A 1,153,433-nucleotide genomic window follows, 5' to 3' on the forward strand; every position below is an offset into this window, starting at 1 on the left:
AAGATTTTTTCTAAGTCTTGGAAGAATGTCCAAGCTTTTAATTTTTAGTAAGAATACTATTGATGTCTTGTCTCTGTTACTAACCAGCTTGATTTGAGGAAGAAGAGGATTGGGGAATGTCAGACATTATCTTGCTTTTCCCTGGTTTTTACGTCAACATTTTACTCTATGCGAAGAACATTTTAAATTTACAGCCTAAGACGAGTGATGAAGTGTGTTCAGGAGTGAACCACCTTCTAAGTAATCAGTTTAGCTGAATCAATTTTTATTAATGGACCAGTGAATTTAGAGTATATTGGGCATAAACATATTTTACGTAGACAAGTAAGAATTACCTGCTTGTGGAATCTTTGGGTTTAGTCACTTACTTAATCCTCCCAAGTTCACTTGTTAATTTTAGTGGAGGGAATATTAAACAGTCACAAACTATATTTAAATATATCCATCATAGCTGTTTACAGATTAAATCCGATGGTAAGAGTTGAGATCATTGATAATTAAATTTACATCCTGACAAAATGGGCTATGAAAATCTCTTAGTTCCCATACACCAGTTCATTGGACTTTTTGCACCCACTAAGAATTCCTGGTAGTAGAAAACTCTGGAAGTCAGGCTTTTTATGTTTGACTCGTAGTCAGGTTGTCTTGGATGCTCAAATGCTAATATTGTTTTCCTTCACAGCTTAAATCCAGCCACTTTGATAAATTCTCTGGGACGACTGAGGTAGCTCCATAGTCTTATATCAGATTTATACCATTTTTTATTATTATACTCTAAGTTATAGGGTACCTGTGCGCAACTTGCAGGTTTGTTACATAGGTATACATGTGCCATGTTGGTTTGCTCCTCTCATCAACTCATCATTTACATTAGGTATTTCTCCTAATGCTATTCCTCTCCCAACACACTACCCGCTGACAGGCCCCGGTGTCTGATGTTCCCCACCCTGTGTCCAAGTGTTCTTATTGTTGAATTCCCACCTATGAGTGAGAACATGTAGTGTTTGGTTTTCTGTCCTTGTGATAGTTTGGTGAGAATGATGGTTTCCAGTTTCATCCATGTCCCTGCAAAGGACATGAACTCATCCTTTTTTATGGCTGCATAGTAGTCCATGGTATATATGTGCTACATTTTCTTAATCCAGTCTATCATTATGGACATTTGGGTTGGTTCCAAGTCTTTGCTATTATGAATAGTGCCACAGTAAACATACGTGTACATGTGTCTTTATAGTAGCATGATTTATAATCCTTTGGGTATATACCCAGTAATGGGATGGCTGGGTCAAATGGTATTTCTTGTTCTAGATCCTTGAAGAATCTCTACACTGTCTTCCAGCATGGTTGAACTAGTTTACAGTCCCACCAACAGAGTAAAAGCATTCCTATTTCTTCACATCCTCTCCAGCACCTGTTGTTTCCTGACTTTTTAATGATCACCATTCTAACTGGCGTGAGATGGTATCTCATTGTGGTTTTGATTTGCATTTCTCTGATGACCAGTGATGATGAGCATTTTCTCATGTGTCTGTTGGCTGCATAAATGTCATCTTTTGACATATCTATAGTATATCTATAGTATATATAGATATGAACAGAAGTTTCTGTTCATATCTTGCCCACTTTTTGATGGGGTTGTTTTTTTCTTGTAAATTTGTTTAAGTTCTTTGTAGATTCTGGATATTAGAGATTTATACATTTTTGATAGAAAATTAATTAAAGCAAGAAGAAATTTTAAAGCACACATTTCTCCTCACAGGAGAATATTAGGAGAGTTTTTCTCTCACAGGGTTGTAGAATCAAGGTCTGAAGAAAATAAGGGCGTGTTAACTGTCTTGATATATTTATGTGTTCAAATTTGCTGGGCAAAATACACAATCATTATAATACTGACATAAAGCTTTATTTTAATACTTGAGCCTCTAGAGGAGTTTTCATTCAGAAAGTTTATTTTAAAAGCTTATGGAGGATCATTTTGTTGTTAGCAATTTGTTTTTTCTAATTTGGAGACAAAGATAAACTTATCTGATATATCAGGTGTGTGTGTGTGTGTGTGTGTGTGTGTGTGTAGTGTGTGCGTGTTCCTGTGATTTTTCTACCAGATAGCAAAATCTAAAATTTCTTAGTGTAACCGAAGAAGCAAGCCACACCCCCATCACATGCTCTGCCAGAGGGATAAGGGAATTTTTCCTGTTTCACTTCCATAGCACACTAAGCCATCATTTTAATCACAGCTTTCACCACTTTGTATTGAAATCCACTAATTACATGAATGTTTTTCTTACTAACTATATGGTTCTTGAAGGTAAGGACTGTGTCTGAGGCATTTTTATATTTGCAGATAGATGTTCTTTCTACAAGTTTCATAGAGTAGATATATAATACATTTCATGTAAACAAATGATTTAAAAATGTAAAATACCCAATAGAAAAATGAATAGAGGACATGAGTGCACAACTCATATGAAAGAATATAAAACTTTTTAAGACACACCAAAAGGTAAATAGTAAATATCTATAAAGATTAAAACGCCATTTACAATAATAACAAGATACCATTTTAAGCCCTTTAGATTAGATTGAAAATCTAAATTATTGACAACATCCAGTGTTGATAAGAGGAAGATAAAATTAGCAACACCATAACACTGGCGGGAACATAAATTAGTATTATCCTTTTAGATTCATAAAACATCTTGGTTGATTTTGACCCACTCATTTCACTTTTGGAATTCTATCTGAAAAAATTTTGAAATTATTTTGATAAAAATAAATTTTAAAAATAAGAGAAAAATGAAAAAAAATTCAGAAGTGTTCATCCTTAAGATGCCTCAGTTTACTCTCATTAAAGGCAAATTATTTTAGCCTAAGTTATTACATTGTTTTATGATTAGGATCAGCCTCCTTTCTGAACTGTGGTTTTTGCCGGGCTGTTTAATTATAGTTTATTCTTGGCTTTGTTTTTTACACCATTATATACTGCTTGAGGATATCTTTTCTTGTCTTGCCTTCTTTTACCTTCTGTTTCTGTCCCTGCCTTCTTTCCTCTTTTATTCCCTCCCTTCCTTTGTCCTTTTCCCATTCCTCCATCCTTCTCTTCCTTCTGTCCTTTCATTCTTTTTTTTTTACAGTATGTATCACCATTAGAATAAATGAAAATATATCAATGTAAAGAGTATACCAATAAACTCATCGTTACATGAAAATATCATAAATTGAAAATGGATTTAGTATATCTAACTTGCCAAACATCACAGCTTAGCCTGGCCTAACTTAAATGTGCTCAGAAGACTTACATTACCCTATGGGTGGGCAGAATCATGTAACACAGAGCCTATTTTATATTAAAGTGTTGAACATCCTAAGTAATTTATTGAATATTGTGCTGAAAGTGAAAAGTAGAATGATTGTATGGGTTCTTGAAGTACAGTTTTTACTGAATGCATATTATTTCACACCATCTGTAAATATATGTTTATTCAGAGTCAACTTTTACTGTAAACTAAATCCATAAAGTGAATGGGAAATCTGTGTACAGAAAACATCAATTATACTTCCAAAATGATGAGAGAGATTGAGAGAGAGAGAGAGAGAGAGAGAGAGAGAGAGAGAGAGAGAGAGAGAAGCTCCCTTCTGATTTTGTGTATGAAATAGAGTAATAGGCCTCCCATAATTAGGTCTTCAGGGCTTTATTTCTGAAGTTTCATAAGTTTTATACACCTTTCATCTTGGAGGCAATTTAAAGTTGTGCACAGAGGTTTAGAAGAGTCCTTAAGAGCAGAATATTTAAATTGTTTCTTAAATCCTGAGGCAGATCTTTAGGAATTTGTGGGTCTCCACAATGGGATGGTATTTCAGCCTGCACTTCAGAGGCAAATTCAATTTGCCCTATTCCTAAAATTTATTGCCAAATATTGATTTTCTTTCTATTTTTAAACTAGAGGAATCTGATGATACTTTTTCTGAACTAGAGGAATTTCATGACACTTTATCCCAGTAATCATGTCCATAACACCATGTTTCTGTAAACATCAACTAGTAATCAGTTTCTACGGCAAAATGATTACTTACTCGTCTTGCCTCTTTGGAGATTCAGCTACTAATGAGTGGCTATGAAGACTGGCTGCAAGTAGAAAAGTAAGACAAAATTGTCTGTTGCTATTGCAACCTATAAAGAGAGGCAACCTCTGGTTTGGAGGTAAGTTACTGCAAAAACAAGAACAATGTTTCAACTGTAAGCGAGACTTGGACTGATCGGTTAAATCAGTTTGAAAATGAGATTTTGTTTTTCTCATTTGAGAGTGACTTTGAATATTGGAAATGGAATTTAAGTGTCTATTCATTGGGATGTAGTAGGAACAAAATAAAAGCCGTGAGACCAAAAGAGCAATTCTGCATGCAAAGGCAATTGAACAAAAACTGAATTTGCCCAGCCCTTATGAATTACTTTTTGTCAGTGTGCAGTTTTTTACGACATTACAAAGTACTTGGACACCGTGTCATCTACTTTAGCTAATTAAAGCTCACTTCACAGTAAATAGCAGATTGTGTGTTCTTTAGTATGGAATTCATATTAAACAAATCCTTGACTGTGGTTCCCTAGCAGTACTCAGGTCCATTTGGTTCAGTTACCCGTGAACCAATTGAACTGTGTGCTAGGTACTATGCCAGGGACTCTTTATACTACAATATCACATGAGGAGAACATTATGACAAATTTAGAAAATAAAAGAAACCTAAATAATCTCTTGGGATCGGAAATATATAATTTGCCAAAGGAATGCACAGTCAGAAAGAGACCATCATAGGGAATATCCTTATGTGCTTGCATTAGCATTGGCGACTATTTTGAATATTTGCTTTTTTGTCATTAGGTCATGACTGTAATAGTGAGCAACTTTCCTTTTCCTCTCTTATGTTAATAGGCTGGCTCAAGATGTTAAAATAGTTTCAGTCAAGAAAAACTCAGCCATGTGTTTTAAAACTAGGAACACACTGGCACCTTATTAAAATCCTATCTTTTATACCTAATGTAAATGACGAGTTAATGGGTGCAACACACCAACATGGCACATGTATACATATGTAACAAACCTGCACGTTATGCACAAGTACCCTAGAACTTAAAGTATAATAATAAAAAAAGACTTCAAAAAAAAAGACAAGGTATTATATCCGATAAAACTGTCAAGTATAAGAGGACACAATAAACTGTTATCAACATGAAAAAAAAAAAATCTTATCCTTTTTATGAAATAAATTGACTTCGATAAAAGGCAGATCTTTTGGATGATTTTTCTTTTCTGCCACCTAATTCATTGGCATCCAAAGGGTTGGAGTGACAGTGATAAAATATATCAGAATTTAAAAAAAATGAAAATAATACCATTTATTGGAACATTGTGTGCGATCTGACTAAGTAAGCCACATACACCTGACCTCATGGAAGGATGATAATGACTAGTTCAGGGTTGTAAAAAAACTCTTAACAGAATGAAAAGTCATAAAAGACAAGCGTGAAGGAAACCACTAACAATAGGAACCATTACTGTGCTAAGTGAGTTACACACATCATTTAATCTTATGCACAAGTACATGGTATAGATGTTGTTCATATCTTCATTCTACTGATGATGATGGTGATCAGAGACATGTCCAGGTCACCTAGTTAATAAGGGGCAGAGATGGCATTTGAACAAAGCCTCCTCCAAAGCCTGTGCCTTTGACAATATTATGAAATGTGCTTGATAGTATATTTTGTAGCACAGAGGTAGCTCATGAAATAATGATTTTTGCAGAGAGCAGATTTTTACAGGTGTGCATATAATCTCCATTATCCAAAGAACTCCACATTGCAAAATGCTCTGTGGGGTCTCAAGTAGTGAATACCTTAATCCAGAAAATCTGAAAAATTCTAGAAAATGTAAATTGTATAAAAAGCTACAGAATGATAGGGGGAATTTAGAATAGGGAAATCAGGTTGGGTTTGAAGTGATCCTGAAGAGACTAATTATGTCTCGAAATTGAGAAGATGGGCCTGAGATTCAGAGCAAAGTACCTCATAACGTTAGGTGGAGGAAGTATTCTGAAGATAAAAGGCTCCTTGAACCTGAAAACGGAAAAGAATAATAGCCAACATTAACTGAGCCGTAATTTTATCCCAGGAACTTTGCTAGATCATAAAAACATTAAAATGTTTAGTGGAAAAAATGTGACATGGAATTGGATATTAGACCCTAAGCCAGGTCAAAGAATAGCCTAGAGCTTGTTGGTAGGAAATGAGACAGACATAGTACTGCAAGTCCTATTGATACTAAATAAATTATCTTAAGTATTGGGAATGTGACTATAAAGTACCTGTTCATCCTCAGCAATTACCATTTAGTGTGTGATATTGAACAAGTTAGAACAATTTTCAAACGCATGTGGTCATGTCCTGTGGCAATGGATGGCTTTAATGTAGTATGCTATTGGAAAGGTGAAAGGAGAAAGGCTAGGAATCCCACAAACAAGAACTCTTTAGCTTAAATATTATTTTATTAATAGGAAATACATTCAGAGGTTCAAAATTTTACAAATGTACTAAAGGGTATGCTGTTAACACTCCCACCCCAATTAATAAGCTATATATTCCCTTTTCTGGGGATAACAAACTATTGTTTATTTTTCTTTTTTTTTTTTTTTTTTTTTTTTTTTTGAGACGGAGTCTCGCTCTGTCGCCCAGGCTGGAGTGCAGTGGCGCAATCTCGGCTCACTGCAAGCTCCGCCTCCCGGGTTCACGCCATTCTCCTGCCTCAGCCTCTCCGAGTAGCTGGGACTACAGGCGCCCGCCACCACGCCCGGCTAATTTTTTGTATTTTTTTTAGTAGAGACGGGGTTTCACTGTGTTAGCCAGGATGGCCTCGATCTCCTGACCTCGTGATCCGCCCGCCTCGGCCTCCCAAAGTGCTGGTGTTTATTTTTCTAGAGATACTATGTGTGTGAGCAAAAATACATGCATGTATATATACACATACACATATACATATATAATCTTTTTTACACAAATGATAGTGTGTCATATATACTGTTCTATTACTTTTCCATTTAATGTTTCTTGAAGATCTTTCCACATCAGTGCACAAAACATCCTTACTCCTTTTGACGGCAGTATAGTATTGCATTATTTCTATGTTTTCTTCTTGTGGAAATTTAAACTGTTTGCTACATCTGCTGTTACAAATAATACTTTAATGAATCCATTTGTACTAAAATCTCTTTGACATGTGCCAGTATATCGTATGATAATTACTGAGAAGTCAGTCTGTGGTCAAATGTTATACATATGTATTTGTTATTTTGATAAATATTGCCACAGAATGGGAGGTATTAGAGAATTTCTGTTTGAAAGTTCCCTGGGATTTTGGTCACTGGTTTCTTACATATTCTTTTCAGCTAATAACAAAGTATCAAATAGGATAAAGATATGTCAATTAATGATAACAGTCACAATTTGTGTGTGTGTGTATACTGTATATATAATATTTGTATATTTATATTGTATATAACATATATTTTCTATATATAAAATATATAACTATGTGTTCCATTTTGCATATAACTATCTTTATTATTTCCTTAGGCTATATCTCAGACACAGAATGTGTGGGCCAAAATTCATAAACTTTTGCCTGTGATATAAAAGGAAGACATTTGGTAATCTATAGGGATTGATGTGAGTATATATTACTCACATTCTCATCTGAGGAAAATTTCTGCAAATATACTATAATCAAACACAAAACAATAAATACAATCCTCAAGAGAGTGAAAAAAAGGGATCAGTGATGATCAACGAATAGATGTATGGATAGGTAGACAATGTCTACCTATCTATACATTATCCAAGCTTGTATAATCTAAAGGCTGAAAAAGAACTCTCAAAAAGGCAGATTGTAAGGACTTTGTAAGTATTATACCAGTAAAACCTAGGAATTAGGAGATTAGGATAAAAGTGGAGTAAAAGTATCCTGAGTTTTGGCTTCATTTAGATTTCAGGGATAATTAAGGTGATTAGAGCACACCCTACTGGAGAAAACAGTTTATGGCCTTAGAAGTTAAATTATGAGAGGAGAGAAAAAGAAGGCAATCACTTACTGAATGAAAAAAATGAGTAGTGTTCAAGTTAATGAAAACAAATAGTGAATGACAACTTCATCAATTAGCTAAAATAAAAAAGTGGGAAAAAGAGAAGGCGATAATTCAAATAATTAATAAAAATAAAGTGTGATGGAAAGAATAAGATGTAGTACATTAATAATTACGTTAAAGTAAATAGAATAGTCTGAATATTCTCATAAATGAACCAAACATTTAAAAAGTAGTTAAAACATACTCCAATATTTGTTATTTAAAAGTAGTATACTTTAAACAAAGTGAAAAAGAGAAGTTAAAAATAAGAAGTTGTACAAAGAGATAGCAAACAAAAGCAAACTAAAAGAAAGCGGGAGTGTAATATCAACATCATAAAAGTAGAATTAAACTTTAAAGTGTCAAATAGAATAAAGATACATCAATTAATGATAAATTATAATTTATGAAGATGAAATATTAACCATAAATCTATCTACACTACACTAACATAGAAACTAAGCCTATATAACAAAAGGACCCTAGGTATACAAGAATTTGATAACAATATTTACATAGAATTCATTAAATCTAGGCAGCAGAAAATAGGTTATTTCAAAGATTTTAATAATATATTTAATAAATTTTACATGTATACATGTTTTGTGCATGTATTTAAAACTATGTATCTTCCCAAAGAGAAATCACATTTTTTTGTTAAAATTTACAACATACATCATGCAATTGGCTGCACAAAAGTCCATAACTAGAGAATTATAGGTCATGTTTTCTATTAAAATAAAATGGGGCCGGGCGTGGTGGCTCACACCTCTGATCCCAGCACTTTGGGAGGCTGAGGCGGGTGGATCACTTGAGGTCAGGAGTGCAAGATCAGCAAGGGCAACACGGCGAAACCCTGTCTCTACCAAAAACACAAAAATTAGCCAGGCGTGGTGGTGCATGCCTGTAGTCCCAGCCACTCAGAAGGCTGAGACAGGAGAATCACTTGAACCAGGGAGGTAGAGGCTACAGTGAGCCAAGATGGCGCCACTGCACTCCAGCCTGAATGACAGAGCGAGACTTTGTCTCAGAAAAAAATAAAAATAAAAATAAATAAATTAATTAAATAAAATGGGAAATAAATAATAAAAATAGAATGAAAATGCCTAATCACTAAATAATGAAGAAAGATGCTTGGATTTAAGAGGAACTAAACAGAAAAACAAAAAAAATTATCTAGAAACCAGTAAAAAAATTCTCATAAAAAACTAAGTCTATAATAAAACAAAAAGTGCTCTAAGTGCTTTCATTAGAGCAAGAAATAGAGGAGTAAGGAGGAGGAAATAAGAATTTTTCTTCTTATTTCAAGAAATTAGATAAATAGTATTAGAATACAGAAAATAGAAATTAGAAATCAGAAAATTAGAAAAATAGATCCAAATAAACAAGAAACTTATGAAGACAGAAACTTAATGAAACGCGAAAAGTCAAGAGGATAAATCTAACCTAAAGCTGTTTTTTTTTTTAAAGACCTGTAATATAGGAAAACCCCTTGTGAGTCGAATAAAGGAAAAAAAAAGTCAAACAGGCATCATAATGAAAATGAGAACTTTTCATATAAGGGAGGACACAAGAATTATAATGATCAAATGCAACTCTGTGACAAAACATTTGTTATAGAAATGAATACTTTTCTAGCAAAATATAAAGTATAAAATCAACTGCTATCAAATTACCATATTGAAATCTTCTTTCTGACGACTCACAGTTTTTATCTGATATTTCTTTTGAAATATTAATACTGTTAATTAGAATACAAGGTATTCTAGTCTGTGAGCCAAATTCTCTTTGCAAAATGAGTATTAGAGCTCGAATTCTGAAGCCATACTGCTTGGGTTTAAGTCCTTGCTCTTTCATTTATTTGGCTGTATGAAATTGACCTTAAGCAAATTACTTAACTTTTCTGTGCCTTATTTTCCCGTCTACACAATAGGCTTGGTGATACTAATAGTAACAGTAATTACCTCATAGGCTTGCTATTTAGACTCCATTATGTAATGCACAAAGAAAACAATTAATAGAGGATTGGCACACAGTAAGAAATGTAGCAATTATTTTGCCTTTGATTTTGTTCATTCATCCAACAAATGTTTTTGAACATTTGCATCTGTGTCTGTTCTATTCTAGCTACAGGGGCTGTGGAAATAAGCAAGAATAAGTACCAGCCCTAATGAAGTTTACATTCTACTGGGAAAGAGAGACAACATACATAACATTGTATAATTTCAAGGAATGACAAGAGCATTGATCTATTGTGTGGTGATTTATAGCCAATAAAAGTAGTTTAGTGTTCAATTATATGTAATACAATGCTCATTTCCATTATAACCTTCAGCTTACATATGTGATGACAAATATGACAAAAAGTTCAGACTTCAACAGGAAGATTTAGGTTTGAATCTTAGCTCTGCTATATAGTATTTACCTTTGGTCAGGTTTACTTAACATACCCGCTTTGATTTATTCATCTGTAAAATATGGATACTAATACCCCTCTCCTAGAACTGTGATGATATTAAATGAATTAAATGGCTGTAGCATGAAACATGTTAGTTTTATCTTCCCTTCCCTCTCTCCATTCACTCATTCATTCATTCCCTTCCCTCTCTTCATTCATAATTCCCTCTTTTCTGTCAACTTTTCTTTATGCTCTCTCTTCTTTCTTTGGTCTTTTCCTTTTTTCTTTTTCTTTTTCCTGGGAATTATGGTACATATTCATTGATACATGCTTGAAAGTAATCAGAGTAAGATAAATATTTGTCTTAACATGCTCTGTCTTACGGGTTAAATAGAGAGTAAAATGGAATGGGAAAACCACACCATTTTGGTGGAATTTTTTCCGAAGGGACTTTCTGGTCACCAAAGGCTTGAGTTGCTCTTTTCTGTGCTAATCTTCATAATGTATGTGGCCGTTCTTCTGGGGAATGGTACTCTCATTTTAATCAGCATCTTGGATCCTCACCTTCACATCCCTATGTACTTCTTTCTGGGGAACCTCTCCTTCTTGGACATCTGCTACACCACCACCTCTATTCCCTCCACGCTGGTGAGCTTCCTTTCAGAAAGAAAAACCATTTCTCTTTCTGGCTGTGCAGTGCAGATGTTCCTTGGCTTGGCCGTGGGGACAACAGAGTGTGTGCTTCTGGGCATGATGGCCTTTGACCACTATGTGGCTATCTGCAACCCTCTGAGATATCCCATCATCGTGAACAAGGATGCCTATATATCCATGGCAGCTGGGTCCTGGATCATAGGAACTGTTAATTCTGCAGTACAAACGGTGTTTTTGGTACAGTTGACTTTCCTCAGGAATAACATCATCAATCATTTCACCTGTGAAATTCTGGCTGTCATGAAAGTGGCCTGTGCTGACATCTCAGGCAATGAGTTCATCATGCTTGTGGCCACAACATTGTTCATACTGACACCTTTGTTATTAATCGTTGTCTCTTACACGTTAATCATTGTCAGCATCTTCAAAATTAGCTCTTCTGAGGGGAGAAGAAAGTTTCCTCTACTTGCTCAGCCCATCTGACTGTGGTCATAATATTCTATGGGACCATCCTCTTCATGTACATGAAGCCCAAGTCTAAAGAGACACTTAATTCAGATGACCTGGATGCTACTGACAAAATTATATCCGTGTTCTATGGGGTGATGACTCCCATGATGAATCCTTTAATCTACAGTCTTAGAAACAAGGATGTGAAAGAGGCAGTAAAACACCTACTGAACAGAAGGTTCTTTAGTAAGTCAGTGCAAAATGTACTGGAGTGTGAACACACTTGATATTGTTGAAACTTCAGAATTATGTTAGAATTTTGGATACTTTTACTGTTTTTCTGCATTTTCATATATTATGTTAAAATAATGAGATACAGCATTTCAAAATTATTCCATGTCCACTCTAGAGAATTTGCAAGATACAGGGCAGTAGGATGAAGAAGACGGTGGGGTTACGTATTACTCTAATAGTGGGAATGGGCCCTTTTCAACATTTTGAACAGTACCTTTCATATTATGGTTTCTTTTTCCTGCATTGGAATTGGGTGTGATGTACCTTTTTATGTTCACTTTTTTCCATAATGTTATTTCATAGGCAACATTTCATAGAATCTTTCAACATAAATAAAGCCCTCTGTTGTAGAAAAAGCAAAACAGAAAAAACCCGACATAATGTACTCACATTTTTCAGGGACAAGCCTTGTGTTATAGTTTCACATTAATCTCCAGATCTTGTTAAGCCATTAAATACTATTTTCTTTTTCTGTATTAAATTTTTTTTTTTTGTGAAGCTGAGTATTTGGGACTATCAGAGGGGAGTAGATAAATAGAGTTTAAAAGCAGGGACTATGCAGTCAATCGGGATATCCTGCTATATGGTCTTTCTTTGCTTTAACTTACATGTTGGCTTTAGTATAAAGAACATTTTGCAAAATTAAAAATGGGTTTGAAAATCAGTCTACTGGTCCAGATAATAATGTGGACTAGTTTTGGGTTGAATGGAGTGTCCTATCAATGCCCATTTAGAAGATGCCAGATTTCTTTGCTATCCCGAGGGAATTCCAATATTTTTCCAAATCTTAGAAGAATGTCCAAGCTCTTAATTTTTAGTAAGAATACCATTGATGTCTTGTCTCTGTTACTAACCAGCTTGATTTGAGGAAGAAGAGGATTGGGGAAAGTCAGACAGTACCTTGCTTTTCCTTGTTTTTTTACGTCAACTTTTTCCTCTATTGAAGAACATTTTAAATTTACAGCCCAAGATGAATGACGAAGTGTGTTCAGGAGTGAACCACATTCTAGGTAATCAGTTTGGCTGAATCAATTTTTATTAGTGGACCAGTGAATTTAGATTATATTGGGCATAAACATATTTTGCACAGGCAAATAACGATTACCTGCTTGTGGAATCTTTTGGGTTTAGTCACTCATTTAATCTTCCCAAGTTCACTTGTTAATTTTAGTGGAGGGAATATTAAACAGTCACAAACTATATTTAAATATATCCATCATAGCTGTTTACAGATTAAATCCAATGGTAAGAGTTGAGGTCATTGATAATTAAATTTATATCCTGACAAAATAGGCTATGAGAATCTATTAGTTCCCATACACCAGTTCATTGGACTTTTTGCACCCACTAAGAATTCCAGGTAGGTAGAAAGCCCTGGAAGTCAGGCATTTTATGTTTGACCCACAGGCAGGCTGTCTTGAATGCTCAAATGCTAATTTTGTTTTCCTTCATAGCTTAAATCCAGCCACATAAATTCTCTGGGGTGACTGTGGTAGCTCCATAGTCTTATAGCAGATTTATAAATTTTCGATAGAAAATTAATTAAAGCAAGAAGAAATTTTAAAACACACATTTCTCCTCACAGGAGAATATTAGGACAGTTTTTCTCTCACAGGGTTGTAGAATCAAAGTCTGAAGAAAATAAAGGCATGTTACCTCTCTTGATATATTTATGTGTTCAAATTTGCTGGGCAAAATACACAATCATTATAATACCGACATAATGCTTTATTTTAATACTTGGGCCTCTAGAGGAGTTTTCATTCAGAAAATTTATTTCAAAAGCTTAAGGAGGATGATTTTGTTGTTAGCAACTTGTTTTTTCTAATTTGGAGACAAAGTAAGATAAGCTTATCTGATATACCAGGCTTGTATCTCTCTCTCTCTGTGTGTGTGTGTGTGTGTGTATGTGTGTGTTTAGTTTGTGTATGTGTAGTGTGTGCATGTTCCTGGTGACTTTTCTACCAGATAGCAAAATCTAGAAAGGTATTTATCTATATTCTTACCATCTTTACTCCCATTGCACTCAATTTAGAACATGACATTTATAATATGATTCAATATACATTTATATCCATGAATAGGAAAATTATATGGAAGGAGGTGCAACTGGAGCGAAGCACATACTTTTATATCCCACTGAAGTCCCAAGACAGGCTCATGATTGGGATTTAAGAGCAGAGATACAGCAAAAAAGGCAAAATTACATTGCTCTTAATCCAACAAATTATTTCATCATTTTTGTACACTTTTATGCCTGCCCAGTTTCCAACTATTCTAAGCTTGAGATTATGTCAACTTTTTAGGGTGCTGGGGACTTCTAAAATGAACACTTAAAAATATAGCAATATATTGGCTATCAGCTAATTCACATACATCATCTCTCTAAAATCCTATGATCTGGGCTATAGTGTCACTATCTCATAGATGAGGCCACAAAGCTTATGGAAGTTAATATATCTTGCCCAAACCTCAAAGTATGCAAGTTAAAGACAAGCATACACACCTGGCTATTCTTTCTTGAGTTAGTTATTCTTTATACTACAGCACATTTACTTTTCCACATTGCTTGTGGAACATCTAACACCAGTATTTCTTGGCAGCATATCTAAAATGACCAAATAAACTATTACCTGCTTCTCAACTTTCATAGCAAGTATATTAAATTTCCAGAAAATAACTTAAACAAGAAAATTAATTTAATTATTTATAAAAGAACCTTGACACCATCACATGTTGTGTCCAAAAATGATGCTTAATCACAATTGATAGGAATTAAATCTTAAATTAGGGGAAGACCTGACATTAATTGAGATATGAGAAGGGGAGGAATTTGATATTAGCACTAATCTTCCAGAAAAGACTATAAAAAATAGATTTTTTTGTTTTAGTAAAAATAACGCTCACTTTACAAAACAGGGGCTCCTAATTTATGGTGTGTAAGTAACATTTTATCTTTGAAATTATGAAATGTTTTTTATGCTGTTTTTGGATGACAACTACCTTTAATTTATTTATATATCTAAAATTCCCAAGGAAATATGTGCTTATTGTAAAATAGTCAAATACTATGAAATGTGCAAACTAGAGAATTATAGGTCATATTTTCATATTAAAATAAAATGGGGCTGGGCACGGTGGCTCATGCCTGTAACCCCAGCACTTTGGGAGGCTGAGATGGGCGGATCACTTGAGGTCATATAAAAATAAAATAAATTAATTAATTAAATAAAATGGGAAATAAATAATAAAAATGGAATGAAAATGTCTAATCACTAAATAATGAGGAAAGATGCTTGGATTTAAGAGGAACTAAACAGAAAAACAAAAAAAGTATCTAGAAATCAGTAAAAAAATTCCCATAAAATACAAAGTCTATAATGAAACAAAAAGTGCTCTAAGTGCCTTCATTAGAGCAAGAAATAGAGGAGTAAGAAGGAAGAAATAAGAATTTGTCTTCTTATTTAAAGAAATTAGAAAAATAGATTTGGAAAATAGAAATTAGAATTCAGAAAATTAGAAAAATAGATCCGAACAAACAAGAAATTTATGAAGACAGAAACTTAATGAAATGCAAAAAGTCAAGAGAACGAATCTATCCTAAAGCTGTTTTTTTTTTTAAAGACCTGGAATATAGGAAAACCCCTTGTGCGTCGAATAAAGGAAAAAAAAGTCAAAAGTCAGACAGGCTTAATGAAAATGAGAACTTTTCATGTAAGGGAGGACATAAGAATTATAATGATCAAATGCAACTTTGTGACAACATTTGTTATAGAAATAAATACTTTTCTAGCAAAATACGAAGCATCAAAATCAACTGCTATCAAATTACCATACTGAAATCCCCTTTCTGACCAATCACATTTTTATCTGATATTTCTTTTGAAATATTAATACTGTTAATTAGATTACAAGGTATTCTAGCCCGACAACCAAATTCTCTTTGCAAATTCTCTTTAAGTATTAAGTTATTAAGTACTGAGTATTAAGTGTTGAGTATTAAGAGCTCGAATTCTAAAGCCATACTGCTTGGGTTTAAGTCCTTGCTCTTTCATTTGTTTGTCTTTATGAAATTGACCTTAAGCAAATTACTTAACTTTTCTGTGACTTATTTTCCCCTCTACACAATAGACTTGGTGATACTAAGAGTAACATTAATTACCTCATAGGCTTGCTATTCAGACTCCATTATGTAATGCACAGAGAAAATAAATAATAGAGGATTGGCACAGAGTAAGAAATATAGCAATTGTTTTGCCTTTGATTTTGTCTGTGCATCCAACAAATGTTTTTGAACATTTGCCTTGGTGTCTGTTCTATTTTAGCTAATGGGGCTGTGGAAATAAGCAAGAATAAGTACCTGCTCTTATGAAGTTTACATTCTACTGGGAAAGACAGACAATATACATAACATAGTATAATTTCAAGAAGTGACAATAGCATCAATCTATTGTGTGGTGATTTATAGCCAATAAAAATAGTTTAGTGTTCAGTTATACAAAATACAATGCTCATTTCTATTATAACCTTCAGTTTACTATGTGATGACAAATATGACAAAAAGTTCAGACTTCAACAGGAAGATTTAGGTTTGAATCTTAGCTCTGCTATATAGTATTTACCTTTGGTCAAGTTTACTTAACATACCCGCTTTGATTTATTCATCTGTAAAATATGGATACTAATACCCCTCTCCTAGAACTGTGATGATATTAAATGAATTAAATGGCTGTAGCACGAAACATGTTAGTTTTATCTTTCCTTCCTTCTCTCCATTCACTCATTCATTCATTCATTCATTCCCTTCCCTCTCTCCATTCATAATTCCCTCTTTTCTGTCGACTTTTCTTTATGCTCTCTCTTCTTTCTTTGGTCTTTTCCTTTTTTCTTTTTCTTTTTCCTTGGGAATTATACATATTCATTGATATATGCTTGAAAGTAATCAGAGTAAGATAAATATTTGTCTTAACATGCTCTGTCTTACAGGTTAAAGAAGGAGTAAAATGGAATGGGAAAACCACACCATTCTGGTGGAATTTTTTCTGAAGGGACTTTCTGGTCACCCAAGGCTTGAGTTACTCTTTTTTTGTGCTAATCTTCATAATGTATGTGGTCATCCTTCTGGGGAATGGTATTCTCATTTTAATCAGCATCTTGGACCCTCACCTTCACACCCCTATGTACTTCTTTCTGGGGAACCTCTCCTTCTTGCACATCTGCTACACCACCACCTCTATTCCCTCCACGCTGGTGAGGTTCCTTTCAGAAAGAAAAACCATTTCCCATTCTGGCTGTGCAGTGCAGATGTTCCTTGGCTTGGCCATGGGGACAACAGAGTGTGTGCTCCTGGGCACGATGACCTTTAACCGCTATGTGGTTATCTGCAACCCTCTGAGATATCCCATCATCATGAGCAAGGATGCCTATGTATCCATGGAAGCTGGGTCCTGGATCATAGGACCTGTCAATTCTGCAGTACAAACAGTGTTTGTGGTACAATTGCCTTTCTGCAGGAATAACACCATCAATTATTTCACCTGTGAAATTCTGGCTGTCATAAAACTGGCCTGTGCTGACATCTCAGGCAATGAGTTCATCATGTTGTGGCCACAACATTGTTCATACTGACACCTTTGTTATTAATCATTGTCTCTTACACATCAATCATTGTGAGCATCTTCAAAATTAGCGCTTCTGAGGGGAGAAGCAAAGCTTTCTCTACCTGCTCAGCCCATCTGTCTGTGGTGATAACATTCTGTGGGACCATCTTCCTCATGTACATGAAGCCCAAGTCTAAAGAGACACTTAATTCAGATGACTTGGATGCCACTGACAAACTTATATTCATATTCTACAGGGTGATGACTCCCACAATGAATCCTTTAATCTACAGTCTTAGAAACAAGGATGTGAAGGAGGCAGTAAAACACATTCTGAGAAGAAAAGTTTTTAACAAGTAAATTAGAAAGGTGAGAGAATTTTATAATCACAATGTGGAAATCAATTAGAGAAACCAGGGTTAAACAGATAGGTTCTCATTGCTGTTTCACATTCATCTCTCAAAGTTCTAAACCTCCAAAATACACTTCTCTGACTGTGATACCTAATGGAAAGAAGTAAATAAATAAATTTCAGTGTTTGGAAATAAGTTTCTATTCTGTTCCATTGGTTGATATGTCTACTTTTATCTGAGTACCATGCTCTTTTGATTACAATAACTTTATAACGTATTTTAAAATTGCAGTGTATTATGTTGTCAACTTTGTTTTTGCTCCAGATTGCTTTGCCCAGGCAGGGTCTTTTCTAGTTCAATGTAAATTTTAGGATTGTTGTTTCAATTTTTATGAAAAATGACACTGGAATTTTGATATGGATTGCATTGAATCTGTAGATTGCTTTAGGTAATATGGACATTTCACAATATTAATTCTTCCAATCCACGAACATGTAATATCTTTTGATTTACTTATATCTTCTTCAATTTTTTTATCAATGTTTTAGAGTTTTCAGCGTACAGTTCTTTTACGTCTTTGGTTGTCTTTTCTTTTTTATTTTGGAGACATTGGCAACCAACTCATCTAAAATGATATGTGATCATTAAATAACAAGTAAAAGAATGAGGGTTCAAAACAAAACAACTCTACATTTTTTACTGGAACATGTTAGCTGTCTTATTAGAAAATTATGCTTATTGGCTTGTATTTTATGAGATGAGGGGTATATAGTGACGAGTCTATTTTGAGCTTGTACACCTCGGCCTATAACTTATCCTTAACTTAAAAATGTAATGGGATAATATCTATAGACAAATAGAAAATTTCAAATACTCCCTTATTCCCCATCATTGCTAGGGATTTGACAGTTCCCTTAAAATTGCCTCATAGCTATACATTTGCACATATACTTCTTTTTGTTCTATCAATTTGTATATGCCATTGCTTTGTAAGACATCCTTGATATACTTCTTGCAATTAGCCTTTTCAGGCTCTTAAAGACAGCCTCTATTATACTAAAAGCTACGTAAAATGAAGTCTTTAAAAATGAGATGTTATTCTTGGTCCCTAAATTCTGGGGTAGTTTGAAGATGTCAGCATGTGTTGTCTGCCATGACTCTGAAAAGACTAACATTAAAAGCCATAGTTTTCATTCTCCACTGGCCTGGGGAAACTGATGTTCTGTTATCTATAAAAACCTGGGGGAAAATATATTATTTAATATTATCTTGAGTTATCATAGCCATGAACTACCTTGAGTTCTAAAGATTAAGTCTCCAGCGTTTCCATATATAGTTCATCAAGTGTCTTCTTTATGTGAAGACACTTCTTTGTTGCTCAGACCAATGTCATGGAAATTTGGAGGTTCTGGGGAAATTCTGGAAGCCATGCCCTGCAAACAGAATGAATGCTGATGTGAGGTCAACTAAAGCTACAAGGAACTAAAGTCATATGCCATTTAACAACGTTTTGATCAGTGACAGATAACATGTGATGGTGGTCTCATGAGATTATAATTTTATATTTTTACTGTGACTTTTCTCTGTTCAGTTATTTTAGATATACAAATACCGTTGTGACACAATGGCCTATAGTGTTCAGTACAGTAGCATGCTGTACAGCTTTGTAGCCTAGGAGCAATAGGCTATGCTATGTAGTCTATGTGTATAGTAGGCTATACTATCTAGGTTTGTGTAAATATACCCTACGATGTTTACAACATAATAAGATTTGCCAATTATGCATTTCTCAGACTGTACCCCTGTTTTTATGACTGTAATATTTTTTCATGCTGAAATCTCCGTGAGTCTAAAGAACATTACTCTCTGCAATACTCTTCACATTTGCAGACATGTAGATTTGTGTCTAGTTTTCCCAGACCCCATGGAAAATGTTGGTTAGAAACATACAATTTTTAAAGTATTTAGCTGCTGTTACATTTTGGCAGAATATTTAATAAATAGATCCATACTTATTGAAAGAAAGAGGTATGCTCAGTTTTTAATGTTCGGATCTAGTTAGAAGGGATGTCAGCTTATTTTTAATAACACCGACTCAATTAGTGTAGATAAGCTTTTCATCTTCTCAGAGAAAAAAAACTTTATCCTCAAGTGTATTTTTTCACCTTAAGTTTTCAAATGCTCAGTGATATGAGTTCCAATTACTGGGTTCCAGGCAGAATGTAAGTTGGAACAGAAAATATTCAGGACAATTGACCCTGGTCCGTGCTAAAATAGGTGAAGCTTTCCATTGAGGTTTGGGCTTCCATCTCCTAGTCTCCCAAGCACAAGAAATCCTGTCTCAGAATCTACTCATACTGCAGTTACATTGGCCGCATCAAGATCTACCAAGAGACTCTGTTATAATGATGTTTTCCACAATTTACTTTGAAATTTGTAATTTCCTTTATATTTATTATACACCAGATATTGGCCAGGTGTTTTTTTTTACTTATTTGCATTTCTTCTGTGCTGCCTTACTAATATCATTAGAAAAATGTTTTATAGGATTTCTGGGAGCTCATTTATACACTTCGTATGAAATTGGCTTTACATTTGCTATAATATTTTGGTGCTAAAAATATTTTATGTTTTCTGCAATTTGCTGAAAAGAGAATCTTAATTTTTGCAGAACTCAAAACCTAGTTTTAAATGGCCCATAGCCAATGCAGGCAACAGTAAATTTTTCCAATAAAGTTTTCTCATTCTACCTTATTTTTCTCAGCTCCTAAATACTCTACTGTGATAATAAATATTGCTTGTGTTTGTGACATCTATATCCAGGGTTAAAATGTTTTTTGATCCAGAATATCAATTATAAGAATAGGATAGCACAAGGCAGCCAGCACTGATACACTCTACAGTGCAAAACATATGCAGAGCAATAACCAGAAGCAATCTTCCTTCCACCACAGATACAATATCAGGTCCCCAAAACATAGTTGTTTTGTAGTCTTTTAGGAAATCGTTAGTCAGGTGCAGCCACATGAGGAGACACAGAAGAGGGTCAGGAAAGCAAAGTTTATTATACTCACAAGTCTTAGAGATAAGGGGCATGATACAGCACACAGGGCCACATGGGGAAGCCACCAGGATGGTCAGGAGGCAAAAAACAGGTGTGCAGGGAAGGTTTAGGCCACTGCCTTTATTGGAGTTTCCATAGGAAAGGCAAGTCAAGGCACAATGAACAGTTTAGCATTGGAAGGGTTGAATAATTTCTGCAGGCTTTGGGCTAAAGGAGTGATTTCTGGTTGTCTGGCAGTTGTCACTGGGAACTGGGGTTTAGGGGCCAGATAAAGAAGGTATGGCTCTGGATTAGTTAGTTTCCATGTCAGAGGCATGCTCCTAGCTGTGCTTTTTGCTATCTCTAAGAATTCACTAGCCCATGGAGGGCAGTCTCTTCCCAGCCAGGAATGTTTTTTACGATGTCAAAACATCATAATATACAAAAATAAAAAAATCTTTACAATGCAATGTTCAATTCAATTAAACATATATTTCCTGGTGCCTAACATGTCCTTAGCACTGTTCTAAGCACACAAGATACAATGGTAAACAGAACAGACATTCTTGCTCTCATAGAGCTCATACTCCAGCCAGGGAGACAAATAAAAAAAATGTAAAAAAAAAGAAATAGGTTTACCATATTGTGCATCCGCTTGGTAATATGGTGGAGTAGCTAATGGTTCCACTAAGAAAAGTAAAAAAATCTACGTAGAATAAAAAAAAAGGTAAATGGACTTTATTATTTCTGTAGAAGTCAGGATATGAAAAGCTAAGATTCTGAAGAAAAGAGAAGTTTATTTAAATGAGCCAAACATTCTGTACTCCTCTTTTATTCTCTTGGAACATTGCTGATTCTTAATTGTTGCTTGATAGGCTGAGAAACTGGGCAGAGGGCTGCTACTAAGAGACAGAAAAAGTGAAAATAGATTTTGGCATTGTCATGGGTCTAGGAAGACAAAACATGAACTTTGGACCAGCTAAGACACCCTGTTCTTGAGAGGCCAAGGTCCCAAACTGAAGGGATGTACAGATGAGTGGTCCCCACCGTTGTCATTGGTTTTCCACATGAGGCATTTGCTGACTCTAGGCAAGTCAGAACAAGAAGCCAGGATTGTACAAAAAATAACTAAGAATGTTAGTTGAGATTGTGACTGCCTCTTGTGTTTATGAGATCAAAATTGGAGCCTGGGACCTAAGAAAAAAAAGCTTTTTAATGAAATCTCCAGAATCTCAGTTGGGACTCTGGAGAATCTGGAGAAAAGAATCTAAGAAAAGGAGGTGAATTAGATTTTCGCTTATATTTACAAAGTCTGAAATCCAACTCTAAGTTATTTCAACCCATCTTTGACCTAAGACAGTCTCCCCTACTCTGGGTTTCTACTAGAGAATAAAGTAAATCCTCTTTGGATGAATAAAACATCACCCAGGGATTCTACATTTTTTTCATCTACAATATCTGGCATTTAATAAAAAAATCACAAAGAATAAGAAAACAGGACCAAGAGACAAAAACAGATAATTGAAAGACCATCAGGTGATCTAAATTTAGAAGTAATCAGACACAGACTTTAAAATAACTAATGTTAACCTGCCATGAGCATAGATAACAAGATGAGGACTTCACCAGACAACTTAATATTATATTTAAAAAATTGAAATTATGGACCTCCAAACCACAATAACTGGTATTAAGAACTAAATACATAGATTCAATAGCAAAATAGACAAGGTTGAAGAAGGGCTTAACAAACTTGAAGGTAGACCAGTAGAAAATAACCAGACTGGACACATGGAGAAGACAAAGGAAGGAAAATGCAGAAAGGAACGTGAGAACTACATGGAATATAATGGAAAGTCTAACATATATATATGACTAGTTGCTCAGAGGGAGAGGAGAAAGAGAAATGGAATAGAGGAAAAAATGGCAAATGTCAAATGAAATTGTTAAACTTATAAAAGACATCAAGCCACAAATTTAAGGAGATCTACAACATCAAGGAGGATGAGTTAAAAAAAAAAGCCACCTACAAGAACCTTGTTATAAAATTTCAGAGACCAACTCTAAAGAGAAAATATAAAAGCAACCAAAAGAAAAAAAAAGACGCATTTTTTTCAAAGAAGCAGCAACAAAACAGAGGCAACTTCTCAGCAGAAACAATGGCTACCAAATATAAAGAACAGCATTTTTTAAGTGTTGAAAAAAAAATTGCCAACCAACAAGTGTATACTCAGTGAAAATATACTTTAAAATTGAGAACAAAATGAAAACATCTCCAGAGTCTCCCCCTAACTTCCCTCCATCTACACAAATAATTCTTCTTTAGTAGTCTTACCTTGAAAGAAATCCTGGCTTGGTATGGTGGCTCATGCCTGTAATCCTAGCACTTTGGGAGGCCAAGGAAGGTTGATCACTTTAGCCCAAGAGTTTGAGACCAGCCTGGGCAACATGGCAAAATCCCATCTCTACAAAAAATTACAAAAATTAGCTGAGTGTGGTGGCATGTGCCTATAGCTCCAGCTACTCAGGAGGCTGAGATGGGAGTATCACCTGAGCCAGTGAAGGTCAAGGCTGCAGTGAGCTGTGATTGCTGACATTCTTCTCAACTGGCTTGGGTTCCAACACTTAAGGCAAGTCTGTTTCCTTCAAGAATGCCCATTTCACCCTAATCTGTTTCTCACACACCTTGACTCTTCTCCCCTCCTCAGGTGAGCTCTTTTCACTCCGTTTAGGTCTTTCTTCAGGGATTCTCTCTTCACCCCTTTCAGACTTGGACACCCATATTCTGAACCTCCCCATCCCACCACGGATGCTTTTCTTACCCCAATGAGGACTCTGACAATTCACTCCAGACCACCTGCCTATGGTGCGCAGGTGTTTTCCTTATCCCACTTGTGTTCTAACATCTTCTATCAGTCAGCTTTTCTTTGCAGGTGTGGTCCTCAACCAGGTGCTAGGATCCACACCTTCCTCTTGTGTGTATGCCCCTTTCATGCTGCTTGGACTTTGACACCCTGAACTGAGCCTCTCTTCCACGTTGACATCTCCCTTATTCTGGACAGGCTCCAAAACATCATACTGGGCAGAGCAAGTAAGGATGCCTTTCTCAATGCCATTGAGTTATAAAAATCTTTACTGGTTTTACTGAACAGGTAAGTTCATAGCCTCAGCTCATAGCCTGAGCTGAGTTCCTCACCCAGCTCAGGCTATGATAGTGTACCAGGCAGCTCAACTATATATTATGCAAATATGTATTTTATAAAAAATACAACTATATATTCACTAGCCAGTCCAAGGTTTTTTCTAATGAAAGGAAAATATTTTAAATGAGACTGTAATGAAAGGAAAATATTTTAAATGAGACTATTGCTTTTGAAAGAAATTGAAATTGTCAGTGTTCTATAAGAATTTATACAATTGATATATTTTTCTCAGCAACTGCTTATTTGATAATAATAAGCACTAGGATTTTTGGTCTTACCTAGCCAAAATGATCTCTTCAGTATATTTTATTCAGACTTTATCTTCCCTTATTTTTCTCCATATTTAAAAATCAGCTGTTATTTTACCAAAATCTTTTAGAATTGTAGTTTGGTAAAGGGAATAATGTATAAATTTCAGTTATCTCCCTGTATTAAATCAGGTACTTAGACCGTATTTTACCATCCTTTAACATTTTTAATTCAACCGTTAATTATTGCCAACTGTTTTTAATTAACTTGACATTAGATTTTATGCGGAGAATAGTGAGCCATAGTTCTGCCGTTGGGAAGAATTTTGGAAGGTAATAAATGATTAGAGTATAAAAGAAAAATCGCTTAGTGGAGATAAAGTCCAGGACAGCACGGAGGAGGGAATAGCTAACTCTGGGAAAGCTTTGGACTGTGTTGCAGAGAATATGACACTTGACTTGTCCTTTATGAGATTGTTAGGATTTCACCTGAGAAGGAGAAATGTGAAAATGCAGATGGAATAGCATGTGCTATTGTCATTAGGTGTGAAAGAAAATGATATACTTTGGTAATTACATAGTAAATAGAACACAGCTTATGCAAAGAGGTAGGGGGAGGGAAAGGACAGGGAAAGAGATTGAAATATGTAGCTGGAAGGGAAAGTTGGGACCAGATCCAGTCCCTGGATAAAATAAAAAGCAAGAATAAAAGAACAAAAATACAAAATAGTTTTTTTTTAAAGAGGGCTGAAAAATGTGTTTTAATTGTTAAAATTAATGAGCTGGATTTTCTTAGACTTACTTAAAATATTTTTCTTGTTTCAAAAAGTTCGCTCTCACAGACCACTTGTTTCTACATTTTAATGAAAACAGTCATTTTCATAAAGCAATATCCTTAAACTCTTAATCTTCAAATTTTTTCTAACTCTGAAATTCTGACTCAACATGACCTTAATTGCTTTTCTTCTGTCTATCTTTAAAAGTCTGTCTCAAACTTGTGAGCATATTTTGTGCATAAACTCAAAGGTGTCAGTGTGTTATCATTTGCTCCAGAACCAGGGTCTACTCATTAATTTCCTCATAGCTCCATGCACCCCTGTATTCCTCAGGCTGTAGATGATAGGATTGAGCATGGGGGTGACTATGCCATAGAACAGGGCAATCAGTTTGTCAAAAGCAGAGTCTTTGGACTTTGCCTTCATGTACATGAAGAGGATTGTCCCGTAAAACACAATCACCACTGTCATGTGGGCTGAGCAGGTGGAAAAGGCCTTTTTCCTTCCTTCAGCTGAATTGATTCTTAGTACAGTAGAAAGGATAAAGATTTAGGAGATACAAATCAGCAGTAATGGACAAAACAAGAATATTACATTGCCCAACATTATAATAATCTCATTCAAGGAAATATCTGTGCAAGCCAGCTTGACAAAGGCCAATATTTCACAAACAAAATGATTAATGACATTTTTTCCACAGAAGGGCAACCGTATTGCAAGAACAGTTTCTGTCAATGAGTTGAGAAAGCCTAGTCCCCAAGAGACAGACGCCATCTGAATACAAAGTGCCTTGCCCATGATGATGGGGTATCTCAGAGGGTTGCAGATGGCCACGTAATAGTCATATGCCATCACTGCTAGAAGCACACACTTGGTGGATCCCATAGTGTAAGAGACAGACATTTGAATCACACATCTAGTGAAGGAGATGGTTTTCTTCTATGATAGGAAGTGTATCAGCATTGAGGGGATGGAGGACGATGTGTACCCAATGTCTAGGAAGGAAAGATTCCCAAGGAAGAAGTACATGCGTGTGTGGAGATGAGCATCCAGGAGTGTCAGAATGATCAAGGTGCCATTCCCTAGGAGAATCACCAGGTACATCACTAAGCACACCACGAAAAGGAATTTTTCAGCTCTTGGGTACTCTGAAAGTCCTTGCAGAATGAACTCTATCTCTGTCCAATTGGTCCTTTCCATGTTTTTTTTTTTAATACCTGGAGTTTAACAAGTCTGTACAGCAATAACGTATGAAGTGAGCAATAATTGGTGTGGGAGGGGCAAGTGTATCTCTGCTAGCTAGAGTGGTGGTAACAGCTTTGAGGTTAGCTTCTGGGATTCCTTTTCTAGCTCATAAAGCAGTGAATTGAAGACACATGTTAATTATATTGGTAGTTTATTAAAAATTGCAGGCCTCCGTATTCCATTTCTTGAGATTGTGATGCAAGAGGTATGAGGCAGCGAGGAACCATTTGCATTTTTAACAAGCATCTGTTACTTCTCATGCAGTTGATCCACAGATCCCACTTTGAAAATCAATATTTTGAAGAGAGCATGCTTTAATCTGTTTGAAAAAGATTTATAATTTGATTTTATACTATGCAAATAACAATGCCACTGCTTAGTTTTTTATAGTTTACAAATATGTTCACATATTATTCATTTTATTATAATTCTCTGAAGAAAATGAAGGCTATTGAGAAACTTATATACAATTATAATAAGTGAGGGAGTTGTTATGCAAAGCTTCATTTTTTTTGTTTTTAAATCCCATTTTTTAAAACTATACCTTATAACCCTCCCAAAATGATGTAAGTTCAATTGAAGGGGTGGGAATCAGGCATCTTTTCTTTTTTTATAATATGCTTCAGATGATTTTCACATACAACTGAGGAAGAGACCCAGCTATCTTGTGGAGTGCTTTCAAACTTTAGTCTTCATACAAATCGTGTGGGAAATTTTGTAAAATATTCTGATTCAATAAACCTGTGGTGGTTCTGAGCTCTGCATTTATTAACGTGTTCCCAGGTGATGCTGATATTGCTTGTCTACAGAACATACCTGAGTAGCAAGGCCTTTCAGACCATCTGACTCCAATACCCCAGGAGTGCTATTGCTACTTCAATTTTGTGTGAAATAGCAATTGGACAATAGACAATGCTAAACTGAACACTGCTGAAACATGAAGATACCTCTGTGTAGTTTATTGCAATCAATTCTGGTTATATATGCAAGCAACCAAATTGCACAGAGAAGAACCTGCCTTTTACCTCTGTCCATATGAAATTCATTCCTCTTCTACTTGTTGAATTTGCAGTTAGGGCTAGTATTTTTCTAAAGAAGGAATATTAGTCCAGTTCAGGCACCTGAGTAGTGCACCAAAGAACATGGAACAAATGACTTTAATCTGAAAAAACTTAAGGGGTAGATCTTAGCAGATTACCTTCTTCTTTACAGCAAATAAATCACAGAATATCATTTTGAAAATATCTCAACATCCTCATGGTATTCTATCTAGCTTTAAAATATATCCCTAGCAGAAAAAAATTGATCCAATGAATGAATTTTGACTTAATATTTTAAACAAATGGCTGTGTTTCTGGTACAGGATTTGCCATTTCTGTGCTAGTCATTTGCCCACAAGTTGTGCTGCTTTCTATGAAAACTCCGGTTTACAATGGTCAGGCAACATAGTCAGCATAAAAGGATGCTTATATTTCTTTTCCCTTTTTCTGAGACAGAGTCTCACTCTGCCACCCAGTCTGGAGTGCAGTGGCATGATTTGGCTCACTGCAACCTCTGCCTCCCGAGTTGAAGCAATTCTCCTGCCTTAGCCTCCTAAGCAGCTGGTTTATAGGTGCCTGCCACCATGCCCGGCTAATTTTTATATTTTTAGTAGAGATGGGGTTTCACCATGTTGGCCAGCCTGGTCTCAAACTCCTGACCTCAAGTGATTCGCTCCCCTTGGCCTCCCAAAGTGCTGGGATTACAGGCGTGAACCATCACGCCTGGCTGGATGCTTATATTTCTATTGGTTATGGAAACGAGGGCTTTCAACTAGTTCAAGCTGCATCCCACTTTCTAGGCATAAATTACAAAGAAGGTAGAAAGTGTTAGGTAGGCCAGCATACACTTTTTTTGGTAGTAAGATAGGAATTTGAATGACTATAGCTGCATATATTAACCTACTCTGAATCTGTCAATGAAATTTTCACAGAGCCCTCTCTGCATTGAAGTTTTTTCAGGCAAGATATGAATCAGGTACACTGCCCTCTCTTTTCTTTTCTTGGAACATCTAAACATTGATTCCTATTTGGAAATTAGTTTTGGAAAATAATTATGGTATAAATAGTATCCTAACAGCCCTAAGATGGTCGCCGCAATCATAATTTCACTCGCAAATATTTATAAGAGAAATCACCAGTCTGCTTCGATGCTTTCAAATGGGAAAAAAGGGATAATGGACAACATAGAATAAATTATTTGAATTACTCTTGCAATGCTGGTGTAATTTAAGAAGCGAGCAACAAACACCCTGTAGGCATTGTGCCTACATATTTTCTGCACTTAGGTTTAATTTCCTAACCTGGATTCCCAGAATCTTCTTGGGAACAGGGAATGAAGACTGTTGAGATGATGAATAGTTTCTAATATATCACTTTCCATGGGACTTCTAGTATCGAATAATTTTATTCTTTCCAGATCTTTGCTATTATTGGATATTATCTTTTAAAAGTTTTTATTTTTGTCTAATGTTAGTGGAATTGTTAAATAATCATAGTACACTCATGTAATGGGCCTTTATGCACCTATTAATATGATGTTTGTGGGGAATTTGTATGAACACAAAAGTCATGTTTAAATTGTTTTAAGATAATTAAGTTAAAACAGAAACAAAAGTTTATATTATAACATTGTGTGCAAAACCAAAACCTAAACCAAGATAACCCAGACAGAAAATAAAGACTGGGAAGAAATATCCAAAATGTGAATGATTTTTAGATAACTTTTTTCTACTTTTCTGAATATCTACATTTCTAAATAAATATATATAAAAGTAAAATGTAAACAAAAGTGAAAAACACTGAAGCAGTTGTCTATAATTATGTTAGGAAGACTAACTCAGAGTAAAAAATGTTAAAACAATTGAAATAGTACAGCAATTTTGTCTAGAGATTGCACAATGTGGCTGAATTGTGCGGGTGTGTCCTTTCCAGTTATCCACAGGAACTCACTAGTTTTTGTGTTAGATCTAGAGCATTTATATCCCTACACTTAAAATCTTCTAGGTAACAGTCTTTATTATTTTCTGGAGGTAACCAAGATAAAGAACTTGAGTTCCTAACTTAATCAGATGATCTCAAAGGAGATTGCAGACCATTAATGCCCAGAACAGAATTGTTACTAGAAGATGAAGTTTGTATTTGCAGCAGGCTTTAAACTAGCTGGAATCCTGCCACCCTCAAATCCCTCTCTCAGCCCCTGTAAGAAACAACCAGTCTATGATTCAATGCTCTGGGGCTGCTTTAGTGTTGCAGTAGGCCTAAGCAAAGTTTATGACTGTTTAATTCAAGCCAGAAGTCAAACTCTAACTTTCTAGAAAAACATCTAACCTTGTTGTTTTGCTTTGCTTTATTAACTTAGCTACTTGAAGGTCTAATATTTAAAGTACTAATTTTTTTTCAGCAAAACCATGTACCATCTGTGTCCTAAATACTCCCTAGAAGAAACGATCTTGTAATCTCCAGCTTTTCTAAAGAGATCAGTTAAGATCACTGATATCACACGAAGTTTAATGGACATGCCAACTATCAATTTATAGATATACTCTAACCCTCAATTATACACCATGAGGAAAGACATATTATTTTAGCTCACAAAGGGAAGGGCAATTTATAACATGTGAAGTATTAGTATGTATTTGACATTTCATATAATTTTTATCACTTAATTGTCAAAATAACCCAAATACTACTATGACTTTTTTTTTTTTTTTACAAAGAAATTAATTTGAGATTTCAAAGAATGGCCGAATAGGAACAGCTCCGGTCTGTAGCTCCCAGTGAGATCAATGCAGAAAATATTCAATATCTGATAGTAGTAAAGGTTACCACTGTTCTGCAGTGTTCATTTATTTTAAAGTACAAAAATTTTATAAAACCACAATTTAATTAGATGAACTTTCAAAAAGGGTCTTTATGATAATTATGCACATACAGAATGAATTTGCCCCTTTTGAAAACCATTTATAAAGACATTATCCGCAATAATGACTTCAAATGAAAGCCTACCCCAAATTCCTTTCACGTCTATTGTGGGAAATTAAGGCCTAGTAAAGTGGAATTTGATTTATTATGTAAATAAGAACTTACAAAAATTTAATGTTTTTTCTTTTACCCTGGCTGCCTGGGGTTTGAACTAACACTCAGTTATAATTATTTCTCACCTCTCTTTCATATTACTTGTTGTTAATTATATTTTTACTGCAAATACCTTTAATTATATGCCTTCTCAAACCCTTACTAGGCATAGTTTATATATGAATAATATGTAAATCGCCATGTGTTCTTTCTCCATGTTACTGTTACTTAAGACTTTAGTGGACCAGATACTTGAATACAATAACCATTAGCCTATTATTTATGAGTCTGTTGTATTGTAATCAACTTTCTTTTCCTCGCATGAATTAATTCTGTGATCTCAAAAGAGACTGCACACCACTGGATTATTTTGGAATTAAAGAGAAAAATTTAAATAAAATCTCCTGGTCTGGTAGGTGATGACTGAGTTTTTGCATTTTTTTTCTTTGATATATACATTAAACATTTATATTTTTGAAATACCACAAGCAATGACCATGTCAACTCAAAAATCTTTATATTTGTTGATAAGATGTTTTTCTTTTGAAATAATCATAATAAAATCTTCTCTCTTTATCTTACCTCCTGACTGGGTTTTAAAATCATCCATACCATTCCATGCTATTAAGTAATAGAAAAAATTCCCAGGAATTTGAATTTCCCTTGTACTTTTCAGATGATACCAGAAGATTCTCAATTTGGATACAGTGCCTCCTCTTTCCTAAAAAGAAATGTGAGGAAGAGTAGGCACAATTAGGCAATTTGGCTGTACATGAATACTCTTAAGAGGATATCAAGGAAATAAAACATATTAAGCATAATGATCAGTGATGTAACTCTAGTTTTCCCATAATTTGTTCTTAAGTTGGCGCTTACTGAAGGGAGACTCAACTTTTTTGGAGGTGAATTCAGCACTTACTTTTACAAACTTCTTCAGTCCCTAAGGTTGTAAGTAAAAAAATTATAGGATTCTTTAGGGATATAGTCCCTGACTTCTGCATATTCCAAAGACCCAGTTATTCTGATCTAAAGAAAACCTTCCCCAGCCATACATTTCTTGGAGTAGTCATTGAATATGTCTGTATTTGATGGCATTATAATAAGTTGGGGCTCCAGTTAGAATGTCCAAAAGTTCTCAGAAAAGTTAAACTTTTCTCACAAATTTGACATTTTTTGTACTAAGTTAACTCTATAGAATCCTACATTTCAACTGTTTAAATTCTTTCTGTTTTTCATATTTTTGTTAATTCCAGATAACATGCAAACATTTTTCTTTATACCAGTAGAATTGTAGCATAAATAAATTTCAATTAGCATTTGCCACTTTACATCAATAATTTTCTGTGATTTTGGATTTTTTATAGTGTATGTAATATTCTTCTTTAATATTTAAAGAATATTTTATTAAGTGGAATTACTATAGCCTACAATTTCCATATTATTGGGCATATTTATTTTTAATTTTTTGAGATTTTTATGTAATTACCATTGATATCTATGTACTTGGCTATCTAATCTGCTGTTGCTTCAACTAGAGATAAGATATATTTCTAGAGATAGAACTACAGAATACAAAGACATGAATTATGAGAGAATTCTTAGTACACAGGCAGAATTATTTCCCCCACTTATACTTCATATTTTTCCTGAAATATTTGCACAGAACATTCTTTGTACATTTTCTAGAACCAGAAAATGTATGTATTCTTTTCTATTTGTATAAAATGTTACTTTGTTTTACATTTTATTTCTACAATTTGTAGTTAGATTGAACATTTTCTTTGTGTTTATTATATTTTCTCTCCTTTTCATTTGTATGAACTATTAATTAGATTATATGGCTAACACTTTGCTCTTCAAATTTTCTGCAAATATCTTTCAAACTGTGTCTTTTCTTCTTATGTTTAACATGCTTTTAAAAAAATTGAGGTAAGATTTTAATATGATCCCTGAAAAAGCCTCAATGAAATATTTTTCTATGACTTATTTTTTTGTTCGATCCATATGATAACTATGTTGTTTTATGTCTCAGGCATAGAACAGACTTACATTGTAAAAATATTAACCGATTTTTCCAAAATGGATTATTAAAGCTATGTCTCACAGTTCCGCCCTTATTCATTCACAAAATATTTATTTAATTCCTGTTATGGGCTAGACTCTGTGATTAGCCTTGATATAAACTTGGACATGGTAGAAAAAGATAGGGTCATAAATTTTAAAGATAAACATAAGTAACATTATATTACAGGTTATAATATTTCTTTTACCTTTACTTTTAATTTGCATCCTTTTATACTCAACACTATATCACAAGTAATTTTTTACATATTATCAAATACTCAGGGAACACATGATTTATAAAGGCCACATAGTATTCTGTTCTCTTTATATCTCAAGCTTTATTTGATCTATTTTCAATTAATGGGGATTTATCTTCCTTTCATTTCTTCACTATTATAAACAATTCTGTAGTAATAATTATAAGATTCTTTAAGGGGGTGCTTCTACATTTTTTGCATAACCTTAATCACCTCAATAATGAATTATGAAAGTAGAGATAAAGATAATTACATACATACTGAAATACAATCTTACCAGTGAAATTGTCAAGTTTTACATGATTGGATCTTAGAGGTGGAAATTATCTTAAACCTAGTCCTAAACCTTAGGAGATGACAGAAACACATCTACAGTATGGCTGATGGCTACCTTACTTCTGCCTGCAGACCCAGTGATGATTAGAACACTTTATGATGCTACACAAGTTATTTTTGTACAATTCTAATTATTAGAAAGTTTACAGTCAACTATATGTATTATATATCAATAGGTATAGATATATAGGTATATTGATATATAACTGTCTGTATGCAACTCTTTTTCCCTGTAGAACAACAACAACAAAAATACAGACTTTTCTCATGACAGCTTTTTTTTCCTTTTTTTTTTGAGACAGAGTCTCGCTCTGTCGCCCAGGCTGGAGTGCAGTGCTGTGATCTCAGCTTACTGCAACCTCTGCCTCCCAGGTTCAAGCAGTTCTCCTGCCTCAGCCTCCCAAGTAGCTGGGATTACAGGCACCCACCATCATGCCCAGCTAATTTTTTTGTATTTTTAGTAAAGACAGGGTTTCACCATGTTAGCTAGTCTGGTTTCGAGCTCCTGACCTCGTGATCCGCCCACTTTGGCCTTCCAAAGTGCTAGGATTACAGGAGTGAGGACAGTTTGTTTTTTTTTTTTTTTAAAGTATTTACTGATAGCTGTTCCTGGCCTTCTGGTCTGGTCTATTGTTCTATGTTCCTTCAGCCATTCTCCATGTTTTTTTTTTTTTTAGTAATAATAGCAAAGACTTGGAACCAACCCCATGTGTTTTTAAAAAAATAATTAAGAACTTGTATTGCTGAAGAGACTACTTAGGAATGTGAGGTTCTCTATGGTAAATAAGGACCCCTCCTATGCATACTGCTTCTGGTTACTGGTTTTGCAGGACTCTATGGAGCAAAGCACTCTCTGTCATGTAAGAGTTAAGAATGAACTCGTTAAGAGCATAGATTCTGGAATTAGCCCCACTTTGTCAAACATTACTTCTACGATCTTAGGGAGGTTACTGTAACTCTATAAGCCTCAATTTCCTTATATGTAAAATTAGAAACTTAAAAATGCCTACCTGATGTTGTTATCCTGAGAATTAATGAGTTTATGCATATGAAGAATTTAAGATCGTTATGGGGGCATAGTAGATACTCAGTAAGAGTGCTTGCTACTCTTCTAATTATATTGATTAGAAGAGTATTGATGATTGTAAATATGCACCTTGCTTTTATAGAAGAGAATGACTTTGGAGTTGGAAATACATGGGTTAGGACCTCAGTTTCCTGATTTGTAGCTTAGTGACCTCTAATAAGCTATAAAATTAGTGTTATAATTATCTTGCAGGACTGTTATGTGGTAAAGTTTAAAGGGTGATTATCTTGATTCTTGGCATTTAATAGGAATTCCATAAAAGACAGTTAACATTGTTACATTTGATTATAAATCAGTGAATCTGAGTATAGTTTGCCAAATGTTGATGCCAAAAATAATCACTTTCAATTGATTTTGGTAAATAAAACAGAATGAAATCATTTTGTTTCAGTATGAAGTTATATAAATCAATGGAAAGAATATCAAAATGAATCACTGTTTCCAAAGAATGAAATCTATTCCTGATGAGTTGAGAAAAATATGTATTGCTTCTAATAGACAAAATTATAAACTTATTGAATTTGATTAAACAAAGTATTAGCAAGTTGTCTAAGATAATTTCATCTAAATTAGAAGAGGCTCTTTTTTTTGATAAGTGTATTCAAGTCAATGTAGTTCAGCAAGCACATTAGTAGGCACAAAGATGAGTAGGACACAACTCTGACAAGTCCTGAGTTCCTGCTTATTATGGCATTACTGTCAAACTCATAGGAAAAGAGGTAGAATGGTGGTTGCTAGGGGTTGGGAGTGGGGAAAATGGGGAGGTATTGGTCAAATGGTACAAACTTTCAGTTATTAGGTGAACAAGATCCAGCCTGGGCAACATGGTGAAATCCCATCTCTACAAAAAATTAGCTGGGCAAGGGGGTGCATGACTGTAGTCCCAGCTATGGGGATGCTGTGGTGGGAGGATCACTTGAGCCCAGGAGATTGAGGTTGCAGTGACCCATGGCTGGGTGACAGAGTGAGCTCCTGTCTCGGAAAAAAAAAAAAAAAAGATGAACAAGATAACTAATGTACAGCTAATGTACAGCATAGGTGGTGATGGATGTGTTAATTAATTTGATTTTGATAATCATTACACAATGTATACATATATACCTTGAATATATTCAATCTTGACAATTATAAATAAGATAAAATGGCATTTTGCATCAGCTTCCTAACTGGTCTCTCAACTTCCACTATTCCCTTCCTTCAGTGTATTTTCCAGGTAATTGCCTGGCAGATATTCTTAAAATGTGATACATTTCAAACCAGTGCTCTGCTTATCAGCATGTCATACCAGCTGAGATTTGTTAAATGATTGATTGTTGCCTATGTCTTACTTCTTAATTAAAATAAAATCCTTGGCAGGGCCTAGTTTCACAATCATAGCAAACTGGGAAGTGGTCACAACTTGGTGTCTTGTGAGAATTCTCTTCTGGACAGTGAAATTTATCTCAAAATGAGAGAAAATGCTACAATCTGACTACATGTTCTTCATTTTCAAGTGCAGCAGAGGTTCCTGTAAAATAAAGCAGAAAATGAGAGAAGCATGGCTCATACTTCCAAAGGTCAGGACTGTCATTCCAGCAACATTCATTAGTATGTCCTAGAGCCTCAGCTCCCTAAGAGACATGAACTCTTTCAAACGAACCCGATAGCCAGGGCTGAGCTAGAGCATCATGCTTCTTCTGGAGCTCTGTGTGAAGTGGGGGTGGGTGAAGAGCATAGTATGGCAGAAACACTGGAGCTGGAAGGTCAGCATGGTCCAATTCCTTTCTCACTGCAGATGCCTGTGTAAAATGCTACCAGATGTCAAAGGGACAGATACGGATACAGTTTTAGTTGCGATTGGTGAGAAATAATGTTAATAATGGTATAATTATTTGAGACATTCAAATTTAAGTTATCAAATTTCATCACAAATTTGAGCAATCATGACAAAAAGTTAAGCAGCGTGATCAATCTTTGAACACTTGCTCACATTTGTGTTATATTCAATATAATATACTCTCAATGAAGCATCTCATAGGTACTTATGATACAGCCTTCGCTAGAAAGCTTGGGTATCCTCACTTAATAGAATATTACCTATATAGATTCAGATGAACAGTTTGTTCTTTGGGGGTGGTCATAGTTTCCACAGTGATTCTGAATCAACATGATGGATAGTCAGATTACAAAAGCATGCTGATTAGTATGATCATTTACTTACCATTCTTTGTTTATTCGCCAGTCATCTTACTGGCTCTGTGCTCTTACTTTGTGCCATCTTTAAGTGTCTTTGTAGATTATGTAAATCAGAGTTGGGAAAAAAAGTCTTAAGGAATCCTATCCTTGGTGCTGCAGGATTGTCCTTTATATCGTCCCGTCCCATGGCTGTCCTGGATATGTGAACAGTGCAGGAGAAAAAACTCCCCACTCTAAAAGTTGGATCCATTCTATTTCCTTACAACTCTAATTCTTTTTTTAAAAAAATCATAACATTAATTATGTAGGCCCTGAATTAATTTCCCAGGATGAAATTGAGATACCTGAATAATTTAATGTGTTCTGGGGTCACAAACTCAAACATCTTCACTGCTATGCAATTGATGTATTTGAATGAAACAGACTGGATGTGAAGCAATCCAGAAGGGTGAGGACTGTGGCAAATCTCATTAATTCCATGTGACCAAACAAAATACATGTGCTATCATATTCCCTTTCTCACTAGTTTGTGATTCTATGTCTTTATTGGAATAAGTCTTCTTTAGCCTGTCTAATTACATTTTCTAAATGACTTGGTGATGGCAGTTCATAGAGGACTGCTCTCTTTACCAAGAATAAAGTGATTATCCATTTCAAATTTTCCACATGATGATCTCATAGGCTCCTTTTTTATTGTTTAGTTACGACTAAAGAGGAAAAATCAATCTCCTAGGAACAGCCCCAGATTCCCTTCAGAAAACTTGTAGAGGGAAGAGTGTTGTTAAAAAGTTACAAGTTCACTTTAACAAGCTTGACTTTAGACTGTTAGCAGGCACGTGGGATATCATCCCTATGTAACCTATTTGTACCAGAGAGAAGTAGGTCAGTCAACTTTTAATGATGTCCTTTGAGATGTAGTTGTCTGCTCAGGTGTAAATATTAGACTGTTTTATATTCCTGTGGGAGAAAATTACCAGGCTAGAGATAACAGAAAAGAAATGGTCTTCCTGACTTGGTTGGCCTGTTTGGAAGCACTCTGTTTTACATGGTTAAAGGTCATATAGAGCTGTACATTGTCATTTATCTATTTGCTACAGAGGTGGATAGAGAGGTCTTGGCAGGTCTTTTAGCAATCAGAAAAAAATGGAGCTCTACGGTGCAGTAATAAGAAGTGTATGAATTTTGAAATCTCTTTAGTTGCACTCCACCCTCCACGGTGTGGCTTCCTAGCTCTGTGACCTAGGGCAATTTGTGTAACTTTTTTGGACCACATGTGCTTTATTGTGTAAATTATGTATATCTTCAGGTTTTTATGAGGATTAAATGTATTTGTGACATAAATGATGTTTAATGTGTTCCCTTACCTGAGCTACAGAAAACTTAAGTCACTAAAATGGTTGTTTCATTTTTAATTAATTTGCAATGAGGAAAAGTTGCTTTCTTTGTTTTCCCGTTTCTCTAGAAACCTCATGGATGTTGGTCCAGAGACAGTCAAAATAATTTCCTATTTGGGCTCAGCAAAATAATTGCTCTATCACCTTTGTTTAAAGTCCTACTGATCTTGACAACTTTGGACTTTACACTGGTGTGGAGTTTCCTCTCCAATACGCCCAAGGGGAACCATTTCTGAACTCATTGGGTGAGAGTCTTTCTTTCTGCACGGGTATCTCTGATATTTTTGATGTTAGTATCTCCAATTTCCGTTCTTAGAGTTAGGATAGTCCCTTTGGCTTTGGAGGCTTTTCGTTTTGTGATCTCTGAGACTACATAGCCATGCCTCTTTTTCCACCCCTTGGACAGCCTGCTTGCCTCTCTTTTAGTGCTTGTATTTCTTTCTTCTTTAGAAAGTGGGGTGAAGTTAGTAATGGTTGCTCTACTTTTCTCATATTCTGCATTACCTATAATATTTGCATCAAGAATTACACCATCTATAGCATCAAATGAAATGTCCATCATTAGTGTGTTAATTTGCCTCTCTGTATACCGGCCGGATTCTGTCAACCTGGTGATTCACTATCACCTCAAGTAAACCTGTTTATAATTAAACTCCCGTTTCTCCACCTCCTTGGTTTGTTGAACTAAGCATCCTTTCTCTACAGCGAGAGAAGTGCTGTAAATGTGGATGAGTGAGCTGGTACATTTAACCTTCACAGTACATCAGAAAACTGAGGTTCAAAGACATTAAATCACTTGCATAGGCTAGCAAGATAGATGGGGAGGTGAGATTCCAATCTAAACAGTTTGACAGCGTATTTAGGCTCCTTACCACTAAGCTTTTCTGTGTCTCTTAATTAACAAAAATTGCTTGCACCCTCTCATCTTCCCCAAAGTACATTGCACTGAAAACCCATAACCCTAGGTTTAGTCAGCAGTTTTTCTGGTGAAAGCCCTTGATCCTAGCGCTTATTGTCCTTTACCTGTGAGTACAGGGATATCCATAAATTTCTCAAGAGGATGATGCAATATTGGGACCAAGAAAAGGTCAAACTATTATCCACTCTAAATCATGGCCACAATAATCACAGGACTTGGTCATCACAGTTCCCCGAATTAATCTAATTATCCAGTTTAACAGCTTTAGAGGAATGCCAAGGTAAAATCCAGTAACATTATTAACTTTCTTGCTTTCTAATACCTTTGGATTATTTTTCATGACTGAGAAGCAACTGGACTTTCAGATGCTTCCCTTCTGACCAGTAGGCATCTAGAGAAAAGAAACGTAGCTTTTCCACTTAGAACCTCTAGGAGTCTTAGCCTCTTCAGCTGTAAATTAAGAAGAAGAAAATGTACTTTTCACTATTATTATGAAGATTTAATTAGAAATAATATAATATGAATAAATAGCAAAATGCTTGGCATATCCGCTCTGAATTCAAATTACTTAGTTTATTCCTTCTCATTGTCTTTCTTTCCTTTTGTTTCCTTCCTTTTTTCTTCCTTATGAAGTCAAGTTTTCCATAAGAATTTAAGTATAAACATTTTCCAGAAAAAGTTGCTTTTTCTGTATCTAGTAAACGTTAATGTGCATTGTTCAATTACACTTTATTTCTTAGCAGGATTAATAGTGAATGTATTTAACAAAGACTATGGCATAGGTGCCACCCAATCAGAATGGACACTAACTATAAACAACTAATACAGCTGTACGACTGGCTGCAGTCTTAAGCATGGTTTTATGAGATTTTAATTTGGGGGTTGAATTTTAATTTTTTTGTTTTTTTTCGTTTTTTCTCTTACCTGTAAACAAGGGCTGAGACTTTGCTGGCACACATTAATTACTATGGCCATACTGGTTGTTTATGACAAATATTTATTCTAATTTACTAGAACACTTGCCATAGAAGTTAAATATATTGATCATCACTGCTACTCAATCATTTCGAAGTGTATTTTAATTGTCTCAGGTTATGGAGCTTTTAAGTTAATTAATTACCTTTAACTTAATTGTATATAGGAAAGAGAATATGACTGTTTAATATTGCTTCCTTAAAATTTACTGATTCTTGCTTTCAGCCTAACATAATATCAATTTTTGCAAATGTCTCAAATGTGTTTTGGAACTACCTATATTTCATAATAGTTGGGCTGATAAGCTCGTTAATGTTTTTGTTCAAATCTGTTGATCCTTATATTTGTGTGTTTATTCTTTCAGCACTTAACATGATATGTAGTTATATTAAGTTTTCTTTTATATATTGAGGCTGTTTTATTAGGAGAATAAAGCTTAGAATACACGTTTTACTGATTAAATAAACATTTATCATAATGCAACTTCCTCTTTTACTTCTAGTAATGCTTTTTGATTTTAAATCAACTTCGTTACGTATTAATATAGCAACATCAGCTTTTGATTATTACTTGCCTAGTATACTTTTTCCTTCTTTTTACTTTAACCTCTATTTTTCATATGTAGTAGAAAACATACATATTAAAATGAAAGTTATGTATTCCCTTAAAATAAGATATTATATGTCTATTATAATACCACTTTAAAAATTATGAGTTTAGTTCATTTACAATGACTGTGGTTATTGTGAGTGTGGACTCTCACTAATGGCAGTTTGCTTCTGTTGTGTTTAGTGATTTGTGAGTGTAAATTCAATTTTTCTTTGGGTATCCTGCAGAATTCAATTGAAGATTATTTGCTCCAGAGAGCATTCGATCTGCTTTTGCTGGGAATAAGGAAGTGGTACTAACATGAAACCATTAAGTGCTGCTGCTAGCTTATATGTTACATGCGTGAGCACTGGAAAATATGACTCATCTTAGGACATTTGATCTCCAACTTTTAAGAAATTATGCTGTTGATATTGTTAAAACAAGATACTTTACTTCTGTCTCCGTGAAAATTGCTATGATAATTTTCAAGTCTATGCTTTCTAGGTTGTGAATAGCTTATTACTGAATGTTGTGAAATTGTGTAAGTACATCTTGTAAAATCACCCACAGTGACCCTGAAAAGCCCCCTTTGCCCTAGTAGAAGGTTCAGGTCTAATGGAGGAGTCCCAGATTCAAATCTCCAAATTTTTACTTAAAATCCATCTGCACAGCTGATACTGGCATTTCCCAACAATCTAATCTTATTACTGCCTTTTTTGCAGGTCGTCTCACTTTGTTTCATCTCATAGCTTTTTCCTTTACTTGTGTGTTTGGGTTTGTGTGTCAGGAATGGCTGTAGGATGGTTAGGATGTAATAACAAATCCTTTCAACCTCTGTGGCTTATTGCAATAATGGTTTACTTATTGATGCTGCTACATGTATAATGTGTCATGAGTGGCAGGAAGGTTCTGACAGTCACTCAGGGACTTAGACTAATGGAGGCTCCATTTTGAAATGTACTTTTCCACCTGGCAAGGGGAAGAGCGAGTGGCAGGACCTCTCACTGGCAAATAAATATTTCTATCTGGAAACAATAAATACCACTTCCATTAGAACTTCATTGGTCACAGCAAAGAAAATTTGGGTCCAGTTTCAAGGGGAATAGCAATTTTTCTGTATTCCTAAAAGGAGAACCAGAATGTGCAGTGAACAGCACTAATGACTACCATAGGGCATGAAATAAGAGGTTCCTTAGGGAAAATTTCCACTTTTTGTAATGCCAAATGTATATCAATGTCAGTTTTATTTGATATCCAGTTGTATTACAGTTAGAGGGATCCTAAAATATTTATTGTTTCATAGCAACAGATGCAGTAAACAAAGACTGTGCCTTAAGCATGGAGATTGAATGTAGTTCAGATTTCATTTCGGTAGTATTAATTAGAAAGACCTATTTAATTTACTATCCTATATGAACAGCAGAAATGAAGAACGATTTTTAAATTTTCTTTCATGAGTGTGAGTTCTTATCCTTTTGAACATTCTGCTTTATTTCATTTGGGATGGAGAAGAAGGAGAATTCTAGCCAGGCACTTGGAGAAAATCAAAAGGATTAAATATATCAGTAAAGTGCTAGAGTTCCCTCTTTAAGTTTGTTGTTTGGCTTCAGTCATCTTTTGATCCATCTTTATGAGATCTTCTGTAACTAGCTAAAAATTTTAGACTTTTTAAGGAAACTGTGGCCGTGTGTATTAGTTTTCACACTGCTATAAAGAACCACCTGAGACTTGGTAATTTATGAAGGAAATAGGTTTAATTGACTCACAGTTCCACCGGCTTGACAGGAAGCACGGTTGGGAGGCCTCAGGAAACTTACAATCATGGCAGAAGGCAAAGGGGAAGCAAGGCGCATCTTCTCATGGCGGAGAGAAAGAGAGCACAATGGGGGAAGTGCCACACACTTTAAAACCATCAGATCTCATGAGAACTCACTCACTATCACAAGAGCAGCAAGGGGGAGATTTACCCCCATGATCCAATCAATCCCCACTAGGCACCTCCTCCAATTTGACATGAGATTTGGGCGGGGACAAAATTCCAAACCATATCACCACGTAATCAGTCATAAAATTAATGGTGTGTGGAAAATATGGCCAAGGACAATGGACAATGTCATATTCAGGCTTGGTTAGGGAATTCTTTTTTCTCTAGGGCTGGCTTAAACACTTAAAAGTGATTATGACATAGATAGACTTTTATATTTGGTATTTCATTTAGCATTGTATCATGTTGTGTCAGATGCTCTAACAGCAGAGAGCAATATATTAGGTACTCTAAACTCCTATGTACTAAAGTGAGTTTATGGACTACCTTTTAGTACATGCTAAAAAACTATGAAACCACTTCTCTGTACACATTAGTTTGTCACACACTCCCAGGATCTGTGAGTGAAAGTGATGAATGTAGTAGAGTTTGAACCTCAGTTGTGTGAATTTTGTAGGGGCAAAGATGATTATGATGTACATTCTACCATCACCATAATCTCTTCCTTCTCTACCCCCAACCCCACAACCACCTACAAGGGAAGGTGATCTTTCAAGAAGCTATTTATAAAGCATCTTAAAATCTAAGGGACTGGCATTTCTTACTGGGGAATATTGGCTTGGGCTGAAGCTGCCCACGCTTAGCAGCAGAGCATGGAGAAATAACAATGTAGGGAAAGGAACTGTATTTTCAGAGTTTAGTGGAACAAAAAAGTCTGTGCATTTCCCAAGGGCCAGATGTTGACAGTATTGTAAGGAGTTGAGTGGAATAGTTCTGTAAAGAAATCCCTTTAAAACAAGTGAACAAATGTCCTTTCTTCTCCCTCCAAAATAAACCAACAAGAACATGCAGGTTTACAAGAAAATTTTAGGCTGCCAAACCAGATAAGCTAACATAGCATTTTAATTCACTTACTTATTTTTTAAACTATATTTTTGAGTTACTTTCTGTGTATGTGTGTGCACTGAATTGCTGTTTGGCATTACTTTTTTTTTTTTATCCTGAAGAACTTCCTTTAGTATTTTCATCAGGTAAGTCTGCTTGCAAAGAATCATCTCAATTTGTTTATCAGGTAACACGTTTATTTCACCTTTATTTTTGAAATATAATTTTGCTGAACATGGGCTTCTTGGTTGACATTTATTTTTATTTTTGTTTTTTATTTCTTCTTCCAGGCCTTTGAATATGTTATCCAATTGCCATATAGCCTCAATCATTTCTGATGGGATGTTTGCTGTTAATCTTATCGTGGCTCCCTTACACATGATGAACCAGTTTTCTCTTGAAGTTTATGAGGTGTTTTTTTTTTTTCTTCTTTATCTTACAATATTTTGACTATGGTGTATCCGAGTGTAGATCTCTTTTTAGTTTACCTTACTTAAAATTCATTGATCTTCTTGGATGTATAGACTAGTGTTTCATCAAATTTGTGATGTTTTTAGCAATTACTTAAATAAGCATTTTTTTCTGCCTCCTTCTTTCTGTTATTTCCATTATGTGTATCTTGGTACACTTAGTATTGTCTCACATTTCCCTGAGGCTCTGATCATTATATAATGATTATATAATTATTATAATTATTCCATTTGAGAGTACACTAAAGAGACTTTTAATAGTCTCTACAGTTTAGAAACAAGAAAGAAACTGCAGAAGAAAAAGGAAATGTCTTGCTTGAGCCAGTCTATTGCTTATTATCCATCTGATTTGCTACATTTCTCAAGCAGATAGTTGCATATTTCATTGCTTTTAAAGATACCTCAAGAGAGACTAAAAACTTGATAGGCCTTATAATTTACCAGAAATAAGAGCCAAGTGACAGACTCAAAACTGAGGATATGGTGCTGGTAGATTATTAATTCTGGATTATGGAGAAAAACAGATGGAACTAAAACCAATGTTGGAAGCAGCTAATTGTCATAGTGAAGAACTAAAGCTGGGGTGATGCTGACAGGAATGGGAAGCAAATAGGGAGGGGCAAATCCCTTACTTTCATCGAAGCTTTCATTTACCCTCTAGCACTTCTTCTGGCAGAGTCTAACAGAAGCTAGTTAACAAAAAAGAAATGTGATTTTTAGTGTGCCAACCCTAACTAACAAGGCAGAACATAGAAAAGTAGATTTGAAGCTGAGAGAGTTAATAGCATTAGTTATGCCCTAAAAAAAGAATAAAAATTTCATGCCAACTCAAAGCTTTATGACTTATTAAAGTATACCCAACACTAAAAATAATAAAATAGCTGATGTGTATTGGAGATTTTGGATTTTCCAGGCACTATTAAATGCTATGCATGAATTAACTTATTATATTATGAAATTACAATAATTGCCTGTTAATGCATGGGAAGGTATTGTGCTCTTACTTTCACAAGTTAGAAGTAGCTCTAGTCTTTTACTTTGATTTCTGTTTTATATTTCAATTACCATAGACTCCTCAAAGATCTGTAGGTAAAGGGAATGCTTTCTTCTATTGACCATCACTGACTCAATTCCTTCAATGGAGGTGGGACTTCCTCACATGGGTGCTGCCCCACAGGGAGCATAAATAGAGATGATCTCAATTTTGAGCCATCTCTGCCTTATACCTCAGTGCCCAAAACCCTGTGCTCCTTAGTACATTGGATAACTTGACTTAATTTCTTCTGCCACTTCTTATACTCATGTCACAATTTTTGTCAGTCACTAGTTCTGTCTAGTTTTTCTACTGCTTAGATTCTGTGTGATCTAATGCAGAGTAGAAAAAAAGTCCTTGTTTCAGCCTGGTCTCTTCTCAAAGTCCAAGAGTAGCACTATGCTACCAGGCTATCTATGTTTTATTAAATTAAAACTTAGGATGCATTACCAGGGAACTCTTTCATTTATCTTAGTCTTATTATGAATCAAATTCAAGAAAAGTTATGGAAAATAAAAGGTGATGCCCTAGCTATTAAGGAATATATATGATGAAATGTCAATACAGTCTATTTAGAAATATTTAATCTAGTCAATTTCTGGTGAATAACCTTTGCTACCTCAGATACGACAAACATACATTTCTCGTTTTATATGTGAGGTGGTTCACCTATTTGTTCAAAAATATTTATTGAGCACCCATTATGTATCAGGCTCTATTACAGGATTTTTTGGATGTTGTAGGGTAATAAACAGACAAGATCCTATCCTCAGGGAGCTTATGTGTGTGGTGGACACTGTGTAGTAAATAAATGAACAATTAAAAATGAATATATAATACATCATGTGCTGATTAATATTTACTTTGCATACTAATAAATAATGAACTTAATATAGGTCATAAATTGCTTTTTCAAATGCCTTTTGCCTTTATTATTTTCTGAAGATTGGAGAGTGATTATTTTTTGCTCAGGCTTCCAAAGAGATTTTCAACATTTATCCATGATAGGATGTTTTAACACCAGGAGCATGTTTTATTTCTATAGTTATATATTTTTAAACAAAAATCTAATAGTAAAAGAGAAAATATTTCTTTTTTGAGACGAAATCTCTCTCTGTCGCCCAGGCTGGAGTGCAGTGGTGAGATCTCGGCTTGCTGCAGCCTCCACCTTTCCCATTCAAGCAATTCTCCTGCCTCAGCCTCCCAAGTAGCTGGGACTACACACCCACACCACCACACTTGTCTAATTTTTGTATTTTTAGTTGAGACGGGGTTTTGCCATATTGGCCAGGCTGGTCTTGAACTCCTGACCTCAGGTGACCCACCTGCCTTGGCCTCCCAAAGTGCTGGGATTATAGGCATGAGCCACTGTGCCTGGCCCAAAAAAATTTCTACCGAATGGTTTTGAATGCCACATGGCAAATCTGTTTTCACATGGTAATTTTATCTTTCTGAACTTTATGTCAGCAGCAACATTGAATATTAACTCGTGTACTATAAATCAGTATTCATTTTCCATCAGAAAAGTTTTTCCTACACAGTATGTTTTTGACAGCAGCCTTTACATCCTTGTTTCGCAGACTATAGGTGAGAGGATTGAGCATGGGAGTCATCACTCCATAGAAGAGGGAGATGACGGCCTCAATGATGTGTTCATTACCTGAATCAACAGAGCCTTTAGACTCAGGCTTTGCATATGTGAAGAAGATGGTTCCATAGAATATAATCACCACTGTCAGGTGGGCTGAGCAGGTGGAGAAGGCCTTATGTTTTCCTTCAGTGGAAGGAATCCTCAGAATAGTGGCAACAATAAATATGTAAGATATGGAAATTACTAACAATGGAATAAGCAGAACAATCAGATTCGACCCTGTCATACTAATCACATTGACTGAAATATCAGCACAGGCCAGTTTCAAGATAGCCAGAATTTCACAGACAAAATGGTTAATGACATTTTTAGCACAGAATGGTAACTGCATTGCAAGAGCTGTCTGCACTACTGAGTCCACAAGCCCAGTGACCCAGGACCCAGCTGCCATGGCCACATAGGCACTCTTGCTCATGATGACAGGGTATCTCAGTGGGTAGCAGATGGCCACATAGCGGTCAAGTGCCATCATGCCTAACAGCATGCACTCTGTGGCCCCCATGGCAAAAGAAATAAACATTTGCACCATACACCCAGAGAAGGAAACCCTTTTCTTTACTGCAGAAAGCTGGCAAGAATTAGTGGGACAGAGGAACTTGTGTAGCAAATGTCGAGGAAGGAAAGATTACAGACGAAGAAATACATGGGGGTGTGCAGGTGAGAATCATAGGTGATAACTGAGATAAGGACTCCATTTCCAAGCAGGATCATCAGGTACATCCACAAAATTAGAACGAAGAAAACTGTCTGGAGCTTTGGGTGGGCAGAAAGCCCTATCAGGACAAATTCTGTCAACGTGGAATCATTGGTCCTTTCCATACTACATATACCGTTCTCCAACAGAACTCTGTGAATGATAGAACAGGAATATGTTAATACAGTGTCTGTGAGAGCTACTTTTAAGAATCATATTCTGTATTATTGCAGTTCTGTATTTGGATGCAACAATATAAGTTTGGGGAAAATTTCTTCCTGTAAAACCCAGGCCACTAGAGTAGGAATCCTAACCTGACTGTCTCAGAGTTAAGAGAGAACACGATTATAGGACCTTTGGATCCCAATCCACTTTATTGCTATTTCCACAAGTTCTTCCTCTTAACCCATTGCCTGCAAATCAGTGTCCTACAGCCTGGATTCAGCAGGCAGGTATGCTTTGTTTGGCAGTGATTGTCTGCACTGTGTTTAAATTTGAAATACAGATCAACATTCTAATCAACAGATATGGTATAAAAATCTGTGCCTTCAGCTTGTCTTTGAATAAATTAGAATATTTGAAAACATTAGACCTGTTTCTGTCATGAAGCTTAGTTATATTAATAACTGACCCATTGGATCCAACGCATGTCCCTCCATTCTACCAGACTACTCTCCTCACTCTTTTGTCACTGGAGGTGAATATAAGTTATCAACTAACATGTTACTCTCATGTTATTCTCAATTATTGGTCTCAATTTTTTATATTACCTGGCATGATCTTATATGGATTTGGAATCTTGACTCATGGCTGCAGGGCCAGCTTATCCATTAGGCATAGTACTCCCACCATATTGTGAAAAACCTAGGAAAATGTTTTGATTTCTTTTAAAATATGACGAAAAGTTAACTTTAAAGTTTTAATATATGCTATATTTGTTTTTATAACAATGCAGAAGTAAGATATAACTTTTAAATCTTTCTGGAAATAAGGCCCCACAAAGGCAAAAAAAAAAGTGCCTAGGGCCCATCAAAATCATAATGTGGCCTTGTGTGGTTGAGCATCTTTTGAAAGCTCAGTCTGGTCTACTGGTGGTATAGTAGTGGTTATGTATCTGCATATAACCTCTTTGAGAGAGTAACCTCGTTGAGAAAAGGAACATACCTTCTCATTCCTCTGATATCTTTTTTCAGTATAATGAGGAAGTATGCATTCAAAGAAATGATTTTCTAAAAATTGAATAAATTAAAATTTACAAAGCGAATTTCATCACTGGCTTTGATTAAAACATGTAATGGTGTTTATTGTAGCCTCTACCTAATTTATTTTCACTCATGCAACAACTAAAGAATCAATTGTGATAATAATGCTTTTATTCAAAATATATACATTGAACTGAACCAATGATGTCTAACCATTAATTATTGAAAAATAAAATTTATACAGAAGTGTAATATATAAAACAAATAAAAAGGAAAATCTCTCCAGTTGAAGTTACACTAGTGTACAGGGGAGAAGAAAACACCATTCTTTACTTGTTTATTCACTCTTACTCCCTCAGTTAAGTTTAAGAGGATTCCAGGGAGCATAGTTTTAAAATCATCAATGCAATATATAAAATCCTTTAATCAACAACAATAATAATACAATAGTAATTTATGTATTGATTATGCCAGATATATTTCTAATTTTTTTATGCATAATAACCCAAGGTAATGGGAGATAAGAATTATCCTTTCTTAAACATTTGGTAAACATCAGTAAATTATGGTATGAATAGACTTAAGGAAAAAAGTAGTAATTATTTCTTTTTTTAATTTTTAATTTTTAATTTTTTTATTATTATTATACTTTAAGTTTTAGGGTACATGTGCACAATGTGCAGATTTGTTACATATGTATCCATGTGCCATGTTGGTGTGCTGCACCCATTAACTCGTCATTTAGCATTAGGTATATCTCCTAATGCTGTCCCTCCCCGCTCCCCCCACCCCACAACAGTCCCCGCAGTGTGATGTTCCTCTTCCTGTGTCCATGTGTTCTCATTGTTCATTTCCCACCTATGAGTGAGAACATGCGGTGTTTGGTGTTTTGTCCTTGCAATAGTTTACTGAGAATGATGGTTTCCAGTTTCATCCATGTCCCTACAAGGGACATGAACTCATCATTTTTTATGGCTGCATAGTATTCCATGGTGTATATGTACCACATTTTCTTAATCCAGTCTATTGTTGTTGGACATTTGGTTTGGTTCCAAGTCTTTGCTATTGTGAATAGTGCCACACTAAACATACGTGTGCATGTGTCTTTATAGCAGCATGATTTATAGTCCTTTGGGTATATACCCAGTAATGGGATGGCTGGGTCAAATGGTATTTCTAGTTCTAGATTCCTGAGGAATCGTCACACTGACTTCCACAATGGTTGAACTAGTTTACAGTCCCACCAACAGTGTAAAAGTATTCCTATTTCTCCACATCCTCTCCAGCACCTGTTGTGTCCTGACTTTTTAATGATCGCCATTCTAACTGGTGTGAGATGCTATCTCATTGTAGTTTTGATTTGCATTTCTCTGATGGCCAGTGATGATGAGCATTTTTTCATGTGTTTTTTGGCTGCATAAATGTCTTCTTTTGAGAAGTGTCTGTTCATGTCCTTTGCCCACTTTTTGACGGGGTTGTTTGTTTTTTTCTTGTAAATTTGTTGCAGTTCATTGTAGATTCTGGATATTAACCCTTTGTCAGATGAGCAGGTTGCGAAAATTTTCTCCCAATTTGTAGGTTGCCTGTTCACTCTGATGGTAGTTTCTTTTGCTGTGCAGAAGCTGTTTAGTTTAATTAGATCCCATTTGTCAATTTTGGCTTTTGTTGCCATTGCTTTTGGTGTTTTAGACATGAAGTCCTTGCCCATGCCTATGTCCTGAATGGTATTGCCTAGGTTTTCTTCTAGGGTTTTTATGGTTTTAGGTCTAACATGTAAATCTTTAATCCATCTTGAATTAATTTTTGTATAAGGTGTAAGGAACGGATCCAGTTTCAGCTTTCTACATATGGCTAGCCAGTTTTCCCAGCACCATTTATTAAATAGGGAATCCTTTTCCCATTGCTTGTTTTTGTCAGGTTTGTCAAAGATCAGATAGTTGTAGATATGTGGCATTATTTCTGAGGGCTGTTCTGTTCCATTGATCTATGTCTCTGTTGTGGTACCAGTACCAGGCCGTTTTGGTTACTGTAGGCTTGTAGTATAGTTTGAAGTCAGGTAGCGTGATGCCTCCAGCTTTGTTCTTTTGGCTTAGGATTGACTTGGTGATGTGGGCTCTTTTTTGGTTCCATGTGAACTTTAAAGTAGTTTTTTCCAATTCTGTGAAGAAAGTCATTGGTAGCTTGATGGGGATGGCATTGAATTTATAAATTACCTTGGGCAGTATGGCCATTTTCACGATATTGATTCTTCCAACTCATGAGCATGGAATGTTCTTCCATTTGTTTGTATCCTCTTTTATTTCATTGAGCAGTGGTTTGTAGTTCTCCTTGAAGAGGTCCTTCACGTCCCTTGTAAGTTGGATTCCTAGGTATTTTATTCTCTTTGAAGCAATTGTGAATGGGAGTTCACTCATGATTTGGCTCTCTGTTTGTCTGTGATTGGTGTACAAGAATGCTTGTGATTTTTGTACATTGATTGTGTATCCTGAGACTTTGCTGAAGTTGCTTATCAGCTTAAGGAGATTTTCGGCTGAGACAATGGGGTTTTCTAGATATACAATCATATCATCTGCAAACAGGGACAACTTGACTTCCTCTTTTCCTAATTGAATACTCTTTATTTCGTTCTCCTGCCTGATTGCCCTGGCCAGAACTTCCAGCTCTATGTTGAATAGGAGTGGTGAGAGAGGGCATCCCTGTCTTGTGCCAGTTTTCAAAGGGAATGCTGCCAGTTTTTGCCCATTCAGTATGATATTGGCTGTGGGTTTGTCATAGATAGCTCTTATTATTTTGAGATACGTCCCATCAGTACCTAATTTATTGAGAGTTTTTAGCATGAAGGGTTGTTGAATTTTGCAGACAAGCAAATGCTGAGTGATTTTGTCACCACCAGGCCTGCCTTAAAAGAGCTCCTGAAGGAAGCACTAAGCATGGAAAGGAACAACCGGTACCAGCCACTGCAAAAACATGCCAAACTGTAAAGACCATCGAGGCTAGGAAGAAACTGCATCAACTAATGAGCAAAATAACCAACTAACATCACAATGACAGGATCGAATTCACACATAACAATATTAACTTTAAGTGTAAATGGGCTAAATGCTCCAATTAAAAGACACAGACTGGCAAATTGGATAAGGAGTCAAGACCCATCAGTGTGCTGTATTCAGGAAACCCATCTCATGTGCAGCGACACACATAGACTCAAAATAAAGGGATGGAGGAAGATCTACCAAGCAAATAGAAAGCAAAAAAAGGCAGAAGTTGCAATCCTAGTCTCTGATAAAATAGACTTTAAACCAACAAAGATCAAAAGAGAGAAAGAAGGCCATTACATAATGGTAAAGGGATCAATTCAACAAGAAGAGGTAACTATCCTAAATATATATGCACCCAACGCAGGAGCACCCAGATTCATAAAGCAAGACCTGAGTGACCTACAAAGAGACTTAAACTCCCACATAATAATAATGGGAGATTTTAACACCCCACTGTCAACATTAGACAGATCAACGAGACAGAAAGTTAACAAGGATACCCAGGAATTGAACTCAGCTCTGCACCAAGTGGACCTAATAGACATCTACAGAACTCTCCACCCCAAATCAACAGAATATACATTTTTTTCAGCACCACACCACACCTATTCCAAAATTGACCACATAGTTGGAAGTAAAGCTCTCCTCAGCAAATGTAAAAGAACAGAAATTATAACAAACTATCTCTCAGACCACAGTGCAATCAAACTAGAACTCAGGATTAAGAAACTCACTCAAAACCGCTCAACTACATGGAAACTGAACAACCTGCTTCTGAATGACTACTTGGTACATAACAAAATGAAGGCAGAAATAAAGATGTTCTTTGAAACCAATGAGAACAAAGACACAACATACCAGAATCTCTGGGACACATTCAAAGCAGTGTGTAGAGGGAAATTTATAGCACTAAATGCCCACAAGAGAAAGCAGGAAAGATCCAAAATTGACACCCTAACATCACAATTAAAAGAACTAGAAAAGCAAGAGCAAACACATTCAAAAGCTAGCAGAAGGCAAGAAATAACTAAAATCAGAGCAGAACTGAAGGAAATAGAGACACAAAAAACCCTTCAAAAAATTAATGAATCCAGGAGCTGGGTTTTTGAAAAGATCAACAAAATTGATAGACTCCTAGCAAGACTAATAAAGAAGAAAAGAGAGAAGAATCAAATAGATGCAATAAAAAATGATAAAGGGGATATCACCACCGATCCCACAGAAATACAATCTACCATCAGAGAATACTACAAACACCTCTATGCAAATAAACTAGAAAATCTAGAAGACACGGATAAATTCCTCAACAAATACACCCTCCCAAGACTAAACCAGGAAGAAGTTGAATCTCTGAATAGACCAATAACAGGCTCTGAAATTGTGGCAATAATCAATAGCTTACCAACCATAAAGATTCCAGGACCTGATGGATTTACAGCCGAATTCTACCAGAGGTACAAGGAGGAACTGGTACCATTCCTTCTGAAACTATTCCAATTGATAGAAAAAGAGAGAATCCTCCCTAACAGATTTTATGAGGCCAGCATCATCCTGATACCAAAGCCTGGCAGAGACACAACCAAAAAAGAGAATTTCAGACCAATATCCTTGATGAACATTGATGCAAAAATCCTCAATAAAATACTGGCAAACCGAATCCAGCAGCACATCAAAAAGCTTATCCACCATGATTGAGTGGGCTTCATCCCTGGGATGCAAGGCTGGTTCAACATATGCAAATCAGTAAATGTAATCCAGCATATAAACAGAACCAAAGACAAAAACCACATGATTATCTCAATAGATGCAGAAAAGGCCTTTGACAAAATTCGAAAGTAGTAATTATTTCAAAAGATGCAGAAAACACATTTAGTAAAGTTCAACTTATAATTTTTATAGAAACTATCTGAAATCCTCAAGCAGAATGTAACTTTCTGAACTTCAAAGAAAACTATATACCAAAAAAAGATTTAAGTTATTATTCACTAATGCTTAATGGAGACAGTTTATACATTCTTAAAGTTTTTTTTGTTTTATTTTGTTTTTTGAGATGAAGTCTTGCACTGTTGCTGGGGCTGGAGTGCAGTGGCACAATCTCAGCTCACTGCAACCTCTGCTTCCTGAGTTCAAGTGATTCTCCTGCCTCAGCCTCCTGAGTAGCTGGGATTACAGGCATGCACCACCACGACCAGCTAATTTTTGTATTTTTAGTAGAGGCAGGATTTCACCATGTTGGTCAGGCTGGTTTCCAACTCCTGACCTTAAGTAATCCACCCTCCTTGTCTTCCCAAAGTGCTGGGATTACAGGTGTGAGCCTCCGCGACTGGCCATTTTATACACTCTTATTAAGACCTGGAATTTGATAAGGATGCCCACTCTTATAGTTACTCTTTAATATAAAATTGGTAGTCTTGGTTAAAATCATAAGACAAGAAAATGGCTGAAGTACAGATTAAAGACAAAAATTTGTAAGACCACATGAGAAAAATTACTAAGACTTCTGGAAGCAAGCTTAACAGAAAAATCAATAGCTTTCTCTATATGAACAACAAATGATAAAGTAATAGAAACAAATATAACAAAAAATAAAGATCTACATTTATTTCAACAAGGCATACATAAGACCTTTACAGAAATTCTTTAAAAATTATATTATAATGAAGGGCATAGTAGAATATGAGTAATTGAAAAGGTATGGTGTTAATAGGTAGGATAAAAATATAAGAATGCTGTCATTTCCCTCTCAAATTAGTCTATACATTCAAATGAATCCATTAAAGATTTAGCTGGTTATTTTTAGGGATATGAGTACTTATCCTAAATTCATATGAATGAATAAAAGTATATAACTTGCACAGTCAGTTTTATAAAAGAAAAATATGAGGGAGCTTTCTGTTCCAGCTAGAAAAAGAAACATAGTTTTAGTAGAAGGGACTATCATAGATGTAAAAAAAAAAAAAAAGAAAAAAGAAAAAGAGAAATTGACTTCTGATGCCATAAAACAACATAATATGGATTAAGTGAATAAAAAATTGAGGTACTTACAAAATTTTAAAAAAGCGTAGTTAGACCAAACATTTTTAAAATTAAAGTTTTTCATCTAGGTAAAGAAAAAAGTCAGTTATAGAGTAGATGGTCAGCAATGGAGGAGAATAAAAGGAATTTTCCAAGGTCTGGGGAAGGCAGGGTTCACCCAAGGAATTTAAGTCTTGTCATCCCACTGGAAAGGTTATCCTTAGAGTAGAGGAAAATGAATCTGGCATTTGTATTAGCCCAATGCCATGAAATATGCCATTCACATAAGTAATCCTCTTGATCTGACTGTGTGTTCCCTTCCAATAACAAGCCCGCATTCAGGTAACTTGGATATGACTAGAAAGTAGAGTGCCGAGCTTTACAATGAGAAATTTGGTGGCTGCTCCCCACAGGCCTTTGTTTCTCATTGTAAAGCTCGGCGCTCTACTTTCTAGTCATATCTGTGAGCTCAGGTGAATCTACACCTGTGAATGAGGTCCAGTCTCTTCTTACTTTCCAATCAATTTTAAGTCTGTGGTACTAAGGGACAGAATGTGGACCTTGGTAAAATCACCAAGCATTGCCATAGGTGTGTTGGTAGGAAATCAGTCACCTTTCCCTGGGGAAGCCTCTGAATCACTACACATTTTATTCAAACACCGAGATTAAGTACAGATGCACTTCAAAGAAGGAGAAATCATCTGAGAGAGGGGTAGCACAAGATTTCATCACATTAATTGAATTTGGTCCTGATTAACTGAGCGGGAAATGCCTCAGGTAATAGATCGAGGTTAAAAGGCATCAGTGGGAATTCTACAGAAGAAAACAATTACAGGAGGATAGTAGGAAAAGAAAAAAAAGAGGAGAGCTGGTTTGCCAATTTGTGATGAATATTAAATATAGAGTTAAGGAATTATAATTTATTTTCTAGGCAATTGGGAGACATTGGAGTTTTGATCAGGGAATATTAAAGCTGAAAACACACACAAACACTCAAGATTGTTATGGGAATATTCTTCACGGTCATGTACTTTTCTCCCCAATATTTGACTGTGACCTGTGCTTTGTAGTTTTGTAAGTGTTTTTCAGGGCAATTGTTGGCATCTTTTTTGGCTTGTAGAGAACCTGACTCAAAATTCATTTTCTTTGGAAATGGACACATAGTAGTTCTTTTTAGGTTAAATTGATTATAAAACATTTTATTTTAATAATTTATTTTATTTTCTAAAAAGAGACAATCCTGTCTCCTCTGAGTTCTTAGCCAAGTTTTAGAATAATCAGTGGAAACTAAAGTGTCTGTAGTTTCAGTTTGAAGGAAAGGCCAAAGTTTTGTTGGGTCCTTCAAAGCTGAGTCTTAACTGATTGCTTGAGCTATTAAGCTAATGAAACTCGTTAGGCTAACTGCCCCCTTCTGCCTTGGTTTTCCAGTTTCTCTCACTTCTGACTGTGAAAGTGACTTCATTGAAACCCAGTGAAAAAGAAAAACATCCCAGTTAATAAGTTAAAGGACTCATGCCCTGGAGGTTATAGGAAGCAAACCCTTCTGCTATTCATGTCCCCAACCCCCCTTTTTTTAAGAAAGCTTTTGTCTCTTCCGTCTCCCTCACAGTTTTTCTTCTAGAAGTAGTAAGTACATTAAGGAATTGCTCATTATGTGAAAAAGTACACATTCCTTTTGTCTTCAGTTTTCGTATAGAAGCCCTAGGGTGTATTGAACATTATTAGCAATAGTAGCCAAATGCACATGAGCCGTAAAGAATCTTGGCTGCACCTCTTACGAGCTTTGTAGCATCATGCTGCATTTCTAGCTTCTCTCAGCTCAGTACCATAAACTTAGCATATATGATAACGGTTAAACTCAGATCAAGCTAACGAGCCTCTGTTAGCCCCACTACACAAGTTTATGGTAGAGCGTGGGAACTTAAAACACATTAGATTCTTTTTTGGGTCATAATTAGTTACAATTAAAAGTGTATGTGAATGAAAGCTACATTCTTCGGCAAAGAATAAACAGGCACTGGTCACTGGTAATTCTGGTCCAAGGAGCGTCCAGAAAAGGTTAGTGGAAGAGGTAATTTACATTCCTTCATATTTACAGAAAATTATATGCAATTTGAATTACATTCATATTTAGTTATAGAAAATGTGTTTTTTGTCTTATATAATTTGAACCCAACAATCATTTTGAATATAACCATACAGGTGATAGATGTTTCTAGGTTAGAGCACCAGACAGCGGAATCTAATGTTCTCATTCTGTCTTCTGGGGGGAAAGGAGAGAAGAGGCAGAATAAATGTTTTTGAAAAGGCAGATGACACTGGAAAAGAACGCTGAACTTCATTTTATAGAATCTAGATTTGAAACTCAAAGAATTGAAACCTCCTTTTTTCTCTTCTGTAAATGAGACCAATTCCTACCTAAGAGTCCTGTTGTGAATGTTACCCAGACAATGATCTAACATCTAATGCAAATCTCTGTAACGCTAAGTGATGAAAATGTGATGGATGAGAAATTAGATGTGTGCGGTTAAAGCATATAAAATTGATATCTATAATTGAAAAACAATATTGACAAAACAAGAAGACAGAATATGCCATTCACCTCAGAGACTGAGGAACGGTTTCCTTTCCTTGGTTTGAGACCAGTCTTCTTTCTTAACAGCTGTTTTACTTGATTGCCTCAAAAAATGTTCTCCATTTTATGTAATAATTTTGATGATAAAGTGAGGGGATATAAGTGAGAATTAGATAGCAAGCAGCATGCTGTAATTATTTTCTTTAAGTTTCCACTTACCTGTAGTTTATTCCTCAGGTAAAACTGATAGATGAAGCTGTATAAAATTCTGAAACTGAGGTGTAGAGTTTCTAGTTTAATCTTGGAGAAAAAAGACACAGGTCCATAGGTTCTAGGGGCTTTTATGGTGACTTAAGTGTTTTGTTACATTTTGAGCACCAGAAACATCCTTCAAAGGACCGGCCATTACAACAATAAGGCAATTTAAATTCTTTTTGGGGTGACTCAGGGAGGGGTCCAATATTTACAACAAATTAAAGGTAAGAAGGTAAACATGGAGAATTAAAAACTTTCTAAAACTCCAGGGATAATGTCATCAGACTCAATTATATCATATAATTGGTATATTCTTGTTCTAATGCAATTCAAATAGTAAATATATTGCTGTCTGCATTATCACAATATGTAAAGATTTTGAGACCCCAATAAACAGAAAAAGTCTTTAATAAGTATTGTTTTTTATTTTTAAGAATTATCTGAAAACTTTCCATAATCAAACGAATAAATCACCCTCATTTGCATAATGCTTTCAAATATCTGATGGAGTTCTTAGAATACTACCATGAATTAATATAATTATTCCTATTAGACAAATGTAAGCCTGAGATAGGAAGTTCAACTGTTTTGCTGAAGGTTGTCCAGCCAGCACATAAGAGAATAAAAAATATCTTACATCTACCATTTGTGACTCTCGCTCCTGTAATCAATCTGTGGCACTGCTCCGTCTCTCACTCATAAGAGCCCAGAATGAGCTTTTAGAATATTGCATCTACATTCTGCAATGAGTACAGAAAAGCTAAGTTAGAAATATGTAAATAATATAAGCTGACAAATATTATTAAAATATTTTAAATGAGCTTTACTTTTTCTCTAGACCCATTTCAGAATTGAATCGTGGAAGAGAATGTAACCTCTGATTAAAAACAATTCCTCTTTGATTTTATTAATTCTTAAATTTTATTTCACTTTTTAGTGATATATGATATTTGCATAAATTTATGGGGTATATGTGATGTTTTATTATTTGCATAGAATGTGCAACAGTAAAGTCAGAGTATTTAAGTTAAGATATCCATCACCTTGAACATTTATTATTTCTATGTGTTGGGAACATTTCAAGTCCTCTCTTCTAGCTGTTTTGAAATATATACTATTATTGTTAACTATAGTCATCGTACTCTGCTATTGAACACTAGAACTTATTCCTTCTATCTAACTGTGCATCTGTACTCATTAACCAACCTGTCCTTTTTTTTTTTTGAGATGAAGTCTCACTGTGTTGCCCAGGCTGGAGTGCAGCGGTACCATCTCGGCTCATTGCAACCTCTGCCTCCTGGGTTCAAGCTGTTCTCTGCCTCAGCCTCCCGAGTAGCTGGGATTACAGGCACCCGCCACCACACCTAGCTAATTTTTGTATTTTTAGTAAAGACGGGATTTCACCATCTTGGCGAGGCTGGTCTTGAACTTCTGATGTTGCAGTCCATCTGCTTTGGCCTGTCGGAGTGCTGGGATTACAGGTGTGAGCCACTGTGCCTGGCCTAGCCAACCTCTCTTTAACACTGCCCTCCCACCCCCAAACACCCCAACCTCTGGTAACTATCATTCTTTTCTTTTTACCCCCAAATTCTCTGTGACATATTTCCTGTAAATTTTTTTTAAATTTCAATAGTTTTTTGGGGGAACAGGAGGTGTTTGGCTACATGAATAAGTTCTTTAGTGGGGATTTCTGAGGTTTTAGTGCACCTGTCACCTGAACAGTTTACACTATACCCAATGTGTAGTCTTTTATCTCTCACCCCCCTCCCAAACTGTTCCCAAATCCTCAAAGTCCATTGTATCATTTTTATGCCTTTGCATCCTCATAGCTTAGCTCCCACTTATAAGTGAGAATGTACAATGTTTGATTTTCCATTCCTGAGTTACTTTACTTAGAATAATGCTCTCCAATTCTATCCAGGTCACTGTGAATGCCATTATTTTGTTCCTTTTTATGGTTGAGTAGTATTCTATACACCACAGTTTCTTTATCTACTTGTTGATTGAAGGGCATTTTGGCTGGTTCCATATTTTTGCAATTGCAAATTGTGCTGCTGTAAACATGCATGTGTAAGTATCTTTTTTGTATAATGACTTCTTTTCCTCTGGGTAGATACCCAGTAGTGGGATTGCTGGATCAAATGGTAGTTCTACTTTTAGTTCTTTAAGAAATCTCTACACTGTTTTCTGTAATGATTGTACTAGTTTACATTCCCACCAGCAGTGTAGAAGTGTTCCCTTTTCACTACAGCCATGCCAACATTTTTTTTATTTTTATTTTTAAGTTATGGCCATGCTTGCAGGAGTGAGGTGTTATTTCATTGTGATTTTGTTTTCATTTTCCTGATCATTAGTGATGTGGAGCATTTTTTCATGTTTGTTGGCCATTTGTATATATATATATATATATATATATATATATATAGTTTTTTTTTTTTTTTTGAGATGGAGTCTTGCTGTGTCATCCAGGCTGGTGTGCAGTGGTGCGATCTCAGCTCACTGCAATCTCTGCCTCCCAGGTTCAAGTGATTCTCTTGCCTCAGCTTCTGAGTAGCTCGGATTACAGACATGCACCACCATGCCCAGCTAATTTTTGTATTTTTGTAGAGACAGGGTTTCACTGTGATCGTCAGGCTGGTCTCAAACTCCTGACCTTAAGTGATCTGCCCACCTAGGCCTCCAAAAGTTCTGGGATTACAGGCGTGAGCCATCACACCCAGTTCATTTGTATATATTCTTTTGAGAATTGTCTAGTCATGTCCTTTGCCCATTTTTTGATGGGATTGTTTGGTTTATTTTTGCTAATTCATCTGAATTCCTTGTAGAGTCTGTATATTAGTCATTTGTAAGATGTATAGATTGTGAAGATTTTCTCCCACTTTGTGGGTTTTCTGTTTACTCCACTGATTGTTTCTTTTGCTGTGAAGAAGCTTTTTAGTTTAAATAAATCCTATCTATTTATCTTCGTTTTTGTTGCATTCGCGTTTGGGTTCTTGTTCCTGAAGTTTTTGCCTAAGCCAAAGTCTAGATTTAAATCCTTGATCCATCTTGAGTTGATTTTTGTATAAGGTGAGAGATGAGGATCAAGTTTCATTCTTCTACATGTGGCTTGCCAGCACCATTTATTGAATAGGTTGTCTTCTCTCCACTTTATGTTTTTGTTTGCTTTGTTAAAGATCAGTTGGCTATAAGTGTTTGGCTTTATTTCTGGGTTCTCTGTTCTGTTCCATTGATCTAAGTACCTATTTTTATATTAGTACCATGCGTTTTGGTGACCATGGCCTTAGAGTATAGTTTGAAGTCAGGTAATGTGATGACTCCAGATTTGTTCTTTTTGCTTAGTCTTGCTTTGGCTGTACGGGCTCTTTTTTGGTTCCATATGAATTTTAGAATTGTCTTTTCTAGTCCTTTTAAGAATGATGGCGATATTTTCATGGGAATTACATTGAATTTATAGATTGCTTTTGGCAGTGTGGTAATTTTCATAACATTGATTCTACTCATCCATGAACATGGGATGTGTTTCCTTTTGTTTGTGTTGTCTATGACTTCTTTCAACAGTGTTTTTCTTGTAGAGGTCTTTCACCTCCTTGGTTAGGTATATTCGTAAGTATTTTAATTTTTTTGCAGCTATTGTAAAAGGGGTTGAGTTCTTGATTTGATTCTTAGCTTGGCCACTGTTAGTATATAGGAGAGCTACTGATTTATGTACATTAATTTTGTATCCTGAAACTTTGCTGAATTCATTCATTAGTTCTAGGAGCTTTTTGGAGGAATCTTTAGGGTTTTCTAGGCAAACAATCATATCATCAGCAAAGAGTGACAGTGTGACTTCCTGTTTTTTTTTTTTTGAGATGGAATCTCACTCTTGTCACCCAAGCTGGATTTCAATGGCACAATCTCAGCTCACTGCAATCTCCGCCTCCTGGGTTCAAGTGATTCTACTGACTCAGCCTCCCCAGTAGCTGGGATTACAGGTGCCTGCCACCATGCCTGGCTATTTTTTTGTATTTTTGGTAGAGATGGGGTTTCACCATGTTGGCCAGGCTGGTCTTGAACTCCTGACCTCAAGTGATCCACCCACCTCAGCCTCCCAAAATACTGGGATTACAGGCATTGGCCACTGTGCCTGACCATGACTTCCTCTTTACCAATTTGGATGCCCTTTCTTTCTTTGTTTCTTTTTTTTTTTTAATTTTACTTTAAGTTCTGGGATATTTGTGCAGAATGCATAGGTTTGCTACGTAGGCATACATGTGCCACAGTAGTTTGCTGCTCCTGTCAACCCATCATCTAGGTTTTAATCCCTGCATGTATTAGGTATTTGTCCTAATGCTCTCCCTCCCCTTGACCCCACCCCCTGACAAGCACCAGTATGTGATGTTTCCCTTCCTGTGTCCATGTGTTCTCATTGTTTAACTCCCATTTGTAAGTGAGAACATGTGGTGTTTGGTTTTCTGTTCCTGTGTTAGTTTGCTGAGAATGATGGTTTCCAGCTTCATCCATGTCCCTGCAAAGAACATGAACTCATTCTTTTTTATGGCTGCATAGTATTCCACAGTGTATATGTGCCACATTTTCTTTATCCAGTCTATCATTGATGGGCTACCCTTTATTTCTTTCTCTTGTCTGATCGCTCTGGCCAGGATTTCCAGTACTGTGTTGAATAGAAGTAGTCAGAATGGTCATCCTTGTCTTGTTCCAGTTCTCACAGGGAATGCTTTCAACTTTTCCCCATTCAGTATTATGTTGGCTGTGGGTTTGTCATAGATGGCTTTTATTAACTTAAGGTATGTCCTTGATTTTGCTGATGATTTTAATCATAAAGGGATGCTGGATTTTGTCAAATGCTTTTCCATGTCTATTGAGGTGATCATGTAATTTTTGTTTTTTATTCCTTTTATGTGGTGTATCACATTTGTTGACTTGCGTGTATTAAACCTTCCCTGTAGCCCTGTGATACAGCAAAGGTGGTGCTAAGAGGAAAGTTCATAGCCTTAAATGTCTACTCCAATAATGTTTATGTGTTAGGCAAGTCTCTTGAAGATAGCAGATACTTGGTTGGTGGATTTTGTTTTTCTGTATCCTTTAAGTAGAGCAATTAGGTCATTTACATTCAACATTAGTATTGAGATATGAGGTACTATTTATTCATTGTGCTATTTGTTGCCTGAATACCTTGTCTTTTTTCACTGTGTTTTTGTTGTATAGGTCCTGCAAGAGTCACGCTTTGAGGAGGTTCTCCTTTGGTGTATTTCAAGAATTTCAAGAATTAGAGCTCCTTTAGCAGTTCTTGTGGTGCTGGCTTGGTAGTGGTAAATTCTCTCAGCATTTGTTCATCTGAAAAAGAACGTATCTTTCCTTCATTTACGTTGTTTATTTTCACTAGATGCAAAATTCTTGGCTGATAGATAATTATTTTGTTTAAGGAGGCTAAAAATAGGGCCCTAATCCCTTCTAACTTGTAGAGTTTCTGATGAAAAATCTGCCATTGATCTGATCGGTTTTTCTTCATAGGTTAGCTGATGCTTTTGCCTCACAGTTCTTAAGATTCTTTTCTTCATCTTGACTTTAGAGAACCTGATGACTATGTGCCTAGCTGATGATCTTTTTGTGACAAATTTCCCAGGTGTTCTTTCAGCTTGTTGTATTTAGATGACTAGATCTCTAGAAAGGCCAGGGAAATTTTCCTTGACTATTCCCTCAAATATGTCTTCCAATTTTTTTTTTTTTTTTTGAGGCAGAGTCTCGCTCTGTCGCCCAGGCTGGAGTGCAGTGGCATGATCTTGGCTCACTGCAACCTCTGCCTCCCGGGTTCAAGTGATTCTCCTGCCTCAGTCTTGTGAGTAGCTGGGACTACAAGTGTGTGCCACCATGCCTGCCTCATTTTTGTATTTTTAGTAGAGACAGGGTTTCATCATGTTTGTCAGGCTGGTCTCAAACTCTTGACCTCATGATCCACCCGCCTTGGCCTCCCGAAGTGCTGGGATTACAGGTGTGAGCCACTGTGCCCGGCCTGTTTTCCAAACTTTTAGATTTCTCTTCTTCCTCAGGAGCACCAATTATTCTTAGGTTTGGTCATTTAACATACTCCCAAACTTCTTGGAGGCTTTTTTCATTTTTTAAAATTCTTTTTAGTTTGTCTTTGTTGGATTGAGTTAATTTGAAAGCCTTGTCTTTGAGCTCTGAAGTTCTTTCTTCCACTCGTTCAATTTTATTGCTGAGGCTTTCCAGTATATTTTGCATTTCTCTGAGTGTGTTCCTCATTGCCAGAAGTTGTGATTGTTTTTTATTTATGCTGTTTCGGTGAGGATAATTCCCTTCATATTATTTTTTTGATTTCATTAAGTTGGATTTCACCTTTCTCTGGTGCCTCATTTATTAGCTTAATAATCGACCTTCTGAATTCTTTTTCTGGCAATTCAGAGATTTCTTCTTGGTTTGGATCTGTTGCTGGTGAACTAGTGTGATCTTTTGGGGGTGTTAAAGAACCTTGTTTTGAAATATTACCAGAATTGTTCTTCTGGTTCCTTGTCATTTGGGTAGACTATATCAGAGGGAAAATCTGTTGCTCAAGGGCTGTAGTTCAGATTCTTTTGTCCCATGAGGTGCCCCTTTGATGTGGTGCTCTCCCCCTTCTTCTAGGGATATTGCTTCCTGAGAGCCAAACTGCAGTGATTGTTATTTTTTTTCTGAATCTAGCCACCCAGTGGAGCCACTGGGCCCTGGGCTGGTACTGAGGAGTGTCTGCACAGAGTCCTGTGATGTGAACCATCTTCAGGTCTCTCAGCCAAGGATACCAGTGTTTTCGAACCAAACTGAGGGGCGGACTGCTATTTCTTTTTGCCCAATAACGAGAATGAAGATGAACTGGGGAGGAAGAGAGTTTTTATTTCTGTAACCAGCTACAGGGAGAAGGCCTGGAAATTATTGCCCAACCAATTCAAAATTACAGTTTTCCAGAGCTTATATATCTTCTAAGCTATATGTCTACGTGTATGTGTGCATTCATCTAAAGACATGAGTGATTAACTTCTTTTAATTTATAACTAAGGTATGAGTCCTGAAGACTTTCTTTTGGAGCCTCAGTAAGTTTACTTAATCTAAATGGGTCCAGGTGCTGAGGTGATTACCCTTATCTTGTCTCCTGCTAGATCAGGGAGGTTTGCGGAGTTCCTTCAGACCTCTAAAAAACTTGTTTGTAGGGTCCTGAGGAGTTTCTTCAGAACCCCAATAAAACTTGTTTATTCCTAAACTGGTCCTGTTAAGAATTCCTTCATTATTTTGTCATGCTTTAAGGCCCAGGAACGCCTAGGCAAAACTCTTGATGGGTTTTTGTTACATTCCAGCCTTTGGACTGGTCTTTTTAGCTTTTAATATTTAACTTAACCACTCAGTCAGTACTGAAACAGTTGTGATGGAGGCCTGTGTTAGTGAATCCTGGCCTGCTACACCAGCACCTGCTCTGGTGGAGGTGTCAAGGGAGTGAAGTGGGCTCTGTGAGAGTCTTTGGTTGTAGTTTTGTTTATTGCACTAGGTTTTTGTTAGTCGGCCTCCAGCCAGGAGGTGGGACTTTAAAAAAGAGCTTCACCTGCAGTAGTATAGCGAGGATCACGTGGTGGGTGGAGCCGTAGAGCTTCCAAGAGACTTTGTCCTTTGACTTCAGCTGTCAGAGCAGGTAGAGAAAGACCATGAGGCAAGGTTAGGCATTTTTGAGCTCAAACTCTCCTTGTGTGGGGCTTGCTGTGGCTGCTGTAGGGGTTAGGGGTGTGGTTACCAGGCCAATGGAGTTATGTTCCCAGGGGATTATGGCTGCTTCTGCTGTGTCATGCAGGTTACCAGGGATGTGGGGCAAAGCCAGCAGTTACAGGCCTCACCTAGCCCCAACGCAGCCCAAAAGTCCGGTCTCACTTCCACAGTGCCCCCACCAACAGCATTGAGTTAATTTCCAGGCAATGGGTGAGAAGGACTAAGAACTTGCCCCAGGCTACCAGCCTCCCAGGGAAGAAAGCAAGCAGAGCTTTCAGGTTTTGCACCTCCCTGCCTGCTGCAGCTTCTGTGCTGTGCCTGCACTTCCAATTCACCCCCTCCCTCAGGTTCTATCCAGGAAACTTAGCGTTTGGTTGAAATTGTTACAAAGTTCAGCTGGAAGTTTCCTTCTCCCTGTGATATTTTCCTAGTTCCTCTGCAGCCCTCCTCAAGAACCCCTGTGAGACAAAGTCAGAAATGGCTTTCCAGGGGACCAAGAGTGCCCACAGGGCTCTTCCCACTGTTTCTTTTACCCTTGTGTTTTGCTCGGCTCTCTAAATTTGTCTCAGCTCCAGGTAAGGTCAAATCCTTCTGTGATATGGGCCGTCAGATTCCCTAGTGAGGGTGTGTGTTTGGGGGTGGATGATCCTCCCCTTTCACAGTTTCACACTTCGGACACTCAGTTTTTTTTTGCTATTTCCAGGGGCCTGCAACAGCAGTCTGCTTCCTTCAAAGGGTCTGTGGATCCTCTTGGCTTTCCTGGTATGTTCCTGTGGTAGTTTTTGGAGCAAAAGTTCACGATGTGAGTCTCCACACACTGCTGTATCCACTGAAGTGGGAGCTGCAAGTTAGTCCTGCCTCCAATCTGCCACTTTCCCCCACCTGATCCATCATTCTATTCTCTGTCTGTGAGTAAAACTTTTTTTTAAAACTCCCATATATGAGTGAGAACATGCAACAGTTGTCTCTCTGTGTCTGGCTTAATTTACTTAACATAATGACCCGCAGTTCCGCCATGTTGCTGCAAGTGACTTAATTTTATTTTTTTCCCTATGGCCGAGTAGTATTGCACTGTGTATATACAGCAATTTTTTTTTGTTCATTCATCTTCTGATTGACACTTAGGTTGATTCATACCATTGCTATTGTAAATAGTGCTGCAATAACATGGGGGTACATGTATCCTTTTAATATACTGATTTCCTTTCCTTTGGTTAAATACCTAGTTGTAAGATTGCTGGATCACATGGTAGTTCTATTTTTAGTTTTACTGAGAAAACTTCATACTGTTTTCCATAATGGCTATACTAATTTACATTCCCACCAAAAGTGTATAAGAGTTCTCTTTTCTCTGCATCCTCCTCAGCATCTGCTTTTTTTGGGGGGAGAGGGTGGGGAGTCTTTTTGATAATAACCATTCTAGCTGGGTAAGCTAATATCTCATTGTGGTTTTGATTTGCATTCCCTGATGATTAGTGATGTTGAGCATATTTTACATACTTGTTGGCCATTTATATGTCTTCTTTTGAAAAACATCTATTCAGATTCTTTGCCTACTTTTTAATGGGACTGTTTTTGCTGTTGAATTCCTTGTGTATTCTGGAAGTTAGTCCTTTGTTGGATAAATAATTTGCAAATATTTTCTGTCATTCTGTGGGCTGTCTCTTCACTCTTGATTGTTTCCTTTGCTGTGCAGAAACATTTTACTTTAACCTAGCCTCATTTGTCTATTTTTTATTTTTGTTACTTGTGCTTTTGGGGTTTAACCATGAAGTCATTGCTTAGATCAATGTCAATGAGTGTTTCCCCTATGTTTAATTCTAATAATTTTATAGTTTTGGGTTTTACATTTAAGTATTTCATCCATTTTAAGTTGATTTTTTTATGTGGTGAGACTTAGGGGTCTAGTTTTATTTTTCTGCATATGGATATTGAGTTTTTCCAGCACTGTTTATTAAAGAGGGTGTCTCTTTCCCAATGTAGATTTTTGATGCCTTTGTTAAAAATCAGTTGGCTGTAAATACCTGGATTTGTTTCTGATTCTCTATTCTTTTGTCAGTCTATATGTCTATTTTAATACTAGCACTGATATTTTGTTTGCTATAGCCTTAGAATATATTTTGAAGTCAGGTAGTGTGATGTCTCCAGCTTTGTTCTTTCTACTCAGGATTGCTTTGGCTATTTGGGCCCTTTTTTGGTTCCATATGAATTTTAGAATTTCTTTTTCTGTTTCTGTGAAAAATGACATTGGCATTTCAATAGGGATTGCATTTAATCTGTAGGTGCTTTGGGTTGTATGGTCATTTTAATGGTATTAATTCTTTTAATTCATGAGTGTGGATGTCTTTCCATTTCTGTCCTCCTCAATTTCTTTCACCAGTGTTTTGAGGTTTTCCTTGTAGAAATCTTTTACCTCCTTGGTTACATTTATTTCTAAGTATTTCATTTTCTTTTAGCTATTATAAATGGGATTTACTTATTGATTTCCTTTTCAGCTACTTTGTTATTGGTTTCTAGAAATGTTACTGATTTTTGTATATTGATTTTGTATCCTGTAACTTTACTGAATTTGTTTATTAGATCTAAGAGTTTTTGGTGGAGTTTTTTTTTGTTTTTTTTTTTTGAGATGGAGTCTCGCTCTGTTGCCCAGGCTGGAGTACAGTGGTGTGATCTCAGCTCACTACACGCTCTGCCTCCCGGGTTCACACCATTCTCCTGTCTCAGCCTCCCGAGTAGCTGGGACTACAGGGGCCCGCCACCATGCCTGGCTAATGTTTTGTATTTTTAGTAGAGATGGGGTTTCACTGTGTTAGCCAGGATGGTCTTGATCTCTTGACCTCATGATCCACCCGCCTTGGCCTCCCAAAGTGCTGGCATTACAGGTTTGGTGGAGTCTTTTGATTTTTCTGAATATAAGAACGTGTTATCTGCAAATAAGGACAATTTGACTTCCTCTTTTCTAATTTACTTATTTTCTAATTTATTTATATATTTGCCTAATCGCTCTGGGTTGGACATCCAGTACTATGTTGAATAAGAGTGGTGAAAGTGGGTATTCTCATCTAGGTCCAATTCTTGGAGGCTTCCAGATTTTCCCCATTCTGTGTTATGTTTTCTGTGGGCTTGTCATTTATGGCCTTTGTTATGCTGAGATATGTTCCTTCTATGCCTAGTTTGTTGAGAGTTTTCATCATGAAGGGATGTTGAATTTTATCAAAACCACAATTACTTTTGCACCAACCTAATTTTATTTGTATTGGGTACTCCAGTTTGGGGTGTGTATATATATAATTATTCTATTCTCTCGCTAAATTTATCCTTTTGTAATTACATCAAACATGTTACTTGTATTAATGACTTATTGCTTGTTACCCTGACCTAACAATGGTTTCAGTTTGTCAATAGTCTGAGTACACATTTTGAACCCCAAATGTTCATTTCCCAAGGACACTATCATAACAGGCGTTAGTAACCTACAAATATACTTTAGTTTGAGGAAGCTAAAGAGATTCCCATAGGCTTCGTCAGCAAACATTGGGCTTATCAGTGGTGGGAGTGTAAGCCCAACAAGTTACCCTGACCTAACAATGGTTTCAATTTGTCAATTAGTTGTTACTTTGCTTACTGTCCTCCACCATTAGAGCATGATACTTTGAACATGTTTTAAACAAAGATTTTAAAGAAAGAAGGTTTCTGCAGGAAAATAGCTTTGTCTTTGTGGATGGCATTTTAAAATACATCCAAGAGGTAATAGTCTCTTGCTATCAACATCTCCTGAGATAACCAGTTCAAGTTAGCCTTTTATTTTTGTGTAATTGGTTTTTTTCTTTGCTTTCTTCTATATCAGTAAATACCCTTCTTTTATTTTTATTAATTTTTACCCAGATTATCCTCCTTGAGGTTAGATTGTTAAGTGCATTAAGATGACTGATCCAAAAAACTGGCAGCAACAAAAGTCTACCCAATGATTTTCCCCTTCATCTGTTCATTGTTGTATGGAGTAGGGTTAGACAAACACAAACAGATAGGCCTGCCTCATCCGCTGAGGAGGAAAGAGACAAAGCCCATGAATCCCACATTTTAAAAAATGAAAAGAAGGAATGACTCATTCTGAAGGAATGATGGGCAGTAATATTTAGAGATACTGTCACATCATCATGTTCAGCAACTGATCCTTCCTCCAAAACTCAAAAATGCAATCTGTGTTTCACCAATATTATCAAGTGAAGAAAAAAATTAGAAATAGGGAAGTTTCTGTAAGTGCTTATATCTTTCCTGTCACTTTTCCATATTTTTCTAAAAATATCCAATAATGTATTCATCAATCTGTCTTTTATTTAACATACATATATTTTGACACAAATTCTTTCAGTTGTGAAAGTTATCCTACCAGTCTCCTGTCACCCTCCCCACATTTAATAAGCAGATTTCAGTTTTCAATCAGTCCACTTTGTATATGCGTGTATATGATAAGTCTATTGTATATGATGCTTCATAACTTGTTATATTTCACTTGGAGTAAAATAGATCCTTTAATTAGGTATTGAACATTCAAATTAATATAAGCTTGTTATAAGCCTTTAATAGTGGTAGTGGTATTTGCTTTATTTGCTAAGTATGCAAATCCAAATCCCGAACGAGTGTCTCTCTTATTCAAGAGTCATTTTTATCCACCTGGAACTAAGGGTAATGGCCAATATAATCCACTTGCTAGCTTTAAGTCTTCCTGGATCCTTTCAATAAGTATTATATTTTGGGTTGAATTGTGTCCTTCCAAAAGATATGTTGAAGTCCTAACCTCAGAATCCTCAGAAGGTGACCTTATTTGGAAATAGGGTCATTGCAGTTGTAATTAGTTAAGATGAGATCATACTGGAGCACGGTGAGTTATTGCTACAATATGACTAGTGTCCTTGTAAGAACAACAGAGACAAAGAGACACAAGACACATGGGGGAAAATGCCATGTGACAATGGAGGCAGAGACTGAAGCACCGTGGTTGCAAGCCGAGGAATGCCAAGGATTCCTGACAAATCACCCAAAGCTAAGAAGAGGCAAGGGAAGATTTCCCCCTACCAATTTCAGGGAAGCTTGACCCTGCTAACACCTTGAGTTGAACTTGAGCTACCAGAACTGTAGATAATACAATCCTGGTGTTTTAAGCAATCGAGTTTGTGGTACTTTGTCATGGCAGCCCTAGAAAATTAATGCATAGTCCATAACTGCTTTTAGTTTCTAATTTCTTTATGCTGATAAGCATAACAATTTTTGGTAATTTTCAGCTTCGAGACAGTGGGATGCATATTTTTTGCACACGTTGTTGCATTGCTTGAATGCCTCCATGCCTCTTTGTTTCATGTCCCCAAGAGGCCACTTTCAAAGAGCTAATGAAGTCTTCCATTTGTTTATACTAGTCCTTTTCTGAGTTCAGAATGAAATTTTATGACAGGCATAGACCTATCCCACTTTGGTTATCCCTCTTCAGGTCCATAAAATGTTCTGTAACTTACCATCTCATACTTGGATTCCCTTGTTATCTTTCAGTTTTTATAAGGCTCATTTTTCAGACCAAATTGCCAATCCATACTCTGCTGCCTAAGAATTGTGTATACTATGTTATTGCTTTTATTATCTAGTTTCTCTGATGATGAGATACAGTGTTAATTCTGCCACTGGGCAGATTTGTCTTTTTCCTTTTTGAAGTGCAGTTATGGACCAGTCACAGTGTTGTTACCTTTGAAGTTGAGTGTCAGCTTTCTACGCTTGACATGGTGGAGAGGAGACATGGTGCTGCTTGTTTGGCATCCTCTGATAACTGGTAATAGGGAGGGGTCCATTTGTCTATGGGGTAAAAAACTCAAGGAGATTAGTATGGGGCCAAAGACATAGCAGACCTTTTCATATATGCTATGGATACCTCCAGTTGTCCACTTTCTCATGTTCTTGAATATGCCATTTCCATTTAACCAGGAACACTTATGTGCACTTATCTTTCTGTTGGAATGCTCTTCTCATATGACCCATAATATTATGCATATTTCAGTTGTCAAAATAATTTTACATACTTTCCTAAGAGAAGAAGACTAAATTAATGCTTGATATGCCAATGATTGACTTTCAAAAGGCATGAAACTGGAGGCCTCCTACAGTAATTGTCTATACCAAAATCCCCATGGTTGCCCCAGTGTAGTAGTAGTAATGGAATTTGGCCAAAAGCTCCCATCATTGTGATTGCATGTTGACACTTCTAGTAATATATGAGAATTGAGGTTTTAGGATTCCAAAGGTTTCAGCAGGGCAATGGCTCTTAGGAGCTCCAAGAGCATCTGCTGTTGTTCAGAGCCCCTGCTGTTACCAGTTTAGAGCTCCATTCAAATTCAGCATTTCCTTATCCCCTGGCAGTTCTGTGAATGGAGAATAATAACATTACCAGATATGATATATGATTTATTCATAAATCAATCAATCAGTTTTTTAGTCTCTTGTTTTGATTTTGGAGCTCACAGAATAATAAGTTATTTTTGATTGTTTGAGGAATGTCTCCAAGTGATTTCAGCCCAAATAATTTCTAAAAATCATCAGAAAAAATACTACTTGTGTTTGACCCTATATTTTAGAAAGTTTAATCAATCATTCCCGGGTGGTTATATTATTTACCATCATTTGTAATTCAGTTGACATTCAGATTAAAACAGAATTACATCATCAAAATAATTAATAACAGTAATTTTCAACTGAATATAATGTCTCCTCACTATAATGTGGCAATAAACGAGACAATTTAAATGTCCTCTGGGAACACAGTAATTATGCATTGGTATCCATCTTTACTGCCTTTGAATTTGTTCTGAAATAGAAATAGAAGATAATATATTAGTTAAATAGATCACAAAGTACCAATCTCCCTAGCTTGATGCACATTTTGAATTGTAAACACAACTTTAGGTATGGTTGAGGTTATTGTAGCAATCACATTATTTAGTCCCAATAGTTAACAGTTAACCTCCAGGATCCATTGACTGCAGGCCATCTTGGATGATTATATGAGAAAATTGTACGAATACACATATCCTTAATTAAAGCCAAAATTTCTTGATGAACCCTAGTATCCTACATTAGCCACTTGAATGTGTCCAGATAATTCTAAAGGCTCCCATGTAGCATACTCCATTAAAACCAAATGAAGATTTGCATAATCTGATTATTTACATAAGGGAAATATCTTCCATTCAGACATAAGATACATTTCAGAAATACTTTCTGGTAGAGGTGATACAACAAACATGTGTAACTTTCATTGTAAAATGTATGCCTTAAGCATAATTTTAAATTTTAATCTTTCTACAATTGCACCACTTTATCCCCCTAATTATATTACACTTTATTTGTTAGCATGTTTCATTTTAGCACATTGTGCACTAGTGTCCAAATATTCCATTAAAGTCTCCACACTACCTCCAGGCAATTTTATGTACCAATTCAAAATGCTTTAGGTCCCTTGATGGGGTTGCAACAAATAAACCTGGCCATACCCTGACTCAGAATCATAATTTCATACTTTACCTCATACCATTTTAATTGGCACTGGTTCTGGAGTAATTTAGATTTTTCTACGAATCATCATCATATGTTTTAAATTCATCAGGCCTGAAATAAATTGAGGTTAATCTGTTGCAGTCATTACAGACTGAGGAGATGATGTGGCAGCTAGATCATCTATTTCTCTCATATTGATCTATTAAAAATTTAGGAGATTTACTCTCTGTTTTAGTTCAATTTCTACTGCTCTCACAGAGTATCACAGACTGGGTAATTTATAAAGGACAGAACTCTATTCGGCTGAGAGTTCTGGAGGCTAAGAAGTCCAAGAGCACGGTGCTGGCATCTGACGAGGGTCACGCCATGGTGGAGGCGAAGAAGGGCAGAAAGGCAGACGAGCAGAAGGGCAAGTGAGCTTGCAAGACAGACAGAGAATAGGGCTAAGCTCATCCATTTTATCAGAAACCTGTTTCTGCAATAACCAACTCACTCCTGAAATAATAATAACGTTAAGCCATTCATGAGGGCAGTGACCTCATGACCTAATCACATTTCAAAGGCCCCACTTCCCAATATCATCACACCAGCCATCAAATTTCAACATGAGTTTTGGAAGAGATATTCAAACCAGAGTATCATCTATCTGCTCATTTTTATTGCATTTTCACAGCTTTATTGAGGTGTAATTGACAAGTGAAAATTATATATGTTAAATGTATACAGTGTGTATTAGCCTGTTTTCACACTGCTGTAAAGAACTACCTGAAACTGGGTAATTTATAAAGAAAAGAGTTAATTAAACTGTGAGTTATTTAATTAAATCAGTTTCACATGGCTGGGGAGGCCTCAGGAAACTTACAATCATGGCAGAAGGTGAAGGGGAAACAAGTCATGTCTTACATGGTGGCAGGAGAGACAGAAAGAGAGAGAAAGTAAAAGGAAGAGAGCGAGGGGTAGTGCCACAGAGTTTTATATCATCAGATCTCACGAGAACTCACTTACTATCATGAGAACAACAAGGGGGATGTCAGCCCCAATAATCCAGTCACCTCCCACTAGTCCCCTCCTCTGACATGTAGGAATTAAATTCAAGATGAGATTTGGGTGGGGACACAGAGCCAAACCATATCACAGTGCAACTTTTTGATATACATATATATAGACAGATTATCAAATGATTAAAACAGTCAAGATAATTAATCATTTATAACCTCAAAAAGTTATCCTTTTTTGTGTGTTGAGAACATTTAAGACCAAATCTCAGCAAATTTTAAGCATACAATACAGCATTACAAACTATAGTTACTATGAGGTAGATTAGATCTCTGGAACTTACTCATCCTGCATAATTGAAACTTTACACATTGACAAACATCTCATTTTCCCCTCCCCACAGCCCCTGGTCACCACCATACTACTCTCTGTTTCTGTGAGTTCAACTTTTTAGGATTTTATGTATGTAAGTGAGATCATGCAGTATTTGTCTTTTTTCACCTGGCTTATTTCACTTAGCATAATGTTCTCCAGAATTATCCATGTTGTTGCAAATGAAAAAATTTTCTTTTTTATAAAGCTTAATAAAATTTCATTTTATGTGTATGTGTCTCAATATCACATGCTCTTTATACATTCATCTTTCAGTGAAAACTTATGTTGATTTTATATCCTGGCTATTGTAAACAATGCTGCAGTGAACATGAGAATGCTGATAGCTCTTTGAGATACTGATTTCATTTCCTTTGGATATTACTCAGAAGTGGGATTGCTGGATCATATAGTAGTTCTATTTTCAATTTTTGAGAAAGCTTCATACCATAATGGGTGTACTAATTTACATTCTCACCAACAGTATACAAGAGCTGCTTTTTCTCCACATTCTCACCAATACTTATTATCTTTTGTCTTTTTTATAGGCGTTATAACAGGTGTGAGGTGATATTTTATTGTTGTTTTAATTTGTATTCTGATGATGATTAGTGATGTTGAGCATTTTTTATGTACCTGTTGGCCATTCGTATGACTTGTTTTAGAAGTATGTACTCTGGTCCTTTGCAAATTTTTAAAAGTGAGGTTTTTTATTATTATTATTTGTTTTTGGGTTGAGTTCCTGATATAGTTAAAGTATCAACCCCTTATCAGATGTATGGTGCTTTGGTTTGAATGTTTGTTCCCTCTGTAACTTATGTTGAAAGTTAATATTCAATGTGGCAATAATGAGAAGTGGGGCCTTTGAGAGATGCTTGGGCATTAAAGTAATCCATTCATGGATTGATGAATTAATAGATTAATGGGTTAATGAATTAATGGGCTATCATGGGATGACACTGGTGGCTTTATAGGAAGAGGAAGAGAGAATTGAGCTAGAATGCTCAGTCCCCTCACCATGTAATGCCCTATACCACCTTGGGACTCTGCAGTGTCCCCACTAGTAAGAAGGTCCTCACCAGTTGTGGCATATTTGTTGCTGGACTTCTCAGTTTCCATAACTATAAAACATACATTTCTTTTCTTTAAAAGTTTATCAGTTGTGGGCATTCTAAGTGACAGAAAATGAATTAAGATGTATGGTTTGTGAATAGTTTCTCCCATTCCATAAATTGTCTCTTCACTCTGTTGATTGTTTCCTTCTCTATACAAAGCTTTTAAGTTTGCTGCAATCCCACTTGTCTGTTTTTGCTTTTGTTCCATGTGTTTTTGGGTTCATTAAAAAAATCATTGCCCAGACCAATGTCAAGAAGCTTTTCCTTTATGTTTTCTTCTAGTAGTTTTATGGTTTCAGGTCTTACATTTAAATCTTTAATTCATTTTGAATTAACTTTTATATATTGTTTGAGATAAGGCTCCAATTTTATTCTTCTGCTTGTAGCTATTAAGCCTTCCCAGCATCATTTATTTAAGATATTGTCCTTTCCCTATTGTGTGTTCTTCGCAGCCTTGTCAAAGATCAATTGACTATAAATGCATAGATTTATTTCTGGTCTTTCTATTGTATTCCATTGATACATATTTCAGTTTTTTTTGATGTCAGTACCATGCTCTTTTGATTACTATTGCTTTGTAGTATATTTTGAAATCAGATGGTGTAATATACTCAGTTTTGTTCTTCTTGCTGTAGATTGCTTTAGCTATTTTTGAGACCATTTGTGATTCCATAAGACTTTTAGAATTGTTTTTTTATTTCTGTGAATTTCTTTGAATCTTTCCATTTATTTGTGTCTTCTCCAAATATCTTTCCTCAATGTCTTATATTAGGTTGATGCAAAAGTAACTGTGCATTTTGCTATTACTTTTAATGGCAACAACTGCAATTACTTGTGCACCAGTAGTTTCAGTGTATAGATCTTTCACCTCCTTGGCTAAATTTATCCTATGTATTTTTTATGTTATTTTAAACGGGATTGTTTTCTTATTTTTTTCTCATAGTTTATTAATAGTGTATAACAACACAAATACATTTTACATGTTATTTTGTATCTGGCCACTTTACTAAATTCATTTATTAGTCCTAACAATAATTTGGTAGAGCCTTCAGAGTTTTCTATATATAAGAATATGTCATCTGCAAGCAAAGATTATTTTACTTTTTTCTTCCTCATTTGGATGCCTATGCCTTTTGTTTCTCTTTCTCTTTTTTTGCCTAAATGCCCTGGCTAGGACTTCCAGGATGATATTAAATAGAAGTGATGACAGTAAGCATACTTGTCTTGTTCTTCATTTTAGAGAAAAAGCTTTCAGCTTTATACCATTGAGTGTAATATTAGCTAGAGGCTTGTCATATATTGTCTTTATTATGTGGCAGTACATTCCTTCTACTCCTAATTTTAATTACTCGCAATAATTTGTTGAGTTATTTTTTAATCATAAAATATATTGAATTTTGTTAAATGCCTTTTTGTACTTGTTGAGATGCTTCTTATGATTTTTATTGCTTATCCTGTTAATATGATGCATCCTATTTATTGATTTGCATATGTTGAACCATACTTGCATCCCAAGGATAAATCCACTTGGTCATGGTGTATGATTCTTTTAATGTATTGTTAAACTTAGTTTGATAGTATTTTATTGAGGACTTTTGTATCTGTGTTCATCAGTGATATTGGTTTGTAGTTTTCTTTTCTTGTAATAATAAAAATCAGAGCAGAAATATATGAAATAGAAATTATAAAATAACAGAACAGATTAATAAAACTAGAAATTGACCTTTCACTAGACCAAAAAAAGAGAGAGAATAAATAAATAAAGTTATAAATTAAAAAGAAGAAAGTACAACTGATACCACAGTAATACAAAGGATTATACGAGACTACTGTGAACAATTATGTACCACAAACTGAATAACCTAAAAGAAATGGATAAGTTTCTGGAAACGTGCAACCTACTAAGACAATTATGAAGAAATAAAAAATCAGAATAGACCAATACCAAGTAAGGAGAATGAATCAGTAATAAAAAACCTCACCCGAAAGAAAACCTGTGTCTTGATGGCTTCTCTGGTCAATTCTATCAAATATTTAGAGACAAATTAATGCCAATCATTTTTGAAATTTCCCAAAAAATTGAAGAGAAAGCTTATTTTATGAAGCCATACTTTATCTTTCAATTATGAAACACCAAGATACGTATCAACATACTTTGGTCTCAGTAGAGCCAAGGCTCAAGTTTGATTAGAGGTCTTTTATACCCCACTGGCCAGTAGCTAAAATCTGGCATGTAAAAAATTAAGCCACATACAAAGCATTATTGTAAACAAATTAGTACAGGATGCCTCTAGGGGAGTTTTGGACTTCAAATAGCACATTATTAATGACAAGCCAGGACATTTCATCCTTCTCTTGACCAAGTGCCAGTCCTCAATTTCCAGGCGATCACGGAGATAAACATACAGCCAACACACTCATTTAGCTCATCTTTATACAGTCAAAGTTGGATTTCTTTACCAGGCTCCAATAGCTACTCTACAACTAAGGTAATATAATATAAGCAACTGCATATTTTCATTAGTTTTCTATACAACAAATTGAACTAGGCTGGAAGTTCAAATTTTTTTTGCCATGCTTGATGGATTATTTTACCGATGGAGAGTAGAAATAACAACAAATTGGTTTGGTGAACTTCCATGTAGTAGTACAACTTTGTCTGAAATGATTTTATGAATGAAACCACTTCAATGATTTTTGAGTACTACTTTTACTTTCTTTTTGTATTCTCTAGTCCCCCCTTACCCCCCCACCACGTTTTGTTCTATATCTTCTTGTTTTAAAATTTTTTTATTTATTTTTTGAGACAGGGTCTCACTCTGTCACCCAGGCTGGAGTGCAGTAGCACCATCTCGGCTCACTGCAACCTCCACCTCCCAGGCTCAAGTGATTCCTGTGCCTCAGCCTCCCGAGTAGCTAGGACTATAGGAGCCTGCCACCATGCCTGGTTAATTTTTTTGTATTTTTGGTAGAGATGGGGTTTCACCATGTTGCTTGTCTTGAATTCCTGAGCTCAGACCATCTACCCACCTCAGCCTCCCAAAGTACTGGGATTACAGGCCTGAGCCACCACGAGCAGCCATGCTATATCTTCCTCTTTTTAAAAATAACTCACCACTACTGCTAGTGCTTGAGTTGGTGATCAAGATGTGAAAGGAATAATCTAGCTCCTTATTAATACTCAATTTAGGAGGTACCGTCAGAGAAACACATTGCCTGGATTATTTACTTCAAATTAAAACATCAGTCAGATAGCTTTTCAACCTCCCCTCCAATTAATCTATCTTTGACTAAGAAATAAGGCAGAAAAAGACTCAAATTAAGATGAGAACACCAAAATTATTCCAGTGTCTGAACTGAGATAGTGGAACATTCTGGAGAAAATTAAGCTAGTAATGTTTTAGGAAATTAATCAGGAGATGAACTGAAGAGATATAGATAGCAATATTGTGGGTCTTCAGCTACCATACTCTGGTATAAGTATATGCAGTTTTACTCTTAAGCTGTTTATTGATATGGCTTACAAAGCATTACATTCTAATTAACTTTTTTGTGACCTTTTAGAATTACTAGGCACATTAAAGTAGGGAAGAGGAAATTACTATAGACACATAATAACATTGTACTTATACATCAAATTATATTATATTCACTACTTTATAGATCTGTTTATCTTACTATGTTCAGATTTCCTTGAGAAGAACTGTAGCAATTTCATTCTCTTGAAGATAATAGATACCCAAAAATGTTTCTTATATGCCATAATGGATATAACATATTTTATGAACTTCAAGATGCTTCTAGGTATTACTATTAAGAAGTGAAGCATACGAAATGAAGATAAAAGTAATGTTTCACTAAAATTATCTAGTGGGGCTCATATAAATTAGTCAAAATATAAATCAATAAAATAGCGTGGATATTTGTACAAAGAAAGCACTCTATTCTCTGGCAAAGAAAAAGAAAAAATATACAACTCACTTTTATTCTATTTTTATTATTTTATTGATAGAGATGTTTAAGTTTGTATTTCACGTGTCAATTTTTACTCTAAAATGTTGATGTAAATATATTCCGCATTAAAGTAATGGAATTTTCTAACATTTTATTTAAAATACATTTATAGGAAAAAAATGTTACTTTAATAGTTTTGTAAGAAGTATTAGTTTTTTCTCATACAGATAATATGGCCATTATATGTCATGTGTACTTAATACAACTCTTTTTCTAGCCCTCAGTTCTTTACAAAATGCTAAATCAGGCACTGGATCTCCGGTACTTAAAAAATGGCTGGCACATATTAGTTTCCAGTACATATTTTTTTGACAAAACTAATTTAAAAAGTAGGACACTACAAAAAAACTTCTCAAAATTTAAAATATAATAAATAAACACAGGTTTTTAAATACAAAAAAGTTTTAAAATACTTTTTAAAATCTTAAAAGTCTTTTATTGATCATCATCATTTCTTGACAACAAAAAATTGAGATAAATTAACTTAAAGAAAAATATATTTACCATGACCATATGGTCAAATGTTAGAAAATTCCTGCTAAAGGACTGTTTTAATTATTAGTAATATATAATCTATGAAAACATTATAAATATATTTCAAATTTCGATAATTATTAAACAAGAAAGTAAATTTTTTTGAAGGGTATCTTTTAAGGGTATCTTTTTGTGATTGTCAGCCTGTCTTTATTATTTTATTTATTTATTTATTTTTTTGAGAGGGAGTTTTGCTCTTGTTGCCCAGGCTGGAGTGTAATGGCTGATCTCGGCTCACTGCAACCTCCACCTCTCAGGTTCAAGTGATTCTGCCACCTCAGCTTCCCGAGTAGCTGTGATTACAGGCGCCTGCCACGATGCATGGCTATTTTTTGTATTTTTAGTAGAGAAGGGGTTTCACTATATGGGCCAGGCTGGTCTTGAACTCCTGACCACAGGTGATCCACCAGCCTTGGCCTCCCAAAGTACTGGGATTACAGGTGTGAACCACCGTGACTGGCCAAGCCTCTTTTTAATGTGTAATCAGATGTGGTAAAATAGCAGAGTATCATGGCAGTGTAGTTTGTTTTCTTTTAAAAAAAAATTATTTATTTATTTATTTATTTATTTATTTATTTTTTGGCTGGGCATGGTGGCTCATGCCTGTAATCCCAGCACTTTGGCAAGCTGAGGTGGGTGGATCACTTGAGGTCAGGAGTTTGAAACCAGCCTGGCCAACATGGCGAGACCCTGTCTCTTCTAAAAATACAAATATTAGCCAGACGTGGTGGTGAGCACCTGTAGTCCCAGCTAGTGTGGAAGCTGAGGCAAGAGAATCACTTGAACCCAGGAAGCAGAGGTTGCAGTGGGCTGAGATCGCACCACTCTACTCCAGCCTGGGCGACAGGGTGAGACTTCATCTCAAACAAACAAACAAATTAAATTGACAAATAATAATTGTACATATTCGTAGGGTAATAATTATGTTTCACTACATAGAATGTGTAGTGACCAGATCAGGGTATTTAGCATATTAATTATCTCAAACGTTTACCATTTCTTTATTTTGGAAATTTGTCACCTAGAATATTAGACTTTGTAGTTGTTACTAATTGAAATATTAACAGTGATTTTGTGACTTTGAACATTATTTCATCACTATATCTCAATTTACTCACTTATAGAAAGTGGAATCTTAGCTAACTTCTATGGTATTTTTGGTCTCAAAACTTCCGTGATACTGCAATGAAAAAACATAGGAATCCTGGATATATTGTAATTTCTATTTATTTAAATTTTATTTTGGAATAATTTTAGATTTATAGACAAGTTGCAAACATAGTACAGAGAGTTCCTGTGCTTATTATCTTGACTATTAGACTTGTAATTGTGACTTATTTAAATACTACTGTGTGACTTTGAAACATTATTTAATTACTTCATACCTCAGATTACTAATCTATAAAAAGGTAAATCTTACTATATGACTTCTGCAGAAGTTTTCAGCTCTAAGATTTTATGATTTTAAATATACATCCCTGACATGTTTCTGTTTGTATTTTAATGCACCTGTATGATGTTTTGTGGGATGTGTATGTGCATGAATAAATTATTCCCCTGCTTTATTAAGCCAACTGTTATTTTTCAGAACCCAAATATTTTACAGTGAACCTCAGTGTTAATATCTACAATGTAGCTTAATAGGCTTTGCTAAAGCATGTTAATTCAATAATATGCCTATCTGAATTCATACCCCAAACTATTCATTTCAGACTTTTTACTTTTGTCATTTAAAACTTATGAATTTGCTTTTGTCCTATGGATTTACTTATTGCTTATCTGTATTACTTTTCATTTCAAAAAAATTCAATGAAGACATCCTGTATGAATTTAACTTATCAAAAAGAATTAAGTTAAAGTAAGCAAAAAAGTTGAATCATAGTGTGCTTAATTCATAGCTAATATCCATTTTATTTCAGTCATAATATCTACATCATTTTTCACTTTTAGCATTACATTTTAGTAATCATGATTTGAATTATTAATCTCTTACTTTGAACGAACTTTGCTTTGGTAGATATATTTTAAACTAGGGAGCTCTCACATTTCATAAAGTTTGGTGAACATCTCCCCCTATTTCTAAAAGTTATGTGGGCAGGAGAGTGTTACTCTATTTGTGAGCTTTAGTTCACCCACAATCTATTCCCAGCACCCCTCTTAATTGGGTCTGTGGGACACTGTCCCTAACGCACCAGAAGTTTCTCCATTCCACAGATCTCTCACTCCAACTTTAAATTGCTTTGGGAATTGGGGAACAATTACAATAACTGTTGCATAACAAATATTTACTCTTCTGCATCTGTAGAATCTGGCCTTTCTTGTTGAGCCTGACCTTAATTCAGAATGCTGACATAAATACTAAGAAAAAGTACTTGGTTCTTCTAGGAGGTGGACATAATTTATCACTGTAAAGTAAGTCCTGAATCGTATGAAACTTATAATTAAACTCAATCTATAAGTAAAGGTGCTATTCAGCATGCATTTTAATTTGAACAATTTGAAGCAATATAGGTACCAATTTATTATCACAAAAATACAGCTGTGAATTATTAGTATCATTTAATTATTAGTTGTATTATGTTAATTAATCTTTAAAGCAATTTTCATACACTATATACATTTTTAGAATATTCTACAAGTATAGTAATGCAGGTATGTTAATCACTGTTTTACAAATAAGAAAACTGAGGCTATAAATTGCAGGCAAAGAACTTCAAACCAAAGACTTTGATTCTAGTGTTAGGCACTTTTTTGCTATGCTAAGCTGATGTCACATATATTCAAATAAGTATTAGGTGATTCCTCTATACTTACAGTACACAAACTGCTCATTATTTGTATAAGATAGCAGCTTATCAGTACTGAATGAAAGGTATATATTTTAAAATTAAAGCCTGCTGCGAAAGAATAAATGTGGCATACCAATGTTGTCCTGCTCATGAATCCACAAATACTGCACAGGGAAATTGCTTGAGTCCAGCAAGTAACCTTTCACCTATTTCAAAACCCATGTATTATGTGCAGCCCCTGAGTTAGACTTAGGTGTGGAAGGATGAGCAAAACAGACAAGCTCTTTCCCTAAGTCTCTTATCTCACAATATACAAGATAACCAATTTAAAGTGTCTGGAGCAGAAGACAGTGGATTTGAATTGTTTTGCTGTTCACTTCCTTTTGCATTTGTGACAGGGCTAATCAGATTGCCCATGTCCCTTAGCCAGTGTTTCCTATGGCCATTTCTGTACCCCATTTGAAGAGTCAGAAGTAGTATAAATAATTGCTCCTTTCTCTGAGCACTGTTGAATGAGTACATTCAATTTGTTTTTGTGACCTCAGTTTTTCTGTGGTTCTCACTGACCATCCACTGCTTTTGATATTTGATTTCTATACAGATCTTAATGCCACTTGTCAGGCAGGATAGTAATATGAAGAGAGTGGACTTTGGACCTCTGCTTGTTATTAGACATGTGACCTTGGCACAAAATTTGGCACATAGGAAGCTACAATAAAAGTTGTCTAAATAAATGAAGTGCAGATATTTTCCTCCCTTCCCTTCCCTTCCCTTCCCTTCCCTTCCCTTCCCTTCCCTTCCCTTCCCTTCGCTTCCCTTCCCCTCCCCTCCCCTCCCCTTCCCCCCTCCCCTTCCCCCTTCCCTTCCCTTCCCTTCCCCTCCCCTCCCCTTCCCCCCCTCCCCTTCCCTCCCCTTCCCCCCTCCCCTCCCCTCCCCTTCCCCCCCTCCCCTCCCCTCCCCTTCCCCCCTCCCCTCCCCTCCCCTTCCCCCCCTCCCCTCCCCTTCCCCCCCTCCCCTCCCCTTCCCCCCCTCCCCTCCCCTTCCCTCCCTCCCCTCCCCTTCCCCCCCTCCCCTTCCCTCCCTCCCCTCCCCTTCCCCCCCTCCCCTTCCCCCCCTCCCCTCCCCTCCCCTTCCCCCCCTCTCCCCTTCCCCCCCTCCCCTCCCCTTCCCCCTCCCCTCCCCTCCCCTTCCCCCCTCCCCTCCCCTTCCCCCCTCCTTCCTTTACTCTCTCTCTTCCTTTCCTCCTTTTCTTATCTCCTTTTGCCCTCCCTTCCCTTTTACCCTTCCTCCCATCTTCCCTTCTTTCTTTCCTCCCTGCCTCCTTTCCCTCCTTCTCTCTTTTCTTCTTAAAGCTGAATAATAAAAATTAACAATCTATTGTGGGCTCGGTTTTTTTTTGTCTTTAAGATTGAGATTGTATATTCTCTTCTTTGCCTTTCTCTTCAAAGTTTAAATATTTCTATTGTGTATCCTTCACTAAATTTTTCCTATAGTAAAGATTCTGTTGAGTTGGATTTCTGACTCCTAGTAATATCTGCTCTACACAAAACTTCCCAGTGACTATCATGTGACCAACAGGCACAGTGTGGGGAAGAGTGGATATGCTAACATTCTCAAAACTATTAGCCCATGCAAAACCTACATTTGTGATTTTGACTAAAATTAAATCTAGTACTGATTATAGAAAGATCAATTATCATGCCTAGTCTGAAATTAGTGACAACTCCACTAATCTAAATGCTTTAATTCCATGAGTTACATTTCTACTAAAAAATCTTGTAACACCATATTCTATGAGGTCGAATTTAGAGAATTGCTAAAGTCTAATGGGCTAGGTGCTTACCCCACGCTCTGTGCTTTCTAATGATGGACCTCTTTTCCACCAAAAGAAATGCCACTTTTTTTGCCTGATTTTACAGCCTTTCTATATGCACCTGTCAGACTTTCTTTCTCAGGTGTTTCCCACCACTCTTTCACAGAAACTCCCTTGTGCTGCCAGTCGGCTTACTCCTAACTTTGGTCCAACTTCTCACTTTTGAGATATCCCTTTTCTCTTTCAACCCTGTCTAATTCTTTTCTCTACTCCCAGGTTCAGCTGAACACTGAAACTCCGGAGTTCTCCTTGGCCTAATTTATTTCTCATAAAATTCTTCCTTCTGGGAAAAACTGTAATTTTCACGTAAGCTATAGAAAGTGACTGTAAATTATTTTGATATGTTCTTTTCTTATATCCCTACCTAAATTGTGAACTTTGTAATGACAGGCACTTTGAAAATGCTGCTTTTTAAAAATATGTGTTTCAATAATATTTTTAAAGGTATTTTAAAAAATCGTGTCAATTTGGAGTTTCTGTAAAACATCAAAGAATTATGCTCTTGAAATTTTCAAGGATCTTATTGCCAATCTACCTAATAAGGCAAAAGAAAATTGGCTTGAATTAGAAACATCTAGATAATTGGCCAACTCAGTATAGACTAAGCCTTGCTACTCAAGTGCTTTTAGGACCAGTGGCATAAGTGTCACCTGGGCACCTGCAAGAAATGCAGAATCTCAGGACCTGGCCTGAACACTAAAAGAGAATCTAAAGGTTTTTAGATTTCCCAGATGTTTGCTGGGTGTGGTGGCTCATGCCTATAATCCCAGCATTTTTGGAGGCTGAGGTGGGCAGATCACGAGGTCAAGAGATGGAGACCATCCTGGCCAATATAGTGAAACCCCCTCTCTACTAAAAAAACAAAAGTTAGCTGGACATGGCGGTGCACACCTGTAGGTGGAGGTTGCAGTCAGCCCAGATCGCGCCACTGCACTCCATCCTGGTGACAGAGTGAGACTCTGTCTCAAAAAAAAAAAATTCCTAGATACTTTACATGTATATGAAAATTAGACTTGGTGTCAAAAATATTAGCTTTACATTACATTTTATTATTTACTACCTAGTTAATCTTGGCCAAGTTCCATATTTTATAGTTGAAAAATGGGGTTAATATAAAGAATATTATAATTTGTAAATCGTGAAGTGGTATACATACACATATATACATATTTATATGAAATATTTAAACATTATTACTGTTTTTATTGGTTGATTTAAATGAGTAAATTATCAAGACAGACTCTTAAGCTACAGAGTAAAAGATGTAAAGACACTATATAATGTTCTCCAAAGACTATCACATTCATGCGGAGCTGTTCTGGGCAATGGTCTTGTCATAGGAACAGTCATACAAGATACTATGAGATCAACAACTAACTATGCTTTAAACAATTGTCAAATTTCAGGATATGCAATTCAATGTATTATTATTAAATGTCTATAAAATACACAATTAAACTAACTATAAGTTATTAGTATCAGGCCTAGAAAAAAATATAAACACACAAAAATGTCAAAGTTGCTGTGAAATTTTAACCACTTTATAAATTGCTGAATTAAAATTCCAGTCTTTGTTGAGTAGTCTTTTGCCCTTTTTACTGCTTGTTTGCTGGGGTTAATGAAATGAAGATGTTAGGCTTAGAGTTGTTGATTGGCCAGGGGTTTTAGAAACCTCAGCTCGGGAGAGTGTCCTCAAGTCAGGATCATGTCCTCAACAGCAGGAAAGTTTCCGTCTGCATGTGTATCTGATCGTAGGTAGATCTTCACATATTGGCGATGCGGTATATGTGCTTCTATCATTACCAATTTCATTGTATTCTAGTCACACACATTACTGAAGATAACTGGATGTCAGAACTTCAAGCAAGCACTCCTAATATGTGCCAAAAGAATGATTGTTCAGGTAATTCGTACTGTTTGTTTCTTGGCAGTAAACACATTTTATGTTAGATCTTCTTTTGATTTCCTGAAAGCAGATGACATGGGTGAGATTAACCAGACACTTGTGTCAGAATTTCTTCTTCTGGGTCTTTGTGGATACCCAAAGATTGAGACTGTTTACTTTGCTCTCCTTCTAGTTATGTACCTAGTGATTCTAATTGGCAATGGTGTTCTAATCATAGCAAGCATCTTTGATTCTCGTCTTCACACGCCCATGTACTTCTTCCTGGGCAACCTCCCTTTCCTAGATATCTGCTATACATCCTCCTCTGTTCCCTCAACATTGGTGAGCTTAATCTCAAAGAAAAGAAACATTTCCTTCCCTGGATGTGCAGTGCAGATGTTCTTTGGGTTTGCAATGGGGTCAACAGAATGTCTGCTTCTTGGCATGATGGCATTTGATCGTTATGTGGCCATCTGTAACCCACTGAGATACCCCATCATCCTGAGGAAGGTGGCGTATGTATTGATGGCTTCTGTGTCCTGGCTCTCCGGCGGAATCAATTCAGTTGTGCAAACATTACTTGCCATGAAACTGCCTTTCTGTGGGAATAATATTATCAATCATTTCACATGTGAAATATTAGCTGTCCTCAAGCTAGCTTGTGCTGATATATCCCTCAATATTATCACCATAGTGATATCAAATATGGCCTTCCTGGTTCTTCCACTGATGGTCATTTTTTTCTCCTATATGTTCATCTTCTACACCATCTTGCAAATGAATTCAGCCACAGGAAGACACAAGGCATTTTCCACGTGCTCAGCTCACCTGACTGTGGTGATCATATTTTACGGTACCATTTTCTTTATGTATGCGAAACCGAAGTCTCAGGACCTGATTGGGGAAGAAAAAATGCAAGCATCAGACAAGCTCATTTCTCTGTTTTATGGGGTAGTGACGCCCATGCTGAATCCTATAATCTATAGCTTAAGAAATAAGGATGTAAAAGCTGCTGTAAAATATTTGCTGAACAAAAAACCAATTCACTAATGAAACGAGGACATGTAGGTCTTTGTTTAACAGTCACAAAGATGGACTCATAGGTTAATCAGTGTGAACCTTTTTTGGAGAAACCATGGTTAGAGAGACAGATTTTTATCCTTTGCCTTTACTAGCCCTGCTCATCTAGAATCACTGATAACTATAGTTTACTACAAACTCCAACATGCCCTGATCCAGGTTTCACAAACATAATTAATTCTCTTAGAATCTCATCCCTTGTGATGTCTGAAATGAGTGTTTCTGTGTAGAAACATAGTGGAAAACAATCACACTATAAGCTTTGGAAATAGAGAGGCAATAGTACAAAATCTACAGTTCCATAAACTACCTAGGTGATATTGGATAGATTATTCTTTCTTTCTAAGACATAGTTACCTTACTTGTGATAAGGAAATAAAATAATAAAAAAATCCCAGTCCCAATATCATTTAATGTTTCAATAAGTTGGAGGAAACACCTAGCATAATACTGGCTTCACAGTGTCCAAGAATTTCAGAATTGAAGCTAAGACTCCATAGTGAGGGCTAAAAGTTGCTATTTATCCCCTCTTTTACTCTCAGCTAATAATTACTAGAGCCAGATGTCTCACTGAAAGTCACCCCCTTAAGGTAATATTTTCTAAAATTTTAAAATTCAATATTTTCTAAAATTCTAAAAAAATCAAAAAGAATTAAAAAAAGAAAAGTTGTTGTCACTATGGCTACCTCCCAAAGATATCATTCTAATGTTTCTCTTAGTAAGTAAGAGTCATATATTCATCATGTTTTTATTTTGATTTATTAAATCTACTATGAGCACTTGGGGTTAATTTTTTTTAATGTCCAACACATGTTTTCACAGGATAAATTCTAAGGCATGAAATTAATAGGCCAGGTGACATAAACTTTTAAAGTTCCTGGCTAGCTTACCATTAGAAGGGTTGTATTACTACCATAAATACCATTATATGTTTCCCCCAATATGTTGGCAGCTCTGTTTAAATGCATATGCATACACACATATATCTCCATTTATACACACATGCATTTGTGTATATATATGATATGAATATTTTTTCCTTAAAACATTTTTTTGAAAATTTTCATTTTCAAATATTTAACAAAAGAATGAGAATAATAAAAGTCAATGTACTAATTGTACAGCTTAAATAATTACACATGGTCAACCTTCTTTCATCATTATCCATACCCACTTATCTTCTTCCTTTACTTTAAAGCAAATTCTGGACATAATTACATCATGTTATGTATTATGTAATTATGTCTAGGACATCTGTGCGTGTACATATTTAAATGACACAAATCCAAAGGTCCCCATTCACATTGTAGTCTATGAGAATGCACTTCCAGAACACAAGTTGTGATATGAATGATGCCTCCTCCAATTAAGAATAAGACAGTGCTGGTGAGGACTGTGAACCATGAAAAGGGCGCATGAGTCACATAAAAGACATTATTTCTCACTTCAGTGGGTTGTTGTTATAAGAAAATTCAGGGTGTGTATTGACTAATTTTCTAAATTTCAAGAGAAGCCTGGACATCATAGTGAGACCATGTCTCTACAAAAAATTAAAAATTAATCAGGTATGATGATGCACGGCTATGGTCCCATTTACTTGGGAGGCTGAGATGGGAGGATCGCATGAGCCCAGGAGTCCAAGGCTGCAGTGAGCTATGATTGTGCCACTACTCCAGCCTGGGTGACAGAGCAAGACCCCATCTCTTAAAAAGAAATTAACACATTTCAAGATAGGCCAGATTTTTATATTAAACATTGCAACATTTACCCAGGGTTGGCTATTTTACAGAACGCATGTGATTCCAGATTGTGTACTCATATAAGGCTTTAATAGAGATACAGGACATGGTTCTGCGGGAGGAAGAAATTTCAGTCCAAAAAGGAGAGTTCTGAAAACTTCAATCATACTTTCCAGGCCACTTTTGAGAAACTGTCTTTTAGAACAATTCAATCAATGTTGAATTATACACCAAATACATTGTTGTCATTAACTGCTTATTGCATAAATAGAGTTTGAGTGTATATTTTGAACCCCAAATGTTGATCTTCCTAGGTTACTGTCATACCGTAGTAGTAACGTCCAAATGTATCTTAGAGTATGTCAAAGAGCTTCTCATAGGCTCCTTTTATAGCTACAATTACTTCTCTTTTCCTCCACTTTAATTTATTTTACCTAGATTATCTTCCCTGGAGTAGGACTGTTAGGTTCAGCTAGAGAACTGACATAAAGTTGGCAGCAATATAAACCCTTTATCAATTCTGTTATATTGGAGTAGGGTTGGATAACTGCAAGCATATAGGCCTGCATCATCCACCAGGTAGGAAAGACAGAAACCATTAATCCCACTTTTAAAAGGTGAAAAGAGAGAATGATCCATATTTTCATTCTTTTAGGAATATGGGCAGTAGTAATATTTAGATGTATTGTCATGGTGTTGTGGTCAGCAAATAATGTTCTGGAACTCATAAATGCAATGAGTGTCCTGCCAACACAGAAGCAGGCAAATAAAAAGAAAAAGTGTTAGAAACAGAAGAGTTTCTTTGAACACCTGTATCATTCCCACTATCTTCTCTGTATCTTCTACAATAACTCAATAATAGATCCAATGGTGGTCTCCATTTAATTCCATGTATAGCAAGTTTTAACACACATTCATTCAGTTGTGAAATACATCCCTTTAGTCCTTGTTACCCTCCAATTTTGTAAGCAGGGGTTTCAGTTGTTCATTTCAATTTTCATTTGTCCATGTTTTTGTGAAGGGGAATGGATATAAATCTACTATTTATGATGCTTTGTTACTCATTGTTGAATTTTAGAGTTCTTTAACAAGGTGACCAACATCCAAATTAAAATAATACATTTGCTCTCGGCCTATACTAGTGGTGTTAGTAGTATTTGCTTTATTTGCTATGTATGCAAACCTAAATCCAGAATAAGTGTCTGTCTCTGTCAGTATTCACTGTTATCCACCTGGAAACCAGATAATGGGCCAGTATATCCCATTTGCCAGCTATGGCTCCTCCCGGATCCTTTCAGTAGCTGACTTACAACTGCCATTCATCTCTGATTTTTCTGCTGAGAAGCAGATCAATTTTTATGTGCATTTCTTGCTCTTGAGGGAGACAATGGGATGCATATATTTTCATACTTTGTTGCATTGCTCGAATGCCTCTATGCCCTCTCATCTTATGTCCCCTAGAGGCCACTTCCAAAAAGAGAATAAAGGCTCCCCTTTGTTGATTGTAGTCCTTTTCTGAACTCAGAAGGGAAGTTCTATAATACATATAGATAAGTTTCACTCCAATAATCTCTCTTCAGGTTAATAAAATGTCTCACTACTCATTCCATGTAGGAGTCCTTTGTCTTCCAGTCATATGAGGCCTATATTTTCAGACTATTCCATTAGCTATTGTCTAAGAACTGGCAAAAATTCATATAGTATTGTTATTGTCATTATCTGGTTCTTCCGAAGAGTTTCTGAATTCTCTCTAGGTCAAATGCTAACAATGACTTGGGAATAGTATTTCATCACTTTTACCACAGTTTACTCATCTATAGGAAGAAAAGTCTTACTAAATGATTTTTGCAGAGTTTTCTAGCTCTAGACTTCTATAATATTAAAAAAACTCTTGACATATATCTATTCGTATTTAATGTACACAGACCACGGTTTGTGGTGTGTGTGTTAGTTGGGGGGGCTATGTTTGTATGTATGTGTTTGTGTCTATGTGTGTATATAAATACTGTTTTTGCTTTTTAAGTAAATTGTTATTTCTGAGAATTCAAGTATTGTACATGAAATGTGACATGTACTAGAAAATTACAGTCACAATCTAAGTGTTAATATCTAAAATATAGTTTAATAGACTTTGCTAAGACACTTAAATTCAATAATGTCCTTACTTCCCAATAATATCCCAAACTATCAATTCTGGATTTTTTTTTCACTTTTTTGGCCTTAAACATATAGAGTTGCTTTTGTCCCATGGATCTATTTATTTTATTGCTTATCCGTTTTTCTTTTCATTTCAAAAAAGCTTGAAAATCGCATGCTGCATAAAATTAATTTTTCAAAAAGAATAAAGCAAACAGTTAATCACAATGCATTTAATTCATAGCTATTATCCATTTTATTTCATTTATAATATCGAGGTCATTTTTAGTAAACATCCTTTGAATTATTAATCTCTTACTTTTAATTAACTTTGGTAGATATATTTTCAACTAGGACGCTCTCACATTTCATAAAGTTTGGTGAACATCTGCCCCTGCTCCTAGAAGTTATGTGGGCAGGAGAGTGTTATTTCATTTGTGAGCCTTAGTTCACCCACAATCTATTCCCAGCACCCCTCTTAATTGGGTCTGTGGGACACTGTCCCTAACGCACCAGGAGTTTCTCCATTCCACAGATCTCTCACTCCAATTTTAAATTGCTTTGGGAAATGGGGAACAATTACAATAACTGTTGCATAACAAATATGTACTGTTCCACATCTATGGAATCTGACATCTTTTGTTGAACATGACTTTAATTCATAATGCTGACATAAATACTAGGAAATAGTGACTGGTTCTTCTAGGAGGGGGACATAATTTATCATTGTAAAGGTAAGTCCTGAATATCATGAAACTGTACCTTTTAAATTTATAATTAAAGCTATTATTACATGTGGATTTATAGTGTGAATATCATTAGGCAATACAGCTATCAATGTGGTATTATTACCAAATATGGCTATGATAATAATATCATTATTATGATCTGCATAGTGCTGGTTAATCCATAAAGCAGTTTCCATATGCTAGCTGAATTTTTTTCTCATAACAAACCTGTAAGAAAAGTAGGGCAGGTATTTCTGTAACTATTTAACAAATGAAAAACAAGTTACATATTAGAAGAAAAAGAACCTCAAAACTAGGATTTTTGTTTCTGAATCCCAAGCACTTTTTAACTAGGCTAACCCCATGCCATATCTGCTCAAGTGTGAATTAAGTGACGCCTTTATACTTGCAGTGCATAAACTAGTTAATATCTTTATAAGTTGGCAGCTTATTAGTACTGACAGAAAGAGATATTTTCTGTTTTTTTTTAACAGATTACTTGCTGCAAATAAACACTTTGTGCATATTAAAGTTCTGAACATTAATCCGTAAATACTGCACAGGGAAATTGCCTAAGAGCCTAGAAATACCCACCTATTATGTGTAGCCACCGTGTTAGGCCATAGGTGTAGAGGAATGGGCAAGACAAGCAAGCTCCTTCCCCATGTCTCGTGTTATCTCACAATACATGAGAGAACCAATTTGAAGAGCTGGGATAAGAAGAAAACCAAGGGTAGCAAGACAGGCTTGGCCTAAGGTGGATTGAAGTGGTGAGATAATTTCTTCCTAGGAGGGGAAGGCTTGGAGCAGATGGCAAAAGAAGCTGTCTAGGTAGCCTAAAATGCATTGTCATTACATTTGTCTGGAAGTCAAAGCCAACAGATTCTCCAGGCCTGGACTGGAGATCTAGGCGGGATCTGGCACATCATCACCACATTTCCTGGTAAGTCATTATCTTTCTGTTTTCTTCCGTTTGATTTCATGACTGGGCTGCTAGTGTGTTGATATTACTTATCCAATGCATCCTCAAAGCATTTCTGTAGCCTGCTTGAGAGAGAATTTTGACCTGTGCTACGAAGTACTGTAGAAAAGTTTCACAGCAAATGGACTGTTCTAAGGCATATGATTCAATCCCACAACCATGAACCTTCTTCCATGATAAGCACTACTAAGTCCTCAAGAATTAATAATTCTCCTTGTACATTTTTAACAGACTAAAGTTTCACCTTTATGAACTCCATTTATTATGTTACTCACTGACTGTTCTCTGTTGTTGACATATGACTTCTATACAGATTTTAATGCTACCTGTTAGAGAAGTAGTGGAAGGAGAATGGGCTTTGGATTTTGCCTTGGCCTGTGCTAGTCACGTGACCTCAGCCAGGTAAGCAAATTTCAAGCACAGGATCTGGCACATAGAAGTCTGCAATAGAAGTTGTTTAAGTGATTTTATTCACTTAAATAAACAAAAAGAGTTTTTTTTTAATAGGTACTTCTAGTCTTAAGCTGAGGAAATATAGATTTAAAATTTCTTTGAGGCTTAATTTTCTCATCTCTAATTTGGAGATTCAACATTCATTTGTGCTTCTCTTAAAAGTTCAGATGTTCTACTGGTGTTCTTTAAACTGTTTCTGAAGAGAGAATCCCTCTGTCTGGTTTGGCTTCTGACTCCAAGACATTATACACTGTAGAGAAATTTTTCACTTATCATCACATAGCAAACTGAATGTTAGAGTAGTGGTTGAGCCTCTGCAGATATTCTCAACTGTTAGCCCATGTGAGCCCTAAACCTGCAATTTTGGTTAACCTAGAAACTGGTGGTTATGAAAAGATGATGATGGGCTGTGTGTGTGTATGTGTGTACCAGGCAGTAATTGATAATAACCTAATTAATCTAAGCATCTTAATTCCTTGTGTCACATATCTATTCAAAACCTCATAAAATCAAATTATATCATGTCAGGTTTGAAATGTAGCTAAAGTTACAGGGGCTAAGCAGTCACCTTGTGCTGGGTGTTCTTATCTAATAGTAAGTCCCTTACATACAAAAGGGAATGCCATTTTTCTTCTTCCTAACTTTTGGGCCCTTCTATATGCCTGCCTCATTAACTTTTCAGATGTGTTTCTGCTGAAACTCCCCTGTCTGAAAAGTAGGTACTGCCATTCTGCTCCTCTAAAACATTAAGTTGCTCTCCCTTCTGGAATACCCGTTTCTCTCTTCTCTTCCAAACCTGCCCCATTCCTTCTGTGCTTCCAGTTCTGGTATAAGTTTGAAATTCTTTCAGAACTCTCACTTGATTTATTTATTTCTCATTTACCTCCTCCCTCTGAGGTTACTTATAATATTCACCCTGGTCACATGACATAATTATATTCTTTATCAAATTGTTCCATGTGTAGTTTTCATGTTTTTGTTATTGAGTTATGAACTTTTTGATGGCAGACGTGTTGTGTCATACTTTTTCCACCCTTACTTGTGTTGGAACAGGACTGTGCTCGAGTTAGGCAATCAGTAATATCATACACATATTATAGCAGTCCAGCAAAAGTTTATCCTGCTGGCAAACACAACAGAATTAGGCTTTTGGTCATTTTCCAGGCTGTTAAGCCAGTCCATATAATAACACAAGAGAAAATCTATTTAGATCAGAAACATCCGGATACTCTACTAACTCACTATATGTAAACCAATGTCTTGCTACTCAAAATGTGCACTCATCCCAGTGGTTCAACATACCCTGGGAACTTAATAGACATGAAGAATCACAGGCCTTGCCCCAGACGTGCTAACATAAAATTTACATGTTAACAGTATCCTCAGGTGATTTATATGCATATGAAATTTGGAAAATTGAAATTCCATCAAAGCTAAAAATTTTGGATAGTACTTTGCAAAAACAAGGTAAAATAACTTTTGGTGTTGCCATCCAAAGAGCTGAGCTTTAAGTTTCCCTTTTTAGTTATAGGCCACATTCTGTCTTTTACATTTGTGAAAAGCAAATTAAGGATAATGAGAAGATTCATTTGCTTTTTGTAAAGTGCCGCAGACACATACACACAAATATGTTGGACTATTATTACTCTTTTTTCAGGTTTACTTAAACGAATTCTCAAGATTAACTCTGAAGCCATGGAATAAAACAAATAGAGATCACGTATTGTTCTCCAAAGATTCTCCGTCATATGCCTGTAGAGCTGGTCTACACCATGATCCTGTCATAGGAAATAGCAAAATAGTAAGAGTGGGATGTTAGAATGAGATCAACAACTAACTTTACCTTTGAACAGATGTTAAATTGCAGTGTATGGGGCTCAATTTACTATTATCAAGTGTCTTCCCTATAAAAATGCACATTTATCTGACTGGAAAGACATTCAGAGTTTTAGGCAGACAAACAAATGTACATGAACATCTAACCTGCTTTAAAATTCTAAACGTTTCTATTAAACGCTGGGTCGAAATTCCGGTTCTTGTTGAGTTGTCTTTTTTCTTCTTTGCAGCTCTCTCACTGGGCTTGACTAAATGAAGAAGTTAGGTTTGTTGTCTGCAATAGTCTAAGGCTTTTAGAAAACTCAACTTGGGATGTCCTCAACAATAAGAAAAGTTGTATTTGTATTTACTTCTGATCCTAGGTAGATCTTCACATATTAGATACAGGGTATAGAAACTCTAAACATCCTAGTGGGCTGTATTCTAGGCACAAATACTATTTAAGATAACTCAATGGCAGAGCTTTAAAACAAACAGTCCCTATTTCACCCTAGAGTAATGTTTATCCAAGTTATTTTTTACATTTGTTGCTTGGCTGTGAAAATATTATACATTGGGTCTTCCTTTGGCATCCTGAAAGCTGGGACATGGACAAGATAAACCAGACATTTGTGACAGAATTCATTCTTCTGGGAATCTCTGGTTACCCCAAACTTGAGAACATTTCCTTTGCTCTGATTCTAGTTATGTATGTAGTGATTCTAATTGGCAATGGTGTTCTGATCATAGCAGGCATCTTGGATTCTCGTCTTCACATGCCCACGTACTTCTTTCTGGGCAACCTCTCTTTCCTGGATATCTGCTATACAACCTCCTCCATTCCCTCAACATTGGTGAGCTTAATCTCAAAGAAAAGAAACATTTCCTTCTCTGGATGTGCAGTGCAGATGTTCTTTGGGTTTGCAATGGGGTCAACAGAATGTTTCCTCCTTGGCATAATGGCATTTGATCGTTATGTGGCCATCTGTAACCCTCTGAGATACCCCATCATCATGAGTAAGGTGGTGTATGTACTGATGGCTTCTGTATCATGGCTTTCCGGTGGAATCAATTCAATTGTGCAAACATCGCTTACCATGCGATTGCCTTTCTGTGGGAACAATATTATTAATCATTTCTTATGCGAGATCTTAGCTGTCCTAAAATTAGCTTGTGCTGATGTATCTGTCAATATTGTTACCCTAGCAGTGTCAAATATTGCTTTCCTAGTTCTTCCTCTGCTCGTGATTTTTTTCTCCTATATGTTCATCCTCTACACCATCTTGCAAATGAACTCAGCCACAAGAAGACACAAGGCATTTTCTACATGCTCAGCTCACCTGACTGTTGTGATCATATTTTATAGTACCATCTTCTTTATGTATGCAAAACCTAAGTCCCAGGACCTCCTTGGGAAAGACAACTTGCAAGCTACAGAGGGGCTTGTTTCCATGTTTTATGGGGTTGTGACCCCCATGTTAAACCCCATAATCCATAGCTTGAGAAATAAAGATGTAAAAGCTGCTATAAAATATTTGCTGGGCAAGAAAGCTATTAACCAGTAAGATCAAAGTGATATATGGGTCTTTTATGTATAATTAGCTTGCCTTAGCCATTTCACAATGTATATATGATATGGTTTGGCTGTGTCCCCACCCAATTCTTGAATTGTAGTTCCTATAGTCCCCATAGGTTGTAGGATTGACCTGGTGGGAGGTAACTGAATCATGGGAGTGGGTTTTTCACATGCTGCTCTCGTGATAGTGAATAAATTTCATGAGAACTGATGGTTTCATTAAAAGCACAGTTCCCTTGTACCTGCTTTCTTGCCTTCCACCATGTAAAATGTGCCTTTGCTTCTCCTTCACCACCCACCATGATTGTGAGGCCTTCCAGCCATGTGGAACTGTGAGTCCATTAAACCTGCCTTTCTTTATAAATTACCCAGTCTTGGGTATTTCTTCCTACCAGTATGAAAACGGACTAATACAGTAAATTGGTAACAGGTAGTGGGGTGCTGCTATAAGGATACCTGAAAATGTGGAAGTGACTTTGGAACTCGGTAACAAGCAGAGGTGGAACAGTTTGGAGAGCTCAGAAAAAGATAAGAAAGTGTGGGAAAGTTTGGAACTTCCTACAGACTTGCTGAATGGCTTTGACCAAAATGCTGATAGTGATATAGACAATAAAGTTCAGGCTGAAGTGGTCTCAGATGGAGATGAAGAACTTGTTGGGAACCTGAGCAAAGGTGACTCTTGTTATGCTTTAGCAAAGAGACTGGTGGCATTTTGCTTCTGCTCTAGAGATCTGTGGTACTTTGAACTTCAGAGAGATGATTTAGGGTATCTGGCAGAAGAAATTTCTAAGTAGGCAAAGCATTCAAGAGGAAGCAGAGCATAAAAGTTTGGAAAATTTGCAGCCTGACAATGCGATAGAAAAGAAAAACCTATTTTTTGAGGAGAAATTCAAGCCTGCTACAGAAATTTGCATAAGTAACGAGGAGCCAAATGTTAATTGCCAAGACAATGGGGAAAATGTCTCCAGGGCATATCAGAGACCTTCCTGGCAGCCCCTCCCATCATAGGACTGGAGACCTAGGAGGAAAAAATGGTTTCCTGAGCCAGGCTCAGGGCCACCCTGCTGTGTGCATCCTAAAGACTTGTTGCCCTGTGTCCCAGCTACTCTAGCTATGGCTAAAAGGGGCCAGGGTAAAGCTTGGGCCATGGCTTCAGAGGGTACAAGCCCCAAGCCTTGGCAGCTTCCACATATTGTTGAGCCTGCAGGTGCACAGAAGTCAAGAATGAAGGTTTGGGAACTTCTGCCTAGATTTCAGATTTATGGGAACATCTGGATGTCCGGGCAGAAGTTTGCTGCAGGGGCAGGGCCCCCATGGAGAACCTCTGCTAGGACAGTGCAGAAGGGAAATGTGGGGTTGGAGCCCACACACAAAGTCCCCACTGGGGCACTGCCTAGTTGAGATGTGAGAAGAGGGCCACTGTCCTCCAGAACTCAGAATGGTAGATCCACCAACATCTTGCACCATGCATCTAGAAAAGCCAGCCTGTAAAAGCAGCTGAGAGGGAGGCTGTACCCTGCAAAGCCACAGTGGTGGAGCTGCCCAAGGCCATGAGAGCCCACCTCTTGCATCAGTGTGACCTGGACATAGAGTAAAAAGAGATCATTTTGGAACTTCAAGGTTTAACGACTACCCTATTGGATTCGGACTTCATGGAGCTTGTAGCCCTTTGTTTTAGTCAATTTCTTCCATTTGGAATGGGTGTATTTACCCAGTGCCTGTATCCCCTTTGTATCTATGAAGTAACTAACTTGCTTTTGGTTTTACAGGCTCATAGGCAGAAGGGACTTGTCTTATCTCAGATGAGACTTTGGACCATGGACTTTTAAGTTAATGCTGAAATGAGTTAAGACTTTAGGGGACTGTTGGGAAGGCATGATTGGTTTTGAAATGTGAGGACACGAGATTTGGAAGGGGCTGGGGCAGAATGATAGGGTTTGGCTGTGTTCCCACCCAAATCTCATCTTGCTCCTCCTCTGACATCTGCCATTATTGTGAGGCCTCCGCAGCCATGTGGAACTGTGAGTTCATTAAACCTCTTTTTCTTTATAAATTACCCAGTCTCAGGTATTTCTTCATATCAGTATGAAAATGGACTAATACAATACTTGTATTAAAAGATCATCTTGTGTACCATAAATATGTACAATTTTTGTCATTTAAAATTAAAAGAAGCATAGAAATGGCATTATTGTGCAACTATTGAGGACCTTATCTGAGAAAAGCAAAATTATGAGGAGAGATTTTTATTCTTTGCCCTCACTACCTTTGATCATCTAGAATCACTGAGAACAGTAATCCACTGTTACTGAAATTCTAACAGTAAACAGATTCGAATGGGTTCTGACCCAGATCTCAAGAATACAATAAATTCCTTCAGTTATTTTCTCTGGCAATATCCAAAACAAGTATATCTGGTGTATTTGTGGCAACACAGTAGAAAACGCCAAACAAAAGCTTTGAAAGTAGATGGCAGGAGTATAAATTCAAAACTACTTTAGTAGTATCAGGTAGGTTTATTCATGTTTTTAAAACTGTAATTTCCTTATTTCCAAAAAGGGAGAAAATAAACCCTGCTCCCAGTGTTATTGTAAAGATTCAGTAAGTTGCACAAAATACCTGACATAATGTGCCAAGTTCATTGTAGTTTCCTTTGTAGAGAACGTTGAGATTGACTTTTCCTATGAGTCCCAACTGAAGAACTGAAGTAAGGACTCCAAAGTGAAGACAAAGGATACTAGCTAGCACATCTTATTTGTGTAAGCCACCAATTATTTGGGTCCATATATCTTTCATAAATCTTCCTACCATTGTCAATCACCACACCTGCTTGCTCATTCTCCCACATATTTGTATAAAGAAAACATCTGAATCCTGTGGAAGACTGGAAACACTGTTCTAATCTAAGTCAAGTAAGAAGATACTGCAAAAAAGCAAGTAAGAAGGTACTGCAAAAAAACCTCTTAAGGTTTTGGGTGCCTGAAAAGGAAGAGAAGCTGACATCTGGCTTGGTGAATGGGGCTTGCTGAGCTTTCCCTCTCTAGGCTGTAGATAACAGAGGAACAGGTCAACAGGTCTAGAAGGGGGCTTGAGTATTTTATGCTGAAAATAACCAGAAGTGTTTGGGACATCAACAGGATAAACCAGACATTTTTAAGAATTCATTCTCCAAAAAGGCTGAAATTAGTGACTGTTCTAAGTATTTCATTTTACATTCCAGTGAGTTTAAACTCTTCAGTAAACCTATTACAATCCTTTTTGTTTCTTTTTCTGTGGATTCTTCCGACATGGCCAAGCACAGCTTATCCTTGCTGCACATCACCAATCGTTTTTACAGCTGGTTTTAGCCTTAATTTCCTATGTAAATTTCCTTTTTCTGTTGGTTTTAGAGCCATGACATGACCCCGTCCTCCTACATGGGGGGTTTATGCCCAGCCAATCCACTTCCTTGGTTTAGGCTTAGATGATCTAGTCACTGAAGTCCTGCTGCACTCCTACTATCCTACCGGGAAGCATGGGCTGTACAATAAACCTCCAGCTGTGGATCCCTCCTTTTACTTAACTTGAATCACACTGGATGCTGGTTTTGGTTAGATTAGGACAAGTGTGTACCATACTCTGTGGGTGAGGCTTTTTAACTTCTGCCCACTCCCACTGGGATGAGCCCTATGTGTCGTTCTGACCCTAGTTTAGTTTTTTCCCAACTTTGACTTATGGCATTCAGCTTTTAGGAACATGTCTGTATGACAAGGTCCTGCTTCTGTTGTCTCTTAAGCACTTAATTTTTTTTTTTTCCATAAGGGGAAGAGGGCCAGCATCTCATATCTGTGTTTATATCAGATTGAATTGTTTATTTATAAAAGTTGATTCAAATGCTTTCCACTGCTCTACAAAAAGTTGGTACAATATTGTTCCAGTTTAGACAAGTTCTATTCATGTTGATGAATGCTCAGAAAATTAAGTTTTAAAACTAATCTGTCCTCCCAGAAAATTGAGAAATCTCAAAAGATTATTACATGTATGACTTTGTGACAAATAATAAATATTTTAGAAAATTTAAAAAATTGTGGAGAAGTATAAAAAAGTAAAAAATGTTATCACTATGCTACCTCCTATAGCCAACAACTGTTAAAATTTTATTATTTTTCTCACTAATTTGGAGTCATAAAATTAATCATTTTTTTGTTATGTACCATGAACACCTGGAATTACTATTTGGAAAGTATTTTTTAAATGTGTGTGCAACTTTTTAGGTTTTTACAGAATAAATTTTAGAAAATTAAATTATTATGGGAAGTGATATAAATTTTTAACTTCTCTTGTTAACTTATATCCCCTCCCCTAAATTATGTCATGCTTTGTTAATGATACTCTAAGGGCTTCCCCATATTTTTACAGCTCTGGTGTGTGTGTGTGTGTGTGTGTGTGTGTGTGTGTGTGTATAAATATTTAATTTTGGAAAATTTCAGTTAAAAGAAAAATAATTTTTTAATTAAACCTCATGTGCCACTTATCTTTAATTAGGAGCTCATTGTTTTATTATTATCTGTACTTAGTTATCCCTTTTCTCCAGATTATTTTAAGCAAGTACTGGGAAAAATATCTTTTATTTTGAAATAATTTTAGACTTATAGGAAGTTTTAAGAATCACAAAAGAATTTGCTTCAAGCCTTCACCCAGAATCTTTAGATATTAACATTTTACCACGCTTGTTTTACCATTTCTTTCTCTTTATATATACATGTATGTGGTATATTATATATATTTATTTATATACAGCTATTTGAGAGTAAGTTGTAGATACTATGTCTCTTTACTCCTTAGTATTTTACTCTGTCTTCTTAGCATCAAAGACATTCTTTTACCATAACCATAACACAATTATCATCATATAGTTACAATACTATTATTGAATTTAATGGTCAGTAAATAATAACTTTTGGCAAAATCTAGCCCACTACCTGTATTTTCATGTCCCCCAAACTAAGAATTATGTCTACATTTTTAAACTGTTGAAAAGAATTTTCAGCCTTTTTGCACTGGTTTCTCCCCATCTTCGTGGATTTATCTACCTTTGGTCTTTGATGTTGGTGACCTTCGGATGGGGTCTCTGAGTAGACGTGCTATTCCTTTCTGTTTGTTAGTTTTCCTTCTAACAGTCAGGCCCCTCTGCTGCAGGTCTGCTGGAGTTTGCTGAAGGTCCACCCCAGACCCTGTTTGCCTGGGTACCACCAGCGGAGGCTGCAGAACAGCAAAGATTGCTGCCTGTTCTTTCCTCTGGAAGCTTTGTCTCAGAGGGGCACCTGCCAGATACTAGCCAGAGCTCTCCTGTATGAGGTGTCTGTCGGCCCCTCCTGGGAGGTGTCTCCCAATCAGGATACATGGGGGTCATGGACTGCTGCTGTGCTGGCAGCAAGAATTTCAAGCCAGTGGATTTTAGTTTGCTGGGCTCCATGGGTGTGGGACCCGCCGAGCCAGACCACTTGGTTCCCTGGCTTCAGCCCCCTTTCCAGGGGAGTGAACAGTTGTGTCTCGCTGGCATTCCAGGTGCCACAGGGGTCTAGAAAAAAAAAAAAAAACTCCTGCAGCTAGTTCGGTGCGTGCCTGAATGGCCTCCCAGTTTTGTGCTTGAAACCCAGGGCCCTGGTGGCGTAGGCACCAGAGGGAGTCTCCTGGTCTGTAGGTTGCAAAGACTGTGGGAAAAGCGCCGTATATGGGGTGGAGTGCACTGTTCCTCGGGCTCAGTCCCTCACGACTTCTCTTGGGTAGGGGAGAGAATTCTCTGACCCCTTGTGCTTCCCGGGTGAGGCAATGCCCACCCTGCTTCGGCTCGCCCTTGGTGGGCTGCACCCACTGTCCAACCAGTCCCAATGAGATGAACTGGGTGCCTCAGTTGTAAATGCAGAAATCACCCACCTTCTGTGTCGATCTCGCTGGGAGCTGCAGGATGGAGCTGTTTCTATTTGGCCATCTCGAAAAGAAAGAACTTGAGCATCCATCAAGTTATTAAAACTTTTTATTTGGAAATAACTATAGAATCAAAGAAAATAATATAGAGAGTATCATGTACCCCTCATCAGCTTCCTTTAATTATGACATTTTGTGTTATGGTAGCATAATATCAAAACCACAAAATTGTCATTGGTTCAATACTATTAACAAGACTATAGAACTCGTTCAGTTTTCACTATTTTTTACTGTATTCATGTGTCGCTGTGCGTGTGTATAGTTCTATGCAATTTTATTCCATGTATAGATTCTTGTAACCACCACCATAATCAAAACATGTGACGTATCAATCACTACCAAGGAACTCCCTCTTGCTACCCTGTGATGTTTTACTTTATGTGTCAACTTTGTTAGGCCATGGTACCCAGTTGTTTCGTCAAATACCAATCTAGATGTTAATGTGAAGTTAGTTTTAGATGTGATTCACATTTCAATCAATACCTTTTGAGTAAAACAGATTACCTTATGTAATGTGGGTGGACCTCATTCAATCGGCTGTCAACATTAAAAAACTGAGTTCCCCAGAAAAGAAAGGAATTCTGCCTCCATAGTGTCTTCAGACCTGAGCCTACGACAACTGTTGCAGGAATTTCTTGCCTGCCCTGCAGATCTCAGATATGGCATCCCCAATACTGCATGAGTCAATTCCTTAAAATGAATTTTTTGCTTGCGCTCTCTCTCTCTGTCTCTCTCTCTCTCTCTCTCTCTCTCTCTCTCTCTCTCACACACACACACACACACACACACACACACACCTCTGTACAGGGCTGTTAAACTTTCTTGCCTGTTAAACTTTCTGCTCCTTATCCCGCACCGTGTGTGAGTCCATGTCATTAATCTGTACGGTATGAGATGACGAACCACGGGTATTTCTCCAGACAATGAAGTTACTTCAGTGATTTTCTAACTCCATCATTTCTTTTACATTTATCCTACTGTTATCTGATGATTCACAGGTTCCTAATAAATGCTCTGGATAGTCAGTGAAGATATTTCACTTTGGTTGCTTGAATGTCTCCCAAGCCTTTGCGAGCTTTGGGAATAGCTGGGCTTGTAGCTTTCTATTAGTTCTTCTTTGCTTGGACCCATGGAGTTTCAGCATTCTGCACGTGTGGCTTAGTATTTAGCAACAGCTACAACGGAGCCCTTTTGGTGGTCTCTGGAGCTTTTTCTTTGCCTAGCCTTTTTTACTTCCAGAACTCTTCACTGTAAACTGTAGTTGTCCAGTCTCCTGAATTTTATTCTGATCCTTATTCATCTAGTGAGACTACTGTGATCTTTTTGGGATCCTTTTCCATGAACCAGAGTCTAACAAGTAATCATAAGGTTCTCTTAATTTTAGTTTTCTTTCCCCCAAAGTCACAGTTCTGCTTTGATTGTTCAGTTTTTAAAAACTATTGTTTCATTTATTTTGTCCAATTTTCTAATAGTTCATGATCGAGGGTAAAACTGGTCCTAGCTAGTTTATTATTGCCAGAAGCAGATGTTCCCTGTAGCTTTTCTGATTGTATCATTTTAATTTTGTTAGAACATATAACATTCATATATTATACTTGCATCCTCATTCCCAGCTTTATTTTCTTAGATCTGTAATTAAATTTATTAAATTCTTTCCACTTAGCTTTTTGCCCAAGTTTCTTTATCTTTTTTTGTTTGAGTGAGTATTTTCTCATCAACTCCACAAAGGGATTGTGAGTGTAGCATTCCTTGGATCTTGCACTTTTAAACATATTTTAATAGCATTGATATTTGAAGGACAATTTGAATGGATAAAATTTTTTGGTATGTGTTTTCTGAGTGTTTTGAAAATGCACTACATTGTATGATTATTTTGAGAAGTCTGATGCTGAATTAAGACTTTTGCCCTTGTAAAGTATTAATCTTTTTAATTTTAAAAACTTGAAGATTTTTTGTTTTTATCTTCAAACCTTAGTAGTTTTACTGGGCTATGTCTTAGGATTGATTATGCTGTGTAAATTTTTCTAGGAATCTGGTGAATGCTTTCAGCATTTCTATATTTACAGAAATTTTTTCTAAACTTGTTTTAAATACTAATTCTATTCTATTGTTTTATTTTCTGTTTTAGAGATTCAAATTTTACATACTTGTAAAAGAAACAATATTTCTTCTTTGCCTGTGTTTCATTTCAACTACGTGTGAATAGATTTTCTTGAACTTTGTTTTGTTGATTGCTTTACTGCCTTTATTCAAGGCCCTTATTACATTTCATTTTAATCTATCATTACCTTGGCTACACTTATTTTAGTCTTCATTTCTAAAATTAGTTTTTTCTTTTGTTTCTTTTCTGAGTTCAATCAAATATCTTTTCATTTCTTCCTGGTGTGTTATTATGTCCCTTTCTTTAAATTTTTGAATTTCTGATTCAATGTGGTTTTAAACTCCCCTGAAGAGCTTAAGGATATATATATATTTTTATCAGTTTGTACTGTTGTGTTACCATTTTTATTTAATTCTTGTGTATTTTTACTTTTGATGGGCAGGGGCAGAGATTTCCATCAGCTAAGGGATTTTGATTCTCATTTTCTATTTCATTTTATAGTAGTTTTGAATATAGCCTACTTTAATCTATTCATTTCATTATTTTGGATAGTTTATAACATTTTTAGGCCACAAGTGCCCTCATCTGTCTGTGATATGCGGTAAAATTTCATTACATGACTGCTTTGCGTCTTTATAGCATTAGCTTACTAAAGCCAGTTTTACTCTTTGTCCTGAAAGCTCTTTGATTCTCCTCCTCCTGCATTTTTATATTGCCTGGCTACATGAGGAGGAATTGTATGCTTTCTGATATTTTAGTCTTTTTCTTTTGCAGGATCCAAATTTTTCTTTTTTTCTTTCTTTTTTTTTTTTTTTAACTTCAAGATCTCCAAAGGTTCCTCTCCCTTCCTTTTCACTTAACTTTTACCCAAGAAGCCATGGCTTTCGAAGATAGCTACCTCAAGGTATACATACCTGTGTTAAGGGCTCTGTCCTTGGTTTTACATCAATCTTAAGTCTGCCGCTTCTGTTGCCTTCTATCTTTCCATGAAAATCTTTGCTCACTGGGAGCATGAGATGGGTTAGGATTTGGTGTTAAATTTTGTGTTTACAGGTAACTTGAAGTTTAGATATTTTCTTATTTCTAGTTATGTCTACTATGTGGGTTTGGAGAGTTTTATTTTTTCTTCTGTTATATTCTGTATTTTTGGAAGATATGTAGGGAGGTGTGGATTTAAGCAGCTGCCATTATCATCAACTACTCATAAGTGTATATGCATTTTTAAAATGTTGACCATTTAATAGATTGAAAGTAACATCTCATTTCTGAATTTGTTAACTTTTATTTGCATAGAAGTGAAATTGAACATGTTTGTATATTCATTTGCTAATCTGTGTCTTAGTTTATAATTTGTATTTATTATTTATCCATTTTCTACTTTAGTTTCAATGGAAATTTGGGCAAAGTAAATACATTAAAAATTCCATTTGCTTTTAAAAATTCTTTATATATTGAGGTTATCATTAGTTCATGTATATAGTAGTTTTTTTAATTTTTAAAGATCTTTGATTGCTTTTCATATTTTGTATTTATAATATTAGCATTATTTTTTCATGATAATTTTTAAGCAACTGCTGCTTATAGAGAAACCATTAATTATTACATATTTTTATGTTTCTAGGTAACTAAACATTTTTACAATTCCAGTAGATTTCTTGGTTGATTCTCCTCCATTTTCTTTAAAAAAATTGGATATTAGTATTGATAACTTTCTCTTTTATTCCAATATTTATAACATTAAATTTGTATTTCTATTTGCATGTATTGGATTATCCATAACAATTAATGTTAAATAATAATGGTATTAGAAGCTATCCTTGTCTTAAACCTAACTTTCACAGGAATGTGTTTTAAAATGGAGTGTGATATGACTCGTGGTTTGAAATTATATTTCTTTCTTATATTGAAATTTTATTTTATTTATAATTTCAACTTTTATTTTAGACTCAGGGGGTATATGTGGGGGGTACATGTGAGGATTTGGGGTACGATCGATCCCATCACCCAGGTAGTGAGCATAGTACCCAACAGTTAGTTTTTCAACCCTTGTGCCTCTTTTTCCTGCCCCCCTCTATTACTTACAGTGTCTATTCTTGCCATCTTTATGTCCATGAGTACCCAAAGTTTAGCTCCCACTTATAAGCGAGAACATGTAATATTTGGCTTTCTGTTCCTGCATTATTTTGTTTAGCTTAATGGCCTGCAGCTGCATCCATGTCCCTGAAAATCACATGAGTGCATTCTTTTTCATGGCAGCATAGTATCCCATGACGTATATGTACCACATTTTCTTTATCAGTCTCCCAGGGACGGGCACCTAGGTTGACTCCATGTCTTTGCTATTATTAATAGTGCTGCAATGAACATGCGAGTTCACGTGTGTCTTTTTGGTAGAATGATTTATTTTCCTTTGGGTATATATGCAGTAATGGGGATTGCTGGGTCAAAGAGTGGTTCTGTTTTAAGTTCTTTAAGAAATCTTCAAACTGCTTTCCACAGTGGCTGAACTAATTTAAGTCCCCACACGAATGTATAAGTGTTCCCTTTTCTCTGCAGCCTTGACAGCATCTGTTGTTTTCTGACTATAGCCATTCTGGCTGGTGTGGGATTGTATCTCATTGTGGTTTTGATTTGCATTTCTCTGATGTTTAGTGATGTTGAGCATTTTTTATATGTTCATTGGCAACATGTATGTCCTCTTTTGAGAAGTGTCTGTTCATATCTCTTGTCTATTTTTAATGGAGTTATTTGACTTTTTCTTGTAAATTTAAGTTCCTTATAGATTCTGGATATTAGACCTTTGTCAAATGCACAGTTTGCAAATATTTTCTCCCATTCTGTAGGTTGTCTGTTTACTCTGTTGATAGTTTCTTTTGCTGTGCAGAAGCTCTTTAGTTTAATTATGTCCCACTTAATCAATTTTTGTTTTTGTTGCAATTGCTTTCAAGTACTTAGTCATAAATTGTTTTACAAGGCCAATGTCCAGAATGGCGTTTGCTTCAAGGATTCTTATAGTTTGAGGTCTTACATTTTATTTTTTCAAAAATCCTCCATTGCAACAGGATTTTCAAATTAATTAATACACCATTGTATTTATAGCATTTTCTCATTCTAAAAATTACATCTTTATATGTCATTCTACTGCTTGCATTGTTCACAATTTAACACATTTCTATTTTTTTCTTTTTATTTTAAAAGAGCTAACTAAAATTTCGTTTACAGTGAGTTTTTTATGAATTCAACTGAGTTAAATTTTTTGTTTTCTAATATCTGCTTTTGGTTCATTTGACAAATATTTATTTAAAGTACTTTTTAAATCTTCAGCACTGTTGAAGAAACTAGGGATTCAGGAGAGTGTAGAAATAGAAAGGTTGGTGTTCTGTTGAGACTTATACTTTACAAATGGAAACACAAAATATCTAAATAAATAAATAATAGCTGATATAACTTCATACATGTGGTAGTTCCATAAAAAAAACTGAATCAAAGTGTCTTGAGCCAATGCCATTTTAAAATAGAAGCCTTTGTTGTTACTAACTTCTTTTTTACCTTAGTTTGTATACCTTTTATAAAAGAATTAGTTGGCTAATATACATGATATATTATATGTATATTATACATATATTCTCTTTTGTAACTTTTAAATAATTAATTTATTTAAAATTGCTAGTCCGGCAAGGAGATATCTTCAAGTTCAACTGCATGGCATCCTGAGAGATTATTCCTGAAGATGTTTAGGAGGAAGTGTGTACTATGGTACCTGGATTCATACCTCAGCATTTCCCCATCTCTATCAAGAGAATACAGGAATGCCAACCCCCAACTCCATGCAGTCTAAAATCTGTGTATAACTTTTGATTCCCCAAAACTTAACTACTAGTAGCCTACAGTTGATTGGAAGCCTTACTGATAACATAAATACTTGACTGACATATATTTTGTATGTTATATGGATGATAGACTACATTTCTACAATAAATTAAGCTAGAGAAAGAAAATGTTTTTAAGAAAATCATAAGGTAAATAAAATGTTATTGAGATAATCATAAGGTAAAGAAAGTATATTTAGTATTTATTAAGTGGAAATGGATCATCATAAAAGTCTTCATCCTCATGTTTTTCATGTTGAGCAGGCTGAGGAAGAGGAGGAAGAGGAAAGGTTGGTCTTGCTGTTTGAGGGGTGGTAGAGGTGGAAGAAAATCCATGCGTAAGTGGACCTGTGTAATTCAAACCCATGTTCAAGGGTCAACTATTGCGAATCCTCGAGGGCTAAGGTGGGCATTGATTATGATTTGTGTTTTAGTTTATGTTATCCCTAAATCTGCCCTGTCTTTGTAAGTAAACCACAGTTGCCTGTACTCTCAAGAGAGGTCACACACAAGGTTTGCAGGTTTAGTCCAACCCCAGAACCTTTTGAAGAACCTGGGTTCCGCAGTTTTTCCAGCAGAGCTGCTTTTTAGTGAAGCTGAGAGGGAAACATGAGTTCAAGGACATTCAGCTGATTGTGAGAATTAGAATAACATAATGGTTAAGTGAAAGGGTCTGTGTCGAATTGGTTGGATTCCAGCTCCGCCACATACCTGATTTGTAAACAGCCTAAGCCATTTAATCTCTTTTTACTCAGGTTGCTCATTTGGAAAGTGGAAGTGACAATATGGTTGATGAAATGGAATAAAATATTACCAATACCAACTCTAGCATCATTGCTTGTATTAAATTACTGCATGTAAAGAATTTAAAAGAGTGTCTAGTGCACAGTAATAACTCAATAAGCATTCTGGATTTTTACTATTTATTATTATTACTTTTAGTATTATCACTGCAGCCAGGACCCTGTTCCATGTGTATTTCAGTTGTTCTTTCCTTAAGTTGCTAACACCTTGTAAGTAAATCATTCTCCTCTGTAAGCTCCTGCTAGCCTTCATTTCTGTGGCATTCAAAGCCTTGCCTTTGTTTCCTGATTAATTTTTTTCCACACTATATAGCCATCTTTCTCATTACAATGCAATTATTTGTGGTGGGACCATGTTTCTTTGGTGATATGGAAGCCACTCTGTATTGATTTGCTTCTGTGCTAGTTGAGAGCCAATTGTAGCTGTTGAGGTAATCAGGTCAACCTCGATCCTAAAAAGCACTATAAGAGGAATTGTCAGTTCATCCCCATCTCCCTTGTGCAGGCTCCAATCTTTGAAAATACTGCAGTGGTCTTTGGGGAAAAAAATAAGTTGCAAAGTGAAGCTGAAGTAAGACTCAAGACAATTGAGAGACAGTGTCAAATAATGAAAGGGTGATGATATTAAAGTCACAGGTGGAGTTTTATGAATCATTGTGCCACTAGCTGCCTGAGGGTCTAGGCCAGACTGCATCACTTTTTTGGACTTTAATTTTTTATTAGTATAAAATAATCTACCATTTAATGAGAAATTATGGATAAACAAAATATGATGCAATTTATAATCTCAACAAGATATCACTTTGACTTACCATTACATGGATTTAGAATTACCGTAGTTTAGATCATACCTCCAAAGACAGTTCTGCTAAGTCAGACATTTTCTTTTTTTTTTTTTTTAAGATGGAGTCTCGCTCTGTCACCCAGGCTGGAGTGCAGTGGCGTGATCTCGGCTCACTGCAACCTCTGCCTCCCTGGTTCAAGCGATTCTTCTGCCTCAGCCTCCCGAGTAGCTGGGACTACAGGCATGCACCACCACACTTGGCTAATTTTTGTATTTTTAGTAGAGACGGGGTTTCACCATATTGGCTGGTCTCAAACTCCTGACCTCGTGATCCGCCCACCTCGGCCTCCCAAAGTGCTGGGATTACAGGCGTGAGCCACCGCACCCAGCTGACATTTTCTTAATGTAGATTTGGTGACTCATGACTGCACATATTACATTAATGATGTATATATATATATATATATATATATATATATATATATATATATATACATTTTTTGAAAGAGAGTCTCGCTCTGTCACCCAGGCTGGAGTGCAGTGGCGTGATCTCGGCTCACTGCAAGCTGCTCCTCCTGGGTTCATGCCATTCTCCTGCCTCAGCCTCCCAAGTAGCTGGGACTACAGGGGCCCGCCACCACGCCAGGCTAACTTTTTTTTTGTATTTTTAGTAGAGATGGGGTTTCACCATGTTAGCCAGGATGGTCTTGATCTCCTGACCTTGTGATCCTCACCCCTCATTAATGATATTTCATAGTCACAATTAGACATCCATCTAGGAAAATATATTTGTACTAAATGTGATTACTAATGTGAGCAAGGGCAGCAGGGTTGATCAGATCATTTTACCTTTTGTTGGAGACTTTTCATGATATTTCAAATCTGGGATGTAATTTTGGTGGACTTAAACACTTCAAAAAAAGAACCCTTTCATTAGCAATCTTTTGCACCATCCATAACTAAGAATGTATCCAGGTTTGTTCGCATGTCATTTGATGGCATTTAGTCACAGGCATAGGCAGTGAGAAATCATTCTGGTGGCACCGACTAGTAGATCCTGTGTGCCCTTGTCAGGGCCTTGTGCATACGCCCTGCTCTCCAGCTCAGCTCTGGGAAAAGCAGGGTATGCTAGCTTTGTCTGACCATGGATAGAAGATTAGAAATAAGCATAACAGTAGTTTGAAATAGCTCATGTCAGTGACTTGGCCTATCATACTGGCCTGCGTACAATTTCCTCGGTTATTCTACCATGCTTATCCCCTCACGGTCACAATGTAGTGACCACATTCAAGGCAGATGCTGCCTTTAGGTCCCTTTGTTGTATTAAAAGCAAAACCCTTCCCAGAGCCCCTAGTAAACTTACACTTATGTCTTATTGACAGGAACTATTTTCATGAGCACCTCAGCTGCAAGTGAGGCTTAAAAACATAATAGTAAGCCTTTCTGACCTTTAGAGTAAAGGTGCCCAGGGAGAAGGAAGTCAGCAGCCGGTGTTAAATATCATAGAAATGGATTCAAGAAAGATCCCTAAGTCAAAATTATGTAGGGCAGAGGATGTGTTCAGTCATTATCCTGCATGGAAAAAGCAGTCAAGAAACCTGAGTCACCTGGACCGTCAGCCACATGTTCTCTCCCTCCTTTGGGTCAGGAGGAGCTAGAATAGATCGAGTTTGACTTGGTAGAAAGTATAAACTGCTCTGTATTTATTAACAAAGAAAAAAGGGGAGAAGATCCAAGTAATCACAAACAGAAATGACAAAGATGACATTATAACTGTTGTGACAGAAATGCAATAGATCCTCAGAGACTATCCTGAACACCTCTATGCATACAAACTAGAAAATCTAGAGGAAATGGGTAAATTCCTGGAAGCATACAATCCCCCAAGATTGAATCAGGAAGAAATGGAAACCCTAAACAATCCAATATTGAGTTCCAAAATTGAATTGGGAACCAAATACTTACCAATCAAAAAAAGCCCTGGACGAGATGGATTTACAGTTGCATTTTACCAGAGGTATAAAGAAGAGCTGGTACCAATTATACTAAAACTATTTTCAAAAAATCAAGGAGGGACTCCTCCCTAACTAATTCTATGAAGCCACCATCACCCTGGTAACAAAACCTGGCAAATACACAATGCAAAAAGAAAACTACAGGCCAATATTATTGAGGAGCAAAGATGCAAAAAATCATCAACAAAATACTAGCAAATTGAATCCAGCATATATCAAAAAGTTAATTCACCACAATCAAATAGGCCTCGTTCCTGGGATGCAAGGTTGTTTCAACATATGCAAATCAATAAATGTGATTCACCACATGAACACAATTAAAAACAAAAACCATATGATCATCTCAATAGATGTAGACAAAGCCTTTGATAAAATCCAACATCACTTCATGATAAACACCCTCAACAAACTATGCATCCAAAGGGACATACCTCAAAATAATAACCTTCTATGACAAACCCACAGCCAACATCATACTGAATGGGCAAAAGCTGGAAGCATTCCCCTTGAGAACTGAAAAAAGATAGTGATGCTTACTGTGACCACTCCCATTCAAGACAGTACTGAAAGTCTTAGCCAGAGCAATCAGAGAAGAGAAAGAAATGAAAGACATCCAAATAGTAAAAGAAGTCAAATTATCTCTCTTTGTTAACTATATGACTCTATAACTAGAAAACCCTAAAGATTTGCTCAAAGGGTCCTGGAATTAATAAACAACTTCAGTAAGGTTTCAGAGTACAAAATCAATGTACAAAAATTAGTAGCATGTCTATACATCAATAACATTCAAGCCAAAAGCTAAATCAAGAACACAGTCCCATTTATAATGGCCACAGAAAAATAAAATACCTAGGAATGCATCTAACCAAGGAGATGAAAGATCTCTGCAAGGAGAACTATAAAACACTGCTGAATGAAATCACAGATGATACAAACAAATGGAAAAACTTTTTATGCTCATGGATTAGAAGAATCAATATTGAAAACGGCCATACTGCCTAAAGCAATCTACAGATTCAATGCTATTTCTATCAAACTTCCAACGTCATTTTTCATGGAATTGGAAAAATTACGATAAAATTCATATGGAACCAAAAAAGAGCCTGAATACCCAAGGCAATCTTAAGCAAAAAGAACAAAGCTGGAGTCATCACATTACCCAACTCTAAAACTATACAATAAGGCCACCATAACTAAAACAGCTTGGTACTGGTACATAAACAGACACATAGACCGATGGAACAGAATAGAGAATCCAGAAATGAAGCCACAGACCTACAGCCATCTAATCTTTACAAAGTTGACAAAAATAAACAATGAAGGAAGGACTCCCCATTCAATAAATGGTACTCGGATAGGTGGTGAGCTACATGCAGAAGAATGAAACTGGACTCCTACTTTTCACCATACACAAAAATTTACTCAAGATGGATTAAAGATTTAAATGTAAGACCTCAAACTGTAAGAATCCTTGAATAAAACCTAGCAAACACCATTCTGGACATTGGCCTTGGGAAAGAATTTATGACCAAGTCCTCAAAAACAATTGCAACAAAAGAAAAATTGATTAAATGGGACCTAATTAAACTAAAGATCTGCACAGCAAAAGAAACTATCAACAGAGTAAACAGACAACTTACAAAATGGGAGAAAATATTTGGAAACTATGCAGTTGACAAAGGTCTAATATCTAGAATCTATAAGGAACTTAATTCAACAAGCAAAAACCAAATAACCCCATTAAGGAGTAAGGAAAAGACACCAACAGGCACTTCTCAAAAGAAGACATACACATGGCCAACAAAGATATGAAAAAATGCTCAACATCACTAATCATAAGAGAAGTGTAAATCAAAATCACAATGAAATACCATCTTGTACCAGTTAGAATAGCTATTATTAAAAAGCCAAAGAACAGGAGATGTTGGCAAGGCTGCAGAGAAATGGAAATGCTTAGAAAGGGAATGCTTATACATTGTTGGTGGGAATGTAAATTGGTTCACCCATTGTGAAAAGCAGTTTGGAGATTTCTTAAAGAACTTAGAATTACCATTTCACTCACCAATCCCATTACTGGGTATATATCCAAAAGAAAATAAGTCATTCTACTAAAAAGATGCATGCACTCATATGTTCATCACAGGACTATTCACAGTAGCAAAGACATGGAATCATCCTAGGTGCCCATCCTAGGTTCCCATGGTGGATTACATAAAGAAAATGTGGTACATATATACCATGGAATACTAGGCAGTCATAAAAAAGAACAAAATCATGCCTTTTGTAGCAACATGGATGCAGCTATAGGCCACTGTCCTAAGCCATTTAACGCAGGAACAGAAAACATAGTACCACATGTTCTCACTTATAAGCGAGAGCTAAAAATTGGGTACTTATGGCAACAATAGACATGGGGGAGTGAGGTATGGCTGCAAGGGATGAAAAACTAACTGTTGGGTACTATGTTCATTATCTGGATGACAGGATCATTTGTATCCCAAACCTCAGCATCATGCAATATACTTATGTAACAAACCTGCATATGTACTAATTGAATCCAAGATAAAATTTGAAATGAAAAAAATAAAAATAATAAGTCATCCCACTTTGTGTACCTAGAGAAAAATATCACATTGTATCCCATAAATATATACAATTATTATTTATCAAACAATGATAATATTTTTAAAATGTTGTAGTGGTGGGGGCTGTGTATCATGGAATAATGAAGATGTAATCAGGACACAGTTCAGGATTACATATATAGTTCCATCCTTGGGAGGAGAGCAACGAAAACATACTTGGGTTATATAGAAGTTAACTCCATCTTGGCTTTGTTTGGACAAGATGACTCTTGCAGAAGTACCTGAAATCTGAGGACTTTTTCTAGGCTCGTGGGGATCCAACCAGGTAGATAAGGCCCTTTCGTTGTTTACTTCTGGACAGCTTATTGGCTTGTCCTACACTGCAATTCCTAATTTATTTCATTGCATCCCTTAAAAACACAGATAAATAAAGACTTTAAAGAAGATATTGTGCCTAATACATGCCCACTGGAGCTGATGAAACATAAAACTTTAAATTCAATATAATTTTTATAGGTTTTTTTCCACCCATATAAACAAATAAGATGAATTATTGTATGCTCAATGTTTGTGATTACCTGGAATTAGTTTTTTTTTTTCTAAAATTGGTGTAGAAACTGAGTGGTTAACAGTTTCAACATCCCTTCCTCCTCTTCAGCCAAATAGCAGCATCATGCTGTGGTCACTACTGCCTGATCCTGAAATGTTTAAGTAAGGATGGAAATAAAAATAACTGTGTAGCTTTGATTTTTTATAAAAATTTCCAGTACCTACCTTTGTAGAGATTCTGAATTAATAGAACTGGGAATCTGATACTTGAGTAAGAAAAGTGTTCTGATGTGTGCTAACAGCACTTGGATTAAGATCACCAGCACACTTCCTACTCATTGAAATCTTTCCTTCTACATGGTTCCATTCCTAATCCGTTCATTTACAATTGAGTAATCTCTTGCAAGCTCTGTCTTGCTCAGGCTGGGACCTCTTGTAATAATTATCTGTAATTGCATCATGTTCCCTACACCTAAGGCTTAGGAAGGTTATATGTATGCAGCAAGAGGTACCTTCTCCCTAGGATAAAGCCATCAGGCACACAAATCCAAGGAAACTTCTCTGATAAAGAACTAATGTGTGCACATTGGCCTCAATATTCTATAGCTCCAGAGAGGGTGGAAAAGACAAGGAAAAGTACATCAATATGTAACATTGGTAAAATTATCCTTTATGTAATTTTGCTCACATATATTAGATATATTTATGAATCTGTTTCTACAACATGTATCTGCATTAATATATTATTTATCTTGCAATGTAATTTCACTCCTCAGCTTTAATTAACTGGTCAATTCGGCATGCTTTAAGAAAAATAATAACATGATAGGTGTGTGTTGATGAATTCACTGAGACAATCAAAGTACAATATAAGTATATTCTAATCTTATATCCATAGATACTTCAGGATGTCCCAGTTGTACCTCTATTCCACCTCATACATAGGATTACAATAGTGCCAACCCTTGTTATGATATATTTGCACACATACAGATATTTACTCATCCCCCACATATACATTCCAAATAAACAAAATCACTCGGCCAGGCGTGGTGGCTCACGCCTGTAATCCCAGCACTTTGGGAGGCCAAGTCGGGCGGATCACAAGGTCAGGAGATTGAAACCATCCTGGCTAACAAGGTGAAACCCTGTCTCTACTAAAAATACAAAAATTAGCCGGGCGTGGTGGCGGGCGCCTGTTGTCCCAGCTACTCAGGAGGCTGAGGCAGGAGAATGGCGTGAACCCGGGAGGTGGAGCTTGCAGTGAGCTGAGACTGCGCCACTGCACTCCAGCCTGGGTGACATAGGAGACTCTGTCTCAAAAAACAAAATAAAACAAAACAAAAAAACTGCAAATCACTCATATTTCAGTACATTCAAAGCCATGGTTTTTCCACTTTAACATGTTGGAAACTAGGAAGAGTTCCAAAATTGATGCTGTTTTGGTTTTACAAATTATTAGGGGTGTGTGTGTGTGTGTGTGTGTGTGCATGTGTGTATACTTTGAGTTGTATCCACACTAATTAAAAAATATATATTTCTTTTTAAATTGAGGGGAAATTGTGAATCATTTGGAGTAAATTGTTTCAAAATTTACTAGGCTCAAAATTTTACAGTTTTGGCACATTTAATGTTATTATGCTTATGTTACAGCTGGACACTGAGATGCTATAGAAAGTAAATATGAAACAATAGGCAATTATCTAATTTTAATGTTATACTAATATTCAATAAATGCTAGTTGCTTTCTTGGAAACTTAATTTATTCTTCATAAATGATTTGTTAATATGAAAAGTTTTACTTATAAGACAAATCAGAATAGAGGACATAATAGTAAACTTCTATTGAAAATAAGTATTTTCCAGGGTTGGTTTAAGTAAACTATTATGCAGTTTTCTGGGTAATGTTGATTATCTATATGAGTGTGATTGTTATTTGAGGATGGAAATGAAGGCAGTACTAAAAGGATTTCTAATCAGCAATTTTTTCAAGGCCACTTTCACCTCTTTGTTCCGTAGACTGTAGATGATAGGATTCAACATGGGGGTTAGTCCAGCATACACCAAAGCCATAAATTTATCTATTTCCTGTGAATCTACAGCGGAGGGCTTCAGGTACATGGAGAGAGCCATCCCATAGAACAAAACTACCACCATCAGGTGGGCTGTGCACATCGAAAAGGCTTTACTTCGGCCTTCCACTGAGCCGATTCTCAGGATACTGGCGAGGATAAATGCATAAGAGATACAAATGAGTAGCATTGGCATGGGGAGAAGAAGTACACTGATCACCAGCATGATTAACTGCACCAGGGAGGTGTCCACATAAACCATTTCAAGACAGCCAGAATTTCACAAGTGAAATGATTGATGATAGTATTACCACAGAGAGACAGTGGCAGCACAGACATCGTTTCCACCAGGGCAGTGAGACAGCCTGTCATCCAGGAGCCAGCTGCCATCTGCACACAGGTTCTCCTATTCATGATGATAGGGTATCTCAGGGGGTTGCAGATGGCCACATATCGGTCATATGCCATCATGGACAGGAGCACACACTCTGTGGAGCCCATGGCAAGGGAGAGGTACATCTGAGTGGCACACCCTGAGAATGAAATAGTGTTTCTCCCTGAAACAAAGTTTGCCAGCATTGGAGTGAGCGCAGAAGAGGTGTACTAGATGTCCAGAAAGGAGAGATTGCTGAGGAAGAGGTACATAGGGGTGTGCAGGTGGGAATCTAGAATGGTGATGGAGATCAGAATAATGTTGCCCAGCAAGGTGATCAGGTACATCAGCAAGCACACCGCAAATATGATGACCTGAACTTTGGAGTAGTGAGAAAATCCCAGGAAGAAAAATACTTTTACAGATGTCCAATTTGCCGGGAACATATTTTTATGTTATGTTCATCTGTACGTATGCATAGAAGGTTAATGTCACACATATATAAAACATAACCCCCTCCTTCACATATCTGGCATGTTTTATTTATATGAACTTGTGTTCTGTTCTTAGATGGTTCTCTAGGTTAGTGATAGTAATATATATTTGAAGAAATATGTCACTAATAAGAAAAATTTAAGCAGGAAGTCAACAGATACATCCTTAAAATATTACTTCTGCTGTAAGATTTTCTTTTGGCAATGTGAGGGTAGGAGGATGGTGTATTTAATCAGTATCACAAAAGAACGAGAAAAGAAACAATATTTTGCATTCTTTCTTGTTCCAAAACCACATTTTAACTGATCTATTTACCTCTGTATCATTGGCATGATTTTCTTCCTCTGATTTGGTAATAATCTTCTTAGGAACTGTTTGGATTTCCAAGTTCACAGTTTCTTCTGCCATTCCTAGAGATATATCCAAAATAATTTGGAAATCTCAGGGAATAAAGGCAAAAAAAGGTATAGATTTCTGCAGCCATAATTAACTTTGGACACTTAGACACAAGCCCAGAGTTTCCTTCTCAAACTCAGGAAAATGGTGACATGTGACTCATGCTGGGAGGCACATGGCAGATACTTCTTTCATCTTGCTATTGTTGTCCTGATGTTTGTGCTGCAGAAACATCGTCCAAAGAACCAGCCATTGGCAGTGTAGGGCAATTTAACCTATTTGTTGCTTTTGAAAAGTCTCCAATTCATGCAGCAAATTAAAGTTAATCATCTATTTGTACAGTATTACAAATTCTAAAACTCCAGGGACAGTGTCCCATAAATCCAATTATAGTCAGTAGCTTGTCTTGTCTAATTGTAGGGTTATTCAAACAATACATAAACATGTTCCCTATCCACACTGTCTTTGGGAAGAGGAACCTTACTCTTCTCCCAGTAGTGTTATGAAGTCAGGCTTGTTAATTTAAATGAAGTTAAATAATGGACAATGTTGGTAGTTTGTCCTTCAGATTGTAGGAGAGTTTTATAAGATGATTCAGATCAAGTTGTACTTGATATGGAGCCCAGCAAAGACCGGGGAATGAGTGCTTAAGTAGCTTTTCTATTATTCAACATGGCTTACAGAGAAGGCCATTGAGGGCAGATATTTCTCATAGCACATAAAGGTCCATTTGCTTTCAGAAACAATTTTTCTTTTGGGAAGTGAGCTTCACCATCTAAAGGCATCTTTACCGTTTAGAAATCCACTGACGGTTCTACCTATTTGAGTGATGCTTTATAATCCCTGTTCACAACTTGTCTGTTTTGCAAGTGAGAGATGAATGGTTAACAGTGTATGGTGGCATGGGGAATGCGTACTGTCAATGTCATCACTGTACAATTGTGATTGTATAACTTGCTTCTTAGTAGCAGATTGTAATCATGGCCATTACTGAATTGTTTTATATCACATCACATATTCTTCATCCTCAGAGAAGTTCATAAATTTGAATGATTGCCAAGATTTTTCGAAGCACAGTAAAAAAAAAATCTCTTCGCTAGTTAGTATTTGCAATCAGAATGCATCTTTTAGGTCTGTCATGTACTCACTCCAACAGAGATAGAACTTTCATGGCCTTAGGATCATGCATATGGTTCCCTTCTTTAAGTATAGGAAAGCTTGCTGCACAGGAAAGACTAGGAACTTTGTACAATAAACACTTACCACTTTACCACTTCATTTTTGTCACCTAGAGCAAGTTGATGATCCTCACTGAGATTCAGATTATTTATAAAAGGGCAATGACAATATTTCTTTATCAGAGTTGTTTTGAGGAATAAAGATATTTCCTGTAAAGCAACTAAGACTGTAATTGATGTATAGTAGGTAATTAATAAATGTTAGATTTTTCTCCTTTCTGTGGTTTTTGACATGCTTCTTCAATCATCTTTTTTCCTTGTATTTATTCTCCCTTTTCATTATTTCCCTCTTTGACTATGGCAATGCCCTTCCTTTGCTTTTCTCATTTAGACAATATTTGCTGCAACTGCAATACAAATGGTTAAAGCAAAAGAGAGAAAAGAAACGGACTAACATCTGGCCCCGGAATCCACTTTTCCTCTGAATTTGTTTATCTGATACTCCTTCTGACTTACCTGTCCAGTTCCTATAGACCAAAGCTTGTGAGGCTCAAAGTGAATCATTTAGGTTGACTTGATCGTGCTTGCGGGGAAGGGTTAGAAGAGTACATTATTGGCTGGGTGCAGTGGCTTATGCCTGTAATCCCAGCACTTTGGGAGGCCAAGGCAGGAGGATCATGAGGTCAAGAGATTGAGACCATCCTCGCCAAAATGGTGAAACCCCGTCTCTATTAAAAATACAAAAATTAGCTGGGCATGGTGGCACATGCCTGTAGTCCCAGCTACTAGGAGGCTGAGGCAGAAGAAAGAAGAATTGCTTGAACCTGGGAGGCGGAGGTTGCAGTGAGCTGAGATTACGCCACTGCCCTCCAGCCTGGCGAAAGAACGAGACTCCATCTCAAAAAAAAAAAAAAAAAAAAAAAAGAACAGTACATTATTTTAGGGCTACCCACAAAAAGATCATGTGGATGCAATGAATAAGTCTCAGAAAGATTGCCAATCTTATTTCCCACTAGTTATGCAGCAACAGACTACATTTCTGCTTTGGAGATACTTCAGAAAATGCTGAAAAGAAGAAATACTGAACCTCCATGGAATTTTCTCTCTGATGGTAAATTATTCTACTATAAAGACACATGCACACATATGTTTATTGCAGCACTGTTCACAATAGCAAAGACTTGGAACTAACCCAAATGCCCATCAATGATAGACTGGATAAAGAAAATGTTGCACAGATACACCATGGAATACTATGCAGCCATAAAAAAGAATGAGTTCATGTCCTTTGCAGGGACATGGATGAAGCTGGAAGCTATCATCCTCAGCAAACTAACACAATAATAGAAAACCAAACACTGCATGTTCTCACTCATAAGTGGGAGTTGAACAATGAGAACACATGGACACAGGGAGGGGAACATGACACACTGGGGCCTGTTGAGGGGTCGGGGGCAAGGGGAGGGAGAGCATTAGGACAAATACCTAATGCATGCGGGGCTTAAAACCTAGATGACGGGTTGATTGGTGCAGCAAACCACCATGGCACATGTATACCTATGTTAACAAACCTGAACATTCTGCACATGTATCCTGGAACTTAAAGTAAAATAAAAATTAAAAAAAAAAAAGAAAATCAACTGACTATATATCCCACAGATTTCTTTCGGAATTCTTTTATTCTGTTCTACTGATCTATTTGTTTTTCTTTATGCCAATACCACAGTAGCTAGATTATTATAGGTTTATAATAAGTTTATAATGAGGTAGTGTAAATCCTCCAACTTTATTCTTCTTTTTCAACGTTGTTTTGGGTATACTAGGTCCTTTTCTTTTCCTATTAGCTTTAGAATTGTCAGTTTCTCCAAAACCTCTTCCTAGATTTTGAGTGGTATGGCAGTAATTTGTAGATCAATCTTGGGAGAATTGATATCTTAATAATATTGATTCTGCTGATTCATGAACAATGTATCTCTCATTTCTATAGGTCTTTAAATTCTGTCTGCAATGTTCTGTATCTTTCAGTATAAAAGCTTTACAGATCTGCCAGGAGCGGTGGCTCAAGCCTGTAATCCCAGCACTTTGGAAGGCTGAGGTGGGTGGATCATTTGAGGTCAGGAGTTCCAGACCAGCCTGGCCAACATGCTGAGACCCCATCTCTACTAAAAATGCAAACATTAGCTGGGTGTGGTGGCATGCTCCTGTAATCCCTCCTATTCGGGAGTCTGAGGCAGGAGAATCGCTTGAACCCAGGAGATAGTTTGGAGTGAGCCAAGATGGCACAACTGCACTCCAGCCTGGGTGACAGAGTGAGACTGTCTCAAAAAAAAAAAAAAGTTAATTTTCCCTGTTATTTTATGTTTTAAAATATGTGGTATTTTTCAAATACATATGTATTTTAATTTCTTTTTGTTGGTAAATAGAAATGCAACTGATGTGTATACGGTGACATATCCTGATAGCTTGATAAATTCTTTTATTAATTTTATTATTTATTGTGTGGATTCCTTGGAAATTTTTGTCACTGTTCACATATGCAATCTGGTTGTCTGTGAATCGGGATACTTTTCTTCTTTATTTCTAGCTGTAACCTCTTTTAGTTATTTCTCTTGTCTTATCGTTCTGGCTAAGACAGTCAATACAGTGCTACACACAGGTGGTGATAATGAACATTCTTGCCTTGTTCTTGATCTTAGGAGGAGAACATTCAGTCTTTTAATTGACTTTTTTCTGGCTGTTTCACCTTGGACATATCTCCACATTCAGCCTCCTTTGTCTTGTGCTTAATTGGAGAGAGTTGAAATAGATCATCTTTCATAACCTTTTCAAATATAATATTTCAAAACTCTGATATTCACTTGTATAAGCATCCTTCAGGCTATGTAATGATTCTTTCTTGCAGAGCTACAGTGAGTTACAAATTTATGTGTATGTGTACATATATAAAATACAAAATTAAATATCTATTACATATAATCATATCTCTCTCTTTTTATATTTTTTCTTGGACTAGATCTCTATTAATCACCTATGAATATCAGTTAAAACTAAAGTGTAGACACTGGAGCGCAAGAATGAAAAATAACTAGACTAAGGGGTAGATAATTCCATGCTAGCAGAATAAGGAATCAAATCAATGTGAAAAAATAATAGGAGGTGATTCAGATTTGAAACTGTGAAGATCCAATATTGAATTGGAAGAGCAGAGGAGAAGCAAGAAAGTATTTGGAAGCATGGGCTGGCTGTCCAGTCAAAGAAGAACTAGGAAGGATAAAGCCACTTACCTGGAGTGGTGGGGAAGAGGCTAGATCTAAATATTTATCCATATGTCGTCTTGTTTTTTTCAGCATTAAGGGCTCTGAGAATGCCTAGCTTGTCTAAAAGAGGGAGGTTGGTATGATATGGTGGTTCAGAGAGGAACTAGGAATAGGCCTAATAATATGCTTGAAAGCTAAATGAATTGAGATTTTTTTTTTTTTTAACAATACCATGCTGCTCTGTGCTCCCTCTCTGGTTGTGACATGACAAATTGAAAGCTTATCTGATACAGACGAACATGGGATTCATCTCGTGACTGCCATGAAAACAACAGTGTTGAGAAAATAGATAAAGCAAAACCACAAATGTGTGTTCAAGATGTGAGAATCTCCCAGGTGAGGCAAGTGTGGGCACAGGAGCTGTTAGAATGACAGGTCCTTTTGTTTGGAAGACCTAGGCAGTGCAAAATCAACAGTTCTCATATTCCTGCTCTAACCACCTCCCTCCCCTCAAAAAGCAAGGAAGCACACAAAGACCACATTTTTCCTGCTCTATTCATGAGCCTGAATAAATTATTGAATTAACAGCCACTAATTGTAAATTACTGTGTTTGTTAGGTGCTGGAGATAAGAAGATAATAAAGGTATAAACCCTTTCCTGAGCATCCTCTTAATCTAATCAGGGAAATATAATAATAGAATTATAGAATTATTTGTCCATCATGGGGGTGAGCACCCTTTGCTGTGGTCTGGGAAGGATTACAAAGGACATCATACAAAAAATGCTACCAGAGTAGAATTTGAAAAGTTATCACATGCAGCCCAATGAATATGTGAAAGAAAAGTCTTCCAGGCAGGGAATAACGGTATGTTTAAACTTGGAGTTATAAAATGTCATTTTGCACTCAGGAAAAGATACGGAGATCAATGTAACTATTGAGTTTGAAAGAGGGAGTGCCAGGTAGTAAAACTGGCATTGTCACATAGGATAGTCTGTGCCAATTGAGGGCCTCTATAGTTCACATTTTAGGTGCTCAAAGGGGATTTTTACCAGAAGGAAAGCAATATAAATATGGCTTGAATTTTTTTTTTTTTTGAGATGGAGTCTCATTCTGTCGCCTAGGCTGGAGTGCAGTGGTGCGATCTCGGCTCACTGCAAGCTCCACCTCCTGGGTTCACGCCATTTTCCTGCCTCAGCCTCCTGAGTAGCTGGGACTACAGGCGCCCGCCACCACGCCCGGCTAATTTTTTGTATTTTTAGTAGAGACGGGGTTTCACTGTGTTAGCCAGGATGGTCTCGATCTCCTGACCTTGTGATCCATCCTCCTCGGCCTCCCAAAGTGCTGGGATTACAGGCGTGAGCCACTGCACCTGGCCAAATATGGCTTGAATTTTTAACAACTCACTTAAGGAATTGAGGAGAAGGGATTGAAAATAAGACTGAAATTAGAAGTCTCTCAATGAAAGTGGATGGGAGGAGTCTGGATCCTGAGATACTAAAACAGTCAGAGATGTACATTACTTGGGTTATATCGTCATCTGGTGTTCACTGTACAGTATTAATTCAGGGAGTTAGGCAGAATAGCATAATTGAACATAATTTGAGAGAACGAACTCTCAGTTGAGGTCGTAATGTGGCCTGGTAGACATTAAAATAAGACATTGAAATGTTTTATTTTGACACATTGTAGAAGTTCCTGGGAATACCACCAAAGATGTATTGATAAAAGACACCAGGGGCTGGATACCCATTTCAGTGATCTCAGAAGAATCTATATGCAGAGATAAATCACGAGGGAAGTGGCCTGATGAATATGTGGGGCTAAGGGAGTTTCTTTGCTATTTTACTGATCTCCCCCAAAGAAGATAATTGTTCATCCCCGAATGAATATAACTCTGGCTGAAAAATCATTTTACCTTTCCAAAGATGAGTCAGGATCAATAAAAAGACTACTTCATCTTCCAAGAAGAAGGGCTGTTACTCAAGTTGAAGACTGCATGGAGACCTGCAAATTTTCTAGAGGGGAAAGAGTGTTGAACCAAGATTAGGTTATTGCATAGGAGGGCATATTAGTTTGCTAAGGCTGCCATAACAACATACAACAGCCAGAGTGAGTTCAACAACAGAAATTTATTTTCTCACACTTCTGGAAACTAGAAGTTCAAGATTGAGGTGTTAGCAGGTTTAGTTTCTTCTGAGGCCTCTCTCCTTGTTCATCACTGGAGTTAAGTGCCTCCTCTTGGCCTGTTCACAGGGTCATCTCTGTGTGTGCATGCATTTGGTTTTTCTCTTTGTGTCCACTTTTCTTTTTATGGGAATACCACTCATATTGAATTAGGTCCCACTCTGAAGATTTTATTTTAACTTAATCACTTTAAAAATTGTTTTGGGCCGGGCGCGGTGGCTCATGCCTGTAATCCCAGCACTTTGGGAGGCCGAGGTGGGCGGATCATGAGGTCAGGAGATTGAGACCATCCTGGCTAACAGGGTGAAACCCCTTCTCTACTAAACAAAATACAAAAAATTAGCTGGGCATGGTGGCGGGCACCTGTACTCCCAGCTACTTGGGAGGCGGAGGCAGGAGAATGGCAATGGCATGAACCCAGGAGGTGGAGCTTGCAGTGAGCTGAGATTGCACCACTGTACTCCAGCCTGGGCTACTCCAAAATCTATACTGTACTCCAGCCTGACTCCGTCCAAAAAAAAAAAAAAAATTGGAGAGATGGTGTCTTGCTTTGTTGCCCAGGCTGGTCTTGAACTCCCGGCTTCAAGTGGTCCTCCTGCCTTAGCCTTCCAAAATGTTGATATTCAAAGTGTGAGCTACCATGTCTGGCCTTAATTGCCTCTTTAAAGGCCTTATCTCTAAATACGGTTTTATTCTGAGGGTCAGGAGGTTAGAACTGCAACAAATGAAATTTGGGGGACACTATTCAGTCTACAACAGAGGCATTGGTCGGCACCTGGGTAGCTTACACCTTTTCAGGAACATACTCAGGGCCTATTATGAAGGCTAGTGCCTTGGATGGGGGGAAAGGTTTGAGGTTCTGTGAAGTAATCTGACCACCAAAATCTATACTGATCTTTTCTCTTGGTAATGAGTTTGCTTCCTTGGTGCCGGAGAGCATGGTCCCTTGGTAAGCTTTATGATACCTTTCTAAAATCAGCACACCAGCAAAGCAGGTACTTTAGGCAAGTGTGGTGGTCACTGTTGAAATCTGAGTGCACAGAATTGTGGTTTGCACAGCCTTTTCTGCACAGACAGCAAAGAAGTCATTGTCTCATCTCCAGGGAACAGGTACCTCAAGGCCTCGGGCTTTTGAAGTCATATCCTTTTGGCTTTCCAGTATAATTTTTGGTTAGTAAGGGTTCTCTAAGGCTATCACAGAAACTAGAGCAAATACAATCATGTCTAAGAAAAATGTTCAAGGAACAAAGTCAAAGAGGTGGGGCCACAAACTTCATCAAAACAAAAGGTGGTTTGCAGCCTGAAGTAGGAACATGGGGCAAAGCCAAGGCGTCTGGAAGTCACGGGACACAAGATCCAACTAACAAAAGATTCAAATCGTCAGACGAAGGCCTATATTAGTGAAAAAAGTAACCATTGGTGGGTGATATTTTGCATATTTTTGGAAGCATAGCAAGTGCGGAATAAATGTATTTAAATTTGACGTTTGCGAGCTGTCACTTTAGGTCTGACAGACACTTTAGGTCTGACTCCCTTATATTGTATGACTGCTTATTTTTGCGAATTAGGTTTCTTAGATTTTTTTTGACAGAGTTTTGCTGTGTTGCCCAGGCTAAAGTACAGTGGTGCGATCTCAACTCCCTGCAACCTCCACCTTTTTTATTTAAGTGATTCTCCTGCCTCAGTTTCCCAAGTAGCTGGGATTGCAGGCATGCACCACCATGCCTGGCTAATTTTTGTATTTGTAGTAGAGATGTGGTTTCACCATGTTGGCCAGGCTGGTCTCGAACTCCTGCTAGTCAGCTTTTTTATTACCATTATAGAGGCTGGAATATAGTAACGACTAAGTGGAGATTTGTTAGATGAATAAATAGTTCATCACATAGGTAACATTCCTTCACACAGGCCCAAGGTAAGAGGCAAGGAAAGGTTACACTGGCCTTCCCTGTGTACACACAGGGACGCAGCTCTATTTGTGAACCCTACACTACTATAATTTTCTAAGTATAGTTTTAATTGTCCTTGAAAGGATTAAGATACAATTTTTATGTGCCAAGTATACTTCAATAAAGCTTGGTGCTGGAAGGGAAGTTTAAATTTAAGATCTCTGATGTTATAATCCTCTATTGCCACTAGATGGCGAAAAAGACTTGCTTGTCTTTGATGGAGCCCACCCTCCCCCTATGAAAAGCTTTCTTAGTGGAGGAAAAAAATGCACTGCTTTGTTTTCTGTTGTTATTAATATTTAAAAATATAAGGCCGGGCGCGGTGGCTCACGCTTGTAATCCCAGCACTTTGGGAGGCCGAGGCGAGCGGATCACGAGGTCAGGAGATCGAGACCACAGTGAAACCCCGTCTCTACTAAAAATACAAAAAATTAGCCGGGCGTGGTGGCGGGCGCCTGTAGTCCCAGCTACTCGGAGAGGCTGAGGCAGGAGAATGGCGTGAACCCCAGAGGCGGAGCTTGCAGTGAGCCGAGATTGCGCCACTGCACTCCAGCCTGGGCGACAGAGCGAGACTCCGTCTCAAAAAAAAAAAAAAAAAAAAAAAAAAAAAAATATATATATATATATATATATAAACAAGCTTCTTTATATTTTTATTCAAATTATTTTAAAACAGAATAAACTGTCGAAGAGAGTTACTAGTGTTTTACACTGAAGATTAAATACTAAGGCAAAGCTCTGTGCTCAGTATTGAACTGGAGGCTGTGTGGGGAACAGACTAAGTACAAGGTTTCATCCCTGTCCTTGAACTGAAGGACACTTGACGTATCTCTTACATTAATGTGTCAGTCAATGGCTGCCTTGCCTGGCCATTGTTTATGGTAAATATAGATAAGCTGGGGCTGGTGTGTAATCCCAGCACTTTGGGAGGCTGAGGCAGGTGGATCACGAGGTCAGGAGTTCAAGACCAGCCCGGCCAACATGGTGAAACCCCGTCTCTACTAAAAAATACAAAATTAGACAGGCGTGGTGGCACATGCCTGTAATCCCAGCTACTCGAGAGGCTGAGGCAGGAGAATCGCTTGAACCAAGGAGGCTGAGGTTGTGGTGAGCCGAGATCGCACCATTGCACTCCAGCCTGGGCAACAAGAGCAAAACTCCGTCTCAAAAAAAATGTAGAGAGATATTTATATCCATATATATCTATATATAGATAGATTTATATCTATATATAGATTTATATCTATATATCTATATATAGATAGATATCTATATATAGATTTATATCTATATATCTATATATAGATAGATATCTATATATAGATTTATATCTATATATCTATATATAGATAGATATCTATATATAGATTTATATCTATATATCTATATATAGATAGATATCTATATATCTATATATAGATAGATTTATATCTATATCTCTATATATAGATTTATATCTATATACCTATATCTCTCTATATAGAATTATATCTATATACCTATATCTCTATATAGATTTATATCTATATATCTATATCTCTCTATATAGATTTATATGTATATATAAAATAGATCTAGATCTATATATAAAATAGATCTATAGATAGATAGATGTCTCTCTATATAGATATATATATGTTTTTTGAGACAGAGTTTTGCTCTTGTTGCCCAGGCTGGAGTGCAATGGTATAATCTCGGCTCACTGCAACCTCGGCCTCCTGGGTTCAAGCAATTCTACTGCCTCAGCCTCCTGCGTAGCTGGGATTACAGGCATGCACCACCACACCTGGCTAATTTTGTATTTATCATATACTTATATATATATCTATATATTATATATAGATATAGATATTATCTATATCTATATATGTGTGTATATATATAGATATGGATAAGCTCTATGGGGAGCACCTGTGGCTCCAGTGCTAATCCTGTTTCTGCTTTGTGTGATCATAAGAGAACAAAATAGAACATAGTGTTGTTTTCCATGGTAAGTGATTGCACAGCTTCAGCGAAGGCAGAACTCAAGCTTATCCCATAGCACAGTTTCAATGGGGGCACGAACGGGGATGGCTTGCCTTGTCAAGACAGGCCCTTCTATGTTCAGTAAATGACTTCAAAGAAGGTATATTAGTTTGCTGGGGCTGTCATAACAAAGTACCACAAACTGGGTGGCTTAAACAATAGACATGTATTGCCTTACAGTTCTAACGGCTTAGAGTCCAGATCATGGGTTGGTTCTTTCTAACGACTATCAGAGATACTCTGATCCATGCCTCCAGCCTCGCTTCTGGTAGTTTGCTGGCATTTTTTGGCATTCCTTGGTTTGTAGAAGCATCACCCCAATCTCTGCCTTCATCTTTATATGGCATTCTCCCTGTGTTTATTGCTTTGTACAGATTTTTCCTTTTTATAAAGACATCAGTCATGTTGGATTAGAAGCCTGCACTACTTAGTTATGACCTCATCTTAATTAATTGCATCTGCAATATCCCTATTTCTAAATAGGGTCACACTCTGAGGTACTGGAGATTTGGACTTCAACATACTAATATTTGGGAGGCACAATTCAACCCATAATAGAAGGCCTTAAAACTATTTCCCAAGTTGGGATTTTAAGTATCCTCTGGTGGATTTCATTCCTTTTTTGTGTGTGTAGGGGGGTGGTTAAGTTTTATGAGATGGTCAACATGGCCATTGTATAGAAATGTTTGAAATGTGTCATTAAATCTTTATGCTAAAAAGCAAGAATAAATTATTTCTTTTTCTCTTTTTCCTTCCTTCCTTCCTTCCTTGCTCCATCTTTCCCTCCCTTCCTTCCTTTTTTTTATACGTGATGTCGTGCTTACATCTGGTACATGACTGAAAAATTCTGAGTCAGAAGAAAATAGAAGGGGCTTAAAAGTAGGATAGGATAGGAGACAGAGATTGTAATATATCAAAATGTTGGCACTCATACTTCATGTTTTAAAGAAAAAAATGACAACATTGAGCCTCATTAAGTTCTGAATGACCAAGTTTCCTACAGCAAATATTCTAAGATCTCTTGTGTGTGTCCAGTTTTCATTTTTTGTTTTTGTTTTTGAGCCTTGAAGAGCACTAGTTGCTTATCTCGTTGGCAAAGGCAAGATGCTCCTTGTAATGTTATTCTGTATTCTATTTTCTATCCAAGATGATGTGCATCGAGAAATGATGTTACCTATAGCAGCCAAACTGGCCACTTAAAAGACTGCCCAAGAAGAGGATGTTAGCAAGTGATTCTGCTTTAGCAATGAAATGGGTCAACTGCAGTTACCTTGTAGTTGGGTTTTAGTGTTCTATAAATTTGTCTTCTCAACATGTGTTACTTACATCATCTATATTTAGAAAAATATTTTGCTCATTAATATCCACAAGAAGCTTTTGAAGAATACTTTCTGTGTGAAGGCCCAGTTTCCAGCCCAGAGAACTTTGAGCTGGATAAGGCATAATCTCTCTCTTGAAGAGGAGTATACCCTCATGAAGTTGAGCTCATTTAATAACCTGGATATACACATATGCATGTCTGCAGCACGAATGACCTGAATGCCCATCATGATCAGTGCCAGAATACAGGGCAAGTGTCAGATACTTTGCAGGTCGTTGATGAAGATATCATGTCAGCCTGTGGGTTATTCTTGCACTCTTGCTATTGCCTCTTTTCTCAAACCTCATTGACCATTCTCCTGGCCACTTTTAAGGGTGAGGCAAGTGAGGGTACACATAACACCTGGATATGTCTTTGAGCATATCTGCTGAGTCATGATTGTCATCATGATTAGTGTCCTCTTCCCCAATGAAGGACAACTCTTGAATGTCCTCTCTTAACCTTAATGTGCTCATTAATTCTTTAATTCATCAGCATTCTCAAATAACATTATTTTAATACTTAACTCTTTTTTCACTGGCTTAAATTTATTTTCAAAACCCTCAACTTAGCTTCATTCAACAGCTTTTTAATGTGTGGAATGATGGATTCCTGCATATAAATCTATAGGTTATTAATGTAATGGAGTCACATTGCCATTGAAGAATTCTTCCTAATTTTATGCCAGGTTAACTATGCTTCTGCAGAGAACACTGCATCTTTCAGATGCTCTGCCAATGGATTTAAGTGTGAGACCTGCTAGTAAAAGAGAATGCAACCACAGATCTGTCCAGAGAACTGCCAGTTAAAATATATATTACTAAAAATAGCAATAGGAGCCCTTGTAGTAAGACATGGCCAAAAATGAAAGGCAACATACTAAAATAAGACGTCGGCCGTGCCTTTGCGGAGTCACACAGATGGAAGATGGCATCTCATTTGTTGTCACTCACACTGTTTTCCTAGGATTCAGCACACTGCTGGTGCTTTGTAAATACATGTTATCAAACTGTATAATTGAACAGATTGAAAACAGTTAACCCAGTAGTTCTGAAATTGGAGGTCCTCTTAAGAACTAAAGAACCAACAATTTATTTGATAAATGACTTGCAGGCAGGTCACAAGATTACAAGTCTAAATGTTTTTATTATTAATGTAATTATTTTTAAGGATAAACAAATAGAAACTGATAAATGTAATTGAAGTATGGTCTTCAAAGTCCAAGCAAATAATATCAAATCTGAACATCTGTAAATTAATACACCCCAAAAAGTTGTATATCATGGAATAAATTTAAATTCTTTGTGATGCTTAGTATTTTTATTTTACATTTTTATTTATTTGTTTATTTATTTTGAGATGGAGTCTCATTGTGTCGCCCAGGCTGCAGTGCAGGGGCGCAATCTTGACTCACTGCAACCTCCGCCTCCTGGCTTCAAGCGATTCTCTTGCCTCAGCCTCCCAAGTAGCTGGGACTACAGGTGCGTGCCACCATGCGCGGCTAATTTTTTGTATTTTTTGTAGAAACGGGGCTTCACCATGGATGCTAACTTAGTATTAACTCACTGTAGTGCCTAACATGGTGTGCCTGAGTAGCACATGGAGTTGAATCACACTTAGCCCGTCCTTGGTAAGCATTTATTCATTTAAAACTGAAGGAGAAATGTCCAAAACATGGCCTCAAATAAAAATCAATGAAAATTTGTTCATAATTAACACTTTACACCATTATGGCAGATGTAAAAGTTTCATTCAGCATTTCTTCAGTTCCTACTCTGTACCAAGTATCCAGACTTAATGATGCAACTTCTTTTTCTGAAGTTTATTATTTGAAAACAACAATTTTTCTTAATATGTTGATTTAGACTATATTGTATATCATTTTCTATTAATTATGATCAATAGAGACAGTTTCTTTTATTAGGCTCTTGTTAGAAACAAACTTCTTCGCACTCCGAGAAAGATCAAAATATTCCTACCCTTTAGAATTCCTGAATTCCATAAAAAATTAATGCCCTGAATATTTCAATTAGGAAATATGTGCAGTAATTAATTTGTTTAAGAGCTCGGTAAAAAGTCTTTCAAAGAGACTCAGTTCAAGGAGTATGTTAATTATAGCAAGAGGTCTCTCAATATTGACATCATGTTTGTGCTAAGGTCATAGAGTTTCATTATAACTTCAGTATTTTGACATGTGCTGACATGTTTAACTTGCTGAAACACATTTAAATATTTCTGTAAATCACCTATCAAAAACGAAGACTATGCTCAACAAGTATCCTTGAGAAATGACTGCAGCATCCATCATGAAGTCATGTTACAAAAAGTCAAAGTTGCTAGTCCTTTTGCAGAGAATTTTCTGTGTGTCCTAATGGGACCAGTGAGAGTTGGTGTTGTCATTTCTGTAGGAGTCATGATAAAGTGTCTTCAATGGTTGTAGGTAGATAAAATCATTCTCCATGAGAGTATCTCACAGGACTCAGCACACAATATCCAAGAGTTTAATGATGTACAGACATAACCATACGGTTTACAAACTGGTACAAAGATAAATGACTACATTATGGACAATGTTCAAGCTTTACTAAAGTGGCCAGGTTATAAGAAGGGAGAGTTGTCACTGAATTATCTGCAAGGTGCATGCTCCCGTTAACAAAAGAGTGGCCTTATCTGCTTGAGTCTAGAAAAGGAGGAATTTTGTACCACATAGAGACACTTTGTCTAAAAGACACAGTCTGACCACTAGAAAATGAACAGGATTAGGGGATGTGGAGAAACCATTAGCTTTTCTTTATCTTCGTTGAAATATTCGTCAAGAGTATCCTATTCCTTTTCTCTGATTGTTACTGACAGCCTTTTGACAACACATCCATTTCCAAACTACCTAAGTATCTGGTATCTAATGCCAGGAGAAGAGTGTCCTGGGCTTGTTGGAAGTGTTTATTCCTTGCTAAATTAGTAAATCTGCTGTTTATTCTTCCATGGTGAATTGATAAATCTGTTAGTGTCTGCTTTATCATTTATCTCTTGAGAATTTGGTTGTTATGAACCAGCCCCTAAGAGGCCAGTTAACTCTTGCCACACTGATAAGTTAAATTTCTGAGACCAAAATAATTAAGGTGGCCAGGTACGGTGGCTTACGCCCGTAATCCCAGCACGTTGAGAGGCCAAGGAGGGGTGGATCACTTGAGGTCAGGAGTTCGAGACCAGTCTGGTCGACGTGGTGAAACCCCATCTCTACTAAAAATTCAAAAATTAGCTGGGCACATTGGCAGATGCCTGTAATCCCAGCTACTCGGGAGGACTGAGGCATGAGAAACGCTTGAACCAGGGAGGCAGAGGCTGCAGTGAGCTGAGATCACTCCACTGCACTCCAACCTAGGCAACAGAGTGAAACTCAGTCTCAAAAAAATAAGTAAGGGCTACACTCTGGGCCCTTAAGTCCAACAGACTCTGAGGGAGGCTCCAAAGCCCTGCTCAGCCCACTGCTTGTCTTCCTCTTTAGCACTGGGGCTATTTCGCAGTCAGCATGTTCTAATTATGACCACCTGCCTTAGTCCATTTGTGTTGCTGTAAAGGAATATCCAAGACTGAGTAATTTATAAGGAAAGAGGTTTACTTGGCTCAGAGCTCTGCAGGCTGTGCAAGAAGCCTGGTGCTGGCATTTGCTCAGCTTCTGGTGAGGCCTCAGGAAGCTTTCACTCTTGGTGGAAGGCAAGGGGAGCTGGTGTATCACATGGTGAGAGAGGGAGCAAGAGAGGTGTCAGGGTCTTCTAAACAGCCAGCTCTCATGTGAACTAATAGAGTGAGAACTCTCTCACTATCATGGGGAAAGACACCAAGCCATTCATGAAGGATCTGCCCCCATGACCCAAACACCAGTTCCCACCTTCAACACTGGGGATCACATTTCAACATGAGATTTGGAGGGGACAAACATCCAAACTGTATCACTATCCATTGATTAGTAAGTGACTTTAAACACTCACATTTTCTCAAAAACAGACTTTTCAAAGTCTTTAAAAAGATCTACCAACTTATAAGTATATGGATGAGGTAAAGTCCCTTTATACATCTTGTAGTTTGCAAGACACGATTTGATACTACACGTCCTAGCATGCCAATATAATCCTTCTGCTAATGCCCTCCTTGTAAACCTGGGCCCAATCAGCAATCACATTCCACCTTCATGTCTCAGTTCTTCCAGGCTTTATAATGGAAAGGGCTTGTGCCCGGTGCAACGGTTCAGTATAACAACAGCAATAAAAAATTTATGAGTGATTATTATGAGCTAGCCAGTATGCTGGGTACTTTCATACATATTTAATTATCTAATTAGCTCCTCATCCTGTGAAACAATTTCCATTTTACAGATTAAGTAATAGAGCCTTTTCATAATAAAGTAACCTGTTCAGAGTCACACAGTGGAATATGTAAAGTTTGAGCCTAGGCTTATCTGACTTTAGGATCCAGGCTCTTTATGGTGTGACCTGCTGTCTCTCTCTAATTTACTAAATGAACTTTAGTGGAGATCTTGTCCTTTACTAGTACTATAACTTTCTGGTAGCAAAAACTCATACATTACAAACAACCTCGATGTTACAGTGGGATGGATCTCACCAGTTAAGACAGTGGACTACAGAATGTAGCATCTAGTAATTGAGCTGGTTTAGGATTTCTTAATAGAATTCAATTTAACTAAAAGATTTTTGATTATTAACTAACTCAGTCATGGTTGTGCTGGGTTGATTGTGGCTTAATTGCTCTAAGGCCCTGTGCTTTGGCAATTTTTTCACAAATACTTAAAATTGAGTTCATTGCCTGGTGTCTGAAGGGCTACTAGATTTACCATTTAGGCTGAATATTCTCAATAGCTCAAGGTCTCATAAAAGAGATGGTAAGATAAATATCATCTCAATGAAATATGTTAACAACCATATTAACAAATTGCTGTGGGAAGAAGAGGGGAGGGCACTGAATCTCCTGGGTTTCTGGGAGACCTTTACCAGTGAGGAGGTATCATTTGCTCAGGTCTGTAAAGGACAAACTGGGAGTTTGGTAGGTTAAGAACTGAACAGGAAGGAGAGCTTTTGCAGACAGTGGGCCCAGTTTCTCCAAAAGTATTGACATATGAAAGAATTGTGTAAGTTCATAGAATGATGAGAAATTCAGTGTGGTGGGTTTTTATTTTTATTTTTGTAATTGTGAACACATTGGCTAAAGATTGAGAGAGGTAGCATGTATGTCAGAGCCATATCATGAGGTTTGACATACAGAAGTGCTTGATTCTCTGTTGCTAATATGTTTTGACTGCCAGTCTAAAGAAGGAGAATCAATGAGACAGACTTAGCTCCCCCATGATCAAGTAGCATCTAATTTAAAAGTGATTATTCCAGCTTTCTGACTCTGATTAGCCTCTGCTTCAGATCATATTCGGTGTATGCAGTGGAAAAAGGATAAACCTTTTCATTCACATTGAACATTCTTTAGAGATTGCTAATATGTGGTTATCACAGCATTGTGTCTGAAAAGTCTGGGGGGCTTGCTGAGAAAGCACATTCCTGGGTCTTGGGATTCTGATATTACTGATATGAGGATGATGCCTGGGAATATAAGTTTTTAACATTCTGCAAGATTCTGTTACATACATAAATATGCAGACTCTTGCCCTATAGGATAAAACTAAAAAGATATAGTTACATTGATTAATTGGAGCTCTCATGTAACTCACTTTAAGATAAAAGGAACTACAAGACAATGTATTGATAATGTTAATATAGAGTTATATGATAAGCCTCTAGAAGATTAGATACAACATGGGTTATGATTAAGTCAATGTATGTATTATTCTTATATGTATACATTAGAGCAAAGGTTACAAAATGGCAGCTTATTTAATTGGAATTTTCCCTCAGAAATGTTTGGTTTTTGCTTATATAATAGTCTAATTGTTAAGAGTTTGAATTAGTTCTTGCATATAAACACTGAATATTTCATATAAAATATTGTATTCACTGTGTGTATTCACACAGTGTAATATACACCTCACGCTGGTTGTAGGATGCCTCCTTTGTAAAGAATCCAGGATCTCAAGTTTACCATGGACCTCACCCAGCCTGCTCCACCCTGCGCCTTTGCCCAACCTGCGCCTTTGCCCAACCTGCAGACGTTTTCCTGTCACCCTGAAGGAAGGAGAATTCACATCTTAACACTCCGTGCCTTCTAATTTCATTCCCTGTTCTTTCCTCACTTCTTCTCACGCTCAGGAACTGCTGATTATTGGGAGGTGGGCGAACAGAGACCTCCATCCCTCTGTGTCTTTGCGCGTGTTCTTACTTAGGTCTAAAATGTCCTTGCCAACTTTATATTTTTGGTCATCTTTTAAGACACCATGCAAGTGTCATTATCAACTGTGCAATCTTCCCTGGCTTCTCCCAGACCAATTCAGGAATTCCTCCTCTTAGCTCTCTAAAAACTTTGCAAAATTTTCTTGTACCTTTTATCACATATGTATTTTAACATCTCCACCACCATATCATGAGTTTATTCAGTACTTGACAATTTAAAGAAATTTTTACCTAGGCTTAATATACTAGGGATTATCTCAAACCCACAGTTTATCTGAAGATCTAATAATCCCATACATGCAACTTCTTCATTATCTTAAGAGCAGAAATAGTGGCATTATTTTAGAAGAATACATAACTGTTTTGACTACTCAGAAATGTTTAGGCAGAATTCATCAGGTAGATGTTGTGTATTCTTTTTCATGTCATTATTGTGATTTCAGTTCCAAATTGAAGTTGGATATCTCACAGACAACCTAAAAAATCTATGTCACTGAATTATTTCCCATCATAATATACTACAACTACATCTTAGCTGAATGAAATTTGTGATCATTTCTTAAAAGAGCATCCTGTTCTATATTTAACTATAGACTTATCTAATGTTGAAATCACATTTAACTCTGAATTCTATTTAATCTCTTTTTAGTAAAATAGCCTATTTTTTCCTTCATAATAAGGCCAGTTTCAACCGTTCACTATCATTTTCAACATTCCATTTCCCCAAATATCATCTAAAGTTTTTTTTTCCCTGTTCTTGAATATACTTATTAGTTTCTCTCTCTCTCTTTTTCTGTCTCAGTGCCATGCAGGGTTTAATTAATTCCTTCTACAATATTTGCATGCTATGATTTTCTTTAATTTATTCTCTCTACACTCTTGCCTTATTTAATTCAAGAGGACATTTGGGGAATGGGTACCATTTGCATAAAGGATGCAACACAAATAAATTATGCTGCTTCCAACTGCCATAATGGGTAAGCAAAATCCTGCAAAGCCATTTCAATGAAGTCCATCTGCAAACGAGAGCAATTCTGATTAATGCAGGTTAAAGCTACAGTAAAAATCATTAGTGCACTTCAATTGCACTTGTATACTTTAAGTTTTAAAAAGTAATGCTGGGTTTAAATGTTTAAAATTACACTTCCAGCACTAGTTCCAAAAAGGATGTGTAAATCTGGCCATGTTTGGCTCATAGTTTCCCGTCCAGATGGAATTGTGCATGTGAATTTATAGAGCATTACAAGCTTGGACATCCAGTGATTGTACCATGATGTTTCACAGATCAAATTCCTTTCCTTTGTGAATTGTTGCCAATATGATGGCATTTAATTTTTTGAAAATAACTTCAACTCCATTAAAACTAACTGGGTGAATTAATTTAAAGCATATTTCTGGAAGCTGTTAGGAGACAGAAATAGGCCTGAAGAGAAGGAGAAGCAGGGTTAGAGGTAGTGGCACTGGAGGAACGTGACACAGAGGAAGTGATTCTAGTCTGGTTGTCCCCCTGTGTCCTCTCTCCCTCTTGGGGACTTCTCATCAGACACTAGGCATTGGGTCCTGTGCAGCATTGCAGTTCTCTGGGGAAGCAAGCCCTAGACACCTAGGATGCTGAGCCGGAGTCAGCTCCTTTTATTGGGAGCCTAGTGTAGTTTGTCTGACTGCTGGTTGTCTAGGAAACCCAGGCAGAGAAGCATACATCATTGCAGTATTAGCTGTGTGTCCTTCAACAAAGTGATGAACTTCTCAAGGCCTTAGTTTCTTATTTTAAAGTAGGGAATTTTTCTGCCAGCTGAGGTGTGAAAAAAAAAAGAGAGAGAGATAAAATAGGAGTTATGCGTATCACACAGAATTCCTTGGAAATTTGAATCATATTCCAAATAAACTATATGCATTTTTTCTCAAAAAGAACTATAGAATAATTTATAAGTGGCCAATAAAAATATAAGATTGTATTTCCTGATCTTCACAACTTTGTTGATTTACACCCAGATGACATTCCATATATGAGTTAATTTATTTAAATGGAGAGTACCAGAATGCTAGAATTCCTTTTGAATATAAATGTTATTTGTCTACATGGTCCTGAATTTTAGAAAGCAAGATGCCCAGTTGTCAAGATTTTGCCCTTTTTCTTTACAGTTTTATTGCAAAGTAATGTTAGCAGAGAAAAGGGTGGTGTGATTGTTTAGGTAATGTCAAGAGGACAATTTCTGAGTTTTCTGGAACACACTAAGGGCATAATTTTCTGCTTCTCCATAAAATTGGCAGGCAGAATCTCAATGTCTCTGTCTTTATTGCTCAGGTGTAACTCAAGCAAGACATTCCATATGGTCAGAGAGCCTAAGCCCTTTCTGGACTAGTCTTGGAGAAAGGAAGGCTTCAGTGTGGTGTAACCAGTAGAACTTACAGACTGCTCTCTATGCACCAGGCACCATCATTTACCTTTTGCACATATTTTTGCATTACATTTTCACAACAGTTCCTACTGCTTTCCTTCAGTGGTTCATTTATGTAAAAAAATAGACTACTAAAGCTATCTGAGAAGAAAAGATAGCCACTTAATGAGAAAATGGATCATTTTCAAAACTTTCCGTGGACGTAAGAACATGAGAAATTTCAGAGCTAGGAGGCAGAAGTATTTTTTTTTACATACCAAAATTAGCAAGAGATATAGACTAAATTCAAAATGAAAAAATAATTTTAAAATGAGATGCACACCAAGGACAATGGCTAAGCTCTCTTATTCTAAATACAGGTTTGCTGTCTGCAGTAAGGGCCTGGCTGTTCTAGAACAATGCCGGAATTCATCACAGAGGACAGGAGTTCAGGAGGTGGGGTCAGATGGATCAAGATTAATCTTGGCTTCTGTTTTCCAACTTCAGGTAAGTCACTTAGGTTCTCTGCATATTCATTTTCTACTTATAAAGTGAGAATAATAAAATGCTTACTTCATACAGCACAGATTAACTTAGTTTGTACAAAATAACATACTTAGCACAATGCTAAATTCATGAAGATCAAGTAATGCTATTATTACTAAAATTTGTATTGCCTAGGCAACTCTTAAAGGACAGCCTTCCTGGTGCTTAAGATTGGAGTGAATCCTTGGTGCTTAGCATTCCTGTATCTGAGTTTAGAAAACAATGGGCTGGGGCACTGTGTCTGGCATCAGGGGTTCATACCCTAAGGAGATGACACAGATCTTTTTCCATTTAGAACGCAAGGAATCATCAGAAAGCAGACTCTCTGCTTAGTCTGTCCAAATCAAGTTACGTTTCCCTTTTTTCTTATGAAGCAGCATATGGACTTCAAGCCAAAGTCCTTGTTAATGAAAATATGAACTATTGACTTTAATAAGTCTTCTATACTATTTTAAAGAGTGGTACTGACACTTGCCATTTGTGTATTGACAAGCCCACAATACACAAATTCATAGCAAAATATAGATCTCATATAAATGTTCCTTTGGCAATGAGAATAGTTAACTGCTCATTTCTTGCCATCTTTTCTTCTATGGTAAAGGAAAGGCATTAATGCTTTTGAGTGAAACACAAGAGCTACTTTTCTGTATAATTGATTTATAAGTACTCTGAAGGACTATAATAAGAATGATAAATAGAATTCCACATTGTACACTGCCACAAAAACACTAAAATACAAAGAAACCTATTGGTGTTTCTTTCTTTTTTTTTTTTTTTTTGAGGTGGAGTTTCACTCTTGTTGCCCAGGCTGGAGTGCAGTGGCATGATCTTGGCTCACTGCAACCTCCGCCTCCCAGGTTCAAGCAATCCTCCTGCCTCAGCCTCCCAAGTAGCTGGGATTACAGGTATGCGCCACTACGCCCGGCTAATTTTGTATTTTTAGTAGAGACGGGGTTTCTCCATGTTAGTCAGGCTGGTCTCAACCTCCTAGCCTCAGGTGAACCACCCACCTCAGCCTCCCAAAGTGCTGGGATTACAGGCGTGAGCCACTGTGCCTGGCTTGGTGGTTTTTTAAATCATCTTTTAAGTCTACAAAAACAGTCAAAATAGAATATCATTAATTTTTATTTCTAAAAGTACTTTCCCTGAGGACATTATGTTATTGTATCAGAACAAATATTCCTTTGTATCATATTGTGTGAATTTTATAAATTAATGAAGATCTTGCTTGGGAGCAAAACATGCCATACAAGATACTGTATGTTGGAGAGAAAGAGCTCCAAAAATCATAGGTTCCCTTCAATTTAGACACCTTAAAAGCTCAGGTTATTTTGAAATCTTCTTGAGGAACTCCATTCACAATTGCTTCTATAAGTTAGCAGAGTCCCAGGGGGTCGCCTGAGAGATATTTTGATCCATAGTTGATGGCACTGGAGGGGGTGACTCAATCTAAAATAAGACATCGAAAGCTTCCAAGACTTAGTATCTATGGTATAATTTAAATTTGTGGAGTGATGTGTTGGGTGGGGTGCATTTTTGCTAGAGGATCAAAACAAGAAATTATTGACTTCAGAGTAGACAAGATAATAGTCCCAGAGGATAGAATAAAATATCTTAGTTAAAACAGAGCAGCATGTTAATGCCTATTTAAGGTTTTTCAAACACGGCAAAACACATAGAAAATATGCAAGGTACTCTCTATAGTTCTGGTTCACAGACATCTATGTGCATCAGAATCATATGTTAAAATGCATATTCCCAAGTCAGACACTAACCCTGATCACTGAGATTTTCTGAGGGGGAAGGTAGCAATTCTGATATAAACCAAGGTCTAAGAATTGCTACTGCATAGTTTTTGCCATGCCATATCTCAGCCTATAGGGAAAAGGCTTTGGATTCTAAGAAAGAAAAGCACCACATTGTTTTGTTATTCTACCATAAACATTCACAAAAAGAGGAAATTTTATTAGAACATTTATCAGCAAGGTGTTTTTGGAAGATTTTATGTTGGTTGTGTGTGCATTTAGTTAATAAATGATCTTCAAATACCTCACTAAGTATAATCAACTGCAATTCCTGTTGGCAATACAAGAATGAATCAAACAATTGAAAATATCTCCAATTTACTCACATTCTAATTGTAGAGACACGCAAGCAACCAGAAAAATGCAATAGAAGGCATTAAGATAGATTCATGCGCAGGGTATTATGAAAGAATGAAGGTAGAGATGAGAGCTTTAATCCAACTCGAAAAGGGCAACTTCTCAGAGGAAATGATGCTTAAGCCAAATCTTGAAAAAAATGATTATATAAAAAGGTTAACCTGAGGGTGTCTATGAGAGCATGTTTCAGTCATAAAGAATGAAGTTAAAAGGTTCAAGGGCATGAAATAGCTGGGATAACAAGAAATAAGTATATCAGTTTAAATATTTATACATATATTTAATTGATCTCAAATCTATATCTATAGTAATTATATATAACCAGTGTAAGAGTCATGTGAGAAGAGTGCAAAAAGTGGAAAGGGTCAGATTATGAAAGCCTTATTTGGTAAAATAAAAAATTTTAATTTTCTCTTGTAAGCAAGAGACTAAATGATTTCAAGGACCAAAGTGAAAAGATCAAATTTTCATAGTTGAAAGCCACTTCTGCCATTCTGATTACATTATAGAGTATGATTAAAGGTAGGGTAATGCAATTGAGGAAAATATGGTAATTTTGGCAAGTGGCAATGAAAGAGGTGGAAATGGATATGAACAATATTAAGAAAGCAATAAAAAAGACTTCAAGTCAATATGGGTTGTACTGTGAGTGAATAACGGCACACAAAATCAACACTCGATCTGCAGAAATACTTTGCTAACAAATGTTTGGAAAACAAATTGCCCATTCTCCATCACACAGGATTTGGAGAGAAAATAAAAGTGGGCTTGACTCTTTTGGAACCCAGAAACTTTTCCCTGTCCCCTGGGGCATGGAGGTGGCAAGAACTGTGGAGTGGGGTTCATTGGATTTTGATAGGCATCAAAATGGCCTGGTGTTTTAAAAATCCTAAGTTTGGATCAATGGATGGAAAAATACATGAGTAAGTTTTCTCTCAATTATTTAAAAAGTATAGTCTACTATCAAGATGGTTAACCTAGGGTTAACAATATCAATTGAGCATCGAACAACACTAACTACCCAGTTGATCTTAGGCAGCTATTATTATTTTGAGATGGAATCTCGCTCTGTTGTCCAGGCTGGAGTGCAGTGGTGCCCACTGCAACCCCTACCTTCCTGGTTCAAGCAATTCTCCTCTCTCAGCCTCCCAAGTAGCTGGGACTACAGGGGCACACCACCATGCCCAGCTAATTTTTGCATTTTTAATAGAGTCAAGGTTTCACCATATTAGTCAGGCTGGTCTTGAACTCTTGACCTCAGGTGATCCACCCACTTCGGCCTCCCAAAGTGCTGGGATTATAGGCGTGAGCCACCATACCTGGCATAGGTAGGCAGCTATTACATCCCATCAACTTAGGGGATTGAGTGAAGATCTCTGCCTTCACAGAGCTTATGTTCTAATGTCAATTTAGGGCACGGCGCATTATTTTCTGCATATCAGATCTTCCCAGGAGTATTATGTGAGGTGGGAAGAGTGGTCACCTCCATGGATTGGATGAGACTCAAATATGCTTTCAAAACTATGGTACTGTTGCTTTCTACAACATCACCAAAAATGCAAGGCAGAAGAATATGTGTGAAGTAAAAACGTAGATACATTTAAACAGATTTAGAGCACTTGTTTGCCTGATTAATTGGAAGAAGAAAAAGAGAGGAGGAGTAAGAGAAGGAGAAGGAAAAGGAGGTAGAACAAAATGAGAAAACTTTTATTAAAAACAATAAAAATTACCTGTGTACTTTCATCCAGATAAGCTTCATTAACAGTTTTCAAAGTAGCATTCAAGTATGTTTTTAAAGTACAGATTATGTAGCTTTTATGGCTCCTTTTGGCTTTAATCTTATACTATTTTACATAAAATAATAATGAGACCAGTAAGCAAAAAGTATGTATAAGAATATTAATCACAGCACTGTTTACAATTGTCTGTTTAATCTGTTTAATTCAGCTTTTTATGTTCTGCCTTTTAGTGTCATTATTTTTGTTATTTAAAAAGTGTAACAATCACAACAGCAAACAACATAATTTTGCTATGATAACATGGTAGCATTAATATCTTTATATCTTTTCTGTATCGCTATCTATATATTTCTTTAACAACTATTTGGACCATATTGTATATACAGGTTAGTATTCTTTTCTTCCTTACACTCTAACTTTTCCTAAGCTCTTTAAATATTATTTCATCATAGAAGCTGTATATTTGAAATGTTGTTACAGATTTTAGTTATAAATAACTATACACATGTAAATGCATTTCCCTACTATATCCTGGTGGTATGGTAATAAGTAATAGTTTTTATTTCACTGGTTAATGCTCTATCTGCTAGTGAAGAATCCACCTTCTCTTTTTTCCATAATTATTTCTGCAGCCACCTGGATATGTATCAGGTGCTCTTATCACCATGTCTAGCATGTTGTCACATGACATCCATCATCTTTCCTTGCCTCTTGTCTGCCTATACGCCAATGATCCTACCTCTGCCCGCTAAGCTATGCTAGGTTGCCTTGTCCCATCCTCTTGTGCTCACAGGTGAGCTGCTTCTCCCAGGTATCTTTTTTTTTTTGGAGGCAGGGTCTCACTCTGTCACCCAGACTGGAGTGCAGTGGCATGATCACAGCTCTCGGCAGCCTCAACCTCCTGGGCTCAAGAGATTCTCCCACCTCAGCCTCCCAACATGTTCTTCTGGCTATGAGCTCACTTCCACAATTTGCCACCTCTTCCTAAGGGACACTGCTTCCAGAATCACTGACTCACACCTCCTGGGTGCCTCTGTTACTATGGTGAGGTCAAGGTACAAAACATCTCTGAGTACGCTGAAGCCAAAATAATATAATAAACAAAAATTTATTATTAAACTATAATACAGTTTATGATACTATATATTATATACCATATATTATTATAGTATATCAATATACAATTTTTGTTGTTGTTGTTGTTGTTGAGACGGAGTCTCGTTCTGCCACCCAGGCTGGAGTGCAGTGGCGTGATCTGGGCTCACTGCAACCTCCACCTCGCGGGTTCAAGCAATTCTCCCACCTCAGTCTCCCGAGTAGCTGGCATTACAGGTGTGGACCACCACGCATGGATACTTTTTGTATTTTTAGTAGAAATGGGGTTTCACCATGTTGGTCAGGCTGGTCTCCAACTCCTGACCACAGGTGACCCTCCCACCTCGGCCTCCCAAAGTGCTGGGATTACAGGCGTGAGCTACCATGCCTGGCCTAATATACAATATTTTTTAAAAAAGGAAGAGAGCTTCTTTCAGAAGCAGAATCACTTTTTTTTTCTTAAAATTACATATTTGGATCCATAAAGGAATACAACATGTGCCCTAATCTGTAATAGGGATTTTTAAAATTATCTCTTTCAGTTTTTATTTATTGCTCTCTTACGGGATTTAGGTATCCATACAATAGGAACTGGGCTAGAAAACGCATTTAGAAGGGACACCATGTTTTATTTGAAATCCCTCTGCCTCTTCAGTGACTCAGATTTTGTTATTAGGTGAACTTCCTGGTGCCTGGCTTTTTCTATCTCAATAATTACTTTTGTTTGCCAATATACCTTTAGGAAAGAATGGCCTTGGTTTAAACAGGGACTTCGCACATTTTTTTCTAGTAAGTCGCTGTAATTCTTTGAAAGGTTCTTACTAATATATCACCATCCATTCTTGATGGATAATGGGATGAAGGGATGTTTAATAGAGTCACTCTGTCTCTTCTCCTGGGGCAAGATATCAGAGATGAAGACAATCTTTTGTCAACCATTGTTAAATGATGAATCCAATCCCAGCCCAAAGCTATGTAAATGAGTTTTGGCACTAGTGATATTTCTGGCAGTCTGTCTCAGGGATCTCAGCCTCTAACTAGGCCTTTTCCAACCTTGAGATTTCTCTTAGACAAGCATGCCATGTTCTCAGGCAGGATGACTTCTGTTTCTGCGCAAGGCCATCCCACTCCTGCTGTGGTATAGGAACTGATGCTGAATCAGTGGCTCAGAGACAATAGAATTGGATTTGTCAAGCCTCACAAACCCCTCTTTCCATCACAGACTCTCTCTAGCCTCAGCTCATTAACATTCAATTATCGGAGAGCTGAAGAACTAGATCTGTGAACCAGGGAATCCTCTAGATGCTTCTGTGGATATTGGCATGATGCCTGTTAATGGCCCTATTCTCTGCCCTGACTCTTCTCTCTAGTGCTCTAACACATCAGCACAGAAGACGAAACATGACCCTTCAACATCTGATTTCTGAATTTAATTTTTCTGGGTTGAACATAAAAAATCATAAAGGGGTATAGTTTACAAAAAAAGTAGACAAGCAGTAAACGTATGAAAAGATGTTTGACTCTTCATACATCATGAAATGTAGTATGTTAAGCAACTATAGCATTTCATTTCTTATCTGTCATATTGACAAAAGTCAAACAAAAAGTTCAATGATATTTGGAACTGCTAAGAACAAAAGCATATACTGGTGCTGAGAAAGTAGGTGTGTACATCCTTAGTGTCAATTTGACAACACGTGTATACACTGAAATTTCTTGTACCTTTTGTTCCAAGAATTATAACACTAAAACACGCTTTATAGATGTTCTCACTAAATTGTGCCAATAGATGTATAAGGCCAATCATTTAATATTGTGCTGTAGAAAAATGATCAAAAATCACTAGGGAAGAATCAAAAAGACCTGTATTAAACTAGAACTTCAATCAGCAAAGAGGTGAAAAACATGTCATGGAGAAGAATAAGGAATATACTGAAAAGAAAGGACTTCTAAGATATATTAAATGAAAAGATCAATATAAAGAACAGAATGTGGTCTGTGAAAATAAAAAAGAATGTATTTAGTATAATTTTTTTCTAGAAGATGAAAGTTAGTACTAATAGTTATTACGTTTGGGAAGATAGATTTATTGGAGAAGAGAAACTTACACTTTTCATTTGGAATCCTCTGTGTCCTATAATGTAACTGTATTTATTTTTTTAAATGGCAATAGGAGATATGTGAGTCTGTAGACCTAGGTTTTATTATACAAATATGCAGAACAAAATGTGTATGTCCATGTGAAGTTTAAAAATTGTTATCTGTTTTTTAATTGTGTGCTCACATGCAGTTGTAAGTAATAACACAGGGAGGGTTTTTGAGTATATCTCTTTGTTTAGCCTTTTTGATGTTGCTAAATGAGTAAAGCTGTTTAAGTATTTAACTCCTTATTGATAAGGAGCTGAGTTATTTCTAAGCATTATTGTATGAAAGCACACCTGGGGCAGGAGAGAGACTTTCAAAGATGACTGCACATTAGAATCACCTGGGAACTTTTAAAAAGCACTAATGCTCAGGCCTCACATTATACCAATTAAATCAGAATCTTTCCTGGGGGCTGGGAGTAGACACATATAACATTTTTAAAGTTCTCCAAGTGATTTTCTTTTTTTTTTTTTTTTTGAAACAGAGTCTCGCTTTGTCGCCCAGGCTGGAGTGCAGTGGCGCAATCTCGGCTCACTGCAAGCTCCGCCTCTCTGGTTCGCGCCATTATCCTGCCTCAGCCTCTCCGAGTAGCTGGGACTACAGGCGCCCGCCACCACGCCCGGCTAATTTTTTGTATTTTTTTTAGTAGAGACGGGGTTTCACCGTGGTCTCGATCTCCTGACTCGTGATCTGCCCGCCTCGGCCTCCCAAAGTGCTGGGATTACAAGCGTGAGCCACCGCGCCCGGCCCTCCAAGTGATTTTCAACATGCAACCAGAGTTGAGAACTATTGGCAATATTTCTCAAACTTAAGTGTACGTAAGAATCACCTGGGAATCTTGTTAAACTGTAGATTCTAATTCTAGAGATCTATGATTCTGCATTTCTAAGGAGCTTCAGGTTGATGATTACGCTGGTCACCTGCAGGCTGCACTTAACGTTGCAAAGGGCTACAGGTATGAGCTGGTATTTGCTGAGATCTTGGATTTTGAAATTCATAGAGTTCCATTTAAGGATCTATGGACTGTGGAGGTAGGAAAAATGTGAGCTGGGGAATGGAAGTAGAAAGGAGGAGGGGGGAGTGTGACGGGGAAAGAAGAGAGAGGGCTGGTGAACAAAGAGTAGATAGATAGTAAATAGCAGATATGTTCTCAGGGTAGCAACTTTTCTTTTGCCCTTTCCTTAAAAAAAAACAAAAAACAAAAAACATTGTCCTGGCCGGACCTAGTGGCTCACGCCTGTAATCCCAGCACTTTGGGAGGCGAAGCAGGCAGATCATGAGGTCAGTAGTTCAAGACCAGCCTGGCCAACATGGTGAAACGCTGTCTCTACTAAAAATACAAAAAAAATTAGCTGGGTGTGGTGGCAGGCGCCTACTCAGAAGGCTGAGGCGGGAGAATCACTTGAACCCGGAAGGCGGAGGTTGCAGTAAGCCGAGATCATGCCGTTACACTGTAGCCTGGGCAACGAGAGTGAAACTCCGTCTCAAAAAAAAAAAAAAAAAAAAAATCATCATCCTTTGGAGGAACTTTGTCTAAATTTCACCATTATCCTCAGCAATCATTAGACTTGTGGAAAGTCACAATTTTGAAGAAAAGTTTTGGATTTGTTTTCTGAGAAAATATGAATGCCTTAATGAATTTATTGCTTAGTTCCATCTTATCTGAGCAAGCATATTAACACCATAATGGCCCTAAACCTTTTGGAAGCAAGGTTAAGGGCAAGGAGCGCACACAATCGAATGGTGTCAAATATTTATCGAGCACCCAATACCTGCCAAGAACTTTCACTTGTATTACCTAATTTAATTTTATGAAAATTCTATAAGCTATGTAAGTTTTCATATTCTCATTTGGAGATGAGGAAGCTGAATGTAAAGCAAGCATTAAGTTATTTCCCAAGGTCACATAAATATAAACCAACAGAGTTAGTATCTATACTCAGACATTTTCACTCCAAGTTCAGTTTTCTTTCCATTTCAACTAGGAAAGCCTGAACTTACAGAAATAGCAGATAGGTTGAAAAATAAAAAAAAAATAAATAGGTGATTGCAACAAAAGATGGAGGCTAATATGTGGAATATAGAAACAGTTTTGAAAAGAGCATTGAATTTCAAGAACATAATAAATTTCAAGTTTAAAATGTAATCTTGAAAACTGTGAAGGATTTGCTAATGGATTATTCCAGTAAAAAATTAAACTATTATCAAATAAATGTAAGAGTAGTTAAGGAACCTAATGAGATATTTAGAAAGTTCCTTTCCCTAAGGATTCCCTAAAATTAAAAATAATTCTTAGTTTCCCCTGAGTTGTTTGCTCATAACTGTATGATAAAGCTTTTGTGCAAAGTTATCAGTGTCAAGAACTACACAAAATATTACCCTGGGAATAGAGAGGATGTGTGCCAATGTGTGTGTTGTGGGGGTTAGAAGAAATCTAATTAAGAAAAGTGGGCAAAGACATTTTACTATCAAGGTTGAAACAGGAAGATATGGAAAGAGAATTTGTCCCTATGTGCCTGAGGGAATAGACCTATATAATTCTGAGGGAGGTTGGATAGACATATATTATCTACCATCTGTTTCTACACCTTGAGGAGCCTAACTAATGAGATCTTGGATTTGCCCCTAATGTTTAGCAAATAGTTATGGGAAGACTCTGAAGCTTCATTCTGAAACTCCAAAATTCCTTGATGTGTCAGGACCATTTTATTGCTGTAGAAGGTTGAGAGAGGTCACTGTCAGTAAAAACTCATTAACATTCATCCTGTAGGGCCTACAAAGCAGCTCAGAAACCAGTGTTGGCCACTCAGTCAAATTGATTGCTATTGGCAGCCAAGCTACATGACATTTCCGTGTGTTTATGGGTTGAAACCATGGGATGAGTTGCACAGTTGAACTTTTTATTTAATCTCTTTTCTTTAGCATAGATCATTAGATTAATTTTTAGATTCCCACCTCTTAAAAATCACTCATAGCAGTTTGAAATATGTACCTTAAAATATACATGAGCTGATATTCATTTGTTTGGCAGGGTTGATCCAAGATAATCCACCAAAAAATGGTTCATAGGTCAAAGTCCCCCTGTAACCCTGAAACCCCTGAAAACTAAAGATCTTGGCTTAAAGTAGACCTATTTTGTGCTGAATTCCACTTGACTGAAAATGGGATGATTGCATGTTTCCAGTGCCAATATGGTAAGAAGACTGCTGTTGGTCACAGTCTTCTACCAAGAATATGTAAAATAAGTTTTAGATCATTCTAAAATAGATATAGTTTTTGCTCTCATGCTGGAAGTCAGTTCAACACCTTCATGCATTTACCATACCTATATTAATGTCAGTAGAGTTTATGATTTGATTTAGTTTAGATCTGTGTCCCCACCAAAGTAATGTCAAATTATAATCCCTAATGTTGAATGAGGGGCCTGGTGGAAGGTGACTGGATCATGGGGGCAGATTTCCCATGAATGATTTAGTACCATCTCCTTGGTCCTGTCCTTGCAATAGTGAGTGAATTCTCATGAGATCTGGTCGTTTAAAGTGTGTGGCACCTCCCCCCTCACTGTCTCTTGCTTCTGCTCCCGCCATGTAGGATGGCTGCTCCCCCTTTGCCTTCTGCCATGATTGGAAGCTTCCTGAGGCCTCCCCAGAAGCAGAAACCACTATACTTCCTGTACAGCCTGCAGAACCGTGAGTCAATTCAATCTTTTTTCTTTATAAATTACCTAATGTCAGGTATTTCTTTATAACAGTGCAAAAATGGATGAATACATGATTCTTTCCAGGAATTTATCCTGAACCCTCCTTGCCTCTGTCTCTGATGATGCCCTGCCCTATTCTCAGGCTTGTCTTTGCTTCTCCTCCTGGCTTTTGAACTTGGAGTGGTCTCATTTCCCTTTTTAATCCCACAAGGTATCCCTTGTGATTAATTTTCAGCTCTGGGAGGATGCTCCCCTCTGGTTTTACCTCTCAAAACTCATGCCTGGTACCAGGTTTTAATTAGCCCCTTGTCAGCCCCTCCCTCCCTTCAGGAATGAAAAAGGCTGAGGTCAATGTATTATAATTACAATTGTGTTGAAGATATTTCCAACACACTGGATGCTGATAGGTGAAGAGATAATGGGTGGTAAAATATCAAGACTAATATTCTTATCACTACTGTCTAGAAATACATACTGACATTGGGATCAAAGAAAACCAGAGCAGCCTAGGGAGCCCTATTCTATCCCATTTGTAAATTTTGATTTATAACTGAACCTGACTGATCTTTGTTATCAATGAATAATAAGTTATTACTGAGGATGTGGACAAATAAATGGGAATGAATCTTCAAACCAAACATATGACTTTTTATTCTCTTGTTTTTTCACTAGTTCTAGACTCAGGCATTTCATGAAACTCTGTGCAAATTTTCAAGGGTAGAACTCAATATGTTGTGCCTGACCTGAAAACTCTAAATTCTGAAAATTAAAGAAAAGGAATCTTTTAGGCTTATTCCTTCAATCCGTTTTATGCAAAAGCATAGCTAAAGTCTACACTTACTGTTATGATAATTACTTTTTACTTAAACATGAATCTTCATTATTTATTGTCACAAAAAATCTCACTTTTTATGTGTGTTTATATATGAATAAATGTAGATTAAATATCTAATATGTGTTTATATGTGAATAAATGTATATTAAATATCTAATGTAGGAATCACAGTCTCTTTCACATTCTCTTATTGAGTGAGTTTTAAAACACTTATAAAGCCATTGGGATGATATTCCATTGCTTAAAAACCTTAGTGAGTCCCTGTTCCCTTCAGATATGCTATACTTTTTAAGAGTGTTCCATGGTTCTTGAATTTTTCTCGAGACAAAGTCTCTCTCTGTTGCCCAGACTGGAGTGTAGTAGTGCGATCTTAGCTCACTGCAACCTCCACCTCCTGGGTTCAAGCAATTCTCCTGCCTCAGTCTCCCAAGTAGCTGGGATTACAGGCCCCTGCCACCATGTCTAGCTAATTTTTGTATTTTTAGTAGAGACAGGGTTTTATTACATTGGCCAGGATGGTCTCAAACTCCTGACCTCAAGTGATCCTCTTGCTTCAGCCTCCCAAAGTGCTGGGATTATAGGCATGAGCCACTGTTGAATGTTTTATTCTGTATTTCTTTTCCATTGCTTTTTTTCTCCTTGTGTTTCAGTTTGGGAAGTTTCTTGTGACCTATTTTCAAATTCACTGATTCTTTCCTTGTCTATATTGAGTCTAATGATGAGCCTATGTGAGTCAATCTTCATTTTTTTTTAGCATTTATTTTCAATTTTTTCTTTATGGTTTCCATGTCTCTGTTGACATTATCCATTTTCCCCTTTGATGTGACACTCATTTTTGCACAGTAGACAAACGTTTACAAAATTTTTTTGTGCCTTCTTGCTTCACATTACAAACTACAGTTATAATCGAATTATTTCATGTTACCTGAAAAAAAATTCTGTCTAATTCCAGGTTTCATGAAATTCTTATATTTCAAAATCAAGCTCAAATATTACTCTGTGATGACTTCCTGGTCTGATTTTAATCAGTCCTTGGCATAATTGGTGGCTTCTTCCTATGCTTGACCAAAATACTTTCTATATACCTTTGTATGCACATTATACTCTATTATATCTATTGCTATTATATTATATTGTTATAAGTTTTGTGTTATACTATTAATATCTATTGTTAGATGTCTATCTCTTTTATAAGACTATAACATCCTAAAGAATATGGAAGACATTTTACCCATATTTGTAATTCCAGGCACATACTAAATGCTCAACTTTTTACATGAATATTCTGTTTTATTCCTAAAAGCATGTGAGAAACTTAGGAGAAAACACAAGCAATAAAACAGTGGTAAATTGAAAATAGAAATACAGAATCTGAAAAAGTAGAAATGCATATAAAATTTAAAACTTGAAATCCTGTAAAATAAATGCCCAAATATACAGACAATTTAAAGACAAAACTGAGCTTCAAATTTCTGAGCTTCCTAGAAGACAAAAAAGTAAAATGAGACACATGGTATTTTAGGTAGCTGTTGCCAAAGCATTGAAATATAACAGCATTGAAAGAACCATAACATATTGGTGGCTCATGCTATTTACTTATTATGCATCTGTGGGTGAGCTTAAGCAATTCTGTTAACCTCAGCTGAGCTAAAATCTATGTTTTGACTGGGTTTTAGCTGATTTAAACTGTAGTGTCTGTTATTTTGTTTCAAGCTGCAGGTGTGAAACAGAAAATACTCCAGCATCTCTCAGCCTCCTTGGACATGTAGGCTAAGCCAGATCATGTTCTTATGGCAATGCAAGGGTCAAACAGCCAGGCCCAATATCACAGGTACTTGTAAGACTTTGGTTCTGCCATGTTCACTGACATTCCATTGCTTGAGTAAATCATATGGTCAGACCCAATGTCAAGAGACAGAGAAACTGTCTACTTCCATAGAGGTGGCACTGAAAAGGCCATAAAAATTTCTGAATCATAATCTAATTATATATGAGAAATTATTGTTTGCTTAAGAGGAAGGGTATTATTTTGTAAGGGAAAATAAAACTTTACCCAGTCCCATATGCCAAGAAATATTTCTCAAATGCTATTTTATATGAGTGGTTCTTAGGGATACAATGGACGTATCACTGACAATATTTCCTAAGTCTATTGGTTTTAAATTCATATCGCTATTTCTTGAGGTTAACCTAATTCAAACAGATGCTTATATTGTGCTTATTGTCTCACATGCATTGTTGAATTAGATTTCCATGGCCATGTCAGAAATGGAAGACAATATCTTTATATCCATTTTTTAGATGAGAAACCATTACTCAGTGATATTAAGCAATTTTCCCAGTACTAAAGATTCAGTAAATGATATAACTTAAATATCATCAACTATATCACAATGTTGTTAATTCCAAGATATCATGGCGTCTTTCGAAGGCCTAGACCACATTAACTCTAAAATTGATAACAATAGTATTAATAGGAGCTATAGTCATACACAAGGTTCATAGATGTGTGCAGTATTAACAGGGCTTGTCACTAGTTGTTTTTGTTTTATCCTCATCAAAATTCACAATCACGTCTAGATTTTTTGCACATAGCTATATAGTCGTCATAGCACTATTTGTTGGAAAGATTATCCTTTCTCTGTCGAATTCTCTTTCCTTTTTTATCAAAGATCAGTTGGCTATATATGTGTTAGTCTATTTCTGGGCTCCTCATCTTCCATTGATATGTCCAGCTTTTTTCACCCAAACCACACTGTATTGATTATTGTAGCTTTATAGTAATTCACGTGGTATAGTTCTCTCATTTTGTTCTTTTCCTCTTCAGTACTATGTTGACTATTCTGCATCTTTCCTCTATTGATCCTATACACATTTTATTAGATTTATTCCTAAGAGCTTCTTGTTTGAGTACTGATATAAATGGTATTCTGTTTTTAGTTTCAAATTTAAATTTTCCATTGTTGGTATATAGAAAAGCAATTTATGTATCCTGCAGCTCTGTTTTAATTGCTTATTAGTTACAGGATTTGTTGTTGATTCACTGGGATTTTCTACATAGGCAATCATGTCATTTGCAAAAACAAACAAATGGAAACAGCATTATTCTTTCTAATCTATATACCTTTTATTTTGTTTTCTTGTCTTATTACCTTTGTTAGGGCTTTGCATATGATGTTGAATAGCAGTAGTGAAAGGGACATCCTTGCCTTGTTTCCAATCTTGGGGGAACAGAGCCTAGTTTCTCATGATCAAAAATGATATTATTTGTAAGTTTTTTGTAGGTGTTCTTTATCAAGTTTAGAAATTCCGCTCTATTTCTAGTTTGAGAGTTTTAAAATCATGGATCATTGCTGGATTTTGTCAAATGCTTTTTCTGCGTCAATTAATATGATCAACTGATTTTTCTTCTTTGTTAATATAGTGAGTTAGATTAATTAATTTTCAAATGTTGAACCAGACTTTGGGGAACTTGGAATTAATTCTACTTGGTCGTAGTTTTAATTCTTTTTATACATTGCTAAATTCCACTTGCTTAGTTCCATAGATCTCTTAAGTAAAACTCATTAGTTCCAAATTCAGAATGACCTGCAACCCTGGTACCAGAGATTATATGTAGCAAAGACAAATAAATAAATTACTCAATATAGCTTTCTTGAATAAAAATTAGATTATAATTGAATTAAAGTTAGACCTAAAAAGACTTAGAACTTCTAAGACAAACCAGTAGATCAGCAATGGGTTTCATTAAACATATTTTTAGTTTTCCATGGACTGATTGAAACTTTGTTCTAGAATAGGGGTTTAGAAGTTACTAGTTAAAAAACTTGTGATCCCCATTTACTGATGGGTTTTTTTTTTCTTCTTAAGACATACCGTCTTGAGACCTCAGAAATCTGTAAATAGCTTTTCTCTTTTTCTACTTGTATACTGAATTGCCAATCTCACTTAGTGTGGCTCCCAATAAAAACCCCAGATATATATCCTCTGTGTAAAAGTTAAACAAGTAGTGATTTTTCTCAAGTGAGATGCTTGTTTTAGCCTCAGAAAGGCAAAAGTCAGGAACCTGTAGATGTGTTGTTGAATATCTTTTAGAAGATATTTCTGACAAAGAGGCCAAGAATATTAGTCTGGGTCTTTGGGGGAAGGAGCTGGTCCATTTAACACTTACCTAAATAGAAATGAATGAAGTGTCTATTTACAAAGTCATGGGCATGATTTAGGGAATCAATAAAGGATGGTGAAGCTCCCAGGGACAGCAACAGCTGGAGTTCTTAGAGCTGAATACCCCTAGAGCTAAAATGGGCAAAGGCCCCAGTGGTGTTACCAGAACCCAGTGAGAGCTGCAGTTGTGGAAGAGGGGCTTCTCAACCACTGGTTAAGAAAGGATGATATAGATAAAAATGCAGTTCTCTGAATTTCCACCCTTCAAGTTGTGTGTATGAGTTTTCTTTTGCTGCTGAAACAAATTATTACAAACTAAGTAGCTTAAAGCAATACAATATTTTTATGTTACAGTTCTGTAACGATAAAATAAGCACCTTGATTTTAACCTGGTTCAACCTTGTCAGACTTCTGTAAGAAATGTATGGCTACATTTCCTTTTGGAGGCTCAAGCTGGGGGGTCCATTTTCTGACTTTTCCAGGTACTAGAGGGGACCTGCATTTCTTGGCTTGTGGCCCCTTCCTCCATCTTCAAAAGCCAGAGTGCAGATTGAGTTCTTCTACCATTGCATTACTCTGACTGCCTCTTCTGCCTCCTGCTCTATTCTTAAAAATACTTGTGACTACAATGAGCTCATTTGGATAATCCAAGACAATCTCCTTATCTTAGTATCAGCTGATTAGCAACCTTAATTCCATCTACAATTTTAATTCTTCTTTTTCATGTAACCTAACATTTTCACAGGTTCCAGAGATTAGGATGTGGATATTTTTGGAAACTGTTATTCTGCCTATCACACTGCTGATGTTCAAAACTCTCTCTAAGATAAATGCTTATATTCCCATGATCACTTATAATTCTTATTTCCTTTCTTTACTAAATTTTTTTCTGGCTCTATGACTCTTGCAATCGTATTTCCTTACCCTTGTGCTAAGAAAAATACAAAACAGGAACCCATTCTTTAAATGTCATTCCACCTTCAAATAAATTTGAAAAGGAAATTATTGTCTGTGTTAGAAATTTTTCAGAGGATATATTAGACATTTCTGATCTCATTCTGTTGGTTGTTCAACTACTGTAGTTTCTCAATGGGCATTGATTACTTCACTGTACCTGGTGCCCAACCTTCCTTCATAAACATTGGTCCTATATTTATCTCCTCATTATGCTGCTTTATTCCCTTTTCCCTTCTCCTCACTCTCAGTTGCATTACATATTACTCTCACTTGTTCATGCAGACACTTGACTGTCTCTTCTGTTGCCTATTGGTATATTTTTCTAAAAGGAATTGTGGTGAAAGCTAGTATAATACATTTCTTTTCATTTGCTATGGTATGGATCTGTAGTGCCCACTGAAATCTCATATTGAAATGCAATACCCAGAGTTGGACATGGGGCCTGGTGGGAGGTGATTGGATCATGGGGGCAGTTTCTCATGAATGGTTTAGTACCATCCCCCTTGGCACTGTTGTCACAATAGTGAGTGAGTGAGTTATCACAAGATCTGGTTGTTTAAAAGTGTGTAGCACCTCCCTCATCTCACTCTGCCTCCTGCTCTGGCCATGTGATGTGTCTGGTGTCTGCTCCCCCTTAGCCTTCCGCCATGATTGTAAGTTTTCTGAGGCCTTTGCAGAAGCCAGGGAGATGCCACTATGCTTTTGTACAGCAGAACTGTGAGCCAGTGTAACCTCTTTTCTTTATAAATCACCCAGTCTCAGGTATTTCTTTATTGCAGTATGAGAATGGACTGATGTACCATTGATAGCAAACATATCATCAAATCCTGTTTATGCCTTTCTTTCACATATGGTCAACTAACTCCCTTCTGGTATCTCTTTGATCTGAAGGATCTATTTTATTTGAAGCAGTAAAACAGTAAAATAAGAGCTTTATTATAGTTAACATCTGTGGTGAGATTTGTTTATCTCAATAAAATGTTTCAGTTCAGTGAAAATGACATCACAAGAACATTTTCTGAGGCAAACATTGTGGTGTGGCTACTTGACCTCAACTTCCTTCTTGCTGTCCCTCCTTAAAGATCTGGAAATCTAGATATTTCCTCAGTCTTCCTGACAGCTGGGATGTCTGAAAACATAATTCCAACCAATAAGATGCTGTATTAGTTTGCCAGGACTGTCATAACAAAATACCACAGACAGGTTGCTTAAATGACAGATATTTATTTTCTCATAGTTCTGGAGGCTGGACGTCCAAAATCAAGGTGTCAGTAGAGTTGGTTTTATTTTGTCTTATTTTGAAGCCTCTCTCCTTAACTTGCAGAAGGCTGCCTTCTACATGCATCCCGTCATAGTCTTTCCTCTGTGTGTAAGTATCTCTGGTGTCTTGTGTGTGTGTCCAAATTGTCCCTCTTTTTAAAGAATACAGCTCAGATTGAATGAAGGCCCACCTGGATGACTTTATTTAACCATAATTACCTCTTTACTGCCTCTATCTTCAAATACAGTTACATTCTGAGGTACTGGGGGTTAGGGTTTTAACATATTACTTTTAAGATGACACAATTCACCTTATAACAGATGCTAAGCATAAGTCTGTGAGAGTAGCCTCAAGAAAACTAAATTCTGTTTTTGGGATGAAGTTTTGCTCTTTTGCCCTGGCTGGAGTGCAATGTCACAGTCTCAGCTCACTGCAACCTCTGCCTCCTGGGTTCAAGTGATTCCCTACTTCAGCCTCCCAAGTAGCTGGGATTACAGGCATGTGCCACCATGCCTGGCTAATTTTTGCATTTTTAATAGAGACGGGGTTTCACCATGTTGATCAGGCTGGTCTCAAACTCCTGACCTCAGGTGATCCACCTGCCTCAGCCTCCCAAAGTTCTGAGATTACAGGCCTGAGCCACCGTGCCAGGCCAGAAAACGAAATTCTTACTAAGATGGATAGACATGGTTGCTATGACCTCTCTTCTCTCTTTTTCTGATTGAATAAAGATGTGACAGATGGAGGTAGCATAGTCATCATGTGATCCTGAAATAAAGACACAGTGAGCCAAAGATATGTCAGAACCTACATCATAGAGTCCAAAATTAATATCAGTAGCCATATACCTCCAGACTTCTTGTTATATTAAATGAATAAACTGATTCATGTAAGCCTTTTGAGCACAGCATTTTATTATTTGCTGCTGGATAGAATCTCACCTAATTAATTTGTGTGTCAAGGATGTTGTGAATCTTAATTATTAAATTTTGATTATTAGCGGAAATGAAGACATCGTGCCCCTTTAAATCAGGATCCCAACAGGAATCAGAAATCACCCCAAAGAGAATGTAATGAAAGAGTTACATACACTAGGGAGGGATAAGGGGAGAAATAGGGATGGTGAGCCACCCAGAGATGAGAAGTGGAAGAAAACCGTCACCCTAAAATCAAATGGACAAGGGAAGAAAAATGAATTACTTCACCTCAGTGAGAGCTGAACCTATCGAGGAGTGGCTGCACGTGGAGCCTATAGACATAGAGAGTCACAGCTACAGCCGGAGGCATGGCAAGGAAACAGAAAAGGAGCAGATAAGAAAACCCATAGTCTCTGTCTTCCTCCCTTTGGATTATCTGCCTGCCTGTGCCTCCAGTGTCCAAACCAACTGGAAGCTTTTGGTCAGGGAAGCCTGGTAGATGGAGTCTATCAATGTCAGTCTCCCAGGGAAAGTGCAGGGGAGAGAAAGGCAGAGAATGAACCTTGGAGAAGTATAGGGAAAATGCAAAATAATCAGCACAATGTCCTAGAGAACTTTAGCCTCATTTTGACCATTTTTCATTTCTGTTACTATCTGACATAATACAGGCCAGTAGCTCTTCTCTGATATCAAATATCCATCCTTTAACTTGAAATGCACAAACCTATAAATTAAATTTAGCTATCCTTGGGAAATGAGATTTGACTAAAAGGCCTATGAGTGAAGTATCTGTGATAATACAAATTGAGAAACTGCAGCTTCTCAATCAGTTGTCATCCATCAGAGTATTAAAAATATGAATTCATAGCTGCATCCTAGGTATACCTTCGTTTAATCCAATAATGATGCAAAAGTGCTGCTTAAAAGCAATTAGAAAGGGTGAGAGTCTCAGTTTCTTTACCAGTAAAATAAATGGAACTGATCTCATCAATTGTATTACAGGGCTCTAAGAATAAGACAAAATATCAGTCATAAAATAGATTATTTTAGACTAGAAATTACTCATCATTCTTATAATGAATATGGTAATTAAGTTAAAGACTATATGTTGATGATAGTCAAAATTTATTAAATGTCTTCCATATGTAAGACAAGTCCCCTCCCTCCGTCCCTCCCTCCCTCCCTCCCTCCCTCCCTCCCTCCTTCCTTCCTTCCTTCTTTTCTCCTACCTGTTTCTTGCCTTCCTGCCTCTCTTCCTTCCTGCCTTCTAGCCTTCAACGAACATTTTCTCGTTTGTGTTAGTTATTGGAAATAAAAAAGAACTATGGTATTACAAGTAGAGGCACACAACTTTAAGTTTAGGGCAGGAAAGTATTCTAGAAGGATGTGGAACCTGTTCTGAAATTTGAAGATCATACACAAGCTAGCTGTGGGAAGAAACAGTGGGGGAAGTATATACAAACCAAGAGAAAAGATAATGAAGGCAGGGTGTTTTTTGCTTTAAAAATACTGGAAATATGTAAATATGCAAAAAAATACATAGGGTGGAGGATGGAGGCAATCAAGGGTGGAGGAATCTAGGCCTAGAAGGGATTTGTCTGACTTGGTGCATTGTGAATTTGAAACTAAATGCCTAAGAGTCACTGTATGATTTGCCAAACTAGGAAATTTGAAGAATGAGAGTTGCTGCTATTAATAATTACTCTGGGAGAAAAGGTATAAACTGAGAGTGTCCAGGCCAACTGGGATTTATATTTACTTTAAGAATTAGAGACACATTGCCCAGGCGCAGTGGCTCACGCCTGTAATCCCAGCACTTTAGGAGGCCAAGGCGGGCGGAAAACGAGGTCAGGAGATCAAGACCATCCTGGCTAACACAGTGAAACCCTGTCTCTAATAAAAATACAAAAAATTAGCTGGGTGTGGTGGCGGGTGCCTGTAGTCCCAGCTACTCAGGAGGCTGAGGCAGGAGAATGGTGTGAACCCAGGAGGCGGAGCTTGCAGTGAGCTGAGATTGCGCCACTGCACTCCAGCCTGGGTGACAGAGAGAGACTCTGTCTCAAAAACAAACAAACAAACAAAAAACAAGGAATTAGAGACACATTACAGTATTTTAAGGAGAGATGTGGCATGATAAGAACTGCCCTTTAGGGGAAACCAATTTGAATCCTATTAGAATAATCAACTGAACAGATACTGACGCCCTGGGCCAAGGCAGCAGCAGCAGGGTTGGATACAAAGGACTAGATTTGTAAAATATAAAGCAAGTAGTATTAGCAGGATTGGACCTGGAGAGTGAGAAAGTGTCAATATCTCCCAGGTCACTTGTGCAAGACAGTAGTCCTAAATTCGTGAATAATAAAAACAATTTTTTGATACTCACATGCATTGTAACTAGAAAGATTTAAAAATTATGAAATCAGATCATTTTCTTGCTTACATTTGCTTAAAATTGCTTTTAGAATAAAACTCAAGCTCTGTATGGCTCAGAGGCTCTGCACTGTCTGATGACTGCCTGTCTCTCAGCTCACCTTGGCACCATCCTCCCCTTGTTCACTCAGCTCTAGGCACGCTAGCCTCAGTTTTGGGTCTGAAACCCTCCAAGTTCTTTCCAACTTTGGATAGTTTTTATCTACTCTTCTCTGTGCCTGGACTCCCTCCAGGTGTTGCTTCACAGAGCTGGTTCATTCCTTGTCTCAGGTCTCCATCCGGCACCCACTCTAAGGAGATGTCATTAATAAACGTCCATCCACAGTAAACAGCCCAGACCTTCTGCCTAGCACTAGGTTTATTTCAATGAAGGACTTTTATGAGTGAAAATAGAAGTGAGCAAATTTGGAATTGTTGATAAATGGATGATGCACTATCTATTTCTCACACAGCACCAGCCTGATCCTCAAAATATAAGGAATTTGTCTCCAAAGTCTTCCATCTGCAATTAAAATAAAAGAAAAAAACCTCACCTTGGCATTAATAGCCCTCCATGATCTGGCCCCGCTTCTTCTCAGACCTCATGTCCTATAATTCTTGCCATCACTCAGTCTTCTCCAGACCCTTTGACTTGCTGTTCATCAAATACTCCAAACACACTCTTGCCTCAGGGATTTTGCACTTGTTCATCCTGCCTGGGATGTTCTTTGCCCACTTACTATATGGTTTACTTTCTCCCATCATGCAGGTCTCTGTGCAAATACCGTTCTCTCCAGGAGGCTTTTCTAGACCAGGGTATCCATACTTACTGCTAATCAGACTTTATTATTTTACAGCACTTACCATCTGATGTTGAATAGATATGTGTTTATTATCCCCTAAAGGGTTGTAAGCTCTATTAATGAGGGAAAGTTGTCTGTCTTGTTTATTGCTCATTACTCAGTGATTGTAACACTAGATGGCACATGGTAGGTGACTAATGAATATTTGTTGAACAAATAAGCAAACAAATAGGCTGACCCATGGATTCTCCATACATAGTCTTCCTAGGCTAGCCTTCAATCAGAAGAAGTTTCAAATTTATGTAAAGGGTTTTATAGCTAGATGAGACCAAGAAAAGTTATTGATTCACTAGCCTTCCTTCAGACAGGTGACTTAGTTGTATCAGTCCTATTTAAAGAAAATCAAGCAAGTCTCTGAGAGTGAACTTACTTATTGAAGGTCACATATCTTGTTATTGTCAGAGCCGGTAAGAAACCTCGGTTTTGGCCTGGGCATGGTGGCTCACACCTGTAATCCCAACACGTTGGGAGGCCAAGATGGGTGAATCACTTCAGGCCAGGAGTTAGAGACCAGTTGGGCCAACATGGTAAAACCCTGCCTCTACGAAAAATACAAAAATTAGCTGGGTGTGGCGGTACATGCCTGTAATCCCAGCTACTTGAGAGGCTGAGGCACAAAAGTAGTTTGAACCCGGGAGGTGGAGGTTGCAGTGAACCAAGATCATGCTACTGTACTCCAGCCTGGGCAACAGAGTAAGACTCTGTCTCAGAAAAAAAAAAAAAAAAAAAAGAAAGAAAAAGAAATAAAAGAAATTTCAGTTTTCTGTATTTTTGCAGAAAAAAACCCCACTCACTTTATAGTGCATTTTCTATATGCAAATCTGGTGTTAAGTGCTTTATTCAGTTAAACCATGCTGTGGATAATTATGTAGCTAAGAGAGGTTATTAGCCCAAGCTTACACAGCTAGTGAGTGACAGAGTTGGAATTTGGTAGCAGTGTCTACTGGCTTCTCAGCCTTGTGATGTCCAAGTGAGCATCTGTTGTAATGGGTACTTGGCCCCCAAAATACTTGGTACTGTTATCCATCTTCGTGACAACTTCTGAGTCCGATTTTTGAAATCTAGCATAAAGTTAATATATAATCCCCAAAATGTAAAGTGATGAAATAATGATCATGTGAGGGAAGAGGCGAGTGTTGGATTCTCCAAGAAAGGAAGATCAGAATAGCTTCCTGATGTGAATATGCATTTTCTTATTCAAATTCCATAAATACTCTAAAATAATCAGGCTATTATATTAATAAACTTCAATTAATTAATTGGTTCATTTATTCAACAAATGTTTACTGTGCATTTCAGGTGCATGTCATAGTTTTACGCAAATATGAGAAGCACAGAGGAATCTAGACAATCTTTTTTCTCTAGGAGTTTCTGATCTAATTGGGAAGACAGACCATACACAGGCCAAATTTAAATATGCGTTTGTGATAACAAAGAGGAGACTTCCAAGAATACATACGAATACCCATTGCAAGTATCCATTGCAACAGGTGCTCACTTGGACATCACAAGGCTAGAAGCTGGTAGACCTGTTACTAAAAAACTTACTAGCTGTGTGAGCTTGGGCTAGTTACTTTACCTCTCTTAGCTACATCCATTTACATTTTAATTAAATGGATTTGGTTAAATTCATTTACATTTTTTTCTATACTAAGCCTGCTTATAGAACATCACCTAGGTACCACCTGGACTGATTTGAAACTTATATTTGCTCCACTCTTTAGCTTATCTGTTAGGTGGCCACATGCATGGGACCGTTAATGAGCAAAAACAAAGTAAGGAAAAGGTTGAATAACTCATAAGCCATTTTTTTCATTTATTCAAATACCTACGGATTGTCAGGACCAAACTGTGTGTTGGGAATACAGGGAAGATAAAACAGACATTGTCCTTGCCCTGAAGGAATCACAGTCAAGTAGAGGATAGAGTCATGAACTGTAGTGCTCCCAACTCTTATATGTGTTGATACAAAAATCAGAAAGGGGGATGGAAGTGCAATGAAACACGTGACTGTGCTGGATTCAAACTGTTGGAGTCTGTGACTTAGCACTACCACTTACAATCTGTGTGGCACTGAGCACATTTCTTATATAGATGAATTTCAGTTTTCTCATCTATACGATGGTAACAATAGATCCTGCTTCCTAGGGTTATTTTAACTATTCATTGAATTAAATTGTGTAAAGCTCTTAGCAATAAAATATTCTCATTAGATATTCTTCTTGCAGATTTCTGAAATGTTTTTCTACAAGATGTTGTCTCTGTCTGAGATGACTCTAGGAAGAGTAAAGAACATCATGAAAGGGAAGTCATCATGAAAGAGATGCTCAGGGAAATATAAGCATTTTGATAGGCCTAAACCTCTGATCCTCTGCTTAAAGGTGATGGTGTTACTTGGGAGAGAGATGAGGTTGGAAGACTGACAAGGCCAGATAACACACAGGCCTGTATGACACACAAAGAGATTTGGACTTGATGCAAAATATAGTATAGAAAAGGAGAAGTTTAATCAGAGAAATCACATGGTCAAATTAGACTTGGACAGTAGGGCAGAAATACATCAGACCAGGGAGAAATCAGCAGCCAGAAAGGCAGTGAAAAGATAGTTGTAATAGTTTAGGTAATAGATGGTAATGCCCTGAAGGCTTTAGCCCTGGAGCTAGAAAGAAAGGTATGATACTAAGAGATTTTAGAAGGTAAAATAAATAGGATTTAGTGATTTATTGAGTTTTTGGAATGATTAAGGAGAAAAAGTCTAGGGTGAATCCCCAAAATATCTACAAAATAAAAAAATTATTCGTCCAGATAAGTTAAATGATGGCTATTCCAATTATTGCTGCAATTTGTTTCCACTGTACTTACCTCTTGGGTGAATAACAATTTTTCTCATTGATCAAGCACTTACCTGATTGAAGATAGGCAAGCATATTATTGATTCGTAAAAGGCCATAATTAATTCTGTGTGTAACTGTTCATGAAAACTAGTGCTTTTGCTACAAAAATGAAACAAAATTTAATTATCAATTATTATAGTACAGAAAGAGATTTAAGAGAGATCTGTGTATTTAGAAGAGATCTGTGCCTCAAGAATGAGCTTCAAGTTTATTTCTAATGCTAGAGTTTCAAAGCTCCGCAGGCTATTCAGGAGTGGATTTCACTCCCAGTACAACCAGCATTCTGGAATTTAATCAGGCAATTTTATTAATTCTATGTAGGAAAGGTTTCTCCTCTATGGCGACAGTTGCTATATGCATTTTGATATGGACTACCAAAAAAAACCAACACGTAGTGTTTTCAGCTTTTTATTGCTTTGAAAACCTTAACTTCATTCTGGGAAAGCCTAAAATAATAAAAGGGAAGTGGTATTTTGTAATTATGGATTGGGGAATTTTAAATCTACCTGAGCTAGTCTTCTTCCACTCCTACATGTTCCACTGTTTAGAGTCTTCTCATATACCGCATTTACTCATCTAAGGAGACAATTATTTAGAGCCAGTGAGCATTTCTTTGTGGATTAGGAATGAAGAGTAAGTTGTCTCACTTTATTAGGCATTGCAAAATAGGATGAGATGTTATTTTTTTCAAAGTTCACTTTAATTTTTCTTCTACTTGCTAAATATGATTTACATGGCTTAAGCTTCTTTATACATATGACTATTGGATGTTAAGTGAAGGCATGCATTATTATTATTATTATTTTAAATACAAGCCTTTATTCACATAGATCAGCTTTTTAGCTTTTGTAAACTTAAAAACAAAAAGGATAAATAAGGCACTGTACTTTTAAAAATGAAAACTGCTTGACTCCAAGTTTAAAACCCAAGGAACAACCAGAATATAGTATATAATTTTCCGTTAGCCTCAGAGAAAGACTCTGCAAGTTCCCTTTTCCATCTGAGATACATTTTCTGACATCTCAAATTACAGTGTTCCCCATTAACTGTAAACTTGAAGGGGTTGATAAGCTTAGAAAAGCAGATTTAGTTAATACAAAATAAAAGGTTACTTCTGTAGAACAGTTTTACGCTTGGCTACCATCTTTCCAATCATTTTGCATCCAGCCGCCTCCATCTGCTGTGCGAAGGGTCCAGTTTTGGAAGGCGTGTATTATTTAAACAGCATATTGTGTGCCAAGATACCAGTGCTGACCGGATGCATCTGGAATTTCCCTGATACTAGTTAACAATTACCAAATGTTAAAATCATCACAAGAAAAATAATACTGATATCTGACAGTGCCATAGAAAGAAATGGCAAAACCTTTTTCAGTCTCTTTAGAGCAACCTAACTACATATTATGAGATATGATTTATTGTGTTGCAATAAGGCTGAATCAAGAGATGATTAATGGAGAATTTGTGGAATATTGAAGGGTTTATGATACATACATTTTGGGTAAAATGTTTACTTCTTTGAGCGGAGCTTAAGATTTCACAATTTCTATTCCATTTCCTACCCCAAGGGAACAATTTAAGGGAAATACTCCAAAATATTAATCCTGAAGTTTTATGTATTTAAGAAGCCTAAAATTTTAGTTTGGATTTGAATCAATGTTTTCAGTCTACATTTCAATCTTCTGCTGCAAGAATAACCATAAACAGTCATTAGTGTATGTGATTATTATTGTGTATTATTTACATATTATGTATCTCATGACTAGATTGTTCTTCATTTGACTAAAGTGATAAAAATTCCATCAAGGCCAAGCACCCATTGTTTTTTCCTATATTAATTCTATGTAGGAAAGGTTTCTCCTCAATGGCAACAGTTGCTATATGCATTTTGATGTGGACTACCAAAAAAACCCAACACATAGTGTTTTCAGCTTTTTATTGCTTTGAAAACCTTAACTTCATTCTGCGAAAGCCTTAAATAATAAAAGGGAAGTGGTATTTTGTAATTATGGATTGGGGAATTTTAAATCTACCTGAGCTAGTCTTCTTCCACTCCTACATGTTCCACTGTTTAGAAGTCTTCTCATATACCGCATTTACTCATCTAAGGAGACAATTATTTAGAGCCAGTGATCTAAATACTTCTTCGGTGGATCATTAAATTCTTTGACTCATAAGCATACTTCAGCAGGCTCCTGAGTTGTTTCATGTGTTTTTGCTTTGGGATTCTAGTCCTCTGCAAATGCCGATACATCTCGCTCATAAGGGTACCGAAAGCACAACTTTTGGTCTGCAAAATGCTCTGAGATGGCAAGAGAAAGAAGATCATTACAAATAATAGCTCAGAAGGAAAACAACACACTAAAATGAACAAAGAATAAGAGCTTGTAGGTGTATGTGAGATAAAGCCTTCCTAAATAGAAAAACTACATTGTAAATTATATAGTAACCTCCAGTGTTGTGGTATAGGTGAAAATTATTTCTTTTTTTTTTTTTTTTTTTTTTTTGAGACGGAGTCTCGCTCTGTCGCCCAGGCTGGAGTGCAGTGGCGCAGTCTCAGCTCACTGCAAGCTCCACCTCCCGGGTTCACGCCATTCTCCTGCCTCAGCCTCTCCGAGTAGCTGGGACTACAGGCACTCGCCACCACGCCCAGCTAAATTTTTTGTATTTGTAGTAGAGACGGGGTTTCACCGTGGTCTCGATCTCCTGACCTCGTGATCCACCTGCCTCGGCCTCCCAAAGTGCTGGGATTACAAGCGTGAGCCACCGTGCCCGACTGAAAATTATTTCTTAATACAACTAGTTTTTGCTAAGACTCTCCATCATGTAATAAATAATGAATGACCATTTTGATTCTTATTTATGGTTATATGAGATAGGGAAGGGATGAATAGAAATTGCTTCAGGTCATAACGGTTTACAACTATTAAATTTTTTATTTTGGACTGTAACTTTCACCTAGAGAAAATACAAGGAAGGGTATCATGACATGGCTAAAGCTACAGTTATTTTAAAATAGCAGTCCCAAGGTGTAAAAGCACAGTTACTTTATCACAAGAGAATGTGTGTGACAGACATTACCTCATCTCTGAACTTTGTCCAGTTGCTTGTTCTTTTTCTCAATTGTGGTCACTCTTAAACTCTGGAGATGAAGGAAAACCTATGGTGAGGTTGAGGGATGAAAATGTTCTCTGTATTGTACACTCTCTAATAATTATGAAAAGATAAAACTGTTACTGTTTATAGACTTCTTAGAACCATATTTGGCAGAACTTTTCTCTAATACAATACACAGATGGGTGAGAAGATTTTCTAAGCACATGACTACAAAAATAAAGTAGAGAAGTAAAGTAATCAATCTGACTTCATAAAAAAATTTTAAATTCCCCAAAGTTTAGAAATAAGCTCCAAAGCTTCAATACCAAAAACCTATCTGAAGGGCAACTTCGCCAGGAAAAGTAGTCACAAACTAAAAGTTGATGTTTTTAATAAATCAAGGGCTATCATGTATCAGTAAAAATATAGAAGGCAGAATAAATAATAGTGATAAGTCATCTTATCACTGTTATATGCCCTTTAGACTGGCAAACATTGGAATGCTGGCTAATGCCAAGTGTTTGAATAGAAGTGAGGATGTAGGAAGACTTAGGCACTGCTAGTGAAAACTTTGATTGCAGAAGCCATTTTGTGGAGAAACCTGGCAGTATTGAGTGCAATTCTCTCTATATATATACCCTACAATCCAGCAATTTCACTCCTGGATAAATATCAGAAACTAATACACAGGTCTATAAAGGGACAGGTTCAAGATGTTCATGGCAACTTCACTGGGATAGGTAGAAGAGGAAGCAGGCTAAAGAAGTGGGTAACATGGTGGGTACATACCACAGGGTTGTAGCCAGCAGTGAGAAGCAGTAGACTTGGTGGACACAAAAGAACATGGATAGATCTTTTTTTTTTTTTTTCCTTTTTTTGAGATGGAGTCTTACCCTGTCGCCCAGGCTGGAGTGCAGTGGCTCGATCTTGGCTCACTAAAACCTCCATCTCCCAGGTTCAAATGTTCACCCATCTCAGCCTCCTGAGGAGCTGGGATCACAGGCACATGCCATCACACCCAGCTAATTTTTGTATTTTTAGTAGGGATGGGGTTTCACCATGTTGGTCAGGCTAGTCTCAAACTCCTGACCTCAAATGATCCGCCCATCTCGGCCTCCCAAAGTGCTGGGATTACAGGCGTGAGCCACCGCATCTGGCCAGATAGATCTTAAAAGCAGAGACTTGTGTTGAATGTGTATGTGTACATATATATGTATATTTTGTGTGTGTGCGTGTGTGTGTCTGTATATATATATATATACACAATGCTGGGACCTTGTGCAACCACTGATGACACTATGTCTCCAACTGAAAAATATGATTAGCTCAACCTTCTGCAACCTGAAGTCTGGAAAAAAACTACAAATAATGAGGAAGAGGAGACTAGGCTAGACGAGAGCATGAGGGAAATCTCTGGAGGGATGGAAAGATTCTGTATCTTGTTTTGTATGATGGTTACACAGTGTATATCTTTGTCAAAAGACAACAAACTGAAGACCTAAGATCAGTGCATATTGTAGTCTGTTAATGAGATGTCAATGAAAATATATACACATTTGTATATGTACATACGTGTAACAAATGTAATAGAAGGGAACTTATAATACTATATTACAGATACATATATCACAAAACTATAACAACATTTTAACAAAATATATAAATATGTATTAAAATATATAAAATATATAAAAATGTATATTAAACAAAATATATAAAAATGTATTAAACATATTAAAATGGTTGCTGAGGAGGGAATGGATAGAAATGGGAACAAGGATATAATGAGTTAAATAAATTACAATGCTGAGGACTTGCATAACCACTGATGACACTATGTCTCCAACTGAGGAATATGATTAGCTCAACCTTCTGCAACCTGAGGTCTGGAAAAAAACTACAAATAAAATAGAAAATGTGACATGACAGCTAATGAGAGAAATGAGAAATACATATGGTTACTAAAAAATATAAAGAGACTTCACAGTTCACCAGAGTCTGCTAACAGAGACAGATATATACCAGTTCACCACACAACAAGCCTGTAATATGAAGTTCTCACATGAGACAGTTGCTGTCATACTGACCACAAAAAGGCATGTGGAAAACATAGCTGGTTTTCCAACTCAACCACAACTCTCAATCCCCTGCTCATTTATTTGATACCCATGACAGAGGCTGAAAAATGCCATATACTTAAACTTCCAACCTTTCGTGCAGTTAGAGCTGCCAGTTCAAACTATTTTTGACCAACATGATGTAAAGAAAATTTTGGACGAGTCTTTGTTTTCTTGACAGAATTCAAGTGAAACCTCTTGCTTTATGCTTTTCTGCTTTTCCTGCTTTGATGGTAGGTGTGATTGCTGGAACTGTGATACTATTTTATCACTATGAGGCAAAACATATAGAAAAGAAAAGCTAAAACGTGATGGTAGGAAAGCATAACACACAAAAGAGCCTGAAATCTGTGATGACATAATTGAGTTACTGCACCAATACTAGCAACAGTCCACTACCAGTCTTCTTCTTATCTGAAGGAACAAAATCCCTATTTATTTAAATCATATATAGTATGTTATTCTGCTACTTCCCAACAGAATCAAAACAATAGATTTGGAAATATCTGGCCTATGGAATACTGTGGGACAGGTGACCCTCCAATCAAAATAAGTGTCAGAAATGGACTGACGTGTCAGAAATGCCAGAATATCCCATGATATTCTGGGAAGTGAGCACATATGCTACCTCAAGTGTTCCTGTTTTTTTCTTTTTTATCAGTAGCTGGTATGAATAGAACTGCCTCTATTAAAAGATGGTTATACTTAACATAGGAAGTGTGGATAGATATTAGAAAAAAGGAAGGAAACATAAATGAAGGACAAATGAAAATTTACATAGAAAGAAGAATTTCTTTGGGAAGCTGGAAATTTTTGATAAAAACTCTCCTTGCTTTGAAATAAGGAAAGCAAAGATTTGTGACAAAATTTCAGAAGAAGAGATACAAAGAGAGCAAAAAGGAGTTAACACATCAAAACACAAGCAGTAGATAGAAATAAGCTGGTGGAACTCAAAAGAAATGCAGCATAAGAATAGAATTATTATCAACATGAAAGATTGTTTAGAGGCAGCCCAAAGCAGAACTCATGGAGGACAAATACCCATCGTGAGTATAGGAGACTGGTTTGAAAAACAGTCATTCAAAATAAAATGCGAACAATGAAAAATATCAAAGTAATTCGACTCTGAAAATAGAAAATGGGAAGTGGTTGTCTGGGTGGAAGGGGAGACCTGGCTGGATGAGAGCAGGAGGGAAATCTCTGGAGTGATGGAAATATTCTGTATCTGGTTTTGTGTGATGTTTACATAGTGTATACATTTGCCAAAGTCAACGAAGTGAAGACATAAGATCTGTGCATTTTGCAGTATGTTAATTAGATGTCAACAAAAAATATGCAAAAGTGATTGAGAAAAGAGTAGATATGAATGGCAGAAAAAGGCTATCTAAAACATTCAACAATTTGTTTGTTGAATTTATTTTATTTGTTGAATTTATTAAATTTATTTTAGACAAAGTATTCAACAATCTGTAGGAACAAGAGTTTCCCGTAATAAAAAGTCAGAATCTGCACAGGAAAAAAATACACTATGTTCTAGGGACAATAAGCCCCAAATTATTAAGATGCAGATATAGCCTGCTGAATGTATTTAATAAGGACAATGGAAAAATCCTATGACTTTAAAAAAAACTGTGTATCTTGAAAATTGCACACACAATTTCTCAAAAAACCTAGATTCAAATAAACAATTAAAACCCAAACTGAAGAAAACCTAAAAAAATTATTTTAAAAACATACTCTATATTAATACATGTGAGGTATGGCTAAAACGGGGTTGAGAGAAAATCTTTTCCCCTTCGACATCTTACTAAGGGCAGAAACATGTAAAACATCTTCAACTCAAAGAGAAAATTATGTAAATAAGTAAATTGATAGATAAACATGCAAAGCCAAGAAAAGCAAAAGAAACCAAAAAGTTAAAATCAGGAATTATTGAATTGGAAAATCAACTAACCAGCCAACAAATGAAAGTCTTTAGCAGACCCAATACATACATTCAGAAACATACATTAAAAACAATACATACATTATAAACAGTACAACAAAATAGATAAATCATTAAGTACTCTAACCAAGGACAAAAACATACCGATTAAAAATAGGGATGAAAATGGGAAAATAATTACAGATATACAAGAAATGTTCTAAAGTTTTTTAGACTTAACCATTGTTTGTCAAGTTATTGCAAATGGATGTTTTATAAGAAGCAAATTCTTCCTGGGGCCTGGTTTATTTGACCAGTCTGGAGATTTTTGTTGTAATAGAAGAGTTCAAACTATTTTTTATCATTATCACCAATAATTGATAACATATATTGAACATCTGTTTTGTGCCAGGTATCCTGCTACCCTCTTCTCATACATCATAATATTAAATTTCCAAAACCTCACTATGAAGCTGTTATCAGTTATATTTCATTGATTGAGACACCCAACTTTCTCACATTTTACTGTCATTAAGATTGTGATAGGTCTCACAATAAATGGCATCATACAATTATCAGATATTTTTCCTTTTTATAATATATAAAAATAGTGCCACTTATAATCAATGACATACATCTTAGATTAAATGAAAAAGATAGTAACCATTTTATAAGTGAAGAGACATAGCTAACAAGGTTTAACAACACACACAAGGTCACACTGAAGGGGTTTCAGCACAAGTCAGCCTCATACCGAATCCCTTCATAAGGGAAACACTTTGTCCTTCATTATCTCATTGTAAATGACAACCACAATCTATGCTTTCTTGCTGTATCATTCATCTTCTATATTTTGTTCTATTTGTCGTGACTCTTTTACTTATAATCCCTCCATCAGTTTGGAAGTGACTCATTACATGTCAATAGGAACCAACAATAAATGTGTAATGCACACTTATTATGCACTAGGTTTTTTGTTTAAAGGCACATAGAAAATAAATGCTTAATTCTCCCTGTTGAAAATAATAAGGGAAGATACTTCCTTCCCTTTGCTTAGAGTATTTATTTACTTTAGAAAACTTACAAGTTGTTTCTCTGTCTCTTTGTAAGCCATTAAAAGCTAAATTAGCCTCTTGTCTGCTGTATGGTCCAGGAATTCTTTCTCGAGGACCTGGAAACTATTTCTTTGAAATGCAATCATTAAGGAAGACAGCATCCCTATCTACCAGTTTCAGTGGGAGGGGAAAAGTTTAACTTTGGTGAATGCCTTGCTCCAAGTTGCAAAACTGCCTCCTGTGAAAAAGATATTAGAAATTTATTTTTCCTTTGGATAAAGTCAATTAGCTAACAAGATGGTCACCCAATTACCAAATGAATTTAGAATGAATTCTGTGTGACAAACTGTGCCTCTTACATGAGGACTAATTATAGTTTGTCTTGAGAGCATGTATGTAATGATTTGTTTCTGCTTGGTAAGATTTCTTTCTGCTTTTGTAATCTCTTAGCAAAATGTATGTGATGTGCATTGAATTCTAATTTAATGCTTATGCAATAAAAATAGCTTCCTTTTTCTTCCACTTTTGTGAACGTTTCTGGGTTAGGAGGAGATTTTCTTTATAATTACATTTTCAAACTGTAAGGACTAAAATTTAACTAGTAAAGAGTTAAATAATTGTTTGGAATGATTTGATTATGCAAATTTATTCCATCACAATGGTCACATCAGTTTGTGCTTATATACATGATTTTATGCTTCCATAAGTATGTCTAATATTACCCCTTTCCCCTGCAACTAAACATTTAAAAACCAGACAGCTGCTTCTTTGTTGAAGAAAAGGTGGTGAGTTGATCCATGGGGCACACAGTTGGCATTGATGTGTGCTGAATTAATATGCCACGTGCACCAGCTGTCATGTCATTGCCAAGACTGTAAGTTTGAAATGATCTAAGAATTCTGCATTCAGGCTGGTGAAAAGCCTGGCACCATGATGGATGCCTGAGGAATGAGCTCTACCTTCCACCAATATCACACGTCATGCTTTTTCTTTATAGTTCCAGTAGTTGAAAGTTTATTAATATTTTATTTTTATCAATTTTAGAAAAAAGCTCAATTTGCAACTAAAATATCTGGGAGGGGGAGGGCTACAGGGCAAAACACTTAAAGAGAAATCATACACAGAAATGAGTTCTGGGTTGTGTGACCCTTTATTCAATCAGGATGCAGAAGTCTTGCTGCACTGCACAAAACTTTCTCTGGTCCACTTTAGATAAAAAAGAGACAATCACATCATTGAGTTCTCATATTTTGTTAATATTTGCAAAGCCCAATTTTAAGGTTTATTTGAAACTATATTGAGCCTGCTTCTTTCTCTGTTCTTGATTGCATAGCTGTTATGTTTTCCACTTTGCCTTTGGTGACTTTGATTATTAATAACCACAACACATAAACCAACTGCATGAGTAACCATGTGCCTTTTCCCCTCTTTAGTTAAAATGTGATTGAGGTAATTATTGGTTGGGGTCTAAAGAGTGAAAAAGATATAATGTAAAAATTAGTGTTTTTAGTACGGTATGTAATAATTTGGACAACAGGAAATGCCATTTGCTGTTTTATGTAATTGAACCATGAGGGCTGGCCAGAGCCCTGACTGCAAGACAGGCAGGGGCCTCAGCAGCTGAACTGGTATGAGTTTAAGTGAAACTGGTCCAGCTGTGGGGCCTGGCTCCTTTAAGTGATGCTGAGTGGTCTAAATTAATTTCTGAGTAGAGACTCAGTGAACTTGAGGGGAATTTTTGGAGGGAGGAATTACAGGCTTTAGTACATGGTTGAAATGAGAGATGCACAAATCGGTAGAATCAAGAGTAATTCCATGGTATTTCCCTTGGGTATCTAGCTGAATGTTGCACTGTTAACTAAGGAGCTGTCAACACAGGAGAAAAATAGGTTTAAATGAGGGAGATACTAAGATTGTAGCTGGACAGTTTATTTTTCTTCTTACAGACAAAATAAAAGCCTAAGGAGTATTTGGAGGGGTAGATACATTTAGATGGTAGATATAGTACCTACTTAGTCTATGTTAAGGCTTATATCACATGGATTAGGAGAAGAATGCACCCCTCTCCCAGTTGCTCAGACCCAAACTTAAAATCATTTATGTCTTCTCTCTTTCTCTTCCAATTCACATCCAATCCAGTAGCAAATATGTCAGCTCCTTATATATCCAGAAATGAAACTTCGCTGCAACCACCCTGGTCTAAGCGTCAATTCTTGTCTGGATACTAGCCTCATCCTTCCCCTAGTAGCCAGGAAAGTTTATTTCCACACAACAGACAGATGGATATTGTAAAAACGTAAGACTGTTTAAAATAGTTTCTCATGCCACTCAAAAGTAAAAGCCATAGTCCTTTTCTGCATGGTCCTCTACTACCTGGTCCCTGGCTGTCATTCTGGCCCTTATTTTTATTTGCTACTACTCATTGCACTCCAGTCACGTTGGCTCCCACAACAAACTCCATTAACAAACTAAGGGCCTTTGTACTTCCCACTCACTTTCCCTGGAATGCCCTTCCACAGATATTTTATGTTATTTCTCTTGTTTCATTCAAGTCTTTGCTCAATTGTCACCTGCACAGATCTTCTCTGATCATTCTATCCAAATAGTACATGAGTCATGCTGTCATGCTCTATCCCCTTACTTGATTTATTGCTTATAGGACTTACATTGTCATTATTTTGTTTCTGTTTTACTTGTTTATGTATTTTATTTATTCATTATCTACTTGTCTCTCTGTCTGTCTATCTATCTATCTATCTATCTATCTATCTATCTATCTATCTATATCTATCATCTCTCTATGTATATATGTTTATTGTCTGCTTTCCTCTAACAAAAAGTAAACTGTGCAAGGATGGGAACTTCTTTTGTGCTCCCACTGTTTCACCAATGCCTAAAACATAGCCTGACACATAGATGCTCTATAAATACTGGTTGAATCAATCGGTCAATTCACTCATTTAATAAATGTGCCAGCAACGACGACAGATAATGGATTCCCATTCATTCAAAAGGTGAAAACATATAATACACATCATACTTTGATGGAAAGAACAAGAAATAATGAATTCAGGAATATTTAATTGATTTGGGAAAGTTACTTAAGCTTTATTAATCCTTGCTTATCATCTGTCAAATGAGGATAAAAATGATAATGCCTCATAGATTTAGTACAGAAATGAGCGCTCATGTATATAAAATGTTCAGCATGTTTTTGGCATCCATTTAGTTACTCAAGCGATTGTAGCTGTTATCATTTGAGATGTTGTCACGGTCCTGAAGGAGCTCACATTCTTGAAAAGACCAAACATATAAGTAGGATTACAATACAGTGTTAAAGGAATTTTGGTAGAAAAGAGCACATGGTATAGATGATTTTCAAATACTTGATAGCTGGTAGAGTCAGGACACTGATCAATCAGAAGGGAAATTGGCTTTAAAATCCAGCCAGTGACCATTCTGTTACACACTGTTTAATTATAAATACTGGGCATGGGACAAAGATGAGAGATACTCTACTCTTCTAGAAAAAAAAATCCAGATTCCCCATCAGTTCAGATAATCCTCCCAATGGCCCCAGTAACTCAGGAACTATTGGTCTGATATTGAGCACTGGCCTTAAACTTATGCCTGATTCCTTCTTACTACTAATTTGGTTTGGAATGAAATATTCCAGAATCGGCCAATGGGTATTTATCCTTTTCCTTGAGCTAACCCCTGTGATGTCCTCTTGGTCTGATTTCAATATCCAAGTGACCAACCCTCAAAAGAAATTGCTCCAACTATTGGCATCACACCTTACTATTATTTCCCACATGGAGTCTGTGTATACTGTCTCTCTCTGTATGTCCATACAGGTGTCATCTTTTTTTTTTTCCTCCCTGGAGAATGACACAGTCCCTGGGCCTTGGAATCTGTAGGTAAACCAGCCTGAGGTTGCCTGCCTGCCTACCCAGACTTTGGAATATTTCCCATCTGTATAAGCAATCTCTAAAGGGACAGAACTAATAGGATATATGTATATATGAAGGGAAGTTTATTAGAATTGACTCACACAATCACAAGGTGAAGTCCCATGATAGGCTGTCTGCAAGCTGAGGAGCAAGGAAGCCAGTCCAAGTCCCAAAACCTCAAAAGTAGGGAAGCTGACAGTGCAGCCTTCAGTCTGTGGCTGAAGGCCTTGGCAAATCGCTGATGTAAGTCCAAGAGTCCAAATTTGAAGAACTTGGAGTCTGTTGTTCAAGGGCCAAAAGCATCCAGCACAGGAGAGAGATGGAGGCTGGAAGACTCAGCAAGTCTGCTTTTTCCAACCTCTGCCTGCTTTATTCTAGCCGTGCTGGCAGCTGATTAGATAGTACCCACCCAGATTGAGGGTGGGTCTGCCTCCCCAGTCCACTGACTCAACTGTTAATCTCTTTTGGCAACACCCTCACAGACACACCCAGGAAAAGTACTTTGCATCCTTCAATCCTATCAAGTTGACACTTAATATTAACCATCACACCCTCCGTCCATCTCCTCTTCTCCTTTTGCTAGCCTTGGTCATCCCACAGAACATTCCATTCAAACCAGCCCTGAGAGGTGGGAAGAGAGTGGATCCGTGGTTGGGAGGGGCAGTCTCAGACAGTAACTAAACTGGTACAAGCACTTGGGAAAGGGGTAGGGAGAGAGGAATGCTATATGGGAACAGTAGAAAAGGATTTTTTTTTTTTAAAGAAATTATTAGTAACTATGCCACAAATACAGTATTATGTTATACAGGTAATTGCAAAGTGTGAGTATGTGTGTGTATACATATGTATTTCAATTAAATTACTTTCACTGTAACAATTCAACCCAAGCCAGCAAAGTTAAGTTATTTGTTATAACTGTAGTCTGTATATGAATGTAAGGGATAATATTTACGATCCTTTTAGTATCAAACCAAGCCTGTGCCTTTTACACATCTATGCTGTCCTGATGCCAGGTAGCCAGTACCCAAATATAAAGAGCTCTGAACAGTAAAGCCCTGTTTAGAATTAAAATTCTCCTCCTTTGATCAACGTTTGGACTTCTTAGCTGGCTCCTGTGTTCACCAAGATGCTGAACTCTTGCCTTGCTTACAGCTAGGATCTTAGTGCTTACTCTCCAGAAGTAACTGATGACATATACATATTGGCTTGGCTTTTGAACCCTGAGTATCCTTCTTAGATGTGGCATCTGGTTCCTCAGGGTATCTGACTCTCCTTACCCAGGTGCCCCTAAAGATAATTTGTAATGAGGATTCCATATGAATTGAATTATTCTAAATTGCTATAAGGTTTACTCCTAAGTATCTTAACCATTATTCTACCACATACTCCAAACTTTTTTTTATAGTATCCACATATTATACCTGGAAATATCGATTATGGAAAGCAAAAGAAAATGTATTCTGAGTCCACATAGAATTAATGAGGTTTTCTGATGTACATTTTAGTCTCTTAATAAATACTCAATATTTATTCATCATTGACAACAAGATCCGCATAGCTAATGCAGGCAAAGGAAAGTCTCAAATAAAAAATTGTTCTAAAATAAAAATTAGAGGTCAGAGAAACCAAAGGTCAAAATCTAAGAGGTATATGTTATTAAAGAGTCATGTTCCAATTTTCACACTGTAAAAGTAGTAAAAAGTAAAATCAAAAGGAATGATCCAGCATATTGGATTACTTGTTCATAGAAATAATGGCAAGAGAAAGGGGATTAGGACAGTTCAAGGGGTCTGTGAAGGGGACAGAGAATGAACAAGAAATATTTCCACTTCTTTTCAAGGCAGAGGCACTATTAACTTGACAAATGGCTAGTTCATTGTTGTGCTGTTGATCACATATATTTATAGTGTCAGAAAGATGTGGTGTGACAATGAGAAATAGGGCAGTTTGAAACTGTGGTTAGCAAAACAAAGGCAGGAAAATAAATGAAAAATTGTCTTAAAAGTTTCCAAGATAATGGGGAATAAATAATCCATGGCCATTTGCCATCCCCTAAAGCTCCCTAGCGTTTGGCTATCAAAATCAATAGAGTTAAATTTATCTAAGAATACCACCAGCACCCAAAGTTGATAATTTCAAAGGGAAACATCTAAGAGCTTAAATTCATTAAAAAGATTATGCCAAGAGCTTTTGATGAATACTTCCCCAGTCTTAAAACATATTTCCCTAAGCTAGAGTTGGGAGGGATAAGATAAAAGGCAAAGTGAACTGGGGGATCCTAGAAATAGCAAAATAGAGAGAGTGTTAGGAATATGGCAAGATCTGAGACAGAAATGACTGCAGACACGCAGGCAGATAAACTATACATAGTCTTTAAGAAAAATGTTCCATGTCCTTAGCATGAAACTAAAGTAGCAAAGGAAGTTCAGAGGGTTCCTATGTAAGGTTTTGAGTACCCATGGGGCACATGGGTAGCTGAGTCCTCCAGGGCAGAGCAGTTATCCTTCCCTGTACATATGCCTGGGGTCTATGATGCTGTCTATATGGTCTGTCAATTTTTGATGTAGACTTGTATTCATCAGCAGCTTGAATGACCTAGAGAACTTCCAGCAAGGACTTTATCCTTCATTACACCCTAAGACATTGCCCAGTCCCCATCTGACTTAAGCTGTGTAGATACTTGTCAACCATATATATACCGTCCAATGATGCCCACAAACTTAGGAAGCAATGTAGGCTCTCATGGATGAAGGAGAGGGAAGTACTAGCTTTGGGGGTAAGGTTGAATAAGCATTCTAGTTACATTTTTATTGAATCTAAAATGGCACTCCATAAATGGTGTGTTGATTGTTATCATCATTATTATTTAATGCATTCTGTTTGTCATTTTGGGAAAAATAATTTTTAAAATAACTCCTGAAGGTATTGAAGTAGAGAAATACATAAACCAGCTGAATTCATTGTCAAGACTCTGATGCTCAATGACCAGTCTTCCTCACAATGCCATGTCAAAATAGGACTTGTCTCTGGCTGGGCTGGCTGTTAGCATATTATGGATCTAATAGGCAAAAAATTATTTTTCTAGGCTTGATTAATATTTACATTACACTTCTGGGAAACATTTTGCACTTCACTTGTTACAACTTATTTTATCTATATGTTTTATTATTTTTTTATCTTTATGAATATAATAATGATCTAACTGCCATACCTGTCTATGTTCCCTAAGTTTGGTTCAAATGATGTGTTCTGCTAGCAGTTGTCCACTGTGTCCTTTAATGGTCAAACCTTTCTTTCTAAAGCTGCACTACTGACTGAAGGGATAACCTTTTTTATTCATTCAACTGATGTTTATTACAACCCTGGCCTCATGGAACTTAAGATTCTGTTGGAGGAGATAGACAGTTGAATTAGTCAAACTGATTATTATGCAATTAAATACCTATGTGAACTAATGTTAAATTTTTGAAAACTTAACAAACTATATGAAGGGAGATTCCCAAGACTATAGTAATGCATAATGGAGGGCGCTCCATCCAGATGAAGGGTGAGATGGTCTTCATTAAAGGCTTTTTTGAGGAAGAGTTACTTGTACTGAGATTTAAAGGATAAACATGAGTTTAATAAACCAGGGGAGGGGAGGGGAAGGGAGAATGGGCATTGAGAAGACCATTTGACCATTTGAGGACAAATATTTTGCTAGACTGCAGTTTGATTTCCCAGCAGTGAAAAGGGGGGTTTTATACTGCTGATTTTCATTAATTAATTCAGCATGGATTTATTGAACACTTATTGCAGGCCGGGGGCTTTACAATATACTGGGAATACAATGATGAGGAAATAGCTATTCTCTTGGCTGTTTATTTATGCAATCACTTATTTGTTTAGCTTGCAGTCTAGTTGGGACAGACTAATTAAATGATAACGAAATAAAGTGTAAAATTTCAAATGCAACAGTGCTATAATAGATACAAGATACATTTGTAATATATAATAGGAGTAAATCTTCTCTGAATTGATGTTCTTAAACTAATAGTTGAAGGACCTGTAGGTATTAACTAGGAGAAGAAGAGAAGAAGTTAATTTTAAGACAAAATAATAGAAGGCCAGTGTTAGGGAAGAGAGTACCAGAGAAAGTATGGTATAAAGTGAAAATGGAGAAGTAGGTAGAGGCTAAGCCATGCAGAGTGTTATAAGTAGGATGTATTAGTCTGGGTCCGCCAAGAAGCAGAAGCCCAGACAGGGTCTTATTAGGGGGAATGGCTGTGTGAAAAAAAATAGGAAAGGGTCAAGGAAATCTGGGAGAACCTTCAGACCATGCAATAACTTAAGTGAAGCATCTTAGACTGATATTCAATCTAAGGAAATTTTGATAAAGGTTCAATAAAAGGATTTCTGGCACCAAAGTCTACAGACGATGTAGTACTCTGTCTCCTAAACTAGGTCTGCCTTAGTATTGTTGGAGAGCTGGCCATGTGTAGTATGGCTTATGGAGGCAAGCAGAGATGGATTTCAAACATTAGCAGCTTTGAATGTTTCTGATTGCACCTCTGTGGTCACTTAACATGTTATTAGGAGTTTATAATATCTTTAAATTGGTAGTTATGTCTATCAACAGGATGAGATTAAAGATATATTTTGACAAGTATAGTTTTCTCTTAACGTTTGTAAGGATATCTTTTGATAAACAGACATTTTATATTTTGCTGTATTCAAATCTGTCAGTATTTTCCTTTTTATTCCTTTCTTTTGTTTACAATGTTTTATCTGTGTCTATACAGCTTATTTTAGCACTTTAGAGCATATGGACTTTAAACTGCCTGTGTTAAATTCCTGTCCCTGTAACTATATAACCTTGGATACTTTTCTTAATAAAAAATAATATTTATTGTAAAAGAACTGAAATCACAACAAACAGTCTCTCAAGACCACAGTGCAATCAAATTAGAACTCAGGATTAAGAAACTCACTCAAAATCACACAACTACATGGAAATTGAACAACCTGCTCCTGAATGACTCATGGATAAATAACAAAATTAAGGCAGAAATCAAGAAGTTATTTGAAACCAATGAGATCAAAGAGACAATGTACCAGAATTTCTGGGATGCAAGTAAAGCAGTATTAAGAGGGAAATTTATAGCACTAAATGCCCATATCAGAAAGTTAGAAAGATCTCAAATCGATACCCTAACATCACAATTAAAAGAACTACAGAAGCAAGAGCAAACAAATCCAAAAGCTAGAAGAAAACAAGAAATAACTAAGATCAGAGTGGTACTGAGGCAGATAGAGACACATAAAACCCTTCAAAAAATCAATCTGGGTGCTGGGTTTTTGAAAAAATTAATAGAATAGATAGACCGCTAGCTAGATTAATAAAGAAGAAAAGAGAGATGAATCAAATAGACACAATAAAAAGTGATAAAGGAGATGTAACCACTGACCCCACAGAATAACAAACTACCATCAGAGAATACTATAAACACCTCTATGCAAATAAACTAGAAAATCTAGAAGAAATGGATAAATTCCTGGACATGTACACCCTCCCAAGACTGGACACACACACCTTCCAAACCAGGAAGAAGTAAAATCCTTGAATAGACGAATAAAAGTTCTGAAATTGAGGCAGTAATAAATAGCCTACCAACCAAAAAAAAGCCCAGGACCAGATGAATTCACAGCCGAATTCTACCAGAGGTACAAAAAGAAGCCAATACCATTCCTTCGGAAACTATTCTGAAGAATCAAAAAGGAGGGACTCCTCCCTAACTCATTTTATGAGGTCAGAATCATCCTGATACCAAAACCTGACAGAGACACAACAAAAACAGAAAACTTCAGGCCAATATCCCTGATGAACACCGATGCAAAAATCCTCAATAAAATACTGGCAAACTGAATCCAGCAGCACATCAAAAAGCTTATCCAACATGATCAAGTCAGTTTCATCCTTGGGAAGCAAGGCTCATTCAACATACTCAAATCAATAAATGTAATCCATCACATAAACAGAACCAATGACAAAAACCACATGATTATCTCAGTAGATGCAGAAAAGGCCTTTGATAAAATCCAACATCCCTTCATGCTAAAAGCTCTGAATAAACTAGGCACTGATGGAACATGTCTCAAAATAATAAGAGCTATTTACGACAAACCCACAGCAAATACCACACTGAATGGACAAAAGCTGGAAGCATTCCCTTTGAAAACCATCACAAGACAAGGATGCCGTCTCTCACCACTCCTGTTCAACATAGTATTGGAAATTCTGGCCAGGAAAATCAGGCAAGAGAAAGAAATAAAGAGTATTCAAATAGGAAGAGAGGACGTCAAATTGTCTCTGTTTGCAGAGGACATGATCCTAATACTTAGAAAACCCTATTGTCTCAGCCCCAAAACTCCTTAAGCTAATAAGCAACTTCAGCAAAGTCTCAGGATACAAAATCAATGTGCAAAAATCACAGGCATTCCTATATACCAACAACAGACAAGCAGAGAGCCAAATCATGAATGAACTCCCATTCACAATTGCTACAAAGAGAATAAAATACCTAGGAATACAGCTAACAAGAAACGTGAAGGACCTCTTCAAGGAGAAATACAAATCACTGCTCAAGAAAGTAAGAGAGGACACAAACAAATGGAAAAACATTCCATCCTCTTGGATAGGAAGAATCAATATCATGGAAATGGCCATACTGCACAAAGTAATTTATAGCTTCAAAGCTATTCCCATCAAACTACCATTGACATTCTTCACAGAATTAGAAAAAAATACTTTAAAATTCATATGGAACACAAAAAGGGCTCAAATAGCCAAGACAATCCTAAGCAAAAAGAACAAAGCTGGAGGCATTATGCTACCTGACTTCAAACTATACTGCAAGGCTATAAGAACCCAAATAGCATGGTACTGGGACAAAACCAGACATACAGACCAATGGCACAGAATAGAGACCTCAGAAATAAGACCACACACATCTACAACCATCTGATCTTCGACAAACCTGACAAAAGCAATGGGAAAAGGACGCCCTATTTAATAAATGGTCCTGGGAAAACTGGTTTGTCATATGCAAAAACTGAAACTGGACTCCTTCCTTACACCTTATACAAAAATTAACTCAAGATGGGTTCAAGACTTAAAACCCCAAACCACAAAAATTATAGAAGAAAACCTAGGCAATACCATTCAGGATATAGGCATGGGCAAAGATTTTACGATGAAATCGTCAAAAGCAGTTGCAACAAAAGCTAAAATTGACAAATGGGATCAAATTAAACTAAAGAGCTGCTGCACTGCAAAACAAACTACCATCAGAATAAACAGGCAGCTTATAGAATAGGAGAAAAATTTTTCAGTCTACCCATCTGACGAAGGTCTAGTATCCAGAATCTACAAGGAACTTAAACAAATTTATAAGAAAAAGACCACCCCATCAAAATGTCAGCAAAGGATATGAACAGACACTTCTCAACATAAGACATTTACATGGCCAACAATCATATGAAAAAAAGCTCAACTTCACTGATCATTAGAAAAATGCAAATCAAAACCACAATGAGATATGGTCTCATACCAGTCAGAATGGCAATTATTAAAAAGTCAGAAACAACAGATGCTGGGAGGCTGTGGAGAAATAGGAATGCTTTTACATTGTTGGTGGGAATGTAAACTAGTTCAACCATTGTGCAAGACAGTGTGGGGATTCCTCAAGGATCTAGAACCAGAAATACCATTTGACCCAGCAATTGCATTACTGGGTATATACCCAAAGGAATATAAATCATTCTATTATAAGGATACATGCACATGTATGTTTATTGCAGCACTATTCACAATAGAAAGACACAGAACCAACCCAAATGCCCATCAATGATAGACTGGATAAAGAAAATGTGGTATATATACACCATGAAATACTATGCAGCCACAAAAAGGAATGAGATCATGTCCTTTGCAGGGACATGGATGAAGCTGGAAGTCATCATCCTCAGCAAACTAACACAAAAACAGAAAACCGGATACCGAATGTTCTCACTCATAAGTGGGAGTTGAACAATGAGAACACATGGACACAGGGAGGGGAACAACACATACTGGGGCCTGTCGGGGGCTGAGGGCAAGAGGAGGGGGAGCATCAGGACAAATAACTAATGCGTGCAGGTCTTAAAACCTAGGTGACAGGTTGACAGGTGCAGCAAACCACCATGGCACATGCACACCTATGTAACAAACCTGCACGTTCTGCACATGTATCCCAGAACTTAAAGTAAAAAAAATTAAATATATATATTTATTGAGCTCTTACAACATACTTAGCCTAAGTTTTATTTCTTTGATGTTGTTTCTGTTTTGTTTCTTTTTAATCTTGTTTTGCTTTTATCTATGGTATATTTTTTCCATTCTTATGCTTTCCAGCTTTTTAAAACTTCTTTTGCATTTTAGATGTGTCTTCTGTTTCTAGATTTTGTGTTTTTATTCATTATGATAATCTTTCCACTTCTGAGTGAAGCATTTAGTCTACTTTCACTTAAAGTCATAACTATATTTTGATTATTATAGTAAATAAGATCAGAAAATTCCATGTGAACAAAGACCAATGGGTTATTTTCTATATGAAATTGGGGGAAAAGTTTCTTAGTAAAGATACTTACCACCTTACTTTTTAGAAAAGATAAGTCTAGTATCAGTATAGAGGGAAGTCTTTATAAACAGGGCAATAATTGAGGATACTATAACAATAATCTAGGTAACAATGAAGACTTCATCCAGGACAATTATTGTGGGAATAGGAAAGAAAGGATGGGTATAATATTGGAAAAGTTAGATTCAAAAGGATATATTTTTGAAGTACCATAAATAACTAAGCTTATTGGCTGAGAAAGAGAAGAACACCTTCATAGGCTTTCTCAGAGTTTTCTAGACTTTGTAACTTAAAAAATATATCATTCATTTATAGAAGAAATAAAGAGGTATAAGCAGACTTCTGGCAGAGTAAGTAATAGTTATGATTTTAGATATTTTAAAATTGAGAGGACTGAAAGTAATCTAGGAAAAGATGTCTTGGGGAACTTTAACATTTAAATCTAAAGGCTGAGCACAGTGGTTCATGCCTGTACTTTGGGAGACTGAGAACTTTGGGAAGCTGAGGCAGGAGGGTCACTTGAGGCTAAGTGTTTGAGACCAGCCTGGGCAACATAGCAAGACCCCATCTCTACCAAAAAAAAAATTTAGCTAAGAATGGTAGCAAGTGCCTATAGTCTAAGCTACTCAGGAGGCTGAGGCAGGAGGATCACTTAAGCCCAGGAGATGGAGGCTGCAGTGAGCTATGATCACACCACTGCACTCTAGCCTGGGCAATAGAGTGAGAACCCTTTTCAAAAAAATCTTTTAATAAAAATAAAATATTTTTTAAAAGTCTGAAGTTCAAGTTTTAGAGTGTAAAATGCCACTTAGGAAAATACCAACATGTAAGTGATAGAGATGAGAGTTGAATTTATATGAGTAGATGATTTCAAAAGAAGAGTGTGTATGTGGAAAGGAGAGGAAGACCAATAATAGACCCCTATGGAAAAGCAACGTGTCGAAAGATGAAGACAGAAGACCGGAAAGAAACAGAGTGAGAGAGAAAAAACATTATGTAGTATAGTGTGATGGAAGCCCTGGAAGAAAAAGTATTTTCAACAGCAGGAAGGAATATTACTGTCAGGGACTTCAGACTTCAGACTTCGCTTTACTCTCATAAAGTAAAAATGAAAGGAGCTCACCCACTGGATCTGGAAAATTGAAAGTAATTTGAAAATCTTAGCAAGTCTCACTGATAAGGACAAAAGGACATTTTCCTAAAAGTCTTGCCCCAGTTCACAAGGGCTAGGGCTGATATTTTTGCAAATGAGCTAAGGAATTATCTAGCCATTATACTTCTATGTACTTCTGCATGTGGATCCTGAAAAATCCCCATCAGCCATGATGGCTACTGGGAGTGCTGTTGTGTTCAGGCGATGACAGCATCAGGATCATCTCATTCATCTTGAATCCTACAACCACTCTCCCTGCGGCATAGAAGATATTCATTGGTTCAACAAACATTTACTGAACACCAGCTCTATACCAAGCATTGGAAATACAAAGATAAATAAGACTTGGTTCCTCCATATGAGTTCCTGTTTGCCTAGTCAAAGAAACAGATGGGAGCACATGGGGGAACTGATTTTTCATTCTATAACAACATAGCCTACCAGGTAGGAAGCAAAGATCTATTATTAAAAAGCCATAGATCTACTTATTTGATGAGCTTAAATCTTTTACAACTAGAGTGGTATCTTTTTTGCTTTTTGTAGTTGAATACAAATAGTTGAAAGTGTGCCCTTTCATGACAAAAATACCTATATAATCAAAGTAATGTATTGAAAGACAGACATCTTCACTGCAAATTCAATACCTGACTCAGATCTTCTCTGCGATAGTTGGTAGATGCTAAATTATTATTAATTTTTGTCTATACAAAGCCAATAAAATAGTTTTTATTCTGTTTCTATACAGAGAGCCAATGAAATAACTTAGGTGTAAATATTTGATTATTTATATTTAGTTTACAGCAAATATACCAAATATCTGACATGCACACTTGCAGTTGTTTTCTTCTGCACCTGTGGCTGACACTACTAATTGAATATGACTCTTTCTAGTCATAGATGTGGACACACAATCCTTTTCAGCACAGTGTTCCAGGTAGCCATTACCAGTCAAATGTCAATGGGACATGAAATATATTTGTCTTCCCTGATCTACATGGTGTTAAACATATATTACAACATAAATGGCCTAATCAATCAATCATTTTAAACAAAGACAAAGCCTATTAAATATGTGTCTCCCTACTACATATTTAGGGAGCTCCCAAATACAGCTAGAATTTATTGGTAGTTTACTGTATATTAGATACTTTTTAAGTACTTTCTTTATATTAACTCATTTATGTGTCATAATACTCTAAATTCTATGCCATTGTCAAACCCATTTCATAGGAAGAAAACTGAAGTGCAGAAAGATTGAGTAACCTATGTGCCTCTCACATATCTACTAAGTAGGAGACTTGAGATTCTGTCTGGTTTCTGAGCCCATGCAGTTAGCCAGAACTACAAACTGAATGCATGTAAAGATGTGCCTGAAAATTACTTCATTCAGAAAATTAAGGATAAATTAATTATAAAATTGTAATTGGTGCTAAGACATTGTGTATTTTTAGGAAGTGTTATTGGAAGTTAAACCACAAGATAAAATAGGCAGGTGCATCTACTAGATTAATGTATACTTTTTGCTCATATGATAGGTTGTGCTGAAATAACTAGATAAAAAAAGAGGAGGCATTGATGCTAGTCTTTGTGTTGCTGCTTACCTCTTCATGCCTCAGAAAAACAGAGTATTCATAGCATTTCAGGGAAACATATACATGTATCCATTGCTGGTATTATAGTCGACCAAAGTGATATTTTTGATACTGGTTTGGTAATAAATGTCCTTAAAATATTATTTCCTGATCCAGCAATCCAACTCTAAAAAAAATCCAAATAAATATTTCAGTGTTTCTGTAAAAAATAAAGAACTTGTACACAGATACTTATACAGCAAGATTACTGTAGTAACAAAATTGTAAATAATAATATGTCTCAAACTAAGGTGATGTGGAAATAACTACTGTAAATTTATTATTACCCTTTTCAGTATCATAGATTTAGGTGTTAATAATAGTATAAAATAACAGTTATAATAACATAAGGTGCCAGGAGTAAAGAATAATTGGAATAATAAATTTAATGGGTTAATTGTAGATGAAATGAAAATTGTAATAGTGAACCAAAATGATTTTATGTCAATAAATCAATGAGGAATGAGAATCTTCCAAGTATTTATCAGTGCGTATGTAGATGGGAAATTGCCAGGGAATATAGCTGGTTTGAGTGGGATTTCATTAGCATTGCTTAACCAAGAAAATTCTTCCAGAAAGAATTACAAGTGATTGTTCTGATGCCAGAAATCCTAATAATGTTAACTTTGACTTGCAGCCAAAGGAATATACTTAAATTAAGATGCCAGGAATTTCCCTCATGGTGTATTATAATAGTTATTTAATGCTTCAGAATGGACATGGACCTTGCAGAGTGACAAAGAGGGAAAGTCAAGTCACTTCAGGCAGAAGGGATGTGTGTGTCACAGTCCCATTATTGTGCATAAAATGTCTAGGAAAAAAATGAATTATTTAAGATATTCCATCAAAAGTAGTGACCAGAGTCTCTTAACTTTTGCAAATAAGAAATTAGGGTAATTTATTACTTTAATGTATCTATTGAACATCCATTATGTGCTAAACACTCTATTAGGCTATTCCCAAGTGTTATCTCATTTAATCCTCATAAATAACTTTACCCATGTATTCAACAAATAACCATAAGATAATTATTATTATTTTCCCATTATAGACAAAGAAACTAATACTCTGAAACATTAGGCAACATACCAATGTAAGAGCAACCATATGCTAGAAGTATTTACAATCAGATTTGCTTGATGCCAAAGCTCTCTCTGCTAGTTCATTTTGCTCCTTAGATGAATGGAGGGCTCCTTTTTGTTCCTATGCAGTAATTTGGCAGATATGGAGGACTGCCCAGGTCTCCCTTGAAAGAATTTGCTGTCAGCTGTGAGAAGTGCAAAACTCCAAGTGCAGCACCTACATAATCTGCTGCTGCAATATTCAAGCCAAGGCCACACTCTTTGTGGAAGTTGCTAGTCGATGTTTGAGCACAGTGAGAATAGTATGGTTTGCAATTTCTTCCCAGCATTTGACTCTTCTAATGGGCAATCTCTGCTGCAGAGTTGCCTATTTGGTTGGCCAAGACTTTTCCAGTTCTCCAACCCTGATTCCTTCTCCTTTATCTTTCATGGGCATTGAAAATTAAAAGATAAGGGTGGATAATAAATACAAATAAAACGTCGGTTGTTATTCCATTGTACTGCTCTACAAAAGGAAATTTTTTTTATGCTTCAATTTATTTTTTATTATTATTATTTTTTTTATTTTTAAAAGCTGAGGACGTTTAACAAACAAAAAACAGTGTCAAAGTGATAAGCATCTTCTGTCATGGTAGGGTTAGTGTTTCATTCTCATAGATACAGGAACATATTCTGGATACACATTTACCTTTCCTGCCTGCAGAATTTTGCCTACCACCACTAGTTCAAGAGTGCCTGAACCATGAACCTTAGTTATAGAATATCAACAAATAACATCCAATCAGGAGGCCCTCTTCATGGTAAGGAACATGCTGGAGTGAGTCAATGACCATGGGATCCACTGATCATATTATATACTTGCACCACCCAGAACCATCTGGTCTGAAGGAGCAGTGCAATGGCATGATGAAGAAACAACATACATAGTGCTAATCCAGAGGCAGTACTCTTTGAGGATGTGGTGCTGACTTTCAGGAAGCATTATGCACACTGAATCAGAGACCTTCTTAATAGGGAGAATACATCAGTCCAGAAACCATATGGTAGAAGCAGGAGTAACCCCTCTTACTATAATTCTCAATGACCCACTGGTAGAGTTGAGCTTCTTGACCCCACAACTCTGAGCTCTGTAAGGTTAGTGGTCCTGGGCTCCAAAGAGAGCACCTTGTAGCAAAGGGATACTTCAAGAGTTCCATGGAAATATGAGATATGGTTCTTGCTTGGGCACTGTGGATTCCTCATATCCAGAGACTAGCAAGCAAGACAAAGAGTCACGATTTTGACAGTACTTCACTCTGATCCTCAGGTAGATATAGGGTTGTTGTTACATAATGTGATCAAGAGAGAATATATGTGTAAGTCAGGTGATCCACTTGGGCACCTTATGTATCCCTTTGCCTAACTGCAACTCTGAGTGTACAAATACTACAACACCAACCTAAGAAGGATATGGTTATCAGGGGCTCAGATACCTCTTCAGTAAGAGTTTGGGCTGTACCACATAGTAAACTACCAAGACCAGCTGGGATAATAGCTGAAGGGTAGGGAGATTTAGAATGCATAGAGGAGAAAGACTATGAGACCAATTTTAATCCAGAGACCACCTGCAGTGACAAGGGCTATACTCATCCCAATAGGCTTCCTCTTCTAAGCTTTTCCTCAGGAAGAGATGTACACTAGAACTCAGCAAGACCAGCTCCCAAGAAACATTTGACTAAGCAACAGAGAGTTATTAAATTTTGGTCTTTTTTGTCCAATGTGGAGCATTGAACAGATACTGCACAATCTTTTTTCTCCAAGTTCCCTACTGGGTCAACTGAGTCTTTATTAGATCTGCATGTTGAGCTGAAATACCCCCTGCCCAATTCTCCATCCTCACCTCATTATTTTTATAGGTTTCAGATCGGTATAACAACGAAAGTTTTCTTCTGTTTGTCCTAATGAAGTCTGTCTGATCTTAATAGGGATAGGGCAAGAAAGCTTGCTTTAACTTCTTTGTTATTTGACACAAGATTTGCCAGCCCATCATTAGCAATAACGTCACTCCACATGAATCTATTATTAGATTTTTATTTTTATCATCTTAATCCAGTAAAAACACGATCCAACTAAACAAAAACAACTTACCAAACCCAAAAATTTAGCTGCAACCTAGAGTAATGGAACTGTGGTCTAAATACTGTAATATTTATTGTGTTGATATAACCATATGTAAATAAATAAGAAATAAACTGAAAAATCCTAAAGATGCTTCAAGAAGATGGTAACTAACTCTCACTGTTGACGTCTGGCTATGTTTGGGCATGGGGATAAAAAGGATAGTCAGTTAAAGTAAGAGCAAACCTGTATTACTTCTCTAACATTGTATTTATTTTCAGTGTTTTTTTTCCCAAAGAGATTTGGGAAATCTAAATCCCTCCCAAATCTCATGTTCTTCTCACATATCAAAACCAATTATGCCTCCCCAATAGTCCCCCAAAGTCTTAACTCATTTTAGCATTAACTCAAAAGTCTTAAGTCCAAAGTCTCATCTGAGGGGAGGGGCTGGCATGAAGGTCTCTGAAATGCTCTGGAGGCATTTTCCCCGTTGTCTTGAATATGACTACTTGGCCCTTCTTTACTTATCCATATTTCTGCAGCCTTGAATTCCTCCCCAGAAAATGGGTTTTTCTTTTCTACTGCATGGTCAAGCTGCAAATTTTCCAAACTTTTATGCTCTGCTTAAAAGACAAGCCCCTTCTACCTATGAGCTTGTCAAATCAAAAACAAGTTAGTTACTTCAAGATACAATAGGGGTACAGGCATTGGGTAAATACTCCCATTCCAAAAGGGAGAAATTGGCCCAACAAAGGGCCTGTGGGACCCATGCAAGTCCGAAACCCAGCAGGGAAGTCGTTAAATCTTAAAGTTCCAAATGATCTCCTTTGACTCCATCTCTCACATCCAGGCCACACTGATGCTAGGGGTGAGCTCCCACAGCCTTGCGTAGCTTTGCCTCTGTGGCTCTGCAGGATACAACCCCCATGGCTGCTTTCACAGGCTAGCATTGAGTGCCTGTGGCGCTTTTAGGCACACAGGGCACGCTGTCAGTGGATCTACCATTCTGAGGTCTGGAGGATGGTAGCACTCCTTTTACAGCTGCACTAGGCAGTGCCCCAGTGGAGACTCTGTGGGGACTCCAACCCCACATTTCCCCTCTGCACTGCCCTAGTAGAGGTTCTCCATGGGGCTCTTCCCCTGCAGCAGACTTCTGCCTGGACTACGAGGCATTTCCATAAATCCTCTGAAATCGTGGCACAGGTTCCCAAACCTCAGCTCTTGCCTTCTGCACATGCAGAGATCCAACAACACATGGAAGCTGCCAAGGCGTGGGGCTCACACCTTCTGAAGCAACAGCCTGGGCTGGACCTTGGCCCCTTTTAGCCATGGCTGGAGCTGGAGTGGCTGGGATGCAGGGCACCACATCTTAAGGCTGCACCAAACAGAGGACCCTGGGCCTGGCCCATGAATCAATTTTTCCTTCCTAGGCCTCCAGTCCTGTGATGGGAGGGGCTGCCAGGAAGGTCTCTGAAATGCCCTGGAGGCATTTTCTCTACTGTCTTGGCTATTAACATTTGTCTCTTCTTTCATTATGCAAATTTCTGCAGCCTAGAATTCCTCCCCAGAAAATGGGGTTTTCTTTTTTACTGCATGGTCAAGCTGCAAATTTGCCAAACTTTTATGCTCTGCTTCCCTTTTAAATATAAGTTTTAGTTTCAGGTCATTTCTTTGTTTACGCAAATGACTGTGGGCTTTTAGAAGCAGCCAGGACACATCTTGAATGCTTTGCTGCTTAGAAATTTCTTCTGCCAGATTCACTAAATCATCTCTCTCAAGTTCAATGCTCCACAGATCTCTAGATCAGGGGCACAATGCCTCCAGTCTCTTTGGTAAACATAGCAAGAGTGACCTTTACTCCAGTTCCCAATAAGTTCCTTATCTCCATCTGAGACCACCTCAGCCTGGACTTCATTGTCTATATCACTATCAGCATTTTGATCACAACCATTCTACAAATCTATGAATTTTCAAACTTTCCCATGTCTTCCTGTCTTCTTCTGAGCCCTCCAAACTGTTTCAACCTCTTTCCATTACCCAATTCCAAAGCTGCTTCCACATTTTCATATTTCTTTATAGCAATACTTCACTTTTCTGGTACCAATTTTCTGTGTTAGTTCATTTTCATACTGCTACAAAGAACTACCTGAGACTGGGTAATTTATGAAGAAAAGAGGTTTAATTGATTCACAGTATCATAGGCTTAACAGGAAGCATGACTAGGAGGCCTCAGGAACTTTCAGTCATGGTGGAAGGTAAAGGAGAAGCAGACACTTTACTGTGTTGGAGCAGGAGAGATAGAGTTTGGGGGGGGGATTGCTATGCCCTTCCTTTTTTTTTTACTATTCTTTTTTTATTATACTTTAAGTTCTAGGGTACATGTGCACAACATGCAGGTTTGTTACATATGTATACATGCGCCATGTTGGTGTGCTGCACCCGTTAACTCGTCATTTACATTAGATATATCTCCTAATGCTATCCCTCCCCCCTCCCCCCACCCCAGGACAGGCCCCGCTGTGTGATGTTCCCCTTCCTGTGTCCAAGTGTTCTCGTTGTTTAGTTCCCACCTATGGGTGAGAACATGTGGTGTTTGGTTTTTTGTCCTTGCAATAGTTTACTGAGAATGATGGTTTCCAGCTTCACCCATGTCCTTACAAAGGACATGAACTCATTCTTTTTTATGGCTGCATAGTATTCCATGGTGTATATGTGCCACATTTTCTTAATCCAGTCTGTCATTGATGGACATTTGGGTTGGTTCCAAGTCTTTGCTATTGTGAATAGTGCCACAATAAACATACGTGTGCATGTGTCTTTATAGCAGCATGATTTATAATCCTTTGGGTATATACCCAGTAATGGGATGGCTGGGTCAAATGGTATTTCTGGTTCTAGATCCTTGAGGAATGGCCACACTGTCTTCCACAATGGTTGAACTAGTTTACAGTCCCACCAACAGTGTAAAAGTGTTCCTATTTCTCCACATCCTCTCCAGCACCTGTTGTTTCCTGACTTTTTAATGATGGCCATTCTAACTGGTGTGAGATGGTATCTCATTGTGATTTTGATTTGCATTTCTCTGATGACCAGTGATGATGAGCACTTTTTCATGTGTCTGTTGGCTGCATAAATATCTTCTTTTGAGAAGTGTCTGTTCATATCCTTCACCCACTTTTTGATGGGGTTGTTTGTTTTTTTCTTGTAAATTTGTTTGAGTTCTTTGACTTCATGTCTAAAACACCAAAAGCAATGGCAACAAAAGCCAAAATTGACAAATGGGATCTAATGAAATTAAAGAGCTTCTGCACAGCAAAAGAAACTACCATCAGAGTGAACAGGCAACCTACAGAATGGGAGAAAATTTTGCAACCTACTCATCTGACAAAGTGCTGTGCACTTTCAAACAACCAGATCTCATGAGAACTCTATCAGGAGAGCAGCAAGGGAGAAGCATGTCCCCATGATTCAACCACCTCCCACCAGGCTCCTCTCCAACACATGGGGATTACAATTTGACATGAGATTTGGGTGTGGACCTGGAGCCAAACCATGTCAACCATGAATACATAGAATTTTTATTTGTCAATTATATACTTCAGTTAAGCTGAAAAAAGAAAATCAAAGAGAAGTTACAGTAGTTTCTTGTGGCTGCTTTAACAAATTAAAAACCAGCTTTGTGGCTTAAAAAGCCCAACACTTATTCTTTCACAGTTCTAAAGGCCAGAAATTCAACATCAGTTTCACTGCGCAGAAATCGAGGTGTTAGCCGTGCCATACTCCCTCAAGAAGCTTGAGGAGGATGTCTATTCCTTGCCTCTTCCAGCATCTGGAGTTATATTTCTTGGCTCAGGTCCCCTTCCTCCATCTGCAAACCCTGCAGTGTAGCATCTTGCAATACCTTTCTCTGATTCCATTGTCACATTACTGTCTTCCCTCTTTGGTCCCCTGTTGAGTCTCCCTCTGTTTCTCTTTTATAAGGATACATGTGATTGAATTTAGGGCCCAACCAGATAATCCAGGATAACCTCTCCTCTCAAGATCCTTAGATTAATCATGTATATTTTCATATACTCTCACACTCATAGGTTTTGTGGATTAAGAGGTGACTACATCCTTGGGAGGGAGGTCATTATAAAAGCCTGCCACAGACTTTTATTTGCAGAATCTGAGTTACATAACTCAAAATCTGTATAACTGTGTATACAGTTAATATACAAAATCTGAGTATAAAAAGATACAGAAAAGGGTGTGGTCCATATTCAAGAAAAAGGTACTCAGTAGAAATTGACACTGAGTTGGCTTGGGTATTGGTGTTATTAATAAGTGAACAGATAGAGAATATCAATGGAGCAATGTAAAATATTAAAAAAGGGAATAAAGGGGAAATTATATAAATCACCAAAATGAAAAAAAAAATTACTAAATAGGCTTAACTGCAAATGTGAGAAAACTGGAAAAGAATAAGTGAAGTTAAATATAAATTAGCAAAAATTATTCCATTCAGAAAAAAGAGAGAAAATATTAAAGAAAATAAAACAGACTCAGAAACCAGTGCAACAATATAAAATGACCCAGCATACATATAGTGATTCAGAAAAAGGGAGGACCAAAAGAAAGGGCAGAAAAATAGTTGAAGAATTAATGGCCACAAATTTTCTCAATAGTATAGAAAATATATTCAAAGTTAAGAAAATGAAAACTTAAATTGTAGTTTAAGTTTGGATGAAAATATTTGCAATGTGTCATTTAACAAAAAATTGTATTCAGAATATATAAGGAGTCCAATAACCTAATAATAGGTTGTCTTCTTCGTCAGTAAAAAAAATGAGCAAATTATTTGGACAGATACTTTGTAAAAGAAGATAGGAGAATGGAAAACAAGTTTATGAAAATGTGTTCAACATCACTAGTAGTCAGAGGAACACAAATGAGATAGCACTATTTACTCGCTAGAATGACTAAAATAAAAAGACTGAAAATACCATGTTGATAGGGCCACTTTTATAAACCAGCTGGCAGTGTTTTATCTTTTTCTATGAAGTTGAACATACTATTATCGTATAAGACTCAGCAGTTGTACTCCTATATTTCTATCCAAGAAAAATAGAAGTATATATCCACACAAAGGCCTTTACCTAAATGTTCATAGCAACATTAAATAGCTCTACAATGGAACAACCAAAATGTCCATCAACTACTTAATGGATAAACACATTGCAGTATATCTACACAATAGGGCACTACTTAAAATAAAATAGAATAAATTACTGATACATGCAATAATATGAATGAATCTCAAATATATCATGTTAAGCAAAAGAAGCCAGATGCAAAGTCTGTATTCGTACACTCTGATTTAATTTTTGTGAAAGTCTAGAAAAGGTGAAATGTGTTCACAGAAAGCAAATTACCAATTGCCTGGGGCCAATGATTGAGGGTATTGGCTGCAAAAGGGCACAAGAAAACTTTTTGTGGTGATGCAAATGCTCTATATATATTTTTTTTTTTTTGAGACGGAGTCTCACTCTGTCGCCCAGGCTGGAGTGCAGTGGCGCAATCTCGGCTCACTGCAAGCTCTGCCTCCCGGGTTAACGCCATTCTCCTGCCTCAGCCTCTCCGAGTAGCTGGGACTACAGGCACCTGCCACCGCGCCCGGCTAATTTTTTGTATTTTTAGTACAGACGGGGTTTCACCGTGGTCTCGATCTCCTGACCTCGTGATCCACCCTCCTTGGCCTCCCAGAGTGCTAGGATTACAGGCGTGAGCCACAGCGCCCGGCCAATGCTCTATATTTTTATTGTAATGGTGGTAACATGACTGCGGACATTTGCCAAAAGTCACCTTACTGTGTACTTATAAGGGATAAATTTTATTTTAGTATAATTTGTACCTCAATAACACTGTTAAGAAACACATGTAGATGTTGGCTGCATTATTAAGTGTTTTGCCATATATAAGGTTTGTGCTATATAATTTTATTTTGTATTCACAAGAAGCCCTAGAGTACATACCAACTGTGAACAACCTGAAAAAGATGATTCCGTTTACTATAGCCACAAATAAAATTAAATGCCTAAATATTAACTTTAACAAAGAAGTTAAAGATTTCTATAATGAAAACTATAAAACGCTGATGAAAGAAATTGAAAAGGATCCCCCAAAATTAAAAAATATTCCATGTTCATGGAATGGAAGAATCAACATTGTCTTGGTCTATTGTATGCATGTGGCATTGATCATTGCATACCTCGGGAGCAGGCAAGGAAAAAATTCAGAAAAAAATTATCCTCAGAGAAAAACAAAATTACCTCAGAAATTAAAAAGATGTTAACCCAGAAAATTTCTAACAGTCTTATGTTTTACTAAGCTAATTCCATTCCATTCCATAATATTAGGACTCTTTATTCACCTTTACTCCTCTTGCTATCTTTAATTCAAAGATTAGTGTTTGAATAATACAAACCAGTTCATATACAGAAGGAAAATAGCAACGAGCACACAAAAAGACATAAAAAGCAAAGACCCATATCTGCAACATCCCCTATTCCTAGTTCTTTTTTCTGAAAGCAAACACTTTAAACTATTTCAGATGATACCTAGGGATTTTCTGTTGTTTAAAGCAATTGAGTGTACTTCCACTACTTCTCATCCCCTTTCTCGGTTATCTTTCCATTAAAAAAAATAAATCGTATATGTGTACGTGTGTGTATGTGTGTATGTGTGGTTGTCCTATAGGTAATATAACTTGAAATGACATACATCCTTAAGTTTCAATTGACTGACTTTATAAGATTAGTGAATTATGATTCCTTAATATCTATTTAGAATAAATACATTTTAATTTTCACTTTTTTAAATCTCTGATGACTATTTTCTTTGTCATTTTTCTGTCAGGTGAACTCATAAATTGTCATGATTTATAACATTTTCATTTGCTTCTGAAGTATAAAAACCTTTTTAGCCTATAAGTTTATCCTAAATATTAATCAATGTGGACAAAATAGCATTAAAAATTTATAGGAAAGCAAATGTAATTGTAAATTCCAAAGATCTTGTCAGCTGAAGAAGAATCAAGCATCCAAGTAAACAAATTCTATTTTCCCATGTTTTATCGACTATTCACAATTGGGTCACATTTGACTTTTTATTCTGGTACAGATTTTTGTCTTCTCAATACTTTCTACTTGTCTTTCCTTTTGCCATTGTTGATAGGTGAGATTTGCCCATTTTTAAATTGGATCATTAGACTTTTTCCTATAGAGTTGTTTAAGCTCCTCCTTTTATATTCTGGCTTAATCCCTTGTCAGAAGTGTAGTTTTCAAATATCTTCCCCTATTCTATGGGCTCTCTCTTCACTTTGTTGATTGTTTTCTTTGTTGTGCAGAAGCTTTTTAACTCAACGTGATCCCATTTGTCCATTTTTGCTTTAATTGCCCATTCTTGTGGGGTATCACTCAAGAAATTTTTGCCCAGACCAATGTATTGGAGAGTTTCTCCAGTGTTTTCTTGTAGTAGTTTCATAGTTTGAGGTCTTAGATTTAAGTCTTTAATTCATTTTGGTTTTATTTTTGTATATGGCCAGAGATAGGGGTCTCATTTCACTCTTCTGCATGTGGATATCCAGTTTTCAAACCAGCACCATTTATTAAAGAGACTATCTTTTCCCCCAGTGTATGTTCTTGGCATCTTTGTCAAAAATGAGTTCACTGTAAATGTATGGATTTGTTTCTGGGTTCTCTATTCTGTTGCATTGTTCTGTGTCTGTTTTTGCCAGTGCTGTGCTGTTTTGGTTATTATAGCTCTGTAGTATAATTTGAAGTCAGGTAGTGTGATTCCTCTAGCTTGTTCTTCCTGCTTAGGACAGCTTTAGCTATTCTGGAACTTTAGGGGTTTCATATAAGTTTTAGGATTGTTTTTTCTATTTCTGTGGAGAATGTCATTGATATTTTGATAGGGGTTGCATTGAGTCTGTTGACTGCTTTGAGTAGTATGGACATTTCAACAATATTGATTCTTCCAATCCATGCACATAGAATATCTTTCTATTTTTTTGGTGTCCTCTTCATTTTCTTTCATCAGTGCTTTAGAGTCAAAATGGAAAAGGCAGAAATCATGGACACTCTAGGAGCTTCAGGCAGTAAGTGTCCATAACTCTTTCAGGGCCAGAAATTGTCAGGCTTATTGATTCTCATTCACTGTATCCATTTCAAATTCTTGAAGAGAGCTATGGACTGGTTCAAAGTTTGTTAGGAATCTGCCTCTCAGTTAAGGGTAAGGTGATAGAATATAAACAGAGCCAAAGATCATCTTTAAAAACATTCTACTAATAGAAAGCATTAACAAAATGTTTATGTTTGTATGGCAACTGTGGCTCTCACTTCACTCAAACAAACATTTCAGGGTTCAATGTCATAGTGAGGCTCATTAGCCACTGGACCTGAAGGCACAGAATCCCTATAAGAAATTTTTCTGGTGGCTGTTGCTAAACAGAAAATTAAATAGCTCATATTGACTACAAAATATTCCTTTTTTTCTATGTATTTTTCATGGTTTCAGATGAAAAGCACACCTTGGCCTCAAAAAGCAGAATGTACTTTTAAGCTGTACTGTTTATATACATTAATATTCCTTGTAAACGAACAAGTAAACAAAACCTAACAGATTTGAAAGTGAAAAAAAAATTAGCAAACCAATGAAAAGAAACAGAATAAATAATTAACCATAGAGAGATTTTTCACAAATAAGTCAATTGACTCCCAACATCAGCTTATAATAGCTTTCTGCTTTCAAGTTAATATATACTCCTAAATTAGAGATTATGACATTCATGCTTAAAATAATAAAAGTGTGTAACTCAAAAAAGTTGTCATCAGTAAATTGCCTCATTTTGTGGACAAGAAAACAGCTTCAGAGAAAAGAAATGATTTTCAGATTAAAGAGTTTGCAAGACAAGGGCTGCAATCGAGACATGAATCAAAATTCAGGGCTCTTTGGACTAGTTTCTAAAATGGTACTTCATCCAGTATTCTAAGAAGCTTCTATTCTGTTGGCTGTTGAAATCTTTTGGTCATAATAATTGGGGTTATTCTATTGGGAAAACATCCTGCTGTGTTCTATAACAGAATGATTTTTTCACCAAACTGATTCTCTAGTTTATTTTTAGGATGAATATTTTCCCAGAAAGATAAAAATTGTCAATGATATTATTTTGGTTATTTTTAGACTTGTATTTGAGGACATTTTATGAAGCTAAGCATTTTGACTAAGCTTATTCCTCTTAGATATTATTAATAATTCATTTTAATTTTTTTCTGATGACTTTTGAATATCTAGTTTGAATTTGACTAAGGTACCTTTAATAATTTTATTAAATTTTAAGTTTAATGCTTATTTTAACAGCAAGTAGGAGCTATTTTTAAACCTGGACATATAAAACTAAATAATGCATGGTTTCTATTTTTCAGGAATTCATAGGATAACTAGGAGGAGAGATGAATTTAAATAATTATAATGCAATGTAATAAGTGGCACAGTTTGGAGAAGAATTAGAGTGTTACAAAAACATAGAGTACTAGTTACAGGGAATAACTGTAACAGGGAATATATGTATATATATATACATACATACATACATATACATATATATGAAAGATTATGATCTTTTACTCAAGGATTTCACAATTTGAAGGTTTCAGTATTGTTCTTTATCCAATGGGACAAATGCCCTATTGTGACTACAATTTGCATGGTCATTTTTAACAAAAATAGGTGATAAAAAAAAATGAGACTTTGCTAGATTATTTGGAATAAAAACAATCAAACATGAATTTTTTTCCTCTATTTATAATATGGAAATACGATATCAACAACACAACAGAAAGTTACAAATTTTATAAAAGCGGTGTAGACAATGATTTGAAAATTTAGAGATGTGAAGGAAAGTTATTTCTAAATAGGAAGAGTAAATTCCACAGATAACCTTGTAATATATCTTAGTGAGTATGATTAAGGTGTAAGAAACTTATCAAGAGTTGTTAAGGAAATTGCTAAAATATGAACAGCATCAACATGCTTAGTATTTATTTTGCACTTATTGGGGGGATCAGCTATTTCTATCTGGTTGGAGTCTTTTCAAAAAGTGGTACAAAATATTTTTTAAAAAGAAATGTGAACCCAATCTGATAAGTCATTAAAGGGCAAGGTACTAATTTAGCTATTTAGTCAATAACCAATTTGGAGTAATCAAAATATCTGAATTAGAAAGTTATAGGATCAACACTGTATTTCAGGAAAATTAATCCATTAGCTTCAAATAGTCAAGTGAGATACACTGGAAAGAACAGAGATCAATTAGAATACAGCTTCAACAATCTAGGTACTACTTATAAAGACCTAGACTAGGACAGCTACAGGAGAGATTGCTAGGAAAGGTTTTGTAAAATACGACATTATTTTCACATAAAAGGTAGGCACTCCATATATTATTAACATATTAGAAGTTATTTTTCTTAAATCCCATGAGAAATATTTTGGAAAAATAAAACATGTTCTTAATGAAAGTTACCCAAAATTTCATAGGTTTTAGAAAAACAAAAATAGAACCCATATGACTGGATTAATGTGATGGATTTAATTTTGCCTTATAGGTTAGGGTGTTTAGGGAATGAGATATTGAAAGACAAATAAAAAAAAAACTAAATTAAGGTATGAGGAGAAGTTCTCCAAAGAAGAATTTTTTGTCAGAGAGGGGTATTGTCCAAATTAAGGAGAAATGCTAAGGAGCTAAGGATATGGTGAGATTGAAAGATTTCTGGGGAAGGAGAATACTTTCCCTCTCTTTTCTAGCTAACTGACCCCATAGTCTTAAACTATTGAGTCTCAATTTTCTTTTTTAAAAAATGAGTATAATATTATCTACTGGCTTTTGGTAATGATTAAGTGAGAAAACAAATGTCTTCAAAACTAGTGCTTAGTATTTAGTATGCACTCAATAAATATTAGTTGGATGTTCGATGGTTGGGAAGTGGAGATGGAGGAAAATGCCATCTAAATGGCAGAAAACAAAGGGTTGGAGTGAATGGTATAAGTTAACATAAGTGAAAGGGAAAGTAATGTGTACTGGCAACAGAACACAGCCAGATTTCTGGCACATAGGCAAAGTTTATAAAGTATTTTTCTAAATAGAATTTAAAATATGGATTTTGTAGCTAACTACAAGTGTATTGCTGGGGATACAATATTTGGGACCTAAAGACCCCAGTAAAATTTCACAGAAGAATTAACGTCACCATGAATGTTGAAATTAGCAATTGAATCAATTTGTATTTATATCTATATTAGGGAGCCATAACTCAGTCCCATTGGATGCCCCAGTTAATGATACGTTTTTGTCTTAGTGAGTTTCCCCATTGATATGGCCTGGCTGTGTCCCCACTCAAATCTCATCTTGAATTGTTGTTCCCATAATCCCCACGTGTAGTGGAAGGGACCTAGTAGGAGGTAATTTAATTATGGGGGCAGTTACCCTCACGCTGCTCTCGTGATGCTGAGTGAGTTCTCACGAGATCTGATGATTTTATAAGGGACTTTTCCCCCTTTTGTTCGGCACTTCTCTCTCCTGCCACAATGTGAAGAAGGATGCGTTTGCTCCCCCTTCCACAGTGATTGTTAATATCCTGAGACCTCCCAGCCATTTGGAACTGTGAGTCAATTAAACCTCTTTCCTTTATAAATCACCCAGTCTTGGATATGTCTTTATTAGCAGCATGAGAACAGACTAATACACCCATATAGCATGTTTTTGAATTTAAATTAAATGAGAAAGCCAGTTTCCCATGGATCCCTGGGATTTTGCCAAGAGGCAAATTCCTCTAAAACCCCAAGTACCTTTGCTGCATTGCTTTAATGATGTTCTTTTATTAAAATGTCCATGAAAATTAAAATTAAGACAATGCATATTTATATGTATACAAACAGGTTAAAAAGATAAAAATTTTTAACTCCAGTACAAGGTATAGTTGCCTGTCTCTTTTTCCCCTACCACAATTTGCTGAGCAATTTGAAGAAAATTTGTGATCTGCAGTGCACCCTACAGAGACTTAACATCATCCTGCTGTTTCTGCATGAGTAAACAATAAACTCTGCTTGGGTTTCCCACACAATTATAAGATAATTAAGCTTAGCTCTTTAAGAATGAGTTCAAGACTAGAACTGACCTCTTCTTGGATAAGTAGTGTTCTGAGGGCAAAACAATTACAGATCATCTTAAACACACACAAATGCACAGGGTAATCTCTGTCATTTGTGACTGCATTTGTAGAAAATGCTGCCATCCTTTTCATGGTTTTAAATGTGCTTTGCAAACCAAAAGGCTTGTAATTACAAATTAGCAGAAATGGAAATCTGTGTCTTGAGAAAATACGACACACGTGCAACCTCTCACTAAGTGTAATCAGAACATTAGAAGCCGGCAGCACATTTTTCAAATTGACCTCCCCTGAAGAACACACAAAAATCTGTAGTTTATGAATAAAAGTTTTCTAGAATACCCTCAAATCATTCCATTTCTACAGTCACTTCTGCTTCTTTGACTCCATGTTTTAGTGAAAAGGAAGTACTCACTCCCTACTTAGACCTTGCCTCATATGCCCCTTCTCAGAGAAGTAAAAATAAGATGCCCCAGACAGAGGAACATGCATGATTTCTCAGAGTGGCTATCCTGAATCCCTTCTTCCCTGCTACCCTAGCGAGTTGACTGGGACTTTGTAGAAAAATAAAACCTGAGGTTTTATCTCATAACCTATTTTCACATCTGTAAATTGAGGCTATGATCACTTATCTCATAGAACAGTATAAGAATTAAAGCATCTATGTAAAAGTGTTTGTTAAAATTTTGAAGACAAAGTAAGTACTCAAAGTGTGTTGAACAAATCAGGTCTGTTTGTCATCAAAAAGTCTTAATATCTGTGGAAGTTAGGGTTACAATAAGAAAATTTTCTTTATGAAGTTCAGGCAAAGAAGAGGAAACTATTGTATAGAATATCTTTATTGACCAGAGAGTTGGACTTGATTTACAGATATTTTATAATCTAATAATATGACTAATTCAATTTTTTTGGTATTAATGCAATTAAAGAGAAAATCTGGCTACTACCTCCTCTTATCCTGTCTGGAACAAGATTGAAATAAACAGACTAGATTTATTGGGGTCTTACCAAAATAATTGATCTTAAAGCCCTATTAAGATAACTATGAGACTTTATCCTTAATGACTTTAGTTATCTCCCAGATAGAGAAAGAAAAGTTTCTTTTTCTGTGCAACAGTCACTTCAGTCATAACCAAATAAAGATGAATCATCTTGCAGAGGTCAAATTTGTTAGATTTATCTTCTTTATCATACTGATTTTGACTAGACTGGAAATGGGGCATAGTGATACAATCTAATGTGGCAATGGTTAAGAAAATGTATGTGTGCACAATGTATTGAGTAACTGTCACCGAGGTACCATGAACCTGCAGGCCATGAGACTTGAAATTTCATAGCTCCTGTTTCAAAGCCCAGCCTCTGACTGTTCTGTGGGTTTTAGGTGGAAAAGCCATCATTGGTGATCTTATTAAAGTTCCAGGAGGCACCTCCAAATAGCAGGACTCTGACTTGGAGACATGCATGACAAAGAGGGGTAAATCCAGGGACAGTGATCCCTTCATCTGAATGTCATAGGGTTTTCTGAGAGATGCATGAAAGATTTCAAAATTTGGAGAGTTTAGGGAGAGAATGGAACCTCAGAAAAAGGAAGCCAGATTAGGAAATAGACCACATTGTTCAATCAATTTTACTAGGAAGTTATGTACTAGTGGCTCTCAAACAGTTGCTTTGCCATTTGGCTTACATCTTGGTGTGTACAATTTATCATGAAGAATGTTGAAGAAGAAAGCAGTTAGCTTGATTTGAACATCAAATTCTACCCTCTTCCTCCAACATCATTAAGTTAGCCTGCACTAATATAGAATCATAATAATTTTGACATAGAAAAGGCAACTTTGGATTTCTTAGTCTTTGATTTCTATTCCCTGTTAAATATCAAGCACTGAGTTAAGTGCTAAAATATTAATAATTATAATAATACTCTCTTCTCCTAACATATGTGTAGCCTGGTGCAGGAGAAGGAAAAGTAAACTGAAAATGTTAATGCAGTGTTCAAAGAGCTATAGGGAAGCAAAAGAAGAAACTACTAAATATGCCTGGGGATAATAAAGTCTCTCAAGAGTAAATGAGATCTGTATTATGTCTTGAATGAGTATGCAGGAATGCTAACAAGGAACTCCAATGAAAGGAAATAGTAAATTCACAGGCATTACATTATAGCAACTATTTTGTAGAACTTTCAATTCAGTGTAACTGAAATGCAAAGAGGATATGGGGCTACTGGAGAGAAAAATACTAGAGATGTAAGGTTACTTACTCAGACTGTATATATGGTTGGGATAGGAAATATGGATCCTTTGAAAAGTGTTAAGCAATAGCTAGGTTAGGGACTGATCTGATTTGTTTGAGGAAGATCGCTATTCCTAAAATAAAGCCAATATGGCTTCAATATATTCACTTTCTAAAAAAATTATTTCATTTTTCTACCAATTTATTTTCAACTTATATTTACATTCAATTTCCTAACATTTTATTTAAAGTTTTATATATACATTCATGAATAAAATGAGTTATAATATTTTCTCCTCATGATGACCTCGTCAGATATTTAATATTTAGCAGTTACTGGCTTCCTAAAACAAATTAAGAAGAATCCCCTCTTTTTAAGTGTTTAAGATTGGAGTTATTTTTTCTATAGATCTTTGGAAAAATTTACTGCTGAAGCAAACTGGACCTAGGGGTTTTTTTTATAAAAGTATTTCAAATTACAGATTTAGTTTTTAAAATAGTTACTTTTGTGAAGACTGAAAATCTGAGACAGGTCTCAGTTAATTTAGAAAGTTTATTTTGCTAATGTTGAGGATGCATGCTTGTGACACAGCATCAAGAGGTCCGAAAACATGTGCCCAACGTGGTAGGAGCACAGTTTGGTTTTATACATTTTAGGGAGACATGAGACATCAATCAATATGTGTAAGATGTACATTGGTTCAGTGTAGAAAGGTGGGACAACTTGAGGTGAAGACGTGACAACTCAAAGCAGGGAAAGGCTTTCAGGTAGATAAGAGACAAATAGTTACATTCTTTTAAGTTTCTGATCAGTCTCTCCAAATGAGGCAATCAGATATGCATTTATGTCAGTGAGCAGAAGGGTGACTTTGAATAGAATAGGGGGCAAGTTTGCCTTAAGAAGTTCCCAGCTTGACTTTTCCCCTTAGCTAAGTGATTTTGGGGCCCCAAGATTTATTTTCCTTTCACATTTTCGCCCCTTTTCTTTTTTAAAATCTCTTGGAGAAAGCATTTTAGAAAAAAATGAGTCTGTAGTCTCAGGTTTTGTGTTATCTCTCATGAATAGGATGGTTTACTCCTAGATGGGTAGGTCCCGAGTTATTAGGAAAGTTCATTTTTAGCAGGTTGTGAAGTCTCGCATCCTGTGAAGAGAAAATAGGGAGAGGAAGGGAGAAAAACAAGAATAAACAAAAGAACAATCCTGAAAAATTGATATAGGCCACATTACTCTAAAGTCCATACATCAGTAGGCAGGTATGAGACTGGCTTATGTATGTAAATATGTTGCTGTTATTTTCTTCTGAAGTTTAAGTTGTCTGGCCTCAGTTCACAGGGTTTTATGAAAATACGGCTTAGTTTTCAGTGACTCCAGATTGGAAAAATGGCGGGGGGAAGGAAAAAAATTGAAAACATTATTTTGAAGCCTTGTAGTCAAGAAAAATTAGAATTCAGTCCCAACTGTAGAAAATAATAAAAATTAGAATTCAGTCCCACCTGTAGAAAATAATAAAAATTGAAAAACATTAGGTAAGACTGGAATCTAAATTTAGTTTTTGAAACAAAATTTTTCTTTCTCTAGTTTCCCATTTTTATTAAAGACAGAACATGGTAAGACTGATTTGCTTTATTATACTTGGCCTGCTTATTTGTATATAGTACAGCAAGAATAATATTTTTTACATAAGCTTTTAAATTGGCTTTGATGGAACTTTGTTCCATAAAAGGAATCTCAGATAAGACTTTTATAAAGCCAAGCCTAGCCATGGATTTGTACCATTGAATACCTATGAGTTGGGTGAATTCCTCTCCTCTTGAGGTTCTGAGATAAACTTGGGGCTCCTGGGCCTGCCAGAAAGTGACATTTGTTACTTACCATAGGTCAGGAACCCTGGACAGGAACTGTGTAGACAAAGCCAGTTTTCCCAAGGGGCTTTTATTGGCTCCATAAGTCATATTTGATCCTTAAAGGAAAGTGCACCATTCCAGTCAAAGCCTTGGTAAAATAACCAGTTTCTCCAATTGTGTCCTGTTTTAAATGAAGACAGATTCTTATTGCACTTATACAAATAACAATAATGCCATAAGTTAAGAATACTCACAAATAGTTTCCAAATTCTGGAGAAATCAATATGTTCTAAATTTTGTTCATAGAAATATACCAAATTGTTAAAACATCTCAATAGCTCAAAAGAAAAATTTCCTTGACTCAAAAAACTGAACAAAGGATCAGCAATGTTTTAAGCAAAAGTAAAAAAGTTTACTTCAGTCTTCTATTAGTTCTGTCCATGTAGTTAATTCCTGTTCTGCTTGATATTCATGAACATTTCAGTTCTCCATGATTCCTAAAAGTTTTTCCTCTATTCTGATGTCACAGTCTCCAGCGTTATTAGAAACTTGTATTCAAGAGCACCTGTTAGAGTTTTAGAGCTGATTATAAAACCACCTTCTAAAGAGGACCAAAACAAGACAACAATCACCCAAGGATGACACAAAGTTTTAGGGCAGCCATAGTCAAGAACACAATTGACAAGGAAATTTGTTACCTCTGTGGTGCACAATAATTTAACATAACAATTATAGTTATTACTGATAATGTACACTAAGTCATATCAGAATTATAGGGATTTCTCATAATTTTGGAGCACATACCAGTAACATATTTATACAAATATAGCCCAAAGAAAAGCAAACACCATTCCATATTTGACAGTGTTTCCTATATAATTTTTATAACAAGTATGCCAAATTATGTCATTTTTGGATTTTAGGGAATCTAATATCTTAAAGGATTAATTAGGTCAGAGAAAGACATAATTTATAATTTGATTTTGGAAAGTTTGTCAAATATCAGAGTTTTAAATCACTTGATATCACAGGTCATTGTAAAATAAGTCATTGATTTGACCAAAGTGATAATTAAAGGATTTCAAAAAAAGGTAAAAATCTTCATTCTTTGAGAGAGAAGACTTAATTTTCCAAACAACAAGTCCTAATAAAACAGCATGAAACCAATTAAATTTGTTTTTCAAAATTTTATAAACAATCTATAAAATTTTAACCTTGACTATAAGATGTAACTTCCATAAGCCTTTTACAACCTTTATAACCTTTATTAAAGAGTCAGTTAATGCTTAAGAAAATCTCGTTAATCTGACACAGCAGCCCATATGGTGGTCTTGCATCAGTGTGCCTTTGACATTGATGATTAATTTATAGAGAAACTGAACTTATTTTATCACTCTAAGTTGGCCCTTACAATCTCACACACCCACCTCTTCCATGATAGTCCCTGGGCCGTGAGGAATTGAATAACTTTAATTTCTTGTCCTGTGTCTCAGGAATGCAGTTTATTTTGATTGGCTTCTTCTACCCGACCTGAAGATGAAGTTTTAATTGCTCTCGGCGTTTAAGACTTAGCAGGACTTGGTGTCCTTTTTAGACCCAGGAGTCAAAGCCCTGTGACTTAAAGTCATAAGTACTTTAAAAGAACATACAGAAAGATGCAAGGATATAATAACCTTAATTTTTTAAAAAAGTTTTTAAATCTCAGTGTTTTTCCTAGGCAAACCAAAATTTAATAATAATGGCATAGGAATTATTTCAATAAAATGAAAAATCTGTTAGGCAAAAGGAAAGACCTCCTGCACTGCACAGAATATTACGTTGGAAGAAAACTTTTCTTTAGACCTTTAAGAAAACATTGTTAGCCTCAGGCCACAACAAACAGAACTTGTGGAAAAAAAACTTAGCTGAAAATGAGTTGAAGGAGAGTGCTACTATTTTGTACCCTTTAAAAGGAGAGAGAAAACTGAAAATTGTGAGATGCAATAAAAGTTGAACTTTCATTTAAAAAAATTAGTATCTCTTATAATTTATTAAGAGTAAATCAATCCCTTAAGAAAATTTCATTGTTCTAATCAATTATTTAGTATATGTGTTTTTTACATTAAGCTTAGCTCTAGGAAGACCACTATAATTTTCCTTTAATTAACAGACAACTCGATTATATAAAAGATTTTTTTAATAAATCATCTTATTGTGATTTAATAAATCATCTTATTGTGACTTACATAGACCACTCATGACTGCTTGAACTTTCTGGTTTGTCCTGAACATCTGTCTTAAACAATCAGTCATTTTATTTTAGGACTAAATCTACCATACAAGATTCTTTCTCATATGAAATTATTTCTCTTTAAGCTTGCTTACCAAAAAAGAAACTATTTTTATAACTTTCTTTACATCTCTCTTATTTCCTGGTTTCTTTTACCTTGTTTTATATATAACCTTTAAATAAGTTTTGAATTAAACAAAAACTATTCACCTTTTTAAAAAGGACACACTGTTTTTTTTTGAAAGAATGTTTTCGTGTGAATAAATTTTTTGGTATTTTATTGGAAAATACCCATATAATGAAATATCTATTATTTAACTTAATATAACTTTATATTCTAAATTATGATGAGTTTGTTTACATGTATTTATCCCACTACATTTGCATAATTATTTTATTTTAATCGTTTACCTAGATTATTTATGAAAACTCTGATAGTCATTTAAATTTATGGAACCACTATTGCAAAATTATAACCGAAACAGTGAAAAAATACCTGACCTAACTGACTCCTTCTTGCTTCTAACCTCCAAGCTGTCCTTGTTCATTCCTGGGCAGAGGCAGAACTAGCTTTGGAGGAGCTTAGCTTATAGTTTAGCTTTGAAACAAAGATGATAACAATCCCTTTCCAAAACAAACCTTGCTGGCCGCGGACTAGACCACCTAAAGCCACAAGATTAGAAGTTATGTTAATCTTAATAAATTCAAGATGTAGCTATTATTATTAAGCCAATGTCTTATTTATTAAAGATTATGCAAGCAAAGATCATTCTGTCTTGGGCTGGGTTTATAGTTTGGTAACCTTATGCCAAATTTTGACACCATATAGTATTTGGCTGGGGTAGTATGAAATTGCTTCATAAATGCAAAAAATTTTATGCTGGCAATTCTTAAGACATTTCTAATAAAGCCAGCTTATGTATTATTTTACTTAAGTTACATAAACCTGAAAAAACATTAGACTAGTCTTTTCTTTTTTCCTGATAGTGTTTGATTCAAGTGCTTTTATTTTCATAAGCCAATTAAAATGGATTTAATTGCCAATTATACTTAAAATTATAGTGATTATAAAGGCCTTTTAAATATATATATATACGCACACACACACACACACAAAGATCCTATAGCTTTTACTTCAGTACTTTAGTCATGAGATACATACAAATTCACCAGCTTACAAAAGAACCTGTTGAATCCAGTGATTTTTATCTTAATATAAAAATAACAGATTCAAAGAAGGCAGAAAAGAAAAATAGAGAAGAAAAGAACTTAGAAATTCTGTACTTTGCAGGTTGACCATAGGACTCTTTTTCCTTAATATAACCATTTTTCATAAACTCTGGCAAGTAGAGGTACCATAAAACCTACAGAGTGCTTGAAAGGGGGTTATTCTCCTTGTTTTCTCCTCATTCTTAGCTTATTTGTTTCCCACTTTTTTTCTCAGAAGGAGGAACTGAGCTGTGGCCTAGGGTTTTTGTGTGCTGGATCGATGTTTGCTGCTTGTGGGTAGGACTCCACAGTGTGTCACCACTGAGTCATTTCCACCTTCTTACATGTCTCAGTTTCTCTCTCCAGAGGTCTACGACCCCTGAGAGGGCTCAAAATGTTGGGTGATCCACTCTTATATGTGTTTCGTGGACGAGACTTTTTTTTTAAATTAATTTTTGTGGGGATTTCCCTGTGGCTCCCTGCGTCCCCAACACTCCCACAAGGCCCCTGGTTACCCAGGAGTGACTTTCAGCTGGGAGGAGCAAATGCCCTTTCTTTTCAGAGCTGAGAAACCTCAGTCTCTCATTTACCTATGAAAACAATAGTTCAGTTCCTCATGCAAATATGCACAGGCAAGCTGAATCAAGATTAATTTTGGGAGAAAAATCAGTAGAGAAGACCCATTACAATGCATCTCCGAACTAGAATTAGGATCCTTAAACAACCACTTCCTAGGAGAGAAAAAAACAACAGCCAAGACCATTTCCTGTAAACTATGCTCTGCCACCCCTAACTCTGTAGCTCTCATCTGCTGTTACACACGCCAGGTCACATCCTGTCACAGTACAAGGTAATCTCTGGTATACCAAAGCCGAAGAGGTCAGGTCATGCAATACTGGAAAACAGAGCTTTAGACCTAAGAAGAATCTTCCCATGACTCTTGAAACTTTACAGAAAAAACAGAATACCCCAAAATGGGTGAGTCACCCTTTGTTCTGAATTCTTTTAAGGGGTTCAAGTCATTAGAAGCCTTCTCTAGATTTTTTGGTACTGCATATGGCAAAGGGGGAAGGAGGTATAGGGTGGGAGAAAAGTAAATTAAAGAACTTTTTTTTTCAGGCAGGAAGCAAACCAGAAACCAAGCATGTGGGTTTTTTTTTTTTTTCCCCTCTTTTGCGGTTGTGAGGAATTTTAGCCAAATTACAGAGGTTTGTTACCCATAATTTGGAATTCTCACTAAGATTTGACCAAGCCAGGTAGAGTTGGTGAAATCTGATGAGAGAAAGACCAGAACAAACAAAAACAGCAACAACAAAAAACCCAACAATATGATCACTGAGTATTCTAATGGTAAGGAGAAATTAAGACCAGCTGGTTGTTAAACTTTAGCCAAGACAAAACCCCAATTCAGCTACTTATGCAGGGATGGATCTCAGCCTGAAGACTGCTTTCTACCATCCTAGAAGCGGGAAAAAAAAAAACCCTTCAAACTCGTCTTTCCTGCTGGGAGCAAGCTCAAACTCCATAAAGGGAGTTCCTGCCTTCCACCATCATGGAAATGGGAAATCTTGCCTTCCTTGTTGGAAGCAAGCAAAACTCTGGAAAAAAGGGAGGGGGGAGCAGGGAGTTGTACAGCAAAATAAACTTTAGATCTCCACCAGCTTTTGGGAGGACAGGGATTCTCTGGAGGGGGTGCTCCAAGACCTCAGCAAATTATCCTATTGGTTTCAGCCATAAAGTAAGCTCATGCTGGTTCCAACCACCAAAAGGAGATTTGTCAATGGTCAGGGGCATCTCCACTCAGAATCTTTCTGTGGTTACCAACATGTGGACCACAAAAATTTGAGACAGGTCTCAGTTAATTTAGAAAGTTTATTTTGCCAATATTGAGGACACACACCCATGACACAGCCTCAGGAGGTCCTGATGACATGTGCCCAAGGTGGTAGGAGCACAACTTGGTTTTATACATTTTAAGGAGACACAAGACATCAATCAATATGCATAAAATGTACATTGGTTCAGTTCAGAAAGGTGAGACAACTCAAGGTGAAGGCAGGACAACTGAAAGCAAGGAGGGCCTTCTAGGTCATAGGTAGATAAGAGACACATGGTTGCATTGTTCTGAGTTTCTGATTAGCCTCTCCAAATGAGGCAGTCAGATATGTGTTTATCTCAGTGAGTAGAGGGGTGACTTTGAACAGAATGGGAGGCAGGTTTGCCCTAAGCAGTTCCCAGATTGACTTTTCCCTTTAGCTTAGTAATTTGGGGCCCCAAGATTTATTTTCCTTTCGCTACTTTAATAGACTTTTATATACCCTGGGACTGAATCTCGTTTTTGATTCCAGGATTTATTTGAAGCCGTTTTTAGAGTTTTAAGTGGGAAGGAAATGTAACATAATTTGACTTACGTTTTTAAACTATCACCTTGGCAGATCTGTGGCAAATTCATTAGAGAAGACAGGTTGACAGGGAACCACCTATGAGGCCCTCCACAGTGGTCACATGGGAAATGATAGTGACTTGGGTCAACTGTTGTTGGGGGAGATGAAGTGAGATAGAAACAAAAGGGCTTGGTTAAGAATTGGGTGAGAGTCTGTGGCAAGATGCTAAAGGGAAAGAAACAATTGAGAATGAAACCTGAATTTTGTCATAAGCAAGTGGGAGGACATAGTAGAAATGGCATTGCAAAATATGAAGAAAAAATAGATTATACAAAAAATGTGTTGGAAGATTTTATTAAAATTTTTGGAAACACAATTTAAATCATTTTCTCATATCATGTCATCAAAAAAGTTTCAATTCAGATAGATTACAGAATTGAGTAAAAAAAAACCTGACAACTAGCTGACAACTAAATGTAATAGAATAAAATATAGATAAATATTTATCTTATCTTTATTTGAGGAATGTATTTTTTTTTTTTTTTTTTGAGATGGATTCTTGCTCTGTCACCAGGCTAGAGTGCAGTGGCGCAATCTCAGCTCACTGCAACCTCCGCCTCCCGGGTTCAAGTGATTCTCCTGCCTCAGCCTCCCGAGTAGCTGGGACTACAGGAGCATGCCACCACGTCCAGCTTATTTTTGTATTTTTAGTAGAGACGGGGTTTCACCATGTTGGCCAGGATGGTCTCAATCTCTTGACCTCGTGATCCGTCCACCGTGGCCTCCCAAAGTGCTAGAATTACAGGCATGAGCCACTGTGCCTGGCTGTGGAATGTCTTTCTAATCTCACAAAACATAAAGGAGCAAAGCACATGGGGAATATAAAAGAATTTACTTATAAATCTTTGAAAACATCTCAACACCAATATAATTGGTTTAAAAGCACGATGACGTGAGGGAACAATTGGTAATATAAAGCGTAAATTGGAAGGGTAAATTTAAGCAGTTCAATAAAGCTACAGAGCAAGTAGGTAGGAGGAAGGATCTAACAGAAAACCTTCTACATAGCAAGCTCAAATGCACTTTGTAGGGTTGAAGCAAAGTAGCCCGCACATGAGGAAGCATATTAAAATGTGTGCACAGTACTTTATCTAAGGGACAGTGGAATGAGGATCAAAGATGATCATATGACTGAAAAAGATGATCCTGGCTACAGAGAGGAGAGTGGATTGGTAAAGTCAATACTAGAGGCAAGGATGCAATTAGAATCTTACAGGAACTAGATTGTTCCTAGTCCTTGGTTTATATGTCCCACATAAAAATAAGGGAAATAATCTCTTGGTGAAGTAAGTGATATTATTACAAATGACTTCTAGGAAGTTGTGCCGTCCCTGAGATTTTATTTACCCTTTATTTATGTCTAGAAAGCATCTACAAAGCAGTTCTATTCTCTCTACACACAGACATCTGCAAAAAACTTCTCTATTTTGATATAGTTTTCAAGTTATGTATGTCACATGGTTTTTCCCCTGTTCCCATCCCCTCTACTTCTGGCCAAATGTCTGTCAAGCTAAAGTGCTTTAGATTTTATGCCTCATTTTGTGAATATCAAGTGAAAATTGCTATTGTGCCTATATTTGATTTCAGTTTTTAAAAAATTTGGGCCAAATCTTTGACCCAATAAGCCTATTTTCTGGGACCCTATCATACTTAAATAATCCAAAAGCAGGCAAAGAATAATTCTGGGGCAAAAGAATTTTAAGTGATTAATTGAGTAACATAATATGGTCTATATCACAATAAAATAATATGTAGCCATTAAAAAATGACTATAAAAAAGACTGCAGGAACAAGAACATTCTTACGAATCATTTAAGCAGAATATAAATGTATATCTCTACTATGGTTAAAACACTGTAAAAATGATATATACTTGGGGCAAGGTCTGGAAAGGAGCAGTGAAAATTAACACAGTTTGATTCACAGAGGTAATCAGACAGTGGTTTTCAAACTAGCATGTGCAAATGAATCATCTGAAGCGCTTTCTAAAAATTCACATTTCCAGGCCCATCCCAACAGATTTGTGTTCAGTTACTGTGAAGAAGGGCTTCAGAACTCATAGGTTAAAAAAGCATTCCCAAACAATTTTGAGGCAGGTCATGAGTGGTCTGCTGTTGGAGGCACTGTGATAGGATCCTGGTGATTTAAAAGGTAATAATCCCAGCACTTTGGAGGCCGAGGTGGGTGGATCACAAGGTCAGGAGATCGAGACCATCCTGGCTAACATGGTGAAGTCCCATTTCTACTAAAAATACAAAAAATTAGCCAGGCATGGTGGTGGGCACCTGTAGTCCCAGCTACTCGGGAGGCTGAGGCAGGAGAATGGCATGAACCCGGGAGGTGGAGCTTGCAGTGAGCCGAGATCGCACCACTGTACTCTAGCCTGGGTGACAGAGTGAGACTCTGTCTCAAAAAAACAAAAAACTAAAAAAGATGATAACCACAGTTCACTAATGTGATTAGATTGTTTGCCCCACAAGTATCAGGAATATGCTACACTTGATAGCACAGTACTTAGTCAACATGTGATCGACTTAATTTTACAGAGTTAATGTACAATAATATGACATCTGCATATTTCTGACCTACATTAATAATTTTTTAAATTGCCCATGTCTGTGGGCCTCTATTTTACCCATCCACTCTTTGGAAGAGCCTGATTCCATTTGTTAACTTATTCCTATACAGTTCTCAGTATTGAGCAGTGCCAAGACAATGAATTTATGACAACAATTTATTAATTGATGAAGACTGTGCCATGGCACTTCTCTAACTGGGGAAAAGAACTGAGCTAGGGATGTATGTCCACCATTGGGAAGGCGCCCAGAGGAGTTTCTATGAACAACCAGAAGCAGATAAAGCTGGATTGAGAAACACAATTATGACCTATATATTGAATCCTTGTGAGAAGAAGAGGAAGATTGAGGAGAATGGGAAATCAGTTTAAAATAGAGTTTTATTACTCATAACTTAGCTTGGAAACTTTGGAGAAAAACAACCTGGACAACTCAGCATTCTTCTGTGGGTACGCTTTCTTCACAGCTACAGCCAGGGCTACCTGCCATCCTACTCTATCCCGCAATGCCTCTGTGTCTCCATCCATTCAAGGAACAAATTTGAAAGGAACAAATAATATGGCAGATAGCAGAAGAAGACTAATAGTTTATTATATTTGATGAATTTTTCAGTTATCTGCAGAGATATATGTGCAAACAGAGACCAGAATAGTTTTAATCCCATTTATGACCAAACACATATCATACCCTGCTGTATTCTTGCTAGAACTCTCCCTAGGATACTGAAATGCCTCTGTTGGGTCAACTCGTTAATTAACTTCCAGCTTTGAAGGGACTTATCAGCAGACAGCATGTAGCTGTGGCCTGCTGTGATTTAATTAATGATTGCTACCTAAATGGCTACTGTACTTAGAACTGTGGCACATAGAAAGTGTAAAATGAAGGTTATCTATTATCAGCCCACTTGATAATCCAGATATACAGATATCAACACTGGCCCTAATACTAACCCCTCTGCATCTGCATTGGATGCTTCGAGTGAACTTTAAATAACTTAACCACTATGCCTTCATGAGTGTTCCATACCTCCAGCTTCTTACTAGTTCTTATTTCGTCCTTCTCCCCATCTATTCTTGGGGATTGAGTTCCAGCCAATCCTGTACCCATCCTCATCATATTTAAAACAATTAGATTAGACATTATATTTAGTTTCTACTATAGACACAGACAGGACAGGCACAGTAAGTTACCTTCCCAAAGTATCCTATACAAACTTACTATGCATTAAGGAGAAGGGCAAGAAGCCAACCTTATGTTAGGTACTTGGCACACATAATAAAGTTTATTCTCACAGTGATTCCATATGACAAGAGGAAACTCAAGTTTGAAGATAATAGAAGTTTAAGAGAAGTGAGAAAGGCAAGATTCCATTTTATATCTATCTAATTGTCATGCATTTTTCTTTCCTACTATATTGCGATGCCACTCAACCAGTCTGGTTTGTTGACTTTAGTTTAAAGGTTTTAAAAAAGAACACTTAGAGGAAAAGTTTATTGTTAGCATGATCTCAGGTGAGCAAACCAGTGGGATGAAAGTTGTTTTGTTTGTGTGTGTTTTGTTTTTTGAGAACTGCTTATCTCAACCATTTGGCTATTGTATAAATTTAGATTTTGACCAAGCCCAAAAATAATAAAAGAGAGAAGAGGGATGAGGTTTTAAGTGAAGATATTATAAGCAAATTCTCGACAGAAAATTAATGTGCAGGGCAAATGGGGAGCCGAGCAAAAATGATTAATTGCTCATTAAAATTTACCTTGGTATTAAAGTGTGTCAAGGGCAGATAGTTCTGAAAGGCTATCGAACAAGAAGACGAGTGTGAGAAAAATAAGAAATGGCTATGAGGTCATTCTTTTGTTCTGTTCTGTGAACTTAATAGCCTGGGAACCATTGCATAATGACTGACATCATGATAGAGATCAAAAAGGAACAATACAGCAATGCAAATTAAGAGGCTGCTGTTGGTCTGACTTAAGAGAGAAATAATGAATAAGCAAGGTCAAGTCATATGAGAAGTTTTCTTTTATTTAAGAGCTTTAATAAGAATTTTAAACATAAATTAAATTGCAGCTTATACTTTAAAGTTATCAGTACCTTTTCCAGTAAAATACTCATGAAGGCAGTTAAAGATAACACGTAAAAATTATTCTGAGAGCTAGGGATGTGTGTCCACCATTGGGGAAGGGGCCCAGAGAAGTTTCCCTGAACCACCAGAAGCAGATAAAGCTGGATTGAGAAACACATTATGACCTATATATTGAATCCTTGTGAGAGGAAGAGGAAGACTGAGAAGAATGGGAAATCAGTTTAAAATAGAGTTTTATTACTCGTAACTTAGCTTGGAAACTTTGGAGAAAAACAACCTGGACAACTCAGCATTCTTCTGTGGGTATGCTTTCTTCACAGCTAGAGCTAGGGCTACCTGCCATCCTCCTGTATCCCACAATGCCTCTGTGTCTCCATCCATTCAAGGAACAAATTCGAAAGGAACAAATAATATGGCAGGTGGCAGAAGAAGACTAATAGTTTATTGTATTTGATGAATTTTTCAGTTATATGCAGAGACATATGTGCAAAGAGAGACCAGAATAGTTTTAAGGTAATAATCCTGAAGATAGTGGGATCTTCTGTGCTCTAATGAAAAAAAAAAAGAGGCAGAGACACATTTTTATCTCAAATTTATCTGTTGATTCACTGAAATTGAGATAATTTTAATTTATATTAAAATCAACTTATTTTTTTTTTCAATTTAATGTGCTTTTGACTCTTACTGCTAATTCTTCACCCTACCTGATTGCTATAACTGAATTATGTCCCCTCCATGACAGTTTATATGTTAAAGCCCTAGCCCCTAATGTGGCTGTATTTGGAGATAGGGTGTATAAGGGGGTAATCAAGGTTAAATGAGGTTATAATGGCAGGGCTCTAATTTGATAGGGTTGGTGCCCTTAAAACAAAAATAAAAGACACCAGAGCTCTCTCTGTCTATCTACCATGTAAGGACTCAGAAAGAAGACAGCCAACTACAGGCCAGGAAGAGAGCCCTCACCAGGAACTGAGTCAGCCAGCACCTTGATCTTGTACTTCCTAGCCTCCAGAACTGTGCAAAAATAACTTTCTGTTGTTTAAGCCACCCAGTCTGTGGTATTATGTATGTCAGCCTTACGTGATTGACACATTGGTATTAATAATCTTGACAAATATTTTCAGTATTTTATTTTCATTTTTAACTTATTTTACTTATCCTTTCTCAATTCAATTTTCTTCCACTTCTCTGACATTTGATTCTTCTGCTGGCAGCCCATTTTTTAGGATTAGATATTTATAATTGTGATAAAGTATTTGGTAGTATAAATATCACTTATTAGTCTGTCAAAATTGTTGACTTACCTATTCAATCTGCTTTTCTTCCCAGAATTATCTTAGCTATTTGCAAGTGTATCTATATACAATTTTGGATATTGAGAATATGATGAAACCAAAAATTATTAAGGAAGAATTGTCATCTTTGTGAAATTCATTCTTCACACACAGGGACTCTGTGAAATACTTTATAACTTTGATTAGAGTTTTGGCATTGCCTATAATAGAGTTTCCATACGTTTCTTTCTTAGTTGTTTTAACTGTATATAAAACATTTTATTCCTTTGTATTTCCAAGGTAGTTATTGTTACTATTAAGGAAATGTATTAGCATTAAGTTAGAAGATTATGATAAGAATTCAGAATAGAGAAGAACATTAACAGACAATGATTTAATCAAATGACCTTGATGACTTGAAAATTAGGTAATTATATGACTCAAATTAGAGACAAGGACTCTGTGACTGCCTCCTTCTATAAGTTATAGAATTCCTATTACTCATTTTAACTTAGATTCAGTATCTCTCACCATTGTCACAGATGAGAACCCAGTCATAGCCCAGCCAATATTCCCATTTATTAGAAAATTACAGAATCTGGGAAGGCAATCCCCAAAATTACTTGCAAAGTTTATTTCAAAGTTTGAATTACACAGTAATTTCCTAAGTGAGATTGGGTCATTCAGGAATTTAGAAGTAAGAATGTAAGTGCTTGAGAAAGTCACAACCATATTATTTTTTTGCTTAATAAATAAACTTGTCTTTCAGGTAGCTGTAGACCATGAACTGATAGTAAATAATCTTCTAAGATTTCTTTCACAAAATACATGAAATAGCCTCACATCACACAGTTTTACCCTAAACATTACTTAGAAAGAAAGCTGAGACTTCAATGTAACTGTGAGGAAATGATATAAATCAATGGGTTCTGGCAGCATACCTCCACTGGGATCTGCCTTAGGCCTGCCTACTACAGAGTTTTAAGGCAAGTAAAGGTGGACCAAGAAAAATGTCCAACACTGAGATTCAGCTGGAGCTATCACTAGAAAGATTAAAACCTCCTAAATCTCAAAATATTAAAAATAATAACAAGGCAAATGAAACCAATTATGGACATGCTTAAAACAAAATCATAGAAAGTATCAGCAAATAAATAGAAAATTTCAGCAAAAAAGTAAAAGAGGTATCTCAAAATTGCTAAAAAAGAGATTTATACATTCTCACTACAAAAAAGATGATGTAATGAATATGTTAATTAACTTGATTTAATCTTTGTATGATGTATGCCTATACCAAAACATCACATTGCACCCCATAAATATATACAATTATTAGTTAGTTAAAAAAATAACTTGCAAAAGTATTCAAACAAAAAATAAAAAACATAGAGAAGATCCAATAAAATTTTTAAAACTGAAAGAATAGAATTACTGAAGTATAAAAACTCAGAGAATGGGCTCAATGATAATACGATATGAAAGAGAAATAGAAAAGAATAAGTGATCGGGGTGATATAACAATAGAAATTTCCCAGGGTGAACAATAGAGAGAAAATAGACTGAAAAAAAAAATGAACAGGGCCTTAGGAACCTGTGGAACTGTAACAAAAGACCTCACATTGGAGTCTAGGAAGGAGAAAAGAAAGAGGGCAGTCTGAAAAAGACTCAAAGAAATAATGGCTAAAAACTTCTGAAATTCAGCAAAAGATTTAAACCTACTGATTCAAGAAGCTGAGCAAACCTTGAACAGAATAAACCCAATGAAATGCACATTGAATTATCATAGTCAAACAACTGAAAACTAAAGAAAATATTGACAGCAGTAAAACAGAAGAGATGCCAAGTGCTGAAAGAAAAGAATTGTCACCCACAATACCAAATTCAATGACAACATTCTTCAGAAATGAAGAGGAATCAAGACATTCTCAGAGGAAGGCCAGCTAAGAGAATTTGTCACCAACAGATATACACTAACAACTAGCTAAAGGAAATTCTCTGGACAGAAAAGAGATGGGATAAAAGAAAGAACCTTAGAACATCAGGAAGGGAAGAGAACAAAAATGAACAAAATGAACAAATATGTGGGTAAACACATAGATTTCCTTTCTCCTTTGCATGTTCTAAATTATATTTGACAGTGGAAGCAAACATTATAATACTGCCTGGTCTGGTTTTAAATGTATGTGGAGGAAATACTGAAGACAATTATATTATAACCCGGGAGGGTAGAGGGATGTAAAAGGTGGTAGGGTTTTTATACTACACTTGAACCAATAAAAAGAGAACGCTGGTAGACTGTGATAAGTTATGTATATGTAATATAATACCTAGAACAATAACCAAAATAGCTATGCAAAGAGATACATTTTAAAAATTACAAATAAATAAAAATGGAATTGTAAGAAATATTCAGTTATCCCACAGAAAGGCAAGGCAGAAGAGAAACTGAAACAGAGAAAAAAATGGCAAACTTAAGCTACAACATATCAATAGTTACATAAGTGGAGCCAAGATGGCCAAACAGGAACAGCTCTGGTCTACAGCTCCAAGCGTGAGCGATGCAGAAGACGGGTGATTTCTGCATTTCCATCTGAGGTACCGGGTTCTTCTGACTAGGGAGTGCCAAACAGTGGGTGCAGGGCAGTCGGTTTAGCGCACCCTGCACGAGCCCAGCCGAAGCAGGGCGAGGCATTGTCTCACTGGGGAAGCACAAGGGGTCACGGAATTCCCTTTCCTAGTCAAAGAAAGGAGTGACAGACGGCACCTGGAAAATCGGGTCACTCCAACCCTAATGCTGCGCTTTTCCAGCGGGCTTGGAAAACGGCACACCAGGAGATTGTGTCCCGCACCTGGCTCGGAGGGTCCTACGCCCACGGAGTCTTTCTGATTGCTACCACAGCAGTTTGAGGTCAAACTGCAAGGCAGCAGCGAGGCTGGGGGAGGGGCGCCCGCCATTGCCCAGGCTTGCTTAGGTAAACAAAGCCGCCAGGAAGCTCGAACTGGGTGGAGCCCACCACAGCTCAAGGAGGCCTGCCTGCCTCTGTAGGATCCACCTCTGGAGACAGAGCACAGACAAACAAAAAGTCAGCAGGAACCTCTGCAGACTTAAATGTCCCTGTCTGACAGCTTTGAAGAGAGTAGTGGTTCTCCCAGCACGCAGCTGGGGATCTGAGAATGGACAGACTGCCTCCTAAAGTGGGTCCCTCACCCCTGAGAAGCATAATTGGGAGGCATCCCCCCAGTAGGGACAGACTGACACCTCACTTGGCCGGGTACTCCTCTGAGACAAAACTTCCAGAGGAACTATCAGACACCTGAAATTGTGGTCTCACGAAAATCCGCTGTTCTGCAGCCACCGCTGCTGACACCCAGCCAAACAGGGTCTGGAGTGGACCTCTAGTAAACTCCAACAGACCTGCAGCTGAGGGTCCTGTCTGGTAGAAGGAAAACTAACAAACAGAAAGGACATCCACACCAAAAACCCATCTGTACATCACCATCATCAAAGACCAAAAGTAGATAAAACCACAAAGATGGGGAAAAAACAGAGCAGAAAAACTGGAAACTCTAAAAAGCAGAGAACCTCTCCTCTTCCAAAGGAACGCAGTTCCTCACCAGCAACGGAACAAAGCTGGATGGAGGATGACTTTGACGAGTTGAGAGAAGAAGGCTTCAGACGATCAAACTACTCTGAGCTACGAGAGGAAATTCAAAACAATAGCAAAGAAGTTAAAAACTTTGAAAAAAAATTAGAAGAGTGGATAACTAGAATAACCAATGGAGAGAAGGGCTTAAAGGAGCTGATGGAGCTGAAAGCCAAGTTTCGAGAACTACGCGAAGAATGCAGAAGCCTCAGTAGCAGATGCAATCAACTGGAAGAAAGGGTATCAGTGATGGAAGATGAAATGAATGAAATGAAGTGAGAAGGGAAGTTTAGAGAAAAAAGAATAAAACGAAATGAACAAAGCCTCCAAGAAATTTGGGACTATGTGAAAAGACCAAACCTACGTCTGAATGGTGTACCTGAAAATGACGGGGAGATTGGAACCAGGTTGGAAAACACTCTGCAAGATATTATCCAGGAGAACTTCCCCAATCTAGCAAGGCAGGCCAACATTCAGATTCAGGAAATACAGAGAACGCCACAAAGATACTCCTAGAGAAGAGCAACTCCAAGACACATAATTGTCAGATTCACCAAAGTTGAAATGAAGGAAAAATTATTAAGGGCAGCCAGAGAGAAAGGTCGGGTTACCCACAAAGGGAAGCCCATCAGACTAACAGCTGATCTCTCGGCAGAAACTCTACAAGCCAGAAGAGAGTGGGGGCTGATATTCAACATTCTTAAAGAAAAGAATTTTCAACCCAGAATTTCATATCCAGCCAAACTAAGCTTCATAAGTGAAGGAGAAATAAAATACTTTACAGACAAGCAAACGCTGAGTGATTTTGTCACCACCAGGCCTGCCCTAAAAGAGCTCCTGAAGGAAGCACTAAACATGGAAAGGAAAAACCGGTACCAGCCACTGCAAAAACACGCCAAACTGTAAAGACCATCAAGGCTAGGAAGAAACTGCATCAACTAACAAGAAAAATAACCAACTAACATCATAATGACAGGATCAGATTCACACATAACAATATTAACGTTAAATGTAAATGGGCTAAATGCTCCAATTAAAAGACACAGACTGGCAAACTGAATAAGGAGTCAGGACGCATCAGTGTGCTGTATTCAGGAAACCCATCTCACGTGCAGAGACACACATAGACTTAAAATAAAGGGATGGAGGAAGATCTATCAAGCAACTGGAAAACAAAAAAAGGCAGGGGTTGCAATCCTAGTCTCTGATAAAATAGACTTTAAACCAACAAAGATCAAAAGAGACAAAGAAGGCCATTACATAATGGTAAAGGGATCAATTCAACAAGAAGAGCTAACTATCCTAAATATATATGCACCCAATGCAGGAGCACCCAGATTCATAAAGCAAGACCTGAGTGACCTACAAAGGGACTTAAACTCCCACACAATAATAATGGGAGATTTTAACACCCCACTGTCAACATTAGACAGATCAACGAGACAGAAAGTTAACAAGGATATCCAGGAATTGAACTCAGCTCTGCACAAAGTGGACCTAATAGACATCTACAGAACTCTCCACCCCAAATCAACAGAATGTACATTTTTTTCAGCACCACACCACACCTATTCCAAAATTGACCACATAGTTGGAAGTAAAGCTCTCCTCAGCAAATGTAAAAGAACAGAAATTATAACAAACTGTCTCTCAGACCACAATGCAATCAAACTAGACCTCAGGATTAAGAAACTCACTCAAAACTGCTCAACTACATGGAAACTGAACAACCTGCTCCTGAATGACTATTGGGTATATAATGAAATGAAGGCAGAAATAAAGATGTTCTTTGAAACCAACGAGAACAAAGACACAACATACCAGAATCTCTGGGACACGTTCATAGCAGTGTGTAGAGGGAAATTTATAGCACTAAATGCCCACAAGAGAAAGCAGGAAAGATCCAAAATTGACACCCTAACATCACAATTAAAAGAACTAGAAAAGCAAGAGCAAACACATTCAAAAGCTAGCAGAAGGCTAGAAATAACTAAAATCAGAGCAGAACTGAAGGAAATAGAGACACAAAAACCCTTCAAAAAATTAATGAATCCAGGAGCTGGTTTTTTGAAAGGATCAACAAAATTGATAGACCACTATCAAGACTAATAAAGAAGAAAAGAGAGAAGAATCAAACAGACTCAATAAAAAATGATAAAGGGGATATCACCACTGATTCCACAGCAATACAATCTACCATCAGAGAATACTAGAAACACCTCTATGCAAATAAACTAGAAAATCTAGAAGAAATGGGTAAATTTCTCAACAAATACACCCTCCTAAGACTAAATCAGGAAGAAGTTGAATCTCTGAATAGACCAATAACAGGCTCTGAAATTGTGGCAATAATCAATAGCTTACCAACCAAAAAGAGTCCAGGACCTGATGGATTCACAGCCAAATTCTACCAGAGGTACAAGGAGGAACTGGTACCATTCCTTCTGAAACTGTTCCAATCAATAGAAAAAGAAGGAGTCCTCCCTAAGACATTTTATGAGGCCAGCATCATCCTGATACCAAAGCCTGGCAGAGACACAACCAAAAAAGAGAATTTCAGACCAATATCCTTGATGAACATTGATGCAAAAATCCTCAGTAAAATCCTGGCAAACTGAATCCAGCAGCACATCAAAAAGCTTATCCACCATGATCAAGTGGGCTTCATCCTTGGGATGCAAGGCTGGTTCAACATACGCAAAACAATAAATGTAATCCAGCATATAAACAGAACCAAAGACAAAAACCACATGATTATCTCAATAGATGCAGAAAAGGCTTTTGACAAAATTCAACAACGCTTCATTCTAAAAACTCTCAATAAATTAGGTACTGATGGGACGTATCTCAAAATAATAAGAGCCATCTATGACAAGCCCACAGCCAATATCATACTGAATGGGCAAGAACTGGAAGCATTCCCTTTGAAAACTGGCACAAGACAGGGATGCCCTCTCTCACCACTCCTATTCAACATAGTGCTGGAAGTTCTGGCCAGGGCAATCAGGCAGGAGAAGGAAATAAAGGGTATTCAATTAGGAAAAGAGGAAGTCAAATTGTCCCTGTTTGCAGATGACATGATTGTATATCTAGAAAACCCCATTGTCTCAGCCCAAAATCTCCTTAAACTGATAAGCAACTTCAGCAAAGTCTCAGGATACAAAATCAATGTACAAAAATCACAAGCATTCTTGTACACCAATAACAGACAAACAGAGAGCCAAATCATGAGTGAACTCCCATTCACAATTGCTTCAAAGAGAATAAAATACCTAGGAATCCAACTTACAAGGGACGTGAAGGACCTCTTCATGGAGAACTACAAACCACTGCTCAGCGAAATAAAAGACGATACAAACCAATGAAAGAACATTCCATGCTCATGGATTGGAAGAATCAATATCATTAAAATGGCCATACTGCCTAAGGTAATTTATAGATTCAATGCCATCCCCATCAAGCTACCAATGACTTTCTTCACAGAATTGGAAAAAACTACTTTAAAGTTCATATGGAATCAAAAAAGAGCCCGCATCGCCAAGTCAATCCTAAGCCAAAAGAACAAAGCTGGAGGCATCACGCTACCTGACTTCAAACTATACTACAAGGCTACAGTAAACAAAACAGCATGGCACTGGTACCAAAACAGAGACATAGATCAATGGAACAGAACAGAGCCCTCATAAATAACGCTGCATATCTACAACTATCTGATCTTTGACAAACCTGACAAAAACAAGCAATGGGAAAAGGATTCCCTATTTAATAAATGGTGCTGGGAAAACTGGCTAGCCATATGTAGAAAGCTGAAACTGGATCCCTTCCTTACACCTTATACAAAAATTAATTCAAGATGGATTAAAGATTTACATGTTATACCTAAAACCATAAAAACCCTAGAAGAAAACCTAGGCAATACCATTCAGGACATAGCCGTGGGCAAGGACTTCATGTCTAAAACACCAAAAGCAATGGCAACAAAAGCCAAAATTGACAAATGGGATCTAATTAAACTAAAGAGCTTCTGCACAGCAAAAGAAACTACCATCAGAGTGAACAGGCAACCTACAAATTGGGAGAAAATTTTCGCAACCTAGTCATCTGACAAAGGGCTAATATCCAGAATCTACAATGAACTCAAACCAATTTACAAGAAAAAACAAACAACCCCATCAAAAAGTGGGCAAAGGACATGAACAGACACTTCTCAAAAGAAGACATTTATGCAGCCAAAAAACACATGAAAAAATGCTCATCATCACTGGCCATCAGAGAAATGCAAATCAAAACCACAATGAGATACCATCTCACACCAGTTAGAATGGCCATCATTAAAAAGTCAGGACACAACAGGTGCTGGAGAGGATGTGGAGAAACAGGAATACTTTTACACTGTTGGTGGGACTGTAAACTAGTTCAACCATTGTGGAAGTCAGTGTGGCGATTCCTCAGGAATCTAGAACTAGAAATACCATTTGACCCAGCCATCCCATTACTGGATATATACCTAAAGGACTATAAATCATGCTGCTATAAAGACACATGCACACGTATGTTTATTGCGGCACTATTCACAATAGCAAATACTTCGAACCAACCCAAATGTCCAACAACGATAGACTGGATTAAGAAAATATGGCACATATACATCATGGAATACTCTGCAGTGATAAAAAATGATGAGTTCATGTCCTTTGTAGGAACATGGATGAAACTGGAAACCATCATTCTCAGTAAACTATCGCAAGGACATAAAACCAAACACCGCATGTTCTCACTCATAGGTGGGAATTGAACAATGAGAACACATGGACACAGGAAGGGGAACATCACACTCCGGGGACTGTTGTGGGGTCGGGGCAGGGAGGAGGGACAGCATTAGGAGATATACCTAATGCTAAATGACGAGTTAATGGGTGCAGCAAACCAACACGGCACATGGACACATATGTAACAAACCTGCACATTGTGCACATGTACCCTAAAACTTAAAGTATAATAATAATAAGAAATAAAATATATATAAAATATTAAAAAAATGTTACATGAAATGTAGGTGGTCTAAATATACCAATTAAAGGTGAGAGATTGGCAGTGAATTAAATAACTTTTCAATTATATGCTGTCTACAAGAAACTCACTTTAAATATGACAATACAGGCAAGTTAAAAGTAGAAGGATAGAAAAAGATATATCATGCAAACATTAATTAAAGGAAAGCAGGAATGGCTGTGTTAATATGCTTCAGAACAAAGAAAATTATCAGAGACAGAAAGGGATATTATATAATGATAAAGATTCATCCATCTAGAAGACTTAGCAATCCTAAAGGCCTCAAAAAACAGAGCTGCAAAATGTCAAGAAACTCACCGAACTGAAAGGAGAAATAGACAAATCCACAATTATTGTTGAAGATTTCAACAACTTTCTATTAACAATTATTAATACACGTGGACAGAAAATTGAGAAGGATATAAAATAACTGAATACCACCACCAATCAACAATGTGTAATGATCATTTATAAGACACTGGACATTACATTCAATAAAATCTGAACACATTTATTTTAAAGTGTCCATGGAACTTACAACAGTATAGGTTATATCCTAGCCATATACACACACACATACATGTCACCAAATTTAAAAGTATTAAAAGTATACAGTGTGTCCACCTACCGCATGGATGCAAACTTGAAATCTATAACAGAAAGATAACAGGAAAATCTCCAAACAGTTGGAAACTAAACAATATATTTCTAAACAATCCATGGGTCAAAGAAGAAATCTCAAGATAAATAAAAAATTACGTGAAACAGAATTAAAATTAAATTACAATCAATATATTAAAATTTATGAGAGAAACTCAACAATCAACACACAGCCCAATTAAAAATGGGCAAAATAGATGTCTCTCCAAAGAACATACATAGATGGCCAAAAAAGCATATGAGAATCTACTCAATGTCACTAATCGTTGGGGAAATCAAAATCAAAACCAAAATGAGATATCATTTCACACCCATTAGGATGACTATTATGAAACAAATAGAAGATAAAAAGTGTTGAAGAGGATATGAAGAAATTGGAAGCTTTGTGCATTGCTCGTGGGAATGTAAAATGGTGTACCTACCGTGGAAAATGATATGAGTGTTCCTCAAAATAGTAAACACAGAATTATAATATGATACAACAGTTGCATTTCTGGGCACATATACAAAAGAATTGAAAGCAAGGACTCTAACGGATATGTGTACACTGATGTTCACAGCAGCATTAGTCACAAGAGTCAAAATGTGGAAGCAACTCAACGGCCCACTGACAGATGAATGGATAAACAAAATGTGGCATACACAATGGAATGTTGTTCATACTTAAGAAGGCAGAAAATTCTGACACTTACTACCACGTGGATGAACCATAAAGACATGCTAAGTGAAATAGGCCAGTCACAAAAGGACAAATATTGTATGATTCCATTTATGTGAGGTACCTACAATAGTCAAATTCATGGAGATGGAAAGTAGAACGGTGGTGTCCAGGGTTTGGGAGGAGGGAGAATGGGGAGTTAGTGTTTTGATAGCTGTGTAGTTTCAGTTTAAGAAGATGAAAATTTTCTGGAGATAGATGATGGTGATAGTTTCAGAAAAAAAATGTATGTGAATGTAGTTAATGCCACAGAACTGTGCACTTAAAAATTGTTGCAATGGTAAATTTTATGTTATATATATTTTATCATAATAAAAAATTGTAGAACATAGTTAAAACACTGCCAAGAGGGACATTTAGAGTACTAAATGTATATATTAGAAAAGGGAGTCTCTCGGGGCTGGGCACGGTGGCTCAGGCTTGTAATCCCAGCACATTGTGAGGCTGAGGCAAGCGGATCACCTTAGGTTAGGAGTTCATGACCAGCCTAGCCAACATGGTGAAACCCCATCTCTACTAAAAATACAAAAAAAAAAAACGAAAAAGAAAAAGTAGCTGGGCGTGCTGGCTGGTGCCTGTAATCCCAGCTACTCGGGAGGCTGAGGCAGGAGAATTGCTTGAACCGAGGAGGCAGAGGTTGCAGTGAGCCAAGATCACGTCATTGCCATTGCACTCCAGCCTGGGCGAGAAGAGCGAGACTCCATCTCAAAAAAAAAAAAAAAAAAAAAAGAGTCTCTAATCAGTAATCTAAGATTCTAGCCTAAGAATCTAAAAACAGAAGAGCAAAATAACATTGCAAACATGTGGAGGAAATAATAAACATAATACCAGAAATCAATAAAATTGAAAAAGAAAACAATAGAAAAACTCAGTAAAACATAGAATTGTCCTTGAAAATGATCAATGTAAATGACAAACTTCTACCAAGATTAACACGGAAGAAAAGAGAAGATTCAAATCACCGATATCAGGAATGAAATACTGTATGTCACAACAGACTCTCTTGGAGTCTCTCTTGGAGACATAAGACTCTTGGAGACGTACATAAGACTGTCTTGGAGACGTAAGTTTGATACATACGGTGAAACTTCCAAACCGTTAAGGAGGCATTGGGATTCAGATGCCTTGGTGCACAAGGACTCTTCTTGAAAACTGCTTCAGCAGGTCAAAACTGTGTTTTGGTCATTTGCCATGTGACAATGCATCTTTCATCTGAGAACAAACAAACCTGATTAAACTGTTATGTGGGGTGCATTGCACAGCAACCTTAGTTTGTTTCATTTCATTGAGATCATATATTTAAGTCATAACAAGAAACAATGAGAGCATGTGTTTCCTTATATATTTTTAATTATGTCAAGAACATTTTTACATGATTGCTGCTTTATAACAGCTCCATCTGAGAAAAAATCAGCCACTTCTACCTCCCAAATGATGTCATTGTTGTCACTGGATGTGAATGAAGGAAGGTCACCTCATGGAAGAAAGAAATGACAAGGTTAGGTCTATGCAGCATGACTGTTGATGAACTTTTTATCTACCTCCTAACAAGATAGCTGAGGGCTGGATGATTGACAAGATCACATATTCCCCAGTCCTGCTCAGACTTTTGAAACTCAAAGTAGAAAATGTTCACTCTCAGAATGCTGAAAAATCAGAGTGGGTGGTATCTGATTGCTACTCAGTGTTGTAAAAAGTGGATACTTTGTTGAGAAACCTCTCTTGCTGTTTGCCTCCAGGTTCTCAACGTTTTACTCACTGACTTATAAAAAGAATACATTATATAATTGGGCCCTGGAGAGGGAGGAAGTAGTCTGTACTGATTTTTGGCCACAAGTTCTGCTAAAACATCAGGGAAACATTATCATATATGCTATTTAATTAATGTAATTACATAGAATAATATTTCTCAAACTTTTGGCAACTTTAGGTCACCAATTTCAAGTATGTTTAACAAAAGATTCATTTGCCCAGTTTATTAGTTTATTTCCAGCTTTACCAAGGTTTAATTGATAAACAAAAATTATATATATTTATGGTATAAAATGAAATGTTTTGATATCTGTATATATTGTACAATAATTAAATCAAGCTAATTAACATATCCTTCACCCCCTCATTTATTTTTTATGGTGATAACATTTAAGATCTACTCTTTTAGCAATTTGCAAGTACATATTGCATCATTACTAACTATAGTCACAATGCTGTCCATTGGTGACATAAGTCCAATACTTATTTTGGAATAAGTGTCCAAAACTTATTCCTCCTATCTAACTGAAACTTTGTACTCTTTGACGAACATCTTCCCATCTCCCCTTCGCTGCCCCTGGTAGCTACCATTTTGCTCTCTGCTTCTATGTGTTCAACTTTTTTGGATTTCACATACAAATAAGATCGTGCAGTATTTGTCTTTCTGTGCCTGGCTTATTCCACTTAGCATAATGCCCACCAAGTGCATCCATGTTGTCATAATTGACAGGATTTTCTTCTTTTCAAAGGCTGCATAGCATTTGTGTGTGTGTGTGTGTGTGTGTGTGTGTGTATGTGAGCGTGCACACACAAACCTCAGATTTTCTTTATCCATTCATCCACTGATGGACACTTAGGTTGTTTCCAAACCTCAAAAACACAGGCAGCAAAAGCAAAACTAGACAAATGGTATTGCATCAAATTTAAAAGCTTCTGCACAGCCAAAGAAACGAATAACAGTGAAGAGGCAGTATACAGAATGGGAGAAAGTATTTACAAACCATACATCTGATAATGGGTTAATATCCAAAATACATAAGGAACTCAAACAATTCAATAGTAAGAAAACAAAGAACCTGGTTTAAAAATGGGCAAAGAACCTGAATAGACATTTCTTTAAAGAAGACTTAGAGGTTGGGTGTGGTGGCTCACACCTGTAATCTCAGCACTTTGGGAGGCCGAGGCAGGTAGATCATGAGGTCAGGAGTTCAAGACAAGCCTGGCCAAGATAGTGAAACCCTGTCTCTACTAAAAATACAAAAATTAGCCAGGCATGGTGGTGGGCACTTGTAATCCCAGCTACTCAGAGGGGTGAGGCAGAGAATTGCTTGAACCCTGGATGCTGAGGTTCAGTGAGCTGAGATCGCGCCACTGCACTCCAGCCTGGGCACCAGAGTGATACTTCGTCTCCAAAAAAAAAAAAAAAAAAGACATACAAATGGCCAACAAGTACATGAAGAAATGCTCAGCATCAGTTATCATCAGGGACATGCAAATTAAAAACACAATGTGATATTACCTCACACGTGTTAGAATGGCTGTTATGAAAAAGTCAGATGATAGTAAGTGTTGGTAAGGATGTGGAGAAAAGGGAACCCTTGTACACCTTTAGTAGGCTTGTAAATTGGCACAGTCATTTTTGAAAATAGTATGGAGATTCCTCAAAAAATTAAAAATGGAACTACCATATGATCCAGTAATCCCAGTTCTGGATATATATCCAAAGGAAATGAATCAGTATGTTAAAGATTATATGTGCACTCCCATGTTCATTGATGTATTCTTTTTAATGCATTTTTCCATTAAATTAGAACATTCTAATTTACAGCGATAGTTATCAGGAAGGACGATAGTGTTCAGTATCTCTGTTATATGGTTCTGGAGATTCAGATTCAAATGGACCCAAAATGTATAGATAGATTTTTTTTCAGAGACTACTTGACACTGTAATTTCATCTCAAAAGCTGAAAAGTAAAATGTCTGAACATGAAACATAATAGTGAATGGGTGTCTATCAACTCCTTGTTTTAAACATCTCTGAGAAGCTTCCCTTCAGATTTTGAGTAAACATGCCTCATAATATATACCAACAACTTTATTCTCCAGCAGGTTAAAAAAAATTAGGTATTGTGAAAGAGTGAAACTGTCAGGCATCAATCCATCTGCACATGGTTTAGTTTTCTCATGAAAACTTAATACAGTATCCTTAACCCAAAAATCGTATATTTTAGCACCAGTATCATAGGTTCAGACTGCGCTAGGTCCTGCTCATATTGAGAGGCACAGTATAGCTAAGTAATTTAAAATCCTGGAAATGATCTGGCATTATCAGAAATGTTTCACCTAATAGCTCATTTCACTTAGGTGCTTCTATAATCAGTGTTCTTACATACAGTAAAGCATTATTCTCATAACACCTTGGGACATATGCACTATTCAATCATATTAACAATTATCTTCTTTTCTTTTGATTGTGCATTGAGATTAGGAGTAGGCTGTAGGCTGGACAGCCTGGGTTTGAACCCCTGCTCCTTCACTTACTTGCTGTGTGGCTGTGGACAACTTCCTTAACCTCTCAGTTTCTGCATTGATAAGCCAAAGATCCTACCAGATAGTAAAAACTTCATAGGTCATTATAGGAATTCAGTTAGTTCATATAAAGCTTTTACACCAGTGCTTGATACATAATAAATGTTCAGTACATGTTATCCATTGTTATCTATGAATAACACAAAGGCTAAGAAGTTACTCAAATATCAGTGATTTTATTTAATTCTGAAGTGAAGCATATGTAGTACATGTAGTTTTAATTTCTCTTCTAAATAATTATGCTTTATTAATGAGAACTCTTTCTGAAGCAAATTGAAAGAAAACAATCTTTTAACTTGCTTAATTAGAAAAAAAGAATGCATTGTCTTAAACAAACTACAATCCTAGAGGAGACTTTGCATTAAGCCTGTCTGAATTAGAAATCAGAAAATGTTATCAATAATAAATCTCTCTCTCTCTTTCTGTCTGTCTGCCTCTCCCTCTTTTCAGTCTCTTGGTGCTGCTTTTTCCTGATTTAGCTTTATTCTCAGGAAAAATAGCCTTGAGCCACTCTGTGCATACAGTTCTTATCTATCACAACTCAGAAAGAAAAAGAGACTTTCCGTTTCAGAACTTCTATATAAATTCTCATGACGAATAAATACATGAAAAAAATCAGTCTCTATAGTTAAGTTTTGTTGATGAAAAAAAAATCAGTCTCTATAGTTAATTGTCCCTTCCAACCTATCCTCTAGAAACATTTTTCCTAATCCCTGGATGAAATCTCAGCATGTTCTGTATCTTTTAGATAGTAACAAATAGTTTTATTTCCCAGTCTGAAAAATCCAAGCTTATATTAAGGCTTCAATGGTTCATTTACTTTAAAGTTTCTTCCACTTCCTAGCTTGGCCCTTCTTCAGACTGAAAATTCTGGAATGGGAAAATGCAGATGATATTGGTTCCCTCACCCATTTTCTCTTTTTTCTTCTTGTCCTCCTTTTCCAGTGTTGGAATGAATTCTCTAGTGTTGGAATGGGGCGCAAAGGGAGGTAAGGGACAGGAAAGATTTGCCTGGAGTACGTGAGGTGTCCCCTGGCTAAACACACATTATTTCCTGTTGGTTCTTGGGTTCTGAGAGGCATCGCAGGACTTTCTCTGGGGAGTTTACTCACCACATCAGATGGTACTCTTGATAGGAAATCCTTTAAAACAATCAAGTTCAGTTGTCTTCTACAGGATCTATATCTGGCCTCACATTGTGCCCCCAAACTCTAGAAATCTAGGCCACTTCTAGCACAGCTTTCTTGGCCGGGGTTGGAAATGAGACTGCCCGAGGGCAGCCTGAACTGGCCTTGTGCTCCTATCTGACTTGGTCAGGCCTCCCCACAGCCCTAGTTCAGTGCTGCCTGACATTGGGTAGGTAAACTTTTCCAGTTCAGGAGTTGTCTTTGAAGGTGTCTTTGGCTCTTCCACAAGGTCATTTTTGTACTTAGCTTTATCAGTAGCATTGGTAATATTTTGGCCTTCAATTTTATTGTTTTATTTTTGACATTGTTCAGAATCTAGGTAGGACAAAGCGGTTCTCTTTTTGGATAAGCTGAAGAATCTCAGTGGTCTAGACTACCACACTAAGAAACATTAGTCTATTGGGGAAAATATAGAATGAAATGGGAGATGGTATAGGACATGACCTCTGCCTTCAAATGTTTAGTCTAATTAGGGAGCTAGGCAAATAAATTATCATGAACAATTCAATGTGCTGAAAACAATAAGGGCTGCATTTATTGAGTATTAACTATGTTTCAGGCTTTACAGATGTTTTCATTTAATCTTCACAGCAACCCTGATTTAGAGGCTATTACCATCTCCATTTTACAGATTGAGGCTAAAAGAGTTCAAACAGCATGTCTCAAATTAAGAAGAGTCAGAGCTTATATTTGAAACCAGATCGTCTGATCCCAACTTCTTAATCGGCAAGCACCCTGTAAGACCTCACTTGGACTTTTAGAAGCTTAGGGTCTAACAGAGAGCCTGACGTGCAAATCTTCCACATTAAAGTAGCAAAACGAGAAAGACATTACTTCTATCAACTGCTTTGATACAGTAAATATCATATTAGAATAAGGCCTTACTTCATATGCTGATGTCATTACCTGGCAATGGCAGAACATCCTAGGTATAAATCCTTGCCTCCAGCACCTAACCAGTTCAGATACTCTCCACTTCACTTATGTATACTGACCACCTGTGTGTCCTGACCAAACCCAGTGCATTTTTAGAATATTCTCAAATGTATGCAAACTCTACTAGAATCAGAAAATCCCCCAATTTCTGAGCTTTCAAATATTTTATTTTTATGGTACTTTATTAATATAAAGAAATATGACACTTTAAATTTCATGAAATAATAAGTAACATTAGTTTTCTATTTTTATTTTCCAGATGATTTTATACACATCTGTTTATTTGATACCTTTAACAATGTCATGGCATATACTATTATAATTATCGACATTATAAATATTATATTAAGGAAGCTAAGACTCAAAGTTCTAAACAGGTAGTTTATAACTAAGTTACACAAAGACTGCAGCTGGGTGGATTCTCTTCTGATTGTAAATTCTATACTCTTTCTATTCTACCTCAGTGACTCAGATACTGCCAGCAATCGTTCTAGCTTTTCCTTGATGAGTTCCTATAGAATGATAAATATCTTCACAAAGTTCCCAACATCACTGCAAGAGCTGATTATTGGCTGGCTAGAACAAAACATATATCAGACACTGTGGGAAAGCACAAGTGCATTTTTAGAGGCATTGTTTTTAATCATGAAAAGCTGGTACGACAGGCAATTTTTTGAAATATTAAATTGTGTTTTGCTTTTCCAGCTATAAAAATGAAAAAAGAATGAGTAGTATTTCTGCTTTATGCTTTGTATTTTCCTCCTGTCATTCTAAAAAGGCAACAGAACTTTGAATTCCCTTCCCTTTGATGTAATTGCTGAGCCAAAGCAAAATAACCAGAAGAAAATCACTTTTTATGGCTTTTGTGGAGGCTTAAATTTATGAAGGATATCATGAGAGGGAGGGAAGAGAAGTATCATCCAGAACGAAGAGAAATAGATAAAAGCAGTGAAATCTTGGGGTATACCACACAGTTTAAAATGGGATGACAATCTGCTAATTTATGGAATATTTGACATGTGAAGTTGGCCCCAATGTCAATACCCATGGGTGCAGGAAGGACCCCCACACCCCTCAAACAGGAATGACAATTTGGTCAATCTCAGGAGGCTGGACCCTAGACTCTGGGGCTTGAATGCAGGCTGAGATTCAGATGGCAGAGCCTGGTACAAAAGCTCCAGAGCCACAGGACTTTGAAGTTCAGTGTAGGATAAATTTACCAGCTCTTCTAGAATGTTCTAAGGGCAAGAGAGGCCTATGTGAACATACAGTTTTACAGGAGCCTTCATCATCATCTTTGAATGAAGGCAGAGGCAGAAAGAGGGTTCTCAAAAATTAATTTTCTGAACAGCTATTATCTGGAAACTTGATGTTATATTTAATTGTATTTTAAAACAATATATTATATATATGTATGTGTATTTGTGTCTGCATGGGGTGAAGTTGAATAGATGAAGTGAACTCTCAAATTGTAAATACTTTCTGATAAACAGTAATCAGTACATGGGGGCTCATAATACCATTTTCTTTGTATGTGAGAATTTTTTCATAAGAAAACATTTTTAAAAGACAATAAAGTAAGGTAACAATTCTTTACCTCTCGTATATAGACTAAGGTTCAGGTTGGCCATGCTGGAAGGATCCTAAAAAGCGCGACACAAAAGGAGTAGCTAAGTAGTGACGCCTGCCATGGGCTTAGAATAGACAAGTGGCAATATATGTGACATGTATTTTCCATCCTTCGACAAGATTCTCCAACTATTTTTGACATAAACAAAGTCATCAGAAATCGAAATATTCCAATTCAGTCATCTTCACACAGACATAGAACAAATATATCATACATTTGTGGGGATAGATTAATAATTTGAAGCAACAGCCATATCTTTTATTAGAAATAAAGTTATTGCTGAATATTTGATTCTACAGCCCTTTTGCAAAAACCTAAGTGAAACATTTCTGCTTGTCTTGATTCCTGGAAAGTATCTACGAAGAATAGAGATGGGATTTAACTAGAATCCCTGATCCACTAAAGCTTCTAGATGCAGTTAATCCTGCTAGCTTTGGTCCACAAGACTGGAAGAAGATAAAATAAAACGTGGCTTGGATCCTCCCCAGTGTGTGGGGGCTGGACTTCATTTCCAAACTCAGAACATTTGCCTCCACCAGCAGTCCCGATGCCCTAAGCCTTCTCCCCATTTCCTACTGGCTCTCTGGGGTGGCACTATCAGATGCCCAGGGCTCCAGAGTGCTCAGATTCTTGCTCTTTCCAGAGCCCAAGGGCTGTCAGCTTTACTGACAGGTTTACTGAGTTTACCTCAGCTTTACTGAGTTGCCAGGCTCTAATTCTGCCGTAGGACCTGCAGCTTGAGCAGGCCCAAAAGCCTGAGCCTACAAGGCTCCTTCTTCACGATGAGGTAACACTAAGATACCCTGAATGAAGGAAAGTCCAGCTGAGGGAAGCTAAAACAGCACCCCAGAGAGGCCTGGAGCAGCCTCAGAGGATGCCTGCTCTCTATGTGGAGGCTGCTTCCCAGAGGAGTCTGTGCTCCCTTGAGCCAGTCTCCATGAGCTCCCAGTGGAAGGTATAGAAGCTACTGGGAGCTAATGGAGATTTAAAATTAGCTTCTGTGGTGCACAAACTACCAGCCAACTATCTGCAGACACATCTAGGTCTTTGGGGGTACCCAGCTATACTTACACAGAACTGGCCCCATAACCAACAGTTTCTACTTTGGAACTACCACCAATATGAAGGCTCCTGAGAGTTCTTGTTTTTCAGGGCAGAGGACAGAACATCAAAATCTGAAATGACACAAAGGCCTCCCAAAGATCTCCAAAGTGATGAGGGGAAGGAAATTTTAAAACTGCTATTTATGGCTGGGCCTGGTGGCTCATGCCTGTAATCCCAGCACTTTGGGAGGCTGAGGGGGGTGAATTGTGAGGTCAGGAATTCAAGACCAGCCTGGCTAACATGGTGAAACCCCATCTCTACTAAAAATACAAAAATTACCCAGGTGCGATGGCGGGTGCCTGTAATCCCAGCTACTTGGGAGGCTGAGGCAGGAAAATCGTTTGAACCTGGGAGGCGGAGGTTGCAGTGAGCTGAGATCAGGCCACTGCACTCTAGCCTGGGCGACAGAGCAAGACTCTGTCTCAAAAACAAAAACAAAAAACCAGCTATTTATATTCACTTTTATAGAATAGCCTAAAAATTATGCTTTAGTAATATATATGATTGGCAGTGGCTTCCTCACTTGGGCCATGTGTCACTTAAGGTATAAGTTGTATCCTGAGGAAAGAATATAAATTCCACAACTCAAAGGGGTTGACAGCTGCACAGTCACATGTCCGTTCATACTCAGTGCATCACAGAGCTGTTCTCACAGGCTTGGTTTTGTGGATTTATGAATTTTGTATCATAAAGAGTTAAATATTTATAATACTGGAATGTTATAATACTGACACAAGGTGTCATCATATAAATCTATTTTATGTGTTGTTTTTATTTTTGTTTTGTTCAACACAGATCCCCTGTTATCTTTTGGCAAATAAATAAAAAAGTAACATTTTTCTTACACTAAATGACAAGAGTTCCAAATTTCCTGACCTTTTCTGTAATGACAAGTAGCTGTCAATACACTACCGTCTAACAGAGATCTTCAGAAAAGATAAAGACACTTATTGTCTCCTTTCAAGGCAAAGGTGACATTCTAACAATGAGTGAGAAAGTAACTATTTGCTTTGCTTTTAATCCTGCAATGGGGAAAGAATGTTCAAAATGGGTATTTGGAAACGTTTGCATCGTTGTTGTCAAAAATGATATGACTTATTTCTTATAAACTTCTCATATCTTAGATTAAAATAAAATTGAGATAGAATTCTCTAATCTGTCTTAAGATCCTCTAAATAAAGAATTTCAGCAGATTTGAAGGCCATTCAATGAAAGTATTAAAATGAAATCCCTTCTCATTCATTCACCAAAAGTCTGATTCCACAAGGTATACATATAACAAAACGTCACATTGTATCCCCAAAATATATATAGTGCTCATTTGTCAATCAAAAAGTAAGTAAAACTTCAATAAACATTTTTAAATTCTGATTTTGACATTAGGGAGGAGGGAATTTATTAAATTTTAACAAGTGAACAAGAAATGTTGTCAGAGGGATTAAGAAAGTAATATGATTCAGAAAGTGTAGGTAGTGGTGTATCTCTTGGATCCACAGATCTCTTGAGAAATATTTTGTAGCTATCACTGTCATCAAAGCCAAATATCAAAATATAGTGAATAGAATCAGACCTTCAATTCTGCATCATAAAGCATTAAACCGAGATTTTGTTTAAATGATGGAACATAGTCCACCACATTACAATGTTAAAAATATTTATAATAAACTTAGTAAGATTTTGAATACAGATTTTTTATTTGATTAAAAATATAATTGAAGTGCTTCACTAATCTTAATTCATGTTTATTATATTCTTTGTAGAAATGTGTATTTTGGTAAATGATTTGTACTGTGCATAATACCTAGTGCTGTATTAACTTATGTATGTTTGTGTTTATATGTGTATCCATCCGTCTATTTAGAATTTTTTAAATATGCAGGGGTGCACTTGGATCACACATGCATTCCAGAACAACTGAGCATAGCTTTTGAACTGCGACCCAAAACAGGAGCTCTGAGGATGGCTCATTTCTGGGTCCCTAGTGTTAAGCACAATACCTGGCTAGGCTCAATAAATGTTTGATAAATGAATGAAAATTTCAACATGGCTAGAGGTTGGAATTGTTCTCATATAAAAATAAGCATCCGTGAGTTCTTTAAACGAGTTTTAATCCATACATATGTGCAAAGAGCAGTGAAATAAAATCACAAAATATTTATGCCTTTGAAAAAAATTCTGTTCATGTGAAAAGGTGCCTGATGTCTCTGTTATGAGCCACTAGATGGCAATAGCTCTACATTACCCTCCATTTCTCTCTTCCTAGGGATCCTTCTCTGTTGGTCTTGAAGGTGCCACCTAGAATGATGATCTCTGCAGATACTTGCCAAAAACAAGGCATGTCTGCTTTAGGAACTCCGAGATTGATATTACTAATGAAAATGCATTTCTGTGCTTGTTTCTTGTTGCATAAGTCTAAGACTATTCCAAGTTATCCACCAATGTGATTACCTTGGAGCTGTAAATTACTACAGTGAAATCAATAAAGAATTTATTTTCAACCGTAGAAGTCCATAAAGGTCTGCATATGGAAAGTTCAAGATAATTGCAGTGTTTTTATGGAGCATTCCAATTTCTCTTCTCTCTCCTCCTTCTCCCTAACCTCACAGCTTTGGAACATGAGCACAGCTACAAATACCAAGGTGACAGAAGTGAGAGTTCTGCTCCTGCCTCTCTCTCTGGCTGTCTCTGTGTATTCACAAATAAACCACCAGACTGTGACTGAGAACTGTCCAGTTGCTCATTCATGGAACAAATCTACTAAGAGAACCTGCAAAATGCGTGAGATTTTTGGAAGGAAAGTGGCAGAATTAGAAATAGGGTAATGACTAGACAGCAGGAAAATTTTAGCTCCATTCTCTTTAGCTCAATACCTGGAGAAATAGTACTGTATAATTTTCTTCTATAGGAAGAAAATATGATTCAATGCTTTCCTGGGATGTTTTGTTTGAACTTATTCATTAGCCATACCAGGGTAGTAGAAAGAAACTATGCAAAATCCCAGGGTTTCTGTGATTACAATCTAGCTAGGTCTAAAGCTCTCACAGATAAGACCTAGATTCTTTGTTCTCTAGATGACTCAAACATTGAGGAAAGCAAGAGGTTACATTGAATTCTTAAAAAAAATCTCTTCACATGATTTTTATCTTTCTATTTCTCAAGTAGTTTTGGCAAATACAGCTCTGATGGGTTCAGAAGTTTAATTTTACTTCAGCATCTTCTTATGCCATGACAACCGCCTCCTGTCCCCCTCCTCCAATTTTAAGATAATTCTAACGTCAATATTGAGGGAGGAGGTGGGAGAGAGGGAGAGAGAGTGCATGAGTGCACACTAGAATGCAGATACCCTAAGTATTTCTTTTTTAAATTAAACAAATATTACAGATGGAGAAACAAAATGCCACATTTGTTTAAGGCTACATTTGGCTCTCTTATGATGGAAAATAGCCCAAGTGACTAATCTCCCTCATGTTTCCTGCATTTATTTAACTTAAATTCCATCTCAATCTTGTTCTAATTGATTTCTTCCAAAGAGAACTCTAAAGGATTATTTTGGGATTGAATCTTCTCTTGACTACCTACAACAAATTGTTGTTTCAAATTGTTTTAAAAACCAGCCAAATCAATGCGATATCTCCAGAAAGGCATTTATTAATTCCAGAGGCTCACATAGACTGCCCAGCTATTGTGTCTCACAGAACAGTGTCCAGAGCTGGAGGGTAAAAAAGTGGTAAGGGGTATTTTAGTATATCTCATTTCTTTTCTTTGCTTTTTTTTTTTCTTTTTCAGGGAGAATAATCTTTTCAGGTACCTCCTAGCTTATTTTTCTCGCATCTTTTTGGCCACAACTAGGCTTTATACCTCCTCTGGACCAACCAGTGGGAAAAGTATATGGAGTTTCCTTACCCTCTTAGCCCAATCATGAGCCATTCTCCAGATCTAGGTATAATGTCACCTAAACACACCTGGAGATCTGTTGGCCAGGAAGAAACAGAAGGGTAGTGAAAAGAGAGAACACAAGTTGAGCAGTCAAGGAACTCTGTCAGCTACAATTAGCTTTGTATGTGTTTTGGTGTACACTTTAATATGGCCACATAGAATTCCATGGGAAAAGTAAAAGATAAGGTTGACAGTAAGCAGAATCTGGATTGAGGGCATCCTTGAATTAGTACGTTCTTAATAGGCAATGAAGATTTTGCAAATGGCTTTTATGTAATTAGTCTGGTGATCTTTCCTAAGTCTCACATCTACAACTTGAAAAGAAAAGTAACCGATGTGTGTCTCAATGTGCCCTGAGAAAACCAGGGTGTTTCCTATACTGTATGTTCAGAAGATACTGTTTAGAGCAATGAATGGGGGATGGCAAGAAGAGAGTAGCTCATATTTAATGGATGAATGGATGGGGGGGCTGAATCTATTTGACACATTGGTTGGAGAGGGGAGGTGTCTGTAGCACTGTAATGGCAGTGATTTGTTCCTCTGTAGTTCTTGGCAATGCGATACTTTGAAGTTCTGTTTAATTTCTGCCTAGTTGGGGAAGGAGGGAGATCATCAGGGGATGGACAAGGGTAAGAGAGCCTGCAGGTGTGGTTGGAGGGAGGCAGGCTTGTCGGCAGCCCAGAATATGAGAAGAGCCAGGTTTCTGCAGCTGGGGGAATGGCTGATAAATGGTTGTGGTGGGACACGACCTGTGGACAGTACAGAATAAAACTCTTTAGGAGAGAGGTCGGTGGATTTAGAGAACTAGCCAGCCAGGGGTAAGGGTTTCTGTAGCCCTAATGAAGGCAGAACTGGAATGGAAGGGTTCAAATGTATCAGAAGTGGGGGAGGGTAGAGAGGGTCTCAAAAAGTAGACTGAGGAGGAGACAATGTTTGCAGCATGGGATGGCCAAGGCCACAGCGTATTCAGCATCATGGAAAGGGAGTCTGTCTCTCTGCATCATTGTTAGGGATGAGATTGGTGCCTCCTCAGCACTGGATAGAAGAGAAATTCCTCTCTGAAGCATTGATTGGGGAGGTAGTCTGTCTCAGGCACTGGATGAGAGTATGATATATGTAGCCTTTTTTTGGAATTGTTCAGGCTGTTCAGTACATGTTGGGCTTGTTTGTATCACTGTGAGGGGGTGTGTAGTGTCTGGTGTACTCGCAGAATTCATTTGGGGATTGTCCTCTTATGGCTCCACCCTAAATTCTGGGGTTCATCAGTGAATCCACTACAGTGGACAAAGTGAGGCCAGAATGTCCACAATACTGTGGGGAAGATTCCAGTGTGTCTGCCTCACTAAGATCTTTGAGAGACCCTAGACATGTGCCACTGACTAGAGAGGGTGTTAGAAGCCTTAGGTCTTAATCCTGGGTATCTTCAATACTGTAGACAAGTGTAAGGAATTTGAAGAACTGTTGGGTCAAGGATTCCAAGTGGCTACATCAATAACTGGGGACAGAGCTGATACTTCTGAAGCCCTGGAGGGTAAGGCACTTCTGTGTGTTGTTTGCAAAAAACTTCCATTTAAATATGACTGTGTAAGGGGGGCATTCTACAAAGTGGAGGACAAATTGTATTCTATTTATTTTATTTGGTCTGTGTGACTGTACTGAATTGTATATTACCAAATTTGCATCACCACCCTGTTCACATATCTCCTCTTCTAATGACAGTAGAGGACAAAGCAAATTCTAATTTCTAGAATGCTCTTCCCCATTTGGTTCAAATTAAAATGTGCCAATGAAAACCACTCACATGTGTTTTGGAAAGTGGATGAGAAGAAGCCACTATTTCCTGGAAATAGTCACAGGCTGACACCTGAATAGACATGAGGTTCGCCGCAGTTCCCTAGAGAGTAATAGGGACCATCCAATTCAGCAAATCAAGCTGAGACTGTTGGTGATAGCTTCTTTGACTCTAGCGCTCCTAGCTCTTTCAGTGGTAGCATAAGTGCTTAATTTTCTATTTTAAGCTCCTTCGTATGTGGACAACACAGGGTGGATTGTTTTCCTAATTTGAGTCTGGGCTGATATTATGACGCGACACTCCCTGTGCTATTGAATTGGACACAGTAGAGGACAGGAAACACAAATTAGGCTCAAGCCATTTCCATAGACACCTGGCCCGGTTGCATTAATTTGAAGTTGAATTAATGAATTCTTTTGTGACACTATACATTTTAAAATATTTTTTGGTTATGTTGGTTTTATCTCTGTCAGCAATTGTCCATTGAGACTGTCATGCCAATTTATGATTATGGTAGAAACAAGAAGTGAGATTTTCACTCTGTGTTTAGTGCTGCCATTCTTTGTGAAACAAACTGGATTATGACAGTATATAATGAAGCGACAAAGTGATAAACAAGAGTGCAAGTATCAGGGGTCCAGAAACAAGAGAAAGTAGTCAGGACCAGAGTTGTTAGAAAAGACTCTAGGATGTGGAACTGTTGTTGGTTTTTTTTTTTTAATTGCAGTAAAATATACGTAACATAAAATTTACCATTTTAACCATTAAGTGTACAGTTTAGTAATGTTAATTATATTCACATTGTTTTGTGACCTATTCTTCATAACTCTTTTCAGAACTCCAGAACTCTTTTGTAACCTATTCTCCAGAACTGAAATGCTACACTTATTAAACAACCCTATTCTTCTTTCTGCCTTCTCTGCTTCTAGACCCTGTCAACCACCTTTCTATTTTTTATCACTATGAATTTGAATACTCTAGGTACTGCATATAAGTGGAATCATACAATATTAGTCTTTTTGTGTCTGGCTCATTTTACTTGTATAATACCCTCAAGTCTCATGGGATGGGAGAGTTTCAAAGAAAGCCTAGAGGAACATGTAGGATTTGGAGACATGGAAAGGGAAGCACAAAATAGTATTAAAGAAGTCCTCTTATTATAATAACCAAAAAAAAACTACCAGGGCCGGGCATGGTGGCTCATGCCTGTAATCCCAGCACTTTGGGAGGCTGAGGCAGGCAGATCACGAGGTCAGGAGTTCAAGACCAGCCTGGCCAACATGGTGAAACCCCCTCTCTACTAAAAATACAAAAATTAGCCTGGCATGGTGGCAGGCACCTGTAATCCCAGCTACTCGGGAGGCTGAGGCAGGAGAATCTCTTGAAACTGGATGGTGGAGGTTGCAGTGAGCCGAGATCTCACCACTGCATTCCAGCCTGGGCGAAAGAGCAAAACTCCATTTAAAAAAAAAACAAAAAACAAACACATAAAACACCAAAGCATGTAAAACAAAAATATTAGAAATTTGAAAAAATGAACAAAACTACTATTACAGTGAGAGAGTTTAAGAACCCCGTCTCTGTCATTGCATATCAAAAAGGCAGTAAAGAAGTAAAATAAGGATGTAAATAATTTATAGTTGATTTTTACATATTTATCTCCAGCTGTGAGTTTTATAGCTAGTTGACTTTCAGGTTATTTTTATTACCTTGATAAATATTGGCAGCCAAGAAAAAAATGTAATCTAAAATATGAAATTCCCACTTTAGGACAACATCAATTAGCCAGTTCCAGCTTCAGGTTATCCAAAATGACAGACAGAACCATGAAAAGAAAGCCAGAATGAGTCAGAATTCCTGTTGCTGATTAATTCTAGGTCTTTCTGTGAGGTACCTTCTTCTTTTGCTTTATTTCTTTATCCATAAAATTGCAAGAATCATATGTAAGGTCTTCTTCAAGTCTAGTATTCTGTGATATTATGCATATAACTGTTATTCAGATAAAAAGAGAGGAAATTTTAAAATTCATATGACAAGTGTTAATGATGGTATGTTCCATGCAGGTCCTGTACTATTTGGTGGGCATGGATATGTGAAGTTATAAATTAGGGACCACCCAACTATGTCTGAATGTTTGGGGAAGGGTCTATAGGAGATAGACCTTCCTCACGTTTCTCAAAAACATTTTGAGAAAATACACAGTATATTTAGAGAATAGAAAAACATATCCATCATTTTCTCTCCAATGAGTAATTCATGATCCTCAAAATACATTGCACAATTCTCTTTCATGCTACTGGTTCCTGTGATGATTTTAGAACTAGATCAAGAAAACAAGTTATTTCATCTGAGAAATCACCCCGCTGGGCCAAAGCGTAAAAATAAAGTTTGTGATGTTATAAAGGAAGATGAGAGTACAAGAAAACCAGAATCAAGCAGACACTCAAAAGTGTGAAAAATCAATTGGAGTTAAAAGAAGATCAGTTAAGAAAGGAAGCATAGTAGCAGTCGCTCTGAAGGTTAGTTATTGATAGCTCAATCCAAGCTGTTCCTAATGGGTCCTTACAGACACCAAGAGAGGGTGGTAAAGAATGCTTAAATTCTAGGTAGATCAGTTTCATCTTGCCACAAAGAAATACAATTGCTATTTCAATGAAAATTAGAAAGGGCATTATTCAATAAGTATTTAGGAAATTTTCTAGTGCTAAATAGGAAAGTAAACCTAAAGTATATTTCAGCTTGATATTGGAAAACATCTGGCTGTATGTAGCATGGGCTTTAATCCAGAAAAATACAAGTTTAATCGCAAACTAATTTAGTAGCTGAGGGACAGTGGCAAATCATTTATTTTTATGAGCCTTAGGGTCCTAAACTGTAAAATCACATCAGTAATAGTATTCTGCAACATAGAGTTGCCATGATGATTAAATGAGATGATGAGGATGAAACACACAACATGGCCTCATGTAGAGGAGATGCTCAGTAAATGTTAGTTCCCTCTTGTATTAGTCAGGGTTCTCTAGAGGGACAGAACTAATAGGATATATGTATATTTGAAAGGGGTTTTATTAAGGAGAATTGACTCACATGATCACAAGGTAAAGTCCCACGATAGGCAGTCTGCAAGTCCGAGTTCCAAAACCTCAAAAGTAGGAAAGTCAACAGTGCAGCCTTTAGTCTGTGGCCAAAGGGCTGAGAGCCCCTGGCAAACCACTGGTGTAAGCCTGAGTCCAAAAGCTGAAGAACCTGGAGTCTGATGTTCGAGGGCAGGAAGCATCCAGCATGGGAGAAAGATGAAGGCCAGAAGACCTAGTCAGTCTGCTCTTCCATCTTCTCTTGCCTGCTTTATTCTAGCCACACTGGCATCTGATTAGATTGTGCCCACCCAGATTGAGTGCGTCTGCCTCTCCCAGTCCACTGTCTCAAATGTTAATCTCCTTTGGCAACACCCTCACAGACACACCCAGGAACAATACTTTGCATCCTTCAATCCAATCAGGTTGACACTCAATGTTAACTGTCACACCTCTTCTTCCCGGAGTAGTGCCAAGCCTACACTAACCTGCCTGTAACAGGCAGGGTCTAATCAGGAGACAGAAAACACAGAGTGTTTTGAATATAGGAAGTTTAAGAAAAAGAGTATCAGCCAGGCACAGTAGCTGATGCCTGTAATCCCAGCACTTTGGGAGGCTAAGGTGGGCGGATCATGAGGTCAAGAGATCAAGAGCTTCCTGGCCAACATGGTGAAACCCCATCTTTACTAAAAATACAAAAAATTAGCTGGGCATGGTGGTGTGTGCCTGTAGTCCCAGCTACTCGGGAGGCTGAGGCAGGAGAACCACTTGAACCCAGGAGGCAGAGGTTGCAGTGAGCCGAGATCGCGCCACTGAGCTCCAACCTGGTGACAGAGCAAGACTCTGTCTCAAAAAAAAAAAAAAAAAAAAAAATAGCAATGATAACTAGGGATTGGAGTAACGAAGGAGCCACTAATAAAAAATAGAGAGAACTCTAAAACATATAAGAATGGCAGATATAATGAGTATCTCTAGGAGTCAGATAGAGCATCAGAAAAAGAACCCACCACACCTTACTCCTGTGGCTGAGATTTAGATCTTGGAAACGAGTGGCTGTGACCCACTGGAAGGCAGAGAAGTCTGTCTGCTGCACCAGAGGAAGTTGCCGGAAGTCCATCTGTTCTCTATATTGCTGGGAAAACTGTTCACAGGGTTATCTTGCCTGAGATATTCCACTGCAAAACCAACCACAGGGTGCTAGAGGAAGCTGCTGGTTTTAAGTGCTGTTATCCACTAGGTACAGCAGGAGCGAGGTACTGGAAAAGACATCTGGGCTGATGCTGGACAAACCATGCGAGTTGTAGGAGCCATGTGCTGGGGAAGCTGCCCATGCTTCAGAATCCAGGATTGAAGAGGAATGTGCACCGCAGGGAGTGGGCACGGAAGAAGCTACCCCACACTGCAGGAGCCTACAAAGTGGAACACACTGGAACCAGAGAGAAGGAAGATCACTTTCCCCCTCCACTGATGGTCTCTCCAGAACTCTATTGTCAAAGCTTAACAGCATCCCATATGGTGAAGAAGAAATAATTGAAGAGACCAGCTCCATTTCTCAGGTCAGGTAATGAAGAGTGGATTTAGAGCTGAGAGACAATAAAATGATAATTTGCACACTGGCTAAACTAGGTTTCATGTTTGTAGTGCCTCATTGTGGAATAATACCCTATGAATTTACCCAGAGATCTGGTTGGTGTGAATGGTCATCCAGAGAAAGACAGCCTGGCTCCTGGAAAGGGCCCTCTAGGGCTGCTGACTGCCAAAGCAGAGGAGGAGATTTTAGCTGGTTTCTCTCCATGTGCATCCTTGTTCCCTAACCTCTTATGAAGAAATTGCTCATCTTATTCATCAAATTATTGGCCATAGATTTGTCCACATTTGCTGGCAGGCAGGAACACTGTGCCATAAATAACAGGAATCAATGCCACACTTTTTTTCTCTTTCACTCCTCTTCTATGGTGCTCTCAAGAGGAACTCAGCCACTTCTCATTTTTTCCACAAAACTGTACAAGAGCCCTGGTCACTGTGTCAGGCACCTGCACCATGTAGCTGGTCATTAAGTAGTGAAATTCCAAGATTCAAAATTAGGCTAGTTGCAAACAAAGAGCTGCATACCTCCGACTCAGATCTAGGCACTCACTCAAGTAATAATAAAGTAATAATTGTTTCTCATTGGCTTTGCTTCCTATGTCTATCTCCTTGTAGAATCTGCAAGGACAAATTGTTATTTGCAGAACAGTATTCAGGGATTTACATTTTTGTCAACAATACCAGCAAACACCTTCAAAATGCCATCATAACAACTGCCATCTTGTTATTGCAGCCAAACACTTGAAATGGTTGGCTTTTTTTTTTTTTTTTTTTTTTTTGAGACGGAGTCTTGCTCTGTCGCCCAGGCTGGAGTGCAGTGGAGCGATCTCGGCTCACTGCAAGCTCCGCCTCCCGGGTTCACGCCATTCTCCTGCCTCAGCCTCTCCGAGTAGCTGGGACTACAGGCGCCCGCCGCCACGCCCGGCTAATTTTTTGTATTTTTAGTAGAGACGGGGTTTCACCGTGGTCTCGATCTCCTGACCTCGTGATCCGCCCGTCTCGGCCTCCCAAAGTGCTGGGATTACAAGCATGAGCCACCGCACCCGGCAAGGTTGGCTTTTTTTAAACTTACTGTATTATTAGGTTGGTGCAAGTAATTGCAGTTTTTGCCATTAAAAGTAATGGCAGATCAGGAGCTCGAGACAAGCCTGGCTAACACAGTGAAACCCCGTCTCTACTGAAAATACAAAAAATTAGCTAGGCGTGGTGGCGGGCGCCTGTAGTCCCAGCTACTCAGGAGGCCCAGGCAGGAGAGTGGCGTGAATCCGGGAGGTAGAGCTTGCAGTGAGCCGAGATCATGCCACTGCACTCCAGCCCGGGCGAGAGACAGAGACTCTGTCTCAAAAAAAAAAAAAAAGTAATGGCAGAACCCACGATCACTTTTGCACCGACCTAATAACAGTCATAAAAGCAGACATATTTAAGCAGCCATTTATACTTTTTAACAGAAATATTTATATAGAAACTTTACAAACTTTTCACATGTTTACTTAAGACTTCACAATTTCCATATGAGATGATTATTTTTACTCCTACTTTACACCTAAGAAAACTGAAATTGAAAAGTTAAATACATTTCCCAGAATCACATAATTTTTAAAAGTCGAAGTAGAAACGTAGGTGCAGGTGTTCTGATTCTTAATCCCATAATCTCTCACTTAAATAAATACATATATTTAAAAAATTCCTGGCACGTAGTAGGTTTTCATAAATTTTGATCTTACAAGTTCTTGTAGTCTGCTTGTGTTATCCGCCTTCTTTACACAGGAGGGGATCTGCTAATGCAGCTTATACCCAGCTCCCATTGCTATAATAATGCTAATTATTTAACATCTTGTTCTAAAGGCCAAGATGCCAACTGAGATCATACCCGGGGCTCCTGCTATAATGAGCATGGCTTCTGGTGGGAGAAGAGATACATTTTGATCCCTTTCTACAGCATTACAAAGTTCTTTTGTCATTTGTAATTTTTGTTTATTGGGAAACAAGATAAATTCACCCCAGCATGCTCATGTTGCTTAAACCTCTACATTTTTTTAAAGTTATTTTCAGGAAACGTAATGCTAAAAACAGCATCTCGAACAGCAGGGTCAATTCTTATAGGTACATTAAGAGAGTTAGTGGAAAATAGAGAACATCTGATGCCTTTAAAGGGAGCTTTTCCAATTATATTTACTGTTGGGGACTAACAGCTTTTGAAAAAAATCAATGTTCACCTACTGTTGTTTCCATACCGTATTTAAACAGTCCCCTTATTCATTTACTAGACATGGTCCACACAAATGCACCACTTTATTGGCAATGTAGAACACTTAGATTAGTCTTCTCTTAAGAAATAAAAGATGGGGCAAAATGCTCTTCTTCCCCTGTCTCTCTGGTTCTGGATGATCTCACGTGCTTCCTCAGCTTGCTGTGCAGCATTCCCAGAAACAAACGTCCTCCTGAACTCTGGCAACACCACTTTTTCCCTTTTGTTCTCCAGCCCTAGGGGAGATATCTGTTTTCTGCAGTTATTGATCTCTGGGTAACATTTCCTCTCTCATTTTATTTATTTTTATTTATTTGAGATGGAGTCTCACTCTGTCACCCAGGCTAGAGTGCAGTGGTGCAATCTCGGCTCACTGCAACCTCTGCCTCCTGGGTTCAAGCGATTCTCCTGCCTCAGCCTCCTGAGTAGCGAGGATTACAGGCGTGTGCCATAACACCCAGCTAATTTTTGTATTTTTAGTAGAGACGGGGTTTCACCATGTTGGCCAGACTGATCTCAAACTCTTGACATCCAGTGATCCTCCCACCTTAGCCTCCCAAAGTGCTGGGATTACAGGCATAAGCCACTGCACCCGGCCCCCTCTCTCATTTTATTCCTTCAGGATTCCTCCTCATTTGTGCTCTTCTAGCTTCCCAACACTAGGGTTACCAATTCCTTCTGTTTAAAATCTTAAAAGGATATTTTTTCTTGATTGAACCTAACTGACAGAGGAAACATATCAATATGTTGATTTTTAAATGTGTCCGATGCTTTGAAGGAGATAAACAGAGTAAACCGGGGCTCTTTAGATATTATTATCTAAGCCCTCTTTAAAAGTAAAGATATTTGATGTTCTAAAGTATGAGAAGGAGATTATAGTAAGGAGATCTGGAGGCAGTGTGTTTCAGCCAGAGGGAACTTTTTTTCTGGGTGATAATTAGTGGTAGCTTGGATTAGAGAGAAAGCGGTGGAGATGAAGAGGATGGATTCTAAAGTGTATTTTGCAAGTAGAACCAAAAAGAATTGCTTATTAAAAAAAAAGTTGGGGTGGGAGAGGAACAACACAAGATAGTATGACAGCCTGAATAATGACCCCCAAACATATCCAGGTCCTAATACTTGGAACCTGTGAATGTTACCTTCTATGGCAAAAAGAGACTTGGCAGATGTGATTAAATTATGGATCATGAGATGGGGCAGATTAATTTGGATTATCCAAGTGAGGCCTAAATGCATTCACAAGTGTTGTTATCAGAGGGAAGCAGAAGGAGATTTGACACAGAAGAGAAGAAGGCCATGTGCCATAAGCAGAGGGAAGCAGAGTCAGAGAGAGGAGATGTTATGCCACTGGCTTTGAGGATAGAGGACATAGCCGCAGGCCAGAGAACACTTGTGTCTATTACAGAGTGGAAGAGGCAAGAAAATAGACTCTCCCCTGCAGCCTGAGAGGGAGCACTGTCCTGCTGACACCTTGACTGTGACCTGGTGAAATCCATTTTGGACTTCTGGCTTCTAGAACCATAAGGCAATACGTTTGTGTTATTTAAAAACACTAAGTTTGTGATGATTTATACAGCAGCCAAACAAAACTACCAAAAATGACTTCCAGGGTTTTATCTTGAATAATAGGGTGAATGTGGCACCATTTACTAAAATAAGAAACATTGAGGAATGAAGAGACAGCTTTGAAGGGTGAGAAGTGTCATAGAAATAATATAGGCTGGGTGCAGTGGCTCACACCTGTAATTCCAGCACTTTGGGAGGCCGAGGCGGGCGGATCACAAGGTCAGCAGATCGAGACCATCCTGGCTAACACAGTGAAACCCTGTCTCTACTAAAAATACAAAAAAATTAGCCAGGCATGGTGGTGTGTGCCTGTAGTGCCAGCTTACTGGGGAGGCTGAGGCAGGAGAATGGCGTGAACCCGGGAGGCGGAGCTTGCAGTGAGTGGAGATCATGCCACTGCACTCTAGCAGTACTCTGAGACAGAGCAGACTCTGTCTCAAAAAAAAAAAAAAAAAAAAAAAAGAATATAAAAACATAACGTTTGAACTTGCTAGTAATAAGGTCCATGACAAACCCAAACTAAAGCGATTAGTTGGCTGCTGAATATACCTTACTGGGAGTCTGCTGAATTTCTTGGATCTATTGATGTTTTTCATCACATTTGAGAAATGTTCAACCACTATCCCTTCAAATATTTATTCTGCTTCATTATATCTCTCCTCTTCTGGAACTCCTATACTGTACCTGAATGTACCACAAGCCATTGAACCTCTGTTCATTTTTTTCCATTTTTAAAAATCTTTGTATAAGTTTGGAAACCTCTATTCACTTGTCTTCCATTTCACTGACACTTTTATTCTGAAAGCACTTCCAATTTTGATTTCCAGTATTGTATTTTTCAGTTCCAGGATGTCCATTTGATTCATTTTTTTAGTTTCTATATATTATATAAAATTTCCTATGTCTTTACTCATTATATCCACCTTTTTCTATTAACTTCTTAATATAGCTATACCACTCATTTTAACTTCTTGTTTGCTAGTTCCAGTATCTTGTATATCTATGTGTCTGGTTTACTGATTGATTTTTCTTTTTAATATGGGTCACAACTTTCTACTTCTTCATATGTCCAGTAATTTTGATTGTACATTGGACAATATTTTGTAGAGACTCTGGATTTGGTAAACTTCCTCTGAAAAACTGTTAATTTTGTGATAGTAGGTAATTAAATTGGTTGTAGACCAAACTGATCCTGTGGAAAGTTTGTTTTTGGTTTTATTAGAGTGGCTCTAATTTAATTTTCTCTGTCAGTCTCAAGGTATAGACTTTAGTCTTAGGAATGATCTTTACTACTGTCAGATGTGGCCTTTTTGGGGTATGAGTGATAAGCCTGAGATTTAAATCTTCTAATTAAGCACAACTTGAACTCTAAATTGTGTCTCCCCAACACCAGGCAGCTACTGGAATTCTTGCTTAGCATTTTAGCCTTCCAACTTGCTGAATTCTTTGGAGTCTCACTTTACATATGTGCAGCCAAATTTTGGGTGAGTTCATCTGCAGATTTGGAGGCTGTCCCCTCTGTGGTTTCATCATTCCATGGACTTACCTCTTTTCACCAAGTTCTAGCCCCCCTGAACTCTGCCCTCAGGCTTCTGCTTTCTCCTTGAACTTGTCTTCTGTGCGCTGAACAGAGTGCTATCGCAGGAAAAGCCAGTTACACATGCACTTCATCCAATGTGCTTCCATTCTTTACAGTATCAGTCAGCTCCAGTTTCTGCCTGCTTTTAGTTGATACAGATGTAGACATAGATATATATCATTTCTCAGAGTTTATGATTGTTATTGGCAGGTATATTAGTCCGTTTTCACACTGCTGATAAAGACATACCTGAGACTAGGCAATTTACCAAAAAAAAAAGGTTTAATTGGACTTACAATTCCACATGGCTGGGGAAGCCTCACAATCATGGCAGAAGGTAAGGCAGAGCAAGTTATGTCTTATGTGGATGGCAGCAGGAAAAGAGAGAGACAGAGTGTGTGCAGGGAAACTGCTCTTTTTAAAACCATTAGATCTCTTGAGACTTATTCACCATCAAGAGAACAGCATGAGAAAGACTGGCCACGATGATTCAATTACCTCCCACAGGGTCCCTCCCAAAACACATGGGATTTCAAGAGGCGATTTGGGTAGGGACACAGCCAAACCATATCATTCTGCCCCTGGCCCCTCTCAAATCTCACATCCTCATATTTCAAAACCAATCATGCCTTCCCAACAGTCCTCCAAAGTCTTAACTCATTTTCACATTAATTCCAAAGTCCACAGTCTAAAGTTGCATCTGAGACAAGGCAAGTCCCTTCCACATATGAGCCTGTAAACTCAAAAACAGGTTAGTTACTTCATAGATACAGTGGGGGTACAGGAAATGGGTAAATACAGCCATTCCAAATTGGAGAAATTGGCCAAAACAAAGGGCCTACAAGCCCCATGCAAGTCCGAAATTCAGCAGGGCATTCAAATTTTAAAGCACCAAAATGATCTTCTTTAACTCCATATCTCATATCCAGGTCATGCTGATGCAAAAGGTGGGTTCTCATGGTCTTGGGAAGCTCCACCCCTGTGACTTTGCAGGGTATACCTCCCTCCCAGCTGCTTTCACAGGCTGGCATTGAGTATCTGCAGCTTTTCCAGGCGCATGGTGCAGGCTGTCAGTGGATCTACCGTTCTGGGTCTGGAGGACAGTTGCCCTCTTCTCACACACCACTAGCAGTGTTTCAGTAGGGACTCTGTGTGGGGGCTCCAACCCCACATTTTCCTACTGCACTGTTGTAGCAGAGGTTCTCCATGAGGACCCCACCCCTAAAGTAAACTTCTGCCTGGGCATCCAGGCATTTCCATACATCTTCTGAAATCTAGGTGGAGGTTCCCAAACGTCAATTCTTGACTTCTGTGCACTCACAGGCTCAACACCACGTGGAAGCTGCCAAGGCTTGAGGTTTGCACCTTCTAAATCCATGATCCGAGCTCTACATTGGCCCCTTTCAGCTATGGCTAGAATGGCTGGGATGCAGGGCACCAAGTCCCTAGCCTACACACAGCAAGGGGACCCTGGGCCCAGCCCACAGAACCACTTTTTCCTCCGAGAGCTCTGGGATTTTGATGGGAGAGGCTGCCATGAAGACCTCTAACATGCCTGGGAGACATTTTCCCCATTGTCCTGAGGATTAACATTTGGCTCCTCATTACTTATGCAAATTTCTGCAGCTGGCTTGAATTCCTCTGCAGAAAATGATATTTTCTTTTCTATCACATTGTCAGGCTGCAAATTTTCCACACTTTTATGCACTGCCTCCCTTTCAAAACTGAATGCCTTCAGCAGCACCCAAGCCACTCTTGAATGCTTTGCTACTTGGAAATTTCTTCTGCCAGATACCTTAAATTATCTCTCTCAAGTTCAAAGTTCCACAGATCTCTAGGGCAGGGGCAAAATGCCACCAGTCTCTTTGCTAAAACATAACAAGGTCACCTTTGCTTTGCTCCCGTTCCCAACAAGTTCCTCATTTCCATCTGAGACCACCTCAGCCTCGACTTTATTGTCCATATCACTATGAGCATTTTGGTCAAAGCCATTCTACAAGTCTCTAGGGAGTTCCAAACTTTCCCACATTGTCCTGTCTTCTCCCGAGCCCTCCAAACTGTTCCAGTTCCAGTCGCTTTCACATTTTCGGGTATCTTTTTCAGCAGCACCCCACTCTACTGGTACCAATTTACTGTATTAATCAGTTTTCACCCTGCTGATAAAGACATACCCTGCTGATAAAGGCAATTTACAAAAGAAAGAGGTTTAATTGGACTTACAGTTCCACATGGCTGGGGAAGCCTCACAATCACGGTAGAAGGCAAGGAGGAACAAGTCACGGCTTACATGGATGGCAGCAGGAAAAGAGAGAAAGAGCTTGTGCAGGGGAACTCCTCTTTTTAAAACCATCAAATCTTGTGAGACTTATTCATTATCAGGAAAACAGCATGGGAAAGACTTGCCTCAAGATTCAGTTACCTCCCACTGGGTCCCTCCCACAACATGTGGGATTTCAAGATGAGATTTGTATGGGGACACAGCCAAAGCCTATCAGCAGGAGATAGTCTAATATAAACTATTTTACCATACTGTCCCCTGGATTCCAGCGGTTGAATGAATGAATCTTTATCTTAGGTAAGACTTCCAGAGCAGAAATATCAGAATTGGTGTTTATTCATAGGAGGAAACAATCTAGTAAAGTGCCTCTCATTATCGGTTTCACATGAAAATCTCCCAATGAAAACTTTAATAATCTATGTGACCAGTAGTACCCTAAATCAATACTCTTTGGAGTTGACCAGGCATCAGTATCTGTTAAAACTCCCCAGGTAATTTAAATATACAGCTAAAGTTGAGAAACACTGACTTTGAAAGAGGGTGAAGGGTAAGAGCAGTATATCCACATTTGAGCCCTGAAAACTTTATTTCTGTAATAGGTCTCACCCAAATCTTGAGCCTTCTATTCTTGCATGGTCATAGGACAGAAACTTAAATTGCTCACTGTAGCTTCTGTCTCTTCCAGCTTGAAATAGTCTGTTTCAAGTTAAATCAAGCCTATTTCAGACACTTCGTCTTGACCACAAGTTGAATCAATTTCTACTTTTTCCTTCTGTCTTTTTCTGTATTTATGTGGTAGTGGATGCGGAGACATAAGTTCTTGGGTAGCATACATACCATTTGGGGTGTTAGGCTGATGGGTAATGGCTGTCCTGTGAATCTTCATTAGCTTCCTTATATGTATTCATTACCCATCAAGTCTCTGGGCAACATGTTATGCCTTGAAGTTCCTTGTTTTTACAGCTGCTGTTGAAGTCTGGTGTCACAGCTAGAGCCTCTGACCTTGAGGTCTCCAATACCTTTTTCCCCTCAACCACAACCCAAGCCTCCATTAATTTACCATTTCCTCATTTTTAATTCCCCCTGGCGCATCTGAAACCAAGCTAGTTTTTAAACAAGGATTTATTAAAAGTGCAACTTTAGTAATAATAAATGAGAATATCACAAGTAACACATAGTTAGAATGTAGAAGAAAAAGACATTAAAGCGTATTTATATTAGAAGTCCAAATTAAAGAGAACTAAACTTAAAGAGGTATCTAATAGCATTTATGCCTCTTACCTAAATTCTGCCTTAATTGTTAATCACTTACTATTTTCTTCCAGGTCCCTTGTCTTAGGAGCTGCCTGTTCTAAAGACAACTGACTCTGATAATATCTTAGCCTTTTAGGAAGATTTCCCCTTAATACAGTGTATCATCAGAATATCATAATTCAACTACCTATTTTATTTATAAAAGAAAAAATACAGTATCAAGTGACTCATTTTCTTCAGTTTTAAATAGCAAGCTATAAAATATATAAAATAAACAGAAACTTTTTTAAATGATCAAAAATTAAAGTGATAGACATACAAATTTTAAATAATATAAACACATTTGAAAGCAAAATGCACATTTTTGTGTGAAAAACAATTGAAATGAGAGACACATAGATACTTTGAATAATATAATTAGTAAGTTTGAATACATAAAACACATTTTTTCAAGAATTAAAAGAAGGTTTGTACAAGTTACATACACGTCTTTCTTCAAACTTGAAGCACACTTCCCTCAAATACATGAAGAATTTCAGACTCAGACTAATTAATTTGTCTCAGCATTCACTCCTGCTAAATGTCTCCTTCCTGTTTGTGGTACTTTTCTCGGAGATGAGTCTTTATTAGGCTGAGAGGTAGGAGCTCCCAGGGCAAACTGTGGAGCTGGGGCAAATGGAATCTAAACTGTAGTCAACTAGACAACCCAAAGTCTCTATCCAAGGAACATTTTTGCGGCTCTAGGGAATAAGTGAACGGCCACACGCATAGCATAAAAAAGCAAGGGGCCGGGTGCCATGGCTCACACCTATAATCCCAGCACTTTGGGAGGCTGAGGCAGGCGGATCACCAGAGGTCGGGAATTTGAGACCAGCCTGGCCAACATGCTGAAAACCCATCTCTACTTAAAAAATACAAAAATTAGTCTGGTGTGATGGTGGGCACCTGTAATCCCAGCTACTCGGGAGGCTGAGACTGGAGCATTGCTTGAACCCAGGAGGCAGAGGCTGCAGTGAGTGGAGATCACGCCACTCCAGCCTGGCAACAGAGCGAGACTCTGTCTCAAAAAATCAATCAATGAATCAATCAATCAATAATAAAAAGAAGCAAGGAATGCAGAGGAGCAAATTCAAATAATTGTAATGAATTGAAATTATCTAAAACCTTACTATTAACACTAAAACTGTAGTTCCTCGATTAATATTGCCTAGGTGCATATTAGAAATGCATTATCTCAGCCAGGCACAGTGGCTCATGCCTGTAATCCCAGCACTTTGGGAGGCTGAGGTAGGTGGATCATGAGGTCAGGAGATCAAGATCATCCTGGCCAACACGGTGAAACCCTGTCTCCACTAAAAACACAAAAATTAGCTGGGCATGGTGGCATATGCCTGTAATCCCAGCTACTCGGGAGGCTGAGGCAGGAGAATCTATTGAACCCAGGAGGCAGAGATTGCAGTGAATGGAGATCACGCCACTGCACTCCACCCTGGTGACAGAGCGAGACTCCGTCTCAAAAAAAGAAATGCATTCTCTCAGACCCCACCACAGACCTATGAATTTTAAGATTTCCAGATAGTTTGCAGGCACATTAAAGTTCAGCAACTGATCTAGGATGTAGCTGAAAAACAAAGCAATGGTCTCTAGAGTTCTAGGGTAATATTTCGATCCTTCATTATTACAGAGCTAACTTGGATAGTAAATGATATCAAGGAGTGGGGAATAAAACAGGGGAGGGAAATCCCACTTATTTTGAATATAAAAAAGACTCATGCAATGATTTGGTCTCAGTATGGCATTTAGTGGTGGAAAGTATGAGGCAGTGAATGCTAAGTGTTTACTGGATGATGTGAGTTAAGACAGCAATGAATCTATATTAACACTAATTCCGGTTAAGGAATGTTTGACCTGAAATGCCTCTCCTGTGATGAGGGTCAATGCTTCTCTTTTGGTTAGGCTGGAAGGAAATGAAAAGCATTTCTAATTGAGTTTCAAAGGTCCAGGAATAGCAGTGATAACTCAAAATAAACATTAAATGCTAATTCAAATATTTGATGGTAACAGGGATTGAAATGGAAAGCACACTTAATTAGCCAAGGTCTTAAATCTTGAGTTTTATCACACCTCATAAATGAGACTTGAGTGAATTGTGAGTCTGATATGAGAGCTTCTAAAATCTTCCCCTCAAAGCAATAGTCAACGTTAAACGTCAAAGTTAAATTGAGGGCTGGAGTTGTTTCTCTTCACATGGCTTTGCATAACCTAACAATTTTCTTCCACTGAAATGGCTTTGGTAGAAATGTATTTGCATATAATTATGGTTTCTTGATTTCCATTTGTTCTTTTATCATACATTTATTAACACCTTTTATGTACTGGATAATGAGCTGGGTTCTGGGAATACAGAACTAAATGAAGCCAGTCCCCGACCTTCGGGGGCTGAGGAGGTGGAGAAGCATCCACATCAATAGAGAAAAAATTCTTCACAGTGCTTTAAATGAGGGATAAAGAAAAAGAGGAGAGACTGGTGGAATATAAGACTAGAATGTCAGATGGAGGAAAGAAAATATATTGAAAAAATGTTTAATATGTATAAATTTTATTAGTGTACAAAATGGTTAATACTGAATATCTCACTGAATCATTTCAGGAACCATGTAAAGTAGACCTTAATCCTCTTTTACAAATGAAGAATCTGAACCTGAAGGAAGATTAGAGACTCATTCAGGAACTTACAGGCAAATGGTGGTACCTGAATGAGAAATCAGGTTTTCTAACCTTAGAATCCCACATAATTAGCTCATCAATCCAGGACTACTATAAGTGACAGCGTGTCCAAGAATAACATTTTAGAATATTTTGGGATCCTCATCCATGTAACTGTGAACGTGGTCCTGGTAAAGGATATATCACTCAATTAATTGATTGACTGATTGACTGATTGATTTTGTGTGTTTTGCTGATTAGATAGATTCCCCTCCTCCACTTGCTGCTCTTTCTCTATCCCTCTGAAATCTGGCCACTTGTAAAAAGTGAATAAATAAGTAAATAAATAAATGCCTTCCAATTTTTAGCTAAAGATTGCTGTTTGAGCTACACTTTGTGAATTTGCAAATATGTGTATCACTTTATTCAATGACTATAATGCACCTACTATGTGCAAAGTATTATGCTGAGACTCTGTGGAACTTAAAGTTTTTTGTAATCTGTCTCAAAGCAACTAAATCAGAATCCCTGGTAGTTAGACACAAGCATCAGTGGTTGGTAAACCTTCCCAAGTGATTTCAGTGTGCACCTAGAGGCCATGACTAAGTATAATGTAGTGTGAAATAGCTACAGCAGGAGTAACAGCAGCTAATTGTTACTGAACACTCATCATAGGCCAGGCAACATGCTAAGCTCTTTCACTGGATAATCTTTTAAACAATCTTAACCACAACCCAATGAAGACAGTGTTATAGTTACCCATTCTCTCCATTTTATACATAAGAGAAGCAAGGCTTTATTAGAGGCTAATTAGTGTGTCCCAGGTCAATGGTGAACCTAAAATTTATGACTCTAGATTCTAGGTACTAGCCACAAGATTATACTGCCTTCCTACAATAAAGTTAAACAGAAGTAAGATGTTTTTGAGAACTATTTTCACAAAGTTAAATCTGGAAAACAATTTGGGTAAAGTTAGTTGAATATTTAAGTAAAAATTTATCCAGTGAAGAAGAAAGAGGAAGAAAATAAGGACAGGGAAAAAATAGGCTCCAAGTGAATTAAGATCTCCTCCATTATTTCCTTTGAAATTGGGAAATGTATTTTGATGCAGACCTATGGATTAGAAAAATATACCTATAGAGTTTGAGGATGAGTGGTCAAAACAAGAAGAAATAAAAATTAAAACTATCCCTAAACAGCCGTCAGGAACAGCATGTCCTACAGCTATAGGGAAGGAGGCCCCTGTAGCAGATCTTGAGGCAAACATCTAAGAAGGGATCTGTGCCCTCAGAAGAGGGAACAATGAATAGAGAGTGGAGTGTGTGTCTTCAGTGGGATTCGAGAACATCAGACAAAGATGACACCTGAGGTCTGCGGCCATGCACACTTCCAGCTTCATATGCTGAGGAATTCTTAGCACAGAAACATAGTCTGCCTGCTTGATGTTTGTCTTATGTGAGGCATTATAGCACATTGGCTACCATATATACGTAGCATGTAGCCTGGGCTATGTTCAATCCTGGCCCTAAAATAGAGTGATAATAATAATTTTATAGGGTTATTGTGATAATTACAAGGTATTCTATATATAAGAGTATAGTAATATATTCTTAAATATTGGACTATTGGGCCTATAGTATCCTCTCAATAAAGTTTAGTTTAAATTATTGTTATTAGTCCATTAAATAAAAACACAACTGTATTAGTCCATTCTTGCACAGATAAAAAGAACTACCTGAGACTGGGTAATTTATAAGGAAAAGAGGTTGAATTGTGCTCATGGTTCTGTGGGCTATACAGGCTTCTGCTTTTGGGAAGGCCTCAGGACACTTACAATCAAGGCAGAAGACGAAGGGGAAGCAGACACGTCTTCACAGGGCTGGCAGGAGAGAGAGAGAGCACGTGACAAGGGAGGGGCTACAGACTTTCAAACAGTCAAATCTCATGAGAACTGTCATGAGACAGCACTAGGGGGATGGTGCTAAACCATTAGAAACCACCCCCATGATCCAATTACTTCCCACTAGGCTCCACCTTCAACACTAGGGATTACAATTCAACATGAAATTTGAGTGGGGACACAAATCCAAAGCATATCAACAACATAACTAGTAAGAATAATTCACTATATTTTAGTTAAATCCAGAATTTCTGAGAAAGAGGAAAGATGTACCACATGACAATATTCTTTGAAAAAAGTCATAAACTTTGGGGAAAATGTACAATTGTTGATGCTCTAGACGTATCAAGATAAGTGTGAGGGAGCATAGTTTAATGGTTAAGAACACAGGTATTGGAGTTCCATTGCCTGCCAATTATTAGCTTTGTGACTTTGAGCAAATTACTTCATCTCTCTGAGCTTCAATTCTGTCATATTCAAATTGCGGGTAAGAATAGCATTAAATATTTTAGAGTTGAACGTGTTAATATTTGTAAAGCGCTTAGAGCAGTGTCCTGTGTGTAGTAAGTATGATATTGGGAGCTGAGGCCAGCTGGACTTCCTGGGTCATGTGGGGACTTGGGGAACTTTCCTGTCTTACAAGAGGATTGTGAAATGCACCAATCAGTACTCTGTAACACACACCAATCAGTGCTCTGTAAAATGCACCAATTAGCAGGATTCTAAAAGTAGCCAATCAGGGGGAGGATTGAAAGAAAGTGCACTCCAATAGGACAAAAACGGAACATGGGAGGGGACAATAAGAGAATAAAAGCTGGCCACCCCAGCCAGCAGTGGCAACCCGCTCAGGTCCCCTTCCATGCTGTGGAAGCTTTGTTCTTTTGCTCTTCATGGTAAACCTTACTACTGCTCACTCTTTGGCTACGTGCCACCTTTAAGAGCTGTAACACTCACTGCAAAGGTCTGCAGCTTCATTCTTGAAATGAGCAAGACCACGAACCCACCAGCAGGAACCAACTCTGGACACAATATTAGAGTGTAGTGAATAAAATTAACTGTCACATAGAGATACAAGCTTGCTAGTATGCTTGAAGGGAAGACCTGGTTAATTCTGAATGAGTAGTTTGGGGAAATTTTCTTGGTAGAAGTGGCATTTTAGGTGGCTTGCACACTATCACTATAAGGCTTTTGACTCATACCCCGATGTTTAGTGAGTCAGGAAGGATATTTTTGGATGATTCTTCCTACTGCCTATACCAGATGTAAGGCTAAATGGCCTTCGACATTAATGGAAAGCCAAGGGAATTTTGGCTCATGATAAAGAAAGACAAGTCCAGGGTTAAATACATGATAGAGATAATCATAATCTAACTAGAAATTAGTTACCGTAATGACAAGAGAGGAGAGTGTCTACCTTTTCCTGTCTATCAAAGCGCATGTCCTCAACCTAGACCCTCTCAGGATAAGGAAACCTGGCATTCTTATTCCTTCAGCTTTGTGGAAGGGAAGGAGATTCTACAAAGATACAAATCTCATGGCCCTAGTGAGAGGTGACAACATGCTGGCAGTCCTCGCTCGCTCTTGTCGGCTCCTCGGCCTCGGTGCCCACTCTGGCCACGCTTGAGGAGCCCTTCAGCCCTCCACTACACTGTGGGAGCCCCTCTCTGTGCTGGCCGAGGCCGGAGCCGGCTCCCTCTGCTTGCAGAGAGGTGTGGAGGGAGAGGCGTGGGCGGAAACTGGGGCTGCATGCAGTGTTCCCAGGCCAGCTTGCGTTCCAGGTGGGCGTGGGCTCAGTGAGCCCTGCACTCAGAGCAGCTGGCAGGCACCACCAGCCCCAGGCTGTGAGGGGCTTAGCACCCGGGCCGGCAGCTGTGGAGGGTGCGCTGGGTACCCCAGCAGTGCTGGCCCGCCAGAGCTGCACTCATTCTTGCCGGGCCTCAGCTACCTCCCTGTGGGGCAGAGCTTGGGACATGCAGCCTGCCATGCCTGAGTCTCCTCACTGCTGTGGGCTCCTGCATGGCCCGAGTCTCCCCCGACGAGCGTCGCCTCCTGCTCCGTGGCGCCTGGTCCCATCAACCGCCCAAGGGTTGAGGAGTGCGGGCGCACGCCCTGCAGCCTGGTGTGGGATCCACTAGGTGAAGCCAACTGGGCTCCTGAGTCTAGTGGGGACTTGGAGAACTTTTATGTATAACTGGAGGATTGTATACACAGCAATCAGCACCCTGTGTCTAGCTCAAGGTTTGTAAATGCATGCCAATCAGCACTCTGTATCTAGCTGATCTGGTGGGGACTTCGAGAACCTTTATGTCTAACTAAAGGATTGTAAATACACCAATCAGCACTCTGTGTCTAGCTCAAGGTTTGTAAGCACACCAATCAGCACCCTGTGTCTAGCTCAAGGTTTGTAAATGCACCAATCAGTGCTCTGTGTCTAGCTAATCTAGTGGGGACTTGGAGAACTTTTGTCTCTAGCTCAGGGATTGTAAATGCACCAATCAGCACCCTGTCAAAACAGACCAATCAGCTCTCTGTAAAACAGACCAATCAGCTTTCTGTAAAATGGACCAATCAACGGGATGTGGGTGGGGCCAGATAAGGGAATAAAAGCAGGCTACCCAAGCGGGCAGTGGCAACCGGCTGGGGTCCCCTTCCACGGTGTGGAAGCTTTGTTGTTTTGCTCTTTGCAATAAATCTCTTTGGGTCCACACTGACTTTATGAACCGTAACACTCACTGCAAAGGTCTGCAGCTTCACTCCTGAGGTCAGCGAGACCATGAACCCACCAGGAGAAGTAAACAACTCCAGACAGGAGGAACGAACAACTCCAGATGTGCCGCCTGAAGAGCTGTAACACTCACTGTGAAAGTCTACAGCTTCACTCCTAAAGCCAGCGAGACCATGAACCCACCAGCAGAAAGGAACTCCGAACATGCCCGAACATCAGAAGGAACAAACTCTGGACACACCATCTTTAAGAACTGTAACACTCACCGCAAGGGTCCACGGCTTCGTTCTTAAAGTCAGTGAAACCAAGAACCCACCAATTCCGGACACACCAGCACTGTGGCTTAATGTATATCCTTGATCCTAACTCATTTTTATGGAACCAGTGATGATGGGGCACAAAAAAGAGCCTGGACAGCCTTCAGAAGTCAATTTTCCCCTACCTTTGATTCTTTCCTTTAATAATCTCAACAAGACTAGTAGTCAGCTGGAGACATTGTTGAACCATTTAGGACAGGAAAATGATCAATGGATTAACAGAAAATGCCTGTTTCTACCTTTGTGTGGTCCCATGACTAAATGTTTTAACAAAATGTTGTAGAAAAAAACTAGTTCTTGTCACACGACCAAGAAAAGTTAGGCATGCAGACACTTTGAAGGATGAAGGGGAACGGCATTTTTTGGGTGAAAAGGAAAAAAGCCTCTCAGCAAAGCGAGAGGGGTTCCTGTTAACAGGCCCCCATCTCACAGATTGAATCACAGGTCAACACACAGGAGCAGGAGAGGCCAGGCTCCTCCCCTCCGCAAATGGCGGGAACTTCCTGTGGCTCCACCCTGTTCTCCCAGTGCCCAGGCCAGTGCGAGATTCTCCGGGGACCCTCCACCTTATCTTCCTCCTGTGTCTATCAAAATTACATGTAATCATGTGATTTGAAAGTCTGGTCGCTTAATTTTTGCTAAGCAATAGGAATGCAGTGATGAGGGCAAAACACATCTGGGTTCAGCTCTCAGGGAGCAACTGAATTAAATTAGGCTTCAAATTATACTGAGGTCAGATCAATCAGAGGGGACTTAAAAAAAACAAGAATTCTTAAGGAGACCAAAATTGTCTCAGTCTAACAAAAGATTGAAACACAGAGTAAATAATAGGGAATGAGTTTAAACAAAGCAAGATTATATACAAGGTGAGAAAGAAAATTCAAGGTTTAATGCAAATATATAATTTAAGCAAACAGATATAACATCCTATCACAGAAATGCTTAACAAAATCAAATGTTTGAAGTCTTATATTTAGAAGACGTGTAATCAGACAAACTGACCAGAAAGTCCTATTTTGTTGCCCTAATTATTGACAAATATAAAAAAGGTCTCTTAATCAACATTGACAAGAAACCAGGTATGCACATTACATCTTTCAAAAAACTATTTTCCAGCTAGCCAATATCTTCATTTATATTGCTCCTGTGGTTGCAAGATGTATATATATATTCTTCCTCTTTCAATTTTTTTTGTCTTGTTCATGAGGAAATTTTCCATAGAGCATTTGCATTCAAGTACATATGTCTATAAATATGATTTAACCTACATTTTTTTAAACTAAAGTATGTCTATGTAATTAAAATTTCCTAATTTTGATTTTTACAGAACTTATAGTCTTGCAGGGACCAATTAGAATGGCAGATCATCCCCTTAGGCCTTCATCAAAATCCCTTTTGATACTGTTCTCTAAAGCCTATAAAATGGGTCAGTACAGGAATTTATTGAGTGACCCCAAGGGCATACTATACATCAGGATAATTATCCATGCTTCTATTTCCCCTTCTGCTACCTACTCACTAGACAAGTTTATAGGAGGTGTGGCAGCTCAAGGCAGAGCCCAGATAATATAAGACCAGCATTTCAAATGCCCCAAATTTGCCACCAAACCTATACATTTTAACAATATTAACCCTTCATGTTATCATAAAAACCTGTTTCTACTGCTGGGAAATTTAACAACTGAAATGAAATAAAGATCTAGATTATGTCTAAAAGCATCTTCTCTCCTGTATTTCCTCCTTATTTTACTGAGTGTCAGTCAAAGGAGAACTCACATAGATGTCTTGGTAGAGAAATAGGGTCAGCAGTTCCACATAATCCCTTCTGTAGAAGTAGTGGAGTATTTTGGGCACCTCCACTGGGACTACTTCCAACTAGAAAACTCTCCCACATTCTATTAAAGTCCTAGAGAGACCGCAAAGACGTACAAGAACATCACAACACCAGCCCCACACTTCATTCACAAAATGTCCTGGACCCACAGGACCTTGGCAGCCCCTACAATCTAAACGTATTCCCATAAACAAAAGCATTTTCCACCAAAGACCTTGTCATAACTGAGGGACAAATTAAGAAGGAAAAATAATAGTTTAAGATAGCAATTTTTTTTTTTGGTTTATGTTAGCTTTTCCAGGATTCCTGTCAATTTCCCAAGTCCAGTGCCTATGAATTGAAACCTCATATGAGAGAAATCTCTCACTCAGAGATTAGCTGTGGTATTCTGCTTCTTATATTCTGAGGGAACAATAAAACAAAAGAGAGGGCAATAACTTTGTGAAATCTGCCCTGCATATGCGTACATAAATTAAGAGAAATTTGTTAAAATATCCTCATCTTAAACAAATGTATAAGGGGCCGGGTGTGGTGGCTCATGCCTGTAATCCCAGCACCTTGGGAGGCCAAGGCAGGCGGGTCATCTGAGCTCTGGAGTTTGAGACCAGCCTGGCCAACATGGTGAAACCCTATCTCTATTAAGAATACAAAAAATTAGCCAGGCATGGTGGCAGGCGCCTGTAATCCTAGCTACTCAGGATGCTGAGGAAGGAAAATCGCTTGAACCCAGGAGGCAAAGGTTGCAGTGAGCCGAGATCTCACCACTGCACTCCAGCCTGGGCAACAGAGCAAGACTTCATCTCAGAAAAAAAAAAAAAATGTGTAAGGTTGTATTCAACAATTTCTCTTTATTGATGCTATTTTTCCCTTTTATGTCATTTATAGTCCATTAGTCTTAATTCACAGTTCCTCTTTAGACCAGAGTTCTTGACATCCCAGTTTTTTATTGATTGTGGTCCTTCACCAGGGCTAGAATTTCTACTCTTTCATGAACTCAGAATTTTACTTACTACAAAGATTAGTATTACTTATGGCCTTGCATTTCCTCTTCTCCCAAATTCTTGCTCCCCTCCTTGGAGTGTTCTATTCTCAGAAGAACCACCATACCATGTTCCTTAGCCATTTGCTGACATTTAAATTACTATGTAACAATAGCTGCAGCTTCAGCCCCCAACTCCTGAATTCCTTAGACTCTGGATTCTCCCTCCCAGGGAAGTTTTTCTTTCTGGGTCTACATTTGTCCCTTCTGGAGAATAGACTTAGGAATGGGGTGTGCTATTCTTTTTGCTTTTTTTTTTTTTTTTTTTTTTTTTGGCTGAGTCTTGCTCGTCGCCCAGGCTGGAGTGCAATGGCACAATTTTGGCTCACTGCAACCTCCGCCTCCTGGGTTCCAGCGATTCTCCTGCCTCAGCCTCCTGAGTAGCTAGGATTACAGGCGCCTGCCACAAGGCCCAGCTAATTTTTGTATTTTTTAGTAGAGACAGGGTTTCACTATGTTGGCCAGGCTGGTCTCGAACTCCTGACTTCAGGTAATCCACCCATCTCGGCCTCCCAAAGTATTGGGATTACAGGTGTGAGCCACTGCCTCCGGCCTCCGGCCTCCTTTTGCTTTCTAAACCTGTGCCTTAGGGTCCAGTGTGAGTACCTGCATATACTTTGCCCTCAAACATTGTTTTCCTTGAATTTCCTGACCTTCGGAAACCTTTTCTACTCTAGTTGCAGCAGAAATATTCCTTGCATCTTTAGCTTATTACATATATCGTGAAATCTGACTAGACTGCCTCTAGAAATTCATTTCTGTTTTACTTTAGTGTTTCTCAATGCCGTTTGGAAAACGCCAGTTGACATTTTAACACTAAAATGTGCTTCTTGGTAGACTTTGTGTAAAACTGATGTATGCTGAGTTTGAATGTCTTCCTTTCTTTTACTATATCCCACAGCTCATGTTTTAGATAGACCAAAACCTTGTATAAGATTTTCTTACTCCTTAAGTTTCTGATAGTTGTCTTATAAAATGCAAACAACTGTTTTTGGTGACAGTCTTGCTCTGTCACTTAGGCTAGAGTATAGTGGTGGCTCAGTACAATCTCCGCCTCCTGGGTTCAAAGGATTCTCCTGCCTCAGCCTCCTAAGTAGGTGGGGCTACAGGCGTGCATCACCACACCTGGCTAAATTTTTTTTTTGTAATTTTAGTAGAGATGGGGTTTTGCTGTGTTGGCCTCAATCTCCTGACCTCGAGTGATCCCCCTGCCTTGGCCACCCAAAGTGCTGGGATTACAGGCATGAGCCACCATGCCAGGCCTGTTGCCAGCCTTCTTACTTGCTGATTGTGACTATCCCTTTGCCTATCAGTAATTCTGATAACTAGAGTCACAGTGTTGGATATAGACCATTTACTTTTCTTAATAGCTATTGAATTTTTAATTAATTCACTTAATTTTTCTTCACTTCAGTGCAAGGAGAGGGCATAACTTTTATGTACTAGTGATTCCCATTTCTCTTTGTCTTTATTGATAGACTCCAGAAAAGAACTGTGCTGGAACTCATACTTTGGGATCTGGGTCCCCTTAAATCCATGCTATTATCAAAATTTAGTAATAAGCTGCTGTCTTAGATCTTGGCTAGAGACAGAGGGGAAAAAAGAGAAGAAGATTCTGATATGAAATGCATCCATCTGAAAATCAGAAAACTGTATCTAAGGCTTCTGGCAATTTGAAGGGAGTCTTTCATTACATTGGAAATGAATATGAATACTTTTTTTTTTTTTTTTTGACACAGAGTCTTGCTCTGTCACGCAGGCTGGAGTGCAGTGGCGCTATCTGGGCTCACTGCAACATCCACCTCCTGGGTTCAAGTGATTCTCTTGCCTCAACCTCCTGAGTAGCTAGGGCTGCAGGTACCCACCATCACGCCCGGCTAATTTTTGTATTTTTAGAAGAGACGGGGTTTCCCCATGTTGGCCAGGCTGGTCTCGAACTCCTGACCTCAGGTGATCTACCTGCCTTGGCTTCCGAAAATGCTGGGATTACAGGCGTGAGCTACCATGCCCAGCTGGAAAGGAATATGAATACTTGAGCCACAATAAGTACAAGAGTGGAAGAGAGTGTGTGTTTATGTCAACCCATCTTTTCCTTTCTGGGATGACAATTAGAGGACATTTCTTAGACTCTTTTTCAGTCTGGTGGTCGGCATATGAGTGAAGGCAATGTGTGCTACATCCAGGCATGACTCATAAAAGCCTTCAGTGAGATCTTCCGTGCTCGCTTGTCTCTTTTCTCTTGTCTGACAGTCAAAGAGGAATCATCTGAGGACTACAAGGCCCTTGAGAACAGTGGGACTACACAATAAAAGGATCCTGGGTTCCCCAGAGACTTCGTGAAGCAGAACATTTGTCCTTTCCCTCCATCCTATTGGATTTCACATAAGTAAAAAATAAAATCCTATTTTATGAAGCCACTGAGATTTGGAAATTATTTGCATTAGCAAATAGCCTGCTCTGCATAATACAATAAAATAAAGATCAATATAAGAGCTTTTTTTTCTGTATCAAAGATAGATTTCTTCAGCATTGGGAGAGATTTTCTGACTCAAAGCCCAAACAGTAGTGTCCTGAAATCAAAGCCACTTCAAGATAAAGCAGGGTTCTAGCACTCTTTCTGTTTTTTAACTTTTATTTTAGATTCACAGGGTAAATGTTCAGATTTGTTACAAAGGTATACTGTGCAATGCTGAGGTTTGGAGTACAATTGTGCCTGTAGTGAGCCCAGGTAGTGAGCATAGTACACGATAGGAAATTTTTCAACCTTTGTCTCTCTCCCCGGCTCCTCTCTTGTATTCCTCAGTGTCTGCTGTTCCCATCTTAATGTCCAAGCGGGCACTCTTTTTATCATCTTTATTTCCTTATCTATTAAAATAACTACCTAGTGATAGCCCATGACTTTTTTTTTCTTGGAACGATTCACCTTTATCTTTTATCCCAGTTACTGCATATGATTTCTCTTATTTGAATATTATTTTTTGCTATATTAATGTTGCACACATAGGAGTGATCCAAGCAAGACTAGGGATATAAAACTGAATATCACAAAATGTTGAGAGATCAAGAGGAAAAACATGCAAAGAAAATTTTCCAAGCAAATAGCTCTAATTAGCTAATGGTTAAGTTAAAGCTTACTTTTCTCTTGTCTCTTGATAATGTTCGAAGAAGGCGCTGCTAAATTGGTGGATGGGGTTGTAAGGATGCCAAAAAGGCCCTGAATTGGCAAAGGATTATAAAATATTGCAATAGGAAAAGGAGATTTTTTTCCTATAGAGGACCTGGTCAAAAGATCCACCTTGAATTCAGACCAAAGATAACCACAGCTGGGCTCCCATGATTTAGAGTCAGACAAAAACACGATGAAACTTTGTTTTTATTTTTCATACTTTGTGTTTCAAAGTTTTGTCCTTTATTTAATGTATATTCTCACCATTTCACCAAATTACACCAAATGTAAGGTATGTGTGTTTTAGGATTTCATGGAAGAATAGTAGTCATCCAAGATTTTAGTGGTTGCCTTTTAATAAAATTTGAAGAGAATAATGTATGAATGGACAACAAGACTATGTGAGGAAATACTTTATTTCCTAGGGTTTTTTCCTCAAGCTCCAGTGTGGAGTCTTAACTGTAGTGAGGCATGGTGCAGTGTACAGAACTCTGAGGATCCCGTGAACTGTGATTAGATAGGCTTATATTTTCTCCTTTCCAATAGGTTTTATTCTCTTTTCAAAATGTTATCTCAATGGGGATGAAGAGATAGGTTCAGGAGGTACCTACTGTCATGTGGTCCAGGATATTGTGACCTCCACATGCATAAAGTACTGAAATAGAACCTGCTGTGATTAAGCTCAGAGGCTGCTTCTCTCATCAACTCCAAAGCTCCATCCTCAGACGCTATGGTACAGTCAAGGAGCTCTTAACACCTTAAGAGAACTACTTTTCCCTGGAGATGGAATGCTGGAGAAAGCAATAGTTTTCACGTTAATTTTTTTTTATTATACTTTAAGTTTTAGGGTACATGTGCACAACGTGCAGGTTAGTTGCATATGTATACATGTGCCATGTTGGTGTGCTGCACCCATTAACTCGTCATTTAACATTAGGTATACCTCCTAATGCTATCCCTCCCCACTCCCCTCACCCCACAACAGGCCCCATTGTGTGATGTTCCCCTTCCTGTGTCCATGTGTTCTCATTGTTCAATTCCCACCTATGAGTGAGAACATGCAGTGTTTGGTTTTTTTGGTTTGCTGAGAATGATTTGAATCAATGGACATATTGCAGAGTGGTAGGAATCTTTCATCAAGGGGAATAGCCAAGCTTTTGAAAAGAGAGGCAGCTGTTAGAATGTTAGCAGGTAAATATTTTGTCTTAACTTTCCCAAATAAAAAACAACTGTGGCCTGGCATGGTGGCTCACCCCTGTAATCCTAGCACTTTGGGAGGCCAACGTGGGTGGATCACGTGAGGCCAGGAGTTCAAGACCAGCCTGGCCAAGGTGGTGAAACCTTGTCTCTACTAAAAATTCAAAAATTAGCTGGGCACGGTGGTATGTACCTATAGTCCAAGCTACCTGGGAGGCTGAAGCATGGTAATTGCTTGAACCCAGGAGGAGGAAGTTGCAATGAGCCCAGATCGTACCACTGCACTCCAGTCTGGGCGACAGGGCGAGACTCCATCTCAAAAAAAGAAAAGAAAAGAAAAGGAGAGAGAGAGAGAGAGAAAGAGAGAGAAAGAAAATTGTAAATAATGTTTTCATGTCACTTGACAAAATCAGGATAGAAATTTGAAGAGGAGCATAGATAAAACACAACACAAAGAACCAGAAGATCTGGGTTGCTGATTGACTTTTCTTGTCCTTTTTTTAAAAAAAAAAAAAATATTTTAAACTCCTCATTTATGGTCTTTGGTTTCCCAAGTGATCATGCATAGGTCTATAGCCATGCTGTTATGAATTTGATATCAAATAATTAAAGATCTTTTTTCCAATTGATAGATATGCTGGAAATTATTTTCTCACATTCTGAATAACATTCCAGATTGCTGTAGTGATAACTGCTGGCTATACCACATGGAATTTCACCAACAATCACAGATAGGGAAGGATTCTAATTAAAAAAATATATAATGTTAGCAAAATATAAGATAAAAGCTTAGATGTCACAGGAATTGATAAATTACATCTGTAGGTTTATTATACAAATTATGACTACTTTGGCACAGTTTATTTATTAAGACCAAGTTAGGTGATCATGTGGTAAAAAAAAGGAAAATAGTCAACTTTATTGAATCATTTAAAAATTACAGGAATTGAAATAATAAAAATAAAGCTTAACATGAAATTAAAATAAACAACAGCTAAAGGCTGTTTAGATTGTTATCAACAAAAATGATATCTGTCTTGTTTAATGAATGTATTGGAAACTGAGTAGAATATCTTAAAGAATGAAAATACAGTTGAAAAAGTAAGTCTCAGAAAAGAAGGGAAAGAGAGATGCTTTGAGGATCCCAAAAGCATGAGATTAATAACTACTCTAGAATACTGCTAATCTCTGCAACTCATCTCTGAAGGAATAAACTGTAGTGGTTATTTATCGCTGCGTAGCTATCACCCCAAAGCTTAGAGACGTAAAACAAGAACATTTATTTCTCAAAATTTTTCTGGGTAAGAAACCCACGAATGGCTTAGCTAGGTTCAGTTGCTTCTGGAGTCTGTAGCTTCCTCAAGGCTCAACTAAGGAAAAATCCATGTCCAAGCTCACTTGCACGATTGTTGGCAGGATTCAGCTCCCTGTAACTTGTTGGACTCAGCGCTTCTGTTCTTGCTAGATATTGGGCAGAAGCTACCCTCAGTTCCTTATCTTTTTTACGTGGACCTCTAACATGGCAACTTGCTTTGCCAAGGTGCACAAGATGAGAAGGCAATAGAAAGAATGTCAGTTTGTTTTTGTTTTTGTTTTTTTTGAGACAGAGTCTTGTTTTGTTGCCCAGGTTGGAGTGCAGTGGTGCGATCAGGGCTCACTGTGGCCTCAAACTCCCTGGCTCAAGCAATCCTCTCATCTCAGCCTTCCAAGTGGGTGGGACTACAGACATGTGCCACTATGCCACTATGCTAGGCTAATGTTTTCTTTTTCTTTTCTTTTCTTTCTTTCTTTTTTTTTTTTTGTAGAGACAGGGTGTTACTAGGTTGCCCAGCCTGAGAAGGTATAGTTTTTGTTACCCAATCACAGAAGTCGCATCCCATCACTCCATAATTTTTGCCCGATTTTATTCGTTAGAAGCAAGTCACTAGGTCCAGCCCACATTTAAGGAAACAGGATTAGATAATAGCATGAATACCAGGAGGGAGGATCACTGGAAGCCATGTCAGATGTGGTATACATGTAGTCTCTGTTTTGCTTCAATCAAAGTTTTGGACTCCTGGGGGAAAAAATAAGGAAACTTAGGCCATTGTTTATCCGTTGATTAATGATTATATGGAGTGAGGAGGAACATAATAATATAAGAAAAAAATCCCAAACTTTTAGTAAGAGCTGAAACTTGTTTGTGAAGGCCCACTTCTAGAGAGAAAGAGATTAGCATGAGTTAGGGAAAGGATGAGCCTAGCTAAGCCAGGCCTGGATTTCTTACCCAGAGTCCACTGCATGTGTTTAGGATGATATATGATGTTAAAATCACTTTAGAGTCTATTGTTAAAGGACACAGTCCGAAGTGGTATTAAATAGTACTAATTTCTTTCTTTAAACACAAACCTAATGCTTGTGCCTTTATGTGTTTACTAGAATGGTCATTAGTTCCTTATATTATTCTTTGAGGCTTAAAAACTTCATAGTAGTTAATCCTGACAGGAATGAAAGTAGTAGTTCAAGTTATACTTCTTATTTCACCAAGTTCAAAATGGAGATAAAGAGTGTGTCAATGGGGAGTCCATCCTTTTGTTAAATGAGTTTTCAAATTGTCTTTGGTAAACTATTCTTGAGTTGAACATTTTTGAAGGCCAAGGTACCTAATTAATTAATTCCTTTCCATGTAGTTTAGGTGGATGTCTGTCTACCTTCAGCAGAGTCAGCATTTTACAAAGGTTCCAATAAAATGCGAACCTAAGTTTTATTTTTTTAACCTTTATTTTAATTTCAGGGGTACATGTGCAGGTTTGTTACATAGGTAAACATGTGTCAGGGTGGTTTGTTGTACAGATTATTTATTTTATCACCCAGGTATTAAGCCTAGTACCCATTAGTTATACTTCCTGATCCTCTCCCTCCTCCCAACCTCCACCCTCTAGTAGGCCCCAGTGTGTGTTGTTCTCCTCTAGAACATAGGTTTTAAATATGGCATAGAAAACTTTTTTTTTATCAGATAAGTTTGGTCTTAAAGCCTAACAAGTAGTATTTTGAAATTGATACTGACAATGAATTATTTTTACCATATAATTTATCAGATGCTGGGGCTCATTGTACAACATAAATTGATTTCAAGGCATGAGGTGTTTTGAGAATTGATATGTTTTAAATATGATAGAGAGACTGTGGAGTAAATAATCAACTACGATTGATGGTGCTATATCCCAATGTCACTTAGCTCAAACAAAGCAGAAACAAAGAGTTGAATATCTAACTACCAGACACCTAAATTAAAGAGCAGACAGTTTATCCTACACCAATGACTTTTATCCGATTAGATCTTTGCATTTTATTACTACACATAAAAAGTCTTTCAATTAGTGGGGATGGTTGCTTGTGGATTTGTTCGTTTTAATTATTCTGAATGTAGAATCACTAGAAGGTAAAAAAGGTTCATACTAAATTTAAAATCAAGGATTATGTATGTTTTTAAAATGTTTGGCACAGACAAGTGGGTCTTATCAGGGATACAGAAGAAACAATTTTCTTCTTTCCTCGATTGCCTGTTCAAACTCTCTTTGTGAGGTTAATTCTGCCCTAGCCCTCACTTAAATCCCACATTGTCTCCAGACCTTTTCTAGTTTCTTCTTTACAAAAAGAACTTCAGTTACCTTCATCCTCCAAACAGTTTCAGGTTGATAATGACATATCCAATTCAGGAAATAATCAAATCTGAATATCTATATTATGAACTAACACCATACGCACACATACAAATAAATTGTAAATGCACAAGAGACAAGTGTTAAGAAAACAAAACAAATGTGATGAGACAGCCAGCTGAATACCAGAGATTCATGCTGCTACTCCACACTGGAATTGCTGCTGAGTTGAGGCAGCCAGCCAGGGTCTACTTTTCTGATTTCCCTGCCTGTAGATAGTGCCATGTGAATAAATTCTGACTGATGACATGTGAGCATTTCATCAACTTATATAATCTACTTCTAATACCGAACCATAAAACACACCAAGTGATTCTCGACATTTTCTCTTTCTCCATCTGTTGGCTAAATGTTAACCTTCAGGGCAAATTCAGAGGCATGTTGAGTCTAGGTGACAGATATTTGGATGTTCATTATAAAATTTTTAAAACTTATCTATTTCTAATATGAAGTTGCAAAAACATAAATTCAGTAAAAAAATAAAACAACCTCTCATTTAAATTGAAATCATCAGATGGATAAAAAATATAGCCTCTTACTACCCTTACCTGGGCTTGATTTGGAAGGCTATTTTCAGTGAGAAAGCAGCCATGCCCAACTCTGTCTCTATTTTCTTAATTTATACTTTTACTCCTTCTCTCCTATACTGCTAACCATGGTTTTTGATATGTCCAAGGTTCATGTGAAGAGAAAGGAGGGCGAATGAAGGAGATGTAAGAAAACAGTATGTCTTTCTTGACTGGCTATATTATACATTGTTGATAAATTGTCTATGATGGTAGGAGGATAAGAATTACTTTTTATTTTTTAAAATGTTGTGTGGGTTCTTTAGTGAGCTCATAAATATCTGGGGACTTTTTATATATAGTTTCCTTTTCAATGAAGTCTCATTTCCCCACCAGATAGATGTTTAAAGCTGCTTCTAAGACAAATTTATGGCAGTGTTCTCACTAACAATCTATATCTGGTCCACTGAAACCTGCTCCTTAGACCCTAATGTCAGCAGGAGTAAACCTACTTCCTAATTAAATTTCCCCACTCTGATGCCATAGGTTAATTTTGACAGGCTTTTGTTTTTTATATTTCTCAAGTGGGCATCATATACAAGCCTACTATGTCCTCCAAATTCCTGGGGTCATACATAAATCTCATTCAGTGTTTACTTAAAGTTGCTATCAGTAGGCTTTAGTTTAAGTGTGAACCTGTTACCCCTTTTCCGTGGGAGTAGAGACTCATAGCATGCAGTGAAGAATTATCTCCATTGAAAGCCTTTCTATTAATACAGTTTACCTTTGCTTCTCTAGTTCCTTTTCATTTTTGATACTCTAGCATATGTGGAAAATAGATATTCCCTTCCTCCCTCCCTCCCTCCCTTCCTTCCCTCCTTCCCTCCTTTCCTCATTCCCTCCCTTCCTTTTTTCCCTCCCTTCCTTTTTTTAGAGACAGTTTTCTCTGTCACCCAGGCTAGAGTCCAGTGGTGTAATCATGGCTCACTACAGCCTCCAACTCAGGCATAAGCAATATTCCTGCCTCAGCCCTCTGAATAGCTGGGACTATAGGTGTATGCCACCACACCTGGTTAATTTATTTAATTAGTTTATTTTTTTGTAGAGATAGAGTTTCACTATTTTGCCCTGGCTAGTCTTGAACCCTTGGCCTCAAGTAAGCCTTCTGCCTTGGCCTCCCAAAATGCTGGGATTATAGGCATGAGTCACCACATCTGGCCCCAATACTTTCTTATAATTGGGGTTTCACACCCTCTTCTTGGAGTAGGAACCAAAGCTAAGCACTTTAGAGAAAAAATGGCCAAGTTCTACTAAAATTCCTAAAATTACAGCAAAACTCTAAACAGCACTATAGTACAGTTTTAGACACTATCTAAACCTAGGGGAAATAAGACTCTAATTGGGGAAGGAAAGAAATAAAACCTTAAGTGAAGATTAACTCACAATCACAGATTAGAAACCACATGATAAATATCTATAAGTGAGGTAATGGTAGAAAAAATAACCCAACTAAAATATGGCAGAGTACTCTAAAATTATAATTTTAAATTAAAAATAAAATAAAAGTGAAAATACAAATAGAAGACATATGAAACAACAGGGAAATATTTTTAAAATGCAGATATATTTGAAAAAGAACCAAATGGAAAATATAGAAAGGTAAAAATTTAGTTAAATGAGATGAAATCAAAGGAATGAAATTAATCTTACTCTAATGAAAAAAAATTAATCTTATGTTTGCTTCAGTAGAACAGAGACTGATATAAAAAATTTTGGACTAAAAGATAGATCTCAATAAATCATCTGGAATGAAGCATAGAGAATAAAAATTAGAGAATATATAGCAAATAAAGATAACCCACATAACTGAAAGAAGATATTTACAATGCATGTAACCAGTAAACTCTATCTGTCCCTCCCTCCACACCATCTGTCTCATTCTCTCCACACTTTCTTATAAAGCAGTAAGAAATATAGAATAAAACACTATATTTTTAAAAAACAGAAAAGCAATATCAAATATAAATAAGAATGTAGAGAAAGAGGAATTCTCAACATATTGGTGAGAATATTAATTGAAACCATCCTTCTGGAAAACAAAGTTGAAGACGGACATAATCTGCGACTCATCAATTCCTCTTTTAAGAATAGAGCCCAGGCTCTTTGAAGCCTTGTTTATTATAGCTAAAAATAGGACTCAGCTTAATTATTTAGTGATGGAGGAGGATTAATAAATTATTATAGACTCACAGAATGGAGTCCCACACAACAATTAAAATGAATGAAAGGAATATACATTAATGAACAATGATAAATGTCAAAAAAATTAAAAAATAGTGAAATAAAAAAAGGCAAGTTGTTTCATTATCTTCCATGTGTGGCATTTATCTTGGTGCATCTCTGCTTCTCCATTTATATTCATATTTGTTTTTTCTCTCTCTCTCCTTTGAAGAATCTGTCTTTGGATTCAGGTGTTTGAGAATAATTTTTTTCTGGATTTCACAATGCATATATATGGTTCTCTGTTCAGAGATATCTTCAGATTCTATGTGCAGAGATCTTGAAGACATTTCAGTCTCTGCAAATCACTCTGCAAATCACTGGACTAGTGTCTGTCCAGTGAGTTTTCTATGCTATCACAACTTTTTGTCTGAATTGCCTCTGCCAAATTATTGCTACTTCTTTCTTTAACAATGGTATTAGTTCTCCTGCCCTAATTTCAGAGATGTCCTCTGCTTCTCTGCCTCTTTGTCCTACGGGAAATATTTGTTTTTACTAGCAAGCCTCTTTTGATATTTCTTTAGTTCCTTAATCTGTTTGAGCTGTACGTAGCTCTTGAACTCTTTTTCCTATGATGTTCTTAAACGCCTTTGGGAATCGTTTTATGAATCCTGTGACCCCAAGGTTGAAAACAGAATAAACAAGAAACATCAGTCCTGTTGATTGAATAATTTCAACTGCTCCTGTTAATTTCCACATTGGATTATCCTTTTTTGTCTTTTGAGACAGTTTCGCTCTGTTGCCCAGGCTGGAGTGCAGTGGTGCAATCTCCACTCACTGCAAGCTCCACCTCCCGGATTCACACCATTCTCCTGCCTCAGCCTCCCGAGTAGCTGGGACTACAGGTGCCTGCCACCACGCCCGCCTAATTTTTTGTATTTTTAGTAGAGTCAGGGTTTCACTGTGATAGCCAGGATGGTCTCAATATCCTGACTTCGTGATCCACCCTCCTCGTCCTCCCAAAGTGCTGGGATTATAGGCGTGAGCCACCGCACCCAGCCTGGATTATCCTTGTTTTTAAGCGAAGTAAAGTTGAGTCATCTTTCTCAGACATGTGTCCGGCATGTTGTCTGTAAGCTAAACTAGTCTGCACTCAGACCAAAATAAATGGGAGTTATTTTATGTTTCAGAACCATTCAGACGACATACTTGGGAAAAATGCACAATGAACCATTTTTGAAGACCTTGTGTTTATGTTTTTAGATAAAAGTTTATTCAGACTTTTGCATTTAATAATGTATGTACCGAAGAGTAGACAGACACATCATGATTTCCAAAAACCGATTTCACAATTTGAGAAATTTCCTTTAGAGTGCTCTGATTTGAGCTTAAAACGTCCTTAAGCCTTTAAGACCAGTTAAACAAGGTAAAGGAAGGCCTTACAAATTCATCTAGTGAACTTAATGAAACCAGTCAATCTGACCTTAAAAGACCTTTTCACTGTTCTCTTTAGTTGGAATGTGTTTTTCTCTTTATTTTTGAATAATGTCTTTTTCCAAATAAAATGTCTTCATGCTTAGAAAAAACAAAACCTTCCACCAGATATCCAAATATGTACTCTGCAAAACTGCTAAACATGCAGAATTTGGGGAACATCTAGACAACTGTTATTTAATTTGATCTGGGTATCTGCCACTCTGCCCAAATCAGTACCTATCCATGTAGTAAATTTTCATGATTTTTTTTGTATTTCTCTATTTTCATTTGCATTTTCAGTGAATCCCTTTAATAGATGACTGATAGTGTCAATATTAATATATATTTTTGAAAAAAATTACCACACAACAATTTGTGCTGGTTTTCTAGGACACATAAGAAAATTACTGCCATTCACATCCATTGGCCGTACATTATTAATTGTAAGAGCAGATTTTTTCTGAATCTTTAGAGACAAGAGTTTCCAGTGACCTTAAAATTAAGACAGCCTTGAGGAATGTTAAGAATTATTTTGATAAAGAATAAATTCTCCTTTGCTGATAATTATAATGGAGCAGTTGGGATCATCATAAAGTATTAAAATATTTATGATTTTTATTTGCATTTATTTTTGTTTCCTAAGTTATTATATTTTAGATGAGAATGTTTATAAACATGCGAATATGAGGAATGATAGCATTTAGAGCTTGCTAGTTGTGGAAGAAGCTCCCAATCTATTGCTTCAATGTTTCATTTCATCCTTCATAGTTAACATCTCTATCCATTTGCTTCTTAGTTTAAAAACCATTAATGAGTCCTCACAAACATTCGTATTAAATCCATCTCCTAGAATGACATACAAAACACTTTGTATCGGTCAGCTTAAGTGGTGTTATGTAACGTAAACAAATGGCTTCCAAATAACAATGACTTATAGTAACAAAGACATATTTCTTGCTATGCTACATGCAATTAACCGGCTGACTGAAGATCTCCAAATTATTTTTATTCTGGGAATCAGACTGAAGAAACAAACCCGATCTGGGCATGCCACAAAGATAAAAAATCTATCATGGACTGTATACTGGTTCTTAAAACTATGGTGAAAGTGGCAATCATAACTTTTGTTCCCATTTCATTGGTTGAAGGCAGTGAAGTAGACAAGGAAATATCAGTGGAGTATGAAATATAATCCTCCTCCACCACACCCTTCGTAAGCTGATGTTTTTATCAATCTCTCTAAAAGGGCTCCCTATTAGCTTTCATAACTTCCTGTTTCCTAATGTGCCATATTTGCACAAGGATCTGAAGTTTTCAATCTGCCAGAATCTCTTATCTGTTTTCTCTCTTGGCCATTTCCTACTCATTCTTTAAGAACTATAAAATATAGGGGTCCTTTTAATACCAAGAATCTATGCGGAACGTTTACAGTTATTTGTTGGAAAACTTCTAGGAAATGTGTAACCCTCTTTTATTACCTTCACTGTAGCCACAGCTACAGTGGCTATATCAATGAATGTCTGGTGCTCTTGCAGTCTCTTCTACAGCCTGTAGAGTGGAAAGCTCCTAATTGGGGTCCGATGCCATGTTTGCTTTATTGTAAGGAAGTCTGGTCCAATTAAACAGAAGACAGACAGACAGCTATCTGATTTTGCTTACGTTCAAAGGAAGATATATTTATTTCTTGAGTTCTCCTGATGTTTCTCTGAGTTATCAAACCCACCACTACACCTCTTCTGGCGGAAGACTTCCTTATAGGTTGGGTGGGCTGAGTATCAAAGGATCACAGTCTTTATGGTTGAGCAGTCTTGTTCTTCCATGGAAGTAGTTTGGTGGTCTCCAGGCCATCCTTCATTGCATGGTGGAGACCTCTGTGAATGCAATAAAATTTTGCTGTTACAGAAACATATAGGGGCAGGGAATTGAAGACAATAGGTGGAAATGTTAACATTACAACATTAGCAGCACACTCTTGCTCTTCTCCTATCCTGAGAATTCTTCAGGCTCTGTATCTCTGGGGGATTTAGTTGGCTCTAGAGTTTCCTTAACATGAGCCTATTTGAAAGTTAATGAGATTCTCATAATCTTCTATATTTTAAGGACAGATGAGAACCAGCAGAGCTGCCAGCTGCCAGTAAAAACTAGTAGGTTTGTTGAATGCATGATAAACGTGTTAAAGTCTGCAACTTGAGGGCTGAAAGGAACTCTAGACATAATCCAGTCTGGAGGATCCAAAATAGAGCTGCACATCAGAATCACCCTGGCAGACTTTTAAAAAACAGATGCTAAAGTCAAAACTGCAGAGATGCTGACTTTTTAAATCTGGAGTGGAGCCCAGAAAACTTAGTCATTGAATCCAAGCCTCTCTTTACAATCTATCACTCTCTTCTGTTGTCTTCCCACAGTTCTCAATTCAGGAAGCCACAGAGAGAATGTACATTAAAAAATGTAATTGAATTACATCTAATATAAATTAAGATCTGATTGTTTTTACTGAAACTATATCCCATAATTTTTCTTTTGATGGAGTCTTGCTCTGTTGCCCAGGCTGGAGTGCAATGGTGCGATCTCGGCTCACTTCAACCTCCACCTCCCAGGTTCAAGCAATTCTCCTGCCTCAGCCTCCTGAGCTACTGGTACTACAGGCACATGCCGCCACGCCCAGCTAATTTTTTGTATTTTAGTAGAGACAGGATTTCACCGTGTTGCCCAAGGCTGTTCATGAACTCCTGAGCTCAGGCGATCCGCCCGCCTCGGCCTCCCAAAGGGCCGGGATTACAGGCATGAGCCACTGCACCTGGCTGATTTTTCTTATAAGCTTAGACAACTAGAATATTCTTTCATCATGTAACTTTTAAACTTCTTTAGTTTTGATGGATATGACTGACTCCTCTCTGCTGGTTCCTACGTGTGTTCCAAAGTCACAGAGTAATCTGAATATCACCCTACACACACACACACACACACACACATACACACACACACAAACAATCTCTAAGAGAAACTTCTTTTTGACCTACTCTCCTGAAAAGGAACGCTCATGAACATGCTGGGGTGTTTGTCAACTCCCTATCCCAATAAAAGTTTTCAATGTTCTAATTCAATGTAATAAATAATTTTGAGCACATTCTCTGCCAGATAGTCTATTAGATGAGGGATTATGTGACCTCAATTATACTGATAAAAAGCATGCAAGATCACAGTAAAAGTATGAGCTAATTATAATCCTAGCATCCTCCATGTCCCTCATTCTCAGCTTAATTTTGTGTCCCTAACATTTGGAGGATGCAATTTTAATGCCTGCATCCATTCTATTTCCAGTGCCTTTATCTCTTTGAAAGTTGCATTGAACAAATACCTGTTTCTACTCTGCCCACTGGCTTATCCTTTTATTTTCTTTTCTTAGGACCTGGTATATTTTTCTTCCTCAGTTCTGCTCCTGAAATCTAAAATGTTTTAACCTGTTCAGAATTTTTGCTTTTTGAAAATAGTTACATTTAATTATTACATCATTCCTTATTGAAAGAGAATACCACCATCTCTTTAAAAAAAAAAAAAAATCTGATTTAAATTTAAAGTTTCTGCCACACAGATACAAGTAAGTTGTGTTTCAGATGACACTGACTACCTCACAGTAGTCTGGTTAATTCTTAGGTGTCATTCTGACTAGTTCCAGGGCAAATTTCTTTTTGTTCCATACTCTTGTCATTGTTGATGTCTTGCTACCATGTTTGCTAAGAGGCATCGTAATATAACAGTCGTCACGTGACATATGAATTCGGTTAATGCTGATCATATTATCATCACATCAACTGAATCATGTGTATAATTGGTACCATTCATGTTGAATTTATTTGCTTTTTATAATGTCCTCAAAAAGATTGTTACAATTTACTGTTAAAATAAAAAGTATATGCACAGTGTCCTGAATACAGAACAGCATAATACATGATAATATTCTAATTATTTAAAAATCAAAATGACTCTTTCAATGACTATCAAATAAATATTCTAAGTGGGAAGAAATCATGACATAGTTTCACCAGCATGAAATTTCTTTCCCTCAGTGGTAAATAATATTGTGCTTCACACTCACTATTGTTAGAAAAGACATTGTGCTCAGCAAAAGATTGCATTCCCCAGCTTTGCTTACAGATCAATATGACCAGATAATTTAGTTCTACACATTGAGATACACATAATTAGAAGTTACTTGGTTGGGATTATTATTATTTTTTTTAAAGGAAGAAAAAAACACTCCTTTAAAAGCCAGATTAACTGACATATGCGATCTTCATTCTTCCTGACTGGAATGAGGACATTACTTATAACCATGTGAATTGGAAAGCATAAGGAGGACACAGAGAAATATGGGAGGAGCCTGAGTATTTTATACTTTGTGGGGCTGAGATACCGGCCTTGGACTTCTTACCTCTAAACTTCCTGGTGTGTGAGAAAAATAAAACCCTCTGTCTTCCTATTATTTTTTTTTTTTTTACTATTTTTAAGATAGCTATAATTCACAGCCAATCACAAATCTCAACTCTACATATAGATTTAAATATTTAACATGAAGTGTATGAACCCTTGAATAGCTCCCTAATGAAATTGTTTCCTGATAACCCAGTAAGAAAGGCTTTCCAGGATGTCATGCACTTTTTTATTTATATAAGTGGTCCTAGTCTGTTGGTAATAAAATATCTGAGAGCAGGTAACTTATAAACAACAGAAAATTACTTCTCATAGTTCTGGAGGCTGGGAAGTCCAACATCAAGGCACTGGCAGGTCTGGTGTCTGGCGGGGACTGTCCTCATCTTCCAAGATAATGCCCGTTGCTGCGTCCTTCAGAGGAGGAACACTGTTTCCTCACAGGGCAGAAGGGACAGAATGCAGGAACTTAGTTCCTCAAGCTCTTTTATAAGGTGTTAACCCCATCCATGAAGCCTCCACCCTCAGGACTTAACCACCTAAAGCCCCCACCTCTTAATATTATCACATTGGCAATTAAGTTTTAGCACATGAATTTTGGGGAACATTCAAACTATAGTATGAATTTTGGGGGACATTCAGACCAAGACAATACATAACCATTGTTTTAGAATATGTATAGGAGTAAATTAAAAATAAATTAACATCATCCAAATTCCCACCATTTGGATTACCGATTGGCATTTCCTAATGTAAATATTAAATATAAACATTAGATTCAAACATTTATAGAAATAAGTCAAAATATACATACTGGAATGAAAGTGAAATAATGGTGTTCATTGTACTGTTGCACATTTACCTATTTTTTCCATTTTTCTGTAGATTTGAAAATTTTTAAATTAGAGATTATGTATACACATATATATGTATATATGTACATGTATTCCTACATTTTCCAGAACATTTGATCGACAAATACCATGCTGGGAGAAACTCTGGCACCTTCTTTAAAGCTTCATTTGGAAAGCTCAGGGCTCTCACACTGAAAACCAAGCGTTTAAGTCTCCATTACACTGAGCCTAGTCCCACAACTATCTTCACACTGAGACTTAAAGGAATTCTTTTATTTATTCTTTCCCCTCTGTTCTAGAAATACATTCACCTACCACTCAAGTTGAAAACTGAAATGAAAATTCTGACAATCCAGAGGTCCATTATATTATAGGACTCATTAGAATCCTTTAAATTTTGATGAAAAAAGACAATCTGCTGCACTGAGGAAGATACCAGAAAATTTCTGCTCTCAAGTATATTCAAATTTGATAAGTGAAATGGCTTTCAACAGGTTGTTTCGAAATCCCATAGTAAAGCATTAATGAGCTAGTCGTCATAACTGATTACAAGTCAGTTCTGGCCAAGGATGTAATTAAAGTCTCAAATGTTTCGATTTTCACAAATAGAAATTTGTCCTCCCTTGGTGCCTTTTATCCATGCTCAGAGTTCTTTGCAATTATTAGCCCGTTAGTCCTAGTGGATTTTTAAATTTAATTGTAAATTAGTAGACCCTACAGAGTTAAATATAAAACAAACAATGTTAATGGCCCATTTCATGAATATGTATACCAATGGCTTAACCTTTATTATCTCAGCATATACATTAATACCAGTGGTGTCTTTAACTCTCCTCTAAAGCACAATTCCATGCTTCTCACATATTAGTACTGCACAGAATTTGCTTCAACCGGAAAACTAGTTTCGTTTTTGGTATTTTTTTTTTTTACATACCCATTCCAAAGTTTAGCTTTCATAGAATTTCTACATATGTTTAATTTACTACTTTGGTATGTTTTGAATATATTAATATAGCAAAACTTCCCTTGTGTATCATGAAAAGTAAGTAGAAGATTTTGATCAAATATGCTGATTACTGAGATATAATTGTAATTATTTACCAGGGATCTTACATTATCATTGCTTCATTCAAATTGGGAAGGAAACCACAGTCATTTTCCATGTTATAAATGAAGTGAGCCTTCATGCCCTTAACACTGAGAAAAGATGAGAACTATGTAGTTTACAGCTAAAGTTTATTCTACCCAGCTCCCATACATCCTCCAACTCTAACTTACCATGAGAAGCGCTCCTTCCCTCAACTTGTCTCGGTGCTATCATTCCACTCCGGGTGTTGTGGCCTGCCCGTGACTCAAGCCTGATGAGAGTATTGCTTTCACCTGGCTCTAGTGATGGGTCCATGTGCTGGTGTCCTGGTACTGTCTTAACAAAGTACCACAACTGGGTGGCTTAGGTAACAAAAATTTATTGTTTTACAATCTTACAGTTCTAAGATCAGGGTTTCAGCAGGGTTGATTCTAGGGGCTGTGGAAGAGGCTTTGCCCCTGGTTTCTCTCCTAGTTGTTGGTGGTTTGCCGGCAAGCTATGGAGAATGCAAAATCATCTTTGGATAGCTCCCAGGACCCTCAAGAGTGAATTTGTATATCCTTTGTGAATTATAGGCTAAGTTACACAAATATAAACTCTCCAAATTTGATAATTGGTTTGATTTTTATGTGGAATTGGTTCTTGGAAATATGGAAGAATGAGAGTGGAGACAGTGATGGCAGCAGATACTTACATACCTAGAATGTTTTATTCACCAACTTGTTTGCACATCAGAATCACTTGGAAAAAAAATGTTTTTTAAAGAAATAAGGATTCCTGGGCTCCTCCTGTACAAGTTCTGATTCTGTAGATCTAGGCAGGAATCCTGAGAACTGTATTTTTGTTTTTTGTTTTTTTGTTTTTTTTTTTTTTTTGAGACGGAGTCTCACTCTGTCTCCCAGGTTGGAGTGCAGTGGCGCGATCTCGGCTCACTGCAAGCTCCAACTCCCGGGTTCACGCCATTCTCCTGCCTCAGCCTCCTGAGTAGCTGGGACTACAGGCGCCCGCCACCGCGCCCGGCTAATTTTTTGTATTTTCAATAGAGACGGGGTTTCACCATGTTAGCCAGGATAGACTCGATCTCCAGACCTTGTGATCCACCCACCTCGGCCTCCCCAAGTGTTGGGATTACAGGCGTGAGCCACCGCGCCCGGCCGAGAACTGCATTTTTAAAAAGCTCCCCAGAAGAATCTACTACACAGCCAAATTAGGGGAACACTTATCTAAAGAATTTATATAAGGGAATTTAAGAAAATTTGTCACCTAAAACTATAAATTTTTCTATAATAGAGTTGGAAGCTTGGGCACTTTCAAAATCAAATTCCTGTATTTTCAAGTGAGAAAGGTCTTAAGTTCTTGAAGAAGGGGAAGTTTAGAATTTAATTTTCAAAATAGAAAGGCCTAATTTCATATATTTTGATCTTCCTGAAAATTAACACTAGAGCTCTTTTTTTTTTACATACTTGCATTTATAGACATCTATGGGCATGCTTAGTTTAAATGAAATTACTTGTTTGTTTAATTTAATAGAAAATGTACTGAACTAATTAACATTAATTACCTGTGCAATTAAGACTTGGATTGACAATGGTAATTAAATTGATTCTCCTTCTTAAATATGGATGTTCCCAAAGTATTCATTAACTAGTTTCGACAAAATATTCTCTAATAGATTTCCAGAATAGATAACGGTATTTCTTCTGCTTTTCATATCTATCTTTCCTTCCTTTAAGAAATGATGGCTGCTTTGTGTTCTGTGTATTCACAGCTTCTTGACATTACTGAAAATCTCAAATAAGTTCAGGTACTTAGTAAAAGGGTATGGGGTGTTCCCTTCAAACCAGTTTGTCTTTATTTCTGCTTTTGATTGGCTGTGCTTTTTTAAATAGAAAATAGTGGCAGAAATAAATAACATAAATACAAATTTTAATAAGCAAGATTATAAATATAAATTGGTCTCAATATAATTTTACTTGGATATGTTCCTTAGTTAAGGAATTTTCTGACATGATGAACTTTTTAGGTGAAAAAGGGTTCTTATGAGGAAGAGGTTTTAATTTGTAGAATGTTAAATCTTGAATTAGAAATATGAAGTTCCAAAGATTTCTTTTGCTTCTCTGTGACAGAAATGTACATCTACCATGGAAAATAGAAAGAGAAAATGCAATCATGTGGGTTCAATCAAACTGCAATGAAACCTATAGAAAACTAGTAAAAACTAGTAAAAAAAAAAAAACCTATAGAAAAACTAGTAAAAAAAATGAAACCTATAAAAAACTAGTAAAACCTATAGAAAACTACTATAAAAACTAGCAAATTTTAGATTATTAATCTAAAATTTCTATTCATTTGTTTAATCATTCATTCAACAAATATTTATTTAGTATCTGCTCTCCCAAACACTATTCTAAACACCAGGGATATATTAGTAAACAAAATAGACCAAGATCCCTGACCGACTGGAGATTTCCATTTTATGTTTTTTGATTCTGTTTTTTATTAGAAAAATTTCTGTGGTATTACCAAGAGTAACTGAGAATTACTTATTTTTGCTTGTTTGAACAGAATATCAAAGCAGAAACACACTGGAAATATGAAGCAAATTGCAAATTATAATACGGGTATTTCAGCTTCACCTTCTTTTTGTGATGATTCGTGGGGACACCCATAATACACCAGTGAAGTATACATGGATTTATAGAAATCATCCTATATCTTGAGACTGCAGAGTATGTTCTGTGCCATTGATATAATTTATGAAACCATCTAATTTGAACTGCCTGAGAGAAATTTTGATATTTGGCTATGTTTCTGATACTTAAAAGTCTCAAGAGAATATACTTAAAAGGATATGAGCTTTTTACTAGTACTAAACTGAGATAAACTGTGTCTAAGGATCTTTGAGAAATTATACTCGTTAGCAGTTTCATAAGAAATTTAATCTGCCGAAAAGCAACTTCTTAATGAGTCTAATCTAAATTCTTGGGTTTCTCCAAAAACAATGATTCAAGTTCAACATCTTTTCCCTAATCTTGTTTTGTCTATGGCTGCCTCTTTTGTATCTGAGAATCCCTTATTTGTTTCCCTTGATTCTTGGAAGTATAATGTTTTATTGCATCTCATTAATTGCATTAGGGCCCTCATGGGAGTGAACAGTCTTGGATTTGGACGTGTAGAAGCTAAGTGTGGTCCAGAATTTGCCTGTTCTAATAATTAGGCATGCTATAGGGTACTCTAACCCCAGTATAAAAAAGAGAAACAGATAAATAAAATTCACAGTAAAAGTCTCTCTGAAACAAAGAATGATTAACAACCATGCATTTCGACCACTGTGGAAAGAGCAGAACTTTAGACAAGCCATTTTTTCATTCTCTTTATTTTCCCCTCCTTTTTCTTCTTTTCTTTCTCACTTCCTCCTCCTCTGTATTCTTCTTCACGTTTGTCTTCTTGTTCCTTTGAATTAAGATAGGAGGAGGATATTTTTTCAGCTATACTTTGGGTCACATTGGAATTCCCGTAAGTGGGAAATGTGGCTTTCTCTTGTCTTTTCAAGCTGCAATGTTCTTGTATCGAGATTATCATGCTGCCGGTGGGAACCAATTAAGGACATCTGTGCTAAGATCCAGGCCACGGGAACATAGTTATCAGGTGGGAGCTGGGGGTGAGCGTTCTGATGTGTAGTGACTATTGATTTCCATGGTTTAAAGTACTCTCACTGTGGCTGATTTCAAGATAACATGATATAACTGAACTCAGAGTTAGGAAGAATGGCATTTTACACTCTTATTTTCTGAATCAGCTTTATCTTTTCTAAAGCCCAAAATGAAATATTTTGGGGGTTGATGTAAAGGTAATATGTTACTATATGAAAGAAATACAAAATTATAATATAAAAACTGCATAAGGAGTTTTATTATGAGGGGTTTAACTAAAATTGGAGGAGCTGTAATAAGCTCCCTACTGGAAGAGCAGGGAACTTTTCTGGGGCTGTTATTCTTGGTGTCCAGGAATGGGCACTATTAGAGCCTTCTATCATCCAGTGTTTTCCTATGTATTACTAGTAGTTACTTGCTATTTCATTTTCTCCGACTATTTTGCCTTCCTCTTTCTTCAAGTTTAGAATTTGTCTAGCATCTGAGTGCCATCTGATTTATGAAGGAAGAAAACAGAGAGATTGTCAGGTGATATATCAATACCTTGTTGAGGGTTCAGGTCCATCTGCAAATATTTTGACACTCAGGTCTATAAGAGTTTCCTAAGATTATCCAAGCCTGATGGATGTTTATTTTCTCTACATTATATAGGACCTGCAGGGACTATATCTTCTAAGGTGGGACAGGGGAATAAGAAGACTCCTTGAATTGGTACTTTCACAAAAATTTGGTCAAACTCATCTGTTATTACAAGTTTGCTGTTTAAAAAGTTTGTGTTATTGATTATTTTCTCATAAACTCCTTCATATGAATCACCAGCCTTGAGAGCGGTATCTTCATGAGGACTGAAAGTATGTTTTTTTCACCTAAACTTAAGTTGCCCCTTATCACCGCTTTCCCTAAGTGTGACTACTTATATAACAGGACAGTGAGATTAGAGGAGGAGGAAATTGAGGAGATAGTGAGCAGAGCCTCATAGAAGTAGAGAGTAGTGTAGTGGTTACCAGAGGTTGGGAAGGGTAGTGGGGACAGGCGGATGGAGAAAGTTTCATTAAAAGAGAGTTACAGTTAGCTAGGATAAATAAATTCTGATTTTTTTTTTTGCACATTAGTGTAACTATAGTTAATAATAGGTATTGTTTATTTCAAAATAGCTAGAACAAAGGATTTTGAATGTTGTCACCATAAAGAAATGACAAGTATTTGAAGTGATGGATATGCTAATTACCCTGATTTGATCATTATACAATGCATGAATATATCAAAACATCACACTGTACCCCATAAATATACTCAATTATTTCGTGTCAATTAAAAACAAAACGAAACTTAAAAAAATAAAAGCTAAATGTGTCATGAGACAAAAAACATATTTTGAGTGATTCGAAGCAGATTCATAATCTGAACAAAACACATCGATACTGTGATGATTTTAGTGTCAGGAATCTTTTGGTTCAATGGTGTTTCTAAAATCTATTTAGTAACATTAGAAATGTATATGCTATAATATTATAAAAAATTACAACACATTACCACCTGTGATTTCCATTGATCCCTCAAACTAAAACCTTCCAAACCCTTTTGTGATCCTGAGGCAGTTTCTGATGACTTAATGTTTTCAGGAAAAGCAGGGCAAAGGCTGATGATCAAAGGACATCTTCTGATATCAATACAGTCAGAGAGCGTTGATGTTGGAAACAAATGCTCAGTGCCGCAAAGAAGAAATAGCACTGAGGCAAAGGACAAAGGGTCTCTCAGCAAGCAAATTCACTTCTGCAGAAGGGTGTGTCTCGCTTGTGGAGCAATGATGACAGCACCCAGAACAAAGGAAAGCAGGGGTTTTTATTATCTCTAACGCAGCTCGTCCCTGTTACTGTGTCCTGCCTCCATTGGCTGGAGTTGGACTGCACAATCTAAGCCGAACCTGGTTGGCTAACTTGAAAAGTGCAGGAATGGGGTTACACCAGTGGGAAGGTAGGAAGATCATTTTCAGCAGGAATAGCCGTTGCAATGGGAAGGGTAATTCACAGAGTGGGTAGCAGATGTGGAAAGTGGGCTCTATAGGTAAGGACTGGCGGGAAGGTTGTTTACCAGGGTAGGGGGACACAGAGCAGAAGGAAGTCTGGACTTGAAAGCAGGGAAAAAGGACAAGGAAACTTAAGCAAGCTAAACCTTTGAAGAAGAGTTTCTTACTGTATTTAACAGTTGAGAATATCCATACCCTCTGGGAGGCAAAAGCCAAAAAAGATTGTTAAATATGCTTTAAAATACACTTCATCAGAGGTTTGAAAGCTCTCTGCAGGTGACTTACAGCTTTAGGTATTTCCATTTTAATTTTATCCCATGTTAAATGAAGTTACTGTGTTATTTTTAATGATAAAACATATGCTTATTTTAGAGGATGCAAACGGTGGAAAAAGAGAAAGATGAATAAAATCAACAATAATCTTGCCTCATGAAGACAATAACCTTGCCTCATGAAGCCATTTATATGGATAATATTTGGTTTTATTTTCTTTCACAAATTTTTTCATGAATATTTTTGCTCATAGATAAGATCAAAGTATTACAATATGCACAAGTTAAGTTCCTACTTTGCTTCTTAACAATATAAAAATTTCTCTCCGTTGAAATTTTTTGGATCAGAGATGGGATCAGAGATGGGAGATTACACCAAAAAAACTGGAAAACCCACTCAATTGGGAATTGAGAGCCATGGGTTTCAGTCACCATAGTATTCTTGTCTGGGAGTGCAAGTGTGGTTACTAGTTTCTCTGGATTGCAAGGATGCTGGAATGGGGAAACAAGTCAGTTCAATGAGTTGGTACAAAACAATCACCTGGAAAAGAGCCTTCTATCATCCAGTGTTTTCCTATAAAGATCTCCAGACTCAAGCCCCAGGTATTCTGATTCAGCAACAATGAGGTTCTGCATTTGAATAAGAACCCCGAGTGACTGTTGCAGAAGATTCTGGAATCATGCATTGAGAAATCAATAAATGAGATGACCTTTTGCTTTCAAAAATTGTTAGTGAGGAGCTGGAAAAGTTCATAGACAGTGGAGGATTTGCAGGAAAGATATTAAAATTGCCAGCATTGCCTCTCTTAAGTTCGAGAAACCCACGATATGTGGCACCCCAGACATAGCTGGTCAAAAGGCAACAGTCATACTCCCAGGAACTTTCAGTCTTTTCTACCTAGCTTGTGTTGAGCGTTCTTTTTAATATTATCTATTCTTTCTGTCTAATCCTTTCATATACATTTCCCATTATCTTTCAAGTTGCAGTTTAGTTAGTAGCAGAGTTCGTACTGAAAATGGGAGCTCTTGATTCTTTTCCAAGAATCTTCCCATGGTACCATCCTTCTTCACATTTTGATTTTCAAGTTATCCCACGAAACATCTCTTTCAAGAAGACTTTCCAAGTTTTCCAGTCTTTTCTGTTTCTACAGTACTTCCCCCCACCACTGTGTGCTTACTTCTTTCAGCCTATTTGTAATATAGTATTTCATTTATCATACTTCCCCACTAGACTAAATTATCCTATTGCCTAGCACAGTCTGTCACAGAATGCATACACAATAATGTCTTACAAATTAACAAATATGCAATCCTCTTAAGACATCTGTAGTTTAAAGGACAGTACATCTATATACTATGTAGTTTTCCCTCCTTGGTTAAGCTGTGTTTTTCAGATGCCAATATTTTGAAGTTTCTCCTCTTGTTTAGGCAGCATTTATAGTAATTCATCTTTTCTGAAACAGCAGGAGTATATCATCTCACTCTATTACACATACATCTTGAAGTAGGATTTCTTTTTAAATTTATTTCAGTCAGTTGGTCTGATTTCCATCAGAGACTCGATTTTAAGTTATTTTATCCTCTGATCAGAATAACTGCTTTGTAAAAGAAAGGAATAAAGTGTTCAAAGAAGATAGTCATGTCTGTTGACACTGTATTAAAATGCAAATGCAATGCAAACTGGAAGAAATCATGTTGCCAAATAATCTGGATCATTTCTGAGTCCGGCAGAACAATTCAAATTACTGATTTCCTCTACAGTTGCAAGTCTCTACATGCAATTTTTTGAAAGGAAACTAATTGCAGAAGTCATTCTTCATGCTTGGTTACTCAATGAGGATGCCCACTGGCATTTTCTAACGTATTTTTAGGAATATGCTTTTATATGTGTATATATACATATATATTAATATGTATAGATAGATATAATGCAAATTATTTCTGAGCCATATTTTGGATATCCAGGAAATCCCAGCCCCATCTTCTTAGCTTTAAGTTGTTTCCATGTATCCTTCATACCTGTCAATAGACCTTTGAAATTCTCCGTTTCGTTCACTTGTTAGTTGTCATTGCCCTTGGGGATACATCTCCCTTGAGATTGTTGAAAAACTGTAGAGAGCCTGTCCAGCTCCTTGCTTTCTTGTAGAATTTGGATATAAAGTTTCATAATTTAAGAATTTCCTTGATAATCCCCATCTCACTATGTTATCTGGCCCCCAGTTACCTCTTAAGTTTTCTCTCTTACATTCGTCCTTTACCTCACTCTATTCCAGCTTCTTTTATCTCCTTTCTGTGCCCACCCCACCATGCACACTCCTGACTCAGGGCCATTGCTCTTACTGTCATCTCTGCTTGCAATGTTCCTCATTTTGTCCTGAACTCAGCATAAGCCACTCCCTCACTGCCTTTAGGTTTTTTCCCAATAGCAGAAAGTCAAAGAGGCAGTTTTCTCTATTTCTTCACTCTGTCTTTCTTCACAGCACTTATCACCACTGACACATTATATATTTAATTGTTTTATATCTATGACGGGGTATCTGAATATATGCTACATGAGAACAATGACTTTAACACTTGAAATAGTATCTGGCATATAGTAAGTGCTGAATAAATATTTGTTAAATGATTGATTTCAATGGGGAAACAGCTAGGCAAGTTTTGAAAAGGATAAATGATAAAGGTTCTGAGGCATTTAAATAGCATTGAAAATGCATTCCCTAACCTTTATTCCCTAACTCCTTTGTAGACAGTTATTAGAATCAGGGATGTTTACAGATTCACCTTTCATTTCGGAGAGGAATCCCACCACTATTTTCCACTCTTGCGCATCCTTGACTTTAAAACAGAACAGCATTCTCAGTAGGAAGATAGATTATTAGTGCCAAAAACATTATGTATAAAAATATCATCATAAGTATATTGTTTTATAATCTGATATTGCATAAGACTAATACATGAGTACCCCTCTGTCAAAAATATTCCTTGTAGTATGGCTTTAAAGAATGAAATAATTTCCTTGATAAATACCCAATATTTACACATTTAAATTCTGTCCAATTTTTTTTGGGTCTTCTAAACTGTAATGAGATGTCCATTCAGGTAAAGAAATCTGTAAATTCATTCATAGCTACTTCCATTGGATAACTTCCTAGATGGAAAATTGTCATCTCAAAAAGCATTGCTCTTTTTAAAGCTTTTGAGGAACACTCCAAATCTCTTTCCAGAAATGCTAGCAATTTACCAGCAGTGCAGCAGAGTGACTTATGGTATTTTTGAAAACATTTATTATTGTACCTTAAAATATTTGTCAGTTTGGTAGGTGAAAACTTGTTCATTTGCATTCTTTGGCTACTACCGAAGTTGAAAATTTTAATATGATTCTTGACTATATATTTTCATTGTGACATATTCCTTCTTCCTTCATCTTTTCTTGTAGTGAATTTAAGAAATGTTTATGTACATTATGACTATTAAATCTCTGTCACATGTGTGCAAAGATTTTCTCATTTTTTTGGCCATTTATATAACTTCTTCATGATATACTCGATTCTCTAATTTTTCATCTTTTTCTTGTTGGATTTCAGGAAATACATATGTATAGGTGGATATACATATATAATGACCATTATTTAAGAGATATTTCTCCGTTTCTTCTTCATTAAATTTTGTTTCTGTGTGTTCTTTATTTCCAGTCAAAATTATCGCTATATTACTTCATTTTCACGCTGCTGGTTAAGACATACCCAAAGCTGGGGGCAAAACGAGGTTTAATTGGGCTTACAGTTCTGTATGGCTGGGGAGGCCTCGGAATCATGGTGGGAGATGAAAGGCACTTCTTACATGGTGGCGGCAATAGAAAAATGTGGAAGAAGCAAAAGCAGAACCCCCTGATAAATCCATCAGATCTCGTGAGACTTATTCACTATCACGAGAATAGCATGGCAAAGACCAGCCCCCATGATTCAGTTACTTCCCTCTGGGTCCCTCTCATAACACGTGGGAATTCTTGGAGATACAATTCAAATTGAGATTTGGGTGGGGACACAGCCAAACCCTATCAATCACATATGTTTATTGTTTCTGAAATTTAGTGATATTTGCTTAGGATGTTCTTTCCAAAAACATTTTTTGGTGGATTTTTAAAGAAATGTTAAAATCTTTCAACAATCTGGAAATTATTTTGGTGTGATGATTAGCTGGTTGCCCTATTATTACCATTTATTAGTTATCCAATCTTTCCTTACAGATCTCATGTCACCTTTATTATATACCAAATTATTTATATATGCATAGTTCTATTTCTTGACTTTCTATTCGTTTCATTATTCTGTCTCTTCCTACACTAGCATCACATCATATCAATTTCTGGTGCTTTATATAAAGCAGTTTATTATCTTGTAGGGCAAGTACTCCTTTATCTTTTTTTTTTTTTTTTACATTTTCTTAGTGTTTTTCTTTTTACATTTTCTTACATTAGTCTCAAAACAATTGTTCTTTCAAATGAACTTTATGATCAGTCTGGCACAGTGCTCCCCAAAAAATATCCCAGTAAAATTGCCTTGCATCAAGTCATCTTAATTTCTAAAGAATTTGCATATCTATAACGTTTCCTTATCTAACATATAACATATCTAAAAGCAATAGTAACAAAAACCACTTAGCGCCTGCCTGCAGGGTGCCAGGTGGATGCGCGCTAGGTGCTCCGCCGGCTCCATTGAGATCACGCACTTCCACCCAGCGCCTCCTTCTCTGGAAAAGCCCTGACTGATCTGGCCTCCGGGTCTCCCCTAGCAGCAAGTGGCGCTTAGGAGCGGGCGACCTACCTGTGCAGTGCCACGAACCTCTTACTGTGTAACCCCCACTGCGACTGACGGCACCACCCCTGCTTCCACAGGGACCACGGATGCGTATACATGGAATGGAAACTGGATTCCGAATCTATAACGCCGATCCATTAAAAAAAAAAAAAAAAAGAAAAGAGAAAAACCAGAATTTCTAGAAGAAGGAGTTGGCCATGTTGAAATATTATTTCACAGTAGGTATTTAGCTTGCTTTAGTGGCCGGTGGGGAAAAGCTGAAAATAGCCTCCCGGTAAAGCGACAATCTGGGATGACCAGAAAAGGACAGTTATTGAAGTGAAAGTTTCTACAGAAGTTAAGGCAGTCAAATTGTGACAAGATAGAATTGTGGTCGTTTTGGGTTCCTTGATTAAGGTATTTACAAGGATATGCAGTGCCCATCAGTCACACGTCTTGGAAACCTGCTCTAACCTTAAAGGCCTTTGTGCCTTGTGTCCCAGTAGATAGTAACAGCTATCTCCTGACCTCCCACATCACACACGAGTTATGTGAAGCTTGTGGTCTTGCTAGCACCAAGAAGCCACCTGTAGACCTTCTTGCACACAAGGACGTCCTAAACTGGTGGCCCTCGACCACCAGTAGGGAACAAGAATTGCAACCACATCTCAAAAAAACAGACCCTTATAAGAATATTTGCTACTACATCAGGGCCTTTTATCCAGGAACTATGAAAAAGATCACAAGTGGCAAATATCTATTGCATCAACTTCAATTAGGAAGCTTCCCTCATCTGAGTATCCGACGACCATGGCACAGTACTTTTTTTTTTTTTTTTTTTTTTTGCTGCTGAAAATCCAAAAAGTTCGGTGTTCAAACTAGAGCCAGTTTTCTTCCAAAATACTTCAGTTCCAAGTGGAATTTTTCCAACTCTCAGATTCCTTCATGTTTGCCATGCATTTGTGCTTTTGGAACAGAGTCAAATATTGTCATTGTGATTTGTGCAGATGGCATCTACTACAGATTCCTATTCAACCCCAAGGGTGGTGCATCCAAGATGTCTAAGTGCAATTTCTAGCAATGACCAGTGACAAGCTGTGACTCTTTACAAGTGTGTGCAGTCAACACCCCATGCCTGATTGCTCCTGTTAAGCACTGACTATGCCCCTCAAACTCCTCTGGGGCTGGAATGTTGACCTTGTGGGGAACAGGTTGGAGAGACTGCCCTGGGTGACCCTTGGTCTTAAAGCTATATGTGGCTGTTTGCTTTCTTAAGGAAGGTTTCTTATTTCCAGTATTAAAAGGAAAATCATCAAAGCAAAGTAAATATTCAAGTGGCTTTGAACAATTTGTGCCTGATTGTTGGCTTGTTATCTTTAATTCAGCTGTGAAGTTTAACTTTTGCTGTTCCAACTGCATACTTTATGCTTAAGATTTGGTGGCCTCCATATGGACTAAGGGACCGGGTTGAGACAAGGATGAACAAATTGAAATTTGTTCTTGGCAACAGATTCTGTCATTTTATTGAGTCTACTGTAGAGTAATGAACAAATGTGTAAATATTAGTTGTTATAACAAGATTTAAATAGCATAATAATAACAGCAGCTTGCCTTAGAAAAGGAGCAAGAAATTCCTACTCCAGTCTGAACGTGAAGAACAAAGACACAACTGTGATAGCAAACACAGTGTAAACATTTTACCTTCTGTAAATTCAGCATTGTGATTTTTTCCATGCCTGTAGTTTTGTTTGGTTTTGTATGCATACATTCTTGCGTGTCCCTGCTTCTGTGGTGTAGCTGTTAGAACTGAAGCAAACAACAGATCTGTTACAGGAAAGGGGTCCAGATCCAGACCCCAAGAGAGGGTTCTTGGATCTTGCACAAGTAAGAATTCAGGGCGAGTCCACAGAGTAAAGTAAAGGAATAAAAGAATGGCCACTCTATAGACAGAGCATCCCTAAGGGCTGCTAGTTGCCCATTTGTATGGTTATTGCTTGATGATATGCTAAATGAGGGGTGGATTATTCATACCTCCCCTTTTTAGACCATGTAGGGTAACTTCCTGATGCTGCCATGGCATTTGTAAACAGTCATGGTGCTGGCGAGACTGTAGCAGTGAGGATGACTAGAGGTCACTCTTGTGGCCATCTTGGTTTTGGTGGGTTTTAGCTGGCTTTTTTACTGCAGCCTGTCTTATCAACATGTATCTTGTGCTGACCTACTCTCTCATCCTGTGACTTAGAATGCCTTAACTATCTGGGAATGCAGCCCATTAGGTCTCAGGCTTATTTTACCTAGCCCCTCACTCAAGATGGAGTTGCTCTGGTTCAAACATCTCTGCCAGATCCACCCCTTGAGCAGAGGCCTTTGTGGTGTCAATAATGGGAGTTGCCAGCCTTCACAGGGGTGTGACTGGGTTTCAAGAATGAGGAAAATCTGCTTTAATTCTGAGTGAAAACTAAATTTCTCTTTTATGTGTAGGGAACAAAGTTATGCACAGACTTTAAAAATTAGTCATGGTAGAAAATGTTATTTAAGTTACAGTATATGAAGAGAAACATTCAAAATCTCTTTCAACAAGTGATACCCAAGGTGTCCTCTGGCAATGTCTTTTAGTATAACAACATAATGCCTTAGTCTGTCATTTCCACTTACCTTTCTCACCATAGTTTTCTCTCCCTACCATGTATAAAAATAGTTACACACTAGCATTTTTGAGAATGAAAGGCACATAGCATTTTAAAAAATATTTGGTAACTACAATAGTTTGTGAGCTCTATATTGTACTGTTTCAGGGATATATTTAATTTTCTTAAATGCCCATTAAGGAGACTGAATTTTATGTTTTTGATTTCAGGTTGTAAACATTTGAAATATGCATAACACCAAGTTCTCAGTTTTGCCAGTTCCATTACTGGCATCTAATCAACTAAATTTGTATGTGAATTTCCATGTAAAGTATACGTGTTACTTTTCTGTATACTTAGTTGTGAAATTTATTTTTTCACAATTACTTGTAACATTTATTTTAGATAAAAGTGAGCAATTTTGCTGTTGAAAAAAATGTAAGTCCAATATCAAGGTCTGTCAAAACTTTATCCAGGAAATATTTGAATTTATATTCCTACATAAGAAAACTCCATAATGTAAAGAGGTTTTTGTTATTTTTTATAAATTAATTTCTATATTGCAATCAATACCCCTTAGGGACTTTACTGACTTTTCAAAATTATAGATTTTAAGAGTAAACTGAAAGAAATAGTTAAATTTAAAAAATGAAGGGGTATTTACCTCATCAGCTGCTTAAAGTACTATTCAAAAATTGTTAAGGTAACCAATAGAACTAAAAGGAATAACCCAGGAAAGGCATAATTTAAGTGTAGGGTAGGGAGTAAACTGAGAATGTTCTGCTCCCAAAATGAACATACTCTTACACTGATTCTTCAGAGAGAGGCAATTAATATTAGGTGAAATTTATTTTCAAGTTAACATAGGATGTCTAGTAATATAACCACAAACATGGATTAAACAAAACTCCTTCAGCATAATTCAGTTAAGGTACTAGTTAATTAGAAATCTTAGTAAGAGTAATATGAATTTCAAAATAAATAGGAGAGGTCCTCAGGTTGAAAATCTTTGAAGTGGCAAAAGTTGCGTAACCTTTTAACTTTTCCATACTGAAGGGGAAAACTAGCTACAGCAAGGAGTAAAAGAATCGCATTCCCAGATTATATCTTTATGAACACTACCACTCTCCTTTTAATTTTAGAACAATTTCCAAAAATCTTCAGCAAATACCTTAAATATGGCAAGAAGTATAGTCAGTGGAGTTTGGTGTTGAAAAAGATGTTTAAGTGTTTTGAAGAAAAGACTTTTTTTTTTTTTTTTTTTTTTTTTTTGAGACGGAGTCTCTCTCTGTCACCCAGGCTGAAGTGCAGTGGCGCGCAATCTCTGCTCACTGCAAGCTCTGCCTCCCGGGTTCACGCCATTCTCCTGCCTCAGCCTCCTGAGTAGCTGGGACTACAGGTGCCCACCACCACGCCCAGCTAATATTTTGTATTTTTAGTAGAGACGGGGTTTCACCGTGTTAGCCAGGGTATTCTCAATCTCCTGACCCCGTGATCTGCCTGCCTCTGCCTCCCAAAGTGCTGGGATTACACGTGTGAAGAAAAGGTATTTATACAGTTAACCAAAGTGAACCCCAAATATAAATATTATTTAAATAAAGCAAAAACTACGAAGTAAAACAAAAGTAAAGCGTAAAACAAAAGTAAAGCATAAAACAATTATACTAGAAACATTAGTGCATTAGTGATTATTTCATTTACTTAAGATGAGAGATATATATTTAATACATATAGCTATAATTTGTGCAAGGAAACAAAAATATTAGGCATATATTCTAAAGGAAATATTAATTTTATTACACTGCAATGTAAAGTATATTTTTATTTCAAAGAAGATAATAAAATAAGGCAAACAAAATATGGGAAAAATATTGCAAACAAACATGACAAGGAGACTAAAATATGGGCATAATATGATAATCATGTGCTTAGTGCCCTTGATCTTAACCAAGGTGTCCTTAGGTGGGTTTCCACAGGCAACATGATCTAGAGTCTAGACCAAACACCCTAACCAGCATGCAGAGAAAAAGGAAAGCCCAAATTTTTCACGTTAGGGGCATCCCTGAGCATCCCCAAGTATCTATAATACAAAGAAAACTCCCCCTCTCCCTTAGTTTAAAAGAGAAAGCAGATGAAGAAGACAAACATTTCAATAGGAAACCTGCAATAGGACATGGGGAAACAATTCACAGAATATAATTGTCCAGTAAATATTATGAAAACATCCCACTTTACATTTAATAAGGGAAAGTAATTCTTAATTATATACCATGTTTTTTGTCTGTCAAGCTATGCACTCCCAATGCAACTACAAATTAGCAAAACCTGCCCCTGAAGCAGTTTGGCAGTAAATGGCAAAAGTTTTAACAATGTAACTTATACTTTGACCCAACAATTCCAGTTTTAAACCTGCCCCTGAAGCAATTTGGCAGTAAGTGGCAAAAGTTTTAACAATGTAACTTATACTTTGACCCAACAATTCCAGTTCTAAGATTTTGCCCTTAGGAAATTACAAGAGATGTAAGGATGTGAAGAATGATTTATGTTCAAGAATGAACGTTGCAGAATTCTTAAAATATAGAAAATTGGAAGCAACCAAAATGCTCAACTATAAGTTAACAGTTACATAATTTATGGACTAGAAATGTGGTGTAGTATTATACAGCTATTAAAATATTGTTTTCAGAGAATATTGAGTATTATAGGAAAATGATCATGGCATAATTTAAATGAATAGAAATAAGTGATAAATATATAATATTATGTATGTGTATGAATGGAAGGATTGTATAGAATATTTATGATGGACATTTCTGGGTCTGGCCTTTATGAATAATTTTTTATTTTCTCCTTTATACTTTGTGAGTGTTTTACTATAAGCATGCAATCTGCTTATAACAAAAAAGCACCAAATATTATTTGAATACTTAATAACTTCAGGAAAAGAAAAACCTATGAAACACTATGAATACAGTTTACGTCCAAAATACATTGCATATTGGTCAAGTTTTTGTTTTGTTTTAATTCCAAATTTGTGCTTTAAATTTGCCTTTGTGAATTAAAATCCTCAGTTTTAGGAAGTGACATTTTAGCACATATTATTCTTTTGGGAAATTTTATCAGACTCACCCTCAGCTCAAGCTAGTAGAGACTGATGGGCACATATGTTGAGTAATGTGCACTGACTTTTCACAGGAACAGAAACATTTGTAGAGATTGTTAGTGCAATTCTTTTCAGACAATATACATTTTGCCTTTCTAGCCATTCATACTAGAAACAAAACAAGACCAGTTTTCTTGGTTTGATCTTTTCACTTCTTTATTTGTTTTGGCCTAAAAGGCAAGCATGTCTTCTGAAGTTGTGTGTCTATAAAATGGTGCTTCAGAGTGAAATAAGCCTAAAGAAAATATAAATAAATAGAAAATTTTGGGGCAACTGAAAAATTCGTTAGTTATATGCAGAATCTCGAGGACAGCATTTAGTGACCTTTTATTTTGGGTTTTGCATTTTAAATATTAATATAATATTGGCTCTATCACCGTGGTTTTAAGTTTTGAGTCTCAAAGAGACTTTACTTCCTCATTCTGTTCAGGAGGCTTTGCAATAGTTTTGCTCTTTTCCATCCATGGTACCACCAAAGAAATTTACTAACCCCCAATCTGATTATGTTTCTCTTCTTTTAGGAATCTTTAGACTCTCTCTTTAACTTCAGGATAGTTATGAAGACCTTGGCATTGCTTTGTAGAATTTTCAGCCTACTTTCTTTGCCAAGCTGCCACCCTTCCTCGCACTGCTCAAGCTATGTTCCAGCTACCAACATTTTCCAAACAAGCTAGGCTCCTTCCAGCCTCTGTGACTTTGTTGGCTGTTCCTTTTTTGATCAAATATGCCTGTCCCAACTTCTCTGCCTGGCAAGAAAGGCTTCATTCTCTAAGATTCATCACAGATAAATTGTATTGGTGAAATCTGGCCTGCGTCCCCAAGGTGAATTAGTTCTTCTTTCCTCTTTGCTCCCATAGCACCCTCAAGTCAGCTTCTATTATGCCATTTATTGTGCTGTTATATAAGTACATAATTGTTCATTTTGGGCTGTGTCCTCCACTAGACTGTGAATTTATGAGGATAAGGACTGTTTGTGTTTCCGATTACTGGAGGTGTTCAAGTCCACTGCTGGAACCAAAGGATGAGACCAGCGGTAGTATAAACTCAGTTTTAGATGGTGATTTGCCAGGATTACAATGGATACTCCATTTAGTTCGAAGCAAATAGCATTTCCTTGCCTAGCTTACCATTCTCACTGGGGAAGGAGGAGAAGGAAGTTAGAATGGGGGCTGCACAGGAAGTGAAGTTTCTGGTATTGATGTATCTCTTCCAACTTTAATTGGCAACTTTAATAAACATATTATTTTCTCCTTACCAGTTCCTGAGATTTCAGGGCTCTAATAAATGAAAAGCAGCTCTCCTTACTATAAAACATTTGAGGCAACTACTGGACTAATAATACCTAATGTTATTAAGCATTTTCTACGTGCCAAGTGTTCTTCTCAGTGCTTTACATATGTTAATGCATTTAATTCCCACAATAACCCCCATAAAATAGGTATCATCACTATCTTTATGATATAGATGTGAAAAATGCAAACATAGTTCCTAAAACTTGCTTAACGATATTTTATGAATAAGTGGCAGATCTTATTCAAAGCCAGGCAAATGTCCCAGATCCCTACAACTTTCTGCCAGCCATAATCAAAGATACATCGCCCTCAGAACTATTGTCTCCCTCTCACATTTTTAGCCTCTAAACATTTAGTTATGAGGCTCAAGGTCAGCACTAACTGATCACAGCTGTTTTCTGAAGTTGTTTCCTTTCAAAGTCGACGAAACACATACCGAGTTCATGTGTCCTTGTTCCCTTTTGCATTTGTCATTCATCGTACTCCTGTTACCTCTGCTCTTCTTTCCTTCACTCCTGTTTACACGCTGCAGATGAATGATCTTGAAACAGATAATCTGATCATGTTAAAACAGTTGCTCAATATTACCCCCACTGCTTTAAGAATAATATCCAAACATAAAATGAAAAGCCTTGCATGAGGTGGGCCCACTCTTCTAGTGTCAGGTCTGGGCTTGATAGAAGTAAAAAACAAAATAGGAAATTAGGCCATAAGGATACCCTGAGCACAGCTTCAACATGTGAGGCTCACCATAACATCTATGTCCTAAATGACCCAGAGCTTCTTCAAATTCACTGGGTTCTCTCCTGGTTTTACACATTGTTCCTTCCCTGACCATTTCCCTTTTCTCTAGAGTTCGTTCGCCAAAGAAACAGAACCAATAGAATATATGTAGGTACTGTATATAGAAAAGTATTTATTATGAAGAATTGGCTCACATGATTACGGCGGGTGAGAATTCCTGAGATCTGCCATCTGTAAGCTGGAAAACCAGGAAAGCCAGTAGAGTTGTTCTAGTACAAGACCGAAGGCCTGAGAACCAGGGGAGATGATGGTGTCTCAGTCTGCGTCAAAGACCTAAGACTCAGGAATGCCGGTGTCTGAGGGCAGGAGAATGTGGATGTCCCAGCTCAACCAGAGAGAGCAAATTTGCTCTTCCTCTACCTTTTTGTTCTGTTTGGGCCCTCAATAGACTGGATGATGCCCGTTGGTTTTGGTGATGGCAATCTTTCCTTTTCAGTCTACAGATTCAAATGCTAATCTCTTCCAGAAACACCCTCACTGTCACACCTAGAAATAATGTTTTACCAGCTATCCAAGAATCCCGTATTAGCTCAGTCAAATTGATACGTACATTTACCTATCACATTCCTCTTCTTAACAAATTCTTATATATCCTAAAGTTTTGACCTAAGCCACAAAAAGCTAGACCCTAAGAGAATGACTACTTAGACTTGGCTTAGTTTGTTTCACAGGATTGGCAGAAAGAGAAGTTGAACTGAAATGCAATTGTAAGAAAGCTTCAGCTGATCCCAGGATATACTCCTCTCCTGTGGCTGCTGTAACAAATCCCTGCAAACTGCGTGACTTCAAACAACACACTTTTTTTTCTCTCAAAGTTCTAGAGGCCAGAAGCCTGAAATCAGTATCGCTGAATCACAATTAAGGTGTCGCTGGAGCTATCCTCCCTGTAAAGGCTCTAGGGGATAAGCCATTCCTTTCCTCTTCTGGCAGTGGTTGGCATTCTTTGGCTTGTGGCTGTATCACTCTGATCTCTGCCTTTGTCCTCAAATCATCTTCTCCTTATGGGACTGCATTTAGGAACCACACTGAGAATCCAGGATCATCTCCCAATCACAAAACCCTTAATTTAATCATATCTGTGAAGACCCAGTTTCCATATAAAATAACATTTACAGGTTCCAGGGATTAGGATGTAATATCTTTAGGGGGCGATTTTTCAGCTTCCCACATATGGGTAGCTCTGGAAGTCAGATGGCCTGTCATAATTACCTCGCAACTGAGGTTGCCTCTCTCCACTTTTCTCCCGTACAAACTTATTTCTTTCTCTGTTTTTCTATGATGCATACCTCTTTTAGTGCTCATTCTCACTGCGTGATGATTAATATTTACATGTCTGTTTTCCCTTACTAGATTGTTATGTCCTTAAGAGTAGGGTACCTGATTTGTTCCTATTTGCAGCTGCCCCAGTATCTGGCAGAAGGTAAGTGCTCATAAATTTTTAATGAATGAACTAATAAGTGTAGCTTAATGCAGCCACTCTCTGCCTCTTCATCAATTGGTGGAGCAGACGGAACAGCCAACTGTATGAACGAAAGCCATCAAGCATGTCCAACAAAAGTGACTGAGTGTGTATCAGGAGGCAGTAAAGTAAACAATATCTCAAGGGTCACAGCTGTTTCACTGCCTTTCAGCCAAGAAATGCCATGATTTACTTTCTGCTCTTGCCAAGGATGAAGAAATAAAGTCATAAACAAAAAGTGAAGGAGTGAAGAATTACTCAGCTTGGATGGACAGGTCAATCTGCTTGCCCACCTGTGGCCAAGCAAGCGTGATCAAACAATAATATACTTTCCCCTTCTATTCACATCTCACAGTCTTTATTCTTTAACAAGAATGAAGGAATCTTCAATGGGAAATGTAGTTCCACATCTAACATCACTGATAAAGTCAGTTTTATACACAGTTAACATTGAGTATCCCCATTATTGTAGGGACTGTATAAAAATCTGCCCCAAATATAACCCCTTCTCTTTGCAGGTTGCTACATTTCAAGAGTGCTCTTGCATAACATCTGTTTCACAGGGACATTAGAGGGTTTAACAGTTAAGAATTAATGAATATAGAAACTCCTAGAACAGTACACATGGCATATACCTAATAAATGTTTTTGTTCCTTTATTTTCCTTTAACAGTTTAAGATCAGTCACAATTTACATATTCATATGGAATGTTTGGTGGAATGAGGTCAATAAGGTAGTTAATGTGTGTCTTATTTTGGAAATTTTACATTTGTTAAAATAACATACACATGTAATAAAAGTTCAGACAGTGTGAAGCAATATTAAATGAAAAGAAATTTACTTCTGTCTTCTTTCCCTAAACCTTCTGTTAACACAATTATTCTAAACAGTATGCTGAAATCTACTTTTCCCAATTTATCAGTTTTACGTAGTAACTATAAACTTTGCCTATGAAAGGTGAGGAATTTGGTTGATTTCTATTACTATGTCCCTCCTACTTTTGTTGTTTATATTGTTACTTAATTCTTCTATTGGTTTCATTTCTCACTCTAAGTAATATATATGTAAATCTCTGTTTCTGTCTTTGTGATAATGTAGGTTATTCTTTGATATTTACCATTTAAATCATAAAATTACAAACTTGTAGAGCCTCAGGCCCAGTGGTTTGATGATAAACTGACTCTGTGGTGGAGGAAGCAGAGGGCTGATCTGTAGCATTTTACTATTTCTATGGATGGTTTTAAGCTACCAGCCTGACTTTGAATTCCTTTCTATAATTATAATTACCTTCAATGCTTTTTCTATGGTTTAGCTTTTAAAAGATTAATAAGCTGCATTTACAAAATTATTATTATGCAAATGTTATTCAATAGAGAACCAAATATTGTGATTCCTAGCAGAGAAAGAAATGTATCTTGATGGGAAATAAAGTCGATAATAAAATAAACTCAATTTTCAAGTTCCAGTTGTATTTTAGAAATAATTAAATCTCTCAATCTGAAGGAGAATATGCCTCTTCCAAAATTCAAAAGATAATACAATGAAACAGGAGCAACAATTAGAAAATAAACACCACTTTTACATAATGTTGATCACAGAAACATGTTTTGCAAAACACTTGGAAGGACATCCTGAGCCTTAGCGTTATTAGGGGTTACTACCCAAAATAAAACACAAACAGAAGATTATTTCTCATCCTTATTATAATGCCTCACAATATATCATAAATATGGAGCTAGATTCTGAGCAAGAATTTCAGTGGTGTGAAACAAAGGGGAGACGGGCTTGTGATTTTGTATAAACATGTAAAATCCAGGCTTCCCTGCCTGAGAAGGTACTGGCAACTGCAGACATGTTACTTGTCCAATTATATACAAATACTAGGATGCACTGTTGCATATCTTTTTTGACTCATTTTTTCTACTGTTCTCCATCATTTGTTGGAATAATAGGAGTTTCTTCAATGATGGAAATATTCTATTTCTTCACTGTTCAATTATATGTATCTATCTATCTATCTATCTATCTATCTATCTATCTATCTATCTATCTATCTATGTGATGGTAGTCATGAGCCACTTGTGGCTATTGAGTACTCAAAATGTGGCTAGTGGCCGGGCATGGTGGCTCACACCTGTAATCCCAGCACTTTGGGAGCCTGAGGCAGGTGGATCATTTGAGGTCAGGAGTTTGAGACCAGGCTGGCCAACATGGTGAAACCCCATCTCTACTAAAAATACAAAAAAATGAGCTGGGCATGGTGGCACACACTATAATCCCAGCAACTTGGGAAGCTGAGGCATGAGAATCCCTTGAACCCGGGAGGTGGAGGTTGCAGTGAGCCAAGATCGCATCACTGCACTCCAGCCTGGGTGACAGAGTGAGACTCTGTCTCAAAAAAAAAAAAAAAAAATTAAATTAAATTAAAAAGTGGCTATTGTGACTAGAAAGGGAACTAGCTTTATATAATTTTAACTTCACTAATGTTAAATAGCCACACATGGCTAGTGAGTACATACTTGTAGTGCAGTTCCTGCAGAAGCCATGGACTAGGAAAGACAAAGATTGCACCACTGGGAACTTTATAGTCAGGTCTGAGAATGAAGCAATCTGCTCAGCTATTACTTAGGAGGTTCTTCTTACTTTGGTGGGCTGGGATACATAGGAGAAAATAAAAGTCAACAATTCTGTGACACTAAACCTGTGCTACTGGAGGCTGAATATTCTAAGCATAAAAGTCAAACAGTCTTTTTTCATTTGACTCTCTTTATTGCTCAGTCATGATGCATTTCAGCTAAATGCATTTAGCATTTTAGTTTATATTTGGACTATGATGTTCTTGCATATATCTCTTTATTTCTGGAGATTCTAAATGCTTTTGCTTTTCTAGGTGAGCATAACAACTATATACCTCCAAAATATTAAGAGTTTCTGGTTGCTCTAAGTTTAATGGAATCCACTTTTCAGGAAGACATTATTCTCAGAACCTTGTGAATTTTTACACTATTTTAGGCCTTTTGTTTTACCCACAGGACAGCTGGCATCTTGAGCTTTCTTGTCATATTCCTGGGTTCATTCGTTCATATAGTCCACAATTATTTGTTGAATACCTACTGAATGCCAGATACTGTCTTAAACACCAGAAAATCAGCAGTGAACAAACCAACTCCCTACACTCAAGAAGCTTATGTTTTAGTAGAGGGAGACACCAAGTAAACAAATAAATAAAAATAATAATTCAGATAGTAAAAATAAAGCTGAGTAAGGAGGCTAGATACTGCTGTGAATGGAGAAAGATTTGTGACTGTCTTATATAGGTTGGTCATAGAAGGCTTTATTAGTATGATGACAGTTTGAGCAGAGGCCCAAAGGAAGAAAGAAGAAAGCCATGTGCAAATCAGGTAAAGAACATGCCAAGCGAGGGAACATCAAATGTAAACATTCCCAGATGAGACTGCTCAGGGTAATGACTTGAACTCTTTGTTCATGGACACAGTGTGTCAACCTGTCCCAATTTGTGTGAATGGGAAAACACAGGCCGGATACCTTAAAGAGAGCTTTAACTCTGGGGCAGGAACACTATTATGAGAGATTTTACCTTTGCCTTGGCAGAAGGCCTTTATTCCTGACTCACTCTGTGTGTGCGTGTGTGTGTGTGTGTGTGTGTGTGTGTGTGTGGTGGGGTGGGTAGCAGAGGGATAACTGGTCTGGCTGTACTGTACAGTTCTCTAATTACTTAAACTTCTGCATTATGACCCAGTTGGGGGTCTTTGTCCGTAGCTTCCTCTTCAGCTATGGATTCCTTTACTTGTGTTCTGGGCTTTTTGCTTTCTCTGTTCTGGTTTTATCAAAATAATCGATACTGCTTTCCATATTATAAAAATTCCTTAATATATCTGATCACCGATAGCCCCATTCTCAGATTGGGGCTATATATGGATTATCCTCTATATACTAACATTTTAATAGGATTTTGGAAGGAACATTAGTTCATGTGCCACCTTGAAGTCTTAGGATGTGGCTGGAATATGAGGCAGTAAAGACCATACGGGACAGTCCTGAATGAGCCATCACAGTAAGAAAGTATTAAAGAGTCAGCCTTTTATGGCTATGTTCTGAGATCCCTACTGTGTGACTATTACAGTGACTGGACTGTTATAGTTTTGTTGTAAGTATAACACTTAAAAGGATTGCTAAGTATTCGTGTTGTGAGACTGCAAGGCAGGAGCCTCTCACAGTGAGTAGCTTACAGAGGGTTCATAGGAAGGTGAGAGAATAGTCAAGATTTGAAATGCAGACACTAGTAATTATGATTCAGTGTTATCAATATCAGCATGAATTGGATAAATCCTTCAAAATATAAAGATATCTCCAGTGAGAGAACGTGACCTAAGAAGTCCTAGGTGTGTAGCTTAAAAAGATTATGTTTCAAAGCCTTCTACTTATTTTTCCTAAGAGGGGAAATCTTGAGGCAGGCTAGCCTAGTGGTTAAAAGCGAATACTCAAGAATTGGATTTCTAGGGTTTGAAATCCATCTGTTCAGTATAACAGCTTATTAAATAAGTGGTAGCCTGTAGGCCTGCAGGCCTGGAGGCCAGAATTAGTCCTCAGGGATTTTAGCTCAACTGTATGAATGTGTACTGATTATCATTAGGTTGCAGTTCCAGAACTGGTCTCCGAGGACAGAGACACAGGAAATGTATTTTCCTAAATGTGGGGTGTTTACAGCTGGATAGAGAGATTGTCACATAAAGAAATGATTATGAGTAAAACCGGCAACAGAAGCATGGATAAGGCACAGAAGTAATACAGCAGGGAGGGTAATTGACAGCAGAGCCAGGGTGGGTTGTCAAGAGGATCAGTACCCATGGTCATGATACTGAAGAATGAGTAGGATCCTTCCCGTGGGACCTAGCAGGCAACTAATCCAGACTAATGTGCTTATCTCTAGATGTTTTTGTATGGTTATCTTAGTATGAAGAGATTTAGGGGTCAGACTGCCACATCCTGGGTAATAGTTGCTCTAGTCCATTGAGACCATTGTACCTTCTCAATGTTTTGCACATGAAATACTTTCTTAGCTATATCCTCTGCATTTTTACAGGCTGTAAAATTATTCTGTCACCCATAGCACATCTTGTAGTGGAGGTAGGTGGTATTTACCTATCTGAATTATTGGTATTTTTATTTATTTACTTGTTTTTCTGTTTACCAGGAACTAGTGGTAGTGGAGGTAAAGCCAGTTAATCCCTGATAAGAATGGGCTGTTGGGAAGTGTTAATATTATTTTGCAGTTAAAAAGGGAGGGGCACCACAAACTGCTTAGTCTTGGGAATAGGTGACAAATACGTTTTCCAAATCAAAAAGCTCTGCATTCCATTTTTAGCAGAGAACTTGAAATGGAAGGCATGATTTCAGTTACAAGCTCACTGAAAACTAAAAACTTTTCCTTTGCAATAAACTTAGTCCTACTCAAAACTGGAAAGTGATTATTTCCGAGGACAGGAAAAGAGGAGAGCATTTCATTTTAAAATGAGTATTGATTTTTTTTTTCTTATTAGATCAAAACATGCACATTGTGGACAACAGAGAACTCAAGAATAAGGGAGACTATCTAGTGATCTCATCTTTCTGGGTTAGTTACAAAGGTAACATTGTGGAATATTTCTTTAGAGCCTTTTTCCTATCTACGTGACATTACATTTGGAAGGTAAAATTATTTAAACCACTTGTCATATTGCAAAAGAATCCAATTCTAATACTCACAAGCTTTCTTATACTTTCTAGTTCACACGCAGAAATTATCTGCCCTTTTTGGACTTGCTAAGGAGGACCCAGAAGCTACCTTCTCTCTAACTTTTGTCACTGTTTTCCAAGCTCCTTTCTTCCTCCCTCCCTTCTGAGCCTGGGATCGTCACATTATTCTGCATCTGTCAGGCTTCTGTCTTTGGGTCCTGTGTTGCCTCAGTTGAGTGGAAACTCACTCCACTTTTTTCATAAAATAAAATTAATAATAAATAATTGATATTTTAACTTGGCCCAATTGGCCTCTCATCAAAATATTAGTACAATTTATAAGAACAATCGCATAAAGGGCTTTTAGATCTCTATATTCCACAAATATATAATACTATTTAACTCTGGGATAACCTTGCACTTTTAATTGAAGGGACAAGTGAATATTCACATCCACCTCAGTGGCACATCACCTTGTGAAGAAATCAAAGTAGGAAAGGAAAAATGGCAAGAACTTGGAAATTCAAATAAGATAATACTAGGGAAGCTGCAAAGGCTTCAAATAAAAACTCTTCATTCAATTACTGAGCAAAACATTATTCACACTATTGTGATTAAGGTAACCTTAGGTATGGCACTCCTCAGAGAATTTATCTTCAAAACAAATCATAATGGAAGGTTGTTGTAACTGGAAATTGTCACTTTTTTACTTCTAAGTTTGTCAAATTATAGTCAAGGGTGATGCTTCTAGATGGTGCTTAACAAATAGTTTGTGTTCAGCAAGTATTTGAGTAAATGATGAATTAATTAATGAGTGAATTAATTAAGTAATACTGAATTGGTATTGGAAGTGTTTGATCAATTGTAGATTGTAGTCTGTAAGGGAAAACAATTACACTGGTCAGTTAAGTTTGCTACAGGTGTCAGCAGATGACTCTGTGTGTTGAGGACCATATCAAGATAACATATTGTTGTACTTCTAGCCTAGGACAATGCCAGGCGCAGAGTAGCTACTCAATAAATAAGATTTGGATGAATCTGAAATGTATGAATAATGAACTGTAACACAGAAGGGTGGGCATGCACACACATGTATGTATTAGTGTGTGAGTTTTCAGAAATATCAGTTATAAGGCAGCAAGGAACAATTTTCTATACCTAATGAGTAATTGTCATTCATCCATGTACATAGGTTTGCTAGGTTTACTCACACATACAACAGGCTTCACCCTGGCATTTCTCAAATGGTACATATATCTTCTGCTGGAACCTGAGATAATTAATTCAGATCACTTGGGGAATATTGACAGATTTCACCAAAAATCAGACAGCATTCATTATCTATTTCTTTTTTAAAATTTATTTCTTTTTTTTTTAAAAAGGGATGCATGTGCAGAATGTGCAGGTTTTTACATAGGTATATATGTGCATAGTGGTTTGCTGCACCTACTGACCAGTCCTCTAAGTTCCCTCTACTTACCCCTACTCCCCAACAGGCCATGGTGTATGTTATTCCCCTCTCTGTGTCCACGTGTTCTCAATGTTCAGCTCCCACCTATGACTGAGAACATGCAAGTGTTTGGTTTTCTATTCCTGTGTTAGTTTGCTGAGGATGATGGCTTCCAGCTTCATCCATGTCCCTGCAGAGGACATGATCTCATTACTTTTTATGGCTGCATAGTATTCCATGGTGTATATGTAGTATATTTTCTTTATCCAGTCTATTATTGATGCGCATTTGGGTTGGTTCCATGTCTTTGCTATTGTGAATAGTGCTGCAATAAACATATGTGTGCATGTTTCTTTATAGTAGAATGAGTTAAAGTCCTTTGGGTATATATCCAGTAATGGGATTGCTGGGTCAAAGGGTATTTCTGGTTCTAGATCCTTGAGGAAGAGCCACACTGTCTTCCACAATGGTTGAAATAATTTACATTCCCACCAACAGTGTGAAATCATTCCTATTTCTCCACCACCTCACCAGCATCTATTGTTTCCTGACTTTTTAATAACTGCCATTCTGACTGGTGTGAGATGGTATCTCACTGTGCTTTTCATTTGCATTTATCTAATGATCAGTGATGTTGAACTTTTTTTCTTATGTTTGTTGGCTGCATAAATGTCTTCTTTTGAGAAGTGTCCGTTCATATCCTTTGCTCACATTTTGATGAGGTTGTTTTTTTTTTTCTTATAAATATGTTTAAGTTCCTTGTAAATTCTGGATACTAGACCTTTGTCAGATAGGTAGTTTGCAAAAATTTTTTTCCATTCTGTAGGTTGCCTGTTCACTCTGATGATAGTTTCTTTTGCTGTGCAGAAGCTCTTTGGTTTAATTAGATCCCAGTTGTCAATTTTGGCTTTTGTTGCAATTGCTTTTGGTGTTTTTGTCATGAAGGATTTGCCTGTGCCTATGTCCTGAATGGTATTGCCTAGGTTTTCTTCTAGGGATTTTATGGTTTTGGATTTATATTTAAGTCTTTAATCCCTTTTGAGTTAATTTTTGTATAAGGTGTAGGAAGGGGTCCAGTTTCAGTTTTCTGCATATGACTAGCCAGTTTTCCCAGCACCATTCACTGAATAGGAGCTCCTTTTCCTATTGCTTGTTTTTGTTAGGTTTGTTGAAGATCAGACGCTTCTAGATGTGCGGTGTTATTTCTGAGGTCTCTGTCCTGCTCCATTGGTCTATATGTCTCTGTTTTTGTACCAGTACCATGCTGTTTTGGTTACTGTAGCCTTGTAGCATAATTTGAAGTCAGGTAGCATGATGCCTCCAGCTTTGTTCTTTTTGCTTAGGATTGTCTTGGCTGTACAGGGTCTTCTTTGATTCCATATAAAGTTTAAAACAGTTTTTTTAGTTCTGTGAAGAATGTCAATGGTAGTTTGATGGGAATAGCATTGAATCTATAAATTAGTTTGGGCAGTGTGGCCATTTTCACGACATTGATTCTTCTTATCCATAAGCGTGGATTTTTTTTTCCATTTGTTTGTGTTCTCTCCTATTTCCTTGAGCAGTGGTTTGTAGTTCTTCTTGAAGAGGTCCTGCACATCCCTTGTTAGGTGTATTCCTAGATATTTTATTATCTTCGTAGCAATTGTGAATGGGAGTTCGTTCATGATTTGGCTCTCACCTTGCCTATTGTTGGCATAAAGGAATGCTTGTGATTTTTGCACATTGATTTTGTATCCTGAGACTTTCCTGATGTTGCTTATGAGCTCAAGAAGTTTTTGGGCTGAGATGATGGGGTCTTATAAATATAAAATCATGTCATCTGCAAACAGAGACAACTTGACTTTTTCTCTTCCTATTTGAATACTCTTTATTTCTTTCTCTTGCCTGATTGTCTTGGCCAGAACTTCTAATACGATATTGAATAGGAGTGGTGAGAGAGGGCATCTTTGTTTTGTACTGGTTTTCAAAGGTAATGCTTCCAGCTTTTGCCCGTTCAATATGATATTGACTGTGGGTTTGTTATAAATAGCTCTTATTATTTTGAGATATGTTCCATCAATACCTAGTTTATTGAGAGTTTTTAACATGAAGGGGTGTTGAATTTTATGAAAGGCCTTTTTTGCAACTATTGAGATAATCATGTGGTTTTTGTCTTTGGTTCTGTTTATGTGATGGATTATGTTTACTGATTTGCGTATGTTGAACCAGGCTTCCTTCCCAGGGATAAAGCGAACATGATCGTGGTGGATGAGCTTTTTGATGTGCTGCCGGATTCAGTTTGCCAGTATTTTATTGAGGATTTTCACATCAATGTTCATCGGGGATATTGGTCTGAAATTTTCTTTTTTTGTTGTGTCTCTTCCTGGTTTTGGTATCAGGATGATGCTGGCTTCATAAAAAGAGTTAGGGAGGAATCCCTTCTTTTCAATTGTTTGGAATAGTTTCAGAAGGAATGGTACCAGTTCCTCTTTGTATTTTAGGTAGAATTAAGCTGTGAATCCATCTGGTCCTGGGCTTTTTTTGGTTGATAGGCTATTAATTACTGCCTCAATTTCACAGCTTATTATTGTTTTATTCAGGGATTAGACTTATTCCTGGTTTAGTCTTAGGAAGGTGTATGGGTCCAGGAATGTATCAATTTCTTCTAGATATTTCTTCTAGATTTTCTAGATTTACGTAGAGGTGCTTATAGTATTCTCTGATGGTAGTTTGTATTTCTGTGGGGTCAGTAGTGATATCCTCTTTATCTTCTTCTTTTTTTTTTTTGCTTTGAGACGGAGTCTCCCTCTATTGCCCAGGCTGGAGTGCAGTAGCACAATCTTGGCTCACTGCAACCTCCGCCTCCTGGGTTCAAGTGATTCTCCTGCCTCAGCCTCCCGAGTAGCTGGGACTACAGGCATGTGCCACCATGCCCAGCTAGTTTTTTCTTTTGTATTTTTAGTAGAGATGGGGTTTCACCATATTGGCCAGGCTGGTCTCAAGCTCCTGACCTCATGATCCACTCACCTCGGCCTCCCAAAGTGCTGGGATTACAGGTGTGAGCCACCACACCTGGCCTCCCTTTATTATTTTTTACTGTGTCTATTTGATCCTTCTGTCTTCTTCTTTATACGTCTAGCTAGTGGTCTATGTATTTTGTCAATTTTTTCAAAAAATTAGCTCCTGTATTCATTTATTTTTTTTGGAGGGTTTTTTGTGTCTATATCTCCTTCAATTCTTCTCTGATCTTAGTTATTTATTGTCTTCTGCTAGCTTTTGGATTAGTTTGCTCTTGCCTTTCTAGGTATTTTAATTGTGATGTTAGGGTATTGATTTGAGATCTTTCTAGCTGTCTGATGTGGGCATTTAGTGCTATAAATATCCCTCTAAACGTTGCTTTAGCTGTGTCCCAGAGATTCTGTCACGTTTTCTCTTTGTTCTCATTGGTTTCAAAGAACTTCTTGATTTCTGCCTTAATTGCATTATTTGTCCAAAAGTCATTCAGGAGCAGTTTGTTCAATTTTCATGAAATTGTGTGGTTTTGGGTGAGTTTCTTAATCCTTAGTTCTAATTTGATTGCACTGTGGTCTGAGAGACTGTTATGATTTCAGTTCTTTCGCATTTGCTGAGGAGTGTTTTACTTCTAATTATGTGGTTGATTTTAGAATAAGTGCCACGTGGCACTGAGAAGACTGTACATTCTGTTGACTCGGGGTAGAGAGTTCTGTAGACATCTACTAGGTCTACTTGATCCAAAGCTGAATGCTATTCTTAAATATCCTTGTTAATTTTCTGTCTTGTTGATCTGTCTAATACTGACAGTGGGGTATTAAAGTCTCCCATTATTATTGTGTGAGAGTCTAAGTCTCTTTGCAGGTCTCTGAGAACTTATTTTAGGAGTCTGGGTGCTCCTGTAATGGGTGCATATATATTTAGAATAGTTAGATCTTCTTGTTGAATTGTTCTCTTTACAATTACATAAAGCCCTTCGTCGTTTTTGATTTTTGTTGGTTTAAAGCCTGCTTTGTCAGATACTAGGATTGCAACCCCTGCTTTTTGTTTGTTTGTTTGTTTGCTTTCCATTTCCTTTGTAAACTCTCCTCCATCCCTTTATTTTGAGCCTGTGTGTGCCTTTGCATGTAAGATGGGTCTCCTGAATACAGCACACCGATAGGTCTTGACTCCTTATCCAATTTCCCACTCTGTGTCTTTTAATTGGGGCATTTAGCCCATTTACATTTAAGGTTAGTATTGCTATGTGTGAATTTGATCCTATCATCATGATGATGTTTGGTTCTTTTGCACACTAGTTGATGCAGTTTCTTCATAGTGTCATTGATCTTTATATTTTGGTATGTTTTTGCAGTGGCTGGTACCAGATTTTCCTTTCTATATGTAGTGGTTCTTTCAGGAGTTCTTGCAGAGCAGGCCTGGTGGTAATGAAATTCCTCAGCATTTGCTTGTCTGGAAAGGATTTTATTTCTCCTTTGCTTATAAAGCTTAGTTTGTCTGGGTATGAAATTCTGGGTTGAAAATTCTTTTCTTTAAAAATGTTGAATATTGGACCCCAATGTCTTCTGGCTTGTAGAGTTTCTACTGAGAGTTTCGTTGTTAGTCTGATGGGCTTCCCTTTGTAGGTGACCTGGCTTTTTCTCTGGCTGCCCTGAACAGTTTTTCCTTCATTTCAAGCTTGGAGAATCTGGTAATTATGTATCTTGGGGTTGATCTTCTCATGGATTATCTTAATGATGTTCTCTCTATTTCCTGAATTTGCATGTTGGCCTGTCTTCGTACGTTGGGGACGTTATCCTGTATAATATCCTGAAGGGTGTTTTCCAGCTTGTTTCCATTCTCCCCATCTCCTTCTGGTACTCCAGTCAATTGTAGGTTCTGTCTTTTTATGAAGTCCCCATATTTCTTGGGGGCTTTGTTCATTCTTTTTCATTCTTTTTCTCTATTCTTGTCTGCATGTCTTATTTGAATAAGGTGGTCTTCAAACTCTGATATCCTTTCTTCTTCTTGGTCAATTCAGCTGTTAATACTTGTGTATGCTTCATGAAGTTCTCGTACTGTGTTTTTCAGCTCCATTGGGTCATTTATGTTCTCCTCTAAACTCGTTATTCTATTAGCAATTGTTCTAACCTCTTATCAATGTTCTTAGCTTCTTTGCATTGGGTTAGAACATGCTCCTTTAGCTCATCATAGTTTTTTATTACCCATCTTCTGATACCTACTTCTGTCAATTCGTCCATCTGATCCTCTGTCCATCCAGTTCTGTGCCCTTGATGGAGAGATGTTGCGATCATTTGAAGGAGAAGAGGCACTCTGGCCTTTTGGGTTTTCAGCATTTTTTGTTGTTGTTGATTCTTTCTCATCTTATGAGTTTATCTAGTTTGGTCTTTGAGGCTACTGATCCTTAGATGGGGTTTTTGTGGGGGCCTTTTTGTTGTTTTTGTTGATGTTGTCACTTTCTGCTTGATTTTTTTTTCTTTCAGTGGTCCAGTCCCTCTTTTGTAGGGCTTTTGCAGTTTCCTGGGGGTTCACTTCAGGCCTTATTCATCTGATTCATTTCCAGGCCTGGAGATGTCATTCAAAGAGGCTGGAGAGCAGCAAAGACGGGTGCCTGATCCTTCTTCTGAGACCTCTGACCCTGAAGGCACCAACCTGATGCCACTAGGATCACTCCCGTATAGGGTGTCTGACAGCCCCTGTTGGAGGGTCTTACCCAGTTGGGTGGCAGGACTCATTTAATGAAGCACTTTGTTCCTTGGTGGAGAGGGTGTGTTTTGCTGGAGGGAAACCCACTCATCTGAACTGCCTAGATTCCTCAGAACTACCAGGAGGAGTGGCTAAGTCTGGCTGGTCCACAGAGACAGCAGCCGCCCCTTCTGCTAGAGGTTCAGGCCCAGGGAGATCCAAATTCTGTTCCCGAGCTTCTGACTGGAATTATTATAGGATCCTGCAGGGAAGCCCCCCACCACCGAGGAAGGATGGGTTGGGGATAAGCCTGAAGAGGCACTCTGGCTGCAGACTTCCACTGCCGGTATGTTGGGCTGTGGGGACAAGTCTTGGGACAAGGCCGTCCAGCCTCCCTTGTTCTCAGCAGGGGAAAAGCACAGCCTGGAGCTATAGAAATGGGTGCTGCCCTTCCCCCGCCCAGGGAGCTTATCTTGTTAGGCAGTTGCCAGTCCCAGTGTTGGCTGCTGCCCCTCCCCAAAGGAGCTCAAAAGGCTTAGACAGCAGGCAGCAGCCACAGCAGGTACTGTGGCTCCCTCCCCGCAGGAGTTTGGTAGGCTTAAGCAGATTCCCGCTGAGAGGCTGTGAGAATCTGCGTGTTCTGGGGTTGGGACGCTAGGCTCTGGTGGCATGGGTTCGTGAGTGGGATCTTCTGTTCCATGGGTTGCACAGTTCTGTGGAAAAAGCACAGTTTCCTCAGCTAGGTAGTGCGCTCACTCACTGCCTCCCTTGACTGGGGGGAGGGGATTCCCTTCCCCATGTGGCTCTCAGGTGGGCTGCTGCACCACACTGCTTTCCCTTCTCTCCATGGGTAACGCCAGCCTTCCAGTCAATTTTGATGAGAGAATTTGGATACCTTGGTTGCCAGTGAAGGATTCACATGCTTACCATGTTTTTTCTGATGGAAGCCTCCAAATGTCATGGCTTCTAGTCAGCCATCTTGGTATTGCCTTCCTTATTGTTTATTTCTTAAGACAGTTTCCCCTTGTAAAATTCAAAATTTGAGAAAGAAATAATGCAATAAGTAGTATTTGCTTTTCTTTTTTATATTCTTTCAACTCTACTGCATTGAACAATAGGCTGAAGAGATAATACACATTGGTATTCAAATAAGTTCATTCTTGCACTATTATAAAGAAATATCTGAGACTGGGTAATTTATAAAGAAAAGAGGTTTAATTGGCTCAGGGATCTGCAGGCTGTACAGGAAGTGTGATGCTGGCATCTGCTGAGCTTCTGGGGAGGCCTCAGGAAACTTTCTTTTTTTTTTTTTGAGACGGAGTCTCGCTGTATCGCCCAGGCTGGAGTGCAGTGGCGCGATCTCGGCTCACTGCAAGCTCCACTTCCCGGGTTCACGCCATTCTCCTGCCTCAGCCTCCCGAGTAACTGGGACTACAGGCGTCTGCCACCATGCCTGGCTAATTTTTTTTGTATTTTTAGTAGAGACGGGGTTTCACCGTGTTAGCCAGGATGATCTTGATCTCCTGACCTCGTGATCCACCCGCCTCAGCCTTCCAAAGTGCTGGGATTACAGGCATGAGCCACTGCGCCTGTCCAGGAAACTTTCAATCATGGTGGAAGGTGAAGGGGAAGCAGGCATGTCTTACATGGCTGGAGCAGGAGGAAGAGGGGTTGGATAGGTGCTACACACTTTTTAACAACCAGATCTTGTGAGAATTCTGTCAGGAGAACAGTAGTGGTGGGATGGTAATAAACCATTCATGAGAAACCACCCGCATGATCCAATTACCTCCCACTAAGCCTCATCTCTTAACATTGGGGATTACAATTGAACATGAGATTTGGGTGGGGACACAGATCCAAACCCTATCAGTGTTACTTTCACTTTATAAATTGTTCTTTACAAAAATCTGTGTGGTCAGTATTAAATCTAATTTTTATAGTTGGGAAAATTGGAATTTATTTAAATCAATGCTTCTCAAACTTTAATGTGCATAGGAGTCACAGAAATCTTGATAAAATGTGGTTTCTGATTCAACAGGCTCATCAATCTTTTCAGAGCTCCCCAGAACGTCAAAGAGCCATTTGACAAGCTAAGTTCAAGACACTACCTCTTCAAAGAGACCTTTCATAATTATTTCCTGTCTATGCTAATACAACACCTGTGTTTATCTATATCTTAGCATTGGTAATACCGTATTACTTATTTGTGTGAGCCATTTTAGACTGTGAGAAGTTTGAGGATAGAGATTGTGTCTTGACCTCTGAGTAATCATTATCAAGGATTGTGCCTGAAAGAGCCTGGTAGCACAATTAACTTTTGCTAATGAGTGATATTGTAGAAGGGCCACTTTCTTGCTGCATTAGTCAGTGGCTTTCTTTTAGTGTCCCTGGACCAGAAGTGCTTGTTCCCAGGACCCTCTTCTGTGACCTATGTATTTTCAGGCAAGTTATCATGTACTTGAAATATCTTTTGTGAACAAGCTAGTTTAGTCCACAGATAATTCACAGATCACCTTCACGGTTGTTCGTATATTAAAATTATAATAACTCATAAAGCAGTTGTGGTACCTCCACATATTTCCTATTCAGGGCCTGATCACATAGCCCTAGGTATGGGGTGCTACCTGTGTCTAAAGTTTGGTCTTGCAGAACCCAAAGCTTAAAGTAGGACTGGGGGATAGTGCCACACAGTGTAATGACCAAGCCTGCATTAGCATAAGCATCTCTGAGAGTGTGTTGAAAATTCAAATTTAAAGACCCTTCTTTAGGTGTACTAGATAGGGTCACCAGAGGTGACATAGGAACCTGTGTTTTAATAAGTTCTCCAGGTAGTTTTTATGTATAATATAAAATAATATATATAATATTAATATATGGCTGGGCACAGTGGCTCATGCCTGTAATCCCAGCACTTTGGGAGGCTGAGGCAGTGGCTCATGAGGTCAGGAGATCGCGACCATCCTGGCTAACACAGTGAAACCCCGTCTCTACTAAAAATACAAAAAAATTAGCCAGGCATGGTGGTGGGTGCTTGTAGTCCCAGCTACTCGGGAGGCTGAGGCAGGAGAATGGCGTGAAGCCGGGAGGTGGAGCTTGCAGTGAGCTGAGATCGTGCCACTGCACTCCAGCCTGGGTGACAGAGTAAGACTCCATCTCAAAAAAATATATATATATAATATATATATAATTTATATGGCTAATATTATATTAATGTATTATATATAATATAATATAATATATAATATAATATATTATATATTATATAATATATAATATAATATATCATATATATTATATTATATATTATATTATATATAATACATTATATAATATTATATTATATATTATATTATATATAATACATTAATATATATTTTATTTTATATATTTTATATATAAATATATATTTATATTATATATATTTATATATTATATAATCATATTATAGATATAGTATTATATATAATATATAAATATATATAATATAAATAATATAATAAGAAAACCATTAATAGAGAGTATAGTGATATCTGAACCAGAGTTTCCTAAATCCATGTAGTATGATAGGCATGAATATACTTTCAGAAACAGTGGAATGCAATATTCAAAATAGTTTCTTGGAAAAATTTGAACACAGTATCACCATACCCACATTAATGTCAGAATAGATCCTGCAGAGACTGTTTTTAGAATAATTTACTACCTAGCAATAGTTGTAAACATGTGAGATTGTACTGCAGAAACCACAATATTTGATTCTCATAGAGCATTGGATCTCAACCTTTGACAGCACTTAAAAATTACCTGGAGTGTTTGCAATAGAACTCATTCCTGGTTCTTACCTCCCAGAGGTTCTGATTTAACTGATCTGGCATACAGCCCAGATTTGGGGATTTAAAAAAAAAAATTGCTCTCTAGGTGATTTTAACATGCAGGCAAGGTTGAAATCCTTTGATTTAGATTTAGAGTGATCATCTCATCTTCAATATGACTCCCAGCAGATAGCCAGGTATAGTTGTGTCCACTGAGACCACAATACCAAATTCCAAGATAAATTCCAGAAATCCCCTCTCCATGACTCAAACCTCAGAATGCAATGTTACAGGAGTTTTCATGAAATTTTGTTTGGGATTATAAAAGCTTTGGTATTGAGATAAAATACATAAATCAAGTCTCAGCCTGGGTTTCTGGTATTTTCCTGTAGTAAAATTGGTCTTGAATCTCTTTTTTGTGGGAGATGGGAGATAGAGAAAAAGTAATGTTTTCGTCTAGTGTTTTCCATCTTCCATTAGTAGATCATGAAGTCACTTTACTGGATCATGACCAGCATTGTTTTAAATGAAGTAAAACAGAACAGGAGAAAAAAACAGAGAATATAGAAGTGCATAGCAGTTATAAGAATAATACTTCATAAAACTATAGTGTCAGTTATATGCGTTATACATACAAGTATGTGGCTACTTTATTACTGTGTAAAATGTATTTCTTACTATGAGTCATGGTAAAAAACTTTGTATGTCAACACTTTAGAGGACATGGAATATTTGAACTGCAAGGGCTCAAAGAGCAGCGGTGGTATGAAGGAATGAGTACTGGACTTGGTGTGAATATCTATGCTCCAATTTTGGTTCTGCCAGTGACTTTCAGCTTCTAATTATACACCTGTAAAGTAAGAGTAATAGTATTCTCTTCCTTGGCTAACTCAAAGGATTGTTTTTAGATACTAAATGGTCTCGCAAATATTTACTATTTATCTTCCATATATCAAACTATTCTGAGCACTGAAGACGTAAGACAAGACACAGTTTGGCAATGTGAAGGGAAATTTTACTTTTTGTTGCTGCAAAAATAGAGTACCCATTCATTCCATTCACTCTGTGACCCTTATTATCTCATTGCTTTCTTCTTTACATCACCTTAGAAAAGGAAAGTAAAAATCCCAGGGAAAGCAAAAAAAAAAAAAAAGACTTATTTAGGTTTGTTGTAAAGGTGTGATTTTTTTTCAAACTCAGGGCCAAGATATGGACTTGAAGTCTGACATAACTTTGAATTATAGGACCTGGGCTTTTTGAGAGATTACAGGCTTTCTTGAGATGCATGTCAAAAACTTGGCTTGGAATATCAATAGTAAAAGACGAAATGACTTGCTACTACTATACTTTGTAATGTAAGAAGTACTTCTCTCGCATGGAAGGTGGTGAAGTTTAACTGAAGAGATATAATGATACAGGAAACTGACATAGAAAAGCAATACAAGTAGATGCTGGTATGGTTCTATAGGAAGTGAAGTCCTATGTTTTACTATAATTCCTGCATCAAGCATGAATGAGAGAATTAGCAACCTGAGAAAATAAGCCCAAGTATGTGCTTCACCTTTCAAATGGTGGCCAGGGCAAAATTCCAACTCCATGGAGAAGCTTCATGAGGTGCTGAAAGATGGAGTATCCGCTGAGTCAGCTACTTAAATGGATGGGTCTGAGAGCAGTTTCAGGGAATATTAAACACCTGGGTACGGCAAATGGGCAAACATTCAAAAGTTTTCTGTACTTCTCAGAGGGGAACAGCAATGTCTGAGAGAGGGCAAGTGTGCAGCAAGTATCCCCAGGGCTGGGGTAAGGATTCATAGATCTGGTGAATAAACATAATGACAAATCCAAAATCATTTAGCAGACACCAACATGGGAGGTGCAGGAGCAGGTGCATGGGGAATAGGGAAGACACCTCAGTCTAAGATGTAAAGGACACGGAATGACAATAGACTACCTCTTTTTCCCTTTGTCATGATACATGTAAGCCCACTGCATTGGGATGGCACCCAGAAAGAGAGAGAGGTGGGAGCATAAAACGTAGACTTGACTGAGCTCAAATGCTAAATGTATTGGGTTAAAATTCTATATTTACTCAAAAAAACCTAAGAAAATCTGGAAATGGTCGGGTATACCTGGTTAAATTTAATAAAGAGAAAGACACTGGCAAACAAAAATGTTTTTTTAGCATACCTGCTAAGGATATAAAACGAGCCTACCCCTCGGCCTTGAGGAACACATAGTGTGATAAGAAAACCACAATTAATTAATTAAGTGTTGAATGTACACAATTAAGGTAGGCATCTTAAATTCTTTTTGTTAGGGCAGAGTATGAACAAAAGAATCTATTATTTTATTGCTGTTGTTGTTACTGTAGCAAATACTTGCCTCTGCACTAGTAAGGCTACCAAAAAGGAAGGGCAGAACTTGTGGAAAAGTGGAGATCTTTGCTCTTTTTACATATGTCTCTCTTCTGTGCAGGGAATAGAATTCACTGGAGCTGACAATAAATGAGGTTTGTATAAGCTTTGAGTCAATGCAAATAATCTGATTGTCAGACTCACATAAACCAGAGATTTTTCAGACTATCACACATTACCAATAATTTCAAGAATATGGGCATTCAAGAGGCTAAGACAAAACTGGGAGAGGTCTGGGCCTCTGATGACTGTGCCCCAGGTCTTCCTCCTGCACTGGACACATAGTCTCTGGCTCAGAGTAGACAAGGTCTGTGAGTAAGATACATAGGTTATTGAATCATAAAGTGAGAAGCAGTTGTTAATTGTTTACAAAACATTCTATAAAGTGTCTTCAAAAAGTTCTTGGGAAATGTATATTATGAAAAATCTATGCATTGATTGCTACAAATTGTTTGCACCATAATAAATTAGTATTAACTTTTTATGACATGTCTGAAGAAGATCTAGTTTGAGGCACTGAGAAAAATAAGACATCAGTCTGGAAAGAGCCCCTATCAGAGCTAAAATTGAGGGAAAAACAAACATCAAATTTATGGTGAAGCTTGGGTGGAAGAATGATGAAATCATTAATGCTCTATGAAGGGTTTATGGGGACAATGCCCCAAAGGAATCAGCAGTTTGCAAGTGGATAATTCATTTTAAGAAGGAATGAGATGATGTCAAAGATGGAACCTGCAGCAGGTTTCATCTGCTGACCTGATGATCCACATCAATTTTCTAGAAACAAATTCATTTTGTTCATGGCCTAATTGAAGAGCATCAAAAATTAACAGCAAAATAATAGTCAACACTGTAGACATCTCAATGGTTCAGCTTGCCCAATTCTGACTGAAAAATTAAAGTTGAGCAAACTTTAATAATCTGTGAGTTCCAAAATCATCGTGCCCAGATGAGCTGGAGATGAGAGCAGAGCTTTCTTTTTTTTTTTTTTTGAATATATATTTTTTATTTCAATAGCTTTCAGAGTACAAATGGTTTTTGGTTACGTGGATGAATTGTATAGGTGAAGTCTGAGATTTTAGTGTGCCTGTCACCCAGGTAGTTTACATTATATCCAATATGTAGTTTTTTCTCCCTCTATCCTCCAAATCCTCCCCTTTCTGAGTATTCATAATTCATTATATCACTCTGTATGCCCTTGCATACCCATAGCTTAGCTCTCATTTATAAATGAAAATATATCATATTTGATTTTCCATTCCTGAGTTAATTCACTTAGAATAATGGCCTCTAGCTCCTTTCAAGGGAAATTTTAAACAAGGCGGATCAAGACCATGAAGCATTTCTTCAAAGAATTGTACAGGGAGTTGAAACATGGCATTAGGACAAAGCACAATTAAAGCAATGGCTAGCAAGGGGTGATGGAAGTGGTCCAGTCAAAGCAAAAGCAACTGGTCAAAAGATCATGGCAACAGATTTTTGGGGATGCTCAAGGCATTTTGCTTGTTGACCTTCTGGAGGGCAAAAGAATACTAACATCTGCTTATAATGACAGGATTTTGAGAAAGTTAGCCAAAGCTTTAGCAGAAAACCCCTGAGAAAGCTTCACCAGAGAGTCCCACTTCACTACAACAATGTTCCTGCTCATTCCTTTCATCAAACAAAGACAATTTTGCAAGAGTTTCAATGGAAATCATTAGGCATCCACCTTACAGTCTTGATTTTGGTCCTCTGACTTTTAGTTTCCTAATCTTAAAAAGTCTTTAAGAGGCACTCAGCTTTCTTTAATTAATAATGTAAAGACTGCATTGACTTGGTTACGTTCACAGGACCCTCAATTCTTTAGGAATGTAGTAAGTGGCTGCTTTCATTGCTTACAAAAATATTGATGGTGCTTATGTTGAGGAATAAAGTTTATATATACTTTTTAGCTTTTAATTGCATTTTTTCATGAACTTTTTGATGTTTCCTCATATTTTATTTACCTCAGCTTACATGCCATTTTCCAAGGGGTTGGAGGGTCATACTAATAAACCCAGAGATTCTGGGTTTAATTTCTATAGTACATAACCGGAGACATCCTGTTAAGAATGCCCAATAGTTAAAGACACTTATCTCAGCAAATATTATTAGATTATTTGCCAAGAGGTCTAATTATCATGTTAACAAATTTGGACAGGGTGACCTGACCTATTTGCTTTTTCTTAATAGCATGTTCTTGATAAAGGAAGTGAATGAATCTGAGACAAGCAGCTTCAACTCCCTTTTCCTTAACTTTTTTTTTTTTTTTTTTTGAGACGGAGTCTGGCTCTGTCGCCCAGGCTGGAGTGCAGTGGCGTGATCTCGGCTCACTGCAAGCTCCGCCTCCCGGATTCATGCCATTCTCCTGCCTCAGCTTCCCGAGTAGCTGGGACTACAGGCGCCCGCCACCACGCCCGGCTAATTTTTTGTATTTTTAGTAGAGACGGGGTTTCACCGTGTTAGCCAGCATGGTCTTGATCTCCTGACCTCGTGATCCGCCCACCTTGGCCTCCCAAAGTGCTGGGATTACAGGCGTGAGCCACCATCCCCGGCCTTCCTTAACTTTAATCAGGATGGGATAGTCCTTTACTTATGATAGAAATAAAAGATTAAATGCCTTAAATGGAGACATAAACATAGGCTGTCTTTCTGTGAGTACATTCTTCTTCTGTTTTCCAGAATCTTTTTAGTTAGCGCATTTTTATTTTTGAAACAAAAGCAAAATAGTTCAAATTATAAAATTAACCTCTATTCATTGAAAGAGATTCAGCTATACAAAACACTCAGAGAGGAGATAAAAAATATCACATATAATTTTGTATTCCTGTGATAAAGTGTTACAATTTTCACATATATATTTTAAAAAATAAATGGTATCACTTTATATATGCTGTTATGTAATCTTTTTAAAATTAATTATAGTATTCATCTATTTTTATTTTTTTGAGATGGAGTTTCACTCTTGTTTCCCAGGCCGGAATGCAATGGCGCGATCTTGGCTCACTGCAACCTCTATCTCTCGGGTTCAAGCACACACCTCAGCCTCCCGAGTAGCTGGGATTGCAGGTACCTGCCATCACACCTGGCTAGTTTTTGTATTTTTAGTAGAGAGGAGGTTTTACCATGTTGACCAGGATGGTCTTGAATTCCTGATCTCAGGTGATCTGCCCGCCTCAAGCTCCCAAAGTGCCAGGATTACAGGCGTGAGCCATTGTGTCCGGCCAGTATTCATCTATTTTATAATATATATGTAGATATGTCAAAATCAAAGTTATTCTCATGATTTAAAAAATTTTATCAAAGATATTTTAAAATCAGGCTGGTAAATAGAGTAGAATACTAAGTACAGATACTATAATTATTTTTAGGTTATCAAAATTGGTAATCAACAAACTTATGGGCTTTAAAAATATTTTTAGAACAAAATATTTTATTTATGTAAAGAATTTATAGAAAATAAAGTTGTGTTTTCCAGTATACTAGCACTTTGCCATATGTGTCTACTTAAATTTAAACAAATTAAAATGAAATAAAATTAATAATTCAGTTCTCTGGTTGCAGTAGCCACATTTCAAGTGCCTGATAGTCACATGTTGCTAGTGGCTACAATGCAATATAATACTACAATACACAAATATAAAATATTTCCATCATCACAGAAAGTTCTGTTGGTGAGTGTTGGTGTAAAGTTCTAAATATGTCACAATCTAAGTTTGACCAATTTTTCGAGCACTGAATATGTGTTAGATTTTGTGTTAGGCACTTTTCACTGTTCCCATGTGTTGTTTTACTTAATACTCAAAAAGGCTGTGGGAATGACATTGTTATATCTACATTGCAGGTTTGAAAAAAAGGAAAGTGGTGGCTCATGGAAGTGAAATGATTTGATTAAAAGCATAAGCAAGGCTGGGCACGGTGGCTCACGCCTGTAATCCTAGCATTTTGGGAGGCTGAGTTGGGTGGACCACGAGGTCAGGAGTTTGAGACCAGTCTGATTAACATGGTGAAACCCCTATCTCTGCTAAAAATACAAAAATTAGCTGGGTGTGGTGGCATGTGCCTGTAATCCCAGCTACTCAGGAGGGTGAGGCAGGAGAAGTGCTTGAACCTGGGAGGCAGAGGTTGCAGTGAGCTGAGATCTCGCCGTTGCACTCCAGCCTGGGTGACAGAGTGAGACTCCATCTAAAAAAAAAAAAAAGAAAAAAAATGTATAAGCAATTAGCTATATCCTGTCCAAGCTCCTGGTAGCTTTACCTCTGGCTACTTGAGATACTTGTTCTCATAGTGCATAGGCTGCTGATTTCTGCTGTGAGAGCCTAAGGAAACCCAACCCCTTGCATTCCTTACTGGGAATCGGATATGGAAAGAAAGAGCTCTGTCTACTAGGTTCTTCATGGCCGCATCTTATTAATTGATTTGGCCTCTTGGAATGTGGCCCTCGGCTGCCCACCTGGAGCTTTAATATAAAGTCTCGGCTTTTCAGCATTGCTCACAAAGCCCATCACACCCTTGCCTGAACCTAACTCTCCTGCATCATTTTTTCTCATTCTCCACTTCCCAATGTGTATTGTCAGTCATGTCAGGTTATAATTCCCAAAAGAGATATTGTGTTGCTCCCTACCTTCACGTATGTTGCTCACTTGACCTGAAAGCCTTTTTTACTCTTTTCAGTCTATTAAACTTCTGATGATTTTTCATAGCTCAGGTCCTGCTTCCCCCAGGATGCTTTAATTTAACCATAGAGAGAATTATTAGAAGTCCCCCAGCATGTCCTTATAGTGCCCTGTTCTCATGTGCTCCGTAAAGCATGCTTATCATGGAGTCATCATTGATTAGCTCATGTTTCTCTATGTTTTTTCTTGAGAGCTGGACCCATATCTTAATCTTGAATAATACCAAATACAGATATAAATGTTCTCATCAGTGGAGCACCTTTATTTTCCAGATAGGAGGTATCATATTACCTGAAGATTAGAAAGTAGAAGGAGAGAGAATCCTTTCTCAGGAAAAATAGACGTCAAAAGATCAGAGAACGTCCACCTTTTTTCCACATTCCATTTCTTCCTTTTCCCCCAAAACAGATGAGGACAGGCACCCATCTTTGATGGTCCTGACACTAAAATGATCTCTAGGAATACCTTGGCTTCCTGCTTCAGAACATGGAGAAAAAAGAGAAAATCTCCACATAGAAGTGCCTGTAGCAACTTGAGAAGGTGGCGACAGAAGGCTTCTCTGATAACCTTGCTCCCCTCCAAGTCCACAAATGTACCCCTTTCCATGTGCTTGAGAGGAAGGCCTCTGTTTCTCTTGCATCCCAGCTCCCAGCCAGGCTGCCTGAATCTTTCGAGATGTTCTCCTATCCCTTCATTGACTGTCTTCTGTGCCAAAGGGAGCTGCTTGCAGTGACGCCTGCCATAATATGTCACCAGCTGACATGCAATCGCTTCGTGGAGGAAACTGCTTGGTCACAGGACTCACATAAGACTGACACACTGCCTCTCCTTGATGGGAAAGAACAATTCTTCTACATTCTTAGGTAGAAAAACATTGGTATAAAATGCTAAACTCCTGTAGCAATGTGATGTGAATAGGGACATTATAAATACAGGAATTGTTATAACTGTCATTCACCTTTCTAGCCTTGGGATGCATGGTGCACAGTTATGATAATAACTTGCCCTCGTCTCAAGCATATTGATTCCTTTATCCATATACTTATTCATTTATGTATTCAGAAAATGTGGGGGGCAAAATCCAGGCACTTTCAGGAAGTTCTAAGGGACTGAGAGGTCAACAAAACATGGTCTCTGCCATTAATAACATCTAATTCAAGCAGGTGACACAGGCACATAACCATGATTATAATGCAGTGAGACAAGGGCCTGGAAGAGAGTCAGGCACAAAGCACTGTCAGGTGAACAGAATGGAAAGTGCCATTCATGATGCCTGAGGGAATCGGGGAATGTTTCATGGTGAAATGAAATAGGAGCTGATATTTGCAGGACAATGGCATTTTCCTGGTCTGGGTAGGGAAGCAGTCAGTCTGGCAGGGGCAATAGCAGGTGCACAGAAGGTAAGTGTAAAGGATCATGGATTAAAGTGTTCCGGGTCTGGAGGTGAGATAAACAGATAAGGGTCATAAGAGTTGGTACTGGACAGCACAGCAGGGAACACATTGTATGAGGCCTTAAAAGCCCTAGTCAGGAGTTTGAACTTTCTCATGTTGACATGGAAGAGTCATCAGTTATTTAGGTAGGATTGAGCATAATCAGCGATTTTAAGATGAATGCTCCCCAACTTAATGGAGTCAGAAGCAATAACATACTTTTGCACTTCTGTCTCTTCTCCTTGCTTATTTGTATCTTTCCCTGTTTTAAATTAAGTGTTAACATCTCTGAAACACACACACAAAAGGCCTGGTGGTTTATACTTGCAGGTAGTGTGAAAAGAGGGGAGCTTGGCAGACTGACTCTTATTCTATTGGGTGCAGCAGGCCCTAGAAGTGGAAATCTGAGAATCTTGGGGTTTGTAGAGTGAGGAAATCAAGGGGCTCAAGGGTGCCAGTATGGGACAGAGAAGGGTCAAGGGGCCTTGGAGCCTCACTGCCTGATCCCCTGTTGTAGTGAAGGCTGATCTTATGCCAAAAGATATGCAGGGGAAGGGTCTAGAGGACACTCACACATATAAGGTAAAAGCCATGGATGAGATTAGAGAGACATGGGAACACTGCAAATGGCAGACTCATCAGTGCAGATAAAGGCCAGTGCTTTGCTGATTGTGTATTTGCTTGGGCAAGGTATGTCCATTAAAATGTGTGTGTGTAGATAGAGGCCCATGAGAAGATATCAATAATAAAATGGCCACGTGGGTCTTTTTTTTTAATGCCCTAAAGGAGATGATTAACACTAAAAGACTGTGATATTTTCTGAGATTATGCCAGGTAACATGTGTATTGGGTTTAGTCAGACCTAAGTTTGAATCCCAGTTCTACTGTTCACTATTTCTGTAATCCCTGGCAAATTGCTTACAGTCACCAACTCTCTGTCTCCTTCTTTATAAAACAGGCATGAAAATACTTACCTCTCAGCATAATTGAGGACTAACTGAAATAATGTGTGTAAAATGCTCAGCCTATTGCCAGGCATTCAAAGAATGGTAATTATTATCTTACATAGTTTGCATATTTTGAACGTAGCACAGTGTCGGGCATTCAAGAAACTTAGAAATACTCTTTGGTGTGACTTCTCCTGGCTTTCAAGTACACTCTGAGTTTAGATTAATCTTTTGCAAGTATAAGACACATTAAGAGTTATCACCGGTTGGTACTGAAGGAGATAGTCATTTGTCAGTACTATTGACCCGAGGAAAACCAGTCAGGTGTAAAAGGCATCATTTTGAAATGACGTGATAAATGAAGCTCCATCATTTGTATGAGGAGATAGAAATAGGGTCAGATCTTATGGGCCTGCTCTGTCATAGTTAAATAGTCATTGCAATCCCAATAAGCAAGATTCCTTAGTCTTCATATGAGCCAGGCTTCGGAGGTACCGGTCCGTGGAAAGAATGGAGATAAAATTTGCGTACCGAAAGTATCAAAACCTGAAACAGAATGACCATTTGAGAAAAAAAAATAATTTCAAAATACAGTAAATAGGCATCAATGTTCCCACAAAAATTAGTAGATTTAAAAATATTTATTTGAGTGTGTATATCATTCATTTATTAGAATTATTCAGTGACAAGCCTTAAGTGACCATGTCTGAAGGCCAGCAAATTTTATTAAAATTTAACCAAGAGCAGAGGAAATTTTGACATGCTGCTGTTATTCCTTCAGCATTCAGGTTTATGTTTAATTCAGTGTTTCATAATTTGCTACGAAATAAACTTCCTGCTATGAAAAATTTACAAAATGTGGAGCAATGGCAGTATATGTCAGGTACAGTATGATATTATTCTCTGCTTAAAGAATGGTTTATGTGCCATGAACTTACTCTGGTGTATATTTAAAAGGAAGATAGAAGTTAATATTAGATGCTGAAGAAACAGAAAGGTTTATATTTAATTTCCTGATCACATACACAAATTAGAGGTTCATCATCTGCCCTGCATTGTTCTAGACACTTCTGGGATGGCACAACCTCCAATCTGGTTTCCCTGCTTCTGGCCTCTCTGGTCTCTAATTTCTCCCCATTAATGTGAGAATTCCCTTTATAAAATGAATACATATTCCAACCTTAACTTTATTTTTAGCAATTCATAATTTTAGCTATTTATGGGATACACGTGATATTTTGCTGTATGCATACAACCATGAACTCAGGGTATTTAGGATATTCATCACCTCAAATATTTATCATTTCTTTGTGTTAGGAACATTTCAAACCTTCTCTTCTGGTTATTTTGAAATACACAATAAATCGTTGTTAACTATACTCACCCTACTATGCTGTTGGACACTAGAATTTATTCCTTCTAACTGTATGTTTTTATGCATTAACCAACCTCTCTTCATCCACCCTCTTCCACCCTTCCAGCCTTTTGGAACCATCATTCTACTGTCTCCCTCCATGTGATCAACTTTTTTCACTTGCATGTATGAGTGAGAACATGCAATATTTAACTTTCTGTTCCTGGAACATTTCACTTAACATAATGGCCTTCAGTTTCATCCATGATGCTGCAAATAACAGAATTTCATTATTTTTATGTCTGAATATTATTCCATTGTGCATATATACCATATTTTCTTTATATATTCATTTGTTGATGGATACTTAGGTTGATTTTATATTTTGGCTATTGTGAATAGTGTCATAATAAACTTGGGGTGCAGGCATCCCTTCGATATACTGATTTCCTTTCCTTTGAATAAATACTCAGTAGTGGGATTGCCAGATCATAGAGCAGTTCTAGTTTTAGTTTTTTGAGAAACCCCACACTGTTTTCCATAATGGCTGTACTAATTTACATTCTCATGAACAGTGTGTAAAAGTTCCCCTCTCTCTACATTCTCACCAGCATTTATTATTTTTTGTCTTTGTGATTATAGCCATTCTAACTGGGGGAAGATAATACCTCACTGTGTTTTTTATTTGCATTTCCCAGATGATTAGTGATGTTGAGCATTTTTAAAATACACCTGTTGGCCACTCCCATCTTCTTTTGAGAAATGTCTATTTGGGTCCTTTGCCTACTTTTTAATGGGAAATATATATAAATATATATATATTTGCTGTTAAGTTGTTTGAGTTCTTGGCCCTATTTCTCACCATATACAAAAATCAACTCAAAATAGATTGAAGACTTAAACATAATACCCCAAACTGTAAAACTACTAGAAAAAAAATAGAGTGAAAAGACTTCAGGATATTGGTCTAGGCAAAGATTTTATGGCTAAGACTACAAAAGCATAGGCCATGAAAGCAAAGGAAATGATCAACAGAGTGAAGAGACAACATGTTGAATGGGAGAAAATATTTGCAAGCTACTCATCTGAAAAAAAAATTAGTATTGAGAATATACAAGAGAATCAAACAACCCTAGTTTCTGAAGTTTTCTCTCTGTCTTCTCTCTCTCTCTCTCCTCTCACCATCTTGTAGCATCAGGAAACTTTGATCTCCAGTGGTCTTTGTAGTTTCTAGCAAGAGTAGTAATGGGTCACAGGCAATGTCTGCTAGGATTTACATGCCCCAGAGAAGTCAATAGTTCTAGGAGAAGCAGTTGCAATCATTGTAATGGTCTCCACCACCACCATCAGTAGTGAGTACTCACCTGGGTTTATTAGTATCATTTCCTCTTTTTTGTCCCTACAATCTTAGGACCTTCCTGTAGTTTCCAATCTCTGTGTTACTCCACCTTTCCTTTATCTTCCTCAACACTTCAAACAGTTTGACACAAATATCCTCTATCAAAGTACCTCTGTTTGAAATAAATAATGCAATTTCTATTTTCCTGATTGGTCCCTGATTGACTCAAAGTCCTATCAGCGTGTGAGTACAGGTGGGGTCAGAGTAACAATAATGGCCCCAAATGTCTGCTTTTTGCCATTATCTGCTGTACAGATCTTAGGCACCTGTGACATTGTTCTCACTAAGCGTAACAGGGAGTCCGTAAGAAGATCTGTGTGTCAGTTCAGCTGCGTAGAGTCGCTGCAATGCCCAGGTTCTTGGGCATCTGTCATCTCCTATCATGTATTATACTCACAATCACTGATCTTCTGCAGTTTTTCTAGGCACTGTCTCTGGTGCCAAAGCATTGCACGTTCTCCCTTGTATACTTCGTCATCCCTTTTCACCTGGCATCCAAACAACATTACTTGTATCACTGGAAATCAGACCCTCATAAAAATACTCCTTTAACTCAGGTCTAAAAGCCCCATATTAGGTAGAATATGAGCTAGAATGATATAACAAAAAGATTCCAACACATTTTGGCTTCAGCATGATAAAAGTTTATTTCTGTCGATGTGTTTTCTAGAAGTGAGAAGCCTGGGGCTGATGTTAGTTGTTCTGTCTCACCCAGTGTAATGAATTAGCTCTTGCCATCCTCAAAATATGGCTTTTATCTTTGTATCCAAAATGGCTACCTTGTTACCATTTCCCAGACAGAGGAAAAAGGGAATCTTTGCTTAAGGAGATCACTGGAAGCTATTATAGACTTCACTTCCGTACACATCCCTCTACCTGTAACTAATTCACATAACCACACCTATCTGGGACAGAGACTGGGAAATTTGTCTCGACTGGATAATCAGATGCCAAGTTAAAACTCTGGGGTTCAGAGAACCATGTGCAGATGTGTTTTGGGATCTAAGCAAGAGCACCCTGCGGAGAGCCTAGGGGAGGTGACACCAAACCCATTCTCTGCTTACCAAGCTATGAGCCTCAGCACATCATCTTTGCACAAAACCTCATCTGCTTGTCAAGCCACGTGTCCACAGGGTTATCTCTGCCCCAAGGGGCACCTTTGTTTCACTTGTACAAGGGGACTATTTAGACTAGTGGCAGTTCTGAAGACTCTTAATAAAATATATTAGCAGTCTATATCACAGATTGTCTCTTCATAGGGTTCATGTCTAGTCCATGGGGCTGAGGAAAGTTGGGGAGAATTTAGAAACAGACACTATTCTATGGCCTCCAGTTTTCTCCCTCTTCTATATGAGTGCAATACAAAAATCTTGTTCTAACCAAAAACAGACTGATAAAAATTACCTCTTGTAAATTAGCTACCTCTCTAATCTTCCCTACTAATTCATTCACCTCTTTTATTACCAATGGTCTGAATTAGCTATTATTATTCCTAAGTTACATGTAAGGAAACTGAGGCTCAGAGATATTGTGTAACTTGCTTAAGGTCACACAGCTTGTAAGTGATCAGGTCTGTGTGACTCCAAAGCCATTGCTGTTTTTGTTATATGACACTGCCTATTAAGTTACAAGCACTAGTACCTTGTGATAAAAAATGGGCTACTTGTAATACGAACATTTTTAATAGAGAAGTTCCAAGAAACAGGACATCACCAGGGCCACAATGTCATTGTGGTTTACACTTCCCATGAACTCTGTCCAATAAACATTTCATTTAAATTTAATAAAGCAGTTAATAAAGCCATAAAGGTTAATTACTAGTTAAGGGAAAAATATGACTTCACTTTGGTGAACATGTGAAAAATGAATCAACTTCTTTCTCAGTTAACCCAGGATTATACAGGCAATAAAGCATGATTATGGATTTAACATGTTAATTCCCAGTAGATTTAATAGCAGTGCTGTGAAATACGTGACCAATTGCTAACCCATCTGACAAGCCTTCAGACAGCACTAATCAAGATTAAATCACTTGGCCCACATGTGGATGCAATATATCTTTCGAGACAAAATGACCATAATTTTTCATCATAGAGGTAGTATACATCCCTGGTGATAGGATGAGAAGCAGAGAAGAAAAAAGTGAGGAACACAATTTGTGATCTCAATCTGACACCTCACTTTAGAAGCTATTTTTGAAGAAAATAACTTTACCTTATTTTCATAATTTTAAGATCTCCAGGGTTTAGTGCTGGTGGAATGATTCATGCTTTACCTTTAACTTGGGGCATAAAGCAAAGCATCCACATCCTTAAAATATTTTGCCTTTCCAAAAATAGATCACTGGCAGAGTCAGCCCTTTGTAGCTTTGCTCTTACATATTTCAGCAACTCTTCAGGTTTCATCACTGTGATTTCAACTTTTAAGAAACAGAATCCTAAATAGCACCATATTTCCTTTCTCATGAATCGTACTGCCTGGTAACCATAAAAGAAAAGCGTTGTGCTCTTTTGATTACCTGAAAATTAGGAACAGGGGACTGAGAACTATGGGCTTTGGGCCAAATCTGGCCCACTACCTGTTTTGTAAATAAAGTTTTATTAGTATTCAGCCAAGCTGTTTCACTTATGTATCATCTCTGGCCATTTTCATGCTACAACAGCAGAGGTAGCAAGTTGTGACAGACAGTATATTTTCCCAAAGCTTAAAATATTTATTATCTGGCCCCTTACATAACCTTTTTGCTGATTCCTGGTTAAGAGTTTCATTTTTTGTCAGTTCAAACTCAACTGAAACATGGATATTTTCAGGGTCTTCTATTTCTCCCATTTATATAGCCCATTTTGTTTCCCAATTGTCTAAAGTCTCACATCAAAACTTCTTCTCACTTCACATTTTAGTGATTAGAATTAAATATGGGGGCTTGTGCTCTAATACACAATGGATCCTCAAAAACATGAATTCATTGTCTCTCCACCAACATTTTGTTGTTCTCGTTGTTTTACAAGGAAACAGTACAGTGTGATGGTAAAGAACAGGGAATTGGCTCTACGCTTGGGGTCAGAGCCCAGAAGATTAAACCAGCTAATATATTTAAAGGTTGATGTCACTGTTCCTGGCACATTGTCTACGTTCATTAATTGCTGGTTTCTTCCTCTTCCTTTCTTCCTCTGTTATTACCCATGTTACCTAGGGTACATTTCTTAAGTCCTCTGTGCCTTGATATTTTTATCTATAAAATAGGAATTATGATAACAATAATATACCCACCTCACAGAGTTTTTGGTAGGATTAAAAAAGGTAACACAAGCAATATGTTCAGAATAGTGCTGGGCACACAGTAAGCACTACACCAGTGTTGCTCACCGTTATCACAATGATCTTCCTCCTCATCTTCATCAACTTCATTTCATTAAAGAGGTTAGTCGTGTTGGAAAGGATTAACCCATTACCCACTGGCTAACTAAAAAAAAAAAAGGATTTACTTAGGTAAGTGTGAGGTATAGGATTGTAAAATCTAACCAGTCCTGTGTTTAAGTCAAGCTCTGTCACCTTTCATTTTGGGGGGTTGAGAGTCAAGCTCTTGCTCTGTCACCCAGGCTGGAGTGCAGTGACGTGCTCATGGCTCACTGCAGGCTTGACTTTCCAAGCTCAATCCTCCTCCCACCTCAGCCTCGATAGTAGCTGGGACTTACAGGCGTGTGCAACCACACCCAGCTAATTTTTGAAGTTTTTGTAGAGATGGGGTTTCCCCATGTTGCCCAGGCTAGTCTTGAACTCCTGGGCTCAAGTGATCCACCCACATGGGCCTCCCAAAGTCCTAGAATTACAGGCATGAGCCACTGTGCCCAGCCCACTGTTTCTTGTTCTCTAACATTTCATTTAGCTTCTGTGCACCTGAGTTTTCACATTTGTGATATGAAGTAAACAATACAGATCTCATCAGTGAGTTGAAGAGTAAACCATCGACTATATTTAAAGGCTGATGTCACTGTTCCTGGCACATGGTATAGGCTCATAGTTGCCGGTTTCTTCCTCTTCCCTGCATCTGTGTCCTTGAAGGTAGCCTGACTGTCCTGAATGTCTTGCATTTCCTGATTGTTCATGCTCTGAGCTCCAATCATGCTCATTACTTCACAATTTCACATTTGCCCTCCTCTTTTCTCTGCCTCTTTGTGTTGGTAAATTTTGGTGTCACCTTGAATGGTCTAAGGGGTACCCAGATGGCTGATTTCTGGGTATGTCTGGCAGGGGCAGGTTTCCGAAAGAGGAGATTAACATTTGACTTGATAGACTGAGTAAAGAAGATCTACCTCACCAATGTGAGCAGGCATCATCCAATCCGTTGAGGCTGGAACACAACAAAAAGGCAGAGAAAGGGAAAATTCTCTTCCCTGCTTGGCCTGGGACGTCCATCATCCCTTGCCTTTGGCCATGGGATGTCTTGGTTCTTTGGCCTTTGGACTCTGAGACTTGCACCAGCACCCACTCCCCGATTCTCAGGCTTTTGGTTTGGGACAGGGAAGTTAGACCATCATCTCCTCTGGTTGTCAGGCCTTTGAAGTTTCACTGAATTACACCACTGACTTTCCTGGGTTTCCCACTTGTAAATGGCATAATGTGGGACTTGTCAGACTTCAAAATTATATGAGCTAATTCCCATAATAAATTTCCTCTTATATATCCATGTATATCCTACTGGTTTTTCTTATCTGGAGAATTCTGCCTCCTACAACCACTGATCCTATTCAATTCATATGTAAATACACTCAGTTAATACACTTAATTTGTGGTGGGTTAATTCTTGTGTTCAGACCAACCTGTGTTTTCTCATACGGTAAACCTTTAATAATGACAATAGTAATAATAGCTTGCTTATACTCTTTCTCACTCTGTCTCCTCTCCCCCACATGTAAATGTATGATGTATGTGTGTATATATATACCACTATGTGCCAGGCAGTGTTTTAAGAATTTTTAAAGAATTTTACACTTTATTGAACACTCATAACCACGCTTTGGGTCAGACACTATTGTTATCTCCATTCTATAGATGAGGAAATTGAGCAATAGAGGTTCCAAAACTTGACCAAGGTCATGTACTTAATAAGCACAAAGTAAGGATTTAACTCCAGGCCGTCTATCCCTGGAGTTTGTGCTTTTAGCCACTATGCTATTCTGCTTCTATAAATGCTTTACAAAATCTTAATGGACCTCATAAACATACTCTACCAATGCATTTCTGCCTTGGTGTATGCATTGATGTCTATTTCATGTATGGAATAGTCCATCTGTTTTTACACATATAATATAAAAGTTATATGGTGTATGTACATTTTTTCTAAAAAGAAACTCATTCAAGTAGTAATAAATAAGGAATAACTATTTAAATTTATTGATTAGATTCTATTTACCGTACTGTCAACCTCAAATTTTTGTTTGACCTGAAATCTTATTTATTAGAGTTGCCATTGTTGGCTACTACATAACAAACTTGTATTTAAAAAGTTTGGTAGAAAAATAACTTATGGCTGGCATTCAGTCCTAAAACTGTTATTTTAAGGAAGTGCTTCTCAAAATATTCTGCATATAAATCTCCAGGGGATAATATTAAAATTCAATTTCTGGTTTGGGTTGGGGCCCATGATTCTGAATTTTTATCAAGTAGCAAGTATCTTTTGATATAGTACACAAAGACTTTCATGTTAACCTGTAAGTGATTATCTACCTAAGGGCATCCTTTAGAATCTCCTTGGGCTTTACTTTGCCTGGGCACAGTTGATTGACTTTTAGGTTCTAATACAGAAGAGTGACTGAAATGAATCACATTGGATTTCATGGCAAGGGTCCTTCTTGAGTCACTATTTCCTCATGATGCCTCCTATAACCACTGATCCTATTCAATTCATATGTAAATTTTTTTCTGTATCCTTCATCATCCATTTTTCCAGTCGGCATTAACTAAGCACTTACTATGTGCTAGGCTGGTCCTTTTCTTGAAGAAGTTCTCATTCTTAAGGGAGGGGTATGGGGAGAGTAAATTCAGACATGTAAGATAAAAATGGCAAAATAAGTATTTTTGGTTTTACAATAGAAGTTCAAGGGCACAGACTGGGCACGGTGGTTCATGTCTGAAATCCTAACACTTCGGGAAGCCAAGGCAGGCAAATTGTTTGAGCCCAGGAGTTCAAGACCAGCCTGGCAACATGGCGAAGTCCCATCTTTACAAAAATCGCAAAAATTAGCCAGGTGTGGTGGCACATTCCTGTAGTTCCAGCTACTTTGGAGGCTGAGACAGGAGAATCACTTGAGTCCAGGAGGTCAAGGCTGCAGTGAGCCGTGCTCACATCACTGCACTCCAGCCTGGATGACAGAATGAGACCCTGTCTCAATTAAAAAAGAAAGAAAGGGAAGTTTGAGGGTACAAAGAAAGTGATACAAAGAAACTTCTAACAGCTTGACAGTTGGGAAAATATAAAGTAAAACTTTGAAAAGATTGTGTCCCTTAAATGGATTCTAGAAAGTGTTCTCCAAACAACAGAGGAGCAAAGACTTTGCAAGCTAAGAAGTTAGCATGAACGTGGGCAATGGCCTGAGCTGATTCAGAAACTGACTTGCTACTGGTATTGTTGCATTTTAAATTAAAAAGAAAAAAAGCAAAGAATCTGCTACAGTAGAGACTGGGAAAGTATTGAAGGGTTAATCGGGGAGTGGTTGATCACTGCCTTGCATTTATGCACCTATTCTTCTGAATTATAAGTATATATAAACATTAAGTATATATGCATAATCCTCGTATCTCAAAATATGATTTTATATAATATTTAATATACAAAATATTTATAACATATTTGTTTGTTATGAAGCCTAATATAAAAATATACCTGTCAACCCGCTATGCAGCTTTATACTTTGAACACTACTGAAACTGCTGAAGCTGTGTTCAGATACTTTCTAATTTATGTTAATAAACCATATGCCAATGAGACAAAACTGCACGTGACAGCATTTCTATACAATGTTCTAAAATTTTACATTGGAGCACTTAATAATGTGACAAAATTTCTTATCAGTCCTTAGTTGTAAAATACTTCCAGTAGGTCGATAGTCACTTTGATGTGACTAACTTAATTAAATCAAAAATTGAAGATTTATAGCATATTCAAAATGGAAAGAAATCTAGAGATCCTCTAGCAGAGTGTTTCTAAGTCCAAATTGTGTTATAGGCCAGTAAACCACTTAAAATCCACTATAGACCCTAATAATGTGACAAAAAAGTCCAGATGAGTATGAAAGATGAGCCCAGTCAAAGCCACTGGCATGGAGAATGGTGAGGAAAGCTCAGATGCAAGGCAGTAGCATTGTTTTACAGAACATCAGATCAGTGGTTCAAAAAGGGCCTGAACAAATTACATTTAACTGAGGTGGTAACTGAATTGCAGAGAAGTTAGCTTATCCAATATCATACAGTTCAATAATACCAAACCAATTAGAGAAAATTTGTTTATTGAACAACAACATGGAAGACACTGGAGTAAGTGTTGTGATGGAGATGCATTTTGTTTTAAGACAAGGAAGTTATAATCTATTTTATTGGTAAGAGATGATGTGTGCAGATAACAGTGTGTTCCTGTGCAATATATATATATATATATGCAGGCAAATTACATAAATAAATGTGTAATACTAGAATGATAGAGCCGGGCACAGTGGCTCACACCTGTAATCCCAGCACTTTGGGAGGCCGAGGCGGGCGGATCACAAGGTCAGGAGATCGAGACCATCCTGGCTAACACGGTGAAACCCCGTCTCTACTAAATATACAAAAATTAGCTGGGCGTGGTGGCGGGTGCCTGTAGTCCCAGCTACTCCAGAGGCTGAGGCAGGAGAATGGCGTGAACCCAGGAGGCGGAGCTTGCAGTGAGCTGAGACTGCGCCACTGCACTCCAGCCTGGGTGACAGAGCTAGACTCCGTCTTAAAAAAAAAAAAAAATAATAGAATGACAGTAGCAGTGTGGATTATTACCTGGGGAAAGAGAGCCCAGAGTCAGGAAAAGAGAGCCCAGAACCAGGGAAAGAAGTTAGGAGGATACTGTAAGTGTTCCACTGTGCACAGGTGGAAAGCCTTCTCTAAAATGTATCTGTGGGGATTGATAAATTCTCATTAGTTAAAAAATGCACAATGAAAAGCTATAAGTATTAATAATTCATTCATTTTTATATTCACTCCTGACAATGACTTTCAAGTATCTTCAGACATCTCATTTCTCTTTACCTGCTTTTTATTAGACAGATAAAATATACCTCAAGGAGTATCACTCAGAGAGCACTAGGGAGTCAAGGACAGAGATAAAAACTCGCCCTGGACCTCCACGGTTTCAGCTGACTCACATGCCATAGAAGATATTGTGTGAACTGAGCCATATGTATTGAAAATCAGTCACCTGCCTACTCCCAGCTGGCTGAGATGAACCCTTTGGCATCAAAAGGACAATTCAGGGTGAACTTGGGAAAGAGGAATTGGTTTTTATTCTTATAAGTAAATAGAAGTGACCCTTTGGCACCTCATCCTGTACGATTATGTTAGTATTCTGGATTTTGAATGAAAAAGTGCTCTCAGTAGCAGAGAGGACTAGGTGTTTAACGGTTGTAAGTATTTCTGAGTTAGATTTGAAAAACTCGGTCAACCAGAAGAAGCTATAAAAACGCAAAGCATGGGTAGTTAGAACTACAGTTTTACTCTCAGCTCTGTTGCTTGTTATGATATAATCTCTTTGAAACGCATTTTCCTTGTTGAGAAGATGTGCGTAATTAAGCCAACCTTACTCACTTTTTGTAATAGTAAAACGACATAGTGTTTGTGAATGTGTTCACCAGAGGATGTGAAAGATAGATAAATAAAAATGGCAACAACAACTAAAAAGTAGGTAGTACCAGGTTGTGGTTTAAGATCATTTACTCAAGTTGAGTCCATGTAGGTGTGAGTTCAAACCACTAAATTTACTAGCTTTCCTCATTGATAAAATGTGGATGAAAGTACTGCCTCATAGAATTTGTATGTGTGTGTGTGTATATCATAAATAGTAAACTTTCAATATTTGTTATTGTTATCATTAAATATATATTCCCATCCGTGAAATGATGTTTCCATATTTAAGGATATGACATTTTTGATTCATTAGAAAATTCATTTGACTCTTTAATCAGTCTTGACATCTTTGAGATAGACTGGAATTTAGAAAACATCCAGTCAAACTTTTCACATTATTGGAATCCAGCCAAGCATGAACACTTCTAAGGATGAGAATTCCTTTTCTCTGTTGGCCCCTTTCCCACTCTTAAAGGAACCATATGACTAGTCTAATAGGAAAGGCTTTCTTTGATTAAGCAGAATCACCTTCCTGAAACTTTACCCTTAAAAGAAGCCAGATTTGCTCTCCAAATTATTTAGAAAAATACACTTTCCTAGAGAACAATCATTTGTGTATTTGAAGACATTGATATGTCTACTTTGCTTTTCTCTACCAAGAGAAATTCTCTACATCTTCGAATGCAGCCTAGCATTACTGGCTCATAAGTATACTTTTGACTACAATAACAGTTTTACTTTCTTTTTTATAAACTGCTGCTAAATTGTAGTGTTCTGAACTACTATAATTGATTTCCTATTTTTTCTAATTTCAGGGCTTTGCATATATTTCCATGAGTCTCTACCATGAAGGGTTTAGCTAATGGTTGTTAGTAGAAAACTCACCTAATTTGATAAGAGGTTACATACCAAAAAAAGGAAATATGGCAATGTTTACAGCTAAATTTACTGGAACACATATATTTCTGTTACATGCGTTTTCTAAGATTTCTTTAGAAACGTCTTTGTTCTTTTCCAAAAGTTAAGAAAGTAAATAAAATACTGTTTAAATATAACCAATTTGAATTTTGAGTCCTGTGCTAACTTTAGGTGCTTTGTGACTGCTGTAGACTCAGCCTGGTTTCATGCCTGTTTACAACGTGGCATCAGCTTCCCTTCTCAGCGTATCTCTCAGCATTTTCCAGCTATATTAGAAATGCAGTTCTAGAAAATTTCATTTTTCTTCCTTTTCTTCAAGTCTTTCCTTTTTCTTGATAGCCCTTGCCAATAAATTCACCTGGTAAACTCCTACTCACTCTTTAGGACCATACCCATATATGACTTCCAAAAAGTCTTCAGAAACTTCCCCAAGACAATTATTGCTCCCTGTTCATTCTCTAACAGACTTCCATTGTGCCAATTCCCAGTGCCTTGCTTGATTGAAAGTAAATAAAATCCTGATTTAATAAAGAAGGCATACAGCAAATGTACTGACACAATACTTAGGGAGGGTTAAAATAATACAACCACATAAAAGATAGAATGACAGCTCAGGTTCTAGAAGATCCAAGTCCTACTTCCAAGACTCTCTTTACCTGACTTGTCTCACTTTACTCTGTTAGCTTTCTCCTGTCTTACCTCAAACTGACTTTCTCATATTGAGAAATACAGCTCTTGATAGTATTAGGTTGGTGCAAAAGTAATTTTTGTCATTACTTTTAATGGCAAAAACTGCAAATACTTTTGCACCAACTTAATATCTAAACTTTAAATTTCTCACCATGTGCTAACAGGGAAAAAGAATGACCCTTTTGCTCAGAACCAGTTTGAGAAATACCGGGGAAATACTATATTGTGTGGCCAGAGGGGCAAAATACTGATTAGCTTGGCTTAATCACCATCACTGAGCCATGGTACTATAGATGGAGAGTCAGAGTTATCTAAAAGAAAAAAAAGTGGCATCTGATGAAGACATCTGGATGTCAGGGCATGTGGAGGTGCAGTTTTTGAGAGAGGGTGATCATAAAAGGTATGCCAAAAATTCCATAAATGCTCATTTTTACCTATTTATTTACATCTGTTTTGCTAACTAGGCTGTGAAATACTTTAAGGCAATGCCTATACCTTAAGACAATGACCCTGCCTTTATTTTCCAGGGACTAAAAATGCATTAGGTCTAAAACTTCATAGACCTCAATAGATATTAATATTTTTTAAACAACTGATATGATCTGGCTCTGTGTCCCCATCCAAATTTTATCTTGAATTGTAATCCAAATTGTAATCCAAATTGTAATTCCCACATGTTGGGGGAGGGACCTTGTGGGAGGTGAATATATCATGGGGGCAGTGCCCCCATGCTGTTCTCATGACGGTGAGTGAGTTCTCATGAGATCTGATGGTGTTATAAGGGACATTCCCCACCTTTGCTCTGCACTTCTCTCTCCTGCAGCCATGTGAAGAAGGATGTGTTTGCTTCCCCTTCTGCCATGATTGTAAGTTTCCTGAGGCCTCCCCAGGCATGCTGAATTGTGAGTCAATTAAACCTCTTTCCTTGATAAATTATCCAATCTCAGGCAGTTCTTTATAGCAGTGTGAGAACAAACTAATACAATAACATATGTGTTTAGTAACATACTTATGAATAATTTGTGTTAGGAAACTTATACTTTTATTGTTAGTATAATCTTCAGGGTGTTCAGAACTTTGAACAGTCAATCTTTACAGTTAAATCTAGGAACAAAAAATAAATCAAATATTTTAATAATTGATTTCATAAGAAAAAAGTAGGGAGAAATATTTACATATATGACCAATTTAATGATTTGCATTTGTCTCCAAAGTTAACTTTGAATTTAATAACCAGGCTTTTACTTTCAGTTATAAAGCGATGTGATAAATCTTTTCAGTAATGTTTTTAGATTACATTCATACTCTTTGAATGTATGAATAACTAGCTTGGTGGCTAGTTTAGTAGACTGATACGACTTTTAAAACAATTTGCACCTATGTTTCTGATAGTATTTCTCTTTTGTATTCTTTCATGACCCAATGAATATTCTGAAGATTCAAATGCTGTTTTTGGTGGATTTGCCTCCTGCAGGAGGGTGCACACTCAGACCACTCATCTGTCTTATATCATCCAGATTGCCCAATTCATCACTGACGTCCTCTGTGGTGTGTATGTCTAAATAATGGCATTTGGTTTTTCTGTGCCTAACTGCTCTGGTTCTTCCAGCTCTAGGAAATGTAGTTTCTTGCTTTATCTCCTGTTTACTTGGGGATCTGTGTTTCTGGAGCTGTAGGCATGTGGGACTGTTACAGCATCTTCCTGCTTGGGAAGCACCTTCACTTTTAGAAGGACACTTGCATCTCTTCCCAGCAGTTGAAGAAAGCTTCATGTATTGGACTGTGGTTGAAGATGGCCTCCCATAGTCTGATTCATTGCCATGGGCATGCTTTTCTTTTGAGGGCTCACAGCATATATTCTGGGTGAAGTGTTCACTTCTGTGACTTCCTCTCAGAGAGAGATTACTCGATTCTCTGCTTACCGATCTCTTTCTAGATCCAACACACCAGGATTTGGATCTGTGAGTATTGGACCTTGATCGTCTTTGGATTCTTCTCCTGGAGTGTGAACCAATTTCTACAAATTGGGAGGGTTGTCTACACTTCATCCTCTTTTTTCTGAAAGAACTCAGTTTCCTGTCATCTCTCTTAGGAGAAAAGGCATTTTCTGAAATGCAACTCCAAGAGGGGTCTCTCTCTCTCTGGATTTGCAACTTTTCAAGGATCTTTCTCTGGACAATCTTTGAAAGGTCTTTGGTGAAGAATCTGAGTGTTTGTTATTTTCTTCTTCTTTTTTCTGAAAGTTTATCTTCTGGCCAAGGCTCAAACCCTTTCTTTCTCTTAAACTATATTTCTGTGGTTGCACCTGATTAGAAATTGCTGGGGTACTGAAGGTGTGTGCAATTGTGTCACCCTTTCCCAGATCGTGGACATGATCAGGAAACAACTTTATCCCTTCTGTCTTTTTCTCTTGAACATTTTTTTTGCAATTCAGTAAGCCTGGGCACCTTTCCCTTGGAGTAGCCCACTTCTGGAGTATATTATTCATAGAAATGATGCTTTTGTGGTCACCTGATTCTGCTTTGTCGTCGATTCCACCACAGGTTTTGCTTACTGTTTTATCACAGACTGGTGGGATTTCAGATTTCTTCAAGGAAGGGTTACCATTTGGAAACTGTTTCAAGCCTGACACGGGCCTCTCCTCTTTATTCCATTGACCCTGGGTATTTTTAGACTGCTTTGTATTATGTTGAGATATCAGTAGAGTGTGATCCTTAGGCAGAGGTGAAACAGGAGCTGATACAAGGGGCTTCTTGTTTACACATGGTGAAGCAGGAGAGCATTGACAGATGGCTCGCTGGTCATAGGTCTCCATGTTGTAAGGTGAATGAACAAAACTAATAAACTCATGTAGGAAATGGTGTGTGTGTTGTAAGAGATAAGGTTCCAGGAGGTGAATGAAGGACTCACTCACTGTCCAAGTCACATTCTGTCATGTGATGGAGGATGGTCGTTAGGATGTTCTTCACTGTGTAGCCATAATATCCAAAAACAGCTGTTAGTTCCCGTGTCAGCCAGGGAACCAGCAAGTGTAGGCAACCAGGGTTTCTTTTAAAATAATTAGCTGTAAAGTGCTTTTGAGGTTTATAGCCTCGAATATGCGTCACCCAAATTCCAGAATAATACAGAGCTCTTCTGAACTTCATAACCACCTGATCTCTAAAGTAGCTCAGGGACATGGAGTTTGGTTGGAACTTCCCACTATCCCCAAACTCCCTCAGTAACTCATGGATAGTCCACTCTCTCAATGGTTTGATTTTCCTTTTGATATCCTCAAGGCTCAAGATTAGATGATCATTTTGAGAAGACTCCACATAGCTTTCCTCATCTGAGGGAAGAACTGCTGAATCTTCTTTGTTACCACTCTCTGTCTTGGTGGGACAACACTGAGAAGGAAAGCACTGCATGCTAGAAGAAAGCATGGATTTCTTCCTTGATCTTGAATGTAAAGAGCCATTACCACTCTCGTTGGAACAGGGGTTCCAATCAGACTCATTCTGAGGACCCTCCCAACAATTAGGACACTCACAGTCAGATGAGAGATCTAATGACATTGCTGTTATATTGGATTATATTTCACAGTTGAATATGAGAAAAATTGGCTCAAATCAATTCCTCACTTGCCATGAAAAATGTCTTTTAAAAGCACTCCATTCATGTTTTCATAATACATTTTATCTCCATGGAATAAATGCTAGAATAAAGTTAAGAAACAAACTATTCCTCAGAGTAATAATAATATACTCATAAAACCCAATGTAGATAAGGCAATGGGGATACAGGCATAGATTTTCTTTTTCTCTCTCAAATTAGTTGTTGCAAACTCTGAACAGCAAATTAGAAATAAACATCAAAATTTAAGTACCATATTATTTGACTTAGCAATTCTAATTCTATAAATTTAATCTAGCTGTTGGAACCATAAATATATGTAACTAATATATATATGTGTGTGTGTGTGTATATATATATATATAGACTTTGTTTTTGTAATAACAAGAAACTGAAAACAACTTAAATATCCATCAGTAGAGGACTTGTTAAATAAATGATATTTCATTCATAGTATTTAATATTATGCAGCCATTCAAAACATGAGGCAAAGTACATGTTAATATAAGAAGATTGCTGAATACATTTTTTTCTTTTTTTTATTATACTTTAAGTTTTAGGGTACATGTGCACAATGTGCAGGTTTGTTACATATGTATACATGTGCCATGTTGGTGTGCAGCACCCATTAACTCGTCATTTAGCATTAGGTATATCTCCTAATGCTATTACATTTTTAAGTGAAAAAGTTTATATAGAAGTATGAAAGACTGTTATAAACTCTTAAACAGTAAGCATTAATTTCTGTTAGTATTGTGAACTCGAAACATGAAAAATTTTTCTATTAGGAATAACAAAATAATGCTAGCTATAATAATTATGTATATATACGCACACATATATGTGAGTGTGTGTGTGAAAGTGTGTGTGTGCGTGCATGTACATTAAAGAACCAGAGATAAATAGGAATCCAGAAAAGGAAGTGAGTTCTAATACTGCTAGTTACCCATATCTGGTGTTCTTGAGCTTTAATTCCAATAGAACTGATAGTTGTAGATGATCAGAGACAAAGAATGGACTCTGTTGAGGGATAAATATTTAATAGGAAACCCCTCCCTAAATCTGTGTATCCAAATGTTTACAGCCTCACAAAAAGGCGAATTTGAAAAAAAAAAAACCACCCCACAAAAGAGTCAACAAGAAATCTTAGAACAGCTGTAACTAGAAACAAGTAAGTGTGTTTGCAGACTAAATTTAAACAATCAGTTTTCTTAAAAATCTCAAGGGGATAATTTATTTTGAGTTCCATACTGATCCCAGGCAACTGGTATCAGCAAACCGAAATTTTCTCTGGAGGAATGCAGCTTAAACCCAGGTCTCATGACACATTTCCCATAAATTAGTTCACAATCAAAAATCACCACCAACAAAAAAAATTGGTCATCATATGCATTAGTCCACAGAAATAACAGAGAGCAAATTTGGCTCCTAAAAGAATTGCAAAATGTTACACTGAATATGTTCAAACAAATAAAGGTGTTTTGAAAGTGTTACCAAAAAAGAGTGTATAAAACATGACATAAGGGATTTCAAACATAACCAGATAGGATTTCAAGAAATAAAAATATAAATATTGAAATTTTAAAATGAATGGATGAAATAAACACAAAATAGACATAGATGAAGAGAGTTATTAGTGTATTAAGATGCAGACCTGAAAGAATGCATAGAATGCATCACAGAGAGAAAAAGAGATGGAAATTTGGAAGATAAAGATGACTTTTAATTCAGACTGTTTAAGATTTTTAGGAAATAATAGAGAAAATGAAGGAAAGATGATATTCAAACAGATCTATTTAACAGCTTTCTGGAATGTGTAAAATATGTAAATCATCAGTTTCAGATTATGATAAATTCCAAGTATAATAACTAAAAAGAAATCCCCTCTAAAATAGATCAAAGTAAAACTGTTGTACACCAAAGATGAAGTGACTGCCCAGTTGTAATCATATAAATCAAACAAAAAAAGAATATATCTCCAAAGTACTGATTAAAGCAAACTTATCTTCCTGGAAATATATATCCAATGAAAGTGCCTTTCAAGGATTAGGTCAAAATTGGAATTTTGAGAGAAAGACATTTGTGAGAAACTAAACCCCAAAAAAGTTAAAGACCAACCAACCCTTTCTAAAAGAACATATGAAAGATGTAGTTCAGAAGGAAAATTATACAAAAATGACTATGGAAGGAATTGATGAGATGAAATGCAAAATGATAAACAAAAATGGTAAACATATGGATCAATCTAAGCAAGACATGTATAAAACAATATTATAAATGTCTATATTGTTGGGATTAAAACAAAAATAAAGCTCTAATATGAAAAAAATAAAAGTTGGAAAGTGAGTAATTGGACTCAAAACATTTTAAAGTTTTTGTTTTATTATGAAGAAAGCTTAAGATATGTATTAAATTTAGACAGTAAAATATGTACATTAAAATGTCTACAAAACCACTAAAATAATAGAAATGGGCTATATTCAAACTTGTAATAAGGAGAGACAGTGGAATTAAAGAGGAAAACATCAATGAAATTCAATATAAAATAAAATAAGCAAATTGAATGATGAATAAAATAGAATTTCATATGTAAATTTTAAAATAATAAATGTAAAATTTAAATGGACATTCTTATGGGGCAAAACAATTTGTAAAGAAAGCAATGGAAATGACGAACCCTGAAATGAAGACAGTGTTTCCCACCAGGTGTTAGGGAGATAAATGCCATCAAGAAGAGAAATGCAGAGGTCTTCAAAGGTGGTAGATGTGTTCTATTCCTTAGTCAAGGGGGTGGGTATTATGCATTTACTTCATTGTTACTATTTAAAACTTATATATGTTACAAATCTTTTGTATTATTTAATATTTAATTAAATTTTTAATTCAAGAAGGATATACACAGCATAAGTTTGAGTATACACAGACAATTTCCGGACAGCTATACAAAAGATGCCAATATAGATATAGGTGGTTGAATTTGAGGTAAGGACAGGAAAACAAAGCTTACAAATAGTTTTCAACTTATACTCACAATATAATTTTTAAAACCATTCACACGTATTTTTTTCCTAATTAAAAAACTAGCTAAAAATAAAATCATGTATCACATAAAATACATCTTGAAATCTTAGTCTACACATTTTGAGCATTTTGGGCTGGCATGTCTGATGAAAAATTGCTCACATTTTTATATAATTAATATTTTTCATTTAGTGTGACTTCTCATTATCTGTGACATTTTTCCATGATGTAATCTACTTCTAGTTTTTTATTTTTATTTTTATTTTTTGAGACGGAGTCTCACTCTTTCACCTAGGCTGGAGTGCAGTGGCACCATCTTGGCTCACTGCATCCCCTGCCTCCCAGGTTCAAGCGATTCTCCTGCCTCTACCTCATGAGTAGCTGGGATTATAGGCGCCTGCCACCATGCCCGGCTAATTTTTGTATTTTTAGTAGAGACAGGGTTTCACCATGTTGGCCAGGCTGTTCTCGAACTCCTGACCTCAAGCGATCTGCCTGCCTCGGCCTTCCAAAGTGCTGAGATCGCAGGTGTGAGCCACCACACCTGGAAAACTTCTAGTTTTTAAACTAATAGAATACTAGAGTTGGAAAGAACTTCAGAGATCATATTGTGTAGTAGTTTTCAAGGCTTTTGAAGGCAAAGAACTCTTGTAATAAAATCATACTGTGCGACATGTTAAACATAACTCAGTCCTATCTCTAGCTCCCAACTTCCTCAGCACTGCCCACCTCACCCCATGCATGGTTCTCCAATACAGCTCCACTAAATTATTAGGGTCGCCATGGAGTTTAGGTTTACAAAACTCTTGTCTACTTCACATCTAACTAGTGCAGAAATCTCTTATATAACCCCATGGCAGATTGTTACCTGGTTTCTGTTCCAATTCTTCCTCACAACTTTAGGTATTCTTAGACATGGTTCATTCCATTTCACTGCAGCTTGGTCTGGGGAGAAAGAAGTTTTTCTTGCCGCTAGCTAAAAATCTTTTGTTATATAACTTCAAATTACTAGCCCAAACGGTGTCCTGGCTCTAATTTCTCATTCTTCTCCCTAGCCACACTAATCCCTTCCACCAAACTATGAGAGCCTCTCACATGTGAAGGCAGTTACCTTATGGCCCCACACAACACAACCCTCTGACCCTAGCAACTGGGGTCTCTGTCCTGGCCTCCTCAGTTTGGAACTACCTTAGGACCTCTTCCATCTGTGCCCTTTCACAGAGGGGAGGAGCTGATGAAACCAAAAGTTTAGGCTATCTGTACTACCTCTTTCCCATAGATGGTCCTTCTGTTTTCTAGAACTCCTAAATTTCTTGCCTAAACAGTCCTTCTACGGCCTGCACTAACCACATTCTAGGTCAATCCTCAAGGGCAGACCACATGGCCAACATTTACAAACCCAGACTAGAGAGGTGGACATGAGGTAAGTGGATGGAATTTGTCAATGGAGACTGGAGTGCAAGAAGCTACTTATGATGCTAGATATAAAAGAGACAGGATGCAGATAATGAGGTTTTCCATTTGTACTTTTACCTCACCCCCCACAAATATTAAGAGCAAGCCTACTCTCAAAACTTTTATTTTTCCAATATTTTCATTTCTACTGCCTTCAAGTTCATTTTTATGATAGCTAATCCAATTCCTGCTAATAATAGGTTGCCAAATTAAAAATAGCCTGTGTCTAGATCCCTCCAAGTTAAACAGTTTTAGTGAATTATTAATTTTTAAGCAAATATAGCCAAGCTGATTGCCTAACTTCCATCCCTTCCGTTAACGTTTCAAGCCATCCTTTCCAGAGGTAATGCTTTCACCAAGTCTTCATTCACTTTGAAAGTAAAAATGACAGAAATTACATTATTTGGCAAATTTACCTCATGGAGGATTTGGAGGTATCCACGGTCATTTGAGCCTTAGCTTGCTGGGTTAATTTGGTTGTAGTGGATCACCTCTGTTTTGTTTCCCTTAGAGAGAGAATTTAGAACACAGGGCAAGTTCTGCTATGGTCTAGGCACAGAGAGAGCTCTAAGATTTCCATGAAGCTTGGCATATTTTGTTTCCCAGCACTGTCCCAAGTGCCTTTAAGATGCAATCCTGAATAAAATGGGATTCAAATCCATGACTTAGAGGTTGCCAGAACTCTTTGTTTTAGTAGACCAATCAGAGCCAATGTTCTAACAAGTAGTCTGATTCAGAAGACAGCAACAGTGCTTGGTGGAATATCACTTTTCCTGATGAATGAATTCTCCAAAGTAAAAGTTGCTGGTGTCCTATTAATATTTGAATTCAAATTATTTAATAAGAAAATTGTCACTTTCTCTTTAAATGAAAGATACGAATAAACCTGTTAGCATGTATGCGAGGTGGGTTAATCAACATCTTGGCTGTTTGTGTACCAACATTTTGGACTCAGAATGATACAAATTTGTTGATTATTTTTTCAGGGGCTTTACTTATCCATGGCTAAGTACCAGTTAATACAAAAAACACAATTGGAAGGTCACTCAAAATAGAACATTTTTCTTTTCTGTTGCTTTTATGACTGATAAGCTCCCTTGAAGTTTAGTCATGCTTACCCAAGTTATTCAACCTCAGATCCAGAACAAAACCAATTTAGCTCACAGGATATCTGGAGGGATTATATGAGCTACTCTGTGTTAGTGCTTGGCATCTAACAACAGTTCAATAGAACAGACATTTTAATGTTATTTTTAGTGTGCTTCATTGAGAATGCCCAAGACAGTACATCATCTTTTATAAAAATTGTGTTTTGTGTGATTTTTTTTAACCCAAAATTGATACCAATTCTGCTACGCCTGTAGCTTTCAGGCAAAATAGAACCACATATCTTCATACCTATGTCAGCAGTATGTAGGGGAAAGAACAGTACAGAAATGAGTTTTTGTTCTAGCAGTACCCCCAGCACATACACGTATGCTCCCTGAATCTCAGCTTGCTTATCTGTGAAATGAAGCTTATAGAAAGGTTCAGGCCAGGAGCAGTGGCTCACGCCTGTAATCCCAGCACTTTGGGAGGCCAAGGCGGGTGGATCACGAGGTCAGGATTTCGAGACCAGCCTGGCCAAGATAGTGAAACCCCATCTCTACTCAAAAAAAAAAAAAAATACTGCGTGTTGGCGGGTGCCTGTAGTCCTAGCTACTCAGGAGGCTGAGGCAGGGAATTGCTTGAACCCAGGAGGCAGAGGTTGCAGTGAGCCGAGACCTCGCCACTGCACTCCAGCCTAGGTGACAGAGCGAGACTCTGTCTCAAAAAAAAAAAAAACCAGAAAGATTCAAACAAGATAATAAGTGGTAAAAATACTCTGTAAAATACAATACTCATTAGTAATAAAGTGCATTCAGGAAATAGTCCCCTGTAGACAGTGCCTAGCACAGTAAAAAATACTCAGTAAATATCTGTCGAAGAAAGAAGGAGTGAGTAGGGAGGGAGCCAAGATGACCAAATAGGAACAGCTCTGGTCTACAGCTCCCAGTGTGAGCAATGCAGAAGACGGGTGATTTCTGCATTTCCATCTGAGGTACCCGGTTCATCTCACTAGGGAGTGCCAGACAGTGGGTGCAGGACAGTGGGTGCAGCGTACCATGCACAAGCCAAAGCAGGGTGAGGCATTGCCTTACTCGGGAAGTGCAAGGGGTCAGGGAGTTCCCTTTCCCAGTCAAAGAAAGGGATGACAGAGGGCACCTGGAAATTCAGGTCACTCCCACCCTAATACTGTGCTTTTCCGACGGGCTGAAAAAACGGCACACCAGGAGATTATATCCTGCACCTGGCTCGGAGGGTCCTACGCCCACGGAATCTCGCTGATTGCTAGCACAGCAGTCTGAGATCAAACTGCAAGGCAGCAGCAAGGCTAGGGGAAGGGCGCCCACCATTGTCCAGGGTTGCTTATGTAAACAAAGCAGCCAGGAAGCTCAAACTGGGTGGAGCCCATCACAGCTCAAGGAGGCCTCCCTGCCTCTGTAGGCTCCACCTCTGGGGTCAGGGCAAAGACAAACAAAAAGTCAGCAGTAACCTCTGCAGACTTAAATGTCCCATCTGACAGCTTTGAAGAGAGTAGTGGTTCTCCCAGCATGCAGCTGGAGATCTGAGAACGGGCAGACTGCCTCCTCAAGTGCGTCTCTGACCCCTGATGCCCGAGCAGCCTAACTGGGAGGCACCCCCAAGCAGGGGCAGACTGACACCTCACATGGCCAGGTACTCCTCTGAGACAAAACTTCCAGAGGAATGATCAGGCAGCAGCATTCGCGGTTCATGAAAATCCACTGTTCTGCACCCTCCACTGCTGATACCCAGGCAAACAGGGTCTGGAGTGGACCTCTAGCAAACTCCAACAGACCTGCAGCTGAGGGCCCCATCTGTTAGAAGGAAAACTAACAAACAGAAAGGACATCCACACCAAAAACCCATCTGTACATCACCATCATCAAAGACCAAAAGTAGATAAAACCACAAAGATGGGGAAAAAACAGAGCAGAAAAACTGAAAATTCTAAAAACAGAGTGCCTCTCCTCCTCCAAAGGAACGCAGTTCATCACCAGCAATGGAACAAAGCTAGACGGAGAATGACTTCGACGAGTTGAGAGAAGAAGGCTTCAGAAAATCAAACTACTCTGAGCTACAGGAAGAAATTCAAACCAAAGGCAAAGAAGTTAAAAACTTTGAAAAAAATTTAGATGGATATATAACTAGAATAACCAATACAGAGAAGTGCTTAAAGGAGATGATGGAGCTGAAAGCCAAGGCTCGAGAACTACATGAAGAATGCAGAAGCCTCAGGAGCCGATGCAATCAACTGGAAGAAAGGGTATCAGTGATGGAAGATGAAATGAATGAAATGAAGTGAGAAGGGAAGTTTACAGAAAAAAGAATAAAAAGAAACGAACAAAGCCTCCAAGAAATATGGGACTATGTGAAAAGACCAAATCTACGTCTGATTGGTGTACCTGAAAGTGACGGGGAGAATGGAACCAAGTTGGAAAACACTCTGCAGGATATTATCCAGGAGAACTTCCCCAATCTAGCAAGGCAGGCCAACATTCAGATTCAGGAAATACAGAGAACACCACAAAGATACTCCTCGAGAAGAGCAACTCCAAGACACATAATTGTCAGATTCACCAAAGTTGAAATGAAGGAAAAAATGTTAAGAGCAGCCAGAGAGAAAGGTCAGGTTACCCACAAAGGGAAGCCCATCAGACTAACAGCGGATCTCCCGGCAGAAACTCTACAAGCCAGAAGAGAGTGGGGGCCGATATTCAACATTCTTAAAGAAAAGAATGCCCTCTCTCACCACTCCTATTCAGCATAGTGTTGGAAGTTCTGGCCAGGGCAATCAGGCAGGAGAAGGAAATAAAGGGTATTCAGTTAGGAAAAGAGGAAGTCAAACTGTCCCTGTTTGCAGATGACATGATTGTATATCTAGAAAACCCCATTATATCAGCCCAAAATCTCCTTAAGCTGATAAGCAACTTCAGCAAAGTCTCAGGATAGGAAATCAATGTACAAAAATCACAAGCATTCTTATACACCAATAACAGACAAATGAGAGCCAAATTATGAGTGAACTCCCATTCACAATTGCTTCAAAGAGAATAAAATACCTAGGAATCCAACTTACAAGGGATGTGAAGGACCTCTTCAAGGAGAACTACAAACCACTGCTCAATGAAATAAAAGAGGATACAAACAAATGGAAGAACATTCCATGCTCATGGGTTGGAAGAATCAATATCGTGAAAATGGCCATACTGCCCAAGGTAATTTATAGATTCAATGCCATCCCCATCCAGCTACCAATGACTTTCTTCACAGAATTGGAAAAAACTACTTTAAAGTTCATATGGAACCAAAAAAGAGCCCGCATTGCTAAGTCAATCCTAAGCCAAAAGAACAAAGCTGGAGGCATCACGCTACGTGACTTCAAACTATACTACAAGGCTACAGTAACCAAAACAGCATGGTACTGGTACCACAACAGAGACATAGATCAATGGAACAGAACAGAGCCCTCAGAAATGATGCCGCATATCTACAACTATCTGATCTTTGACAAACCTGACAAAAACAAGCAATGGGGAAAGGATTCCCTATTTAATAAATGATGCTGAGAAAACTGGCCAGCCATTTGTAGAAAGCTGAAACTGGATCCCTTCCTTACACCTTATACAAAACTTAATTCAAGATGGATTAAAGACTTACATGTTAGACCTAAAACCATAAAAACCCTAGAAGAAAACCTAGGCAATACCATTCAGGACATAGGCATGGGCAAGGACTTCATGTCTAAAACACCAAAAGCAATGGCAACAAAAGCCAAAATTGACAAATGGGATCTAATTAAACTAAAGAGCTCTGCACAGCAAAATAAATTACGATCAGAGTGAACAGGCAACCTACAAAATGGGAGAAAACTTTCGCAACCTACTCAAGTGACAAAGGGCTAATATCCAGAATCTACAATGAACTCAAACAAATTTACAAGAAAAAAACAACCCCATGAAAAAGTGGGCAAAGGACATGAACAGACACTTCTCAAAAGAAGATATTTATGCAGCCAAAAAACACATGCAAAAATGCTCATCATCACTGGCCATCAGAGAAATGCAAATCAAAACCACAATGAGATACCATCTCACACCAGTGAGAATGGCCATCATTAAAAAGTCAGGAAACAACAGGTGCTGGAAAGGATGTGGAGAAATAGGAACTCTTTTACACTGTTGGTGGGACTGTAAACTAGTTCAACCATTGTGGAAGTCAGTGTGATGATTCTTCAGGGATCTAGAACTAGAAATACCATTTGACCCGGCCATCCCATTACTGGGTATATACCCAAAGGATTATAAATCATGCTGCTATAAAGACACATGCACATGTATGTTTATTGCGGCACTATTCACAGTAGCAAAGACTTGGAACCAAACCAAATGTCCAACAATGATAGACTGGATTAAGAAAATGTGGCACATATACACCATGGAATACTATGCAGCCATAAAAAAGGATGAGTTCATGTCCTTTGTAGGGACATGGATGAAGCTGGAAACCATCATTCTCAGCAAACTATTGCAAGGACAAAAAACCAAACACCGCGTGTTCTCACTCATAGGTGGGAACTGAACAATGAGAACACATGGACACAGTAAGGGGAACATCACACACCAGGGCCTGTTGTGGGGTGGGGGAGGGGGAGGGATAGCATTAGGAGATATACCTTATGCTAAATGACGAGTTGATGGGTGCAGCACACCAACATGGCACATGTATACATATGTAACAAACCTGCACATTGTGCACATGTACCCTAAAACTTAAAGCATAATAATAATAATAATAAAATAAAATAAAATAAAAAAAAGAAGGAGTGGGTAGAGCTGTAAGGAGAATGAGAGGGAAAAACAAAAGAAAAATCATAAGGGAGGGACAAAGTTTCTCTTTTTTATTCATACATAGTAATTAATACATACTTATGGGTACTTGTCATATTTTAATACATGCATATTATCTCTAATGATCAAATCAGAGTATTTGGTATATTTGTCACCTCAAATATTATTTCTTTGTGTTGGGAACATTTCAAATCTGCTTATTTTGAAATATACAATATATTATTGTAACTTTAGTTATCCTACTGTGCTATGCAAATCCTAGAATTTATTCCTTCTAACTGCATGTTTGTAACTCTTAACCAACCTCTCTTCACAAATCCCCACCCACATTCTTCCAAGCTCCTAGTAATTATTATTCTACTCTATCTTCATGAAACCAATTCTTTTAGCTTCCACATATGACTGAGGACGTGTGATATTTTCTTTCTGTGCCTGGATTATTTCACTTAGCATAATGATCTCCAGTTTCATCCATGTTGCTGTAAATGACAGGATTTTATTCCTTTTTTATGTCTGGGTAATATTCCGTTTTGTGTACGTATACCACATTTTCTCTATCCATTCATCTGTTGATTCCTTATCTTGTCTATTGTGAGTAGTGCCACAGTAAATTTGGGAGTGCAAACCTCTTTTTTTGTATACTGATTTCCTTTTCTGTGGATGCATACCCAGCGGTGAGATTGCTGGATCACATGGTAGTTCTATTTTTAGTTTTTTGTAAAACCCCCATACTGATTTCCATAATGGCTGTACTAATTTACATTCCTACTAATAATATATGAAAGTTCCCTTTTCTCTGTATCCTCACTAGCATTTGTTATTTTTTTGACTTTTTGGTAATAGCCACTCTAACTAGGGTAAGATGATATCTCATTGTGGTTTTGATTTGCATTTCCTTGAGGATTAGTGATGTTGAGAATTTTTTTAATGTACCTGTTGGCTGAGTTCTCTTTGAGATGCTTATATTTCAGTCTGTCTCTTCATTTTTTTTCCCTCCACCACTTTCTTCCTTTCCTTTTCTTATTTTTACTTCTTCAGTTCCTAAGTTCCCCAAACTATGAACCAGCTTAGAAGGGAAAGGGTTGTTGGGAGAGGGATACACTGGCATCCAAAGTGAGATATTTCCAGTGGCTTAGGAAGATCTTAAGATAACAATGACAAGATGATGCTTAATAAGCAATCTAATCAGTGATAGCCAGAGATCAGATTCTTCATTATTCCACTTGAGTCTTTAGCTAGATACTTGGAAGTCTGGCTCTTCTGGCTTTTTTAAAGTCATGAATATGGAAGGTCCTGCATAGCACTTACCACCAACTATGTGTCTATTTTTTTTCTCTGCCTTTATTAGAATATAAGCTTCATGAGGAAAGAAGGGTAGAGTCTTTGGTTTATATACCACTGTGTCCCCATTGCTTAGAATCAGTCAGGCATATAGGAAGCCCTCATATGTACTTGTTTAATAATTTTTCTATAAGTAGCACAAAGTCTAAGTCTAGTACATAGTAGGCATCAACAACTGTACTTTCAGTTGGTTCTTATTATTCATAGTAGTTATGTTCTATAATGTCACAAACACTAAATTAAGCAACTACTGAATGACTGCTCCTAGGGGAAATAGGGGTTGGGTTCCCTTGGGTCTCTGGTAACATTTTCATCAATAGAACAATATATACATTGTTTTATCTGGGTCTGTTTGAAGAAATTATGTCTTATATATGTTGTTGATTCATTAACATTGAACTCACAGCCAGCAGCACTATAACTTATGCCTGAACTAACTTCATCAAACACATGTGTTTTCTCTGAAGGCACATTATGTATGATTTATCTTGCACTTAGGAAAAACAGACAACATTTCAGAACTATATTTGGAGGCCATTTGAAAGAGCAAAATCTTTCACAAAAAAGCGTAAAAATGCAAAAAACATGGCACTAACTTGTTATGAGAAAAACATGGGACTCGACTTCCTCTCCTCCCCCGAAACTTGAAAGTTGCTGAGAGATCACAGAGTGAGTTGGATAAGTCCAGCTTGGTGAGTAGATGAGTTTAATAGGACTTACATACGGGGCACTCCTGGATGGTGGCAGGACAGCTCTAGAGATCTGTAGCACCACCCATCTCTAAAATGCTTTCAAGCTCATTTTCTGGCTCTTCGCCTGCTGTGTTTGACTGAGGAGACTGTCTTTCTTGATAGGTTCTCAGATATTCTCTGGGATGTTGGGTTCTCAGAAATACCTGCTTCTTGGCTGGGCACCACGGTCTTGGCACACTGTTCAGCCTTCAGGGATAGGACAGCAGACATACGCCTTTAAATGACCTGGTGGGGGACCTGTCACACTGCATGAATAGACCATGGACAGGACACTTAATTACAGTATGAGAACTGAAACAAGAAGGCAGAATGTCACCTTGTTCTGTTTCAGCTGCGAATATGTACCCTGGTGAGTCAAATTTTTTGCCACTCTGCACATGTCCGTAGATGACCATGAAAATGTCACAATTATTGATTTGGAGGTTACAAATAAATTCTGGGATGTGGACAAACTTGTAAATACAGAATCCACAAATAATAAGGATTAACTATATTCGTGGACAAAGTCAGTTTCTGCAAAAGAATACAAGAAAATTCTTACTAACTTAATTCTCAGGGAGAGTAATGAAACTTCAACCCAAACATGGTATTTTCCTCTTTTTATCTAACAACAGAATATGGCTTCTCTCACCAAGGTACCCCCTTTACCAACACACCAAAGAAAATGGACTACAACTTCCTGGGTGAATGCTTTGTTCTCGTTCTATATTCCTTATGATTTCTCATTTTCCACATATTTGGGGATTTTCCAGTTATCTTATTGTTATTGATTTCTAGTTCAATTGCACTGTGGTCTGAGAGCATACATTCTTTGATCTCTATACTTTTAAATTTGTTAAGGTGTGTTTTATGGGTCAGAGTATGGTTTATCTTGTTGAATGTTCCATGTGAGCTTGAGAAGCATATACAATCTGCTGTTGTTGGATGAAGCATCTATAAGTATCAATTAGATCAAGTTGATCGATAGTGTGGCTTAGGTCAGCCATAGCCTTACTGATTTTCTGCCTACCTGATCTATCAATTACTGAAAGAAGGGTGGTATTGAAGTTTCCAACTATAATAGTGCATTTTTCTTTTTCTCCTTGCAGTTCTATGTGTTTTTACTTTATGTGGTTTGATGCTCTGTTGTTAAATGCATATCTTATTGAAGAATTTACCCCTTTATCATTATATAATATCCCTCTTTATCTCTGATAATTTTTCTTGTTCTGCAATCTGCATTGTTTAAATTTAATATAGCTACTTCAGCTGTCTTTTGATTAGTGTTATCATGGTATATCATTTTCCATCCTTTTACTTTTAATCTAAATATTTATACTTAAAATGGGTTTCTTGTAGAATGTAGACTACTCTGATAGTCTCTGTCTTTTATTGGTATATTTAGACCCTTCACATTTAAAGTAATTATTGATATAGTTGGATTAATAGCTATCATATTTTTAACTGTTTTCTATTTATTGCATTTGTTTTTTGCTTATTTCATTTAATTAATTAACTTTTTTGGTACTTCATCAGAGTCTTGCAAACACTCCATGAGGGAAATATCTTGGATCGGTTCCCATTTAGAGATAAAGAAACCAATGTTAATAAAATATAGTGATGTAGCCAAGGTTATATACAATAAAAATGACAGCAAGAATTTGAAACTTGTGAGTGTTCTTTACATGACAAAGCATTATCTATCATATACTTGGTAAACTCATCAATAAAACTCTGATAAAGCTTCCAAACCACATAAAACTGTGCCCTTAAAATTTCTAAAATCTACATGCCTCCCAAGGTTTTTTCTCTCCAAAACCAACCTAGGAACATGTTAAGAACCCAGAATGTTTGCTTTAGTTAAACCAAAACACCATAGATTAAATAAAGCCAGTGAATAACAAATTCTAACATGGTTAGCATAAGAGCAAGAGCAAAATGGAAAAATAGAATTTTTCCTTCTTCACAGAGACTGGTATTATCCATGAAAATCAAGCATACAGTTTCAGGGTGCCAGGTTTCTTAAAGAGCAAGAAAAAAATGTAGCCCTATTCTCAGCCAGGCTGTTCAGTTTTATCTTCCCATAGACTGAGGTCATTTAAAATGAATTGTTACAACCTGGCTCCTGAATGATGATCTATTTCCCTATAAAAGTGCCTCTCCCTGCTTCCATGGGGAAGAGAGGAAAGATAAAACTGGCTTTAAGCCCAAACCATAATTTTAGTAATTACTAAACCAAGTGACTGCAGCCATAATTGAGTCATTGAAAGCCAAATGGTAACAGTAATTATTTTGTCAAATTTAAATAAAAAAGAGTTTTTTGGAGGGAACAAGTGGAGTTGAGCTAAGGAGACCTGAACTGTCAGCCACAGAGCAGGAGAACTTTTCCAAGCAGAGAGGGTCTTCCTGGCACTGTGGTTCTCTTTTGTGACTATGATAGACATTCCTTGTTACAGATTATGGCCTTGTCACACTTAAACTAATCTCTCTTTGTGTTTTCAGGCCCAGATCATTCCCCTGGGCAGGAGTCATCAATTTACATGGAGAGGCACCTAAGGAAACACAAAACCTATTTATCATACTTGCTCAGAGAGTACTAACAGCGACATCAAACCAAGCATGGATCCACATTTCAATCAGGCTACACCTCTGCAGCATCATTAACAGTGTCAAGATATATTGTTAAGAAAATAGATGGAAGATGTGAAATATGGGGGTCAGTGAACTCTACCCTCATATGACCACCTTGGTGTCAATATGAATTCAGTATAGCTTAGATAATATCCAAACATTTTAAAGTCACCTGCTTACTTGGGAATGGGCACTTCACCATGACAGTTGATGAAACACAAGCCATATTTGGTTAGAAATACAGAAACAAGAGAGGCAGGGGTTCATACCCTTGAATCTTCTTCCCTCTAACTAACCAACTATTGTCTGTGAATCCAGTTATTAGTTTCAATACAGACAGTATTTCCTACTTGCCCTTCTTAGGTTCTATCTTCCATTCAGAATGGTCAGTACTATTTCTGCTCAAAGCTGAGTTTGCCCCACTGTTTTCTAAGAAATGTACTTTTTTCCCAATGTCATCAATTTTTCAGGCTTCACTAAAGATGCAAATGACATTGCTGGTATTCTTTCATGGTCAGGGAGTTAAGTGGGAAGCAAATCTTTCAATGTCAGTGGGTTCAAGGTCCTAGAGTTCCATCAATTCAAAGGGAAATGAATTGAACAGAATCAGCACTCGCTTATTTGGAATAATTTTGTGCCTTTCCCCTCCCTCAAATATTCTTTCCTTTGTTAATATTCATGTCACTTGCATATATAATAATCTAGAACAAGGCTATTAAACTATGCCTTCGGGTCAAATCTTATTTCCCTATTATGGTAAATAATGTTATATTGGAACATAGCCACATCTGTTTGTTTATTTTCTATAGCTGCTTTCCTGCTACAAGGGCAGAGTTGAGTAGCTGCTACAGAGACCATATGGCTCGCAAAGTTGAAAATATTCACAATTTGTCTCTGCAGAAAACACCTGCAGAACACTGATCTAGAATGTGATCAGAATTTATTTTGAATAACTTGCATGTTTTCCCTCAAAAAAATCTTATTTCATGGATACTCCTATCAATTTCATACAGCAAGCTAGGACATACTAAACACAATTTATTTTGAATAGTTTTGCATGCCCTTTTCCATGAAAGGTTCTTCTCCTTATGTTGATATGTCCTGTCGCTTTCACACAATCATTATTTGAGTTGATGTATTTTACTCTTCTTCCTACCAAGTTTCCATTAGAATGACCTAATATATATAAAACTGAACTGAATTTTAATAATACAAAATAATATAAAATCTGCTCATGATGCCAATAAAAGATAGAAATGGAGAGTTGTGACTATAATCAAGAATTAAATTAAAAATATGTGTGTATCTCACTGTGGATACTACTCATCAAATTAATCACAATTAACTCTATATTAAAACTTAAAATTGTGGCCAAACTATACTGAAAGATAAGTAAATTGCCTTACAAGCTTTAATTGCCAAATCAGAAAAAAAGTGAATTAAGGAATTAATATTTTTGAAATATAAGAATTTAAGAAAAGTGCACAACAAAAATACAGACACAAAGGTGAAATAAAAGTAAAAGCAAATGATCCTGAAATAGGAACCAAAAAGACAGGTGAATTGATAAAGCAGAGATGATATAAAACATAATTAATAAATGAGAAAACGCTGGGATACTGGCTATGAAGACACATACTCTGGAGCCAAAAAGGCTTTGGTCTGAACCTCAGCTCCACCACTTAATGGATATGTGACCTCTGGTGATCTATTTCCCTTGTCATAGAAGATGTGCAGATAATCAGAGGCTTCTCAATGGTAATGTGCATAAAAACACAAGGTGTTAATGACAGTTACAGAGGAAAGGCAGGCAACAACCTCAAACGTTCTGGAAAGGACTTTCAAAGGAGCTAGAAATATATGCTTAAGAATGAAGAGTTGGCCAAACAAAGAAATGTGCCTGGCACCAAATAAATGTTATATTATGGGGAAAGAAATAATAATTGCAAATGTATTTGTTTAATAATAACTGCAAATTGATTTGTTTATCTGCTATTTCAGATTGTGAGCTTTTTGATAATAGAATATGTCGTACCTTTGGTGAAAGAATGAACAAACACCTTCATCTTTTTAACAAATTCACGAGATAATTTACATGCCATAAAATTTACCCATTTGAAGTGTATAATTCAATACATTTTAGTAAATGGACCAAGTTGCACAATGATGACCACAATTCACTTTTAGAGCATTTCTATCACCTCCGTAAGCTTCCTTGTGTCCAGTTACAGTTAATCCTCATTCCTATCCCTGTTTTGTGATTGACAAAGCTGACACACAGAAATTATTTGACTTTCTTGTGGCCATAGAGATGAGTGTGATAAACAGGTCTAGAACTCAAGACTACTGACATCCTTTATGTCCAAACCCACTTGACTATACTGTACAATGCTCTCTGCCATGAAATCTAACAATAATTAAATCTGAGAATCAGGCATTACACTCTCTTTTTTTTTTATCAGTGACAACCATATTATCATTGTTATTTCTATTTTCATAATCATTGATGAGGATTATATTATAAAATATAATATATAGCATTCATTGTTACCTACTTTAGGCATTATGCTGTATAGATTGTCTCCTTCAGAATGGAGGCTATCATACCATGTGGCAGCTCCAGCCATCCCTGAGTTTCAAATGTGCTCAAAGACTCTTCTGTCAGAGCCATTTTCAATTTTAATGATTATTTGCCTAGCAGCCAACTTGGCAAACTCAGTCCAGAATCTTAAAATCTATCAGTAAAATGGGTGATAAAAGAAGGGACATGCATTAGAAATCCTAATCCCACGTGAGGCAGGGTTGTATGGTCAAACTTTTACCTAACACTATCAACATCTTAAAATAGACAAATGGAAACAAAAGAAAAATCAGTAAGTCTGCAGTGTGGTCGTAAGCAGCTTAGCTTCCTTTTCTCTATTAGACTTGGTTTTTGATATGTGTAGCTTTTCTCTGCTAATCAAGGAACCATTAGATATCAAAGTTCTGTGAATAGTGGAATTGTTTTAGTCCCAGAGTACTACCTTGATTTGCTGTGCTGTTGTCAGAGCGTGGCAAAAGTGGATTTCCCATAAATTCTCTGTGCACCAATGATGTTTTGGTTCATGCTTTGAGTAATGGACTAAATCAGCTCTCTTAACAGGCATCTGTTCATAACTCACTAATACAGCATGATTATTTTGGGAAAACAAGCACTTTTCAAACACTTTTGCAGAGATCTACTTAGGAAGAAGATAATGCTGGCAGATCAAAATGAGAATAATAAGTGGATATGTAGTCCTTACACCAAGCTAATTAACAGCTTGGCAGTTCTAACATTGAAAGCATGCAATTATCACGGGCCAAAATACTGGTCATCAACATTTTTGTAATGCAGCTGGCACCAAAAGTATCATACAAATAACTTCCAGCAAAGGCTAATGGAGGCAGACACTAATGCCCCAGACCAGCTTGAAAATGGAGACTGGAACCCAAAGCAATTAGACATTTTATTATGGAAAAAGTAACTGTGGCCATTCAAGAGTGACACGATTAAGATATCCAATTGCTTCTCGAAAATAAACTGCTACCATCTTTTATTCTGCTCCATGTGAGTTTGAACCTTCATCTTGTCAACAATGTCTAAGTATATGTGTAACATTCCTACCAGCAGTTGAGTAAGAGATGCTCAGAATGCTCTATTCATGAGGGGGCATTGCTGAAAAAGATATTTTTCCTTTTTGTATACACCTAACATTTTGTGCATATACCCAGGGATCTTGTAGACTCTCTGAACTCCATCCATGAGGGTTCCTAATGTAATGCCTTTAGTGGGTATAAAATATACAACAGGCAATATTAAAGGATTATTGTTCAGGGAGTTTGTTTTGATGGAAAAATAAACTGAACAAATACAGACTAATTAAAAATATATGTATTGTGTGTCTGATATGGGTTAAGTACTGTGGTAGGCACCCAGATACACAGGCAAATAAATAATCATCTTTGCCCTTGAGAGTTTCCCATTTTAGTGGGAAAGGCACATTTTTAAAGAAATAGATTCCATATAAAGTGTTAACTGTTCTGATGGCAAAATGTCCAGGATACAAAAAAGGACCAAAGTAGAACACTGGGATGAAACCTGAAGGAGCCAGTTGGTGGGGAGTTGAGTGAAGGTCTCATGGGGGTTACTCTAGATTTAATTTACTGCAGCACATATGCATACATTTCTGGGGCTTATGATATTTCAGTTTCCCCATCAGATCCTGTCACTGAGAAAGATGAACCCTGAATATCTGAGACAGGTCTCAGTTAATTTACAAAGTTTATTTTGCCAAGATTGAGAAGTTGTAACCAAGCGAGTTATAGAGAAACGCCACACTTTGAGACTAACTCAGGAGTCCTTTATTAGCCGGCGACCGAGAGATGGCTAGCGCTCAAAATTCTCTCAGCCCCAAAGAAGGGGCTAGGTTTTCTTTTATACGTTGGTTTGGAAAGGGAGGGGGAATCGAGCTGAAGCAATCTCACAGAAGTAAAAACAGGCAAAAAAGTTAAAAAGACAAATGGTTACAGGAAAACAGTTCCAGGTGCAGGGGCTTTAAATTCATCACAAGGTGATAGGTGTGGGGGCTCTGGGTGCTATCTACCGGACACAAACGCGGAGGCTTAGGGTACTATCACCCGTGCGAATTCCTGGGAACCGTGGACGTAGCTTGCCACAGTACCTTATCAGTTAATTGCACTCTTTTATGTGCTGGGAGTCAGCTTGCACAAGTTAAATCCTTGAGGAAGGGGGTGGGTAAGGAGCCCTGATGTCTTGCAAATGAAGGAGCCAAATGGAGTCCGTCCGGCTTTCTCAGCTAAGGGAGAGTCTGCTCATATTAAAACAAAGTAAGGTATCACAGAGAACATGGACCCATGACACAGCCTCAGAAAGTCCTGGCGAAATGTGCCCCAAGGTGGCTGGGGCACAGCTTGATTTTATATATTTTAGGAAGATATGAGACATCAATCAATATGTATAAGATGTACATTGGTTCCGCCTGGAAAGGCAGGACAACTTAAGCAGGGAGGGGGCTTCTAGGTCACAGGTAGGTGAGAGACAAATGGTTGCATTCTTTTGAGATTCTGATTAGCCTTTCCAAAGGAGCCAGTTGGCTGTGCGTTCATTTGAGTGAGCAGAGGCATGACTTTGAGTAGAATGGGAGGCAGGTTTGTCCTAAGCAGTTCCCAGCTTGACTTTTTCCTTTAGCTTAGTGATTTTTGGGGCCCCAAGATTTATTTTCCTTTCACATTTCCTCACTTTTATTTTTAAAATCTTTTGGAGAAATTCTGATTCTTACTGTCTCATAGAGACCACCATTCCTTTCATTTCTTTCCTCTAGGGACTCATTCCTTTGTAGGAATTATGTATGCATAAAATGATGTATAAAGTAATCTAAACATAATCTTATTGTATGCACATAAAAGCATGATTCCGAAAACGACTCCATAATCTTCACCGGACTGCTCAAAAAGGGTCCACGGAACAAATTAGCTAAAAAAAAAAAAAAATGATTGAGGCCATGTTATCTTAACAACCTTGGCTCATTCACCATCCATGGTCTAGAAAGAGACCTGACTTCAAATGCTGGCCCAGAACTTCCCACGTGATAACAAGCAAACTACTTAATCCTGGTGAACTTTATATTTCTCATTTGTGAAATGAGAATAATAATAATAAATTGAGAGAGTTAAGGTAAATGAAGTATTAGAAGAATCATGTATACAAAGTAAGTACTCAATAAATGTTACTTTCCTTTCAATTTTGCTTTCTCTGTAACTATCTTAACAGCCTTTCCCAGTTGATAGAGTACCCACATCTCTACCAATTTGTTTCTTTTTGGAAATACTGCATTTTCAGTTATTTATTACTTGAAATTCATGTCAGTCTAGGAAATTTCTGTCTCATTTTCTCTTTCAACAACAAAGACAATAATATATTAGCATGCAAAGTGTCCTGGACTAGAAAACCAGTTAATGTCTCCTCTTCCCCAGTTATGAGACCTGACCATTCAAACTTCTAGATTTCCAGCTTCTGAAAAGTTACTACACTATGTACATGTTCTCATCCTTTTTATTACCAAGAGCCCTTTCTCTTACTTTTTATATAAATCAATGTTTTGAAAATTTTTATTGCCATGGACACTGTGTTATAGAATAATCATTTCCTTAAAGTTTATTGATCAAACCTAAATAAATTGATCTTTTAATTAGCATGAGCTAATCACTAATGCCACAGAGAATTACTATAATTTCAGGCAAAATCAAAGAAAAGTGGAAATTTATTTTCATAGATGAATGTGCTACAACCTAGTTGGTGTTTTCTTTCTGGCTGCTCAGAAAAAAACAATACCTGGAGACAGCAGGTGTTGCAGCAAAGAAAGAATTTAATAGTTGCAAGGCAGGCGAGTGAGATATATAGGAGGTATTTCTCAAATCCACCTCCCCTAGAATTTGGAGACTTGGGTTCTTAAGAATTGTTTGGTGGGCAGAGGGCTAGGAAAGGGGTTCTACTGATTGGCAGGACTGGGGATAAAATCACAGGGATGCCAAAACTGTCTTCATGCACTAAGTCAGTTCCTGGGTAGAAGTCGCCAGTCCCAGTGGAATCCGTTCATCACAATGCAAAGTCTGAAAAATATTGTAATGACGAGTCTTAGGTTTCACAATTGGGGAAGTTAAAGCAAGCTATGAAACAATGACTGGTTACTATTTAACTATTCCTGTATCTTAACAGCATCCAGGCCACTACTATAATTTTAACCTTGTGGGCTTTTATTTGTTTTACAGAGGCAGTTTTAGTCCCTAAATAGGGAGGGCATTACCTTTGGAAAATGACTATTATCCACCTTGGCTTAAAGTTAAACTATAAACTAAATTCCTCAGATAAACTGTGAGTTAAATTCTTCCCATAGTTAACTTGGCCTATGCACAGAAATGAGCAAAGATCATTAGCTTGTTGTTAGAAATGCAAAATGCTTGTTCCCCAGTGCCGCAAAGAAATAGCACTTGAACATAAATGTAATTTTCTCAGCAAGGCCATTTTTACTTTCTGCAGAAATGGTAAACTCACCAGCAGTCTTGCCACAAGAGTACACTGAACAAAGGAAAAACAAACATATTTATCCCTTATGCATTTGGGTCGTCCTTACTGCTATGTTCTGCATCTATTGGCTGGAGCTGGACCTCACAATCTACCCAATTTGCTAACAACCTAAAACTTTCCTAAATAGGTAAATGCAAGGGAGAACAAAGAAGAAGAGGAAGTTGCTTACGAAAAGTTTAAGGAAGCAATAACATTTCCAAATAAGGAAGGGGCATAAGCTATGAGCTAAGACTTGCCTGGGCCTGTCCAGTTATGCCTGAATAAGCCAAAGCAATTAGCTGGGCTAACCTGTAAGAACTAATAGTTGATAGGAGGCTTTAGAGAAAGAAGCTATTATTCCTAGTGTCTGATATTTTATTGTTAAACCAAGATGAGCTTTGAAGAGGAACTTTTCTACTTTCTACACTTGTGAAGTTAGAAGCAACATGAAGTAAGTTACGTTCGATTTATCTCACCAGTATAATTTTGCAAAGACAGTTTCAAGTGAAAAATTTCATTCAGCTTTTTGGTTTGTTGCAAAAAATTAATAAACTGCTCCATTCCTTTCCCACCCTCATCTCCATTACTTACTTTTTAAATTCCTAAGTGTCAGGGCACACCATAGGACTAGATCATTTCTACATTTATTTCATCTCTAAATTCTATTAAAATTCACAAACAACCCCAGGGGCATTTTATCTAATCTTTCTCTGCAATAATTTTAAATTACCCTTCAATATTCAATCATATTAGCAATGAGTGTTTTGTATTTTTCAAAGTTGTTCAGAAAAGTTAAAAACATTTTGGTTCCCATGTGTGAACCCAGAAAATCTGAGAAAGGTCTCAGTTAATTTAGAAAGTTTATTTTGCCAAGGTTGAGGACATGCCTGTGACACAGCCTCAGGAAGTCCTGATAACATGGTGCCCAAGGTGGTTGGGGTACAGCTTGATTTTACACATTTTAGGGAAACATGAGAAATGGATCAATATATGTAAGAAGTACATTGGTTTGGTCTGAAAAGGTGGGACAACCTGAAGCAAAGGCAGGAAGACTGGAAGTAGGGAGGGAGCTTCCAGGTCATAGATGGGTGAGACAAAAAGCCTTGTATTCTTTTGAGTTTCTGATTAGCCTTTCCAAAGGAGGCAATCAGATATGCATGTATCTCAGTGAGCAGAGGGACAGCTTTGAATAGAATGGGGGGCAGGTTTGCCCTAAGCAGTTTCCAGCTTGAATTTTCCTTAGGGATTTTGAGGGCCCAAGATATTTTCCTTTCAAACATATATTTTGCTTTCATTGCATTTGCTTTGCCTTTAGACCTTTAAGCTGTTGTGTCAAACAGCCAATGAACCTAATTATTGTACTTTGCCTGACTGTTTAGAGACCTACATTATTAAGGTTGTTAGTACTCACTGAGGAAATGTTATGCTTTAACTCTGTGATTTTAAAATACTATGATTTTTTTCCAGTTTTTTTTCCTAATGGCTGGGATAACTATAGACACATTTGATATCTCATTCCTCCCATCCAGTTTGCGCTTGTGCTTAGAGAAAATCACTCTCTTAAAATGGGTATTTACTAGGCCATAATTTAAAAAAAATATAAACAACACGTATTATTGTTTAGAAAAGTCCATAAACAATATGTAGTATTTTGTTTTTAAATTTTAAACAACTAGCATCATACTTCTGCTCTGTCCTTTTTCAACGTGCTTTTTTATGCTCAGTGTTGGATTTTTGAGATGCATCCACGTTGATACATATTGTTTATTTTAACTGGAATTATAATCCATTGCTTGAATGTATTCCATTTTATTCATTCTCCTAACTGATTCCTGCACCCTAGCACCTTCTGGTCCCTATGCAAAGACTCCTGGTGGGCTGCCCTATTAGTCTACTAAACAAAGCCAGACAGGCCTGGATTCTGATATGTACTGATATAAAGCTCAAACCAAGAACTTCACCGTTTCAAATATAAATTGTCTTATTAGTTTTAGTCCTGTCTCAGCTCATAGAGGCAAAAAAGTAAAATCTTTCATATGCATATGACACCTAGAATGTTGCTAATATATTGAGTTTACTATATTCTGTTCTTTGTAAAAGACAGGTCTGGGCAAGATTCATTAGCTGTCTATCAAAGTAATGGGAATGCAAGGGAATGAGAAGGAAGAGTGGCCAGATGCTTTTTGAAGTACAGGAATTTCTCCTGCAAGTTTTCATAGCTTGAATAAGTTTTGATATTGATTATGTAATTAAGGAATCAAATTTGTATTACTTGCATTATTCTGAAGCTACCGGCAATTATAATCCTGAAAACTTCTAGTTCTAAACTTTTCTTTGCATCTTTTCTTATGTGATTTTTAATAATGGAAGGTTTCTTAAAAATGCCATTATTGGGCTGGGCATGGTGGCTCATGCTTGTAATCCTAGCACTTTGGAGGTCGAGGCAGGTAGATCACCTGAGGTCGGAAGTTTGAGATCAGCCTGGCCAACTTGGTGAAACCCTGTCTCTACAAAAAATACAAAATTAGCTGGACGTGGTGGCGTGGGCCTGTAATCCCAGCTACTCTGGAGGCTGAGGCAGGAGAATCACTTGAACCCAGGAGGCAGAGGTTGTAGTGAGCTGAGACTGCACCACTGCACTCCAGCCTGGGTAACAGAGCAAGACTCCATCTCCAAAAAAAAAAAAGCCATTATTGAATCATAGCATAGAGAAAGTATTCTGATTTTTTTGACATAAATACTGTGAATCTTCTTTTAAAATACTTAATAATTTTGCCATTAAGAAGATGACTTTCTTCAAGCTGACAGCCAAATCAAGAACTCAATTCCATTTACAATAACCACAAAGAATAAAATATCTAGGAATACAGTTAACCAAGCAGTCAAGATCTCTACAAGGAGAACCTACAAAACACTAAAAAAAAAAATCACTGATAGCACAAAGAAATTGAAAAAATCCCATGCTCATGGATTTGAAAACTCAGTATTGTGAAAATGACCATATTGCTCAAAGCAATATACAGTTCAACAAAATTCCTATTAAATTACCAATGTCAGTTTTCACAGAATTAGAAAAAACTTCCTAAAACTTTTATAGAACCAAAAAAAAAAAAAAGGGCCTGAATAGCCAAAGCAATCCTGAAATAAAAAGAACAAAGCAGGAGGTATCACATTACTTGACTTCAAACTATACTACAAAGCTATAGTAACCAAAACAGCATGGTACTGGGAAAGAAACAGACACATAGATTAATGGAACAGAATAGAGACCAGAAATAAAGCCACATGCCTACAACCAACTGATCTTCAACAAGCTGACAAAAAATATACCATGGACGAAGGACACCCCTATTTAATAAAGGATGCTGGGAAAATTGGATAGCCATATGCAGAAGAATGAAGCTAGACCTCTATCTCCCACCATATACAAAAATTAACTTGAGATTGAATAAAGGATTAAATGCAAGACCTGAAACTATAAAAGTCCCAAAAGAAACCTAAGGAAAACTCTTCTGGACATTGGTCTAGGCAAAGAATTTATGACCAAGTTCTCAAAATCAAACGCAGTAAAAACAAAAATAGACAAATGGGACTTAATTAAATGAAAGAGCTTCAGTACAGCACAAGAAATAATCAAAAGTAAACACACAACCTACAAAATGAGAGAAAATATTTGTAAACTATGCATCCAGCAAAGAAATAATATCCAGAATCTATAAGGAACTAAAACAACTCAATAAGAACAAAACAAATAATCCCATTAAAAAGTGGGCGAAAGACATGAACAGACGCTTCTCAAAAGAAGATATACAAGCAGCCAACAAACATATAAAAAGCATTCAACATCACTAATCATCGGAGATGCAAATTAAAACCACAGTGAGATACCATCTCACACCAGGCAGAATGGCTATTATTAAAAAGTCGAAAAGTAACAGATGTTGGTGGGAATGAGGAGAAAAGGGAGTGCTTATACATTGTTGGTGGGAATGTAAATTAGTACAACCTAGATGGAAAACATTATGGAGATTTTTCAAATAACTAAAAGTAGATCTACCATTTAATCTAGCAATTCTACTACACTACTGGGGATCTACTCAAAGAAGTCACTATATCAAAAATACACTGCACTCATGTGTCTATCACTACACTGTTCACAATTGCAAAGACATGGAATCAACCTAAGTGTCCATCAATGTATGATCAGATAAAGAAAATGTCATATAGATAAACCATGGAATACTACACAGCCATGGAAGACAATGAAATCATGTCTTTTGCAGCAACATGGATGGAACTAGAGGCCATTATCCAAAGTGAAATAACTCAGAACCAAAAAATCAAATACCACATGTTCTCATCTATAAGTGGCAGCTAAACAATGAGTACACATGGAAATACAGAGGGAAATAATATACACTGGGGATTCCAAAAGTGAGGTGGGTAGGAGGGGCTGCTGAGGGTTGAAAAATTACCTTTTTGGTAGAATGAAGCCCAAACCTCACCATTATGCAATAAATCCATGTACCAAACCTGGGCAGACAAACCCTTGAATCTATAAAAATAAAATAAATTATTAAAAAATGAAAATTTTCATATTTATTATCTCCATTTTTATTTTTCAAAATGATATCTAGTAATAGACTCTGATTATAGGAAAATTTAAATTCAGTATTAACTCAAAAATGTTGATAGCAATTAGCCAAGCAGAGGGAACTTCTGAACTAGTGGTACAGTTACTGGGGTTGGTGAACACTGTTCATTCTGTATTGCAAATTACCAAAACAAGAAAGCCAAACAAAACAATTTCTTAAAAGTTCTTGTATTATATATTTTAATTGCAAGATTAATGATACAAATGTAAGATGACACAGATCCAAATTCCAACATAAAAGCAAGACAAAAACTGCAGTCTAAAATAACAATTACCAATGCAGTTGATAGAAGTGCAAAATAAAAGGGGTACTTTCATTAATTTGTTTTGCATTTAATACAGTATGTGAGGTGACAATAACTTACTTTGTTCAATATAATTTGCATTGTTTCTAAGCCCATGAAAGTGAGTTCTTAGTCTTAGTCTTTTTCCTGTGTACTTGCTTACAGTAGTGTTTTCCTTCATTCTGAACATTTACAAGTTGACTTTTAAAGAGATTTGCTTTCCTCCAACATGCTCTGTAGAAGACATCAACCATTGTCCTAACTACTGGTCTTCTCTGGCATAGCAGTCCTTTCTCATGTATACTTGTTATAATGGGGAGATGGCTTTAAATAATTTGAGGCAGGAAGAGCCATTTCCAGCTTGTAGCCAGAGCTGAAATGAAATCTCTCATCATAAAGTATACCCAAGATTTGCTATGTAGCACCATTAAGTGTTACCTTCACATGAATCCCAGAGCAATAGTCTCAGAAGTATATCTACAAACATATCTTCCTGCTCAGTCCTAATGGAACCATGCAGAACAGATTCCCAAACTTTCCGTGAGCTCTACTGGCTTATTCAAAGTCTCCAACCCTATTTCACCTTAGAGGACTGGGAGGCTTGAAAGAATGTTATTTGTCTTTCTATCTATCTTATGACTCTACCTCCCAGTGTCACTAGTACCTGTCAAAATGCTTCCAGCCTTTCACCTCCCTGCCACCTCCATTAGATATATAAAATAATGATCAGGAGTGCATTGGGAAAGGGCTCCTTTTAATAATAAATACCAATCTAGATGTAATTGCTTAAGGATTTGATGTCCAATTTTAATCTAAAAAATTATTTATAGTTAATAAATAATATTTGTTTTAATATTTTAAAATATGTATATTTTCTAATGTCAAAACCCAATGTCTATAGTTTTTCAATACATAAATAGAAAAATATTACCTAAAAGAAATCCTACACCTTGAATTTATGTCCTAAGGGCTTTCTTTACCATTAAGGGTGAATGTTGACAACAGAATAACATCCTTGCTTTATTATAAAATTCACAAATTATAAAAGGTTCTAGCCAGACATTCAACCATTTGAGTAATAGTTGAACTCATCACTGAAAAACTTGCCTCATTGTAAAAATAGGGCAAAAAGGCAGACAATGATTATTTTTACTTTTTCATAGCAAGAAAACATGGATGTTGGAAAAAATGGAAGTTAAAGAGTGGAGGGGAAAGCAAAAGGGGGAAAGGGGAATAGAGAGCCAAATATATAAAAAGAAAGTTCTATGTGGATGATAACATAAGAAAGTTTATTAATTTGATGTGAACCTAGAAGAGAGAATATCAGTGAGAAAGGGGTATATTGTTTTGAAGAAGGCAGTGACACAATATATGTACATGTGACTATCAAAGCTAAACATACATATACCCTGTGACACAGAAATTCTACCCCTGGATAAATATCCAACACAATAAGGCTTGTACAAGAATGTTCATAACAGTTTTGTTTATAATAGGCAAAAACTGGAAACCATCCAAATATCCATCAACAATAGATAAATTGATTCAGGTGCACCCAGACAATGGACTATTACACAGCAATAAAAAAGAATTAACTACTAATACATGCAATAACACTAATTAATCTCACAGATGTGATGAGTGAATGAAGTCAGACACCAAAGGTTCTTTGGTGTATGGTTGCATTTACACGAAGTTCAAAAGCCAGAAATCTCATCTACAGTAATAGTGGTCAGAGTAGTGGTTACCTTTGAGGGGTACTGACTGGGAGGAGCATGAGGATACTTCTGAGATACTGGAAATATTCAAAATCTTGATTTGAATGGTGGTTATGTGGTTGTTTATATATGTAAAAATTAATATTGCTATGTACCAAAGATTTTTGCCCTTAACTGTAGGTTATATATCAATAAATAATTATAATATGAATATGCTACTTAAAAGCTAAATGACTCCAAACACAGAAGATGGTATTCAAAATATCTGCTTACCAGTATATCCTGAACCTTGTCCCATCAGAAGGCTCAACCAAACAAAATGTCTGCCATGAGTCAACTGCTCTCCAGAACAGACAGAAATTCCAGCCAGAAGAGACAGCAATTCTAGCTGTAGAAACTCTTCTTCACAAGGTTGCTTAGTTCATACCTCCACTGACAATTTCCTCAGAGCTCTATATTTATTTATCCTAGTTGACATTTTCTTTAAAACTGAAAATGTCTGGCCTTTTGTTTTTATTTCAAACTCCTTCGTTCCCTGTCACCATTGTTTCTTCAGGCTCTTACACAAATGCAGGCTTTCTCAATATTCTCTAAAATTAAGAAATCATTTAGCATTGAAGAGCTCTGCTTAAAGTCCACCTTATCTGTCACATTAAGTTAAATCGTACCCCGTGAGTATTTAAAGGAAAAACTTGGTTTCATTTCCAACTGCATCATGTACTAGTTTACTGTCTAAGCATGTGTCCTCATCTTTACCCTTTCTTTTTTTTTTTTTTTCAATTTTTACTGTTATCAAATGCAAGTCTGGTGGTCATGTCAAGTTCAGTTGAAGAGCTTCTTATAAAAAGTTGTCTGTTACTTTCCTTTCTACCCTCTGTTTCACTATCCTGGATGCAAGCTGTTCATATTATGTCTGCTTTTTATTTCTCCTGGTGCCCATCTCAAAGCTTATCTGCTTAGACTGTTTTTGTTTGTTTGTTTGTTTTAATTTATCAACTTTTGGCCAGGCGTGGGTGGCTCACACTTGTAATCCCAGCACTTTGGGAGGCCGATGCGGGCCGATCACCTGAGGTCAGGAGTTCGAGACCAGCCTGCCCAACATGGTGAAACCCTGTCTCTACTAAAAATATAAAAAATTAGCCAGGCATGGTGGCGGGCACCTATAATCCCAGCTACTCAGGAGGCTGAGGCAGGAGAACCGCTTGAACCTGGGAGGCGGAGGTTGCAGTGAGCAGAAATTGATCGCACCACTGCACTCCAGCCTGGGCGACAAGAGCAAAACTCCGTCTCAAAAAAAAAAAAATTCAACTTTTGACTGCATTTTTTCAATTTTCTGATTGTGCAACACCTTAAGATACCCTTACTATGTCTGGTGAACTTCCAGGCATAAGAATCCTACAAGATAAAAATAAGAAATCTCAGTCCCCCAGCCTTTGCAGGCATGGGACATGCTAGGGGACAAATATGTGACTTCATTTTATCCAGTCTGACTCAGCAGTATGAGAGCTTGATTTGGAAGTAAGTGACTTGAGGAAATGGGCATCAGTTTTTCAGTTGTGTGGGTTGGCACAGCAGTGGAATGGAGTGGGGAGCTTTGAAGGCATCAGTAATGCTGGTTTTCTTTAGTATTCAGTGAGGCAGTCACCATGATAGAAATTTCCTTATTAGATTAGTTTTGCTTTGTGGTATTAGACATTGTTCCTGGAATCCCAAACTTGGTTATATTACTATCTCCTTAATTATGCCTGTTTCCTAATACTCTTAACAAACTTCTTTCTGCTACTCAGCTAGAGTTAGTTACTATTATTTGTATTAATATATAAATAACTCAACTGCCTCTTCAATATGAATGATGAGATTTTAGGTCAATTACCCTATATCCATCCTCTACCTTCCTTCTTTCTGCTAGATAATCATGTTGTTATTTTAATTATTTTATTAATGATCTATGTAATTTTTTCCATCAATTTTCATCAGTCTCCCTTGGTTTCTTGCTTTCTAATTGGAAGATATTAACATCCCTGCTCTTTCCTCCACTTTCATCCAACCCACACCTCTTCCAGCTATCACTTCTCAACTTACATCAGCTTCACTTTTATTTTTATATTGTCAGTTAATATTCATATTCTGTTTTGCAACCAGATCCTAGACGTCTTTGCTTTGTTTGTAGGTTGACTCTAAAAGTTAGAAGACATTGCCTGAGTTATTTTAAAATTTTGTGAGTATAATCAGACCATGGAGTGTGTTAGCATTACTTTTCTTCTCTTTGAAACCAATATCATGACCTCTGTACTACATATGCGAGACTGTTACTAGCATCAGACCCAATGGATTACTATTTCTTACCTCCAAATAATTGCTTAAAATCTTATCAAATTTCAATTTGCTTAATATTTGAATGATGACTTTGTTTTATCTTTATATTATTTGTCTTTATACCATTCTTAATTACTTTCCATTTTTAGTCATACTTTTCATTATATTAGGTTGTTTCTGTTTTGGGAGGTTTGTTTCTTGTTTTTTTTTTTTTTTCTTAACAGCGCATCATCATTTTGTCACAGCCTAGATTATTTGTCTTCTAGGTCTGCTAACAAGCTACAAATAGGGGACTTCTTTGCTTTGCTTTCCTATAATGAATTTACTCTTTGCTGGATTACCTAATCTTCCAATGTATTGATTTACTCTCTCCTTTTATGGAACTCAATCAAATAACCTTCTACAAAATGTTAATGGTAGATAAAGTTTAAATTCCTTGTGTGCCTGAAAGTATTATTGGTTGAATAATTTCCACCTCTGGGTGGAAAATAACTTTTCTTCAGAACTTTTAGACGTCACTATTACATCATTCTCTAGTAGACATCCACTTTTCCTGATGCCAAACTGAAGCCACTGTTTCTTATCCCTTTATAAGTGACTTGTCATTTTTCTCCGGATGCTTTTAGAGTCATCTCTTTATATTTGACAGCCTACAGTTTTAAAAAGTTATGGCTATGTGTATACCTTTATTCATTTATTGGACTGAACACTTGATGGGCCTTTTTGGTCTTAAGACTCATGTCCTCTACTTCTGGGAAATTTTCTTCCATTATGTTTTTGATAATTTCCTCCTCTTAGTTTTCCCTGTTTTCTCCTTATGGTAATTCTATTAGTGGAATATGAGATCATTACATCTCTTATCTTTTCCCTAAATTATTTTGTTCCCTTAAAAACTTTTGTTTGTTTGTCTTTTCTCCTTAGTACTGCTCTCTTTCTCTCTCATATATGTTGGTGATTCTTGGTTGTTCACTTTTATTTAAACAAAAGGATGGTATAGCTGATGTCCAACAGCTGGACCACTGTCAAAAAAAGAGGGTTATACATAATGCACAATTTTATTGATATGCCAAACTAATCTCTGGTGTGAGAAGTCAATGAAATTGTTTACTTTTGTGGTGTGGACACTGGGAAGCATGAGGAACTTCTAGGACACTATGTTTTCCATTTCTTGGTCTAGGTGCTGGTTACAGAGGTATAGGCCCTTTGAAGGAATTTATCAGCAGTGGTGTTATGATTTGTTCAATTTTATGTACATATTTGTACTTAAATAGGAAGGTTTATGGGGAAAAAAGCTGGTATAATGTATAAGGAACAAATGGAAATGAGAGAAAGCAAGAAAGCAGGAAGGAAAGAAGACAAAAATGCAAGTATCACTTTCTTTTTTCTTCCTTTCTTCCTCCCTTTCCTCCCTTTCCTTCCCTCCCCTCCCCTCTCTCCCTTCCTTCCTTCCTTCCTTCCTTCCTTCTCTCTGTCTTCTTGAGATGGAGTTCCCTCTGTCACCCAAGCTGGAGTACAGTGGCGCCATCTTGGCTCACTGCAACCTCTGCCTCCTGGGTGCAATTGATTTCAAGCGATTCTCCTGCCTCAGCCTCCTGAGTAGCTGGGATTACAGCTGCTCTCCAGCAAGCCCTGGCTAATTTTGTAGCAAATGTTATTTTCTATGGGGAGTCCTACTGAACTCTGCTTTCTGATTTGGAAGTCCTTCTTTTGTGTTCCCATAGGATCTTTGCATATCTGAATCAGAAATTTTAGCCTTGATTATAATTATCCATTAATGTGTCTCTCCTGTCCTCTAGAACATCACTGCCCAATAGAAATATAATATAAGCCATATGTAAAATTTACATTTTCTGGTAGCCATGTCAAAAAAAGTAAAAAAGAAACAGGTAAATTTAATTTTCATAATAAAATGTAATAATTTTAATAATAAATTTTATTTAATCCAGCTTGTCCAAAATATTATTTAACCTGTTGTTAACATAATAAATTATTGGAATATTTTATCTTTTTTTAATAAAACAAAGTCTTTGAAATCAGTGTGCATTTTGCACTTAGAGCACATCTCAATTTGAGGCAGCCACTTTTCAAGTACTCGATAGCCACATGTAGCTACTGGTTATTATAATGGTCAATGCAGCTCCAAAATGAAGCACAGTGACAGCAGTGACTATTTCTTCGCTTTACATCTTCAGTACTGTAACTAACATACAGGAAGTGCAGAATAAATATTCATACAGGAAGTGCTGAATAAATATTCCTTTTCACTGTCTCTGTAGATGTATATAAAACGGTTATAATACTTCATCTAAATCTTAATTCATTTACTGTATTTTGAGATTTACCATGAGCTAGGCCTTGTGCTAGATGCCATGGATTAGCACACGGTATAAACTGGAAAATGGATCACAAAGTGATCTCAAGCTGGCCAATTATGACTAAAGCTTTATAAACATTCTAGAGAAGAGAAAATTAAAGTTAATGTAGGACAGGCCTGCAATTATATTTATCATGTTTATTGCTAAACATTTTGTGATTCATATCAATTCTAGTAAAGTTGTTAAGAGCATAAACTTTGGCATCAGATAGACTTGGATTTAATTCACTGCCAGCAATTTTTAGCAGAAATTAGGTTTATTTGCTTCTAAAACAGGAATTAAATTTATACTATATCTGAGTTCTCAAAAGGGTTAAAAGGCATAGCACATATAGAGCTTCACATAGTGTCTGGCATACAAAAAACACTTAATGAAAGTTCACTTTTATCATTGTGTCAAGGGTAAGTCAATATTCTATTAGCCATTATGTTTTTATCATCATAAAAAGTCTGATTTAAAGAACACTTTTGGTCTGGGTGCAGTGGCTCATGCCTGTAATCCTAGCAGTTTGGGAGGCCAAGGTGGGCGGATCACCTGAGGTCAGGAGTTCAAGACTAGCCTGGCCAACATGGTGAAACCCTGTCTCTACTAAAAATACAAAAATTAGCCAAACGTGGTGGTGGGTACCTGTAATCCCATCTACTCGGGAGGCTGAGGCAGGAGAATCACTTGAACCTGAGGCAGAGGTTGCAGTGAGCCGAGATCACACCACTGCACTCCAGCCTGGGCGACAAGAGCAAAACTCTAGCTAAAAAAAAAAAAAAAAAAAAAAGAAAAGAAAAAAAAAAAAGAGAGAGAGAGATGTATCTGGCCTACAAACAAATTAGAATAATTGAGACATTTCCAGGCACCATCTATATGCCCAGAAAGAAACTCTGGTAATCAACTCCTTTATACATCCTATATTTGTTTTCTATGGTTTCCATGACAAAGTACCACAAACTGGGTGGCTTGGAACAACAGAAATGTATTGTCTACATTTCCGGTGGCCAGAAGTTTGAAATCAAGATGTTGATTGGGCTATGATCCCTTTGAAAGCATTAGAGGAGAATCTTTTCTAAGTCTCTCTGCTGGTTTCTAGAAATTTCTTGGGTTGCAGCAGCAAAACTCCAGTCTTCATATGATATTCTCCCTGAGCATTTGTCTCTAATGTTCAAATGTGCCCTTTTTATAAGAACACAATCATAATGGATCAGAGGTTCCTTCTATTTCAGTATGATCTCATCCTAACTAATCTGCATCAACCCAATTTCCAAATAAGGTCACATTCTTGGGTACTGGGTCTTAGGGCTTTAACATGAATTTTGGGAAGACGCACTTAAACCTGTACCATTCCCCTGTAGGATGGAGCCCATTCTTTTTTGTGTGCTGTTCTCTCCCCAGAGTATTCAGAGTTAATTCATAAAGTATACTTGGGCTAGCACATATCAGATCAGCTGGGGTCCACTACAGAAAACCAAATGTAGTACCTGTAAGGAAAAGACCTCAAAGATCTGTCTACTCCTACAATAGCCATTTAGTAAGAGCAGAAAAAGGGAGGTTTAATAGGCAGGAATGAGCCAACAAACCTTTAGTACAATCTCCTACAGAGATCAGGCTGTGTCTGTTATTACAATCAATGGCATTCACAGAAAAGAAGTATATGAACTTGTTTTATATACTTGCCTCATGAGTAAATATAGTCTGTTGTTGGATGATAAACTTCATGAACAAAATTGTGTGATTTTGTATATATTATTTCCAGGTGAAAATGACCCAAAAAATCCATCAGCTGTATTCTCTTGTGAAATTAAATTACTAGATTCTTACTATGTAGGAGAAGGAGAAAAACACCAGTGAAAGAACAAGACAACAGAAACAGGGCTAGATTCTTTCTTTTCTTTTTCTGCATAAGGCAATGCTGAGCAAGAAGTAAATGTTTACGTTGTTACTTCCACAAAAGTTGTATTTTGTAGTGCAATTTGGAGTGAGAAAACCTAATTTCAAAATTTAGTATTTTTCTTAATAAATCAGTGACTTTGGCCATTAAACTGAAGCATTTTGTACCTTAGTACACTCATCTGAAAATAGAAATATGAGTATTTACTTCACAGTGCTAAACATGTTAGTTATTATTCCTGTTAGAAAGAAATATAATCAATGAAGTAGAAGAAGTAACTGGAACTACAGCAAGAGAGTAGCATGGTGGATATCAGCCTGTAACTACAATGAATAGAATGTTGATAGGCAAATATTTCTTCTGGAAATATTTGTGGAAACAGGATTGCAGGAGTTGAGCAAGGAGGTTCTGAATATGCAGGCTGGGATCAGGACAGTAACTCTGAATTATTATTTTGTATGACTGTTTATCTCTGCATGCTAGCAATTATTGCTTGCACTTGGCAAAAATGGTAATTAATGCTGTTTCTTCTCCACACACATTCCCTCCATAGGTAGAGTTGGTGATGGCAGCATATGGCTCTAGAAAAGCTTTCAGTAGTTATTGTGCAGGCTTGTAAGGTCAAAGTATTCATAGGAGCTTTGTGTCAACTTACAGAGGTAAGAATCCATTTCATTCTCAATAAGACATCAATAAAATATCGGCCGGGTGCAGTGGCTCATGCCTGTAATCCCAGCACTTTGGAAGGCCGAGGCGGGCGGATCACAAGGTCAGGAGATCGAGACCATCCTGGCTAACACGGTGAAATCCCATCTCTACTAAAAATACAAAAAATTTGCCAGGCGTGGTGGCAGGTGCCTGTAGTCCCAGCTACTCAGGAGGCCGAGGCAGGAGAATGGTGTGAACCCGGGAGGCAGAGCTTGCAGTGAGCGGAGATTGCGCCACTGTACTCCAGCCTGGGCGACAGAGTGAGACTCCGTCTCAAAAAAAGTAAAAAAAAAATAATAACAATAAATAAAAGACATCCATAAAATATCTCACTATAGTCAGCCCTCAGTATCTGCAGGGTTCTACATTTGTGGATTCAATCAATTATGGATCAAAAATATTTGGAAAAAACCCCAAACAATAAAAAATAACAATAGAATACACATTTTGAAAACACAGTGTAACAACTATTTACATAGCATTTACATTGTATTGGGAATTATAATTAACCTGGAGATGATTTAAAGTATATGAGAGGATATGCACAGGATATATGTAAATACTACACCATTTTATGTAAAGGATTTGAGCATATGAGGATTTTGGTTTTCGTGGGGGCCCTGGAACCATCCCCCATGGATACCATGGCGTCACTGAATATATCAGGAAGGAATAATTATTTTCTAGAATTGCAAGATCCATCAGCTGCCAGTAGAGCTGAAAATGACAACAAACCACTTTCTAGTTGAGCTACAGTTTACTCATCTCTAAAACAGGATGACAACATGCACATACACATGAAGGCTCATACAAGCATTAAATGTTTTAATACCTCTGAAATGGTACATAGTAAACACAAGCAAAAGGAAATTGAGGGAATAAAAACAAAACGTACTCCCCGAATGGAAATTGTTCTATTTGTTTGAAATGATAAGGAGCTATTCAAGTATTCAAGATGAGAGCATGGAAAAATAGCGGAAGCCTCATAGTTCTCATAACACCATTAGAAACCTATAATTTCAGCATTAAATTATAGCGCCCCAGAATGTCAGAACCATTAGCACCTTAGAAATCTTTCATCTCTAAGAGTTTTCTTTTTGGCAATTGGCTGATGCCTCTTTGCTTATGGGTAGAATTTTTTCGCCTCAGATTGTCTTTTTTCCTTTATTTTCTTATAGAAGTCCTGTTTAATCTTTCAAGGATCAGCTTCATGTCAACACCTCTCTAAATTCTTCTTTTTACACAAGAGCCACTAAATGTACGTGGTATCCCTCAGAATTAATAGACTGTAGTTTAAAATCCCATATTACCTTGCTTATCAATTCTATTAGAGTGAAATTTTAACTCTTTACCTGGCTGGCCCCAGAGGCTCTCCTGATCCCGTTTAGCCATTAATACCCATGCCCCCATGCAGTGGTTCAGCCCATGCACTTAACATTCTGATTTTCAGTTCCTCTTCTTTTCTGTCAACTAGCAACCCCTTCTTTTTGTTTTGAGCTCAGCAATTCATCTCTTTTAAAGTTATGTTTTATACAGCATTTTTAGATGTTACTAGCAAGTTTCTTTCATATTGTCTGAGTCTACCATCTTGCCAGAGCTGCTACATTTGCTCAATGTATAACTCTTTGTTATTAAGTATCTGCTTTTCAATCACAGCAACAAAACACTTATTTCTCAAAGGTGGCATTAGATTACCTGAAAGAAACAAGTGTTCATAATCATACTTTATTCACTTCTTAACATGTCATTTATTAAAACAACGTGCACCTAGGTTGCATCCAAAGGCTAACTCCGGTGATATGTCAATTCCAGTACCTCTTAACATCACCTCTCTTTCTGCCTCAAACCACAGATGATATTGTGCCCCTGTCCAAAATATATGTGCACTTTGCGTATATTCTCCAAGGTATTTATGAGAATTAAAGAGCTGTATGTAATTAACAGTAAAGGAACCCTAGTTTGCCTTGTTTATAGTGTATCTGGATCCTGATTCACGTGATAAAATTATTTGCTTTAGTTTGGAGACCCAGACAATGAGTGTGCCTTTCTGCTGCTGCTTAAGAGAATTAAGGTGCAGCCTTCCCCATTTGTGAAGGCAGGTTTACTACAAGTGATTAATAATGAATAAAAGACAGCAATTAAATGCAATAAGATTAATTACAACTTTTTGAAGAAATTGGATCTGATGTTAATTTGGTGATCAATAATCGCACTTGGAATTCTATTTAGCTTTATCATTTAACTTTCCAGCTACCCTTCACAATTAAACCAATTTATGAGAGACAATTGTTGCTACATGAAAGATGTAGCTGTTCTAGAAATTATGAGTGTACTGTTTATCTTTTCAGATTCAACAAGCTCTTGATTATGTTCCATAAATAGCCACATTCAATTAATTTTTCTTTTATTCTCAGATTTAACCTGAAGGTCTCATACAAACTTAACCTAATAAAAATTACAATATGTACAAGAGAGAAAAAATAAAACAGAATGTTGGGTGGGATGTTTACTCATGCTAAGATAGTATAGATGATATTCCACCAATATAAACTATTAGAACAAGTGAAATAGCATCCAATTTTCTTATTCTAGAATACTGAAAATAATTCTATTCACTCTCTCTGAAGTTTTTTTATCTTTCCTCCCCATTTTCCTTTTCTTATAATGTCCCTTTTACAAATAGAGGTTTAGATATCGTTGTGTACTTTATAAACTATGAATATTATTTGAAATATAATTTATCTGATATGAAGTAGTTTATGTTAAATCTTATATATAAAATAAAATGTAGATTCAAAAAGGAAGGTGCGCAAATTACAAGAAAGTATAAAAATGATTGCCAATAAAATCTGTAGCAGTTATAATACGTATTATTATGTAGCAAATATGTAATAATACATATTATAGACATGGAGTCTTGCTATGTTGCCCAGGCTGGTCTCAAACTCCTGGCTTCAAGTGATCCTCCTGCCTCAGCCTCCCAAGGTGCTGGGATTACAGGTGTGACTCACTGTGACAGATCTAGATGTAGCATTTTTTAAATTTGTATTTTAGAGAAAATGAAGTAGAAAGAACATTAAGTAACTCGATCCCTCACTACTCAACGTGGTGGCACAGGGTGGTAAGGATGGTGGAGTGATTAGAGAAAGTGTTGGACATCTCTGGGACCTAGTTTGGGGAGGGAACTGCCAGCCTTCCAGAAAAGCCCTGCATCCTATGTTGCAATTGATTCAGTGTGGTAGGGGAATTATGATGGCACGTGCAGAGGGACATATTTAGATTGATGGCAAAGATAGTATTTTCACTTGCTCATAGGCTGTGAAGCATGCAGAACATCCAAGAAGGAAATCCAGGGGACACTAGGGAGGTTCAAGAGTGCTGAGCAGCAGATGAATCCGAGGAATCCTGTGGTTGAGATGACCAGATGCAGCAATACGGACCCTACAAACCAAGGCAATGGCAGCACCATGCACTGGCGCTAGCACATGCCCATATGCTAGGCACTACCAGTTTTACTATCCCCAAATGCTGTAGGAAAAGAGGCCAGTGCCAGAGATACAAAGGATGAACTAAATCAACTAGGAGCCCACATAGAAGAGACATCCACACCTCCATTGCATGAAGGAGTCAGAGTCCATTCTTGCTCAGATAGGAGAAGAGGGTATCCCTAGTAGGGAGTTTGCACTTTGAGCTGACTGATTATTTACTGTCTTCACCAAGAAATAGACTGTTTAAATCTAAAACGCATGAGTGCTAATGGCACTGAGATCTTCTTTTAGAGTCTTACCTCTCATTTGGTCCTACACTCCTGTCCTAAAGTCATCAGATTGAACAATAGTTCTAGTTAGTGATTAGTTAAGTTATGGAAAACAACTAAAAATACATTCTTTAGCACATCTGAGCTGAAATGAGTAAATATCTACTCTTGTACATTATAGCTTAATATCTTTCATCTATTTTTATGAGAGCCTCATGTAGCACATAGGTGACACAGATTGAAAAAGAAATAATTTTTTTCACCGTCACTTTCCTTTGTGCAGGCAAATATCCACTTAGGACTCTTAGGTGGTTTTCAGGAAGGACAGACTTCTCCTGCCAATGGTGGTCAAAGACTGTCATTTGCACATCACATCATCAAAGCTTCTAGGGGAAAATGATGTCGTTCTCCATAAATTTCTCATGTTGCTAAGTTTTTCTTTTGGTGCAATTCTTTCTTTTTCACTGGGTCTTAACATCCTTTCCTTAAAGGCAATATCTACTTTTGGGGCAAATATCAAAATCTATATATATTTTTAAAAAGAACACGGTACAGCAACAAATATCACTCTCTAACAGAGGTTATTTGTCTTGCTGAAAAATAATTTAGTTCTATCAAACTTTAAACAAATGAATTTCTAAGTCCTCAACCCAATATAAACAGTTTTTTATTTTTCAAATGAAATGAGAAAATGAGTTACAATTTGGTAACATTAAGTCACTATGTTTCATAAAGCTATGCTTCTCCATAATTTCCAAGATACAATTACATAAGAATTATTTCTCCTAATAAATTTTAGTGTTGAAAATAATTAATTATGTAGGAATTGTTTTGGTTATTAGGATTCAAGGTTTCATATAGATATATGTGTATGTCTGTGTGTGTGTGTGCACGCACACATGTCCATAATACATGTCCATCTATATGTGTGTGTTTGTATATATCCAAGTGGAAAGCTTGTTTTCATTGTTTTTAGTGGCTTATATATTTTTCTGAAATAAGGCTATCTCTCTGATGAGAAATACAAGGATTCAAATTGGAGAGGGTAGGCTTTAGAGACAAGCAAACCTGGGTTGAAGCCTGGTTTCAGCCAGCTGTATAAGCTGAACAAGTTGTGCAGTTTCTTTGAGCCCTTCAATTTGTGGATCTGTAACCTACATGGCAAGGCATGGCAATAAAAATGTTAGCACCGTAGTGCTGTCATGAGGATTAAACATGGCGCTGTAATTAAAGTGCTTCATGCAGTGCCTGGCATAAAATAGGTTCTTAATAAAAGTTACTTTCTTAGAGACTAAAGCTTCAGATTTCATGTACCATTAAAGTGACGAGCTTTTGTTTCAGAATAGATAACCTTGGCTTCCCATAATGTTTCATCTCTGCATTTTATCAACTATTTTTTTTCTTGTTCATCATTTGATCCTAAACATATTGTTTATGGTATACCTTTCTATTACAGCCACTTTTTAGGGCTTTCTCTATTTAGGCAATTCATTCTGACTTAAGATGGAGAGGTGCAACGTCAGTTTATTCAGTTTTGGGTGTAAAAGTTATCCTTGTAAGCACTTTAGAATTAAAATCTGACTAATTATGATAATTGGTGAATGAATTTGTAGATGAAATTGGGAAACCCTAAGCTACAACCTGGACAGGAAGTAAAACATTTAGTGCCATCTATGTTTTACTCACAGCTAATACTCATGTTTATTGAGCAAGTGTCTTGGAAAGTTTTAAGATATTCACGTTTCCATACTAGAAGAAAGACAATTTTTTTTTCAAAAGCCAGTTATTCTTACAAAAAAGTAAGCTGGCAAATATGATTCATAAGCAATGTTCCAAAAATAACAATGATCACCAAAAAGAACTGGGATACCCTCTGGATCGTACACTAACCTGTCTTGTGACCTCAGACAACTTAATGTACCCTCCCAGGTCTCGGTTCAAAATTGTATAAAAGAGAACTCGTAATCTCTAGAATTTTCCAGTTTGTGCTCAGCTTCTACACATATATATCCTATATGAAGCAAATAACACATATTAACCACTACAACTAGCATAGTTTTGGCTGACACCCCAGTTGAAATGATCTTTAATGTTCTGTGGGCTTCAAGCTGTGTGTAGGTATATAGAGATTAAAGGAGAGCTCTAACAGGGCCATAGTATTAGCCTTTCTGGTAACAATTCTACCCACAGTATGCACAGGAGTCCAGTGCCTAGCTTCTATATGCTGTGAACACTGAGTCAGTAGGGATCAGATCTGCTAACTTATTGTTGATGTCCCCAAAACATTTTATAATGCTTACCATAAAGTAGGTGATGAATAAATGTTTGTTGAATGAATAGTAAAATGTCTCCTCCGTGAATAAGGATATCTAGTTACAAAGAAGTTTCCACTGCAGTTTGTTGTGCATTATCTAAACAAAACGGAACACAATAGTACAAAAATACATGCTGAACCTATTAGGAATGGAGTGTGATTTTTCCTGGAGATACAAAATCCTAGCCCTGAAAAACTGGGTGGAACAAACATGTTGTAGATTATTTTTATGTGACATGGTAGAGTAGAAATAGGTAACAAAAACAACAGTTAACCTAGACTGGAAGGAGGTTCTGACAAGGTGCTTTAGAGGACGTGATCTCCGGGAAGAGTCTTGAAGGACCAGCAGAATATAGACAGGTAAAGAAAGGGAGAAAGACATTCCAGGTTTAAGTAACACACCATGAATAAAGGCATGCGGTTATAAAACAGTGCTGGTCTCTTCTAGGATTTTTAATTACCAGAGACCATTTAGCAACTGGTAGCTACTTGGAAAATGTACTATATGAGTTCTGAGCAAGATGGATGTTAAGTTATTTACCAATTAACTAGACTGTGGTAGTTAATTCCAGAGGGAATCCTAATCGAGAATCTATTTAACTGACTGCCTCTTAAGAAGGTGGAATATAGCACAGCCATGACAGCATTCAGACCAGTGTTTCTGTCAGATACACATAATTGTTAATTTTGAATAGATTGGAATTGGGTATTTTTAAATTCCAGGACAAAAATCATAGTCAAGTAAAGCTGTACAGAATATAGAAAAGCTGATTTTTGTTGTTGTTGACATCTATCTGCCATTGGCCCCATTAGTATACTGGTAACAATACAGGCGTAGGAAGTATACATCGTAGGAGTGTGTCTGAGGTTACAGGTACACTTCTGGAATGCATAGTTTGTGCAAAATTTTCTGAGAATTACAATGTGAGGTTTTTGGCATTTTTCCTGTCCTGTTTTGACTCCTACTTCTTGATTTTCTGTGATGCCAGAAATACAGGTTAATTTGAGGACATGTTACTGATAAAGGTTTGTGTAAACTTTAAGCTACTCATTCTGAATGGCCAAGTGAGACACCGACAAACGTCCAGATGTTTCTAACTTTATCTTCTCCGTACTCTGTATATAACATCCTATATTTAGTTCATTCATTTTTCTTATCACAACATTTATTCTGATTTCTTTTTGTATTCCACACTGAACTACATCCTCCTAGGGAAGAGAGACCATATCTTTCACTGCTACATTCCCTGTGACTAACCCAATCTTGGCACATCACAGATCCTCAGGAATATTTCTATCAGTTAAAGAATGGCTGTTTTTGTACTCTCCATAACTGCATAGCAACACATGGCAGCATATAGGAGAGTATTCCAAGCATGAAATATACTACGCCACAAGTTTGCCTCTCACAAGGCTGCTTTGTAAAAACATCTATTACTCTGCCATCTGCCATACAACCTTTCCTTTGTTCATTTCCCAGTTGCCACTTTTTAAAATAATTTCTGCCAGCTGCATCGCTGCCTCCTTTCCTGCCCTTCCTGTTGAGGTGGTGATATGGTTTGGCTTTGAGTCTCCACCCAGATCTCATCTTGAGTTGTAATCCCATAATCCTCACGTGTCATGGAAGGAAGGTGGTGATAGGTAATTGAATTATAAGGGTGGTTCCCCCATGCTGTTCTTGTGATAGTGAGTGAGTTCTCATGAGATCTGATGGTTTTCTAAGGGGCTTTCCCCCCTTTGCTCGGCACTTCTCTTTGCTGCTGCAATGTGAGGAAGAAAATGTTTTCTTCCCCTTCTGCCATGATTGTAAGTTTCCTGAGGCCTTCCCAGCCATGCTGAACTGTGAGTCAATTAAACCTCTTTCCTTTATAAATAACAGTCTCAGGTGTGTCCTTATTATTATTATTATTAATAGCAGCATGAGAACCAGCTAATACAGATGGGCATTATATAGGACACCTAGCCTTGTTTGCTTTTCAGATATGATGCCTTTTTAAAGCAAGACAGTCCTAGGACAGAGCTTTTCTTTTCTCACATAGTTTCCTTAGATGATCCACCAAAAACCAAACTTCTCACTGTACTTGGTTTATCTCCACATTTCCTCTAGTGACTATTCCAAAACATTACCTTTTTCATATGCTGCATGCCCCTTTCTCATTCACTTTCAGGAGATAGCTTTGTATTGATCAGCAAAACAGAGCACACCTGCCTGCCTGCAAAGCCGTCTGTAGTTGCAAATATCATCACATTTTCCCCCGAGTCTTAGAAATGCCTTTCTTTCTCCTCACGGATAACTCGTTCCTTAGGCTCTTGACTCCATTCTCTTCTGTTTACCCAAGTTGTTTGCTCTACCAATTATAACACTTTCCTATAGCTTCATTGTCATACTTCCGCTAGATCACTTCCCTTAGAATATATATACCTCTCATTGCTGAAAAAGGCCTCCCTTGACTCCTTATCTACCTCCAGATTCTAGGCAGTTTTCCCCATTTTCCTGCTCCATTTTCAACCATCATCACACTTTTATACTCACTCTAGTGCTCAATTAATTTGAACATTTGGCTTACACCCCTGCTACCCCACAGAAACTGCTGAGCCAAAGGTTACCTAGTTGTAATTTTCATATTAACAAATCCAGAAAAACTCTCTGCCCCAAATGATATAGTGGACCCTGATTCTTAAATATGTTAAAATTATTTGTTTTCATTATACTCTTTTTACCCCCACCCCCTATTCTTCTCACCTTTTGAAACCACTGTTTCTTGGTCTTCTTATTGGTCTATTTCTTCCCGAACACATCTTAAAGTATGATGTGTTCCTCCTGTACTGTACCCTCTCCAATTCACTTTCTACCCTTTGATTTCTCTGGGCGGCCTCATCATTTATCATGGTTTTACCTACCCCCTAAACAATTGCTTCAATACAGTGTCACTACCTTTGATCCCTCCTCTTGGATTAAGATAAACAACTATCTACCATTCCAACTGGCATCACCACATAGATGTTTCAAGCAAATCAGATCCCACACTTCAAAGCTGATTTTGGGGGTTTACATACTAACTCCAGAGTTTACATACTCCAGATTTATTCCTCTCATGTATCCTCTATTACAATGTATCCTGCCATTATCTACCAAATGACTCCAAGAAGAAATCTAGTGGGTTGGTACACTTCTTCTATCATTCTCCATATCTATGATCAGTCATCATTTAATCAGAAAAATAGAGCCACAAGAAATGACAGAAAATATAGATTTATGTTAGAATTTGACTCTAAGGAATTGTGGAGACTGGTTAAATACTTGATGTATGACTGTTCCTTCTCCATCTGGTGCCGGGTCTGGCTCAGGAAAAGCTGAAGAAAAACCAGCAGGAACTAGAGAAGCTGTGGCACCAGCAGTTGCCCAAGCCAATTAGGTAAGCCAGTATATCAACAACAGTGTGTATGAGCTGCAAATGTGCCCAGTGCCCTCAATGACATTCCCTGCATTAAATGTGTAACTACTGTTTCACACCTGCCTTCCAAACCTCACACAAAATATTTAACAATGCCCATGTTAACCTGGAACAAGGAAGTAAAGGGAATTCTGAAAAACATAATTCCAGCTTAGCTAATTGACACCATACAAACTCATCAAACTATCCAATTAGTTAACAAATCCTGCCAGTCTCTAGAATCTGTCCCTTTGACTACATCATTGCTAGAACAAGCTAGTTCAATTTGGAATAAGCTCCTTCCTGGTGCAGTAGCCTCTTTACTGATGGGTTTTTTTTTTTGTTTTTTAAAGCTAGTCCACCTTATACCCATTAATCTATCCTTCATAGCATCACCATACTGCTCTATCTATAAAAATGAAATATGACAGTATTACTCAGCCCACACACAAGTTCCGTATCACCCAGAAAATTAAGTTCAAGTATTTTTCCTAATATAAAAACCTTTAAGATCTAGTCTCTACCTAATTCTTCAAGCCTCATGTCCGTTATTCTCCTTGCCTTAAACTTGAGCAATTCTGCAACATGTACAGTATCTCCATCCCCAACGCATACGTACATGTCCCCAACACATTTATGAATTTGCTTATGCGGTACCTTCTTTCTCAACAACTCCCCACCCCATCTCACTCCATACACAATTAACATGGCTAAATCTTTCTTGTCCACCTTACATGCAATTTTATTTGGAAAGTCTTTCATTGATCTCCATCCATTCTTCCCTGAGGCCTTGCTTCAGCTCTCCTTAATTTGATCTCTGATAGCAACCATATTTTGGACATTTTACCTTCACAGTAAACACCATATTATTTTGAAATTTTCTATTTGTCCTTTCTACTCTTTGGAAATAGGCTCCTTTAGGATAAGGACTGAGATGGGTTTATTTTATTTTTTTTTCTTGCCAGAACTAAGATCATGTTTGATGCATAAAAGATATTTGACTATGTTAGCTAAACCAAACTGAATTGACAATACCTTCATATCTTGCAGCAAATGTACCCTGGCACTGACCCTGTAATATCAAGGAATGAAAAAAGAGAGAAAAAAAATTATCTTTTATATTCATAGAGAACTGTTACCTTATCTCCTTCCAATGTATGCCTTCCAGTGCTTCTCTCTAAGAAGATTTTAATGAGATGAGAAAATCTCTCAGAAAATTATAAAGATTCTACTTTCTACGAGGAGATAATGGTCTCATGAAAAATTTGTATTTTACTAAAATTCTTACATTGAAATAGATTTGGTCACTCAAGAAAATTAGCTGAAAAATAAGATTTATAGGAATTTAATAAAGTCAGGTATGCAATAAATATATCAAATCTATAACTTTTTAATTTAATTTAATTTTATTTTATTTTATTTTATTTTATTTTGACATGGAGTCTCTCTCTGTCTCCCAGGCTGGAGTGCAGTGGCATGATCTCGGCTCACTGCAGCCTCTGCCTCCCAGGTTCAAGTGATTCTTCTGCCTCAGCCTCCTGAGTAGCTGGGATTACAGGTGTGCGTCACCATGTCCAGCTAATTTTTGTATGTTTTACTAGAGACGGGGTTTCACCATGTTGGCCAGGCTAGTCTTGAACTCCTGACCTCAAGTAATCTGCCTGCCTTAGTCTCCCAAAGTGCTAGGATTACAGGCATGAGCCACTGTGCCTGGCCTATAACTTTAACACTGGCATTGAACAGTTAAAAGTATATTGAAACAAATAACCTTATTCCCAATCTTAATAGAGAATATCTAGAAATAAACCTAACAAGAAATATACAGGGTTTTAATGAAGAAAATGATGAAGTGACACTGACTTGCATAAAGGGAGATTTAAATAAATGACTTTATGAAGTTCCTGTCTGAGAAGAGTGGCTCTTTGAAAGTGATGTTAATCATTTTTATCGTGATTAATGGGCTAAATGCAATTTGTTCAAAGTCTAAAGAAAACACTTAAAAACCTTAACAAAACCATTTAAATGCTCATTTGAAAGCATTAATGAACAAGCGTAGGTACGTAAATTTTGAAAAAGAAGAGTTATTAAAGGGACCCAAACCTTTCAGATATTTAAAAATGCATTATAAAGCCAAAATAATTAAAACATTGTGGAAATGAATGAAAGTTTAATGGAATAGAAAAATAGTTCTAAAGCATAAATTAATATGCATAAGAAATAAAAGATGAAGGCAGCATTTTAAATCAGTGAAGAAGGAAGCATTGTTTAATAATCTGGGCTGGGACAATGGCCTATATGTTCAGAAGGAAAATAAAATAAGCTTCTGTTTTCATTCTAAAAACCCAAATATATCCCAAATGGGTGAAAGAACCACATGTTTTTTTAAAAAGACAAAAACTATCTACTTCAGTGATTCTCAGCCAGGAGTGATTCTGAAGCTGATAAACATGCTATGAAACACAGAGAATCCCCATGTAACAAAGAATTATTCAGTTGAAACTATCAGTAATGGCAATGAGGATCCCTGATCTAATAAAAAAGGCAAAGATCAATAGTGATTAACCATTCATTGTATTAGCATGAGTAACAATACAAGGAACCAAAAAGTGGTGGCTTTTTTAAAGGGTAAGAAATAAGGCCTTTAGGGCAGTTTCAATTAGAATTGGTCCAGGTCCAATCAAGAAACAGAAACCATCCAGTGATTTGAACAGGAAACCTTTAATGTGAAACAATATTAACTATTATGGAGTTTGGAATCATGAGAGATTGGCCCATAAGAAGTAAAAAAAACTCTAAAATATATAGAAATAATAGATATTAGGACCAGACGTTACTGCTAGAACTGAAATAGAGAATCCAAAAGTGAGGTTCCCCCAAGTGCTGATGCAGACTCCTTGAAGAGGACATGGCTCACGGGATGGCAGAGAAGTGCTGCAGTGTTACGTGGTGGAACACGCTAAAAATCTGTTCTCTAAATTTAAGTAGTTAGGGTCTATGCATCAGCTAATCCTAAATTACAATGGTAGAGTTTTCTTCGTTAGTATTCCTTACCTGTCACAAAGACTAGATAGGAGCTATGACAGATTGCAATCCCTGATGGACTCTTCATACTGACATTTAGAATCTAGTCTTCTGCCAAGTTTCTGTTTCCAGACCCTTGTGATGATCAGGTGCATTTTTTGCTATTGAGTTATGTGAAATTGTGAAATACTTCTATGTCATTATGATCCATTCCCATTTTTGCTTAAGCAGAGAAAGAGGGAGAGAAAGAAACAATAAAAACAGGCAAATGACATAAATAAAAATGAAAGAAGAAATTCAAATGGCTAATAAACATGAAAAACCAGTCAACTTTTCCAATCTCTAATTCTTAACTGATAATACCTCTAAGTATTAAAGAAGGTTCTGAAAAGTTGTGCAGAGCTATAATGTTCTCTCTCAATCTTTTTGGTACCCCATTTTTTTATCTCTTATAGATCATGATTTCAGTGGAGAATTGATATTAGATAAATTGCTCTCATACATGTAATTGTAAGTTCATTACACCATTCAGTGGTCTAGATGAAATAAAATAGAGTAATGACAAGCATTTAACAATAGGAAGTCACCATGGAGCATAAAAATTGAAAAATGCAAAATAAATATCTTGTCTTCCTGAATTAATTGATTTAATCAAGAAGCATGTTGCCGTTGATGCCATGATTATTATGATGTACCCACAGGGGAAGCTAAAGCCTTTGTTTGCACTTGTGCTAAATGCTATCACAGGATTTATTATCATAGAACTGACACATTTTCAAAACACTGCATTAAAATGAACTAAAAACTGTAACCACGGAATTGAGAAATCAAGACCAAATATTCAGCATACCAAAGAGTTTTAATTACTTAAATATGACAAAGCCAGTATAATAAATAATGACAGCTAAGATTTTTTGAAGACTTACTAGATGCCAGGTACAATAACTAGTATATTATCTCATTTCATCAGCTTTTGAGGTTGGTACTATCATTACCTCATTACAAATGAGGGAAATAAGGCTAAAGAGAATAAGTAAGTGGTAGTACTTGGATTCAAATTCTGATCTATCTGACTACAAAACATATGCTTGTTTGATAAAATATTAATATCCTTATGCCCATTAAATTTTATATACTTTTATTATGATTTTAAAAGTAAAACTTGTGCCTTTGGGCACAAGAAAAAAACAAAATTTAAAAAATACAAACAGAAAAAGCATTAAAATTTTGTCATATTTCCTTCTAGCAGTTCACTTTTGTGGGAGAAAAAGTAAGTGAGATATACATACAACTGCAATCTGTGGTGATACTTGAGCAATGCAAGAGAATATAATGGAAATTTAAATCAGAACTAGGTTCAAATTTACATGGCTCTGCCATTTTCTAGTAATGTGTCCTTGATCATGTTAAAGTTGTGGCACTAAGGGTTTTTTCCTCTAAGAAAATAAAAATTAATAATGTCTATTTCTTAAGGTTTTATAGGGATCAAATGATATTTTGTATTTCTGTGCTCCATACATTACATTCATTGTTATATTTAGTAAATACATATCTTCTCCATTCAGAAGAATGATTTAAATTTAAATTTACTTAAGATTTCCAGAGTTCCCCTGTATGAACTTCTAGTTAACCCATGCCAAATTACTTAAATCAAAAAATCTAGAGGCTGAAGCCAAGTTCATCGTGAATTGTAAAATCAAACCTGAAGGATTATGCAAGGGGCTACTAAAAATAACAGTCTGGAGATATTCAGTCAAGAAAGGTTTTGTGCAGAAGAATCAGATACAGACAAGAATGAGATTTTACAGTAGGCAGAAGGGGGCAGCCAAAGAATGGTTTTTCATGCAAGAAACTAAGAACTTTTCACGCCTGGTTCTAAGAAAAAGACTGAAAGCTTCACTATATGAAAAAAGAAAAAAAGAAAAGGACCCAAGGTTTATATAAATCTGTTAGAATACCTGCAATATTAAATATAGTGATTTCAAAGACTTCACAGCAACATTTACATGAAAAGATTTGTACGATACATATGAAATTTTAAAAGCAGAGCATAAAATTGTATATATACTATAGTTCCAACTATATAAACTGTTGATTTATAAAGATTAGGAGTAAGCAGAACCAGAAAAAAAATTAAACTATGTTAAGACGGTGAGATTGTTTTCTTTTTCTTGTTCAATTATCTTTACGTTATAAAATTGTGCAGTAAATAAAAAGTTAAGAAATATTAGTCTATTGAGATGAAGGAGAGTTGAGTAAGATCACATCAGAAAAGATCAGAAAGGTGCAATCCTCACTAAGGGTGCTGAGTGAAGAGAGAGTTTCCAGGAAATATGCGCAAGGTTATTTACTGAGCTCACTGTCCCTTACTCCTGAAGTTATGCCGGGGCAGAGAAAGAGATGAGAACCTTGAGAAGAAGTCCTGTGGTAGGTTGAGGACGATGAGAGATTGTTGTTCGAGACAGACTGATGGTACTGTTGGGTAACTATTTTCTTAAACTCCAGTAGGAGGCCTGTTGTTGACCGAGATTTTGACCTTTGTTAAACTTACGGAGCTGTTGTTCAAATCTCTATTTCTCAGCTTCACACATTCCTGCAGCCAGGACTCAGAACTTATTTCATTACCAGCAGAAATAACCGTCAGCAACATAGATATTACTGAAGCTTCCACAGGGAAGGAAAAGAAGCATTTTCTATCACAGCCAGCAGCACACAACCCTCTTAAGTCGTTTTTATAAGATCCTCTAGCTTTGCTAATGGCCAGGGAGCTTTCCATCTTCACTTTTTCTCTGCTTAGTATTTAATCTGTTTAGCTCTTCTTTTCCTTGTTTCCAGATCTTTTCCTCATCTCTGAATAATTTCTTGTTTTTAGTAATGAAAAGTCAGCCTGGTTACTGCTCCAACAAGCAAACTTGCATACCACAGACATCACCTCACTCAGCAAATAGTCTTCCAATTACCAGAAGCCACTCTGCTAGAAAGGTATTAGAGGATTGAGTAATTGACATGTTTTTTCTTTTCTCATTGGCATTGGATAGTCTTCAAATGTTCTCTAATTAAGCAATATAATTTTTTTTGTTTTTAACTTTGAGATGTGTTAGAGGCAGATGAAATTAAAAAACAATGCATTTAATAATTATCATCATTTCGAAAATGAAAATGTGTAAGAACCTTAAAGTTAAAAAGTTTGATATTTTTAAAATCCCTCTGCTATTTCCATATTCATATGCTTTATCTAGCAGTGTGCATAATGGTCAAAACAAGAAGTGACATTAATCAAGAAGGGCACCTTAGTAAATTAAAGGAAAATGTTAAGCAGAGAAAACCGTCATTTGCAAATTTCTAATAAATGTGGGCATTATACAAATAAAACATTGGTAGTTCTAGCATTTGATTTCTAACAAATGAATTATGTACCCTGGTGGAAATAGTTATTGTTTTGAGTATGCTGCAATTCATTTTTCATTGCCCAAAATTCTGTAGCCTAAAATGAGAAGGAAAGTACATCTTTCCCCCTGAGGGATTGTGACAATTTCTTAATTATAATTGAGGAGCTTTCTGAAAATGAATAAGTGGTATAAAAATTATATAAATCTATATTCACCTTCTGGGTAAGGAGAAAGTGGAGCTTATTCACCTTCAGGGAAAGGAGAAAGTGTTATTTTTAGACAAAGGATAAACAAACTTCTAAAACAAACAACCTCAAACTTTTAGAGACTTAATTAAATTAAGTTGTATTAAATATTTCTTTTTTTACATCACAGTTTAGTACAGATCATTTAGGAGCCCAGGCTAATGGGTTTTCTCTCTAGGTTCTCTGTCTTCTAGGACCTTGGCATTCTTTAATGGGTTCTCTATATCTGGCCAAGAAACAAAAAAAGTGAAAGAGAGAGAAAGAGTACAAGAGCACACACAAAGAGCTCGAGAAGTTTGGAGGCCCGGCCTGAAAGGGGCACCTCATATTTGTTCATCTGCACTTCCTTAGCCAGAATCTAGTCCCAAAGCCCTATGAGTGCCTGGGGAGTGAGAAAGATATTCTATCAGCATGTCCAAAAGCACAAGTAAAGGTGAGCACCAACTTTCTATGCCACTTTGTATTTAATATGAAATATTTCTATGCCACATTGTATTTAAAATGAAACATGAAAGGCTCCCCTCAACATTTCCCTGGATAGTTGACAATGCTGAAGCCACAGAAAAAAAGAGATGCACAGGGGTTCTGTAGTCATTTAGTTTACTGCGGCTACTCTCCAGTTTCAGATACCAGGAACAAGAAGAGATACAAGGATATTGAGGTTAAAAAGCTAGTTAGTGGTAGAGTTGCAAAAGTAACTTAAGTCTCTTGATTCCTAGTTCAGTGTTCTTTCTACCATACCACATACCTTCAAACACCTGAAGTATTAACATGTGGTATAAAGATTTGACTGAACATAGTGTAACCCTGGAAGGCAAAATGAGATACAGTGAAAGAGAAGTGCTTTGTGTTAAATGTATAATATATAGTTGATCCAAGAGAGAATGGGCTACTTAGCAAAATAATAAATTTACCAAAGGAGTGTTAACTGAAAGCTCCATGGTCAGTTCTCAGGATGTTGCTGAAGTAAGGATTTATGTCAGGTAAACTCAGGGGTTCAGCTATCAAAAACTATAATGAAAATGTCTCTTTTCATATTTTTTGGTCAGAAATTTAAATATTTTGTGGTCGTCTCTATACAAAAAAATGTTATTCCTAATAAAAATATAAACCTTTTATGAAAAATGCCCTTATCTTTGATTTTTAAGAAGTTCTTGGCCAATTCAAATAATTAACACACACACACACACACACACAATTTACAATTTTATCTAAAGTAACAAAAATCAAGGTAAAAACAAGGCCTGCATGAGTCAAGATGCAGAGAAGAAAAATGACTAAAGCACCAGACTTGGGCTGTGTCCGTCTTGACCAAGACCAGATATTTCAGGGATATTTGGTTGCCATAAGCCTCACCAACAATGAGGCACTGAGAGGAAAGAATTAACAGGAGTTCTAATTCTCCCTGCCTTTCCTCTGGGGCATCAAAGACATTACTTCCCTCATCGAATATCCTCAGAGACGCTGTGATGGCATCCATTTACAAGAAGATCAAGTTTTTGTGAAAGATGGTTTTGCAGAATATATCTGCTCTCTCTGGATAACTTATTTTAATTAAACCTAGAATTTTATGAATCTGTAGGACGCAGCTGGATACAAAAGCTCTTACCAGCCCGCTAGAATACCCAAACTGAGAAACCTCAAACTGGAATGGCCTCTACTGTGCCAAACTGTACCACATACAGTTTGTGATCCTCACATCTTGGTGTGAGAAAAAGAACTTCAAAGAGGCTTGTTTGATGGATTTAGGACCTCATAGAAACTCATGGAGCTCGTGGCTGTCTTGTGCTAATATTCTTTGCTAACATTTAGTAAGTTTTGTTGCATGCGTGACCTATGATTTGTGTGAATCTGCTTTGACAGTTTGATCTTTTTAAAAAATTTAATTGACAAATAGAAATTGCACACATTTATCCTGTACAACATATTGTTTTGAAAGATGTTTACATTGTGGAAGAGCTAAATTGAACGAATTAACATATGAATTATCATACTTTTTTGGTAATGAGAACACTTAAAATCTACTCTCTTAGCAACTTTCAAGAATACAATGCATTGTTATTAACTATAGTTGCCATGTTGTAAAAAAGATCTCACGAATTTATTCTTCCTACCTCAACTGAAATTTTGTGTCCTTTGACCAACAACTCCCCAACAATTACCCACAACCTTGCCCCTGGTAACCACCATTCCACTCTTTACTTCTGAGTTCAAAGTTTTTAGATTTCACTTACAACAGATCATGTGATATTTGTATTTCTGTGCCTGGCTTATTTTACTTAATGTCCTTCAGGTTCATCCGTGTTGTCACAAATAATGGGATCTCTTTCTTTTTTTTAAAGATAAATAGTATTCTATTGTATCTATATACCACATTTAAAAAAAACTATTCATTTGCTGATAAGCATTTAGGTTGATTCCATATTTGGGCTATTGTCAATAATTATGCAAAAAACATGAGACTGAATTATACTAAATTGTATTAGGTATCACATTTAGGGCAATTTAATCTTAGAAGTATGACCCCAATAAAATTACTTAGCCTCTTTGTGACTCCTTCTCTTCATCTGCAAAAATGTAAGAATTAAATAAGGTGCCTGTAAAACATTTAAAATATTGTCTGGCACTCAATATATATGTTAGCTGTTAACATATACTTATAGAAAATAAAATGTAATAGCATTAAAGCACATTTGAAAAAAAGGGATGGGACAACCAAGAGAATGAGAGAAAATATTTGCAAACTATCCATCTAATAAGAAGTTAATATCCAAAATATAAAACAGACTCAAAAAGCTCAACAGCAAGAAAACAAATAACCCAACTGAAAAATGGGCAAAGGATCTGAATAGACATTTTTCAAAAGAAAACACACAGACAATAAGTATATAAAAAATGGTCAATATCACTAATTGTCAGAAAATATGCAAATTATAAGTACAAAAAGATAACACCTCACACTTGTTAGAATGGCTACTACAAAAAGACAAAAGAGGATGGCCAAACAGGAACAGCCCCAGTCTACAGCTCTCAGCGTGAGCGATGCAGAAGACCAGTGATTTCTGCATTTCCAACTGAGGTACTGGGTTCACCTCACTGGGGCTTCTCAGACAGTGGGTGCAGGACAGTGAGTGCAACCCACTGAGCATGAGCCAAAGTAGGGTGAGGCATCTCCTCACCCAGGAAGCGCAAGGGGTCAGGGAATTCCCTCTCCTAGCCAAGGGACGCTGTAACAGAAAGCACCTGGAAAATCAAGTCACTCTCACTCTAATACTGCGCTTTTCCAATGGTCTTAGCAAACGGAACACCAGGAGATGATATCCCGCGCCTGGCTCAGAGGGTCCCACGCCCACGGAGCCTCGCTCATTGCCAGCACAGCAGTCTGAGATCTAACTGCAAGGTGGCAGCAAGGCTGGGGGAAGGGCGCCCACCATTGCTGAGGCTTGAGTAGGTAAACAAAGCAGCCTGGAAGCTCGAACTGGGTGGAGCCCACCGCAGCTCAAGGAGGCCTGCCTGCCTCTGTAGACTCCACCTCTGGGGGCAGGGCATAGCCGAACAAAAGGCAGCAGAAACCTCTGCAGACTTAAATGTCCCTGTCTGACAGCTTTGAAGAGAGTATTGGTTCTCCCAGCACAGAGTTTGAGATCTGAGAACGGACAGACTGCCTCCTCAAGTGGGTCCCTGACCCCCAAGTAGCCTAACTGGGAGGCACCCCACAGTAGGGGCAGAATGACACCTCACATTGGCCAGGTACCCCTCTGAGATGAAGCTTCCAGGGGAACGATCAGGCAGCAACATTTGCTGTTCAGCAATATTCACTGTTCTGCAGCCTCCGCTGCTGATACCCAGGCAAACAGGGTCTGGAGTGGACCTCCAGCAAACTCCAACAGACCTGCAGCTGAGGGTCCTAACTGTTAGAAGGAAAACTAACAAACAGAAAGGACATCTACACCAAAACCCCATCTGTATGTCACCATCATCAAAGGCCAAAGGTAGATAAAACCACAAAGATGGGGAAAAAACAGAGCAGAAAATCTGAAAATTCTAAAAATCAGAGCGCCTCTCCCCCTCCAAAGGAATGCAGCTCCTCGCCAGCAATGGAACAAAGCTGGACGGAGAATGACTTTGACAAGTTGAGAGAAGAAGGCTTCAGATGATCAAACTTCTCAGAGCTAAAGGAAGAAGTTCAAACCCATCGCAAAGAAGCTAAACACCTTGAAAAAAGATTAGAGGCATGGCGAACTAGAATAACCAGTGTAGAGAAGTCTTTAAAAGACCTGATGGAGCTGAAAACCATGGCACAAGAACTACATGACGAATGCACAAGCTTCAGTAGCTGATTTGATCAACTGGAAGAAAGGGTATCAGTGATTGAAGATCAAATGAATGAAATGAAGTGAGAACAGAAGTTTAGAGAAAAAAGAATAAAAAGAAATGAACAAAGCCTCCAAGACATATTAGACTATGTGAAAAGACCAAATCTACATCTGATTGGTGTGTACCTGAATGTGACGGGGAGAATGGAACCAAGTTGGAAAACACTCTGCAGGATATTATCCAGGAGAACTTCCCCAATCTAGCAAGGCAGGCCAACATTCACATTCAGGAAATACAGAGAATGCCACAAAGATACTCCTCGAGAAGAGCAACTCCAAGACACATGATTGCCAGATTCACCAAAGTTGAAGGGAAGGAAAAAATGTTAAGAGCAGCCAGAAAGAAAGGTCAGGCTACCCACAAAGGGAAGCCCATCAGACTAACAGTGGATCTCTCAGCAGAAACTCTACAAGCCAGAAGAGAGTGGGGAGCAATATTCAACATTCTTAAAGGAAAGAATTTTCAACCCAGAATTTCATATCCAGCCAAACTATGCTTCATAACTGAAGGAGAAAATCCTATACAGACAAGCAAACACTGAGAGATTTTGTCACCACCAGGCTGGCCCTACAAGAGCTCCTGAAGGAAGCACTAAACATGGAAAGAAACAACTGGTACCAGCCACTGCAAAAACATGCGAAATTGTAAAGACCATTGAGACTAGGAAGAAACTGCATCAACTAATGAGCAAAATAACCAGCTAACATCATAATGACAGGATCAAATTCACACATAACAATATTAACCTTAAATGTAAATGGGCTAAATTCTCCAATTAAAAGACACAGACTGGCAAATTGGATAAAGAGTCAAGACCCATCAGTGTGCTGTATTCAGGAAACCCATCTCACATACAGAGACACACATAGGCCCAAAATAAAGGGATGGAGGAAGATCTACCAAGCAAATGGAAAACAAAAAAAGGCAGGGGTTGCAATCCTACTCTCTGATAAAACAGACTTTAAACAAACAAAGATCAAAAGACACAATGAAGGTCACTACATAATGGTAAAGGGATCAATTCAACAAGAAGAGCTAACTATCCTGAATACATATGCACCCAATACAGGAGCACCCAGATTCATAAAGCAAGTCCTTAGAGACCTACGAAGAGACTTAGACTCCCACACAATAATAATGGGAGACTTTAACACCCCACTGTCAACATTAGACAGATCAATGAGACAAAAAGCTAACAAGATATCCAGGAATTGAACTCAGCTCTGCACCAAGCAGACCTAATAGACATCTACAGAACTCTTCACCCCAAATCAACAGAATATACATTCTTCTCAGCACCACACCACACTTATTCCAAAATTGACCACATAGTTGGAAATACAGCACTCCTCAGCAAATGTAAAAGAACAGAAATTATAACAAACTGTCTCTCAGACCACAGTGCAATCAAACTAGAACTCAGGATTAAGAAACTCACTCAAAAGCACTCAACTATATGGAAACTGAACAACCTGCTCCTGAATGACTACTGGGTACATAATGAAATGAAGGCAGAAATAAAGATGTTCTTTGAAACCAATGAGAACAAAGACACAACATACCAGAATCTCTGGGACACATCCAAAGCAGTGTTTAGAGGGAAATTTATAGCACTAAATGCCCACAAGAGAAAGCAGGAAATATCGAAAATTGACACCCTAACATCACAATTAAAAGAAATAGAGAAGCAACAGCAAACACATTCAAAAGCTAGCAGAATGCAAGAAATAACTAAGGTCAGAGCAGAACTGAAGGAGATAGAGACACAAAAAAACCCTTCAAAAAATCAAAGAATCCAGGAGCTGGTTTTTTGAAAAGATCAACAAAATTAATAGACCACTAGCAAGACTAATAAAGAATAAAAGAGAGAAGAATCAAATAGACGCAATAAAAAATGATAAACAGGATATCACCACCAATCCCACAGAAATACAATCTACTGTCAGAGAATACTATAAACACCTCTACGCAAATAAACTAGAAAATCTAGAAAAAATGAAAAAATTCCTGGACACATACACCCTCCCAAGACTAAACCAGGAAGAAGTTGAATCCCTGAATAGACCAATAACAGGCTCTGAAATTGAGGCAATAATTAATAGCCTACCAACCAAAGAAAGTCCAGGACCAGACAGATTCACAGCCAAATTCTACCAGAGATACAAGGAGGAGCTAGTACCATTCCTTCTGAAACTATTCCTATCAATAGAAAAGGAGGGAATCCTCCCTAACTGATTTTATGAGGCCAGCATCATCCTGATACCAAAGCCTGGCAGAGACACATCAAAAAAAGAGAATTTTAGACCAATATCCCTGATGAACATCGATGCAAAAATCCTCAATAAAATACTGGCAAACCGAATCCAGCAGCACATCAAAAAGCTTATCCACCATGATCAAATGGGCTTCATCCCTGGGATGCAAGGCTGGTTCAATGTACACAAATCAGTAAACGTAATCCAGCATGTAAACAGAACCAAAGACAAAAACCACATGGTTATCTCAGTGGATGCAGAAAAGGCCTTTGACAAAATTCAACAGCCCTTCATGTAAAAACTCTCAATAAATTAGGTATTGATGGGACGTATCTCAAAATAATAAGAGCTATTTATGATAAACCCACAGCCAATATCATACTGAATGGGCAAAAACTGGAAGCATTCCCTTTGAAAACTGGCACAAGACAGGGATGCCCTCTCTCACCACTCCTATTCAACATAGTGTTGGAAGTTCTGGCCAGGGCATTCAGGCAGGAAAAAGAAATAAAGGGTATTCAATTAGGAAAAGAGGACGTCAAATTGTCCCTGTTTGCAGATGACATGATTGTATATTTAGAAAACCCCATCATTTCAGCCCAAAATCTCCTTAAGCTGATAAGCAACTTCAGCAAAGTCTCAGGATACAAAATCAATGTACAAAAATCACAAGCCTTCTTATACACCAATGACAGACAAACAGAGAGCCAAATCATGAGTGAACTACCATTCACAATTGCTTCAAAGAGAATAAAATACCTAGGAATCCAACTTACAAGGGACGTGAAGGACCTCTTCAAGGAGAACTATAAACCACTGCTCAGCAAAATAAAAGAGGATACAAACAAATGGAAGAACATTCCATGCTCATGGGTAGGAAGAATCAATATCATGAAAATGGCCATACTGCCCAAGGTAATTTATAGATTCAGTGCCATCCCCATCAAGCTACCAATGACTTTCTTTGCAGAATTGGAAAAAAACTACTTTAAAGTTCATATGGAACCAAAAAAGAGCCCACATTGCCAAGACAATCCTAAGCCAAAAGAACAAAGCTGGAGGCATCACATTACCTGACTTCAAACTATACTACAAGGCTACAGTAACCAAAACAGCATGGTACTGGTACAAAAACAGATATAGACAAATGCAACAGAACAGAGCCCTCAGAAATAATACCACACATCTACAACCATCTGATCTTTGACAAACCTGACAAAAACAAGAAATGGGAAAAGCATTCCCTATTTAATAAACGGTGCTGGGAAAACTGGCTAGCCATATGTAGGAAGCTGAAACTGGATCCCTTTGTTACTCCTTATACAAAAATTAATTCAAGATGGATCAAAGACTTAAATGTTAGTCCTAAAACCATAAAAACCCTAGAAGAAAACCTAGGCAATACCATTCAGGACATAGGCATGGGCAAGGACTTCATGTCTAAAACACCAAAAGCAATGGCAAGGAAAGCCAAAATTGACAAATGGGATCTAATTAAACTGAAGAGCTTCTGCACAGCAAAAGAAACTATCATCAGAGTGAACAGGCAACCTACAGAATGGGAGAAAATTTTTGCAATCTACCCATCTGACAAAGTGCTAATATCCAGAATCTACAAAGAACTCAAACAAATTTATAAGAAAAAACCCCATCAAAAAGTGGGCAAAGGATATAAACAGACACTTCGCAAAAGAAGACATTTATGCAGCCAACAGACACATGAAAAAATGCTCACCATCACTGGCCATCAGAGAAATGCAAATCAAAACCACAATGAGATACCATCTCACGCCAGTTGGAATGGCGATCATTAAAAAGTCAGGAAACAACAGGTGCTGGAGAGGATGTGGAGAAATAGGAACACTTTTACATTGTTGTTGGGACTGTAAACTAGTTCAACCATTGTGGAAGACAGTGTGGCAACTCCTCACGGATCTAGAACTAGAAATACCATTTGACCCAGCCATCCCATTACTGGATATATACCCAAAGGATTATAAATCATGCTACTATAAAGACACATGCACATGTATGTTTATTGCAGCACTATTCACAATAGCAAAGACTTGGAACCAACCCAAATGTCCATCAGTAATAGACTGGATTAAGAAAATGTGGCACATATACACCATGGAATACTATGCAGCCATAAAAAAGGATGAGTTCATGTCCTTTGTAGGGACATGGATGAAGCTGGAAACCATCATTCTCAGCAAACTATCACAAGGGCAAAAAACCAAACACCTCATGTTCTCACTCGTAGGTGGGAATTGAACAATGAGAACACTTGGACATAGGAAGGGGAACATCACACACCAGGGCCTGTTGTGGGGTGCAGGATGTGGGGAGGGATAGCATTAGGAGATATACCTAATGTAAATGACGAGTTAATGGGTGCAGCACACCAACATGGCACATGTATACATAAGTAACAAACCTGCACGTTGTGCACATGTACCCTTGAACTTAAAGTACAATATAAAACAAAAAACAAAAAAGACAAAAGATAGCAAGTGCTGGCAGGGATGCGGAGAAAAGGAGATACTTATACATTCCTTGGTGGTAATGTCAATTAGGACAGACATTATTAAAAATAGTCTAAAGGCTTTTCAAAAAACTGAAAATAGAACTATACATGATCCAGGACTCCCACTGCTGGACCTATAGCCATATCTGTTCAGTATGTTGAAGAGATGTCTGCACTCCCATGTTCATTGTAGCATTATTCACAACATCCAAGATATAGGATCAATTGAAGCATCCATTAATGGATGAATGGATAAAGAAAAGGTGATGTATGTGTATGTGTGTGTGTGTTTGTGTGTGTGTATGATGTGATATATATTGCATTATAGAAATAGAATACTATTCAGCCCTTGAAAAGAAGAAAATCCTATTATTTGCAACAATATGGATGGATCTTGATGGTATTATTATTATTTATTTGTTTTTGAGACAGGATCTCACTCTGTCACCCAGGCTGGAGTGCATTGGTGTGATCTTGGCTCACTGCAAACTCCGCCTCCCAGGTTCAAGGATTCTTGTGCCTCAGCCTCCTGAGTAGCTGGGATTACAGAAGCACACCACCATGCCCGGCTAATGTTTGTATTTTTAGTAGAGATGGGGTTTTGCTATGGTGGCCAGGGTGGTCTTGAACTCCTGGCCTCATGTGATCCACCTGCCTTAGCCTCCCAAAGTGCTGGGATTACAGGCGTGAGCTACCACACCCAGCCCGGATGATATTATTTTAAGTGAAATAAGCAAAGTACAGAAAGATAAATATCACCTGATCTCACTTATATGTGAAATCTAAAAAAGTCAACCTCATAGAAGCAGAGAGTAAAGTAATGGTTACCAGGGACTGGGATGGGGAAGTACTGTGAAAACATTTGTTGAATGATACAAAATTTCGGTTAGACATGAATAGTAAGTTCAAGAAATTTACAATTGTACAACATGGTGAATATGGTTAATAACAATGTATTGCATACTTAAAAATCACTAAAAGAGTGGATTTTAAGTTTTCTCACCACAAAAAATAATAAGAAGGTGAGGTAATAAATATATTAATTAGCTCGATTTAGCCATTGTAAAATGCATGCATATTTCAACACACCACATTATATAACATGAATATATATAATTTTTGTCAGTTAAAAAATAATTAAATAAAGATAAAAAAGATTTGAGAAGAAGGAAGCCTTGTCAATTGTGACACAAAGATGAATCTAGAAGACTTTATTCTTAGCTCATTATGCCAGGTACAGAAAAATATTCTGTGTGATCTCACTTGTATGTGGAATCTAGACAAGCAGAGAGTAGAATAGTGGTTGCTAGGGGCTCTGGGATGGGGGTGGGAATGGGGAGAAGTGGGTCAAAAGGTACAAAATTTCAGTTCCACAGGATAAATAAGTTTTGATGATCTATTGTACCGTGTAGTGATAATGTATTATATATTTTAAAATTTCTAAGAGAGTCTATCTTAAATCCTCACCTCAAAAAAATGATAAGTATGTGAGATGATGGATATGTTAATTAGTTTGAATCATTTCACAATGTGTCAAAACATCATGTTGTACACCATAAATATATATAATTTTTATTTGTCAATTATACCTCAATAAAACTGGGGGAAAAAGGGAAAAGGTAGGGTGAAATCACTTATCATTACATCTTCCTGATATGGTCTGGCTGTGTCCCCTCTCAAATCTCATCTTGAACTGTAGCTGCCATAATTCCCACCTGTTTTGGGAGGGACTCAGTGGGAGGTAATTGAATCATGGGGTTGGATCATTCTCATGCTGTTCTTGTGGCTGTGAATAAGTCTCACAAGATCTGATTGTTTTATAAAGGAGAGTTCCCCTTCACATGCTGTCTTTTGCCTGCTGCCATGTAAGATGTGACTCTGCTCCTCATTCACCTTCCTCCTTGATTGTGAGGCCTCCCTAACCATGTGGAACTGTGAGTCAATTAAACCTCTTTCCTTTATAAATTACCTAGTCTTTTTTAGGAGTGTGAGAACAGACTAATACATGTCCTAAACAATTTTGCGGCTTTCTTTCAATCTTTGTCTGTGTATATTCCATTGTTTACATCATGCTAATCGGAGTGTGTTTAGGAACTATTTTGTAAAGAAATACTAAAAAACATGAGCTTATGACACAATCTCTGCATTTAAAACCCTGAAAATATACATACTTATTTCCAAGGAAAGGAAACAGGTAAACTGCTTGATTTACTGAGCTGCTGGGAGTGTGATGCTTTTCTTCTCCTTTGATTTGACTTAATGTTGTTAATGCAATAAGAGGAAGGAAATGTTAATTCTTAAAGTTGAAACTGCTAGGAAAGCATTGAATCTTGAAGGACACTGAAGGACAAAACATGATTTTTCTCTACGTTTGCTACTATCTTATTTCTTATGTACTTGTGAATATCTTATTTGATAGTATATTTCATGTCAGACTTTGAGAATAGGAGAACTACTGTAATTGAACAACAATAAATTTGAAAAGTAATTTCAAGAAGACCACTCACTAGAGCAAGGACATGTTTTCCAATAATATTCTAATCTGCCATCATGATTGTTCCTTTCATCAAAAACAAATTAATAAATATCTTAATCTACCTGGTAGCCATATGTTACATCAATAAAATGACCTCTATTACAAGTGTAGCTAAAGTGACAAGGCCTTCTTCATGAATAATGGCAGATGTGTATAATGACAGATATTGATTTTAGCTTTTAAAATCAATTTTCCTAGCTCATTATAGCTATCTTTTTATGATTTCACTTAGCAGGTACATTTATTATTAAGTCTGTGCTTTCTAAATAAAAAAGGAAATATCCTGTAGTGGCATGCACTGTTTAAGTGCATTATATTTATTATATTAAATATATTGAGCTTTAGCAATACTCTTTTGGATTGAGCTTTAACAATACCTTTTTGGATAATTATTTTCCTTTTATACATGAAGACATGAAGGTTAAGCTTACAGAGACAGTAATATACATGGGATATTAGTCCAGGTAATGGCCGACACCAAAGATTCATTATTTTTTCACTACAACATAAACATCAATTAGCAAAGTTGCTTGGGAAATTGGATTATTACATCTTCAGGTTTAAATTTCATAGTAAAAATAAAATTAATCTACATCTTTTAGGTTCATGTAAAATAATGGCAGCCATGTTAATCTGAATTTCCCAATGTGTTCTACAAAAACACATTTGTACAGATCAACGAGAAGAATGAATAAAACTACACATGCTGTGCATATACAGCCTAACTAAGAGACAATGCTATTATGATTTTGAGTGTGTCCCTCGAAGTTCATCTGTTGGAAACTTAATCCCTGATGCAACAATGTAGAGAGGTGGGACCTTTAAGAGGTAATTAGGTCATGAGGGCTCTGTCCTTTCTTGCTCTCTTTCTTGTGCTCTTACCATATTATTCTTTCTGCCATGGTGTGACACAGCAACAAGATGCCTGCCAGATGCAGTTCCCTTGACCTTGGGCTTCCCAGCCTCCAGAACTGTAAGAAATAAATCTCTGTTCTTTATAAATTACTCTGTGTCAGGTATTTTGTTATAGTAGCACAAAACGGAGTAAGAGAATACCATAAAATACAATTTATAAGTATGTAAATATGCATTTTAAAAGCATATACGATATAACTGTTCCCCCAGGAGTCTGGCATCCCCAATAAGACACAATTATATTTCAGAATATAATAAAACTCATAACATTGTATAACAGGAAATGCATGTCTAAAATAATATGTAGGTATGTTATTTTAATAGGAAGTGGTGGGATAGGTAGACATTCTGTCCTTAAAAAGTTGTTTGCTAATATTTTTGAAGAGAATTGGGCTCCATATATGACCTGCTCAGAGCAATTTACTTTGTTTAAGAAAGATTATTATACAGATTACATAGTCCTATCCCAAATGCTTGGAACTACCAGAAGTGTTTTGGATTTCAGAGGTTTTTGGTTTTTGCTATATTTGCATAAATATAAGATTATCTTGGGGATGGGACTCAAGTCTAAACATGAAATTCATTTACACACAGAGCCTGAAGGTAATTTTATACAATGTTTTAAATAATCTTTTGCACAAAACAAAGTTCTGACTGCATTTTGACTCTGACTTGTCACATGAGGCCAGGTGTGGCAGTTTCTTCTTGTGGCATCACATTGGTGCTCAAAAAGTTTCAGATTTTGGAGTATTCAGGATTTTGGATTTTTGGATTAGGAATGTTCAACCTGTTATATACATGAAACAATCTTAAATATTTTATGATTTCACAAAGGACTGTCAGAAGAACAGCAGAATTTTAACCACTGTATCATCATGTTCTACCAGAACAAAGGAGCTCTAAGCAAGTTCACATTTGCAAGAGCACAAAGCTATTTTTAAAATATATAGTACTTAAAGCTACCTTGAAGGTTTAGATAACTAAAGAAAAACAACATAAACAAATTTAGATGTATTTATTTCCTACTAATGGCGTCTTAGTCTGTTTTCTCTTGTTTATAATAGAATACCTAAAACTGGGTAATTTATTTTGAAAAAGGAATTTATATCTTATAGCTATAAAGGCTAAGAAGACCAAGGTTGAGGGGGCCACATCTGGTATGGATCTTCTTGCTGGTGGGGACTCTTTACAGAGTCCCTAGGTGGCTCAGGGCATCAAATGGAAGGGAGACTTAGTGTGCTAACTCAGGTCTCTCTTCCTCTTCTTATAAAATTACCAGTCCCACTCCTTGTGATAATACATTAATCCATTAACTTATTGATCCTTTAATCCGTGAGTAGATTAATTCATTCATAAGGGCAGAGTCGTCACAACCCAATCACCTCTTAAAGGTCCTGTCGATACTGCCAAATTGGGGATTAAATTTTAACATGAGTTTTTTGGAAAAAAAAAATTCAAGCCACAGCAAGTGGCATACTTCAACTTTATAGAATGCTGAAGGCCTTAGGGTCTTCTAGAAGTTATTGAAAAATATACTTCTTAGACTACCTTTGTATATTCTCTGGGAACCCTTAACACTTGCCTCTATATCACACAGTACATTAGGAAGCTACAAATTGCATCATTGAAAAGCTCTGATGCTTGTTAGAATCAGTGAATTTTAGTGCTTACATCAGGATGTCCTAAAGGACTTTTCAAAGTGCATTGTAATGACTTGTTAGCAAGTGTATGTTTTCCTCTTAACCGTTGCATATTCTTTTTTTGTTTAGTAAAATGGCTAGCAAAGTAGAAGCCCCTTAAATATTTGTTGATTGTGAAATGGGTAAATTACCCTCAGAACTTAGACAGAAAATTATGCTCTGCAAGAGTTTACTAAGAATCAACACCAGATTGGACAAAAGTATAGGTAGGAACAGAAATGACCAAGCCTGAGAATAGATTTATGTATGTGTTGCCATGGGATTCTTGGGAAGGACTCAAATACAATGACAAAAACGAGGACGTTTGCTTAGATTTGAAATATAATAAACAAAAGCCTAGGTAAAAGACTGTCTTCATGCTTCCGTGCCAAAACTGAGGCCTGAATGTCTCCAGCACCTGTCCTTTCTCCCATGGGTCCTGCTAAAGCTGTGTCCCTTTAGGTCAATACTAGCTTGCTATCATGAGCCACAGTTGAGTCTGGCAGAGTAATTACCTAGAGAAACCAGAAGTCAATCAAGCCTAAAGGGTACAAGTTATCATGTTTAAGGACAAAAAAAAAAAAAGTCTCAGCTATTAGATCCATGATTAAATATCGGGCTGAATACACAAAGAGAAGTAGGCAGCCTTGAGCTGTAAATGCACAGGGCAGAAAGTGGAATTAAAAAATTGAAGAAGGAATTGAAAAAGGCACACGAAGATGGTTCATGACGTTACCTATGTTAGGGGTGTTTCCCAGAGCATTATCTTCCTGGGTGTGGGGTCTATTGTGCGTCCTGAGTGAAATATTTAGATATTAGGTGGACAGCAAGAGAGAGAGATTACCCTAGCCATCCTACACAAGTTGTAATTTCTATTAGACAAATACTGCATGATCTCACTTGTACGTGGAATATAAAAAAACAGAACTCATAGAAACAGAGAGTGGAATGATGATTGCCAGAAGCTGGGACTAGGGAAATGGGAAAATGTTCGTCAAAGGGTACAAACTTTAAGTTATAAGATAAATAAATTCTGGAGACTTAGTGTACCAGAATGGTAACTATGGTTAATAATAATATATTGTACACAGATATTGTTTGACTTACAGTGGGTTACATCCTAATAAACCCATCATAAAATCAAAACATCGTAGGTCAAACCATAGTAAGTTGAGGACTACCTGTACTTGAAATTTGCTAAGAGAGGCTGGGCGCGGTGGCTCACACCTGTAATCCTAGCACTTTGAGAGGCTGAGGCAAGCGGATCACGAGGTCAGGAGTTCGAGACCAACCTGGCCAACATAGTGAAACCCTATCTCTATTAAAAATGCAAAAAATTAGCCAGGCGTGATGGTGGGCACCTGTAATCCCAGCTACTCGGGAGGCTGAGGAAGGAGAATTGCTTGAACCCAGAAGGTGGAGGTTGCAGTGAGCCAAGATCAAGCCATTGCACTCCAGCCAGGGTGACAGTGTGAGACTGTCTCAAAAAATAAAAAAATAAATAAATAAAATAAAAGAACATAAAATAAAATAAAATAAAAAATAAATTTGCTAAGAGAGTAGATCTTAAGTATTCTCACCACACATCCCCCTAAATGGTAACTATGTGAGGTGATGGATATGTTAATTAGCTTGATTCTGGTAATCATTTCACAATGTATATGTGTATCAAAACATTACTTTGTACACCTTAAATATATACAATTTTTATTTGCCAACCATATTTCAATAAAGCTAGAAAAAGAAAAACAATAGAAATAAACAGCTGTATTTTACCTTCACTTACTACCTTTTTGGTACTATTCCTTTCTTTGTGAAGATCTGTATTTCTGACCTATATTGACCTTTTCTGTAAAGAACTGCTTTTAACACTTCTTGCAAGAAAGATCTACTGACAAGTTATCTCAGTTTGTCCAAAAAAAAAAAAAAAACAAAACTTCTTTGTTTCTCTTTCACCTTTGAAGGACAATTTTACAGAGTGCAGAACTTTAGGCTGGTGGGGTTTTTTTTCCTCACAATACTTTAAATATTTTATTCCACTCTCTTCTTGCTTGCATGGTTTCTAAGAAAAAATCAGATGTAATCTTTATATCTGTTCTAGAGGTAAGGTGGGTTTTTTTTTTTCCTTCTGGCTTAAGGACATTTTCTTTACATTTGATTTTCTGTAATTTAAAAATGATATGCCCAGGTGTGGTTTTTTTGGGGCACTTATCTTGCGGGTGTTCCCTGAACTTTCTGGATCTATGGCTTTGTGTCTGATATTACTTTGAGAAAATTCTCAATCATTACTATCTCAAATATTTCCTCGGTTCCTTTCTTCTCCTTCTGGTATTTCTATTATGTGCATGCTACTTACACCTGGAGTTGTTCTACAGTTCTTAGATATTCTGTTCTATGCCGTTCAGTCTCTGTTCTTTTTGCCTTTCAGTTTTGGAGGTTTCTATTTTATATATATATATAGATAGATAGATAGATATACACACATATATATGTGTGTATATATATATAGATAGATATGTGTATATATATAGAGTAGATATTCTTTTCTCAGCTGTGTCCAATCTACTAATAGCCCCTCAAAGGCATTCTTCATTTCTGTTACAAAGTTTTTGATCTCCAGCATTTCCTTTTGGTTCTTTCTTAGGATTTCCAGTTCTCTGTTAACATTGCCTGTCTGTTCTTGCATGCTGTCTGTTTTATCCATTGGAGCCCTTAGCATACTAATCATTGTTGTTTTAAATTCCCAGTCTGATTGTTATCAGTGGTGAATGCGATGGGTCTGCCGCCAACTTTATCCTTGCCTCCTTGGAGGAAAGAATTCAGCTGAGAGGCATAAGGCATAGTGAGAGATCGAGGTAAGCTTTGGAGCAGCAATGAAAGTTCATTAAAAGGTTTTACAGCAAGAACAAAAGGAAGCAAAGTACACTTAGAAGAGGGCCAAGTGGATGACTTGGGAGATCCAAGTGCCCCATCTGGCCCTTGATTTGGGGTTTTATACCATAGTTCCAGGGTTTCCATTTCTCCTGCCTTGATTTTTCCCTTGGGGTGGGCTGTCTGCATGCACAGTAGCCTGCCAGCACTTGGGAGGGGCCGCATGCACAGTGTGTTTACTGCAGTTGTGTCCATGCTCACTTGAGGCGTTTTTCCCTTACCAGTCGAGCCTTCCTAGAGGAAGGTCACATACCAGTTAAACGCCACTATTTTGCCTCTTAGTGTGCATGCTTAAGGCCACTCACCCAGCTCCTGAGATTTTATTGGGAAGCTGCTGATCACTAGCTTCAGATGTTTTCTATCTTTTGGGAGATTGCCTTTCCTGGGCACTGGCTGTGACCAATTATTATTTTAGAGAGATGGTGAAACAACCACGTGATGATCACCTGAGGGTCACCTGACATTCCTGGGCGGAGGGGGGGGGGGCCCTCTCCTGCTCTGCTCATGTGTGCCTACCTACTCTAATGTGATCATTCCAACATCTCTATGATGTTTAGTTCTAAGGCTTGCTCTGCCTTTTCACATTTTATTTTTTGCCTTTAGTATGCTTTTTTTTCTCTTGATAGCTGGACATAATGTATTGAGTAAAATGAACTGTTGTAAATGAGCCTTAGTAACGCGGTGATAAGGTGTGGGAGAAGAGGACGTGTTTTCTGGCCCTATCATTAGGTCTCAGTATTTTATTTTTAGCAAGCCTATGCGTCTGGACTGTGATCTCCCCAAGTGCTGCTCAGTTCCTTCCCATTTAGGTGGGACAGGATAGCTGAGTTGGGTGGAATTCGGCATTTCTCTTCCCCAGGTAAGTTAGGGTCCTATAAAACCCCAGTAGGTTAAGCTCTGGTTAAATAGTTTCTCCTGAGAGCAGACATTGTTAAGAGCTGATTGCTTTGGTGTATTTCAAAATGGTTGCTTTTCCCCTCCCTCTGCTGGAAGCACAAAGGGATTTTCCCCTAATATTTACTGTGAGAGCCCTGATAGAGCTCCTGGAGGTAAAACCAAAGTATGGGGAGACCCCTATGACTAGGTCCCCTTTCAGTTTTTAACTCTCTGACGTGTTCACAATGAGCCTCCAGCAATTTGCCAATTACAGTTCAGGTTTTCCTACCCTAGCATTGGTTCCTGTGGCGGTTTCCACTCTCAAGTTTCTTCTCCGGTAAGTCATGACTCTATATTTGCCTGTCTGTCCCTCTCCAATCTTGGGGGCAGTGATTTACACTGTGTTCTCACCTTTCTTATGGATCCAAGAAGAGTTGTTGATTTTTTCAGTCTGTTCAGCTTTTTATTTGTTAGAGAAATTGATGACTTCCAAGTTCCTTACATGTGGAACGGCTACCTTCTTAAAACTAAATATTTTTTGTTTTAACGATATATAATTTTTGTAAGTTATTTTTTTGAAGATGCTGATTTAAATATTTAGTTCTGCATTATCCAAATATCTTGAATATACCTACTTTGCATTTATCTTAAGAAGTTCACTAATGGGCATAGACATGGGAATACCTGAGAGGTGCAGGCAGGCTAGCTCTTGAAGAACCAGGCTATCAGGGCAGAAAAGAATCTTAGAGATCATCAATTTAAACTATTTTCATGTTAAAAAGAAAAGAACAGAAACAACGACGAAAAGCAAAACACAAAAAAAACCCTCAGAGGCCTAGGTAAGGCTGACTCTCTTCCTTCAACAACCAGTACTCGTCTCATCTCATTGAATATCCTCTCCCCACTGTCAGAACCTCATCTAGCACCTCTGACACACTCGCATCTCCCCAGTGAATGGTTTAGAAATTCAGATCTACAGACGCTGGAGGCATGCTCTTCTATGCTGCACACCAAGTGCATCTCTACCATCCAGTGTCGGAGACACGTAGAACATTCCCATATTCTCAGACACATCAGTCCTTCTCTGACTCTTTCCTTCACTGAAAGTCGGTAGCACCGACATTGTAGGGACTTGCAGCCCAGTACTGTGAAAGATGTTGAACGCTCTCACAAATTCAGCAGACACACTGGTACCTTCCTGCCTCCACTGCTATAAACATTCAGATTATTTTCATTAAGTCCTTTAAAACATCCCAACCCAGGATATCTACAGTACTTGATTAAAAAAGTCTGGAAGAGTGCTGTCTGTGATGATGGAAATATCCTATAATTCTGAGCTTGTCCAATACAGTGACCACCACCCACAGGAAACTATTGTGCACCTGATACACGAACACAAAATCTTTTGAGTGTTAGATTATTGAAATTTGGTGATGGGGGGGAATGTTAAACTGTAAACTATCTCTTGGAAAGTTATAAAATGCTTTTCATAGCTCATCCAACTCCTTAAAGCTCCATACCACCACCGCACAAAACTTTCTATTGCTATTCTCTTAAGACTTGTCAATCATTCTTGACCCTAAAATCCCTAGATCTTCCAATAAATGTGGAAATTTGCCTTAATACCAAGATTTCTGCAATACTTGTTGAATGTCAGAAAATTTCTTCTGACAGGAAATTAGATAAATCTGGGGCGAGGTCCTGCTGTGCTGTTAGACTTAAGAAGTTTTAGTTTACTTGCACTACAGAGTGAATGTGTGTGTGGTGGAGGGCGGTGGTCAGTGGTAGACAGTTCTAAGCTTTATGCATTTGATGTTTCCTTCTGCTTTAATCCTTTAACTAATTCAATCATCCATTCATTCTACAAATATCTATTGAGTAGCTGCTGGCAAGATAGCCATAAACATGAGAGAAAACTCCCTGCCTTCACAAGACTTCTATTGTAGTAGCAGAGTTCAACAATAACAAACAAATAAGCAACTACAGTATTTAGAAAAAATAAAACTGCATAAAATAATGTCATGTACTAATATAGGTTACAATAAAAATTAAGCAAGGTAAAGGTCAGTAGGAGACCACACAGGTATTTTAGATAGGGAGGTCTCAGGGGCCTCTCTGAGGAGGTGATATTTGGACACAGACTGGCATGAAGTGAAGGAACAAGCCATTCAGTGATATAGAGCAAAACTATCAAGGGAGAATCCAGAGTGAAGGCAAAGTCACAGAGGCTGAAACATGTTTTCTATATCCAGGAGCAACTTGAGAAGATCCCATGCCGGGACAGGTGTGGCTACAACCGAATGAGAGCAAGAGAGAGGAGAGCAGATGAGGTCTGAGAATTAGCCAACAGCTACCAGGTAAGTTCCTGGGAAACAAAGTTCTAGGTCAGACCAGAACTCACAGCAAGAGATGAATTAGGTGAAGCATCCCTTTTATTGTGTCCTGATTAAAGTTGTTTTAGTGGCTCTAGATCAGTGCTTTACAAAGGTTAATATGTATATGAATTATCTGAGGATCTTATGAAATGCCACTTCTGATTATCTAGGTCTGGGGTGCGTTGTGATCACAGAACAAGCTTCTATACTGTTGTTCCTGGTCTACTTTGAGATGCAAGTCTCCAGAGTATAAATCATCATGAGATGAAGTCCACACTCCTTTGGTTTATAAAAGCTTTGTTTCTAATTATGTCTTCAACTTCATTTTTGCTGCTCACTCTCCCCACCTCCATCTCCCTTCCCTACTTTATATGCCCCAGGTGTATCTCTTTCTTTCTCGAACACATTAGGAGCTCTCTCATTCTCTGGCCTTCACAAAGTTTGTGTGTCTCTTCCTAGAGCAAACCTCTCTCCCTCTTCACCAGTCTTACTCCTCTATTAGTTCCTAGCTTAGTTTTTACTCCCCTAGTGTAGGGTTTTGCTGCCCTCTCACATGCCACTAAAGCTCTCTATCCACCTTCTAAACACTCACCTGTCATTTAGCCTAGTTCTTAGAGGAAGACCCAGGTTCCTTTGCTGGTTGTTGCAGTCCTAGAGAATAGCACAGTGTTTACAACAAAAGTCCCCACTAAATATTTGATGTGTGAAAGCATGATTGAAGGAGTTAAACCACAAGACACACTGCTGTAACAATCTACAGAAAATGAGCATTTGGTTACAATGTAGCAGAGTCTAGTGGCTTTGTAGGCTAAAAATATAATGAATAATCCTTAACACCATGACAGTATTTTGCCAATAACCTAGATTAATTAACCTTTTTAATTGAATGATGTAATATAAATTGTTCTTGGAGTTTTCATAAAATATGATGAATAACAAGGAGGAGTGATGCTTCAATTAAGGTTCTTAAACTAGTTAAGTGTGTTTTCTTTGTGCACAAACAAATCACTGCCACATAGATATGGTGGATGAATTTGATAGATTTATGACCTTTTAACTTTTCTGAAATGCTTCAAACATGGGCTTATCAACAGATTGTCTATTAACTAATCAGCACATTGACATTTGTCTCTTCTGCCTCCCTTTCTCTGAATTTTTTAGTGTGCCTATTTTGACAGGCATCAAATCCAATAATTAATGTGACATACACAAAAACATAGGCTATCTGAGGACAGCATACCATTAGTTCTAAATGGGTTGCATCATTATGTGTCTTCATACAATTAATCAGAAAGGGGCTGGAGGTTCATATAGATTGTCTTGACTGGGTCAAAATAGGAAGTCTGAATATGGGGTCAAAGTCAATGTCATACATAAGACACCGGGAAGTAATGTTATAAAAGTTCTGTGCTGTACCAGTCAGAATTCTCCAGAGAAACAGAACCAACAGAACTAATTGTACATTGTATATACTTATTTATAAATTATATATATTAAAATTATATACATAAAGTTATATTAACATATAAAGCATTTTATTTTATGAAATTGGCTCATGCAATTGGCTGACAGGTATGAAAGGGGCAGGTCAGGCAGAAACTCAGGCAGCAGTTGATGTTGTAGTCCTGAATCTGAAATCTGTAGGGCAGGTCACCAGGCTGGAAGTTGTGGAAGTTGACACTGCAGTCTTAAGGCAGGACTTCTTCAGAAAACCTCAATTTTCATTCTTAAGATATTCAACTGATTATATGATGGCCACATCATTACGGACAGTCTCCTTTACTTAAAGGTAGCTGATTGCATATGTTAATGACATCTACAAGAGACATTAACAGCAGCACCTAGATTCATGTTTGAGTAAATCGTGTCCGGAATTGGTGGGTTCTTGGTCTCACTGACTTCAAGAATGAAGCCGCAGACCCTTGCGGTGAGTGTTACAATTCTTAAAGATGGTGTGTCTGGAGTTTTTTCCTTCTGATGTTCGGATGTGTTCAGAGTTTCTTCCTTCTGGTGGGTTCGTGGTCTCGCTGGCTTCAGGAGTGAAGCTGCAGACCTTCGCTGTGAGTGTTACAGCTCTTAAGGCAGCGTGTCTGGAGTTGTTCGTTCCTCCTGTTCAGAGTTGTTCATTCTGCCTGGGGGGTTCGTAGTCTCGTTGGCCTCAGGAGTGACGCTGCAGACCTTCACAATGAGTGTTACAGCTCATAAAGGCAGTGTGGACCCAAAGAGTGAGCAGCAGCAAGATTAATTGCAAACAGCGAAAGAACAAACTTCCAATGGGTGGAAGGTGACCCCAGCAGGTTGCCGCTGCTGGCTCAGGCAGCCTGCCACTGCTGGCTCAGGCAGCCTGCTTTTATTCCTTGATCTGGCCCCACCCATATCCCGCTGATTGGTCCATTTTACAGAGAGCTGATTGGTCTGCTTTACAGAGAGCTGATTGGTCTGTTTTGACAGGGTGCTGATTGGCGTGTTTACAATCCCTGAGCTAGACACAAAAGTTCTCCAAGTCCCCACTAGATTAACTAGACACAGAGCACTGATTGGTGCATTTACACACCTTGAGCTAGACATAGGGTGCTGATTGGTGTGTTTACAAACCTTGAGCTAGACACAGAGTGCTGATTGGTGTATTTACAATCCTTTAGCTAGACATAAAAGTTCTCCAAGTCCCCACTAGATTGGCTAGATACAGAGTGCTGATTGGTGCATTTACAAACCTTGAGCTAGACAGAGTGCTGATGGGTGTATTTACAATCCTTTAGCTAGATGTAAAGGTTCTCCAAGTCCCCACCAGATTAGCTAGACACAGAGCAATGATTGGTGCATTTACAAACCTTGAGCTAGACACAGGGTGCTGATTGGAATGTTTACAAACCTTGAGCTAGACACAGAGTGCTGATTGGTGTATTTACAATCCCTTAGCTAGACATAAAGGTTCTCCAAGTCCCCACTAGACTCAGGAGCCCAGCTGGCTTCACCTAGTGGATCCCACACTGGGGCTGCAGGTGGAGCTGCCTGCCAGTCCTGCGCCTTGTGCCCACACTCCTCAGTCCTTGGGCAGTCGATGGGACTGGACGCCGCAGAGCAGGGCACGGCGCTCATCGGGGAGGCTCGGGCCACGCAGGAGCCCATGGCGGGCAGGGAGTCTCGGGCATGGCGAGCTACAGGTCCCGAGCCCTGCCCTGTGGGGAGGCAGCTGAGGCCTGGTGAGAATTCGAGCACAGCGCTGGTGGGCCGGCACTGCTGGGGGACCCGGCACACCCTCCACAGCTGCCAGCCCAGGTGCTAAGCCCCTCACTGCCTGGGGCAGCGGTGCCGGCTGGCCATTGTGAGTGCAGGGCACGCTGAGTGCACGCCCACCTGGAACTTGCGCTGGCCGTGAGCACCGTGCGCAGCCCCAGTTCCCTCCTGACCTTCTCCCTCCACACCTCCCTGCAAGCAGAGGGAGCTGGCTCTGGCCTCCGCCAGCCCAGAGAGGGGCTCCCACAGTGCAGCGGTGGGCTGAAGGGCTCCTCAAGTTCGGCCAGGGTGGGTGCTGAGGCTGAGGAGGCACCAAGAGCAAGTGAGGGCTGCGAGGGCTGCCAGTATGCTGTCACCTCTCAGAATAACTGTATCTTCTAGCCCAGCCAAACTGACATATAAACTTAACCCTTACACATAACCACAAATGTTATCTAAGAACAAATGAAGCAAATGATTGATCATGATCTAAGGTGCAAGCCATTAACCAACTCTGAGTGTTGAACTAGCAACAGGAAGATCTGGGTTTAGGGTAAAACATCTAAGAATTCAGTATAAGGAAAGAAATCTAGCCTGTAATAGGAAATGGGGACTGTGGCAGGTACTAATTCCCTGGAGCACAGGGAGAATGAGGAGAGGTGATATTACCTGGTAATTGCTATGGAAGAGGATGCAAGATGTGAAATGGGCAGATTTAAAGTCAGAGGAATCTGAGTTTAAATTCCAGCCCTGCACTTATTGAGCAAGCTATTTAGTCCATGTAAGTCTAAAACTTTTATCGCCGGCATGGAGGTTATGATGCCAAACAGGAATGTGGTGAAATGAAATAACATAAAATTTGTTTTTGACATAGTGCTTGTAACAATAGATGCTCCTGTTTAAAAACTTTTCCTTTTCTCCTCATTTGTAGAGAAATAAAGATGAGATCTGGAAAATTCAGGGTACCCAGACCTGAGCAGAATCAGCAATAAGCAGTCTCAACTCAGAGCTGTAAATATTAGGCCAATCTCGCCCAGCTTGCCTTTTTGATTTCCCAAAAGTCTGAAGCTATTTCCAATTTCAGGGAGAGAGTGGTCCTGATTCTAGGATAATTCTAGCAATTGAAAATTTCTTAAAGTTTATGTAATTTATTGTGTGAAATTTCTTACAGTTTAATTCATTGTATTAAGTTTTTTAGTTTGTCATCTTTAAGTTCCATATGTCCCACAGCCAGGAGGATTCAGGTCATTATTCAGCACTTACTGTGTAATCAGGTAATTCTTATAACATCATCATCCCATGATCACAGGTGGTGGGCTAGTGAGATAACAATCTGACTATAGGACTCATTTGATGGATGAACACCATTGGGGTCGCTTAAGGGTTATCTGCAATAATTAATTCCTTCAACTTGGGCTCCAGCCTGTCCATATGGTCTCAGACTCTCTGGGAGGATCCTCCCAGGGCAAATGCTACAGGGTCAATTCACGCAACTAATATCTTCAGCACCTGGAGATCAAATTATAGCTGATTCATTAAACTATTAGCATCATGTGCAAAAAGAAATCTCTGGCAAATCAAAGATGATAAAGTGGTTTTGACACTTGAATGCAGGCACTTGACAGAGATATAGGGTGGGTACAAAAATCAAAGATACAGGAAATGAAAAAGTGTTTTTCTCCACAACTCTAAATCTTAATCAGTTCCTGTAAAGGATACGCAACTATTTTCATGAAACAAGCCATTGGCCAATCAGAAATGATAGAATAAATAAAGTGCTATTACAGTACTACAAATTAATAGAGGAAGGACAAATATTCTGAATTGGTAAAGCAAGACATAAACAAAAGATATATGGAACAACTGAACAAGAAAGCAATTCACAAAACTTGGTGGGTGAGGCCTTTACTGCCTTTTTGCCAGAGATACACAGGAACATACTTTCTTTTATAACTTTAGAAAAAATTAAAGAAGTATTAAGGAGAAAATAACCATAATTACCCTGCATAAATAATCTATTAGCCTTGTTTTACCACCTAGTGTTTGCCTTAATAGATCATATTTTAGAGTTGTAATCAACATGTCATTTTATACTCTGATAATTTAATGACTGTGTTAACATAACAAATTTTCCATTTAACTAAGCAGTTTTTAAAATTATTATTTTCCTTTTCTTAATACCCTTACTTTTAAAAATTTTATAGTGCTTCAGAGGGTAGGAGATAATTCTACAAAGATTCAATGCTTGCTGCATCTGTCAAAGTTTTAGGAGTCCAGTTGTTAGGGGCACTGTGGAACATCCCCTCTAAAATTAAAAACAAGTTATTGCACACTGCATCTTCTACCAAAAAGGAGGAAACACAATGCTTGGCAACCCTCTTTGAGTAACGAAGGTAGCAGACAGCAGATTTTATACCTACTCCGGAATACTACTCAGGCTCAAATACTGTAAGTGTAAAATGACAGCAACAAACAACCATCTTTGAGTGGGACTCAGACAGCAAAGTCTCTGAAACAGAGCCAGGTAATGGTTCAAGCAGCCCTGCTATGACGGCAATAGAATCTGGCAGATTTTATGGTGTAGTAAGTGTCTACAGGGGGAAAAGATGTTGTATGGAGTGTGTGATAAATTCCAGTGGGAAGATCACAGTGATGGTACCTTGAAAGCAAAACACTAAGATTAAGATTAAGAAAGTTAGTTAATTATAATGAATACTTCATCACTTTCAATTTGTATGACTCATAATTACTTTCTGATAGCTTTTTTTTTTTTTTTTGAGACGGAGTCTCGCTCTGTTGCCCAGGCTGGAGTGCAGTGGTGCAATCTCGGCTCACTGCAAGCTCCGCCTCCCGGGTTCATGCCATTCTCCTGCCTCAGCCTCTCCGAGTAGCTGGGACTACGGGCTCCCGCCACCACGCCCGGCTAATTTTTTTGTATTTTTAGTAGAGACGGGGTTTCACCGTGGTCTCGATCTCCTGACCTCGTGATCCGCCTGCCTCGGCCTCCCAAAGTGCTGGGATTACAAGCGTGAGCCACCGCGCCCGGCCGATAGCTTTTAATATAAAATTTGCCGTAAGATTTTTTAAAGCCCCAATAATTATTTTATTGGTATCCTGATCTACATGTCAACTTATTCCTGACTCCTAGTTATTTTTCAGATCTAAGCCAAAATGATATTTTATTGTAGACTTTCCTGCCCCTCTCTGTTTAAATTATTCTATTCCTCAGAGTATCCAGAGTTAAATCGGTTGGTACACTACAATATTCTCAGTGCCTAGCATAGTGCTTGGCCATAAATAAATGTTGGATGAGTAAATGAGTAAGTTTTGTTAAAGCAAACTAAACGTGGCCTGAGAAGGACTCTGTGCTTCTATATTTGAGTCCTCGTGGACAAAGTGCAACTGAGCTTAATAGGTAGACAAGATTGAAAACCTAACTTAGGAGTATGCCCACGTAACAATAGCTGAGTCTTGGCCAACTGCAGTGGTGGTACTTCAACGATTCATACACTGCTGAGTGTCCAAACTGTGTTCAAATAGGGCAAATGCCAACCTGTAACCAATCCAGCTGTTCTGTACCTCACTTTCCATTTCTGTACATCATTTCCCTTTTTTTTGTCTATAAATCTTCTTCCACCACGTGGCTATGCTGGAGTGTCTTTGAATCTGCTGTGATTCTGGGGGCTGCCCGATTCATAAATCGTTCATTGCTCAATTAAACTCCTTTAATTTTAATTCAGCTGAAGTTTTTCTTTTTACAGTGTTCATAGATCTTTTTCTTATCTCCTTTGGATGAAACTATCTGGTAAATAAATAGGATAAAGTCCACCAATTTAAATAGAAATGGAAGATGAGTTTGTTAGAATTCTGGATCTCCTGAAGCTTTCATTGTAGTCATAGAGCTAGAAAATAAATATGTAATGAATAAATGAGATAATTTTCAATAATATATGAATATAAACTAAAAGTAATATGAATATAAACCAAAGCTATGGAATTTGATAAAGAATAACTGGAAAGAGAAGGAACTTTTGGTGGGATAATTAGAGAAAGGCTCTTTGGGAATATGATATCTAAGCTCTAAGATAGAGGCCTCTCATAAAAGGAGGAGTAGAGGAAGAAAACATTTTCTCTGCAAAAATCGTGAATGCAGAGAATCTATGGTGAAATTAGTCTTGGAAAACATAATGAACAGGTGTCCAGTGGGTCTACAGAGCCTAGTAAAGGCAATAATTCAAAAAGATGAGGCTGAGAAGGTAGGCAGAAACAAGATCATATTCAATCTTGTGAGCTTTGGTAAAAATCACTTATTTTACTGTACATGAAGTAGAAAATCATCAGTGGTTTTAAGCAGAGCAACAGTATCTAATTCATATGATTGAAATGTGATTATTTGTGGAAGATAGATGGGGATGTAGGTGGATGGAAAGACTGGAAAAAAGGAGAATTCATCAATTAGAGAATTTTGTGTTAGTGTAGGGGAAGTATGATTGCTTGCACAAAAATAACAGTTGGAAGGCAGACAGGCAAGAGAGAACTTAGTATATATCTTCAATTCCAACATGAACTGAAGCTGGGCTTGTGATAAGATAATGAGGAAAAGAAAATAATCAAAGATAAGTCTTATGTTTTTTGGCTCAATAAAGTGGGTGGAAGGTTATACCACTTACTGGCAGTAAGGAAAGTTTGGGATTGGGTCAGAGTCAGAAATCCAAAGTTTTCTTTGGGACATTTTAAGTTTGAAATACTTATCAGAAATCTAGCTAGGGATGCCAAATAGACAGACAGCCAAATTTAGAAATAGGGAGAGATCAGAGCTGTGAGTGTGTATATAGACACCATCAGTATATAGTTGAGATCAAGGGAGTGTGACAAAAGAGAAAAGAGAAAAATAGGGAAAGGGGTCAAGCTTGGTTGCTGCAGCCCACTAACATTTACAGATTAATTAGATGAGGAGATGCCAACGGAGGAGACTGAGAAAGGAAAGTGAGAAAGGAAGGGTCAATGTTGGGTCAAAGATGCAAAGCAAAGAATATCAGGAAGGAAAGCGCAATCTGGTCTACCAAACACTGTTAAACAGTACAGTAAGGACCACTGGATCTGAAAAATTGATGACCAGGGCAAAGGTAATTTTAGTAGAATAGAAATAATGGAAGTTTAATTAAGTATTTTGAGGGGTGAATACTTTAATATTATTGGCACTACTAAGTGATAACATTATCACTACTCCACCATAATAACCTATTTGACAGATTAAACATTGAGTTGGTAATTCCACAATTCACTTATTTAGCAATTTAACAGTTCTCTACTAGCTAGAAGATGAGATTTCAAGGTGATTAAGAGATGGTCCCAGTCTTTGAAGATAATATTTTTTAGATAACTCATTGTGTCTGGAATTGTTTTCTTTTGGTGGGTTCTTGTTCTCACTGATTTCAAGAATGAAGCTGCAGACCGTCGTGGTGAGTATTACAATTCTTAAAGATGGTGTGTCCGGAGTTTTTTCCTTCAGATGTTCACACGTGTCTGGAGTTTCTTCCTTCTGGTGGGTTCGTGGTCTTGCTGACTTCAGGAATGAAGCCAGAGACCCTCGTGGTGAGTGTTACAGCTCATAAAGGTAGTGCAGACCCAAAAAGTGAGCAGCAGCAAGATTTATTATGAAGAGCTAAAGAACAAAACTTCCACAGCGTAGAAGAGGACCCAAGCAGGTTCCTGGTGTGGGCTCAGCTGGCCAGTTTTTATTCCCTTATTTGGCCCCACCCACATCCTGCTGATTGGTCCATTTTACAGAGTGCTGATTGGTCCATTTTACAGAGTGCTGATTGGTCTGTTTTTACAGAGTGCTGATTGGTGCCTTTACAAACCTTTAGCTAGACACAGAGTGTTGATTGGTGTGTTTTTACAGAGGGCTGATTAGTGCAGTTACAAACCTTTAGATAGACACAGTGCTGATTGGTGGGTTTTTACAGAGTGCTGATTGGTGCATTTACAAACCTTTAGCTAGACACAGAGTGCTGACTGGTGCATTTACAATCCTTTAGCTAGACAGAAGAGTTCTCCAAGTCCTCACCCACCCAGAAGCCCAGCCAGCTTCACCTCTCATCAGAACTCTCATTTCATTCTGGAAATTTTTCTGTTGCCACTGTTTAATTTTGTCTCTACCAAAAGATGATTGAAAATCATATACCTCCTCAGAAAGATTAAGGCAAAGGATTGATTTAGTCTTATACTTTTTCAAATTCTTCACCCCAGAAGAGTATTTTCATTTATTTTATAACGTCTTTCCATGTTCAATATGTTAAAAAATCCTTTTATGGGTTTAAATAAAATAGAAAATGGTTATTTATACTTGTAACTTCTTTTAAAAATTATCTTCATTTGCTCTATATCCTTAAATGGCTTGGCAGTTTAGAATCAACAACTGATATGAATAGATACTATTATTAAATTCACTAGTTCTTCAATAACACTAGAGAATTCATTACAATGAATGAGTTTCTTAGTGCAGTAATTAGAGAGTTTGATATTGATTTCCTACACTGTAATAATTGCTGGCATTTCTGTGACAAAAATAACCATTATATTTAGAAAATCTTTTTAATACCGAATAGAAATGTAAGCTTGAGACATAGACACATCCATTATTATGCCAGAAGTAGTAAACATTTTTTCCTTTGCCACAATCCAAAAATACAGGACTATTCTTTTTTACCTTATGGACTTGAATGCAGGTTAGAATGCCTTTTCCTTCTATTTTACTTTCAAAATGAAAGGTATTTTTTATTATCACTGATACAGGGTTAGGGTTCAACTGTTGATCATACAGAAATTTAAAGAGTAAAGACAACACTTGATCTCATCATCCAGAGACAATTACTGTTAATATTTATGTATATAATCCCTTGCAAACATTTATCTATGGTTGTGTTTTTAAATTTAATGCCTAAGAATAGATCTGGCTGGTATGATAGCATTTACTCATGCTTTTCAGGGACTATTTTTTGTTAAAGTAATTTTTCTGTTTTCAAATAAAATACTGGTTTTTGTAGAAAATTCAAGTGCCACAGGAGAGAAAGATCCCTTTTCAATATCATCACTACCACCACCAATCTCATTATTCAGGCATAAAAAGAGCCACTGTCAACATCTGGGTGGTTATTCCTCCTGGATGCATTCTACATTTTTAGCCATATCTTTTAATGGCAATGAATGCAGAGCACATTTTTACATGGTTGTTACTTTTATTTAATCAATCACTTATTAATGAGCACTTAAATTCTTTTCAGTTATTTTTACTATTTCAAGTTTCAGTGAACATTTTTATACCTTTACATTTGCTCTTTTATCAGTTTATCTCCTTTTCTATTCTTAATTTCGAAGTAGCAGTCTCTTAAAATGATTCAGATATTCTTACAACTTAGATGATATGGCATAAATACTTAACAATGCTTGAATACTTAGTCCCTGTTGGGGTTCTAGGTCCTTTTCTCCTTGCTTTTCTTTCATGAGGAAGTCAGCAGGGTCAGATGGGGTCATAAAACATCATCTCATGAGTAAGAGGGGGAACTAGGGCATTGCAACCCTGTGCTGTCAAACAAATGAGTATGTACTGAATATTTCCATTTGAATAAAGTTCTAGAAAATGCAAACAAATCTATAGAGATAGAAAGTAATTTATCAGTTGCCTGGTGATGATTGTGGGACGGGGAGGAGCACGCTAAGGATTAGGAAGGAGATGAAACTTTTGAAGGTGATAAATATGTTCCTCATCTTGACTAATTATGGTTTCATAGGCATATAAACATGCTAAAAGTTTTTTTTTAATTAATATACTTTAAGTTTTAGGGTACATGTGCACAATGTGCAGGTTTGTTACATATGTATACATGTGCCATATTGGTGTGCTGCACCCATTAACTCGTCATTTAGCATTAGGCGTATCTCCTAATGCTATCCCTCCCACCTCCCCACAACAGTCCCCAGAGTGTGATGTTCCCCTTCCTGTGTCCATGTGTTCTCATTGTTCAGTTCCCACCCAGGAGTCAGAACATGTGGTGTTTGGTTTTTTGTCCTTGCGATAGTTTGCTGAGAATGATGGTTTCCAGTTTCATCCATGTCCCTACAAAGGGACATTTTTTATGGCTGCATAGTATTCCATGGTGTATATGTGCCACATTTTCTTAATCCAGTCTATTGTTTTGGACATTTGGGTTGGTTCCAAGTCTTTGCTATTGTGAATAGTGCCAACACATGCTAAAACTTAACAAATTGTACACTTTAAACATGTGCAGTGTATTGTACATGAGTTATAACTTGCTAAATATGTTTAAAACAAGACAAAAAGAAATCTTAATGATGGTCACTGGGCAGCTTTCAGATTCAAAGAGCTGCTTATCTATTACCTAATATTATATTTACATTTTGCTTTGCAGTTTTATAAAGTACTTTCATTACATTTTCCCATTTGATCCTTACAACAGCTTTCTGATACATTGAGAAGGCATCATTGTCCCATTTTATGGATGAGAAAATTGAGATTCAGAAAAGTTAACTTCTCCAATATCAAAGAGCTACAAAGAATTGGACCTAGACTTTTACCTGTGCTGCAATGACTACATTCTGTACACATTTCTATGACATTGCACTGTCACCAGAAACACTGTTGACCCCTCATTTTCATGATTTCTAATTTGATACCATGCATTAGGCAGTATAAAAATGTGAATTTATCAGTAAAGAAAGATCAATATAAAACATGAGACTTTTATCCAAAATAATTGAAAGCAGTATCTCTAAGAGATACTTGTACACCTGTGTTCATAACAATATTATTCACAATAGCCAAAAGGTAGAATCAACCCTAGTTTCTGTCTATAGATGAAAGGATAAACAAATTGTGGTATACGCAGTGGAATTATTCAACCTTAAAAAGGAAGAGGATTCTGAAACATGCTACAACATGGATGAACCTTGAAAATATTATGCTAGGTAAAATAAGCCAAATACCCTAATGATTCTACGTTCGTATAAGATATTTAGGGTAGCCAAAATAATAGAAACAGAAAGTGCAATGTTGGTTGCCAGGAGCTGGGGGAAGAGAGAATGGGGAATTATTGTAAAATAGGTACAAAGTTTTGATCTTGTAAGATGAAAACAGTTTTGAAAATGGATAGTAGTAATGGTTCACAACAATGTGAATGTAATCACTGAACTGTATGCTTACAAATGGTCGAGATGGTAAATTTTATGTTATGTGCATTTTATTACAATTTTTTAAAATTAAAAATGAGTTGTTTTATATAAATGCCTTATATTTATATGGAAACTTGGAGACCTGGGACTCATATGTGATCTTGTTGCAAATGAACAAAGCTTCAATTATTTATTTTGTCACAGTTCTCAAAAATGTGCTCCTGAGCCATGGTACAACCCTCTAGTAAACTTGGTGAACCTAACTGCAAACAGAGGTGGAATGAAATACAGCTGGCTAATACTCTCTGCCTGAGGCTGAGAATTCCATAATTTGAAGCCTTGCTTAGTTGGAAAAGCCGACTGTAAGTTGAATGAGAAGTCCATGTTGTTGAGTTGGAAAAGTTAACTACTGTAGTTTATCAACTCTAACACAATTTTTAACTGCAAAGTATACCTCAAATTCATACATTTCTCTTCATTTCTATTTGCATCATTCTAATCTAGTTTTTCATCATTTTTTGGTTGAATGTACTCACCCTTTCTGTTTCTCCCTCTTGCCTGCTTCTAGGTCATTTTCTACATAGCAGCCAAAAATCTTCTTTAAAAATACATTATGTTGTATCAATTCACTGCTTGGTGGCTTTTCATTTTATGTAAGATATGATTGAAACATCTTACTGTGGTGTACAAGGTGCCGCACCATCTGGTCCCCGTGCAATAGCTGCCACACTCTGCCTCTCTCAGCACCTCTTAGACCATGGACTTTCTTTCATTTTTTTGAACATGCCAAGCTCCTGCTATGGCACATCTGCATATGCTACCCATGCTTTAAAGCTTCTCTCCTCCCCTTTTCAGAAGGGTGCATCTTTGTTCTTTGGATCTCAAATACCACTTCTCCTGAACACTGTCTAATGTGGATTCTCCCATTATCTCGATTTCCTCTTTGTTTACTTCTTTGCATTGAACAAAAGTTGTAATGTTGATTTACTTCTTTTTTTTTTTTCCTATTTCCCATATTTGAATCTGAGCTCTTGGAGATCTGAGCACCTAGTGGAGATTTGGCATATATAAAGAAATCAATAAAAACCATGGAATGATTGGATGAATAAAAACAAAAAATTGGCTGGGTGAAGTGGCTCATGCCTATAATCCCAGCACTTTGGGAGGTAGAGGCACGCGGATCACCTGAGGTCAGGAGTTCAAGACCAGCCTGGCCAAGATGGTGAAACCCCGTCTCTACTAAAAATACAAAAATTAGCTGGGTGTGGTGGTGGGCACCTGTAATCCCAGCTGCTCAGGAGGCTGAGGCAGGAGAATCGGTTGAACACGGTAGGCAGAGGTTGCAGTGAGCCGAGATTGCACCACTGCACTCCAGCCTGGGCGACAAGATTGAGACTCCATCTCAAGAAAAAAAAAAAAAAATACAACCTAAACATTTATCAATAGAGAAATAGTTTTTTTTTTATAATACCATCCAATTGTTTAAAAGAATAAGAACGATTTCTATGTGCTCTACTTAAATGAAAAAAGCAGGTTGCATAACCACTAATTACAGTGATATCTTATAAAATGTGTATATGCATGTGTGAGTATAATATATACATACATATGCATATATGCACATATACATATATACGTGTGTGGTTCTGAAGGCATATAGAGCAAATTATTAAGGGTTACAGCCAGAGAAGAAAATAATATTATAGAAGTTGGGAATTGAATAATGAGAGACTTTAGCTTTTTTTTTTTTTTTTTTTTTTTTTTGAGACGGAGTCTCGCTCTGTCGCCCAGGCTGGAGTGCAGTGGCGCAATCTTGGCTCACTGCAAGCTCCGCCTCCCGGGTTCACGCCATTCTCCTGCCTCAGCCTCTCCAAGTAGCTGGGACTACAGGCGCCCGCCACCACGCCCGGCTAATTTTTTTGTATTTTTAGTAGAGACGGGGTTAATCACCGTGGTCTCGATCTCCTGACCTCATGATCCGCCCGCCTCGGCCTCCCAAAGTGCTGGGATTACAAGCGTGAGCCACCGCGCCCGGCTGACTTTAGCTTTTTATTTTATTTACTTCTATTAGAAAATGAATTTTTACTCCTGGAAGCATGTTCAGATTTTTTGTATAATTTAAAAATACATGTATTCATTTGTTTGATGCCTTTATTTACTATGCTACAAATTAATGTGGAAATTGAATAATCAAATAGGTGTGAAAGGTTACCAGAATCAACATATGGTACAAATTATATGATGAGATTAAGTAATTAATATTAAGTCTTACATGAAGACCTTAAACTGACATTGCTAGATAAGAATAAATTTTCAATGTTGGAAATACTAAGGGAAAAAATCACATATTTTTGCTTCTTCAGAGAGATAAGTTGCTTGCTATTGTCATGAGTTTTCAGACCTGAAACATTGATTTTTTTATCCCAATAAAGAATAAATATATTTGAGACTTTTACATTGTATTCAGTAGTGCTGCAATTGATAATAAACACAGACATAAGACATCAGCAAATTTTACAACCAAGCACAGTTGTAAGCATTACATTTCTATATTTGATCAGCTCTGTCACACTTACTCAACTTTGCAAAACAAGGAAACAAAAAAGTTTGTCTCTTTCTTATGGGCTGCTGGATCAATATGGCAAGAATGCGTATGTCCTGTAACTGCAAATTCAAACAGAAAAGATGATTGCAGAAATTCAATTAAGTGTTTTCCTGAAAGAATGTTGAAAGATTATTACAAAATATAGGCCAGAGGGAAACTCGAGAATTCCAGCCCACGTATGGTATTTAAAAATGTGCACTTTCTTACCTACGGAAGGCACAAGTGCAAGACAGCTTTAGGTTTTTAAAGAAGAGCATCAGACAGCCCTGCGGACTTTGGCAGTATTGAGCTTGAAGCCACTTCTTTTTCTAAGTTCTGCTTTCATCTTTGTTTCAGGTGATAGTCTCTTCCTGTATCACTGTCATCTTTAATTGTTGCCAACACTTGAGCTACTTCTCCTAGCCCACTACAGAGTGCAACACAGACTTGTAGAAACTACTTACCGCGATATTCTGAAAAGAGTGTAGCCTTTGTGCTTTGGGCATGAGGTAGCTCAGGAACAATGCTTCAGAGTCACAGGTAAATCAAGAGGTGGCATATAAGTAGGATTATGGTACATAATTATAGTATAAAATATTAAGTATCAGTGCCAAATAGGCAATTTTCAGCACAATCTAGGTAGTTGTCATCTCACTGGTGTATAGGTTCATGAACATAGATTTCCAAAAAGCACTTACATATTGAGATAATATGCAAATTAAGTCTTTTTTTCCCCCACCTCAGTTCCTGATTGCAGGAGGAACAATTCCCTCCCTCACTCCATGGGCATCTGACTATAAAATAGGAGCTGCCAGTCTCTTGAAAGTATTAAGAGAAAATATTCTGCCCTCTCTCCTGTCACCCACAGAAGGAAGGCCTTATCTGAATGAATGAAGGTCACCGGGGGAAGGTCACTGGCTCTAAGAATCTATCTGCCCTACAGATTGCACACATTCTTTCCTTTTTTCTCTCCTGGAATATCTGGATTGTTGAGATGCTCTATACCTGACTAGATAGGTAAATTCAGTACGGGGGAGAAGCAGCAAAAAGCACATTCAGACCTAGCGCCCAGGCAGTGGACATTTTTTTTCCACCAAAAATAAACTTGACTGACCAATATAGAACAGAGTCCCTTCTCCCTATTCCTCTCACTAATTCTGAAAACTTCTGGACCTTATGTGTAAAACAAATGTAAGAAGACACTGAAAAGGTAAGAGATAAAGACATTGCTGCAGGGACCTTTGGACCCAAAGAATAAGATGGCAGTAAGTTTCCTGGTTTTCTTTTTGCCACATTTATCTCAGACTTAGAGATGGAGAAGTTGGCAACCTGGAAATATCAATGGGAGCAGATAAAGAGAAAAAACTAATTCTGTCTAGCTGAAGTACCAGGACAGAGGCAACCTAATAAGACAGAAAACTTTTAGATAGTATCACCTTATCCCAAACAACATGGAAAAGTGGCAGCCCTACAAAAACCTCCATTCTCAAAGTCCAGGTAGAAGCCTAGACTATACTTAATAAGATTATAATGAAGCAACCCTTGCCTCCCAATCCAGCCCAGTTGGTATCAAAAAATACAAGGTAGGGAACTGGTAATTTCATCACAGCCCAGAAGTAATCAGCCCCAACACTCTATGGTATCACTGAAGGCCATGTGGAGATCCTGAACTTCCACCTCCTACCTAGTGGCAACAAAGCAGCTCTCGCCCTTTTTGTATCAGAGGAGGACAAGTCAGAAGCCTGACCCTTCACTACCATTCAGTGGGTAACAAGGCTTTTCTCTTCCCTCCTCCTATTCTGTTAGTAGAGGCTACATGGAGACCAGAAACAAGGTGTACCTCTCCTTCCCAGCAAGTGTGATATCAGTGGAGGTCTAATAGGGATCCTGAAATCCCACTGCCACTCAACAGTAATAAAACATTCCTACCCCTGCCCTGAGTGTCAACGAAGGCCAAGTGTTTAACCTGAACTTTTACCCCAACCTGGTAGTAGCATTGTGGTGCCCCTCTCTTCCCTCGTTGTGGTACAAGAGCAGACCTGATAAATAGAAAATATCAATAAGATCCATTATCTCATAACATAATACCCAAATGCCCAGGTTTCCATAAAACATTATACTAATAACTGGGAATATTTCATCTTGAACAAGACAAGGCTATCAATAAGTGCCAACACCAAGATGATACAGATATTGTAACTACCTCAACTAGGATGTTAAGGCAGCTTTGATGAGCAATTACAAATGTTTTAAACACATGAAATAATGGAAAGTCTCTGCAAAGTAATAGAAATAACAAAGATGAACCAAATGGATACTTTAGAACCGAAAACCAGAATAACTGAAATGAAGGCTCACTGGGTGGGTTCAAGAGAAGAGTGACAAAGATACAGGAAAGAATCAGAATTTGGAGATAGAACAATAGAAATTAACCAATCCGAACAACAGAGAAAAAATAAACTAGAACAACAACCAAAACAGAACCTCAGGGACTTGTAGGACTCTAACAAAGATCTGACATTAGAGTTCCAGAAAGAGAAGAGAAAGAGGATAAGGCTGAAAAAGTATTCAAATTTGGCAAAGATATAAAGATACAGGCCTAAGAAGCTGAGCATAGCCCAAAAAGGATAAGCCCATAGAAATCCATGCCAGGATGCATCATAATCAAACTTTTGAAAAGTAAAGACAAAACCTTGCAGGCAGCAAGAAAGAAATGACACCTTACATATGGTGGATAAACAGTTTGAATGACAGCTGATTTCTCATCAAAAATCAAGGAGGCTGGAAGGAAATGGCATAACCTTTTTCAAGTGCGTAAATAAAAGAAAAATAATCCACTCTGAATTTTATATCTGGTAAAATAATCCCTCAGAAATGAAAGGGAAAGAAAGACTTTATCAGACATATAAAAAGCAAAAAAACCTGCTACTAACAGACCTACTTCTCAAGAATGCCTAAAGGAAATTCTCTAAACCTTTGGAAATAAAAAAGAAGCAATCTTGAAATATCAGGAAGGTAAGAAGCAAAAATATGAGTAAATACATTAGGCTTTCCTTGAGCTTTCTAAATTATTTTGGACAGTTAAAACATACAGCGTTGGAAAAAGAGACAATATATATTCAATTTTGTTCACTAGAATACTCTCTTTTGAGGCCTTCATCCACCATGAATATAGTCTGATTGCTCTATAGTCACCAGGCTTGAGGGAGCCCAAACAAAGACCCTGGACTACATGGAGAAAGAGATGCCTGGCCATCCCTTAGCTGCTCCAGCCACCATCAAATGGCAAATATATGAGAGACCCCAAGTCAGTGCTGCCCAGCTGAGCCATTCCTGAAATCTTGATCTCCAGAATCTGTGAGATAGTAAAATGATTAGTGTCTAAGCTTCTAACTTTTGAGATGATTTGTTATACAGCAGTAGATAAGTAAGACAACATGTATGACATTAGTAATTATGGAAAAACAAATTAAAACCACAATGATACATGTACACACATATGCACATCCTGCATGTACACACACGCACTCAAGGAAAAATAAACACAGTGAGATACCAGTAGATACCCACTAGGATGATTACAATGGAACAGAGTGACAATACCAAATGTTAATGAGGATGTGGAACAATTACAGCTTTCATACATTGATATAACCACTGTGAAAACCTGTTTAGCAGAGTTAAAGCATAATATATCCATACCCTTTGAGCCAGCAATTCCATTCCCAACAGAAATATACATAGATTTATATGTAAAAATACTCATAGTGGTATTAATAAAAGCCCCCACATACAAGAATCCAAATGTCCATCAAAGGTAAAATGAATGAATACAGTTAATATAAAGAACTGCCACATGCAACAACTCAAGTGAATCTCATGATCATAAATAAATAAAAGTTTACCTTAAAAGGTAAAGCAGATTATTTACTTAAAGCTGATATTTTGATCCTTGATTTCAGATTCTATTTCTCAATTGGCCCAGATGTGGGAAAAAGGTCTTCCACTCGAACGTTCATTGCCTTTTTGGCTTAAGTCATAAATTGATGGATATTTGCCTTTGATCCACAAATCAGAATAACTTAGGTGGTGGAGATATAATGAAATAGATTTAATTGTAATTTTATGAACTTAGCACAAGAAAGACACCACCAAACAAGGCTGAAAAAAATGAATAAAGTGAAAAATAGCTAAGATTTAGTTAATGTAAGCTATGTGCTAGATGCAAACTGTTGATCACATTCGTCATCAGTCAAGATCCTGCAAGAAACAAAATTTACTCAGATGGTTTTAACTCAAGGGCCATTAATGAAGGGACTATTTACAGAGAACTTGGCAAAGATAAGAAAACCAAAAATAGATATTGAAATTCCCAGGAGCTACAAAGGAGTGAAAGCCATTAATTCTGACACTTAAGCCTGAAGGACAAGAGGCAGAATAGTGATTCTGTGGCCCAGTGAAAACTGGCATTGTGGAGTAAAGGCCATGAGACAGAAAAAAAGAGGGTTGAATGTAATGCCATAAAGTGGCTAGGGATCAGTCTTGAGGCACAGAGTAGCTTGAAGAAGGACAAAGAATGAATGAGACAGAGTCGGGAGGGGAGATGGCAAATGAAAGCAACCAAGACAGATGCATTAAAAGATTTATCTCAATTTTCAAAAACTATGTGGTGAGATAGAGTTCTTCTCATTTTAAAGGTGGAAGAAGTGAGAGTTACATATGGTAAATAATTTGTTCAATTCTTAAGTCCATAGACTTAATGATTACACTATTCCTGACGCTGAGTATATGCCTCCAAATATTTGTTTCAATAATTAATTGAGTATAGGCTATATTTGATGTTATTAGGCATGTGTTATCTTTATAATATAAGCTAATTAACTATAGTAATTATTAGTACAAAAGAGATGACTTTTCTCCCCTGAGATACCAAATGCCACTTAATTAGGATTAGGAAACAGGCCATGTTCAGGATTAAAGCAGGGGAGACAGATTGACTAGAAATGAAGAACTTGAAAAGGCAGGTTTTTATCAGGCAGCCAGCAGAGAATAAGTCTTACCTGAATTGTTACAAATAGTACTTCTCTTTCCACTTGCCCTGTGGTTCACATATACTGTCAATTTAGTATTCTGAACATGACAATTCAAGCCTCTGTCCATGCTTTTTCACATGCTGCTGCCTGGCCTGAAATGCCTTTCCTCTCTTTCCTTTTCTAATCTAACTATCCCACTTGCTCTTCAAAGCCAACTTCAAAGCCATTTCTTCCATAAAGTCCTCCTGAAAGCAGAGAATATGTCTTATACTTCTATGTAACTCATCATGCCTCACATATGGCCTGAAATATATAAGGTACTCCATTAGCATGTTTAAATGAATTAAATTGAAAATAAATGAGAACTGATTTCTAAAGATTACAAACTTTCGCGGAAGCAATGTAGAGGGAAACAGGACTGGAATATGATAGGTATTAGAGGCAGATCAAAAAAATACAGACTAAAGATTGGCCAATGTGGCACAGCCCAGAGCTGGGCCCCATTCCCCATGTGGTTGCCCACAGTGCCACGTGAAGGCCTGCTCAGACGACACCACCCAAGTCTCCCTGTATAGCTTTCTGATTCTCTTGGAAGAAGTATGCACATGTGTGTGTTTACCTGTCTCACTTTTATATTTTATTCTTCCTTTTATAATTTATAGCTAAAATGAACTTGAATTAGTTTTATTATGAATAAACATGCATTACTCTTTCCATAACAGAATGATTACATTGTATTAGAATCTTTTCATGAGTCATTATTCCTCTCAAATTTGAGTAGTCTTAAAATTTGTATTAAAAGCTTTATTTACTCCCAACTCCCCTTCTTCTCAACCCCACCTCCAGATTTATATGAAGTACAGTGTTACGGTGTTAGTTAAGGCATTGTATAAAACATAGCAGAGGCTACTCATAAATGAATAATAGGTGGTTTCTGACACCAGGAAGTTTAGACCATTGCAAGAAAGCTAAGAAAGATATATAATAATTAAGAGGTAGGATTTTTGAGGTCTAAAAGTAATTGCTAGGTGGTTGAAGAGATGGGAGAACTCACTTCTGATTAAGGAGAATAGGAAGAGCTTCAGGAAGAAAATAATGTATTTTCATTTTTATTCAGTGCTGAGCCCTTGTGTCTGTGAATCAAAGAACAGATTGAAGGAGACTGATGGATTTTTTTTTTTTGTATTTCTTTTAAAGGAATAAGGAAAAGAGTACATTCTCTAGGTGGCACTGAAGGAAACAGATGTGCCATCAAGAGGTGATGTATACCATTATCCAATTCAAGGGAATCTGGAAACTTACAGATCCCCCATTCCACCCAGGGCCACCATGTTGCACAACATCATGAGACACTATACACACCCTAGTTTATGTAAATGTAAAACAGTAAGGAGCCTTAAGGAGCCTTTTTAGATTTTTTCTGATCATTTTCCCATGAAATTTTAATACTACATATATATTGTATGTCTGTTTTATGTAATGTATGTAATCTGCACTACACATAAAAGTAAAATTTTTGTTTCCTTCCCCCATGTGCAAATTGTCATCCTCTTGTGGATCCTACCACCTGTGTTGAGAATGCATGTTGTAAAAGAAATGCCCATTTGTATTACAGTAAACATCTTTCTTATGACAATGTGGATGATTCTCCTGGAATGTAAGAACCCTGTTCCCCAATGCCACTTTGAACCTCAAGAGAGAGTCAACAATAATTTAGGAATTCTGTGTGCACAAATTTGATTTTGGATAAGTTATTATTTCAATCTCAAATATTAGGTTAATTTAGCTGACATCTAAGTTACAGCGCTAATAATAACAAAAACTATTACCAGATACTGAAAAGAATTTTCACGCTTTTACAAGGCTAATAGAATTTGACTGGAAAGCCCTAAATCATCAGTCACACAAGGGATTTGCCTGTGTTGCAGACCTTAATGAAAGGCTAAGGTTCTCATTTTCAGATTTTCCCCTTCAAATGATCCCCTTCACTTAATCATGCACAGTAGTTAGCCCTTCTTGTTTCTGCATCTCCAGCACCCACGTACCCAAAGATTCATTAGTGTCTCAGTTCAAACACAAGACTGAAGAACTGGCAAAGACTTTGAAATATTCTTTCTTTTAAATTTTTTCATAGAAGAGGTCAGCAGAGATTTGCTTTCACACTGATATAAACTACCTCCCAAATGCACTAAGGTCTTAGAAAGTGGAAGTGGTTATTGTTTATTATTGTTTTAAATAACATTTTTTCCCCTATCATGAGTCATATATCTTATAGGTATTTTAGTTTAAAATTGCAAAGACTTTATTTGAGGTTGCTGGCCAGACTTTTTTTTCTTCCATTTCTCAAGTATTGTTCTTCATAATGGTAAACAACAGCAAAGCACTTTCCCTTCTTTTAATGGAACAATCTGTCTTGAGACTAAATTGGATGCTCAAGGGCCTATTCAAGCACAAGACTCAATGACCACTTTCAAGTTTATTAAATGTTAAGAAAATTCTCATATAGAAAACAAGTTTAGACCTTAAAACCCACAAGGTCCCATCTAACTCTTAAGATTCCAAAAATATTATTTTGTTTTGAATATACCAAGAACATCAAAAGATGTCAGTGATCAGGTTCAGGTGACAAGATAGAACCCGGATAAATATTTTCACTCCAGCTATTTTTCCCCTCAACATTAGAGACCTGGCCTATTCCATACCCATAAATCTTTTTTGGTTAGATTGTTACAATATTTGACTCCTATGGGATGGGAGATTTTACATGTAAAGTTTAAAGGATCTATCCACATTGTAAAAGGAACACAAAAGTATCTAAGTAGCTCTCTTTGTTAGAATATCAAGTATTTCCTGCAGGATCATTCCTTTCTCATCCCCAGAAAGCACAGTTGATCCTATCACGCCAGGCCTTCAGTAACTTCAAGTTGCCTTCAGCAAAAAGTCAAAATTTCTTAGCACGACATACAAAGTTGTCTCTAGTCTGACCCTATATATGTTTATAACCTCATTTTAAGCTAACCTTTCTTTTACTTCTCCTATGTTCTTGGCCTTTTCTAAACATAACATTTTCTTTAATTTTTCTGCCTCTTTGCATGTTACTTCCTCTGTCTAGAAGTTATTTATTTTCTCTTCCCAACGATTATCACTGCCTTAACGAGTTCTTTCTATAACTAGTCACTTTCTTCTCTAATATCATAATACTTCGCACATATTTCTATAGCACTTCTCCCGCTGATTTGCCCCCTTATTTGTATATAGGCTTGTCCTGATCATAGGCAGTCTTTTTCTGAGAGCAAGGAGGGTGTTAAGTCATAAAGTTAGCATTACATTATGCATTTATTTATTAGGCTGAACTACATGAAACTGCTGATATTTTATTTTTGACTATAAAAATGTCTCTACTTATTTATACTCTACCTCATTATACAAATACTTCTCAAAACCCTATTAAAAGCACACTGAGACAGAGACAGCATACTCACCAAGTATTCCATTTGAATACTTAGACTTTCTGACTCCACTGCTGTTATGTGGGGTGTAGTCTGGTCAATGAAACATGGAAAAAGTAAACAGAAGTATGCCACTTTCTAGCTGAAACAGGGAAAATAGCATGTGTATCTTTCCAAGCTCTTTGCTCTTGCTACAATGACCAAAGAAACTATGTTCTAGACAGTGCAGCTACAGATGGTACAACTTTAACTTGAATCACCAAGTGACATATGGAATAGAGCCCTACACCAACCCATAAGTACACAAGCAAGAAATAAACCATTATTGCATTAAGCTACTAAGATTTCAGCTGTAATGTCTGGCAATCTTACATATAACGAGTTAAAATAAAGAAATGAGGTACACGGAAATAAAAATAGGTAAATAGAGGATAGGATTAAATCCAAAGTGCAAGCCATTATGTCCTCTGTGGACTAAAGGTACATATTTGATTCTGAGCTTCCTTGTGGTCAAGTAAAAAGGAAAACCCTCATCTGTTGCAAAGTGCAAAGACTCCATATGAGTTCTTTCCATAAAATAAGAAAATAACTTATAACAATGCTTTAAATGCTCAATATATATTGATTGAATAAAGTTTTATATCATTGCGTGTGTATCATATTTTAGGAAAATAGAGCATAGAAAGATTACCTCTAGAACGATTAAAGAATCATGAAAATGGGTCAGAGAAACTTCTTACCTATGTTTGGCTTAGGATAAATCTACATCAATTGCTTTTCTATATCCAGAGATGTTAGTCTCAAATTTCAAAATAGTAGGTGATTCTGAACAAGAGGATATTGTTGAGGTAAACCATCCACTTTGAGCATGCATCTTTTATAAGTTCTTTTTAAAAATATTAGTTAACTGCATATCAACACACCCATGACAAAGGATTTTACATTAATAAATTCTTAACTGAGAGGTGAGAATACTACCTCCACTAATTTTGTAAGAATCTTGAGGCATAGAGACTAACAGGTGTTAATAACTTTATTCTCCAAACTTTTAGTGTAACAAAGTAATTACCTGAGCTGTTAGCTCTCTAGTTACATATTTCCACATTAACATGTAAAATCGTTATGCATAAATATAAGCATAGAAGCTTGTGAGATTATGGAGCATTGTTATCTATACTTCGCTTTTTGGAAAATATTCAGTAACAAACTACATTACTTTTGTAATCTGAGAAATGCACTTTTGAAATATAAAGATTCAAACACTTTGGCATTTTTATTCAGTCTGTTCGCCATATTACCTATCCACCCTCACTTTATCCTCATTGATAGCCTTGAACTGCTTATAAATATAATGGTCATTTGGAATTTATTTGAAAAAAGAGATAGCATCATATCATTTATTACCCTTTTACTACCTCTATAATATAAAGTTTGTTTGAGGACAGAGATTGTCACAATAAGCCAGATCCGTACATGAAATACAAGAACCTCAGCATTCCCACTGGCAAAATTCAAAGAGAAGCCCACTCTTAGTTTTCTTTTAGATACTCCTGCTGCAACTAATATGCACCAGCATCTCAGCCCTGATCCTGGAATGTCCTTGTTTATTTAATACGATCTTGGGTCTCTTATATTGTCTCTTTTCTCATGGTCAAAATTTTCAAACACATTTTCTATGGTTTTTATTCATTACCAAAGCTACACTACTCATTTCCAGAAATATACCTCTACTTCTAATAATTTATCTTTAATAATAATGGATGTCAGTAATGTTTGCTTAAAATGGTATTTATTATAGAATTATTTATATTCTAAACTGCTAGTAGCTTTGATTTTGAAGTAATGTTTATCATGCCTTTTATTTTATTCTTGATAGTTGTTTTATATATTTAAATCTTTTATACCTTTTTTCTGTAATCAGACATCAGCATTCCAATTTCTGATCTGAGGATCCACAGGCAATTGGCAGGACTGGTACTTTGCTCATTTTTTAACGAGGTTATTTGGGTTTATATTTTGCTATTGAGTTATGTGGGTTCCTTATATATTTTGTATATTAACTCTATATCAAATATAGGGCTTACAAATATTTACTCCCATTCCAGAAGTAGATTTTCCATGTTGTTGCTTCTTTTGATGTGCAGAAGCTTTTTGGTTTGATATAGTTCCACTTATTTATTTTTGCTTTTTGTTGCTTGTGCTTTTGATGTCATACCTGAAAAATCTGCTGAGAATAATATTAAGGAACTTTTTCCCTATGTTTTCTTCTAGAAATTTTATAGTTTTTGATCTTACATGTAAGTGTTTAATCCATTTTGAGTTAATTTTTGTATATGGCATAAGACAAGGGTCCAATTACACTCTTATGTGGATATCCAGTTTTCCCAGAACCACTTATTGAAGAAACTATCTTTTCTACATTGTAAGTTCTTGGCACCTTTATCAAAAATCAGTTGACTGGCTGGGCACCATGGCTCACACCTGTAATCCCAACACTTTGGGAGGCTGAGGCAGGTGGATCACTTGAGGTCAGGAGTTCAAGACCAACCTGGCCAAAGTGAAACCCCATCTCTACTAAAAATACAAAAATGAGCCAGGCATGGTAGCGTGTGCCTGTAGTCCCAGCTACTTGGGAGGCTGAGGCACAAGAATCGCTTGAACCCAGGAGGCAGACATTACAGGGAGCCGAGATCGCACCACTGCACTCCAGCCTGGGCCATAGAGTGAGACTGTGTCTCAAAAAAAAAAAAAAAAAAAAATCAGTTGGCCATAAATGCATCAATTGATTTTGGTACTCTTTATTCCTTTGGTCTATATGTGTCTGTGTTTATGCCAGTGCCAGACTGTTTTGATTACTTCAGCTTTGTAATATAATTTGAAATCAGGTAGTTTGATGTCTTCAGCTTATTTTCAATACTGCTTTGGTTATTTAAGGTATTTTGTGGTTCCATATAAATTTTAGGATTTTTTTTATTTCTGTGAAAAATGCCATTGGAATTTTAATACAGATTGTATTGAATCTGTAGAAATTTTTCCAAAGAAGACATACAAATGGCCACCAGGTATATGTAAAGGTGCTCAGCATCATTAATCATAAGGAAATGCCAGTAAAAACCACAATGATATATCACCTTACATCTGTTAGGATGGGGCTATAATCAAAAAGACAAGGAATTTGCAAGTGTTGGCAAGGATATGGAGAAGAAGGTACCCTTTTAAACTGCTGATGGGAATGTAAATTGGCACAGCTATTATGGAAAATGCTATAGAGGTTTCTCAAAATATTAAAAATAGAACTATCTTACAATCCAGCAATCCCACTTTGGTGTATATATCAAAAGTAAATAAAATCAGTATCTCAAAGAGATAATTGTGCTCCCATTTTCATTGCAGCATTATCCATAATAGCCAAGATATAGAAACAACCTAAGTGTCCATCGATAGATGAATGGTAAAGGAAGTGTATGTGTGTGTGTGTGTGAGATGTGTGTGAGATGTGTGATGTGTGTCTTCCACACATCATATATATATGACAGAATAGTATTTAGCCATAAAAAGGAAATCCTGGCATTTGTGACAACATGGATCAACCTGAAGGACGTTGTGTTAAGTGAAATAAACCGGATGTATTTAAACAAAAACAAAAAAACTATATGGTTTCACTTAAACGTGAGATCTAAATGAGTTGAACTCATAGAAGCAGAAAGTTGAATGGTGGTTGCTAAGGACTAGGGAATTGGGGAAATGGTGAGACGCTAGTCAAAGGAGGCAAACTTTCACTTATAAGATGAATAGATTCTGGCATTATAATGTACACCATGGTGACTGTAGTTAATAATTCTTTGTTGTTTACTTGGAATATGATAAGAGAGCAGATTGTGAGGGTCTTCACCACACACACAGACACATACAAACACACAAAAGGTAACTATGCATTATGATGAATGTGTTAATTTGACTGTGGTAATCAGTACACGATGTATATGTACAACAAATCATTACATTGTACACCTTGAATATATACAATTTTTATTTGCCAATTAAATATTTTTAAAAATTGAGATGATAAACCCAAATAAGCTCACCTTTCTTATAAGACGTTTTTCCTCCAAAGTCAGAAGAGTGTTGTCAAAGCCAACATGCATTTAAGAAATGTCCATGTTAACCAAAAGGAGGGCCATAAGCAGGTTTGTTAAAAGTCACTTCACATTTGAATGATCTGAAGCAATTTCTGCTGAAGTCCCCATTTAGCCATTTAGTTTAGTAATCCATATTTTCTTTCTTATACAGTTATAAATCATCAGCCTCCTTGTTCAGTTTTATTTTTTATTTATTTATTTTTTATTTATGTATATCTACTTTTATTATACTTTAGGGTTTTAGGGTACATGTGCACAATGTGCAGGTTTGTTACATATGTATCCATGTGCCATGTTGATTTCCTGCACCCATTAACTCGTCATTTAGCATTAGGTGTATCTCCTAATGCTGTCCCTCCCCCCTCCCCCCACCCCACAACAGTCCCCGGAGCGTGATGTTCCCCTTCCTGTGTCCATGAGTTCTCATTGTTCAATTCCCACCTATGAGTGAGAACATGCGGTGTTTGGTTTTTCATCCTTGCGATAGTTTACTGAGAATGATGTTTTCCAGTTTCATCCATGTCCGTACAAAGGACACGAACTCATCATTTTTTATGGCTGCATAGTATTCCATGGTGTATATGTGCCACATTTTCTTAATCCAGTCTATCGTTGTTGGACATTTGGGTTGGTTCCAACTCTTTGCTATTGTGAATAGTGCCGCAATAAACATACGTGTGCATGTGTCTTTATAGCAGCATGATTTATAGTCCTTTGGGTATATACCCAGTAATGGGATGGCTGGGTCAAATGGTATTTCTAGTTCTAGATCCCTGAGGAATCGCCACACTGGCTTCCACAATGGTTGAACTAGTTTACAGTCCCACCAACAGTGTAAAAGTGTTCCTATTTCTCCACATCCTCTCCAGCACCTGTTGTTTCCTGATTTTTTAATGATGGCCATTCTAACTGGTGTGAGATGGTATCTCACTGTGGTTTTGATTTGCATTTCTCTGGTGGCCAGTGATGAGGAGCATTTCTTCATGTGTTTTTTGGCTGCATAAATGTCTTCTTTTGAGAAGTGTCTGTTCATGTCCTCTGCCCACTTTTTGATGGGGTTGTTTGTTTTTTTCTTGTAAATTTGTTTGAGTTCATTGTAGATTCTGGATATTAGCCCTTTGTCAGATGAGTAGGTTGCAAAAATTTTCTCCCATTGTGTAGGTTGCCTGTTCACTCTGATGATAGTTTCTTTTGCTGTGCAGAAGCTCTTTAGTTTAATGAGATCCCATTTGTCGATTTTGGCTTTTGTTGCCATTGCTTTTGGTGTTTTAGACATGAAGTCCTTGCCCACGCCTATGTCCTGAATGGTATTGCCTAGGTTTTCTTGTAGGATTTTAATGGTTTTAGGTCTAACATATAAGTCTTTAATCCATCTTGAATTAATTTTTGTATAAGGTGTAAGGAAGGGATCCAGTTTCAGCTTTCTACATATGGCTAGCCAGTTTTCCCAGCACCATTTATTAAATAGGGAATCCTTTCCCCATTTCTTGTTTTTGTCAGGTTTGTCAAAGATCAGATAGTTGTAGCTATGCGGCATCATTTCTGAGGGCTCTGTTCTGTTCCATTGATCTATGTCTCTGTTGTGGTACCAGTACCATGCTGTTTTGGTTACTGTAGCCTTGTAGTATAGTTTAAAGTCAGGTAGCGTGATGCCTCCAGCTTTGTTCTTTTGGCTTAGGATTGACTTGGCGATGCAGGCTCTTTTTTGGTTCCATATGAACTTTAAAGTAGTTCTTTCCAATTCTGTGAAGAAAGTCATTGGTAGCTTGATGGGGATGGCATTGAATCTATAAATTACCTTGGGCAGTATGGCCATTTTCACGATATTGATTCTTCCAACCCATGAGCATGGAATGTTCTTCCATTTGTTTGTATCCTCTTTTATTTCATTGAGCAGTGGTTTGTAGTTCTCCTTGAAGAGGTCCTTCACATCCCTGGTAAGTTGGATTCCTAGGTATTTTATTCTCTTTGAAGCAATTGTGAATGGGAGTTCACTCATGATTTGGCTCTCTGTTTGTCTGTGATTGGTGTACAAGAATGCTTGTGATTTTTGTACATTAATTTTGTATCCCGAGACTTTGCTGAAGTTGCTAATCAGCTTAAGGAGATTTTGGGCTGAGACAATGGGGTTTTCTAGATATACAATCATGTCATCTGCAAACAGGGACAATTTGACTTCCTCTTTTCCTAATTGAATACCCTTTATTTCCTTCTCCTGCCTGATTGCTCTGGCCAGAACTTCCAGCACTATGTTGAATAGGAGTGGTGAGAGAGGGCATCCCTGTCTTGTGCCAGTTTTCAGAGGGAATGCTTCCAGTTTTTGCCCATTCAGTATGATATTGGCTGTGGGTTTGTTGTAGATAGCTCTTATTATTTTGAGATACGTCCCATCAATACCTAATTTATCGAGAATTTTTAGCATGAAGGGTTGTTGAATTTTGTCAAAGGCCTTTTCTGCATCTATTGAGATAATCATGTGGTTTTTGTCTTTGGTTCTGTTTATATGCTGGATTACATTTATTGATTTGCGTATGTTGAACCAGCCTTGCATCCCAGGGATGAAGCCCACTTGATCATGGTGGATAAGCTTTTTGATGTGCTGCTGGATTCGGTTTGCCAGTATTTTATTGAGGATTTTTGCATCAATGTTCATCAAGGATATTGGTCTGAAATTCTCTTTTTTGGTTATGTCTCTGCCAGGTTTTGGTATCAGGATGATGCTGGCTTCGTAAAATGTGTTAGGGAGGATTCCCTCTTTTTCTATCGATTGGAATAGTTTCAGAAGGAATGGTACCAGTTCCTCCTTGTACCTCTGGTAAAATTCAGCTGTGAATCCATCAGGTCCTGGACTTTTTTTGGTTGGTAAGCTATTGATTATTGCCACAATTTCAGAACCTGTTATTGGTCTATTCAGAGATTCAACTTCTTCCTGGTTTAGTCTTGGGAGGGTGTATTTGTCGAGGAATTTATCCATTTCTTCTAGATTTTCTAGTTTATTTGCATAGAGGTGTTTGTAGTATTCTCTGATGGTAGATTGTATTTCTGTGGGATCGGTGGTGATATCCCCTTTTTCGTTTTTTATTGCATCTATTTGATTCTTCTCTCTTTTCTTCTTTATTAGTCTTGCTAGCGGTCCATCAATTTTGTTGATCTTTTCAAAAAACCAGCTCCTGGATTCATTAATTTTTTGAAGGGTTTTTTGTGTCTCTATTTCCTTCAGTTCTGCTCTGATTTTAGTTATTTCTAGCCTTCTGCTAGCTTTTGAATGTGTTTGCTCTTGCTTTTCTAGTTCTTTTAATTGTGATGTTAGGGTGTCAATTTTGGATCTTTCCTGCTTTCTCTTGTGGGCATTTAGTGCTATAAATTTCCCTCTACACACTGCTTTGAACGTGTCCCAGAGATTCTGGTATGTTGTGTCTTTGTTCTCGTTGGTTTCAAAGAACATCTTTATTTCTGCCTTCATTTCATTATGTACCCAATAGTCATTCAGGAGCAAGTTGTTCAGTTTCCATGTAGTTGAGCGATTTTGACTGAGTTTCTTAATCCTGAGTTCTAGTTTGATTGCACTGTGGTCTGAGAGACAGTTTGTTATAATCTCTGTTCTTTTACATTTGCTGAGAAGAGCTTTACTTCCAACTATGTGGTCAATTTTGGAATAGGTGTGGTGTGGTGCTGAAAAAAATGTATATTCTGTTGATTTGGGGTGGAGAGTTCTGTAGATGTCTATTAGGTCCACTTTATGTAGAGCTGAGTTCAATTCCTGGATATCCTTGTTAACTTTCTGTCTCGTTGATCTGTCTAATGCTGACAGTGGGGTGTTAAAATCTCCCATTATTATTGTGTGGGAGTTTAAGTCCCTTTGTAGGTCACTGAGGACTTGCTTTATGAATCTGGGTGCTCCTGTGTTGGGTGCATATATATTTAGGATAGTTAGCTCTTCTTGTTGAATTGATCCCTTTACCATTATGTAATGGCCTTCTTTGTCTCTTTTGATCTTTGTTGGTTTAAAGTCTATTTTATCAGAGACTAGGATTGCAACCCCTGCCTTTTTTTGTTTTCCAGTTGCTTGATAGATCTTCCTCCATCCCTTTATTTTGAGTCTATGTGTGTCTCTGCACGTGAGATGGGTTTCCTGAATACAGCACACTGATGGGTCCTGACTCCTTATCCAGTTTGCCAGTGTGTGTCTTTTGATTGGAGCATTTAGCCCATTTACATTTAACGTGAATATTGTTATGTGTGAATCTGATCCTGTCATTATGATGTTAGTTGGTTATTTTGCTCGTTAGTTGCTATAGTTTCTTCCTAGCCTCGATGGTCTTTACAATTTGGCGTGTTTTTGCAGGGGCTGGTACTGGTTGTTCCTTTCCATGTTTAGTGCTTCCTTCAGGAGCTCTTTTAGGGCAGGCCTGGTGGTGACAAAATCACTCAGCGTTTGCTTGTCTGTAAAGTATTTTATTTCTCCTTGACTTATGAAGCTTAGTTTGGCGGGATAGGAAATTCTGGGTTGAAAATTCTTTTCTTTAAGAATGTTGAATATCGGCCCCCACTCTCTTCTGGCTTGTAGAGTTTCTGCTGAGAGATCAGCTGTTAGTCTGATGGGCTTCCCTTTGTGGGTAACCCGACCTTTCTCTCTGGCTGCCCTTAACATTTTTTCCTTCATTTCAACTTTGGTGAATCTGACAATTATGTGTCTTGGAGTTGCCCTTCTCGAGGAGTATCTTTGTGGCGTTCTCTGTATTTCCTGAATCTGAATGCTGGCCTGCCTTGCTAGATTGGGGAAGTTCTCCTGGATAATATCTTGCAGAGTGTTTTCCAACTTGGTTCCATTCTCCCCATCATTTTCAGGTACACCAATCAGACGTAGGTTTGGTCTTTTCACATAGTCCCAAATTTCTTGGAGGCTTTGTTCATTTCTTTTTATTCTTTTTTCTCTAAACTTCCCTTCTCTCTTCATTTCATTCATTTCATCTTCTATCAGCGATACCCTTTCTTCCAGTTGATCGCATCTGCTACTGAGGCTTCTGCAATCTTTGCGTAGTTCTCGAAACTTGGCTTTCAGCTCCATCATCTCCTTGAAGCCCTTCTCTCCATTGGTTATTCTAGTTATCCATTCTTCTAATTTTTTTTCAAAGTTTTTAACTTCTTTGCTATTGTTTTGAATTTCCTCTCGTAGCTCAGACTAGTTTGATCGTCTGAAGCCTTCTTCTCTCAACTCATCAAAGTCATCCTCCATCCAGCTTTGTTCCGTTGCTGGTGAGGAACTGCGTTCCTTTGGAGGAGGAGAGGTGCTCTGTTTTTTAGAGTTTCCAGTTTTTTTGGTCTGTTTTTTCCCCATCTTTGTGGTTTTGTCTACTTTGTCTTCGGTGATGGTGATGTACAGATGGGTTTTTGGTGTGGATGTCCTTTCTGTTTGTTAATTTTCCTTCTACCAGACAAGACCCTCAGCTGCAGGTCTGTTGGAGTTTACTAGACGTCCACTCCAGACCCTGTTTGGCTGGGTGTCAGCACCGGTGGCTGCAGAACAGCGGATTTTCGTGAGACCACAGATTCAGCTGTCTGATAGTTCCTCTGAAAGTTTTGTCTCAGAGGAGTACCCGGTTGAATGAGGTGTCAGTCTGTCCCTACTGGGGGGGTGCCTCCCAGTTAGGCTGCTCAGGGGTGAGGGACACACTTTAGGAGGCAGTCTGTCCGTTCTCAGATCTCCAGCTGCGTGCTGGGAGAACCACTACTCTCTTCAAAGCTGTCAGTCAGACAGGGACATTTAAGGCTGTGGAGGTTCTCACTGAGTTTTTGGTTGTCTGTGCCCTGCCCCCAGAGGTGGAGCCTACAGAGGCAGGCAGGCCTCCTTGAGCTGTGGTGGGCTCCACCCAGTTCGAGCTTCCTGGCTGCTTTGTTTACCTAAGCAAGCCTGGGCAATGGCGGGCGCCCCTCCCCCAGCCTCGTTGCCGCCTTGCAGCTTGATCTCAGACTGCTGTGCTAGCAATCAGCGAGACTCCGTGGGCATAGGACCCTCCGAGCCAGGTGCGGGACACAATCTCCTAGTGAGCCGTTTTCCAGGCCCGTTGGAAAAGCGCAGTATTAGGACGGGACTGACCCGATATTCCAGGTGCCGTCTGTTTCCCCTTTCTTTGACTAGGAAAGGGAACTCCCTGACCCCTTGCGCTTCCCGAGTGAGGCAATGCCTCGCCCTGCTTCGGCTCGCGCACAGTGCGCTTTACCGACTGTCCTGAACCCACTGTTAGGCACTCCCTAGTGAGATGAAACCGGTACCTCAAGCAGAAATGCAGAAATCACCCGTCTTCTGAGTCGCTGGGGCTGGGAGCTCGAGACTGGAGCTGTTCCTATTCGGCCATCTTGGCTCCACCCTCCTGCTGTTTCTTCAGTTTTAATTACTGAAAATGGTTCAATAATCATACAAGTACAAAGTATCATTTGATGTATTAATGTTCCTAGGAATAGCCCTTAGTCAAAGGTGGTAGCTGACACCTAGTGGCTGAATAATGCCAGGTAATAAATGCCCAAAACTCTTTCCTCAATTTATAAAAGTCTCTGAGTCAGTATTTCAACTCTAGAGTTCCCTAAGAAACTGACTGTGGCAGCAGTATGCTGGAGCCAGGTTATAACTACTCACAAAACCTAACTTTTAAATATTCAGGAAGGGTACACTGGACTTAGTTATCAAAAGATATGGGGGCATGAATCTGACTTAGAAATTAGCTTACCCTATTGAGCAAAGTTATTTAATCTCTCAGAGCCTCAGTTTGTCATTCAAAAATAGAATAATTCCTACCTCACAAGAAAATTGTAAGGATTAAGTGAGAAAGTTCCTTGCTTGAAATTAATATTTGTTAAAGCAATATGCTAGCAAAACCAGTAATTGACCACAGGGTAAATGTTTCAGCATGTTCAGTGAGCCTTGGCTATCTCTCTTTAAAACACCCCTGTTGACCACATAGTTGGAAGTAAAGCTCTCTTCAGCAAATGTAAAAGAACAGAAATTATAACAAACTGTCTCTCAGACCACAGTGCAATCAAACTAGAACTCAGGATTAAGAAACTCAGTCAAAATCGCTCAACTACATGGAAACTGAACAACCTGCTCCTGAATGACTGCTGGGTACATAATGAAATGAAGGCAGAAATAAAGATGTTCTTTGAAACCAATGAGAACAAAGACACAACATACCAGAATCTCTGGGACACATTCAAAGCAGTGTGTAGAGGGACATTTATAGCACTAAATGCCCACAAGAGAAAGCAGGAAAGATCCAAAATTGACACCCTAACATCACAATTAAAAGAACTAGAAAAGCAAGAGCAAACACATTCAAAAGCTAGCAGAAGGCAAGAAATAACTAAAATCAGAGCAGAACTGAAGGAAATAGAGACACAAAAAACCCTTCAAAAAATTAATGAATCCAGGAGCTGGCTTTTTGAAAAGATCAACAAAATTGATAGATCGCTAGCAAGACTAATAGAGAAGAAAAGAGAGAAGAATCAAATAGATGCAATAAAAAATGAAAAAGGGGATATCACCACCGATCCCACAGAAATGCAAACTACCATCAGAGAATACTGCAAACACCTCTACGCAAATAAACTAGAAAATCTAGAAGAAATGGATGAATTCCTGGACACATACACCCTCCCAAGACTGAACCAGGAAGAAGTTGAATCTCTGAATAGACCAGTAACAGGCTCTGAAATTGTGGCAATAATCAATAGCTTACCAACCAAAAAGAGTCCAGGACCTGATGGATTCACAGCCGAATTCTACCAGAGGTACAAGGAGGAACTGGTACCATTCCTTCTGAAACTATTGCAATCAATAGAAAAAGAGGGAATCCTCCCTAACTCATTTTGTGAGGCCAGCATCATCCTGATACCAAAGGCAGGCAGAGACACAACCAAAAAAGAGAATTTTAGACCAATATCCTTGATGAACATTGATGCAAAAATCCTCAATAAAATACTGGCAAACCGAATCCAGCAGCACATCAAAAAGCTTATCCACCATGATCAAGTGGGCTTCATCCCTGGGATGCAAGGCTGGTTCAACATATGCAAATCAATAAATGTAATCCAGCATATAAACAGAACCAAAGACAAAAACCACATGATTATCTCAATAGATGCAGAAAAGTTCTTTGACAAAATTCAACAACCTTCATGCTAAAAATTCTCGATAAATTAGGTATTGATGGGATGTATCTCAAAATAATAAGAGCTATCTATGACAAACCCACAGCCAATATCATACTGAATGGGCGAAAACTGGAAGCATTCCCTTTGAAAACTGGCTCAAGACAGGGATGCCCTCTCTCACCACTCCTATTCAACATAGTGTTGGAAGTTCTGGCCAGGGCAATTAGGCAGGAGAAGGAAATAAAGGGTATTCAATGAGGAAAGGAGGAAGTCAAATTGTCCCTGTTTGCAGATGACATGATTGTATATCTAGAAAACCCCACTGTCTCAGCCCAAAATCTCCTTAAACTGATAAGCAACTTCAGCAAAGTCTCAGGGTACAAAATCAATGTGCAAAAATCACAAGCATTCTTATACACCAATAACAGACAGAGCCAAATCATGAGTGAACTCCCATTCACAATTGCTTCAAAGAGAATAAAATACCTAGGAATCCAACTTACAAGGGATGTGAAGGACCTCTTCAAGGAGAACTACAAACCACTGCTCAATGAAATAAAAGAGGATACAAACAAATGGAAGACCATTCCATGCTCATGGGTTGGAAGAATCAATATTGTGAAAATGGCCATACTGCCCAAGGTAATTTATAGATTTAATGCCATCCCCATCAAGCTACAAATGACTTTCTTCACAGAATTGGAAAAAACTACTTTAAAGTTCATATGGAACCAAAAAAGAGCCCACATCACCAAGTCAATCCTAAGCCAAAAGAACAAAGCTGGAGGCATCACGCTACCTGACTTCAAACTATACTACAAGGCTACAGTAACCAAAACAGCATGGTACTGGTACCAAAACAGAGATATAGATCAATGGAACGGAACAGAGCCCTCAGAAATAATGCCGCATATCTACAACTATCTGATCTTTGACAAACCTGACAAAAACAAGAAATGGGGAAAAGATTCCCTATTTAATAAATGGTGCTGGGAAAACTGGCTAGCCATATGTAGAAAGCTGAAACTGGATCCCTTCCTTACACCTTATACAAAAATTAATTCAAGATGGATTAAAGACTTACATGTTAGACCTAAAACCATAAAAACCCTAGAAGAAAACCTAGGCATTACCATTCAGGACATAGACATGGGCAAGGACTTCATGTATAAAACACCAAAAGCAATGGCAACAAAAGCCAAAATTAACGAATGGGATCTAGTTAAACTGAAGAGCTTCTACACAGCAAAAGAAGCTACTATCAGAGTGAACAGGCAACCTACAAAATGGGAGAAGATTTTCCCAACCTACTCATCTGACAAAGGGCTAATATCCAGAATCTACAATGAACTCAAACAAATTTACAAGAAAAAGACAACCCCATCAAAAAGTGGGCAAAGGACATGAACAGACACTTCTCAAAAGAAGATATTTATGCAGCCAAAAAACACATGCAAAAATGCTCATCATCACTGGCCATCAGAGAAATGCAAATCAAAACCACAATTAGATACCATCTCACACCAGTTAGAATGGCCATCATTAAAAAGTCAGGAAACAACAGGTGCTGGAGAAGATGTGGAGAAATAGGAACACTTATACTGTTGGTGGGACTGTCAACTAGTTCAACCATTATGGATGTCAGTGTGGCGATTCCTCAGGGATCTAGAACTAGAAATACCATTTGACCCAGCCATCCCGTTCGTATATACCCAAAGGACTATAAATCATGCTGCTATAAAGATACATGCACATGTATGTTTATTGTGGCAGTATTCACAATAGCAAAGACTTGGAACCAACCCAAATGTCCAACAACGATAGACTGGATTAAGAAAATGTGGCACATATACACCATGGAATACTATGCAGCCATAAAAAATGATGAGTTCATGTCCTTTGTAGGGACATGGATGAAACTGGAAATCATCATTCTGAGTAAACTATCGCAAGGACAAAAAAACCAAACACCGCATGTTCTCACTCATAGGTGGGAATTGAACAGTGAGAACACATGGACACAGGAAGGGGAACATCACACTCCGGGGACTGTTGTGGGATGGGGGGACGGGGGAGGGACAGCATTAGGAGATACACCTAATGCTAAATGACGAGTTAATGGGTGCAGCATACCAACATGGCACATGGATACATACGTAACAAACCTGCACATTGTGCACATGTACCCTAAAACTTAAAGTACAATAATAAAAAAAATAAAACACCCCTTTTTCTATTTCCTTTGACATTTCCTTGGCTGGTAAGGTCAGGTTCTGGAAAAGAATATTGCTTAGAATAAAGACTTAAGTTTCAATCCAAGCTTTGAACCTATGATTTGGAATAACCTTTTATGGGCTATAATGACCTTAACTGCACAAGGTGGGCTATTTAATTAAGGTTTCTTCAAGTTAAAAAATTCCATGATCATTTATCCTTTCAATATTTTCCATAAACACATCCATTGTGAATCTAGCTTGAACCTCTTTACTTCTCCCTTTTCCCACGAAACAGTTTCTTCCCAAGGAGCCTACCGCACTCTTTAAATATTCCAGTCACAGCTCATCAGTGAGCCTGTGTAATAAAGGTTTAGAGAGAGATCTCTGAGAATGTTGTGATGCAAATTTCAACTTAAATTGCTTCCAATGAAGCCATTGGCAAACAGATCTTTCTCTTCCTCAATTTCACAATCATGCATTGGGAACTAATTGGGTCTGATTTACTACATGTCGCAACTAACCTTCCAGGTCTCTGCTAAGCTATTAGGTTTGTCTTGAAGTCAGTAAACCTTGGGTCCCTCTGGTCCTCAATCTGGGCCTTAGGCATCATAGGAGCATCATTCACCTTGATTGTCTCAGTCAATGACCTTTCCTTTCAACTCACTAGAGCTTCTGGGATGTTTTCTTTTTATCCCCTACAATGAAATAGCTTTCACTATTGAGACTTCAGAGCCTCAAATAAGAAACCAGTTAAGGTGCTTTAGGACTTTTTTTTATACTTCAAAAAAGATATTATTGGTGTAATATATTGTTTCCCTTCAACAGAATTTCTCCTGTGAGACTGCTGTGTACTTCTTGGTGCCTCTGATTATTCCTGATTTTGAATAGAAACATTCTAAATTTAATACAATAGCTATGTACTGAAAGTCCAGGCCAGAGTCCAAGTGGCTTTGCAGACCATATTTGTAAATTTAACTGGTATGTAAAATGTATTAAATGTAGCTTTTTGGTTGTGACACCAATATTTTATTTTTTATATTTATTTCACAGCAGTGAAAATTCTATAATTCACTTAGGGGACAACATGAGAAGGAGGAAACAGCCTATTTTTAGTTATAGGTTGGATCCTGGATCTATGGATTCTAGAAAGAGATTCCAAGCCCCCATCAAAGAAACTCCATGTGAGCCACGAAATAGCCTGAAGCTCCTCATTGGTGGTAGAGCTTGGATGTATGTATATTAAGAGGAAAAAATTCAAAGACAGCTATAGAATAGAACTACCATTTGAGGAACAGGTACCTAAGAGCATCATAAGGCATAGCTTATGCTACACATATAAGTGCTGTCCAGCCATTCTTTTTGAGGCAAAGAACGTCACTAGCTAACAAGCTCTTTATGAATTCCAGAGTGCCCAGTAGACTGGTAGCGTCTGGAAAGCAGCTGAAGATGTAGCACTGATTAGAACAAACTTGGTGTTATCTAAAGGCTATAGCAGCAGAGGTTTACGTGCAGGCCTTCATGGCAGAAGCCCTATGTTTTTGCTGAGTGATGTCTAACAGACAAGGAGTCTGTGAAATCATGAAGGTGGTCCTGATGTCTAGTGGCACAGAGCTAGGGGCTTACCCAATCCCTCCTTGTGGCCTCTGTAGTACTATCCAAAGGTCACACCTTTGTGTTGTGTTGATGTAAACCAATGTAAAGCAATCCAAAACAGAATAATTCTTGCTTCTTTTGGTCTTTGTTGAATAGAAGTGAGTTCCAATTCTGGTGCCAGTATTCATCAGCAATGTGATTTAGGGAAAGTTCCGTCAACTTTCTAGGCCTTGCTTTCTTCATCAACAGATAGAGGCTAAGCATACCTCATCCCAAAATGCTTGGGATCAGAAGTGTTTTGGCTGTTGGATTTTTTCAAATTTTTGCATATATATAATGAGATATTTTGGAGATGGGACCCAAATGTAAACACAGAATTTATTTATATTTAATAAATACATTAGATGCATAACCAGAAGGTAATTTTATACAATCTTTTAAATAATTTTATTCATGACTGTGGCCTGTCACATAAGATCAGGCATGAAATTTTCTACTTGTGGTGTCATGTCAGCACTCAAAAAGTTTTGGATTTTGGAGCCTTTTAGAGTTTGGATCTTTAGATTAGGGGTGCTTAACCTGTATATATACCTTATGGGGTCATTGTAGGGATTAAATTGAGGTACTTGAAATACAGTGTGTGTTTAATAAATGGCAACTGTCATTACTATTAAGATAATGATGAAAATGATGATAACGGAGATATTGACTTTTGAACAAATACTTATTACAGAGTTTGGTACATAGTAAAAACTCAATATTCATTTCCTTTCCTTTCCATTTTGAGATTACTTCATGTCAAATATCTACAGTGCACATACAGGTTTTCTCCCTTAAGCCTCAAAGAAAAATGTCCTGCATTTTTCTCTTTAAGAGTTATCAAACACCTTCTCTTCACAAGATACTCCATTGTGCTGTGTCAAGAAGTGGGAGAGAAAAATGGCCTTTGGATTCAGAATAGCTGGATTTTTTTCTCTCACTACTCTCCAACTATTAATAAACATCTGTGTTAGTCATTTTTCTCTTATATTCAAAGACCATTAATTTCCCCAAAGTTCCTGAATCTTATTCCATTCCAAAGTATTATATAACGAGAGTAGCTACCATTTGAGAACATTTACAGTGTTTCTGTACTATCTCATTTAAAGCTTACAATTTTATGATGTGATTATTACTGCCATTCTCATTTAACACATGAAAAAATTGGCTAATAAAAGTAAAATAAAACTAGATTACATAGCCAATATGTAACAAGAGTTGGGATTTAAACTTATGTCTGGCCCTAAAGCCTTTGCTTTCATCAATTATGCTGTTCAATCTCTTTACCAAAGACAGAATCTCTAGGAAAGTTGATTATCTCAGTGAACCAAACGTCAACTTCTTCATTAAAGTAGGAAGTATACACAATATAAAAATGATAAATCAGTTGAATTTTTTTTTACAACCTCAGTGTTCCATGAGAAAACTAAATTCATCAATCTTCTTCCCAACTAATCTTTTCAACATTAATCATTCTCTGCAGTAAATTAGAAACTAGGAATTAATTTAATGAGTTTTTCTTCCTAATAACATAAACCTCATATCATTGTGGTTTCCAAATCAAATCGCCATCTAAGTAATTAAAGGACATTGACTGCAGCCCTCTCTGATACTCAGTTAAATATGCAGTTGAATAATTAAAATTTCTCACTGAAGTGGATACTTTTCATTCTTGGAAAATAATAATATGTTTTAACAGAGCCAGATGTCTCATTTCCTTAGCAATGTAAGGATATTTGTTTCTTGTCATGTGTTACCTGATCCCCAAAACACATGCTACCAATATAACATGTAGCTTGTATACATTTTTAAATACACAATTATAATTTTCAGTGAGCCATGTACAAGAGATGTATTGATTCATGTCATTTGCATAAAATGTCAGTCATATTGACAACTAGTTTATCCTTTTGCTGCCCTTGAAGCAGAGCACAGAATGCTAAATCCCACAGTGTCATTAGTAATGCCAATCAGAATAACAATCAATCACTCACTTTTAACTAAAAGAATGAAAAATTGAATTACCCCCAATTTGTCAAATTATTTCACAGAGTAATGATAACATTACTAAATCATATTAGTCCTAGAAAGGGACCAGAATTGCCACCATAACATTTACAGGCAAGTCATTATATTTGAGGAGGTAGAAGATTAAATCAAAAGGTTTGGATACTTTAAGTAAATTAACACTTGAAAAGAGTTGAATAACTTTTAAGTATTCTTTCCAGTCAATGTACATCATTTTGTTTATTTGTTTTAATATGTGTTCTGGACAAGATCCCCTTTTCATAAGAGGAATGTCAGAACAGTTAAAAAAAATTGAGTTCTGGCTATGCTAAAGGACGCGTAATTTACAAAGTTTACAGAAGAGGTTGAATTATGATGATGAGAGGTTGAAACATATGAGGAATGTTGAGAAAATTGGATTTATTTAGCCTCATGAAAATTCAGCAGAGGACATGCTAGATGCTTTAATTTATTTGAAACTGTCATATGGAAATGGATTAATAAACCAAACAAAGGTAAATGGGTAGAAGACACAGGAGGTAGATTTCAGCTGATCATAAGAGAAGATTTTGTAAACATTAGAGCTGTGTATTGCTATCTAATCTGTGTATCTTTGGAAATATTCAAACACAGTTATGAATACCATAGAGGATACAAAGTATTTCATACTGTAAGAAGAAAACTAGGTAAATGGCCAGAGATGTGTCCTTCAATCCTTAATGTATCTATTAATAGAGAATAAGAAAACAAAGACATGAAATTACCCAAAAATAATTTTGAAAGAGAATAACAGACTAACAAATATGAAATAGAAAAATTCAAATTGAGTAGAAAATATTGTTATAGGCTGGGTTCCTCCAGGAGGTGATTCTAACACTGAGTTTAGTTTGCTACGTGTTTACTAAAGAGCTCCCTTAGGGACAGTCCCTGTAAAAGGGACAGAAAGGAAATAAGTTTGAGTAGAGAGAAGTCGAGTTGTGTGGCAGGACCAATGACAGCTTCAGCCTACTCCAAAAGTTGCTCTGGAGCTAAAACACTCCTTCGGAGTTGTCCTGACTCGGGTCAAGATAGCCAAGTGTTTACACACTTTTATAAATCATCCATTCTATATGAGCAACCCCAAGAAGGAATGCAACCCTGGGCAAAGTGAGTCTCTGCAACTGAAGCAGAACCTAGAATAGCTGACAGCTAAAACGCTAATGAACCAATCTCATGACTTTCCCTCCTCTGTCAGCTAGTCATATGGTGTGATTTGATGGAGAGGCACTATGCAGGAGTGGGAGATTATGTGTGGGTCTTCAGCTAGCTAACAGAGGACTTGTACTCGATTCTTTTTTGTTGTTGTTGAGACAGAGTAAAGCTCAGTCACTCAGGCTAGAGTGCGGTGGCACCATCACAGCTCACTACAGCCTTGAAATCCCAGGCTCCAGCAGTCCTCCCACCTCAGCCTCCCGAGTAGCTGGGTACTACAGGTACGTGCCACCATGGCTAAATTTTTTATTTTTTTCTAGAGACAGGGTTTCATTGTATTGCCCAGGCTAGTCTTAAACTCCTGGGCTCAAGCAATCCTGTTTCAGCCTCCCAAAGTGCTGGCATTACAAGTATGAAACACCATGCCTGGCCTCAGTTCTTGTTTTAACACTTGCATTTTAAAATGGATAGTTGCTGGATCCACCTGGCTTTATACCTTGGTGAGTCTGATAAGAGAACCTAGCTCATGATGGGCAGTTGGGGCTGTAAGGTCACTAGGTACCCCATGGTTAGGTGCTCTACCTCTACATGGGCTCAGTAGCACACATGGAGCTGCTTGGTAAAAGATATTGAAGTCTCTCCTATAGACAGCATTGGCCTTGCCCTAGAAGTCTGAATTGTGCGTATCTCTTTGAAGCTTCCATAAATTCCACATGGTATCTTTTTCCACACTGATACTTATAATACCATAGGGTGAGCCTGGTCATCTGTTCCAAGCGGCAAGGCTGCTTTCATCATCGCCTGGCCTGGCTACAGAGCCCGTTCCTGTTTGGGGCCCCACTTGAAGCTTCCATATCTCTCAGTATATGGGTCAACACAGTATTCCCAGTGGTTGAATATGCTGCCATCAGAACCTGAAGAGACCTACCAAGCCGCATGCTTCTGTTTTTGTGTTGGAAGGTACAAGATGCAATAGTTTGTTTTTTACTTTATATGGGATGTTCCGGAATGCCCATGACCACTGGACCACTAAAATTTTACTGATGTGAAATATCCCTGAGCCTTTCTGGGATTTATCTTCCATCCTCTGAAGCATATGTGTAACAAGGCCTCTAATATTCTAGCCACTTCTTGTTCATCTTGACCAATTACCATGATATCATTGATACAGTGGATCAACATGGTTTTCTGCAAGAGGTTTAGAGTGTCCAAACCTCTTCATAGTATATTATGATAGCAAATGGGAAAATTGATTTAATCCTGGAACTAAACTGTAAATAGTGTTGCCTGAATTCAAACTATTTCAGATCCCTTACTCTGATAGTAATGAAAAGGAATACATTTGATAATTCAATGGCTATATTCCCACTATCTAGGGCCATTTTAATCTGCTCAAGCAAAGATATTTCATCTAGCATAGTGGCTGTGGCTACAATCAGGGTTAATCCTTGGTTAAGTCTGACATAATCTAATCCCATTTTCCAAGATTCTTTCATCTTGTTCAGGGGCCAGAGTGTTGAATTAAGTCAAGAAATGGCAGGGACCACCAACTCTACACTCTGCTATATTGACTCTAATTTCTGCCAACCTCAAGGGATATGGTGTTATTTATTTTTATTTTTTTATTTTTTTGCTTGCTTGGATGGGAGTTTTGCAGTATGAGAGGCTTCCACCTAGAATTTCACGCTATGACAGATTTCACTCCACAGATCTAATGTAAGTGTTGGGCTGTTACTCAGCTTGTCATACCTGGGATCAGAGAAATGACCACTAGGTAGGCCCATGCACCCTGTGGACTCATTTGAGCCAGTTTTAATTTATTATCAAGCCTTTATATACTCTCATTTTAACAAGTCATGATGACATTTTAGGCCTCCATGTATCAGTACAACTCAGACTCTATGTCCATCATTTCATACAATATTTGGCTTTTTGCCTTCCCTAGTGTGCAGTTAACCTAGCATATAGTTGGATCTTTTTTGTTAATCTAATCTGAAAGACTGTCCTTTTTTTTTTTAAATTGATGTGTTTAGACCATTTTCATTTAATGTAATGATATTCTTGGATTTTGGTCTACTATTTTCTTGTTTGTTTTCTCTTCATCCTTTTGTCTTTCATCTTTCTGTTTCCTTTTTCCTGATTTGTTGTGGATTACTTGAATATGTTTTAGTATTCTATTTTACTTTATGTTGCTTTTTGACTTTATGTCTTCCTTTAGTTTATGTTAGTGATTGCTATAGGGATTTCTCTCTCTCTCTGTGTGTGTATATGTATATATATATATATTTGTTTTTCAGTCTACTTAAAGTTAATATTTTATCTCTTCCAGTGAAATATAGAATCTTCATAGCCATGTAGGTCTCTTTACCCTACCTTCTTTATTTTGTAGTTATCATATATTATGTATGACAGAGTAGGGAGGAGGAAGAGAAAAACAGGAAAGAGGAAAGAACGTGGATAAAAAAGTAAGAAACTAAAGAAGAAAGACGATGCAAAAAGGAACAGTGAAAAAAGTACCTACCTCCTTAATATTTATAAGTTGCACTAACAGAAGAACAAGTTCAATTTTTAGTTTGTTTTAACATATGGAGGTTTTAAATAAAATTTAAAGCTCTTGTTTCCACTTCTTATATCAAATATAACAATATTTCCACTAAACATGTTTTTTTATTTCATTCATCAATATTTCTCCTTTGTAATGTTGGCCTTGGAGGCTGACAAGATAAGAGGTGTGCTTCGGAGAACATATATGTAGTTAAGATCAGGAAAACCCATTGAAATTGTCTGAAACCCATCAGATAATTTTATAATTTTTTTAATTTCCACAGTCATATATATTTTAAAGAACTAAATCAAAAAGGGTATTTTATGTACATACTTATTTACTATTTCTGTTCTTCCTTCATTCTGAAATTCCAAGTTTCCTTCTGATATCCTTCTGCCCACACAACTTCCTTCTTTCAGGGAAGGTTTGCTGGAGACAAACTCTCTTCTTTTTATTTCATCCTAGAATGTCCTGTTTCTCCTGCGTTTCTGAAGGCTGTTTTCTTTAAATAGAGAATTCTGGGTAGTCTTGTTTGTTTCTCTCAGCCCTTTATAGTTCCACTGTTTTTTGCCCCCATGATTTCTGATGAACAGTCCGAGGTCATTCAAATTGGTATTTCCCTATATGTACTGTGTCACTTTCTTCTGTCTGATTTCAATATTTTTTCTCATTTAGTTTTCATTACTTCGATTATAATGTATCAGCATGTATTTTTCTTTGAGTTTATCATATTTAGCTTTTGCCAGATTCCTTATATCTTTTTAATTATGTCTTTCATACAGTTTTGGAAATCTTAAGCTATTATTTTTCAAAATAAGTTTTCTGCACTGATCTCTCTCTTCTCTCTCTAGAACTTCACTAACATGAATATTAACTTTCTAGTATTCTTTCAAATTGGAAAATTTCAACTGGTCTATCTTCAAGTTGATTTTTTCCTCTCATATATCCATTTGGCAAGTGAGCCATTTAAGATATTTTGAAAATTTTCCATTATTGTATTTTTTAGTTGTATGATTTTCATTTGTTACTTTTTAATAATTTCTACATCTTTATTGAGAATGTCTATCTTCTCATTCGTTTCAAGAGTATTTGCCCTTATTTCACAAAATATAGTTATAATTCCTGTTTTAAAATGTGATAATTCCAGCATCTGGGTCATCTCAGGGTTTGCATCTGTGAATTTTATTGGATCCTTGAGTTTTGCCGAGATTGATCTTTTTTTGGTATGCCATGTAATTTTTAATTGTATCTAACTTTATGAATATTATAAAGGTTTTGTCTTATTCCTGAGAATGTTGGCATTTTGTTTTAGCAACAACTAATCTCATTAAGGTTAGGTGCAAGTCTTAATCTGTGTTCTATGAGCTGTAGTTTAGATATCAGTTTAGTTGTCAAAACTTTTGCAGTGCTAGTTGTGCCATCTAGGATGTGGTCTGTGATTTAGACTTTAGTATACCTCAACTCAGTGCCATGTATGTGCAAATCAGGGAGTGATCCTGGGAACTTACATATAAATGTAGAAATCTTTTACTATAGAACTTCTTCTCTGTGACATTCCTCATACATTCTGTATCCAAGAAATATTTTTTCCTGATCCTCTGGCTACTAAACTAAAATTTTAGTGCCCCATGCTTCCAAACACTTCTCATGACTGGGTCTACATCAGCAGCAAAGTGGTAAGAGAAAAAAAGAGAGAGATAACCAAAATTTCTTCCACATTCTTTGGACCACAGGAACATCTTTTCCAAGTTTTTTTTTGGTCAAGGAGAAGGATTTTATCTCACAGTTTTAGGTGGCTGTATAATCACTACTACTATTGCTATGCAAATACAGTTTCATGACTGGAGCTTGCATGGGTCTTGGACTGCTATAATTTTTTTTAACTGGCATTTTCTCCACAACTATTCTAGGGCTCCTTTTTCTCTCCCTTTAGCTGGAAAATAAGAGAGAATTTCTTGGACTTTTTTTTTTTTTTTTTTAATCCACACCCACTGGTTTGGGATACACTAAAACCTAAAGTAGGAGACATAGAAACAAAACAAACAAACAGGAAGATGTGTTGGTAATTCTTTTAGTTTTTATTTCCCTCTCAAGTATACTTCAGAATTCTTAGTTAGTGACTTTATGCACTTTGTCCAGGGCTTTTGGTTATAATAAGTGAGAGAGAGAAGGTGAAGTGTGTTTTCTGCAATTTAATTGGAACTTCAATCCCAAAAATTGAAGTTTGAAAAATATAAGAATAAGTATTTGTAAAACTTAAAAAAATATTGGGTATTACTAAATCATTATTATTCTGATAAATTAGATTCATGGTGTTTAAGAAAACTAAAAAATAAGAGCAAGAAACATTCAATAGTTTTTTCTTGTTTGACTATTTTTACTTGGTTGGTTTTGAATTATCCTGTAGTTTCAGTTCTTTTCATGCATTAAATGATTTTACCAATTTTTTTTTTTTTTTTTACATAACAAGGATTTTAAGTGTCCTGGTTTGACAAATTATTCACTTGACCTATTTATGAACAAATACAATTGTTTGGCATTTCTATTGCAAACTGTAAAGATCTCAATTTTTCTATATTATTTTTCATCCTAAGTGAAATGACTCCTTAAATGTTAAGTATCTTAGTCTTGAGAATAAATTGCTTCTCTGCAAAAATGATTTTAACAGCTATATTTCATAATAAATTACACAATAGCATCTATATGCTCTATACACAACTTACAAATTTTTAAGTGCATTATAATAAGCAGGAACACTGACCCTAATACTATCCCTGATGATGCATTAAATTGGTTTTCATAATTCTTACCTTTTCAGATTCCGTTAAATATCTTCATCTTGATACTGAAATTTAATTTTTAAAAACTGTCTCTATTCTGCCTCTGTCATTCTGAGCAAATTATTTCAACTGTCTATGCTTCAGCTTCTCTGCTGTAAAATTGGAAAAGCCCCCACAATTTTACATGACTTTTGCTAAGACTGAGGATAAAATATCTGTAAAATTGACAGGCACAGTATTGTGTAGTTATTAGTGCTTGAAATATATTATCATTTCTCCACATTACCATATCTTCTCATTATTAAATCCATCCACTGTCAATAGCTGACATTTGTGGCTACTCTTTGTATCCAGGGCTTGGCCAAGTATGACCCATGTGGTCCTATCATCTATGTGCTCTTAGTATAATCCTCCAATGTTCTCCCTTTAAAATGTATGGGTGAACGTTACCCACTGTGTCAGTTTCTAGTGATCAGTTCAGTATAGCAGAAAGGCTGTAATGACAAGCTGGTATTGATGACATTACAAGGCTAAAATGAATCAAAGGGATAAGTAACTTACTTTTCAGGGATGCGAAGAGAATTCATGCATTCATTATATATTTCCTTAGATCCAACTGTATACCAAGAACTGGGCTAAGATCTGGAAATCAAAAGGAAGAAAAAAACATACCCCTAGATTTGTGGAGAAATCAGAAATCCCTGAACTAGATTGTAAGTTATTTCAGGATAGCTATTTTATTTTACTTATCTTACTGTTATATGAATTTAGCAGATTTTCCGACATTAGGTAGTAAGTAATTCTTGTTCAATGAATGCATGAACCATCAATTGGAATACAGTTCTAATAGTGCTATGATGGAAGTATGCCTTTTAATTACAAATCACCAGACAAACTGTTACCTATCGATCATACCATGTTCCCATATAATCTCTTCAGGAAAAGAGCCCCACCTTTGAGCTCTTGCAGACTTTTTTATATTCATTCAAATATCCATTGAAAAAATATGCATTGGATAATTACTACATTGTATTATAAGTATTTATTATGTGTCTGTTCCACTCTTTCCCAATAAATGTCCTTCTACTACTTCACCCTCCCAACCTCCACCAGCAGGGCTAGGACTGAGTCTCAGTCCTCTCACACACACATTCTCTCTCTCTCGGCTAAGAAAATAACAGGTACTTTAGAGAAAGTACATGGATGTTGAATTAAAGTTTTCAGTTAGCTTTCATGGCTACATTTTGCTTTCAGGTAACATCTTTAGGACATACTGGACCTACTTCTAATCTAAACTGAGAGGCCCGAGTCCCCGTACATTCTCATCTAAATTTCTGACTTCCCAACTGAAATCTCTTCTTTCTCATTTCTGTGTACTTCTTGCCACCCTAAGATAGGAGACAAATGGATACACATTAAGTAGGGCTTAATACTACTATACCAACCTATTTTAAAGATGTGTTTTAATTTTTAAAATTTATTTAAATATTTTTTAGGGTCCATATTTTCTACAAAAAAATCTGTAATCCAGTAGGAAAGAGTAAAACATCTCTGCTATACTCATGGACAGGAACTCAGAACCACATGGCTGCTCTCAGCCCCATGGCAATAAATCTATGAAACCCTATGGAACACAATTTGAAAACTGTCACTCTAAAAAAATACTACTGCTTGTCGTGAGCTGTGAAGAATGTCCCATGTAACAGTACCTGGGCAATCTATATTTTCTTCAGTGCCTCCTGTTTTCTCTTATGTAAAAATCTCATCAGAACAGGATGCTATCATTAAACCCAACAAAAATAAACAATTTTTTTCTTTGTTACATTTTGATCAAAATAGTGAGAGTCAAAGGCCTGATATACAAAAATAAAATAATTAATGATCCTATCTGACTTGAAAGCAGCTGTATTTCTAGCAATTACTACAAAGTCTCATGGATTTCAGGGAGGGGCACACTTCTGTCAAAAATCTGCTTAAGCCACTCTGCTTGATAAAGGTTTCTGTAAATATAGTTGAGTGAGATATTATAAATCCCAGTCACGTCTATTCTCTTTCCAATTCCTTGTTTCAATCCACATAGCTCAGAGTTCTCTCCTTTAAATGCTCTACAGAAATACATAAACACAGAGTAGAGACATGTTAAGCCCCATTGTCTAAGGTGGTGGTAGAAAATAAGTGAGATTAAAATTAAAATGTGAATAAAAATATTACATATTTAGAAGTGTTTTAATCTTTTTAATATCTTTGACCAAGACTGGTTATAGGACCAGTGAAAAGTTAGAGAAAGATTGTTTTTTGATGTCTTGTGTAATTCAGAATTCAATTTCAACCACTTTTTCCCTTCCTACTCACTCCTTTCTTGACTCTATGTTGGCCCAGTTCCTAGGATTGAGTTTCCTTCTTACTTACTACTCCTGTTTTGATTTCCTGGGAATGGAGCTATGTAAATGCAACTTCAAGTCAGTTCCCAAGGACTACCTCCCTTTCTAATCATATTCCATGCTTAATCTCTCCTATACACATATTCTGGCCCTGGCCATTTAGTTAGATGTATTTACTAATTCATTAAGTTATGAATTCTTATGCTGTATGCACTTTTCTTTTTTTGAGACAGATTCTCAGTCTGTCACCAGGCTGCAGTGCAGTGGTACAGTCTCAGCTTACTGCAACCTCCGCCTCCCAGGTTCAAGTGATTATCCTGTCTCAGCCTCCTGAGTAGCTGGGACTACAGGCACACACCACCACACCCAGCTAATTTTTGTATTTTTAGTAGAGACGGGGTTTCACCAGGTTGGCCAGGAATGCACTTTTCTTTAACATGTTATACTTAACAAGATGTTTATTAAAGTAACATTATAAACAAACAAAAACATAAAACAAAAAAACCACCAAAAAGAAAAACATCCAAGAACACCAAACATTTGGAAAAAGTGTTTATATTAATATATCTTACAGGGAGAGAGATTTGGGAAGAGAAAGTCTGTGTAGCTGAGGATACCGATAAGAGCCACACAGAGTGGTTGAATAGATTGTGTCCTGCTTTGGCATGAAATTGTATGTGTGTGTTTGCAGGGGTGGGTGGGAAAAAAAGGCAGATAGCTAGAAAAGTATTCAGAGATGATGATTTGATCTTTATGTTAAACCCAGCAACTTTTTTTTTTTTTTTTTTAATAAAGGCTACCCAGTACCTTTCTGATGAGAATTCCATATTACTCTACGACCCTAGGCATTCCATCATGCCTGGATTTCTCTTACTATTTTCATAATTGCCTGACTGGCTTCTCTAGGCAAGAGAATGAGGATGATTCCACCCCAGTGCCTTCTCAAGAATTAGCCTGTTAATTTTTCTAGGCTCTGCTCATGGCCTCACTTCCTGTGCCCTCCTGAACACCTATCTTGTGCTGACCCCAATATGAGTAACTCAGCAGCCTCCTATAACCATGTCAAAAGTTTTTACCCATAATATAAATGTTTCTGTTCTCCAGTGTTGAGGCAGGCCATAAAACATATTCAGCATTGTTATTTAAAGTTCATCTTGCCCAATTCCCTGGTAAGAGTGGGGCAAGAAAATTCAGAGCATGAAAAGGTTACTAGCAATTTTTATAGATTAGGAAAGCTTATTTATAAAATAAATCAGGAAGAAAAGTGTAAAACTCATCCGTAGAATAAGTTATATCACGACAAGACAATGCACTGAATAACCCTAGTCTACATAAACTATGCTAACCTAGATAATAATATAGTTTATTAGGATAGAAGTTATTATGAGCCATAATGTCCTAAATATTATTTGTGTGTGTTTGTGGACTTATCTACAAAAGAGGAATGCTTGAAAAGAAAGTGCAACATTATATGTGATTCCAATATGAATCTTGTCTTAGACTAAAGTCGACTTGCCATGTCTAGCTTGTGAGAAGTCGACTACACAGCAAGGAATGGGTCTATTACAATATAAAGGATGCAAATAAGTAGTAGAATGCACGATGGAATTTCTGCTCAAAGACAATTGAATAGGAAGGTCTCTTCCATAATCTCTTTGATCAAAAATAAATGTACTCAAATAACTTTATGGTGCTGACACAATTGAAAGATGTAATTGGTAATATTAATTAGGAAAGACTAAAATAGAAATGGTCTAAAAGGGTTACTCTGGAAATAGAAACCCGAGTGGAGAGTGGGTGAGACAATTTTTTTTACAGGTATAAAATATAAATTTTGAATTTTTTTGCCATGCCCATGCACACATAACAGAATTTAAAAATATTTATAATAATGATAATGATGTAATTGAAGGCTTGAAAAGAAAAAGAATGCCCTGGTTTACTGGTTTAATTCTAAAATTCTAGCAGTAAAATTTACTGTGATATTTAACATATTTTCAATATTGGAAAGATCTTGAAGGCAGAATTATATATTTGCTACTAAATTTATAAATGCTTTGAAAAATACTCATTTAACAAATACTTATTAGATACCTACCATGTAACTGGCATTGAAAAAACACAGCAATATATAAGGATGTGTGCAAAGATTAACAATAGCAATGTTCATTGCAAAGTTATTTACAACTACAAAATCTGGAAACAGTCAAAAGACCAAAAACAATTAGATGTTTACAAAGACCTATTTTTCTGTTTTACATACATATACATATATATAGTATACATGTATTTATAAATTCATTTTTAAAAACATGTATGACTTTGGGAGGCCGAGGCGGTGGATCACCTGAAGTCAGGAATTCGATACCAACCCGGCCTACATGGCAAAACCCTGTCTCTACTAAAAAAAGGAAAAAAGAACAAAGAATACACAAATTAGCCAGGAATGGTGGCACGTGCCTATGGTCCCAGTGCCTCGGGAGGCTGAGGCAGGAGAATTGCTTAAACCTAGGAGGCGGAGGTTGCAGTGAGCCAAGATCATGCCACTGCAATGCAACCTGGGCAGCAGAGTGAGCCTTTGTCTCAAAAAAAAAAATAAATAAATAAATAAATAAAAAATATATATAACTTTTGCATAGTTTCTTTTACAAAATATGAACAAATTCCACAATTATTTCTATCATTTAAATATAAATGCATTCTATCACAGTTATAGCATATACATATACATGTAACATGTACTTATGGAGAGTATATACCTTCTGTGATGGAATGCATTAAATTATACACATAATTAAAAATCATGTAATATAAGAACATTTGGAAATATGCAAATTGTTCAAATGTTAAAAATGTAAAGAAATACTCCTTTTAAATTAAGAAAGTATGTATTATGTATATAATAGAAATACAAAAAGTTAATTCATGATAATGTGCAGTGGTTATAACTACATAATGACATTCTGAGTGATTTTTATTGTCTTCTATGTATTTTCAGTGGTGAACCACATATTTTTCTAAAGAGAAAAAAGTTGTTTAAAAAGGATACAGTCAAACCTTGTCCATCCTTTTTTGGAATTGCAAAGACCAGTTAAAAACATGCATCAAACTATTCTATGATTTATGTATTCAAGAGGGAAAGTGAGTGCATTTGCCTATATTTGAATTGGTGACTGTACATCTTATGTTACAATAAATCTTGTGAACTTGGGAAACTTACTGATATTTGAATCTTAGCTCTGTGTACATTGTTCCTACATTTCTGAATGTTACTTTAGCTTTAGACCAGAGTGGTTTATGCCAGACTAAGTTTGGATTTCCCCATGTTTTTGGAATAGAATTCCTCATCCAAAGTTCAGATTCACAAGGCACCAATATGAGCAATGTATACTTAGCGTTTAAATGCACACATGGAATTAATTTAGCCTGTGAAGTTGACTTTTTCTTTAACAGTATGTCAGTAAATTGGTAGCTAAATTGTTTCTAACTCCATTTTAATGCTTCTAATAAAATTCGGAGTGCAATAAATTTAAGGTAGCATAATCATAATAAACTATGATTATAAACGAATTTTATTTTGCATGAAATACAGATTTGTGGCCACCTATTAATTAGAATGTTGACTTCTAATGGAAATGTGGTAAACATTACGGTGCTGTATAGCCTCTTTTGTTTTATAGAGCTCAGTTGTGCATTGTAAATATAACCTATTTGAATTCATTACAGATAGTTTGTCAAGTAAATTTTTAAATCAGAAACAATGAAAAGCATTTAAATTTGGCATCATTGGGATAAAATCTGGACTATACATAATTTTAAGTGGAAACTTGCTTTGGAATTCATTTACTGTGTAGCATTACAAATATCACATATAATTGATTATTGTAGATTTTTTCTTATGTTTTTAAAGGTGGAATATGGTATATAGTTCTCTGTAATTATTTGTGTGAACAATTACCATGGATTTTAAAATTGGGGAAACAGATGTACCCTTTGGATAATTTATACAGTAAATATCATACATTTTAAAAAAGAGGCCACATTCAGTGTGCTAAATCTAAGCACAGTCTACTATGAGATGAAGATAAAAAGGTTTCTTCCTAACTAAAGTGTTTGGTAAAACCAGTCGTTGAAAATGGACACCAGTGGGAAGTGATGTAATATAAACAGGGAAATTCTAGGCTTTGGGATGGCACAGGCCTGTACAAAAATGTCAGTTCTATCATTTATTATCTGTGTGTCCTTTGGCAAATTACTTAACTAATCTGATTCTTATTGTCCGTATCTGCACAATAGACCTGATAATACCTACCTTTTGAGAATGCTGTAAGAATTAACTAAGTAAAACCTTTTAAAGTGTCTACTAGAGGCCAGGCACACTGGCTCATACCTGTAATCCCAGCACTTTGGGAGGCTGAGGCAGGTGGATCACCTGAGGTCAGGAGTTCAAGACCAGCCTGGCCAACATGATGAAACCCTGTCTCTACCAAAAATATAAAAAATTACTGGGCGTGGTGGCGGGCATCTGTAATCCCAGCTACTCATGAGGCTGAAGCAGGAGAATCGCTTGAACTCAGGAGGTGGAGGTTGCAGTGAGCTGAGATCAACGCCATTGTACTCCAGCCTGGGTAACAAAAGCTAAACTCCATCTCAAAAAAAAAAAAAAGTGTCTACTAGAGAATACTGCACAAATGTGAACTACAAATTGTTAGCTACCCACTTTATTCCACTTCACATGGACAAATAGGACATTAGTACTTTATTAGTGTATATCTATGGAAGCAGTATGAAAGCCTCTCTCCCTGCAACATCCAAACAACATTCCAAAAAGTGATCCCTTAATGAAAGTATGTGACATGTTGGCACATCTCAAAGATTGGTTCTGCCCATTATGCTGCATTTGTTGGCCAGGTTCATCTCAAAATCTATTGATTGCTTTCTTTCAATCATTAATATTTACTTTTTTTGTAATCTTTAAAAATTTTAACAATGTTGATTTCAGTGGTCACCATTAAACTTTTTAAACTGCAACTCCTCTAATTCATTCTATATTTTGACATATCCCTTAGGTAGCTGGACTATTGCTTGGAGTTATTTTGGGGTTTGTTTTTTCATGGAGACAATGTGAATGATACCTTTTTTGAAACTTTGCATAACTGAGAATGACATTCTGTTGCATTTTCACATTATAACAATTTGGCTGAATATAGAATTTATGACTTTTTCTCATTCAGATTCTATTCAAATATCTTCTGCTATATAATATTGTGAAGGAGATATCAGAGGCCAATCAGAACTTTTGTCTTCTGTAAGGCATTTTTGCCAAACATCTTATGAGATTCTTTATTTATACTTTAAATAAAGTCTGTGTATAAACTAATTTGTATATGTATTTATACATATACATATATATGTGTGTATATATATATACATATATGTATACATATATTTAAAGGGTTTATCTGTATGATTTTTCTCTCCATTAAGCATTAAAAACCCTCAAAAAGACCTTTTAAAGTCAAGCCTTTCTTCAACTTAGGAAAATATTCTTTCCTTACATCTTTGTTTTTATCTGGTCTCTTTGTTCTTGACTATTGTTCAAGAACTAATTATTGTGTATTAGGTATCTTTTAGCTGAACTCTAGGTTAGAGGTATTTTTAACTTTCATTAATTTTTAGTTTTTTCTTGTCTGTAACTGAAATAGTACTTTACAATTGTTTTTCACAATATTGATTTGATTTTTTAGACTGAACTTAACTGCTTCTAATGTAAATTTTAATTCTACCTGCTTTTTAGTATTATGATGAATTTTCTTATGTAGTTTCCTTTACATTTGTCTGCCCTATCACTATTTTACTTCAGGCTATTGCTTGGTTTAATCATATCTTTCTCTTTCATAAAGTTTATTTTGTTTTATGAACATTGAGAAAAAAGAAAAGCCTAATTCTTGATTCTTATGTATTATATTAAAAGATGTAAATATATTAATCTCTGCATTTTAAGTACTTCATTCTTTCTATTTTATATGCAGAATAACTTAATATACAATATTCTATTAAGTGCTTTTTTTGGTTAGTTTGTTTAACTAATAGAGGTTTCTGAAAGCCCCATGTTTAGCCATATATGGGTGGTTATTGATTTTTAGATGTCCTCACTCTCCAGTCTTATTACTGTTAGACTCTTCCTCTCTTATCTTCAGATGGATGGCTAATAAACTGACATAAATGTGTCTGTTCAGTTCAGACTAGGCTGATGTGGAAACAAGACAGAGACAGGTAGTTCAAGTAGGGAAATGTCCTATACTCACTAGATTTCTTTTGAGTTGAATCAACTTTTTCACCAAACGTCCTTTGTACCCCAGCATCTCATTCGAATACAAACTGGTTGTTCCTAAACTTCTTAACAAGTTATGCTTATAAACATTATTTTTTAAAAAACAAAATATACTACTATAACAATAACATGACTGGATTATTTGAATATAAAAAACACTCAATAGCCACTATTCTATAAGTGATTTCACATTTTTGCATACTGTCTTCAAACCTTTTATGTAACCTTTTAAAACTCCACATGGTAAAACAAATAAATATATGTAGTATTTTCCTAAAAGCAATCATAAATAATGAGACATGCAGGTTTGTGCTTCACCAAGAAAATCTTTGTAAGATAGTTGGGACCAAGAGAGTTTGTTTCCCCCTCAGAATATAATTTTCTTTCTGACCAGAGGGGAGTGAGGTAGGTGAGTGGACCATGCCAAAATTGATTTAACATTATGTAAACAGAGTCTCATCAACTTTTCAAACTATATAAAACTATGCTCCTGATTGATGAAACTTAACTAGACATGTGAGAAGCAGCAGAAAATCTGACAAAATGTTGTCTTGAATTCTTTTGTAAAAATAATTGAATGGCATCAGAAACACCAATTATGTTGGTGCAAAAGTAATTGTGGTTTATGCCATTGAGGGGAATAGCAAAAACTGGCCAGGTGCGGTGGTTCACGCCTGTATTCCCAACATTTTGGGAAGCTGAGGTGAGCAGATCACTTGAGAGCAGAAGTTCGAGACCATCCTGGCCAACATGATGAAACCCCGTCTCTACCAAAAATACAAAAATTAGCCAGGCATGGTGGTGCACACCTGTAGTCCCAGCTACTCAGGATGCTGGAGAATAAGAATCCTTGAACCCGGGAGGCAGAGGTTGCAGTGAGCCGAGATCACGCCACTGCAACCCAGCCCGGGTGACAGAATAAGACTCCATCTCAAAAAAAAAAAAAAAAAGGCAAAAAATGTAAGTAATTACTTTTCCACCAACCTAATATGTTTACAGTAACAGTTATAGACATAAAAGAACATTACCAATGAGAGAAAAATAAGTGTGGAACAATGTTATATGTCATTCCAATATAAATCTTGTTTTAGGCTAAAGTTGATTCGTCATGTGTAGGTTGTGAGAAGTCCACTAGAGAACTTCACTACATAGCCCAGGCAGGTCTATTACACTATGGAGGATGCAAATAAGCAGTAGCATGCATGATGGAATTTCTGCTCAAGGACAATTAAATAGGAAGGTCTCTTCCATAATCTCGATCAAAAATAAATGTACTCAAATACCTTTATGGTGCTGAGACAATGGAAAGGGAAAATTGATTAATTAGAAAAGAGTAAAATAGAAATGGTCTAAAAGGGTTACTCTGGAAATAGAAATGTGAGTGGACAGTAGGAGGAACGGTTTTCTTTTTATAGGTATAAAACGTAAATTTTGAATTTCTTTTGCCATGCCCATGCACACATTATTTGTAAGAGAATTTAAAAATATTTAAAATAAGGTGGGCATGGTGGCTCACTCCTGTAATCCCAGCACTTTGGCAGGCTGAGGAGGGGGTGGATCATCTGATGTCAAAAGTTCAAAACCAGGCTGGCCAACATGGAGAAACCCCATCTCTACTAGGCATGGTGGTGAATGCCTGTAATCCCAGCTACTTGGGAGGCTGAGGCTCGAGAATGGCTTGAACCAGGGAGGCAGAGGTTACAGTGACCTGAGATTGCACCACTGCACTCCAGCCTGGGCAACAGAACGAGACTCTGTCTCTAAATAAATAAATAAATAAATAAATAAATAAATAAAATAATTATAAAGAGGTAATTGAAAGCTTGAAAAGAAAAAGAATACCATGGTATAATTCTAAAATTTTATCAATGTTATTAGTACTTTATAACTTTGTTTCATAGGCATGTAAAATGCAAAAGCTGTATGTTGTTTGGTGCATTTCTTTTTTAAGAAAATGGTCAATAGCAGCCCCATCTAAAAAACATGATCTACAAAGTGACAAAGTGATGCCAATCTCTCTCCAAATAACTGCTGTCTACCTATTTTGTATTCTGAATCACACCAGTCAAAAGTAAGAAAAACTTATATTGAGACCTTTTAACACCAAATTATATATATACAATTATATATATATCATTAATTACATATATACAGCCTATGTGTGTGTGTGTATATATAACATATAACAATGGTCCACACGTATTTTTCTCTCACTGGAAATGTTCTTTTATGTCTACACACACACAAACACACACACACACACACACAGAGTAAAAAAAAAAAATACCACTTCAAATTCTATGCTTTCATTGCAGAAAGGAATTTGAATTAAGAATGGCAATTTGGGTGAGAAGTTAAAAACTAGAACTGAAAATCTATGAAATCTATGACCATATGTTTTCAGGGAAAAATATATATGAAAACATGAAGATTACTAGTTTCAGTAGATTTTGTCACAAACTGCACATGGCTCAAACAGGCTTTTGTACCAACACACTAAACTGTTGTTTTTCACTTTAAAAGATTTAGTGCTAAGAAATGCTTTCATTTGTGGCAGTTGCTGTATTTATATACTTACTGTGCAACAAATCTTTTTATCTGATATTATTATCAAACATTATTTGATAATGTTTCCTGTGAAATGTTGGAAATCATCATTATTTAAGGGATTTGGAAGTAACTATGCCTACTTAGTTTGGTATTACTCTTCCAAACTTTTTATTTCCTTTCAGAGAAAGAAAAAAAATGACTTAAGTTGCTCACTAGAATATTTTTTGCTGAAAATACTATAAGAGTCCAAATTTTCTTCTCAGATTAAGCAGAAGGTCAAAGGCTTAGCTTGGGCTATAGCTCTGGGAAATGAAGGCTGGACCTAGGAGTAGGGTAGAAACAGGGTTTCAGAAAAGAAATTGCATTTTGGGAGAAAGCTCTCCTGTAGAAATACTAGCAAAAGACCTACAAGGGCATGGAAGTGATTCAAAACCAAAAGAAGCCCGCCGTGGTGCATATTTGTAGTCCCAGCTACTCAGGTGGCTGACACAAAGAAGATCACTTGAGGTCAGGGGTTCCAGACCAGCCTAGGTAAGATGGTGAGACCATCTCATCTCTAATAAAATGTTTTTAAAAAAGAAGACCATGAGAAAATAGGAAAATTAGGTTTGTAGTCAGCAAGACTTGAGTAGATAGCTTCAAGAGAGGAGAAAAGCGGAAAGCACCGGAAGGATGGATGAATGAGAGAAGCCTCAAAGAGAAGTGATTCTGACATAGTTACCTAGACTCTAAGTTCCAAGCATCGAATATAGGCCAAACTTTATTCCTGTTTTGGGCTCTGAGTTAGGTCTGTTGTGGTGAATATAGGCCAAACTTTATTCCTGTTTTGGGCTCTGAGTTAGGTCTGTTGTGGTATCCATAGGTTGGACAAAGCAGGTGGCAGCAAAAAGTGTAGTAGATGTTCATAGTATGCCTGCAGTTGAAAAATGAGTGGACTGACAATTTTTACATTGTGAATTTGAGTTTGAATATATCAGTTTGCATATTTAGCTATGGATAATGCTTTGTAACAGAAAGCAAATCAGAAGGCCAAGATAGTTTTCAGTGTGGTTCCTTTCCCACTGATTTTGTCTAAAATCCAGGGAACACCTTGGATTTGCCTTAGCAGTATTTTTCTCTCTGTTTAGAAAATTAATTATGTCACTGGTTTTTGCTCTCGTTAAAATTGCGCTAAATTCGCAAGGTTAGAACATGAGTCCACATCCACATTAAAAAAATTTCTCACACCGCTTTTCTCCTGATTGATCATTGTTTTAGGATCTTCTAATTTTCCAGTCAAATCAGATTTGTTAGGAAGACAGTTTAAAGTCAAATACTTTTCTCAATCCAGTTGTAGAACTGCCTTTCCAGCTTCTTTTCTTGATTCCATTTACACAATCTATAACCCAGGCATATAGAAATATTTTTAGTCTCCAACATTTAATGTTTCATATTTTCATGCCTTATGCATGTCCTTCCCTCTCCCCTGGAACGACATTGTCTTTTGCTACCAGTAAAGGTTCATTCATTTCCCACTCTTATCCAGAAGTATTAATCATCAGAGCCTCTATGCCTATAGCTGTCTTACAAATAGACTACCTGTGATTTGGTTACAAGTACCGTAATGGATCTCCTGAAAAGCCATCTGCTCTACCTCTTGTCCAGGTGCTTGAGATTTCCTCAATTATAAACTCATGAATCTTTAATAAAATGAAAAACTTTTTAACAAGTCTAACACTTTCCATTTAGAAATACTTGTTTAGCTAGAAGAGATAACTTGAAATGTTCCCAAAACATAGATATGATAAGTACTCAAGGCGATGGATTCCCCAAATCCTTTGACTTATTACACACTCTATATATGCAACAAAATATCACATGTACTCCATAAATATGTAAACTATTATGTATCAAATGAAGAAAGAAACATTTGTTAATCTCTCTGTGTCAGGTACTATGCTAAGTATTAAGGATAAAGAGATACATTAAACATTCTCCCTGTCCTCCTTGCTTTCCCGGGGTATAACACGGAGAGAATATAATATAGTAACCATCCTGACAGGTCTTGACTTACTGAAAAAGTATGAAAGAGGCAGCATCTCAAGCTATCTGCAGCAAGGCCTCAGTAGACATAGCATTAAATCTGACACTTGAAAGATACACAAACAATTTCTAGACAGAGACTGAAATAAAGGGCTTGTAGGCAGAAGAAACAGACAAGTAAAATAGCATGGAAAATTTGAGTAATGCACAAAAAATATATATAAGAAAACTATAAATAACCAAGACACAGAGTAGGTAGGGGTAGTAGGCAGCACACATAAGGGAGAAAGTACTGGGTTGGACATTCAGAGACAAGAAGTTCCTTGACATTCCTAAATGTAAATTGCCTCACAGTGAAAATAATTATGGGGTTGAATCAGATGAGCTCTTAAGGAGACGTGTGTGTGTGGTTGGGTGGAGGTGTGATTTAATTTATACAATTCTTTCCTACAATGTTTCGTGTATTATGTTAGGTAAAAGGAAGGCAATTCAAAAAAAAAAAACAGAAATCTTAAAAAATGTTTGTTACTACAGTGTTTCATGTGAAGGTATTATACATCACATGTGAGGTGACATAAGCAAGAATTCACTAGTTCAGCAATTCCTGATTGATAGAAAAACTAAGTGCTAAGCACTAATTTAGGCACTGAAAATGCTAGAATAAGCCTGCTCTCTGAGTCTAAAGAGTTTGGTTTGTTGGGATGACAAATTAATCTATAAGACATGATAACAATATAAGTGGAAATGTACATTTGGAATAGTATAGAATAATTTTGATTTATGTTAGTGGTGATAGAGTTTAACATTTTTTAGTACCTTGTATGTGTCAAGAAACTGCAAGAACATTTACTATGTTCTAATTTGTCTACCAATCTATCTAGTTGATATTATCAACATCATCAATTTCACATTATGAAAGAGAAAGGACAAGAAATAGATTACATTTAGCTTTTGTACAGAACTTTGAGAAATTCAGAGCTAGACCTAAACGGGAAGAGCTATTCCAGCTAGCTGTTCTTAGTCCCAAAGTCAAGAAGGGTGTTCTGAAGCTGTCACTCTTCAGGGAGATGGGGAAAAAGCTTTACGCTACACAAAGTACAGTAGAACATAGATAAGAAATATTAGTAAAAGTCCTCTGAGGAAACTGTTACTGTGGAAGAAACTTTTGTCAGAAAATAATGATCCTATATAAAAAGCATATACACTTTCATAAGCTATAGTGTAGTCTTCCTCAAACTGCAGTTTGAGGACCTCTGGGGAGGGGTCTTAGGATACATTTTCAGGGGTCTGTTAACTTCTCAATATTTTAAATTTTGTGCTTTTTCTTTTGGTAAGTTTAAAAATGAATATAGGCATGTTTGAGGCTCATCTTAATAAATAACTTGTATTCTTGATACAAGTGATTTCATTGCTTGCCTTTATAATTGCATAAAAATATCTTTAGCATGAAGTAGGAATGCTTTAATGCAATTGGGCCATTAAATAAAAGAACAGCGGTGTTCTTAGTATGTACATGGTTTTGTCTTAGTAGGTGATGGCAAAATAGCATACTGCACAAGATTACAGTGATTTACATTGAGAAAAGTGGTGGGAGAAATGAGTCATTACATGGTTCATAATACATGTTAATATGCTCTGTATCAGATATATGAGTCTCTATGCTGCAACTTTATTTCACCCCTTTACCTGTATGATATGTTGAGCTAAATTGTGGTTTCATGGTTGTTTGTAGTCATTGTGTATTTTTTGCTCTTTCAGTTTAAAAGAATGGAAGGCAAAAGAGTTCATTTAGAAGTTTATGATCCTATATATTTAAGTAAATCTGTGTAGAAAGTTTTTTTTTCCTTTAAATAGTTTTTACATTATTAAATGGCATTTTAGAAACACATGTTGAAAAATCATGAACCTTGGAATTGAAGAGATGTATTTAAATTCTGATTCTGCTATACCTCAATTGAGGGGAGGTAAATTAACATCTCTGAGCCTGTTTTCTTATCTATGAGAGTAATAATAGCAACTGTGCTGAGTTGTTAAAAGGAGCTAATAGATCAAAATTTGTGCAGTCAATGCATCCTTGTTTTCTTCCTTTCTTTTCTCTCTTTACCCTGAACGCACATTTTTCAATCTAAATTGTTAGTAGCAAGGCACCAGGATAGCATGGGCCATGGAGTAGCAACACAGTACATTTCTGGTTCATTTAGTCCTAATGGAAATTATGTGAGAGACGGCATGGACGATATGGCTTAAAATATTGGAATTATTTATAAAAGTAAATTACCTATGTTCTTTCTGGTCCCACAAAGCAGAGGTAATCAGGATATGTTTAATACCTGCTTCCTTATGCTGAGCTAGAAGCAATCTCAGGATAAAAATCTTTTTCTCCTCCATTAGATCGCTTTTTCCTTTTCTTCAAATTAACATATGCCTTGAATGTTCAATTCTAAGTAATTAGCAATATAGTAGACTTCTATAAATTACTAAGGGATTTAAAAATTTGTCTTTGATTAAAGTTGAAAGATGTGAAAATAAAACCTTTCAACCTTGTAACACAATAGCTTAGGCAATTTATATACTTTTCACACATACAAAAATAGAATAGGAAGCAATAGGTGCAATACATAAAAGGGCTGATACTATTGATTTCTTTCTTTTTTTTTTTTTTTTTTTTTTTTTTTGAGAGAGTCTCACCCTGTTGCCCAGGCTGGAGTGCAGTGGTACAATCTCGGCTCGCTGTAACCTCTGCCTCCCGGGTTCAAGCGATTCTCCTGCCTCAGCTTCTGAGCAGCTGGGATTACAGGCGCCCACCACCATGCCCTGCTAATTTTTTTGAATTTTTTACTTTTAATAGAGACGGGATTTTACCATGTTGGCCAGGCTGTTCTCGAACCCCTGACCTCAGATGATCCACCTGCCTCGGACTCCCAAAGTGCTGGAATTACAGGCATGAGCTACTGTGCCAGGCCAGAATATTATATTTCTATTCAAGGGGGAACCAAATGTTATCTCAGCTCCAGACATAAATTTAGGAGTATTTCTCATTCATTATAATGGTGTAATATCTAAGAGTATGGGCTTATCAGCTAGACAGTCTGAATTCAAACTTTGGCTTTTCTATTTTCTAGCTGTATAACTTTAGGCAAATTGAATAACCCAAGTAGAATTGAGAACAAATAAGTAGTTGGAAAAGGTAGAAATATTTTTAAGAGTCTTTTCAAATAATGTAAATATTTTTCCTTAATACTAAAAACAAACTGTGACAATAGCGTCTTAAAATTTAGTTGCAATGTGGAGTTTGAAACCAAATCAATAAAGTTTTTGTACTCTGTAATATTAAAACCATTGATCATTCCTGCACTGTGAACGCCTATTTTACCCACAAAATGACTTTGTAATATCACACACTGGCCACTGGAAAATGCCATTCACTGAATCATGCATATCTCCTAAATGTTAACACATTTCATAATACAGTATCAAAAAAACCTCATTTGTTAACGTTGCCACCAGTTGTATTAGACAAGTCTTGAAATATTAAGATATGTCAGGCTCATAATGAATACAAGTTTGCCAAAATTCTGATTTTCATTTGAAAGCTACAATTTTACTACTGGCAACCTATTTGTCAGGTTTATATAACAGGCTCACTTTGTTCAATTCTGAGAAATGGCTACCTGATACCATAAACCTAATAACCACAGTTTGTCTGTAAGAAATTTGTTCAAGTAAAAATGGTATTCCATGAAAAAAAGCATGTATTTCAGACTCCAAACAACTGCATTTCTGTAAAATAACTATTATGTTTTGCTATGCAGAAGTGCTTTATATATAATTCTCATTTCATCCCACAGATTATTACAGAGATGTACTCAGGAAGTTGAGATATTAAAAATTAGTATTATAGCTTTATTAAAGACAGAAACTGCCATTAAAAAAATTCAAATGCGGCCGGGCGCGATGGCTCATACCTGTAATCCCAGCACTTTGGGAGGCTAAGACGGGCGGATCACGAGGTCAGGAGATCGAGACCATCCTGGCTAACACGGTGAAAACCCGTCTCTACTAAAAATACAAAAAAATTAGCCGGGCGTAGGGGCGGGCGCCTGTAGTCCCAGCTACTCGGGAGGCTGAGGCAGGACAATGGCATGAACCCGGGAGGCGGAGCTTGCAGTGAGCCGAGATCACGCCACTGCACTCCAGCCTGGGCAACCGAGCGAGACTCCATCTCAAAAAAAAAAAAAAAATTCAAATGCGTTGCAGTGAGAAATAGAATCATTAGAAGTCAGTGTGTTGCACTACCTTGCATGCTAAGGTGTCAGCAGTTTAACTCAGTCGACCACTCAGTTTCCCATCCATGCAAATGGCAACAAGTGGGTTGCAAGAGTTCTTTAAACATTTTGGATGCAATTCTGTTAAATGTATACATTGCAAATAATTTCTTATTCTGTAGCTTGTCTTTTCATTTTCTTAAGTGTCTTTTGAAGAGATTTTTTTCAACTTTATTTTGATGAAGTTCAATTAATTTATTTTTTCCTTGTGTCTTCTTTGTCCTAAGAAATCTTTGTATAATGTAGGGTCACTATATTTTCTTCTAAAAGTGTTAGAACTTACTTCTGGGCCTATGACCCATTTTTATTTATTTTTGTGTATGTTGTTAAGGGTCAATGTTTACATTTTTTTCATATAAATATCAAGTTGTCGGCACCATCTGTTAAAAAAAACCTTTGTAATGGCTAATCTTTTATGTCATTAGATTTAATTTGATAATAGTTTAAGAATTTTTGTTCCTATATTCATGAGGGTTGCTTTCCTTTAACTTTTTTGTTTTGTCTTTGTCAGGTTTTACTATTAGAACAATACTAGTCTAGTAAAAAAAAAAACAAAACTAGGAAGTGTTCTCTCCCCTTCTATTTATAAGATTGGTGTTACTTCTTCCTTAAATGTTAAATTTATGAGTGAAACTTGGAGTATTCATTGTAGGATTGGAGTTTCCTTTGTGGAAAGATATTTAATAATAATTTCAATTTCATTAGTAGACGTGAGGCTATTCAGAGTTTGTCTGTTCTTGTGTCAATTTTGGTTTTATTTTTCAAAGAATTTTTCTATTTTGTCTAAGTTGTCAAATTTATCGGCATAAAAATGGTCATAAGTTTGTATCTTTTTAATCCAGGTAAGATCCACAGTGGCAGCTCTTCTTTCATTCCTGATAGTGATTTGTAATTTCTCTGGTTCCTTGATTGATAGGGATATACAGATTTTGTTGACAGTTTGAGAACTCGATGTGGGTTTCATTGATTTTCTCCATTGTTTTATATATTATGGATTCCTATCCTTTATTATTTCCATCTTTTTACTTGAGTTTACTTTGTTCTTATCTAGAATACGGGTTAGAATAGAACCTTAGACCATTATATTTGTGGCTTTTTGTTTTTTAATAGAAGCATATGTCTATCAATTTCTGATTTTTTAAAATTGAAATGATACAAAGTATGATCCCTGACCAAACAAGAATTAAATTAGAATTCAAGAAGAAAAATATACTTGGAAAATCTCAAGAATTTGTAAGTTAAAAAATACACTCCCCAGGGCTGGGCGTGGTGGCTCGCGCCTGTAATCCCAACACTTTGAGAGGCCAAGGTGGGCGGATCATGAGGTCAGGAGATCAAGACCATCCTGGCTAACACAGTGAAACCCCGTCTCTATTAAAAATACAAAAAATTAGCCAAGCATGGTGGCACACACCTGTAGTCCTAGCTACTCAGGAGGCTGAGGGAGGAGACTCACTTGAACCTGGGATGCAGAAGTTGCAGTGAGCCGAGATCACACCACTGCACTCCAGCCTGGGTGACAGAGTGAGACTTCTTCTCAAAAAAAAAAAAAAAAAAAAAAAAAAATACACTCCCTCAAAAAAAAACATGAGTTGAAGAAGAAATGTTCAAGAAAGTAAATTAGAAAACATTTTGAATTTAAAGAAAATGAAAATGGAACATGACAAAATCTGTGAGATGACACTGAAAGATTACTTAAGAGGGATGTTTGTAGCATTACATACTTATCAGAAAAAAATCAGAGTTCTCAAATTAATAATTTAAGCTTCCTCATGAGAAACTAGAAAAGGAATACCAAAGTAAGTCCAAAGCAAGCAGAAAAAAGAAAATAATTAAGCTAAGGGCAGAAATCAATGAATTGAAGACAGAAAAAGAGTAGAGAAAGTTAATGAAATAAAACACTGGTTCTTTGAAAAGATTATAACATTAGACAAATAGACAAACCTGTATGTACCAAGGGTGACAAAAGTTAAAAAAAGACACAAATTATCATATTGGAAATGAAACAAGGGATGTCAACTACAGAACCTGAATACATCAAAAGGATAATAATATGGAAATACCACGATTAACTCCACACACAAATTTGACAATTTAGATGAAAGGCAGTAATTCCTCAAAAAGAAGAAACTACTGCAATTCATTCTATATAAAATAGATAAAAGATATAGAGTAGTCCTATAACTACTAAAGAAATTTTTAGTACTAATTTTACCACCCACCACCACCTGCAAATCTCAAGGCCCAGATTGTTTCACAAAATTCTACCAAATATTTAAAGAAGAATTTACACTAGTTCTACACAATCCTCCAGAAAATAGAGGGAACATTTCCCAATTCAATTTCATGAAGCCAGGATTATCCTGAAACAAGAAAAAAAGAAAACCATGCCAATGCCTCTCATGAATACAGACATTAAAATCATGACCAAATTATTAGCAAATACAATTCAGCAAATGCAAAAAGAATTATACATGCCATTCTCAAGTAGAGTTTATTCTAGGGAAAGACTGGTTCAATACTTAAAAATCAAGCAGTGTAATCCATGATATTAACAGGCTAAGGAAGAAGTTACATGATCATACCAATCAATGAGGACAAAGCGTTGAAAAAATTCAATACTCATTCGTGATAAAAAACTGCCATCAAAATAGGAACAGAAGAGAACTTCCTCAGTTTGGTAAAGAGCATCTACCAAAACCCTACAGCTAACATTACACTTCGAGGTGAAAGAATACTTCCTCCCTGATTTTGAGAACAAGGCAAGTGTAGTGGCTCTCACCACTTTTTTTTTTTTTTTTTTGAGACAGAGCCTTGTTCTGTCGCCCAGGCTGGATGGCTCACTACAACCTCCGCCTCCCAGGTTCAAGCAATTCTCCTGCCTCAGCCTCCCAAGTAGCTGGGACTATAGGTGGCCGCCACCACGCCTGGCTAACTTTTTGTATTTTTAGTAGAGACAGGTGTTTCACCGTGTTAGCTAGGATGGTCTGGCTCTCACCATTCTTACACAACACAGTGCTAAGAAGTTCCAGTCAATGCCATAAGGCACAAAAGGAAATAAAAGGCATACAGATCAACAGGGAAGAAATAAAGCTGCCTATGATTGTAGAGGACATAATTGTCTGTGTAGAAAATCCCCCAAAATCTACAAGAAACCTAGAACTAAGAAGTTCAGCAAGGCCAACAGTTACAAGATAGACATATAAGAATTAATTATATACACTAACAATGAACATATGGATATTGTTACACATACAATACCCTTTATCATAGCTCAAAAAATGAAATGTTTAGGTGTAAGTCTAACAAGACGTACAGAATGTTTCAGCATACACATTTGATTCCTGCTACTTTATTCCTCTTTGTCAAACTTGATTTAGATATTCTAGACTGTTGCCTTTCTATATATGGTGTACTGAAAATAATCAGTGTTGAAGTTAAAGATCTCAATAAATGGAGAGACATTCAGTCCGTGTTCCTGGGTTACCAGGTTCAACATAGTAAGGATGTCAATTCTTTTTAAATTAATACCTAGGTTTAATATAATTCCTATTAAAAATCCCAAGGCATTCTGTAGATAGAGTTAAGATTATTCTGAAACTTGTATGGAAAGGCATCCATCAAGAATATCTAAATCAATTTTGACAAAGAGGAATAAAGTAGCAAGAATCAATCTAACTGACCTCAAGGCTTATTATGTAGGGCCATAATCAATACTGTGAGATATTGGAAAAGGGACAGACACATAGATCAATGGAACAGAATAGAGAACTTATAATAAAAGTAGACTTAAAAAAATGCCCAAATAATTTTTGACACAGTTGGAAAAGCAAAAAACCAACTCGATGTTTTTCTAGGAGGAAAGACACACTTTTTTTTCTTTTGTTTTTTTAGACAGAGTCTCTTGCTCTGTTGCCCAGGCTGGAGTGTAGTGGTGCAATCTCGGCTCACTGCAACCTCCGCCTCCCAGGTTAAAGTAATTCTGCCTTTGCCTCCCGAGTAGCTGGGATTACAGGCACACACCACCACGCCTGGCGAATTTTTTGTATTTTTAGTAGAGACGGGGTTTCACCATGTTGGTCTGGCTGGTCTCGAACTCCTGACCTCAAGTGATCCACCTGCCTCGGCCTCCCAAAGTGCTGAGATTACAGGCTTGAGCCACCGTGCCTGGCTAAGACAGCCTTTTCAACAAATTGTGCTGGAGCAATTGGATATCCATAGGCCAAAAAAAAAAAAAAAAAAAAAAAAAAAAAAAAAAAAAAAAAAAAAAAAAAAGAACAGGTCACCTCTGGCTCCTTTCCATGCTACGGGTACATCCTTACTCAGTAATCAGGGCTCAGGCTCAGGTTCTGTTGGTGTAATGGTGTATGTTATAGCATTAGGCATGCTGGTGCCGTTTTAAATTAATGACCTCTGGCAAAATGTCAGAACCACATCTAACAAAACCTTGAGGGGCTGGCACTTTGACACACCTTTTATTACATGAGTAAGTATCCCAGTGGCAACAACAAAAACAGGGACTGGATTGTTGTTAGCCCTCTGTGTAGGGGCTTCATGAATAACATTGTACAAGAGAACCTGAGTGAATGCAACTATGCCATTAGTAAGACTTGGTCACTGTGGTCTGTGACAGAATGAGGTCCAGAATGGCAGATCACTTTGCGGCAATGGCCACAGCTTAGGAGAACCTAACAGAGGCATTATGCATCCAAATCATCCAGATCTCTCAGAGTTGACCCCATCTACGGGATAGGGGTCAGGCTGAGTTGGTGCAGTAACCAGTCTGTCTATCCCTATCCTGAGGCCACTACCCCTGCAGGCCCCATTGCCCTTGTTACTTCACCCAGACCTTTTGGCCTCAGTGGTCTAGTCCAGGAAGGGAGGTCAGGTCCTAAACAAACTTGACATATCTGATAACATCGCCCACCACAATGGAAGGATCAGATGTCTGTGACCTGTACACAAATGTTTATGGTATTCATACTAGCAAAAAAACTAGAGTCATCATAGATATAAAGATACACACAGAGGAATATTTAGCGTTAAAAAGGACATGTTATTTGTGACATGTATTAACATAGAAGGGATACTGCTAAGCGAAATCAAAGAGGCACAAAAAGACAAATACTCTAATGATCTCACTCATATGTAAAATCTGAAAAAGTCAAACTCATAGAACCAGGGAGTAGAATGTGGTTGCCAAGGGCTGGGGAGCAGGGGAAGTGGGGAGATGTTTATCAAAGAATACAAAAGCATAGTCATGCATGATGAGTAAGTTCTGGAGATCTGCTGTACAGCATGGTGACTATAGCTAATACTTTGTTATATATTTAAAATTTGCCAGAAGAATAGATCTTAAATGTTCTTACCATACACACAAAAAAGGTAATTGTGTGAGATATGTTAATTAGCTTGATTGTGGTAATCATTCCATAACATATACGAATATCAAAACATCACACTGTATACTACAAACATTACCATATCCTGTGGTACTACCCTTGAAATGCCTCAGACATTTCAGCTTCAGTCATCCAGTCCAGGAAGGGAAATCACTTCTTGAATGATGACATGTCTGACAACATTGCCCAGCCAAATGGAAGGATCAGATGCCCCTGGCACTATTAGAGGGACTCTAGCATCCTGGTATTTCTTGGTCCTGTATCCACCCTTGAGGGATCCCACAGGGAGTGCACCTGAGGGAAACACTGACTCCAGATTAAGATTTAGGGGGGCCTTTTGGGGTACTGTGGCAGCCTGAACTGCAAACCACCCACAGGATGTGCACTCTGAAAAGAGAAAATGGCTGGGAACACTGGGATTTGGATTTCACAGGCAGAGGCCGTCATCTGGTCCACCTGTACCTCCTCCAAGCTCAGTGCTTCTCAACATGTGCTGCAATCATGTGGTTCCCTTGCCCTGGAGCGCAGTGTTTTAGTGTCCATACTGCCGTATTCAGATGGGTTGGTACCACCCCACTAGTAGGCTATCTTGATGTCCTTCCTTCACTCATTGTGAGCTGGCTTTCCATTGTTCAACAGCTCTATTGGACTGAGGATGACAGGGTGCATGGAAAACCCATTGTATTCCCTGAGTGTGCCTGTTGTCATGTTCCTTGGGCAGTAAAGGAGGTTCCTTGCCAGAGCAAAGTTTTACGGGGTATCCAAAAACATAATTTAAGTTTCCCTAAAAGGTGGCTATGGTATTCCCAGCATCCACAGGTGACACGTATTTGTCCTTGCCAGTTAGCAACTTTTTGCCATACTCCTTGTAACCACACAGATCTTTTCCCACTTGGTTGTCATTCACCTGACCAGATAGCAAGGCTGTTCTTTTTGACAACTAGTGAGAAGTGGGGAGAGGTGGGTTAGTCCAAGGTCACCTGGAGAACGGTCTTGCAGGTGGCGGTTCAAATCACAATTCAATTTTATTAGGGTAAACTGTAAACTGCAAACTGCTTGTCTATTTCACAAAGATTCTCTTTGATAACGTTCTAGCCAGGTTCCTCTGAGCCCTTTCTGCATCTAAATAAACCTTTGCCTGTAAAGATCTGAAAAATACACTAGCAGTTTCTAACAGCTCAAAGCCACATCCATAGGTTGACTATCCTCCTCCTGAAAGTCAACTCCCGAGAAAACTCAAGGTTGCTGAGTTTACTGTTTCTTCCAACCAACACTTGAAGGTGGAGTCCCAGTCTCTGTGGGAGGTTAAGAGCCTACCTTGGCATTAGAGCCAGTTAACAAATCTAAATGGGTTTCACATAGACCAACTCCCTTTCCTGTTTATATATATCCCTGACTCTACTAAGTCCCCACTTATCCTCCTCTCTATTCCCTCATTCTCCCTTTAAGACACCCAGTCACCTCAATACAAATCAAAATTGAGTTCAGTTCATACTGGGCTCTTCTTAATGCAGGAGTATGTTACTGATTTAAATCTATCCTTACTAACTAGTATCTGGCTTTATCTTTGATATGTTCTGTATCTGCAGAGTTCAGGGGTTAATTACTTTGGCTGACTTCATCTACTAAGTCTGGGGACCTCCTTCTCCAGGTCCTCGTTTATCCCTTCTGAGACGTCTCCTTCACTTTCTGGAAGCTGTGGTTAGCCCAGATCCCATCTTTTAGTTCTCCAGACCAGAAAGACCCCAGGCTTTCCACTGCAGCCTTAGCTGTCCTACAGCTGCATCGTGACTATAGCCGGTACTTAGGTCAAAAACATTAACCTTAGCTTGTGCCTGTCTCTTCCTCCATATTTTATCTCCCATCCAAACTCTTTCTAGTTTTTCTTCAGTTTCCTGAACTCTCAGGTAGTTGTTTCTTGTATTTTGCCCAGAATCTATATTTATCATCTGTGGGAATGTTGGCTTTTAGATTATGCCACCCTATTGGAAGAGAAAATTTCATGTGTTTGCTTTGCATCTGCTGTGAGCTTACTTGAAATGCCAAAACCGCCACCACCACAATGAATCCTCTCTTCACATGGCTGAGGTTCTTCTTTAAGATAACATTCACGTTGTACATACTGCTCATACAGGTATTTTTCTTAAATTTATTCTGTACAATAAATACAAATGTTCAAGCTGTCAGTGACGTAGTATATCTTAGGTTCTGGAGACTGACAAGATTTGTACATGGGCCCTGACACTCCTAACTGTATTATCACCCTGAGCAAGTTTCCCAACTTTTCTGCTCAATTCCTCGATTACACCATGCTGACAACAACAGTATTTACCTCACTAGGTTACTTTGAGGATTCAATATGACAATACATACAAATGAGAACAGCAGCTAATGTAAAGAAAGAGCTTGGTAAATATTAGTTAACTCATATTACTGCAGATGTGTGAAACAAATGTCCCCAATCCCCTTAATGTCTTCCCTCTAATGAAAAAAAATTACAAAAATTTAATACATGTTTGAGGATTTTCAAAGATCAAGATTATACAAGATAAAAGTCACGAAAGCATACAAGCAAAAAATTTTTAGCAGAGAAAAGGAAATGAGTACATAAGCCAAAATAGTCAACCTCCCAAATTATTTTTAAAACGTTGGCTAAAACAGCAATGAAGTGCCACTTAATAACTGTTAAATCAGAAATATTAAAATTAACAGCAAGTACTGACTAATTTGTATACTATGGTATACTTTAATGTTGATAACTGTTTTGGCACAGTTTGTAACACATTTGAAAGGAAACAAAAAAACTGTATATTTGACATTGGACTTTCTGTAACTCAACATTTACAACATTATTTCCTCTCCCCTCCACAGTGGACAGAACTAATTTCAGATTCAATCCTTTCCACTGTGTCCCATAATATCAAATACTGCATGTTTTCTGACATCTCATATGTATGGAGAATGAAGGGTGGGAAATGACAAGCCCAGGGCCAGGAAGTACAGCCATGTATCAGGGGCAGTATGATAATAACAAACACTAAGGAAATAAGACTAAAAAATCAAGAAGAGATGTGGGGCCAAAATAACACATGGGAGATCAGATTACATCACGTCAGACCTTTCATGATCCAGTTTGGAGTCACTGTTCTAGTGATGATGTACCTAGAGATACTAAAAACTGTAGACAGTATTCTCATGGTGTTTGCTAGTGTCATCTTTCAAGTTCTAAAGGAATTTCATCCCTTTGAACTGGAAAGCAGAAGACAAATAATCATCCAACTTTTGAGTTATTTTGGTGGAACAGATGGATTGAGTTATTTATATTTATATGTATATATATATATATATATATCAGACTCAGGGAAAAATAAATTTGGTTTAGTCTACTGGCACCTACATTCTTGTTTACCAATAGGTTGTTAATGATTGGATTATGAAAAGGCTGACAAAAATCTTGGACAATATTAACAGACTTCAGATAAATTCGCAGCAGATAGTACCACGCAACACATTTCCTCCTAAGCTTTGATTTAAAAATACTTATAAAGCTTAAAAAAACAAAAACATTAAAGTCGTAGAGACCAATTATTAAGCATACAGGAACATGATATTCATGTATCATTAAAATAAGGATTCTTTCAAGATCTGTTTTCTATCTCAGTCTAAATCAGGGGTCTGGAGTTGTGGCCTTAAACTAGCCTCAAACAGCTCCGTGCATGAATAATAGCTTTATATGTGTTCCCTTTGTTGGTCCAGTTACCTGATTTATAATTCTTCCTTACCTGAATGACTTTATTAGAATAGAAAACACATTAATATTGCCTTAGGAATTAAATCAATTAAACACTGATGATCAGCTACATTTATCATGTAATTTAATCTGCTTTTTTGTATATTAGCTTTTACACATGGAATCAGGTATCTCAGGATCCCTAATATATAAAAGACCTGCATAAGAAAAAAACATTTGATGATATGCATAAAATCACAACCACAATAATTGGACCATAATTAGACTAGTTAAGAGATGAGGAATATATGCTCATTTGTAAGTGATAAGTGATTATATAAAGAGAAAACATGGGTTAAGTAACATTAATTTTTTTTATATAAACAAATTAGTTATCTCAAGTCCTTAAAATTTATGTTTAAAAAAGTAGGTCAAGATGAAGAAATAAATTTGTAGTTTAAACTTCCACATGTGCTCCTTTGGGTGGTTTTGCCTTGGATTTTGCTTCCTTTGAAATCTTTCCATTTTGACATTGAGTAAATCTGGCTACCGTAGAAACACCATCCACAAACTTGGTTTTGAAAAGAACGTTTGCATTGTTGAACATACCTTCTTTTAGTGACACCACAATGAACTTAAGGAAAAAAGAAAAAAAGTATAAAAAAAAGTTTTTGTGTTATACTTAAAGTTTACTCCTTTATACTGGTGATAAGAATGGTTTGGAGATAATTTTGATTTTATTTCTTTAAATAGTTATATGAGGCACCTAAATGAATGCTAGCTGTCCGTTTTGTTTTAGAAGTCTCTTAATTTTACTCTGAGTGTTTCATTACCCAATTTTACTATTTCCTGGTGGTTGACTGCTTGTTGCTATCTTTTGTAGCTGGCATTCAGTTTTGTTGCTAACTAAAGCTGCTCCAATGAGATATTTTTTCTTGTGATATTTTAATATCAAAGAAGGTTTCAAGTTCCTATAGCACACCACTAGCCCAAACAGAACTTTAGAATAATTAGGCACTGCCCCGCTGCCCCGTTCAATGTTATTTGCCAAAACAGTGCTGTAATGAATACACAATCCATGGTAACTATGAGTGGAGTCCCCAGAGTTGTACAATGCATAATTTATGCAAGCATATTTGGCAGCCCCAGCTCCTACAGCAATAGTGCAATAAAAACAAACTGTTCTTAGCTTCAAGAGGCTTTGTTCTACTTTTTAGCCATCAGAAATTAAATTCCCCCATCAGGTGTCACACGATTTTGATACCTGATTTAAATATCCCTGAGACAGTTTTGTTTTGATTGTAAATCTTTATGGCAGTTAACTAGAGAAAACAATTATATTAACCCTAAATCAATTCTGTATTATGACTAAATTGGAATCTCCCTCATGCTACAACCAACATTTTTAATGCCTAGCTCTTTCTTAAAAAGGAGAGTGAAACTTTTTTCCTTCTATACCTATTTAAATAGATATACAATGCTTTACTATTTATCAACCCTAAATATCTTATTAACATTGACTACTATTAAAGAATGGTTTTAGAAAAATAGTCTAATTAAACTATTACTGAGACTTTTTTTTCTGGTTCTTACCTGAGAATGTGTGAAGTGAGTACGCAGCATCTGTCCAATGTTTTGGGTATGAGAAAGATCCAAGGCTGCATCTACCTCATCAAGGATATAAATTGGAGCAGGTTTGAAGAGGAGCATGGACAGTATTAATGACAAGGCCACTAAAGACCTAAGAAAAGGCCAGAAGAAAAGCCATAAAAATTTGATTTTATCACTTATCAAAACAATGAAGCAAATATGTGATCCTATTATTGTGAATAGAGCAGATTTATCTGAAAGGTAGTCATATAAAAAAAGAATCTTGAGTTTCAAACTTTAACACTTTTGTTGTATTAAAATATTTCTTTTATTTTAGCTTTCCATTTGTCCTCTTTTCAGAAGAACGCTATTTTCATAGACAATTTTAATACTGACATATTACGTTTGGCACCTATTCTTAAGATCATGTTAGTTTTAAAAGTTCTTTTTTTCCCCTTCCCCAGTTGGCTCATTAGAGCCTAGGTAGCAGGGGAGTAAGAGCTATGGTCATTATTTAAGACAATAACTATCATCTTGGTAACAGTAACTGGGTTAGATGTCATTTTTCAAACCTTCATAATGTACACACTTACATAAACATGCACAGACACACAATCTCTCTCTATATATATTTTGTTGGTACCATTTGTGAATAAGTTGTATAGACTATGGCCCACTACTCTAAGTACATCACTGTCAAAAGTTCAATCTTTTTTTTTTTTGAGACAAGTCTCACTCTGTCGCCCAGGCTGGAGTGCAGTGGCGCAATCTCGGCTCACTGCAAGCTCCGCCTCCCAGGTTTACGCCATTCTCCTGCCTCAGCCTCTCCGAGTAGCTGGACTACAGGTGCCCGCCACCATGCCCAGCTAATTTTTTTTTTGTATTTTTAGTAGAGACGGGGTTTCACCGTGGTCTTGATCTCCTGACCTCGTGATCCGCCCGCCTCGGCCTCCCAAAGTGCTGGGATTACAAGCGTGAGCCACCGCGCCCGGCCAAAAGTTCAAACAATCTTATGTAAAATTCATAGTTACACCTAATCTCAGGTTCCACAGCACTATTTTCAGTTCTCTTCTAGCTTACTGCAGCTCATTCTAATCTGGTATGAAGAATCATAATAATTATTATATTTTTTCCTTACAAATACATAATTCATAAAAAGCCTTATTTTAATATAAAATATTTATAATTACTTAACATTAGACTAAAAATTAGAGTAGCATTTGTAATATACTTACTCTGTAACTTCAAGTACATCCTGGCATACAGTACTAGAATAGGCAACTCAATGCTTGCTGCATTCTTTGTTTTTTGAGAGTCTTGCTCTGTCACCCAGGATGAAGTGCAGTAGCACGACCTCGGTTCACTGCAACCTCTGCCTCTGAGGTTCAAGCAATTCTACTGCTACAGCCTCCCTAGTAGCTGAGATTATGAGATTACAGGTACATGCCACCACATCCAGCTAATTTCTGTAGTTTTAGTACAGACAGGATTTCACCATGTTGGCCAGGATGATCTCAAACTCGTGACCTCAAGTGATCCATCCGCCTTGGCCTCCCAAAGTGCTAGGATTACAGGCATGAGCCACCATACCCTGCCCAAGGCTTGCCGCATTCTAATAGGGCTATTTATTAAGAAATACATAAGTAGGGAAAAAATGGGTACACAAGTAGAGAAAAATTGCTAGCCAAAAAAAAAAAAAAAAAAAGAATAAAACAGTATCATCAAAACCAAATCACAGTGAGACTGTTAATCACCTCTATAAAAGGGAGCTAAACTCATTCAGCCAACCTAAAATTATGTTTCTCTTTCTCTGTGATGAGTGCCTCAAGTATTGAGTTTTAAACTTAAAAAAAAAAAAAAAAAAAAAAATTCTGCTATGCTGAAGCGTTTAATCTAAAAATAACTTTATAGCATCTTAATTACGGAAATAATTTATAGGTCCCAGTAAGAAGAGAAGCATATATTTTCTATTTTCCTCAAAACATTTTCTAGGGTTTTGGCAAATATAGCTAAAGATATTGGGAACTAAACTGTGGAATCCAATTTTTATGAACAGGCAGCAGGAGCTGTATTTATTCTTATTTACAAATTTTATAAAAATATAAATATATATTTCTACTCATAAAAATGATAAAAAGGGGTCATAAGGAACATTAACAGGTGTCAATATTTTCTATGTATATAAAAAAAGGGTTACATGATGGTATTACAGGACAGAGAAGAACAATTCAAGGCCTATGGATTACATACCATGCAGGAGAAAAAAACCAATTACTAAATGAATCACTAATCTCAATTATGTGAATATTCACAACCTTCTTTCAGGAGGTTTTAATTAATTGGCTATCGGTAGGTAAGGTGTAAGGACATATGACCTTTTAGGTTTCTATCACTATGCTGATTTTCTGAATCACTGTGTAAGGTCGGGAGAAACTTCCCTGAAACTCCAAATCCATGTTATTTTCCAACAGTCTTCCTTTATGTAGATCCAAGGTTCCATCTGGTATCATTTTCCTTTTGCCTGAGAACTTCCTTTAACCTGTATTATGGTTCTGCTGTTTTTGTCTGAAAAGTAGTATTCATATCGCCTTCAATTTGAAGAATATTTCTGTTAGATATACAATTCTAAGTTGACATATACTTTCAGCACTTCACGGATGTTCCAGACTTCTGGCTTACATAGCGTTTAACAAGTCTAAAGTCATTTTTATTTTTGTTCACTAGCACATAATATGTCTCTTTTCCTCTAGCTGCTTTTAGGATTTTTCTCCTATCACTGGTTTTCAGCAGTTTTATGTATCTTTTGCTTTGTTATTTTTTATGTGTTTCTGTTTATCTTGCCTGAGGTTGATAGAACTCAAGTCTGTGGGTTTACAGAATTCATCAAATCTAGAAAATATGGGGCCATAATTTCTTCAAGTATTCCTCTCCTTTTGGAACTCCAATTACTTGCCCATTAGACAGCTTCCCTTAGGACACTGAAGCTGGCTGTTGTTTTTTTTTTCCAGTTTTTTATTTCTCAATGTAGCTTGAATAGATTCTGTTCTATTGCTATGTCTTCAAATTTACTCATTTTTTTTTTACAGTATCTCATCTGCTGTTAATCTCATGCAGTAAACTTTTTTTTAATCTCTAGAAAGTTCACTTAATTCTTTTTAGTAGCTTCTATTTCTCTCATTATGTTCATGTTTTCTTGGATTAACTTGTCTCCTACTTGCATCATCTGTCATTTCAGAGTCTGTTTCTGCTCACTAATTTTTCTCTTTAATTTTGATTACATGCTGCTCATTGTGGTTATATTGTTTAGTATCTCAATTTTTTTTAACCTTCTTTAAAGAACACCGGCCTTTGTTCTGATAAACAAGTAACAGTTTGATCCCTTCAAAAAATTCATTCAGTTTCTTGGGATGTGTCTAGATTAGGCTTTACTTCAGGGACAGTAGAGACCTAAAGCCAAGGTGTAGCACTCTAGGGCTTTGCACAATTCTAATCTGTCTTTTTAACTTAGTGATACTACTGACCTCTGGGCAACTGAAGTCCAAAAACTGCCTCTAGAGAGAATGCCAGGGTGAACATAGGGCTCAGCATTTCTGTTTCATCTTGTCCTGGACTATTCATTTTCTAATATTTGAAAATAGATTTTTTAAAAACATATTTTGTCTAATTTTCTATTTGCTTATTCCTCCTTTGTCGCCTATTTTAATCAAATGTTTTAGCCAAATTGTTTAGTCTTATATATTAGGCTTCTTAAATTCTACATGCAAAGGTAGTTAAAACACAAATACAATTTTAATTAAAACACAAATACAATTTTAAGGTAAGGAGAAGAATTATAATAAAGTAAAAGGAATGAAAATTGTAATATTTATAATATAGCAAAGTGATTCCTCACCTCTGACCACCACTAAGTTCAGTTAGGTTTTCTTTCCAGGTATTTCCTAAGGCAACCTTGAACTCCAGACCATCCAAAACAGTTTGACCCTCTGGTGGTGCAAGCATAGCATTAGCACCAGGTAAAAGAGTAGAAAAAATAGACCCAAAGTCCTTGTTCACCTGGATTTAAAAAATAAAAAAGTTAAAACATCAGGATGCTTTCGAAGAAGAATCAATTGTTGATGTATGTATATGCAACACAGCAGGTCTACTTTGTCTATTACTCTAACTCAGGGGCTGACAAACTATGGCCCACAGGAAAAATCTGGATATGCTCATTCATTTACAAAGTGTCTATCGGTGCTAGTGATTCGACAAAATCAGGTTGTTGCAACAGAGACTGGATGGGCTCCCAAGCAAAAAATATTTACTATCTGGCCCTTTACAAAAATGAATTACTGAATCCTGCTCTAATTTCCCGGGGAACTAGAAGGCACACCTCTAACTCTACTCCAAAGTTTTGACACTTTTGTAGAACATACTGCAGGAATCCTCAAGATAAACACAATTGTATCACATGAGGAAAAAAACACAAAATAGAGAAGTAAACAAAAAAAGAAAACTCTTTTTGGAATAAAATGTTCTCTTATAAAACTTTTCTTTTTCCTGTTGACAGATAGAATAGGATGGGTCCAAAGGCCTAAGTACATCAGTGTGAGGCCCAGGAGAAAAAGGGGCATGAAATCAAAGGACCAGATCCGTTAAAGCGTTCTTTCCTACATGCCTCATTTCCTAGCCGAAGAGGTTAAGCTGTTGAGGAATAGGATTACATCCCAAGAGAAAAGAAGGGTGTTTGGCCTGCCCCTGTCTTGCCACAGAAGGAGACAGAGATTTAGGGCCAAAAATCCTAGCTTGTGATAGGGTAATTTTTGTTCATACGCACTTGATTGATGATTTGGGAATTTGGCCATCTGTCTTCAAAGACATGACTAATATTCTTAGTTCGGCAGTCAAACTTGAAAGCCTAACACACACACACAAAAAGCACCTGACAGCCAAGTTCTCTAGCGAAATCTCCAAATTCAAATGCAGGTATACAATATTCAAATGTAAATATACTTTTTAATGAATACTTATAGTAACAAGAAAATCTCATAGACACAAGCAGTGATCCTAAATATAGATTTACTAAGTAACACACATTTTAAAAGCAAGTACATGGCTGCTGAAGAGTGGAAGCAAGTTCTAGGCCAAGTGTGGGAGACAGCTCAGGACCAAGAGAGAGGAATGCTACTAAACTTGAACCAGAGACCCAATGTGAAATTTCCTCCAAAAGAGAATGGACAGAGAAGAATACAGCCCTATGCTACACAGAAAATGAGTTATATTCATAGATCAATATAAAGATGAAATAAAAGAGAATTCTGCAAGTCCAATGAGGCTATAAAGAAAATAAACCAAAAACAAAAAAAGCCTAGAATACTCTGGCTTTGTCACTTTGTCAATCAAGTATGCCTGAAGCCAAAAAAAAAAAAAAAAAAAAAAACAGTACCTACTTCGTTAGGTTATTGTGAAGATTAGATGAGAAAATTAATTTGAAAATAGTGACTGGCATATAATAAGCACTGAATAAATGTTACTGGCTTTGGAAGAACCTTGGAAATTTGGGAAGAGGAGGATATGTTTAAACAATAAATTCTGATTTGTACTAAGTCCAGGAACCCTGGTGGGAAAAAAGAAAAAAAAAAAAACCTCTCAGATCCAGTGTTAAATTGTAATGCTGCACACCAATTAATAGGGTCAGCCTTTTGCTTCCATTTTTAAGAGAAAAATAGTACAGGGAATGGAGTACTGAAAATAAGTCTTAGAGAAGGAAAAAAACAAGGTGACTAAAAGGGATAATTGTGCTGCATTACTGAAGACAGAGTTCCTAAAGAATTACAAAGAGAAAAAGAGGCAAGGTGCCCCATTAAAACCCAGAAGGCACAGGTTTGCTAAACTACCAAACAGCACAGTAACTCTATATTTGGAATCTTTGAAGTAAGAATCTTCTGCCATAGTAAAAATGGAAAAACTTCCACATGACAGGCCAAGGAATTACCCTATAGGAGACAGATACATGAAGTCAGGGAAGTAGAAATAACAGTAAAGAAGCCTGAGATCCGCCAAAATTGTCATAAAACAAAACGGAATTGGGATTTTGTTGAGTAAGCATCCTGTAAAAGAGAATACTAAACTTGGCTTGTTTACTGTCCAATTTTTAAAGAAGTACAAGAATGTCAGGATCTGAGAGTAGTCAAGTTCAAAAAGAAAAAATGCATTTAAAAGTCAGAGGTTTTAATTAAGTGTGAATATGTGCCTCATTCAAACATAGATCAGCCATTTCAAATTTCTTAGAGTATAAATCCACTGATGATATTTTTTCATCCTTGCCACCTCACATAAAACAAAACATAAAAAATACCTTTTGCCATGCAATATTTAGGGCTTGGTTTTTCTTCTGGTCAAGGTCTTCTATAGTTGTAAGAATTTTGGATTTGTCATTTTCTACAATTCTCTTCTTCTTCATCAAGTCATTATACTAAGAGATAAAAAACATGGTTAACTGGGAAAATACAAAATCTCTTCTATATTCTGGAATTCAGTCAGAAATAAACAGGTTTCATTATTTTTATATATAATACATACATTCCTATTTACCAAAAAGATATAATGCACTAAGAATTATATATACTTATATGCTATACATATACTGTATGATGTGTGTATATATACATACTCTTAACAAAATTAGGAATAAAATCATCCATATGTATGTAACAAAATTAAATTGCTAGAACTAAGAATTTATAAGACAAAGTCCTTAAAATATTTTGACTCCACTAATATTCCCTTATCTCCTTAGCAGCCAAGGCAAAAAAAAAAGAAAAAAAAAAAGTGTTATACATAAACTTAAGTAAAAGTAGCCCTGAAAGCTCTCCTCTTAAGGTCAACCTTAGCAGTGACATGAACAAAATTTTGATCCTTCACCATGATATATATGAACCACATAAATTGGACCTTATTTTTTTTTTTAATTTTACTTTAAGTTCTGGGATACATGTGCAGAATGTGCAGGTTTGTTACATAGGTATACATGTGCCATGGTGGTTTGCTGCACCAATCAACTAGGTTTTAAGCCCTGTATGCATCAGGATAAAGGGAATTGGATCTTATTTGTCCCTTGACTTTATGGCATTAAACTCCTCCCCGGGTTCTGGCCATATAGTCTTTTACAGCTCTTTCGAACATAATAAACTCACTCTTGTCTTATGGCCCCTGCATTGTTCTCCCTTCCTGCAATGCTCTTTCTATGACGTAACGGTTGCCTGAAATTTCAGCTCAAATATCACCACTTTAGAGTAGTCTTCCTTCGAGCAAGGCTGTTGAGGGATAATCATACCATGAACAGCGGTGGGACTTCCTAAAACTCTTCCTAATTCATTTCTCCTCAAAGCCCTACATTTCAAGGAGGCTTCACATTCACCTTTAACAATTCTAGCCAGTCCTGCTGTTTTCCTTGCTGTCCCTCTTCTTTACAGCCACGCTCCCCAAACCTTCTCTCTACATTTTTATCTTATTTTTTCATGAAAATCCATGTAACTGCTTATGTAGATAGATATAAAACACAAGAAAAAAAAGGCCATCTGCTGGTCAACAATTTAGGCTTCTCCTCTGGTAAGGAGATGGGAGTTGATAAATTCTTTTGAAAAAAATATTAGACTCAGGTCTCATCTAATAGAAGTAAACAAGTAAAAGTGAACAAGTTTCATGTTATGCAGATCAAATTCAGACCAAAGTTTTCCTTCTACAAATATACCACATATTGCAAAGCTTTAATGTAGAAATGAAAACCAGCAGGAGCATTTTCTAGAGAGATCACAATACCTGCATGATTCATCTGTTTGGTATCTAACATAATATAGACTCTTTGCGCATATTCATGCCAAAAACAGTTAAAAAAAAAGTTATGGTAAAATGTCTTCAAAGTAATTGTGCTATTACCAGTGTCGCAGATTTCCCATGAATTTTACTCTATGATTTGCAAATTCAAACAGAATTGTGCAGCATTAAGGAAGGTATGGGGCATTAATATAAAATTACTACGATAGCCATTTCTTACGGCTATCTTAAGAGTAGGGAATGCTTCCCCCACTGGGTTTTTCTCGTGATAGGTCCTCCCAAGTTCCTCACTAGACGACAGTAAACTCCCTTCCCAAACTCAAAGTTTTGTCAGGTTAGGGGAGAATAACATTATTGAGTAATTGAGAGCATTAAAACTGAGAAGAGGCTGCAGAATTTGCAGATTAGTGAAACAGTATTTATGTATATAATGGCTTTAGTCATTTCTTATATAATAGTTTCAGTATACAGTAGAGTCAAGAGGACGAAAGCATATCCTATTCAAGGCTTTTCAATGCAAGTGAAAGAAATGATAGAAATGTGAGGAATTATGTTTGACAAAGAACAAAAGCCAGTGAAAAAGTCATTACAAGTGTAACAGAATGTAAAAACAACTAATGATGCATAAGAGTAATAAGAAAAAAATGATGAAAAGAGAAAAAGGAAAGCAGGAAGAAAAGTATCAAGGACATCTGCCAAAGGTTAACTCTAATAATTGCATCAGGGGTCATAAAGAGCTATCAATGCTGGTCATGTTCTAATGTGGCCAGATATTCATAAGAAATTGACTTACTCGCTCTTCAGCTTCTGTCAGTACATTCATAGCTCTCATATTGACATTTCTTCCTAGTTTCTCCTTCATTTCTTGCAACTTCTGAAGTCTCTGACCAGCTTCTTTAGGGTTGTTAGTTTTGAAATCATAGGCACTATTAGGTTGGCCAAAGAGGTGTCTCTCTGCATTAATCCAGTCATAATCTTTCAACATTTTGGATACCTAGCCACATATAAAAATAGATGGAGATCTATGAATGTTTACAAACCAGTATGTATCAGCCAGTTTCTTAAATATTTAATACTTTTGAATCAAATACTGAAGAGGAAAAAACCTTCAATGACTAATTTTTTCTTTTTTTTTTTTGAGATGGAGTTTCACTCTTGTTGCCCAAGCTGGAGTGCAATGGCGTGATCTTGGCTGACTGCAACTTATGCCTCCCAGGTTCAAGCGATTCTGCTGCCTCAGCCTCTCGAGTAACTGGGATTACAGGTATGCACCACCACGCCCAGCTAATTTTGTAGTTTTAGTAGAGAACGGGGTTTCTCCATGTTGGTCAGGCTGGTCTGGAACTCCCGACCTCAGGTGATCTGTCCACATCAGCTTCCCAAAGTGCTGGGATTACAGGCGTGAGCCACCATGCTAGGCGACTCATTTTTAAAAATGAGTTTCATTACTGACAAGAATAAAGATGAATATTTTTACCTGGAGCGCAGACTACAGAAACAAGACATTGTATAGCAAAAGATCTTCCTATTACTTTGGCATAAGAAGAGCCAACTCACAGACAAATTTTTACAAAGTATACGCAAAGCACCTCCATTAGAATGAAATGCAAGTCAGGTAGAACTCCTTCAGAATTTACCAAATTCAATCTATTGCTTCAATTTATTGTGTTTTTTATAAACACAACTTATGAGAAGCTAAAATTCTTTTAATACTTAAGTCATAGATTTGGTAAAAATCATGGAAGCCTAATGCTGACTGAGACCTAAAGAACTATATTTTAAGAAACTGCCCTAAACATTGACTCTATCCCTGCTCCCACCCTTTTGAAAAAGGCACAGTATAACAATTTTTCATGTAATACAACTGATTATACAGTTCAAATTATAGTGCTTAAAGAATACTTTCTTCTACTAGAATTATGATTCATTCTCACTGGCAGAATCCAATCCTTGTTAATTTGTTGACTTGTATTAATTCCACGGATATGGTCTCACCTGTAGGCCCCAAAGTACAATGATCATTTCTAGTGTATCTTCCTTTTGACCTGTAAACTCTTTGAAAGCATTCTGTATGTGTTGCTCATCCTTACATTGTCAGTGCCTGGCACAGTATCTGATACTAGTAGGTATGTATAAATCTTTGATAAACTATGTTTTTCAAAGAATCATTGACTTCTTAGCAGACCCACTTGCAAGTCCCTCCTTTTACTCTTTCAATTGTAAATAAAATCTCCTAGCAATCACCAGTACTAGCATTTTCAATTACCAAAAAACTATTAGCAGTAACATTGCCACTGGTAATATTTTAGTCAGTCCACTATCACTAAGCTAATGGGAAATCAATAGTAACAAAGTGGTAGATTATAATGTAGCCCTAAAAAATGTTTAAATCAAGTTCCACGGTTCTTTCAGAAGAGGGGGAGATTGTTTTGTATGCTCTTGATCTTTCTGAAGTTAAAGTTCATGTATTTTTAGGATGCTAAAAAAAAATATCCTGGACATTATGAAGTTAAAGTTCATGTATTTTTAGGATGCTAAAAAAAAATATCCTGGACATTAAAAAGGTGCCAAACTGTTACACACTCATAAGAAAACATGCTGGATGAATTATTAATACCATGTGAATGCAGCTTCTTAACCAAGCAATGAGTTTCTGCAAAAGCATGTGTTCTCTTTAAAGCACTGAAGTAAAGGTGCTGTGATACATGAAAGAAACTGGGATAACCTCAAAAACATAGCTGCTTGGCAAAACATCAGATTTTTTATAAAGCTGCAAATACTGACAGCAGTGACACTCGTAAAGACAAGTGGAAGCCAATTCAGTCCTTTTTTTAGATTACCTGTACATATAGTTCTGTGAGTTCTTTAAATTCAATTTGAAATGAGGTAGAGAATATGTATCATTATTACTAGCACATCAGTAATTAGTTCCATCAACATTTGGAGGTGAAAAGTTATTTCCATGCGAGACCACTAAACATTTGGTAAATACATCTTGTAGATGGGAAAAAATATCTCAAGTTAAATCTAAAAATAAAACATTTGTGCAATTTGTTGAAAATTAGCATTGTTGAAAAGCAGTTAAAGCTGCAAGCTCAAATTTATGTCAGGCTGTAATTTTGCCATTTATATTTATAGAGTTCTCTATCTTTATAGAGTTCTCTATCAAGCAGTGTTCTAAAATTTTTCAAGAGCTCAGTAACAAAAATTTGATTTAGTATAAAAAATGCATACAAACGTATACCTTTGCAGCACCATCTTCAGCCTCCCGTTTATGTTTGCTGATGTTGTGGTCTAATTCCTTAATTTTAAGCTGAGAATCATTGTTTTGCTCCTTGTGTTTTGCCACTTCTGCATATTTAGCTTTAATTACAGTGTCTTGGGCTATTATCACCTCTTTTTGCTTAGTCACCTCTTCTTGAGCTTTATTTACTGACTCCTGAAACAAAAAAATTAAAGAAAATACGTGGTGAGGTAACATGTAAATAATTTTAATTTACTAAACAATTATCTGACAGATCCCTGGGCAAGATGGCAATGTGATTACAGGCAGAGAGATGATCACCTAACCCTCTATATTTTATATCACCATTAAAAGGACTAATCAATTTATACACAGAAGAAAACTTGGATTATCCCTGGAAGAAGGGGTGGGGATACAATGCTCATGCTGCAAATGAGAGCGTTTCTGCTAGATGTAATGTAGATGGAATCAACTAAGTGAGTCAGCTAGAAGCTGACTGACCTATGCGATCCCAAAACTGGCAATTCTGGATCAGTAAAAGCTATTTGTGCCTCATTCTCTCATCACAACAAGTGAAAAGATTGAGAACACTAAAGTGAAACATCTTAAGCTAATGTTTCATAAAAAGATTAGCATTTTCAATTTCTCCAATTTGATAAATAAATCCTACCTTATTTTTAGCCACCTCCGCTGCCATTACTTCAATCTGACTTTCATAGGATTTGATAGCTTCATTCACAGCTTCAAGCTGTTGTTTGTAAGATGTATGCTCTCTCTTGAGCTCTTCCAGTTCCAGAGTGATAGCTTCAACTTCCTATAAAAAATACAGTATTTGGGTATTCATATAGGTTATTAACTACTGAAAAACAAATATGTACAGAACAATTAAATAAACAATAATCTCATGCAAGTAAGATCCACAGCTTTGTTACTACTCAGCTACCGAAAATACAGGTTAAGCTGCTTCCCCAGAAAAAGGAAGTTTATTTTCCTATATCAAAAAAAAAAAGGTATGTGTAATTTTTATTGGTTCAAAGAACTCTGCATAAATTATTTTCTTTATCCTTTATTCCTACAGGGAAAACAATATAACATTCTACGTAACAGATGAATTAGTGGAAGTAAAGCTTTTTTAAAAACAAAATTGTTCAATGCGTAAAAAGTTTCTCAATACTCTTCTTTCCCACTACAGCCTTCAGTTCATTAGAAGAGCAGTCCTCAACCTTTTTGGCACCAAGGACCAGACTTGTGGAAGATGATTTTTCCATATGGCGGGCACAGGGAGAGAGTATGGTTTCAGGATAAAACCACCCCATCTCAGATCATCAGGCATTAGATTCTCATAAGGCATATGCAACCTAGATCCCTTGCATGCACAGTTCACAAAAGGGTCTGCACTCCTCTGAGAATCTAATGCCACCACTGATCTGACAGAAGGTGGAACTCAGGCAGTAATCCTCATTTGCCTGCCATACACCTCCTGTTACTGGTCTGTGGCCTGGGGGTTGGTAACCCCTGCATTAGAAAATACTTTGTACAGCTATTTAATGACAAGAATCTTAGAGTGGGCTAAAAAAAAATGCGAGGGAAATATATTTAGGTGAAATCACAAAGTGATTAACAGCGTAGCCTTTGGAGACAAAAACCTAGGTTCAGATTCCAGCTTTGGCATTAGCTAAAAGATATAATAAAGTATCATCAGTTTACAACTGAACGACACCTTGTAAATATAACATGCTTTGTCTTCCATCATGCTTTCACAGTGCACATTCATTTAGGTGCTTACCAAATAAAAATGTCAACTTGCTGAATCTCTGATATGACATCCACAATATCAAATAATCCACTCCTGAAGAAAGGCCATCCACTCTTGAAGGAAGCATTTACCAACTGTCAACTTTGCCCTTTCCTTAAAATTAGCATCCCCTACTCACAATTATGAAACACTCGATTGCAGGGTTTTCAGATAAAAATACAGATTACATATCCCTTATCCAAAGTGTGTAGGACCAGAAGTGTTTCAGACTTCAGATTTTTTTTTTAGATTTTGGAATATTTGCATTATACTGACTAATTGAGTATCCCAAATCCAATCTGCTCCAATGAACATTTCCTTTGAGCCTCAGATCAACACTCAAAAAGTTTCTAATTCTGCCGTATTTGGGATTTGAGATGCTCATCATGTATACTCCTTTGACTTGTAAGAAGCATAATGTGTTTCCAAAGAACACTGCTCCCTTTTAGATTCTGAGATCAATTCTGATGAATAAGGTCAACCAATGATGCTCTACCACCTTCAGCTCTATGTTGACTTTAAAAGGTTGGTTCAATTTCAAAAAGAAGTTATTACCTGTTGTTTTTCTTTCATCTTCTTGCTAGATGCATCTGCCTTTGTTTTGGCACAATCTAGTTTTTTCTGAGCATCTTTCAGTTCTTGCTCTCTTTCAGCTTCTGCATTTTTCATTTTATTTTCCAAAACTTCATATTTTTCTTCTGCTTTTCTTTGGATTTCTTTAGTGTTTTTCAAAGTCTCCTCACTTTCCTCTGCATAACAAAGTAAGCAAATGTGTCTAAATTAACAGTTATAGGTAAAGGTTTACAAATTCAACTTTTAATAGAAGAAATGGTTTGGAAAATTACAGGGTACAATTTAAGAAACTTAACTATCCCAATGATATTCTAGAAATGGTATAATGAAACACAGATCCTACGTAAAAGCCATACTTGAATTATCTGAAGATCTGTAACAAAATAATTTCTTTTGCTATGAAATTGAACTTTATCTACAACTATCCTTTTACAAAGGTATTGAAGCAACCTATAAAAAAAAAAAAAATCACAGATCGTATTTTTAACGCAACTGTATGCTTCCTAAAACCAGAACAGTATAACTATGGTATTTTTTCTATAGTTGCTAGAAAGTGTGTAATTTCATAAACAAGCTTACATTATGTTCTTTGCCTATTTTATATATATTCAGGGAACTTCTCATTAAAGTCGACAAATTATATGACAGTATGCCTAGGATACAGCAAAGGAAAAACATCCCCAAATCTGTGAAAGAAAAAAATAAGGTCAGGTGCGGTAGTTCATGCCTATGTAATCCCAGCACTTTGGGAGGCCAAGGCAGGCGGATCATGAGGTCAAGAGATCAAGACCATCCTGACCAACATGGTGAAACCTCATCTCTACTAAAAATACAAAAATTAGCTGGGTGTGGTGGTGCATGCCTGTAGTCCCAGCTACTTGGGAGGCTGAGGAAGGTGCTTGAACCCAGGAGGCAGAGGTTGCAGTGAGCTGAGATTGCGCCACTGCACTCCAGCCTGGGGACAGAGAGAGACTCCGTCTCAAAAAAATAAAAAATAAATAAAAGAGCAATACTGAATGAACATGTGTTGCTGTAACAACTGATGTATATTGTGAGTGTTAGGACCCAGGTGCAAATATAACCTTGGAAGTCATTACCGCACAATTTCTTACACTACTTCTCATTGCAGAAAATACTATTAAAATATTAGTGGAGAAGCACATGTGTGGATATTGTCCTAATGAATGACAAAAATAAAAATTTAAACTACCATATACAATTAAATTCTAAGGAAAACATACAAGCTATCTTAAAATTAGGGAAGTGGCTATAAAGTGAATTACACTAAACATTAAAAACTTTTGTATAACAAAAATACTATGAACACAAAATTAAAAGACCAGTACATAGCCAAAAAAGATGGTAAAAGGATATTTGCAATGCACATAACCTATAAGAAATTAGGACTCTTAAGAATGGAAACAGTGGGGAAAAAAAAACCAATAAACAGAAAATTCACAGAAGTATAAACCCAAAGATCCAATGAACATACAAAAAAAGATCCCAAATTTCATCAGCAATTAGGGACATGGAAATTAAATGCTAATGCATGCTATCTTTTCACAACCAATAGATTTGGAAAATTTTTAAAGTCTGGAGAAAAAAGAACTTGGAGAAATGAAAACTTTCATATGCTACTGGTGGAAATGAGTATTGTTAAAAACGAACAGACCTTTGACAATATATAATAAAGATGAAAATGACCATACCCTAAGACCTAGAAATCTCATACTTGGATTTTCCCTAAATAAACTTTATCATATATATCTTAAACGTAGCACAGGTAGAGAAGATACCTAACGTAAGGTAACGGATATGAATAAAACCAGAGATTAAGCATGCACTGTTTTCATCTTACCAATGGTTTTTTTAAGGGCATCTAATTCTTCTTGTTGCTTGTGATATGAGCTTTGCTGGAGCTTGGTTTGTAATAAATCTGCCTCTTCAGTTTTCATCTCCCACTGTTGTTTTAGTTGGCGATACCTTACAAAAACAGAAACATGTAAGAAATGACTGTCATTTTTCTCGTATTTGAGAAATACATTCAAACTTCAGATTCTTACCTAAATTAAACTCACATACATTATGAACAGTGTAAGATGCTACTGGTTACAGGAATAATTTTGATGGCTTTCAAGTTTCTGAGGCACCAATTAACTCAAATTTAGATCTGATCATTGAAAGTAAACAACTCTCAATGACTAAAATCCGTAATAACTATTTACATTAGAAATATTTAACAGCTAGGTTTCCTTAAAAATAATCCCTCTTGCTAACTAAAAAGAAAAAAAAATCAAACCAACTACTCACCACGAAAAATGATTAATTATAACAATTACATAAAATTTCAAAAATGTAGTTATTAACCTCATTTTCAAATGTTAAAAATAATAATAATGTTCCCTACTTTTAGTGTAAAAAAAAAAAGTTTTGAACTTAGTTGTTTAAAACGCATTTTCTTGAAAACTTTGTAATTCTATCCCAGTTCTGGCTGCTTAGTCATTTCTTTTGAAAAGTATTTAGCTAATTCAGTTGCAGTGAAATTTCAAGTTAATATAAATTCACAAAGTACCTTGTCACTAGAAATTCATGAGGTTTGAGGAAAAAAACACAAAACAAAACTTATAAATACTACCTTGAGTATTCTTGCCTGAAGCTGTACTTGACAGTACTTAAAACAATAATTTTTACTTCAAATTAATTTAAAAATGTGGAGTGTAGAAATATTTGTTTAAAAGATGTTACTTTCCTGATATGGTGTGAAACAATGGCTTTAGCTGATTCTTCCACCATTCTCATTTTTTTCAAAATATATTTTCCTTCCTTGACCTCAGTGTCACAACTAGCAAAGAATTCAATTCTGCAGAATAAATGATCCAATACTACTGAACAAAATTAACAGTTCTAAGCCAAATGTAACTAACTACAAACTCATCACCTTGCTAGAGCTTCCACATATCACAGAAAAATTTTGTTTCACTCTTCTCACAGAAAAAAATTCATTTACTCTACGGTTAATTTATATTCATGAAGGTAAAATGCAGGTCTTTACATGTATGTGATGTTTGAAAGTAAACAGGATAGAACACTTGAGGCCAGGAGTTCGAGAACAACCTGGCCAACATGGTGAAACTCCATCTCTACTAAAAATACAAAAATTAGCCGGGTGTGGTGGCAAGTGCCTGTAATCCCAGCTACTTGGGAGGCTGAGGCAGAGGTTGCAGTGAGCCGAGATCGGGCCACTGCACTCCAGCCTGGACGACAGAGTGAGACTCTGTCTCAAAAAAAAAAAAAAAGAAAAAAGACAAATTCTGATTTAATTTTTATCTTTGAATGGCCATCCTATGAAAATCTTGTCCATATTTAGTGTCCTCAAAAGTCTTGGTGCCATTTTAAGCTTTCATAACTACAGAAATTGAATGCTAAAAACATACCCAAAAATAATCATTTCAACATTTATTTAGATTTTTAAAATTGTATTCAGTATTGCGAATTCTGAATAAAATCTTTTTAAATCAGTCCCTATTTGTCATCTTCAGAGATACCGGAAAAAATTACAATTAAACTTAAAAAAAAAATTTTTTTTTTTGAGACAGGGTCTCACTCTGTCCCCAAGGATAGAGTGCAGTGGCACAATCTCAGCTCACTGCAACCTCGAACTACAGGGCTCCCGCAATCCACCCACCTCAGCCTCCTGAGTAGCTGAGACCACAGGCACATGCCACCACACGTGACTAACTTTTTTGTATTTTTTTACAGAGACAGGGTTTCTCCATGTTGCCCAAGCTAGTCTAGAACTCCTGAGCTCAAGTGATCCACCCGCCTCAGCCTCCCAAAGTGCTGGGATTACAGGTGTGCACCACTAGGCCTGGCCAAACTTTCAAACAATGCACTTTGTTAAGTTTGTAGCTCTTTTAACTCACGAAGCTTTCAATTCAAGTGGGGACTATTCTCCCAGATAACCATAGAGGCAGTTCACTCACTCTTTTGTGTTACAACAATCATGTCCTCGGTGAGGCTTTTCTTGGCCACCCAACATAAAATTTTAACATGTCTTTGCCCTAGATAGTTCCTATCTCCTTTCCTGATTTACTTTTTTCTTCTTAGAACTAGTAACATGTTTTACCAATTTATCTCTCTTTATCGTCCGCTTCTCCAACAAGAAAAAACTAGATGAAGATGGGGTATTTATCTGATCCCCAGCCCCTAGAAGAGTATGTGACACACAGGAGGCACTCAATAAATGTTTACTGACTGACACAAAAAGGTTACATTAGCATGATCCCAATATTGAAAAAATAAAAATATGCATATACCTCTATTATATAAAAATAAAAGTGATGTTGGAAAGTATATATATATCTTATCCATACGTACACAGAAGAAATACTGTAAGGAAACACTAAAATTTTAGTGCTGATGTTCGACATGAACTTGTTTACCTGCTCACTAGGCAACCTAGCAGATCCTTGATATACATAGGACAGCCACAATGCTATTAAACTTACTGTGCGCACCTGATCAATGCTATACTGTATCATATTCATGTCAAATCAAGAAATCAAGTATCCTCTGGTATCAGATGCCAGAGTATCAAAGGGTTTCCCCACCAACCCTAGCCAAGTGCTAATGTATTTCTCAGCAGAGAGAGTGGAATATGTGAATGATTTTTTGTTTTGTTTTGCTTAAATAGATTTTGCTAATTTCTTAACAAAGACATCTCTCTTATGAGAAAAAAACGGATAAATGGTAAGTTATCAACTCACAATTCAATCGAACATTTTAAATAAAACCAAAAACATGAGAAAAGTCAGAAGCTGTATTTCTTGAAATAAAAGTAAATTTTCTATCATTTTCTACTATACAAATCTTTAATAAAGAAAATGTATATACAGTTCTTACTTTTCAGCAGTGTTTTTAAGACCTGCTAATTCCTCCTCTAGAGCCCGCAGCTCATTCTCTTTGATTCTCAGTTCATCCTGAACATCTTTGAGTTCTTGAAACTTGGTTAAAATAGAAGCTGCCTGGGATCGAGCACCTGATAGAGGCAAATTGAAACAGGTCTTCCACATTAAGTTACCAGGTATGTACTACACAATAAAAAGTCTTCTAAGAGAATTATACTCAAATTGATTCAATAGTAAATATTTTAATGAGCTTATGAAGCCATGGAATTCATTCCTTCACCTGAACCTTAGAACACAGAGAACTCATAACAGATCCAAAAGGTTGTAGTAGGTATTATTTATTCAAAATAACCACTGCCTTGTCTACTGGGCCCATCTTCCACCCTCTGCCATTGGACTTGCCTATGTGATTTGCTCTGGCCAATGAAATGGGGAAATGTGTCTCTTCTGAAAGTAAACTTTAGGAGGCAGTACATAATTCACCATTTGCTTTCCGTTTGCCATGGGAAAAATATGTTCAAGACAGAGACTACTTCTCCTTCACACTGAGTCCCAGAATGAGAATAGCACTGGGCAGAAAGGCAACTGATCTGCAGCAGATGTAGCATAAACATGGAATAAATTTGTTGTAAGCTAAGATTTCGGGGCTGACCTAAGTTCTGATACAGCACAGCAAGCAGAATAAACCGATTTCACATTATGCAACTATAACTATCTGGCAGTCACAGACTGAGGTATTATGTTGACAAAGAAACTCTGCAGGTTTGATGGAAGAATGCTAAGGTCAATTAAAAATGCTTTAAAACACTTTGTAATTAAAATACGGGGTTACTTATTTCATATCCTGTAAGTAGAAACTTCAAAAGAATCTGAATCAACAAAATCTAGTTTCTTCTCTTGTAGACATTTAAAAGCACGTAGTCTCTTTTTATCTTCCATTTGCAGATACTAGTCATTTGACTGTGTACTGGAGAACCTGATACCTGGTCATGGAATTCACTGAACTGGCTATGTTTCCATGGCCTAGAACGACATTAAGTCACTTGATACCTCAAGTGGCTTTATGCCGTCTACCGGGTTAAAAACACAAACTATGAAATCAGACTGCTGGGATTCAAATTCTGAGCTCTGCCACTCTGTAGTGCGTTATTTAACCACTCTGTATCTTCATTTCTGCAACTGTATATTAGAGATGATAATAATATGCCTACCTCATCGTTGTTATTAAGAACTAATTCTTATTTAAAGCCCACAGAATAGGGCTTTATAGAATGATAGACATGTTCTATATCTGCACTGTCGAATTATCCATTAACCATTTGTGATTATGGCTCTTGAAATGTGACTAATGAAACCAAGGAAATTACTTTTAACTTAATTAAATGTAAAGAGTCACATATGGCTAGTGGTTACTGTATTAGACAGCATAGTTGTAGAACACTGTCTGGTATATAGTAAATATTATTCAGTGTTTGTTATTCTATTGTCTTGACAAAGATCTGCAAACCCAGTGTGGCAAATACTAGACCAAGAAGAATATGATCACTGTCTAAGAATTCCTTTAAGGCATTAAGGTACCATTTCAAGGGCAGGTTTAATTTTTTGTTTTACTTTTGACAGGAGGTAGGTGGCACTGGCAAACACACAAATGCGAAGTTAACGTGTTTCCTGAAGAAGTGGGTAATTGGGCTAAAAAAAGGCATCTTCCTATTTACCACAAAGAATTGTGAGGACAAAAGGATATAAAACTTACCTCCACTCAATGTTCCATGAGGATCAAACACATCACCTCCGAGAGTTACAGTTCTAGTCATTATCCTCTTATCAAAGGCCACTTTTTTGGCATTATCCATATTGTCACAAACAAATGTTGTTCCAAAGACAAACTCCATTGCTTTCTGAAGTTCTGGTTTATATTCAACCAGGGATAGAGCCACATGAACGTTGTCAGGGCCAACCTGTGGGACAACAACAGATATGCCACAGTACATACTACTTTCCCTTTCAGATATTATTTTATATACCAGTAAGAATTGCTGTAATAGAAACTTAAGTAATACTTACCTAGCATTAAAATTCTTTCTGAACTTTCTAAAAAGCTATGTAAAACTCAAAAGTTTCAGGAAAAAAAATTGCAGGTTTAAATACTGAAAGATCTATTGCTAAGTAAAATATTTATTAATAGCTAGTACAGGGCATTATGGAAGTTTCTATCAATAAGGAGCCATTACCATGTTTCTAAGTGTCCTTCACCAAGGTTGACTGGACACAACTTTAATTATAGTACAGGTTGAGTATCCTTTATCCTAAATGCTTAGAACAGAAGTGTTTGTTTTCAGATTTTGGTATATTTGTATTACAGTGGTTGAACTTTCTAAATCCAAAATGCTCCAATGAGCATTTTTTGGGTGTCATAGTTTTAAATTTTGGAAAATTTCAGTTTTTGGACTTGGAGTGCTTAACCTGTAATTTCCAGATCAACACAACTATATGAAAATGTTGTTTCAATAATCAGGAATTTGGTTTCACAACAAATATTTTTTCATACAAATGAAACATGCTAGAGCAGTCATCTGCCAGTTACAGAAATGAAAACACAATAACTGAGAGTAAAAGTAATTTAAAAAATCCCCAGTCCTCTATTTTGATCACAATGCTTCTTCTCAGCCTTTGTTTATAGAGGCTACCTCTGCCCATCATTTTAGAAAAACTAAGCATCTCTTTTAGAGCTTAGTATCAGCAGTGGCAATTACAGTGAAGGAAGCTCTATGTAACACATGTTCAGTATTGTTCTTTGATGTGGCAGCTACCATCAAATAGGTTTGACTAAAGGATTTGAGGCAAAGTATTTTTGCTGTTACTTGAAATCCCAATCTCCTTCTAATGCTGGGACTTGATGTATGGCTGAATTAACTTCCTGAGCCTTCTTGACTTAATGGTGATTTTTCAAGTACAGAAAGTACCAACCAAAAACATCACCTTTCAATTACTCAGCACTCATCCTCCCTCTCCTGATAGTATACATATCAACACAACTGTATTTTGAAATCATTTCCATTGAAATCTTCTGAATGGAACTAAGGATACAACAACATCCACTTAGTTACAAGTATATTTTTAAGTTTCATAGAAATGTCTTTTCAACTGATGTACGTGGAATGTCTGATCAATAAAAAAACTGGTATTACAGCTGAATGTTATGACTGACTTCATGTTTTTACAGTATTACAAAACTACAATAACTTCTAAATGTATTTCCTTGTACTAATCTATTTTCTTACTAGCAGGCATGTCATTTAGATCAATGTCAGCAGTTGAATGGGATCCTGGTCACCTGCTATGTACCTGCACAGGCTGAATAGCAATCCAGAAGAACTCTAATAAAGAAGCATCACTGCAATACTAATGAAGGCTTTCCATAATGGCTGTGACTGTGGGCAGTTTAAGTATGCCTGACATAAAAAGAAACAAAAACAAAACCCTGAAGAATTTGGGGTACTTACCTAGAAGCTCAATTCTAACCAGGAATCAAGTGTAATTTTCACTATCACCTGACAGTCAGGTGACTTAAGGTTAAAAAGGACATTCTAATACCACAAAGTGAAGCATCAAAGGGAGTTCAAGTCTTCCAACATTTCTACTCTCTTATCATCTAATTGCACAAGCCAACCCAATTTTTTTGTATTTTAATTTTGTGGTTCTGCATATGATTATGTCCCTCAAAATTAATGTCTTCTAACTTAAAAAAAACCACAGATGACGATTAAACATATAAATAAGATAAAACGAGACTTACAAGATTCTGAGCAACTCTCAGAGTTTCTGGTGCAATACATCTGGCTGAAATTTTATTGAGTGGAATTATAGTGTATCGACGTTTCAGTTCCCCTCTTTCTAGTAGCTTTTTACCAGTAACCTACAACACACATTTGAATTTAAAAAACACATGTTAAAGATGACAGAAAATTGAGAGAATGCAAGTTTAGTAGTCTATAATAAATGTTTAGTGCCATTTATCCCAAACAATCAAGTTATAATTACATATGCAATGGAACATCATTTGAACTTCAAAAAGGAGATGCTGCCACTTTGGACAACATGAATAAACCCAGAGGACATGATGCTAAGTGACATAATCAGACAAAGAAAAAAAAAATACTGTATGACCTCACTTGTACACGGAATCTTTAAAAAAAAGCTGAACAAATAAAAAGAGTAGGACAGTGGTTATCAGGGATGAGGAGTGAAAGAAAATGGGTAGAAGTAGGTCATAGGCCAAAGGGTACATATTTGCAGTCGGGTAGGATAAATAAATCTACCTATTCAGAGATGTAATATATAGCATGAGGACTATAATTAACAATACTATATACTGAAAATTTGCTAAGAGTAAATTTTAGGTGCTGTCACACACAAAAAAGGTAACTATGGAAGGTGAATGGCTATGTTAATATGTTTGACTACAATAATCATTTCACTATGTATATGTATCAAAACATCTTGTACGTTTGTTTTTGTCTTTTTTTTTTTTTGAGATACATTCTTGCTCTGTTGCCCAGGCGGGAGTGCAGTGGTGCGATCTCAGCTTACCGCAACCTCCACCTCCCAAGTTCAAGCAATTCTTGTGCCTCAGCCTCCAGAGTCGCTGGGACTCCAGGTGCACACCACCGCGCCTGGCTAACTTTTGTATTTTCAGTAGAGATGGGGTTTTACCATGTTGCTGATAGCTGGTCTCAAGCTCCTGGGCTCAAATGATCTGCCCACCTCAGCCTCCCAAAGTGCTGGGATTACAGGTGTGAGCCACCGTACCCAGGCTTCTTGTACATTTTAAATATATATAATGTAAATTAAAAAAAAAAACAAATTTGACAATGACTATGTAGCATTTACAGGAAAGAGTATGAGCATTCTACAGAAGGATAATAAGTGAGAACTGAAGAAATGTAAATAAATTCAGTGTTACCTTGATGGGAAGACTGACATCAAAAACAGGTCATTTATTCCCAGATTATTTTACAAATTAAATTCAACTTATACAGCAAAGAGATCCCAAAAGTTTAAGATTGGAAATATGCATTTTGAGTTTCTGAGTAAGCATGAGACCTCCTTTGGAATAGTTATCAAAAAGTTACGAACCAAATAGTTTTACCCTATAAATATGTCACCTTAGGGGAGAGCCTTAAAACATCAAAGTATTTAATTCTTTTAGCGGCACACGAGTTTTCAAGCTAACCAAATTTTAAATTTTTTAAAATTAAAATCAACTTACTTCTGTGTCCACAACAACATTGTAGAGTCGTTCTCCAGCCACTAATTCTAAAGCTGTGGTCGCAGAAGTATCTTTCACACTAATCAGAGAAGCCACAAGTCCTTTCACACAATTTCTATTCCAGTTCTTCTCTGGATCCCTGAAATACAAAAGTTGGCAAAAATTAATCTTAAGATAATAAAGTAGAAAAAGTTATACTTTACTCATCAAGAGCACTTTTGGACAACACATTAAAGTGAAATGAAAGCAGAATCAGCACATGGTTTTAACAAACCAAAAATTTTAAAATGTCCCAAATGACTAGCCAGCTGTTGTTTCTAAATCACAATAGATCTTTCAGTATGTTTCAATGTAATAAGAACAACTCTGATGTTCTAATCCCTATAATACATGATTACTGTAAATATTCCATTAAAAAAACCCACACAGCAAAACAAATTATAAGATGTAAACGTGGATATTTAACATTAATGACAGAATAACTTTGAAGACATTTTGAACTGCGATTAAATTTCCCTCATTTTTAAGATTACTAGCATCATTAGCCATTAAATTTCACAAGAATTTCCCTGCCAACATTTAAAACATTTCAACAAATGTTTAAAGGAAAAATACCAATGAAAGAAAAGCAGTTTACAACAAGCTTCATACAAAAATCTTGGTGTCGACAAAATTTTCAGACTGCTTCCAGCGTAAATAAAAATGTCTTGATTACTACTATGTTAAAATTCAAGGCTTAAGTCTCTTACTTGTATGCAAATCGAAGATTGGGAAATCTGGCTAATAGGGCTTCATATGTTTCTTTCAATCTACCAATATCACGAGACAGCTGCCTGCGCTTTTCCAAAAGGCTTTCCTCTTTATTTTCTGCAGGATAAATCATAATAAATTAAAACCAAGTTTTAAAAGCTCAGTCTACTGTTTTAAGGAAAATATTAGTAACCACTATTTCCAAAGCATGCAAAAAATACAAACTTCTATAAGTATTAAAAAAGCGTGCTGAACCTTCCTATTTCTATCCATTGCCAAACAGACGTTATTTCCATCGGCAAATAACACAATTTTCATTCCAAAAAATAACATACAAACTGAATGCCTACTAATGTAGAAATACACAAATGACTTTTTGAGCTTTCAAATGATTGAAGCAGGAAATTCTCAATACTGAGTTCTCAAAAATTCAAGAGTTGTTTTATAATTAGGTACTTTTTGACTATATTTACACACACTTCTTATACTAATGCTTGTTAATAGGCTAAGAAATGTTTCCTACTTGTTTGCATTCTTTATTTAAATTAGCTTTTTATCAAAAATCACTACCTCCTCATGATCTGATTATCATGTTTTTAAAGGCAAACCTTCATAATTTAGCTTTTTCATTTCAGCTTCAAGTTTTTCTTTAAGTCTTTTTACAGCTTCTAAAGCTTCTTGATCCTTCCTGTAGCCACTATCCATCTTCTTAACTTCAGCTTGTTTATTCTTTAATTCCTGTTGAGCATGCTTCAACTTCATCTGAGCCTGCGGCAGAAAAATGTGACAGACCATAGGATGTATGAGGCAGACAGTGCTAGTAATTAAATGGCCGAAGATTCAGACTGGTTTTACTAAGAGACCTTAACCTTAAAAATTTAATTGTTTGGTCTCTTGGATTAGCATTTCAACAAATTAGTCATTTCTCAGTATTTTCTCCTCAAAAAACTACTCAACGTATAAACTAATATATGATTAACATGTTGTTAAAGAATTTGAAATTTAAGTCCATATTTTTAATAAAATATGACATATTAAAATTGAAGGATTATATTGAATGTCAGTAGCTGGTAATTAAAAACAGAAAGCTAGAAATCACAACTCTCATTCCTTTCCTTTCCACTTAGTTGTTCATATTTGTATGTGTATATATTTGTGAGTGCTGTCTAGTAACAGTAAAGAAACTGAATTGAGCAGTAAGATACAAGATTATACAGGAAAAGAAGCTAAACTGACAGAGAAACTTAAATGCTGAGTCTGATAATTAAATGCTAGAACTATTTAAATTACATGTGTCAGGCCTTCAAGAATTTATACACTTGAACACTGCTTCTTAAAACTATGAACTAGTATTCTAAAACCTAGATGGTGTTTTAGATGGGGGTATCCTCTAAAACTGTATAATGATATATTTTTCCCAGTTCCCTTATAAAATAATAGACAGAGTACTTTAAAGCTTTTCTACTATTGAAGAGTTCTTATAAATTTGTGACTATCAATCATCTCTGTCGTGCCTGAATGAAAAAGTTGCAAATATATAAAGAGAAAAACCTGAGGATTAACGCATAAGCACACACATTTGTGTACATGTTTTAAAATCTGTGTCTTCCATTAAAAACAAAACTGATGTGCCTGTGTACATGTATTTTTTCTGCTAGCAAAATTCTTGTGTTCATAGGACTTTAAGTTGCACTACTATGTAAAATCTGAGAAACATTATAATAGACTGACAAGATTTTTAAGATTATGAAATCAGAGTAGGGAGAGCAAAGACTAGAATGTGAGGTAGAGACACTTCCTAAAAAAATGTAAAGTTTGAGAAACAAGGTTTTAAGAACTAGGTATGATTGATAGGCAAAGCAATGGGGAAGACAATCCTGTTTTCCTGTTAAAGCTTAAGACTTCAACATTATGATATCAACAAAAAATAAAAATAGCCAAAAAAAGACAAGAATAAATGGATTAATCTCAAAAATTCCACACAATGCTGCAAACAGAACAAAGCATTTATTGCACTTACATACTGAATTAAGGTAATTTATGTAGTACAGCATGTTAACAAATTAACATCGCCAATATTTAGCAATCAACATATTTGAATTCCGCTGCATTAGGCATTAGAGTTGCAGAATAAAGTAAACAAACAAGTTCCTTGAGCCTGATTATTTTCAACACTATGTAACAATTGCCAAAGCATAACGTGAAAAGAAACTTCTTGGAAAAAAAAGCAATCACATAGTGCTTAATGTCTGTATTTACCTGTTTGGCTTCTGTCTGAGCTTTACTTATATCATTTTTACAGGCCATCATTTGACCAGCAAGAGTTGCTTCTGCTCCATCTTCATTACTGGACAGGCCAGCGGAAACAGCATTGAAGTGCTGCTGTGCAGCCGCCAGAGCTTCAGCATCTTTATTACTTGCTTCTTGAAGGGCATGCAGTCCACCTGTTATCTTTTTAACCTCTTTTTCCTTTGCTGCTAAAGTTTTAGAGTCCTTTAGGAAGAGTTTCAAATGGAAAAATATTATATTTCAGGAAAAACACCCACTTTCTTATACGCATATACCCTTATGTAATCAAATTCCATAGTAATTTGGAGTGAGCATAATAAAATAATTTAACCATCCTAACTTTATAAATACCGAATTATCATTTTGAAATTCACTCTCAGTTTTTAGAATAAATATAACTCTTATACTACTGGTTCATTCCATGTCATAAATTAAATCCATGAGACATTGGGCTAAATAATAATTGCAGATTTAAACAAATCACTTGAAGGGACTAAAAATGAATTTCTAAAGCTGTAAAACTGAAATAACAGACATCCTACACTAAGCTTAAAAGTAGAGATTTTAGAATTGAGAGCATGTATATGAAAATATTTTATAAACTGTCAAGAGCCATAAAATTTGAGCATCGAATAGTTTTAGAAAAAGTATTACTATTATGTAACACCTTTTAAGTAATATTACCAGATATCTGACACTATGCAAGATACCAGCCCTGAAAAAAGAAAATCTAGCAATCTTATTTACAATTAAAGTGGCAACAAATTTTGGCCCACTTGATTAGTTCATGATTCATCAAATATTTATTAAGTGCTTACTATCTAGTAGGCCCTGTTCTAAGACATTAAAGACACAGACTAAGTCACTGTTCTAAGGGAGCCTGTATTCAAGGTTAGATGACATAGTAATCAAACAAAACAAGGTTGGGGAATAGAGTGATAGGAACTATTACTTCAAGAATAATAAGAGAAGGCCTTTGAAATGCCATTTGAACAGAAGACTGGATGAAGTGAGAGGAGTGACTGCACAAATACTTGCGGGGCAGTATACTTGAAAGCCCTGAGGAACATGTTTGAATGTTTGAGGAACTGGACTAGGAGCACAGTGAGTAAATGGCTAAGGAGCCAAGAGTCACATCATGAAGCACCTTGCAGGCCATGGTAAAGACTTAGATTCAATTATATAGTTGATCCTTAAACAACATGGGAGTTGGAGTACAGACCCACCCTACAGTCAAAAATCACGTATACTTTTGATTCCCCCAAAAACTTTACTACTAATAGCCTACTGTTAACCAAAGCCTTACCAATAACACAATTAACTCATATTTTGTATGTTACATTATATACTGTATTCTTGCAATAAAGCTAGAAAAAAGAAAATGTTAAAAGCATAAGAGAAAATACATTTACAGTACTGTAGTGTATTGACGCGATAAGTTTATATCATCTGTTTACAAGATAAATCATCTGTCTGGAAAGGCAGGCAACCACAGCTGCAGACCTCAACCTATGGTACATTATCAAGCACTCAACTATTTTTTGTAGCATCCTGACTTCTCTGCTTTTTGGGAGCATTTTCAGTATCACTAGTGGCACTTCATATGGATCTCATGTTATTCGGGTTTATGGTACTGCACTAAACATGATGAAAAATACACGAGAACCACAAGAGATCACTTTCTACTGAGCTCTGCAACTTACTGGAAACGTGAACTACTAAGAAGTAAATGATTAATGTCACACTGAGTTTACTTGAGTTCACCACAATAGCAAAAGGAGATGGCTACAAAATTACTACAATAGTGTAGGATGTTCTATAGTTTTATGCAGTTATCATTTAATATTGCATCTTTACATTTGTTTAGATTTCTCTCAACTATGAATAATGCCAAGTATGGTGTTTATGTTTTGATAAATTTTAACTTTTTACAATAGATTTTTGTATATTTTATGGTAGTAAATGATAAAATAGACTAGTACCTAAATATATTTTGTGCATTTATGACAACTTAACTTTTTCTTAATTTTTTTGATATTTCTAGGCAATATGGTATTTGTCTGCAAGTTTTTTCAAATTGTTGCAAACCTCCAAATAATTTTCCAATATATTTATTGAGAAAAATCTGCTAATAAGTTGATCCATGCAGTTTAAAACCATGTTGTTTCAGTGTCATACAGCATACATGTAATTTGGAAACCACTGAAGGATTTTAAGCACAGAAGTGATGTGATTCAAATTATATTTTAGCTTCTGTAAAGAAGAGACTATAGAGTGGCAACAGGAAAAAAGTAGTGCAACTAGTAAGAACATTATTGCAGTAGCCCTCATGAGAGGTGATGGCTTGAACGAGGTTGGCAGTAATGGAGGTAACAAAAAGTGGCTGTATTCTGAATACACTTTTAAAGTTAATAGAATTTGTTGATAGACTGGATCTAGATATTTAAAGAATGGCGAGAATCCAGAGGACTCTAAGATTTCTGGCCTCAACAATTAGGTAAATAGTGGTACCATTTACTGACATGAGGAAAATTCAGTAACTCAGGTGGGTTTGGGTAGTTGAGGGAAATTCCTAAATTCTATTCTGGATATGTTAAGTTTTACACTTTTTAAAACTCATCCAGATAAAAATGTTAATTAAGTAAGCTGGACAAAGAAATCTAGAGTTTGTTGGACGGACAGTCATCTGGGTGTCCTTAGACTAACCGTGTTCTCCCTTTCTCAGTTGTAGAATAGCTGTAGAATGTGCTAGAAAATGCAACATTCTGATAGAGGGGATGGCCTGAATAATCCATACTCTATTTCAGTTCCCTCCTAGAAATATGCATATCCTTTCACGCTTTAGCTCAGCAACTCACGTAAACCAGGGGATCATGTGCTGACCACCCCCATTTCTCTATTTCTGGGGTATAAACCCAGGGCAAGCTGCTTTCTGGGGTCCCTCAACTGTATGGGGAACATACAGATGAAACTCCATGCAACACTTGTGGGAATGGCCCACCATGAAACCTAGGATTTTACTATTACTACCTATCTGTAGGAAATAAATTTGCTTCATAAAACTTGTGCTGTATGGGTGAGTTCTATTAACACTGACAAGTTGGTAACTAGTGCATACTGAACTTGTTTCACACCATCAGTGCAGTTAGCAGGGTCTGCTCTGACAGAATCATGATCTCCTGGTTGTTGGACACATGTAATTGCTCATTCCCAGTGCCAGAGAGCTCGGGAAGTGGGTAGTCAGATGGATCCCAAGAGGGAACAGGAAAGAGGTTCTCAGACAGTCCCTGAGGCATCTGAGAGAACCAACACATACGATGCAGGCCTTCATAGAAATGGAAGCTCACTATCTACAGGACGAGTATACGGAAAGGCCAGGAAAGGATTATGCAGCCTGGCTGAAGTGTTTGTTTGATAAAGGGACTCTGTGGATCCAAATGGCTAAATGGCATAGTTAAGAGTGGGACCGAGGTCTCCAGGTCCCCACCAGAGATGGCCCTACACTCCTGTCAAGATGAGAAAAAGAAATGAAATTAGGCTTTTCTGGAGTTCTTGGATACTGGAGCCCAGAGGACATATTTCCAGTTTTCCTAGGGAAAAGTTAAACTGATGACCATGGGAGGGTTTCAGGTGAATGTAATGACTCACTATGCTTATCTGCTGTGAGTAGGATACTTTGTGTCACTTTGGGTGCTGGTGACCACAGTTCCCACCACTGAGTATGGATAATGATAGTTTGGTTGCCTGTGGTGTAGAACATCACCACCACCTGAGGAGGTATGCCCCTGGCAGCTAAGAATTTCAGCTATACCAGTGGGGCATATCCACCCTGGCCTGCCACCTAAGACCTCTTAAGTTACTCAAGACTTACCCAAAACCTCTTAAGTTACTCAACGAAAGCAGTACTGCATACCAAGTGGAGAATAAGACACTACTTTCTTAATTCAAAACCCACTACAGATAAAAATGTCACAATGCACTGGCCTAGTCTGGCTAGTCAGAAAGGCCTTTGGGGCATGAAGACTAATGGATGGTCAAAGGCTGAATGTCAAAGTCACTTGGACAGAAAGCCAAGGAAGTATCCCAGATATAGTCAAACAAAAATTGTTGGTGCTGGTGGCACTTACTAATAAAAAAGAAGCCCCACAGCTGGTAGGTCTCTTGGGTACTAAACACAGCGTACAACCCATGTGGGTGTTTTTTTGGCCCCCTTTAATCCAGGTGACGAACAAAGCTCGCAGCTTTGAACAGGGGACTTTGCAGTAGCAGGCCTTAGAAAACAATTTAAAGTGGTGGCCTTGGTGCTGCTTTTAAAACATTTATAGTCTGCTAGCCTGATGCAATGACAGGTGTCTACAACCTCCATGCATGCCGACTGCTGTCTATGGCAACAGAAACTTGTCACTGGGGAGACCTAGCCTCTTCTAAGTTGAACTTTAAGTTCCTTGAGGCAGCCACCCGATACAACTCTTGGAATGTAACTTCTTGCTTGCTATTGTGCACTGGTGGAGACTGTGTGCTTAAGGCCAGAGCACTACATGCGACTCCACGACTTAAACTGCCCACTCTTACCTGGGTGCTTACAAACCCTATCAATGAATTGGGGCAGGCTCAAAAGAGCTTGATTATCAAACAGAAATGGTACATTTAAAATCAAGCCCAGTTGGAACCCCAAGGGACCAGCAGGCTTCATGAAAAAAATAGCTAGCTTATTAGAAGGGTCCAAACAACCCACAGGGGATGCTCTGGCTTCTCCTCTGGCTCCCCGGGTCCTAAGATTCTGAGATGTGCCTACTAATGGTATGGCGTGGTTTACTGAAAGTTCCATCAAACAAAACAGGAGGGATCCTCTTGACTGTAGCCACCATCAGGCCAGTAAGTGGTCATCTTTTGACTGAGGCTGAACATGGACATTACGCTCAGTGGGTCAAACTACATGCAGTGGTGATGTCCATTTGGGCCACCCCATCACCATATCTTGCTACCTTTCACCAACTCATAGGCTATTGCCAGCAGCATAGTCATCTGGTCAGGAGAAGGGCAACTTAGTGACCGGACTGCTAAAATAAATCCCCTATGTGGACCAGGCGCGGTGGCTCATGCCTGTAATCCCAGTACTTTGGGAGGCCAAGGCAGGTGGATCACCTGAGGTTGGGAGTTCGAGACCAGACTGACAAACGTGGAGGAACCCCATCACTACTAAAAATACAAAATTAGCCAGGCATGGTGGCGCATGCCTGTAATCCCAGCTACTTGGGAGGCTGAGGCAGGAGAATCGTTTCAGCCCGGGGGGTGGAGTGCAAGTTGTAGTGAGCCGAGATTGCGCCATTGCACTCCAGCCTGGGCAACGAGAGCGAAACTCTGTCTCAAAAAAATAAATTAAATAAAATAAATAAAAATCCCCTGTGTGGAAACAAGGACTTGATGCCTGAAAGGGACAAATATATGTCACTCATGTGGACCCTGATGCTACCCTTGAAAGAAATATGTCATTTTTTTGACACTTCATCATATTTCACTCTGACCAAGGAACATCCTTCACTGCCCAAGCAACACGATAATGGGCAGTCTCTTGTGGAATATAGTGGACTTTCCATGCACCCTGTTATTCACAGGCCAATGGAGCCACTGAACAATGAAACAGCCTACTCATAAAGTAACTGAAGGATATCAAGACGGCCTGTTAGTGAGGTGGTACCAACATCCGACTAGGGCAGTCAAATCAAGCCAAAAAAACTCTTTCTTCTGTATTACCCTCCAGTTAGCTCCCTATTTATCCTTCTTTCAGAAAACTTCTCAAAAAGTTATCTATATTCACTTTTCTTTTTTCTGCCTTCATTCTGTGAGAGTATGAACACAATCTAATCAGGTACTCATGGCCACTTCTCCTTGAAACATCTTTTTTACCTGGACTCCAGGACAATTTACTGGCCTAATTTTCCTCACACTACTCAATCTCTTTTGAATGTTGAACTATCCCAACATTCAAATGTTGAAAGTATCCCAGGGCTCCAACCTTCTTATATAAACTTACAGCCTTGATCATTTTATCTAGTCTCATGGATTTAAATAACACCTATACATTGATGATCCCTCCAAATCTGTATTTTTGCCTGGATTCAATATTCATATATTTAAGTACCTAATCAACATCACTACTCAAGATGTCTAACAGGCTCCTCAAGCCTATTACATTCATACTGTATTTCTTAAGCTTATCGAACCTGTTCTTCCTATTCTCCACTTACTTCAATGGCTACCCAACTTAAAATCCCAAATTGTATCCTTTTTCCCCTACACTCCTAATCCCCTTCCCTGCTTTACTTTTTTTCCACATCAGTTATTGATCTATAACATGTTACATGTTTTATTTATTTTATTATCATTTCCCCCAGTGGAATGAAGGTCCACAAGGCAAGGACTTTTGACCATTTGGTCCAGTTATAACTCCAGCCCAAACAACTGTACTTAGCTTATAGAAGACACTCACTAAATATTCATGGAATAGATAAATGTACACTAGTGAGACTATATACTTGTCTACAAGTGGCACTAGTGGCACATTAAGCTCACTTACCTCAACCATATTTTTTTCCAGCTCTTTTCGTTTGCTTTCCTCACATGCCAGATTTTTCTTCTTGAGATCAAATGCGCTTTGAGATTTAGTATTAACTCGCTGAGCCTCTGCAAGAGCATCTTCTAAAGATCGAAGGATACCTCCAATTTCCTATAATAAAATGCAGTCAATTCAATCACTTATGTAAAATTTGTTCATGTTGTCATTTTATTGTATGAGTTCTGTATCAAATAAACACTTTTTTATAAGTTATTTCATTATCTTACTATAAGATTAACAAATCAATACGGAAGACAATGCCCAGTGAATACTAAACAGTTACTATATATAATTTAGTACGTTTTTCACAGAGTATATTATCGATTCCAATACATATGTTCAGACCTTATCTTTTCTTTTTTCCAATTCTTCTATTTCATGATTAAGTGCTTTTATTTTTTTATCATTCTCAGACAATTCTTCCTGAAGCTTTATAACTTTATCTTGCATTTCTTTTAATTCCTCAGCTGAGCGTACTTTGGTATCTTCAGCCAGCAAAAACTGATAAGCAATATATAAACGACTCAAATGTTCTATTTCTCTCATTACTTTTTGGTACTCCAAGTAGGAAGATCTTTCCTGAAAGGGAAGTCACAAAAAAAGAATAACTCAACAAAGAAAATTCAATTATGCAAGATGAAACAAATTTCTCATTACATAATAGATTTTGTCCTGTATTAAACAATTATAGCATTTTAAATTGTAGGAAACTTAACATAACATTAGAAGTCAGGACTTTTAGATAGCATTATACCATCTCTAGTAATCTTATTTGGCTATTTCTTCTAACATATACTTGGGTAGTTGAGCTTAACAAAGAAATATGGACATAAGGTTCATAAGCTAGTGTTAGACAACTTATACACCCACCAATGATACACTATTAAACAGATTCTGTAGTAGTATTATCAAGATGCCTACTCTAATATAGTTTGAAGCACTACTACAAGCACTTGCTCACATCATTACTAAACATGACTCCCGTAAGGACCTACTGGGACCAGACAAAGTAATAACTAAAATCCTTAATTTATACGTAAAAAACAAATTCAGAATGATTAAATGATCTGTCCATGTTGTTAGATTTAGAAAGAAATTGTGGCAAAATGAAGTCTAGGACCTAAGTTTCAATTCCTGATCTAGTGTTTTCTACTACATCATACATACAAAAAGGGTACCTTCAAGATTACAGTTTTTCCAGTAAAATTTATACTACTATATGGATTCACAAGACAGCTGAGTAGTACCAAATTTCAATGAGCATTTAACAAATTCCTAAAAGGATATCTTTAAAAAGGTCATTTGGCTGGGCACAGTGGCTCACTCTTATAATCCCAGCACTTTGCAAGGCCGAGGCAGGTGGATCACTTGAGCCCAGAAGTTCAAGACCAGCCTGAGAAACAATGAGAAACCCTGTCTCTACCAAAAAATAAACTAGCAGGGTGTGGTGGCATGCACCTGTAGTCCCAGCTACTCAGAAGGCTAAGGTGGGAGGATCCCTTGAGACCGAGAGGTGGAGGCTGCAGTGAGCTGTGATCACACCACTGCACTCCAGCCTGGGCGACAGTGAGACTTGTCTCAAGAAAAAGAAAACATAGCTCATAAATGCATTCTTTCATGACATACTGTGCCATGTCTTTTGATGTCAGGAGCTGCAAAGATTATAGAGAAAATCCAGTCCTTTGTTTCAATACCTTTTGCTTACAAAATACCTTGACAGCAATAATTACAGTGATAGCCCCTCTTATCCTGGAAATTGTTCACTCTACCAATGAGGGTGTCTAAGAGTGCGTTATCTTTAACAAATGTTGTTCCAGTCAATCCTAACTAGGCAAATCCAGACTTGCTTAGCTTAAATAAAGTATTAAAATTCGGCATACCATTTTCTGAAACTATAAAAATTACTCTCCAATATCCTATGACTTAGTAGATAAGTACATATCCTCTGCAAGCAGAACGCTGAGTTATGGAGTGCCAACTCTAATTCCTTATCTCATCGCAGGAAAAAAAACCCCAAGAAATAGTATGACTATTTGCATGATTTTGCATACATCGTTGACTTTGAAAGACATTCTAATAGATTATCCTCATATATACAGAATATACCTCTTTTAACTTTTGAATGGTTGGAGTAATCTCTTCTTCAAGTATCTGGAAAATAAAGAAAAATCAGTATTTTCGCATGTAAAGTACCATTAAAATTTATCTGAAAGAGAAGTAGCATGGATGACTATGGAAAACTGAACCAAGGAAAAAAATTTTTCCCTCTTTACAGCAAAAACTCTACATGCAAAATTACATTCTTCTCCAGAAATATTTTACATGAATTAAATTACCGTCTTAATTTCTTTCAGCTTAGCCTCCTTTTTTTCTATAGTTTTCTGTGCAGCTATTTTTTTGTATTCATACATCCTGGTTCCAGCTGCTTCTTCTATCATGGATAAAATCTGGAATGACAATTTTATTAATGTTTAGTATCTAAGACAATGTGTCCAACTGGAATTTACATTAAATATATCATTTTTGCCTTGACCTCACTAAACATCTTACCAAAATTTGGCCCAAATGAACCATATAAGTTAAATACAGTAATTTCACACAATCTTTTCCTGTAGGCTTTTTCTGTAGGAATGAATTCTCACACGAAACACCAGCTGAGCAAGACTCCTTTATACAATCAAAATCAATTTTAATATTTGGGCATAGTGCCAAATATTACACAAATATACAACTGTCTTTACTAATCATTCCTAAATAATGTTTCCAAAAATTTTAATAGAATATTTAAAAATTGTCTGAAAGATTAAAGTAGTATCTATACCAATTATTTTTAATGTCCATAAATAGTACTCTTACCTCTGGAGGTTTCATATTCAATACTTTTGTAATTCGGCCCTGAAAATAAAATGGCAAACTTACTAAGATAACAAATTACAGAAAATGTTTATCTGTACTGCCATTCATGTTTATCTAGACTGAAGCTGCTGTATCTCAATATACCAATCTTTGGGGGGTCTTTCCTCTATAATTCTTTTATGATTCTAGAATTTTGGAACTTTGCTATTCACTTTCTTACTTACCAGTGATACAAATTATGGAAGTTATGAAATGATGGAAATGAAATAATTCATTAAATGATACAAAGTTAACAAGGATCATGTTTCTGAGACAGTTAACATTAAGTAGAAATATTCAATTTTAAAACAGGTAAATAGAAAAAGAAATTTCAGCATAATTAAAAAACTTTTAACATTTCTTTGAATGATAACCCTCCAAGATAATTTCACAAAACAGATGACATACTTCTAGGCCTCAAACAAAATAAAATATTTTACATCAATGCCAGAAAACCATTAAATTTATTCATTACCAAAAATAAATAAAGCAAAACACCGGCACACCCAGGTCTCAGAGAATTGTATTACTACAATGTAGATTCACTTAAAGTTTCAACTTTGAAGGTGTGTAGTGGAAATATTTTTATTCTGGTCCCACTGAGATGCTCCCATTGACTTTACTATAATTCTCTCAAAGGATAGCTGGATGGGTCAAACGAAACAACATAAACATAAGATAAAATCAGCCTTTACTCCTCATTTGTGTGAGTCTCTAAATAAGAAAATTATTCAAACTTTTATACTTGAAATATTAAGATGCATTAATCCAGTAATTTAAAAGGATATATTATGGATTTTTTTTTTTTTTTACCGTTAACATGTATTGTTCTTTTAGTGACAAAATAAAAAGTCAACAAAAATTACTTCTAAACATTCTAGAGGAGTCAAAGGTCTATAATGCAGTAGAATACATCAGTGCAAGTAACTAAACCACATTTCTAAACAGATGGCCGGACACAGCACAACAGTAAATAAAAAGTATAAAATCCAAAACATAAAGTACTTCTATTTTAATTGCTTAAAAGTAAAAAATGTCAAAACTATTACGAAAGTGATATAAAGACCTCAAACGAAATACCTGCATGATGAGAAAGTGAGGGTTGTTAACATTAAGGCCAACAGAACAGAAGAGATCCTGTACTCTGGTGTTGTTGGCATTGACTCCATTGATTAAATATTTATTTCTACCACCAATAACCACCTATAAAAGACAGCAATTTTTAAAATATTAATGTACATGCACACCTTGTGCTAGGATAAATTACTAAGTATATTAGCTTACGTTTATTTGTTCTGTCCGACTAGCAGTAAACAAAACCAATTCTGCATAAATAGTGGAACAAGTATGACATGGTCAAAAACACTAACTTGAGTCAGGACAACTAGTGTCTACTGCAAGTACTTTTGCTAACTAGTTATGTAATTACACACAAGCCTCTTACCCTGGCCTGCACCAGACTAGGTCTCCAAGGTAACTTCTAGCTTTATGTTTCCAAGTATATGTAAAACATACTTTCCTAGTTACTTTCTTTCTGTAATTTTTCTAGAGGCTTTCTCTACTTTTCAACAGGAATAGATGTCAAAGTAGCTTGACATCGATTCTTGACAAGATTCAAAAAGCTATGAATAAAGACATGATTTATGACCATTTAAAAGAAAGGGTAATCACAGAGCTTCAGTATGGTTTCATTAAGTCATCCCAGACACCATACTCTACTATCACACTTAAATTGTCATTTATTGGCTATGACTGTCTCATCTACCAGATTGAAGTCCTTAAAGACAATCTCTGTTTCTCAATCTTCTAACTCTACATCCCAGTACATTCAAGAACACCCAATATACATCAAGTATTTAATAAATATTGAATAAATGTTATTCATTTCTTTTCCTGACAGGACTACTAGGTTGGTAGTTCATATATTAATGTTTTTGAAGAGACCTCTCTGACAAAAATTTTATAATTTTGGTGAAGATACAAGTTTATGCCCTGAATGAGGACAGGAACAATTAGGTAGATTATTAGTAAGAGACTTAGTGACAGTTCCTAAAGGTTAAATATTTGATGGATGCCTAATGACACGGAACAGGATTCTGTCCTAACGTGGCCTACGTTTCTTTTTTTTTTTTTCAATCAGAGGCTTCCATTAAAATAGTGGAGAAAATCTGTAAGTGATAAATGCTAAGATGGACAGTAAATAGGAGTTGACAACATTTTTAAAAACAAAATCTTGGGCCAGACGCCGTGGCTCACACTTGTAATCCCAGCACTTTGGGAGGCCGAGGCGGGCAGATCATGAGGTCAGGAGATTGAGACCACCCTGGCCAACATAGTGAAATCCCGTCCCTACTAAAAATACAAAAAAAAAAAAAATTAGCCGGGTGTGGTGGTGGTCGCCTGTAGTCCCAGCTACTCAAGAGGCTGAGGCAGAAGAATCTCTTGAACCCGGGAGATGGAGATTGCAGTGAGCTGAGATGGTGCCACTACACTCCAGCCTGGGTAACAGAGCGAGACTCCGTCTCAGAAAAAAAAAAAAAAACAAAAAACCTTGACAAGCTGAAAACAGTGCCTGACTATATTAATAACACACCTAAAAAAAAATTGAGTGGTTTCAAGTAAATCTAATATGAATCCACAATGTATTATGAACACTCCAATGCTCTATTGGGAAAAATAAAAGTAAAATATCTAAAATGAAAGAGTAACTCCAACTAGACCAATTTTGGTACACCCAATCTAAGGTGCCATTAAAAGAAAGATAGATGAATGCAGGAGCAGGGAGGGAAACTGGCGCATACTTGATATAATCAGGCAAGTGAAGGAACTAGGAACAAACAAGTGAAAGACCTGGCAAGATTTCACTTAGAACTAAAACACATATACTTGCAGATCACTTAAACACTAAAGTAGGGAATAAGTTAGATCTGCTCTTGGTGCTCTCAAGAGAACTAGGATTAATGAATAAAATTTGAAGACAGCAGACTCTGACAAAACTTATAGCAGTAACTTTCTAATAAGACCTGTCCAAAAACAGAATGGGTTATCTCAGAAGACTGAAAGACTCAAGTACACAGGTGTTCAAGAACAGCCAAAGAAGATTCAAGTACGGTTTAAGATTTCCGCATAGTTGGGTGCTTATATTGGATGAATAACTTTTCAGCTGTCTTTCAATCCTCTTAGTGATAGAACGTGCATGATCAAAATTTTAATATAAGGAAGACATTAAGGAATCTAGTCAGAATTTAAGGCACCAATTTTGCTCATGAACTTTCTCTAGCACGTTTTGCAAAGGCATAGGGCCAAAAACCACATCAGACATAAAAGGTCTTAAGATATCCAAATGTTTAATTGCCACTCACCTGCCTTGTTACTGTGATTTCGTCATGAACCTCAAATCCTAAAGGACTTTGCTTTTTGTCAGAATTATCAAAAGTGATTGACACAGAGGCTTTGGTAATACCAGCCTGCCCATTTTTGTAAACTAAATCTTGTAAATTAGAAGCCCGAACCTAAAATATGAAAAGTATATCAATTACAAACTCCCTACTGTACAAAGCAGCACTAAAAATGGGTCCCTCGCTGTTGCAAAACCCACCAACGTAGTGTCCATTAAGTAGACAAGGATAGGCAGCTGCATCCTCTGGCAAGAAAAACAAGGGAAAGAGGCAACAACCTGCAATGGACACTTTTCTCTACAGAACCTTTTCAACCCTGAATTGAATTGTTTCCTATTCTTTTTTTAACAAAAAGTTACTTTGCAAGATATAAGGAAATACCGTCCCAACGATTTTCACTGATCATTCAATCCATTAATAAGATTTGAAAAGGGAAAAGGCATCATTACACAGGGTTGAAAATACTCTGGAATGAGACTGCTTTACAGTCAGAATGCCTGAGTTTTGAGGCACTGTTACTTCTAAACATCTCTAAGTTTCTATTTTCTCATCTAAAGGAGTAATATTACTTTCCTTAAAAGGTTGCAGTGTGGTGTCATTTACAAAAAGTATAAAAACACAAATGAAGAGAATATTGGGAAGTCTCCAAAATTCAGTGAGGATTCTCCTGCCAAGTTAAATTCAAATAAATCAGAAAGTTTACACTTTACCTGAGACAGGTTGGAGATGCCCAGCAAAAAACAGATGGAGTCCAATATGTTGGATTTCCCACTGCCATTTAAGCCAGTGATAGCATTGAAGAGGGGGTCAAAACCATTGACTTCGGTCCTCTGAGCATAGGACTTGAATCCCTCTAGAATAATTGACTTAATATGCATTTTCGATACTGTCTTGGGTCAGCAAACCTCTGACAGGAATCAAACAGGCCACAAACTAGTTTTGTACGAAACAGAAATAACACCACCTAAGTGGAATGTAAACCTGGAATCATAATGAACGAGGCAAAAACAGCAATGACAGGGTGATAGAAATAAAACAGCCACTTGACAAACTATCTTGTCTGATGTAAAGACATAGTTCATCTACTCAAAAATATACCAGAGTTAGCCACTATCTGGAAATTAAACCATTCAACTGGGAAGTCTCAACTATTTCTTCTACCCGTTTTTCCAGGCTTGCCTTCTACTTTTATCATACTCTACCTAACAAAGACTACGGATTGTTACATATCCCATTATCTTTGCCCATAATGTGCTTTTCTCTGATACTGACATAGCTTACTCTCTACTGCACTCACGTCTTTGCTAAAATGTCACCTTACTGGAGTCCTCCCTGACCTCCCTGTCACCTCTCCACAATCCTTCACTCGCCTTTTTCCTTCATGGTACTTAAAGCTGATATTAGACGGTCATTACTTGTAAGTTCCTGCAGTATCTTCACCTACGTCCATCATTGCATTCCCAAATGGTGCCTGACTCCAGGAGGAGGGGAAGTCATTTAAGTATTTACTAGAGATGAGATGTATCTCATATTCTTCAACTTCTTGCTTTTACTCAGGCTGTTACCTCGCTTCTCCAGGCCTGTCTACACCTCTTCGCCCTACTCCAAGGCCGAAAAGAAACTAGCTTTTATTTCTAAGGATCACCTTAGGTCCCTCTGCCACTGGTCCCCCTCCCTACAGCCCCCGCGCCCCGCGCCCCGCCTCCCGCCTCCCGCCTCCCGCCTCCCGCCAGGATGTCTGGCCGGGCCCTACCGGCCGTGCTCAAGCACACGCCTCACCGCTGCCTCAGGCCAGGGGCTTGACGCACCCCAAAAGCTCCTCCGGGTCACAAAGGCGGGGAGCAGGCCAACTCTCTAGCCGGGGCTGCTACGAAGCGAACTTCACCATAGCGGATACAACACTTGCAGCACCGCTCTCAACACCCGCGCCGGAACTATTTATTCCTTTGAATTTCGGCGCGAGCAAAGGACCCCACCTCCATTGCTTATTTCCTGTGCTGGTGCCTAGGAGCTGCCTGTCTTTAGGGTTCCATTTTTCCCCTACATTCGAAGGATTAAAGCCGCAGGGCAATAGGAATGAGAGTCTCGATAATGGTAGCTCCAGGGACTCCCCCGCTCGGGCCTGGGCACTACAGGAGCAGACAGTGTATATTCACACCGGCGTCCGGCACGCTATGGTCAGCCCCACACCTCGGCCCCGGGTCCTCCCGCTGCGCCAGCCCCGCCCCGCCTCGGTCCTTCTAGTCCGCGTTAGGCACACTGCAGACTCCGCCTTCCCGAGTCCTCTGCGGTGCTTGCTATGGCTTGTTTTTCTCCCCTCAAAGCGACAGTTAGGAAGTGGAGAGGCATTCTATGAGTGTTCTCGTCGGTTGTGTTTTGTAAGCCTCAGAATCTCTGGTTGACTCAGATTGCTGCAAAATAAAAGCTGTACTTCGTTGGGGCCGGAGAGGCACCGTCCTTCGGGACTCTGGCCCGCGTCCTGGCTCCGCCCCGTGCTGGCCTCGGACCTCGCGGAGCCTTTTTATCTGAAGTTTCCACGTCGGGAAGGGATCGTAGTCTATCGAGAGCTGTTCCGAGCCCAGAGGAGAAATTGTGTGGTGCTAAATAGCTATTCATCTCCCTTACACCGGAAAGCGTTGTAATGATAAGCCGACCTAACCTGTCGGGGATTTTTTCTGGAAACCTTTTAAGACAGTTCATGTTACTGAGTTTTGAGTGTTTGGCTACGTTGCATGGGGCTTTTTAAAATCCACGTAGCAACCCTATGAAATCCGAAATTGCGCTGGTTTTACAAATAAGTTAAATGAGCCCAAGTAAAAGGTTAAACAGCTTGTCTAGTAAGCTGGGATTTGTTCCCAGGCGGTCTAGATCCAGATTGCATGCTTTTAAATACATACTAGGCTTCATGCATAGAATCTAGTACTATTAGCGGATCCTATTATTAGTATGTATTGTTCTTTAAGAAGAAAAAAGGTGTCAGGATTGCTCACGTTTCCAAGCACGTTGATACTGAAGAGTTAGGAAGGGCTTAACTCCGAATGGGTATGGTGTTACCCTAGGTGAGGTACAAAAAGATGGTGTGGGCAACAATGCTATTTTGGAATGGCTTGATCCTTTTGGGCCTCCATAACAAAATATCATAGACTGGGTAGTTTATGAACCACAGAAGTTTATTCTTCACATTTCTGAAGGCTGGAATGTCACAATAAGGTGTGTGTAGGGAGGGGTGCTTTCTGTTTAGTGAATAGCACCTTCTGGCTCTGTCCTTACATGGTGGAGAGGCAGAGGCCCTCCCTCGGGCCTGTTTTATAAGGACATTAATCCCATTCCTCACTTCCCAAGAGGCCACTTGCTAAAACCATCAGTTTGGGGGTTAGGATTTCAAAATGTGAATTTTGAGGGACACATTTAGACCACAGCGTAGTGCATGTTTTTAAAGTTGCTTTCTTGGCCCTGGAATGGCAATGCAGTCATCTGAACTGGTCTTAACCTACCAGGAATGGGCCTATATTTTGAAATTATTTCTCGTTTAGGGAGTAAAATAAGTTTTATGGGTTTTTTGTTTAAGAAAGGATTCATTTATTTACTCTGATATGCGTATCCACTTCTGTGATGTCAACCATGGGTAGTGACCTAACATTAATTTAATTCAGCAGATATCTTTGTCTGCCTTGATTCCTGCATCCCCTAGGCTCCACAGCTATTCGCATGTATTGATTCTGTTAACTCTTACACATTAACTTTGAGCTGTGTCTCCTTCCTTTTATCATTTTGTGAGTAAAGAATTTTAATTTACCAACAAATCCTAATGTGGACTTTGTCAAGTTGTGAAATAAAGTGATTTTTGGTATGGAAATATATGTTAAGACAGTCTTTGCACTTTAACAACTAGCTGATATACTTAGCGTCAAATGAATGAAAACATATACAAATGCACTGTTGTTGGATAAGGACTTCTGTGTGATTAGAGGAATGTGCAGATCTAACTACACCCATTAAGACCATTGATTAAAATGAAAAATGCTTATAAAGGTGGAGATCTCTATCAGTTTTAGTCTTATTGCATACCAGAAGCACTAAGGAATTGCTGCTAAATATAGGACAAATGGACTTGAGGATATCACTGATGACTAACTTGAAACTCTGCCTCCTGAGATTACCACAGGTGAGTGGAAAAAACCAAGGCACAAAGCCAGTAAAGCCTCCTAATTTGGAGATGTGAGGGGTAGAAACAGAGATATAGAGTAGATGCAGTATACAGAAAACAGTGTTCTTGCTTCACCACCACGGATTAAAATCGTTTGAAAGCTTCAGCGCTAGCAGGCAGTGTTTCAAGCAGAAATCTGGCAGCTAGTGGAGTCTGGGTCCGTATATGGAAGGCGTCAGTACCAGCAAGGACACACATACAGCCATAAAGCAAGACCTAGGAGAAAGATTTGGTGCTCTACTCTCCTAGGGAACTGGAAGGAACCTGCTCTCTCCTGGGTATGCTTTTCTAATTTTAGAGTGCTAAAGAAGCTCTTCTCACAGGGACCCGAGTGAATCCTTTCTCCTTGGGACAAAGGACAAGAAAAAAATAAAGGACTTTACTGCAGAAGTAAGGAAGACTCATTTTGTTGAGAGATTATTTTTAGGTTCAAGGAAATGAATTGATAATGACAGAAAGTTTGTATTTTTACATTGGATTGACTAGCAGCACTTTTATTTTTTTAGAGAAGGAGTCTCCCTCTGTCTCAGGCTGGAGGGCAGTGGCCTGGCAGCACTTTTTGAATACACTCATGCACCACATAATATTCCAATGTCCAATTACATTATATGACTGTGGTCCCTTAAGATTATAATAGAGCTGAAATTTTCCTATTGCTTAGTGATGTAACATAGTGCAACATACTACCCTTTCTGTTTAGAAACACAAACACTTAACATTGTGTTACAGTTACCAACATTATGCAGTACAGTAATATGCTATAAAAGTTTGTAGTCTAGGATCATAAGGCTATAATATCTAGGTTTGTGTAAGCATATGATGTTTGCACAACAATGAAATTGCCTAATGAGGCATTTCTCAGAACTTGTCGTTAGGCAACGCATGACTGTATTTTATTTCTAACGCCATATTATTTGAACTGTGGGTTCACCGAATATAACCTGTTTGACAAACTTGCAAAGAAACACAGCTAATTATAATTTAAAATGAGGAATAGAAAAGGAGGTTATTATATTCATTCACCCAGTGGGATCTGGTTAGACCCATTCATTTTAATTTCAGTGACAATATTGTTTTCCAAAATACATGTTCTGTTTGGTTCTTTGTGAATTCTGCCTATTCTTTCATTATGATTTCTATTATTTTGCCCTTTTAATCAAGTTATGTCTTTATCTTCTTTTCTGTTAGTTCTGTTATTTTTAGCTTTTCAGTTCCTAACTCTTGTTTACAACCTCCACTGACTCTTACTCTGATTTATTTCCTCATGTGGTGCTCTTCTTCAATGGGGTGGTTTTGTTTATGGGACTCTCTTATGCACTTAGTTGCAAAAGAGTCCCTTTAGACAATTACGCATTTGCTTCTGCCAGCATACTGTAGCTCTTAAAGATCTGAAACATTTTCAAATGATAATTTCTCAGTTTGTGGCTCCTGAATTATGCAAATACTGTAAATTTAGATCTGTTGCAGGGCTGCAGTTTTGATTTCTCATAGGTACCTTACGTTTTTTTTTCCACCCTATCCAAAGCCCCAAAGAACAAACTTCTTTATCGCTTCCCCAAACTGGTAGATTGCCTTTTTCCAGTTCCAGTAGCTGGCTATTCCTAAGGCTCCAGGTTTTACATAAGGGCTTAGTTCCAGCTCACCTGCCTCATCAAAGCTCAGCCTTGTGCTTGGACATTAAAACTCAACTACTGGCTCCTGAGGCATACAGCCAAGTATAAAATTTTGGAGGGCTACCGCAGTATCTGTTCTGCTTTCTGCTCTTCAATGTTTAAAATTTATTTCGGGCACTGAGAATTTCCTTTTTGTTGTTTTTTGTTTTTACGGTTGTATATGGTTTATATAACAATAATTATATTTTATCCATTATTTCTATGAGTTTGTAAAGGAAAGCTCAGTCGACCATGTTGGAGGAGGTCTTCTCATTTACTTTTCGTGAAGAACATCAGTGATCTTTGTTTTGCTCCTCCCGAGCCTTCCTTACAGAGCTCACATTCTCTATTCAAAGTCACTTTTCCTAAAAACCAGCGATTACTTTTCTAAAGAAGTCTGGTACTAGGTCTTAAAAAAGTATTTTCAGCCAGGCGCGGTGGCTCATGCCTGTAATCCCAGCACTTTGGGAGGCCAAGGTGGGCAGATAGGAGGTCAGGAGATCGAGAGTATCCTGGCTCCAACATGGCGAAACCCCATCTCTACTAAAATACAAAAATTAGCTGGGTGTGGTGATACATGCCTGTAATCCCAGCTACTCAGAAGGCTGAGGCACAAGAATCGCTTGAACCCAGGAGGCAGACAGAAGTTGCAATGAGCCTAGATCGCACCGCTGCACTCCAGCCTGGTGACAGAGCTTTTTTTAAAAAGAAAATTTTCATGTACTACTCATAAAGTAAGTTCTATTCTTACTTGTTTCATATTCGTTTCTTTCTGTTTTTTCAGCTGTCCTTGGCTTTTATCACTTGCATGCTGGTTAATAGCCAGAGCTACCTAGCTCACCTCTCATCTGCTTTGTCATACCCCTTCTTTTATGGGGATAATTACTGACTTCTCTTCCTCAAATGTTATTCTCATTTCATAGTTCTCCTTGTCATGGTGGTCCATTGTTACTTTTTATTTCAAATCCACACACATCTGCCTGATCCTCCTCCAACTGGTTCCTTTTTATTAGCAAACTCAATTCTTACTAGATTCAAAGAGAGTTTTCACTCTCAGATTTTTTGTTTTACAAGATCTGCTTCTGCAATTAACATCTCCACTACTTCTTACACCACTCTGCAGTCCTATACAGTCAACAAATATATCCTAACTTAATCTTCTACTTCAACAAGACTCTGCCCTCTCTAAAGTTTTACTATATATATATATACACACACACACACACACACATATATATATATATGTTTCTATATAAAAATGGTACCTCTTCCCTCTATATAAACCTTTGGTGAAAATTACACACAAAATTAATTCTAACCTCTTTAAGGTGGCCTGGCTGACCTTTCATTGTCTGTTCCCAACCTACTTTCTCAGATTCATCTGCTGCTTTCTTCCTTAGATTACCATGTCTTTTTTTTTTTTTTTTTAACGGTTGTGAACTTATGCACCAACCAATGACAAAAGAAAGTGCTCTCTAACTTTGTTGGTGGATAGATGTATCAATGGATTCAATAGGCATTTATAGAATGCCTGCATTGTGCCAAGAATTGTGTTATGTGCTGGGATACAAAGATGAATAAGATGTGTGCCTGTCTCCAAGGAATCCATAGTTGAGTGGAGAAGACTGGTATAAAGACATTAACCAGGAGAAATGAAGAGTGAAATGCAGTCATCTAAATAGAGTAGATTGCACAGGCAGTGGCACAGAAGATAAATGTATGATGCAAGAAGTAGCAAGATTTAGTGTAAGAGATCCACAGAAGGCAGGTTATGGAGCATTTTATGCACCATCTTTTCATCATTCCTGAAGCATTGGTGTTCACTTCTCCATCTCTTTCTTTGTACATGGTGAACTTGAAATGCCCTTTGACTCTTCACTTCTCCCCCTTGTGTATTTCTACATGTATTTAAACCCCAAATCTGATCCATTTCTCAAGTTACTTACAACCTCTTCCGTAATCCCTTAACCCTTTATCCACACTTTTCTTCTGACCTCCATTCCCATTGTGACATACCTTTGCGATACATATTGGTGCTTGTCACATAGTAGATACTTAATAAATATTGGTTGAATATGAATAAGTTCGGGGGTTCATTTGCTGCTCACTCATTAAGGTACAAGAAAAGGATAGTTTAAAAAAGAAAAAATACTTGAAAATATACAATGTATTTCACAAAATAGTATTTTAAGGTTCAGTGAGTTCATTGTAGTGATCATTTCTCAATGACCTAATATTGAAAACTTTAAAAAAAACCCCTATTATCAACATATTCTATTTGTGTAATATCATCAGTGACCACTATGATAGTAGGCTGAGGAATGTACCATGAAATATTTATGCCAGCTGGACGCTTCAGAGGGCTCTTGGCACCATATTCTTTACCTCTGGTTGCAATTTTTTTTGCCCGTAAAGTAAAAACAAACTTCTATGCTTCATGAACAGCTGCAGTTTTGGGTTGAAAGAATCTAATTCAGATACCACTTTCTTAGTTGCTGTCGAGGTATAATTACCAACCCTCCTTTGTTTTATCTTATGAATTACACAGACTCCTGTTACATGTATTTATTTATATGTTTGTCCCCCACTGTGAGCACCTTGATGTCAGTGGTCTTGCCTTGTAAGTGTCTATAAACCCAGCATCCAGTTCAATTCTGGAGACGGAGTTGTGCTCCATAAGTGTTAATTGAAGGGACTACATGAACATACAAAGATTATAAAGATGGTCATTCTCTCCAAACCAGAAACTATTGTTTTCCAGATTTTTCAGATGAAAGTTTGTTGTTGTTTTGCTGTTATTTTTACCCATATTTAAGTTCCTAGGTAATTACATGCATACTCCATCAAACAGTGTGCATAGAAACTCAGGAATTACCTTGATCACTATCTCTCTTCTCTTTCCCATGCTGGCCTTATCTCCAAACACTGACTTCCACTCCCACCTCTATCCCATTATAGGTAGGTGGGAAATGGGGAATTCATAGACTTCTGTGCATTCTATTTTGGTCTCCCTACTCCCTATAGTCCATTCTCTCCAAACTCCACCCCTACTCATAAGAGTGTGGTTTTGATTCCTCTTTGGTTCCTGAGGGTCTTCAGACCATGATAATGTGTGGCATCAATACATTTCTGAGATTTAGAGAATGTGTTTTTAAATAACAGCATTTGTAGGAAATCAACAGTGGAGTTCAGGTGAGGCTTCAGCAATCCAAATCATGTTCTCTTTATGTCCCTTGTCATTAGAAGATGAAGATCATGTCTCCAAGTCTTTTCTGCCGTTGCCAGTATCCTCTCCCAATCTCCTGTGGGCAACTTCTTCGGGAAAACACTCATGCGATTTCTTAAGGACAAGCAATAACGTAAGGCATGGAATGGTCTAGGTACATACGTATTAAAAACATATTTCTGTCCTTATGCTAATAAAAGAAAGATATTTTTAAAATAAACCTGTTTACGTTAATGTCACTATGTTAAAATATAAAGCAAAGCAGTTCATTTCTTTGCTGCTACATGTCTAAAATATTTCTATTGCAACTGGGAACCATTGTTCTACATTTGTGTAAATGAGTATCCATTCAGATGACTTTACAAAACCAAAAGTGTTTGTGCCTGAAAGTTTAATCCCTCACGTTTTAAGAGAAAGAAAACACTTGCAATTTTTAAACAACAGTTTTCCCCATTGTTGCCTTTCAAGGATTTAAATAATCTTTTATTTCAGATTTAGCTTGAATTATTTATAATGATTATTAGAAAGTAATTTTATTGCTTAAAATATTGATTTATACTTGTGCTACACTTAGTTCCATACACATTTCCTAAGTTACTTCATGTAATACAGGTAATTTCCTTTTCATAGATGAAGAAGCTGGATCTTGGAACTAGGCTTTGATCACGGAGCGGAGCTGAGATGAAAGTCCATTCACTCATTCAACAAATAATAATGAGTGCTTACAAAAATTTCTGCTGTATGGAGCTTATATTGTAGTGAATATCAATTCTTATTTTATTGATTATAAAGCAGAACCTTTTGCAACAATTTTACACTACCCTAGGAGTACCTATCAGTCTTCATGCCTCAAGTAATTGTCCTGTCCATGTGTCCATGTGACTACGGAAGCCCTGAAATCTTTGAAACCCTAGATGACCCATTTCACCAGACGCTTGGACATTCTCTGTCGAGTTTGGATTTATAGTGGGTACCCAGATTTAGGTCAAGAACATAAAATCTGAACTGCTTTAGGCACTGCCCATAAGGAGTGAATTCCTAGTGAAAATGCAATGTCCCTCAGGAATGATTGCTATAGCAGGCTAAAAGGTAGATTTATAAATGTTTATAAAAAGCAGATTAGATTTAGCAGAGGTAGCAGTGATGACCAGGAGCAATAGGAGGAAATGTTCTTAATAGTGCTGTTTGGTGGCATCTTCTTTTTATACAAAGAAGTCTTGCAAGCATTTCTACTTGAATGACTAATTTGGAGTAATTTTTAGTTTCTGTATTTTTATTAGTTAATAGGATCTAGGAATATAATAACCTGGTGAGAATTTCTCTGTGAATGGCAATCAAATTTGTCTTATTCATGAAACTCATAAATAAGCTTTAATCCAGCATTTTATAGCTAGGGAAAATAACACTGGGATCCTGCTATTTAAGAGGCTAAGGGAATTTAATAGAACACTGGGGGATTTATAGTAGATTTATGATGAAGATACATTCTAACTGGAAGCTTAATTGTTATTTAAAATATAGGTCAAGCTGTGCAATGTGTTTCCTTTTTAGGGGGAAATCTTTAGAGAGATAGAGTGTGCTTGTTTAAAGAGGAAACAGACCAAATGAGAAAACAGATTGCATTTTCTGTTTTTCTTTTAAAATTTCAAGCTGCTTTAAGTCAAATTGCCCCTGAGTTCCTGATGATGGCTGTGGCGAAACTGCCTTGTTTTACTTTCTTGCCTTCTTTTCCAGAGCAGTTATTTTACCTGAAAATAACAAAAAGATATAGGCAGCATATCAGCCAGAAAACTAATACGGAAACCAGAGATAAAGTATACTCAACCTGTCTAGAATTGTGACATCCTATAATTTTAGGCTGAGTTGTATAAAATTGGCGAGTAATACGGATGAAAGGGCCCTTGAAAAATTTTTGCCACTCATTTTGCAAATGGGAAAATTGAGGCTTCTAGTGATTTTCCTAAATTTTTTATCTCAAGTACATTAAAGTCTCATGAGGAAATAAAATTTATGTACAAATAATTTTAACTAAAAATATAAAAAAATTGTTTCCCTGAAAAATAAAACTTAAAACAGATAACAAAAGGTTGATTCTGTAGGGAGGATTTCTACTGGGAAAAGGACAGTTAGACCTGACAGCCCAGACGCTTACTCTCTAACATTTCCCTACCCCTTGGCAGAATCCTTCAATAATTAACACCAGGACAACCACATAGACTTCAGCCATGGGTGTGTCAGAGGCATTTGAACCAGAGCAACTCGGTCTTGAATAGGGGCTGGGGAAAGTGAGGCTGAGACCCACTGGGCTGCATTCCCAGGAGGTTAGGCATTCTTAGTTATAGTATGAGATAGGACGTTGGCATAAGATAAGGTCACAAAGACCTTACTGATAAAATAATGTGGTACAGAAGCTGGCCAAAATCCACCAAAACCAAGATGGTGACGAAAGTAACCTCTGGTAGTTTTCACTGCTCATTATGTGCTAATTATAATGCATTAGCATGCTAAAAGACACTCCTACCAGTGCCATGACAGTTTACAAATGCCATAGCAACGTCAGGAAGTTACACTATACGGTCTAAAAAGGGGAGGAACTCTCAGTTCTGGGAATTGCCCACCTCTTTCCTGGAAAACTCAGGAATAATACACCCCTTGTTTAGCACATAATCAAATAACTATAAGTATAATCAGTCAAGCAGCCTATGCCACTGCTCTGTCTATGGAGTAGCCATTCTTTTATTCCTTTACTTTCCTAATAAACTTGCTTTCACTTTACCCTATGGACTCACCCCAAATTCTTTCTTGCATGAGGTCCAAGAACCCTCGCTTAAAGTCTTTATCAGGACCCTTTTCTGGTAACATCTTCCCGGTGACCACAATGAGATTAAACTAAGAGACTCCCTAACCAAAAGAAATAGATTAGAGCACCAATTGGATGACTTTGGGTAAGTTGTAGGAACCATTTTACCTGGTTAAAGGATGGAATTGGGTTAGAGGCCCAACTTAGCAGAGTTAGAGCCTCTCCTAAGACAGAGAGCTTAAAGGCCCCTCTTAATAAAAGGCAAGGACGCTTGATGGAAATTAGGTTCAAGGCCCAAATTAGGAAGGTTAGAGTCCTTCCTAAGATTAAGGGGGTTAGAAGCTCCTCTCAGTAAAGTCCTTCTTGGTTAAAAATGGATTTGACATTATGGGATATTAACCATTATTCTCTTTGGATTAATCTGCCTTGCACTGTTAGCTGATGGCTGTGGGTCACAGGATTAGGCATATATAGGATCACTGGATATGGGGAGCATTTTCTCCCTAAAGGGGAAACTTGAGAGCTGATGAGACAATTGGCCACCTGAACTTTAGATTCAGTGTTGCTACAATGGATGGGTCTTCTCTGGCCTCCCTGAGCTCCTCGTTTTCCTCACCCTGCTGCAGGCAATGCTTTTCTCCCTTTCTTTCCTTTCTCTTTTCTATCTTTCCTGTTACTCAGGGCAACTGTCTGCGGTTTCAGTTTGCCCAGAATCCACATATTGAAACTCCTGGTCAGAAGATCATTCCGCACCAATTCAAGTGGATCAAAGATGACAAGGCCCGACCAGAATCATGTTTGAGCCTTGCCAGTTTGGTATTGGGTGCTAAGCAGAGTGGCTAATGTGTATGTTTTGTCACATTTATTTTGCTCTGGCTGGTTTGGAAGATGTTAATTTGGTTACCCCATGCAATCTCTTGGGTGACATCTTGCAAAATTGAGAGGCTTTTGCCTATGGTTTCGTGAAATGGAAAAAGGTGATTTTCCTTTGTGTTATGGTTTGGCCCTTAGAGCTATGGTGCCACAAGACAGGTCACTAGGGCTGCTCAGGGAAAGGGAACCTAGAAGCCTGGCATGCCAGCAAAAGGGTAAGAATTTCTTACCATTCAGACTTCTGGCCTCTCTGTGCAAACAAGTTATAGGAATGGTAAACATCCCTGTTTATTCCTGTGTGAAGTTTTAATTAATAGGAAAAAGAATTTTCCCATTATTAGTCTTAAGCTGTAGTGAGTTTGGTGTACTTTGTGCTATAAATTTGTCTTTCCATATTGTTCTGTCAGAAGGAGGGGTATCTTAGGATAGAATACAGGCTTAAGCCCCCATGTGGTGGTTAATACTGTGTCAAATTGATTGGATTGAAGGATGCAAAGTATTGTTCCTGGGTGTGTCTGTGAGGGTGCTGCCAAAGGAGATTAACATTTGAGTTGGTGGACTGGGAGAGGCTGAGCCACCCTCAATCTGGATGGGTACCATCTATTCAGCTGCCAGCTTGGCTAGGATAAAAGCAGGCAGAGAAATGTGGAAAGACTAGACTGGCTGAGTCTTCTGGCCTTCATGTTTCTCCCATGCTGGATGCTTCCTGGCCTTGAACATCAGACTCCAAGTTCTTTACCTTTTGGACTCTTGGACTTACACCAGTGATTTGCCAGTGGCTCTTGGGTCTTCAGCTACAGACTAAAGGCTGCACTATTAGCTTCCCTACTTTTCAGGTTTTGGGACTGGGACTGGCTCCTTGGCCCCTCAGCTTGCAGATGGCCTATTGTGGGACTTTACCTTGTAATCGTGTGAGACAATTCTCCTCATAAATTCCCCATTCATATATTCATCTATCCTGTTAGTACTGTACCTTCAGAGAACCCTGACTAATACACCCTATAAGACTGCTGTTCAAGACAGCCCATCAAACTGGTCACTTACAGACTTTGCTTCAGGTCCCTGAAGCAAAACAAAACAAAAACAAAACCGAAGTTTCCCTCTTGTCTTGTTTTATGTTCTTGGGAGCTTGACCTTATAATCATGTGGCAGTACTCCTGTTTGTCTCTGCCATCCAGAGGACAGGAACTTTGGGGTTCATATTATAGCCCTAAAAATTATATTGAGCAGTTAAAAGGCTTTGCAAGCTCAAAATTGGCTGCTCTAGACTCCTTCTGGGAAAAGCGATGGAGACTGCCCAGTGCTGCAGAACAACTTCTGACTTCTTTTCTTGAATTTTCCTTTTTCTGACTACTTGGGACGTTACCTTTGGTAAAGTTCAAAAGCTATAAGTATTTGTGTTTTGCCTGGCTAGAGTCTGATAATGAGATTTTTGTTTTTTAAAGAATGCTATGGTTAAAAGTCAGCTTAATTAAAAGTGGATATTCAAGCTCTAACAGCCTGGGACTCCTTGGGAAAAACAGGAGGCACTGCAGACCCCGTTTGGGGAAAAACCTCTGTTTTCTTCATGAAAATCCAGAAATTGAAATCAGGTAGATCCCTCTCAAAATCTAAGGCTCTCCTCTGTTTTGCATTGCAATGTCTGACAGTATTGACTTTTAGGGGTATCAGAAATCACTTTGCATTATGAGAGAGCTTTGGTGTGTAATAACTAGGTAGGAAATATACTTTTGGGGATGGCTAATGGCAGTTATGGGGAGATACTTGGCACTTTGCATGTTTGGATTACAGAATCATGTTCTTGGCCACCTAGAAAGTATGAAAATGTCCCCATTCTCCACTGAGAGATAAGACTCCCATGGGAGATGGGTTGATTCCCTCTTGTTTAAAATTTAACTTTAAGTTCTGGGATACATGTGCAGGATGTGCAGGTTTGTTACATAGGTAAGCGTATGCCATGGTGGTTTGCTGCACCTATCAACCCATCACCTAGTTATTAAGCCCCACGTGCGTTAGCTATTTATACTGATGCTCTCCCTGACAGGCCCCAGTGTGTGTTGTTCCCCTCCCTGTATTCGTGTGTTCTCGTTGTTCAGCTCCCACTTATAAGTGAGAACATGTGGTGTTTGGTTTTCTGTTTTTCTGTTAGTTTACTGAGGATAATGGCTTCCAGCTTTATCCATGTCCCTGCAAAGGACATTATCTCATTCATGATTCCCTCTTTTCTTTGGGGATCCAGGATCTAATATAAAAATGGGACCCTTAATTTTGGGGCTCTGTTTTGCCTTCCTGCTGTGCCTGCTTATTAGGCCCTGGAAACTACATGCTTTCCCAGTCCTGTTCTTCCAAGGGCTCCACCCTAAAGCCAGCAATCCAATTAAGAAAGTTGCAAATGGAAAATCTTACAAGTACTGAATTTTCTGTCTGTCTGCATATTTACATGTGTTGTGTGTGTCGTGTTTATATATAAAAGAGCTCTGATTAATTGGTTTAAAGATAATAGGCAATTAAATCAAATATTGTCAGAAAAATAAAAACAAATGCCTTTTAGTTCACATGACTTTAGTGATCTTTAGGAATTAAAGACAGTTTTAAAGATTATTGATAAAATAAAGACATTTGGTCTAAATTAACCCAGTCAGATTTAGGTTTGCCAAATGCTTTAATATCATAAACTGCTTCTTTAACTTGATAATTGTTCAACTTACCTGCTTTGGAGCCATTAGATTCCAGGTAAGGCATGGGAACATGTGGAGTTAGCCATGCCCCCTGGCTATGCTGAAAAAAGACCTTATCTGGACTTCTGTCTAGTATCTTAGGCTCCACACCTGATAGATAATTAAAATCCTTACTTACCAGATTTTTCACCGAAAATAAAAGTTGCTCAGTTAGCATTGTAATGTTTGAGTCTGCTGAATAAACAGTTTTACACACAAGGTGTGTAAGGACAGTGACATGTGTTTTTGGTAAAAAATTATAAGAAGGCATGGGAATATGTATTTTTTTGGCCTAGTTTAGAGGCTTAAAAATTTTTTTCAAGGTAGATAGAAAAAAGCTGAAGGTTTAAATGAGTTGTGGAAGGTTTGTGAACAATTAATCTTATAAAAGAAATTCTGTGTGTGAACATATTAGCTAAAATTAATGGGGTATTATTCAGTTTTTTTCATAAATTGAACATTAGAATAAAAGCACAACAGGGTTTTCTTAGAGCACTGATCTGCTCTTTAACAAAAAATTTTAAAGGGTTATAAAAGGTTTATGAGAATCTTACCTTATGATCTAACTGATTAAGATTGGATAGATTTGTCTATAAGGTTTTATTAAGAATTAGGTTTGGCATCAATACTGCATTAATGCAAAAGTGAAATTTGGCTTTCTCTGTTGAACAAGATTTTCATGTTATATTAAAAAATATTAAAATGTTTTTGTTTGCCTTTTTAAATTTATTTTATTTTTTTTTTCTATTTTTCATTCAACATGTTTATTGAGTATCTACTATATGCCAGGCCTTAGGTACATGGAATGCTAGAAATTTCACAGTCAACAAAATAGACATGGTCCTTACAAGGCTTTCATTTAATATGGGAGATGGACATTCAATGAATAAGTGTATAGTTAGACATTTTGTTACAATTTTATTTAAGTGCTCAGGAAGCATTTTATTTATTTATTATTGTTATACTTTAAGTTTTAGGGTACATGTGCACAACGTGCAGGTTTGTTACATATGTATACATGTGCCATGTTGTTGTGCTGCACCCATTTACTCATCATTTCGCATTAGGTATCTCTCCTAATGCTATCCCTCCCCCCTCCCCCCACCCCACAACAGTCCCTGGTGTGTGATGTTCCCCTTCCTGTGTCCATGTGTTCTCATTGTTCAATTCCCACCTATGAATGAGAACATGTGGTGTTTGGTTTTTTGTCCTTGCGATAGTTTGCTGAGAATGATAGTTTCCAGCTTCATCCATGTCCCTACAAAGGACATGAACTCATCATTTTTTATGGCTGCATAGTATTCCATGGTGTATATGTGCCACATTTTCTTAATCCAGTCTATCATTGTCAGACATTTGTTTGCCTTTTAAATAAACTATAAGAAAAAGAAGGGAAAGGAAAGAGTCAGTTTGTTTGGAAAGCTAAGTCTTCCCTCTATTAAGGAGTAAAATATTTATTTGTGTAAATATGTTTAGGTATATGTTCCAAAATTATGGGAAACTCCTATTAATTCTGATATGATTTAGTACATGTTATTAATAGTCATAATTATTATGTAAAATTGTTGTATGCCACAGAAGTAACCAAAATTTTCTTGTCAATTGGCTGTCCTAAGACTTTTTGTCATCCATGGACAATTGCCATCTTATTTTGATCCTCTTCAAAAGGTGGTTTATAATCAGCTATAAGACTTTGACAGGTGCTCTTGAATGCAGGTTTCTGATAACTTTGGAGATTGTGACATTATAATAGAGGAAAAACTTTCAGAACTCTCATGGAGGGCTGAACTGTTCATGAATATCAAGCAGAACAGGAGTTAATTGCATGGACTGAACTAATAGAAGCCTAAAGTAATCTTTTTTGGCTTTTGGCTTAAAACATTGCTGATCCTTCATTTTGTTTCTCAGAGCCAAGAAACTTTTCTTCTGAGCTATTTACAGCTTTTAACAATTGAGTAAAGTATTGATATGGTTTGGCTGTGTCCTCACCCAAATCTCATCTTGAATTGTGGCTCCCATAATCCCCATGTGTCATGGGAGGGACCCACTGGGAGGCAATTGAATCATGGGGTTGGGTTTTTCCCGTGCTGTTCTCGTGATAGTGAGTAAGTCTCATGAGACCTGGTGGTTTTATAAAGGGCAGTTCCCCTGCATACGCTCTCTTGCCTGCCACCATGTAAGACATGCCGTTGCTCCTCCTTCAACTTCTACCATGATTGTGAGGCCTCCCCAGCCATGTGGGAAGGGGACTGTAAGTCTATTAAACCTGTTTTTGTTTATAAATTACTCAATCTCAGGTATTTCTTCATAGCAGTATGAAAATGGACTAATACAAGTATACTCCTGTGAACAAAATTTGGAGCATATCTGTTTCTCGCTACCTGATTTCTCCAGAATTTGGAAACCATTTGTGAGTATTCTTAACTTATGATAATATAGTTATTTGCATAAGTGCAATAAGAATCTGTTTTCTTTTGTAACAGGACACAATTGGAAAAACTGATTATTTTACTAAGGCTTTGACTGGAATGGCATGCTTAACTTGTAGAGCCAGTAAAAGCCCCTTGGGAAGACTGGCCTCATAGCTTGTCTACGAAGTCCCTGTACAGGGTTCTTGACCTGTGGTATGTAAAGAATGTAATTTTCTGACAGACCCAGGAGCCCCACGTTATCTTAGGACCTCAAGAGGAGCCAACTCACATAGGCATTTGACAGTAAAATCCCATGTCTGGGCTTGGCTTTAAAAAAGGTCTTATTTGAGATTCCTTCTATGGAACAAAGTTGCATTAAAACTAATGTAAAAAGCCTACGTGAAAAATAATCATTTTTGCTACACTTTATGTAAATAATCAGGCCAAGTATAATAAAGCAAGTCGGTCTTACTATGATTTGTCTTTAGTAAAAATGGGAGACTGGAAAGAGAAAAATCATGTTTCTAAAACTATTGTGCACCCTATTAGGTTCTAGTCTCATCAGTTATTTTTGAGGGTTTTTTGTTGTTGTTGTTGCAATTTGGACTTACCCTGCTTATTCCTGTAAACCAACTAGTGATCTCTGGCTGAAGCTCAGAAGAAACAAGAGAGATGGGTAATGTAAAAATCCGGATCAGTATTCTACATCTGGGTATGTACTGGAATCAGTTAGCAATCCCATATCAGCTCAGTTCCAACATTGGTCTGGTTCATGGAAAGCCTTCTTATTTAGTTTACTGGGGATAATTTTCCTTATTTTGCTTTACTGTTGTGGAATTTATTACTATTGTACTCTTTGTATAGGAATGCAGGATAAGCTTACTGAATGTTTTCTTGAATTAAATACTTATTCATCTTTCAGATACCACATTTTGTTGGAACTCAGAGTTATGATTGGCCCTCGCCATACCTACACTTTCTGACTGAGCTCCTCTCTACCCTGAATACAAGAGACCCTAATAGGCAGGAATATCATCACCCATCTTCAGCCTGAAGATGTTACAGAAGATGGATATTTGTCCATTTACAATCCCTAAGATTAAGGGTTCCCCTGTAAAAGGGAGGGCGGAAATATGTCAGAGATGTTTGAACCTGAGCAACTTCATCCTAAATAGGGGCTCGGTAAAGTGAGGCTGAGACCTATGGACTGCATTCCCAGGAGGTTAGGCATTCTTAGTTACAGGATGAAATAGGAGTTTGGCACAAGACGGGTCCTAAAGACCTTGCTGATAAAAGGATGTGGTACAGAAGCTGGCCAAAACTCACCAAAATCAAGATGTGAGGAAAGTGACCTCTGGTAGTCCTCACTCCTCATTACACTAATTATAATGCATTAGCATGCTAAAAGACACTTTCACCAGCACCATGATGGTTTACAAATGCCATGGCAATATCAGCAAGTTACCCTATATGGTCTTAAAAGGGGATGAACCCTCAGTTCTGGGAATTGCCCACCCCTTTCTCAGGAAACTCATGAATAATCCACCCCTTGTTTAGCATATAATAAAAAAATAACTGTAAGTATAAACAGTTGAGCAGCCAATGCCACTGCTCTGCCTGTGGAATAGCCATTCTTTTATTCCTTTACTTTCCTAATAAACTTGTTTTCACTTTACTCTATGGAATCGCCCTTAATTCTGTCTTGTGCAAGGTCCAAGAACCTTCTCTTGGGGTCTGGATCAGGACCCCTTTGTGGTAACAGATGGGGATGGAGTCGTGGGTGGGGAAGGGGTACAAAAGCCCTAAGAAGGAATTGAAATGATCTCTCCTTTTAAGGTTCTGAAGCAAGGGCAAGTCAAGAAAGGAACTTTAGAAAAATCCTTTACTAAAGCTTTGGGAATATTAATGGGGAAGCAATTCATAGAGTGTGGTGAAAAGAGAAGAATCTGGCTTACAAAACATAGCCCTGGATTACAGGACACTTTGGGACTCAGCCCTAGTGTTATCTGTGTGGGACCCTAGAGGAACAACTGAGACCTAAAGAATCTCCTATTGAATTTGTCAAGTTATTTCTCCCATCTCTATTAACCTCCATCCTGGTTTCTTTATACCTCAGGTTTGAGCATCAGCTCCATAGTCATCCACTTAGAGGGCTTTTTTCTCACACGAAGCAAACTTATGAAACAGTTTTGGTGTAGAATGCCAAGAAAGTCCACGAGAAGAAAAAAAATCATGGTTGCTAACATCATCAGAAGAGATTTTTTTGGAGGATTTTACTAGGTGATGTTTGAGCTGAATTCTTCAGTTTAAATATGCATTTGATGTTTGGAGACAGGGAAACAGCAATCCAAGTGGACAGATCATGGTGGACAGAAATTGTAGTAATGGTTTCAATAGGTGATAACCTGGTGGCAGGTTGCCAAAGATTTCATTAGAAGCTTATATTGCTTTTACAGTGGCTGCTGTGTTGCATTATGCAGAATCCCCCTTCAGGACAGAGGCATAAATTCGTTCATATGGCAAGAGTGTTGGCTGGTGACAGCTCATCATTGAGTTCCTTCCCAGGCTTTGCCTAGCTGAAAGTTACATCTCCTCCCCTGTGGTCGCCTATATCCAATGACTGGTTGATGCAGAAACACAGGAGTCCATACCTTTTGTTTCAACCACGACAGCTATAAAGGGCCATCTAAACAGCTCCCCATGCCATCAGCTGAGGTTTTTGTTCTGATGGCATTGCAGTTCAGCAATCCCTGGACAAGTATGTTTTCTTCACTCGGTCATGTGTGTTCTGGACAGCACTCCCGGATAAACTTTCTGAATACAAATCTTTGTCTCAGAATCTTTTCTGGGGAACTCACCTAAGACAACTCCAGACATAATATGAGATACAATAGTCTATTTTAACAGAAATAACATAGAGTTTGGAAAGCATAAAAGTACATATGACTCAGTCATTAGAAGTACTGTCTTGTGGTCTCTATGGTAACAAAGTGGAATTTCAAGATTAGTACTGATTTACTAAACTAATTTAGATTCCACTGACAAATAACTGGAAAGGAGAGAAATTGTACCAGGGCTGTGATTCTTCTGCTCTCAGGCTTTGCCAAACCCATCAATCAGTTTTGGTCACTAAGTGTATAGTCTGTCTATACTTAAGACTATATCAGGAAATTATGCTGTAGAAAAAAACAGAAAACAAACAAAGAACAACAGAAAAAAACCTCAAGGGCTTGAAAAGTAACAATGGCTTATTTTTTTGTTGATGGTCCATGTTCATTTCAGGTCAGAAGAGAAGGAAGGTGTTTCTGCTCATAGTCACTATGGAAGCTAGTCAATGGAGCAGCTACTACCTAGAATCTTGCAAATCATTGCCAGAGGGAACAGAAAGTTTGGGAGGATTTAGATCTATGACTTAAATGTTACACCCAAAGTGATACACATCATTTATACTTAGAATTTGCTATAACTGTTCATCACAAGGGGCTCAGAAAATGCAATCTCAAAATGTGCCTGGTGGAGCAGGAATTAGGAGAATTAGAATATTTGGCAGGTTACGCTAGTAAAGACTTGGGGGAAATCTTGGAACCTATAAAATAAAATAAAATAAAGAAAAATCCATTTAAACTGGTAGTTGAATTCCTAATTTTCAATTAAGTAAAAAGTAGATTAGTAATAAGTAATCATTGATCCTTTAGTATCTTAAAAATTGTATTTGCAATCTTTGGAGTTTATTTGGTAAACATGTGTTAGGTGCCTTCTGTTTACAAAGTACTCTGACAGTTATTCTTAGGGCACAACTATGAAGAATCCCTGGACTATTTCTTTAAAGCTGTGTATATCTACTTGGTGATAAAGGCATTCAAAATATGTAGGGCAGAGAACAAATAGAGGAGGGTAGTAAGAGCAACATTTAGGGAATGTAAAAGAGAGAGTTGTTAAGTGCCAAGTTTCCATGCTTGAAGCTTGCAGAAGACAAAGTTTTGTCTTCTGCAAATATACCTGAAAATACTCTTTTGATCTGAGCAGAAGGGGTAGATAAGGAAAAACAAATATTATGTTATTGCTTTTAAATCCATTTTTGATTTCCATTTTCCCTTTCCCATTCCAGACCCTTCTGTTTACTTTTTTCTGGTTAGAATAAAGGATTATAAACTGAGAGCCATTATTGTTACTCCTTGAGGTAAGGAACCGTTATTTTTTGGTATTCTGTATACTCCATTCCATGTTAATGAGGATTTATCATGATAATTATAATAAATTGTACCTCTAGTTAATGCATCTTACAGCTTATAAAGCGAGTTTCCATAGGCTGTTACTGTTATTTCCAAAACATGCTAGTGCAATAGGTTCAGAAGGTTTTAATAAAATTATTCCCATATAGAGAAATTGAGGCTGAGAAAATTAAAATAATTTAACTATTGTTACAACTATTTACAACTGTGAACAAACCATCCTAAAACAGTGACTTAAAACAATAACTAATTTTTTTTTTCTCACCTGAGGGTTGCCTGGGCTTAGCTAGTCAAGGCTTGTTTGGAGTCTCTTATGCAGTTTTGGTCATTGATGGCTGGGGCTGAGTGCACCTCAAAGGCTTTATTCACATGTTTGGTGCCTGGTCTGAAACAACTCAAACATCTGGGATCTAGAATAGTTGGGGGATCCTCAGACATAACACTCTCTGTTTTCTATCCATGGTCTCTCTGCAGAGCAACTTCAGGGTAGCTGGGCTTTGTGCATGGGAACAAAAGGCTCCCAGAATGAATGTCCCAAGAGGGACCAGCAGAAATCTCATGTCCTTTGCTCCCTAGCTTCATAAGTTACACATCACACAGCCCCCTTTCCCACCATATTCCTCTGTTTGTTGAAACAGTAGCAAAGATCCACCTAGTTTCACAAGTAGGGAATGGAGATTTCAACTTTTCTGGGAAAAGTGTCAAAAATTTTGCCAACCTGTCAAACAACCACAAGTATATTTACATGGTAAGTAATAAAATAGAAATAATCTCTGTGCTGCAAGTTGGGTTCCCCAGAGAGCAGGTGTCAGGATAGTGTGTAGTGAGCGGGAATTTATAAGAGTGCCCTTGGCACCAACACTTGTGAATGGGAGGCTAGCAGCAGGACTGAGCAGAAACTGAGTTGCGATACAGGCCTAATGACTGCCAGCCCCACTAGGCTGGATTCTGCACTTTCCTGCAGAATGGCCCCAAGTTGGGCTTAGATGCCCCAGCATAAATATTCCCACATAGACCAATAGCTCAGTAATTGAATGTGGGCCACCCTGGAACGGAGCATGACCTTGAGAAAAGTGGCTCTCTGTGGCAGAATCAATCTCTGAAGGTGCTGACCGCTGAAGATTCTCTGCCAATAGGACTCCCAGCAATTGAAGCAACAAGTTCTTCACTGAAGGAGAATTATCACACTTTGGCTCCACGCCTGGTAACCTCTCATTATACCACACTGTCTCCCCTAAGAAAACATCACTTATCTGTAGACATTGACTAAATATTAATTGTGAAATAAATTGTACAGTGAAAATAACATGGGGACACGTTATTGGGATGCATTTCTTATATCCCAATATTGGGCACATCTGTGTGAGTACACAAGAGACGGGTTATATAAACTATGAATCAGTCCAGGCAGCCAATGGATGCCAGCCTTTGTTTTTACTCCAGGCTGCACTACCAATGCTCCTACCTCTAATTCAGTGCTTGTTGCAGTACAGACACATGACTATCCATCAAGCTCCTGAATGCCACTGCCCAGTCAACATTTCCACTAATATCTTGTCAGCATCTCAAAATTTACTTGTCCCAAACTGAACACTTGATTTTGGAACTCTTATGAAACTCTTATTCTTCTACATTAAATGGCATAACCATTCACCAAACCCTAGAAGTCACCCTTGATTCCTTTCTTTCACATCCTGGGGGTGAATATCTAAAATTACTTTATTTCCTCATGTACTTATATTTTCTCTCCTCCTCCTAAATTTTAGCTCCATGAGAGTAGAAAATTTATTTTCTTACCTAGTGTTGTCCAACACCTAGAAAAATTTAGGACCGTGATTTGCAAAGAATAGGTACTTAGTAGACATATAATGAATGAATCTTTGCGGAAATTAACTAATCGTTATTAACCAGTTCAGGATTCCACAGGCACTAACCTCAACTGTTTTATAGAGATTCTGCTCCAAGAAGCTACATCTCTGTGTCTTTGGCATTGGTTCGATTTCTACCAGCAATATTTACTGAATATGAGCTCTTTGAGATGTTCTTTTGTCACGACCATTTTTGCTAGTCTGATGAGGCTTTCCTAGCTGCTGGACTCCAAACCTACTTAAAGGTTTTGGCTTTACAATGGCACCATTTCCAGTGGCCTAAGATGGCATGAACCAGCAATACTGCTGCCAAGATGCAAGCACCCCTGCACTTGTAAAGGATATGTTCAGCTGTAAAAATAATTATTCTACAGTAGACTTATTTGGGTCTCGAAACATGACTTATCTAGTGAAACAGACCTTGGAATTGACACAAAGCCCCTTTATCCTCCTTCGTCTTATACACAGTCATAGCTGGGGGCTAGGATGGATACACATAAAACCTTAATGTTGAAAGAGGCCAGTTTGTGTTCGTACCAATTTCTTCATCCCTAAATAAAATTCTCTTGAAGAAGTCCTATTGTCCCTTTCTATAATCTGACTCTAGTTTATCAGATTATGTTTATATATCTTAACTCTAAATATAAATATAAATAGAGTTGGACTGAACAGGTACAGACTGAACTAAACTGCATGCAGTTATCTGGTTCTGAATAGACTGCTTCAGGACCGACTTATTTCTGAATAAGAAATTATTCAATTATAAAAATAATTTTATTTTGATGTACATGAGTTTTAAGAATTCTAAAATTTTAAGAGCATGTTATTTCTATTTTTGTACCAAAAAAGTACTTGAATTCTCACTCAGGAGTATTAGATACTAGGTAAAAATATTGCCATATAGTTTTCAGTTCTCTTCACTTCCAGTCACATGCTAACATTGTATTTCTTTGGGTCAGTCCATGTGACCAATAAGTTTGTTGGTAAAAGTGGCATGTGTCACTTCGAAGTGGAACATTTAATTGCTGATGTGAAATGGTGAGTTCTCCATCCCTCTGATGCAATAACTAGTAATGTTTGAGATGGTGCCTTCTGCATCAGCCCTGGTTGCTGAGAGTCTACAATATGTGGTTTCTCCCTGCTGATACATGGTGGAAAAACACAAATGAGAAATAAACCTTGTTTGTGTTAAGCCCCCTAAGACTTTGGATAAGTGTTACTAAAATATAAACTGCCATTTTTTAGTTGTGTAAACTGGAACAGGTCATTTTACCTTTTTGAACCTCAGTTTCCTAATTTTAAACTGGCAATAAATATTTAGGTCATTGGGTTTCTCTGAGATTTTAAGAAGACTATATGTGAAAGGTGTTATAAAAATTCTAAAATTATTTACAGAGGCTAGCATGTATATCAATATGCACAATTCATTTTTTAATTTTTAGATTCACCTAGTTTTCTCTCATGACATTAATTTCAATTTTTTTCAGGCTTTTGGACAAGTATGTCTATACATGGAAAAAATATGAATAGTAGACTCACCTCAAATAAATTCCCAGGGGTGCTTCAAATCTCCATGAGAGGTATCTATTGTTTGCACATCACTAAATATTTATTTGATTGTTTCCTACCTCCCTCTTTTTGTCATTTCCTCCCTCCCTTCTTTCTTTTATTCCTTCCATCCTCCTCTCTGCCTCCAACCCCATCTTCAATAAAGATTCACCTAGCCTGTCAGGGACTGGGAAAACAAAGATAATTGGGCAGCGCCTCTGACCTCAGGGCGCAGACACGTACTTGGAAGAGTACAAAATAATTGCTTCAGGTTTATGACAAATATATGTTCAAACTACAGTTGGTCAAAAAGGTAGAAGTGCTCAATTTTTCGTAGATAATTTTAAAAGTCTTAGTTCAGAAAGAGAAACTAATTGTGTCTGTAGAGATGGTTAAGTTTTTTTCTTAGGGTGATAACGGAGTAGTGGAGATAAAAAGAGAAAACTGGATACCAGGCCGTTGGAGCAGTATAGGCAAAAACATAGATTTGTGGCCTAATTCATGGCGCAGTGTAATTTGCGAAATCAGTCTAAGGTGGACACCCAAAGATTCATCTTTGTATTCAAATATAAAGGGTATTTAGTTTCAGATATACTCAATAATTCATAAAGGGGAGAACACATCCCTTGATTGACTTCTCTTTTAGCAACTTTCTAATTATAAGAGTATTACAATTCATAGTGAGAATTAATAAAATATAGAAAAGTATATTTAGACAAAACTTCTAGAGAAAGGCAGTGATAACAATGTAGCATATTTACTCCTAATTCAAATATGTGATTGTGTATAATATATATTCCTAATATTTATACACAATTTAAAATAGTTAATGTTATATTTCTATACTTTGTCATTTTTTTCTAATTTGTAATGCATATGTGAATCTAATTGCTGAAGACCAAGGTGTGGTTAAGTTTGTGATATAAATGCTTCCACTAAGCTGATTCTCTGTTCCAGAACATGACAATTTTTGTGTGTTTATGCCCAGTGTGATGCCAATTCCTAGCATAGAATTATGGTCAACATAACCTAAGTTTCTGATTGACCTGATAGATTCCCTTTCTTTAAAAGGGGAGAGAAACACAAAATTATTCATACACAATTCACATTTTAAAATATAAATTACAGTGTATATATGTGTGTGCATATATGTATGTATATGGTACAATAGAATGCCCATAAAATATAAAAATACATATTTCCTGTTATAATGAAGCACAAACTATGTTTTCAGTTATTTGGACAGAATAATTTAGCTACGCTTCACTAAACATTGATTACTGGAAGACAATGCTATCATGTATTATGACATCTAATCTTAAAAACAGCTCTACTATTTTCTCCTATTTATGGGGAAACTTATGCCCAGATAAATTAATTAACCTGCCCAAGGGCACACATCTAATAAAAACTCAAATTGAATTTAAACCCAAAAGAACTGTAGTAATTATTATGGTATCAAATAAATACTGCAATTAATTTATTTATTGATTCTCCTCTTAATGGACAAAACTGGAAAAATACACAATTATATTTTAATAGTAGCTATCTCTGTGTGGTAAGAATTTATGGTGGATTTTTATTTTATTATTTACTGTTATAATCAAAAACAAATACGATAGTGGTTCTGCCACTTATTAGAAGCAGGGCCCTGGTCAAGTAACTTAACCACTTTATATTTTATTTTTCACTTTTGTTTCATTTGGGAATTGAGGGCATTGAGCAACTTTTTGAGAGTCCATTCCTACTTTGAACTTCTGTGGCTGTAAGTCTCGACAGGCAAAACATAGTATTTCCCTGGAGAGAATATTACATGCAGAAGACCTACATAATGTTGAGACTAAAGTTCATGTTTATATAACATTATTTCTAGGAATACATTACAAAATCCAATTTTGTCTAGCAAATACTGACAAAGTCTCAGAGGAAAAGCTAGAGAAACTAAAGGGAATCATTTTGGATAAATTGTATAGTACAAAGAACATTTTGCTAAGAAGCAAGAGTACGTTGCATTCTGTTTTGCTGCTTTCTGGCTGTGTTGAGAAAATACATTTCCTCCATGATTCCTAGTTACCTCCCTCGTAAATAAATGAAGCATCGGGGAATTGGAGAGATTATTGTCTTGCTAACATGTCATGAGAACTTGAGGCTATATGAAAGATCAGAATCAGGGCAGTAGCACCAATAGGCTTATCATTTTTGGTAGGATTGGAAAGGAGGACAAAAATTGCTAGATCCCGAGCTGTAACACATCAAAAACCAAAGATGTCTTGCTCCAAAGTCAAGATGAGCTTCTCGATGTATAGGCTTTCCAGGAGAATTCAGGGGTGGAGGGGTAAAAATGTTTAACTCTTGATTCCCAGGCTACAAAATATCGAGAGCCTTGCCCTATGAGATCTGTATGCCTATTTACAGAGGACTTACTAGGATACAGTCAGTCTTTACCTAACCAAACATTCCCCTGATAGGGCAACAGAGAGGGGTGCCCAGTCTAACATTCCTGATTTCTACTTTCCACAAAACAAATACCTTCTTTGCTGCAAACCATGCAGAAAGAAATGATATGATTTCTTCACTACTGTATAATCATGACCCATAATGTTGATGAGAAGAGAGTCTAGCAGTTACCATGGTTGAGTACTATACTGAGGTCTGAATCCAGAGGAAAAAAGAACCACAGTGTGTTATAGGTGTCATTATATTATCACAAGAAAGTACATAACCTCTTTTAGAAAGAAAAATATGTAACCTTCATACGTAGTGAACTGTACACTGGTTATATCTATTAAACTTGAAGATAAATATTCCCTACAACTCAGCAGTTCCTTTGCTAGCAAAGAAACTCTTCTATGTACACAAAAGGATACTATGTTCAAGGCTGTTTATGCCAGCATTATTTGAAAAAGAGAATAATTGAAAATATTTGAAGTGCCCATCAACAGAATAAATAAATTGTGTTGATATAGTCATAAAATATCATGCTGTAAAAATCGTGCAGTAAAAATAAACTAGAGCAACACATATATTAGTAGGAATGAAGCGTACTTTTATAAAGTTGAATAAAACAAAGCAATTTGAAAATAATACCTGTATTAAGATAGCATTTAAATAGTTAAAAATTCTGTAAAATCATACTATATATATTGTTTACACATGAATAAAAATATAGAAATATTAGAAAACTTAACTGTAAATGATAAATTTGGAATTAGTGAGAACAGATTACCACTGAGTGGGAGCAAAGATAACAGAAATAAAGGATTTTTTAGAGAACTGTAACTATAACTACAGCAAGTGTGGAATAATATGACAATATGATAAACATAGGGGCTAAGTGCATAATTTTCCTTATAGTACTCTATATTGTGATCTGAGTTTTTTGAACTACTTTATAATTTTAAAACATTGATTTAAAAAACTTTAATGCTGTATATAGCATATTCAAGCTTGAGTTTTTTTTTTAAATATAATATAAAAATTGCCATGAGTAAAAGATAAAATACCAATCAAATGTTGGAAACGCTAAAGCACAACCTCAGGGTTCTATAGAAACATATGAATCTGTAGTAGGTTAGTTAGAGAAGTTATGTGTTACATTATTATAGGGGATTATATTCGCTCATTGAATGAATTGAATGAAAATTGTATCCATTTTTATGTGACTCAAATCCAAATTCTGAGTTTTACTGCATATACAACACAGGTATATTCAATTTGCTCTAATTTATCCATTTCTAAAACGGACATTTGGTTTAGGCAGATTATTATTTAAAGGCTCTTTGAAAAGAAAAGGTGGCTTCTAAAACTGTAAATAAAATCAGCATATTTGTTTGGCTGCTAAACACTACACAAGTTTTACTTCAGCAAGTAAAACTCATGGGAATGCATTCTCCCCATGTCTGTCTAAGATACATTGAGGCTGTGAAGTTCAAAGGTGTTATGTTCCTATAGATTTCTACTACAGTAAAAATCCTTGAAGCATGAGAAGTGTGTAGCTATACTGATTTTTTCCCAGCATGTAATGCATTTATATACTTGATTTTACTCCCATAAAATAAAATCTATTGCCAAAAACAATGGCCCTGCAGAAATTATATATTGAGTATGATCAGATACCTCCTTTTAAAATTCCCACTTTTCATATGACACAAAAATATAAATTGAGAAATTGAGGACTTTGAAGAAAAATGGTTAAATTTGTCTTGGCTTTTAGCATCAGCATTTATTTTCTATATATTTTCTAGAACTTGAATTAATTATAATTTTCAGGAAGTAATGTACCTATTTGATTGCGTTTTTGTATTAAAATGTTTTTCAAAATCTGTTTTCCAAGAGTATTCTAAAATATATATTTCTACAATCTATTATTTTGGTAATGCTAATAGACCTACTATATGTAAGATATGAGGGGCAAAGATACATAGGGATATATAATTTAGCATATATTGAGTATAGATTATATTCAAAACATTTGCTAAGGACTTTGTAATAAAATTTCCTATTGATTTTATAACTCTGAAATGTAGATACTCCATTATGCTGATTTTGAAAGCTTCTCCCATCAAGAGGTGGAGTCTATTCTCCTACCACTTGAATTTGAGCTGCACTTGTGATTAGAGAATGTGAAGGAAGATGTGAGTCAGTCTCTGTCTCTCTCTCTCTGTCTCTCCGTCTCTTTGCTTAGGCCCTAAGAGGTCTTCTACTTGTTTCCTCTTGAAACTCTGTCACTTCCATGTGGAAAAAACTAAGGCCATCTTTTTGGAAACTGATAAATTACATGGAAATGAGCCCAGCTGTCCTAGCTGAGACCATCCTAGATTAGATCATCTTATTGCCAGCCAACCACCTAGCTTACTCATAGATTTAAGAGCAATAAGAAGTGCTTATTGTTTTAAGCCACTAAGTTTTGGGGTGATTTGTTACACAGAAACAGCTGACACATTGATCTTTAAGAAAGTGACAATTTAGATTAGAGCAGAATATTGAGTCACCTAGACAACTTTAAAGCCCACGTTCTTTCCATTTATTACATAGAATACAAATAATGATGTAGAATAATATAGAACAAAGTCATATGGCTGTTCCAGAGAGAGAGGAGTTACTTTGAAGTGACTAAGAAAGCTGTCATAAGGAAGGTGCCCTTTGGATTGGCCCCTTAATAACTGGAGAAGGAGATTTGCAGTTGAAAATGAGCTCAGGTGCAGAAGGAAGAAGGTAAAAATTATGTTCAAAGAATGGCAAGTGAGCCTATTGTCCAGAAAAGCACAGTTGGTATAACACAGCATTGGGCCCAGAAAGTGGATTTCATTTACCCTGAGATTTCTTTCACTCAAGTGAAAATTTATGTGAAGAGAAAGCTTTCTTAGGTTGAGATCAGAAACAATTATTGGTTGAGCATTTTAATTACTTAGATTATAGTTTATTAATGTTCTGGGTTAAATTACATTCCTGTCAACATAAATTTACAATAGAAAGTTGAGAATTTAGAGAAGAAAATATACTTAATCTTTGAATTAAATAATTAAATAAGTGACAGATCACCAATGTTAAACAGAGAAAACATTAAACGTGAAATTCAGCCTAGGAGTGTACTGAATGGACCTGGGCAAGATATTTAACCTCTGAGTCTCAATTTCCTTACTTGTAAAATGGAGATGATGAATATTTATTTTATAGGATTGCTGGGATAATTAGCTATACCATGTGTAGGAATGTCTGGCATGTAGCAGATACTAAACACATAGTAGCAATTTTTACAAAATATGTTTAAAAAGTCCCCTGAGAATCAAATTGTTAATTCTGGCCTTAAAGATGGACACAATTGTGAGTAAATTCAGTGGTACTCGTAAGTGCAAAATTTTCATATTTTACTTATATGAGTAAAATATAATAAATACTTAGATTGTCAAATAGAAATAACGATGTAATTATACAATTATGGAGACTTCCCTGTCTGAATTGGTATCCATACTTTCTCCATAAGGTGAGATGCAAAATGACACATGTCATGTTCCAACATCAGAAAATATTGAATGAGTGATTTTGTGGTAGGAATAAAGCATAATATGACTCCCTTTCAGACATAGTTGAAGAATGAAACAGCATTTGTGAACTGGCTAAAAGAGGGTAGGATCATTTCTCCCGCAGAGGATTACCAGCTTCTTTTGTGACCTCATTATTGCCTTAATAGTCCTTATATCAAGGCAACAACGAGTTCACGTACAAACAGCCACTTAGGGCACGAAATTTAATGTGATTATTTATTTATTTATTTGTTTTAGATGGAGTTTCACTCTTGTTGCCCAGGCTGGAGTGCAATGGTGTGATCTCAGCTCACGGCAACTGCTGTCTCCTGGGTTCAAGCGATTCTCCTGCCTCAGCCTCCCATGCAGCTGGAATTACAGGCATGTGCCACCATGCCCAGCTAATTTTGTAGTTTTAGTAGGGACAGGGTTTCTCCATGTTGGTCAGGCTGGTCTCGAACTCCCGACCTTAGGTGATCCGCCTGCCTCGGCCTCCCAAAGTGCTGGGATTACAGGCGTGAGCCACCATGCTCGGCCAATGTGATTATTTATTAAAGATGTAAAATCAAATGGTGTTTTTTTTTTACAATTATTAAATTAGCATATATGTACAAGTGAGCTTGTGTTGAAATTGGTGCATTCATATAACCTACTGAGAGTATAAGTTGTAGTCATCTTTTAAAAACAAAATAGCAAAAACTTGAAATTGTTCCTTTTTTGATCTGTTGTTGCTATTGTTGAGACTTCATATTATTTTTAGGCACATGTAAAAATACTCATTACTAAATCATTTACAGTAGTAAAGAATGGAAAGCAGCTTCATGTTTGAAAACTAAGAAATGGTTCAGTAAACCACCAAATATAAATTTGTAGACCATAAACCATTAATTTAAAAAACTTATTATGAAAAATAACAGTGTAAAAAATGTTTATAACATAATGTCAAGTGAAAAAACATTAAAATGAACAGTACACTTTCAAACACATAAAACATGTTTCCTTATGACCCAAAGAACATAAAAAATGAAAACAAAGGATTTGTTAGTGAGTTGGGATTGTGAGATGTTTTTCTTTTTTATTTATTTCTTTCATTGTTGGTATAATGTTTCTTGTGCTACAAATAGAAAATAAAATGGTAAATTCATAAAATGGAACTATTACTCTGATGTCAGACTCTGGAGGCATCTATGCAGGTTGATGTTTTACGGCTTACTAATATCAGTGTTATTACCTATTTATAAAAATGCTTTGTCTGTCTTATTTAGAATATTCAATTAAATGTTCTTGAAACAGTAAACCAACATCAATCTGAAATTAATTTTTTTTTTTTTAAGATGGAGTCTTGCTCGTCACCCAGGCTGGAGTGCAGTGGCACAATCTCGGCTCCCTGAAACCTCCACCTCTCAGGTTCCAGTGATTCTCCTGCCTCAGCCTCCTGAGTAGCTGGGATTACAGGTGCATGACACCACGCCCAGTTAATTTTTGCATTTTTTAGTAGAGACAGGGTTTCACCATATTGGCCAGGCTGGTCTTGAACTCCTGACCTCTTGATCCGCCTGCTTCGGCCTCTCAAAGTGCTGGGATTATAGGCGTGAGCCACTGGGCCCAGCCTGAAATTAATTTTATGAGGATAATTGGCTTGAATGTATGCAGTCTGCACTGGGTAGAGTTTAGAAAGAATGATAAAACAATTACCCACCAGTTTCTCAACACTTCAATACATTCGGACAGAGAAAGAAGAAAAAACAAATTCTGGAAAATGATGTTTTCAGTCTGTGAGTTGTTTTTTTGAAAAATGAAAACACTTGTTTTTTTTTAATAATATCAGCTTTATGGATATTAGCTAATAATGTCATTTGCATTTCACATTTTTACTATTCTTTATAATAATTATAGAGCTATTTTTTCTATTCATGCCACACAAGGAACTATAGTTTTGAGACTTTGAAAGAATCATTTTTATGTACTGAGTGTTGATTTTTTAAAAAGACATTTGGATCTGAATGGTAGCACTACCTTACGAAAGAGATATTACCTGCTTTGAGCTTCAGTGATCTTATCTATAAACTGATAGTAATTTCCCTCTTTTCTCTGCTCCTCAGGAAAAGTTATGACAACCTATAAATTAGTGAACATAACCGAATTCACTGGAAGTGTATAAAACAATAAATGGCATTTGCTCCCCTTTAGAGAGATATTAATAAATGTTAAAAACATTCAATTCCAAAAGGAAAAGAACTGTATCTTTTTATCCTACATTCAGTTCCTCCTGTCATTCAATAAATATTTATTTGGGGGTCTACAATCATTGTGCTAAATGCATGAAATACATCATAAAAATGCCAAAGATCTTGATCCACACTTCAGTGTGAGAGATAGAATAATGAACAGACAATAATAGCCCAGTTTGATAACTTTTTATAATAGGGTACCATGGCAGAGTGTTAGACAAACAGTGAAACAATCCAGTATAGACTTCCAATGGGGTTAATCTTAGATGGTTTTTAAAAACTAGATTAGAAATTAGAAAACATCCTAAAATAATTAGTAGACTAGGAGTTAGCTAGCGAAGCCAGGAGTTTAAGGTGTGTACTGAGAGAAGACAGAAGAGACGGGCATTCACAGAAGTTAGCAAAGAATGATCTTTTCTGGATTTGTACACACACACACACAGGCTCACATACACAAATTCTACTGTTTTGTTTTCATACTACAATCTAGATTTCGTATTGTTTTTTTTTTTTGGAGACGGAGGCTCGCTCTGTCACCCAGGCTGGAGTGCAGTGGCGCGATCTCAGCTCACTGCAAGCTCCTTCTCCCAGGTTCACGCCATTCTCCTGCCTCAGCCTCTCCGAGTAGCTGGGACTACAGGCGCCCGCCACCACGCCCGGCTAATTTTTTGTATTTTTAGTAGAGACGGGGTTTCACCATGGTCTCGATCTCCTGACCTTGTGATCTGCCCGCCTCGGCCTCCCAAAGTGCTGGGATTACAAGCATGAGCCACCGTGCCCGGCCTCGTATTTTTTTTTATAATGTTAGATTTTGTCACATATCTAAATTTATTTGTTCACCATTCATTTTTGCATTTTAGACCTTCTTTCTATAATTATTTTCCTTCCCTTCAGAAGTACAATCCTCAGAATTTCCTTTTGTGAAGATTTGTGAGTGGTAAAATCCTTCACTTTTATTTACCTGAATATGATTTATTTTGCTGTGTTCTTGAAAGATAAGAACTGTCTAGGTACACAATACTGAATTGTAATACACTATATTATTTTTTTCTAATTATTTGCTCCCCTCCCTATAAAAATATTTTATATCCCTGCGCATTGCCATATAATTTGCTGTCTTTCTCTGTGGGAGGAGTATACTTCCCTACAACATAGATATCCATCTTGTCTTCAAAACTTCTATTGGCCCATAGAAATGTGAGCAGAAATGATGTGTGCCAGGTCTCACAGAAGCTTTAAGGGTCATTACATTATTCTGCCCTTGTTCCTTTCCTTTTGTCATAAGAAATGCATGTTCCAAATTGGGATTACTCCTATAGTCTAGATGCCACAAAGAAAAAACATGATCCAGAGCTAGCGCACTGATAGCTTACTAAGCCCCTACGTAATACAGGCAAAAAAATAAAGCTTTGCTGTTATAATCTGCAGTTTCGGAAGAATCATTTGTTGCTGCATCATGGAACAAAATGAGTGGCAGCCAGTTACATCAACCAGATAGTTACGAGTTTCTCTTTCTTTCTCTCTCTCTCTTTCTTTCTTTCTTGATGGAGTCCCACTCTGTCGCCAGGCTGGCATGCAGTGGTGCGATCTCGGCTCACTGCAACTTCCGCCTCCCAGGTTCAAGTGATTCTCCTGCCTCAGCCTCCCAAGTAGCTGGGATTACAAGCACGCACCACCACGCCCAACTAATTTTTGTATTTTTAGTAGAGACGGGGATTCACCATGTTTGCCAGGATGGTCTTGATCTCCTGACCTCGTGATCTGCCCACCTTGGCCTCCCAAGACAGCCATTTTTTTCTTAACACTCCACTTCAAATAAATTGTTCTACTGGTTTTTTTTTTTTTTTTTTTTTTTTGCTTCCATTGTCATAGTCAAGAGGTTTTCTGTTACACAAATTGTTCTTTGTGTGACCTTTTATCTCCAGCTGCTGCTTTCTTCTTCTCCTTCTCCTTCTCCTTCTTCTTCTTCCTCTTTCTCTTCCTACTCTTCTTCTTCTTCTTCTTCTTCTTCTCCTTCTCCTCCTCCTCCTCCTCCTCCATCTTCTTCTTCTTCTTCTTCCTCTTCCTCCTCTTCTTCTTCTTCCTCTTCTTTTTTTTTTTTTTATTATACTTTAAGTTCTGGGATACATGTGCAGAACGTGCAGGTTTGTTACATAGGTATACACGTGTCATGGTGGTTTGCTGCACCCATCAACCCATCATCTACATAAGGTATTTCTCCTATTACTATCCCTCCTCCAGCCCCCCACCCCCTAGAGGCCCCAGTGTGTGATGTTGCCCCCCCACCACTGTGTCCATGAGTTCTCATTGTTCAACTCCCACTTATGAGTGAGAATATGTGGTGTCTGGTTTTCTGTTCCTGTGTTACTTTGCTGAGAATGATGGTTTCCAGCTTCATCCATGTCCCTGCAAAGGATATGAACTCATCCTTTTTTATGGCTGTGTAGTATTCCATGGTATATATGTCCCACATTTTCTTTATCCAGTCTATCATTGATGGGCACTTGGGTTGGTTCCAAGTCTTTGCTATTGTGAACAGTGCCACAATAAACGTATGTGTGTATGTGTCTTTATAGTAGAATGATTTATAATCCTTTGTGTATATACCCAGTAATAGGATTGCTGGGTCAAATGGTATTTCTGGTTCTAGATCCTTGAGGAATTGCCACACTGTATTCCACAATGGTTGAACTAATTTACACTCCCAACAGTGTAAAAGCGTCCCTATTTTTCCACATCCTCTCCAGCATGTGTTGTTTCCTGACTTTTTAATGATCGCCATTCTAACTGGTGTGAGATGGTATCTCATTGTGGTTTTGATTTGCATTTCTCTGATGACCAGTGATGATGAGCTTTTTTTCCATATGTTTGTTGGCCACATAAATGTCTTCTTTTGAGAAGCATCTGTTCATACCCTTCACCCACTTTTTGATGGGGTTGTTTTTTTTTTTTTTTCTTGTAAATTTGGTTAAGTTCTTTGTAGATTCTGGATATTAGCCCTTTGTCAGATGAGTAGATTGCAAAAATTTTCTCCCATTCTGTAGGTTGCCTGTTCACTCTGATGGTAGTTTCTTTTGCTGTGCAGAAGCTGTTTAGTTTAATTAGATCCCATTTGTCAATTTTGGCTTTTGTTGCCATTTCTTTTGGTGTTTTAGTCATGAAGTCCTTGCCCATGCCTATGTCCTGAATGGTATTGCCTAGGTTTTATTCTGGGTTTTTATGGTTTTAGGTCTAACATTTAAGTCTTTAATCCATCATCAATTAATTTTTGTATAAAGTGTAATGAAGGGATCCAGTTTCAGCTTTCCGCATATGGCTAGCCAGTTTTCCTAGCACCATTTATTAAATAGGGAATCCTTTCCCCATTTCTTGTTTTTGTCAGGTTTGTCAAAGATCAGATGGTTGTAGATGTGTGGTGTTATTTCTGAGGCCTCTGTTCTGTTCCACTGGTCTATATATCTGTTTTGGTACCAGTGCCAGCTGCTTTTAACATACCCTCTTTTTAATTTAATATCCTATAGTTTCACTACCAAGTAGGTGTCTTTTGACTTAGTCTGTTTGATATTTATAATAGATTTGTGTATATTTGTACATTCATATTTTTTCTAAGTATAAAATACTATTAACTTTTCATATATGTATTCTCACCATTTCCTCTAATCTCTTCTGTAATTGTAATTGGACATATGTTAGACCTCTCATTCTATTCTCCAACCTCTATGTTATGTTTTCATATTTGTTCCCTGCTATAATTTAAGAAATTACACTACAGATTTTACCTTTTCTCCCCCATTGAATTTTCTTTGCATTTTTGTCAAAATAAGCTTGTCATTTATGTGTTGTCTATTGCTGGCATCTCTATTATGTTCCATTGACCTACTACCTGTCCTTTAATCACAACAAACTGTCCTGATTTTGTAGCTTTTTACTAAATTTTAAAATTGAGTAGCATGGGTCCACCAACTTTATTCCTCTTTTCAAAATTTACTAAGCCATTGTAGTACTTTTGCTTTTCCATGTAAATTTTAGAATTTGCTTGTCTATATATTTTTTTAAAAAATACTTTAAGTATTCTGTGATACATGTGCAGAACGTGCAGGTTTGTTACGTAGGTATACGTGTGCCACGGTGATTTGCTGCACCCATGAACCCATCATCTACATTAGGTATTTCTCCTAATGCTATCCCTCCCCAGCCCCCCCACCTCTTGATAGGCCTCAATGTGTGATGTTCCCCTCCTTTTGTCCATGTTATCTCATTGTTCAACTCCCACTTATGAGTGAGAACATGCAGTGTTTGGTTTTCTGTTTCTGTGTTAGTTTGCTGAGAATGATGGTTTCCAGCCTCATCCATAGCCCTCCAAAGACATGAACTCATCATTTTTTATGGCTGCATAGTATTCCATGGTATATGTGTGCCACTTTTTCTTTATCCAGTCTATCATGGATGGGCGTTTGGGTTGGTTCCAAGGCTTTGCTATTGCAAATAGTGCTGCAGTAAACATACATGTGCATACGTCTTTATAGTAGAATGATTTGTAATCCTTTGGGTATATATCCAGTAATGGGATTGCTGGTTCAAATGGTATTTCTGGCTCTAGATCCTTGAGGAATCGCCACACTGTCTTCCACAATGGTTGAACTAATTTACACTCTCACCAACAGTGTAAAAGCATTCCTATTTCTCCACATCTTCTCCAGCATCTGTTGTTTCCTGACTTTTTAATTATTGCCACTCTAACTGGCATGGAATGGTATCTCATTGTGGTTTTCGTGTGCATTTCTCTAACAACCAGTGATGATTAGCTTTTTTTTCATATGTTTGTTGGCCACATAAATGTCTTCTTTTGAGAAGTGTCTGTTCATATCCTTTGCCTACTTTTTGATGGGGTTGTTTGATTTTTTCTTGTAAATTTACTTAAGTTCCTTACAGATTCTGGATATTAGCCCTTTGTCAGATGGATAGATTGCAAATTTTTTCTCCCATTCTGTAGGTTGCCTGTTCACTCTGATGGTAGTTTCCTTTGCTGTGCAGAAGCTCTTTAGTTTGATTAGATCCCATTTCTTAATTTTGGCTTCTGTTGCCATTGCTTTTTGTGTTTTAGTCATGCGGTCCTTGCCCATGCCTATGTCCTGAATGGTATTGCCTAGGTTTTCTTCTAGGGATTTTATGGTTTTAGGTCTTATGTTTAAGTCTTTAATCCATCTTGAGTTAATTTTTGTAAAGGTGTAAGGAAGGGGTCCAGTTTCAGTTTTCTGCGTATGGCTAGCCAGTTTTCCCAACACCATTTATTAAATAGGAAATCCTTTCCCCAATGCTTATTTTTGTCAGATTTGTCAAAGATCAGATGGTGGTAGATGTGTGGCATTATTTCTGACGCCTTTGTTCTGTTCCATTGGTCTATATATCTGTTTTGTTATCAGTACCATGCTGTTTTGGTTACTGTAGGCTTGTGGTCTAGTTTGAAGTCAGGTAGCATGATGCCTCCAGCTTTGTACTTTTTGGTTAGGATTGTCTTGGCTATACATGCCCTTTTTCTGTTCCATATGAAATTTAAAGTAGTTTTTCTTTAATTCTGTGAAGAAAGTCAATGGTAGCTTGATGGGGATAGCACTGAATCTATAAATTACTTTGGGCAGCATGGGCATTTTCACAGTATTGATTCTTCCTATCCATGAGCATGGAATGTTTTTCCATTTCTTTGTGTCCTCTTTTATTTCCTTGAAAAGTGGTTTGTAGTTCTCTTTGAAGAGGTCCTTCACATCCCTTGTAAGTTGTATTCCTAGGTATTCTCTTTGTAGCAATTGTGAATGGGAGTTCACTCATGATTTGTCCCTCTGTTTGTCTATTATTGGTTAATAGGAATGCTTGTGATTTTTGCACATTGATTTTGTATCCTGAGACTGCTGAAGTTGCTTATTAGCTTAAGGAAATTTTGGGATGAAACGAAGGGGTTTTCTAAATATACAGTCATGTCATCTGCAATCAGAGACAGTTTGACTTCCTCTCCTCCTATTTGAATACGCTTCATTTCTTTCTCTTGCCTGATTGCCCTGGCCAGAACTTCCAATACTATATTGAGTAGGAGTGGTGAGAGGGGGCATCCTTGTCTTGTGCCAGTTTTCAAAGGAAATGTTCCAAGTTTTGCCCATTCAGTACGATATTGGCTGTGGGTTTGTCATAAATAGGTCTTATTATTTTGAGATACGTTCCATCAATATCTAGTTTATTGAGAGTTTTTAGCATGAAAGGCTGCTGAATTTTATCAAAGGCATTTTCTGCATCTATTGAGATAAAATGTGGTTTTTGTCATTGGTTCTGTTTATCTGATAGATTATGTTTGTTGATTTGCATATATCGAACCAGACTTGCATCCCAGGGATGAATCCCACTTGATCATGGTGGATAAACTTTTTGATGTTCTGTTGAATTCGGTTTGCCAGAATTTTATGGAAGATTTTCACATTGATGTTCATCAGGGATATTGGCCTGAAATTTTCGTTTTTTCTTGTGTCTCTGCCAGGTTTTTGTATCAGGATGATGCTGGCCTCATAAAATGAGTTAGGGAGGAGTCCCTCTTTTTCTATTGTTTGGAATAGTTTCAGAAAGAATGGTACCAGCTCCTCTTTGTACCTCTGATAGAATTCGGATGTGAATCCACCTGGTCCTGGGCATTTTTGGTTGGTAGGCTATTAATTACTATCTCAGTTTCAGAACTTGTTATTGGTCTATTCAGGGATTCGACTTCTTCCTGGTTTAGTCTTGGGAGGGTGTATGTGACCAGGAATTTATCCATTTCTTCTAGATTTTCTAGTTTATTTGCATAGAGGTGTATATAGTATTCTCTGACGGTAGTTTGTATTTCTGTGGGATAGTGGTGATATCCCCTTCATCATTTTTTTTTATTGTGTCTATTTGATTCTTCTCTCTTTTCTTCCTTATTAGTCTGGCTAGTGGTCTATGTATTTTGGTAATCTTTTCAAAACCCAGCTCCTGGATTCATTGAAGAGAGAGGGGGCCAATATTCAACATTCTTAAATAATTTTCAACCCAGAATTTCATATCCAGCCAAACTAAGCTTCAAAAGTGAAGGAGAAATAAAACCCTTTACAGGCAAGCAAATGCTGAGAGATTTTGTCACCAACAGGCCTGCCTTACAAGAGCTCCCGAAGGAAGCATTAAACATGGAAAGGAACTACCGGTACCAGCAACTACAAAAACATACCAAATTGTAAAGACCATCAACACTATGAAGAAACTGCATCAACTAATGGGCAAAATAACCAGCTAGCATCAAAATGACAGGATATAATTCACACATAACAATATTAACCTTAAATGTAAACGATCTAAATGCCCCAATTAAAAGACACAGACTGGCAAATTGGATAAAGAGTCAAGACGCATCAGTGTGCTGTATTCAGGAGACCCATCTGACGTGCAAAGGCACATATGGCTCAAAATAAAGGGATGGAGGAATATTTACCAAGCAAATGAAAAGAAAAAAAAAGCAGGGATTGCAATCCTAGTCTGTGATAAAACAGACTTTAAACCAACAAAGATAAAAAAGACAAAGAAAGGCATTACATAATGGTAAAGGGATCAATGCAACAAGAAGAGCTAACTATCATAAATATATATGCACCCAATACAGTAGCACCCAGATTCATAAAGCAAGTTCTTACACACCTACAAAGCGATGTATACATTTTTTTGGATGTTGAAATTTGGGGGGGATTAATTTTTTGAAATTTTGTTTGGGACTGTATTGAATCAAGAGATAAAATTGAGATGAAGTGACATGCTAACTATATTGAGTCTTCCAATTCATAAATATGGTATGTCCACCATTTATATCTGTATTATTTATTCCAACAGGATTTTATATTTTTCAATATATAAATTCTGGACATATCTTCTTAGATTTTTATTTCATTTTTTTCCTTCAATACTGTTTTAAGTGGTTTTTTTCAGTCTCAAATTCTGAGACTTTATCCAATGACACATATATAATGAGAATGTGACATTTTCATTTATCAGTGTTGTATTGTGCAAACTTGCTAAACTCAGTCATGTTTTTGGAGCTATTTTTGTAGATTGTCTGAAATTCTCTACATAGGTAAGCATGTCCTCTATGAATACAGACAGTTTTCCTATCTAATCTGTAAGGCTTTTGTTTTAATTTCTTGTTTTATTGCCCTGGCCAATATTAAAAGTACCGTATTGATTAGGGGTGATAAGAGTACATCTTTGCCTCCTTCTCAATCCTAGGGGAAAATATTCAGCCTCTTACCATTAAGTATGACATTAGTTATAGGTGTCTTTTTAAAAAAGAGATGTCTTTTATCCTGTTAAGAAAACGTCTTCCTGCTTCTAATTTGTTGTGTTTGAATCATAAATAAATGCTGAATTTTGGCAAATGCTTTGTCTATGTCTGTGGAGATAATCATAAGAATTTTCTCACTCAATCTGTTAATATTGCCACCCATTTGCACATGATGTATTATCCTTTATATATGCGTATATATTATATATATATATATATAAAATATATTGTTGAATTTAATTTGCTAATGTTTTGTTAAGGATTTTTTAGTCAATGTTCAGGGATGTCAGTTTATGGTTTTTTTTTCTTGTAATGTCTTTTTCTGGTTTTATTATAAACATAATGCTGGCCTCAAAATGAGTTTGAAATTGTTTTCTTTACTAATCCACCCCCATGAGGCTTTCTTTTCCTACTGCTCCTATAATTGCAGAAGCAGCTTTCTATTTTGTTATCTTTGTGTGTGAGCTCATATTTGTTTTATCTTGGTTTATGGAAATCAGGAGGACCTATATCTGATGTGCCTTCCTTCAGAAAGGATCTACACTTGCTCTTGCCACAAGCCTCATTCCACTACCCAATGTGTTGCCATTTTAGCCTTCTCTGAAAATTCTTAACCCAATACAAGATTCTTAGTTTCAGCCTTCCCACTTCATAGCTGATCTAAGGTGTTGTCTTCTGACAGCAGCCCTTTTACTGGAATTTGTATAGGGCCGACTAAACTTTTTGATTTTAGCACTATTAAAAAAAACTTAGAGGTGGTTACTAATTTTTTATTTTATTCTTATAAGTCCAGCAATGCCTTAGAAAGTGCATAAATACATACAAGATCTAGTTGCTTACTCTTTAGAGGGCCCTTCAGAATATCTTGATTCCATAGGACTCTGAAGTCACCTCATCATTTGAATCAGAAGTGCACCCCCCAACACATTTTAATAATGAGACAACTGAGAATAAAGATGATACATAGTCTGGCCACAATTGTATGGCTAGGAAGTGACAGATGTACGATAGGTCCACAGTTGTCTTCACCAAAGTCCATGCTGTTTCCCTAAAACCACATTCCTGTAATCTACAGGGTACATGTACCAGGAAATATAATATAAGGCATTATAAAGTTCCTCATTCTTATACATGCTTTCACATTAGCTTATGTGCAGGAAATCAGTTGTTGATTTCATTAAGAAACTAGATGCTTTATTGTTAAGGCACCTAACCTTTTACTTTTATCTCTGCTTCCTCTCTTTTCTTTTCCACTAACCACACTGAGATTTGCAAGACTAAGAATTTCTGCTTATTAGCTAGAATTTCAGGACTCCTGTATTCTGTCTGTTGCCATTTATGTGGTCTGTCATTTTTCAGCAATTGGAGAATCTAGTTTTGGTTTCATCAAACCAATGCTGAAATCACAGCTAGTGTTTCCTGTAACTGGAGTACATTAATATTAAATATATGAATTTGAAGGCTTGAATGAAAGATGTTTATCCAAACCTTTTTTTGGTCATCATAACCATTTTGTGATTCAAACATTTTTAAGTATGTTGCATTATTGTGTACTTTTCTTTTTTTTAAGCAATAAAAATCCACACCTAATTTGACATGATTTCTTTGGCAGTTAATAGGTACACATTATACAGTTTAATGAATCTGCAAACTAAATAATGGTTGTAGTGGGTGTGAAAATAGGGATATTTAAATGCATAAGGAAATTTAGCATGCATCCCAGTAGCCATGTAAATAGACTTCTGATTCTTTTATAAATTGCAAATACTTTCCTGTGCAGAAACACAGTGAAAAATATAGTGCCAATCCATACATAGATCTCATTATCACACCTCAGAATGCTCACTGCATACCTATTATCCACTTAAAGGCTCCATTAAAATACCCAGTCTATTTCAGCAGCAGCTAAACAAGTCAAAAACTAAGCCTCATTTGTCACTATTTATCCCCCGAGATTAAAGACAGCTGTATTGATGAGATGTATTTAAAATTATCTCTCCCGTTATTTTGATAAAAAGCTTTTAAATATGACCCTGTGTCATATAAAATCAGTATTCAAAAAGCTCATTATCAGCATAAATTCTAGAATAGACAAACCTGAGAGAAATGTTTATGAAGAAAAATGATCATGGGCAATAGACATTTGGTGGATTGTACTGTTAACTTGCAATAAAAAACTTAACCTTTTGGTATAATAGTTGTTTATTATTTACAATCGACATACAAAAATGTTAACATATTCAATGTTTTATATAAAAGTAAACTAATTAACAAGATAGGATATTGCTGAGAAAGACAAATTGAGTTTCAGCTTAGAGCCAAGTAAAGAAACCATTATATATAGAGAGGCTGATAACATTCAGAATGTGCCACAGTGGTGATACATTTGAAACCTGTGTTTTTAAAAGCCATGAAATTTTCTCCCATTTTCACTGTGCTCCATCTATCTTTATTTGGATACCATTGGCCATTGTTTTATAATTGCTGTATTGCCATTAAATGGGCAGATGGTAGCAGTGTACATAAACACAAATCAGGATGTGCTAGGTTATGTTTCTAAAACAAATACAAAATGCACAACTAGTCATATGGAGATCAAGTAATTATTTGTATGCACTATGCCTGTCCTTTGGATGTATGCCATGAGAAGAATAGTGGTGTCTATATTTAGGTGAGCTTAGATTCAAACCGTGTGTGTGTGTGTGTGTGTGTGTCCTTTCTCATGTTTAAACATAAAAAATTTATTACTATCTTGATTCATTCCTCTGTTTTTATGCAAATATAATTGTTAGGAACTCAGTAAACATATTTTTCAGCAATATAAAAATGTCTTTCAGAGTGAGTAGTGAAAAAACATTCCTAAAAATAAAAAGAGGCATGTCACTGTTTAACTATTGCATTTAAGCATTTCTCTCTCCCTGTCTCCCTCCCTCTCTCTCTAAAGTCTGGACTAATGCTACCATCTTGTTGTTTCATGATTTCTAGATACAGCAGATTTTGGTTGCCTAATAACTATTTTCTTATCCATTGTGCCCTTTCTCCTTTCATTTAAAGAAGCCTGATTTTATTTAGTAGGCAGCATGCTAAGTTAACAACATTAATTATGATTAGTCTAAACACTTCCCTATTTCAGTGGTTGGTGAAGGAGTAAGTAGGTGACTTGTTTCTGGCCAAGAAGGTGCTCGGAGGTGTTGGGCTTCTATGAAGGCATTTGCTCTCTGATTAGAGGAGAGAACACCAGGTGGCCCTTTCCTGCCTCCGAAATGTTCTGGGGAGACATGATGCTAAACAGCATGTTGTACCTTACATCATCAAGTACCTTACGTACAAGTGCAGTGGATCGATTGGAAAGAAAAAATGTTTATTAAGGAGTAAGAGGATGTTACATGGATCTGAACTAAACAAATGGCAGTGGAGATAGAATAGATGGGTTACATTTCAGAGATATTTGAGAAGTAAAATAGACAGGAATTCATGATGGATTTGATAATAGAATGAGAGCAGGAGTTGAAGATGACATTGACTTTTCTGACACTGAAGTGGTGGTGTGCTGTTAACCAGGACAGGTGAAAGATAAGATTTCATACACCTCTAAATGTCAGAGCAGTGTTTTCCAGAAAACAGTTGAGTAGGGATAACAGCTCAGGTAAATTATAAGGACTAGAGCTTTATATCTGGAATCTTAAGTTTATTAATATTAGTTAAATTCCTGGGTATAAATGAGGTTAAAAGATATGTGGGACATTTCTATATTCTTTCTCTTTCTTCTTTGTCATTTTGTATCTTTGGTTTTTGTAAAGCCTAATTCATTTCCCACATATCCAACTCTACTAAATATCTTTCTAACTGGAAGCCCTTATAGGCCCCTCAAAAACAGAATATATAAAATTGAATTCCTACTTCTAACAAATCCAATCCTTCTATTCTGTTCTTTACTTTCAAGAAAAATAAAAAGTATCCTTTCAGTGGCAGAATTTTAGTCATTTAGAACCCTGCCTGTTTTCAGGATTCCATATCTACTCAGTTATTTTACTTCCTTAGTGTACCTTTATAACCTTTTCTCCATTTGAACATAGCATCTATTTTTTTCTTTCATTTTTATTTGACATAAAATAATTGTACATATTTATGGGATACAGAGCGATATTTTGATAAGTGTATACAATGAGCAATGATCAAATCAGGGTAATAAGCACATCCATTACCTTGGACATTATTTTTTGTGTTGGAAACATTCAAAAATCTCTTCTAGCTTTTTGAAAATATGCACTAAATTGTTAAAAATGTTTACTATACTGTCCTACAGAACATTAAAACTTATTCCTTCCATCTAGCTGTAACTTTGTATCTGTCAACCAACCTCTCCCTATCCTCCCCTCCCCTCCCCCTTCCCCATCTCTAGTAAACACAATTCTGTTCTCTACTTCTTAGACTTCAAGTTTTTGTTTTGTTTTGTTTTGTTTTTAGCTCCCACATATGAGTGAGAACATGTGGTATTTATTTTTCTGTGCCTGGCATTTCATTTAAGATAATGCCCTCCAGGCTCATTCATGTTGCCACGAATGACAAGATTTCATTCTTTTTAATGGTTGGATAGTATTTCATTGTGTATATATACCACATTGCCATCCGTTTAGATAGACACTTAGGTTGATTCCATATCTTGGCTATTGTGAATAGTGCTGCAATAAACATGAGGATGTATGTGCCTCTTTGATACACTGATGTCCTTCCCTGTGGATAAATACCTAGTGGAATTGCTGGGTCATATGGTAGTTCTATTTGTAGTTTTCTGAGAAAACTTCATATTGTTTTCCATAATGGATGTACTAATTTACATTCCCATCAACAATGTATAAGAGTTCCCTTTTCTCTGCAGCTTCTCCAGCGTTTTATTTTTGTATTTTGGATAATAATAATTTTAGCTGGTGTGAGATTATATCTCATTGTCATTTTGATTTGCATTTCCCTGATGATTAGTGATGTTGAGCATTTTTTCATACACTTTTTGGCCATTTATATGTCTTCTTTTGAGAAATGTCTATTCAGATACTTTGCCCATTTTGTAATAAAAAATTGTGCAGGTTTTTTTTCTTCTGGTAAGTTGTTCAAGTTCCCAGTATATTCTGGATATTAGTCCCTTGTCATATGAATAGTTTGCAAATATTTTCTTCCATTTACCAGTTGTCTCTTCACTCTGTTGGTTGTTTCCTTTGCTTTAAAGAAGATTTTACACGTGATATAGTCCCATTTGTCTTTTTGTCTTATTGTTTGTTCTTTTCAAGTCTTAGCCATAAAATTTTTTCCTAGATCAATGTCCAGAAGGATTTCCTCTATGTTTTCTTTTATTAATTTTATAATTTTGGGTATTATGCTTAAATCTTTAATCCATTTTGAGTTCATTTTTAATTATGGTGAGACATAAGGGTCTAGAAACATTCTCTTACATATGGATATTCAGTTTACCCAGCACCATTTATTAAAGAGGGTGTCTTTTCCCCCAATGTATGCACTTGGCACCTTTGTCTAAAATGAGTTAGATTTAAATACATAAATTTATTTCTGGGTTCTCTATTCTGTTGCATTGGCCTATGAGTCTTTTTAAGCTATGATAACTTTATGTAATAAAATTATATATTATTATTATATATAATAACTTCGAAATCAGATACTGTGATGCCTCCACCTTTGTATTTTTTGCTCAGAATTTCTTTGACTATTCATGGTCTTTGGTAGTTACATGCAAATTTTAGGATCTTTCTTTCTATTTCTGTGAAGAATGTCACTGGTATTTTCACAGCAATTGCATTGAATCTGTAGATTGCTTTGGGTAGTATGGTCATTTTAAAAATATTAATTCACAGCCAGGCACAGTGGCTCACGCCTGTAATCCCAGCATTTTGGAATGCTGAGGTGGGCAGACCATGAGGTCAGGAGATTGAGACCATCCTGGCCAACATGGTGAAACCCCCTCCCTACTAAAATACAAAAAATTAGCTGGGCGTGGTGGCAGGCCCCTGTAGTCCCAGCTACTCGGGAGGCTGATGCAGGGGAATCACTTGAACCTGGCAGGCAGAGGTTGCAGTCAGCCAAGATCACGCTACTGCACTCCAGCCTGGCAACAGAGCAAGACTCCATCTCAAAAAAAAAAAAAAAATTAATTCACTCTATGAACATGAGATGTCTTTTTGTGTGTGTGTGTTCTCTTCAATTTTTAAAGCAGTGTTTTACAGTTTTCTTTGTAGAGATTTTTTAGCTCCTTGGTTAGATATTTTGTGTAGCTATTGTAAATTAGATTGCTTTTTAAATTTCTTTTTCAGCTAGTTAATTATGGTGTACAGGAACACTATAGGTTTTTGTATGTTAATTTTGTATCCTGAAATTTTACTAAATTCTTTCATCAGTTCTAAGAGTTTTCTGGTGAAGTCTTTAGGTTTTTCTATATATAAAATTGTGTCACCTGTGAAGAAGGATGGTTTGACTTCCTCTTTTCCAGTTTGGATACCCTTCATTGCTTTCTCTTGCCTAATCGCTCTGGCTAGAACTTATAGTATATGTTGAATAGGAGTAGTGAAAGTGAGCATACTTGCCTTGTTCCAATTTTTAGAGGAAAAGCCTTTATCTTTTCCCCATTTAGCAGGATGTCTGCTGTGGGTTTGTCATATATGACCTTTACTGTGTTGAGGTATGTTCCTTCTATATTTAATTGTTGGGAGTTTTTATCATGAAGATATGTTAAGTTTTAGAAAATGCATTTACCGTATCTATTGAGTAACCTTTTTTTTTCATTCTGTGAGTTGTTGTATATCACGTTTATTGATTTGAATATGTCGAACCATTTTTGCATTCCTGGGATAAATCCCACTTTATCATGTTGTGTAATCTTTTTGGTGTGTTGTTAGATTCAGTTTGCTAGTATTTTACTGAAGAGTTTTGCAACTATATTCATCAGACATATTGGCTGTAATTGCTGTCGTTATTGCTGTTGTGTCATTCTCTGGTTCTGGTATCAGAGTAATGCTGGCCTTGTAAAATGAGTTGTGAAAAATTCCATTGTCTTTAATTGCTTGGAATAGGTTGAGAAGAATTGATGTTATTTCTTCTTTAAAAGTTTGGTAGAATTCATCAGTAAAGCCATGGAATCCTGGATTTTGTTGGCAGACTTTTTATTACTGATTCAATATCATTACTTGTTATCATTCTGTTCAGGTCTTCTGTATCTTCCTGTGAACATAGCATTTCTTGACTAGATTATAGATAGTCTCCCAACTGATTTACCAACTTCTGGTTTTGGCCCTTCCAATTTATCTGCCATTCAAATTATTGTTAGAGTGGTTGTCATAAAGTAAAAATGAACAAACAAAAAAATCAACTAACTGAAAAATCCTTCTGCTTAAAACCTTTAAATGGTCATTACTGTCATTCAGGATAAAATTTACATTCTTTAACTTGGCATACCAGTCCCTTCACTGTCTTTCACTTCATTATTTATTCACCCTTTCCCCCTATATTCTCTCTATATGGTACCTTAATTTCCTATTATTTCTGTGAAGAATTACTACACATTTAGGAGCTCAAAACAACAAATACTTATTCTCATACAATCCTGATGGTCAGAAGTTATTAATGGTTTGTCAGGGCTGCATTTCTTCTGGAAGCTGTAGAGGAGAATCCAGTTCCTTGACTTTTCCAGCTTCTAGAAGCCCCCTGTATTCCTTGACTTGTGGGCCATTCCTTCATCTTTAAAGCCGGCAGTGTGGCTTTTTCAGTCTTGCTCCTCTCTGCCCTCTGCCTCTGGTCCTTTCCTTCTCTAATTCTCCTCCTGTCTCCCTTTTCCCATTATAATGACCCTTGTGATTACATCGTGCCTACCTGGCTAATGCAGGATAACTTTACTATCTGAAGATCCTCAACTTGACCATATCTGTAAAGTCCCTTTTGCCATATAAAATAATATATTCACAGGTTCTGGGGATGAGGAATATTGTCATCTTTGGGGGAGATGTTATTCTGTCTATCACACATATACTTTTAGTAACGATTAAAACCATATTGCTCTCCCTTCCTGGAATGACATTCTCCTCATTCCTATTTTCATTAGCTTCAGGTATTATTAAAAAACAAAGCTCAGCTTCAGGTTTCAATTCTGTTTTCTATGGAAAATCACACACAAACAAGAAGAAAAAGACACATACTCTAAACACATACTCTAGATAATGTCCACAACTTTAAAATATTAGTACATGGAAATGAGTGGCACAATAGTATCTGATTTATCAGAATGAAGAAATTCAAATCTAAGGGCTTGTAGAGAGAGATACTGTAAAATGCAAGCAGCTTTTTCTTTTTTTCTCCATAGTATCTTGGAAAGGCCCAAAGAATTAGAAACATCAGATACTATAAAAGATCAAACAGGATAAAGTCAATGAGGTAAGTGAAAATAAAGTGGTTTGAAAATCTATATGAAGAGAAGTTATTACTCCGGGTTGTCAACAAAACTCTCATCTTTAAGGTACCCAATCTCTACCCATATCTCTGCAGAAGACAAGAAATGTTTCTGGAGAAACAGAACCAGAAAATCTTTGGGCTGTTTAAAGATGGAGGTAACAACACAAAATTGAGTTTATGCCAAGCATAAACAGCTGAATTGCCTTTCTAATCGTATAGCATATGCTGATCAGCCCTATGCAAGCCTAACCAATTCCTGTTTCTCTAATTTTATCCCAATGTACCAGTCAATAATTGTTTTCACTATGTCTTGCAATTTTCCATCTGTGTTGGGTTTGTAAGGAAAGAAAAATTGATATGAATAACAGTTCTTAGTAGCAAGCTCATTCACGGAATCTGTGTATCAAAGTGTCGGGTTATATGTAGTTTTAGCCATAAAGTTAACAAAAACTAAGAGCAATATATTGATTACTGGGAACACACTAAAGATGTTTTTCAAATTCTTTCTTCAAACAATATGGAGGACTCCTGGCTGAAGTAGAGGCAGAATCATAATTGGAGGAGGAACAGAGCCACTGAGTATTCATAACAGGTACATTTTAACATTTCTTATTAGGATAAAAAGATACTAGAGTTTGTAATGTGAAATATGCAATGGAAACATCAGTGATCAGAAAATGAGACACTTGGAGAAATTCATCAAAAAGTGCCAAGTTTTTATATGCTTGGTTCTCTACCACCTAAGGGCATGGGGTCCCTTCAAAGGCTTGCTTTGCCCAAGTCTAGAACATGGAGATGGCTCCCTCTCAATGTACTGTAGCTCGTGAAGGGATTGCAGTGCCTGGCTAAAATAATATTCCTTCAGTGCTCACTCCTTCTTTTTTTTTAAACAACTCTATAAAATCTGGAATTTTTAAATGTTGAGACTTTTAACTGGGCTTTTGACTTTGTGATCTGATGATGTTGCTTCATGACTGATGAACACACTGCTGGCAAACCTCATTCATTGGGTGGAAGCAGAATTAGTGACAAATCTACCAGGTTTAATACCTGGATGGCAAAATAATCTATACAACAAACTCCCATGACACAAGTTTACCTATATAACAAGCCTGCACATGTACCTCTCAACTTAAAATAAAAGTTAAAAAGCCCCGCCTTGTTTTACTTTCAAGGAAACTAGAGAATATAATATGAAAATGTGGTTTAAGAGAACGCTTTTGGGAAACAGGTTCAATGAATAAATAAAAACAATCGTAATTAGCCTATCATCCCATGTATTTATATGCAAATGATGCTTTTAAATTACTTGAGATTGCCTGAAAGTAATTTCTTCTTTGAATTAGTTATAAACTTTAAGCATACTGTTCACAATGGTTTTGCTCTATTAATTTGCCTAACAAACCATTTCTTTATCATTAGCACAAAGGTAAACTTCAATATAATTAAGAAAATTTCCAAATTATTGTAATCTATATAAGTGAATTTCATCTTACTGGGCAGAAGCAGATGTAAACCTAAATATCAGAAACAGTCACTGGCTATCACATGAGTGTTTCTAATGTATGTCTGATCATCCAAGAACTAGCATAAGTGCAAGTACTAGTTACAGGATAATATTGCTTTTAAGGCTGCCTATGACACAAAGTCAAAGCACAGAGTCCACTTCTAAAGACTTTGTATCTCATAGTTCCACCCAGTGTGCATGATCAGAGGAGAATCATGTGACACTTTAGCTCAGAAAAATAAGACATAGAGAAAGCAGATTTCTGAGTCTGGTAGTGATGTTGAGGGCACTATTGAGTAAGTGGGAGCTGCCAAGCAGAATCAGCTCCTGTGACAGATGCTCTCAGTTTAAAGAAGCAAATGCAAAACCATAAGAAAAATAACTTTTCAGCACAAAAGCTTAGAGGTCCTTGAGGATAGATGATGCCAGAAAAATGTGAGATTATTGTGTCCGCCAGGGTATATTAATACTATAAACATACATGATTTACTGAGAAAAAAGATCCTTGAAAACATACCAAATGCATGATGCTGAATATAAAGTTAAACAGCAAAAACAGAGTGCCAACAAAACATAGATTCCTTGCCCATCTTTCTTTCCAGTGTACAGAAACATGACTGATGTCTCATAGGGATCCAGTGGATTCAACTGGGCACCAAACTGCATTCATTCATTTTCTTTCTCATGCTTCCTTCTCTTTTAGATTCTTCATCTTCATTAAACTTATAGATAACCATCTACTAATTGAAGAGCTTAATGCTCAAGTTCATTATTTTGTTCAACAAATGTTTATCAAACAACTTTGAAGGGTCTGACACTCTTCTAGGCACCTAGGATATATCAGTGAACAAAATATATGAATTTCCTGCCCTATTGGAACTTACAGTGGCGGTAGATGGTATAGACAGAAAATAATAAATATAACAAGTGAGTAAATTATATTGTGTGGTAGAAATTGCTATGGAAAGCAAGTAGATCACGTAAGCAAGGGGATCAAATTGCGGTGAGGGGGCCGGGCGTGGTGGCTCATGCCTGTAATCCCAGCACTTTGGGAGGCTGAGGCGGGCAGATCACCTGAGGTCAGAAGTTTGAGATCAGCCTGGCCAACATGGCAAAACCCCATCTCTACTAAAAATACAAAAATTAGCCGGGCGTGGTGTTGCGTACCTGTAGTCCTAGCTACTCTGGAGGCTGAGGTATGAGAATCGCTGGAACCCAGGAGATGGAGGTTGCAGAGCAGGACTCTGTATCCAAAACAAACAAACAAACAAACAAAGAATTGTGGTAAGGGATGGTGGGAAGAAAGTGTTGCCATTTTAAATTGGATTGCCAAGGTAGGCTGAAATTGAGCAAAACTCAATTCCACTTCCGGCCTCTTATTCCATACCTGTTGTCAAACCTTGTTGAGTTCAGTTCTACCCACTCAAAATGTTATCTCCTCTGTGATTCCTGCCCTGATTCCCTCACACTCCTTAAACTCCCTTACATTCCCACACACAGCTGACTGTGTTGTTGCTCATCCTGTTTCCCTTCTGAGCTGTGGACAGGTGTCATGCATGTGCATGTGTGGTCTGACAATTTCGCAGCGCAAGGGCTCTTGGCTCTGCTTCTCTGCCTGAGGACTTTTCCCAGTGCAGTGCTTGTAGTGCAGGGAAGCCCTGATGTGCTGAGGATATAACAGCCCCCAGAGATAACCCTCAAACAATGAAAGATGTAAGTGAATAGATAAATATCTCACCTTCTCAGTCCCCAGGTGGAGCAATTTTAAAGTGCATTCCACTCTCCTCAGAGGCTCCTAGCAGAATTAAACATCAGTTGCCCCTGGACGTTTCTATTTATTAGTGCACTGTTTATTGGTATCTTGCCTTTCCCTGTCTCCCGCTCTGCACTCTCTTGCTTGTGCTTTCTGCACTCACTTTGTACATAACCTATTCATAGCCCGAATCTAAATTCAGACATTGTAGTCTTTCATTGCTGAACTCTTTATGGTTTTGCTGAATTTTCTTTATATTTTATTATTCATGGGCATTTGCCTCATCTGCTAACTTGTGAATTCCTTAATTTACATCCTGAAAATTCTATATTACTAAACATAGCTTTTGACCTTTAAGCAAAAATATTAAGATATTTAAGTATTTGGTGAAGGTGACCTGGGTTTAGTTAATCAATTATGTGGGTTCAAATCTTGGCTCTGTCATTTGGTAACTATATTGGTGGACACTATTCTGTGCATCTGATTTTTTGTTAGTAAACTGGAGATAAAAATATCTACCTTGGGGGATAAAATAAGATGACACATGTAAAGTTCTTAGTATGGTGCCTGGACATATATTAACCACTCCACCAACGTAAGCCCTTTCCTGACTCTCCCTGCCTTGGTCTCTCTTGGTAAATTCAGTTCTTTAAAATAAAGGAACTGGAACAGGAATAGACTTTCAAGTCTGACGGAAATATTAACATGCTAAAGCAGAGGCATTTCATCTGAGTAAGAAGTATAACCATAAACTGATACATATTTCTGTCTTTCACCTCTATTCTTTTTAATTCAGTAAAGAATGAAGTTTTGAATTTGGCATCCCATATGGCAAGCTTCCATTTGTTTCTTTAAAGTGTTCAATATATATTGCAGAAATGCACTGACAATAAAATTACTTTGGCAAACTAGTTACCTAGGGCAGATGCATGCAAAAGATGTATTATTTGTAGCATCTGTTTGCCAACCAAAAAAATGTTAATTATTAGATACTTATTTTTTCCCTATTCTATGTTTTAAAATACTGAGTTGAGGACAGGGACATACTTTTCTTAGTGTGGCACATTGCAAATTATAGTAAACAGTAATATTACTTAACTCACTAATAACTGTACATTGTGAAATGTTTTCAAAATATCAATTTTAATAACTACTCAATATGCAAAATTCTGTGTCAGATGTTTAAAGCATACCGAGAAGAGTATGAATAGGTAGAAGATTTAGCATTGTGCATAAAACTGTAAAATGTAGTTAAATCAGTGTAATGAGAGAAATGTGAATTTATTGCAATATAGGCTTAAAAGACACAAGGATAAGATTCATTTCAAGAATCAGTAAACTTTCATGAGGAGATAACATCTGAGATGGGTAGGTCTGGAGGGTTTTAGCTTTCAGAAAATGAACAGAAGGTATTTCTGAAATGAAGGGCAACCTGTATAAAGACATGGTTATAAAAATTAAAGTATATTAAAAATAGATTCTGGTCTTCCTCTAAAAAGTAGAGTGTACTGAAACTGGTTTTAGATAAGAAGGAAGAAGAAGCTATAGGTAAAGAGTACTGAAAGCCAGAGAGAGAGAGAGTAAGAAAGAGGCAGACAGATTTATTAGCTTGCATCAAATGGAATGCTTTCAGCAGCAAGTAATGAAAACTCCGCTTTAATTCATTTAAACAATTAGGAAAATGTATTATCTCACACTAGCAGAAGAGTATCCTGCTTTTAGAGGCAAGTTACCCACAGTTTTGGTTAATTCAGTATTTCAATAATACAATTAAAGAACCAAGTTCTTTTCATTTTTCTCTCAGATAGGCTAGGATATCAGCTTTATCTTCCACTAGCTCACCTCATGATCACAAATTGGCTACTGAAGCTTCAGGCATTACATGCAGACAAGACATCAACCAGAATAAGGATAAGAAATGTATCCATAATCCTTTTTCATGCATCTCTTTTCCCGAAACAAACTACCTCTCACTTTTCAGAGGCTAGAATTAGATTATATGCTCCTTCCTAAATCAATTGCTGACAAAAGGAATGCAATGCAATGTCCATGTTGGCTAAGAAAATTCAATTTATATCACTAAATCATTTTTAGGAGTAAATGCTTAAAAAAAAAAGCTGTTCTTTTTTTTGTTTATTTTATTTATTTATTTTTTTTTCAGAAAAGAGGAATGATTGTTGAGTAAGCAATCAACAGTCCTTGTAGAAGTTAAAATGACCATGCATTTTGGTTTGCTTGGACAATTCCAGTTCATATGTGTCATCCCAATGTAATTAATAACAGTGTTCTTTTTACTCTGAAAAATGTGCTTATTTGGATAATAAATTATATGCTCACTACAGCTAAACTGGTGATGGATAGACAATTAAGGATTTGAGTATGAGAGTTATGATTAAGAGTGATTAATTAGTTAATAACATGATCAAAACATCCAGAAGTAAAGACCAGGAGAAGAATTAGAAGATGATTAAGACAGATTCAAGCAAAAAAGTCTAAACTAGTGTGTGGCAGTGGGAATGGAAACAAAGAGGGAAAGTGTCTTTACAGAAGTAATAATTAAAAATTTGGCATCTGTTGATGTAAATACAGCAATAAGGGAGAAGCATAAAAGGTAAAAAAGAGGCTTAAATATCTAAATTTGCATGACTGAGAGGACTGCACTGCATTAATGGAAATAGTAAAGTCAGGAAGACACAGTTTGATGGGTAGAATGACGAGTTTAGTTTTGACATACTGAATTTAGTTCTGTTAAGAAAATTGAGTGGAAGTATCAAGCAAGTATATTGAGAATTTTCAGTAGCCTCTGTGATAATTTAATTAGCTATATAGTTTTTTGACAGGCTGTCGTGGGGTTTATAACCCAGTAAAAGTATGCAAATAAACAAAAAATTCAATTTACCATTTACTTAATAAATAATTACTAAGTACCAGACTGTTCCAAGAGCTGAGGAATCAGCAGTAAACAAACAGACCAAGTCTCCACTCTCTTGGAGCTTATATGCTGGAATAGGGAATCACAATAAACAATGCATGTATATCATGGCATTATTTTTAGGAAAGTTGTGAAAGAAAAATAAAGATTTTGGAGTGAGCAGAAAAGTCTTTTGTGATAAGGTGATATTTGAACAAAGAACTGAAGGAAGTAAGCCTACTGATATCCAGGCAAAGAATGTTCTAGTCTGAGAAACAGGAGATATAAATGCCCTTATGGGAAGTTTCCTGGAACCTGCAGGAACAGCAAGGAGAGTAGTATGTCTGGAGACCAAGGATTGGGGAAGACGGCAAAAGGTAACAATGTCAGACAGGTAACCAGAGGCCAGGTTGGATATAGCCTTATGGGTCCTGGTAATCACTCTGGATTTTGAATTGAGTAAGGCAGAAAGCTACAAGGATTTTTAATGCTGAAGAGTAGGGAAAAGACTGTTAACAGGTAAGGATAATGAGTAGAGTAGGGATACTAGTTAGAAGCCAGTTATGAAAATTTTGTAAAGAAATGATTAAGTAGGGAAGCAGCAGTGGGGATGATAATAAGTGCTCACATTCAGAATTTATTTTAAAGGAGTATGCAGGTAGGAGAAAGGTTAAAATAAAGTGGTATTGTAGATGGCAAGAAAGAAGAGTATTTCATGAAGGAATGGTGAACTGTTGAGGGTCCAGTGAGAGCAGAAGACATGGGGGTCATTGGAGACTTTAACAAGAAGAGTTATGTGGAGATGGTGAGGTGGAAGAGAAACTGCAATGAATTTGAAGAGTGAACAGCTAGGAGGAGTGTAGAGAGCATGATGTGGCAACTCTTGTGACAAGTTTGGCCCAGAAAGGGAACAGAGAAATGGGAACAGAGAAAGAGGAGGTCAGGAAACATTGCTCCCAGATGGACTATGGTAAACAGCAGTTGCCTGCTAGTGGGAGTACTTTAGTATAGCTGGAGAGATTGGTGATGCACAAGAGATGTAGAATAATCAGGCAGCAAAGCCCTTCAAAAGGTGAATGGCAAAAGGACACAGACTTGTAAAGGAATCACCTTTGCTGAATGTTGAGGGGGGGATGCCTTCTCCATTGCATTTAAAGGGCAGAACAAGATGAGTGCCGAGTCAGGTAGGTTTGTTGATTTGGTGATAGGAAGAAGAAGATCTCCAATACAATGGCTTCTGCTTTATCTGTGAACTGTGAGGCAAGATCATCCCAATACAGTGGTGGTGGTGGGGGGAGGTATACAAAAAGCAATAAAAAGCAGCTGATTGGGAGGCCGAGGCAGGCGGACCATGAGGTCAGGAGATCGAGACCATCCTGGCTAAGACGTTGAAACCCCGTCTCTACTAAAAAAAAAAACAAAAAAACCCAAAACAATTAGCTGGACCTGGTGGTGGGTGCCTGTAGTCCCAGCTACTCTGGAGGCTGAGGCAGGAGAACGGCGTGAACCCGGGAGGCCGAGCTTGCAGTGAGCCGAGATCATACCACTGCACTCCAGCCTGGGCGACAGAGCAAGACTCTGTCTCAAAAAAAAAAAAAAAAAAAAAAAGCAGCTGAGTAAAAATAGAAAAATAAGCTACTTGGAGAAATATATTGGGATTACAGGGTGCTAGTGAATATCTACTATGGGCTGGTGATCATGGTGTTTATGAATTTAAAGTGACACTAATTACATCAATTTCTCCAGCTGTGTGATTTTGTCAGTAATTTTTTATTATGTTGTGATTAGAAATCAAAATGAAGTTGTAAATGTACATATCTAAAAAGTAAAATTTATAATATTTAAATGAATGGAAGTTACCAATTTCCCTTCAACAGGCACTTATTGAGCACCTGCTATGTGTCAGGCACTACAAATTCACAGATAGAAGTTATGGTCCCTGCTGCAAAACCCACATTATAACAGTGCTACAAGCAATTTCAGAATAACTACAATCCACTCAGGATAGAAGGGCATGCTGGTCTAGGCCATGTAAACATAGTTTTATCCTGCATATGTGAGGTCTTCCAGCTCAAAGAATTCAGAAGAACTTTATGATAAAAAACCAAAAAGTATCAATATCTGATACTCCATCAATCATAGGATTATAAAACATCAGGCATTTCTGATGTTCTATTCTCTTTCCTACAGATAAATATCGAAATATTCATCTACAATAATTGTGAAAGCAGCCTGATATTCTGTATCCTACAGAATATCAGACTCTCCAAAAGTAAATTATATGTGTTTTTGCAAATTTAAATACTAATTCTGCTTACATGTGTACATTATGCCTTTCAGTAACATATGCTAAGCATTTAACCCTCATTATCTCATTCAAACATCAGACACACATGAAAAGTAGATGTCATTACTACCACTTCTTTCTAGATGAAGAAATTGAGTCTAAGAGAAGTAGGTAAATTGCTGGGGATCAAAGTTTGCAGCTGATTAAACTAAAGTAAGCTTTAAATCTAATCTCCCTCAGTATGTACTTTTAAGAGACACCTCTCTAATTTTATTTTGATAAATATTTTTATAAATTGTTTTAAATGTTCAAAATATTACAATTTTACTGTGATACTATCACCATCATCCCACGTCAACCCAGACAGAGCATTCTTGTGCATCTGACAACGTTGAGTTTTCGGACATTTCCAATGAGAAAAATATTTTTTCCATGTTATCTCTGAATAAATTTCTATTTTGCTCTTAGTCCTCATCCAAATGAGCTTATGATGTGTTTCTCCTTAGAATTTCTAAGGGCAGACATTGTTTTAATTGTCCGTTTATTCCTACTTTTTGGGTTCAGGTTCTAGCACAGAGTTAGAGCTCAAAAATGCCTGTTTATCTGAACTAAAGATTGGACATGATATCCTGTGTGGTTTCTCAGAAGACACTGCCATAGGAATTTGACCAGCTTTCGCTCTAGGCTTAGATCATGATGCTCTCTGGAAGTGCTGACCAAATGCCTCAGCAATGCCCGGTGATTTGTGAACAGCATTGCCTCCAGGATGTTTGAAAGACCATGTATGTGAGAGAAATAGTGATCTCAGTGAGTATGGGGTTTTCTTTGACTAATATTCAAGGTCAGGTCTTTCTGAGTGGCAGAGACCAAGAAAAGTGAGGCAGTGACTCTTTCATGCTTTTATAGGATGGTTGTCCGGCAACTGCTAACTATATAGCTCTCATCCCATGGTAGTGAAAGAAAGGTGAGGAGTAGGAGTGAGGGGCGGGGGTTGGAAGGGGGCTGGGAGGGTAGGGGGAGGGAGTGGGGGAGAGAGAGAGAGAGAGAGACAGGTTCAATTCCTCAATCTACTACTTAGTAGCTCTATAATAACCTTTAGTAAGTAACTTCTGTGAATTTCACTTTTCTTACTATGCATTTTTCTTTCAAAGTTGATAGGATTTATATTTCTTGTGATAAAAAGCTGAAAGTCTGCATAATGCAGAAAATGTTGAAAAAGTGGTAGCTGTTGATAGTGAGACATTTTTAGATTATGACTTCTTTGAAGCCAGGAATTATATCTTGTCAACCTTTATATTCTTGATGACAAGTCAAGACCAACTTAGAGTAGTGAATCAAGAAAGAATTAATAATAGTGATAGCATTGTTCTATTTTTTTGTCTTTTGTCTCCCAAAGACCAGTGACCTTTAGGAATCTGAGGTTACGCATCAGCAGACTTTTCTAATCACTTATTAAAATCATAGAGAAAACTCTGCAAGAAGTCTGGTTAAACAATTACGAGGTATACATTTATATTTTTAGTTATTAATCACAAACATTAAGTTCAATTGATTCTTTTTTCACTCAACCACTTGTCTAAGTGACAATAAACATAATAATTCTCATTATAAACTAATTTGAAAAGGTAATTTTACAATTAATAAATATACACCAATGTAAAATGTGTCCTTATGATAAAATAATTAAAATAGCTGTTGACAACTTTGGAAAGAAAACAAAGAATTATGTTAATGGCAAGACCTAATAAAAAATCTGATGGGCTAAACTAGAGAAACTGACAAGCACAATTCCCCCCACAAGAATAATTTGTTACCAATGATGAAATTGAGAAATTAACCAGAATGAAAGTTGTGAGATTTATAGTGAAAGCCCTCTGGGTAAAATTAATTTCTTTATAGCACAGTTTAAAGGCAAACAAAAGGAAATTGCTTGTGCCAGATGGGGTATGGAAGGCATTGTGAATGAAAATGAGCATCTCTTTTCAGCTTACAAATATTTGAATTAAGATGATACCATCATGTCTAGTTAATGGAAAACAGTATTGATGGTTGTACAACTTTAAAGATTTCCTCATTCCTTTTAAATGGACTTTGTCAACACAACAAAGTACTTTAAGCAATATATTAAGCCTGCTACTTACTCTCACAGCACATGTATTCTCCTTGAATTATTGTTTCAGGCAAAACAGGAAGAATACAATGGCTGGAATGTTGGGCTTAGAGTCAGAGAACCACTATGTAGCTCTTCTTCAGGTTCTATTGCTGAGCAGAAGGAGTCTAAGAAAGTCAACCAGTCTCTAAAGGACAATTTCTTCACTAGTAAAATTAAAACAGAAACACCTGCCCTTCTATCAGCTGAGTCTCATGAAAATTAAATTATATAACGAAGGTGAACATTTCTTGTAAACCATAAAGTATATGCATATAACCTTTCATTTTGTGGTTTATCTTTCTGGAATTAGTCTAGAAATTGTGTCAAATTTTGTCTCGTATTTTATCTGAACTGCTGGTTCACAGCTGCTGGCTTTCTTTTTCTTATAACCTCATGTATTTTCATGCATAACATTTCAAATCTAATCATTGATGTTGCACCTGATGGTGATCTTGCTCTGCTCTATGCACCTATAATAGTTATTTAGCACTTATGCTATGCCACCATTTATCTTCATTGCCTATATCCTCTCTACTTGGCTGTAACATCAACTCTTGAATATTAACACTTGTACTAAAATGACTACTACTAATAGCTAACATTTATGGTTTACTGTATGCCAGGCACTGTACTAAGCATTTTAAATGGACTATTAAATTTAATAAGAAGCAGGAAACACATTGTGTTTTACAGTGGGATCACATAATACATTTATTATATAATATGTATTAACATTTCACACTTGGCCAGGCATTGTGGCTCACGCCTGTAATACCAGCACTTTGGGAGGCCGAGGCAGGTGGATCACCTGAGGTCAGGAGTTTGAGACCAGCCTAGCCAACATGGTGAAACCCTATCCACTACTAAAAATACAAAAATTAGCTGGGCATGGCCTGTAATCCCAGCTACTCAGGAGACTGAGGCAGGAAAATCACTTGAACCCGGGAGGCAGAGGTTGCAGTGAGCCGGTGAGCTGAGATCACGCCACTGCACTCCAGCCTGGGCAATAGAGTGAGACTCTGTTGCAAAAAATTAATTAATTAATTAATTAATAAAAAAATAAAAAAATAATAATTTCACACTCAGCAGCTCAGACTGTCCACATAACAAAAAACCAAGATAGTAAAAAGATAAAGGAATATAAATTTATATAGGGTAAACATTTATCCTACCATTTTATTCAATGAGTTTGTGCCCTAAAATAAGATTAAGAGTGAGATGGGAGAGGTGAATCTACTCTTTCTCCAGGTGAAGTCACTTCCCATATACCACTTGTTGTGTGTGCATCATGCTGCGGAACATATAATGTTTAAAGACAGATGCTTTTAGTACAGCACGGACTGTGAATGCAGGTTATATCTGTTACTAAACTAAAGAAACAGTTTAATGCTAGAAGAAAGCCTAGTTGTATTAAATGTAAGAGATGGTATGTCAGTCTCCAATGTGTTAACTTTCAAGAAATTTTCAAGGCTAATTTGAGTCTGTAGTTTGCTCTATACATGTTGAGTTGCCAATGAAGGAAAAAGTAATGACATAAGCTTAAATTGAGAAGGGGAAGGAGGCTTTAAATGTTTGAGCAGAGAGGGGAATGTGTGAAATGATTAGTAGTATGGTAGAGTTGGGGGTAAATGAATTATGGAAGTGTAGATTTGTCTGGCAACTGTAAAAATATGCTATGCATTTGCTACTTTGAATTTAAAGTGTGACAATTTAGCAAGATTGTGTGTTTTTCCCGGCCCCCCCCCCCCGGCCCCAGGAGGTTTAGCTGCTTAAGTGAAAGAGGAAGCAGGGAGAGGATTGTGATTAATAGGTTTTACCATATAAGTTCTTTCAGAGCAGAGGAGGGTAAAAAGAAATGAGCATATTTGTACAGAGGTTATTTTAATGCTGGGCCATAGAATGAAATCTAAGCTGAGTAAGAAGAAAGGGAGACATAGATTGAGGGAGTAGATACTGAAGAAATGGTAGGGTCAGTGTGTTGAATATAATCTGTGAGTGGGAGTATAAGAAGGAATTTGCTAAAAAGTCAAGAAGTATTTTTCCTAGAATGGGATGCTAGACATAAAAAAATATTGGAGCTGATGTTGTAATTGGTAATGACAAGCTTTAAGGTGTGACTATGGGAATGGGTTGTTGAGGATGGACAGATAAGCAACGTTTATTTCTCATGACTATGACGACCATTATTAGTCATAGTTACTATTATAACTATGACTTTATTGTCCTAGCCCTTTGATATGGTTTGGATCTGTGTCCCTGCCTGAATGGCATGTTGAGTTGTAATCCCCAATGTTAGAGGTGGGGCCTGATGGGAGGTAACTGGATCATGGAGGTGGACTCCCCTCTGGTGCTGTTCTCGGGATAGTGAGTGAATTCTCCTGAGATCTGGTCATTTAAATGTGTGTGGCACCTTCTCCCCTTCCTCCTGCTCCAGCCATGTGAAGCTTCTCATTCCCCTTTTGCTTTCTGCCGTGGTTGGAAGTTTCCTGATGCCCCCCCACAAGCAGAAACTGCAATGCTTCCCAAACATCCTGCAGAACTATGAACCAATTAAATGTCTTTTCTTTATAAATTATACAGTGTCAGACATTTCTTTATAGCAGTGCAAGAATGGACTAATACATCCTTCCATCCAGAGATAAACTTTGATGAGTCATAAAATAACTTTTTCACTGTCTGTTGGGAATCTGGAGAAAAGATTTCAAAATAACCACTGGACTGCAAACTAACATTTATTTTCTAGGCCCACCCTGTCCACCACTGTGTCCAGTATCTCTTTGCTCAGTGGCATAGAAAACAAATTATAACCAAAATCTGCAGGACTGATTTCCTTTGTTATCCTTGGCCAACACTAACAGCTGATATTCTGTCAGTATGTACAGGTATGATCATATCAATTATTAAAGTAATGAAGGAATTCCATGCAATTTGACAAATTGTCATTTGCTATCTTAAGGCTTCCTCGTGTCCATGGCTTATGTAACCAAGCCCTTCTCTTGGGGCTACTCTGGTTCTCCCCAAGCTATAAGCAAAGGTCGAAATCTAGCCCAGAGAGAGCTTCCAAGATTTAATACTTGTGTGTCATCCATCCTGATTGACAGGATCAACTCTACCAACACCAAAAATAGAAGATCCTTGTTCTATCTACCCTCTCACTGCTCATACCTCCCCTACCACTGTGCTGTGCTTCTTTTCTACAGACCCATTTCTCCCATTCTTGCTTAACTTACTGACAAATCCTTTCTGCTGTGCCTTGAATTTTATTGATGACATTGAGAGCATTAGGCAGGTATTTCCTCTGTTATCGCCTACAAATTTATGATATTTATGATATTAGGAGTCACATTTAACCACTTTGCTTCACTTTTATAGTCTTCTATTTGAAATACGTATCTCTACCTGAAATTTGGATCCTATCTCTTCTGAATTCTTTAGGAATCTTGTGAAATCAATAATTTTCTTTCTACCAGTTTGTATTACCCCAAAAAATACATTCTATGTTCTTCCACGTTAAAATAAAAGACCTTTCTTTGCTACACAGTCCTCACTATATTAGATCTCACTGTCTCTATAGCCAAGCTTTTTGAAAAGGAATCTCTTCTCACTGAAGAACTGGTTTCCTCACCTGCCAGTTCCACTTCAACTTACTGAAATCTGCCTTCTGCCTCTGGCACCTAACTGAAACTGCCCTCACGATGGTTACCAGTAGCTGCCAAAATCAACATTTTTCTTTTGGTCCTTACCATACATTATTTGTACATTCAGCAGCAGAACCTGATGCTGTTGATTACTTCCTCTTTCACACGACTCTGTTCTCCCTTGATTTTGGGGTCATTACCCTCACCAGTTTATTGTCATGTATCTGGGCCAATTCTTCTCAGTCTCCTCTAGTTCTGTTCAAGCCCTGTTAGTTTTCTCCATGATTCCCTCCTCATCTTTCTGTTCTCCTACTATGTATTGATCCTGTGTGACTTAATTTCAATTTTTGTCACAAAATACCTCCGATGTGCTGTTGACTTTCAATGATGTATCTTTTCTCTTTTTGTCCCATTTGATAGCAATCCTTTTTTGTGTCTTCTATTTATATGTTCTCTATTTTGTTTTTAAATTTCAACTGTCTCATGAATATCTGCGATTGCGTCTTTCACTAACACCTTAATTTATATGTACTTGAGCTGACTGATTTATTCTCTCCCATAAATTTGTGTAATCTACAGTTCTTTTTTTCTTCCTTAGTAAATGGCACCATCTTCTTCCTAACCTCTGAAATAAGAATTCTAGGACTTACATTATATTTCTGTGTCTTACTCATCCTTCTTCACCTCACGGTATTCACTAAATAGACAAGAACTGCAGCTTCTTTGTTCTGATATCTTGTATCTGTATTGTTTATAACACTCATAGCTCATCTGCTTGCCTTCTGTAAGCCATTTTCACCCTGCCCTATCCCATTCTAGGGTATTATTTCATCAAATGAAGAGTATGACTTAATTCATTTATTCATAAAATATTACTTCATACAATAAACTAGACATCTACAGATGTCTACTAGACAATGTTCATTATTTCCATATGACTTGCCAACAGGAAAATTATGCCATAGCTTCCAATAGATTTCAGGATGAAGAGAACATAAGGGCCTTCACAATCTTGCTTTTGCTTGCTTATTCATTACTGTCATCACATTCCCTCTCCTAACTGCATTACCACACACTAATTAGTTGCCCCAATCATGCCTGCAGTTTCCACATAAGTGTGTGACTTATCCTGCTTTTGCCTGTCTTTTTCCATGAAACTCTATCTAACCACTTCAGTTTTCAGCGAATGCCTAATAGATGAATTCCCTGCACAATGCTTTTGGAACATAATCATCTGTTGTCATCTTTCATTTCAAAAAATGACATGTAATTCTATGGCCACTTAAGATTCTAAAGATCCTGAGTACATGAATTTCATTTTATTCTCTATACCACCTAATGTCATTTTAGGAGGTACTGAAATATATTTGTTAAAGATGCATAAATAATTGAGTAAATGAATAAATGAAAACACTGTCTTTGAAACACATCACCACGTTTATGATTTGTTAGTGATTATCTTGCCCCATCTGGTGACTGAATTTAAAAATCTGAATTCTAGTTCAGCAGGAAGGCATTTTAAAAGTCTTATGAGATTCCGTGACTTTTTGCTGCAAACAGCCCTGAAACAAGGTCCTTTCAAACCTTTTGAAGAGCTAGAGATTTGGAGGTTCAGACTCACATCAATGGTTTGGTAGTTTTAGGATATTATTTTATCAATTGGAGAGCATGACTTAATTCATAAAATATTACTTAATACCTACAATAAACTAGACATACAAGAGTGAGCAAAGGAAGACTCAGTCCCTGCTCCAATAAAGTGTACAATCTTGTGGAAAAGACAAGTTTAATGTTTAAGTCATATAAATAACGTAAATTATAAATATTTTGAGCACTGCAGTGGAAAGACATATGGTGTTACAAATACTCATGAAAGAGAGATTTAACCTAGTCATGATGGTCTTAAAGGAAATGGTATTTGACTAGGGACCAACTTAACCTTTTTGAATCTCTGGTTTTTCATCTCTGGAGTGTAAAGAAAACCCTCTTTTAATCCTTAGAGGACTGCTGTGGAGTTTGGATAAAATAATACTGTCATGTGCTGCATAAGAATGTTTTGGTCAATGACAGACTACCTATAGGATGGTGGTCCATACGATTATAATACTATATTTTTATTGTAACTTTTCTATGTTTAGATACACAAATACCATTGTGGCATAGTTGCCTACAGTATTCAATACAGTAACATGCTGTATAAATTTAAAGCCTGGGAGCAATAGGCTACACTTTATAGCATAGGTTGGTATTAGGCTGTACCATTCAGGTTTGCGTGAGTACACTCTGTGATGTTCACACAACGACAAAGTTGCCTAATGACTCATTTCCCAGAATGTATCCCCTTTATTAAGTAATACATGACTGTATACATGAAAGGGTTTTGAAACTATATTATTTCCACTGGATTTCTGCCTCCTGTATATGTCATATTTCCTTCTCTTTCAAATGAGAGTAGGGCTTTGTTGTAAGTACAAGTTACAGAGCTACAAAGTATTGATCATTGAATGAAATACTTTTCTTTTTTTATTTTTAATGTCTTTTAAATACAGATGGAGTCTCACTATGTTGACCAGGCTGGTATGTAACTCCTGGCCTTAAACCATCCTCCCATCTGAGCCTCCCAAAGTGCTGGGATTACAGGTGTGAGCCACCACACCCAGCCCATTGAATGAAATACTTTTATTTTTAAAGAAAAATAATTATATTGCCTGTGCCCTTCAGGTCTTTAGTTCTTCACTTCACATTTCAAATTTCCCAGGGATGGATTACAGATCATTATTGAATAGATGTTAATCAAGCGAATTAGCAGAAATAGGTAGTGAATCAACAGATTCAATAAACTTTGGCACATACTATCTTATCTTAGACAATGTGGGTTTCTGGAAAAGTAGACCGTTATGTCAAGCCTCCACAGCACTGCTGTGCTCCACAACTAGGGCTTCCTGAGTGTCTCACTCTGTCTGTATCTGTATGTAGCTTTCCCTCATCATCTCTCCAGCATGGTGGCATTGCTAGCTAGATTTCCTACATGGCAGCTCAGGGCTGCAAGGGTTCATGCCTGGGAGAGAGAGAAAGCCTACTAGACAATATTCCCTGTTATGACCTAGCCTTGGAAGTCATATAACATTCCATTCATTAGAATTTGAAAATGCATTTCAATATTGGTAAACACTACATAAGTTTAATTCTAAGTTACACTATTTTTTTCATTGATACAATTTTTAAAGGTTATTCCCAACACGGAGAAATAGCCCTATTTTCTCAATTCCACATAGGGGCATATAGAATAAAAATGAGACTTTTCTTTTTTTTAATATGCAGTGTCCTACAAAGGAATAACAACTTAATTACATTAAACAATTCGTCTTTACTGAAAGAATACATGAAATTTGGATGCTTTAGCTAATCACACCAATAGATTACAGCTGTACATTTGAATTGTGGAAGGAAGACAATACTAAAGATATGAGCAGACGTAGTTAATTGACTGAAATCCTATTGTAATCTCAAAGTAAATTTTAAAATCTCCAGAAATTCTTTTCTGTATCTAAGGAAAACTTTCAAACTTCCGTGGGAAAATTAAAATTGACTACTAAAATGTTATCTAATGATTAAACATACAAACAAAAATTTTGACTGTTTAGAGGAAGTGGGAAATATTACTTTGTTACAACTATAACAAATAACTAATTTTTATGTTTCCAGAAAAAAAGGAATAAATGATGGGTTTCAGTGACAAGGAGTACAAATTATGTATAGAAATGTCCATGTTTCACTTTTTACTTAGTAACAGAAACTCCAAATTTTAACTTGAGATAATGTTAACATTTATTGGCATCCTTTACAACTAGGTTCAGACATGTGACTAAGTGTGCAACTTCAGGGAAATTTGACTATTGGAACCAGGAATGCTTTTCTTTATCCTTTACTCCCAAAGATTGGTTAGAATATGGACTTGATTGATGAGCAAATGAGCAGCCATCTTCGAGAATTCGGCATCATATTACCTTGGGCTGGGCAACATGACAGAATGAGCCAGCTTTGCCAATTGTTGTGGGGCTGTCACGCTGGCAGTGTCCTTGTTGCTTGAAATTTTATATAGAGGATTAATAAAGATTTATTTCGTTTAAGCTACTGTTATTTTGGCTTTTTCTGTTATCTTCAGAAAAACCTACTCCTAACTGATAATGTTTTGTGTTTTTTTTGTTTGTTTGTTTTGAGACGGAGTCTGGCTCTGTTGCCCAGGCTGGAGTGCAGTGGCGCCATCTCGGCTCACTACAAGCTCCGCCTCCTGGGTTCACGCCATTCTCCTGCCTCAGCCTCCCGAGTAGCTGGGACTACAGGTGCCTGCCACCACACCCTGCTAATTTTTGCATTTTTAGTAGAGATGGGCTTGAACTGTGTTGGCCAGGATGGTCTTGATCTCCTGACTTTGTGATCCACCCGCCTCAGCCTCCCAAAGTGTTGGGATTACAGGCGTGAGCCGCCGTGCCCAGCCATGTGTGTTTTTTTTTAAGATGGAGTCTTGCACTGTCTCACGGGCTGCTGTGCAGTGGCGCGATCTCGCTCACTGCAACCTCTGCCTCCTAGGTTCAAGCGATTTTCCTGCCTCAGCCTCCTGAGTAGCTAGGATAACAGGTGGCTGCCACCATGCCCTGCTAATTTTTTTTTTCTGTATTTTTAGTAGAGGTAGGGTTTCGGTATTTTGGCCAGGCCGGTCTTGAACTCCTGACCTCATGATCCTCCTGCCTCGGCCTCCCAAAGAGCTGGGATTACAGGTGTGAGCCACCATGTCCGACCGTGTTTTGTGTTTTTAAGCATATGGTTCCTTCTTTCTCTCTTTCCTGCTTCTCGGTTGGTCCTCTCCTCTATATTTACCTTCACCCTCTTATTTTATTTATCTTTCTTTTACTACCTCTGTTTCTTTCTCTTTCTTCCCATAAATGTCAATAACAGTAATAAACCATTATTTTGGTTGAATCATCCAATAGCAATGAGAGCTAATAGATATTATGTTTCTTGTTCTTACTTTTTAAAGCCAGAAAATACAATATTTTAGAGGTATATTTTTAAAAAACAAATGCAAAATCACCTCATCCTATGAATTTTTTTTTGACTGGTACTCCACTGAAGGATTTTACCCTCCAGTCAGTCAGAATTTCATGATTGACCAAGGTTTCCTCATCCTGGTTAAGGTCATATGAAGACTATATTTATGCCTTCAAAAATGTCAACAAATCAATGTTTTTTTACGTTTATGATTAACATTATCTGTCTTGAGGGTCTGCTCTACAGCAGGAAACTCTTTCATGGGAGTAATGGCTTAGAAGTAGAAAGTCTGTTAAAAACAAACATAAAACTCTCCACAGCTGGGAGTTGCCCTTTCATTTTTAGAAATTCATTCTTATTTCCCATAAATGAAATAAAGACTTAGCCTCTGATCTCTAGTCATATCTCATAGGTTTTCACTAAAAAATAGCTGGAAGAAAATACATTTCTTATAATTTCAGCTACATTAAATTGTCATTTTAGGATATTCAAAATGCAATAAACAGAATGCAGTAAACCAGAGTACTTAACATCCATCCCCGCTGAACACTTAGCCATTATCCTAGAACTAGCCTGGATTCTTGTTTTGCATCTTTATTAAAAGACCACTTTAACCACATGGTTAGGTGATGTACTAAACATAATTGTACAGGGACCTCTTTATAGATCAGCATTTTATGATCTCTCTCAATTTTCTAAAAATGGTTCTATTTTTTCCTGAATAATTAATTTCATGTAAATTATTACTTAATATTTTTTGAAGATGTGAATGAAACTCTTGATCTCTTGGGAAAAGATTAAAAGCACTTTGTGCTCTATCCTTCTAAGGTTGCTGTAAAATGGTTATGGATTTTAGTTTGTAATGACTCTGGCTATAATTGAGAAATCCGTTTAATTGTATAAAATATTTTATTTTATAAAAAGACTACAGATTATGCCTCTAATATATATATATATAAATACACAAAATGTATTGCTAAAACATATATAAGTATACACACACATATATAAAAAACCACAACGTATGCTGTTCTAAAAGTTAAAGCACAATATACTACACAATATAGAGTACAATACAATTACACTTACAATACAGAGTACACTTACAGTACACTACACAATACAGAGTACACTTACAATACAGAGTACACTACAGAACACAGAGTACACTTACAATACAGAGTACACTACGCAACACAGAGTACGATTACAATACAGAGTACACTACACAACACAGAGTACACTACACAACACAGAGTACACTACAGAACACAGAGTACGATTACAATACAGAGTACACTTACAATAGAGAGTTCACTACACAATACAGAGTACACTTACAATACAGAGTACACTTACAATACAGAGTACACTGCACAATACAGAGTATACTACACAATACAGAGTACACCTACAATATCAAGTATACTTACGATACCGAGTACACTACACAGTACAGAGTACACTACACAACACAGAGTACACTTACAATACAGAGTACACTACACAATACACTTACAATACAGAGTATATTACACAATACAGAGTACGCTTACAATACAGAGTAAGCTCTTTAAAGACTTAACCCTCTTTCCAGGCTATATGATGCCTGGGATATTGAGACATGTTAACCACCTCTACCCCAATATTTGCTGTAGGAAAAGCTTAGGTGAACATACATAGTAAATACTAAAAACTGCATACACATCTATTTTCTATGGATTTCCATTATATTATTTTGACTACTTTCCCCTGACTCCTGACACACGGATTTTGGTGGCCCAAAGACAATGGTGGCAATGACGGGAAAATTAGAATTATGGGTTCTTGGTATTTTCCCTGCTTAAATGAATAGAAAATGAAATACAAAAACAAAAACATAATATAACAAAAAATAATAACCCCCCCCATGATATAAAGTTGTTATAAGGTTACAACCTAGGTATCAAACAAATCTTCCATTGAATCAACAAAATTAGCATAACTGATAGCTGAGTGATACGGAATTATCTTCCACTCAATCACAGCCCCAGGAACTGAGAGAGCACAAATTTCTTTATTTTTTTTTGTTTGGCTTGCTCCTGGGAATGAAGGGATAGAAAGAGAAGACACAGAGAAGTAAGGAAGTCTGCCCTGAATTTTCTTCTTCCTATGACTTAAAAATTATATATATGCCATGACTCTAGACTGCATACCTTTCCTTCAGATCCAAGCCTCTGGCTTAGTTATTCTACTACTTGACATCTGTTAGATGTCTTACAGGAATGTCAAAATTAGTATGCAACAAATAAAACCTATCACCTTTTCTATCCTATTCCCACAATTGTCTCAATCTGTCTATCAGATTAGCCCAATCCACCCCTATATTCATATTAAAAATCTAAGAATCATTTTTAGACCTTTTACTTTAAGCAATATCAATTCCGTCCTAATGACATGTCAATTCTACCTTCAGAATGCATCCAGAATCTGCTGCACATCGTCACCTTTTCAAATACCACCTTAGACCAAGGCATCATCCTCTCTTTCTTGGACTTATTGCACCTGTCTCCTGTCTCTGCCTTCTCTCGCCACCTTCGCCATATCAACACACACACTTTATACATGGAAGCCAAAGTACTATTTTAAATATGCAAACTAGATTATATCACTGACCTATTTAAACCTCCCCTGTGTCCAGGTCTTCAGCTTAGTCTACATCTTGTAGTCTTGCTCATTATACTCCTGCCACCCTCATCTTTTCTGTTATTCAAATACATCAAGTTCTTCTCTACCTTGAGACCTCTGTTATTACGGTTTTCTCTGTAATGTTCTCCTCATTCCACCTCTTCATCTGACTGGCCCTTTTTATCCTTTGAATCTCAGTTAACATACTGTTTCTACAGAGATTCTTTTGCTAACTATCCTCTTACTTTCTCTCATGGAACACGTTACTTTCCTGGAAAGATATATAAAGTTTCAGAGCCAAGATCATGAGAACTAAGTGCATTGATTAGCTAGCTCACTTCTAAGCTTGCTAATTCCAGGATATCATTATATCCTAACCTCTCCTTTTCCTTGCTTGGATACAGATAGGTTGCACCCTCAACTAGCTCATCTTATAATTCCTTTTCCGGTGACAATGTAAGTGCTATTTTTGTTAACTTATTATAATTTTATTCTAGAATGTTCTATCATCGGATATAAAAATCTCTCCTTTTACTTAATATTTCTTCCTTAGTTATCTTTTAAAAATGCTTCTAGCAAAGGCTCTCAGGTATTTGCTCTAAGAACACATCTGTTTCTCAGGTTCAAGGAAACTCAAACGCTTAAAAGGGAAACTAAAGCGTCACATACTTGAGATCAAATTGGTTGGATGTGGGTGAAACATGATACAATTTATTCAAATCTATTTGCTTATGCTTCACATCATTCAATGAAGGGTTTGAGGTAGTTTACGCAATTAATTAATTTGATAAAATTATAATAAAATAAACAACGACCCAGATATTTTCTACAGTTGTATTCCAAATTGGGCTCTGAGTTTTCTGGCAGAAAAGATGAAAGCAGAGATTGGATATGTTACACACTTCTTGTGATCAGAGAGAAAAAACAAAATTCTGTGATTCCTTAAAATAATTAAAGCCTTTTCCTGCACTAATTTCATACTGCTCTTTCTTATAACGACCTTATTGATGAGAGCAACATAAAACAATAAACAACCAAAAAAAAAAACTATAACCGTAAAACAATAACAACAACAATAACAGCAATGAAATCAATGTAGTGGCACTGATTCTGTGAAAGGCTAAGGTAATGAATTTAAAATATGTATGTTGCTAAAAATGATTCACTTTTTTTCAGGTCATATACAAAGACATTCAATTAATGTGTCTTGTGGTAGTAAACTTTTGACCAACTCTCAGCAATATACAATGTGTGCAATTGAAGTGCTTAATAAATGCTGAGCTAAGTTTTCAAAGTACCCATGCTCCACCTGGATTGTAAGTATTGCACTTTTGAAGGCTGCTATCTAATAATCTGCTACTACATTATGCTTAGTCTGATTCAGTGTTGATTAAGTTCTCAGCTTTTCTGAGCTTACCACTCTTTTCTGTCAGTTGAAGATGATTGCCTCCAATTCTGTGCCATTTCCCAGGAAATGTATCCCATTCAAAATGCTGCCTGAACCAATTTCTTAGCATTTGAAGGCAGAGCAAAGGTATGCTATAATGAAAAAGGCATCATCTACAACACAATTTTTTTTTTTGCTCAAACAAGAACCTGTGAATTTATAGATTTTAGATGGAGAAAACCAATAAATGAAATTTTCTATATAAAATTATATCTGAAGTCCTGAAAAAATTCACTTGATTTTATAATTCATGATCAGAAATTACATAAATCTTTCTACTTGACTTCTTGCCTTCTATGCTGAAATAAGGAAAGGACAAAAAGAACCACATACATTATTTTTTTTCTAGTTGTAGGATCATTGGGTTTGAAATTGGCAAACTCAGATTTTAGAAGTCAGTTTCTCTAAATAGCTATGTATTCTCAGGCAAATAACTTTTTCACTCTAAGCCTCAATTTCTACAAGAAAATAGCTGAGGAGTTGAACTAGATCAGTGGCTCTCAGTTTTATCAAGGACAATATCCCCTTTTATAACAAATATTTCTAATGCCCAAGAAAGTAAAATACCATATATGTGCATATTTCAATAGGCAAATATTCAGTGTTGTTTCCACAGAAGAACATACTGAAGTGGTCAGATAATTGTACTTTCTTAAAATGGATGTTTTGATTTATTAGACATGAAGTGATCAGAAATCATTTTATAGGAGTACAGGAAAATAGAAGAGAGATAAAAGTATATATTAACATAAGAAAATAGTGATCAGTCAATTAAACACAGGTCAGAATTACTTGTATACAGTAGGGAAAAGAGAAATAAACTTAATGGAAGTATGTTAATATGCCAAGAAATGGGAAAGTGAATACAACAAGGGACTACAAAATAACTAGAAATAAAGTGAGCCATAGTTTTCGATGTAGCATCAAATAATTCTTTTTTATTACATGGGAAAGGGTAGTGATAGAAACAATATGTCCTCTATGGGTCTCTAATACTTATAAGGGTCTTAAAAACCACATGTTTTTGACATGCCATGGGGAATAGAGGGTGGATTAAAAGAGTAAACAATAATAAAGAGAATACAAAGAAGTTGTGTGATCAATCTCTGAAAACACTAGGAAAAGATTGAAAACACACTGGTACACACAAAATAAATAGTTTTTACACCTGTGCTGTAGTAGGATAATAATGGAATATTATGAAATAACTGATGTTAGTAAAATGCAGAGAGATCTCTGATTTTCGCATCTCTACCAAATTAATATTTGGTTCTAAGTTTCTTTTTTTAAATTATACTTTAAGTTTTAGGGTACATGTGCACAATGTGCAGGTTTGTTACATATGTATACATGTGCCATGTTGGTGTGCTGCACCCATTAACTCATCGTTTAATATTAGGCATATCTCCTAATGCTATCCCTCCCCTCTCCCCCGACCTGACAACAGGCCCTGGTGTGTGATGTTCCCCTTCCTGTGTCCATGTGTTCTCATTGTTCAATTCCCACCTATGAGTGAGAACATGCGGTGTTTGGTTTTTTTGTCCTGCGATAGTTTGCTGAGAATGATGGTTTCCAGCTTATCATTCCTTATGGCTGCATACTATTCCATGGTGTATATGTGCCACATTTTCTTAATCCAGTCTATCACTGATGGACATTTGGGTTGGTTTCAAGTCTTTGCTATTGGGAATAGTGCCGCAATAAACATACATGTGCATGTGTCTTTATAGCAGTGTGATTTATAATCCTTTGGGTATATACCCAGGAATGGGATGGCTGGGTCAAATGGTATTTCTAGTTCTAGATCCCTGAGGAATCACCACACTGACTTCCACAATGGTTGAACTAGTTCATAGTCCCACCAACAGTGTAAAAGTGTTCCTATTTCTCCACATCCTCTCCAGCACCTGTTGTTTCCTGACTTTTTAATGATCGCCATTCTAACTGGTGTGAGAGAAGAATCAAATAGATGCAATAAAAAATGATAAAGGGGATATCACCACTGATCCCACTGAAATAAAAACTACCATCAGAGAATGCTATAAACACCTCTACGCAAATAAAGCTAGAAAATCTAGAAGAAATGGATAAATTCCTCAACACACACACCCTCCCAAGACTAAACTAGGAAGAAGTTAAATCTCTGAATAGACCAGTAACAGGCTCTGAAATTGAGGCAATAATTAATAGCTTACCAACCAAAAAAAGTCCAGGACCAGACGGATTCACAGCCGAATTCTAACAGAGGTACAAGGAGGAGCTGGTACCATTCCTTCTGAAACTATTGCAATCAATAGAAAAAGAGGGAATCCTCCCTAACTCATTTTATGAGGCCAGCATCATGCTGATACCAAAGCCTGGCAGAGACACAACAAAAAAAGAGAATTTTAGACCAATATCCCTGATGATCATTGATGCAAAAAATCCTCAATAAAATACGGCAAACAGAATCCAGCAGCACATCAAAAAGCTTATCCACCATGATCAAGTGGGCTTCATCCCTGGGATGCAAGGCTGGTTCAACATATGCAAATCAATAAACGTAATCCAGCATATAAACAGAACCAATGACAAAAACCACATGATTATCTCAATAGATGCAGAAAAGGCCTTCGCAAAATATGTCTTTACACATAAAATGAAACTAGTTTATCAGGTTCAGATAACTATAAACACATTTTCTACCTACATAACTATCTATCTAGGGCTACAGTTTTCAAAGTATGGTCCCCTGGATCAGCAGCATCAGAATCATCTGGGAACTAGCTAGACATGCATATTATCTGGCTCTGTCCTGAGCCCACTGACTCTGGAACTGGGGTGAGGACCAGAAATCGGTGCTGAACAATATCTCCAGGTGATTCTGATATAGGTTAAAGTTTGATAACCACTGATCTTCCAGGAATACTTTCAAGTCCCATAGGATGTGACAGATGTCTTCATTTGAGGTAGCTGTCCTATACATTACAGGACATCTAGTATCTCTGATTCCCACTCTCTAAATACTGGTCACATTTTCAGTAACTGCAGCAACCAAAAAAGAATGCACCCACAGATTCCTAAAACGCTCTCTAGAAGGTGCTATTCCTCCTACTGAGAAACATTGGATTAGAAAATGGCCAGTCACATTCATGTAGGCAGCAGGAACTTAAGAGTCAATGGAATTTAGACTTGATAAGTTGAAAACCCAATACATTTAGTGAGATTCCAATAGGACATTTGTCCGGAGGCTAAACTTGTGTTCAAACACAGATATTGCTGAGTCTCATTCTTCTGAGGTTATTTGAAAGTATAACTTAGCAGGAAGAGTGGAAGGGTATAAAGTGAAGCTGAAATAAATTGTAGCCTGAAATGTCTCAGGTTATTTCTTCAGATTTCAAGCTTCTTCCTGAAAGCCCTAGAAGATGGCTGCTTTGCACCACTGGTTAGTTAAAATGGAGCAGATCATTAATTTCCATGATAGATTTGTAGGGTGGAGGATGTCAACCCTTATTGCTTTGTCAGTGTTCCTCAGTCTCACCTAATACACGAACTTCAGAGAGTTCTTTAGTCAGACCCATGACAGATACAGAAAGACCCAACCAAGATTTTGCAAGCATAGTGGAGTTATATTATTAGCAGAAATTTAAACTAGCAACTACCATGAATAGAGTTTACAACAGCTAAAATTTCTTCATATTGAAAATTAGAACTGATTCCCAGATTAGGTTTAACATATTAGTCAGGGTATACCTTACAATTCTATTTTTGAGGTAAAATATTAATGAAAGTTGGATTGATATTTGTATATGTATTCTTGGTCAGTAGCAGAATACACAACATTTTAAATTATAGTGATTCATTGGTAATCTGTCTTCTCACATCATTTTTTCTTCCTTTTGGCTAATTTCCTCCCCTCCAGACAATTAACATAGAAAAAAATAATTCACATGAAATGTAGTCTTGTGAGTTTTATGCTAATCAAACAACTTGCTGATAAGAACAATCTACTTTTAAGACAAATTGCTGGAGTGACAGCTCTTTAATTGATCAATTGACCTCTTGACAGGATCTGAGAAGGAAAGATATCCTCCTTCAAATTTGTGTTCAGAGCTTTTGTGTCATTTTCTGAAGCTTTCATTATATGAATGTTCAGTAAATTTGTGTGTGATTTATGAAATCAATGTTGGTTTTCCTTTCCCGTAGTCTCTTCTTTTTTAGTGTTTATCAATCTTGACAATTCCCAGTTAAGGCGTAAGCTTTTCAGTTAACCAAGGAACTTGTTTTGAGTATGTCCTCTAAAGTCAGGGCTCTGTCCCTTTTTTATGTATTCCACAAACATGGACTGAGTACTAATGTGTGATCATCTCAATGCTAGTGGTTAGGAACACAAAGATAAGTAAGACATGGCACAATTAGAAATAAGACAATGCCATATGCGCTAATGAAATTTAAGTGAAGAATATAGATGAAGCACGAAGGGGGATGGTTTGATTCATTCTGACTGATAATTTCAGGGAAGCCTTCAGAGAACAGATAACTTACGTACAGATGAAAAACAAATGTACTGGACCCAGAGGATCAAGGTATAAATATCCTCAGACTGAACAGTATCTGTTCCGGAGCATATTATATCTTTCACATTCAGTAACATATGAATCCTAAAGATTTTACTCACTTTGTAAAATGTTTTTTTAAAATTCTGACTTTGTTAAAATTAATTTTAATTTTAATTTCTGCGGTACATGTGGGGATGTGCAGGTTTGTTACATAGGTAAATGTGTGCCATGGTGGTTTGTTGCACCTATAAACCCATCACCTAGGTATTAACTCCAACATGTATTAGTTATTTTTTCTAATGCTCTCCTTTCCCCTTCTGACTTTTGGTAACCGAAAATAATTCACAATATATTATAATTTACTTGATTATTCCTCTATATTTAAATGTTTAAGGTATTTCCATTTTTTTTCAATTTAAGAAAACTACTGTGTACAGATTTCTTAAAGTTTTGTTTGTATCTCACCTTGGAAAGTGAGGAAAAGAGAACAGGTGTTATTCTGTGCAAGAGAAAGTGCTTACAGAATGTTATGTGTTACCATCACACATGGGAAAAGGGGTAAAATCATATGAATATGTGTCGTTAGAGAACATATAGTGACTCCGACTTACTTTCTATATATCACACAATTTATAGCTGGGAAAGACTGTAACAAATACAAATACATGTGTTTTTGTCCAGCTAATTTATTTTTACTCTGTATAAATTTTGTTGTAATAAAATTAGGAAGTCCATAAATTTGTGCATTTTTTTGTTTTATTTTGTTAGGGAAGGGGTCTTGCTTTATCACCCAGGCCAGATTGCAGTGGCACAGTCAAAGCTCACTGCTCTTGCCTCAGTCTCCCGATCTGGGTGTGAGCCACCACCCTTAGCTAGGAAGCTCATAGACTTTAGATATCAAAAGAAGAGGATTAGGTGTCATGCCTATAACTAAATTTAAATGTAGTCTGTATCTGAATCTAATATTTCACCTGATGGTAGATAAACTTAATTTGGACAATTCTAGGTAACATTAGTGAATCTGGGTTTGTTTTTAGAGTCTTTAGTGTTATTTAAGCAAATTGATATTTCCTCCTCTTTACGTCTTCTTATAATTGCATCTTAATATTGAGGGACCATCAGGGGAAGGGAGAGGTGGATATACATGGCATCAGGATATCAAGAGAAGGTAATAATGAACATATGCTGGCATCCACTGAACTGTCCTGACTGGCCTTTGGCCATTATCATCCCTTCATATAGCATTTGCTGGTGTCCATCTTTACATCTGCCTGCAGCTGGGTTGTCCACTCTGCATCTGGGAAACCACTTCAGAGCCTATGGCTCTCTATCCCCAGTTAACTTCTTCATCTCTCTTAGAGACCTAGGGAAGGTGTGGGCCTTCCCTGGGGTCATGGGAAATTAGTAGTGTTGCTTCAGGCACTTCAGGCATGTGAAGTCTCAGGCAATCATCTCTACTGTGCCTATAATACGGTATGGTGGTATGTGAAACTCCTGTTATGGCTTCTGGGGTTCCCACATGTATTGTCCTTATTGCTATTTTTAAGAGGGATTTAATCGACCTTTTCTATTATTGGGTCTAGAATCTTGTGAGTCTCCTGCCACCTTCCTTTTTAATGCTAAGTTGGGGCAGGTTCAGGACTCTGTCTTAGAGAATTCCCACCCCACCACCGTACTGTTTTCACACTGCTATAAAGATACTACTTGAGTCTGGATAATTTATAAACAAAAGAGGTCTAATTGACTCACAATTCCACATGGCCAGAGAGGCCTCAGAAACCACAACTATGGCAGAAGGCCAAGGGGAAGCAAGGCATATCTTACATGGTGCCAGGAAAGAGAGAGAAACCAGGAGAAATTGCCACCTATAAAACCATCAGATCTCACGAGAACTCACTTGCTATCATGAGAAGAGCGAGGGGAAATCCCCCCATGATCGAATCACCTCCCACCAAGTTCCTCTCTTGACACATGGGGATTACAATTTGCAATGAGATTTGAGTGGGAACACAGCCCAATCGTATCAACCACCTTAAATGCTAACTTGCAGCAGGTTTAAGACTCCATCTTGGGGACTTCCAGCAGTGCCATCTCCTTGTCTTCCACTCACAACCCAGAAAGATTCTCATTGTTAAAAACTTCTTAGGTAAAAAACCAGTAGTTCAACAACCGTCCTCTCATATGTTTCTGTGTTTATAATTTGATCCTTAGTTTAGTTTAGTTGTTTTTTAAATTAAACTAGGAATGTCACACCCTTTCTGGATTTTTTCTCTTGAGGAATCTGGAGGTATTGGTTTCAAAAGCCTAAATGGACAGAGAATTCCTTACTGCTCTTTCCCTCCAAGTATAGCTACAAACCTGGAAATTACACAAGGGGCGATTGAAAGAGAACTCTGAAAGGCACAGAGAGGAAGTTGAACTTGTTAGGGAACCCAGGATTGGAGGGACAACATAGCCACAGGGCAACTCCCACCCAACAAAATAAGACAACTCAGGTCTGGTGTTTCCAGCCCCCAACCTAGCAACAGAGGATGGTCTAGCTGGCTCATTCCTCACCCAGACTGACTGTATGCTGCAGACAACACCAGTAGAATAGGCAGTGCCTTCAAGGGTAAATCCACTGGAAGCTCTGCTGAAAATAATTGTCCAGGGGAAGTTCTCTCCTTCCCTGCTGGGCCTAAGACCCTTCTGTCACCCAGAGACACCCAGCAGCCTAGTGGCACTGGCCAGGGAGTTTTTCCACAATAAGCAGACAGGAAAGCAGACTTTAGTTTCCTCATCCCAGGGCCAAGACTCTCTCCCCCACTGAGAGAGATGGGGGAAGCCATAGCGCACTGGCCATAGAGACTCTGACGCAATAGAGGCTGGCCTCTGGGGTACTCCTTATTCCTGTGGCCTTGAGATTCTCTTCCCCAAATCTGGGGCAACATGAGAATCTCCTCCTCACTGGACAGTACCAGTGGAAGCCCCAGAGGTACCAAATCAACTGAGCCAACCACAATCGCACTGCAAAGACACTGAAAATTACATTGCCATTGAAGTCACAGCCCAAAAATGTAGGCCAAGACCTGTGTGCTCAATTTAAATAGTATGACTGCTGATAAAATAAAAGACCTAAAGAGGACCCAGAATCTCCTAACATAATAGAAAAAATATTGGATGTACAATAGGAAGTCACCTGTTACACTAAAAGCCTAAATGTGGAGTCAGGGATACAGGAAGCATATGTGTGAATAAACATTGGTTCACAACTCATAGTATCATTTAACCAAATGAAATTTTTTCTTGGTATATTTTAGTTAAATCTGGTATACTTAAGTAAGTTAAAAAGTTGAATCTGTCTTAATTAGGTCTACATTTTTCTGAATAAACCACAAGTGGAAAGAAGCCAATGACAGATAGATGCCTCCTAAAATCTCACTTCTCATTTGTCCCCTTTCCCATACTCCAACTTCTGATGCTACAACCTTGCAACAGAAGGGACGGGGAGAAGGAGGCCATGCTATAATTGATGAGAGTGATAGACCAGGGTGAGGGAATACCCTAAATGCTCTGAGGCCTGAACTCTGCTACATGGGTTTGTCCAGTGGCATCTTATCTATTCTGATGCACAACCCCAACCACATTCATTCCAAGGGAAGATGTCTGAAGGCAGAGGTAAAATTCTGCCCTAGCATCCAGGTTCTGAGTAATCAGACAGTTGCTGCCTTCTCTCTTCTCACTTCTCTCCTCCCCACTCTTCTCCTCTCTCCTCCCTCCTCACTAGTCTCTATTTTGGTTGAACACTATGGCTTATTAGAGACTGCAGGGGCACATGAATTGGAAGGCTCACTGGTGCTAATTTTCATTAGACAAAATATTAAGAATAACTTTGTTAGGCAAAAAATTAGAAAAAATATTTAAGGGCTTTGATGTGTATATATATATATATATGTTTGTGGTTTTAGTTTGCTCTATTTTCTAAATTTAGGTATTTGCATTTTATATTGTTGTGTTGCTGTTGTCAATTAGGCAATCTAGAAGTTATCTTAATTTTTTTCCCAAATGAGGTCTTGATCTATGGTTTCGTTTGTATTCAAACATTTTAATTACCACTGTTATCTTTTAAAGAATTATATTCTGCATTTTAAAACAATTTGATTTGTTTCCTTTTTTACATTTTTAGTTAGATGTTTGTTTTATGTTCATGCTTTCTTTTTTAACATTGAAAACATTTAGCGCTTCAGGAATACTGAATTTTTGCTGTGTAGTATTCTAATTTTTATTATTCCTCTGATTCTAATTTTCTTCCATTAGTTCTCATTACTTATTTAAAAAATTGGATTTAAAAAACTATTACTATTTTTATTTAATTATCACAAAGTGTGGTTTATTTAATTTATATTACTTATTAAAATTTTAGTAGAGACTTAATATATACCAATTATTCTAAATTTTCTGTGGAAGTTGGCAATAATATATAAAGTGTCTAATGAAGTATATTCTCTTTTTGAGGGTAGCGTGTTCACTATTCTTCTGAGTCAACTTTATCATATTATTTTTCTCTATGCTCTCAGGTAACTCATAGGCCTTTAACTTCCCTAGTTTTCAGGGACTGTCACTTAAAAAAACAGCCTATGATAGTTTGAACCCCCCTCCACTTGATGAGCAGAGATTTGCATCTTTTGGGGGGGTTCTCATTTTCAGACATTGATGATGGGAGTGAAGGAATGAAGGTATGTCTCTAGGTTTAGATATACCACAGTCCAACCTGTTGTTTCTTGGTCACCTTAGCCAATCCCCTTGTTTCTGACAACTGTTACACTTTTTATAGATCATCATTTCTCACTAGTAGCTGCTATTTTACACAGCCCCTCTTCCAAAGCATAGCTAAAACCAAATTGTAACATATAACAAAACAGACTCATGGTTGTGTTAATTTTTCTAGGGCTGCTGTTACAAATTACTGCCAACTTGGTGGCTTAAAACCACAGAAATATATTCTCTATAGTTCTGGAGGCCAAAAGTACAAAATCAAGGTGCCAGGAGGGTCACACTCTCTCCAAAGGATCTAGGGGAAGGATAATTTTTTCGTGCTCTACCAGCGTCTGGCATTCCTTTGCTTGTGGGTGCACTGCTCCAATATCTGCCTCCAGAGATTTCCTCTGCCTTTTGTTCTCTGTGTATCCCATTTTGTCTTGAATAAGAATACTCCAATTAGATATATGGCCCACCTGAATGTAGTGTGCTCTCATCCAGATCCACATCTTGATCACCCCTGGAAAGACCCTATTTCCAAACAAGGTTATGTTCTGAGATTCTGGGTAGACATCAAGTTTTGGAAGACATTATTCAACCCACCATAATTGGTATGAGCAGAAGAAAATTATGATGGATAGAAGAAAGGGAAAAAAAACTAAACACGGGCCGGGCGTGGTGGCTTACGCCTGTAATCCCAGCACTTTGGGAGGCTGAGGCAGGCAGATCACGAGGTCAGGAGATCAAGACCATCCTTGCTAACACGGTGAAACCCCATCTCTACTAAAAATACAAAGAAATTAGCCAGGTGTCAGGCATGATGGTGGGCACCTATAGTCCCAGCTACTTGGGAGGCTGAGGCAGGAGAATGACGTGAACCCGGGAGGTGGAGCTTGTAGTGAGCTGAGATCATGCCACTCATGCCACTGTACTCCAGCCTGGGCGACAGAGCGAGACTGTCCCCCCACCCAAAAAAAAAAAAAAAAAACACTAAACACAGCATTCAGAGTTCAAATGCATACTGTTATGTATGATCCTAATAAAATATTTTTCTCTCCAAAATATCTACAGGCTCAATTAAGATGTGGATTTGACTTATTAAATATTGTCAACAACAGTAAAATAAACCAAAAAGGAGGAATAGAACATAAATGGAATTACTAGGCATCACATCTATACATACATTCATAGTAAATATGTATTCCACTTTAGATAATTTGTATTTAGATATTTATTTTGTTCCCTCTCATGTTTTTATGCCCCTCTAGGGAAAAAAACATGCCTCATTCATCTTTGCCCATTAAAAATTTTTGTATTCTTCAAGTGCTCAAAAGCTATGTCTTTGAAATTTGTATTAACAAATATAATACAGTAATAGTGCTAACAAGTGCAATACTAGAACAAGTGCAATACAGCCTCAAATCTATGCTAAAATAGAAAAGATGGAAATCTGAATGATTTTAACAGCAAGTAGAGGAATTTTATCTCAAATAAACTTAATCATAAGTGCTTTTATTATTATTTTAAAATCTCCATTACCAAAAGCAGAGAGATATAAAAAGCTTTGCAACTGACTGGTAGAAAGACTCTTTCTTCTCTCCACTCTGTAATCTATAGAGAATCTGCATTTTAAGACTGATTCCCCTTGTGGTTGTCAGAAAATTGCCAGAAGCAGTTGATAATGACCTCTTAGAACCTCTCTCAGCCTTCCCTTTTAACAGGTAAAGGAACTAGTCCCCAAAGAAATTAACTATTTGGTTCATAGACACATTAATTCATTAATTTAAAAATATTTATTTAATGCTAATATGTGTAATATATTGTTCTGAGTGCTAGGGATGGAATGGTGAAATTAAATAGACAAAACTTCTTACCCTTATAGGGATTACCTTTTAGTAAATGCAACCAGTGCTGTTGATAAAGCAAATTTGTGGTGTGTAAAGATGGTTTAGGATGGCTTTTCATAATACGGTATAAAATAAGTTCTTTATAAAATGCACAAAGATTATAAGAAAGTATTTTAACTGATATCAATATTATTGGGCCTGTTTGAACAAGTTTTAAGTTGCAAAACTTTATATCAACTCACTTAAAATTATAGCTATTACTTTAGCCATAGTTAAATTAATGCTTCAATATTTCACACCAATAGATACAATAAATTTATGAGCCATTACAGCCCAGTGGCAACTCTTCTTTAGAGTAATAATGACACAAGCTATTCAAGTAACCATTCTACTCAGGATGATTAATTTGACAGTAAAAATAAGCTTAGTTGCCAGTGCATCATCCCTATCTACCTAAGCCCTCCCCCAAACCAAACCAAACCAAAACAGAAACAACAAACATGTTTTCAGCTAAAAAATCTGATAAAGGTGTAATGAGCCTCTTTGTTGATTGTTTCATTTGATTTCATAGAAACATCTAGTCATCTCCACCCATGTATAATTATCTGTTGGCACCTCATTTTTCTCTCTGATGAAGAAAGTACTATAAACAAATATTAATAACTAAGGCTGATTTAATTTTTTATGTTGCTGAAAAGATGGTGTGATAAAATACAGTAAGAATTGACTTTGGAGTTAGATGGTACTGTTTTCAAATTGTGGCTCCAGTATTTTCTATTTGTGTGATTTTTGGGAAAGGTACTGAAGCTTTCAGAACTTCAATTTCTTGATTTAGAAAGTAGAAATTGGTGGGAAATATGATTAGATGCGATTAATATATAGGAAAATAAAACAGCTGAAAGCTTGGGACATTGGAGGCATTCAATAAATTTTTTTACAGGTTTTAAAAATAATCTTTATTTTTAAAAAGTTAATATGTGCAACATAGGAAACTGAAAAACACAAGAAGCAAAGAACAAAGTCATTCACAATCGCAAGCAGTTTATAGTTTGACATGTTCTTCTAGGTCCTGTGGGTGTGTAGGCACAACATCCAATTTTATGGGACTGAGATTGTACAGTATGTATCCTGCTTTTTCACACATCATGAATATTTACCAATTCAAAATCCCAAAGCTATATGAGTATTTTGATAACTAAGAATATACTATGCCAACTCAATCTGTTAAAAAAAATGTAATCCTGCCTTTCTTGGGACAAAAATTTCATAGAAGATGAAAATGGCAACACGCCTCTAGATAAAAGCATTGGCAGAGTTCCGATTTAAATACTGCATTCCCTTAATGCTCAACTTAAAATGAAACATACAGCAACACAATACACTAAGTATAATGTTTCTAAGATAATTCATTAGCAGATCTATACTATTGAAATATTAGCAAGGTATAATTCCATTAAATTGCTTAAAGTATTCCTATAGTACAGCCAAAAGAGATGCACATACATCAATGGCTATTGTCAAAATGTAAATATGGACACATCTGCATACATCTCTCCTATATACTTCCTTCTGTCCCTCTGCTGCCAATCTAATGAACAAGTCCTGACATACACCGCTCAGAAGTGGTTAAATAATTCCATGTCCAAGATGCATCTTTTCTATCAATTATAACAAAGGTATTTACAAATTGGCTAATTCACTAGCTCTAGTTTTTATCATATATTGTCACTCCAGACATCCATAAAGTTTAGATATTGCAAAATAACAAACTTTGTCCACAATAAACACAGGGAATTTACTAAAAATGCTCATATAGACCTGTGGTTATCATCTAAAACCATCTTCTAGATATGGAGACACTAGCAAAGAGCCCTTCTCTTCACCCTTCCTCTTCTCCCTCTTCCACCATCCCCAGTGGCTAAGTATAGGACGTCTAGCTCCAGAAGGTGGACTAATAAAGGTCACTCCCAGGAGACAGACCTTCCTAAAAACTAACAAAAGGACATTTATAAAGGGATTGTTTTACTACATCTAGTTTTAACATACTTTGAGCATTAGGACTTGTTTATCCTTTAATATACAATATTAATTAAAATACACATACAGAACAATGGTCACACCAACTGAACTAATCTAACTCATGGGCTCAGAACTCTTCTCCCTGCATACCTCCTCCTCCCTAACCCATCGCCACCCAGTGAATAGTCAGCATATGCTTCTAAGCATCAAGTTTAACAATTCCATTCCCAAATGCAACCACTCCTACGAAGCAATGAAAGCAAACGCTGAGAAGGGTGTTACTTAAGCCCTTTACTTTTAATCTATGTAGTGCACTTTTAAAACACCTAAAAGGACTAGATGTTTCAAAATTGGACTGAAGTTTTCCATTATATACACAGTAGCACTGAATAAATGGTACACATACATAACACAGACTCTGAGTCTTCTAAATAGGAACATTCTGGCCCAGAACCCTTTCCTTTCCGACCTCTACCAACCCCATAGACAGCTATAAGCCTTCTGTAATGCTTAAGGGGGATTTTAACAATTTCACTTCAGTGTTTTTAAGACGTCTTCCCCATGAATTTTAACACAAAGTGTACTCAATGTATTAGTTTACTAACTCTACTTTTGTCATACACTGGCAACCCTTTAACATTGACTAGATGTAAATTAGGATTCCTTTGTCCGCTTATATACACTATATACACAGCACAGTAAGTGAAAATGCAGACATAAGGGACAATGGTCAATGGGCATCATCATAAACACACTGGTAGAAAGCCCTTTGCACTTTGTGCTCCTCCTTTCCTATGAACCAGCACAAATATAATAATGTGTACTGCTCAGAGAACTGATCAATTTCCAAAAGACAATATTTCATATCAAAAGGATAGCTACAAAATGTGTTATTTACTACCTCTACTTTTAACATACTTTGTGCACTTCTAAACATCTAGAAAGACTACGTTTCTGCCTCTACTATATTTACTGCCTCTGCTTTTAACATACTTTGGGCACCTCTAAACATCTAGAAAGACTTATGTTTCAAGTAAGAACTTAAGTTTGTCCACTACGTACACAGTAGTGTTGAATAAACTACACACATGTAACAGTGGTTACATCTGAAAGTGTCTTCTAAATAGGAGCATTCTTGTCTAGAATCCTTCATTCCTTCTAACTCCTCTCCACCACCAACCTGGTGGATATAGGCATATGTGTCACTTAGAGTTGGTGTTATCATTTCACTTCCAAAAGTCCTTTTCAGAAGACAGCATTTCTATGAATTTTAACAAAGTGTACAAAATGTGTTAGTTTACTAATTCTACTTCTCTCACATATTGGCAACCTCTTTAATATCTAGAGACTAGATATTATAAAATTGGGACTCATTTGTCCAGTATATACACAGTATAGCAAAGTTGAATGAAATATAGGTAACATATAGGTAATGGATTAAGCTGAAATTTTCTAATAAACAATGGCAAAACACCTTTTGCTATTTCTTCCCTCTCATCTCCCAGGTAGTTCAACAATTCCACTTCCAAACAGCGTTTCCTATCAGTTTTTAAAAGCTGTTTACAAAAAGTGTTATTCTGCTACTGCTTTTAAATACATCAAGCACTTCCAAATATCTAGAAAAACTAGATATTTCATATAACTTGTCCACCACATACACAGCACTGTTAAATAAAATTGCACACATGGCACAATGGTTATTATCATCTGAGGTATCTTCTAAATGCGAACATGTTGGCCTTGAATCATTCCCTCCTCACTTCCTTCTCTCTCTGACTTTAATACAGTGGACAAGAACAGGCACGTGTAACACTTAGAGATGGTTGAACAAATTCCTATGCAAAAGTCATTCACAGAAGACAAGTTTTCCTATGAATTTCAACACAAAAGCATACAAAAATATGCTAATTTTACTAAATACTTTGTCATACAGTGGCAACCTCTTTAACATCTAGAGACTAGATGCTGCAAAATTAGGACTCACTTGTCCATTATATACACTATATACAGAGCAAAACAAAATGCACAAAAGATACAGAAAAATGGTGTCTGAAAACGTCCAACTATGAACACACCAGCGTATTACCTTTTGCAATTTCTTCCCTCCTACCTCCTGTAAACCACTGAATAAGTATAGACAGCACTATACTTCTCACAAAGGTGGCTTCACGATTCAATTTCCAAAAGATAGTATTTCCTATGAATTTTAGCAAAAAGATATTTACAAAATGGTATTTTACTAATGCTACATTTAACATTCATCAGGCACTTCTAAACATCTAGATAGAATAGATGTTTCAAGTAAGGAGTTAATTTGTCCACTATGTACAAAGCAGTCTTGAACAAACTGCAAACATGTAACAACAGTTATAATTTGAAAGAATCTTCCAAATATGAACGTTCTGGCCTAGAACCCTTCCTATCTCCATCAACCCAGTGGGCAAGAATGCTCAAATCTTTAGAGGGCAATCTTTCCTAGGACTTGTCAAACAAAATGTACAAAATATATTAGTTTACTAACTCTACTTTTGTCATACACTGGCAACCTCCTTAACATCTAGAAAAACTAGATGTTGTAAATTAGGACTCATTTGTCCTTTATGTACACTATATACACAGATAAGTAAAACAAAATGCACAGAAAGAGATGATTCATCTTGCCTGGCTGTAGGCAGGGTGGCATAGAGCTCTCTGCACTTCCCCCCTTCCCTCCCCTGAGCTAGTGCACAAACACATACTCAACAGGTGATTTGGCCATTCCCCACCAAAGCAACATTTTCTATGAATTGTAACAAAAAGATATTTACAAAATGTGATTTTATTACCTTTAATTTTAACATATATCAGGCACTTCAGAACATCTAAAAAAATAGACATTTCAAAAAAGCTTAGCAATGTCAACTATATATACAGTAGTGAGGAATAATGGATAGAATATGAAAATGTCTTCTAAATATGACCAGTCTGTCATAGAACCTTCTTCTCTTCCTTCTCAGGTCTTCCAGCTCCATGTCACCTAACCCACTGAACAAACATGGAGGTATCGCTTCCAGAGGCTGTCTAACAACTCCATTTCCAAAAGTCATCTCCAGAAAACATTTATTTTGTATGACTTCCTTTAAACAAATGAGAATTTACAAGATGTGTGATTTTCTAACTCTATCATATGTCGGGAACCTCTTTCCATCTAGAAGGGCTAGATGTGACAAATGTCTTCTATTAAAAGGCTGGGGTGGATTTGAGAGCAGGTTTTCCATATTATATACACAGGCCTTCCATAAACGGCCAGTAAATCTTCCCAAAGGGTGGTGGGCATTTCCAATGGGCCAAACATGGCCTGTCATTCTACCATTTCTCCCTTCCAACAGCAAGATCTAGTAGAATGAAGACCGGCCGCCCCATGGCCCCTAACCTTCCACCTGTTGTTTGGGACTTCGCTCACCTCCCAGGCCCCTTAAGGCCTTTGTCCGTACATTAAGGCCTTTGTCTAGGTAGGTCTCGCCCAGTGGTGACAGAGCAGTCGCCCGGGTTTCTGGATCTACAGGGTTCCGTGGCCTGAAGCAACAGCTGAGCCTGGGTGGGTCCCTAGGCCGCCTTCTGGTTCCTCCACGCCCTAACGGCTTCCACCGCCCGGCGTTTGGGTGGCTGCCATGCTTCCGGGCCCGCCACTCCTGCCGCCACCCAAAGGCGCTGTGTCCCAGCAGCTTGGCCGGCCCGGCAGGCTTGGGCTGGGAGACCCGGCGTTGGGTGGGGTCCTGGCTGGGACTAGCCGCCACTGCCATCAGTCACCGAGGTGGGGTGGGGAAGAGAGGTTCGCCGCGGCTTCAAGGCCTGGGTCCGGCCAGTGGGCAGCCACAGCGGAGGCCTCAGGTGTCTGCAGGGCAGAGGGCGCGGCCTGTTCTAGGGACCTCCAGCTCACCCACCGGCCCGCGGCCGAAGGGCCTGCAGGGCCCTGGGGGAGCGGGTCACACTCTGTGTCTCTCCAGTAAATCTTAGTATAGCTAAAATTCTAATTAATGTAATGAATGTAAAAAACCCACTATTAAGATACTGATTTAGCCAACAATCAATTTTGATAAATCACTACTATATTGTTGCTTTTTAAAGGCCGTCATCTGAAAATATGAATTCAAAATAGGAGAGTATCTTTGTTCACTCATTTGTAAAAAGACAGTATAGTAGCAGAGTGGAAAAACCAGCAGAATAGAAATTAAGAAACTTCTAGTCTCAGCAAGGCCACTTTCTATTTGTGTGACGTTGGGCAAGTCAGGTAGTACTTTAACATGACCCCATATGTGTTCCCTGTTTTCCTGCCTAGGTTTGCCTCATGTCACTTTCCCCTCTATCCATTGTTGGAATGGGTTAGCCTGTCTCCCACCTAAAATCTTTCTAAAGTGATGCCCAGCCTTCTTTCTTTTACTTTTTGCCTGGGTAACTCCCGATCATCCTTGTGATTTCAGCTTCAAAATCCCTTCCTCAGAGAAGGCTTTCCTCACCTTACAATCTAAATTATACCATACTGTTATTTATGATTGCACCCTTTTCTTCATAGCATTTGTTATAGTTGGTAGTATAACATATTTAAATCCTGTTTCCTTTACTGGATTTAAGACCCATGAGCACAGAATCCATGTTGATTTTATCATAGCTATATCTTTCATGCCTTTATTGTCTACCACCCAGAAAATTCTCAATAAGATTTTAAAAATAAACTCTCCAGATCTTGATTTCCTCCTCTGTAAATAGTGAATAATAATCGCAGTGTTGTTGCAATCAATATGAGTTAATATATATTTTAGAAATAGTAATCCAGTATGTTATTTGAATAAACCAGTTTTCATTACTAATAAACTAGTGTATCTCAATATAAAAGTTGAAGGAAGACATTTTATAAACATACTTTTATATAATTATGAAAACACTTTTAAAATACACTGGACAATGCACAATTCAAAAGCTTTGGATTCAAAGTGGGCCTGCCAAACGATGGATATTTCCTGTGGGACTGTTACCAGTCTTTCAATTGCAGTCCTGATTGAGAATGCTGCAGTTGGAAGAAGTGATTTGCAATGACAAAGGAATACTGGTTGAACTCTGATGAGTAGACTTATCATGTGTGGCAGGAAGTAAGGTTATCTGTGTCCAGGAAACAGATGGAAACCCATAGACTGCTTACCAAAGAAATGAATTCAGGAGATTAGAAAGTCATACCATTTACTTTTGAGGGGAAATTATTGGCAGAGTTTTCAGTAATTTGGCTTGTCATCCCCAACATCTGTTGCCTTTGCCGTTACACCACTTAGCTCCTGATGACAAATTGAACAAGATCAGAGTGAGTGCATGATAACGAATAAGCATCTTCATGGGTAAAATCAGTTAACATCAAAAACAGGCCAGTGGCATTAGTGTGTGCAGTTTCCTGGTATTAGTCTCTTCATTTTTACTATTCTTAGATAATTCTTTCACTCCTCAAGGATTCCTAATTGTCTCTATGCCTTCTAGAAAAGACTTTAATTATAGTATCTTGCTTATAGAAGTGGCCCTAAAAGAAACACATGTGTAATACAATTATAAGAATATCTGATATATGTTTTCTGATGTAGGATTATCAATCACAGTCATATCTGTAATGAAACTGGAAAAAAAACTACACGGAAAAGAATTCAAAATGATTTGGCACTGCCTTCTGCTTGGCCCATCTGCTGTTATTTTTTTTCCCCTACTGGCGAAATGTTAGACAATATTTCAACTTAGCATCTCATAGGAAGTTAAACAACAGACAAGATAAACTATATTAAAGTTCCATTTTTTTAACTCTGTATACTGTTTTGTTTTTTTCCCCTCAGTTAAGAGCAAGGTTAAATAGATCATTATGCTTTATTTGATTCAGCGTGTTTCATTCCTTAGAAAAAATATTTTACATATCTAGCTTTCCTTTGTACTGTGTAGTGGATAAATTGGAGTTCTGTTCCATGGACAAAGAAACTGATATACAGTAGTCCCCCCTTATCACAGGGGACTTTTTCCAAGACCCATAGTGGATGCCTACAATCACAGATAATACCAAACCTTATATAGGCATACCTCATTTTATAACACTTCACAGATTTTGCAATTTATTTTTAACAATAAAAGATTTATGGCAACCCTGCATCAACCAAGTCTATCAGGGTTGTTTTTCCAGTAGCATGTGCTTACTTCATGTCTCTGTGTCACATTTTGGTAATTCTCACAGCATTTCAAGCTTTTTCATTATTATTATATCTGTTATGGTGATATTTGCTGATTTGTTGATGTTACTATTGTAATTATTTGGGATACCACAAACTACACACATATAACATGGTGAACTTAATCCATAAATGTTGTGTGTGTTCTGACTACTCCACCAACCACCTATTGTCCTGTCTCCCTCCCTCTTCTTATGCATCTCTGTTTCATGAGATATGACAATATTGAAATTAGGACAATTAATAGCCCTACAGTGACCTCTAAGTGTTCAAATGGAAGGAAGAGCTGTATCTCTCTCACTTTAAATCAAAAGCTAGAAATGATCAAGCTTAGTGAGGATGGCGTGTTGAAAGCTGAGATTGGCCAAAAGCTAAGCCTCTTGAACCAAACAGCCAAGCTGTGAATGCAATGGAAAACTTCTTGAAGGAACTTAAAAGTGCTACTCCAGTTTTAATGGTCTGGATAGAAGATCAAACCAGCCACAACATTCCCTTAAATCAAAGCCTAATCTAGAGAAAGGCCCTAAGTCTCTTCAATTCTATGAAGACTGAAAGAAGTGAGAAAGCTGCATAGAAAAGTCTGAAGCTAACAAAGGTTGGTTTATGAGGTTTGAAGAAGGAAGCTGTCTCGTAACATACAGGTGCAAGGTGAAGCAACAAGTGCTAATGCAGAAGCTGCAGCAAGCTATCCAGAAGCTCTAGCTAATATAATTGATAAAGGTGGCTGTGCTAAACAATAGATTTTCAATGTATGTGAAGCAGCCTTATATTGGAAGACGATGCCGTCTAGACTAGAAAGAAGTCGATGCCTGACTTCAAAAGACAAAGGGCAGACTGATTTTCTTGTTAGGGCTAACGACGATGGTGATTTTAAGTTGAAGCTAATGTTCATTGACCATTCTGAAAATCAAAGGTCTCAAGAATTATGCTAAATCTACTCTGCCTGTGCTCTATAAATGGAACAACAAAGAATGAATGACAGCACATCTGTTTACAGCATGGATATTTTAAGCCCACTGTTGAGACCTATTGTTCAAAAAAGTTCCTTTCCAAATATTACTGTTCATTGGCAATGCATCTGGTCACCCAAGAGCTCTGACGGAGATGTACATGGAAATTAATGTTGTTTTTATGCCTGCTAACAACATCCATTCTGTGGCCTATGGATCAAGGATTAATTCTCACTTTCAAATCTTATATAAGAAATACATTTGGTAAGGCAATACCTGCCACAGGTTATGATTCTTCTGATCGATCTGGGCAAAGCAAGCTGAAAACCTTCTGAAAAGAATTATAGCATTCTAGATGTCATTAAGAACATCTGTGATTCATGGAAAGAGGTCAAAATATCAACACTAACAGGAGTTTGGAAGAAGTTAATTCCAACCCTCATGGATCGCTTTGAGCAGTTCAAGACTTCAGTGGAGGAAGTAACTACGGATATGGTAGAAATAAATAACAAAAGAACTAGAGCTAGAAGTGGAGTCTGAAGATGTGACTGAATTGCTGCAATCTTATAATACAACTTGAATGGATGGAGAATTGTTCCTTATGGATGAGCAAAGAAAGTGGTTCCTTGAGATGGGATCTACTCTGGGTGAAGATGCTGTGAATATTGTTGAAATGACAACAAAGAATTTAGAATATTTTATAAACTTAGTTGATAAAGCAGCAGCAGACATTGAAAGGATTGACTCCAATTTTGAAAGAAGTTCTACTGTTGGGTAAAATATTATCAAACAGCATCATATATGACAGAGAACTCTTGTAAAAGGAAAAGTCAATCCATGTGGCAAACTTCATTGTGATCTTATTTTAAGAAATTGCTACAGCCCCAAAACAAAACAAAACAAAAAAGAAATATAATTTGTAATGACTTCTGGATTCTGGCAAATAAAGAATAAAGAAATAAAGAAATTGCCACAGCCACCCCAATCTTCTGCAATTTCTGTCCTGATCAGTCAGAAATCATTAATGTTGGGGCAAGACTCTCCACCAACAGAAGATTAGGATTCACTGAAGGCTCAGATGATCATTAGCATTTTCTAGCAATGTAGTACTTTAATATTAAGATATGTGCATTGTATTTAGACATAATGCTATTATACACTTAAAAAAATTTATTTTTATTTCAATAATTTTGGGGGTACAGGTGATGTTTGGTTACATGGATAAGTTCTTTAGTGGTGATTTCTGAGATTTTGGTGCACCTATCACCCAAGCAGTGTATGCTGTACTCAATGTGTAGTTTTTTATCCCTCACCCACCCCACGCCCTTTCCACTGAGTCGCCAAAGTCCATTGTATCATTCTTATGCCTCTGCATCTTCATAGCTTAGCTTCCACTTATAAGTGAGAACATATGATGTTTGGTTTTCCATTCCTGAATTCCCTCTTAGAACAATGGTCTCCAGTTCCATCCAGGTTGCTGAGAATGTCATTATTTCATTCCTTTTTGTGGCTGTTATTCCATGGTGTGTGTATGTGTGTGTGTGTATATATATATATACATACATATATGTGTATATATATATATATGTATATATATATATACACACACACCACATTCCCTTTACCCACTCATTCATTGATGGGCATTTGGGCTGGTTTCATATTTTTGCAGTTGTGAATTCTGCCACTATGAGCAACCATGTGTAAGTGTCTTTTTCACATAATGACTTATTTTCCTCTGGGTAGATACCCAGTAGTGGGATTGCTGGATCAAATGCTAGATCTACTTTTAGTTCTTTAAGGAATCTCCAAACCATTCTCCATAGTGGTTGTACTAGTTTACATTCCCATTTGTGGTGTAAAAGTGTTCCCTTTTCACCACATCCATGCCAACATCTATTATTTTTTTATTATGGCCATTCTTGCAGGAGTAAGGTGGTATCACGTTGTGGTTTTGATTTGCATTTCACTTGATTGACAATAAATATTTATAGTTTATAGTCATATATACATATATAATGTTTACAAGTGTAAACATTACTTTTATATACACTAGGACAAAGTGTATACTTTTATATACACTAGGACACCAAAAAAATTTGTCTGACTTGCCTTACTGTACTATTTACTTTATTGTGGTAGTCTGGAACAAAACGCAGAATATCTCCAAGGTATGTCTGTATGGACTATGGTTTTTCTTCTACATACATACCTATGATAAAGCTTAATTTATAAATTATACATCATAAGAGAGTAACAACTAATAATAAAATAGAACTCCATTATAATACTGTAATAAAGGCTATATGAATGTGTACTCTTTTTCTCTCAAAATATTGTACTGCATGCACCTATTTTTGGATCTTGGCTGACCACAGGAAACTGAAGCAGAGGAGCAAAACTACAGATCTGAGGAGGGACAACTATATAGTGTTAGAAAGCTTGCAGTTCATTATAGGTTTAGGATGATAGACTCAGGAGTAAAATTAGGACATGTGCCAGCCACTGAATTAAGCTTTTAAAACAATTAACTCCTATCTGAAACACACCTTCAGTAGAACGAATTTACAGTTTCCTACTAAGCATAGACCTGAACACTGAAAATAAAACCTGGATTTTGGTAAAAATTCCCACCTCCATTCCATCATGCATATCATTCATTCATTTATTCAATCTTTTATTTAACCTGAATGATCTCAGGCCTCACCAGCTTTGAATAAATATGCGGTTACATGAACTTTATCACTCAGCTTCCCATGACTCTTATTTCTAATTTGCATGATTGCAGAACCTCAGCTTGCTTAATGCTTCTGGAGTATCCACAATTATTTCTGGGAATCCCCAAGGAAGGTTTTATATCAGTTTGCATAAATTTCTTTATGTTTCTCTGCTCCAATATTTTGCTAAAGTGCTAGCAACACTTTGCTAAAGTGTATTTGATGCCCAAAATATGCTTCGGGGAGAAACTGTGCACCTGCTATGACTACCAGACTTTCTGTAAGAAGGAGACTGCTGGGTGCCTTTATCTCCCCTGTACTTGATGAGAACAGAGATTCTCCATGGGTCACCACTCTCAACCCTCTGAGGCTGTGGTAGCATAGGATGGTTACTTTGTACTTACCTCTGTAAAATTCTGCCATGAGGACCTCTGAATTAGTACTTCTTTCCCTAAGTCTTACAAGATTCTTATCATGATCCCTTTAGCTTCCCCCTGTTGTTGCTCTTTTGGTCTATGTTACTTCTACTTTTTAGACTGGGTCAGGACAGGCAAATCTTATCTTCCATTTCTCTGTCTTTCCAGATATCAGTGCAAAAAAAAAAAAAAAAAAGAAAGAAAGAAAAAAAAGGTAAATGAAAGTGTTCTTTCTTTTTTCCATCCAAAGTAAAATTAAAAATGTTTATTAATAAATTGACTCCCCAGGCTGTCACTGATCTACTATTCTGTAAAGAACAAATCTGAGTCTCAGTTTTGCTCAGAACAAAAAATGTTATTGAATAGCTACTACGAGCTAGGCTTGTATTCAATGCTGGGTCAGAAACTAAAAAAAAAAAAAGTCTCAGCCCCTGCCTTCAGTAAACTCTTGGTTAGAGAAAAGGCATTCAATGATAAAAATAACTAGTAATTAAAAATATAGATATTATAATAAAAAGAATGAGGAATTGTTGTAAACATACATGGGGATGACTAATTTGGCTGGGTACAGCATTTTGAGAAAATATTTTTGGAGGAAGTGGCAGGTAAAATTTGGTTGGTATTTTGGAGGGGTATGAAAAGGCTGACTTGAATCTTGGGAGGCAGAGAAAGAGATTAAGGGTATCCAGCAACACAATGAGTAAAGTCAAGGCATTCTCAAGTGCTCACAGACCTCTGAAAATAGAAGTCCTATGTGGCTGGGATGTTACATACATGAAAGAGGATTTTAAGAGTAGTTTGGGGGTAGGATTGTTAAGCGATTTTGATTGTCAAACTGAGCTGTGTGGACTTCATCCTGTTAGATGATGAGCAGCCATTAGAGGCTTTAAACAAGAATCTGACACATAATTGTGTCAAAGCAACTGAGGAGGCCAGGCCCTTGGCCCGAGGTTATCTCTGTATTGGGAGCTCTTAAGTAAGCAAGCTGAAACTTGACTTGAAGGCATTTCTTGTAATTGACTTAAAAACAAAAGCAAACCAAACAAAAACAACTGAACTTCTGACAGTCGTAAACAGCCAACTAGCTGACTGATTCTGGAACTAGGGACCTTCCATAAACTCATACCAAAATAAAGGGAATGCCTAACTGGAGCCAATCAGGTAATTTCTTTGTTTTGTGATCCGCCCATAAAGCTTGCTGCTCATGTTACTACTGGAGCAGAGCCCATAACATCCTTTCATGCTGGTGCTTTCTGATTCATGGATTGTTCAAGTAAACTTTGTTAAATTTCTTTTGTCTAAAGTTCTTCTTTTAACAATTGTGTGTGAAGACATAACTCTGGGAGCATTTTGCAAAATGCATTGGAACAGGGAGAAAATGTTGGCATGAGGATGAGTTTGGATGCCTTTGAAATAATCCAGCCAATAGGTAAGAAGGGCCTGAATTAAGGATGTAAATGGGATGGAGGGGAAAATTTGGAGATGTTTTAGAGTTTGAGTGTGGAAAGGATTGAGAGAGGAATCACTGTGGTTTTTAACATTTCCAACATAGGATATTAGTGAAAGAGCCTGTGATAGGTCAATACAGAGGGACAGGTTTTACTCAGTTTTTAAAACTTCAAATAAACAATGTACCTGTTTTGTAGGTAGAATAATGTCCCCTCAAATATGTCCATGCCCTACTCCCTAGAACCTGTGAATCTATGTTTCTTTACATGGTAGAAGTTTTTGCAATTGTCATTAAATTAAGGAATTTGAGATGGAGAGATTACCCTGAATTACCCAGCTGGGTTCATTGTAATCACAAAGGTCCTTGTAATAGGGAGGCAAGAGTCAAAGGCAGAGAGAGGAGATGTGATGACAGAAGCAGGGTTAGAGTGATGTGCCTTGAAGATGGAGGCAAGGAAGGCAGGCAGCCCCTAGAAACTAGAAAAGGTTAAGGAAATAGGTTTTTTTCCGCAGAGCCAGGGATACAGCTCATCAGCAATGTTGATTTTAGCCTATAAGACCCATTTTGAACTTCTGAATTTCCAGAGTTTTAAGGTAATAAATTTGGGTTATTTTAAGGCACTGAGTTTCTGGTAACACAACCTGTTATCCCCAGATGATCTCTGTGCATGTTAACTGGGAGAATATCAGCATTTTTTCCTGAGTGGAACAAAGACAAAACTCTCCATATGGTAACTATTTTTGTTTATATTTCAGATAACTTTAAGAAGAGATGGCAGTGTTCTAGGTGGAGTAAATAGCTTCTGCAGAAGCCCACAATCTAAATGCCCAACAGGGAACATCTGCTTGGAACTCCCTTTGCTTGCTCTTCGCCAATGCCTTTGACTTACATCACGCGTTCACCAGCTCTATCAGCTTGGTAGAAGTGAAAGCCCTACTCCTGGCAATGGGTCATTTGAGCTTAGAGGGTAAATGTTTCTGGATCATTTGACCCTCTGGGCTCTGCCTCTGGTTCCTGTGCCTTTCTCTGTAACCCTTGCCGTGATGATTCATCCTGGACTCTCTTCTCTTGCAATGCTCTATCTATACTGATTCTGTCACTTACGAAGCTGTGTTAACTTTGTCAGTACATACATCTCTTTATCAGAGGGTCTGTTGCTCATCCATAAAATGGGAATAACAAAGCCAACCTCCCTGGGTCAGGATTTTTGGCCATTTGGCTTCTTGATGCACAGCAGTGACAAGTTTAAGGCACCCCAACCTGGGGTTACCCATATTAAGGGCCAACTTCACCTACCCTTCCTGCCAGGGGGACTCAGTCTACTTGGCTTTTTTTTTTTTTTTTTTTTTTTTTTTGAGACGGAGTCTCGCTCTATCGCCCAGGCTAGAGTGCAGTGGCGCGATCTCGGCTCACTGCAAGCTCCGCCTCCCGGGTTCACGCCATTCTCCTGCCTCAGCCTCTCCGAGTAGCTGGGACTACAGGCGCCCGCCACCGCGCCCGGCTAATTTTTTGTATTTTTAGTAGAGACGGGGTTTCACCGTGGTCTCGATCTCCTGACCTCGTGATCCGCCCGCCTCGGCCTCCCAAAGTGCTGGGATTACAAGCGTGAGCCACCGCGCCCGGCCTACTTGGCTTTTTTTTAGTTCCTCTTTTCCTTGCCCACAGGGCTTCATGTTTGTCTTGAGGATGAGACTCCTGTTTCTTCTGGATGTATGGGTGGGAGGAGAGTGAGGGGGTGAAGTGAGAGTTTCTGCTAGAAGACTCTGGATATAGTTGATGTCTGGAAGACTTCGTAGGGGCACGTCATATCATAAATGACAACTAACATGGGTTGCAACAGAGGTCATTAGAATTCAAAGCCTACATATTAATATTTTCTGGTGTTTCAATTCACTTGTGGGTGGGTTCAACTTTTTTTTGATATACTCTTTTTACTACTTCTTCCTATTCCAGCCCCAACCACTGACTTGAAGATGTAAGTAGATGACTAATGTGGTTTACACAGAGTAGAAGAATCTCTTCTCCCCATTTCAAATTAATGACATGCCAATAACATATATCCTAAAGAATCTGAGTATTTTGATGTTGACATAGAGGAAAACTAGCCCAACTAACATCTGTTGAGTGCTTGGAATGTGCCAGGCACTGTGTTATGTATTTTGTATCTTTCTAATTTAAAACTCGTATCAAATTTAAGATGTTGGTGTTAATGTCTCAGTTTTACAGATGATTAACGTATCTTCTGATGCTTAATGAGACTTGTGTGTTGCCAATGTGCACACAGTTAGCAATGGACAGTATTGATATTAGAATTTAAGGTCTATTTAATTCCAGAGTCAATGCCTATTTCTCTGCCCTCTAATCTCTACTACAGGAACTAATACATTCTGGGAATTCTTTTATAAGATGTCATTTGGAGGATAGTGCAGAAATTATAGAATTTCAACTGAGAAGATCTGAGTGTATGCAGAATTTTGTTATGAACTAGGTGTGTGACTTTGGACAAGTTATTTTCTCATCTTTTTGAGTCTCATTATTATTAGTGGCATCACACATGTACTGGTAAGGTGTTTCAAGTTTGGGTACCAGCTCTTAATGAGTTAGCTATGTGGTTTGGGAAAAACCACTTTACCTGTATAGGCCTTAGTTTTCTTTCTTTGTTTATTTTATCTGTAAAATGAGAGGACTATGGAAGGCTTGTTCCTTTTAGGTTTGAAATTTTGTTATACTAAGGGTTTCAATTTCAATAATAATAGTTACTCCCAGGCAGCTAGTGGGAGCAATTCTAACAGTTCATTAATACAGAAACGATCTTCTCTGAACAATGAAATACTATCCTGGCCAGCCTGGGCTCCAGCCAGATATATTTACAGAACATCCTTTGGCCTGAAATGGAAATTTATTGCTCAACCATCTGTTACAATTAAGAAAAGATTTGAAAATGTTTTCTATGTGTTTGACTAATCATGTTTTAGGGCCCTGTGGGTACTTTACAAATTATATGCCTTCCCTTTTTCTTGGCATCATTAAAAATCTGGGATCTGTTTCCAAAATTTATCAGCTCTCACTCTATATTATTTTCTCTTTTTCTAAAGAAACTTGTTCAGAGCCCCAAATGGAATAGAGCAAGCAAATATGTCTCAAGACAAAGTTAGTCTGTAAAGCAAATGAATTGTCTTTGGTGAGTGAGTGGTTTGGAAACAATTGAATGAATATTGCAACATAAATATCTAATTTGTATTCGTTGGACTATGACCTACCTGGTATTAGCGATGAGAAGACATTAAGACCCAATTACTGAGCAGGGTCTCTTGTTTCCTTCTTAAGAAAATAGGGATATAATTAAAATAGCCCACCTGTGTGGCCAGTACTCAGTAAGAGAATATTGCAAGGGAAAGCTCTGGAACCCTCCCACCTCATTCTACCTTTGCACATCTTCTCAGCAATCTTGTACTTTGCCTCTGTGTGTCATCTCATACTTGACTCAAGAAGGTAAAAAGTAGGCTTTTGGAAAATGATATTTTCCCAAAAACTTTTGTTTCCTTTTAACTCTAAGAATCTTTCAGTTGTGTTCAACTAGTTCATGTGAAGAAAAATAATTGTTAAGTAGTCTAGTTTCTGTAGTATTCTTTTTCAAAGTGCTCAGCAGAATCCAGCTATTTCTTTCAAAGTAGTTTTATTTGTTTTGAAAGTACCTTTTTCTTAAAAAAAATATTTTTCTTTCAATAGATTTAGCAGTACAAGCGGTTTTGGTTATATGGATGAATTCTATAGAGGCGAAGTCTGAGCTTTTACTGTAACTGTCACGCAAATAGCGTACATTATATAGAATATATGATTTTTCATCCCTAAACCCTGCCATCCTACCTACTTCTGAGTCTCCAATGTCCATTATACCATTTTGTATGCCCTGCATACCCATAGCTTGGCTTCCACTTATAACTGAGAACATGTAGTATTTGGTTTTCTATTTCTGAATTACTTCACTTAGGATAATGGCCTCTAGTTCCATTCAAGTTGCTGCAAAATACGTTATTTTGTTCTTTTTTATGGCTGAATAGTGTTCCATGGTATACTACTTCCATGGTATTCTATGTGTGTGTATACACACACCACTTTTTTTATCCATTCATCATCTGATGGGCATTTAGGTTGATTTTACATCTTTGCAATTGTGAATTGTGCTGTGATAGACATACAAGTGCAGGTGTCTTTTTGATGTAAGTGCAGGTGTCTTTTTCTTTGGGTAGATATCCAGTAGTGGGACTGCGACAGTGAATAATAGATCTACTTTTAGATCTTTGAAAAATCTCCATACTGTTTGCCATAGAGGTCTTACTTATTCACATTCCTACTAACAGTGTCTAGGCATTCCCTTCTCACCATATCCAAGCCATTTATTGTTTTTGACTTTTTAATAATGACTATTCTGTCTGGGGTAAGGTGGCATCTCACTGTAATTTTAATTTGCATTTCCCTGATGATTAGTGATGTTGAGCATTTTTTAATATAATTTTTTTTTTTTGCCATTTGTATATCTTCTTTTGAAAAGTGTCACTTGTCCACTTTCTAATAGGTTTTTTTTTTTCCTTGCTAGTTTGTTTGAACTCCTTTTTGGATTCTGGATATTTTCCTTTGTCAAATGTACAGTTTGTGAATATTTTCTCCCATTCTGTATGCTCTCTGTTTACTCTGTTGATTATTTCTTTCCTGGGTAGAAGTTTTTAGTTTAATTAAGCCCAATTTATTGATTTTTGTTTTTCCTGCATTTGCTTTGGAGTCTTAGTTATAAATTCTTTGCTTACACCAATGTCCAGAAGAGTTTTTCCTAGATTTTCTTCTATAATTTTTATGGAGTTTGATCTTACATTTGAGTCTTTATTCTAGGGATCCAGTTTCATTCTTCTGCCTGTGGCTATCCAATTTTCCTAGCATCATTTACTGAATAGGGTATCCTTTTCCCAGTTAATGTTTTTGTCTGCCTCTATTGAAGATCAGTTTGTTGTAGGCATGTGGTTTTATTTCTGGGTTCTGTATTCTGTTTCACTGGTCTATGTGTCTGCTTGTATATCAGCACCATGCTTCTTTGGTTACTATAGCGCTATAGTATAATTTGAAGTCTTCTAAAGTAACACCTTCACATTTGTTCTTTTTGGTTATAATTGCTTTGACTATTCAGACTCTTTTTGGTTCCATATACATTTTAGGATTATTTTTTCTTAAATCTGTGAAAAATGACATTGGTATTTTTTGATAGGAACTCCACTGAATCTGTAGATTGCTTTGGGCAGTATGGTCATTTTAAAGATATTGATTCTTCCAATTCATGCGCAGGGGATGTTTTTCCATTTGTCTGTGTCATCTATGATTTATTTCATTAGTGTTTTCTAGTCCTCCTTGTAGAGATCTTTCCCCTCTTTAATTAAGTACTGATATGGTTTGAATATATGTCCCCACCAAATCTCATGTTGAATTGATATTCCCAGTGCTGGACGTGGGGCATGGTGGGAGGTGTTTTGGTCATGGGGTGGATCCCTCTTGGCTTGGTGCTGATCTGGAGATAATGAATGAGTTTTTGAGAGATCTGGTTGTTTAAGTGTGTGGCATATCCCCTCCCACTCTCTCTCGGTCCTGCTCCCACCATGTGATACATTTGCTTCCTTTTCACTTTCTGCCATGATTGTAAGTTTCCTGAGGCTCTTATCAGAAGGTGAGCAGATGTTGGTGTTATGCTTGTACAGCCTGCAGAACTGTGAGCTAATCAAACCTCCTTTCTTTATAAATTACCCAGTCTCAAGTATTTCTTTATAGCAACTCAAGATGGACTACTACAAATATATTCCTATGTATTTTTTCTTTTGCTAAATGAGATTGGCTTCTTGATTTGATTTGCAGCTTGGTTGTTATTAGTGAATTGGTGCTGCCGATTTGAGTATGTTGATTTTGTAACCTGAGACTTTACTGAATTCAAATCTTTGTCAAAGCGGAGTCTTTCGGAGGAGTCTTTAGGGTTTTCTAGGTAAAAGATCATATCAGTGGCAACCAGAGATAGTTTGACTCCCTGTTTTCTAATTTGGTTGCCCTTTATTTTTTCTCTTGCTGGACTTCTAGTACTATGTAGAATAGAAGTGGTGAATGCGGGTATCCTTGTCTTATTCCAGTTCTGAAGGAGGATGCTTTTAACTTTTACCCATTTAGTATGATGTTGGCTGTGGGTTTGTCATATATGGCTTTTATTATTGTGAGGTATGTTCTTTCTTTTTTTTTTTGGTATTTTAAATATACAGTGAGGTATGTTCTTTCTATGCCCAGTTTGTTGAGGGTTTTTTTCATGAAGAGATGCAGAATTTTACAAAATCCTTTTTTTTTGCATTTATTGAAATGATCAGATAATTTTTGTTTTTTATTCTGTTTATGTGGTAAATCATTTACTGACTTGTGTATGTTGAACTATTCTTGCATCCCTAGGATAAAACCCACTCGATCATGATGAATTATCTTTATGATATTCTGTTGTATTTGGTTTGCTAGTATTATGTTGAAGATTTTTGCATGTATATTCATGAGGGATATAGGTCTATTGTTTTCTTTTTTGTTGCTGTATTCTGTCCTGGCTTTCATATCAGCATAATACTCACATCATAGAATGAGACAGGGAGGATTCCCTCCTTCTCAATCATTTGGAATAGTTTCAGTATTATTGATATCAGTTCCTCTTTCAATATCTGGTAGAATTTTGATGTAAATCTATCTGGCCCTGGGATTTTTTTGTTTACTTTGGGAGATTTTTTATCACTGATTCTATCTCATGCCTCTTATTGGTCTGTTCAGGATTTCTATTTTGTCCTGATTGAAGGTAGGGGGGTTGAATGTTTCCAGGGATTTATCCATTTCCTCTACATTTTCTAGTTTATGTGCATTTAGGTGTTCATAGTGGTTTCAGATAGAAAGTACTTTTTTGAAAGTATTATTGTGAAAGTTTTTGGCTGACAATTTTTTTTTGTTTGGAAAGTGCTCTTTTAGCTGAGACATCATGTTAAGAATTCTCTTTTGGTCAACCACCAGATTTCTGCATCGAGGGAAAAAGTGTACATTCTTTGTCTAGGTTTTTACTGTCTTTTCAACATTTTTAAGTGGTCTTGTGTTTGTTTAAGAAAGCTAATCACGTCTGTAGCATCAACTAGAATGTAATTCATTTTGTCTTCACCTTCCTGCAAAGAAAGCAGTGTATTGAGAAAAATGTGAGGTTTTTTTTTTTAACAATTAGAGAGCTAGACCTTCTGATAGAGCCAACCATTGATGGGATACCATTAGGACAGATGCCAATGCAATTTCTTCAAGATACAGCTTTATGTTTTTCAAAGTATGAAGACAAAACATTAAATATGTCTTGACTTATGTTGCTTTCAGCAACTTATTGCAGTAGCAAAATTATTCTTGAATTTCTCCATCCTTTACAAATCTTAGAAATATGATAGTATGACATTTATTGGTAAAATATGTTTACTAATCAGTCTGCATAGACAAGCTCTTCCTTTTCAGTTCATTACATAAAACTTCTTCAATATTATGTGATATGTCATCACTACATTAACTTACTCAATTTTTTAAGACTGGAAAACTTTCAGTTTCTCCTATTGCATCTTGTTTTAGTCACTAAAAGGTGGTATTTTAGTTTCTCACCAACTTTGTAACTTTTCTAAGCAATATGTTTTGTTATTCAGAAACTTGCTTTTTGAGATTTTTGACTGTATGTGACTTTTCTTGACAAAGTCTTCACTCTGTTTTGAAATTCCAATAGCTGTTTAAAATAATTACTACTCTTCCTTGTCAAATGGATGTAATTTGCAGTTAAGTGTCTTTTCAAGATTTCTCATGGCATTGCAACATTCTAACTTGTCTGCCACAGACAACATGGAATGGGTGCGGCAACTTGGATTACCTGACCATGTGAAACCCAAGGATAAATAGCTTTCCTTGTAAATACATAATTTTTTGCTCTCTTGATATGCTAGTGCAGAAAAATAATCCAGAAGATTCTAATTCTTCATCATTAACATTATGAGAATTGTTCATAATTGTTCATAAACCTGTCTAAAATCTTTCTTTTTCTCAGCACATTTTGTCTTCAAAAATTGCCACATCAGACCATCAGAGTTACTTGCAAAATATAAACATGAATAAAGTATAAAACAAAAGTTTATAATAAATAATTGAGAATATTGCAAAAATAGAACTTGATAATCATAAGGCAATTTACTTCTAACCCATATAATCCATGCAAGGCAACAATCCATGTTTTGCAATATTTATAACAACAGCAAAGCAACAATAGGACAGCTGAGTTACAGTACATAGAGATGCCCTTTTTTATAATGAAAAATTCTGTCTTACTGCCTATTATATCAGAGGAGTTCTTCTCCCCCAGTAAGTCAGTAGGAGGCATGCAAAGCCAAGAATGCAGGAAGGAATTAAAAGACTCAAGGAAATGGACATGCTGAAACAGATATATTATATGAAGCCAGAAAGTTCATTAGGAATTAATGGGAACTTTCAGGAAAAACACCATTCAACGATGCCTTCAAGAATGCACTAGAGAGATGGGCATGATCATCCCTATGGAGTACAGTGGTAGCTCTCCTCTGCATGTGGAAGTGCTAATTGTAGAAGAGGTGATCACAACCTTTGCCTATTAATAATAATGAGGATGACATATGTGACACAGCAAGGATATTTCAATTAATATAATGATCCACAAGTTCAGAGGGGCAGTAAGGAGGCTTGGAGATGATTAACAAAATATAATAGCCCTAATGGTAATATACATTAGGAGACAACAATAGTGTTGCTTAATATATAAAATCAAAAGATGGTAAGTATGCATATGCAAGAGACTGTGGATGGGCTCCTTAATTTTAAGTCTTGCTCTTTTGCCAGGATTCTCCACTTGAGTCAGTTTCAGACCCAGAACCTTTTGACTAAAGACATAGTCAAATCCCTGGGAGGAATGACCATGTAACACCATGGAAGGTACAGTTTGTAATGGTTTCCTCGGTCTTTCCTTAACTATGCCTGTAGCCATTTATTCACTTGACTGAGTTTCAGGGACAGAGTAATGTCCAGACACTTTGAAGGTTATTGGATGCAGGACCTGAGTTGACATTGATACTTGGAGTCTCAAAATATTACCACGGCCCCTGTTAGAGTAGAAGCCTATAGGCATAAGGTTATAAATGGAGTCCTGGTCAAAGTTGGGCTTATAGAAGGACTACTGGTTCTGTGAGTCCACCCAGTGATCACTTTCCAGGTTCTTCGATTCATAATTAGAATTGACACACTTGGCAGTTAAAGTAACCCTCACCATAGATTATTGGCCTGTAAAAACAGAGTGCTCCCATCCCTCACCAAAAATATAGTGAATGAAGAACAATATGGGATTCCAGGGGTGGAATTAGCTCTACTCTTAAAGACTTTAAGGATGTAGGAGTGGTGGGCCCTATTATATTACTGTATTAGGGTTCTCTACAGGGACAGAACTAATAAGATATATATATTTTATATATACTATATATAATATATATATCATATATAATATATATTATATATAATATATATATATAATATATATATATATGTGGGAGTTTATTAATGAATATTAGCTCATATGATCACAAAGTCCCAGCAGCAGGCCAGTGTAGGATGAAAATGGCACATTTGTGTTCAAGACCAAGCAGGAACAGAGGCTGCCAGTAAGCTGCATGAGCAGTTAGTCCAGACCCTCATGCCATCCAGCACAACTACATCCATGTTCTTCCCTCTGCTTCTACCTATGACCATACAGAACCTCAAGTTTGCCTTATAGATAGGTCAGCTTGATTTGTTGATAACGTCTTAAAATGGGCAGTAGCTGCAATACAGCCACATTCAGGAGCAGCCTTGAAATACAGTCATGAGGAAAAATATTCCCAGTGGGCAAAGACTCAAGCTATTCTCCTCTGTGGAAGAAGTGCCCTTAGATGAGAATATAAACAGACATGTGAGCAGTAGCCAATGGACTGGCTCACTGTTCAGGATCCTGAAAGGAGAGGGATGGGAAGATCGAGTCAAGGAAGTCTGGCGAAGAGATGTGTGGATGGACGTATGGAAATGATCACCAAGTGTGCAAATTATTTAAACAGTGGGAGCAGGGAGGAATACCTGTAGAACCCAGATGATCTTCATGGGTGCTTTTTTAGTATTCCCTTCCCTAATTGTCACTGTGGGTGGACAAATACAGTAACTCTGGCCCTAGAAAGATGCAGTTACTCCAGGAAGAAGGGTTTGGGTCACACCATCAGTTAAGCCCCTGAGACAAGCAGATTATGGATATTTAGAATAGATAGTGGAGGAAGGAGCCCAACTGCTGAACTTTGTCCCATAAATTTCTTCTTCTAAGTTTCAGGAGGAGAAGACAACTAGAACCTGAAGGATCTAGTTGGCCTTTCCATAAACAACTGTTTATGGAAAGGTGGATTCATTGCGTAGCAAAAGGTGTGGAATGTGGCAGCCACGGTGGTAGACTGCCCAAATATCACCTCAATGAAAAAGTTGATCTGCTGTGAGGACACCACACTGCAGTGTTTGAATCAAGGCCATGTTCTTCCCAGGTAGCCCCCTATGAATGACAGTATGGCAGGGTAATAGGGTCTAGAAATTTACATCCAATGAGAGAGTTCTTTACGAGCTATTTTTGTGACAGTGCTCCTGGTTCGACTGCCTGAAACTTTCACCAAACTGCACTATTATCTTTAAGTCTTTCTATTCGATTCCCCCTGTTCGCCTCTCTGATTACAGATGTCAAATCAGCATTCCAGTATAAAAGGTTTCCCTGCCTGTATCTGTTGTTTTTTCCCTTTGTCTTTCATAGGCATTTCCCCCAATAAATCTCCTTCACTACTAACTCTGTCTTAGCACCTGAACCAACACCAGACCTAACCAACACAGTTTTGAGGAAGGCTGAAGAAGGTATTTTGGGAGGGAGAGGCTGATGTCGCCAGCCTGTTCGTCTCTCCCGGATGCAATCACACGCTCATCAACTATCATCAGCTTCCCCTATGCTAAGTCAAAAACTGAGAATGTACCGCAACCAAGTAAACACAGTGCTGCACAGTGCTATCTAGAGCTAAAAGACAAACCAGGCTGCTTGGTGACTGTCCCCCTCCACAAATGCTAGTGTTCCACAGAGCACAAAGTTCCCCCAAACCAACTTCAATTCCTTTTCAGTCACAATCTCTCAAGGAATACTAAGTGGCATCTTGTGGAATCCTAGGTTTCGAGAAAACCCTGCTTGAGAAACTCTGTTGTAAAAGTTTCTTCTTTATCCTCCATCTCATGGACTAACTCATTATTTCTGTGAATCCCTCTTCTCTTGTATAAGTTGCCACTCTTCCTTCCCCTCTTTTCTCTTCAGGCCTAACCTTAAGTAGTTTCTGAGAGGGGATAAAAAAATAACTATAAGACTTTAAATATATAAGTTTTAAACTATAAAATTTTATAAAAAATAGCCATTCAGATTTGAATATTTGTTTCTGTTTTAGAGTGGGCTGGAGAAGAGGAAATGTTACCATGTTCTTTTAAGAAAAAAGAGGAAAAAGCCCACAAGATGAACACTATGGTGTATAACCCTGTCATGTCTTTTTAGCAATGAACTTTGGAGCCCTGGAAACAAGTAGCCCTAAGTTACAACACTCAGTTTTAAAGTAAGCTTTTCTTTACGACCCTGGCAAACTTGTCAACTCACTCTCCACCCCCTACCTTCATGGACTATCCCAGTTTTTATACTTTCTTTCACTGGCTTGTTTATTTCCTGACAGGTAGGTGCTATTTGATCCTATAGAAAAAAGAACCATGGCAATTTATTTGGTTGATTCTTCTGTAATCCCTAATTCCTAGTTTAATTTGCTAATTTAATATAACTTATGGCTCTAGTTTGTAGATTTTCCCACTTGTTTTATACCAATTTGCGATTTTAAACATTTTTCTTTTTTTTTTTTTTTGCTGTAACATAACAAACTTTTCTATCAGTGGGTTGAGACAAAGCAAACAGCACATCCTGGCAAGCAGATGGCTGGATATTTGATGACAGCCCTAGATTCCAGGGGCAAAGTCTTATAGTTAGGTTAGCAGATTGTCAGTTCACAATTGTTTTTAACAAGTCTACACATTTTTGAAGCACTTCAACATATATTTATGTCAGAATGATGACCTCATATATCTAAGTATCAAAGATCTGAGGTGGAGACGATTAAGTTAGTTTTCTGCTATTTTTCTATTAATCTAGTACATCACAGAATTAAGTGTTTTACAAAACATATTTTACATTAAATGTAATGATTCCTTTCGAGTGACAGTTAAAAAATTGTAACTAATTTTTGGTGAAAATATATCAAAACATTACATTTCACTGATTTTCTAAACTGTTCACACTTGAATTTTTTTTAATTATACTTTAAGCTCTAGTGTACATGTGCACAATGTGCAGGTTTGATACAAAGGTATATATGTGTCATGTTGGTTTGCTGCACTCATCAACTCATCGTTTACATTAGGTATTTCTCCTAATGCTATCCCTCTCTCAGCCTCCCACCCTGCTGACAGGCCCCGGTGTGTGATGTTCCCCACCCTGTGTCCATCACACTTGAATTTTTACACTTTTTTGTAAGATGACTTGGGGGTTGTTGTCAACTGTGGAACAGACTTATTATCTTATATTATGTTTACTGTACTCAAGTCTCTACAGCCAAAGAGGGGGAGTCTCACCTCAAACATATACTTTATTTACCAGGAAAGCCTCTGCTTTGAATTTCTGGCATCTGTCATGCCCTGATGGGCTAGGATAAACAACATGAAAGAAACCTCACATCCTACTTCTTGTTTTCTTCTAAGGTTGAATCGTGAGGTTGACAAAATAGCAAACCTTCTTCTGCTTGAACCACAGCCTCGTTTGAACTTCCTTTTTTTCTCTGGATGAGATTCCCTATGGAAATTTCAGTCCCAAGGAAAGTGAGATTTTCCATTTCTGAGATTTTTCTGGAAATCACAGTCCCTCACGTAAACACCATTTTAGACTCAATGTTTTAGTCCTGCAGGCAGGCAGGATTTTGTCTGAATCATAGGTTGAAATAACTAGGCTATGTCTAGGGTTCCTGACATAAATGCATACATAAATAAAGAGCCTCGAGGGACTATTTGTTTGCACTTACATTCTTCTCCTTCCATGCTATCTGTTTGTTATACACATATGGGTTTTTGAAATAGAGGCATAACAGAGTTCCTTAGGCAGCCAGAACAGGATATCTGAGTGGGTTCAAGAATGGTTACAAGGATCGTCATGTAAATTTTGAGAACACTGCAGAGGTGTTTATAACATCTTTAGTCTTTCTGTCACCCCAGTGGAGAATCGCTCATGCATGGGCATTTAAAGCATGCTCTGTTGCAAAGTACTCCATTGAAAATACCATAGTTTCACATTTAGAAGACCTGGGGTCTAGTCCTGATTTTGCTGCTCATTAGCTTTATGACCATGCTAATTATTTCCCATTTATCATTCGCAAGTTTCTTACCTATAAATACAGACATTAATGTTTAACAACTGAGTTTTGTGGAAGATGATATGATATGATGTATGTGAAACTTTCAACAGTATAAATTGATATAGGAACTTATGGGAGAGGAAGCAGCAGGGAACAGACATGGTCACTTTGTGTAATCATCTTTCTAGAGCCTTCCTAAAGGATATGAAATTGCTAAACTGTCCAAAGCCTGAGATAGTCATTGGGACTCATTTTACTGGGGTGTCGGGTTACTATATGTAAAACATAGAGTCTCAAATTCCACTTCTTTTCTTGTACTCCTTAAATCTATTTGGTAAGTGTACCTGGCAAGGCTTACCTCAGCAGGCCCAGCAGTCATCTGGCTCTCTGTGTTCTGACAGCAATTAAAGTAGGTAAAGCGAGTCCCTTCTGCATCCACAGTGGTGGCCATTTTGGATTCAGAGAAACAGATCAAGGGAAGTTCCATACATTCTTCAAGGCCTAACCCTTTCCCATCAGCGGAGCTAACTGAAGAATCTCTGAATTTGTAAGAATCAGTAATTACCTAGTTGTTAATAAGCTTATTCTTCATTACCTATTCTGCTATAGTTGCTTTTATATTTAGCCCTTTTGGCAGAATACCGCTGAAGGAAGGCAGAATGATAATAATGTTCTAGCACCAAAACCACATCCCAAACTTCTAACATTAGGCAGGAAAGAAAAAATCTATTGCTCATGTGCTCTTGGAGATCAACTTGTGGTAGGGGAGATAAACACCTAAACAAATAGTTATCACATCACTAGAGTGATATGGCTATGCGAACTGTGTTTAGCTACAGTCAGGACTGGAAAGCTCAGGAAAAATTTGAGAATAGTGTGATGCTCAAGTTGAGTCTTAAAGGATAAGCAAGAGTTAGCTTGTCGGGGGAGATAATTAGAATTTGTTCTAGGTATTGGAACCATACAGAGAAGATTAGCATGGCCCCTGCGCAAGGATGACACGCAAACTCGTGAAGTGTTCCATATTTTTTCATGGACACAGGAAGGGGAACATCACACTCCGGGGACTGTTGTGGGGTGGGGGTAGGGGGGAGGGACAGCATTAGGAGATATACCTAATGCTAAATGACGAGTTAATGGGTGCAGGAAATCAACATGGCACATGGATACATATGTAAAAAGCCTGCACATTGTGCACATGTACCCTAAAACCTAAAGTATAATAATAAAAATAAAAAATAAATAAAAAAAGAAGTTGTTCTAGGTAGAAGGGACAGCATGAGAAAATGCACAGGACTGTAGGAATACAAAGTGTAAGTTACTTGAAATTGTTGGAGCATGCAGTGCAAGGTAGGGAGTAATAAGAGATGCAGTTGGAACACAAGGAGGGGGATTTATAATGAAGGGTTTATGCCACATTAGGAGCTTGAATTTTATCCTGTAGCCAAAAAGAACTATTGAAGGGTTATCAGCAGAAACTGTGTATAGTCATATTTGAGTTTTTGAAAACAAATTTTTGCAGCAGTGCCCTTGGTACATTTGAGAATAATGTGACTAGAAACCAGTTAGGAGCCTCTTACAGTATAGTTTAGGTCAGAAATAGAATTTGAGAATGAATTACACATATAATATTTTTAAAGCAGAGGCTCCCTTTTTTGCCATGTTATATATGTACTGTGTGTATATGGAGTTGTTTTCAAAACAGAGGCATATCTGATTCCTTGGGAAGCTAGATCAGGATATCTTGGTGGTCTCAAGAATGGCTACAGGGACAGCTATATAGATTTTGGGAACACTGCAGAAGTATTTCTAATACATGTAATCATTCTGTTGCCCACTTGAAAATCATTTTTTCCATGAGCACTTAAAGTATACTTAGTTGCAAACTGCTAGGTTGAAGATTTCATAGCATTTTATAGCAAAATTCTATCTCACTGTTATTGACATCTTGGAATATGATGAGTTTTTATTATGAAGATAAATAATGGTTTACTTTTTTCTATTAGAGAAAATGAATTGAAACCTTCAGAACAATATTAGCATGATCTTTGTTCACAAGTCTCTCTGCAGTGAATTCTTCGATTAAATGATTAATAATTTCCATTGCTAGCCATCCAAGAGACATCATGCTTGACTATACTTTTAGCATGATATAATCATTACTTATGACTAGGGCTTTCTCTTTCACCAAATAAAATTTATAATGTTTACTTAGTTGTACTCTAGCACATAGGTAAATTCACAGAGTTTGCCAAGGTAAGTGAGAAAGTCGAGTGGCTACTGTCTTCAAAGTGTTCCTCTGAGACAAACTGATATTTCTTGAGATGTGACATTTCACATTCTGCTTATAAGTGATAACTTAAGCTGCCTTGGTACTTTTCTATGTGTGCTTGCATCATATTACCTGAAAAAAAATTGAATCTGATTGTACAAAGAAAATCACAACTGCCATATCTTCAGGACAGATGGATATTAAACACTATTTTCAGAAATGGAAAACACAATACTAGTCTGATCTGGAATCAGCTTCTATCTAGCTCTCTTATTTCTTGGTAATGTGACCAAGGGCAAATACATAGCTGCTAAGGACCTTGGTTTCCTACTGCAAACTGAGTAATAAAATCTATCTCACATATATTTATCTCTCCACATATTTATATTTTAGAAATGGGGAGTTGTACAATAATCAAAATAAATAAATTATATATTATGGTAGTAGTAAGTCCTATACAAATAAAGAAAAATAAAACAGGCAAAATAGATATTTATTATTGCTTAAAAACTATCCTGAAACTTAGTAGCTTAGAATAAAACATACTTATTATCTCTCAGTTTCTGTGAGTTAGGAATACAATCATGACTTAGCTGGTTGGTTCTGGCTCTGAGTCTTTCATGAGATGTCAGTAAAGATATTGATTAGTCCTACAGTCATCTGAAGGCTTGTTTGGAGCTGGAGCATCCTCTTCTAAGTTGGTTCAGTCATGTGGCTATTGTCAGGACACCCAAGTTTCTCATCACAAGGACTGCTCTATGGAACTTTTTTGAGTGTGTTCTTACAACAGAGCAGTTGGCTTTTCCCAAAATAAGTGATCCAAGAGACCACAAAGCCAATCCTTTGTCTGGCCGAGTATAAATCCTTGGATTTATACTTCACTTGACTTCTTAACCCAAGCTTTACCCTAGAAGACTATCTTTCAGGTATTTTTTTTGCCTCCAGGCACATATAATACATAGTCTATACTTATACCAGTCAGTCTCATTCCTAGTTCTGTATTCCAGAACTCCAGATTAGATTTGGGACGCTAGGTCACAGCTTTTCTGAGAGGGATTTATCAGTACTGTACTGCAGACAATTATCAATAGTTTAATTGCTGATGGTATGATACATTTAATATCAATGACAAAGACGATTCATTGTTAAAAGTACACAATTCAAATTAAAATAATTTTCCATTTGTAATACATTAAATTTTGGGATGGATGGAGTGAGAAAGATACTTTCATATTAAGAGAAAACATTAAGGGCCATAAAACTTGGAGAAAAGTTTTCAGGCTGCTACTTGAGCCAATGGAGATGTGAAAGAATGACCAGAACTGTTGATATTTCCTGAATAATGTTCTAGTTTCTTGCGTTCTGTGTGTTCACTTATGCAGAGTGTTTCTTGGTCTTTCTTTCTTTCTTTCCAATGGGAAACAGCATCTCCTAAAAGAAGAGATAACTATCCAGAGAAGCTGTGAAGGGGAATTCAAAGGAAGGGTAAACTCTGAGTTTACAGTGTGGATTCTTGCCATTTTGTATATTGACTGAACACTATAAGGCTTATGTCAATATCCTGTAAAGGATGAGTGTCACAGGAGGCATGAAAAATAAAGTGGAAGGAAATTCGTGTAATATCTATAAAAGCACTTCTAACCCTGAGAGAAAGCATTGAAATGAAAGAGGAGGGCTGTATATTATCTCTATTTCTGAATAAGAATGCAGAAGAATTCATGAACTCTGTGAATGCAGAAGTTAATGAACATCATGAAAAGAATAAAAAAGGAATGAAAATGCAAACATACAAGTTTGGGATGTTATCACACATTAATCAGAAATGAAAAATAAATTGACAATACTATGTGTTGGCAAGAACACAATGGGAACTCTCATTCACTACTAGTGGGTGTGTAAACTAATACAAACTGTTTGAAAACAGTTTTAACTTGTCCTTTCAAACTATACTACAAGGCTACAGTAACCAAAACAGCATGGTACTGGTACCAAAACAGACATATAGACCAATGGGGCAGAACAGAAATCTCAGACATAACACCACATATCTACAACCATCTGATCTTCGACAAACCTGACAAAAACAAGTAATGGGGAAAGGATCTCCTATTCAGTAAATAGTGCTGGGAAAACTGGCTAGTTATATGCAGAAAACTGACACTGGACCCCTTCCTTACACCTTGTACAAAAATTAACTTACGATGCATTACAGACTTAAATATAAAACCCAAAAGCATAAAAACTCTAGAAGAAAACCTAGGCAATACCATTCAGGACAGGCATGGGCAAAGGCTTCATGGCAAAAACCTCAAAAGCAATTGCAACAAAAGCCCAAATTGACAAATGGGGTCTAATTAAACTAAAGAGCTTCTGCACAGCAAAAGAAACTATCATCAGAGTGAACAGGCAACCTACAGATTGGGAGAAAATTTTTGCAATTTACCCATCTGATAAAAGTCTAATATCCAGAATTTACAAGGAACTTAAACATATTTACAAGAAAAAAAAACCCCATCAACAAGTGGGCACAAGATATGAACAGACACTTCTCAAAAGAAGACATTTATGCAGCCAATAAACATGAAAAAAGCTCAACATCACTGATCATCAGAGAAATGCAAATCAAAACCACAGTGAGATACCATCTCACACCAGTCAGAATGGCGATTATTAAAAAGTTAGGAAACAATAGATGCTGGCAAAACTGTGGAGAAATAGGAATGCTTTTACACTGTTGGTGGGAATGTAAATTAGTTCAACCATTGTGGAAGACAGCATAGTGATTCCTCAAGGATCTAGAACCAGAAATATCATTTGTTTCAGCAATCCTATTAGTGGGAATATACGCAAGGGAATATAAGTCATTCTACACATGCACACGTATGTTTATTGCAGCAATATTTACAATAGCAAAGACATGGAACCAACCCAAATGTCCATCAATGATAGACTGGATAAAGAAAATGTGGTACATATACATCATGGAGCCATAAAAAGGAAAGAGATCATGTCCTTTGCAGGGACGTGGATGAAGCTGGAAGCCATCATCCTCAGTAAACAAACACAGGAACAGAAAACCAAACACTGCATGTTCTCACTCATAAGTGGGAGTTGAATATTGAGAACACATGGACACAGAGAGGGGAACAACACACAGCAGGGCCTGTTGGGGGATGGGCGGGTGAGGGGAGGGAACTTAGAGGACGGGTCAATAGGTGTAGCAAACCACCATGGCACACGTATACCTATGTAACAAATCTGCCCATTCTGCACATGTATCCTGTTTTTTTTCTTTTTATATAAAGACAAGAAAAAAACAGTTTAACTTGTCTAATCAAACTGAACAGATTCATACTCTTATAGAGAAATACACTCCCAGAGATTCTACTCCAGGAAACTGGAGAACCTCCGAGCTATAGTGCATGTACAAGGATGTCCACAGCATTATTCTTCATAATATCCAAATGTCCTTTATAACAGAATAGACAAGTATATTGTGATATATTTATACATTGAATACTTTAAAGCAGTGGAAAGTGAGGCAACTACAACTATGTAAAGCAACACAGATGAGTCTCACAAACATTTGGTTTGCAAAAAGGAAACATGGCTGTGCACAGTAGCTTACACCTGTAATCCCAACACTTTCGGAGACCAATATGGGAGTACTGCTTGAGTCCAGGAATTTTGAACCTAGGCAACATAGTGAAAGCTCATCTTTAATTAAAAAGAAAAAAAATTAGCCAGCCATGCTGATGTGTGCCTGTAGTCTCAGCTACTCAGGAAGCTGAGATGGGAGGATTGCTTGAGCCTGGGAGATGGAGGCTGCAATGAACTACGATCATGTCACTATATTTCAGCCTGGGTGACAGAGCGAGATTGTTGAAAAAAAAAAAAAAGCACGAATCCATTTGTAGTTAGTTCAAAAACAGACAAAAGATTTACACTTTTAGACCTGCAATCAGAGTTGGTAAAACTTTAAGGAAAAATCAAGGCTATAGCTATCAACAAAATCACAGTGAAAATTACCTCTAATATTTGAGTCAGGGCTTGAGGATTATAATCAGGAATGAGCACATGGAGGTGTTCTAGGAAGGTAGTAATTTTATAATTCTTAATTTGGATGGTGATTAGACAGGTGTATGCTTAATAATTTTTATTCTACATGTGTTTACTCATCTGTATGTACTTTTTATATTATAACTAAAAGAGCAAAAAAGATTATGTGGTCATAGTAGGCCATTTGGATGTCAGTCACATACAAGAGGGAGATGGAATAGAAGGAGTAAAGAAGATAATTGTCTTCAAACAAAGAAGAAATTATGTGTGTATATTAGTTCATTTTCACACTGCTATAAAGATATTGCCTGAGACTGGGTAATTTATAAAGAAAGTTTAATTGACTCATAGTTCCACATGGCTGGGGAGGCCTCAGGAAACTTACAGTCATGGCAGAAGGCGAAAGGAAAGCAAGACAGGTCTTACATGGCAGGAGGTGAGAGAGGGGCAGGTGCGGGGGAATGACAAACACTTTTAAAGCATCAGATCTCCTGAGAACTCACTCACTATCATGAGAACAGCATGGGGGAGACCATCCCCATGATCTAGTCACCCACCCACCAGGTCCTTCCCTCAACACGTAAGGATTACAATTCAGATTAGAATTTGAGATGAGAGGCCGGGCGTGGTGGCTCACGCTTGTAATCTCAGCACTTTGGGAGGCCGAGGCAGGCGGATCACGAGGTCAGGAGATCGAGACCACGGTGAAACCCCGTCTCTACTAAAAAAATACAAAAAAATTAGCCGGGTGCAGTGGCGGGCGCCTGTAGTCCCAGCTACTCGGAGAGGCTGAGGCAGGCGAACGGCGTGAACCCAGGAGGCGGAGCTTGCAGTGAGCTGAGATCGCGCCACTGCACTCCAGTCTGGGAGACAAAGCGAAACTCTGTCTCAAAAAAAAAAAAAAAAAAGAATTTGAGATGAAATTTGGGTATGACACAGCAGTCATATCAGTGTGTGTGTGAGAAATGATACTGCTTTGATTTGAGAGTCAAATTTGAGAATGGGACTGTTTTGGTATTTTTAAAGGGGAATGTTTATTCCATTCTTCTGATGTCTCCTTCCATGTGGAGGGACATCCATTAGTGTGCCAAGCCTATTAAGTATGTACTCTCCATTATTCTTCCCCTGGGCAATTAGAAGGGTAGAGAGGAAAATATTCTTTTCTGATGAGTTTTGAAGAAAAATGAATGCATTGATAGGTCAGATGCCCTCTCTTTTTTTTCTGTAGTTAGTGAGCTAATTTCAGGGAATACACATTAATTTCTGCTCTTTTAGATAGAGGTACCTATGTGTGAGGTTTGCTCCAGTCTACTGTTAACTATCAATGGGTTGGCAAGTCTTTCATTCAGGAGTTATAAATAAGGAGGCTTACTCGCTCATAAAGAAAGCTACATTCTCAAATTTCTGCTTTGCTAGTAATAACATCAGTGATTTGATATTTATCTGCTGATTTCTAAACTTATTTTTCGGTTAGTTCAAAACCTAAGTGGAGAAAAACCCTTGTTTCTACCATACACATCTCTCCCAGTGATGGTCTTGGGTTAGATAGCTATGTCAATTCATTGTGATGAGGTCTATATTCAGCTCCTAACTTATCCTGCTCTAGTATTTGAATGGCACTATGGTTCTCCCTGTGGCTTAGATGTTTAAATGTCATTTCATCTTTCTTCTTGTTCTTCAGATCAGGCCTAAAGTACGACTGTATGCTACAGCCAACCATACAGTTATGGACACATTTTGGAAGTAGGCCCTCAAGATTTCCTAACCACAATGACAAATGTGGAAAACAAAAGCAAAGCTAATTCCAGGACGTGTCCATGGGAAAAACAATGTAGAAGTAAGGAACAGTAATGCAAAAAACATGAAGCAATGTCACAAATCCAGAAACTGTTACATCAACTTCTAATAAACACCACCATTATGATAGGCCTTTACTATAATACAACAGAATAAGATTAGAGCTCGCATATCTTTAATTGCATGAACCAAAGGGCATATGGTAACTATTATGTAAGTACAGGCCAGGATAAAGAGAGCATGTATTATACAATGAACACTCTAACAGCCCCAATAAAATAATTATTGTTTATAATAAAATATTAGTAGTTACATTTGTAAGTGCTCTATGAATAGGTAGCTGTTATTGCGAGTTATTAAGAGTAATGATGGTGTCAGGAATTAAAGTGAGAAACAGAAGAGGATTATGAAAACCCAAAGAAAGACCTAAGATCTATTTGTTTCCATATAGCTATACCTTCCTTACTATTTCATTTTCCCTCTAGGCTGCTTAACTCTTTCATGTCTGCTTAGAAGGAATTTGTGGTCTGCAAGGCCAATAAAGATAGTTCCCTCACATGGTTGGACCTATGACATTACTCTTTAAGAAACAGACAATGGTAGTAAAAATAGATAAAGTAGAGAAAAAGAGGAGTTTTTCTGTAGTTGTGAAATAAAGATGCACCTGAGGCTTTGTGATGGCTGTCACCTCTCCTTCAAGATCAAGATCACATTCTAAATTCAGAATGAAGGGAAGCACATCCAGCATGGAATTTGGGATGTCACCAGAAAAAAGATGATTGTCTTTCACAAGGCTTTACAAGGCATCATTTATCTTGGTGCATTTGTCAAGGTCCAGGGTATGATATTTGGCCTTGCAATCTCAGAAACCTGAATTTTCTTTTCAATACAAGTAGAATCACAGTAACTAAATTCACCAAACTGATGTATGAAACCGGAATGCTAATATATTAACTTAAATAGAAAAAAAAACTTTTGCGTAAATTGGCATTTTTATACTGGTATTTCTAGAATGTGCTCCTCAAGCAGGCAAGTCAAAGTCTGAGGAATGCTTGGTAAGCACAGAAGCAGAACAAACCCACCATCGTCTCTCACTTCCACATTTTCAGTAAACTTTAAATCTAGGCTCATATATACTCTCTCCTCCTTCTTAATCCATTCCCAGAATGAAGCCAGAGTGATCTTTTTTCAAAAATGCAAAACTGCACAGTTTTGTCACCATGTAAAACTCTTCAGTTATTTGCCATTGCAGGCAGAAAACCTAAACTCTTTATACTGCCTGAAAATCTCCATATATTATGACTGCATTTACCCCGGGAGGATTTAATATGAGATGCCTGAGTTTTACAGCAATACTTTCAGATATAAAAACATGATTTTTAAAATTTCTGTCAGAAAGATATATTTGTTGTGACTCTGAAACTATCCAGCTCATATTTCCCCTTTCCTTGTAGAAAACATTGTTTTCATAATTTCTTTTTAATAATACAGGTTTATTTTTGGCAGAACAACTTATAAAAATCAGTTGGGAACTAAAGACAAAAACCATGATTATCTCAATAAATGCAGAAAAGGCCTTCAATAAAATTCAACCCCCTTTCTTGTTAAAAACTCTCAATAAAGTAAGTATTGAAGTAACATACCTCATAATAATAAGAGCCATGTATGACAAACTGACAGCCAACATTATACTGAATGGGCAAAAGACGGGAGCATTCTCCTTAAAAACCTGCACAAGACAAGGATGCCCTGTCTCACCACTCCTATTCAACATAGTATTGGAAGTTCTAGTAAGAGCAATCAAGCAAGTGAAAGAAATAAAGGGCAGGGAAACAGGAAGAAAGGAAGTCAAACTCTGTTTGCAGATGAGATAATTCTATAGCTAGAAAACCCCACAGTCTCAGCCCAAAAGCTCCTTCAGCTAATAAACAACTTCAGCAAAGTTTCAGGATAAAAGTTAATGTACAAAAATCACTAACACTCCTATACACCACCAACAGCCAAGCCAAGAGCCAAATCAGAAAGGCAATTCCATTCACAGTTGCCTAGGAATACAAGTAACCTGGGAGGCAAAAGATCTCTACAATGAGAATTACAAAACACTGCTCAAAGAAATCAGAGAACATACATACAAGTTGAAAAACATCCCATGCTCATGGATATGAAGCATCACTATCATTAAAATGGCCATACTGCCCAAAGCAATTTACAGATTCAATGCTATTCCTATCAAACTACCAATGACGTTCTTTACACAACTAGAATAATCTACTCAAAAATTCATATACAACGAAAAAAGAGCCCAAGGCAATCCAAAGCAAAAAGAACTAAGCTGGAGGCATCATGTTACCCAACTTCAAAGTATACTACACGGCTACAGTAACCAAAACAGCATGATCCTGGTACAAAAACAGGCACATAGACCATTGGAACAGAATAGAGAGCCCAGAAATAAGGTTGCGCACCTACAACCACCTGATATTTGACAAAAACAAGCAATGAGGAAAAGATTCCCTCTTCAAAAATGATGCTGGGATAACTGGGTAGCCATATGCAGAAGGTTGAATCTGGACCCTTTCCTTACACCATATACAAAAACCAACTAAAGATAGATTAAAGACTTAATTGTAAAACTCCAAACTGTAAAAGCCCTAGAAAACAACCTAGGCAATACCATCCTGGAAATAGAAACAGGCAAAGGTTTCATGACAAAGACATGAAAAGCAATCACAACAAAAGCAAAACTTAATAAATGGGATCTAACTAAACTCAAGAGCTTCTGCAAAGCAAAAGAAACTATCAACAGAATAAACAGACAACCTACAGAATGGGGAAAAATATTGCCAACTATGCATCTAACAAATATCTAATACCCAGCAACTATAAGGAATTTAAATTTACAAGAAGAAACCAACCCCATTAAAAAGTGGACAAAGGGCACGAACAGACACTTTTCAAAAGAAGACATACATGTGGCCAACAAGCATATGTAAAAAAGCTCAATATCACTGATCATTAGAGAAATGCAAATCAAAGCCACAATGAGATACCATGTCACATCAGTCAGAATGACTATTATTGAAGTCAAAAAACAACAGATGCTGGTCAGGCTGCAGAGAAAAGGGAACACTTATGAACTCTTAGTGGGAGTGTAAACTAATTCAACAAACTTGGAAAGCAGTATGATTCCTCAAAGAACTAAAAGCAGAACTACCATTTGACCCAGCAATCCTATTACTGGGTATATACCCAAAGGAATATAAATTGTTCTATTATATAAGACACATTCACACGAATGTTTATTGCAGCACTTTTCACAACAGCAAAGACATGGAATCAACCTAAATGCCCATCAATGACAGATTGGATAAACAAAATGTGATACATGTGCATGATGGAATACTATGTGTCTGTGAAAAAGAATGAGATCATGTCTTTTGTGGGAACATGGATGGAGCTGGAGGCTATTATCCTCAGCAAACTAACACAGGAACAGAAAACCAAATACTGCATATTCTCACTTATACGTGGGAGCTAAATGATGAGAACTTATCAACACAAAGAAGGGAACAGCAGACACTGGGGTCTACTTAAGGGTGGAGGATGGGAGAAGGGAGAGGAGCAGAAAAGATAACTACTGTACTGAGCTTAATACCTGGATGAGGAAATAATATGTACAACAAACCTCCATGACACAAGTTTCCCTATGCAACAAACCTTCACATGTACTCTCAAATCTAAAATAAAAGTTAAAAGAAAATGAATTGGTGTTAAAATGGTCATGATCACTGACTATTAAGGTCTTATTGACACAACTTGACCTTCATTCACAGGGATTTAGAGTTAGAGGACCTATGTTTACTTGTTCATTTAATGTTTATTAAGTATCACATAAATATGAGTTAATGTCTTAGATATGGAGTAAAAAGCAGCAACAAGACAGATTTCCTGCTCTTTCATGGAGCTTAATTTTCGGTTAAGGGGGAAGCAGAAAATAAGAAAAATATTAAATGGATCAAAGATGCGTGACAAAAGTTAAAAGAGAGTGAAGGAATCCAGAATGATTATATGGTAAAGAATGAGAGAGAAACCTTAGACACTAGGATTGGCAAAATAAGATCCAAGAGAAAATGTATAGTTAACATTTGAAAATTTCCCTCTGGCTTAGAGAAGGACTTAATAATTTATGCATGAAATATTACAAAGAGCCTGGGCTTCATTTATTTAAATACTGATATGTTAGGTTTCCTTTGGGACCTCTGATTCTGTATTACCTGATAGGATTCCAAATATGTTTTGTGTATGCACAGTGTAAGGGGCATCAAACTGGTTCAGAAAAATATGCACTTTTTAATATATTATTGAGGACTCCAAAGGATGCTTGAATGTGGTTTATAGGAACCATTTGCTTACTATTAAATCCTTCAGTGGGTCTGATTATTTTCTTAGAAAACAGTTTTGTCCTCTCAGCCAGCTGCTTTACTAGATAAACTATGAGGATTGCTAAAAGGCCTAGGGAGTATTTCTGAAGGTATAGTTAACTGGAATACAGCACTTTTATGGAGATACATTAAAACTTGTACCTAATCTATTAAGAAATGTCAAGCTACCTTAAGTGCTGAAATAAAATGCTCAGAAGAGATCATTTTAGTTTAATCTTTTCTGAAACTTGATCTGAGAAGGATAAGGTAAGCCAGAAGCCAATGTGGTGATTGCTTCATGGAAAAATCAAGTAAGACAGCGTATATTGACCATGAAAAACATGGTTGAACAGCTCTGTTCTCCAGTCTTGATCTCCAGATATCTATTCACAATGATGTTATTTTATCTCCTAAAGCAATTAGAAAGAGAAACAACTGAGACGAAATACTCAACATATAGATGAAAAAAAAGGAGTCACGTCTTTGGAAATTTGTACTGCAACAAAATTTACCTCAGTGGTTGTATTTGAAAAAAATTATATAATAATAGGACCTTAAAAGAAAATCAGAGAATTAGAAATACCAATAATTGCAAGTGTTTAGATGTCTTAAGATGGCAACTGTTAAGACTGAGTCATTTCTAGTGGCTAGATACCTAGCTGTAGGGCCAAAAAACACCTATTCTTAAATTCTTTTCTCAACATTTGTTACCTCTGTTTCTTTGGTAAGTTACATTCTCTATCGTACTTATAAATATTTATTTATGTAGATATAGATAACCTTAGCTAATAAATGGAATTTGCCGTGTGCTCTCTTCTTTTATCTTTATAAGTCTATGAAACAATATTCATGTTTTGCAGGTGAGGAAACTGAAAATTATAGCTGTTATGAATGTTATGAATGCTCGGGGTGTGTGTTAACAAATGGAAGAGCTAGTATTTGAAATTACGTCTGTCTGAAACCAAAATCTGAGCTTCTAACTGCTATGTACTACAGACTCAACAGGTCATTATAAGATTAATTGGAATTATGCTGGGACCGATGCCAAACATATCTAAACACGCAACATAAATTTAGCAATTATGTTTTCGTATGAATCTTCAATTGTGCAAGGAAAATATTTATTTCATTTCCATTTAAATAATTACAATTTAAATCCTCATCTTGTCTTGCCAGCCAGAAATTCAGTCCGATTCATGATTTAGGCTCAACCCTTCCGGCATTATATTAAGATTTTATTCTAGGTCCTATGCTGTGCCAAAGAATTGGAACACGCCCCTCTGCTTTTTAGGACTTGGTCCATATTGGTTTTGGCTGAAAAGCCCCTTGTTTCTCCTAGTATTATTACTTGAGGTTCAGTAGTTCTAATATGTTTGAGGCATGCACATCTTTGTTGAGTCTAGGGAGATTCTACTGTCCTTGTTCATTCATTTTATATTTATTAAGTACCCTTTCAATATCAAGCACCATCCTAGATATTGAGGAACAAGCAGCAACAAAACAAATGTATTTTCTGCTCTCTGCTTAGGGTCCAGCCTCTCTTGGTATGTCATGAAGTCTGATAACCTGTGGAGTCTTGTTGCCTCTTAACAGGATGCTAAGAGTGGAACATTCCAGCCACAGGTAAATTTATCATTAAGCTAAAGAAATGGGATTCAGGGACTCTCACTTTCAGGGCCCCTTCCAAGACTTTGAGATAGGTTTTAAGAGTATGTTTCTGTTTGCTTTGTTTTGTTTGCTTTTGCAAAGATAAGGTATTTGAGCTACAGTCAGTTAGACTTGTCTTTTTTCAACTCTAACCTCTTTGTGTTTTTATGATCCTGCCAAAGGGAAGTTGAGTTTACTATTAAGTTGTTAGGTGTGCCAGCTTTATGGTGGTTATATGAAAAATATGTTCTTATTTGTTAAAGTTACGTCCTCAGCATTCATAAAGGACATAAAGCACAGAATAATTTCTCCCCGTCTCCGAAAAAAAAAAAAAAGCTATAATGAAACAAGTGCTAACATGATGTTTATAATTGCTGAAGCTGGGTGATGTATACTTAGAGGTTCATTATATTCTTTCCTTTTTTCTATGTTTGAACATTTCCAAAATAAAAAGTTAAAAATACCCAAACCCAGGATAAATCTAACTGTGGTATGTTCTTCATGTATTTTTTACGTAAATTGGTAAGTTATTTAATGTATAGTCTCCAGTTTCTTATCCATTTTTTCCCAGAAATATTTGTATTAGATCCTGGATTTGCTTTTATTTTTAATTAAACTTATTGTGTTTTTAAGAATAGCACATTTAATTTATAAATTAAATCAAAATATTTATCAAATTGCTTCATTTTTTTCTATCTTTTTACTTCATGTTCTTGGGGTTTCTCAAGTCTACTTATCATGTTACTGATTTTGTTTTCTGCAATTCAATTTTTCTACTGATTACACTCCATCACAAATTGATATTTCATTCTTGAATTTGGGGTTCCTTGTATTTTAAACTTTTATTATTATAATGAGCTCATTTTGCTTTTTAGCCTATACTTCTCTTGATTGACTTCCAGCTTGTAACTCTGTTCCTTTTTCATAAGGCTATATTTTCTTGCAGTTTTTAAAATTAACAAATCAGGCAACTTATTGTCTCTTTATTTTAGAAACTGGAAGAGGCATGTATGAAACAGTATCTTTTATTATGCTTAATATCTCTTCATAGGTGTATTATGCATCTCCAAAAGGAAGCAACGTTTTCCAAGTAGGTGGGTTTTTTCCCCTGACTGTGTGAAGATCTATAAAAATCTCCATCAATATTATTCTACAGAATCCCAATTGGGAAAATATAGGCTAAACATTTTTTATTTTTTTTCTGCCCTTAATCAGAGGGAAGGTGGTAAATTTATGCTGTGGATCTTGTGTGTGTTTTCACCATTACTTAGTTCCATGAAATATTATTTAGCATCTCTAATGGACCAAGCACTGTGCTAGCTCTGGGGATACAAAGACGAATACTTCTAAGCTTTAAGGGACTCCATGGGATAATAAACACATAAACACAGGTGTTTCTGGTAATGGAGAAATAAAGGTGTATACAACTGTCACTGATAGCACTGACCTAAAGGCTACAAAAAATCCACTAACAGAAGTCTTTCAAGAGTAGTAGCACAATTACTAAGTGGTTTGTTTTAAAATATAAAAGCCAAGTGTTCTCTTTATAAGTTAAATTTTTTGTTCATTTGTTTGTTTCTGTGGAGTTTTTTTGGTAACCCTGAGGAAAAAAAGAATAAATCCTATTTTGCCAAAATGTTTCAAAACCTCTTAATGTGTATTAAAATGAATGGTTGTTTTAATTTAGAAAAAATATTCTGGTTCAATACTAAACTTCTTTAAGATTTACTGAGGGTGTTTAATATTAGAACAACTGTTTTGGTTCATTACATTTTTTAAGAGGTTCTAAACTCTAATCAGTGAAAACTCACTCAAGCTTCTAACTGCAAAAGTGGGCTATTTTAAAGTAATGTGACAACTTTAAAATTTTACTATTTTAAAGCTCTTCTTCATATAAATTTTCGTGGATGCCTCTGAAGTTTTGCATTTCCCTAATGAGATAATACTTATAAATAGGCTAAAAACTCTATAAGATATAAAGACTAACACACATGAGTTTTATAAGTCTAAATTTGGTTTGTACTTAGCATTTTAGAGATAATTTTTAAAAGTAATAAAAAGGCTAATATTTTTAAGAGCTTTATGCTTTAGTGTTTTCTTTTGTTCTTTATTGTAATAATTCTTATGTTAGTATTTCCAACAAAGAAGTGATTTAAAAAACTATTATTATGTGAATATTCTTAACAGGCAGTTGAACAACAGTTTGAACTGCAAAGGTCCACCTGATTTTTTTCTACCTCTGCCACCTCTGAAACAGCAAGATCAGCCCTTGCTCTTCCTTCTCCTCCTACTCAACATGAAGGCATGAAGACGAAGACTTTATAATGATCCATTTTTACTTAATAAGCAGTAAGTATATTTTCTCTTTCTTATGATTTTCTTAACAACATTTTCTTTTGTCTAGCTTATTTTACTGTAAGAATATAGTACATAGTACACATAACATACAAAATATGCGTGAATTGGCTGTTTATCAGTAAGACTTCCTGTCAAACAGTAGGCTATTAGTAATTAAGTTATAAAGGAGTCAAATGCTATACACAAATTTTTGACTGATCAGGGGTTCATACCTCTATCGCTTGTGTTGTCCAAGAGTCAACTGTATAATAAGATACTACACAATTCGCAAGGAAATGTTGAATAGTCCCATAAAAAATGATCAAAGCAAGTGAAGAGGAAGTTCATAAAACATAAACTAAAGTTGACAATATAAATGTAAAACGCTGAAAAGCTGAACCTCCACAGTAACACCCTCACCAAACCATGGATCAAAAATATTCCAAAAGAAAACCCAATAAAAAATAACAACACAACAATAAAATATAATGCACATAAAAATACAACATAACAAATATTTACTTAGCATTTACATTGTATTAGGTACTATAAGTAATCTAGAGATGATTTAAAGTATACAGGAGGATGTGTGTGGATTATATGAAAATACTACACCATTTTATATAAAGGATTTGAGTATCATGGATTTTTGTATTCACAGGGGTCCTAGAGCCAATATCTTATAGGAACCAAAGGATAACTGTAATTTATTTTCAAGTTATATAATGATATGAATATTAATTTCAAATATACAATTAGGACCCTCTTGGGAGTTAATAGTCCTCCAGATATTTTATGTAGGTGCTGAGAGGCACAAAGCAGATGTCACCATGTATACTTCATTGATTCTCCAAATTCAAACTTAATGTTTCAATCTCATGCCTTGGGTAAATGTGGGTGATCTCCTGGTCTCTTCTGGAAGGACTTAAAGCTTAAGATCGTAGTGGCGGGACTGGCCACAGAAGCAGTGCAGTATCCATGAAGCTAAGTGTTGGTTGTCAAACCAAATGCAGAAATAAATACAATTGCGTTTGAAACATGTAATTGTTATATAAACACAAAATATATTATCATAGTTTGAAGGTATGTAAAGGAGTCTTGTTAGTAGAAAAGTCATCAAAGAATTAGTGCTATTCAGATGTTCTCAGCTTTGATCCTAGTCACAGTATCACAACTCTTAGCCTGTTGTTAGTAGATGCTCTCTTGAAGGCAAATTTTGGGAACAGTAATTTTCCGGCTCTAATACAAAGAGCAAACATCAATTGAACTCTTCCTCTAAGTGCTTAATGGCATAAACTCTGTTGAGCCTTACAACAGATTTTTGTTTTCATCACTACACATGTGGGAATGGAGAATTAGAAAGGATAAATAACTTGCTGAGAGTTACACTCTTGTGAGTTTTAAATCTGAGAATTGAACTCCAGCAACAATTAGGCTCTCACTCATTTACTGAATGGTTTATTTCACTGAAGAAATGAAATATTAAATATTCAGAATTTGATAACCACTTCTCCCATGTCTTATGCTCCTAGTATTGTTCACCGAGTCCATAACTCCTGCAATACCCTACTTAACATATTCTAAATCTGCTAATTCATATATGTTTTATTGTTATCATTTCTATGTTATGAAATAATTTGGCAGAATTAAACATACTCAGCAGTCCTGGAATATGAGAATTAAGATGCTCTGATGTGGATAAAATAGATAAACCAGCAGATAATGATACATTCATTTACCCCTCTGCTTTATAGTGTTTTGAATGGCTTCATGATTTTGCAGCTTTTTGAAATATGTTTCCAAATACAACAGTTCACAAATTCTGCACTTCCACTTTCAACTCAAAGAACTTGATAGCTCACTGTTTTTGGTCCCTTGAATCCAAATGTGGCTACTATATTTTAAAGAAAATAATAATACTGCACTATTATCTCTATAGAGTGTTCCTCTACTCTAGGAATAGGGTGGGTTGAAGAGCACAAAGTATATTTTATAATTCTGAACTATTCCACTAATCATTAATACGAGCATGCAATTAATGCATAATTCAAGAGGAGTGTCTCTCTCCCATCTTTGCTAGTAGAAGACATGTGGAAGAGCATAAAGGCGGGGAGTCTCTTGGCAGTGTGCAAGACCAATTTTAAGAATACCTGGCAGTATTTCCGATAGAAAATCATATGACAGTATGGAATAGTGGAAACCCTGGAGAATCTGTAGTTCAAAGATGAGGTTAAAATTCCATCTCTGACATGTATAGGTTATGTTACCCTGGGAAGTGGAATAGATGTCAGTTTTCTCGCCTACAATAATAGGGCCAGTAAAATCTAATTCTACAGAGATATTTTGAGGTTTAAATGAATTCATGTATTACAATGCTTGCACATGCCTAGAACACAGTACACCATCAGTATATGATAGCTTTCATATCCACTCTTATATTACTCATTTGGAGATAATGATACTTACCTTACAGGTTATAATTAGAATTAGATGAGTATCTATGCTGATGGAATTTATCACCCTGTACCAATTAAGCTTCTAGATGGATCATTTTGTTCTTGGTTAGACCAGTTTAACCCTTTGTAGAAATATTAATTCGCTTATAAAATTCAGTTGCAGGAGTTACATATTCCCACATAGTATTCTACCTATCTGCTCTAACTGTATTTCTCATATATTTTTTTGTAACAGACAAGTTTTATTTATACAATCTCTCACAAATAATAACAAAGGTCATTTCGAGGGGGAAAAAAAAAAGTCCCTGTCCTGGGGAAATTTGGCTACAAGGAGGAAGTAAAAGAACTTGCTCAGGAAATGCAACAACGTCTTTCTTTGTTCAATTCCTCCTTTGTATTTTCCCCCTCACCTCCTTAGTTCTGCTTGGCATCTTGTCTTGCAGGCTTCCTAATTCTAAAAATTTCCTCATAGGCTCTATACTTGGAAAGCTTTAATGAAGTCAACCACTTTTTGATATCAGAGTGGTGTCTGCAGGGTGAGGCAAGTGATGCCTTGGCTCTGTCTTCAATTCCAGGTCTGTCCTTATGGATTGTAAAGCAATAATTGTTCACTGCGGCACTACACTAGTGTACTTACTTAATCACTCAGAAGGAATTATCTGTGGTCACACTAAGACAGCTGGGAATAAAAGCTGGCACAACACCTAATGGCCGAAGAGACCCTGCTCAGGTCCTGCTCTCTCAGGGAATTCCTCATTTAGACTGCCTGCTTTAAGCTTACAGGATTCCTCTGTAATCTACCTGTTTTGTTACTCCTCCATTCCAAAATAACTAGAGGTTCTTGTAGAAAATGTACTCTCTTTGTCTGTAGTTCCTTGAAGTTTAAGCTGTAGGCTTCACAGATTTAATCAATCATTTTCAAGGATAACTTATTATTTTATTTAACTAATATGTATCTTGGGCCATATATATCATGCATTCTTTTAAGCACTGATTATGGCTTCTAATAAGGACTATCTTTCTAAGCACTTTGCAGTGTACTAGGTTGTTTTGTGCTGCTATCGTTTCTAGCTGTATGAATGTCTTGATATTCGAAAAGCTACTGATTCTTCTTTCCTACAGAATTGAGTCCAAACCTCACAACATCCAAAGCTGTATGGATTAGGGTCCTCATAGGAAGATGACATACTCAAAACAACTGACAAAGATGTGTGTGGGAAGGGTAAAAGGAAATTCATAAGTGATGGCAGCCTTGGGCTCTATCTTTGGATTGGGTGAGAACTTCAGCTGTAGGAGAGTCAGCGCCCTTGAAGATGAGTACTTTGGTAGTTAAATGGCTGAGATTGAGCCTGGAAAGTAAAAAGCCAATGAAACAAAAGTGTCGGCTTCTTGTTTTTGCCTTCTAATCGTCATCTGGTCCACCCATTGGCAGAACCCAATAGGAAACAGAGGAAAAGGGGACACTCAACCTCCTGGAAGATATATCAGGGTATATTAGGGTAGAGAGTAGATCAGGAAGGGTGCAAGCAGAATGTTCAGCAAAAATGACACTCCAAATCTGCCCCACATTGCCATTTATTAGAGTTCTATCCCTCTATTTCTGTTTCTGTTTGCTACTAATTCCTGTAAATGTAGCTAATTCTGGAACTAAAATTCCCTTTCACAGAAAGCATTCAACATTAAATTAATACATTTTTTTGAGTTTATACTATGTGCCAGATCTATTTCCAGCAGCTGAAAATGCTCTCTGCTGTTTAGGAACGTACATTTTTGTGAGTGATATCTTTACAAAGACAGCATAGTTCAGCTCATAATCAGATATTAAATATGAACAAAGAAGACTTCTTTCTGTTTAAGGTAAAGCAGGTTATAATAAAAAAGGGTTTGTTTGCAGGCAAGCTAATTACAGCTTTTTCTTTACTCAGGTGAGACACTGAAAGTCAGGCTCCCACTAGTCTTTAATGGAAATATTACAAAATAGAAGGTATTCAACACTTTTGTGATCCAGAACTGTACAGTATTTCACTGTTTTGTTCCCTCTTCCCTCTCTTTGTTTTTAAGTATATAAATCATTTATTGGAATGGAACTGTCCAAATCCCTGGGTACCATATTCTTCTAGCTGTAATTCTGTAGTGTTCCTTTACTGTTGAGAAAGGAGTGACATGTGGCAAATGACCAAAAGTCACCCGGACCTACAAGATTAAATTGTTCAAGAGTCCCTTGAAACAGCAGCTTAAAAGAAGAAAATAGGCCTATACTGAGAATGAAAGAAACTAACAGAAATGCCATGTCCCAACTGTTTCAAAATATGTGTCTATTCAACTCTGTAGGGAAGTTCTCAGAGCCATGCCAACACTGAGCTTTTTTGTGCTTTCTTCCTTAAGCCTCCTAAATACATATAAAATATCACATAGGTAAAAAACACCCAAAATATCCTCTATGTATCCAAATCATTTAATACTTTTTGTCATACACATTGATAATTCTGTCACCTTTATGATGTCTCTTATTCTCTCCTTTCAGAATTAAGTTTTCTTATACTAAAATAGTCCCCATCCAGCCAGGCATGGTGGTTCACATGCCAGCACTTTGAGAGGCTGAGGTGGGAGGATCACTTGAGTCCAGGAGTTTGAGATCTGCCTGGGCAACAAAGTGAGACCTCTTCTCTACAAAAAATAAAAGATTAGCCAATCATGTTGGTGCAGGCCTATAGTCCCAGCTACTTAGGAGGCTGAGGTGGAAGGTTGCTTTGAGTCTGGTTTGCTGAGGCTTCAGTGATCCGTGATTGTGACATTTCACTCCAGCCTGAGCAACAGAGTAAGACACTTTAAATAAATAAATGGAAAAAGGAAAGAAAAAGAAAAAAGAAAAAAGCAGTCCCCACCCTGGATGTAGCTTACCTTTATCATAGTCCCAACTCTCTCTTTCAGTTACTTCTATCATAACACTAATTTTCGGAGTGCTTTTTCAGGGAAGCAAATGAGTAAAAAAGAAATAGAAATACTTAGCTTTATGTTTAGAATTGTTAAATGATTTGGATGTGAAGGTTTGTGTGTATCTATTTTGTATATTTAATGTTCAGATGTCTTTGTAATTCTGAAGGTAAAAAAGTGAAGGAGCAACAAGAGCTAATTTTGAGATCCATGTTGATGACACACCGTGTCTTTGGATAACTTTCAGCTAAAGAAACATCAAAAATCTAAACTAATCTCCCTGTATTCATCCAGAAAACTTCTACATATAATTTAAAACTCTTATTAGAAAACTCACTCAAATAGAGAGAAATGACTTTACACTACTAATTACTGAACAGTACTTATCAAATTACTCAGTGTGATGGTTAATTTTATCTGTCAATTTGACTGGGCCATGGGATGCCCAGATATTTGACCATGCTTTATTCTAGGTGTTTCTATGAGGATGCTTTTGGATGAGATTAACATTTAAATCAACAGACTAAATGAAGAAGATGGGCCTCCATGATATGGGTGGGCCTCCTCTAATCAGATGAAGGCTTTGAATACAACAAAAGTCTGACTGTCCCCAGAGTAGAAATAATTTTTCCTTCCTGATTGCCTTCAAATTGGAACACCAGCTTTTTTCTTGCCTTTGGACTCAAACTGAAACCTTGACTCTTGCTGGGTCCTGAGCCTGCCAGCATTTCAGCTGGGACTACACCCTTAACTCTCTTGGTTCTTAAGGTTTTGTACTCAGGCTGGCTCTCTTGGGTTTCTATCTTGTCAACTCACTCTGTAATCTTGGGACTTGCCAGCTTCCTTAATTGTGTGAGTCAATTCCTTATTATAAATTCTATATGTATTTGTATACACACACCCATACCAACCCTCCTCCTTCTCCCTTGTTTGTTTTGTTTTTTTTTCTGCAGACTTTTAATATATTCGGTCTTCCAGGCCAATAATATAGCCAAATCATGATGATATATGCTTGCAACCACTTGTAAAAATAAGTAGGTTTACCTCAGTCTCTTAAATTGTCTTTAAGTTTAAAATATTTTAAAATGTGTTGGCTGGTGAGATGTCTAAGGCAACTGTTTGACTGCCCTTTCTTGACTCAAACAGATTTGGCCACATCTACAGCACAGCACTTTTCTAAATGTACTTCTAAATATGAGATTTTCTTCCAAGAGGGTTTTGAAATGGATCTGGAAGGCAGAATCCAAGAACTTTTCATTTGCTTGTTTGATTGTTCTTTTCATTGTTTTGCTCTTAGTCATTTCTTTTTCAGCTCCAAAACTTCTGATGATTTTCACTTAAAATTTGCATGATTGGCTTTTAAATGTTGTTGAAAAAAGAGTTTCATGTGGTAATTGTTCAGTTTCTTTTTTCACACAAAAGATACTGAAATTTAGACTAATTTGCATCTCTCCAATAAAAAAGCCCATACTTTAAATAAACATCTAAGTATATCATAAATTTTTTTTTACATTGATGACTGCTGCTTAGTACTGAGTTGCTAATTGTGGCTGAGAAGGGCTATCATCTTTGCTTTTAAGTTTTTGTGTCCAAAGCCTCAGGGACTAGACACAAGTGCCATATTTTCTAATCTGTTGCTACATATAAATTATTTTTACTTTTCTGGCTTTCATGATAAAACCATGACCTTGGTTGCCTGAGAAAAGCGAGTTTCTGCTGGCTTTGTTTGCACAGGTATGTGGTGAAACCTTTGAAGCATAGAGAACATAAAACTTATTTTATCCCAAATTGTAAGTAAAATTTTCACCTCTTGAAACTACACCATGTGTATCCCTAGCTTTCACTTATGTCCCAGCACACCAACCCCATGCAGTGTATGAACCCTGCTGAGAAGACTGGTTTAGCTCCCTTCCCTAATCTGGTCCTCCCCACAGTGAATTTCTCAAATGGCAATTTAAGTTATTTTTTTTTTTTCTTGAATGTAACTCTTCTAACACTTCATTGCTTAAAATACCTTAAATGGGTTCTGATATCTCTCTGTTTACTGCCACAATATAAGCCAAAACTCTGAAACCCAATTTACCTAGCTTCTGAGGGTCTATCACTCATTGGTCTCTGTCCACCTCTTCAGTCTCAGCACTTACTATTTCTTCATGTTCATCATAAAGGTTTCTCAGATCCCTGAACTTGTCATCTGCTTTTCCTCTGAGAATTTCTATTTGAGAAATTCCATGATTATAGTTTTTCCTCTGGATCTTTTCCTGTGCTGTGTCCTCTGGCCAAATCACTGTCCCTGCACTTCTCACTCCTCTCTTGTGTTAGTTATTCCCTCTTGACTCTTCAGGCCTGGAAAGACTTCCCCAACTTACCAAGTTAAGGTCAGTTTTCAACTTCTTCCTCCCTTGAGACATAAATATCTAAACATAATCTCTACTTTCTCATTGCAACGCTTGTCACATCTTTTTAATATCCTGATTGTTTGTTCTGTGACTTTCCAAAGGCAGAGATATACCCTGTCTTTTTTTTTTTTTTTTTTTTTTTGGCCTTATTGCAGAGATATACCCTGTCTTTTTTTTTTTTTTTTTTTTGGCCTTATTTTTAGTCTTGAATATAGTGCCTTGTATACTGTTGGGAATCGGTAAATAGTGGTATCAATGAATGATCACTGGAATAGGCAACCACCAGTCAAAAGTCAACCAAGAGTCAACATTATAAGAGCAACATCATACCTTACCCAAGGCTTAACTCTTTCAATGTGTTTTTCATTTTATAATTTGCCCCTGCTATCCAGGTGGGACCAATAAGTATGTATCTCAGTGGAGCTTTGTAACAGGACTCCAACGTGAGGTTGATTGGATAGAAGGTAGTAATCTTTCCTGATACACATGCATTTTCCTCAGGGGACTTTTATAGTCCTTCTCACACTATACTGTAATCATCCTTTCTCTCAATAGTCCGTAAGCATTTTAAGGGCAGCAAGCTGTCTGATTTCCAGTGTTGAACCCCTTGTCTACCATATAGTACATTTAATGAATTAAAACTTTATTCCATTTTGTGGGAACCTGGTTCTCTAAATCATGGAATAACATATTTGAATTCTACAACTGCTAAATTGCTATGGAGGCATAAAAGAGTAGACATCTGAATTTTTGACTCAAAATTTGGTCTGAACCAGATTTTTTTATTCTCTCCAATCTTTTAATAGTAATCTGACTCTCTTATTTTAAAAGACACAGCAGACTGTCAAGAACTATTTGAGAATTTCCATGATTATATTTGATAAGAAGGTCAACCTGTAGGCTTACATGACAGAGAATCTTAGATCTCATCTTCTGTAAAAGAAATGACTCAGGGCAAAATGATATTGTAGAAAAGACACAAGTAGTCGAGTAGTCTCTTTTCTGAGTTTGACTATGAGTGTATTTTTATTATGGGAGATAATTTTATTTCTTCTTTTTTCTTTTTATTGAGATAACACATATGTCAACAAAATATACCAATTATAAATGTACAATTTAATGAATTATAACAAAGTAATATCCAACTACCATGTAGGTTAAGAAATAGAATATTACCAGCATGCCAAATACCCCCCAATGTGTCCCTCTCAATAATTATCCCTTTCCTCCTTTCTACCTCCCACCCCTTTTTAAATGCTTTGGGATTATATAAGGTATATAAGGGGAAAAAGCCAGCATCTTTGGAAAGCAGGCTATCATAATCTAACAGAAGAGGCAAACTTATTCAGATAGGCACAAGATTATGCAGTAAGAGGCTAGCAATATAAGCTGGGGGTTATGGAAACTCAAAGGCTGTGGGCTGAGGGGGAAACAGAAGTATTCACAGAGGAGGTGACATTTAAAGAGGATTTTGAAAAATGTTTTCCTGGTTTAGAAAAGAAAGAAAAGTAGGATATACCATGGAGAAAAAAAAGAATTAACAATTTGATGGTGAGAGGAAAGGGGTTGGCTGTTGGAGAAAAGTATTGGTCTAATGTAATGTGGTTAGGGCAACAGATTTAAACTTCAATTGCGCCTCAGAATCACCTACTAGACTCTTTAAAGTACATATCCTAGATCTATAGATTCGTGATCTCTAAGGATCCAGGGTTGAGGCTAACGGATGTGGACTGTTTACAAAGCCTGACAGTTAATTATGGTTTGCAAGCAAGATTTGCAAATGACCGAACCAGAAGACAAAATACAAAATACAGGGCAGATTATGGAGGATTTTGAAAGCCAATTTATATATTTTGGGCTGTACTCTTTAGCCTAGTATTTCCCAGACTTGCCTGATCATAGGAATCACCCAGAGAGTCTGGTAAAAAGTCAACTTCCTTTGCCCTGCACCGAACCTACAAAACACAAATTGATAGGAAGGTGGGGCTGGCGTTAATCTTCCCTTTTTCCTCTTCCCTTCCTCCCCTGCTTCCTCCCTTCTTTGTTTCCTTCCTTCCTTTTCTCTTTACCCATTTCTCTTTCTTTTCCTTCCTTGCTTCCTCCGTCCCTTCCTTTTTTCCCTTCGTCCTTCCTTCTTTCCCTCCTTCCTTCCTCCCTTCTTTCTTCTTCCCTCTTTCCTTCCTTCCTTTCTTCTTTATGCTACTATTTCTCTATTTTTTTCTCTCTTTCTCTTTTTCCCCAAATAATTCAGATGATTTTCATTTGTACTTATATTGGAAAACTTTTTTTTTAGCCCATTGGAAGTCATTTAAACTTCATTAGAGTCAGATCTGCTATAAAGATTATCTTGGTACATATTCATTGGTTGAGGAAAGGGAAGAGATTTAAATGAGAGAGAGGAGAGGAAGATTTGTTCTATAATTTGGGGGATAGCTGATTAGCAGAGACACTGGTTGGTTCACTTTCTAATTCCTTCATGAGATAGTGTCCAATACAAAAGTGATACTCAGAAATATGTTAAACGAATGGCTGAATTATGAGCTCATTAGGCTGGAGGATGTGCTATTTAAAGGATTATGTGCTATTCAAATGGCTGTGTTATAAAATGGATGAATTATGAATTCATTAGGCTGCAGTGGAGGTGCTATATAAAGGAAACTTTCATAGGTATAATAAAGAGGACTTGGTAAACAATTGGTTATGGGGATTGGGAAATAAGGAGCATTGAGTGTGACTTGGAGATTTCTAGCATGAAGGGCTGGTGGGTGGGGAAGCCACTCATTGAGACAGGTTTAGTGTTATTTCTTAAGTTGAAACTTGGAGGAAAAGACTGTTTCTTTAAAAATAGTTATTAGCAAATGACTTTCAGCAAGTCAGAGTCTAGTATACTTCCTCTCTGTTCTTTATGCTTCTATTCAGGCCAAGCAACACCACCAACACAACTCTCATACTCACACAAGTGACACATACTGTCATCAAGAAATGGGTATATACATTTTAGGCCTGATACTTCAACTGGAAAAGCCAGTTTTCACATCTGTCAGATTCTCCCCCGCTTTGCTTCCCTCTTCCTCCTTATTCAGAACCACTGTTTTCTACTTCAGAACAGGCTTAATACTACATGAAAAAGAGAGAGAGCATGGATGAGTGAAATGATGGCTGTCTGATTTTGTTACAGTGTCTGCTGAAAATTCCTGTGAGTGGCATATCTTAGTGCTAGAGTTTGAGGCAGAAGGGCAAAACTTTAATTGAATCTTATCTGCAAACAACCAGAGTAATAAAAGAGAAATAAGGGTGAAATTTCATAGCAGTTCAATTTGAGAACTCTTGTAGCTGCTCAATTTGAGAACTCCACATAACAATTACATATATATTAACAGATCATAGGTGAGTTTGGATTTTTTTACTTCAGTGAACATTGTTCCTCGCAATAAAACAAGCAATACTTCTTTTCCTTACTATGGTAAAACTGCCACTGGGCTTTATTTAACAAGAATTACTGTGAATAAATTACAGCATTAAATTATGCACCATAACATGACTTCGTGTGAAAAATCTGGGCAGCTACAAGACTCCTTGAAGTTAATTCAAGCTGAGCTCACTAGAGAAAGCCTTAATTACTTCCTGGAACCCATGGATTTATTTTCAGTTCTTGGTGCCATTGGGACCACAGTTTAGATGAATTACCAGCAAATGCTCATGAAAGGCGGCAGTGGGAATGGACCACAGAAATGGGGGTCAAAGTTTGTATTCTTGATTTGCCTCTGGCTTTTATTGCTACATGTGTCTCCACAAATTGGCTTGAGAAATCACAGCTGGATATAGGAGAATCTACATTTTTATATTTGGGAGGCAATATAAAATCATCCAGTTCTACCTCCCACAGAGAACAAACTTTCCTGCTTTGTCATTTTTGACAGATGGTCAGCCTCTACTTATGACCAGGACTCATTACCTCCCGAAGCTCCTTCTTCCAACAGGACAAAATTTTAGAAATGCCTGTCAAAATCTAGCTCATGTTAATAGTGTGTATAAATTTAATTATTTGAATTGGAGTGGAGTTCCCTAAACTTGCATGATTAGTGTCACCTGGTGTACTTGCTAAGCTTACAGATCAGCTGACCTTTTCCCTTGGAAATTCTAAACCAGAAAGTGTGAGTTCCAGTCTCCAGATCTTTATTTTATCACATACAGCAGGTGATTACTGCGTTTACAAAAGTTTGAGAAACACATCTGTAACTACTTCTCAGACATAAATGTGCACGGAGTCACCTGGAGATCTCATTAAAGTGCAAATTCTACCTTAATGGGTTGGGGATGGGACCTGTAATTTTGTGTTTCTAGTAAGCTCCTGGGTGATTCCATAGCTGCACTTCTGTGGACCATACTTTGAGTAGCAAGACTCTAGAATGATGTCAGATCATTCTTTTAAAATGATGCTCCTTAAAATATTGTCAAAGACAATTTCTACTTAGCTTCTGTATCTCTAGATCTCCAAGCTGAATGACCTCACTTACTTAATTTCTCATCAGTATAGATGTGCTATGATATGCATACCCTTCATCATCTTGGTTATTTTCTCCTGACTTAATCTTGATTTGCTAATGTCACTCATAAAATATAATGTACATAATGTCCTACAATTAACCTAACACGCTTTAAAATTGAAACTCTAATGTTCTTCCAATAATTTGGTCCAATTTTCACCAATTATTAGGTTACATGAAATTGTGAACTGCTAAAATTCCTAAACATTCCATGCGTAAACTACTGTCAAGGATGGTCTTTTGGAGGCCAACTTAATTTTTCTGGGGGGTAAGTATACACTAAATTCTATACATTAGCTGTAAAATATCCCATTTATTTTATTCATTTATTTTTTTGAGGAAAAGTTTGGATTTTGATTGTGTATCCTACATATTGGCTATCCCTTTCAGCTTTATGTCTTCCCAGATCTTCATTCATATTCTTTATGGAATGTTGAAAATGAACATACAGAACTTCCTGGCATGTTAATGGAACAGAACTTCCTGGAAAGTTAATGAAAATTAAAAATAGCAAGCTGCTAATCTGTATATTGTATTTAGAATGTGGTCTTTAAACTGAAACTCTACCTTAAATTATGATCATTCAGCCCTTGTTTTTAACAGGGTCTGTTGGCATTTTAGGTAGAAAAATTCTTTGTTGTGTGAGTCTGCCTTGCATGTTGCAATTCATTTAGCATGTGATATGGTGTGCATGTTAGTACCCTCCAAATCTCATGTTGAAATGTGATTCCCAGTGTTGGATGTGGGGCCTTTTGGGAGGTGATTGCTCACAGGGGCAGGTTCCTCCTGAATGGTTTGGCACCATCCCCTTAGTGAAAAGTGAGCTCTCATTTAGTTCATGTGAAATCTGGTGGTTTAAAAGTCTGGGACCTTCCCTGCCTCACTTTCTGGCAGTAGCTCTTGTCATGTAATGTGCTTGCTCCTGCTTCACCTTCCACCATTATTGTGAGCTTCCTGGGGCCCTCACCAGAAGCAGATGCCAGCACCAGATTTCTTGCACACCCTGAAGAACCATGAAACAATTAGATCTCTTTTCTTTATAAATTACCCACTCTCAGGTATTTCCTATCTAGTAAAACAAATGAATTAAAACAGCATCTCTGGAAACTATTCTCTAAATGCAAACAGTGTGCCTGATATATTTCCAAATACTCCCTGGGATATAGTATTTTCCCTGGTTGAGAACGATAAAGCCTATATTTTACTGTTTTTCTAGAATATATTGTGGGGCAATTTACCCAATATTTTGATAAAAAAGCAGTTTATTTGTGTTAAACTAAGTCCACTGCTTGGGTAAGAACTAAGGCTACTTCTTTCACATAACTATTGAGACTAGAAGTGAGACTAACTGTGTCAATATAAGTTAACTGTTTGATCAGGAAATGTTTAACCAGGAAGATAAACCTGTAAGCCAATACATTTTATTTTTTGCTTCAAGAAATTTTTGTAAACTAATTTATCTAGGTAAATGATTTGGACAACAGTTCATGTACCTGGGCAGACAGCTTGCTTATTAGAGCAATCGTTTGATTATTAAGGCTTACTTCGAGATCCTTTACTTGCTGGAGAAACAATTCTAAATGATATGTAACAAACTTTCCCAAATCCTAATTAGTTCCTCATCTTGAAAGACCCATCTTCAAATCACTTTATCCCAAACCCCAAAGCCCAAAACCTTCCTTAATTTCTCCCTTTTGAGACACTATTGAGACCATTGAGGTGGTGATCTTCTTTCCTTCAATGTTTAATGAATTTGATTTTGGTGGATTACTAGGTTTCTCTGGTGATCTTTACGTGGAGCTGACATTGTTTATCATGTCAATGATAAAGGCTTTAAAATACCCCTGATGGTGATCTTTTTATATCCTGACCTATGAGTCCTTTGAAGATCTTAAATACTTGTTCCAAGCTTGTTTGTTAATGATTGATATGTACTTTTGCAGTTAGGACGAGGTGAAAAAAGAGGAAAAAGAAGTGATAATGAAGATGACAGAAGAAAGATGAAGAAAAGGAGAAGGAGGTAAGTGAAGGAGGAAGCACAGAAGACAGAAGGAGACAAGAAAAAAAGAGAGAAACAGTATGGGAAATATGCAATAAAAAGGAATAAGGAAAAGAGAGAAATATACCTGAACTTTTTCTTTCTCATTTTTTGAATCATGGGAATCTATTGCAACTCTTTATTGATCCCAGTCAGTATGATCTTAGCTACAAACATGGGCAAGGAGAAGGAAGACAATGAGAATAATTAGATATAGAGGATGCATTCTAGGTATGACTAGTCACTTCACTCCTTATTCAGCATAGTGCTGTCTCTGTGTAGAGATGGCCCCTCCCACCCAAAATCTGTTGAGCAATACTTGAGGTTTTACCAGGTTGGGACTCCTAGAATCTGACACATAATGGGCTGCAATTAATATTTATCAGTTAACTTGACAATTAATTGAGTCATTTTTATGACCTTTCTTAACCAATTTGAGGTTCTTTTAGTTTTTGTTTTATTATGAAATATTTATCTGTTAGGTTCATACTACTGAGATATATACATTGCCTTTTTAGAAATTTCTTTTTAGGAAATTCAGAAAAATCTCTTCAGTTCCTCCTGTATCTTTCTCTATAATGGAGCAATTTTAAAACTTACTGATCTTACATAACATTTTCAAATGTATTAAACTCTAAAAGTGTAATCTACCTAAACATTCATAATTCAGATGTTTCTGTCAAGTAAATTTATGCAGGTGAGGGGTGTGTGGCCAATAATGTTTTGTTAAGAAGTCTAAATAACATGTTTATATATAGACTTCTTTGAAAATAAAATTTGTCTAAAGAAGAGTTTGGCCTTTGCTATAAGTATTCATAATGCAGTCCAATATCTCACTTCTGTATAGGACAGTCAGATATTCATTCTTCATTGACTCAGAATGTATTTTCTTATTCTTCCCAAACCATTGTATTGTAGAGTATACTAGTCCCTCCTGCAGAATGTGGGGTGAGTTCTTTTGCTACCTATGGAGAAATCTATGGTGATTTTCATGTAAAATGTTTTATTTGTCTTATGTGGAGCATATGATAGAAATGAAGAGATTAATCTCAGTAGAACACCAGTTTGTTAATGTAAGCAAACTTTCTCTAACAACTTCATAATAAACTGACGCCACAATTAACTTCCCCCAATGCATGAAGTTTATGCTAAATGAGCCTGTATAAAACAACCAAGAGTGTCTTAAACTGTAGGCCTGGGCTGTATTATTGACCCTAGAAGCACTTCCAAGAATGGAAAGCCAATAAGCAGAAGGATGTGAACTGTGCAACCAGTTTATGTGGGTTTAATAGTGCAGTGAGAACAGAGGGTGCAACCCAAGTTGGGGAAAAGTGAATATATATGCATATATTTAAATACTTCTCACTCATTAACAAGATACATGAGAAAAAAATTATAGAATGCAAAGTATTTATTTTGTCCACAAATCTACAGTAAGCCCTAGGGACACTATTCAAACTCAAATCCAATATAGAAAGGACATCTATTTCCAAAAATTTCTGTTTTAAATGGGGTAGACATTTTGTGTGGCATTATAAATTTGAAAGCAACAGAGGGGACATTAGTAAGGAGTAGGAGTAATGATCAGAAGCTGAGGCCAGAAACTCAGTGTTCCCAGACTATCAGAGGGAGTTTAGTCTACAGCCTAGCAGAGACACTGCACAGCATTAGTGTAGGTCAAGAAGTTTCAGCAGGATGCTGTCCCAGGCATCTGGGGCTTTGAATAGCTTTAGATTCACATTCATCAGTCATGACAGCTGTGAACTACTTCCAAATTCCACTTGCTAGGAAAATAACTATTAATATGTATTTGGCTAGTTCCTATACTGATTGAGGTTTAGCCTGCAGGTGTGCATAGATCATTTCTGGAATTGGGTTAAATAAGCCATAACTAATATTGAGAAGTTTGGAGGATCTAAGGTAGAGGGTAGAGAGAGAAAAAAAGTGGCCAGAGACCCTCCCAGATATGCTGGTGGAAAGACCATCAGTCCCTCTTTACAGTCTATAATTCCAGGTCTTAAGGAACTTGATCACAACAATCAAATATTCTTTCTAATAGTTGTTATCTTATTATAAATCAGACTATGATCAGAGCATTCATTTGCAGTGTTTCATTAAATTATCCTAAAAACTATGTGAACTATTATCAATTTTCATAGATGAAAAAAATAATGAGATATGGAGAGGCAAATAAAGATCTTTCCTTTGTTTGATTCCCAGTTCTGTCTTCCTCTTCTACATGTTTTGTTTTGGAAACATTCTTTTTATATCTCCCATATCACCCAAGGCATCATCATAAATTGACTTGAGGAATAACCCTTGTTAACATAGAGTAATCCATGGTAATTAGGCAAATTAAGCTCAAACAAGGGTCATATATTATTACATATTGATACTCTGGGGAAAGACAATTTCTGAGACTACTTCCATAAACTCAGCCAATGACAGAATATATTATTGAAAAACATGATAGCATGATGCTGTTATAGGATTCCATGTACATCATAAATAAGTTATATGAAGTAAGTTGTATATTTACCAGTTAGCTCTATCCTCTTAGATGAAAGAAAATCAGCAGTCATATTCTCTTAAATCATTATAGCTGCTTGCGCTGTTGTGGTTTTTCATAAATCTAACGATAGGTCTTCATCCTGCACTAACACTTAGCAGACCATAGCAATATCACTTCTGTGCTTCGTTTAATGTCCAAACATTAAAGTTTTATGAATGACTGCAAATAGGTAACAAGTGCCAAGGCAGGCCCCAGTTGCTATTGTTAAGCAGTGTTTGCTCTGCAGCAGTTTTCTGAGCTCTGCAAACACATCTTCCATCTGGCAGCTGGCTATGTTTTCAATTTTCCTCTGTATAAAGCAAGCCCATAGGCAATGCCATTTTATACACTTTACTATTCCGGCTATGTGAGTAGCCTATCAAAGTATTCTGAAGAAGTCCTAGTGATCAGTATTATTGATGAACTACCAAAAATTATATTTAAATATTTAAGTATTCCTCACTCATTAACAGAATCTATGAAAAAAATCCTTGAATGCAAAGTACATTTTTGGTCAACAAACTATTATTTTTCTTCTTTTTCTTCTTAATCGTGCATAGTTATAATCTGCCTTTCCCAGTCTTGCAGTTTAGGCATCCCTGCATCTCTAAACTCTACTAGAATCTGAGGTCGAGTTAGCCAAGGCATCGCCTCTTTTTCACCATTTACTCAGACCTGGAATTTATGCTTCTTGCAGATTCTTAATACAGTGTGCTGTGAATGAAATTCTAGTACATTTGAGTTATCGAAGCTGCAATATCTCCCATCCCTGGTCACAAACCACACTGACTCACCTCATAGATGGACTACTGCATTAGATTTCTCATTAAACCAGTATATTTGTTTATATATTCACACCTGGCTGTCTCATTCCAGATGACTTTCCCAGAAAAAAATAAAAAAGCCTTGTGTGCATATCTATTATAATTGATTAAAATAGCTTATTTGATAGTGTTTTAAAAAGAATTGGTTTAATTTACTGAGAATATCATAGGCTTGGATGTCAAAGCATGGTCTTTGACCTAATTTTATCTCTAATTAATGATTTTTGTCTGAAGCAACCACCTAGCTACCCTGGATTTCAGTTTTCACATCTGTAAGATGAGAAAGGTAAGTATTCAGACTGTATGGAATGCAAGAATGGTCACGTTATATCTGAGAAGATTGTCCTCCGTAAGTCTTTCAGGGAGATTCACAAAGGAAATGAATTATACAACGAAAGAGAAAAGAAATGTTACCTAGTCAGATAAACTACATTTAATTGCGTGATGGCTGGATTGCCCTAATCTGTATTAGTTTAGATTAGATCATTCCTAAGGTTTCCTTCAGTTCCAAGTAAATAAATAATTCACTTACTTTTGTCAAGAAAACATAAAGGAAGTCAAATAACCAATTCACATAGTCTCTGAATTTAACAGATGAGCTTTATAATCAAGCTTCTTTTCATAATATTAATACAATAGTTCTCTGGTTTTTTACACAAGTCTAGCTTCAAAGATCTGTCTATTATAGCAGCAGTCCCCAACCTTTCTTGCACTGGTTTCATGGAAGACAATTTTTCCATGGATGTAGGGAATGGTTTCAGGATGAAACTGTTCCACCTCACGTCATCAGGCATTAGATTCTCACAAGGAGCCTGCAACCTAGATCTCTTGGATGCACAGTTCACAATAGGGTTCACACCCCTATGAGAATCTAATGTCGCTGCTGATCTGATAGGAGGCGGAGCACAGGCAGTAATGCTCCCATGTTAGCTGCTCACCTCCTGCTGTGTGGCCCTGTTTCTAACAGGCCACGGACCAGTACTGGTTCAAGGCCCAGGGGTTGGAAACCCCTGTATTATAGCACTCAAAATTCCTGATGGAGGATAAAGAGAATCTACATCGAAACATCTTCTATTGAATGAATGGAGAAACTTTCTCTAATGTGTAGGAGACATTAATATGAGTCTCATATATTGAAAGCATTATAAATGAGATAAATAAGGCATTGGTTTGGGGGTACAAAAGCAATTAAAAAGTGGAAGCACTATAATAATACAATGCAAATATTTTTCATCTTAAATAGGCGCTTTATGTAATTTGAAAGAACTAGTTGAAAAGCATTTTGAAGGGAAGTTGAATCCACCCGGGTTTATCAGGTTCACATACTATTACAAATGGAATTTAAATAGTTATTTAAAAAACTCATTCAACAGTGTTAACTTTTTCTATAAAAGTGTTACAGAGTCTAATCCTTTAAAAATTTATTATGGAAATTATGAGAAATATTAAAATATGTAAAGAAGAATAATCTAACCAAAATTAACATTAATATTTGGAGATTTCCTTTAGTATATTTAATGTGTGTTGATGTATACACATTTGTGCATATTTGCAAAATAGGCATAATACAGGAATATAGTTTTGAGTCAAACTAGTTTTATTTAACCATATATTATGAGCATTTTCTTATTGCATTAAATATTTTCCAAAAGCAAAAAAGATTGTATTATATATTATCATATGAATATATCAAAAATTATAAACATTTTCCTAGAAGGACTTTATTATTCTACAATTATAGTGTTAACAATAGGTTTTAGAATATGCAAGGCACTGCTCTAAGTGCTTTACACACTCAGGTACTGACTCACTTATTCTATGTAATAAATGGGAGGTATCTGCTTTTATTTTTCCTATTTTGTGGGTAAGAAAACTGAGTTTCCAAGAAGTTAAATAAATTGAGAATAATAATAACACCTACCTCACCTACCTTCTAGTAAATACATTAATACCATAACTGATCGCAAACCCAATGATGGTGTTTACCAGCAGAGAAGTCTTTATTATGAAATGCTTTTAGCAGGGCATATTCAGTCTGTCTAGAATTGTAGAAAACAAACTTATATTTATGGGGAATAGATCCCTGAAATATATCACTTATGCTATATAAATGTCTGAGTATGACATTGAGATGTTTTGTGATGGAAACAACTCTCTTCTTTGCAAGTAATGTGACTATGCACTAGTCTTAGAAGCTGATGTGACAAGAAAGGACTTGGAAAACCATAGTGGTGTTCTCAAACCTCTTCCCATTCCTCACAATTACTTGTATACTTGAAATTGTTATTTCCATATTAAGATCTTTGATTCATTTGATTCTGATTTAACAATTCCATTTTTCATGCAATATCTTACATTTTTAAGACTTTTTATATTTAGGATCTGTTGGGAGACAATTTTTCAGGAATTTCTCACATATACCTATGTCTTATAAGGAATCACTCACTGCTTTTGCTCCAGCATTTTTATAAATGATTGTGTGGTGAGCAATCTTGGAAGATAGAGATAATGTCTTCCTCCAGAGCAATGGACACTTTCTGTACAGCATAAAATAATTAGGTTCAGGTTCCTCTCTTGTATTACAATTTATGTTATATCATGTGTCATGTGATCTTTGCTTCACTCTGTGCTAGTTAGGGTTTGGAGAACTGGCACAACAAAGAAATAATATTGTGGCTACAGTAGTCTCAAAATTTCTGCCAACCTCCATGGGAATGTTGTAGGCTAAATTTTCACTTGCAAGGAAGGAAAATCTCAGATACTTTACTGTTTTTGATGGTAAAATTCAACTTTAGAAAGATGGCAATAATTTACAGTGTCACCAAGAGTGAATAAAATTGTCTACATGCCCACTTTTGATAACACTGGCTAGTATCTTAAAATTAAAGTATACACTGTCAACTTTGTTAATTTACAGTTTAAATAAGGTCATTCCTTTGCTTAACTGTGTTCATTTTTTTGTAATTATTAAAGATGTATCACTGAGTGTTATAATTGCCTTTATTTGTTTACTCTCCAAATAGACTCTCAACCTCTATAGTACAGGGACAAAGTCTAACGTATTCCTTATTTAGGACCAAATTTAGTTCCCATCTATTATGTAATAAAAATATTTAGTAAATTTAATGAAGAAAAGGATGTGTTACCTTTGCTGGCTTTGACTTTTTTTTCTTTAGATTATAACTATTCCATTTATATTTAATTTTCTTTAAGTCTTAAAATTTCCTCAAAAATATGCTATTTTTTTGACAGTCATTTCCCACTACCAGTTTGCGTGCCTTCTTTTCAGCAACCTTTCTTTTATTTTTTTTTAATTTTTTTATTTTTATTATTATACTTTAGGTTTTAGGGTACATGTGCGCAATGTGCAAGTTTGTTACGTATGTATCCATGTGCCATGTTGTTTTGCTGTACCCATTAACTCGTCATTTAGCATTAGGTATATCTCCTAATGCTGTCCCTCCCTCCTCCCCCCACCCCACAACTTCATGTCTAAAACACCAAAAGCAATGGCAGCAAAAGCCAAAATTGACAAATGGGACCTAATTAAACTAAAGAGCTTCTGCACAGCAAAAGAAACTACCATCAGAGTGAACAGGCAACCTACAGAATGGGAGAAAATTTTTGCAACCTACTCATCTGACAAAGGGCTAATATCCAGAATCTACAATGAACTCAAATAAATTTACAAGAAAAAAACAAACAACCCCATCAAAAAGTGGGCAAAGGACATGAACAGACACTTCTCAAAAGAAGACATTTATGCAGCCAAAAAACACATGAAAAAATGCTCATCATCACTGGCCATCAGAGAAATGCAAATCAAAACCACAGTGAGATATCATCTCACACCAGTTAGAAAGGCCATCATTAAAAAGTCAGGAAACAACAGGTGCTGGAGAGGATGTGGAGAAATAGGAACACTTTTACACTGTTGGTGGGACTGTCAACTAGTTCAACCATTGTGGAAGTCAGTGTGGCGATTCCTCAGGGATCTAGAACTAGAAATACCATTTGACCCAGCCATCCCATTACTGGGTATATACCCAAAGGACTATAAATCATGCTGCTATAAAGACACATGCACACGTATGTTTATTGCGACACTATTCACAATAGCAAAGAGTTGGAACCAACCCAAATGTCCAACAACGATAGACTGGATTAAGAAAATGTGGCACATATACACCATGGAATACTATGCAGCCATAAAAAATGATGAGTTCATGTCCTTTGTAGGGATATGGATGAAACTGGAAAACATCATTCTCAGTAAACTCGCAAGGACAAAAAAGCAAACACTGTATGTTCTCACTCATAGGTGGGAATTGAACAATGAGAAGTCATGGACACAGGAAGGGAACAGCAACCTTTCTTTTCTTTGCCTGTCAGTTGAAGTAATCCTTCATTTCAAACTTCACAGAAGAGAAAATTGATCATTTATAAGTCCTTTCAGCCTGATAGCCCCAAAAAAGGAATCATTCATGTTTTTTAGTCATCTGTTTCTTGAAACCTAACAAACCTTAGTCTTCAATTCTACACACTCATTTTCTTGTCTAGCACCTGTCTCTTCCATTAGCATTGATGCTTTTTGTTTATCCTTTTGGACAAATTTGTTTCTCTAATCTTTGCATGCTGAAATTTTATTTGCTTTAGTGATTTTTGTCCTAGCAGAGATTTGAAAATATTTTTTTCTGTAGGGTGATGTTAGCAGTAATTTCTGAAATTCTCATTCACCTATACCAGATTAGCTTGTTTTCAAATTTTATGTCAAAAAATAAATATTACAAACATACTGAATGAAATGACTAAAATCACATATATGCACATCTATATGTATATGTGTTTTCAAATCTGAATGTATATATGATGATAATGTATCTTAGTACAAACTTTCAGGACAACAAATTGCCCATTTCCATCAAGAATTTTAAAAAATGAGAATCTGTATGTTTGTCATGAAGCATCCTAAGTACATCATCTAAAACATAGTACAAAATAAAGCTTTTTGTTCAAGATAGCCATTGCAACATTATTACTAGAGACCACAATTTTTAGAATCTTAAACATCCAACATTAAGAAAACTAAGCAACTTAAAAACACTGTATAGATAAACTTAATTAACATTAAATATATATGTGATGTTTAGTGAAAAAGAATGAAGAAATCACTTTGAAATGCTATCAGTGATTATATTGAGGAAATGCAACTATTTGGATTTTTGAAAATGTAATAATGTATTTCCAAACCCTTAATTTGCTTCTCTGTAAAATGGGACTAATAAAGTTAGCTGCCTGAGAGAGTTTTTCCAAGAATTAATGAAGTAATGAATTTCAGTTTCTTATGACAGTGCCTGATACATGGCAAAGTGTGCCATTAGAAATAGCTGTTCTTATTACACAGATTATTATTTTATCTATTATAAAAATATCTGGCATTGACTAAAACTCTTATTTTGCTTGTGTGTTACATGAATTATAACTTTTAGAATTATATCCATCATGCACATGAGGAGAGGCTTCTAAAGTGATTTTAAAGTTATTACACTTCTTCAAAACAATTTTGTTAGTTTATGTTGTTTCCATAACATTTTTACATTATTATTTTATACTTGAGAATATGAAGTTGAAACAGACAAACCTCTTTAGGCATATATTATGTCTTTAAAATATAGTCTCATTTAATCTTCACTGTAACTCTATTAGGTAGGTATTATGTTTATTTTTAGTTAAGTAATCTGGTGTTATCAAGGAAAGGAGTGAATTTTCTATGACTTGCTTTTTAAATATTACTCAACATTCTATTTGTAAATTTATCCATGTGAGATATAGTTTAGGCACACTCATTTTTAAGGCTGTATCCTATTCCATCATATGAATACATCAATTTCTGTTTCCTGTCTGTGGAATTTTTTCTAGTGTTTTCTTATAGCAAACAATGTTTCCATAGACATTCTTGTACATGTCTTCTTGGCAAGTGTGTAAGAATTTTTCTGGAAGATATACCTAAAATTAAAATTGTACTGAATATACACATTTTTAACTTTGCAAGGTAATGCCAAAGAGCTATCCGAAGTGGCTTACAGTGTATAGTCCTACTAGCTGTGGATGAATATCCCCACAGCAACAAATCTTCACTTCTTTGCATAGTCAGACTTTTTGCTTTCTACCAGTGAAATGAGAGTAATGATATTTCCTATGTTTTAAATATGTTTCTATATTTAGCAATAATAAAACTTTTTTCGTTTATTGGCCACTTATGTTTTATTTGTAAAATACATGTTTTTATATCATTGACTCCTCCTCGTTTTCAAGTAGATTACTTAACTTTTTCCTCTTGAATTCCTTCCTTATATAGGTAAACAAAATCTAAGAAAAATATTACTTTATAAAACAAAAATAATAACTAATTTACTTGGCTTCCATTTACAAAACTAAATTAAAACCTTAGTCATAAAAAGGAAAGTGTTGAACAAAACTACAGCTTCCGTTATTGGCCATTATTCCATCAGTAATAATGGTTGGAATTACTGCCTCCTATTTGGAGACTTACCTTTTTCAAACTTCCTTATGAAGTTTCTTTATAAAGGTTTGTTTTATGAATGGTAAGTTCTAAATTCATTACCGTAGTTAAATTTTATTTTATGCATTACTTGTTTATACTTAATAAATTATTTCCTATACCAAAGTCCTAAAAATTTCTCCTATACTTTTGTCATGAAGTTTAAAAAAATTTGTTTTTGTAGTTGGCATGAAGTGGTAATTCTATTTCATTTTTTTGGTGTTAATTATATATTCATAACAACATACTAAGTATTGCATATTGAACCTAAGATTTGCAGTGCTAGCCATCTTAGACATTGTGTTTTCATACATGCAGGGCTTCGTTCTCTTCTCTAAGTCTGTGTATCTATTCCTGAGCCTACGCAAGATTGTCTTCCTTACTGCAGTCTGAGAATTCTAAGTCTTGATATCAGATAGTGTGAATTAGTCACATTGTTTTCCTTCTTGAGTAGAGACTTGGGCTTTTGCTTGTCCATATAATTTTTAGGTTTCTTTGGCCAGACATGTGTATCTAATATTCTAAGTCATATTTGTTGAAAAGACAATTCTTTCCTCATTGATCTGAGGGCGTCTTTTTTAAAAAGATCATGTACGCATATGAGTTAGTCTATCTTTGGATTCTATTATTTACCCATTGGTCTATGGTTTATACTTATCTTTATTACTGTTGGTGAGAGCAAATTCTTTCATTGCTTCTTCTTAAAGAGTGTTGCCCTTGTTAGGGTTTGGCAGAAGCAGATTGGGAAACTGGTAAAGGACTGAGGAAAACAGGACAGAGAAAAATACAGAAGGAGAGGAGCAGTATCAGGCAAATTGCATAGAAGATAGTTTCAGTTTGAACCCACGGGGTATTACTCTGCATTATAATTTATTCTTCAGAGTTTTCCAGACTCAGGGCAAGGAACAGGTTGCATTATGACTTCCATGGCCCTTTTAGCTTTCTGGGCCCTTTTCTCTGTTAACATTTTTAAAATTTATGTGTGTGTATATATATATATATATATATATATTTTTTTTTTGATCGTTGGAGTCATGCTTTTTTTAAATTTTTATTTCAGATTCAGGGGCACACGTGAAGGTTTATTACAAGGGTATATTCCATGATGCTGGGGTTTGGGCTTCTATTGATGTCATCATTCAGATAGTGAACATAGTATCCAATAGGAAGTTTTTTTTTCAGCGCTTTCCCCCTTTCCTCCCTCCTGACTTTTGGATTCCCCAGTATTTGTTGTTCTCATCTTCTGTGTGTACTCAAGGTTTAGCCCCCACTTATAAGTGAGAACATGCAGTATTTGGTTTTTCGTTTCTGTGTTAATTCACTTAAAATAATGGTCTCCATCTGCATCCTTTGTTGCTGCAAAGGATATAATTTTATGCTATTTTATGGCTATGTGGTATTCCATTGTATATATGCACCTGCACTTGCATGTTTATCCCAGCATATTCAAAATAGCAAAGACATGGAATCAACCTAGGTGTCCAATAATTGTGGGCTGGATAGGGAAAATGTGGTACATATATACAATGGAATTAAATTTCTATTTTATGACTACATTTGTAGAAAGAGGAATAGAATTCAGACTGGATGTACTATTTTAAGGATTCATTATTACTATATTAATATTTTTCTTCTTATTCTAAAATAAATTAAAGTAGAAGCATTTGTGTGGCCCCACAAAGTACTGTGGGCCCAAAGCACAGTGCCTACTTGTCTAATAGGTAAGTCTGCACTGAGAAGGAAGCTTGGCTTTATATTCTGCTATCTTATTATTGCTTAATTGCTGTCCTGACTCTCCTCTCTGAGTGCTGGGACAAGAATAGTCTTAGAAAAACAGAATTGCAGCTACTGGCTGTTAGAAATAAAAGTAAACTTACGATCACAAAGGAAAGAGGAAAATGAAAGTATCTTAGGGGATTCTAACACTATGCAATAAATAGTCTTGGCTATTCCTGGCTCTTCACATTTCCATATGGAATGAGAATCAAGTTTTACAAATTCCTGTAGGTTTATTAATCAGAAATGCTTTCATTCTATAGATGAATTTGGAGAGAAGGAACATCTTTCAAGTATTGAATTTTTCAAGTCATGAAAAAATTATATATCTCTATTTAAGCCTCAAAATAAAATTTTATAATTTTCCCCAAAGACATCTCAAATCTTTTTATTAAATATATTCCCAAGTATTCAGCAGTTTTATTCTATTGTGCATAAACCATATTAAAATTTTTATTTTCTATTTGTTTCTAGTATACAGAAATAAAATTGATTATTTAATAATTATTTTGATCCAACAAAGTTGCTACATAATCTCATAAATTTGAATAATTTTTCGATAGATTCTTTTAGATTTTCTTTCTACATAATTCTATCACTTGAGAATGACAGTTTTTTCTATTACTTTCCAGGTTGTATACCTCTTATTTCCTTTCCTTGGCTCAGTACACTGGCTAGAACCTCCAGAACAATGTTGTATAGAATTCATAATGGAAGGTATTTTTAATCTCTAATTTTAAAAGAAAATTCCCACGGTATTACTGTTAAGAATAATGTTTATTCTGGGTTTTGCTTAGCTTCTTTTCTAAGATTAATATAATTAATCCTCTCTAGATTTAGTTTTTGTTTTTCAAGTTTATTTGCCCCATGAATGACACTGAATTTTATGATTGTCATATACATTTTCAACTTGGTAATGCTAATAATCTATTTTCAATTTTATATTACTCAATTAAATATGTTAATATTTTGTTTAATTTTTCATCAGTGCTCATGGGTGAAATGGGCTTATAATCTTCCTCTTATTTTGTCAGATTTTTGTATTTAAGATCATGTTAAACACATTAAATATTGATTAATTACCTTTAATTCCATAGAACTATTCAGGTTTCTAATTTCTTCTGGAGTCAGCTTTGGTAACATAGTTCTCAAGAGAAGTTGTTTATTAATCAGTTCTCAAACTAATTGGAATAAGGTTGTTACTAGTATTGTCTTACTAGTTTTAGTCATTTAATGATTTATTTTCATAAATAATATTTTTATTGAAAAGTGTTATGAGAGATTTACCAATTTTATTAGTCTTTATAAGTAAACAACTTTTGATATTTTATCTTATTTTATATTATTGTACTTTATTTCTGATCTTATTTTGATTATGTCCTTTCTTTTACTGTATTTGGCTTTATTTCACTCTCTTTGGAGGCATAATCCATTAATTTTAGTTTTTTGTCTTCTAAAATATACATTTAAAACTAAAGTGCTTGCCTTAATTACTAATCTAATTTTGTTCTAACTATATAATATACAATTAAAATTATTTTCCAATTTTCTTTTCTTGGACCTATGCTTATTTTGAAGTACATTTTAACGTTTCCAAACATATGTGGATCTCCTAGCTATCTTTTTGTTATTGATTTCTAGCTTAATTACTCTGCATTCAGAAAATGTCCTCTGTATTATTTCTTTAAAATTTATTGAAGCTTGTTTTAAGACCTAATAATGAACAACTTTTAAGTGTTTTCTCAACTTAAGAAAAATCTTTAAGTTAGATTCTTTAAATTAAATGTTTCCTGTGTAACTGAAAAAAGAGAACATGTTCAATAAGATAAATTTTGTTAATTGTATTGGTCAAATCTTGACTATTTTTATTAATTTTTGTCCTGTTGATATATTATTGATTCTTGAAATGCATGTATTATAATATCTCATCATTGTTGGAATTTATTTATTTCTCTTTATAGTTCTGGCAAGTTTTTCCTTCATCTATGTTGAGGAAATTTAGAATTGTTACATGTTCCTGGTAAATGAAAATTTTCTCATTAATTATGACTTAAAAATACTTTAGTAATGCCTTCTGCCTGAAAGTGTATTCTGATGGATATTTATATGGATACATCTGCTTCCTTTCAGTTATTACTTGAATGCTCTTTCTATTCTTTGTTTTCAATTTTTCTGTTTCCTTGTCTGATAAATATGTCCCTTATAAATGTTATGTATATGCTTGCTCTTTAATTTAGTATGCAAGTATCATCTTTTACATGGAATGCTTATTTAATTCTAACCTTGTTATTGATATATTTGATTGTAAATCTACTATCTATAGACTTTCTGTTTCTCCTTCTGTCTCTGCTTCTGTTTCTTTCCTTTCTTGCCTTCCAAAAAGTATATTATAAGGACATGTTCATTTAACAAAAAAGTGCAGGAAGAATGAGAAGAAGGCAAAGAAAGGAAAGGCCTTCCAAAAAGGCAGGAAAGAAAAGAAATAGAAACAGAGATAGAAGGAGAAACAGAAAGGTATATTTATTGAAACAATGAAGTTTTATTGCAACAATATATTTATTGAAACAATAAAGTTATCTTTATTGTTCTATTTTTTATATTTTAAGAATAACACAGTATTTCTTTTTGTTTAGGGATTATATACTAACCAATATCCCTCACTCGGCAAAAGTGTAATATTATTTGGTGCTTTTACTATCTGCTTATACAAAGAACTGAGAACACTTTAACTCCATTGATTACTGCTCCTGATTTATATTCTATCATTATAGGACATTTCACTTGATCTTAGCCAAAAGGCCAAGAGGTGATAATTGTAGGACATTAAAAACATCTCTCTATATTTTTCAACACAAAATGCTATTATTTCTCTATATAATTAACGCTTATTTAAATTTGCCAATATATTTTCATTTTTATGGCTTCTCATTTCTTCCTGCACTTTTTTGTTAAATGAACATCGCCTTATAATATGTTTTCTTTCTATTAGGGAATGCTCACCTTTTAGTACTGAAATACCTAGCACAGGAGAGGTGTTCACTAAATGTTTTCTGAAGAGAAATAATAAAATCTTCATGACCTTTAACCTTTTTAAAAAGACCAGTACCCAAATTTTCACTCATTCTTGGAAAATTGTATATACGTATAAATATATTTTCAAGGTATAGTGTGATGATTTTATACACACATACACACACACACACATATATATATATACATTGTGTAATTAACACAATTACATTAATCAACCCTCCATCATCATAGGTAGTTACCCTTATTGTGTGTGTCTGTGTATGATGAAGATACTTAAGATCTACTCTTTTAGTACATTTTAAATAGTTAGTCCTCATGGAATCATTTTCCTTTTCCCTGAAGACCTTCTTTCAGTAAGTTTAGGTGTTTACTTGATGGAGTCAGCTTGTGGCAAATTATCATGACATTGTTTTTCTGAAACTATTTTACACTCTTTCTTAAATATTTTTATTTAATATAGAATTCAGTGTTGGAAATTTTTTTTCAGTTCACTATATATAATTTCCACTGTTTATTTCTGACATAAGTTCTGAATCTACGGTCCTTTTATTTTCTTTTACTTTTTTATGGTAGTTAATACAGTACACAGTGTAACGTTGTTTCATCTGTTATCTATAGTACCTAGCACAGTAGTTAGCACAATAAATAGGCCTCAGTGAATTCCCTTAAATGAATTTAAAATAAGGTTTTGATTTAATATTAATGCTAAGAGACATGGTTTCCTCCAAACTCCTTATTTATAAATGATAAAGTTTATAGGCGATATATTAGATTCTCCCCAGCCTGCTATTATCAATCTTTCTTGGCCCCATGAAATAAGAGATTTGTGATCAACTTGCCATTGAGTTGGTCCTCGCTATGTGGTTGCAAAACAGCTGTGCATATTTAATGATTATTCATAATTTATCATTCATTATTTAGTATTGTGTAAGCTGTGAAAAGTAGTACTATGGTGTTAGTGGTTTCTTAAGAAATCTCATTGATAGTAGAAAACTGGTGTAAAATACTACATTTATTTTTCAACTATATAATATAATTGTGCTGAAAATTCAGGGATATATGCTAGAAGTATAAGAAAGAGGCTTTAGCCTCTGTGCTGGGTTTTCATCCTTCACAGACATGCAACCACAGCCACCATCTCAGCATGTTCTGTACAAAACTGAGAAAGACTTGGAAAGCAGTGTTCACATCCCATCTGCTAACAATTGAATCCCATATCTTTTCTTAGTAGACTGCAGCTTGTATGAAATTTGTGGGATTGAGTGCTTATTATCATCAATTATGGAACTCATATACCTAAGGGATTAAGATACTAAGTAGCGTATCAACAAAAACTCGACAACTAAGTTAGGTTAGACTGGGTAATGTAACCATATCTTCTAACCTCCCTCTTTCTGCATGCAACCTCGTTGCCAGACAATCATAGCAAATACGTTCTTTAAGAGGTTCATCTACAGAGTGTTATTTTAGGAAAAGCACATGTTCCCGTCTGTCTTAAAATCTTTAAAAGTAAAGAACTATTATCCAAAATATACAAAGAACTCTTAACACTCATTAAAAACCAGTAAGAGAAAACAGTAAAAATATCAGAGTTTTAAAAAATTGTCCTACGCATCCCTTTCCTTTGGCTGTTCCCGAATTATATCATTCGTAATAAACTAGTAAAGGTTAAAAACAAAAACCAAAAAAAAACAAGTCAGTGATTTCCAGGGCTTACACGGGGAAGGGAGGGAGGCAGGAATAAATAAGCAGAGCACAGAGGATTTGGGGGGTCATAAAACCATTCTGTATAATACTATCATGGTGGAAACTTGTCATTATACCTTTGTCAGAACTCATAGAATGTACACAATGATCCCTAATGTAAACGATCGACTTTGGGTGATGATGATTGTCTATGTAGGTTCAACAACTGTAACAAATGTACCACTCTGGTGGAGATATTTCTTTTAAGGGGGGCTAGGCATGTGTGGGCGCAGAGGCTGTGGGAGCTTCCTGTGCTTTCTGCTCAGTTTTGGTGTGAATCTAAAACTTCTGTAAACAATAGTTTGTTTCAAAAAAATCTATAATAGTTTCAGCTTTTCTGACTGTACTGTGGTATTTCACCTGGGATATATTATTGGCATCTTTATTTTTATTGTTATATTCACTACTTTTTTCATTTTGAGTTGACACATAATAACTGTACATATTTATGGGACACAGAGTGATACTTTGATACATGAATGCAATGTGTAATGATCAAATCAAGGTACTTAGCATATTCATCACCTTGAATATTTATTATTTCTTTGTGTAGTAAACATAGCCTTTTCTAGCTTTTTGAAAATCTACACTAAATTGTTGTTAACCATATTCACCCTACAGTGCTACAGTACAAAATATAAAGAAATAAAATGAAAAGCAATTACCTATGACTTTTCATACAAATGGAGCAGGTGTTTTTCATTTTTGCTTATTACTTTCCTATTGCTATTTGCAAATAGCTTATTTTACACAGTTTACGTCAAGTATAAATCACAGTCTATGCTTTCTTTTGTGCCACTTGAAATTATATTACAAACAGTTGTCTCCTCTTAGTCTTAATAATGATAATTTTTCATAGCTATGTAATATCCCAATGTGTTAATGTACCATGATTTAGCACGTCTTTCCCTGTTGTTGAACATTTATTCTGTTATGGGTAATGCTGCACTGAATATTCTTTAGGAATATATTTTATCACCTTTGTTGAATTATTTCCTTAGGAGAAATTTCTCAAAATGGAATAACTGTAGCAAGGGCATGAAAATCTTTGTTCTTTGCTATGTATTACCATAGTCCTTTCAGAAGTGTTCTATTACTCTATACTGACATAGTAGAGTAAAAATGCATTGATTTAACTACATTTTGGGGGGCCATTGAATACTATCACCTCTAATAATCATTTATAAGTCATCATAGGCATGCTGTAAACTGATTTAATTATTTTATAAAGAATTTTGCTGTGATAATAATGTCTATAATAGGACATTAATATCAAATGACCATAGCAGGTCAGTATTGCCATATTTCCTGATGGTAATTCTATACTTAACAATGTGTGAACATCAGTCTTACAAAAAAAGACAAAATTAATATTTGAGACCAGGTGATTAATGAATGGCAATTTAGCATCATGCGTGCAATCGTATATAGTTTTGAAAGTTTGAAAATAGCTTCATTTCTGAAGTAATTTAAGCACTTACTCTGGTAACTGTTAAAATAATCAATCTGCTTAGCAGTCCTTTTCATAAATATTGCACACTTTAGGGCAATTTCCATTTAATAGGTAAATTACCAGTTCAGAAGTGTGAGTTTAACACTACTAAGTGCGACGAAGGAGTGCAGTAGCAGACCTTCAAATTTTCTTAATCGTGGACTGTCAAACACTTTTTTACTGTTCCAATGTAGACATGGCTTTGAGAATACAGATACAGAGAATACAGGCTCAGCAATGCCAAGACAGATTTAGTATTTAAAGTTCAGTTAAATACCAAAAGACCCAGATGTTTTCTTCTGTACTAAAATAGCAAATCCCATTACTTTGAAAATCAGAAGAGAATAGAGTACCTCACCATCTTACCCATATAGTTCCCTAATGCTTTCATTAGCATTGCAATAGATAACATGGCCTTTCACAGTGGTTTTGCAGATTAGATGACTTTTGACTATGCTTGATAATATGGAGTTAACAAAACTCGCTTGGTCAAAATTAATATATTTCTACCAATTTGGTCAGTCACTAAATGCATTCTCCAAATAAACAGTCATAAAAATCAGTCTGGTCTGTACCTTTCTAACAAGTGTATGGATTTCATAATAAATTAAATCTGGATTTCTTTTCACTCTCCAAGATTAAGTTGTTGGTCACCTTAAGGGAACGGTAATTTGAAAGTTGTTTTGTAAGTTTTTTTTTTTTTCTGGACTAAACAATATTAAATTTCTGTCTAGATGTACTCTAATATTGGTAGGTAAAACTGACCTTCTTGTGGCATACATAAATGGGAGCATGCAACTATTTTATTTTTCTTAGGTTTACCAATGTCCACAGTGAATATTTATATAGAGAAAAATAAATATCTGAAATTGATGAACACAATTTTAAAGAGAAATCAGCTCTTTGCATGGATCAGTAATACTTCCGGATACAAAAATTTATTAAGAAAAATTATCAGATTGGTAGATGGCTTGCTCTGTCCCAAGTAATAGGCACATTTTATTAACATGTATTTGGCTAGCAAAAATCTATAACTAAAGGTAAAAATATTCACTTAAAATGAAAATGTGTTTTGTTTCAATTGCACATGCAAAATTACATAACTACGCACAATACCATATTGAAACTTGGAAACAGTGCTTTGGAGACAAATATATAATGCCAAAAAATAAATCATATCCCTTTAGAAGAGATTTCCTTTACTCTTTTAAGACTTTGATTATATAATTGGAAAATAATAGGTTAATTTGATTAAAATACTAGAGAAAAACTGCTTAAAATGTTCACCAAGTTTCTAGTCATTAATTTATGGATAAAAAAACTTGAAGTTGTTTTTATATTTTTTCTTCCCAAATCACTGTAGAACTGCTATAGTTTTTTTTTTTTTTCAATAGAAGTACTGAATAGAATGTTTTGGTCAAAACCTTTCCTTCCTTCTTTTCCTTCCCTTCCCCTTCTCCCTTCTTCTCTCTCTCTCTCTCTCTCTCTCTGTCTCTCTCCCTCCTTCCTTTCCTTCCCTTCCCCCTCCCTCCTCTTCCCTCCCTCCCTTCCTTTCCTTCCTTCCTTCCTTCCTTCCTTTGTTGTCTCTCTTCTCTTCTCTCTCTCTCTCTCTCACACACACACATAAACACTCCTTAAAAATTTTTAAGAGTGGTAATTATTTTCTAATGTAAGATTTAGATGTTTCATAAGAAAGTTATACTTTTTATACTTCCTAGATATCAGTATAGATAAGAAACATTTACATTCAAGAATATGCTTGTTAAGCTAGGATTCGTAGCAAGTACAGTGAGTTACTGTTGTTAAATAATTTAAGGGCTTCAATCCCTAGCTTATGGATTTCTCTGCCACGTGAACCACATATCCACGTTCATGTTCTTGCTGAACTTCTTATAGTCAATTTTTCCATGCACTTGGTATATGAATAATTTTTGAAGCTTGGGGAGGCACTTGGGCACAACAAAATACAAAGCATAAAAATGAGTGCTCCAGTTTTGTCTCAACTTTAATAATTTCCTTCCTCCCCTTCCCCTTCCCTTCCTCCTCCCTCCGTCCTCTCTCCCTCTACTCCTTTTCCTTTCCCTTCTCTTCCTCTTTCTCTTCTAGTTTGATAATCAGATAACCATAGAGTGGTGGTTTAAATTTCCTCATTTCAAATCCTTGTTTCTCCACTTATAAATTATTTAAGTTATTTAACATCTTTAAGCCTTTTGTTTCACCAACAGTAAAACAGACTATCTTAACATTAGACATGACAAAACGTTTTCATCTAAAGTTTCAAGTCTGAGAGACTCGTAGTGACTTCCTGTATTGGGAGATTTTAAAGATGCATTTGAACTGAATAGGACAGTAGGCCATAATCAATTATTTAATGTCTACTAGCAGATTGGGATATTAGAATTATTATCCAGGCCCAAAGTATTTTCCATTTTTAATCTTAGAACCCAGGCCAAAGGGCTAAAAAAGAATCAAACAGGTTTAATTTTCTCAGTGTAGCTAGTCTATTTTTACTAAATATATTTCAGGATAATTTTTTGGAATCGAATTCTTGATACTGGCATTTCTTGTTTTCTTACAGATAATGTAACATTACATATCAAACCACTATCAATATTAAAGTGAAACACGTAAGTTTTAATGTGGATATTTTTAATATAAAGCATAAGAATTCATACAATAATATATGGTTTTGAATGATTAATTCGACTTAGCAACTTTGAAAAGAAAATCAGTAATTTGGAGAGTACTGAAAAGCCTATTGCCTTGGGTGCTTGCCCAGGATATTGAAATATATATATAATTCAATAAAATATAATAATATACCAAGATGAACTAAAATATAGATAACTTAAAGCTTATTTCCAGAAAATGAGAATATGTAATGTTTAAAATATCATAACTTGAAGGAAGTGATTAGAATTTCAGAATGATAGAAGGGAAAGGAGCCTTAAGAACAGTGGTTCACAAAATTTGCTATACAGGAAGCTGTCCTAGCAGCATTTAAAAGAAAAGCAAACAAAGACAGGTAATACACACAGACATCCAGTTTCAGTTGGTCTGAGATTGTTCCCAAGTATCAAATGTATTAAAAGAACTCTAGATAATTATGTACCAACATCCTGATTTGTGGATGGGGAAAAGAGGCCTACAAAGGGAAATGTATTTATGCATATTCACATATTTAGTGACAGAATTGTGCCTAAATCCCATTTTCTCATTGATGCGGTTTCATTGCTCTTGTGTTTCAAGTGTGGAATATATAAATACCAAATATTTTCCTAATTATGTATCTATAGTAAACCTTGGTAGAGCTATTAATTTGTGCTGTAATAGTAATATAACCACTTGATAAAGAACATTTTAGTTAATAAATGATACTAATTGACAACTTATTTAAGCAAAAATGAAAAGTCATATCATACAGTTAAAGATAAATGCAATTAATGAAAATCAGTCTTGATGTGACGCATGTTTTAACTATGTTCAAACATGTAAAGTAATATGTGTTTGTTAATCATGAAAATGTAGAGAATCTCAACAGGGAAACAGAGACTATAAAATATAACCAAATAGAAATTCTATGCCTAAAAAGATAATACCAGAAAAACAAGATAAGTTGGAGGTCACGTTGGAGATGACTAAATAGTCAGTGCACTTGCACGTAGATTATTAGAAATTATACAACCTGAAAAAGAGAAAGTTATAAAAACTTTTAAAAAAGAATGAGTTATCAGTGATCTCTAGGACAGTATCAAATATCTAGTATTTTTGTGATTGAAACCCTAGAAGCAGAGAAGAGAGTGGATGGAAAAAATATTTAGAAAAATGGTGACTACACTTTTCTCACTTGGTGAAAACCATTAATTTATAGATTTCATATAAGCATTAAACTACAAGCAGTGGAAAAACAAAATCACACCCAGGTACATCAAAGACAAATTGCTAAAAATACAAAAATAAATCGAGAATTTAGAGGGCAGACCTTAAATACAGGGAAAGAGCAATACAAGTAACTTCTGCTTTCCCACTGGAAATTTTATATCTTGTGAAATATCTTTCAAGAATAAAAATAAAATTAAGACATTTTAAGATAAATTAAAACGATGAAATTTGTTACCAGCAGACCTACAATATAAGAAATGCTAATGTTTTCCAGGCTGTAGAGAAATGATACCAAAGATAGGAAATTCCTGTTTAGGAAGAATTGGTACCAGAAAGGGTAAATACATGGGTTAATATAAATGATTATTTTTTCCTACTTATTTGAAATGCATGTTATTTAAAACAAATATTATAACATATGGTGGGGTTAATAACACACGTAGATGTAATACATATTGCATCCATAGCATAAAGTGGGGGGATTTCAAGATTCTCACATTTATGTGAAGATGTATAATGTTAACACTAATTACTTCAGGAAAACTTAGGAAACAAACCATTAAAAATTAACTCCATGAGGTATAACAAAGAGGTAAAAGATAAATTAAAAAGGAATTATAAAAAATATTCAATGAACCTGAAAGTAGGTCAGAAATCAGTAATACAGGAACAAAAGACAGATAAACAGAAAACAATTCGTAAAATGGGAGATGTAAATACAACCATATCTACAAGTATTTAAAACCATACATATCTGTAGTTACATTAAATTTAAATTAATTATGATAATTAATAGTAATAATAGCTGATATGAGTGAAGAAAAGGAGACAGTAAGACTTCAATATATGTTGTTTAGAAGTGATGAAGTTTAATTTTAATTTTTGTTTTTTGTTTTACTTATTTTCTTCTTTTTTTTTTTTTGTACATGAAGAATTTCTTTGGTGGTGATTTCTGAGACTTTGGTGCACCCATCATCCAATCAGTGTACACTGTAACCAATGTGTAGTCTTCTATCCCTCACCCCGCTCCTACCCTTTCCCCCCAATTCCCAAAGTCCATTGCATCATTCTTATGCCTTTGCATCCTCATAGTCCTCATAGCTTAGCTCCATTTATGAGTGAGAGCATACCATGTTTGGTTTTCCATTCCTGAGTTACTTCACTTAGAATAATGGTCTCCAATTCCATCCAGGTTGCTACGAATGACATTATTTCGTTCCTTTTTGTGACTGAGTAGTATTTCATGGTACGTATACAGCACATTTTCTTTATTCGCTTGTTGATTGATGGGCATTTTGGCTGGTTCCATATTTTTGCAATTGCAAATTGTGCTGCTATAAACGTGCTTGTGCAAGTATCTTTTTTGTATAATGCCTTCTTTTCCTTTGGGTAGATACCCAAGAGTGGGACTGCTTGATCAAATGGTAGATTTACTTTCAATTCTTTAAAGAATCTTGACACTGCTTTTCATAGTGGTTGTACTAGTTTACGTTCCCACCAACAGTGTAAAAGTGTTCTCTTTTCACCACATCCACGCCAACATCTATTTTTTTTTTTTATTATGGTCATTCTGGCAGGAGTAAGATGGTATAACATTGTGGTTTTGATTTTCATTTCTCTGGTAATTAGTGTGCATTTTTTCATGTTTGTTGGCCATTTGTGTATGTTCTTTTGAGAACTGTCTACTCATGCTGTTAGGACACTTTTTGATGGCATTATTTGTTTTTTTCTTGCTGATTTGTTAGAATTCCTTCCTTGTAGATTCTGGGTACTAGTCCTTTGTAGGATGCATAGTTTGCCAAGATTTTTCTCCCACTCTGTGGCTTGTCTTTTTACTCTGCTGATTATTTCTTTTGCTGTGCAGAAGCTTTTTAATGTAATTAGGTCCCATTTATTTATTTGTGTTTTTGTTGCATTTGCTTTTGGGTTCTTGGTCATAAATTTTTCACCTAAGCCAATGTCTAGAAGAATTTTTCTGATGTTATCCTCTAGAATTTTTATGGTTTCAGGTCTTGGATTTAAGCCTTTGGTCCATCTTCAGTTGATTTCTGTATAAGGTGAGAGATGAGGACCCAGTTTCATTCTTCAACATGTGGCTTGCCAATTATGCCAGCACCATTTGTTGAATAGGGTGTCCTTTTCCCACTTTATGTTTTTATATGTTTTGTCGAAGATCAGTTGGTTGTCAGTATTTAGGTTTATTTCTGGGTTCTCAATTCTGTTCCATTGGTCTATGTGCCTATCTTTCTATCAGTACCATATCATTTTGGTAACTATAGCCTTATAGTATAGCTTAAAGTTGGGCAATGTGATGACTCCAGATTTGTTCTTTTTCTTAGTATTGTTTTGATTATGAGAGCTCTTTTTTGGTTCCATATGAATTTTAGAATTTTTTTTCTAGTTCGGTCAAGAATGATGATGGTATTTTGATGGGAATTGCGCTGAGTCTATAGGTTGCTTTTGACAGTACAATAATTTTCACAATATTGATTCTACTTATTCATGAGCATTGGATATTTTTCTGTTTGTGTCATCTGTCAAACTTCGAGGAGTGTCCCTTCTATGCTAATTTTGCTGAGTATTTTATTATAAAGGGATGCTAGATTTTGTCAAATGGTTTTTCTGCATCTATTGAGATGATCACACAATTTTAGTTTTAAATTCTGTATATGTGATGTACTACATTTATTGACTTGTATATGTTAAACCATCCCTGTGTCCCTGGTATAAAACCTACTTGGCTGTGATTTATTATTTTTTGATACACTGTTAGATTGAGTTAGCTAGTATTATGTTGAGGATTTTTGCATCTATGTTCATCAGGGATATTGATCTATAGTTTCTCTTTTTTTGCTATGTCCTTTCCTGATTTTGATATTAGAACTATTCTAATTTCATAGAATGATTGAGAGAGGATGCTCTCTTTCACTATCTTTTGGCATAGTTTCAGTAGGATTGGTACCACCAAATCTTCTTTGAATGTCTGACAGAATTCAGCTGTGAATGGTCCTGGACTTTTTTGCTGGCATTTAAAAAAAATTACTGTTTCAATCTCACTACTTGTTATTAGTCTGTTCGGAGTTTTTCTTTTTAATGAAATTATGAGTTCACTGTCCCCAGTGGAGTTGGAATGGCAGAGATCTCTTCAAGCTTAACTCTTTCTCTCATGATGTAGACTTTATTTAATTTTTCCTGGTGTTTTAGTCACTCAGTTGATGATTCAGGCTTCAGGCCAATAAGGGAGGTATCCATGGGTAGGCACTGTTTGTGGCTAAGGCAGGTGGGTAGATGTAATACTCAATGGCGGGCCGAGGTCCCAGCTGTGATGAGGGTGGCTGGGGAGCTTTCAATTAGACGTGCTGAGGTTGTATCAGGGTGAACAGTGGGACCTACATTAGCTTCCCTGCCAGATCAGCAGCAAAGCTATTTACTTCACAGACTCACTCTTGTCCTAGTGTTTCAGCTATTCAGATCACACAGGCACCTCTTTTCATCTATCAGAAAGTTGATGTTCCAAGTAGGGGGAAATTATGACTCTGCCCCTTATGCAGGCCTGAATCTGGGGTCACTTCTCCTGTGGAGCAGTGCTCATCCTGGATTGTTCCAGAGAGACTGTCTATAGGTGACTCCATGCTGCAATCCTGTGGGGGAAGCCCCAGCTATGTCTACGATGGACTGCCAGGGGGATACAAGGACCCCTTTTCCAAGGCCCTTTATGGTTACAGGGGCTGTCTGCCTGTTGGGGTATAGGTGCAGACTTTCCCTACTGCATCCAGAACTGCAATTGTGTCTCTGCTGTGAGAAACTACCCACCAGCAGAAAGATCTGGAACTTAAAGCCTGCTGTTCAGATTCTTTCTTCCCACAGGGTCGTCTCTTGGTGTGGTGCTCCCCCCTTTCTCTAGGGATGAGGCTTCCTGAGAGCTGAACTGCAGTGAATGTTACCGCTCTTCTGGGTCTAGCCACCCAGAGGGGCTACCAGGCTTCAGGCTGGTGCTACGGAATGTCTGCAAAGAGTCCAGTGACACGACCAGTCTTCAGGTATCCCAGCTGTGGGTACCAGCACCTGCTCTGGTGGAGGTGGCAGGGGAGTGACGTAGACTCTGTGAGAACCCTTGGGTTGTGGATAGGTTTAGTGTGCTGGCTTCCTCAAATGCTGGTTATGCTAGCAGTGAAGTTGTCATGTGGGCCAACTCAGGACCTCTAGTTAGCCAAAGTGTTGCAGGTGGTGGTATTAACTCTTGTTTACTCCTTCCTAGGAGCAGTGCTATTCTGTCGTGAGTTGCTGTGATGGCCTGAGTTGGTTGTCCTCCAGCTAGGAAGTGGTACTTTCAAGAGAGCCCCATCTGTGGTATTAACAGTGGGATTTGAGCTTGCCCTAGTTGGTGAGGGCAAGTATTCTGGTTTCTCAAGCAATGGGCAGGGCCATAAAGCTCCCAAGAGTTTATGTCTTGTGTTCTGCTACCAGAGTGAATAGAAAAATACCATTAGGTGGAGGCAGGGTTTGGTGGGCCTGAGCTCAGATTCTTCTTGGGGAGGGCTTGCTGGGGCCACTGTGGGGCATGGGAGGGTGCTTCTTAGGCCAATGAGGTTATGTTCCAGAGGCATGTATGGTTGGCTCTGCTTAGCAGTATTGTTCACCAGGAAAGTGGGGGATACCCAGTAGCAAAAGGCCTCCTCCAGTTCCCACACAGTTGGCAAGGCCAGTCTCACTCCCACAGTGTCCCACTAACAGCACAGAGTTTAGGTTCAGGCAGCCTGCACACAGAAGTCAGAATTGCCTCAGGCCATAAGCTTCCCCACTGAGAAAGCAAGGCACACCCCTCCCCATCTACTCACAATGGCAAGAGCTCCTTCACTCATATCTGCAGCAGTTCCCATTTGCTCCCAAGATTCTGCTCAAGAAAGTCTGTGCCAAGTAGAAATTACCACAATATCCAGTTAGAAGCTACTTTTGCCCTGTGACCCCTCCCTAATTCCGCTGGCTGCCTTCCCTGAGGGCTTCTGTGAGAAATAGTCAGGGATGGCTTCCCAGGGCTCCCTGGGAGACTGGGAGCGCCTACGAGACTCTTACCATGGATGTTTCTACTTTTATGTTTCACATAGCTCCCTAAATTCATTCTGGCTCTAGGTAAGGTGAAGTCCTTCTCCTGTGATCTGGATTTTTAGATTCCCCAGTGGGGATGTGTGTTTGGAGGCAGGCTTTTCCCCTCTTACACTTTGGGAACTCACAGATTTTGCCTGTCTCAAAAAACAGGCATTTTTCAGTGGTGTGCCATTTCTTTCAAAAGATCCGTGACTTCTTTCGGTTTTCTTAGTACATTCCTTTGCTGATTCTTGGAACAAAAGTTCACAGTGTGAATCTTCACACATTGTTTTGTCTGTTCAAGTGGGACATGAACGTTAACTCTGCCTCCTATCTGCCTCTTCGCCTCCTACTCAAGAATATTTTTTTAACATTTTTAAAAGGCCACGTTTTAAATAGTTATATATTATGTGTGGAATACCCTTGATATACATATCTATAGAATATCCTCATTTGGCACAGCTTAAAATGTCTACTATTTGGCCCTTTCACAAAAAGTTTACTCAGACATGATATAAAGCTCTATTTTAAGAAGAAAGAAAACGAAGTACTAAGTAAACTCAAAGCGGAAGGAAGAAATTAATAGAGATGAGAGCAGAAATCTGTGAAATACAAAATAAAGAAAGTCAAAAGTTGGCTCTTTGAAAAGATCAACAGAAGTCATAAACCCCTATTTAATCAAAAATATGATACTGCAAAAACTGCGCATATGAGAAATTTACAAATGGATTGTATTAGAGATCTAACAGACATTAAAAGATTAAAAAAAGACTATCATGAACGACTTTATGGGAATAACTTCACAATTAAGATAGAATAAAATTCTTTGTAAAGTGCAACTTACTATAATTGACAGAAGATGGGATAGAAAAACTGAATGGTTCTATATTTGTCAAAACCTTGGAATCTGATAGTAGAGGCAGTACACACACACTCACACAAAGAAAACTCCAGGGTCGGATGGTTTCATTGGTGAATTCTTTGAAAGATATCTCTAGTTGATATCTGTAGCTACATCCCTCTGTCATTCTTCTGCTACAACCTCATTTCATGTATAGGGCTTCTCTTAGAGACTTGTTGTCTACACACTTGACATTTCTGTTTTGTACCCTGAAAAGAACCCCAAGTATGACTCTCTCTTTTTGTTCCACTCTCTTAGGTTCTCTCTTCCCGCAGCAACACAGTGGAGGCTTTCTACTTTTCTATGTTATATGTCCTACTCTCCTTGGTCCCAGGATGGCATGCATCCCACTGTCTTCATGGAGACCCACATGGTGCTGATGAAACCTGAAGGGAAACAGGTTTGCACATAGGGTAGATTAAAAAAAAGTGACCTCCATCAAAGTGATTGTCTTTATACTTAGCTTTATTCTGTGGCTAGTAGTTAGATTGTTGATGTGAAAGGCCAACAGGGGTTAGTAGGCCACATAAATGTGTGAATCAAGTTTGATATAAGTATACCAGACAATGATGGAGCTTCTCATAGCTTGAGAATATATTCTCATGGAAGGGCATTTAATGTTTTCTTTCTTTCTTTTTTTTTTTTTTTTTTTTAAGCACGGCATACTTTTACTAAGACTGTTTGGCTGTCAGTTTTGCTACTGAATTAGTCACATTATCTAAATTTTTGTCATTCGGAATTGTTCTATTTTATTTATTTAGTTTGGTGACATCAGGAAGATAGTGGAATGTAACTTTCCAGTAATCAGCCCCTCACAGAATATCAGTACAGATGACTATCCACACTCAAAAATGCCTTCATAAGAGCTAAGAAACCCAGGTGAGAGATACAGCACCTGAGTATAGTACAGAAATAAGAAAGATGTAAAGAAGAGGGTAAAAAGGACAGTTTTATGTGTTCTGTATCACTCCTCCTCAAAACCCAAGTAGGACAGCATGGACAGAGGTACTCCTATGTTGGAGAAAAAGAGGAAAGTGGGCATCAGACTTTGCCATGGACCCCAGAACCAGTCTGGCCCCAGTGAAACTTGGTGCCAGGCCTCCAGGCCCACATCAGAGGCCCCAGGCCCTAAGGCTCACCCCCTCAGATGTGGGTTCTAGGCCAAACCAAGTTTACAGACAAGCTCCAGGCATCCAGTCAGCATCCTTGAACCCAGCTTTCTGGCCCACTGTAGTGGCAGGCCAGCCGCAGTGACCCCAGGCTCCAGACTAGCCAGAGCCAGGACAAGAGCCCAGAAATAAATGCACACATTTATAGTCAATTGATCTTTGACAAAGGTGGCAAGAACACACAATGGAGAAGAAGTGTTTCGTCAATAAACCATGTTGGGAAAATTGAATATCCACATACAAAGAGTGAAATTGAACCCTCATCTCAAAGTATATAAAAAATCAACTCAAAATGCATTAAATACTTAAATATAAGGTCTGAAACTATAAAACAACTGGAAGACAACATAGGGCAGAGCTTCTTGGCATTGGCATGGGCAATGAAGTTTTTGATATGACCGCAAAAGTAGAGGCAACAAAAAGCAAAATACACAAATGGGATGGCACACAAACTCAAAATCTTCTGCACAGAAAGGGAAACAATCAATAGAGTAAAGAGACAATCTACAGAAGAAAATATTTGTACACCTAATACCTGAAAAGAGAATGGTTAATATTCAATATCTGTAAGGAACTCAAGCAACTTAATAAAAAAACAAATAACCTGATTTTAAAATGAGCAAAACACTTAAATAGACATTTCTCAAAAGAAGACATACAGATAGCCAACCAGATATATAGAAAAATTGTCAACATCATTAATCTTCATAGAAATGCAAACTAAAGCTGCAATGAGATATTACATGACACCTGTTAGAAAAGATTTTGTCAAAAAGATAAAAGATAAATGTTGGAGAGGGCGTGAAAAAAAACAGAACTTTTGTACACTGTTGGTTGGGTTGTAAATTAGTACAGTCATTACGGAAAACAGTTTGAAGATTTCTCAAAAAATTAAAAATAGAACTACTGTATGATCCAGCAATTCTAATTCTGGTTATATATTCAAAGGAAATCACAAAAGTATGTTGAAGAGAAATCCACATTCCTATGTTTATTACAGGCATTGTTCATAAGAGCCAAGATATGGAAGCAACCTGAGTGCTCATGGATGGATGAATAGATGAAGAAAATGTGGTATATATACACAATGGAATACTATTTAGCCTTAAAAATAAGAAGAAAATTCTATAATTTGCAACAGCATGGATAAACCTGGAAAACATTATGTCAAGTGAAATAAACCAGATTATAAAAAAATGCCTAATTTCATATGTGGAATCAAAAGAAGTTGAATTCACAAAAGGAGAGAATAAAATGGTGGTTCCCAGGTGCTGGGGGTGAGTGAGAAATGGGGAGATGTTGGTCATAGGGTACAAAATTTCTGTTAGGATTAATAAATTCTGGAGGTCTGTTGTACAACATGACATATAGTTAATAATAACTAATACTTGAACATTTCTGAAAAAGCAGATCTTAAGTGTTCTCACCTCAAAAATAACAAGTGTGTGAGGTGATGGATATGTTAATTAGATTTATTTAATAATTTCACAATGTATCAAAACTTCAGATTATACATCATAAATATATACAACTTTTACTTGGCAATTATACCTTAATAAAGCTGAGTAAAAAAATACAAATTTCTAAATGTGTTAATTTCCAAGAAGGGATAAAGGGTCCCTGAGTCAAAGTCAGATAAAACTTTACAAAGCAAATAAAAACAACAAATGTGCAAAGTTAAAGAATGAGTCAAGAGATACATATAGTAACAGAAAGATTATTGAAGTATATATTAACAACGTTTCTTTAAGTTTTGACAGGTAACAAAACCTGGGACCACAGATGCACTATTTCTTATTCCTAATGGCAACTTTCCTTGAATTAGGCAAGGCCATGTTTATTAATTTATTTTCTGTATTTCACTTTCTTATGAAAAGGCTTTAGATTGGCTAAAATTAAGCAACTAAGGTAAGATAAAATAATTGTAGCCATAGATGAGACTTAAGGCTTGGAAAAAAAGAATTGAAAAGGAAGTTAATACATTTTAGAAGGTAGCTGAGAGGATGTACATATTTCAGTTTGGTAGAGGTAGAAATGGAAAGAACAGAGTAGGTCCTCACAAAAAAAGAAACTGAGATGAGGCTTTAATAATCACATTTAATTGTTACATTATATATGATCTGCATAAATTCTCTTCAAGTTTTACATTAGAATCCTTCTTTATTTGATAAAAATTATATTAGAGAGATGACATTATTTGATCATAACCATATATCTAATTGGTGAAAGATCTAATTTAGAGGGATCTAGTTGAATCAAAGGCACAAATTCTTTCCATTACACCTTTTGCACTAGGTAGATAAAGAGGCAGATGCAATTAATCAGATACAGAATTTTACAACTATTTTATTACTAAAAAATGACTATGATTTAAATTCCTGAGGATGAGATATTAATGAATCATGGGCTCTTTCACTGTACAAATCTCTCAAATATAAAGTGTTAATATTACAAATAGTAGCTCTAAAGTTGTTTTCATTTCTAGCAGTAACTTTCAGAGAGTTTATATTTCTGGAAATTGTGTAAGCCTATAAATCTTATAGCCCATGACCACATCTAGTCAGGAGAGAGATACTACATCAAAGCTAATTGTTACATCCCTTATAGACATTAATAACATTGCAGCCTAAGGGCACTAAAGATGAGAATTTTGAGATCTTATAGCTGCAGGATATCAGAAATGATGTATGATACACCAGTCCTCCAATACTTTTTTATTTTTAATTTGGGGTTTAAAAAATAAAAAAATAAGTAAGAGTTCTGGCATTTGAAGGCAACTAGATTCTTATTCATTATTAATTCACATAAGAAAAATAGCTATGACAGCAAAGGCCAGATAGTTATACACAGGCTATAAATATAGATGAATAATTTATTTCTCTATTAATTTTGAATTTATAGCCAAACTGGTTGAACTCTATTTTTTCTTTTCCTAGAAGGGCATACACCAGACAAAATATTGCACTGTCAACAGTCAAGAAGGACATAAACTACTCAGTAAGCAAAATGAGATTTACTATATGTATATTTATCTTATTTGAATGACCCTCTGTGTTCTCCTTACGGCTTACTAGAAGGTTTTGGAAAATTATGTCTTTTCAAAATAGAACCTTAAATATGACGAAGTATTTGCCTCTGCATTAGGCAGCATGAGATTTGAGAGCTACCTGAAAGCTCATGTGCCCCCAAATATTGTCCTCCTTAACAAGTTATTGAGTACTTAATTTAGCATAATGTCTAATGAAATTCCTTATTACCATTCAAATGATTTTCCTGTAATTCTTAATATCTCAGTCTAAGTCAGACAATAAAACTATTCATCGAAAGTTGCAATGTATTCAAGGAGGTCCTTGACTGTCTCTTCTGAGGCCATTTAATTTTGAGACTTTGGAAGAAGCTCATTCCAATGATAGGGTTATTCATACAACAAATATTTACTGAACAGTTTCTATACTCTAAAACGAAGAGGCCAATCTATTTGGTGTTCTCCCTGTTGCTCATTGAGGGCATGTGTGTACCAAATATAGACATGAGTAAGTACATTACCCACAGTCAGCTTGCCTGAGGCAGGTGATACATCACCTATGAAGAACTGCATAATGTTAAACAAACAAACAAACAAAATCAGGTTACTTCCTAGCTGCACAGGTGAACGGAAGTCTGCGGTGCCATCCTCTTGGGTTGGCCCAGCCCAGAATTGGCACATTGAAGTCATTGGGTTATTAACATCCAATATGGCTTAGCATATATACTGACCACTATTGTAAATGCTTGCTTCAGCTCTGAAATATGATCGTCTATTACAGAAATCCAATTCACAATTCAAACATTTAAGGAATTATTATTATTATTTACTATTGGGATACCCAAATTTCATCCAATCAAATAATAGAGCCCTCTTCACACCAAGGCAACATAGTCCTTGGCCACTGAACATTGGATCTGAGGAGTACTCTATGCCCCTTATTGATAGAAAATGCAGATGCTACTGGTGAGCTGTGTGGTGGACTCCGTGTCTAATGCTATTCATGCTCTGTATAGAGCCATCTTCTACACAAATATACCTATGTCCTTCCAACAGTAGGAAAGGGAAGGTATCTGGAGTAATACAACTCCAGTGCCTTCTCACACTGTTCCTTTTTTTTTTTTCTCTCTGCTGTTATTCTTTGGAATGATTGGGGAGATTGGATTTCACATGCCAAGTGGTGGTCATTGCTAGGTCATTGGTTGGCATTGGTAGCCATAACTGTTAATTCCTCTCTGTTCCATGAGCTACTGGGCCCAGTCTAATGGCACTGTGTTGGTTGTCCTCACCCTAGTTAGGAAGCAAATAAGTATTCTTTGACTGCTGTATGAGGTGTAGTGATGATGGACACCTGATAGTTCTTCACCTGGTGAAAGGACTCCTGAAACCACAAGATGCTGGGTTTGTAGAGAAGATAGTATGGAATTATCATTAAGGCTGCCGCAATTTCTTTGAGGTATCTCACTAACTTACCCTCCCTCTGTAACCAGTCATGCTTCTAGATGCAGCAGTAGGAGGGCTGGTAGCCATCCCAACATATAACAATTTGCTTGACAATTCCCAGTCTTTTGGCACCACCCAGTACCAGCTGATGAAGTGGTCTACTGACTTGAGGTCAAGCTGGATGAGCAGGACATTTCTTCTTCTTGCCAATTAAAAAGTTTCTCTGATTACTGGAGGAAACTTAGAAACAATGCTGTAGTCTAGTTAAATTTTTGTCTACTACGTCACTGCAGCTGCAAATGTGTGTCTTGTTCAGTTTCATGACTTCTGTGCCCACCAATGGGTAGGATAGCCACCATCTGGTATACCTTGGAACAATTACAGTTATTTTCCTTTTCCAGGCTGGTCAGTATGTCCCATTTTCCTGTTCTTCCTAAGTGGACAACTGGTCTTTTCCTTTCTGCTTTATCTCAATATGTTCTGTATCTAGGACATATTCGCCTTGTATTTCAGGTTTTTCAAGGTTCTCCTCTAGATCCTTACAGGATCCTTAAGGAAGCACACTTGCCTTGTCGAGGGGGAAGCATAGTAGTAGACATGGTATTATACAACTTGGCTTGTATCTCATTAACATTTAGGATGAGGAAGAGGTGTTAACTAAACGCACAACAAAAATATAGAATGTGTCAACCACATTCTATAGAATAGAACTAGAGGTGGACAGAGTTTAACCATATCATTTAGTTAAAAACAAAAATCTTGGACTCATGCCTCTGGCCATGTAGAGGTATGATTTCCAACCTTGCAGTTTGTAAGTGCAACAGCCCAGGAGATTCATATCTGGGTGCACTAGATTTTTGTCCTGTCTGCTCTAGAGTGCAAGAGACTATCTTCAAAACAAATACTTAATACTCCTGAATCCATCAGTTTCCCCCAATGAAGACTTTAGACACCTGCTGAACAAGTGACACTTTTAGAAAACACAGTCTTAATTATGGGAAACTATATTTATTTTGAGATAAACAATAATTTATGAAGAATAATAAGAACACTTTTTGAAAGAATTAGGAACATAGTTTTATAATTGAAATCTAGTTGATTCATTTACCATAAATCTTTAACAAGAATTGTTTCTTTGTAATTTTTTAATTCTTATTCCTGTCTAATGTAGGTATGAATAATCCTCCAAAAGCATTCCAAGAAACTGAGGCAGTTGAGGTACAAAACAATGAGCAATTAAGGTGGAAGTCTGTTTACCTTTGTATTATTAAAAAGGATAAGAATTGTCTTTTTGAGAAAATGTTTAATTGATGTTAGTCTGTTTTTTTAAAAAAAATTTCTTGCAAATGGCTCACAATAGAAAAACCTAACTTTCATAAACTCCACACAAAAATTTCCCTTGCTACCTGTGATTCTGCAAAAAAAATGAAGTGAGGAAATAGCAAAAGGAACCCATTCTATGAAAAAAAAAAGCCCAGTTTCATTCAGATGGGTGTTATCAGAAGAACACAGAGAAGCAAATAATTCACCAGTAAAAGTAGGGTTCCAAGTGAAAAAGGCATCAAACGTCCACCCTGAACCTATTATTTAAATTTCTCACTAATTCACACAAACATTGATGAAACATGATAGAGTTGATATTTGTAATCATTTTAAAACTGTTTTCAATCAATTTTTAAAATTCCACTAAATGCATAATAGAAAAAAATAGGAATGGAACATAAACTGTCAATTCAAGAAGAAATATAAATCACAAAAATTATTAGGAAAATGCTCAAATGTATACGTCATACATATACAAAGTAATAAGCAATAAAACAAGAATGAAGTACAATGCTTTCATGAAATTGGCAAATAGGCAAAAAACATACCAGTTGTGGGAGACAGAATAATGACAGGTATATTCATCCAAAGCAAGTGCCATGCTAAACTAGAATAACTTTTATATGCTAATAATATATAATTCTTAATGTTTAAGATTGATGATCTTAGAAATTTGACTAAGTAATTTCACTTTTCTAAATTTATTCCACTAAGAAATTTGGTTAAGTATTCAATTAAAAGATATATAATGGTATGATTATAATATTGGACATCATAAACCAATATTAAAAAAGGAAGTTGATAGATATCAACATGGAATTAATCCTTCTTGTAAAATTGTGGTTTTCAAAAAAAGGTGATGATTTATAAAAATGCTTATGCCACATTAAATATAGAACATAGATTATAACATTGTATACATAACATTATTCCAATTTTCTTAAAAATATAGAAGTGTCAGAAAGGAAATTGAAAATATGGAAAGTAGGTTTAAGGGTTGGGATTATGTCTATATTCTGTATCTGTTACTTTCATATTTTAAAGATTATAATGAGCATATGTTAGTTTCATAAGAAATAAAATGAGAAAAAAATAAGTAAAAACAGGTATTTGATATTAGTTGAAACTACTTCGCGATCTCATGGTTTCTTTGGGTCTTGTGGGTGGGTTTCAGGCAGGGAGATGAGCTTTTATGAAGGAAAGGGGGCATGAACCTAGAAAGAGGAAGAAATGGATGTTTCCACATCTGGTTTGGGATTAACGGAGGTGCAGATAAAATCGAGTTTCTGTTTATATCTAGTAAGGGAGTCTGGTTACTCAGATCAGTACTAAATGACTTTAAGAACTATATAAAATTTCTTAGACTCCTTACAGTTCCAATTATTTCCCTCTATAAATTTTCCATGGTTTTCATCTTTAAAGTGAGCAAAGTTTATACTTATCTTTTTGGTGTTTTTGAAGACAGGAATATTCAAAGGACACAAAGCTGAATCTTTGAGATAGAAAAAATTAACCCTGAATTTTACTTCCTTCTCTCATTCAAGGCTATGAAGTTTTGTGCAGCAGAGAGTAATGTGTATACATAGCTGCTCCTGTGTAAAAGTCTTGGTGCTCTTTCAGGAAGTTTTTTCCTGTACCTATACTTTAGAAGTATCTTAAATTTAACAAGATATGTGTAATCTTGTAAGCATGAGCACCTGTCTGAGGGGTTCTTTGGCCACAATACATTGGCACAACAAGTAGGGGTTGAATATTTATGATCCACTTACTTGTATATTTCTGGGAATAGGATTCCAAAAGCATAGGGACAGAATTGGTGGCAGCTGTTTTAAATTTCAAAAGAAGAGAGAACCAAGTGTGTGCGGATCTAGTCTGAGTGTGGGGAACAGACTGGGATTTAGCAAAGAGGAGACATTTGTAGTTCCTTATACTGTGCTCTCAGCAGATCAAGATTTTGTGGGTCCTGCACCTTATAAAATTTGGAGACCCTCTTTAAATAAAAGCATATAAATTATGAATACAAAATTAGATAAGAAAGTTGATATTTATTTTCAAAAAGCAAAGAAATCACAATAATTGACAAATTTTCAGACTGACAAGCAATAAATCCATCACAAAATAAAAAACATTTTTATTAACTACTTTTACACCTTAAAAATGCCTTTTTTTGGTAACACTTTTGTCTGTTTTCTCTTTGAACTCAAAGTTTTATAACACTATTTAGTCTGGGGAAAACAGACTCATCTATCATAATTGTTCAAAAACTTCTTTCTTATTGATAAAATTTAGAAAAATTTTAGTTTCAAAACTCATCGTTGGCAATGCTGTAAAGGTTTTAAGACTGTTGTCAAAGTTTGGAAAACTTTTATTGAGTTTCTTTCCTATATAAACTGTTATGATTTACTAATTGGTTCCTGTATTACTACAGATTTGTGTGTTACAAATATGGGGATTTTAATAAATTGTACTTTGCATTATTCCCATCAATAAAGGAAAACAGGAAAGTGTGTTCATAATTATGTAAGCTGAATTACCTAGTTTGTTCACAATAAGAGAGAACTTCTGTTTGAACTAGGCTTTGGTGAGAACCAGTCTTCTATTTAAAATCGTACATAAATGATGGCTAGTAGAATTTTCTTCAGACTAAATTTGGGCTCCACACATTTCAATCCATTTTTCTCCTCTACTCCAATGTACTTCTGGTGCTCCGTATCACAGGCTGTATTCACATTGTAATGTCATTCTAGACCTGGATCTTCATGACCCAACCTGGGTGAATTAGCACAGCAAGCAGAAAGAATATTCCCAGATTCCATTTCTATACCAGATAGCAGTACTAACCCAAATGAAATATGTCTCTACCAAACATATTCTGGCTATTTCAGAGGAAGAAAAGGTGTAATAGAAATGATGCTAGGAGTAGAATTTTTAGCTGTAGCTAGACTATTCTAACTCTTTCAAACTTTATGAAAAACATATGACCATGTTAACCCAATGCTAGGGCCCTTCTAATGGCCTTGGAAGCGGGTACTTCAATTGCGGGGATCTGAGCGCTAAGCTTCATTAGCTTTTTGTTAAATAGACTCCTGTATCCTGTAATCACATTTTAGATAAAGGAAACTTAAGCAAGCTCAATGCCCTATACCTTGGATAAAGAGTATGGCCAGAACAAAGGCATGCCTGTAGTTTTCAAATAAGAATCCAAAATGACTGTGAAGGGTGTCAGATATTAAAAAGCCAATTAGTATGATGGCAGTGATAATGAAAACTCTTAATGAAGTACACAAAATGGAAATCTACATGTCTTTTCTCAGAAATATAGTTACACCAGAAATCATCAAATATTTAAAAAATCAATTTAGTTCATTTATGACTTCATTCATTTTCAGCACAGTCCCTTTTCAAAAACATAAAGCCATTCAAGAAATGATTTACACTATTATTAAATAATGTAAGTATCAGCCTAAGCTTTATATGACCAGCTTTCAGACTCTTTTTTTAATAATGAAGTTTAATGTATGCTTCTTAATTCCTTCCTAAGTAACTTTTAAAATAGTTTCAGCTAATTGTTTAATATCTTAAATGCTTCTCAAGGATACTGTCTTTTCTGTAGTTTCATTATATTCATGTGTAACTTACTACTAAAAATATTTCTAGTTCCAAAGCTACTGTATACTTATGAAGTTAAATTTTTGTCTGGAATTGGTGAAAAAAAGAATCAATGCATTAGAGGTTAGAAAGGAACTTGTAAAGTTCATTAACCATACGATTCTGCTTTTGATCACATTCACATGATGCCAGATAAAATCCACATTAATTTTAACCACCTGAGAAGAGGACTCCATTTTTTTTTTTCTTACTCCCTATACTGTCTTTTATTATGTTCCTCCTATGTGCCAGTTACTGTGGTTATCAAAAATGAACAGAACTCTGTTAGGTTATTAAGTCATTGTGAGCTGGACAATCCTACAATCCTTTATTCACTTTGGCATTCCTTGAGCCTAGCACAGGGTCTTATAATCAGATACCCGTTACATGTGTTGTTGGAGTAATGAAGCTCGTTCCTATTAGAAGGTGGTTTCAAATTTCTTCTTGGAAGAGACTGTCTTTGTTTAGTAAAATAAGTTAAAGCACAACTGTGACAGTGAGTGGTAGTTCTAAGGAGAGAGCCAGAAGGAAGCCAGGAAGCTACACAGAACGCAGTGCTCTGTGTAAAAAGAGAACAAATATTTTGGTGGTGCAGGGAGCTTAAATTGGGGAGAAGAAATAATTAAATCAAGGAAGACAGGACACAACAATAAGACAGAAGGTTGGACTTGACTGAAGAGATGACTAGTCGGATTTCCATGGAGGTAGTGGGAAAGGGCTAGGGTCTCTGAAGAATTAGTTATATAAAACATTCATGTGTAGAAATTTGAAGTAAAGCCATTTAACATTCCCCTATACCAATTATTTTGCAAAGTGGCTGCATATAGACTTGAAACAGTGCGGTCTGAGGAGTAATGGTGTAATGTCATTGTTCAGTGTTACAAATGGGCAGCACGAATGGGAGGGAAAGGAAGAAAAGAGATGGAGAATTCAGTGAAAAGAGAAAATCAGAAGAGAAGTTACTAAGACAAACGAATTCTTCCCTCACTTGAAAAATCCTTAGCAGGGGATGTTGACTTTCCCTTTTCATGTAGGGTAGAACCAGTTTTATTTAAGTTGACAAGGGCAAGTTGATTCCAACAAACTGGAGGACTTGAAGATACTGCATGTTTTGAAATAGGGGTTAGAAATGATTTGAATTAATTGAACTGGGGATATTGTCTCTCCCTTGAAAGCACTTGAAGACTAATGATTGAAGATGCTCATGGGCAGTTTGATAAATTCTGCAATAAAAGTATGATACACATGCAATGCAAACACAGACAGAAAGAGTGCTGTTATACTTTACCAACTGAGCAGGATGACACAGAAGAAGTAATACATGAGTGAGGGTCTAGAAGGATAATGCAGAATTTCTCAGGAAGAAAAATGGGGAAGGGCATTTTGGGAATAGGAAATAGACAGTGCAAATTCATGGAGATATAAAAGAGCAAGTTGTATTAGGGAATTGAAAGCAGAGAAAAGACTGGAGGACAAGTAAGAAGACAAAGTCTTTGGGGAAATGACTAACTATAATTGTCTGCACTCAACTGGAAAGGTGAAATTCCTATTATTTTCATATCTTGTTTGTTTTCTTTTCCTGAAAAGGCATTAGATAAATCTTTTGCAATATATTTTGTGATCTGACCCAATTTGCATGTTTCTTTTCAAGGCTTTGCCTGTTTTATATCAATATTTCATTCACAAAAAGGCACAATGACAGATTATTTTCACCTGTCCATCCATTCGTGGAGCTACAGGCAGATCTATATTCCACTTTCTGCTCTAACAAATGAAATAAAGATACAGTGAAACAGTATATGTGAAGAATGTTACAGGAAATCTATAATTCTGATGAAACCTCTAGGTTTAGCAGAAATCAGCCAATTGAGAGTTTTCATTTTGTCATTATTTTTTCTGGCAAAGTCTAAATTATTTATTGTAACACTAGGACAAACCTCAAAGTGAGTAAAACAATGTAGGGAACTTTATTGAATTTTGTCTAGCTAGCCAGGTTTAAAATGTAAGTTTTATGTTCCTCTACCAAGTGATTCTGAGACACACTGGAATGTACACACTCAACACATTTTTGGAAATAGTGAATCACAGATTTTATCTGTGGGTTCAAAATCAAATTGATTCTTAAAGACTCATCTCCACTACAACCTATTCTGTAAAGGGCTTTCTGGTTCTATTCTACTTCATGTGGTTCTGTGTGACTGACTAGAAACACAGCTTTAATTGACAGAAGGGAGATTCTAGGAATTTTTGTTAGAAGCTGAAAAGCCTTCTAGGGGATGACCCATTCTAAGGTAAGAGTGCATGAAGGTACAGAAATTTGGTCTGAGTCATTGGACCAGTATTGGACAAGAGAAAACAGAATGCATAATTATCCACTTACATGGATTTGTAAGTGAAACATAAGGTGAGAAAGATTAAAACACCGGAGGGAGCTAGGGCAGAGGAGGAGGAATATGAGAGTGCATTTTTTAAACAGTATATATACTAAGCCTTCAATAATAATAATAATAAAAAACCCACAATTCAAATATTATTGTATTCTATATCCAGTAGCAAGGGGCTCAGAGCTAATGCTAATAGGCAGTAATACCTCTTCCTGCCATCAACAGAAACATGGAACCCTTTATACACTTTTCTTTCTTTTCTTTGTCTCCCTCCTTTCATCCTTTTCTCCTTCCATTCTTTTCTCTCGCCTGCCTGCCTGCCTGCCTGCCTTCCTTCCTTCCTTCCTTCCTTCCTTCCTTCCTTCCTTCCTTCCTTCCTGCCTGCCTGCCTTCCCTCCCTCCCTCCCTCCTTCTTCCCTCCCTTCCTCTATTCTTTCTTCTTGTCTTAATTTCTTTAGTGTTGCTATAAAGGAATACCTGAGACTGGGTAATTTATAAAGAAAAGAGGTTTATTTGTCTTATGGTTTTGCAAGCTGTACAAGAAGCATGGCACCAGCATCTGCTTCTGGTGAAAGCCTCAGGCTTTTTCCACTCATGGTAGAAGGCAAAGGGGAGCAGGTGTGTGCAGAGATCACATGGCAAGAGAGAGAGCAAGGTGGGCAGTGCCAGGCTCTTTTAAATTACTAGCACTCACGGGAACTCTCCTGGTAATGAAAATCCCTCTTCCCAGGGAGGGCATTAATCTATTCATGAGGGATTCATTCCTATGACCCAAAAGCCTCCAATTAGGCCCCACCTCCAACATTGAGGATCAAGTTTCAACATGAGGTTTCCTGGGACAAACATCCAACTATAGCATGTTCCTCTCTTTCTCTTTCATGATGAAAGTAACAGAAACACTATTTGAATTAGCTTGGAAGATCAGAGGAATTCATGGGAAAAATGCTAAGTTATCTCAGGGAAAAGTTAAGTAACTGTAGGGAAGGGCAATTGAAGCTAGACATTAGATATAACTCTTACAAAAGAAGTGAATGATGCCAGGGATCTTTCTAGATCCCTTCTGTCTTCTCTTTCTCTGTTCTGACTTAATTCTCTCATGATGCAAATTTTAAGTCTTCCACATGGCAAACAGTATGGTTTTTGAAAATCTCCAGGGCCTCATCACCTGTTTTTCAGGAAAAACTGACCCTTGCTTAATCTCAGGTCAAGTTATAGAAGCTTGCATGGATTTTTAAGTGAAACCTAGGATGAGAAATATTAAAACCCAAACTAACCCTAGTAGCGGGTTAGTTTGAGTTAGGTATCCAGTATCAAGCAAACGATATAGATGGAGGATGGAGAGGTAGGGATGCTTTTAAGAATATCTAACCTTTCAGAACTCATATTTAGTGCTTGGGTCAGAGCATGCCTTTGCAGAAGATAGGAAGTATTCCCAAAAGAAAAAGAAAAGATCAAGGGGAGACATAAGAACCGACATCTACTAAAGCAAGTACATAGCTGTGCCATCTTTAGCATCAACACAAATATTCTTAACCTCTGTCATTGGCTTAACATGAACACTTAGGACTTTTGTTGACATTGGCATCAGTGGGAGCCAGCAGACATCAATAGCACATTCAGGCTTTTAAAATAGTTATTGACAGGGAACAGCATCATAGTGAGCTAGAGCAGAAGAGGAGGAAAACAGTACATGCTATTTGGTAAACAAGATGACTGGTGACTCTGAACCACAGGGTAGGTATTTGAGTGTGAATTAAGTTCCTATAGAGCAAATGATGCTGAAGCCAAATAGCTTTGGTAAGATGCCCTTATTTATACTTTAGGTTGCCATGGTCTGGGAAATATGGACTTTGTATGTTTATAAGCTATATAACTGTCCATTTTATCAGATGTTGATCCTAGCATTGTGCGTGGATGCTCAATAAAAGTATTTCTTTCCTGGTGGTGAAATATGTTATGAATTGCATCTGCCTCAAAATTGTGTATTTCTTACATATTCATCTTCTGTGTATGCCTTTCCAAAGTAATTTATTTAGTTGTAGAGTGAAGTCATGGATTGTGACCATTTAAAACACGAATACACAGCAATAAAGAAATACTGAGTGAAGGAATTAGTCAAGTGATTATGGGTGTCTAACATGTCATAAAATTATCAGGTGCAAATACATGACCTATGGTGCTGGAAGGAGAAATCACTATAGCAGGGAATAAAGATGAAATCAGCATTTGGGATTTAAGACGTTTATATCCATGAGTCCATATTCATCATGACCCACTTTGGAAGCCTGGCCACTAGAGTGGGCAGCACCTTGGAAAGCAATATGCCAGGGTAAGGCAAAGCATATGGTCCTCAAGAGGGAACTAGAGTACTAGGCTGTACTTAGCTGAGGATTAGGAGGAAGGACCAGAGCAGAAGTTTAGTCTTATGAATTAAAACAACCAAAGGAAAAGGAGAGAGCTTTGACCTAAAGGGCCAATAGATTCTCAGGGGATATCCACCGGGACATTAAACCCAAATTTCATTGTTAGAGAAGTTATCTCAAAAAGCAATGTGGTAAGCCAGCAACCTTGGCTGAGAAAAGAAATTTTAACTCTCAGTAGGTGTAAGATTTAAGCCACACTGGGCCAGACCAGGAGGGAGGTGGTGAGAATGTGAGAATACTTACCTATTTCTTATATATGTCAGGATTAGCACAGAATCACCAATAGGTTTAGCTGTAAGGAAATAACCCAGCTGCAGATGAAAACAAGGCAAGATTGACAGACAACCTTTTGAACTGAAAGTAAGTTGTCATTTAATGCTGTACTCTCCTTCTTAAATTTTAAGTGCCTAACTGGAATGAATGAAAATATTGCTCAACAACCATTTAATGTGATTAGATTTCAGAAGATGCACATTATCTAATTCTATCGGGATATGTGCATGTCATTTGAAGAAATGAATTTTGATCTATGACTCTTTTACAGAGTGTGGTTCCAGAAGATCAGAGTTTACTATCCCCTGGAGTAAATAGTTGCTGGTTTGAGCACTTCAGTGTTGTCTTGGAATCATGCAACCAGAAGGACTCAGAAATATGTAGTGCCCTTTGTGGGCAGCTCTCGTTGGTATGGTACAAGAGTTGTATTCAATCACTTTGTCAGAACAATGACAGCTGTGAAAAGGAGCCCATAAAGCTATTATTAAACTCTGAAACAGCTAGCACTTTACTTGTCTGGAGTTATTTACTAGTGGTTGATGATGACACAGTTGAATGAGGGAGAAACTTATGAGGCCTCTTGACTCTCTTTCTGGTGAGAAGGTCATTTTGAAAAGGAGAATTGTAAGGTATTTAGTACATCCGAATCTCCAAATATAGCCTTTCATTAATATGGTAAAACACCACCAAAAATAGGGAAAAGTGTTTTTTAGAAGGAACGTAGGCTGTGATGATATAAAAGTTTGAATTTTGTATCACTCACCATGCAATCAGAAAAGCAGAACCACTAGAATATAAAAATAATTGCAATACTTTGAGAAGAACTAATAGAAGCACATCTTAAACTCTGCTTCTAATTAGATGGAAATCTTTAACTAAAGAATTTAGCATCTTTATAGTCAGTCATCATCTGTAAATACTGAGATTTGGCAAGGTATTTTGGTATCTTTTTAATGTTTGTGTTCTGCTAAATATGTGATTCTCGATGTATATTAATTTTATCTTTACATAAGGATTTTGAAACCCTGTAGGTCAGGAACCCTGACCAATTCTTCTTTTAAATCTTCTTCAGAATATAAAAAATTCAGCACAGACTATCTTAAAAAAAGCCTTGAATAGAGTTTTCTAGAAGAAAAATTGGTGGATAACCCAACTCTTGGATAGATTATTATGCCATAATTTTGTAGTCAATAATATTTGATTAAATATAATGATCCTTAAATATATTCTATACAGCTATAGTATAGGTAGCTTGGAGAAGCTTGCATCTGTTGCCAGTCTTGAAATCCATGAAAACATTACACATGGAAACTTGAGTTCAAGTCTAATGCAGGTTGAATTCCCATTTTTAAATATATGAAATGTATGACCCTAGCTTCTAACAGTTTTAATTAAAAAAAATCTATCATATCTTCCAAATTTAGTTTCAGCTAGTAAGAGTAAAATATTGTGTACTTCTTTTAGCTGATAGCCATCTGCTACAGAAACATTCAAATGTCAGCTCATCAGAATTTAAAAGGACTTCCTGAACAGAAGTTCACTGAAATTTAAGAAACTTTAATGGAACTTCTGTCGTGAAATGATACCGTCTTGACTTTAGGCTAATCCCCAAAACATATCTACAAATCCATCTCCCAAAATGTCTCCTACAGAGAAAGAGCTGGGCTGGTTTTACAATTTTTATGGCAAAGGTTAAAATAAGTAATTTCCACAACAGCTGTCGACATATAGTCTATCTTTGGAGGCTGCTTTCCCTAGAGAATTTTATTTCTTCAAATGTCATAATTAGAATTTAATCTCCAGTGACTACTCAAGGAAATCTGGCAGCAGGATGCAGTATGGGTCACATTTTAATTACGAATGCATCTTTCCCATCTGAAGGGCCAGGAGCTTTTTACTAGTCATGTCACGGAAACTCCTATGCACTGTGAATAATTAAGTATGTTTTTCAGTGGATAGCAGTTGTTTCCTTAAAATTCAGCAAGATTTATCAGAGCACGAACAGATTTCTTGTCCCACTGAAATCTGATGGGGTGCAAAGAAGTCGATTTCCAGGCAATTAGAGCAGTGAGTTCTGTTCATTCAAACGCTGGCATTGTCTATGACAGATGCGTATCAATAGCAGTGTATTTTCATGCATTCATTTATTAATTTCCTTTCTTTTATTAAACAAACCTTTATTGAGTATATACTTCCCTGAACTTACAGTTGGGGAAACAAAGTAGAACAACACTGTCTTTTCCATAAGAGAGACATATCTGAATCTGGTCAGAAATGATCATTAAATGAGTGATACAGGGGAGTCACATACACGGTGCTTTGGAAACACCAAGAAAGAAGCAACTAATTCTGCTTGAAAAGATCAGGAATGACATGACAGGGGAGGTGACAGCTCAACTGAGCTGTAAAGAATAATGAGCAGAAAGGAATTTGTTATGACAAGGAAGGGGAGGGAATTCCTGACAAAGGGAACTACATCTGTAAAAACAAGGATATTTGAAGGCTCTTGCAGCTGGTGCAGTGAGGATAAAAAGTAGAGTGTTTTCGGAGAAGTAGTACAATATGGGCATACAATACAGGGTCAGGGGTTATTTTAATGCCAGCAGAAATGTAAATATTATGGGCAAGAAATTTGTCTTCACAAAACAATATGACACTGATCCTCTCAGCCCTCAGAACAGCCAGACAGGATTTTTGAGAAGCTTTGTCTCTTTATTCCACTTATCTGAGAATATCTATCATTTTCCAATTTTTTTTTTTGTGAAGAAAAAGTGGTATGACCATACAATGAACTACTACTTAGTAACAACGACAAAGAAAATGTACTACTGAAAAAATCCAAGAAAATGAATGAATTTCAAAAGAATTTTCCTAAGTGAAAGCCAGAAAGAAAAGACTATATAATGTATGATTATATTTATATGAAATTTCAGAAAATTCAGGACTATGGTGATGGAAAGCAGGCTGGTAGTTGCTAGGGTTCAGGGTTTGGGCAGAGAATATTGACAAAAATGGGGCATGAAGGTTTTTTTTGGATAATGGAAATGTTCTGTATCATGATTGTGGTGGTGGCTACAAGACTATGAGCCATTCTCAGAACTCATCAAATTATTTACTTAAAATTGGTAAACTTTATCATTTATAAATTATAGTTCAATAAAGCTGAGGACAAAGGTGAGCCATATCAGAAACTTTGAGTTGGGATTAGTTTGCTTCAGAGGTGCCAAGGAAACAATAACCTTCCCAATAAAAACCTTAAGGATGAGGCTACTGAACTGACTTCTTCAAGTATTTGGAGATAAAGAACCACATTAGCTGACACTGAGCAGAATAAGAAATTAAAGTCTACAAGGAGTGATTTTCCCAATAAAACATAAGTTGGGGACTTTAATAATGTTTGAGTCCAAATTACAAGTACAATAATAAAATTGAGCACTTCTTATCTGTCAGCCATGTCTTTAAATGGTTTACATATATAATTTATTCAGTTCTCATGACAACCTTGCAAGTCTCATTGTTACCCTCACTTTTCAGATTAGAAAACTGAGGCACACGGATATTAATTTACTTGCTCAGGATCATAAACCTAGTAAGTGTAAGAACTGGGATTTGAAGTCAGGTAGTCTGGTTCAGAGCCTATACACTTAAGCACAAAGGCATTATATTTGAATTTAAATTTCATTATAGGAGGAGTTTATATTCAACCCTGGGCATCTTGATGATGTTGCACTTTATTACTGAAGTATATTAATATTGTTATTTTATGTCATTGCAGAGCCCCTCATGACCTATAGAAGACAATGTGGCTGGAGGTGATTAGAACAGGGAATACACTTTCAATTTCAAATAGAGTGTGACATTGGAATTAACTAATTAAGTACACTGTTCTTATGCATTTCAGTGCCTTCTGGAGGGCAAAATTGGTACTGACCATCAGAGGTACCAATAGTTGATATTAGTGAGGTGGCTACATGAAGATAGAAATGAGACTTCCCTTACCCTGCTAAGAAGGATAGCCACAGACATGTATGATCATAGGTTTAATGAATAAGATCAATGGATCAGATGAATAAAAATCACTGGAGAGTATTAAGATGATCTACTAAAATGCAGTACATATGTTTCCATACACGAAGATCTCCATTTACAATGCTGTTCTGGAGTAAGCTATTAGGTGACATTATTATTGGTCTGACATATTGGGTGACATGATTGGTCTATATTCTGAACTGAGTGAAGATAATGTAGTAGCACATTTGTAAGCACAGAGAATCTTGCCTCTCTATTTCATTCTTTATTTTGCACCAGTATAAATAAGAAATTCTAAGTAGTTACATTAGTGCTGAAAACTAAACATTCCCTTGGTTAGGGTCTCCCAAAGTCTAAGCTGGGAGAGACAAAACAGAGAGCATTAACAGCCAATCTGTTCACTTTCTTTAGTTATACTAATCTAGCCTTTATCTGGTAACAATAAACAAACAAACAAAAAAACAAAACAAAAAACCCCAAACTCCTATTTGACATCCATTTATCTCAATCTTATGTCTACTGATTGGTTCAGATCTTAACTGGCAAAGAGAGAAGTGCTATTAATAGACTTGAACAAGAACAGCAATGCTGATTTTATTATTATTTTTTGATTTCCAGTAAAGGTGGAAGGCAGAGAGCAATGTTGGGAATAAGGGCAATATGAGGATCAGGACAATATAGGAAAGAAAAATAGAGCAGAATAAGTCTCTCATATAACGCATTCTTCATCCATGTTATGTAACCCTCTTCTGCTCTTCCCCCTACCATAGTTAACACATACATGCATGTCATCTCCACCACACCCAATAATAGCAACCAAACCAAGAACTTTTCTCTCCCAATAATTTTGCCAGTTTTTATGTTTGTCTTATCAAATCCCAGTGCCCAAAGATCACCAAGAACATAATATTAACTCACTGCAGCAAGAAAAACTGCATCCTATGGGGAAAATAATCTCAGTGAGATGGAATTGTTATAGGGTTTGGGTTTGCACTGGGTGATCTGTGTGTCTGTTCCTGATTGTGTTGTCAGAAAATGAGGGCTATTTGTTGACTGAATACATTAATAATGTTAACTTAAGAGGTAGCCGGAACTAAGTAAGGCTATTATTGATGAGAGACCATTAGTTGCTCAGAAGGGAATGTGGTGGCATAGTGTCCTTGTTTTTGTCTTGTTCCATCAGGGTTATATATTAATCTTATCTGATGTTGATATTCTGTGAAATTGTTCATGTTCAGCAAGGAAAACAACCTAGCTTTTGGCTGCCAGGCCAGCTAACACTTGTCAGCTGTCAAAGATTGTTATTTTTTCTCCTTTTCTCCCTCTGCACCCCCGCCCCCTAGTTTCTTATAGTCATCAATTTCTCTTTCCATACTGATGAAGCTTGCAAGTTTGTTCTCAGGGGAGAAAAAAGGGGAGCTTGCGTTTGTTATAGACTTATCATTCATTACTGAATTTTAGAGCAGAAAACCTGAAAGAGGAAAAAAGATTACCTTTTAAGAAACCACTTACGTGTAAAAATGGAGGTGTATTAGCTGTGTATGTGCATGGGACTATAATTTATTGGAGGTACAAACCCATTCATAAAAATGTTTATAGCTGCATTATGGTTACAGTCACTAAGGAGACTGAGTTATTAGAGGTATGCAAATATATTAACAAAGTTTTGGTGATAGTTTTGTTTATGTTAACCTGGATGTAATTATGCTTTAAAGACATAAAAATAATTCAAGAAAGGTTATTTAAAAGATATCAGCAGATTGAAGTATTTTAATATACTTTTTCATAGATGGAATATTAATATTTGCGACAAGTGTTATATTTCAAGCATAATGTAGCTAAGACTCAAATGAAAATTTCATTAGGTGTATCTTTAATAGCAGATTGGGAGCACCAGAGATTGCTTTCTATACGTAACATGAACCTAATATAGAATTTTCAGTACTTCAATAACTCTCTTTTAAGAGAATTACATTTCTTAAAGTACAGACTTCTCATTGGTTTTCTGGTTTGGGCTTTTTATTTATTTTTCAAAATAGATCTTGTTATTCCCTGTACTGAAATGGTTGCTACAGAAATAGTTATGGTTGTGACTTGCTTCTTAAAAGTACAGTTTGGCCATTTTCAATGTTTCTGATGCATTAATTTATCTATACATGAATGTTCATCTATCCATAAACAGATGTCCAAGAAGAAGCTAATGGTGAAGAAACTGCTCAATTTTCACTACATTTCATTGGAATAAATGTTTCCCTCCCCTATTTAATTTTTCACTCAGAAAGGCTGAAGTGCCCCCGTTCAACAATGCTGTCTTATTTTTCCTTTTATCCCATCTAGAGAAATGAGTTATGGAGACTACTTGGGAAGAGTTAGTGAAAATAGGGGAACAAAAGAAGGCAATGAGAAGAAAAGGCTAATATCAGAGTCTTTCCTGCTTCTGTCCAGGCACAGTTGTGGTTAGGAAATATTTATTGATATATATAGACTGAAGACTTTTTTTTCCAGTTGGAATGACCAAGATTACTGCCTTCCTATGAGCAAAACTACAGACTTTATTTGGAGTCCACTAGATGGCCGGTTAATGTCCACTTTGTGTTCCAGGGTGCAATGCAGGGTACCATACTGCATGTTTTTTCAGTCTTCAGTTTGTCAGTTTCCTCAGTCTTTCCTCGTATTCATGAAGATTACCCTTACAATCAAGATGATTAGTAGTATCTAGTTGAATGTCCCTTAATTTGGATTTGTCTGATATTTTTCTTGTGATTAGAGTGGGGTTTTTAATTTGTAGACAAGTATCAAAGATGTAAAATGTCTTTCTTGTCACATAATCACAGAAAATACATGATATCCACATGACATCACTGATGATGGTAACTTTAATCACATGGTAAGGTAGTGTTTGCCAGGTTTCTCCACTGTAAAGTTGCTATTTTCTTCTTTCCCTTTTCTATCACTTGAAAGAGAGTCACTAAATATATCTAGCCCACTCTTCAGTGTAGGATGGGATCAAATTTCACTCCTAGAGGAGGGAACACCTATATGTGTTATATGGGATTCTTCGGTAAAGATAATCTCTTCTGCCTCATTTATTTATTCAACCATGCGTTTATCAGTATAGACTCATGAATATATATTTTATATTTGAGTTGTAATTCAGTATCACATTATTTATTTTTAATTTTATTTTTATTACTATATATGTATATATTTTGGGGGTACATGTGATAATTTAATACATTCATATAATTTGTAAAGACCAAATCAATGTAATTGGGATTTACAAAACCTTTAATATCTGTCTTTTCTTTATGTTAGAAACATTTGAATCCTTTTCTGCTAGTTATTTTGAAATACACAATAGATTATTGTAAAGTATAATCACCTCACTGATTTGTCAAACACTAGGTCTTATTTCTTCCACAAAATTGTATATTTGTACCCATTAACCAGTCTGTTTTCATTTCTCTCTCCCCTCTACCCTTCCCAGCTTCTGGTAATCACCAATCTTCTCTTTATCTTCAAGAGTCCTACTTTTTTAGCTCCCACATATGACTGAGAATGTGTAATATTTGCCTTTATGTCCCTGGCTTATTTTACTTAACATGACCTCCAATTCCATCCATCTTGTTGCAAATGGCATGATTTCATTCATTTTTCTGACGGAATAGTATTCCCTTGTGTATATATACCACATTTTCCTTATCCATTCATATACTGATAGGAACTTAGGTTGATTCCATTCCTTGGCTATTGTGACTAGTGCTGCAATAAATATCAGTGTGTGACGTCTCTTCGATATACTGGTTTTCCTTTTTTTTTTTTTTTTTTTATATATATATACCCAGTAGTGGGATTGCTGGATTATATAGTAGTTCTAAAAATAGAACCTTTTTGAGGAACCTTTATACAGTTTTCCACGGTGGCTGTACTAATTTACATTCCCCCAAAAAGTGTAGGAGAGTTGCACTTTCTGCACTTCCTTGCCAGCATCGGTTAGTTTATGTCTTTTTGATAGTAGCTGTTTGACTAGGGTGATATGATATCTCACTATGGTTTTAATTTGCATTTCTCTGATGTCTAGTGATGTTGACCATTTTTTTCATATACCTGTTGGCCATATGTATATCTTCTTTTGAGAAATGTCTGTTCAGATTGCCCACTTTTAGATGCTATTGAGTTGGAGCTCCTTATATATTCTAGTTATTAATCCCTTGTTTCGATAGTTTGCAAGTATTTTTTGCCATTCTGTGGGTTGTCTATTCACTTTGTTGATTGTTTGCTTTGCTACACAGAAGGTTTTTAGCTTGATGTAATCCCATCTATATATTTTTTCTTTGGTTGTGTTTTTGAGGTCTTACACAAAAAATTTTTCTCAAATCAATGTCCTGGAGTGTCTCCCCAGGGGTTTTCTTCTAGTAGTAGTAGTATCATGGTTTAGGGTCTTAGATTTAAGTAATCTATATTGATTTGATATTTGTATATGGTGAGAGGTGGGGGTCTAGTTTAATTTTTTTTTTTTTGAACCTCTGTGGCCCAGGCTGGAGTGCAGTGGCACAATCTAGGCTCACTGCAACTTCCACCTCCTAGGTTCAAGCGATTCTCCTGCCTCAGCCTCCCAAGTGGCTGGGATTACAGGTGCTAATTTTTGTATTTTTAGTATTTTTAGTAGAGATGGGGTTTTACCATGTTGGTCAGGCTGGTCTCGAACTCCCGACCTCAGGTGATCCACCCGCCTCGGCCTCCCAAAGTACTGGGATTACAGGCATGAGCCACTGTGCCCGGACTATTTTGAGTTTTTTATCAGACCTTTATTGAGATAGAATTCTCATATAATGTATCCATTTGAAGCATAGAAATCACTGGTTATTAGTAGAATTACAGAGTTGTGCAACTATCATCACACAATTTTAGAACATTTTCTCACCCCAAAAGAAATCCCATACCTGTTTTCACGTCACTCCCCATTTCTCCAGCAATCACCCTCCCTGACCCTAGCAATGAACAATCACTGATCTACTTTCTGTCTCTATGGATTTGTTTATTGTGGCCTGTTCATGTAAATGAAATAATACACTATATAGTCTTTCTGGCTGGCTTCTTTCACATAGCATAATCTTTTAAAGGGACATCTATATTACAGTCTGTATTAATATTTCTTTTTTTTAACTTTTATGTTCAAGGGTACATGTGAAGGTTTGTTACATGGGTAAACTTGTGTCATGGGGGTTACACAGATTATTTCATCACCCAGATATCAATTTCAGTACTCAACAGTTATCTTTTCTGCTCCTCTCCCTCCTCGTATCTTCCAACCTCAAGCGCACCCCAGCGTCTGTTGTTTCTTTGTGCTCATGAGTTATCATCATTTAGCTCACACTTCTAAGTGAGAACATGCGGTATTTGGTTTTCTATTCCTGTGTTAGTTTGGTAAGGATGATGGTCTCCAGCTCCATCCATGTTCCTGTTAACGACATCAACTTGTTCTTTTTTTATGGCTGCATATGTTTCACGGTGTATATGTATATGTTTTCTTTATCCAATCTGTCATTGATGGGCATTTAGGTTGATTCCATGTCTTTGTTATTGTAAATAGCACTGTAATGAACATTCGTGTTCAAGGTGTCTTTATGGTAGAATGATTTATATTAGCTGGATATACACTTAGTAATAGGATTGCTGGGTCGAATGGTAGTTCTACTTTTAGCTCTTTGAGAAATTACCATACTGCTTTCCACAATGGCTGAATTAATTTACGTGCCCACCAACATTTTTTAAGTGTTCCCTTTTCTCTGCAGCCTCACCAGCATCTGTTGTTTTTTTGACTTTTAACTAATAGCCATTCTGACTGGTGTGAGATGGTATATCACTGTTGTTTTGATTTGCATTTCTCTAATGATCAGTGATACTGAGCTTCTTTTCATATGCTTGTTGGCCCGCTGTATGTCTTCTTTTGAAAAGTGTCTGTTCATGTCCTTTGGCCACTTTTTAATGGGATTGTTTTCTCTTGTAAATTTGTTTAAGTTCCTTATAGATGCTGGATATTAGACCTTTGTCAGATGAAGTTTGCAAATATTTTCTCCCATTCTGTTGGCTGTCTGTTTACTCTGTTGATAGATTCTTTTGCTGTTCAGGAACTCTTGAGTTTAATTTGATCCGACTTGTCAATTTTTGCTTTTGTTTTGATTGCTTTTGACATCTTCATCATGAAATCTTTGCCTGTTCCTATGTACAGGATGGTGTTGCCTAGGTTGTCTTTCAGGGTTTTTATAGTTTTGGGTTTTACATTTAAGTCTTTAATCCATATTGAGTTGATTTTTGGTGTAAGGAAGGGGTCCGGCTTCAATCTTATGTATATGGCTAGCCAGTTATCCCAACACCATTCATTGAATAGGGAGACATATTTTCCACAGCTTAGCATTTATATCTTTGATATTTTTCTTTTGGATTTTTCAATGGCATGATTTCATATTTTATATAGAATATTGAATTTTTATGTAATTAAATGTAAGGCTTCTAAGTTTTATGTCTTTAGAAATGCCTTGATAAAGGACTTGTGCAAGGACAAAAAACCAAACACCGTATGTTCTCACTCATAGGTGGGAATTGAACAATGAGAACACATGGACACAGGAAGGGGAACATCACACACCAGGGACTATTGTGAGGTGGGGGGAGGGGAGAGGGATAGCATTAGGAGATATACCTAATGCTAAATGACGAGTTAATGGGTGCAGCACACCAACATGGCAGATGTATACATATGTAGCAAACCTGCACGTTGTGCACATGCACCCTAAAACTTAAAGTATAATAAAAAAAGAATAAGTTAAGAATACTTATATTTCAACAGTTGAAAGACAACCCACTTAAAAAGTGGGCAAAGGATTTCAATAGAAATATTCAAATATGACATACATGATCAACATACACATGAAAAGATGCTGAACTTCATTAGTCACTGGAAAATGCAAATAAAAACCAAAATGAGATGTCACTTCGCATCTACTAAGATATATAATTTTTTTTTTTTTTTTTTTTGAGACGGAGTCTTACTCTGTCACCCAGTCTGGAGTGCAATAGCATGATCTCGGCTCACTGCAACCTCTGCCTCCTGATTTCAAGTGATTATCCCGCCTCAGCCTCACAAGTAGCTGGGACTACAGACGCACGTCACCACGCTTGGCTTTTTTGTATTTTTAGTAGGACAGGATTTCACTATGTTGGCCAGGCTAGTCTCGAACTCCTGACCTTGTGATCTGCCAGCCTCAGCCTCCCAAAGTGTTGGGATTACAGGCATGAACCACCATGCCTGGCCTAATTTTTTTTAATAAATCAGAAACAGACAGTAACAAGTATTGATGAGAATGTGGCAAAACTGGAACACGTGTATACTGCTGGTGGCATTGTAAAACGTTTGGAACACTTTAGAGAGCAGTTTGGCAGTTTCTCAAAATGTTAAACTTTTTAAAGAAGATTTTTGCATCTGTTTTCATCAGGGATATTGCCCTGTATTATTCTTTCTTTGTTGTGTCTTTGGTTGGATTTGGTAACAGGGTAATGCCAATGTCACAGAAAGAGTATGGAAGTATAACCTATACCCTCCTCTTCATTTTTTTTTTTTTCAAACAGTTTCAGTAAAACTGGTATTAGTTATCTTTTTATGTTTGGTAGAATTCAGCAGTAAAGCCATCAGGTCTTGGGCTTTTTTTTTTTTATAGAAGACTTTTTATTATTGCTTCTATCTCATTACTCATTATTCATCTGGTCAGTTTTTTTTTCTTATTTATTCATGGTTCAATTTGGCAAGTTGTATAGGTCTAGGAATTTATCCATTTCATCTAGGTTTTCCAATTTGTTGGCATATAGTTGTTCATACAGGTCTATAACAATCATTTATATTTTTGTGTTATCAATGTGCAAAAGAATGAAACTAGACCTCTCTCACCATATATAAATATCAAATCAAAATAGATTAAAATGCATAAATGTAAGACCTGAAACTATGAAACTACTACAACAAAACACTGTGGAAATGCTTTGAGACACTGATATGGGTAAAGACTTCATTAGACTGGGCATGAAGACTTCAAGATTTTATTGATATGGGCAAAGACCTCAAAACCATAGGCAACCACAGCAAAAATTTAAGAATGAGATAATGTTAAGCCAAAAACTTTCTGCATAGAAAACAGTCAACAAAATAAACAGATAAAGAATAGGAGAAAATACTTGCAAACTCTTTTTTGACAAGGTATCAATAACCAAAGTATAAAAGGAAATCAACTCAATAGCAAACAAACAAGTAATCTAACGAAAAATAGGCAATAGATCTGAACAGACATTTCTCAAAAGAGGACATACAAATGGCCAACAGGCATATGAAAAAATGTTCAAAATCACTAGTCATCAGGTAAATGAAAATCAAAACTACAGTGAGATATCATCTCACCCCAGTCAAATGGCTATTATCAAAAAGACAGAATATAACAGATGCTGGCAAGGAAGTAGATGAAGGGCAACTGTCCTATACTGTTGGTGGGAATGTAAATTTGTACAGCCACTATATGAAACTGTATAAATGTTCCTCAAAAAACCAAAAATAGAACTATTATATGATCCAGGAATCTCACTACTAGTTATATATTCAAAAGAATGGAAATCAATAGATTTCCATTCAAAAAGATATCTGCACTCCCATCTTTCTTACAACAGTATTCGAGGTAGTCAAAATATGAAATCAAGCCAAATTTCCATTAGTGTATAAATGAACACAGAAAATGTGGTATATATACATAATGAAATATTATTTAATCTTAAAAAATGAAATCCCATCATTTTCAGCAAGATGGATGGAAGTGGAGATCATGTTAAGTAAAATAAGCCAGGAACATAAAGGCAAATACTTAATGTTCTCACTCATACATGGCAGCAAAAGAATTGATCTAACGGAGATAATGAATAGAATGCTGGTTACCAGAGCCTGGGAAGAGTAGTTCAGAGGTGAGAATGAACAGTGGTTGGTTAATTGGTATAAAAATACAATTAGATAGAAGAAATCAGCTCTAGTGTTCGATAGCACCAATAGGGCAGCTACAGTTTACAATAATTTATTGTATATTTCAAAATAACTAGAAGAGGATATTTGAAATGTTCCTAACACAAAAAAATGATAAATTCTCGAGGTGATAGATATTCCAATTACCCTCATTTGATCATTACGCAGTAGACTTGTATCAAAATGTCACATGTATTCCATAAATATGTACATTATATATCAATTACAATTTTTAAAAATATTAGTTACTATATGATCTAGTAATTTCGCTTCTCCTATATACACCCATAAGAATTAAAAATATGTATGTCCCCACAAAAACTTGTGCACAAATGTTCATAGGGGCATTATTCATAATCACCAAAAAGAAGAAACAACTGCAATGCAAAGGAATGAATGAACAAAACCATAGGGACAGAAGTAGATTAGTGATTAGGGCCAGATGCTGGGGGAAGAGAGGAATGAGGAGTGACTGCAAATGGGTGTGGTGTTTCTTTTTGGTCATGAAGATTTACTCTTGTTTCTGTCTAAGAGTTTAGATTTTAGTTTCTACAAGCTTCTGCTGGAACTGGCCATTGTAGCCACATCTGCTTCCTCTCTCCATCACATTCTGTGCTGTAGCAACAAAGAACTACCTTGATTTTTACATGTTGGTCTGTTTCTCTGGAGAACTGTGTTCCATTATTATAATATTTTCTGAAATAATATGTAATTTTATAATATGTGATATTATTATATATGGAACTCCATTCAATCATTATATTTGCTTATATATAATTATATAAATGTATTATAACATATATTAATAGCATATATTTGCTAATATATTTTTATATTAGCAAAAATATAAAGATTTTAAATTATTTTTACTAGACTTATATCCAATTTACTTAAAAACAATTGACTTTCTTAAAGCTTTAATAGCTCACTACAACCATTATAATACTATACATGAAGATTATTGCCAAAGAGGATCAGCTGGTTGTCCTCAGTTATTCCACAGGAAGGCATTAACTTGTAAAATTTACTATAGTTGAAGTATTTATTCTCATGCTGCTTGCCCACACAAATCAGAATTATAGTGAAAGAAGCTGGAGATACCTCAGAAAGAGGAACCCACTCGAAAACAATACCATCTCACTATAGACTTCTGTATAAAACCAGTTGAAGGGTGTTAATGGATAGTGTGATGGGTAATTTTATATGTCAACTCGACTGGGCTACAGGGTGTCCAAACATTTAGTCAAACATTTTTCTGGGTATGCCTGTAAGGGTGTTTTTGGATAAGATTAACATTTGAATCCATAGACTGAGCAAAGCAAATTGCCATCTCAAATAGGAGTTGCCCTCATCCAATCAATTGAAGACCTAAATAGAACAAGAAAGACCTAGGAAGAGGGTATTTCAGCTGCCTGACTGACTGACCTAGCACTTAAACTGGAACTTACACAGTCAGCTCTCTTGAATCTTCACCTTGCCGACTGCAGATCTTAGAACTTCTCAACCTCCTGTATGAATGCTATGTGAGCCAATTCCTTATAATCTCTCTCTTAGAACTCTCTTAGAATCTTTCATTTTTTCTCAATCTCTCTTTCCTATTGGTTCTGTTTCTCTGAAGGACCCTGACTAATACAGACAGTTATGACCTCCATCAGTGCAATTTCCTCCTGGACTGAGAAATCTTCAGAGATGGTCAAAGCATAACCCATAATTAATAAGAAATAGGAGCAAGCTATATTATTTATAATAATACAAACAAGTTATACTTAGGCAATTATAGATGGCTAAGAGCTGTCAACATCTAAATAGGTAGATATCTATTTATCTCCTCAGTCACCCACAGACCATTTGTCTTCAGAGCTTATTATTATCAATTTTTTCCTAACACAAGTATTTAATGAGTGTTTATGTGCCCGCAATCTTTTAAGTATGGCATAGTAGTAAGAAATGCAAGTGTCTGCTCTATGGTAATTGATAGGTAAAAAAAAAAATATAAGAAAACAGATAATGAAAAGTGAAACTAAGAAATTAGGGTTATATTTTTCCAAGTGCCTAGAAAATATTATTTTATTAGTGTGGTGGTTAATATTAGGTGTCAGTTTGATTGGATTGAGGGATACCTAGATGGCTGGTAAAGTATTGTTTCTGGGTGTGTCTGTGAGGGTGTTGCCAGAGGAGACTGACATTTGAGTCAGTGGAGCAGGAGAGGAAGACCCATTCTCAGTGTGATTGGGGGCCATCCAATTGGCTGCCAGTGTGGCCAGAAAAGCAGGTGGAAGAAGATGGGATAGCTTTGTTTGCTGAGTTTTCTGGCTCTCTTCTTGTCATGTTGGATGCTTGCTTATGCTACTCCTGCCCTTGGACATCAGACTCAAGGTTCTTCAGTCTTTGGACTCTGAGACTTGTACCACTGGCTTCCCAGGGGGCTCTTGGGCATTTAGTCACAGACTGAAGGTTGCATTATAGGCTTCCCGGGTTTTGAGGCTTTCAGACTTGTACTGAGTCACTACTGGCTTCTCTCTTCCCCGGCTTGCAGATGGCCTATCATGTGACTTTGCCAATTCTCCATAATAAACTCCCGTTTATATACACATACATCCTATTGGTTCTGTCTGTTTCAAGAACCCTGACTCACACAGTTGGCCATCCTTATTTTGGAGGTCTTGGTTGGGTATAGGTCCAACACAGGCATACTACCACTGACAATTTCAATGTACTTTTCAGGTACTAATTCTTCAGCTGAAACATAAATGAAATTAGATATATCCTATTGATAAGTGACATTCAAAAAAATTTTTTAAATACAAATTGTACGTATTTGATGGTTTATCTATTTGTAATGTATTTAATTAAATGTTTTGACTTTAGCAACTTTGTACAATAAACAGTAATTATATTAATTATTGTTTTGTGTCAGGATTAGAAAATGATAAAAAACAATTTTCTTCTTCAAGCCAAATAGGCAGAATGAACACTTTTCTTCTTTAACATCAATGCACTTCTCATCATTCAAGCCTATAATGGCCCTCTTTGATGGTTACATAGTAGAGACAGCATTGAAGGTGCTAAAATTCCAACAATAAACCATCCTATTATTATTTCAATATTTATTTCCCTGGTTGTAGGACTGAGCTCCACATGCAGAGCAGTAGAACTATACCTGGAACATGGTATAGCTTCAGACCAAGAGATTGGCTCTTATCAAGGTCACCTGATCTCTGAATAACTGTTTGGTTCTGGTGATTTCCATAAAAACGGTACATTATAAGTACACAGTATATTTGACATAATTCCAGGGCCCACAAAATATTCTTTGCCTTAAGACAGGTGTGTTAGTCAGGGTTCTCCAGAAAAACAGAACTAATGCAATATAGATACATTAGAGAGGATTATTAGGAGATTGGCTTTTGTAATTACGGGGGCTGAAAAGTCTCATGACAAGCCATCTGCAAGCTGGAGACCCTGGGATGCTGGTAGCATGGCTCAGTACAAGTTTGAGAGCTTCATAACCAGGGAAGCTGGTGGTGTCTGAGGCCGAAGACCTGAGAACCAGGTAGGCGGGCATGGGTGTAAGTCCTGGCATTCCAAGGCCAGAGGATCTGGAGTTTTGATGTTCAAGGGCAGGAGGAGGAGAGTGTCCTAGCTCCAGGAGAGAGAGAAAAATATTTCTCTCTCTCTTATTCTTTTGGGGACTCCAACCTGATTGGATGGTGCCTGCCCAGATTGAGGGCAGATCTTCCTTACTCAGTCCATTGATGCACCTGCCAATCTTTTCTGGAAACACCTTTATAGACACAGCCAAAAGTGATGCTTTTCCAGATCTCTAGATATTCCTTTATCCAGTCAAGTTGACATCTAAAATTAACCATCGCAAAAGGTAACATGTTCAGTGAGTCAGATACTCACAGGATTCATGTAAAATGTGCTTTCAGGGAGAATCAGATTACATCTTTGACTGGAAGCTTTCTATCCAGAGAGAATGAGGATCAACATCTAGATTTGTTTCCTTTTCTCTCTTCTTTAGTGGTCTGTTTTGAATTGTAATGAAGTATTTTTTAGCTTCCTCTGCAATATAAGCTTTCTCAATGACGGCCATTTGTGTACCTGATCTTGGAAATGAAGTAAACTGTCATCCATAATGAAAAAATATCATCAAAACAAAATGTATACTCATGTAAAGACTGGTGAGCTTTGGCATAAGAACTTAGCAGCATAGAAATTTGAACAGCTTTTATTTGTATAAAGCTTTTTAGATAACTTAAAATATCTTTTACCCATCATTTCTGTAATTATGACAGCAATAATATCGTCAATATCTAGATTTATTTTATTATTTTTTCGAGACAGAATCTCACTCTGTTGCCCAGGCTAGAGTGCTGCAGCACGCTCTCAGCTCACTGCAAGCCCTGCCTCCCAGGTTCGAGCGATTCTCCTACCTCAGGCTCCCGAGTAGCTGGGACTACAGGCATACACCACCATTCCCAGCTAATTTTTTTTCTTTTTCTTTTTTTTTTTTTTTTTAGGTAGAGATGGCGTTTTGCCATGTTGGCCAGGCTAGTCTCAAAACTCTTGACCTAAGGTGATCAGCTTGCCTCAGCCTTCCAAAGTGCTGAGATTACAGGTGTAAGCTACTGCGCCTGGCCCTATCTAGATTTATTATAGTAATTGGCTTTGCATAGAATTTACTATTACAAACTATTGCAATTACATTGTGGAATACTGCCCATAATGTTTTTATTTTAAAAGTTCTATTTCCCCTCCGGAGCAAAGCAATTTATTTGTTGAAATTGTATAGGATAAACAATAAATGATAATGTTTGAGGTTAATATCCCAAAGAAAAAGCTACTGTGTGAATATGTAGAGGGCACGAAATGTACCTTTCGATCTCCAGCTTGGTCAACAAAGACTACACCATAGAATACAGCTACAATCAGTCAGGATATCAAAGAAGTTCTTGTGGTGGACTGATGGTAAATTAACACCTTGATGTGCTTCTAGTTATACTTCTGGTTAATACTGTATGTCCAGGCAGAAAGATACAGCAGTTTAGTCAGAAAAGTACGGTGAAATAAATCATAATTTTTTTTTTGCTTTTTGTTGACATATTTATCCTTTGTACATATGAGTGTAATTCTTTACTCAGAATGATTTAAGTATGTTACAACAAACTGAAATTTGATTAAATGTAACCCTGCTGCTTTTAGTTGACTATTTGTATCTATCCTAATATCATGAATTGATTACACAGAATGTTTAGTTTATTCATCAAAATGAGCTTACATTGCCTGTGCCTACAAAATGCAATCAGTTTTATGGATCTAAGATACCATTTTATGGGTTTATTAAAGAAGATATAGAAAAACCTGGGGTATGTGAAAATGGGAGGCGGTGGTTAGGAGTTTGAGGCTGAGACACAACACCACGTTATTTGCTTGCCTGTTAGATTTCTCATGTTAAAGGCATAAAAATCCCCATTCTAAAAAAGCAGAGATTTATGCTTGATAGGATGTTTTATTGGATTACAAAGCATTTTTTTACAAGAATTTTTCAAAATTAATTCATTTCCTTAATACATCCATTATTTATTTAGTTTTACTTATGTTTTCAGTTTCCTTTAATTGATAGAAAATTTACATGCAGTAAAATGCACAGGACTTAAGTATATGATTCAATTATTTTGGATAAATATGTACACCTAGGCAAATGACATCTCAATCAAGACAGAACATTCTCATCACTCTGGAAAGATCCTTTGTGTCCATTTTAGTTATGCTTACTCCTATCACCAACCATGTTTCTGGTTTCTATTGCCATATATTAGTTTATCTTGTCCTTGAATTTCACGTAAATGGAATCATACACTGTGTTCTCTTCTGTGCCTTCTTGAACTCAATGTAATGTTTTGAGGTGCATTTATGTTACAGGATGTACCTATAATTCATTTCTATTTATTGCTAAATATGTTTACCATTGTAGGAATATAACAAGTTTTATTATCCATATTTGATAGGAAAACATTTTTGGTTTTAGTTTTTACACTATTATAATAATATTGCTATAAACCTTCTTGTACAAGTCATTTTTGTACATATGTATTTTTATTTGTTTTATATCCAGAATCTCATAGTATAATATCTAATATGTCCAGGAAACAATCACAACTTGAATGAGAGAAGACAATCAACAGATATCAATGGCAAGATAAATCAGATGTTGTAGTTACTTGATACAGTTTTTGTAGCAGCCATCATAAAAATGATTTTAAAAAGTTAAAAATTATTTTGCAATTGAAAAAAAAGAAAATTTGAGAAAAAATAGAATATCTAAAAAGAACCAAATGGTAATTATATACTTGAAAACTGCAATGCTAAAAATAAAACCTCACTGGATTGACTCAATAGTAGAATCGAGATAACAGATGATAGAATCAGTGAATGTGAGGAACGATCAATACAATATGCTTAATCTGAATAACAGACAGAAAATAGGCTAAAGAAAACAAGTGTCAGAGTTCTTTGGGAAAATAATAAAAGCAAACATTTTTGTCATTGGAGTTGAAGAAGGAGAGGATAGAGTATTACTAAAAAAGTATTTAAAGAAAAAATGGCTGAAAACTATCTAAACTTGGCAAAAAGACACTTTGTAGGCAGAAAAATGCCTGCACCCCCACTGTAAATGTCCATGTCCCTGAATACTGTGTTCTTCCCATATTATCTAACACAGCAAAAGCGACTCTGCAGATAGCTTTAGAACCTGGGGATGAAAAAATATCTTGGACTATCCAAGTGGGATGAATTAAATATCATGGGTCTTTAAAATAAGAGGCTCTTTCCTAGCTGAGTTCAGAGTCAGAGTTAGATTTGACTATAGAAGAATGCTCAGAGAAATGCAAAACTGTTGGCTTTGAAGATAAAGAAAAGTCATAAGTCATGGAATATAGACAGTCTCCAGAAGCCAGAAAATGCAAGAAAATGGATTCTTCCCTACAGCTTCCAGAAAGGAACACAGACTTGTTGACACTTTAATTGTTGCACATTGGTACCTATATCAGATTTCTAATAAAAAACTGTAAGATAATAAATTTGTTTTTAGCTACCTGGTTTGTGATAGTTTGTTACAGCACCAATACAAAGCTCACATTAAGACATAAACCTCAAAATCCCAGAAGCTAATTGTGCATCAAACAAGACAAATCTAAAGAAACCTATACTGATACACACAGTAATTGAAATTTTAATAATGAAAGACAGAAAAAAGTCTTGAGTGCAGTCAAAGAGAAAAGCCTTGCAGAGGGACAATTCAAATGACAACAGATTTCTCATTGAGATCTATTGAGGTCAGAAACAAATGGAATGACGTTTTTGAATACTGAGGGTTGGGGGGATGGTAAAAACTGTTAACCACAAACTTCATATCTAGTGGAAATTTCCTTCAGAAATGAAATGGAAACAGAAATATTCTCAGAAAAAGGAAAACTAAGAGAATGTGCCACTAGCAGACCTATCCGTAAAGAATGGTTAAAGTAAGTTCTCTCAGTAGAAAGGAAATTATAACACAAGAAGGCTTGGGAGTTTAGAAAAGAAAGTGCATGAGAATGACTAAAAATAGCAGTAAATATAACAGACTTCCCTTCCTCTCATGAGTTATTTAACCCATATTTGATGGTTGATGCAAGAATTACAGCACAATTTGATGCTGTGATCAAGGCGTGTAAAGTAAATACTTAAGTATTCTAAAAAATGGGGAGTGCAAAAAGACCTAAATGGAAGTAAGGCTTCTCCACTTCACTCAAACTGGTAAGAAATTGACACAAGTAGACTTTTTAAAAGTATGTGTTATGTATACTCTAATACTGGAAAGAACCACTAAGAAAAATAATAAAAATGATTAAAAGAAACATTTTTTCTTGTATGAGACTAATGACTTTCTTGTAGGGTTGATTGTGAAGTACAGAAAGAGAAGGGATGCAGAGTTCATAAAGCACCAAAAGTAGTTAAATAATGCTTGGGAATTTTTATGAAAAATAAAGACAAAGAAAGAAAGAAAAGAAAAAGAAAAAAAGGAAAATGACCAAGAAGAAATCAGAGGAGGAAGAAAAGAAAAGGAAGCATTTTAGGCAATCTACTTAACTATGATTTTGACCCTTTACTGACATAATCCATTCTTATCCATATTATCCCCTAAATTTAGTTACTTGTTAATTCCCAGTAGAGCTTGGATTTTTGCCCAGCCCGTTGATCTTAGCTTTATACGTGAAACTTATTGATTCTATTAACCTGCAACATTGGTTACATTTTGTAAAATGGTGTTTCAAAAGTCTCCTTTCCCAGGAGAACTGGTGACATATCAACATTGTCCCAAGGGGTTTCGATTGCTAGTTTATTTTATAGTGACATTTAGGCATTCTGACAACTGCTTAATTATTATATGTTCCTCTGTAAAGGTTGTCTCTAACAATATGTATAAATCAACCAAATGATAGCACTGTAACCTATTATTTTTTCAGTTTGATTGGCATCTGTAATATTCATTAATAATTTGGTACATTTACAGACAATGATGAAGACAGCATCATTTCTGCCAGGATTGTATTCTCCCAAAGGATGTACTAGACAGCTGCTTACTTCTAGTAAAGTTAAATCTAATGCCATGAGTCTCCACTTTGTCTTACTATTAAGACAGTATAAATATCCTATGTTAGTTTATATTATGAACATGAATGATTTAATGCTATGCAGTGTGGTATAGTGGAAGGACGATTATAGGGGTTACATATTTAAGTCCCAGATTTTGCCGGTACTAAGCTGATGTACTGTATGTTATTTACCTTATCTGAATCTCAGTTTTCTAATCTATAAAGCTAAATTTATGCAGTACATAAACTCTAAAGGTATTCCTACTACTAAAATTACAAAATTTTGTGTTTTAGTAAATACCTACTGAGAATCTGATGGCTAGAGTTATTCTTCCCCTTCTCCTTAATGCTACATCTTGTTTGCATACACTATCTGTCCTTCATACTTTATTCTGGGTATATAGATGACTCAATTACATTAATTGTGAGATCAGATTGGTCCTACTCAAAATATAAGTAACTTTTGGTACAGAAAATAAGTCAGAGTCAAGTTGATTCTTATAACATCTAAAAATTCACTAAATCTCAATTTGTTACTGGAAGACACCAGTTTTCCTAAGGTCCTCAGACATAATAAAAGCAAATGGTGGGTGTGAAAGAAAAAGTGAGAAAGATGTGTGAAGCAGAAAAAAAATCTTAATTCTGCTCATCTGATTAACATTTACTGAAATACCTGCACTGTGCTAAGCACGTGGTAGGTCCTGTGCTAGTAAATGAAGATACAAAAATGAATAAAATATTCTCTGTCCTCAGGAAGCTCATGACCTAGTGGTAGAAACAGAAAATTTAACAAAATTACAATATAGTGTGATGTGAGCAGCATTTAACTTGTATGAGGACCTATAATATGCTGAATTCTTTTATAAGAGCTTTATAAGTACTATCTCATTATCAAAACAGACCTATAAAGCAGGCATTATTTTTAGTAAATCCTTTTTTTTTGTTTGTTTTACAGAAGAAACGAGTACAAAGAAGTTAGTTACAACTACTCTTGGCCAGGCGCAGTGGCTCACGCCGGTAATCCCAGCACTTTGGGAGGCCCGGGGGGGCGGATCACAAGGTCAGGAGATCAAGACTATCCTGGCCAACATGGTGAAACCCCCATCTCTACTAAAAATACAAAAATTAGCTGGGCGTGGTGGCAGGCACCTGTAGTCCCAGCTACTCGGGAGGCCGAGGCAGGAGGATCGCTTGAACCAGGGAGGCAGAGGTTGCAGTTAGCCGAAATTGTACCACTGCACTCCAGCCTAGTGACAGAGTGAGGACTCTGTCTCAAAACAAAAACAAAAACTACTCTTGTATAGCCCCATGGGCCTTGTTTCACAGCCCCTATATACCTTTCCTTTTTTTTTTTTTTTTTTTTTTTTTTTTTTTTTTTTGAGATGGAGTCTCATTCTGTTGCCCAGGCTGGAGTGCAGTGGCCGCAATCTTGGCTCACTGCAACCTCCGCCTCCTGGGTTCAAGCTATTCTCCTGTCTCAGCCCCGCAACTAGCTGGGACTACAGGCGCGCACCGCCATGCCCAGCTAATTTTTTGTATGTTTAGTATAGACGGGGTTTCACCATGTTGGCCGGGCTGGTAGTGAACTCCCGACATCAGGTGATCCGCCTGCCTCAGCTTCCCAAAGTGCTGGGATTACAGGCATAAGCCACTGCATCCGGCCTATGTATCTTTCCTATTTTTCATTAGCTAGTAGTTCTCTGGCTCTATTTCTATTTTATGATCACATTCCAGAAAAATAATCCTATTGGACAATTTTAGCATCATCAGCTTTTTTTGGGAAATGATCTTGTTCTAGGTCACCTCACTTGCTGTTGAATTTTGTTCAAGCTATAGATTGGTGACACTTGAGCCAGGTGTCTTCCCCCAGGTGGAATCACTCAAGCCAAGGAAGCAGGGTAATGTAGTATACAACATGGTGGCTCCCTTGAACAAGGCAAAATTCTACGGAAGGGGTTGCGCGAATTGAATTGCATGATTGGCTTACTCAGCAATAGATACTGGATGAGGTTTCAAATGATGGAATATATCAACTGTGGAGTATGCCTGAAGATTGATCATAGTTAAATACTATGTGGTATCATTTTAAATAGAAACTTAAAAATAAGCTAGTTAATACCTTATGAGATCAAAACTATTTTCCCTAGAAAGCTATCTTTAATAATAATTGTTAACAGAAATACTTCAGGTATCAATTGAATGAACCTTTTAGATTCAAGTTATAATACACAAGAGTTTCTTTTAGAAATACTGATATATATATATATGTGGTCACATTTTGTTCTATTACATTTTTAGCCAAAACTATGATATATGGGTTAGAACTGTATGTTTACTTCTGTCAGTTTTGGAATCCAAGGTAGTATGAATCTTTAGAGCTTATTAGATATAATCTATATGATAATTTAGACCTTAGCTCCACAGTAGAATTGAAAGAACATAATGTATGTGTGTTAATGGCAGAATGATGTGGTTCAACTTGCTGAGCCACTTTAGTGAATTGGTTGATAGCTGAATATAGTTGCCATAAAACTCAATCTACATTTTCACCTCACTTCTACCTATGTAAAAAAATAACAATAAAAGTGGCAAAGTCTATAAAGAGCCTTTCCTGCAAATAAGTGATTATATTATGAGGACTAAGAATCAGAATTATTGGCCGGGTGCGGTGGCTCAAGCCTTTAATCCCAGCACTTTGGGAGGACGAGGCGGGCAGATCACGAGGTCAGGAGATCGAGACCATCCTGGCTAACACGGTGAAACCCTGTCTCTACTAAAAATACAAAAAATTAGCTGGGCGTGGTGACTGGCACCTGTAGTCCCAGCTACTCTGGAGGCTGCGGCAGGAGAATGGCGTGAACCCGGGAGGCAGAGCTTGCAGTGAGCCGAGATCGCGCCACTGCACTCCAGCCTGGGTGACAGAGCGAGACTCCGTTTCAAGAAAAAAAAAAAAAAAAAAAGAATCAGAATTTTTGAGAACACTCCACATCTGAGGGACGTGACTTCCATATGAAAATGTTATAGACTGAATGTTTGTGTCCCCCTATAATTCTGAAGTTGAAACCCTACGCCCCAGTGTGGTAATACTAGGAGGTGGGCCTTTTGAAAGGTGATTAGGTTTATTAAGTTTACGAGAGTGACTAGTGCCCTTATAAGATGAAGAGACCTTAGAGTTTCCTCTTTCCGCCACGTGAGAATACAATGAGAGGGCAGCTGTCTGTAAGCCAGGAGGAGGGCCCTCACCAAGGATTGAATCTGCTGGCACCTTTAACTTGGACTTCTAAGCCTGTCGAACTGTGAAAAATAAAGGTACGTTGTTTAAGCCATCCAGTCTATGATATTTTGTTTTAGTACCCTGAGATGACTAAGACAGACTTTATGACCAAAAGAGAAATAAAGTGATGATTTAGTCCCTATTCACTACATTATGATACTATTTCCTTCACTATTTAGTCTTAACTTTTTTCAATAAATTGAGACATTTCCTAATACATCTCCATTATGGATGATGTCTTTTTTGAATGCTTTCAAAGCCTATTTAATCAAAATCAACTTCTCATGGGATTGTGTATAAAAATCTGTTCTGATTTTAAAGAAAACAAAAAATTGTTTTTCTTTACATATAACTTCTTTACTTGTTAAACACATCTATTACAGTGAAAGACCATGATACACAAAGTAGGAAGTTACCGAAAGAGAAATTACTTAGAATTATTGTTTGTCACCTATTTAACACTTTCAACATCCTTAAGTTATCATAAAGATTAAACTTTGCATTTAAGTGACGCTATGTTTGAACATACAACATTCTCATAAATTACTTACCGGTCCACAGAAATATTATTGACAATGGCTATTCAGTATGTACCTGAATTATCAATACTTAAAATGAAATATTTGCTGGTAAAAAAGCCTCCTAAGTTCAGATTGGTTTAAAGGATTTGAAATTCAGTGTCCACTGGGCCAAGCAGATAATGTGAATTAATGAAAGTGGTCTTGTGTATGAATGCTGGGGGCTGGCGAACTGTAGGGTGTATGACCCATCTAAAGGAGTCAGCCACTCTGCAGATACTCTTAAGACTGGTGACATATCATGCAGAAATGCTGTACCAGTGTTGCCAGGTCTTATTTTAAAAATAAATCTAAAACTCAGGTTTATATGAAAAATCCATTTTTGTAAACTGTACATACCAAAAATGACATGTTTTCAGGTCAAATCTGGCTATTTGATATGTTAAATTTAATGACATCAGACATGATATCCAGATATGTCCATCTCATAATTATAATAAATCTGAAAGTTGCTCAGGATGTTTGCACAGAAATTTGGAGAATTATGGATGGGCGATGTTGAAGTTTGTCTCTATAACCCTTCCTTATTTACGCTTTCAATGTTAACATCCATTACCTTCCAGCATAAATCTTGAAGTCAAGTTGCTACCATGTTTAGCTGGCTTTAGTGTCATTCTTGAGGTACACCTTGCACAGTTGTCCTCTGATTAATAGTTTTGATTTTATATTTCATTTCCACGGGACAACCTTACTTCCATATTCTTAGGATGTAAAGGGTGGGGACCTCATTCATCAACTACAAGTACAAATACATTGCAAAATCATCTAACTAATATTAATTGTGTAAAGAAATAGATTTTTCAAATTTTATGCACTGAGAGAGATTTCATCTCCAAACTTGAATAATCATTCCTTAATTGGGCTAATTACTAAGAATATTATTGCTAATTTGCTCTAAAAAGTACTGGGAAATGTTAACACAAGGCTGCACTCCAGGCTTACCATACCCAAATATGCAAGACAAGAAATTCATGTGATCTTGATTGGCTGTTGTCCTTGATTTCTCTATCTATATGCACCAGTGGAAAATGACTAGAACTTGTAGGTCATGCTTTGGGATTTTTTCCCACTGAAATTATCCCTAATCACAATAATGTATATTAAGAGGGCAACAGAGTATTTTTTGTTTTTGCTTTTTGAAGGCCCTTATTATTTGGAGACATCCTAAGAGGCAGTGGAGGTTATATTCTCACCCATATGTATCATGGTGCTTTGCCCCTTTTTCATTTTCTAGCCCCAACTTGCTAAGTTACATTTATTGATTCTCTAGTGAATTCTGATCACATTGTTTCAATCTTGGTGTTTGATTTACTCACATGCTCTAGGCCCTCTAGAAAGTATCCCATGATTACAAAGTTTTCTCGCATGGGTACTCATTTGATAATTTTTAGTTTAAAAAGACTGCAAAGCTTCCAGTCTAAAGCAATTACCGATGATTTTATTTCATATGCTCTTATTTCTCAACATCATTATGTTTAATGTTTTCGTTATCTTCTCTAGGTGGTTTGATTCACATTTGCTTAGGAAAAACCAGATTCATCATTTGATATTTAATATTACAGTGTGAAATAACTCTTACATGTCTTTGAGGGCTAATATCTTCTCCCAATTCCATACTGTACTAAATATATGTACATATGTCAGATGGTAACAAACTCTATAGATTACTGCATTTTTCTTCACAGAGAGTAGTAAATACTACATAATTTTTATTAAGATGATTTTACCTTTGTTCATTTTTTTTGAGACAGGGTCTCACTCTGTTACACAAGCTGGAGTACAGAGATGCAATCACTGCTCACTGCAACCTCAACTATCTGGGCTCAGGTGATCCTCCAACCTCAGCCTCCCAAGTAGCTGGGGTCACAGATACATGCCATCATGACGGGCTTTTTAAAAAATTTTTGGTAGAGACAGGTTTCACCATGTTGCCCAGACTGTTGTCAAACTCCTAGGCTCAAACAATCTTCCTGCCTCAGCCTTTCAAAGTGCTGGGACTAAAGGTATGACCCACCACACCTGGCCAAAAATATTTATCTTGTGTACTTACTGCATTATGGTAGACAAAGATAAATAAGACTTTTTATTCCTTTAAGTGGTTTACAATCTAGTAGATGAGGTATTAATGATCTTGAGAAACTATAATTAAGAACAAAAGGTTCCCCCCGAGAACTATGACCAAAATATTATGGGGCATATAGCAGTTAATTCTGATTTGGGGACTAGGAGAAATCCAATAATTTACTGTGGAAGAAATATTCACATTAACCTGACAAAATTATTTTTAAAAGATGCTTTTCTCTGTGAACACTGAATATGGTGTCTTTCAAAAACCAAACAAGCTGGCATCATTAGATGTGGAAAATGCCCTCCCTCAGTGTTACCATTAGCAGTAATAGGTAATTCAAAATCCAATTCTTTCACAGTGACTCATTACTATTAATGAGATAAAATGAAAGGAAATGCCAGATAGTCCTCCTGGATATATAGAAAAGGTGAATATGAGAAATATGACCTGAGATTTTAATTTGTAAGTCTGAATATAATAAAACAGAGTACAGCCTCCGTAGTTTATCAAAAAAGTTATCTCTTAGCTTCCATATTGCTTTTTTTTCTTGTGATATTTAGGTTACACTTTCCCTACTTTACTGTTAAAGTCTTCCTCTCAAGGGATTCTGATTAGGTAGTTTTAAAACTGAAGGGCATAAAGAAATTAAAAAATATTTTACTCATGTTATTTGTGCTTTCAAGTGGCTTCTAAAAATCAATATAGCCATAAGAATTCTAGAAGAATTCTAGAAGAGTTAACATTTTGAGAACGTGTATGCTAGAAAAGAGTATGTTTGTGATAGATCTGGATTCTACTGAAATTATCTTCCTCCCGTACCAAGGTCTTGATGACAAACATTTTTAAAAAATTATTATTGCTTTCACCTCTTAACTCCTTGCCTGATATGATATTCGGTTTGCTACTTCCACGATGAGCAGGTGGAAATATACCACCAGACACTGAACCACATGCTACTGTTGCCATAAAATATTTTTAGTCTGATGTCTATCTATGTTCTATCAGATGTTTAGGTTGAAGAGGTCTTTCTATTCTTTTTTTTTTTTTTTTTGAGGCAGAGTCTCACTCTGTTGCCCAGGCTGGAGTGCAATGGCGAAATCTCAGCTCACTGCAACCTCCGACTCCCAGGTTCAAGTGATTCTCCTGTCTCAGCCTCCCGAATAGCTGGGATCACAGGTGCATGCCACCATGTCCGGCTGATTTTTCTATTTTTTAGTAGAGATGGGGTTTCACCATGTTGGTCAAGCTGGTCTCGAACTCCTGACTTCAGGTGATCCACCTGCCTCAGCTTCCAAAAGTGCAGGGATTACACACGTGAGCCACCACACCTGGCCTTCTATTTTCTAATATGAAGGGACCAGGTCACTTGGAAATACCTATTTTCTACCTAGAACATTGGTAAAACATGTATCCTGGAAGGTTTATGTTCTCTTTGAATCCTTGTAAACATTCTTAATAAGAGCTAATGTCAAGATGCTCATTAAAATACATATGCAGTGAATATTCTTTTATGCTTATTCTCACTGGTTGTATTGTGTGCTTTTCCTTTTTGTTTTTGTTTCTTTGTTTTCATTGTTGCTTCCAAATCAGTTATACCCTCTCCTTTTCCTCACATCAGACTTATAACAGATCTCTATCATCCCAAACAGAAACGAACTTTTGCAAGTCTTATTTAACGGCATCAGGACATTGCATGCTCAATCATCTTTATCATCTACGGGTTCAATACTGCTCCCACCTATAGCAAAACATCATATTGTTTCTGATACAGAAGGCGGGCAGGGAAGTGCTGGGAAGGGGAGGGAGTGGTCCCCGGCTAGGGCTCCACCCCGGGCCTGTGCCCAGGGACCTAGGTGAGGACAGGCATTTCTGTTTTCCTACCCAAATATTGCATTAACCAAGACCACCCTGGCCTGCCACAACTCCATCTTGTGCCTATAAAAACCCCAAGACCCTAGCAGGCAGACAAACAAGCGGCTGGACATCAAGAGGAACACATTGGCAGAAGAAGACACAAGCAGCTGGATGCTGAGAGGAAGGCCACGGCTTAAGAGAACACTGACAGACATCGACAGGTCAGAAGGCCATTGAATGGCAGAGCAAGATGTAGTTTGGACGGGATGGCTGGAGGCAAGCCCGGGCCTCTGAGCTGCCTGACTCCATGGGAAAACCACCTTCCCACTCTATCACTCTTCTGGCTCCCTATCCATCTGCTGAGAAGTTCCACTCAGTAAAACTTTGCACTCATTCTCCAAGTCCACGTGTGATCTGATTCTTCCGGTACACCAAGGCAAGAAACCTGGGATACAGAAATCCCTCTGTCCTTGCAATAAGGCAGGGGGTCTAACTGAGCTAACATGAGCCACCTATGGACAGCTAAACTACAAGAACACCCTGTAACACACGCCCGCTGGGGCTTCAGGAGCTGTAAACATTCACCCCTCGATCCTGCCGTGGGGTTGAAGCCCCACAGCCTGCCTGCGTGCCTGCTCTCCCTAGAGGTTTGAGCAATAGGGCACTGAAGAAACGAGCCACACCCCCATTGCACGCCCTGTGATGGGTATTAGGGACCTTTTCCTATTTCACTTCCATGGCTAAGAGTATAAAAAACGTGAAATCAAGACATAAGAGCAAAGGGTTTATTCCTTAAAATACTTGGAACCAAAGTATCAACTTGTAGTTGTCAAAAGGTAGCATGAGTATTTGGAGGTAACAAATACACCAGCTTATTCAATTTGCATAAATAAATTTATCTGGACTTCTAGGTATGTCCATTGACTGACTTTTCAATTTTACTTCAGTCTTACCAATAGCTGTTTTTTTCTATATAGATATTTTGTTAGGTACGGCACTTTTTAAAGAAACAGAAATCCATTAAAATTAGCTTTAAGTTACTAAGTACATTTTATTATAAAGATTGCTTCGTGTGTCACAGAATCCAAAGATAATGATGAAGGCCCAGGAAGTTACTAGAAAGAAGTACTCAGATGCTGATTCTCTGTTAATCACTTAAGAGACTGAAGCCTTTTTGAGAGAGATTAACCTTTGTATGTTTATTTAAAAATTTTTACATTTCCAGGGAAAAATCTCTAATTGGTCTAGCTAGGGTCACAGTTCCATTTCTAGTCTAAATAACTGTAGCCAGGAGAATAATGTTATATGAAAGGGTATTGAGAATATGTTACATCAAAGACATTTGAAATGGGACGTAACATTGGAGGAAAGAGTGCAGCAATTGCCAAAAAATGAGATATTAGATACTGTACAAATAACCCATTGGAGATATGGTAGGTTAAGGATTGCTAAAAATTCTTTGCAACTTTTCCCATTGAGAGGTAGAGTCTAATATCTCTGCCCTTGAATATGAGCTGGTCATAGCCACTTAACCATGGACTGAGGTGGAGATGATGTTCTAGGACATCTGAAGCGAAGTCATTAGGAGATTTGCAGTTTCCTATGAGGCATCTTAAGACACTACCTCTTGTCTCTACCATCATATAATAACTCTTGGGGCTTTCATAATGGAAGGACCACTGGAGAGATCAAACGAAGAGGCCCTGAGACTGCATGTTTTCCCAGCTCCTAGATGTTGTAGTGCCCAGCCATTCAAATTATTCCAGCTGTGGTCCAAGAAATGGCACAGAACAGAAGTGAATCATCCTCAATGGGTCACACTCCAATTGCCAATTTGTGAGCAACATAGATAATTCTTACTGCTTTAAGTACTAAGTTTTGGGGTTGTTGATTATTAAGCATAAATATCTGGAACTGGAGGACACAACTTTACCTAATACTTGACATAGCCTCCACTCAGAACTGAATTTTCTTTACTTTCTATTTATCTCTCAACATCTCCAGAACTAATTCATAGAAATCTTTTGTGAAATACAGTAATTTGTACAAAGAAAGGCAGAAAGCTGTAAGCAAATGCAAATAGCTTTATCATTCTTCTCTGTCATTGTAGGAGTTTTTCAAACAGCTGGTTGAATCAAACATTCAATACCACATTTCAGTTTTACATAATGTATTGTGTTCATCCATCATCAGACAAAGAAAAAGGTAGTTCAGTCTAAAACATGTAACCCCTTTATGGCAATTAAACTAATCATTTCACAGCAATTTTCCCTTTATAGAAATAAAAGTTACTTTATGCCTAGCATGTGCCAAATGCTTTCCTAGCTAATATGTTCTTTATCTTGCATGTATCACATGAAAAGATATATAATTGGAGTTTGCCCTGGTAGTACAGTTTACTATCGTCATGTGTGCTAGCAAAAACTTCACCTAGTAGATGATTTCTCAAGAATAAAATTTTATTCCCATCCATATGAAGACAAAGTGAATAAATCACTGAGTAGAAAAATATATCTTAACTAAAATATATTAAGCCTGTTCAATATCTGTTCTCTGACTTCATTGCATAATGTCTCTGTTTCATTATACTATCTACTCTTCTTTTTAGCAATTATGTCAATTTTTATTCAGAGTAAATAAATAGGTCCAAATTTATTGATAGCAAGTGTATAGTTCTTACCATTTGTTTTATATATTGGACCTCCCCTAATTATCTCTCCTTAACTTTTTCTAAATTCATATCATTATTTTTTAATCTTAGATACAGTTTTACATCCTTTAATGAGCTGCGATGTGTATAAAGATGTGAATACATAACAAAATGTATTAGTATTTCTCATGCTGAGTCACAAAAGGCAATTTGATACATACAATTGAAATTTTGCCATAGCTTTATGGTAAAATTTATCCTTCCTAGGGAGTAAATCAATTCTAATCGGGAGTAAGTTTTCTGCTGTTTCATTAGCTGTTTTTTTTTTTTTATTATTATTATACTTTAGGTTTTAGGGTACATGTGCACAATGTGCAGGTTTGTTACATATGTATACATGTGCCATGTTGTTTTGCTGCACCCATTAACTCGTCATTTAGCATTAGGTATATCTCCTAATGCTGTCCCTCCCCCCTCCCCCCACCCCACAACAGTCCCCGGAGTGTGATGTTCCCCTTCCTGTGTCCATGAGTTCTCATTGTTCAATTCCTTCCTATGAGTGAGAACATGCGGTGTTTGGTTTTTTGTCCTTGCAATAGTTTACTGAGAATGATGTTTTCCAGTTTCATCCATGTCCTTACAAAGGACATAAACTCATCATTGTTTATGGCTGCATAGTATTCCATGGTGTCTATGTGCCACATTTTCTTAATCCAGTCTATCATTGTTGGACATTTGGGTTGGTTCCAAGTCTTTGCCATTGTGAATAGTGCTGCCATAAACATACGTGTGCATGTGTCTTTATAGCAGCGTGTTTTATAATCCTTTGGGTATGTACCCAGTAATGGGATGGCTGGGTCAAATGGTATTTCTAGTTCTAGATCCCTGAGGAATCACCACACTGACTTCCACAATGGTTGAACTAGTTGACAGTCCCACCAACAGTGTAAAAGTGTTCCTATTTCTCCACATCCTCTCCAGCACCTGTTGTTTCCTGACTTTTTAATGATCACCATTCTAACTGGTATGAGATGCTATCTCATTGTGGTTTTGACTTGCATTTCTCTGATGGCCAGTGATGAGCATTTTTTCATGTGTCTGTTGGCTGCATAAATGTCTTCTTTTGAGAAGTGTCTGTTCATATCCTTTGCCCACTTGTTGATGGGGTTGTTTGTTTTTTTCTTGTAAATTTGTTTGAGTTCATTGTAGATTCTGGATATTAGCCCTTTGTCAGATGAGTAGGTTGCAAAAATTTTCTCCCATTTTGTAGGTTGCCTGTTCACTCTGATGGTAGTTTCTTTTGCTGTGCAGAAGCTCTTTAGTTTAATTAGATCCCATTTGTCAATTTTGGCTTTTGTTGCCATTGCTTTTGGTGTTTTAGACATGAAGTCCTTGCCCATGCCTATGTCCTGAATGGTATTGCCTAGGTTTTCTTCTAGGGTTTTTATGGTTTTAGGTCTAACATTTAAGTCTTTAATCCATCTTGAATTAATTTTTGTATAAGGTGTAAGGAAGGGATCCAGTTTCAGCTTTCTACATATTGCTAGCCAGTTTTCCCAGCACCATTTATTAAATAGGGAATCCTTTCCCCATTGCTTGTTTTTGTCAGGTTTGTCAAGGATCAGATAGTTGTAGATATGCAGCATTATTTCTGAGGGCTCTGTTCTGTTCCGTTGGTCTATATCTCTGTTTTGATACCAGTACCATGCTGTTTTGGTTACTGTAGCCTTGTAGTATAGTTTGAAGTCAGGTAGCGTGTTGCCTCCAGCTTTGTTCTTTTGGCTTAGGATTGACTTGGCAATGCTTGCTCTTTTTTGGTTCCATATGAACTTTAAAGTAGTTTTTTCCAATTTTGTGAAGAAAGTCATTGGTAGCTTGATGGGGATGGCATTGAATCTATAAATTACCTTGGGCAGTATGGCCATTTTCACAATATTGATTCTTCCTATCCATGAGCATGGAATGTTCTTCCATTTGTTTGTATCCTCTTTTATTTCATTGAACAGTGGTTTGTAGTTCTCCTTGAAGAGGTCCTTCACATCCCTTGTAAGCTGGATTCCTAGGTCTTTTATTCTCTTTGAAGCAATTGTGAATGGGAGTTCACTCATGATTTGGCTCTCTGTCTATTATTGGTGTATAAGAATACTTGTGATTTTTGCACATTGATTTTGTATCCTGAGACTTTGCTGAAGTTGCCTATCAGCTTAAAGAGATTTGGGGCTGAGACAATGGGGTTTTCTAGATATACAATCATGTCATCTGCAAACAGGGACAATTTGACCTCCTCTTTTCCTAACTGAATACTGTTTATTTCCTTCCCCTGCCTGATTGCCCTGGCCAGAACTTCGGTTTACTCATTTCCCTTTAGCAAATGAGCTAGAGTTAAGGGGGAAACTACTGTTTATATTCACAGCTACTTTGAGGAGTAGACAGAATGGTCGGTACTATTTTATATACCTTTTACCCATAACCAGATCCATTCTTCAAGACAGGTCAGAATCCAGTATCTTAGCACAATTATCTATAGTCAATTTACCTCTATTTTCTCTTCCCAGTTTCCCCTATCTCTGACCATTACTAATAAATTTTTGTATGTAATTGTATAAAAATCACTCTATATGTAATTTTGTTTTTTTGAGACAGAGTCTCACTCTGTCGCCCAGGCTGGAGTGCAGTAGCGCAATCTCAGCTCACTGCAAGCTCCGCCTCCTGGGTTCATGCCATTCTCCTGCCTCAGCCTCTCTGAGTAGCTGGGACTACAGGTGCCCGCCACCACACCCAGCTAATTTTTGGTATTTTTAGTAGAGACGGGGTTTCATCGTGGTCTCGATCTCCTGACCTCGTGATCCGCCCGCCTCGGCCTCCCAAAGTGCTGGGATTACAAGCGTGAGCCACTGCGCCCGGCCATAATTTTGTTTAAAAATTAAAAAAATCATGTAAGGTATCCATTTTATAACTGAATAAATATCAGAGAAGCTAAGGGATTTGTCCAAATGTGCTCAATTATTAATATATAGTGCTGAAATTTAAAGAAAAGCCTTTATCTTCTCCAGTTTGTATTCTGCATTCTTTCATATACAGTACTATCTCCCTGCATCTAATCAAATCTTTGTGTTATCCAAATGTTGACATTAACTTACTTTAGCCATATGTAGAACATTGTTGATACTCTTGATGAATTTTAAATTTTCCGATGATAAAGAGAATAGAGTATTTGTGTGTACTATGGGTTTTTATATCAGATACTTAATGAAGGTCTTTCTACATTTGTGTAGTTCTATTACTTTTCTAACATTTTCTGCAAATCCTTAAGAAATGCTGATTCCTGTCTTTTTGGTGAAGCACATATTTGGTGGAGTTACAAAGAAGATAAAAAACACCACCTCCATGAATCATTGATTTTTACTTTGGCCTATTCATTCTAAATACATTCACCAGGTACAATGTCAGTATATATATTTCAAAATTTAATAGTTTTCTGAAGTCTGGTGTGTACACACATTCTATTAAAATCTTGTAGACTATTTACTCTCTACTATCATTCATATGGGCTTTTACTTGCCAAATGTTAATGTGACATCTGCTGTACCTAATTCCAGTAAATATCAAGAACTTTTATGCATACAAACAGTTTATCATACATATGCCATCAATTTGTTCTGAGACATGTCACTTGTGCAAATAGCCTAGGGTTCTCATTTATTATTTACATCAAGTTAAAACTAAACTCTTTGATTCAAAGGTCTTGGATTTTCAATCCAGATGTTTATAATCTCTCATGCTATTTACTGACCTCAACAATTTAAAGTTGTGAATTAATTAGCTTGCATTCATAAATTCACATAAAAGAGACGGAATTACTATCCTTTGATAATATATGATATTAGAATTTCATAAAGCAAGGAAGCAATATCAGTTCAATGTGGAAGAAGCAAAATATAATCAAAAAGTAAGTGTTAAAAAAATGATAATGGATACATAAGACCAAGTGGCCAAGATTTATTAGCCAAGATAGCAAGAAAGTATTTTTACTTTATGGGATGAATAAAGACCCAGTTCATTTCAACCCTCCTGTACCTGGTTTCCATAAAATAATTCTTACTGAAAATACTGTCCTGTTGATAGTATATCTATCTATCTATCTATCTATCTATCTATCTATCTATCTATCTATCTATCTATAATTGAATATCATACTATATATATTTCTTCACACACACACACACACACAGACACAAATTGAGTATAATAAAAGAATGACTAGAAATGTATAGTAGTCTGTCTCCTTCCTGAGACTCCACTTCAATAACAACAAAAGGATAGGAATCATGTAAATCCAAAATGGCAAATATGAAGAATGGAAATCTGCTGCAGATATCCATCATTCAGGGCTCACCAACATATTGACCATCTTCCTGAAAGTATGATTGTTCTCCACATTTAGAAATCTGTCTTCTCAAGGTAAATCAGAAATCTTACATCTCTAGAATCTCTTGCCATTGCATTCCATTCATTAGAAGCTATGAGAAATTGTGTCTTTTTTCTCTTATTTTCCTTCTCTCTCTTTCTCTCTCATAGCTCCATCTCTTCAACTTATTCTTTTATATTTTCTGAGACATTTTCTCATTTCTGCTTTCCAACCAGTAGGGTAGCTTGGTAGAAGAAAGTTGTGTGTGTGTTGTTTTTCCTGAGCCATTTCAGACCAAGTTAGAAATATCGTACTGTATTACCTTTACATACTTGATTATACATGTCTTAAGAACAAGGACTTCTCCTTTATAACCACAGCACAGTTATAATTTTCAATATCAGGAAATTTTCTATTATTTAATATTGATACAATACTATTATTTAATCTGCAGTTCTTAGTCAAATTTCATCAATTGTCCCCAAAATAACATTATAGCTATTTTTTGGGGGGGGGGGAGGATATAGTCCAGGATTTAATTGAAGATCACTCATTGCATTCTTTTGTTATGTCTTTTTAGTCTTGTTTCAACTAGTAAATATATCCTCACATTTTTCTGTGTATATATCTTGACCTTTACATTTTTTACTAGTACAGGCCAGTTACTACGTAGAATGTCCATCAGTTTGTGTTTGTCTAGTACTTTCTCATGCATAGCTTCAGCTTACATACTTATCAGAAAACACATGCTGTGAGTTAGCTCCATTACGAGCTATATGGGCATAGAAAGTTGGGTATAGAAAGTTGTTTACATGAGCTTCACAAATTTTTGAATATGTTAGTGTTTGATAGACAATTCTTAAGTGTAAACCATACAATTTTCCCTGTGAAACAGAAGTCAGTGACTTTGGGTAGAAATCATAATGAATATACATGACTGAGAGAAGGAGCATTTATAAAAAGAAATTCAACTGTGAATGGATTTTTTAATTCATTTTTTGCTTTATTAAAGAAAGAAAAATATTATCCACTATTGGGCCATGAGCTTTAGTTTGACACACACTTCCCTAAAAGATCTTACCTTTCTCTGCCATGCAAAGTTTTATATTTTCTCTCTTTTTTTTTGTACAATAAAAGATGGGGAGAGTACATCAGCACAGCAACTAGTCAGTGACATCACATCTCACCTGTGATGTGCCTTTTATTTTCCCTTACTAAAGAGTGATATAAACAACCACATGATAAACCATAAGAAAGGGCTTTTAAAATTTGAATCTAATCAGGAACAGCATGTCCAAGCTATTGTTTACTATCACTTTTCCTCTGAGGGACTCAGAGTAAAAAGAAAGTTATATGTAAAACTAATTTGGACACTGTGAACTTTTTTTCTCTTGCAAATGAATCCATTAAAATATAAGGAGCACCTGCTGAACTGTGCACATTGCTATTCAATGCTGACTCAATATTTTCAGGAATAGTGTGGAAAACTCATATTTTAAGGTATTTTAATAATATCTACTGATAATTTGTCCTAACAGCTGTTTTATTTTTGCTGACACAGTAGAGAAAACAGTACCTTATTCTTGGAAAGTTTAATGATGGAGAATTGCACAGTTCTGGGTGTTCCTAAACTTAGTGCATTTCTCAGAGCAAGCCAAGACTAGCATGAAATTCTTTCTTTCCTACAACACATCCCAGTGCCTAAGTCTATCTTCCTTTCTTCTTTATTTATATCACCACCCACTATTTTCTATAATAGTCCCAAAACTGGCCGCCAGATTTTTCATAAAAATTTTTACTGAAAAGACAGACTGGACATACAAATGAAAAATATAAACATGGCCATATAATAGCTTAAAACATTTTACTAGTTCTTGTAGTCATTATTCTAGGTTTCTTAATTGGAACAGGAAGGTTTCAAATAGACTTCTCATCTTCCTTTCTATTTTGAAGAGTAGAATACACCCAACCTCCTCCTCCCTTATATCCTGGCTCTTTTCTGGATTGCTTTCTCTGTGTTTTATTTATTTATCCTGAAATGTCAACTGTAATGGGTTAATAGAATGGTATTAGTCCATTTTCACACTGCTAATAAAGATATTCCTGAGATTGGGTAATTTATACAGAAAAAGAGGTTCAGTGGACTCACAGTTCCACATGGCTGGGCAGGCCTCACAATCATGGCAGAAGGTGAAGAAGGAGCAAAGGCATGTCTTACATGGTGGCAGGCAAGGAGAGCATGTGCAGGGAAACTGCCCTTTATAAAACCATCAGATCTCACGAGATTTATTCAGTATCACAAGAAAGGCATGGGAAAACCCACCCCCATGATTCAATTACCTCCCACTGGGACCTTCCCACAACACATGGGGATTATTACAATTCCAGGTGAGATTTGGGTGGAGACATGGAGCCAAACCATATCAAGATTTCAATTTGTATCCATCTAGTTGCTCAATTACATATAGTAAGTAGTTTGTACTCCCAGAATCCAATATATTTTTCACATGACTGGGACCTATATATATTTCCTACATCCTCAGGAAATGTTTTATTTCTACCTTTGCACACAATCATATATATTTTTCTAATTTTGTCCTTTTCGTAAACACAAAGGCGAAAATAGTGGTTTCCTCAAATAACTTTTCTTTAAATAATAAACCCAATAAAGAAATAATATTTCTATTTGAGTAAAGAAGAAGAGTTTTGGAGCTCAGCCATTTCATTCCTGACAGGTATCCTGAGGGAATTCCTAAGACTCCACAGCTGACATTAGCCCCACCAATACATACATGTGAGCACACACGTGTCTTAACAAACAGATCCCATTGCTCATGCTTGATATTGACAATATTTTGAAAAAGAAGAAGCAAAAATTACACATTAATTTCTGGTTAAATACGGTGGTTTGAAATATTAATCACTACTAAACTAAAAGCTTATGACTATGAATCATATTGATTCACAAGAGACAATGAGAATAGGAGAGAGAACTGCAAACGTAGTATTTCTGCTAATTTTTGGAAGACAAAAGCAGATGGAGAAGTGATAACTTAACCCAGAAATCTTAAAAAATAAGACAAAAAGAAAATAAAACTACAACCTTAGAGCCTAAAGAAGGGTTTACCTAGGGTGGTAGTGAAAATATTTAACCCTTGTAGTCCAGCTATTTGGGAGGCTGAAGTGAGAGAACTACTTGAGCCCACGAGTTTAAGGCTGCAGTGAACTATGAACATGCCATTGTACTCAAACCTGGGCAACAGAGTGAGATCACATCTGTAAAGGACAAAAAGTCTGCATAGCATAGGCCCTGACTAATAAATGTATGTTGAATTTGGACTAGGTGAGCACGTACCACCCCTGAGAAAACCAATGGAAATGAACATTTCCAGTAAGCTCTGTTCATGACAGCACCCACTCTCTTTGAGGGAGGTGTGGGTCATAACACTGGGAGACTAGCTGAAAGTTTGTCTAGAGTGTAGTTACCTATATAGCACTTACTACAATACTTGTATGCCATTTACTATGTGCTAGGCATGACTCTTTGTACTTTACAAATATTTTTTATTGTATAATAAACCTAAGAGTAGAGTGTTAACATTATCCCTCTACAGATAAGGATAGTGAAACACAGAGAAGTGAACTTGCTTAAGGCCAACTCTATAGGAAGTGATGGTGCTATGATTCCAAGTTAGGCAGTTTATCTCCATTCTCTCAATGACTATGCTATGTTGCCTTCTCCTTTTTCCTTAGGAGAATTATGGGAATTACAATTCAAGATGAGATTTGGGTGAGGACATGAAGCCTAACCATATCACCATAGAATTCAGTTCTTCTTTTATGGATGCAATATCACTTTAGGGATATTATTGATGATTTTATTTGACTTTAGGATAATTTGAATGAAGGGGCTATACCTAAGGGAACTTCTGCATAGCAAGCATAAAGCGGATTTGATGGAGATTTGATGGAAAGAGCTGAAAACAATGGGATTCAATTAATTTATTCACTCTGAATTGTGTGGCTCTTAGTCCCCTCTGCTCTCAGGATGACAGCAAGGAAGTATTATCTCTTCCCCACCTTCTGAACACACATATTGACAGGCGATTGGAGGATGAGTGCCTGAAGGAAGAAAACATCTTAAGAGGAAAAATCTTCATGTGCTGATTTGAGGGTCTCACAGAGAAATGATGGACTTATCTTATCATCCTAGAGCCCACTAAGAAGTCTTGCCTATCAACATTTGTTGTCACATCCTGAAATATAAAATGCCAGAAAGTGTTCACTAAGAATTTGAGGCATAGTTTCAAAATAAAAATAAGTACTACCAAAACTATGAATATAAATTGTTTTAATAATAATTACTGAGTAGGATAAAGTCAAATAAAACCATCAATAATATCCCCAAAGTAATGTTGCGTCCATAAAGCAAGAACTGAATTCTGCAGTGATATGGTTAGGCTTCATGTCCTCACCCAAATCTCATCTTCAGTTGTAATTCCCATAATTCTTATGTGTCAAAGAAGAGACCAGGTGGAGGTCATTTAATCATGGGAGCGATTTCCCCCATGCTGTTCTGGTAATAGTTCTCAGGGGATCTGATGGTTTTATAAGGGGCCCTTCCCCCTTTGCTCATCACTTGTCTTTCCTGCCACCTTGTGAAGAAGGTGCCTTACTTCCCCTTTGCTTTCCACTATGATTGTACATTTCCTGAAGCTTCCACAGCCATGCAGAAGTGTGAGTCAATTAAACCTCTTTCCTTTGTAAATTACCCAGTCTTAGGCAGTTCTTATAGCATATGAAAACGAACTAATACATAAGGCAAAGTTATTTTGGGAAAACGAAAAGAAATGCTAAACATTATTAAAAATAGACGAGAAATCTTAAGATTTCAATAAACGAGATGAAATGAAAATTGAGCTAAGGTCTCAGAAAGTGGAACACAAAGGGATCAAAAAGATGGTCAAAATATGAAAACAACTTTCTGGAACTATTACTATTTCTATTTGTTTGTTTATAGTTGCCCTTGAATTTTCTTTGTGGACCAACACGTACATAGAATAATTTCAGTGCAATCTTGTGCTTTCTAAATCTTCTTCCCATTTTTGTTTTCTGTTCTATAGTTTAGGCTAGAATTTCCAGTACGTTATTGAAGAGTAACAATAATAAGATGATTCCTTATCATCGTTCTGATTTTAATAGTAATGTTTTCAATGTTTCACTACTGTTTTTGCTAATGTATATGACATATTACTATTTGATTAAAATTAAGGAAGGCATGTTAAATTTTTACTTTTCAGAGAATTTTATTATGAAAAACAGCTATCTTCTATAAAATGCTGGGGATTTCCCTTTTAAAATATACTGAGGGCCAGGCGTGGTGGCTCACGCCTGTAATCCCAGCACTTTGGGAAGCCGAGGCGGGCGGATCACGAGGTCAGGAGATCAAGACCAACCTAGCAAACACTGTGAAACCCCGTCTCTACTAAAAGCACCAAAAAATTAGTCGGGTGAGGTGGCGGGCGCCTGTAGTCCCAGCTACTTGGGAGGCTGAGGCAGGAGAACGGCGTGAACCTGGGAGGCGGAGCTTGCAGTGAGCCGAGACCGCGCCACTGCACTCCAGCCTGAGCGACAGAGCAAGACTCCGTCTCAAAAAAATAAAAATAAAAAAATATATATATTATATGTATATTATATATATAGAGAGAGAGAGAGAAAGAGAGAGAGAGAGAGATGGTGAATTGCATAAGTAAATTTTCTGATAATGGATAATTACTTCACTAGAGATAAACTCTGCCTGTTTATGTTCTAAATGTTAGAATTATTTATGTTTATAAAGACATTGATGGATCCATTTGATATTAGCAGCACTCAATATTTTAAGATTTTTTATAATTATTTTGATTAAATCATATACAATTTTCTTTGAGTTATTTTTCAATGTTATTATGTGATAGGATTATAAATTATGTGTGGTTGTTTTTCTGATTTTACTCTTGTCTGGAAAGTAGTAAAAAAATTAATATACCTCTTAAAAGTTTGATAAAGATCACTCATTAGATTTGGAATTTGTGCCTTTTAGGGAAGGAAGATGAAAATATTTGAGTAACAATTTAACTTATTCAATAGTTGTTAGTGCATTCAGGTTTTCTATTTATTTTTAGGTAAATTTTAGTTAAATATGTATTTCCTGTGTTTTGTCTGATTTGTTCACCTAAAGTTGACCATTGCCTTTTCTTAGAAATTATACATCTTGATTGGATTAAGAAAATGTGACAAATGTGTGTGTGTGTGTATATACACATATTGTTTTATATATATATATATATATATATATATATATATATACACATATATACTACACAGCCACAAAAAAATAAAATTCTGTCTTTTTTATCAACATGGATGGAGTTGGAGACCATTATCCTAAGTGAAATAACTCAGAAACAGAAAATCAAGTACTCCGTATTCTCAGTAGTGTGAGCTAAACAATGGATAAACAGGACATACAGAGAGAAATAACGGACACTGGGGACTCCAAAAGTGGAGATGGGGAGGTGGGTGAAGGCTGAAAAATTACCTGTTGGGTATAGTGTTCACTATTCGGGTCCTGGATATACTAGAAGCCTGAACCTCACCATTACACCATATATCCATGCAACAGACAATAGACATGTACCCCCTGAATCTATAAAACTAATATATAAATTTAAGAAAGAAATTACACATCTCTATCCTATGTCCTCCTTTTCTCCTTAATATTATTTGAACCATCTTTTCTTGTTCTTAAAAAGTTAAGAGTTTTCTTTGTTTACCAGTCTTTTCTAAGAAACTTATAATTTTTCTTAGTTCTTCATTTTATCTTATACTTTATTAATGTTTCTTACATCTTGAATATTTATTTAAATATTTCCTTGGATTGAATCCATGTTATTACAATTTTATTCTATTATTTTAATTAACTACTAATGTATTTTTAATAATTGTATTTAGGACTATGGTTTGTGCAATAAATGCCATTTAGCATATACCACACATATTAGTATATGGGACTTTCATTATTGTCTAGTTTTAGGTATTTTGTGATATCTATTTTGATTTCTCCTTTAGTGTAATTCAAATATAATATCGTTTCCAAACAAATATATTTCCACTAATTTCTAATTTAATTGTTTTTTGAAAGAAAACGTGGAATGTATAACATTGAATTTTTTTGAAATATGTTAAAAATTGTAATAACCTAGTACCGACTTTTTAAAAATCTATTTTTTGTATACTTAAAAGAGTATTTCAGTATTTCACTGCACTTTCCAATTAATTTTCTTGTAAACCTAAAACTACTCTAAAATAATCTGTTTATTAAAAAGTAATACATTTTAAATTTGCATGTATATAAAATCAGGCTTATTTTAAAATTTCAAATATCTATACTCTTTTTGTTTTACTATTATATTTTTTAGTTACTGATAAAAGTACAATAGAGTGCACTACTACGTAGAGTAGTGTTTGTCATGTTTGCTTTGTAATTATGACAGCTTTTGCTCAATATGTTTTTTGATTCTGTTGTTAGTAGTATAAATGTTTACAATTATTTATCTCTTTGTAGTTTGTTCCTTCTATTATTTTGCTTGCCTTTATGTCTTGTAAATCATACTTTATTTTTGCTGAAATTAATATTGCTTCATCAATTCTTATGTTTAATAACATCTTGTCTATCTTTTCTAATCAATAATTTTGAAACTTGTTTTTAAATTATGTCTGTTGAAGGTGGCATATTGCTGAATTCAAAAAAACATATAAACAACTTGTTAGTCTGTATCTTAATAAAGTATTTTATTTATTATGTTTCTACTACATTTGTAGTTATCTCTAACATGTTAAGTTTTTGCTTTTTAAAAAGATTTCTCAAGATAGAAATTAAATATCATAAAATTCACCCATTTTAAGTACATGATTCAATAATTTTTAGTACATCTATAGAGTTGTTTAACCATCACCGCAATCTAGTTTTAGAATACATCTATGTCCCCAGAGAGATCCCTCATGTCCATTTGCATCAATTCCTGTTCTGGTCTCCAGCCCCAGGCTACTCCAATCTATTTCATCTCTCTGTAGATTCGCCCTTTCTGAACATTTCATATAAATGGAATCATACAGTATTTGATGGCTTACATATGGCTTATTTCGCTTAGCATGTTTTTGAGGTTCATCCTTGTAGCATGTATCAGGAGTTTGTTCCTTTTCAGTGTTGAGTAATATTTCATTGTAAAAATGTAATACATTTTGTTATCTATTTAGAAGTTGATGGATATTTGAATTGTTTCTACTTCTTGTCAATTAATAACAATATCACGTGCCTCATTTGTGTGGACATATGTTTTTATTTCTTTTATTTCCTCTGGGCAGATTCCTAGAAGTGTAATTGTGGGCTTGTGTGGTAAATTTTGTTTAACATTGGAGAAACTTTCAAAATAGTTTTCAAAGTGGTTGCACCAATATTTCACTTACATGAACAATGTATGAGGGTTCGTTTTCTCTACAATCCTTGTCAACATTTGTTATTGTCTGGTATTTTGATAAAGGCACTTGAGTGGGTATAAATTGGTAAATCTGTCCTGTGATTTTAATTTGCATTTTCCACATTAGTAAAATATATGTTTTCTATGCTTCATAACAAATCACCACTAATTTAGCTGCATAAAACAGCACACATTTATTATCTCACAGTTTTTGTGGGTCATACTCAGGTCATAGCTTATTTGGGTCCTCTGTTTAAGGTTTCACAGGGCTACAATTGAGCTGTTAACCAGATAGCATTTTCCCCAGATTTGACTGGAGAAAAATGTACTCTTAAGCTCACTCAGGTCTTTGCAGAATTCATTTTCTTGTGATTGTAGGATTCATATGTTTCCATGCAAGGATAGATACAGGAACCAATCAGTCAGGTCTAGTTAGAATCTTATATAACATAAGCATAGGAGTGGCAGCTCATCATCCTTGCCATATCGCTTAGAAGCAAATCACAGGTCCCACTTATCCTCCAGGGAAGAGCATTACACGAAGCGTGAACACCAGGAGGTGGGGAGTTTGTCCACCACAACTAATGATGTCAGTATCTTTTCATGTGATTTTTGGTCATTTGTATATCTTCTTTGGTAAAATAATAACTAAAATCTTTCCTTTTAAAAATTGAGTTATCATTATTTGTTTCAAAGTTTATTTTTATATTGTTGTTATAGGTCCTTTATCAGATAAAATTTACAAGTATTTTCTCCCAGTCTGTAGTTTGTCTTTTCCTATTATTTATGATGTTTGTTGAAGCACAGAAGTTTTAATTTTGATAAAGCCCAATTATCAACACTTTTTCTTCACATTTTTTTTTCATCCTTTCCTGACATCTATTGGATTCTTTGGATTCTATTTAGTACCATTTCCTTTCCTACGATTGGGAAATAATAGCTTGATTTTCTCTCCTTACATTTTTAACATGTTTGACTACATATTTTTCAACAAAATTTTACATATTTTCAGTATATCTTTCCTTTCCATAATAAAGAAAATACTTTAATGCATTTTAATTACCAATTGCACTTCTTCATTTCTACTTTATTGTCTAAAATTTTAGCTCTGCCTATTAAAAACTAAATTTATTTATTTACTGTTAGTCACTAGTGTGTCATACATCTTTTATATTGGCACCATTTTTTGTAGTATTGAATCATCATCAGTTTGATATGTCTAAAAATGTGTTTATTTTATCCATCCTATTAAACAGTGATTAGGCTGTGTATCATGTTTTAGTTAACATTTATTTTTCCTCAGGATATTGAAAATATTATTCAATTTTCTTCATTTTTATTGCTGATGAGACATCTGCTATTCGTCTCATTATCATTTCTTTTTAGATAATGTGTTTTTCCTTTCTAGTAACTACTAATCTTTTGTCTTATGTATATACTTGATTTTACTTCATAGTGATCAAATGTGGAATTATTTATTATATATTCCACTTTGTGAATTTTAAATTATATTTCTATTTGGAGTTTGAAAACGTTTAGCCATTACTGTTCAGGATATTTTTGTTTTTCTGCAAATCTCTTTTTGCTTTCCTTAGGGGGTACTGGTTAGATGCATTTGGGAGCTACCTTCCCAACTTTCTTCATGAACTTTCTGAAAAATATTTTCTATCATCTTTGTGTAATATTCTAGTTGAATATTATATTTAAATTTACTAAACCATCTCTTATTCTGTTTAGGCTCTAATTTATGACATTATTGATTTTTAAAAATTGTTATGGCTTCATTTCATATAATTTAGATTTGATACATAGCTCCATTTTTACATAAACTTTTAATTCACAGTCATTTAAGACTGGTCTATCACTTACACTTCAAAGTAAGTTGATTTTCTATTTTTTTCCCTTGGCATTAATTTTATTCATCTATTTTGATATGTTATTACAACACTTTTTTTGTTTTTTGAGACAGAGTCTCCCTCTGTCGCCAGGCTGGAGGGCAATGTCCCAAAAAGTCTCGGCTCACTGCAATCTCTCCCTCCCAGGTTCAAGCAATTCTCCTGCCTCAGCTGCCCGAGTAGCTGGGACTACAGGTGCGCACCACCACACCCAGCTAATTTTTGTATTTTTAGTAGAGACGGGGTTTCACCATGTTGGCTGGAATGGTCTCAATCTCTTGACTTTGTGATCTGCCCGCCTCGGCCTCCCAAAGTGCTTGAATTACAGGCGTGAGCCACCGCACCGGGCCTTTTACAAAACTTGTGTAAGAGGAATTTCGTTCCGCTCTCTCTATGCAGAGGTTTGGGCTCAAAGTTGCTTTATAAAATCTAGTTTCCAAATGTGAAAGCTCGTTGATTCTAGACAGTTCTTCCTTTCTGGCATAATTTTATAAATGTCTTCCTTTAATGCCGTAACTTTTTGTTCAAGCACTGCTTTCGGTGCATCCCACCAATTTTGATAATGTATGTTATTACCTCCACTCAATTTAAATTGTAATTTTCTTGTGAATTCTTTTACTTATGGGTTATTTATAGGTGTGTTATTTAATTTTTAAATATATTAAGATTTTCCAGGTATTTTTCTATTATTGGCTTTTAGTTTAATTATGTTTTTGCCAGAGAACATACTCTATATGGTTTAAATTCTTTGAAACTTTGTGAAACACTTATAGACTTGACATTCTAAAAATGTCAACGAGGTCAAACTGGTTTTTAGGTCTTCCACACCCTTATAGATTTTTTTCTCTACTTATTCTACCCATAACTGAGAGCAGTGTTGGTATCTCCCTTTGTCCCTGTGGATTTGTTTACTGTTCCTTTCATTTTTATTAATTTTTCTTCATGCATTTTGAAGCTCTTTGGTTCTGTACATTCACATTTTGAATTTTTAAGGCAATTTGTAATTTTAAAACAATTGCTTACTTTTATGTGAATTTTTCATTGTTCCTTGTACTTTTTCTTGTTTTGAAGACTACTTGATACTAAGACAGCGAATTCACCTTCCTTTTAATTAATGTTTGCTTAGAGTATTTTTTTCATTATTTTACTTTTAAGTAATCAAAGTTGCTCTATTTAAAGAGGCTTCTTTCACATAACATATCACTATTTAAAAAAATTTCTATGGACAATCTCCTGTCTTTTAATTGATATGTTTAGATTAATAATGTTTAATGTAATATTAATATGTTCAGATTAAATCTTACCATCTTGTTAGTTATCTCTATTTGTTCAGTCCATCTTTTTTTTCTCTTTTTCTGCTGGAATTTGGAGTAATTAAATATTTATTTATCTTTCTATTCTCCATTATTGCTTTCATATTTACATCTCTTTTTTAAAAAAAGCTAATAATGATTCCACCAGGGTACATAACATTCATCTCTAATTGTCACCTGTCTTCAATTAAGGAAAAATAAAAACCTTATGATGTATTTCCAAGTTCTTCCTGCCATTCTGTCTTCCCTTATTACCTACAATTTACTTTTGGTACAGATCCAAACTATACTGAAATTATTTTGCTTTATACTATTTATTTAAATAAAAGGGAGAAATCTATTTTATATGTGCCTTCATTTTTTACAATTTTTGGGGGTCTTCTTTTTTTAAGATCTAGTTTTTGTATAATATTCTTTCTACCTACAGAATTTCCTTTATCTTATCTTGTAATTTGAGTCTCCTGATAATCAATTTTCACCACTTTGTCTAAAACTGCCTTTATTTAACTTCCATTTCTAAGTGATATTTTCCTTGCATATAGGACTCCGGTTTAGCAGGATTTTTTCCTTCTTTAAAACTTTTAAACATGTCAGTCTACTGCCTTCTGACTTACCTATGCAAGTTTCTGATATAATTATTATTTTTGTTCCTTTGTATGTAATGTGTCTCTTTTATTTGGATGGCATCAGGATTTTCTTTTTATCTGTGGTTTTTAACAGTTTGCATATGATATGCTCTATGTATATTTTTGGGGGGGGGTACTTTTTCATACTTGGTGTTTCTCTGAGCTTACTGAATCTGTGATTTCAATTTCTTTTATTCATAACTTCAAATATTTCTTTTTCCTTACTTTCTTCTCAGATTGCAAGTAAGTGTGTGTTAAACCATTTGATACTGTTTCATAGCTCTTGGATTCTCTGTTTTTGTTTTTTCTTAAATTATTTTGTTTTCTTTTTGCTTCAGTTTTGATTATTTCTATCACCCTCTCTCTGTATTCACTGATTTTTTTTTCATTAGGTTGTGTCAAGTCTACTGATGAGCCTGTCACAGGCATCTAAAAAATCTCTACTAGTAAAATTTTGTTTCTCGGGCATCAGCTGTCTCTTTCTTATGGCTTTCCTATCTCTGATGAAACTCCCCATATGTTTACATATGACATTCACCCTTTTCACACAAATTTTTACCATATTAACTCCACTTAATTTGAATGTCCTCTCTGATAGTTCCTGTAACAGGGTTATTTTTTTTTTTTTTAGTCTGGTTCTATTGTTCTGTCAACTGTTTTATCCTTTGACAGTGAGCTATTTTTCTTCTTTGTCTCATAATTTTTTCTTTTTTTTTTTTTGAGATGGAGTTTCGCTCTTGTTGCCCAGGCCGGAGTGCAATGGTACGATCTCAGCTCACCACAACCTCTGCCTCCCAGGTTCAAGTGATTCTCCTGCCTCAGCCTCCTGAGTAGCTGGGATTATAGGCATTCACCACCACACCTGGCTAATTTTGTATTTTTAGTAGAGACAGGGTTTCTCCGTGTTGGTCAGGCTGGTCTTGAACTCCCGACTTCAGGTGATGCGCCTGCCTCGGCCTCCCAAAGTGCTGGGATTACAGGCGGGAGCCACCGTGTCCAGCATTTTTCTCATAATTTTTATTGAATGCTTGTCATTGATTACAGAACAGTAGATATTGACATACACGATATTTATGCCTGAAAATAAGCATGCCTGTTATTTTGCTAGGTCTTTTGTTTGTGGAGTGAGTAGTCAATCTAGTCAGGACTTGAGCTGGGTTTATTGTTGTTTGTTGATACTATGGACCTTCAGTACAGCATCAGCTTCAATTCCTGGTTACATTGTGCTTAGGTGAAGGTTAGGATCCTAGAGGGATGGAAAGGTTCTCAATGTCCCTAACATTTGATGTTTAGATTTGATCTTTAGCAATTTGTTAAATATTTTAGCTGAAATCTTATCTGCTTGTCTGGCACTTGTAACCTCATCCTTGCGGTTTTCTGCATAGAAGTTGGTGCTTCCTGTATCTTTGGAGCGACCAGTCTTTCCCCAGATTTCAGGACACTTGGTTGTTTTGAGCCCTCAGCTATCTGATGAGTTCAAAAATAATTATAATTTTGTAGATTATCTGGCTTTTTCTTGTTATTATGATGGAAGCAACACCATTTTTAGCTTTCTATATCATTAGGTGGAATTGGAATTACTGTATTTAGTGATTTCTGGGTTTTGACATTGTCTCCTGAGGCAACTAAACAAAAACTAGAATTTGTATTATAGGCTCAGTTCAAGATGCAATGGGCTGAATTTAGCCAAGTCAGCTTGGCTCAGGTACAGAGATAAGGCCATCTCCACTTCTTCCCTGTTTTCTATAAGCTTACATGGGTGAATTTTACCTCTTCTCTCAGCTAATTGTAATGAGACTGGCTGTATTTTCCCATTAGACATGGGGCATTTCTCAAGTTTACCATTCTGTAGGGCTACAATTTCTGACTGCTTTTGCCTAATTTTGAAGATGGTGACTGGCAAGTCTTTGGCCTCACCAGTGGTTTGATCCTGTTCCACATCTGTCTAAAACAGCTGGTAAAACAGCTCCTCTAAAGAAATGCAATGTTCTAAATAGAGAAAATAATCTCGAATTTGAAAGACCTGGTTTCAAGTTCTGTATCCACCAGTTGTGAGATTCAGAAATACCTTCCGCATAATAATTTGAAATAATGGATGTGTGTTTTAGTTGGCTGCATTTGGATCAGTCTTTAAAGTTAAGCATGATGCATTTGACATATAATGTTATACAGTATCAGTGAAGTAAGACTACTTTAAAGATGAACTAGATACAATTAAGTAAGTACTATTTCAAAATAATGTATCCATTTATGAAACCCTTTCATCTGCCCTCATTTTAGGGTCTCACAGTCTTGGAAAGTTGTTTGAACTAATATCTCTATTTTTAAAGATGAGGCTATGGAGACAGAATGATTAAGTGACAACTTCTAAGAGACAGACCTGGGACCCAAAAGTGAGTCTTTTTGATTCCACCTCCATGTACTCCTTCTGTTATGCAATGATATCTTCTTAAAAATTACCATATACTTTTGGACATAATGTAACTTCAATATGATGCCTCCATGGAAGGTCAGATAACCCCTTCAATTACTACAAAATAAATTAGGGCTTTCTGTCTTAAGTGCGAGAAAGACTTTCTACCCTGAATGTTTAGTTTTAAAACCTGCTGAATTGACGGAGAAATAATGGAAGTAGCCAATATGAATGCTATTTAAAAATTTATGGGGAGAAAAGGAAACTGGAATGTGGGCTGTCTGTAACAGAACCCAGGGGTGTTGGTGGGAAAATCGATTATCCCAGCTGGGTTATTAAAGCTGAGCACACAAAGTGCAAGTGGTAATAAAATCTGCTGCTTTGGTGCCTTAGTGTTTTCTGGGTAAACATAGACATCTGAGGGTTTACAGTTATCCATATGCAGTACCTAATCCTATATTCTGTCACAGGAAATATGCCTGGCACATCTCATTGCCACATCTTTAGGCAGAAGAACTCAAGGGGCATTGGCAAATGAATTTGTGTTTAACAGCTTTAATTTTACTTCTCAGTATCTCCGAAAGTGTAAATCTCTGCGGAGGGCCACAGCCTTTAACCTTGCTCTCTTGTTAGCGCTTTCTCATTGGGTTTTTTTCTTTTCCTGTACCTTCTCACATTCATTCAGAAGGCCCAGAGAATTTACAAGGCAATGAATGGGTCAAGCCTGGATGAGCCACAGGAGATTCATTTTCTTCAAAAATTTGAGTTATGCATTATGTTGTAGTTGTCAGAAATATGTTTTAATTGTACCTTTTGGTTTGGTAGTCTTCCTTCTAAATAATGCATTACATTTTATAAAATGTTTTCAATGTATATTTACCTGTGGTGGCTATAAGAAAAAAATAAGAGAAAAGCTTATTGGTATTAAAATGCTAACAGTTCGAGGAATTTAAAAAAACTCTTGTATGTGGAGTTTCAGAGTATTTTCACACTTTATATTATTTTACTATATGTGGTTATTGGTGAAGCTTATTTCGGTAAATGTTTTCCAAACAACTAATAATTATAGGAATGAGATTTGAATCCAATTCTCTAGACTTTTAACCTACATTATATTTTTGCCTACGGACTTACTTCTAATTCCTTACATGATTTTACTCTTTGTCAACAAGGAAACCTGTTTCTTCTCTTTAAATTTAAGGCCACGACTATATGGGAAAATGATTCAGTTAGGGGACCCAAAAGATGCATATATCTAGGATATCTGAGTTTAAATAAAACCCTGCCCCAGTCACAAATAATCACTATGATTTGTTCCTATGTGTTTAAAGCTATACATTTCCATAAAGGCATGTTTCGAGTTTGTCCTGTTCAAGTGCAGAATATTATTTACAATTTTTAATGGACACGTTTCAGACATCAGGATCAGCAATCTAGGTTTCAATTTATCTGAAAGGCAACAAAAGGGAATACAATTGTTTTTTCATTATGTGTGTATTACCTCCTACCCCTCTGCTCAGGTTAGAAATAATGGCCTATATAGCTCTCAGAACTTGGGTCAGAATCTTTTGACATTTTGTATATAGATGTGTCCAGAGGCAAGTAATCCCATATGCGAAACCATCTATAACACATTATGATAATAGGAAAAGTTGTATCTACAACTTCACTTTACTAGCAGGAAGCATTTATATCTGTGCATAGTATTTCTCATGAGGTTTGATAACATGATGAGAATAACTTTCTATATTTTTGTTAATGATTTCACACTCAGAATATCTGAAATCAGGAAGTTCAAACTTCTGACCTAAAGCAACGGCACAGCACAGCACGGCAGTTAAACTTATTGCTTTCAGTAAGGGATCAAAACCTTAGAAACATCTTTGATGTCAGCTTATTCACTGAGGTACAGATAATATTGCTCATAGCACTTTTTATATCTCAGATTGTTACTAAGGTCCACAGTTGATACTGCAAAAATAATTTGCTAAATACCTTTGATCATTTTCACATACTTCCAGTTTGGGAGAACTACTGTGCTTCCATCATTTCTCCCGGTTTATATAGAGATCTTGCCACCCAACTTCATAACTTACCATTTAATTTCATAATTGATTTTTTTTAAATTTCTCAAGTTACTTTTTAACTATTTGGAAAACTTTTAATGTCCTGACTTTAGAAGGCCTTGAGGATTTCAGTTTTCTAAAGAAGAAAAAAACGATCCCCTTAGTCACTGCAGGTTTGTATTATTTTAAACCCACTATCCATAAAAAGTTGATACATAATATTACACATGAAATTGCAGTTGTTGTTGCAGCCCATGATTCACCCTATTAAATTTATACTCTGTCCTTTGTATATTTGAATTCTAAGTCATCTTATAGATTATTTAAGAGCTGATGCTAGAATAAACATAATGGGAAGCAATAAATGTGTGAAAAAATATTAAAATACAGACAGGGAGATTTATTTATCTACTTTTAAGTAACTAGGATTAAAAATAATTTGGACAGCTCTTGGGTTAGAAAAAGTGAAAGTTTAAGAGTTATTACTGCTAATTAATCTGCACAGAAAAACATTAGGTCAATATCAGATACAGATTATATTAAGATAAAATCTTGTTTGATACAAATTATTTCTTATCTTTTAAATTTAATGATTTGCTCCAAGTGATAAACATTATAATTTAATTTTCCTTAATGCAGATATTCAAATAGATGGCATGGAATTTGGAATAACCAAATGAATCAAGACTTCACAAAACATTTGCCAACTTATATGGTGGACATAAAATCATAAAATTCTTCTCATAGAAGTCGAGTATGGTATCATTCAAAAAGCAAAATGCCTTGTTATTTTTCCATGATAATTTTTTTACCACGCTTATTTACACTTAGGTGATCTGACCTTCAAATTAGCACTTTCATATAGGTAAATGTTATCAAAATACAAATGCAATGACACGATGTCTTTTCCAAATGAAGGTTAAGATTATCCTCTAAAAGTAAAATTGGGGATAATGCAAATGCAATGGATTAGATCATCTTGCTGCAGAAATGACATAAAGCTGCCTGTTATCAAAGACTAGAAAATGCTAAAAATTTAATCAAGGGTGTACTGTCTGCACACCCTAGAATGCATGAGTGCAATGTCGTCTTTACAAAGCCAGGCTTTGTGATAACACAGTGAGGATGTGCAAGAACTGTGTTAAGCAGGGCGCAGACAATAGAAAAACCACAGTATATTTGCATTATTCGGCCTGTAAGAGGTTTCCCTGATTAACCAGCACAAATGTTTATTCATATCTCTCCTTTTAAGGAAGGACAGATATATCAGGCTAACATTATTTGGTGCTATGGGCAATTAAAATCATCCAACTAACATCATTCTGTTGCCATGCTAACAAGATGATCTCCCATTCTACTAATTAATTTGCTTCACTTGTATGGTGCCAATGAAAAAAGAAGACTCTTATCAGGCATGTGGATTATTTAAGTCTACATAGGAATAATAAAATTATGAGGTATTTTGGTAAGATGGCAATGCAAACTCATTTTGGTAAAATGATAATGAAAAATCTTCCATTAAGAGTATCTAATTTTCCTACTCCAGAGTTCTATTAAAATGAATATTCACTATAAAATATTAAAAAGAAAAAAAGCACCAGTAGAAGTTGGGAAAAGTGCCATGAACATGTTATAAACTTCACATATTTACTCCACTCCAATTTATTAGATTACTTTAGAGGCCTGGCATATTTCTAAGTGCTTGGGATATATCCGGAATTAAAAGATGAAAATCCCCACCCTCCTGGACTTTATATTTTAGTTGAAGGAGTCAAAAAAAAAAAAAAAAAAACCAGTAAACATAAAAGTAAGTAGCCAGGCATGGTGGCTTATACCTATAATCCCAGGACTTTGGAAAACGGAGGTGGGAGTAGTACTTGAGGCCAGAAGTTCAAGACCAGCCTGGGCAACATAGTGGGATGTTGTCTCTGAAAAAAAATGAAAAAAAAAAAAAAAAGGTCAATCATGGTGATGCATGCCTGTGGTCCCTTGGTATTCCAGAGGCTCTGGCGGGAGGCTTGCTTGAGCTGCACTGAGCTATAATGCTAGCCTGGGCAACAGACCAAGACTTTGTCTCTTAAAAAAAAAAAAAGTAAATAATGTCACAAAGTTATTAGGTCCTATGGCAAAAAAAAAAAAAAAAAAAAAAAAACCTGAAATAAAACAAAACAAAAAACCGCCAAAACTCAGGGATGTTACGGTCTTGGGGGAGACAATTTATGGTATCAAACAGGGAAATCTGGGTAAGTATCATTGAAAAGGTAAAAATAGAGCAATGATTGAAAGAAGGAGAGGGAGTTAGGCAAGCAAATAACTGGGAGTACATCCCAGCCAGAGGGAACAACCAGATTGAAGGCCCTAGGTGAGTGTCATTTGAAATCTTTTTCATGGATAAATACCCTGGCTCAAATTGAATGCAAAAAAGTAACAGACTAACCACACTGCTTCCCTTGCCCACTCCAAAGCAATACAAGTGACTGGAGAAAAACCCCAGGGAGCCTGCTAACCCTCCATAACTTACAGGCCAGCAACAGTAACATCAAAGGAGTATTTTGTATCTTTAATTCAAAAAGCTTTTTAGAGTAGATTTACTCAAAGAAAGAATAGAATATTTTTTACTTTTATCTAATAAGAATTCAATAACAATTGCTTCTTGAATTTATTAAATTAATCCTTTATGAAAAAAGAAAAGGTTAAAATTAATAAAATCGAATTGGAATGACTTCCACTACCAATATGGCATTTTTAGCCTGTGGCTTCAACTTGCTCCACCTTCCAAAATGTGAACAGCTGATCAAAGAAATAGGAAGACATCTGTGTCGGCCTGGAACCCAGTGAAGGGGTTTTAAGGACTTTCTGGAAGACTTAAAGGAGGCAGGATTGGCTTGAAGGAAGAGTGATTTAACATATTTGATTCACCAAATGGAAAATTAATATAAGGCAAATAAGTGAGAGTACATTCTATCTACCACTCTATTTGGAGCAGCAAGAGCTGAGGGCAAGGGCAGATTGATGGGAAGCTGGATGGCAGTGCACCCAGCCTGAACCTCTTAATGTACAGTTCCAACCTACACCTGGCATAGATATATGAGTTTACTGACACTAGTATAACACATATGAAAGGCATTGGCAACTGTTAATAATTTTTTTAAAATACTGCAATGGAGGACACAGATACTACTGTGAGACTCTTTTAAAAATATGGATCTCTGGTGAAGAGAAATAGATTAATCATAAACCTTTTTTATGATATTTTGATATAATTGGCCTGAGCAAAGGTCTTTTTATTTATTTGATCATTTATTTATTCTTAGTACTATAATAAATATTGTTAAACTCATTACTCAATTCAAAATCTTAAACAATACTATTAATTTACTTCTCCCTATAGTGACCCTTCCTCTATTGTGCCTCCTTGTTTCTCTTTTAGAGATTATAGCTTTATGGAATTTTATGCTTGCCATTATTTTGCTTTTTAAAAAGAATTATCAGACATGTGTATGGATGATCAATATATTGTAAAGTTTTGCCTAATTTTGAGCCTCATAAAAGGAACTCATGTGAATATAGTCTTTGAAATCTTGCTTTTTTGACTCACATTGTGTCACTGAGATTCGACCACAGTTTTGCATTGAGCACAGCTGTGTATGTTCTTCGAAAGTTCTACAGCTGCCTCAGCACAGCACAGTTCTCTATGCTTCAAGTTCAGCTGTGAAGCAATCGCTGGGTGATCTTTTGTGACCTCCCCTCAAACCTTGTACCAGCTTCTGCTCTTGATGGCAAATCTACATCTTCTTACCTCTGGTGTTCCCATGTCAGTAAGAATCCCTCCTGGGTGGATGCTATAAAAACAGGTGAAGTTAGTCTCCCTTTCTCAGAGGCCACTGGGTCCATTAAATTCCCAAGGGTTGGAAGACTGGTTACTTTCACTATGGTCCTCTTTCCTCATCCTGCCATGTTATAGCTGCCTCAGCCAGGCTTTGCCAGAAGAATTCCCAGGAGGGACAGAGGCAACTTCTTGATGTTCAGGAGCTGAAGGTCTTCAAATTACAGAGGTTGCATGCCTTACTCACCCAAGGGCTTTGACTGAGCTTTCTCTGTAATGAGGGAGGGGGCCTAAGTGTTTCTGTGGCCTGTGGGGACGTTAAGCCAAGCTCCCCTGCTTGCAGGAACTCTCAGTCTTTCTTGCAGCCCCTCCCACCCAACTTGGCTTATGGAATAGGGAAGAAGCAGCTCTTCACCCTCTTATAAGGGGAGGAGGGGAGAGAAAGGGTAATATATTCCCTAATAAAGGTAATTTATTGCTCAGAACACACTTTTAAAACTTCTGCTATTTATATAAGATGAAAGATGAGGTGAGCAAGCTCAGATCCACTTTTCAGCTTTTCTTTCTTCTCCTTTTTTGTTTTTTGTAAGTAGGTAGTTTTTATCTATTGTTTTCAACACTTTAATATTTTCAGTTTCAAGACTTTAATATTTCTGAAACAATTGAAAAATTATTAAACACTGAGTAGATGTCAGCTGTGGATATTGATTATTACAGAAGGTAGAATTAAAAGCAGGTAGATGGGAGTATTGTCTTGCTTAGTGTAACTTTTTGCATTGTTATAATAATTATGTCTTAATTCTTGTAATTTGAAAAACTGTTTGGGGAAAAACTAAAAATCAAATTTACTTAGTGTAAAATTATTTATAAAGATGAGTAGCAAACCTGAAAACACACTATATATAAATATATAAGTATATAATATATATAATTATATATATAATATATATTTATATATAATTATATATTATTATATATATACCTATATAATTATATATTATATATACCTATATAATTATATATATTATATATACCTATACAATTATATATATTATTATATATACATATATAATAATATATATTATTATATATATACATATATATTATTATACTTTAAGTTCTAGGGTACATGTGCACAACGTGCAGGTTTGTTACATATGTATACATGTGTCATGTTGGTGTGCTTGGCCTTTTTTCCCAAACACCGGTATTGGTGTATCTCTTGCTCCTGCAGTCCATGCATGTGGTAATGTGTTAAATACAACTGTTGCAGGTCAAACAGCACCTTCTGTCTTATAGTCATCAGGACACTGCAGCAGCATAGGGATTCGGCCATAGGGGCAGGCTGAGTAAGCCACTGTGCTCTCACTTTTGTGAAGTGTATATTGATATGTTCTCTACCAGAGCATCGTAAGCCCAGCTGGCTGCTACTGCCAGGTGCTATTGCTACAGCAGCTTGCCAGTTTCTTTCCTGTAGGCTTGTTTGTTTTCCCAGACTTGTCTTAGTAGGCTATATAAATATTTTAAAGATAAGAAAACATGCAGTAGGGAATTCTAGAAGTATCGTGGTGTAATAGACGACATAGAACAAATTGATCAAAACAACTAAAAAGAAATGAAAGCAGGAAAAATACAAACCTTTACCAAGGCTGACATTATGAAACAGTGCCAAGCACATGCTCCAGATAATTCAGACTGAGCCAAATCAAAGACAGCACGGGAAGAAAATGCACAAATCCCCATCCTGAGACAGCAGTGCAGTGCTGCAGGAAATTACAAGAAGACTTTTCAGAAAACCCCTGAAATATACACTAATTTCGAGAAATGAGGGCCATACTGTCATGGCTAGGAGACAAACTATGTGGCTAATTCTTTCTTTGACTCTGTTCTTAATAGTAATGTGAGATTATTCTAATAAGAGATAAACCCCTCTCTGGAGGTGGAAGGGTTATAGAGGCAAGATTGGACCATGGAAAAGATGATAAATAGCCTATAAGAAGCCATTGCTCTAGTGAAGTTCAGCACCAGCAAAAGCAGTTAAAATATAAAAGGTGACAATATATGCAGACTGTACTTTTTCTACTCTGATTCCTCAGCAATGTTGTCATTTAATTCTAGTGCAAATGAGAAATTCAGAATCAGAAGAACCCTCATCTACTAAAAGACATTTACCAATCACTGCAACCTTTCCAAAATCAAAATAGTCACAATATACAACAAAAAAAAAAAAACTAAAAAAATCCTCCAATTTTTTTGAGTGAAACTACCCAACTTATTTTAGACTACTGCATGCCTATACATGTAATATAGAACCTATGTCTTAAATAAATTATTTTACATAAAACACAGGAGGGGCTACAAGAATAATTCACTTATACTATTTTTGGGGAAAGAGAGAAACGCTAGGCTGCTTCTTTAGGTTTGGTCTCAGTTAAACATAAATAACTATAAAACAAAATCACAAAGTTATACAAAATATCTGAATCAGAATACATGAAATAAACCTAGCTGTATATTTCATAATCAACTACTTGAAGTGCAAAAATATTAACTTATCTAGAATTGACTATAATTTGACTCTGATTCCCCAATTAGTTCCATTCAGGTTTACTCCTTTTCATGACTCCTCTGTCCCTGGCAGCCAAAACTTTAAGAGGAGAACTAAAGCCTGCTTTCTTAAACCCATCCCTGTTAGCCTACTTCCCCAATCCTGAAAATTTTAGTACTATTTACTCTCATTTCTTTTTCTTACCCTACCCCCACCTTCTTTTCCTATCTACCCACCTCTTCATCTTAATTTAAGCAGGAGGTAAAAATCAGTTCCTAAGTTATTTTATTTCTTCTTATTTTGGCTTCCTTTTGGTAGATCTTCTCAACTTAGTAACTAAAAACTAGAGTCTTTTCAGCCTGGGCAACATAGTGAAACCCCATCTTTACTAAAAATACAAAAGTTAGCTGGGCATGGTGGCACATGCCTGTAGTCCCAGCTACTCAGGAGGCTGAGGCATGAGAATCACTTGAACCCAGGAGGAAGAGGCTGCAGTGAGCCGAGATCACATCACTGCACTCCAGCCTGGGTGGCATAGCAAGACCCTGTTTAAAACAAACAAACCAACCAACCAACAAACCAACAAAAAACACAAGTCTTTTTGTCTTCAATGATATGTTGAGCAGTGGTTGATGAAAGAATATAAAACATTTCACTTGTTGTTTTAAGCTACTGATCTGCCATAAATTAATAAACCACACAGTATCTTCAAAAACAAGCAAAAGCTGGCTTTAAAAGCATATGTTGAATAATTGACTTCAGGAAATAGACTATCACCAAAAGATCTGAGGCACTGTCAACTTATATTCTTCAGGAAATTAAAACATAAATCTATAAGAAATAGAAATATACTGATAATAAAATAGATTGAGATGAAACGATTATGAAGGAAAATGAATATCAACACATAAAATTATTTGTGACAGGTCCTCATAATGAAAAGCTATCAAGTGGATATTTATTTTGAAAAAAGTATTGGATTTTAAAGACAATTATACAAGCCTCTAAGTAAGAGAAATGTGCCAAATCTAATATAAAAATCAGGTAGGTTTTGGGTGTATCTTTATGATATCTTCAACAGAAGTCAAAATGCAATGAAGTAATCTGTACCATGTGTTGCGGAAAAAATTACAATATAAGAATTTCCAATGAGTCACATAGGCACACATGTGACGGTAACAGAAAAATATTCTCCTATACACTAGGGAATAGTATATTGATATGTTATCCGATTGTCTTACTTACACTTAAAAAAAGGCAGAGAAACTTGACCTCAACAACCATGTTATTGAGAATCACAAGACACTTAAGAATATATTCCACTTTATTTATTAGATACCGCTTTGTTTATAAACTTGAAGAGAAGAAAACCTAAAAAAATGACAGATATAAGATCCAACATCTTATCAATGTAAAATAAATGAAGACATCTATTAAAAGAAGAAGACACTCACATTTGGGTTTGAAAAATATCTTGATAATTTATGTCATTTATCAGAGATCCACCTATAACAAATGATGAAGAAATGATGAGTGTGGTAGACTAATGCCTCCCCTCTCCAATGATGTCCACACTCCAATTGCCAGAAACTGTGAGTATGTTACTTTACATGGCAAATTGAATTTTCTCGATATGGGTAAGGGCATGGACCTTGAGATTGGGAAATTATCCTGGTGGAACCAATCTCAGTTCTTAAAAATAGAGAAGCAGCCAGGCACAATGGCTCAGCCTATAATCCCAGCACTTTGGGAGGACAAGGCAGGCAGATCACTTGAGCTCATGAGTTTGAGACCAGCCTGGGCAACATGGGGAAACACTGTCTCTGCAAAAAATACAAAAATTAGCCAGGCATGGTTGCATGCACCTGTAGTTCGGGAGGCTGAAGCAGGAGGATCATTTTAGCTTGGGAGGCAGAGGTTGTAGTGAGCCAAGATTATGGCCACCACACTCCAGCCTGGGCGATAGAGCCAGAGCTTGTCTTGAAAAAAAAAAAAAAAAAAAAAAAGCAAAAGCAAAACCAAAACCAAAGAAAAAAACCCGACAACAACAAAAACTTTCAGAGCTATTGTAGAGAGAAGAAGATAGATGTGACTTTGGAATAAGGATCAGAGAGATGCCATAGTGCTGGCTTTGAAAATAAAGGAATGAAGTCCAAGCTGAGGAATAGAGATGTCTTGTGAAAACTGGCAAAGGCAAGGATCCTCCCCTAAAGCCCATTTTTCTTCTTTGTACTTTTGCCCACTCTGCTGACCAAAATCTTGAAAACAAAATCTTTACACATTCAAGATTTCAATTATAGCTGGGTTCTGACTAGAATACATAAATTCTTGTCTATGTATCTAATGTATTAGTCCATTCAGCCTACTACAACAAAAATCATAAACTAGTGATTTATAAACAAATTTATTCCTCATAGTTCTAGAGACTAGGAAGCTCAAGATCAAGGCACCAGCACATTCAGTGTCTGGTGATGACCCATTCCTCATAGGTGGCACCTTCTTGCTGTGTCTTCACGTGGCGAGAGGGGGAGACAAGCTCTCTAGGGCCTCTTTTATAAGGGCACTAATCCCATTCATGAGGGCTCCACCCTCATAACCTAGTCACCTCCCAAAGGCCCTCTTTTAATTCCATCGCAGTGGGAATTGAGTTTCAACCTATGAATTTTGAAGGAACATAAACATTCAGGCATAGAACTTGCTAAGTTTTTCCTCCTTTTCTCTACATTGACATGTCAAATCTTCTTGCTTTTGGTAGAAACTCTTGACTTTGCCTGCCTAGAATCCTTTCTCCCTTTTTCTCAGAGCATTATCTTGGTTTTCTAGTAGACATCTATTTTTCTTCCAAATTCTGTCTATGCTGTTGGTTTTGACCTAATCCTCTTTAGAGTTCTAGAGGTGGCCACATGACCCACATGACAATTCATTTTTTTCTTGTATGTCTGGTTATATTGTATTGATCAGAGCCCCCAAGTTTATAGAGCACAATTTGGAAAACAATAGTTGAGGGAATAATTTTAATTACAAAATTTCCTGGACTAAAAATTGAAAAGTAGTTGCATATTTGAGATAATATTGCTAATTTTTTTGTGAAATATATTTTATACTTCACTAACTTAGGTAAAATTTGTAACTAATAAGACTCATTCATGCAACTACTTTTGTTTTGTTTTTATTAAGCTGTTTTTAACTGAGTAAATTACTTAGAGATATCAAGAATTATTTACCTTTATCTGAAAATAAAAAGAAAAACAAATTAATATTTTGACTAAATACTTCTCATGCTTATTTCTCAAAAATGAATATTTATGTACATAATGTTAATAGTCTTTCTTAATATTGTCCATTGAAAATGATGCTACATAATACAGTGATTTTATATAGAAATTTTTTTTTTTTTTTTTTTTTGAGACAGAGTCTCGCTCTGTCACCCAGGCTGGAGTGCAGTGGTGCGATCTCGGCTCACTGCAAGCTCTGCCTCCCAGGTTCACGCCATTCTCTTGCCTCACCCTCTTTGAGTAGTAGCTGGGACTACAGGCGCCCACCACCACGCCCGGATAATTTTTTGTAGTTTTAGTAGAGACGGGGTTTCACCGTGGTCTCGATCTCCTGACCTTGTGATCCGCCTGCCTCGGCCTCCCAAAGTGCTGGGATTACAAGCGTGAGCCACCGCGCCCAGACTTATAGAAATGTTTTCTAGGGTTTCCTAAATTACTTTTTATATGAAAAATACTATTTGCATGAGTACATTAATAAATTTTATTGAATATTATACATTATATTGAATTTATATGAAAAATAAATTTTTTATTTTAATGATATTTCGTTATAAACATCAAAGTGTAAATTTTATTTATTAACATTAAACCACATTTTTTAGCATACAAATGAAATGGAAAATGAAATAGGCTTGATCCATTATATGCATAAAAATAATTGAAAAAAGATTTGAATTTATTATATTTACTGATTTTACTTTTCCTTAATACATTTATGACAAAGACACAAAGAAATAAATTAACAATGGTGAATGTCAAAGGCATTCTCTGTATAAGCCTTCATTTTTCTTTTAGACTATGTCTACTCAGAGAAGCTTGAAGTAATTGCATCAACTCGATGTTTATGTTAATTCATTTTCTGTAGGGGCTTATAATATTGTTAGCCAAACCAACATATTGGTTGTGAAATACACAGTGGAATAGGAAATCTCTTGTTCTTGATTTCGTAGGATATTGCTGTTGAATCATATGTTTTGGGATTCCTAAGTGGTCATAAGAATAATTAAAATTTTTGTCCATAATTTATTTTTGAATAAATATGTTGTATTACTCATTTTTTTTCTCCCATATAGATAATGGTTTTGTGCCTTAATTATTAAAAAGCTAGCAAATATCGGCCGGGTGCGGTGGCTCACTCTTGTAATCCCAGCACTTTGGGAGGCCGAGGCGGGCGGATCACGAGGTCAGGAGATCGAGACCACAGTGAAACCCCGTCTCTACTAAAAATACAAAAAAAAAAAAAATTAGCCGGGCGTGGTGGCGGGCGCCTGTAGTCCCAGCTACTCGGAGAGGCTGAGGCAGGAGAATGGTGGAAACCCGGGAGGCGGAGCTTGCAGTGAGCCGAGATTGCGCCACTGCACTCCAGCCCGGGCGACAGAGCGAGACTCCGTCTCAAAAAAAAAAAAAAAAAAAAAAAAAAAAGCTAGCAAACATCTTTGGAATACGTATGCTGACTTGAAATAGGAGTGCATACTTTAGTAAACCCTTTCTTATTAAAACTTCTATTTAAAAGCTACACATTCTGCATGTTACCCTCTAAAAGGAAAATGTAACCCATTCATTTAATGCAACTTATTTCTTGAAAATTGCCAGGTGGTTGGTGGAGCAGGGCCATGTGGCTTTTTGGATTGCTTCTGACCCAGGCACTGGACCTCATGCACTTGGAGTTACTGTTTCTTTAGTTTTCTTTCAGTCAGTGTAAGGTCAGTTTTCTTATGACCAATGTTTCCACGGCAAGATCAATGAAAACATGGCAAGATATTTACCTGACAGAATTACATGGAGCTTAGGTAGGAAGAGTTATATTATCAAATTCTGCACCTTTGAATCCCAGCTGCATCCACAAATGTAATTCTCTCATTCTCTCTACACTTTTACACATGGTCAGGATTTATGGACAACAGAGGAGTGTTTTCTTACTATGTGTTTTAGTATCAGGAATTTTGAGAGATCAAAGTTTCATTCATCCCACTTTTTTTCTTTCTTTGACTAGGTTTGCTTCCCTTCCAACCCAAGGAAAATGATATTGGCCCAAAAATAGTAGAGTAGATTCCACGGGGCTACTGCCATGATTGTTGAGCCTTCCAGAGTACTGTTGAGTAGCATAGCTCAGAAGCAATCTACATTGCCTGTGACAGTCTATGTCTATAATTTCAGAGAACGTTCTTGGAAAGTTAATCAAAATATCTAAGCCTGAGATTTCTCACCTATTATTAGGTAATGAGAATCAATTGCCTTGCATACCAAAAGATCATGAAGTTCAAAATGAAATAACTTATGTGAAATTATTTTGAAAATCTTTAGGGCAAGTTGAGGCCAGTGATAATATTAGATGATTTGGGGATGAGTAAACTATTAAATAACATTAATAAGTAGAATTCTTTTAAAGCCTTTATGTCAATGCACTTTATCTTTGACCCTGGTAGCTACTCCACTGGATTGTCGGCTCTCTCTAATATCTTTTGAATTTATTTTACCTGCTTGCCTGCTGAAAGCATTTGAATTAATACTCCCTGATGCAGGCTTTGAAGACGAATTACCATTACAATACAGAACCTAAGATACACTTCTCATAAAGCAAGTTTACAGTTTATGCAAATTATTTCTATGTAATCAGAAGTTCTATTATCAGATCCTATGCTATTTAATGTTTCATATAATGGCAAATGCTCAGTTTTATTTTGTGTTTCCCATAAAAAAACACTAAAGATATCAAAAGATAATAATGTGTAAGATTTGGGCATCGTAATGACCTTGAGAAAGAATTCTAATCACTCCTTTAATATGTGGAAGTCTCAGTTTAATAAAATTTTCATAAGATAATTTTATTCCCTGGCAGAAAGGACTTGTAAAATCTACAATGTGAACTATAATATTTACAGAATTCTTGGTACTTGATGTGGGATCTCAGGATCAAAAACATTTAAAAGTTGCTCTTCGAGATTTTCTTTTTGTTATAAGGAAGCAAGCTCTGTATTCGCCAAAGATGCAGCAGCTATCTGCGCGGAAAGAAATCTGCCTCAAGTTTTGTGTGTTGGGAACAGGCCCCCCAAAATCTGGCCATAAACTGGCCCCAAAACTGGCCATAAACAAAGTCTCTGCAGCACTGTGACATGTTTGTGATGGCTATGATGCCCACACTGGAAGGTTGTGGGTTTACCGGAATGAGGGCAAGGAACACCTGGCCCACCCAGGGCGGAAAACCGCTTAAAGGCGTTCTTAAACCACAAACAATAGCATGAGTGATCTGTGCCTTAAGGACACACTCCTGCTGCGGATTACTAGCCCAACCCATCCCTTTGTTTCCCATAAGGAATACTTTTAGTTAATCTATAGAAACAAGGCTTATCACTGGCTTGCTGTCAATAAATACGTGGGTAAATCTCTGTTCAAGGCTCTCAGCTCTGAAGGCTGTGAGACCCCCGATTTCCCACTCCACAGCTCTGTATTTCTGTGTGTGTGTGTCTTTAATTCCTCTAGTGCTGCTGGGTTAGGGTCTCCCTGACTGAGCTGGTCTAGGCATACGTGTGTGTGTGTGTGTGTGTGTGTTTGTGTGCGTGTGTATTATATATATGCATATTATATAGATAGGTACTCATTTGACTAAATAAATTCCTATACAGATATGGTTTGTAATTTGTGTTTTACATATATACGAGGAAGGAGAAATTTAATTTTGTGTTTCTATGTGGAGTTATTGCACCAGAATAAAATTTGTTTTATTAAATTGATTTGCAAGTAGCTACTATCAGATATTGCTACTTAAATCAAATTTGGTTATTAATAACACTAGATTATTTTCCTCAAAGTTTTTCTTCATAACATCTTCAATAAATATTTACCCCTATTTTATTTTGGTTTTGGATGAAACCATATAAACATGCTTAAATTATACTAAATGACTCTGCATTTCACAATGCAGTTATTGTGCAAATATTAACTGATTTGGGGCATCTTAGCATTACTCTTCACACATATGCTGTGTGGCCTGCCAAAATATGTCAGTTAAATAGGAAACTCTAAAGTTCCTTCCAGATAATGCATTCTAGAATTCTGTTAGTCTGTTATCTTCTTTTTGGCAAGTAAGTCTTAATTTAGATGTTTAATCTCTCTCTGGATTTGTAGCCATTTTTTCCCAATTAACTGCATGACTGCTTTGGGGCTTTTATGACAGAGAATCTAAACCTAATGATTATAAAAATAAAATTTTATGCTATTGCTTATTTTTATGTCTTAAAAGCTGCTTATTTTTAGGATATAAATTGTTTTAATGTTTTTATTCATCCAATTGAATTAATATTCATAATTCTGAATCTGTTCAGTTTGATTCCAGTGTCATTATCCTGATTTCCTTTGGCTATAATTTAGAAATTTAACCCTCCAGGCCTCATTTTGAAATCTGATTTCTACTGTTGGAGATGGAGCACAACGGGAGGTGTTTGGCTCGGGGGTTGGATGCCTCATCACTGAGGTGGTACCTTTCTCGAGGTACTGAGTTCTCCGTCTAATACTTGCTACCAGAGCTGGTTATTAGAAAGAGCCTGGCACCTCTGTCCCTTATCTCTTGCTTCCATTCTCTCACCAAGTGATATCTAACACTGGCTTCCCTTCGCCTTCTGCCATGAATGGACAGCCTGAGGCCCTCATCAGAAGCAGATGTAGGTGCCATGCTTCTTGTACAGCTTCCAGAACAATGAGCCAAATAAACCATTTTTCCTTCTAAATTACCCAGTCTCAGGTATTCCTTTATAGCAAGATAACCAGAATAAGACTCCTATATAATTAGATTTTTAAAATTCAGACAGTGGTTGCTTGTTTGTCTTGCTTCCAACATTTTTCAGAGGAACCCATCCCTTTAGAGAGAAAATAATGTAAAATAGTCACTGAGAAGAATATACAATAATGCAAAGTCATTTCTTTTAGATTTATAATTTTCTAATAAACTATGGGGTTTCCACTGTATACTATTATTGATCCTAATGGAATACCTTCTGACTCCAAGATTTGATAAAAATACAATTTAAGTCTTCCCATCTATACAACAAACCAAATGTGTTGCATATTTTAATTTTGGGGAGAGACTGTTCAGAAGAAAAATGGTGGGATCTTACAGCACTTGATCCTGAGTAGAAGGCTGCCACCCCTGGACCTATGAGGATATTATACTGTATGTACAGGGTTAACAATCTCTTCACGAAGAACTGTCTCAAAGATAGGCATCCTTCCCTTTATTAATGAATTCCAGATAGGCACTATTCTATCAAGAAGTCAGCCTGAATGTGGAAAAACAATATCACACATGCACACAGTCAATATAGGTTGAGATTTTCAAGATGCCTGGAAAATAATCACACTTTAGGTTTAACAGAAAATTTTGAATTATTTGTCAGTATCGTATAGATACCACATGAACCTGAACTGATAAAGCAGTTTTCTTTATACCCTTGACAATTTCAGCACATTAAAGTTAATAATGCAAATGTGTAACAAGTGAAATGTCAGCTCATCTCACCTGACGCTGTTTCTTTAGTCACTCTAGTCTGGCTGACAGCTTGGGGACAACATTTTTTTTCCAACTGAAAAACTTAAAGAGATCATTAAAGTCCATTTTTTCAAGAAACTGAACTTTAGCATTTTCCTTTTTCATTACTAATGTATTAAGAATCTGTTTTGAACTTTGTGTTTTAAAAACATATCTCATGTATCCTCTTATGAGGATAATTATTCTTTCTGACCTTTAAAACTTGTACTTTCCAATACCCTTTGTTGTTTAAAGAAAATGATTCTTATTAAGGAATTCATCCAGTACAGCAAATAAATTTCCATATTTCCTTTTCCAGGAAATAGTTTTATTTAAAAGTTTTTCTTAAACAAACTTAGACATTTCCTCAACAGTGTTGCTCTGTCGCCCACGCTGGAGTACAGTGGTGCAATTTCAGTCACTGCAGCTTCAGCGTTCCGGGCTCAAGCAATCCTCCCACCTCAGCCCAGTAGCTGGGCCTACAGGCACGCACCACCATGCTCAGCTAATTTGTGTATTTTTTTTTTTTTTTTAAGAGATGGGGTTTCTCCATGGTGCCCAGGCTGGTCTCAAAATCCCGGCCTCAAGCAATTCGCCTCGGCCTCCAAAGTGCTAAGATCATAGGTGTAAGCCACTGCCCCAGGTAAACTTTCAATGCAACTTTCTAATTACATTAATTGTTACCAAGATTGGCCATCCAAATAACAGTGGGAAGAAAAATGTGCTTTAGTATTTAGCAGAGACATACTGACTGCCAATTTTAATCGTTCTAAGTTTTGGAGCAGAGGATGCAAATTTCTGCTAAACTTTTTTATGAGCTCAAGTCTGTAGGTTAAGTGGTAAGTATTTTTATTCTTAAGTCATTGGGCAGTATCAGGATAATATTACAAAAATAACCAGGAATAAGGGGATTCACACAGGGAATCAACCTCAAAGAGAAAGGCTGTTTTGGAGTATTGTTTTACAGGAAATCTTGACTTCTGGTTGTTTAAATAAATGGAATATTTATAAGCTTTAAACACATTTAGTCATCATTTACTAGAAAAAATTTGGGTATTAGTTCCAGGTCCAGATTTTGTTTTTTTTTTTTTTTTTTTTTTAAAGAAAAGGGATCAACATGTTGAGTAAATGCATCACAACTGTGATAGACATATCCAGGGTCATGAATAGTGCTAACCCTCAGGTGCTCCCTCTGGGTGAGTTTCGCTAACTTTTAGATCTGAATAATTGTTGATGACTAGTGAACACTTGTAAAGCATCCAGGATTTATCTTTGCCAAACCTTTTCACACAGTATACCACATACACTAATTAGGGACACTTGAATGTGCGTAGCTTTTTCTTATTTTTAATGATCTGCATAAATATATACAATCTCTTTTCTATAGAGAATTCAATGTGATTTTAAAACTTTTACACAATATATTTCCTATTTTCACATTCCATCTTTGCATACTAAGAATATTGTGTTTAAACAAATATTCATTATTCTCGGGTTATTACCTTACTGACCCAACAAATATTTTCATGATGGATATATTAAAATATTAGAGTTCTTCCCACATATCAGATGTTACTGGGGAAAATATTACATTAGATTGCACACAGCTGATCACCATACTTAATATTATATTTCAGTTATCTTAGAAATATGTATATATTTCCTTGCACAACTAGTAAGCTTGAATATATTTCATTTTTCAGTCCTCTGCCAAACTATACTCTGCATTACAATTAATTTAAGAAACGTGAGCAGTCAGTTAAAATGTAAACTTCAGATTTTTTTTTTGTGAGACCCCTGAATCTTTATATAGCACTCAGGAATATCCAGATAAAGAAAAAAGATTTAAAATGAACAACAAAAAAATGCACACACTGTCTGGAAAAGCTGGGGAAGAGTTCTTGCAAATTGAATCAACTTAAAATTTGGACTAATACTGGAAACGGAAGCTGGTACCCGGGAGTAGAGGCAGCAAATCTGGAAGCATTGAGAGTCCGATATGCAATAGAGAGAATAAAACAAGAGAAAATATATAAAACTTTTGTTCTATAACGGTATCTTTATATAATACAAAGACTACTGAGAGTTTAGGTCAAGATGGCTTACTCAAAATCTTCGTCTCTTACTAAGTCATAATCATTCTGCATTAAAGTACACATTTACACACATGTAGATAGCCATATTTGAAATCCAGAAAGGAAAAGCATTATATAACTGAAACAGAAAACCCAGAGTAATAAATGGGAACTGAAAGTGCACAACCCACAGGCAACTGGGAAAAGATACAGCAGGCCTTTGGACTTGAGGTCTTGAAACAAATATAGGGTAGGGCCTTAAGCCAAGAATCATATATGGATTGAAAATAAAGCTGTGTTCCCATTTGGAAGCAGAAAACAAAATTGCTCTGAATGGAGTCTAAGATATTTCTTTCTATCCACCTGGATAAATGCCAGACACAAATTACCTACTGTGGTAAGGGTGGAAGTAAATTTACCTCTATGAGACCAGAAAAAGCCTAAGCATAACTGCACCATTTCATCCAAGGGAGAATCTAGAGCAAAGAAAATTATTCAAATCACAGCTTCCTTTGGGACCATGGTAAGGGCAACCACTAAACCTGTTTCCTATTGAGATGTCTGTTATTCTGTGGGTGTGTGCGTGTGTGTGTGTGTGTGTATGTGTGTGTGTGTGTGTGTCTGTGATGTTCTGTTGACCATTTCTATATTGAGTTGTTCATCTTTATTATTTTATAAGCCTTCTTTAATAAAAGATAGGGGGGCATTGACCTATCATAGTGTTTGCACTCCCCCGCCCGGCCCCCCAACACTTCATTTTGCTTTTTGCTGCTTCTGGAAAAATCTTGTCTACTTTTATAATTCTGTCATTATTTTTGATGTAAACTTCTAGAACTCAGTCTTCCTACAACAGTAAAACAATTCCTAAAATTATTTCTAACTTCTTTTCTTATGCTATTAAAAGAGATTGTCTTGTTGCTTAGAGATAAAACTGACACAACTGTTATTACCACCTTTGTGTTTGAGGATGTGGACGCAGTCCTTGTATCAATCTGCTCAGATACTCTCAAATTCTATATTCTACAGTAACAAAGAGTCTTCAAGAAAAATAATTTATATATTTTATGTATCCTATTCTCATCTACAACCTCACATGTCCAAAATTGTAGAATTACCCCTGAAGTACAGAATCCCCTTTATTGCAGAGAGGTCATGCTTCTTTCATAGAAAGTGAATAGAAAGCTGCCTGCTAGGTTATTTCCTAAAATGACACAGTCCATATTATATACAGCAAACATTCTTCACATTTTCTAGAAGTTGGAAACTTTTGCTAGCTTTCAATGGTAAGGTAAATTTTTTTCCTTATTTTTACATTTCCATGCTAATTTCTATAATAATTAATGAGGATCAGGTTGGGGGAGGTGAGAAGACTGCCTATAATTATTTGATATCTTTATTTTGAATAATTTATATTCCATAAAGCCATATTTACTAAACTTACTATTTATAGAATTGATGAGTATCTAAGAAAGTAACTAGGAGAATACTACTAACCGTGTTCATGCCTTTAAAAACATTTAAAAATATTTTCCATATTAAAATGGAAAATATTGAAGTTGACATTACTTCCCATAGGTCCTTGTTTGCATTTTCAATGTCCACTATGAATTTTATGGAAGGTTAAAACTATCTGAATTTAAAAACCCTTGGTAATACACATTAAAAATTGCACTTAGGATCGACAATATTATTCTTCACCTTATTTGCTTCCCCTTTCTTAGGCGGGGGTTATACATCCCTGTCCCGTTGATGGCAAGTTTGACCATGTGATCTGCTGAACTCTTCCTGGAATGAAGATGATATGTCCTCTCCTCCACCTTCACATCAGGCTTGGCTATGTGATATGCTGTGGATAGTGCATTGTGAATACAAGTGGCATAAGCAAAACTTAAGAACCAGCTTGGGATTCATTATTTATTTTCTCCTTCTGCTGTAAGACTGGTAATGCTTCCAGATAGAGGTTGCTACAGCAACCTGGGTCCTAAAATGAAGATGATACAGACAAAAGCTGTAGCCAACTCAAGAAAGATGGGTAGGCATGTGAGAAATAAACACGTTTTATCCATCTCTCACACTCCACATAATTAGTTAGTACAACATAATCTAGGCTAAGCGAACAGATACAGTCCTCAAAAAAAGTTTCATCAATTAAACTCCCAAAAGCTAGGTATAAGTGTGATGATGATGATGATTTTTTTTTTTTTTTTTTTGTCAACTTAGCTAGGCTATGGTGACCAGTTGTTTGCTCAAACAGTAGTCTAGCTGTTGTAACGTTGCTATGAAGGTCTTTTGTAGATGTGTTTAACATCTACAAAATCTTGTTCTAAATTGACTCAAAGAAATGTAGATGTTAAATATAGAAAAATACACTAGGAACTATTGAGATAAACTGAGCAAATGGGTTAGGAAATGCATTAAACTTTCGCATTTCACACTAGAATTTTTCTTCTAGAGCATGAAGAAATACAGAAAACTATCCAATGGTTTTATAATAATAATGTAAACCTGATACAAGAATCCTAAAAATAAACTTCAATATTAAACTATAGGTGGTTGTCAAGTATAATAGGAAATGGGAAAATCCTAAATAAGCCAATAAGAAATCATGACCAAAAAAGTCTCAAAACAATTCACGTAGCGTCAGCTTAAATATTAGGAAAATATCTTTCTTAGACCATCTTTTCTATTTATAACTTTCTAGAAAATTTTCACTATGATTTAGCCTTGTCTATATGCTGAACTTGGTTTCCCAACACACTGATTCAGTGACATTAAATGAGGCCTGTGATAATGGTTCTTTACAGTGAGATGAACATATATTAATGTCACATACAATTCTCTATCTTGAGGCAGGAAAACAAAAACATGTTTGGCAGACCACTGTACTAATTTGTTCTGCGTATGTACATCTTAGGTGTCTGAGTGAATTAACTAACCTTTCTCAACTCTCCAGGAACAATTCTTGTAGATTTATACAGAAAACAAGTTTTGCCCATCTGTTACAGTGACTCTCACAGGACTTTCATCACAGAGTAGCATACATTATAAAACAATTTAACTTCTTCTGTCTCCTAGATGTAAACCTGACCATCAGTGATTAAACTATAAACAGTGCTGTCCAGGTCACTGTGCCAAGTTACTTAACATACATATTTAAAAGAGTATTTCTTAACCTTCAGAATTAAATGATAATTCATGATGATGATGATGATGATGATGATATCTTGAGAATTACATTTAATATTTATTTAGAGCTTACTAAATGCCTGGTACTGTTTTACATAAATTAACACATTTAATTTGCAAAATGACCCCATCTATAGGGAAGTGCTGTTGTTACCCTCACTTTATAAATGAAGAAACAGGCACAAACATGTTAGAAATGTTAGACAACTTATCATCACTATATAGATTTGATCATGAATGTCCACCGGTTTCTATGTTAGATTTCGAGAGCCTGCATCGCCAAGTCAATCCTAAGCCAAAAGAACAAAGCTGGAGGCATCACGCTACCTGACTTCAAACTATACTACAAGGCTACAGTAACCAAAACAGCATGGTACTGGTACCACAACAGAGACATAGATCAATGGAACAGAACAGAGCCCTCAGAAATGATGCTGCATATCTACAACTATCTGATCTTTGACAAACCTGACAAAAACAAGAAATGGGGAAAAGATTCCCTATTTAATAAATGGTGCTGGGAAAACTGGCTAGCCATATGGAGAAAGCTGAAACTGGATCCCTTCCTTACACCTTATACAAAAATTAATTCAAGATGGATTAAAGACTTAAATGTTAGACCTAAAACCATTAAAATCCTACAAGAAAACCTAGGCAATACCATTCAGGACATAGGCATGGGCAAGGTCTTCGTGTCTAAAACACCAAAAGCAATGGCAACAAAAGCCAAAATTGACAAATGGGATCTAATTAAACTAAAGAGCTTCTGCACAGCAAAAGAAACTACCATCAGAGTGAACAGGCAACCTACAGAATGGGAGAAAATTTTTGCAACCTACTCATCTGACAAAGGGCTAATATCCAGAATCTACAATGAACTCAAACAAATTTACAGGAAAAAAACAAACAACCCCATCAAAAAGTGGGTGAAGGACATGAACAGACACTTCTCAAAAGAAGACATTTATGCAGCCAAAAAACACATGAAAAAATGCTCATCATCACTGGCCATCAGAGAAATGCAAATCAAAACCATAGTGAGATACCATCTCACACCAGTTAGAATGGCCATCATTAAAAAGTCAGGAAACAACAGGTGCTGGAGAGGATGTGGAGAAATAGGAACACTTTTACATGGTTGGTGGGACTGTAAACTAGTTCAACCATTGTGGAAGTCAGTGTGGCGATTCCTCAGGGATCTAGAACTAGAAATACCATTTGACCCAGCCATCCCATTACTGGGTATATACCCAAAGGATTATAAATCATGCTGCTATAAAGACACATGCACACGTATGTTTATTGCGGCACTATTCACAATAGCAAAGACTTGGAACCAACCCAAATGTCCAACAACGATAGACTGGATTAAGAAAATGTGGCACATATACACCATGGAATACTATGCAGCCATAAAAAAGGATGAGTTCATGTCCTTTGTAGGGACATGGATGAAACTGGAAAACATCATTCTCAGTAAACTATCCCAAGGACAAAAAACCAAACACTGCATGTTCTCACTCATAGGTAGGAATTGAACAATGAGAACTCATGGACATAGGAAGGGGAACATCACACTCCGGGGACTGTTGTGGGGTGGGGGGACATGGGAGGGACAGCATTAGGAGATATACCTAATGCTAAATGACGAGTTAATGGGTGCAGCAAACCAACATGGCACATGGATACATATGTAACAAACCTGCACATTGTGCACATGTACCCTAAAACCTAAAGTATAATAATAAAAAATAAAAAAATAAAAAAAAACAAAAGATTTCGACTGCCCTTGCAAGCAGGAATAAGAAATTTCTTTTTGTAAGTGATAAAAATAGTAAGATAGTAAATACATGCAAGATGTTACATATAAGCACACAAACACAAACACACACATCTATATATAATATTTTGTTTAATTTTATATTTATTTTTACTATATACATATGCACACACAGACACACATATATGTATCTACTGTTGCTTTCTTCCTTTACAATCCTTACTTATACACAGATCACATTGCATAAGAACACTGTATTTCACTAAAATTGAAGGATTTGAAGGCAGAATAATAACCCATGCATCTAATACAGTATGGTATTTAGGTTGTTATTCTGCACTTTTAAAATATTTTCCCTTTTGTTTTCTGAAGAAAAATGAGTGAAGTATGTACAGGTCCCATTTTAGAAGAATGTCACAGTATTTAGAGACTATGGTCCCTGCTCTCTGAGTATTCTGTTCATCATTCTATTTTGTTTCTGAGACACTTAGCTGTGGATTTTCTTATTTGAAGAAAACAGATGTACGAGACAGATATGTTTACAGAAACAGGCTGAACAAACTCAACATGAGACACTACAGAAGCCTGTGTATCCATTTACTTTCATCTCAACACAGGTGCAGCATTACACATGGCTAGTTATGGACACCACATTTCCTGACACCAGAATCACTACTAATGATCTGACATAAAAGTGTTTCAGAGTTTTAAAATTCTAAGTTTCATATAGTCATTTAAAACTCATGCTTAGTAACATTTTTAATAAGTACAACTTATTTAATATGTAATCTTCATTAAAATATATAATGTTACATGAAACTGAGACAACAAGTAAAAATATACAACATAAAAATAAGGGGCTTTGATAAGCACAAAATGCTCCTTTCTTCTATCCCATCTTGAATAACTTCATTTTCAGATGGCTGAATGTTTCACTATTCATACTATTTATGTAAGAGTCTTCCTAATATTTTAGGGCTTGAAGAAACCATTAACAGATCTGGAGTCTAGAAATTCATTTTACAGATATTTGAAAAAAATGCCAGGGAGAATGAATGACTTTCCAAAGCCCTAATGTAGACTCTATTGGAGAACAACCAGGTCTAGAATTCAAATGCCTGACTCTTGCTCCTTTTGGATTATGCTACTCATTCATAGGCACTGTAATCTGAGATGAACAATTTAGCATTTTGGATCCTTAGTTTCATGAGCTGTAAAATGGGGAGAATAATCATTATGTCATAATATAACTAAAAATTCAATGATCTTACTGACCAGAGACTCAGAACTTCAACCATTATCATGAATGCAGGTAACAAACTGAGAAAGTAGTAATACAAGTTAGATGTTGAAATAAATTTTCAGTCTTACATGGAGGAGCTGAGATGCCTAGGAAGCAGAGTGAGGATAATGCTAGGAGACAACTAAGAAGATGAACTACCCACAGTTCTATTCCAGATGATCCTGAGATCCCAATTTTCCACTTTCTCACGTTGCTTGGAATTTTCATTACATTTTTAAAAATAGACATAATTATCTCTTTAAAGATAATTTAACAATGAGGCTTATCATTTCATACTAATTGTTTTGTAAACATCTAAGTTGTGAAGGTGAGTGGCTACAATGGGAAATTTAATAAACGTGACGCTAAAACTTAGATTGATTTTTTAAAAATCTAATGTATCACATCAATTGAAAATGCACAATTTGCTATATTAAAAGCCTTATAAATACATATTAATAGAATGCTGAACTATATAAATGCAGTGTAGCAATACACTTTCAACAGCCATGACAAGGAAGTTTGCAAATTTTCAAAGCAGACATAGCAAATTATAAAAACATTTGAGAACAAGAATGTAGCAAACAGCGAATAAACACTATTTAGACCTATTTCTCATATGGCTGTTTGTAAAAGGCCATATAAATCACCTTTAAAGTTGACAGAGGTACATGAAATTAATAGGGTGAGCACAGATAAAGCTAGATATTAGTTGAGCTTAGGTCTTCCATATTTTGTACAGTACATTCATTTTGCATAAACTGACACCATACTTGGTTTTCTTTGTATTCCAAATGAGCTTGTAACAACCCAAAGATATTTCTGCTTACAAATATGAAATAATTAATTGTCTCAATGTAATCTCAATGAGCAATAGTGTATTCCTTAATCAGTCAGCGGATTCGTCCTTGATGATCTTCATTTTTTGCCATCCTTAGTATTTCACGGAGAAGTATATTTCATAACACACTTTTGCGTAGTCATTCTGACTGTTTCCAAATAATATGTTTTAAGAGCTCAAGGTCATAGGTGAAGATTATGGGACAAGTGTAATAAGACTACCCCTCTCTGTTTGAGACAGAGGCTTTCTTCTATGAGAAACAAAAGTTTCTCTGTAATTTTCATTTTTGTCTACTTGGTTTAGTTATTTTTCTTTAATAATAGCAGAAGGAGCCATTTTTAACTTAGAATAAAATGACTACAAAATCAGATTATGCTGATTAATATAAATATGAAATATAAAAACAGTAAGCATGAAATACATTATATAAAATTTCATATATATAAACATATTTGTAATGTTAATGTATAAAATATGAATTCATATGGTGAGAATTTTCCAATGTAGTAATAACTTCCAATCCTATTTTGATAAGAAATAAGAGAAACTGGGCTGGGCACAGCAGCTCACACCTGTAATCTCAGTACTTTGGGAGGCCGAGGCAGGTGGATCACTTGAGGTCAGGAGGTCGACACCAGCCTGGGCAACATGGTGAAACCCTGTCTCTACTAAAAATACAAAACTTAGCCGAGTGTGGTGGCAGGTGCCTGTAGTTCCAGCTACTTGGGAGGCTGAGGCAGGAGAATCACCTGAATTCGGGAGGCGAATGTTGCAGTGAGCCGTGATCGTGCCACTGCACTCCAGCCGGGATGACAAAACAAGATTCCGTCTTACAAAAACAAAACAAAACAAAACAAAAATTAGAAAAATTTGGGGGCAAATGTAATTAATGGTTTTTTTTAAATTCTGCATTTACTGTTATGATTCTTGACTCTGCATTATACTGATACTTGTTTTTTTTTTTTTTGAGACGGAGTCTCACTCTGTCACCCAGGCTACAGTGCAGTGGTGCGATCTTGGCTCATTGCCAGCTCCGCCTCCCAGGTTCGCGCCGTTCTCCTGCCTCAGCCTTCGAGGCTGAGGCGGGCGAATCACTAGGTCAGGAGATCAAGACCATCCTGGCTAACACGGTGAAACCCCATCTCTATTAAAATTACAAAAAATTAGCCGGGCGTGGTGGCGGGCGGCTGTAGTCCCAGATACTGATACCCTTTTATATAACATAGTGATGGTTAGTTTAAATCACTTCCATTATTTGTACCAGAATAGCTTCTTATTTTGATGAAGATTGATATGCTGAGGCAGATTAATCTCAGGGTTTCTAGCAACTATTTTTCAAATATCAGACTTTAGTTAGGCACACAACATTTAGTGCACAACTGTAACTTGCGCTACTCTTGCATCTAGCAGACTACTATTAAGTCGTTGTAATACAGAACCTATTCATGCTTAGTCACTGCATATTTCATGTAGTTCCCTAATACATTGGCCAGAGGTCTTTCTCCCATGCCTTATGGTAGGATGGTAGGTGGGATTATATTGACTGCCTTGGAAATTTGCACTACGATATCAACTAGGTGTGTTTAATCTTAAAAAATCTTCTGTGTCTTATAGAAATTATTACCTCACCAATGTAAGTTTTAACTCAGTACTATCAGATCTCTCTTCCACGGTATTTGTGCTTTGCTCTTCATCTTAGTAAAGTCCTTAGATATCTTTTTTTCCAGTTCAGAAATTGTTGTGTCTAATGTGCTATTTAAATCTTTCATTGAATTTATAATTTCAATAAATATGAAGCATTTAGTGTTAGATATTCTATTATCTTCTTTCGCACATTTCCCTGTTCATTTTTGTTACATCAATTTCTTCATCTAAACTTTAAAATATTTATTTAATAGTCTCTTTCATATTTTCTTTTAATTTAGTTTTTCTAGAGACACAAATCCTTCTACTTACAATGTCTGCAGAATCTCCTTTAGAAGGGATTATTTCCCTTTTTAGCGTGCCCCTCATTAAAAAATTATTAGCTAGAAAAGAGTTTTACATTATTCTTCTTGCTGAATTCCCTACGGCTTGCAATGATTCAAGAGTTGTTTTTATGTTAATTTCTTGTTTGGGGTCTGGACGCATATAGTTAATCTAAATAGGATCATGAAATCTGCTCTTGAGTGCATGCTATTTTTAACTCTGAACTGAACCCTTTCAAGGTAGAGATATATTTCCTTGTCTTTGTTTCTGGATTGTGGGTTTCTGGATTGTTGCTTTAGTTTTGTCAGTGAATACGCAGATCTTTTAAGGTTCTTGATTTATATAAGATCCTCAGTCATAGCTCTTTGCCTCAAATGGGTCCATGGCCACATTTGCTGTCTCCAGGTATGTGTTGAAGCCTCATATATTTGTAAGGCCCTCATCTAACAAAATTCCCCGTGAGTTGTTACAGCATCACCTTGGGTTTCATTTTCATTTTGGTAGGAATTATAACAAAAATATACATACTAAGTCTAAAAAAGGAAAGATAAAAATAAAATGTTTTCTTTTTCTTTTAAAAACTCAGTTACATATTTCTCTGTATTTTTATTGTTGTATTTCTATTCTATCTAATGTTTCCTTGTGTTCAAGAGGGAAGAAGCCTATGTTAGTTTAATCAGTCATGTTGCTTGATCCAAAAGTCAATAGAAATGGTTTTAATGGACAGAGGCCTTTATCATAATCAGCCAGGGAGGGAAATAAATAAGGTGGGTGGGAGTTCATATAGAGAACTTAGACACAAAAAAATTAAGAGATACTTAACCTAATATTTAGAAAGCTCTTTCTGCATATATTCTTTCCTAAATCAGTCAGACTGGCACGAGTGGCATTGTACTTCCTAACCACAATCAGTATTACCTAAAAAAGAATAGACAGCTTTTCTAATATTTTAGGAAACCTCACAAAAGGGAGTTCAAGATAACAATAGGTCTTTCTAACCATAACCCTGCTTATCAGTGGATTTTGGAAATCCTTATTGTTTGTTGGGGCCTGAAACATGAAATGTATATGTAGACATGCTTTACACCTGCATTCAAGGTCACTTTTTTCTTTATTTTTTTGTACCTAATTTCTCTTTCTTGTATGATGTCTTTGACTACCATATTCAGCACACTGTTGAATCGAAATAGTCATTCCTTTGTTTAAAGTACTTCCGTTGCACTTCATTGTCCAGGGCATGTGAGACAGTATATAGTGTAAGAGTTTAGCTGCAGTTTTAACAATAGCAGAGCCACTTACTGGCCATGTGAACCTAAGCATTTAATATGGTTACTGAAAGCCTCCCTGCCAAGAGGGATGAAAAGAATGAGAATGTATCTTTTAAAAAACTGGATGGGGAGTGCTTAATAGATCCAAAAAAGGAGAAGAGCAAGCAGAAACCTTAGTTGTTTAAATGCATAGAGGGACTTGGGAAGAAGCATTAGTTATTTACTAATATGAAACAAATCACCTCAAAACTTGGTGCTTTAAAAAAACAACAATAACAAAAGAATGCTCTGAGGATCAAGTCTGAAAAGGTATGAGAGAAGTAGAATTGGGCAGAGGTTGTGCTGTGATGCCATGGCATCAGAGGCCTCAGATAATCCTATAGGAAATTGCAATGGCCAGTGATTGATGCAAAGGGCCAGGTCTTTGCACCCTCCTACCCTGCACTGATCTGCCCCAGGAAGAGGATTGTTAATTTAGACAAGGTAAGTTCCCTTTGGTTAAGGGCAATTCTCAAATTTGGTATCAGCTGTGAGCTGCTGGTTGCCAATACTCCCAGCAGATAGGTGAGTGACAGTCTTAGTCCTGAAGGGTGTATCTGGTTGCTACACCATAGCATCCACTATGTCTTCCCTGCCTTCACTGCTGGTTGTCCTCACTGCTACACTCTCACCAGTGCCATGTTGGTTTACAAATGCCATGACAATTTCAGGAACTTACCCTACATGGTCTAGAAAGGGGAGGCATGAATAATGCACTCTTTGCATATGATCAAGAAATATCCATAAAAATGGGCAACCAGTGGCCCATACCGCTGCTCTGCCTATGGAGTAGCCACTCTTTTATTCCTTTACTTTCCTAATAAACTTGCTTTCACTTTGCTATGTGGACTGTCTTCAAATTCTTTCTTGCATGAGATCCAAGAACCCTCTCTTGGAGTCTGGATCAGGACCCTTTTCCAGTAACAATAACATTGTGTATTTCCCCTTAATAGAACTCTCAGACCATTTATATTTGTTTGGGTTATTTTATTTAATCATAAGCTCTCAGGACTATTCCAAGCATCTACATCAGATAAATATTGCTTGAAGAAAAGAGTGGATGAATGAAGAAGTTGTGGAGCTGAAACTGTGAGATAAATAGGAGTTTGCCAGGTAAGCAAGAAAGGAACAACATGCCAGGCAGAAGGGACAGCAAGCAGGCTCAGAGGCATGAAAGCAAGATGTATTCAGAAAACTCTAAATAAAATAGGTCAGTGTGGTTGTGATAATATGAGAAATGAAGCAATAGAAGGTAACAAAACAAGGTCTAAGATCTGGGCAAGGTCGGAACATGAATGGCCTTGTAAACTGAATAAAAGGACTTATAGTTATTCTGTAGAATCTCCATTGAAAACAGCTTTTAGAAACAGTGCCAGTAATCATATTCTCATAAATAATAAAACAGTAATAAAATAATAAAAGCTTCCTTTTCTCCTCTGTACTAACCTATGCTTTTGTTTTATGTTATGATTTAATATTCATCACATGAACGTACAAAAGATCAGTTGTAGGGCAATAGATGTCAACCCAACACTACTCCATTTTAGTAGCAAGCACACATAACAGTACATCTTGTATTGCTCATGGATTTTACTGGAATTGCTTGGGTCAGTTCACACTGACATATGAATATGTTATTCCAACCAAATGTCAATGAGAGATTAGAATGCTAATTTATTTAAGTAGATATGTGTCAATGTCAATATCACCCTGAAACAAAAATACCTCTATTACTCTGCCAATAAAGATTGTCAAAACAACAACAAAAACAAATAAAAACTTCTAATCTGCTTCTGAAAATCTTTGGCAGATGTGTATTTGGATCAGGTGTTAGGAATTTATCAGTTGGCTGGATGCTGTTTGATCAGCAATAACTTGAGGGATATTATATTCAAACGGGTAAATTAAAAAAAGAAAACCTATTTGATAAACATTTGAATACTATCCCCAGAATGTCTATTTATATTAAAATAATCACTAGATGGACATAAAATTTGCATAAAAATATGATCAAAATGACACATCTTTGAGAAAATGCAAAGCTTCTAGCAGAAATAAACCATGTTCAAGTAATAGAATATATCGTATATCCTTGTTGAATTTAAAAATGCAGTACTAGTAATGATTGAAAGTCAGAACATTTTAGGGCTACAGAGGACTTAAAAGACAGTTCAATCCAATCCTCATTTTAAAGATGTGGAAATTTAGACTTTACAACATAAAATGCTTCGTTCAAGGTCATGCAAGTTCATAATACATCTTGTAACAGTTTCTGAATTCTAAATATGAAGCCAGTTGTCTTTCCTTCTTTCCATATTTTTTTCTAGTCAGCATTTGTAAATAGCTAAGTAAATAAGGATTCATTCCAAAGAATGGGTTGCCATTTTATCTGGGTTAGTTTACCTGTAACTTATTTTAAAATAAAATTATAGCAATTAGGCATTTCCCACTAATGATGCAATCACTGAAGTATAACTGATAATCACAGTTGACACAGGTCATTGTCAGCTAGAATTCTGCCAATTTTTGATATGACACATTTCATAGAGTGTCAAATAGAAAGTAAATTGATAATGCTAAGCATGAAAATATGCTTTATAGGCATCTAATTTAACTTAATCAGGGTACAGAAGCCATGAGGCCTTTATTTAAATACAGAGATTTCAAATCTTCTTACCTTCATTCCCTAGAGCTTTGCATTGCTCTCTAATGTTCTATGGTCATAGTTTGAAAATTCATGCTTGCCTAATCTAGGAATGTACAACTTTCTCTACCACAGGCCAAATTCACCTGGTTCTAAAGGTCAGTATCTTTCATTATAAGGCATGGAAAATATTTAACTACAAATCAGACACTTATGAGACAACTGAATGTGGTTGCTAATAGTTGTGGGTTATGGAAGATAACTGAGGCTAGCATAAGCAATGAACTTAAATTAGCATAAACAGCAGGTTCCTGTATAATATTGCTATACTATTGAGAGACTGAAGATCTGTGGGTAACATACTAGTTTTATGAATACAAGATAAAGCTTCAGACATTTCCCTGGAGTACACAATGTTTTGATCAAATTACATGTATGAAAATCTGGTATTATTTCACATCTGAAGTACAGACTTGATGTTATTCTCACAATATGATGCCAGATGATATAAAAGGGATAGTATTATAAGATGTTTCTAATGAAGAAATCTTTTATGATAAAATTAAGATTTCAGAACTGTAGACTTCTTTTCAGATCCTTATGTGTGGGATGCTCACCCATATGTATAGGAGATAAATAGGAACCCTGAAGGTGGATGAGTAAGCCTGACTATATGACTGTAGCACTGGAATGCATGTAGTAGTTGCAAATAAAAAACTACATTTTATTTTCCAAACTATAATTAATATGTCTTAATGGGGGAAAAACGGATTCAAGCACGCAGAAAATTCAAAGTTCTCCTTGAAACTCTTATCTGATCTCCAACTCCACCTCCTCCCAGCTCCCCTCAATCTGCAGGTAACTATTTGGTTACTACCAGTTACTCCAAAGGTATCCATTTGGTGTGAATTGTGAACAGAGAATTCACAATCTCTTTAAGCATGCATTCAATCTTAACTAAAAATAATGATGTTATTAGGCCAAAGAAACCTTAATAAATCACATATAATACAGACAATACTGTCTAAGGCAACATGTGTAATAAAAATGCAATGCAATAGTCAAAATATGGAAACAGTTCACATGCCCATTGAAAGGTGAATAGAAGAATAAAATATGATACATATATATATGATATATATCACATATATCATATATATCTCATATATATATGGTGGACTATTATTCAGTCTTTAAAAGGGATAAAATTCTGGCACATGTTACAGCATGGATAAACTTTGAGGACATTTTGTTAAGTGAAATAGCCAGACAAGGAAGGACAATATTGTATGATTCCACTTGTATGAGGAACTTAGATAGGCAAACTATGGAAACAAAATAGGTAAGAATTTAGCAAGAACTGGGGGATGGAGGAATGGGGAATTATTATCGAATGAGTACAGAATCTGGAATGATTAAAAAAATTCTGGAGACAGATGGTGCTGATGATTGCACCACCACGTGAATGTGTTTAATGGTACTGAACTATACACTAAACATGATTAAAATGGTAAATTTCATATTATGTATATTCTACTATGAAAAATGTAATGCAATGCAAAGAAAATAGAATTCCTTTTTTTTTTTTTTTTTTTTTGAGATGGAGTCTTGCTCTGTCACCTAGGCTGGAATGCAGCAGCGCGATCTCAGCTCACTGCAACCACCACCTCCAAGGTTCAAGCAATTCTCCTGCCTCAGCCTCCTGAGTAGCTGGGATTACAGGCGCATGCCACTATGTCCAGCTAACTTTTGTATTTTTAGTAAAGTCAGGGTTTCACCATGTTGGTCAGGCTGGTCTCAAACTCCTGACCTCATGATCTGTCTCCCTCAGCCTCCCGAAGTACTGGGATTACAGGAGAAGTCAATTATTAAAAATAAAAAGATAGTGGTTCATAATAAGGCCGTTGCTGGATGATGGAGATGTGAAAGTTTGGAAAACAGGGTTGAGAAATATAATAGGTTGAACATTGTGATTGGCTGAAACTGGAGAATGATGTGATGGATTGACAAATCATTGTAAAGGTTTCCATGTGAAGGAAGGGGAAACGAAGTTGTAAAATTTACAGAATCTGAGGGTTGAGAAAGTATTTTTGTGATAGAATAAGAATTCTACCCTAATTAATGTTCCCAGGCTCAAATTGATTAGATATATTGGTCTTCTTATCACTGATGAAATTGCATTAAATTCTTTTTTATTTTTATTTTTTATTACAGTTTAAATTCTAGGGTACATGTGCACAACGTGCAGGTTTATTAAGTAGATAGAAACTATCCATTGTATTATTCTGAAATCAGGTTAGCTCGACACTGTAGTAATAATTGCATTATAGTCATTAGATCACCGTAAACTCCAATTTCAGAGTTTTCATGATCTGAAAACAGAAATATATATAGAGTCATTAAAATATCATGTGAATAGAAATAACGTGGTATTTCAAAGAATTTTTCCAAGTAAGAAACCTTAAGTAGAATTACATTAGGATATACAAGATAGAGCCAAAAAATGAGGTGTATGCCATGGTTAACACTGATCTTTCCTGGTCAGCTTATTGCCTAGAGAACTTCCCTCTGTCCCACACCCACTTTGTACCATATACATTTTCACTCTGCTCCTTATTTTTTTTCTTGTTGTGTCTGGCTAAAATGACTCTCCTTGCCTGTTCAACTCCTATCTCTGCATCTATTTTGCAGCATTCTTTTATTTAACCATTTCAGCTGACTAATCTGGTAGGTTTTCTTGAATATACGATGCCTGGCTGACTGCCTTCTGAGGGCAGCCAGTACCTGTAAGTTGTAACCTGTGAAGGTCATTTGCATGTCTCCAGTGGCCTTGACTTTTGATGCCTTTTCCTCAGTGAATTAAAGCTCTTACAGATCCTTCAACCACACATTTAGTCTTTTTTTTTTTCTTTGGAGATGGAGTCTCACTCTGTCGCCCAGGCTGGAGTGCAGTGGCAGGATCTCGGCTCACTGCAACCTCTGCCACCTGGGTTCAAGCGGTTTTCCTGCCTCAGTCTTCTGAGTAACTGGGATTATAGGCGCCTGCCATCATGCCCAGCTAATTTTTTTTAGTTTTAGTAGAAAGGGGGTTTCACCATCTTGGCCAGGCTGGTCTTGAACTCTTGACCTTGTGATCCACGCGCCTCAGCCTCCCAAAGTGCTAGGATTACAGGCGTGAGCCACTGCGACCGGCCACATTTAGCCTTATCTCATATTTCTCCCTATTCAGAATTGCCCTTATAGACCCCATTCTTTCCTTATTCATGGATTTGATTGTATTGTTTCCATTTTCTGAAATTCATCAACTTTTCATGTTGAAATCTTACTAATTTTTTTTCAAGGAAAATCTAAATTGTACTTCCTCCTGGAAAGTTTTCTTTACTTCCCCAATTAATTCGCCTTTAAGTAAACATTCATGTTATGCACATACATCTATAATTTATATCCAGAGTAATGCATTTCACTCAAACCCTGGAGCTCAAAATTCATCAGAACATATTTAAGAGCATTCAAAGCAGTTATAGTGATAGATCTTGCCTTTAAATTATAACATAGCTCTCCATTTAACCCCACTTTTTCACTGATGCATCGTAGGTTGCGCTTTTAAGTTGAAAGGGTGCGAAAAGTTCACGCTGTTTTAAACCTAGTCATTGTCCTAATGCCTCACAAGTATTTCTGCCTTTTCTGCCTACTCCCCATAGATTGTATTTCCTTTTTATTCATTCAGGTACTTATTATGCACTCCCAGTTACTAATCTCACACACACATAGATTTATGAGGTCTTCCTATAGTAAAGAGAACGCAACTCACATTTAAGAGGCACCAATTTTGAGCCTGTTTTATATTCAGACAATGCTTGAACCAGTCTGAGAAAACATATAATTCATCCCAGTTACATGTCTTTCATGAATACAAATCTTCTTACCCATGGATGTGAACCAGTTTAAAACATTTCTACTTCTGATTCCCAAGTGATTAGTTGAATTGATCCAAAGATACTATTGGAGATGCTTGTTGAAAATATTCACATGATAATAAAGAAAATAAAACTACTTTACTTCTTCAGTAGTGTTATCAAATATAGAGTTTTTGTTTTTGGTGTATTTAAAAAAATTTACATCTATTTATCCATCTATTCCTTCTAGATGTCCTCCTGGTTCTCTTGGTTTCAGTGACAACCAAGGGGAGATGCTGCTCTCAGCTGTGTTAACATGACCTGTCATTGAATAATCTGGACTATTTCCTGTCTACAAACTAGTGTTACCTCTAGTTAACCTTAACAGAAACATTCCAACTGCTCTATGTCATTGACTGACTGAACCCTCCTCAGAAATATTTCATCAGAATCATCCTCATTGGGATGATTCATTCCTAAAGGTTATCTCAGTGAACACTTTAATGCCTTCAGATGCCCCTATTTTTATAAGCTGGTTTGACATACTCTATTCTGAACTACATTGATTAAGTTGCAGGTGAACTATGCAAACACGATCTTCAGTTTAGTTTGCCCTTGGTCCTACCAAGAGTTTTTGTATTGATGAGGCTTATGATGAGTGCTTTCAGTGAACAAACAAGCTCATAGTGGAAAGTGTACAGATATGACCTAAATAAGAAGATCCCAGAGTCTTAGCTCTCACGATGAGTCTTCATATTCTGTGACTATAGTACATTGTTTTAAAAAATCCATTGATTATGTAGAAGAGTTTATATATTTTTCCCATGACTAAAATAGGGGAAATAACTTTTTTACAAAGTTGAGGGAGGATTCCCTCTTCTTATTTTGTTAATCTGAGCAGAACCAACACCAACTCACTTTTTAGTGATAGTGACAGAAGGCAGGCAAATGCCTAGGCAGATAGGGACGGGTCCCCAGTGAAACCCCACCTCTAAGCTGAAGACAATTTATAGCCTGAAAGCCATGCTACAAATGAAACCCACAGACTGGATTGAGAACCTGTCTTTCTGATTGCCATGCTTTCCTCTGATTGATCCCCATGCTTCACCTATTTTACATATACCTAGCCTTTCCTAATTGGCTTTCTAGACTGTTGTGACCACCTTTAAGTGGTGCCTTTGCTTTAACCTTTTTTGCATACTGACAAACCAATCGGCATGCACTCTCCTATTCTGAGCCCACAAAAGCCCTGGATTCAGCCACAATGGTAGAGAAACCACCTGACTGCATGGGTGAGGGACCATCTCTGTGTTCCCTCTCCGCTTAGAAATGTTCTGTCACTCAATAAAATTATTTTCCATCTTCCTCACCCTTCAAACTGTCAGCATATCCTCATTCTTCTTGGATGCAGGACAAGAGTTCAGGAACTGCCGAACACAGGTACAAGCTATAACACAGGGGGGTCAAGTGGGCAGGGCACCTCCAGCATCAGGCCCAGCCGAGCAAGGCCCAGGCGGTATGGGAGTGTTGCCAGCCGGCTGTGGAGGTCCTTGGTTGGCAAAGTGACTAAGAAAAATCCTGCGTCACTAGCTTGCATGGGAAGAAATTCCTACTCCTGGTCTTAAACTGATCTCTGATAAATGTGTATCTTCTGTCAAGGCACATGGTTTCTGATGATCTTTTAATCTTTATTCTCCGTAACTTAATATGAAGTTAATTCTTTCTGGGGACTTGATGGCCAGATTTTACCTGGAAGTAGTGAAAAATAAGTTGATTCCTCATGGAATCTCCATGACAACAATAATTTTTTTGTTAAATCTATTATGTATCTGTTTATGATTTTATATATATATATATATGTGTGAGGGCTATAAGATCATGGCAGGTAGGGAAAATTCAAGAAAAATGTTAATTCTCTTATAACCCTGTGGTTAGAGTCTATATATATACTATGTTTTTTTGGTGACTCTTAATTTTAAGACTTTTTGTTATATAGGGTAGTGGTTTTCAAATGTTAATATGCTGAAGGGTCACTCTCAATGCTTATTGAAAACGCTTATTTCTAAGATCTACACCAAAGTATTTTTATTTAAAACTTACTGAATTGGGCTCAGGAATATATGTTTTGATATGCACTTTGGTGGATAATTCTGGGTGTTCATATAGGAAAAATGTTGTTGTGAGCCTTTGAATTAGGATTCATAGAGTGGAAGAAGAGCGGGTTTTTCTACCTTCTTTCTGGGTGGCATTGAATCATGAGTTTCCTAAGAGTTGTAATTCTTTATTAGTCTCTATAGGTCATGAATTAGTAAAATCCCCTTAAAGAGTGTAGTGAAATCACTGGCAGCATTATTTCTTAGTATTTTGATGAGATTTCATCTCATTCTGTGTTTTTATTTATATATTTTAGTGGAAATTTTGGAAAGGCTGAGTCAAGGATGGCTAGTCAGATGCTATTTTAATCAGATTCTGATCTCTGTTGTTTTGAAGGTTCTTTCAATAACACTTTTGTAAAAAACATGACATAAGCTGAGTAGACTTAATGAAGGTCTCTTTACACCTCTTTGTAAAGTTGCAGCAAATCATTTCCACCCTTTTCTGAAGGTCAAGCTTCATGCTGAGGAAATGATTGATTTCCATTGCTTCATCAGGGATGTTTGAAGCCTGGAATAAGCAATTGCTCAAGTGTTTTGGAGTTAGTCTCATATTTATTCCCATAACTTTATTTTATGCCGCATCATCACTCAATGATGCTAGCCATGCTTTGAAGCATTTCTCTGATAATTCCTTAGAGCACGTATCTGGTAGATAGGGGGGTTGAACTGACTTAAAGAACAACCCCAAAGTTGTGTGGATGTTTCAATGGTTATTCATTTGCCACTGATGTGAAAGCTTAAATACTAAAAGTAGTCTCATTCTACAGTTTCTAATATGTTTAATGAAGAGTGCATTGATCATTTTATTTATAAATTATTTCATTTTGTTAATATAAAAATTCAGTGTAAAAATTAGAATTATTAATTAAATTTGGAATATGGTTAAACATATATAATTTGGGGTAGATCTTGAATGCACTAACCATATTTTGATTCATAATGTAAACGAATAAAATCATACTTAAAAGAAGTAGGATATCAAGCATTAGATTAGCATGGAGTGACAATGAGTGAATAAGAGCATTGCACAGATTTAGCAAAACCTTTGATATAATTTTTCTGTTAAATCATATGCTATTTAATCAGTTGAATATATTTTACTTATGTCCCCAATAAGGAAACATACTTATTAAAAAAGTAATTTAAAGACAGAGTTTAATTTTTCCTACCCATAAAGGAAAAATGTTTAGGATTCTAGAGAATTATGGAATATTTCTTTTTGTTTTGTTTTTTGAGATGGAGTTTCGCTCTTGTTGCCCAGGCTGGAGCGCAATGGAGGATCTCGGCTCACCGCAACCTCCACCTCCCGGGTTCAAGCGATTCTCCTGCCTCAGCCTCCTGAGAAGCCGGGATTATAGGAATGCACCACCACGTCCGGCTAATTTTGTATTTTTAGTAGAGATGGGGTTTCTCCATGTTGGTCAGGCTGGTCTAGAACTCCCGACCTCAGGCGATCCACCCACCTCGGCCTCCCAAAGTGCTAGGATACAGGCGTGAGCCACCGCTGTATGGAGTTTCTCTTTATTATGGAATATCTCTCGAAATCCACTGAAGCACTGACCTTAAAATAATCAGCTTGAACATTGCTGCCATAAAACTATTCCCTCCTTATTCATTTGCTATGTAATACACCAGAAATTTTATAATATACCAGTTTCATCAGTGCTGGTGATGTGTTCAGAGAAAGAACACATACTTTTAATTACTTTCACAAATATTCAGCATTCTTTCATGAAGCAACAAGAGGTGTTAATGTTGCCTCCTCCATTACTCTCACATTTTTATGCAAATCATGGCAGTTGCTAACAATTTCAAGTTACCACTTCCTTCTTAGAAATTTTGAAACACCTATACCTCCTGAAGCTTTAATGAACACTATACATCTATTTTTCTAATTGCAGATTATATGCATACTATGTGGCATTTTTTCAGTTTATTTATTTATCCACATATTTTCTACCTCTTTACCATTTTCTCACTATTCCCATCATTGAGACATACATAACGTGCAGTTTTGTTGTACCATTTATGATATTAAATTCAAAACCTTCATTATGTAACATACAACTTTATTAACCTCAAATAATGATCTAAAAGCATTATTCTCCTCATTGCTAACAGTGTGGTCAGAGATTCCCTTTTCAGAGTATCATACTTTTGTCTCCTGAGCAATTTCTTTCTTTGTATTACCCATTTACTTGCTCACATGCCTAGTCATTCATCATTTAAAGACACATTAGTTTTTAAAGATTTAAATGACATGTTAGATTGAATACTGTTGAAAAATAAATAGAATAAATTATAATATTTGCCCTTAATGAATGGTGCATCTAGTCATTAGTATACATTGTACATTTGCATATTAATAGAAATGGATATATTTACAGCAAAAATATGAGGAAGATTTATATCAACACCTTAGAGAATACAGATAATTTTATTTATGCATATCTTCTAAATTTCTGTCACGGACATGTGTGATTTTTATAATAAGCCAGAATTCTGAGGAGGATGCTTCATATTTGTATTTATGCTTACTTTGGGCATTAAAATCAAGAATGTCTCAGAGCAACTTGAAATCCAGTTTTTCAAAGAGTTCCTTATCAAATTGACCACAAAAAGATCTGCAGGGGATGAATTGACTGCACTTCAAAAAACTGCATACACTTCACATATTACTGAGCCAGGAACAACATGAACCATAAAAAAATATGAAAGTTGATTTCTAAAGAAGGACTCACTTCTCTATAAATTGCTTGTCGTACTCAGTCTTCTTGCATTTCAAATAAATGGAAATGGCCAAGCAATGCAACAGCTCTCTTGTCCATGCATGCTGACATGAAGAATTATTTCTTGGAATCTGAATATTACATATAGCATTATAATATTTTCCATTTTTTGACAGCAGCAGCTTAAGTGTTTCTTTACTTTATGCTCAGTATTGCATAGGCTACCTAAGTACCACATGATTATAACTCAGAAAATAAGAGAAAGGTGATTTTGTGAAGTCGCGACCTCATTGCTTATTAGCTCCCTCTGTTACAGAATGCTTTTCCAACTCAAAAGGATTTTAGCTCACTTGTTTAACTCTTTATTCATTCATTCTTTGTTATTATATTGACAGGAGTTTGAAGGGTTTAAGTAAATCTTTGAAATGGACTGTGGCAAACCTTATAGCTTTGAAATGTATTCTAAGGACAAAGTACACTCCTGAATCGAATCTTTCAAACTTACTTTCCAATGTAGCCTAACTTTTGCCAGCTGTGCTATCATTTGGAAGGTTTTCCCTTGAAGAACTATGTAAATAAATGGTATAAATACTGTATAAACTTTTTTTTTGTTTCTAGAGCATACATGCATTATTTAGGTAATATCAACTTGTGCTTGGGGAACCTGGTTCTGTTTGCCTCAAATTTTTATTTTTTAATGTTTAATTTTTTTGTCCCACTGTACTTACCTAGAGCTTCATGCTATCTGACCCACATACCATGAATAAGGTATAGTTGACTGCCAGGTGGTTATGTTGAGGTTACCTTTGCAGGAGATGTACAATTGCATGGCTGCAGAGCCACAACACCGGCAGATTTTCTCTGTGTGTACCTTGTGGATTTCCTATCTGCAGATTCACTTGGCCACTCAGTGGGTTCAAATGGATTATTATGTGAGAAAAGTTGTGATGGGAATGAACAGAGTGACTTGGATCATATGTTCTTTAAAAAGGCCAACTTTTAAGCCTTGGGATTGGGAAGTTCATTGCCACCTGCTATGACCCCAACATGTGTCAGGGGTTAACGCAATCTTCTAATGTTCTAAAAGCCAGATTGATCTTTATTTTTTAAATGTCTCCTGGGGATTCCAAGCTATGAAGAAAGAGCTGAAGGGCAACAACAATATATTTTTCAGGAGAGAAAGTGAATGTGACTGATTGCTAGCAAGCCACAGGCAGAAGAACAAAGGTGAAAACGAAAGTGACTCAGAGGTACATCCCATTTCAGGAGTCTGTCTGCACAACAGCCATGACTCATTTAGTCAGTAACTCACTCTTCCTCACATTTACTCTATTTAGAAGCCTCATAGCTATAGAAATGCAACATGAATCTATATGTATATATTTAATTTGCAATAAGAAGAACTCATAATTGGGAAAAGAGTAGTTTCAACGTTACCACAAACTAACCAAATAACATTTGAGCTTGTTGTAGAAACTCCTTAGGTCTTTCTTATCTCTAAAATGTGCTGGCAGATTAATAAGTTCCAGCACTGGAGAAGACCAGTTAGTCTTAGTTTTGAGTGTGGTTTGGTTTTGTGTACGGATGCATGTGAGAAATTACTTAGTAAAGTCCAGAAAAGTAGAAAAAAAATATTATTCTAAAGTGGATATATTGTTTAGAGAAAATAATGTGCTTAAAGTAAATAATGCATGTATGTATATGAATGTTTACTGTAAATTGATAAACCCATATAAATACTTGTTTTCAATAACAAATCCTAAAATTTTATTATATACCTAGCCCCACAATTATATTAAGTGTTGGCTAAAAATGCACTTTCAACAGAAGACACATCTTCTTATATGCCAAACAAGGTCTTAAGACAAATATATGTAAAGCTTGGAATTCAATAACATCTCCACTTCGCTCTCACTTATACAGTAACCCTTTACAAGAGTTTTTATCACAAGCTACTGCAAAAAATTGTTTGCATCTATTTTTGTATACATCAGTCACTACCAGTTCCTTGACTAGTATTATTCATTAAAAAATATTATTGACTCCAATAATAATAGTGCCTTCAATTTTATCCATCCCACTTTTTGACTAACGTTTCCTATGCTTTTAGGTTATCTATATTGTCACACCTACTACCTTATTACCGTATCATTATATTTATATACTTTCCTTTATAGAAAACTTTATTCAAAGAGTTATAGACATATTTTTCATTTCATAGGTTTTCCTCAATTCACTACAATTTAGCAATAGTCATTAAAGTAAGAAAAGTAATAGAACCTAGCTTATAGTATCGTGAATATCAAATCAATCAATACCCTAAACTAAGTTACTTAAAGGAGAGTTTGGCCTATCATAAGTACTTATTACATGTTTAGCTATCATCATACTTATTATTGTAATCAGTATGACTATTTCACTTAGCAGGACTGTTTTGTGAGCAAAGATCTCCATGTGGGCATCTCTACTCATTGACTGCTATTTTACCTCTTATTAGTTTATCAGAGATTAACCTTCTTTCCTTCTTGAAATATTTTAATTTACTATTTTTATGGCATATTTCCTTCTCCTTATTTTCTTCCTACCTCAGTAATAGTTCCTTTCCTTCTACCATTATACTAGTTACCCTCTCAGTTTCCTTGACTGGCTCTTCCATCTTTGCTTGTCCTTTAAATATATGCTCTTCTGGGGATATGTTTATGGATCTTTTCACTCACTCATATACAGTTTCCTCCTAGAAGTCTCTTCCTGCTCTATGACTTTCATACTTTTACTGTCTTTTGCAATACTGTAATTCAATTTTTACACTTACCATATGGAATTAGTGCATACCCCACAAGTTAAAAGTCACAGTGCACAGCCAGACTGCTCCCACTTCAGATGCTAGCAATGAGTTTGAGCTTTCCTGTGCCACCTGCACTTCTGACCAACTAGCTCAAAATCTGGGAGCTTCTCCCAAACTTCCTTAGGTTTGAGAATTAACTAAAATGATTCACAGAACTCAGGAAAGCATGATACTTATGATTACAGTTTTATTATGTAGGATACATATCAGGATCATTTAAATGAAGAGACACAGAAGGAGCAATCTTAAAGGGTCCTGAATGCAAAGCTTTCATGCCCTCTCCCACTGAAATTAGGGTGCATAACCCTCTGGCATATTGATATATGTTCACACACCAGAAAGCTTCATTAAGCTTCAGTGTTCAGAATTTTTACTGGGATTCCATTGCACAGGCATAATTGATAGAATCACTGCCCACACAGTCAAACTAAATCTCCAGGCCCCTCCTCTCCCTAGGAATTAGGCTGGCTCAAAGCCCTAACCTTATAATCACATTGTTGGTCTTTCCAGTGACCACTGCCAAATCTGACTTATCTCTTAGCACAGATTCAGATGTGATCCAAGAGGCTCATGAATAACAGAAATACTCCTACTACTCTGGTAGTTTCAAGTATTTACAGACTCTGTCCCAGGAACCAAAGACAGAGGCTATATTATGTAGCATCTATATGGGGTTCTCCCTAGAACTCTAGAGTAGCATAGTTAATGGTTCCATTTACAAATATACATGGAAGAATGTCTAAGTATCTCAAGCTAACCTGTTAAAAATATAAATCATAAAATTTCATGAAATATTTTTGTTTTCCAATCACTCTCCTTGTAGTAATGGAATCATAATCCTGTTGCTAAAGATCACAATCTAGACATTTAACTTAATTATTTCGCTTTCTCACTATTCACTCAAACCATCTATAAAGCCCTATTGGCTCTTTTATCCAAAACATAGCTTTAAGACCTGGAACAGGGCCTGGATATTGTAGGTACTCATTAATGATGATCACTATGTTTTATCTGTGTTTGTAGCTCCAACACTGAGCACATTCCCTGGCAGATAGCATAAACTCAGCACTATTATTCTAGTAGTTCTTCAACGTTCATTTTCCTACTGGCATATGCTCTCTATTAATTAAGCATTACATTATTACCATAAAATAAGATTATTTGAAGCAGAACAATGTGTAGGGTCTTCTAAGAGCATAAAAAATACTTCCGTGATTGAATTCATTCATTAAAAAATCATTTAGATAGAAAATCTTTAGTAGCTATTCAGATGGCATTCCGGGATGGTGCAATTCTAGAAATATGCTTAACTCTAAATTTCATCTCACAGACACATTTATTGAGCATCTTCCATAAGTCAAAACTGTATAAAGTACTGAGAAACAATGGTAGATAATGCTCGAATTGACCTACAAACATTTTACCTTCAATTATAGAAGACTGTAAACAGGCAATCACAACGAAGTGCACTGAACAAAGATACGAATTTATGATTATGGGATTTCTTTGTTAAAAGTGGGGAGAAAATATTTTTTTCAGAAGTAGAAGTATTTACAAAGATTTAGAGATTAGAGAGAAAAATGCTCTGAGAGGGAGACTGCTCATAGTTTAATACATGTAGAGTCTGAAGAGGCTAAATGGAGAATGCTGAAAGATGAAGGTGGAGAAGAAAATACCTCAAAGTAAGGGTTATGGAAGCCATAATTAAAAAATCAGAACTTTTCGTAAAGAAAACAGAAAACAGGAAGACATTGATAAGGTGGAACAAGGAATAACAATTAGGTTGCTACATTATAAAGGATTACCTGATAGTAATTTAAGGAGTAGATTGAAGAAGGCCAAACTAAAAAGTGAGGAGTTAGCAGGCTCTTCCTCGGATACAGGAAGGAGTTGATGGTTGCCTGAAATAAGGTAGCAGTATTGAAGATAGAGATAAAAGAATGGATTTGAGAAATATCAAGAAGAAATGTCAAGTATTATGGCAAGTATTTATAGAAATAATATTGTTAAAGAAATTCAGGTAATGGAAGACAGTAAAAAGGTTCTAGTTATTTTAAAACTTTACTGATTGCCAGAGCTGAGGGGAGAGAGAAGTCACTCTCCATTCTTAAGTGACAATAGTCACAAATGGTTGCTTAACAGAAAACTGCATGTTTATGACTGTGACTGCTGAAGGTAATGTCTGCTAAGCAGTTACAAAATACAGACACCATCAGGGTGAGTGAAGATTGCTATTGGCGTATGGTAGACATTAGCTCATTAACATATTCAGACTAACAGATGTAGATGTTGCAGTATGCTAGTGAAGATATTAATTTTAAAAATTAAAAACTCCTAGGGCTTTGAACATTTTTGAATGTGTGGTTCTCAAAGTTCTCTGATGGACAAATTGGAAGCATTTCCTTGACTGTCTTATTCAGGCACTTCCAATGGCTGAAACTTGCTCATACTCTGCTGCAAAAACAAACCTGGAGGAAAGAAACTATGTAATAATACCCTTATAATTTAGGCTATATATTTGAAATGAAGAGACACTACTACAAAGTCTAAAGGTAGAAGACATTTCACATAAAAGATTTAAATAGTCTCTAAAAATGAAACTATAGATATATATCTAAAGCAATAATTTGATTCTGTGTTCAAAGTGGATGACAAAATCTATTCCATTCTACAACATACGGCTGAAAGATTTTTCTATTGTGATTTTCCTTTTAAGAAAAGAAAGTTCAAAAACACTAGGCAAGTTCCTTAAAGTTCTCAAAACAAAGCCATTGAATTTGACATATAGTGTAAAGGTCGATTTTGTTTCACTCTTTATTTAAATTTAAAATGTAAACTTTCCCATTTTTTTGTAGGAGATGAATAAAAAAGACAGAAAGAAGAAAGAAAAGATAGGAAAAGAAAATAAAGGAAGAAAAAAGCATAAAGGGGAAAAACGTAGGAAGGAAATAACATTTCCTTTTGCACTTAATAAAAGGAAAGAGTGATCATTTGAACACATTTTGTTTAGCAAATGAAATTTGATATTTCACCGTATTTATTCAATCATTACAACAAATAGCATTTATGGAAATGGTGACTACTCGAAGGAATTGAGTTCAAAAGAACAATGAACATTTGTGCAGAGGTCCCTCACTTGCACCAAACATATGTATATACATATATATACATATAAATATATATACACATACGTATCTGTAGGGGGAGGGCGAGAGAGAGAGAGATTGATCGAGCCAAGGATTTGGTAAATATTCTGTCATATTTATCTGTCATTTCTAAGAAGTGTGTGTGTGTGTGCATCTACAATAAGTCTGGAAAAGCTATTCTCTTCAATCAATAGACAGCAATTTTGAGGCGTCCATCCCTGAAATCAAATAGATGGAGCTGTTTGTCAGAAATACCTGCAGTCCAATATTATGCCTTTGAGGGAATTATGTAACACACTACTAGAATTAAGGACTCATGCACTCAGAAAACAAGCCATTTATACATAGGCAAAGGAAAATTACTAACATGGACTTTATAGCATTCTTAAAAATCATCAAAGTCAGAGACACTATAATGAAAACTGTACAGATTGTTAGGAGCACAGGAATTATCATTCAAGTTGGGAAAATATACTCCTACCAGCTATACTGATGAGCTTCTGCTCCCATTTATAAACATGAACAGATGATCAAGAATCACTGAATATTTGAGAAAAACAAAAACAGCAAACAGAATAAGGCCGAAGGGTAAACAGAAGGAAACTTTGAAATAAGTATAATTAATATCATTAGAGAAGAAATTGATGGATAAGAAAGGAACAGATTGTAGAGGACAAATTAAGCAATTGGCTCTGTTTTTGACATTCAAACCGTATTTAGTGAGAAAAACCTCACCTTAATAGATGGGAGGATTAATTGAATAAAAATACTGAAAATTTAATTAGTGAACTGGAACATTTAGCCAAATGTACTCTTTCTAAACACAGTAATCAAGAACAAAGAAGAAAAAATTAAGGGATAAGGAAGTAGTTCCAGGAATTCTAATTGCCATCGAATAGGAAAGCCAGAAAGAAAGAAAGAACAGAGAAAAAGTGAAGATAGGGTATGGGAGAAGTAGATAATAAAATAAATAATAAAATTTCCCAGAATAGAAGATTTAATTTTTAATGTAAGAATTATTTTTAGTACAAAATGGAATAATATGTAATAAAAAATTTTAAATACAATTATAGAAACATCCTAGTGAAAATTATTCTTTTAATATTTTAATGTCAATATTTACACAAAATAACTTTATTTTAAAAATCAAAGAATATAGATGTCTCCATTTACACTTTACCTAAATCCTGCTACCCTTTTCAGAAGCAGTTATATTTGACAATTTAGTGTTTCCTTACTGAATTTTTCCTATAACATGTGAGATGCACATATGTGTGTTGTGCATGCATAACTATGTACATGTATTACACTTTATTTTACAAATGTGAACCCATTAAAAATTTCAAAATAGATGAAATTTATATAAGTAAATTTAATGAATAATACAAATTTAAAATGATGTTAGCTGGATGTGGTGGCTCACACCTGTAATCCCAGCACTTTGGGAGGCCGAGGTGGATGGGTCACTTGAAGTCAGGAGTTCGAGACCAGCCTGGCCAACATGGCAAAACCCCATCTCTACTAAAAAAATACAAAATAAGCTAGGAGTAGTGGTGCATACCTGTAGTCTCAGCTACTTGGGAGGCTGAGGCAGGAGAACTGCTTCAGCCCGGGAGGCAGAGATTGCAGTGAGCCGGGATTGTGCCACTGCATTCCAGCCTGGATGACAGAGCAAGACTCTGACTCAAAAAAAAATAAATAAATAAAATAAAATAAGATGATATTTAACCTCACTGTAGTCAGGGAAATGCAAATTAAGATGAGACTTGGAGAAAAAAATGATTTGTGATATCTTGTGCTGGCAAGAATCAGATAATCATGCATATTTGAACACAGCTAGTTGGAAAGGAAATAGATAGTCAATTAGAGAGAAATTTGGCAGTATATATCAAGATGCACATACTTTGACTCAGAAATACAGTGTTCACAAATCTATCTACAGATAGATTCTATGTATCCCAACAGAAGTACTTTTAAATGTATATGTTATATATATATACAAACACACATATATATGTAAATAAATATATATATTCATAAAGTTATTTATTTTGGCATTCTTAGAAAGCCAGAAAGTAAATTTAGGAAGACATGCATATCTACCAACAGTAGAATGTTTAAATAAAATATTGATACCTACAATGGTATAATATACACCAATTAAAATAAATAAACTGGAAAGTCATCTTAAGTGACTTAAAGATGCATTGTTAAGTGACATAAGCAACTTGCTGAGCAATATGAATATCCAAAACTATATAAATACCCAGAGAAAGTGAAAAAAAGGATGCATACCTAACAGGTAGCAGTGTTAATTCATAGAGAATGAAGCAGGGAGTTAAAGTGAGGGAGTTAAAAACTGAAAGGAGATACTCAGTAACACAGACCTGGAGATTAGTCATCAGTCCTTCATAAAATTACATAAAATTAAAACAGGGTTTCAGTTATCTCTTTTCCTTCTATTGAGTAAATGTGTGTATTAGTTGTTCTCACATTGCTATAATGAACTACCTAAGACTGGGAAATTTATAAAGAAAAGAGTTTTGATTGGCTCACAGTTTGGTTCCACAGGCTATACAAGAAGCGTGGCTGCAGAGGCCTCAGGAAACTTACAATCATAATGGAAGGTGAAGGGGAAGCAGGTTCATCTTACATGGCTGGAGCAGGAGGAAGAGAGAGAGAGGAGAGGTGCTACACACTTTCAAGCAACCAAATCTCATGATAACTCACTCACTGTAAGGAGAACAGCACCAAAGGGGAATTCTGCCCTCATGATCTAATCACCTCCCACTGGACCCCATCTCCAACATTGAGGATTATAATTTGATGTGAGATTTGGGTGGGGACACAGACCCAAACCATATCAGCATCTCTCACCAGAAAGAGTCTAATGCCAAAGAAATGAGAAAGTAAAGAATTGTCCCTCGATTGAACATCTAATAAGCCAATTATACTCATCTATCAAATCTATCTAAATCAATCAGTAAATCAATCTATCATATTTCTGTTATTTATATTGTTCCACTACCATTACTTCCTTCTTTTTCTTTTCTTTTGTTCTCTCTTCCCACTTATGTCTCCATCTGTTTCTGTGTCTTTCCCTTTATAGTATTCTTTCATAAATAAAACTTATAAAACTCAGGTTAGCTCGAGTACTAAATTACTAGAACAACAGTACACATATAATAAGTCTCTCCATCAGAAAGCTTCCTAAGAGGATAGATTTATTTTATTGCTAGGAAATAGAAAATAAGTTAGGAAATGAGAGGATATCTTACCACACAAGCATCATTTCCTGTTTTCTCAAATAGATGCTTTAAATGTACAACTATGATCTTTCCTCATATTCTGTAATCTGAAATCCTCTTATGTCAGCTCTTTAAAATCTTTGTCTCTCATCAAAGTCAATCCCAAATATTGCTTTTATGCTGAGGCCTTCCTTAACCCTTTCAGTCACATTAAAAATCTTTCTCTTCATTGCTCCCATGGTGTACTTGTCTATCACTGAGGTTGTATTCGTTCATTGTCACATTGCCATAAAGAACTACTTGAGAGTAATTTATAAAGAAATGAGGTGTAATTGAATCACAGTTCTGCAGACTGTACAGAAAGCATGGCTGGGGAGGCCTCAGGAAACTTACCATCATGGTGGAAGGCAAAGGGGAGGTATGCACATCCTCCATGGCCAGAGAAGGAAGAAGAGAGAGCAGGGTGAGGTGCTACACACTTTTAAACAACCAGATCTCATGAGAACTCACTCAGCTATCACAAGACCAGCAAGGGGGAAATTCGCTTCCATGATCCAGTCACCTCCCACTGAGCCCCTTCTCCAACAATGGGGATAACCATTTGTCATGAGACTTGGCAGGGACACAAATCCAAACCACATTAGAGGTGCTCTTCAAATTTGGCCTTAATGAAAGTTAAGATATATTGAACATTTGTTATGATTCATTCACTATGTTAAGCACTTCATATGCATCATATCTTTTACTTCTAATGAGTCCTATAAAATAAGGGTTTAGATTTTAGGTTACAGTATCTTTTCAAGGATTTTTTTTTCTGTTTCATGATCTAGGAAAACATAAATGTTTTCTCCATCTAGCTATCCGCCATCTAGCTGTCTAGCTAAAGTCTAGCCCTGATGACATTCATGAAGCCTTTGCAGATAATCTCGTTGTCCACCTAGTGGCTGACCAATGTTCCTTCAGGTTACAATCTGAAAGATTCATTTATGTATACGTGCACCATCAGCTGGAAGGTGTACTGAGGGGACTGGAGCACACGGCAGTGCTAGCAGGGAAACTATTATTATACTATTATTAACTGTACTATTATTTTTCTGTCAAATGAGCCTCTGTCATCAGTGACCCATTAAATGTTTCTGCTTCTGTTTTGTCGCGCCTCTTTTTTTTTTTTTTTTTGAGACGGAATCTCGCTCTGTCGCCCAGGCTGGAGTGCAGTGGCGCGATCTTGGCTCACTGCAAGCTCCGCCTCCCGGGTTCACGCCATTCTCTTGCCTCAGCCTCCGGAGTAGCTGGGACCTCTTTATCAGGCATAAATTGGTGCTGTTCTAGTCTGTGGAGTGGCCCTAATGCTTACTTTGTCATAAAGGAACCCATCCATTTTAAGAATAAGATCCACTGTGTTGGGATGCTTTTATTTTGGCAAGCATTGCATGAGTTCTTGGTATCCATTTATGGACACTGAGGTTGTTTCTGTCTTGTGGCTATTATGAATAATGCTGCTAAGAACATATGTGAACAAGTTTATATGTGGATATATGTATTACTCTTGGGTATATACCTAGGAATGAAATTTCCTGGTCACGTGCTACTCTGTTTAGTCATTTGTGGAACTGCCAACTGCTTCACAAAGTGGTTGTACCATTTTACATCTCCTCCAGCAGTATATAAGGGTTGTGATTTACTCACATCCTTGCTGATACTTGTCATCTTGCTTTTTTATTCTAGTTATCCTAGCAGGTGTGAAGTGATATCTCATTGTAGTTTTATGTTTTCTTGATGAAAGAATGTTGAATATCTTTTCATGTGCTTATTGGACATTTGCATGTATTCTTTAGAAAATTGCCTATTCATGCCTTTTGCTCATTTTAAAAATAAGTTAAAGCAGTAAGAACGATGTCCTTGTCTTATTTCTAATCCTATCGAGAAAGAATTCCATCTTCCACCATTAAGAGTGATGCTAGTATGATCCAGCAATCCCACTACTGGGTATTTATAAAAAGAAAGACAATCAGTATACTGAAGAGATATCTGAACCTCTATGTTTATTGCAGTATTATTCAAAATAGCCAAGATATGAAAGCAACTTAAATATCCATCAACAGATCAATGAAGAAAATGTGGTATACATACATAATGAAATACTACTCAGCCATAAGAAAGAATAAAATCCTGTCATTTGTAAAAACTTGGAGGAGTTTGGAGGAAATTCTGTTAAGTGAAATAAGTTACGCACAGAAAAATAAATACTGCATGTTGTCACTCATATGTGGAAGGTAAAAAATTGAGCTCATGGAAATAGAGAGTATCATTATGGTTATTAGAGACAGGAAAGGGTAAGAGGGAGGGAATAATAGGGAGAAGCTGGGTAACAGATACAAAATTACAGCTGGATAGGAGGAATAAGTTATGATGCTTCATAGCACTGTAGGGTGACTATAGTTAACAAAAATTTATTGTATATGTTCAGAAAGCTAGAAGAGAGGATTTAGAATGTTCCCAACACAAAGAAATGATAAAGGTTTGAGGTGAGGAATATCCTAATAATGCACATTGCATATGTGTATTAAAACATCACTGTATCCTACAAATATGTATAATTATTACATGTCAACTAAAAATAAAATGATTAAAAGGTTTGATGTTAGCTTTAGGTTTCTCACAGATGCCTTTTATCAGGTTGAGGAAATTCTCTTCTACTAATTTGTTGAGTGTGATATAATAAAAATGCAATGAATTTTGTCAAATGCTTTTTATAAGTCTATTGAAATGATTAATATTTGTTTTTTATTATATTGATATGTTGTATTACATTAGTTTGATTTTCAGATGTTAAACTAACATTGCATTCTTGAGATAAATCCCATTTGGTTCTTGTTTATAATTTTTTTATATGTTGATGGATTTGGTGTGCTAGTATTTTAAGGATTTTTACATTTATACTAATAACAGAAGTTGGTCTGTGTTTCTTTTTCTTATGATGTCTTTGGTTTTAGATGGCTTTTTATTTTATTTTATACACTAAATTGTGATATGGAGCATAAAATACTAATAATATAATAATAATAGCTAGAATTTATTGAGCTTAGAATTTGTGCCAGGAGCTCTATTCATGACTTTTACAGATATTTTACCACACAACTCTCACAAAAACTGTGAGAGTTAGGTCATTTTTTAAATTATTATTATTAAAACCAAAAATCTAAAACCTGAAAAAAAAAAAGAAATATGAAAGAACAAAATTCCAAGAGTTGGAGAGGTTAATAAGCTTGCCTAAAGTCACAAATCTAACTGTGGTCTGACGGTAAAGTTAAATCCAATTTGTCTCTTTTCAAAGCCTATACTTTTTATGTCTTTATGAGTAAATTAAGATAGATGATTATTCAACTCAACACTTATATACACATGGAATATTATGAAGCATTCTTTACAATCTTTTTTATTTTTAGAATTCTCTGATTTTTCTCTTCTGGTATTCTTTTTCTTTCTTAAATTTTCTAAGATTCAGTCTTATCTTGAGTTGGTTTTTGATGACAATGGAGTCACTTCCTTTGTCTTATTATGTACAGTGATATTTTTGGGACAAGTACAAGATCCGAGCTATTCTGGCATGAATGGAAAAGCAAATACAGAAACAAGGAATTGGTGATTCAAGGGCACTAACAGAGCAGAATCACATTGTTTCTCCTCTAGCAAAGTATTACACATAAGAGGTAAAATGTAAAATCACCAGGCATTTTCTCTGAAAAAGCACATCATTATTTTTTTTGGTTAATTAATTGATTAATTTGAAAGTCTCTGTGTTATAGTGGAAAAAACACTGTACCAGATATATTTAGTTTCGAACTCTAGATCTGTTATTTAAAATGAATATCCTGATTTAAACAAACCAACTACAAAAGGATGATCGTGGAAATTTTAGTAAGAACTGCTTATAAAATAATGCCAGGAAATTACTTTAAATGTGCTAGTTGTGACAACGACAACAACAACAACAACAACGTTGGTTCTGTAAGAGAATGGCCATATTTTCTAGAGATTCATGCTAAAAGATGTAGTAATTATGAAATAACATGTTTTAATAATAATTTAAGGAATGAAAGGATACCAAAGTGAGTGAGACAATAAATTTAAAAATCTGGAATTATTATACTTTAGGTTTTAGGGTACATGTGCACCTAAAATATAATAAAAAAAAAAGAGCAAAAAAAATCTGGAATCTGAGTGATGGTTAAATGGAGATTAATTCCCTCTACCTTTGCATATGTTCACAAATACTCATAATTGATGGTAACAAAAAGGTGATCTTGGGGCTCAGTGTTCTTACTCCTGGAACAGAGATAGTAATAATTGCTGTAGAGAGGAAAAGAGATTTGTATAAACATCTTCTATGTTTTATATACTTCATAAATAATTGCTTAATTTATTTCAGTGGTTCAACAAAAAATACTGAGTGGCAGTCATGTTGTAGAAATAGTGTTTTCTTTAAAGGATACAAAAGAATGGATGGGAGAGGGTACACCTTGAGGGTATTACAGTCTATTCCTTTCTATAATTGGCAGTTCCTAGATAGAAAAATATTCAATATCTTAAATAAGTATTCATATACATTTTATTTACCCTAGTTATATTGAAATAACAAGTCACAACCAAAATAAGTCAGAGTTTTGGGAGATATGCCAAATTGGGTAAAGTCTCACTGAAGGAAGTCTTAAAGAAGCAAATAAAGACAGGTAACATTTTAAAAACTGGATATACTCCTCTAGTAAAATATTACAATGATTATCCCAGCTATGAAGCATTTAAAACCATAACTGGATGCCAAAATATCTAAAGTATACAGATTAGACACATTGGTAATATTTAACTAAAGGAAAAATTCAAAGTTTTAACCCCTTTTGGGCTAGTTTGAAGCTCTCAACAGCTGCAGCTCCACATACACTTTCACAATTCAAAAGGTGCTGCATCAGGGTCTCCACTCATTCCCTCTCATGGACCTTCTTTTTTGTTGTTGTTATTTTAAACTTAATTTTTATTTTAAGTTCAGGGATACATGTGCAAGTTTGTTATATAGGTAAACTCATGTCACAGGGGTTTGTTATACAGATTATTTTGACACTCGGATATTCCTGATCCTCTCCCTCCTCTCATCCTCCACTCTCCAATAGGTCCCAGTGTGTGTTGTTCCCCTCTGTATGTCCTCATCATATAGCTCCCACTTGTAAGTAAGAACACGCGGTATTTGGTTTTCTGTTCCTGCATTATTTTGATAAGGATAGTGGTTTTCATCTCCATCTATATCTTTGTAAAGGACATGATCTCATTCTTTTTTATGGCTGCACAGTATTCCATGGTGTAAATGCACCACATTTTTCTTTATTCAGACTATCCTTGATGGTTACTTAGGTTGAGTCCATGTCTTTGCTATTGTGAATGGTGCTGCAATAAACATGCATGTGCATGTGTCTTTATAATATAATGATTTATATTCCTTTGGGTATATACCCAGTAAAGGGATTGCTGGATTGAATGGTACTTCTGTATTTAGGTGTTTGAGGAATCATCACTGTCTTCTCCAATGGTTGAATTAATTTATTCTTCCACTGACAGTGTGTAAGCATTCCCTTTTCTCTGCAGCCGTGGGATCATCTGTGGATTTTTGAATTTTTAATAACAGCCATTCTGACTGGGGTGAGATAGTGTCTCACTGTGGTTTCGATTTGCATTTCTCTAATGATCAGTGATGTTGAGCTTTTTTTCATATAATTGTTGACTGCACGTATGTCTTGTCTTTTGGACCGTCTTAATGTGACCTAGTGTTTGTAGTTTTTTTTTTTTTTTTTTAACCTTTGTTCTGACTGCCTGAATTTAGCCTCCCTGACTACCCCCTCTAGATTTCAGTGTTAGCTGATGGTCTGCCCTGATGTATTTGACCTGGCTGTGGCCTAAAAACTATCTTTTAGAAAAGTCTGAGCTTTAAATCTCTGTAGTACAATGAGAGCCACTGCTATCTCATCCCAGTATCTGGGCAACAAACTTGACACTTCCTCATATCTCACAAGGAAGTTTAAAAAACAAAGAAAAGCACATTATCTTGACTACAAATAGCCTTTTTCATGTTACTAATAGATCATTTTTTATAGTTGCAAGTGTAGTGGCTTGAATATGTGCTCAAAATGACATTGTATTGGCCACAACAAAATCATGTGATACTGTAATAGTGGTCCATGATATGTGTGTGTGTGTGTGTGTTTCTTGGTAAATTTCACATGAGAAAAATCTTTGAAGATACTGGAAAAATATGAAAAGTTAGAATAAATCAGAAACATTTCAAAGATCCAATACTCAAAAGAAATACTTTGCCAGAATCTGGGAGGAATTTGCAGGATATTTTTAGTCAAGTGAACAAGATTGAGACAGTTATCTAGTTGTTCACTCATGCTCGTAAAACAAACCAGCCTTGATTTAAAAAAAGTAACTCAAAGCACCCTTTTTACCCTCTTGATGCTTCTCCCTTATTTCAGAGATTTAAGATATGTATTCATCAGGTAACTGAAACCATCCCTCTGTTTCATGAGCATTGTTTTGGAGGTAATGACAATCCTACTCTTTCAGCTTGCATTTTTCCTGTCTCTTGGGAAATAACAACTTCAAGAAAGCAATAGGGAATAAAGATCTATGATAGGGAATGGGAATTGGCAATATCACCTGGGAAGTGAACTCTTCAAAATATATTTCTAAATTGAGAATACCTCTTGGTAATATAGTTTTTCACTTTTGTTATCAGATCAATTGTAAGACAAACCAAACAAAAGCAATAGCCAAATAAAAGAGAATGTTACTAGGTAGAGAAGAGCAGAAAAGCATCAGTGCTTATTAGAAAGTAGAAATTGAGATGGAGATTATATGAATAAGTCTGTCTTCTAAACGATGACTAACTATAGACAATGTCAAAACCAGTGGAGTATCATAAAGCATCCAAAAAAATGCACTTCTGAAATTTTTAAATATAGAAACCAGAATAAAAACACAATAAATGTCTGGTATTTCCTAAAGAGACAAAAAGTTAGGGATTCTTTGACACAACATTACGAAACAAGGGTAATTATGAAAACCATCAATATAGCATGGACCACGGATTGAGCTAAGTGTTGTACATTTACTTTCGCACTTAATAAAATAAATGGAAACACAATCTGAAATAAAGGCCAACTATATAAAAACTATTAATATTGAAAAGAAACAATAGAATGGTTCAGTAGCTGGAGGTATAACAAGTGGACTAAAACTACGTAGAGAAATTAATTGCTGGATTTACAGTAATAAATGATAAAAACACCATTGTGGAAAGTGGAGGAGTACATGTGAAAACATTTCTTTTAGAATGAGGAGAAATTTGATAACAACTGTAATGATTAGAATAGTAAATCACAGCTAAATTTCAAGGTTAGCACTGTGTTTTCTTCATATACCAAATATATTTTTTCATTCTGAGATTAAATTATTTAATTAATTAATTAATTGTTTTGAGACGGAGTCTCGCTCTTGTCACCCAGGCTGGAGTGCAATGGTGTGATCTCGTCTCACTGCAACCTCCGCCTCCTGGGTTCAAGTGATTCTCCTGCCTCAGCCTCCTGAGTAGCTGGGATTACAGGAGCCCACCACCACACCCAGCTAATTTTTGTACTTTTGGTAGAGACGGGGTTTTGCCATGTTGGCCAGGCTGGTCTCAAACTCCTGACCTCAGGTTATCCACCCACCTTGGCCACCCAAAGTGCTGGGATTACAGGCGTGAGCCACCATGCCCAGCCTCTGAGATTAACTTATTTTTATAATTAAAAAGTAATTGTTTGATAGGGTGAGTTAGTTTCTCTTCTCTCTGGGCCATAATACATAGTGTTAATATTTTATGATGGCATAAATCTCTTTAAAATTGGTTCTAAATTTTATTTCTCTTAACTACCAAGCATATTTCTACATATAGTTTATTCTCAGCATGACATAGAATTAGGAACTTCAAGTTGGGTTTTGAGTCCATGTCCCAGCATGAAACATTGCATACTGACGATTTTGGTCAAATAATGTAAAGTCTCTTGCCTCTGGTTTTCTTTCTGCAGAGAGTGGATAATAACTTCCCTAATGTTCACTTACAATTTTTGTAAAGTTTGAGGATCCAAATCCTAGATTTGCTGAGTCCTAAGACTACATTAATTGCTATTGTTATTTACCACTTTAGCATCCTGCCCTTTTCCAATAAAATATTCATCACACACAAAAATATCTGTTAAATATTTTAAATATCTATGTTCCATGTAAGACTATATACTCCTTGAGCCCAAGGAGCATACCTGTCATATATTACATACCTAGAGATTGGCACAGAGTAAATGGGAAACATATTGAACAAATGAAATGAGAACTTAATGGATACATAAGTTTTAAACTTTTGATAATTAATTCCTTTAAAATATAAGAAAAGCATTGAAATCATCTGATAATGGATTTATATTAAAGGTTATATTACCCCAATCCATAAAAGCATGATGAAAAAAATGCAAACGTATTAGTTACTATATGTGTGTGTGATCTCATGGAAATGTCCATCACCAATTCATCACTCAAAGGTAGCTTGTATTAATGGGATTAATATTGTTTCACTTACAAATTCTGTCACTGCACTTCAAATAGTTACGTTTACTAAAGTTTATAGCTTAATAAATGTGAAAAGTAAACTTAAAGCTTTACTCCTGGTTCATTTCTAATGATAAGGAAATATGGTATTAATTAAAGCCACAGTAATATTTGAGTTAAGGTCCTAGAAGAGAGCAATATTAATGTGACAAATTAGTACATTTTCACTTTGGATTATTTGAAACTGTATCATAGGCTGACTAAAGGCCTTCCAAAGATGTTCATGTCATAATCCCCTCAACCTGTGAATATGTTACATTATTTTGCAGTAGGAAGTTCATAGATGTAATTAATGTTACAAACTTTAAATAAGGAAATTATTCTGGTTTATTCTAGCTGAGCCCAATCTAATTACATGAGCCACTAAAAGCAGAGATCTTTCTCAGGCTAGAGTCAGAAGAGATGTGGCATAAGGGAGAAGTCAGAAAGATAAAGATTATGAGAAGGACTTGGTGTGTAGTTTTTAGTGTGAAAATGAGGTGTGGAACTTGAGGAATGCTGATGACCATAAAGAGCTAAGAGACACTCCTAGCCAACAAGAGGATGATGGGGACTTCAACCTTACACACAAAAAGAACTGAATACTGCCAATAATTTGAATGTGCTTGGGAGCAGATTCTTACCAGAGCCTTCTGATAAAAACCCAGGCTAGCTACCATGTTGATGTCAGCCTGAAGAGACCCAAATCAGAGGAATTATGAGAGCCCACTTGGGCTTCTCACTTATAGAATTGTGAGATAATAAGTTTGTGTTCTTTTAAGCCATTAAGTTTTTAGTATTTGTTATTGAAGCAATGGAAAAATAATATGTTGGGTTTATGTTGAAAATACATATTTAGGCCAGTCCTACCCTAGATTTTAGAGTTACCAGGTATCTCTCTTTTGGCAGTATTTTCTTTGATTTTTTTGAGTAGTACGTCTCACTATTTGATTGATAGAGTTCTAGGGATAGCACTGAAGGGCTAGGAAAAAGGTTTCAATAAGTCTGTTTGCTTCTAGACTAGGTGTAAGGTAACAAGGTTAAAAATAACTCTTAGTACTTGATTGCAATCTAGCCTAACTCATCATAGTATGGAGTCCTCATAAGGGTTTTGCAGTAGTTTGTAGTAACAAATAAAACATTTTTTATTTATTTAAGTTTTTGAAAGGTAATAACATTAATGAATTTTCCCAGAGTCTTTTCCCTGCATATTTCCCTTTTGAATATGAATTGGTAAAAAGTTACTATTTGAAGATTCAGGATTTGAACTCCTAGATACCTCTATTTCCATGTGTTAAATATATAAAAATAAAGATCCCAATGAAAAATGTGCAATTCTAATTTTTAAGGTCAATTATCTTTGCTCCCTCTCATCATATAGCTAAAAGAGTAATTAACACACAAATAAATTTCTGAATAAAACAGATCAGGAAATCATCCATTTGCCTTTAGTCTACTGTCTCTTTATGAAGCAACTGAACATGCCACAAACTACTTAAAAATCCATTTAAAAAATCCTACATACAAAATAATAAAATGAGTGCATATGATGTGTATCTGTAAGACAGAATTAATTAGAATGTAAGTTACAAAATAATTCATTTTTACTGATATTGTTTCTAATGAAGAAACTATGTAATGGGAAATTATAATTTGTGAACTTATAATGATGAGTTTAATTTCAACTATAACCAAAAAGGAATTAGATACTTCCAAATAGTTTTATTGATTGATTGATTGATTGAGATGGAGTCTCGCTCTATTGCCAGGCTGGAGTGCAGTAGTGTGATCTCAGCTCACTGCAACCTCCACCTTGCGGATTCAAGCAATTCTCCTGCCTCAGCCTCCTGAGTAGCTGGGACTACAGGTGCATGCCACCATGCCCAGCTAATTTTTGTATTTTTAGTAGAGATGGTGTTTCACCATGTTGGCCAGGATGGTCTTGATCTCTTGACCTCATGATCGACCTGCCTCAGCCTCCCAAAATGCTGGGATTACAGGCGTGAGCCACCATGCCCAGCATTTATTTTTATCAATAATTATAAATAAGAAATATTTTCAGTTATTTTTATATGCTGTTAATTATTCTAGGCATTTTGAATGGAAGAGAAACACAATGAAGTATAAAGAGGAAAGAAGAATATAATTTATTACCTACTTACCTTAAATTATTTTACTCAATTCTTATATATAATCGACAATTCCGTTAGTTACAGCTTACTGATAAGTAACATAGTTTAGAGTGAATCAATACCTTAACCGAAGTCATACAGCTCTTAATTAGTAAAACCAGTATTCAATTCTAACATTGATTGTCTCCTAAATCTATGCTTTATCCAAAATGAAATCCAGTTTGTAATTATTAGAAAATCAAAATTTAACCTTGAAAACATAACTAAAAGCTTAATAAAACACAAAGAATACAATACTTAATATAATAAAAAAGTAATCTATATCTACTAATAAAAAATGTAATTTATATCTACTAATAAAAAATGTAATCTATATCTACTAATTCTTTTGTCTATACATTAATACATACACCAAATTTTAATCGATTACCTATTATTATGACCTTTCTTTTAAGCACCAGGAACAATAGGAAACAAGGCAAATACATTTTTTTGTCACGCTGAAATTGGATGCTGGTAATGAAAGATAATAAAAGAAGTGCATGTTGTAAATGTCTATTCAGGAGCTAAGAAGATAAAGCAAGTATGTTGGCCAGAATAACCAGTAGTAACAAACTAAACCTAAAATCATGGAAGCTTAAAATCTAAAGAACTATTTCTTCCTCATGCTACAAATCCCTCATGTACCTAGGAGGGTTCTGCTCTTTAAAAGTCACTTAAGAACTGAGATTGAGAGAGCAATTACCACCTCAAATATTGATGTGTGCAATGTTCAAGAAAAAAAGCAAATTCTAGAAAGGTAATAAAAAGACAATTTCACTTGTCCTACAGGTTCACCCATGATGTTCCCAAACAAGATTTTGTTCTTTTTTATGGCTATATAGCATTCCATTGTGTATATATACCATAGGAATTTTTAATCTGTTTACCCATTGTTAAACACTTAAGTTGATTTCTTATCTTGGCTACGTGAATAGTGCTGCAATATCATGGGAATGCAGATATCTCTTTGAACTTACTGATTTATTTTCCTTTGGATATATACTCAGAATTGGAATTGCTGGATCATATGGTAATTCTATGATTTTTTTAGGAATATTTTCCATAATGGCTATGCTAGTTTACCTTCTGACCAACAGTGTGCAAGGGTTCCCTTTTCTCTACATCCTCACCAATAACCAATACTATCTTTTGTCTTTTTGGTAATAGCCAAAAAGACATTTGGCTACTACTGGAGTGAGTTGATATCTCATTTTGTTGTTAATTTAAATTTGCTTAATGATTAGTCATGTTGAACATATTTTTCATATATCTGTTGGTATATGTCATATATGTCTTCTTTTGGGAAATGTGTATTAAGGTGTTTTGTCCATTTTTAAATCAGATTATTTTTGTTGGCCCTTTAGTTATTTGAGTTCCTTAGACATTGTGGATATTAGCTTTTGTAAGATATATGGTTTGCAAATATTTTCTCTCATTGTATAGGTTTTTTTTTATTATGTTAAGTGAGATAAACCAGGCACCAAAAGACAAATACTTCATGATTTCACTCATGTAGAATCTAAAATGTTGATCTCATAGAAGTAGTAACTAGAACAGTGGTTACCAGAGATTGAGGATGGGTGGGTGGAACAAAGACAGGAAAAAGTTGCCCAAGGGATAAAAAGTTACCCCTTATTAGGAGGAATAAATTCTGATATTCTGTCACACAGTAGTCAACCATAGTCAACAATAAGATAGCTCAAAACAGCTAAAAAAGAGGATTTAGAATGTTCCCACCATGAAGAAATGATACATGCTTGAAGTGATGGATACACTAATTACTCTGATTTAATCATTATACAATATATAGCTATATCAAAATATTACATACTACCCAATAAATATGTATAATTATTTTGTGTCTATTAAAATTTTTAAAAGACAATTAAATAATCTGCCCTGGAAATAAATATATCAATTTCACACCCACACTCCAATATAAAGAGCCAGGCATACAATGCTTCCACAGGATGGAAATGGGGAGAACTGGAAACTTTTAGGGGAGTAGTACTATTATAAGTTGAATGAAATGCTGAAACTCTTAACCCCTTGCATTTCTGCACTGCTATACAGAAATACCCGAAACTGGGTAATTTATAAAGAAAAGAAGTTAAATTGGCTCATGGTTCTACAGGCTGTACGGGAAGCATGATGCTGGAATCTGCTTGGCTTCAGGGGAGGCTTCAGGAAACTTAAAATCATGGCAGAAGGTGAAGGGGGAACATACATGCTATATGGCCAGAGTAGCAGCAAGAGAGAAGGGGGAGATGCTAAACACTTTTATTTTTTTATTTTTTATTTTTTATTTTTTTAAATCACTAAAAGAATGTTTAATTGCAATTTTTACATAAATAGAGGAGGCAAAATGGTCTTATATAATATGCTTAGTTAAAACCAAAGAAGGCATAAGGGTATGTATGGGAGATTGGGAACAAAGAACATAAGCAATGAATAAAAAGAGTTTCAAACATGGTAAGTACTAATCTACCTCAACCAATCATCACATTAAATGTGAATGGTTTAAACATACCAATTAAAAGACAGAGATTGTCAGGATAGAATAATAAAAAACAAAAGCTCAAATATAACTTGTCTGTAAAAAACTCACTTTAAATATAAGGACACAGATATTTTAAGGATAAAGAGATATAAAATATATGCCATGCTAACACTAATTTTAAAAACAATATAGAACAGCTATATTCATAAGGGACAAAAAACAGATTTCCAAAGCCTGAGGAGCACATAGTAACAACAAGGTTAATTCTCCAAGAATACATAGCAACACTAAATGTGTATGCAGCTAACAACATATCATCAAAATGTATGTCTCCAAAATGGAAAGAACTGAAGGGGAAAATAGACAACTTTATTATTAGGGTTTGAAATTTTAACACCAAAAATTGGAAGCAACCAAGATGTTCTTCAACAAGTGAGTGAATAAATTAACTGCAATGCATTCCATTCATACAATGAAATATTACTCAGCAAAAAGAAAAAGGAAAAATATTATGAAGCATGCAAAAAAAAAAGACAACAAGAATCTCAAATGCATATTGCTAAGGGGAAGAAGCCAATCTGAAAAGCCTTCATAGTGTATGATTTTGATTTTATGACATGCTGTAAAAGGTAAAACTATAGAGATAAGAAAAAGATTACATGTTGCCAGGGGTTTGGGGTAAAGGGAAAAATATTTAATAGAAGGTACATAGGAGATTTATTTTTGGGCAATGAAACTATTCTGTATAATACCGCAGTGATGCATACATGATATTATGAATTTGTCAAAACCAAGAGACCGTTATGGCATAAAAAATGAACCTCAATGTATATAAATTTTGTGAAAATTTAGAGATCAAGGATTCTCCAGTGGAAGGCAGAATGGGGTAAAACAATTTTACAATATTACAGATTAGTGAAACAACCTCACTGAAGGAGATGAAAAATGTGCTGACCTAAGTAACTTTAGAAATAAATAGAGACTATAAAATGAAGACAAAAGAACTAGGCATAAGAATTGTACTCTCATTGATGAAGCTTTTACCTATGGAGATACAATTTAACAATATTGCAACACCAAATGTATACTGGAATTGAACAATTAAATGGATGGTACATGGTAAGAACCATATTTGTCTATTGGAGTAGGAGATTACAACAGATAAACAATGAAAGAAAATGAGAGCGATTCATGTATCATAAGAACTCACTCATTATCAAGAGAACAGAACCAAGTGGTTGCTCCTAAATCATTCATGAAAAATTGATCCCCATGGTCCAATCACCTCAAACAAGGCCCCACCTCCAACACTGGGAATTAAAATGTGACATAAAATTTGAGTGGAAACACAGATCTAAACCATAGCACTCCGATACCTATACATACGACCATATTGAGAAATAAGATCTTTGTAGATATAATAAAGTTGATATGAAATCATTAGAATGGGCCTTAATTTAATATGACTGTTGTCCTTACAAGAAAAGGAGCATTTGGACACAGAAGCATAGAGGGAATGTCATGTGAAAATACAAGCAGAAGTTGGAATGATGCATCTAAAATCCAAAGAATGCCAAAGAGTGCCAGTTGTCACCAGAATCTAAGAGAGAGGTATGAAAGAGATTTTTTCCAGAGAACCCTTAGAAAGATCCAACTCTGAAGACTACTCCAGGAGTGAGAAAAAATAAATTTTGTTTTTGTAAGCCACAAAGTTTGTAGTACTTGGTTAAGACAGACCTAGGAAACTAATACAAGCACTAATGATTGTCAAAATTGGTAAAAATGTATGTGTGGAAGAGCTTACCTGCCATCAGAGAAGTTCTGGTTAAGAAAGTGCTATTTAAGCAAAAACTTGAATAAGTGAAGAGTGAGCCTTTTAAAAATCTGAGTAAACAAAATTCCAAATAAAGAATTCAAAATATTTATTTTAAAGATGCTTAATGATGTGCAAGAGAAGTGTGACAATCAATACAAAGAAATCAGAAAATCAATTCAGGATATGAACAAGAAATTCACGAAGGAGATAGTTATTAAACAAATTCTGGACCTGAAAAATTTATTGAAGGAATTATAAAATCATTCAAAAGCTTCAACACTAACTAAACCAAGCAGCAGAAAAAAAACTCAGAACTTGAAGATAGATCCAGTCTGACTAAAATTAAGAAAAAAGAACAAAAAAGAATGAACAGGCCAAGCATGGTGGATCAGGCCTGTAATCCCAGCACTCTGGGAGGCCAAGGCTGGTGGATCACCTGAGGTCAGGAGTTCAAGACCAGTCTGGCCAAAATGGCAAAACCCTATCTCTAATAAAAATACAAAAATTAGCCATGTGTTGTGGTGGGCACCTGTAATCCCAGCTACTTGGGAGACTGAGGCAGGGAGAATTGGTGGAACCCAGGAGGCAGAGGTTGCAGTGAGCCAAGATTACACCACTGCACTCCAGCCTGGGTGACAGAGAAAGACTCCGTCACAAAACAAAACAAAACAATGAACAAAGCCTTCAAGATGCTTGGGACTACATAAAATAACCAACTTATGAATTATCAGTATTTCCGAGGGGGAAAAATTAAAAAGTTTAGGAAATCTATTTATGGCAATAATTGAAGAAAACTTTCCAAGTCTAGCAAGAGATTTAGAAATCCAGATACTGGATGCCCAGTGATCCCAGAAAACACATTGCAGAAAGAACTTCAGGCCAGGTGTGGTGGCTCATGCCTGTAATCCCAGCACTTTGGGAGGCCAAGGTGGGCAGATCACAAGGTCAGGAGATCGAGACCATCCTGGCTAACACGGTGAAACCCCGTCTCTACTAAAAATACAAAAAATTAGCCGGGAATGGTGGCGGGTGCCTGTAGTCCCAGCTACTTGGGAGACTGAGGCAGGAGAATGGTGTGAACCCAGGATGCGGAGCTTGCAGTGAGCCAAGATGGCGCCACTGCACTCCAGCCTGGGCAAGAGTGTGAGACACCATCTCAAAAAAAAAAAAAAAAAAAAAAAAAAAACCTCAGCATGCCATAGTATAATCAGACTGTCTGAAGTTAAAGTGAAGCAAGGAATTATAAAATCAGCAAGGGAAAAGCATCTAGTTATTTATAAAGGAAAGCCCATCAGATTAATAGCAGACTTCTCAGCAGAAGCTGTACATGCTAGAAAAGAAAGAATGACATTTTCAAAGTGCTAAAGAATAAAAAATTAGTTGATAAATGAAGGAGAAATAAAGTCTTTTCCAGGCAAGCAAGCACTGAGGGAATTTGTCATCACTAGACCAGCACTACAAAAAATGCTCAAAGGAGTCCTAAACACAAAAATGAAATGTTGATATTCACCATTGTAAAAACATACAAAAGTATAAAATACATGTCTTATAAAGCAATCACACAAAGGAGGAAGAGAAAAAAATCAGATGGCAAATGACAGAATTCTATCAAATTGCAGAGAAAAAAACTAAAGAAGTATATAACTACTAGAAAACAATAAACAATAAACAATATGGCAGGAACAAAACCTGACATATCAATATTAACCTTGAGTGTAAATGAATTAAATGCTGCACTTTAAACGTACATATTGGTGGAATGAATTTACAAAAATGATCCAATTATATGCTGTTTACAAGAAAGTTGCTTTATCTATAAAGAAACATATAGACTGAAAATAAAAATAAAAATGGTAAAAGATATTCCACATGAACAGAAACCAAAAGTTAACAGGAGTAGCTATACTTATGTCAGATAAAATAAACTTTAACTAAAAAATAGAACAAAGAGAAAAAAGTCATGATATAATGATAAAGGCATTAATTCAGCAAGAGGATATCCCAATTCTAAATATATATGTACCAAACATTAGAGCAGCCAGATTCATAAAACAAATATTACTAGACTTAAAAAAAGAAATAGACAGTAATGGCATTAGACAGATATTGAAACAAAATGTTAACAAAGTGACAATGGAATTAAATTGATTATTATATCAAATTGACCTAAAAGATATTTATAGAACTTTCTACCTAACAACTGCAGTATATACATTCTTATCAGCACATTAAACATTATTCAAGATAGACTATATGTTAGAACACAAAAGAAGTCCCAATAAATTTAAAAAAATCAAAAACATATCAAGTATCTTCTCAGACTACAGACTAAACTAGTAATTAGTACCAAGTGGAACTTCATGAACTATATAAATGTATGGAAACTAAACAACATGCCTCCAAATGATCATTGGGCCAACAAAGAAATTAAGACAGAAATTTTAAAAGTATTTGAAACAAATGAAAATGAAAACACAACATATCAAAATCTATGTGATATAGCAAAAGCAGTGCTAAGAGGGAAGTTTATAGTTAAATGACTACAGCAAAAAACTAAAAAGATAATAAATTAACAACCTCATATCGAGGAACTAGAAAAGCAAGAACAAACCAAAATCAAAATTAGCAGAGCAAAAGAAATACCAAACATCAGTGCAGAATTAAATGAAATAGAGACAAAAAACACAAAGGATATATGAATCAAAATGTTAGCTCTTCAAAAAGATCAACAAAATTGATAAACTGCTAGCTAGAGTAACCAAAATAATAGAGAATATACAAATAAACAAAATCAGAAATGTAAAAGTAGATATCACAACTGATATTAAAGAAATATAAATAATAATCAGGTTCTAGTAAGAACAATTATATACCCACAAACTGGAAAACCTAAAGAAAATGAATAAATTCTTAGAAACATACAACCTCCTCAGATTGAACCAGGAAGAAATACAAATTCTGAATACTGAACAGTAAGATTGTATCAGTAATAAAAAATCTCCTACAAAAAATAACCCAGGACCAGGTAGATTCACAGCTGAATTTATACCAAAGGTACAAAAAAGAACTAATAACAATTCCATGAAACTTTTCTAAAAAATCAAGAAGCAGGAAATTTTCTCTAACTCATTCTATAATGCCAGTATCACCCTGATACCAAATCCAGGACAGGACAGAAAAACAACAACAAAACAACAGACTGATATCCCTGATGAACACAGATGCAGAAATCCTTAACAAAATACTAGCAAACTCATTCCAGCAGCACATCAAAAATAATAACATACTATTATCAAATGGGTTTTATACTATCTCTGCAAGGATGGTTTAACACATGCAAGTCACTAAATGTGATAGATCATGTAAACAGAATTAAGGACAAAAACCATATGATCATCTAAATAGATGAAGTAAAAGTATTTAATAAAATTCAGCATTCTTCATGGTAGAAACCTTCAACTAACTAGGCATAGAAGAAACATACCTGAAAATCGTATCCAACATCATAGAGAAAAGTTGAAATCATTCTCCCTAAGAACTGGAACAAGACAAGGATGCCCACATTCACCACTCATGTTTAACACAGTACTGGAAATCCTAGTTAGATCAATCAGCCCAGAGAAATAAATAAAGTGCATCTAAATTGGAAAAGAGGAAGTCAAATGATCTCTGTTAATTGATGATATAATCTGAAAGCTAGTAAAACCTAAAGACTGCACCAAAAAACTCTTAGATTTGACAAATGAATTTGTAAACTTTCAGGATACAATATTAGCATACAAAAATCAGTAGTGTTTTTAAATACCAACCTAGCTGAGAACAAAATCTTGAAGGTAATCCCACTTCCAATAGCTACAAAAAAAATACCTAGAAATATATTTAACCCATGAGGTGAAATATCTACAAGGAAAACTTTACAAAACACTGATGAAAGAAATTGTAGATGACACAAACATATGGAAAAATATCCCATGCTCATTACTTAGAAGAATTAATATCCTTAAAATGACCTTACTACCCAAAGCAATGTAAAAATTCAATGTAATCCCTATCAAAATACAGACATCATTTTTCACGGAATTTGAAAAAACAATCCTAAAATTCATATGGAACCAAAAAAGAGCCTGAATAACCAAAGCAATTCCAGGCAAAAGAACAAAGCTGGAGGCATTATGTTACTTCACACCTGATTTCAAATTATACTACAAGGCTATAGTAACCAAAACAGAATGGTACTGGTATAAAATAGACACAAAGATCAATGTAACAGAAGAGATAACTGAGATGCCACATGTTTACAGGACTTGACAAAGTTATATTCTTGACAAAATTGACAAGAACATAAACTGGGGAAAGGATAACCTTTTAAACACATGGTGCAGGGAAAATTGGATTGCTACATGCATAAGAATTAAACTGGGCCTGTATCTCTCACCATATACAAAAATCAACTCAAGATGAATTAAAGACTTAAATGTAAGAACTGAAGCTATAGTTTTAATGTAAACACTAGAACGTGACCTTGGAAAAACTTATCTGGACATTGGTATAGGCAAAAAATTCATGACTTGGACCTCAAAAGCACAGGCAACAACAACAAATAATTGATAAGTGGGACTTAATTAAACTAATATACTTTTGCCTAACAAAATAAATAATCAATAGCATGAACTGCCAGCTTGTGAAATGGGAGAAAATATTTACAAACTATATATCCACAGGGGACGAATATCCAGAATTTACAAGGAACTCCAACAATTCAACAATAGCAACAAAAACCTTTAAAAAGTGGACAAAGAAAATGAAAAGACATTTTTCAAAAGAAGACATAAAAATGGCCAAGAGATATATATAAAAAAAGGCTCATCATTAATCATCAAAGAAATACAATATAAAACTACAATGAGATCTCTTACACCAGTCAGAATGGCTGTGATTAAAAAGACAAAAAATAACTGATGTTGGTGAGAATGTGGAGAAAAGAGAACTCTTAGACACTTTTGGTGGGATTATAAATTAGTACAACCTCTATAGAAAACTGTATGGCAATTTCTAAAAGAACTAAAAATAGACCTACTATTCGACCCAGTAATCCCACTGCTGGGTATCTACCCAAAGGAAAAGAAATCATCTTATCAAAAAGACACCTGAATCCATATGTTTAGTGCAGCACTATTCATAATAGCAAAGATATAGAATCAACCTAAGTCCATCAATAGTTGAATAAAGAAAATGTGATACACACACACACACACACACACACACACACACACAATGGAATACTCTTCAGCCATTAAAAAAATGTAATGATATCTTTTGCAGCAACATGGATGGAACCAGAGGCCATTACCTTAAGTGAAACAACTCAGATCCAGAAAGACAAATATCATATGTTCTTACTTATAAGTGGAAGCTAAATAATACATACACATGGACATAGGCTATGGAATCATAGTCAATGAAGACTTGGAAGGGTGGTGGGATTACAGGGGGATGGATGAGAAATTAATGGTTACAGTGTACATTATTCAGGTGATAGATGGCATAAAAGCCCTGGCTTCACCATTATGCAATCTATGCATGTAACAAAATTATACTTGTCTTCCATAAATTTATGCAAATATAAAAAATAAACCTGAGCATATATGTACTCAGTGTTAATTACTTTGAAATTCATGTTACATATGGCCCAAAATATAAAAGCAACTTGAATCTATTAAATATATATTAGGGAAAAAAGCCTTTTCTAGCACTTTCTAAACTAGTACATTCCAGTAGCTCTTATGAGAGAAGTTACATTTGGTTGTTTTTGTCTTGAATAGTGTATCACATTGTTGTGTAGAGGTCAATTATTGCATACTTAAATTAAAGGACTTTATAAAGTAAGAGATTTCCTGGCTCTGAAATTTCAAACTTATCGTCCTTATAACAAGATAAATTTTTTTATCTACTCTTTAACAGGAAAAGTTAGGTTTTAGATATATTTCTATTTTATAATTATCTTTGAATTAAGGATTTAAAATAGCTTTAATTATTATCTTAATTCATAACTTACCCAAAATAATCTACAAAAGCCATCTAAACCTAGATAACCACTGGGTCTGGGAAGAGCGGAATAAAGGAATATTAAAACAGAAATGACACAATTTATTAGTTAAAAAAATATTAAATTTTCTTTTTTGTTCTTCCAGATATAGAAGGGAAAGCCTCTGAACTACTGTAAGTTTCAAGCTGAGGTCAACCGCACTACTTATTGGTGGGCTGTGGGCATGTAAAATTATAGACTTGTAATTTCCTGGGTGTCAACTTTATTAAAAACTGTTGGAAAAATTAAAAACAACTAATAATTTGAAGAAAATTATAATAATATAGGTCACTCTCATGAAACACTGTGGACTCCTCAAAATTAGGAAATAATCATGTGCAGTAATTGGAAAATTTGCTCATTTTTATTATCAGATAACTCATGTTATTACCGGTACATTTATGTTGATGTAAATGCAGCATAGTACCTTAGTAAGAACACATTAATGTTACTAGCTAGCTCCATTAGTGTTAGTCAGCCAAGGGAAGAGATTTTCAATTAAAATTCTTAGTCCCTGGTGGCAGCCAGCATGGTTGTTTTTAGAAAAATGAGTTTGTTGACTTATGAACTTTTTTTCCCCCAGTTTCACTTAAATGGCAATTAAATTGGTTTCAAGAAATTTCTTTGACAACCTCCTGGAACTACTGAAAATTTAAAAAAAAATTTAAATTAAACAGTCACTTTCTGCATAGGAGTTTTTAATAATAAAAACGTCTTATTTTTTGGCAAGTTTGTATAATTTTAGTGTCAATTCTTATTTTTATTTTCAAAGTTTATTCTTACAGATATACATTCAATTGAAATTTTCATTGGTAGGAGTCTCCCTAGAAAAAAATGGTTATTTTAGCAGGCAACTATTACTATATTGCAATGAAGCTTTACCATTGCGTGATACCTGACGGGATTCTGTTTCTATGTTAGACTGTTACTGGCTCATAAGAAGTCACAATTTCTGTCATACATCCTCTTGAGTCATCAACTCTCCTTGAATTAAGCTGGGCTTAGGATCTGATTTAACTTAAAGAATATCACAGGCTGGGTACAGTTGATCATGCCTGTAATCCCAGCACTTTGGGAGGCTGAGGCAGGAGGATTGCTTGAGGCTAGAAGTTCTAGGATGTAGTGAGCAACGATTGTACCACTGCACTCTAGCCTGGGCAACAGAGCAAGACCCTGTTTTAAATTTTTTTTAAAAAAGGAATATCACAGAAGTGATGTTGTACCATTTCCAGAACTAACCTTAACAATGCCTGGCATCTTCCTCTTTCATACTCTTGGCATATATGGCATCCTCCAAATATAAAGTCTTTCTACATTGCTAGAGAGATCAGTTAATGTGAGACAAGCTCAGAGAGTACACCAAAAGAAAGTAACGTCCAACTGCCCCCAAATCTCAGCTGTGACCAGTTCTCAGCTGACTCAATAGCTGAGTATAGCTATAAGGATGACAACTGGCTGGAACACCATAACTACCCAGCTGAGCCCAGAGTGCCTAATCATGAGTAAATAAAACAGTTGTTTGCAATTACTAATTGATGGGAAGTGTTGTAACAGCAATAGACAACCAAAGAGTTACGGTGTGGTATTTGAATGTAGCACAGACACTACCTTAGACTTACAAAGTTGTGACAGGTCTGTAGTGGTATGGTGTGAATTAACTGGTGAATTCTTACGGATTTGCAGCCTGGCTGTTGAAGACCTTTCCATTCTTTAACATACCAATATCATCATTCTTTTAGGCCCATCAAAGAGAGGGCTCCTTGACCATTTTTCTTAGGTAACTTGATGCAGTAAGACATACCGCACAGTGCCATCTACTGCTATTTGAGTCCCTGGAACACACTGAAAGAACTGTTGTTCTTTGTGTAGGCAGTTATGGCTGATCCAGTACTCCTCAGGAACCTTCAGGCTTTCCACTATCATTTCCAACATATCATTCCTGGAGGGAGGAGAACCACTCTCTCTAAGCACAGAGCTTTATATCCCCCACTAGGTCTTGGTGCTTGAAGTGTCATTAAAACTTCATACATCAGGCCAGGCATGGTGGCTCATGCCTGTAATCCCAACACTTGGAGAGGCTGTGGTGGGAGAATCACTTGAGGTCAGGAGTTTGAAACCAGCCAGGTCAGCTTTATACATCAAATATCTTTGGAAAATTCATATTTTTTCTCTCAGGAAGAACCTCTCAGAGGGGAGATATTAAATAAAATCTATGCTTTTTACATTAGAAATTTAAAAATTACATTTAATTAGACCATAACAGAAGTTATATAAAGAAATTTTGAAGCGTAAGATTTCTCTTCCATTGAAAACATACAACATAATGAAGAAACACAGAACGAACTAAAATCATCTAGTTTTGTAGTAGGCAGAATTTTTTTTTCTTTACCTCTTCACAGTTGCCTAGGTAGTAATGAAGATGATGGTACTTAACAAAATAGCGAATTGGCAGTTAGCAGCAAAAGTAGTCACTACCCTTGTCTTATGAAGTAAATACATGCTTGCTTAAAATGTGTGTGTGTGTGCATGTGTGTGTATTTTAATAACAATGCAATAAAGTGTGTGTGTTTTTAAAAAATTTCCTGAACAGTAATGCAAGGACCATGATTCTCACATAATATTTTAAAAGCAGTCATAAAATTTAATGAAATCAGTGAAATTTTTATAACTTTTCAATAAGAGAAGTCTGGTTGAAGAATAGCATAAGAAAACAAAATAAATAGTAATAAAAGTTTCCCTCAAGTTTCTTTTCAGACTTGCTTTATGGAGTGAGATGTAGACACTTGATACATTCCTGGGCTGTGCAGAGTAAAAGATGCCTTGATTCAAGAGAAAGAAAAAGACCAACATTTTTTTAGAAAAATTAAACTCAAAAGAACAACTAAAACAACTGGTTGAGTAACTTGTTGCTTTAATCTGCTCCAGCTGTTATAACAAATTACCATAGACTGGATGGTATCAACAATTTCTCACAGTTCTGGGAACCGGGAAGTCCAAGATCAAAATATGGGCAGATTCTGTTCTTGTTTAGGGCTCCTTTCATGGTTTGCAGACAGCTATTTTCTTTACTGCAGAGATGACAGGGAGCAGAGGGAAAAGCAAAATCTCTCATGTTCTTATGTTATAAGGTAATGAATCCCATTATAAGGGCTCCACCCTTCCAACCTAATTACTTCCTAAAGGCCTGATCTCCAAATACCATCACAATGGGGATTAGGGCTTTGACATATGAATTTGAAGGAGGGAGCACAAACATGTAGTTCATGATAGTCATGTTAAGATAATTCTCTATCATAATTTCCAAAGAGCTTAATGATAAATACATAATTAATAAGCATGTGTTTTTTAGAGGGGTAGGGTGCAAAATATTATGTTATGAAAAATAAGATAGAAAATGTGTGCATAGATAGCCCCTACCCTTGACAAACCCAACCGTAGGAATGCTAGCTCAATTCCGATTATTCATCGCACAAAGAATTTGCCCTTTTAAAGTATGATTAATGGGATGAATAAATTGTGAACAGACATCTATTTAGGCCACAATGTAATGGGATTGGAAAGATATTGCAAGCTTGTGCCAAATCCATGTAAATGTTATGGCTGGGGGAAGGTAGAAATGAAAGCCTTGAACACATGAATGAATTGTTATTGTCCATCCAGGACAAATGAAATGCATCACAGTTGGTATAAAGCAAGGTAGAGTCAATACATCATTACAGCAATACATTGTTCCCAAGGTTGGTTTATTTAGTGACAAAGACTCCCTGCTTGATCAAACATTATTCAGGCTCTTTTGAACCTTCTTCCAACTAGGTCTTTACCTCTGGGCTTCTGTGTTCATTTTTGCAATCCCCAACTTCAGTAAGAATCCTGTCAAGTAACTGCAGTCAAAATCACCCCTTCCTGTTGATATTTCCTCTTAATAATAATTTCATCCACTGACCCCCATTCTACTCATGGGCTTTAAATCCCCACTTTTCTTTGTTTTATTACAAATTAAGCTCAGTTCTATGCTAAGGTATTTTTTTCCCTTATTGCAATAGTACTGAAAAAAAAATCTGTTTTTACTGCTTTAACTATTGTCTGGCCTGTTTTTTCTTTAACATTTGTAGATACAATTTGAGGCCAAAAACAGGAATTTATTTAAAGCATAAACTTTGCATATTTTATTGCACATATTAGAATTTCTATTATTGACATATTTAAAACATTTATTGAGACCTATTACGTGCCAGACACTGTTCTACAAACTAAAAACGAAATTTTAGAATTACAGAGATTTGTTCTTAGTGACTGTTAATCATCTGAAATTCAACCCATTAACCAGGGTTGAAATTTATGACACTGGTGGAAATATAAAGGGCATAATCATCAATCACATTTATTCTCAGTTTTTTCCCCTCAAGACAGTAGACATTTTATTCATTATAGTAAACACAAACTAACCTCATTTGTGTTCTTTTGTAGATCGCTAAGGTTTTTTGTACACAGACACACACACACGCACATGCACACACACACACACACGGGAGGTTGTCAGAAAGTTCATGGAAAATGTGTATTGTAACAAAAGTGTCCATAGTTTTCAATGTTTTGGATCAAAATAAAGTTTTCATAACTTGTTATAATATGTCTAAAGAGGACCCATTTTGAAGCACTAAGAAGATTGAGACACAAGTTTGAAAACAGCCCCCATCAGAGCAACATGAATTCTGCTAAAATCGAAGCAAGAACAAACATCAAACTTACGGTGAAGTTTGGTTGGAAGAATGATGAAATCACTGATTCTTTACAAAACATTTATGAGAACAATGCCCCAAAGAAATCAGCAATTTCCAAATGGATAACTCATTTTAAGAAAGGAGGAGACAATGTTGAAGATTAAGCCCTTAAGAGCAGACCATCCACATCAATTTGCAAGAAAAAAAATGTATCCAGTTCATGCCCTAATTGAAGAGGACCAAAGACTAACAGCAGAAACAATAGCCAACACCATAAACATAACTACTGGTTCACATTTTTTTTTTCCAAAAGGGCCAAATGTCCCACGTTTATTTACATATGAAATGTGTTTCATACAGTTATGATGGATGGAGTGCATAACACCTGAGAGCAGCAAGACCTTTCGAGGAACCGAACGTTGACTACAGTATATCACGCAAGTATCTATATATACACAAAAGAATTCCTTTTCTTAAAAAAAAAAAAACAAAAAACTACAAAACATGTTCAGGGATAAATACAAGATATAAAATGCAAAAGAAAACACAAACCAAAACCAAAAAACAGAACTCTCTCAGAGAACTATAAACGGAAGGGACAGAAGAGTACCTCTGCTGCATTTTAATAAAGCAGAACTACCAACGTTAAATATACTGCTTGAAATGGCTGAACTAAACCCGGGTGGCTCAGTGCTTAAGGTAACGGCCAATTGCAATACACAGGTGGCTGCATTGATAAGTCGGTGGTTGAAGTTGTGCATCCTGACTCTAAGTACCAGAACATTTGGCAGTAGCACCCAGAACAGGAAACACCTCTTTTTAACAGCAAAGGGTTAAGTCAACTGATTTTTTCTGTCAAGAGCCAGAGAAATACTTGATATTCTTAGTTGTGTTTCTGTAATAGTTAATAAATTACATGCCAAAAACCTGACTATATAAATCTATTGGTCTAACTACACAATTTTGATGGAAAAATTAAAGTTGAGCAAACTTTTCACTCAATGTGTACCAAAACCATTGCACCCAGACAAGCTGCAGACAAAAATAGAGCTTTCAAAGGAAATTTTAAACAAATAGGATCAAGATCTTGAAGCATTTTTTCAAAATGTTGTACCAGGAGATGACACATGACTTTACCAGTAAGATCCTGAACACAAAGCACCATCAAAGCAATGGCTACCAAGAGGTAGAAGTGATTCAGTCCAAGAGAAAACACAGACCTATCAAGAGCTAAGGTCATAGCAACAATTTATGGGGACGTTCAAGGCCTCTTGCTTGTTGGCTTTCTTGAGGGCCACAGAACAATAATATCTGCTTATTATGAGAGTGTTTTAAGAAAGTTAGCCTAAACTTCAGCAGAAGAATATCTGGGAAAGCTTCACCAGAGAGGTTTTCTCCACCATGACAATGCTCCTGCAACAAGGGCGATTTTATGGGAATTTCAGTGGGAAATCATTAGACATCTACCTCACAGTGCTGATTTGGCTCCTTCTGACTTCTTTTTGTTGCATATTCTTTAAAAAATCTGTAAAGGGCACCCATTTTTTATCCGTTAATAATGTAAAAAAGACTGCATTGGCATGGTTAATTTCCCAGAACCCTCAGTTTTATAAGGATGGACGAAACAGCTAGTATTATCACTTACAAAAGCATCTTGAACTTGATAGAACTAATGTTGAAAAATAAATTTTATATTTTCTATTTTTATCTTTTAATTAGATCTGTCTATAAACTTTCTGAAGTCCGTGTGTGTGTGTATTTATATGTCCCTTGTAGTTCAAATAGTGTTACAAAAAAAACAGACGACAGTGGATCAGAGATCCTTTTAGCTCTTCATATGACACAAGCAATTTGACCTCTAAAGAAGGTAAGACAAACATGGGTATTTCCATTAACAGTAACATAAAAGCGTTTTCTTATTTTACGGTTCTATGGCAGCAATTTTGAACATCTTTCTTTAGTAATTACTCCGCTTTGGTTTGTAAACAGTGTTTAAAATGATGCTATTTAAACCCACATATTCGCATGCATTTGACTTCTCAAAATATGTAATGATGTAAAAACAGGTAACTTGTCTGCATGTTAAATCTGATATAGAGTATCAGCTTTCTTCAATTCAGTACAATTTCCAAAAATTGAAAAGACTGCATGCAATGTTTTTATTACATTAACCAAGACAAGTAAGCCATCTTTTTTAATCCTGTTGGTAAATAATTTAAAACATTACTTTGATAATAAAACAGAAGATACACATATGAAATTGAGGGAAAGTTTGCATAATTTTTTAAAAAGAAAATATGAGATATAGCCAGATGGCTTAAGACATGTCCTTAGATTTCCTGGGACTCCATTTTTATTATCAGTTGCCATTAAGGTGGTTCTTTTTACAATTTTGAGCATCGTTTTAATTAAGAGCAGCAGGCAGTTATCACAATGAATTCAGTTGTCATTTGCATTTAACTCACATTATCAGTTCTTTGTTTTATTTGAGGTGAAACTGGGTCCCTGCCTTTGAGTGTTTTTAGTCCTCACAGGGACAAAATTTAACACATGGGTGAAAATGATTTTCTAGTACATCAGTGACTTAAAGTCAAATTTACTTCCTTTTTCAAACCCGGCATTTCACAGGTTAAATGGAATACCTCAGAGGGACTGAGCACACTGGTGAGTGGGTAAGAGTTTATTTGACTCTGGCATTCAACTTTTGTTACTGTGGTTGAAGTTTTACCAAATTGCCAGATGGTATTTGATTATCTAGATCATAAAGAATAATTGATATGTAATCATGCACCTCATGCCTTTTTTACCCTTATTTTGCATGGGGCACAAAGATTCGGGCTTCTATCATAATGTAGAAATTAGAAGTACTAAACGCAGAGGAAATGTCCTTTTCCTGCTTTGAATGTGAATGGAAGATTGAAGTGAAATGCAGGAATGTTCTTAAAGTTTACATAAATTTTTAAAATTTTCATTTTCTTTTTTTTTTTTTTACATATTTTTAAAGACATTGATTATTTTCCCATGTTAGAGGTGTTTCAAAATCAATTGATACTCTTTGAACTGGTAGAAACGTAGCAGGAAGAGCCACAGACAAACCCCCTCAGACACCGAGTTAAAGAAGGAAGGGGTTTATTCGGCTGGGAGCATCGGCGAGACTCCTGTCTCAAGAGCGGAGCTCCCTGAGTGGGCAATTCCTGTCTCTTTTAAGGGCTCACAACTCTAAGGGGGTCCGCATGAGAGGGTTGTGATTGATTGAGCAAGCAGGGGGTACGTGACTGGGGGCTGCATGCACTGGTAATCAGAATGGAACAGAATAGGACAGGGATTTTTACAATGCCTTTCCATACAACGTCTGGAATCTATGGATAACATAACCAGTTAGGTCAGGGGTCAATTTTTAACTACCAGGCCCAGGGTGCGGTGCCTGGCTGTCTGCCTGTGGATTTCATTTCTGCCTTTTAGTTTTTACTTCTTCTTTCCTTGGAGGCAGAAATTGGGCATAAGACAATATGAGGGGTGGTCTCCTCCCTTAGAAACAAAAGATTAAGAGGATGAAACAGCAAAAGACTCACTAATTTACTCCTTTCTTATTCCCTCTTAAGGATATTTCATAATTCAATCTTCCTTCAAATATTTCTCTATATCAACACTTATTACACAGCTTTCAAGAGGTAGGTCCTGTGACAGATTTATAATGATGAATTAGTCATGTCCCTTACCTGCAAGGAGCTTAGAATCTAGTGAGGAAGACAGACATGTGAACAAATAGGTTCAACAGATGACAGACATATATGCAAGGTTCACTGCAGACTTATGTTGGAATGGTTAATTTTACCTGGACCTGAGACTACAAAAAAGGTATTATATAGGGCAGTGCTGGCCAAGAGAACATTCTGCAATGATAAAAATGTCCTTTATGTGTATTGTCTAATATGGTAGCCCTGTATGTTCACTGAATATATAGGGGAGGAAATACTTCTTTTCCTCATCCATCACTTTGAACATGTACTGAGGACCCTATAACAAAAGACAGATTAACAAGGAAAGGCATGCAAACTTATTTAAAATAAGTTTTACATGTCACAGAAGCTTTCATAAGGACATGAAAACCCAAAGAAACAGGTAAACACGTGTATTTTTATGATCGGGTTTGATGAATCAATGCATAGTCATGGAGAAGTATGATTGGACAAATGAGGTCTGATCTAATGATAAAATATCTAGAGGGAATTAGCAAGGCCTGTTTGTTCATATTCTTCTCTGTGTCCCTGTGTCTTTAAGGATATGAATGTTCCTATCCTGTGGGTATAGGAAGGGCACATCTTAAATGAGTGTTTTCTGACCTGCTTCAGAGGAAAACAGTTAAAGAAAGATGAGAATGACCTTCATGCTTCTGCTATTTTCTCAAATATCAAGATGCCTTATTTTGGGGTAGTGTGTCCTGAACTCCATCAAGCATTTGAAATATGCTGTTATAACAGAGGAATTAAAAATTTTCATATTATTTAATTTTAATTAATATAAATTTAAACTGGAAGAGCTCCTTGTGGCTAGTGGGTACCATATAGGCAATGCAGTGATAGTGAGTTGAATGTGAGTGGAGTTTTGTCTCTGTTCTCATTTCCTATATTTTGTATTCTGTAAATATATTTCTGAGGTCTGGATAGAACTTAAAATAGGACAAACAATGTACTTCCCTTTAAAGGCCCAACTTTCATTTTGAGAAAAAGGTTGTTTAATAATTAACATCTTCGTTAAAACTCACTAACACATTTCACTTCATGGCGGTTCAAATTCTAGACACCTGGATTTGCTGGTTTCTTTTGATATGGCCATGTCAATGTCTGATAAAAAACAACTTCAAGATTCCTTATTTTCCCTTAACACCATAGCACCATGATTACAAGTCTCTGTGGGGTAATAGATTTTATGAAACTTTAGAAATAATTGGTGGAAGTTATAGTCTAGAGAAAAAAAAATCCCTAAAAACTGTAAATTGAGGTATTATATATGATGATCCTTATAATCCAAGTCCAAAAGACATTCTACTTTTTTACTGGTTATGAGATTAAAAACATTTCCCTAGGTTTATTTGACTTTTATATGCCTATTTTGTAAAATTTTCTGAAATTTTTTTTCCATTGGTCAATTTGTATATGTTTACTAAATTGTAAGAACATAAATTTTGAGACTTATAATCTTTGTCATACATCCTGCAAATGTTTTAAGTTTGTGTCTAGCACTGTTGCATTTAGCTCCTTTGTTCTGTTTTCCTGCCCTGCTATCATGCCTTGACATGCTCTACTATGCCAAGATTAGATGTCTTTTCAATAACATTTTCTTCCAGAAATGGTTGCATTTTTTACATTTAAAGCTTTAATTTATTTGGCACTTACTATTGTGTATGATGTGCAATATGAGTCTAATGTTACTTTTCTCTCTAAATGGATAGCCATTTGTCCCCAAAGCATCCATTAAAACATCCATCATTTTCTCTATCTGATATAAAATGTCACCTTTATCATAAGCTAAGTTTATTATATTCTCTGGTAGTTTTAAAATTTTCAATCCCGTTTTATTGATCTGCCTTCTTATTCTTGCATCAGATACCACCATGTCTGGTTAAATTTATGTTTCTCTAAATGTTGATGTCAAGAATAAGATGATCTCCTTTCTATCTCATCTCTTTAACACAAGTAGTTTATATTTGCTTTTGTTTTTCCTTCATCACTTTTCTTTCCTCCCTTTACACATACTCCAATGCTTTTTGATACACTTGAATTTCTTATTTCTTATAAAATTTATGTTATGTTTTACATATCTTTCATCCAAGATTTATTTTGGAATTTATATTAAAGAACCAGATTGAGAACAATTATGTGTGTGTGTGTGTGTGTGTGTATAAAATACACATGTAAATATATGTGTGTATATACCGACACACACTTGCAATTTTCAGTGCTTGTCTTAAGTCCTCTAATTCATGAATTCTCCATTCTGGAGCTCATATTACTTCTATTCTATGCACATATTTATTTTTTTAAGAATGCTGTAAGGACTAAATACAATTTTAATGCTTCCTCGTCTAGAAGAGTCATTCTATTGATTTAGATGTGAAATATAGCTTGATTTTATATAATATTCTTGATTTATAGTTTTTTCCTTCAAAATTAGAGATTTTTTTTCCATGTACATCTCTTATTTAGTGATGCAGAAAAGAACGTAGAAGTAAACCTGATTTGTGTTCTTTCACAGATAATCTGTACTTGTTCTCTTCTCTTCTGGCTTTCTTTGTGGTTCAAATACTATTTCAGGATTTACCTATATATACTTCCTTTTTAAAAATAAGCTAATCCAGGGATATGACTATTTCTTACATCTTTTACTAATAGTTATTTGAATCACGATCTCTTCCTCATTTATATTTTTGGTTAGTCCTGGCTTATACGTTTTTCTCTCCAATAATACAAAATTATTCATATTATAGCTTTCCTTTTGTTTTCCTTATTTTGTCATCTTATCTCACATTATTTATTTGCACAGATATTTCATTTGAATTTTGACTTTATCAAAATTGCAAGTTACATAAACGAACTCAACACTCTAGAATCAATTTGCCATTGACTATCATTAATGGGTAACTTACTACCTTTTATACTTATGAAAATGTTGTCTGTCCCCTAATTCCAATGTTTTATATATTTTCTCATGTGACGTTTAATGCCAGATTCAACTCTTTCTCTCATAAAAATAAAAATATTTTCCCCTCTAAAAGAATTGCAATTGTGTTTCTGTATACTTTACTATCTTAATGCCCAGATGTTTGTGTTGTATCTTTGTTTTTGCTTACCTTAGCAAATGAATTTAATGTTAGATGTAACATGATTGCTTTTCTTATGTTTATTAAAATGTTGACCTTTAAAATATTTTTGTCTGTTCATAATGATCATTGATTATGAAAATACACTTGTACAGATGCGTGAATTTTTTGCATGTTTTCATGTTTTGCATTCCTTAGGACTTATAATTGTTCTAAATAGTAAGAAAACAGGTTCAGCAGCAAGCTAACATGGGTTCATATTCTAGCTCTGCAGCTAACCAGGTTTATGGCCATGTGTCTAGAAAGTTTCTTTGTGACTCAGTGGTCTCTTCTGCAATATGGGAATAATAGCAGTACCTACCTTTCACTGTTGTTTTGAGGATTAAATAGCACACACACAGTCAAACACATGAAGCATAGATAACAATATCTCACATGAACTGAACATTCACTAGACATTGGCTGTGATTATTTTCTGCATATGCTTTATGAGATTCTTTCATCCATTCGCTCAAAATATTTTCTTGAGTACCTATTACATAGGTACTCAAATAGGTAATAATAGCCTATTATTAAATAGGCTTTAATTTAGTTATTAAAGCCTTCAGTACAGGCTTTATTCTAGACACTAGGCATAGAGTATGAAGAAAATAGATGATTTCTTTCCTCAAGGAGCTTGTTTATATTCTAGATGTTAAAAGAATAAAAAATATAAATAAAACAAATTTAACATTGCTTTGAGGCCCTGAGTTTAGTCACAGATAGGAGAAAGATACGGATTATGTTTTGCAATTTCTAGAGAAAGCATCACCTTGAAGTGTAGGAATTCAATGACAATCACAATTATCAGAGTGCTCTGTCTCTGGTTTTAAGCAGAACTGTGGAAAACCTGGACCTCTGAAACTCTGAGTACTTTTCATTCTGCTGTATTTTATTGGAATTTGTTTCCTTGGTGAGTTCAGAGGAACAAAAAAAGAGGTGTATGCTTTAAAGAGGACTTCCAGGGTACTCAGTCGGGCATTGCTAATCATAGCACAGTTGTCCAGTAAAAAGATAAAGGATGAAGTGAGTCAGAATCCTTGAGAGACTGTTAGGAAAAGATCACGGACCTGGGATTTGAGACTATGGATGTAGAATGGACAACTATCCATTACCCACAGATCCTGGAGTCACCAACCCATGAAGGCACAATAATCCATGTCAAAGGGCCCAGGGATATGGGAGTGACACAAGCGGCCATTTCTTCCCCATGAGTGACTGTTGATTGATTGAAATAAATGTAACTATTAGCAAGAATACAGGTGATATGGATGTTTCTGGTAATCAACAAGAAGAATGAGTGTGACATTGTCTGGCTTTGTGTCCCCACCCAAATCTCATCTTGAATTGTACTCCCATAATTCCCACATGTGGTGGGAAGGACCTGGTGGGAAATAATTTGAATCATGGGGGCGGTTCCCCCCATACTGTCTTCACGGTGTGAATAAGTCTCGTGAGATCTGATAGTTTTATCAAGGGTTTCTGCTTTCGCATCTTCCTCATTTTCTCTTACCACCACTGTGAAAGAAGTGCCTTTCACCTTCCTGCCATGATTCTGGGGCCTCCCCAGCCATGTGGAACTGTAAGTCCAATTAAACTTCTTTTTTTCTTCCCAGTCTTGGGTATGTCTTTATCAGCAATGTGAAAATGGACTAACGCAGTAAATTGGTACCAGTAGAGTGGGGCGTTGCTGAAAAGATACCCAAAAAGGTGGAAGCTATCGTAGAACTGGGTAACAGGCAGAGGTTGGAACAGTTTGGAAGGTTCATAAGAACACAGGATAATGTGGAAAAGTTTGGAACTTCCTAGAGACTTGTTGAATGGCTTTGACAAAAATACTGATAATGATATGGACAATGAAATGCTAATGTGGTCTGAGATAGAGATGAAGAACTTGTTGAGAACTGGAGCAAAGGTGACTCTTGTTATGTTTTAGCAAAGAGACTGGCAGCATTTTGCCCCAGCCCTAGAGATTCGTGGAACTTTGAACTTGAGAGAGATGATTTAGGATATCTGGCAGAAGAAATTTCTAAGCAGCAAAGCATTCAAAAGGTGACTTGGGTGCTGTTAAAGGCATTCAGTTTTAAAGGAAAGCAGAGCATAAAAGTTCGGAAAATTTGCAGTCTGACAATGATATAGAAAAGGAAATCCCATTTTCTGAGGAGAATTCAAGCTGGCTGCAGATATTTGCATAAGTAACAAGGAACTGAATGTCAATCCTCAGACAATGGGGAAAATGTCTCCAAGGCATGTCAGCGACCTTTGCGGCAGCCTCTCCCATCACAGACCCAGAGATCTAGGAGGTAAAAATGGTTTTGTGGGCAGGGCCCAGAGTCCCCATGCTGTGTTCAGTCTAGGGACTTGGTACCCTGTGTCTTAGCCACTCCAGCCATGGCTGAAAAGGGCCAATGTAAAGCTCGGGCCATAGCATCAGAGGGTGCAAACCCCAAGCCCTGGCAGCTTCCACGTGGTGCTGAGCCTGTGGGTGCACAGAAGTCAAGAATTAGGGTTTGGGAACCTCTGCCTAGATTTCAGAAGATGTATGGAAACACCTCGGTGCCTAGGCAGACATTTGCTGCAGGGGTGGGGCCCTCATGGAGAACCTCTGCTAGGACAGTGCAGAAAGGAAATGTGGAAATGTGGGGTTGGAGCCCCCACACAGAGTCCCTACTGGGGTACCACCTACTGGAGCCGTGAGAAGAAGGCCATGGTCCTCCAGACCCCAAAATGGTAAATCTACCTGCAGCTTGCACTGTGTACTTGGAAAATCCCAGACATTCAATACCAGCCTGTGAAAGCAGCCAGGAAGGAGGCTGTACCCTGCAAAGCCACAGGGGCAGAGCTTCCCAAAACCATGGGAACCCACCTCTTGCATCAGTGTAACCTGGACTTGAGACCTGGAGTCAAAGGAGATCATTTTGGATCTTTAAAATTTGACTTTTTCTTTTTCTTTACAGTCTCGGGTATGTCTTTATCAGTAGCATGAAAACAGACTAATACAGAGTGTATTATAATTAACTGAAGGGTCTAATTATTTTTCTCTATGTAATGAATACTATGTAATGAATACTAATCAGAGGGCCTGGGATCTTGCCTCCCTATCAAATTGCTCAAAATTAACTGGATCATAAAAACAAGCTGCTGATATTGGCCTCATTTACACTGTCCTCCATTAGCTGAATGGTAAAGACTAAACCTATCCAGACTTTCCCATCATTGTCAGACACCATGACAAGATTCTTCATGAATCCATTGTACTTTAGAGATTAGCAAATGGGAATTATGCCAATACTGACTAGTGTGTTTATAACTGAGTAAATCCTAACAGGATTTAATGAGTAGTTTAATTTTGTGTTAAGTGTGTAACTTTCCAGACTAGTAAAATATAAGCAACAGTTCCCAGAAAGTATGATTCATTCCATTCAACATGCTTGCTCAAAAAGACAAATTACCTTTAGAATCCTTATGCAATAAAGTATAAAGATGTAAGATATTAGCAGAATTTTAAAGAGAATATACAATGATCTTACACAGTTATATTACCCAATATTCCTTCCAAAATATTTCAGTGTCCAGAAAATTATGAGTAGTTATGTAAATAATTGAAATGCATGTAATAATACATTCAGTAGTGATGGTTTTTAAGTTATCAGGAAGGTTTAGAAGGGGAAGGAATGAGGCAAGTTTGCCTGGATGGGACAAGGCAAAAGACATTTCAAGTAAAGAGATTATTATATATGCATACTACCCAAGGAAATGAATATTATTCTTTGTTTGTGTAAGCAAGAGAACACTATTGAAGCTAAATTCTAAAGTTCACATAAGGAGAATAAGGGAGATTAAAAGTCTCAATTGATGTGCTAATTAGTTGGTGCAGCTTTTGCCAAAATCCCAACCATGGAATGGTAGAATGAGGTAGGAAAAAAGCACATGTTTGATAGTCAAAGAGCCTGGATCTTGTCTGTCTTTCGATAGCTCAGTCTCCTAAATAAAACACGTAGGCAAAAAAATCAATATAATCTTAGGAATGTCACAACACAAAGTTATTTTTGGAACTCTATGAAAGGAGATATTTAACAAATGATTTCTTTTAGATTATGTAATCATGTTTCTTTTTGAATTGTCACTAATAACAGAACAGAAAATAATCTTACAACTTTTTTTTGTAGAGATGGGGGGTCTTGCTATGTTCCCCAAGTTGGTCACAAACTTCCGGCTTCAAGCAATTTTCCCACCTCGGCCTCCCAGAATGCCAGGAGTACAGGTGTGAGCCTAGCCACAACTTACTTTAGAGCTGCCAATGTTCTTTTATACAACTTAGCTTGTTTTATCATCATTACCACTGTAATGAAAGAAACTTATATACAGTACTTAATATCCAGATGTTTTGGGTTAATATATGGTGACCTATATTGGTAACATTAAACATTATAATATTATTTTTTGTCCCATGTATATATTGTATATAAACAATGATAGGTTGGTAAACTATCTCGCAAAACATAAGCCCAAATTTGTAGTATTTGCTAATTTACCTGGTCTTTGTACTTGCACTATTGTCAATTTCAAGTATCAACAGTTAATAACCAACTAGTAAAATTTCTGAATATTTAACAATGCTTTTAAAAGATAGTATTCAGCTGGCTCCAGCACATCTTTGGATGTAGATACATATTTGAGGAAGTATTATTCATAATAAATAATATTGGAGTGTTTATTATGTTCCAGACACTGATATGGGCTTCATGGATTTATCACAACAACCTCATGAAAATCGTATTACTTTTGTCCCCATTTAAGGACCTGTGGTTTAAAAGTCATGAAGTAACTGACCACAAGTTGTATAACAAGTTATTTATAAAATAATAGAGTCAGAATTTGAGTCCACTGTTAAGAAGATATTGACCAATATTTACAAACTTTTCTCCATATCAAAAGTCACATATTGAATAGAAGTGTAAGATCTTATTGCCTTGTGTGTGAGGGATTTTTTTAATAAGAAGTGACTATATTAGTCAGGGTTCTCTAGAGGGACAGAACTAATAGGATATATATATATATATATATATATATATATATCTCCCATTTTATATATATATATATATAAAGTATTAACTCACATGATCACAAGGTCCTACAATAGGCCGTCAGGCCATCTGCAAGCTGAGGAGCAAGGGGGACCAGTCCGAGTCCCCAGCTGAAGAACTTGGAGTCCAGTGTTCTAGGGCAGGAGGCATCCAGAACAGGAGAAAGATGTAGGCTGGGAGGCTAGGCCAGTCTAGTCTTTTCACACTTTTCTGCCGCTTATATTCTAGCCACGCTGGCAGCTGATTAGTTTCCACCCAGATTATGGGTGGGTTTGCCTTTCCCATCTCACTGATTCAAATGTTAATCTCCTTTGGCAACATCCTCACAGAGACACCCAGGATCAATACTGTGCATCCTTCAATCAAGTTGACACTCAGTATTAACCATCACATGGCAAGAGAATAGATAGAGAGAAAGGAAAGAAGAAAGGAGGGAAGGAGAGAGGCAGGAAAGCAAGAAAAAAAAGCCCCACAAAAACTCAACACAAAAATCCAGAGAATTTGCTAGTCTAACCAGGAGCATGAAGAGATGAAGAGTTTCAAGAGGTATATTGTCAGAGGATTTGTAAATTGTCCAATAATGAGTCTATTCCATACATCTGTAATAGGAAAACATTAAAGAAACAAGGCAATAATAACTCTTCAAGGCATCAAGATTCCTGGGTCAGGCAGTTAGATGAGGCTATCAGGATATTAAAATTGTGTGGGTATGAAGAGGAGTCTGTTTCTAGGTTTCTGGTTATCACAGAGATACTTCTTGAGCACTTGAGCTCTGACCCTGGTCTTTGTTTTCTCCCCTAGATGCAGAGTTATGAATTCTCACATAAGATAGAATAAACCTTTTCCCCAAGCTATCTCATTCACTCTTTTCTGCATTAAAGAGATTCTCTGACCTATGGAGCCTCATTGGTAAGAATTCCCAGGCCTAAGGCAGGGGTCTATGTTAGCAACAGCAGAAACCATAATTCTCCTTTTGATATCTGCATCTGAAATCCCACTATACAATTTCTGCTTTAAGAACCTGGATGTTGAGCATGTTTAATGTGATCAGCTCATGCAGGTTAGGGAGGAAATAGGAATCTTAGCAAGGGGCTGAGAGCTATAAGTCTTCATTAGTTACTCACACCTACCCTGGGGTTACAACAATCTGTTATAAAAGTCTGTGAGTTAGAGACACCTTTATCATCCTCCTCTTCTCTGAGGAGGCAATTGAGTCTCAGAGAAGTTAGATAACTTCTACAAGGTCACATAACAAGAAAATGTCAAAGTGATACCAAAAGCCATGTTCTTTCACCTCAAATCACATTCTTTGTCCACAATATTAAACTGGTTCATGGGACACCATAGAGGCATTAATATAAAAGATAGTACTGCAAATTTTTATAAAACCAATCCCTAGTGTACTTTTTACTCGATAAATGTAGAGGCTGAAAATAAAACAGTTTGAGATAAGCTCAAATTTGAGATCCTTGATGTGATTTGATGAGGCTTTTGTTAGCTGATGTGCTTTTCTCAAACACATTATGTATTTATTTATTCAACAAGCACTATTGTGTGCTGGATTGTGTGTCAGGAGCTGAAGAATAAGGAATTAGAAAAATTCAGCTTTTAAGACATACCTTTCAACAACCACAGTATAACATAGGTTATAAAATCGGCAAAGGTTCAAAGTGAGTGCATAGAGGGGGTAAGCTATCTTTGCCTCAAAGATTTGAGAAAGGGTTCACAGAAGGGATGCCATTTGGATTGGGAATTAGAAGATGAGGAGATATCCTCAGTTAGGAAGACAGGGGCTTCCAGGAGTGATTGAAGGAAGGCATAAATGGACACATGGCTGACAAAAACATTCCTCTGGGGAAGAATGGGCTGAAAAGTTAGTACAGTTTTGAAGCTTTTGTACCATATTAAGGAGTCTAACCTTAATTAGTAAGCAGCAAGGAAATCGAAATCATCTACTTTTTCCTGTATAACATATTGTTTATTAATGAACCATGTACCTTACAACTAGACACACATATTTTAATGCTTTTCCCCAATGTCAATTCTATAGGTATGATGCCATCATTTTGAAACACCCTTCCACTTCTTTTTTCCCCTTATTCCATTTAATTTTGATAAAAGTTGAATCAAGACAACACTGAAAGTGGGCTAGAATAGAGAAGTATTCGAAGCAGAGAGCCAATGTATTATATACTTCTGCAACTTTTCTCTAGAGATAAATGGTTTTGGCTCAATATAACACCAATAGTGGGGATTGAATGGAGGAAAGGCATCAGCAAGACTCTTCCAGACTAACAGGGTTTGTTGACCCCATGTATGTGGGCTTTGAGAATGTGGAGTGTTATAGTAAGAGTGTAGTAGAGAATAGTTGCAGTTCTAAAATGGGAAAAACATAAGTGGCAGCAATTAAAAGATGGCAATAATTAAAATGTATATTCTGGTATTAAAGTGTGAGACAAAGATGGACTATAAAAATATATTGTTATTGTTAAGCATCTTAGCACCCATTTTATGAATGTCTTCTTTCACAAGGTACATCAAAATAATCTTCTATTTATAAATTGAATATTTTATTAATACTTATAACTTGAATTATCAAATTGCATGTTTATGTGCACTCTAATTGAGCGGCAAGTAGATCCAATATGTAATTAACTTAATGGATTTGGCTATTAAATGAGCCCACCATTAGTTAAAGAACAAAGGAACAATTGATTACTTAAGTCTGTGAGGAATTTTACTATAATGAGACCAACTGAAATTGTCGGTTAGGTTTCCTATAAATGGATAATTTCACAACTGGAAAAATCAATAACTATATCATATTAATTATTTATGGAAACTACTCAGGAGAAGCATAATATTTTTACCTCCTCTTTTGATCTACATTACTCAGAAAATGAAACACCTTTGCTTTGATCTTGGGCCCATACTGTGTGCTTCCAAAGTCAACACTTGTAAACACTTGCAATTATATATCTCCAACAGATTGGTGAGGAGGACTAATGAAAAGTGTGTGGTGACTTTGTTAATCAGCAAAGTTTTTGGATGGATTTTATTATACAATTAAGCCAGATCCAGCATGATAAAGCAGTATTCAGGTATAGTAACAGCTCCATTGCTAATTAGCTTAAGAACTTTGTCAAGGCAAAAGCTATATGAATCTTAATACCCCATGTATAAATTATACATAATGATGCCACCTTACGAACTATATAGAGGTTTTGGATGCCAGAGTCATCATATATGAAAGTAGGTGAAATGTGAAAACAATACAAGCATGAAGCTGTTACAATGAGAACACTGAAGTATAAGCTCAATGTATTACAGCTATTGAGAGGAGTAATTGCAACTATGTTCTCACTTCTGCACCTTCCATTTTTCTTTTTCTAGTCTGGCTTCTGTCACTTGAGTCTGCAGTTTCGAGCTTAATTTAGATGAGAAAAAAAGTAAACTAATATCTATTCTCTCCTTACCCTTCTAGACCAAAGATGTAATCTTTTAAATACCTTGTAGTTGCTGAGAGAAATAATTATTGGGGCTTATATTGTTTATGTTATATAGCAACTAAGTTTATAACAACAAAGTTCTATAAGTTGTTATATGGCAACCAAGTTTAGCAGAAAAAGAAAATAATCAAAATAATAATAATAATAGTTAAGTATTGAGTATTTTCTTTGTGCCAGAAACTAAGTATTTTAAATTATTAGGTATTTTTTTCCCTAAAACTCAAGTTATTATTAAAAAATATTCACTCTCCACACTGCCTTATTGGGTAGAGTTCATCTCTTTGTCTTTTGACTTGAAGTTTGGTCCTGTGACTTGCTTTAAATGAGTGAATGTTAGCAGGTATAATGCAACCAAAGGCTTGGAAGGTTCTAGCATGATTGAGGTTCTCCTCTCACAGTGGGAATAACTAGTCCAGACTAGAATGCTGGTCCTAGGAGGAGGATGATAAATATGTGGAACAGAGACATCACAAACAAGCTGCCACCAGCTGGGACTCATCAGATCATCCAAGCCCCAGTTGACCACAGAAATGTCGGCTAAATTAATGTTTCCTATATTGAACACCATTGAGATTTAATGGTTGTTACACATCATTATTTTATTAGTATTGACTGATACAGTAAGGCACTATTATTAGTTTCACTTAACAATTGAGGAAATTGGAACACCAAGAGTTAAGTAATGCACCCAAAATCACACTGAATGAAAGGAAAAGAGTTAGAATTCGAACCTAAGTAATCCAGCTCCAGTACTCATAAAGACCAGGAAGTTAGTACATCATATTTGGATTCCATTTGTCTTACTCTGTATATACAAACTTAAGAACTACAATAGCTTGGTTTATTGATTTAATTTATTTCTCTATATTTTCAAAATATTGTAACGATAAGAATTTTCCAAGGGGATGTTGACAACAAAGACTGATGTCACAGGATTAGCAGAAAGGTTAAAGATATTAATATGCTTTAATATGTAATTAGTAGTATAGTGTATTAATGCAAGTACTTCACATTATATTATTAGTATTCTAACATTAAATGTCCATCAGTAGCACACTTTCTGACTTACTGTGGCTTTATACTTTTGTTCAGTCCAAGTCCATTTTCATGCATTTTCTAATTTGTCTGCACTATCTTTATGCATTATTCATCCATACAACCATTTGAACTAGTCAATACTCCCTTCACCTACCCCCCTAAACAAGGAAAATAAAGTTTTTATTCTAATTTCCTTATAGTTTTAAGTTAATTTGGGAAAGTCTTGATTATATTAGACTTTCCCATCCAGGAAGGCAATTTTCTTCATTTACTTGTTTTACATCCTTGAAGTTTTATGCTTTTCTTCAATAAAGACTCAGTGTATATTTATAGCATTTGTTAGGTTTTTTACCTTCATTTGAGGGTCTCACTCATTGTGTTATGTCAGTCTTTACATCTGGTGTACAGAAAAGCAACTGATGTCTCTATATTTGACTTACAACTTATCTCCCTCCCATTTTGCCTGGAATAGTACCATTTGACACTTGTGGTTCTGAAATAATTATTATAGCAGCTCTTTTTATTTCTAACAAAATAATGGTTTGGATAACACATTAGTCACCCTACTTGTAATTATCATATTACTTATAGTTTAGTTCCTTGATTTTCTATTAAATAACATTTTACCTGTATCATATAATTACCTTTATCTTTAGCTATAACATATAATTTATCTTTAGCTATAACATATAATTACCTTTGTCATAGCTCACCTCTATTTCTTTTTTATCTTACTAGGTTGGGTCTGTTACTCAATTATTTTTTGTTGTTAATTTTTATTTTACATTTATTGAGCCCATCTTTATCCTTCCCCCCTGAGGCTGAGCCTTAATTTTTAAAATTTATAAAATGTAATGCTCATTTAATTTAGTTTTGTTTTTCCATGTTTGATTATAAAAACATCTAATGCTCTGAATGTTTTTGATTTCAGCTTTGACTGCATCTCCTACGTTTTGAAAGTTGTACAATCTCACTAAAAATAAATTAAAAAGCAAATTAAAACAGAGATAGTTATTTCTTATCTAACAGACTGGAAAGTATTAAAGGGATGAAAAAGGGACAGTATGGAGTAATTATCATTTGTAATCAAATATAACAAAATTTGGAAACACATATTAAAAGCTTATAACCTGAGTTGTTATTGCTGTTGTTTTTTGAGATAGAGTCTTGCTTTGTCACCCAGGCTAGAGTGAAGTGGCATGATCTCAGCTCACTGCAACCTCTGTCCCCTGGGTTCAAGCGAATTTCCTGCCTCAGCCTCCTGAGTAGCTGGGACTACAGACGTGCACCATCACACCTGGCTAGTTTCGGTATTTTTTAAGTAGAGATGAGGTTTTGGCATGTTGGCCAGCCTGGCCTTTTGACCTCAAGTGATCTGCCTGCCTTAGCCTCCCAAAGCACCTGAGTATTTTTTAAAAGAAAATAGAGAAGTATCCAAGAAATGTGAAATATATCCTAGTCTTACATATTTTATAATTGCTTTCTGCTGCCTTCTCAAAGAAAAATATATAATCACATACATATGTTCTATATGCCATAATTTGATGGAATTCTACCCCAAAGAAGATTCTAAATACTATTTATGATGCTGCTCTGGACCATTGAGTGTATTTTTGATTCTGAAAGTAGTTTCAGAAAAAACTTATTTAGAAGTTTGGCCAGAAGTATGTCAGCTCCACCAAATCATCACCTTTGTTTCATAGTCAGGATTATTCACATTTCCAACTAGAGCACCGATTTTGTAGCTGAGTCCAAAGACAAAAAATTAGTGTGAAGCAAAATGACCTTTAATCTTTTTCCTGGCAATCTCTGCTTTCAAGAAGTGGAGAGCTTGTTGTCATGATATGAAACCAGGAATGGTTTTAATTGCACAGTTTCCTTGTGAGTGTGTTTCTTTCAGAAATTTTTGTTTTTTCTTTCTTTTTTTTTTCTTTTACTTTTTTTGTTTTGTTTTGTTTTAAACAAAGGCAGAAACTAAGGCTCAGAGATTGCAAGTGACTTGAGAGAGTAAACAATGTTTAAAAATGGAAAGTTTAGTTCAATATATCTCTACATTGTATTGAAACTAAGGCCTGTGTAAAAGAGTAGAAAGTTTTTAGTTTTATTTTCTCGACTTTAAACTTTTATTGTTTCAAGGTAAGAAAACACATACTACTGAAGTTAGCAGAGGCAAATTCAGGAGTAGCTGAATAGACAGACATCCTATGGTAAATTGGAGGTCTGAAGTTCTCTTTGAGCTATGCTATCATTTTAGTATTGTAATAGTCTCATTATAACTATGTGTCCTGTCTTTAGTGATTAATAAGTAATTATTTTAAATCTGAATTCAGAAATGTCACGATAGTTTTCAAAAACACCAAATAGTGTCCAAAACACCATTGTACCCTTACCGCCCTTTAATTTCTTTGATAGATTTAGAGGTTAAAAAAAACCTTATGAAATAGTAAGTCATTTTCCTCTTTTTTTTTTTTTTGAGACGGAGTCTCTCTCTGTCGCCCACACTATGGAGTGCAGTGGCACGATCTCGGCTCACTGAAACCTCTACCTCCCTGGTTCAAGCAATTCCCCTGCCTCAGCCTCCCGAGTAGCTGGGATTACAGGTGCACGCCACCATGTCCAGCTAATTTTTTTGTATTTTTTAGTAGAGACAGGGTTTCACCATGTTGGCCAGACTGGGTGTGAACTCCTGACCTCAGGCAATGCACCTGCCTCGGCCTCCCAAAGTGCTGGGATTACAGGTGTGAGCCACCATGCCCGGCCATTTTCCTCTTTTCATAGATGAAAAAGTGTACAATAGCTTGTCTTTGGACAAACAATAAGCTATTATAAAGCAGTACTAAAATCTGGGGACCTATTCACTTAGTCCAACTTCTCGTTAAGTCACATGATTTTTATTTGTTCACATAAATTATACTAGGGGCTAACTCGACTCGGAGGTTGAGAAGTAAATTGTAAAAAGCAAGAAGTTTGGAAATACAAGAAGGAAATTTAGGTGATGAGCATCTATCACAAGCTACACATCATAAGAATATATTAAATGTATTCTCATCTGATGCTAATCACCCCCTTGTGGGCCATAATATTTTCCCAATCGAACCTCAAGAAAAATGCTTCACATTCAATCAGTCATTCAAGGTCATACAGCTCATAAATTCAGGCCTTAGTTTCCTTACAGTGTGGAGGCATATTGAACTTCACTTTCCATTTTTAGACATTGTTTACTTTCTCAAGTCCCTTGTAATCCCTGAGCTTTAGTTTTTGACTTTTTTTAAAAAAATAAACAAAACAGGAAAAAAAGGAAAAGATTATTACCTGTCTCATAAGATTTGTTGTGAGGGTGAAATTGGAGAATGAATGTGGAAGTGCTTTTAAAATGATATTGTGTTATACAAACATTAGATATCATTTATGTCCTCTTAAAGTAGTCATCATCACCAGGTTTTACCATCACATTTAGCACTGAAAGGCAGTCAAGCATTGCAGAGTTCTGTTCTGACAAGGGACAGATAACAGCAGGCTAAAACGAATTCTCCCTAATCCCCAGCCACTCATCCACAGTTGCTGTGAATTCATAATACTCCTCCGAATTTTCCACTGTAGTTCGCTAACATCAAAAGTCTGATGAACGAGTGAAGCTATTCAGCCCCAAGCAGCATTTATCTGCAGAGGTTCATATCTTTTAGCTTACTAAGTTGTAAAAACAACCTGCCAAGATGAAAGACGTAAAATACTGCCTTACGTTTATTTATAGTAGGTTATCTGATTCTGCAGAAGTACTGATTTTGTTCATCCATACTGAGAGAACACCTAGAAGCCATCATTAAGTGTGAAAGTGGGGAGTTTGCCAACTCAGGATAGGAGTTCCAGGCAGTATGCCTTTAGTCAAGGGAAAAGGCTTTAAATGTAAACATTTTGTTTTGACTGTTTTGTTGACTTCATTTAGTTTGCCATCTTAGTTTTCATATATATCTATGTGCTATAATAGTTATTTCTCAAGAATAGAAACTTTTATATTTTGCAGACAAATTTAAACATGTCTTTGAGGAAAATTCTATTGAATAAGGGAATTTTTTGGGATAGAAAGAAGTCTCACATGTTCTAAAATTTGTTTAAAATAATTTACAAGATAAAAAAATTTTTAAATACTATTAAAATTATGTATTTCTAATTCGGCAGATCCTAGCCAGGGTATTTTATGAAGCTATTAATGAATTATACTCCTGATTAATGGATAAGAAAACTGAGGCTAAGAGAGATTAGTTGTTTTCATAAAGTCACACAGCTATAAATTAACAGAGTCAGGATTCAAAGTACATATTTAGACAAGAGAGGAAAGAATTTCACATTTACCATTATTTTATGTTACCAGAGAATCTTCATTTAAATAAATTCATTGGGAATTTATTTAATTCCATATTACTAAACTCCCAGATAAAAAATTTTTATTTTTTATATCATGACCACTCAAATCTACAATTTTAGCCCTTGGAAGAAAGTGGACTAACGATGAATTTGATATTTATTCTATCTTTTCCTTGGTAGCTCAGTGTTATTGTCTTGAAAGTGAGCAGGCAGCAGTTTGATGATGCCTTTAGAATTACATGGGAAACGGAGGGTTGTTTGCTCCTACAGAAAAGTCTGCTTATTTTCCATTTTTTCTGTTATGAGTTTTCAGTGTACACTTTCCCATATTTCTATTTAGAAAATAACATGCCTCCCACTTTCATCATCAATCCCTGTTTTTCTACTTTGCTATTTGTTTAATTGTTTTCAAAGTAAGGGCAATATGCTTATAGTTGAAGATCTGTGGGTTTTCCTGGGATTACAATTCATAGGATTTAATGCAAACCAAAAATATGGAAAAAATACACACAGAGAATCAGCAAATTCTTCATACCATAAATATTGTGAAAGAAATTCTTAATTTTGGACAAGTAACATTTCAAAATATTTATGGTATGAATAATTTGCTGAATCTCTGTTTATTTTTTCCATATTTTTGTCCTTTTTTACTCCTATACAAAGCATTTTTTATGATTTTTATACTAAACATAGGATTCCAGTACAAAGATGTACTAAACTGAAATATTAGAAAACTGAGGTTCAAAGGTATCTCTCTGAACAGTTTTAAAAAAAGTGTTTTAAAGAGAAGGGAAAAGACCCTATAGTGGCTGATAAGTTTGGCTGTGTTGTCGCCCAAATCTCATCTTGAATTGTAGCTCCCATAATTCCCACGTGTTATGGGAGGGACCCAGTGAGAGACAATTGAACCATGGCAGTGGTTTCCTCCATACTGTTCTCGTGGTAATGAATAAGTCTCATGAGACTTGATGGTTTTAAAAGTGGCTTCCGCTTTCACTTGGCTCTCATTCTCTCTTGTCTGTCGACATGTAGGACATGCCTCTTGCCTTCTGCCCTGATTGTGAGGCTTCCCCAACCACGTGAAACAGTGAGTCCATTAAACCTCTTTTTCTTTATAAACTACCCAGTCTCAGATATATCTTTATCAGCAGCGTGAAAACAGACTAATACAGTGGCCATGAACATAAGGGTTAATTGTTTTTCCTCAAGGGAAAAGGGAAAAGGGTTCCTGGGACTCTCTTCCCTCTGCATTTAGTGCCTTTGATGTAAACAGGTATCAGTGAAGATCAGCCAATACCTTTGAAAGCAACAGAAAGATCACAGGGTTTGAGAAGGGGAGGGATGCGCTTGTCATCAGGATAGAAATGAGAGGCAGGAGAAGGAAATAAAGGGTATTCAATTAGGAAAAGAGGAAGTCAAATTGTCCCTGTTTGCAGATGACATGATTGTATATCTAGAAAACCCCATTGTCTCAGCCCAAAATCTCCTTAAGCTGATTAGCAACTTCAGCAAAGTCTCAGGATACAAAATTAATGTACAAAAATCACAAGCATTCTTGTACACCAATAACAGACAAACAGAGAGCCAAATCATGAGTGAACTCCCATTCACAATTGCTTCAAAGAGAATAAAATACCTAGGAATCCAACTTACAAGGGATGTGAAGGACCTCTTCAAGGAGAACTACAAACCACTGCTCAATGAAATAAAAGAGGATACAAACAAATGGAAGAACATTCCATGCTCATGGGTTGGAAGAATCAATATCATGAAAATGGCCATACTGCCCAAGGTAATTTATAGATTCAATGCCATCCCCATCAAGCTACCAATGACTTTCTTCACAGAATTGGAAAAAACTACTTTAAAGTTCATATGGAACCAAAAAAGAGCCCGCATCGCCAAGTCAATCCTAAGCCAAAAGAACAAAGCTGGAGGCATCACGCTACCTGACTTTAAACTATACTACAAGGCTACAGTAACCAAAACAGCATGGTACTGGTACCACAACAGAGACATAGATCAATGGAACAGAACAGAGCCCTCAGAAATGATGCCACATAGCTACAACTATCTGATCTTTGACAAACCTGACAAAAACAAGAAATGGGGAAAGGATTCCCTATTTAATAAATGGTGCTGGGAAAACTGGCTAGCCATATGTAGAAAGCTGCAACTGGATCCCTTCCTTACACCTTATACAAAAATTAATTCAAGATGGATTAAAGACTTATATGTTAGACCTAAAACCATTAAAATCCTACAAGAAAACCTAGGCAATACCATTCAGGACATAGGCGTGGGCAAGGACTTCATGTCTAAAACACTAAAAGCAATGGCAACAAAAGCCAAAATCGACAAATGGGATCTCATTAAACTAAAGAGCTTCTGCACAGCAAAAGAAACTATCATCAGAGTGAACAGGCAACTTACACAATGGGAGAAAATTTTTGCAACCTACTCATCTGACAAAGGGCTAATATCCAGAATCTACAATGAACTCAAACAAATTTACAAGAAAAAAACAAACAACCCCATCAAAAAGTGGGCAGAGGACATGAACAGACACTTCTCAAAAGCAGACATTTATGCAGCCAAAAAACACATGAAGAAATGCTCCTCATCACTGGCCATCAGAGAAATGCAAATCAAAACCACAGTGAGATACCATCTCACACCAGTTAGAATGGCCATCATTAAAAAATCAGGAAACAACAGGTGCTGGAGAGGATGTGGAGAAATAGGAACACTTTTACACTGTTGGTGGGACTGTCAACTAGTTCAACCATTGTGGAAGTCAGTGTGGCGATTCCTCAGGGATCTAGAACTAGAAATACCATTTGACCCAGCCATCCCATTACTGGGTATATACCCAAAGGACTATAAATCATGCTGCTATAAAGACACATGCACACGTATGTTTATTGCGGCACTATTCACAATAGCAAAGAGTTGGAACCAACCCAAATGTCCAACAACGATAGACTGGATTAAGAAAATGTGGCACATATACACCATGGAATACTATGCAGCCATAAAAAATGATGAGTTCGTGTCCTTTGTAGGGACACAGATGAAACTGGAAACCATCATTCTCAGTAAACTATCGCAAGGACAAAAAACCAAACACCGCATGTTCTCACTCATAGGTGGGAATTGAACAATGAGAACTCATGGACACAGGAAGGGGAACATCACGCTCTGGGGACTGTTGTGGGTTGGGGGGAGGGGGGAGGGACAGCATTAGGAGATACACCTAATGCTAAATGACGAATTAATGGGTGCAGGAAATCAACATGGCACATGGATACATATGTAACAAACCTGCACATTGTGCACATGTACCCTAAAACCCTAAAGTATAATAAAAAAAAAAAAAAAAAAAAAAAAAAAAAAAGAGAAATGAGAGACAATGTATAGCTTCTTTCTTCATTTGAAACTAAATGGACCTAGAAAAAAATTTTTAAAAACGGACAGAGATGAGAATGGTGGCAAATTCTCACGTCTGCACAGGAGAAGTTCTCAATTTTTAAGGGTAGCAGGTGAAGAATGGATTCTCTTACATCTTTTAAAGGACACACCAAATTTCTGTATTCTGTAACACAGAGGGCAGTGGAAGGATGCCCTATTTGCTCATTGTTTCACTTTCCTCCAGAAACAATGACCCTGAATTGCTGAAGAATCAAGTGGATGTTTGGGGGGCAGGGTGCTCCTTTCGGTGATGTAGCCACATGTATGACAGTTTCCACTATTGCTCACTCCTCTTCTCACCCTCTCCTTCCAAGTTTCCTCTGGTTAGCTCTCAATTTGCATATTTTATAACGCAGAGGTATTACTCCCTCTTTACTGTCTTGGCGCTGGAGACTGCATCTACCTAAGGAAGCTTTTAAAAACATTTTCTCATAAGATGAGTTACAATATTGGTTGTGATTATCAATGACTAGAAAGTGATATAATTGTTTATTTACATTTAAAGAAAAAAAACCAACATATGAGAAAGCGCTTGGTCACAGGGAAATTCTCAGAAGTGTTAGAAACAGGGGCCACCTAGAAATACTTCACAAAAATAATTATGTCAGCAAAGTCATAAACAGTTTAATGAACTGTGTTGCTACATACTCAAACCTAATTCCTCATACACTTTTTTTACTTTTTAATTTTGAAAACTTCCAAGCATACTGAAGTAAATAGCACAATGATCATCACCTAGCTTTAGAAAGCATCAGTGTCTTTCTATATGTATTTTACCTATTCTTTTTGCTATTTTACTTTTGCTGCAGTGTTTCATAATACTTCATAAATTATTCAATCTGCACTCAAAAAAGGCAGTTTACAAACCCATTGTGCCTTATCACATCTAAATAATTACAAAACTGGTAACATTTAATATCCAATATATATTTCAAATTCTCTGGTTATTTGAAAACTTTTCTTTCTTGTAAGATTAGGATCAGCTCAAGGTCCATTATATTTTCAAACACGTTTTTATTTTATATATGAAAGCTTTTAATTATTTCATGGCCTTGAAGTAAAGCTACTGAAAGCAAAATTCAAATACAGCAGAAGAATAATGCTGTGCGTCTCCGGAAAAGAGCCAGTTTGAAGAGTGGGCAGTAAGAAAAAGGAGTTATATCTCAGAAAGCACAGCAACAGCAAAATGCAATGATTAAAGCAGTATGCACCGCCTTAGAACCTGTGCAGATTTCATTGTTGGCTGCTTTTCAAACTTAGATCTTATTCTTAATTCTTTTAGCTCATTTTAACTCTTGGGTTACTGTTTTCATCTTTTTCTATGGTCACATTTTCTACATGTGTTTGTCTCTTGAAATACCATTTATTTTAAAGTAAATGTTATCATTTCAAAGGGAATATTTGTTTGATATTACTAGGATCTTTGATAACTAAACTGCTTTGGTAATATTTGGATTCCTCAACCTCCCTTTAGTGATTTTCTTTGTTCTTTTCTCTTTACTCTGAACTTGAAACTTAAAGTGTTTTCCCAAATGTTTCCAGTTGTCTTCAGAGTTCTACTCAATCTACAATCTCCTTTTGGGGTGAGTTCTCATTGTTATTAATGCTGCTATTAATACTCATGATTTTGGGGTAGTATTGATCATGTTCACCCATATTCTGGGTTTGCGTGATTACTTTGTCACCAAATTCTGTTTAAGATATTCACACATTTGTTCAGATTTTTATTTCACTATTTTAGTTTTTCTATAATTTTTAAGAAGGGTTTTAGGGAGATAGAGTGATTGTCATGTTCACGCCACTGGAAGAAATCTCATTATCCTATTGATAAAAATTGCTCACACTTGAGAACACTGAATTGTTATCTCTGGTATTAGTGATAACACACGATAAAACAAAAATCCTGCAGCCTTCATTCTGTGTGTTTGTGAGTGAGCATAGCCAGAAATCCCTGGAGAATATAATACCTATAAATATTAATATTTGTTTCTAAGTAAAAGTTGTAGTTATTCTAAAAATGTTAATATCACAATATAACTTGATGTAGTAACAATGAGCTTCAGGGATGTCATCTTTCCAAAGGAATGACTAAATCACTTTGTTAATCCCTTCATGTGCAGAAGAAGCAGAATAGAAACTGGGAACATCTCTTGGGATGTCAGCATGATCTCTGCTAGTCCTATTGGTGTTCATGTGAGTCTAGTGAGGACGTGATGAACAGTTTTCCATCATCACAGAAATTAGAAGAGATAATGAGTTAATGTAAAGATGTGAGAAGGGGCAAAATTTAATCAAACAAATGCACTTATTACACTACCTACAGATTATAGCCAGCTATCAAGGTACTATCACCAATCTTTCCCTGGCTACTTGTAAGCAAGTACAGAAGCCTCTGAGTCTGATAAGATTGAAATAAGGGATCAGCCATATTTACACATTACCAAAGATAACTTATGGGTGTTTTGTCCCAGTTTGCTAGTTTGCTACTTAGCCTAGTTTGTTTTTCTTTTTTTTTTTTTTTTGAGATGGTGTCTCACTCTATCACCCAGGCTGGAGTGCAATGGCATGATTCTGGCTCACTGCAACCTCCACCTCCCAGGTTCAAGCAATTCTCCCACCTCAGCCTCCCAAGTAGCTGGGATTACACGCACCCCCCACCACGCCTGGCTAATTTTTGTATTTTTTAAGTAGAGATGGGGTTTAACCATGTTGGCTAGGATGGTCTTGAACTCCTGACCTCAGGTAATTCACCTGCCTTGGCCTCCCTTTAATTCTTTTTGGACTACTAACTTAAAAATCCTAGGGTCCAGGCATGGTAATGCATACCTACAATCCCAGCTCCTCATGAGGCTGAGGTGGGAGGATCACTTGAGCCCAGAATTTCAAGACCAGACTGGGCATCATAGTGAGACTCCATCTCTATTTTTTTTTAAGACTCTTAGGATAATGGTATAACTGACAGAATACAAATGATAAGCTGGTCTGTGCATCTGATGAGGTACATTGTTATGGTTGGGTTTTGTTAGTTTAGAATGTTCTCAGACAATGCTGGGGCAGCATGAGGAAAGTTCAACAATTAGGTTTCACTCAACTTTCTGGTCTTCCTCAGTAGCACACAACATCATTGGCTGGTAGAGAAAGCAGCTGGAAATAGGTGGGTCTTATCATGCCTGAGAAGACATTAAAAAGGACTTCTTCAACAGTAAACCCCCTTTTCCCCACTGATTTCTTCTGACATCCTATGTGCATTTTCCTCTTTCATAAGCAACAAGTAGCCACTACTTTAAAAAATATATACTCAATACTTTTTAAGTTAGCAGTATATTTAGCTTATGCATATCTTTAGGTTACTTTCCTTGAACAGTTTTAAATATCTGAGCAACTACTGGCATTGGCATAAACACCTACCACTATCCACATGCTGATCCACTGATATTTGTTATTTAATATTTGGATCATATAAATTGTTATGATCACTGTGGGTCTCAACTGGTAACTATGAATTTAAATGCTTTACAATTTTTACTGAGAATCATGTGTGTGGAATTTTAACATCTTAATGCACACACTTGATCAATAGGCACCTATGCCGCATATTCAAAAATGTAACCCTCAATTCTGAAATGCCAATTGCGCCATGATCGTTCTACTTACTATACATGCATAGTCTTTTATGAGGGTGTTTTTGGGGGAGAGTGAAGAGAGTGGAGCTGGACACTTTTATAGAAAAATTATAATGTAAAAGTGAATAAATACACAAGCAACACACAGGTTCTGTACAACACCATTCCTTGCCTATTATGGTGTGAGTGATCTCCCATTTGCCAACCCAAATCTTTCATCAACGTTTTGATGTGGAGCCTCGGTGTCTATTCAGTGGACTTCTATGGATTGTACCAGGATAAAGAGATTCTCCAAATTTTCACCACTGAAAATTGAGGCAGGATGTTTTGTTCAGACTAAAAATTATATCAGAAAACAAGTGTATTCCACAACCATCAGAAGACAGCATCCAATAGGAATCTAAGTAAGACAGAAAAATGTCTCACTCATCCAATGGACCAGGGTACTTCATAGAGCCATTGCTGCTCCCATACTAGGATGTGCTTTAAGCCTGTGGTTTCACAACACCACTACCAGATCTTTTACCTAGGATCAAAGTAAGATAATTACAGGCTCAGGTGGGGAGCATGAAGTGTAACCCAGCACAAACCCCTTATTCCATACATAATGAATGCTAAAGTTATCCTATTATTGCTCTCTATATGGTTATTAGAATAGTGAAATAGAATTTATATAGACAGCATAGATATATTCCTGGGAGAAGAGGGTCAAGAAAGAAAAGAGCAAGAGCATTAAATCATTCCTAGGGTCAAGTAATTAACATATAGCTAATTTTCCAAAAAGGTCAGTTTCAGGTTTTCATATTAACAAAGAGAAAGTAAGAGATACAAATATAGCAGAAGAAAAATAAGATTTTACAGGAAGTACTTAAGCAGATGCATGGAAATTACTTAGCTGGTAAACATAAAGACATGAGGTGGTATCAAAGATTAAATTACAGCACTGTAGTGCCAAACAATTGATAAGTCTAACAATAGTGGCAAGTGATGGACCCAAATACCATTTTATTCAGCTAGTAATTGCTACATTTTCTTTCTGAGAAGGAGGTCACACTCAGAATTGTGAAATTACAGTAGCTAATTCAATTTACTACTGCTTAATTAAATGTTTAAAGTAAAATTTTCAATCAGGTATGGAAACTGTAATTGCTGAATTTGATTTGGAATGCTAACATCAGTTGTGGGTTTGGGGTTCTTATATCCTCAGCAACTGCAGAGGGATAGTGGCATCTACATGCATTGATTACCTTTTCATGAGATCTATAGCATTCAGGATAAGAGGTATCTTTACCTGCATTCACTAAACATTTTTTGAGCATCCTAACTGTTAGGTACTGTGGTAAGCAGTGAAGAACTCAGACATAAACAGATCACATTTTAGTGAGGAGGACTCACTGGAGTCCTGAACTTAAAATACTATTTAAAATACTGAACTTATGTAAAAAGCTTGCTGAACCTACAAGCCAGCATATAGACATATGCTGTCATCCTGTTGATTTTGGCTCAACTTCCTGGCCTGTGAAGATAATTTCAAACTCTGATTTTGTCATCCACTATATTACCTTCTGTCTCTCTTCTTTCTTTTTATTTATAAAATTGACATTTCACTTACATTATTGTCATAAATTTGTTTGCTGCCTCAGCATTCATTTTTAGGCTGGAAATAAGTTGTTTGAAACCCAGTTGTATCTCCTCACCTTAACTTTCCCTCCCATGTGGCTATTTGCAATATAGCCCACTTTTTTGTCATCCCAGTGACCCTAATCACAACAAATCCCACAGCTGCTGAAAGTAATAAAAACTATTGGTCAACACCAGAGTCATGTAAATAAGTCCCCTGCCTCAAGGATGTTTTCTTTAAACTAGCCAATCCATAGCCCCCACAGGAAAGCCTAAGAAACAAGGCTCGTGGCCCTTATTAAAGGCATGATCCTAGAGATCCTTTCTCTCCTGTTCATCACCAGATAGTTGAGCTCCATGTTGCCTTCATACTTCCCATTGGCCTTCCCTCTGGCACCCCTAATCTCCCTGAGAATGCTGAGCGATAAATTTATTTTGTGTTTTGCATTTTGATTTCACCTCCTCGTTGTGTCTCACTTGACACACACACACTCATACCTAACTCGCTCCCCCCTCCCCATCCCATCAGAGCTCTCCTAGAGTGTGGCTATCATGGCTTATGGCCACTGCCCACAGATATCTCGAGACCAAATTAGAAACAAACTATAAAGATAGAAACCATAAAAATGATCATTGAAGTAAATGATAAAGTTGAACTGCATAGTTTCCTGACTTTGGAATCAGGCAAAATTTTTTCTCCTCAAATTGTAATCTGTGAGGTGTGGAGAAACTTTACCAAACTGCCTTTATCTTAAGTCTGTTCAAATACAAACTAGCAAAGATAATATTTATCTCTGAGGGTTTATGTGACAATGAAACTGATGCTTCATTAGTGTATGCAAAATGCCTGGCACATTATTGGGACTAACTAAATAAGTAACCATGGCAGGTGTCAGAATCATTCTTTCTGACTATTCTTTATCTCTCATTCAAACATCTATTAAAATGACACCAGATTTCCAGTGTTATACCAGACACATTAAGATACATTTTTGAATTTATAATTAACGATGAGAGACATAAATAAGCAAAGAATCAATTAAAGCGATTGCATCATCAAGGAAGACATAGCATCAATCCATGTCATCTATATTTTTCTATATTATTCACAAATATGGTAGCATACACTTTTCAAAAAACAGAGAACTAGCTTCATTGTCTGAAGGTAAAGTTCAAATTTCATATGATAAAGATGAAGGCCCTTTATAGTAAAATTTAAATCTTTCAAATCTAACTTTAATTCACTCCCCTACTTATCTTCTATATATTCTCTTCTCCAATCAAATCAAGATCTCACCATTCCACACACATTTTATGTTCTCTCTTGCTGTCACAATTTTGCACATACTCATTTTTTTCCTCTATGTCTGCAACTTTCTTGTTCTCTTTCCCTGGCAAATTCATATTTCGAAAATGAATTTAAATGCATCCACTTTCATGAAGTCTGTCTGATTTCCTTAGGCAGAGGGAGACTTTTCCTCTAGATTCCTAAAACATGTCAATTTGCCAATAATTCAATAATTAGGAAAAAATATCAATCTTAATATAAATATTTTCTAATAACAGTATTCCTACAAGCAAAATATTTAATCATTTTCTATTGTTATATAACTATTTTGCTTCTTAAAAATTTTTTTCTCAGATATATTTGCTCAAGTAGTTTTAAAATCAATGACAAAAGTTGAATTACTGTGTCACTTATTATTTCTATCTACTTTCTTTGACACTGTTAGTTTGACTGATATTTAAAAATATAGAAGCATCTCAAGCTTTAAAGAAGAGATCTACTTGAGAATCAGAGAGTATTTATGTAATATATATACTCATCACGTTTCTTTTTATCTTAGTCTTCAGTTTGTTTTTTGATACATAAAGCATGTTTAATTTAAGAAGACACCCATCTGTGTGATATCTTCCAAGAAGCTAATGTATTTTGCTAATTTTTAGATTTTTATTTCTTTAAACAAGAGAGGTTTCATATTTGTGGCACAAATAATATGCTTTCCCTCTAAAGCAAATGTCTTAAAATTTACATTTTTACATGAATGCCAGATGTCTAAATTTTTATCTTGAAAAAATCATATTCAAAGCTGCTTCCACTACTCAAATACTTTTTTGACTTTTTTTTTGTTTGGAATAGTCTTGAAGACTCACTCACAAAAATCATTATTTTACCTGTATCTCCCTTTTTTCTTCCTAAGTAATTCATCACTCTGCTGATAACTTGCATTGTTAACCAGATTATATTCTAATTTCCCAAAGTTTAAATATATCTTCCAATTGTGAATATTTAAAAAATGTGAAGTACTTTTAAAAGGGGACTTAAATAATCATTAATAAGTTTCTAGGAAGACTTCTTAAAAGATAATAGAACTCATCTTTAATCATTAATTGTGTCTATCCAGAAAATCTACTTTATTGTTTTGATGCTCTGTATTTGTATGGCATTTTACAATTTAAAAATAACTTTTAAATTGTTATTATAACATATGTAACATATAGATGTTATAATAACATCTATAGAACAATTTAGAAGTTATTTTTAAATTGTAACATCTATATGTTACATATGTTATAATATGTATATATGTATATAACATCTATATACATGTTGATTCAACCTACACATCAGCCTTGTAATGTGTGCAGGCAGTTTTTAACATCTTTATCTGATGGATAATTGCATAGCCCTTAAAGTTATTGTGGTCAACCTGTCATGAAAAGGACAGTATGTGGTGAAACTGAAACTAGTACTCAGGGCTGCATTCCTAGTCTATTGTTAATTCTCATACTGTCTCCAAGTTTTTATGATTTCTTATCTGAAAATGCCTTCAGAACTGTGAATTAACTGACTTAGTAGCAGGCTTTGTAAATGTCTGTACTTTATAATGAGTTCTTATGCCTTTAGAGAAATATAATAGACTTCATTTTCTAGTACTTTATAAATTTTTCCACTAAGCTGTGTATTATCTATGATAATGAGCTCTCACGTTATATTGCATGTACCAGTGCTTTGGTAAACTTACTGTACTCTGGGGTTTTAAGCACCTCAAATAGTCTTCTGAATAATTAATTATTGAACTAACTGCTTGTGGTCCAACAAGGACATATCTTTCCAAGTCTTACAATACATTTTTTACCTAAGGATAAATATAAAAGATTAAAGAGCAAATCCCTTATTGTTTCATGATTCTTAAAGAACTTTAGTGACTGAAAAGGCATTGTTTTTACAAAATGAGTTAAGATGATTGATTTATTAAGTTCCTTGCTGTTTTTATGTATGTAACATATTGAATATCTTTAAGGTACTCCAGGGAAAATCCTAGTTAGGATGCTTACAAAAGTTTAAAATCTCTAAGGCAGCTTTAGAAAGTTCCTTGTTATGCCAGATGGTTTTCCAGAATTCTGAGATTATTATAGGATTCCCAGGAGCCTGTGAGGCAGATCAGAAATCTAAGTAGAATCTGGATCCCTTCTGCCACTCTCTGTGTGTACTTTTGACTTTCAGAAACTTGATTCGGTTCATTAGCAAACACCTACTTTATGCTTAACTATTTACCAGACACTTGGTAGGGTTGGCAACAAAAACGTGATTAATACAAGGCACTTACATTTAAATATCTTATCATCTAATAGGAGAAATAGGCAAGTAAACAATGAAACTAAATCTGGTAAGTAGGAGAGAAATATGTGCAAGATACGTGAGTGACAAAATGAGACTGGCAAAACTATACAAGAAACAGCTTCAACATCAACCCCGTTTACCTCATTTTTTTACCTGGAGCAATTTGGGGATGAGAATCACATTTATTCCACAAAGTGCTTCAGTGACTTAAAAGCACCACATCTAAATACCAGCATGGTGAGATTTCCTTGGGATTTAACTTGTTGTCCTGGTGTTTCAGATGCTGAAGATAAACAGAGAACCTTATCTAATATGATGCTGCTAAATCCTCTACTTTAGAATTGGATACTGGATATTTTTTTCCTTTTGTTAATGAAATAATGTAAAGCCAAATCATTAGCTTATTCTTTGTGTAGTATTATTAAATGTTTTCTTTAAATTATAACATAAAGTATAGTACCTTGGTACCAAAAAACTTACTCAGGGTTAAGTTAGGAATACAGATGCCATGTTAAGTATTTCAAGTAGAGCAAGATATTTAAAAGAGAGAGTTTGTGCAATATTTAAAATGGCTACAAAAGCAGAGATCAAGAAAGTCACTACTGAGAACATCAGCTTATTTTAGCACAATAAGTAGGGAATTATCAGGAAAATTCCTAGAAACCCAGAGAAACTGCAATTGGCTTCCAGAATCTTCCTGAGAACCCTTTAGAAAATGAAATTCCAAGATAATTAGATCAAGTTTTCTTCCTTGCCTTGAGGTAAGTGTTGTATGGGGTTTACACTGAATTAAAAATAGACCCTGTCATGTACCTGCCAAGATTACCCCAAACATATATCTATAAATTGGATTACCAATTTGATTTTTATTACATTTATCATGGTTTCCATGTTTGCATTGTAATTTTAAACTGAATACATATGGAAGAATGGGCGAGAATTACCATATAAATGGCAAGCCGCTTAATAGCTGCCACTTGAGTTTTATGTCAGAAAGCAACAGTATATAAAATGGTTCAGAGAAACAACAAAGATGATATTAGACCTAGATTTCAGCTCCATCTTTACCATTTATTAGCTGCATATTTTTGAGCAAGATATTTAAACATATTAATTCTTAGTTTTCACATCCAAAAATAATGGGATAATATTCTTTGAAATGCTTGGGCAGGTTAAAATAAATGATGCAGAGAGAATACTTAGCAGAAAACCTTCCATATAATAAGCACTCAGTAAGTAACAGACATTATCATTGGTTATTATCATCACAATCATCACCATTATCATATTTGTTGAATAAAACATAATTTTTTATTATCCAACCTGGAGCTTAGTCTGAAAATATGCTAAATTTAAAATAAAATGACAACTTTCGGGGAGATTCATGTACATTTGCGGCTTATAATTTAGGATAGTGAGAGTGTGGGGATGTTGAGTATTAGCCAAATAAAGAGGTATATATGTGTGTGCATGTGTGTGTTAATGTTTCAAAGGCTGTCATAAACAACAAGAAAAGCACGTTCAAGCTCAGAGATGTGTGAGAATAAGATATTTTGGGGAAACTGAAAACAGTTCAGTTTAGCTGAAATTTAAAGTTTGGTAGAGTACAGTGTGTTAGGTTTCTGCAGATAAATAGATATTTATTTATTTATTTATTTATAAGTATTGGCTCATTTGATTATAAAGGCTAATCCCACAATCTGCAAGCCGTAGACCCAGGAGAGCTGATGATATAAATTCCAGTCTGAGTGCAGGAGAAGACCAGTGTCCCAGCTCAAAAAGAGTCAGGGAGGGAGAATACATTATCTCTTACCTTGCCTTTTATTCTGTGTAGGCCTCCAAGGGATTAGATTCCCCACTCACATTAGAGAGAACAATTTGCTTCACTCAGTTTAGTGAATCAAATTTTTATCTCATTCAGAAATTCCCATGCAGACATGCTTAACCAAATATATGGGCATCCTGTGGCCCAGTAAAGTTGACATGTAAAATTAATGATCACATTTAGGGCATAAGGAAAAACAAGGATGCAACAATACATACAATTTATTAATTGTGAATCAAGCTGAAGACTTCAGATTTTATCTTAAAGGCAAACATGAGCCAATAAAGAATTTTTGGCAGTTTAGTGACAATATCAGATGTGTTTTAAGAAAGTTCCATCTGTTTGGTGTATGGAGAATGAATTACAGCAGAGGAAGACTTGAATCAGAGAAACAAAAATAGAGATAATTATGCTAATCTAGACAAGAAATGATGAGGGCTTGAACTAAAGCAGTGGTGCTAGGAGTGGAAGGGGAGGATAGATGAACCATATTTTAGAGAGGTTGGGATGGAAGCAGGAGCAGTATTACAAAAAAACAACAACAAACAAACAGAAGAGTCAAGGGTGACACCATGTTTCTACCTTGAGTTAGTTGTACTATCTACATATTCAGAGAGAGGGAACAGCAGGGTGATGGAGTAAAGCTCAGATCAGAGAAAGCTCAGCTTGATGTGTTACTGGGATATTATGGTGGAGGTATCTGGTAGATGCATGGACACTACCGCTTAGAAGACAGATCTACACTGGAGCTTTAGAATTATAAGTAGTCCACTTATAGGATGGTCATGGAATAAGTACTTTCTGAAAAATATTTAAATAAGGCCATGAATGGATAAAAAGGAAGAGTGGGAAGGGGGCAGGGTGGGGTCTGGGAGAGGGACTGCAAGAATATGCAGTCCCTCTCCCAGACCCCACCCTGCCCCCTTCCCACTCTTCCTTTTTATCCATTCATGGAAAACATCATTCTCAGTAAACTATCGCAAGGACAAAAAACCAAACACCGCATGTTCTCACTCATAGGTGGGAATTGAACAATGAGAACTCATGGACACAGGAAGGGGAACATCACGCTCCGGGAATGTTGTGGGGTGGGGGGAGGGGGGAGGGACAGCATTAGGAGATACATCTAATGCTAAATGATGAGTTAATGGGTGCAGGAAATCAACATGGCACATGGATACATATGTAAGAAACCTGCACATTGTGCACATGTACCCTAAAACCCTAAAGTATAATAAAAAAAAAAAAAGAATATGAACCCTGGTTTTAAAGAACAAAAGATAAGGGCAAAATAATATAAGAGCTTCTGCTTACCATCTCTGAAAGGAATCGTACTAATCTGTTGTCACGCTGCTAATAAAGACATACCTGAGACTGGGTAATTTATAAGGAAAGAGGTTTAATTGACTCACAGTTCCGCCTGGCTGGGGAGGCCTCACAATCGTGGCAGAAGGCAAATAAAGAGAAAAGTTATGTCTTACATGGTGGCAGCCAAGAGAGGGTGTGCAGGGGAACTGCTCTTTATAAAACCATCAGATTTCATGAGTCTTATTCACTATCATGAGAACAGCACGGGAAAGACCCACCCCCATGATTCAATTACCTCCCACTGGGTCCCTCTCACAACACGTGGGAATTATGGGAGCTACAGTTCAAGATGAGATTTCGGTGGGGACACAGCCAAACCATATTAAGAATAAAAACCAGAGTTCAAGGATTCTGAACGATAGGTCTTATATAATTCTCAAAATGTCGCTTTTTTATTTTTCTTGGTTGATGTTCCCAATCCATTTCACCACTCTGCTCATCAATAAAAAAATGAATACATTTTTGTAATTATTTTCAGGGCACAAAGTAAGAAGATGCTGGGAGACAGAAGCATTTCGCTCTGGAAGCAGTTTTGGTAAGAACAGGGCCAAAAGATAAGGTAGGGAGGGTAAATGAAATGAAGAGAAGGAAGCATTCTGAGTTTATACTCCAAAGGAGAAAGAAGAGCATTGCTGTCAAAACCAACACATTCCTAAGAGGCTAGTTTTCATGTCTAAGAGAAAGACTTAAGAAACCCTATAGATTTCCTTCTAGTTAGCATATGGTAAGAAAGAAGTGAATGAAGAAACCTCAGTTATGAAAACTGAGGGGGCATTTGGTGGGAACGTTCCTGGAATAACAGTTTTTAGAAACCAGATTGTAATGAAATAAGTACAGCAGGGTGAGAAACCCCTAGGACTCTACTTTCTAATGTATCTGTCCCTAATGGAAAACACAGGCTCTGGCAATTGAATTAAAGAGGTAAGAGATTCAGGCAATCCCTTAGCAGCTGATTTCTGATATTTATCACTGAAACCACCTTCCTTTGTATTTTATGAGTATCTCTTCATCAGGTAAGAAAATCATATTGCTTCTAGTTGTGGAAACTGCCCTTCAGCTTAACCTGATAAACTTTGCCTGGAATAAACTCTCATTGACTTCAGTTTAGAAATTAGAAGCTGTTATAAAATCTATGATGTCCCTTCAGGATAATACTTAAAGTATCAGACTGGGATATTTTCATACAGTACTCTTGGTCCAGAGTAAGTCCTTTGTCACTCACAGTACCAAAGACATTTTACTAATGTTCCAACATGGTAGTTTTCTTTTTCTTCTAAAGTAACTTCATTGAGATTGTTGTCTAATTTGAGTAGAAACTTATTTTTCACCAATAGTTTCTTAGGATGAATGAAATATTTTATCTCTGTATGAATACAGGTGAAACATTCAGGTTTGACAAACATGGTATCGTTTGGCTAGGGAATAAAATATCTGACTTTTTGTGGGAAAGTAACCTGTTCTCAATAGATTCTCAACTGGACTCTTTCTGTCTCTCTCAGTCTCAGTAATGCATTGTATACTTCTAGTCTCTTGACCTATAAAGGGCAATCTGATTCATTGGGAATGACAATACTTAACTCTCAAGAGTTTAATAACAACTTGGACCCCTATTTTCTACAATCCAGTCCCAGTTCTTTATTTCCAGAATTAAAAGTGTTGCCCCATCTCTGACATCATGCTTAGACATATCTTGAACAGCTCTTTCTCTTTCTCTGAGCCCCACACATACTGTCTCTATTCTTCCTGGTCATGATCACCATCTTCCCCCAGGTTGGTTTTTTTTTTTTTTTTTTTTGAGACAGAGTCTCGGTCTGTCGCCCAGGCTGGAGTGCAGTGGCGCAATCTCGGCTCACTGCAAGCTTCGCCTCCCGGGTTCACGCCATTCTCCTGCCTCAGCCTCTCCAAGTACCTGGGACTACAGGCGTCCGCCACCACGCCCGGCTAATTTTTTGTATTTTTTTAGTAGAGACGGGGTTTCACCATGGTCTTGATCTCCTGACCTTGTGATCCGCCTGCCTCGGCCTCCCAAGTGCTGGGATTACAAGCATGAGCCACCGCGCCCGGCCCCCCCAGGTTGGTTTTATGGCAAAGTTCCATGATGACTTCTGTTCCAATCCTCTCAGTGCTGCCTGGAGACATAGGCAGGTAAGAACAGGCTGATGTTTATGAGCCTAGATGAAAGAGTTCTGTGATGGGGGTTTCCAGTGAATCGATAATCATCTATTTTCAGTGAAGCACATAACATAAGGTATAAATGTGTAGTATTTTCAGACAAGGAATAAGGATTAGAAGGCTTATACACCTCCCAGCAGCAATAATAACTAATATTGACTACTGAGAACACGAGAGTCTCCTTTAAGTTAGGTCCAAATTAAATAAAGTGGAATGCGGGATATACCGGACACAGAGAAAGTGACAAAGATTCACTCTTTGACCAACCTCTAATCAGGATCCTCTGAACTCTCTTCTCAACTAGGCCCTGAATTTTTGGCTTAGGTGTTTGTCTCTGCCTTGCTCAATTTTAGCAAGAATTCCACTAAGCCAATTTAGCCAGAATACCCCATCCATGATATCTGATCAATCCCCAAACCTGATTAAATTCCTCATCCCCATCATCACCTAGGTCATGCCTGATCACGCTGATCAGTCTTCAGCAAGAATCTTGTTATTTTAGCCAGAATCTCTCCTTACCTCGATGTTTCCTTTTAGTAATTTTCCATCCACTGACCCTCACCCTACTTCTTTGCTATAAATTCCCACTATTCCTTGTTGTATTCAGAGTTTAGCCTGATTTCTCTTTTCTACCACAAAAACTCATGGTAGTCCTCCCCACCCTTGAAAAAAGTCTTCCCTACTCTCTTTAACAAGTGTCATGAATAATTTTTTCTTTAACAGTTATAGTGCTACAACTTGAATAGTATCAGAATGGACCCACAGAACCCATCACTCTGGACCTTAAGTTTACATTCTCACTGAAGCCTTTGTCTTCTCCTGATCAGTTGATTAGGAATCCATTGAGTGAGTCAGATTTCTGAACCATTGCTCTGGATAAACATTTGATGGAACTGAGAAGGTCAGATTTTAATTCTTAAGATTCTCAGTATACTCTTTGAAGCTGGGTTGGAGGCCTGGTTTTCTTTGTTTGAAAGTATCTTCTGATCTGGAAATGCATCCTTCCTGACCCCTCATTTAAAATTGGAATGATCTATTCCCTGACTTCTGGGATGGAGAATTTTTCTGAATATAGAATAGAGAGGCTGTTTCAGAGTCCTCTCTATTTTCTCTCTTTGATTCTGCCTCTACTATGGGAACTTATTGGTAAAATAACCCCCTCCCCCACAAACTCCTGCTGTCTATGTACTCTGCCAATCTGCTCACTTTCTTGTTGGTATAATTTTGCTCTTGATAATTTGGTATTTCAGTGGCCTCTTTGAGAAACCTAAGATCTTGCCAAACTGGCTCCTCTGAAACCTCTCCCTTATCATCACCTCTTCTTCTCCTCCCTTCTCCTCTTACCACCTTCTCTCTTCCTTTCAGTTGCCTTGATACCTTTGATATGTCCCACTTAAACTCCCTGCTCCTCAACCTTCTGTCCACACCTGTTAGGCTTTTCCTTTCCTGAGCTTCCTCCAGTCACTTGAACATTAGGTCCCTTGCCCTCATCAGAACCTCTCAAGAGGCTCAGGGTATCCTCAAAGGCAGCTACCTGAGGCTGAAAAGGAAAAAGGCTAATTTTAAATGAACCGGGCATTTTGTGAACTCAGATGGGCTTTGAAGACCTCTAGACAGTTGTTTTTTGTCTCTTCAATAGCCTATAGCATCTATATGAATATATATATCTGGGCAAAAGAAAATCTTAAAAGCCTTCTCCATGGATATCAGTTTAAAAAGATAAACAGGCTTTATCCATTATTAAGTAGGTAAACTTGTCCCATTTTTTGTCAGAAATGTAATTCATATACATATAAAATTCATACAATTCATATAAAATATAAGGTATAGATAAACAAGTGTCACTTGATTCATGGATAAAATTTTAGAATACAAGCTACCTCTGTTTGCGTTCATCTGTATGTATCTGTATGCATGTTATGTATATGTGATACTTTTCCTACCTCTGGATGATGTTCCCAAATTATAAAATCACTTAATGGAGTTCTATTCAAATGGGCTTAGAGATGAACACTTACATAAAAATTTCTTAAATTCTCAGAAATATAGGAATAAACTAGGTGTTTTTCAAATGTGCATGGGTTGAGTATATCTTTGGTAAGTAGGATTAATTTCATATTGTTGTTTAAAAAATGGCTATGTCTTCTGAGTAATTAGAACTAAGTATAATACAAGCATGCATGTATAGTCTATTTGGGCTTACTAGGCAAATAAGGTTAAAAAAAGGAAAATAACTTGAGATGATGGTTAGCATTGTTTGGTGTTATAGTATGTCTGCCTGAAAACACTTTTCAAAACCATTTTTAGTTTTTAGAAACCTTAGAGTTATGCTAGGTTAAACAAAGTAATAGACATTTATTAATAATTTCTAAGTAAGATAAACTATGGAAACATTCACTACTAAGCACAAGTTTAAGTTTATAGACTTTGGGCATCTTATTTTTATATGATATAGAGACACAAAATTCATTTGAGTCTGTTACTACACATGTTCTTTTTGCCATGTTGAAATACTGCGTACAAAGTAGAAGGTACTTATAAAATTGTGAAATGACATATTCATAAAACTTTCTAGCCTGCTACAGAATACTGGTACGTGAGAGATAATTCAAAATGGCCTTCTTCCTAGTTTTTCTGTAAAAGAAAAGTTAGTGATGGTTAAGAATTTTAATCAACATATTTAATTAAAGCTATTAGAAATAATAAGGGTGAAAATAAGCAACTTTGCACAAAAAGTATGAGGTTTGAAGAATGCGTTTTTGTTCAAGAAAAAAAATGTAATTTTACATCAAAGTAGAACCTAAAGTAGAACCAGAACAAGAAAGAGGAAAATGTAGCAAACAAACACACAGAAACAAAATCACATGGATGAATATAAGAAAGTTGTAAAAAATTTACAGAAAAGAGATCTCAAGTAGTCAAGCTAGCTAAGATTTGGATTTATGTCTTTTTTTTTTTCTGAATGAGTCTTGACATCAAAAGTATACTAATGCAAAACCCGGATTTGTTTTTCTCTTTGTTAAAATGAAAATGTTTTCTTTGATTATTGGTCTCTTAATAAGAGACTGTAAAAGGGTTTTTCCATTTTCAGTAACTTGCTTAGGAAACCAAGATTCTGTGTCTTATTAGAATAATTTCCTATGTTTTATGTTAACCTTTATCATATCCTTAGTTGAGAAGGCTGAGACTTCATACTTTTTAAAGCAGTAAAGTGTTTAAAAAATATTTTTGAATATTTTGCCTTTCTAAAATCAAATCTTAAATGAAATCCTCTTGTTCTTGAACAGACTTTGAAATTTCCCATAGGTCTTCAATGGATTTATTCTTTCACTTTTCAGAAAAATGTTAAAAACGATTCACTTTATTTGATATGTTAAATTGCATAAAAGGCATTGGCAAATGAGAAAAGATGTTTAATCTTCCCTATGTTCATTTGTATGGATAAATACTATTAAAATAAGTATTTCAGAAATTGTCTGAAGTTTAGGGAAATTTGTCAGCACTCTTGTTGTCAAGATACGTTCAATATCATGCTATCAGTCACAAATCTGGTTATTACTTTAAGATATTATATTTCCCAGAAACAACCACATTTTCTTGTTAAATAAACTCTATAAAATTTTAAGCCATGGCCATTTTAAGACTTTTTTGGCATTCACAAATAGTTTTTGTTTTATTTATTCTGATGCTTTCCAAAAGTGCTTGCAGTCAAAAAGGAAATGTTTATTTTTTCTTCCCATCTTATCCCTCCAAAGTTTAGAAACTGTTTCTGAATATTTTTATTTTCATGGCAATATAGTTAGTTGCATAAGCATAATAAGAACATATTCTCCTTATAGCAGGACATAATTGGAAACACTGATTATATAACTAAGGCTTTTGACAGGAATGTCACATTTGAGAATGAGAATGTGCATAGAATCTGAGTTAAGGAACTAAAGTTGACTTTATGGAGCCAAAATATATAAAATTATCTTGGACAACCAGACTAGTACCTGGCTTATAGGGTTCTCAGCCTTACAGATGAATAATGAAGGTCGCTTCCTGGCAAGGCAAGGATACTCAGAATGTCTTGAGGACCTTGAGAAGGGAGGAATTTATCCAGATCTATAGGTATTGCAGGTGAAATCTCATGATAAGTTCTTGGCTTGGCTTCTTAAATTTAAGTGGCTTCTAAAAGGCTAATCTGAGATTCTTTATGGAAATTTCTAGCAAAGCAAATTCAGAAGGCCTATGTGGGCAATTACCATTCTTATTACCCTTATGCCAATAATTAGGCTACATCTAATGAGATCAGACTTATTTGTAAATAAAAATAATCTTACTTTGGTTATAGTTGATCAAAAAAGAGGGCTACCAGAGAAAGAGTTTTTCCCCCAGCAGAAACTATACCATACCACTGTGAAGTCTCAATTCTTCTAGTTTCCTCCGATATCTGGCTACAACTCTTCAAACTAACACTCCCAATTTTTTTTTTCCTACCGTCCTGATTTGGCCTCACTGAAAACTAAAATTTCCTTTTTCCTTAAGGCTTGCAAGTTGAAGCTGATTGACTTAAAATGAAATAAACTCCATAGAAATCATCATGATAGATCATAGATGGGCAACCTTGGCACCTGTTGCTGTGTGGACCATTTAAAAAGTCCACTGAAACCTCCAATGGCATCACCAAAGACATTCAAACTACAAACCAGGAAATTCAGTGGGTTACCTCTTCCATCCTCACTCCACCATCTAAAGAGGCTTCAAGCCCATCACCTATCAATATAAATCTAGACTGGCTTCCCTCTGGCCTCAGAAACTGGGTTTGTAACTATTAATCTTTTTTTTTTAAATTTTCATAGAAACTTTCCTCATTAAATGCCTGACTGCTCATGCCATCCAGCAAGTACCTTTATTACCAATTCCTATCAGATGGTTCATCTACTCCTTAATAAACTGGAGGTGACTGAATGAAAAAATGGACTTACATTCTTCACAGAAAAGAAAAATGTATATTCTTTCTTTGAATAAGATGGAGGGACTAACAAAGATTCTCTCCTCGATCAAATCTGAATCAGGCCTTTTCTGAAGTCTCTTCTCAAGTAGGTCCTGACATTTGGGCCCCCATGTTCATTTCTACATTGACCAATTTTAGCAAGAATCCTGCTAAGTCAGTTTAGTCAAAATCCTGAATCCTGTTGGTAAGTGACCACCTTCAATATCTAATCATATTCCTCACCTCACCTTATCCCCTAGTCTGTCACTCTGGCATAGCTTCAGTAAGAATATTATTTGGTCAATTTAGCCAGAATCTCTTACCTCTGATGTTTCCCCTGAGTAACCCTGAGTAATTTTTCTTCCAACGACTTCAACTCTACTCTTTGGATATAAATTCCTACTTTTCCTTGTTGTATTCTGTGTTGACCCTGATCTCTTCTCTACAACTAAACTTCACTGTAGTAGTCCCCTTGAAGAAAATATTTCTTATCTTTTTAACAAATGTCATAAATATTAGGTTGGTGCAAAAGTCATTGCAGTTTTGGCCATCACTTTCAATGGAAAAAACTGCAATTGCTTTTGCGCCAATCTAAATTTTATCTAACAAAATATTCCTTTCTGCTGAAGCCCTCTGTGGAATAGAGAGCGTACTTTTTCTGTGTGTCTCTGGAGAACACAGTCACAACTAATGAGTTGAAGTTAGTAAGAAGAATGATTGTGAATCTCTCTCTTTCTCTCTGTGTGTGTGTGTATGTGTATCTGTATTTATATCTGTTCTTGTATCTGTATATAAGAACTTCCTGATCATTTGAAGGGTATAAAAAGTAAACTTGTGTTGTGAAATAATGGTCTCCTTCATCCCTGGGAAGTTCAAAGAGAGGCTACTAGTCAGGAATACTGCAGACAGTATTTCTTTATTAGGTGGATGGCTGGGTTGGACATATTAAAAATAAATATATAAATAAATCCCCAAAGTCCAGCATTTTGGATTCCAGTTTCCACGGTTCAATTAGAGTCAGTGCAGACCATGGAAAAGATTATTAGATTTTGAGTCAGAAGAGCTGTCGTCAGTTCCTAGCTCTGTTATTAATTAGGAATGTGACTTTGAATAAGTATGTACTCTCACTAGGCATCATTTCTTTCATCTGTAAAATGATGGCAATGATATCTGTCCACCAGGAAGTGCAGGTAAAATTAGAGAACATGTGAAACACCTAGGACATAGTCCGTACAGAATGGATCTTCCCATTAATTCTACAGGTGTAGTTTCTGGGACAGTTATCACCCAGGCAGTATTCTAAACTAGGAGGAGAGAGAGAGGATGGGAAGTATAAAAAGCACAGATATCCGGGGAGCATAATTGGCAGTAAATACCGCTCTACACTACCACATGGCCTTTCTGTTTCGAATCCTACTTATGCCAGGATAAAATTGTCAAAATCATGACAAGCAGATTACTTGTACTTTCAGTTCAAATATCAGTTACCGAACTAACCAATAGACAATAGAAATGCATCAAGCATGCAGTTCACAAAGATTTGCTGAGTGCCTAGTGGCAGCCAGATGCTGCATCCCATTCTTCTATTTGGGGGTGTGGGGAAACAGCTATGGCCCAGAGGTAATGTACAGAATAATGAATTAAGATTTTAAAAGTATATTTCAAAAATAAACAGCCTTTCTTGAAATATATAATTAATCTTATTCTTGCTTTCAACATCTTCTTGGTAAAGATCATTGCGGCAAGGGAAGCATCATGCCTAATTACTTTAAAATTGTCTTTTTATAGGAAGCACATTAATATGTATTATATCACTACCGTCCTCAAAGTGAAAATAAAAGTTTTACCTGCTTTTCTTTTAATAAGACTTACTTTTTACAGATCTTTTTTTCCCTTAAATTTACACAAATAATTTGGGCAGAATTTTAGCCAAACAAATTTTAAAACACCCCATAAACTCTACAAAATGAATCAGGGAAAAAGGGATGGGGAGAAATGGAAATAAACCAAGCTTACAGCACATTCAGCATGAATCATGAAGTCGGCTCACTCTGACCTGCTTCCTCACAGTTGTGTGGTACCTGTTGTCCCAGCATCATGTAGCCCCTCTACTTCCCCTTAACTGCTCTATAGACAACAACTTGAAAATTATGAAACATTGTTTTCCCTTTGAGATATTTTTTCAGGTCCTGCATACTGATGGAATTACTACACCAGCTTGTCTGTAGGACCCCACTGGTGCCAGCTGGTCTGAAGGATACCACTGACTCAGCTGATCTGAGGGTGACCATGAGAAGTGGACTCACCGAAGAATGCAGTTTCTATATCATGATGATTTCACCCTCCTTGCTCTGAACAATCAACAATCCCAATTCTCCAATCCTTCACCCTCAACGATCCCCTTAAAAATCCCAGCCAAGAACTCTTTGGGGAGATGGGTTTGAGGATGTCCTCCCATCTCCTTGCTTGGCGCCCTGCAAAAACTAAACTCTGTCTCTGCTGCATCCCTGCTGTCTGTGTCAATGGTCTGTTACTGTGCAGTGGACACATGAACCTGTTGGTCCTATAACAAGTAGATGAGTCCTCAGCAATTTGTTAGGAAACATTCTTAAATAAAAGAAAAAAAAAAAGATTTTTAAAGACGGACAAAATACACCACATTGTTAACAAAACTATTTTTACATCTTTTTAAATTGAAGGCTGTATCAGTTGGGGTTCAGGCAGGAAACGAAGACCACAAATTAATTTGAACAGAACATTTTATGTAAAGAATGAGCCTGGCCAACACAGTGAAACCCCATCTCTATTAAAAACACAAAAAATTAGCTGGGCTTGGTGGCAGGCACCTGTAATCCCAGCTACTCGGGAGGCTGAGGCAGGAGAATTGCTTGAACCCGGGAGGCAGAGGTTGTGGTGAGCTGAGATCGCACCATTGCCCTCCAGCCTGGGCAACAAGAGCAAAACTTTGTCTCAAAAAATAAAAAAAAAGAATTATTAACCAATTATCTCAGGACTAACTCAGGATTAACTAGTAAGTGCTAAAGATAGTTCTAAAAAACATAGGAAAAGCAGATATGGGGAACCAACTTATACTTAGGGCTGATGCAGAGTACCCAAGTGTGAAAGCAAAATATCTTGGGCCCCCAAATCACTATGCTAAATGGAAAATTCAAGCTGGGAACTCAAAGCCATCTTTCTGCTCACTGAAATAAATGCATATCTGATTGCCTCCTTTGCAAAGGCTAATCAGAAACTCAAAAGAATGCAACCATTTGTCTCTCACCTACCTGTGACCTGGAAGTCCCCTCCCCACTTCAACTTGGCTCACCTTTCTAGACCAAACCAATGTTCATTCTACACATATTGATTGATGTCTTATGTCTCCCTAAAATGTATAAGACCAAGCTGTGCTCTGACCATCTTGGGCACATGTCATCAGGACCTCCTGAGGCTGTGTCATGAGTATGTGTTTTCAACCTTGGCAAAATAAACTGTCTGAACTGACACCTGTTTCAAATTTTCAGGGTTCACACAAGGAAGAAAAAAATTTAGAAGATACACTCCCTACTCTAAGGTAGGGATCCAGATGTCATTGGAGAAGGAGTGACTGTAGCCTACTGGATAGTTGAGTATTACATGGAGGCATCACAGGCTGAGGCTGGTAAGCAGGAGACTGCCCATTGGAGTGCTGACAAAACTTTCCAGGAGGCTGCCTTCTAGGGTACTGAAAGTCACTAGCAAGCTGCCACTAGGACAACTCTGAGACAGCTGGGAAGCCAGCTGTGGTGCTGGTGGAGCTTGCTGGAAATCCTACTGTGGAATTTGCACTGAACTTCCTGGAAAACTGGCTGTGGTATGTGTGGAATTTGTTGAGAAGGCTACCTGCTGAAATTAGACTGACCTCCCTAAAAAGCCCTCTAGGATGCTGACAGATCCATGGGGTTTCAGGGCAACTCACGGAGAGGTAAATATCACCAGGTGCCCTGCATAGAGATCAGCACTGCAGCAGTAACAAAAGAGGAATACAGTGAAACCAGAAAGAGAAGCCCCTTCCTCTGTAGTGTCCCTCCAGCGTCCTCTACCAACAATTATAGTTTAACATCACACCAACTGGCAAAAGACCTATGTTTACAGGATGTGGATCCAGTATCAAAAAGCAGGCAATAAAGGATGGATTTGTTGCTGAGAGGCAATTTGTTGATAACTGACATAAACAACACTAATAGCTTTCATTGGTGGAAATCTAGGTTGGTTGCAATGAATTATACAAATTAAAAGAAGTCTGCAGTCTTCCACGATAGTTGAACTAATTTACACTCCCACCAACGCGTAAAACCATTTCTTTTTCTCCATAACCTTACCAGCATCTGTTATGTTTTGACTTTTTAATAATAGCCATTCTGACTGGTGTGAGATGGTATCTCATTTGGTTTTGATTTGCATTTGTCTAATGACCAGTGATCTTGAGCTTTTTTATCATACGGTAGTTGGCTGCATTTATGTCTTCTTTTAAGAAGTGTCTTGATCACGTCCTTTGCCCACTTTTTAATGGAGTTGTTGGTTTTTGTTTTTGTTTTGTAAGTTTAAGTTGCTTACAGATCCTGGATATTAGACCTTCATCAGATGCATAGTTTGCAAAAATTTTCTCCCATTTTGTAGGTTGTCTGTATACTCTATTGATAGTTTCATTTGCTGTGTAGAAGCTCCCTAATTAGATCCCATTTGTCAGTTTTGCTTTGTTGTAATTGCTTTTGGCATCTTTGTCATGAAATCATTGCCTGTGTGTATGTCCTGAATAGTATTGCCTACAATAAAGTATAACAGATAAAATGCAGGGGTATCACTGACCTAACAACTCACATACTCTATGTTATCTATGGTTACCTAACAATTCACCCCAAAATTTAGGAGCTTAGAACAACACACATTTATTCTCTTGCAGTTTCTGTAGGTCTAGACTCTGGGAATGGCTTAATGAGTCTTCTGCTTCAGGGTCTTTTATAAGACTGCAACTGATGTATATTGAGACCATGGTTTTCTTTGAAGGTTTGAATGTTTCCAAAATTATGCACATGGGTCTTGATAAATTGATATTCTCAAGGATATGTGGATCAAGAGCTTCACTTTCTTACTGGCTGTTGGCTGACATCCACTCTTAGCTCCTTGCCACATGAGCCTCTCCATAGGGTGGCTCAAAACATGGCATTTTGTTTCATCACAGCAAGTACATGAGCTGAGTCAGAAAGAATGCCAGAAGATAAAAGTCAAAGACTTTTGTAGTCTAATTTTGGAATTGCTATTGCCATATTCTACTTGTTAGGAGAAAGTCACTAGGTCTATTCCACACACAAGGGAGGAATAGCACAAAGTTATAAGGAAATGAAGATCTTTATAAGTCATTTCAAAAGCTGTCTACCACAAAGTATCTTATGAGGATTGAATAAAATAATGGCTATGAAAATACTTAACATAGAAGGTTTTTTTTGTAATGATTAGGGTTATTAGTCCACAAGGTATAGTTTTTTTCTAATTTCTAATTTGAATTTCTGTTCTAGTAAATTAACTGGTTCTCTCATTGCATTTTATAATTGGAAGTTGACTTGGCACTAGTTAGTTACACTCTGGGAATTAGAAAGAACCATGCTGAATCCCTGAACACCAGGCGCTAAGGTTGGTGTAATTATTTCCAGTGTCAGGCATTGCAGGTTTTTACAGCCTGGACATAGAAAATTGATTCCACATTATTTTCTCATTTATTTGTTTTGTGACTGGCTCAGTCTTAGAGCCAAACTTTTGCTGAACATCTTGTCTGTTAAGCCAATTCCTTTGGCCAGCCTTCTGAGAAAGTACTACACTTGACACAGGGCTTACTTTTCTCTGTTTACAGTATGTGTGTGCATGAGGTGGGGGTGATGGTGGGGGTGGCTTATGCCATGCCATATTGCTACCCTATTCTTTTTTTGTGTGATTTTAGAAAACTTTTATGGAAAGTGTAACACACATGCAGAAAAATACACATATCTTAATACCATATTCTTAACTAGTGTTCTAAAATTATACCATCATGACTTGTGGAAAAGTGGATAACCATAGCATTTCCAATGTTTCAGAGAAATATAAGATGATTCAGTGAAATTATATATATATATATATACACACACACACATGCACACATATATATGTATAATACATATATACACACAGACATGCATTACATATATGTGTGTATATATATTATATATGTAATACACACATGCACACATATCCAAATATGGTATGGAGACAAGAGTAAACATGGGCATTTAAGAAAAATAATCAGAAAGTCCTAGCCAGATTAATCAGGCAAGATAAAGAAATAAAAGGCATCCAAATAGGAAAAGGAGCAATCAAATTATTCATCTTGCTGACAATATGATTCCATACTAGAAAACCCTAAATACTCTGCTAAAAGGCTCCCAGACTTCATAAACGGCTACAGTAAAGTTTCAGGCTACAAAATCAAAGTACAAAAATCAGTAGTATTTCTATACACCAATAACTTTGTAGCTGAGAGCCAAATTAAGAATACAATCCTGTTTACAATAGCCACAAAAAATACAATGCCTAGGAACATATCTAACCGAGGAGATGAAAAAGATTTACAAGGAGCACTACAGAACACTGCTGAAATAAATCAGAGATGACACAAACAAATGGAAAAACATTTCATGCTCATGGATTGGTACGATCAGTATCATTAAAACTGTCATGTTGCCCACAGCAATTTACAGATTCAACACAATTCCTGTCAAATTACCAGTGTCATTTTTCATAGAATTAGAAAAACTAATCTAGAATTCATATAGAACAAAAAAAAGAACCTAAATCACCAAAGCAATCCTAAGAAAAAGAACAAAGTTGAGGAATCACATTACCCAACTTCAAACTATACTGTAAGGCTACAGTAACCAAAATAATATGGCATTGGTACAAAAACAGACATATAGACAAATGGAATAAAATGGAGAATCCCAAAACAAATCCACATACCTACAACCATCTAATCTTTGACAAAGTTGACAAAAAAAGCAATGGGGAATAGATTGTCTATTCAATAAATTATGCTGGGATAACTGGCTAGCCATATACAGAAAAAAGAAACTGGACCCCTACTGTTTACCACATAAAAAAATCAACTCAAGATGGAGGGAATATTTAAATCTGAGATATCAAACTATAAAATTCCTAGAAGATAACCTAGGAAATACCACTCTGGACATTGGGCTTAGCAAATAATTTATGACTAACTCCTCAAAAGCAATGTCAACAAAAAATTGACAAGTGGGTGCTAATTAAACTAAATAACTTTTTGCACAGCAAAAGAAACTGTCAACAGAATAAACAGACAACCCACAGAATGGGAGAAAATATTTGCAAACTATGCATCCAACAAGGGTCTAATATCTAGAATCTATAAGCAACTTAATTCAATAAGAAAAACAAGTAACCTAATATATAAAGAGGAAAAGGACATGAAAAACATTTCTCAAAAGAAGACATACGAGCAACCAAAACACCTATGAAAAAATGCTCAATAGTGATAATCATAAGAAAAGTACAAATCAAAACCATAATAAAATAATATCTCATATCAGAATGGCTACTATTAAAAAGAAAAATAAATAACAGATGCTGGTGAGGCAGTGGAGAAAAAGGAACCCTTATACACTCTTGATCGGAATGTAAAGTAGTTTGGCCTCTGAGAAAAGCAGTCTGGAGGTTTCTCAAATAATTTAAAACATAGCTACCATTTGACCCAGCAATCCCATTACTGGGTATATATCCAGAGGAAAATAAATTGTTCTACAAAAAAGACCCATGCAATCGTATGTCCACTGCAGTGCCTAGTACTGCAATGGACATATGAGTGTATCAACTTAGGTGCCCATTAATGATGGACTGGATAAAGGAAATATGCTACATATACATCACGGAATTATATGCAGCCACAACAAAGAATGAAATCATGTCCTTTGCAGCGACATAGATGGAGCCAGAGGTCATCATCCTAAGCAAATTCACACAGAAACAGAAAACCAAATACTCCATGTTCTCATTTATAAGTGAGAGCTAAGCATTGGGTACAAATGGACGTAAAGATGGGAATAATAAACACTGGGGACTACTGGAGGAAGGAAAAAGGAAGGGAGGCAAGGCTGAAAAACTACTTACTGGGCACTATGCTCACTACTTGCGTAAAGGGATCATTCATACCCCAAATCTCAGCATCATACAATATACCCATGTAAGAAACCTGCACATGTACCCACTGAATCTAAAAGTTGAAATTTTTTTTAAAAGAAAAATAACCAGTGATTCTGAAACAAATTTTTATATAAGTCTTAATTGGCAATCTCAACTATGGAACCTAAGAATGGCTATGAAGTTGGAAAGATTATTTAGCAAAGAAAAATATTTAAAATGATTAGCAGTTTTTCTGTGAAGACTAAATTCAGCTTCTTGTGCTAGGGAAATTTTGTCATTTTTGAGGTCAGCGTCATTAACCTTGCTCTCTTTTGGTCATATTAGACAATTGTTCTCCACAGCAGGACAGGAACTTGTAATGTTGCAATAGTTTATGAAGAGTCAGTTATATAATTGGAACTTTACATGCACGAGGAGCTCCTTATTCCCACTAGCAGTTGTTAAAGCATAATCCCTCATGAGTTTAAGTTCTACCCAAGTTGTGGAGCTTCTTTTTGTTTGTTGGATGATTCTCATTTTAATAGTTTCCTACTGTCTCAGTTCAAATTTCATACCCTTATTTCATATAAACTGAAACCAAGTTCCTGTTGTTTTAGTTACAAATGACAAGGATTCAAACCTTGGTAAGGCTTTAAAAAGGTTTGCAAGGAAGTTTTCCAATTATGCTACTCACTGCCTGATTTTGTCTTTCTGGATTTACTATTACAAGGGTCTTAAGAATGATGCTTCTGTTATTGAGGGATATATCTGATTGAGAATTGAAAAAATGAAGCTTAGAAGAACCTTTTCCACCTCTTAAGAATCCAAGGCATTTTTTTCCAGTAGACAGGGCAATAGTTACCAGTGAATAAAACAAGGAAGAAAACTCAGGATCTACCCTCATAGCAAATTTCAAGTACATATATAATGCTGTATTATTAACTATAGTCACATTGCTGTGCATTAGACTTCCAGAGCTTATTCATCTTGCATAACTGAAACTTTGTACTCCTCGTCCAACGTCTGTTTCTACTTCCCTACAATCCCTAGAAACCACCATTCTACTCTCTGCTTGTATGAATTGGTCTAGTATAGATCCCACATATAAGTGAGATACTTGAAATAAATGTCAAAATGTATACCATGTGTGTATTTGTTAACACAATAAAGCTGGAAAAAATTAAGAGAATGGTGAAAGTTTGAAAAAACAGAAATGATTCATTCCTGTCTTGAAAATAACACCATCCAACATTTCCTTCACATGCCTAACATTGCACCCCTCACAACTGTTGTAGGAGACTTCTAGAATAACCCCCAAGATTCCCACTCCTGCCCCAACATACACGTACTGTACAATCTCTCTATGAGTGTGCATGGAGCTTGTGAATATAATTGATGTCACCTCTGTGATTAGGTTACATTGTATGGCAAACGTGAAGAGATTTAAGCAGATCTTATTTAAGGTCCCAAATCAGTTTAAGTTGATCAAAGAGGAAATTATCACACGCAGGCCTGGCATAACCAGATGAGCCCTTTAAAAGAGTTTCTAGAGTTCAGAGATTTGAAGGAGCAGATTTTGTCTTTTTCTGGGTTGCTGATTTTGAAGCAAGCTGCCATAAATTCTAGAGCTGTAAGGAAATGAATTCTGCCAGTAACCACAGGAGTTTGGAAGAGTGCTCCAACCCTCAGATGGGATCAAAGCCCCCGCTGACACCTCAATTTCAGGTTGATGAGACAGAGCAGAAGACCAATTAAGCCAGGCACAAATTCTTGAGCTACAGAAACTATGAAGCAATACAACTACACTGTTTTCAGCCACTAAGTTTGTAGAAATTTGTTATGCGGAAATAGATAATGAATACAAATTTTGGTACCAAGAAGTAGAATGATGCTGTAAAAAAAAATATTTAAAATGTACGTGTGGTTTTAGTACTAAACAGTAGTTAAGGTTACAATAATGTTGAAGAACATGATGAAGACTGTGTCAATGGCCTTGAATATCATGTCGGAATTACTGACCATAGGAATGCTACTGGTGAGGGTTCAGAAAGAAGTGAGGAATATGTTATTAAAAACTGGAAGAAAAGAGATACTTGTACTGGTAGAGAACATAGTGAAGTTATATGGAAAACAGAATTTGTAAACAATGAAGGTGATTCTGTGGCTAAGGAGTCAAGGCTGCTACCTGGCTGCTTCCTTGTAATGAAATGTGACAAGGGAGAGAGATATTGAGGGGAGAACTGTTAAACAAAAAGAACTAGGAACAGGTAACTTTGAAAATCTCAGCCTCTCCAAGTGGCAAAAGATGGTAAAAGTCAGAAATGACAGCTGAACATGTGGCATAAAGAAATGGCTGAGTATGTAACTGTTCAACCTTTTACTAAAACTTCTGAAAGATCAAAAGGTCCGAATATTCAGACACATAAAAGGTCATTTCACGGAAATTAACTGTGCACCTTACAGACACCCTCAATCAAAGCAGAGGGCCTGTTGGAAACTTAAAGAGCACTGTCTCTCAGCCATCTCATTAGGAGCCAAAGATAAAAGATTATCTGGAAAAAAACATGGTAGGTGTGGCTTTTGTCTAATGGGGTGAAACCCAATAAAATCCATGCAAGATTCTCACCATTCTTGAGAAAATTATTTCAGCAGAAATGCTGCCAAGTTGAACTAAACGGGATAGAGAATATAAAATGAAAGAAGGCTGTCAGAATCCCAAGATTCTACTGGCAGGAAGTAGGCTAATAAAACTACTGTACTCAGCTGAAAGAACATCCTTTCCTATAAAAGGAATGACTCAGTGGGCAGAACAAAGGACACTGATTGAAGAAGGAACTGAAAGCCAAGGAGAATTATTCTCAGGCTTTGAAACCCAATCAAGGAACTCTAGCTGGATTTCAGAACTGTTATGGACAAGTGGGTCCTTTCTACCTTCCATTTTTCCCCTCTCTTGAACTGGAATATTTATAACTACTGTCATATGCCGGTCCTACCTTTTTATGTTAAGTACATGGAGGGTAAATAACTTAGTGCTTTAGTTTCACAGGTGTACATATGGACAGAAATTGAGTTCCAGGTGCTGTACTTAACAGATTACATCTGGGAGCCTCTTGCTCACTTGTATCTGATTTAAATGATGAGATTTTGGACTTTGAGCTGATGCTGAATGGCATAAAATTCTTAGGAATCTTTGGAAAATATGAATGTATTTTGCAAGTGTGAAGGAAGTGATTTATTAAGAGCTATGGAGTGGACTGTTGTCAGCCAGCGAAGCTCTAAGATGGCTCCTAAGATTTCCACTCCCTGGCATAAAAACTATACATAATACTATCCCTTGAATATGGGCAATATCTGTGAATATGATGGATATCACTCTCCTTATTAGGTTACATTATATAGTGACCTCAAGGACTTTTTTCAGATATAAAGTTAATTTAAAGAAATATTATTTTGGGTGGGCTTGACCCAATCAGGTGATTCCTTAAAAGAGGGTCTAGAGGTCAGAGATTTTCCTACTGGTCTGAAAGGAGTAAGTTACCATGCTGTCCAGGACCTGAGAGAGAGCCATGCGGCAGGGAACTAAGGGTGGCATCAAGCTACTGAGAGGAGCCTCAGCCGATAAGTAGCAAAGAAATAGGGACCTCCATCTTACAAATTCAATAACTGAATTCTGCTAACAACCAGGTAATCTTAGAAGAGAACCCCGAGGTCCATAAGGGCATGCAGCCTAGCCAACACCTTGATTACAGCCTTGTGAGATCCTGAGCAGACAACCCAATAAGACTGTGCCTGGGCTCCTGAACCATGGAAATTATGATAATAAAAAATGGGTGCTGTTTAAAGTTACTGCACATGTGGTAATTTTTTACATAGCAATAGACAACTGATTCTGTATCATTCAAGGTTCCGCTAGAGAAGCAGAATGAGTAGGATACGGTTTTGTAATTTGGGGGGCTGGCTGAAGAAGTCTGAAATCTGTAGAGCAGGCAGGCAGGAACAATCACAAGTCCTTTATTAGATATATGTATTTAAAATGTCTTCTACTCTGTGGCTTGTTTTTTTATCTTTTGGCATTTTTTGTCTTTATGGTTAATGATTGCTGTGTCCTATTTATGGTATCTTTGTCTAGTCCAGTGCAATGAAGCTAGTCACCTGTATTTACTTCAAAAGCTTTTATTATTTCACCTTTAAATTTAGATATATACTGTATCTGGAGTTTAATTTCTTATATTTTATGAGATAGTGGCAATATCGATTGTTTTCAAAATGACTATCTGGTGCCATTTACTAAGAAGAACGGACTTTTTATATTATACTGCAGTGATACGCTTGTCATAAATTATTCCTTTGCAATATATGTATGCCTATGTCTAGAATCTTTATAATGTTCCATGGATCTATTCGTCTGTGCTGTCAATATCACAATGCCTTAATATCTATGGCTTTGAAATATAAATAAGTATTAGTGTACATCCCCAACTTTTAAAATTTATGATTGCTTGGATATCATTGATCCTTTCATGTTCTTAAAATTTAGAATTTGCTGCTCATTTTCTACAAAATAATTCTGAGATTTTACTTGGTTTTGCATTTAATCTAAAGATCAATTTGGGGCTACTTGACATCTTTAGAATATTGAGTCTTCCGATTCATGAAAGTGATACAGCCTTCCATTTATTTAGGTATTCTTAAATTCCCTCAATGTTTTATAATTTGTAGTCTTGTCATGTATATATGTTTTAGATTTTTTCCTAGGTAGTATATATTTTTGATGCCAGTGTAAATTCTATCATTTAAAAAAATATTCTATTGTATTGTTACTTGTATACAGTTATTCAATAAGTCATGTATGTTGACATATCCAGTGATCTTACTAAATTCACTTACTACTTTCAGGAGTTTAACTATATGTTCTTTTGGATTTTTTACAAATGCATTTATGAAGTATATGTAGGAAGCCAGCTGCATTCTAAGATACTAGCTATTGGGGAGCAAATGAGCCTTTAGAGTTATTTTGATTTCGCTTTCTTTTTTTGGGGAAAGAGGCACATAGATACAGACAAAATTAATTATAAGAAAATTGTACAACTCTGTGCTACTAATAAAGTAAAATTCTGAAAGAAAGAATTTTTTAGGAAGTATATGTATTCTAAAATTGGTCCAAAGACTTTTTCTAGCTTCACAGATATGAGTTATCTCAGCAAAAGAATGGACTTAGAGACCACACTGGGCACTGGAGTCTCACTATACATAGCAAGGCCCCTTCTCTGACCAGGACATTTCCCTTGTTACAGAGTGGCATAGATTCTCTAGTTCTTACCCTACCACCTTCCTACTGTGGTGTATATGTTAACATTTAGGGGTGAGAACCAAAACTAAAATCCTAAGCCACCCAACTAACTGAACGGACAATTTCTTGGCCAAGTGTGCCCCAGAGAAATCTTAAAAACTAAATTCCTGGGCATGATGAGATGGGAGGTCAGACATACTTCATTATCCTCCCCAACCCTTCTATGGTTTAGACACAACAGTGACCAGCATTCATGTTAAATTAGAGACCAAAAGACTGACAGAATGGACTCTATGTGGCAATAAGATCCAAATTATAAACAAGACTTAAGATTATGCCAGGCAAAGGTTAAGTCATACACCCCTTCACTTAAAGGATAAACTATGTTCTAACTGCCCCGAGGATTTTTCTTTTTCTCTCGCAGCTAAACAAGCACTGGCCTCAAGATAAGGAATAGTAAAACAATTGCAGTTCATCCACTGCAAGACACTGACTCACTTACCTCCTGTTCTGTAAGCCATAACTACAGCTTTGTGTTTTTTTTTTTTTTTTTTCTTGTAATTTGTTTGGCTCTTGTTGTTGTTGTTGTTGATTTGGTTTGTAAGACTATTTGTTTCATTTTAGGTTTGGGGGTATATATGCAGGTTGGTTATATGGATATGTTGTAGAATGCTGAGATTTGGGATTCCAGTGAACCCATTACAGAAACAGTGAACATAGTACCCAGTGTGAAGTATTTCAACTGCTGTCCACATCCTCCATTCTCCCCCATTTTGGAGGCCCCAGTGTCTATTATTTCCATCTTTTTATCCATGTGTACCCATATTTTAGTTCCTACTTATAAGTGAGAACATGTGGCCTTTGATTTTCTGTTTCTGAGTTATTTTACTTAGGATAATGACCTCCGGCTCTATCCACGTTTCTGCAAATGACATGATTTCATTCTTTTTATGGCTGCATAGTATTCTATGGTGTATATATACCACATTCTCTTTACCCAATTGAACATTGATCAACACAAAGTTCCATGACTTTGCTATTGTGTATAGTCCAGCAATAGACGTGTGAATGCAAGTGTCTTTTTGATAAAAGGATTTATTTTCCTAAGTAGTGGGATTGCTGGGTGAATGTTAGTTCTAATTTTAGTTCTTTGAGAAATCTTTATGCTGATTTCCATAGGGATTGAACTAATTAATATTCTCACCAAAGCACATAAGCATTCCCTTTTCTTCATATCCTCACCAACATATGTTATTTCTTGACTTTTTAATAGCCATTCTAACTGGTATAAGATGGTATGTCACTGTGGTTTTACTTTGCATTTCTGACCATTAGTGACGTTAAACTTTTTTTCATGTTTTTTGGCTGGTTGTAAGTCTTCTTTTGAGAAGTGTTTGTTCATGCGCTTTGCCCACTTTTTAATGGGATTATTTGTTTTTATCCTATTGACTTAAGTTCCTTATAGATTCTGGATATTAGTCCTTTGTCCAATGCATAGTTTTCAAATATTTTCTCCCATTCTGTATGTTGTTCATTTATTCTGTTGATTCTTTTGCTGTGCAAAAAGCTGTTTAATTTAATTAGGTCCCATTTGTCTATTTTTGGTTTTGTTGCATTTGCTTTTCAGGTCTTAGTTAGAAATTATTTGCCCAGGCCAGTGCCAAGAAGGGTTCTTCCTAAGGTTTTTTTCCTAGGGTTTTTATAGTTTTAAATCTTTTTTTTTCTTTTTTTTGAGACAGTGTCTCACTCTGTGGCCCAGGTTGGAGTACAGTGGCATGATCTCAGCTCACTGCAGCCCCATCTCACTGGTCTATATTAGAATAGATGATTTTCTAATCACCTCTTAAATAAGACTAGACTTTATACACTCTTTTAGTATCTCTAAGTTGATACAAACCTATTAATAGTACTGTCCTTGTTCCTATCTTTTGCCTACAGATATAGTCCCCTAAATAGCAGTAAATATTCAACTATTACCTAGATAATGAGTTAAAAAGAGAAAATCTACAAGGTTAGTTCTCTTTGTATGTAAGTAAATTTATTTTTCTTCTTCCTTTTTGCATGGCTTGGTGTTATATATGACCACTGTTTTCAAAACTCTTTTATCTCACTTTATAATCATTGAAACTGAGCAAAGAAGGACTTGCATTGTTTTGATAAATGAACGGGTGAGGATAGGGGCTCTGCCTAAGGTTTCTTAGTAACTATCACATTTTAATTATGGTGTCTACCACAGCAGCCTGTCTCATGCTACTCCTGTATATAATGTCAGGAGCTAGTTCTTTGAGCAAGTTTGAGTAACAGCAATAGAGAGCTATTTCTCAGAAACAAACGATAAGAAACAAACATTCAGCATATTCATGGCTCAGCTTTTTTGTTGTTGTTAACTAGACCGCTGTACTTAACATTAAATCCTCTCCCGGGCTCACAGCTGGTACTGCAAACACTGTTAATTGGAGAGACTGAAGTGTGAAACTCAATATATATGTTGTCATTTTACTCAACAGTTTCTGGAAAATGTATTGCAGGTAAATCAGCAGGTGTTAGCAAAGCATTCGAGAAAGTACACAAGAGCATGTTAAGCCTCATGATGGATATGTTTCCCTGCTGGAGTAAAGCAAGCGTCTGACTTTTGTAGCCATTACTGAAGTAGCATAGATTTGTCATTCTGCAAACAAATGAGACTTTTCTTTTATGCAATTTTGAATGTTCTGCTTTATTTTTGAATAATAGCCTTTCTAATTCCTTCCCAACATTTTTCTTCTCCAACATTTTGTTCCCTTCTCTTTGACATAAGAGAAATATTAAAACTTTGCTATTAAATTCCAAAATATAATTTTAAATGCCTTCATTGTGTCAGTTACACAGAAGAAATTTATTAAATGTATATCTAATGACTAAATAGATAACCATATTTTAACTCATTTTGTTTTGCATCATGGAATCTCAGTGAAATAGAGGCAGTGGAAATCAGGCAATTTTATATTTGAAAGAAAAGAGAAATCTCATCAATGTGCCTTGGGACTCAGTGTGCTATCTAATTATGTGGTAAGATTTTCCTGTTCCAAACGCTTATAATGATTTTGAACTTCCTATTAGAGACATCAATGATTAACTTCTAACGTAGAAGAGACCCAAATTAATGACAGTGCTAGTTTTCACCTATGACAATCTTGATTTTACTGTCTATTCTTTTCTGCTCTTCTCTGCATTGTGTGAGAACAAATTCTATTAAAAGGCAATATACAGGCTCTCTTGACTTCTGGCTTCCTTTTGGTTTGGTCAGTAATATGCACTGACAAAAGGTGGGAAAGTAGAGAGGTTGGGTATTTATCTTCCTTGCTCCTCCTATATCAGATCACACTTTTGTTGGTGGCTGTTTCATCTACCTAAGACTTAGTCTTTGTGAGAGTTTCCAGTCACATCACACTCTGAATCACTGTTTCTTCCCTTTGCCCATTAGGAAGAGTTTTACTAAAAGTCATGAAGTTCCTAGACCCTGAGACCTTTATTGTTCCTCATCCACTCCTTAGCCATGTCCACACATCTGAAAATTGTCCTTTTGTTATACAGGTTAAACATACCTAATCTAAAAATTCCAAAATGCACCAAAATCCTAAACTTTTTGAGTGCTGAAGTGAATGCACAAGTGGAAAATTCTACACCTGACCTTATGTGATAGGTTGTAGTCAAAACACAGTCAAAACTTTGTTTTATGTGCAAAAATATTTGAAATATTGCATAAAATTAGTTTCAGGCTGTATGTGTAAGGTGTATATAAAACAAATAAGTTTTGTGTTTAGACTGGAGTCCTAGTCTCAAAATATCTCATTGTGTATATGCAAATATTCCAAAATTCAAAATTTGAAATCTGAAACTTGATTCCAAGTTTTTTGGATAGGGAATCTTCAACCTGTTGTCTCTTTAAATTTTTGAATATTAATTTATGATTATGAAAGATAAAATAATTGATATCAGGTTTGAACATAAGACCCAAACTCTCAAATGGATTTGTGGATTTTGTTGTATTTACTGGACGGGTACACAGATGATCTCCTTGTGGTTGGTAATTGATGGTCATGTAGTGGCAACAAATATTATAATCACCATTGGTGGTACTGGATGGAGAACAAGTCATTGGTAGGACAATAGCAAATTGACATTTATGAGTTTGTGCTTCAAATGCTAGACTTTGTCTAAATAAAAGGATGAGAATGGAATCTGAATGACAAAAGGGGTAGACTGGCTGGCCACTCCCCATTTTTACCTTTAGATACATTACTTGACCTTCTCTTCACTGTTCTGTGCTTTAGAAGGCTGACTTCTACAGGCTGTGTCACCAGATGTCTTTGTTGTCTAGCTACTATCTGGGTTTCACCAATTGGAGTATCAACAGGGTAAGCGGAGTGAGAGATGGGGTATTTATTCCTATTGCCTCTCTGTTGGGCTCTCTGTTGGGCTATAGTTTTAGCAGTGGCTGTATTTTTCTGCAGCCACAGCTGATCTCTGAGCCCCTCTTCCATGCTTATAGCTCCCTCTAGGATTTCCCATACATGCCATTCCTTTCACCTATAGAACAATGGATAGTAGCAGCCTCCCACTATTGCAAATTCCTGTATACTAGATGATCTCTTGTCATTTCCATCAAATCCGATTCATCTCTGTAAATTGTCCTTTTACTGAACTCTCTTTAATTAAACTCTTTGATGTGTTGCTTCCTTCCAGGACCCTGGCTAAGACAAAGTCTCTGAACTACAAAATAAAGGCATTGGCTCATTGTCTTTGCAGCTTGTAATCTACATTAAATTAGCAGACAGGGAATCTAAAGTACTGTTGCCACTTTTGAATGATCGCTCTCTGTGCATCTGTTTTGTTTTCTGTTAGTGATGAATCCTATTCTAATGCCATCTGTATAATCACATCTAAGACTGAAGGTATGGAAGATGGCTGACAGGGTCCTGCTAGCATCTGGACTTTCTTGTCTTCCTCGGAGCAACTGTGAGAAGCTATTATACTCAGGGACAACAGCCTTGAAAGTCATAAATAAAGTGGCCACATCATTTTTAAAAATTAGTGATACACTCGTAGAAAGTAGGGAATACACTCAGAAATAAGAGGTAGCCAAGATTCATATACTTTAGTTCAAGACACTGACTATCGGTGAGGAGAAAAATTCCTGATTCTGCCACAGATGGGAGTTTCTTAACTCTGCCCCAGTTCCTGTGAAACATTTTTCAAGTTGTAAGAAAGATAAACTAGGAAACAAAAAAGGAAGGCTTCTTTTTGTAATGTATGAGAATCATAATAACTTAGGGAGAAACCTGCTTTGAAACACCAGCATTGGCTGCAGTGAGAAGAGCCAATAGTACTACAGTGGCAGAAAGGAGCCTATGTGCCATTCTTGATATCTTCATTACCAAAAGGAGCAGTTGACAAAGGCATAAAATGAAAATAAGCTTGCAAAGACCCATTACAAAAGGAAAGTTCTCAGTAAGTTGTTCTAGTTTCTGAAATACTGATTGAGGGATCAGAATAAATACTGTTACAATTGTTAACCCTTTTTGGTGTGGCCTGGGAATACTGTTATATGTACTGATTGATCCTTTCAACTATTTATTGAGCAACTACTGTGTGTCCACAGTATGTCACTTATACTTTATTTCATTAATGCTAACAACTTTTCAAAGTACCTCTATATTCATTTTATATATGAAGGAACTAAATCTGAGTGAAGTTTATTAACTTATCTAAGTTATAGGTCTAGTAGGTCCTCAAGTCTAGATTCAGTTTTTATGATATGATCAACTCACAACGTGCTTATTGACTAAATATCCAGATTCGGCCTACAATTATGTATTAGAGGTCATTCCTGTTTTTTCATTATTGATCTTTTTATGAGAAAAAGTTTTTATATTTTTCTTTTTTGCTAATATCAACAACATGAATCTTCTATTTCAAAAGGAATGATACCAGTCCGTAAAGAGAAATGGACTAAAGAGAATGAGAGAGTAAGAAGGACCTGGTGATAGATTAATAGCTTTTAGACTCTGGCTTCATGCAAATCCTAGTTGGTTTGGTTTGCTTCATTTTCTTCAGTTGATCTGTGTTTGCAACAAAATAAAGGCTGACTAGTACAATGAAACTATGGAAAAATAATGATCATTACCCTGGGGATCTGAATTGCTAGCCTAATGATGAGCTAGTTAAATTGGCATCCTTTTGCTGGTAGGATGGCTTTGAACTTGTACACTGGTTTTATTTTTTAGGCATTTGTTAGGTCATGAGAACAAGTAAGCAAAACACATTTTTTCTCTGATAATTATAGCCAAACACCTACCTTATGAATAGGATGCCTTAACATCTTTATTGAGAGTAAGAGTACTTTATGAGTTGTTCTCACTTAAAAACCTTTCCTTGGGGATGAAATTCTGTCCATGAAAATTCTCAAATCTACGCCTGAGTTCTCACTTCTCAATTTCAGACTTTACAATTGGTCACAAACTTCTGTCTTCCTGTATCTCTGAACATCATCTGCTGTTACTTTGGCCCTTCCCCCTCCACTGGTCACAACACACTCACTCTGTGATAATTCTTGAATTTGAGCTCATCTCTTTTGACTCAACTGCTATTAACTATGACTGGCTTTATATCTTCTGTATTTGCCATGCCTGCTGAGCATGTATTACTTTTCTCTGCCCTTTCCCCTTTTACTCCTGTCTCTTGTTCTGCCATTGACGCCTTCTAGTCTCTTATGTAATCAATTATAATATATTGTACCATAATCTCTCCTGGTATTCTAGTAGTGCGTCTGCCAAAGAACAAAGCATCATGGTTAGTCTTCCCTGCCAAAGGAAGACACAGCATACCATCTAAAAAAATTTTAACAAAACGTAGGCTATCTTTCTGCTTCATCAATTTATGGACTTTATATAGGTATGCATGCTTGTGTGAAAACACTGTTCTTCATAAATATATCAAGGGGTGTTGGATCTGATACCACAAGTCAAATATTCAATTTATAAACGTATTCAATGGACTGTTAAGTTTTAGCTGGGACAACAAGACAATAATTATTAGATCACAAAGTTATTTGTCAGGCCACCCTAAAAGAATGCAGTTATTAAAAGAAAAAAACACATGCTATATGGATCTTAAACCCTCATCTATACCTGCTTTGTAAATATTTGGATTGTGGTAGATTAACAGAGGATTTTAGACTGAATTTCTCTGTAGAGAGCTGAGCTTTGAGTGTTACTCCATTAAAGCTAAGATCGAGGGGTGGACTACGTTCACCTCTAACCCAAAACCTTATAAGAGGTTTTTCATGGATACTATTTAAAAAGGTTAATATGCATCTTCTGCAGTTTGTGGTTAGTGGCCTGTATAGTATGCCTGCCAGAACACGTAAAAGACAAGAGATAGGCTAGCTTTCTGCTACACAGTGTGCAGAAATAGAGGTAGCTGTGTTGGGATCAACCTTTACTCTCTATGGATCAAATATCACCAAATGAGAGAGTTAGCCAGAGCAGAACCATTTAAAATCTTGCCCCTAACGACTTCTGAAAGAGGAAAACATAATCAGAGAATAGGGTGCACTTAAAACATACAAATACTCAGCAACAATAGTAACAAGCCGAGTTAGATTGGTCAGCAAAAGGGAATACATTACCCAGGTCATAGAAGTGCAGTTAGTTGTTTCTAGTAGTCATTTCAGGAATCTGGGAAGTATCAAAGAGAGAAAAAGACATAAAAAAGTCATTTTGATGATCTGTTCTGCCCAGAGGTACATCATCAACTTGAAAAAGTAAAGTAAAACAAGAACCTCATGACCTCTGTGATGGTTAACTTTACATATCAACTTGGCCTCATTGCCCAGATATTTGGACAAACACCAGTCTGGATGTCATGCAAATCTTTTAGATGAGATTAACATTCAAATCAGTAGATTTTGAGTAAAGCAAAAAACCTCCCATAATGCATATGGACCACATCCAATCAGTTGAAGGTTTTAGGAGAAAAACACCCAGGTCCCCCAAGGAAGAGGGAATTCATCTCTTCTCTGGGTCTTTAGCCTGCCAGACCTCCCAGCCCCTACAATCATCTGAACCAATTTTTTAAAATAAATTTATTTCCATACCTATACATGCATTTCATTAATTATGTTTCTCTGGACAATCCTAACTAACGTAACCCTCTAACCTGTATCCTTTCTTCACCTGACCATGGAGTTGTCAGAAACTCTGGTTAGCAAGATGGAATGCAAGCATTAGAAATGGAAGAAGGACCATTTGCTTTTATCAGCTTCTCACAAATTAAAAGATCCAAATGATGAAGGACAGACTTAAATAATTTTTGATTAATGTATGGACCTGGACAGTTTTACAAAACTTTTATTGGAGTAAAACATACAAACAGAAAAAAAATGCTTATAGCATAAGTGTATAGCATACTCAATTTTCACAAACAGAATATACTGTGTAACCAGCACCCAGATTAAGTAACAGAATATTAGCAATACTCAGAAATAGATTTTGTCTATCAGAATCTGTTTGAGTTACAAAAAAAAATAGTTCAGCTGGGCACGGCAGCTCAGGCCTGTAATCTCAACACCTTGGGAGGCTGAGGCAGGAGGATCCCCTGAAGTCGGGAGTTCAAGACTAGCCTGGCCAACATGCAGAAACCCCGTTTCTACTAAAAATACAAAAATTAGCCAGGCATGGTGGTGCATACCTGTAATCCCAGCTACTTGGGAGGCTGAGGTAGGAGAATCATTTGAACCCGGGAGGTGGAGGTTGCTGTGAGCTGAGATTGCGGCACTGTACTCCAGCCTGGGCAACAAGAGTGAAACTCTGTCCAAAAAAAAAAAAAAAAAAACCGAAAATGTTCTCCTTGGCCGGGTGTGGTGGCTCACGCCTGTAATCCCAGCACTTTGGGAGGCTGAGGTGGGAGGATCACGAGGTCAGGAGATCGAGACCACCCTGGCCAACAAGGTGAAACCCCGTCTCCACTGAAAATACAAAAATTAGCTGGGTGTGGTGGCGCACCTGTAGTCCCAGCTATTCGGGAAGCTGAGGAAGGAGAATTGCTTCAACCCAGGAGGTGGAGGTTGCAGTGAGCGGAGATCGTGCCACTGCACTCTAGCCTGAGTGACAGAGTGAGATGCCGTCTCAAAAAAAGAAAAAAAAAAAATTCAAGGACAGAAACAAAATAAATTTCTGATTGTATCATAGGAATCGTAAAACTGTTGAATGAAAAGGTTATACAAGGAGGTAACACTTTCTTCCAATTTTTTGTAATGCAAATGCACCAAAAGGGTGTGTGTGTGTGTGTGTGTGTGTGTGTTGTACCATAAAAGATTACTCAATTTTACGCTTTAAGACTCTTTGAACAATATATGCCACATATTTAAATTAATACTGTTCGAAAGGAAATTAAATATCATTGTCATAGTTTTTACAAAATGCACACTTTCCTTTTACTAATAACTATTTTTATGTCAACCAACCAGAAAAAAAAACTGTCAGTTCAGTGAAGCAACTAAAGTGAGTTCAATGCAGCAGTTCAGTGAAATAATATTTGTCTGATATTTACTGAACTGACTTAATTGTTGAAATGTCTTGCTGTCACGTAGAAACAGCCTCTAAATTTGTAGCTCAAGCCATTTTATTTCTATCTAGGTAGGATTTAATAATAGTTCCTATGTTGCTTTCTATGCATGAAATGTAATAATTAAAATAATTAAAGAAAAATCACTTTTTCAAAAGATAACACTTTATAACCATCATAAATGGGTAGTAAGGGTCTATTATTTATTAATAAGTGCCTATAATTGTTTAATCCATACATTGTTTAAAATCTCTAACAAATTTCTTGTCTACAAATATTTCATGCTGACTTAGGAAACATTTTCTTATAAATTTCTGCATATTTTTAAAAAATACCAAGTTCTGGATTATAATTTTTCATTAAATTTAAGCCTTTAATAGGTGGTAAAAATTGATCTGTAAATTGCCTATTAGTTCTCATAGCTCCAGGCATATTGAGAGATTTATTAAATACTGTTTTAGTGATTTCATGCTGGAAATAAGAAGAAAATGAATAATATAACTCAGTAATTGGTGGCTTTAATATTTCTATATAAAATAGAGGAATAAAATAGTATTTCTATATTATCATACAAATATTTATGAGACACTTTAATATTTTCCAGTCCATTTTCCATTGTTATTATTCCACATTTTACAGATGAAGGTCCAGTAAGGTATAATTTTAAGATGTGTGCTCTGTCCGTATTACAATAAATGGGCAAGTTTTAATTTAATTAGTTATATCCATTGTTGTTTCCATAGCAGCAGAGCAAAGTGATAGATATCTCAAGTATGAAAGCTTCAGGTTTAGAGAAAGAGGAAAAACAATCCTTAGCTTAAGGCATTGCATTAGCTCTTCCACCTAAAATAATTATGCTGTTCACCAAATGGGAGTTGAGAATCAAATGCTAGTACTAAATTCTAGGTTATTCACAAATTTCATGAAAAGGAAAATGAAGAAAATATACAAAATATCTCCATGTAAAATTGTTCTTGGTTCCATTACTGTGTAATTCTTTGTACCCAAAAGAAATAGTCTGGAGCTTTCATGGGATTAACCCAGAAATGTGAATTTGGACTATTAGAATTCTAATTTGCAGACACTGGTTTAACCTAACCTGCAAAACCATTTTCTCTCACTAGTTTTTATTTATATCTGTTCCTTGGAAGAGTATGGATCATTCCGTTTCTAGTTACAGGATAACAAAGAATTTCAGTGTCCTGTGGAATTCCTTACATTGGAAATTAATCATAGCACCCTTCCTAAGGGTATTAGATATTTCGCTAAATTGTGTGCTATATTGTCAAAAAGGAAAATGATATAACTAGAGAGAAATAATAAAGTTTTGCAAAAGTGAGAATTAAAGATGTACAAATGTTTCATGTATATACAATTAGGAGTTGTGAAATATGGAGGGAATTTGATCACCTTTTTAAATTAACAAGAGCCACACAAATCATAGAATACTAAAGCACAAAATGAGAGATTATTCCATAAATAATTCATAACAAGTAAAATCTCAGGCCTTAGCAAAGAGAGTTCTTAAATTATAAGAAGAAACACAAAATAAAATTTGAATAATTGTAAAATCACACCTACTTTTGGAGAGGAGACACGTTTTTATTTCTTACATTAATACATAGGCTTAACTCAAAACAAATGGCAACGATTCTAAAGTCAGCCAATTAAAATTGAGAATAATCTTAAGAATATTTTTTAAAGTCGGCAGACAGTGGGTGATATAGGCATAAATTATTCAAGTTATTTCAAATTTTAATAACAGTAGATAACTCAAAACTAGATGTTGGTCTACATATGATTTTTGTGTCTGGTAAAGGAAGTATTTCCCAGGACTGAGAGAAATGGCTGGGCATGATGGCTCACGCCTGTAATCGCAGCACTTTGGGAGGCTGAGGCTGATGGACCAGCTGAGGTTAGGAGTTCAAGACCAGCCTGGCCAACATGGTGAAACCCCATCTCTACTAGAAAAATACAAAAATTAGCCAGGCATGGTGGTACATGCCTGTAATCCCAGCTACTCGGGAGGCTGAGGCAGGAGAATCACTTGAACCTAGGAGGCGGAGGTTGCAGTGAGCTGAGATCACGCCATTGTACTCCAGGCTGGGCAACAAGAGAGAAACTCCATCTCAAAAAAAAAAAGAATGAGAGAAAGAAGAATAAAATAATATTAGGAGCTCTGACAGATATTTGAGGGAAAAAAATCTAATCAGAACCATATCTTATCAATAATTCCAGGTAAATTAGGTAAATACATAAAAAAGAAACAAAAAATTCTTTTAGAAATATGAGTGAATATATAACTGACATTTACAAGGTAGATTAAAGCATGAGACAAATGAAAAATATTGGTATCTTTGTCTCCATAAAGTTTAGAATGCTACCACTATCAAAACCCCCAGGTGCTTGGAAGATGGAGCTCAGCACATGCTATGGATTCTTACTTTTTCTCTTAATTCCTGCATGTTGACTAAAGATAGACCATTAAAATAACCTGAAGAAATCTCCCAAATGCATCTGTCTTTTATATTTTTGAGGGAGATTTGGATTCCTACAGAAACTCTTCTGGTGATCAAGCTGCAGACCTGGATTTGCACACAGAAGAATGAGTGGATAATATTACAAATAATACAAGCAATGGCAACAACAAACAACTTATTAAATGACAGGAAGAAGATCATGCTTGTCATCCAGAACAGATATGTCCCACTGTAACAGATTTAAGGGAGTAGAGAAGAGATGCCATAGGATAAATAAACGAAGTGATATTTAAGGCATAAATTCTATGGAACCCAGGAAAAGGAGGAAAAGATAGCATAATAGTTCCCAGATGCATTATTTCCTTTGCCTTAACTTTTTAGTGTCACTTTTTGAAACACCACATTTCAGAGGTCAAAATTGTAATTTTAGGTAAATAAAAATCAAAGACCTTTCTTTATCTCAGAACAAGATGAACTCAATAGTCATAACAGAATAAAGAGATAAGTATGACCTTAGCAACAAATATTGTTATATTTTACATATAACATTCAACATTTTATTTAGAAATCCTCCAGAGTCCTGTGGATTTTAAGCAGACAGCGGGTAGAAGACAGAAAAAAAAAGACTCATTTTAAATGATTCTGGAAACTTGTTTATTTTTCAATCTTTAGTTCTTTTCTAATCAGTGATGTAGCTCAATGGTTCTCTAATAGAACATGCCTCGGAATCACCTGGAGAACTAAACAAGCTTGATGAGTACCCTCCCTAGAGTTTCTGATTTCAGGTGGTCTGCAGCTTGGCTAAAAAAACGTGCATTTCCAAAAAGATGCTGCTAGTCTAGGGACCACACTCTGTCAACCATTGAAAGAGAAGCTTCTTTGGGGGACAGACAATGACAGGTTAAAAACCTACTTTTATCCCTTATCGGTGCAGAAAAATACTATTCAAACCTAATTTTCTCATTTGTGAAAGGGGGAATATAATGCCAAACAAAGGGTTGTTTTGAGATTTTTTTAAACAAAACATGTATAAAAACATTTAACAGCATTTGCAAAACAGTAAGTTATACTATAAAAATAAGTTATATTATAGTATAACCTTCTTTTCTTTGTAGACATGGAAATTTCAATATTTTGCATTGTATATCCTTTTTACAGTGAGTGTTAAATATATGGAATGAAAAAAATTGTGATTTCTTAGTATTTAATGTGAAATACTACATATAGTATAACAAAATTGTAGGCAATTATTTTCAGGTATAATAAGCAAGATTGGCACAAATTTGAAGTCAAATTTTTTCATAGTTGTTAAGCCTGGAATATGTGAAGTATTACACAATTTACAAACTATTTCCTCCACTTTACCATCTGTAAGACTTATAAATGACTTTTTCCATCAATATTTTATTATTTCAAAATTGATTATTTCAAAACCATAAGAGGTTTTTCAAATTATAAATGAATAAACTAATCATAGACATAGAAGATAATTTTACTTAAGGATTTACACAAAGCTATGTTTTCAAACTGGTATTTTTATTTAATAATTAATAATATTCATTTACAAATAGAAAATATATTTAATAGGAGATACTTTTTTCATCTGATAATACATTTATACCTTTATTGCTGATTTTCTGTGTGTGCATGTGTGTGTTGAGATGATAGATGACAAAGAAACACTTTCTTGTAGGATTGAGGCAAGCTTTAAATAGGCAAATTTTTAAAAGTTAGTTTTATCAGATAACGACAAAAATACTTTATTTCAGATTAAGTTCAGACATACACGCTCATCAATTTGGTCACATTTTGATGTAGAGCTAATGGATATTAATGAAATTTGAGTCAACCAGGTGAAATTTTATTCTGTTTTTCCATAATCTGCACTCATAGTACATCCTCTAGAATCTCAATTTTAGGTTTTAAGATGGAGAGAAAAGTTAAAGATATTTTATAAAGCAATATTAGTGGAGAATCCTACATTCTAGGTTTTTATTATTTCTTTGAATCTTTAAAAAAGGTCTACAATTGCTTATAATAGTTTTTAAATTTGATTTCTTGGGACTTTGTAAAACATTTGACCTAGAGCTTATAAGAACGGAAGATTTTCACGTTAATATTTTATCAGATTACATAATAATTTATTACATTTTGTCATCAAAATAACAAGTGCAGCTGGCAAAATCAGTCTTGGGAGCAAACACAAATGATTGCTAATTGCCACTTATCTGGTGGGTGTAGAATGGCAATTGTGAATAATTAGCAGGACATGAGCATCAGAAGGCAGTTCTTTTACAAAATGCTTACTAAATAAGATATTAGTTTAAATATCTTAAATAAGATGATATGTGTGTATATTTGTAATGTGTGTATATATGTGCATATTTATGTGATGTATGTATAAACATAATATATATTTACATACAAGTACATAAACATAGATACTGTCCCTCAATATCCAAGGGGGACTGGTTCCAGGAACCCCTGTGGATACCCAAATCAGTGGATGCTCATTTCTTACATAAGGTGGCATAGTGCCTGCAACCTATATAATTCTCCAGTATACTTGGTTATTTTAATACCAAATACAATGTAATTGCTATGTAAATAGTTAGTTTTTTTTTTTTTTTTTTTTTTTTTTTTTTTTTTGAGACAGAGTTTTGCTGTTGTTGCCCAGGCTGGAGTGCAATGGCACGATCTCGGCTCACTGCCACCTTCACCTCCCAGGTTCAAGCAGTTCTCCTGCCTCCGCCTCCTGAGTAGCTAGGATTACAGGCATGAGCTACCACACCTGGCTAATTTTTTTTGTATTTTCAGTAGAGACAGGGTTTCTCCATGCTAGTCAGGCTAGTCTCGAACTCCCAACCTCAGGTGATCCACCCACCTTGGCTTCCCAAAATGCTGGGATTACAGGTGAGAATTACCTGTAATAATTACCTGTAATAATTACCACCTGTAATAATTACCTGTAATAATTACCACCGCGCCGGCCTGCTATGTAAATCGTTTTACCATATTGTTTTTATGTATATAATTTTTATTATTGTATTATTTTTATTTCGTCTGTGTTTGAGTATTTTTAATCTGCAGTTGGTTGCATCTGTGGTTACTTGAATCTACAGATGCAGAACTAGCAATTACAGAGGGCTGACTGTACAAACACAGCTTTTTTTGCAACCTTATTGAACTATACCGTTTAAAAAACTGATCGCCAATGGAGAGGGGATAAGTAAACACATCAAAAACACTTTATGGCTACTGTCAATTATTGTACTACAATTCCTCAATTTAAAAATTCTTTATTATGGCTACTGTCAATTATGTTACTACAGTTTCTCAATTGAAAAATTCCTAATTTTGATGAATTTGCCTTCTTAGTGTTTGTGTTGTTGTATAACTTCCTGAATGTTTATAAATGGTATGCTGTTCAATACCTTATATACCTGAGGATGTTTTCCTGGTGTTACGAATATACAAAGAGTTATTTGGCTCTGTTAAAGATTTATTTATAACAGTATCTGTTCTTTTTCAGCTCCATAGAAAAGGATCCATTATCTTTTAGCTCTGGCTATTGCCATAGAGATGTTTCCAGATACCTATAGATTTTTTTTTATAGATATTCTGCCTTTTCTTTCCAGATTATCATAAATACTTGAAATACAGTTGACACCCATACCACCCAGAATGCACCTGGTCCTGGAAGCTAAGCAGGGTCGGACCTTGTTAGTGCTTGTGGGAGACTGCTTAGGAATCAATACTTGAAAAATATATATTTCTGCACACATATATTTATATGTGCATATAATTTGCTTAAACCAAGTGTTATCAAATGTAGCTGTGTTTAAATTAATCTTGTCACGTTCTTAGTTATGGATGCTAATCTTTCTTGAGAGGTGATATACTAAATTGGCTAAACACACATAATGCAGAGTCTAAGTCTCAAACTGAATCCTGGCTCTGTCACATAGCAACTATAATTTGATACAGTCAACTTCAGGCAATTGCTCTGGCTTCCTATCTGTAAATGGGGATGGTAATCACAGCCTTGGGGTTGTTGTGAGAATTAACCAAACTAACAAACTAATATGTACAGAGCACTATGATCAAGACAAGCAGTGCAAAAACCAGAAGCAGGAAATAGCTGTAAGCTCTGTTTTCACTTCTTCACCTCATCAACACTTTAACACTTTTTTTTTGAGAATATTACTTAATTCCTCTTTATACTTTATTCTTCTTCATCTTCTCTTGATATCACTTAATTATCTTCTGAAGCTTGTAATTTTTCCTCTGATTTGAATTTCTGCATTATCCAGACTTCTGTTCAACAATGTTTTTGAAGTTCTGAATTTGGCAATTCAGTTTCAGAATGAGTTTTTTATTCTCATGCTCTCTTTTTACATTTCAGATTTCCCCTCTCCCTTAGTGCTTGCTTTCATTTAAAAGTAGCAGTATTCTCTAAAGTCTTATTCATTACATGAATTCTACATTTTCTTCAATTTAAAAAATGTTTGCAATAAATATTTCAAGACATAACAATAGAAATTAAAGAAGAATAACACACAAAGGCCAGAAATGTCAGTGATTTTCATCAGGCATGGTGGTTCATGCCTGTAATCCTAGCACTTTGGGAGGCCGAGGCTGGCAGATCTATTGAGGCCAGGAGTTCAAGACTAGCCTGGCCAATATGGCAAAACCCCATAAAAATACAGGTTAGCCTGACGTGGTGGCACATGCCTGTAATTCCAGCTACTCGGGAGGCTGAGGCACGAGAATTGCTGGAAGCTGGGAGGCAGAGGTTGCAGTGAGTCGAGATCATGCCACTGTACTCCAGCCAGCGCAACAGAGCGAGACTCTGTGTGAAAGAAAGAGAAAGAGGGGAGAGACAAAGAGAGAGAGAGAGAGGGGGAGGGAGGGGGAGAGAGAGGGAGAGAGAGAGAGAGAGAGGAAGAGAGGGAAAGGAAAAGAAAGGAGAATTTTAAAAAAGAAAGGAATGTCAATGGTTTTCAATCAAGATATATGCAGACGGAACTTAAAAGATGAAGAGTCATAAAGTGTAAACAGGAAAACAATGAGAAGCTTGTTTGGAAAATAATTACAGGTGATCTCTACAGAGCTACACTAAAACTTGGGAAGAAACTGCTAGTGGAACATGAAACAATTTGTGAAAACACTCCAAAAGTTCTCGACTTTGTGGTAAAATATGGAATGTCAGACCTCATTATAAAATACGGAATGTTAGACCTCATTTTCCTTTTTTTCTTTTTGCTTCTCTTTTTCTTCTTGAAAATTACATTTACTAGGCCTTTGACTGACTCATGGCACATTTTTTAGTACAACTCTTATCTTTACAAGTTAGGCAATGTTAGTAGGGTTCAAGCAGATTTTCTTGTACTAAATTCTTGATATAAATGGATTTTTAGAGTTGGTTCTTGATGACTGATTTCTATCTGATCCCACCTGCATTATATCTAAATACTGCTGGGAATTTCCAGAATGAGGTTGTCATTTTTCCTAGTTTCTCTGTGACTTTAACATTTCATTGGTTAGCTTAATGAGAAATGAGTATAATAAGATATTGGATGCTTCTATTCACGTCATTTTCTTTGAAATTTTGTCCTATTTATTCCGTCTTCTACAATCAACTGTATTTGTATTTTAGTCTATTTTCTAAGCAATTTAATTTGCCATCTTGTTTTATAAAATCATGCCTTCTTGAATTTTAAGAATACAATCAAAAGTCTCCTAAAATGACCTTCTTACTCCTGAGGTAATTCCCCACTCAATAGTACAATGAAAGGTTGGAGTCTATTATAACAGATTTTTTTTTTTTTTTTTTGACATAGAGTCTCACTCTGTCACCCAGGCTGGAGTGCAATGGCACAATCACGGTTCACTGTAAACTCCACCTTCCGGGTTCAAGCGATTCTCCTGCCTCAGCCTCCCGAGTAGTTGGGATTACAGGTGCATGCCACCACACCCGGCTAATTTTTGTATTTTTAGTAGAGACGGGGTTTCACCATGTTGGTCAGGCTGGTCTCGAACTTCCGACCTTGTGATCTGCCCACCTCGGCCTCCTAAAGTGCTGGGATTACAGGCATGAGCCACTGCACCCGGCCAGAAAATATTCTTATAGGCCCACATTTTGTTATTGTTGTAAAGATTTCTGTATTTGTTCATAGACTGCATAATAATAGAATGTCACCAAGTCATTTCTGTCCATAAGCAGAGTGAACAATGTTTTTCTAGTCTCCCTCACTATATGTTTTTTGCTACTAGAACTTTCCATTTTTAAGCAGTTTAGGATTGGAAGTGTGGTAAAATTAGACATCCACCACTGCTAACTGTTTGGTATTCTTTAGACTTGTCTTATTGACAAAAGAAAAGAAACCGCTGATTCTACTGTCTATTTGTGCAATTATATATGCAAAAATATAGTTATGCATCATTACAAGAGCTCTAGGGGAAGAAGTTTTTAAGCTAGGGTTGTCAAATATAAACAGAATGCAAGCCACGAGTGTGAGCCACACATGTAACTGATCTTTTTTTGTAGTAACCATGTTAAAAATTAAAATAGTTAGATATTTTATTTAAAGCAATATACCTAAAATATAAAATCAATATAAAACATTTATAAAATATTTTACATTTTAATATGAACTCCACACAATCTAGTGTGCATTTGACACTTAAAACACATCTCAATTTAGTCATATTTTGAGGGCTGACTTTCAACATATGACTAGTATCTACCACACTGGACAATGAAAAATGAATAAAAGTGTAGAAACCAAGGTACACACCTAACTTCTCTCATAGATGTTTCCATTGCTTACTTTTTATTTTGGAAACAATCTATCATTACTTGCTTTCATCTGCTTCAATTTAGTTGCATTATTGGGTGTCATGGTCTTCAAATCCATGTAGAGTATTTTTTCCACTGGAATGAGGGTTACAATGACATGAAATATTAACAAAGCTAAACAAATCCCTGACTGAATAAAACAAACAAAAAATCACTTTTCAGTCAGTTAGGAATGCATGGCTTTGTCCTTCTGATAAGTTTGTATCTGAGCAAGAATGGTTTAGTGAGTGTGAATGAAAATGTCTTACCATGCTTTTCCTGAAAGTGCTAGTTCTGCTTCAGAGCTTAGTCCTCGCTTTGATTAGTAAACAGTTCTCCCTGGTTCTGGCACATAATTATTCAATATGATCATGTCCTAATGCTATTGTATTTGTGTGTTTTAATCAATGTTTTTGTGAGTGATTTCAATAGCTAAATGGGGGAAAACAAACAAATTGCTAAAGAACTACCATCATAACCTAAAAGGCTCTGCTAGAATTCTTAATAAACCAAAAAGAAATTACTTTACCAAATGGAATGGTGACTGGTTGCAATATTTATTTTATGTTCTATCAAGTTCAATAACAATGTGATAATCATCTTTGTAACCCCCTCTCCTTTACACTAAACAAATACTTAACCCCTAACCAATTTGTAAATCATATGCCCAAACAGCATTATTTGGGTGGGCATCTAGTACTATCTTCTAATTTCTTTTTAAAATTTAAACATCTTGTTCATTTTATATTCATCATGCTTCTCCACAGATAAGCAATCTTGAGGGATTTTCTTCCTCAATAAAATACATGAATATGCAACAAAAGAAGTAATTAATTCAATGAATTAATCAAACCATTATGTTTGGTAGTCAGGCATGTTATATCATTTCTTTGAGGTGAACTACCATGGGAAACAGTCTATCTTATCTGTCATTTGAAATGAATTATATTAAAAATTAACAGTCTCTAACTTGTAATAAAGCTAAAGATCAAGGACATGTCTAATATCTTATTCACATTGTAGCTGTGCTTTTGCCTTTAAATATTTTACCTGCTTACTAGTGCGCCATTTTGAGATAACAAATCTTATTTTTAGTTCAAATCTCTATAGAGAAACAACTAAGAAATAATAATTTATGCTTAAGCTCTTTGTTATTAAGTATTTGAAAGCAAGATTTTGTACCGACAATAATTGATATATTTAGCAAGATGATCAGAAATGGCACGCTATGAAAATACTGAGCAGCAATATTTGCTTTTAGTGGCCATAAAACAAAGTACAGAACTGTATTAGGTCTCTAATAAGGGCCTAGAAAAGTCTGCTTGGGTGTGATATCATGAAACAACATAAGATTACTTTGAAACTCCGACTTGAGGAAAGAGTGTGCCCCAGAGAGCATTCTCTGAGTATCATGCTTGCCTTTTCATGAGGTGATCCTCAGAGAAAACTAAAAATGCATACAATGGCTCTGTTTCAGGTGTCTGTTTCATATAAGTTAATTTCCTGTAAGTCATAATGTTTTAAGGTATAAGATTGTTCATTAATTCAACCAACACAATGCAATTTGCTGAGCTGTTCTCTAGAGATACATAAAAAGCACAGTCTCTACTTCAAAGAACAGTCTGGTGGGGAAGGTAGTCAAATAACAGAATATTTTTGGTTTAATACAGTAACTGCATGTAATCAAAATTTTGAATATTCACAATGAAATTGACCATTGAAACTTAGCTGTCACTTGTTTTTTTTGAGACAGTTACTGTAAGTGGCATTCTTTATATCTCAATAAATACTATGTGGTTGATATTGTTGTTACCATTTTATAAATATGGAAGTACAGTTTCAAACAGCTTAAGTGACTTACCCAGGTGATTAAGCTAGTACAATGGTAAGAGTTGGGATTTCAAATTTTGTAATTCAAGTGCCCATGAACTTGCTTTTTTTCTACATCATCTCTCAGTGTTATACAGGGGTAACAAAACAGATTACAAAAGGAGCACCTGCCTGGCTAAGAGGTCAAAAAATGATTCCCGGGGAAGGAACAATATGAACTTAGTCTTAAAAGATGAACAGGAGTTACCTACTTGAAACAGTAAGAATGGATTTTACAGGCAGCCAGGATTTCTAGTGTAAGGCTCAGATGCATAAACAGGCTAAGTGTAAGGTATGTGGACAGGAGTAGAAATGAGAAAATGAGTATAAAATTGTGGGGATGTGGAACAGGCCATCTTTGGAAAATGTGTATCATCTGAAGACAAAGGAGAACTTTCAGATCAGTTTTAAAGGAAGGGATTGATATAATATCTAATTTTCCATTTCGGGACACTGTGATAGATTTGTCAACTTGACTGGGTTAAAAGATACCCAGATGGCTGGTAAAACATTATTTTGAGGTGTGTGTGAAGGTGTTTCTGGAAGAGACTAGCATTTCAGTCAGTGGACTGTAAAAGAATATCCACCCTCGACCATGAGAATGGATATTATCCAGCCCACTGAGGGCCCAAATAGAACAAAAGGGCTGAAGTAGGCCAGGTGTGTGTCTTCTCTCTCTTCTGGAGCCGGAACAACTCCTGACTTCAGATACTGGAGCTCCTGGTTCTCACACCTTCAAAGTCAGACTGAATTACACCATTGACCTTCCTGGTTCCCTGTCTTACAGACAGCATATCAGGTGACTTATTGACCTCTCTAATTGCATGAGTGAATTCCCACAATAAAGCTCCATTTGTTTATTTATATCCATATCTGTGTCAATAGGTAGATATAGACACAGATATGGATTCTCTGGAGAATCTTGACTAATACATATTCAAATACAGACTGAGTTTATAGAAGCAAATTATAGGACAATTTTAAGAAAACAGATTAGAAATGATGAGCATTCGACTTAAGTTAGACTAACTGAGAAGCAAGAATTTGCCAATATTTTTTCAGGACAGAGGGAAAAAAACTGAATAGAAAAATAACAAAAATATGGAAGAGAGGGATTTGCTTTGAGGTTGTTACCAAGAGGTTATATGGCAAAGTTAAAATCAAATAGGCCTAGATTTGAATTCACCCTCTATTAGCTGATAACCCTTAGATAAATGCTCAGATTTAAAATATGCGTGGTACATATGAGCAAGGAGGCAAAAGAGAAATATGGCGTGAGAGTTAACATAAGTGAAGAATTCACAATAGAAACAAGGAACACAATAGAAAGTGAAGTTTCCATAAAGCTCAGTTTGTTTGGCTTAAAATTGCTTTTATTCTGAAAGACTATCCCTCCTGTTTACTGCATCTCATGGTTCACATAGTTTTCATTTTATGAAATTGTGGTCATAGCAGATAGTGGTTGAGACTACTTTTTCCTTTTTTAGAAAGACTTAACTGGCAAAATGAATGCTGCAGCCCTATCCTAGTTTCTCAATTTTTATTTATTTTAAAATTTTATTGATCCATAAATTCTAAAGTCTGGGAATCTTGCTGTAACCTAAGTTGCAGATAATTTAAAAAACTGAGTGAGAAAAACTTACTAATATTTCGGCCTATATTACACTTCATAAGGCTGCCTCTCCATTTTTGCACCGGAGACTAGTTTAAAAAGATTATTTGATTGCAAACGAAACAAACAAATCCCCAAACCAAAGAAGGACATCTTCTCTAAAGGCAGCAATTCATAATAGTTGCCTGGTTACTTACCGTTTCTCAGCAGGAATGGCTTTGAATCTTAAGATGGCGTATGCCCCCCTCCCTCCCGCCCTGCTTTTTTTAAGGGCTTCAAACAAACCTGACCCAAATAAGTATCAGATAACTAGACTGTTAGTGTGGAGAGGACTTCAATTAAAGGTTTATGAGCAGGAAAATAGCAGATGTTGTCTAATAACACCTGCTCAGGGAATAGTCTGGGGAAAACCTGCAGCCTTTTTGATGCACCTGCTGAAAGTAGCATCTGGAAGAGCCACCTTTACATTCAGATACATGTTGGCATCTATGACAGGTTACCATATATCTACATAATACGTAAGATCAGCAACAACATTCCATTTTGTACAAATTCAGTCTTTTGTTGGAATGTATCACATCTCATATACTATTTTCTTATCAAGTTTTCATATTAAAATTGTCACCATTTAGGAAGACATGGCTTCATGAATATAATAAGAGTAAGAATAAACATTTTAATGTATTATGTTTATCAATATGATCTGTATGCAAAAACCCACGTAAGTCAGCACTCAGAATATAAGACTTTTGCCCCAACCTCATAGTGATAACAGAGAGGTTAAAGTCTCATCTATCCCTGTTCATGGTGCTATATCTGTTCTTGTTATAGTCTTAGGGAAACTTTAGTGCTAGGGATGCCTGGTGGGAATGAAGAACCTGGCTCTTTGTGTTCCAAGAGCACTAAAGACAGCAGAGGAAGAGTATCAGCAGAAAATAAACCATGAGGGAAACATGGAGATGATTCATTTCTTTCAAAATGCGTTGTTTGTTTGTGTATTAGTTCATTCTAACACTGCTTTAAAGCACTACCTGAGACTTGGTAATTTATGAAGAAAAGAGGTTTAAATGACTCACAGTTCTTCAGGCATAACAGCAACCATGACTGGGAGGCCTCAGGAAACGTATAATCATGACAGAAGGGGAAGCAAGCAAGTCTTTACCAGGGCGGAGCAGGAGCAAGAGTGAAGAGGGAGGTGCCACACACTCTCAGGCAACCAGATCGCGTGAGAACTCATTCACTACTATCACGAGAACAAAAGGGGGAAATCCACCCCCACGATTCAATCACCTCCCACCAGACCCCTCCCCTGACACGTGGTGATTACAATTGGAGATGAGATTTGGGTGGGGACACAGAGCCAAACCATATCAGTTTGTTTCTTTAAAGAGATTGCTTTCCTTAAGAACAAAACAAAACAAAACAAAACTGAAAATTAGCAGTGTGAGGTTCAGGTTTAGCTAGGAGCATAAGATTATTTTCTCTGCCTGAAACTCCATCGTCTTGTTCCTTGTAATGTGGTCCCAAGATAGCAGCATCTGCCTCACTTGAAAACATGTGAGAAATGCAAAATCAGAATTTACATTTTTAACAAGATTCTCAGGTGATTCACATAAATATTAACGTTTGAGAATCACTGCTGTCACATTTTTTCCACCTTCTGAATCCCAGGTGATGTTCGTTTCCTTAATCCTGGATACTCTCTCATCCTCTGACTCCGGAGTCTCTCCTTATCAAATGCGAGTGGGCAACATATGTTTAGAAAGGTTTATCTCTTAATTTTTTCAATCCTTTCCAAGCATTTCTTAATTAGCCCATCACTGCAGCTCCTAGTGAAGTTTGACAAGTAATATCCATTTTCCCATAGGTGACACTTTGAGTAATTGTAAACTGAGTATACTGAGAATGTATTTTATAGTATGCTGAGAATGTAGTCCAGTCCCATGAGCATTTTGTATCAAGTGCTATCTAGCCTCTCTGCTAGGAGACATCCTCAGCTGTATCTGGGATCATGCTCCAATCATTTGGTCCTTGGCAGCAGAGTCACATTGCTAGAACTTTTTCCTGGGTCAGCTTCAGGCATGCTAAATTTGATGTCCCAGGAGATAATTTGTTGATTTGTTACTGCTATCTTGTTTAACAGCTATCTTGTTTAACCATCTGCCACCTCAGTAGCATATTAGTAGAATTAATTTCCTGTCAGAGCTGCATGTCTTCTCTGGGAGCTTCTCTGGGAGGAAGGCTCCTGTCTTTACTCCCCTGAAGTTTAAAACATAACATATTTGAATTATGTCATATAAGCATTCACTCCCATGCTCCAGGTCTGAGTTGGATCTATCTTAAAGGGTTCTTCTGTCCTGGATTGTTCCTTAAAAACAGCCAATGCTACCTCTTTCTCTTCCTTTCCCTACAAACAGGTAGAATTGAAGAAGAGAAGGTTAGATGGATTCCTGCAGAGCTCCTATGCCACATGAGGTTTTGTAGCAGGTTTCTTTCTTTCTTTCTCTTTTTTTCTTTCTTCTTTCTTTCTTTCTCTTTATTTCTTTCTTTTCTTTCTTTCTTTCTTTCTCTTTTTCTTTCTTTATCTTTCTCTTTCTCTCTTTCTTTCTTTCTTTCTTTCTTTTTCTTTCTTTCTCTCTTTCTTCTTTTTCTTTCTTTCAACAGGGTCTCACTTTGTCACCCAGGCTGGAATGCAGTGGAACAATCTCGGTTCACTGCAACCTCCGCCTCCCAAGCTCAAGTGATCCTCCTACCTCAGCCTCCCAAGTAGCTGAGACTATAGGCCTGCACCACCATGCCCAGCTAATTTTTGTATTTTTAGTAGAGACAGAGTTTCGCCATGTTGGCCAGGCTTGTCTTGAACTCCTGACCTCGGGTGATCCACCTGCCTTGGCTTCCCAAAGTGCTGAGATTTCTAGCAGGGTTTTACTCTAAATAGTCTCATTGTTTGTTCTTATCAAACCCACTTTTCGCCACAAAGTGGCAGCTCTGTATACAGCTCTTTGCAAAAACCTCTCACATTTTTAATACCTATGAAGATTTTTTTTCTTCTGTGGTTAAAATTTGTGTACACACCAGCTGCTCTCCACGTTACTGCATGCTCATTTGGTTGCTGTTCAGCAGCTAGCCCCACACCCTGAAGCATTTGCTGTTTTAATGCTACAAATAGCATCTAAGTCCCAAGAGAGGCTCCTTGCCAGCCTTTTTTACTGTTCTACCTCATAGTCTGGTCAGTATCACAACATCCCTGTGGTGTGGCATGGTTCAGCCATTATTGTCTGGCAATGCAGTTGCTAAGATTATCCTCAGTTTCAGATGGCATGTGGTCTCTCCCAGTAGTCTCATAGTTGCTTCACTGGTTTAGCTGCAGTAGAAGTCTATCCTCCTCCAGGGGTTCTTTCTCAGATAAATAAAAATATATATCTCTGAACAGGCCCAAAGTCCTGATCAAAGACTTTACATCCCCTTCCTGCAAATGCTTTGATTTTAAGAAAAAGTTTGTGTCAATGAATAATACTTTTATATCAGGTTTCATAGTTCTTTCTTCTTCTATCTTAGGAAAATTTTGGAATTGATTACAATTACTCTAAGCAACTATAAATACTAGCAGGCTTTCCATCTGGAACTGCCTATCAAGAATAGCAAAGAAAAAGGCTTTAAGGAACTTCCGATCGAGAACAGCAAAGATAAGAGCTTTAAGGCCCAGTTAAGAAGGCAAAAACTTTCTTTTGATTTTGTGGTATTATTCAGTAGATCAGCACAATCCATATTGTGTAAATTTAGTCTGTCCTTCACCTTTCATGCCATAATTTAACAGTCATTTATGAGGATAAAATATTGAATCAAATATTAGGTAGTAATTTAGACTCAGATGCAGATGGATTTAACATTGGGAGTTTAAAATAATCCTGGACAAGCCCAATTTCTAACTCACATGTTAGACCATTTTTTCTGCTTTCCTAGGTTCCATTTAAACTGAAAAATTTATGCTTCTACTTAAAATGTATGTATAGACAAAGCAGATTATTGCCCCCACTATACTGATGAGACACCCTAGGAAAACCTAAAAAATTACAATTTAAAAAATTTCATTAGAGAATTTAGCTTACAAAGAAAAACCCAGTAAACCAAAATTCAGAGGTGTGGACACCTTTTGGGAAAAATTAGATGCATACTGCTTTCATCATTGGTGAAAAGGCAGAGGGACAAGTGTTCTGCTATTGTAAAGGCAAGAGGATGACAGAAGAACTTTTTGAAAGACTGGGTGTGTGCTGGCATGTCTGTGAAACATGCCAAAGAGCAAGGAGAATCTGTATATACCCACAACTCTTTCCAGTGGGCCTTAAGCAAGTACACATATAAAAGATTGAAGGCAGGAAAGTCTTATGGTTGCTTCACTGGTTTAGCTACAATAGAAGTCTATCCTCCTCCTAGGGTTCTTTCTCAGAGAGATAATCAGTTATAACTGCTATGTTTTATATATATAACTGATGTTTTATATATATATATATATATATATATATACCTTAAGTAAAAAGCAAAGATTATCAAACTTGATAGAAAACGAGCCAATATCTGCTATTTACGAGAAATACACTTTACAGACATGACAATTTCAAAGTTAAATATAAAAAGATATCAAATTAAATTGACAAAAATCACAATCATATGCATAGAGTTTCTCCAAATCTATCAAATAAAATCTTGCAGGATATGTCTTCCCTTATTCTCTCTGACTTCAAGTTCCTGCATCTTTGGGATTAATTAAGTTAATGTGAATCACTTTATCATCTGCAGGATGCTGCCACCTTCCCCATGATGGTGTAATGTGTTGGAAAAAATCTTGTTTTCTTTATTCTTCAAAAGTAGTAGCATAAAAGGCAATAGAAAGGAGTTTTTCCAAGGAAGAGTGGTTAGCACTGTTGAATGCTGTTGACAGGCAATCAATGAAGTATGCACGTGAAATAGAGTAACAAGATAATTGCTAACACTGGAGATGTTAGCGGCAGAAACCAAATGTCCTAAAGTTTCCAATTTCATTTGAAATCTTATCATCTGAAATGTTATCATCTTTAAATCATCTTTAATTTCTCAGGCTACTGAAGTAACATTTGCCTTGGCAATACTCATAATGTAAGCTTATTTTTCACAGTAAGTCAGTATTCTTTCCTATACAGAAGATTAAAACAGTGGCTGTCAAGTCATTAAAAAGAATGAGGGGAGGGGTACACAGAGATGATGGCATACTAATGTCTGAGAATGCAGTGATAGGGTGGGGTGAAGGAAGGCTATGGGGGAGGTGACAACATGTCCTAAAAACAAGAAAATGGCAGCAGAGGTGGCTGCAGGTCTGATGGCAGTGGAGGTGGGGGTAGGGTCAAGAAAGGCTGCAGAGTACTTAACAAGAAAGTAGGCATCAGTGGGGTGGCGGGAGATAAACAAGTAAATATATTGAGAATCATGGATGTCAGGAGTAGATTTACAAGTACAGAAATAACACTGAAGTAGTGAATTGGAACTGGAGGCAACGGTGTGAACAGATTTTTTTTAGTACATATTCATGGATGCAATTGAATTCATCTCTCATATATACATATATATATAATTATGTATTATATATATATATGTATAATTTTTTCCTTACTACTCTCTACTGATATGGCCTAGTAGTAAGGGTGCTGTAGTAGGAATGAGCACACTGAGTATTAAGATCTTTGTTTCTAAATACCATCCTCCACTGAAAAAAACCAGAGCTCCTTAGAAAAATGGTTGATTCCAGAGCCAGGTTAAGAAAAATACAGGATGAGCCTGGAGCATTCTGTGGCAAAAATAAGAAAATGTTCAAAGAAGATGAGAACATGCCAGAAGAACATAGGAGCCATACTGAAGAGAATCCACTGATCAAATCTGGGGAAATTTGACCATCAAAATGTGCTTTACCATTTGCCAACCATGATTGTGATGATATGCAGGAGTTGCTAGGAGATGCTAGGACTGGAGGATGGATATAATTAAGAACAGAATATTGACATAGTTTTACAGTATTATCTCACAAAATAATTAAAAAGGGAAACAGCCACTTTAGAGAAACCTGGCAAAGAATAACTTGACCAGATGATCAAGGTTAACATAACCAGCAAGGGGATGGTTCAATATAATTTGCCTCCTGATGTGATGTCCTGAGAACATACCACTTCAATGATGTTCCAGTCCAAGACACGGCCCGAGCCTGGTCATAAGACAGTATTGGATAGACCCTGACTGATGATCATCTTACATAATTAAATGTCTGTACTCTTCACAACTGTCTACATTATGAAAGACAGGAAAAGGCTGAAGATCCGTTCAGGATTGAAGGAGACTAGACTGAAGAGACATGACAACATGATAGAATATATGACAGTTGGTGACTTTAATTGGCTTTCATGATCTGGATGGCAGTGTGGCTATTGAAGTTGATGTCCCGATTGGTATCACTGAAGAGATGTAATGAATAAGAGTGTCCTTGTTTATGGGAGATACATTTCAGTGTGCTTGTGAATAAATGGACAAAATATTTACAGCTCAATAATGGGAATGAGGGGAGAGAGAGGGTAACATATTAACAATTAGGGAACTTAGAAACATATGAGAAAATGTGTACAGTTCTTAAAATTATTCTGAATCTTTGAAATTATTTCAAAATAAATTATAAAAACAAGTTGATACAATAACCTACTGCTTTATTAAAAATAACTTCCGTGGTATTTCATTACTTTTGTATTTTTTGGGATAAAGTATTCATAAGATAGATTGTATAAACCAGGCAATTTTTTATAACAAAATGATAAAATAAATCAGCAAATATTGCTTTCCATGGAGCAGATTTCTAGGCAGTAAAATGAAGATAAATGTGTATATGTATGAACTATCTTGTTTTAGCTTCTGGGCTTTGTGATTAAAAACTATCTTTTGAAATAGTTGTTACTAGAATCAAAGAGTTAACATTTAAAATGTAGAAGTCATAGCTTGAAGTTTACCCTAGACAACTGGAAATGAAAACATGTTTCAATGATTTAGCACTGGAATAAGGTTTTGCCTTCTTATGCACTATTTTACTTGCAAATGGATTGGCCAATTCAATCCAACTAAAGAAACAGTTGTATTCTCAATGTCAGCAAAAAAAAAAAAAAAAAAAAAAAAAAAAAGGTTAAAATGAATGGACTCTGCCAAAAAAATCTGTTTGCTACTTGAAACTAATTAATAATGTGATAGGCATTTCTCTCTACCAAAGATCAAATTTGGGGGAACATGAAACACTGGTACCATCTTTATTTTTATTTTGTTGCTAAACTTATCAAGAATTGGGTAAAGGAGTTCCAATATGCACAATGTTAGATAAGAGTGAGAAGGTTTGGAGAAAATATAAGAAAATTAAAATATTATAGGTCTCAACTGAAAAAGGAGAAATAGGACCTCACAGCAGTCTAGAATATAGAATAAATAAGATTAAACTGAACTCTGGGCTTGTGTGTTGGGGAAACAAGGAAACAGAGATAAGGTAAAACCTACTATTAAATAATGACAAAAACAACCACCTAGTTTTCAAGATAATTATATGAACTTAGTAAATGCTTGCTAAGAATATAAGTAAAATTTTTGATTGTGAAAAATTTATAAGGTACACTGTGAATAATACTTTTAGATTATTTTAATTAAAGTGGAGAAAGCAGCAGTGATACAGAAAATACAGAAATGCCAAAATGTCAAAGACCTTTTCCTTAACATGGAGAAAGAAAATATTTCTTGTTCCAAGATTAGGGAAAATAATTGAAAAATAAACCTTAATAGTTCAGCCAACAATTGGGCATTAGTGCCCCATGGGGTTCATTCACTATAATGTGCAAACTTTTCTATGTGAAGATGATACAATTGATTCATAATTATAGAGCATATGTTCTGAGTCCTTTTTAAAATAATGGTTATTGACTGATAATTGTCTGCCACACTCTCTAGCTCAACCTTATAACCAGTGACCCTCATCTGTTAAATAAAGAACAAGGTTTAGAATTCCTGCTCCCCTGATGATTTTTAGAAACCTATGATTGAGCTTCATCAGACTGCTGCTTTAATTGAACTGCTTGTCACAGAACAGCCTGCAGGGCAGTGATGCAAAACATATGATCCAGTGACTAGCATCATCATTGCTATTACCTGGAAACTTGTTAACATGTAAATTCTCCGGCTCTACCCCAGACTTCCTGAATCAGAAACTCCAGGAGTGGCCCCAGCAATCATGATGTAATAATACGTTTTTCTTCTTTTTTTGAGACACAGTCTTGCTCTGTTGCCCAGGCTGGAGTGCAGTAGGGTGATCTTGGCTCACCAAACCCTCCATCTCCCTGGTTCAAGCGATTCTCCTGCCTCTCAGCCTTCCTAGTAGCTGGGATTACAGGCACATGCCACCATGCCCGGCTAATTTTCGTATTTTTAGTAGAGCTGGGGTTTCACCATGTTGGCCGGGCTGGTCCCAAACTCCTGACCTCAAGTGATCCTCCCACCTTGGCAGAGCATGTCTAGCACTCCTAGGAATTTGTATTATTATGTTGGATAAAGTTGAAGCAAGAATAATTCAATACAGCTGATACTGAGCAAACATTAACGCTCATAGATCATGCACCCAGGCTAAAAGTCTTCATAATCTCATTAATATTGTCTGAATCACTGTTTTCAAAATGGAGAGAAAGGAGGAAGGCTTTATTTCAGGAAGCCAGAATCCTTTTGTTATGCTCTGCTATTCCTAATACGCGGCTCTATTTTTGACAACTACAAATTGGCCCATAAAACAGATTCTCCCCATTAATGCTTCCTTGTTGCTTCCTGGCACTGTCATTCTGCACCCCAGTTGTTCTCTCACTGTTTCCTCATTTTGCTTCTTCCCTTCAGGCTCCTTAGCTACACCTGCCTACAATGTGTCAATTATCAACATGCACAAAACAAATTTAGCGCTCTCTAGTTGCAATTTAGAGAACTGATCCAACAGTTACCCTTGTTACCCAGTGTTCTCCTTTTCAGGCAAAAACAATTATGAAACAATAACTAATATCCTTTAGGAGCTTCTTCTGTGCCAGGAAATGTCCTTGGAATTTGACTTCCAATTATGAAATGAAATTCAAGGCACGGAACCTTGATGAAGAAAGAAACAAGACCAGAAAGTGAAAAATAAGAAATTTATTAAAAACAAAAAAAGATACGGAACAGATTAACCAGATCTGTTCTGGTTATAACTGCTTACATGAATTATAAATATTTTTACCTTGCGACATACTAACAGAACAAAATGTAAGATAGATTTTGGGATTCTATCAATAGAAAAAAAAGTAAAGAAGCATCTAAAGAATTCTTTTCCATATCTTATAATAATACATCAATGCAATAAATGATTATAAATATATACAACACAAAGCGGAAAATGATTAGAAATACTTTACTAAGTTTAAAATAATGTCTGTATCTAAAAAATTTGCTCCCACTCGCATTTTCTTTTCTCTGTGTGCTTGCTGCATGGATACTTTAATCGAGAAATATAAACCTTATTCCGTTTGCCTATTTATTCTCCTTTTTCCTTTTCATAATAGCATTACAGGCCATAGCACACCTTGGTTTTAGATTAAATAAACCAATTACTATATCTGTAGTGAATACTTAAAATAAGTTTTTTTTTTGTTTTTGATTTTGTATTTTTTTTTAATAAAAACAGGTTGTTACCATAATACTCTGGAATTATTTTGGGGGGTTGGATATCCTGGCCCTGTCACTTGCTGTGTAATCTTGGATAAGTTACTTGGCCACTTTGTGTATCGGATCTTTCATCTATAAAATGAAGGAAAATTGTAGTTTCTAATTTGTAGCTTTGTTGTAAAGAATAATAGAGTTAATGCATGTTAAATGCTTAGAATGTCTAAGTGTCTGTGGCATTGAAAGTCATCAATAAGTGTTACTTGATATAAGGATCATGATTATTATCAGAAAAGGAGGCTAGAAAGTATATAGCTTCAACTAGTGACTGCTTTCACTTATACGAAACAGAGGGTTATAAGCTATATTGTAGCTGCTTTAAGAAACTTTATGTACTTGATTTTTTAAGTTCTGGAATTAGAGTTGAAAACATCCTTATATATATTTAGAGAATGCCATATACATATTTATGTGTGTATATATATATGCATGCATTACATGTAAGTATGCATATTGCGTGTGTGTGTGTGTGTGTGTGTTTGTGTGATAATGCCACATCTTGGTGATGTGTAGAGTCAGAAATTTATCAATTTATAATTTACTTTAAAAGCAGCTAAATAAGTAAACACTAAATAGACAAACCTCACTGCTTTGACCCTGGTCCTGGTTCCCTAGCACTGCGTAACCAGGATTAATTCACATTCTACACATAGGCTACTATGCCAGCCAGTAATGAAGGCCATTGATCCTAATGCCAGCCAGCTGAGACTTGAAGTTATTTCCTCTGATCTGAGGGATGGGGTGGGCCAGCTTCTGTAAGCTTTCTGTGTTGCCTTCTCCATGCTACAAAATCTGCTTTATGCCAACCAAACCCAGAACTTCACACCAACCAAACTGCAACTCATATTGAAATATGAATAACCAGGAAGCCCCAAATATGAAGCCCACCCTTATTTTCAATAATCCCCAAAAACGCGTTTCTCCCTAGATTTTTTGTCCTTAATTCTGTTACTCTTAATTCAGTTACTCTATTAACACAAAAACATTGAAAAATTGAAGCTTTAATCTAAATATCCCCTTTTATGATGTTATACGAAAACATGGTGACATAAAATATCCTCTTGGACAATGAGAAGATAAGTGATACTATTCTTGTTGCACAAGCCAGGCTATCCTAACTTTTATAAAATCATTTAAATGCAGGTATTTTAAAACAACGTAAGAGAATACTAAGATTGTAAAAATCCTCACTTGCTGATGGAAAACCTGAAATATAATCATATTAAGAAAACTGCCTCTGGTTACTAGAGATTTAGCAGCAACAAGCTGAGCTTACACCCAGCAGGGACTCAACAAAGGCTTTCTCAATGACACAATGAACATTAGTCTTAGTTTAAGATCTGGTTCTCTATGCAGAAGATTACCCATTGTGTCTTCTGGGCATGCTCTTAGCAAACACAGTAGCAATCCCTACATGTAATTATAGTTCAAAGGATGTGGGGAAGAAAAATTTTCGCTTTTAATTTAAGAGTGTGAGTCCCTGTTGAGCATCAGCAGGATTTCTGTCACTCACTCTCAGGAATTTAAATCATCGCTTATTTTAATTCAGAGGACCAACTAAAATCTCAAAGAGAGAACTGGTAAATGCATCAGGAAAATGTATCAGCAAAGGTCAGATAAAAGTATATACAGATCAAACCAAGGTTCATATGTATTCTTAGGCATTTGGGAAATGGGTAAATATGTGCCTATTCAGGAAGTCAAAATTATTAGAGTTGAATGCATATAAAATATTGGAATAGAATAACTTCTATTATTAGACTGCCATTAATAGTAAAGTACTATGTGAAAAATACTTAAATAATCAAATGAATTATTTTATAATTATTAAATTAGTAAACTCAAAAAGTCTCTGGTCTAATCTGGCATGAACATGACTAAAAATAAGGAAATATATATATATATAAAATATATATTGACACACATTCATATGAGGAAGATTATTTTTGAAAATAATTATAGTAAGATGAACCATAACATATATGTTTCATTTAGCAATTCTCTTAATTCAAAGAAGAAAAATATATATGCACCCAGTTTTAGTATTTTGAGCATTTTCTATCTTTGCAAAACAGAGACAATATTAATGATTAATATTAGAAAATGACATAATGAAGGCATTGTAGAAGTACTCAAATATTATGTAATGTTTATGTTATAATTGATTGAGGCTATGTACGAACATGTAAATATGCTTATAATATAATGTTGTTTTAAAAATATAAAATACATCTACTATAATCATAAGAATACAAATTATATATGTGTATAAACAAAGCCCGAAGGAGATTATGTAAAAAATTAAGTTAGTTACCTTTGGTACGTGAATAGAAAATGATGTCCTTCTCTCTTAGGTATCTTTTATAATGTTGCTAATACAAAATTTCTATAGTAAAAATTATGTGTATAGATAGATTGATACCCTATTTGTGAGATTTTTCATGAAATTTTCGAACAGTCCTCAACTACAGTGAGTCTCTATGTGAAATTTTCCCAAAAAGCCAAAGAGGAAGTTGTCTTTAAATCTCAAATCCAGAGTTAAGTTGTGATCTGATCTTAACATATATATGTATGTGTGTGTGTGTGTGCGCGTGTGTATACATATACACACACGTATATTATTATTTTGCCAAAAGTATAAGCTGAGGCTACCTAGGTTACCTACTATTTCTCTTTTTTATCTTCTTCATGGCGATAAGGTTTAGAAGCATTTTAGTTTACATGGGTTTCAAATATTGCTTTATTGTCAGCCTCATATTTGTCATTCTTGCTATAATTACAGTGTGTGTTATATCAAGAGATGCTCTCTGTACCATCCCCAGAGCCTCAATTCCTGTGTGCCTTGCCAGCAGTCTGGGCAAGTATAAGAGTAACATCTGATATAACAGAGATATATTTTCCTTGGACAGTTTTCAGATATTATTTGATATAAACATCAGAGTGAATTAAATCTGAAACCATAAATGCTTGAAAGAAAACAATTCACTTATAAAAACGTGTTAATATGAGAAAATATTCTTTTACACTAGAGATGTGAAAACTCTTCTTCATAGGTTTGTAATATTTTAGGAAAAAGTTATGAAATCTCAATCCTCTCTTCCATCTGTTATATTCAAATATATTGCATGAAATGTATTGAATCTCAAGAGGATATGGGCCCTTGATAGTCCTAGAAGAGCACAATTGTAGGAAACATCGTTATTGTTCGACTTTTCTTTATTGTCCTAATTAATTTCAAATGTATTTGAGATATTACTTAGAGTAATGAAGAATTAAATGAGAAGAATGAAAAAAGTTATCAAAATTTTTTTTGCTAAACAATGTTAGGCTGAGTAATTGTTAAACTTAATTCTATTTTCAGTGACCAGGCATAGAAGGAAACACGATGGATTACAGAACTCTAATTTTTGAAACAAATACATGTGAGCAAACATTTTACTAGCCCTAATCTTATGAAAAAATGTATACGAACTTTTATGTCATCTGATCCTTGCTTGTCTTAGTAACTTGCTCAGGATGAAAACGTGATGTCATACTAGATATCTCTCTATCACATGACAAATTAAATCAGCAAATCCTAGGTCTACTTTCAAAATATATCTACATTCTGACTATTCTAACTACTTACACACAGTTACACCCCTGGTCCAAGACACCACTATGTTACTGGATCATTTCCATAACCTTTTAAAGGTGCTCTCTGCCCTCACTCCCCTGCAATTTATTTTCATCACAGCTACTAGAGTGATCTGACTAAGCACAGAACAGATCATCACACTCTTTTTCTCACAACCTTTCCATGCTGCTAGGAGTAAAGGCTTATAAAGCCCTAAATAATTAGGCTTCTGCAACTTCTCTCTTTTTGTCATCCCCTGTCTATTTGATGGTGCTGTTTAAATCTCACTGGGTTTTGCACAGTTCCTCAAATATACCAGGCATTTTCATATCACAGGAGTTTTGATCCTTCTGTTCCCCCACTTTTTAAAGATTATTTTTAAAGTAAATTTGTCGATAACATTGTATGTGTTATCTTGTACAACACGATGCTTTCAAGTACATATACATATGCACTAGCTAAATGGTGTTACCTTATATAGTTATCACTTTTGCAGTGAGAGTGCCTAACTTCCACTGCCTTTATATTTTTCAAGAATATAATAGTCATTATAGTTACCATGCCATTTAATAGATCTCTTGAATTTATTACTCCTATATAACTGTGTTTATGTATACCTTGGCCGGTGTTTCCTCATCCCCTCCATCCCCACTAACCTCCCCAGCCTCTGGTAATCACTATTGTACTCTCTATGCCTGTAAGATCAATTTTTTGGATTTCACATGTAAGTGAGAGCATGAGGTTATTTACTCTTCTGTGCCTGGCTTATTTTGCTTAATTTAATTTCCTCCAGATTCATTCATGTTGTCCCAATGACAGTATTTCATTGTTTTTTATGGCTGTATTCTATTGTGTATATATACACAACATTTTCTTTATCTAATCATCCATTTATTGGCACTTAGATTTATTCTATATCTTAGCTATTGTGAATAGTGCTGCAATGAACATGGAAGTACAAATATCTCTTTAACATACTGATTTCATGTCCTTTGAATATATAAACAATAGTGGGATTGTGGAATCATATGCTAGCTCTATTTTTAATTTTTTGAGGAACTACCATACTGTTTTCCATTATGATTGTATTTATTTATAGTTCCACTGACAGTGTGTAAGAATTCCTTTTTCTCCTAATCCTCACCAACACTTATTTTTTGCCCTTAATATAGTAGCAATTCTAACAGGAGTGAGGTGATATCTCATTGAGGTTTTGATTTGCATTTTCCTGATGATTAGTGATATTGAACATTTTTTCATATACCTGTTGGCTTTCAAACAGCTGTCAAACAACCAATTATTGTCTAGTGCAAAAATTTTATATCTATATATTTAAATAAATGATGTATTTCATTATATACAATACATAGTTATATACATTTGTATATTTATATATTTATTTAATAATAATATGTAGATCTGTATGTATCATAAATCAAATATATATCATAATATATAAATATATATTATCATAATATATAAATATATATTATCATAATATATAAACATACGTTTGATTTATGGTAACCTTATTATTACATATAATTCATGTATGCACACTTTTATTTTCGATAACCCAATTAATTTTTATTTTGGTAGTGACGTTTTAAATATAAAATGAATTGTTTCTTCCATATCTGCATTTATTGATGCAATATGAAGGACACTTTCATCAATGCCCTGGCACTGTTCTAAGTGATGGAAACATGGAAATGATCAAAACAAAAACAAATTAAATTTTGCAGTCCAGTATGGAAGACAAAGGGGAGCTTTTCAAAACTACAGTTCATTTCAGTTTTACTTATTGTTTATTTGAAACACACCAAACTTAACTTTTTAAAAAGAAGACATCTGATATATTTCAAAGAAAAATATTTAGTTTACTCATTCTCATTCATTCAGGGTCAAATTTTAAGAATATAATGATTTATGCTTCATATATCTTGGCCACTTCTCTCATGTTTATTGCATGGATATACACTGCATTTCTATTCCAAAGTCACTATCGAGGTGGCGTTTAATAGCTCTTGTTTTCAACAACATGCTGTAGCAAAAATTATAAATATAGTGTTAAAATAGAATGCTACATTTTACCCCAAGGCTAAAGGTTCAATAGGAAAAGCTCAAACTAGATAATACTTCAAAATTAACTTGAAGTAAACAGCTTTCCACAAATCATATACTACATACACAGTCTAACATTTAGTTTTCATTTAATTCACCTATGTGTAACGGTGCACTTTTTGGCAGTGGGAGCAATAGAAAGAAATTAATAGAATTGAATAATGCAACATTTCATCTGTGACCATTATAAATACAATCCATCTCTTCTTTTTTGGGTTAAATATATCCTTACTTTAAATGCAGGCAGGCAGAAGAAAATAAATTGTATATTCCTAGCAGCATTTTACTTCTGGGCTTTTCTGTCCTGTTCCAAAAGGGTCTCAGATAGGTGACTCCTGACTCCACTTTTTCTATAATAAAATGCTAAATCTAGTTTAGTGTAATATTTCAAATCTGGAGATACAACCACATTTTCTCAAGAACCTATTAAATTCAGGCAACAGCAACTTATCATTAAATGCTTCAAAATAAAAATATATTCAGCCTCAAAATGCATAAGCATCTTGTGTGTATAGCAAGCCTTAAATATAATATAAATAGTGATGAGAGTAATATAAACCAGTTTATAATCAGGCAACCTTTAATAAATATCCCATTTCCCATCTCTCAAACCACTACTTTTGAATATCTGCAAGCAGAGTATTCCTTCAGTATTTACAATGTAATTAATTCAGTTTACATAGGGGTATTTAGTTATATATATATATATATATATATATATATATATATATATATATATATCTTCCATATATTATATTTTACTTAAATTGAATTTAAAAGTCCAATCAATATTATTAAATTCAAAATAGTGGAAAAGAGCATCTTTGAACACTTACAAATATCTAATAAATGAATATAGAAATATGTAATTAGATCCAAATTGTGACAAATTATATTGTAAGTCTTATATATTGAATTTCCAATTTGAAATACTGAGCGTTATTCATAAAAATCAATCACAATTTTCTCAGAAAACAGAACACTTCTAAATTTGTGAATATCATAAATATTATATTTATTAGAAAACTTTGTTTTTAATTTTTATCAATAAAATACTTAAAAATTATTTTAGAAATAGAAATTTTCATATATAAATTAGAAAATAGGAATAATTCATAAAGGGGCCTGATGTTATTTATTATATATTGAATACCTTTACAAAGGCATGAATACCTTTGTAAAACAAGCATTAGCCTATTGTAATTTGTGTATAACCTTTCATGTTTGGAATTGCTTGTTCAACAGGGAGGTCTCACTTTAAAAATTAATTTTATATTTTCTGAATAATGTATACTGGTTATAAAACCCAGACATTGTGGACAAATTACAAACAAAGGAAAAGCCACCATGTGTTTTTCAAGTATTCACCTCTGATCTTATTCTTGATTTGAGATTGCAAAGTTTCCAGCTTCCTACCCCTTCAGCCCTGGCATCTGGGACATCTCTCTATCCACTCTCAGTGCATTTTCTCAGATGATCTGTTTGGAGCATGCCAGTCTACTCAACAGTCTGATCTGTCTCATTGGGAAAAGTTCTTCCTGGCTGCATTTAGTGGGCCATCAGTCTCCCTCCTGGAGTCACTAAATTGGTGATTCTTGTGTGCACAAAGTATTATGTGACCCACAGGTATCAAAACTTGGAGAAAATATTTCTGAACTACCTAAGCTTTCAGGGCGTAACCCCTATTTTTAAACATTAGGTTATTTCTCAACAAATTTGAGAGTGTTGGAGTATGTTAAGTGCTTTGTCTGCAGGAATTGAAATGATTATGTAGCTTTTACCTTTTATTTTATAACTATTGTACATTACATTAATTTATTTTCAAATGCTAACTATACCTTGAATTCCTGGGATAAGTTCCACTTGGTTATTGTGTACAATTCTTACTACCTGTTGCTTAATTTGATTTGTTAGCATTTTCTTGAGGATTTTTGCCTCTATACTCATATTGAATATTGGTTTTTAGCTTTCTTTTTTCGTGATGTGCCTGATTTTTATATAGTGATACTGTTTTATGTGACTCTCATATGATGGCTTGGGAAGTATTCTCTTCTCTTTTTCTCTTGGAAGAGTAAGTGAATAATTACAGTTAATTTTTCCTTAAGTGTTTTTCTATTCTTAAGTGATTTGCTATTTCTTCTTGAGTTAGTTTCAGTAGTTTTGTCTTTCTAGAAATTTATTTATCTCATCTAAGTTATTTAATTTGTTGACATACCATTGTTCATAGAATTCTTTTATATGGTATTTTCCTCCATCCACAGTTTCATTTTCCACGGTTTAAGTTACCTGTGGTCAACTGCGATTCAAAAATATTAAATCAAAAATTTCAGAAATAAGCAGTTTGCATGTTTTTAATTACATGCTGTTCTGAGTAGCATGATAAAATTGCCTGGTGTCACACTTCTTCCTATCCTGGAAATGAATCATCCCTTTGTCCAGAACATCCACACTTTACAAGCTACCTTCCCATTAATCACTTAGTAGCCATCTTGGTTATCAGATCAACTGTTGGTTTTCACAGTGCTCGCGTTCAAGTGACGTTTAGTTTACCTAATAACAACACCAAAGCCTAAGAGTGTTCATACTGGCAATTTGGATATACCAAAGATAAGCTATAATATTTAAGTGAAAAGCTATAATATTTAAGCTTTTAAGTGAAAAGCTATAATATTTAAGTGAAAAGGTGAACGCTCTCATATTATCAAGGAAATGAAGACAATTATTTGCTGGGGTTGCTAAGACCTATGGTAAAAACAATCTTCTATTCATAGATAAATTGTAAAATATTCAGGTCTGAAAAGGAAAAAGGTCATTGAGCTAGTTTTACTATTACACTTCAAACTGCAAAAATTGCAGTCACAGCACATAGTGCTTAGTTAAGATGGAAAAGCCAATAAATTTGTGAGTGAAAGACCTAAACAGAACTGTGTTTTGATTAATGGCAACATGTTGTACCAGAAAGCATTGAGGCTACAATAACTAATTGTAAAATAGAACAATTATACCAGAAGAACTACTCTTTTCCTTTGGAGCCATTATTAAGTGAAATAAGGGTTCTTTGAACACAAGCAACTGTTGATACCATGACATTGTTTATCTGATAGTGAAAACAGTTGCTAAGTGACTAATGGGTGGATAGTGTATACAGCATGGATATACTTGACAAAAGGAAGATTTATGTCCTGGGCAGGATGAAGCAGAATGGCTAGAGATGAGATATCATCATTCTACTCAGAAGAGTGTGAAATTTAAAACATAAAATGATTATTTCTGGAATTTTCAAGTAGCAATACTTAATCCCTTATTTTTAATATGTATTCATTCAGTGTTTATTGATTTATTGATTCTTTCATTCATTTATTTATACAATTTCCTAGTATTTTTCTGTGACATTATTTTGTGTATGACTGGCAGAATGGCAAAATGAATGAGACACAATTATTATTTGGACATTGATTGTTATGATAAATATGATTACTGTGACTATGTCCTAAAATGTAATACTGCTACCTGGCTAATATTTTGTATGGGTAAAATTTAATACCAAGAATGTTTTAAATTTCAGAAAGACAGAAGTTTATACCATTTATCTCAAATGTTAACAGAATGATGTTCACATAAATTTATCAACACAAAAACAATGCGGACACATATAAGATGATTTGGAAATGTTTTCCCAGAAAAATCCTTGGTCAGAGTTTAAGGCTCTGAGGTTGGTTAAAAGCTACATAAGAATAGTTATTCTTAGGCAAGTTGATTATGAATAATTAGATTCACTATATTTACTATAGATAGGTCAGTTGTGGACGTGAGCACAATACTTTTAGTGAAAAGAATATATGGTGAAGGTGCTCATTAGTATGCCTGCTAATATGGGAAGAAGGATTATGATTTAGGTGCATTTCGTTTTTTTACAAGGCTACATCAGTTATGGGAAGAATCAAATGACTAAACTCTGGTCAGAGAGATAAGTATTTACAAAGAATCAGATTACTGCTCTCCTCCTTAATTCTAAGAAATCTAGGACACAGCAAGAGTTTTCATTGTCTCCAATGTCATTAACTACGTTCAACTCCACTTACGTCTCTGATAGTTAAACTATGTTCTGAATTCCCCCAATCATGGCTCTTAGTGTCTGTGGTATCAGGAGGCTGTCCTTCTATGTCTAAACTCTCTTTAATTAAAATGTTGGTTGCATGTTTCTTAAGCTTTTAGTGTCCTTAGGGTTCTTTGAAAATTAGCCTTTCTTTTTAGCTTCATAAAACATTTTTAAAGGTCTAATTTTCCAGAGGTTGAACATAAACTTGCAATGTTGTTCTTCTCTTTATTACGCACTGCTTAAGCAGACTGACACAGTGCTTTAAAATTATGATGTGATTTTTATTTCTCTCTTACATGAACAATTGAACATTCTGTTTGACATAGTGGTGCTCCTCAGTATTTCCCATTCACTTTTTTGGGAGGCAAAAGAAAGGATTGCACTTCAGCATTTCTTTGAAATATAACCATGTGACATGCTTCAGCCAATAAAGTATAAGCAGCAGTATAATATGTGCTTATACTATGTAAGCTCTATAATATGTGTCACTTGTAGCTATAACGGGTATTAAGGCTGTTACACATGGAGGAGTCTGAGTCCTAGTTCAGAGATGGTTGCATGAAATAAGAACTAGACCTCTGTTACTTATCAAGCCACTGATATTTTGGAATTGTTTTGAATGCAGAAAAGTCTAGTGTAATCTGATTATAGACGTGGACCCTCAAATTTTCCTTTCTTCTTTAGTGATTTAAATTTATAAAGACAAAGAGTATCCGCAATATATGATATTGACTATAAAGTAATAAAACAGTAATGATGTAAGGTTTTCTTGTCATAAGAATATTTAATGATATGCACAGGAAGTTTCATAGTGCTATGAGACAATTCATTTTCATCATAGGCTCCAACAATTTTTTAAAATATCCTGCCTATTGCATCAGAAGCAGACTTCAAAATTCTGGCTGCAGCAGAGACAACACAGCTGCCAAGATGAAAGTCACAGGCTGCATAAACTAGAGACACAGTGTAGACACATCATGCACATATTAAGCATTTCGAGAGAATTCAAAACCTCTCTGAAGATGATAAAAAAAGGTACTTGGTGACTTGACAAAGAATAAGACCTCAATAATAAGGACCCTGCAGCAAATAAATTGCCTTTCTAGTGATGCTAACAAAGGATAAGCCAATTGCAGGTTACAAACTAGAAATCGCTCAAATTAAAAGAAGAATCAAATTACACCAGAATTTCCTCTTCATGTGGTTTGTTAAAGGTTTCACAAATTATTTAATAATGAAGCTGATTTAAGATGAGATCAGTACTTGTATTAGCCTATTCTTACACTGCTGTAAAGACATAGCTGAGACTGAGTAAGTTATGGAGAAAAGAGGTTTCACTGACTCATAGTTCCACAGGCTGTACAGAAAAGCATGGGTGGGAGGCCTCAGGAAACTTACAATCATGGCAGAAGGTAAAGGGTAAGCAAGCACATCTTCACATGTCAGAGCAGGAGAGAGAGAGCGAGAGAAGAGGGGAGTGCTACACACTTTCAAAGAACATCTCCTGAGAATGCTATCACAAGAACAGCAAGGGGGATGTTCACCCCCGTTATTAAATTACCTCCCACCAGGCTTCTTCAACACAAGGGGATTGCAATTCGAGATGAGATTTAGATGAGAGCATAGAGCCACATCATATTATTCTGTACCTGGCTCCTTTCAAATTTCATGTCATTCTCACATCTCAAAAAACAATCATGCCTTACCAAAAGTCCCACAAAATCTTAAATCATTTCAGGATTTACTCAAATATCTACGTCCAAAGTCTTATCTGAGACAAGGCAAATCCCTTTTACCTATTAGTCTCTAATATAAAAACAAGTTAGTTACTTCCAAGACATAATAAGGGTAAAGGGATTGGGTAAATACTCCCATTCCAAAAGGGAGAAATTAGACAAAACAAAGAGGCTACAGGCCTCATGCAAATCTGAAAAATTCAGCAGTGCACTCATTAAATCTTGAAGCTCTAAAGTAATCTCGTTTGACTCCATGTCTCACATCCAGGGCACAGTGATAGAAGGGGTGGGCTCCCAAGGCCTTGGGCAGCTCTTCCTCTCTGGATTTACAGCATACAGGCCCTGTGGCCACTTTCTCAGGCTGGTGTTGAGTGTCTGCTGCTTTTCCAGGTGCATGGTGCAAGCTGTCAGCAGGTCTACCATTCTGGGGTCTGGAGGAAGGTGGCCTTCTTCTCACAGCTCCACTAAGCAGTGCCCCAGTGGGGACCCTGTGCGGGCACGCCAACCCCACATTTGCCCTCCACAATGCCCTAGTAGAGGTTCTTCATGAGTGCTCTGCTCCTGCAGCAGACTTCTGCCTGGACCTTCAGGCATTTCTATACATCCTCTGAAATCTAGGTGAAGGTTCCCAAACCTCAACTCTTGCCTGCTGCGCACCCGCAGGCCTAACACCATGTGGAAACCACCAAGGCTTGGGGCTTGCACCCTCTGAAGCAATGGCCCAAGCTGTACCTTGACCCCTTTTAGCCAGGACTGGAGCTGGAGGGGCTGGGATGCAGGGTGTCATGTCCCAAGGCTGCACAGAGCAGTGGGACCTCCTAGGCCTGGCCCACAAAACCATTTTTTCCTCCTGGGCCTCCAGGTCTGTGATGGGAGAAGCTGCTGTGAAGGTCTCTGAAATGCCCTGGAGGCATTTTCCCTATTGTCTTGGCTATTAACATTCAGTTCCTCATTACTTATGCAAATTTCTGCAGCCTGCTTGAATTTCTCCCTAGAAAAGGATTTTTTTTCTACCATATGGTCAAGCTGTAAATTTTCCAAACTTCTATGCATTGCTTTCCTTTTAAATATAACTTCCAGTTTCAGATAATGTCTAAGTTTATGCAAATGATCATAGGCTCTTAGAAGCAGCCAGGCCACCTCAAGAATGCTTTGCTGCTCAGAAATTTCTTCTGCCAGATACCCTAAATCATTTTTCTCAAGTTCAAAGTTCTATGGATCTCCAGAGAAGGGACAAAATACTTCTATTCTCTTTGCTAAAATATAGCAAAAGTGACCTTTACTCCAGTTCCCAATAAGTTTCTCATCTCCATCTGGGACCACCTCAGCCTGGACTTCATTGTCCATATTACTATCAGCATTTTGGTCACAACAATTTAACGAAGCTGTAGGAAGTTCCAAACTTTCCATCTTCTTCCTGTCTTTTTCTGAGCCCTCCAAACTGTTCCAACCTTTGCCTGTTACCCAGTTCCAAAGTTGCTTCCACATTTTCGCATATCTTCATAGTGGTGTCCCACTCTCGGTACCTATTTTCTATATTAGTCCATTCTCACACTAGTATAAAGAATGACCAAGACTGGGTAATTTATGAAGAAATAAGGTTTAATTGACTCACAGCTCTGCAGGAAGCATGGATGGGTGGCCTCAGGAAACATACAATCATGGGAGAAGGCAAGGGGGAAACAAGCTTGTCTTACCATGGTGGAGAAGGAGAAAGAGAGACAGAGTGTGAAAGGAGAAGTACCACACACTTTTAAACAAGCTAAACTCCTGAGAATTTTATCACCAGAACAGCAAGGGGGAAGTCCATCCCCAATGATTCAGTCACCTCTCAACAGGCCTCTCTTTCAATACATGGAATTACAATCCAACATGAGATTTGGGTGGGGACACAGAACCAAATTACATCAGTGCTAAACATGTATATTTGGAGAAAGTAAGCATTTTTTTAGAAATTATGACCATTGTATGAACACTTAAAATTTAAGATAAATTTTAAGTGTATAATACAGTAATACAATAATACTAAGTATAGAAAATGTATAGTAGATCTCTAGAACGTATCCATTTTGCATAACTGAAACTTTTCACCCATTGAACAATACAATGGACTAAATGCTTTTTATTAGTTCGTTTTCACACTGCTATAAAGAACTACCCGAGACTGGGTAATTTATAAAGAAAAGAGGTTTAAATGACTCACAGTTTCATATGGCTGAGGAGGCCTCAGAAAACTTGAGATCATGGCAGAAGGTGAAGGGGATGGGAGGCACGTCTTACATGAAGAGAGAGCAAAGGTGGAAGTGCCACATTTTTAAACCATCAGATCTGGTGAGAACTCACTTTCATGAGAACAGCATGGGGGAAATCCACCCCCATGATCCAAACACCTCTTATAAGGTCCCTCCCCTGACATGTGAGGATTACAATTCAACATGAGATTTAGTTGGGGACACAGAGCCAAACTATATCATGCTTGTTTTCTCCTTACATTTCATATGTTGAAATCCTAACTCCAAGATAATAATGTTAAGTAGTAGAGCCTCTGGGAGGTGATTAGATAATTAAGGCAGAGCCTTCATAAATGGGATTATTGCCATCATAAATTTAGCCTGAGAGAGATCCCTCATCTTTTCCACCAAATGAGGACACAGCAAGAAGGCACCATTTATGACCCAAAAAGGCCCTTAGGAGACACTGAATCTCCTAGTGCCTTGAATTTATAATCTCTAGCCCTCAGAACTCTGAGATAAATTTCTATTGTTTCTAATTCACCCAGTTTATGATACTATAACAGCCCAAACAAATTAAGACAAATAGCAGCTTCCCATTTTCCCATCCTACCAGTTACTGGCAACCACCATTCTACTCTCTGTTTCTGTGTTTGGCTAGTTTATGTACCTCATGTAAGCATTATCAAGTGGTGTTTGTCCTTTCATGATTGGCTTATTTCACTGGGCATTATCTTCTTCACATTCATATATGTTGTCAAAAAGGGCAGAATTTTCTTCTTGTTTATGGCTGAATAATATTCCATTGTGTGTGCATGTGTGTGCCACATTTTTTTTTTTTTATCCGTTCATCTGTAATACATTTAGGTTGTTCTTTTCCTGTAGTGTTTTTGTCTGGCTTTGGTATCAGGGTAACATTCAACTCATAAAATAAATTTGCATGTCTTTCATCATCTTCAGTTGTTTAAAAAATATAGATTAGGATTGGTTGTTGGCATTAATTATTCTTTAAGTATTTGGTAGAATTTCTTCTGGGTTACTCAATTTGTTGGCATGTTGTTCATTATACTATGTTACAATCACTTTTTATAGTCTGTGGCATCAGTTGTAATGTCTTTTATTTCTGATTTTATTTTAGTTATTCTATTTATGTTTTCTTAGTTATTTTAACTAATGGCTTGTTAATTTTGTTAATCTTTTCAGAAAGCTAACTCTTAGTTTCATTTATGTTTTCCTATTGCTTTCCTATTCTCTGTTTCATTTATTCCTGCTCCAATTTTTATCATTTATTTTCTTCTACTAACTTTGGGGCTTAGTTGTTTACTTTTGTTTTGCTTGTTCTTTGAGGTTTAAAGTTAGGGTTTTGAGATCTTACTTTTTAAATGAAGGTGTCATTACAACAGACTTCTTTGGTATTGCTTTTGCTGCATTCCATACATTTTGGTATGTTGTATTTTAATTTTCCTTCATCTAAAGGTATTTTTTACTTTTTCTCTTAATTTTTTTTCTTTATCCCATTGGTTGTTCAAGAGAGTGTTGTTTAATTTACAAATATTTCTGAATTGTCTACCTTTTCTTCTTTTATGGATTTCCAGTTTTATTCCATTGTGGTTGAAAAAGATACTATAATTTCATTCTTTTTAAATGTGTTGTCTTTTTTTGTGAATTAACATGATTTACCATGGAGAATGTTCTGTAGACACTTGAGCAGAATGTGTACTCTGCTGCTTTGGGGTAGAATGTTCTGTATATGTCTGTTAGATCCTTCACATTTTAATTAAAAAGTATCATTATATAATTATCATTAAATATTTTGTTCTCATTAATTTTCAATATGTTACATTGACACTTAAAATATTTCAAAGTTAAGGAACACACATGTAATTTTAAAATTGATATTGACGAATGACCTGATGTGATTATTACTATCTAGGATAGGAAAAGCCACAAATCTGCCTCTCACTATCTTTAACCTTAAGAAGATATATTCCTGATATATGTATACACACCATATGTTATGTTCTTATTTGACACCTAGTGAATTTATCAGGTCCTGGCTTTTTCATTGTGGTTTCTATGGAAATGCTTCTCATAGATTCATCACTGAGGTAAAACACATAAAGATGGAGTGCCAGAATAGACTGGCTGAATTATTATCAGGAAGTGCCAAACTTAGATCTAAAAAGAAATTATGTATATATGTAAACATAAAAAATTATGTATGTTTAATCTAAGTGAGGAACACAGTAGATATAATCAGTGTGAGTTGAAAGGAACAAAGGAACAAAATACAGTGAAAGTTACGAATTTATCATGTATTTTAAGACACAGACCAAAAATCTATTGTGAGTGTGCTCCTTTCATAGAATAACAATAATGGTGATAACAGCTAGCATTTACCATGAGCTTACTATGTTCCAGGCCCTGTTCTGAGTGCTATCTGACTATCTAAATCATTTCTCACAACAGTATTATGAGGTAGGTACTGAGATTTTAATCATTTCAGATGTGAGGAAACTGAGTTATAGAGAGATACATTACTTGTCCAAGTTTTCATAATTAGGAATAGACAGAGCTTGAATCTGAGACTTGCTCTAGAGTCTGTGGTCTTTTCAAATACCTAGGTTGTCTGAGTAGGCCAGTAATGCTTAGGGATCTTAACCAAATTAGACAAAAGTTTCTGCATGCAATGGTTGAATAAAACTGCCAACAGATGTTTAATGTCACTAAATCACAAAACCCGTTTAGTGCCTAATAGTTCTGTCCCATTCCAACCCAGCCCCTTTTCTTATTTACAGAAACATATGTTTGCTATATTTACAATTTCACAAAATCCAGTAAAGGAAAAAATCTGAGAATATAAGTAACCATGGCAAGACCTATATTTAGTAACTGTATAATTTTCAATTTCAGATATTACTACCACATTATGTTGCCCATAGGAATTTAAATGATTCATAATGTTAATTGTGTATACTACTACTCAACATAGTTACTACATAGCCTCTGCTTTTCTTTGCTTGTCTATCGATTTTAAAGACAAGAAACTGTTGAAAACAAAAAAAAAATGAAGAAAACATATTAATTTTTAATCCATATTATATTAATTATTGAACGATTGCCTCTCTGACAGACTGGTTGGATTAATTAAACAGTTATTTTGGAGTCATATGGAAGACATAGACTTGAGATATGCAATATTTAGAAAATCATTTGACTTTTTATTTGGGCAGAGTTTTCACTGTCTTCAATTTACGAATACAAAAGTGAAACTGGATACTTACAGCTCAACTGTTTTAAAATACAGCAATTCTCAAACACACAGAATTATTGTCTTTAATCTTTATAGAGTAAAGCCCCTTTTAAATATTTAAAAAAGTAAAGAGGGGCCGGGCATAGTGGCTCACACCTGTAATCCCAGGACTTTGGGAGGCCAAGGTGGCCGGGTCACTTGAGGTCAGGAGTTTGAGAGCAGCCTGGCCAACATGGTGAAACCCTGTTTCTACCAGAAATACAAAAATTAGCCGGGCATGTTGGCACATGCCTGTAATTCCAGCTACTCCAGAGGCTGAGGCATGAGAACTGCTTGAACCCAGGAGGCAGAGGTTGCAGTCAGCCAAGATCATACCACTGCACTCCAGCCTGGGGGGCAGAGCAAGACACTCTCTCTCTCAAAAAAAAAAATGTAAATAGTAATTTTATAGTATATTCCCATGAAAATTATATGGGCATTTCTTACCAATAAGTTATGTTAAAGTGAACTTTACTATAAATAAAACTACTAATTTGCTTAAATATAATTCATCTTGTACCTATTTTCTGAAGTGAGCAATGTTTGAGTGAAGCAGCAATTAATAGAGAATGCTCATTGAATTATTAGACATGTTATAACTCATTGAATTATTAGACATGTTATATATATGGATTATATTTCTAACAGCTTACTTGGGATTTTTTAATATGTATGAAGCTCAGAGGAATCCTTGTAATTCATTAGTTTTTTTTAACTTATAAATCTAAGAATGGTATGTTATTACTAAATTTTCAACACAAATGCCATATTACATAGTCCATTTGAAATCACACACTAGAATTATCAGTCTTAATCAAAGACTTATTTTGTAAAAGATGGGGAAATAATTTCAAAATGCCTCATTGATCTGACTTTAGTAATCTCTTGGCACCAGACGCTAAGTATTTCTTTTTGCATTTTTCCAGGCTGTTTATGTTTTTCAACTACCAAGTTATGTTAAATATGCTTATACTGTACAGTGATGATTTTGTGTTCTATAAGAGTGTGTCGGCCTACTTTCAATGTTGTTGATGAACTCTTCTCCTATGCACCCTTCTCCATAGGGTTGATGAAAACAAGATGACAAGATTTAGAGTCTGCTAAATTGCAAAGCTTGGTAGGATTTTCTGAATCTTATTCTTGGAAGGTAGTTACTTAAATAAGTATATTGAATCATCTAATTCAAGAAATTAATGCAAATTGCCTTTCCTTACAATTTTAAAGGTGTAATTCTATAATTAAGTCTCAAAAGATCATTTAATGAACAGCCTTCTTCAAATAATTTACTCATATCCCACAACACAATTATAATTTAAACTGTATATCTTTAAAAGGTGTAAATAAATCATTCTATGCAAATACTTTATTTCTATTTTATTTTATGCACTGTGTTCCACAGAACATTTAATTAAAGTAAAATGTCTTACCTGTGTATAAATTAGTAGTAAATTGAAGCATATTTGAAAGGCCCACATTTGCTACTAGATTTAAGACAATTTTATATTTCATTTTATCTGCCAAGAATAATAGTCTTCAACTCTCAAACTAATTTGAACATATGTTAAAAACAATTTAATAGTTCTAAAGGTCTATTTCATATGCTTCTTTTCAAATGCTGTAATATATGGGAAGTAAGCATTTTGGTGTTAAAGACTTTCTAATTGAATGCTGAGATTGGATTGGAAATTGGGTTTGTGTTAGCTATGATTCTCCTCCTACCCTATCATTCCTGAAATATTTTCTGCTTTCACCCCTACCCTTTACTTCTTAAGCTTCCAATTCTCTTTTTCTGGCTGCTCTAGAATGTATACTTTTCGCATAATCTTGTTTATTCCTTTCTTTTGTACTGTCACCTTTCTTTTAAGCTAGAAAGATGTCCAGGTATAGCTTATGCTAAAATCTCTCTTCAAGTTTCTTCCTCTCTGTCCCACCTCTCCAATCTAACATTTTGAAAGTACAGTCCATAATTGAAAGACTGTCCATAATTTCCTCACCTCTTTTTTAGTAATTTATTTCATTGCCTCAACTATCACAAATTAATGGGAAAAATCAAAATTTCATATTCAATCATCTAATTAGAAAATCAAAATTTCTTTGAAAGACTGTCCATAATTTCCTCACCTCTTTTTTAGTAATTTATTTCATTGCCTCAACTATCACAAATTAATGGGAAAAATCAAAATTTCACATTCAATCATCTAACTGGAAAATCAAAATTCCTTTATTTTTTATTTTACCTAACTCTTCCTGGGTCATCTGAGCTCCTTAATCATTCCTTCTTGAAACTTCGCACCTTTGGCTTCAAATTCTCAGTTTCCTTATCTTTCCTAAAATACTGTCTCTCTGCTTGATTGCTTCTTTTTCTTCAACCGCACCCTAAATTGGGAGATAATGAGGAGTGTCCTCAGCTCCTTTGTGTTTCCTTATCCATGTTTTTGCTCTTCATGACCACCTATTCCACGGCTATGGCCTCAACACCTTCTCCATAGGGTTGATGTAAACAAGATGACAAAACAGAGATAAATTGTCTACATGTATGGCATACTTGGCTCTCAAATATTTCCTGAGTTAGTAAATGTTTGTTTTGAAGAAACTAAAAATATGCATTGCCAGTATACATTTCCTTTCTGGTTGTCAGGCCTGTATTTTAAGCTGGCTCTTTGATATTTTTCACTTGTCTGTCCCTAAAACATTTTTTTTGGAATTAAGTTCAAAGCTTAACTAATTATCACATGCCCTTCCCATGTGCATCCTCAAGCCACTGCCCTTTCAGTATCTGCTAAGTTTATACTCATGGAAGCATTGGTCAAATTAAAAACATCTTGTTCAGGTCAGAAACCTGAAGTCATATACTTGCTTTCTTGTCTCTTGCCCCATAATCAATGAGTTATCAGGTAACATAAAACCTCAATTAAAAAATTAAATCCATTCTCTTTGCCCTCAATTTTCCTGCTCCATTTCTATCATATAACTTCTCCTTTGGCTATAGCAAATGTCTGTCCTTGGCTCCCTGCCTTTAGCTCTTCTAACTCACTCATCCTTGGTGTGTACTCCCCTACCCCACATGCACACAATGCTACATGACTACTTGCTGAAAAATCTGTGGTAGTTCCCCATTGTGTTCCAAGCAAAAAAGGCTTTTAGTGATTTGGCACCAAACTGCTTATCATGCCTCTCACCTGCCATTCCCACAAAGGCACCTTATTCTCCATTCACAATATATTCCTGATGTTTTGTGATTTACGTATTGCTATATTACGAGTTTAGTGTCCTCTTCACAAATGCTTTCTTCTCTCATCTGATTGAAAATATTTTTATTCTCTCTGAAATCTTTTGTTTTGCTCAAACCACTGCCTAAGAGTCTTCAGCTTAAGATAAGCAATGAAGGCTTATCAAATAACTGCAAAAACAGGGATGAACTAAACAGAATATGTTCAAAACTCAATTGAATATGTATGCAAGGTATTTCTAGACTTTCATGTTGCTTTATCTATTCACCAATACCAATACCACACTCTCTTCCTAAATTATAGTGTGTAGTTCATCTTGAGTCAAGTAGTATAATTACCCCAACTGTAGTTTATCAAAATTGTTTTGGCTATTCTAGTTCCCATGCCTTGTTTATGTAAATTTGAGAACCAGCTTGTCAATGTCTACAAAAAAATCCTTTCAGGATTTTTATTGTGATTGTTTTGTACCTTTGGATCAATTTGGGGAGAATTTACATCTTAACAACACTAAGTCTGCCCATTCCTGAATGTGACATTAAAGCTCCATTTATTTAGGCCTTCATTTATTTCTATAGTGTTTTTCAGTTTTCAGTATAAAAATGTTACACATATTTTGTCATATGTATACATAAATATTTGTCCTTATATTCTAATACTGTCATGTAATTAACAGGCTCCTTTATAACAATAAGTTGAGTTCATAGAATACATAGCATTTCTGGATTTTAGTTTTAATATGAAAAATATTTAATATTACTTAAAATTATTAATTATAATTTTAAATTATGATTCAATTGCAAAATGATATTTAAGCTTTTTTATTTGTATTTCTACAATTTAGGATGCTTTGTTTTGCAAATAACAGAATATGTAGCCTAAACTAGCATAAGCAATACAGGGAATTTAGTAACATGTTACTTCTGGGTCTGGGAATATGCTTAATTTTACATGAAGCTGGAGCCATTGTTCAATAAAGCCATTATGGACCAGATTTCTATTTTTTTCTGTTTTCTTTTCTTTCCTTTCTTCCTTCCCTTCTTTCCTTTTTATAAAATTTCCCTTTTAATTGCTATTTAAACTATTTATAGTGAATTACACAAAACTTCAATATATAACTAAAATAATTATTACAGATGTATACACCCATGTAACACCCTAAATCAAGACTTAGAGCATTTCTGGCATCCTCAGGTTTTCTGTATATTTCATCCCTCAAGAGTAATATAATATTTACCATGATAGATTTTCCTGTTCTTGACCTTTATATAAATTAAATCATAGAGTATGCATTCTTCAGTGTCTACCTTTGTTGGTTTTACTGCATTTCAAAAATTCACCTTAGAAATGACTTCTTACTCTAAAGTTAAATGACTTATTTCTGGTTCTTATTTTCTTTGACTTTTATAGAATGGGTCATTGTTAATCATATTTCCTTCATTTCCTCATGCCACCAATTTTATACTCTTTCTATGATGCACTGTTTCTTCTTTGTCTCCTTAGTTGCCTTGTTTTTCTCCCTCTATCCCCTAGAATAAACTACTTTAAAAACATAATCTCAACCACATTCTACCTAACATTAACCCTAACCTTCTTTAACTCTTTAAATGTAGATATTCCCAAGTCATTACATTCTCCAATTCCATAGTCAGTCCCAAGTAACATTCAATTTAACATCAGTAAATCAATGCAAATGATTTTGTCTTCTAATATGTCTAGCTTTAATTGCTCTCTCATTGCTGTGACACTAACTTTCACATTGCCTGCTCTACCTCATCATTGGTATATTCTGCTTACTTCTAAAATGATAAACAATGGACTTATTGCCTTCTCTTTTAAACTATCTTTTGATTTTTTTTTGGCTTTGCAGATAATGGCACAATTCTTTGTCCAATATTAAAGGATAAGCTATAAATACCTAAGACTATATTTTTTGATTCCCGCACATTTAGTCAGTTGTAAAGACTCATAGACTTTTTAATGTATTTCAACCAATTGTTTATGTTTTCATTCCTATAGCCATTGGCTTAATTTGTGACATATGCCTGAACCACCTGTAGCAGCCTTCTAACTAATTTCATTGCTGTTTATTCATTTCCAATGCATCATACACAGGCCTATACTAATTTTTATACACCACAGTGACTACCTTATCACTGAGAACTTTTCAAAGCGTTAACTTAAAATGGAATTGTAAACAACAACCCAAGCTGAATTCAAGACTCCTTATTACTGAATTCTTCTACTTTGTCAACCTATTTCATATGACTCATTTGATTATTTGCATTCTTGTAGGTCTATTATCTTGCATTACAAGGAAACAAACTTCAAAGAAGAATATTGTCTATTTTGTTCATTATTATATTCCCAGTCCCTAAAAGAATGCCTAACACATAGTAAGCACACATTAAATCTTGGTAAAATACTGAATGACAAGCTCTGTAGTCAAATGGTACTATTTATTCCCCCAAACATAATAAAGGTTTTTCATTTTTATATCATTGCTCAAGCTATGCCCCTAGTGCAATGACCTTTCTCTCAATCTACCTTCACATCATGAAGACACATTATTAAAGACAGAACTCATTGGCAGACGTTACTTAAAGCACTTCTTAATCACCTCAATCAATGTTAATTCTCACTCCTTTAAATTTTCATAGCACTTTGCATCATTTTTATAGAACCTGTAATATTAGGCCCTTAGTACTCACTTAAAAAATTACTTGTCTTATTTTCTGTAATAGACACTGTGTTTTTTGAGGTCAGAAGCTGTGTTTTTGATATTTTTGGAAACATTTATTAGAATAACATGTTAATGGTAAACATTTAATGCATATTTGTTGAATTGGATTGAGTACTATTCTCTGTTCAGTATAAATTTGGCAGAATAATGTAGTGTTTATCATGCATGAAAATGTCAAAGGATATTGTGCTTATTTTTTCTTCCAACAGATTAATTTGTTTGTGTCTGCTAAAAAAACAATTTAGCTACTATCCCTGGGAACTAAGGAAATACTAATTTTATGAACAGTTACCAGTGTAAACAATCTCTGTGGCTTCATGTTTAACATTACATTCATTATTTTAATATAGAACTCATTAGGGAAGAATTGTCCTATTTCAGTAAAAAAAAATTAATTTATGCCCTGGAAATATAAATGGAGTTCATACTGCTAGCTAGTCTGAATTTTAGTTTACATACTTAGCATGTTAATTTATACAAATGTATTCCAAATTAATGTGTCACATATCCAGCAGGTTTTGAGGAAGTTATGAGAATGTGTTCTTTGTTCAATTTATAAAGTGAATATGTATATGCGTAAATATACAACCAGAACAAACAAAAAGTTGATCATATGACTCCATAAAATGGGAGCAGCATTCATAGGTTCTGGAAAACTGCTGCAAACCTCCAGTCTGGGCCGGGCACGGTGGCTCACACCTGTAATCCCAGCACTTTGGGAGGCCGAGGTGGGTGGATCACGAGGTCAGGAGTTCAAGAGCACCCTGGCCAACATGGTGAAACCCCATCTCTACCAAAAATACAAAAAATTAGCCAGGCATAGTGGCAGGTGCCTGTAATCCCAGCTACACCTCAGGAGGCTGAGGCAGAAGAATTGCTTGAACCCGGGAGGTGGAGGTTGCGGTGAGCTGAGATCGCGCCACTGCACTCCAGCCTGGGTGTCAGAGCAAGACTCTGTCTCAGAAAACAAAACAAAACAAAAAAAAAAAAAAAGAAAGAAAAAAGAAAAGAAAACCTACAGTCTTTGAGGATACATGTAGATAAGACAAAGGTTAAACTGGTTCAGAAACTGTGCAGTGTAGGTCAACTGGAGAAACAAAAGCTTTAAAATCAAACAGGTCTGTGTTCATACCCATGGCCTTGGGATAACTAGTACCTACCTCACAAGGTGATCCAATAATTCATGAGTAAAGTGCTTACCTAAAGTTAAGCATATAATTAATGTTAATTTCTTCAGTTTGAAGTGTGAGCAAGGCCCTTGTAAGGAATAAATGAGATAATGCAATAGTTATTAATATTTAAAGTGTAAGGCTCCATATCAAAAGCAATAGCTGATCCTCATTCCTTATACTATTTTACTCCTTGGTTTAAAAATTTGATGGAAAGTTACTATGACTTTTTAAAAAATTTCTTTTAATTTAACTATAATAGTACTTACATGTATTCAAAACACAATAATAGCTATTGTTAATAAGGAGTTATTTTTCCATCCAGTGACTATTTGCCCTAATAATAAGACAATTTGAACATATCAAGTGGTTCAATAAGGCCAAATATTCTTTGTAACCTACAACATTTACTAAAGTCTTTCCTATAAGTTCTTCCACTCATGAGTTAAAACCTTCTCTTTTCAGAGAGATCTAGAAGACATAATAATTTATTATGTCTTTTCTTTTTTTTTTTTTGAGACGGAGTCTGGCTCTGTCACCCAGGCTGGAGTGCAGTGGTGCCATCTCGGCTCACTGCAAACTCCGCCTCCCGGGTTCACACCATTCTCCTGCCTCAGCCTCCTGAGTAGCTGGGACTACAGGCACCCTCCACCACACCCAGCTAATTTTTTGTATTATTTAGTAGAGATGGGGTTTCACTGTGTTAGCCAGGATGGTCTTGATCTCCTGACCTGGTGATCCACCCACCTCGGCCTCCCAAAGTGCTGGGATTACAGGCATGAGCCATCGTGTCTGGCCTATTATAAGTCTTAGGTGGCCAATAGTAAGAGCTAGAGCATGGACGGCTATTATTGGCAATGTTGGTGATATTACTCTTTTTAATGAACACCAAAAAAATTCACTTCACACCTACAAGAAAATTAAAACAACAGTGTAATTTCTCATTAAAAGGAAATATTTACATTTCAAAAGCAATGGGATGCCAGTGTGGTATCTCAAATATATTAAATGCCACTGATAATTTAAGAGTTTGGTTTTCTTATTTCCACGTGTCCTTCTTTAAGTCAGCTACAGATGAATTTGGCTAGATGCCCATAAGTGAGGGAAAAGAAAATCACAGTTTAAAATGTTTTCTTTATAATGACATTTTGTTGCTTGATTAATCTTTTCTGTTACACAGCTAAATAACACCATATGTTAGCCATGAGTTTACTGCTATGAACTACAAGAGAGATCTACCTCAAGATAAATGATTTGGATATTTTCTAGCTGAAAGTGGAAGAGAGAGAAAAAAATGCTGTTGGAATCTTGTTTCCAAAATCATCTAGTTAGTTTGATTATATGAAATACATCACAAAAATGAGTATGTCTTCAGAGATCAGAGGAACACTTTAGAAGTTAGAACTTCTGAGTTAAGCCCACATGGGAAAACACAACTTTTCTTTAAATCTATATGGATTATGTTTTGGCAAAGCAATTCATTCCTTCCCACATTAGCTACTTGAAATTTAACTAAATACTGGTGATGTTTAAACAACAGAAAAAATTCAAAATACATTTTGTTTGATTGTGCATTAAAGCTAAATGAAGTTTGATAATTAATTCCACTAATTTATTCTAGATACAGTTTGGATTTTAAATACAAAGAGCAAACAGTAGCAACAACAAAAATGTTCGAACAAAAGAAAAATGACAATAAATTTTAAATTATTGTTTTAATATGTTATTTTATTTGATTCAGTGAAGTTATTCAAAGTTATTTTTTGAGTGCCTCCTAAGTGCCAACTATTTGATAGGGTCTCAGGACACAATAGTGTTTAAAACAAATAGGTCCAGTTCTCAAAGAAGTAATATTCTTATTAGTGAAGGTATACAATAAATGAATGAATGCATAAACAAATCAGTCTATCAAAATAATGTAACATGATATCATCAAATTATTTCTAATGACTTTACAATGGATTAATACCACAAACAATTTTAAGTTATTGGAATTGAGTATATAAAAACACACACACAATCAAGGTGAAGTGGAATAAAATGAGTTAAATACTTCAGGAAATTCCCACTTCTATTCCACGAAATAGGCATATGAGACACAAGAACTTGATCTTTTCTCAGATTCTTAGTTTAAACAGCACGTTGTGATGAGCGGATTTTTATTAATCACATAGGTGCATTTTATATTACTTGTAATGGGAAAAGCTGAACCAACATTAATTAATTCATTTATTTTTTTCTACTTCAGTTATAAATTTGGTGAACATGTGTTTGATTTGTCATTTTACTAGCTGGTGTCCTAGGCTTTGTTAACTGCATAATGATAGCACATGCCTTATAGAGTTGTGAGGATTTAATGAGACAACACATGGTATGGCAAGAAAATTCTGAGACAGCCCCTAATGCATCATGCCCTTATGAAATCACCTCCCCATGAGTATAGGTGGAACTTCTCCTATGTTGCTAACCAATAGGATATGGCAAAGATCATGGGAAATGACTACATTCCCTTATATGATTTTTCCCTTAGCACGCTAGAGACAAAAACTGATTGACTTTGAAGAAACAAACAGCGATGTTATAAACTGCATACGGAAAGAGTCACATGGTAGGAAACTGTGAGTAACTTCTAGTAATTTACAGGAGCTTCCAGCTAACAGCAGTAGGAAGCCAGGGCCCTAAGTCATATAGCTACAATGAAATGAATACTGCCAACATGTCAATGAGCTTGGAAGCACATTGTTCCCCAGTCAAATCTTCAGCTAACAATGCATCTCTGCAGACACCTTGACTGCAGCCTTGTGAAACCCTTAACAGAAAACCTAGTTAAACTGTGCCTGGATTACTGACCTTCAGAAACTATGAGATAATGAATGTGTGTTGTATAATCCACTAAGTTTGTGGTAATTTGTTATGCAACAATAGAAAACTGATATAAGCAGTTTTAGAAGAGTATTTTGAATTTATTAAGCGCTCAATAAATTGTAGCTATTTTAGCACATATGTCATGACCAATGAATTGGGCTAGTCATTTTGGAAAAAAAAATTGGGAAAATATGATCCTTGCCTTCTTGGAGTCTACTGTGCAGATACAAACATAAAGAAATGTTGACAATAATATGGAATTGCTGCTTTAATGGAAGGAGGTACAGGGTCCTCAGGGAGTATCTAGAAATGGAACAGAAGACAGACGAGGGTCATGAAGGAAGTCATTCCAGAGAAGCCGGTGCCTAGACTAAATCGTAAATGGTGATTCTTTCTATCACACATTAAATGTGTATATGTTTACCTATTTATATACTTATTTATTTATTTTTATGTCTTTCCTTCAAGAAAATGTAAACTTCTTGAAGGCAGGGTACTTGGTCTGAATTTCCAGTGCCTAGATAACTGCCTGTTACATAGAAAGTGCTTAGTAAGTATTTGATGACTGAATGTATTAGTGAATTTCAAGTTAACCAAATGAGCAGATTTGGAGAAGAGTGAGTAGAATCTGTAAAATTTTGGAAGTCAGAGAGGCCCTATGCCATGATAACCTTCAGGTCCTTCTTAAAAACTGTCTCTCTGGAAGGAAAACCTGTTCCACCATCGTCAATGCCTGGGTGCTCATTCATTTCTGGAATCAAACACATCACAGTGTTCCAATGTATTTTCACCATCACTTGTGGCATGACACATATTACCAGATGCTAGGAAATGCCCAGGATGCTTGTTATGATCTTTGAGAGAGCAATAAAATTATGTTTACATGCTATATAAAGATTAAAAGACCCTGCAATTTGGGACATCCTCGTGGGTTTGGGGGCAGTTACAGGGCTTCTCAAAAATAAGCTGTATATATTTTATCATCTTAAGCATACATAAACATTGAAAGCTCTGGATAATTTTTATCTTGGTTATCATTTATTATCTCCTATTTGTCATGTGTCAAGCTAACAGGCCAATACAAGTATTGCATATAACCTACTGACATTGTTTGGATGTTTGTCTCTTCTAAATCTCATGTTGATATGTAATCCTCAGCGTTGGACATGGGCCCTACTGGGAGATATTAGATCATGAGGGCTGATCTCCCTTGAATGGCTTAGAGCCATCCGCTTGGGGCTGAGTGAGTGAGTTCACATGAGATCTGGTTGTTGAAAGAGTATGGCACCTCTTCCCTCTCTCTCTCTTGCTCCCATGCTCACCATGTGACACTTTGCTTCCCGCCATGATTGTAAGCTTCCTGAGGCCTCACAAGAAGCAGATGCCAGCACCGTGATTCCTGTACAGTCTACAGAACCATGAGCCAATTAAATTTCTTTTCTTTCAAATTACCCAGCTTTAGGTATTTCTCTGTAGTAACACAAGAATGGACTAACACACCTACATTATCAATAAAGGCAAAAGTTAAAAATTTAGAAGTTGTCATTTTCTGGATATGTTTACTGGGTAAAGAAATAATAAAGTATGCAAAAATTTTCTCCCATTGTGTAGGTTGCCTGTTCACTCTGATGATAGTTTCTTTTGCTGTGCAGAAGTTCTTTAGTTTAATGAGATCCCATTTGTCGATTTTGGCTTTTGTTGCCATTGCTTTTGGTGTTTTAGACATGAAGTCCTTGCCCACGCCTATGTCCTGAATGGTATTGCCTAGGTTTTCTTGTAGGATTTTAGTGGTTTTAGGTCTAACATATAAGTCTTTAATCCATCTTGAATTAATTTTTGTATAAGGTGTAAGGAAGGGATCCAGTTGCAGCTTTCTACATATGGCTAGCCAGTTTTCCCAGCACCATTTATTAAATAGGGAATCCTTTCCCCATTTCTTGTTTTTGTCAGGTTTGTCAAAGATCAGATAGTTGTAGCTATGCGGCATCATTTCTGAGGGCTCTGTTCTGTTCCATTGATCTATGTCTCTGTTGTGGTACCAGTACCATGCTGTTTTGGTTACTGTAGCCTTGTAGTATAGTTTAAAGTCAGGTAGCGTGATGCCTCCAGCTTTGTTCTTTTGGCTTAGGATTGACTTGGCGATGCGGGCTCTTTTTTGGTTCCATATGAACTTTAAAGTAGTTTTTTCCAATTCTGTGAAGAAAGTCATTGGTAGCTTGATGGGGATGGCATTGAATCTATAAATTACCTTGGGCAGTATGGCCATTTTCACGATATTGATTCTTCCAACCCATGAGCATGGAATGTTCTTCCATTTGTTTGCATCCTCTTTTATTTCATTGAGCAGTGGTTTGTAGTTCTCCTTGAAGAGGTCCTTCACATCCCTTGTAAGTTGGATTCCTAGGTATTTTATTCTCTTTGAAGCAATTGTGAATGGGAGTTCACTCATGATTTGGCTCTCTGTTTGTTTGTTATTGGTGTACAAGAATGCTTGTGATTTTTGTGCATTAATTTTGTATCCTGAGACTTTGCTGAAGTTGCTAATCAGCTTAAGGAGATTTTGGGCTGAGACAATGGGGTTTTCTAGATATACAATCATGTCATCTGCAAACAGGGACAATTTGACTTCCTCTTTTCCTAATTGAATACCCTTTATTTCCTTCTCCTGCCTGATTGCTCTGGCCAGAACTTCCAGCACTATGTTGAATAGGAGCGGTGAGAGAGGGCATCCCTGTCTTGTGCCAGTTTTCAGAGGGAATGCTTCCAGTTTTTGCCCATTCAGTATGATATTGGCTGTGGGTTTGTCGTAGATAGCTCTTATTATTTTGAGATACGTCCCATCAATACCTAATTTATTGAGAGTTTTTAGCATGAAGGGTTGTTGAATTTTGTCAAAGGCCTTTTCTGCATCTATTGAGATAATCATGTGGTTTTTGTCTTTGGTTCTGTTTATATGCTGGATTACATTTATTGATTTGCGTATGTTGAACCAGCCTTGCATCCCAGGGATGAAGCCCACTTGATCATGGTGGATAAGCTTTTTGATGTGCTGCTGGATTCGGTTTGCCAGTATTTTATTGAGGATTTTTGCATCAATGTTCATCAAGGATATTGGTCTGAAATTCTCTTTTTTGGTTATGTCTCTGCCAGGTTTTGGTATCAGGACGATGCTGGCTTAACCTACTCATCTGACAAAGGGCTAATATCCAGAATCTACAATGAACTCAAACAAATTTACAAGAAAAAAACAAACAACCCCATCAAAAAGTGGGCAGAGGACATGAACAGACACTTCTCAAAAGAAGACATTTATGCAGCCAAAAAACACATGAAGAAATGCTCCTCATCACTGGCCATCAGAGAAATGCAAATCAAAACCACAGTGAGATACCATCTCACACCAGTTAGAATGGCCATCATTAAAAAATCAGGAAACAACAGGTGCTGGAGAGGATGTGGAGAAATAGGAACACTTTTACACTGTTGGTGGGACTGTCAACTAGTTCAACCATTGTGGAAGTCAGTGTGGCGATTCCTCAGGGATCTAGAACTAGAAATACCATTTGACCCAGCCATCCCATTACTGGGTATATACCCAAAGGACTATAAATCATGCTGCTATAAAGACACATGCACACGTATGTTTATTGCGGCACTATTCACAATAGCAAAGACTTGGAACCAACCCAAATGTCCAACAACGATAGACTGGATTAAGAAAATGTGGCACATATACACCATGGAATACTATGCAGCCATTAAAAAATGATGAGTTCGTGTCCTTTGTAGGGACATGGATGAAACTGGAAAACATCATTCTCAGTAAACTATCGCAAGGACAAAAAACCAAACACCGCATGTTCTCACTCATAGGTGGGAATTGAACAATGAGAACTCATGGACACAGGAAGGGGAACATCACGCTCCGGGGACTGTTGTGGGGTGGGAGGAGGGGGGAGGGACAGCATTAGGAGATACACCTAATGCTAAATGACGAGTTAATGGGTGCAGGAAATCAACATGGCACATGGATACATATGTAACAAACCTGCACATTGTGCACATGTACCCTAAAACCCTAAAGTATAATAAAAAAAAATAATAATAAAATAAAATAAAATAAAAAGGAAAAAAAAAAAGAAATAATAAAGTATATCATCTCGGTGTTGAATGTGTTATAGCATGAGGTTAAAAGACTGCAAACTTAAACCCAGAATATTTATCCAGTTCAATTAAGAAATCAACTCTGAAATTCAGGATATCTTTAGGACTGTATCCTGCACTAGAATATTGAAAATTTTCTGTAGTAAAGATATATGCTATGTTTTATAAACAGTTTTTTGTCAATAATTTATGCTAGTGGAAAGAAAAGTTACTTTGATTCCCTTACTTTAAACCTTTCCAAATTTTAACAAGAGGATTAACAAATGAGTGTACACCTACTGCCTAAGTAGAACAATCACAAATCTGAAATTTCTCAGTGAACAGTCATCATATACATATAGAACTTGTGTTTTTCACATTAGGAAGTTGGAAATTCTTATATGAACCATAATGAATATAAGTATTAAAGTCTAAACAAGGAAAGAATTGCCTGTCATTCTATAATCGTACTCACTATAGGCTTAACCAACAAAAGGTAAAGTGTAAGTATCATTTTGAATGCTATATTGTATAAATATTATAGTGTGAGGTACAAATCGAAAACCAATTATCTTATTTAGAAATATTTAATAAGAGCTACATTGTAGTTAAACTTAATTAAATTCTGATGCAACAGCAAAATACTTTACATACATATATATAATCTCCAAACAAAAGAGTTTTTGTTGTTTTTATTGCTATTATAGCTGTTATATTTATTCATAGTATAAGTTTTTAAATTTGCATTTATATTTTTATACCTTTTTCCATCACAGGACCTTGACTAAGCATTTCTTTATACACTAAGTAAAATTGGTCTTGCAGCTTTTTCTCTGGCTTCCATTTTTATCTCTGCTCTTCAGCCCTCCTAATGGAAGGACATGGAAACACTAACATCATTTAGGGTATTATCACCTGAAGTACGTGAGCAATTTTCAGGGCTGGTCAACTGCCTATTTGAGAAGGAAGAAACCCTAATTGATAACATCTGTTAATTTCCATAGTACATGTTTCTGCCATGGCTAACTTCAAGCTGCCAAATTATTTTATAAGTTTTGATAAAATTTCTGAATATTTAACAGTTCTTATGTGCCAATAGGAGCCTGTAGGAGCCAACCACAGTACACCACAAATATAATCAAATAACATGTGGAGGAGGTTTGGAATTTTTGAATGATAAAAAATGTGGGAAGATAGTAACAGGTTAGAAGAAACAAGGAGTTGAGGTAAGTTCTTGAGGGGGCTATTTGTCATATCAAGAAGCTGGCATTTCGTTGTTCAAAAAATTAAGAGCCATCAAAGGATTTAAAAAGACAAGTGACTAGGTCAGATTTGCCAGTTAGGAAGATCATGTTGATGGTTATAAGGAATATGAATTGGAAAAGATGAGTCTAGATGTAGAAAGCCTCTAAGCCTTTAAATGTCTTCATGACATCAGAAGAAAGACTAATTTAGAAATATAATATGATTTGTGAAATGCAATGGAGAAAACTGTCAAGAATTATAATTTTGAAACTCAAGCCTTCATAAATGTGCTGCCTCTTGTCTCTGCTAATTCCTCTTCCTGCTACCCTCCTTTTTAGCTATCTACTATTTCTGCTTATAAAATGTTTTGATAATGGAGAACAACTCAACAGAAATAGATTGATTTAGACATAGTAACAAGAAATTTTAATAATCAGCAAAGACAGAATTGATGGGGCAGGAAATATGATCTGAAAAGGTCTCACTAAAGGGCTAGGAGGAGGAGTTAGTGAAGTCTAGAAATAATATAATCCACAGATACACTTTCAGTGTTACTTCCAGATATACATGGCCACCTGGTTCTTGACTGAGGTGTGCGGTTGAAGTCTACATCCCAGAATTTTTACTAAGAGCAAACTATCAGTGTATTCCAAAGGGAATGGGGTCATCGTTCAGTTAGAGGAGCCATTTACTAGAGGTGCCATTCAGCATTCAGAGTGGCGGTAGCGGTAAAAAGAAACAAAGCAATTAGGAAAACCAGAGTTGAAGATCACAGTAGGACCAGCAACACAACTGACTTGATGAATACGTGTTCAGTACTTAAACTCAAGACTTACGCAAAGTCTTGCTGACAAGGAAAGGTCTGTACAGTCTCAGTGTCTGAGTTGAGTCTGATGCTACAAGACCGTCCAAGTAGTATCAGATTCAGATATGTGTGAGCCGAAGGACAGACAGCTAGGCTACTTGGTACAACACCATCCCTGATAAAAGGGAGATTTTTTAGTTTAACAATATTATTTCCTCACAAAATTTACTCTATGATAGAAAAAAGTTAATTGAAAGGGCATCAAAATGGAGAGCTGTAGAACTGTATTAAGTGAAAACAAAATTTTTGTGACTTTTTGTGTTTTGAAAAGAATTACTTCACTAGACGTTATTTCACATAGAGATGTATCATTTATTAGAAATAATAGAATATGTATATTTTTATACTACCAAAGAGGATTTTTAAAAGAAATATGTTTTACAATGATATACAGAGTTTTTAATTATTAGGAAAAATCTTATATTCATGAGCACCAATGAATAGATCAACACTATATAGTGTATGAGGAAATTTTTTAAATGATTTCAGATCCCAGATGCATAGTAAAACTGTTAGTTCAGAGTTATGATGACTTAAATTTGAATGACTTCTAGATAGGTTTAGGGCAGTACTAAAATTAAAATCTACCCGTCACGGATGATATTTTCTGATTAATATAAATGAGAAATTTTAAAATGAAATTTATATATATTGTATAGAATGTAGCAGAGTAACTGAAATGCAATGGTTGAGTCTTTGTGACTTTTAATTTAATATTTCTTACTTTGATACCTTATAACAATATAATTGCAATTAAAATGCTGAAAAATAAACTTGTGGAAGATCTTCCATTCTGGATCAGTGATTGTCATTTTGAGCGGATGAATGTCAGATAATTCCATATGGTGATCACTTTGTAGCTGACTACTGTAATTTTGGATTATGAAAAAGTATTTTGTAAGTATAATGATGAATAGTGTAGTTAGTGTAGTGTGTGGTTAAAATAAACAGCAAAGTGATATTCAATGCCTTATTAACTAGATATTTATTAAGAATTTACTATGTATCATATATCATCTATGAGGTTCTAGCAAAGAAGAGCAAATGAATAAGAAAAAAATCTGATTTTTATGTGACAAACATCACCTTAGTAGAAGCAAATATGAAAAAATACTGTAATATAAAAGGGCTGTCTACAGTAGATGAGGCTTCAGGCTTGAGAGGGAAGAGTGGTTTGGTATGACTTTGCACAGGGTAGGGAAAGGAGGAGTTGAGAAAGGCATCCCACTCACTTCTCCCAGAGTTGGAGGAAATTAGATGTTAATACTAATGCCTGATTTATGGATTCTCCCTGTTATACTGTTTGGTTTACTTTTCTATAAGCAAAATGCAAGCATAGCTTCATTTCAAGCTTAAACATTATTTTTTAGAGAACCCAAGATTTATTTAAATCTCTTTATTACAGAAGTTTCTAATACCCTGTGCTTTTTCCTTTCTTTCTAGCACACGCAGCAATTTAATTAATTATAGCTGCAAAAATATTTAGTTGTTAATTGATTTAGTGTGATTAAAAATTAATTTCCTAATTCAAAAACGAAACCAAGAGCAGATTCTTTCCCTCTGGGTTGGCCCTTCCCTAGTGAAGAGACCCACAATATGTCTGATGACAAGAAAACAGACTTTTAATGCAGCCTCCTTCCTTTGCTGCCCCACAGTGAAACCTCACTGGGGAAAAAAGGACCTTTTGCCTAAGGAAGAGAAAAGGGATATTAGCAGTCCTCACCACTCCAGACTCTATGTAGCTCAGACTGATGGTGAAGAGAGAGGTGGCTGTGATTTAAGCAGCTTGGATGCAGAGGAGTACTTGGGATTTCCCATCTGGGCGGGACAGGAAGAACAGTTGTGTTAGCAGCTGCAATAGGATCTCTATATTGAGACAGGATAGTTCCCTTGACCCCTTCACAGGACTTGTGAGGGGGTGACTCACTTACTCAGCCCACAGCTCTCAAACCCCTTGAGGGGGAGGATGCATGTAGGTGAGCAGGTGCAGGAGAGGGGGCGAAATGAATCCCATATTGGCACCCCCGTGGCAGCGTCTAGGTGTTGCCGGTGACCCCTAGAGCCCCAGAGGGCGTGCGTTACATACACTGTGCTCTTTCACCTTTGCCATCCGTGGATGGCTAAGTGGTGACCAGCTCAGTGGAGGGTCAGGGTAACAGCCTTTTGCACCCGCCTTCTTGGTGCCTGAGTTCATGTCCAGCATCCAGGAAGAATCAAGTCGCACGAACCAGTTGAAGGGTGGTGAATGTGGAGAAATTTATTGAGCAATGGAAGTGGCTCCCAGGGGGATGGGGAGCTGGAAGAGGGATGGAGTGGTAAGATGGTTTTCCGCTGGAGTTTGGCCATCCCTGAACCGAACAGGCTGAAGTCCTCTCCAACCATTCCCAGCCAAACTCCTTTCTAACAGTAGACTGCAATGTTCAGCTTCTTCTCCTCTTGACTCCTCCTCTCCTTCTCTGCTACACCACTCCACTTTGCCAGTGGAACCTGGGGTTTTTATGGGTACAGGATGGGCGTTGTGATGTGCCAGGGTGGTTTTGGAAAAGGTAGTATTTGTGCAGGAAAACAGGAATGCATGTTCTCCCTCAGGGCCATGGGTCCAGGCTGGAGGGTGGAGCCCTCACCAGGGACCCCACTCTTTTCTACTTCTATTTCTCTGCCTCCTGTTCTTATCAATATAATAGTAATTCTTTAACATTGTATGGTTTAAAGCAAATAGTCCGTCTTAATTCCAACAGCACTTATGCAAAAAAAGTGAAGCAATCACATTAAATAACGTCATAAAATTATTATCTGTGATTTAAGTTCTACAATCTTCAATTAATCATAGGAACAGTTGTGTGTCCATATTAATAAAAGATACTGTAAAAAGGTACTTGCTTGGAGGGCTCAAGTACCACCACCCTACCCCCATGGAATATTCCCTGAGAGATCTAACAAGATGTAAATATATTTTGTCTCTTTTCATATGTACATTAATCACAATACTCTGCTCCTCCCAAGTGCCTGCCTGTTCTATTTAAGTAGACAGTGGCTTTGTCATCAATGCATGTGGGACAAGGTAAATGTGAGTAGCTAGCAATTTCTTAATTCCTTAATACTATTAATTTCTAGAAGTCCAAATTATAGAAAACAAAAACCAAACAGGAACCAAAAACAAACAATAAACAGAAAATGGGAAGTTAAAGCTTTGCAGTGGGGGAATAAAGATTAATCGAGGACATAGAAATAACTTTGGTAAAAACACAGAGAAGAATTTTTCCAAATTAGGAAGAGTTACATATATCTTCCTGTTTTCCCATCCTAGAATAGAGTTGTTATATTTATCATAGGTGTAAAATTTTTCCACTGAGATATGTGCATGTTACATAATAATATACATCCTTTTAATTAAATGTATTGGCTGTAATGTGCAATGTAAAATGTAGACTGTATATCCCATAAAAAGATATTTTTACATCCCCAGAACCTATCATATTGCTTGTCCCACAGTATGTATTTTCAACAATATGAGCTGAATTAATGCTCTATGCTTTTATCAGAAATAAATAAAATCTTAAAGGATAAAGATACTGGTCTGAAGCTTGTCCAGCCACATGATGAGAGTATGGATTCATCAGGTGTTGACACTCCTTTCCTGGGTTTGTTGCCCCTACTTCTAAAGTGTAGCCAGCTCCCCAAGGACTGGAAAGATTTAAACCTTGGATATCTAAAACTAATTGAACAATTGTTTTAGTAAGTTGAATTTTTGTGGTTTCTGTGATATACAGACTTTAGTAACCATTAGGGGATGGAATTCTGAATTACCCAAAAGATAAAAAAAGGTCAAATTTTTATACAAAGGGAAGTTTTAGATTATTTTAAATGAGATTAAAATTAAGGATAGAAGATAAAGATTGTGTGAATCATGAAAAAAATAATAACTTGAGGGGAGGACACATTCTTTTTCTTTTAGGGAATCCTCTCCATTGTCTATATAAAACATTTTTACTTTATGTTATATTTTATTCAAAAGCACATATGTAAAGTAGATGTAACTTATGTATTACAACATATGCAAACATGTTAGAATCCATCATCTAAGAATGAGGAATTGTTAACACTCTTTGAACTACCTATTTGTGTCTCCTGGATAGCATGCACTGCCTCACTAAAGAGGTAACCGCTATCTTGAACTTTGTGTTTATCATTTCCTTATTTTTCTAAAGTCGTTTTGACACACACAAGGGCATTTCTCAATACTATATTGGTTGTTTTTGCTTGTTCTAATGTTATTTAGAAAAACAAAAAGCCTGCTCTATCTATATTCCTGTGACTGGCTTTTCTTCATTTACACTTGTATTTTAAGAGTCACTCTTATTGAAGGTAGCTGAATTTCATTCATTTCACTACTGTACGCCATCTATTGTGTGTGTGTTTGTGTGTGTTTGCACGCACGTGTGTGTAGGGAGGGTCACTTGCTCTATGTTCTGCTGCCAAAAAAATTTTAAGTTGCTTTCAGTGTTTTCTATGAAAACTAATAGTTCTGTGAATATTTGTATACATGTCTCCTGGTGCACAAGAGCATGAATACATACTTTGGTTATATATCTGGAAGTAGAATTGTGAAGTTCAGCTTCATAAGATAATGCCAAATTGTTGTCTATTGTAGGAAAACTACCTTTGGCTCTCATTTGGATTTATCATTGCCAAAATTGACATTTTAGACTACTTTTGAAAACTTACTGGATGTAAAACACATTTCATGTAGGATTTATTTTCCATTCCTCATTTCTCTGTCATTTTTGCAGAGATTCATTTATTTATTCATTCGATAAATATTTATTATTGATTTTTACTATATGTCATTCACTATTCTATCCATATGCTTATGAGTCATATTTTCTTAGCTCGTGGGAAATACCTATTCCTATTTTAATTATGTTGTGTGTTCTTTCTTTTTGATTTACAGAAGTTTTAAAAATATATAATATGGATAATAGTGCTCTGTCAATTATGTACTTTATAAATATATTTTCACCTATTGTGGTTAAATTTCCTATTGGTTTTCTTTGCAAGCTTTGTTGAGGCTTGATTGAAAAATAAAAATTGCATATATTTAATGTGTATAATGAGATATTTTGATATACATATACAATGTTCAATGATTACCATACAACCCTGAATGTCCTTGATCTCATCTGATCTTTCCTATTGTTTTTATTGTGTTTTTTAAGACCTATTCTTCATTTTAGGGTGCTTAATTTATAACACTTTTTATAATTTACATTTTTGTGTTTTATTTCATATCATTCATAAACCTGTTTCTTGATATTATAACGTTTACTTATATTATTTTAGAAACTTACTTCTCCTAGACTTGATATTTTATTTATTTGTTTATTTATATATTTTTTTTGAGACGGAGTCTTGCTCTGTCACCCAGGCTGGAGTACAGGGGCGTGATCTCTGCTTGCTGCAACCTCCGCCTCCTGGGTTAAAGCGATTCCCCCATCTCAGCCTCCCTGAGTAGCTGGTATTACAGGAACCTGCCACCATGCCTGGCTAATTTTTGTATTTTTAGTAGAGACGGGGTTTCACCATGTTGGCCAGGCTGGTCTTGTCCTCCTGACATAGTCATCCTCCCGACGTGTCCTCCCAAAGTGCTGGGATTACAGGCGTGAGCCACCATGCCTGGCCTCTGAAGTATATAGTTTTTAATGTTTATGTGGAATGTAAGAAAATGGTGAATGTTTTTCGATGTTTTTCCCATCATTATGATGTAATATTAGACTTTAAGAAACATTGGTCAGAAGTGAGAACCTGAGGAAGTTGTAGGAGAGACGACCTGACGTGTGAATGCACAACGCTGCGCTTGGGCTTCGATGCACAGGCAGCATTTACCAACTGAGAACCAGGTTATATATTACGTACAGAATTGTGATGTTCTATATATTTCATATTATTTGATGTTTAAAATAAATTAAATGTGTATGTACCAAGGATCATTCACAATGAATCTGCCTGACAGAAGAAATTGATCTATGAAGTTACTATTACTATTTCCACTTTAATACAAACATGTGCTTTGATGCTTCATCAACATACTCCAAGTATTTTAGTGTTAAATACATTTTGCCAATCTCATGATATCAGGTAGCATATTTAAGATGATTTGTAGCTCCTGTAAAAGTTCCTTGCTAGCATTGATTAATGGGTCAATTTTAGCCAGCAGAATTTTACTTGCAATTATTTATTTATTTCTTCATTCACTACTTTAAAAACATACTGTGTATCAGGTAATTGTTTAGAAATGAAAAGATGAATAAAGTTTACCTCCTGATATCCAGGAATTACTTTACATAAATAAAGGAAAATAAATACTCCAATAGTTATAGGAAAGTGGCAAGAGCTAAAACAGAAATAAATAAATTTCAATAACACAACAGAGGAGGAATTATTTAACTTTGTTTTGAGAAGCGCCTGTAGCTTTCAAGGCCCAGATGTTCATTTTTATCCAGCTAGTAAGGCAGGCAAAAGTCAATTTGATATTCAGCTAAACAAAAAAACCTATAAAGTAACTGTTTTTCATAATTTTTGGTTTTATAACTGTTCCAAGACACTTTCTTTAACTTTTCTTCCTTAATTATTTCAAATATTCAATGTTTACTAGATTCCTGATACTTAACGTATCCAGAACTAAACAGGGAGGCAGCATGAAGAACTGGAAAGAACAGCTACATAGGAGGCAAGTTGCAATGAACATTGAGTAAGATAATGTGTTTAAAAGTTTCACCTGGCATTTGTAGGGACTCCATAGAAGATGCTATTTTCTTTTTTTTTTTTTTGTTATTGGAATGTCTATTAATGTTTACTCTTTAAGAGCATTTTTTACAAGGACTTCGAGATTGCAGGTGCGTTCCTGTAGTTAACATAACAGAAATTGTAAGCCAGTAAAGTTCCTGTAGATTTGTCCCTGTTTATTAGGTTGGGAACAGAGAAACTCAATACCCTGCAATCCATAAAGGAGAGGTGTGCAAAAATATAAACTCCTGTTGCTCTCAGTGCTTTTCTTTTTTTATTTTTTTCTTTAAATTTATTTATTTATTTAATTTATTATACTTTAGGTCTTAGGGTACATGTGCACAATGTGCAGGTCTGTTACATATGTATCCATGTGCCGTGTTGATTTCCTGCACCCTTTGACAAACCTGACAAAAACAAGAAATGGGGAAAGGATTCCCTATTTAATAAATGGTGCTGGGAAAACTGGCTAGCCATATGTAGAAAGCTGAAACTGGATCCCTTCCTTACACCTTATACAAAAATTAATTCAAGATGGATTAAAGACTTAAATGTTAGACCTAAAACCATTAAAATCCTACAAGAAAATCTAGGCAATACCATTCAGGCCATAGGTGTGCGCAAGGACTTCATGTCTAAAACACCAAAAGCAATGGCAACAAAAGCCAAAATTGACAAATGGGATCTAATTAAACTAAAGAGCTTCTGCACAGCAAAAGAAACTACCATCAGAGTGAACAGGCAACCTACAGAATGGGAGAAAATTTTTGCAACCTACTCATCTGACAAAGGGCTAATATCCAGAATCTACAATGAACTCAAACAAATTTACAAGAAAAAAACAAACAACCCCATCAAAAAGTGGGCAGAGGACATGAACAGACACTTCTCAAAAGAAGACATTTCTGCAGCCAAAAAACACATGAAGAAATGCTCATCATCACTGGCCATCAGAGAAATGCAAATCAAAACCACAGTGAGATACCATCTCACACCAGTTAGAATGGCCATCATTAAAAAATCTGGAAACAACAGGTGCTGGAGAGGATGTGGAGAAATAGGAACACTTTTACACTGTTGGTGGGACTGTCAACTAGTTCAACCATTGTGGAAGTCAGTGTGGCGAATCCTCAGGGATCTCGAACTAGAAATACCATTTGACCCAGCCATCCCATTACTGGGTATATACCCAAAGGACTATAAATCATGCTGCTATAAAGACACATGCACACGTATGTTTATTGCGGCACTATTCATAATAGCAAAGAGTTGGAACCAACCCAAATGTCCAACAACGATAGACTGGATTAAGAAAATGTGGCACATATACACCATGGAATACTATGCAGCCATAAAAAATGATGAGTTCGTGTCCTTTGTAGGGACATGGATGAAACTGGAAAACATCATTCTCAGTAAACTATCGCAAGGACAAAAAACCAAACACCGCATGTTCTCACTCATAGGTGGGAATTGAACAATGAGAACTGATGGACACTGGAAGGGGAACATCACATTCCGGGGACTGCTGTGGGGTGGGGGGAGGGGGAAGGGACAGCATTAGGAGATATACCTAATGCTAAATGACGAGTTAATGGGTGCAGAAGATGCTATTTTCATCATCTGCATCATAATCATACTCTTTTCAAATTAATTCCCATATACAAATTTCCTTATCATCCTCATGTTTGTCTTCGATGCATAACATGAGAATTGTTCTAGTATCTTTACTATTCTCCTTTCTGATTGTCTTTTCCTAGTGTTTTCTTACTCATTTCCTTCAAAGACTATTCATGAAACCAGAGCTTTTGTATCTAAGTCTGATGAACAGAACATAGAGAACAAATGATCTTATCATATTCCCTTAGCAAATTGTTAATAAAATGTCTGGGTCACAAATTAGTATAATTATGAAATGGGATCTAGACAGAAAACAAAATTCTATTCACATGGTTCAAATGAAGAGACTTCAATGAAGAGCTTGAGTAAGTTTCACAGAACAAAGATGGCATTTTGTAGCACCTAAGGCCAGAAGCAGTGGGTAACTGGGTACTGCTTTTATGGCTGTTGAGTCAAGAGGACAATATAGTGTTATTTCAGCCCAGTGAGAGCTGAAACCTTAAAGGGAGTGGGCATGTGATGGAAATTCTAGTCAATTGGTAGACATATGGCACCAGGATTCAGACAGGAAAGAAACAGCACAAAGTCTCCCTCCTCTCACTTTCTCATCTCTTGTCAGCGTCTCCCATTGGCTGACCAAATGGGAAGCAACTAGTAAGGGGCCCAACTAGTGAAGTTTGCCGGGGTCATGCTTTACAGGAACAGAGCAGAACAGAGAAAATGGATGTGGATCAGGATAGGAGAGAGGGTAAAATTACCACCAAAATGATATGATGAAAATTTGTGTTATTCTCCAAACATTCCTCTGGGTACTTAACATTAAGTAACTTGTTAAACCTCTCACCAACCCTGTAAGTTGCTGCTATTTTTATCTATAGTTGAGGAAATCCAGAGACAGAGTACGGTATTTGTCAAAGTTTATGCAGCCTTTTTTAGCTAGTGAGTTCCTGCAAATGCTTCTCCTCTCCAGGGCACCATTTTACTTAAGCAAATGATAGAGAAACTCTAGAAAAGAGAATGTTGAGGATAAGAGTGACTTCAAATCTTAATGTAGACTTCTTATTTTAAAGATATGACAGCTAAGCTTCAATTAAGAAAAGTTCCTTTCTGAGGTCATTTTGTTAAAGACAAACCCAGAGACAGATTGCACTTTTCTCACTTCCAGATAGGTTATATTTGCAAAACAAGAGGCTGCTTCTCATTTACTATGGAGATACCTAATTTAATGTTACGAAGAATTATGACACTAAATTTTTTAAATTACTAGTGATTTTTATTTCAGGAAACTACTATTTTTTCACCTCAATACGTTCTAAACTATTTTATCCATAAATATAGCACGTAAATATCTCAGGCGTGTGGTGGTACTTAGCTGATATTTATTCATTTAGCATGACAGCAGATGGTAGTGAATTTTAGGTGCTGAAGTATATTATTACTGCCAGAGAGAAAATATGGTTTATTAATCAAATTACAGACCTTCCCACTCAATCCTTTCCCTTCTTTTACTACTTCTTTTGAAAATTTTTCTAATATTTTTCAGTTCTTGATGTCACAAATTACTTAAAAATTTTTTATATTTCAACTTAAAAAAACTTGGTCTACAATGGAAAACTTATGCATTTATTCTTATTTTAAATATTTTCTTCATTTTCAGATCTTAAAGTATAAATTCACTGGATTAAATTGATAAAATATAAAAATATAAAAATGATGACTTTATAGAGAATCTTTACCCAGAGAAGGTAACTTACTGGGGGTAGATTGATTGCATGCATACTTACAATTGGTGGCCTCCCTTTTGCCCAGTAACACTTTAGATCCCTTTCACTCTTCCTTTATTTTTTCTTTTGGAGGGCCCTGTGACTCTTTGGCCAATAGAATGCGCAGTTCTGAGTCTATACATCAAGAGGCCTCATGCACTTGTTTTATTTCTCTTGAATCCCTTCCTGTGACATGACAAGCTCAGACTAGTGTACTGCAGGATGAGATACCATGTGAATCACAACTGTATTACCCCAGTTATCACAGCCTAAGCTCCAGACATAGGAGAGAGGCCAATAAAGCCAACCAGAGATGACCCACCAGCTGGGCACTGAGACATAAGTAAGCCCAACTAAGAACAATCAACCAGTTAACCCTCTAACTCCCGAGTTTAATAAATACTTATTATTTAAGACATTAGTTTTTGTCACTGTTTGTTATGTATTAATATTTTTGTAATAAATAATGAATATACACATCCATTATATCAACATCACCATTTACACATGCATTTGCTATATCCGCTTCCTCTATGTGTATTCATATCTTTAATAATGATTATAATAATTACAACTATTTAACTGGGTGCCTTCTCCAGTTTCACATTATTTTAATTGCTTACATATGGTATGGTTTTTAATCATAATAAACTGATGAAGAACTTATTATCTTCACTTCACAGATCAGAATTAGAGGTTCTGGGAAGCAAAGGAACTTCCTAGGTTACTTCCAGTTATTATTAATAATTTATGCCTCCACCTTTCCTGGAAATCCCCAGATAGTCCTACCCTGACCTCCTACTAGCAATGTCCATTGTCCTGAATCTCTGCTGACACTGCCATTTTCACTGGCTACTCCATTGAGTCAAGATTCTCTCACTGGGTTGGTAGCTGAGCTAGATATATTTTTCCATTTCTGCTTCACTGTTAACCAAGCTGTAGGCACCCTTGATCTTATAGCTCTGATGATGGTCTGTTCTACTAAATGCAACAATGCCTTGGCTCCACCATATCTGAGCTGGCAAAAGGGTGGCTTTCCTAGAATCAGACCTCTGCCAAAAATTAACATAGCATTTACATTATTAACCCAGCTTCTCTGAGCCAGAGACCCTTGAAACATCCTTCAACCTTCTACCTGTTGTGATAAAGTGAGGAGATAATCCCCTCTGACTGAGTCACCCTCAGTCTGAGGTATGTATCTATTGCAGAATATCTTGGATCTAAGAAATTTGTAGAGCTAACTGAGACACTGCCTTTTGGGCACAAGTCAGGAGGTATTTTTGCTCTCTGATTTCACTGTTTACTATCAACCTGAGTTGGAATCATGTTCCAAGAAATTGGCATACAATATATGCAAGCAATATGTGGTTGACTAACCTTTTGTAAACTCAAAGATTAGGTTAAAAATTTACAGGCATATTTGACTGCCCCAAAGCATGAAACGTGTAGATATGCAAAAAAAAATGTAATTTTTTTCTCATGAGCCTCCTCGGTTCTTTTGTGCATCTGTGGATGAAAATTACTTTGCAGAAAAAATGCCATCTCACTTCAAGAATGAGGCTTGATATAGGAATGTAAAGTAGAAAATGAAAATCACCTATGAATCTATATCAAATGGAAACATTGTTAAAATCTTTGTCTCTCTCTTCTAAACTTCCTTTTAAACATACAAATTCTAACAATATTAGTGTATCAAAAATTTAGTCATCTACTAAAAGTCAGACACTATTCTAGCCAATGGAAATATGGCAGCAAATGAGACAGATTATTTTGCTTCAAGGAACTCCTAAGGTAGTAAGAAAACACAGCAATATACTTGTTAACAAATTGGCTAATGAGATATTATTAGGTAGTGAAATGTGCTGTACCTGAAGTAATATCATACAGTGTGACCAGAAGATCATGCTGCTTTAGCTCATTCAAGAAGGTCTTGCAGAGAAGATGGTATTTGAGTGATTATTAGTATCACAATTGCTATAAACTGAATGTGCCCCTATTCCCAATATTTATGTGTGGAAAACGAATTCCATAAACTCATATGTTATTTGGAAATGCGGCATTTGGGAGGTGACTAGGCCATAAAGGAAGAGTCCTCCTGTGCCCAGGAGTTACCTTGCCCCTTTTGCCAAGTGAAGATGCAGCTAAAAGACGACATCCATAAACCAGGAAGTGGGTTGTCAACAGACAATCTAGGCCCCTTGCTCTTAAACTTTCAGCCTCCAGAAGTGTGAGAAGTAAATGTATCTTGTTTGTATGTCACGCAGTCTATGGTATTTTTGTCATAGTAGCCCAAATAGACTAAGACAACAACATTTTCATTAATTATGTTAAAGTGCAAGTTTGTATGTAAAACCTGTAAAACTTCAAGTGAAACTTGATTAATAAATACTATGCATACAACATATTGAGAAACAAACTATTAAAAATGAACCCCTAAGAACTCATCACTTTAAGAAAAAAATATAAATCTTTACTTTTAGTTTCTGTTTCAGGACACTACTATTTTATCACCTCAACAAATAGTTTCAAATCTGTGCTATCTACGGATCAAGCACACACAAATTGCAGAGGGGTGAAATTGCTTTGCCGAGACGGATTTAGCTCAAGCATTTCTTGCTTCTTTCCTTACCTGCTTACATCACTTACCCAATTATTCTAATCATTCCTTGGCATACAGTCTCAATTCCCTTCTTCCGTTTTATAAGCCATTGACAGAACTTCAGTCTTGGTTGAATCCAATTCTCTGTCATTAACAGCTGTACCTGTGGCTAGAACAAAACAAATAAACATGTACGGTGGTGCCTCTAGACCATTTCCATTCTTACTCATTCTTTCTCAACAAGTTCAGAGCTTCCTCAAAATTCCTCCATGTCCTCTCAGATATTCACACTCTGTTGATGACTTTACCTCCTATTTCATTGATGAAAAAGAAGGTATCACAAAATATATTCCACAAAAGGCCTCACATTACTTCAACTTACCTAGGAGCATCAGTGAACATATACTTTGCCTTCCCTCTTTTTATTGTCAGTGAATTGTGATTTATGTCAAGTTCAGCCCTTCCACCTATACAATAGACCTTATTTTCTCTCATTTTATGAAAACATCACTCTTTTTTCAGTTCACAAATTTTCCTTTTTTACTTTCTTTTTCTACTTGCCCCCTCGGAATCCAGCAATGACATAAAAACTACATTTTTGTAGCATCCAAATGAAAAGGCTTCTCTGCTATCAAACCCCAGTGTGTCCATTTCATGATTCTTCTAGAAGAACAACACTAGGGTGAGCCTTTTCAATATTCTTTAAAAATTTCCAGAAATGTGGTTTGTACAAGCTGTCTACTATTTCACAAGATATTTTACAAGATTAACCATAATAATGTGCTTAACTGTTGACACAGTTATTTCACCACTAGGAAATATGGGATGTTTATGAGCAAAATAATTTAAACATTTAACAGTACGAATGACTAATTGATCATAAATATATCTATATAAATCTATGATATGTAGAGATATATCTATTTTACAATTTTTCACTTTTTTTTTTTTTTTTTTTTTTGAGACTCTTGTTGCCCAGGCTGGAGTGTAATGGCATGATCTTGGCTTACCGCAAACTCCACCTCCTGGGTTGAAGTGATTCTCCTGCCTCAGCCTCCCGAGTAGCTGGGATTACAGGCATGTGCCACCATGCCTGGCTAATTTTGTATTTTTAGTAGAGATGGGGTTTCTCCATGTTGGTCAGGCTGGTCTTGAACTCCCGACTTCAAGTGATCCACACGTGTCAGCCTCCCAAAGTGCTAGGGTTACAGTCATGAGCCACCGGACTAGGCCAATTTTTTACTTTTATATACAGAATTGTCACATCCACAAGCTTATAGGTAAACATCTCATATTTCCTAGTGGTGAAATAACCAGGTCTACAGTTGTGTACATGTTTATGGTTTTGATGTATTTTGTCAAATAGCTTACATTCAAGTTGAAAAAGTTGTAAAAGGGCCCATCTCCAAACGCCATATGAGTGTTAAATATCGCTTGCAGCATAAAATTATTTCTGATCCTTACTTTTGAGGATATAATTTTTTTAAATGTATTTTTTTTTTTGCTGATGAAAGGTCAATCATGTATTTGCTAGAGCAACTATTCTTTTAATTTTTGTGTAAATTGCCTTTATCCTTATAAAAGTGATATTTTCAGCTTTTTCTTAATTGTATTTGCATGTAGAAAAGATGTTAACTCAGCTTCTTATAAACTTTTGCTTTCTTATTATACAATTTACCTTCTATTTTTTGTGGTGTTTTAAAACATGGCCATTTATACTGAAATCTAAAATATTTTTATATTTTTAAGCAATGTGATCCCTCCAATCACATAAACACAGTTCGAATTCCAGCTCTACCATTTACCATTACAATGGCAATTATCCTAGTTTTCGTCTCACAAAGCTGTTGTTGGAATTAAATATAATAATTTGTGCTGTCTGATTAGCAAATGAGAATAATAAATAACAGTTAATAGGCACTTATAGGTACTGTACTAGGTGCCATTCTTTATGTTTTAACAAATTCATTAATTTTAAATTGACAAAAATTGTACATATTTATGGGATACATCATGATGTTTTTATACATGTATACACATTGTGGAATGGTGACATCAAGCTAATTAACATATCATTTACCTCACTTTTTTTGTAGTGAGAACATTTAAAATTTATTCTCTTAGAAATTATCAAGTATACAATATGTATACTTGATAATTTATATGTAACCATAGGCACCATGTTGTACAATAGATCCCTGGAAATTATTCCTTCTAACTGAAATTTTGTATCCTTTGACTAATATCTCTCTAACTCCTACCTCCCTGCTGCCCCAGCCCGTGGAAAGTATCAGTTTACTCTCATTGAGTTTGACTTTTTAGATTCCACAAGTATGTGAGATCATATGGTATTTGTGCTTCTGTGCCGGAGTTACTTCACTTAATATAGTGTCATCCAGGTTTATTCATGTTGTTGCAAATGACAGGATTTTTTTTCTTTATCAACCCCCAGTAGCATTCCACTGAGGACATATACCACATTTTAAAAATCCAATCCACTGATGGACACAACATCTTGGATATTGTAAATAAAGCTGCAATGAACACTGAAGTGCAGATATCCTTTTGACATATGGATTTAATTTCCTTAGAATATATAGTTGACCCTTGAACAATGTGGGGGTGAGAAGCACTGACTCCTCATTCAATTGAAAATCCATGTATAACTTTTGACTGTCCAAAAACTTCACTACTAGTAGTGTGCTATTGACTGGAAGCCTTACTGAAAACATAAACAATCGATTAACACATATTTCATATGTTATATTATATACCGTATTCTTACAATAAAGTACGCTGGAGAAAAGAAAATATTAGTAAGAAAATCATAAGGCAGAGAACATGTATGTATTATTCATTAAGTGGAAGCGGATCATTATAAAGGTCTTCATACTCATCATCTTCATGTTAAGTTGGCTGAGGGGGAGAAGAAAGATGAGGGGCTGGTCTTGCAGTCTCAAAGGTGGCAGAGGTGGAAGAATACTTATGTATAAGTGGATCTTTGCAGTTGAAACCTATGTTATCAAAGACTCAACTATATACCTAGAGGTGGAACTGCTGCATTAAATGGTAATTCTATTTTTATTTATGTGAGGAGACTCCACACTATTTTCTATAGTGACTGTACTAATTTATATTCCCAACAAAAGTTTGCAAAGATTCCCTTAACTCCATGATATGGTTTGGCTATGTCCCCACCCAAATCTTATCTTGAATTGAAGCTCCCATAATCCTCACGTGTCGTGGGAGGGACCAGGTGGAGAAAATTGGATCATGGGAGTGGTTTTCCCCATCCTGTTATTGTGATAGTGAGTTAGTTTTCACAAGATCTGATGGTTTTATGAGGGGCTTTTCTCCCTTTCACTCTACACTTCCCCTTCCCGCCACCCTGTGAATAATGACGTGCTTACTTCCCTTCTGCCATGACTGTAAGTTTCCTGAGGCCTCCTCAGCCATGCAGAACTGTGAGTAAATTAAACCTCTTTCCTTTATAAATTACCCACTCTCAGGTATGTCTTTATTAGCAGCATGAGAATGGACTAATATACTCCATGTCCTCACTAACACTTGTTATTGCTTGTCTTTTTAAAAAACACTTTATTTTTATTTTATTTATATATTTTTATCTTTAATTTTTGTGAGTACAAAGTAGGTGCATATATTTATGGAGTATATGAGATGTTTTGATACAGGCCTGCAACATGAAATAAGCACATCATGGAAAATGGGGTATCTATCTCCTCAAGCATTTATCCTTTGAGTTACAAACAATTCAATTACACTCTTTAAGGCATATTAAAATATACATTTAACTTATTATTGACTATAGTCACCCTGTTGTGCTATCAAATAGTAGGTCTTATTCATTCTTTCTATTTTTTTGTTCCCACTAATCATTCCACCTATCCCCAAACCTCCCATTACCCTTCCTAGTCTCTGGTAACCATCCTTCTTCTACTCTCTATGTCCATGATTTCAATTCTTCTGAGTTTTAGATCCCACAAATAAATGAGAATATATGATGTTTGTCTTTCTGTGCCTGCCTCATTTTCCTTAACATATTCATCATCTCCAGTTCCATCCATAGTGTTGCAAATGATTGGATCTCATTCGTTTATGGCTAAATAGTACTTTATTGTGTATGTGTACCATATTTTCTTTATCTATTCATCTGTTGATGAACCCTTAGGTTACTTCCCAACGTCAGCTACTATAAATAGTGCTGCAACAAACATAGGAATGCAGATATTTCTTTGATATACTTATTTCTTTTCTTTTGGGTAGCTACCAACCAATGGGATTGTTGGATCATACGTTAGCTCAACATTTAGTTTTTTAAGGAATTTCCAAATTGTTCTTTACAGTAGTTTCACTAATTTACATTCCCACCAACAGTTCAGAAGGAATCCCTTTTCTCCACATCCTCACCAGCATTTGTTATTCTCTGTCTTTTGAATATATGCCATTTTAACTGGGGTGAGATGATATCGCATTATAGTTTTGATTTGCATTTCTCTGATGATCAATAATGTTGAGCACCTTTTCCTATGCCTGTTTTCCATTTGTATGTCTTTTGAGAAATATCTATTTAAATATTTTGCCCATTTTTTGACTGGATCATTAGATTTATTCTTAGAGAGTTGTTTGTGCTCTTTATACATTTTGGTTATCCTTGTAAGATAGGTATTTTGCAAATATTTTCTCCCATTCTGTGGGTTGTCTCTTCAGTTTGTTGAATGTATCCTTTGCTGTGCTGAAACTTTTTAACTTTTTGTGATCCCATTTGTCCATTTTAGCTTTGGTTGTCTGTAAGACAGGGTCTCGCTCTGTTTCCCAGGCTGGAGTTCAGTGGCACGATCTCAGCTCACTGCAGCCTCCGCCTCCTGGGTTCATGTGATTCTTGTGCCTCAGCCTCCCTAGTAGCTGGATTACAGGAGCATACCACCAAATCCAAATCCAGTTAGATTTTGTATTTTTAGTAGAGACAGGGTTTCACCATGTTGGCCAAGTTAGTTTGGAACTCCTGGCCTCAAGTGATCCACCTGCCTTGTTCTTCCAAAGTGCTGGGCTTGCAGGCATGAGCCAAAATTCACACTTTTCATTTAAAATCCTACATTGTCAAACTCCGATAATGTGAAAGCTGCTTTTTTGTATTTCATTTAAATAAAATTATTTTCTGAGACTTTAGTACAAGTTGTTATTGGTGTGCTTTTTAAAAATGTTTTTAAAAAATATATCCTTAAAAGCAAATGTTCCAAAAGTTGCATATATTACTTCAGTTTATATATCAAGTTTGGTCCAAAGCTTAGTCAGATAGCCATGTTTATCAGCAAGAGAAAACTGGGCAATGACACGTATAACTAGGTGCTCAAATGCCCATCTAAAACCTTGACAGGAAAGGATACCAGTGAGAATGGATAGTGGTGGACAATTACCGTAACTGACAATCATGTTAATTACATAATTAACGAATAATTACTATGTCACAAGTAATACTGAGTCTTTTCTAGATGATCTTGACTTTCATTTTTTCTGTCACTTTTTTTAACACATTCATGAACCAAGGAGAAATATATATCTATATATAGATATAGATATATATATATAGATAGATAGATTTTTTTTTTTGCCTACAGAGAAGTAGTAGGATTTGTTCTTAGCTTAGAACTCAGTTGTTCTATGTGACTATAATCAGAAACTCCAACTTGCAGCTGGAAATAATACTTCAAATTTAAACCTTGGGTTTTAACATACACCTGGAGCATCTCTTTTCTAATGAGTCCACATATTGTTTGGATTCCAAGAAAATTTTTATTTGGCTCAATTCAGTTCATAGAATCAGTAATTAATAGTGTCTACTGTTAAATTGTTCTGATGATAGAAACTACCACCTCTAAAATTTATTTGTGATAACTATGTCTTCTAGGATGCAACGTCTCTTAAGATTTTGGAGAAGTGATGATAAGAGGAATTATTTTCTACTTGTCTTAAATATCAGTTTCCCAGTTTTCCACCTCTTATTCTCTGTGGCAGGAGGAAAGCAGTGAAGGAAAAATGAAACAAAAGACGTGCTATATATAGGTAATTTTCATTTCTAATGTATACTCTTGGGCAAGTTATCTCTTTCAGTTTCAAGTTCTTCATATGGACGATATAAGCCATTACTGACGTGGCAAACTTTGGTATTACCGCGTCTATTTGATGAGATGTTTCAATGGATCAGAAACACTAAGAAAACTGAGTCACAAAGGACAGTTCTTAGTGGGTATGGACGCTAATGACGGATATATATTGTCATTAACAAGACAAGTAATTCTATATAATGAATTCGTAGGAAGACGATGAGAACTCACTTGGTGTCAGGTGCTATAATTGGTACTTCAAAATATATGTGTGGGTAAAACAATCTTTGCTTTCAAAGTGTTGATAAGGGGGAAGAAAGTATACTAAATAAAATATGATGAAGGAATTCTGTAATATGTTTCGTGAGGCTATTTGTGATATGTTTCTGAATTACCACTCAACTCTGAAATATCACATCAGATGCTATGATCCAGCAATATGAATGACTTACAGTTTCCTGAGCATCCCAGGCTCTTTAGAACGTTTTGCTGGAGAACTCTGCTCTATCCCTCCACTATACCATATATTTCCCTCAGAAGCTTAAGAATAATAATTAGAATGTCTTACAGCTGTCTGTTCACTTATCTGAATTTCCCTAACACTATCAGCTCTAGGAGAGCCAGGCATGAGTCTACCTCGTTTACTGTTCTATCTCAGTTCTTTACTTGGTACAGTGCATGACCCATAGTAGGTACTCAATGAAGTGTTTATATTGACTACAAAGAAAACAAGACACATATTTTAGCACAAAATATTCATTGACTTCTTTTTCTTCCTTCCTGCCAGAGGCAATGTTTGTTTTGTCCATCAGAATTCCAAGACCTAGAGGAAAGAAAGGTCAAATCATTGGTATAATTAAAATAAAGAAGATAAGGGAAGGAAGACAATGATAGAAACAGCCATATGATATAGGATGATGGATTGAGGATGGAAGGAGACATATTTCCGGACTGAGAAATCGATGCGAACAGAGAAGTTTCAGAGAATATGGGAATAGGAGATGAAAGGAAATATATATAGTGATTGTTGTAAAATATGTATTATATCCCCTTCATATACTTTGATAAAAATAAACAAGGCATTAAAAATTAAATGCCCTTCATGAAATGAGCATTTAGAATATTGTAATATTTCAAAATTGATTCCAATATATTATTAAGAGTACAAGAAATGACCATGGAACACTTGATTACATAAAACAGTGATTATTTCCAGCTTTAGGATTCAGCAGGTCTGTGAAAAGTTATTTGAACAGGATGGATAGGGTCTGCATATATAGAAAAATATAGAGAAAAAAGCTATTCCAGGTATAGAAACTGTTTAAAATAGCACTAATTTTTAAGACATAGTAACCAATCATTTTCATTACAAATGTAAACCTATTTACACAAAAGTTGTCTTATCTTGACTACATTTGTTAGTTTAATTAAGGGCTTTTTTTACCCTTTTCTTTTGAACTTCTAATTACATTTGTTATAATTGGAAAAGCAATCTATATTGCTAGAGGCAATCTGTATTTCAAAGAGTCTAAAGGCTAAAGCCAAGCTACCAGACTAGAGTTAGTTAGCACAAAATTGTTGAGTTTATTTGCAGAGTAGTACAAGAATCAACATAAAGCTGGTAAGTTCACTTGCGGCTTAAGGGAGCAAATTCATTGCCCAACAGAGATACATTTTATGGTAATTTTACTGAAGAAAAACACTTGTTAAAAACAACCATGTTACATACAACTTTTGTAGTTACCATAAACCTCCAAGTTGAGGTTGCATTCCTGGGAGATTAAATCAAGCATTGCAGCACCATTGAATATCTTACTCATTATAAATGTAAAGGGAAGAATGGTAATTATGATGGATACAAACAGACCATATGTAATTAAAATTTCAAAAATGCATTACTCCAATGGGCTAGCCTCCCGAAGTCATCTTTGTCCATTATATTCCTACATTTACACAGAATTATAAATGCTTTGCAAACTGTTCCTATTTATCTAATCGAGAAACTTATGAGTAATCAAGGATTTGAAGTCACAAAACAGCTTTATTTCCCAACATTACTAACTAAAATAATTTGTTAAATAAATAATTAGAAAGTAAAGATAGAGGGAAGGAAGGAAGAAAGCAAAGAAAGAAGGGAGGGAGAAAGGAAAATGTCACACCACTTGGTTCAAGTAATGCTTTGCATACAATATTTATGCTTATAGTTATTTTATTTTTAACTAAGACTAAATAAAAAATTTTAGCCTTCAGCTTTTGCTCTATGTGTGCTCTGTGTTCTACCCATCTTGAACAAAACTATATTTGTTTGACATTTTCAGAACAAAGCAGAGACATAATGAGGTCTTTATCAAATTCCATTACACTCTATAACTGCCCTTTGTATATTATCACAATTGAAAGCCAATTATTTTTAGCAGCAAACAAACAGGACCTCTTGAGTATTATATGCTATATGATCACTAAATTTACCGAGAACAAGATAAGACATGGAATATGTGCTACATTTATATGTTGCCCTTACTTATAATAAAAATATAAATATGTTTCTGTTTTGCATCAGCCTATAACAAGCACCCCACACTCATAACAAGCAAACTATAAATTGGCTGAAAATGTAGCACTGACCTTTGCTGAAGTAACCAATAACTAGGTCTTAAGTATGCTTCAGGGACACTAAAATATGTGGTATTTTTCTTGTAAAATGTGCTCATTATAGGTGTAAAATAGTTTTGCCTCGGTATAGAGCATCTGGATCTGTTATCAAATTCAGTAAGTTAGGGGAATTTAAAAATAATGAAATTCATTATAAGAAATGGATACATAAATGACTGTGGCTTTGCAATAGCTTCAGGATGTCAGACTTCATAGAAAAAAAACGATTTAAACTATGTAACAGTGAGAAGAAGTAAAAACTTCCTGTTGTAGAAAATGATAAAAAATTATATTGTTATATAATCTGTGTTCAAGAATATTTGGGAATACTTGGGATTGGCATGACTTACTGATAAACAACAGATGTTTTCTCTAGTGATCAAGCTGCAAAGTAACTTGGAATATATTGTTGCTATAAGCTTACTAATCCTCAATTAGAAATTGGTTGACAGTTATAGCATTTTGGGGTTTTGGTTTAAGAAAAGAGTTTATGCTTTGTCATTGTTCATCCCTATTCTGTAGAAGACAAGTAGTCATCAAACAAAGACCACATTGTAGAATATGTGGCAGCAATGAGAATGCCTTTTAGATTTCTCCTTGCAGACGGAATAATTGACGCATGGCCCCAGCTGCTGCCTGAAATTTATCTCCACATTCATGCCAAGGCAAATGCTTTCCATTTGCTGCTCCCAGTCAATGTTTGAGAACAGCAGGGATACTAAAATTAGGTCTGCTCCTGGGAGACACAGAACTACTTCGATGGAAAACTTGGATTCTAGGACTCCTGGAGGATATTGTTGAATCTTCTTTATAACTGTACAGCAGTCTCAGATGTGTTCACCCTTCCCTTCCTTCCTTTTCTCCTTCATACAGACTCACATCTGCAGTGTATTCTGATGGCTCTCTCAGCTTCCAAGGCCTCCCCTCCTCCTTCTCTCACAAATATTTCCTCTAATAAATTGTTTTCATGTTTACTCTTGCCTTTGAGTCTTCTCCCTAGACAATCTGACTAAAGCAAGGTAAATATAACATTATACATAATCCAGGTTACGTAGGAGAGGTTATTGTACATACCTCCTTGTATAATGGAGGTTTTTCTAGGCCACACCAACTTGGGTCTGCCACTGCTAACAGAAATGAGCAAACCCTTTACTCTTCAAATTACTCCATCTTTATATTCTTTTCTAATTCACTCTACCTTTGGTCAAGGAAAGCCAAGGGACAGGGTATTTGTTCAGAAACAGAAGTTATTTTCTAATGTGACTTCCCAGTGACAGCCGTGAGTATGACTTGACACTGATGCTATAGCCTGGAATTAGAGTCCCTTATGTCTGATTCTGAATCCAGCCCCAAATATAGTGAGCACTAATATTTATTATTGAAAAGTAAGAAAGGCTAAAAGAACAAATGTTTCACTATAGCATGTCTAAAGAAATTATGGAGGAAGAACTGTATAGTAACCCCATTTCAAATAATTTATTAACTGGGCCATCAAGTAATCTGCCTCTGTTATAATCTTATGACTTTTTATCTTTTTATCTTATTGATATATGTGATCTATATATTTCTTGGTATGCAATAAATATATTAATTATGGATAGGAATTCTGAGCCACATTCTTGGAGTTGAGATATTTAGTAATATCAGGATTCCTATGTGCTTGACTTTGGATGCTGAAAGATTCCCCAGATGTCAACATCTCAAGAGAAGACAACAGAGGTTACTATGAATTATGAGGAAGTTACTGCTTATTTAGTAATTTTTAAAAATTTTCTTGTTAAGTGGATAAGGTAGGTGTGATTATGTCCTCCTTAGTGACCCAGGGTCTAGGCCTGCTTCAGCAGATCCAGAGGCCAGCCCCACCCCAGTAAACCTAATGCCATGTCTAACCCTATGGATTGAGGTACCAAGATGACCCTATAAACCCAGACTCCAGGCCAGCCACTGGAAAACCAAGATTCACACCTGTTCCCATGGACCCAGGATCTAGACCTACTGCAACAGCAGGTCAGCCCCCGTGGACTTAGGATTCAGGCCCATTACAGTGGATCCAAGCACTAAGCCCATCTTAGCACCTGTCCAGTCCTGGAAGACTCATGCTCAAGGCTCACCCCAGAGCCAGGCCAGCCTCTGTGAACCAGGTTCCAAGACAGCCACCAGAGATACAGGCTCTGGGTCTGTTCACATGCTGACCCAGGGCCTACTCAAGGATATCAGCAGTAAGCATTCCCTTGGATAGTGCCAGATGGCCTGCCCATCTTTGGACAGTCTGATTGGTGAAGGGTGTTCCAGAAAAAGCCAGTTTGTGAAGACTGGAAGAAGTCCCTACTTCTTTCAAAGTCACAGACATAAGTGGAATGTAAGAGGAAAAACCAGGAGGACATAAAACCACCAAAAAAAAGAAACAATCTTCTAGTAGTTGAACTCAAAGACATGGATATATACTAAATGCTTGGTGAATAATTCAAAATAATTATTCTAAGAAAGATCAGCGAACTCTAAGCAAACATGGGGAAACAATTTAATAAAATCAGGAAAAAAATAAGTAACCAAAATGAGAAATGTAACAGAGAGGCTAAAATTTAAACATCAAAATGAAATTCTGAAGATGAAAAATTCAGTGAAAAAAATAAAATGCAATAGATAGCATCAATAGCAGAATAAAGCACAAGAAAGAATCTGTAAACTTGAAGAGAGGTTATTTGAAAATATACAATGAAAGGAGAAAAAAAGAATGGAAAGGTAGTAAGAAAGTTTGCAGGATTTACAGCATTGAAACAGCAAATGCTCAGTTCGTAGATGTTCATAAAAGAGAAGAGAAAGACAAAAAGGTAGAAAGCTTATTTAAAGAAATAATAGCAGAAAACTTTCTAAATTTGGGAAAAGATATATGGGTATGGGATTGCCAATGTCTCCATTCAGATGCAATCCAAACAAGACTAGCCTAATCAATGTTATAAGCAAACTGTCAAAAATAAAAGACAACAAGAGTATCCTAAAAGCAAGCATAAAACCAGAAACATATAACATATGAAAGTACCAATAAGGCTAACAGTGGATTTCTAATCAGAGACTGGGATGATACATTTAAAGTGCTGAAGGAAAAACAAAATACATGCCAACCAAGAATACCGCAACTGGAGAAGCGGTCCTTCAGAAATGAGGTAGAGGTAAAGACTTTTCCAAACAAACAAAAGTTGAGGGAATTCATCACCAGCAGACATGTCTTATAAGAAATGCTAAAGGTACTTCTTCAAACTGGAAGAAATGTATGCTAGTTAGTAGCACATATCAAAACACAGATGTTAGTAACATATCAAAATTCCATTACATTTTTCACAGAAATAGAAAAAACTCCTATAATTTGTATGGAGTCATAAAAGACTCCAAATAGCTAAAGCACTCGTAAGCAAAAAGAGGAAAGCTGGAGGCATTATAATGCCTGACTTCAAAGTATATTACAAATCTGTAGTAATTAAAACATCATGGTACTGACATAAAAGCAGAGACAGGGATTAATAGAATAGAAAGCCCAGAAACAAATCTACATATTTGCACTCAACTGATTTTTTTATAATGCTGCCAAGAACACACAATGAGGAAAGGGCAATCTCTTCAATAAATGGTGTTGGAACAACTTGATATTCACATGTAAAAGAATGAAATTAGACCCTTGTCTTACACCAGGTATTAAAATCAATGCAAAAGGGTCTAAAGACTTAAACCTATGCTCTGAAACTGTAAAACTACTAGAATAGAAGATAGGATGAAAACTCCATGACACTGTTATGGGCATGGATATTTTGGATATGAAACAAAAAGCATGGGCAAGCAAAACAAAAATAAACAAGTGAGATTATAACAAACCAAAAAGCATTTGCACACTCAAGAAAAAGAGTAAAGAGGCAATCTACAGAATGGGAAAAATATTTGCAAGCCATACATCTGATAAGGAGTTAATATCCAAAATATATAAGAACTTCAAATAACTCAACTCAATTTCTGTTAGTAAGAAAACAACCTGATTAAAAAAAGGGCAAAGGATCTAAATAGACATTTCTCAAAAGAAGACATTTAAATGGCCAACAGGCATATAAAAAAATGCTCAACATTACTAATCGTCAGGAAAATGCAAATTAAAACCACAATGAGATATCACCTCATAACTGCAAGGATGGCTATTATAAAAAATAGAAGAAATTACAGGTTTTTGAGAGGAAGTGGAAAATACACAGCACTTGCACACTGCTGCTGGTAATGTAAACTAGTATAGCCAATATGGGAAATAATATAGTTGTTCCTCATAAAATTACAAATGGAACTACCATATGTTCCACTAATCCTACTACTGGGTGTAAATCAGTATGTCAAAGGGGTATCTGCATTCCCATGTTAATTGCAGCAGTAATTCATAACAGCCAACATATGGAATCAACCTAAGTGTCAATCAATAGAATAAATTTTTTAAATGTAGCATGAATACTCAATGGAATACTATTCAACCTTTAAAAAGAATGAAATTCGTTATTTGCGACAAAATGGATGAACCTGGATGGTAATATGTAAATGAAATAAGCCAGTCACAGAAAGGCAAATACCACATGATCTCACTTTTAGGTAAAACCTAAAAAAGTTGGACTCATTAATTGAAAGGAGAATGGTAGTTACTAAGGGCTAGAGAAACTGAAGGGATGGGGAGATATTAGTGAATTAATAAATTTTAGGAGGAATAAGTTCAAAAGATTTATTGTACACATGGATGTGTTATGTTCTTGAAAACTGCTAAGAAAGTAGATTTTCAATGTTCCCGTCACCCAAAAAAATGAAAAGCATGTGAAGTAATGCATGTTAATGAGCTTGATTTAGCCATTCTGTAATGTGTGTATATTTCAAAATAACATGTTGTGCATGAAGATACACAATTTTTCTTTGTCAATTGAAAAAAGAAATTAAAAAAGAAAATGTTCTTAGAAAAAATACACCCGTGATATTAACTTTAAATGTTTCCATGCCAGCCATTTGTGTAACTGTATATAAAAATTCTGACGTTTTTGGCAATCAGACTGATATTTACATTCATCCATACATTTATTAATCAATTCATGCTTAAATCAATCAAAATATTTATTGATAAATATGTACTATTTATAAGGCATTGTGATATGTCAAGGGTTGTTATTGGTGAACAAAACTATTCTAGTCATTCTAGAGACCAGGACTCCTGAAGAGGGGTCCTAAAACGGTAACAAAATTAACAAAACATGAAATTGCAATGATTAATGAAATTATCAATTTCCTAGCCATTTTAGCAATCAACAAATCAGAATCAATAAGTGATTAAGTGGTATTTTCAGTATAAAGTCATGCAATGTTTAACCAGGGAGAATGTTCTGAGAAATGTGTTATTAGGTGATTTTGTCATTGTGCGATTATCATAGAGTGTACTTATGCAAACCTAGATCATGTAGCCAACTACAAACCTGGGCTGCAAACCAGTATAGCATGTTTCTATACTGAATACTGTAGGCAGCTGTAACACAATGGTAAGTATTTGTGTATTTTAAACATAGAAAAAGTACAGTAAAAATATTTTTGTCAAAGATGAAAAATGATACACATGTATAGGATACTTACCATGAATGAAGCTTGCAGGAATGGAAGTTACACTGAGTGAGCCAAAGAGTGAATGGTGAGTGAATGTGAATGGATGCCTGGCATTACTGGACACTATTCTAGACTTTATACACTACACTTAGGCTACAGTAAATTTATTAGAAAAAATTTTCTCTTTAATAATAAATTAACCTTAAATTGCTCTTTTTTTCACATTGTAACTTAAATTTGTGACTCTTTTGTCACTTAAAACACAAACACATTGCACAGCTGTATCAAAACATTTTTATAGCACTAGTTTATAAGCTTTTTTCTATTTTTTCCATTTTTGTTAAAAATAAGACACATATATACATATATATATTTTAAAGTTAAGTATATATATATATACTTAACTTACATATATAAAAGTACATATATAACATATATATGTTAAGTGTATATATATACACTTAACATATATATGGAGTATACTCTAAGTATAACATTGAAAGTTATAACAGCAGGATATTTACAGTAGTTTCACCACAAACACCTTAGTAATGTATTGCACTGTGGCCTTGCAATGGCTACAATCTCACTAGGAGATAGGACATTTTTCAGCCCATTATAATCTTAGGGGACCAAAGCTGTATATGCAGACTATTGTATATGCAGTCTGTCATTGACCAAAATGTCATGTGATACATGGCTGTATTTAAAAAGCAAAGATGTTTTGTTAATAGTATTATTCAGTTATAACAAAGATCTAGGCTTTTTGATATACCCATGATGAGTTTTTCCTCGAGACACATGAAAAGCAACGCATCAAAAGTTAAAATGGCCAAACATTTTTCACTTGGACTTCCTACTCCTATGTCTAGGAATTAATAGTAAGAAAATAATATTAAATGTAGCATAAAACTTCTTGTTTTACAATGCAGCATTTATTATTTTATAAGCCCCATTAGATACATTTTAAATGAGTATTGATGCAGTAATTGTTATGGAATATATTAGGGAAATTAGGCAAAAGTGTTATTGATAATTATGCTTATGGAGAATTTGTAATATCATGTAAAATGTTTAGTCTAAGTTAAAAAATGCAAAATTTGTAATGGGATGAGCTTTAGTGTTTATAGAAAGATACTTAAAACAAGAAAAAGTGATTCAGAGCCCTATGGTAATGATATTATTTGAGGGTGATGATTGTTTGCCTTTATGATTGTTTTGCCTTTAACATATTGTGTATTTTCCAATGTTACATATGGACATGATTTTTATATCTAAACAAGATAATTTAAATAGAGAAAAAAAGATCTCCAGAAGACCATGGAAGGAAAATTATAGAATGTCACCTTTGTTAAGAGCTACAGATTAAACTGATCTGAAAATTATGCCAGAAATTGTATATAGATGATTAAATTTATGTATCCATGTACTTATGTCTCAAAAATGTGTACTTTTTTTATTTGGGTAAATCACAAATGAACATTTTCTTAAATTAGTTTCCTAATTTAAGCAATATATGATAAATTTCCTAAAATAATAAAATCTTTTAAACATCGAATTGGTTTACAACATGTAACACTTCAGGTTCATGGATCACTTGTGATGCACATGAAGGATTTTATATGTCTTTTCCAATCTGTAATGCTATCCATCACTTTCATAGACCTAGGACCTCCAGCAATCTGGGCTGACTGCGTTTTGATTCTGTCATTTTTTTTCCAGTTAACTTTATTAGTGTTGATCATGCCTGACTTTACTAAGATTATTTTGGCTCCTTTAACCTTGGCTTTATTGACCTGGAATAGTCAGCAGCCATCTGACACTGTGGCTAACTATATTTTTAGATAATATCCTAAGTCATTAAGAACAAAAATTATTAAAGCAATAAGGTCATAATTTAGAGGAATCTACCCCAGGAAGAAAAATAGGATAGTATAAGTAATGTTAGTCAAATAATTCAATTTTAGTTCAACACAAGGTAGTTTGGAGAAAGTTCTTTTAGTATGTGATTATATTGGACATTAACTTAAGTAGAACAGAAGAAAGTAGAGATATGGGGGCTGGATATATTTGTGAGAGTTGGTAAAATTGATGAAGCAAGGTCATGGGACAGATGAGAGTATATGGTAACATCCAGTGCACTTGTGGAGCGACTGTCTTTGGACTAAAGGAGAGAAAGAACTTCTGAGACATAAGCAAAGGAATTAACAATATATTTAGGCGCAGGCACATTTCTAAATGTGGTTGATCAGCTGACTGAGTTCATAATTAGTTGCCTTTATTTTCCTTATGAAGAAAGAGGCCATTTAAGTAAAGAGTAAACAAAGTAGCTCAAAAGCTTGAAGATACTAATGACATTCTTTTTATCTTTTATCTTGGTTCAGGGGTACATGTGCTGGTTTGCTATATAGATGAATTACCTGTTGTAAGGGTTTGGTGTGTAAAAATTATTTCATCACTGAGGTAATAAGCATAATACCTGATAGGTAGTTTTTCAATTCTCACCCTCCTTTCACCCCCCACCCTCAAGAAGTTCCCTGCATCTGTTATTTCTTTCTTTGTGTCCATAGGTACTCGATTCTTATGGGGAAAAATGGGTTAAGTAATGGATCTGACTAGGGAGAAAACAAATGATTTCTGCATATATCACTGATGTTGTGAAAGGAATAAAAATATTTCTCTTTGATACAGTTTGGGACCTGTTACATTGATGAGGAATGATCCTATTAACTTAAGCAAATATTTGAGTGCCACTGCATGACAGATACTTTGCTAAACACTGAGAGAAAGAAAAAAAAAAAGGAACAAATAAGATTTGGTTTCACATCTTAAGGGTCTGCCTAAACAGAACAAAGGTTAGGCATATAGATAATCAAAATGAAAAGCAGAAGTGTTGGGCACACACTATTAAAAACAAGAATTTCATCACTAAAGTATCTGGAATTGAATTAGAGCCTCACTACTTTATAGCTGAGCATACTTAAGCAATCCCCTTAACTCATATGCCCTTTGGTTTTTTATCTCTAAAACCCGACTAATAGACCGCATAGTTAGGGCATATATATGAATCAGTTTATAAATTCTAAAACTCTATGAAAATGTAGTTTATTATTATGTGTTATATAAATGACGTTTTAAAAGTCTTTGAATGTGAGGAGGGTAGGGAGAGAGGAGAGTGTGTGTGAGGGGGCGAGAGAGATGCTCTGGCTGGAATATTTAGGTGTGCTTCACAGAGCCAGTAAAATTTGCTCCAGGCTTTGAAGAATGTTGTAGCTGTTGGTAGGCAGAATTAAGGTAACAAAGTTATAAGTAGGGGAAAGTATGTCAGCAAAAATTTAGGGAAGAAAAAACAAAAGTCTTATTGAGTAACAGAAAGTAGACCAGATTGCCTAGAAAGTGTTACCAAAACACCAGGGGTTCAGTCTAGGTCCTGCTGCTGGCTGCACAGATAGTCAATCACTGAGACAAGTATTGCCAAGGAGACAAGTATTGCCAAGGAAGAAAGCTTTAATCGGGTGCTGCAGCCAAGGAGATGGGAACTCAGTCTCAAATCCATCTCACTGACTGAATAAAAGCAGAGGTTTATATATCAGGGAAGAAGTGTAACAATGTGTAAGAAAACAAGAATTAGGGAGGGGCAAGAAAGCAATCATAATGAGGAGTCCAAAGTTTCATTGTCTGGATATGGTGTTCTGGTGAGTTTCAGTTCTTTGGTACTTTTTTTTATTTTTTTATTTTTTTTGAGTTTGAAGGTCCTTTCCTGAGGAAGGAATTCAGATAAAACAAATATAAGTTTCAAGCTTTAAGTGTAGACAGACCAATTTCTATCTTTATCCTAAAGAACAGTTTATGGGGCTATTGGCTCAGTTTCAAAAGCAAGGGAGTAAAAAGGCATAAAGTGGGACTGTGGCAATATTTTAAATGTTTTAAATTCTACAATAAGCACTTGTCATATTAATTATGGCTAGAATATAATCTAAAATTTGGTATATGTTCTACAAAGGCCTGTATTTTCTAACCCTGTCTGTATATGCAATCATTTCATTTCACTTCCCCTTTGTAGATGACCTGCTGACATTGTTTTCCTTTTGGTTTCCAAGATCTTTTCCAACCACTTTCATTTGTAGATTCTCAGCTCATTTCCTCCTATTCAGAGCTCAGTTTAAAGGTCTTCTGTTTTGCATAGAACAGATTTGAAAATAGCCTATGTAAAGTAGAATAGCTTCTATTATTCTGCATTTTAACATCTTTTTCCTTCATGATACTAGTTATAATTTCTAATTTTTCGGTTTGCTTCTTTTTCCATCCCCTAAACTCCCCTCTATATCTCACTCAGAATATATAATCCACGAGGGGAGAAACTGTGCTTATTTTGCTCACTGTTCATTGCTTAACATATTATCTAGTACACTGATATGTTCAATAAGTATTTTTGAATAAGTACATTAATGAATATTTTTAAAGGAGACATTGTAAAATTTTAAGCATAAAAATATTTGGGGGGAAAAGACTATGCTTAAAAAGTGAACTAACACTAGACTATATAAAGGACTAAAATATGAGGTTGAACATAAGTCATTTAGTTGTTATTGCAGTAGTCACACATTTGTTAATGAAGATCTGTTTTACTGAACATTGCAGAAGGAAGGGAAGAAGGGTGGGCCTCTTCAGAGATTGAGAAGGAAGAAGAATTAGGACTGATAATTGAGTAGAAATGGGGTAGAAGAAGATTGAATTTGAAGATGAATATTATCAGGGGGAGATGATTTTTTCTGTGTTATTTCATCTAGTATGAAGTATTCCACCTCTGGTTAACCTTCACCTAGCTAGAAGAAGGTGATACTAAGCCATTTCAAGAGTCCCTGATAGTTAATTTGATTTAATCCAGTATATTATGAGGAGCTCTATAGAGCTGGAACACTGAAGTACATTGTTAAGGAAATACTTAAGAGAAATTTATTACAAAGTTTCCCATTTTTATCATTTGAGGGTAAAGTCATTCTGAATTTCTGTTGTAAGTTTCATATGTCAGTACTTTATAGCTGAACCATTTCAAATGACAGGCAAATCATTCTTTATTACTTGTCAACACAAAGAATTTCATGTTTTAACTTTTAACAAAATGCTAAAAGAGACTTTTCAGTTAAAAACATTCACATTTATTTCTAAAAGTTTTTGGGATATTTCCAAAAGATTACTGTAGGGTTTGATAAAAAGATAAACACATGGAAGTCATAATTTCAACCAAAGACATTATTAGAGTTAAGATTATTTAATTAAGCTGAAACTATTTCCTCCAGCATTCAAATATGAATACACAGAAGGTGAAGTGGGATAGTACCCTTGACTCCTTCACGGGACTCACACAGGGTTTGGCTCTGGCTCCTTTACTCAGCTCATAGCTCTCAACTCCTCATGGGAGGGGTAGCATGCAGGTGAATGGGTTCAGGGGCCAGGACAAGCGCTTCTGGGCAACCAGCAGAAGCAGAACTCCATGCAGCCTGCAGCAGCATCTAGAGGTTGCCTATGACCCTCAGAGCCCCAGAGGGCATGTGTTATAGCATGCTCCTTTAGCTTTGTCTTTCACAGACAGCTTAAATGTTAAACAGCTCAGTGGAGGAACAGTGTGACAGACTTTTGGACCCACCCTTTTGGTACCCAAGTTTTTGTTTGGCATTCAGAAAGAATCAGGTCATGTGAACAAATTGAAGGGTGGTGAATGTGGAGAATTTTATCAAGTGATGGAAGTTGCCCTCAGTGGAATGGGGAGCTAAAAAGGGGATGAAGGGGGAAGGTGGTTTTCCTCTGGAGTTCAGCAGTCCCCGGCTGAACTCTTCTCCAAGGTCCCATTGTGAAGCCATCCCTCTGAAGTCATGCTGCTACTTCAGACGTCTGACTGCTTTTTTTTTTGAGACAAAGTCTCGCTCTGTCACCCAGGCTGGAGTGCAGTGGCGCGATCTCAGCTCACTGCAAGCTCCGCCTCCCGGGTTCACGCCATTCTCCTGCCTCAGCCTCTCCAAGTAGCTGGGACTACAGGCGCCCGCCACCACGCCCGGCTAATGTTTTGTATTTTTAGTAGAGACGGGGTTTCACCATGGTCTCGATCTCCTGACCTCGTGATCTGCCCGCCTCAGGCTCCCAAAGTGCTGGGATTACAAGTGTGAGCCACCGTGCTCAGCCCTGACTGTTTATTTTCTCTCCTTCTCTACCACTCTGCTGCTCTGCCACTCCACTGGTGGAGCATAGGGTTTTTATGAGTACAGGAATAGCTGGGGCAAGATGGACCAGGGTGGTTTTGGAAAAGGCAACATTCAGGCAGAAAGACAGGAATGCATGTTCTCACTTTGGGCTGTGGGTTCAGGCTTGAGGGTGAGGCTTTGCAGGGACCCCATCCTTTTCTGCCTACGATTTACCTGCCTCCTGTCCCTATCAAAGGGACAAAGATTACAGTCTCAAATAAATTAATCAACATCAATATTGAAATTCAATAGCTCCTAGAATACATAATTCCTCTCTACCTAGCAAGAAATTAACCAGCTGATGGTAGCTGACCAGTAGTTATAATAGTTTTGATAGTACTAGTAATTTCTTAATTTGTGGTTCTTGAGATTTCATGGGAAGCAATTCTGATATTTATTACATAGTGTTTTATTATGTAACATTTGTTATTATTAAGTTTTGAAATATACATTTAAAATATAGTATCTACTTGCAGTCATATAAACAAGATTAGGTTGATTAGGATGTTTTTCTTATTAATTTTTCATCTTTCAAAAATTTTCATATGCCTCAATCTTCTCTTCATAGAAACTTTGTGCAGCATATGATACCAACTGATCATTTCAAAGATGAAGCAATGGAGTTGCCTATAATTATAAAGCTTAAACCAAAGCAAGGATTAAAATATAGCTGTGTAATCAATGCAACCTTGTACAAGTCATTTAATTTTTTTAGTCTAATTTTTTTAATTGGCAAATGTACGTAATATTATCTGTCCCCACTCTCTGTGAAAATACTACAATTGTAAAGTGCTGAGCAAGTATTATACTTTAGTCTCAGGCATTCTTGATATAACCGTTTACCTTGGTTCTTATGAAAATAATAAATATGAGGAAGTAAGTTGTCACTGTGCTGGTCTTTGAAATTATTGTAGTCCTCACTTAAATTCAGGTGAAAGAAATAAAGGGTGGGGGACAAGAAAGCTATGTATTTCTTCACTAATATTAATATTTGAATTTTATAGATTGGAGTATAAAGTCAAGTAATTTTAAATAATTTTCACACTGAATGGGAGTTTGTAGACTTCTTATTAAAATCCAGGTCTGTTCAACTCTATCATATTGAAACCATAATATAGCATAGGTAAGTGTGTGCTCTGGGGTCCTAGGCTGTGTGACTTTGTATCTTGCCTCCACTATAGGACCATGGACAAATTACCTAACCCACTATCACCTCAATTTCTCATCTATAAAAAGGTTATACTAACAGTACCCTGCATAAGTTTATACTCAAGATTAAACACAGGATGTTTAAAACAGAACCTAGCATACAGCAAGAAAATTATAAATACTGGTAGTAGTGACTTCTTCCTTCTCCCCTTCTTCTTCTTTTCCTACTTAATTTAGCATCCCTCACCTTCCTTTTGTGATTTTGAGATTAAAATATATATACTTGTTACTTTCCCAGATATTTTAAAATAATAGACATCTATAGGTGTAGTGTATTTTACTATGTCTTTTTAATTTTTCAAATAAATTTTAAAGGAATATTGGCTGGATTTTAGAAATTAAAATATATCAGTAATATTCAGTTTGTAGTAACAGTAGCTTATTTTTAACATTTTTATTTTTCTAAAGTAATTTCTGATGTCATGGTAATTTAACATGAGGATATTTGTGTTATTCATTTGTGCTATTTTCTTTGAAGTATCATCGTCTTAAAACGAATGAATGATGATAACTTGACAATACATATTAATAAGAAGTGATGGCAAGACAAACCCATCCATCAGTTAACAGACCCAGAAAAGGATTATAACTCAATTACTATAAACTGATTGAAATAATGATTTCTTGATTGATTAATTCTTGATAAAACCCAACTTCACAGAAGAAAATCAATACAACTCATTTCAAGATTTTTTTTGAGATATAAGTACAAGTATTGGTAGTTTCTGCAATGTCTTATAATTTAAGATAATCCAAAAAGTAGTAAACATTTTATTTTCTAGTTTATCAAAACTAAAGCACTTTTATGGCTTTTGGTAGATAAATGCTTCAAGTTTGCAATTACTATTATATTATTTCATAATAGATTAACATTTTACTAGATACCTACTTTTCTTAGAATATATTGATATGTCCTCTTAAATATTTTTTTTCCATCTGAAAGTTATTTATGTTTATTCCTAAGGTCTGTGGATCAGAGCCCTGTGTTTTGCATTGATTAAAACTTATTAAATGTACTGTATTGAGTACAAATACTTGTTAAGTGTTCTATACTGAGTAAGACAGTGTATATATGAAAAGACTCTTATGACCAAATCCAATTGCAGTAAATTCTATATGTATAGAATAGTTTTGTAATACTGTTTGTAGTCATTACCTTCTTTAAGGAAAGTATTAACATAAAATTGTAATTTAAAAAAATTTTTAAAAGAAATGTACACAACAATTATGTTGATTCTTGATAGCATCCCAGGAAGTTTGGATTCAGTAAGTTTGAAAAGAGGCCAGAGGGGGGTGGAGCCAAGATGGCCAAATAGGAAGAGCTCCAGTCTACAGCTCCCAGCCTGAGCGACACAGAAGACGGGTGATTTCTGCATTTCCGTTTGAGGTACCGGGTTCATCTCACTAGGGAGTGCCAAACAGTGGGTGCAGGACAGTTGGTGCAGTGCACTGTGCACCAGCCGAAGCAGGGCAAGGCATTGCCTCACTCGGGAAGCGCAAGGGGTCAGGGAGTTCCCTTTCCTAGTCAAAGAAAAAGGTAACAGACGGCACCTGGAAAATCGGGTCAGTCCCACTCTAATACTGCGCTTTTCCAATGGGCCTGGAAAACGGCACACCAGGAGATTGTGTCCTGCACCTGGCTCGGAGGGTCCTATGCCCAAGGAATCTCGCTGATCGCTAGCACGGCAGTCTGAGATCAAACTGCAAGGCGGCAGCAAGGCTGGAGGAGGGGCTCCCGCCATTGCCCAGGCTTGCTTAGGTAAACAAAGCAGCCAGGAAGCTCGAACTAGGTGGAGCCCACCACAGCTCAAGGAGGCCTGCCTGCCTCTGTAGGTTCCACCTCTGGGGGCAGGGCACAGACAAACAAAAATTCAGCAGGAACCTCTGCAGACTTAAATGTCCCTGTCTAACTGACAGCTTTGAAGAGAGCAGTGGTTCTCCCAGCACGCAGCTGGAGATCTGAGAACGGACAGACTGCCTCCTCAAGTGGGTCCCTGACCCCCGAGCAGCCTAACTGGGAGGCATCTCCCAGTAGGGTCAGACTGACACCTCACTCTCCCAGGTACTCCTCTGAGACAAAACTTCCAGAGGAACTATCAGACAGCTGAATTAGTGGTCTCACGAGAATCTGCTCTTCTGCAGCCACCGCTGCTGACACCCAGCCAAACAGGGTCTGGAGTGGACCTCTAGCAAACTCTAACAGACCTGCAGCTGAGGGTCCTGTCTGGTAGAAGGAAAACTAACAAACAGAAAGGACATCCACACCAAAAACCCATCTGTACATCACCATCATCAAAGACCAAAGTAGATAAAACCACAAAGATGGGGAAAAAACAGAGCAGAAAAACTGGAAACTCTAAAAATCAGAGCACCTCTCCTCTTCCAAAGGAACGTAGTTCCTCACCAGCAACAGAACAAAGCTGGACGGAGAATGACTTTGACAAGTTGAGAGAAGAAGGCTTCAGATGATCAAACTACTCTGAGCTACGAGAGGAAATTCAAAACAATAGCAAAGAAGTTAAAAACTTTGAAAAAAAAATTAGATGAACGGATAGCTAGAATAACCAATGGAGAGAAGGGCTTAAAGGAGCTGATGGAGCTGAAAGCCAAGTATCGAGAACTACGTGAAGATTGCAGAAGCCTCGGTAGCCAATGCGATCAACTGGAAGAAAGGGTATCAATGATGGAAGATGAAATGAATGAAATGAAGTGAGAAGGGAAGATTAGAGAAAAAAGAATAAAAAGAAATGAACAAAGCCTCCAAGAAATTTGGGACTATGTGAAAAGACCAAACCTACGTCTGATTGGTGTACCTGAAAATGACAGGGAAAATGGAACCAAGTTGGAAAACACTCTGCAAGATATTATTCAGGAGAACTTCCCCAATCTAGCAAGGCAGGCCAACATTCAGATTCAGGAAATACAGAGAACGCCACAAAGATACTCCTCGAGAAGAGCAACTCCAAGACACATAATTGTCAGATTCACCAAAGTTGAAATGAAGGAAAAAATGTTGAGGGCAGCCAGAGAGAAAGGTCGGGTTACCCACAAAGGGAAGCCCATCAGACTAACAGCTGATCTCTCGGCAGAAACTCTACAAGCCAGAAGAGAGTGGGGGCTGATATTCAACATTCTTAAAGAAAAGAATTTTCAACCCAGAATTTCCTATCCCACCAAACTAAGCTTCATAAGTGAAGGAGAAATAAAATACTTTACAGATGAGCAAAGGCTGAGTGATTTTGTCACCACCAGGCCTGCCCTAAAAGAGCTCCTGAAGGGAGCACTAAACATGGAAAGGAACAACCTGTACCAGCCACTACAAAAACATGCCAAATTGTAAAGACCATCAAGGCTAGGAAGAAACTGCATCAACTAACGAGCAAAATAACCAACTAACATCATAATGACAGGATCAGACTCACACATAACAATATTAACTTTAAATGTAAATGGGCTAAATGCTCCAAATAAAAGACACATACTGGCAAACTGGATAAGGAGTCAAGACCCATCAGTGTGCTGTACTCAGGAAACCCAACTCACGTGCATAGACACACAAAGACTCACAATAAAGGGATGGAGGAAGATCTGTCAAGCAAATGGAAAACAAAAAAAAGGCAGGGGTTGCAATCCTAGTCTCTGATAAAATAGACTTTAAGCCAACAAAGATCAGAAGAGACAAAAGGCCATTACATAATGGTAAAGGGATCAATTCAACAAGAATAGCTAACTATGCTAAATATATATGCACCCAACACAGGAGCACCAAGATTCATAAAGCAAGTCCTGAGTGACCTACAAAGGGACTTAAACTCCCACACAATAATAACGAGAGATTTTAACACCCCACTGTCAACATTAGACAGATCAACGAGACAGAAAGTTAACAAGGATATCCAGGAATTGAACTCAGCTCTGCACAAAATGGACCTAATAGACATCTACAGAACTCTCCACCCCAAATCAACAGAATATACAGTTGTTTCAGCACCACACAACACCTATTCCAAAATTGACCACATAGTTGGAAGTAAAGCTCTTCTCAGCAAATGTAAAAGAACAGAAATTATAACAAACTGTCTCTCAGACCACAATGCAATCAAACTAGAACTCAGGATTAAGAAACTCACTCAAAAACTCTCAACTACATGGAAACTGAACAACCTGCTCCTGAATGACTATTGGGTACATAATGAAATGAAGGCAGAAATAAAGATGTTCTTTGAAGCCAACGAGAACAAAGACACAACATACCAGAATCTCTGGGACACATTCAAAGCAGTGTGTAGAAGGAAATTTATAGCACTAAATACCCACAAGAGAAAGCAGGAAAGATCCAAAATTGACACCCTAACATCACAATTAAAAGAACTAGAAAAGCAAGAGAAAACACATTCAAAGGCTAGCAGAAGGCTAGAAATAACTAAAATCAGAGCAGAACTGAAGGAAATAGAGACACAAAAAACCCTTCAAAAAATTAATGAATCCAGGAGCTGGTTTTTTGAAAAGATCAACAAAATTGATAGACTGCTAGCAAGACTAATAAAGAAGAAAAGAGAGAAGAATCAAATAGATGCAATAAAAAATGAAAAAGGGGATATCACCACCGATCCCACAGAAATACAATCTACCATCAGAGAATACTACAAACACCTCTACGCAAATAAACTAGAAAATCTAGAAGAAATGGATAAATTCCTCGACAAATACACCCTCCTAAGACTAAACCAGGAAGAAGTTGAATCTCTCAATAGACCAATAACAGGTTCTGAAATTGTGGCAATAATCAATAGCTTACCAACCAAAAAGAGTCCAGGACCTGATGGATTCACAGCCGAATTCTACCAGAGGTACAAGGAGGAACTGGTACCATTCCTTCTGAAACTATTCCAATTGATAGAAAAAGAGGGAATCCTCCCTAACACATTTTATGAGGCCAGCATCGTCCTGATACCAAAGCCTGGCAGAGACATAACCAAAAAAGAGAATTTCAGACCAATATCCTTGATGAACATTGCTGCAAAAATCCTCAATAAAATACTGGCAAACCGAATCCAGCAGAACATCAAAAAGCTTATTCACCATGATCAAGTGGGCTTCATCCCTGGGATGCAAGGCTGGTTCAACATACGCAAATCAATAAATGTAATCCAGCATATAAACAGAACCAAAGACAAAAACCACATGATTATCTCAATAGATGCAGAAAAGGCCTTTGACAAAATTCAACAACCCTTCATGCTAAAAACTCTCAATAAATTAGGTATTGATGGGACGTATCTCAAATCATAAGAGCTATCTATGACATACCCACAGCCAATATCATACTGAATGGGCAGAAACTGGAAGCATTCCCTTTGAAAACTGGCACAAGACAGGGATGCCCTCTCTCCCCACTCCTATTCAACATAGTGCTGGAAGTTCTGGCCAGGGCAATCAGGCAGGAGAAGGAAATAAAGGGTATTCAATTAGGAAAAGAGGAAGTCAAATTGTCCCTGTTTGCAGATGACATGATTGTATATCTAGAAAACCCCATCGTCTCAGCCCAAAATCTCCTTAAGCTGATTAGCAACTTCAGCACAGTCTCAGGATACAAAATTAATGTACAAAAATCACAAGCATTCTTGTACACCAATCACAGACAAACAGAGAGCCAAATCATGAGTGAACTCCCATTCACAATTCCTTCAAAGAGAATAAAATACCTAGGAATCCAACTTACAAGGGACGTGAAGGACCTCTTCAAGGAGAACTACAAACCACTGCTCAATGAAATAAAAGACGATACAAACAAATGGAAGAACATTCCGTGCTCATGGGTAGGAAGAATCAATATCATGAAAATGGCCATACTGCCCAAGGTAATTTATAGATTCAATGCCATCCCCATCAAGCTACCAATGACTTTCTTCACAGAATTGGAAAAAACTACTTTAAAGTTCATATGGAACCATAAAAGAGCCTGCATCGCCAAGTCAATCCTAAGCCAAAAGAACAAAGCTGGAGGCATCATGCTACCTGACTTCAAACTATACTACAAGGCTACAGTAACCAAAACAGCATGGTACTGGTACCACAACAGTGACATAGATCAATGGAACAGAACAGAGCCCTCAGAAATAATGCCACATATCTACAACTATCTGATCTTTGACAAACCTGACAAAAACAAGCAATGGGGAAAGGATTCCCTATTTAATAAATGGTGCTGGGAAAACTGGCTAGCCATATGTAGAAAGCTGAAACTGGATCCCTTCCTTACACCTTATACAAAAATTAATTCAAGACCTGGCACGGTGGCTCACGCTTGTAATCCCAGCACTTTGGGAGGCCTAGGCGGGCGGATCACGAGGTCAGGAGATCAAGACCACGGTGAAACCCCGTCTCTACTAAAAATACAAAAAATTAGCTGGGCATTTGTGGCGGGCACCTGTAGTCCCAGCTACTCGGAGAGGCTGAGGCAGGAGAATGGCATGAACCCGGGAGGCGGAGCTTGCAGTGAGCCAAGATCGTGCCACTGCACTCCAGCCTGGGTGACAGAGTGAGACTCCGTCTCAAAAAAAAAAAAAAAAAAAAAAAAAAATTCAAGATGGATTAAAGACTGAAATGTTAGACCTAAAATCATAAAAACCCTAGAAGAAAACCTAGGCAATACCATTCAGGACATAGGCATGGGCAAGGACTTCATATCTAAAACACCAAAAGCAATGGCAACAAAAGCCAAAATTGACAAATGGGATCTAATTAAACTAAACAGCTTCTGCACAGCAAAAGAAACTACCATCAGAGTGAATAGGCAACCTACAGAGTGGGAGAAAATTTTTGCAATCTACTCATCTGACAAAGGGCTAATATCCAGAATCTACAATGAACTCAAACAAATTTACAAGAAAAAAATAACCCCATCAAAAAATGGGCAAAGGACATGAACAGACACTTCTCAAAAGAAGACATTTATGCAGCCAAAAAACACATGAAAAAATGCTCATCATCACTGGCCATCAGAGAAATGCAAATCAAAACCACAGTGAAATACCATCTCACACCAGTTAGAATGGCCATCATTAAAAAGTCAGGAAACAACAGGTGCTAGAGAAGATGTGGAGAAATAGGAACACTTTTACACTGTTGGTGGGACCGTCAACTAGTTCAACCATTGTGGAAGTCAGTGTGGCGATTCCTCAGGGATCTAGAACTAGAAATACCATTTGACCCAGCCATCCAATTACTGGGTATATACCCAAGGGACTATAAATCATGCTGCTATAAAGACACATGCACACGTATGTTTATTGAGGCACTATTCACAACAGCAAAGAGTTGGAACTAACCCAAATGTCCAACAACGATAGACTGGATTAAGAAAATGTGGCACATATATACCATGGAATACTATGCAGCCATAAAAAATGATGAGTTCATGTCCTTTGTAGGGACATGGATGAAACTGGAGGACATCATTCTCAGTAAACTATCGCAAGGACAAAAAACCAAACACCACATGTTCTCACTCATAGGTGGGAATTGAACAATGAGAATTCATGGACACAGGAAGGGGAACATCACACTCCAGGGACTGTTGTGGGTTGGGGGGAGGGGGGAGGGACAGCATTAGGAGATATACCTAATGCTAAATGACGAGTTAATGGGTGCAGCAAAACAACATGGCACATGGATACATATGTAGCAAACCTGCACATTGTGCACATGTACCCTAAAACCTAAATAATAAAAATTAAAATAAAATAAAATAAAATAAAAAAAGAAAAGAGGCCAGAAATTTGTATCTATAACAAGTATTCCATGTGTTTCATATTACTGAGCTTTACATGGGAAACAATTAATTTAGTTTAAGAACATATTTTTAATTAGTCATTCATCATTGTTGTCTAATTATGGTATACCTACTTGCTTTCTCATTATTAAAAAAATACAATGATTCTCATCATAGGGATATTACATTATTTTGCAATTATTTTCCTAGAATAAAATATAAGTAATTTTAATTATTGGGTTTATGGTTTATAGCCATTTTAAGAAGCCTAATATCTATTGCAAATTTATTTTTCATGAACTTCTAGTTTAAACTGCTTTTAAATTACATTTAATTATTCAGTTTCCCTGAAGCCTTGTACATATATTAAATATCACATCATTTTTTAAAAAACCAAAGTGAGATTATGCCTCTATGATATTATTTCTTTGATTGCTTGCAGTGGTTGGAAATGTATTATTATGCATCTTTCTGCCATTTTATTATTTTCGTTTTTTATTTGTGGTATTTACATTTTTATGTACCTAATGGGTACATTTTGGTTTTCATATAATTTTAAAAATATTTATAAAATAATTAGAATAAGATACTTTCTGTTTCAGATAATAGATACAGATGAAACTGGCTTAACTAATCAAAATATCATGTATTTCTCTTGAGTGCAGAAACCCCAGAGCTCCAGAAATGAGGTAGGTACTAGATGTGCAAGGTCAGACCTCTGGCTCTGCTTCTCTGTGATAATCCTGACTCCTCCTTTCCTAACATGTTGGCTCAAGCTGGTAGTGGTTCTGGGTGTTACATCTAGAGGCAGTAACTCAGAAGAGAAGAGCTGATTCATTTAATATGCATCTTTTCTGAAAGAACACACCTTTTTCAGAAAATCACCAATATACTCTTCTACATCATTTGCCCGAATTAGGTCACATTGATTTTCTTAAATCACGTACTTGTGAAACAAATAGGATTATCATGAATGGATGAATTCAGATAGCATCTACCGCTGGTATGGAGTTATATAATTAATAGTATTTGGAAAGTAAGAAATAACAAAGTAGGCTATAAATAATGTCTAATAAGTATTCATTTACAATAAGGTAAATTACCTAGTATATTTTTTTTTGCTAGTACAAAGATTGTGTTTTATATTTTTGTTGTTGCTATGAAAGTGTGTCACTCAGATCTCCAAGTGCATAGCTGATTTTCAGCCCCAGTGCTACCCATTACATCCACCGTTGCTTTTCCTGTCTGCTCTGGGTCTATTACCGAGCCAGCAGGCTGGAGGCACTAGTTCTGTACCATTTCTTCCTGAGGCTGAAATTTTCCATTAGGTAAACTTTGCTCAGGACATCCATGGCCTGCCTGAAACTTTTTCAGAGCATCACTAGAATATGAGACTCTTCCTACCCATTTTGTTCTTCCTTCTTTCCTTTTGCAGGTATCTGACTTGCATTGGGATTTGAAGATTCTTCCTGCCTAGGCTTGTCTACTTCCTGTTTACCCTATATGGGACTTTTCCCAATACATTTCTTACACTTCTAGCTCTGCTTCTTGGAGGACCCAAGTTGAGATCGTATTTAATTATTTGATCCATCACACCATATGATATATTGTGTGAAGCATTTCCATCTATACTGATATTTATGTATTTGTTTGTTTATTTAATTGTGTTTTCTATGAGGCAAGCTCTGTGCTAGGCAACGTGGATATAAGAATTCACTGAAAAGTTTACTTATCTAAAGTACTCCTAGGTTTAAAAGTGATTGAGGCAGATAAATACATAAAAATGGAAAGCACTCTAAAAGAGGCGTAAACAGAATTTGAAAACTCAGTGGAGGAAGACAGAAAATCCTCCAGATTTTGGAAGACAACATAGACTTCCAAAAAGATCCTGATAAAATTGAATTCTTTAGGTAGAACATGGAAGGGTGAGATTTTCTATTGCATTAGTTGGGGCAATATTAGCTATAACAAGACAGATCAAATAGTGTATAATGACTCAATCCAAATAAACATTTATTTTTCATTTATGTAACTATTGCAGGTTGGTAGGAGACTTTCTCCTCCTTGCAGATATTTTGGAATCCACCTTTGAAGATGGGAATAGAGCCATGTGCCTTATAAGATTTAGTAAGTAGGGAATAAAGAAGGCAAATGGAAATTCAGTAGGCAATAAATGGTGTCCAATGCTATAATCATTCATGTGAAGTTTGGTAAACATCCCACTCCATTTTTTTATAGTCTGAACACTTGATTTTACATATATGTGGTGGCTGTCAAAGTGTGACACTCAGATATCCTTCAAGATAGAACGTGAAGGGAAAATAACAAAGACTTATGCATGTAATGATTTTATGGGTGAGGCTTAGAAATGGCATGTCTCCACGTCCCAAGGACCTCTTCAACGAGAACTACAAACCACTGCTCAATGAAATAAAAGACGATACAAACAAATGGAAGAACATTCCATGCTCATGGGTAGGAAGAATCAATATCGTGAAAATGGCCATACTGCCCAAGGTAATTTATAGATTCAATGCCATCCCTATCAAGCTACCAATGACTTTCTTCACAGAATTGGAAAAAACTACTTTAAAGTTCATATGGAACCAAAAAAGAGCCCACATCACCAAGTCAATCCTAAGCCAAAAGAACAAAGCTGGAGGCATCATGCTACCTGACTTCAAACTATACTACAAGGCTACAGTAACCAAAACAGCCTGGTACTGGTACCAAAACAGAGATATAGATCAATGGAACAGAACAGAGCCCTCAGAAATAATGCCGCTTATCTACAACCATCTGATCTTTGACAAACCTGACAAAAACAAGCAATGGGGAAAGGATTCCCTATTTAATAAATGGTGCTGGGAAAACTGGCTAGCCATATGTAGAAAGCTGAAACTGGATCCTGTCCTGACACCTTATACAAAAATTAATTCAAGATGGATTAAAAACTTACATGTTAGACCTAAAACCATGAAAACCCTAGAAGAAAACCTAGGCAATACCATTCAGGACATAGGCATGGGCAAGGACTTCATATCTAAAACACCAAAAGCAATGGCAACAAAAGCCAAAATTGACAAATGGGATCTAATTAAACTAAAGAGCTTCTGCACAGCAAAGGAAACTATCATCGGAGTGAACAGGCAACCTACAGAATGGGAGAAAATTTTTGCAACCTGCTCATCTGACAAAGGGCTAATATCCAGAATCTACAATGAACTCAAACAAATTTACAAGAAAAAAACAACCCCATCAAAATATGAACAGACACTTCTCAAAAGAAGACATTTATGCAGCCAAAAACACATGAAAAAATGCTCATCATCACTGGCCATCAGAGAAATGCAAATCAAAACCACAGTGAGATACCATCTCACACCAGTTAGAATGGCGATCATTAAAAAGTCAGGAAACAACAGGTGCTGGAGAGGATGTGGAGAAATACGGACACTTTTACACTGTTGGTGGGACTGTAAACTAGTTCAACCATTGTGGAAGTCAGTGTGGCCATTCCTCCGGGATCTAGAACTAGAAATACCATTTGATCCAGCCATCCCATTAGTGGGTATATACCCAAAGGATTATAAATTATGCTGCTATAAAGACATGCACACGTATGTTTATTGTGGCATTATTCACAATAGCAAAGACTTGGAACCAACCCAAATGTCCATCAATGATAGACTGGATTAAGAAAATGTGGCACATATACACCATGGAATACTATGCAGCCATAAAAAAGGATGAGTTCATGTCCTTTGTAGGGACATGGATGAATCTGGAAACCATCATTCTCAGAAAACTATTGCAAGGACAAAAAACCAAACACCCCATGTTCTCACTCATAGGTGGGAATTGAATAATGAGATCACATGGACACAGCAGGGGGAACATCACACACTGGGGCCTGTTGTGGGGTGGGGGGTTGGGTGGAGGGATAGCATTAGAAGATAGGCCTAATGTTAAATGAATTAATGGGTGCCGCACACCAACATGGCACATGTATACATATGTAACAAACTTGCACGTTGTGCACATGTACCCTAAAACTTTAGGTGTAATAAAAATAAATAAATAAATAAATAAAAGAAATGGCGTATCTCCTTAGCTCACATTGTATTTTCTGGAATCCAGTGATATAACATATTCAACTATGTGGGAATTTGGGAAATCAGTTCTATGTGTCAAGGAAGAAGGTGAAACTCAGAAGTCTCTGCCACACAGGTAAGAACAATATGCACAAGAGTACCGAATTGTTAAAGTTCTTCAGAAGCTTGCAGAAGTAAGAATTCAATACAGTTGGAGTGTAGGGCACATAAGTAAAATAAAAAGATAATGAAAGTAAAGAAGCTAGCAGCCCTTTTATGCTATTAATTAAACTTTTAAATTTATGTAAAGCTTTTAATGCTTATTTTATTCTATTAAAATTTTATATATAATTTAATTCACTTTTGACTTTTTTTCTCTTGGTCAATTGTGCTATTTTTGTGACATTTTTACATTGTTCTAATTATTTTTGGAGCATTACAACACACAGAGAGCATGTCTGAATAGATCTATCCACTATAATTATTTCCTAATTATAAACAACAAATTTGTAAAATCTAAACACTTACCAAAGCCTATAGTTAATCTGGCCTTCCATTTGTTCAGGGTTACTTCAAGTAGAAAATCTGCATTCCAATGTTTTATTTATTCAGAAATATGAATAAATAACATTCTTTCCCACAAACAAAATAGTAGTATAACAAATTCCTAAAATAGCAGTATAATAGATTTCTCTGGCCAAAAAATAAAAAAAAAATAGTTTCTATCCTCCCTAGGATATATTTTTGCCTTGGTCCTGTCTAACACCTTCAAATTATTTCATTAATGGAGGAGATTCAGGATATTTTATGTTTTAATGTTTACTTTAGTTGCTTAAAATTATTAAGATAAAAATGGACTTTCAGAGATACCCTTAATCACTCATCAGATTGGCAGTAATAGCAACAACAAAATTTGACAGTTGGGACAGTAGGGAATGGGCATTCTCATACCCTGCTGGAGGGACTGTAAATTGGTAAAAATGTTTTACATTACAATTTGGCAGGACTCAGTGAAACCATAAATATAATTCAATATTTATTTTCCAAGTAATTCCCTAAAGAACATTTTTATAAGTGCAGAGACAAATTTCTCTTTAGCAGATTTCAGAATGAAAATTAAAAAATTGAATCAGTTTAAATTCCTCTTATCAGAAGAATGAGTAAATAAAATGATACATTCAAGAGGTGGAATTCAACGTTATGGATAAAAGATTGAACTAAAACTATATATGGAGTATGGAGAGATTAAAAAATCAGTGAGTGGGAAAAAACTCAACAATATACAGCGTGATAGTTTGCATCACATATGTTATGCAAATTAAACAAAATATACCTCTAGTAGAGGGAGATGAATAATGGTTCTAGGGATAGGAACAAAAGACAATTCAACTTTATCTGTAATACTAAACAATTATTGAAAATATAAAGCAAATAAAAATGTAATAAGTATTTTATTATTCTTTCTGATTTTTTATCTCTTAAGTTTCTTAGAAAAATATTTAAAATGTTGTATTTATTATTCCTAATGAGTTAGTGGACAATAATAAGGTATTAAGCAAAAATATTGTTAGTTCTTAGGAGCTAAGACTTACAGGGGTAAACTGGAGGACGATAAATGCTATTGTTTGGTCTGATGTCTGTTCAGTGTTCTCTATAAAGAGCATCTAGGAAAGTCTGAATTAAAACTAATCTACAGGTGTGCAATATTAACTTGTACATAGAGTGTCCGTCAGTATCAGGAGGAAGGTGACATATTCAAAACAGGCTCTCCAGAATGTCACCCGATGAGTATTTCAGGAAACAAAGTTCTCCAGATAAATAAGTTAATTTCTTTCAAAAATTATAACACAGGGATTCTCACAGGGAAGGACAACTTGTTTCCATAACACATGACTTGAAATTTAGTTCATAAACTTTTAATGTCTGTTTTGGCAGCTCAGGGATCTGTTTTGTTTGATATCCTTCTATATTTGCAACTATTGTTTCCAAAATAGTTAGAAACAATATTTGGGTAGATGGATTGATGGAAAAGAGATGGATGAGGCTGTTGTGTTTATTAAAGAAACGATATATGTACAGGTCTCCAAACATAACCTGGAAAATATCAAAAGTAGATATTACTGTTATTAGAGAATAATTATGTCTATATATGATTTTAATTGGCACACAGTAATTGTACACATTTATCGGGCTACAGTGAGATGTTTTGATACCTGTAATGATTGTAATGATTGAATCAGAGTATTTATCATTTCCATCATCTCAACCATTCATCATTTATTTGTGGTGAGAACATTCTAAATCCTCTTTTCTAGCTCTTTGGAAATAAATCATACAATATTATTAATTATATTCATCCTCCTGCACAACAACACACCAGAACTTAGTATTCCTATTAACGATGATCCCATACCCATTGACCAATCTGTCTTAATTCCCCCTTGCCTCTTCCTTCCCTAGCCTCTGGTAACTACTATTCTACCCTCTAATTCTGTGAGATCAGCTTTTATAGATTCCGTACATGAATGACATCGTTCAGTATTTGTGTTTCTATGCCTGGCTCATTTAACATAATGTCCTCCAGGTTTATCCATGTTGCCACAAATGACAGGATTTTATTTTTTATGGCTAAATAGTATTTGATTGTGTATACATTTATACTGTTTTCTTTATCCATTCATCTGTTAATAGGCACTTGGATTGATTCCATTTCTTAGCTGTTGTGAACAATGCTGCAATTAATATGGGAGTGCAGATATCTCTTAGACATACTGATTTTATTTGTTTTTGATATATACCCAGTAGTGGCATTGCTGGATCAAATGGTAGCTCTATTTTTAGTTTTTTGAAGAACCTCTATACTGTTTTACATAGTCGCTGGACTTTTTTATACTCCCACAAACAGTGCATAAGAGCTCCCTTTTCTCCACATCCTCGCCAGCATAAATTATCTTTTGTTGTTTTGATAATAGCCATTTTAACTGGGGTGAGGTGATATCTCCTTGCGGTTTTGATTTGCATCTCCCTAATGTTTAGTGATATTGAGCATTTGTCATATACCTGTTTGTATGTCTTCTTTTGAGAGGGGTCTATTCAAATCTTTTGCTCATCTTTTAATCAGATTATTGTTATTTTTTTCTATTAAGTGTTGGGGTTTCTTATATATTTTTTATATTAGCCCCTTGTCAGATATATGGTTTTTAAGTATTTTATCCCATTCTGTAGGTTTTCTCTTCACTTTGTTGTTTTCTTTGCTATGCAGAAGTTTTTCAGTTTGATACAATCACATTTGTCTATTTTTGCTTTTGTTGCCTGTGATTTTGAGTTATTGTCTAAAAGATCTTTGCCCAGACCAATGACATGGGCAAAGATTCTCCAATGTCATGGAGCATTTCCCCTATGTTTTCTTCTAGTAGTTTTATAGTTTCAGGTTTTATGGTTAAGTGTTTCATCCATTTTGAGTTGACTTTTGTATGCTATGAGAGAGAGGGTCTAGTCTCATACTTCTATTCATACTTAAGTTAATTTTTAACTTAAGCCAAATTGTCATGCAATTATTTTTCATGTTTTCCTTTCTGAAAGAAGTTAAAAAATAAAGAAGTAGAGTTACAATTGTAATATAAAAGGAGAATGATTAATCTGCAGACAGATGAAAAGAGAGTTTTGTTAAAATTATTGACTATAATGATATTTCCCCTATAATAGCTTCTGATAGTCATAATAACTTTAGGATATCAACAAGCTGGTTTAATAATCTACACACACATTGCTTTTGCTTCTAATTCTTTTGATACAACATCACACTTAGGCCTTAATTAGGAACTTGAATATCTCAGTGTCTGTAAAAGAAGCTAGTACTCTGTGAAACTCAAACAGACCAAATGTCAAAGTTTTCTATTGATTTACTATAATTCATCTAAGCATTTGAAAGGCTATGCAGGGAAACACTCTGAAGGCCTCACTTTCGGGCCTTCATTTAATCCATATCAGACTGGATCTACAGTGGTTTATTCCTCACTGGAGCAGCAAAAACACTTCCGTGCCCTCTCCACCTAAACACAGCTGAAAAAGAAAACATAAAGAGCACAGAATAAACAGTCTCCACCTCAGGAACAGATGTTACCTCTAGAAAGTGCTGCCGTGCCCGGTAATTGTCTTCTCTGAGCCTCCACAATCAAGAATTCTCACCTGAGCACTCACAGTGCAGACCTATAATTGGCCACTTTCCTGTTTGTTTCCTCCACTCCCTACAAATATCAAGGCAAAACTGGTGCCAGGTTTATCTCTATCCCCTGGACCAAATACAGGAATCAAAAACAAAAAAAAAAGGCACTTGTCATTTTTCTCCTGAATGAATAGGATGACAGTAAATTGTGAGAGATCCTACTCACTTTTTCCCCCAATACGAATGTACCCTCTGATTTATCATTATTTAAGTTCTTTGTTTTACTGATTCTTGAGTCAGTCTGGACTGAGACTGGGAAAAAGCGGACATGAATAAATTTGTCTTTGCCTGAGATTGTGTCTGTATTGTGTGGGCTAAAGTGTGAAACCTGTTGGTCGCTAGAGGCAGAACTCTCCATGTCTCTTGCACATGTGACTTCTAGACTCCTTTGCTATCTGACAAGGATCCATTTTCCTTGCCCACAGTAATTTTGTTTCAGCTACCCAGATCTTGCTTTGACAATGCTTTCCCTCAAGCATTTACACCAGTCTGAGAAGGAAAGTGAAAACTAAGTTCTGGGAGTATGAGACTTTTATAAGAAATGCAGCTTACATGGAATGGAGAGTAAATAACAAACTACTAACCATAGGATCACAAAAGGTTTCTAAAAGAAGGAGGAAAAAGAATACAAAGAAAGCAGCATGGCAGTGCTGGGGGGTCCCTGACAAGAAAGTGGAATTTACTGTAAAGAAAGATACTTGACTAAAACATTTTTTAAAACCAACGGGGAAACAGAGAGCAGATAAGATAAAACCATTAGCTAACATTTATTGAGAATTGCACTTTCCCTACATTAATTGTTTAAATCCTTATATTAACCCTGAGAGCTACTCTTATTATCATTATAATTATTACTAGCATATTCACAGATAAGAAATCTAAGGCACAGAGAAGATAAAACAATGATTTGCCAAAAGTCACACAGCCTGGATGATGCCAGGATTAGGGCCCAGAGCTTATAATTTCAGCCTCTAATTACCTTGCCTTATAAAGGATTAATTCTGAGAAATATATATTGCTAAATATAATGGTTTATGGTTTCTAGTCCGATCACATCCTTGCTGTAATACTAACACCACTGCCAAAGAGAAAGGAATTCAAATGTGTCACTGATGCAGGATTTCTCTCAGCGCCTTTACTGGACTCACGGCAGAGGCACTCCCTGTACTCTGCCCACTGTGCTCAAACCTTTGCAGGAAGGAGCATGTGAGCCAGCGAGTGCAGGATCCAGCTGGCCACTCTGGGCGCTGACACAGAAACAAGCTCCATGCAGGGCCTGCGGCCAGAACAGGTGTGTTGCCTTGAGGGGAACGCCGCAGCACCCATGTGAGGGGGCCCACAACCCGGAAACCACAGAGGGGGTATTACAGTGCTCTTTTAGTTCTACCATCCATGGACGGTGGTGTGTTAGCAGCTGAGTTGGCCCCTTGCCTCATCACATGAAGTGGCTGCCCCCTGTCGGCAACGGCAAAGGGCTGGTGTGATAGCCTTTCTGGGTACCTCCTGCACTCAGTGGGTCCCCAGCTCGTCTCGTGTCCAAGAAGAATGAGGTCACGTGAACAGTTGAAAGACGGTGAAGGCGGAGAATTTTATCCAGTGATAGAAACAGCTCTTAGCAGAGAGGGGAGCTGGAGAGGGGATGAGAATGTCAGGTTATCTTCCCCGAAGTCAGGCTGTCTCTATCCCCTGAAGTCAGGCCATTTCTTCCTCTACGGACTGAATCTGGGGTGTTTATAAGCACAAGATGGGGACGGCATGCTGATTGGTTTGTGAGCATGCAAAAAAAAGGGTAAAGTGAAGACACCACTCAAAGGCAGACACGACGGTATAGAAAACCAATTAGGAAAGCATAGGTATATGTAATATAGGTGAAGGGTGGGGATCTATCAGAGGAGAGCATGCCAAGCAGGAAGACGAGTTTTCAGTCCAATCTGAGGATTAAACTTGTAGCTTGGCTTTCAGGCTTTCAGCTACCTTCAGCTTGGAGGTGGGGTTTCACCAGGTACCCGTCCATATCTGCCCAGGCATTTGGCTGCCTCCTGCTACTATCACCACTCCTCTGTTTTAATGACTCCTCATAAAGATCCTTGTAAAACATCTAAAACAAGACTAACACGAGGCTGGGTGCAGTGGCTCATACTTATAATCCCAGCACTTTGGGAGGCTGAGGTGGGCAGATCACTTGAGCCCAGGAGTTTGAGACCAGCCTGGGGAGCATGGCAAAACCCCATCTCTAAAATACAAACAAGCAAAAAAAGCCAAATCTTCTGCCACTTCACCTACCCCGACTTCTGTTCAAATCACAACAGATACTGACTTTCCCATGCTTTATAACAATTTTGTTCTTTCCCAAAAGATATGGGTTCTGCCTAGAATTCCTTAACTATCCTTTTTGCCCAGTTGATTCCTGAGTTAGCAGGTAGTTAAAACGTTTTCTTAGAACTCCTAATGCATGTTCACTTTTGTCTTATTATACTGTGTATTTAATGGCCTGTATTCCTTTAAAGATAATGTACAGCTTTGCCTGTCTAGAGCTTATAGTAGGTTCTTGATAGATGTTTAGCATTAATGAAAGGATGCTTGGGAGATTGAGACTTAGGCGTTTTTCCTAAAGTAATTCCTCTGAAGTGTCATGAATCTCAATTAAAAAGTAAGGTAAGCAGGATTTGTAGGCAATTTCCTGTACTAGAACTTCAATGTGACTCTAATTATTGTTGAATATGCTGAAATATTTTGAAAAACAGAAATTGTGGCAGTTTTACCCTATTTGCCACAATTTTGAATGCACGATTTAAAAACCAGTGAGAATAAGAAACCACGATTATCAAATGAAATCATTTCACAACAAATTAATGAAATGAGAAAGTAAATTAGCTAGATTTAATTGACCAAGGTTGCAAAAGAATAGCTGTCGCTAGGTAATTTATTGAATTTATTCAAATGGTCAGCTCATGGAGCCTGCATACGGGCACAGGAATGTGCTGACAATGAATAGCTCAGCATAAATATACTTCACTCTCTAAACTAGGGGATATGTAAACATACGGTATTACTTATACCTGTCAATAGAATGAGGTACAAAATGAGATATTTTATTGTTCCCATTCTCATGTTATGTCTTTCTCCCCTACAGACAAACACCAAGGAAACTATAAAATAAATCTATCCACAAAACGACTGGCTCACATGATTCATTTTCATTGTAGCCGTAGTTCTCCATCTCAGTACACTATACAAGGTAAACAAAGCAGCAGGATACAGAGGTACCTGCATAATTGCATTCTCCTCTTTTCTTTACTTTGTGCTTCAATAAATCTGGGCTATATTATAAAATTCTTTATTTAATCAACTGAAAGGACTAATGTATCTTTCTTTAAAAATGGCTTGGTTTTACTGATTGCAAAAGTAAAACATATTTGAAAATTCCAGTAATGCAGAATTGTATAAAGTTGAAAGTAAGGTTCACAAATAACTCAACACCCAGAAACACTGATTATTAACAGTTTAATGTGTCAACTTCTAAATTATTAATGCACACATGTAATGAGCACCTATATTTAAGAAAAATTGATTTATTCTACATATATTTTCTGAAACTAGTTTTTTCTTAACAATATATTGTTACTTCCCATGATAACGCCAATGCATCTAACAGATTCTATTAATAGGTAAATGCCATTTCATCTTATAGATAAGCTTATTTGTTATAACCATTGCTCCCAGATTTAAATAACGTTGCTGTGCACACATGTGCGTGTATGTGTGTGTGTGTGTGTGTGTACTTATAAAAATATTTTCAAAGGATAAATCCCTAAAAAGGGATTGGCTAAATTATATTTAAAAATAATTTTTAAAAGGTGATGGAATTTGCCAAATTGCCTTCATAGAATGCTGTATAAATTTATACCCTTCTAAGTGGTTAATATCAGTGCAATTTTACTCAGTATCCTGTAACTTCCAGAATGTCCCTGGATATTTATAGGCATTATTATTCCCAGTAAACTCAACATTCTTTCAACTTTAATATAATTATTTTATTGTTTTCTATTTTTTGTGAATAAATTCTCAAAAATAAAATATGGAGTATAGTTAATATCCTTTCATAACCAGAAATCAGGCATATGTCTCTTTTTCAGGTTTTACTACAGTAGCACAATCAAAATATTCTTTATATGAGAATTATAGGTATCTCATAATTACACCATGTTGTATTGATGTTATTTTGTTCATGATGCTACTAAAAATAAAATAATTTCTTCTATTATAGATATATCACATAACACATTAATATATATTATATGTTTTTACTCTATTCCATTCTATTTTCACTGTTTCTTTATAGAGAATTGATTGGGTTGCTATCTATATATTTGTTTGCAGCCAACAAATTTAATCAGCTTTAATATCTTTACGATATTTTCATATGTTTCTTATCTAAATTTCCAGGTACACAATTCTCCATACTTCCTTCACATCATGACACACTTATCTCCTGGCATTGATAATATATAAGAGACTATATTATAATATATAAAACAACATATAATTATAATTTTGGTAATATAGAAAATATAATGTGTTTAAGCTGTTTTATATTCTTCTTCAATGGCATTGACTAATAGTATTTGGAACAGTATCTGGTTTCATTGAGGATTTTCACTCTTCAGCATTATATAATAAATTGATTTGTCTTAATTACTTTTAGTTTGTATTGAGCTGTGTCTTTTATTAATGTTATATGATTTATCTTTGCTAAGCATTAGCCTTAATATCAAAGACATATCAAAAATAGGCAAAGCCTATCATTTTTGCTACAATATGTTCATGTCCCATTTAAGTGTGTGTATATATATCTATAATAGGCCACATACAGTTTTTGCTTCATCATACAATTCATCTTTTAAAGATAAATTTATTTCAGTTATCCTTATTGTATCAGAATGCTTTATTTCTCCAACACTATATATGCAATATCTGTATATAATAGCATATAGTCCTGTGTTTGGTCCAATATTTTCCAATCTCCTCTAATATTTACTCTGCCATAATTTAGAATTATAACCTAGTTTTACTAGTGGTTACTGTTAGAAGTAATATTTTTCTCAATATTTCAATTATAGAAATGAAGAAAATTAAAACAGTCAGGGTTCTGACAGGAAAGCAAAAGTTAAGTGAAAGAGTGTTAATACAGGAAATTGGAGGTTCTCTCAGCACTGGATAGAATGGGTGATAGGCAGTGAAGCAGAAGCAGGTCATCTCATCTCAGCTACTTGCAACACCAAAGACTCTTTAGTGAAAACATCTTCATCATCCCAACTGCCAACAGAAGAGAAGTAGTGAATTTCAAGAACTTCCTTGTAAACTTGTGAATTTCCAGAACAGCAGAAGAGTTGCCACACACTACCCTAGCTGCCTGAAGCACCCAGTCAGGTGAACTCCAGAGTTTGCTATCTGACAGCCTGCCACTGTTGAAGAAAAATAAGGGCTTTTCCTAGTCTTTCTCTTCTTCAACAAGTTCTTCTCACTGAAAGACTGTAACCGAGAACTAAACTCAGAAAGCTATTCTGGGAAATTTATCTATAAGCTCCTCTTCTCTGATACACAAAATAAAGAAGGTGAGAGAAGACATATGTGCAGAATGAGCAACAGACAGGAATATCTAATGTCATAAACCAATGATAGGCTTTGACTCTGTGTTACCACCAAATTTCATCTCAAATTATAGTTTCCTGGTAGAATTATAATTATAATCACCTTGTTGGAGTTGACTAGATCATGGGGGTGGTTCCCCAATGCTGTTCTCATGATAGTGAGTGAATTCTCTCAAGATCTGATAGTATTAGAAGGGGTTCTTCCCTCTTCATCGTTCTTGTCTTCTGTTGCCTGGTGAAGAAGGTGCCTGCTTCCACTTCTGCCATGATTGCCTCCCCAGCCATGCAAAACTGTGAGTCAAGTAAATCTCTTCTGTTTATAAATTACCCAGTCTCCGATATTTCTTTATAGCAGTGTGAAAATTATAGGAAATTGGTACTGCGAGTTGGGTACTGCTATAAAGATAACCTGAAAATGTGGAAGTGACTTTGGAACTAGGTAACAGGCAGAGGTTGGAACAATTTAAAGGGCTCAAAAGAAAACAGAAAGATGTGGGAAAGTTTGAAACTTCCTAGAGACTTTTGAAAGGTTTTGACCAAAATGCACATAGTGATATGGACAATGAAGTCCAGGCTGAGGTGGTCTTAGATGGAGATGAGAAACTTATTTGGAACTGGAACAAAGGTGACTCTTGCTATGCTTTAGCAAAGAGACTGGCAGCATTTTGCCCCTGCCCTGGATATAGGTGGAACTTTGAACTTGAGAGAGATGATTTAGGGTGTCTGGTGGAAGAAATTTCTAAGCAGTAAAGTGTTCAAGAAGTGACAGAGTGTAAAATTTTGGAAAATTTGCAGTCTGACCATGTAGTAGAAGAGAAAAACCCATTTTGTGTGCAGAAATTCAAGCAGCCTGCAGAAATTTGCATAAGTAATGAGGAGTCAAGTGTTAATGGCCCAAGAAAATGAGGAAAATGTCTCCAGGGCATGTCAGAGACCTTTGTGGCAGCCCCTCTCATGACAGGCCTAGAGGCCTAGAAGGGAAAAAGTATTTCATGGGTGTGGCCCAGGGCCCTACTGCTTTGTGCAGCCTCAGGACTTGGTGCTCTGGGTCCTAGCTGCTCCAGCTACAGCATGACTAAAAGAGGCCAAGGTACAGCTTAGGCTGTTGCTTCACAGGGTGCAAGCCCTAAGCCTTGGCAGCTTCCACATGGTGTAGGCCCTGCAGGTGCAAAAAAATCTAGAATTGAGGTTTGGGAACCCCTGCCTAGATTTCCAAGGATATATAGAAATGCCTGGATGTCCAGGCAGAAGTCTGATGCAGGTGTGGAGCCTTGATAAAGAACCTCTGCTAGGGCAGTGTGGGAGGAAAATGTGGGGTTGGAGCTGCCACAGAGTCCCCCCTGGGTCACTGCCTAGTGGAGATGTGAGAAGAAGGCCATTCTCTTCCAGACCCCCAAAATGGTAGATCCACTGACAGCTTGTACCATGCACCTGGAAAAGCTGCAGATACTCAATGTCAGCTGTGAAAGCAGCTGAGGGGCCGTATCCTAAAAAGCCACAGGGGCAGAGCTGCCCAAGGCTGTGGGAGCTCACCCCGTGCATCAGTGTGCCTTGGATGTGAGACATGGAGTCCAAGGAGATTATTTTGGAGCTGCCCCATGGGATTTCAGACATGCATGGGCCCTAGAATCCCTTTGTTTGGGCCAATTTCTCCCATTTTGAATGGGAGCATTTATCCAATGCCTGTAGCCCCATTGTATCTTAGAAGATTTTACAGACTTCTAGGCAGAAGGGACTTGCCTTGTCTCCGATGAGGCTTTGGAATTAGACTTCTGAGTTAATGCTGGAATGAATTAAGACAGGTTTTGGGGGACAGTTGGGAAGGCATGATTGGTTTTGAAAAGTGAGGATGTGGGATTTGGAAGGGCCCCAGGGCAGAATGATATGGTTTGGCTGTGTGTCCCCACCTCAATCTCATCTCAAACTATAATCTTCATGTGTCAAGGGAGGGACCTGGTGGGAGGTAATTGGATCATGGGAGTGGTTTCCCCATGCTGTTCTTGTGATAGTGAGCTAGTTCTTACAAGATACAATGGTTTTATAAGGGGCTCTTCCCCCTTTACCCTTCTTGTATTCTGCTGCCCTGTGAAGAAAATGCCTGCTTCTCCTTCCGCCATGATTGTAAGTTTCCTGAGGCTTCCCCAGCCATGCACAACTCTGAGTCAATCAAACTTTCCAGCCTCAGGTGTTTATAGCAGTGTGAAAACAGACTAATACAGCCATTAAAATGAAGAACAAACTAATGCCAGATGCCTCTTTTCCCCCATCTTCCTGGAATTCCTCTTTTTCCTTGAAAATTCTAGAAAAAATTTCCAAGCTATTATCAATAAACTACTGTTACGTACATAGTTTATATTTCAAAAACTGCATTATAGAAAATACAGTCTGTTAGTTGCCAAAACTAACTTCATTTTTACGTTTTAAATTCTACCTTTAATTTGATCTTATCCTTACTGCCACTAATTTGTCATTTTATTACTTCAATTCCAAGTTGTTTTTATTAAGCTTCATTTTGTGTTTACTGGATTATGTCTTCAGATATATCTATTTATTGCATAAACTATTTTGTTGAAGATATTGGTAACATTTATTCATAATTACTGTTGTCTGTTCTCATGTCTATAATATTTTATATAATTACTTTCAGTAATTTTTTCTCTTTTTCCTTATTTTGTGTGATTTTTCTCAAATATTTTAATTATGTCATTAATACAGATGTTTAGGATATTTGTTTTGGAATTCGTTGGCTCTGAGTTTTATTTTTTTCATTCTGTCTGTATAATGTTTTAATTTGTTATTTATATATAACAGACATACCTATTTGGGGATATATGTGATTATCTAATCCATTCATATACCTTGTAAAGATTAAATCAGTGTAATTGGGATATCCATCACATTAAATATTTGTCTTTTATTTATGCTAGAAACACTGGAATTCCTCTTCTAGCTGTTTAAAAATATTCAATAGACCTTTATTTTAAACCATGGTCACCCTGCTCATCTATCAAACACTAAGTCCTGTTTCCTCTGCCAAACTATACTTTATACCCGTTAATCAACCTATATATCTCTCCTCCTCTGTATCTTTCCCAGCCTCTGATAACTACCAATCTACTATATATTCATAAGATCCACTTTGTTTAGCTCCCACATGAGTTAAAACATGCAATATTTGCCTTTCTATATCTGGCTTATTTCACTAAATGTAATGATTTCCAGGTTCATTCATGTTGCTGCAAATGACAGGATTTCATTCTTTTTGATGGATGAATAATATTTCCTTGAGCATATATACCACATTTTCTTTATTTACTTATTTATGGGCACATAGGTTGATTCTATATTTTGGCTATTGTGAATAGTGCTGCAATAAACATTGAAATCCAGGTATATCTTTGATATATTAATTTTCATTTTTGAATATACACTCAGTATTGGAATTTCTGGGTCATATGATAGCTCTATTTTCAGTTTTTTGAGGAACCTTCATGCAGTTTTCTATAGTGGCTATATTAATTCACACTCTCACAAACAGCGTATGATGGTTCTGCTTTTTCCACATCCTTTCTACCATCCATTATTCCCTGTCTTTTTGATGAAAGCCATTTTAACTGGCATGAGATTATATCTCATTGTGGTTTTGATTTGCATTTATCTGATAATTAGTAATGTTGACTCTTTTTTTAATATACTTGTTGGCTGTATGTCTTCTTTTGAGAAGTTTCTATTCGATTATTTTGCCCTATTTTTAAGCAAATTATTAGTTTTTTAAATTTTTTATCAAGTTGTTTGAGTTTACTATATGTCCTGGTTATTAATCTCTTGTCAGACAAATAGTCTGCAAATATTTCTTCTTATTCTGTGGGTTGTCTCTCACTGTGTTGATTATTTTATTTGCTTTCTAAAAGATTTTTAGCTTGATATAATCTCATTTGTGCATTTTTGGCTTGGTTGCCTATGCTTTTGAGGCCTTACACAAAAAATTTTTGTCCAGATCAATGACCTGGAGGGCTTCCCGAATGTTTTCTTCTTGTAATTTCATAGTTTCAGATCTTAGTTTTAAGTCTTTAATCCACTTTATTTGATTTTAATATATGGTGAAGATAGGGGTCAAATTTCATTCTTCTGCCTATGGTTATCCAGTTTGGCTAGCACCACTTAATGAAAAGACTCTTCTTTCCCCATTGTATGTTCTTGACACCTTTGTCTGAAATAAGTTGGCTGTAAATGGGTGGATTTATACCTGGGTTCTGTATTCCATTTTATTGGTCTATGTGTCTGTTTTTTTGCCAGTATGATGATGATTTTGTTAATATAGCTTTGTAGTATAGTTTGGAGTCAGGTAATGTGATGCATCCAGCTTCTTTTTTTCCTGTTTAACATCGCTTTTGCTATTTGGAGTCTTTTCTGGTTCCATATAAATTTTAGAATTTTTTTCTAATTCTGTGAAAAATATCATTAGTATTTTTATAGGAATTACATAGAATCTTTAAATTGCTTTTGGTAAAATTATAATTTTAAGAATATTAATCCTTTCAATTAATGAGCATGGAATACCTTTTCATGTGTTTTGTGTCTTCTTCAGTTTATTTCATCAGTGTTTTAAAGTTTTCCTTGGACAGGATTTTCACTTCCTTGGTTAAACTGATTCCAAGATATTTTATACTTTTTTGTAGCTATCGTAAATGGGATAGCTTCCTTTATTTCTTTTTCAGATTATTCTCTGTTGGCATGTGTAATTGTGGATTTTTGAATGTTGATTTTGTATTTTGTAAACTTATTGATTCTTTTTGTCAGTTTAACAGGTTTTTTTAGTGGGGTCTTTAAGTTTTTTTCTAAATATAAGATCACATAATTTGTGAACAAGGCGAATTTGGCTTTTTTATTTCCAGTTTGCATGACTTTTATTTATTTCTCTTGCCTAAATGTTCTGGCCAGGACTTCAAGTGTTATGTTGAATAAAAGTGGGGAAAGTGGGCATTTTTGTCTTGTTCCAGATCTTAGAGAAAAGACTTTTAAATGTTCACCATTTAATACAGTGTTAGCTGTGAGTTTGTCATATATGCCTTTTATTATTTTGAGATATGTTTCTTCTATGCCCAGTTTGTTGTGGTTTTCTCATTTATCGTAAAGAGATGTTGAATTATATGGAATGCTTTTGTAGCATCTATGGAAATGATCATATGATTTTTGTTCTTAGTCGAGTTAATTTGTTACATCACATTTATTGATTGGTGTATGTTAAGCCATCCTTGCATCCCTGAGATAAATCCCAGTGATTATGGTAAATAGTTTGTCTAATGTGTTGTTGAATTCAGTTTGCTAGCATTTTGTTGAAGATTTTTGCATCTATATTCACATCAGCAGTGATAACGGGCTGTAGTTGTTTTTTTTTTTTTTACTGGTTTTAGTATGAATGTAATCCTGGCCTGATAGGATGAGTTTAGAGGTATTCCCTCCTCTTCAAATTTTTTGAAGAGTTTTAGTATAATTGGTATTAGTTCTTCTTTAAATGTTTGGTAGAATTTAACAAGGAAGCAGTCACGTCCTGAGATTTTCTGGAATGGGAGATTTTTATTATGACTTCAAATCTGTTACTCATTATTAGTTTGTTGAGGTTTTCTATTTCTTCATGGTTTAGTTTTAATAGGTTGTATGTATCCTGAAATTCATCCATTTTTGTAGGTTTTTCAATTTGTTGATGTATAGTTATTCATAACATTCTCTAATAATTCTTTGTATTTCTGTGGTCCCCATTTTTTTCTGATTTTTATGTATATGTGTCTTCTCTCTTTTGTTTTTAGTTTGTCCAGCTTATTAATCTTATGTATTTTTCTAGTGTCAATTTCATTGATTTCTGTTCCTGTTTTTGTTACTTTTTTCTTTGTATTAATTTGGGGCTTGGCTTCTTCTTGATTTTCTAGTTTCAAAAGGTTCATTGTTTGTTGCCATAATCTTTCCACTTAGTACTGTTTTGTTGTATTACATCAATTTTGGTATGCTGTATTTTCATTTTCATTTATTTCAAGATTTTAAAAATTGCTTCATTGACATTTGTCATTTAGGAGCATGTAGTTTAATTCCCATGTGTTAGTGTGTTTTCTCAGATTCTCTTGCTATTGATTTCCCCTTTGATTCCACTTTGGTCAGAAAATATCTTTGCTATGATTTTGACTTTTTGAATTTATTGACACTTTTTTGTGGCTGAAGGTATGGTCTATTCTGAAAAATGTTTCACATGATGATAAAAATAATGTGTATTCTGCAGCAGTTGGGTGAAAACTTCTTTAGATGTCAGATAGGCCTATTTGGTCTAGCGTATAGCTTAACTCTGATGTTTCTTTGTTTATTTTCTGTCTGGATGATCTGCCTATTACTGAGAGTGTAGTGTTGAGGTCCTCTACTGTTAATTTATTGCATTCTATCTCTTGCTTTGGATTTATTAATGTTTCATTTATATACTTGGGAGCTCCAGTGTTGGGGGCATAGATACGTATAAATGTTACATTGTTATACTCTTTGCTGAATTTAGCCCTTTGTCATTATATAGTGACTTTATTTGTTTTTTTTAGTCTTTCGTTTGTAGGCTACTTTATTTTATATAAATATAGTGACTTCTACCCTTTTTGGGTTTCCAGTTGCACGGAATATATTTTTCCACCTCTTCAATTTTAGTCTGTGTGTATCTTTAGGTAAAGTGGATTTCTTGTAGGCAGCATATAGTTGGATTTGTCTATCCATTCAGCCACTCTATGCCTTTTAATTGGAGAATCAAGTTCCATTTATATTCATTGTTATTATTGATAAGTATTTAAAACTGTCATTTTGTTGCGTGTTTTCTTGTTATTTTGTAATTATCTCGTCCTTTCTTACCTTCTTTCTTAGTGGTTAAGTGATTTTCTCTGGTAGTATTTTTAAAATAGTTGCTCTTTATTTTCAGTGAATCTATGATAGGTTTTTGCATTGTGGTTACTATGTGGCTTACATAGAACGTTTTGTAGATATAAAACTTTATTTTAAAGAGATGAAAGCTTACTAAGAAAGAATAGAAAAAATAGAAGTAAATAAATTTTAGAAAAAAATCTATACTTTAATTGCATTAGTCTATCGACTTTGTGTTGTGATATATGTATATATATATCAATATACATATTTTATATTATTTATATCTTAATATATTGCTGTAGGTATTATTGTTTTTGATGAATGTTGGGCTTCAAACTAGACTTATGAGTAGATTGCACATGACAATTACAGTATTCATATCTCCTGGGTTGTCCTTGAACTTAGTTTTACCAGTGGATTTTATACCTTCAAATATTTTCTTTTTATGCATTAATGTATTTTCTTCTGGACTGAGGAACTCCTGTTAGTTCTTGTAAGATGGGTCTGGTGGTGATGAATTCTCTCAATTTTAGTTTGTTTGGGAAAGAGTTTATCTCCCCTTCATATTTGAAGGATAGCTTTGCCAAATTTACTATTGTATGTAAGTTTTTTTTTTTCCTTCAGCACTTTAATAATGTCATCTCCCTCCCTTCTGGCCTGTATGGTTTTGTTGAGACGTCTTTTGCCAGATATATTGAAGCTCCTTCGTGTGGTATTTGCTTCTTTTCTCTTCCTACCTTTAGGATCTTCTTTCTTGATCTTTGAGAATTTAATTATTACATGCCTTGGTATAGTCTTATTTGAATCAAATCTGTAACATTCCTACACCTGGATATTTATATGATTCTCAAGTTTGGGGAAGTTTTCTATTATTATTTCTTTGAATCAACTTTATATCCCCTACTCTTGCTCAACTCCCTCTTGAACACCAATAATTCTTAGAATTGGTCCTTTGAAAAAATTTCCTGTATATTATAGATAATCTTTTTTCCTTTTTATTCTTTTCTTTTTTCTTCTTGAACTGTGCATTTTCAAGAGCCTCTTTGAGCTCAGTGATTCTTTGCTCTGCTTGATCCATTTTGCACTTGAGAGCCTCTAGTGAATTTTCCAGTTCAGCAAATGTATTTCTCAGTTCCAATATTTCCGTTTAATTTTTTAAAATTATTCTAATCTCTTTGTTAAATTTATTTGACAAATTAAAAAATTGCTTTTCTGTGTTACCTTGGCAATCCCTGAATTTTCTTAAAATTGCTATTTTAAATTCTTGGCCAGTGAGTTCACACATTTTGCCACCTTACTAGGATTAGTCAGTCATTCCTTGCTTCATGCATTTGAGGAGATCGTGTTTTTTTTGTTTGTTTGTTTGCTATTGTTTCTTTTGGATGTATGTCTATGTCTTTGCAATAAAGATTTAATTTTTTATCCCAGTCTTCCTGTCTGGCTTGTTTTGGTTTTTTTTGGATATGTTTGCTTAGAGATTCTTTACAATTTCCCTGTTGAAACTGCATGTTGTGTCATGGGGATTTGTTGGGCAAATTATTTTGTCACCCAGGTATTAAACCCATTAATTATTTTTTTGTGATCCTCTCCCTCCTCCCATCTTCCACCCTGCCAAAAGCTCCACTGTGTGTCATTCCCCTCTATGTGTCCATGTGTTCTCATTATTTAGCTCTCACTTATAAGTGAGGGCATGTGATACTTGGTGTTCTGTTCCTGAGTTAGTTTGCTAAGGATAATACATTTTTTAAATGCTTATTTTTTCCTCCATTAGGTTGCTGCTTTTTTTAATGAACTAGATGGAACTTTAAGTTCAGGTTTGCCTCAGTTCCTGTAAACAAACAGAATGCCTGCTCTTCTGAATGGGGGAGGTCCAGAAAAGGATATCATGTCCCAGTGATGTGGGAAGGTTATCTAGTGGTCATTGGCCAAGGACCACCCTCCTCCAGCAAGGTGCTACAGCAAATCAGCCACTCTGATTTGGCATCTCCTTTGGTTGAGTTACAGAGCAGAGTTTCTGAAGCTCAGAATCATAATCCTGCCTCCTCCCCTTTGTCTATGGCTATTCTCAGGGATATTTATTTCTTCTGGCACTCCGGATGCTTCCCATTGCTCAAAGCAGGAACTAACGTCATGCCGGGGAATCAAAGACGGTAGGGAAGCGAGTTGTCTCCCTTGATCTCACTTTTCAGTATAGAATCTATGCTCTGGGGGAAATTTTCTGTGTGCTTAGTGCTGAGCAGGTTTGGGAAAGTCACATCATGGATATGGAAATCAAGTTCTCTTACCATCTGCTTGAAATATTTTTACTTCTCTGTGTTCCTGGGAACTATCCTTACATTTGAGTTCTTGGATATTGCTGGTGATAATACTGGTGTGGTATATTTGTTTTCTGTGGAGTAGAAAGAAACTAGCTTGCTTCTACACCAATATTTTGGAAGTGGAAGGCTCCACATCCTCAATGTAATATTTTAAAATTTATTTTTGTTGTTTTACTATGTCTTCTTTGATAACATTTAATTTTTCCATTTCTTAATTTTGTGAAATAAAACATACATAGGCAATGAGGAAAAGTGCATGAATGTAGTGCCTAAAATTATTAGGTTTAATAGGAACATTGACACTTCAGAAGCTTCTTGCATGTCCCATTTTAATCATAATTCTTTCTCTTACTATGAACATTAAAATAGGTATTGTCTTAATTTTATTTTAAATATTTCTTTGGAATCTTTATACTTTTATAAAAACATGAATGAAATCTCTGCATCATATAATATAGTATTATCAGTTAAAGTCCTCAATATAAACAGAATAATTAAAACTTTTTTTGCAACTTTTTTTTATGTGGTTATCAAAATTTCATTTTCATTTTTCAGTATTCATTTGTTTGAATACACAACAATTTATCTGATTCACTTTGGATAGTCTCTTGTGTTCATTTTACTTTAAAATTTTTATGAAATGATAGACAAATATTTTTATATGTATCCTTGTTCAAAATGTGCATTATTTTCTCTAGAGCTTTGCATCTCCGTCGTCTGTGTAGAAGTATCAGCATCACCTGAAACCTTGTTAGAAATGTACTAAAAATCTATCCAGAGGATATTTGAATCTCAGCTTAAACAAGAACCTTAAGTAATAAATATATAGATTAAATATGAGGAACACTGCTCTGATACATTCATAGCAGTGAAATTGCTCACTGATAGAATATACATATATTCTATAATAGTTGATAATGACAATCTGTTTCACAAAGAGGTTGGATTTAATACTCCCACCGGAAGTGAATGAGTTTCTCTTGTACTACATTCTCTTCAGCATCTTTAATTCTAATAATTTTCAACTTTTGTTAGGCAGGTGAGATATTGATATCTCCCTCTGGTTTATATCTAACTTTTTTTTTGTCTTGGAGTCCATGATATTTTTAATTGCAAAGCCAAATTTGTTCAAATCTGTATGTTTATCTCATAACTGCATGTTAGTGTAACTTTATCTTTTTGCATGTTATTATTTTTATTTAGTTTTGAAGATGTGATTTGAATTGTTTGGTTTTCAAATTCCTTACCTATGATGATCTCTCTGTGATGAATAGCTGCTTAATAAAAGAACACAATCTATAAAATCAAAACTATATTATAGATAAAGGATTAACAAAACATTTTTTGAGATATGAGCATGTATAAAATATAAGAATTTGTGGACCTAATTTAGAAATATAACTTTTCTAGATTTCCTTTTTTTTTTCCACTTATTTTTATCTGTGTGAGAGGTAAGGTAGTAAACAGAAATAGGAAATAAAATTGGTATTAGTTCACAGCCACTCATGGTCAAAGAAGTTATCATAAGCAGGCATTTCACCTAAGTTAGACCTTAAATCAAGCATAGATATTATAGATGAAGTTATTCTGAGTTGTTTTGTAGAAAAAGCCACTGAAAGACATTTTGGATCACATTTAAGTGATTAGCAATAGTCTATGCATTTTAAAACTTAATTACAAAACATATTTTTTGTATACTTTAAAATACTTAATATTGGAAACAAAGGTCCAAAGATTTGGTTTACTAAAGTGCAAAAAAATAATCAGTCAATTGAAGTGTTTTATTCTTTAATCGCCCTTTCAGAAGGATATGCTGACTTATAAAGTTATTGACTGTGACTTCCTTAAATTAAAACATTAAAAGCCACCTTAGCTGATAGAACTTAACCAGAAATAGCAGGCTGCTCATCAAAAATACCATTCTCTAACACTAGTAAATGAAATCTAGGGCAAGGACAATCATATAAACGCTAAAACAGGTTATGCCAATTATGTAGGAAACAGGAGGGCTCTCTCGTGAATATTTAAATTGTAAAATACTTCAGTTCTCAAGAACCCTCAAACCTTCTGTTTTCCAACTGCTACCTATCTATATCTATACCATATATATGTATATATTTTATATATATATGTGAGGTAGAATTCTGATTTTTTTTTTTCACATAAACTACAGAACTGACTGCTGGAGAGGAGTGTGCAGCAGAGACAGCTGAGTGAAGAACATGGTTCAATAAATTAAGCCTTAGAAATTTTACTAGGTAGGGTGGCTCCTGCCTATAATCCCAGCACTTGGGAAGCTGAGGCAGGCAGATCACCTGAGGTCGGGAGTTTCAGACCAACCTGACCAACATGGAGAAACCCCATCTCTACTAAAAATACAAAATTATCTGGGCATGGTGGCGCATGCTTGTAATCCCAGCTACTCAGGAGTCTGAGGCAGCAGAATCGCTTGAACCCAGGAGGCAGAGGTTGTGGTGAGCCGAGATCACGCCATTGCCCTCCAGCCTGGGCAACAAGAGTGAAACTCCGTCTCAAAAAAAAAAAAAAAAAAAAAATTAGCCAGGCATGGTTACGTGTTCCTGTGGTCCCAGCTACTGGGGAGGCTGAGGTGAGAGGATTGCTTGAGCCCAGGAGGCAGAGGCTGCAGTGTGCCGAGATTGTGCCCCTGCACTCCAGCCTTGGCGACAGCCCCGGACCTAATCTCAAAACAAAAAAACAAAACAAAACAACGAAAACAAAAAGGAAATATCCAAGTGAATAATTTTCATAATTTGTTTTGCAAGTCTGTGTAGGTAGAATTCTCTCTTTAATGTCACGTGGTGGTGAAATGAACAGAAATGGACAATTTTTGAATTTTGGCGAATATGAACCTATAATATTGGGTTAACAACATCAACCATTCCAGTATAGCATTTCTCTAACAAACGGTGGGATAAGAAAAGTGATAATGATGTTTCAGTTATTCTCATTATGCCTATTTCTGAGTTCAATGTCAAGTTAAATCTTGCTTGATGTGGGCATTTCTCTTCTGAGAATTGTTTCTAAATGATGCTTCCAATATTTTTTTTTTCTTGCAGATTCATTATGATGCCTGGCCAGCACCTGTTTAAAAATCTCACATTAATAGAGAAAGATTTTATGTATCACTAAACTTAGAATCCCTTCCAGTTCAACAGACTCCAAAAATATCTGCCACATTTGTATTAAGATTATGTGTAGGACTCTGATCTTAATATCCCTATGTTCCATGCTTTTAGATAAAAAGTTTTTGTGGGATTTTAGATTTTTGTTTTGATTTAAAATGTTTTCTTTCACCATTTTGCCTGACCCATTCTGCTACATGTGATAATATGTATTATGAATATTTACTTCCTTTTCTAAAGAGGAGATGAATAAAATTGGGGCATTACTCCTTGTCAGCACCTGCAGAGCTGGCCAGATTTCTCAAGCCAAGAGAAGGGTTGAACACTGAAGCAGGGCAGATACACATGCATTGAGTGCACTAACCAAGCAGTTAAGTATAGAAGATGAACTGTCAAAGCCAAGCTGCTGATCCATGAGAAAAGAGGAGTGGAGTCCTAGGACTGAACAATTCAGTTTGTAAGATTTGTCATTACATCAGAAGTGGGTGTTTATGGGCCAGGCGTGGTAGCTTATGCCTGTAATCCCAGCACTTTGGGAGGCAGAGGTGGGTGGATCACCTGAGGTCGGGAGTTCGAGACGAGCCTGGCCAACATAGTGAAACCCCGTCTCTACTAAAAATACAAAAATTAGCCAAGCATGGTGGCACAAGCCTGTAGTCCTAGCTGCTGGGGAGGCTGAGGTAGGAGAATTGCTTGAATCCAGGAGGTGGAGGTTGCAGTGAGCCAACGTCGCCCCACTGCACTCCAGCCTAGGTGATAGAGGCAGAACTTGTCTCAAAAAAAAAAAAAGAAAAGTAACTGTCTATGAACGAATAGAGAGACCAGCATTATTATTAGCAATATTAATAAACAAGTAAATTGGCCAATAGTAATTCAGAAACCACAAACTGATCAGTAGTACAAATAGCTAAGGGTGGAGGTATGTTGCAATGTACACATGGAATGGTGAGTTGAGAAGCACTTTCTAAATTCTAATTGAAAGGCAGACATGCTCTAGTGTGAAGTCAAACATCCAATCACTTTGTAACAGTAGTGCTCACACTTAAACTGCATATTGATATCACCTGGGAAAATTAGAGATCATCCTGAGCCTTGGTGCTAATTAGGTCAAGGATACAGCCTCTGTGTCAAGACTTTTAATTCCCTACTTCATTACACAACCAAGGTTAAAATCACTTTTTTATGGTGATCTCTCATCATCCAGAAATAAGAAATGGCAGTTAAAGATAATTTTGACGTTCTCTTCATCTTGTTTCCTTATTAGATTTAGAAGTCTAATTTTTCAGTTATAGATTAAAAATCCAGTGCTAGCTATTAAACATATTGTTTATCACTAATTATGTGAAAAATGGTTCTGTTAATTGAATTTATACAGAATCTGGAGTCAAATAACGTGGATTTGAGAGCGGCTTTTGCTGCAAAATTTTGGGCAAGTCATTTACCATTTTGCCTTTGTTTCCTAATAGGGAAAGGATGCTGAGAATAATACCGAGCCTGACTTCCTCATGGGGTAATTGTTGAATTTTATAAAATATATGCCTGTAAAAGTGCTACATAATCTGCAGACTTCCATGAAACATGTGTTATGATTACTGTTTATACCAATATCATCTTTTTTTTTTTTTGAGACGGAGTCTCGCTCTGTCGCCCAGGCTGGAGTGCAGTGGCGCAATCTCGGCTCACTGCAAGCTCCGCCTCCCGGGTTCACACCATTCTCCTGCCTCAGCCTCTCCAAGTAGCTGGGACTACAGGCGCCCGCCACCACGCCCAGCTAATTTTTTGTATTTTTAGTAGAGACGGGGTTTCACTGTGGTCTCGATCTCCTGACCTCGTGATCCGCCCGCCTCGGCCTCCCAAAGTGCTGGGATTACAAGCGTGAGCCACCGCGCCCGGCCTATACCAACATCATCTTTATGACTAATCAGCTTTTATTTTGAAATTGGAATTACTTTGATTTTCTCTAAAAATATTAATCACTATTATAGTAATTTGAGAAGGACTTTCACTCTTTTTGCCCAGGCTGGAGTGCAATGGTGCAGTCTCAGCTCACTGCAACCTCTGCCTCCTGATTTCAAGTGATTGTCCTGCCTCAGCCTCCCAAGTAGCTGGGATTACAGGTGCGCACCACCACGCCCGGCTAATTTTGTATTTTTTTTTTTCAGTAGAGACGGGGTTTCACGATGTTGACCTGGCTGGTTTCGAACTCCTGACCTCGTGATTCGCCTGCCTCAGCCTCCCAAATTGCTGGGATTACAGGCCTGAGCCACTGTGCCCAGCCAGAATTTTTTTAAAAAAAAACATCTAGTTTAGTGCATTTTGTAAAAAGAAAGTTATATTTGTAAGGAAAGCTCATATTTTAAACATCAAATGTGTGAGTTAAAATTCACATGCAATAATATTCACAGCAATAAAGTTATGGAGCATTTTTTGTTGTGTTTACTCAGATTGTATACCTGAAATATGTAACCAACCTGTATTAATTTTCTTTCTCCTTCTATTTCTATCTGCCCAGAAAATTTTTTCTATTGCATTTTTTTCCATCCCCAAGCAACCACTGATTAGAGATACTTAGTTTTCTCTATTTTAGAATTTATAGAAATGGAAATATATAGTATGCATTGATTTGTATCTGGCTTATTTTGCTCAGCATAATGTCTGTAAATTCATCTATGTTGTGGTATGCATGAATAGTTTGCTCCATTTTATTATTATATATTATTCTATTGTACTAATAAACCAGAATAGTCTTTCAATTCACCTTTCAATGAATATTTAGATTGTTTTCAAGTTTTTTTTTCTATTTTGCATTAGGCTATTATGAACAATCGTTTGCAGGTCTTTGTGGACATATGTTTTTCTTGTCTCTTATAAATGCCTTTCGAAATTTCCAGGTTATGTGTTACATGCATATTTAAGCTTTAAAACAAATTACCAAACTGTCAAAATAGTTGTGCCGTTTTATATTCCTATCCGCAATATATTAGAGCTCCACGTGCTGTGTGTCTCTTAAAGGTTTTCCAATATTAGAGAAGTTGTATTATGAATTTATAAGAATTCTTTATATACTCTCAATATAAATCCTTTGATATATAACGGATATAATTATTTTCATTTTATGGCTTTCCTTTTTACTTTGCTGAAAATGTTTTTATAAGATGAGAGAAATTTTCTTTTTTATCAAATAAAATTTGTGAGAAAGATTTTAAGTAAGAATTTAAAAGGGTTTAGTAGCTACAAAGTGATTCAGATTTTCTATTTCACCTTCAGGTGTGGTAAACTGTTCTCAAGGATTTCACCCGTCATATTACGTTGTAGCATTTATTGACATAAAGTTGTTCAGAGTGTTTCTTCATCTTCTTTTATGTCTGGAGAAATTGTTGTGACAAACACACTTCAGATACTGGCAAATTTTGTATCTGTTCTTTTTTATTATTCTTGGCTGTGGATTATGATTTTACTAAGAGTTCTTTATTTTTTATGTATTATTTATTTCATTTATGTCTACTCTTATGTTCATTACTTTTCCTCTATTTAGACAACTAAATTTACGTTTTTTCTGATATGTATATTAAAATCTAAAAATTTTGCACTAAGCACTACTTTCTATATCTCACACATTTCAAAATATTGTGTCTATTTTCATATAATTTATGTTGTGTTTTATAATCAGTTTGACATTTTTAATACCTTTGTGATTTCTTTTATGACTCATATCTTTAGAAGTGTGTCATTTAATTTCCAAATGAGGGAACTTTTAGATATCTGTTTCTGATTTCTAATTAAATATCTTTTCAGTCAAAAGTTACACTATAATAAGATTGTACTTCTTTTAAACAAACAAACAAACAAAGCTTGTTTTTGGTAAAAGTTCTGTGTGCACTTAAATACATTGTGTAATTGGCAGCTATTAGGTATATTATTACCTAAAAGTTAATTTGAGCAATTTGGTTGTATTTTTCATATAATTTATATACTAATTTTTTTCCTATTTGTTCTATCAATTACTGAGAAAGTTGCATTAAAAAGCCTGTGTATCTAGATTTGAGAAAATTGAATTATTATAAGGAATCCTGGATATAATTTTAAAGAGTTGGAAAACATTAAATGCCATTTGAATGTGCACGTATTGAGTTTTAGTTATAGAAAAAAGTATGTTTAAATGGTTAGGTCCAATAACAATAGTGCATATATGTGTATACACACACACACACACACACAGACACACACACATATATATTCTCTAGGGTAACACAGTATGGATATATATATATAATCCATATATGTCTATTCTATAATATATATATCTCATATATATGTCTCATATATACATCATATATATATGTATATATGTCTTATTATAGGCATGAATGGTGGCTCATGCCTGAAATTCTAGCACTTGGAGAGGCCGAAGCAGGCGGATCACCTGAGGTCAGAAGTTCAAGACCAGCCTGACCAACATGGTGAAACCCCATCTTTACTAAACATACAAAACTATTAGCCAGGTTCAGTGCTGGGCAACTGTGGCCCCAGCTGCTCGGAAGGCTGAGGCAGAAGAATTGCTTGAACCTAGGAGGGGGAGGTTGCAGTGAGCGGTGATGATGCCACTGCACCCCTGCCTGAGTGACAAAGTGAAACTCTGTCTCAAAAATAATAATGATTATAAATAAAAAGAATAAGAAATCTCAAATCTTCAACATAGTTCAAATTTAGCATGCTTTGATGAAGTGGGATGTACAGCTAGTCACCATATTCTCTTGCTGTTCATATAAAATCCAAACTCCTGCCCACCTCTTGACCCCATCTCCTACCATCTTCTCCTCCCTCACCCTGTTCAAACCACATTGCTCTCCTGGCTTTTCCTGAACACTCTTGGCTTCAGACTTCCCCTGCCCTGGATTCTCTGCTCTTCCTGGTCCCTCTACTGAGATCATCACACTAGGCCCCCACCATTACCACCTGATCCGAGATTATTGTGTGTATTCGTTCACTTGTATATTATTCATCTTCCCTCCTAGGATGTCAGCCTTCAGATGGGCAGGAACAGTGTCTGCCTGGCTCACTCTTGAATCCCCACGATCTAGTACACAGCCTGGTGCACAGCAGGCACCAAATACATTATTTCTTTGATTGAAGGAATACATGAGGACGATTTCCAACAAGAGTGGCTAAAATCAAAGTGTAATTCTTACTACTAAACTAAGCACCATCTCAACTTGATATGGGGAATCATTGGCAGATGGGGATGGAGGTTGAACAGAAATTAGAGCCAACAAGATCTTAAGGAAGCTATGTTAATAGTGCAACAAAGCAAATAAAGTGTTAAATTAAGGTAGGAAATGGAGAATAAAAAATGTGACACGTTATATTTGCAAAATAATATTAGACTGGCTTAATGATAAATAACTGAGGCAGATGTGTTCAAAGTATTGATATTGAGGAACAGGTTTTTAATGCATACTACTGTAACAGATTCCAGACTACTTAGAGAAGAGGGAAAAGCAGGTTATGGGAGCCAATGCTAACAAGGTAGCAGCTCATTAAGTTTGTGGTATCTGTTGCAGCTATTGAATAAGATTCCAATTAGGCAACCCCTTCTCACTGAGCAGTAAATGTGGGGTTGTAGATATAGATTGAAGACGGAACAAAATTCAGGAAGATTTTATACACACACACACTATATATATATCCACAGATACGCCTCTGTGTATATGCCTCTGTATGTTTACATATATGCATATTTATATGTACATATATATAATAAACGTGTTTGTGTGTATATATACACACGCATGTATATGTATGTATATGTCACTGAGGACACTGGGCTCATCCAGCATTAGAGAATTTTCAGAAGGAGATGAGTAGGCTAGGATAGAGTTCAGTTGTGAAATCTAAGAGCAGAGGACCTTCAAAATGAAGAGGACCAGTAGGAGACAAATTCTACATTGTCAAGTAAGAAGAAGGGTAAAATGAGGCCTCTGGTATTGCATTTAAAATCTGACTGGTTATCTCATTAGGCAGTCATTATTTGAGGAAATAAGCCTTCTTCACCATGTATTTCAATCTTCTTGTTTCATTAGTTCTCTTGTCAGTTAGCAGAGCAAGCTCCCCAGTGTAGAAGGGAAATCCTTAGCAAGCGACCACTGTAGCTACCGAAGTGTGTTTGAAAAGCCTTGGCAACTGTGTCAGAGAGGAGTGCCTACAAATTGCAGAATGGAGTAAGACATAAGCAGGGCAACATTACATTTATGCATGATGCTTTTTTATATGGTATTGATAAACAGTAAAATGGGTGCATGTATGTGTGCATTTGTGTGTGTGTATTTTATAACCATGCAAGTATATAGCACACAGTTTATAAAAGCCATCATGCAGTTCCCTTGGCCTTTGGTAATTTACCCTAAATAATAAATGTTGACAGGCTACATTTACGAAGTAATAAAATGAAGCAATAGCTTAGATATTAATTAGTCAAACTTTTATAAATAAGATATGTAAAGGTCAGAACATTTTATTAAAACATAGTTAATTAATAAATTATGAGGACTAAGATGCTGGATTTTTTCCACTTTTATTTCATTGCTTTTTATTTTAATTATGTTAAATATAGCCTGAGAGGAAAGCAATTGAATCCCTGATGCCACTCCAAATAGTTTCTGATAAACTAAACACAGCTAAGTGTTATTTAAAAACATTTAAAATGATATTTATATTTACTAAGTGACACCTGAAATCAGATAATTTGTTAGGAGGCAGAGCAAAATAGCCTAGGGAATAGTAGATATCTGTCTCCAAGGAAATATCAGCCACAGGAATGAAACTAAAGAATCAAACTGTGATTTTAATTGAAAGTGAAACAAGAACTTATAGCTTTTATATTATTTAGTATCATTGAGCCATCTTGGTAGGGCTTTATTTCAGTCCCATAACTATCTATTTGTTGTATAATTTCAGAAACAGATTCCACGGCAATTTAGATTAAGGGAAATTATGTGTTGAAGGTAACTACCTGGATATTTTAGGATGTTAAACATACCTGAACAAAACTATTTTTCCCTTAAAACACCCAACATGTGCATTTTTTAGAGTTTTCCATTAAAATATATGCATATATAAAATTAAGGTATTTCTACACGTTTAACATAATTACCTTGCTCTAATTATTAAATGCTAAATTTCAACATTCCAAATTTTAAAAATTGCTCATTCTAAAAAAAGGATCAATGTTAGGTATCTACATTGCATTTTGGAATATGTATGAGATTAATACTCTGTTATCTGATTCATTCACTCTATCTCCAAATTCTTCCAAAGAGTATTTGAATTAGCATACATCAAAGGAGGTGGAACAGTAAATGAAATTAAATGAAAATGATTTAATGCAGAAAAATAAGAAAATAAATGCAACATATGTGCCAAGGGTGACAAATAATATTCAGATACATGAGATGTCTATGAAAATATATAAACAACTTGGACATCCTAGTAAGGATGAGATTAATATTCTTAATGCATGTAGAGTTTCATTTTTACTTTTTCCTCCGTTTCACATATAGGAAATGGAGGCCCCTGTGGCAGAGTAATAGGAAAGGATTTAAATTACAGCAAGCTTGACACCAAAACCACTGCTTCTCCCTCTGTAATATGGTGAGTGCTCCTCTCCCCTACTCCTCTCAGTAGCTTTAACGTGACTTCTCTTAATACATAATACCTACTAATTCATAAAGTTCAGTGTTTATTAATGTCACATTTGTTGAAGACATTTTTGGAAACTCATTTTAACCCCTCCATTATCTTGGAGTATTAGGACCTCAGAAAATTGAAGCTAAGAACTTGAAAATGACATGCTAAATATCATGTGGCTAGATAATAATTGAAGAATATTTCTCAAACTTTGAATCCTGAGGAAAGCAGCTTATTGACTGAGGCAAAATCACAAATACCATCAATCTGATAGTCAGCTGGCATATTCGATGTATGAAGCCACTTGATACCATATGGTTGCAGGTGTTCAGTGAAACACACAGGCATGTAGATCAGAAAATGCCTACTCTTGTAAAGCTGACTTCAAACATTTGTTGCATGAAATGGTGGCAGAGACAGTAGAAAGAAAAAGGAAGACAGGTGGTCATTCTAGTTGAATTTAAATAATACAGATAAGACTCTTTGTCTGCAGAATGATATCTGAAAGGCTCACGCCTGTAATCCCAGCACTTTGGGAGGCCGAGATGGGTGGATCACGAGGTCAGGAGATCGAGACCATCCTGGCTAACACTGGTGAAACCCCGTCTCTACGAAAAATACAAAAAATCAGCCGGGCGTAGTGGTGGGCAAATGTAGTCCCAGCTACTCCTCAGGAGGCTGAGGCAGGAGAATGGTGTGAACCTGGGAGGCAGAGCTTGCAGCGGGCCGAGATCACGCCACTGCACTCCAGCCTGGGCGACAGAGGGAGACTCAGTCTCAAAAATAATTAATTAATTAATTAATAATAATGCCTAGCTACCTATATCTAAATAGCTATTACCCACTCCCTCTCGTTCTTCCACAGTATAGAAAATTAACAGAAACAGTTCAGAACATATTACTGAATCATCTGGTTGACAAAAGCCAAAGAAATTCATCTAGTAAGCCAGAGATTTAAAAAACCAGTATCTTTTGAACCCTGCTGTACAAGATCAGCTACCTTGTTTGTGAAGCCTGGTACAAAATGAAAATGCAGGCTCTCTCATTCAAAAATTATTAAGAAGTCCAAAAAGATGACAGCAGGGCCTTAAACTGGTCCCAAACCCTGGGTGACTGTTCAAGCTTTATGCCCGTATAGCTTTCCCTGCTCTTGGATTAAATTTTCTATTATTAACCAGGTTTCCATTACACACACATCCATGCACTCCTTTTTCTACACATTATCCACCTTGTGGAAGTGACATATTTAGTGTTCGGAGGTTGCACATTTTGAGACGTACTCTTTAATTTTTTAAATGCCCTTTATTGAATTATAAAACCAATTTGCTAATTAAAGAGAGTAAAACTGCATCCAAATTGGCCATGTACAAGGCACAGCATTAAGAAAGTAATTATAGATCTCTATTCCCCCAATTACTCTCATTCAACCTCTTGAACCACATCAAAGTTGCTTTAATTCATCATGATCTTACAACCTAGGCACAGAGATTTCTTCAATTGGAGATGTCTCTTCCTTTGCCAAGGCTTTATTTGTGGTCCCTTCTCATTACTCCTCAGCAGAGATGAACATGTAAAGTCTCCGATTTCTGGAAACATTCCTCTTACTACTATTCTTTTCAAGAGAGTTTTGGACTCCACTCGGTGACTAAATTTTTGTATGTTTTTGAGTAAAAAAGACTTCTTAAAGAAGAAAATTCAAGAAAATTCAATCTACCATTAACTCTTTGAGGTAGGAACAGAGAATAGTGCATACAATCTGTGTAATGATTCCTTACAAGTTTCATTTTTAACAGTGTAATGCTTATTTTTATGTGTCGATTTGACTGGCCAAGGAATACACATTTTAAGCATTATTTCTATGTGTCTACAAGGGTGTTTCTCGATGATATGATAATTTAAATAGGTGGACTTTGTAAAGTAGATTGTCCTCCCCATTGTAAACGGAAATCATCTAATCCAGTAAGGGCCTGAATAGCACAAAAGGTAGAGGAATTCATCTGTTTGCTTGAGTTGGGGTGTGGACATTCCCCTGCCTTCTGTACTCTTGGTTCTCTGCCCTTCAGACCCAGACTGAAATATCTACTGTTGGCTTTTCTGGTTCTCAGGCCTTTGGCTCAGACTGAATTTCACCATCAGCTTTTATGGGTCTCCAGCTTGCAGGTGGCAGATCGTGGAAGTTTTAACCTCCTTAGTTATGTGAGCCAATTGCTGATAAATCTTTTCATATATGTATCCTGCAGGATCTGTTTCTCTAGACAACCCTAATATTATAGAAGTAGCTAATGAATACGGTAAGATGAAACTATCATGGTCCTGAGTTTTAATACACTTACAAAAATAAAAACATATAAAAATAATGGAGATAAACCTCCCTTTCTGGCTAGGATGCAAAAAGCTAGAAAGTGCATCAGTCTCATCTTAACATCAAGAAAAACTCAAATAAAAATGCTGTCTCTCTTCAACATGGCAGTGTTTTCTACATAAAAATAAAAAGTCACCAATAGACCACTAGAACTAATAAATGAGCTTATTAAGTTAATAGGATACAAGGTTAATATACAAAAGTAATTTTATATTAGCAATGAAAAACTAGAAATTGAATTTTTAAGAACTATTTAAAATAGCTGCAAAAGACTTAAAATATCTAGGTATAAATCCAACACAATATTTGCAAGATATGTTGCTGGAAACTAAAAAACACAGATGAATAAAAACAAACCTATTAAAATGAAAATGTATGATGGGGTTATGGATTGGAGAAAATATTGTTAGAATGCCAATTCTCCTTAAATGGATCTATGAATTCAAATTTGATTGTGTTGATTTTCTTTATTGTTTTTCTATATTTGTTTTCATCTATTTCCTTCTAATATTAATAAATTTCTTCTGCTTGTCTTTGGTTTAGGTTGCTCTTCATTTCCTACTTTTTATAAATAATTTAAAAATTATATTTTATTATATTTTTTAACTTTTAAGTTCAAGTTAATGTGCAAGTTTGTTAGACAGGTAAACTCATGTCATGGCGGTTTGTTGTACAGATTATTTCATTACCCAGGTACTAAGCCTAGTAATCAGTTATTTTTTTTGATCCTCTCCCTTCTTCCACCCTCCGCCCTTCAGTAGGTCTCTATATCTGTTGTTCCCCTATATGTGTCTATGGGTTCTTATTATTTAGCTAAAACTTATAAGTGAGAATATGTGTTATTTGGTTTTCTGTTCCTGCATTAGTTTGCTATGTATAATGGCCTCCAGCTGCATCCATGCTCCTACAAAGGACATGATCTGATTCTTTTTATGGTTGCATAGTATTCTATGGCATATATTTACTGTATTTTCTTTTTTTGTCACTCTGTCAAAGATCAGATGGTTGTCGGTGTGTGTTTTTATTTCTGGGCTCTCTATTCTGTTCCATTGGTCTATGCGTCTGTTTTGGTTACTATAGTCCTGTTTTGCTGTTTTGGTTACTATACTCCTGTAGTATAGTTTGAAGTTGTGTAGCATGATGCCTCCAGCTTTGTTATTTTTGCTTAGGATTGCCTTAGCTATTTGATGGTTCCATATGAACTTTCAAATAGTTTTTTCTAGTTATTTTACAACAGTTTTTTCTAGTTATGTGAGGAATGTAATTGGTAGCTTGATATGAATAGCATTGAAACTATCAATTGCTTTGGGGAATGTGGCAATTTTAACAATACTAGTTCTTCATATCCATGAGCATGGAAGATTTTTCCATTTGTTTATGCCATCTCTAATTTCTTTCAGCAGTGTTTTGTAGCTCTCTTTATAGAGATCTTTCACCTTCCTGGTTAGCTGTATTGTGAGATAGTTTATTCTTTTTGTGGCAATTCTAAATAGGATTAAATTCCTAATTTGGCTCTCGGCTTGATGGTTTTTGGTTTATGAGAATGCTAGTGATTTTTGTACACTGATTTTGTATCCTGAGATATTGCTGAAGTTGTTTATCAGCTTAAGGAGCTTTTGGGCCAAGACTATGGGGTTTTCTAGATTCTATATAGAATCATAGTCTGCAAACAGGGATACTTTGACTTCCTCTTTTCCTATTTGGGTGCCCTTTATTTCTTTCCCCTGCCTGATTGATCTGGCCAGGACTTTCAATTTCATGTTGAATAGGATTGTTGAGATAGGACAAGGATGGCAGTTTTCAAAGGGAATGCTTCCAGCTTTTGTCCATTCAGTACGACATTGGCTGTGGGTTTGTCATAGATGACTCTTATTATTTTGAGGTATTTTCAAGCTACCAATTACATTCCTCACATAACTAGAAAAAACTATTTTAAAATAATTAAAAAAAGCTATTTTAAAATTCATATGGAACAAAAGAGCCCAAATAGCTAAGGCAATCCTAAGCAAAAATAACAAAGCTGGAGGCATCATGCTACACAACTTCAATATTTAGTTTATTGAGAGTTTTTAACATGGTGTTAAATTTTATTGAAACCATTTTCTGTGTTTATTGAGATAAGCATACGATTTTCTTCTTCAGTTCTGTTTATGTGATTAATCACATTTATTGATTTGCAGATATTGAACCAATCTTTCATCCCAGGGATAAAGCCTACTTGACTGTGGTGAATGAGCTTTTTGATGTGCTCCTGGATTTGGCTTGTCAGTATTTTATTGCAGATTTTTGCATCAATGTTCATCAAAGATATTGGTCTGAAGTTTTCTTTCTTTGTTATGTCTCTGCCAGGTTTTGGTATCAGGATGATGCTGGTCTCATAGAGTAAGTTAGGGAGGAGTCTCTTCTCCTCAAATTTTTGGAATAGTTTCAGTAGAAATGGTACCAGCTCCTCTTTGTACCTCTTGGAGAATTTGGCTGTGAATTTGTTTGGTCCTGAATTTTTTTTTTGGTTGGTAAGCTATTTATTACTTATTTAATTTTGGAGCTTGTTATTGGTCTTTTCAGATATCCAATTTCTTCCTGGTTCAGCATGGGTAGGGTGTGTGTGTTCAGGAATTCATTTATTTCTTCTAAATTTTCTAGATCATGTGCATAGCTGTGTTCATAGTATTGTTTGGTGGTTATTTGTGTTTCTGTGTGGTCAGTGGTAATATCCCCATTGTCATTTCTAATTATGTTTATTTAGATATTGTCTCTTTTCTTCTCCATTAGTCTAGCTAGTGGTCTATTTTATTAATTTTTTTCAAAAAACTAACTCCCAGATTCATCAACCTTTTAAATGGTTATTTATGTCTCAGACTTCTTAAGTTCAGCTCTGATTTTGGTTATTTCTTGTCTTCTTTTAGCTTTGGGGTTGGTTTTCTCTTGGTTCTGAAGTTTAGTTTCAAAGAACACCTTGATTTCTACCTTAATTTCATTTTTTTACCCAGAAGTCATTCAGTAGCAGGTTACTTAATTTCCATGTTATTGTACGGTTTTGAGCAAATTTCTCAGTCTCAATGTATAATTTGTTTGTGCTGTGGTCCGAGAAAGGGGTTTTTATGATTTTAGTTCTTAAGCATTTGCTGAAGACTGTTTTATGTCTAATTATGTGGTTAATTTTAGAGTATTTGCCATGTGGCAGTGAGAAGAATGTATATTCTCTTGTTTTGGGGTGGAGAGTTCTGTAGATGTCTATCAGGTCCATTTAATCCAGTGTTGAGTTTAGGTCCTGAATATCTTTGTTAATTCTCTGCCTTAATTATCTGTCTAATACTATTAGTGTGGTGCTTAAGTCTCCCACTATCATTGTGTAGGAGTCTAAGTCTCTTTGAAGTTCTTGCTTTATGAATCTGGATGCTCCTGTATAGGGTGCATATATATTTAGGATAGTTAGGTCTTGTTATTGAATTGAACCCTTTACCATAATGCAATGTCCTTCTTTGTCTTTTTTTATATTTGTTGGTTTAAAGACTGTTTTGTCTGAAATTAGGATTGCAACCCCTACTTTTCTCTGTTTTCCATTTGTTTGGTAGCTTTTTTCATCCCTTTATTTTGAACATATGGGTGTCATTACATGTGAGATGAGTCTCTCAAAGACAGCATAACCTTGGGTCTTCGTTTTTTATCGAGCTTGCCAGTCTGTGCCTTTTAATTGAGACACTTAGCCTGTTTACATTCAAGGTTAGTATTGATATGTGTGGATTTGATCTTGTCATCATGATGTTAGCTGGTTGTTATGCAGAATTGTTTGCGTGGTTGCTTTATAGTGTCATTAGTCTGCATACTTAAATATGTTTTTGTAGTGGCTGGTAATGGTCTTTTTCATATTTAGTGCTTCCTTTAGGAGGTGTTGTAAAGTAGGTCTGGTGGTAACAAATTAACTCAGCATTTGCTTCTCTGAAAAGGATCTTATCTCTCCTTTGCTTATGAAGCTTAGTTTGGCCACCTATGGAATTCTTGTTTGGAATTTCTTTTCTTTAAGACTGCTGAATATTGGCTCCCGAACTCTTCTTGCTTGTAGGGTTCCTGCTGAGAGGTCTGATGTAGTCTGATGGACTTTCCTTTGTAGGTGACCTAACCTTTCTCTCTAGCTGCCTTTAACATTTTTTTTTTTTTTCATTTCAACTTTGGGAACCTGATGATTATGTATTTGGGGATGATCTTCCTGGAAAGCATCTTACTAGAATTTTCTGTATTTCCTGAATTGGAATGTTGGCTTCTCTACTTAGGTTCAGGAAGTTCTCATGGATAATATACTGAAATATGTTTTTCAAGTTGCTTCCATCCTCCCCATCTTTCTTAGGGATACCAATGAGTCATAGATTTGGTCTCTTTACATAATTCTGTATTTCTCAGAGGTTTTGTTCATTCCTTTTCATTCTTTTTTCTCTATTCTTTCTGACTGTGTTATTTCAGAATGCCCATCTTCAATCTCTGAGATTCTTTTCTCAACTTGGTTTATTCTGCTGTTAATATTTGTAATTACATTATGAAATTTTTGTAGTGTGTTTTTCAGCTCAGGTAAGTTATGTTCTTTTTTATGTTGGCTATTTTGTCTGTCAGCTCTCATATTGTTTTATTGTGATTCTCAGCTTCCTTGGATTGGGTTTCAAAATACTCCTACATCTCAATGATCTTTATTCCTATATATATTCTGAATTCTGTTTCTGTCATTTCAGCCATCTCAGCCTGGTTTAGAACCCTTGCTGAAGAGGTAGCACAGTCATTTGGAGGAAAGACAGCACTCTGGCTTTTTAGTTGTGAGAGTTATTACACTGGTTCTTTCTTATCTTTGTGAGCTGCTATTCTTTCCATTTTGAAGTTGGTGTCCTTGGATAAGTTTTATTTTCTTTTATCCTATTGGATGACCTTGGGGGTTTGATTGTGGTAAAAGGGGGGTTCAGCTGACTGGCTTTGTTTCTGGAAGTTATTAGGGGGCCAACACTCACCTTCCAACTCCTGGACTGTGTGCACTAACTCTGGGGGAATTATATCGGGCTCCAACTTTGTTCTCTTGCTCCTCAAGTTTAGGAATATACTGTGCTGGTTGCAGCAAGGTGCTCTCATAACACTGCCATATGGACATGGCAATGGGATCTGTCCTCGTTTGCACATGCCAGCAGCAGTGGTGGTGATGGCAGCAGTGCAAGAGAGTGCATGATTGTCAGCTGCCAGCAGAGTGCTAGCTGGTGCTGCATTCCTGTAGGCATTCACAGAAGTGGCAGGGGCAGCACAGTTGGGAAGAATAGGGGCTCCCTGCTGGTGACTGTGTACCTGGTTGTGCTGGTGGTGGTGTTAGCAAAGAAGCAGGGCACTGGCGGGTACAGGTCTCTGTGCATACTCTGTGGTTGCTCAGGGTGAGGGAGAGTCCACTGTTCTCCATGCCTAGTTTCACTCTGGTGGCACTGTTGGCATAGGGGTAGGATGCTGGTGAGGATGGTGCTGGAGGGCTCTGTGCCCCCAAAGCTTCAACTGCAATGGCCATATGGCGGGGGAGAAGGGTTCATGTGCACTCCCGCCAGCAGGCAGGGCACATGTGCACAAACGTGCTGGCAGGACAGGGAAGGTAAAATCCACATGAAATTGCAAAGCAATGTGGAATGTGGCCATAGGCCCAGAAGAAGCAGTGGGGAAAGGAAGTGGGCAGGCTGATGGATGGCCATGTGGGCTGAGCCACTGGAGCTCTCTGTTGGTCACGCATGGTCTACCAGTGCAGGAGCTATGATGTGAGCCCCCAGGGCACCTGAGGCTGCACTTCAAGGCATGGCCAGACTGGGGTCCTGGGAGAGGCGAGCAGAGCAAGGGGTGCTCAGGTAGGACTGGCCTGATCTGATCTTATAAGTAAGACTTCCTGGCAGAGTTCAGGTCTGACAGTTCCCCTAGGGCCAGTCTCCTATGGGAGCAAGTTGAGCCTGGAGAGATGGGTGTCACTGTCTGTGCTCTGCTGTAGATGCTCTTGTACCAAACTCTTTGGGCTCTTCATAGGTTGGTGTGCTGCCCCTACCACTTACTTCTCTAAGAAGCTCTCCCTGCCAACTCAAGTGTCTGTGAGGGATGAGGGGTCACCTCTTGCTGAGACTCCAGGGGCCCATGGTGAGAGTGGGTTGCTCCTTGCCAGTTCAACTCATTCATTCCCTCAGAGTAACTGGGGCCCAGGAATGACTCCTGGTGTTCACTAGCCCAGTGCAGGGTTCCCATCTTCTTTCCTCTTCAGTCAAGCTTCTGTGTATTCCCTCCAACCACTCTTAGTGCTTTTCCTCTGACGATCTGTTAGGAGTGGGCCAGTTGTCCCAGCCACTACCCTCGGTAGTGGCTGTTCACCTTGCTGCATCTAGTCAGCCATCTTTCCCAAATCCCCCATTTTCTACTTTTTCTACCTTTTAATGTGGAAAGTTAACTTCTTGATTTGCAGTATTTATTCTTTTTTGATATAGACATTCAGAGCTACAAATATCTCTGTGAGAACTGCTTTAATTGCCTCTCAAAAGCTTTGGGTTTTTTATTACTTTCATTTATCTCAAAATATTTTCTGATTTCCCTTATAATTTCTTCTTTGACTCATTATTCATCAGTGTTTTGATTAATTCTGGCATATTAGTAAGTTTCTTAAGTATTCTTCTATTATTTCTAATTTTATCTACCAGGGTCAGAAAAATAAGTTTTATGATTTGAATTCATTTATGTTTACTGGGAATTGTTTATGGCTTAATATATGATACATCGTATAGAAAATTCCATGTACACCTGAGAATAATGTGCATTAGATGTTGTTGGGTAAAGTGTTCTATATGTTAGGTCTAGTTGATTTATAATGTTGTTAACATCTTCCATTCTGTTGTTGATTTTCTGCCTAGGTGTCCTATCTATTATTGAAAGTAGGGTATTAAAATCTCCAACTATTATTGCACAATCATCTATTTCTCTCTTCAATTCTGTCAGTGTTTCCTCACATATTTTGTGTCTTTGATAGTTACACATATATTTATTTAGATATTATGACTTCCAGATAAATTTATTTATTTATTATTAAATATCCTTCTTTGCATCTATTAAAATTTTTTGTCTTCAAGTTTATTGTGTCTGATATTAGTATAATCCTATTAACTGTCTTTGGTTATTGTTTGCAGGGTGTATATTTCTCATCCCATTACTTTTAACTTATTTGTGTCTTTGTATCTAAACTGCATAAATTATAGCCAGGATACAGTTGGAGCATCTTTTTTCTTAATCTAGTCAGCCAATGACTGACTTTTGATTAGAAGGTTTAATCCATTTACTGTAATCACTAATAAAGTATCAATTACATCAGCTATTTGCTGTTTTGCTTTTGGCCTCATGTCTTTTTTGTTTTCCTATATGCCCATTACTGCCTTCTTTTAGTTAAATATGTTTTTTTGCAGTGTGCCATTTTAATTCTCCTGTCATTTCTTTTACCATATATTTTAATGATTGCCATGGAGATTACCATTAACAATTTATAACAATCTAGTTTTAGTTAATACCAACTTCATTTTAATTGTAGCAGGAACTTCAATCCTTCTTTTTTTGTGTTATTATTGCCATGGAAATTATATACTTATTCATTATCAGCCCATCAACATAATTTTATAATTATTGGTTTATGCAGATTGATTTCACCTGTCTCTGATCTTGAGGGATCAGAGACAAAAAATTACTTAATTATCTTTAAATTTACGTATGTAGTTTACATTTTTACCAATGGTATTAATTTATTTTGTATGATGGATACAAGTTACTGTCCAGCATCCTTCATTTTACCCTGAAGTTGTCTCTTTAATATTTACTGTAAGGAAAGTCTGCCATGGACAAATTCTTTTAAATTTGTGTATATGAAATTATCTTAATTTCTCCCTTTAAAATATGAATTTTCTAACAGTTGCAGATTTATAGAAAACTGTGAAGATGGTACATAAATTTCCCATATACTTACACGCAGTTTTCCATATTACTATCTGATAGTAGTAAAGTACACTTCTAAAATGTGCTCCAATTGGGATGTTCATAATGTTATTCACATGATTGTAATGGAATCACGGATTGGGGGCAGAAAAGAACAGAGATAAAATGTCATTTTTATCACATTTTATCAAGGGAACCTATTATTAACATGACTTACCACTATTAATGTTAACAATAATCATGTGTCTGAGAGTATTTGTCAAGCTTCTCCACTATGAAGTTACTTCGCCCCAACATTCTACCTTTCTATACTCTACTCTTTGGAAAGAAGTCTCTATGTGTAGCCTATAATTAGGGAGTGGGAAATTAGGCTCTACTTCTGTGAGAGTGGAGTATCTACCTAACTTATGTGGAAATCTAGTGCATACGATATTTAATACTTCCATTTACTCATTTTTTAATCATTTTTCTATCACTATGTCCTAAAGTTTGTTTATTTGATAATTCAATACTAATTTAGTTGTTTTGTCACTCAAATTGTTCCAACTTTGGCTATTGGGAACTTTTTCAGTTGACTCCCATGTCCCTTTGGCATAATCTATCATGTGTGTGTGTGTATGTGTGTGTGTGTGTGTGTGACTGTGTGTGGGTTAAACACTTCTCAGCTCTCTGATATTAGAAAATGTTTTATTTAGCTTCATCTTGTATAGCTATTGCCCCAGTTCTAGTATTATCCATTTCTCCAAGTAGTCTCTTTTGTTGCTGAAGAATAACTTTGCTGGGCTTAGAAGTATTGGTTTACCGTCATTTTCTTTGAACATTTTAAATAGGTAATTCCTCAGCCTTTTGTACTTCATGATATCTGATTTTAAGAACCTATTCACCTTATTAGACTTTCCTTGTATGTAACAAGTTACTTCTATCTTCCTACTTTCAAAATTCTCTATCTTTGGCTATTGACAATTTGTTAATGATATATCTATGTGTGGATTTCTTTGGTTGTATTCTATTTGGAGTTTATTGTGCTTCTTGGAAGGACACACAAATGTTTTTTACCAAATGTTGGAAGTTTGGGGGAACCATTAATTCAAGTACCTTTTCTGTTGCTTTCTCTCTCTCCTCTTCTTCTGAGACTTTCATTATGTGTCTCTTGAGATGCTCAGTGCTGTCTCATATGTCTGTAACATCCTTCTTTTTTCTTCATTCTGCTCTTCAGACTGTATGATCTCAATTGACCTATATTCAAGTTCAAGATTATTTCTTCTGTTTGCTCAAATCTGCCATTGAGCTCCATTAGTGAATTTTTCATATCAGTTGTTTTACAGTCCAATTTCAGAATTTCTATTTTTTATGACTATACCTCTTTAATAATTCTATCTGGGGAAACATCATTCCAATACATTCATTTTAAAATCTTATTTACAATCCCAAATTTAAAATTTTATAAGTAAAATTTTATAAGTACAACATGTGGGCTTCCAAGGGACATTTTCTTTGTTTTTATTTTTATTTTTATTTTTGAGACAGAGTCTTGCTCTGTCGCCCAGGCTGGAATGCAGTGGTGCAATCTTGGCTCGCTGCAAGCCCCGCCTCGTGGGTTCATGCCATTCTCCTGCCTCAGCCTCCCAAAGGACATTTTCTATTAAATAATTTTACTCCATGTATGGATTATATTTCCTGTTTCTTTGCAGGCCTCACTTTTAAATTTTTTTAAATGGTATCTTTTAAATGATATAATTTGAAAAGCATATTTCACTGAATATTATGTTGTTGCTTTCTGTTGCTTTCATTTTTGTTTTGTTTGTTTAATGACTTTCATTAACTAATTCTGTAAAGTCTTTTTTATTTGTGGGTCAATACAATCTCTGCTTGGCTAGTTTTGTGGTCAGTTAGGGATTGGACAGGGGTAAGTTTGACTAAGCCCAATCAAGTGATATGGTCTAAAGGTGTTGGCTGTGAGAAGATAAATTCCTTAAATGCCTTGAACCAACAAATCTCTCATCCTTCACTAATAGGATCTTAGTCCATATTAGAGAACCCCTTCAATACATAGGCAGTTTATAACTCTGTCTTAGATTTCAGTTTCTACTTTCAGAAACCCTCAAGATCAGAGACAGGTGAAATATTAGGACAATGCCAGGACTCACCTAGGTATTTTTGAATCCCTGTTCATGTGGATGGACATCTAATTTCCCAGGAATCTGCTGGAGTTTTCAAAGCTTTCTATACATATCCGATTCCTCAGCTTTTCTTTTTAAGTGTATTAATCACTTTCTTGTTTACTCTGTATCCTTGCTTCCGGCAGCTATGATGTTAAATATTCGTTTCTACTTGTTTCAGCAAATGCATAGGGTAAAAAATTCTTCACGGGAAGTGAATTTTGTCATGTAAGATACGAATGAGCTATGTGAGCGGAGGATCCTAGGGAAGTGCCAGATAGGTCAAATTATGACAAAATCTGGGAATTGGGCTTTTGAGTGACTGCTCTCTCCAGTATCTACTAGGCTGATTTTACAAAATAGTTTCTGTAGTTTCAAGATTGTTGCAGAAGGCAAGAAATAACTAAAATCAGAGCAGAACTGAAGGAAATAGAGGCACAAAAAAACCCTTCAAAAAATTAATGAATCCAGGAGCTGGTTTTTTGAAAAGATCAACAAAATTGATAGACCGCTAGCAAGACTAATAAAGAAGAAAAGAGAGAAGAATCAAATAGATGCAATAAAAAATGATAAAGGGGATATCACCACCAATCCCACAGAAATACAATCTACCATCAGAGAAGACTACAAACACCTCTACGCAAATAAACTAGAAAATCTACAAGAAATGGATAAATTCCTCGACAAATACACACTCCCAAGACTAAACAAGGAAGAAGTTGAATCTCTGAATAGACCAATAACAGGTTCTGAAATTGTGGCAATAATCAATAGCTTACCAACCAAAAAGAGTCCAGGACCTGATGGATTCACAGCTGAATTCTACCAGAGGTACAAGGAGGAACTGGTACCATTCCTTCTGAAACTATTCCAATCAATAGAAAAAGAGGTAATCCTCCCTAACACATTTTATGATGCCAGCATCATCCTGATACCAAAGCCAGGCAGAGACACAACCAAAAAAGAGAATTTCAGACCAATATCCTTGATGAACACTGACGCAAAAATCCTCAATAAAATACTGGCAAACCGAATCCAGCAGCACATCAAAAAGCTTATCCACCATGATCAAGTGGGCTTCATCCCTGGGATGCAAGGCTGGTTCAACATATGCAAATCAATAAATGTAATCCAGCATATAAACAGAACCAAAGACAAAACCCACATGATTATCTCAATAGATGCAAAAAAGGCTTTTGACAAAATTCAACAACGCTTCATGCTAAAAACTCTCAATAAATTAGGTATTGATGGGATGTATCTCAAAATCATAATAGCTATCTATGACAAACCCACAGCCAATATCATACTGAATGGGCAGAAACTGGAAGCATTCACTTTGAAAACTGGCACAAGACAGGGATGCCCTCTCTCACCACTCCTATTCAACATAGTGCTGGAAGTTCTGGCCAGGGCAATTAGGCAGGAGAAGGAAATAAAGGGTATTCAATTAGGAAAAGAGGAAGTCAAATTGTCCCTGTTTGCAGATGATATGATTGTATATCTAGAAAACCCCATTGTCTCAGCCCAAAATCTCCTTAAGTTGATAAGCAACTTCAGCTAAATCTCAGGATACAAAATAAATGTACAAAAATCACAAGCATTCTTGTACACCAATCACAGACAAACACAGAGCCAAATCATGAGTGAACTCCCATTCACAATTGCTTCAAAGAGAATAAAATACCTAGGAATCCAACTTACAAGGGATGTGAAGGACCTCTTCAAGGAGAACTACAAACCACTGCTCAATGAAATAAAAGAGGATACAAACAAATGGAAGAACATTCCATGCTCATGGGTTGGAAGAATCAATATCGTGAAAATGGCCATACTGCCCAAGGTAATTTATAGATTCAATGCCATCCCCATCAAGCTACCAATGACTTTCTTCACAGAATTGGAAAAAACTACTTTAAAGTTCATATGGAACTAAAAAAGAGAATGCATAGCCAAGTCAATCCTAAGCCAAAAGAACAAAGCTGGAGGCATCACGCTACCTGACTTCAAACTATAATACAAGGCTACAGTAACCAAAACAGCATGGTACTGGTACCACAACAGAGACATAGATCAATGGATCAGAACAGAGCCCTCAGAAATCATGCCACATATCTACAACTATCTGATATTTGACAAACCTGACAAAAACAAGAAATGGGGAAAGGATTCCCTATTTAATAAATGGTGCTGGGAAAACTGGCTAGCCATATGTAGAAAGCTGAAACTGGATCCCTTCCTTACACCTTATACAAAAATTAATTCAAGATGGATTAAAGACTTAAATGTTAGACCTAAAACCATAAAAACCCTAGAAGAAAACCTAGGCAATACCATTCAGGACATAGGCATGGGCAAGGACTTCATGTCTAAAACACCAAAAGTAATGGCAACAAAAGCCAAAATTGACAAATGGGGTCTAATTAAACTAAAGAGCTTCTGCACAGCAAAAGAAACTACCATCAGAGTGAACAGGCCACCTACAAAATGGGAGAAAACTTTCGCAACCTACTCATCTGACAAAGGGCTAATATCCAGAATCTACAATGAACTCAAACAAATTTACAAGAAAAAAACAAACAACCCCATCAAAAAGTGGGTGAAGGACATGAACAGACACTGCTTAAAAGAAGACATTTATGCAGCCAAAAAACACATGAAAAAATGCTCACCATCACTGGCTATCAGAGAAATGCAAATCAAAACCACAATGAGATACCATTTCACACCAGTTAGAATGGCGATCATTAAAAAGTCAGGAAACAACAGGTGCTGGAGAGGATGTGGAGAAATAGGAACACTTTTACACTGTTGGTGGGACTGTCAACCAGTTCAACCATTGTGGAAGTCAGTGTGGCGATTCCTCAGGGATCTAGAACTAGAAATACCATTTGACCCAGCCATCCGCTACTGGGTATATACCCAAAGGACTATAAATCATGCTGCTATAAAGACATATGCACACGTATGTTTATTGCGACACTATTCACAATAGCAAAGACTTGGAACCAACCCAAATGTCCAACAACGATAGACTGGATTAAGAAAATGTGGCACATATACACCATGGAATACCATGCAGCCATAAAAAAGGATGAGTTCATGTCATTTGTAGGGACATGGATGAAACTGGAAAACATCATTCTCAGTAAACTATCGCAAGGACAAAAAACCAAACACCGCATGTTCTCACTCATAGGTGGGAATTGAACAATGAGAACACATGGACACAAGAAGGGGAACATCACACTCTGGGGACTGTTGTGGGTTGGGGGGAGGGGGGAGGGACAGCATTAGGAGATATACCTAATGCTAAATGACGAGTTAATGGGCGCAGCACACCAACATGGCACGTGGATACATATGTAACAAACCTGCACACTGTGCACATGTACCCTAAAACTTAAAGAATAATAATAATAATAATAATAATAATAGTAAATAGTTTCTGTAGTTTCAAGATTGTTGTTTTTTTGAGTATCATGAGACTGAGGAGATTGGAATAATAGCACAATAATAGCACAGGTGAAATACCATGAAGTTCATTTGTTCTTACCAAGATTCAACCATTTGCTCTTTAATAAATGTTCCTTGGGTTTTTGCAAAACTTTGGTTAATTCGTAGTGTTCTAACAATATTGGGTTTCCCATTTATTTCGTGTGTTCTCATTGATCTTATGGAGGAGTGGATTTTCAAAGGTTCTTGCTCTCCTATTTGGAATGTGCTGACTCCTGATATATTTTAATTATTTGATACATATTTCTTGAATATGTTAATAAATCTTATTAAGACTACGGAAACAGTATGCCAGCTCTTATGCAATGCCTCAGAACAGATAAGTACATCTTTGTAAAAAACTAGCCCTAAGGTTCTAAAATTTATTCCCTCAGTACCATATTCTCCACGATACTATACTCTTTTGTTCATTTGATATTCATCCACACATTTATCCTGTATTGCTCTTTAACAGAGCTGCAAACTCACGGAAAATCACAGGAGCTGCAAACTCATGGAAAATAATGTCTGAGTCAGTAACAATTCAGAATTTTAATTCCTATTATTAATATATCTTAGAAATCCCTTTATATTCATGAAAACCAATTAAAGCTTCTCAGGTCTTTTATTGCTTAAATCATATTATGTTATAAGTTCAGTTCCTTCTGTATTATTGTTCCAACTATCTCAGGATAATTTGGCCCATATTATTTTTGGAATGCATCCTTTAAGAAGTGAACTGGGGTTAGTCTGACCAAGCCCCATCAAGTGATATGATCTGAGGGTGTTGGTTGTGAGAAGATAAAGCTAGATAGTAGCGTTGAGGTTTGTGTAAGAAGGTGATAACTACTTTGAGAGATACTTAGGAGTGAGTCTGAGTATAACATTTTAGTGAGCATAAAGGGAAAAAACCAGAAAATCTAGTGTAAGTATTAATACGGAAAGAGTATTTGTTCTAAAAAATCAAGCATATATTGTTTCTCTCTCTCTCATCCTCCCACCCTCCCTCCCTCTCTCTCCCCCTCCCACCCTCCCTCCCTCTCTCTCCCTCTCTCTCCCTCTCTCTTTGTGTGTGTAGCATGGTTGACAAATATTTTGAAAAATATAAATGTTCCTGTCTCTTTTGAATTTCTGTATTCATGACATTCTCTCTGATACATCCAAAGAATACAACTCTTATGGATAGGGATGGATTTTGTTTCACTAGAGATTCAACCAGAACTAAAATATTAGTTTTCAGCTTCTGATACCTAAAATTGGATTCTTCATTAAGAGAATACCTTGAAAACTAGGTTTTGTAAAGAGAAATATGAGATTTTTCAACTATATACTATATAGTACTTCTACAATAAGAAATAAGAATGTATGACTCAGATCATGGTGTTTAAGATAACCCCCAAAGTAGCAAAAAATTACAGAAAGAAAAAGAGAAAATGCAAAGACTACCTCTTAAATATCTGTCAGATTATGGAGATAAAAAGTAAAACAAAGGAAGACAGAATGGTAGTTAAATACCAAGGCAATTTTTTCCTCCTCTTCAATTTATGCTTGAAACCTGGAGGGAAAGACAACTTTAAAAATATACCAATGAATGTGAAAAATCTAAAGATGGAAGAGATATTGCCCTCCCTTCTGGAAGTTCTCAATGTAGTAACATTATAATTCCAAAGTAGTGTTTAAAACATAAATATAAATCCATAAGGAAAGCATAATTCAATGGAAGGGGACACTGAGTTTAGTTTTCCTAAGGCATTATTGTTTCTATTTAGTGTTTACTAAATCTGGAAGTTTCTATATGCTTGTGAAATACAAATTTTAAAAGTTATCTGAAAATATGTCTAAGACATTTGCTAGAATATAATTACATAAAAGAGTAAGGATCAGACTACTTGTAGCTGAAGTCTTCAGGTTAGAAATCTTGGGCTAGGATTATATGAGCATTATGGCTAGTCCTTTATGCATGTTGTAGCAGCATAAATAGCTGAGGTCAACCAGACCAGCCAGGGAAAGGTACTGGGATCTAACGAAAGTAAGAAAGACCTGGACTTGGTTGTACTAGCTGCAGGCTTCAACAGCAAATGCCAAGTGATGGTACCTGTTGTCCCTCAGCTGCACCAGCTTAGGGAGAAGACCATCCCGACCAATCTTTAAGTAACACCTAAGGGAACCTATAGGGTACAGCCTAACACATGAGATGCTGTCTTACTCCACTACTATAAACCTCTCTCAAAGACTGAGACACTGTTTGGGTAAGAAATATTAAAGGGAGTCCAAATTTAAAAAAAAGAGAAAGAGAGAGAGAGAGAGATCATATACCTGAAGGGACTGTGTTATCTGAAAACAACTAAACTAGCTCTGACCAGAAGTTAACCTTGAAAATACTGAAGGTTTAACATAGGCGTGGGCAAGGACTTCATGTCTAAAACACCAAAAGCCAAAATTGACAAATGGGATCTAATTAAACTAAAGAGCTTCTGCACAGCAAAAGAAACTACCATCAGAGTGAACAGGCAACCTACAGAATGGGAGAAAATTTTTGCAACCTACTCATCTGACAAAGGGCTAATATCCAGAATCTACAATGAATTCAAACAAATTTACAAGAAAAAAACAAACGACCCCATCAAAAAGTGGGCGAAGGAGATGAACAGACACTTCTTAAAAGAAGACATTTATGCAGCCAAAAAAACACATGAAAAAATGCTCATCATCACTGGCCATCAGAGAAATGCAAATCAAAACCACAATGAGATACCATCTCACACCAGTTAGAATGGCCATCATTAAAAAGTCAGGAAACAACAGGTGCTGGAGAGGATGTGGAGAAATAGGAACACTTTTACACTGTGGGTGGGACTGTAAACTAGTTCAACCATTGTGGAAGTCAGTGTGGCGATTCCTCAGGGATCTAGAACTAGAAATACCATTTGACCCAGCCATCCCATTACTGGGCATATACCCAAAGGACTATAAATCATGCTGCTATAAAGACACATGCACACATACCTTTATTGCGGCACTATTCACAATAGCAAAGACTTGCAACCAACCCAAATGTCCAACAACAATAGACTGGATTAAGAAAATGTGGGACATATACACCATAGAATACTATGCAGCCATAAAAAATGATGAGTTCATGTCATTTGTAGGGACATGGATGAAACTGGAAACCATCATTCTCAGTAAACTATCGCAAGGACAAAAAACCAAACACCTCATGTTCTCACTCATAGGTGGGAATTGAACAGTGAGAACTCATGGACACAGGAAGGGGAACATCACACTCCGGGGACTGTTGTGGGTTGGGGGGAAGGGGGAGGGACAGCATTAGGAGATATACCTAATGCTAAATGACGAGTTAATGAGTGCAGCAAACCAACACGGCACATGGATACATATGTAACAAACCTGCACATTGTGCACATGTACCCTAAAACCTAAAGTATAATAATAATAATAAAAAAATCATTAGACATAGCTAGTGAAATTCTGACTCTCCATCAAGCAAGGTAAAGCTAGCTTTATATGTAGGTAATATGTTCTTTGCAGTATTTCTTTATTTTATGTCTTTTAAATGAAAAACAATCAATTACGAAAGCTATATTGTAAATATTTGTAAAATAGAATGAGTTTAAAAAGATTTACCCCACTGCTACCATTCCTATAAAACTTTTATTAATAAAAAAAAGAAAATACTGAAGGTTTAAACTACAAATATTTTAATTACCTGAATGGTAGAAAGTACTGAGATATTACTTGGAAAACCTAAATTAGTATCACTACCCAGCATTGTAAAACAGTTAATGGGGGAAAATATCAGTATAGCTTCAGAAAATAAAGAGCTACATTTTCTCTGTACTTTTAAATGTAATAAAAATAAGCTTAGGCAACACAGCAAGATGTCGTCTCTACATTAAAAAAAAAAAAAAAAAAAAAAAAAAGTCAGCCAGGCATCGTGGTGCATGCATGCCTGTGGTCCCAACTACTAAGGATGGGGAAGTCGGAGAATCACTTGAGCCCAAGAGGTCAAGGTTATAGGGAGCTAGGATCACCTACTCCAGACTGGGTGACAGAGAGAGACCCTGTCTCTTTAAAAAAAAAAAAAAAAAAAAAAAAAAAAAACAAGAACCAAAAAAAAAGCAGTAATAAAAATAAATTTGTCATGTTGCTAGAAGCAGGAGATTAAATAAAGGAGCATCAAATGAAAAGGGAATCAGTGTTGTGTGGATATGTAATGAAATGGACAAAGACTTAAAGAAAACCAGGGGGAGTCCATGAGCAGCTCAGGAACCTTCTGTCTTTTTTCAGATGTGAGTGTTGATGCGACTTTAAATAGAAGATTGCAATCTTTTAAAAGGAATTCTATCAATTGCCTTTGTCACAATTTCAACAAGGTTATTCTTTATCCCTTATTTTGTTGTTATTCTGATTTTCTAGGACTTAATGCCCCTCCTAATTTAGAGCTAACAGTTTGCAAATGACCTCCAGATGCCTTTACTGGGATATGAGGCATATGTTTTTTCTCTTGCTCAAGAATATTGAATATATTATTCATTATCTGAATCTTCTGGTTTAAAATTAATGTATTTATTTATTGTAGAGAATGAAGAGAGGAGAAATAGTTACAAGACAGAATAAGAGATAAATTAATTTGCAATTCTTTCCTCTCTGTTTCTTCTCTCACTTTCTCCTCTCTCCTATTTTTGTCTTTATTCTTGTGAACTTCTTATCCTCGTGTCTATTCCCTTTTAAATTCCGTAGGTCCTGAGATCATTAAACTGGCTATTGTTATAACACTTACTTCAAATAGTTTATGACAGTATATAAATTGATGCTGACCATTTTCAAAATGCTTATTATTAAGCAGTAAAATAGAAATGTATTAATCATATAAATTATATTATTGAGATCACTGTGGTTATATGCAGTATATTAGGATTTTATATGTGCTATTTTATAAGTTTACACAAATACCATCTAAGGTAAATATTATTAGTTTCATATTATAGATGCAGACATTAAAGCACGTAGAGCTAAGACAAGAATTCAAAGGTTATATTAAAAGAAAGAAAGACTCAAGATTTGAATTCAAGTCTTTCCAATTCAAAAATCCTACAGTCTTTCCATTTGATGCTACTACATCATTCATTTATTTACGTATTCACTTTTTGTTTTCCTTCTTTCATCTCTTAAGCTCCTATTTGACGACAGGCATTCTATTAGGCACTATATTTGGTGCTGAGTCACATACAAAGATAAATGACATATGATCTCCGTTTTCAAATAGCGTAAAGTCTAGTGGAGAAGAAAGAGATTCAGATGGAATTGAATGTATTAAACAGTATTCAGATGAATCAGAAAATGCTTTACGAATAAAGGGAGACTTTAAAAAATTACTTTAAAAATGCTACATAAATGTCAGTTTGCTGACATGACCATTTACCTCTTTCAAGCCCCCAAATCTAATTTTGACTTGCTGGCTCCTTGCTGCTAAAGGCACTAAGAGAAAAATAGGAAAGAAGATGGGAGCCTTGAAAGGTTTAAAATACTTTTCTTAAAAGTCATCTTCTTGCAGATTGGCATTGTGAAAAACTCAATGGGCTCTCTCCCTACAGAAATAACTATTTAACTTTTTAAAAATGATATAAAATAACCATTTAGACTCTGGAGATTGTCCTAAGGGTATATAACCAGTGGAGGAACATTCATTCAAGAATATCTATGAAATATCATTAAGAGCATTGAGAATCTGTGGCATTTGAGCCACAACTTGCTCCCACTCCCTCCACGGCTCTATGTGATAAAAACTCTTATGTAGACACTGTGCTCTGGGTGAGTGCAAACAAGAAAGCAGAAACTCCTTCTTACTTATCTCCTAGTATAGGAATATGGCTCCACCTGGGACAGACAGTTCATCAAATACCATCTCAAAGCCCTGTGTTTCAGAAGCCCTATTCCCAATCGGTGCACCTGAGAGAATAAGGTCCTTTAGCCTACCCAGCTTCCACATGTAAGTAAGGACTATGCTTTAGGTGTGATATGCCAAGAATACTATGTCTCAATTGTCCCACCCCAGCTCACTCTTTCTCTGCCCTTATGGAGCAAGCTAAGAAGTCTGGAAGCTACTATTCACATCAGTATGAGTGCCCACTCATGGAATGAAGGTGTTACTCCTGGAAAATTGGCATGCTGTCCCCTACCACAGCAGTGGTGCAGTAGGGGACCGAGGTTATGCCCAGAAAGAGACAGGCAGGTCATAAGAATGGAAATTCTACAACTGCCCAAGGGGACTGACTTCATTCACTTATGTATTTATTATTTAAGTGTTTATTCACAAACTTTATGCCTAATGTCATTGTTTAATGAAATCAAAATTTGGTGATATCCAATAATAGGGCTTGGTATTTTCATGATACCAATAGTAATAAGCAAATAGCATGACTACTGAGAAAAGTAACAGAGATAATTAAGGAAGGAGAAAGTCAAGAAGGGATCTCAGGATGTCAGCATAAAAAAAAAAAAAAGCAGAATAAGGACTTCTAAAATATTGCTCCCCTGAAAATAAAATAACAAAACAACTGAAGAAAAATATCAGAATCAAATTTTCAAAACTCAAAATAGTAACCTAAGGAGCACTTATTCGAGGAAAATGAATGGATCTTGGTGAGAACAGTGAGCTTTGTGGCTTTCTAATTTACATCACTCTCACCCCTACTCCCCAGCTCAGCAGTCTTCCAAAACAGCAATACCTATCCCAGTACCAGAGAGAGGAGAATAAAAAGTTGGATCTATTTCAAAGCCTTATTTCCAAGGAGCAGCCATTATTTAATCTATTTGGTAATTTCCTGGAAGAGAAAAAAGGTTTGTCATTATTTCACCTGACTTAAAATTCATATAATGCTAAAAGCCACACTTGGGGGTAGAGGGGGAAAGAAAGTATCATTTTGTAAACATTTACAGGCAAGTGTTTAACATACTTCTGCCTGCTTGGAGTGATGTATAACAATTGAGGTGAACAATAAACCAACCAAAAAGCTTAAAAGAAAAAGTTGAAGAATGAGACATCTGTAAGGGCACTGAAAAACTCTGACACATTCTTGGAAATTTAGAAGGCCATATTCATGCATAGTGGTGTGCACATCCTCAGGAAAGCCTTTGGAAGACCCTAATATCTCAAGCCTCTGGCTGAACTTGAAGCTCTGTACAAGAAGAAAATAAAGGCAATGGTAGAGTTTTAAACTGCATAGCTGAGTATTAAAGGTGTGCTCCAACATGCACATCCACCAAGAGCCCCTTTGCAAAGACTGAAAATATTTTTGGTTTTCTGTGTTTAAGTAAATAGTTACCCAATTATTAGCTGTCAAGCTAATGGAGCATATATAGATTTCAGTATCCACCCACAGCAAAGAACACTTTACAAAATTTGCTCAGAAAAATCATTAAATAAGCAAACAATAAGAACTATAAGTAACAACAAAAAACAAACCCTGGGGGAAGGGAAAATTCCATTTCTAGATTTGCCACATTGTGTGTTTTCAATGTCCAGTTTTAAAAAAAAAACTTGTAAGATATGCAAAGAAATAAAATGGTATGGTCCACACACATGGAAAAATAGAAATCAATTGAAACCATTCCTGTAGAAACATCACCACAGAACTTACTACACAAAAAGTTTCAATTAGGTATTATAAATAAGTCCAAAGAAGAAAATGTAGAAATGACATCTTATCAAATAGAGAATTCCAATAAAGAGATAGAAACCATTAAATATAAATTATGGAGTTGAAAGGTATAATAACTAAAATGAAATATTCATTAGAGGGTTACGGCAACAGATTTGAACAGGCAGAAGAAAAAAATCAGTGAACTTGAAAGCTGGTCAATAGTGATTACCCAGTCTAAAGAGTAGAATGGAAAAAGAATGAATAAAAATGAACACAGCCTCAAATATCTGTGGGTACCATCAAGTATTTCAAAATACACATAATAGGACTTCTAGAAAAAAAGACAATAGAGAAAGGAAAAAAAATGGAGGAAATAATACCTAAAAAAATCCCAGATTTGAAGAAAAAATATTCATCTACACATCCAGAACCTCAAATAAAATAAACCCAAAGAGATCCACACTTAGACACATCACAATCAAGTGGTCAAAAGCTAAAGATAAAGAATCTCGAAAGAAAGAAGTGACACATCCAGTCATACATACAAGCAATCCTCTATAAGATTAACAGCTGATTACTCATGAGGAAACTCTGATCATCTGGAGGCCTTCTAGAAGAAAGTGGGATGGCATATTTAAAGGGCTAAAAAAGGCTGGGGGTGATGGCATGCCTATAATCCCAGCACTTTGGGAGGCCGAGGTGGGTGGGTCACCTGAGGTTAGGAGTTCAAGACCAGTCTGGCCAACATGGTGAAACCCCATCTCTACTAAAAATACAAAAAAATTAGCCAGATGTGGTGGCGCAGCTACTCAGGAGGCTAAGGGAGGAGGATCGCTTGAATCTGGGAGGCAGAGGTTGCAGTGAGCTGAGATCACACCACTGCACTCTAGCCTGGGCGACATAGTTATCTCTGCAATGTAGTTTGCTTTATTTCAGAATGTCTTTCTTTTATATGATTACACTAACCGTGATGACCTATGAACATAGTAATTGTAGTTTAAGCCCAGAGGCTAGATTTAATAAACGAAAGCCTGAGAGAAATTTTAGAGAAGAAACAATAGGGACTCTCTTCAGAAGGCGAGTGCTTGGTAAGTGATGCTCTTCATGATTTATTACTGGTAAGTACCTGAACTTGTATCATTGAACTTGAGGATAACACTTGGTCAAGTGTAAGGGACATCCAAAACAGAAAAAAAAAATTAAAGGAAAACTTATCAAAGTCTATCAATTAGTTCTTCATACATATCTGTTATGATGAATTCAGCATAGCCTATTGTTGCCTTGGGGACAACATGGCATCAGTATCATTGATTTAGGAGAACTTAACTGAATTGTAAAGCTTGGAGTCTTCTGGTGAGTTTTTTTTTTAATTTCATTGAGCCCTTTTTCCTAACTACAGTGAAGTTACTAAATTAGGTAACTGTGGGAAATGCTCATTTCATTTAATAATATCATACTCAAATAATATTTTCATTAACATTTTTATTTTCAAGTCTATGATATGTCTTTAGATCACAGGGTACCATGAAATCTCAAGATGAACATCCATGAAAATTTAAATGTTCTAATCAGTGTCACTGCATGAACACAGAACAACAGTCTTCCTCAACCCTTTGGATTCAAAACTTTACTTTTACTCAGCTTTATCCTATCTGTCATGTTCCCCAAACTCAATACTGTACTTTGCTCCTTCCAATTTTCTTATTTTGTGTGACACTTCGGTAATGGTCTGTCTTTGACCATGGTCTGTTTTTCGACCATGGATGTAAGAACTACTTTAAAGACTGCCCATAGCAATAATATATTGAGGATGATTATGTGTCAGGTCCCACGATAGACACTGAAATGATGAGGCGAACATGACATACACAATTCCTGAGCCTCTAGACAGAGATAAAGATAAACATACAGGTATATTTAATGTTGTCAATAACTGAACCCAATGTAGATAATACAGGAAATGAGAACATGTAGGAAAGGCACATATTGAAATTTCATGGATGGAGGAATGGCAAAAGCTTTGCAATTATGAAAGCCTCCTGTTGAAAATGACATTGAATTTGAGTCTGAGGTATAAATAGTAATTAGCCAGATAAAATAAGTCATAATAAAGACATAAACACAGGGATTAACATGCCTGGATGCCTCGAAGTAAGAGAAAACATAAGATGTGAAAAGAACTGAGTACATGTTCATGTGGCTGCAGAATAGTATGTTTGGGGGTGGAAAGGGGTGAATACAATGGCTTTCAAGGAAATATAAAGGTAAACAGAGGCAAAATCCAATTTTTTAAAACAAAAATCACTCTTTAGCATTTCAACAAAACATCTTATTGCTAACAGACTCACTTATACTACATGTCACAATCTTTCTTCTTCAAATCATAACTACCACATTTAGTTTTAACTCTAAGATAATAAAGCAGTCCCATTCTCACTCTCCACACAAAGCAAAGCTTGAAAAAGTAAAAACACAGGTCTTCATGTAACAAGATAACAAAGAAGAACACAAAATTGGCAAGTGCCTTGTGTTACCATAAAATAATACCCACTCTTTAACCATCATTAACATGAGTTCCCTGAAGAGCAGACGTCGTGAAAATGATTTTTTTATGGTTTACTGTCAAATCATATCATAGATTCAATTTTAGGTAACAATTTTCAACAAGTTGAAGGAATAGAAAGTTCTACTACATGAAAAGCTCTTCTAGCAACTTTATATGTATACTTATATATCTAATATAGTATGAAATCAAATATAAGACATCACTTGTTCTTTAATTTAATCCAAAATTGTCTTCAGGTATTCTTATATGGCCAGTTTAGTTATAGAACTAAATAAATATTTAGACACACTCTTCCAGGACCACTTTTTAAAACTTTTATCTTAGTTTGAGTAGGACAGGGGCAGGTTTGTTACACAGGTAAATTGTATGTCATGGGGGTTTGGTGTACAGATTAATTCGTCACCCAGTAAGCATAGTACCTGATAGGTAGTTTTCAGTCCTCATGCTCTTCCCACCCTCCACCCTCCAGTAGTCCCTTCTTTGTGTCCATGTGTAGCAATGTTTAGCTCCCACTTATAAGTGAGAACATGTGGTATCTGGTTTTCAGTTCCTGCGTTAGTTCACATAGGATAATACCCTCCAGTTCCATCCATGTTGCTGCAGTGGACATGAGTCCTTGGTGTATATGTGCCACATTTTATTTATCCAGTCCATGGGCATCTAGGTTGATTCCATGTCTTTGCTATAGTGAATAGCACTGTGATGAACATAAGTGTGCATGTGTCTTTATGGTAGAATGATTGATATTCCTCTTTGTATATATCCAATAATGGAATTACGGGCTCAAAAGGTAGTTCTGTTTCAAGTTCTTTGAGAAATCGCCAAACTGCTTTCCACAGTGGCTATATTAATTTGCATTCCCACTAGCAGTGTATAAGCATTCCCCTTTATCTGTAACCTTGCCAGCTTCTGTTACTTTTTTTTGCTTTTTTGACTAATAGCCATTCTGACTACTGTGAGATGGTATCTCATTATGGTTTTGATTTACATTTCTCTAACGATTAGTGATGATCATTTTCTTCATACTCCTTTTGACGACATGAATGTCTTCTTTTGGATAATGTCTATTCAAACCCTTTGCCTACTTTTTAATGGTGTCGGTTTTTTTGTTAATTTGTTTAAGTTCCTTGTTAATTTGTTTAAGTTCTTTATAGATTCTAGACATTAGACCTTTGTCAGATGTATGGCTTGCAGATATTTTCTCCCATTCTGTAGATTGTGTGTTTACTTCGTTGACAGTTTCTTATGCTGTGTAGAAGCTCTTTAGTTTAATTAGGTCCCATTTGTCAATTTTTGTTTTTGTTGCAATTGCTTTTGGTGTCTTTGTCATATAATCTTTGCCAGAGTCTATGTCCAGAATGGTATTACTTAGGTTTTCTACGAGAGTGTTTATGGCTTTTGGTTTAACATTTAAAACTTTATCACAAATTGATTTTTGTATGTAGTGTAAAGAAGGGGTCCAATTTTAATCTTCTGCATATGGCTATCTGGTTATCCCAGCATCATTTATTGAAGAGGAAGTCCATTCCCCATTGCTTGTTTTTGTCTGCTTTGTTGAAGACCAGGTGTGTGTAGATATGTGGGTTTAGTTTTGGGCTCTCTATCCTGTTCCATTAGTCTATGAATGTACTGAAATTTGTTTTATGTGTCTGTTTTTGTAACAGCACCATGCTGTTTTGGTTACTGTAGACTTGCAGTATAGTTTGAAGTCAGGTAGCTTTGTTCTACTGCTTAAGAATGCTCTGGCTATTTGGGTTATTTTTTGGTTCCACATGAATCTTATAATAGTTTTTTTTCTAATTCCATGAAGAATGTCATTAGTAGTTTGATAGGGATAGAATTAAATATATAAATTGCTTTTGGCAGTATGGCCATTTTAACAATATTGATTTTTCCTATCCATGTGCATGGAATGTTATTCCATCTGTTTGTGTTACCTATGATTTCTTTCAGCAGTGTTTTATAATACTCATTTTAGAGCTCTGAAACTCCCTGGTTAGCTGTATTCCCAGGTATTTTTTGTGGCTATTAGAATGAGATTTTATTCTTGATTTGGCACTCAGATTTGATTTTGTTGGTATATAGAAATGCTACTGATATTTGAACATTGCTTCTTTATCTCTGTATCCTGAAACTTTGCCAGAGTTATCAGATCTAGGCATTTGGGGCAGTGACTATGGAGTTTTCAGATATGAAATCATATTGTCTGCAAACAGATAGTTTGACTTTCTCTATTCCTATTTTGATGTCTTGTATTTCTTTCTCTTGCCTGATTGCTCTGTCTAGGACTTCCAATACTATGTTGAATAGGAGTGGTGAGAGAGGACATCCTTGTCTCAGGCCAATTCTCAAGGGAAATGCTTCCAGCTTTTGTACGTTCAGTATGATGTTGGCTGTGGGTTTGTCATAGATGGTTCTCATTATTTTGAGATATGTTCTTTCAATGCTTAGTTTAGGGTTTTTAACATGTAAGAATGTTGAATTTTATCAAAAGTGTTTTATGCATCTATTGAGATTATCCTGTGCTTTTTGTTTTTAGTTCTGTTTATGTGATGGATCTTATATATTGATTTGCATATGTTGAATCAAACTTGCATCCAGGGATAATGCCTACTTGATTGTGGTAGATTAGCTTTTTGATATGCTGCTTGGTTCAGTTTGCTAGTATTTTTTTTTTTTTGAGGATTTTTGCACCTATGTCCATCAAGGATATTAGCCTGAAGTTCTCTATTTTCATTGTGTCTCTGCGCTGTTTTGGTATCAGAAAGAGGCTGACCTTCTAGAATGAGTTAGGAAGGAGTCCCTCCTCCTCAATTTTTAAGAACAGTTTCAGTATTAATGGTGCCAGCTCTTCTTTGTACAGCTGGTAAAATTTGATTGTGAATCCATCTGGTCCTGGGCTTTTTCTGCTTTGCAAGCCTTTTTGTTACAGATTCAATTTCAGAGCTCCTTTTTTGGTCTACTTAGGGTTTCAGTTTCTTCTCGGTTCAATCTTGAGAGGTTGTATGTCTCAAGTAATTTGTCCATTTCTTGTAGGTTTTCTAGTTTGTGTGCATAGAGGTGTTCATAATAATCTCTGAGGGTTTTTTTTTTAATTTCTGTGGTGTCAGTGGTAATGTCCTCTTTGTCATTTTTGATTGCATTTATTTGGATCTTCTCACCTATTTTTTTAAATTATAGTCTAGTTAGTAGTTTATCAATCTCTTATTTCTTCTTTCATAGAACCAACTTCTGGTTTTGTTAATCTTTTGTTTGGTTTTTGTGTCTCAATTTCATTTAGTTCAGCTCTGGTTTTGGTTATTTCTTGTCTTCTGCTAGTTTTGGGGTTTGCTTGCTCTTGTTTTTCTAGTTCTTCTACATGTGGTGTTAGATTGTCAACTTGAGATCTTTCTAACTTTTTGATGTGGGTGTTTAGTGCCCTAAACTTTCCTCTTAACGCTGCTTTAGCCATATCTTAGAGAATCTGGTATGTTGTATCTTTTTTCTCATAAGCTTCAAATAATTTCTTGATTTCCGTCTTAATTCTATTTTTGCTAAAAATACATTCAAGAGCAAGTCATTTAATTTCTATTCATTATTGTGTGGTTTTGATCCTTCTTCTAAGCATTGATTTCTATTTTTATTGTGCTGAGGTGTGAGAATGCAGTTGGTAAGATTTCGAGTTTTTTGAATTTACTGATATTTGTTTTATGGCAAATTGTGTTTTTGATTTTACAGTATGTGCCACGTGCAAATGGGAAGAATGTATATTCTGTTCATTTTAGGTGAAGAGTTCTGTAGTTGTATGTTAGTTTTGGCCAAGTGTTGAATTCAGGTCCTGAATATCTTTGTTAGTTTTCTACCTTGATGATCTAGCTAATACTGTCAGTGTGATGCTGAAGTCGCCCACTATTACTGTGTGGTTATCTAAGTCTCTTTTAAGGTCTCTAAGAACTTGCTTATGAATCTGGATGCTTCTGTGTTGGGTGCATGTATATTTAGTATAGTTAAGTATGCTTATTGAATTGAACCATTTATCATTATGTAATGCCCTTCTTTGTCTTTTTTTGGTCATTGTTGGTTTAAAGTCTGTTTTGTCAGAAATTAGAATAGCAACTGCCAATTTCTTTTTCTTTTCCATTTGCTTGGTACATTTTTCTCCACCCTTGAGCCCATGAGTGTCACTGCACATGCAATGGGTCTCTTGAAGACAGCATACTATTGAGTCTTGCTTCTTTATATAACTTGCCACTCTGTAACTTCAACTGGGGCATTTAGCCTATTTACATTCCAGGCTAATATTAATATGTGAGGATTTGATTTTGTCATCGTGTTGTTAGCTGGTTATTATGCAGACTTGATTTTGTAGTTGCTTTATGGTGTCAATGGTCTTTGTACTTAAGTGTGTTTTTGGGTGTCTGGTAATGGTCTTTTATTTCTATATTTAGCACTTCCGTAAGGATCTCTCTCTCTTTTTGTTTTTTGAGACAGAGTCTTATTCTGTTGCCCAGGCTGGAGTACAGTGGCACAATCTCAGCTCACTGCAATCTCCACCTCCTGGGTTCAAGTGATTCATCTGCCTCAGCCTCCCGAGTAGCTGGAATTACAGGCATGTGCCATCACATCTGTCTAATTTAATTTTATTTTTTTAGTAGAGATGGGTTTTCACCATGTTGGCCAGGCTGGTCTCAAACTCCTGACCTCAGGTGATCCACCTGCCTTGGCCTCCCAAAGTACTAGGATTAAAGGCATGAGCCATCTCTTATAAGGTATGTTTGCTGATAACAAATTCCCTTAGCATATGCATCTCTGAAATATAGCTCATTTCTGCTTTGCTTATGAAGCTTAGTTTTGCTGGTTTGAAATTACTGATTGGAGTTTCTTTTCTTTTTGTTACTTTTTAGAATGCTGAATATAGGCCCCAGTCTCTTCTGGCTTGTAAAGTTTCTGCTGAAAGGTCCACTGTTAGCCTGATGAGGTTCCTTTTGTAAGTGACCCTCCCCTTCTCTCTAGTTGCCTTTAATATTTTTTCTTTCATTTCAGTGGAAGATCTGATGACTATGTATCTTTGAGATAGTCATCCTGTATAGTATCTCACAGGGGTTCTCTGCATTTCCTGAATTTGAGTATTGACTTTTCTAGCAAGGGTGAGGAAACTTTCATGGATTATATCTATGACTATATTTTCCAAATTGAGCAATTTGGAAAATTTCTCACACTCTCTTTAATGAGTCCCTTTTATGACTCATTGGGATACAAACAAGTCATAGATTTGATGTCTTTATATGATCCCATATATCTCAGGAGTTTTGCTCATTCTTTTTACTTTTTAAAATTTTTTTTTGTCTGAGATAATTCAGAGATCCAGTTTTCAAACTCTGAGATTCTTTTCTCAGTATTATATATTCTGCTGTTAATTCTTGCAACTGTATTATGAAATGTTTGTATTGAGTGAGCTAAAAAACTCACTACAAGAATTTCATAATACAATCACAACCAGTTTGGTTCTTCCTTAAAATCGTCTTTTCCTCTTTCAGCTCCTATATCATTTTATTGTATTTCTTAGAGTCCTTGGATTGGGTTTTGACTTTCTCCTGAATCCAATAATCTTTATTCCTATCCATATTCTGAATTCTATGTCTGTCATTTCAGCCATTTCAGCCTAGTAAAGAACTATTGTGGGACTAGCGAAGTCATTTGGAGGTAAGAAGACAGTCTGGCTTCTTGAGCTGCCAGATTTCTGTGCTGGCTCTTTCTCATCTGTGTGGACTTATGATCCCTTAATGTTTGAAGTTGATGTCCTTTGGAATTTTTTTTTTTTTTTTGCTTTTATCTTCCTTGATGCCCATGGAGGTTTGTCTGTGGTGTAAGGAGGGTTCAGGAGACTGGCTTCAATTCTGAAAGATTTCAGCAGATCAGGGCTCAGGTCAGCACTCCTTGCCTGTGTGCTCTAACTCTAGGGGGCTTGTATAAAGGGCCTTACTTGGTTTTCTGGCCCCTGAGAGTTAGAAACCTGCTGTGCTGGAGGGGCCTAGGTGTTCCCAGTCTGCGGACCTCATCCCTCCAAAGGAGGGTGCTGGCCAAAGCGCTTCATCCGGTGGTGGCAATGGATTCCATGCTCACTCACTCATGCCAGCAGCCATGACAGTGCATGGGGTGCACCTGTCTTGGCTGGGATGGATCACTGGCTGGGGTAGGGCACTTAGATTTTGCATGCACTGTATACTGGCAAAATATTTGGGGTTGTATTTTAGGCTATAATCCAATACATGGTGCTTAAAAGAGTATTAGCCAGTAGATAGTCTATTACTCTTCTGCATAGCTCTTTTGTGTTTTGGTGCAGTTGGCAGTATTGCTCTGTGGTGTAGATGGAGAAGGATGATCCCCTCACCCAGCCTGCTCCTGGACTTGAAGGAATCCGCTCTGATCACTGGCTCCATGCGCACATTTCTTTTGTTGGGTGTTCTGGTCCACCAGGTTCCCTCAAGCAGCGATCATGGTTGGCAGACAAGCTGTATCCTCTACCACCCTGTGAACCTGGGCATCTCACCTGTTTCAGTAACCTGAGAATGAGGGCTCTGCCCAAACCAGGAAGTCCCACTCAACTAAAAACGTGGGGTTAGGCGAGGGTTGCCTAATATGCTGTCTGAGTGTTTCTGGGAGGGAACACGGTATTGCACCTGCCCACAGAGTTAAGGCTGTAGTGAGATAACTGGACTGGAAGTCCTAACAGGTGTGACCCATCTGGCTATGAGAGGCAGGATTCGGTGAATATGCCCACTCTGCTGTCTGGGTGAACAACAGAAGTGAGACCACTGGGCTAGAAGCTCTGGCAGGTGTGGCCCACCTGGCTATTAGTGGTGGGGTGAGTGACATACATCCTGCCATCTGGGTGTTTTCTGGGGCAACAGGAGGCTGTGGCAGAAGCCTTCTGTTCACCACTAAGCTGGAAGCTGGCCCCGAGCCCCTTGTCTGACGAGGGAGCTATAGCAATCTTACCGTTCTCAGGCTCCACAACTGCAGCCTCTACTGGGGCTATTGCACTGGTCCCAATCTGTTCCAGGGATCAAGGCTTGTAGAAGTCCCCTTGGACTTGAGAGTTGCCAACCCAAAAAGTCTCTATGGCTCTCTACCTCAGTTCAGAAACATGAGGGAGACGTGTGTGTGTGCCAGGGTGTTTCTCCCATTCCCAGATTTGCACAGGTCCTGTGGAGAGTGCGAATCCCCCAGGGAGTTCTCATTTACTCACTCTTAACCTTGTTTCATGGTTTTGGGAGCTTCTTCTGGCTCCATATTGATCCCAAATAGGCTGCTGCCCAGCTTTGCTCCTCTCTGCTCTCTGTGTCCCTTTGCTGTCTTGATGGATCTCAATGTGGTTTCTTAGACAATTGGCTTGTAGGTTCAGTGTTCACTAGCCCTTTGTTTCTTCTCTGTGAGAGCAGCACACATGAGCTGCTTCTAGTCTGCCATCTGCATCCAATACCTCTGTGCTCATTTTATAAACTGTTGTCTGAAGGAAGTTTGCTTTTGATGGGAGGAGGCAGCCCTATTTATTGAATTACTTCTTTCAAAATGACGAACTTTGGTTTTATATATCTAAATAAATATTTTTTTTCTCCTTTCTGCAACACTTTAAAAATATTTTATTGACTTTTGAGCATTTGGGGAAATGGTAGAAATTAATAAGAAATTATTTTAAGTCTTTGCTTCAGTTACTGCTATGTTTTTTAAGAATAATATGTGGACTAGTAAACTTAAAAAGACACAATTGGTTTCTAAGGCAGAGTCAAGTTACTCAGTTTTATAACTTAAATTACTGTGGATGTATCTGGCAGGGGCTAATAAAGTTTACTTTTATTATTTAATTTGCTCCACAGACAAATTCAATGTTTGTATTTTACTGTTATAAATAGAGTTAACTTCTCTATATATGATCATTAGCATCTTAAATGTGGGTTATTCTATTAAAAAACAAATTTCGCATTAAGTATTTAAGTAGTATGGTTAGTTAAAATGAAAGGTTGTTTATAGTTTTTTTTTTTTTTTTTTTGAAAATTAGTAACTTCTGACAGGGAGAAATACCTATAGAATTTTTTTTTAAAATCCAAACATTTTCATGGCCCATAAAGTAATGCCCTCATCTTCAAAAAAAAAAAAAAAAGTAATAATTCATTGCCAAAGAGGATCTCCTCTGATTCCTTTATTTTTCACATTCTCTTTATTGAGGTAGCTGACAATTTCTAGTCTCTAAAATAGGGCTCATTATTTCCAATATTCTCCCAGAAGACTTAAAAATATTCTTGATTTCAGAAAAAGAGATCAGAGATCACCTCCCAAAGTATTCCCCACAACAGTAATTTAACTAGAACACATTTCTCCCCTAAAATACCTGGGGGGCAATATGCTTTAGTAGATAAACACTAGTCTAGTTGTTAGGGGATGTGAGATATTATTTCAGGTTCAGAGCTATAGAATTTGTTTCTTCATCTGAATCTTTTTTTTTTTTCTGGTTTTTACCCCCATTAAGTTTTATTCAAGGAAGAGATTATTCCTAGCTTGTCAAAATAAGTTTGAAATGGTCCAGTAGAAATATCCAAAATATTTTAGCTTTTAGATAGGTGAATTTGAACAGATAGATGCTTAGTTTTTTTTTTTATCTTAACCTGATTAAAAACTTTCTGAGATTTCAGAGTAACTATTTTCTGCTGCTCTGAGGCTTTCATTTCAGGATTAGCTTTTCTGGTCTAATTAACCATAGACACACAAGGAGTGTAGTTAATAACTATACTATGTGATTTTGTTTGCAAACAATTAAAAAATACCTTTTTAAAGTAGAGAAGAAATTTGTTAAAAGGACTTATTTTTAAAAATCACTTAATTCATGGGAAGATCAAGGGACAGTCTCAGAAGAGAAGAAAGAGTACATGGAAGCAAAAGTCATGCCGCAAAACTAGCCTGCCGAGGAAAACAGCAGCACCAGAGGAGACTAAAACAGCAGGTTGCTCCACTATGACTGCTTTTCTTGAAAACTACATTTGGTGGCCACAACTTCTGCCTCTTTCTGATTCAACCGTCTCTGCTTCTTTCATCACTGGCTTCCAATTTGGAATCTTGGACAGACACAGACAGGTATCTATTTCTTTCTGAGTGGTGCTTGAAGGTCTCCTGCTGAAATTGTAATTTTTGCAAACCATGAAACTGTCATTTTCTTCTCAATAGAGGAACAGTCCTGTTGCATGAAAACATCCAAAAATACATTTTGTCTTCATTTCTGGACTGCTAGTGACCCATTAGGGTACAAACTACATGATGATGATGAAGTGACAATAGTTTGTAAGTCACTGAATGGTGTTTATATTATAATCTGACTTACATTTTGTATAGTTAATATGAAAAGCATTTAAGTACGGTAAAGCAATTTAAGTTATAGGATGAATAAAGTAAATAATACATTTCAAAGGCTTATTTTCAATTGACAAATAATAATTGTATATATTTATGGGGTACAATGTGATGTTTTTATACATGTAGGTATTGTGGAATGATCAAATCAGGCTAATTAATATATCCATTACCTCAAGTTATCAAATTTTGTGTGGTAAAAACATTTAAAATCATTTCCTAGCTATTTGAAATCTTTGATATATTATTATTAACTGTAGTCACCATGCTACACACTAGAAGACCAGAAAACATTCCTCCTATCTAACTGAAGATTTGTACCCGTTGACTAATGTCTCTTCTGCCTATATCCACTCTCCATCTTGGCCTCTGGTAACCATCATTCTACTTTACACTTCTGTGAGTATCACTTTCTCAGATTCCACATATAAGTGAGATCATACAGTATTTGTCTCTCTGTGCCTGGCTTATTTTACTTAATATAATGCCCTCTAAGTTATTCATGTTATCACAAAGAACAAAATGTTCTTTGTTTAAAAAAGATGAATAATATTTATTGTACATATATCACACTTTAAAAATCTGATCATCATTCATTGATAAAGACTTAGGTTATTTCCACATGTTGGCAATTGTGAATAAAGCTGTAATGAACATGGGAGTGCAGACATCTCTTTGACATACTGATCTCAGTTCCTTTGGGTATATACCCAGTAGTGAGTATCATATGGTAGTTCTATTTTTAGATATCTGAGAAACCTCTGTACTATTGTCCATATGGCTGTACTAATTTAGAATCCCATCAACAGTGTATAAGGGTTCCCTTTTCTACACATCCCTGCCACCACTTGTTTTCTTTGATCTTTAATATAATAGCCAATCTAATAGGTATATCATTGTGGTTTTAATTTGCATTTCTCTGATGATTAGAGATGTTGATATTTCTTTCATATATATGTTGGTCACGTTTATGTCTTCTTTTGAGGGATGTCTACTCATTAATGCCAATTAATGTCTTGCCAATTAATATGGTTATTTGTTTTATCTTTATTGAGTAGTTTGAGTATCTCGTACATTTTAGAATATTACCCTCTTATCTGATCTATGCTTGGAAAATATTTTATATCCATCTGTGGGTTGTATTTTACTCTATAAATTATTTTCTTTTCTGTGCAGAAGAGTTTTAGTTTGATGAAATCCCATTTATCTATTTCAGTTTCCAATGCCTGTGCTTTTTGGGTTATATTCATGAAATTACTGCCCAGACCAATATTAGGAAGCCTTTCTCCTATGTTTTCTTCTAATAGTTTTATAGTTCCAGGTCTTATATTTATAAATTATTAGTCCATTTTTACATTGCTGTAAAAAATACCCCAAACTGGGTAATGTATAAGTAAAATAGGTTTAATTGGCTCACAGTTTTGCAGCCTGTACAAGCATGACTCCAGCATCTGCTTCTGGGAAGGGCGTCAGGAAGGTTACAATCATAGCGGGAGGGAAGTGGAGATGGTGTATAACATGGCAAGAGCAGGAGCAAGGCAGGGGTGGGGTGCCACATTCTTATAAAAAATCAGATCTTTCAGGAATATGGAACAAGAACTCACTCATCATGAGGACAGCCACAAGCCACTCACAAGGGATCTACCCACATGACCCAAACACCTCCCGCCAGGCCCTACCTCTAATACAGGGAATTACATTTCAACATGAGATTTGGAAAGAACTAACATCTAAACTATATCAATTCTTTAGTCCATTTTTAATTGATTTTTGTATAAGGAGTGAGATAAGGCTCCATTTTCATCATCTATATGTGAATACCAAATTTTCCCCAACCTCCTTTTTTTTTCTGAAGAGAGTGTCCTTCCCATTGTGTGTTATTTGTACCTTTGTCAAAAATCAATTGACTGTAGATGTGTGGGTTTATTTCTGGGCTTTCTATCCTATTCTATTGGTTGATGTGTCCGTTTTTATGCCAGTACCATGCTGTTTTGATTACTATAATTTTGTAACAGATTTTGAAATACCATAGACTGATACCTCAAGCTTTGTTCACAGGAATAAATTTCCGTGAATCTGAAGATCACCTTAGGTAGTATGGACATTTTAACGATATTAATTATTATAATTCATGAAAACAGGACAGGAAAGATACATCCTGGCTCAATAAACGTAATAATTCCATGAGCAATAGCAGCCTTAGAAGAGAAAATGCTGCTCACCTATTTTTCATGTTGACTAGATAATAAATGGTATTCTTCTTCCTTAAGTTTTGTCATAATAACTTATTTGAATTGATATTGAGGTCAAATATAAAAATAGCATATTACTTTTCATTCTGATTGTGATTATATCTTATTAGATGGTAAAATGTCTACCTTTTAGAGACAACTTATTTACTATTTGTTGCCTTTAATAATGAGATGATTTTTCTACAATCAGATAATAATATATGTCATGTGCACAGGTAAAAATTAAGGCATGACATGACTATTATTGGTACTTTTTAATAAATAATATAACATCTTTTCTACAGCAGAGCATTAGGAAAAGGAAGGGAAGGCTGAAGGACAAGAACACTGGAAGATTAAATAGGATTAAAAGGGACTTCCTATTTTTCTATATCCAAGACAAATAGAAAGAGATATAATAAGGAATTATAGAAAATGAAATTGAATTTCTCTTCTACTAATTCGACTTTTTGAAAAAGATAGTGCCTTGATCAGAAATAGGCTAGATGAGTGATTACCACCATATAATTCATTTTCTGGGATAGATGTTGAGTAAAGAAAACCAGTCAAGACACAGCACCTAAAGGAAAAAAGGGAGAAAATGATTTTGAAAATATTCAGAAGAAGAAAGAGAAGTCCTTAGCTTTGATTTTTGGAGTAATTTATCATTGAGGTCACTTCTGCTCCACTACAGAAATAAAGTACCAATGGATTTAGAAAATAGATTTTGCAGGCTGAAGTCACTTAAAATTTTTAAGTGTCTAAATATGCAGTTTACTTTATTATATAGACTTTTCTGTTATTCAGAGTTTATAAAATGCTTTATAAAAAGGGATTTATTTCCTTTTCAGTTCTTCCCAGAAATGCTGAGAAAACAAAAATATGAAAACTAAGGCAATGGAAATTCCACAAAATTAATTTGCTGAGTGTTTTTCAAACTTATAAATATAGGTTCGTGACATTTGCATTAATGCTTTTGAGATTAAGAGGAGACTTCCAACTACAGTTAGAAACCATTACACTTTGAGAACATTGATTGAGAGGTGATAAAACATGATGTGTGTTATCAAAGAGCAGAGCCTTCTCATGTGGAAATGCTGGGACAGCAAGAGTAGGAGAACAGACTAACCACTAGAATCAGGGTTAGGCCTTCATAAAGCAACTGATATCCCCCAACCTGCAGAGGTCTGTTTTCTTGTGTTACTCAGTGAACCGGTATTTTGTATTTTCCTTGTATTCTTAGGTGGCCATTATTGCTGTTGTTCCAGCTGTGATACCGAAAAGAAATAGCAAAGTTTTTGCCTTCAGAAAGTTCTCAGTGACAACCAGGTCAGCTAAAAGATACATGACGTGACGTGCATTTGCCTTTCCTTTTCTGTTAGTGTCTGTGTTAGACTCCATCCCGCTATCATCTGGTTCACTTCAGAACTTAAAACTACTTAGATTTGAATCCCTTAAATTCTCATTATCTATATATTTTATTGCCTTATTAAAGAATGTTGTTGTTAACAGGTTTTACCTTTGACTAAGGAGTAAACTGGCGTTTAAATGCAGCATTGCAAGTCCTTAAATTAACATTCTAAATATTATTCTACCAATTAGCATACCAGGATATTTCATTTTATAGAAAATTTTTGTATTGTATTTCTTCTTATACTCTAAAAAACAACAACAGCAACCCAAACCTGAGTTAGTAGCCAAATTTTTGGCTACTCTTGTTGAAGTACAGAAAAAATCCCAGAGACTGCAAGACTGTTCCAAGGAAAGTCACAAAGTACCCTGTCTCTGTTTTATAGAAAACAAGGGCCAGTAAGTTTAACAATTCTTGATATAAAATTTAGGCAGTAATTATGTCCTTTATTACTATTTGGGGTATAATGAGATGCACAGAAGTACTATGTATAATTTTGTATTTAAGTCTATGACTTAGTTATAAAAAGTACTCTTCTGTTACATTTTCCTCTGGAGTCTAACTATTGTCCTTCTATGATAAAGCAAATAAAGCCTATTATACTTTAACAATGAGTATCCTAAGGTTTTCTAAAGTCCAAATGATTAGAAAATCTAACAAAGGGAAAAATTTCAGCAGACCTTGGAAAAAATGCAGTAGTATAAAATAGATTATATTAAGAAGAATTGGAGTTTAATATCACATTAAGCTTTGGCAACACAATTAGGGATTTACAAAAAGATAAACCAACTCTGGGCATAACAAAGCAGCACTATTTCTTTTTCTATTTACAAAATCGCTATATTGTAGTTCATCTCTTATTTGAAATCAGACTGACCAAGCTGGAAATATGGAACATATCCTCCGACTGAAACAGAATACATTTTTATTCTACTTAAAAGATACTACTGAAACATAATAGCACAAGGATAATCTCCTTTGAGAGAGGAGCAGTTATAAATACTGAGAATAGTTAACAGCTACAGTTATGTATTATACAAGGTGGAGATTAGTAGACAGATCTCTGGGCATGGCGTTGGAAGATTAGATTCTGTTGGTGTGTCAGGAATTATTTTATTTTGTGACCTTGAGCAAGCTGCTTAAGCTCATTGTCTTGTAATTTTCCATAAGCATGAGTATAGCATTGCTTCTTCCTCCATTCCGAAGATTGATTGGAATGCTCTTTCAGAAAAGTGATGGCTTACTAATCTCATTACTATTATTTTTAATATTTCATGTCTTCCCCCTAGAATACTTACGAAAATACTTCAACAAAGCTTTCAAGGAAAGTTATACACTAATATTCTGTGGTTATCACAAATGATAAGAGTTGATGTTCACCTTAGTACTTGTATAATAGAATCAGTCATGAATGTTCTATACAGCAATTTTGCTCATTAAATTAAACAGTTCGTTTCCCAAATTTTACGCTTCCTAGAAATTGCTTTTCTGCCTAATGAGTCCTGTCGTCAACGGAGCAATTAACTTGTCCGTTGATACTCTGAGAATTGATCTGTCATAGCATTAGGTTTTCTTCTGATAGATTAAATATTGTTGGTTAAAAAATCTACAGTTCTGCAATTATGTTTCCTCCTAAAGAATCAATAACAGGGGTGACTTGACCACTTAATTATATGGAGAGCTTTCCATAAAGTATCTTTTGTCATGTTATTTTCCTTTACAAAGAACAAAACATTGTCTATTTAATATTATAGTAAGTATCAGTTTTAGAATATTCTTAACATTAAACAATTTGAATCATATATGCCTTGCTGCCAGAAAGGATGAAACTAAAAGATACTAGCCTTGAAACTTCATGGTTGGCCACGGGAATAGCGCCAATCTTATTCTTTGTTCTTCTCATTCTTATTCTTAAATTTGCTTGAAACATAAATAAAATTACAGTGTATATTTCTGGGCTCTAGACTATTTATACACAAATTGTCCGACTTGTTCTAGATGGAAAAAATGGTTCCTTAATAATTCTAATTTCAGAATTTGAAGTACTAGACTTCTAAATGAAATTCAGATCTCTTCTTAATTTCTTCAAATAATTAATTGTATTTAATTGCATGTATTTAGCCTTTTTTGGAATTACTCATCTTTATTTCCCCAATGTGTAGAACATTATCTGAGAATAGATAACTAGTAATTATTTGAGAGAAGAATGAATAAACATGTATTCACAAGTTTATTTACAACTAGAATGTTCTAGAGTCACAAAGAACTTTCTTTCTTTACAATTTTCTTCATATTATTGTTATATTTCAAATTCCTAGGATGCCTGCCAATTAATGTACTATATTAAAATGTGTCATATAGCTTTCTAAAATTTAAAGATATCCATAAGAGAATTATTTATCAATTTCCATCGCTGCTAAACTGCATACTAATATTTCATGAGCACCTACTATGTCCCAGAAATTTTTGTAGACATTATTTTATTTATGTATATATGTATTTTATGTGCATATGTATGTATTTTATGTACATATGCATGTATGTGTGTGTATATATATATGTGTGTGTGTGTGTGTGTATATATTTTGTATATTTGGTTGTTAATCCTCATAGCAACCAGGTATACTGTACAAAAAGCTACTATTTTTCTTCAGAGAGAAGGAGGAAATTTGGTCAAATCAATGGCAGGTAAGTGGCATAGACCAAGTTAAACTTAAGGACCATTTTGCTACAAATCCAGGGCTATTTTCATGTTCTTTGACTGCCCTGGTTTTCTTCCTTCTTCCTTTAGGGTTATGAAATAATCTCTATACTGGCAATTTCTGCAAGTTTGACAAGTCATCTGTCTTTTAAAATTGGGGCAAGACAAAAACATTTAAAAAACTCTTTGTGAAGAGGTATGGATAAAACTAAATTGGATTTTAATAAATTTGTAACCCAATCTTAACACACTGATATAGGCCCTGGGAGCAGAACTGGAAGCCTGACCAGCATGTACAGTTTAGCAGCCCGAAGGCTTTGTACTTTAACAAATGTCTATTTGGATCCAGATAAATGACAGTGAAAGGAAAGGTAAACAGCGTCTCCTGAATTTAGAGATCAGGGCAGATCACACAGTAAGCCTCCCACTGGCTCCTGCCCCACATCTTATACAAATAAAAATATAACGAACTTTAAGAGAAACCTCACATGTATGTGTGGAGACTGAGATATAATAGCCTATTAGTTAATGGCATGCTTTTTGGAGACACACAGTCAGCTCCTGGGATACAAGTTGAATCCCATGGTGTCTTAGTGTCCTCATCTGTAAAATGAAGATAATAATAGTAACCCCCTGTTATGTGGTAGGTGTTCATTTTAGTTTATTCTCTTTCTGACTTAATGCTCCTGAATTCTCATAAGTACAAAGTAAGTCACAAATGTAAGCCAAGAGAATATGTGAGGAATGAGCCAGCAAGATATCATATTTGACTAAGAAATAGTGCAACGGGTTTATGAACTTATTTTTGTGGTAACAAACATAATCAGTACAAGCGGGCAAGGGAAAGCCTTCTCTCTGCTTGGCTTCTGATAATAATGACATTTATGAGAGAGCTGTTAGTTAAGGGAGTCACATGAGGTAATATACAATGGATGACTCATTTTAATATTAATATTTTAATCATGATCCTAATACTGTTGTGATATACATGTTGTAGGGTTGTTTGGGAATTCAATGAGATAATATTCCTAAGTCCCTTAGCACAGTGCCAGGTAAAAGTAACAATCATATTACTTTATGATGTTAATGGTATTAAATAAGATTAATGATATTAAAAATGATATTAATTTACTTGTGATATATGCACAGTGTATGACTAGTTTCTCAATATCTACCAATTCTTCTATGTTTAACTTTTTAATTCCTCAAATTAGTAGCTTACTGTTGGTTGTCCTCAAGATACCTGATATGTCAGGTAGAAATAGCTGATCATTGTGAGAGGAAAGCAATTAATTTGTTTAACATTTAGTAAAGTGGTTATAAGAGTGTCACTATTGGGAGCATTTAGCTTATATGGATATAAAAATAGATCTAGAACTCTACATTTGAAAATGAGAGGTCATCCCTGCTGTAAAACTTTATACTTCCTACTGATGGAAAAGCTCTTGGGCTCTCAGATCAGATTTGTGCCACCAGGTTCCTTCCCATTATTCAGGTCTCTGCTTAAATGTCACCTTCTCTAGAGTCTTTTCTGGGTAAATCTATGCAAAATATACCACTTCTCTCCCTCTTCACTAATTTATATTCTTTATAGTATTATTAGTATCTGAAATGTTATTATTAATATGTGTGTTTATTTTCTGTTTTGCCTTCTAAATATTAGCTCCGGAGGCATTGGTCTTTATCTCTTTTACCCTTCACTGTGTCTTCCATGTATTAGACTGTAGTTGACACAAGTGAAGGTTATTTGTATTTGTTATTATATTTGTTATATTTATATTTGTTAATTTATGATTATATTTGTTAATTTTTGATTAACCAAAATAAAAATTATTTATATTTATATTTAATTATATTTATATATATTTAGTATTTATATTTCTTTATGTTTGTTAGTGTATGATTAAATGAACGATTTTCAGCTTTAGGACAGTTTCAAAGCTACATGACTTAGGGCAGGTGTATAATGTCTTCTGAGGCTGCTCTAACATTTAGTTTAAAAATAAGAATGCCTCACAAGTGACTTATAAGCATCACATAAAATTAAATTAAATAGTGTGAACTGCGGTATCTTTCCCTTAGTAGGCCCTCAATATATGTTTTTTGCTATGGACACATAAACTATATATTTAATAAAATAATTCAGTGAGGTAGACGATATTATTTTATTAGACACATGCACATTTATGTATACATTTAAGACATAGAAAAATCAAGGCTAAAAGGCAGCAAGCTAGTTTTTGATCATCACACAGTCAAAAGTGATTGCATCTCAATTTTAAACCTATGCACTCTTAACTTGAACCTGTTAACTTGCTTGCTGAGGCAAAGGGGTGACTATAGCTTCTATTTACCTACAAACTGGAAAAGGTAGTAGATAATACAAATGACTGTGGAACTCCACTAAGCTCACCAGTTCATTTCACTTTGATGGCCAATAGTCATTAAGTAGAATGGATTTAAAGCAATGACGTAGAAATCAAAGGCAGTGTATAACCTATTACAAATCTCTTGAGCCATGTCACCTGCCAACAATTTTTAAACATTCTTTTGATTTTGAAGTTGCTGTGTCATAAAATAACATTTTGGAAATTGTAGAGAAAAATAATTTAGAGTGTATATAAGCTTCAAAACTTTAAATTTCACTGTAATTACTAGAGAGGAGCAATGGTAACTTCGCAAAATCCAATTACTTTTTTTTTCAGTCCAGGGATTAGAGAAACAGAGCTTTTAAGGTGAAAATGGTTTATTTGTGCCTTCTTTGCAAGTAAATTTTTCCTCTTTCCATATCCCATTTTGATCCTTCCCTTTGTACTTTTCAGTGCCACTCATATTTTCACCCTTAATTACCAATTAACATGTAAATAATTGTATGATGATGAAAATGATACTGTGGCTTTCCCTCTCTTTTCGGAGGCAGCCTTGCAGATAAATTGTGAGCAATCGATTCCTGTTGAAGTGAATAGATGGCCTAGTTTTGCTGCAATATTCAAGTTTTTCCCCCTCAGTCAATTCCCAGTGTTCCAGTGATTTATCTACCTTTGCTAAATTTGGTGTTCATGTTCTTTTTACCAGTGGCATGGAATTTTAATTAGCTTTTGATGAGCTGTATAAGGATACTTTCTAAACTAGAAATGGAGAAAAATTACATTTTTTCCTGCCTTTACATATCAAGATTTCTGCAAGCTAGTAGAAGCTAAAAGGCATTAATAGTTTGTTTGTTTTTCACTAAATATACATAGGGGTCAAAATGTGACAGTCTCTTGGTTATATCCTGAGAAACTATAAATTCTAGTAGTTTTCTAAATGTAATAGAACGTGTTGAGAAGAAGTAAATGCCTATTTATAATTATTTTTATAATCCTAAAATAATTTTAAACATATAGAAAGTATGCAAAACTTAAACAAGAGGACTGAATATTCATCGTACAGATTTATTCATTTTTTAACATTTTCCATGTTTGGTTTACTATTCTCTATTTAAAATCATATAATAGTTTTATAAACCTAAAATATTTCAGCACGCATTTTCTAAGACTAAGATTGTTTGATTACACATCCACAATACAGTTGTCAAATTCAAGAAATTTAATATCAATACACTTTTTTCTACTCTATGTTGAATATGCCAATTTTATCAATTGTCCCAGTGATATTCCTTATAGTTACTTATTTTCCAGTACAAGATCTAACCTAGGGTTACAAATTGTATTTAGCTGTCATGTCTGTTTATTTTCTTTAATCTTGAGCAGTTCTTCATATTTGTCTTTCATGTAATTGATACTTTCAAAAATAATATAACCAATTTTATCATATCTTATGCCTCAAGTTGGCTATTTCTGATATTTCCCAATAAATGGATTCAAGTTAGGCATTTGGGATGAGACATTCTATAAATGATATTGTATCTTTTTTTTGAGTATGACATCTGATAATATATGATTTTTACTTACTCTTATTGGTGATGTTGATATTGATTGCTTGGTGTAATAATTATCCACTATTGTATAACCATATGGCCACAAAATTATACGCTTAAAATGCATATACATTTACTATGGGACAGCTTCATTGGGCCAAGAGCCTCGGCATGGCTCAACTGAGCCCTTTCTTTCTGAATGTTACATTAGTGCAATCAAGGCATTGGTCAAGGCCGTAGAATTATTTCAAGGCTCAACTGCAAAAGGATCTTCCTTAAAGCTCATATGGTTATTGGAAGAATTCAGTCCCTTGCAGGCAAGAGGACTGAAGGCCCCAATTTCTTGCTGCTTGAAGGTCTGAGGCCTCTCTCAGCTACATGGAACTCTCAATAGGGTAACCAATAACATAGTAGCTTGCTTCGTCAAAACCAAGAAGGAAAGGTGTCTACTAGCAAGATGGATTACAACTTTATGTAATATAAAATCGTAAGTGGTGTTCATAACCTAGTTTACTCTATTTTATTGATTTAAATGGCAGATCCTGCCCATACTTGAAGAGATGGAGTTACACATGCCATAACTATGAGGAGGAGGGTATAACTGGGAGCCATCTAAGAGTCTATTCACCACACTTTGTTATGGAAGAGTAGTCCCCCGTTATCCACTGAAGATATGTTCCAAGACCCCCAGTGGATGCCTGAAATGGATACAATGAAACCCTATATATAGATACTGTGTTTTTTTCCTTTACATTTATACCTATGGTAAAGTTTAATTTATAAACTAGACACCGTAAGACATTAAAAACATCTAAGAATAAAACAGAAGAATTATTAAAATGTGCCAGGATCACTACTCTTGCACATGCAGCCCTTATTAAGTACAACTTGAACACAAGTAAACGAACAGTTGATTTGATCACCAAGATGACTACTAAGTGACTAACGGGCAGACAGGCAGGTAGACTGTACAGAACGGATATGCTGAACAAAACGGAGGATTCATCACCCAGGCAGGACAGAGCAGGATAAAGCAAGATTTCATTATGCGACTCAGAAGGGCAGTTAGTGTTTGTTTGTTTGTTTGTTTTTTGGAGACAGTGTCTCAGAGTGTTTCACTGTGTCACCTAGGCTGGATGCAATATTGTGATCATAGCTCACTGCAGCCTCCAACTCCTGGGCTCAGGTGATCCTCCTGACTCAGCCTCCTGAGTAGCTAGGACTGCAGGCTCACACCATCACACCCAGCTAATTTAACTTTTGTGGAGAGAGGGTTTCACTATGTTACCCAGGCTGGTGTCTTGAACTCCTGGCCTGAAGCAATCCTCTGCCTCAGCCTCCCAAAGTGCTGGGATTAAAGGCATGAGCCATTGTGCCAATATGGATTGCTTATTTTTGGAATTTTTCTTTAATATTTTTGGACTACTCTTGACCACACTTAAATGAAACTGCAGAAACTGAAACCGCAGATAAAGGGCACTATTGTATTTTCTGATTCCTCCACCATTTAGTTACTGTTCTCCTCCTGTCATTAATAAGGAGTTTGTGGGGGTGCTATTGGAGACTGTAGATATCCTGTTCCTCAATAACCTTTCCACTCTATGGTTTTATCATCTATTGATAACTTTCACCAGAATGAAATTTACTGCATTCATTCTAAAATAGTAATTTCCCAATTTATAATCTATTTTGTATGTTTTAGTCAGTATTCTATTGTTAGAAAAGGATTTGTTTATAGCATACTTGTCTTTCTCTTTATTTATCTGCAATCAATACAGACTCAGAAATCATTTTATTCGGAATTTTAATCTATGTGTGTCAATAGGATCCTGTGTCAAATTACTATTAGAGTATATTTTACATAAGATACACTCATTTAGATGCATTGAATGGTTGATAAATTATCAGAAAAGCATACAACAGAATCAAAATATAGAATGTTTTTGTTATGCTCATATTTCTCTGCTGTCCTTTTGCATGATTGCTGAAAACTTCCATTCTATGAAAAATGTTTTTCTTTGTATCACTATATATTTTTGTCAATTCTAAAATTTTATACACATAAAATTACCCTGTACTTATCTGTGTGTGCCTGGCTTCTTTTGCTTAGCTTAGTGTCTTTAATGATTCATATATAGTAATTTTACTAGTAAATCAATACTTTTTATTCCTGTGAATTTTATTCTATTTTATGAATGTGCAATTTGTTGATTAATTCTTTCTTGTTGGCATTTTGATTTTGGAAAATTTAGATTATTATGTGTAAACCTATTATGAATATTTGTATACAATGGGTGCAGTGGCACATTCCGGTAATACTAGCTACTCAGGAGGCTGAGGTAGGGGAATGGTTTGAGGCTAGGAGTTTGAAGCTGCAGTGAGCTATGAACATGCCTGTCGATAGCCACTGCACTCCAGTCTGGGCAACACAGCAAGATCCTCTCTCAAAAAATGAATATTTGTACACAAGCCCTTGTGCAGACACATAGTTTCATTTCTCTTGGGGAAATATCTAGAAGTAAAATTAATTCTTCTTACCATAAGTATGTGTTTAATTTTATATGAAACTGCCAAACTATACTACAAAGTGGCTGAAACATTTTGCATCTCCACTGACAATGTATGAGAGTTCAATTTTCTTCACATCCTCTCCAATACTAAGTACTGTCAATCTTTTTACACATTTTTGTGGTTTTGTGATGATATATCATTGTAGTTTCAATATGCATGTTGACGTTGAACCGACTGTTGATGTTAGGTTCCTTTTTATGTGCTTATATTGGCCATTTGTATAACATCTTTAGTGGAGTTTTGTTTGAATATTTTGCCCATTTTTATTGGGTCTTTTATGATTGAGTCACGAGTTTTTTTTTTTTTTAACTTTTTTAAAAATTTTATTTTAAGTTTAGGGGTGACATGTGCAGGTTTGTTATATAGGTAAACTTGTGTCACAGCAGTTTGTTGTACAGATTACTTTATCACCCACGTGTTAAGCTTAGGATCCCTATTAGTTATTTTTCCTGAGCCTCTTCCTCCTTCTACCCTCCAGCCTCAGGTAGGCCCCAGTGTGTGTTGTTCCCCTTTATGTGTCCATGTGTTCTCATCATTTAGCTCTCACTTATAAGTGAGAACATGTACTTAGTTTTCTCTTCCTGTGTTAGTTTGCTAAGGATAGTGACCTCCAGCTCCATCCATGCAAAGGACATGATCTTTTTTTTTAAGGCTACATAGTATTACGTGGTGTATATGTACCACATTTTCTTTACCCAGTCTAGCATTGATGAGCATTTGGGTTGATTCCATGTCTTTGCTATTGTGAGTAGTGGTGCAATAAACATACGCATGCGTCTTTGTGAGAGAACGATTTATATTCCTTTGAGTATATACCCAGTAATGGGATTGCTGGGTTGAAGAATAGTTCTGTTTTTAGCTCTTTGAGGAGCTACATGGCTTTCCACACTCCTTTACTCAATGGCTGAACTAATTTACACTCCCACAAACAGTGTGTCACCATTCCTTTTTCTCTGCAATCCCGCCAGCGACTATTATTTTTTAATTTTTTAGTAATAGCTATACTGACTGGTGTGAGACAGTGTCTTATTGGGGTTTTTAATTGCATCACTCTAATGATCAATGATTTTGAGCTTTTTTTTTTCATATTCTTGTTGGCCACATGTATGTCTTCTTTTGAAAAGTGTTCATGTCTTTTGCCCATATTTTGATACAGTTTTTCTTGTCAGTTTATTTAAGTTCCTCATAAATGCTGGATATTAGTCCATTGTCAGATACATAGTTTGCAAAAATTTTCTCCTGTTCTGAAGGTTTTCTATTTACTCTGTTGATGGTTTCTTTTTTTTTTAATGTTTAAAATATTTTATTTTTTGGTATAAAAAAGTAATTCTTTTGTAAGAAATATGAAAAATACAAAGAGGTACAAAGAAGCAACTTAAAATCACCTATAATTGTACCTAACATGCATTTAACCTACATTTTTTCTTTTTTTTTTTTACTTTGAATTTTATTTTATTTATTTATTTTTATACTTTAAGTTTTAGGGTACATGTGCACATGTGCTAATTTAATTTCTTTTTTTTTATTATACTTTAGGTTTTAGGGTACATGTGCACAATGTGCAGGTTTGTTACATATGTATCCATGTGCCACGTTGATTTCCTGCACCCATTAACTCATCATTTAGCATTAGGTATATCTCCTAATGCTGTCCCTCCCCCCTCCCCCAACCCCACAACAGTCCCCGGAGTGTGATGTTCCCCTTCCTGTGTCCATGAGTTCTCATTGTACAGGCAACCTACAGAATGGGAGAAAATTTTTGCAACCTACTCATCTGACAAAGGGCTAATATCCAGAATCTACAATGAACTCAAACAGATTTACAAGAAAAAAACAAACAACCCCATCAAAAAGTGGGCAAAGGACATGAACAGACACTTCTCAAAAGAAGACATTTATGCAGCCAAAAAACACATGAAAAAATGCTCATCATCACTGGCCATCAGAGAAATGCAAATCAAAACCACAGTGAGATACCATCTCACACCAGTTAGAATGGCCATCATTAAAAAATCAGGAAACAACCGGTGCTGGAGAGGATGTGGAGAAATAGGAACACTTTTACACTGTTGGTGAGACTGTAAACTAGTTCAACCATTGTGGAAGTCAGTGTGGCGATTCCTCAGGGATCTAGAACTAGAAATACCATTTGACCCAGCCATCCCATTACTGGGTATATACCCAAAGGACTATAAATCATGCTGCTATAAGGACACATGCACACATACGTTTATTGTGGCACTATTCACAATAGCAAAGAGTTGGAACCAACCCAAATGTCCAACAACGATAGACTGGATTAAGAAAATGTGGCACATATACACCATGGAATACTATGCAGCCATAAAAAAGGATGAGTTCATGTCCTTTGTAGGGACATGGATGAAACTGGAAAACATCATTCTCAGTAAACTATCGCAAGGACAAAAAACCAAACACCGTGTGTTCTCACTCATAGGTGGGAGTCACGAGTTTTTAATATATTACATATACATTTTCAGATAATGTATTATGATACTTCTTACCCAATCTGTATCTTGTCTTTTGTATTTTCCTTAGCAGTGTCTTTGAGAAAGTGGAAGTCTTTAATTTTGATGAAGTTAAAAGTTTTTTACTTTTTTCTTCTTTTATGATTTTTTACTTTTTGTCATGTCAAAGACAACTTTTCCTATCTTATATTGGCAACAATTTTCTCACATATATTCCACTAAAAGTTATATAGCTTTATATTTTACAATTCATTTTATGACCTATTTTAGGTTAATGTTTATGACATGAGTTAATGGCCAAAGTTCTTTTTTTTCCCAAATGAATATGCAGTTAATACAGCCTGGTTCATTAAAAAGTTTATCATTTTCCCCACTGAATTACCATGACATCTGTATAAAAATAAATTGAGACTATATGTGCAGTTCATTTATCTGTTCATATTATCTGTTCAATTTCATTGATCTTTGCACCTATCTTTATAGCAATACTACATTTAATTAAGTGCTTTTAAGTTAAAATAAGTTTTGGAATCAGATAACATATTCTATCTTTATTCTTCTTTTGTAAAAATCATTTTTGTTATTCTAAGTCTTTTGAATTTCCAAATAAACTGTAGAATAAACTTGTTTATCCCTGCAGGTGTACACACACACACACACACACACACGGCCTGATTGAACTTGTACTGAATTTAAAAGACAGTTTGGTTAGAACTGCCTTTTTTTTTTCTTGTCTTCTCTCATCTTAAACTTGTATTTTAGGTTGTAACACAGGTAAACACGTGTCATGGAGGTTTGTTATACATATTATTTCTTTTTTTTCTTTCTTTCTTTGAGACAGAATCTTGTTCTATCACCCAGGCTGGAGTGCAGTGGCACAATCTCTGCTCACTGCAACCTCCGCCTCTTGGGTTCAAGTGATTCTCCTGCCTCAGGCTCCTGAGTAGCTGGGATTACAGGCATATGCCACCCTGCCCAGCTAATTTTTGTATTTTTAGTAGAGATGGGGTTTCACCATGTTGCCCAGGCTGGTCTTGAACTCCTGACCTCAGGTGTTCTGCCCACCTTGGCCTCCCAAAGTGCTGGAATTACAGGTGTGAGTCACCGTGCCTGGACTGTACATATTATTTCATCACCCAGGTATTAAGCCCAGTACCCAATAACTATCTTTTCTGCTCTCCTCCTTCCTCTCACCCTCCCCAGCTCAAGCAGACCCCAGTGTCTGTTTCCTTTGTGTTCATAATTTCTCATCATTTAGCTCCCACTTATAACTGAGAACATGTGGTATTTGGTTTCCTATTCTTGTGTTAGTTTGTTGAGGATAATAGCCTCCACCTCCGTCTATGTTCCCGCAGAAGACATGATCTCATTATTTTTTATGGCTGCAAAGTATTCCGTGATGTATATGTACCATAATTTCTTTATCCAATCTGTCATTGATGGACATTTCGGTTGATTCTATGTCTTTGTGATACAGGAGTGCTGGGAAGGGAAGAGCCTGATCCCTTTAAATGATATGGAATGGAAGAACGGAAGCGCTGGGTAGAGAAACGTGGGCCCGTGGCCAGCGCTCCGTCCCTACAGACCTAGATGAGGACAGGCATTTCCTGCCCAAATGTTGCATTTCCCGCCCAAATGTTGCATTTCCCAAGACCATCTTGGCCTGCCACGCCTCCATCCTGGGCCTATAAAAACCCGAGAGAGCTGGACATCTTGAGAAACACGTGGGCCGAAGAAGACACGAGTAGCTGGTCATGGAGAGCCCGCCAGAGGAAGAGCATGAAGACAGGCACCGGCAGGCCAGCAGGCCACTGACCAGGGGAACAACTGGAGTTTGCCTGGAGTGGTCAGAGGAGAGTTGGGCCACTGGGTGGCAGGACTCCAGGGAAAAACCATCTCCCTTCTGGCTCCCCCATCTGCTGTGAGCCACTTCTACTCAATAAAACCTTGTACTCATTCTCCAAGCCCACGTGTGATCCAATTGTTCTGGTCCACCAAGGCAAGAAACCCCGGGATACAGAAATCCCTCTGTCCTTGTGATAAGAAAGGAGGTCTAATTGAGCTGGTTAACGCAAGCCGCCTACAGATGGCAAGCTAAAAGAGTACCCTGTAATACATGCCCACTGGGGCTTCAACTATAAACATTTATGCCTAGACACTGCCGTGGGGTCGGAACCCCACACCCTCTTCCCTTCTGTATGCTCCGCTAGAGGTTTGAGCAGTGGGGCACTGACAATGTGAGCCAACCCCCATCGCATGCCCTGCAAAGGGGACAAGGGAACATTTCCTGTTTCATTTGCTATTGTGAATAGTGCTGCAATGAATATTCACATGCATGTATCTTTATGGAGAATGATTTATATTCCTCTAGGTGTATAATCAATAATGGAATGGCTGGGTCAAATGGTAATTCTGTTTTTAGCTCTTTGAAGAATCGCCATACTGCTGTCAACAATGGTTGAACTAACTGACACTCCTACCAACAGTGTTTAAGTGTTCCCTTTTTCTTTGCAGCCTCTCCAGAATCTGTTATATTTTGACTTTTTTATAGTAGCCATTCTGGCTGGTGTAAGATGACATCTCATTGTGGTTTTGATTTTCATTTCTGTAATAATCAGTGATACTGAGCTTTTTTTCATATGCTTGTTGACTGCACATAGGTCTTATTTTAAGAAGTGTCTGTCCATGTCCTTTGCCCACCTTTTAATGGTGGTGTTATTCTCACTTAACAATTTTTTTTTTTTGAGATAGAGTCTCTCTCTGTTGCCCAGGCTGGAGTGCAGTGGCACAATCTCTGCTGACTGCAACTTCCTCCTCCCGGGTTCAAGCGATTCTCCTGCCTCAGCTTACCGAGTAGCTGGGATTACAGGCGCCCACCACCACACCTGGCTAGTTTTTGTAATTTTTAATAGAGACGGGGTTTCACCATGTTGGTCAGGCTGGTCCTGGACTCCTGACCTCAAGTGATCTGCCCTCCTCAGCCTCCCAAAGAGCTGGGATTACAGGCGTGAGCCACCGTGCCTGGCCAACGATATGTATTTTGAGTCTTCCAATTCATGAACCTGATTGGTATGTTTTTCTATTAGACATTTGATTTCTCTCAACAAGGTTTTGTAGTTTTCAGTGCACATATCTGATAGATACTTTGTTATATTTATCCACAAGTATTTTATACATCATATTTTTGTTGATGGTTTGTATTTAACCTCAATTTACAATTGTTCATTATTAGAATATAGAATTACAATTCTTTTGTGTGTACAACCTTGTATTCTGCCTAAATTCAATTAGTTTTATTATTTTTTGTGCATAGATTCCTTAAGACTGTCTAAATATATAATTACATTGCCTAAAATAACTTTTTCTAATCTGTATGTTTTTATTATCTTTTCTAGTGCCACTGTAAATACGGAGACTGCCAGGGTAATTTGATCCTGATCTTTTGGAGTCTTTACCATCTTTTTCAGTCTTCACCATCATGTATGATGTTAGGTGTAGGTTTCACATATTTGCCCCTTATAAGTTTGAGTTAATATCCTTATATTATTACCAGTTTTTTTTTCTTTTTTTTAATTTTAGACGAAGTCTCACTCTGTCCCCAGACTGGAGTGCAATGGCGTGATCTCGGCTCACTGCAACCTCTGCCTCCCAGGTTCAAGCAATTCTCCTGCCTCAGCCTCCCGAGTAGCTGGGACTACAGGCATGCACAACCATGCCTGGCTAATTTTTATATTTTTAGTAGAGATGGGGTTTTACCATGTTGGCCAGGATGGTCTCCATCTCCTGACCTCGTAATCCACTCGTCCCGGCCTCCCAAAGTGCTAGGATTACAGGCATGAGCCACCGCGCCCTGCCATCATTACTAGTTTTTAAAGAATGTTTACTGTTTATGAGGGTTGAAAATTTTGTCAATGTTACTTCTGCATCCATTGAAATAATCATATCATTTTTTATTATTTATGTGTTCATATGATGAATTGCATTAATCTATTTTTGAATATTGAATATTCCATTTCTGGGAAAAAACACACATATTGTCATGATGTACAATCATATATATATATAAAATCACTTAATTTTTTTAAGAATGTTTGCATTTATGTTGATGAGTACTAGTTTCTAGTACTCTAGTTTTCTTATGTTTTTTGCTTTATTATTAAGAATAATGCTGGTTTCAAGGAATGAGTTTAAAAGTCTTCCTGCCTCATCTAATATTTGTGATAAATAGTAGAGAATTTGTTATATTTCTTCTTTAAATTGTTTTAGTATTTACTAGTGTTCTTTACTAGTGATTTATTTGTAGTGAGAATTTTAATTACAGGTTCTTAAGCTTTGAGAAATACTGGTTGTTCAGAGGATCTAGTTATGTTTGGAATAATTTTGTAATTTTTTATTTTTGAAGAATTTGTAAATTTTATGTTGTTTATATGCTGGCTTAACCTTTTCATAACATTCTCTCATTGACTGTAATTGAGTCTAGTGTTTTCAATGATGTTCTTCTTTCATCTCTAATAAATCTGGCTAGAGTTGTATCCATTATATTGAGCATTACAAAATAGCTTTTGATTTCATTGATTTTCCTATTATTTGTCCAGTTTACATTTTATTAATTTCTGCTTTTATGTTTATAATCATTATTTTACTTTGTTTTTTAGTTGTTTTTATTTTTCTAGTATCCTATAGTAGAGCTTAGATCAATATTCATAAGTGATATTTACCTATTATTTTTTGTGCTATCTTTGTCATTTAATGTAGCAAATTTATATTTTGCCTATAAAATGAATTTGGAATTTTTGTAATGGTCTGAAGTTATTTAGAGGTAATACTACCTCTTCCTCAAACATTTGTTGAATGTCTCTAGTACTAGTGCTTTTCAGTGAAGTATCTGCTGTATAACTTTCTATATTTCCATGTATGTGCAAATTGGTCTTCTTAATCCTCTGTTGTGATTTATTTTGGAAAAGTATATTTGCCTAGGAAGTTATTCTGTTCATCTAGGTTTTCATATTTGTATAGCAGTATACCAAGTAGTAACTTATGATTTTTAAAATTTCTTATGTGTGGACATTTTTCATTTTTTTAAATTTTTATATTGGTGCTCTCTCTTTATTAATCAAATTAGCTACTCATTTGTCTACTTTGTTCAGAAACCATGATTTCATTTATAATATGATCTACTACTTTTCCATTATTTGCTTTTTTGTTCTCTAACATGTATTATTTTCTTTATGGTGTTTTCTTTTTAATCACTTTTTTTTTTCTAGCATTTTTAGTTAGAAATCTAAGGTCACTACTTAAAATGTGTGACATTAGTTCTGTATTTTTTTCATCATTATTTTCAGAAATTCTTATTTTTCATTTTAAAGTTAAAATTGACTCATTTCAACTTATTTTTTCCTTTCATTGAATCAACTCTGATTGCATTTAATCCCTTTTTTAAAATTTGATCCAAATCCACCTTAATTTTTGAATTTTTGTATTCCATTTTTGTTTAACATTTGTTTTTGCTTGTTTGAGGATTTAGAAAGGTGTGTCACAATTGCCTTCCATTTTGAAGTTCTTTTGCTGTGAAAAACTTTATAATCAGTTTATTTTTATTCTCTCTATACTTAATACAGCAGCTTTATACAAAGTTAGTCTGAGGTTTTTCTATTTCTTGGTGTTTCATGAAGTCTTTCTAATTTAAGAGCACACACCTTGTTTGCTCCTTTTAGTAAATGTAGTTTCTTTAATGGTGAGATCACTAATAGTGGTGGTGGGGAAAAAAGAGGGGTTAGAATATCTTACAGTTTTTCCTTAGTCTAGGAGGGCTTCATTTTTCCCCTCTTAAATGTCTTTTTTTCTCGTCATTGTCATGTCTCCAATGGGCATTCTTTTCTTTATATATCTCTTTTTCTGCCAGAAGTAATGATCCTCTAAGGGTGCCACTTGTGATTTACATCCTTCTTATGTAGCTACTAGGTTGGTGCAAAAGTAATCGCAGTCTAAGACCATTAATTTTAAATCATTATAGCTAGGCTCAAACACATCTTTTTTAAACCAAATAAGAACATTTACAATCAACACATTTTTTCATCAGTGAGAAATAAGTTTATTTCTGTAGCATAAAAATCCATGCTTCAGGATTCAATGAGCTCTTGGAAAGCATTTTCAGCATCCTGCTGGTTGTGGAAGGGTTTTCCCTGTCAAGATGGCCGAAGATGATAGCGGGTTGGTAAGAGGTCAGGTGAATACGGCAGATGAGGCAAAACTTCATAGCCCAGTTCGTTCAATGTTTGAAGGGTTGGTTGTGAGATGTGCAATCGGGTGTTATCGTGGAGAATTGGGCCCTCTCTGCTGACCAATGCCGGCTGCAGACATTGCAGTTTTCAGTGCACCTCATTGATTTGCTGAGCATACTTCTCAGATGTAATGGTTTCACTAAGATTCAGAAAGCTGTAGTGGATCAAACCAGCAATAGACCATGAAACAATGACTGTGACCTTTTTTTGGTGCAAGTTTTGCTTTGGAGAGTGCTTTGGAGCTTCTTGTTCGAACCACTGAGCTGGTCATTGCCAGTTGTTGTATAAAATCTATTTTTCTTTTCTTTTTTTATTTTTATTTTTTAGGGGGACATGGGCAAGATGTGCAGGTTTCTTACATAGTTTGTTACATAGGTAAACGTGTGCCATGGTGGTTTGTTTGCACCCATCAACCCATCACCTAGATATTAAGCCCAGCATGCATTAGCTTTTTGCCGTAATCCTCTCCCTCACATCCCACCCTCCCAAAATCCACTTTTCCTCCCATGTTACAGTCTGATTGAGAAATAGTTCGTTGTTATTGTGTAGAATAAGAGAAAATGGCACTCCAAAACAACATTTTTTTTTAAATTTTTGCTCAGCTCATGAGGCACTCATTTATCAAGCTTTTTCACCGTTCCAATTTGCTTCAAATGCTGAACGACCGTAGAATGGCAGACATTGAGTCCTTGGGCAATTTCTTATGTAGTTGTAAAAGGATCAGCTTTGATGATTGCTCTCAATTGGTCATTGTCAACCTTCGATGGCAGCCACTACACTCCTCTTCAAGGCTTTCCTTTGCAAAACTTCTTGAACCAGCACTGCACTGTAAGTTTGTTAGCAGTTCCTGGGCCAAATGCATTGTTGGTGTTGCATATTGTCTCCACTGCTTTATGACCCATTTTGAACTCAAATAAGAAAATCGCTCAAAATTACTTTTTGTCTAACATCATTTCCATAGTCTAAAATAAATATAAAATAAACAGCAAGTAATAAGTCATTAGAAAAAAAGCAAGAAGTGTGCATTAAAATGATGTATAATATAACCATGTTTAATTAAGAATGTATTCCAATATCAAATGGCAAATTTCAACAATGCAAAAACTGCAATTACCTTTACACCAACCTAAGAGCATTGTGAATTATGAAGTCCCAGATGTGTGTCCAAGTGTTTGGAAGTTAGTTTTAGCCTTTCTGTTGGTGACTTTACCTGTACATTGTCTAAGTCCTTCATTCCCCTTGCCTCTTTTGCAGTCTCTAAGACTTCTCTGTCATTCTTTGCACCCACAGGATGCACTGCCAAAATTTTGTGTTTATTTCTCTGTAAATAATTTTAATTGCTAAAATCTCTGCATCGTGCTATTGCTAAACTGTAAAGCATATGCATTCTTATTTCATATTTCTTTTTTTATTTATATTATGCATATCTGGGAAGACATGGAGAAATTCAGATTTAGGCAGCCGCTATTATCTCAGGGCAACCCTATTTATTCTTAGAGTAATTCAGCAGTGCTAAATGGTGGAATAATAGTGCAATCATGAAAGTGCAAAAGCTATCATGATTGATGATATACCTTGTTCCAAATAATATTATAAGAACCTTGCCTATTTTTTCCAATTAATTCTTACAATATTCTATAATAAACATCATTATTCTTTTCATTTTAAAGATGAGTAAACTAAGATTTCAATGGTAAATGACAGACCTGATATGTCAATGAAGCTCTACTTTTCTAGAGTCAATGTTCCTTTGACAACATTTCAATGTACAGATGAAGTTATTAGTTTAGCCATGTAAATGGCTTGAACAAGCTTTTTAAATGATCTCAGTTTCTCAACTTTCTGAAAATAATAGTTAGATTATAAATACTAAATTTCTCCTCTTTGGTTGTTGAAAGGAATAAATTGATATAAATCACCTAGTTTGTTGCCCAGTAAATTATAGACACTTAAAGAATCGCAGCTTTCAATTACTCAGCCACTGGATATAAGTTAGAATGCAGTGATCTGTGCCATGTGCTAAGCACTGGAATAAAGTGTGATATGCCCATTGTCTGTGGTATGTTGGGAAAAATGTACCAAACAGAATCAAAGACAAAGACAGGGAGAGTGTTAGGACAAGTAACCTAACTAAAAGGGTGGGTTTGAGAGATGCAATTGCAACAAACCTAGGAAAATCAAACAAGAATGAGGATCACAAGCATAAGGTAGAAACTGTAGACTAGTTGCTTCCACCTTTGTGTGACAAAACCTGGAAGTTGATGTTCAGGAGACTTATTTGGTTCCATTACTGAGGAGTGACTAAGAAGTTTTCCTCTTTTATTTTTATTTTTCAATTAAACTTGATGAGAATGTGTAACTTCAGTTAAGGGACCTCATAGGTTTTGGGAATTTCATTTAATATGTTCACCATGGCAATAATTCAATGCCAGTACACATCACATGTTAACAATCCATGAAAGCCAATGTGATTTGTATTCCCTTTAGATAACTAGTTTAATTCATAGCTTATAATTTTTAAAGATAGAGGGCTACTTTTGACAGTTTAATTTTAAAACTATATTATGTGCACCTTTTACGATAAACACTAAACTAGAATTGGGTATACACTGTGCATTTGTAGAAATTCAGTTTTGTAATCAAGTTTCTAATTAAAGAAGACTTCTAAGAAGAGCTTATAAGAAATTAAGGTTTTGAAAAATACCATTTAATGGACTATTCAACTCTCACATTAATAAGCGTAGTGAGTTTTTAAATACATATTATCTATGTTCCTGCACATGCCCATTTTGATCATTCCAATTAAATGTAATTAAACTGAATAATGTATATAGCTCAGCACCATCTGCCAATTCCTGATGTTGATTCACAAGTTCTTAACATATCCTGAATAAAATCCAGAGGCTGGTAAAGTAAGAAGAGTACTGAAGTCAGCAAAACAAGGGTCAAATCCTGGCATTCCACTTTCTCCCTTAATGAAAAAGGCAATTCACTTAATCTCTTTGATCTTTTCCATCTTATTTAAAAATAATGATACTAACAAAAATCCCATGCTATTGTGAGACTCAAAAACAAAATACACATTATGAAATCTGGGTGAAGCATAATTTTAATAATTTATTTGAATATGCATACATGATTTCATCAAGGTATTTGCAAAAAAAAAAAAAAAAGCTACATGCATTGACCTCATGTTTCTAATTTTAAAAGTTTCTTATGGGTTTAAATGCATCTTCCCAAAATTCCTATGTTAAGTCCCAATTCCCATACCTCAAATACCTAAGTATATTTGGAGATAGGGTCTTTAAAAAAGGTTATTGAGTTAAAATGAAACATTTAAAGTGGGGCCCTAATCCAATATGATTGATATCCTTATAATAAGAGAGAGAGACAACAGGGGCTCATTTGCACAGAGGAACAATCATGTTTGTTGCAAAAAGCAAGCAACAAAAAACAAAGCTACAGTTGTAAGATCAATACCTGCTTGTATATCTTTACTTATGTAAAACTGTTATGCCGACTAATAAGGCTTACCAATACTCTCTGTGATTAGCTTTCCTTTAGTTCAGCTTTCCCAGAAAAATCCCTGTAATTGTTCATTAAAAGTTGCGTTAAAGGGTGAATCATGCCATCACTATAACGCGAATCTCTTGCCTTAACTGAACACTGACATGATGTGAAGTTCGTATGCGCACCTGGGAAAAAAACTAATGGAGAGAAAGCTGACTTACAAGCAACAAAAGCACTTTTTTTTTTCCTGTCGCTCATCACCTGTTCGAAATCATGTGAGAGATTGCAACACACTACAAAGGGTAAAGGCAATGCCCTCTTTTTGAGATATATTTGTTCACTACAATGCTTTTTAGCATCTGATTTCACTGTGGCTTTCCTGTGCTAGTTATTTTTTATACAATCTTTCACCATCTCCGAATCTGCAAGACTTTAAGTTCTAACAGGTTATAAGCATGGCTAGGTAAAATTAATTATTAACTCTTACTTTTTCTGGCTCCTCTATCAACTATCTAGTGCTTTTCCTAAGAAGATTTCATAATGCTCATTTTATACATTAAACTATCTTGGGTAGTCATTCAAAGATATTCATTTTGCTAACAGAGCAATTTCATTTTGTTTTTATTTTAAATTTTTCATAGAATTGCAAACCTCAAAAATAACATAAAACTATTTTTCTAAAACCTAAGGCTTAAAATTTAATAAGTTGTTGGCACGAATAGATTCTATATTAGGCTACGTACAAAGCACTCTTTTTTTAAATCTCTCATTGACACACTGCAGACTCAGATTCAAGAACGACTCAAGGAACAGTTTCATATTGCATACTAGACACACATACACACACACACACACACACACTCACAAACACACACATACACACCCCCAACACCACTGTCATTGCCACAGACCACAAAACCTCTTCATTTATGGTACTGCCATGTCTTAGGGCTCCACACTCAAATCCCAGCACCTCCTTATCATCCTGTCTAACTTTGCTGTAGATTCCATCCATAATGTTTATCACCGCCATTTCTCAAACTCTTGATTCCATGTCTTCCGAGCCTGTCACCTAAATGGTGAACAGCTTTTTCCTTTTAATCTTTCTAATTCTTTAACATCGTGAAAATAACTATGGATATTTTTTGTTCATTTTGTTTAAAAGAAATTTTATGATAATGTGAAAACAAGGATGATAAATTTTAAGAAACACTGAGGACCTAAAAGGCTCAGAAAGGCCAGGCGTGGTGGTTCACTCCTGTCATCCCAGCACTTTGGGAGGCCAAGGTGGGCTGATCACTTGAGGTCGGGAGTTCGAGACCAGCCTGACCAATATGGAGAAACCTCGTCTCTACTAAAAATAAAAAGTTAGTTGAGCGTGGTGGCACATGCCTGCATTCCCAGAGACTCGGGAGGCTGAGGCAGGAGAATCACTTGAACCCGGGAGGCAGAGGTTGCGGAGATCCGAGATCACACCATTGCACTCCAGCCTGGGCAACAAGAGCAAAACTCCCTTTCAATAAAAAAAAAAAAAAAAAAGAAAAAGCTCATAAAAGTATGACAGTCTTGTCTGTGACAACTTGGCTAAGCTAGTACTTGTCTAAATGGATCCACTGCAGTGGTTTTGAAGCACATTAATCTCAGCTGAAATTGCATTTCTGAGAATTTCTGTTCTTTCTCCTTTCTTGTAAGTTAATATTAGCCAAAAATAAAGAAAGAGGAAAAGAAAAAGGAAGAAAGTTGTGTGAGATTTGAGATGTGTAAATGAAGCAATAGACACTAGACTTGGAATGCATCATTGTTAGAGGCAATGAGATGTGCCAGTAGTTTCCAGTTTGTCCTAGTTTTTGCCTTTGCCATGTTCAATTTTTCTTACCAACTTTTGTGCATTGTGGCCAACAGCAGTGCAAAGCACATGTCCAAATGCTTGGATGTGACATTATGGAGGCTTTCACTACACAGAGGTTGCAATTGCCTATAGAATTAGGTGACCAAAAAAATGCTGCAGTAGTGAAAATAATGACATAATTGAATATACGGCATATAATAGATTACTTCCAATTAGGTACATTGAAGAACTTGGAGAAATTAAATGAAAGCATAAGGCTTTTAATTCTCCTCAGACTTTGGTAAGGATCCAAAAGCTTCTATAACTGCCCTGAAAGAAACCATTGTCTGCTATAGCAACAGAACTGACTTTCTAAAGACTAAAGACAAACTCCAGTCACAAACTTCTACAGGTCATTGAATTATTCCACAAATTATATTCATAATCTTGCAGAGGATAATGTACAAGCTAAGGTATTGACTGGGAAGAAGCCCTGGAAACTTGCTATAATAGAGTCATTTGGACAATTTTTAAAATACATTCTTTTATTCTGTTGATATATAATGTTTTATGTATTTATGGAGTATCTATATTTTTTACATGCATAGAGTGTGTAATGATCAATCAGTATATCTATCTCTTTCAGTAATTATCATTTCTATGTGTTGATAACATTTCAAGCTTAGGACTCTGAACCCTTCCACTGTGTTGACCCTCCTTTGCTAGCACAGGCAACCCTATCTCTAGATGTGAAAAAGTTAAGAAGTGCTTTTTGAATGAAAACATTCAATGGCTTCTGCTAAGCGAATTGCCTCTATGGGCTGCTGATCTTCCTGATCAGCACTTCCCATATCACTTCCTCATTGCTTCCAAGCTGGAAAAAAGTGTTAGACAGCACTGATACCTCTAATATTGTGGAAAATTAAAAAAAAAATACCCAATTGAGTTAAGAATTTGGGTAAGAAAATATCCAGGCAGAATTTTGAAAGTGCCAACTGGTTTCTATGAGGTATCTAGCTACCACGTGCCTGTCATCTGATACAGGGAAATAAACTATAATAAACACTTCAGTTTTCAATAGAATCTAGAAAATACATTTCCATGTAAGGACCTGCTGGGTTTAAGAATAAAACTATTTCACATATATCTCAACAAAAGAAATAATCTAAGGCAAAATATCAAAGTCATAGCTCTACCAGGAAAATATGGTATCAGGGTTAATATCCCAAAGGTGTGGCTGTAGTGCTCTTTTGTAAGACCTCAGAAAGATTTAAGACGGTGCTTCATAAATCCTCTCAGCTAGAGACAAATTTTTTAAAGAATTTTATGAGTATGGCCTTAGACCCTCTCTTCTAGATGAAAGAGCTTCTAAAAGTCTTTAAAGTGTTATCCCTTAGCAACTTGACCCTTAGCTCAAGATAGAGAGACTTCTCTCAGAAAGATTGGTGGGCATGGCTTCTCTTTAATGAATTGAATTATAATTTGATACATAGAAAGTTTGAAATCCTTCAAAGAAATGTATACAGCTTGAAAATAAGGGCAGAAAGTTCAGAATGCAGAGAAATCTTTGAGCCTCCAATTTCCTACAGGCAAGAACCAGCCTAGGAAATTAAATGGACCTTTTTTTTTTTAGTGGAAAATGGAAGAGTTTACAGCCCAGTAGGCAGAGCTTTGTTGAGGAGAACCAGGGAATAAAACTGGAGACCAATCAATGGAACAGTGGCAATTGTCAACCTGGCTGCATTTTAGCATTGCAGTGGACCAGGCTCTGCTATATTCCTCTCATTTTTACATCTCAGTTGTTGTTGTTATTGTTTATTCAGTTCTCCTGCACTTGTTTCATAATTTTATGTTGTGTACGCAGGGGACAGATAACTTGTCATTCTAGTTCATAAGTCTTCAGATCAGGAGGAGCTCTAACGATCCAGGAAATCTCATTTACACCTTGAACTCATTTAAATAAAGATGTACTACTGTTGGTGGAAAATGTAAATTAGTACAGCCATTATGGAAAACAATATGAAAGTTTCTCAAAAGGATAAAGTTAGAACTACCACGTGATCGAGCAATCGCACTTCTGGGTACACATGAAATCAGTATGTTGAAAGTATATGTGCAATTCCATGTTCATTACAGCATTAGTCACAAGATATATAATCAACGTAAGTGTCCATCAACAGATGAATGGATCAAGAAGGTATATATATACACACACACATACATATACACATACATACACACACACACACACACACGCAGACATTATTCATCCTTAAAAAGGAAAGAACTCCTGTCATTTATGACAACTTGGATAAAACTGGAAAATATTATGCCAAGTGAAATAAGCTAGGCACAGAAAGACAAATATTATGTGACCTCACTTATATGTGGAATTTAAAAGGTTGAACTCATAGAAGTAGAAATTAGAATGAGAGTTACCTGAGGCTGGAGGTGGGGAAAAGAAAGGAATGGGGAGTTGGTCAAAGGGTACAAAATTTGTTAGACAGGAAAAATAAGTTTTGAGGTCCATTGCACGTGGTGACTATAGTGGATAAGACTGTACTGTGTTTTTCAAAATAACTAAGAGAGTAAATTTCAAATGTCTCATTACAAAAAATAATGTGATGGATATATTAATTAGCTTTATTGAATCATTTCACATTGTATACATATAACAATGCATCACATTGTATACATATAACAATGCATCACATTGTACCCCCAAAATGTATACAATTATGATTTGTCAATTAGAAACTATAGTAATAAATTAAAGTAAATAAATGAACATGTTCTGAGCTTCTTGACTGAGCCTGATGCCACAGTAGAATGAGGCATGTGGGGTTCTTGGGTCTGAATATTTTTTATGTGAGCAGGTTACAAATCTCTGGGGACTAAAAGGTGAACTGCGGTAGCTAATCTCCAAAAATGATCTGTGGCTTGCAATGACCAACAGATTATGGTGGAATTGGCATAATGCCAGTCTTTGCCTTTAAGAGGACTAGCAGCTTCTGTTTCATCTGTCTTGGGTCTTTTGATTTTGGAAACTTACTGTCCGTATGCAAAGTCTAGCTACCCTACTAGAGACACCACGTGCGAAGGCCCATGCAAACAACATGTGAAAAGGAGAGGTACTGCAATTATCTAGGAGGAGAGACCCAAACATTTCAGCATCTCATTTAAGCCCCAAGATAACGACATCATCAGCTGAAGCCTATAGGCAACTGTTTAAAAGACTTCAAGTGAGGCCACCAAAAGAACTGACCAAGCTGATCCTATCAAACAACAGAATCCTGATAGATAATGAAATGAATGATATATTAAGCCACTAAGTTTAAGGGTAGGTGGTTATACAAAAATAGATAATATGGTTTTTTTCTCACTTCTTATCTGCTAAGATGATAAAAGAAGTTCCTGAATTTATATTTTATTTTTGAAGTTACATCAACACCCTTCCCTGACCCTAAATCAACCTAGATAGTATACAGTTATGTGCCTCATCGTGATGATGTTTCACTCAGCTGTGGAATATATATATATGTATATACACATATATATGTATATGGAATATATAAATATGTGTGTGTGTATATATATATATATGTATATACATATATAGACATATATTCTTTTTCTTTTCTTTTTAGGGACAGGGTCTTGCTGTGTCACCTAGTCTGGAGTACAGTTGGGCAATCATGGTTCACTGCAGTCTCAAACTCCTCAGCTCAAGCAATCCTCTGCCTCAGCCTTTCGAGCAGCTAAAACTATAGGCACACAACACCATGCTTGGATAATTTTTAAAATTTTTTTGTGGAGATGAGAGTTCACTATGCTGCCCAGGCTGGTTTTGAACTCCTGGCCTCAAGCTATCCTCCCACTTTGGCGTCCCAAAGTGCTGAAATTGTAGGCATGAGCCACTGAGCCCGGGCAGAAAACAGTTTTAAAGAGCTATAAAATGTGTGTGTGTTTTAAGCTAAATGTTATTTCAAAAGGGTCAAAAAGCTAAAAAAATTAAAAGTTTATAAAGTGAAAAAAGTTACAATAAGTAAAGGTTAGTATATTACAGAAGAAAGAAATGTTTTTTATAGAGCAGCCCAAATGAACAGTGTTATAAAGTCTAGACTAGTATACACTCATGCCCTCGACCTTCACTTTCATTTACCACCCACTCACTGACTTACCCAGAACAACTTCCAGTCTTGAAAGCTCCATTTATGTACGTGCCCTATAGAGGTTTTTTTTTTTTATCTTTTATACTGTAGTTTTACTGTATAATTTGGCATTGTGTTACAATTGCCTACAGAATTCAGTACAGTAACATGCTATACAGGTTTGTAGCCTGGGAGAAACAGGCTATAATATACCGCCTAGGTGTGTGGCAGGTTATATCATCTGGGTTTATTTACATATACTCTATGATGTTTAAATAATGAAAAAACTGCCTAACAATATGTTTCTCAGAATATGTCCCCAGTGTTAAGTGATGCATGACTGTATATCATTTTCTTTACGGTGGTGAACATTTTCAGGATTAAAGTAAAATTCAAACATGAAAAATGCTTCTTACTTCCACTGGATATTTTGAACCTCAGAGACACAAGCCTGGATGAACCAGGTCATTAGGTCAAAGATTCGCTCTGAGTTGCTCTGAGATCATCACCTTTGGCTATACTGTGTAAAAGGGTAATGTTAATATTGTGATGCGATTTCTTGAACATAAAGAACTTTTCTTTCTTATCCTATCGAAAAATATTTTTAGCATACATTATTTTAAAGTTTGAAATATTTGGAACATTTCAGAGCTTTTAATGAATCTTGTTAAAATTTTCTTCCAAAATATTGTGTCATTAATGTTAATTATTAAAACAGGGATGGCAAATACGTGTTACTTTTCTTCTTTACCTCCATATATATGACAGACATTGTTAACTAACCATGCTATTATTTTCTGTTTAGCTTAGACCTCACTTTAGAAACCTTTACAACACATTTATCAGAGTAACTACTATTAGTAGATTAGATTTGGCATTGTAATTAAAAATTAATTTGCCATTCTTAAAGTAGAAGTATTTCCACTGGTATCAGCAATTAGAAAATTATGCATGTTGATATGGTTTGGCTCTGTGTCCACACCCAAATTGCATGTGGAATTGTAATTCCCAGTGTTGGGAGAGGAATCTGGTGGGAGGTGATTGGATCATGGGGACGGATATCCCCCTTGCTGTTCTCATTAAGGTGACTGAATTCTCACGAGACCTAGTTGTTCAAAAGTGTGTAGCACTTTCCCTTTTGCTCTTTCTCTCCTGCCACCACGTGCTTACTTCCTTTTTGCCCTCCCACCATCATCATGTTTGCCGAGGCCTTCCTAGCCATGCCCCCTGTACTGTCTGCAGAACTGTGAGTCAATTAAACCTCTTTTCTTCATAAATTATCCAGTCTTGGGTAATTCTTTATAACAATGTAAGAATGGACTAATACACATTTTTACAACAGTATTATTTCATACTGTTTTTGAAACTTCAGCAAATACCACAGAGTAAAAATAAAGAGACAAGGAAATAAGGAAACGAAAGAGTCTACAGTAAGCAACAATATTATTGTCTCCATTATGCTCTGATACCTTGAGAATGAAATTTGAGCAGAAAGTTTAATTACAAGGCATTGTAAAAATAAATCTTTAGATGTCAATAGTTTTCTTTGTTACTTTAGTAAAAACAAGTATATTCTAATGATTTTACTATATAATAACATTAGCAAGATATGAATAGGAACCAAAGAAGAAATATTTAAAATTTTACTCCAGCATACAGAAGAAAAATGGAATGAAGTAAAAACATGTTAAGTATGTTTATGTGATGACCACATATCACAAAAATAGCAATGCTTTCAAAGTAATTTGCTCTATTAACGTGATTATAGTAAAATAATAATGACTATTATTTGGGGTACCTAATATGTAATCCTAATTATTTTTTAGAATAATCATGAATTCTTGGTGTTTTAACAAACTACATTTATTAAGATATTTTAATACGGACATAGGAATAGGCAGAGGACAATGCAGAATAGAAAACCTAAAAACAGACCTATGGATGATAAATATGTCAGTTCGTATTTGTAAGGAAAGTGTGGGTTATTTGATAGCTGGCACAGGAATAATTGGTTAAGTATTGTGAAAATAATCTTATATTTATACCTGGAACTCCATACTAAAATAATGCTAAGTAAATAATATATATTTTAAAAACCAACACAAAATCATAAAATGTAAAAAGGAACATATGAGGAAATTTATAGATAATTTTATGAGTAAAAACAGAGACAAATTTACTTCTATGTTAAGCACATTTCACTAAGTCTGTCAGCTCACAACAACTCTCTTTTCTATTGTAAGGGCCTTTCTGGACTGAGTTCACAGAGATAGTAACTTAGCCACATTTTTAAAGAATGATATATTCCTCAAGAGATATGTTTTCAAGGGATCAGTTTCTAGAAAACTGCTTGACAAACATAGGCAATGATAAATATTTGCTGATTAATGCCACATGAAGCAAGACCTTGGATATTCTCCCAGGAATGGGAAGTTAATTCACAGCCTGTTGATCACTTCCTTCTTATAGCTAGAAAATGCAAAGATGATGAAGAGGCCAAAAACTGCCCCGGAAACTCAAGAGACACTTCATCCTCAAAGGTAAAGAAAATGCCAAGAGAAAATTCAGAACTAGAGGTTTAAATATCCAAATATGGAGAAATTACTTTAAAAAGTATAGTGTATTCATTAAATATATTACTGTTCATTCAATAAAGAGCATATTCTCAAAAAAATTAAAGAGCAAAGTGGGAAAAAAATATCCATTGTGTAAAAAAAATCTAAGGACAAAAGAACAGCACACAATTGTTTATTTTCATGATTGATTTAGTAATGAGAGTCCAATAAAAACCCTGGTAAATTATTGAATCAGAAGCAGTCTTCAGTTGAGTAAGTGAAAAAATAACTTATACTTGGAAATATAAACTTTTAATCTTACAAGCATACACACACACACGCATGCAACTTTAAAACCACACTGAAGCCACACTGATTCATTAATTATAATAGGATATCATGTCTTTTTCAAAAACCAAGCCTTTATTTGAAAACAAAAATGTAATGGCTATCATCACGGCTAAGTTTTTTCTTTGATTTTGCTGATTAGAATCCCGTATCATTTCCCCATATAAAATGCAATCATAATACATATCCTATAACATAGAGTTTGTTATTTAAAACATAACATTAAATTAAAGATACTTGTAAAGCATAGAGGAATCACCTAGATTTTTATGGATGTTCTCCTTAACTGTTTCCTAAAATTAATGCTCTAAGTTTTCATAAAAACCTTTTTTTAGAACATTTCATTGAACTTTTATAAAAATCATTCCTTCTTTTCGGCGGCATACTTTATTTTTTTACATAATAGCTAATTAAACTATATGCTTGTATTAGGAAGTATAATTTTTTTAAAAATACCTCTTACTCTATAAACAAACATAGCTAACTTTGGAACATAGTCAACTTGTGGAACAGAAGTGTTCAGGTAAGTGGAAAGTAGCGCACTAGCCATGAGTGTTCAGTGTTTAGCATACTAGTCTTCAAGTGGAGTAGCTGATAGAATTGAGGCAGGAAACTCACAGGATTTGTTTTCTGGTTACAACGCTGCTGACCAAAATGAGATCTGGTTTTAGGAAGGATAGAGTGAAGAGACCCACAGGAACCAGCAGACGGTTAAAAAAAAAAAAAAAAAAAAAAAAAGCCATTCCTAGCTGTCCTCATTACTCATTAGCATAAGACACCCCCACCAGCTCTATGACAGTTTACAAATTCTATAGCAGCGACCCAGAAGTTACCATCTCCTTCCATGGCAATAACCAGGAAGTCACCACTAACCTTCTAAATATCTGCCTACCAACTCCTTTTTCTGCTAAAACTTTCTGTTCTGTTAGACAACACAGATTATGATGAACTATTCAGCAAGGAAGTTTCTTCTTATTCCTCATAGCTAACTGCTAGTAGGACACTTTGAGGGTAACTTTCCTGGAAAGTTCTAAACGAACTACCCCTCGATTTGCATTGGCCTGCCCCTTAATTTGCATGCAGTTGAAAGTGAGTTTATGTGACTATAAATACAGTTGCTAACAGCCCATACTTTGCAGATATTGGGCACACTGCCTATGAGTTAGCTCTGTTCTTCAAGGAGCAGTACCATTCAATGAAATATTGCTATCACCATGGGCTCATCCTCAAATTCTTCCCTGGGTGTAGCCGAAAACTTTCCCTAGCTAAGCTCCAATTTTGAGGCTTGCCTGCCCTGCGTCGGTATCGGGTAACTTCTCTATTAGTTAGGTACGGATCTATCAGGAGAAATATAACGCTATAAAGCCAAAGCCATTTGTCTGTTTCTCGCCCACCAAATGCACACTGCTCTGGAATGCAGACTTAAATATGTGTAACACTAGGTTTCTGAATAAACTTTATAAGAGTATAAGCAAGAAATTCCCTCACGGAATAGTTATGAGGCAGGAGAATAGGGTCTACAGGCAGGGAACCTAAGGCCGGCTCATGCTGACTGGATATCAGAGGCTGCTCCCTTTTCAAATTCTCCTTTAGCTGTGTCAGTTGCTGCCAGGCAATTGAAAAATCGTAGTAACTCTGATTGCTTCTTCCCTGCAACCAATCAGACTGGTTGTGGGCCTACTCTTCCCCTCTGGCAACCAGTCGGACTGGTTGCAGGCCACTAGCGTGAACCAATGGGAAACCTCTAGAGAGTAAGCACCAGAAAGTCTGTAACTCATGCTCTTGAGCCCCTTGCTGGAGGCCACACGCACCATATGGTGTGTACTCTCATTTAAAAGAAATCTCTGCTTTGAATGCCTTGCTTCTGCATTTCGTCCAATTCTTTGTTCAAAACAACAAGAACCTGGACAACTACCCTCAACCAGCAACAGTTTTTTAAAATTTTATATCGTATAAATACCGTACATACGGAAAATGTGTAGAACCTAATTGCACATTTCACTGATATTATAAAATGAAAGCCATGTAATGATCCCCTGGCTCAAGAAATTACTATCACAACCTTACCAATGCAATGCCTCCCTCCCCACAAAGTTTACCACTGTCCTGCTCTTCATGATCATTTGGGCTTTCTTTTGTTGACTACTTTTCACAACTTTTTATTATAAGTTTTTAATTTTGAATAACAATTTATTTTTTCCTGTATTTAACATAAACGTGGAATTAGTGTATCTTCTTTTAATCATTACATATGTTAGATCCGAATGGTTACATGTAGTGTAGTAGTACTGTAACTTCTTGGTTTTTTTTTTTGTTTTTTTTTTTTTTTTGAGATGGAGTTTCACTCTTTTTGCCTAGGCTGGAGTGCAATGGCACCATCTCAGCTCACTGCAACCTCCGACTCCTGGGTTCAAGTGATTCTCCTGCCTCAACCTCTCAAGTAGCTGGGATTACAGGCACGCTCCACCACACCTGGCTAATTTTGTATTTTTGGTAGAGAAGAGATTTCATCATGTTGGCCAGGCTGGTCTCAAACTCCCGACCTCACGTTATCTGCTCACCTCAGCCTTGCTGGGATTACAGACACGAGCCAATGCACTGGGCTGGCATTCTCTTTAGAATATGCATATGCTTATGGACTATTATTTTCAGATATAGAGCTATGATATAAACATGAAACAACAGAAGTCCCCTTCAAACAGTTGGTTTTTTTTATACTTTGAGACATGTTCAAATACATATAAAGAGACACATTAGCTAAATAAAACAAATTTTAAGATGATTCTCTGAGTGTCCTCATCTTCCCATTTCAACTATTTGTTCGTCAAACTTATGAAATTTAACTAATATTTCTTATGCATAGCAATATGTTACTTCAATAATACAAAAGAATATCATGTGGCTAATAAATAGCTAATTATTTAAATAATCAATGTAAGGTCAAGAAATTTTTTAAAAACTCATTGATATGACCAGTATTAATGTAATTCTCTCTGAATTTGTATGTTCAGGAGTATTCTTATCTCAAACTATTTTGAAGATTTTACTTTATAACTGTTTACATATCTACACACTAAAAACATGTTTACTCTTAGTAAACATGAATGTATTTCAACTACAAGATTAAAATTTTACAAATGTCAAAATATAAAATCATAAATTAATATTGGTAATTTCTACAATATGTGTAGATGTTTACAATTCTTATTTGTTTTACATATTAGAAACTTTTTAAAACTATGCAACATTATTGTGAATTATTTAACATGATTTATTTGCCTAAGGATTTTATTAACCAAGCTTGACTTTAACCTTTACCTAATTACAAAATACTTAAATGACTGAACTTTATTCGTGTGACAAGCATTTACAAATCTGAGTTTAAGACACATCAACCTTCCACATAGATTGCTGAACTTTATTGCAGAGATGAAATTTTTAACTAAATACAAACTACTGAAAATGTTTGTGGCAGTGTATGCCTATCAATATTTATTAGTTTTTTGAAACAGAAGGGTTGTTCTATTAATAGACTACCTCTGTAGCAATAGAAACCGACTCATATATTGAGTCAAGTTATGCAAATGGAACAAAAACATGTATCTTAAAGTCTGTCTGTGAACTATTTAGCCACATTCTTTATTTCTTGATAACTTGTTATAGGTTTGTATAGGTGAAACTGAAAATTTTGGATTGGAGCTGGAGCAATTTAGCATTAATTCTGAATTCCATAATTAAAAACTGATATTAACCTAAAAAATTAAGTTAAAAATGCATTATGATGGCTTACCAAACAACTTAATGCAGTACAAAAATGGCAGGTTTAGCATCTTGAATTTCAAAACTGAAGTCCTGAAGAACTTTAAGGTCACTTCAGTTTCACCACACTCTTGGCTTTAATTCTCAAATGTACATTACAGACAAACCCCTGCATTTCTCATGAAGCAAAATAAAAGAGTGCCTCTTCAGTTATTTTGTAAAAATGATTATAATTACTTCAAACTATAATGCCTCCTTAGGAAGTAAATTTTAAAATAATTGTAACCTAACACATCTTAAGTTATTATTTTTGCTAAATCTGAGAAATATAAATAATTTTTCATGGTTAAGTCACATAGAACTACTATATCTGTTATTAATATTTTCTTATTAAAGTCTAATTAATCATTTTGAGAAATTATAGTAGGGAGATTGTGGCTAGTTATTGCCACTCTGCACAAATACATAGCCAGCCAAAAATGAAGCACTAAATTCACATTAGTAAAATTATATCAAAATCGTCTCAAAATGATAAGGAAATTCATGAAAAAATGGCACACCTACATATAAATAAATTATGGAAAAATTACACCCGGGATTATAATAAATGAGAGTTTTAACCTTTTGGCATTGTTGAGTTTACAATAGAGAGATGCCTCACTATTCAATTGAAACCTACGTTTTTTTCAAATTTTTCAATATCTTAATTCTACATTCCATAAAACTTATAATAAAGGTACACATACCTTACCCACTCTTCTTCAACACCAGTTAGTTCATCCTTCTGTACATTTTAACATATTCTCCAAAGTAGAATATTGTTTAAAATGTCAAAAATTCAGAAAACCCTATAATCTGACAGTGTGGGACCATGAAACACTGTGATACTAATTCTATTAATTATTAAATTAGAAACATGTTCGTGATGCACTGCTAATTTAAAAACTTAGGTTTACATAATCAGAGGAGTATGTTAACCATTATTCTAATTTGGGAATATGTTACTATGTGTTAGGATGTACATAGTAAAAGATACGAGTATACAGACATTACAGGGTTAACAACGGATATTTTTGTGATAAAATTTTATTTTACTCTTTATAAGTTTCTCTATTGTTGATTTGTCATTAATATGTATTAATTTTGGAATAAAAACATAAAGATAACTTCGTTTTTAAAAATTTCTGGAGTTTTTTTATTATAATTTCTGGTATGTTGATTCAAACATTATAAGCTCTGTCACACATGCACATAAATGTTCTTTATATAAATAAAAGTAATGTCTAACATATGGCTTCAATTCCACTAGCTTTCAGATTTTATTAAGGAGCATTTAAAAATTTTTGAATCTGCATTTTCAATATTGTACATGAATTTTCTTCTTTCTTAATTTTAATTTATTTACCCATTTATTTTGAATTATTTTTATCTTTTCCCCCACAAAACCCATTCATTTCTGTTATCTATGACTTCTACTCTCATGAGGAAAAAATAAATTTCCTGTATTTAATTTGTAATATAATTTCCCTATAGTCTCCCATTTTTTCTAGCATAAATCGATTCTACGGCAAAAGCTTAGAGTTGGTGTTGCTAACTCTGAGAGTCTATATACATTTTAAAATTCGTTGGGTTAATAAAACAAAATCAGAAAACACACACTTATGAGCTCAAAATTATCAGTATGATAAATGTGCAAATATCTATGGTTAATGTACAAGTAAACATATATTCTGATAATAAACGTGTAAAAACAGCCATTGTATCAAATATAGTCTTGAAGTAAGGAGTTATATTTTATAAAGGATAAATAATAAAAAGCCTAAAGAAAATTCAAGAAGAAAGCTTCTGTCAGACACACAGAAAATTCCATTTTATAGTCTAGAGTGGTAAATCATACATTGCCTTAAACTGAGTTTTTTAGTTTTTTTTTTTCTGATGGAGTCTTGCACTGTCACCAGGCTGGAGTGCAGTGGTGCGATCTTGGCTCACTGCTACCTCTGCCTCCCAGGTTCAAGCGATTCTCCTGCCTCAGCCTCCCAAGTAGCTGGGATTACAGGTGCATGCCACCACGCCCAACTAATTTTTGTATTTTTAGTAGAGATGGGGTTTCATCATGTTGGCCAGGCTGGTCTTGAACTCCTGACCTCAGGTGATCCACACGCCTCACCTCCCAAAGTGCTGGGATTACAGGTGTGTGAGCTAACATGCCTGGCCTAAACTGAGTTTTATAATACTTCATCTGGATTGCCTTTGTAATAAGCGTTTGTAAGTTTGTTATTTATCTTTCATATTTGGCTCAATATTTACATTTGTTGTTGTTATTGCTACTTTTTCCGAAAAGGCACTTGTGACAAAAATCTCTCAAATTATTCTCAATAAATGTTCTTGATTCTTGTGGCCTACAGTTTGAGCTACAGTTTTAACAAAGAAAATTTATGACCTAATGTTTATATTTGTCTTAAATGCCTTAATTTTATTAGTGCATTCATAATTTTCTTGCAATTCTTTCTTATATGACTACTCTCATCCTCTCTCCTCTCCCTTTTATTTCTAACAGTTAATTTGTCATCTCATCTCATGCTCCTCTTTGAGCTTTCTGCTTCTATTCGATAAAAGTCACATCTTCTTGCATTCTGCTGAGGATAGAAATGGTGCCATGGAATTTTCTACTTGATGCTACAGTGAGGAGTTGTTAGAAGTCTGTTTTTGTATTAAGACTTTAAGGTATTTTTTTGTTTCCCATTGCGGCAATTTTTAATGACCTATTTATATTTTCTCTTTACTTTTTTTTCTTATTTGGCAGAATTCACTCGAGTTTGACAGCTGGCAAGGGTATGAACTGACTTCGAAGCCCTTCTGAAGCACTCAAATCTCTTTCAGAGACCTAGAATTAAGAGCAGATCAACTGACATTGGTTTATTCCTCCATTTGTTTAGAGTGGGCTTTTACTGAGAACAACTTTATTACCTCCTATTAGCAAATTCAGGATTTCTGGCAGTCTGACCTGATCTTCGGAGTATTTTCAGATTCCAGTATTCTTTTAGGGTACTGTAGGTCTCTTCCATTACTTAAAACATTTAAAATAAAGAAATATATTTATCATAATGCAACTAATTATTAATATTCTAGTTTTGTTTTCTGATAGCTACATTTCCTGAGTATATGAGGGATAAGAGGATAACGGCAAAGGAGCACTTTGGTGTTCTCAAGAACCACCAGCCTCAGAGTAAACTGATCATCTGTTCTCAGAACTTGAACTTACCATGCAGGAATAGTTAAGGGTGGGAAGCTGATCTGGTGAAAATAATAAACATTTTTGAGCAAGGAAGCACATATTTTGGGGTTGTATCATAGTAAGTTTCAAGATTGTGGCATTTCTATTTGGATCTATCAGTCGTGTTTTAGCAATTGCTCCAGGATTCTGGTTATGGGATTGCCAGATTTTACAAGAGTTTTCAGTTTTTATAAATATTTAAGGGTAAGCTTGGTTAATGGGAAACAATATTAGGAACTATTAGTCTCATGAGTAAACATTTATTTTAAATAAATAATGTTTTAAATAAACTTTATTTTAGAGGTTTTAGAATTAATTGTGAAAATAGTAAACAGACTTCCTGTATAACCCACACCCAGATTCCATTATTATTTTCTTCCATTAGAATGGTATATTTGTTAGAATTAATGAATCAATATTGATATTTTATTACAAATGAAAATTCATACTTTAATCAGATTTTCTTTATCATCAGTTTTTCTATCCTGGAATCCCATCCAGGAAGTCATAATACATTTATTAGTCATGTCTCCCTATGCTCTTCTTGGGTGTGTCAATTTATCAGACTTTTCTTGTTTTTGATGATGATATGGTTTGGCTATGTCCCCACCCAAATCTCATCTTGAAGTGTAGTTCCCAGAATCCCCACTTGTTGTGGGGGGGACCAGGTAGAAATAATTGAATCATGGGGGCAGTTTCCCTCATCCTGTTCTCATGACAGTGAGTTAGTTCTTACAAGATCTGACGGTTTTATAAGGGGCTTCCCCCTTCGCTGGGCACTCATTCTTCTTGCAGCCACCATGTGAAGAAGGACGTGTTTGCTTCCCCTTCCACCATAATTGTATGTTTCCTGAGGCCTCCATAGCTATGCTGAACTATAAGTCAATTAAACCTCTTTCCTTTATAAATTACCAAGTACCGGGTTTGTCTTTATTAGCAGTGCAAGAATGGAATAGGACAATGATCTTGACAGTTTAAAGGAGTACTGGTCAGGTATTTTGTACAGTGTTCCCTAATTGGGGTTTGCTTACTGTTTATCTCATGATTATACAGGGTTCCTGTTTTTAGAAGAATATCACAGAGATCAACTGTCATTGTCATCACATCATATCAAAGGTGCATACCATCAATATGACCTATTCCTATTGATGTCAACCTTGATCACTTGGTTTAAGCTGGTGTTTGTCACCAGCTCCCCTGCAAAGTCAACTGCAAAGTCAACTTTTCATTTCTCCCTTTTCATATTGTATTTTTTAGACAAAAGTCATTATGAGCAGCTCATATTTAAAAAGTGGGAAATTATGCTCCACCTCCTTAAAGGTGGAGTACCTACATAAACTATTTGAAAAATTTTCACATAGGGAATTTGTATGTGCTTCTTCATTTATTTACTTATACAATCATTGATTCACAGGTATTGATTTTATATATTGGGTTATAATCCAATACTACTTATGTATTTTCTTTCTCAAATTGTTCCATCTCTAGCCATTGAATGCTCATTCAGTTAGGTCTTGGATCCCCGTGACACACAACCAAGCTTTTTTTTTTTTTCAAGCACTCTCTTAACTTCTGTCAATGAAAGATATTAGACTCAACTTGCAAAATTCCTGTCTCAGTCCTAGAATTAAAGATTCCTGGAAGGGGTCTTGATTTCCTTTACTGGAGAATGGTATTTTAAACCAAGATCTAGGCACTACATATATCCACTGTTGCTGGGATATTATTGCTTCTATGCCATCTCAGGAGACAGAGCACCAAGAAATATGCTTCTTGCTAATCTACATACTCATATCCTCACACCCACCCACCCACATATTTATTTCTATATGTAAGCATATATATATACACACACATTTTACATATATATATGTTTTACATATATTATATATAATGTTATATATAATATATAAAATGTATGTGTTATATATAATATATAAAATGTATGTTTTATATATAATATATAAATATATGTTATATAATTATGTTATATATTATATTATATGACATAATAATTATATATTATTTTATATTATATTATATACAAATATAGTATATTTTATTACATATAATAAAACATTATCTGTATTATATATATACATATATAAAACTAAATGTTAGTTCATATTGACGTCTTTAACTCTAATCCGTTACTACATGGACGTTCTAGCCTACCCACCCTGCTTACAGTAAACTCTTACCCCAATAGTGAGAAACATGGTTCCCATCATTTACTTATTAAATAACACCTTGATTGCTTCCAGTTGTTCACAATTATGAGTAAAACTACTGTAACATGTGTGTAGATTTTGGTGTCAACATAAATATTCCAAACAGTTGGTTAAAAACCAAAGAGTGGAATTGCTGGATTGTATGGTGTAACTATTTTTAGCTTTATAAGAAACTGCCATACTGTCTTCCAAAGAGGCTGTAGCATTTTGCATTCCCACTAGCAATGATGAGAGTTCCTGTTGCTTTATAGCCTCACCAGCAGTTGGATTATCATTTCTTTTTAATTTTAGCTATTCTAAAGCTCTGTAGTAGTATTTCATTATTGTTTTATTTGCAATTCCCTAATAACAATAATGTTGAATGTCTTCTCATATGCTTAAGTGCCATTTGATATCTTTAACTAACCATCTCTTCAAGTCTTTTGTATATATGTATTCCATAATATTCTCCTATTTGTTGATCTTTTCTAAGACTCGATTTTTGGTTTTATTGACTTTCTGTATTATCTTTTGTTTCTCTATTTAATTTTCTTCTCTAATCTTTATTACATCCCTCTGTTGGATTTAGATTTAATTTGCACTTCCTTTTCCACATCTTAAGGTGAAATTCAAGTTATTATTTGAGATTTCTTCTGCTTAAATACAGATACTTATATCTTTAAATTTCTGTCTAAACCCCATTGTAGACCCCATTTAATTTTTGTATGTTGTGTCTTCATTTACATTAATCTCAAAGTATTTTCTAATTAGCCTTTTACTTTTTAAAATTCATTGGTTATTTAGGATTGTGAGGTTTTTTCATTTTTAATTTTTACAAGTTTTGAGTTTCCCAAACTTTATTTTGTTATTTATTTCTAAATTCATCCCACTGTAGTCAGAACAAACTTTGTATTATTTTTATAAATTTAATTGAGGTTTGTTTAATGACCTAACATAATCTTTTTGAAGAATGTTTCATGCTATGAGAACTTGAAAAGAATGTACATTCCACTATTGTTGAGCAGAGTGTTCTATAGATGCCTATTACTCTAGTTAGTTTCTAGTAATAAATATTTCATTTTAATTTTGATATCCTGCTTGGTTCTATATATTGTTGAAAGTAGGGTATACTGGAGTCTCCATCTATTATTGTCAACTTGTTTATTTCTCTCTTTAGTTGTTAATTTTTACTTCATCATATTTGGGGGCTCTGTTGTTAGTTGCATATGTGCTTATAATTGTTAAGCCATTTTGATATATTTATTCTTTCATTATAAAATGTCTTTATTTCTAATAACTTTTGTTTCATTTTCTTTTAAGTATATTTTGTCATGCATTAATATAGCCACTCTACCTCTCTTAGAAATGGTGTTTGAATGATTTATCTCTTTTCATTCTTTTGAGATTTACTTCACATTTCATCTATTTGTATCTTTGAATCTTAATTTTATCTCCAGTAGAGAGTTAATAGTTGGACCTTCATTTTTATTCCAGTCTGAAAATTACTGCCTTTTGATAGGATTGTTTAATCTATTCACAGTTGAAGTTATTATTGACATAGTTGTGTTACATCTGTCATTTTGCTTTTTGTTTTTTATATGCGTCATGTCTCTTTTGTTCCTCTTGTTCCCCATTACTGCATTATTTTGCATTAATGACTATTTTCTAATGTAACATTTTAATTTCTTTAGTGATTTTTTACCACATCTTTGAGCTATTTTCTTATCTGTTATTCTAGAACTTACCACATATACCTTAACTATCAGAATCAACTTTAGGTCATACAATTTAGATACTATGTCTTACTTAGTCTATTGTGATATTTGGGTCTTCCTAGGAATTTCACCTTTGTTGTTTAATTTGTTGGCATGTAATTTTTTATTGTTGTTTCATTAAGGTCTGTAGTGATATTTCCTCTTTTATCCTGATTAGCAATTACTATAGAATCATTAGTAGACTGCAAGTCTGAGTTAAGATTGATTTTTTTCTGGAAAAATATTAAATGCAAAAGCTATAATTATTTAATGATGAATAGAAGATGAAGGACAATAGTTGTTAGAATCCTCTTTCAAGATTGAGGGTCAAGCATTAGTTGGTTGTACCAAGCAGAAGGAAGGCTATTTTTAGTGAATTGCTCCTGAATAACTACAATTCACTATAGAACTGGAGGCAGGTAAAGAAAAATTGTTATATCTCTAAGGCAAATATTGAGAGAGATTGTTGATACCTAGATAATGCATTTTAATAAAGTGACAACACTTTCTAATGAATTAGAAACATTTTAAATGATTGTATTTATGACTTCTGCTCTACTGCTTAGGATTATTATGAATTGCATTAAAAATGTCTGTTAGAAAAATTTGTATCTAAAAATGCTAGCCTCTTTAAATCTGATGGAAAAAATGTAAAGCTTTTTGAGGATCTATAGAGACCCCCCTTAAAATTACTATATATGTATACACACTACCATGAATAATTGCTTAATAAAGCAGTTGATGGAAGTGGTTGTGATGTGTTGTATGCATTTGTGTATAACTCTGATGTGCTTATTTTAGTGTTGCATACAAGGCCTATAGTTGGAATATTATACAAATACATCAAAATGTACCAAGTACTTAAAGATGGTGGGACAGATAGAGGAAATACAGTATTTTAATTATTTAAAACAACATTATATTGAATTATCAGGATTCATTTCAGCAAAAGTTTCCAATTTTATTTGAAATATAAAAGTCATTTTTGTAGGTTAAAGGTTGCAAAAAGCAGTGTGGACTTTTAACCTGTTCCTGAACCGCAATAAGAAACAGTTGGAAACATTAAGCTTAAAATAAAATTTAACTTATGAATTTATTATTCATCATATCAGTATGTGGTATATTAGCTTTAGCAGCATGATATAACTAAAACCTGGTGAAAAATCTTATTATTAATAAAAGTTTGGGAAGTTATACCATGAATTGAAGAAGGTAGATCTTTCTTACAGAATTTTTCACAATTTTTTAATCTCTAAATTGCAATAGATTTAAAATTTATAGTTGATTCATATAAACAATTTTAATATAATTGAAAATTTAACAAGTAAAAATCAAATGTATTGCAAGGTAATATTTATATTAAATCAAATACCAATTGCTTCCATACACAAAAAATAACACTAAAAATTGGTGAAGTTTCAATCACCAGAGATTCTATAAAGTAGTATTTTAAATTGTATGCTTACTTGGCCTACAGTCTGAGTTAACTAAAAGTTCAATTTAACGTCCCTATATTATATTCCCCCTTTTAAGTCAAACAGCATGACATAACAGAAAAATAAGCTACTAAACTGTAAGAATTATTTTTGAGGAGAACAAATAAAATACAATTTGCTCTATGAAATAAATCAGTCATGGTAAAAGTAACAATGAAAGAAATAAGATGAAATGATACAAAAGTAAAAGCACGACATCTAGAATCAGTTTCATCTGGATTAAGCAAACTTTAATTTTTATATCCTTTAAATGATATAATAATATCTAACTAATGTGGCTATTATAAAGATTAAATTGGGTAATATTTTAGGTCTCTGGAATCTAATATTCAGCACGAGATATATTATCTCTCAAACTTCTTCATATTCTAGTTTTCCTTTAAATACTACTACTAATAATAATGCATCTTAACATTTACTGTGCTACTATACATCTTATACTATTATTACTACATATTACGTATATGATTGGCAGTATACAGCAAACATAGAGGAAAAGTGATTCTTTCCCTATATATCACTCTAATGTCCTTAAGAAATGGTTACATACATCTGTCACTGTAAAATAAACCACCTGATATTCTGCATTATGATATATAAGAATATTGTTATATATACAGCACTCATATGTCAGTCATATTACTGTGTACATGATAGATTATTTAATCTATGCCTTCCCCTTCATTCCTAAATATAAACCCTTTTAGAGCTCTTGATCTCTAGCCCTACTTGCCTCCTCATTTCTGTTGCTGCTCTCTGCTGCCCTACAGTTTTCTCTCTCTAGTTTCCGGCTTCCAATTAACTTTGTCACTGATTCTTATTACAGCATTTTCAATGACCTCAAGAACCTAGAATATTCATACCTGAGTCTCTGACTTTCTTTCAACTCTAATGAGCTTCACTTCTAATCTACTTAAATCACCTACTTCTACAGATTACTTAGTAAACTATCATTACATTGAAGATTTTCACCTAAGAATTCTTTAATTCCTAATTCCTATAATATCCTACTATCTCACATCCTAATCTTTCAACTTTCTGTTATCTCTACATATTCTTTAAGTCTATTGAAGAACTCTTTTCTTTGCAAAATCACACAAACAAAAACAGTTTTGTGATCTTTTTTAAAAACATTCTATATACTGCATCTTCTATAAAATATTTTCTGGATTTTATGATAGACAATTTTCTAGGTGATCCAGGATGTTTGTTGGTTTTTGCTTTAAAATTCACTCCTCATTAAATAAACAAAGATGTTATGAGTCACAGCTGCCCAAAAGCAAGAGAAATGAGATTCTTTGCCAACATCACAGTGTACCTCGTTACCATTAGACTCTACTCAATGTAGGTTGAATTAAATTGTTAGTTTAATATAAATTTGCATTACTCTCTCAGTGTTGTGCCAAAATAAAAAGAGTTGGAGCTATAGGTGGTCTCATCAGAAGATGTTTGACATGAGTTCTTTGATGAATCTTTTGTTGTGTGCACTGTATGAGAGCTCATTTTGCATATCCTGGGATTTTTGGCCCAGGTACCACAACAGTTACAAGTTGTGTCTGTGCCCGGCTTCCTATCCATTGTAATAGGATGGTGGTACTGCCATATCAAGGACAAAGTAGTTGCTGCTGCCGCTTTAGGTTACCTGCTGCTGCATTACATTTAGCCTTCTAGGAAAAATAGAGTGCTCCTTATATGGACTATGGTTGCCACCTCCTCCAGTCCTTACTCCTTACAATTTGCGGGCTATTAGTGAGGTTTTGTGTATCCACATTTTCTCTCTATCGTTTTTAGGAGAAATTGCTACAAATCAGCAGATTCCCTACTTTATTGCTTCCTTCAAGTAGAAGATTCTGCCACATAGATCAACAGCTTTTCAAGTTTCAGGGTCCCTGGGAGGTCCCCTTTAATTCTTAAATTTCAATTACTTCAGTAGTGATAGTGGGGCAGGAGGAATGGATTACTTCCCCATTAATATCATATATAGAAGTCTCAAGTACTTTTAAGATTCCTTACAATTATCTCCAAAGATAACTTTATAATTATCTCCAATCTTCATAATTGTCTTTACCTTCAGTTGTTCAATACATTCATAAACACATGTCTATTTTTATGTATATGAAGACATAGTATATTAGTCCATTTTCACACTGCTATAAAGAACTGCCTGAGACTGGGCAATTTATAAAGAAAGGAGGTTTACTTGACTCACTCACAGTTTTGCATGGCTGGGGAGACCTCAGGAAACTTAACAATCATGGCAGAAGGCAAAAGAGAAACAAGTGCCTTCTTCACAAGGGGGCACGGGTGGGGGGTGGGGAAAGTGCCATACTTTTAAACCATCAGGACTCATGACAATTCACTCACTATCATGACAACAGGAAGAAGTAAACCTCTCCCATGATTCAATCACCTCCCACAAGGTCCCTCCTTTGACATGTGGGGATTACAATTTGGATGTGATAGGTTGGGACACAGAGCCAAACCATGTCATTCTGCCTCTGGCCCCTCATAAATCTCATGCCCTTTTCAAATTTGAAAACCAATCATGCCTTCCCAACAGTCCCCCAAAATCTTAACTCATTCCAGCATTAACTCAAAAGTAAAAGCCAAAGTCTCATCTGAGACAAGGGAAGTCCCTTCTGTCTATGAGCCTGTAAAATAAAAAGCAAGTTATTACCAAGACACAATGAAGGTACAGGCATTGGGTAAATGCTCCCATTCCAAATGGGAGAAATTGGCCAAAACAAAGGTGCTACAGGCCCCATGCAATTCCAAAACCCAACAGGGCAGTCACTAAATCTTAAAGCTCCAAAATAATGTCCTTTGACACCATGTCTTAAATCCAGGGCATGCTGATCTAAGGGGTGGGCGCTCAAGGGCTTGGGCAGCTCTACACCTGTGGCTCTGCAGGGTACAACCCCTGCGCCTGCTTTCATAGGCTGGTGTTGAGTGCCTGCAGCTTTTCCAGGTTCACGGTGTAAGCTGTTAATGGATCTACCATTCTGCAGTCTAGAGGATGGTATTCCTCTATAGCTCCATTAGGCAGTGCCCCAGATGGGGCTCCCACCCTACATTCTCTGCCACACTGCCCTAGTAGAGGTTCTCCTTGAGGGCTCTGTCCTTGCAGCAGACTTCTGCTTAGACATTCAGGCATTTTCATGCATCCTCTGAAATCTCCATGGAGGTTCCCAAACTCTAACTTTTGTCTTCTCTGCACTCACAGGCTCAACACCATGTGGAAGCTGCCAGTGCTTGGGGCTTGCACCCTCTGAAGCCACAGCCCTAGCTGTACTTTGGCCCCTTTTAGTCATAGCTGTAGCTGGAGTGACTGGGATGCAGGACACCATGTTCCAAGGCTTCACAGAGTAGCAGGTCCCTGGGCCTGGCCCATGAAACCATTTTCCCCTCCTGGGCTCCAGGCCTGTGATGGGAGGGACTGCAGTCAAGATCTCTGAAATGCCCTGGAGACATTTTCCACATTGTCTTGGCTATTAACATTTGGCTGTTTGTTACTTATTCACATTTCTCCAACTGGATTGAATTTCTTCTGAGAAAATGGGTTTTTCTTATCTATACATGGTCAGGCTGCAAACTTTCCAAACTTTTACGCTCCGCTTCCATTTTAAACATAAATTCCAATATCAGATTATCTTTTTGTGAATGCATATTACTATATATTTTAGAAACAGCCAGGGTACATCTTCAGTGCTTTACTGCTTAGAAATTTCTTCTACCACATACCCTAAATCATCTCTCTCAAGTTCAAAGTTCCTCAGATCACTAGGGCATGGGAAAATGTTACCAGTCTCTTTGCAAAAGCATAGAAGAGTGACCTTTACTCCAGTTTCCAATAAGTTTCTCATCTTTATCTGAGACGACCTCAGCCTGGACTCCTTTGTCCATATTGTGTCTGAAATTGGTGGGTTCTTGGTCTCACTGACTTCAAGAATGAAGCTGCAGACCATCATGGTGAGTGTTACACTACTTGAAGATGGTGTGTCCGGAGTTTGTTCCTTCTGATGTTCAGACGTGTTCAGAGTTTATTCCTTCTGGTGGGTTCATGGTCTCGCTGGCTTCAGGAGTGAAGCTGCAGACCTTCGCAGTGAGTGTTACAGCTCATAAAGGCAGTGCAGACCCAAAGAGTGAGCAGCAGCAAGATTTATTGCAAAGAGCAAAAGAACAAAGCTTCCACAGGGTGGAAGGGGACCCGAGTGGGTTGCCGCTGCTGGCTTGGGCAGCCTGCTTTTATTCCCTTATCCGGCCCCACCCACATCCTGCTGATTGGTCCATTTTACAGAGAGATGATTGGTCCATTTTACAGAGAGCTGATTGGTCTGTTTTGACAGAGTGCTGATGGGTGCATTTACAAACCTTCAGCTAGACACAGGGTGCTGATTGGTGCCTTTACAAACCTTGAGCTAGACATAGAATGCTGATTGGTGTTTTTACAATCCTTTAGTTCTCCAAGTCCCCACCAGATTAGCTAGATACAGAGTGCTGATTGGTGCATCCACGAACCCCGAGCTAGACACAGAGTGCTGATTGGCGCATATACAATCCTCCAGCTAGACATAAAAGTTCTCCAAGACCTCACCCAACTCAGGAGCCCAGCTGGCTTCACCTAGTGGATCCCATGCCTGGGCCGAGGGCGGAGCTGCCTGCCAGTCCCACACTGCATGCCTGCACTCCTCAGCCCTTGGGTGGTTGATGGGACCGGGCACCATGGAGCAGGGGGCGGCGCCCATCAGGGAGGCTCAGGCCACGCAGGAGCCCATGGGGGAGGTGAGGGGGAGGCTTGGGCATGGCGGGCTGCAGGTCCCAAGCCCTGCCCCGCAGGGAGGTGGCTGAGGCCCGGCGAGAATTCAAGTGTGGCGCGGGTGGTCAGGCAGTGCTGGGGGATCTGGTGCACCCTCCACAGCTGCTGGCCAGGGTGCTAAGCCCCTCACTGCCCGGGGCTGGTGGCACTCGCCAGCCACTCCCAGTGCGGGGCCGCCAAGCCTGCGCCCACTCGGAACTCACGCTGGCCCGTGTCTGCCATGCGCATCCTCGGTTCCTGCTCACGCCTCTCCCTCCACACCTCCCTGCAAGCAGAGGGAACCAGCTCTGGCCTTGGGCAGCCCAGAGAGGGGCTCCCACAGTGCAGTGGTGGGCTGAAGGGCTCCTCAATTATGGCCAGAGTGGGCAAGGCTGAGGAGGCGCCAAGAGCGAGCGAGGGCTGCCAGCATGCTGTCACCTCTCAGTATCACTATCAGCATTTTGATCAAAACCATTCAACAAAGCTCCAGGAAGTTACAAACTTTCCCACATCTTCCTGTCTTCTTCTGAGCCCTCCAAACGTTTCCAATCTCTGTCTGTTACCCAGTTCCAAAGTCTCTTCCACATTTTCATGTATCTTTATAACACTGCCCCAAGCTCCAGGTACTAATTTTCTGTATTAGTCTGTTCTAATACTGCTGTATAGAGCTACCTGAGACTGGTAATTTATAAAGAAGAGAGGTTTAATTGACTCACAGTCCTGCATGGCTGGGGAGGCTTCCAGAAACTTACAATCATGGCAGAAGGCAAAGGAGAAGAAAGCACCTTCTGCACAAGGGGGCAAGAGAGAAAAAGAGGTTGGGGAAGTGCTGTAACTTTTAAACCATCATATTTTGTGATAACTCACTAACATGAGAATAGCATGGGGGAAACCACCCCCATGATCCAATCACCTCCAACTAGGTCTTTTCCTTGACACGTGGGAATTACAATTCAGGATGAGATTTGATTGAAAACACAGAACCAATCCATATCATATAGATCACCTGACAATACTGAGCTCCAGTTTTGTGAGTCGTACCCTTATTAGAAGTGGTATAATTTACACAACTTGCTGCCTCTGTTAAATTTATTTATGAATATATACTCACAAAATTGAGTAGCACTGATTTCACAGATATTTCTAAATGCATTTTCTATTTTTAGCAGCAACCATTATTGATTTTTTACATAATCCATGCTAAGATTATATGTATCCATGTCTTTTGAGAGATTGTCAGCTATAGAATGAAAAATTTATATAAATGAGACAAGATCTTAAAACTGAAATATACACATAACCTTTATGGCTCTATTTGTGTGTGGTCGAAAGCATATCCATTATAAACACATTGACTATTTTACCAAAGTCATGTCAAATTAGATGTGTTCTATTAATATGTATTATCATGTGTATCTGTCAGGATCTTAAAGGGAAATGAATGTCAAAATGCAATTGAATAATTTGAAGAGAGTATAATAAAGAATCTGTGCAGGGTATAGGAAAATCACAAAGATATTGCAGCAATTTGGGACTAGTAGCAGTGAGGTTATCCTATTACCCTTAGGCCTGAAAAGACAAGGGAAGGAGCAGAGGGGGGTGCCATGGTAGCTTCCCGACAGGAATGCAGCCAGCCCTGAATAATCTGCAGGGAAGATGCCAGAGGTATATGTACCTTAACTTTCTCCCCCTTGTTGGCATTTCTGAGCACTGTTCTCCTTTGGCTAAATCCAATAAGAAGCCAGAGGTCAGGAGAACCAGCTGATGTAATCAGTATAGGTCAGTTTCCTGGGCAGAGTTGGATGGAAAGAAAGTGATTTAATCTTGAGGGGCAAATGAAATACAGACAGCATATCATGTTTTATTGAAGAAAACAGTAATATTCTTACTCTCGAGGAACCTAAAGCCATTTGATAATGATCATTTTAAACTTATGTGAAATATGGCAAAACAAAATAAAACTAAACACTAAAACTATATCACTCAGGGCTGGATAAATGTGATTTTTTTTAACATGCAGCACCTACTCTCCCTATCTCCCACCCAAAAATAAAAATAACATCATTATACTAACATGTTAGAAGTGCATCCAGTATGCTATAAAACATTCCTAATTCATTCATTCAGTGGATCTTTTTTGAGCACTTTCTATGTGCCTAGAATTAGGTATTGAGATGTAAAGATGAGTAAGCCTAGGTCTCTAGGCTCAGTGATATCTCTTATTCTTACCCTTAGATTTTCTACATCATCACCCTCCATTCCATGACAATTGATGTTATTTGTATATATACTAATTTGCATGCTTGATTCTTACATTGTATTTTTTCTTTGATTTTTGACACATAGTAATTGTATATATTTATGGGATACAGAATGATATTTTGATCCAAGATAAAATGTTTAACAGTCAAATAAGGGCAGTTATGCATCACCTCCAAGATTTATAATGTCTTTGTGTTATGAACATTCAAAATCGTCTCTTCTACTTATATTGCATTTTTAATCTACTTCTTTTCCAAAGGGGATTTTTATTGAGTATTCTCCTCTTAGCTGTTTCTGAAAATTAAACTGAGTAACAGGGGAAAAAAATATATGCGGTAGTCCAAGCATTCCAGGTAAAGCTGAGTATGTTGTCTTTTGAGTCAAAAAGTATAAAGAGGCACGAGTCCAGGATTTTATTGATCTGTCAGTATAAGCTTCTCTCAGTCATCTCTTCTACCTGTTTTGCCTTTATTTCTCAGACTGTGTTCACTGTTTATGGTCACTCTATTATGATCACCCGTTCTCTATGTTTGCTCTGATTATTTTCATTATTTTGATATCATTTTGTTATACATGTTGTTAATATCTATCACTCCTGCGTGTGACATTTGTTCAGATACCTATATATAGTGGTCCCCAGAAAAAACAACATAAGCTGATGGATATGAGGATGTTTCTGGAGAGTGGTAATCAGATGGGAATTTTGGCTTTTTCTAAAATTACTCCTATAGAAATGTCTCTGTGCGCAGGGCTACATAAATAGTTAAGTTTTAATGACAGTGTCAGCAGGAGAGCTCCAGAAAAGAGAGTCCATCATTCTGCCTTTTGTAAAGCCAAGGATGTGAATTGGGAAGATAAGCTATAAGTCTTAGCACCTACAGTAGTTTACCATTCTATTTATTATCCCTGCTGCCATGATTGAGCACTGACCACAGTCATCTTATTAAAATTCCAGACTAAACATGTATATTCATGCATAGTAGCCACTATTTCATTCAATCTAAAATCTACAGCAGCCACAGGTAACCCCTCCAACTCACTCCTTGTTTGTTCCCAAATTTATGCACACTGATAGACCAAATTAACTGGAAGATCCTAAGAATTTCACCCCTGTTCATACCCTTATGAATTTTCTCATGTTCTCTGCCTTAACTAGAACATCTTATTCTCTACACCCAACCACCTAATGCCAACCTACACTTCATGAATGAGTTAAACCTTTCCATTGCTGAATCTATTTTCTAAACAAATTGGGATAGCTTCTCCCTTTAATGTCCCCATTGTAATCAAAATGCATTTCTTCTTGCAGTAGCATTTGTACCTTTTTCTCTTTGCATGGGTGTTTGTATCTCCCTTACTCTACCCTTTATATTACAATTTATACAATCTTTTAGCTACCCATCTTTTAAAAGATGGGTAATATCTTTTTATTTTTATGGCTCTCATAAGACCTTGAAATTACTAGGAATTGAATAAATATTAGCTGAATAATTATATCTGCTAGAAAGTTTTCTGGAACCTCCAGAAAAAATGGTGTTGTTAAAAATTATTAACAATTCTGCCTTCCCATCACCATTCATAGATAAATTATGTGCATTGTTTATATATTCCCGTTATTTTATTGAAAAATTAGCTGAGGTAGGGAAAGCATGAATAATTTAGTTTCAGTTATTCTAGTGTATTCTGCCTTCTCAAGAAAGAAAATGCAAGAGAATGTAACAGAAACAAAGCAAACCTCATTGGGAATTTTGTACTGATTCTTACTTTTGTGTAAGGTTATTAACATGACTATTTTATGGAGTTTATCTACTAATAAGTCTAGTAATAGAATAATTATTTAAACAAAAATTTTCAGATCTTTTGTTCTAATTGTAAAAGTATAATTAAAGTAATAAATCAGTAGTTTTTTAGCTATGAAATACCCTTATTTTCCTTGCTAGCACTTTCCAAACATTTAATACCTCTTGCTTAAATCAGTAACACTAGATTTTAAAACTCATAGAATCTTCATTTCAGAAATATTTCCAGTTTACTTTTAAGAAATATAGTGATTGAAAAAATGGACCTGTATCTCCATCACTTTACGGAGCACAGTTCTTGAAGTTAAAGCAAAGAACCTACTTTTATGGGTAATTTCCCTGTAGTTGATTCTTACAGAAATCAAAATACTGTTGAGCTAAAAATATGTACATATAAGAAATGATGCATAACTGTATATGTTCAACTGTTGATATAATTGTTGAATATATTAAACATTGTTGAAATTTACATTATTAATTCCCACAATAATGAATAATACATTAACTCAGTAAAGCATGAGAAGTGTATATAAATGATCTTAAATAATAAAACAAAAACAAAAGTAAATTTTTTTTTTTATGCAATGTTGAAAGTGGAAACATGGAAAGGGAAGTCACAGAGTGGGAGTAAATACTCAAAGTCTTATTCAGAATAAAGTATACAAAGACAACTACAAACCAGTATAAAACTACAAATCAATTAGAAAAGTAGAATTGGCACACAATTCAGTAATTGAGTAAAACCCTTGAATAGATGGTTTACAGAAGAGCACATTCAAAAGGGCAATAAGCAGATGCAAATATGCTAAACTTCATTATGTGTCTAGGAAATACAGTTTAAAATCACAATGAAGTAAAACTACATATGTACACATTGTTTTATACATCTAATCTTCAATGTGTATAGAATTACTGATGTATATATAAGTAAAACTAATTCATGTATACCCATAAAATGTGGACGTTTCAATATGTCAAAATTATACCTGAAAATCAAAAGAAAAATGCAAACATAAGGGTTTAGATCATTGGAGAAACAAAAAATGCACTGTAAATCTGGGACTCGCATTTTAAGAAGTTTTTCACTAATTTGTAAGGGATGAGCTACATACATTAAACTTTCCTTTCTTTTGTATGTTCTTCTGTGCTTCTCTTGTATTTTTCAGAAATTTTCCTCTCAGAGTCAGATAAATGCATGGGTACTGGTTGCACATAGAATATAAAAAAGCAGAATGACCATTTAGCAGCAGATGCCTCTGAAGGAGGAAGTTAGGAAAAAAATAAGGAAGGAGGAAGAGAAGGAGAAAATAAGAGAGAGATAGAGAAGGAAGAGAAGAGGAAAAGGAGAGAGGGAGGGATGGAAAAGTAAACAGAACAGACAATTTAATTAGTTCTTTCTACTTTGAAAAATCGATTTTAATGACTGCTTTGAGTTTGGATTCAATCGTCTTAATAAATATAGCTTGGACACAAAATCTGATAGAGTTACAATATATTTGTTTACAGCAATTTTATATCTAAGTAATTGCCTCTTATTTAGATATCAATATATCAATGAGATTTCTTTGTTAATGTTTGATTTTGATATTTAAAATTTATCTGTATTTCATTAAAGAAAAATAGACTAAACTGCTTTAATGTCTAGTCTTTGTAGTTTATTTTCAAAAATACAGTTGAAAAAAGACCACAAATTTAAGTATATTTTAAGCATTATTACACAAATAAAAATAAAACGCAATGTTTGACAGTTTTTAAAAGGTAAAAACATTACCTGAAGTAGCGCATTCTACATTTATATTCATGTACTCCCTGATAATTTATAATTATTCAGACACTAAAGCAAGAACTAACAACAAATTGGTCCACAGAAAAGCCCTACTTACACACCACTGAGTTTAGCTTCTGTAGTGAATATAAAAGAACAACAGCAACAATAACAAGAACAACCAGAAATCAGAACCAAAATATATACAGGCAAACCAGCATTATGCCACACAAGCACACATATATTTGAAACTATTAGGCATTCACTGTGACTGAAGTTTACTTTGAAATGTAATGAGTATCAACTACTCTATTATCAACTTAAAAAAATTATACCTTGCTATGTAACCGTTTTATGAGATTGCAGGATGCTCATATTGAGGTTGCCTTGCTTTCAAATCGTCTCAATTATTCTTAGTCTTTCATTAATATTATACCACCTGCTCCAACTGGCTAGCCTTTCTTTTCCTCTATCTTCTTGCTATAAAATTAATGAAAAACATGTCTTCTGGAAATCAACCTAAATGGCCATCAGTGATAGACTGGATAAAGAATATGTGATATGGATACACCATGGAATACTATGCAGCCATAAAAAGGAATGAGATCATGTCCTTTGCAGAGACATGGATGGAGCTGGAAGCTATTATCCTTAGCAAGCTAACACAGGAACAGAAAACCAAACACCGCATGTTCTCACTTATAATTGGAGCTGAACAATGAGAATACATGGACACAGGGAGGGGGAAAACACACAATGGGGCCTGCTGGGAAGGTGGAGCGGGGGAGAGAAGGCATCAGGATAAATAGCTAATGGATGGCGGGCTTAATACCTAGGTGATGGGTTGATAGGTGCAGCAAACCACCATGGCACACATTTACCTATGTAACAAACCTGGACATCCTGTGCACGTACCCCGGCATGTAAAACAAAATTAAATACAAAATAACAACAACAAAACATGTCTTCTCTGTGTTTCAGAATGCAGATCCACCTTGACTAACAATCTAGATAAACATCACAAACTTAAATTATTCTAAACCAAAAATGCACTTAATACACCTAACCTATCAAACCTCATAGCTTGGCCTAACCTACTTTAAATGTGCTCAAAACACTTACATTTGTCTCCATTTGGGCAAAACCACCTGTAGACTCATCTTGGGATCCCATGGCTGACTGAGAGCTGCGGCTCGCGACTGCTGCCCAACGTCACAACAGAGTATCATGCTCCATATCACTAGCCCAAGAAAAGATCAAAAATCAAAATTGTACATAAAGTTTTTACTGAATGCATATTGCTTTTGTACCATCATAAAGTTGAAAATTTATCGTTATGTCGGGGACCATCTGTCTATTGTAGTCCACTGGTGTGAGTCCCATCCTTCCACACACTATTCATATTAATTCATGGCACCTTACATTGTTTATTATGGGAAGTGGACTGTTTACAGATTTCTGACAATATTCTCCTTTTAACTACACTCTCCCTTTTTGTTTTTACATTTGAACCTATTATGATCGCAGCCCAAATTGCTTAGTTTAAAGCCTCTTAACTCTTTAAACTGTCATCTTCCAAGTCTCACAAGATGGATCTTTTTCTGGAACTATTGAATTACTGCCCATTTCGGGGTCACTTATTTGACCCAGGCTCTTCTTATATCATCAGTACAAAGCTAATTTTTCAGTTTTTCTGTGGGGATCTGTCATTTTTACTTAACCTATTTTATCCATCTTGATTTGACTTAGACTCAACGTAGGAATACCTCTACTGGATTCTTCTATCCTCAGGAAAATATCTTTATTTTTACAAACTATCCGTCCTTTTTGTTTTCTTTTTTCTCCCACATACCTGGTAATAAATTCCAACTTATGCACCATGGTGCTAATTTTCCAATACAGAAACTTTGCCGTTATTATTCCTCACCTACCTCATTTTAATACTTTTGCAGCTGCAAAAATTTATCTCCTTTACCAGAATTAGGTTCACACGAAGGCAGAAACTCCATATTATTGGCTTTTTATTCCAACGTTGAGAAAAGCACTTTGTGCACCACTATAAAGTAAAACAGTAAGACACTGTCCATAATGCAACTTCATCATGTGTAGTGATGGCAATGACTACCTGTGATCTCTACAATTACTGCAAAATAGAAAGTCATTACAAACAGAGGCCGGGTGTGGTGGCTTACACCTATAATCCCAGCAATTTGGGAGGCCAAGGCAGATGTATCACCTGACATCAGGAGTTCGAGACCAGCCTGGCCAACATGGCAAAACCCTGTCTCTTCTAAAAATACAAAAATTAGCTGGGCGTGGTGGCACATGCCTGTAGTCCCAGGTACTTGGGAGACTGAGGCAGGAGAGTCCACTTGAACCTGGGAAGTGGAGGTTGCAGTGAGCCTAGATCATGCCACTGCACTCTAGCCTGGGCGACAGAGCAAGAATCCAACTCCAAATAAATAAATAAATAAATAAAACAAAAATTAAAAATAATGGAAAAGGGGCTGAAAAATTAGTTTCATATGGTAATCCAATTCTTTTTGGAAAAGGTATTTATTTCTGTACATTCTGGGTTGATACGGTTGAAAATTGTAAATAATTTCATCAAGTGATATTGCACAGGTAAGCCTATGCACTATTGTGAGGTGAAACAGAAATGCTATCAAAAAAATGAATTCAGGGCTGGGCACGGTGGCTCACACCTGTAATCCCAGCACTTTGGGAGGCCAAGGTGGGTGGATCCCAAGGTCAGGAGATCGAGACCATCCTGGCTAACACAGTGAAACCCCATCTCTACTAAAAAAAGAAATAAAATAAAAAAAAAAATGAATTCAGGGCACTTCCAGTTTCCATGTTAAACCTTGGAATTTGTTGCTTCTATGCTCAAAATAAGAAAAAAAAAAATAAGCTGAATCTGAAAATCAACAATCCTTCTTAGATCCATCAGAGAACTGAGGTCACAAAGCAAGCTTCTGTCCCCAAAGTTGTAGGGACAAGCAGTATAGAGAATCACAGTTTACTAAGAACAGAAGCCCAGCAGTAGAGCCTGTACTAATAGAAACATTGAGTTATGATCGACAAATTGAAGGAGGCTCAGTGTGGATGATCTCAAAATCACTAAGACTGAGTCTTGGGGAATGCGGCAATAGGCACACTTTTATAAGGTTTACCTTGAAATCCAAGTTCTCAGAGAGAAGACTAGGAAAAAAGTCTCTTCATGCCTGTAGCATGGGGAGGTTAGAAGTAGTCATTGGGAAATGCAGAACATTCTATTCCCATTAACAAAAGCCTGCTCTCAAGAAAAATTACATTCAAAGAGCAGAGCTTGTAAGTTTTGATATTTATGCAAAGAGAATTCCCTGTAAATGTTGGGAGGTGTATACTGTTTATTTTAAAATGTGAGAAGAAAGGTAGTTCGAGGGAAGAACTGTCAAGCAAGTAAGAACCAGAACTTAATTATTAGGGAAATTAGCCATTCAGATTGCAGGTAATTACAGTCAGAAAAACAAGTTTTGGAGAGAACTTGAGAGACAACCTTCTGCTAATGTTTCAGAAGTATATAAAACAGAGTATTCATCACATAAATGTCTCTTTGAAGAGATTAACCATGTGACTTAGAGATTGTCATCCAAGCAGAAGCCAGGACTAGAGATTTGTCTAATAAAGTGAATCTTCTTGATATACCCCAGTGACTCACAATGTGCTTGAGAATGTTATACAGACAAAGATGCTTCCAGTTTGAACTGAAAGCAATAGAGGGAGAGTGAAAATTAAAAAAACCCCTCGGGTCCCAAAAATTCCATAGGTTGGAAAGCAGCTAGTAACACTACTTACATGCAAAAACATGCTACCTTTTATGAAAATGGATCTATGATCCCCAAAGTTTCAGTCCCAGGCCTTAAAACCAAATACAGTGTGTCAGGGCAAATTTTGAATTTGCTTTAAACAGGTGACTTCATTTTTTGTTCCATTTTCTCCCTTTTTGACCAGAAATGTATGTTATTCTATGTTTGTTCCACCATTGTATTTTCTGAGCAGGTGAGTTGTTTGATTTCACAAGTCCCCAAAGCCTCGCTCACACCTAATTTAGATGATATACATAATGAGTTTTGGAACTGTTGTCTTGATGACCTTGTTTTACACCAAGTTGATGCAGTAACAGGTGGAGAATTTCAGGAACCACGAGTTGAGGTAAATATATTTTGCATGTAAAAAAAGACGTTGATCTTTGGGGGACTGAGGATAAACTGTAGTCAGCAGACCCCCAAAGATGCTCATGTCCTAATTGTTTGAACTGGTGAATATGTTACCTTTCTTGGAAAAGGAATATTAATCTTGCAAATAGAACTAAGGTTGCTAACAGCTGGCCTAAAAATGAGGCGATGATTCCCAGATTACCCAGATGGACCTAATGTAATCACAAATGCACTTAAGAGTTAAAGGCAGGGGCAGAAGTGTTCACGGTTAGACCGGAAACGTGATTACAAAAGTGTTAATGAAAAACCCGAACTTTGAAAATAAAGAGGTTTATTGTGAGCCAATATGAGTGACCACAGCCCAGAAAAAAGCATAAACCCGAGAAGGCTTGAAGAAGTGAACCTGAGGTAGTCAGGATGCAGTTTGGTTTTATAGATTTTAGGGAGACAGGAATTGTAGGAAAAATTATAAATCAGTACACGGAAGATATACATTGATTCAGCCCCACAAGGTGGGACACCTTGAAGCAAGAGTTTACAGGTTGTAGGTGGAGTCACAGTTTCCTTAATTTGCAATTGGTTGAAAGTATTCAGCTTTGTCTAAAGGCTTGAAGTAAGTAAAAGGAATGCTTAAAATGCTGGTCAGTTGTGCCTAAACTCCAAAAAGAAGTGGGTGTAACAAGACAAGTCCTACCTCCCTCCAGTCATGGCTGGACATTTAGTTTTTAAGGTTTTTCTTGGGTCCCTTTGGCCAAGAGGGGGTCCCTTCAGTCAGTTGGGGTGCTTAGGATTTTATTTTTAATTGAGAGAGTGAGATCAGAGTGATGACATATGAGATGGACTCTCCTTGCCTTTATTAGCTTTGAAGATGGAGAAAGAGACACGTCCCATGAAAAAGGAAGTTTCCAGGATATAAAAATGTGTGGAAAAACTATCTCACCTAGAGCTAGAAAGAAACACAGCCCTGTTAAGCTCTTGAATTCATCCTAGTGTGACCTGTGTCAGACTTTGGACCTAAGAACTGTAAGATAACATGTTTGCATTGTTTAAGCTAAATTTGATATAATTTAAATTTGAGGTAAGCTGGGCTGTTTATATAATTATATAAAATATATATCTAGTTATATGTAACTTATAAATTATATAATTTTATATAACTTTTAATAATATAATTTATATATAATCTTCTTGTATAGTTGACCCTTTTATCATTAGCAAATTGACCTTTTTTTATCCCTGATAATATCCTTTGCTCTGAAGCCTGTCTTTTCTGAAATTAATTTAGCTAGTCTAGGTTTCTTTTGATTAGAGTTAGCACGGCACATCTTTCTCAAGATTTTTTAACATAGCTGATTCTTTAGAGTTTTATTTTGTTTTCCTTTCTGAGGACAACAGATGTTGGGTCTTGTTTCTCCATTATGAGATTACCTTCCTTTTAATTGCTGTGTTTAGATTATTTACATTTAAAACGATTAAAACATAGATTAATATCTACCATGTGTGTAACTGTTTCCCATTTGTTGCATTTGTTCTTGGTTTCTTATCTCCTCTTTTACAGCCTTCTCTGATTTTAATGGAGCATTTTCATATAGTTCTATTTTACCTTCTGTCTTTGTGTACCAAATATACTTCTTTTTAAAATACTGTAGTGGGGGACTTCTGCCGGGAGGCAGGACTAGATTGCAACTCCTGATAGAACAGCATGCAGAGGCTTGCATTGTGAATTTTAGCTCCAGATTGACTGCAAGAACAAACTAGCAATTCTGAGAGGACCCACAGGCCCTCTGAAGGAAGTGGACTGCTCTTGCAGGACCCGAGACACCTCAAATACCGTGAATGCCACAACTGTGCAAGTGGGAAAGGGAGACCCTTCTTTCCCGAACAGGAACACACATCCCCACTGGAGAAGCTGAAAGTGTCTGTTTGCAGGAGACGTTCCCAACTTTACCTGGAGCTGAGTCAAGATGGAGAGCTGAGCTGAGCAAAACACAGGGGTGGAGGAGGCAGCAGGGAGGCCCTGGAAGCTTGCTGAATCCCCAGGCAGCCCATTCCTGCCTGGAACCACAGGAATCCATCAGGAGGGAGGCCAGAGGAGCATGGGGTAAAACTCCAAGAGGAGAAGGACTTCCATAGCTGAACTTTGTAACAACTTTGTAACAATTTGAGCAAGGCTAGAAGCCTCCTGGCCAGAACTCGGGATAGAGTGTGAATCCAGCTTGCAGAATTCACAGGTGGGGAAAGAACTAAAGCCCTTTTCTTTCCCAGGTGGGAGGCGGAAAGCCTTGGGCAAATTTTCAAGCCCACCCTCCACCTGGAAACACTCAGTGCTGTTGTGGATAGCACAATGGGAGTGAGACCAGCCCTTTCATTTGCGTGGGAGTTGGGTGAGGCCTCTGGCTGCTGGCTTTTTCCCACTTCCCTGACAACCTGCATGACTCAGCAGAGACAGCCATAATCCTCCTAGGTACACAACTCCGGTGACAGGAATCTCACCCCCATCCCCATGGCAGCCGCAGCAAGACCAGCCCAAGGAGAGTCTAAGCTCAGACACGCCTAGCCCCACTGCCACCTGATGGTCCTTCCCTGTCTACCCTGGTAGCAGAAGACAGAGGATATATAATCTTGAGAGATCTAGGCCCCCGCCCACCACCAGTCCCTCTTCACATTACTACAGCTGATGCTTTCTGGAACGTGCCAACTCCTGGCAGGAGGTCAACCAGCACAAAAATAGAACATTAAACCAACAAACCTAAGAAGCCTCATGGAGCCCATTGCACCCTCTGCCACCTCCACCTGAACAGGCACTAGTATCCATGGCTGAGAGACCCATAGACAGTTCACATCACAGGACTCTGTACAGAAACTCCCAGCACCAGCCAGGAGCTGGGTAGCCTCACTGAATGGCTAGACCCAGAACAGAGACAACAATCACTGCAGTTCGGCTCACAGGAAGCCACAAACACAGGAAAAGGGGGTGAGTAGTACATGAAGGGAACATCTTGTGGGACAAAAAAATCCGAACAATAGCCTTCAGCCCTAGACCTTCCCTCTGAAAGAGACTGCCCAAATGGGAAGGAACCAGAAAATCAACCCTAGTAATATGACAAAACAAGGCTCATCAACACCTCTCAGAAATCACCCACAGTGGATCCAAACCAAGAAGAAATCCCTGGTTTATCTGAAAAATTATTCAGGAGGTTAGTTATTAAGCTTATCAGGGAGGGACCAGAGAAGGGTGAAGCCCAATGCAAGGAAATCCAAAAACTGATACAAGAAGTGAAGGGAGAAGTATCCAACAAAATAGATAGCTTAAGGAAAAAAAAAATTCAGGAAACTTTGGCACACTTTTAGAAATGTGAAATGCTCTAGAAAGTCTCAGCAATAGAATTGAACAAGTAGAAGAAAGAAATTCAGAGCTCGAAGACAAGGTCTTTGAACTAACCCAATCCAACAAAGGCAAAGAAAAAAATAAGAAAATATGAACAAAGCCTCCAAGACGTTACATGACCAAACCTAAGAAGAATTGGTGTTCCTGAGGAAGAAGACAATTCTAAAAGCTTGGAAAGTATATTTGGGGGAAAAAATCAAGGAAAACTTCCCCAGCCTT

The 1,153,433-nt window shown here is 36.3% G+C and overlaps 9 protein-coding genes, 5 long non-coding RNA genes and 2 pseudogenes across 41 annotated transcripts; 10 read left to right on the forward strand and 6 right to left on the reverse strand.

The window, feature by feature from the left end:
• Positions 1 to 10,969: 10,969 nt before the first annotated feature.
• Positions 10,970 to 11,958, forward strand: OR13C2 (olfactory receptor family 13 subfamily C member 2). The gene is given in 2 exon segments (XM_055270051.1): positions 10,970 to 11,675; positions 11,678 to 11,958. Coding segments are annotated over 2 exon segments (987 nt in total).
• A 5,010-nt stretch (positions 11,959 to 16,968) lies between these two features.
• On the forward strand, positions 16,969 to 17,925 carry LOC129479078 (olfactory receptor 13C5-like). Its single transcript, XM_055271627.1, is given in 3 exon segments — positions 16,969 to 17,046; positions 17,048 to 17,564; positions 17,567 to 17,925. Coding segments are annotated over 3 exon segments (954 nt in total).
• A 7,527-nt stretch (positions 17,926 to 25,452) lies between these two features.
• LOC129478476 (olfactory receptor 13D1-like) lies at positions 25,453 to 26,388 on the reverse strand (annotated as a pseudogene).
• A 19,838-nt stretch (positions 26,389 to 46,226) lies between these two features.
• LOC129479075 (olfactory receptor 13C8-like) lies at positions 46,227 to 47,188 on the reverse strand. The gene is given in 2 exon segments (XM_055271624.1): positions 46,227 to 46,933; positions 46,936 to 47,188. Coding segments are annotated over 2 exon segments (960 nt in total).
• A 38,829-nt stretch (positions 47,189 to 86,017) lies between these two features.
• On the forward strand, positions 86,018 to 87,082 carry LOC129479074 (olfactory receptor 13C3). Its single transcript, XM_055271622.2, has one exon. The coding sequence runs from the start codon at positions 86,018 to 86,020 to the stop codon at positions 87,059 to 87,061; it is 1,044 nt and encodes a 347-aa protein (XP_055127597.1). The 3' UTR covers positions 87,062 to 87,082.
• Positions 87,083 to 95,463: 8,381 nt separating this feature from the next.
• LOC129479073 (olfactory receptor 13C4-like) lies at positions 95,464 to 96,509 on the forward strand. The gene is given in 2 exon segments (XM_055271621.1): positions 95,464 to 95,545; positions 95,548 to 96,509. Coding segments are annotated over 2 exon segments (1,044 nt in total).
• Positions 96,510 to 117,070: 20,561 nt separating this feature from the next.
• Positions 117,071 to 118,084, reverse strand: OR13F1 (olfactory receptor family 13 subfamily F member 1). The gene is given in 2 exon segments (XM_055271625.2): positions 117,071 to 117,526; positions 117,529 to 118,084. Coding segments are annotated over 2 exon segments (957 nt in total). The 3' UTR covers positions 117,071 to 117,125.
• Positions 118,085 to 147,557: 29,473 nt separating this feature from the next.
• LOC129478477 (uncharacterized) lies at positions 147,558 to 510,957 on the forward strand. Its single transcript, XR_010120201.1, has 7 exons — positions 147,558 to 147,707; positions 150,485 to 150,582; positions 420,003 to 420,110; positions 420,937 to 421,045; positions 421,357 to 421,399; positions 423,315 to 423,419; positions 508,860 to 510,957. It is a non-coding gene; the product is annotated as an uncharacterized lncRNA (long non-coding RNA).
• LOC129479072 (E3 ubiquitin-protein ligase Topors-like) lies at positions 348,202 to 350,579 on the reverse strand. Its single transcript, XM_055271620.2, is given in 3 exon segments — positions 348,202 to 349,166; positions 349,169 to 349,936; positions 349,938 to 350,579. Coding segments are annotated over 3 exon segments (2,112 nt in total). The 3' UTR covers positions 348,202 to 348,464.
• On the reverse strand, positions 498,442 to 934,612 carry SMC2 (structural maintenance of chromosomes 2). 28 transcript variants are annotated; one of them, XM_063636854.1, is made up of 26 exons: positions 541,234 to 541,428; positions 540,870 to 541,053; positions 540,165 to 540,387; positions 539,419 to 539,568; positions 537,137 to 537,259; positions 536,018 to 536,056; positions 535,498 to 535,608; positions 535,268 to 535,312; positions 533,507 to 533,740; positions 533,123 to 533,272; positions 526,516 to 526,749; positions 524,865 to 525,024; positions 524,256 to 524,373; positions 523,507 to 523,645; positions 522,034 to 522,153; positions 519,991 to 520,195; positions 518,233 to 518,368; positions 515,189 to 515,313; positions 513,313 to 513,506; positions 511,633 to 511,776; positions 510,963 to 511,157; positions 508,512 to 508,712; positions 506,241 to 506,357; positions 503,796 to 503,956; positions 499,907 to 500,054; positions 498,442 to 498,947 (listed from the first exon to the last, which is right to left on the reverse strand). In XM_063636854.1, exons 3-26 carry the CDS (start codon positions 540,330 to 540,332, stop codon positions 498,771 to 498,773), a joined length of 3,594 nt encoding a protein of 1,197 aa, XP_063492924.1. In that variant the 5' UTR covers positions 540,333 to 540,387; positions 540,870 to 541,053; positions 541,234 to 541,428; the 3' UTR covers positions 498,442 to 498,770. The 28 variants fall into 28 exon arrangements, with proteins under 28 accessions (XP_063492924.1, XP_063492926.1, XP_063492923.1 ...); XM_063636856.1 differs by having other exon boundaries at positions 541,020 to 541,053; positions 541,263 to 541,427; XM_063636853.1 differs by having other exon boundaries at positions 540,165 to 540,435; positions 540,825 to 541,053; positions 541,234 to 541,427.
• LOC134736292 (uncharacterized) lies at positions 545,230 to 550,288 on the forward strand. Its single transcript, XR_010120204.1, has 2 exons — positions 545,230 to 546,047; positions 548,557 to 550,288. It is a non-coding gene; the product is annotated as an uncharacterized lncRNA (long non-coding RNA).
• Positions 561,507 to 571,402, forward strand: LOC134736293 (uncharacterized). Its single transcript, XR_010120205.1, has 3 exons — positions 561,507 to 561,520; positions 564,928 to 565,020; positions 571,270 to 571,402. It is a non-coding gene; the product is annotated as an uncharacterized lncRNA (long non-coding RNA).
• LOC134736288 (uncharacterized) lies at positions 628,589 to 631,384 on the reverse strand. The gene is made up of 2 exons (XM_063636867.1): positions 630,011 to 631,384; positions 628,589 to 629,684 (listed from the first exon to the last, which is right to left on the reverse strand). Exons 1-2 carry the CDS (start codon positions 630,348 to 630,350, stop codon positions 629,668 to 629,670), a joined length of 357 nt encoding a protein of 118 aa, XP_063492937.1. The 5' UTR covers positions 630,351 to 631,384; the 3' UTR covers positions 628,589 to 629,667.
• On the forward strand, positions 652,837 to 652,932 carry LOC129480044 (uncharacterized; annotated as a pseudogene).
• Positions 668,290 to 682,796, forward strand: LOC129479085 (uncharacterized). The gene is made up of 3 exons (XR_008656548.2): positions 668,290 to 668,447; positions 680,942 to 681,039; positions 682,715 to 682,796. It is a non-coding gene; the product is annotated as an uncharacterized lncRNA (long non-coding RNA).
• Positions 875,831 to 902,447, forward strand: LOC129479084 (uncharacterized). Its single transcript, XR_008656547.2, has 3 exons — positions 875,831 to 875,911; positions 890,835 to 890,891; positions 901,031 to 902,447. It is a non-coding gene; the product is annotated as an uncharacterized lncRNA (long non-coding RNA).
• Positions 934,613 to 1,153,433: the final 218,821 nt, after the last annotated feature.

The sequence above is a fragment of the Symphalangus syndactylus genome, chromosome 3, assembly GCF_028878055.3.
Source record: "Symphalangus syndactylus isolate Jambi chromosome 3, NHGRI_mSymSyn1-v2.1_pri, whole genome shotgun sequence".
Lineage (NCBI taxonomy): Eukaryota > Metazoa > Chordata > Mammalia > Primates > Hylobatidae > Symphalangus > Symphalangus syndactylus.

Coding starts and splice junctions, on each gene's coding strand:
- LOC134736288 (XM_063636867.1), bottom strand. CDS start 630,350: ATGGCAGTGGCGGCTAGTCCCAGCCAGGACCCCACCCAACGCCGGGTC.
- SMC2 (XM_063636841.1), bottom strand. CDS start 540,332: ATGCATATTAAGTCAATTATTCTAGAGGGATTCAAGTCCTATGCTCAG. Junction 524,374..524,864: donor GAAAAAGCTAAATTATGAAG/GTTTGCCTTTAA, acceptor TTTATCCTGCAG/AAAATAAAGAGGAAAGCCTT. Junction 518,369..519,990: donor TCATGGAACATTGAGTGGAG/GTAAGTTTTATA, acceptor TGCCTCTATCAG/GTGCTCGATCCCAGGCAGCT.
- LOC129479074 (XM_055271622.2), top strand. CDS start 86,018: ATGATTGTTCAGGTAATTCGTACTGTTTGTTTCTTGGCAGTAAACACA.